The sequence below is a fragment of the Ochotona princeps genome, chromosome 7 (assembly GCF_030435755.1).
Source record: "Ochotona princeps isolate mOchPri1 chromosome 7, mOchPri1.hap1, whole genome shotgun sequence".
NCBI classification, from domain to species: domain Eukaryota; kingdom Metazoa; phylum Chordata; class Mammalia; order Lagomorpha; family Ochotonidae; genus Ochotona; species Ochotona princeps.
Window position 1 is genome coordinate 76,420,643 of NC_080838.1, and position 1,153,433 is coordinate 77,574,075.

At 39.8% G+C, this 1,153,433-nt stretch overlaps 1 protein-coding gene and 1 long non-coding RNA gene across 5 annotated transcripts; one reads left to right on the top strand and one right to left on the bottom strand.

Annotated features, from left to right (window-relative positions):
- Nucleotides 1–104,364: 104,364 nt before the first annotated feature.
- On the bottom strand, nt 104,365–885,342 carry ADGRL3 (adhesion G protein-coupled receptor L3). 4 transcript variants are annotated; one of them, XM_058667263.1, is made up of 24 exons: nt 884,788–885,342; nt 711,042–711,106; nt 613,038–613,261; nt 596,514–596,708; nt 523,010–523,223; nt 446,260–446,369; nt 395,387–396,187; nt 341,781–341,861; nt 262,155–262,457; nt 257,658–257,761; nt 251,680–251,865; nt 248,783–248,821; nt 217,418–217,601; nt 216,572–216,694; nt 214,152–214,360; nt 213,065–213,238; nt 187,714–187,923; nt 184,391–184,611; nt 173,416–173,482; nt 170,900–170,991; nt 140,603–140,771; nt 134,094–134,219; nt 127,713–127,809; nt 104,365–105,454 (listed from the first exon to the last, which is right to left on the bottom strand). In XM_058667263.1, exons 3-24 carry the CDS (start codon nt 613,090–613,092, stop codon nt 104,664–104,666), a joined length of 4,551 nt encoding a protein of 1,516 aa, XP_058523246.1. In that variant the 5' UTR covers nt 613,093–613,261; nt 711,042–711,106; nt 884,788–885,342; the 3' UTR covers nt 104,365–104,663. The 4 variants fall into 4 exon arrangements, with proteins under 4 accessions (XP_058523246.1, XP_058523245.1, XP_058523248.1 ...); XM_058667262.1 differs by having other exon boundaries at nt 213,065–213,241; nt 884,788–885,341; XM_058667265.1 differs by lacking the exon at nt 596,514–596,708 and having other exon boundaries at nt 213,065–213,241; nt 884,788–885,341.
- On the top strand, nt 876,323–879,088 carry LOC131480842 (uncharacterized). Its single transcript, XR_009245861.1, has 3 exons — nt 876,323–876,412; nt 878,352–878,458; nt 878,730–879,088. It is a non-coding gene; the product is annotated as an uncharacterized LOC131480842 (long non-coding RNA).
- Nucleotides 885,343–1,153,433: the final 268,091 nt, after the last annotated feature.

Sequence of the window (1,153,433 nt, forward strand, 5' to 3'; positions counted from 1 at the left end):
AAGCAAGGGTAATAACGGCGGAAAGAATTGCAGTTAGCAATGAGCTAAGTTACTCTATTTAAGTTTCAACTCTACAATGGATGAGTGAGTGTTTCCAAAGACAATTCTACAAATTGTTTCAGTATTAGACAAGGCATTATCCATTCCAACGTTGCAACCAAGAGTTTCTCAGTAGACAACACATCTTATGCAGTAATACACTCCTAATACAATTCTTATTCAACTTATCTATCACTAAATGGGAGAAATACATCAAGAGAGAAAAAACATGAAGATCTAAGACAAAAAGTTATAAACATTATATTCCTCTACGACTGCAGGCTCTACAACTTCATTAGTGATCAAACAATAATCAAAAATATATCTTTATGATATTAGTGAAATCACCCTGTATTTCCTCTAGCTAAAAATTTATGAAAACAACTAAAACAACTACATTTTCTATATTCTAAAGAATTGCAAGGACAGGCTAACCTTTAAGACCACAGTAACTATATTTTTTGCCTTAGCAGGATAGGCTTCAGGGTTACAGTAGCTATATTCTTCATCATAGCAGAATGACTTTTAGGGTCACAGTAACTATATTCTTTGTCATAGCAGAATGACCTTTAGGGTCACAGTAACAGGATAACTTTTAGGGTTCCTCTTATCAAGCCATTCCCCAGAAAGCATGCTAAATATCTGGGCCAGATTTTCTGGCAATGGGAAAACAGCACAGACTTAATTATACTCCTGTGTGTAGTTAAAGGCCCACTCACCAGGACATCCTCAGTAACATTAACTCTTAAGCTCACGTTGGTTGTAAAAGCCATCTCACAAGGGCAGACAATGCCTCAATAGATTACACAGTGGGGTGGTTGAGTGCCCACGCGAAGGGGAGTGAAAACTGCGTCAAGGTGGTCAGAGATGAATCCACTGAGCCCTGCTAAGCAGCTGGTAGCTCCCCGGGCCCTGCCAGTCAGGGAGCTGTTCTCTTCACACCTTCGTGTTATTCACACCTACTGCATGTACTCCATCATTATGGAGGTCTAGCCTCCTGGCATTAGCATGGCCCAGTCCCATGTTCAAAGTGAACTAGTAGATAGAAGATCTCTCTCTCCCACCTCTCTCTCCATCTCCATTACTTTACCTTCAGAAAAAATAAATACATCTTTAAAGAATTGGCACAGAGATGGGCATTTCACCTGGCAGTTACAATGTTACTTAAGATGCCAACATGCTATGCAGGAGCGCTCACAGTCAAGGCTGGGGTTGAAATCCTGACTCCACCTTCCTACTAGAGCAGGCCCTGAGGGCAACGGCGATTGTTAAGCTGGTCAGATTCCTGCCAGCCATGCGGTAGACCTGCATTGACCTCCTGGATCCTAGACTCAGCATGGCCCTGTCCCAGACACTGAAGTCATTTGACCAGTAGATGAAAGCCCTTTCTCTCACTCTCTATGTCTCATTATTCTCAAAAGAATATGGCATAGCAGATACTAGAATGAATTATCACAATATCATTCCACTCACTCCAAAATATCACCCATGATGACTTACGAAAGAGAAAACTTCATTTTTCAAATGGATGAATGTGTGGATGAGACAGTCTCGGTCACTCTCAGCACAGAATTGAAGCCCAATGCATTTCATCAGGTCGGAGACAGAGTCCCTTGTTCAAGCACTCTGTGAATGCATTTGAGTGTGTGGATTCTCCAGACACTGTATTCCATTCAATATTTCAGACGAAGGCTTACCAGTGTCTATGGGTGTCAGTCTGTGCGCCAGGTGCAGGAAGAAATGTGTTGCTGGCTGAGGCTTCAAGCGGCTCTTCTGGGCCTCCTTTTTAAAGGTCTTTGTGTTATATTTCTCTTCTATTGTTCCCTTGGATTCAGTAAAAGCTTGTTAAACATTACAACCTGTTCTCAATGATTCCTGTGGGGAACTGAAAGCCGGCTCTCTGCCCACACTCACAATGAAGTGGTAGGGACCAGCCAGAGCTACCTAAGAGAACTTCAGCTGAAGACAGGGTAACAGCACCTGGAACAGGCCCTGATAAACCAGGAACAGAGCAGAGGGCAGAGTTTCAGCAACAGACGGAACAGGTGAATGGATGTGGTCACTAACAATGCAAAGTGGTATATGTGCTTTCAGTGGAAACTTCCAGAAGGTTGAAAGAGTATAATCTGCCAAAAGCCTGAACGTGGTTTAGTCAGGTGGAGAACCACGTACTTAGATGGGGAATGGTTACATCACACGTCACTCATTGTTTCCTATGATTTCTTCCCTGTATACCCTAAGAGTGGTGACGAGACACATTGTTATACATACAATTAATATATATTTCTATTTTAAGGGTAAGTGAATCAAGACATGTTCTCATTTTGGTGTGTTTTACTGATTTAAAATGCTTTCACTCGGGCTGGGTGTTAAACCTGGTGTTTACAGCACATACACCCAACACTAGAGTTCCTAGGAAAGATAACTGGCTTAATTCTTCTCTCAAGCTCTCTGAGAATGCAGACACTAGGGGGCAGCCTGTGATGATGTAACTGTGTGCCAGTTATCCAAGTCAGAGAACTGGATGGGTTCCCAGCTCCCAGCCTCAGCCCCAGCCCTTGCCTCCTGGCCCACAAGCACTTGGCGGAAGCCCCAGTGGGTGGGAGCTCTCACTCTCTCTCTCTCTTTCTCATTTTCATTCTGTCTCTCTGTCTACCGATTTCTGTCTCCCTCACAAAGAAACATAAAGCAAAATAAGATAGGATGTCGTGGCTTGAAAATTTTTAAATCTATGCAGTTTGCAAACTAAGTAGCCAATCTAGAAATTCATTTGGCCGTCGCTTTCAGATGTGTGAACTGTGGTGAGACGCCATGAGGAAGCGAAGGGGAAGAACCGCAAGAAGAGCAAGAGAAGGACTCTCTTTTGCTTCGTTGTGTCTCCAGTGCAACTGAAAATGTCAGTTAATCACCAAGGGATTCGACTCAGGAAATTTGTACAAATGTGTGCTCACATTAGCATACCACTTAGCATTGAATCTTTAACATGACTCAAAAAAAATTATACTTTCCTAGACCTTGTGTAGTCTATACATTATTCCAGCAGGAATAGAATTTCTAAAGATATTTTAAATTTGTATGTAAGAAAAAAATATGAAATGTCATATTTAAAACTTAATATCCTTTTTATGTCTATGATAATACAGTGTTTTAAATGATATTTTTAATAAGAAAACACTATAAATACCTATGATTTATCATATATATTTAGTAATGTTATAATTTTAAGATTTATTTTATGGTATAGCTCCATAGCCTCAACTAGTGCCAATGCAGCTAAAAATGTTAAAAATAAACTGATTTTTAAATGTTTTATTGGTAAGTCAGATATTCAGAGAGGAGGAGAGACAGAGAGGATGATCTTCGGTATGATCATTCACTCCCCAAGTGGCGACAACGGCCAGAGCTGCACTGATAAGAAGCCAGGAGCCCACAGCCTCTTCTGGGTCTTCCATGCATGTTCAGGGTCCCAAGGCTTTGGCCCATCCTTGACTGCTTTCCCAGGCCACAAGCAGGGAGCTGGATGGGAAGTGGGGCAGTCAGGATTAGAACCAGCAACCACATGGGATCCTAGCACATTCAAGACAAGGACTTTAGCCACTAGGCTACCACACCAGGCCCATCAATTTTTTAATGAATGATCTCATAGTTATGACATTGTGTCTGTGATCTAACATCGTGAAGAATTTTAATGCTTTTTAAAATTAATAAAAATTGATATATTTTCAGATAATTATCAAGTTCACTTATTAAAATATTTTACAATTGATGTGATTATATGTTTATTAGTAGCAAAAATTCTAAGATGTTGGAAGTAGTAAATGGTGCAGGTTCGTGTCCTGGTTGCTCCACTTTTGGACCATCTCTCTGCTAATGGTCTGGAAAGCATCAAGAGAAGGTGACCCAAAGCCTTGGGAGCCTGCACAGTATGGGAGACCCGGAAGAAGCCCTGCACAGCATGGGAGACCCGGAAGAAGCCCCTGGCTTCAGTCATTTAAGTAGTGAACCAGTAGATGGAAGGGTACTTTCTCTCTCTCTCTCTCTCTCTCTCTCTCTCTCTCTCTCTCTCTCTCTCTCTCTGTATGTGTGTTATCTTTCCCTCTCTCTGTAATTCTGAGAATCAAATAAGATAAATTAATCTTTTTTTAAGAAAGCAGTGACTCTGATGTCTGTTCTGTGGATTTTTTTTCCTTTATCTCTTTAGGTATACTTACTTTCCCATGTAACAATTAAGTTTAGAAACTTGATTCTAAATCAAATCAGAAATAAAGAAAAGAACTCAATATAGAAAGTGGATGAATTATCAAATTAATAAATATCCTTTCCAATTGACAATAAGTTTTTTTTTCTAAAGTGGAGATATCAAAGTTAAATTTTTCTTGTATTTTTCATTTTTCAGTGATAAATCACTTGGTATTAAACCTTTGTAAAGAAGTAAAGTTTTGTGTTTCTCCATGATTTATTATAATACCCTTGACTTTAATGTGTAATTTTATAAATCACTTGCATTTCACTCCATCAATGAACCCAAACATTTTCTCTTGAGTCTTTATATTTACAGTCATTTGTAATGATAACATATTTTACTATTGAATACACAAATATCTGATTCCTAGCTATTTGTTCCTGCATGTGAGGAAAAAAAAAAACATTATTATAGCCAATGTCGCTAACTTCCCCAAAGGTTCGTATTGAATTTGATGTTTCAAATAACACACTTGACAATTTTATTGTTGTCAAAGATAAGAGTGCAGCTCAAACAAAACAAATGTCCTTTGCTGTCACAGGCAAGGATATCTCATGAGCTGGATGCCATCAAGGAAAGGAAATTGCTTGCACTGCTTTGAAACAGGAATTTCAGGAAAAGGGAAAGATATCTTGACAAATTACGTGCTTCAAAAATTGTCCATCAATCAAAGGAGGAAAAAAATCTTTAGATTAGATGCTACCTCTTCACAGATGACGGTGGTGATGCCAAAAGCGTCCACAGCAAGAAAGATCTGAGGATTTCTGTAGTAACATTGTGGAGTCTGAAAATATCGTGGGTTTAATACATTTTATGGAAATGCTGTTAGCTAAATCACATGTTGTGAAAAGGAGCTAGAAGAAACGCTACTTGCCGGTTGTAGTTTTAAATCATATTGTGTAAATACAAAGGAAAAATGTGAGAAAAGCTTCTGAGCTGGGTCTTATCTGTTCTGATTTTTAAAATGTAAATGAAGTTTATAATTCATGTGTTTAAATGATCTTATTTTCATTTGAAACTGTACAGTCCTCACGTGTATTACTGCTGAACTGGGAGCCTTTTCTTTTTACCTGTAAATCACCTAGTGGAGCATTAAGCCCTTAACTGTGTTGTTCATTTGAATGTGTTAGCTCAAAAACTAAGCAAGAAGGAAGAGACAAGGAGAGCAAGGAAGGAAGGAAGGGGGAAGGAGGGAGGAAGGGAAGGAGGGGGGAGGGAAGGAGGGGAGGAGGGAAGGAGGGGGGAGGGAAGGAGGGGGGGAGGGAAGGCGAGGGGGAGGGAAGGAGGGGGGGAGGGAAGGCGAGGGGGAGGGAAGGCGAGGGGGAGGGAAGGAGGGGGGAAGGGAACAGCACCATGAAGGACACTGAAGGTGTGCTCTTTGTATTAATGTGCCATTAAAACACGCACACACAAAAGTATGAAAAAAATTTTAAGTGTGATCAACATACACAAATATTTGAAAGATCACACAATGGGAAGAGAGTTGTTCGTGTATTCTTCCCACTGCCACTCTTCCCTATCTCTTAGCTCAGTTACCTGTGGAAATGTCAATTGACTGGCCACTGACTATCCAGGTTGCTTTTATTCCAGTCACAAAACTTGTTTCTTTCTCTGCCCCCCAGTTGCCTTTGGGATAAGGTAAGATGTTTAACTAAATGTATTAGTTCGTATTACTGATGAGAGGACACTGTCGGTATTTACGTTTGTCAAAACACTACAAATCTTATTTGTCAGCAAATTCTGAGTGAAAAGAATTGTGATTAAAAAATAGTTTCTCATCAATAAATATGTCTTCATTAGTAAGTTTCAGTCACTTATTCTCTCAGTAAAAAAACTGCAGATCATACTTGTGTGTGTATGTGTGAATTTTTCATGATTAAAATATACGAAGTAGAAGTGGAGAAATATTACATCATTTTGTCTCTGCAACTCATAGAATGAGAACATAAAGATTTAGGACACATTTGTATTTGGGGGGCTTTGTGTGAGTGAGGCTTTAGATGAATTGGCTAACAAAGAGCCTATGCTTAAACCTGTAACTGAACTGGAAAAATATTGTCACTAATGGAAAAAGGGCAGAGGCTTTACATCTTTCCCGTACTCCATCTCACTGTGAAGTCAATGGGGCAAGAAATATAGGCAAGTACAGAACAGAGATTCATGGCTGGGAACTCGCTAAAAAACAATTTAACATCTTAGAAAGAACAGAGACGGCATCCCCAGCCATTAATTACCCAAAGTTACAATAAAAAGCCTTGCATTGAGCATGCTATCCACCAAGCCCGTGGCTTTCCGCTGGAGGCAATATTACGGAGTACTCTGAGATGGGATTTGGTGTCAGACAACATAGGCTCTTTAGCCGGAACTGTCACTTCACTGTTTTGTAACCTTGGCAAACCCGATTCATCTTTCCCAGCTTTCATTTCTCCATATTGACAAATGGAGCTAATATCTACCAAATCAAAGTATATCTGTGCCTGCTAGTAAATTTCTGCTGCATTAGACAGTGCACTGATGAACCTTACATATTGACTCACATGGCTTCCTGCAAGTCACCGATTGATTGAATCATGGAGGCGTTCCATTAGTTGTTGATAATCTTAACAACCCAAAGGAAAGATCTGCTGAAAGTGATGACTTTCAAAGTTTTACAGTAAGTCAAAAATGTGTCTGCTTGCCAAGTCCTTTGGGAACAGAGAAGATTAACGATTTGACAAAAAAAAAAAAAAAAAGAATATTCTTATGTTTAAAGCCACATTAGGTGAGCAAGTTCAAGCTGTCTTAGAACGCTGACAGGAAAAGGAGAGAGTTATTCCTTTTATATTCAAATAAAGGTATCTGAATGATATTGACTGGAATTTCTTGCCCTATGGAGCTGACAGAAATTTATTTCCTGACTCTCCATCTCTGTAGTGAAGGATATTTCTTATAAAAACAAGGGCTCGTTCCATGTCCATGGCATGGGATTTGGTCTGACTATCTAAAGAACAGTCTTCATTTTTCTAATTGTGTCCACAATGATAATTTCTGCTAATAAATTATAAAAGATAAAATTGACTTATTTAATTAAATGTTGAACGCCTAGGAAAGACTAATTTAAAAAATACTTATTTTTATTGGAAAGTTAGATCTACAGAGAGAAGAGATTTCCATCTCTTGATTCACTCCCTTAAGTGGCTGCAATAGCCAGAGCTAAGCCGATCCAAAGCCAGCAGCCAGGAGCTTTTTCAGGTCTCCCATGTGGGTGCAGGGTCCCAAGGCTTTGGGTCGTCCTTGACTGCTTTCCCAGGCCACAGGCAGGGAGCTGGATGGGAAGTGGAGCAGCTGGGATACAAACCTGTGCCCATACTGACGCATGCAAGGCAAGGATTTACCCACTAAGCTACTAAGCCGGGCTCATAAAGACTAAATTGTTTATATTGTCACAGCCAGGTTTATTTTTGCAGATATGGTCCAAGCTGTAAGACTAGTAATTCTTTTCTGCGTCTCTCAAGTGTGTAGTGTCCTTCATACTGGTTCAAACCACCTCAGACACAACTGCTGTCCCCAGTGTGTGCACCTGCTGCTCCCTTGGATGGGATGCTCTTGCTCTGAATGTTCAGACAGCTGAATCCTTCTCATGATCCAGCTCAGGCCAACAGCCACTTTCCAGAGCCCTTTGCTCACCACTCCATCAACAATGCGCCTACTCCAGTCACCTCTGTCACATCACAATACATTTCTCCTTTAGAGCAGATATTGCTCTTAGAAATTACCCTAAATGACTGTTCATGTGTTTACACCTGTCTCCCTTGTCACAGCTCTCAGATATTGTCCACCAAGCTTCAGCTTTAAGATTTGCGTTCTTTTTGAGAGAACATGGACCATCCACACACCTTCTGTGGTCATCACCACTCTGCAAGAAACACGCAAATAAACAATGGGAGGAAAAGTTAGGGTGTATGGTATAGTTTTCAGTCCATAGCCGGCAGGCAAAATGCGTAACATTCCAAAAATACGTCAGGCAATGTTTGTGGCAATTTTTGTTCCTTGAGCGAGGGACAGGATCTACATTTCAGGTGAACTAAAGCCAAAAATATATGGAAGACTCTTGTATTGCTGTCCTTGCCTTGACAGTTTATATGTCTCCTTTTAATATCTAATACTGTAAAAACGGATAAACAGCTTTTTTTGTATATAGAACAACTCAAAAGCTATGTTGATCTTTAAATGTGTTAAAATGTAGCAAGTTTTAAATAGAATTATCCTTCTAGGTAATTAGATTTACTTGCAGATCCTTTTGTTTTCTCAAATACAATTATATTTATGGACTTAAGATTTTTTTTTCTCTTTAAAGAAGCAGGCCATCTAGCCTTGGACATCAACAACTCGCCCCATGGAGCAGCTTCACATCTTTATCTTCTTTTGGATCATCGTTTTTCCTAGGCTGACTAGAGCATCCCCTTCGTTCACCTTTAGGAAGTGCCATCCAATCAGAGAGCAACAGATTTCAACCTTAATTGTTCTCTAGTTCCATCTCACAATCCCAACCCCAAATCCGTACCCTAACCTCAAAACTTTGGTCTTTGGGGGATTGAATTGCCTCCATGACCTATCACTGTCCAAGCAAATGCTACCAAGAGCCTCAGCAATGGATCTGGTTTATAGTTAAGGGAAGTTTCATGGATAGTGATATCATGGCCAAAGTCAAGGGGTGAAATTAGTTCAAGGTAATGACACTTGCTTATTCTCCTGCAGTACATGGACATGTTACAGCAAGAAATTCAGAACCGTTTAAGCTACTTTATATGATATTTGACAGTGTTTTACCATAGTTTTCTAAATAAAATTAATGCAAGTGGAGAAAATAGATTAGAACTAGCAAGATTCTGGAAACAGGAAAGTCAAGAAGCTGCTTTATTATTTCAGAACACTGATGCTGACTTAAAAACTTCAGACACTCTCCGTGATTTTGATCAAACTTGGGAGGCATAGGAGGAATAACCTTGACTTGAACAAATGAAGAGTTGTAATCATTAAAGGGGAGGAAACTGTCAAAGATTACTGTCTTACGTCATATATCGAAAAGTGTCACCGAGCACTGACACAGAATCAGCTGTGGACCACGAGTATGAAGAGGATGAGTTCAAAACAATACATAGAATCAATGTAGAGCTAGGTAGGGGTACCCCCGCTCCCAGTGTAATCCAGAATTCACATCCATAGAAATGAGTTATCTTCATGGACTGCACCAGGGGAGCTTGGAAACTTGTTCTCCAGGGTGGTGGTACTGAGGCGGTGGAGCCTGCCAGAGACAGGATTTAGTCAGCAGGAGCTATGTCAAAAAAACGTTGCAAAGGGAGGCCACCCCATGATCACAGCCCCTTCTTGCAGCCTTTAGCCTTTTAGCTTTGCCACCATGTTGTGAGGCAGCCAAGGAAACTCACCAGAGGTCAGAGCAGGGAATTCCATCCTGCATGTTCAGCCTCCGAAACTGTGAGCTAAATAATCCTCTGTCCTTTACAAAGTCCCCTGCCTTAGGTGTTTCATTATAACACAAAACAGTGCAATATATTATGCACTTTGCATAACAGATGTACAGATAATTAGTTAGTCTTATTTGGGAAAAATAGTGAAATCTATAACTTACTTCACAAAATTCCTAGAACCTTAAAGATTTGAGATGTGTATCAATCTCAATTTTTTTATTAACATGAATGTAAAAAAAAAATATTTTCCAGTATGTTGCAAAATTCAAAAGCTGCCCTCTGTTGACCGTTGAAGACACAAACATATATATACAAAACTTCCAATATATAAAAGAAATCGTTGAATTGATCGCCCTGTGGTATAGCAGATAAAGCTTCCACTGCTGTCTGTGAGGTTGGCATCAGATAGTAGAACTAGTTCATGTTTCTGCTGCTCCAATTCCAACCCAGTTTCCTGCCAATGCACATGTGAAAGCAGCAAAGAATAGCCAAACTATTTAGGCCCCTGCTACCCACATATGTCACCCAGTAGCTCCTGACTTGGCCTTGGCCCAGACCTGAACGCTGAGACCAGATGCGGATGAACCAGTGGAGAGAAGATATCTCTTTCTCCCTCTTTCTTCCTCTTTCTGTCTCTCTACAGTCCCACAAAAATAACTTTGCCTATTAAGGAATAAATAAACATTAAAAGATATACATCAAACTGAAAAAGTTATATTAAATAGGTAGGAAAAGACACCATTTTACCTTTAGCATCTTTGGGCTTAAAATTTTGACAACAGAATGTATAACTGAATTATTAAATAATTTAACAAAATTTATTTTCATGGCTTAATTAAAACTATAATATTAAGCAATTTAGCCATCTCACATTTTTAATCTCATGGTTTACTAAATGAATGAAGTTAGATTGTACTCAAGATTGAAAAAATCTTGCAGTAAAGTCCAGGTTCCAGGACCCACAATTCACATGGCTTTGACACCAGGTTTCACATGAATACTGGCCATGCAACAGCAGTGGGTAATGGCCAGCATCCCTGTGAAAAATAATCTCCCTGAAAATTACCAGAAGACAAAGTTACTGGAATTTTGATCCAGGTCCTATGTTCCTATGACTCTATCAATGGTAGACATTGCTGATGCATTAATGTAAGGTGGCTAGATGATGGGCAGATAGATAGACAGAGTGACTTGAGAGATGATACAGAAAACAAGCTTTGTTTAGTTTTAGAAAACCTGAGTGAATCAGCCTTGTCTACACAAAGAGTCTATATTGGCAGTATTTATTAAACATCCATTAAATGAAGTTCTGTTTCTAAAGCAACATTATATACCTTGAAATCACATTTTATTTTTCTTTATAATTCATATTGAACGTTTTAGCTAAAGTATTTGATTTCTCTAGTTTGACAGAAAAAAGGGGAGAAAAAGCAACATAATTTCTTGGAATAGTTTTCACACACACTGAAGTATTAAATAGATGCCAATTGACTTCTCCTTGCTTGATTGCCTCTATGCCAAGGTGAATCCAGCCAGTCTCATCTCGAACTTATTCCCTTCCCTAAGCCGTAAATAGCTGACTCTTTCAAACAGCAATGATGCCCACCTAATTAAATCAATCACTCTTCAAGTGTTGTGGGCCTGCACTTCCTTGCCTAGATCAGAAAACCTAAAGATATTGGCCCATTCAAAACTCACCTTTCCTAGCCACAAAAAGTCCAGGAGGCTGTCTGGCAAGGAATGAATTTTTATGTAGGAGGGATAATCTTAAGAGGGTCAATTTGTTTATAATTGGCTTGCAAGACTGTCCTTTCTCTCAAAGCCCCGCTGAGACCGAACTGCTTTGTTTAACTCCAGCAACAATCATTTTAAATTAGGACCATACATTTATGGGATTACTGACAATGAAACTCTTTTATGAAAAACAAACAACAAAATCATGTCTGATGATCAAACTTCAGATAACATCAGACTCATAACCTAAAGCTATTTTGAATGAAAGAAAATGTGTCTTTGTAAAAGTTAATGCTTAGTCATATGCAAAACCTAGAGCAAGGAGTTAAGTGAGCACTCAGGGCAAGATTCCACATGAGTTCTGTCTTTCCCTGGTTCCAAGCAGCAAATTTGAGTTGATGCTTTGCCAATCAAAAAAAAAAAAAAAAATCTGCTACACCCACCTGAACCAGGTCACTTACAATGAGAAAAGTTAAGTGTGTACTCTAAAAACTAGTGAAAATATCTCCTCTATAAACAGCTTAGCTCTAAGATCTCTTTGAGCCATGAAGTGCTATAAAGCATGAACAGAGCTTGACCACACTGCACACAATGAGAGATAGGAGTGTGAGTGAGAGCTAACGTATCGGTCCATGGAAGCCCCCAAAGTGAGTCTCTTCTCTCCCGGGGAGCACAATGCCTCATTCTGCCTGCCAGTGCGGCTATGGGGGAACGCTTTCAGTGCGATTACTTTCTCCTCTTTTGCAAGCTGATACGGCTCAGAAGCAGCCACACAATACCTGCAATTCTTTCCCAGAGAACCATTTATTTACAGAGAGAAGTGCTAATGACACCCCAGGGAATGGTTGGTGGGAGATTTGCATCTCATCTGTGTGCATTTTCCTGGTACAATCAGGTGTCCCATTCCTCTAACTGTCCTGTCCCTGACAAAGTGACCTACATTTTGGCAGCCCTTCCTTCAATTCAAACCCTTTAGCAAAAGCAAATTCTCTGTGAATAAAACGGGAAAAAAAATAAAAAAACAAAGGACATTCAAAGATGCCACAAGGTTAACTTTCATTTTTCTTTCTATTGTCTATTAAAACTGAAACAGTCTAGGAAAAAGGAGTGTTGGATGAATTCTGCAGCCATTTGGAAGGCTTTCAGCTATTATTTTTATTTCAATAGCTGGTGTATTTTTAAAATTAATAATGATCCCTTTCAAAAGTATTAGCTGTTACCTTTTCTTTGTTAAGAGCTATTGTTATGCCTAACGGATTACGTCTTAACAAGAACTGCATGTATAAGCCAGCAACTTCCAGTTTCAAATTGTTTTCAAACATGCTTTTTCCTTTTTACTTTCCCCCAAATCCCTTTTTCTTATAATTTCATAAATAAAAAGTGACACACAGATGGTAAATATAGGACCATAATTTTTTGGGTGAGAAAGCTAAATCCTATGTGCAAGGAAGGGATTTTAGAATCCCAGCTGTTGGTTCAGCTGCCGCAGCAAAATCTCCCAAATGCGTTATGAGGGATAGCTCCTGGGGCTGAATTCTCAGCATCCCTCGTCTCCAAGGGTGACCTGAAGTGACCCCAATTGGAAAACCAGCTCATTTATGAAATCTATCTGTTGTTGGAACAACAGTATTATATCACCTTGCTGTACCTTGGCCTCACATAAATCCCGCGCCAATTCCAAGGCAAAATCACTTTGGCAAGTCACACAGACATGTAACAGATGCCACAGACATGAGCACTTTAAGCTAACATCCCTCAAGAAATGAAGAACGAGTCTGTTCTGTGCAATGCTTTTCCTCTGCCTAGATTAACAATGACTGAAAGAAACTGCAATTAGGGAGCTGGGAGATCAATTGCTCACTGTTAGGACACAATCTCCGCTGCCGGAGATTGGTTGGTTTCTGGGTGTGACTTCCCACCTGAGCGCCAGACGTTGCGGATTTAGTCCATGAGAATTCTTATTCTTATACTAACAAGAAGAGAGAAAGAAGAGACATTTCTCAAGCATACAAATTGCTTTTAGTATCTTCATCTGCAAAAATGTTTCCCCTTTGATTAACCATGTATACTGGTTAACATAAAATTTCTAAATTACCAACAATAAAATCATGGAGCACAAGAACGGAACTCAACAAATCACTAACATTCCTCAGGAAAAAGGGCTGTTGCTATGCTAGGCATGCTCCACCTGGCAGGGATGGGTATATTGTGATGAAGAAAAAAGGTCCTGGGGAGTTAGACATGCACTGTGGCAGCCAGCTGTGTGTAACAGGTAAGCCGTCTGCCTGCAGCCATATAGGGAGGGAACCCATGGATAGGTTTCTCTCTCTCTCACACCACACTTTCAAATTGCTCATTTACTAGAAAATGCTAATGTGATCAAGCTGTTTCTACATAATTTTTACATGCAAAAATCAAAACAAATAATTTTTTTAAAATAATAAAAGTAGGGCTTGGGCATGTGGGGAGAAACAGCAAAGAAATAATTGCATTATTAGATAAGTGAAGAACTTTGCTAAATTTTATATAATACTCAAATGAAAGTAAAAAAAAAAACGAGAGAATGAGAAAGAGAGGAGTGTCAACAATACAATAAATGATGAGTTTATGGCATCTGCAGAAAAGGAAGTCTTCCCAGTAGAACTGACATTTAACAAGCAATGAAGTGGCACACAGGCGTTACCCAACGAGAGAATGAAGGGCAAGACATTCAGGTAAGAGGAACAACAATTTCAAAAGACTAGAATAAGGCCAATGCTAGAAAATCTGTAGATGTGGATCGGCTCTTTGGAAAGGAACAAAAAGGAAAGTTTGCCAAGTTTTGTTAGGAACAGGTTGGAGTCCTGGGTTGTTCCTCAGGGACCAACGTGTGCCGCCTGCAAGTGTCATAAAGCCTAACTGGAAGAACATGGAGGGGGCTGGGATCTACAAAAAGGACAATTCTTAGGGAATATGTTGACCAAAATGGTGAGTAACAAAGGGAAAAAGAGAGATCAGTAGTATCACTGGTGCTCACATTTCCCAAGAAAAAGGTTTTCTAAATACATATCAAATGTGAGGCATTAGACAAGCATTCCAGTTACAGAGAACACAGAATCATCTGTCAAATATTCTCCAAATTATGGCAATAAACAGAATAACCAGAGCTCACAAAAAAGGGCTATGCTACCAGAATAGTATACCCCTACCCATGCAGGGTGCATGCTTTCTCTCAAGGAGTCTGTCTTCTTACAACATGATGCCCCTGAACTCTGATGCATCTCATGATCACAGTTAGCCAGTTGTGGCCCAACGTCATCTTCTCCACTTGCCTGTTAGTTTGCTTCTGCCTGATGGTTGGTCAGAACATGAGCATGTTTTAGAACTGCATTGGTGCATGTATTTCACCCTGAGCTTTCTTTCTTATATAAGCATTGGAACGACTGGAAAGGGCCTGGCGTGGTAGCCTAGGGGCTAAATCCTCACCTTGCAAACACCAGGATCCCATATGGGCTCCAGTTCGTGTCCCAGCAGCCCTGCTTTCCCAACCAGCTCCTGCTAGTGACCTGGGAAAGCAGTGGAGGACAACCCAAAGCCTTGGGACCCTGCATCCACGTGGGAGACCCGGAGGAAGAGGATCCCAGCTCTTGGCTTCGGATTGGCTCACCTCTGGCGGTTGTGGCCGCTTGGGGAATGAATCATCAGATGGTAGATCTTCCTCTCTGTCTCTCCTCCTCTCTGTATATATCTGTCTTTGCAATGAAAATAAATAAATCTTTCTTTAGAAAAAAAATGAAAAATACATATGCATAAAGAAAATGCTCTGCAAATGCACAAAATAAACATTGGAAGTAACCAAAAGATTAGGATTGTGTCAGTCATCGTCAGCAAAGTTTATTTTTTATTAGTGATAAGAAATAAGTTTGAGTTAAAAATCATTCACTTCTCAGAATCTATTAAATTTAACAGATTAATCAATTATCACAAGACATAAGCAATATTTTGCCTTCCTTCTGAAAACCTTGAAGATCCAGAAAGACATCCACGGCAGTAAGTAAGAAAGACAGTAAGAGGAAACCACTTTAGCAGCAGCCTGCTCACAGTCACTGGGATATCCTGGAGCAGGTTTGTATGAGCTAGTCCTGGATTCTGTGGCAATGCGGTTATCCAAGGCTTGCTACCGTGAGCCAAGTTGTGATTTGCAGTTCACAGTGACTTCAACACTCACTGTTTACAAAAAGTGAGCAGAAAAGCTAAGAGTGGGTTGGTGGTTTTAGACAATGGGGCAGTAATAACAACAGTGTTTCCCAAATTGTACATAGGTAAAGAATCAGCAGGTAACTGTGCTCCTCACCACCCCTAGCAGCATCTGACAACTTAGGAAGGAGAGATGGGGTGTATTAGGCTTATGGTAGGGTTGGGGGGGTGCTTTGGGGCACTTTATTTTAACAATTTGCCTGCTTCTATTGTAGATATGTTTACCTCATCATCTACTGTATTTCTCTTTCAGAAATAAGTGCCCTAACCCCTGGGACCAGCTGCAAATTATTTCTAGAGTGGTTATGTGTGTTGGGCCTAAGGGTTAGAGCCGTTGCTGGCTGTCTGTTTATGTGCAAGCATCTGTTTAATCAATCACTGTGCAGGTTGCTCCCTGGCCCACCCTCCTTTCCTCGGCGTGTGGATTCTGACCTTGAGTTTCTGGAGAAAGTCCCATGCTTCTTTCTATAGCTCTGGGTCACAACTTCTGTTCCTTTGGCATCTTTTCTCTAGAAATTTCCTTAACTTTCTGTTGTTCTGAAGGAAGCCGGCCTGATTTCTGATGACAGTATTACTTCCTGTTGCTTCTGTTAAGATTTTCTGTGATTTTGGCAGAATGATCATAGAAGGAGAAGTAGATGCCTGGGTTAGTATTTGGAGACTCTTAAGTGGTTGAATATAGCCAGAATGATGTTTTTCAAGCAATGGCAGTAAAGCTCAAAATGATACCTAGCAACTGCATCTAAGGCATAGGGGAAATGATTATTTTCTGCATTCAGCTTAAAATTGATACATTGTTGACTTCTTACATTTTCTTGTGTGAAGCTTTTAAAATGAATTACCACTGGTTTTCTATCTTTTAAGAATTGGAGCAACATTTTAAATACTCGTTTTAAATACTCCTTAAGAGGAGTAAGTATTAAGGCATAGGCGATAAGCCCACTATTCGCAGAATCTGCATCTCATGTTTTCCATCAGAGTTTCTGCCTGAGATCAGAGTCCCACCTTCACTCTAGCTAATGTATTACCTTGAACTTACAGGTGACGTTTCATGAACTTGAGACCCTGTCGCCACATGGGAGACTGGGATGCAATTCTCAGATCCTAACTTTGGCTGTTGCTGGCATATAATCAGTGACCCAGTATATGCAAGATCTCTTTCTATTTCAAAGAACAATCAATAAACATGTCTTTTCAGTTTGTCACTTACATGAAAATATCTACTTTGATATCTTATTCTTTTATCACTTTCTAACACAGGCATTGAGAGAAAACCTGGTGCTTCCAGTGGGCTACAAGTTGAAGCTGAATGTTAGGAGTGCAGAGCCACTCCCTCCACACACGCCCTGTTACAGGAAATCCAGTCACCATCCCCAGTGCCACTCGAAACAATGAGGACAGGATCGGGGTGAAAAAAACATTGAATCTGACAACACATAAGAGTATAGTAAACTTACAAGTCTCAAGGACAAGTGCTCTGTTGAGGGTGTTTTGGAGCTTACAAAGGGACCACAAAGAAGTAGGTGCTAGAGTGACAAAATCAGGAAAGAGCTGCGGTCCCTGGTGTCTGGTGCCAAGGTTTGGCAATAAATCAATGACAAAGTGTTGCTTCTCGATTTTGTCATGGTAGTCCTTTAGGTCCATAGGTGGTTAGATCAGGTCAAACTACCCACTCCATCTTCTTCCGCTTCTTAAAAATACATCGATGACAATATTAAAGGTAATTGTGTTTCACATTGCGTCTTGGTACCAAAATTCGAAGGTTCCAGTTCAAAAAGTAACTTATATTCCCAGCCAGTCCTTCAACCTCTCTGACTCTTTCCTTTCCTATAAATCTGAAAGAGACATAAGAAACTTCTCAGAGTTGCTGCAATCAGATGTCTATTACCACAAATGGAAAGAGCATCATGAAAGCTATTGATAATACAGTAGCTATTAAGTGCAAAACATTAATTTTATTGTTAGATTTTAAGACACCTAGTTATAAACAGGGAAAGAGACAGATATTCATTCTTTCCCAATGTGAACATAACACAACATAAAGCATACATTTACCACTTTTAGGGAAAAAAAATCTGTCATTTTCTGAAACTGCTGGTTTTATTTCTTACTAGTCAGCCAAGTGGGAAGGTATACAGAGGTCATTCATAGCCAGCTAGACTTAAAAAAGTTATCGACAATTCTCTCCCAGACCTAGGGATTCACTTTCTCTCATTCTTCCAACCAGTGAAAGGGAAAAGTAGTAGTTAAGAAGTTCAGTTCAACTAAGCACCCTAGAACACTTGGCTGCTGACCGAAATGTTATTTGAATCTTTGCAGCACATATATAATTAGACCAAACATAGATTCACTGTCTGGTACTATTTCCATGCATTTGACTTCTTGATACAGCCATAATAACTGAGAGCTAGGAACATATGTAAAAGTAACTTCTGAAAATTATCCACAGTTTTTAAAATACAGGAGAGAACAAAAGTTGATTCATGCCCTTGTATAAAGTTCAAATTACTTCAAAATGCATTTTCACGTGGTGGTTCACAGAGGAGAAAAGTGAATGACTCAGGCAACAGTTTTCTTTGTAAAACCAGATTAATACAACCAACCAAAGCCACCAATTTCTTCATATGTAATAAAGCAAGAATCGTTCCACATGTGAAATATGAGGCAATAAATATCCGCCAGTATCAGTCTTGCTGGAGGCTGATACACATCTGGTTGGTCAAAGACTATAAATACTTCAGGACACAAAGACACCAGCTAATTTGATTTTTATCTACATTCAAGTGAGGACAACGTGCTTGCAGCTGTGGGACATAAATTGAACCCTCCACTGCCACATTCATTCCAAAATAGTATCCCACAGCATGTCCACAAGATACAAGTAGCCAGTTGCTTTAAAATACATGCAAGAAAAAAATGACCTTCAAAAGCTGAAGAGAGCTTCCAAGCCCTGTGCAAACTGCACCATTACCTCATTCCCTAGAAGGAAAGCGAGCAAATGACACCTTGAGCTTCCACTCTGAGCTGGGCTTTCTTTTTTCATATTATTTAAGTTACCTTAAGCTCAATGTTTGATTTAAAAAAAATAGTGAAGAGGCATGCACATACATGATACATATGACTAAAATATCCATGCTCTGGAGAACAAAAGTATGAACAGAGAGCCTGAAATATTAGTCAAGCTTAAATTCTCCTTCTTCCTTCCCTCTTTTCTTCAGATGAGAGATAAAAGAGAAAAAGAGACACAGGAAAAAGAAATCTCCATTCTACTAATTTACTCCCAGGTTATTTGTAAAGGCTGAGACTAGGCTGGGCCAAAGCTGGGAAACTAAGCTCTAGACCCCTGTGTGGCAAGAACCAGGAAAGTGAAACATCTCTACCACCTCCAAGGGTGTGCCTCAACAGGAAGCTGAAGACGGAGCCAGAACCAGGAATCCAACCCAGTACTCTCGAAATGTAGAAGACTAAACAGTGCTTGCTGGTTTGTTTATTTGTTTGTTTTGGTCAGCATTTTGTTTAATTATTTATTTATTATTTTAGCTTTTTAAATAAATATTTGTATTTATATTTATTGAGATTTACGCAGAGAAGGAGAGACAGAGAAAAATACTCTGGTCATTGGTTCACTTCCCAAGTGGCCACAATGGCCAGAGCTGAGCCAATCCGAGGCCAGGAGCCAGGAGTCTCTTTTGGGTCTGTTGCTTGGGTACAGAGTCCCAATGCTTTAGGCCACCCTACACTGCTTTTCCAGGCCGTAAAGAGGCAGCTGGATGGGAAGTGGAACATCTGGGACACAAACTGGCACCCATATGGGATGCCTGTGGATGCAAGGCAAGGATTTACCCACTAGGCTATTGCACCAGTCCCCATGATACAGTTTTATGAGCATAGTGGTTCACCCCTCCGTCTTTCTCCCTCATTTCCTCTCCCACTATTTGTCTCCTTGTTATCACGAAAGCACAGTCACTCATTTCGTGATTGCAAGCTTGATTTTGATACTTAACTGCATCATCACACGGTAAGTGTAGGAATAATTGAAAAAAAGTACTATCATAATGTAAAACTATATTTATGAGCATACGTAGACACCCTGCTACTATTCCTGAGTACAGATGCACCAATGGTATTTCAACCAGGAGTGCAAGCACCCATCCCACTCCGTCCTTTTTATGATGTGAAGATTATTTGGGTACATGCTTTCCTGTGATCTTGCTACCCTTACATGTTTGCATAGCATTCATTTATCAATCCAAGCAGAAAGGAGTAGGTAGTGCAAGCCAGGGAGGGACAAAGAGGGCAGAGAGATTGAAGGGAAGGAAGGGAATCGAAGCAAAGACGAAAAGAAAAGGGGAGGAAGAGAGAAGAAAGAAGAGATGGTGTGACTCCTGCAGCGCTCACTTACCCTACCTGGATGACCATGTCATTACCACGTTCTGCTTTATGTAAGAAAACAAAGGACTGGGCTTGCAGAAACAAAACCTTCACCTTTCCATCTGACAGGTCAGGGCACGGGTGGCAGCATGGAGTCATGAAGTCCCCAATTTATTCTTCCACTTGCTTTCCAAGACCTTTAGACTGTGGGTTCATCAGTCCCACAGAGCCTTGAGAACTGAAATTTTATGCTTAATTTTCTCTCCTATAGAAATATATAAGTGTCTATCTAGCTACTACCTGGTATTTCAAAGAGCTTTCTTCACAAATCAAGTTCCCAAGGTGCCAGCCTGCCTATATTTTGATTACCACCTACTGCAATAATAAGCTCTTATTTTAGATGGAAACTGAAAGCAGGTTATCTCAGAATGCAAATTCACAAAGCACTACCAACAGCAAGAAATATAATCTGTACTCACACACGCCAGTCTCTCAAGCCAATTGGTGGCAAATTTGCTTCTGAATCATTTTGTTCAATTCATACAAACATATTTTATGCCATAAATTTCAAATGTAAAAACTTTTTTAGAAGAGTAAACCAGCAAATAAAGAAATCCAAGTGAATTTCTCCAAAATCTAATGAAATGGAAAGAGAGAAAAATAGCATACTCAGCAACTCCAACCCAACCACAAACACAAGCCACGGAGTCTTAACGACAGCTCAGGCCGTGGTGGTCTCCCTAAAAGCCCACTATCTACCATTAGGAATCCACCGGGATTTGTTCCCTACGGCATAGTTTGAGTTCCAGTTTGGCCAAAATTTAAGCATAGTACAAATTCCATTCTGTTTCAGAATTCCCCAATATTATCCCAATTGTCAAAGTAGCTTAAATAGTCTATGTTCATAAGTGTCTCTTAAGAATAGGACATTATGTGCATAGTTTTATTGCTTTTACACAGAGCTGTGCTGCGATTCAGAGCCATGGTTGAGTGCTACTGCCTTAGCACCAACAGGAAGGCACGCTCAGATTTGAGATTGTAGGTCTGAAGCCAGACAGGCCCTTAGGAGAGTGTGAGAATCGCTCATGCTGAAGGCATGTTTTCACTGACAACATAAAGAAATAGCCTAAAGGATAAAAGCTATTTTGATTTTCTACACAATCTACTCATTTTATGTTATCGCGGTAGCAAACATTAAATGTTGTATTTAAGGGCTTGCTTCAGGGTCCTGGGACTTTTAGTTATTCACCTCCACATGCTCAGTTACTTAAAGGTGTCATCTCATCTTCAAACTTAATTATTTTAACTAGAACAGTTTCAAAAGAATAATGTCATTTCCTTCTTGACTCAACACAGTCTCTTATTTTAAAAGATTATGAAATTATTAGAAAGGCTGAGTTCCAGAGAAAGAGAAACACAGAGAGAGAGCAAGGTCTTCCACTTTCTGGTTCACTCCCCGTAGGGCCATCACTGTAGGTACTGTGCCAGGCCCAAGTCAGGATGCAGGAATCTGAGACTTCATCTGGGTCTACCATGGTGGTACAGGGGCCCAAGTAGTTGGGCAATCTTCGACTGCTTTCTCAGGCACAGTTGCATTAGCAGGGAGCTGGACAGGAAGTGGAGCAGTGAAAACTTGAACCAGTACGCATATGGGATACAACATCTTAGGCAGTGGCTTAACGAGCTACAATCAAAACGCCAGCCCCTCCAGCAGTATTTTGAAAAATGGAGAAATAATCCTTGTCCAGCCTCTCATCCAAACTTTCTTCGTGTTGAATTCAGCTAGGCAAGATTAAAAGATAGATTCAAAATTATATGCCCCCAAAATCTCCTTTCTCTATTTTGATTACTGATGGTTTTGCTGAATTCATTGAAATCTTACTAAGCCCAGGTTTTAAATTTACACCTGTTGGAGAGAGCCAGCCCCACCAATTAACAGCAAATCTCTTTTGCCGCTGACGGCTGGCAGCAGACCGGCCATTCTGTAGGAAAAGAGCCTCTGGAAATCTCCCGAAGAGCCCTTCCCTCAGAGGCCACAAGAAAAGAACCTCTGTGTTAATAGAAAGACAATATTAAACAGCTGCTCACAATCTCTTTCCAAAAGCACTTGATTTCTATCATAAACCAAATTAAATTGTGTCCATTTCTGGTCCCAAACAACAGAACTGGGCTTAAAAATGCAGACCAGGCCCATAAAATGCCGCTGTAAAATCCAGCCCCTGTCATAACACAGTAGTCAAGGGAAATTTTGGATTGGATTGGAGAGCCAAGGCTTATTAACCAGCCACTTTAAAATGATACAGGCAAGTCATGCTTTAATCATTTTTTTCTTTATTTTTCTAAACCAAATTTGAAAAAACAACTGTATTTGGCAGAACAACAGGGTTTTTTCTTTTCTAGTAGTTTCTCCTTCCTCATTTGGAAGAAAGATAAAAATTAAAACTGCAGGTTTTGCTTGAATGCCAAAACAGGTCATGTGGACCAAAATGGCTTTTTCTGTGCGCCAGCCCCCGAAGCAAAAATAAGGAGTGGGAGGGACTAGCCAACTTCATGCCTGGGCTGCTGAGCAGCCAAGAGCAAGGCAGGCAGTTCCTTGTGTTGGGGAAGTCCTGCCAAGGACACTCCAACTCCCAAGCTCCCCAAAGCCCAGCCCAAGAAGGTGGATTCCATGGACCCCAAAAATAGCAGAACGGGGGCCCTGTATCTAAACCTTGATGGACACATTTCCTGTGCTCTGTTTGTTTTCAGTAAAGCACCAGAAACAAGAGAGAAGCAGGGCAGATGCCCAGCAGAAATGCGTGTCTGGCACGAGGCCTGAGAGGCCAACTTCTTAGAAGACTTCTTTTAGTTTTTAGTCAATTATGACTAGATTTGTTGCTAACTAGTAAGAGAAATACAGTAGCAACCCCAGTTCTTCCCACTTCTATTTCAACATTCCATTGCTGCTAGGTATAACCTCTCCTGCAACTCTTGCCAGCATACAAAATACAAATACAAAGCATCTCAGCATTGGCACCTTCACTCACTCACCCAAGCAGTGAGCAGAGGGTGAGGAATACAGACACAGGAGCTACCTGTCCTCGGAGTCCTCGGGAACCCAGACATAACCAAGACAGGAAGCCCCTCTCTATCATGGATCTTTATAGGGGCTTGCAAGGGAAATGGTTGTGCAACAGCCCAATACCATGTCCTTTCGGGCCTCAGCTGTTGATGAGTGAACATCACAGGTGGGCAGAAAGAAATACCTAGCTGCAGGAGGTGTGGCCTTCAAGAAGCTCATGACCCTGAACTACTTGCCTAAACCACAACATTCCATAACTGAGGAACTTTGGCTTAGTTATTATGAGAATAATAATAAACATTTGTAAGCTATTTTAAAAGTGTGTTTACATCCGTTAAATATGTGTAGATGACCAAATACAAAAAATAAGTTCTTGGGCTTTGAAGATCACCAGGAGAATTTGAATAGTCATCTCAAACTATTAAGATTATTTTAAGTAAGTTATAATGCTCTAAAAGACGTACAAGTGATATGCATGTCTCTATGTGCATAAAAAAAGGTTTTTTTCTTCCTCTGCTTTTTGAATTACAGGTAGAAATATCTTGAGCTGTCTGAAATGGGAAAAGAATAATGACATTATCAATGAGGCTCACTAAAGTGATATTGAGAATTTCAGTCTGTTTGCTATATAATTGAAATACTTGGAAAATAGTTCATCAAATTAGTATTCAGACAGTCTGAAAAAAAGTAGCGATATTCTAACTGAATCCCGTGTCACACCCATACATACGCACTTACAAACACTCACACAGTCACACGAACATGTATGCCATGTATTTCCAGATTATTTGTCCTTTGAGTTCATTTATATTTCGGGAGTATATTATAAGCAGACTGACAGATGTGGAGAAAATTTCATCGCTTGTAAATATCACATGTATATGCATGTGCCAAATGTATGAATATTTTAGTTGGAATTGCAAACAATAAGGACCCTTTTCCAAGTGTTAAATAGAAAAGGAATCTATCAATGAGCAGGTGTCCCCCAGAATTCCTAAGATCATAGCCAGAGGCATTATTAAAACGAAGGATCATTCCCAGCGAAAAACCAGAAGCTAATCCAGGCATAGCCAATAGAGCTTCTTCAAGCAATGAGTTCCAAAAACCTCACATCTCACCACCAGGCTCTGCCACTTTTTTGAGAAAGACTCCATGAAAACTTGCCTCTTCATTTCACTTTCTTCCATGCAAAATTATTGAACAGTGGTTCTAACCAGTGGAGTTTAGAGTAGAATTTATTTCAATTAGAGGAAAAACTGGGCATACAGATCTGTATCCTGAAAACAGAATTCACAACACTGAAAATTTATACACACACATTAAGACTCAAAAGATACTGATGCGGCCAGCGTGGTAGCCTAGTGGCTGGGGTCCTTGCCTTGCATGCGAGAGGATCCCATATGGGAGCTGGTTCTAATCCTGGCAGCCCAGCTTTCCATCCAACTGCCTGCTTGTGGCCTGGGAACGAAGTCAAGCATGGCCCAAAGCCTTGGGACCATGCACCTGTGTGGGAGAAGTGGGGGAAGCTCCAGGCTCCTGGCTTTGGACCAGCTCAGATTTGGCTGAGGCGGCCACTTGGGGAGTAAATCACCAGACAGAAGATCCTCTTCTCTGTATATCTGATTTGGCAATAAAAATAAGTAAATCTTTCTTTTTAAAAAAAGATACTGATAGCCACAAAATATCAAAAACACATACCAGTAACCCCTCTGTGAAATTCCAGTGTAACCATACTTTGTTTAAATGTAACCATACTTTCTGTAAATGAACACCCAAATGTCCTTGCCCCCAATGGGGTGGTGAATCCCAGGAATCAGAGGTGTCTACAGCCTATCTCAAACAACCAAGTTTGTCCAGGTAGCATCAGAGACATCATCATGTCATTCTCCCATTCTCTAAATCAGGGGCCAAGTTAGTATGTAAGAATTCACAAGTGCAAGCTAATCAAGGTAAGAAAGAGAAAAAAATATGTTATGCTTCTAAATCAATATATAAGACACCACAGCGACTATGAGCAGATGCTTGCTTCCTCTTTGCTGGGACTACTCATTTTTTTAAGCTGTGGTTTCCTTTCACTACTACTGGTTGGAGGTCTTCTGTATCCCCTCTTCCAACTGTGGTTTGTACGAGATATGTAAGCCGATTTTATTGCTAAGATAAAGAAGCCCTAGTGAACCTTAGCTATGATTGTCTATTTTTCACTATCAGCAGTTATAGCACTATGAAAACCAGACTATCTCCTTAATTCAATTACTCATTTCTGGACCTATTGTACAGGAATATTGTAGGAGTGCAGCAGTATCAGCTCCCAGCTCTATGCAAATAAAGTGGAGCATCATGGTAGGTTAGTCTAAGGCAATCTAAGTAGGAATATTATGACTTAAAAAAAAAAAAAAGACTTTCAAACAAGCAAGCCCAAGGTCAAGGTCATAAGCCATGAAATATAACTTTCGTTAATGGAACATAAGATACAAAAATGAGAGGGATGATACTTTCACTTTCAATCTTTTTATTCCCTTATCTTTTGGAGAAATTCTTGCCTTATTCTGGAAGGTGCCACTCCGGCTTCATATTACTAATGCCTGAACATGGTTTCAGTACTTTTATACAAATGTGCAACGACCAAAGCTGTGCTGTGACAGAGTACGTGGCTAGACCTCTGAGTTAAATGAATGTATGCATGTGCAACATCATGCAAGAAGAATAGACAAAGTATTGGTGAGTCTACTTATACTGTTCTTGGAAAACAAAGAACTCAAACACCAATACCCCATATCAAAATAATGCTTCCAATGGGACAAAAATCACTTTACAATTCATGGGAAAAATAGATTTAGTATAATGAAATAGCTATTAATAATCTCCCATCCTTGTTGCCTAATTCTGACCCAGACCCTAGATAAAATGCCAATGTGAGGGATGAGAAACTCACCTCTGAGGTTCTGCCACTGTGACCTGGTAGTAACTGGTCAGATGGTGGTAAGTAAGGAAAAGGTTGACCCAGTACCTAGCCTGCTCCCTGAAACAAGAGAGAGCCCATTCAGTAATGGCATGGTTACTGACATTTACTACCGATCAACTTTTTATTTCTAATCAGAATATTGATTTCCTTCACAGAGAGATTTCAGATGAAAATTTACATGGGAAACATCTCATATTCTAGGTATATTTTTAACCTGTTCCCCAAGGCACTTGTCAGTTTTTTCTCCTAAGCAGAACCATGTCATTTCAGCTGAATTACTCATCAATCTCCATGAATGAGTGTGAAACTGTGCCTCAAATCTCCTTATTTTTCCAAGACTGGTAGACAATGGGAAACATCATTCAGATTTGTTCCATTAGAACAATTATATTTCATCACAGTTTTCAAGAATATTCCTGGGTAGTATTTTAATGCTGAGGACATACGTGTTTTTACGTTACCAAACAGAATTGTCTATAACTAAGCCAATTATTTTTTCTCCTTTGTTAGTCACAAGGAATTTCTATTGAGATTCCAGGTATAAATTAATGAATAGATAAATTCACATGTTGCAGTAGAGCTGTGGGACAATGTGAAATGTCTGGTTTGATGCATCAGGAAGTACCCAGGAAACAATGGCACCTTTTCTTCCAAGTGAGACTGTTGTGTGGCTGTTTCATTGACAGAGCTTACATCACACTGCCCTCTGTACTTAGGAGGAAGGCTGGGGAAGTAAATCAACTCTACCTTCTGCTAGGACAGAAGACTTAGAACAACAACAACAAAAATTCTCCCAAGCTTAGGAAGGAGTTTTGAAATGCCAATAACTACTAAGTGTGAAAAATCATCTCTGCAACATAGCTACAGATCTTCGATGCTAATAAAATTGGTGTTCTAATTTAAGAGATGGGAGGTTATGAATACAATAAAAATGTTACTATGAGTGTCAAATAAACAAAAAACTAACTTTTTGATCTAGGCTATTATTCTAAAGTCAGAAGGAAAACCCACCATAAACAATAGGTCTTTTATTCATTTATTTACAGTGTATTGCATAATGACTTTATTGTGAAGCATTAATATTGCTATGCTGAGCTTCTATCCTGGCAAGGAAGCTGGAGGTCTCACATAATTTGAAGTCACACAAAGTTTTATGATAAATGCCTCGCCAAACATTAGGCAAATTCCAGTAGAAGAGGCTGTACTGTTACTGAGTAAATGAAAATGAGTAATATCAAATCATTTTGAGACAAAATATACACAGGGAGAATCATTAGACCTAACTCCGAAAATCAATATCTCATATCAGAGTGCCTTTGTTTGAGTTTAACCTAATGACCCAACTCCAGGTTTCATTAATGTGGAAATGTAGAACTGGAGCTAATCCTCCACCTTTTAGTGTTGGAATCCAATACGCGCATCAGTTTGTGTCCTGGCTGCTCCATGTCCCATCTAGCCTCCTGCTGATAGCCTGGAAAGCAGCAAATGATGGCTACAGTCCTGGGAATCTTGTACTCAGGTGGAAGACCCAGAGGAGGTACCTGGATCCTGGCTTCAGATCGGCTCAGATCTGGCTGGTGTATCCATCGCAGGAGTGAGCCAGCTGATAGAAGATATTTCTTTCTCTCTCTGTCTCATTCTCTCTATAAATCTGCCTTTCAAATAAAAATGTATTTAAAGAATAATAAATGTAGAACCAAGGAGGTGAAGGCTCAAGAATTGCATTCTCTACCACCCACATGGGAGACCCAGGCTGAGTTTTGGATCTGTGACTTAAGCATGACTAATCCCAGCAGTTGTTAGTGCTGCAGGAGTGAATTAGAGATAGAAGGTCTCTCTTTCTCTCTTTCTGCAGTGGGAGCTTTTGTTGTGATGTTGGGCAAAGGCAACAGCCAAAGCACCCAGTCCAACCTGCAATCCCAAGGGTGAGCCACCTGTGGTCAGCAGAGGGCTGTGCGGCTGAACTGTGGTGTTCTATATATGAAATGTATTCACTGCATTTTAAACTTAGGTTATTTTTAAGATAAGATGGATTTATTACAATGTAACCTCTGTGGAAAGGTGAGGTGCATATGTATGAAGCAAAACCAAACACCATGATTTGACGTCATCAGAAAAATGTGCTTGTTCAGAAATACAACTAGTTCTATTGAATGACCCTAATTTCCATTCTGATCTCTATGGGTAAATAAAGTACTTGAGGTGATTTCCAGCTTTCTCTAACCTCAAATGTTTTCTACACATGGCTACAATGGCTTGTAGCCAGAAAAGGTGAAAAAGTAAAATGAAAATGACAAAGCCATTGATTTTCTAGTCAATGAATTTCAAGCTGACAAATTGTTTCCAGGTCAGGCATCCAGTCCTACTATAGAATTTTGATCCCAGTCAGGCTTATTAAAGCACCCTATAAGCCATCATCTTCATTTTTATTTCTTTATTGATATGTTCACTTACTTGAGAACATTTTTTTAATCAACCATATTACTTGATGTGTAGTTGTGAGATTTTGCATTTAGTACAGGCATGTGGCCACTGCGCAAACATACAGCATGTTGTCATCCTAAAATAACCCTTTGCTCCCTTCTGTCTGGGTAGTCCCTGAACACCCAGGCATCTTTCTTGTCTAACGTTAAAAGCAAAGCATTGGGGATTGAAAGATTTTTTAAAAATCTGCTCCATAATTAATATGTAATAAATAACTGATATTAAAGTTCTGGATCAAATGTTCTGTCTCTACCTCTCTTAACTCTCCTGAATTTGTCTTCTCATTATATGTGACAATAGCATCTGCAAAGCTAAATTCATTTCATAAATGACCAAACTTCTTAATGGATGTCTGGTTACAAATTATTTCTCTATGTCTCTTCATGCCTGCCAAAGGGAAAAAAATCACATAAATGCTCATATTCATATATATCAAATATTATCAACTTACTTGGTAAATCTCAGAAATGTGTTGCTAAAACATTGGATAAGTTCCAAGCTTTCAGATTACAATCTAAGTTGAATAAATAAACAGACCCAATAAAACTAATTCTGCTAAATCCAACATATCATCTATAATTTTAAAATTCCAAAACAATGGAACAAATTCAACATACAGAAACTCCATATGCTTCACATCTACCAGAAATACATAGAATTAGTCATTAATAGTGTATCATAACTGAATTACTGAGTAATTATATTATTTTCTTTGTCTACTTGATAATTTATAGTGTGATTGATTTTTTATCCAAATAAATTCACAAGAGGAGAATTAGAAAAGCAAGTTCTAAGAGATTTTTCGTGAAAAATAATTAATACATAATACACCAGAAAAAGTCCACGCCAACTTCTCTTCATTTTTTTCAGCAAGTACATCTCACTCATCAGTTCGATAGTTAGAATTCTTCTTACATTTTCCTGTTATTGTTCATAATGTTCTGACATCTAAAAAGAAATAAGACCTTTTAAAGACTAAGCATCATTATAAATTTTTTTCTACTTTGAGTTGAAATATAAAATTTAAAATTTATTTCACATTTATACACAGAAATGGTTCAACTGACTGTGCAAGTTCTGGAACAAAATAGGCAGTGGTGGGTTGCCGAAGGAAATAAAAACAGACAATCAACCGATTTTTAAAAATCTACAAGCAAAGACGGACTACAGCCAGAGAGTGGGTAAATCGGAGGTTCTGATTAAGCAGACACCTAGTGGATTAGAGGAAATGAGACTGCTGTTGCCGTGGTTCTGCTGCCAGCACGGAGAGCTTTCCAACTCCAGTCAGCCCACCAAGAGGACTGTAATTATATAGTTTTAATTTTATTTTAGAGGGAATGGTTGCAGGCAAGATAAACTCAACAAAAATTGAGAAAGCTGCCTGCTATCGATGACATTAAGTTTGCTAAGCGTTATCTACATGGACAAAGTTATCAAATTTTAACTTCAAAATTGGATTGTGTTTTTATTTTAATTCCAGTCATGTGGCATTCAGTCAAAACCTCTCAGATAGGAATCAAAAGGCAAATATGTGAAGAATTTCACTGCCAGCACCCTGCACAAGAAACAGCTGGCATTATAATCCTAAAATAACACACACCGAGAGCAAATGCCTGGAGCTGAATAAATAAACTCAAGGCATCTCAGGCTGGAGCACCTACATTTTGAATTAACCCAGTTTCCTTAAGCATTTTGAATGAGAGTAGCTTTCGGGAAAAACTAAGGAAGTTTTCCAAAGACTTGTGCATTAGATCCCTCATTCTTTATAAACTGTCTTCATTTCAACCTTGCCTCCCACCAATGTGGCTGTAACTCCTAGGTACCCACTTATGGGTTCTCCAAAACTGGTAGTCCACAAGCTTCCCCCACTGCCCCAACTGTTAGTCTTTGTATCAGAAACAAAAGTGGCAAGTTAATATTCCAACAGTAAAACGAGTACCATCCTTATGTGCAACTCATTCCCAAGAACATCCACACACTTGCATCAGGTGGTGATGGAACTTGGCACGGGGCAGTGATAGCCACTCAGGCAAGACCTTCATGGACCTGACGGAAGCAGCACTTTCTCAAAGAGCAGGTCAGAGCTGCTGGGCTGGTCAACCGCTCTTTGGTTTGTTTCCCTTAACATGCTGTAGGTCAACTTGCTGCTTTCTGCCACCACCATTTGCAACACCGTCTGCTAAAGATTGGTTCTTCTGATTTAAAATTCCAAGATTTGAGAGAGCAAATCAGTCTATCTCCATCAAACACCCTCTCACCCCGTTACTTTAGCCAACTTCAGCTTTCAGGTTAGTCATTCAACCTTTCAACTAATCTCTTCCAATTAAAAGTGAAGAGGTTTGCAAATACAGTATACAAACATGCATTTAAAACTATCAAGTCAGGAAAAATCATAAAAAATCACCTTCTCAGTTGCTTAGCTGTGTTTTACTTGGTAAAACTGTCTATACCAGAGTTCCGCTGTGGAAGAGCAGTCATCCAAAATTTTTTAAAAGGGAGAAAACCATGTGCATTCAGTGACATAAGCATTTTCGTTATAATTCAGCCAACAAATTTGTATAGTTTTAAATCTGAAAATTTTTTGAAATGATGTAATTAAAAATTTTCATTCATATTTCCTCATTTAAAGCAAAAAATGTTTTATTCAGACAATGAGGAAAATTGTATTTCATACACCAAATTGTTAACACGGTATTTCTTAGAAGTAAGGTAACTGGGAAAGTTCAGTGCTACGTTACGAGTACACTCAGAATGTCCCAAACTCATATAGCCTTCCGGATTTACCTCTTATTATAATCTTGGAAAAAAAATAGCAATGGAGCCTGCATTGTGACACAGTGAATTAAGTGGCCACCTGTAACGCCTAAATCCCTTAAAGGCTGTGGTTTCTTGTCCTGGCTGCTCGGCTTCCAGTCTAGCTCCCTATTAATTCTCCTGGGAAAGCATCAGAAGATGACACAAGTGCTTGAGGTGCTGCCAAATCTCAAAGACATCCCTAATGGATGTCTGGCTAATGGCTTCAAGCTGGCCCAACCCCAACTGTTGTGAACACTTTGAGAACCAACAGATCAAAGATTTTTCCTCTCTCCCCCCACTCTCAATTCCATATAGCCCTCCCTCCCTCTTTCTGTTTGAATTTTCTTTTCAAATATATAGATAGATATAGATATACAGATACTGATTTATAGATGTATGGAAGATCAACTCAAACCTGTGTTCTGTGACACTTACTCATCTCTATTTCTGAGCCTTCCTGAGACATCAAGAGAAGGGATGAATAAGAGAACCCCAGACTTGCCAGTATACTTTGCTGTAAAGCCCTGGTTCAGCTTTCAGTCGTGCTGTTAAACCCCAGGCTTTTTCGTATGACTGGTAGTATATAGAACTTTATGCTTACTCCGTGATTGAATCCCTACAACCATGTTCTGAACTGAATGCATTTCATCCTGGTTTGAAGGGAAGGTTAACACAGCCCCAAGAGGCTGGGCGATGAGTGGTGTATTTCAGCCAGATCTTGAGTCAGGTGACAGGCAGGGCTGTGTGCCTCTGTAACAATGCTATTGGCTGAATATTCTATCAAGTTCCAAGGCTCTTGAAGGAGATTTAGCACACGCCCAGATACCTCAGCCATGAGAGTGTCTTTCTCACTTACCTTTCATGTGATCCCCAATTTCTCAAATGATCGCTCTTCTTTCTCGTTTTCTCTGAATCGTTGGGACAATCCAATTATCTTTCCATTGGAGTGTTGGGCAACTCAGACTGCCTGTTATTGCTTTAAGCTGCTTTTTGTCATCTCTCTGCAATAGCCTGAACTCTGATGCCCACGGTTGGTTAGAAGAGCTGTGATTATAGCTTTACTTTTTCTTTTTTTTTTTTTTTTTTTTTTTTTTTTTAAAGATTTATTTTTACTTTTATTACAAAGTCAGATATACTGAGAGGAGGAGAGATAGAGAGGAAGTGGAGCTGCCAGGATTAGAACCAGCGACCATATGGGATCAAGGCAAGGACCTTAGCCACTAGGCCACGCTGCCAAGCCCTAGCTTTACTTTTTCAAACTCCATTTGTCAACTTTTTCTTCAGAAACGAGGAGAGAAAGCAAGTTAGATATTCTTTGACTTTTTCTTCTCATTGCATGTTTTACAGACAGAAAAAATGATTTGGGAAGTTAGAAGAAATTTTTCTAAAATTGCAAAGCTTGATTTATGTATACATATATGTGTATATGTATGCATGTGTATAAATAAATTCCAATAATAAGACTGACACAATTTTCCAAACACTAAAATATAATAGAGCAATATACATGCGGATCACAACAGCAGATGTTATTGTTGTCTTTTCTTAGTGAACGTACATGAAATACACAGGTGAAACTCTGGGTGGACTTGGTGTCAGTTACACTGACGTACAAAGAATGGCAATGTGGACTCAAAAAAAAAAGGAAAAAATGCTACTTATAAAAATTCTCTTCTTATAATAACTAGAATGCATTGATTACAAATTTTGAGATTATCACTGATACTGCTAAAAAGTAACCACCTATGATTATTTAAGCTATTTTTCACTTTTTTATATTAATGATTTAGAATTAGATAGAAATTATACTCTCTTTATGGACAAATAGATGTATATAAAAAGAATCTTGCACACACTAATAAAACCCAAAGGAAAACTGCTGATATCCAAGATTTAAATAATAAAATGCTATAGCTAAAATTTTTCTGCATAGAAACATTCCATAGATTATTCATTCTGTTTTTACCAGTACTAAAGAAAACAATTAGATATACTAAAATTTAAAGAATTTTATGTGAGCAGCAATTTGTACAGTGAGAAATACAGAACACAAGTACTTGGGCTCCCCTGATGGAGCATATATCATAAACTTTTATGATGCGTTCATCAAAACAAACAAACTGAAAAATAGACTCTCTTGATAGTTGAAGTGGTTGAAATTCCCTATTATGGTGCTGGACTCAGAGGTAGCAGGTGCATGAAGATGAGGTTTAATGTTACTGTTTACTCTGAGTTAGGTTTCAGTTTACTCTCAGCAAACCCAAGGAACTGAAACTGTCTCAGGCTGAATACGTTCCAATGATCGTTTTTTAACACCAGTGAATATCTCTTCTAGAATTTAAATTGTATTACCAGGCCTACTCAAACCGAAGTTAATTTCAGTTGTAAATGCCCACTATTTTATATTTCATGTTAAAAATAATCCTCTAATTTTAACAGTAATATGTCACTAATTGTGCCATGTCTCCAGACTTCAGAGATGTTCCAGATGTGAACAACATGGCATAAAAGTAACAGAGAGTGGTATTTCTTTTGTGTTCTAGCCATGAAAAATTGCTTGTATTTTTAGATAAATAAATGCCTGAAATATTAGATTTTAGAGTCTCTATCATTACTCTCTATTATCTTCCAGCAACTGAATTTATTTTTCTTAAGAAATTCATACACTTGAACCTGATTTTATTGTAGGTCCATTATTTTCTAGAGATTATTTTAGCATGCCTGACCCTCACCTGCTAACTTCTGACCTCCTTTCTGCTTAAAATGGTATCACAAGACCTGAGCCTACCCATGCTGGTAAGTAACATAGAAACGGCCAGAGGTCAAGCAGTTTGTGACTTTAAATCAATCATATTCATTCTCTGATTTCATAGACATCGTGTGTTACGTTCAACTGTAATCTCTTTGAGGGTTATTTCTTTATTGCTGTGTTTTGGCTCTGTCTCCCCAGTCAGTCTTAACCTGATGTGAACGTCGGCTACACCCTGCTCCTTCCTCCAACGTGGCCTAACACCAGGTTTCTGACACCTGTGCCAGGGCCGTCGACATTCTCAGCAGACAAGCTTCAGCTGGCAAGGTTTCTCATCTGTAACATAATGTACGGATCTGAGAATTCTTCCTCCCCATTTCCTCAGAAGATACATTTCATGCTCTCATCTCCATTGACAGAAACCAAATGTCAAAAGCCAGTGAGCCAAGCGACAGGTCAAAAAGAGGGAAAATATTCAAGTATTCAAAGTACGAAGCAACACAAACTTTCTGCTACTCTTCAAAAAGAAACCACAGATGGAAATGTTGAGACAAGTCAAGCTTGTTGGTGTTTTAACAACTTTCATTAGTCCCAAGCCCAGGGAAGCCATTTGATTGAACATTGTAACCCAAACATTATATGTATAAATGAAAGGTAAAATTTTACTTCAAGCATTGAATAAAGATTTGTATCCTTAAAAAAGAATGTGTTTAGAAAGTGAACACATTACATAGTACTTGTGGACTAGATTTTTGCAAGAAATATTTGAGTAACATTTGAAGGACTTTGACATACACGGGCCAATTAAAATTCCAAATGATTAGCAGATTTATAACTGTAGAAAAAATATTTAAGTAGCTTGGACAGTCTAAATATGAAATTCCCCAAAATATTTACCTCATAGTAGAACTATGCTAAATTTTTTCAAGATTGAATGCTTTCAGAATCCATTTTTGGTAATATACCAATGTCTTCAAAAAGTTCAAGCAGAATTTCTGCCTAAACAATCCCAGCAATGGGTGCTCAGGGATCCTCAACGTAAATTATCTTTAGGTACAAATACAGTCACATTTTCCATGCAGTTTTTGAAGTATTGAACCACTGCTCATGATCCCAGCTAACTTTCAGCAAATCTCTTTGCCTTTTTCTTTCAGCTCTCATACTTTTAACCAAAAGTCTAATTTGCAATACACTTACTGCCAGATGCTTTGCAGTTTTCAAGGGTGTGTGGTATGTGTGTGTGTTTGTGTGTCTGTTTGTGATTTCAGTGTTTAAAATTGGCCACAAGCATAGTGTTGACGTTTTCCTTGGTGCAAGAAATCTGTGATTCTGACAGTGAAAACACATACGTGAAATAAACTTTTCCCAGATTGACTTAGAGAGCTGTTGACGATAAATTAGTAAATTGAAGATATCTTTTATTAAAAAATAAACAAAAGGTTATATATTGATTTGTTAATAGAAATGAAAATATTGTGACAAGAAACTCACAGACAGACACACACACACCCCAGGAGCCTGTATTTTCTGTAAGGACAACTTTTCAGTGTTTATCTATTCAGTATTCCCAGGGACATGATAGGATGCACTGCCACAAATGATAGCGATGGGCTGTATGAACACTGTGGTGACCTCACTAGAGGACACCTGATTCTGTTTAGTTGTCGCTTGCCCAAATCCTCTTGTTAATGGGAGGAATGCGCATTGAGAAGGAGTTGGCAGGCTGAAGGGGATCCTATCCTGAGTGCTAGTAACTCTAGAAATAGAGGTACAGACATTTAACCCATGGCCATTGCTTGGACCCTGCTGCCCAGCACACTGAGGATGTGAAGAAAGAGGCGACAGTCTTCCAGGATCCCAACAGCAGCTTTCAGCACCATCAGCGTGGGACCAGGACAACTCAGGGATGGAAACTCAGCTACATGCTGTTGGTGCCTATTTCCTGTCCATTTTCTAAGCCTCCAGTTTTCTCAACAATCCTTTGAATGACAGCCTGACACCGATCCAATAAATTCCTTTTTTGATACGTAAACCAGATCTTGAGTTGTGGCATGCAACCCGAAATCCAGACTGATGTAACCATCAGATGCTGCCAAACATTGTCAAATTATGTAGACAATTTATGTGAATATGGGAGGACATGGAAAAATAGAAAACATATGTGGGTAAATACCTTTCCCATATAGGGATCATTATCTTATTTCTACCCTTTATTTAATGTTTAATCTATATTACAGTAGAGATAATTGAATTAACTGAAAGGTGCTTAAGTTATTTAAAATAATAACTTGTACCAGATGAAACTATAGAAATATAACTCCAAAGGTACAGTTACCTAAAGCAAGATACTGGACTTAAGGTATTGTTGCAGAAATAAGTTGGTCTTACTGATTACTTCCTTAGACTTTCTAAAGTCGCTTTTTCCAGTCTTTACAGTAGTGTCTACATTTTACCCACAGAAATATTTTGTAATCATAAAGCTTAATTGAATTACCTTTTAATTCTAACAGCATGTGTAAAAACACATCTACATAGGAGTTAAAAGTTAATGGAGTGAAACAGTTATTCAATAGATGTTTAAATCTTGGAAATGGGTTAGGAGTTACATGTAGGGCAGTTTTTCTGGCATAAAAAGATGAAGTCCTACTTATTCACTGTTCCCATTGGCTGTCTTAAGTCCCCAAAAATATGCACTCTTTAGTTAATTCTGCTAGCTCTTTTCCAAACTGCTTAGTCTCAAGGTACTTTTGGTTTGGTTTTGTTTATTTCATTTTCACATTTCAGAAGTGTTGAATAATAAAACTGTTTTCACAGATTGTATTACCCAAAAATTGTTTCGCAATACTTGCAATTTCTCTCACTTCTTAAAAAAGATAGTTTCCTGGTCCCACGTGTTGAAGTGTTGTTGAAGGCCCAAGGGGGGGAAAGAAAAGACTTTTGTTACTCTCAGCCGAGGCCCATCCCGGAAAGCAGTAAGACACACTCCTCAGGTCCTGGAAGAACAACTGTCAAATTCCAGAAAGAACAGCCATCAGTTCCCCTGGGAAGCAGACGCAGCGCACACCACTAAGAGCCTTGTGGGTGCCTGGTGTCTTGACAGCTTCTTTGTGCTACATCCCAGGGTATTTCTAAACCAAATGAGCACACCAGGCCATCACAGGAATACATAAACATGTGACCTCTCCAGATAGACTCCATTGAAGTTAAAAATAAAATATACCAACAATGACATAGCGACTGATCCAACTGACATGGTTCTTCTCTCTGTGCAGTGCACAAGGTGGGAAAGTCAGAGAGCCAAGCACTCAGTCTGCATCCTGGCATCTACCTCCTCCAGATCACTCCTTTTCTTTAGAGAGTTTTTATGAACAGGACATATATCCAAATACGTACAAATTCCAACATTTAATTTTACGTAATAGGCTGATTTATCTTTTGCAAATCTATGCAAAGACCCATTACAATTACAAACCATTTTATTTTTAAAAATGATAAATAATCATTATTATCTCATCCACTGCATCACTTGTTACTTTAGACCACCCTGTCCACTATTTACTTCAAATTCTTGATTTCCTTCTCACTCCTGTGACCAGTTGTCGGCATGCCATATACAGAACTGTAGCAGGGCCCAGCACCGTGGCCTAGCGGCTAAAGTCCTCACCATGAATGCACCCTGAGATCTCATATGGGCACCGGTTCTAATCCCGGCAGCCCCAATTCTCATCCAGCTCCCTGCTTGTGGCCTGGGAAAGCAGTCGAGGATGGCCCAAAGCTTTGGGACCCTGCACCCGTGTGGGAAGAGGTTCCTGGTTCCCGGCTTCAGATCGGCATAGCACCGACCGTTGAGGTAATTTGGGGAGTGAATCATCGGACAGAAGATCTTCCTCTCTGTCTCTCCTCCTCTTTGTATACCTGACTTTGTAATAAAAAATAAATAAATCTTAAAAAAAGAGAACTGTAGCAAAGAATGCATTCAATTTCAATGCAGTGCGATTCTTTGATGGGATATCAGTTTAGACATCTCAAAATCACATTTTTTTCTATTGGATAGTTATAATTCCTAATATAAAATTGAATATCCGAAGTACAGTGTGGCACTATCGACTTCTGTCTAGTTTGTAATGAAAAGTAGACATTAGTTTGACGACGATAATAGCTATATTTTAAAAGTAATAAAAGATAATCTTTTTATTTTTAGGAAAGAAAAATAAAAGTGCAACTCATCATTATGAAAAATGTAAGTTAAGGAATAGTGAAAGAATTAGAAAATTAAAATAGTGTTAACCAAATTTATACTTTCCCTTCATCTTTATACTTTTAAACTTCTTTCTATCTTAAAATAACTTCATAGTTTTACACGTTAAGAATAATGGACTTTCAAATTTACTCTTGGAAAATGATTAACTCCTAATTTATACCTCTCTGCTAAATACAGCTTCGGCGTCCTAAACCCTGCCCTCATCAACCCATTTACGACTCATTTCTTTATCTGTAAAATTTGTGCAAGAATTTTGTCCATGGACTCACATTACTCATTTTCACTTTCATCACACGCCCATTAAGTAACCTCTTTACTATTCTATGTTAGAAAACATAAGATGGAGGAATTATTACTGACCTTTTAGTTTTAGTTCTCTAAGACAGCACACGTTGCTTTCCAAACTAGATGCAGATGAATAAGTTATTAAAGAACCATCACAAAGTAGAATGTATTTCTTCTTCTCAAGCAACTCATTTCTATCATCCTTGAGATTAAGGAACCAATTATAGTGAATGACAGTATGTACCATCAGAAAGGGAACGGGTTTTCTTGTGTTAAAAATCAGCATGCTAAAATTCTCATGCAAATCCTTGGAATCCAGACCAGCCAATAGTTCTGCAGAACACAGTTGGAAAATTTACATTATGTTTTTTCAAACTGTATTAGAGAGCATGAATAATCAAACCAGTTTGGATATAAAGAAGACACAGAGAGTCCAGAAAAACCTCAAACATGTGAGCTCATTTTTTTAAAATTTTTGGCGCAAACATGAAGGAAATTCAGGGAGGGAAGGAAAAGTTTATCAGAGTCTGATATATCATGGCAAATGCTGCACTTCTGAACAACCCTTGCTTGTCTTAATGCTTCCATTTTGTTATCAAAAAGAAATAAAAATATTAATGCGTACTTCATGACTTCCTTAAGCGGCTATACATGACTTATGTAACTGTTCAATGTCCTAGTGCATCCCTTTTTGATTTAACAGGTATTTATTGACGCCTACCGTGTAAGTGCAGCAGAATTTTATTCCAGAAGCAGAGGACGTAGCACGGCATTCAAACAGATATCACAGCAGCCACACATCATAACACCAAGCTAACTAATTCCAGGAGAGGTATTGTCTGGATCAAGGCTAGAAGATGTTTGCTTGAAGCAGAAGATCCAATCCTGAGGGGGAGACATTGTGGTGCTTCAGCCACACCAAGAAGCATAGGTCAGTGAGACAGAACGGGCAGGTAGGTGGCAGGCAGAGAAGACACAGAAGTGAGACTAGGTGGGGGGGGGGGGGGTTGTGAACCAGGATAGGGAGCATTGCTTTTATTCTAAATGTACTAGGTTCATATTGGGAAGTTTAGTAGAGGGGTGATAAATTGGATATACGCTTTACAGAGAGTAATGTGAGTTTGGGGATATGGATTGCAAAGGTTAAAAAGGTGAAAGTTTAGCTGCAGAATCACTTTAATTTTTCATGACTGTCTATTGAAGAAACCACCTCTTTCACAACGACAGTTTTAGGTACGTGTGTTAAGTTTTATTCTCAACTGAAGCTTCAAGTCCTACCACCATGCATGACCAGCAGGTTTAGTGAGAAAGCTGTATATAGTTACCCAGGTAAGCCGAATCTATTCCTTGGATAGTTGCCATGGGCCTCAGTTTCCCTGTCCTGAATTTCTGATGCCTTGTGGTTAACTCCCAGCTTCATAGTTCTCTATATATTTCCAACTAGAAAATTTTAATTTGTTTATATTTGATTATATCTTCATAACACCCTTTCTCATGTGGCCACATTTCCTGCTACCTGTATTAACTCATTCTACACACATCTTATCCTTATATACCAGAAATAATTCAGGGGAAGGAATATTGATCACCACTTCTTGCTAGAAACTTGAGGAAATCTTCAGCTTTGCACTGAAAAGCAAAGGAGGGAACATTCTTTTCTGTGTCAGAATCAAGACCCTTTACATTGCATTTCTAAATTCTTAAAATTACATAAGACCATACTAAGCTGTACTATCAAAAATGTTGTTTGCATGTCATTTAAATGTCCACCATCTGATATTTACAGCATAAAATAAACCTCCTTTCATGGCACTGAGTACTATAAACTCAGTCAGAATGAAAATTGAACTGAAAGTACTACAAACTATTGAGATAACTAGTCCTTTAACAAAAAAAATACTGTAAAATTGTATAGTATCACTATGTGGCTGATCATGGAAAAGTAAGAACTCTACAGGGCAGCTGTAGAATGGGACCTGTTGTGATGAAAATGAAAAACCAGATACCATACATTTTTAACTTTCAAAACATAGGCTTTTTTCAGGTCTGCCATATTGTCTGGTAGGATTCATCTGTATGGTAACAGTACACAGTCTTTGTGCTTGGGTACATCAGCCTTAAATCATACAATTTGATACAACATCTCCAGAAGAATATTCAAATGCACATTTTTTATGTGATCTTAATATTGATTTTGTTTTCTCTGGCACTGACCAAATAACTTCCACAAAAACCTCTCTTTCTGTTAATCTCTCAAAACAAAGTGGCTGATTTTCTGGGAGGTCTTTCATTTGGAGACAAAAGATCAAGTGAAATCCACTTGTACCCCTTAGCCTACAGTGCTCTGGGACTCTGCGCCAGTCCTATAATTTAAAGTGGCTGCTGGGACTGGGCAGAGTTTGGCTAAGTATTGTTTAGTTTGCTCAGAGAGGATAAAATAAAATGGGTTTCAGAAAAAAACTATGAGTTTGTGTCTGTAAATTCAATCTCTTTCTTTACACTTATCCAACCCAAAATAAACAAGAATCAACCAGTTTTGTTCTGACCCTTTCTCCAGATATTGCTCTGCATCTGTTTTTCTTTCTCAATTCCACAGTTGTTAAATGAAGTAGGATTGTGGAGTCAGAAATGAGGAAAATCTAATTCTTGTTTTGTGTGGAGCTCTGGTCCAGATAAGTAAACATCCCATTCATACAGAGAATTAAATGTCCGTAAAGGCTGGGCATCGCAGGAGCCTTTTCTTTTTGGTTATATTTTATTGCCTCACCTATTCACTTGAACATATTAATTCTCATGCGTTTAATTTCTCACAGAGATGACAGCATCAGGCTGAAAGGAATAAAATTAAAAACTGCTTGCTTCCATAAAGTGGGATAATGCCAGCCTCTCACTCTTTTCTCTCTTATTCAACCATTTTTTTTTCAAAGCCCAACAAAGTAAGAACAGTAAGAAATTTAGTTTAACGGAAACACAACAACACATTCACAGCTTCCCATTTGTCTTGCAAGAATGGGAGACAGAAGCAAGAAGCATAGTTCCTATCAGTCGCCACATGCAAAGCAATGACTAAAGCTCAGGCACGCTCCTTGATAAACACGAAAGTTTCTCACTCAGTTCAATCTTATTTTTGACTATGGGTAGAACCATCTTTTGGATATTATTCATTTGTGAAAGTAATATGAGATTAGAAAACACAAATTTTGATCACCTGTGAAAATGTGTCATCTTCATAAAAATTCTATTGCCACTGGTAGCTTATGTATATCTCTGATACACCTGCCTCTTTCTCTTGGAATGTGTATCCCTCTGTCTCTTCGTCAGTCTCTCTTCCTCCACCCTCTCTCCTGCTTCTGCTTTCTGCAAAATCACTTAGAAATTTTGGTTTAGAAAACTGAATTTGCTCAAATCACTGAAATGATGTTAGAAGAGTTGGGCATATAAGATGTGTCACCCAAGCTACAGAACCTAATAAATAATATCAAAATTCAGTAGGAGAAAAAAATGGAGTCAGCTATTTTGGCAATTTACACCACATTACCCACAATACCCAGTGCTTGGAGAAGTATTTAAGAAGTTATCATGATAACATAGAAAAGAACAAAAAGAAAATCCTAACAATACCAAATATAAACCTTGAAACAAAATGTGTGGTAATCACCTATTCAGCTGTGCTGAGAAGTACTTCCCCAAGCCATTTGTAAATAAATAAATAAGAACACACACAACAAAGGTAATTTTGTCACACAGTAAGTATTGTATTTATTGCAAAAGAAGTTCTCTGCAGGGCCATCAGACAGCTTCCTAGAGTGGAATAATTAAGTTTGAGATTGCTGGAGTAGACTGCAATGGTATTTTAGTTTATAGCCTCAAAGCCAAGGGGACCCGTTAAAATGAAATAAGTGAAACTGGGCTAGTTCCTTGTAGGCCAAGTTCTTGAGTGACGTCACTGCCATCGAGGTAACATGCTTGAATTATGGCAACTACATTCAATAACAGCAAAATCTCAGACAACCCTTCTTCCACACACACAGACAAAACAATACTCTGACGAAAGGAGCCTGACAGAAAACACGACACTAAATGAGGGATAACTAATTAAGATTCACTGGGGAGCTCAGGGGGCTAATGAGCAGTCAGGAGAAAGTTACTAAAATCTGATACCAACTGTGATTTGGTTGAATTCATCTAGAAGGAAATTTCACATGGTGACTTCCAGGCAACCTGTTTCTAAAAACCACTGTTGGATCATCTCCGGTGGAAGAAAGGTACGTGGTATTATGGAGTGGAGAGCATGGCTCCTGGATGGGAAACTTGCAAGAACTACCCCAATTCTCCTGGGAACATAGATTTGCAAATGAGCAAGGTCATTCCTTGTAGTAGTATGGTACATGCACAGGAAGCATTAAGCATGCATGCCTTAATCTTAATACTTGGAATATAAGAGACTGCAGCGCTTCAGCCGGAAGCTAAGTGCTATCAGATTTCATCCATCTGGTCACCTATGGCACTGGCTTTTATAAGCAGCACAACTAGTATGGTGAATACGAAAGAACTGGGATATAAATAAGACAGAAACTTCTTTTCCTCTTTTCCTTCCATTCCTCTTTAATGGGTGGCAGAAGAAATAGGAAAGTTAAGATCTTGTCCCCTTATTCTTCAATGGAAACTCAGGTAGGTCACAGGATTTTGCCTTTGCACTTTCTTAGAGAATAAATCGTGCTACAACCACTTTAATTAGCAGACATTAGTTCAGTTAGGTGATTCATGTACTGAAAACATTCTAACCTCTAGTGTCTTTGAATCTCTCCCTTTGCCCCAGCTTGGAGTTCTAAGAAGCTGTGGGGGAGGGTGTGTCGGGCGCTTTGGCTATCAACCCTCTACTGGCTCCTTCTCACCCTTCCGTGCTGCAGTGTGTCTCCTGACCACACTTACTTTGCATGGCTTGGTGCTGTTGTTTTGGCCAGTTGACCCATTGAGGTTCAGTGTCTTCCCTGAAGCGGGTAGATGCCAAGACACTCTCTCTCACGATCTTGAGTGTATGAACTTTGGAATGGTTCCCCATCTCTCCCACATTGGAGTAGATCCACCGCTCCCTGCAGCCGAGTTCTCAGGTCATTTCGGTCCAACGGCATCTACAGTAGAGCTCAGCCCATACCCCTTCTGAAATCCCTCACAGGCACGCTCAAGAAAATCCCCCACCACGTGGCTCATGACTAGTTCCCCAGCCGCAGCCATCCACCCTTGTTCTGACGATTTTCGAGAGAGTGACTCAGTCCCAACACAGCATCACCTCCTGGCCCAGCCACCAAACAGTCCGTTGAACTCTGTCCCCCTCTGTGAATCTCAGGCCATGAAGAACTTCAGCACAAAATTTACTTTGCCTCCCTTTATTGCTGGCAGGTAGCATACATCTTTCATGTTTCCTCGTCACCTCAAATGCCAACTGGGAGACTACAAGTCTGCCTTTTTCTAAATTGTGATGATGGAACGGCTCACAGCTCTCCTTAAGAAAACTCTAGAAATGTATTACTTCAGCTCCTTCCACAATGATGTCAGTGTCACTCCTGGCACTAAATATGTTTTCATCTGTACTCTGTATATTAGCTATCACAAATCATGGAAAATATATTTGTGTTTGGGGATGTGACTTATTTCACTGAGCATAATAGTCTCCAGTTGCCCTTAATTATACTCCTGCAAAACAGTGTTCATTGCAGTTTTATTTGTTAAAATCTTCATTTACTGGAGAATTGTGCATGTGAGTATGAAGTAAAATAAAACATTATCACAAATATTAAAAAAGTAAGATGGCAGAGGGGGAGAAGGAGGAAAAGAAGAAACAAAGTATCATTGTACTCACTATATTCTTAGAAATTGCATTTATGAGCCACATGACATTTGTTCCCATATTAATAAAAAAATGTTATTTAAACTCCTCTCTTCAGAACATGTACTCTGCGAGAACATGTTCGAGAATTAAACATTTCAAGCAGCTTTTAGAATTTCCACTTGCACATTTAACGCACACTCATTTGGTACCCGATGTCACTACACTGGGGGTCTAGTTGAAACTGCAGCAGGAAGAATCCATCCTGTCACATCCCCTAGAGACCTAAATGCCCTGTTGTCTTTTGCTAAAGTGTATGTGTAACATGTACAGTTCTCAGGGAATTTAAAGTTTGAGATGGTATGCACCCACAGATTTAAGAATTTGATGAGGTAAAGCTACTGCAGAAAAACTATAGCCTCACACACACAAAGCTTGAATTAGTGAACGTAACTATAAGACTTCACAGATTTTCTGAAGTTATGAATTCCAGGTAAAGCACTTCTGAGGGATATACCCAACACAGGTTTGTTCAACAGACTGCTGCCCTGCAAAGTAGTTCATGTGTTACACACATTTACAAAAAGTGGTTATATCTTCTGTCAAAAAGTCTTTGTGTAATTCAAAACAGAAATGCTGCTGACCCCAGCTTGCTGTTACGATGCATGGAGGTAGCAGATAATGCCACAGATGTGGGTATCCTGGCTTACAAGCTCAGCCCCTGGAGTATGTCCAGCTTTGCCCCAATCACTGTAAGCTTTTTAGGAATGAGCCAGCCAATGGCACATGTCTTTTCTCCACAATCCCTCTACTCATCTGCCTATTATAAACAAAAAGAAATTTTTTAATGATATATTCATTCCAAACACCAATTTGTAGTTTCATCTTGTTTTATTTCAGTTTCCATATCAAGGCATTGTATCAAAGATACATAAAACATTAACAAATATAAAAATATGGAAAACACAAAATAATACTGACATGCTCACCCTGAACATTGTCTTTGTTATTCAACTCAACAAATGCAGCTAAGGACGTAAATAGAAAATTTTGAAATAAAATGTAACTGCACTATTTCTGTGATCTGGATGAGCAGGGCGATGTGAGTACCAGTCCTGTCACCATTTCTTATCTGCCACATCATCTCTGCTTGCCTTGACTGTCACTGCTGCTCACCACATGCTTACAGAGGAGCATGGAGATCTTCTTATAAGGAATGATTTCATTCTCTTACTTTTCAATTGCAAGTAAAGGGAATTGAAGAAATGAATGAATAGGAAACTTCATCTATAGACAAGAAGGAGCAAATAGCTGAAAGGGGAAAGATCAGATAATTGGCTTCCTGCGATTTTATGGCACCTCTAACCTCTTTAGGAAATTTTTATGACAAGTGACATTTAATTATCTTGCATAATGAGAATTTTCTCCATAACATATGCACAACCACATACACTTACATACACATATGCGTGATAGTATTTGACCTCATTTTCTGAAATATCTATGAATATCTCATTAATAATTTCTATTTTCAGCATATGCTCACTAATTAGAAATACAATTAGAAAGATAAAACATTTGTATTTGCTTTATGCTTTCAAAATGTCATTTTATTTTTATGTTGTTGATTATTGGAAATACAGTGAAATTATTCATCCTCACTATAGTGTTGAAAGTACTTTGCCAATGCACACGGAGTTTAACAAAATTATTAATCTAAATTTTAAAATTGCAGCTATATGAAGGGAAAACAATGGATACCACCAAAAACAACTACAAATAATAAGCAAGGGGATCTATGCTTTCTCAGATTAAATTGAAAACTGAAAAATACACTAAATCAAGAAACCTTCGTATGAATATGTTCCCTGAGAGTCTCAAGTTGAAGTTTCAATTCTATTCTAATTAATGCCAGGTTATGTTGGGCCCTGATGACTCAGAAACCTTTGGAAGTTAATTCAATACTGACATAGGACATGGAGCAGTAAAATCAAGACAACATTTCTTTTTATCTCTGGGGCTTGTGACATTTGTGAATGCTTCACCAAACCTAGAATTGAAGGTCATAAATATGAAGGGCCTGCTACATATAGCTTCAAAGATATACCTCTGCAATCCCTTATCTTTGATAAAAGTATTAGCAACAGAATGACAACTCATTTGGGAAAACAACATCTTAAATTTAATGTGTACACTTAGGTATAAATCTCATGAGAAGACTACGTGAAATAGGTCCTATTCTCTATCTGAATGTGCAATATGAATGCTAAACTGTAAACCGCACCTGATTCAGGTGCAAAACACAAGGGACACAAATTCTGTGAGCAACATACTGTTGCAGAAATAATTTTCTGAATCAGTGTGTGATATTAGGTAGTACTGAATAAAGCTCAAAACAAAATTCGGTTGAAGGGCCCATCATCCTAACGAGCAGATAAAACCTCTGCCTGTGATACGGCATCACATACGGACACCAGTTCATGTCACAGCTGCTCCACGTTTTATCCACCTCCCTGCAAATGGTCTGTGAAAAGCAATGGAAGATGTTCCAGGGTGCTCCTGGTGTCTGAGCCCCTGCCACATGGGAGACCCACGTGAAGCTCCTGGACCCTGGTTTCGACCTGATCCTCTCCTAGCTATTGAGGCTATCTAAGGAATGAGTGAATAGATTAGATGGAAGATATCTTTCTCAGTCTCTCCTTCTCTCTGTAAATCTGACCTTTGAATAAATAAATTCTAAAAAAAAAGCTAAATTCTACAACTGCTCAATAAACACAGTATTTATGGAAGATATAGAAAAATAATTTATACCATATGTCTCTCTATGCGCTTATGGACCTAATGTCTCTATGTGCAGACTGGTGTTTCCTTTATACTCAAGTAACTACAGCTAATTTCTAGATGAACAATCCATACATCATTTGAAAATATATAAGACGAAGATAATTGTGTGCATCATTTTCTGGTGTTTACTAGGAAGAATGCATATGATACACATCCAAAAACACTTCAACAACGAAATAATGCTTTCAAATGTTGCTGAAATACTCATAAAAATAGCAGCATTGCCACTGAACTGTGATTGGATGTTATGCTCTATCTTTCTGGAAAGTCGGCTAGCTGGGATTGACAAACCATATCAGTATTGGAGAGCTACGGAAGTGAACAGAATAGGGCAGCCTGTCTACCGGGATTAGCGTGTTCACAATGTTTGCAATTGGCAAAATCAGAGGATTTTCCAGAAGCTTAAGCTTTCTGACTATTTATGTGCCATGGTGACCTCAAGACAAAAGTATTACAACAGCACAAATTTTTGTATACACTGCTTGCTGCCGGGATTAAGAAAAGAGGACAAGTCAATCCTAAATTTGACCTTTCAGATCAAACGAATGCAGCTAGAAGGTTCCTAAGGTCTTTCTAGGAACTTAAACCTGCAACTGGAGGACAACTATTTATATCTGCCTTACAGAGGCATCAAGGTCATAATAATTTCCTCATGCTACCCTAATAAACCTTTACAAAATAAGTAGTGTAAAGCAACAGGAGCCTCTTATCTCGCAGCACTGCAGTCTCAAAGTCCAACATCAAGGAATCAGAACTGTTACTTCCTTCTGGAGGCTTTGTGACAGAGATCTGTTCCACAGTCAGTTCTCATTTCTGGTGGTGGCCACTAATTCTTGATGTGTCTGATAAACACAGAACTCCAATCTATCTCCAACTTCATGTGTATGTCTCCATGTGTTCTCCTTCTCTTTAACAGAACACTCAGTGAACTGAATTTGGAGCCCATCCTGAATGGCAGATGATCTCATCTGAAGCTGCTTAGCCTGACATTGGCAGGTGCCTATTTCCTAATGGGTTACATTTGCAGATACCATGAACTTCAATATCTCTTTAAGGCCATGCTCCCAGAGTAGCTCAGAGCCAGTAATTGGGATCTCAACACATTCTACCCAAACAATAATAGCAACATTGTCCCGTAAGTGTTGATTCCAATTCACACTAGAAAAAAAGATCTTATATTTGGAAGATGAAGTTCAGACTATTGTTCATCAGTGTCCCAAAGTCACAAGTCTAATCTATTTTGATTAGAGACCAGGGGAGTAGGTCTAAATGCAGAGTGAGATCCAATCCGGAAAGTAGATTGTATTTACAATCAAAGTGACTAGAAAAAGAAAATTTTTCTAAAGAAAAATTTGCTTAAAGAACCACAAATAGAAATTTGCCATTGCATTGCAGAAGCCAAAGACTAGAAAAATAAAAATAAAAATGCTTGCCATTTTAGGCACCAAAGTTCAGCAACCTGTTACATAAACCTTAAACAGTCTTAATACCTGTATTTTAGGTGCTTGAAAAAAATATTCCAGCTGAGGGTATTGGGACCCAGATGCGCCGAACTTGAAATTATCAATGATACTTCCCAAATTTTGCTTTGGAGAACACAGATATAATTGCCAATAAAAGGAAACAGAAGGGACTGAATTGCAGAGGAAGACACTTTACAAAGAGGGACAAAGAAGTGACAGAGGCACAAAAGAAACTGTGGCAAAAGACAGAGAGAGAGAGAGAGAGAGAGAAGCTGTAGCCGAGCAGTTAAGCCACCATTTGAGATGCCTGCAACCCACATAAAAATGCCAACTCAGCTCCTCATTACACTTACTCTGCTCCAGCTCACTGGTAATGTCCTGGGAAGCAGCAGACAGTAACTTCAGTACTAGAATCCCAGCACCCATGTGGGAGACTGGGAGACTTGGGTGGAGCTCCTGACCCCTGGTTTCTGGTTCTTAGCTCCTGGTTCTTAGTTTCAGCTGGGCCCAGCCCCTGCCATTGAGGCCATCCATGGAGTGAGTCAGCAGATGGAAAAATCTCTCGTGCTTTTGAATAAATAAATTGACTGATTTTGAAACGGAAGTTATTGGGTCAGCATTTCAGTTTAAGCCACCGCCTGCAGTGTTGGCATGCCGTTTGAGTGCTGGTTCATGCTCCATGTTGAGTCTGGTTCCCTGCTAATGCTCCTGTGAGAGCAGCAAACGATGGCCCCCTGCCATTCATTTGGGAAACCTGGATTGCGCTGCAGAGTCCCGGTCTCAGCCTGGCCCAGCTTGTTGCTGCAGACAATTGAGAGTGAACCAGCACGTGGAAGTCTCCCTCTCTGTCCCTGTAACTACATCTTTCAAATATATAAGTAAATGTATTTTTTTAATAGAAGGAAAGAAAGTAGAAATTTTTAAAGTTTATCATTTGGCAAAAAAAAAACAGAAAAGAACAAAAGTGAATAAGAAAATTAATTGTGAAAGTGAAATCGCTTATTCTAAGAGATAAATGAAAATGCGGACAAGTGGAGAGTGGGCGAGATGAAGCACACAGAAGCACTCACTGAGCCGTGCACTTACCTCATGTCCCTCGTACATATACCTCCCAGGGGCTGCGGGGACTAGATCACCGCTAAGGCACACGCAGAAATGCGCACACTCACACAGAGGCAGCAATGCGCAGAACTGATTTACTAACTCTCTGTGTCATATCTGGGAAAATTTACAGGGGATGGTAATTCATCGTAGCTTCCAGGACTCCTGGCATTTGTATTTTACACATACAAGTAAGTTTTAAACAAGTGATCTTGTATTTCAAATACAATGATTACATTTGGCATACAATCAATGTATAATATATATCAATTAGTCAAAACTTTTGTGCTGAGATAAAGGTATCTTGTCAACAGAAACCTAGACTGATAATACATCTTCAAGTAGATACTCGAAAATGTATCAATATGTTATTTGTCCTATCTCTCTTTTTTTTTAGATTTATTTATTTTTTATTGAAAAGGCAGATATACAGAGAGGAGGAGACACAGAGAAGAAGATCTTCTGTCCAATAGTTCACTCCCCAAGCAGCCGCAATGGCTGAAGCTGAGTCACTCTGAAGTTAGGAGCCAGGAGCTTTCTCCGGGTCTCCCATGCAGGTGCAGGTTCCAAGGCTTTGGGCCGTTCTTGACTGCTTTCCCAGGCCATAAGCAGGGAGCTGAATGGGAAGAAGGGTCAGCAGAATTAGAACCAGCGCCCATATGACATCCATGTGCGTTCAAGCCGAGATTTTGGCCGCTAGGCTATTGCGCTGGACCCTGTCCTATATCTATGAATGAATATGTGATATTCTGTAGAACACAGATTTACAGTAAATCTGAGCTCAGAAAATTGCACATTATATTTTATAGCTGGAGTTTGAAGAATGTAAATAGAGAAGTAATTAGATGAATAGCATATAAAATGTGTCTTAAGAGTACAAAATAAAAGAATATCAGCTCATTTATCAGAAAGTAGAAAGTGCTGACTTTAATAATTCCATATTTTTACTGGGGAAAAAATTTCCATATCTAATTAGAAAAAATCTATTGAATCTATAACAAATTAAATTAAGCTCAATTTCATTATTTCCTAATTTCTTACATGTTACTGGGAGTAGCACTGTCCTGATGATGATTAAAAAATAATTGGGGAGAATTTCAGCACCAGTGTGGAAAATTTGGTGAAAAATACTTGTTAAGGCAGTAAGGACGTAAGATTTCAGCACAATGAATGTGAAATGGCATCCTTCATGAAGTTTTCTTCGAAGAAGTGGAATTTGAAGAATAGGGGAACAATGAGAGGGAGGAATTGTCAGGGGACAAAAACCCAGCCACACGCGCAGCTTCGTGGATTTAAATATCACGTAAATCAAGCTTTGCAGTACTTGTAAATGTGGATGATTAAGATAAATATCTTGACATTATGACTCATTTTAGAATCTGACACATTTGCCAATACATTAAAATACACGGGGAGCTACCAGGCTCTATCTAGGGAGAGGTGATTATTGACCAACTCTTTCAGAATTTTTCATTTCTGAAACGTTCTATTGGAAAAGTGCTACAAGTGAGTGAGAGCTTTCATTAATGAATCTCCTGAGCTACATCAAAGACACTGACCTTTTAATATTGATAAACTCTTATCAAGAAAAAAATCCAGAAGTCAATTTTTTTCAAATACCTTGATGTGTAAAATAGCTCAGACGATTATAACTTAATGTAAATCAACAGATTTTTCCTGTACTAGGATTTTTTGCACAAAATCTGGTAAAGCTTATATTCTGGTTTCTATTGAATATTCATAATAGTGACAATTTTCCCCATTTTTTTCTTCTCCATCTAATGGCCTGGGAAATGAACTTTCCCATTACCTTCAGTGACCTCCTTTGTTATTTGTAAATCAGTTAATACTTATGGTCTCATTAGTAGGAGCTTAATGGGAAACTATGCCAAAAATACAATTATAACTTATTTCTGGTTCAAGGACTGGGAGTTCACCTCCATTTAACCAAATGGATTTTTAAAACTATTATTGCTGAATATTTATCAGAGGTTGATAAAAGTTTTACCAAGGACCTGAAATTCATGCAATTTAGATGATAGCTATAATTTAAATTAAATTTTAAATTTTCTTCTAGGTTGTATTGACCTCCAAAAATACATAGTAAATTTTACAGGACATATATAAACATGACAAACATAGTTAGAATTTTTTATCACTGTTTGGCCTGTTTCTTCTGGCTATTTCTCTTCATTTGTGATGGTTTTTTAAGACATGTTGAAGGAAATTACTGTATTCTTTCAAGTCAAAATCTGTGAATTAACTCAACAGAATGGTATATGGTAATAAGCATGTAAATTCACTCCTGGAGGTACTTTCTATTCTTGACACTGCATGTAGTTGTAGCCTATCAATAAGATCACGTCAGTAACAACAGAAAGTGATGGTGAGTCTATATATACATATACAGTCTATATACATACATACATATATATACATATATATACATCTCTATGTGTGTATACACATGACTGAGGAGCAAAGACAGAAAAGAGCAGAAAAGAACTTCCGTTCTGAGCAAAGTTAAGGTAAATGGAAACTTTTGCTTATATGTCTGCAGACTGAAAATTATTTCCGCAGACTCACCGCTCAGACTGCCTATTTGTAACTTTGCTTCTCTTCCAGAACCTACATAATTATGGTACAGAGTGTTGTAGGATACTGAATGCTACATATGAGGTTCAATCTCAGCAGGAAGGTTCCCAGAATTCATTCCCACATTTGAATGTGGAAGCAGCAGTGGTCAAACTTTACGTGGGAGCAATAGAATTCACACAAATTCACCCCACTAGAGTAAAACCAAATACATCCTTAGCTCAGCTTCACTTTCCATGGATCTGCATAACTGCCCTATATGGCCTCTTACATTTGAGCTGTTACTCATACGGGATGCCTGTGTTGAGGCCAAGGCCACAGTGCCGGGGAAAAGACTCCTAAGCCACCTTACTTACTCTGCAAATACAGATGGGAGTAGACAAACATCGGCATGAATGTAATCAGCTAGAACAAGCTGAGCCAAGTTGCCTTGGTTTACTCTACATTCTCACTCAAGATGCTTGCCAACCATCCTTACCTTTTATTGGTTCTCTGCCTTCTTTATCATTCTACAATAATATATTGAAAAGCAATCGAGTGAAATCAAAGTTATTAAAAGATCATCTTTACCAAACCCTAGGCAACTCTTCTTATTTCCCAGGTTTCAATATTTGGGGGAGTTTGGAGGTTTAGAGGAAGGCTGAGGGAAGTAGTTGGGTATTAATGACCCACTTCAGTGGCTGTCTTCCCATTTTAATGAATGGAGGAAGGAAGGAAGGAATGGCTTCTAGTCAACATTTAATGATGGTTGAATACAGTCTAGGCACTCTTAATCTGAATTTCTCCTCCTACTATACAATTTTTTTCTGTCTCAAGCAAGATGCCCTGCTGTCTTAATTCAGCATTATGGTTCACAACCCCGTTATAAGTCTCATGAGTCTCAAACATAGTAAATATTTAGTTCTTTCAGCAAATTTTTTATTCAGTAATCATTTACTAAGTGGCTTGTGAAAGTTCCAAGACAGGGGCAGCACTTTGGCGTGGCCACTAATTACCTGTGACACAGGAACCCCACATGCTGCTCCACTTCTACACAGAAAACGATGCAAGTGTTTGTACCCTTGCTACCCACATCGGAGACCTGGATGGGGCTCCTTGCTTACAGCTGCAGTGTGGCCCAACCCTGGCTGGATGTTGGAGCCATCTGGGATGTGAATCAGAGCGTGGAAGCCCCTTTTCAAAGATGCTATAAATAGCACATTTTTGTGATTATTTTTATTCTTACATGATTTCTATTGATCCGATGAACTCAATTGTATAATATAGCTTCGACTGAGATGAGACTAGATTCTTCCCAAACGGTGGACAGCCATGTGTGATTTTTTTTTTTTTTTGCATTTCTTGAACACAATAAGGCTGAACTAGTGCATTAAATTGGATGTTTGAAATCATTTGAGATTTTGCAATAGTTGCCAACTTGTGTCACCCATCATCACACCATATTATTAGAGTCTAATGAGTTTCTACATCTGATCTTATTTTCTTGTAATTTATGTATACACAATGCTCTCCTTATTTTACTGTTGTATCTTCTAGTTTAACTAAAGCAGTGTAAAAGGAACTTAACAAGAATAAAACACACTTAGCAAACATGAAATCCAAGGTCTTAGGGGAGTTTGATTGTACTTCTCTGCTCCAATGAGAAAAGATACATAAATATTAAATTAACTTCTTTAATTCAACTCCGAATTTTAGTTGGTTTTAACGGGGATACACGACAATGACATTGCTTGCTTACAAAACATGGACTTAAAGTACTGCCAAGTACCCTTTTCCTGCGCCTAGAAGTCGTGAGCAGAGCAGGTGAAGGTGAAGGATTCTATCCAGTTCATTCGACTCTTCGCTCGCCTTTTACATCTTACAACGCTGAATAGATTTTTCAAATAATTTCACTGAAATAGAGATCCTTAGAGTCCCCTCCGGCCGACATACCAATCACATGCTTTAATAGTGACCCCTTTTCTCTAGGCCTGCTCTATTTTTCTATTAGCTCTCACTGAAAATTGCTGTCTTCTCAACTCCCATGAGATAGAAAAGTATATTCTTAAGCCAGGGGGTTAGATTTTAGTCTGGATCAGCTAATTTAGTTTTTTACTTCTATCATGAGAATAGCAATCATTTATTTTGAACTTTCTGTACACAGCTGTTTCTGAACTTCCAACATTTCTCTTACTGTCACAAATGACTGTAATAGAAACAATTCTAAAAAAGTTCTTTCTGAGCCTGCTAGCTGAGAAAGCCATCGCCGTATCATGGGACCAAACTTATGATACATGGTAAGGTGCTTTAGGATTGCTACTCAAAGAAAACAAAGAGCCTTTCAGATTGTGGTCTGAACACCTGGTAGAGGAATAAATAAATGTAATCGTAGAGATCCGTACAAAGCAACATGAGGGAGGAGGGGAGGCTGACCCTGCGGATTCCACTGCGTTTAGTCACTGGTTTGAACCTCAGTCCTTCCGTCACTTCCTCTCCTGCTTTCCTACCGTGGGGCTTCTGAAAAGTGGTGCAGTGGGCAGAGGAAACCTGCAAGGAACACCAAACAGAGACGTAATCAGAATAAAACAGCCAGAAATTAGATGAGTGAGTGCTGTTTAAAAAAAAAAATCCAAGACGATGGCTGGTGCATGGTTGCCGCACTAAGGCTGTCTTTTAAGATAAAGGAACAGTGTTTAATAAATGTACCGATTGGGAAGACTACTGAAATACACCAAAATTTAAAGTTCCTGGAAAATGAGGATTAAAAGATTAGTTTCCTTTGATGGAATAAACTGAAATATGTTGACTTTACACTTTCCTTTTTTATTTTTATAAATAAGATTATTTGGATGGCAAAAATTTTTGAATTCCAAGATTTTTGTTTTCTTATGGGGCACATTTCCCATAAACTTTTTATCTGTTTGTCTTACTTTAAATTTTTCATGCTGTGCTCAGTGATTTCCCGTTACACTCCCTCCATCCCCTCCCTGCACTGCTTCCCCCACATCATTGCAACACCACGGTCCTGCAGCAGTCACAAGTCCACCATTCTGCCGTTTCATGACATTGTAGGTGTAGACAATGAGAGAGAGTCCATGATCAAATTATCAAGATATACTTGACAGTTTCCTTAGGGGTTCCATTTTTCTTCTGTGGAGATGCATACTATAACATACCTTCACTTCCTGGTGTGCTCGTCTCCCTTATATAGTTCCTCTTGCTAAATGTGTACATACCTATTTACCTATCTATTTATTGAACTTGTACTTTGCAGGAAGATTGCTTTTTATCAGAGAGAACATACGATATTTTTCTTTTGGGACTGGTTTATGTCACTGAGCATAATGGTCTATAATTGGGACCATTTTGTGCAAATAATAGAGACCATTATGCTCAGTGACATAAGCCAGTCCCCCAAAAAAACAAACATTATATGTTCTCTCTAAGGCAACCTTCCTGAAAAATTCAAGGCAAATAAAGATATAGATAAGCGGCCATTAAAAAATGAAATTCTACCATTCCCACAAACTTTTTGAAGGGAATTTGGAGTACCTTGGAGTACATTTTCTGGAGGAAACTATAGAACTGAAAATAAAGAATAAACTGTAGCCAAAGAATAACTGAAACATGCGTAAGTCCATTTTCAGTAACAGCACTTTTCAATTTCTAATTTCAAGACAATCACTTTTAAATAGAATTTTAAACAAAGCTTGAGATTAAATTGTACAGATACACTACCTTCGTAGTGAAATTTGTGTATTGTTTTAAGAATACGAATTGTCTTCTTTTCAAATGGTTAGCCAGCAACATTTACATTCAGATGAGCTTGTAAGAGTGCTCCCTCTTAAAGCCATTGCTTTTTGAACTGCTGTTATTCTTAGAATCCTTTCCTGTAGCTAAAGTGTATGTCCTTTTAGAATTTTCCTATGCCCCAAAAATTACTGTTAAAAGTTAATTCTCTGCTATTCCAGCTCCAGCCATGCTCATTGTCAATCGAGTGGATTCACGTGGTGACATTCTATGTTCGACTTTCCATCTTAGCCACAAAAGCAAGCCTTCTAATTCTGCCACAATTTAATGATCGACAGATGACTTTACACTCATTTGACCTTTTCCAGGCGCTCTTGTTTGATTAGCAGCCCATCCCTGTTCTCCTGCAATAAAAGGTAGAATGGATTAGCCATTCAAAATTCAGAATATTTAAATAGCTGAAGCATAACAGCAGACCACTGCTGGCATTTAATGCAAACATTAAAATTCTAATGACTCATTCCCTTGTCACAGATGAGGAAAGGAATAGAAATAGATGTACCATGGATCTGTTGCTCTGCAACTAATTATGACAGGAATTTGGGATGCTAAACACTTCATCCATTCATGTAAATCAGCATTTCCTTTAACTTGATGGAGAAGCCCTTGGCTTCACCAAAATCCAGACTTTTTGAGTTTAGCATCAATTTAGTATAGGATTATTTTTTAAAAGAGATATTTTTGGGGACAAAAACACAATGGGTTATATAAAGGCAGGTAGATTCTTTTTTTCCTAAGGATATAATTTAAGAAAAATTTTGTGCAGTGGGGAAAGGAAACTTGGAGAGGAAGTAAGGAGAATCCCAGGGCCTATGAAAATGTATCATAAAATGATAACAATAATAAAAGTTTTAAACTGTTTAACATAGAAAAATAATTTTTAAAATTTGAAAAAAATTTTAATCTACTCTGTGAGTAGATTCAGGTTTGCAATGCATTGTTATTATCTATAGTATCACACTGTATAGTCAACCCAAAAAACATATTCATCCTAATGAAAAATTGTACAGGTTGACCAACACCTCTCCACTTCACAGAACCTTTTATACTTTGTTTCTAAGAGTTTGACATTTCTGAAGCGGAGAAGCAGACAGTACAACATGCAAGCTAAGCTCTGCTTGCAGCTCCAGCATCCCATACAGCTCCAGTATGAGTCCCAGAAGCTCCACTCCCAAACCAGCTTCCTGTCAACCATTTGGAAAGGCTTTGAAGGTGGGTTCAAGCCCATGGGCTTCTACACCCAATAGGGAGCCCCCGGGAGGTCCAGCTTCTGACTTCAGACAGCGCCACCTCCTGCTATTGTAGCCATCTGGGAAGTGAACCAAAGATTGGAAGATCTCTCTGTGTGTCTCCTGTGCAATTCTGCCTTTCAAATAAAAATAAATCTTGTTAAAAATGTTTGAGACTTTTATATTCAAAAATGAGGTCCTGGACTTTGTCTTTCTTTTTCTCCTCTTCTTTCTCTCTTCCTTTCTTTCTTTCTCTCTCTCTCAAGATTTATTTGTTTTTATTGGAAAGTCAGATATACAGAGGAGAGACAGAGAGGAAGATCTTCTGAATGTTGGAGCTGAGTTGATCTGAAGCCAAGAGCCAGAGCTTCTTACGGGTCTCCCATGCAGGTGCAGGGACCCAAGGCTTTGGACCATCCTCTATTGCTTTCCCAGGTCACAAGCAGGGAGCTAGGCGGGAAGCAGGGTAACCGGAAGTAGAACCAGCACCCATATGGGATCCGAGCACATGCAAGGCAAGGTCATTAGCCACTAGGCTACTGCACAGGGCTCCACTTTGTCTTTCGATGCCTGGCTAACTTCACTTAACAAACGGTTCCCCAGATTCTCCTTTTCAGGGTTGCATTGTACTTCATTATTTGTGCATATAACATTTCTGTATTCATTCAGGCATTGTTGCACATGAAGCTTATTCCATATTTTGTCTACTGTGAATAATGCTTTAGTAAATATTGAAGTGTAGACCTTTTTTCCTTATACTGTTTCATTCCCTTTGAACATATACCCAGAATTAAGATGACTAGCAATTCAATTTCTAATTTGTTTAATAATTTTATATTTTTCTATGATTGTAGTGATTTTCTTTCTCACTATTATTGTGCAAATACTACCTTTTCTTTACATTGCCACCCACAAAACATGGCGGCATTTATGAGGTTGATATTCTATTCTGTGTTTTCCCCGATAATTTGTGATGTTGGTCATTTTTTAGTATATCCATTGGCTGTTTTCATATTTTGTTTTGATAAATGTAACAGGATATTCCTTTTCTCACTTTAAACTCTGGGTTTTTAAAACTGTTGTGTCATTTGTATTTCTTAGACAGTTGAATATTATTTCCTTATCATGCTGACTTGCCACTGGATCCACTGTGTAAAGCAAGAGAGACAATGTCTAGAGGTTCCAAGTGGGGAAAGGTTTCAGAAATGTTTCATGGGTTGAAGAGTCTAGGATCCTTCGTGACTTGGTTCAGATATTTGCTCCTTCAAAGTCAGGAGATTAATCCCCAAAACCTTATGTTGATAATATTACTGAGGTAAAAACATAATCCGATTAAGATGTGCAGGGTAGAGTTTTGGGGAAGTGATTGGATTGGATTGGTTTTTAGGATGGAGCCCATCACTGGATTCTTGGTGATTGCCACAATCATTGCTTAAGCCCTCTGTCCCTTGCCAAGTGATTTTCTCAACCATCTTGGGTCAGAATGCCTTCATCAGAGTCCAGTGTAATGGGACCCACTTTATTCTGAGTGGTCCTGATATCCAGGTATTAGGAGAGCAAGCCTGACGCCGTGTCACTGAGTGGGCCTAGAGGCCAGGAGAGCAGGTGAGTCCAGTGCCTAGGTCGACAGTTGAGTGAACCCATTCTTGGGGTGTGAGATCAAGGAGGCCACACTCTTTCCCCTCAAGTAACAACTCACACACCAAGGTAATCTTTATCAGTGTCGGAGTAAACAGGCTTGGACAGCACCAGTATGAGAAATGTGAGTTGCTTTTTCTTTCCTGTTTTAATGCATCTTTGTTCATTCATTTCTGTGCTCCTGCCAGTTGCTTGAATTTCTCATCTGAATTCCAAAGCTCTTGAACTGCTCTTGTAAATCTCTACATCTGCAGATCCCTGTTAAATCAGTCTGGATGCTTCCGTTCTTTCATTTTGGATCTCAGACCGCGCAGGGCATTATATGATTATAGTCGTATCCAACCAGTGACACACTTGCTGGATTTCTCCACTGCGTCCAAAACCCGCCTTGGGACTATCTAAAGAAGTTGGAAGGAGGTAAAAGATGAGAGAAAAAAGATGGGGTTCGTCCTTATTTACATGTGCCAAGAAACAGATTTTGTATAAAGACAAACTTTATCATGTATTTAAGACTAATATTTTGAATTATGCTAGACTGGCCATGTAATTCTCCTACAAGGTACATAACAATTGAAAGTGAGACCATTTTCAATAGCAGACAGTGAATATGAGCAACCCTAGTATGTGCTAGAGATAAAGAAAATCTAAATCAAAATACAACAGCAAAAAAACATACAATAAATGGGTTCTTTCAATGTGTTTCATTAAATTAAACCCATTCAGAATACAACATCAACAATTATTTGTGATCATTTGCATTGCATTTGAAATTGAAGTCAATGTAAGTCTTTGCGTTATTATTGGTTGACTTTATAAGAGCCTCTTTTTCTTTTTTAAGTAGAGCTTCATCAATAATGGTGTGCATTTACTTGGCTTCAAATATTTTCTAATTAAATATTTGATCTTCTTTGTAGTAGGCATACATTTAAAATCTCTGTGCCATAGTCATCCAGAGTGTGCACATTTCCAGAGAATTCTGTAAACTAGAACCAGTTACCTAATTGAGGGTGATTTGGATAATCTCCCACATTCGCACATTTTGTTGAGTCTTTGGGCAGACAAGCCCATGTGGAGGATTGGTCTCAGACCTCACAGTTTGTCTAATACTAGGTAGAGCTATAGCTGTGAGAATCTGTGAGGTTTATGCCTAACTCAATTCTCCTGTTAAGTTGTCCGAATGATTGAACAAGCTAATTAATTCTTTAGTAATGTCTAGTAATTGCAATTTACAAAAATAACACCATAAAGCAGAAAGGAAAATAGGCAATGTGTGTCATTTTAGGAAACATTAGGAAATAGAATAGAAAAACAATTCCCATTAATCCCATTACTCAGACACAAACAAGTGTGTTACCTCTCCATTGCCAAATGAAATAAAATGATCGTTAACATTGTTTTTCAGACAGGTTGTTCCTACATTCCAGGTGCAGCTGGAGTTCTAGACTCAACAAATTTGATTAATTCCTAGCCTATTCTCCTCACTTACTCTGTTCTTCTTCATGGCTACATAAGCTTTCTTCAGGGGCTCCAGCCAGTGGTAACATGGTGTAGCAGCTCAAACCGCATACATGCTTGGGTCGATGCCCAGTGGGAAACTTGTTTTGTGAATAACCCGCAGAAAGATCCCATGATCCAGGTGTGACATCTCAGGACGTGTGCCCATCCCTGAAGCAAAGGCTGCTTTGTGCTCAGGGTAATTCTTTACTGCTGGGCTCTGGAATGGAGTGCCCAGATGAACATCGAGGCATGTTGACAGAAAGGAAAAATGGCTGCTGGGAAGTTAAAGCAAAAACAATACTCACAATAATTTCCAACAGACCATCAATATTTCTCTGTAAATTGTGTTTCAGTTTTGGTCCCAAAGTACTCAAGTTACCTTTGTGACTATTTAATTTTTAATTAGGTATTTGGCTTATGAAACAAATAACTGCCTTTAGACCTATGTGCTTATTTAAAAGTCAGAGTTACAAAGAGAAAAAGAAGAGGGGAGAGAGAGAGAGTTAGTTTACTCCCCAAACGACCACATCGCAAAGGCTAGGCTAGACGGAAGCCAGGCTTCCCATATGTGTGGCAAGGGCCCAAGTCATTGCATCATCTTGTGCCGCCGTCCCAAGCGCATTCACAGGAAACTGAATCTGAAATGGGGCAAACTGGACTCCAGCTGACACTGAGCTGAGCAGCCGATACCACTGGCAGTGGATTAACCCATTCTACCCTCTCGGCTGCTTCCTGTTCATCATATTTCTCAAGCTCATCATTCCTTATTACTTATCTATGCATATTTCACTTACAGAAGAGAGTGTGTATGTGTACGTGTGCACATTTTTTAAGAGATATAAATTCTCTCCTGAAGTTTCTCTCATTTGTACTTTCACAAGTTGTATCCATGGCACAGTTTAAAATTTAGTTACCCGTAAGTCTTCTTATTATCAATTATTTCACTTATTTATTGTTTTAGCTTCTAAATATTCACATATTGGAGACAAAGAGACGGAGATACGGTGAGACAGCCTCCTTCTGCCGATTTACTCCTCGGTTACCTACGAACACCAAGAGAGGCAAGACTAAAGCTGGAAGGCTGAAACTTAGCACAGCTGTCCTCTGCTGGCGGTAGGAAGCCAGTTGTCCAATCACCATTGCCTCCCAAAGACTTCTTTAGCAGGAGGCTGGGATCAGGAGCAGAGCCTGCCGTTCAGCCTAGCACTCTGACTTGCTTCATGGACATGCTGATCATCAGTTGCCCCATCAGGCTGAATGCATGCTACAGTGTTATTTTTGAATAGCAATCTCACATCTGTTATGGGGCTCTGTACAAAATGCACAGAAAAAAACATATTGGTATTCTGATAAAACTCTTCATATTTTTCTGATATTTGACCTGCCTGTTTTTCTCTGTTTGAAAATTCAGACAACTGTGTAAACCATTCATATCCTTTCATAAAAAATTAAAGAATTATATACTATTCTAGAAACCCTAGTATTGTGCTTCTCCCACACTGCTTGGGAGAATTGTCTTCCACAGTGCTTTGTAACTACAGAGCTTACCAATTTCTCTTCTAACGAAAGGTGCACGCCTAATGACAGTGCAGTGTGTGTTGTGGTCATGTTTGATACAATCTGACAGCCTGAGGTCACTCCTCAGGAGGCAGAACAAATCATCCATTGGAAAAAGGTTTTGCTTCATCTTGTACTTATGAAGGCTTTTATTCCATCCTTTTCTTGTTTGGATTTACTCAAATTCAGCCTTCACAACACTCTGATACTACACCCAGAAACAACTCTGAAAATAGCTGAAAATTAGTAGCTGAGTAACATAATATTACCTTCTTGCTTCTTACAAAACCATTACCTCTGACACCTTCAAAATGTCAGAAGGAAACTCCCAAGAGCCTCTCTAACTGAAACATTCCCAAGGGCGTCACCAAAGGGCCTGGGCTTCTAAACAACAGGACGTTTGGAACCTTACATTTCTCATATTTTTCCTGATGTGCGGAGCCTGTACAATCAGTACCATCATCTGGTTCCAGAAACAAATGTATGCATTGGTGGAACAGTACAAATGGTTGTAAGATGTGGGCAACAGCGAGCTGATAGGAAGGCCATGTCTGGGAGTACTCTGGAAATTCTAAATTATTCATTCTTCTTATGTGAAAGGATATTCTTGCAAAAGCAGTGAGAGGAAACCAAAGTCTAACAGGGAAAATCAGAATCAGTGGAAAATTCCTATATGGCAGACAAGAGGAATCCCTTTTCTTCTCTCATTTTACTGCAACACCCACAATTCATGTAAGCATCAAATAAAGTGGATTTTCCTCCCATTATACTCTTTTAGCTCAATCACTTTATTCCAACTGCCATTTTATTTTTCTTCTTTCTTTTTTTTTTTATTCATTAATTACATTGTATTATGTGTCACAGTTTCATAGGTACTAGGATTCTCCCCACCCCTCCCCAAACCCTCCCCCCATGGTGGATTCCTCCACCTTGTTGCATAACCACAGTTCAAGTTCAGTTGAGATTCCCTCATTGCAAGCATTTACCAAACATAGAGTCCAGCATCTTATTGTCCACCAACTGCCATTTTAAAGACAAAGCCTCCATAATGCTAAATTATATGAATGCAATAAGCTCCAAGCTGTCCCATCTAGTCTATTTCTAATCTTGTCATCTTAAACAATATAAGAATTCTAGAACTGTAGTATGCATTTTTAGGAAACTTTGAAATGGGTTCAGCTGTTTAAAGCTTCACTTTCCTATTTCCCATAATGGATAATAATTATTCTTTCTGTGGTATTCAATATTTTTGGAAAATTAGCATAAGCTGTTATTACATTACTGTTACTTTCACACAAATATGGTAAGTTGTCTTTAATGAATAATTCTCTTCCAGAAAAAAAAAAAACACTGTAAAGAATAGTCCTAATGCCTATAATTGAGTACCAAAATTCTGAGCTTGACAAGCTGGTAAACATGAATTTCAGTCACAGATTTGTTTTTTGCAGGAGAACAAGTAGGCATTTAGTGAATTTTTGTATCTTTCAGGTACTTTTGCTGATTATCTCTTCAATACTCACACTCTCCAAAGTTCAATGTTCTAATTTAATAGCGGAACAATCTGTAAGATGCACTACACAATTTTACAAGAATTTCGTAAGAGAAAAATGGCAAAAAGGTCTGATCAAAAAACACTTTCTTTTGGCAGTTTTACATACTATATTATTAAATATATACATATATATAGTTGAGTACTAGAGAAAATTTATTTTTGGAAGATACTCGTACAAAATACATACCCTCATCACAGGTTCTTATAGCTGAAAATCCTTTCATCAACTGGGAGGGTTTCATGAGTTATTGATTCTGTGCAAGAGCTTCTTGCTACTTGAACCAAGAGGTCCAGTTCTGATACATGCACTCCAGGGTCAGACCACAGATCTTGCGATTCTCCACATGGTTGGCATTCCAAATCCAGTGGTTCTGCTGGGGTGATTCCCAAAGAAACCTCACCTAAAGTGATCCCAGACCTGACTTGTATGTGCTTGTCAGTATAGGGTCTGGCTTAATCCATCACCCTCATCAGCCTATGCACATACGGGTAGTTGCGATTGCTGGGTCAGTTCTTTCTCCAACCTGTCTCTTACATAACCCAGTGGGTGCTACAGCTCTTCCCAACACTGCTCACCACACACTTGGCCCTTTCATACACAAGCAGTAATGGAAGCCTAGACAGAGTGACCCCCCCCCCCAATAACCCTCAATAACATCAGGCCTGTCCCCTAGCCCTAACTCCCTTGCTTGCCAATATGTGCAGCATACTGGTCCAGTCTGTTTCACATTCCATTCAGCTCTTGCACATGTAAAAGCACATTGAAACCTAGCTCAACCCAACCGACCCCACTATCCAGCCCACACTCATGCCAGCTGCTGCCACTGTCTGTCTAGCCAGTTCTCCCACAACCCTGATTGTCATGCTCACAGTGGAGTTGCAGCCCACAGAGAGGTGCCCACAGTTTTTCTGTGGGACCCACTCTCAGTTCCAAGTCCTTTAGCCCCAAATCTTGCATTCTCCAGGTGGTTCTCAGTCTCGCTTGACAGGATTTGCCCCTTGTCCCAGCACTTGCCAGCTGAGACTGTGGCAAAGCCCAACCAACATGCATTTATTTTGACTCATGCATGCACCAGTGGGTAGAGTCGGTTAACCCAGCCCAGCTCTCCCCTTAATCCAGTTCACATGCAAACCAATAGGTGTTGTGGCCCTCCCCAGCCTGGTCTGCCCCCAGTCACAGCTCTCATGCTCACCAATGGGATCAATGGCCCAGCAGGGGAACTCCTACAGTCCCCCACTGGGCTCAAGCCCCCTAGGGTCTCATGAGCAATCATGGGTGATCTAGGCTAATCTGTTATGGCCCACCTTACCTTGGCATTTGCCAGCAGATGATGCAGCCAGGCCCAGTGGTCTGCCCCAGTTCCAGCTCAGGTTGGTGGGGCTACAGCCCAGCCCAGCCCAGCCAGCCCCCTGCCCTGGCCCTAATGTGAACTGGCTGGTTTTACAACCTGATCCAGCCTATCCTGCACCCTGCCCTGGTTCTCAGATGTGCCAGTGGGTCTCAGACCTGAGCCACACATGTCCTGGTGGGTATCGTAGCCTGGCCTTGTCTGGGCTGCTGCCAGGCTTAGTTCCTGCACTCATCCGAAGGGACTGCATCCTGACAAAAGAGTTCCTCAAGCTCCTCTATCGAGACTCCTCCCAGTGGCAGATCTCACGCACACCAGTGGGACCCAGGTCCAGACTGCTTTAATCCACCTTCTGTCCTGGCAGGAACAGTGACCTTATCCAATCAGCCCACACCCATTCTGGTTCTTACTATTGGTTTTTGCAGCCCAGCAATATCTGATCCACTCCCAGATTCAGCTATCGCATGGTTCAGCGGAAGCCAAGACCTAACCCTGCCCATGCTACATCCACCCTGGCCTCTCACGAGCACCAGCAGGTACTGGGGTAAAGCCTAGTCTGGCACAACCCAAACCCTGTCCACACCTATCTTGCCTGAGGGACATGTCAGTCATATCCATTACAGATCACTGCCTCAGTCACTCACAATCACCAGTGAGACCCAAAGCTCAACCGAGCATCCTCTTAAGCTCCCCAAACAGGTTTGTTCCCAGCCACAGATCTTGCAAGCACCAGTGGTTAGCCCATTGGCCATCTTGGCCTTTGCCATCATATGCTGCAGCCTGGCCTGACGTTACCCACCCCCAATCCCAACTTTTGCTGGTGGATGATGCAGCCCCACCCTGCCCAGTCTATTCCCATCCCTGTCTCATGCAATCTGGTAAGTGTGGCAGACTAGCCAGGCATGATGTGCACTCCAGCTTGGCTCCTGCACATACCAGTAGTCTGAGGTTGGTCCTCCCCTGCCTGGTATGTCCCTCTCCAGGAGCAACCCATACACTTGTCAACGAGTAGAGTTACCTTTACCCAGCCTGACCACCAGTGGGAGCTATGGCCCACGAGGGGAATTTCCTAAATACCACCACCAGGCCCACTCCTGGACCCAGATCTTCCATGTGCCAGCAGGTAATAGGCCTCTACCTGGCAGTGTCCGCGTCCTCAGTCCTAGCTTATGTATTAGCTGGTGGATGTTGCAGTCTGGTCCACTCAATACCCTATTCTTGGGTGTGCCTGCAGGTGATGCAACCTGGTTCAGCCCAGACTGTTCCCAATCCCAAATACCTATCAGTGTCAGAGATGTCATGATCATGTCCAGCTCAGTTCATCACTACTCCCAGCTCTTAAGCAAACTAGCAGAAACTGCAATTCCACCAGGATGGGCCAATATATCCCCCACAGAACCTGCCCCCAGACCTAGTTCTCTCACAGGCTGGTTAGTGTCATTGCCCAACCTAACACTACCCTTACCCTGTTCCAACTGGTGGTACTGTGACACAGCCTTGCTGGGTAAGCCCCTATCCCCAGCTATAGTGTGTGCTGGTGAGTGGTAATCAATGATAATCTATGCCAACCAGCCCAGCTAATGTTTCCCATGTGGGCTGGTGCTTCAGTATAACCCAAAAAGGTCCTCCAGCTTCCCACCTCCAAACTGCTCGATCTTACCTTCTCACTTACCTGCAAGTACAGAGGCCTTGTTGATGAAAGTCTTTCGGAAGTCCCTCAGACATCACTCCTCATCTGCATCACTCTTTCAGCAGTCCTCCTTCCCACACATTCCTTTGCCCCTTCCTCTGACCAATCAATCCACAGTCCCCGTGCCTGGGAGCACTTGGCTTCCCCAGCCCAGCCTTCCAAAGCCCAATCTTCTGATGAGGTATTGTGCCGGCCCAGAACTCTGTCCATCCACTAGGGTCCCAAGCTCCTCACACATGTACTGGTCTGGGACTCTAGCCTCCACCCACCCAAGACCCAGGCCCGAACAAAGTTCCCCAAGCCCGGGCTCAAGCCCACAGGTCCCCACACATGCCTGCAGGCTGCATCCCCCAGGCCACCTACAAACCTGCACCGCCAAGCCCCACAGGCTCAGCAACCTTCACACAGGTGCAGAAGGCCAGAAATTTGTCTTTTAGGAAATTAATCTTTAAAATGAATTGTAATTGGCTTCCTGTATGGGTGGATTGCATATCTATGAATTCCACTTAGTACAGAACAAAAATATTTGAAGAAAAGTCGCAAGTGTTCTGAATATATTCTGCTTTATCTCTCAATATTATTCCCTCGAGGGCACAGTATAGCCATTTATAAAATGTTTAGAATGTACTAGGTCTGAAAGATAGAGATAATTAAAACTATATGAGAAGATTACTCTGATTGGATGTACATGTTATACTAATCTGTGCATGGGATTTGCGCACCTACTGACTGGTTTCTACAGGGGTAGGAATCCATCCCAATGACAGTAGGGAATGTCTGTGTATGATAATTTAAAGGAAGATCCTTCCCATTAATACTTTAAAGGAAAACTTAAAGCTCATTGTGCAGAAAAAATATATATCCTATCATTTTGTGTATCCTGCTCTCAATCATTATTACAAAACTTCTTTTTATTATTCTTGGATCATTTATCTTTTACCCTAAGAGCGATTTATTTTAAATAACACTTCCTTTTTAAAATTAAGTCATATAAATGTTTGGCAAACCCCAAAAGGATACTTGCTTTGATTATTTCTTTTAACCATTCCCCCATAAAATGTCTTTTGCATTTCCTTTCTGACGTCATGCAATTTTTCAATGTGTCTAACCTCCAGAGGAAATAGGTCAATAATTTTGCTGTAAAATTAAATGTTGACCTTCCTTTCTTTGAGCAAGAAAGAATATAAATACCAATCAAAGACTCTAAATCGTGCCATGCCTTCTTTCTTATAACACAGATTTTCTTTCTCCTTGGGAGTTAATTAATTATTATGGTGGGTGCAACAAATATATGAAGCTACTTTTAAGATGTTTTTTTCCAGCTAGTGGTAATTTCACAGATTCAAAAGTGCAAGCTAACTTCCTGAGAAACTTTTGTCACTAATAGCATCTGGCTCACACTGAGAGAAATGACAGACGTTTTAAAAGCAGACATATGTTACTAATAACACCCTTGGGAATGCAACACGGTATTTTCAATGTGGATGAGGAACTTGGTGACATCATTCTTTAAATTCTCCTTAGGTAAACCAGATGGCTGAATGTGTATGCAGTAAGAGTGCCGTCAAACTGTCCAAAGAGTGTAATTTAATCATCTTTAAGAATGTCACTATTAGACCAACACGTGTATTTTTAAATGAGTGATTATCCTGAAAAAACTTGATGTCCCAAAGTTTGCTTCAGACACTATCTTTTATATGAAATGATAAAACTTGCAGGATTTTGAAAATAAACAAACAATAATCCTGAAAACAACTGAGATTTTTGTAGACTTTCCAGTGGTTTTATTTTTATGCTACGAAGTCAAGAGTATTAACAATTTGTATCAGGCTAGAAGTCAATAGTATAATTTTACCATCTTATAAAGAAGTATGTAACTTTATTTCTAAAAATATGAAGATAAGGAAATTTTAACTCCCAAAATATATATATGAAGACTTTAAAGATACTTTTATTTTTAGAAATACAAGATTAGAATATAAGGAAAAATAGGAAAAGAGAAGCAGATTGAAACTTCATTGACCACTGTGAAATCTTAGAGCCAAGAGATTTGACAATTTTTGTCTCCACTGCTGTCTGCAGCATTCCACATGTGCAGTGTCGTGGGAAGAGAGGAACTTCAGTTGCTGATGTAACCCTTCTAATTGAGGTTGGAGCTGGAGCAATCAAAGTCAATGGAACTGATCCAGTGAAAAAGAAAAGTAAAGATGTATTTTAAATTTGATACCTGAGATTTTTATCTTTCTAATTGCATTACAATTAGTGGATTGCCCTGGAGCCTTCCTGTTGAGCCCCCCCTCACCCCACAACTGTTAAAATACTGGAAGGAAAGTTGAGTAAAAGAAAGCTGATAAAGTCAAGAAAAGCCTAGTAATGAGGATGCAGCCTTTAATTGTCTAAAATTAAGAATAATTGAGAAATTTAATTACACACCAAATTTAAAATAAGCTTTAATTCTCGTTTCCTAAGATTGAGTTAGATATTATTTTTCTGAGGGTGTTGTAAATCCCTCTGTAGTCTTATTTAGATGTAAAAATGATATGCAAAGCATCTCAGATGAACAGCCTGCATCTCGATTCCAAAACCCATCCAACATGTTTTAATACTAAGATTTACTGGTCCTTAGCATGCAGTAGATTCCATTGCAATATTGAAAGCATCTTACCTCTCACAGATGATGCTCAGGGGAAAAGCTGGTGAGGTTGAGGGAGGTCAAATTGTCTTGATCATGGAGGAGTAATTATCCTAATGATGATGCTATTTTTTCTTTCAAGGTGCACATAGGTCTCTAACCGCTGCTGCGCTTCTCTTTCTCTTCAACTAATGGGTCTTTCAGCTGTTTTCTTTCTCCTTGCTCAGGGGCTGAGGAAGCAGCTTGGTGTATTCCTTCTAGAACCATGCCGTCTTCCTACCAGTAGGGAGTTACTGCAGCACAGAGATAGCTAACTAACAAACCAACCTGGTCTGATGGGCAGATTCACCCTGTCTGGGATCGGTCTTTGGCCTAGCATGTGAGGCGGTGATTAAGATGTCTGCCTGCGTTTGGGTCTCTCCTTCCTGATAATGCCCCTCCTGGGAGGCAGCAGGTGTTCCCATTTCTGGGGTCTTTGACACTCATGTGGGAGATTAGATTGAGTTCCTGCTTCCTAGGTGCAGCCCCAGTAATACCCTGGCCATTGTAGACATGTGGCAAGTCAACCAAGAGATAAGAACGCTCTGTTTCTATTCCTCTGTCTGCTCCTTGAATAAAAGAAAATCACTTCACTTTTCTAATTAATAAAGATAAGATATCAGTTGTTTCTCTGACTTCTAAGTTTATTTTTCAGGGAGTTTCAAATAGGGGCAAGCATTTAGTGTAGTGGTTGACAGCCACTCAGAACATCTGCATTCCTTGTCAGAGGACCCACGTTTGAGCACTGGCTCTATTTTCAGTTCTAGCTTCCTGCAGCTATGTACTGGGAGGAGCAAGAGGTGGTGATTCCAACATGTCACCCACATGGTAGATCTGCCCTTATCCAGCTCCAGCTATGCGGAGCTTTCAAGAGAGAAACCATCAATGGAAGATACTTCTCTCTCTCCCTCTTTTTCGCTTTTTCATATAAATCAATAGCAAATGAAATTAAAATTAAGCTAGATAAAACTCAAACAAAGAATAATGTGCCTTGATTTGAGATACTTCACTTGAATGTCTCACGCTAGAAAATATACTGGAAACGGGTCAGTGTTGTATCACGACCGCTAAAGCCACTGTGTGTGACCGGCATTCCATACCGGCCCTGGGTCAAATTCTGGCCATTCCATTTTCCATCCAGCTCCCTGACAATGTGCTTGGCAAAGCAGCAGGAGATGGACCAAATACTTGAACCCCTGCACTCCTTTGGAATACCTAAATGAGGTTCCTGAGCTCTGGCTTTAGCCATTTGGGGAGTGAATCAGATGAAATATCTCTGTCTTTGTTTCTTCCTCTGTCCCTTTAACTCTACGTTTCCAGTAAATAAACAAGTTTTGGGGGAAAAAAAAAAAAACAGAAAATACTGAATCTGCACTGAGATTGAATCAACAATTAAAGCCCTCCCAACCAAGAAAAGCCCGGGACCAGATGGCTTCACTGCTGAATTCTACCAAACGTTCAAGGAGGAACTAACCCCAATCTTACACAAGCTTTTTCAAACAACAGAAAAAGAGGCAATTCTTCCAAACTCGTTCTATGAAGCTAATATCACTGTAATACCAAAGCCAGAGAGAGAAACAACAGAAAAAGAGAACTACAGACCGATATCCTTGATGAACATAGATGCAAAGATCATCAATAAAATACTAGCCAACAGGATCCAACAACACATTAGGCAGATTATTCACCCGGACCAGGTGGGATTCATCCCAGGCATGCAGGGATGGTTCAACATTCACAAAACAATAAATGTGATACATCACATCAACAAGTTGACTCATAAAAACCATATGATCCTCTCAATAGATGCAGAGAAGGCATTTGATAAAATCCAACACCACTTCATGTTAAAAACCCTAAACAAGATAGGCATAGAAGGAACATTCTACAACATAATCAAAGCAATTTACGATAAACCCAATGCCAGTATCATACTAAATGGGGAAAGACTGGAAGCCTTCCCGCTAAAATCTGGAACTAGATAGGGATGTCCACTCTCACCGCTACTCTTCAATATAGTTTTGGAAGTCCTTGCCAGAGCTATTAGACAAGAAAAAGCAATTAAAGGAATACAAATTGGAAATGAGGAATTGAAATTATCGCTATTCGCAGATGACATGATTCTCTACATAGGAGAACCAAAAGACTCAGTCAAAAGACTATTGGAACTCAAAAGAGACTTTGGCAAAGTAGCAGGATACAAAATTAATGAACACAAATCAATGGCACTAGTGTATACAAATAATTCCACCGCTGAGAAAGAAATTGTAAGTACAGTTCCCTTTAAAATAGAGGAAAGGAATCTTAAATACCTAGGAATTAAGTTAACTAAAGATGTGAAAGACCTCTATGATGAAAACTATAAATTATTTAAAAAAGAAATAGAAGAAGACCTTAAAAAATGGAGAACCTTACCATGTTCTTGGATTGCCAGCATCAACATTATCAAAATGGCCATATTACTGAAAGCAATATATAGATTCAACGCAATCCCAATCAAAATCCCAGCAACATTCTTCTCAGAAATAGAAAAGATGATACAGAAGTCCATCTGGAATCACAAAAGACCACGAATAGCTAAAGCTGTTTTGAAAAATAGAAATCAAACCGGAGGAATCACAATTCCAGACCTCAAGACATACTATAGAGCAGTGGTTATCAAAACAGTCTGGTACTGGTACAGAAACAGAGAAGAAGATCAGTGGAACAGAATAGAAACACCAGAAGGGAATTCACACATGTATAGTCAACTAATCTTTGACAAGAAAACAGAAAACAATCCAGGTAAAAAACCTGGTCTATTCAATAAAAGCTGTTGGGACAACTGGATAGCAGCTTGCAGAATAAAGAAGCAGGACCCGCACCTGTCACACTATACAAAAATCAGCTCTAATTGGCTCAAGGACCTAAACCTACACCCAGAAACCAATAAACTACTAAAGGAAAACATAGGAAGCACACTCCAAGATATAGGAACAGGGAAAGACTTTTTAGAAAAGACGCCTAAAGCAACAGCGATCAAATCCAAAATGAACAAATGGGACTATATCAAACTAAAAAGTTTTTGTACAGCAAAGGAAATAATTAAAAAAGTGAAGAAGCAACCAACAGAATGGGAGAAAATTTTTGCATTCTACACAAGTGACAGGGGACTAATATCTAGGATCTATAAAGAGCTTCAGAAACCCAGGGAGAGTGAAAAAACAAACCCTGTAGCAAAATGGGCAAAGGAAATGAACAGACATTTCTCAAAAGAACAGATTCAAATGGCTAACAAACATATGTAAAGATGCTCAGGCTCTCTAGCCATCAGACAGATACAAATGAAAACCACCTTGAGGTACCACCTAACTCCTGTGAGACTGGCCTTACATTCAGAATTCGAAAAACAACACATGCTGGCATGGATGTGGGGAGAAAGGTACCCACATGCTGGTGGGAGTGTAGGCTAGTACAATCATTGTGGAAATCCATATGGAGAGTGCTTGGAAAATTGCAAATAAACCTGCCATATGACCCAGCAATCCCACTCTTAGGAATATACCCAACAGAAGTGAAATCTGCATACGAGAAGGGGATCTGTAATCCTATATTCACAGCAGCACAATCCACAATAGCAATGACATGGAAACAAACCAGATGTGCATCTAAGGAAGAATGGTTAAAAAAACTGTGGTACATCTATTCAATGGAATATTATTCAGCTGTCAAGAACGATATTATTCTGTTTAAAACCAGGTGGTCCCAACTAGAAACCATTATGCTCAGCGAAATGAGTCAATCACAAAAGAATAAATACCATATATTCTCTCTCATATAAGGAAGCCAACATGGAAAGGATAACTCCAATAGTCCATTGAGCGTCTGTTGGCTGTTTTGGCTGTGTCTCAGATGTTTTGATGTTTTTATGTCGGTTTGTTGGCTTCCAAATAATTTCTTTTCTCTAGTGGAATTCATCAAGTGCCCATGGAGTATGCAATGGCAACATAGTTCCTAAGAGACTTCTGTGTTTCCTTTTAGTTAAGCATGTGCTGCCTACTCAGTGGCATATTACTTAATCAAGGTGCTACAATTAGTTGTTGACGTTGTTGCTGTTGTTATTCCTGCTGTGATTGATGTGGCTGTTATGAAATGATGTCAATCCGAAAAATAGTTTAAAAAATGTTCTAGATATGAGAAAAAAATGTCTTTGGTATTTTGAGATTGCAATAAGCTTGTAAATTGCTTTAAGTACGATGGGTATTTTGATGATATTAATACTTTCAATATTTAGGAATTTGATTTTAACAGATAATTTTGTGCTATGAATGTTTACTGTTAGTACCAGGTATGAAATATGGCTTTTTGTTATTGTTATACTTTTGTTTTCAAAAGATTAATTTTTCTGGCTGAAAGTCTTTATTATTTTAGAGGTAATCTGTGACTACTTTGCCATGTGTGTGTTTTTCCTTTCTTCCTGCGTGTTCCATGAGGAAGATATTCTGACTTTGTAGATGAAACATGCTTATGCTTTATTGTACAAGAAGTCTTATGTTTTTAAAGCAAATAAAGGTGTTTTTAAAAAGAAAAAAAAGAAAATACTGAATCTGAAGAGTATTCCACCTCATTATAAATAATAATAGCAGACATCTTTAATACTTTAAAATCAAGAACGTCTTTGTTATTACAATGGGTTGTTAATCCTGATTCATAAAAGAGACCGTGGGTCTGAGATTTTAAATTTCTGAAAAGCTTCCTGCTAATACCAGTGTTACTGTTGCAGGGACAAAATCTGTGCCAAGGGCTTGAGCACACTGCCTTCGGCCACAGGCAAGACACCCTAAATTACCTTCCAGCCTCTCTCTTCCAGAAATACTTCCTTTTCCCTCTAGCACACTGGGAACTTGGCAGCCTCATTGTTCACATGTGGTCACCATTCTCGCTCCAAGTTGATTCTTGAACTTGAACTGTCAATTCCTTTGTGGACTGAGACCCAGAGAGAGTCACTGATGTGGTGCCTTCATAAGATTCCAGAATAATTGCAGGTGATTTTTTGATCTCTGAAAATGGGAAAGGGAAAAAGTCTACTTCCAAGAAGAGAGAAGATATGAGTTTTACTCACAGAGAGTAGGTGCAAGAGGCAACAGGGGAAGAACTTGATGGATTCATAACTGTACTGCCATGCTAGGTCCAAGGATATTGCTGCTTAATGAGTTACCCTGCTGCCCAGGCTTAGTGAGGCTCTCTTCATGCTCCCTAAGGAGGGATAAGCTTCTGCCCTAAAGTACAGCAGGCTCTGCCTTTGCAAGCTAAGATTGCCTGAGGTCAGTAACCAGAGGCACAGCCATGTGGATGTGAAGAGCGAAGATTGTGTATCAAGCAGGATTACCACATATATAATATATTCTACGCATGTGCGCTGATTGTGAAGAACTTTTGCCTAAAATACATTATCCCAGGACATCTGTTACTTTAGAATTTGGTTCTAAATAAGCACAGATAATAATCATTAAGCTGCAGATGTTCCATGATGGAAGAATCTGTTAAGTGACATGTTAGAGTGAGTTTTATATTTCCATAAGCTAAGCAAACTGACTTAAAAAACATATATTTTTTAATGAGAAGCTCAGTGATCGATTATGTGAATGGAAACCCTTGCATTAGATATATATGTCTTTTACTAACAGACACCTGAATGACATTTTATTTTAAATAAAGGTATTTTTGAATTAAGTGTGTAAACCATTTATTATTTATACGTTTGACTGCTTAAAAGTTTAGCTTAATTGAGCAGAATGTTTGTGAACAAGCAATGCCATAAAAACATACCCAGTTTTTGGGGTATAACCAAAATCAACTTCTTGTAAACATCCAGTGATTAATTTGAATCCCAAACCACTAATAAATCCATCTAACATTAAATCGTAGGCTAAATCCATGTGTTGGAAGTAATCAGATCATTTTGATAACACAGATGTTAGAAGCTATCAGAGAAGCTAGGTTTTAAGGAATTATCAGGCTTAATATGTATCAAGTATTTAGACTATTCAAACATGAAGTCAAGGTACATTTGTTAATTTTAAACACAGTTCATTACATTGTTTATATACATCATTGGTCTTAAATTTTGTGATCAAGTCTATAGTATGCAATTGGCTTTGAGAAGAAGTAGCTACAGACCAGTCCTTGGGTGAATTTGCAGTCTAATTTTAATATCAACTAATAAAAAAAAATAAGTTATAAATTTGTAGCAACTTTACTGAAAATCTCTAGAAGAGCAAAGCCTTATCCTAGAATATTTAAAAAGTCTTGTAAATAGTTTTTCTTCAAAATATGAACAGCTCAAGGAAAGAAAAGCAAACAACAGGGCAGGCACTGTGGTGCAGCAAGGTTGAGCCCGTCATGAGACACAGGCATCCGGAATCAGAGTGCCAGTTCAAGCACACACTGCTCTGCTTCTGTTCTGTCTTCTTGCCAATACACTTGTGAGGCAACAGATGAGAGCCCAGTGGCCTCCATGGGATATCTGGATGGGGTTCCTGGCTCCTGGCTATTGCAGGCATTGAGCGTGAACTAGCAGATGAAAAATGTCTCTTTCTCTCCCTCTCTTTCTTTTCTCTCTCTCATTCTCTGTGTGTGCCCCATATCTCTCCCTCACTCTACCTTTCCACTAAATAAATAAACCTGAAGACAGTTTAGTGACTAATTATTTAGTTAAAATGCATACTGTGGGTACTCAGATAGCGTTCCTAGATCCTGGCTCCGGTTGGGTCCAGCTTCAGTTACTGGAACCATTGGGGAAGTGAACCAGTAGAGTAAAAATCTCTCTGTTGATCTGCTTTCAAAGAAATAACAATAAATAACCAAATAAATCAAGATAATTGCTAAAAAAAAAAAAACCAAATAACCTGATGTCAGAATTAGACCACAAATTAAACAGACATTCATATTGTTAGAATAAAAAGTGGGTATGCAGGATAGAATTAAATGCTGAAAAAGGTTAAACCTGTCTAGGGGGAACTGGAGACTAGAAAGAAAGATTATAAAACTCATAGAAATGAAAAACATGAACATTTTAAAATTCAAAGAATTGCTATAAAATTAAATAACATAATCAAGAGAGAGTTTACAAAATCTACAGAAAAAACTTGCATAAAATATAGCACCTAAGAGAAATCATTTAGCAGTTACTAAAATAGAATGAAGAAATGGCAAAATGAACTAAGAAAGTCCAAGATAGTTCTAATTAGTGACCCAGCCTGAGAGAATGGCAAAACCTATTGAAAAGGGAATGGCTTAAAATATTCCATAGCTCAAAGTCCTCGCCTTGAAAGCCCCGGGATCCCATATGGGCGCCGGTTCTAGTCCCGGCAGCTCCACTTCCCATCCAGCTCCCTGCTTGTGGCCTGGGAAAGCAGTCGAGGACGGCCCAAAGCTTTGGGACCCTGCACCCGCGTGGGAGACCCGGAAGAGGTTCCTGGTCCTGGCATCGGATTGGTGCTCACCGACCCGTTGTGGCTCACTTGGGGAGTGAATCATCGGATGGAAGATCTTCCTCTCTGTCTCTCCTCCTCTCTGTATATCTGGCTTTCCAATAATAATAAAATCTTAAAAAAAAAAATATTCCATAGCTCATAAAAGTTGCCAATGTGAAGATTCAGGAAGCACAGTGTATCATCTATAGAATAAATCAAAAGAAACCCACATTCAGAAACATTTTAATGAAACTTAGAGTATCATTAAAATATTAAGATACTAAAATAAGAAAAAAAGTATAGAACATGACCAAATGATTAAAAGATGGACAACCAAGTTCCAGTAACTAAAATGAAAACCAGCTTCAAATCAAAGAACATGTCAAATTTTACAAAAAATAAAATAAAAGTAAAATAAAATAAAAACAGAAAAAAAAAACCGTTTCTAACTTATGGTACTATTTGGATATATGCTTATTATCTTAAACAAAAAATATATATGTGTCATAAGAAAACAAAAAATTCATTCATTTCATTTAATTCATGAATATACATGCAATATTCTAAATAAAATATTATTAATTGAATCAAAATGCTCCTTTCAAATAACACGGCTTGGCCAAGATGATAAACTTGTTAGCACGATGCTCCCGGCCTGCGAAGGTCCTCCTTGAACACATTCGACATCGGCATCTCGCTTCATTCTTCCTCTAGTATAATGAGTTACCTAATGGACACCTGACATGTAATGGGTTGAAGATCAAAGCTGCACACACAGCTCTGTTGTGTGACTTCTTTCTGCCATCTGATCTCTTTTAGCCACCTTTACGCTTGTTAGAGAGGATCTTGCGAAGCCATTCCAAAAGCTGTTTAATTAAGCAGTGTGGATTCCTCGGGGTACGAAGCCACCTGCTGCCAACGCATCCTTTTCAGCTGACAGTGAAGACTTGCGTCACCCCTTCCTCTTGAAGACCATGTGCTGTGGTAGGAGCAGCAGAAACTCGAGTCTATGCCCTGTAATGAGGTAGGAACCTCAGGACCATTATTTGCAAAAATCTTCTCAGGCCTTTTCACAGTTCCCTATAATCATTGCTGTAATCTTTTGCAACTTCTGAGCAGAAAACAAAACTGCATGTTATTTAGGTCGACATTAACTGATAGTTGGCATATTCTTTTCAGACATCCAGACTCCTACAGAGAAAATGGTTTTAGTCTCAAAATTCATAAATATTAGTGACTTAAAAAGTGATTTATGGCCCATGTTTAGACCAAGGCAAAATATACATGCACACACACACAGAAGGGAGGGGATGAGGTAGTGTGTTTCATAAAATCGATGGGACATTTAATTAAAATACAAACCTATTTTTTTGTAAAAAATTTGGAATTCCTGCTTATGAGGTACCTTCCACATTGTCATGGAAAAATGCATGGATATCCAAAAATTATGTGTGAATATACATACAAAAAATGTTTGCCCCAAATTATGCATCACTTTGTCCTATTTTCTACAAATTTTTATGTCCTTATAGATCATTATGAATGTATGTTTTCTTAGATACTTACATTTAATATTTTCTTAAATTTTACATGTTAGATATTTTATATTTCATATTTATATACGATATTTTCATGTTATGTGCATGCAGGTAAATCAAGGTTACCAAGTCAGTAGAGACAAGAAAATTGTAGGCAGAATTTTGAAAAGATCTACAATGACTCCCACCTTCTGCTATTGACCTGCCCCACATGCAGTGGAATGATCTTAGAGACCTGCTTCCAGCACGGCTCAGAGCATGGTACCAGGAAAACCCGGGTGAAATGTGACTACCACTTTGCTAATGCATGTCTTTCTGTCTGCTAAGCTGTGAGTTGCTCTATAAAGAAACTTGAGTAACAAGTTACCGAGTGCAGCTTCCATTCAACAGTCAAGGAACAGCAGAGGCTTTCAGAGACCAGGACACCTTACAGGCAGCAGCCAGGAGAAAGTGCATATGGCTAACAACGAGTGAGCTTCACCAGGTGAATTTTACAGTGACTCCAGTCATGGATAATACTTAATTACAACGTAAATGACAACACACAGCCCAGGGTAACTTGCATTCATGACTTTCGGGAGCTGTCAGATAATAAATGTTACAGATATAAACCACTGAGTTTCGGAGCCATTTTTATGCAGCACCAGGAGTGAGGAATTTGAGAAACTGGAACTTGAGCCATTTTTCAAGCTTAAGAAATAGTATGTAAAGGAAATGATGGGACACCAGTTAGGACTTTCATGTGTAAGTCCCAATGCGAAAGTTTTGAATAAGAGATTGTACTTTATGATTGTTTTTAAGAAGCTTTGTTTTTATTCCTCTTGAACATTCTTCTATCACAAAAATGATCCAAAGAGTAATTATTTTGGAAACTGTAGTTGACAGATGTATTTATGACAGTAAAACTGATTACTTGCATGGTTCAAAAAGTCTTTAGAAGGAGTATACACAATTTTCAGGCAGCTCTATTTTCAGACCAGGATGGTTTCCCAATGAAACTGTTGAATTTATCTGGACAATAAGATGCTGGACTCTTTGCATGGTCCATGCTCACAATGAAGGAATCATGACTGGTTATGATCTCTACTGTTGTAACAATATGGAGGAATTCAATAATGAGGGGGTTGGGAGAGAGTTGGGGGAATCCCAGAGCCTATGAAACTGTGCCATAAAATGAAATAAAAAAAGATGTCTCCCACATCCAAATTAATAACTACTACTACAACTCTATTACTGACAGCTAATGATGGATTGTTACAATATAAAAATGATACAACACTCACATATAAATGTTCATGTAACATAGGTAATATTGTTACATATTAAAATTGTGGGACTTGAATCTTAAAAAAAAGACTGTATTGAAGATAATTTGCCAATAACTATTAGTAGTGAGAATTCATAAAAAAAAAATTCTAGAAAATTCTGCTATGTTTCCAGATGCATCATATTGGTTCATTCAAAACAAAAATACATACCTGGGAGACAAGGATGATTTTGATTTGGCTGTGTTTTCACTGTGGCTCCTCCTGCATGTTACATCAGCCTGATTTCAGAGTGGAACTATTGTGTGGTGAAGGGCTCTTTGGTGGTAGGGCTTAGTAGGAAGCCCTTCGTTTCTGGGAGTGTGCCTTCACAAACATCACCCAAGTCTGTCTCTGTGGCTGCTGGAATGGTAATGTGAGCTCTTACACACACAGACGCATGTCTGTGCTCTTACCATGATGTGTTGCTGTCTGTTGCCAATACCACACCGATGGTACAGGTGCGTCACCAACATTAAGCCTCATAAATGTGATCCAAGTTCAATTTTCTGTTTATAAAATTAGCAAACAGCTGTACTGGAAGTGGAGCAGCTGGGGATTGAGCCCCTGTACACATGTGGGAGACCTGGAAGAGGCTCCTGGCTCCCAGCTTCAGACCGGCCTAGTTCCGGCCATTGTGCTCATTTGGGGAGTGAACTAGTGAATGGAAGTTCTCTCTCTGTTGATAACAATGGCCAGTTTTGATTAAACAAATATTTTCTTGCTGTAATTATTGTTTATCCATGCATTCTCTCATTCATTTCCATTTAACAACTACCACTTGGTGGTCTGTGCTACACTGTTCTAGATTCCACCAAAGTCCTAATTAAAAACACCAGTGCAAATGGCTGCCTGTGTGGAGATTTAACCTGAAGAGACAGACAATATATCAGATAAACTGTGAGGAGAAATACAAGGAAGACAATATGCAGTAGGGATATAGCTGAATTTTTTAATAGGGCAGACTAAAATGAGATGCCAGGCTTTTTGGTGAATCTATGAAGGAAGTAGAAGAATTTACCAGAAGGATTTTCTTGGGAAAGAACCGAGCAGGGGACACAGGGATTGCATGGTCTTTCAGGAGGGGGCCCAGGAACTGCACGGTTCTTCAGATGTGGACACAGGGATGATGTGGTCCTTTAGAAGGAGTACCTCTTCTCCCTGGGAGCAACTGCAAGGAGGAATGTATGGCTGAAAAGAACTGGAGCAAGAGGTTAGAGGGCGAATTCAGGCACGAAACTTCCTTTCAGAACTTAGTAAGGTTTTAGTATTTTAGCCCAAATCACATGGGAGAGGCCTTCAGATGTTTCTTCTTGTTTCTGTAACACTACTATTCGGATTTTTTTGAATTTGTCTTGAGTTATATGAAACTCATGTTTGTTTCAAATGAAAATACCTCTAAAAGACATCTGCAAGTGTCCTCACTTAATTTGAATACCTTAATTTTTCTGAAAAAGGAAAGCACTTGAATAGTAACCCCCAAACCGATCTACTCAACATTAGTACTGTTTCAATCCCTCCTGTGTTAACCTTTCATGAGCTTCCTGGTGCCTGCTTTCACTCATGGCTTCCTGTGTCTCTATACAATCTTGTTCTTTCTGTTTTGTCTTCCCGTTTCTAGGTAGCAGAGATACCCGCATGTAGCCAAGGATGATAATATACAAAAACACCCACAAAAGTTCTATCATCTACCCATGCCTTCTCATGTCAGATGTCTGATGTGCTACCTGAACAAAGTTATCTCAGACTGTTGTATTTCAGGAAGAGATGAGTCTCGACAAGACTGATAATATGGTCACTTCTTGGTGAATTCATCAATTATGTCCTTATCTAAACCATATTTAGTGTTTCTTTTCTTTTTCCTTCTTCTTTGTTTCCTTTTGTATCTTTTCAATAATGCCATTTGCATCTATTTTATTTATTTATTTATTTATTTATTGCAGAGTCATATATAGCGAGAGAAGAGGAGAGACAGAGAGATATATCTTCCGTCCAATGATTCACTCCCCAAGTGACCGCAACGGCCGATGCTGCACCAATCCAAAGCCAGGAGCCAGTAGCTCTTCCAGGTCTCCCATGCGGGTGCAGAGTCCCAAGGCTTTGGGCAGTTCTTGATTGCTTTCCCAGGCCACAAGCAGGGAGTTGGATGGAAAGTAGGGCTGCTGGGATTAGAACTGGTGCCCATGTGGGATCCCGGTACGTTCAAGGTGGACTTTAGCTGCTAGGCCACAGTGCCGGGTCCTGCATCTATTTTTTATTTATCTATTTTTACTTAACATACAGTTATCGTAGTGTTGATTTCTAATGGAATTATTAAGCACCGTATAGACAGCTTATTTTGCTTGAATCAAGAAATCAAAGCAATGTTTCTGTTGCTATAATCTTAATTTAAGCATAGTTTACTATCTTTGGGCTCAGTGCTTCATTGCTGCGTTTATGATGATTACAACCTTTGAAAGAAGATTCTTGATAAGCCAGGCCGCTGATGACAGGGCGCACTGAGCTGGAGGCAAGGAGAGCTGAGAGTTTTTTTCCATGACACATACTCAGCAAGGAGGTTAGAACAAAAAGAGACCTTGAGGAAATCTGCACTGTCACACCCTTTATGTTTAAAGCAATAACACCATCATTCTTACCTCTTCTCACATGTGCCAAAAAGCTAACATCATCATTCTAACCGCTTACGGACTATGCAACTGTAGAAGACCAGAAATGTTTAAAAAAGCTGTGATGGAAACCACAGTGACTGGTGTCTCCTGTTAAATAGAGCAGAGATGGCCAAGTCAGGGCTGCACAGAAGCAGCACAGTCAGCAGGAGCCTCAGCTTCGGAGGGCCACGCTGGGATCCTGTCTCCCTGTCTTCTGTCAATTCCCTTGCTCGAGGTGGTTTAGTGGCCCAAGATGGCTGCTGGAGTTCTAGCCATCACAGCCAGGTACCAGCAAGGTGAGTTGGAAGACAAGGAAGGGTCAATAATGTTCTACCAGCGGCAGCTGCCACCTTCAAACAGTCCTCTTGGAATGGAAAAGTCCCTGCCCTCTTTATGCATAGTTTAGCTCTGTTCTGAAAACCTGCAGTAAACCTTGAGTTACCAGCACTAAGCTCTGGTCTAGAAACACTAAATGGAAAAGTTGTGAAATAAACAATTGATGAGTTTCAAACGTGTGCCTTATTCTGAGTGATAAGATAAAGCCTCATGTCCTTCTGATCATCCCACCTGCAATGTGAGTCATTCATTTTCCTGGCACAGCCATACTGCCTGCAGCATCACCATTAGACACCTAGTAACCTTGATTGGGTCAGCTGCCAAGGTAAAAAAGTCTTTATGTTCAAGAAAGCCTTACTTTATTTAGTAGTGGCCTCAAAGCATCTCGATACGCCACAGAGTTGCTGGAAAACGTTTCCTTTAACGAAAAGGTGAAAAATCATAATTAGTAAAGAAACAAGAAAATAATTGTATGCTGACGTTGCTAGGGTTTATGGTAAGAATGAATCATTTATCCATTAAATTAAGGTTAGAAAAATGCTAGTTCTGCTTTCTCACTTCAATCTGCAAAAGTTATGGTCTCAGTGCGTGACAAATGCCTGGTTAAATGTGTGGATAGGAGACATGAGCAGAAAGCATGTTCAGACTGAGGGTCACGCAGCGTGCCAAAAATCACTGAGCTGATAGCAAGACTTCAGCATGGGGGCTCTGAAATGGGCGACACTAGGCAGGAGCTACACCCGTATTAGAATTGATTAAAAATGAAAAATACTGAAAACACTGGAGAGATTTTATTTGCTGGATGTGAACAATCTTCTGTTTCACTTTCAAAAGAACAGAAGAAATTAAGGATAAAAAAACTAATATGCAAATTATAACATGTATATTATACACACATACATGGACTTTCAAGGTTTATTAGCATACTGGGACATAAAGGCACTATATAGTATGTGTCTCTACTCTTAACAGTAGGACTCTCGATGAAACTTACAAATATGCCTGTAAATTACAATACAGGCATATTTGCCTTTTCCTATACTTACCATGTCATGATGCACTTAATTATCGGAACATTAAAGATAATAACCATTGAAATGAGAGGTTATGCTTTTGTGATAACATAGGGACAAGTAATGGGGGGGGCAATGGGCAGGCAGCTGGGAGGAGGAATGAACCACCATGCCTATAAAACATGGAAAAATAAATAAACAATAAGTACCTTCCAAAGCAAGTCCTCAGCTGACACACAACCTGCATCTCCTGGAAGAAGATATCCAACAGGAACGACATTCAGGAAAGTGCAAAAGAGACACCAGGGTGTAAGAGATGGAGACAACAATCTAATTATAGAATTCTTGCCAAGGGCTTCAGCAAAACAAACCAGGCACTTCAGATAGCACAGATTTACACACATCAACATCATGTACTCTGCAAGCATTGTGTCTTCATGGCTCTGTAACTCAGTCTCACCCACAGCAGATGGCCCACCCTCTCCTGGACGGGGGCCCAACACCATGAACCAGTGTCTGCATCATTCGCCCCATCTCTCCTCATCTCATCAGCTAGCACTGTGTCCTCTCACATCACCACAAAAACAACAGTTAATGGAGCACAAGAGATCATTTTGAGAAAGTGCTGATGTTCACATTAATTCTAGTGTTCTATTAGGCTACTGGTTATTAATGTTATTAATGTATCTAATTTATAAACTAGATTTGATCATTGGTGCGTGTGCCTGGAAGTAAGCACATTCCGTATTCAGTTCCAAATTTTCTGCAGCTTTACACTTCTCCTAGGGCACTAGCTGTTCTACCTGTTTCATTCTCCATCTCTAACCACAAGATAGAAGAGACAATATAGACATTGAACTTGCAACATTTCAACTTTAATAAAAATGTCAAGATTTTATTCATAGGTTTTTACAGTCAACTTATAATACACTTTATGAATATCAGCCACATAGTTTGTCCAAATTTCTAAATCATCTTCATGTATTAACTTATTCTCATAACTACTCAATGAGGAGAGAACAATGAGTATTGTTTTGTAGCTGAGGAAATTGAGGCATTTAAAATGTGAATTTAAAGAAGGAAAATAAAAGCCAAGATGTAAAACCAGAGGTTAACAAATACGTTTTGTAAACAGGCAACTAGCAAATGTTTTAGTATTACTGCTCATAAGCTGCCTGTGCACCTGTTTGTACCCTCATACTTCAAAATGCAATTCATGATACACAAACAGTTCTGATTCTCTTCCTTTAACAGTCCCTGAAGTGAACCTTGCCAACCTTTACAAAAATCCATCTCAGCTCTCTGGGAGGAAACATGACTGGGTAGGAAACAGAGATATTTATCCCTTAAAGAGTTAGTGGATTTGTCTCTCTTGTAAAAGAGAGCAGGATTCAGAATCTATTAATTGGAAACCAGATTAAAAAGGCAATGGATCAGGGCCTTAATAAAAGATTTTTTTTGTCATTTCAATTTCCTTCTTTTGTATTTGCCTCCTTATCCTCCTAATAAAAACTTAGTTTATGCTTTTGGGAAACTCATGGTAAAAGTTCATGTATTGCACAAGTGAGTGTGGGTTGGTTGGGCTTTCCTACAGCATCAGCTGGCAGATGCTGGCTGGGGACAAATTCTGTCAAATTAAACTGCAGGACGAGCTGGAGAGTGCATGATCCAGAGTGGGAGTGGCCCAGTAGGGAAATAATAGTTGCAACCTCCCTAGTGCGTTGCCACTCCGACTGGTGAGCGTGAGAACCAGGACTGGGGCAGGCATGGATAGGCTAGTGGAGGTTACTGTGGGTTGTTCCAATAGACTATAATTCACATTGATTTGTATGAGAGCTGAGTGTGTGGTGGGCAGGGTTGGGATGAGGTGCAACAGCCATTGGTTTGTGCAGAAAACAGGGCTGGAGACTGAACTGACCCAGCAATTGCAACCACCTGCATATGCATTAGCTGATTGGGGCTACGGACTATTGTTACACCCTGTAATGGCAAGCACACACAGAATCAGGTCTGGAATCACTTCAGACATAGTTTCTCTGGGAATCCCCCAACTAAATTGCTGGACTCAGTATCCCAACCATGGAGAGGATTGCAGCTTCCGAGGTCTGACCGTGGAGTGCATGTGTCAGAGCTGGGCTTTCTCAGTGGCTTAGATGGAGCAGTGGACAGCGTATCCAGGTGCATTTGGAGGATATGACAGTCCATTGGAGTCTGCAAAGCACACCTTGCACCATGACAGAGGACATAGCAAATTGATCTGCCTCAGCCAAATGTTGGCAGTGAATCTCTGGGCAAAAGGAGACTCTAAGGTGGACTATACCAACCAGTAGATTCTGGAAAGATTTCACCATGCTTGGAGTGGCAAGACTGGCAATAATTCAGAACTGTTCAACTATCAAAACCTCCTAGGCAGGACCCTCTCGAAGCTGCCCCACATTGGGGACCCGCAGGTGGTGTCAGGTGACACCTCCTCCATCACAGGGTACAGAGGCTGTAGGGAGGCTGGATGTGGCTTCCCCCAGTTCAAGGAAGGAAAATAAAAGAAAATGCAGAAACAATGCTCTCATCCACCTTCCTGTAGCCCTTGGCCATTATCACCCTAATTAACCTCATGAAAATCATAAAAATAAGTGAATTTTTAAAAAGAAAAAAAGTTCACATATTAAAGCCATAGAGAATATTACTGTTAAGAAGTGTGTTTAGGGCTCAGCAGCGTGGCCTAGTGGCTAAGGTCCTCGCCTTGATCCCATATGGCCGCTGGTTCTAATCCCAGCGGCTCCACTTCCTCTCTATCTCTCCTCCTCTCAGTATATCTGACTTTCTAATAAAAATAAAATGGATCTTTAAAAAAAAAAAAAGGAAATGTGTTTAAATAGTTTTAATCATCTTCCCAAATTTATTCAGTTCACATAAATTACCCCTACACACACACACACACACACATACAATCACAAAGAGAATTTTATCAAAATAGTTTCACAATATTAACTTTAGTCTTAATATACCTTCCTTAAGTTTCATTGTTATGGAAATGTCATCATGATAGATTATTTTGTTACCATGATATAGCTTTTTCTAAATTCTCCCATTAAGAATTATACTATAAATATTGATGTACTGAAGAATTGCTTACTTGTAAATCAAAGATTGTTTATTTTTTTTCTTTTGAGGTACTAGGAAATGGAAAGAGTTGTCATAGGGCTTTTTCTCGAGTCCTTTACATCTCAGATTTTTAAGATTTATTTATTTTTATTGCAAAGTCAGACATATATAGAGAAGAGGAGAGACAGAGAGGAAGATCTTCAATCCAATGATTCACTTCCCAAGTCACCTCAACAGACGGTGCTGCGCCAATCTGAAGCCAGGAGCCCAGAACTTCCACGCAGGTGCAGGGTTCCAAGGCTTTGGGCTGTCCTCAACTACTTTCCCAGGCCACAAGCAGGGAGCTGGTTGGGAAGCGGGGCCGCCGGAATCAGCGCGCATATGGGATCCTGGCACGTTCAAGGCAAGGATTTTAGTCGCTAGGCCACTGTGCCAGGCCCAGTGTCACAGCTTTTAATACACTAAACATTCTCTTGCCTAATCGTGGTTTGGCAGAGAAAAATCACCATAATAGGATCTCTTTTTGGGCCCGGCGGCGTGGCCTAGCGGCCGTATGGGCGCCGGTTCTAATCCCGGCAGCTCCACTTCCCATCCAGCTCCCTGCTTGTGGCCTGGGAATGCAGTCGAGGATGGCCCAAGGCTTTGGGACCCTGCACCTGCGAGGGAGACCCGGAAGAGGTTCCTGGTTCCTGGCTTCGGATTGGCGTGCATTGGCCCGTTGCGGCTCACTTGGGGAGTGAATCATCGGATGGAAGATCTTCCTCTCTGTCTCTCCTCCTCTCTGTATATCCGGCTTTCCAATAATAATAAAATCTTTAAAATATATATATATATATATATATATATATATATATATATATATATATATGATCTATTTTTAATTTCTTTAATTCTTCCATTTCTTTGTTAATTTTCTTCCCCAGACTCATTTAACATAGAGTAGGGTTCAAGTTCAATGCTACGTGGAGCCCTGTGAAGTTTATTACAAAGGTGCCCAATGACCACAAGTATATAAAACACAGGCCAGGTCATTTTCATTTTGAAAAGTTTTTTGTTGGATACCCACTATGAGTGAGACATTGTTCTAGGCATTGTGTTCAATGCCGGTAAAGGAATTGAAAACAACTATTTGGCTAAGCACTTTCTATCTAGCAGTGGATATGGATTGATCAATCTATTGACTCTCATGGTGTACTGCAAGTTAATATGTAGAAGTAAACAAATATCTCGTAGGATAATTAAATCTCAGTGGGGATGTAATTGCTGAATAGCATTCTAAAACTCTGGAGACGACAGAACTCCAGCTCATTAAATCAACAAACTTCCATTACATGCGCAGACAGTCTGTACCTTCCCTCCAAAGAAAGCACCTTATTTTCTCTAACGGTCACATCAGGATTTATTTGTAACACAATATGTTTAGTTACAACAGTCTTGAGAGTTATAATCCTTTCAAGCACTTCCGCTTCTTGAAAGCATTTCTATACACTGGATATGGGACTACTTAAGCCCATGTGTGATGTAACCCTCATTGTCCCGGGCTGTTCCTGAAGCTGATATTCACTAAGAAAAGCTGAAGTATATGTTGATTTTGTGTATGGCTAGCATTTAGCTGGAATGATAGAAAATGGACATGGTTAATCATTTTATCAGACAAAAAAATATGAGTTACAAAAGCTATGTATATAGAGGAACTAGGTGGGGGGGAGGTAATTGGGGAGGGGATAATGGAATATGGAACTGTATCATAAATGATAATAATAATAATAAAATGTAAAAAAAATTTAAAAAGCTATGTAACTGGCTCCATATAAAACCTACATATATAGCCCAAATCTAAACATTTAAATCTTACATGAAAGCCATCACTTCCACCAAATCATTCAATTGAAATATTTTTCTTACTTGGGGAAATTATATCTTCATTTGATCTGTAATTAAGTCACAATTAATGTTAATTGTTCTAATTAAAGACTTGTATCATTTCCTTATGATGGGATCCCCTGTAGCCTGTTTTAAATTAAATCCACTGGAAATAATAAGTCATTTCTTCTGATGTATGTCCAAGTCTCTGAGTCTCAGATCCAGACACTTCAAACAATTTTTTAAATGACTCCACTCACTTAGTTTTCATTTTCATTTAGTTTATAAATCTTCTGGAAATGCTTCAGAAGAAAAAATTAAAATTTAGTATCACTTCCTATAGTTGGATTATTCGTAAAAATCTCAGTAACCACTTCTACAAAGAATAAAACTGAAGACTGAGAAACAAAACCCACTGCTACTTACACATGAGTCATAGAACAGGAAAGACAGCACAGCAATTGTTCTTCACTTCTGACATCCAGTCAGTAGTTTGGAATCCTGTGCCCGAAGAACCAGATCATCCCTTCAATTCAAAGAATATGGCAGACATAGATGTAAATTGTACCTATCTTCTTCCCAGAGAATTCATGAAATTGGTGGGTGGCTGGGAGAATCGACAGAATTCACTTCTGTGTGATAGCCAAGGTGGGGCTTGTAGGGTCTCCCATGTGTGTCACAGCAGCCCAAGCACTAGGTTATTCTCTGTTGCTTCCCAGGTCCATTGGCATGGAACTAGGTCACAAACGAAACAACCAACATTGAAACCAATGCTCCCATAAAAGACGCTGGCATTGCAGGCAGCAGGTGAAGTTGTGCTGCAATGCCAGACCCTTGCACTCTGTCACTTTTTTCCTCCCAGCAGTCACGTGTGTGTGTGTATTTGGGGATAAGATGTAAAACCCATCTTAATATAAAATGCTGGAATGCAAAGTGGAGTGTCTCCTGAGGGAAGTTCCCCCCCTTTTTATCCAAAGTTGTTTCTAAGTGGAAGTAGCATCCTCTCACATAAATTTGTTCTTTTATTGCAATGTGGATGCTGTGGGCACGGGTGTGTGCCTCAGCCATCAGCTATATAAGCCTTCGGGTTTCATAAAAGGAAGAGCTTTTCTGGCGCTCTCTTGTTAATCCTGGATTAAACTGCAAGGCATATTTTTTCCTACTCCCCTTTTTTTGAGAAAACAAGTTTCCACAATAACCAAACTGATCATCTTTGGAAGGACACAAAAGTGTGTAGTAGTGTTTCTATACAAAGAAATGCAACGTCATGGAGTATGACTTGATACTTTGGAATGAAGGGAGCATGAATAGAGTAGAACTACGCAATTATGGTTTCCTGATATTTATAACTCATAGAGCCCAGGATAGAAACCAGCCATGAAGTATAGCTCTTTAACACGGATTGGATTGTGAACCTAATTGCTGCTTTTGCTTAGCATTGCACCAGGAGGACAGAAGTGGAAATAGAGTGAAAGATTGAAACTAGCCCAAAATGAAACATTATTTCCATTTTTAAAGATGAAGTTTATAAAGCTCAGGTATTGCTTTGTCTAGGAAAGTTTTAGTATTGTAAGAACTGATATCAACACGGAAGGGCATGTGCCTGGATTGCCTGCATGACAGCTTCTGGTAAAACTCTCTTGCTCTAACTGGAGATACCATCAAGTAACCTGGATTAGGCCAAGCCTGGTATCCAATGCTTAGGAAAAGATGGGTCTTGAGAAAGTAAAAGAACTGCGAGGAAGCAATGACAATGTTAGCTTATGTGCTTGACAAGCGGTGGAAGAATAATGGAGGCTGCTTGGTGATTGGATGCAGGGAACAGTGTGGAACTACCCCTTGGAAACAGACTGGAATTTGCACATCAGAAGTCTTGCCCTTTTCAATAACCCTGTTAAGTGGATCCCTGCCCTTTCTCAGGGGCAGATGAAGGGACTCTTCCTGGCCTGTACCAGTTAGGGTTATTAGGCCCAAGATTCTGCAGGTGAAGCCCAGGGAGGAACTTGCCCAATTTCATGGCCAGGAAGTACTCCCCGCAACCAGATCCCAGAATATGAAGGTGGGAAGAAGAAACGATGGATCATACCTGTATCCGTGAACATTCCAGAATGAATGCAGAAAAGGCATCTCTTTACTGACATGTCAGCTTGGTCTCTTTCTCACATCTGAAATTCTTTTCTTGCACAAAAATCAGAACTCTGGGTTAGACGTTTTCTGTGATGGAACCAAGTGAATGTGAACGCTTTCTTGCATCATTGTGTCTAACCAAAGGTTGCAGGAGGGGCCCTTTCATATTATACAGCCATTTGATTGAACGTTGGAAACTGCTTCCAAATCTGAAAAGACATTCTGCTGCAAGACAATGTCATACTGCAACAATCAGAATCAATTACAGTTTTCAATCATTTATTCTATGTCGGCATAGTTAACACTTTAGGAAATCACAGTTTTAACTCAATTTTCTCAGCAATCTATTCTACAGACTTTACTACCAGTCCCATATTACAGAATATGGTACTGAGGTAGACAGAAACTTACCCAAAATCACTGAAAATTGAGGGGAGCAGATTTTAACTCAGACAGTCTAGACTGCAAGTCTAGACATTCAGCCACCATATGGTGCTGCTTCTCAGTAACAATAAAACCTGGTTTTCACACAGGAAAATGGAAATAAAATGCAGAGCACATCTTTACTGTGTTTCTTGCACTGTGTTCCTGTTAGCTCTGTCTCTACCTCTTTCCTCGCTGATTAATCAATAAATTCCAATAATGTCACTAACTCCTTCAAATTGTATCAGAGTGCTTGCTTTTCTTTGTCTTGATCAAGTAAATTGATTTGTTTCTTTCGAGTTTTCCTAAAAAGTAATCCTATAAGAAGGGAGAAATAAGATCTTACAATGTTAAGGCAGCTACTTAGATATTAACCCGCGTGTGTAAGAATGAGGGGTTAAAAGAGCTGCTAACCAAACATGCAGTTCTGATTTCCTAATGTTTATAATTTAGGCTTATTAAGCCCAGGATAGGAATGAGCTGGTAATGTGTAGCACTGTGACACACATTGGAGTGTGAGTTTAATGATTGCTTTTGCTTAGCATAATACTGCGGAGGCAGAAGTGCAATAGAGTGAAAGGCAGGTCCCTTTTGAGATGAGAAAAGGGGAAACAGCCTTTCAGAGGGGGCACACCACTTATTTCTCCCCTAGAAACTGCCTTTACCAAGAGAGAATCACCAATCCCACCATCTGATTTTTTTTCTTTTGTTTTGGGTTATAATGAGCAAGATGGACAAGATGCAATTCTGGGCCTCTGAGGGATTGCAGCTCTGGCTCTCTGATGGGTTTTATCCTTGCCCTCTGATTGTCAGCTGTTTTTCTACTCCCCTGAATTGTGTCTAGAAGTCTGGCAAGTTTTTTCCAGGAATACTCTCTTGAGATCTCTCCCCTGACTGCTGTTGCAGGAAGCTTCTGACTTAAATAAATGTTGCTTTACTCACTGTCTTGTGGAAATTTGTCTAGGTCACTTTCTTCATTCCCACAGCAAGAGGGGCCAAAGGAAATGGGAAGAAAATAAATGTATGCACAATGAAATGAGGGAACAAGTCTTGGAAGCAGGACCAGGCTTCTCTTCTGTCTCCTCTAGCCCAAGGTGTCCTTGCTTGCCTGCTCTTTAGCAATGGAATGCATTGAATAGAGGGAGTGATATAAATGGGTATACAAGCTTAAAATTACTGGACCAATAGAGTCTTTTGCATCTCCATTAGATAAGAACTTTTATGGTCACCATTGTCTGAAGGGCTTTAAGGAGAATTTCACATCCCCAAATCTCATACGCATGTGCACAAAACCCCCAGAATGAATGGACATTAAGCTCTTAGTCAGGTGGCTGGTGCAACTGATGGAACAAACCTGACCCTACACTGGCTGGTACAAACCATAATCAAGTCTGAGATCACACCAGGCAAGGTTTCTTGGGGGACTCCCCAACCAGATCACTGGGCTGAAATCCCAGCCACAGGAAAATCACCATGTATGTGGTCGGGCCTTGGAATGCATGCATTCGGATTGCGCCTCTTCATTTGTTGATGCCTGTGCAATGGACAGTGTGCCCAGCTGCACACAAGGGACATGACAGCCAGCTCATCTAGACAAACAGTGGATGCGGGGAGCCTTGCCAAAAGATGGAAAGTAGAAAAGGTTGAGCAACTATCCTGGTCAAGTTTTGCAGTAATTGTCTGGGTCTGTGAATACACTATGATGGACTTGGTCAACCAACAGACCTTGGAAGAAATTTTTCAGCCCTGAACTATTAAAATCACTCAGGTAACACCCTCATAACACTATTCCCCACATCAGGGTTTCTAAGACATCATCAAATGACCATCTCCCATCCCAGGTGCTGACGCAGTGTGACAGCAAGAAGCAACTCCCCTGCCCTCCCAGGACTCCCACCCACCCCTCCATTGACACAGGAGAAAAAAAAACTGAACTGTTTGTCACAACCACATTCCTGCATTTCTCAGCCCTCCGCACCGCACACATGGGTGTGCCTCCTCTCAACTATATAAACAATATTAAAAATAAAATTAAAAATTAAAAAAAGAAATTCTGTTTCCTTCTGTTTTTTTCACCACACCAGCACACCTTATATGTGTGTATGCATTCCATATTCCACATTCCATATTCCATATTCCACATTCCATATTCCATATTCCACATTCATCTTATTTCAAGGGTGTGTCTGTTAGCAACTGGTTGTCTCTCAGCTTTAAATCCACCCTTCTCCGCCCTGCTTTGTAATGCTGAAAGGACCCTGTGCTGTTTCTCCTATGACCACTGCCCTGCTTTAGGCAACCTCAGCCAGGGACTTCCCTCTTGTTTTAAAGCACAGGACTTTGCTCTGGCTGTCTCCGGACTGGCACACGGTGGGCCGAGAAGCATTCACAGCAGCAGACCCTCCTACAGTGGGATGCTTCCTGCATTCCACCTGCGTTCTGCCCACAGGCCCCCAGGATTCTGCTGCATGGACTCCTACCTCGCTGACCCTCCTGGTCAGCACGTTTCTCCGCCTGGTCCTGAGTACCAGTGACTACCAGAGCCAGTCTCGGGTTTCTTATTTTCCCAAAAGCACATGGAGCATGACCTCTGTGCTGGTCTCATGTTTTAATCCCTTCTGCTCACCTTTTATCACTTTAAGTTAGTCATATTTTGTTAACCATATTCCATAATTAATTTACTCCGCCAAAATTACTGGTGTAGTTTCTGTCTTTTGATTGGCTGCTGGTTCATCTTAGTGTACTTCAGAATGATCATATAAATGAAGTTTGAAGTCTACATATGAGGAAATCTTCAAAAGTTCTTGTAAAATGTATATTAAGAAAAAATGGCATATTTGCATTTCAAAATATATTTTGAATAAAATATTTTTTCCAGTTAAAAATAAATAATTGACCTCTTTCTATTGTTAGTTTCCATAGACCCCCAGAAACAGTGATAGAAACACTATGAATATGTATTCTATGAATGAAATCATGAACAAGATGCTTCAATAATGCAATTGATTTTTACCTAACTATATGTTATTAATCTTGATAAACAGGGGAAAAAAACAACAACAGGCAACAAAGTTACCCTCATCCAGGGAAAATATTTTTTTATTTCAATATTCCCTATAATTTGCTCTTTTATTATACTTCTAATTTAATCTTCTTTACAATTTTCCCTATATAAAATTTAGAACCACTTTTGGAAAATTTAAACATGATTTGCAGAAACATTATCCAGTAATTATTAAGCAGTAAACTCTTTGATTCTCAGTCCACCTCACACATTGGACTTGTGGACTCCCACTATTTGTTCCTGAGCGCTACAGATTCTGATGTGTGCGGGCTGAGTCTATGTGATGCGTAACGGAGCGGTGTGCAAAGTTCTGAGTAAACTCCTCTATTGTTCTTCACAGTACCACTTGAAAATGTCAAGATGAATTGGATCTTATTTTCAAATAAAGTGACCACAATGGAACACTGAATTACTTTTTTCCACGGGTATTTGATTTTGTCAGGACTTTAGTTCTTGGATATTCTTCAAATTTGCACTTTAAAAAATCAAATAAAAGATCAACAGTCGTTGTTTTTATGCTTTCAGTTGGTGTATATACACACAGGTTACGACTGTAAAAACCTATCTTAATTAAACGTTTACTGAAATGGCATCACACATTTAAAACCAAATTTAAGTAATACTTCAAGCTCTAAAACAAAGTTTGCATTTATTTGTTTTTTAAATTTAAGTCTATTTATTTTCATTGTGCTTTTTTGCACTAATAAAATCGAAAGGAATTCTGTTTTTGTTAGTGGCCATGAATGATCCAGGTTACCATGGTGCCAGATAGAGATATTCTCCAAACACGAAGGAAATTCTTGTCATTAAGGAACACAAAGCATGAGACAAGAGGCTTGTAATTTACCACACTTTATCTTTTTCTTCTATTATTATAAAAAAAATGTGAATTTCTGAAATATAGGCTACTTGGTGCAACTGCGGCTTTGTGTAAAATACCAAACATACGATTTAAACAGTATATAATAGAACATAAATATCAAATAAAATAATAATTTTAGTAACTTTTCCCACTTGGATATATTAAAGAAAACTAGTATTTTTGGAGGCTTAGAAATGACTGTTTCATTTGGAAAATTGAGAGTATCTGACGATCATTACAGGAAGTATCTAATTCACAATTAGATGCCTCTGTTAAATACTGTGATGTGCTTTGACATTAATTCGCTTAATCATCTTTATGAACAAGATCCTTTATTTTTTCCTCTAGAAAATATTCAGAGCAGTTGTTAGTTTGAAACATTTGGATAAAACACTGATGTTTTCTGCTGCTAAAACTGGGAGCGAATTCTGCATGAAATGCGAAAGAAATAGGTGGGGATAAGTTCACCTTTATTTTCTTAAATATTTTATACTGAGATGCTTTGATGGCTATAACATTTCAGTATCATATTATTATAATGAAAAGTAAAAGATTCTTTCGAAATTCTTGTACGTGGGTACCAGGGTGATAGCCGAGTGATTACAGTCCTTGCCTTGCACGCAGCAGGATCCCATATGGGCGCCGGTTCTAATCCTGGCTGCTCCACTTCCCATCCAGCTCCCTGCTTGTGGCCTGGGAAAGCAGTCGAGGACGGCCCAAAGCTTTGGGACCCTGCACCCGCGTGGGAGACCCGGAAGAGGTTCCTGGTTCCTGGCTTTGGGTCAGCTCAGCTCCGGTTGCTGTGGTCACTTGGAGAATGAATCAACAGAGATCTTTCTCCCCATATCTCCTTCTGTCTGTATAAGTGCCTTTCAGATAAAAATAAATATTTTTTTAAAAGAAGAAATTATTGGACCTGTAATTGCTGACCCTTTCCATACCTAGCTAATTGGATTATTTTGTTACACATACAAATAGAAGACCCGCAACTCTCGTCAATTGCAAAAAAAAAAAAAAAAAATCAGATTTTTTGTTTGCATACTTTAGGTTAGTTTAATTATCTTCACAACTATTTTTTCCTGGTTAACTGGTTATATGGAAAATAAAATACCAAGAGTTCAGACCTTGTTCCATAATCAGCAACCACTAGTCTTATTTGTGTGTATGCATTCCATATTTTTGCACTGACATATAACTTTAACTCACAGTGTTACTGAGTGATGGATTATAGAACCACACACAGGAGTGTAGATATGTGGGTGCTCAAGTCACTTCCATAAAATGCAATGGTATTTTCATGTAACCTTCTGGCATCCTGATATATACTCTAAGCTACCTCCATATTACTTATAAAGTCAAGTACATTACGAATGACCCCTGCATGTGTGTGTGTCACTGGATGTGATCTGTTTATTTCCCATGTCATTCCTAATCCCAGATGCAATAGCTTTAGACCCAGTATCATTGGAATCAATACCAACTTTGAGAATTCAATACATTTTAATTCCTAAAAAAATATTAACAGTTGAACCTCTCAGTAAAATTTAAGTGACTATAAAATCTCTTCCTGTGGCATCGGGCTTCATGTCTAAAAACAACCACTTATTGCAGAAAAGATGTATAGAATATGTGGAAAACGTGTAGGCTTATTCCCTTGGTGGGGGTGGAGCAGCCGTCATGGACATCACAGAGGCTTGTATGAAATACAGCAACTCAGATCCACTGTCCAACTAACACAAGTTAAAATGTGCATTTTGACAGGATACCTACGTAATTTAGAAGCACTTTGCACATGAAAAACACAGCTGTCTTCTCAACTCTTTTGTTTCTTTCTCTGCAACCAAATGGAAATTTGACATCAGCAGAGGGCAATTTGTGTTAAGCTCAAAATCCTCTACGGTAAGGACAGCGTTCTATAGCAAGGTCCATGCCCACATCCTTTTCTCCCTGCATCTACATACTGGAGCATGTATCTAGCGATGACATATGTGCAAAGATATTTCATCCTGACATATGAAGTCTGTGATCATGGGAGGAGTCATGGAGGCAGCATTTCATTTGACAAAAAGTATCCAGAGAAGTGCATGATAGTTTCATTAGTGAAAGCTGCCCTGCTGTCCAGTTTGCAATGGGAGAAATAAGTTCAGGAATAAGAAATAAGTAGACAGAAGACAAAATTTTATTTTACCTCTCAACAGCAAATTTTAAGGTCAAACAATAAATTCTTTATTTAACTTCCTGTCTTCCTGGAAAGGACAAATCGCCGTACAGACCTCTCAGGTAGCCAGTGTTCTCAAAACAAACAGGAGAGAAGGTCTGACAGGCTGTACTCAATGTGTTGAAAATAGTGCATGAAGGCCATGGTACAGGAAACGTTCAAGTCTCTGTTTCTGTTAAAATCTTATAAACAGTCACCAAACCCACGTTTTGAGAATACCATACAATAACAGTAACTACGCACTTATTATTTGCTGATATTTTTATTGAGGTTTGTTGCTCATGATTTTACATGTGATTGTACAGAGCATTTAAGAAAAAAAAAGGAGGATGAAAAGATTGTACAAGGGGAAAGATCCAATAGTTTGTAATCTGGACAGTGTCTACGATAATAATGCCACTTGTAAATACCTGGATATGAGAATCCTAAGAGACCAAAACTAGGATATATTCTTCTTTCTAAAAAGTGATTTTTTTTTCTCATCAATGAGGAACCGCTCGATTAGTTGTTAGTTTTTCTGTGTTTCTTTCTTTTTAATAAGCTGTTAATTTAAAAAAAGAAAAAAGTTCTGGAATTAGATTTAATGCTGGGTGAGAGGGAAAACAATATGGAAAGACTTCCAAACCACCCACCCACTTCCAATGCATTCACAGAAGCTAAACGGAGAAAAATGACTGTGACTCTACACAGCTTGACCTCCTAAGTAACAGGCAAAGAGCAAGTCAGAATGCACAAGCAACCAGAACGCACTGCGGTGGGCTCCAGCTGGCTCAAGGCATAGCACTTTTCATTACCAAGACGGTAAGGGAAAGTGTTATTCTCAAATGAGGCATGAAAACCAACTCTCAATGCTTTCTCCCCATCTTTCTGGATTCAAAGCACAAACCATTGGGACCATTTGAAATTCAAAGCATTATGAGGACATTTAGGAGGACCAGTTCCTGAATTTCACCCCCTAACATGGCCACTGCGCTGTGAGAATTGAGGATACTCAATACTTTTTGTCAAACATTCTTGGAGGTCAAGCGTTAGTTTGTTTTGATGTCAGGACTATTTTTGCTTGTTTTGTGTTCAGAAGAATCAAAGGGCTTAAAAAATTTTTAAAATCTGGATGTTAAGAATATTTTGTTTCCAAAACAAAATGAAAAATTTTCATTTTGAACCACTAAAGCAAACATAATATGTGTCAAATTTTAAATCGTCATATTCTGGACTTAAAGGTAAATCTTGAGTAGTTTCTCCCTTGGAATAGTTTCCACATTTAAATATAATTCAACCTGGGTAACAGTGTTTAAGCCAGATTATCAGAAGTCAACTCTATTTTTTTTCTTCTTTCACGCCCTCTCCTTCAGCCTCTAGAATGAAAGCAGCACTGGAAGTAGCAGTCACTTTTTGTTTACAGAACACTTTGATAAACCACCATATATGTCCCTGAATGCAGAATTTGGTGAATTGACTACAATAACTGCAGAGAGAGCTTTGAGAGTAGTATTTTCAGGAATGTAGTTATTTGTCTCAATGTGTTATTCATATTTATAATGAAATATATTTATAATTTCTTATAATGTGAATAGCACTTGATTATGAATGCTTTTGCACAATGTACATAATCCCAATATAATATTTATTAGAAAGATTCACAATAAAGTTCTAAAAGGTACAAGGTGACTAGTAGCAGTAAGTGTGTTGGGGAACAATAGTCAATAGATTAGAGTGAAGGTGATTTCAGACAAAAATCCTTACAGTTTAAGAACATTTATAAAACATTTTTGTTCCCTTGAGACAAGGTATAGTTAGACAAGAAATAGTTAAGGACTATAAAAGTATTTAGTAATTCCTGTGCAATTAGCAGGCTGAAATTGTGAGAAATTCCTATTTTATAATTTTGAATGTATCAGTAGCATCTGCTACAGTTTAAAAGATTTTAATTACAATAAATGAATTATTATTGTCCTTGAAATATATTTCGCTGTGACTGTAATTCAGGTGTCTACCACTGCACCACAACTCTGGTTCTATTCTTCCTTCATTCATATTTTCATTGAAAAGATCTGTTTACCCAATAGGGCTTTTCAGATATGATCTGCTACACTTTTTCACCCAAAGTTCCTTAACTTGCCTTCTTACAAATCATTTGTTTCTATTTGGTTTTAAATTACTCTAATGTGACAAAAATGATCAAGTGAGAAAAAAAATGCTTAGTTCGGTAGCAGGGGACACAAACATCAAAACATTTGAAATCAAAACATCGGAAGAGTAATTTTCAGTTGCTAGATGTTAAAGGAATATTGACTTAATTTTCCAAAGAAAGAATGGCAATAATTTTATTTCAAATTGGAGTATGTAAAACTATATTAGCTGCAAATCAGTTTGTGTTACAGTAAGCAACCTATTTCTCCTGCACCCTTAAACAAGAATCAGAGTAAGTATGTGTACAGGTGAAAAATGAGGATTGACGTCCACCTTATTGCAAAGAGGGTGTAATACAGTTAATCAGTAAACAGGAAACACTCCTCTCACAGTCTAACCAGGAAAGAGGCAGTTGCCAACTTTGCAATTTCTGCTAGTCTAGAAATGAAAAATGTGGTGTCCTGTAATATTGTTTCAGAAAGTTTAAGGACATATTTGCTGATTATAAAGTTCCATTTACTGTTGGGGTCAGTTCAATCTGTTTAAGAAGCTCATAGAAGCTTCTTAGAACCCATGTCAAAGATGTGCCTCCAATGCTGCTTGAGGCTACTGCTGTTTCGCTGCCATCTCTCCAGCTTGCACATGCTCCTCAAGTGCAGAAATCCGGCTAATGTCTATTGAAAGTATTTACTATGGAATGCTTAGTACTTATGTGATGAGCTACAATCACAAGCTCCTAAAAATGAACTTGTGACATTTCACTCCTTGGCTTAAAAGGATCTGGAAAATTCCTACACATTGTTATTTCATCTCAATTATTATTTTGTTAGAGATATTTCATACCAAAACGCTTAGCTTTGCTCAAAACAAGGTTAGTGTAACCCCCTCGCCCCCCCAACACACACTAAACTTCATTTGACATGTATTAGAGTTCTGAACTGTTTTTTCTTTCTTTTTTCAAAGTTATTCAAAGCGGTATCACTTTGGTATAAAACTGAGGGAGGACTTCTAAAACCTAAGAGCAATGATAATGAGGAGTTGATTTTTAAACAATCCAAACCTAACTGTGCTCTCCCTTTTGTCTCAGCAATAACCAGAATGCCCATCACTGACATTTTTAATGCTATTTATGAAAGAAAGTGAATTAGTCAGTGGATTTTTGTATGTGCAAGAGGAAAAAGCAGAAGACGTGGCTTAAGGTTAATGAGAACACGTTACACATGTTGCTAATTCCTTTATATATTTACCATCATAAATGTGAAAAATTCTGTTACACCAAGTTAATGAAATCTAAAACCTAAATCTTAAAAACCCTTTCACTATGTCAATGCCTTAGATTATGATGAGACGTTTATACACCTTAAATTACGTTCTAATTTAGAAGAGTGAAATTTTGCATAGGAAGTTAAAGGTATCTCCATCACCCACTTAATATATTTTCCTTCTTATTTTATCAAGATAATTGTTCTCATTCCAGTTACTTTTCTGACTATAATTATTTTAGCATAGCGTATTATTCTTCCACTCCAGCATGTATAATTTGAATAGAATGGAATTACAACCTACTTCCTCTTCACAAAATTTGTATTTAACCACAAATGTTATCAATCAGCCAACTCAAAATCAAACAACCATGACTTTCATTAGTTACTGTCCCGACTTTAAGGACACATTTGAAAAGTCAAATGTAAAATATTATTTTAAAAAATCCTTTCACTGGGAAATAATAATTTGTTTCATTGGCAAAAATGTTTATTTCAGCTGGTCAGAAGTGTGCTATGTGTTTATAGTCTTTTATAATTTTGGAAATTCACCTCCTAATGAAAAAAAAGATAAACACATTTAAAAATGCAGACAAGCATGTCACAAGGTATTAAAGAAATGAATTCAACAAAAGGCGCTTGAGAGAAGAAAAACTATTGATGTGTCAGTTGCTCTATATGAAAATACATGTGGGGGAAAAAAAGATCTGAGTTTAGAAATTCAATCCTCACTAGTATAAGGAGTATTAAATGTGTGCATGTTAGCTATACATACATTTCTATTGAAATATATGCATAATTAACACCTTTATCCACTGTTATGTTTTCAGAGGAGTCAAAGAATTTGGGAGAAATAAATTCTCCTCCCTGTGCAGAATCTTGGGATCATATGATGTTCTGAAAGCACATCAGTGATGCTGTTTGAGGGCTCAGAAAGCTCAGCCTTTCACCTAGAAGAAAGGACTCGGTGATGACTTAGAGTACTGACTGGTCATCGGCACCTGGTTATTTTTCAAGTGATCTTCCTTCCTCCTGGTCTGTGTGGAGATGGGGAAGCTACCTGCTTCAAATCTCTAAAGACCAACACAGCAAAAATAACGGAAAAGGAGGTAGCAAGGTCAGAAAACACCAGCAAGCTGAGTTGAGGTAGTTCCCCCGTTGTTCTGTGAAACTAACTTCTTACTGATGGAGTTGGTACCACAGAGATTACTGTTTGATTGGCAAAATATGCATAAGCGTTCAGAATCCGTATGTCACATGTACGTGTCTGAAGTTACCTAAAACAGGCCATAAAGGGTTCTCTCATTGCCAAATGTATTCTGTATATCATAGGAGTCAAACTCTCTTTGGATGCTCATATTACCATAGCTCGGTATGAGAAAGTATAATTATCAATTACAGATTGAGGTTCTCCTCCAACTTAATGCAAATTTGGAGATGTCATTTGGCTAAAAAGAAATAACTGAAAAACATTCTGAGGTGACATGCAGATCACGACATTCTGACCCAGCACAAGTCTTTAGTCCCAAATTCTTCAATCACTCAGAGTATAGATCACTGGCCACTTGCACAACATTTTTCATCTTCACTTAGATTTTTAGAAAAAGCAAATCCAGAGCTATAACACACAAGAGGCTGAATGTCTGATTTGGCAAATCTGCTTGAGCTTTTGCCCTGAGAAGGGCCCTGTGCCTGTGTGCGCACTGCTGGCAACACCTCTGCAGAGACGGGAGACTTAGAAAAGTGACTATGGAAGGGCTTCCTCCACTTGTCTTTCCTTTATCTGTTGGACAAGAAAAAGGTCACCCTCCTATCTTTAGAAAAAGAATATTCTCTCTGCCACGATTTTTGCAGCCTGTAGCCAACTGGCTGGAATTAAATTGCTTTCTCCTTCAAAATGGAGCTACAATAGAGGAAAAAATAGGACCTCTCCTTTAAAATTTGTTGTTTAAGTATCTGATTGGATGTGGCTTTTCAAATAAACATAATGGCTGCAGCTGGTTTAGAAAAGCACAAGTTAACCTCCTTGAAACTAAGTTATGCAACTTATTTCAGCCAACATAAACATGCTCATCCCATTTTTTTTTCTGGTTTACTTTGCAAAAAAATGAAGTAATTTTGTGCTTAGGTTATTCATTTAGTCAGATTGATTTCTTTTGCATGGCTCATTGGGGCCACCAAGGATTAGCAAAATTTAAATATTGAAAACAGAAAGCAAGAAAGGCAAGAAAAGCAAAAACAATAATTAATTACATGGTAGATACATCAATACAATAGCTTCTAAATCTCAATCAGTTGTTTATTGGTTGGCAAACAAGTTCCACTTTTACAACAAATATTAGTGATGAGGTCATCCCACTTTGAGACCATACAAAACAGATCAGAGAGTCAAAAGAAAAATTGTATGTGCTGCTAATTTACCTCTTTTATCCCATTATTTTTTAAAAAGTCAAATAAACACATTTTCCTGTTAATAAACAGGAAAAGAAAAGTACTTCAAAATAATTTGATGTTTCAATTCTAAGAGGGACAGAATTTCCTGTAAAAATTCGTAGTGCAGGTGCCGACTGGGGACCAGGCTACGGATTTAGCACTCTAATGCCTATGCAATAACATTGTGGTTTTTCTTTCCCTTTTTTTTTTTATTTTCACATGCACAACCCCCCTAGTTCTATAACCACCTCCTGACTTCTTGAATCAGAGCTACTTTCTTGGCAATGAACTGCTTGCCAAATACGTTTTGCATTACAACTGATGTATGTGCAAACATAAAAGTTCATCCTGCTCTAATTTGAAAAAAAAAGTTACAGCTGGAATATTCTGGCTGAATAAAGATATATATAGTGAGGGAAGGAAGTCTAATTTTATTTATTTTCTTTTTTTGTAAAAAATAATTCGTTTGCATTACTAGAAAATGATCCTTATAAAGTGATAGTTTCATTTATTTATTTAATTTTTGCAAGGTGAATCTTGAAAGAAAAAGGAAAAGGCAAAAGAGAGGGAGGGAAACTTTACTCTTACTGGTAGACTAATTTGCAAGACCAGCACAAAAGAAAAAAAAAAGAAAAATTTCTTTTTTTTTTTTTCCACTACATTAACAGGACTGAAAATTTGGAGGAACAGAAAGCAGACTATATGTGCAATGCTAGTATCTGTACATTACACAGAAAATGTTCAACTTTTTCTGCCATTAGTTTTCTCATCAGTTAATACAGCAAATCATAAAATATGCATTTCGCATATAATTCTGGAGTCTCCCTCCATCTCATCGACAATCTCCTGGTTTGTTTTCCACAGCTCTTCCAGCTGTGGCGCAGTCGGGTTGCCAGTGACCACCCTAATCCCCCCAAATAAAAACCCCACTACGTGATCAGTTCTGCTTGGCTTTCGTGTTTGTGTGGCACTCCCATCGAGATGCGCCTTTGTCACTCAAGTCGCACAAGCGTTCTGGCCTTTTGGAAAGCAGGTCCTGCCAAGGACAGCAACAGAGCATCAGGGTTGGGAGAACAAAGAACTGAGACATTTCCCCAAGGCCACCGCGAGCACGTTGCTCCATCTTTCCTTCATTAACATAATGAAGTCTCCACCAGAGGGAAGGGACAGGGAAGAGAGGGGCACAGGGCACATTTCAGCAGTTAATCTTTCTCCCCTGGGCTGACCTAAAATTCCCAGCTTTAAAAAAGAAAAGAAAAGAAAGAAAGAAAAGGGAAAAAAAAAATGAAATCGGGGTAACGAAAGCAAGCAACGTCTGCGAGTTTGCACAGGTCTCCGGACCAAGGCGTCAAAAGTCTGGGAGCACACACACGACGACCACCTCGGACATCACCCCTAGAGACTGGTGACCAGATGCGAGGGCCCCTTGTCCGGGGGGCTGCCCTCCCTGTTGGGGGGCACGATGAAGCCGTCGCTGCTGCCTCGCCCCAGCTGGTAGTAGGTGTGCAGCTGGTGCACGTGGTTCCGCGAGCCCAGGTTCGGCATGCTCTTGTAGTACACGTCGTCCGCGTCGCAGCCCCCGGCCGCCCGGGCGGCAGGTGCCTCGGGCGGGGGCCCGGCGGCCACAGCCTCGGCCCCCAGCGCCGGCATGCTGGTGTAGACCGAGTCCCGGCGCGGCGACGCGGGCAGCTCCTCCGTGTGCTCGCTCGTCAGCAGTGGGAAGAAGCTCTCGCTGTGGTCCTGCGGCAGGCGCCGCCGGCTGTAGTGGTGGGGCTGGTGGTGGTCTGCCGAGTACACCCTGGGGGGCAGCAGGGGCGCGTCGGATTCCTCGTGGATGAGCTCCAGGCCCAGGCTCTCCTCGTGGGTGAAGGACGTGGCGTCGTCCAGCACGATGGCGTCGTCCTCGCTCCCGCCGCCCACGTGGTTCACCAGCTTGTTCATCAGGTTCCTGCTCTGCTCGCTGGAGCGCTCGTGGTTGTTCAGGTAGGAAGGGATGTAGTTGGAAGTGAGTTCCTTCAGGATCTTTTTCTCGAGGGCGGTCTCGGTGTGGGTGTAGCCGCGGTCGATGATTTGCACACAGTTGCTCAGGTACTCGCCACCAGCGATGCTGTAGCTGTTGCCATGGTTACCATTCAGTGGTAGAGTATCCATGACACTTGTATCCCTGGCATTGTTCAGAAGCCCCTCTGAAACAAGAGGACACAACACTGTGACACGGAGCCTTGCCGGCTACTCTCACAACCCCACGCATACATACCACACCCACACACAAGAGCAAGGAACCCCCAGCCACTGCAAAGAAGCACACACTGCTAGCATCTTCATATCCTTATAAAATGTTTGCCAGGAAACAGAAAATGGGGTTGAGTCTATTTTTATGTCATATATATGTGTGTGTATCTATATATTTATATATATGTAATTGCATAATTTGATGGAAATCTTGGAAGAGAATTCTTTAAAAGAATAAAACTCAGTAAATTCTACATTTTCAGTTTCCACACAAACATTGCCTCACATTGTCTGAAGGGTGATTATCAGAATTTGGGCAAGTTCATGCAAAATTTCAAGGGCATCATCAATAACTTTAAATTTATACACATCAAAGTCAGATAATCCATTCCCTTTAATTTTATACGTTGCTATAGTTTGGTCAAAAGTAATATAATTAATTTATGATAATTTGTTATGGAGCTTTATAAAAACAAAGATATTCCCTAAACATGAAACCACAAAAGGATTATGTGAAATTTGTCTGGATGGTATAGCCAGGGAACAATGCTTAGTCAAATAAATAAATGACTCTTAGAGGCAATTTACACATAGGAACATTTAAGAGTATTTGGATTTCATTGTAATTTATTTCCTGCTTTGAGCAGTTTGATTATTATTGTATATTACCCTGTCAGTGATGATCTAGGGTCATTAGGTAAAATTAAAGAGAATGTATAAAAAACTTAGGCCTGATTCTTCAAGTGTCAGTGTGAAAGTGACCATTACAGAAGGCATGACGACTTGTGTGCGTATGAAACTTTGCTTTTAAAAGAAGATAAACATTTTATTTTGGTAAGAAACAGCTACAGTGATGTAAATTAGACTGTAATATATCGTCATAAATCACTTCAAAGGCAACCAAAAAAAGGAAACACACACACACATACACACACACACATTTAACCAATACCAGTAAAGAAAAGGAACATTTTCTCTTTTTTCTTTTACAGAAAAACTGGAGAATTGCATTAAACTTCTCGATACAACTTGTGAAAATACAGCAGTCACTCTATATCTGTGATGCGGTAATATGGACCAAACACCACCCATTCGGTGGTGGTTTACATCAAGTGTCTCAAGTCAGTTTCATATGTAGACTTCTGATCTGAACTCTGTGTTCAAGTCACCCAGTTTTCAAAAAGAGCAATGGAAAAATGCATTAGCAGCCATCACAGACATAGGGTGAAGCCGTTTATTTTCATGTTATAGGATATCCTGTACACAAATCCACAATGATAAGAAACTATAAAAGGACTGCCTTTTAAAGGCCGAGTGTGATGGTGACTGCTGCCGAAAAGCTCCATGGTAGCGATGGCTATGGCCGGGTGGCGGATGCATTGAAACATGTGATGTTGCTGTTATCAATGCATTAGGTATGGGCTCAAACAGCCATAGATTAAAAAAAAAAGAGGGGCGTGTTGCATGGAACACAGTTTAGTGATGGAATGTATCAGTACAAATCAAGACTTCATGAGTTACTTTGCCAAAATAAATGCTTAATTTAAAAACAATTTAACTCACACAAACATTACATGAGACTTAACAGCTATGTTGATTATATGACAGAATAACAGCATCAGACAACATAAGCGTCTAATCTCTATTAACATATATTCATAAAAGTCGATTCATAGGCTTTTTAGTTTTTAACTTGTGAGATGAACTGTTTTTAATAACTACATCATCTATATGTGATGCAATAAAAGTGAACTAAAAAAATTACATTTGATATGCAATGTTTAACTTTACTCCCATACTTGTCTCCCTGTAGGGCTCTAAACGACAGCATGAAGAAAAGGAAAGAAAAAAACAACAGGTAAGCTTACAGCGACAGGAGAAGGAACATGAGTCAAAAGCAAGTTGATGATATGCAGAAAAAAGAGTCAAAAGAAATCATTTCCACTGCCCCCAAATTCATGAGCCTGTGTTACATGGCTTATCATAATTAAAAATGCTGAAATGTTAGTCAGAAAATAAGAAATCCCCCTTAACACATGCTTTCATAACGAATGTTTTATAAGCATTCCTACAGTTAGTAAATCTCAAATATTCATTTATATCACACAAAACGCGAGCAACAGTCTGAGGACAACCCGTGATTATTTCCACCATATTTCCATATCGCATATCGTTGTGCACAGGATGTTAGATCATATGTGCTTCCAAAGAATGTCATTTCACTTTAGAGCATTCAGTAAAGCTGTGAATACAGTCATTAGCTTTTACAGAGTGCCAGAGTGCAAGGTTCCTGCATAGGGATCCCTTTTGTCCCGATGTAGCTTCTGTTTCCCTACATAAAGGTTTTTGTCTGCCAGTTGCTCCTACACTTCTGATTTTTTTTAATGAAAATTGATCGATGCTATCATTTCTGGAGTGCGTTTTCAAAAGTTTTGTAGATATGGAGCAGGAAAAGGTTAAAATTCATCCACTGTTCAGGAACACAGCGCCACCAATATCAGGTGTACGCCTGGGCCTACAGTTGCATAGCGTTCACAGACACTTTCAGAGTTGATCCAACAAATCAGCCCTAGGAAAACTTTTTTTAAAATCAGGTCAGAACTGCTCCTTCTGATTTACTCCACAGGAACATTAAAATACCACAAATTTTAAAAGCAGGGAATGTATGGGGCCAGATCACTTTAAGAGGCTCTAACCTGTCATAAGATAACCATGGGTTTAGAAAGACAGTTTTTGTGTCTTAAAGGTTGATTTGTTCTCGGAGAAGAGAACATCATCATCTCAAAATATAGAGGCATTTTTTTCCCTCCAAAGTTCCAGAGGAGCTTTGGTAAATAAAGAGCCACATCAGTAACTTCAGCAGATATGAACGGCTTGCTACTTAAAGCGGAGCATCTGAACTGGGGTGTGAGAGCTGGCTGGACTTGAATTCTTCTTAGCCTTCTTGAAGGCCACTGTGCAGGCATGGCAGCGCTGGGATCAGAAAAAGAATCGCCTTGGTCCACTTCTCCTCACTGCCACGTGCACTTCCCATCTGCCTTAGGCTTTGAAGGCCACTGCCAATACTCCTCGGTGTGCTGTATTACAGAATTGTATTCATATGATCCACAAGGCATTTTTCATCATGGTAACCTATTCTATCATGAATGTCCTTCTCTAAAATTTTAGTATGGAATTAAATTACTTTAAAATGTAAATTATTTTAAAATTGCTGCTTCTTCCGTATATTATGTTTTGTTGACAGGTTTTTCTATAATGTGGTTTATCTTCATGGAAATTGAATTTCTGATGGTGACAGGAAGAGGGTGCTCCAGAAATGCTATGCATGAAATTTCTAGCATTTTTACAGATAGAATATGAATTTGATATAACTTAAGCATATTATTCATCCTTACTCCCAACTCTATGCATTAGTAACATCATAAACACATCTTTTTGTATTTTAAATAAAGGTAGTTACAGACAAGAATAGATTCTTTAACTCTGATGGCTTATCTGCCAGGATAAGACTGGGGGCACTGCGTCAGAGGACCACAGGAAAAGCCATGTGGAATTCTACATTAACCACTTCAGTACCTGCGGAACCACGTATAGTTCATATAAAATTTCACCTTGCCAGTAAAATATAAGCGCACTCATCTGAAAATATAAGGTTAGTAGCAATATAACAATCACCAAGATTTATTTTTTGGTCATGGGTAAAAAGAATTAGTTTCAGCTTTATCATAATTTCTGAGAAAGCGTAAAATAGCTGAACAATCCCACCCTCACCCTTAAAACACTCAAAAAATAGTTTTATTTTTTAAGCAATGTCAGAGTTTATTGAATGTATTGGCATAAAAGACAAATACATTAAGAAGATTCCTGTGTGTTTTTAGAGCTAATCTTAATAGCACTAACCAGTAATGTATAGCATTGCTTTAAATTCTGCATGTAAGACTTAAATATGTAGTGGTCCATTTTTTTGTGAACTTCGCTATTTTAGAACAACATTAAAAATCAAGGAGTGGGTAAAGCTGATATGGAATTAGGGAAACCACACTGATTCAAAATATTACTTTTGCATTATATGAGACATTATAAGTTACATCTGTAAAAGTAAAAAAAAAAGCTTATGATCTAAATTTATGACTTGGTTTAAAATAATTACCCTCAATTCTTGAGTATAATGTAAATAATGTAGAGTATATTTAACATGCAGCTATGGTGCTGGTCTTCACTTACCATTACTCAAAATCCACTGATATTATCAACACACTAAAAAATGCACATAATGATACAATTACCTGTCACTTTACCTAAACAAAACAAAACAAAACAAAACAAAAAACAAGCCATTATAAGATCTACTAAACTGTGCTGCCAAGCCTCATCTGGCACACTGTGTAATGTACAATTCATTCAGTGCTACCATGAAACAGGGACATTCCCAAATAAGATATACTTGAGAGGGGGCAGCCGAGAAGAAAAACCAGAAACTGTCTCATTTTCATCAGTCTGTTTTCTTAGGGAAATGAAAGACTGCAGGCAGGCAGGCAAGCTACGTTCACGCATTTCAAGAACTGCCACACACAACAAGAGTTTGCCTGTCCTTTGCACTATAGGGCATTCATGGCCTGAGGAAAATTTCAGTTAAATAGGAAGACAAGAAATATCTATCAATCAATCTACCTAACAAATGGAATATTTAGTAAATAGAATATCAGGAGTCTTCAAAGAGGCTTATGGAAATACTAATTATGGAAAAAGTATGAATTTAAACACTTTTTAAAAAAGCATAGTCAACTTATGTTCTAATTCCATTTTCCATCAACTTTCTGAAGCAGCTTTGAGCATAAAATCATCCTGAGGTCCCTCTCAAGCAAATTCTTTATCATGACAGTTAACAGTGACAGAAAGAGGGCTTGAAATGAGCTCTACCCCTTCTTGGGATTCTAAATCTGTAATTTAGACTCTTAAACCATAAAGAATTGGATGGAATTTAGTTTGCTGAAATATTTGATCATATTTACAAACAACTCAAGAGTCCCTGGGGACAGTGCCATGGCAAAGGGGGACCAGCGGCCATACGGAGCTGGTGTGAGTTCCAGCTACTCCATTTTCAATCCAGCTCCCCGCTTATGGCTTGAGAGAACAGTGGAGGATGACTACAATCCTTGGGGCTTGGCGCTCAAGTGGGAGACTTGGAAGAATCTCCAGTCTCCCAGCTTTGCAGTGGCCCAGCTCCTGCAGACACTTGGGATGAACCAGCAGATGGAAGATCTGTGTGTCTTTCCTTTTCTCTGTAAATCTGCCTTTCAAGTAAGAACAAATAAAGCTTTAAAAATAAACAAGCAAATAAAAGAACAATTGCTTTAGTCATCTTTTCATAGTGACTTTGGAATTCTAGAAATAATCTGAAATCATATCTCAGGTCTTCTTAGGGGCCATGTTGGGGAGCTCAGAAGGTTTAAGGCTTGCAGCGGCAAGGCTGCACAAACAAGCTTTTCTGAAATAGAGCTTTCACTTGAGATTTATGCTGTCCTGCCACTAATCTTTTACCTCTGACTAAAAAGTAAAACTAAAGGTTCTTAAGATAATCCTGCAAAGTTTACTCAAAAATTGCCTGGAAAATTTAAACCCATGTGAGTGAGTATCACATTCAACTTGAAGAACCTCGGAAGTCGACAGTAGGGAATTCCCTCAGATACAATGTTAGCTATGGAGATCACTAAGGATTTTCTTTTTCTTTTATTTTCTTATGAATTCCTTTTTCCTGTGGTGTCTTTACACATGGAGCATATTTTATAGTTCTTGGGCATGTGACAAAGTTTAATCCCTGCAAACATTAATACCACTCCACGAGCTTATAAGAGATTTCTGTTGATTTGTTTGAGAAACAATTCATTTCTATATGTTTTTCCAGCTGGAGGATATGCAGAGGTACCATATTCAAAAGCCTTGTTTTTAACATGCAGGTGCAGTGGAATAAAGCAGTTCTGTGGCCTGTCTGGGCCAGCTCCCGGAGGCCAGAGTAGGGTGAGGGGAGGTCTTGGCGCTGCTGCTGTGCAGTTTGCTGTGCTTTCCACCACTGCGTGGCTCACATGCCATTTCCCTGAGAGTTTATCTAAATGCTATCCTCAGTGCTAGTGCGTGGGAAAACCCAGACATATGTCCTCAACTTTATAACCACAAGACTACTGGATCAAGTCATCCTTATCTCACTTACCTTGGACAAAGATCTCATTTCTCAAAATAATACACAGGCACTGAACACACAAATAAATGCACAACAAGGAAAGTCGTGACAAACCACAATATATCTCATAACGTTACAGAGAAACAAACACAAATTGATGGATCAAACATTTGTTTACCACAAGGAACCCATTTCTTACTAAGGAAAACCTAAGGAGAATGGAAACATAAAGTAAAAACACCAACAGTAGTGGAATGGGAAAGGAGTCTCTGTGCCTGCTTCCAAAACAAAGGCAGGAGAAAGAAAAACAGGATGTGCCCAGAAAAGCTACATAAAATGGGACTCTCACTTGAAGAAATTAAGATAAAGTCCAGCACACCTTGTGCGTTGTACATGCTGACAGAAGGGTTGTTAGAGACCGCCGGTTCCCCAAGCAATGTGTTATAGGGATTGTTAGTACCATGCGGACGGAGCAGAGCACTGCTTATAAGATGATTAGCCATGGCTCCTGGAGCAGCCACAAAGAAAGACAGAGAAAAAAAAAGGTCAATCAGGCAAATGTGTTTGAGAAACAGAAAGGAGACATTTAGAATGACAACACCTGATATAGTCCTGATTACAAGCAGGCAGCTAATTAGACTAAAAAAAATATGCCACAAAAGCACATGCTTCCCACAGTGCACACGCCTGCATCCGTGGGAAAGAAGGGAGATGGTTTACAACGCTGAGGAAGCCACATTTGGGTGCTTTCCTTCCCAAGGTGTAAGCAAGAATATACTCCCATGCTTGCTAAAAATAAACACACAAAATCCAGTCATCCATACAAACAAAACACAAACAGAGCCAAAAACAATTTTAAAACACAAAGAAAAGCTAAAACCTAAACAAAACATTCCCTCATTCAAGAAACCACTGGGTTGTTTTCAATGGAGGTAAAAATCAATAAAAGATAACATTTACAATCAAACCCTCATTTGGAGAGCAGTTATTGACACAACAGGAGAATCTGACATTCCTTAAATTCTATAAAATATTATTTCCAATCAAAGTAAAATTAAACATAATCACATTTATTAGTACACCATAATAAATACAGTAACCTCATGATCTTATAAATCTGATAAAAATGATTATTCTTTTAAGATATTAACTTTACAATAGCAAACAACACGCACATATTCCATTTGCCATTTCCCAATCAGTTGTACCAACTTATGCACAGCAACATAACAAACTTAACTTCTTTTCTTTGTTTGTGCACACATGTGCTTAGTTTCTACTGCGTATCACTGAGTTGTGACTTGTCCAAGTCTAAGGTGATCTCTCTTAAGATGTTACAGGTCAAAGGGAGAGTTTTATTAAATATAATCCGGCTATGTAAGAAAATAAGAGGCAGACTGATGTATTTTTGTACAAGGGTAAAGGAAAGTGGTGAAGGAAAGGGAAATACAAATTGTACAAGGATAGGTTGAGCACACGCGTCTATATTAATATCACATATACTAGAGAAGAAAATATAAGCTAGAGACCAGGAGAAAATATTGGCAAATAAATCTACAAATATTTTCGAGCTAACAAGCAACTGGTATCTGCAGTATAGAAATGTGGCTTTTAAAAATCAACACTAGTAACAAACAGAATCCGGTTGGAAAATGGACCAAAGACATAAACAGACCTTTTATGAAGAGGCTCTACAAGTGGCCAATAAGACAAGAACTGCCAGTGGCCTCAGGGAAATAAAGGGTAAAGCCACAGCAAAACAGCACTACCCATCTCAAATCAGAATTCTCAAGCATTAACTGGTCGCTAGCAAGGATGCTTTTTAAACACTGGAGCGTTCACATTGTTGGTGGGAATGTAAAGTAGTGTGGCCACCATGGAAAAGACTTTAGCAGTATCTCACACAAGTAAACCTGCAGTTATTATATCACCTAACAACTGCATCTGAGACATTTATCCCAGAGAAATGAAGATTTATTTTCTCACAAAAACCCATTCATAAATGTCGAAGCAACTGAGTTTGTAATCACCCCAAACTGAAAACAATCCCAGTTTCCTTCGACTGGTGAATGCTCAAAAAATCTGTAGGATATATTCATTTTCTGGAATACTACTTAGCAGCACAAAGAATAAACTATAGATACATAAAACAACCTGAATGAAACTCTACAGAGTCATACTGAGTAAAAAAATAAATAAATAAAAAACTAATCCCCAAATGTTACACACTGCGCAATTTCATTCATCTGCATAACATTCATGAAATGACAAAGTTAAAAAAGACAGAGAGAGAGAGAGAACAGGTTGGTGGCTGCCATGAGAAATCATATTTGGTCAGTGAAACTAATCATTTAGTAAGGCCGACTTCTAACATTCGTTTTATTTTTCATCAATTCTCCTAAGCTTAAAAGACTGCCTCAACGATTGTAGATGTTGTTGGAGTATAGTGAGCAAGCCTTATGAACTAAAGTCACATGGTTTTTCTGGATTGTTCCTCAAACTATGGAGCAATCCAGGGCCAGTTAGCAACCTGTTGCCATGACAAACGGCACAGTGACAACTAGAAATATACCAGCTGTTGGCATCAAAATCATAAATGTTTATAAAACAAAATGTAAAACAATCCAACAACAACAACAAAAAAGCACTGTTAACTAAAGACCTGTTTCCTGATAAAAAGGATCACTACTTAAAATCAGTTGCATTTTTTGTGTCTATTATCTTCCTTTCTATTATCTCTTGTACTACTTGAAACAAATGTCATTTGCTGCTTTTAAACTAACTGTGACTCCACAGAGCCAATGATTCCAGCGAGGGCTCCAGAAAAGTAACAAAAGAGTAGAAAACAAGATTGGGTGGTTAACATTTTTCATAGAAGGGCAAAGATACAGTTTGTAATATGGTTTTGTTAGCTTTTCAGTAAAGCTTAAGTCCCAGTGCAGAAATCTGTATCCCTCATTTGACTTAGTAAAGTGATCAGTCAGCACACTTTCCTGGACACCAGGTCTTGCAGCGATCCCACAAAGTCTTTCTTGCTAGCATCATCCCAAACCAGTGCACTTTTTAGCAGATGTTAACACTTGGCTCCTCAGTCCACATTCATATTTTGGCATTTCAATGAGATTTTTGAATGGTGGTCCTGACACCAGATCAAAGAATGATCAGAGGACAAAATTAATCCAGCTGGCTGCAAATGTCTGAAAACTCCTGCCAACCCTGTCTTATTCCATCTTTCAGGTGCAAGTGCATGCCTGCCTTTTCTCTGTAGCACACCTGCATTTCACCTGTCTTGGCAGAAATCTACTCTGCTTCTGGTTGGTTAGCCAGACTGATTTAGGTCGCTTGGAATCCTGACACTATCCTCCAGGATTCCATCTTCCTGCGGCTCACTTCTGATTTGTAAACTTTCCTCTAACAGCTGTGAGAGTACTGAAGACTTCCAGAAAGTTCAGTGTACACAGACCATCTGTCACTATTTCTCAGCTGAAAAGTTAAGCGTATTGGTTAGTCAGTTTGAAGATACAAGTCAAGTTGGATTTCTCTTCCTGCTTGAGGGGAGGTGGTAGTGTAAACAGTGCATATGTAAAAATAATGCTTTGTGACGATTTTCATTGGAAAATTTTCAGGAAAATGGAATACCTAAGAGTGTTTCTACTGCTTTCTACCAATTGTACTGGACAATTTCCTAGAACTCAATAAATGTTTAAATAATGAAAAAAAACTATATGAAATTGATAGCACTTTTAAAATATAAAGCTAAAATGAAATAATTCTGTTATAATTTATAATTATAAAGTTTAAGAATGCCAAATGTCTAATTCTTGATGTGATTTTTAACTTCCTTCCAATAGTGTGGCAGGTCTCATTCTGTAAATATATATATATATATATATATATATATATATATATATATATATATATATCAAAGATTATTTTTTACATATAAAAAATAAAGGCTCCATTTTGGGTCAAAATTAAGACATGAAGAAACCTCAATATCACCCAATAAGAACTTTGCTTTTTATAGATCTGTTTTACCAACCAAGCTGTATATTGGAAATGGCTTTATAAAAATTGTTACGACAAACCAAGGGAGAAAAACCAAGAGGCAATCATATCGAACATGAGGGATTTATAGAAGGAAGAACCCTTGGGGTGAATCTGTTTTCATAGGATAAAACAAGCAAAACAAAATATCCTATGTTTTTGCATAAGTGGAAGTTGAAAAGCATATTGCTAAGTGATTACTGAATAATACTCATTTCAGTTGGTTCATTAGATCTCCAGGGTCTTAACTGACAGAGCTTTGGCCATCATATATGATCCAATAAGAACAGAATTATGTTAGGGAAAAAAAAATTGATGGACAGAGCCAGATGCCAATTCAAGTTATTTTAGCAGCTTTTCTGGATGCTTGTGTTAGCTCGCTGTCAAGAACAAGTCTTTGAATTATGTTTCTGAATAATATAATATGAATCCAAGTGAGATCCAACTGTCATCTGTTTTCAGATCTGTTTTTCTACTTCACAATTTCAAAGCATTCTGATCTGCCTTAGATTTCCAATCCTCACTTGAATGTATCACACTGAACTCAGACAGTGCTGTCATTCAGAGCCTACAATGTCATAACACGCATTCTGTTGTCAAAAAGTAAGAAATACGACAGTTGTGTGGTAAAACTACGCATTTGAGAACAGTGTACTCATGGTTATTCTATTCAAAACTCACTCATTTGGAAACTGTAATATCAGTCTCTATCTTCAGGTATAAAGTAGAAAAGAACCCTTCTTAAAATGACTATCTGTGATTCTAAACTAAACTTTTTCCATGAGCCTTAGGGTCTGCTTTTTAAATAATTGCCATCAAAGCTGAGTTTTTCAATTTGGGATATAAAAATTCTATTTGCTTTGTATGTCAGTTTCACCAAAAATACAGATTTTTGTGGTTGGGTCTCTGTTCACAGCTATGTGATGATTCACATATGTTGACATGCAGCCCTATATTCTGTGGATTTATTAGACAGTTACCACTTGTTTCTGACAACAGAGAAACAGGTATTAAAAGCCTATAGCTAGAATTTACTTTGCTATATAATTAAGGAATAACTCAATGATACACAAAAGGTTATGTGTAACTTAACTATACAATGAAGGTGTAGCCACTTTATTTTAAATCTTGATTTGAATGCTTTATTTTACATCATAGAAGGTTGCATTGTAATTGCTTGCCATTATTAATAGTGATATTGGTAGAAGTATCTGCAAATTAGTATTCAGATAACATTGTGTACTTCCAAACACTTATATGGTTGTTGCTGCTTTCAAACTTTCAGCAGTATAGACCTGCCACACTGTTGGAAGGAAGTTAAAGAAAGTCTTTAAGAAAAGACTCATATGTCTTTTACTATGTTTGTTTTGAGATTTTAGATAACTTAGGGGGAAAGAGTTGAAGTTTCTCTCCCTAGCAAGTAAACCATAATTTGAATAAGAAAACTGGGGAAAAAAAGCGAGTTAAAATTGCCAAAAGACACACTATTTATATATGTAACACCTGCAATATAGCCTTATGGAAAAAGACGTGTAAGTAAGACCTGAGGAAGACCTATAACATTGTCCTCACTTAATTTCCTAAATACATGGCTTGAGACATTTATTAATTATTCAAACTCAGGCACAATTGTGGTTCTACTTGAATGCATTTAATGAATGACTTTCTAACTCTAAGGGTTCTGGAGCACATTTCAACCTAATTTCGTTAGGACTGTTCGCCAATTGTGTTTTGGGCAGTATCAACTTTTTAATTTTCATATTCCAAAGAAGTACAAATCAAACTAATTAGGTAACAAGATACCTCTGAAACTACAGACAACAGATTCAAAAGTCATTGTTTGTTAAATATTTAATTTCTTAATTTTTGCTTTTCTGTGTAAAAAAAGAGAAGCAAGACATGCACACTTGTGAGAACCATGAGTGCTTCGGCCTCATAGGAATACTTTATAAAACAGGAACAACCACAGAAATGAAACTCAGATTGTTTATTAAAAGAAAAAAAAAAGATGAAGTCTGCCTGAATAAACATAGAAGTTATGTAAAATAACTTTCAAAAACCACAGAAAGTAAGCGAACGAGATGACAAAGTGCCAGAGAGGAAGTGTTTTCTTGCAAGCCGGGTGCTCCTTCATCATTTTTTTTTTCTGAAGTCATAAACGGAGGAGCTGACATCTTGATTTATCACTCTGTGCGCTTTTAATAGCCAACAAGCTTGCTATTAAATTTTAATCAACCTGCCTATTAAATTTCATTCAGATGGTTTGCAGATACTTGAGCTCCTTGTAATAGCTAATTCATTCACTGGGAATCTATTAATATGGATTTCAATGACACACTTAGACCAAAGCACAGATTTGGTTATGTCCGTTAAACATCAAATGAAATACTCTGATTATAGAGGAGTCGCTCCTATAAATGGCAGAGTTGGGACTCTCCTCTTTACTATCTCGTTACCTGTATTTTGTACTGATAGGCTTTCAATGTGCCACACTGTCTAGAGGGTAAACATGCAGAGGTGACGCTGTAGGGCTTGTCTATCAAAAAGACACTTTGAAGTGGAATTGTTGCTCTTTTGTTCTCTACAGTTTCAAATTACAACATGCTGTAAATGCTGCTTTGTACCAGTTCACCTTCCTGCAGGCAGAATGAATTTCTCATGTTCTTGTTGGGATTTAGTACAGGCAGTCATTTTCCTCTATCTAATTATGAAATAACATATCACTATTAGATTTTGCATTTACCATTACTAACAAGATGCAATTTTTTTCTGTTTATTGGCCATAAGCTTTTATTTGTTGTAAGTTGCCTGTTTTTATATTTTGTTTTGAGTATACTGAGTTACTGAATTTTTATTGATTTATTGATATTTTTACATAGCCAGGGCACGAACAGTTTATTGGTTAAATGAGACTATATCAGTGTTCCCCAGAAGTTTCACCTACAATGAGTGTGTTTTACTTTCCAGACAATAACCTTAAGCACCCTTTCATATAGTTTGTGATCCTCCTGTATTAAAAACCTTCTTGAAGCTAAAATGTAAATGTTGCACTTTTTAAAGTTTTAAGCTGGCATTTTTTTTTACCACTTGATCTTCTCCCCATGATATGCAAAACCACCTTGTTATGTTGCAGATGAAGCAATGGGTGCCGATAGATATTCAAAGACATTTTTCATATAATTCCTAAACACAAAACCACTCAGATATCTCAGGTTTTCCAACTATTAAGCTGATAATGATGGTACTGGAATTCGAACTCCTTGTTGATCTTTTTTTTAACAAGTATAGAAGTGGTGGACTTGCAGTAGAATGATGAATTGAAACTCATTTAAACTAAGTCCTTTATGTCTAAAGCTCATCTTTTATGGTCAAAGCATTTGGGTTTTATTGCCTTGGACATTTAAATTCTTCAGTGTAATACAACCAAAATACTGAAACTGAAGATATTGGAGCAATTTTGCTTTGCCACAAACAATAGAAAACCACAGCTGAATTTAGTAAATCAAATGCATTTAGCAAAAAATATATGTTATTATTCATTTTGTGGCTTCTAATCTATGTCCTTAAAATTTGGTTGCTTCTTCAGACTTTGCTAATAAGATATAGTTAACCACAAACACATATTTCTTCTTAATTCTTATACTGTTTTGCATATAGAAAACATCAGATGCTTGAATATGAATTTTATTTAATGGAAAACGAACCAAGAAGACTGATAATCAGATTTGTTGTGAATTTTCTGTATATTGAATGAAGATAGAAATTGAAGATTAATATGTACATTTACATGATTTCATTTTTGTAAAGGGCAAAAGTGCATTTATGTGTGTTTATATATACTTGTATATACAAAGGAAAATGTTTCAAAGGATATACTTTAACTTGTTCACGGTGATAACCTCTGGGGAATGGGATTAGAGGGAAGGGGATTTATGTGGCTGTCTGTATACTGGGTGGGATATTGTGGTTTTATTTCTGTATTTGAATTTTTAATAAATATGTATTATTTATAATAAAAAAAGAAAACATCAGAACAAATGAAAGTACTGCTGATTAAAAAATGTGACTTGCGAACGTGAGAAAGATATGACTTTCAGTGTAGCTTACTAACAGTGACATGCTTTTGTACACTGTGAAATTTATGCAAGTTTACAAGCTGAAAGTTTGGACTAAGCATGATCTTGAAAATTAAAAAAACAGCAAGTTATCTGATTAATATAAGCAGTATTAAAAAAAAAACAACCTGCACTCTGAAACAAGATATCAATGAAACAATGCCTTTGATACACTTGTTCCTAGTGGGCTTCCTTCATCAGATGATCTGAATTGGTTCTGCTCTGTTCTGCCTAAGGCTCATTCAGGAACTTTTCTGTCCCTACTTCTCCAAATCACAACTGACTCTCATCCTTCAGTCTATTGATCCTCAAATCTTTCTTAATTCTTCAGTGATTTTTTTCCAGAGTTACTTTCTTTTTTTTTTTTTTCAAAACATACAAATTTAACTTTATTTCATCTGTGTCATATAAGACTTGATTTTATAAAACATAAAAACATTTTAAGAGTTTTGCATCACAGGAAATGAAACAGTAGAGATGCTCATTGCTTCATGGGTTCAACTTACATAAATTAAAATAATTAGAAATCTTTTTTGATACAGAACTATACAATGACATAAACGATAAGAGGATCCAATAAAGCAACGTTTTCATTGCTTTGGAATTACTTTCTATAACACTTCGGGTAACTTCTCTTGTGTCTCTAGGCATCCACATTTCTTATAATGATAAATTTTAAGTCATAGGAAAGTCTATTACATAAATGCTAATTACAAAGTGGCATATGGTATATAAGGCATATAAAATGCAGAACTTTCTATGTTATGTAACAGGAGCTATTATAATTGGCCATTACACAATTACTGGAAATGACAATTTAAGTGTCTTTTTCCTAATGAGAACTATTTTTCACTAAATATATTTCCTATTTTCCTTCACATTCTCACTTTTTAAACTTTTTGTGTAATTGAATTAACATCAGTTTCCTTTCAAATACAGAATATGAGTTAATTTGACCCACTGGATAGCAAAATAATGATTGGCAAGAAAGACTGTTTGATTACGATACATGTTAAATATTACATTTGTAACATTACAATTTTTATATTACAGTTGGAACATTTTCTGTAGATGAGAGCTATTGGGATCCACTTGCTTTTAAATTTTAAGTGATTAGGCATTTTATAGATTTTTGTTAAAATCAGAATTAGAATACAAACTAGTTTATAAAATTATTAAGTTTCTATGCAGATATATTTTGTGCTTTTTTAGGCATTACCGTACTCTCCTGAAGAGAAGGACAGGACTTCAAGGAACATAAATGCAGGAATACTAAGAGTTGAGGAAAGTTATATCTTTGTTTTGTTAGTCAAAAGTAGAAGATGTTATCTAATTTTTTTAAACATCATTTCCCTGTGACCTAACCAATATTTTCATCCCCTTACTGAAATATAAAAAATATTTAAAAAAAGAAAAAAGATTCTCCAAATAGAATAGTTTAAAAACTGTCAGGAAATGAAAAAATGACCATAATAATCTCCTTTAAACCTAAATTTCCAGCCAAGAAATAATTATTCTAATTCAACATCTTTCATAGAAAGTTTTGTAAAAATAACATGCTATTTCTCAATCTGTATTTACAGTTTTAAAATGTTTTTTTTTTCTTTGCAAGGATAGAATGAACCTATTTTAAAAAAAATTCTTTAAGAAAGTAGAAACAAATGAAGAAAAATAAGAAAGTTGTAAGAAACTCCAATTCTAAGAATACCTATTTTCCATACTAGGTGATAAAATGAAGCAGCAGTTGAGAACATTCTAAAAACAAGTGCCATTATGGGAATCTTCAGTAGGTTCCTTGAAGAATTGCTATTACATCAAAAACATAACTTTGTTGTCATCATGAAGAGGATTTTGTAGGAGAACTTGATTTTACCCTTACTAAACACGTAGTCCTGGCAAGCTACTTTACCACCAAAAAACAAAATTTCCTCAAAAAGAGAATAGATAGCAAAAAGTGAACACTGTGCAAATGCATATGCAAAACAGGAGTAATTTTATTAAAGGGGAAATGCCTATTTCTCAAGAACTAGGAGGTATATTACATTCTATTAAAGGATCCCAGCAATCCTAAGTTAGAGTTTTCACATTTACCTCTAAAAAATGATAATGGGGGGGATTTACATCATCAGTAACTTATATGACATAACAGGAATGTTTCAAACCTAAATGGAAATTGTGTACCACACTCACATTTAAAATGTTTTCACCAGGCCACTTGTTTAATTTATGAGAGTCCATAGAGACTGCCAACTAAATATAAGGCTGAAGAATTATAGTAGCAGCAGAAGAACTGTACAAAGATAGAGAATCCTTTCCATAAAGAGACACATGGAAGATTGTTACTTTGATGTCCTTGGCTGTGAGTGACTGGATAACCCTGAGTCTCATCAAAGAGGCACCGTAAGCCCCAGAAAGGACTTGGTGTATATGCGTTTCAACAGTTCTCCTTTTACAGTGGTGGTCAACCATTCACAGCAAACCTTTGACCTTGATTGACTGGAAATGAATGTCTAACCTAACGGTTTCTCCATTTGCATGGAGAGTTTATTCTGTTCATTCTTTGCCCCACCTTGAGCTATGAATCAGGGAATTCATAGCATTGTTTCACTCTCTGACTATACCTTCTCTGCATTTGTGCTATTAACCTGGAAATCAAGGCATAGCTGCCTTTAACGTACCACACTGTTTCCTGATTGTGTTCTTATGGAGAGCATGTGCAAAGGAGAAATTTTGACAGCACGTTTGCCTCATTCATGTAAGAACATAAAGGAGAAAAAAGTATAAACGGCATGGAGAGTCTCAAAGGAAGCCTTACCCAGGCCATAGGAGACTTATATGAATATCTGCATTCATAATATATTAATGCTTATACCATAACAGAATACAAGTTTACTTTGTGTTACAGGCTATTCAAGTACTACAGGTACAATTTTTAAAACTATTTGGCAAATTTCACAAGTAGTTGTCAGATTATATTACAAATGAGCTAATATAAACTAATCATTTCTTGTAAAAATTTCCGATCAGCATGCCTTTGGGGTAGCAAGCACATCTTCCGTATGTAACTCAAGTCACAGTGCTGGCATTACTACAGCACAGTGAGCGGGTTGGAGCATTTCACCCTGGTCACTTTAACTCTCAGAAATCAGGAATGGCAGTCAGCAGTCACTCAGACTTTCCCATTAGCACTTTTATTTAAAACATCGTATGTTCAGAAGCCTGAACCTTAGTGAAGTGGCAAGTGAATTTTCGTTTCCTCTGCCTCAGTGACAATCCTCCTGCAAAGCCCGATTCAGCCTCAGAGAAGACGAGAGTTTACCAAGCAGCCAGCGCTGTCCTGGTTCAGGGACAGAACTGGTTCGGGAAAAAGAGCAAACAGTATCTGTTGATACCTCATTGTTTAAGGAATGGAGAAAGCGCATCATGCTTTTCATTTCTTTGATACTAAAATACTGGTTACAAATCAAAAATGGAAAAAAGCAGTACACAGATGTAATACAAATTTCATTTCTAGTATTGAAGATACAAATGAATGTCATCAGCTTATTCTTTCTGATGAACTACAAGGGCAGGGTAAATTACTACCTGTTTTACTTGGCATTTAGGTTGACTCCCTCTATTCCTCCGACCTATTTCTAGAAAACAGAAGAAGGACAGGAAACTTCTGCTAATGAAGGATGAATTAATTGATATCTGATTGCTCAAGAGTACTGGCAAGGACACATTTTCGTTTATTGCAAAATATAAGTGAACCTCTGCCTAAGACAATAATAACAAAAATATTTCTTATTATGTTCTAGGTACTATGGTAAGCAATTCATACATGTTACCTAATTTGCTCCTCTCAAGGACATGTTGAAATGCATGCTACTAATATCCTTTGTGTAGACCCTGAGAAGTTAAGGCAATTTGTCAAAATCGCTTGGATATAAGACTCGGTGTCCACTCTTACAACTGCCAGGTGTAATCGCACGAGGCCATCAACCGCTTGCAAAACTATCTGCTGATACATCTTTGCCCTTGGGATCCTATGCTTCTAACAGGTGATGTCGCCTTTCAACAGGCAGTTATGTTACCAGCTGAGAGCCAAAATTCAGGCTACAAAACCTATGGAAATAAATGCATTGTCATTGGCTGTTATGATTTTCTTGATTTACATAAATTTAATAAGAATGCTTATGGAGATTAGTATGAATCAGAACCATGGAGAGAAAATCTAATGATATTCATAAATTAATGCTACATATGTGCATATCAGGATTATGAGAGGCCTAGATTTAACTTATATATGGTTTTGTTGGTTGGATCTTAATGAAAACTTTTTTTTTATCACATTAACTCAAACCTAAATAAAATCTAATTTCAGATAACATTCATATTAGTTTACAGAAAGAGAGGAAACATAAAAATTCATCTTTATGGCACAGGGATTTCTTATCAAATGCTTCATTTTTGGATTGAACTCAAGTTTTAGAGACACTATTTAAGAGTTTAACCAGCAGAGAAAGATGGGGCATTTGGATCAAAAAGATCTGTAGCTATGAGCCCTTCCTGTAACTAACAGGAAGTTACAACCACTCTAGATTAGAAATCAGTTTCCAAAGGCCTTGAGGTACTTGATATGAGCATTGACTGAATCACCAAGGAGTACATATTTCAGTATATCAGTGAATAAATCATCTTGCAGTCCTAAGTGTGTGAACAGCTTCTTCTTGGACTCAGTTAACCTCCCGTGATGCCCTGTCTCCTCTGAAGCTCCTTTTAACTGTGTGACAGGCGCATCCATGCTGTTAACTTGGCACTCCGGATTTTCCTGAGTGTGTAACATTTTACCAAAAACTAGCAGGTAGAGGAAATATAATTGAAATGTGGAAGTAACCTTTTAGGAAATACCTTCATAAATAGAGATATTTAAAGTATAGAGGTGGTGGAAGGATTTAAAGAGGTGATGTGATTTTAAAAAAATAAAGTACCAAAGAGAACATGTAAGCATTAATCTGCCCATTAAGAATTATCAATTATTCTTCCAGAATCTTACATGATCCAAAGAAAGACAGCAGTGATCAAGTTTATCAAATTAGGAAAATTAGAAAGATAATCTGTCACAAAAAGTTGAAGTACAGAAACTTAGAGCTGGATTTAAAAAAACATTTTCAGTAGCTTTGCATTGCATGATGGAATTTTTATTATTAATTCATCCTATAATTCATAATGATTGCTTGAAGAATAGATGATAAAACATACAAAATTTTTAAAAAATACTCGATGAATCAGGTTGTGATATGAATACAAAATAATAGTTCAGCAAAATAGGATGAATTTTTAGATAACAGCTTGTAGTTTTCAAGGGCCAAAACTACTTAAAAGATAAAAATAAGAAACTTAATATATCTAACTAATTAAGAAACTGAAAAATGGAGTTTGAATTTTAAAACTTTTGGGTATAACAAACTGAGAATGAATGGGAAGGTAGGATACATGAAGATGTAAGGATGCAGGATCCAAATCTGTGTTTCATTATAGGACGTATAAGCTTTTGAATAGACGGAAGTGAATATGTTGCTGAGGTGACTGAAGTGTGTATCTGGAGAGATGAATCTTGGATGTCACCTACCTAAATATGATACACACGCCTGAATGCAGGGAAGATAGGACCCTGGGAAACAAGATTAAAGAAGGAGGTTAAAGGCTATCTTAGGAGATATAACATGAAGAAATAACTGTTAAAGTACTGCACTCATCCAAAACAAGTGAGATGAGAATAAAATCAGGAGTGCCTGACTTGGAGGAGGGCTAACCAAACTAATGCAGGAAATGAAGAGGATCCCTGTGATTCCAGCATCATCAAGTCACCAAGTGATAGGAAGGTTTAGACTCTGAAGAAATAGGCCACACTGGGCCAAACCTTCACGTTACATGTTCAACTTAACCCTCTCTCTCACATCAGCATCACAGGAAATTTTATAACCATTATATTTAATAGCTTTCAGATTTATCTTTTAACATGGGAGACGGTAATAAGCAGATTTAAACATGTAACTGCTTAACATAAAATATTATTTTTCCTTAAGTTTTACTCTAAATTTACTCAACCACATGCCATTATCTTATCTGTTGATAAAATTTTGGAAAAGGAATTTTAGAAAGAAAATAAATAATGATTTACGGTATGACTTACGAAAAAGTCAGAAAAAGTTAATTGATATAAAGCAGCTTTTCCTACAGTCACATACTTTAATATCCACATAAATTTAAAATAAAATGCCTTACAAAAATAATTTTACATATTTTAATCATTCTTAGAGTAGGTCAATAAACAGTGCATCATCAAAATCATATGTCATCTGGTTACACAATTATTGTCTGAGAGATGTAATCATTAGATCCAACATAGCCCCAACAAAACCCACCGATACGTATAGTCTTATTTCCAGGAAAAATACTGCAAATTAAATAAAAGATTATTTTTTAAATAAAGGAAATTAGTCACTCTGGATGAAAATCAGCTTCTGGGTTTTGTAGGTATTCATAAGCAATTAGTATTCTACTTTGGAAAGTAAAGTTAAAAAAAAAAGAGTGTTAATCGTGGAATAAAGTTTTACCAACCAAATACTAAAACTAAGATAAAACTTGAGATAATGTGATTGAATATAACAAATTAAAACAAACATAATGAAGCAAAATTCAATGAATTCTATCTTAATATACTGGCTTCACATCTGGAAGAATATTTCTACTTTTTCTTAAGCTGAAATGAGTTTGGTCATTTTAAAATCATCATTAAATTACTGTTACTACATTGTCAACCCAAATAACACAAAATTCAATTAAGATTATATTAAGGCATGGCTCTCTCTATCAAATTCAGTTCACATTCTTCTAATTTGTTTATATAAATAATATACAACTTACTTGAGTAAAAATAATTAGGAACATCAGCATTTGATCTTAATCATAAAAAATAATTACAACACAATTTGTTTCTAGGCAGTAATACAACCAAAAGCTGATAGAAACTGGTTAAAAACTGCTTTTTAACTCGAGTTGGGGGATAAGTCACAGAAACCAAGTGCAGAATGCTGTCCATGTACATAACCAGGTTCACATAAAAAAACACCTTCCAATCACACTACATTCTGTTTCCCAATATTATCTACTGTATCCTCTTGCTTGTCACAGACGATGTAGCTAGTCACCCGCACTGTGGATAAATCAATTTTATTCACACACAGACACACAGACACACGAAAAAATATGGAATAAAAAAACTGACTACAAACAAACCAATAAATAAAAGAACTTCATTTCAATTCCAAATGAAGCACATGGAACACTTCAATTAGAAACACACACAAAAAACATAATAAACACAAAAAGTCCTTGTTTCTTCTACATATTTAAATGCCTAGTGTTTTCTGTACATGTCTTTCAGAGACTAATATTAAATATGATTCTGACAAGTATACATTGCCTCAAGTATTGGACAGTATGCTTTTATTTCCACAAAGACTGCAACATTGCTTCTACCTGGGATAATGTAGAACCCTACGAAGCTTAGCCGACTATTTAGCCACATAATTGCCCACTTCCACTGCTTCCAATGAGGCCTAACAGCTCACCCATTTACAGGGTGCAAGATGACTAGAAATAGAATTTTCTCATTTTCTAACTTCCTTTTACAAATCATTTCCTGAAAATCCAGGATTTTTTTAAGGCTTATGAATGATGGAACGCACTGCCTCACTTAGCTAGGTTTCTTTCCCTTGCCGAGCACCTGTCACATGGGTCAAAGGGGATTAAAAAAGAAAAGGATTTAGGGAATTCTGAAAGTCATCAGAAAAGTAATACATGTGAAAAATCCTTTCTAATTACCTCTGTTGAGTGACGCTGAACTGTTTATGTCTCCCGTGATAAAAGACGATTCTGACTGTTTTCGGACAGTGTCGTTCCACATTCTGCGGATTCGGCTCTGGGGGCGGGGCGGGCGAGAAAGAAAGAGGAAGTGACTCAAGAGGCATTCAGTTTTCACACCAATCCACCAATCACTCTCATTCTTTCCAACATGTTCCATAAAATCTCTGTAGCATTGGAGAACAACAGAAATTCAATCAATGTGGACACCTGGTTCCCATTAATTCTGTAGATTTGTATCAGAGAGAGTTGCAGCTTGGAAAAAGGAAATAAGGAACAGGCTATAGCAAATGCTAAAGAAATACACACATATACTCTGGATAGAATGGGATAATTTTAGCCTCCAAGCTGAAACATTATTTTCATTGTATCTTTTAGTGGAAATGTCCTAATATGTATTAAATTTCCAGTTTTATTGAAAAAATAATTTGTGTAGGAATCTAAAGTCATCTAGGATCATGGAAGGAATTCATTCGGAACACAAAATACTACTGAAACGACACTGAACTTGTTTATGTAACTTTTGTATAATTTATATGTGTAAGAGATTACACACTATCCCCAATTTTTTTTCTTTTGAAAGGCATAACATCACTAACCCCAATCATTGCTTTACAGTAAGAAGTTTTGTGTGTAATTGAAAGTTCTTACACTACTATCTATCTTTTAAAATCCATATTTCTAACTATGGGGAGTAACAAAATATTTTCAAAAGCTTTTCCAAGTATGAAATAGTTGCATGGGGCAGGGGTGGTGGTTCAATTAGCTAATCCTCCCCTCCCAAGTGTCAGGATTCCATATGGGTACTGGTTCATGTGCTGGCTTCTTCACATCCAGATACCAGGCTTCTCCACAACTCCTTAGCTGTGGCCTAGGTAGAGGATGGCTCAAGCCCTGGTGATCCTGCACCAATGTAGGAGACTGGGAAGAAGCTCCTGGCTTCAGATTGGTACAGCTCCAGCTGTTTCGGCCATTTGGGCAGTGATTTAACGGAAGGAACATCTCATGCTCTGTTTCTCCTTCTCTATGGAAATCTGCCTTTCCAGTAAAAAACAAACACATCTTAAAAATAATAATAATTGCATGAAATCTGACTTGAATCTGATTCACAGCTGGGAATGTTTCAAACTTTTGAACTTCCTGAATAATAGGAATAGATAACCTTAGAAGATTAGACAATGGCTTTTAGGAATCTTGGAATATGTTTATCATTAACAAATATTGAGCTGTTATAAATCCCATTTTTGCCAACCTGGCCAACAAAAGCTAATACACACGCGGCAAAGCCAATAAACAAAGGACAAAGCTGAGAACACATTTCTCAGCTTTGCTTTATAGTCCATCCATGAATTTAAAAGCATCAATCATCCTCTCTACTGATGGCCAAATACTAATGTATAAGACACGCAGGTGAAGGGTCAACACAAAAAATCGTTGCCTCAAGCAGCTGCAGGATTCCTAAGGGACATGCTATTGTTATTATTTTTTAAGATTTATTTTATTTGAAACGCAGATTTACAGAAAAAAGGAGACAGAGAGGAAGATCCTCCATCCATTGGTTCACTGCTGAAATGGCCAAAACAGCCAGAGCTGAGCTGATCCAAAGCCAGGAGCAGGGATTTTGTTTTGAGTCATGCAAGCGGGTGCAGGGTCCCAAGGCTGTGGGCCATCTTCCACCGCTTTATTAAGCCACAAGCAGGGACCTGGATGGGAAGTGGAGCCACTGGGACATGAACCAACAGCCAGATGGGATCCTGGCACTTGCAAGGGGTGGATTAATTACTTGAGGCAATTCACCTGGCCCAAGGACACATTATTACAGGATGAATGCCAAAGTATCACAATGTTTACCTGAATTTCCATTAAGTTTTATAGCTGAATATTATGAACTACCCACAGAGTAATGCAGGGGGGAATGAATGAATATATTACAAAATCATATGCAGCAGGGCCCAGCTCGGTAGCCTAGTGGCTAAAGTCCTCTCCTTGTATGCGCAGGGATCCCATATGGGCGCCAGTTCTAATCCTAGCAGCCCCGCTTCCCATCCAGCTCCCTGCTTGTGGCCTGGGAAAGCAGTGGAGGACGGCCCAAAGTCTTGGGATCCTGCACCCATGTGAGAGACCAGGAAGAAGCTCCTGGCTCCTGGCTTCAGATCGGCTCAACTCCAGCCATTTCAGTCACTTAGGGAGTGAATCACTGGATGGAAGATCTTCCTCTCTAACTCTCCTCCTCTTTATAGATCAGATTATGCAATAAAAATAAATAAATCTTTTTTTTAAAATCATATGCAGCAATGAAAATACAAAAGCAACACTGCACTTTGTAGCAACCCAACCCAGAAGGAAAATACAGAGAATGTGTGCTGTATAATTTCACTACAAGTGGCAAACACCTGAAGATCATGGTTGCAGAGCAGTTATCCTGGAGGGTCATGATCAAAAGGAGTCGAGCAGTTTCTGAGATATTCCCAATATTTTCCGATTTGATCTGAAGAGTTCTTTTTTTTTTTTCTCATACATGTGCATCTCATGCACTGTATTTATTTATTTTTTTGGCTTCAGGCAGCAAAGGTGTCGTCACGATGTCTGAGAACAACAGCCTGAAGGAGCGTCAGCTTCGCTGAGAAGCGCTGGCGTTGAGTCTTGCTGGGTGACATGCACGGGTGCTCCCCCACGTCCTCTCACCTCCTGTCAGTCTTCCCTAGCAGGTCAAGCTCCCCCGTCCCCTGGTTGCTCCTCCGTGTACTAGGCACGTTTAGGCCTTAGGTTTTGGCCTTGCTGTTTCTTTGCTTGCAGTGCTTTGCTCTTCCTTTTGATAGCATTATGGCTAACTCCCTCATAGCTACATTTTTTTTCTTGCTTAAAAATTTCTTCCCAATGATATCTTATAAGAACACAATAGGTAGAAATATATGCTGTCCACTCAATCCAATTACAAGCTCAGTCCCTTTTCCCTACAATTTCCTCTCATGGTCGCTCCCATCTTCCATAACATCATGTACAATACTTCCTCCTGCACACAAGCTTTCCCTTTCCAAGGCTTCAGCTGCCAGTATTAAACCACAGAACAAATATATTTGATGGAACATTCCAGAAATAAGTGATTTCTATGTTTTAAATTGCACATCATTTTGACTAATGTGATGAGATTCCTTGCCCTACTGTTTCATCCCCTCTGGGATACAAATCTTCATTTTGTATGCGTTTCCACGCGGTACAGGTAACCTACCTGTTAGCTACTTAGTAGCCATCTTGGTCATCAGACCAACTGTCCTGACATTGGAGAGTTTGTGTTTCAGTAAGCCTTATTTTACTTAATAATGCAAGAAAAGTGATGCTAGCAATTAAGATATGTTGAAAAAGTCATAAAGTGCTTTCTTTAAGTGAGAAGGCTAACATTCTTGACTCAATCAGTAAAGAAAAACACTTTGTGGTAAGATTTCTCAGGTTTCTCATAAGAAAAAATCTTACAGTATGCAAAATTGTGAAGAGAGACAAAGAAACTTGTGCATTTGCTGTTATGCCTCCAATTATAATAGTTGTAGCTACAGCATGTTACATTCAGTTAAAATGCAAAAGGAGCTAAATATGTCCAAAGGGAAGAAATAGACATAGTTCTGTGGTTTCTGGCATCCAAGCTGTCTGGACTGTAAGGTGCTTATGCCTACCCACTGAATATCGGAGTCTACACGGGGCACTGTCTCTTGCCTTCTCTTTAACCTCTTCTCCTGTTCTCTCACTCCCTTGGCCAACCACATTCAGACCCTAAATTTGCTCATTGTCTGAACTTTTCCTCCTCTCATTTAGAATCTTGCCATTCAGACCATGGTATAAACATCAACTCCAAAGATTGTCTTTCTCTGGCATTTAATCTTAGGAACCATGTGGCTCCTCTTGGTCATCATGTTTGGATTCTCCACTGGCTTCCACAGTCTGACAGTGAAGGAATTTTCTGTCTAGAAATAATAGGAGAAGGTATCTACTTTTGAACCGTTTTATTCCCAGAGCTTGGAATATTGCTGCCATATACAGAAGGTACACAATATATCTAAATTAAAACACAAAGTACATACAGACGAATGCATTGGAAATTTCCTCCTATGAAAAAATGTGGCTGTCTTCAGCCTTAATACTAGTGAAAATTGTAGTTTCTGCTCACAGAAAGTCATAAATTCTAAGACACATGTTACCTAAACATAAAAGCAGGATTTAAGTGACTATTGCTTTATGTGGAGTTTGAAATTTTGGTTGATCAGAATTAGCAATATATCGAGTAAAATAAACGTTTTTGAAGATAATTGTGGATTTACAAGCTTTAATTGTGAAGAAAAGTAACTGTTTCAAAAATATGGAATTATATTTGCTCAATGAGTAATAAATGATAGCAGCTACAATTTACCGGTTAGCTATAATTTATTTCAAAGTATTTTGTGTATTTCAGTGTGGAATCTTCCTCAGGATCTAAGAAATTAATATTATTGCCATTTTTAACAGCTAAAAAAACTGACTATCAAGGAAATCAACAGTCATCCTGTGCCACAGAGGACAAATGGCAGGGCCAGAATACAAACCAAGGTATGCCCCGCAGCACATCTCCCTCTGTTTTCTTAAGTGGCATCACTTGTAACTTGCATTCATAAGCACTGCAAAATATCACATGCAGTGTCTGATCGTGTATTTTATAGTGCTGCTAAACGCTGCAGTAGCTCGGTGATTGGGAGTAAGTGAAGTTCCCAAATAAAACTGCACTAGTGACACTTGTCAACAAACGGCTATGGTTTGATAGCAGATGCGCTCCGTAATGTGAAAAATGGGCAGGGTCTAGTCTGGCTGGATCATGTTCCTATATCAGCATTTTCAATTTAAAAGTTATGTAAAGGTTCTTCTAGAAAAGAAGAGGCAATGCAAAGCTAGCGAGGCATGAAGAAGGAACTCCTGCTGGAAGTATCACACTGCTTTTTATGTGTTGGTATTAGAACACTCATATTCTCACTCACAGCTTTAGTAGTCCTAAATGCAGAAATCACTGGCCATCCAAGACGGTACAGCTGCTAACCCCTAATATGCGATTCTGAAGCCTCAGTAAAATATGGCAATAATAAATCAGTAATTATTAATAACATTCATTAGATTTAAAAATTAATTTCTGTTTTGTTCACTATTTATGCCAGTCTGATATTTTCAAAAGTTATGTATTACTTTTAAATTTTTCATTATAAGTGTTAGATAGATATTAGTTAAAGGGCTTCATTCAGTAAAAGATAACTCCATTAAGACTGAGGAAAATTTTTATGAAGATGTTGCTGAGTCTGGCATTGTGGGTCTGTAGTTTAGGCTGCAGCCTGCTGTGGTGGCATCCAACATGGGTGCCAGTTTGAGTCTCAGCTTCCGATCCAGCTCCCTGCTAATTTCCCTAGGAAAGCAGCAGAAGTTGCCCGAGTGCTTGGCCCCTGTGCCCACAGGGTAGACCCAGATGCAGTTGCAGGCTTTCTGCATAAGCTGACCCAGCACCAGCTACTGTGGACATCTGGGGAGTGAACCAGTGGATGGATGAACTCTCTTTTGGCTCTTTCTCCCTTCTGTGTAACTCTTTCAGTTAAATTATTAAAAAAATAAATAAACAAAAGCACTGCTTGCCATCTTTGACCTGTAAGCACTGTTAGCATGCTAGACAGGGGGGTTTGGTATGACCATTCAGTCTGATAGCTGGTATGTTTGGGAGAATTAAATATATTAAATTTGTAAATGACATTTAAAGTGTACAGGAAATTCAATTTGCAAAGTATATGAACAGAACTGTTTAGGGAAATTTAATCTATTAAACCAACTGAATATCCATCAAAGACCAAATGATGCAATCATTCTTATTGCATTTAAAATTACCAAAATATGAACAAATAATTCGATTTATAGGTTGAGCCAAAGTAGTTTAAGCAATAAATTCTTGGTTTATAACTTTATCAATTTTAATTCAAGTCATCCTCAGAAAAACTGTACTGAAACATTAGAAACATGACTACTTTTCCTTCCAAATCACATCATCTTAAATTCTCAGCTAGTCTGAATGCAGACTCACTCCTGAGCCCACAATGCTATTAGCTAACTAACTTGTTTTAGCATCATGCAGTTGATAGAATTTCTTGTGCCCTCATTGAAACCACCAATGATGGTACACAGTTGTGTCTTAAATTTCCTAATTTGATGACTATTTTGGTTTCTGCCACATCTGTCAGAATGGATTCCATGTGAGATACACTAACATTTGGGTTAGAAAAATGGAATGATCAGAGAGGCCAGACACAGGAAAGAAACAGGAAAAGTCAGCACACCAACATTGCTCACCTGGGAGCCTGTGGAGTAGCGTCCAGGAGTTCGAGAACCAGATGTTTTTCCTGAGCCGATGGAACTCTCTGTACTTTTGCCACTACAGCAGTGTGTTCGCAGGCATTTCCCATACTCTTTTCGTACCTGGGCAATTAAATAGTGACTCCCGTTAGCAGGAAACTCGTCTCAGTTAAAAACCAGGGTATAAAACAGGTGTTTTATTTTTAAATAATAGAATTCTTATGCTATCGACACAAGAAAGTTTGTGTATGTATTTTACAATATAAAGTGATTCTATTTATACTGTGAAATTAGAAATGTTGCACAACTAGAACCTTTTAAAACATACACACACACATTTTTCCAATCAACTCATCATGATACTCTTATTTCACAGACCATATATGTAAGACTCCTCAGAACACCATTCTTAGTTCAATACATTTAATACAAAAAGCACACAGATACAAGGGTATTGTAGCTGTTTGTTAGGTAGAAATCCATTGACAAGTTTGAAATAAGGTAGGGGAAGGAAGGCAGAAAAAGGGATAAAAAGAAGACTAAAGAAAAAGGAATACCTGGGGTTAAATGTTTCTTCTAAAACTAATTCTTAAAGCTAATTTCACTTGCAAGGGATGAAGTTTACAGTTAGAGAAAAATACCTAGCACTTTATAAATTTAATTTTGCTTGAGGTTAGTTCTTTTATTATTTTGGATGATGCAATATTTCAATGCCATTTCCTGTAAACTCAAGTTATAAAATGCATGCTTTTTAAGGAAATGTTGATAGTCAAAAATATAATCAAATGCCATTTATAATCAAGAGTGAGTGATACAATAAAATTAGTATTCAAAAGGGAGACATCTGTGGGAGATCGCTTCTGGATCTCTGCCTGCCTAGTCCATGTGGGAGGCTGTAGGCACACGGCACACCATCTCGCCCAGGGAAGCCCTGACCGGAGTCTTGGCTGAGACTCCAAAATAGCCTGTTCACTGAGCATGCAGCAAGAATGATAGACTGCACCGCAGTCTCTTTTCTCTGCCTCTTGAACGAACTGTGCTAAGACTTCCTTGGTAAACAACTCTAGGAAGTCAATGTTACATTCATCCTGCTTTACAGCAAGTAATGAGTTTGGCCTGAGACGTAGTTTCTGAGGCATACAGCAGGTGATGAGTTTGCCCTGAGACATGGCAGAGAGATACAAATACCTACTAGCTTGTCCAGGTGTCGTTGTTTGGTAGAAATACTGTCAGAACCACCCTTCTGCCTACCCCTTTTTCCTACCTAATATATAAGCTTGTGACTTCTTTCAAATAAACAGACATGCTTCCCCACCAGTTTGTCTCCAGTGTTTCTACTGCAGAGGAACACTGTCACCTCACCCCTTAGTGGCCTCGGGGCTTGCTTGACAGAGGATCACCAAGAGACATCATATCTCATTATCGTAAAGTGCAGTTGCTGAGAGACAGAGCAATACCACAACCAGATATGCTTGAAGAGCTCATACTGCCTAATGCTGCCAATGGGATAGGAGTCAAGAAAGAGGGGGCGTCCAGTGAACTGAAACATGGAAGAGGAATGAATGTTGCACAGCTGAGGAACAGAAGATGGCTTCTCAGTGAGAAGGTCTCTGAGAGAATCTCCCACAGAGAGTTTGGACTTATGGAAGAGGCTGAAGGTGAAGGAAAGGACCAAGGACAATAAAGACAAAGGCACAAGGGAGATGAATTGAAGGCCAAGCAGAAAGGGACTCATGATGCCCTTTCCTGCAAGAAGACCTCGAGTGAGAGCAAGAGACCCATGACGTCCTGGCCTGCAAGGCCAACATCTCACAAGCGATCTGTTTGGCATACTTTGTCCCATACGCCACATTCAATAAGAACTACAAAGAACTGTACTGGTGGTGCAGTACTTGCAAGCCGCTCTATATTTTGTTTATTTAAAGAAAAAGAAGTTTGCAGTGCTTGTACACGTTACTTATTAATTTGTATTGTGGGAAAGTGAAGTGGAGACATTTCTAGTGTTAATCACTACTTGCTACGTACCTCCCTCAAACTGACTCTGGGAGATGATTACAGATGAAATGGTTATGCAGTGCGAGTAAACTGAAAAACTGAAAAGATGAAGCCATACATCATCAATGAAAAGAAACAAGTTCATGTGTTTTCTATGACCAGAAATCTCTTTCTACAATGTCACATTCTCTATCATTGCCACTAACGCAGGCATTATAAATATTATTAAAATAATACATTAGATTATCTCCTGTCTAGAAAGCATAAGAGAAAAACTTCGGTAATAATCTAGGAAGGCTAAACTTTCTCTCTAATCAAAGGGAAGCAGCACATATTAGAACTTAGAAATGTGCAGTGGATTCATGAGGCACCTTCAAAATCCTAAACGTTGACCACAAACATCCCCTCACAATCCACCTTGTTCTACACAAGAGAGAGTTTCTAATGGAGTGAATTAAAGAAAAACCTGAGCAGAGAATGAGAGAGAAGAGGAAGGAGGGGTGGGAAAGGCAAGGGAAAGGAGAGGAGAGAAGACCTCGTCTCATCATTTTCCAACAAGTATTTTATGTTCTGAACTGATGATATAAACAACCAGCAACTGCAGAGCTCTGGTCATGCCAAGTCCCACATTAGCTATATTACTTATCGAATCATACTGACTTGAATTGGCTGTGATTGGATTTGAAATGGTAAGCACATATCTTAGAAAGAGGAAAAATAAATGGCCCGTGTTCATGAAATATTTTTCTCTAGCTCACACATACACACAAAAGTATTTGGTTGCTCAATAATTTGTGTTTTCTAAGCTGCCAGGTTATTCTGTTTTAATTGCCTCCACCAGAAAATGATATATTTCAGTGTGATGATCTAGAACTTGGAAAGGAGGAATGAGAGGAGTTTTACTAACTCAGTATTTCTCGCATAGTCTCAGATCATATAGAAATCACGTGAGCTAGGGAATGCGATGAATAAATGCGCTCAGAACAAACTCAGGGTTTGACATAATCGTGCCCTCAGAAAAGGACAGACACAAACATTAGGATGTTCGTTAAAGACAAGGAAGAATCAACAAACAACCTGATTAGATCAGAGATCTCAAGAATCCCATTAGCAGAGGCTTACTGATGAAATTAAGTCAAATGTCCAAAATTCCTAAGATAATTCCTACAGTTTCAGCACAAGCATTTGATAAATTGGTGAGAAATGTCTGTTATGTTGTCTTCTTTTCTGGAAATCACATAAAAATGTCACCAAAATTCAACAAACAGAATACAAGAAAGTACAAGACAGTTACTATATATTGCTGTAAATCGTGAAAGTGATTTTCTAAATCAGGGTACAGCAAAGTTTCTAATGAGAGGAAACAAAGTCAGTATTTCAGGTTTGTGAGATAAGAAGCAAAACCAAGGATATTGTGGATGCTGTTACTTTAAAATTTAAGTGTAGAAAACATAGGGGCTGGTGTGGCAGTCTGATGGCTAAATCACTATCTGCAGGGCTGGCATCCCGTATGGGTGATGGTTTGAGTCCTGATCCAGCAACCAATTCTTAGCTTGGGGCAGCATCAGAAATGGCCCATGTGCTTGGGCACATACAGATGTGAAAACCTACAAGGAACGCCTGCCTCCTGGCTTCGGATGGGCTGACCACATTTGGGCCATGAGGGGAGGTCTCCCTCAGCCTCACTCCCTCTCTCCATAAATCCTGCCTTTCAAACCCTTTTTTTTTTTTTTTTTAGTTTTTAAATTATTTTCCAAGATACAGTCATGTAGCTATGTGGATTCCCCTCTCCCCTATTCAGATAAATCTTTAAAAAAAATTAAAAGTGTACTAACATTTTGAGCTTTCTAGTTTTAAAGATAAAAGGCAAAGGGAATAACATGGCCTGTAAGGTGTAACTGCTCTACTAAATCTGATTTTATTTATTTATATCTATATATATTAAACTTACATTAAATATGGGGAAGATGCCTGACTCTTTTTGCACATGGACACAAATACTCTCTACCTGTGTATTACATTTTATTCCTAGGTATCTTTATGCAGTTATATATGATACATTTATGTAAGAAAAGCTATTGGCCCAGCACCATGGCATATCAGGCTAATCCTCTGCCTGTGGTGCCGGCATTTCATATAGGCACTAATTCTAGTCTCAACAGGCCCAATTCTGATCCTACTCACTACTAATGCCCTGGAAAAGCAGCAGAGGATGGCCCAATTCCTCGGGTCCCTGCACCCATGTGGGAAACCCTGAAGAAGTTCCTGGCTCTCAGCTTTGGATTGGCTCACATCTGGCTTATGTACCTACTTGAGGAGTCAACCAGTAGATGGAAGATCTCTCTCTCTTTGTATCTCTCCTTTTCACTTTCTACAATTCTGGCTTGCAAGTAAAATAAATAAATCTTTTTAAGACAGTAAAAATTAATGATTTAAAAAAATAAATATTGCCTAATAAAATACAACTAAAATTAATTGCAAGTTCTTTAGTGCTCTGAAGAAAAGACACTTGTAAATTTTGAGCTAATATTTGTACATAACATAAAGATGACAGGTAAATCCGATTAGCCATGATTCAATATGTTATAGCTGATGATTTCTGTATTTTCACGAACACATGCTATGTTGTCCTAATCTCCTGATTTTGTCCTCATTATTTTTTTTTGGCAAATATTTTTCTTGAGACTCAACTGCAGCTTGTTCTACGCAGGTTAAGCATTCTTTCCTAAGTATTTATTCATTCTGACTTCCCTGAGACCAGGCACTGTCTACTTGTCGACTGTTCTTCCTCTCATTATTTCAGTGTCTCAGCATGATGATCCTTCTCCTTTGGCAGTCTCTTCCCACTCATCCTTCTTCTTAACCACTCACATGCTTCCCACAGTGTAAACTCGTCTAACGTGGCACAATGCTGACCAAGGCAGCTCCTACTATTTCAGAGTACCAAATCTAGGTTGATTCTCAGTTTTTCCCTTGCAGTTTAGTATGGACAGTGGGAAGACAAGAGAATCTATTTCCAGATCTATTCCGCAAGATCTTCTCTCTCTTCCTGAAACATTCTGTTGGAAGTCAACATTCAAGATGACTGACCATGGAATCACAAGCTGAGGCTCACTGAGCCTTTATCAACCTGTCTCCAGATGAGGCTCCTATGTGAATTTGACAATGAGTAAAGCATAAATGCATATGGAGGTAAGTGCTTATAAATGTTGAGGTGACTATCATAAAGTATAAGTATTCATTCTCTTGCCTAAATTGAATTCTAATTCATTAGATTACAGCCCATCCACATGAATACAATCATTTATTTCCTGTAACCTGTACATTCTGTCTGACTTAAATACCCTAGACTATATTTGTGACTGTAACAACTTCTTTTACATGTGCTTGGGCACTTCAAATTAGAACAGAGTAACACTTTGCTGGACTGTTACACTTCTCAAGAAAGGCCACCCTTCTCAATTTCTGTTCTAAAACTTGCCAGCTTCTCTAAGCAAAAATGTTGCAGCTAGGGGTCTTTGCTCTTCATTTTCTTTTTCTTCCAAAGCAAAATTGTAGGTCTTATTTCTTTTGTGTGTGTGTGTGTGTATATATATATATATATATATATTTTACATTTATCATTTCATTTTAGATAGAATTTTCTCAATATTTCATAATTATGATGATTACCTCTTTTTATACACAAGGAAACCTGGACCTAGGGAGGTTAATTAACCTGTCACAAATCACAAAGCTTTTCAAGTGTAGAAACTCAAATTTGAACCCATGCAATCTGTCTTGGGGATCTCCGTGATTGGAAATATTCTTAATAGAGTTTTCAAAAGATGGGAATGAAAAGTGACTTTAGAGCTTAAAAATTAAAGAAATATATTTATTCCCTAAATTTAGCTTTGAAAATGAATGGTTCATGAACTAATAAGTATAAAATATTGCAAAAATAGTCCCATGCAATGATTAAAATTGAATTCTAATTCAGTTGATAAATTCAATAAAATTAACAACTCAATAAATTTACTTAAATACTGCCCACTCATTTAAATTTATTTCTAGCTTAATTATTTATTTTATTTGTCATATTATTACATTATTTATTTTACACAAAATGTCTACAAGCTATATTTTCTAGTTTTTAAAGCAACAATCTGTGAATACACACACACATATGTATCTAGTCAAACCTTCATGACATTTTAGAATAGTTATTTCATAATCCCCTAATTCTAATGTGTCCCAAAGAAAATATTAAGAACATAAGGTCAAGTGTACAAGAAAATAACTGTGTACTGTCCCCCAATTTTTATTTGGATTTTTACTGTTAGACATTCTCACCAACTGTTATACTCCCATTTTATGTCATTTTGTGTTCACTGTTACCAAAAAAACAAAAACAATAAAATACTATATTTACTTCTTGAAGATATCAAGAATGGTATGATAGAATGTATTTTGGTTGTTTCGCTATCATGAAATGCATGGAATTTGTTCTTGAAAAGAGAATTCTATCTTACCTTCTTCTGTAGGACACAATGGAAAATGAAGATAAACATTCCCTGTAGAGAATTGAAAATGGTGAAGAGATACGCCATGATGACTGTGCTTTCATTAATGTACATGAGTCCAAAGGCCCAGGTCAATCCTAACAGGCAGAGAAGGGCTATTGCACCTATAACCCATGACCTGCAGAGAGAAGATGAAGCATTATGAAATATTTGATCTTGACTTCACACAACCATATCATGCCAACCATACTGAGACACTGAAAAGAACATTACAGTAAGTTTTATTGACAGAAAATGTAGGACAAGTGAAGTGCTTCGTGATTTTAATGGGGACTGTAAGTGTTCAAGCTTGAGGAACTACACATGGATGAAAATGTTATGAACACAGAAATTCACTTCAGCAAAAGCGGATTTGGACTATAAATTATTCATGTATTTGCAGCACATATGCAAATGGGATGGAGATGTAATTATGGTGGATGGCAAGGGGGAAAATGTGTGTAAAGTCTCGTTAGTCTTCACTGGTCTCACTGGAGTGACAGCATTTGTTTGGATTCTCTTCATTAGTGCTCTAGCTAAAATCCACTTTCTACCATTTTCTCACGTTTTTTGCTTTCCTACGAAAATTGTAGCATGCACTGACAAAAGCATACTCTTACTAGAAGGAACCAGCACTGGGAACACACGTAGAAATTTAAAGTCTTGTTTATCTGACTCCATGACATGTAGACTAAGCGTCAGATTAACGTGTGGGAAAAACAAAATTAGTTCCAGCAGCGTGCAAGTGCCTCAGTCTTGCTTTCAGCTCTCAGCTTATTTGTCTTCTAGATCATGATAGGATAGCTGGACTTGTGTATCAGGCACATGGCAGCTCTGCTGAAAAGCATCTTACAGGCTCAGGGAGCCTGTCTGTCTATGAAAGGTTTGCACACTCATGGAGGGGATGAAGTGAGAATGCGATGGGGTGATATGTTCTGAGCAGTACAGTGTGGAGACAAATCTCACTCTCACTCCATTCTTTTAGTTTCCTCCAAGTTACCATCCACAATAACTGGTGGATGACAACAATTCTTTTATTTGTAGTTGTATCATGTATTTACTATCATGACAGAATGAATTTTTCCAAGAGGTGTAACTCTAACAATTGGAAATGGAATCTCCTTTACTCAACTCAACGGGTAAGGCAGAACAAGACCACCAGTTCACGTCTCCACACTTCTCAACCGTAACCTTTCCAGATTCACATGCCTGCCTTGAACAAGGTAAACAAGTAATTCTTTTCCACAGGCTAGCATCCTCCATTGGCATCTTCTAACGAAGAAACACTAATGGAGATGGAAGGTTCGTAAAATGAATGGAAAAAATTGTCTCTGTTTACCATCATTTGCAGCTGAGTTCCTTGCATTTTTTGACAAGGACTATATCCTAAGAATGATATGGTTTCAAGTCTTATCAAAATGTGTTGTAACTATTTACTATTTCTTCCCAGAACAGCCAGCTATCATGAATCAGATTTAAGTGCATTCTAAGCTTTCATTTACAAAAGTTTTGGATAAAGAATACCTAAAGGATGTGGCATGCTTGCACATATGAATTAGATAATGTCTTGGATATTGACACATTATTCTGCCACTGGATTCAAAAATATAGAAACTTTGAGGAACAGGTTTTGAACTCTCTCAGATAGTAAAACAAGGAAAAAGTGGAAGGACTGGTATTACATAAAGATATAATTGCTACTTAGACTTAGAAATAATAGACTACAATACTAAATAAGGCTATTATCCAATAAGAAACATAGGATGGGCCCAAGGGTTAAATGATAGACAGCTGCAATGAACCCCAGCTTCTAAAGAACAAAGCAAGCAAGAGCATGAAGAGGTGTGTGGAATGGCATTGGAGCAAATGAAAACAAAGGACTCTTCACCAGAAGAACAAACTGAAAGCCTGCAGCAAGGTTGCCCACAAGTTGGCATACTCTTGCAGGACAAGGAATTTGAAAGTACAGAGAAAAATGCCCAATATCAACATTTATGCAAGGATTAGTACAGACTTGTAGCTTTGTTGGAGAAACTTAAATACATTCTTTTAAAATTTAGATGCTTAACTGGGTGGCAGAGGTGTCAAATTTGTAGGGGACCATTTTGTAGGTGTAAAAATTATTTTTCTCAAAGAATCCACTGTTTTCCTTTTTGAATAATTAAAGTAGCAGTTCACTGATATCAATTGAAATTGAGTGGTTTTATTCCCATAAGATCATTTCAAAGATACACCTCTAATTCACAAAATAATTTTAGCAGAAAGATCCCCAAACACTGGAACTGCCGACATAGGCAGCAAGGAGGAACATGGCACGGTGCAAGGGGGGCAGGGGGCTGTAAAAGCAGAACAAGTCTGTACACGAGAGGCGACTGTTACTGTGGACCTGGGTTCAAGTGAGTCCAATTAACAGACAGGAAGAGAGGTGTTTTTTTTGGCAATACACCTGCAGCATGTTTATTCTGCACAGAAGCTGTATGCCAGAGTATTTTCCTGCACAGTTTGCTCTTCTGCCTCCATGTGAATGACAGAAGCTCTAATGACTTTTCAGTACTGTTCTGACAGCTGGTTCATGGGACCACACTGATAAATGCAATTTATCAGCCATTCAGGTCATTCTTACTTGATGAAGGGTCTGTTATCCTCATAGCTAAAGAATGCATAGACATAAAGACAAGAACACCAACATTAGCATTTCATGACAAAGATTTTCATATGAAAAAATATATTCTGGTTCCCAAAGGCCTCTGTCTCCCACCTCCCTAAAAGATTATATATCCTTCCTTTTATTCTCCAGAAGGTAAAAATGACCAGGAGAACTTAAATAACAAGGAATAAAATCAATTTTGTAATATTGCAATATCCCTGTGAAACTCAAAAACTCCATTTTTTCCTTTCTGTGTTCATATTCCCTGTGACTTGACAGAGGCATCTATTTCTTAGAGATCACATTTCTCTAGAGAACGAGAAATTTTATGGGCAATTTGGAAAAGGCTTGGGGGCATGCTTAAAATGACAGATTTCATGTCACCTGAGGTATTCTTACTCTGTAATATTAGCAGATAAGATTACTTAATTATGGACAGTACGTTTCTAAGTAATTCTAACATGGCGGATGATTGACCTCAGTTAAATCTGAGCCTTATGACTCTTGGAAAATAATTAATCTTGGCTACTTTCAAAATCTGTTAGTATATTGAGGAAAAAACACAGTATGAATAAGCTTGCAGTAAGAGCAAACATCCAACACCTGCATAGTATCACTTATATTTATTAACTGATTTGATCTCATTCTGATCAAATGAAACTCCAGGGCTGCAACAGTCCACTTGATACATTTCAGATCATCTGTTTTTATTATTGCTGTTGTTGTTTTAACAAACCTAATGTCTGCTTAGAGAATTGTGACATTACTAAAAAGAATGAGAAAGCGGTTGGTCTCTTCCCTCTTGCCAGGGGCAAAATAATTTCCTCTCTTATGTATAAATAAATAAAGCTCTAGAAAGATCCCATCTGTGATGCTTCTGAGTAAAGAGAATCACTGGTAACAGCTGATTTTCCAGAAAGATGAACAATGAACAGAGTGAGAGGGTGGGATTTGACTCCAGTCAGCCTGAGGTTGACATTCTAGCTCAGCCGCTCACCAGCTATTTGATCTTCCGCAAAGTTAATTACAGCGCTGCTGCAGTCTTTAATGCATCCACAAAATGGCAACAACTATAATGGAAGTCTTCTTTGTAGTACAATGTAAGTTGCATGTGATAATGGAATGATTTATTATGTATGAAGCATCCAGTGCAGTACTTTAAGTATGTGTCTAACATATACTATGCATTCTGCTATTATGAGACTATTTAAAGTGATAGTCTCATAGAAAATGTAACAGTTCTCATCCAAAGAATAAAATACCAAATACATGTTGTTAGTAAATGGAACAGTAGTGACTAGAATTTAGTGTCCAATATGATTGCCAGGCACATATGGCTATTTAACTTTAGATACGTTAACACAAAATAGGTAAACAAAATTCTATTCCTCAGTCACAATTGTCATATTACACATGTTTGAAACCTTCACAGGGGAGTAGCAACCATATTGGTCAGTGCAGTTTGGACTATTTCTTTCTCACAGCAAATTCCACTGGACAGTCCCTGACTAAGACAGTCAGGGAAAGTGAATTCCATGAGTGTTTGAAAGATAAAGAGACTTTTCTAATAACAATTATATTTAAAAATTATAAAGCTTCCCATCTTCCTTTCTTTTTTAATGTTTGAGATACTATTTTAAGTTTACATTACAATAAAAAGGATTACTTGTTAGGTAAAAGTTTAATCCAATAACAAGTTTAGCAAGTCAAAAGCAAAAATGTCTTAGTTTAAGTAGAAATACAGACAAAAGCTATAAAAATTGAATGGAAAAATCATTATTTTACTCATATACAGTAAATTCTAAAGTAACCACAGATCATAAAACTATGTATAACATCCTTAACCATTGGGTTGAAAGGTATCAAACAAAGCTTCATAAAATACAGCTGTAACAATACTGGTATAGACAGACATTTCTTTATTTTTACCATTTTTTTCTGTATTTCACTCAACATGATGTCCTTTATTTAGTTAAGTCTGTTTTGCTGCAAGTGACAGAATTTTCTTTGACATGTTGAAGGATGTGTTTGTGAGTGAACTGTATCTTTAATAGTGAATAGGCATACCACCATGATCTATAAAGATACTCTCAATATTTCTAGTTTTAAGATGCAATTGAATTTATTTTCCTGAGTATAAAGCTAACATAAGAGGCTTTCCACCATTAATTTTGATGTGTGTTAATGTAGGAATGACAAAGGTAATGTTAATCAGTTTCTCAAAGTTAAACATATTCTTCATTGTTCATGGAACAAATAAAGGCAATAGATCAGAATGCATCTGCATGTGGGATGAGGCTTCCCTACTGTTCCTAAATCTACAAGAAAACTCTCAACGAAAGAAGATCCAGTTACTCATATTCTACAAGGAGCATCCAAGAACTGCAACTAAAGGATCCAACTCTCAGAAGCAATCTTTTATGAGGGACTGCTTTGCCACATTGTTAACCCTGGCATTCAGTCTATAAGACTTTGAGTACTGAAGCTGGTGCTGGACATAGCAGGTGTAGCTGCTGCCTGTGGCACTGGTATCCCAGCTGAGTCCCAGCTACTCTATTTATGATCCATTTCCCTGTTAATGGCCTAAGAAAGCAAGGAGGATGGGCAGGTGCTTGGACGTCTGCACTCACACTGAGACCCAGAAGAAGCTCCTGGCTCCCGCCTTCCAACCAGCAAAGCCTTAGCCTTTGCAACTAATGGGGGAGAGAGCCAGTAGCTGGAATCTCTCTCTCTCTCTCTCTCTCTCTCTCTCTCTAATTCTGACTCTGGTATATCAATATATCTTAGAAACAAACTCAACAGTAGAGAAAATGCCATTCTAGGATTGCAACATTCACAAAATATGAAGAACAGTTGAAAGAATGAAAAAAAGTTATTTTATGAATCCTAATTGCCCCAAATATCAGCAGTGAATGACGGACTGTATTTTATTTGCATTTTAAACACTTATTTATCATGTGTTACTCAAAAGAGTGATCAAGACCAGGAGAGAAGAGATCTTTCGTAATTTGGTTCACTTTCTAAATGCTGACAACAGCTGGAGCTGGGCCAGGCTGAAGCCAGGAGCTAGGAACCCATCAGGGTCTCCGTTGTGGGTGTCAGGTGTCCAAGCACTTGGTCATCCTCAGCGGTTTTCTCAAGTACCACATCCCCACCAGAGGGCCAGCTGGAGGAGACAAGATTCACACTGGCCCTCTGGTGGGGATGTGGGAATCCCAAGATGTGGCTTTACCCTGAGTACCTCAGTGCCCACACAAGGGAAGGATCGCAGGATAAGCTAGCCACATTTTTAATTAGTCAGACATTGAATAACTGAAACAGACTGGCAATGCTGTAATTTCTAGAATAGCACTAGGCTATCTGCTACCCAGTGGTTAATGGGCATTTAATACAGCATAGCTAGAAGAACAGTGATTAGAAATGAGTTTCATGCTTACATCCCACTGTGCGAAAAATGCGCAATCAGGCTATGTTTATGATAGAAATGCTGACTGCTTCATGTTTCTTTAAAATGTATTTTATGTTAGTTAACATAAATCCTGAATCTATATTATTAATTTCCTCTTTGTTCACCTCTCCAGGAAGACTAAAAGCAAAAAGCATTTAGAATTTAGTTCCACAGCTGTGAGTATAATATGAACAATGTATCTTTGTGGGCACATATTTAAATCACCAAGGATTAAAGAGAATAAACATTCTTAGAAAAATATGAAATTCATATAAATAGAAAAATTATAAACAGGAAAGGACAGCTATGGATTTTATAGCTATTAAAATTTACTATCAAAAGCTGTATTTCTACAATTTGCTCATATACACTTTATTCCAAGGAAAATTAAATGAACTAAATAAAATAAATGGTTTAGGATATATCATAAACATATCTCAGTGTCCCTATAACAAAACTGGAGATTGAAGATTTGTCTGCAATACTGGAGGTTGAATGATTGTTCATGAATCGGAAAGTCTGAAATTAGGAAGCACTTAGTGTAATAAGCCAGGATCAGCACACATCAAATCACTGGCAGATAAAACTTTAACAGTATTTTCTCTACAATTCAAAGCCATGCAAATTTCTGTCTCAATGTACAGGATGAAAAGAACTGAAAGAAGTTAAGGGTATCATAAGGACGTAATGGATTATTAAAGTGTACAAAGGCAATCATAATTTTCACAAGTTGAGATCTCTACGTATCAGATTCATAAGGTGAACTGGTAGACTGTGTGCAAAGATGACAGGCAATTTGGGAGTGGGTGGAAGAAAGTAAGAACCCTTGCATGATTATTGATTAATATCAATATGTGAAAAGCTGTCTATCGGTAACAGAAAGCATGGCCTGTGAAGCAGCCTGCATGAGTTTGGACGCCCGTAGAGCACTTTACCAGCTCTCTAGCCTAGGGATAATTTCTCGACCTCTACTCTTCACTGCTCTCTCTGCAATATGAAACTTTCCTCTTAGATCTACTCTGTGTATTTTTATAAAAGTATCTGGCATTTTTATTTAATACTTATACACAAAAATATGCAAAGATACAAAATGTTAATCAGAAGAGCTATAAGATAATATTTGGTAATAAAATTGTATCATGTATTGACCGTCTGGTCTCAAAGCAGGGGTTGTAGTGAAAAATACAACAATACTACATTAGAGTTTCTTCTTTAAAGTGCTCGGCAATTTCTATATGAAGTAAAAATTCAAAGAGGATGAGGGAGACACTTAAAATTTATATTTAACTTCTTCAATGTTTTGTTTTTCTTTAGATGATGAATTTGATTTAGTTAATGCTATGACTTTATATAAGTTGAAGTAGGAACCTGCCGAGATTCCCAGTGACTGTTAAAACAGAAACCCAGAATGGACTGGTTTCCCTAAGAAAACTAAACTTGACTCATAAATACACTGTGATCTCAGTGCTGGGAATCCTGCAAAGCATCTGCAGCTAATCACTCAACAGAGCCATTTCAGTAAGAAGCAAGGACGACAAGAACCAATTTACAACATGAAATGCCCACTGAAATTTGTTAGGAGATACGAATTCTAGGGGTTATTTTGCTCTTCTTCTTAGGAAATGACCGCTTCTTGTTTCAATTTGCAGTTTTGTGGTGTCAAATTAATTATTTTTGATGTGAATTTTACTTATCGTACTTCCTAGATATTTGTATCTTTTCAATAAATTCTTGCGGTTCATTAATTGATCATCCATAAGAGACGGTTTGATTGCTTGTAAACACCTGCGACTGTAAATGTCCCTTTCAATACCGGTTTTGTTACATCTCATGGGTAATGATGTTCTGGTTTTAATTGTAATTTCTTCAGTGCCACATGGGTCATGCAGTAGCATCCGCTTCTCCAAGAAGGTTCTTGATTTTCTTTTTTCATCATGTTAGCGGCACATTTGCTAGTTTTGTAGTATATTCATTAACTTCATGTTGATGAAAATTTGCTGGTTTCTCCCTGTTGTGGACTGTGGTTACTGACTCTGTATTTAGGGGGATGTATGACAGAAGTGTAGCAGAGACTGACATGTTCAGATGTGGAAACAAAGCGTAGTATGTCTCCATACATCCAGACTAAAGATGAGCTCCAGGGAAACAGCTGAAAATACCCTGACAGGAAGATGCTGGACTTTCCGATATCGTCCGATATTTCCCATAATGTTGGGAAACACCTCAATAACAGCATGATGGACTTAAAACTGTTCATGAAGGAACACCTATTTTAACACTAGAGGGGAAATCTATGGGGGTGAGGGGGCAGAGAACTTGGGGAGGGGGACAGGAAATCCCAAAGGCTATGGAACTGTATCATACAACAATAATAAAAAATAATTTTAAAAAGAGATATGAATTTTAGAATTAGATTCAGTAATTTTTCCTCATGACTTTTTACTTTGAAATCTGGAATAGGAAAGATAAAATAAATGATGACATATTGGTATGAAGAGAGATTTTTAGTTCCTTCTAATAAGTTTCCACCTTGTGTAATCAACGAAAACCATTGGTTTTATCAGTAACATTACAAAGCTCAAAAACTATTATAAACAAGTTGATAGTTTTTATTTATTGATACATATAATCAAAATTTGCAGTGGTTGTTGGATCATTTGCCACTGGAGGCTCAACATTATTTTTTTAAGATTCATGCTGACTCTTAGAATTCACTAACTCCTCAAAACCTGTGACTGCTTACACAGTAAAATATGGACAATAGAAAATATAAAGTACTTTAAGGAAAACATACTATATATTCAGTATTTATTTATTTCAAGTTGGAGTATGCACAAACATTTTGAGAGTGAGACATTAGCAAGTTTTTGTTATCCTTGCCAAAAGTTTTTTGGCAGGTTGAATTTCTACTATTCTTTTTCATACCATATGGTATCATCACCTCTCATTTCAGCAATTTCTAATACAAACATTCATCATTCCTGTTTTGTGAACAAATTATTGTAACCTGTTTAGAAAAACACCCAAACACAGGGGCCAGGGCGATGGCTCAGCTGGCCAAACCTCTACCCCCAAGTGCTGGGATCCATATGGACACCAGTTCATATCCTGGCTGGCTGCTCCATTTCCCATCCAGCTCCCTGTTTGTGGCCTGAGAAAGCAGTGGAGGAGTCCTGTAAAGCTTTGGGACACTGAACCCATGTGGGAGACCCAGAAGATGCCCCGAGATCCCAGCTTTGTATATACTTAGCTTTGGCAGTTGCAGTTATTTATCTGGGGGATGAACCAGTAGACGGTAGATCTTTTTCTCTGTCTCTCCTTCTCTATGTAAATCTGCCTTTCTAATAAAATCAATCAAACTTTAAAAAAAGAAAAAGAAAACCCAAACACAATGAAGCCGCAACTAAGTACTCTAAATATTTCTATACTTAGTAAAGATCGCAATCAATGGAACTACAGTGGAATTGTAGCACAGTAGGAAGCAGACAAGCGTTACTTATTGGAGTATGCCATTTATTCTTTCCAAGTCTCAGCTTACGTACATCCAGAATGAACACTGAAGACTTCAATGGACACAAAGAATCAATAATTCATGGCCTTTAGAAAGTACCAATAAGAGATTCTGAAGTATACTGTGAATTCCAGAATTCACCATTCATGTGGAAGTACACTACTTTTCTGATGATGGATTTGAAAAATGAGATCACACTAATCAGTTAATACACAGTACTTTTTACAATGTGAGTAGCCCAAAGTAATAATCAAAGATCTTTGTCTCGAGTATGCTTTTAATACAGAAGCTCGGTGAGGTTTCATCAAGTCTATTTAAAAGTGTTAGCAGGAATTTAAACAGATCTTAAAAACTCTCAATGAGAATAACATTTAGAAAATTATTGAAAATGTAAGTAATATAATACACATGTTTTATATGTGAATAAGAAGATGCAAGCCACAAAATAACATTTTCAATGGAGCACATTTCAGGCCAAAGGGCAGTCTCAAGAAAGTGCTAAGAGAACAAATCAGAAAACATTCTCCAACAGCAAAGAAGCTCAATTAGACATCAATAGCTAATAAAACATGCATGGAAGCATGATTGTATATCAGTCATTCATTCACTACTAGAGCTCAGAAAAACCCTCAAGCTTCACAGCTTTTAACAAATAAATTTTAACTATTAATGAGTGAGAAATAATTATTTTCTTCATATGAGGCAGAAGAAGGGAAGAAAAAAATAGCTTATATGATTTTCCATGTAAGGAAAGTATGAGAGGAAGGACCTTACATTATAAGGACATTTTATCTAGGAATTTAATCTTAAGTCTTAAATAAGAAATTAAAAATATAAAGGAATAGCTGATTAAAAAATGATGAACTAAGAATTATCTCCAAATGGCAAGGAGAGTAAAAGCAACCTATTATATCATATTTACCACATGGGTAGTTTAATTGCATTTCCCGATTAGAAAGAAAAACTGATAAGTATGATTAGCCATGTTTTATGAAAATATAAAGTAACTTAAAATCTAGGATTATATTCATAAAAACATTTCATTGCCTTAAACATGATTATCTGATTTTTAGAAGTCCACAACAAATATCATGCTTAATGGGAAAGCTTCAAAATGCGTATTTCTTAAAATTTCAGGACCACAACAAGGTTATACTTTAAACTACTCAATAAAATCTTTTTGACATGACAATATGATGAGAAGAAAAACCATTAAGTGCCATAAGGCTTACAAGAGCAGATACAATTTAAAATTTATGTTAAACATATACACGATCCAATCATTTCCTAAGTTTGTAAGCATTAGGGGGACAAAGAAATAAGGAGAGAGAATGGTTGTAGAGAATGTAGCCATGGTGGGAAGTATTGTTATGCTCCCAAATCTGTACCATAAAATAGGTAAAATTTGTGGCTTCATACAAATCTAAAACTTTTTAAAGGTATAGATATACTTTTTAAACTATTTAAACATAATCCAATAATTTCCACAAAAATGCAAATGAACTGGAAGAAAAATTGTTGGAAGTATTAATGGAGTTCAGTGTGTCTGATATAAATGAGCATCGTTCTCTTGTTTAGTAACAACAAACATGAAAGACAAAGAAAAAACTAGATATTTTTCACCAAAACCACAAAATAAAATCTTTTAAAAGTCTTGGTTTAAAAGGATTTGTTCAAAGATCTCAAAAGTTTTAGCAAAACGCTAGATTATTCAGATTGTTATAAGCTGTCTACTCCCTTGTGTCTATTGTAAAAGAAAAATGAAAAGGTGATCATATAGATTGGAAATCCTTGTAATTACAAGAGATTTCAAAATGTAGACCAGCAAGTGAAAGAAGAAAGATATAGGAAAGCCAAGCAGAAAAATGAAGAAATTAAAGCCTTTTTGGAAGAAAATCTAGTAGAAACTAATGGACATAATAATTTTAGGAATGGGGTGCTGTGTTATGTCAAATAGCACATTCTATCACATTAAAAGGAGTGACTGAATTGGAAGAGGTTGGCAGCTTTAGAAACCTGCCTGTAGCCCATAAAACAAGAGGTAACAAACTCAAGCAAGGCAGAAAATGAGAGAACTACGATTATAGCTTCTAGAACAAAGAAAGCATCCTAGATTTGAGTCCCATGTTGATATATGTAATGATGTCAATATTGTTAATAAATTGTTACCTTTTTTATTCCTGGCTTAATTTCTTAATCTCAAAATTAAGTAGTTTTAAATAATAGCCTCAGGCTATCAATCTCAGTGCTGGAACAGAGAGAATTTTCATTTAGAATATCAACTTCCATAGGCATCCAGAGAATTCTAGAATGCATATTCAAATGGTACATTTATAAAAGTGCCAAGGACTCTGATGACAGACCTTTTAAAAATACATAACTGTCTGTAGTGGAGAAACCCAACAACTGGGACTCGGCCAAGAGAAAATAGGATTAGGAAATGTTCAAGTGTGGACTGAGCAGCTCAAGCTACTTACCACTCTGCAGTTCTGTCTACACTTTTTAATTACAAAGCCAGTGACTTAATGCTTAGTATTTTTTTTAACTTACAACTTTCAGCACTTTTAAAATGAGGTAAGGAAAAAATATCATTTTCAAACAAAATAACATTCTTCTTGGAAACAACTCCCAAAGAATAGAAAAATGGAGAAAGCCGAAGTATGAAAAAAACATTTTCTTGGTTTTGGTTAAAGGGGAAGTACTCACATGGACCCAGCAGTACTGTGACACATACAGCAGACGCATGAACAGTCGCACAGTTTGTCTGTGCTGACAAGTTAGTGATCAACTGTACGAGGCTCCGTCATAAAGCATTTTACAACCTCCTTATACTGCTAGGGCTAACTGAGGAACCCTGGAACGTATGTCATGGCAATCTTTGGAATTTTCAGAGGAAAGTACATATGCCAAGTATATGCAATGCTGTTGCCTGCTTGAGGACTTTTCTGTCTACAATGACTGGGATTCTACTGCCCAAGATGGCAGGTGACTGCAGAAAGAAAGGAAGGAACACGTACTGTTAGAGTGTAGGTATAATGTTATTGTTGGGCAGTGTGAGATTGCTTTGTACTGAACAACTGCTACTTTGCTAGGCCAGGAGGTGCCTGGACTTTGGGAGGATTCCGCTTTAGCGATAAATCTGTTCTTTGCTGCCTTGCAACTTTGTGAAGGCAAGAGCGCAGTTTTTCTCTGGTCCCAAAAACAGGAGGAAGATAAGAGTGTGAGAATGGGATGAGCCATAAAGATAGTGGGTATGGAAATGAACAGGCTCCCTGTGCCTGAAGGCCCTAAAACAATGAACATGTCTAAGGTTGTTACTTTCGATGTATTTCCCAGCCCCAAAGGGCCTATATAAGCTACTGTCTTGGGCTGTTCGGGGTCCGACCGCCCTGCTTGGCTGGCCTGTGTGCCCCAAGTGCGGCCTGACCCCAGCATGCTGGCGCAATAAACTCTGTTTGCTGTTTGCATTACCAGTGAGACTCTTTGTCATTCTTTGGCCCGGACTCTAACAGCACAACAACAACAACAAAACCCTAATAACATAAACTATTCCTTCCATTTCCTCTTCCTTTTTTATATGGCTCATAATCCATTCTCACGCTATCCCATCCCCTCCCCCACACTGCATCCTTTCTGTTGGATCTCACAGTCGGATTGTTTTGGAGTATTTCTGTCACTTGATGCTTCAAAGTAAAATCATCTGCAGGCCTCATAAGCTCACGTTCTTTGTTCTGTGACATCCCTCAGACTGTGAAAGTGACTGTGAGTCCTCCCCCTCTAAGAACCACAGGCCACTCTGAGGCGCTTCCTGGAAGATGCCAACACCACCATCCTTTCCTTCTTGTTTCTAACCTTCCCAGAGCTCCTCTTCCTGGGGCTCCCTTTTCTTCATTCACTGCCCCCCTGCTGGTTGCTCCTTCCTTCATACCCAGCTGAGATCCTAGGATCTCAATCTCTTGACAGCCTTTCTTCGCTTTATTCATTCATAACCAAACAAGCAAACAAGCCCTACCTCTATGTAAGCAGACATGCTGCAGGAAGCACCCAGCATGCTGACTGAACACAGGCTCAATGTGTGAGGAGCAATGTACAGTGACCATGCATTGCACAGCACGAGGCATTTATGCTGTGCCACTGCCCTTGCTCTGCAGTCTCCAGGAGGTGTGCTCCACACCCTCCTTCACTCGCACACGTTTCCCGTCACAAGTACAATGTCTCGATGATGCCCGCTCGTTCCCTGAAACCACAAAAACCAGTCACCCTGTGCCGAATCCACTGGTGTACTCTCCGGGTCTGTCAACTTCAAGAACTCACCTCACTTATGAATAACACCTAAAAATGTGTCTCCACTTCTAACAAGATGGCTGTCACACTGAGACGCCCAATAGGTGCATTTTATAATTCATGGTTCTCCATGTAAAACCTTCCAGTTCATACATTTAAACTGCTAAAGTAATCACGGGTTTGAAGCACAGGATCCTTAGTGAGCTTTATAATCTGAACAATTTTAGGAGTTAAAGCTTCTTAAGCTTGCTCTGTAAATTGCTGTAAATTACTGTTTACTGAAAAGAAGACCTGCTAAAAGTTTAACACAATTTAATGTACTAATAGACATATAAAGTGATATGGCAAAAAGTACATGGTAAAAGTTAGGGAAATGGACTCTAACACTACAATACAGAAACTGAATTTCTGATGAGTATTGGAAGCAGTGCAAAAACTTAAATATTATTCATCAAATTTCACTTTCAATAGCTCTAGAAACTGAATCTTGGGGGTTTGGGGCAGAGAATTGGAGATCCAAAGTCTTTTAATCCAGTATCACTTATTAAAATTTTCTCACAACATATGTTAAAGAACAGTGCATTTTATTCAATTTCCAGAAAAAATATACATATAGTTATTAAACAAATGAAGCCCTCAACCTAACATGCCATGCCACATTTTTTACAAAAAGCTCTGTCAGAAAAACATGCTTTTCCAGTTGGTTCAGGTTACAGCAACCAAGGCAAATTAAGAAAAGCCATAGAGGATGGTTTTAATAGTTTCCTGTGTATTTCTCTCAGCCTATTAAAAAAAATCATATTTTTCTTTTAAGAATTTGAAGAATGAGGATCTCAAGTAATAATTCATTAAAGACTGACTGATGCGTTTGAAAAGATCAGGAACAAGCAGCAAATCATTTGATGGGACTCGGTATATGATAATCCAGCAGATCTCAGCATTTGAGACAACTTCAGAAGTAGGTTGGTCTCTGTCTCTGATCTCTCCTTAGGCCCTTTCCCTGAAACAGAAAATTGAAAACTTCCCTGACCATCCTCACCGTATGAGCTTTCTTTCAGAGGCACCTGTACATAAAGGGATGACACAGAGACACAGGGATGCCAAGAGTAATCTCAACCAATCGGCCTGGCCACATTCCTCCTCGTTAATTCTATCGCACAATACACTTCCACCCTCTAGTCATATTTCTTCACACAGGTCTGTATCTTCATCGCTGGCTGGCACACAAAAATTGCGGGAGTTTATCTGTTCCTTTGGCTTTTTTTTTTCCTCCCATGTCATGTGAAACATGTCGGGAACTTTTGTGCTCTTCTCTTGATAATATACCTTGTTTCTAGGAGTTGCTACCATGAAGCTAACGATGGGAGAGAAAAGAAATCTTTTCTCTCACACAGTGAAACACTGCCCTTCCATTATTAATAACATAGAGTTCCAAATGTTGGTTTCCGTGTGATTACTTACAAGTGGGAACTACAGGAAGATAAATGTGTATGTCAAGGAATTTGTGGATAACATTTTTGAGTTTTCCCCTTATTACGCATGATTCAGTTTTGTAAACTGTGACTAAAAAAGATGCTACTAAATATGTATACTTGTTTTTGAACCTTTATTCAAGATCTTAACATCCAAGGGAAATAAACAGCAATTGCCTTTAAAAAGGAATTAAAAAGGCAAACACAGAATACGTTTTAAAAATGTTACCTCCTAAATCATAACTGGGTCTCTCCACTAATATTTAATTGATATAAATAAGAACAGCTTGATACACTAGAGTGAGTCCTACCTCACAAGGAATTTGGAAATAGATGAATTATAGTAATTAAATCTTCCCATTTTCATGAGACTTTATTAAATTTTCATTATGTACAGTAGCTGTATCCACAGAAGCACATTAACAACAGGAAAATTGGACGGGTTTTAAAACATTTTCTGAGGGGCTAGAAATAAAGAATGATCCTTGCAGAGAAGTGACATCCTTGGGCTACCTTTTCATGAACATGCTTTGCACAGAATGTAGGGCAACACAATTTATTAAAATGCTTGTATATGAATATTATATATATATATATATATATATATATATATATATATATATATTCATCACACCAACTTCTAGAAACACAAGAATGCAGAATTTACTAGAAATTCAGCATTTGGTCTTTGTTCCTCTCCTGGTGCAGAGCTCAGGAATCTTCTGCAATCTCCTGTCCTGTGCTTGCCAGCAAGATGGTTCAGGGTGTGTACATCTGTGTGGGGATGGTCCTAGGTGACCTCAGGAGGATGACTGGTCCAAAAAAGAAAAAGCACTGATACAGGGTGCTCTTCCGGGGCAGATGGGAGCATGGGTGGTCTGCAGAGCTCATTTAATCAAAAGTGATCAGTACTTTAAACATGCTTATGATACAAAATATCAACACAAAGCCTTGAATGGAGTTGTTTCTACCAGGATCGGGAGCACATCCTGGAATCAGGGCTCTGACCTCCCCCTGTACCTTTCTGCATACATCTCTTGCATTGGGTTCTTCCTGAGTTTTATCCTCTTTTATAAAGCTATTTTCATTGCTAAAACTCCTTGCTTAGTTCTGTTAGTTGTATTAGATGATTCGTTGTAGTTGAGTCGGCAGGGTGAGAGTAGCTTGCACTCTCCATGTGCACGGAATGTGAAAGCAGACTTGTGGAAAAAGTCCTTCACCACGGGGTCTGCAATAACTCTGGGGGTTACCCAGGTAGCCAGGGAGCACTGATTGGTGTGTGGGAACATGATCCGTTTGGTCTCCGAGGGATGTAAGGAAATACCATGCAAGAGTTTGCAATCTTGACATCAAAGAGCTTGCAGCATCCATTTCAATACATTGTTTACTCTTTTTTCCTGCATATACATATCCATTTTTTGAAAGATTTATTTATTTTTATTGGAACGTCAGATATACAGAGAGGAGGACAGTCAGAGAGGAAGATCTTCAATCTGTTGATTCACTTCCCAAGTCACCGCAAAGGCCGGAGCTGCGTCGATCTGAAGCCAGGAGCCTGGAGCCTCTTCCAGGTCTCCCATGCGGGTACAGTTTCAAGGCTTTCCCAGGCCACAAGCAAGGAGCTGGAGGGGACGTGGGGCTGCTAGGATTAGAGCCGGCTCCTACATGGGATCCTGGTGTGCGCAAGGTGAGGACTTTAGCTGCTATGCTACCACACAGGGCCCATAATCATTTATTTCTAAACAACAAAAAGGGCCAAATATCGAAAAAGGATGGTATGTTGACATTGCACTATTCTTTACAAAGTATACCTCACAACATTTTAGGATGTATTGTTGAGTATTTTTTTCATTTAGGAAGTCAAATAAAAGGTTGTTTTTCATGTATTCAAATATTTATAACTATTTGAATGATAACTTAGGTAAAATCTTTCTTAATGATTTATTTTTCCCCAAATGGTATAGCTTGTTGTTTCTTAAATCCATAAAATTAAAGAAAAATTTGTTCTCCATATATAATTAACTCTTTTTTTTTGGTTACTAAAGCAGCTAAAAATCCACATTTTTAAGAAAACATTACAAACGGATATTTACACATACATATGTGCTCTTACATGTGTACATATATGCAAAGATATGGATAAAAAGGCTTCAGAAAACAAAAATTTTAGAGACTATGGACTATAATATGAAGGGGACAAAGAGAAAATGAAAATACTCTTGTAGGGGCCTGCTGCTGTGGCACATGGCTTAAAGTGTTCCTCACAGCGCGAGCACAGGCTTCAATCCCAGCGGCTCCCCTCTCCCAGCTCCCTGTGAGCGCGCCTGGGAAAGCAGCAGGCGATGGCCGAGTCACGGGACCCTCCTGCCAGTGGGCGAGACCCGGCCTGCCGTCCTGACCCATTCCCATCTGTTGTCATTGCTACACTGGTTTAACACTGAACCCCACGGTGACCCATCCTCTCAAGACTGTAGCATCCACATTCCTACTGTGGAGCAGCAGACTAGACAAGGCTAATGATAGGACAGACTTGACCAGCTCAGCTCAGTGGACAGGAGTGAGCACACACCTATGTGTGAGGGCCTACTCGGTCTGGGTCTAGTTGAGGGGAGTGAGAGCTAAACAGCCAAGGTCAGGAGCCAAGTCCTGATGTGAAACTCTCTTTAGAGTTAAAGACTTGGAAGTCCACAATTGACCCTCCAGGTTGTATTGAAGGAATATTTTTCAGAATGTTAGCACAGGTTTCACCTGTCTTGGCCCCCCTTCTCTGAGCTCCATAATGGTGGAGACTATCTCATCTTTAGGGATCTAAACCAGCTCTCTTGGCGAGATCTTTGCTTTTCTAGGTTCTCTCACAGCCAGGAAAAGTCCAGAGGCTTGTAGGAAATATTTTCCACTCTGCAAATGGGAGGCCAGCACACAAGGAAAGGCTCCTGTGGAGAACAGTTTCAAAATGTTCCATCTTTGAATGTGGCAGCTGTAGAATATGACGTCTGGAACGAAGAGGTCTTCTTTGGACTATACAATGACACAGAGAGTGACAACCACAACATGCCAAGGATGACAAAAGATTCTAAGTGTTTAGGTCTCTACTGACAATACTAAGCTTCTGAACAAACTCCACAGCCACCTGCCTCTGGATTTGATGTTCCACAAATCATCGGTGTTATGGTTTCAGCTACTCTGCTAGAAGGCATTCGGTACCCGCAACAGCAAACATTCTATCAAAAACAAACATTCTAAGGGTTACACAGAGAAACCTGTCTGACGGGAAAACCATCATCTCTTATCTCCCCCTTTTACGATGAAAGGTTTTTCAGATAATTTCATTTTCCTTGCTTAACGTCCCTAAAAGGGAAACTAGAACTGCTACAGATAAGTCAGGACTGTTCGTCATTGAAGAAAGAAAGGACAGCATTGGGGCGCAGTGCATTAAACTGCCGCTTGGACCCTAGCCATTTCAGGCCAGGGAGCCTGAGTGTTGGCCACTCCGCTCCTCGTTCAGCTTCCTCCCTCGTCCTTTAGACGAGGACAATGTCTCTTGCATTCCACATGGGAGAACAAGGAGCAGCCTCAGCTATCCGCAGGGCGGGCATCTGTCATTTTCTTTCTTCTTTCCTTGTGTCCATTTTTCCTTCCTTCCTTCCATTTTTCCTTCCTCTCTCTCTTTCCCTCTTTGTCTCTTCCTCTCTCTTTATAACTTGGAGACTCAAATAAATAAATCCTTGAAAACAAAACTGTCTCAATACGTTTCAGTTTTTCACATCTCAGTAATCACCAGTCACCCTTCTAACACTCGACGCCATAAATTGTGGAGACACACTCCACTCCCTTCACTTAGAATTGATACACAGCTAAGGAACTACTTCTGACATCTCTGCCTTTAAAATATGTCTAAAGTTATAGCATCTTTCAAATGTTGAATGAGTGAACCATTATGAATAAAAACCTAATCAAAATCCATACATCAAAAATTAAACAAGTGAATAAGATGCAAAACATGTTCATCAATTGCAATTCTCAGATTTCATTTACTTTTGTGAAATCTTACACTTCACTGTTTTGAGGAGGAGATTATAGTCTCATGAACGGCTAACCAGTTCAGATGAATTTAGATCATGAAGCCTTCTTCCACCAACTTCTTTTGGAGATAAAGGTCATGTGGCTCCAACCTTACTAACACGAAAAACAAAGGAACTACTAATCTTTTCTGTTTTAATTACTAAGAAATACTAATCTTTTCAGAAGCATTTAGGCTTTCTCATCTTCAGGCAGTGTTGGGCTCCCCATCACTGACAGAAACCTGGTTACTGTGGGGAAAAGTGGTATAACCTGAACCCAGGGAGTTCTAAGAGTTTCACTGTGCTAATGACAATATCCTTCAAACTGTGTTTCTCAAATGTCAGCTCCCAATTATAAAGCACAGCAATGCATTTAACACCCTTTCCTCGAACAAGTACATGGGGATAGCAAGACATTTAGAGAAAAACAGCTACAAAGAAATTAGCCCTAATATATCCCATCAAGTTGAACTGCAGCCGACAAACCATGGAATCCATGGGACTGGCAATCACTTGCGGGATGCAAAGCTTTGTATATCTGTGGCTGAAATCCATTTGTCAAAGAAGTGGTTCTGAACTGCTAAAACTAAGATGATCAGTGAAGAACGAATTACTTCTTTCAAAAGGTCTCAAGTTGTTTAAAACAAGTGTAGTGGTATCATCCCTATGGTTTGTACCTGCACTGTTTACTGGACTATTAACGCTCCTCTCCTGTAACGTCTAACCAGAGACAAGGACAACAACAAGAAAACCAGGAGACACTAGATAGCGAACAACAACGTGCATTTTTGCATTCTTATAAAAGTTTTCATCTTATTAATATGTGTGGAATCAATCTACCAGTAGTTCCGACCGACTCTAAGAGCTAGAGTGTTGCTAATATACATGAGCACTGGGCAACATATTGGATTTTTAAACATTTGATAAAATATTTTTCAGTGTTTTTTGTTTACCTAACAATCTTCTTACAACTTGCGACAAATTTTAAATACAGGTCTTTAAATGTTCATTTAATTTTAAATTAAAATAATTAAAATGTTTATTTAGTTATTTAATTAAAGTTCTGATATTTTCATATTAATTTAATGATTTGTGCAAGAGAAGAACAACTACAAATAAAATCTGTATGGAGATAAGTTACATTTCTACAGTTTTCTTCGACAACTTGAAACTTCCTTCTCAAAAATCCAAATCTATTTTTAGTGCTTAATAATCTGGGAATAATGGAAAAGCCATAAAAATATTCTCTAAACTCATCCACAAAAGTGTGAGATTGATGAACATTGTCACTAAACCCACCGTAGGACCAGATCTGCTGTTCTCAGAAAGGCTCAAAACAATGTTAATTACTCTTCTAAGTAGAGTATCAAAATGAAGTAATTTTGAACAATGGACCATATATATTTGCATATTAATATATAGCTCTATTAGTATGTGAGAAATGTCAACATTAAAATATTCTTGTGCTGTTGCATTTTCAGGATAATTTATATTTTTTTGTCATCACCTTTATTTCTGTAACTTTTTAAAAAGTTAACAGATGTTCACAAATTGCACTCACATACAGGATAACATTGGGTAATGTCCAATTAGGGAAATACATCTTTCTTCTAAAACATTTAATATTTCCTTGTGGTAAAAAAAAATATTGAAAATCGCCACTTTAGGGTTTTTTTTCAAATTGAAATGCATTATCATTATCTACAGTCATTCTACTGAACTTGTGCTTTTTAGAAACTTAATCACATTTACCTCCATAAAGTAATAATTTAATACTAATCAGGCTGACTTAATTGTTCATACTAACATTTAGAAATACAGTTCTTAAACACAGGTGACTGTCCTGGAGACAGAACGTGTTATGACTGGTCCTGGCAAAGCCGAACAATTCTCCGGTGGCCCCTGCAGCCACTTAGAAGCTTTCCTTGATTTCTTCATCCATGGCAGGTGCCCAAGGACACATTTATTTTTCCCCTCTAGAATGATCTACAGAACTTTGTATTTATTAGCCAAATGAACATACTTCTCCTGGAGCTAATTCTTTCATAACAGGACAGATTCAGCTTAAAAGAAGAAAGGAGCAGTTCACGCACAATTCTTAACGACACCAGATGGGTAAACAAAACCGGGAAAATTCGAATGGGATTTTGATGGAACTAAGCAAAGTTTTACAATGGAAAGAATAACCAAAACCAGCAAAAAGTAGTTAAAAAGAATCAAACTGCCCTGTGCGGGCTGCAGATTACATAATGAAAGCTTTACATGGACGATAATATTTAGTTATCACACAACTCTACAAAACAGAATCAATCCCAATTTGGAGAGAAATCAAGAGTGAACACCATGACGTATTAACTTGTCAGAGTAACGTAACCATTAGAGGGATGAACAGAAATCCAAAAGCAATTAGGTCTGACACACTAAAGTTGTTCTCCCCTTCAATGTTTTCCTGAATCAACAGCCAAAGAAGAAGGAAAAAGCAAAATCAGGGGTGAGTAATGTCTGGTCTGTGGGTTGTGGAAGGCTTTCGACATCATGTGGTTTGGCTCTGCCAAGACATTTGTGGGCTGGACTTAAAATTCAAGAACTCTATAACAGGCTAATTTTTAAGTCAATATTCGTGCATGACCTGTGAATGATGTCTTAAATACACCAATGGCCTTGGCAGAAAACAAAGATTCCTTACCCCAGCATTCAACAAAGTAATTATGGATCCCTAAACTCATGTAAATCCTAAGCAAAGAGGAGAAATTAGAAATCAGAAAACTAGACAAAATTGAGGGGCTTATGCAGAAACATGTTGATAGGAAAGAAGTGAGAGGACATCGCACAGAGAAGCAAGCTGGCAGAGCCCTCGTATACTGCATACAGGAACCAGCGTCTTTTCCTAAGTCCTAAATAAAGCAATATCCTCCTTCTGGTGTTCCAAATAATGTATGGTATTATTCAGTATTTTGAAAATAGTCTGCTATGATATATTTTTTTCAAGTCTGTAATTACAGAAACAATCGATGGTACTTTGAAGGTAAGTGTCAAGGACACTCCAAAAATGCTTCAAAAATTAAGGCTTTACATACTGTTAGTTAATTTTATACCAGCAACAGTAAGTTTTGCTAATATTTATGAGAATTATTTTTAAAAATTAGCTTAACTTTTTGCTGTAATAATTACTGTCAATTACAATTTTAATTTATCAGAAACTTAACCAGAAAGTTGAAATGATTGGAATTACTTCTTTCCTTTGGTTTAATTACCTATTTTTGAAGAAAAGAAACAAGTGACAAAGAAGCAAGCAGTAAACCGACAGGAGTTACTTAATTTTAATTACTTTCTTAGTTGAGTTTAAGAACTGGCATGTCTCATTTCCTCTGTATCCGTGTAAACCACAGTTCTTCACTCCACTGTTCATGATTTCTTCTTCTCAAATATATCACTAACATAGCAAACAGCCAGCCAGCTAAATGTTCTAAATTAACTGCAAAAGGGGCTTCTAATAACTATGACCAAGTAAATCTGGAATGGAAAAAAAAGCACTTATTTTTCAAGGAATAAAATGATAATTAAATGAAAGGACAAATATGTATCAGCCAGGCCCAGTAAAGGGAAGAGAAAAGTGAGAAATGAGAGAGGAAGGTGGAACCCACACCAAGCACACCTAAAATACCCCAGCATGCAATAGGCTTAGCACTTTGTACAAGTCAGCATGCCTTGACAAGAACAGGGCAGACTGTGACTGGAATCTTGAGTGCACAAACCACTGGCACCAGAGATCAAGGTCATACAAGCCATGTCTGCAGGAGAACTAGGATCCCAGGCTGCAGGGCTGTGTGCTTTGTGGATATCTGTGAGACACTCATGCACTGACTTCTGTACTTGGTTCACATTGTTACTTTCTGATAAAGCACAAGCTAGTTAACATGAAATTGGGGTATGGCTATCGATGCTTGTGCCACATCAATTCTTGTAACTTGATGCCCCAAGCAGTTCCATAAAATGCTGTTTTGCTGAGAATCAAGATGGCAGAATAAGGTAAGGACATGTTTAAACAGATGGAGAAATGTTAGCCAGAGTGATGCAGAGAGGGCACGTTCCAGGAAATAAGGGAAGACAGAACAACGGCAGAGGGGTACCTGGAGACTGACAGACCCAGGAAAGCAGCAAACAAAACGTTGTAGTGTTGTAGTGACTGATACCCCAATAGCATTCAGTGAACAGGGATCTGAACTCCACTGGCAGCCAGAAATCCACCAGCAGCAGAAAATCCATCAGCAACAAGGTGGAGAGATGTATACCGGGAGCTCTAGAGGTGAACCCAGACAAAGTACTGCTCATCCTGCTAGTTTGTTTGATTTGAGCAGGAGCAGGCACAGAGTGGCAGATTCCAGACGGGCAGTGCAGGAACAGGGTGGATTTCACAACCCAGTGCACCTTCTAGAGCCATATCAGGCACCATTTTGTTTAAGGTGGCAAAGGCTAGGGAAAGGACTGTACATGCAATGAGCTGGGAGTAAACTCATTTCTGACTCAGCGGACTGCAACAATGTGGCATCCTATGGATTCCACCCAAGATAGGTCTGAGTAGCCCACAGACTTGATGGTCATCAGATAAAGAACGCCAGTAGTGGTACATTGGGCACATATTTTGTACAGTGTAGAAAAACTTTAAGACTGTAGGGGCAACAGTGAGCTGCACATGCACTCAGCTTGGCGAGAACTCACTGAGCTCAGTGCATTGCACTGGTCCCACAGGAAAATAACACCAACTATGGCATCATATGGGTCAAAATAGGTCCCTGAGGCCCTCAGACTTAACGTCCAACAGGTACCAGCAAAATCACCACCAACAACAACCTAGCTATATAGGACACCTGGTGTCTCACTAATCCTGGGACCTGCTCCAACCGGAAGTTGGAGAAAGCTTATACAGACAACGGTGCAGCTTCAGCACAATTTCACAGGAGGTGGAGACTGGTGAGCCAGGAGCTGAGGCTTCAGACCATGGTAGAAATCTAACATAAGAATCCAGACCTGGAACTTGCTGGAGGGAGTGGCACAATTGGCAAAAAGCAAAGAGTGGTGTACCAACTGCAATAAGTAAAATCAAACTGTAGACCTGTGGGTGACACAGCTCAGAAACGTGCCGCAAGGAGAAGAATCTGATAACCAGAAGTACAATGACCAAGAGCAAAAGAAGAGATGGAGGCACAATGAATATTGCTGAAGACTCCCCTGCAAAGGAGCAAAACCCTATGCCAACCTCAGAGTTAACTGAGGAAGACATCGAGGAACTGGGGGATACAGAATTCAAACCTCTTGTTACAAAGCTTCTTATCAACGACGAGAACCATGCAAAGCGGGCATTCAAGGAATTTAAGGAATACGTCACACTGGAAATGAGTCAAATGAAAGCTGATATATCAGCTTGAAGCAAATTCAAAGTACAGTGGAGAGTCTCCAAAATAGAATGAAGGAGGCAGAAGAAAGAACCTCAAAATTAGAAGATATTTCCTGTCACCAGGAGGAAACAAACAAAAAGCTGGAATCAGAGCTGGATCAGATCAAAAAAAGTATTTAAGACTGAAAGACACTATTAAAAAGCCAAATACAAGAGTTATGGGAGTGCCAGAAGGTACAGAAAGAGAAGCTGGATTTACACATGTAATTAATGAAATAATAAGGGAAAATTTCCCTAGTCTAGAGAAAGAATTGGGAAACAACATCCAGGAGGGACACAGAAATCCCAAAATGGTTGACCAAAAGCAATCTTCACCAAGACACATGTTCATCAAGTTCTCTTCAATCAAACATAAGGAAAAGATCTTTAAATGTGCATGTGAAAACAAACCAGTTGACATATAAAAGAATGCCAATTAAACTCACAGGAAACCTCTCACAGGAAACTCTACATGCCAAGAGAGAATGTAGCAACATATTCCAGATTCTCAAAGCAAAAAATTGTCGGCCCAGGAAAACATATCCAGCAAAGTTTCCTTTGTCTTTGAAAATAAAATAAGTAAAATTCTTCCACAGTAAAGAAAAGTTAAAAGGATTTGCCTCTGCTACACCTGCCCTACAAATGATACTCAAACATGTTCTTTGACAGATAAAAGGAAACCAAAGGCAAATGCGAAGAACATCCCAGTAAAATAACAACAGAAGACTAAATCAATGAACAATCCATTGCTAAAATGACAGGACCAAATTACCACCCATTCATATTAACCCATTTATAATGTAAATGGCTTAAACTCAATCAAACGTCATAGAGTAACAGGCTGGATTACAAAGCAAAACCCATCTATTTGTTGCCTACAGGAGACATTCAACAACAAAGATCAGCGGAAACTATATCTCATGAATTTTTACTTGTTTCTGTTAGTTTCACATCTTCAAAACACTTTCTTCTGATTAAATCCTTCACTGATTCATAGATCATACAGTAGCATCATTTTCTTCGAGGAAATTCTTTTTCTTTCTTCAGTGACACATTAGTCATTCGGTAGCATGTTAATTAACTTCATGGCATTGTGGATTTTGTATTGTGGCTCTTCATTTAAGGGAACGTACAGTAACTGTGTAATACTGTGTAATGGAGACTACCATATTTAGTATCATGCTATTTAACTTCATGGCATTGCAAATTTCCTTTTTTTTTCTTCCTGCTGTTGTTTCTGAATTGTGACTTTTCATTTAAGGGGATGTATAGTAACTGTGTAACGGAGACTATCATATCCAGATGTGAGTATACAATACAGTGTGCATCTCTACTTCAAGACCAAAGGTGGACTTCCAATGAAACTGTTAACTATATCTTGACAATAGGATGCTGGACTCTGCCATTGTCCATGCCCACAATAATGGACATATGACTGTGTGTGAAGAACTATACTATAATAATAGTATAGGGGAACTCAGTGAGGGGGAAGGGAAATAGGGAGAGGATAAGGGAAATCCCAGAGTCTATGGAACTGTATCATAAAATGATAATAACAATAGTAATAAATTTTTAAAACTGCATCATAAAATGATAATAATAAAAAAGTAAAATTAAAAAAATCTCTCTGTCTCTCATCTTCTCTGTAAATCTGCCTTTCCATTAAAAAAAAAAACCTAAATAAATCTTTTAAAAAAAGCTGTTTTGCAACCAGCTCATGGGTTCTTCCCTCCTCACCAGCCTTAACAGGAAGCTTCCCTCCACCCCTTTCTTGATAATCTTTGATTTTGTGCCCTCTCTTTCTCTCTCTCTTTTTTTAATCTCTCTGTACGCCACTCTCCTATCCTGCACAAGTTGCACAAGTTGCAGCAAGATGCTCAGGACAAGAAGAGGATGGTGCGAGGCCCATGGCATGGAGTGTAGGCTTTTGCTGATGAGCAAGAGGACTCCTCGAGGAGTTTTATCCAGGGGAGTTGCAAGGTCAGCACCAATTTTTCCAGGAGGCCAGCAGGAGGGCCAGGGAGAGTCAACATGGGACAAGATAGGACAGTGCCATGCTGTGGCGATCCCACAGGGGGAGCAGTTGCTAAGGAAGAATGACTGGAGCGTAGGGTAAAGTCAGAACATTTCAGGTGGTTGAGTTCCATAGGTGTGAAAGAACATGAATCATAAAAGTGGCAACTGTGTGATAAGCGAATGAATGAATTTAGAAAGGCACTCCTAAAATGCTTTATATGCAACTTTTTCTTAACCACTAAATAGCCATGTTGCTTGCCACCTTACAAAAATACATACAAGGATATCCTCAAAACCAAAACCAACAACCAAAATAACCTTTCTATCCCCAAATATTAATTTATGTGCCCTAACCAGGTACTTACACGAAGATTTGCAGAGATAAAAATTCTTAGATATTTAAGATAAATACTATTACTTCATCCATACCCACTTCAAAATATATTTTGCACGGTTGCTTAATTTTGTTTTTTAAAAAATGCCAGATTGAGGATTTGCTTAAAGTTCAAGATTACGATTTTTTCTTAAATCCTTCCTTTAAATCAGTTATGCCCTACTGACTCTTTATAAGCACTTCTTAAAATAATAAACCCAATGTCTCTTAAACTAAAAAAAATTGATCCAGATTCTGAAGGTTCTAAGAAATATTTCCTTGAGAGGTATTTCTTGAGATCTGTCTTTAATATGGCCCCAATCTGCCAAACTACTGCATCCATTTGAGTAGGTAGCAATCCTTCAGTTCACTGCCCTGCACCAGGTCTACTCTAACCAAGCTCCAGCTTGGATGGAAGGGTATCATCCCTTGATTCCACTGTATGGAATGGCTTGGCTTCTGCTCTGCGTTTCTCTCTTCCATATACTTCCCCAGGTAATGAATATAACTCCCTTTCCAATATTTCAACTGGTTTCTTGACATCAGCTCTTCCATATCCATTCTTCTTCCATCTCCAGGTCACCCTCAATACTATAATAATCACCCAGCTTCTCTACTTCCTTTGGTAATAATTTGTAAGAAGCATCATCAGAGATCAAGATTATTGTGCTGCGGCGTTAAGCCAGTGCCTCTGAGGCCAGCATCTGATATTGGAGCACTGGTTAGAGCTCCAGCTGATCCGCTTCTGGTCCAACTCCCTGCTAATGCACCTGGGGAAACCAACCAAAAAGGGCCCAAGTGGATGGGACTCTGCCACGCACTGAAAGACTCTAATGGGTTTTCACATTCCTGACTTTGGCCTGGTCCAGTTACTGTCTGTTATGAGCATCAGGTAAGTGAACTACTAGATAGAAGATCTCTCTCTTCTCTCTCATCTTTTCTTTCTCTCCTCCTCTTCCCATCACTCCCTTTCTCCCTCGATCTTCTTTCCCTCTTTCACTCCTCTTCGCTTTCTCTCACCCCGTCCCCCCGCCTTTCTGTCTGCTTTCACATAAAATAATTTTTAAAAATATAAACACAATTATTTGTATCGCTCTGCTCTTATTTGATTAGGAATGTCTCCCATTAAGCCCATTTGAAAGAGAGGGAGACTACTATGTAAACAATTTAGACGGAATTCAAATAAAGAGTTTTTCACTAAGGCTTCATTTTGTTTTATAATTAAAAAAAAAACCTTGATATCATCAATGCTGCTAAATGCACTTCATTATTGATTTTTGTGTTTTATTGTTTTCTTAACAGTAATATCAAATTCATTCACATTATCTACAGAAGTACATTTGGAGAAAGAACCAAAAAAACCTAAAAATTTAAAATAAGCAGCAATACTAAGTGTCGATTTCAAAGTTAAAGTAAAAAAACATTAAGTTGGATGAAGTCTTGTCAAAAGCTCTATCTGACAGGACAAGAGTGAAGTTTTTTTTTCTAGGCTTTAACCTTGTAGATGATATTATATCAATAACAACATGCTATTTGTGTTTTTATGGTACTTTAAAGACATCACATAAATAATAATAATACTTGTATTTTATACTACAGAATTACAGATGCAAAGATGCAACTCATACTAACTTGGGTCCAGAGGTGTGATAAGGACACATATGTTTTATTTGCCTACGTGCTTTTTCAAATGTCAGTTCACCAGGAAAGATCAGCCTGAGGAATTAACCGTATTTTGCGATGACAATTGAATTGTACTTAAATAATATAGTGACTTTTATCTCAACTAAGTAACATTAAAAACCACAAAGGCTATTATTCATAGGATTTTGATATTTGTATTTTTCTAAGTTCTTGGCTATCCTTCTCAGCTGATTTGATTCCTTCAATAAAATGAACTACTTCATGTCAATGAAACTTTGTTGCTAAAGTCTTCATTATACCACTTAGTAGCATAAGCATTCACTGAGGGGCTATTGTGGTCCAGCAACTACACAATACAATGTAACTTGAAAAAGGGTTTGTAGCTGCTATCTTCTGAGGTAGAAAAAAAAAATCAGTAGATAGGAAAGTCACAAATGACCTCACTAAAACTTCAAAACTTAACATTCTTTTTATTTAAAAAAAACACATTTATTCTAGTTAACAATGGTAGCTTGTATGAAAACATAATGTTTATATGGCATATATGTTGATTAATTGCATTCCAACCTTACTATCTCTTTCATACATTATGAACTTTAAAGAAATAAAAAAAAAATTTGATTATGCCCAGAACTCTGTGATTTTCTTTTCAGAAAACATAAAATAGCTCTGTACATGCTAATTGCATGTGTGAGTTTAAAAAATGTTACCAGTAGTGAAAAGTGAGTAGTTTTATCTCACTGCATGGTCAGGCTTTTCCAAACATAGGAAAATGGAACCTGGGCTAAAGAACAAACTTTGCAAGGTGGAAGGCGGTTCCCTGGTGGGGCGTTGCCAGTGGAGTTCCCACACGGGAGATCCTGTTTCTGTTTCAGTCAACCGGGGCTGGACGTTCACTCCAAAGTACAGGCCGAGTATCCCAACTCGGAAAAGCTTCACAATGTAAGATACTTTGAAAATCACATTTGAGTTCAAAAAATTTTGAGTTGCTGAGCATTTCTGATTTCAAACATGTGAATTATAGATCATCAGTTGTAAAGTTTATGCAAATACGTGAAAATTCATAAACCTGCTGCATATCCCTCCCAAGCATCGCAGCTGGGCGACAGTGTGCATTTGCTTACACTGGGGAGGTGCAAGACAGGAGAGTTGCTATCTAAACTGCAGATACATACTTTCGGAGTTCTACCCCTTCAGTGTAAAATATTGCTTTTCAAATTTTTGGGTACCAATATCACCAAATGACCATATTCTGCAATGATAATACATGCTGATCCCCTTAAACATTCAGTCTTAAGACTTCATACAACAAAAGATTTAGGGGACAAAAGTAAGGCAACCTGTAGGCAACAAAGAAACAAAAAAACAACTACTTACTTGATATTATCAAGACAACCGGATTCAGGCTTCAGTATGGCAGTATGGTGAAACATTTTATACAAAGCAATGCCAAGGAAGATTACATTAAGCTGGAAAGCAAAAAGGGAGTGTTAATGCAGCATAACTGGAGCGGAAGCAAGGCAAGTCGATTCTATTACAGATGAATTGTTCTGGGAAAACTGTTCTCATTGCACTTTCCAAAGAATTGGATCATGGATGGCTGTAGGAAAGGATGACTTGTAGGAAAGGCAAGAAGCCAGTGTGGGGACTAGGCATCACCCTGAGTGACAAAGCACCACCAAGACCAACCGCAGACTGATCCCAAATCTGCAGCCTTTGCAATGGTGGAGAAAGGAATGCAACCAATCAAAGCTTGGTGTATGCCTGAGATAACCCAAAACCAAACCGAAACAATCAAGGAACAAAACAAACAGTTACTTGGGGTGTGTTACTACTTCTCTACCCTGAACATATCTCCCACATTATTGTTTAGGGATGCATCTCAAATCCCACATTACAAAAACACAAACACTGAATCAATTATGTTTTGAATTGCTAGTTCAAAAACATGATCAAGTGTGGTTACATTTGAATGCTAGAGCAAACCAGGGTTTTAAAAAAGAGGGGGTGAAGCCTGAATAGTGCTGTTTTATCACTGGAAACAGGGAAAGCACAGGGTTTAAAACAAAGCAAAGTGAAAAGGTTCAGGGTAAATTCCCTACAGCACAAGTACATGAACTGTGCAGAACCACACGGGGAATTTACCACTTGAATGGTTTAAATATTTCACAGCTCAGGATGGGTGGACACTATGGCGGTCCTTTTAAAAGCTGCTCTGAGGGATATGGTTGGAGTGCCCAAGCTTCATTTCCTAACCCAGCTTCGTCCTAATACAATGGGGAAAGCATCAGAGGAAGGCCCAAGCATTGGGACCCTGCTACCGATACCGCTGGCAGGGGCCCAAATTGGCTCCTGGTTTCCAGCTGCCCGACCCTGGCTTCTGTGGGCACCTGGAGATGAAACAGCAGAAGAAAGATCTCTCTGCTTATAATTCTTACTTTAAAAGAAAAATAAATTTAAAAAAAAAGAACTGCACTAAAATGATCTAACAATACAGGCTCATGACACTTTGTTATTCCTAAATCCAAGAAACAGAAAAAGTGAAAGTTAAAAACAAAAAATCCATTGAGTGGCAAAAAAGCCTAATCTGAACTGAAAACACTAGGTTGCAAAATGCAAACTGTACAGACATTAGCTGGTTAACGGTCTTTTCCTTTTTCTTCCCTTCCTCTCTTCCTCCCTCCTTCCCTTTCTTCTTTCCTTCCAATTAATTTGGGGAAAGCATGTACAGAGAAAAGGAAAAAAGAAAGATCTTCCATCCACTGGTTCACCCCCCCCCAGGTGGCTGCAATAGCTAAAGCTGAGTCTATCCAAAACCAGGAATTTCTTCTTGGTTTCCCATGGGGGTGCAGGGTCCCAAGACTTTGGGCCATCCTCTACTGCTTTCCCAGGCCACAAGAAGGGAACTAGACAGGAAGTGGAGCAGCTGGGACATGAAGCAGCGCCCATATGGGATCCCGCTGGTGCGAGGCAAGTATTAACCCTGAGCTATCTGTGTCTGACCCAATGATCTTTATTCTACTTGGGCTTACTTTATCAATGGTTTTTCTGTTGAAATTCAGCTGTGTGCCATCACAGAGTACTGACAAGTCCCTACCATGATCACATCCTGGCAGATGAGCTTAATTTAGAGCAAATGCCTCCTCCTCAGCAGGTATAGTACAATATCTATATGCATAATGTTGCTTTGAAAAATTTCTGAATTGCAAAACACACTGGCCCCTGGGAATTCAGATAAGAAGGTACTGACCTGTATTTTATTCAAAGACTAAGAGTTAACATTTCAGTTAAAAAATGGTCAGTTCTTTATTTTTTGTAAACAGTGAAAATGGCAACTTAGCGTCAAATAAAATACATAGATCCTAATTGGAATCCTGGTGTTATGTAGCCTGCCATGGAAAAAGAAGCACAATTCCAGAATGCATGCCCAATCTGGTTGTGCCATTTTCAAGCAAAAGCCTAAATTTTACGGTTCTCAAGATTTAGATAGGAAACCAATCTGTAACAAACAGTCAGGTGTTTTCCCACTTTTCTAAGTCTGGTCTGATCCCAATTCAAATTTTCCAAATGAGAAAGAATGGAAATAAACTGCTGTTAAAGGCATCACTGTTGACATCTTTACAAAACCACATGGGTAATGTTGGATTGAGACGCCTGAGCTCCCCATCCTGCATAGCTACCAATGCATCGCTTCTTCTCCCACTAGCTTTGATGAACTATTTTATAATACGTAAGTAGACTATAATGAGTGTCTAATTGCCTGAGTTATGTAGGGTCAAATATGTACATGCTTTCCCCAAATTAACCTATGTAAATTAAAGATAGTGAGTGCAAGGATAGCAAAAGTTTTATTTCTTGACCTGAAAAACACACAGTTAATTAGGAGTTCTTACCATAATTATCAAGGTCGCGGGTCCTATAAAACTCCAAATGAAGTAGGTGTCGAGTCGGAGCCAACATCTGCAGAGAAACACAAGGGAGAAAAGGCAGTCAAGGACTGGGTGTGGGACATACATCAAGAGTGAGCGAGTGACAGAGAAGAATGGGAGCTGCACAGCATTCCGCTGGGAGATAGGAAATATTACATGGCTTGTTCATTTAAATGCTGAATTATGTGCCCAATTTCTGACAGCACTATTGATGGAGTAAGATAATTACCCCTGCAGGAAGCAGGAACAAATGGCACTGGGCCTATTCGCTAGGGCCTTCTGTGTCTGTCACGGAAACCTTTAAAAAACAGAAAGAAAGAAAGAAAAAGGAGGAAGAAAAAGCCCTCCAAATAGCTATTAATTCAAGTAGCTTTAAGCTATCCTTTTCTCTCCAATTACCGTGCTACATAACCTGCCTATCAGTTGTCAAGCAAAGTGACATTTTCCTGTCAAGAAGATCTGAGGAATTCAGCACAAAGAAGGCAGAAGTAAATGTGGTATCGGAAGAGTGAAGTTTAATTGGGTTGGGCAGCCAACCTTTGCGAATTCTCGAGTCTTGAAAAGTGCATTGTTACTACTCGTACTTCTAGGGTTGCAAATGATACTTAGCATCTCATGAAGTTGATTCATGACCTAAAAGTAAATTATTAATCACTTAATTTCAGCTACATTTAATACTCCCCCAATTCTGGAAGCCTCTGGGAAATTACATTTCATTCTTCAGGCTGACAGCAAGACAAAATGGAAGTGACTACTTGCGGGAAAGATTAATGCAAATTTTGAACAAATTACTTGTGATGTTAAAAATAATATCTTGAATTATTTGCCAGTTTGCTCTATTCGAGGCACAATTAAAACAAACCTCCAGTGGTAAACACTTGAGTTACATGGTCTATTCTTGAAAATCTGCAGGGCTTAACCAATTCTGTGCGATTACAAACATTTGACCTAAATGTAGGCAATAGGGAAATGCAAGAAAGGAACTTACAATACCCATCAATAAAGGAGTAGATAAAAAAATATTTTCTATACATATTTTTTAAATGTTTTTTTACAGAAAGGAAGAAGCAGATGTACATGAACCAATAGGATAGGGGAGCGATGACTGGGCATTGGAAGACAGAGGCGAGGAGGAGAAGAGGCGGACATGGAGCGCAGCCAGCAGGCTGACCGCAGTTAGGAACTCCCCCAATGCTGGGGGCCGAGAAGGGTCAACACTGAAGCTGTAACGGTGAGTTTGTCTCCAGCAGAGTCTAGAGACGAACAGTTGCATGAAAAGCTACAGCGGGAAATCTACCATCTGTATGGATTTAATGCTTGGGGGGTTCCACCTATAGACACATGTAAGCCTAGTTCAAAACCCGTATACCTAACACAATATGTGATGTTTCTGAGGACTGCATTGATGTACGCAATTGTTTTCATGAGAAGAAAAAAAATCACCATCTCATGTTAATGGTTGTAACTGACAAGACAGTGGAGAGGTCAGAAGCGTAACGAACTTCAGTCACGTTTCCGTTTAACAACTCTTGTATGTCTATACAGCAAAATTCTAAAGGTTTTAACACCTAAGTGGTGAGGCAGTGACTTTTATTATGCTTCTTTTTTTCCCTGTAATTAGTTAGGTCCTAAAGTAATTTAAAAATTTAAATCATCCCCCGAAGTGTTTTGTTAAAATAATATTAAATTCTAGTCTTACAAAGCTGTATTTGTTTCAAAGCTGTCTCATTTTAGCAAGTTCTTTGAAAACAGGCCTTTCACTTGGTGATCTGTGAACGCAAAATGAAACCAGAAATTAATCTTTCAGAACATTCTTCGATATCTGTTCAGTACAAGAGGCGTAAATTCCCTCTGGACCTGAACTCAGAGGCCACGGGAGAAACACTGAAAATTTCCTGAGTAAAGCATCCTTCATCCCTCAGGGGAGCTGGCCAGCTCTCCCAGCTTCTGCAAGGTTGTGCGGCAAGAATCCCTTTTCTAATCTGATTGCCATATGGCTACACCTGCTGGTGTTTCTGGCCACACGCTTTCTCTGAGCTTTCAGTATTTCCTGCCTTTGTCATTAACTGCCTTAAAAATCCACATGATACTTGCTTTAGTTCACTGTGCCCAGGTTGAAACAATTTGCCCTGGCTTTAAGTTGAAGAGAAGTATTATGTGGGGTGTAGGCACCCATGCCTCATGGCATTTTATAAATCTGAGCACTCAACATCATCTAGATACAAGGCAAAACCACTGGTGACGGTGATATCAGAATGAATTACTGATACAAATGATACAGAAAACATCGGCTAGTTCATAAAATCCAATAAAATACAAATCGCTGCTACTGAAGATTTGATTTATCTTAAAGTCACATTTATCCACCAAGCAATATGTAATTTGTAACACTAGTAATTTTGCTAGACCAGACTTTTAATTTTCAAATTACTTTGATTTTTTTGATTTTTGTTTTCTAAAAGGAAATTCAATCACAAATGAATAATTATTATGTTTACAGAAGTAGCATTAAAAAAAAGACAGGATTTATTGTTAAAAAAGCAAATGCATTATGACTACACTATAGGCTTCTTTGACGTCATAGTGAAAGGTTTTGAGGCAGGATATATACTGAAATTCAAGAGGGCTTGTCAGATGTCACAAACCTTGATTTATTCTTTTTCTCATTTATTTAGTACAAGTATGTGCTGAAATTGTCTTCTGAAGCATTTTTTTAAATAATAAAAGCTATATATACATATATGCATATATATGCATGCTAAACTTTTACTGAATAAATACAAGCTCATGGTTTCAGAGTTTTAACACTGGTGCTACAGGCAGGCACTCGGCTTAGAGGTGAGGCAGATGGCTCGAACACACCTACACACAATACTGGAGATCTTCAGGTCAAGTCCTGAATTTGTTTTCTGGTTTCCTACTCAAGCACAACCAACCAAGGAGTTGGTTCCCTGCCCCTGGTGAGAGAGAGCTGGAAGGAGCTCGCGGCTTCTGGCTTTGACTTCGCACAGGACAGGCCACTAATGGCACCTGGGGTTGACCAGTGGATGAGAGTTCATTCCCTGTTTCTCTGCCTCATTTCCTTCATCTCTATTTATGTCTTTCAAATCTAATTAATTCTTTATAGTTTTAAAAACTACCATTAACAAGATAAATTGTTGCTCTTCTCTACAATTCCTTTCTACCAAACTAGGAAAATCTCATTATAAATTGATAACACAGCTGTTGATATCTTCGCAAAAATGTTAATGAACTGTCCGACAAGTACCGACCACCTTCACACTTAATCAGAAAAATCTGAATTGAATTAATCTCTCAAAGCAAATGATATTAATTTCTCAAGGAAAAACACACAGACTCTTCCAAAGTTTATCCTTCTCCACTGCTAGACAACTCACCATTTTATTTTTGTCGCTTTGAAAAGATGTGATTCGGTATTGATACAGCCAATTACCCAACATATATTAATGTCGCCTATGAAGTGCATCTTACACTGTTTAAAAATGCTAACAACATGGCCTGGCTCTGTGGTTCCATAGACTAATCTTTCCCTGCACGTGCCAGCATCCCATCATGCCCCGACTGCTTCAGTTCCCATACAGCTCTCTGCTTGTGGCCAGGGAAGGCAACAGAGGACAGCTCAGGCACCTGTGACCCTGCAGCCACAGGGGAGACCCAGAGGAGGCTCCTTGCTCCTGGCTCCTGGCTTCGTATGTGTTCAGCTTTAGCCATTGTGGCCATTTGGGGAGTGAACCAGTGGATAGAAGAACTTTGTCTCTTTTTCTCTGGACATCTGTTTTCTCAATAAATTAAATCTTTTAAAAAATATATTAACAGAATCAGAGTACAGTATCTTCTACAGAGTTAGCATACTTATGTAGTATAAATAATATTCTTTGGAACACTTTTTTGCTGCTGTCTTAATTCACTTTTATGAACGTAGGTGCATGACTATTACAGTTTTTTAAAGTCACACAGACTAGCATTGGTTTTTGCTTTATTACCTACAACACCATGAGTCATAGCCTAAACTCCCCTTTGTATTACATATAAACAATAAACAATTTGGCTATTGTTAGACCATACAAGTTAACTTTAGTTATATCCGGTTGTTAACCAGGGTTTTCATTCCATATAACCGACTTAGCTCTGCGATACATGCTTTCTGTACCATCTACGTGGTAATATATGATTAGTATTGTTTATAATGTCAAGAGATCAATGAAAGAATAAAGAGAAACAGTCTAGAGTCTGCATTTACAAGAAGCTATAGTCAAGGATTTGGGAAATGGGCACCCTAAAGGAAACATAACCAATGAACCAGATGTCTGCCTGAACTTCTTGAAGAAGCTCTCTGTAGCACTTTCTACTGTTGCTAGCACACATTGAGGATTTCAGTTTTTCCATGTCTTCAACATTTGTTACCATTTGTTTTACTATCCAAGTGGAAGCTATCTGAGTGTAAGAAAATATGATATAAACTAAACTCTAGAATACAGATCTATATCTCTCATGACAGCTGTAAAAGCTGTAGGACCTGATGGAATGGCTCAGTTCACTAATCCTCCCCTTGCAAAGCACTGGGGTCCCATACAGATGTCAGCTCATGTCCTGGTTGCTCCATTTCCCATCCAGCTCCCTGTCTGTGGCCTGGGAAAGCAGCTGAGGACAGCCTAAAGCCTCGGGACTCTGCATCCATGTGGGAGACCTGGAAGAAGTTCCTGCATCCTGGCTTCGGATTGGCATAACACAGGCTGTTGCGGTCATTCGGGGAGTGAACTATCGCACGGAAGATCTTTCTCCCTTTCTCTCCTCCTCTTTGTATATCTGACTTGATAATAAAAATAAAATAAATCTTAAAAAAAAAAAAAAGAACCAGAGGAAGTTCCTGGCTCCTGGCTTTGGATTGGCTCAGCTCTGGCAATTGCAGCCACTTAGGGAGTGAACCAGTGGACAGATCCTTCTCTCTGTTTCTCCTCCTCTCTATATCTGCCTTTCCAATAAAAATACATAAATCTTTTTCAAAAGTTTCTTTTTCATTTTTTAAAACTTTTTGGGGGATTCTAAAAAATCTAACGTTCAACACGTGACTTTATATCCAATACTGCCTTGCATTTTTACAGTAAGAGGGCAGTAATGCTGACAGTCCCTGGTTTAATTCCAATGTGGCTAACTCCTTCACAAATTAATTTATGCTCACCCTAGAATTCTTACGTATGAGGACAATTTTGTGTCCTATAATAGTTATCTCCAGTGAGTCAGTGATGACACAACGAACTCTCAGTCTGCAATGCACATATACATGACATATGCTCTTGGACTCTAACAAAATAATACATATCCATATGAAATCTTTGTCCACCTTCTGATCTATAATGGGAGATATTTCCTGATTATTCCACTAATCAAGCCACTGCAAATAACCATGTTTACTGTATCTGATAAGGTAGATGTTTCATGTCAGTGAAACATGACAAACAAAAATGTTGAGGAAGTAGATCTGCATGTAAAATGTCGACACTGTCAATTGCAGTGCTTTAATCAGACCATAACTGCTTAGTAGAAACACTACAATGAAAGATGCTTTTGTATGAGTAAAGTGTTTAGAAATTGTGAACAAATACAGGAAGTAAATCTGTAAATAACATGTACATATTATCAATTTTAGTGTTCCTTCAACAACCTCTTTCTTGAATAATGCTACAGTGTGAATTAAAAAAAAATCATCAATCCCTTTTCTACCCAAGTGCTTATGCTCGCTAGATGATGGAATGAAAATAAAAGAATTTGGGGTCCTTCCCTACATAAGGAAGATTAATGATGTTTTTTAGAGGTACTCATGAACTAGTCAAGTAGGGAGACAAACCTCAGGTTTAATATATGATTTATGAAAATTTGCAGATCATAAAGTCTGATTTCAATTATTTTTATGAGCTTGGTTATTTTTCTAGTACTCTAGGGTGTTCTGAGAGAACAGAAATGATCATGTTTGAATCCATAGCTTTCAGGAACCCCTCATCAATTTTCCAGACAAGATATCATGGTTAAGATTGCTCGCTGGGCTTGACTTTTCTCTGTGCCCCGCTCTCCTGAAAACTGCTTAACCTTGCCAATCCGCCATGATGGTAACACTGCTTTTTCAGTTACGAATGTAAGATTGTCAGTAAAATACTACAAACTAATGCATATTTTTTCTTGAAATAAAAATTAATGTTCAAACTGTTTGCATGTTTCACAGTATTATAGTACTGACTGTTTCAATGAACTGGTTAGTTACATCTTATAAAACCAAAACATTTACCACTAAATTTCCAAATCAGTCTCATTTTGATTGTTGGTCATCCTAGGCTAGCCTTGCGATAATTACATTCTGACAGCACCATACTGGATGTCTTCACTGAATGTCCAGTGTATAACAATATGAAGAACAAGGTGTAATGCAACAGCAAAGGAAAAATGGAAATAAGAGCTCAACAGTAACAGTGCAATTTAGATCTACAATCTCCTGGTTGAGTTATTTTAAAAAATAAAAAGACTATCAATTTTTTAAATGGATTTTTAAATGTTGGATTATAATGACTCAGTGTTATTCTAGACACATTCTTGAGTGCAATGTCAGCATAGATGAGAAGATTTCATTAAACAAATATCTGAAAATAATGACTTTCTCATAGTCATGGGAAATTGATGGCAAACCAAGCAACTTCTCAAAATCAAATTATGCATGCTTTGTGTGTATGTGTTTTCTACATAATAATATGTTCAACAGTCCTGATAACACTTCATAGAAAAACATGATTCATCAGGCAGATGGAATATAATAGTTACTTCTATCTATCAAAATAGCAGTTATGTAACCCACAAAAACAATTTTATCTCTAATTTTATCCTTTACCATCGATAAGTCTCCACTTGTTAGCAGTGTAAGCTATCATTACTGTTATTAAAGGTTTCAGAAATACAAGTTCATTTTCAGAATAATAAAACCAATGTACTGAAAGAACAGTCAATGGAGAAATGTCTATTATTGTGATTACTGCACACATGTAACTGGTTTGATGCTAGATATACTGAAGCTGGTAAAATTGAGGGGTACAAAACACTAAGAATCATAAAATTTCAAAAATAATTACAAACATCCTGTAAGATACAAAAACCTACCTTGAGTATTAGTCTAGCAAATCCAGCTTCCTGTTAAGATAGACCATCAGAGGCACTGCGAACGGCTCAAGTAATTAGAGTTCTGCCATTCAGAGGAGACCTGGATTAAGGTCTCAGGACCAAGAATTAGCCTGGCTGTTGAAGGAATTTGTAGAGCGAAGCACTAAACAGGTGTACTCTCTTTCTCTTTCTCAAATTAAAAAAAATTTCAATTTTATTATTTTGTTTAGAAATTGCAGAAAGTAGTTTACATTATTTCACTGAATAATGGTTAATTACCAATTATTTTAAGCTAAGGACTATACATATTTAGAACTTTGAAGGAAAGTGATGTATCACAAATAAATATGACATTAGTAAACTAATGAGCAGCAGGCATTTGGCCTAGTGAGTCAGATGCCTGTGCCCATATCAGAACATCTGGGTTTGAATCCTGGCTCTGGACTCAGAATCCAGCTTCCAACTAATGCAAAATCAGGGGGATGGTACTACTGCTTCACGTTTTGGTGCTTACTGTGTGCTTTTTGGTGCAAATTGGGTACTTATCAGTCAGGAGACCTGAACTGAATTTCTGCCTCCTAACTACTGCAGGCATTTGAGGAATAAACCATTAGATATGGAAATATACTCTTTGTCTCTCTCTCTCTCTTCCCTTCTCCCCTGTCTGTCAAATAAATAAAAATTAAAGCAAGATAGCAGAGTTCGGTGTTGAGCAGGAAGTAAAAGTGACATATGAGATGAAATACACTTGATAAAGAATGGAAATTGGAATGACAACAAATCCGATAATAAGGACCAGGATCTGTAATTCCATATGCAAAGATGACCCAAGTTAAGTCAAGATTCACTGCTTGTCTTTTTTCTTTGAGAAGATGCCTTGGAAACACGATCCATTCATTTCAGTTTTTCAAACATAAAATCATGAGTTAATAATGGTCCCCTTTTCAATATCTGCTACTGAGAGGAATTAAATGGGCTTGTCAGGAAGTCAGGTCAGGTCCCTGCTAGAATGAGAAAAGGACCAGAGTTCCTTTACAAGTGAACAAAATGTTTGTTTCTCTCCAGAAACTGTCTTTAACAAGATAAAATGATCTCAATTTCTGCTGAGGTCCTGCTTTTATCATAATAGCAAGATGACATTCCCAGTCCCACCTTCTGATAGCTTTTTGTTTTATCTTGAGCAGATTCCAGTTCCCTCCCTCTGTCAGGCATTTGTTCCCTAACCTCTGATTGACTGGCAAATGTTTTTCTGCTCCACCCCAAACTAAACCTAAAAGACCCCTGCTGGTGTGATGCTTCAGGCACTCCTGTCTCAGAGCCCACTGCCAGTGCTTGCACGAGGCTGCCCAGCAAATCCTGCCTTGCTCACTGTCCCTTTCCTTGTGGCATGAGACAAGTGAAACACATTTTCCATGTGTTCTGAAGGTCTCGTTGTAGACAATCCATTTAATGTGTTCAAATGAGAGACTAAAACTTTTCAAGCCACCTGTGAGAATCGTGTTGACTTTTTCCTTATCCCTTTCTCTCCCTCTTCAATTTGTCCTTCCTTTTCCCTGCCCCTGTCTTTTTTTTTTCTCTTTGTGTTGGGGAGAATCATAATTGCAAAACTACCGCAAAGGCTTGTTTTAACTCGTACCTGGGAAATAAATTAGCCTGTATTCCCACAAAGTAATACTGTCAGTAATGAGAATTTCTAGTCAAGGTACAGGAAATTGAAGCAATGATGGCCAAGGCTTTAACAAAGTCACAGGAGTGGACATACTTTGATTCTAAAAAAAGATTTCTACTATCCAGGAGATGACATCTGTCTCAAAATAAATGACTAAAACATGAAGCAAACATGCCAGTTGTCATAGGAAAGTTTGCAAATTCAAAAAGAGAAAATAATCACCTTAACAAGAAAATTAAGAGTAAATTAGAAACTTCAAGAGAGAAAAACTAACCTGCTTACAAAGAGCGTTTAAGCTAGTATTAGGTCACAAATAAATGTATCACTCAACTTTGTTCCTGAGTGGGAAAATACATGGACACTAAAATGTTCAATCCTGGGCCAACACTCTGTGACAGACAAGGCAGAACCGCTTGCTGAGGTCCTGGCATCCCACATAGGCATCAAGGTGAGTTCTGCCGCTCCACTTTTGACCAAGTTCCCTATTAATGTACCTGAGAATGCAGCAGAGGCTGGCCCGTGCGCTTGGACTCCTGTATCCATACAGGAGACCTGGAGGAAGTTCCTGGCTCCTAGTTTTGGGCTTATCCAGCCTTGGAGATTGAAGCCATTGAAGATGTAAACCAGTGTACAGCTCTCTCTTTCTCTCTCTTTCTCTGTAACTCTGCTTTTCAAATAAATAAAAATAAATCTTTTTAAAAATGTAAAATGCTGTGATCCAGGGAAAATGACTGCGAATGGCTTTCTTTTGGAAACACTGTCAAACCTGAAAGCAGTGGTAAGTGCTGTAAACAAACGATATTCAACTGAAGTGATACCTTATTAATGTTCTGGTGTGTGAATGATATCAATAAATGTGGTATTTAGAAATCAAAAAGATCTACGAGCAGTCCAAAGCTTTGGTCCTAAAATGTGTTTGGGGCAGCTGCAGGTAGCCACTACTATTTGTTAAACCTAGTCTTTTCTACAGTTGTCACTGGGATCCCCCAGGTGAGCTCCTATCTGACTGTAATTCACAAAGGTTAGATACAAAAAATAATTAGGAGCTACATTTTAAACACATGGCTGCAAAGAGCCTGTTGCTGCACCCAAAGGAAAAAGCTCAATAGAAACTGATGGTCTTCCTTTAATATTGTTGCTCAAGACCAATGACATGCCAATGAAACTGTGCCCCAGCAGCTCTGGTGTCGCCTCCTGTCGGTCCTCCTCATCAATCCTCCCTTCTGGGAAACAAGCTGCTCTCTCGCTAGAATGTTCAGGCTGTGTAGTGCCGATGAACAGTCTGGAAATTTGGCTTATTATCTTCTGTATAAAGTGTTACCTAAGCTCATCCGAGTCTTCTCTGCTGCTTGGAAATCTTGTCGTTAATGTCTAATTGGCTCCTGAACACATTTTCCACAGCGCTCATTTCGCAGTTCTTCAATCTGCAGTCCTCGTGAGGTGACCTCGCCTCCTCACTCAACAGAACTCAGCCTCTTTCACTTGATGGAAAAGTTCTGCTGCAAAATATACTTCCCTGTTCTTTCCTTCACAATTGAAACAGAAACAGTCATTTAGGTTTTTTCTTTTTCAAAAATCCTAGCGTATTGGAAATACACCTGATTTGGTTAATCAAACTTCTGTCACTATCTTTGTACGGCAAAAGTAATTCCTTTATCTGGTCCTTGGTTTTCAAATCCATGAAATTAATATCCTGGAATCAGTAAATTCTGAGGACACTATTAAATCGATGTTTTCCTACCTTTGTATTTAGTCATGTTTTTTCTATCTGCATTGGACCTGTTTCATCCAGGCTCTGTATGAGCAATACAAATCACGTGTAAGATATTTTTCCTCTGTATTCCAGAAAATTGATTCTTCTCACCAAAGACTTGCTTGTGATTTCATCTTTTAAAGTGATCCCCCATTAGGGTTATATGTTAGGATTTTCAGAATGTATCATTTTCCATAAAACAAATGGTACAACCATGGATTGAATTGTAACTATTATTTTTCCTAGTGCATTTGTTTACTGCTGTGAGGCAGTAATATAAAGACTTTAGTTTTCAAAAAAAAAAATCAAAGCTTTTATTACAACTAGACTTATAAAGCAAGCAAGCAGCAACTCACACTTTATCTGTTCCATAGCTCCTGTAGTCTACGGCCGCCGACACAGCCACAATGAGAGCAGGCATTCCATAGCCAACCAGATAAAAGTATTTCCGACGTGAATGTTCGCTCTCAAAAACCTCCACCAACATGATGTAGAGTTGCACACCTTCCAGAAACATCCAGGTGAAAGCAGCCAAGAAGAAAAAGTGTAAAAGGGCAGCAAAAACAGCACAGGCGATCTAGGAGAGGGAACAAAGGGTTCAGTCAGTACCTACCACCCGGACCACTTACCAAGAGCCACGAAACGGAAATAAGTGTGTGCCAAGACTGCAGCGATCTAACATGTCTGCCAAACAATACACTTGACAAGATTCTACAACAGAGATATTAAGATCAATTAAATGTAAGTTGGAAAACTGTGCTGAACAATCCTAACAGCTAATGGATGCCTGGCAGCAACGGCATTACAGAAGGGAAGGCTAAACGAGTCAGAAAAACTATACTGAGAGCCAGTGTATGCTGATTACTGAGAGTGGTCTAAAGACTTGTAACCAGATCTTGGGAATTGTTCTTGTGGCATGGTAGTACTGCAATCACATTATCAATCGCAGCCTTCTACGGTGAGATTATCAATTACTGCTAACTAATTATTTCTTCCCTGTCTTGTTTCAGAGAATCGAAGCTTACACTGGAAAGTTTGGGCTGACCAGATGCTAAGCGCCATAAGTGTTGTATTTTTCTGGTAATTTTGTAATTTTCCTAAATGTTAGGAAATACAAAGCTTGCATTCAGTGTTAATTTCTATACATTGTCTGTTTCGTGAGTTTCAGCTGATTGCCTTTTAATTTCCTAGGATGACATCTGTTCCTGAATCACTCCTTGTGATTCTTCTTGCTTGTCAGGATGTCTTGGCTAAAATTGTTAGTGTTGCCAGAAAAGGTCAGTAAACTTACAGAAATGATAAGAGTAGTATGATTCTCTGGTGAGTGCAAGCTCTAAGAAACCAGGCAAAGGGCAGGTCAGTTTCACCGGGAAGGAAGTCCGACCGACAGGTCTAGAAGAGGACACCTGACCTCCAATAAGGGTGTGGACGGGTCTGAATGCCATTATTATTTACCTTCCTTGTCAGAAATGAGTTTTGTGCAATATGTGATGTTTGGTGGAGTCCATCATACCATACATAATATCAGGAAATAAAAATAAGAATATGGTTCTAAATGAAAGGAAATCACATAGCATCTGAATTGCAAGTTAACGAGAGAATAAAATAATATCTTTTTGAGAACTACACAATTTTCCATTTGTTGCTTTTCCGAGTTAGAACATCAAGTATTAATTTTTGCTATCACAGCCTTTACTTTTTTCGTGAAAAGAAGTGCATCCTTTGATTGCTTATTCATATTATGTATTTATAAGGAAAGCTGTCATACTAGTATATGGTAACCAATTAAAATATAATCACCATAATTGTATCCTCTGCAGCCATAAATCATGAATGTGCAATCACAAACATGAATCCAACTGCATTTTTATTATAAACGATTTCATATATATGGACACATACACACATACCAGAAAACAGTGTGGATTGAATGACTTACTTGTGATCAGAATTCTTTGATAAAAAACAAAAGTTCTCAACTTCTTACAGTTTTAAACATGAGAACAAATTTGCACAATGTGCATAAATCTTAAGTAAACACAAAAGGCCTGATGAAAATATAGGTGTGTATAAAATTTGTCCGATTTATTAAATACGGTCTACAGTTCATGTAAGGGTACTTCCAGAAGTTCAAGGAAAATAGAATAAGAAAGTTCAATTTCAGTGCAAACACATTTTATCCATTTTACACATTTGCATGAACTTCATGAAATTCCTTGTATACAAATTTTTCAAAATATTTTTGCAACAAAATAAACTTATCTTTTCATTCCATTTTCTACAAACTTATTGAAGACCTTCATTATTTCCTGCTGTTTTTGAAATAGTTGTCTAGTACTGTTCCAGTTTTTTTCTATCATTTTCCCCTTCCTCTATACATCCCACTCTCAAAATAATTAAATGTAAGCAGTAGTGAAGAACGAAGCTACAAATTTAAGAAGTGAACAGAAACTAAGCAAATATCAATGTATCAAATAAAATTTTGTGGAGGTAATGTATCTGAAAAATGAATGACCTGTAGCTTACACTATTTTCCAAATCAGAACAATTAAAAATTCATTTCATCCATTCATATTTTCAGATAATACCAACTGTTTAAGAAGGTATATACTAAACTCTCAAAAATTAATAATTACATCTGTTAGAAGAGATATGCCTTCATTTCATAAATGATTTTACTAAATGTCCCACAATATTTAGTTTTATGATTTAAAAATGAAAAAAAAATAGTGGAAATGGGCAGTTTCACCTAAAAAGCAGAGAATCTGAAGAAATGCATATCATTTTCTTTGCTGTTGGGAATGGAAAATAGTTTCCCACTTTGGAAACTGTTTTGGCAGTTTCTTACAAACTAAACATGTTCTCGTGCAGTCCATTTATTGCACAAGTGGGTATTTACTAAAGCAAGGACAGTCTTTATTGGCACAAAAGTCTACATACTCATTTACAGCAGCTGTGTCCATAATTACCAAAACTTGGACGCAAGAAAGATGCCCCTTAGTAGGTAAACGGAGAGACAACATGAGCTTCAGACAGTGCTCAGTGCTCAAAAGAAATGAACCATCAGGTCACAAAAAAGATACAGAGGGAAAGATGCATATTATTTAAGTGAATTTGTAAAAAGACACCTCAGAGACAGTAAAAAAGAAAGGTCAGTGGTTGCTAGAGTTGGAGGATTTTCAGCACAGTGAAAACACACTGTGTGATAACGAATGAATAAAGGACATTTCACACTTGTCTACACTCCCAGGATGCACAACACAAAGAATGAGCTACGATGTGAACTATGAACTTTGGAGATAATGACATGCCTGTTTAGGTTCATCAATTGTCTCAAATACATCATTCTGACAGGCGATGCTGACAATGGAGGAGGTATGCCTACACAGCGACAAAGGTTACACTGCAAATCTCTGTACCCTTTGCTCGGTATTTAGATTAATCAAAAACTGTTTTAAAACAAATTTCTAAAAAAGTTAAATGCATACTTCATGCAAAATATTCACTACTTCTTCATGACAATAGGGCACAGGACCCAGACAACTGAGTCAGATCTGAAAAAACTTATCTCAGACAGCCTGAAGAAAGGATGCTGTCAGCCATGAATATTCTAATATTAGAAGTAGTGGGCCCCTGCTGGCAGACACATTCTTCATAAGCGTAAATGTAGGCTGCTTACTGGTTGGTCCGTTCGGTTGATTCCAATTAGGAAGAGCAGCTCTGCTACAAAGAGGCTAATGCAGAGGTTCTTGTGGATGGTATTACGGTCACTCTGGAGTCCGCGGAAAAAGCAAAACGTGAAGATGCAAATCAGGAGGCAAACAAGGGACAGCAAAATTCCAACCCACGTGATCACGTCCAGAAGAAGATCATGTACGGCGTCACTGTGCTGCAAACACAAGAGGAAAACCGTAAGCTGGCATTCCCACATAGCTAGCTGCAAAGCATGTAAGGGCCTACCCTCAGGCAGCACGGATTGAATAACATACTAAGGGCATTCACACATAGCTAACTGCAAAGCATGTAAGGGCCTACCCTCAGGCAGCACGGATTGAATAACATACTAAGGGCATTCCCACATAGCTAGCTGCAAAGCATGTAAGGGCCTACCCTCAGGCAGCATGGATTGAATAACATACTAAATTCACCCCACACCCAAAACGAATAAACTATGTGTGTTTAACCTATGTGAGATCTGAGTCACTCAGTGGCAATTCAGAGCTGTAAACAATGTTGACTATAAACACTGAAACAGATCAACTTAATTTTGGTCAAACACATCAAGAAAAACAAATTCTAACATGTATCACACCAACTTTTTAGGCTAAATTTCCCACAACTTCTGGGGGAATATTCCACTTAAAATATTGAGTTGTACACTATTCTCTTGACTGATTTTTGAATCTTCTAGGGATTCTGAAAATGCAAATGCAGTGCCTTTGTCCTGTAAGCCCCTACATAAAAGGACGTAGTTTCTATAAAGGTTCCCACTGAAACCTAGTGAGCAGCCACATATGTGTACCACTTATTTAGTGCGAAGAGCTAAAGGAATGCAGACTTATATTTACTGCTTTATGTTCATTTTGAATGGCTTAAGGAGATCAGGAAGTTAGATCCTTGAAGAGTTTTAAATTACTAGAGCCTGTTACACATGGATGAAAAAATACAAGTATTCAGAATTATTATATTCAACAACAGCATAAAACGCATTAGCAGAGCTAAGAACTATGAGAAAGCTAAACACTTGAACTTCATGAAACCATATTTTTGGCTCTGTTAAAATAGGCCAATGGGCACCATATTTGTAATTCTAGTCTTGTTCTAAGATTCAAATCTCTTTCCTCCACCCAAAATAGCTTTTCTGAGGCTTTCAGTGCACCAAGATGTCAGAGTTGAGAATTTATACACAATCGTAACTTCCTCCAAATAATCAAACTTCTATCAACAGGGAAATGAGTAAGCAAATGCAGATAAATGTATTCAACGAGATTCTAGGAAATAGTGGAAAAGCAGTGTACCAGATATATATTTACAAAAATTTATGTTTCACAAATAAATCTGATTTGTTTGAAAAGCAAGCAACAAAAGGATATACAAATCAATGATTGATATTTATGGATAAATATGCAAGTAGTAAAAAGTACAGTACATTCATGGACAAATTATAAGTGGACAGTTAACAATTACATTTCTGACTGATGCCTTTTCCAACTCTATGGGTACTATATTGGCTTTTGCTGCAGGATAAAAGTGCCTACATTTTTGCTGTCTCCCCCACAAATGTAGTTCATTTTAAAAATAAACATTCAGCTTTCCTATTTTTATATTTTCTTCATGTTTCACACTCTCAGAGATTATTCTGAATGTGAGTCTTCTTAGAAGAAAATCACCATGTCATAACCTGAGCCCTTAACACTTTTCCTGTTGCCAGGTAGAACTTCGCTGTGGTTATTAGATGAAGCCCTGTTCCAGGGCACCATCGGAGGAGCTGTGTTGACGGTTTCCTGCATAACTCTCAGAAGGAGCTTGAATCACAAAAGCAAACCACATGACACTTGGTTTTAAATGCTTGGTTCTCCAGAGGCCATCACAAGCACAGTGCTGGGTCTCAGATAGCTCAAATTGCTTTTTCTGTTTGAGAGTGGAGAGCAGTTAGTGCTGGCTGGTTCCCTCGATAGACAGCATTTGCTCCCTTGTCGGACTCCAGGGAGAGATGCTGTGATTGAGTGTCCAGCTCAGCAGTCTTCGGTAATGGGAAAAATGGAAAGTACCATGCCTCCTCAAATGTATCCTCAAGACATAAGCCAGTTTTTTAAAGAAAAAAGAAGGAACTGAAGAACTCCTACCTCTACCTGGGTAACTGCATTACTAGAGATGTTTTTTACTTTACTTAGTGTTCAAAAGCCCCATCCAGAGTTACTGAGATAAAGATACCAGGTTTCAAAATGCCAGGAGCAAAAATACATGGCACTCAAACACAGAACAGACAAGCCCAGCGATGAGTTCATCTTTAAGGTATGAATGTTCAGCTTGGAAAATACCAATACCGACTATGGCTGCCATAAGGGGCCAGAAGCATCCATCCACTAGTACTCCAAATCTTACCAGTAAGATAAAAGAAAAAAATAATGATCATGAAATGCTAATGAAAAACCTAAGTTAGTATGTTGCTCTAACAGAACTTCAGGAAGCCGGTACATAGAAAAAAACAGACTCTCCTTAGAAAGTTGGCCAATTCATGGCATCACAGTGGCTCAACAGGCTAATCCTCCGCCTGCAGAATTGGCATCTCATATACTGCTCTACGTCCTGTCAAGCTCCCTGCTTATATCCTGAGAAAACAGTGGAAGTCCTTGGACCCCTGGAAGACCCAGATGAATCTCTTTGCTTCTGGTTCCTGGTTCCTGGGTCCAGGATTCAGATGAGTTTAGCTCTAGAAAATTGAGGCCATTTGAGGAGTGGGTCAGCAGATGGAGGATCTCTCTCTGTCTCTCTTTCTCTCTATAAATCTGCCTTTCAAATAAAAAAAAATACACACATCTTAAAAAGCAGACTAACATAAAATAATTTTTTAAAAAGTTGGTCAGTTCAATAAAAGTTCTAGATACAGCTCTGACAATGTCAAAATTCTGTAGTTCGTTGTCAAGATGCTGCTGTTCATGAGCACTAACCCAGTCACCTGTAACAACTCTGTATCATTGTGCATCTCGAGGACACAGATCCTAGAACTCTGCTTGGTTTAATAAAGTGCCTACTAAGTGTTTGGTTTTGAATGATTCTATTTCCATTCTTACGTCAAATGCCTTACAGCTGATCTCTCTGGCATTCTTACAGCTTTATCATCCAATCTCCTTAATAAGGTTCCAAATAATCCATGTTCAAAACTGAGCTCTTAACACTACCCTTTTCCATTCTCTTCCCCAAATATGCTCTTATCTTCCCTTTTCCCCAACTCAGTAAATAGATACTCTATTCTTTGAAATGTGTTAGTCAAAAACGTAGAGATCCTATGATTCCGTTCTTCCTTCTACACATTCCACTTAACCCACCAGGACTCTTCTAGATCATACTTTCTAAATCTCACAAGTTATCATCACACCAACTGCACCAAATTGGTAAAACTATAGGAATTTTTTGGAAATAGCTTCCTAATGGATCTCCTAACTTTGTTCCTTACTCCCTTTTCCTGTGTATTTGGTAGACAGAGCAATTCTTTTTAAATAAATGTCAGACAACATCACCTCTTTATTATAGACTCTACCTAAAAAGAAATATAAAATCCAGAGCCGTTACACTCATCCTCAGGGTCTCATCAAATCTGCACCCAGTTGCATGGCTTCCCAGTCTCTCCACTGCTCATTCCAGCCCACTTCTCCAGCTCTGCTGTTTGAAAACATCAGGGAGATCCTAGCCCCAGGGTTTTTGCATTTGATGTACCCTTGGCTGAACTGCTCTTACCAAACAAACAAGCAAACAAACAAACAAATAAACACTGCGACTCTTTAGTCCTTCAAGTGTCTCCTTTGCCTGGAGAATATCCCTATCCAAAGTTATTACAAATATCTTCCTTCATTTTGACTCAAAGGCTTTTACTCCTCTTTACTTGTTTGTTGTTTATTCATTTCTACTTAGGACTAATACAAGCTACATATTTCATCCCACTAGAAAGTAAGAGATTAGTTGTTTTCACTCTCCTGCTCACAAATATCCTGGCCTCTAAAGGGAAAAAAGATGTATACACCAGAATCAACACACAATTGATGTGTAGATTCATAAATGAATCTATGCTTTTGAATGCAATGTAATTAATAAAAAATAGATCATATTAAAACTGCAAGTTGTACCACATAATCCATTCAGAGAGAAAGAAAATCATGGGCGGAGGATGAGAAGGCTATTGCATTTTAATACCCTAAAGTACACCGACTTGTCAAAAATGTCAAAGAATTACGAGCATGGTGTTAATCTGGTGAAGAAGAGGACTTGCATGTGATTCCTGGAGTCTGCATCCTTGTCTTTAACTCTGTCAGTACAATTTGGTAATTGTTACTTTGAACAAATCACAGATGCTCCTGGACTTGCAATGGAGGGAGGTCAAAGTGCACTGAACCCAGCTCATGTACTGAACACCACAGTGTAGCAACACAACACACAGCAGGCTGTTTGTGGTTCCAGTCAGGTCAAATGGTTGTCTGGGTGTGACCCAGCATCCCTGAGAGGTTAAGACTGTGCAACCCAATTTTGCAAGTGTGGTTTCTATGGAATGCCTCTTGCTTTCCTACCATGGTCCAGTCGGCAACTCTGGAGTGGGTGCGTCCTCCATAAATTGGGCACCACCCTCTGACCCTGACCTCTGGGGGTTTCAGAAACCTTTTCTGCATAGCCACAAAACAGGTAGCGACTTTAAGTGGTTGTGATAAACGTGGTGTGTGTAGACAGTAAGTGAGCAAATATTCATATTCTGTTTCTCTTCAAATTTTTAAGAAATTTGCTTACTTGAAATGCAGGGTGACGGAAACAGAGGGAGAGACACACTGAGAGAAATACATGGATCTTCCATCCTTTGATTCACTCCCCACACAGCCACAACAGCAAGGATTGCAGCATGCCAAAGCTAGGACCCTGGGACCATCTCGTACTGCTTTCTCAGGCACAGCCACGATTTAGATTGAAAGTAAGTCAATCAACTGGGATTCAATCCAGAGCTGGTACAAGACCTCTGTGTATGGGTAGCACCTTCACCTAGTAAGCCACAACCCTAACCCCTCTATTTCTTTTTTTTTAACCTGAAAACATTGCAGGATTTTTTTTTATGTTTCACAACAGTGTTCATTTACATAATCCAAAACTGGTATAAACCATACAGGGTAGATTGAAACATAATTACAACAATAATGTTAATTTTAACTACAGATATGAAACTGTACTAAAATAAGTTTATCAACAATCTAATCTCATATTGTGACATTCCCATTTAACTTTATATTATCAATAATAATTGAATTATTCATAAATTAAGGCCACAAAGTACCCCAAAGAGGCAAATTTCAGCTTTGGAATCTCAATTTTAATTTTATTACTATACAGTCATGTTTATAACTTTTTAGCAACAAAGAAAACCTGAAACATTAAATATTTCATCAAAATATTCTTCCTTAATTAAATTAGAAGAAGGAAGAGAATCAGGTAGTCAAGATTTGCATTGAGCAATGTTTTTTCAGGGGCTATTCGAAAGACCAGTACAATTTATTGCAAAGAATGTTGGGAAGATTTAGTTTTTATAAATGCAAGCCTCAAGGATTTTAGCTTCTTCACAGAACATGAATAGACATGAGGGTTAAAATCTCAGAGGGACATGGCAGAAGGATTCACTAGAACATGGCTCAGGGAGGTCCACGATTACTCACTCGAAAACAAATTTTTATACAAGCAGTATTTGTTTTTGAGCTTTCCATGTCTCGGTTCATTGGGGAAAGCCAAATATTTTCTAAGGCCAAAGTTTCTGATTCTCTTTTTATTTTTATTTGACCCAATCTGCCTTGTGGTGTCACTGTGGGTAGCTTAAAAGTATTCAAATACCACATGAGTGAAGAACAGGGAAAAGGATTTAAACAATGTCTTGTGAAATCTACTCCGTCCATGCAAAATAGCCCAGATGCTAATGTGGACATTTGATAAGGCTAAGGCTATGTCCATAAACTAGCAAAATGTGACTTTCAGTTTATGATATAAAAAAGAACAAGCTGACTATGAAATTTCAATGTTATTATTAAAAAATAAGTTAGCAGAAAAGATAGATTTCAACGCACTCATTTTAATTACATAAATGTTGCCAGATGAGACATAAAACCACATGAATTCATTTTGAACCCCTCTGGACCATTTTTCCTTTTTTAAAAGAGCAATTTTAGAGCTGTGTGTTCCAGACACTGCTTGAACAATCACCCTATAATAATTATTAACTACAGGCCAATAATTATCAAGAGCTTCTTATAATCTCCACATAATGATATATTATTTTAATGTTCAGTTGGATTTGTTAAAGTACAATAATATGATTTTTGAATTGCCTTTTAAACTTATCTTGTGAAATATCTGTAACAGAACTAATACGAATTTCTTTTTAATGCAAATACATGGGCACCTGCTTTATTATCAGCATATCAAATGGGTGTAAAATATTAGTTTAAATTGTGCTTCTCACTGAAGTCAGTAGGATTCAGGGAAACTTCTTTGGCTGATAAATGTCGCATAAACTTTTAGAAAAAAAATTTCTGGCATTGTACAAACCTGGTGAACCAGGTCACCAGACACAAAGGTTGCATCATACGCCCCTGGGAAAGGAAAGTGCTCAAATATCCAAAGATACTAGGATTGCCAATGCAGAGCAAGATGAAAGGCACAGTGCTGTAATTCAAGTCACCAGTACCACATGGTGGCACTTCTTATTTTCTTTAATTGTGAATCAACCCAAATTACCTAGCAATCACCGATTTTCAAATTTGTCCAAAAGAAAGCATTTTTCAGGTTTTCACCAATGAAAGATAAACACCACCAAGTTAGAGCACACAGTTAACGAATCTTTGGCCTCGACAAAACTTATTCAGGAAAATCTTTTCTTTTGGAAACACAATATGGTACACTCTAAGATATCTGAGTTTTTCTTGCTCAAATTATTGTTTTCATGTTTATTGAATTATATTTGAGTATCAAGCAGTATGAAGGAAAGTGAAGAGGAAATATTAGAAAATATGAAAATGAAGTGCCTTAAAATAGCTGAGGGTTAAACTCAGATTAAGGCATAAAAAAGCTGGATTACATTTGAGTAAATTGAAAGCAATGAGTGATCAACTGGAAATTTTTAAAGGAAAATGAAAAAAAGAAAACTTGTAGCAGGGGAAAATAAAGAACTTTAAGGGGTTTCTAACGGAGGGTTGGCAGCAGGAAATGCAGCTGCCTAGACAAAAATGACCCTCTCCCTGCTGGATGACTCGCTCTGCAAACTGGTACGGGGTCATCATGGTTTCTGCTTCCCCACACTAGGTCATTCACTGTGGCATCGCTCCGGGAAATCTGATCTAAGTACAGAGTTGAAGTGGTTTGTATCCAGCGTTCTTCTTGGCTTGTGGATTATCTGTTGCACTTTTGTGTGCAGATCGTGCCACTTTTTTGAAAAAATATTAATTTATTTTTGTTGGAAGGTCAGGTAATTCAGAGAGAAAGAGAGGAAGATATTCTGTTCACTGATTCGCTCCTCAGCTAGCCTGAAATGGCCAGATCTGAGCCAATCTGAAGCCAGGAGCTTCTTACGGGTCTCTTGGGTGGGTGCAGGGTGCCTAGGCTTTGGTCCATTCTCAACTCCTTTTCCAGGACACAAACAGGATGCTGGATGGGAAGTGGGGTCACTTGAATTAGAACAACAACCCTTCTGGCATCCTGGCGCTTATGAGGCGAGGACTTTAGCCGCTAGACTACCGCACCAGGCCCAGATATCACCACTTTAATTTCCACATTACACCCCTTTTCTAAGAGCTCAGTATTAAAGCTACTGACAACATTGAAAAAATAACTTTGGAAGACCCAGAAGAGGCTCTGAGCTCCTGGTTTTGGATCGGTATATCTTCCTTTCTGTCTCTCTTCCTCTCTGTATATCTAACTTTCCAATAAGAATTTAAATCTTCTTAAGGTTTTTTAAAAAGATGAATATATGCACAAAACAAGATTGGGGGCACGGAGGAGGGGGAAAGGGAAGAAAGCATTTCTGCTAAATGAACATGGAGAAAACATGAGAGAGAATTAAAGATGTTCTCATGAAGATTGAGTCATCCAGGCCAGTCTCTGAATCTGATGAAAACTTTTTATCTTACTGTGAAAGACACCAATACTCTACTGAATAATAATAGTGGTCCCTGAACCAGCTTAGATAAATGAAAACAACATATAGGCATTATTGTTTCATTTCCTTGATTGCAACATGCACTTAAGTACTCATTTCTCCTCACTGACAGATTACAGGGAAACTCTTCCAAGGTTAAACAAACTGGGAAACTTGGTAGCCAGTATGCTGGTCAGTCTCTTTTATAATGTGGATCTGATTTTGTCACATGTCACACATGATCATGATGTGTACAATGTTGAATCACGGTAAGACAGTGATGTTCCCTCTGTCATTTAGGCACTTTGATTTACAAAATGGAATTGCAAATAATCACCTTACTGCCTTTGGAGGTCTTAATGAAATTGCGGTAGAAATGAAAGACGCAGCATCTTGTTCAAATAGACTCTAGTCACCTTATCTGCATATCTGACAGTGTAAATATAAATTCTGAAAAGTTCCATTCAGCCTAAAAAGTCCTTACAGAACGATTTAAACTACTGAGTATTTTGCTCCCTCTACACAAGAAGGATAAGAGGCAAGGGATCTGGATACCTGCAATATTTTTCAGTTTCTTTGTAGAAACTGCAGCAACACTTTATATTTATTTCAATTTTCCAGCAATGGAAGGAATTAGAACTGGACAGACTTCTGACATATGTAACTGTCAAGCTGACTGTCATCCTTTAAAAGGATGCTAAATACTAGTACCTGTACAACTATATGTTCAAAATAGAGTGCAAAACCCATATACCTTACTAGGTAGGACACTAAGATTAGTTACTCCTCACTAAGGTATTGAAGATTTCTCTGCACACCCCCTCTAAAACTGTTCTGCGCCTCAACTGATGACATATGCCTTGATAGAGTTATAAACCAGTTCAGACTAACCTAAAATTCGCCAAGTTCAGTAAAAATAATACTTCAATACTATTAACTGCTATATATATAAACGAAAAAAGACATGAGACAGCTGAATAGTACCCTATAGTCATTTTAAGGTGTATAGCAGCTGGTTGTGTATAAACTAAAATTGAAATGTCAATGAAGTAGTCACAGGATGTGGATAAGAACCTGCATTTTCTAACATATTGGTCAATCAATACCATGTCAATTAACTCCACAGTATTGTAAATTGTTGTTGATGTTATGTTGTGGCTTTTCATTGGACAGAATGATATTCTGCCAGCTCTGCTTTCAGACCAGAGATGGTCTCCCCAAGAAACCGTTGAATTGATCTGGACAATAAGATGCTGGACTCTATGCATGGTACATGCTTGCAATGAAAGAATCACGACTGGATTTGAACTGTAATACTGCAACAAGGTGAAGGAACCCACCATGGGGGGAAGGCATGGGGAGGGGTTGGGAATCCCACAGCCTATGAAATTACATCATGAAATGAAATGAAATAAATAAGAAGAAGCCAGGAGGATCCAAAATAAATCTACTCTGCCACTTAAAAAAAAAAATATATATATATATAGCGCAAAATCAATATCACTATCTCTAATTTTTAGACACACAACAGATTAGGCAATGTAGAAGATTCTAGTAGAACTGAATTTCGTTGCATTTCTCCGAATTGTGCGATGTGTCCGAGGAAGGGTAAGGAACCTGTAAAAAGATGATCTGATTCTGCTGGCCTTGTTTGAAACTCTGCATTTAAGGACAAAGACTCACACAGTGAACAAAAAGCTCATTTTTGAAATGTAAATCTTTTCAACACAAGTCACCAGAAATAGTGGTCCCGTTGAACAAAAACTTCTCATTTCGTTACTAAACCTGTATCTTCTTTAGAATACAACCTTGATTTCAAATGGTAAAATTATTTGCTTCAAAACTGTTATCCTGGGTTGTATTTTAACTACGTTAGCATCCAATATACCTGGAAGCGTTTACAATTGATGGGGCATGAAAATGTTAAAAACAACTCCCAGATACAGAGGACATGACTGATGAACGGTTGATTTACCAACACAAGCCTGCAGAACCACGGGGAACAAGCAATCTTGGAGATCAGGAAATGAATTTGCAAGTATAAGAAGCTACTATGAAAACAGTGGTGGACTCCTCGGAAGTCATGCTCAAACATTATTATTAGGAGATAGTTTGCTTGTTATCACACTAGACTAGACCTACACAAAGAACCAACGGGATTAATTAAAAGAAGCAAAACCACAAGTCTCAGTGCCTCTCACAACTATGTTCAGGTTTACTTCTAGAGAAAAAGCAGGGGTAAGAAAGCAAACAGAGATAGTATAGTCACTTAATAGGGCAGTGTCTCTTTAATTACTAAACAATTTGCTTCTATTTCAAAAAATTCTTACAATTAATCTTAAAATTACACATACAACAGCCAAAAAATGTAAATATAAAGTTAGAATGAGCTGCTCCATCAGAACACAAAAAAAGTTATTCAAGTATTCACTTTTACACTGCTAGCCTACTGTTAATTATTACTAAAAAATCCTGCCACTGTTAAATTGTAATAGCACAAGGAAAAAGCTGCACACAATATAGGAAGCGTATTTTTGGTCTGGCAGTGCCATTTGTACATCTGCTATCAAAAACGTTGGATGCTGAACTGGGAGCTAAATAGTCCACACTCTTTAAAGAAGATTTATTCATTTTTTATTGGAAAGGCAGATCTACAGAGAGAAACAGACACACACACAGAGAGAGAGAGCGAGAGAGAGAGATCTTCCATCCACTGGTTTACTCCCCAAGTGGCCGCAATGGCCGGAGCTGAGCTGATCCAAAGTCAGGAGCCAGAAGCTTCTTCCAGGTCTCCCACATGGGTGCAGGGTCCCAAGGTTTTGGGCCATTCTAACCTGCTTTTCAGACCACCAGCAGGGAGGGGTATGTGAAGTGGAGCAGCCAGGACCCTTATGGCATCCTGGTGCATGCAAGGTGAGGACTTTAATCACTAGGGCATTGTGCCAGGACCAATACCCCATACCCTTACCAGCTTGACTGACAGTGGGGAAGAATGAAAATGCTGCACGACATTCCTTTCTGTCCAGCACTTTCTGAAACCCTTTAGATGGGACAGGTTAGACTTTCATGGGTAAAAATGTTCTATCCTTTGAACTACAACGACTAAACTCAAAGGTTTTGCTAAAGTTGGGTGGGAATCATTCAGGCAATCACCTGATTCTCGTGTAATAATTAATTTTTCCTAAGTTTGTTTTCACTTAACTAACAAGCACTTTTGGGAAATACTTCTTCAAGGGACTGGGTGACACAGACTGGGATAAAGAAGCTGTGCAAGTAAAGGTAAACAGAAATACCAGATTTTAGTCATCTTATAATTCTGCCATGAGCATCATTTTTCTTGCATGCAAGAAAAAATCCATCATGCTGAGCAAGAAAAATTTTAAATTAGAGACAAGCTGTACTAAGTTATATGGAAAGTAATTTTTCATACCTAGATTACAGCAGTTACATAACAATGACAGCATTGGGCCCAAAAGACCCAATAAAATATCACTAGATGAATTTTAAGAATGTACACTAGCTGCCTACTCTATGTCAGGTACTGAAAAAGAATATAAACACAAGCATCTCCACATACACATCCACACTCATATTCCATTTTTATTCCATTGCTCCATTTTTCTTTGACATCCTTAACTGTAACAATTTAATAAAAAGAAACAAAATTGTAATTGATAACAAGCTTGTATTTTTTCATCGTGATGAACAAATGTATTGCACTTAGCAGAATAGGGAGTCTATCATACAATAACATGGAGAAAATTTTTGTATAGACTTAAAGACAATAAATGTGAGGCAATATTAAATGAGAAAGCTCTTCAAAAGTTCTGTGAACTAGATTTTAAACCAGTATGTAATCAGCTATAGAAAAATTTTATTTAAAAATTTAATTTACCTAAAATACAGATACACACACACACACACATACATGACACAGATGAGAGATAGTTCCCACCTGCTACAAACCCCAGACACAGGCAACAGCCTGGGCTAACCAGGGGCGAAGCCAAGAGAGCGGAATCCAATCCAACCACCTGAGCCATCGCAGCTGCCTTTGAAGATGCACATTATCGATTTTGAGTTGTTTGAATATTCTCCAGACTGATTTCCCTAGAGGCTGTACCAATCTGCAGCCCCACCAGCAGTGGAGTAGGGTTCCCTTCTCCCCCCACAACCTCGCCAGCAAGTGTTGTTGGTGCTTTTCATGTGGGCCACTCTTACTGGCGTTAGGTGGTATCTCATTGATGTTTTAATTTGGATTTCCCTTATTGCCAGGGAGCTTGAGCATTTTTTCATATGTTTATTTGCCATTTGGGATTGTTCCTTTGTGAAATGTCTGCCCATTTCCCGTGCCCATTTCTTGAGTGGCTTGTTTATTTTGGTGTTTTGGCTGTTTTGTAATTCTTTGTATACTCTGGAGATTAGCCCTCTATCACCTAAATAGTGCACGAAGATCTTCTCCCATTCTGTGGGTTGCTTTTTTACTTTGTTGATTGTTTCCTTTGCTGTGCAGAAGCTTCTTAGTTTGATGAGGTCCCATTTGTTTATTTTGGTCTCAATTTCTACTGCTTTTGGAGTCTTTTTTAGGAAGTGAGGGCCTACCCCTAAGTGTTGCAGTGTGTTTCCAACATTTTCTTCCAAAAGTTTGAAGGTTTCTGGATGCAGGTTTAGATCTTTTATCCATTTAGATTTGATCTTAGTATATGGTGAGAGATGTGGGTCTATCTTTTCGTTTCTACAGGCTATCAACCAGTTGTCCCAACAACGTTTATTGAAGAGACCTTCCCATTTGCCTGGGTTGTTGTTTGTCCTTTTGTCAAAGATTATTTGGCTGTATCTGTGTGGGTTCCCTTCTGGTGTTTCTATTCTGCTCCACTGATCTTCCTCTCTATCTTTGTGCCAGTACCTGGCTGTTTTGATAACCACTGCCCTATAGTATGTCCAAAATTGACATACCGTATGACCCAGCTATAGCATTCCAGGAATATATACAAAAAACTTGTTTTATGAGAAACCAACATGCACTCCTATGTTCATAGCAGCACAATCAGTAATTGCAAAAACATGGAAACAACCAAAACGCCCACTGCAGAAGATTGGATAAGAAAGCTATGGTTCATCTATTCCATGGAATACTACTTAGCTATTAAAAAAAACAAAATGCAGTTCTTCGTGGCCAAATGGGCCAAACTGGAAACCATAATGCTAAGGGAAATGAACCAATCCCAAAAGGTTAGATACCACATGTTTGTCTTAATTTAAGATGATATGATGTTAAGCATAACATGTTATGTTATGGATGTTATGTCATATGTCGTATATAAACTAAAATTGAACTGTGAATGGGGGGGTCACAGAAAGTGGTTAAGAAATCACATTTATTTTTAACATGTTGACTGCTCAATACCATGTCAATTAATTCCATAACGATGCTAATTGTTGCAGATGGTATGTTAGTGCTTTTATTTGACCGGGATGATACTCTGCTGTCTCTGCCCTCAGACCAGAGAGGCTCTACCCAATAAGTAGTTGGACTTGACTGGACTATAAGATGTTGTACTCTATGCTTGGCATATACTTGCAAAGAGGGAATTTCAACTGAACTTGAACTATGGTTATGCAACAAGGTGGAGGAACCCACCATGGGGGAAGGTGGTTGGAGAATCCCAGATTCTATGTAATTACAACACAATGTAATTAATGAATAAATTTAATAAAAAAAAAAGAAATAAAAAAAGATGCGCATTATCAGGAAGCTGGAATCCAGAGTAGAGCAGGAACAAAAGCTCCCTTAGGAATGCCCAACATCCCAATCGACACCTTAGCCACTAAGTCAAATGCCCACCTCTGGAAATTCTTACAAAGCAATGTTGTAATGAATACAGAGTAGACTGAGAGCAACTTGGATTATATGTAACAAGACAAAGTGGTTTAGTTCTGCCACATTTTTGTTCAAAATCTTATTTGTACAAGTCGTCCTTATTGACTACAGTAGAAAGCTACATAAACAACTATTCTGGAAAATCTAGCATAATTCCTCAAGGGTCTAGTAGTTCCCTTGATTTATTATTCTATTTGCCAGACAGCATTGAATAAATAGACCAGGAAAACAGAACAATCACTGAACTGCATTCTTATTAAATAAAATAAAATTTTGTGAGCCAGAATAAGAAAGAGTATAGCTGGTAAGAACCTCAGCTAGCTCTTCCCAAGAACAGCATAAAATACTATTGAGATAGGAAGGTTTTAATGTCAGTCATTTGCTTGGTTAATTATGTTTTCCAAAGCACAGACAAACTTGTGAAGTAAATTACAATTAAAGCTAAGAAAAAAAGAAAGAAAATGGCTTCAGTTTTGCGATGTGAAAAACATCTCAGTCATGAAGAAGAAACCAAATCAATTGAAGATACTATCTGTCCTTAGCATTGATTTATACTTGTCTTACGAGGATGACATGGTGAGAATTCACCAGATCCATGCAACATTTTGAAGAGTTGTGAATTTATAAAAACGTATGATAGCTTCTACAGTATCTATTATTTGACAATTGTATTGTGGGGAAAAAAGGAGTGTAAAACCAAGGCAAAACACAGTCATGTAGATAAAAATCATTGTTTATTATAAACTTAATTAAGTATTTGGGTTTTTTGAGTTAACTGTCCCTCAAACTCAGCTGAGAATTAAGCAGTGACATGCTAAATCATATTTAAAAAACATTATCATTTTAAATAGGATTTTGATGAATTTCATTGTCCAGTCCCTGAAACAACCCTCAATGAACATTAGAAAAATCTGATTAGTGTCATTACATTAACAATGGGAACACAAAGTTCAGATGACATGGCTACAAGTACAAAAAAATTATTTAGAGTTAGAATTAGAATCCCAACCCTCTTGATTTTAATTCTTATTTCCTACTTCTCTGAATTACAAATTTGGAAAGCAATAAATCATGGGAACAATATCTGCTGTACTTCTGTGTTTCATTAAATGAGATAATCTATATAAATATTAAAGGAATGTGTACATCTTGATTCACATGCAACTTATAGTGTTCTGGACCAGTTGAGAGTTAACGTTCTCACCCGACTGCCCCCTTTGGGACTCTCCATATACTTCATTACTTTATTACTAAAAAACTTTCTATTCCTGAAGATGCACCCCCTCTGGCTGCTATATTTTAGCTACATTTATTTATTAAAGATGACAACCTAAAAATTATGTGAGGCTTACTACAGTAAATGAGAAGATCAAAAATCCCTTTTTGTTTAAAACTTCCACTGCAATTGTAGGAAAACATCAAAGACAGCAAAAGAAGCATGGTAGTAATACTAAGGAATGCGAAAGTTACTGAAAAAAATCATACTGCAAATTAAAAAAAAATTAGCATCCAGATTTGTTTCGTGCTACTTTAACCTTGTCACTCATTTTCCTTGAAGAAAGAGTCCCGGAAGTTACGTAGGGCATTTCAATCACCTTCTTGGGGTCTTGTTGGGCTCTTTTACAGGTTTCCACAGCATCCTCTGCTCCTGTAGAAGTGCATTCCTGCAAGACTCTGGCACTCCTGATTACTTATTATTTCTTGCTAAATAGATTAATATTTGTCTGTCACAAAGACGGGACTCAATAACTTGAGGAACACACTGAGGATGAGCTAAGTACATCACAAACAACAAATTTAAGATGATTCAAAGTTTCACAAATTCCTCCTAATTACAACAAGCTCTATCTTCCTTTACTATGTCACTTCAGCCAAGTACCCAAAGTTTGTTGACTGAGTAAAGGGTTTTTTACGCTGTGAAAGATGCTGTCTTTTTAGCAAAATGCAATAAAATAAACAGTTAAAAAAAAAAAGAAAGATGCTGTATCTACTGCTTGGAATTCTTGCCAAAAATGTTTAGCCACAATCGAATCATGAGGCAAAAGCCAAGAAGATCAAGACTGTGAAATGTTTTTATAGAAATGATGGGTTGCAAATGGCAAATAAACATATGAAAAAATGCTCAAGTTCCCTGGCAATAAGGGAAATCCAAATTAAAACATCAATGAGGTACCACCTAATGCCAGTAAGACTGGGCCACATGAATAAAAGCACCAACAACGCTTGTTGGCGAGGTTGTGCGGAAAAGGGAACCCTACTCCACTGCTGGTGGGGCTGCAGGCTGGTACAGCCTTTATGGAAATCAGTATGGAGAACATTCAAACAACTCAAATTCAACATACCGTATGATCCGGCAATAGCACTCCTAGGAATATATCCAGAACACTTGTCTTATGAGAAACCAACATGCACTCCTATGTTCATAGCAGCACAATCAGTAATTGCAAAAACATGGAAGCAGCCAAAATGCCCATCAGCAGACGACTGGATAAGAAAGCTACGGTTCATCTACTCCATGGAATACTACTCAGCTATTAAAAAAAACAAAATGCAGTTCTTTGTGGCCAAATGGGCCAAACTGGAAACCATAATGCTAAGGGAAATGAGCCAATCCCAAAAGGTTAAATACCACATGTTTGCCTTAATCTAAGATGATATGATGTTATGTATAACATGTTATGTATGTTATATGTTGTGTATAAACTAAAATTGAAATGTGAATGAGATGGTCACAGAAGGTGGTTAAGAACTCGCATTTACTTTTACCATATTGGTTACTCATTACTATGTCAATTAATTCCATAATGATGTAAATTTTTGCTGATGGTATGTTGGAGCTTTTATTTGATTGGGATGATACTCTGCTGGCTCTGTCTTCAGACCAGAGAGGGTATACCTAAGAAGCCGTTGAACTTGACTGGACAACAAGATGATGGACTCTATGTTTGTAATATGCTTGCAATGGGGGAATCTCAGCTGAACTTGAACTGTGGTTATGCAACAAGGTGGAGGAATCCACCATGGTGGGAGGGTTTGGGGAGGGGTGGGGAGAATCTAAGTACCTATGAAACTGTGTTACATAATACAATGTAATTAACGAATTAAAATAAAAAAAAAAGAAAAGAAATGATGGGTTGAACTTCACCAAATGTCATTATCATGAAGGAGAAATCTGTCAGGCTGACTTCAAAGAGGAATAAACAGACAATACAACTAAAAGCCATGCATGATCTTAGACAGGTGCCAGCTTGAAAAGTAGTCCCCGATTGTACTGAGACAGCTGGAAAAGTTCTCACATGGGTCACAGAGTACAGTTGGTCCTCATACTGGTGTGTTCCCGATTAGTCTGTCCAATCAGCTTTTTCTGAAATTATTTTAAAAAGGAAAGAAAGAAAAGGAAAGGAAATTGCAGCTGCACTTACCATGTGCAGGCATTTTCCCATTATCTTTATTCTCCTAATAACAGAACAACTATTTCCATTGTATTACATTACCTTAGGTGTTACAAGTAATATAGAAAGGATTTAAAGAATATTGGAGGGTTTGTGTAAGGTTATATGCAAATTCTATGATGTTCTGCACAAGGGACGGGAGCACCTACGTATTTTGATACATGTGTAAAAGGGTCCTGGAATCAACCCCCACGGATACCATGGAATGACAGTAAAAATAATATTGTATTGATGAAATATTTTATATGTATTAATGTGGAGATGGAATTTTTAAATAAAATTTTCTAACAAATTTAGCAAGTGTGTATTATGTTAGCAATTCATTTTAGACAACCAAGATACATACATACAAAAAATGCATGCTGAATTCAAAGAAACAATTATTGTGCCACTCTTCTCTATTAGAACAGAGAGAAAAGAACTAAAATAGTCTTATGTAGCCTTTTTTTTTCCCTAACTACAATTTCCAGCCCATCTGTTTCCACACTAAGCTTGAATTGTTTCATCCCTTTAACTTCAGGTGACTTTTTTTCTTCTCAAACAAATGTAAACAGGTTCTTCTGTCCATAGGACCTTTGCCATTGCTCTCCTACTCCCTGTTCTAAACAGAAATCTGCAAAATACGCAACACATAAAGGTTCTGGGTCTTCCTCAAATAATCCGCCATGTTCATAGTAACTTTTTTAGAAATAAAACAAGAATTCCAGGTCCCCTGCAGAGGGCAGAAATGCTGTGGAGGCCGCACTCTGTTTCCTGCTGAACAGCAGGACATGCTCCAAAGAGCATGAGCATTCAGATTATTCCAGGAGTTGGCAGCAGAGTGGAAAAAAAATTCTCCCACCACATCCACTGGCATTTAGGAAAGCTCTTCTCTGGCCACTTTATGCAAGTGAAATGAAATTCTAAATACTCCCTGTGATCTGGAAATTAAGCAATATATGTTCATATGGTCAGCTAAAGAGGGCAGGGAGAGAGTTGGTGCTGGGATGTCAGGTGTTATTCTTTCTGAAAAGTAAAAACAGATGTGGTAGAAGCCCTGAATGGTCCCAAAGAGCTTAAAATTCAGAAGATGGAAATGGAAGGAAAGATTGTCTATATCACAAAATACAGGAGTAAAAGCTCATCTAAAAACATGGTAAAAGCTATCCATATTTTGGGAAGAATGTACATTACTTAGCATGTGCACATGATCAAATTTTCCTTCATATACGTGAGGGAAATATATATAAATGTGTGTGTATATATATATATAAACATATATGCAAACGTATATATAAACGTGGTAGATGATAGTATATTTATAAAACACAAATAGAGAAAACTCAGTCACAGTTAATAATCCTGTTGCCAACTTGGAGTTTATGGTGACAACGTTAGGATGTTAACAAAAGTATCTATTCAGAGAAAATCCCTCATGACAGTCAGTTATGTTGTTTCAAACAAACAGCCCACATGAGATCAGAATTACTAAACTTACAATCATTTAAGAATGAAAAGAAAATGAAGTAAGTTGCCCCTTGGACATGTTAGAGGTCATCAAATACCAAGCATGATTCTTCTTTTAATGGTTTGTATAAAAGTTCTCACATATTGAATCCTAAGGATATTTATTGAAACTTTGTTCCTCAACAGAAATTCATCACTAACTAGTTCAGGCATATTTGCTTAAACTTAATCACACCCTTTAAAAAAGGTATGTAGGGCCCAGCTAGGTAGTCTAGTAGCTAAAGTTCTCACCCCGTATGTGTCGGGATCCCAGCAGCCCCACTTCCCATCCAGCTCCCTGCTTATGACCTCGGAAAGCAGTCAAGGATGGCCCAAATCCTTGGGACCCTGCACCTGCATGGGAGACCAGGAAGAGGCTCCTGGCTTTCTGGGTCTCTTTCTCGGTAACTATGACTTTCCAATAAAAATAAATAAAATAAAACTTTAAAAATTTTATCAAGGTGTATTTCATCTTTCATATGAAATAACCACAACTAGTCAAAGATATATATGTATAGTATTCATCAAGTATCTGCTACATGTGCATCTCAATCTATGTAAGTTACACTTTAAACTTTGAAGAAACTCTCTGAAGTACACATAAGTCAGAAAAATGGTTGTGTAATGCTGATTGGCTCTTAAGTCAACTGATAAGTAAGTGGTTTTGGACAAATACTCAAAGTACGGAAAATTAAAAATGAAAAAAAAAAAAAGCTCAAATCCCCTGAAGCCAACTCCCTCTTGCTCTTCAAAACAGTACAGTTGGTATAAAGATGAAAACTCTGCAGTATTCAGATTTAATTTTCTGAGCAATCTTGGGATAGAGAGTTAGGAGTAGTCCCTTTCTTCTATGAACTGGTAGAGCCCAAACCTTTCTCAGCCCACCTTCAATAAATAGAATTAGCCCAACTCTCCCATGACCATCATTTCATGTGTCATAATAAGACACTTTACTCTTCATTAGTCAACTTTGCTCCTGCTGAGATAAGGAGTCACTGAAGGTTAAATCAAAGGTAGTGAGTGTGTGATTCAGAACTTACAGGGCAGACAGAACTGCTTTTTGCAAAAAAAAAAAATCAGAGAAGTGGTATGATCTAACATTCTGAAAGTATTCCTCTGGCAATTGGGCTGAGAAAAGACTTTAAAGGGATGAGGAGGGAAACAGAGAGACCAATTATGAGGCAAGAACGAAGTGGGGGTGACGAAAGCTTGACTCTCGGGGTGAGGGTGCTGAGGTCAGATTCTGGATTTGGCAGAATATGCTGCTGTGTCAAATGTGCAATATGTGCAGAAAAAAAAACCTAAGGTGATGCATGGTTTAAAGCTAAAGAGTAGCTGAAGATAGTGAGGATACAGATAGGAGAATAGCAAAGTTGCAGTTCTAGAATTATGACACATTAAAACCTAAGTAGAAACAGCAAGTCAGTGGTTAAACCTATGGGTCCAGAGTTAAGCAATGAAGGAAATGTGGGGGTCAAAGATGATGATTTTGGCCATGTGACTCTATGAGATCACCTAGGAAGAAAACAAAATAGATACTAGGGTTATGTTCTGTGCCAGAGTGACAGGAGAATCGGCATCGAGATGAGGATTAACCAGACAAGGAAGCAACAAAGAACCAGCTGTTCAAAAAGAGAAGGAACAAGAGAACATGATATACCTAAGGCAAAGAAAATGTCACAGGCACATGGCCAGCTCAAAGTCTCCACACATTACTTAATTCACCCTGCACATTCTTTAGAGCAAGGCACCTCTCTGACATGCCCTTCCTGAGCCATCTGGTCTCAGATAGATGATCTTCTATGTCCCAAAGTCACAGTGTCATTCTCATTTACAAAACCTGTCAAGACTGTAACTGCAGCTTCTCTTCTCCACATATCCCCTTCCCACTCAAAAATGTGATGTCCTTGAGAGCCGGAATCCCTAGGAATCTCACATGTTGGGAAGAAGGCGGCAACATTTGTTAAATGTCTCCTGTGTACTGGGAAACACATTCATGCTTTTATGATGACTAACCTAAGTGCTCAAAAATGTTGCTAAAAAGAACGTAGTGTTAACCAGATCGATGGTTGGGAAAGCAATGTTGTGGTCAGGTTCAGTCCTGGAGAAAGCTGGCTACACCCCGGAATGCCTGCCTGATGTCAGCATCCATCAGGACTATCCAAGTCCCTCTGCTTTGGCTGAGCTCATCCAGCAGAATTAGCCAATGCAATGACATTTCCTTTATAGACTTCCTTCTAGTCAATGACACCTACCAAGACATAAGTATTTGTTGTAATTGGCTGCTGGGATTCTTACAGAATGTGAGAAAGTGTCTTATTTTACACATTAGCCTAAGGTAAGTTTAGTAAGTGGGCTTCTTTTTGGATTTCTACGAATGACCGATCTCTTTGGTTTTGATTTTGCTTTTATTATTAAAGTGCCAAAATCATGTCCTAATGCCAACAAGGGGAGGGGCTTGCACCATCACAGGAGACTCTTGATACAAGCAATTCAGGACAGGAAGCATATTGTGTGACTGCCTGTTGCAGGGAATTATTGATTTCCATTTATTTTATCTCTTGTTGACATACAACACTGGTCACAGTTGTGATTCTTATATAATAGACTGGGGAGAGGTAATGAACTGAGCAAGAAATGGTATTTTCTTGTTGCCTCAAATTTGATCCCTATTGCTCAGTTTATTCCCCAAGGCTGAAATGTAGAACCCAAAGACAAACTAACACATGCTAGATTTCCATCTATCATTCATTACTACAGTAAAGCTTTCTAAGCTTGCTAAGCTAGATCAATTTGTGATGTTCCAGCAAAATCGTGTGCAGTCTTTTGAAGAGTAAAATTTGAACAGTGTTGACATAGCAAAGTGTACTCTTTTGTTAGCAGTAACAGGCCATGGATTTCATCTCTCCGTGGGATAGTTGTACCTTTTCTCTTTTAATTTGTATCAAGAAAGATTTTGAATGAAATTATTTGGATCAACAACATGGAACAGGTCAAATCTTTGCCAGGTCTTTAGCTTTTTAAAACATAAGTTAAAAATTAACAACTCTATTCTTACTGACATTGGGAAGATTAGAATTTACAAGTATATAATACCTTGTTACTAATCCATCTCCCAATCTTCACATGAAGGTAAAAGGCTGTTTGTAATGTTATGTCTTTGGGATATCTGAGATACAAATCCTCTTCACAACTATTAGGGCAGCCCTAGTTGAGGACCCAAACTTCCCTTCCAAACACTACTGAGATAACTGTCACACTGCAGCCAAACTAACAGATGTTGTATCTGTCATCCACAAAATACTGGGGATCATCTAAAATGCAAAGTGAAATAGTGCCATTATTGTGTTGAAATCTATCACTAGCTTCTTAAAGCCCCACAGCAAAAGCTCATGCCAGGGTATACACAAAGGCCCTGACAGAGGAGCCCTGAAATGCATCTCTGCCTTGTGGGTAAGTTACAGTGTGGGAGCCAGGGCAGGCCCTCCCCACACTGCTCTGTTCAGAAAAGGGACCCGGGGGATTCTAGAAATTCTAAATTCAGATCTTGTGTCCTCAAGCCTGTAATTGTCACGGTGCACATTATCAGATCAGATACAGTGAATTTCTGCAAGCTTTATTTATCATTTATAAATATTTACATATAGGGAATATAGAATGTGGGGACATTTGGCTCCTGTCTGGATCTTCAGAATTTAAACTATCCAAATTTCCAGACAAAGCCTCTCACAGCCACACCCCACAAGGGTCACTCCATTCCTTCCTAAGTGCTTATTTGCTGTACTGCATGTAAGTGCCACAAAGCCTTAATTTTTCATACCATATTCTATACACCTTGATATATATGATATGATTTATTTAACATGTTTCTTATTTGCTAACGCAGTTCAATGGAATTTTCTTCACAACTTGTCCGGCCAAATCATCATTTTATAAAACACTCTTGACTCTTACAAATTCAATTTTCCCACAGTAATGCAAAACTTCACTTTTGTAACTACTTTATTACACTACATAATAAGTGCTTGTTTCTATTTCTTCAAACAAAATTGTAAGACTTTTGAGGGGAGTCTTCATATTCTATTCTTTATCTGTTATGCTACAAGCAATCTAATATTGCTGAACCTTGTGGTTAGAAATACATGTTATTTCACATTTCATATTGCCTTGGAAACACCATTTGTCAATTAGCAAAATGGAACAGCTAAGTAATATTACCTACACGATGAGGATTTTTAGATAATTGTGTAAAAGAATGTTCAGTTATTGCCAAAGCCATTGTAGGATTTCAAGTAATCATTTTTTTCACAATGTATCAAATAATTATGACAAAGAGACATTATAATAAAAAGCTAGGTTTTAAGTTTTACATAAAATGCTGAATCTGTGCATATTTTATCCTTTCAAGCATAAATACCAATGGTACATTCAAAGGCAATCTTATTAAAGATTAATTACAAAAATATAAGATAATTATAAGAGATTGATAACACTAAGTGATTGTGAGCGAAATGCTATTCAAGTTACCAAAGCAGTTGAAGAAAGTTTTGTCTAAAGGTATAAATGTAATTATACATTTTTGTGCTTCCTTAAGTGTTTAGAAAATATTCATTCTTTTCATTAGGAATCTTGAAGTCCAGGTAAAGAAGCCATTTTACACATAATTTATACGTCACTTTTATACCATAGCTTTCTTCCAACTCTATCTAGCGACTGACTCTCACATGTGGGTCTCAGGCATCCTTGTTTCCTGTCCTGCTGTGATGACAGCACAGATCCCAGCTCTCTCCATCATTCCTTGTCATGAAGTATCTTGTTTGGAACAAAAGCAGAAGCTTCCAACGCCATCCACTCTCACAGGTTTAATATATCAGCATCCATCTGATTTACACCTGATACACTGACTTGTATTTCTGAGTTCCCTGGCCTAACCCTTCCTGGCCCAGGATTCTGATGGTATTGAAGCTGCCCATCAGTTTCTCTCTTGGACCGATTTCCTGAAACCGTGTCAGCCTTCTTTCCCGTGCAAACCCACCCTCTGTATCTCTCGGCTCTGCTTTTAAAAAAAAAAGGTTTATTTTATTTTTATTGCAAAGTCAGATACATGGAGGAAGATCTTCCATCCAACGATTCACTCCCCAAGTGACCGCAACGGCTGGTACTGCGCCGATCCGAAGCCAGGAGCCTTCCAGGTCTCCCACGCGGGTGCAGAGTCCCAAGGTTTTGGGCCGTCCTCGGCTGCTTTCCCAGGCCACAAATAGGAAGTTGGATTGGAAGTGGAGCTGCCGGGATTAGAATTGGTGCTCATATTGGGATCCCGGCACGTTCAAGGCAAGGACTTTGGCTGGTAGGCCACAGCGCTGGGCCCTCAACTCTGCTTTTAAAAGCCAGTCACATCAGGAAGAAACCTACGCAGCCAAGTCAGCTTTGTGTTTTGACTTTGGAACCTCCTGATGATCTGATTTTCCCTTCAGCACAGTGTCTTCTCAAATGGACAGAATCCAGCCTGTTGATACAGAGTTTGCCAAGTTCTTTACATAACCATGCCACGCATGTTGTGCTTGACAGTTGCTTTCTCAAGAGTCAGTTTGACACAGTTTACACCTGGACATAGCTCCTTAGTCCTCACCCCTCCCAGTCCTGGCTGTCTGTCATGGACACAGTCTCCCCCAAACCCAAGACTGTGTTTAAATTCTGTTGTCTTCATGTTCACGGCTGATGATGTAACGGTAGAGGTTCAATTGAATACCAGCAGCTGAGAAGTGGGGCCAATGAGCGGCTTTTGGATCACAAGAGAGTTCATTACGTCAGTTTCAGCAAGGCTAGGTTCTCTCCCTCCTGCCTAGGTCACTATGTGGCGGTACCTCAGTACCCTCCACAACCAACCTACATCACACCCCAGGCCATGGCACTTCCCAACCTGATAACTTCCATCTTTGTGCTCAAATAAACCTTTTCTTTCTCAAAGAAGCTCCTTTTAGATATTATAAAGTGACAGAAAGCAGACTAACATACTTCCCAGCCAAATGCCACAGGCTTTTGGTGCTAAAGTTCTTTCCTCTTGATTCACAAAGTTATAGTCTGACATTTATTCATGCATAATGGCACAGGGAGCCCAGAGGAAATTTAGTAAGTAGATTTTTATTTTGTCAATTACACTACTAACAAGCAAAGAGAGACTCTTCCAGCAGGATATGGCTGGAATGTCTGAGAATTTCTGAAAAAGCATGAAAACGGAAAAACTGTGAAGTGAGACAAGCGTATACACATGGGATTAGTTACACATAGCCATGGGATTGTGGGCTATAGCATATTGATGTTATGATATACAGCTTACCTTAACTTCCACGTGTGCCATCAATACTGCAAAGTTGGTCAGGTGGTTACAGGAGCACGTAGTATGTGTCTTGTTGGTTGTCAGGAGCCGACAGCCTTGTGTTGACCAGTAGCCTGTCATTGTGCGCTTGGAATAGCTCCAAAATGAACAGTTGGGGTTAAAATTTTCCTCTGACTGCTATGGGGTATGGGGGGAAAAACAAAGGAAGCCAATAACTGCTTGATGAAAAATTAAAATCAGCAGGTACTTTCTAGACCATCAATACAACCTTGTACCCAATTCCCCTTTCTGGAGAGAAGTCTACCAATGCTTTCATTCAGAGTGGGCCTTACTAATCATAGGCAAAATTGAATACATTCATTATGATCACCTCCTGCCAGAGGTGAAGTCGCTGATGTTTTCACATTTAACGTTGAATGAGTACTAGTACTAATTTTTCAGAATGACATCAATTTATATAGTAAAGAAGGCAATTTTTATAAACAATCACCATCTTAAATGATATCTTTAGGAAACCTTTGCTGAAGGCATAATTTCAGTCTCCATATGTATACTAAAATACGTCTATACATAAAGATGATAATTGCCTGGCATATCATATATTAAGCCATGTCCACTCCCATGTGACATACTGTCATTTATCTTTTTAAATAATTAAACATTCTAGTGTTTATTTAAAGTATGAAATATGATGTCATTAGATAGGAAACAAATTACAGTAAAGAAGAAAATTAATATCTCCACCATCTCACAATTACTCATCTCTATTATTTTGCGGCAATAGTAGCATTGAATATAAACCCACGTACAATACAATCACCTGTAGGTCTCATTCTCATCCATTAGGTATCTAGACATGTTCTAACTCAAATTGTGGAGAAACCGCTACAAAGGTATGAATTTCAGTATTTTTATATACAAGAATTATTCTCCCCCAAACTTCATATGTGGGAAAAATTACTGCATTTCATGCATCATTGATTGCAATGAAAAAAAAAGCAGTAAGAGAAAATGAATACATTTAATGGTCATGTGGTAAGGAATACACATAAAACAAACAGCTCACCTTAACCTGCCATTTCCTTACCTTGATGTGCTTAACAGTAAATACCACGGGATCAGCCAAATAGACCTTATTACTGAACTCTTTGTTTATTGCTGCCGTAATAACAGGGGAATTGACGATAACTGAATGATTTGTGGACATAGCTTCTGTTCCCAACTTCACGCTGGCATTCTCCGTGGACAGATAAGGACCCAAGTTGTTATACAAAACAAAGGCCACTCTGATCTCTCCTGAAACAAATGCAAATGTGAAATATAAATTGACAGAAATTCTGATTAGTGTGTATCTTTCCTCATTCCATATTCTTTATTCACACAAAATTCAAGCACTTATTTCTTGCAAAGCCCAAATCAGTACTAGGAAAGCAAAATTAAATTCTTTAAAGATCTATTTTTCATTGCAAAGTCAGACAGACACAGAAAAGGAGAGAGAGAGGAAGATCTTCCGTCCAATGATTCACTCCCCAAGTGCCTGCAACGGCTCGAGCTGCGCCGATCTGCAGCCAGGAAGTAGCAGCCTCCCAATCTCCCACGCAGGTGCAGGGTCCCAAGCTTTGGGCCATCCTTAACTGCTTTCTCAGACCACAAGCAGGGAGATGGATGGGAAGCAGGCCAGCGGGATTAGAACCAGTGCCCATTTGGGATCCTGGCATATACAAGGTGAGGACTTCAGCCACTAGGCTACTGCACCAGGCCCTACATGCCCATATTTTCAAAAGGTGAAAAGAACCATGGTCCCTATCTAATCCTACACCCGAAACTGGATTCAAAATTGATTACAGATAAAAACATACAAACGAGAACCACGGCAGGTCTGAAAGAACATCTAACAAAGTATCTCTGACTTTGATGAAGGCAAAGCAGCCTTGGGTAGGATATGGTAAGTGGAACATTTTGGGGACAGGTATTTGACCTTGACTGGGATGCTTAAATCCCAAAACCAGATGAATGGGATGACATCCCAGGCCCTGCTCTCATCTCCAGCTTTCTGCCAACGCACCCATTAGTAGTTAACAGGTAGGGTTCCAGTAACTGAGTTCCTGTCACCAACACAGGAGATAGGATGTATGTCCCCAGCTCCTGGCTCAGCCTGGTTCAGCCCTGGCCACTGTCATCACTCTGAGATGGAAACTCCATTTGTCTCTTGGATGAGAAAACTGAAAATCTTTCTTTCTCAAAATCATTAAGAAAATAAATAAACATTTTGGGAGCTAATGGAGAAATCATGGTTTTGTTCTACAGAATTTTACTGCTGCTCAAAAGTTCCGTTGGTCAAATTGGTTATCTAATAACTTGCAAGCTCAATCAAATCAGGTATCTAACGCTTATAAAGAATTTTATCTAATAAAAAGTATCATTTTGTCCTGATATTACTTATGGCAATTCCTTTTTTTTTACCCAAAATGATTCACTATGTAATATAAACTAACAGCTTTGAACTTGTTGCTAGGATATGAGGTTACCTGAGAGGTTAAAATATCCTTATTACATTATATCATAAAACAAAATAATAATAACAATTTTAAAAACTCACTTTCTTAAAAAAACTCACTTTCTTGGAAAAAAGAATATATTTTTACATTTGTAATATTAGCAAATCTTGGCCAATAAATTCACCGAGATTATTTATCTTACATGAATTCAGTATTATGCTACGTTGAGTTGATCTCTAAGTCCCACATCAAAGGACCTCCTTACAAATATTTTCTGTATGCTTTACAAACACATGTGACGTCAGTTTTGTGGAAGAGTGCATTAACACAGCCGTTGGGGTGCCAACATCCCACGTGAGTGTTAGTTCAAGTTCAGTTGCTCCACTTCTGATCCAGCTCCTGGAATGTGCCTGGGAAGGTAGTTGAAAATGGTCCAAGACCTTGGGCCCCTTCCACCAATGTGGGAGACCCAGATGGAGTTCCGGGCTCCTGGTTTTCACCTGTCCGAGCCCCAGCCATTGTGGCCACTAAGGAATGAAAGAGCGGATAGAAGATCCTTATCATTCCCTCTTCACCACTCAGCTTTTCAAATAAACACATCTTAAAAACAAAAACATAAAACAAACCAAAAAAATGTAGGTTTAAAATTACACATAAATTTTCCATGAAAAATTGTGCAAGCTTAAAAACAAAACAAACAAACAAACAACAACAACAACAAAACCCTGGAAAAAAGTCAGACCGTCTGAATGTTTAGAAATTTCCCTCATCTTCGAGTTTCCAACGAGTGAAAGTGATTAAAAAAAAAATGTCCAAATACTTAACAGAGTTTTCTGGAATAAATGTCAACATAGTATGGACAGGATAATCAATTCAAAGAGGAAAAGCAGAGGAGGAGCATCAGATAAGGGCGGGGGGCAGTGTGAGCACCTGGACAGTGGATCTCAATCCATGAGCCAAGAAGCCGTAACCCATGCAAGTTCCATCCCGTCTCGGAAAAGTAACTCACCATTTCGGCCATTCTGCTTCAATGTATTTGCCGACAGCTGAATACTGCTTCCATGGCCCGTGCTTTCTGGAAATTTCAGATCCTCCAAGTTTCCTTCTGTGCTCAGCCTGGCAACTTCCAATTCTGTGAAGAGGAAGGACACATCAGAGGTCATTCAGCAATGCCCTGAACCTGCCGAATCTTCCAGAATCCCTGAAATCACCCGCAACCTTCAACATTGGACTTCCTGTTTTGTCACACGCATTATAGTAGTTCAATATTTAAGAAAAATACATTGCTAGCGCTTTGTTATTTTCTTAAAGCAAACACAAGCAGTAAAAATTCTGTAATGAACACAAATATATAAATGGTAAAGCTGAAAATTTTAAATTCAAGCCCAAATTCTTAGGCTTCATTCTTAAAGTTAGGTTTGGAAATATTTTGTTTTATAAATGAGGTAATGGTTTTGTCATCTCCACTCAAATGCTTTCTCGATAGCATCCAATTCACAGATTGTCTTACTACAGAGGAAATGACCCATGGACCTTGCACCAGGAAGATGAAATTTCATAGATCCAAAAGACAGGTACATGCATATCTAAGAATCCCAAAATAAGTATGTGAACTTCCCTACAGAGGACCTCAGGCTAACACAACCAGCAGTGCAATGGCCCAGGAAGGAGAAGATTCATGATTTTTGATCCTTTTAAGACACGAGATGACACCCTCCTCATTTTGGAAGAAGAGGGAATTAATCTTCTTTGAAAAGAGGCATCCTTCCTGTCTGGGGCACCAGAGAGAGATTTTTCTTTTCCTTCTTCTGCGAACAGGAGCCTCCAAACCTTCGCTATGACAAAGGCCACTTACGAATGTTGTCTGTGTTCTCCCTGACAATGTCGGTCTTCAAAAGGTTATCAGCCAGCACAAAAGCACTTTCCTCCACGGTGTCGAGCAACATGGTGGCTGCACGCAGTTGATCGCTTGTAGTGAGGTCTCTCCATGCATTCAAAGCTTGTGGCTGAAGGAGGTTGTTAACTGTCTCGACCATAGCCTACAGGAGGATGAACAGAATGGCAGAGGTCTCTAGTGAGCCCACGCGGCTGTCAGAAAGCCAGGTGTACATGCTGCCCAGCAAGCCTGGATCCACGTTGTGCAAGAGTTCAGTATTGTCCCAGCCTCCCCTGTGACATGCTGCAGCAGAAGCATTCATTATTTTGCTCTGTACAGCCCTAGCTGAGACTTTGCAAGGCAAGGGGAAAACCTGTTTGTGTTTGGAAGGACAACAAATACAGCCATGCTTGCTCTTTAGAATCAGCAGCCCAGGCTTCAGGTAACACTATGATTACATAATTAAATTATTTGGCTTGGGAAACACTGACATGATCATTAAATCAGCAACTTTATCACACACACACACAAACACACACACACACACAATGTGTCCCCCTCCCACCACATCACTGTACTATGGATGCTTAGCACAATTGGGATTAAAAGGACGGTCACAGTCAGGACACGAACGTGTTGCCTGTAGGTTGAAGACTCACTGAACAAACCAAAGGCTTCTGCTTGGTTCTTTTTAGCTAGCTGGCAAAATGTAAGAATGGGGAAAATATCAAAGTGTACATATTCCCAGGGGCTTTGGATGAGTTACTTATGGAAAGAAACCTTCTTCATGCCGTTTACTGCGCAGGCAGGTTATAAACAGACGGACTTCACTACCTCTGGCCCTCAGGTATTTTTTTCTTTAAAAAAAAATCATCAATAGGTACAAGACACATAGAGAGAAAAACCCACACTTCTCATTGCTTCATGGAAAAGAATCATCCTTGTACTTTCAATTTAGATGTTTCCTGCCGTTTGCTTGCTGCTCCAGGTCACAAAGGAAAAACAGCTCTCCCAGTAAGGTCTCCCGTTTCATTGGAACGCTGAGAATTGCAAACAGAAACGCTCAGCCCCTGCAGCCTGAGTGAGCGCTGGTGAAGCCATTCATCATGAAACACGCCTCTACTCTGGAACTAACGGTGAATCGGCACTCGACACACGCAGAGTTTCTAAGCAGCAGGTACATTTTAAAGGGGGACTCACCTTTCCGGCACATTGACACCAGGACTGAGAGATGGGAGAAACATTCTTTACAATGTAGTGTTTTGCTCTGGTGTTCTCATAATAACCAAGTAATAACTGTTAAAAATCCAGTCCCGTAATGAAACACCTTGGCTGCCAATTAACACCAGCTTCAGAGACTAATTTGTCTTTTGATCAAAGCTGGTTTCATTGACCTTTCCCAGCTATTACAGATTCTGACCAAAACACAGCATCACAGAACTTTCTAGTGAAACAGCCCTACTCACAACTTGCAGACTTTGCATGACTCAATCAAGCCAAAATTGTTTCTCTTGTCTCTCATGAGTTTAAAGACTGGACGCTCTGGATTTAAGGCGAGAGCTGGGAACCACGCAAAAGTATTTCCAAGCACAAAATGAATGGCTCTCCAGGAAGTTTTCTACAGATACAATGCCAATAGGACATGACAAAAAAAAAAAAAAGGTGCCAGTTAGGAAGCAAACAAACAAAAACATTAGATATTTTCTGCAGCCAAAACTAGGACATAAGACTCTTGAGAGCAAACAAGCGTTGTGTCCAGGATTAGACGACCCTCAGAATTCATTAGACAGGCTCCAACAGGCCCGCAGCAGCAATGCCATCTGGACTCCACAGGGCACTCCTTTTAGCTGCTAACAATGATAGTAACCACTCAACAGTCTCTTAAATCCTGCCGCAGGTAAAATTTTTGGACACGTTATAACATTTCAGCTTTAATTTCTAATCAAAGAAGGCAAAAGGAGGAAAGAAATATGAAAGAAAATTAGCTGCGGTCAAATCCAAGCATGTTCAAAGCAAGACCCTATTCCAAGGTTAAATTGTGAACAGAAAGTCTCAATGGAATTGCAGCCAGGAAGGAAACCGGATCAAACCCCTGGTAACCAAGACAACCAGGGCCAGGGGCTTCAGAGGTGAAGGCTCCCACACACTGAAAGGGGAACTCCTGCCCAGGGGGAGGTGCGGTAGTGCACATCCGGTCCAAGTCCCTGCTAAAGCTGTTGGGGAAGCAGCGTGTGATGGCTCAAGTGCTACTCACACAGGATGAGTTCCTGACACCCTGCTTTGGCCTGGCTCAACTTTTGCCTCTGTGGCTATTTGGGGAGTGAACCTGTGGACAGAGGATTCTCTGTCCCTCCCTTTGTATCCTTTTTGTCATTTAGCCTTTCAAACAAATACATCTTTAAAAATAACAATAATAATTGATCGAGGTGACGCTCTGCTGGCTCTGCCTTCAAACCTGAGAGGGCCTCCCTAAGAGGCCGTTGAACTTGACTGGACAGTGGGATGCTGGACTCTGTATGGTGTGAGCTTGTAATTAGGGAATCCCAACGGAACCTGAGCTGTGGTTATGCATCATGGTGAAGGAATTCACCATGGGGGAAGGGTTTGGGGTGAAGAGGGGAGAATCCCAGTACCTATGAAATTGTGTCATGTAATACAATGTAATTAATGAATAAAAAAATAACAATAATAGAGACACAACTCCTGAAACTCTGTAAAATGTTGAAGATAAAGAATACTTGCAAACATATTTTATAAGGTACGTACAGATGAAGACCGCAGAAGAAAAGAAACCCACAGGTTATGATCACAATAAGCACAGACACAGAATCTTCGGCGGAATACTAGCAGCATAAATCCAACAGTGCCTGAATAGGACCGTACATCAAGATCAAATGCAATTTATCTCCACAAGGAAATAATGGTTCAACATAAAAAAATCCATTCATGTGATACACACTTCATTAACATAACAAATGACAGCACCCCATGCTGATTTCAACAGATGCAGAAAAGGCATCTGATAAAATTCAATACCTCTCGAAAAACTCAGAGTCGAAGGAAATTGCCTCAACATAAAAAGGCCTATAGGAAAAGACTTCAGCTAACACTGGAGCCAACAATGAAAACCCAAAGGCTTTTTATCTAAGAATGGGAGCAAGTGTGTCTACTCTTACTACTTTTATTCAGGGTAGTATTGGAAAAGCAAGTAGGCCAAAAAATAAATATAGAAGATACCCCAATTGGAAATAAAAAAAGCAAAGTTGCCCTTTTCTGCAGCTGAGACAATCCTATATAGAAATACCTTAAAAGACTCCATTAAAAATCTCTCAAACTTAATTAATTTAATTAATTCATTAAATTTGGAAACCTGTTTCATGTTTACGACAGGCTACTTTAAAGAGCTGTGCTTTTGAACAGAGAGCACAGGATTCAAAGGCAGCACACACAATTTATCTTATAATTTATATTACTCATTTATCTTATAACTAAATTTACTTCAACTGGAAAAGTTGGAGGTTGATGCTGTTTCATTGTAATCAATCAGAGGGGCAGCATCATGGTGCAGTGCGTGAAGCCACCGCCTGTGACACCAGGATCGTGTGAATTCAGAATGCATTGTCTTTAACTATGCCCTCTCCAAGAAGGTATGATCTTCAGAGAAGTCTAAACAATTTCTAGGATTATTAGAGAAACAGCAGATTTACAATATGGCTTTAGAGCTTGGCAGCTGGTGAAATATACAAATGTCAGGCTCTTTTCATCTGGTTAATGATAACCTGGTCTTGATAACTCAAGGGCAATATGGGAAAATGGGAACCCAAGAACTGAGTGGCAGTATTCTACCGAATTGGTGCCTGAACCTCCGACCTTACTAGTTATGTAACACTGGGCAGTTACAGGGTGCCTCTCTGAACCTGAACTGTAAACAAGGAATGATCAGATCATCTCTTCATAATGTAGTCTGGTTCATAATAAGTGTTCAGGTCATCATCTTCTTTTTAATTTTGATTTGATATCACCCTCGAGTGTGGGAAGAAATGTTTTCCCTTAATACACAGAAATCACAACTGTGAATTGCTAAATTACCGCACTAAGGCGAGATGTGTAAGGAATAGCTCTTCTCAAATGCAATCTTCGCAATGCGATATCTGACATGACTCAACTCTGCTGGAATACTCTACCAGAATCCTGCAGCATCTGGGGCCTGGAGGCTTGCGCAAAGTGCCTTTGACCAGTTTTTTGGTTAAGACAAATGATTTGCATTTTCTAAAGATTGCTGAACTGTCCCTGTTAACCAGCAAAGTGATGGTCAGGCGAACAGTCACAAATCCTCAATGATAATAAAGACCTCTATGTGCTTTTCCTTATATATCTATGCATTCAGTATTTGTGTAATTTACACACAAAGGATGAGGTCTCATCAAAAAATATTTGTTTCTGAAATTAACTATTTGCATTACTTTCATTAGCATAGCCTCACCTATATAAAAGTAGGTTGATTCTCATTTTGTTTGGTTGCAAAGAAATGAGCTTAAAATACTTAGAATTCAAGTTGGATGGAAAACATACAAGGGATTTGATACAATTTGAAGCAAACACAGGAACATCTGGTTATATTTCTTTAAAGTCTAACAATAGTTCTTACTGATTTCCTTTTTATCCTATAAGTTCTTTTCTGATTTTAAATATGCAATCCTAAGTTGGAAAAAAATAAAGTTGGCCCGGAATGTATCTTATATATACTTGTTTATTCTCATCATGATTCTTTAGTTTGGCCAAGCGGGGAAATGACCACGGTTTTGATGTTTAAAGATGAAAACAAACTAAACTGTTGAAAAGGATAGTGCATCAATAATATCCTTGCCAGGAACTAAATATTAACTCACTTTATTATCCTTAATAAAGGTCTAAAATTTGAGAATGAGCCAGGCCTGATAAACTCACATTTCAGTTCTACCACCAAATTTCAACCTTCTTTGGAACAGAGCTTTCATTCATAAATCACCATTCATCAAGCCATGAGCTACATGAGAAAATAAGTATTATCGTGTTTCAATTTAAGCATAGGCAGAGGTGGCTCTTACCCTTTTCATTATACAATTTACTGACTAGATTCTAAGTGCCTTTTGATTGCTCCCAAAGATCAAAGATAAATTAGAGAGTCAAAAGTCATTTAGAATCATACCAGGATCAAGACACCATATCCTTCTAGACACACATTTTCATTACAGGTTACTGCAGTTCTTATCCCTTCATGCAGACCTCAGCCAACTTTCTCGGACTAGAGAACTGTATGTTTGTTAAGGATGTCACACAGTCATCTATTTTTTCTCGAGGAAAATTTTACTTCTTTGTTATAAGGTCTTTAACAGAACTTTTGTGAGAAGGAGTTGTATAGTCTCATCATGGCGACTTATGTAGTTATTTCAAAAGAATGTGCTTGTGAAAGAAGCTAAGATTCCTGAGCCAGAATACATGAAGCCATCCTTGATGCAATGTACATCATTTGTACTTCTTGGCCAGGCGAGCAGTAAATCTCAGGCTGTAAGCATATCACCTGGTGAAGACAGTTAGCTCTTCCCTTCCCTTGAAAGTCACAAGCGTAAATAACTCCAGAGAAGAATGCCTTGGGAAAGCGCCTAGCTTCCCCATCACTGCATCTGTCTGCAGATGAGCTGATCGGTGAGGAGCTCAAGCATCACCTGTAGCAGATGCTTCCATCCAAGCCAACCTAGGGAATCCACTCCCCCTCTCAGCCCACTACCTGCTCTATGCTCCTTGTGTCAGGTTGCATTAACTGAAAGTGTCTCATCTTTAATTATCAAGATAACTGTTCAGTGTCTCCCACCAGAGAAAAAGGGCTCAGCAACTCCTCACTGAGTAATTATTAGCCATTGAAGACACATACTTGAGCCAATTTTCTTCACTTGCACCCCTCATATCTCTTAATAAATGCATTTATAAATAAATATCTCTTAAGAAATATCTCTTAATAAATGCATTTCCTTTCTGTTAGAGGAAAGAGTATCTGTGAAGAACAGAAACCTCTCCACCAGCTATTATTTTTTTGGATCATTCAGATTTCTGTATTTTAGTATCACAAGTGATTGTCTTAGCCTGGGCTGCTTTAGCCAAATGCCCCAATCTGGGTAATTTATAAACAATAGAAATCCAGTGCTCAGCCTTCTAGGATCAAAACACCAGCAGATTCAATGCCTACTATGGCCTTACTGCCTCCATTCCCATTGCGTAGAAGGGCCAGAAAAATCTCTTGGGTCTCTTCTAGAAGGGCACTAAACCCATTCTTGACAGTTCTCATCTTCAGGGTCTAAACTCCCAATCCCACTGCACAATGGACTATGAACATAGCAGATTTATGGAAAGACACAAGCATTTAGACCACAACAAGCTGCCATGTCACTACATCTTCATCTTTAATAGAACCAACCATATTACAATCTGGCTTTCTGAGTCACCTATGACATCTTCATGATCTTCTGTGTTTTAAAATTTCTGTCTCTTGATGTACCCTGTATACCCATTAACATTCATTTTACAAAGATAACTTGCATGTGTTAAAGTTCTTCACGAGATATACTGCACAATAGGAAACCTGAAAACAGCTTCTACTTTTTAAAGATTTTTGCCATTCTTCCCCAAAAGTCCTCTAAAAGAATGAAGTGCTCAGATGTTACCAAGACTTGGAAGGAAGATAAGCAAAACGAGGCAGCATTAACATGATCAGTAGAGGAAGAAAAGCTGTAACAAAGGTTATGGCAGCTAACGTAGACCTCTGGGCATAACAACACATCTTACAAAACAGTTTGATGAAATGTTTTCAAATATACCATAGTTAACGTTCAATGTACACTGCTGAAATCTTATTAAATATGCATGAAATCTAGATACCAGTGCAAATATTTAGAGATTGCAATGTTGGTAGATGAGATAGGAAAGAGGAGAAAAGATAGGAAAGATGGAGAAAATCTTTAATTTGCCTTTGCATGAAGGCAGAAGGACCACACAAAGCAAGAGTTAAAACCCACAGCACTGGGACAAACAGAGATCGAGTATGGGAAAAAAAGATCAAAAACCCCAGAAGGTCTTTACCTTCAAGTTAGACAGTAAAGATACACATATTTTCCTGGATTCTGAAGAAGAACTCTGAAGCTGCAGTAAATAATAAGCAGGCTGATAATAAAACTGCACATAATCATTGGGAAGCCCATTTGACATTAAGAGCAATTACTGCAAATAAGTAGATAAATCTAAATTAACAAACTGCTGACATTTTCAAAAATTGGTAGCAATGTATTTTACAAACCTCAAAAATGTTTTTGATATGTTCTCTAAAATGCAGCATATTTATCAATATACATTTCAATAATTTTGAAAAAAGATGAAATATTCTTTTTCAGTTGATAGTAACATAGAATACAGTAGAAATTTAAAATCTGTACCGAAGAGACACTGTACTGCAGTCTGCATTTAGAAATTGATTCAAACCTAGATTTTAAAGGTCAAATGTTGGGAGAGTCTTCAAAACAATTTATAACTTGCAGGTTTTTATTAGTAGTCATGTTGAATGACTGATATTTATACATCTGATCAATATAAGCACTGTCATTTAATGCTATTAAGCATATAAAAATTGCTAATCTCTAAACTTCCTTTTATATTACAGTGAAGTGTTGGCATTTTCAAGTCTTAATTAAAATTAGATTGTATAACACATCTGACCTTAATAAAATAATATGGACCTTTAACAACAGAACAAAGTTGGTTTTTTTTTTTTCTGTAAAAACTGACTCCTTGAGACTTCCCATAGTTTAAAAATGTACTCTTTCAGCATAATAGAGACTTTTTTTCATTAGTAAGATCTAATTCAGTTTACAATAAAATGACATATTGCTATCAAACAAAGCTGTATTGTGCTCTAAGAATCAAATGGAGAGATAGAGAATTGGCTCAACCTTCTTAAAAACTTAGTACTCAAACAAAATACCAATTAAGCACCTTCAGTGTGCTGTGTCCACTGGGACGCACAAGGTGATAATATAGTGAAGCCAAAGAAATAAGCCAGCAATTACAATCCACTACAATTACTATAATGGCAGGCATTATAGTAATAGCAATGTAGGTTCATGTTTAGTATTAGAAAAGCATCTCAAAGTCGGAGACTATCAAGTTGAAGTCCAATACTGCTCAAGAGGAAAGGGGTACAGGAAGTACTTACAGATGCAAGGGAATAGGCACTGTGGAGGAAGCAAAGGAAAAAGAAGAGCCTTCATGGTAGAGAAGGAGCCAAGGGGCTAGGTGGCAAGACTGGGGACCAACGAGTAGATTCCATGTCAGGGACTGAAAGGGCTTCAGAAGACTACTCAGGATAAGGGGTACATGCTTTAGGATGCATCTGTCATTTTTTTACTTCATGTTTTAAAATTTTGTTATTATTAGCAGAAAGACAGGAGAGAATTCCAATGCCCCAGATGCCTTCCAAAACGCTGACAACAGCCAGGATTGGGCCATGCCATAAAACTCAATCCAGATCTCGCGTGTGGGTTCCAGCGAGCCACCTACTAGAGCCATCAGTGCCTCCTTCTTCTCAGGGTGACATTGGCACGAGGCTGGAATCCGTAGCAGAGGCAGGAAGCAAACACTGCAAGTGGAGAGATGGGCATCCCAAGCAGGGACTTGACCGCTAAGCCAAAACCCTGCCTCCATTTTGGCTCAAGCGCATCATTTGCCAGGACAAGCAGAAAGTGAGAGTTAAAAACAAACAAACAAAAAAACAAATAATAAGATGCAAGCAAAAGATGAAGAAGAGCGGGAAGAAGGAATGGAGGAAAAAGATAAAACTCATGGCACTACGTAATTAGGAAGTGAAAGTAGACTAGGCATGCCTGTGGAACATTCCTTTATGTAGATACCTATCGTACTTGGTAAACAGCTGTAGTCATAAGAACAATTCACACGATACTGTCAAAGGGACCACGAAAGCAACTGAGTTCTCTGGAGGATTTCTTGCTCCTGTATCAAAGAAACAATGCCTCCTGCTATTACTGCCACCCTATCTTAAAGGGGATAAAAAACAAAACAAAAACATCTGTATTGGTGTCATTTGAACTGTTACTTTAAAATCTAAATAAACTCCAGACTCTTCAATGTGGCAATAAAGACGCATGTGTATGGAAAGGAATCCTTGCAGAAGCAGTCACTCCAGGAGGGGGAGGATTCGGACTCTGATTTTACAAGTGCCAACTGCCAGGAAACAAGCCCCTGTACAAGCTTTTACAAGCTGTCTCAGAAAATGGGAACCATTTTACCTCAAGTATTTAAAATGCAAACATCAGTAAGTGATTCTTACATAGTTGGTGAGTATACTTTTAAAACATTTTCCTTGATTAAAAAAAAAATTCATTGTTGAGTTTCAGAATGGACAAAGGCTTTCAGCAAAGCTGTGGCCAACATTTCGTTCCCTATAAAACTTTCCATAATGGCTTGATTGAATGATAACTCTGTGGCCCGGAAACATTGTGCACTATGGTACTTAGGAATTATCGCTAGGTTAGTAGGCACACATTAGTCTCAATCATCATAAACTGAATATTTGCACTAAGGATTGGACGTTCCCTTTTGCTTCTCTCAGGGCCTTCTCACCTATCCTTGCTTGGCAGCTTTGAGGTCTCCCTGGCTAAGATGGTAGCCACAGTCTAACGAACTGTCCTCCAGCAAGAAAAAAAGTTCATGGAGAATGCGATTTTTAAAATTTTTTTCCGTGAACTTTTTTTTCTAATTTATTTATTATTTTTATTGGAAAGGCAGATTTATAGAGAGAAGGAAACACAGAGAGAAACATCTTCTACCCACTATTATACTCCCCAAATGGCTACAATGGCTGGAGCTGAGCTTATCCAAAGCCAGGAGCTTCTTCTGGGTCTCCCATATGAATGTAAGGTCCCAAGGCTTTGAGCCATCCTCTAACGGTTTCCTAGAATACAAGCAGGAAGGTGGATGGGAAGTGGAAAAGCTGGGATACAAACTGGTGCCTATATGGGATCCCAGCGCATGCAAGTGAGGGTTTAGCCACTAAGTCATAGCGCTGGGCCTTTTCTGTGTACTTTAAAAAACAGATTTATTGATATAAAGAGAATAGATTTCATATGTTTTATAAAGTTCTAAAATCATCATACTTCATTTTTTTCTTTTCTCCTTCCATCAATCTTCCTTTTGCGTTTCTTCCATTTTTTCTTTAATTTTAGGTTAAAAAAATACAATTGTAATCCACTCTATAATCACAGACTTAGTATTAACATTTGACAAGTGGAGAAGTAGAAAGACCAGAGTCCACAGGAGTACACATACGTCCTGAAGTCACGGTGTTTCTGATTCTCTGTAAAGGCAATGAAACCCGGTGTTCCAGAAACAGTACTGCCAGATGGCAGCTAACAGGGACAGAGACTACCTTCTAAAACTGATACACAGCCATAAGACAGAATGCAGATCTAAGGGCAACCTTGTGAAAATTTAAAGTAGGGAATGACGCAGGTCACAATGGCTACTATTTGCTAGGTGAACCTGTGACACCAATACAAGTACTTCCAGTGCATCAACTGTTACCTGTTCAGAGTAACACAAGGAAGATTATTGTCACAGTCATCATGTAGTGTTAAAACAGACTCAGATGGGGTAGAATGAGAACTTAAATCCATGCATTGTGACTCCAGAAATGGAGTCCACAAATATTCCAAATGATTTCTTACCTGTTTAAAACTAGTTGATGAAGGAAATACAGACATACAATGTTTAGATTTGAGGGAAAGTAAAGAGAAAGCACTATCTTAGAACGCGAGTAACTGAGGAAAAGCAAATTGTTGCTCTTCAAAAGGTGGCAGGGGGCAAGTATTTGGCATAGCACTTAGACACCAGTTGGGCCCCTGCACGACACACTGATAGTATCTAGGTTTGAATCCCAGCTTCACTCCTAATTCCAGCTTCCTATTGAAGTTCATTTGAGAAGGCGGCAGGTAATGGCTTCAGTGCTTGAGTCCCTGTCCCTATGTGGGAGGCCAAGTGGAGTTTCCAGTTCATGGCTACAGCCTGGCCCGGCTCCAGCCTTTGTGGGTCTGTGGGGAGTACGTCCAGAAATGGAAGATCTCTCTCTCTCTCTGTATGTGTGTTTCTCTGCAATTTTCTGTTACACAATCAAACAATAAATAAATTTTTTCAAAGAGATAATGGATAGCAGTGTGTGTATGATTATATCTATGTCTACATCTAGATCTAAAGATCTAGGACATGATGAATCCAAAGTTGCCTGTTTTGAATGTAACAAAACGGAGTGGATCAACTGGAAACTCTAGAGAGGCCTGAAGGTCACACAAAATAATTAATCTGGACACATAGTGTAAGCCTCATAAAACGAAGAAGACTTACTGGAGACACTGGTAGACATAACATCACTCAAGACAAATGGAGTTGAAGGAAAACTGACAGCACAGATACAACACTCACAAGAAACAGGAAAGTGAGGTTAATGGTAGCTAACAATGGAGACGTAAGTTCCTAGTCAAGAAAGAACAGTGTCACCGATTCGTCTAACAGAGGCTTCCATCAGATTCAAAGCTAACTAAATCATGCAAGCACTCAGACAGCTTTTCCTCATGAAATAAAACCAATAAGTGGCTTTGTTTTGTTCCCTTTTTGATAACCCGTGAAACGGTTGTCAGCTGCAAACTTCAGAGATACTGCTTGGAGGCATAGTCAACTTGAGCCATCATCACTTCAAATCACATTTTTTTTTTAGAGATTCATATATTTTTATTGGAAAGGCAGATCAGATTCATGGAGAGAAGGAGACATAGAGAGAAAGATCTTCAAATCATTGGTTCACTTCCCTAAATGGCTGCAATGGCAGAAGCTAAGCAGATCCGAAGTCAGGAGCCAGGAGCATCTTCTGGGTCTCCCACGCAGGTACTGGATCATAAGGCTTTGGGCCATTCTCAACTGCTTTCACAGGCCATAAACAGAGAGCTGGATGAGAACTGGAGGAGTCGGGACACAACCCAGTGACCATATGGGATGCTGGAGCTTTCAAGATGAGGATTTAGCCACTGAACCATCACAGTGGGCCAAAACGCACATCTCTTGAGCATTTAATATGCACCAATGGTGCTCCAAGTTCTTGGGACACATATTAAACCAAACAACAGAGAAAAAAAGCCTTATTATTGTGCATTCTGCCATGTGAAGCAAATATTACAGTAAATAGCATTAGGAGTTACTAAATGCTGAAGAAAATGGGTGAAGTGGGAGTAATACAGAATCAGTGGTAGAACTGCAGAACAGTCTGGCTAGTGATCCCAAATGGGAGGGCTTGAAGCGAATCAAGGCTGAAGTGGAGTATCATTTCACTCCAGCTATTTTCAAGATGACAAAATGAATCAATCAAGCAATCAATAACAATTACTGGGGACGATGTGAATGAAAGGGAACTCTTACACTGCTGGCGGGGATGCAAATTAATACAACCATTATGGAGAATGGTACAGAGGTTCTTCAAAAAAAAAAAGAAAGAAAGAAAATTGACTGCAAAACTTAGCTATCCAACTTCTTGGAGTATATCCAAAGGAAACAATATCAGCATGTCAAAGAAATACCTGCATTTCTACGTTCATTGCACTGCTCTCACAAAAAGAAAGATGAAATCAAACTAGCTCTCCATAGATAGATGAGCGAACAAAGAATTAAGTGCTGTACTTGTGTAATGGTACACCATTCACCAGCAAAGAGATTGAAATCTGGACATTTACAGCAAAATGGATTGGAATCGGAGTCCATCATGTTAAGTAAAATATGCCAGACACACTCAGACATACATTGCACTGTCTATTTCATCAGTGAAGTTTAGAACACAGTTGATCTGAACTTAAAGTAGTGAGTACTAGAGTCTGGGGAGGGTGGGGAAGTAAGAAAAGAGGGAGGTTGGATAATGGGTATGCAAACACTGATAGAAGCAATAAGTTCATGTGATTGACAGCACAGTGGATGATAATAGCTTGCAAAGATATACAATATGTTGAACACAGAACCAGAAGAAAAGAGCTGGAGGCTCCAAATACAAAGAAAGGATAAAGAAATGGAAAAGCTATACACCTGATTTAGCCAATTTATACTGAGCATATGTATTGAAATACTGAATTGTACTAGACAAAATGCACAATTCTACCAAGAATTATAGGAATCATGTAAATAAATTGGATGGTCCAGATGAGCCTCATTGAAAAGGTAATCATGTAGAATTGACAATGGGGTTGAGGGCAGTACATATGCAGACACGCAGAAGAGAAGGACGTGCATAGGATGAAGAACCAAAGTCAAGAGTCTTGAGCTGGAAACAGGCAGAGCATGTGGCAGGCTTTAAGGGTGCATGTCTGGAGCCCAGTGGGGGAAAAACAATAGAGTGAAAATGATCCAGACGAGGGAGTCAATAATGAACACAGAAGATCCAGGATGATACGAAGGGGCCCACTGGATAACGAAGTGAAGATGTGCATGTATTAACTGGAAAATTAATTCTGGGCTCAGGAGAGTAGTTTGTGCTCAAGATAACATTTGAAAATCATCAGTATCCTGGTGGTATTTAAATCAAGGAGATCTCCAAGGGAGTGACTAGACACTTGTGCTGGACTTATTCCGAAAAGCAGGTTGGAAAAGGAACTGTGAGGTAGGTAGCTGAAGACAGCATATCAAAGAACAGGGTGATCAACTATGCTAGATGTTAGTCATTACTTAGTCATTAGTCATTAGTCATTAGATGTTAGTCATTAGTCAAGGGAAAAAAGATGGCTTATCCACCAACCACTGGCTTGACAGCATGAAGCCATCAATAACTCTAGCAAAGTGACTGGGGTAAGGGCTCCAGAAGGTAGAATAAGGAAAGAATGAGAAGAGGGACTGGCAATCCAAGAGCTAGCAAATACTGTCAAGATTTCTGCAGCACTGGCAGTAGGAAGCTTCAGTTAGACAGTAAATATGAAGAGGTGACTCAGCACGTATTGAAATTAAAAGTGGCACTGCTCCTCCCGTGCAGCTCAATGAGAGCAGAGTCAACCGTCGCTGTAGTACAGCCCGATAGTTGCAACAATAGGAAAACTGAGTGATTCATGGTGTTTATCTGAATAAGTGGAACAAAGATTGAGTTCTTCCAGTAATTAGTATGTAAGTGGGTACTGACAGAAAATTCAAAGTTACTGAGATGCAGGAAAGAAGAAATGAGAGCAAATCGAGAATTAATTTAAACCAGAGGTGTTGTCACTACAAAGGCAGAGACAGAGCAACAAGCTCATGAGTGGTTTGGGTGTGAAAGCTACAGGAAGGCAGGAGGGGCCCCTAAAGTCTAAGAAATTGGCAAATCAATATCCAAACACTGTAGTGTTTTTAAAAAAGTGGAAGTGCAATGTGGAATTAGCACAGTGGCATAGCCAGGCTAATCCTCCCACCTCTTGTGCCAGCTCCACTTTCAATTCAGCTCCCTGTTTATGATCAGAGAAAACAACAGAGGATGGCCCAAATTTTGGGTTCCTGCAGCCAGGTGGAAGACCTGAAGGAAGCTCCTGGTTCCCTGCTTCAGAGCAGCCCAGCTCTGACCATTACAGCTATTTGAGGAGTGAACCAGCAGATGGAAGCTCTCTCTGTCTCTGGCACTCTCTGTCTCCTCACCTCCGGTGTAACTGATTTTCAAGTTACATAAATAAATCTTTTTAAAAAGAGGGGGACAATCACTGGTCTAAAGGGTCAAAGACAATAACGAACAGACAATCTCTGGGTAAGGTTAAGTGATGGTCATTCATGACACTTTAAATCCTGACTCAGCATCCAGGGAATGGAGTAACAGAAGCATGCTGACATGTGTACAGTCACGGGCTAAGCTCTTGTCAAGAATCAGCTACACAAAAGAGACAGCTGAAGTTGTGATGAACAAATATCTGAGGAAGCGAAGCAAAATACAATACAATGACCTTTTTTGGCATTTTTTCTCATTTTTTTTATTAATTTCATTGTATTATGTGACACATTTTTTATGCACTGGGATTCCCCCCGCCCCTCCCCAAACCCTCCCCCACCCCACGGTGGATTGCTCCACCTTGTTGCATTTCCACAGTTCAAATTCAGTTGACGTTCTTTCATTGGAGGTATTTACCAAGCATAAAGTCCAACATCTTATTGTCCTGGTAAATTCAATGGCTTCTTGGTGAGACCATCTCTGGTCTGAAGGTAGAACCAGCAGAGTATCATCCCAATCAAGTAAAAAACCCAACATAATATTTACAACCCTTTACAACATTATGGCATTAATTGACATGGTATTGATTAACCAATATGTTACTAGGGAAATGCAGGTTCTCAACCACAACCTGTGACTTCCTCATAGACATTTCAATTTTGGTTTATATTCAACCATGTGCTATATACCTTAAAATGGCTATAGATTGCTATTCAGCTGTCTCTTGTCTATTTTAATGTTAGTATTTAGCATTTTATAGCATTGAAGCACGATTTTGCTGAACCTGGTTGTTTTTCGGGTAGTCTAACTCTATAACTTTAACAGGACATATGTCAACAGTTTAGGTGAACGTTTTTGGGAGGGGTGTGCAGAGAAATCTTTATCACCTCAGAGAGGAGTGAGTCAGATTGCTTATGACCTACATCAAGAATTGTAAAACCTAATAAACTTGTAAGGCCCTATAATACTTGGAAATGGGGAGGGAGAGCAGAGAAATCTTACATCACCCTAGTAGGTGTGAGGAAGACGGGAAGTATAACCTATCAGGATCATAACTGGTAACTCATAGACAGCAGATTCGAGTCAGCATTAGACAATAGCAAAACTACAAAGACATGTGGGGGGAATCAGGAGCAATCCTAACAACCTCTTAACAGGAGGTCATACGCATAGAGCAGGGGGGGACCCCAGAGTGGAGCAGGGGGACAGGAGGAGGCTTGTATCCCAACCCTGAAGACTCCCAGAGCCTCACCAAGGTCTATCAGTACGAGCACCGAGGACTACATCCCTACTGCCAAGGAGACCACGGGGAAATGGAGTGCCTTCAGAGGCAAAGAACTCTGAGGTCACCCACCCCCATTTGGATCTACAATGTGGGATGGAAGAAGCCCAATTCCTGCCTTGCAGGATCCAGGGTCATTGGAATATAATGACCTTTCGTACTTTTTCATTGCATTCAATCTTTTTTCCCTTTCCCATAGCCTTTTTACTACTGTATTTTCCAACACATGGCTTCAGGCATTTCAGATATTTAAAAAAAACATGAAAATGTGCACTATGAAAAAATAGATCTCAAAGGGGTTTTTGCAGAAAACTTTTTTTATAAACATTTATTTATTTGCTTGCTCCCCGCCATGCCTAAGTCACCAGGCACTCCTAACCGCAGGACTCTGCTTCATTCTTTGCGCAGTCCTGCTGCCATCCTCTCAAGCTATTACTTTGACAGACTTGCAGTCTGTTGCCTTCCCAAAGGCCAGCTGGCTGAATTAGGATACAAGAGCAGAAACCCTGTCTGGGGGCTGGCATGGTGGCTCAACTAGCAAATCTTCCACCTACAAGTGCCAGCATGTCATACAGGCACCGTTTCACGTCCCAGATGCTCCATTTCCGATCCAGCTTCCTGCTATTAGCCTGGGAAGGGAGTGGAGGATGTCCTGAGTACTTGAGCCTGTCACCCATGTTGGAGACATTGATGAAGCTCCTGGCTCCTGTCTTCTGATCAGCTCAGCTCCACCTGTTGCATGCAGTCATTTGGGGAGTGAACTAGTAGAAAATCGCTCTTTCTCTCTCTCCCCCTCTCTGTCTCTTCTTCTATTTATCAATCTGCCTTTCAAATAAAAATAAATTTTATACAAAAAAGGAAATAAGCACTGTCTGACCTTATCCCTTACAACTGAAATAGTACCTGAAAGATAAGAGTCAACAAAACTGTGAGTGAATAAATGAATAATCTATGTTTTTCTTAAACTACATGTGTTTAGTCTAACTTTCTGGAAATGTATTTCTGTTTTCCAAGGGGGCATGCCTGTAGGAACGCCGGAGGAGTTGACTGAGGAGCAGCTTAATAGAGTCAATCAAATGTATTATGATACTCAGATTGGGTCCTGAACAAGAAAAATGACATATGTTAAAAACAAAAAGAATCTGAAAATGATGCAGGTTTTAGTTGATAATATATATCCCTGTAGCTTACTAACTGTAACATGAATACCATACCAGGATCAATGTAAGATGCTAGTAAGAGAGCGAAGGTATCTGTTGCAGGGAGGGTAAGCATGATATATGGGAACTCTCTGTATTACTTGATTACATTTTCTATCAATCTAAAGCTTTCAAAACTTAATTTTTTTTATTGGAAAGTCAGACTTATAGAGAGAAGGAGAGACAAAGTGGTCTTCTATCTGCTGCTTCACTCCCCAGGTAGGTGCAATGGATGGAGCTGAGCCAATCTGAAACCAGGAGCCAGAAGTTTCTTCTGAGTCTCCCATGCGGCTGCAGGGTCCATTTAGCAGCAGCTGAATGGGAAGTGGAGCAGCTGTGACATGAACCGGCACCCATATGGGATCCAGGCACATGCAAAGCAAGGACTTTAGCCACCAGGCTACCATGCCAGGTCAATTAATGGCTTTTTAAAATGACATACTTATGAACAATCAAACACAGAAGCAGGTGTGGGCGTTTGGCCAAGCAGCCGAGCTGTTGGTTGGATTGCTGCAACCCCTATTAGAGTAACTGGCTTGGCTCTCATAACCATTTGGAGAGAGAATCAACAGATTGAATAGCTCTCTGTCACTTCTCTTTCTTTCTCTCTCTCTCTCTCTCTCTCTGTCATTCTGCCATCCAAATAAATAGAATATTTCTTTTGTTTTTCTTTGACAAATAAAATGCATGACACCCATCTTTCTGATTCAATACACAATCTAGTCCATCTGTGGTTTGAACATCTCTTTGTTTAGTGCAGCTACCTTGCCAATCTTACCTACTGATAACCACGACTCTCATCTACCTGTGTGACCAACTCTGTTCATCTATTATTTCCCACAGAGCAATCTACCTCATTGTGTGGACTGGCCACACACTATTCCCAACATATTTATTGGAGGTATGGAAAACAACACTTTTCTGAGTGCATGAGAGATTTTAAAAAGAAACATTACAGAAATAGGAGTAAAAGAGTATTCCCTAGTAGAATATTTAAGTTCTTAAGATGTATTTATTCATTAGAAAGAGAGAGAGTGATCATACACATATGATCATTCCTCAAATGCCCACACCAGCCAAGGCTGGGCCAAGCTGGGAGCCAGGAAGCTCAGCCCATCTCCCCTGAGCGGCAGGAACTTCAGCACTGCTGCCTCCCAGTTGCACTATCAGAGCAGAAGCAGAGCAAGCAATACATGAACCAGCAATCTGCTATGGAACGCCGAGACTGCCAACCCCTTGTGGGATAATTTGAAAGCTGATAACAACGAGTGCTTTAAAGAGGGAGCAATGCATGATGGGGGGCTAGTACTGAGTGGGTGGCTGAGCCATACAACTCACAGGCAGTGCTCACCCTGAAGCTGGCAATGCTCAAGTCAGTGCTAAAGGCGGATCTGTCAACTTTTTCCCTGTCTTTCCTTCCTTCCTTCCTTCCTTCCTTCCTTCCTTCCTTCCTTCCTTCCTTCCTTCCTTCCTTCCCTCTTTCTTTCTCTTTCTTTCCCCTAGCCCTAAATCACTATTGCAGACATTCATTGCATTACATATACACAAGACAAATAGAATCTGAGAATACTTTGAAAACCATTTTTAAACAAAATATTTAAAAGCAGGAAATGACTGTTAAAGATGAAAACATAGAAGTCACCCGTTACAGACAAATAGAAAGGGTCAGCACAGTGACATGACTAGTTGGTCCTCCACCTGCCATGCTGGAATCCCATATGGGCACTGGTTTGTGTTTTGGCTGCTCCACTTCCAATCCAGCTCCCTGCTAATGGCCTGGGAAGAAGGCCCAAGACCTTGGGCACCTATGCCTACGTGGGAGACTAAGAAGCTCCTGGCTACAAGCTTTTGATTGGCCCAACTCTGGCCATTGCAGCCATTAGGGGAGTGAACCAGTGCATGAAAGATCTCTATCATTCTCTCCCTATACCTCTGACTTTTGAGTAAAATAAATAAATTTTTAAACAAAAATTGAAAGATCAATAGGAGAGTATTTGATTAATACTGGATAAAGATTTTACTTCATATCATTAGATAAGAAAAAGTGACTCAGCTGCATTCTAGAATGCTCACTGTCCAGATTCCTGTTGTGTTAGACGCAGAGCCACTAACTATACCCAGTCAGGAAACTACAGCTCTTCAGGCAGCATTTAGCTAACTTCTTCAAATAGCATGGCTAATGAGACATGATCAAGAGTTAGGTGAAGGTTCTTTAAAGTATAAATGCTTTAGTTGGGTATCTTTTTGCCTCTTCCTGTTTGGAGGTTAGGAAGAAGTGACGACTGAGCCAAAGCAGCCGCACTGTCATCATGAGGATAGATGGCTACGTGCTGATGACAATGGAGCAAAGCCACGCCTGATGTCTTCCTTGCATTTTCAAGTTAGTCCCAGACTTGCTTGTTTTGTTCACAATAAATCCCTGGTTTATTTCAGCTACCACAGTTAAGTTTATCTCCTAATGACTGCACAAAATTTATACATTAGAGAAAAGAAAATATAAAAATTATAACTGTTTGGAGCAGTCCTAAAAAAATCATTTGTTTGGTTCCAAATCATCAAGCAAATACTATCCTGTAAATTACACTTTAAACTTTGATTTCTTTTCTGACCTGTACCAGAAAACCTAATGATAGTTTCAGAAAGCAGGATCTTAAATCTGCTATGTGTTTTTTAATATCATTTTCCTTCTGGCTGGCTATGTGATCATAAAGCCATTAAAGAAATAATAGAGTAAATGGATGTGCATTTACTTTGTACATCCTGCATCTCCTCAGAATCTATTTACAGGCTACGTACTGGAGACTTTTCTGGACAGCATCTGTATGCTTACAAGACAACGGTGCATAGAATGGCCTTTCAAAGCACAGGTTTTTACAATTAAATAATGACTCGGGCTTTGGTCAGGAAATTAAAAGAGAATGCAAAATGATAAAGACAGAAAACACTTGTTTTAGATGAAAACCTTTCGCTGAAAAAAGATAAGGGAGCATTTTTTTCCCATCCTCATTAGAGACATTTGCTGAAGTATTCACAAACCATGTACATGCAAACAGCAACTGTGATGTTTCCTTATTTTTGCCAATGGGAGAGGCAAAAATGATTGGGGAAAGCAAGCACCAGTGCCTCCTCGCCTGATGCATTTCTCCAGGGAAAGCCTGGGAGAATCCCGGAACGATGCTCTCATGTGAAATCATCTGTCATGGTCCTTGGAGGGCTTTCAGCGTTAGGAGTTGAGCGTTCAGCCTCCTACATGACACAGCACGATCTGCCCTGCTTACATTACCTAGGGTTCATTTCATTTGATCCAGCAGTCACCTTGTAGCAGCACGCAATGACCACAAGTTGGAAGATGTAATGCCTATGACGACTGTCTAAAAGAAACTGCTCTGTCTTGCAAATGGAAGCCATTTTCTTTGATCTCAATGTCTTTTAACAGTAAGTTCAGGGTAGCAGAAACATGCAGGGTAGAGATTTATATTTTTTCCTTTACTAACACAAATCAAGTACAGATTTATCAAGCTGTGAAATATATTAAGTTCTCATGGTTTTAACAAAGGGTTACCTAACCACAAGAACCTGCTGTGATTCAAACTAGTTTCAGATGTCCTTTTAATTATATCAAATGAAAGTTTGGGTTGGCTTTGATGCTTATGGGCAAACATCGAAATCTCTTGAAAGAGCTGCTAAAACTACTCCCTGTTGCTATAGTTAATATACTATATTGTATGCACACTGCTAGCCAATTTATTCTAGCCAATTTAACAAGGATACCCAGCCTGACAGGCCACACAGAATAGTAGCACAAGTCAAGCAAAGCACAAGTCATTAGAAGACTCTGAAAGTTGTTTGACATGCACCACAGAGCTCTTTGTCACACAGCCAATGAAGTGACCAAACAAGGAGCTTGGAAATACTCATTAATTTCTTCCTAGTAGTATAAATGAAGCTTAGATTGCATCTTGTCTCACGTGCCAAAGGCACACGCATAAACTGGCATAATTCAATCTGCGCTGTGTCAAAGGTGGAAGATGCAACTTCGGTTCACAGACAGTCCACATTAATAAAACTTAGGACACAAGCAATGAGCTAAAATGTTGCGATATTACAGATGATAATACAGATAGCAAGGCCTCATTTCTTCCTCCTTCAATGAAAACAGCTCTCCCAGTCAGCCCTGCCTTCACTGGGCTGCTCTTTTTTTTTTTTAAAGACTTATTTATTATTTTTATTACAAAGTCAGATATACAGAGAGGAGGAGAGACAGAGAAGAAGATCTTTCATCCGATAATTCACTCCCCAACTGAGCCGCAACGGCCGGTACGCGCCAATCCGAAGCCGGGAACCAGGAACCTCTTCCAGGTCTCCCACGAGGGTGCAGGGTCCCAAAGCATTGGGCCGTCCTCGACCACTTTCCCAGGCCACAAGCAGGGAGCTGGATGGGAAGTGGAGCTGCCGGGATTAGAACCGGCGCCCATATGGGATCCTGGGGCTTTCAAGACGAGGACTTTAGCTGCTAGGCCACGCCGCCGGGCCCACACTGGCTGCTCTTTACACTGTATGGCCACTTTCCCTTTCTCTCCCTGACCCCGTCCTGGTATGGTATCCTGGGGCACCGTCTCCCATTCCTTTCTCTTCTGCCACATCAGGTTTGTGGGGAATCCATCTGCTCTGTAGGCTTCAAGTGTTCCTCGAGGCCTCACACAGTGAAATGAGTATTTATAGGCTACAGGCTGTGTACTTAGCTGCATATTTAACATCTATATTGCATATCTAATAAGAATCCCAAATTTAACACAGCCCAGAGTGAAGTCTTTTTCTTCTTTGGTCTAACTCATCCCACATGGTCCTTCTCCATCCATGATGGCACCATTCCAGTTGCTTGGGCAAAACACTTTGTCATTTCACTCCTTGATTTCTCTCACATCTCACATCTCACGCAAAGATTCTATTTACCTTTAAAAAAATCTTGAATGTGAATAATTACTTGATCCTCCAGCCAAAGAGCTAAACTCAAATGACCACCATTGCCCAGTTGTTCACCCCGCTTCAACCCTTAGTTCTTCCTCCTGCAGGTTAGTGTATTCTTTTAAAATACAGCAGGAACTAGGATTTGGTTTAGTGGTTAAGGCGCACGTCTTCATCCCTTATCACAAGGTCTGAGTTCAAGTCCTCCCTCTCTCCAGCACAGCCTCAGGGGCAGCAAGTAGTGCAAACTGAGTTTCCAGCCTACCTCAGCTTTGATCAGCCCAAGTGGAAGTTGGCATTTGGGGACTGAGAAAAGAGATGTAAGATCTCTCTCTTCTCTCTCTGTGCTTTTCAAATAAGGTAAATGTTTAAAACTAAAATCCCTCACAACTAGACAAGAGTTAAGACACAGGTTAAGCATTAGGTTAGGTCACCACTAGGGATGTCAGTATCCCCTATCGGAAGGTGGGACCAAGTGCTGCGTTGTCTTGACGACAGCTTCTTGATTACGTGCCTCTTGAAAGAGAGCCGACTTGGCTCTATAGTTGGTACCCTGCTACCACGTGGGAGATGCAGACGCAGTTTCTGGCTCCTATCAGTCTAGCCTAGCCCTGGTATTTGGGAAGGCATTTCAGAAGTGAACTCTTTCTTTATCTCTCCTTAATTTAAAAAAAAAAAGTTCAAAATCTGGCAGACATGTGAAAAAAAAAAAAAAGAAAAAAGAAAAGAAAAAAAGAAGAAGAGCAGGTCCATATCTGCTTTTCTTTCATTTCTCTTTATTTGTATAAAATAAGTGGTCTGCTTTTTAGGGTTGCAAGATACTCAAAACAAGTCTTTTATTTCAACATGGAACAACAATTATCATTTCACCTTCTATATTTACTTTGTCTTCCCTTAGGAATGCAGTAGAAACCTGTGTTGGGTACCAGCAGCCCAAAATCAATGTCTTTCGTGGACTGTGCAAGCATTATGCAGTTCTCAGTGACACAGACACTCCGGAATTATTCATTGAGCAAATGTGCCCAGTTGCCTTCATCAGCCCAGGAGATACAGCCCTGCACAGAATGGAGCAATTGCTATTCTTCAGGATGAAAACTGTAGTTACATAATATAAACCACTCCCTAGTTGAATATAAGCATGTCGGGTGACAGCAAATACTAAGGAAAAAACAAAAACTTAGCCGGGAAAGCAAGAGATAAGTGACTGGTGTGGGGGGGGGTATCCAAGCAACGCCTGAAAAGAAACACAGGGATGGAGGGTACAGGTGTGCAAGACAGCCATTTGGCAGATGAGATTCGGAGACCGTTGTGAGGGTTGTGGCGACACCCAGACACTGTCGGGTACTGAGCAGATGGCAGACATGGTGTGAAGTGGGCTTCTTAAATATCCTTTTTTAATTTGGCAGAGAGATAAAGACAAACCACAGGAAGGGTCCCATCTTCTGTTCACTCCCCAGATGTACACACTGGTCTGGGCTGAGCATGTGCAAACTGAAGCCAGGAGTCTGCAACATAATCCAAGTTTCCTGCATTCGTGGCAGGAACTCGTGCAATGGAGCCATCACCTGTCATCTCCCAGGGTGTGTTAACAGGAAGCTGGAGTCAGAAACTGAAGCCAGTCACCACCAGTTTTTCTGGCTAGACAAGCAACAGCACGTTAGAATGACTCCAAGATTTCCCATTGAACCTTAAATGTACCTTGGTGAACATTTCCCAATTAAGAAAGGCTGACTGCAGGCACCCTAATGAAGACAGAAGAAACTACTGATGCAAATTAAAGCACATTGCTTCAACAGGAAAATACCCTGCTTTCGACACAGTGAAAGAGACACCAGCAATTCTTAACAGTTCCTGCTAAGCCAGAGAACAAACACTGCTGTTGAAAGGATGACAATCTGAAGCTGAGAAATGAAAACAAAACGGCAAAGTCCTTGGTATGTTCACCTAACCACAAGGCGGTGATCTGAGGGAGCAGTTGTAGGTTCTGTCCTACTCCCTGTCTCTCTGTAACATCACACACCTCTCTTGGGAAAAAAACCAAAAACCAGCATGTTTACTGGGCCAGGGATCATACCCCCAAGCCTTGCCCTGTTCCCACCTCATTGCCAGAACAAACGTCTTCCAAAGAGAAAGACATGTTGGTGAGTATGCCAGAGTCAGAACACTTCTGGAAATGCAAAATGGTGCAGCCACTTCGGAAAAACAGTGTGGCAGTTCTTTCTACATATTTACTTTATTTTCAACCTGGTTTTTCTTCTCTTAGCATAATAAAACCTTGCCCTTTTATCCATAACTGATACTAGAGGAAGAGAGGTGAGGAGAGGAGAAGAAAAAGGAAGAAAGGAAGTAAGGAAAAAAGAAACACTGAGATAGAAGGAAAGCTGTTTTACCCTGTTTCATCCCTGAAGTGCAGTGCAAACGGAGGCAACCGTTACCTACATTAGCTCCTCTACCAGAAAACAAGGCCTCTCTGCTACAGCAGTGTCTTAGGGAGCGTAAGTTTCTAAATCCCAAGACTGACCTTTGAATGAAAAATTCCAGTTGCATGGTAGTTCAAAGGTCTTTTAACCCTTCTTGGGTCCCCACATACACTTTTCTAAGTTCAGAACTACAAGAATTACATTTAGGGGTTGCTAGAAATATTAAATAAGAATGTATGCTAATTGTTCTGCGTAACAATGTCACATACCTGCTGCCTAAAAAAATGTACTTATTCTTAAAAAACAAAAAAGTCTATTTCCTGGAGTGACAGAGACAGAAAGCTCTCATCTCCTGGTTTGCTCTCAAAATGTCCACAAGAGCAAAAATGAGGCCAGGCAAAAATCAGGAGCTGTGCCAAAAGAAACAACTTATTTTTTTTTTTTTTAAATCAACAATAAGCTATTTCTAATTTACTACAAAAGCACCTCAACCGTATTTGCCATGTGTTTCACAGATATCCTGAACAGAGAAACAACAGGGAATGTAAAACTAGTTCTTCAAACTCTAAGGGCCTGAAATGGAAAACATGATTAACCAGGGAGCGATGCGCACTGCGCAGAGGGCCAGGCGAGGGCATGTACCAGTGAGCACAGCATTTCTGCTTCACCAGTGTTTTGTTTGTATTCGGTCTTATCAGATGCTTCGTCAATAGCTGGAACAGTTATTCACAACCAGGCAATTAGAACACCAGGAAGTCAGCCATTGAATAAACTGTGCTATTAATTTTCCATCAGAGATTCATGTTTGAATGACCATGCATTTCATAGTTTTAAATACAGAAAGGGTAATTATCCCAAAGGCCCCATTGAGAGCATAGCATAGATTGCCATCAGAAACAGTCCCAATACTGCTCAAAAATGGTCTTCTGCTTTCAGACGAATGTTTCGCCCTCTCTACTTATTGTGCACACTCAAAGTATAGCTCATATGCATGAGTATATGTGCCCTTTGTCTTACAAGTATTTATGCCATAAACAAATGTGTGTAGGTACCTCTCAAAGTGATTTTCTCCCCATATTGCTGAAAAGAATATCTGAAGAATTTTTTAGGCTCAGAAATTATGATTTCATAAAGTGAGAGGGAAACTAAAGGCCCAGGGTCTGGGGCACAAGCTCTGCACAGTGGTCAGGGTATGGCCTAGGATGCCTGTGTGCTAATGCCAAGTTCTGTGTTGAAGCTCTGGCTCTCATTCAGATTTCACTTTCCAACTACCGCACACTTGGGAGGCAGCAGGTGATGGGCGCCCATCTGTGAGAAACCAGAGGAGTTTCAGGCCTCTGCCGTGTGTATGGCTTAGCCCTTGCCAGTGCAGACATCTAGGAAATGAACTCGCAAGGAAAAGACATATCAACCCCTACTGAGAATGAAACTCACAAAAGAGTAACAACTTTCTTTTTTTTAGTTGCTCATTTTATATAGGAATCATGAGAGTAAAAGTAGCGAAAATGGATGAGGTACAAGATAAACTATTGCCCACCATGAGGGAACTTGGGAATTGGGTAAAAATTCCTAGCTCCGCCCTGCCGCTAAGATCTTGCGGCCAGGTGAGTTTGGGAGGGGTTCAGGCCTTGGGGTTGGGGGCAAGTGCAGCTCCCTGCAGTGTGGCGGCTGTGGGGGGTGCCCGTGCCGGGTCGGACCCAATGCTGGGGAAGGCAGTGAATGACTCCCTCGGCATTGGGCAGCCAGTGCACCAAGTGGTGCCAGGCTTTGCCTGCTGGCCGTCTGGCGGCGAACTCTGGGGTTTTTAAGTAATGTAGTTGCTGCCTGGGGACTCCCATCACTAAGGCCAGTTTTAGTGTAGGTGAGAAGTGAATTCTGGGTGATTCCCTTTGACAGGGTCATGAAAGTTTCAGGCATGCGTGGGGACTGAGACCTGGTGGTTTGGAGGGAAGTATCCATAAGATAATTTGGGTTAGACAGATTCACCAGCCCAATTAGGAATCCAGAGATGGGCTGTTAGCAGAGAGCATCACTGACGGCCACACACCAGTCCACACCAAAGCTATGGATGGGGGGCTGCTTGATAGGGTTAGGTACCATTACCCAACTGTGTGGTGGAGTGGTGGAGTGGTCACATCTGGCAGGGTCAAGACTCTGTCCAGCATGCGAAAGAACTTGGTCTGGGGGTAGACTCTGTGGGGTTGTGTGGTCTCAACCCTGTGGAAATACAAGTCCCCCTGGTTAGCTTGCAAGCTGGGGTTGCGATGGACTAAGCTAAGTGTGACCATGGCACCTGCCATCACTCACGGGTATAGGAACCCACAACAGTCAGGGCAGGTCAAGGCAGCAGCACCTGAATGTGCATCCTAAAACAGGATGTGGGGTGGTCCGGGCTGCCACTGGAAGGGGGCAGAATGGGCAGGGCCAAACAAACCTTAACTCACAAGAAACAACAGAAATCAGGTTGGAGCACAGGTCATGCCAAGTAGGTCCTTGCACCTACTGATCTGTGTGAGACAGGGACACTAAGCCACAGCATCTAAGGGGCCAGGACAAGTGAGGGGGCTCTGCCAATCAGAGTCAGAGCAACCACTGGCATGCGCGTGATCTAAGGCTGGGAACAGGCCCGGTTGGGCAGCTAAGGGGACATCCTAGCTGGGTTGAGTTTCCCACCAATGAGCGCATGGGCTGGAATGGGTGCTGCATTCTGATCAGAATACAGTTGTAATCTCACTTGGCAAAAGTGTGGACTGGGACTAGAAGTACCAAGCCGGGCCAGACTCCAACACCATCTGGTACTCTGGAGGACCAGGGGAATCGTGTGACAGATTAGGCTAGGTCTCAGCCCTTACTGAACCATGTATGAGCTGTATGGGGGTATGGAAGAGCCATGGCTGGGTTGAAACATCCAACAGTAAGAACCAGATTGGGTTGAAGGCCAGTCAGGAAAAGCCACTGTTCCTGCTAGGACAGGAGGTGAACTGAGTAGGGCTGGCTCATGGATCCACTGGTATGTGCGGAATGTGGCACTGGAGAGTTTCTGATGGAGGAGCCTGGACAACTTCTCTCACAGGACACAATCCCTGCAGGTAAGCGCAAGGAGCACATTAGGAAACAGCCCAGAACAGGCAATGGAAATTATCCCACTGGCATACATGGCATGGATTGGGCGCAGACCAGGCTGAACCTGTTCACATCACCCGCTGGCGAATCCGAGCACCAGAACAGAGCGTAGGTCGGGCCAGGTTCAGTTGTGACACATACCAGCATACATTAAGGAATGCCAAGGTGAGATGAGCCGTACCAAATGTGGTTGTAGCGCCCAAACAGCACATGTGATAATCAGGGGGAGGAGGCAAAATTGACAGGGAAATGTGGGCTCCCCTGCTAGACAACTACTTCCATTGGAAAGTGTGAGTTGGGATGGGGGCAGATCAGACTAGGCAGGGCTATAACACCTGTGGACTTCATGTGAGCTAGATAAGGGAAGGGCCAAGGTGGGCTGACTGTTCTGACTGGTGCAAGCAAAAATTAGAGTGGGTGGAGGTTGGTTGGGCTTAGCTGCAGCATTAGCTGGCAGAGGCTGGCACTGGGACCTAATTCTGTCAAGTCAAATGCCAGAACCACCTGGAGAGTACATAATCCGGGAATGGGTGTGGCCTAGAAGGGAAATAGTGGGTACCTCCCTCGGGGTTACCACTCTTACTGGACAGCATGAAAACCAGGACAGGGGCAGGGGTGGCTAGACAGAAAGGCACCTGCCAGTAGGTGTATGGGCTGGAGAGCAGGTTGGTTGGGTTGAACTAGGCTTCAATGCCCATTGACGTGTGTGAGAGCTAAATGGGTGTGGGACAGACTGGACAACCCTGTGGTACATACTGGAAAGCATGGGAACCAGGGTAGGGGGCAGAACTGGTAGAGGTTATGGAAAGTCACCCCAACTAGGCTGTAGCTCTAACTGGTTTGCATGAGGACCGAGTATGAAGTGGGTAGGATCGAGCTGGACTACAATATCCATTGGTTCACGAGGAAGACAGGGCCGGAAACATAAGCTGATTGGTGTGACGGACGGTGTTGGACTCTGTACTAGCAAACTCATGCAAGAATCAGGTCTGGGGTTATCTCAGATGAAGTTTCTTTGGAGATCCCTCCAACTGAACTGTTGATCATAGAACCCCAACCATGAAGAGACTGTCAGCCAGTGGACTCTGAATAGGTTTCATTGTGATCGGAACTGCGAGATTGGCAGCAATCCAAAACTGATGAACTATCGAAACTGTCTGAGCAGGACCCTCGGAGCACGCCTCCCGTTGGGGATCTGGGATGGGTGGGAGGTTGGGTGGGGCTTTTCCCTTTGCTTCTCCCCTGACCCCAGATACAGGGAAAAATGATAATATTAGTGCGAAAACAATGGTATTACCCACTTTGACCCTGTAGCCCTTGACCCTTTGTACGCTAATCAACTAAGTAAGATTATTAAAAAATAATTAAAAAAAAAAAGAACCAGTGCCCATACAAGATGCCAGCACTTGGAAGTGGAGGATTAGCCAGTTGAGCCATTGTGTCAGCCCCACTCTCTGAGCTTTTTAAGGTAGCAGATGTGGTAATGTCAGATAAATAAATCTTTCAGAAATTGTTCTAAAAAAAAAGAAAATTAAAAGTATGTCATTGTAAGAAGTAATAGGAGGATGGAGGGAAGGATGAAGGGCATCTTAAAACTATGTAAGAAATATTTGAAATTTGTTTTTTATAAATAAAAATTTGGTTTAAAAAATTAAAAAAAGAGAAACCATTGCAAAATATGGCACCATGGCATATGAGAAAACAGTACAAGGCAGTTATTCTTCACGTACTTCGCTCCTGAATCAATCCATAAAACCAAGAAAGAACTTTCTGACCCTACCCCTCTCCCTAGTCTCCACTGTAAGTCACAAAATTCTGGGTGCCTCACCTACAGACACAGGAAGGGAGCCAAAAGACACAGAGATTCCCAGATAAATCTGAACAAAGAGAACCTACCATGTTCACCCAAGTCATCACCATGTTCTCATATCCCTTTTGTCCAACTGCATTTCTCAGACTTTCACTTTTTATACAATCTAATGCTAAAATTACACAGATTTTCTTGTTTCTTTGGGCTTTCACTTCCAAAGGCTCACATGTTACAAAAGAAGTACACTTAATACCTTGATCTGCATTTCTCTCATTAATCTGGCATTGGGTGCAGGTGCCTCAGTCATGAAGTTAATGAAGAGTAAGGCAAAGACATCTTTCCTATTCTACAGAATAATAATAAACAGCTTCATCAACAAGTTTAACTGACTTACAGGGACCAGTCGTAATGGAATCTGATCTTGCTATAGAGACTTCATAAACACCAAGCCAAATCAAATTGATCATAGAACATTCTGAGAACATCAGTATAACTAAGCAAGCTGCATTTATTCAACAGTACATTAGCTTACCTGAAGTGCAAATGTATTAACATTTATCAATCAGAATTATCTACAATGCACATTCTCATGGTGTACATGTCTGCTTTGTTCTCCAACGATTTTTCAAGAAATGAAGGATTTCATGTATGGGATTTAAAGCAGCCAGCTAGAATGATCACAGCTAGCACACAGATTCATTCATTCATGAAAATGTTTACCGTACTGTGCTTTTCACAACTGAAATCACCCTCCCTCCAAGCATATCTATTCTTTTGCCACAATTGTGTGCTAAGTGGCTGCCTAAACATGGTTCAGTTCCGTACTCCCCAGACCTGCACGTGTGAGCATTCAGATCATGCAATATGTAGAAGCCCACAAACTGAAACTTCTTTTATAGAGCCTAATTTCTGAAGAGTTTTTTTTTTTTTAAGTAAATGTATCAGTACTACATTTACTTGTGAGTAAACCTGGTACGATATCCTGATGCTGCCATTCTGATTCAGCTGTCATAGTGTGGGCATCCCTTTGTAGATGCAGGCAGATCTCCTCTTTACATAGGTTGTGATTTGCAATAGAGAAAGAAGTTTACAGTTTCCTGATTTTTTTTTCCAACATTTTTCATTTTGTGTCCTTTGGTATTTTGGTTCTGGGATTGCTTTCTATGCTATGAAGCCCATAAACATACACAAACAGTTCATTGCTTACCAAAAAAATAATAAGTAAGGCATGCAAGCTGCGTAAGATTCCCAGTGACAGTAGGAATAAGACTTATGCAGTGAAAGAGTAAGAGAGTTTTAAGTCTTGAATCAACGTACAATTCCATTCTGGATGGGAAGCATATTAGCCCAACTACTGTGGACTACTTATTATGTCACATGACTTTCACTGTCTGACACTTGTGAATTGCTTGCACTTCAAATACTGGCTGGTATCTACCTCTATGAGCAAACAGAAATGCATACATTATGCTAAACTCACCTCTTAGTGTCGTCAGAAGGTCCACACCTCAAGCTGGCCCTGCTGCGTAGGCTGTGTTCCCTTGTTCTCACAGAGTACTGGGTGTCAAATTTCTTTTCCGCATGGTCTCTTACATGTCTTCCCATCCCCACCCTTCATACCCTCCCTGAAACACATTTAGTTCGATAATCTACCAGAACAATAGAGCACAATCATTTTTGCATCAGAAGTCCAAACATGCCTTCATCAACAGAGACAATTCAACACCATAAGACATGTATAAAAACGCAGAAAGTACCTGGACATAGGCTCTGCAAGAGCGCTCTCTTTTCTGAAGCTGAATCCATTAAGACAGCAGATTAAACACAGAATAGAAAAAACACATTAGTGACAGAAGAAAACAAGAAAAATACAAGAGCACATCTACACAGAACACCTGAATTTGTTCCTCACTACGTTCTAGAACAGTGTAAAAGCTAAGCGGCAGCCCAAGGGAGACTGGAGGGGACAAAGCTATTAGTGATAGCAAGAGATCTTTGAATACATTTAGTAGATGTTAGTCAGAATCAATATGCCACATCCAACACAAGCAATCCATTTCGCATCAGGCTAGTTATTAACTGATGGGCCCACAAATGGAAAGATACACATAAAATTAAAAATGGGCTATGTCAAAAGATTGGAACTCATTTTTTAAAGGTGGTAAATTATCTGCGGCTTTCAGATAATTGAGATGATTAATGTGCACCACAAATCATATATTGGTTCATGCAAACAAAATGCTCTATTTATCAGGAAAACAGAAATGCCCATTCATTATGACGATTTGTTTCTATGAGGGAAAAATACCCCCACAAGAAAAATAAATAACTTTGATTAAAAGAGTGTGATTAATCTTCTGCTATATCACTGCTTTTAAAAAATATCTTTTGACAGTTTCAACCAAATATATATATATATATATATGTATATATCTATGTCTATATCCATTTCAGAAACTTTGGTGGAGTATGTTCATTTGCAAACACAGTGAGGTTTTTCTGGTTAAAGGGCTGACAGTAATTCATACTCAGTCCAAATATTTTTTTTCTGGTGCTAAAATGAATTTATTGACAATTCATTCACCCTAGGTAAAGAAATGACTCAAGATTTACGAAGTCATGTTTTTCTGGGTATTCTCCTCTCTCCTATTAACTTTTCTTTACATTCACCTTTACTATTACCCAGATTACAGAAGCAGTTGCTGGGAGGCCGTCTTTGTGGCTAATACTCTGCCAGTTCCAAGTGAGGCATTCTTGAATGCACTGGGAGCAGTCACTCCTCTAAAGAATTGAGTGAAGAATGAGTGCAAGTACTTGTCAGGACTGTCACTTGGATCACTGACTCCCATCATGGTTTGTAGTACTCTTAACCCTCCAGAATTTCAATGCAGAGCACAGCTGATGTGTACCAAGTTGACTGCAGATCTGATGGGTTATAACTGCTTTGGGGAAGGCAGGGACCACAGGAGAAGAGGGCAAGGCAGCAAGCAGGGGAGAACCCTCTGCCCTCCCCAGCTCAGTACCCCATCATGCAAATTAACATATGACAGCCCAGATTATAGAAACAATTGGAAAGAACCAAGTGGGAAACAAAAGAGAGCATTAAAAAGCTTCACAAATGGAAATTTGCCCATTATGTAGTTATTTGATATTCAGGGTAGGCGAGCTCATTAGCTGTAGCCAGTTAGAATGTGACATTAATTGCCAACTCAACCTGATAGTGTCAGACATCAATACCATTTTCAAATAAAGATACAAAGTATTGCTGTAACAAGTCCTGTTATGGATATGTAACATTAATAGAAATCACCACTTTCAGTACATTATGATAATAATAATTGGTGGCAATATTCATTCCTAGAAACCTGTATGCCTGGGTAGCAGCACATTTAACTCACAGCACACCCAGAGTACACAGGCTTCTATCCTATGGATTCTATCCTATCAGGGCATAAGTGTCAAAAGTAATTTCTTTATGCTCATTCAACCTTATCTTTTTAATGGATGAGACAGTACCAAAAGGCAAACTGCTCAATAAAGTATCTAGCTTTTCTGTGTTGAAAACTAGTTACTAAAAACTGCTCTTCAGATTCAGGTAAGATTCTTACCCCAGTAAGACAGAGAAGCACCAAACATTATTAAAAGACAACTCTGCAGTCACTTTTTTTTAAATTTAATTCTAAAGGACAATATTGTCTTAGTGAAGTTTATAGAGGACCATTAATCCATCACTATCAAATTCTTTTTTTTTTAAAGGAGTAAGACTACCATGATAGTCAAGGCCCTAAAATTCATCCTTAATTAGAGCATCTTTACTACACAAATGCCTTGCAGAGAACACTTGCCAATTGAGTGTAACAATTCTAAACTTTTTCACCTTGAGATTAGTTCACCATGTGGTGCTATATTACATCATTAACTGATATTCCTTATAAATATGTAATGTAAATTTCATATTTTATATAAATAAAATAGTTTGCTTATAATTCACATGAATAAAATGGGCTATTTATATAAATGTGAATAAACCTTCAAAAAATGTATTTCCCTGAAACTGAAAATAAAAATTGCAGGCATTTTCACTGCTTACAATTTATACTTACAGATACACACATAAGTTTTCATATTTTAATAATGTTGATGTAAGTTATTAGTACTTTAAAATAAATGAAGTAAAAATTGAAGCTATCACTTGTTCCATGAATTTTTTATTTAAGCAACATTAAATAGGTTACATTGTCTCATTTTAAAATCACCTGTATTAAAATATCACCTTAATGCTATTTTCTACATTCCTACTTAATGATTAGATACCAGTTATTGTCAAATGTTTCAATATGCAGGTTTGAAAGAAAAAAAAGATAAATTGCTTTTAGCCACATTAACCGATTTTGTTAAAAAATTAGCATAAAAGAAACAGGACAATGGCTGTTGTTCTGGAAAATAGAATTGTAAGTTCAAAAAATGTAGGGTGAGATTATGATTTATTATTTTTTAGGTTAAAAGCCAGATAGTGCATTCAGTGCAAGGAAATGTGGATGTAGAGTAAACTGACTATCCATCCTCTTTCAAATGCTCTAACAGGAAGCATCAAGCAAGGAAGTTTCCCTGACCGTGTTAACAATCCAAAGGACACATTAACTGAGGTCCTTACCTTGTTCAAACTGCGGGCAGCACTGTCTTTTCCACCTGGCGTCAAGTTCCTGAGTTGCACATCCAGGAGGCCCACCAGCTGGTCCATGGCGCGTACTGAGTAGGTGATGTCCCCAGCATTCAGGTGATTTCTTGTCTGTTCAGCCAGCTCTCTGGCGATGTTGGCAGCTGTCTCTCCAGATTTCAACTGTGATTTTGAAACAGAGTAAAAAGGATGGAGTGATGGTCTCTGACGACAATTTATTTTTGCAAAGTAAGTTTGAATCACCAAGTCGAATTATTACACTCCTATATACTACCCAGTTTTTCTGCCAACTGATGTTTTTCGTCAAAACCTGACTTTACACGCATGTGTTCAGGCAGCTCCTGGTAAGGAATGTCTAAAGGATGCTCACTTTAATTATCCAGCTAGGTCTAAACCAACGTCTGAGGTTTGCGCTACTGTTTTCTCAGTGAATTTCAAGATAGGACCTGGATGGATTCCTCACTAGAGGAATAAGCTGGGAAATGGGCAGAGAAAGGCTTGTTTTGGGGACAGCACTAGACCTGGCCCTCACACAAGGAGTGGACGAGACAGGATGAAGATTTTGGAAACTGTGTAAAGAACAAAGGGCAAGTACCAAGGAATTCAACAGGAGTGGTCTAGTTAGGTTTGTATTTGAAACTGATAACAGGAAAACAGGTCAGAAAGCTTAGGTGAAAATGAAAGGGGCGTGAGGCGATGAGAAGTGTCTGCGGTGGCGGTGGAGCTAAGTGAAGATCTGACACACCTCGGGTCTCACTGGCTTAGTGGAGGCACTTACGGAGGGGTCTGAATGCCATCCCGGGGTTTCTGGCTGATGGAACTTGATGATCGCTGAGCTCTGTAACTTCTACTCAGGTCAGCTCCACCATGCCCACCTGCCTTCCCCCCACCCCAGGTTTCTGAGGTGACTCTCTTTGTGGTCTTTAACCTTTATCTGTCTCACTGCAGCCCTGGTGGACAACAAGGAACCTCTCTCTCGGTCCTGACTCCTGCCTGGGCTCTTCAGTGCACAGAGGCAGGGTGGAAACCATCCGTCGGTGTGTTCTATCTTACCAAAACTGTTTCACTGAAAGAAGCACAAACTGAAACATCTTGTGAGCTAGTGAAAATAAGTCAGGAAAAAAAAAATGTCTGCGTTGATATGGCAGGATTATAGCTGAAAGCAGAATGGGGGAGGATTCAATCATGGATTCACTTGGGGGCAAAATGATGACAGAGACAACGATGCTTGCATTGTAACTCATGCCACAATAAAAACATTTTTCCTTGATATCAGCTTTGAGATTTTGCAAGATTTCCCACATCAACCAGAACAATCCATGGAGGAATCACTAAGTTAACAATGCTTGAAAAGTTCTGTTTCACTATAAACTATAAACACTTGTAAACAAAATATTTCTGACTACAACAAAAGGCAGGATAAATAAGTATCAAGTTACGGGCATACTGATCTCCAGTAAAATTATGGAACAATTTCCTTTCATTCTCTTCAAGTTCAAAGGAAGTTAAAATGGGGAAATTAAGATACAGCAAATTCAACCTGGTCTTCCAGGCAGAAAGCTGGTTTATTTTGTATTATAAAACAACATCATTTCTAGAAATCTATGTCCTTCCTATTTGGAAAATGGAATAACCTTGCCAGCAGTTTGCTATAAGTCAAAGAAAAAAAAAAAACAACTGTGACTTGGTAACAAGAGAGGACAGGCTATTCCCTGGGGCAGCTAAGGCCCTCCTTTCCCCACTAGCAAGAAAAACAGGCTATTCCCCGGGGCAGGTCAGGACCTCCCTTTTCCCTAGAGCAAGAGAGACAGGTTATCCCCTGGGGCAGGTCAGGACCTCATTTTTCCCATAATTGTTTGACTAGATAAAGGTTCAGGAAGCCAAGCTCACTCAGCAGGTACATCACTATCACTAGGAAGCTATTCAGTAATGGTAACACCATACTGAATACACCATGAATTCTTTAAATGAAGATACGTAAAATCAAAAATAACTCTTGAAAAACTGAGTCCTCGATTGGTCTGTGAGCCAATTTATTAGCTTTGAATAAAAGCTGAAGATTGTAACATAGTTTGGGAGGAAATCCCTGTCTTTCCATCATCCGTCCACCATTTTTCCTCTGCCCATTTTTGCATTCAGAAAGCCTTCTCCCACCCAGAATCTTCTCTTCTCCCATTGACAAACTGTATAATTTTTACTTTTTCCTTCTGTAAGTTTTGCTTTTTATTAAGTCCCATCATTATGAAAGTACTCTGGCTTATCTGTAAATAATTTCTTCACTGTATTCTGACCTTAGAAAAAAACCATGTTTTCCTACAGTAGGAAAAAGTAATATACTCTGTTGTCACACAAAGTGTAATCTTTAACTGTACTAATGTATCAAAACAGATCAAGAATCTTTGTCTATTTTCCCCTGTGGCCTGACTGCTGAAGAAGAAACCATAATTCATTTTTAAAGAACATGTAAATTAAATTTGCTATTTTGACTAGATAATGGTCAAATGACTAAAAATAATCATTTTGATTCTTTGATTTGTATATGAATGCTGTTTATAGTGAGCAAATATTATTAATAAGGAAATGACTGCTTATGGGAACAGCACTGTGGCACAGCGGGCTAAATGTTCCAGTTTAATCTAGTTCTCTGCTAACACACCTGGGAAAACGGTGCAAGATGGTCCAAGTACTTGGGCCCCTGCTACCCAAGTGGGAGAACCAACTGAAGTTCCTGGTTCCTGGCTCTGGCATGGTCAGTGCAGCCAACTGAGGAGTGGACCGGCAAATGAAACAACTGTCATTGTATCTCCCTCACTCTGTAAGTTTGCCTTTCAAATGAATAAATACCTCATTTTTAAAAAAGAAAAGAAAAGAAATAAATATTCAACCCCATTTTTCAGTTGGGGAAATAGTAATCCAATTCAGAATGAACACCTACCAGTCTCAGCTCTCCAAGCTGTCAAGCCACTGACTTCCTTTGGGCACTACGAAGCCCAGAAGGAGGCAAGTGAAGGTGTATGTCTACCCAAATAGCTGGTTAAAACTTGAAACACAGCCCTCTGAGTGGGATTGACAGGATTAAGTGGTGCCAGCCTGTGGTTGGCAATTAGATCCCGAGGGTCCAGCCCTGATAAGTAGGATTGGTGCCTTATAACAGAGGCATCAGAGAGCAGGTTGACCCCCTTCCCTGACGGTGGCAACGCACCACCCTTGAGCTGGAGAGCAGGTCATTAGCAACACACGGAATCAGCCTGCAGTCAGTTCTTAGAATGCCTCAGACCCAGAACCACAGCCATGGGAAAGGAATGCCTGTTGATCCACTGCTCCTCCACTCTGCAGGGTTTTGTTTCTGCAGCCTGAAAGGATTGAGAGGCTGGGCCTCTCCCTTCAGGCTCACAATCGGGAGGAGTAAACCACCCAACTTCAATGACAATCACCTTTCAACTGAATGACAACTGCACTAGAAAACGACGGGGTGGTTTTTCTCCAGTATGTTCAGTAGGAGCTAAAATATTATATTTCTTTAAAAGTAAGAAATGTACAAAGTGACATTAAAGGAAAAGAAAATGAATGAAGAATAAAGATAACTATTTCACTTTACTTTTTCAACATGGCAGAAATAACTCAGAAAAATGCAGTGAGGGGGAGGCAGCGAGGAGAAAGAAGAGAAGATGGAGAAAGAGGAGAGATGGGGAAAGAAAGGCAGAGCGAGAGAGGAGAGAGAACCTCAGTGTGAACTGATTCTTCTTTCTGCTAGTTCACAGACACCTGCTACCTTCCTGCAGTCACAAAAATCATCCTCTTCTCCAGGCTCCTGGCTGGGTGTGGCCAATGGGGTGACTGGGCAGGTGGCTAGAGGAAGGAGTTTGGGTGAGCTCAGGTATTTAATGCCTGAGATCTCTCTCTGATAGGTCTCCTGAGATGAGGGTGTGTTCTCTGCTTCCCATTTTTGGTCTCTCCACCTGGCATCTCACACACCCTGGGCAAGAAGCATCTCTTCCCATCAGTTCTTGGTTACCTCTGTGCAGTCTGCCTTCACTGCCCAGTACCACTGTGTGTAAATCCTGCTCAAACATTCCATCTGTTTGTGGTTGAGACTCTGGGACTGAGATAAGTAATGGAAAAGGATGGATGCTGTGAAAGGAAGATGCTTTGGGGAGGGTGGAGAGAAAATACAAATAGCTCTGGGACTTACAGATTTTCTGCTGAAGGCTTCCAATGCTAATATTTGAAAGTGTTGGAGCTTTGTGGTAAAGAAACCTGCTCCACTCTCCTCTGTCTTCAGTGAGTCATGTAAATGATTAAGATATACAGCATTTTGGTAAAACAACAAAAACAGTAAAGCGACAGTATAGGTGAGTGACTATGGACGCCCAAGGTGACCACCTGCTGTTCTCCCAGGAATGTGTTCCAGGAAGGATCCAGCCAGAACAACAGCCCCCCTATTCATGTGTGAGCAGGAAGGGGCTGATTCCAAACGCTTCCTGGTACAGCACTCAAGATTTCATAAATTTACGAGTAGCCCGCCTAAGATATTATCATAGATTCCAACTGCCTAAGTTGTTTAATTTTAATATAATTACAGCATAACATAATTTTATAGACTCTCCGGAATGAAACAGAAAACTCTGGGAGAACAGGATGTATATCTGACAAAACACAAACACCCCCATCTAAGAATCAAATGGGCAACAGCTGTCTGGTGTTTGAAAGGAATTAGCTCTTTTGTCCTAAGATTAGCAGGGCTGTCGAGCAAAGACAGGAATTAAATATGATTATGAAGTGAAGTTGCTCAGCAATTTCTACAATGAAACAGTCCAACCACGCTCACAAATTATCATGGAAACACGGAGCTTTCTAGGTGAATTATGGCTGAATGTATATGAACCTCTGGGCGAAATTTCTAGGGAGTATTGAAGTTGCTAATGTAAAAAAACACACTGCTGATCTCTGCATCTGATCACACCCACCAAGAGTTATTTGCCCTGGGGTCTGGATGACACTTTCATAAAATCAAAGGAGGTAAAAATGGTGGCAGAGAGCCTGCTGCAACCGGAGCGGCATAGCAACGGGGAGCAACAAGTGTGCCGATGCATATGGAAGAGGGGGACTGGAGTCCGCAGAGCCGCCATTCGCCCGTGATTGAGGGGAAAGTGATGATTGTGGCTCATGTGTTAAATGATCTCCCTGGGTGGCTGTGGGTGGATTATTAGACAGTATATTATTGAGGATGAGACTGGTTAAAAACAAATAGAGAAGAGAGCAAGCGGCGGAGACAAGCTTTTAGTGAGGCAATCATCTGTAATATTTCCCAGGAAAAAAATCTCTCCTGCAAATTCCTCGGCACAGCTAATGTGCCATAGATGGACCGTCCTTTTTAGGAGTGTGTAAATCCACAGAAATTGCGATAATAAGGATTCATCCTACGGCCCGGTTGGCATCAGTGCACATCTGCTCTGCGTCTGTAATGAAATCAATTCAAAGGCCCACAGTGCATTAATAGTAAAAATGTCCAACATATTGCAACCCAATAAGCCCTCCAAATCTGCATCCACAATGCTGTTATGCATCTGCATACTGCCAGCACTGCTAAAGGATTGGGTTACGGCACATTTATCCAAAAGCTCAATATTCCAAAGGTAGACATTTTTTCTTATTATTTCCACAGGAAAAGCCTTATGCATATATGCTAGATGGATTTGCTCAATCAAATTTAATACCTTTCGGACACCCATATCTGCATTCCACAATGTCACAGAAATGTTTGCTGAGAATATAATTAATATAATCAGTAGCTCCTGACCTAGAGGAAGTTCATGGGTATGTTCTTGAAGCCAACTGTACTGCTCAATTACTATTTAACAATTATCGTTTGATAGAAATACAAGTAGCAGAGGCAATTATCAACACGGGAGAACACATATTGCAAACCTTCTCTTGCTGGTCATGCAACTCACCTTCTGTGTTATATGATTGACCCAAGGAGATGAACAGTTGCTGAGGTCAGGTCCCTGGGGATCCCAGATCCCATCAGGAGCAAGGCATAGGTAAGTAGATACACCTAGGGAACCAGGGGAAGACAGCTGTTGGTATATTCACAACATTTTTCTCAGAATGACTGCCCATTTGTGCTGTGTAAACACGAACAAAGATAAAAATCGGATGACTCAATTGAGATACTGTTTACAACACTATATATGCTTGGCACTGGAGAAATGTAGGGGAACAAACCAGAATATTCTAGATTGCTAAATCACATGCTATAAAGTCATGAAATGATTGCTTAGTTCAGCGTGACGACTCAGTAGCTATGTCCTCGCCTTGCGTGTGCCAGGATCCCGTATGGGCTTCAGCCTCATTCCTGGCTGAGTTGCTCCCCATCCAGCTCCCTGTTTAGGGCCTTGGGACCCTGCACCCACATGTGATATGCAGAAGCTTCTGGCTCCTGGCTTCAGATTGGCTCAGCTCTGGTCATTATGGCCACTTGGGGAATGAACCAGTGGACGGAAGCTCTTTCTGTATCCCCTTCTCTCTGCTTTTCCAATAAAATTAAATACATCTTAAAGGGAAAAAAAGAAAGAAAATCATGAAATGATTTTTGACATGATTTGCTATAAGCCCATACAATAACCAACTTCTTAGATAATACTTCAGGAACATGAAAATATTTGTGTTATTCTGTAAAAATGCATATCTAAATGGAATTCATCAGGTATCATTCTGTTAGTATTCTTAAATGCTCTGTCATTGGTGATACTAATGTTGTCTAAGAAAAAAAAAAGGCTTTTTCTTAGAAAAGGTCAAATATTGATACAGCGTCCCCCCCTTTTTTTTAAATAGACTTTAAAAACATTTCTTTATTTGAAAGTCAGAGTTGGAGAAAGAGAGGCAGGGACACAGAGGCAGAGATACTTTTCATACTCTTATTCTGCAGGAGCCAGGAGCTTCGTCTGGATCTCCCACATGGGAGGCAGGGACCCAAACACTTGGCCATCTTCTGCTGTTTTTCCTAGGCCATGAGAAGAAAGCCAGCTTGTAAGTAGAGCAGCCAGGACATGAACAAGCAAGCATGTGAGATAATGAAATAACCCATGCCAGGCCCTAAACCTGTCAACCTGTCCTTTTAAAAATGTCTCTTTTTGTTTTTGGATGATGATGACATAGTAGAGATGGATTAAAAAATGTCTTAATCTCTTTCTTTTTCTTTCTTCCATTTTTTTCTTCCTTCCTACCTCCACCTTTTCCTTCTCTTGTCTATCTCCTGCCTCGCTCGTCCCTACCATTCCACTCCCCAAATGCCCATAACAGTTGGGTTAAGTCAGGAGCCCTGGACTCACTCTGGTCTCCCAGGTGAGTGGCTACGACCCAAATACTTAAGCCAGCATCCTGGGCCTCCTAGAGGGAGCCTTAGCAGGAAGTGGCGCTCAACTCCAGGCCTGTGACATGGGGCAAAAGCCACAACCGTGGCAGCTTCACCTTGCCAAAGATTTTAATTTGAAAACCAGAAAAGGACAGAGAAGCTCTCCCATGCACTGGTTCACTCCCCACACGTCCAGAACAGCTGACAAATTAGTCAAAAACCTGGAGCCCCATCCAGGCATTTCAAAAGAGTGGCAAGAACTAACTATGTGTACCACCCGTGTTGCCTGTCAGGGCGAACACCAGCAAGGAGCTGGAGCCTGCGGCTGTGCCTGCCCTCCAACGCAGGCAGGTGCACTGCCAAACGCATGCCCCTAAACCAAGCAACTTTTAGTTCTACTTTCCAAATACCATTCTCTCTGAAGTCATGGGAAGACAAAAAGGCATCCTTATTTTTTATAAAAAGTACATACTTACTTATTTCTTTTTCCAGAAAAGGATTGGAAAAATATTCTGAAAGCTTCCATGCCTTTATTATAAAGAGGAATAATATTTAATTCTGAATCGTCTGTGGTATTTGAATTAGAAGACAGTCTGGGACTTGAATCTTTGTTCTTTCCCCTTATTTTCAGGCCACAGTTTCCTCATCTTCATTTTGTCTTTGAAATGTATTATTGTTTGTATTTATTTGAAATGCAGAGTGACAGAAAAAAGGAGGCAGAGACTGGAGTTCTTCCATCCACTGTTTTATTTCCCAAGTCTCACGATGGCTGAGGCTGGGTTAAGCTAAATCCAGGAACGTGAAACTCCACCTGGGTCATGCATGTGGATGGCAAGGGCCCAGGTATTTGGGTCATCTTCTGCTGCATTCCCAGGCACATTAGCAGAGAGCTGGAACAGCATCCAACTGGTGCTCCAATGCTGGCACATCAGGTGGTAGCTTAATCTGCTGTACCGCGGTTGTTAAGTTCCTTGTCCCTTCATCATTAAGTTAAAAAGCCTTGACTTCAGACATCTGTTACAAAGATTGGGGAATTACTTTACCTAAAAGCACATTGCTCTTCAGAAATATGCCACTATTCTTCTGAAATTGGGAAGAAGTTTTTTTTGTTTTAAAGATTTATTTATTTTTATTGGAAAAGTACATTTATAGAGAGAGGGAGAGAGAGAAAGGCCTTCCATCCACTGATTCAGTCCCCAAGTGACCACAATGGCCAGAACTGAGCCAATGCAAAGCCAGGAGCCAGGAGCTTCTTCCAGGTCTCCCATGCAGGTGTAGGGTCCCAAGGCTTTGGGCCATCCTCGACTGCTTTCCCAGTCCACGGGCAGGGAGCTGGATGGGAAGCAGAGCAGCTGGGACACACAAACTGGTGCCCATTTGGGATCCTGGCATGTGTAAGGTGAGGCCTTTAGCCACTAGACCACCGTGCTGGGCCCTGGAAGTTTTAAAGCACACCTTCTAAAGGCCTCACAGGCTGTGGTACACCTTGGTATTGATGTCCATTCTGGGAAACCTTGAATGATTGTAATGCTGTCCGCCTTCACCACTTTCTGTCCCTCCTGCTCTCCTCTGCTTCATGCTCTCAATGACTTTCCAGCACGCACAGTCGGCAAACAAGTCAGCACCTACCGCCCAACTTTTCAACTGCATTAACTGCAACTCCCCAAGTGGCAGGCTCGAGACCAAAGCATGTACAAGGACAGCATCTATTTCCTCCAATTGGATTTTCCTTTCCCAGTCTTTTCACTGCCCCTGCCAAAGCTTGGCACTGGCTCCTTAACATGCAGGTGAATCCTCGCTCCTGCAAACTCTCACACTGAACTCGGTGGGGGTGACATCGTCCTGTGCCTTGTTGCCAGCTGCCTGCGGCTGCGCAGCTGGGAGGCACGGTGACGGTGTCAGAAGTACTGAGACCCTGCCAGTCACGCAAGAGGTCAGGATGGAGGCCCAGATTCCTGACTGCAGCCTGAGCTGGTCCCATGCACCGAGGGCCGTCCGGGAGTAACCCTGGGAATGCATGATCTCTCTCCCTAACTCCATCTCCCTAATACATCTGCCTTAAAAAAATGAAGTGAAAATAAATGTTAAAGTAGTATTAGGTTTTGGTGCAAAACATTTTGAAACTCATGCACCATTTTTTTCTCATAATATTCTTTCTCCATGAACTTTTTGAAGACCCCCAAATGCATGGATTTCACAACTTTTTGTTTTGCATGTTTAAATTCTATTTTCCAATACAGTTTTAAATTGCCCCTATACCCTGGAATTGGAATGACATAATCGTACTGGGACATTTTCTAAAAAAAAAAAAAGTAAAAAAACTCCTTATCCTTAAAAAAATCAAAATCAGTGATATCTGTTGTGTCTTTTGTTAACGTACAGATTTTCAGGGAAGAATGCAAACCTTTTCTTGCTTTCAAGTATTACATAGATGAGTGTAGATAAAACAAATCAGGGTAATTATGCTTTTAACTTGGAAACTGAAAAGATTGTCATTTAGGCATATGACAAATCTTGTCAGTAACACTGCGGGCAGGGATCTGTACGCCTGTGTGGTTGTGCTGCTGTTTTTGCTGCTAGGGCAGACAGTGCGAGCCAGAGGGAGGGCTGCTGTTGTCAGCATGCTAAGAGCTCCTGGCTACCGGAAGACAACATCTAAATGGTATCATCGAACCATCTTCTTTGTTCAATTTTAGGTTGTTTCAGCGATCTTGTAATACAAAAGTATTCGACCTCATTTTCTGCCATTGGTTACCACAAGGTAGGTGACAGGCCAACTCCCAGCAAGCAAGCGCCTCCTGCTGGGTAGCTGATGCGCTGCAGGGACCAACACCTGCCGCCTGAACCTGCCTTGACCCTGAGACCTGCCACTCCAGCAACCAAAATCCCTCATTATTCCCCAGAAACCCCGAACTGTGGCTTCAGATTGCATTTTCCAATTCTGGGTTGTCATTCTGCTGAGTTCAGCCTCCACTCAAAAGCAAAGTAACAAAGTATGTAATAACTTAAGGAAACACACACAGCAAAGCAAAGTGCCTTTAGAAATGAAGCCAAAGGAAGAACATATGTTTAGCTCCGCACTGGAAAGACGTACCGATGGTCCCCGCAGGGCACGGCTGCTTGGCTGTCTGGCCTTGACGGGTCTTGAACCACATGATTTCACGGGCTTCTACAGCCTCACAGCTCTCTTCTGGAGCTGGCACCTGGGATGAGGCTGAGGGAAGGTGTGTGGTGATGTCATCCAGCAGCTCGACCGCCGGAGACGGGGTGCTGGTACTCCGGTTCCTCCTGCCAGACATGGACGGCGTGGTACTCCTGCCTGGGCTCCACGTCGTGGTGCGAAGGGTGGTACTGGTGGTGGTGCTGCCCATGCCCAGGGGTCCTGTGGTGGAGATTCCTGAAAGAAAATGCAGAAGCAGTCACACCCATTGCCTGATCACAGGAGGTCCTTGGGTATGCTAAACTTTTAGATAGCGCTATTCTTTCAAGAAAAGATTATTTGTTTTTACTGGAAAGGCAGATCAGATTTTACAGAGAAAAGGGAGACAAAGATCCTGATCACTTCCAAAGTGAACAAAGGGCCACAGTGGCCGGAACTGAGCCGATCCAAAGCCAGCAGCCAGGAGCTTCTCCCAGGTGCCCCATGCAGGTGCAGGGTCCCAAGGCTTTGGGTCATCTTCTGCTGCTTTCCTAGGCCACAGGCAGGGAGCTGGATGGGAAGTGGAGCAGCCGAGATACGAACTGGTGCCCAAATGGGATCCCAGTGCTTGCAAGGTGAGGCTTTAGCTCTTCGGCCATTGCACCAGGCCCTAGATGGCACTTCTATAGGACAGTTCAAAAAGCTGAAATGCTGTTGAGGTCCTTGACTGAATTCTCATCTTCACTGTGCCCTAACTCAACGAATACCAAGGCAACAGAGGGCCGCAGGAGTGCCAGCACAGTCGTCTGACCCCTGCCAAACACAGCTTACGACCTGCTCTTCTCCACTCATGTCACAGGAAGCAAACTCAGAGCACAACTTAACCCCTCCGTAAGCTGCTTACTGCTCACAGCCTTTGTGACAATTAGAGGATTAAAACTTTAAGCCCTCTCCTAAGACTCTTCAAACTTGGAATGGGAAGGAAAGGATCTATAGAAAACGCTCCTTTCACATGAAGTACAGGACCTTTAATGGGGCTAGGGAGGACAGGCCTCTGTCGCAGTGAATAGACAGCCACTGGCGACACTCACACCCCCATACTGTCCTGTCTTCTTCATTTCCAGCTCCAAGACTGGAATCTAAGCTTGAGCTCACTGGCTGGCCATCAGTTGTAGGGTCCTGGCTCTACTCTGATGCAAGATAACCCAGGTGTTAGCAGCTGTCTGGAGCCCTGTGATGATGCCAGAAATTGGCTAGTTGGTCTACTTCCCTTAACTCAACTCTGCTGCCCTAGAAGAGGCCTCAAGTTCATCCTGGTGTGCTGGCGTAGCTAAAGCTTCCAGAAGCCAGAGCAGCGAGGGCAGGGAATGGGGCATTACTTTGGAGAGCACTGAATCATCCGCAGGATGCTGCTGGCTGCTGGTCCTGCGGTTTCTGAGCTTTTTCACGCTCTTCTCAGCCTTCCTCCTCTTTCCCTTGATGTGAACAGCGAAGTTCTGTTTCTATGTAAAGTTCAGAGCAGACACAGAGACTCCTGCCTCCCTTCCTCCTGACATACACTCTACGCCCACACTGGCAGGTCCCGCTGATTCTGTCTCTTCCCTTAATTTTAAACCCAGCTTTTCCCCTTTAATCACAGAAGTCTATGTTCAGCCCATCATGATAAACAGATGATGCGAGCTGCATTTTCAGTGTTTTGCTATTGGAAGGCATATCAAGAGAAAATATAACACTACTGTTGCAAAAACCTTTTGCAAAGTTAAACCTCAAGATTCATAAAGTAAAATCATTTACCTTGAACCTCTGTCACAATCCAAACATAAAATTTAATAACTCGTTTCACAATATTAAGTGTGACCAAATGCCTACTGGTATAAACAGAAAGATATGACTACTATAACACTATTACATAAGGGGAGTGAAATATTTCAAAAAGAAACTAAATATTTGCACTAGTAAGAATTAGCTTACAAATCACATATCAATATGCTAATACTGGGATGATGAACGATTCTTTTTGACTTCATACTACTTGAGAGAGTGGAAAAACTATAGTTAAAAGTCAACTTTGAGTATTTTCTCTGCTTTCTTCAATTTAAATAATGCCAATCCTCATTATTGCTTTCACAGGGATAACTCTGAGTAACTTATGTTTTTGAGAGGGACTATAATCTGTTCATTGATAATGAGCTATGGTTCTTCTTTCAAACAAAGCATCACTGGTTTTTCTTGTCTTTTCCATTTGAACATGTAAAAATGGAAAACTTAACAGCAGTTACCTGTTATTAATCTCTCGCTCAAATTAACTTGTTCAGGAAATCTCTGAACTACAGTAAAAATCAGGTTTATTTTTAACTGGTTTTCAATTGTCTTCCTTTTCTCAGGAATGACAGGCGCTGCAGCATGCGTTCTCAGCACATGTTATTTTAATCAGCATATGACTCTGGGATGAGAAAAGGTCTGTTCAAGAATCACGAGTGCTTTGGTTAAACCACATGGCTGCACGTGGTAAGGGATGGCTACCCAGCTTACTGTCTCAGGTACCCACATCATACACCATGAGCAATGGAACTCTCCCACCCAAGCTTTGCTCTCTGGGATTCTGAGGCAATAACTTTCAATTTATTCAGTTTGCATAGGCTTTCTATACAGAAAAGACTTTTAAAAGACTATGGTATCTTACCAAAAAGTATCCAACAATGAAGTGTCATATAACAGAAATCAACATTCTCCTTTTTGTCCCCACACCCCCAAGTTACCCTACCAAACCGATCTCCACAATCATAGAGAGGTCATAGACCTGCATTGAAGAACGTTACTCTCCTGATTAAACACCTTCACTGGCTTGTGTCTGCTCTCCAAACAAAAGTAGAACTCCTTTTCTGCAGGCTCGGACCTCTTTACTAGTTTATTTCCTCAGATAATCTATATAGTAACATTTCTTAACTCTTTTCTTTAGGAGCTGTCCAGCTGCACCAGGTCTTCTCTGCACACTATGCATAGCGGTCCTGGCTAACTCTGTTGATTGTTGAAGCCTGAGCTTGGATACCACCTCCTAATAGTCAAGGTTATACACTAGCCTGAGTAGGTTGGGAGTGTCTAATCAACTTCCATTATTATGTTAATTAAGAGTAAACAGAACCCCAGGCAAGCAAGATGAACTCTGAGGCGGGTCAAGAAGCCGAACTCCGGACCTTTTATAAAAGAAGGGATAGGCTTAGGAGAGGGAAGCAGTAAATGGGACACCCAAGAGTCCTATATTTAACAGAACTGATGTAGCAGCAAGAAGCCATGCCGAAATAAGCCGGGAGAACACACTGGCCTCCATTCTCCCTCAAAAAGACACTATCTCAAAGCAACCATATTTTAAACAAAGATACTGTGATGAAGCATTAGCACTGATACAAGAAATTTTCAAGAAGCTTCATTGGTAATGAAATACACTGGCTAGACTGAGTTTAATACAGACATCCTAATGTTAGAGATCAATACAGAACTCACTTCCTTGGAGCTGTGCCACAGAGAGATGTCTACAAGCAGGTCATCCTATTCCATTTGACTTTAAGCAGAATAAAAGTCAATGTTAAAAGCTGTCCCTGATTTCCTGTCCTCAGCCTTCCATTTATGCTTGGTAGGGCTCCCAAGGGCTCTGCTCAATGCCAACTTTCGGCAGAATAAGTGCTAGTCATAAACATGCTGTACCAGGCGCCCAGGAAAGCATTCATTTTTTTGCTCTATATTGGGATGAAGTATCTAGATTCACAGAGGAGTCACAGATTGGCAAAAACTCCAGCCCATATTATATAATGTTAAGAGTGCTATGGACCAGTGCATTGGCTTAGCAAGCTAATCCTGGCATTTCTAGTGTCGGCATTCCATGTAAGCACGGGTTTGAGTCCTGGCTGTTCTACTTCCAATCCAGCTCCCTATCGCTCCTGCTTTCGGATTGACTCAGCCCCAGCCACTGTGGCCAGTTAAGGATTGAACCAGTACATGGAAGATTTCTTTCTCTCCTTGTCTATCTGTAAACCTGCCTTTCATGTAAAAACAAATTTTTTAAAAAAGAAGAAGAGTGTTCCTTTTTCTCCTAGCTAGGGAGAAGTGAAATGACACTTTCTCAGCATTTAGTGTTATTGTGTCTTACCTAACGATAAATAAAACTGTTATCAGAGAAGTTTTTTGTGGCTGTATCAGGAACAGGTCACTGTCTAAAAGTAACTAGGTCTGGATGATTATTTACACACAAAGGCTACTTCAAACAGTTGCTGGAGGGGCTGGAGTTAGACTGCAGTGGGTAAAGCAATTGCCTACGACACTGGCATCGTGTTCTGGCTGTTCCACTTCTGATGCAGCTTCTTGCTAACGGCCTGGGCGAAGCAATGCAGAGGGGCTAGGTGCCTGGGCTCCTGGCACTCAAATGGGAGACACAGATGAAGCTCTTGGCTTTGGCAGGCCCAGGGCTGGCCACTGGGGAGTGACTCAGCAGATGAAGATCTCTTGTTCTCTGCTTCTCTTTCTGTGTCTGTAACTGAGTTTCAAATAAATAAGTGAATCTTAAAGAGAAAGAGTTTGTCAAAATGTATTATGAAAAAAGTGAAGATTTCAAAGATTGTTTCAAGTAAAATAAGCATCTTTATTAGCCACCTTTTCATGAACTTTTGGAATATCCTTCTATAATATTTTACCAAAACTATGCAATTTTCTTACATTGCGTCATGGGCAATACATATTTATAGGATAGAATTTTCATAAAGATGACTAAATAAAATTCCACATTAACATTGTTCCTTATGAACTTATTTCCAAAAGAAAACATTAAATTTTTGTTCCTTGAAATTTTACTCTCAAGAGCTTATTTTATTCTTATGATTTTATTTTATTTTGTCTGAAGATTTTTCCTTCATCCTGCCTTGAAAAAAAATACTACTTTAGATGTTATTCCAGGAGGTGGTTTGTGAAATACACGAATAGAAAATAACAGAACTACCAAGATTTATAGAGTACCTTACATATAATGCATTCCTTTATCACCATTATTTCATTTATGGCAATCAAGAAAATATCAAAATTATATAGGTAGGAGCATATATATATATAATATATATACATCCCTAATGTTTAAAGTGAGAAAATATATGCTTAAATAAGTAGGCCATCCTCATACAAATACAAAGGTGGTATCCCCTAATTCAGATTTCCATGATTTTAAGACCTTTCTGTACTAAACAGAAAATTGATATAAAATATACTCTACAATCTCAATATAAATCTCACAAGAAATATTTATCTGGTACTCATAAAGTACACGAATTTTTTTCCTGATTCCTGATTCTCCTTCCTTTCTCTTCCTTTCTGCCTTAAACAGATCCCTCCTTTTATGTTCACAGATGTCCCTACACAAACCTTTCTCTGTCTTCACTGCCTGCCAACACACAGTGTTTTGGCTGACTACCGTGACATTTCCTAATCTCCATCCTCCTGGGGTTCAGTGGAATCCAAGGTCAGTTCCTGAAGGTCTGCAGTGATCTTCCCAAGGGCCTGATTGAGGAAGTAAGAGGATCCAAAGCACAACAACACTGCCAGCGCCTCTCGGCTGCCTGTGTAGTGCCATGTGAAGAAGGAGGAAAAACCAGCAGTTGACACAGCGATGTGAGTACAACCCATTTTGGAAAAGAAGCATTAATACGACCAGTCATGCAACCATTAAATTCTTTTCAGAATTCATGTATAAATTTGAACTCTTGAGATGGTGAGGTTCCACAGGACATCAGCCATGAGAACTTACATTATTTTTGCAATTTGATCCATTTACACTTTTCTGGTTCTTGCATGGCTAGGGTATTCTGCTTTTGTAAACAGAGGGAACTTTTAATAAACAGGACAGTATAATAGCCATATCATGTAAAATAATAAGCTAACATATGAGTTTTGGAGGCACATTACTAACTTATCTGCTATTTACCATGCCAGAAACTGTGCTAATATTTCAGATATGTGTTCCAGCTTGGTATACAAAATAACTTTCAGGTAGGGGTATTCATCTTCCTGTTAAAAGATAAAAGAAATCAGTCAATTTTTCTAAGCATATGTAGCTGGCATGGTGATAGGGCTCAGTCTAATCCAGGTCTATTGAATTTTTCTCCTGTCACATGACAAAATTATTGTTTTAATTTACAAAAAAATAACCCACACTTGTGTGCAAATCTTTCCCAGCACTGCTGTCACACACTTAGAAGAGGTGCTCTGTCCCAGGCCTGTTAGGAACTTCACGAAGCACTTCTTATGGGCCAGGAAATATTCTGACCTATTAGATTCCTACCAAAGGTCTATGAAAAAATAAGAATCTTAATTTTACCAACAGACAACCTGAGGACATTCAGTAATAATTGTAAAGGTTATGAGTTCTGAAGTAGAACAGATGGCCAAACTGGACATTCTTAAGACTTTCTAATTCAAACTGCCTGGGAAGACAGAGGAGCTGCAATGGATCTACTGAACAAGCTACTCATTGCACTTTATGCTGGATGATAACATCACCACATAGCAAACTTACTGCTGTTGATGGCACTTGTGCTTCCTACAAGGAAAGATCTAGGAGCACCTAAGGCAAAGCTGTTGATTCCAGAAAGCTTGTAGCCTGGCAATAACAATCAATACATTTTAGTGTGAAGTGACAGTTGTCATTTTCCAGTCATTTACTGTGTGCCAGGCAGCTTTCTGCATGCATAACAGAGGCACAGATTCTCCATCTCCCGTCATTTATAAGTGGTGAAGCTTGGATTTCAATAGCCATAGTTTGACTCCAGACCCATGAGCAGCATATTATCTGATAAACTAACGAAAGTGCATACTAGTCGGATCCTTGTTTCCTGACACAGGCTGGTCAGGTAGAAAGCAGGCCTACTTTGCCTCAAAGGTTTGGAGGCTCACAACCCAAGACAGGGCAATCCTAATGTCCTGGTATTTTGCAAGATGTTGGTTGATGGGATTTGTGTAGAAAAATCACAGCATGTTGAGTAAAGAAGGAGAGAAAGCAGTCTAGCCCAATTTGGCTTTTATAAATAATCCTCTTGTGGGGGTATGCCCCAGTGGCCAGAGCACCACCTGTCCGTGGCCCACATTCTAGACACTATGATTTAGGATGAAGCCTCTATACTCCTTAAAATCATCAACTTAGAACTTCTGTGTTAAAATGTTTACATGATTGGGGAGCCAAATTATATGCAAAACAGCGAGCTGGAAGTAATTTTAATGATCAGAGCATGGAACACATGATATGCGTAATAAGAATTCAGCTCTGAGAACTGTCAGTTCATCCCATCCATATTTGTTCGTTGACTACCACATGATGGGTGTGTGATTATCATGTTCTTCGAGCACTTTACACTTTCTCCAGAAGACTTTCTGGGATCTCCCCGACCCCAGATACAGGGGGAAAATGATGATATTAGTGTGGAAACAATCATATTACCCACTTTCCTGTAGCCCTTGACCCTTTGTACCCTAATTAACTAAGTAAGATTATTTTAAAAAAAAAAGACTTTATGGGAAAAAGCCACCAAAAAGATAGAACATAGGAAGAGAAAAATGCAAACCATGATTATTTGGTAACTATCTATTTGCCTTTTATTGTTCAATATGTATATTGAACAATATATCAACTTGAGAGATTTTTTAAAAGGGGAAATCAGGAGAATATTAAAATTAATGAAATATGGTAGTTTTTTTGAATAAACAAATACTATGAAGTAGCCCTCATCTCGGTCCTTCTACATTGTCCATGCTGCCCTGCCTATCCCTAGTGGCAACCCTACAGTTCACTATTCTAGCCCACAGGGGCCCTGCCCAGCAGTCATACCTCCACACATGTATTTTCCTCTGCTGAAGATGTAGCCAAGTATCGTGTATTGGTTACTTCTTCAGCCAGCATTCTCCTAAAGGGCTCCCCTGTACATGCAAACCTAACAGAACATTGATGGTTTTCTATTGTGAAGCAACGCTTGTATTTACCTGATAAAGAGATCCAACTAACAAGCTCATGTAAACATTAGGGGCAGAGGAAATTCTCTCCCTCCCTTTCAACCAACCTCGCTGCCGTTATTTTGTCACCTCTCACATCACCGTCATCTAGTTACTGGAATTAATGCCTAACGTTTTAGTGACTTATATCTTATTACTAGCTCACAGATTACAATTTATCAGTGGAGATAAAGGGATTCTCGTGTTGTGTATGATTTAGTTATGAATAAATATGAAGGTAAAATACATTCAAGATAAATAAAGTTATCTTCAATGTCTGGATATGAAAAATGCCAAGTGTATACTGAAGGCAAGCCAATAATTTATTCTCCAAGCTTTCTATTTCTAAGGAAGCAGTTTTAGTCACTTTGATCTGCAGCAGATGCTTGGAGAAAATTTATATGCTTGTCTTTTTCACATAAGGTAAGGTTTCTAAGAAACAGTTCGAATGTGAGGTCCTAGTTTGGGTTGGCAACTGTTTTTGTGTTCAACACCAAAATTTCATTAGATAAACAGGAATAAATATATCTGGATATAGAGAATCTGGATATAGAGAATCTGGATATAGAGAATCTGGATATAGAGAATCTGGATATAGAGAATCTGGATATAGAGAATCTGGATATAGAGAATCTGGATATAGAGAATCTGGATATAGAGAATCTGGATATAGAGAATCTGCTAAGGTGACACAGGACAGCTCCCCTTGTGGCATCGCTAGGGAGAGTCGGCCAACTGCCCCGTCCGGGAGAAAGGAGCTGGGCTCAGCAGGGAGCCCCTCTAGCGATGAAGGCCATGGAATCTTCCTCATCAGAGCAGGGGCCAGTAAGCAACTCAGTTTTTCCAGGACTTTCAACATTAAAAAAAGTGGAATAAGTCTCTTCTATAAGTTTTTTATAAGCTGTCTTTTATAAGCTGATAAGTTCAAGCAAAACCATAGACACACGCATCTTTTCTGAATCAAGGATCATCGTAACAGGTTATAACCTTGACAGATATATTAAGTCATTTGAATCATAACTTGGCCTGAGTGCCAGGTAACTTGATGTTCACTATTTTCCATGCAAATATACTACCAGGCATGCAGTAAGGGCTCAATTAATGCATGACAGATGGGCCTGGTACAGGAGCCTAGTGGCTAAAGTCCTCACCTTGCACAAGCTGGAATCTCATATGGGCGCCGGTTCTAATCCCATTGGTCCTGCTTCCCATCCAGCTCCTTGCTTGTGGCCTGGGAAAGCGGTTGAGGACGGCCCAAAGCCTTGGGGACCCTAAACCTGTGTGGGAGACCTGGAAGAAATTCCTGGCTCTTGGCTTCGGATTGGCACAGCTCTGGCTGTTGCGGTCACTTGGGGAGTGAATCATCAGACAAAAGATCTTCCTCTCTGTCTCTTCCCCTCTCTGTATATCTGATTTTGCAATAAAAATAAATAAATATTTAAATAAATACATGATGGATGATTGTTAAAGTAAATATTTGACTTAAAGATTTCCTAAAGAAAATTTACAGACTGTCATCTCAATTACACTGTGACTTTGATAGGTGAGATTTTAAAAAAGCTTATCATCCACTCCATGTTAAATTTTATAAGACTTTAAAATATTGTTACATAATTTTTAATCACAGTATCAAATATTATATGCCAAGAATCTAAGAAAACTACATATTGCTATAGATACCACTAATTCCTAATTGCAAACATTTTCTTCCTGATTAATGAAGCACGGGGCTGGGGTTTGGATGTTAGTTGGCATGGTGAAACTCTCCAACATGCCCACGTGTTCAAGGCTCATGTCTCAGGGTAGAGCTGGTGGGGGTGGTGGAACCAGTCAGCGGTGGGCCCTGGTGGAATGTCCTTAGGTCCCAGGGTGTCCTCTGAAGGCAGCTTTGGACAGAAGGTTGTTAAAGACACTGAGTTAGGCTCTGCTGCCTTATCTGCTTCCTGTCTGGTCACATGCTCCCTTCTAATCAGATGCCAAAGTAAGGAAGACTGTTGAATCTTATCACCAAAACTACCAGCTAAATAAATCTTTTCTTCTTCATGGAGTTAGCTATTCAGATAATGAGGTATGATAGTGCAAAGCTGAGGAACACAAATAGGTGCCATCTAGTTTGAATGAATGACTAGCTGAGTATTAGGCCAAAGCATTTTCTTATATAGATTTGGGAACATCATTTTGAATACTTATCTAAAAGGGCAATGCTTGTAACCAGTTGGAAACCTAGTGGCTTTTCCTCATTCATTTAGGAGATAATTTATTTTCTTCCTAGAGCCATGGCCAACTATGCCTACACACCACTTTTTAAGTTAAGTGAGTAATAAAAATTTCTCCCATTTGCTCTCCCACTATTAACTTTCAAACTGATTTTTATCTATTGAGAGGCAGAGAGAACGGCAGTGACACAGAGCTCTGCCAGTGGTTCACTCCCCACTGCCAGCACCAAGCCAGGCCTGGGCGAGGCGGAAGCAGCGAGCTGGAAGCCTACAGCTGTATATCCCTTGGGGGTTGGGATGCTGGTGGTGGTAGTATCTGCTTAAGCCATCACCGGTTGCCTCTCAGACTGCAAATTAGCAGGAATCTAAAATCAGGACTGGAGCCGGGATTACAATACGAGATGCAGCCTTAATTGTTACACCAGACTCTATCCTCTTCACTTCTTATTGTTTTCAAGAGAATGGAGTCTTGCCTTTCGTAAATACTAGTAAATGGATCAAAGAAGCAAATTGCTTGGGGAAATCTGCTCATGGGATCAAGCACAGACTCAATTTTTTCCTGCAATATGAACACACAATATGTATTCAGTAGCATTAACATTATAATAGAATTCAATTTATCCCAATGTACACATTTTATTTCTGAAGAGCCATAAAACAGGTGGACCATCTCCTGCACTTACATAAGAACAGTAGATACACAAGCAAGAAATTCACTGATGAAACTTCTTTTTTATTCTACTATCTCTGAGGACCCTAAACGTGATCACTAACCTTATTCAAAGCAACTATATATTTCAGTGTGAAAAGCTTTTTATTCAAGAAAGCATAATATAAATAAAGGCAAAAACATTTCTTCAAAATCACTTGCTGACTGCAAAATCTCAGGTCCTCTAGATGCTTAGAAAACTAGATATTCAGGTTGTGATAATCTTTTTAAAATTTCACAATAACTTCGGAAGTAAGAGAGGGAGATAGTTGTGTACTAAGTCAGTATTTAGTTATGTAATAATGAAATGTCAGAAAGACCAATCAGTTGTGGAGTAAGAATTGTGAAGGTGCATTGCTTTGGGTAGCAGGAAATGACAAGGGGTTTCTACCTACAGTGCAACCTCTTGGAAGCACAGGTTGAAATTCGTGTAGATGTCAGAAAACTGCACGGGGCACGTGTATCCCAAGTTTTAATACAAACCACAGGAAGACAGAGATTGTATCTGTTTTGCTTGGCAACAATCTTCAGTGTTTTGAACAGCATGAGACACATAGTGGGCACCCAAATAACGGGGTTCCATAGATGCACTCAGTCATCAGCAGCCTTGCCAAGCCCACAAACTCACGCCACAAAGCACTCAGATGGGATCACCCCACCTCTTCCCCACTGTTCTCTTTCTCTCTAATCAAAGACTGTTCTAGCATGGTAGCCTTTCAAATAACTGTATTTTGAAAGAACCAGAGACGTACAGGAAGTTGAACAAGTAGTACGAAGAGTTACTTAACCTGGTTCCCCTCAGTGATGATTTGTACTTGGTAAGAAACTATCAAAGCCAGAAAATAGGCACTGGTTCATAACTTGAACACAGCCCTTATTCCATTTTCACCTGCTGGGGCTCAATTATATGCTTTGGCCCACCCCATCCTCAATTCATATATTGAAATCCTAATCCCTAGTACACCAGAACATGATGTAGAAACAAGACTTGAATTTTTAATTTTTTTTAAAGATTCATTTATTTTTATTGGAAAGGCAGATACACAGATAGGAGAAGAGACAGAGAGGAAGATTTTCTATCCAATCATTCACTCTGCAAGTGGCCATAATGGCTGGAGTTGCGCCAATCTGAAGCTGGGAGCCAGGAGCCTCTTCTGGGTCTCCCACATGGGTGCAGGGTCCCAAGGCTTTGGGCCGTCCTTGATTGCTTTTACCAGCCACAGGCATGGAGCTGGGTAGGAAGCGGGGTCACCAGGATTAGAACTGGTGCTCATATGGGAACCTGGCATGTGCAAGGCAAGGACTTGAGCCATTAGGCCACCATGCTGGGCCCGAATGTTTAAACTTGTGTGTGTGTGTGTGTGTGTGTGAGCGTGCTGTTCACTTTATTTAAAAATTTATTTTAAAATTTTAATTTTAATATTCACATAGTTTACAAAGATGTACAGCCATAATGACCACTGACTATGGTGGGGAGGGTTGAGGCATGGTGGAGGGTGGATGGGACCAATGCTTTCAGTTTTCCTATTTCTCCTATATATGGGGGAGAGAGAGAAAATAGAGAGCTTCCCTCAGCTGCCAAACTGCATCAGCACCTACAGATGAGGGAAGTTCATTTGATGTCTTCTTAGATACCCCTATGTGAAGAAGAATGTTCTGAAGGTATTGCTTGAGTGATTTTGATAGTTCCCAGATTTTTATTCCTGCAAGGTTGAGAAAATCCTTCCAAGGTCCATTGGCTGAAAAGTCCATCCTAGTGCATGCATCCTCCTGCCCAGACTCTTGCTGCCAAAGCTTGGCCAGGAGAGTTGTCCAACCTGTTCCACTCTTCCATTCTCCAACATGCCGCTTGACATCCCCTGCAGGCCCAAATGTGCATCTAGGCATGCTGTCCACTGCACAGACATCAGCAATTGAGGAAGCCTAGTCCCAGTAGATGTGCTCCAAGGTCATACCACAAGTCCTGTCATTTCCCCTGTGGCCAGAGTTCTGAGTCTAGTAGTTCAGTCGGGGAATCCCCCAAGAAACCTAACCTCGGATGACATGACTGCTGTGTGTGCCAGCCAACGTGGGGTATGGTTCAGTCTGTCACTCTCATCAGCCCATGCATACATTAGTAATTGTAGTTGCCTTGTCAGCTTTGTTCACAGCCCCATGTCCTGTGTAAACCAACAAGTACTATGGACCAGTCCAACCCAGCTTGGCACAAACCTGGTCCTTATGCACACCAGCAGGAACTTCAGCCTAGTTGGACTGACTCCTAATAACCTCCACCCATCCCATCCTATCCCCTGTTCCTGTGCATGACAGCATGTGCAACAGGCTAGTCCAGTCTGTCCCATGCCATCTGGCTCTCATATACACCTATGGGTGCTGCAGCTTACCTCAGCCCTTCCCACCCCACAACCTAGTCCACAGTTACGTTGATGGGTGCTGCCACCTGTCCACTCTGGCCTGCCACCAGCCCTGCTTTCATGCCTGTCAGCAGGAAGTGTAGCCCAGCATAAGAGTACCCACAGTTTTCCTGCTAGACCCACTCCCAATCGTGGATCTTGTACCTTTCAGGGATACTGTGGTTCAGTCTGATAGGACTTGTACCCAGTCCTGGCACTCACCAGTGGATGCTGTAATAAAGCCTGGCTGGTCTGCACTTATCGTAACTCTTACATGTGCTAATTCCCCCAAACCCAGCTCTCATATGGGCCAGTGGTTGTTGTAATACTACCCAACTGGGTCTACCCGTAGTGCTAGCTCTCATGCTTACTACTGGGAGCAGTGGCCCAGTGAGGAGCCCCTGGATCTCCCCTATCGGGCTTGCCCAAGCCCTGGGTCTTGCTTGTACTAGTGGGTGCTACAGCCCAGTCTGGCATGGCCTACCTCACCTTGGCCTTTACTGGCAGGTGCTGCAGCCTGGCCCCACCAGGCCTCCCCCAGTCCCAGTGCGTGCTGCTGAGTGCTGCAGCCTAGCCTAGGTAGGCCAGCATCTAGTTCTGATCCTAATGTGAATCGGTGGGTGTTGTGACCCAACCAGACTGGCCCGTACCCTGTCCTGGGTGTCACACCTGCCAGTGGGTGCTGCAGACTGGTCTGGCCTGGCCCACATCCAGACCTGATCCAAAGTATGCCAATGAGTACTGTAGGTAGACCTGGCCTGGACTGCCCCAAATCTTTGCTCCTTTTTTTTTTTTTTTTTTTTTTTGGTGGTGGTGGGGATGATGCCACCATGTAATCCATGAGCCAGCAATGAATTTGATAAGAGAAAACAAATTATTTGGAATAAATAAAACAAATAAAAAAACATCAAAACATGGGATACAGCCAAACAAACAAACAAACAAAAAACAGTATGGATTGGATTCTTGAGGTTACATTTTCATACTGGTTTCCTTATAAAAGAGAGAACATATGGTATTTGTTCTTTTGTGATTGACTCATTTCACTGAGCATAATGGTCTCTAACTGGTATCACCTAGTTTTAAATAGTATAATTTCATTCTTCTTAATAGCTGAATAATATTCCATGGAGTAGATGTACCACAAGTCTTAGCTCTTACACTCAACACTGGGGTTGCATCCTAATGGGGGGTTACCCAAGGTACCCTATCATATCAGCTCCCAGTTGCAAAATCTTGCATGCCCCAGTGGGTGCTTGGCTCAACCTGATATAGTCTGCTTCTAGTCTCAGCATCCACCAGTGGGCAGTGCAGCCTTGTTCTAGAGGCCCACACCTATTTTGGCTCTAATTAGTGGGTGCTATAGTTCAACCCCACCTGGATCACCCCAAGTCAGGTTCTCATGTGGATCAGCGCATACTGCGACCTGGCCCATCCTGTCCCACAGCTACACTGGCTCTTGGGAGCACCAGCAGATGCTGGAGCCTAGCCCATTCTGGCACAGCTCCAGATCTAGCCCATACATGTGCTGAGGGATGCTGAAGCCAGAAACAGGGCTTTTGGAAGATTAATTAAAGTAAACTGAGATCATATGCGTGGTCCCGAATCCTACAAGATTTGGTGTCCACATAGGAGGAAGACACAAGAGTGTAGGATGTCCACATAGGAGGAAGATGGTCAACAGCATGTCAAATAAAGGCCTCAGAGGAAACCAGACCTACACGCCTTAATCTTGGACTTTTAGCTTCCAAAATTGTGAGAAAATACTGTCGTTCAAATTATGGTTTCTGGTGTTTTGCTATAGCAGCCCTGATAAACTGACACATCATGTCTTCTTCACAATTCCACTCAGTGTGTGCATGTCCAGTTCTCTGAAGTTTTATTTCATGTTTTTTTTGGGGGGGTGGTGGGGTAACCACTATATTCAAGACACTAAATTCCTCCATCACTACAAAAGAAAATAGCCTTGCACTATCTGCTTTTATTCACTCCTACTTACCCCCATCCCTATCTCCTGGCAGCGACTCATCTATTCTCCCACACTCCAGTTGCATCGTTTCAAGGAGGTTCTATAAATGGAATCACCCAGCATGAAATCTTCTGAGATCTACCTTTTTCACCAAGCATAATGCTTTTGAGGTCATTGAGGTTGCTGTATGTATCAATAGCTAAATCATCTCCCTGCACCATCACCTAAATATTGATCCTCTATCTTTCACATTGCAGTTGAAGTTTTCCTTTAAAACACAAATCTAATGTTGCCCCTCTTCATAAGCCCCCAACTGGTCTTGGCAATTGAACTCCTTAAGAGTACTCGATCAAGCTCTCCCCTTACTCCAGGCCAAACTCTTTGTGCAGTGGCAGTATCGTAGCCAATGAGGTTTACTGCTAATTGAAAACTTTTTTCAACCAATTCGTCTTGATTTTAACCCTTCTTCACTTCCAGCCCCTATTTATGTAAATAATGAACCGTGTGGATATCTGTGAGATGAAGTAATTATGAGTAGAAAATGAACAAGAATGAATGACACCATCACTTTGTAGCATCATCATTGAGAAGGATTGAAGGTTTCATTCTGTTGCGGGTAAGCGCCTAGTTCTCCCCAACACCTATATGGTCCCTTCTGCCCACCTGTGATGCAGACCTGTCACATCCTAGAACCTGAGAAGGGGTGGTATTGCATTGTTGTGTAACCACTCCTCTTGCAAGCCCCTACACTCTTGGTCATGTGCTTCCATTGCTCTTGCACTCCAACTCTTGGCCTCCATAGCACGTGTTTACTCTCTGGCTTTCCATGGACAAACTCCCAGGACAGGTATCCCCTGGGCATGGCCCCTGTAAGTCTGTATTCCTCACTCTTTGTTCACTGTTTGGGTGGGATAATAGAGATGTTAATGCTAAGATGTTTTGTATTTCTAATTTGTGCACTTTCAAGAGTTCCAGGAGAAATGAGACCTAGTGGCAGTGAATGTGGGCAGAGAAGCCAAACTTACAGCTTTGTAAGTTTGCCCTATAAGTCATACAGCTTATTCGTTGTATGACTGTTAGGATCACTTACATTGCTGGGGAAGCTGGGACATAGGTCTTCAGTTTAACAGATGGACTTCAGGGTAATGACCATTTGTTCCTCTCGGAGTTTCAGTTCAGATTGTATTGCCATATGGACTTGTCATTTGTTAATTTCTAGTGGGCCCTATTATCACCAAGCTTGGTTAATAAAGACTCCTTAATATACCCTAGACTTGTCTGGCATGATCTTGCTTGCACCCTGCAATGATTCTTGTTGGAAAGTGATGATGTTTTCCACGACGAGTCAGCCAGCACCATGTACAGAAAAAACAGCTATCTGAGTGCCAGCTGCAGCCCTCTCTCTCCAGAGCTGGGACTTTGAGCAAATTCCTTAAACTAGACTTAGCCTTGTACCCTTGAAAAAAACTGTAATAGGTCTGTGAGGGATAAGGCGACAGTGTCATCCAGCAGAGCCCAGGCACATTGTGCACATTTTATATATTTGTGAAAATCACTGTGAGAAATGCAAAGTAGCACACACATATTAATTAGGGAGGTTACTTGGAGGCAGGAAACAAATAGTATTTGATTAGTTCCGTTTTTTTCTCTCCCCAAAATTACTCATCGCAACTCATGCAGACTAGGCTAACTTTCTGTATCCACTAGTGCCTGCCTAAGCCAGAGTAGGAGCAAGCTGGTTGGGCTCTGCTGCAGCATTAGCTGCCAAGTGCTGGGACAGGCGGCAAGCCCTGTGAAGCCAGACTGCAGAACCTCCTGGAGAAACTAGGAGTGAACCCAGTAGGGAAACCATAGGCACCTCTCTGATGGGCTGTAACTTCCACTGGTGAGCATGAGAACCAGGGCTGGGGGTGGGCCTGGCTAGACAGGTGGTGGCACCTGCTGGCATGAGTGCGGACTAGACAGTGCCATCAGTTGGTTCAGTTAGGCTTCAGTACCTATTGCTGTGTATGACAGCTGAATGGGATATGGGACAGACTGGACCAATCTGCTGTATATACTAACAAGCACAGGAACCAGGTCTGGAGTAGGGCTGGTAAGGGTTATCAGAGGTTGCTCTGAGTAGACAATAGTTCCCACTGGTGTATATGAGGGCCAAGTGTGTAGTGGGCTGCGTTGATCTGGGCCACAGCATTCATTGGTTTACATAAAACATGAAGCTAGAGACAGAACTGACCCAGCAATTGCAACTAGCAGTGTGTGCATAGGCTGGTGAGGCTGACGGACTGAGCTGGACCATATACTGACAAGCACACACAAGAGTCAGATTTGGGATCACATCAGACAGGTTTTCCTTGGGGATCCATCCCCTCAACTGAACCACTATACTCCAAGCTCCAACCATGGGGAGAATTGCAGGATCTGTGGACTGACCATGGAGTGCATGTATCAGCACTGGGCCTCTTCGGTGGAAAAGATGGAGCAGTAGATGGCATACGCAATTGCACATGGAGGAATACAGCAGTCCATTGGGGCCTGCAGAGGACATCTGGTGCTATATCAGAGGAAGGAGGACAGAACGAATTGGACAACTATCTCAGCCAAGCATTGACAGAACATATCTGGGTGAATGGAGACTCTAAGGTGGACTATGTCAGTCAGCGCACCTTGGAAGTATTTCCTCATCCTTGGAGTGACGAGACTGATAGCATCTCAGAACCTTTGGAACCACCTGAGCAGAACCTTGAGAGCATGCTGTACTTTGGGAACCTTGCAGATGACATTGGCTGGCCATTCCCCATTCGCGGTACTGAGGTGGTTGGGAGGTTGGGTGTGGCTTCTCCCCCTACTTACCCATACCCCCCAGATACAGGAAGGAAGAGAAAATTTGGAAACAGTGATCTTACTCACTTTCCCCTATTCCTCAACTCCTCCTACTCTAATTAACTATGTAACATCATCAAAACGAAAATTTTAAAAATGGATTGTCAAGATTCAATGCAATCACATCATTTTTTAAAAGATTTATTCGTATTTATTGTAAAGTCAGATATACAGAGAGGAGGAGAGACTGCTTTCCCAGGCCACAAGCAGGGAGCTGGATGGGAAGTGGAGCTGTCGGGATTAGAACTGGCGCCCATATGGGATCCCAGGCGCGTTCAAGGCGAGGACCTTAGCTGCTAGGCCACGCCACCGGGCCCTATAATCATATCATTTTTATTCAACAATATTTATGTCACCTTGCTTCTCAATCAATATCTGTAAGATAGCAATCTTTCTGGTATTACCTTCTTAGTTTTGATATTAGTTCCCAACACTGTGTGGAAATTAAACTGACTTGTATTGAAGGCAAAGAAAAACAAAGTTCAACCTCAAAAAATGAATATTCAGCATGTACTTAAATAAAAGTAAACAGCTCTCCAGCAAAGATCACAGAAATAAAATGCACTGCAACAAGCCAAGTTTCTTATAAGGTAGGGAGCAGTGTGATGCCTAAATTCATGTTAAGGAACGGATGCTACTGCCAGTTGCCAGTTGCTCCAATTATCCCATTTACATATTCTAAATGCAGTAGAACCTCATCTGTCAGGGGCCATGAAAAACAAAAAATAACCTTTTCCATGCTCTAGTTCTCCAGCAATATAAAACATGATTTAATGCAAAAAGCCCACATATAATACAAAAATCATTTAATGCAGAGAAATAAAGTGAAAGAGGGGTGAACCAACGGAGGAGAAAATAGTAATCCACAGAGAAAATAGATGCATATAAAACAACGTCATTCAGGGTGGGGTCCACCAACGAGCACTCGATGGCATGGCAACAGTGGCCAAGGTTGCTCCTTTCTCTCGGTTTCCTGGAGGGCAATATGCATACTTTCACCAGCACACTTGTTACATCCAATCCTATGAACTTTCATTGGGCAATAATGCTCTGTACATGCAAAAGAAGAGGGAAGAAAGATAACTGCCCCCTGGCAGGCAGATTCTCCCCTTGTGCTATTCACATGTTGTGTGATTCCCTCTCCTTGGGTGAGTGGTACCTGTACTTGCTGCTGTCTCACAGCATATGGCTATGTTTGTGGACATGTGCATACGAGTATGTTGCACAGAACTGTGACATCCCTCTGGCTATGGCATTCCCCATTCTGGTTGCCAGGCAACATAGAGAGCCATGACACAAGGAGCTGAACCCAACAACCAATGAGGAACTGAAGATCTCAGTTTGCCAACAATAAAACTTTGCCACCATTGGTGTGAAATTGGAAACAGCTTCTTCCCCAGTCAAGATGTTAAATGAGATCCTAGCCCAGGGTGGCTTACAAGGCCATCAGCTGTCCTGTGCCTGCATGCCTGGTCCACAGAAATTCTGAGATAGTATGAAGGTACTTCAATATTTCAGGAAATGAACCCGGGGCAGTAGCCTAGTGGCTGCAGTCCTTGTCTTGAATGTGCCAAGATGTCACAAAGGTATCGGTTCATCCTGGTTGCTGCACTTCCCATCCAGCTCCCTGCTTGTGGCCTGGGAAAGCAGTAGAGGATGGTCTAAAGCCTTGGAACCCTGCACCTGCATGGGAGACTTGGAAGAAGCTTCTGGCTCCTGGTTTCGGATCGGCTTAGCCCTGGGCACTGCAGCCACTTGGGGAGTGAATCAGCAGATGGAAGATCTTTCTCTTTATCTCTCCTGCTCTCTGCAAATCTGACTTTGCAATAAAAATAAACAAATCTTTTAAAAATCATGAAAATCGAATTAAAAGATATTTATTTTAGCACAAAAATTTTGAAATCCACACTTTTTTAATAAAATGCATTCTTGACAATCTGTGACATCCCTTCATCATTGCATATCATCATTCACCAGTAAATCATAGAAATCCTACCTTCCCACACTACTAACAATGTGTGATTTATTTTTTTATATTTAATCTATTTTTATGCAAAAGATGAATTCATAGAGAGAAGAGGAGACAGAGAGGAAAATATCTTCTTTCCTCTGGTTCACTCCCCAAATGGCTGCAATGGTCAGAGCTGAGCTGATCCAAAGCCAGCAGCCAGGAGTTCCTTCCAGATCTCCCGTGCAAGTGAAGGGTCCCAAGGTTTTGGGCCATCCTCTATCCCTTTTGAAAGTCATAAGTAGGGAGCTGGATGGGAAGCGGAGCAGTCGGGACACAACCTAGCACCCATCTGGGATTCTGGCACTTGAAACTGGAGGATTAGCTTGTTGAGCCATGGCTCCAGTCGCAACATGCGACTTCTAATCTGGACATTAGTGCGTGGCTTCCTCAACTTTATTTTTATGGGGCATCTCAAAACACGTAATGGTTTCCTGAGTTGACGTGGCAGGTGGGGCTGTCCTTTTGTCTACTGATAAGATGTTAGCAGCACTCACCATCATCCAGTTGTAATAAACAAAGAAAAACATTTCTGATGGCCTGGTGTGATAGCCTACTGGCTAAATCCTCACCTTGCATCCACTAGGATCTCATATGGGCTCCGCTTCATATTCTAGCTGCTCTACTTCCCATCCAGCTCCGTATAACTTCATGGGTGGCATGCATAACAACTTCACAGTATGTGATTGCAAAGTATGTAATTCAAAGCACCTCAACTTCAAACTTGACTGAGGTCCAGGAGGAGGGATTTGGAAGAGAGCAAGAGAAAGTGTGGATGCCCCACTTCTTCTGAATTCTGCAGGCTCTCGCTCACTACAAGACATCCGCCTGCAGGGATGTCCAAATGTCTCTCATTTGAGTCTTAAAATGAAACTTCTCGCATCATCACCACTCCATTCGATGATCACAAATGATCACCTTTCACATAGACCTACCTCCAAGATGTGCTTTCAAGTTAAACATTTGAGCAACAAAGACCAAGACGGAGTTCAGGCTGCTGGCTTCAGCCTGCCCCAGGCCTAGCTGGCTGCTATGGCCCTTTGGGGCAAGTGAATTAGTAGACAGAAGATCTCTGTATCCTATCTCTTCCTTTCTCTTTCTCTCTGTAATTCTGCCAAATAAATAAATATTTCCAAAAAATATACAACACCTCATCTAATATTTGTCACTTCTTTTGTGTATTATTTTTCATTCAGTTAGCAAATGTTTACTGTATCACAATCTGATGCTGGCATTTGATGGAGGACACAGATAAGAAACGCATGACACAAGCAAAAATGCTTCTGTCCTGGGGAGGCACATAACAAATAAGAGAAGCAAAATAACTGTTCATGAGAGAGCAGTAACAGCAAAGAAGAAAACTCTGTAATTTCATTGAGTGATAAAGGCAGGCCTAACTGACAGGAGGGAGCAGAGAGTAGGGATGATCACCCAGGGAGAAGAACAGCAAGAAAAAGATCAAGGCTGCATGGCCTAACAGTTGTATGGAAACAGAGTTCACATATCGTTCAATTCAGAGACGTAACGTGTGTAACACATGGTTTTCAATGCATCCCCAGGACTGTGGATCTAACGCGATACAGGAAAGGGCACTATCCGCACCTGACAAGAAAACCCTTTACCTGCTGCTTCCTGAGACTCACTTGCTCGTGTCTGATACACTGAAGAACGACCTTTCTAGGGAGATGGCAGCTCAGCGTTTCTGACAATACTTGGTGCTGAGGCTGAGTTTCAGTTCTGCTTCCAGCTCCTGCCTCCTCCTATGTAACCCTCAGAAGCAGCAGGTCCTACAGCAAGCATTCTGGACCGCGCTATCCAGGCTCAGGTCCTACAGCAAGCATTCTGGACTGCGCTATCCAGGCTGACGGCCCTGATGGAGCTCCTGACTCCTAGCTTCAGCTTGGTCCAGCCTGGGCTGTCACACATATTTGGGAAGGGAATCAGCAGATGGGAGACTTTCGTCTATGCTTCTTTCCCACGGACTTTCAAATATATACATATAAGATGAATTTAAAGACAAATGGATCTCGGATGACCGGCATTGGTACCTCGAGGACTAGCAGCATTAATGGGGCAAAGATACACCCAGGTTTCAAAAGCATGAGTGAGCACCTGCAGACAAAATGGAGGCCAAACCACAATGGCAGGTTACAGCGGTACCAGCTAGTCCTTTAAATGACCTGTTCATTAAGCACTCTTTCAACCAAATGAGATATTAAAGCTTTGCCTAATGTCTACAAACAGAAAAGAGTTCTGTTTTAGGAATTTTAAGTTAGCCTTGCATCACAGAAAAGATGTAAAAAAGCATAGCTTAGAGCATACCATAATTTATTTAATAGAGTTAAAAGATAATAGGTGCATACGAATACTAGTAATAGAATAGGCAGTGTGCACCGTAAAATGCATTCCAACCACTGATTGTTCTGGAGACAGATTCTGCCAAACAGGAAATTGCAACTTCTTTCCTGGGGATCAGAAAAGGTCTGGGTGAGACATGTAGAGTAGGAAATGACCTACTGAACATGTTATTGTTTGGGGATACATGGCATTAGCGATCAGAGAAACAGGAGGGAAGATAACTCTTGGATTTCAAAGAATCAGAACTACAATCTAAAATTTGCTGTCACTAAAAAGAAAACAATAAAAAGAGCCACAGATTCTTACTGAACATCTTAATCACTATATGGCTCCCATTTTTCCAGAACATTTATAAATCAAAGACATATTTTACTTCCTGGCAAAAAAGAAGAAAGTACACTTAAGAAAATATGTGAGAAAATATATATGTTTTTTTTGAACTTTTGCATGTCCTAACTTTTAGCTATCCTGAATTAATCATAAAAATGTAGGGTTAATAGAAAGATATGATAAAGTCTTAGAGATAACCCAGAGCTGTAAGGAATAACATATTGAGGAAATATTACAACTTCTTCTCTATATTTCATTTAAGTGAGCACTAGGAAATACTGTAAAAGAAATCTATGTATTTATATAAAGCGGAGCCTGCTGGGGCCATTTGTGGAGGAGATAAAAAGGATACAGCCACGTAATCTCAGAATGGCCTCAACGGCCAAGGTATTACTGCCACTGGAAGTGATAAAAATACAAACTGCATGGGTTTCACCAAGAGTTTATATAATACCACTGGGGAAACACCAAAAACTACAGCCTGAACAACACATGTGTGCCTCATGATCACAACCATAGCTGAGTAGCAGGCAAAGCACTAGAATACATCATAAATACTACTGCCATATGCAAAGGGTGGTTTACATTTCTGGACTGAATTATACAGATTTGCTAAGTAGAAAACAGGGCGGAAAATCGCTGATGTTCAATAGGAGAAAATGCCTTAATTTTCACATTGTTCTATATATACTTTTTTCATTTTTAACATTGTACACTTTGCTTTTTATCCTTAACTTCTTGCTTAAGTGAGAAGTGTGTTTACATTTAATTTTAAGAAAAAAATGTTTTTGACAATACATCATGTTTTTACATCAGTTTTATGCCTTATTTATGTCATGTCACTTATTACTCTACAACTGAATGAAAATCGTTATAAATTAGTCATATGCGGGCCCGGTGGCGTGGTCTAGCAGGTAAAGTCCTCGCCTTGAATGCCCTGGGATCCCATATGGGCGCCGGTTCTAGTCCCAGCAGCTCCACTTCCCATCCGGCTCCCTGCTTGTGGCCTGGGAAAGCAGTGGAGGACAGCCCAAATCTTTGGGACCCTGCACCCGCGTGGGAGACCTGGAAGAGGTTCCAGGTTCCCAGCTTCAGATCGGCGCCCACCGGCCGTTGCGGCTCACTTGGTGAGTGAATCATAGGATGCAAGATCTTCCTCTCTGTCTCTCCTCCTCTCTGTATATCTGACTTTGTAATGAAATAAATAAATCTTTAAAAAAAATAAATTAGTCACATGCATAACTAAAAGATCAACACTTTTTGGCAAGATGCATATTATGAATATTAGGATTTGAAAGTACATCTTTTCTATCCTAACCTCTTACAAAAATTCTAAAAAAATTCAATTGGGATATAATTATACATTTTGAGGTGCATGTTCATGAAGGTAAATTACTACCATCAAAAATACACAACACCTGGAAGCCCCGGCATCCCATATGAATTTGTTTGTGTCCCCACTGCACCACTTCCCATCCAGCTCCCAGCCTGTGGCCTGGGAAAACAGTAGAGGACAGCTCAAAACTTTAGGACCCTATATCCACATGGGAGACCCTAAGAAGGCTCCTGGCTCCTGGCTTTGGCTTGGCTTAGCTCCAGTCGTTGTGGCCATTTGAAGAGCAAGTCGGTGGATGAAAGATCTCTCTCTGCTTTGCCTTCTTTCTGTGGATCATCATTTCCAATAAAAATAAATAAATATTAAGAAAAACCCTCTTCTCAAAGTTTGCTACGGATATTGGATAAATCTACCAGCTAAATGTATTCTGTAAAGATAATGTGTATCCTCAGTACACAAATCTGTTCCTAGACTCCTGAGTTCCTCTTTAAAAGTAGCCTTAATTCATTTGTTTTGTAATTGAGAACATTTCTCACTACATCATTTTAAGAAAACAATACTATCACAACCATTTCGGGGATGGTCATAGGCACAAAAATTAAGTCTCCATTTTGGATGCCAATATGTCACGTTACAGTATTTGGTTGGAATCCTCACCCTGCTGCTTCCCTTCTAACTTCCGGCTAATGCACACCTTGAGGAGACAGTGGTGATGGCTCAAGTGTTTTCGTTCCGGCCATCCCCCTCCCCGTGTGAAACCCAGATTGAGTTCTGGGCTTTGGCTTTGGTCTGGAGCCCAGCCTTGGCTGTGCTGTTACATGGGGAGGAACTAGTGGAGGGAAATCTCTTTCTGCCTGTCTCTCCATCTCTGCTTTTCAAATGAAACAAAAATAAAAAGGGAAGACACTAGCAACCCTTAGAGGTATTGCAAGTTCTGTCTGACTCCTCAGTTGGAACTTCTTCATCAACACAGAGAAATTGTTTCATTTCACCCCCTGCTACCTGTGTAAGCATATGCCCATACCCCACCTCCTGAGTGTCTTCCCACTGGCTTGCCTTCTCGACGGTCTGCTTTTCCTTTGTACAACGCCTTCCCCCTCTTTAATGCTTTAACATACTATTAGGTTGATATAATATACTAGATGTAGGACAAGCTACTCCAAATGGCAGCTGAGCCTTTGAGGCAACAGAAACTGGAAAGAACCCCCTACACTGACCACCCTGAATAGGGCTCAGAAACACAGTCTGTGTTCCCCTTAAATAGAATTCAAAATCCCCACTGCAGGAGAGTTCCTGCCTCCTGTCCCTAGGAAAGAAGTGTCACACACGGGCTGGCACCTCAAAGAAGAAAATTTCAACAAGTCTTCTGTAATTCTCCCTAGATTATTACTGCTGGGTCATATCCAGGGGATCCAATGCTGGTTCTACCCTTCATCAGCTGCAGCATGAAATAATGTGTGTTCCCTTCCTTGGGTCTTCATTTCTGAACCTTCTTGTGTCACTTAAAAGTTACAGTAAACAAGTTGGAATGCCTTTTTCTTGTTCATCTGTCTTTTGCTTTTTCTCCGTTTTCATTTATTCAATCAATTTGAAAAGAGACTCAGAGAGCATTCTCATCCACCAATTCGCTCACTCCCCAGTCGCTCTTAACAGCTGGGGCTGGGACTGGATGAAGTCAGGAGCTAAGAACCCAGATCTCCCACGCGGGTGGCGGCTACCCAACTATGAAACCATTATCTGTGGCCTCCCAGGTTTGCATTAGAAGGACGCTAGAGCTCCAATATGAAATGCAGGCATCCCGAGTGGAGGTTTAACAGCTGTGCCAAATGTTTGCCGTGAGTAAGAAATCGTTCCTCCTCTATAATCCTGCCCCAAACCCTGACTTTAGCTGTACATTTTGTTGGGTTTAATCTACTTAGTGGTCATGGGAATTTTTCTATTTTTCTTAGGATACTTATTTCTAACAACATAGATATGGGCTGGCAAAACAATCCCTTTTCTACTTTTTAGAACCACTTAAAGAAACACAATTTGAAGGGAAAGTACACAACAATTTCTTCTGTAATTTCCTTCCAACCACGTCAATATAATCCCGATAGTCTATGCATAATCTTCACAGTGCTTACAATTGACTCCTGCAGAACACGGCTAAGTTCCCTGAGCTTCCAAGGAGCAGAAAGGGGTTTTTCTTTTGTCCTGTTTAATTTGTTATTTAACAAGCAAGTGGAAAATTGATCGATGGGACACTACCTTTAATCTCTGAAATAGAATTACAACAGACATGAGAAAATAACCTTGCCTCAAAGAGGGCTTGGGGTGGGTGGGAAGTTGCTCTGGGAGAGCTACATTTTAGTGACTGCCAGAAGGTACTAGGAGCCTTCGGTGAGAACAAGGATTGTCTGTGGAGCTCCTTAATTACCAGGTTACAGATACTTACAGGCATTTTGAAGTCAGAAGGTTTTCCAGCCTCTGCATTGACGGGAAGAAAGAGAATGAATCTGTTTTGGGGCTGGTCCTTCTAGTACCAGGGTTTCTATTAATGCATGCCTGGATCAGGCAGTCCAAGTGTGGAGCAGCTAGTTGTTGTCAATAAGCATGGCAGGTTGTCCTGGACAAAGTTGCTGTGGAAGCTTATGGCAAAAGGGATGAAGGTAAAAACACAGGGTTTCTAATGCCACCAGCAAGTTCACCAACGTTACCAAAGGACTGTGGCTCATCTCCCTTTCTTGCTGCCCTTCTGCTTGCCACACAAGGTTGACAGAATGCTCCACCTTCACTTAAACTTAATTGGAAGGTGATGTGGTATGAATTGCGGGCATCCCAAGGGAGGTTTAACAGCTGTGCCAAATGCTTGCCATGAGTGAGAAATCTTTCCTTCTCTGTATTCCTGCCAAAAACCTGACAGCTACAGAGGTCTGTGTGAGTTGCAAGTTTTTGCAGGCCTCTATTGAAATGCTATACCTCTACATGGGGGAGCATACATCATGCAAATATGGAATTTATGGAGTTACCATGAAATTCCCAGGTGGCTTCATACTTGCAGATCCATCACCTGCTGCTTCATAAAAGGCCAACAGGGGGCGTGCTCTCTGTCTAGATCTCTCTTGCTTCGTGCCATGGCTAGGGTGCTAACCAGGTGCTTCTCTCCCTTCTGGCTCTCTGTCCCCTCCTCCCTTCAGGTAATATTGTGGCCTACTCATGATGAGTGTTGCTGTGTGTGGGAAAATCCATGTTCATTAGTGTGCGTTAACTTTCTCACCTTGTTGATACCTTTTATTATCACTTTGCATACCTTGCATGTACCTCTACTTAGGTATCTTATTGTCAGACAAGAGCCTGGAGTAAGTTAAGGCTTTGTCCACACCCAAGGAACTCCTGGGTGCTTAACATTTGTCACAGCGCGCCAGGGAAAAGAAGAGAAAGGGAGACCAGGAGATAGCTCCACTTGTACTTGGAGAATCAAAATGTCATCGCATTCATGACAGTTAAATGCGAAGGCTGCAAACATCTTTTAGGGACAGAGAGGGTGCTATTGTGAAAGCCAAAGCTGCTTTTGGGAGGTGACTGTGAAGCCCACACAGAGGTGTGCACTGTATTCCAGGATATGTATAGAGCAAACATCAATGCATTCCAGTTACAGAAAAATATGCATCACTCACTTTTCCAGGAAACACAAATATCCCTCTTTGGATAATGCAAAAACCCCGTGGAATTACATCACCAATCCATTCTCCAACATGTGCCAAAGGTGCAGATTCTTCCTTACCCATTTCCTGAAGGGAAATCAAGAATGGATGACACCAAAGACTGCCCCATAGGCCTTATCAGTCCAGCTTCTTCCCTGGCTTAACCATTTAGGAAACAGAGGCACCTAGCTGAGGCCAGCCAAGCAAGTGGGGGCTGCAGACTGAGCCCTCGGAGCACCTGTTTTGCAAGACAAGCTTGCCACCTTCAGTACGAGCAGAGGAGACAGTTTCAAAGAAATTTTACTTTGCATGAAGTTCAGAACTGTTCCTATTAAGTGAAACTGCCAGCTGAATGAAATATTGAGCTATTTTTAGGAGTCAAAGTGATGTGTGTGGAGCAAAGAAGGGCTAGAAGGGCAAAGTAGGCATAGGGCATGGTGAGAATAAAGCTGCTTCAGGATTGAATTCCGAATCCACCTTATTTAATGTGCTTATTTACAACGAAGTTGGTTATTTCAGTGCACTGAAATGCTGAGCCACCTCCTTCCAGACAGATACTATTTTAGAAATCCAGTCCGGTTCATACTCCCACAGGCTGCCAGTGGGTGGGAAGGTAAAAAGCCTCAACATCTTCAAAGCTACTGTGAGAACTGGAGGATTCTTTTCTTTGAAGGTACCTCTGTAACTGCATGTCCGTGGTGGTGCGGGCAACAGCTCACTGCTGAGAGCTACAGTGGTGAGTCGGCCAGAGACCTCAGATACTTCTCTTGTCCAGGGAAAATCGACTAAGGAAATAGCAATTTTATTCTTAAAATCATGAACTGAGATCACAGCTTATGCTACATTTTACACCATCCTCAGCATGAGATGAGTGAAACACTTGGCAAATTACAAACGTGCATATGTAGCTGAGAGCTTACGTATTTTGTCCATATTTTCTAAATTTTGTCCGTGTTTGGGAAATACATATCCTGTATTTTAAAAAGAGCTCCCAAGGTCCTGCATTAGCATTGAAATGAATCAGCCCTTTAGAGCAAAGCAACAAGAATATGACAGTGTCTGGACCCTCCTCAACAAAACAATAACGAAACAACAGAATGCGATCAACTAAGACATTTGATCTGTGCTCTGTGGATAGTTTTCGGAGCACCATAGGTTTGCGATTTCACCAGCTTTCCCGCATTGCTCTTTCATGAGTCTCTGTGGGCACTGCTGAGAGAACTCTTACCTGTTCAGTAAACGGCACATTTCTCCCCCGCCCCCGACTGCCGGTTCAGCACCAGATTCAAAAGAAGTTCTTGTGGAAATTTCCATCATTTGCTCCAGTTTCTGCAGGGGACCTTGCTTTACTTGTTGTTTCAGCCGTACAGTTATTCTAACCACACATAAAGGGAATCACAGATCAAACCGTAGACTCGTGACAGCCAGCGTTACTGCAGTTTCCTCACGTGTTTGGCAGTCAGTGACTGTCACAATAACGTCTAAAAGCAAGGCACTCAGGTGAGTTCAGCTTTCCCTAAGCACCTGATAGTCTGGGGCTTTGACATGTTAACAATCAAATGTAAAACAGGGAGAAACCAGAGGTTTTGTTCCGCACACTGATACTTACTAAGGACATTGAAAGAGCTTTCATGCCAGGACTCACTTTCTTGCAGCTCGATTTCAGCAGGGAAACAGTAACTGAATTGGGGAAGTTACCTCTGCTGATCAATAATCCATACTTGCTTCTAATTCATTGCTTAACTGGAATGAAGATAAGGCAATCGTTAAGGGGGAAACTGGTTTGAAATGATCCCAACGGATTTTTATCCAGTTTTTAAAGGAAAGGGCTGGCACTGTGGCCAGCAAGTGAAGGGACTGCTTGCTCAGTGGTGAGCCAGCTCCCTGCTCACTTGCCTGGGAAAGCAGCAGCAGAAGGTACAATTACTTGGATCCCTGCCAGTCCTGTGGGTGACCAGGCTCAACTTCCAGGCTCATTACTTCCACCTGGCCCAGCCCCTGCTGCTGTGGCCATCTGGGAAGTGAACCAGTGGATGGCAGGTCACTCTCAGCCTCCCGCCTCCTCTCTACTGCTCTTTAAAAAAAAAAAAAAAAAAAATCAATACATCTTTAAAAAAATGCACAAATAAAATTGAGAGCTTTTTTTCCCCACGATGTAACTGAAATTCCAAAGATGAGCTGCGTAAGTGAGTGCATCTGTTCCCATGGCAGCATCGTGAACATCACCTTCCACTTAAATTTACCCAGGCTATTTTCAAGAGGCTGATGACAAACTAATTACTGCTATTCCATACATACTCCACAGACGTTGGTCTGTTTAGGTTTTCTCTTTACTCCCTTGCAAGTTAGACATGCAGTATAATCACTGGTGACCAGATCTCCCCTGGGAGGACTGCACTACAGGATTTTATTCCAAACACCTGTACAAGCATAACTGCAATATTATCTAACAAGTGAACATTTTCTACAACTGTGCCTGATAAACAGTGAGGCAACTCTTGCTTGAGTTTAAACTCGTCTAGCTGTGCGCATGAGCTGCCAGTGAACTGCTGATCCTTCTGCTGCTCACCAGTGACTGCCCTGAAACCACCCCAAATTCCTACCGTGACTAATACGACACACTCGTAAGGTTTGTTTGTTTGTTTTGCTATTTTACACTTAAGCGAAAAACTATATTGTGTGTATATGTGAGTGTGCCTGTGGCTTGCCAGTTACCAAGATATGCTTCAACTTTTTCACATCTCCAAGACGCAGAAGGTGGTAACTGAGAACGAACGAGCCTCAGACAGCAAGCACAACCTTCCCTGGGACGCCTGCATCTCTCCACGGCACTGAGCTCAGTACGCAAGAGGAGCTTGCTGGTTACACAGCCCCACTGTTACACCTTCAGAGGGGAGTCACAAAGCACTGAGGTGGTGCTGTTGGACTGTCAACCCTGGTGTCTGAACTCCAACTCCAACGTTCCTTCCCTTACATCACAGTTTCCCTGATCTAGCAAAGCAGCATCACTTTGAGTTCAATGTGACTTAAAAACGAGTCCTCTTTCTCTCTCACCATCCCAAAGAAGAACTAAAGCCAAAATGCATGGTTCGGATCCACTCTTTGGATGAGAACCGTGGGCCCAGCTCTGGTGCTCAGAAATGCTTATTTCACTTCTGCCAACATCAAAATCACCTGGGAAGCTTCAATGAACACATGTCTGAGGAAGTTCCAAAGGATTCTGGGTTTATCAGCCTGGGATGGATACCTTGAATTTGAAATTCTCACAGGACCCACAGAGGAGATTCATGCTGCTAACACAGGGATTACACTGTGGAATGCAGTGCAATGGAGGGTAAGACCACTGAGTAGTGATTACCGACTCAACTGCCAAGGGTGGCGGTGGCAGGCAGCACTGGCACAATATTAACAAGGCATCTGTAATAACGGAGTTCCACAGGTTTTGTCCACTGTTCATGCACTGCTAGGATACCAACATCCAATCTCAGGCCTGTCTACTTCTCTGGCAACCTACTTCTGACAGCATCAGTACAAAGCTCCAGTTACGAAGTGGGCCAGGCCCATGGAAACATCTGCCTGTGAGCTGGCTACTCATGATTCCAGCTCTGCCCTGTCATTTCGATCCACATACAGACTGTAATTTGAGTATCTTCTTCCCAATGTGATGCTGCTCTAAATAAGCCAATCTGTTCCGACTTTCCTGATTTTAAAAATAGACAGACACATACATAAAACAGTAAGCTCCCGAGGCCCAGGGAAACCAAGCAGGCTGGTCACTCCATTTTGCCAGTCCCTTATGCAAAGGGACAGTCTCAGTGCCCTCACCTTGAATCCTGGCTGTTTCTAGTGATGGCTGAGAAGAGAGTAATGCTCCTGCAGCCGGCTGTATACTCTAGTCTTGGCACAACAGGCTGCATCCCTTCTACTCAGAAGGGTTAGTTTCAGATAGTCCCTGTTGGGAACTCTCAACTATGTTGACAGAAGTGAACTACACCTGGAAAACCCCACACAGCTGGGTGTTTCAGTCGTCGGTCTCCCAGAGAGCTGTCCTGCAAGAAATCTGGCTTCCACAAGAGAAGAGACTGGGAAGCAGCTTCTGGTATATGTCATCCCACTCTTAGCATCCTCCAGTCCTCAGGTCTTCTCAATTGAAACCACAGACATGGTGGAGTAAGAGAAAATCAATCCCACCATGCCCTAATCAGTCACTGGCCCTGAGATGCGTGAGTAGCATGCCATGGCAGTTTCTACTACCAACAGATCATTGCAGCCCCGTATAATCCAAATGATAACACCCTTATTTTAATTTTGACTTTGCTTTATCAAAATAGTTGCTCCAGCATGCTGTTTTTCTGCTCAATTTAATCTTCCAATCCTTTATTCCTTGATTTAATAAAACTTTCTAATCTGTCAGAATTCTATTCTAAACACTTACAAGCACTAACTACTCAACAGTCATTAGCCTAAATCAATAACTTATGATTTCATTTAGTCCTTGCAACATTCTGTGAAACTACTGCTCCATTTGTCCCAGGTCCAAGCACTGGGATTTGAATTCAAATAAGCGCCTGAGTCCAAAGTCATTATTATTTTTTTAATAATCATAAAACACTCTCCTCTCTCACCTTTCCCTGGTCAATCCCTGCTATTTGGGAAGCTGCTTTTCCAAGTTATAAAGCTACAATAATCTGGTTTTGGATGTTAGTAACTGAAAATTTTTAAGTTGACTTTTATGTTTTTTAAAAATGAGAACACAAATACTCTGCTACACCTACACTACTTCTAAAGTGTGTCCACTGGAACAGGACAGCACCCTGCATCCTCATTTTATTGGAAAGTAGAATTTCGTATTTCACATATCAGAAATATCTCCCAGTTTGATGCTAAATCATGAGTCATTGAGCACAGTAAGATGTACAGATTCAAATGGGGTGGTTTACATCCTGGCTCTGGCACTTTCTATTGCTGGCTAAATTTCTTTTACTGAGATGCAGTTTTCTTATTTATAATAGAAGGATCATGCTAATAAAAAAAAACCTGATCTCATAACGGCTTAGCCACAGCAATCGGCGGGTTGGGGGTGTAGCACAGATGAGCTGAGTAGATGAGGACATTTGTAGAATGTTGGCAGCAACAAAAGGACCCAGATACTGGCATTGGTACCATGTCTTGATGCCAGCAACATGAGCACCTCTACCCCACCCAGATGCAGAGAGATAAAAGGATTAGTTGGCAGCTGCTATTACCCTGTTTCTGCTGGCAGACAAATTTGTTCATCTTCCCATCAGCAATGCAAATATTTCTGCGCTTCCTTCCAGTTCTTGGACAATGCTAGGAAGCAAAGGAACCTACATTTACCTCCAAATTATCAAGGGAAGAAATCAAAAGGGGAAAAGAAGATGGCACCATCCCTCAGGTGAGTTATCCTAAGCCAGCTACAGAAAGAGAAAACCAAGTAACACAAATGCATGTGCACACTCCTAATATAATTTTTTTTCTTGGCTTTCAGTTGCATGTCAGAAATCACCTGGCAGGCTTTCAGCATGCACAGGTAGCCCCAGGTTGGTCCTCGTGCAGGTGGTGCACTATGCATTGAAAAGTACAAAGAGCATCCCGTGAGCTTGGAAGTGCTCACAGCATACAGCAAAAACTTACCACACCATACTGTTAACATGTATGATAAAATGTTATGAGAGGTAGGCACTCAAAATTGCGGTTAGCATACCTCTGCGACTTTCCTGTTCCACACTGGAGAGCCTGGGTTTGAGTCCTGGCTTCACTTCCGGTTCCGGTTTCTTACTTGTGTGCACTCTGGGAGGAGGCAGGTAATATCAGTTACCTGGGCCTCTGCCACTCACATGGGATACCTACAATGAGTTTCTGATTCCCAGCTTTGGCGTGGCTCATCTCAGGCTATTGTAATTGAGTATGCATTAGCAGATTATCTCTCTGACTCTGCACTTCAAAAAATAATAATAATGATAACAATAAAAAGCTAGAGTGAATAATATAATGATATGGGAATTTTCATTACAATATAGGATTTGTCTTACTTAACAAATGCCTTTTATTGGTATCTATCCCTTTAACTCTGGTGGTCCCCTAGCCATATCTTACCCATATTTTTTCTTTATCAATCCAGAAGGATGATTGTGCTAATAGCCACCATTATAGACACTACTCTGTATGTTGACAATAAAACATTCTTATTTTGAGGCTGGACTTCTTTCTAGACAAAGGGCTACAAAATGAAAGGTCACAAGCCAAACCTGACCCAATGTCAGTTTTTGTATTCCTCACACCTGCAAATGGTGCCTCACCTCCCATTTAATAACAGTTGAGAAAGCAAAAACACATGTGAAAATTACGTGAAATCCCAATTTCAACTGGAACATGATTATGCTTGTTGGTTCCATATTATCTACAGCTGCCTCCAAGTTACGTCTGTAACTTGGCCATTGAGTCACAATGGAGACATTCCTGCCTGCCAAGATTAAAGTGCTCCTACCTGGTCCTTCATAGCAAAGGCCTACACGGTCCTACTTCACAACACTAATTAGTGTCATTTAGGAATGCTACCTCTGTCCACCAGAGGTAACTCAAACTCCGTGTCCCAACACTTCATTCATTACCTTTGCACATGAGCCAACACTGATGTCCTTAATGAAACATTATTGGTAATCTCTTCTTCATTCCACTGTTGATCAATGATCACTGCACAAAGACCTCAACCAAGTTTCTCACATTTGACTAAACTTTAATGCAGACTTGTCACATGAACTTGAAAAGACAGGTTTGATACCTGTCACAGCTATTTAGAGTCTTACACACTAAAAATATTTTCTCAACTTCCTGCCCTGTTACACTTGATGATTCTTATAACATCTACGTAAATTGTTTAATTACAGTAGAAGAAATGAACAGTGGATGGTTGACATAAAAGCCTGCAAGATATTTTAATAGCCAAGCAACTTCATCTTCCCTGATAAAGAGCTGTTAGAATGAACTGATCACCTTATTCCTTTATTCAAAATGCTAGTCTGGATTTAAAGTCTCCTGTAAAGCATGTCTATACTTCCAGGCCTTTCTTTTAAACACTGTTTCTCTGGAAGATACTCTCGGCATGATTAACAAATCATAAGACATGAAGAAATCCTTGAATGGCCATCCTGCCTCCTGGGCATGGTAAGCTGCGGTTGTGCTCTGGAACCACCTGTGTTGTGCAACCTATCTTCAGCAATCAGTGATTCCTTTGTGGACACTTCCTATGAACTCCAGGGGTTTATTCAACTGTTCTTCCTAACTATGTACCCATCGTCACTTAACCACCTCAAACATTGTTTAACTGTGTGTCCATAAAGCCTAGCAACTGGTAGGCATTATACATGTTGTCTGAGAAATAAGAAAAAAATATATATATTTTATCAACTTCCAGGTTATCACAAATATTTTTTCTTCATTAATAGGTTATAACTCTCAGTACTACTTTAAATGACTTAACTCCCTATGACAGCCAACTGAACACTCTGATGATCATAAGATGTTCATAATGAAAAAATAATGAAATCTATCATTTCATTTAATAGGCTGTTGGTTCTTTCTTTAAATCAGTTAACTAGTTAATTTTGAGAGACAAGAGGAAAATATTCCATTTGCTGGTTCAGTTCCCACAGGTGTGTGTCTTGCTGGACCTAGGAGCCAGGAATTCACTTCTGGTCACCATGCAGGTGGCAGGGAGCCAAATACTCAAACCATCATGTGGCATTCAGGGCGCATGTGAGCAGTAAGCTGGGAGCAGGAGGAAAGTCAAGACGGGAGCCTCCAGCATGGATGTCATTCCTGTACCAGATACTGTGTGTTCCAACAAGCACTGTAACTGCTGGGCCAAATACCTGCCCCTAAAAAATTTTATTTTTTAAGTGAAAAACAAAAGTCTTTCACAGTATTCCTTATCAATAGGCCAAAATTCTTTGATAGTCAATTTGTTTAATAAACAATGTGTTTTTAAACAAGAAAAAATTATATACAGAAAAGCGAGAAAATACCTTATATTTTCCAAATTGAATGTTTGGATTTGGCTGCTCCAAAAAAATGTTTGATTATGAAAGTTAAATGTTTACTTTTGCGTTAAATGTTTAGTTCAAAAATTTTGGTACAAGATCTTTATCACATAATTCCATTGTACCTCTTTTGAACTAACATTTTCCTATATAACTAAAGAAAAGCTTTTTAGTTTATTATACCGAAGTTACAAATATAATACAGGAATTCCCAGTCTCCCCTGCCTTTAACATCTTATGTTACTGTGGTACACCTGACTTAGCAAACGAGTTATCATCATTTACTGAACTCCATAGTTTATTTGGATTTTGTTAGTTTTCCCTAATGCCTTTTAATCCAGAAATTTGCTTTTTAAAATGTACTTAGGTGTTTACATATTTATTATTGAAAAGGCCAAGAGACAGAGACACACAGAGGTCTTTCATGTAGTAATTACTCCCCTTAGCACCACAACAGCCAACACTGGACCAGGTCGAAGACAGGAGTCAGAAATTCCACCTAGAGCCCGCAGATAGGTGGCAGGGACCCTAAAACTTGAGCCATCACCTGCTGCCTCCCAGAATGCACAAGAATAGGAAGCTGCAACTGGAATCAGCATCAGAAGCTAAACCCAGACACTCCAACGTGGCATGCACGCATCCCATCATAGCCCGTCATAACCACAGAGCCAAATGCCTGCCCCCCAACACCTTTTACCTATCACGTGGTCCTGATGGTCTTGTCCCAAACAGTACACTACATTTAGTTCATTGCTCTCTCCCTAGCTGTGGCTGGTGTGTGATGATTTCTTACAGTCAAAAACATTTTTTTGAAAAGTTGTGACAATTGTGAGGAGTGCTGGTCAACTGTTTTTGCAGAATGCCCTAGTTTGCCCAGTATTCCGTCTCACAGTTACACCGGACAGTGGATTTTTGCAAGGCTAAGCACAGAGCCTAAGTATCACTGTGACTGTGTGTCTAGAGTTTCTGCTATTAATTTGAATTCTCAGTGATGGTCTTCCACTTGGTCATCTGACAGAAGTGGTGTTTCTCAAGTTTCTCCAGTGCAAGCATAACATTTTCATTTCCAAAGTGTGTTATTTGGCAAAAAGAAACAACAACAACAGCAACCAAAAGCCCACATTACAGGATTCTGGGGAGTACGCTCATTACTGCTGAGAGGGGTGGGGAGTCTACACAAATTACGAGGAATTATTTTCTCGAGAAATTGAATCCTTCCCCATTCATTAAACCCATCATTCACTGGTGTTAGAATGGGTCCTAGGTTAGAACTTACATCACAGTCATTTGTTGCAATTTGTTTTTCGCATTGATTGCAGGGGTTCTCCTGGGTTGGCATCGTTTGACACTCTGACATATCCTCCTCGTTCTGGCTTTTGAGCACTGCTTTACTTTCTGGTGCTACAGGATTCTCTCTAGTCTTATTATGTACCTTTCCTGTCCTAGCCCTGGAACCAGCCATTTCTCCAAGGAGCCTGATTTCTTTTTTGGAGGGAAATACTATTAGAAACAAGACTTAGTCCCAGAAGACTTTCTGCTTTATTCTAGCTTCAGATTTGTGAGCAACGTAATGGCTAGCAAAGTCTCTGGGTGCCTTCCATTATAATTTCAGCCTTTTTATACACTCTCATTCCTCCCAATAAAGAGGCAATGTATTCCCAGTTGCTGTGGCTCATAAACACACAAGGATGGAGAATTTCGAAGAATATAAAGTAAACTAATATCTGTACTATATCAAAAATCTTAACTCCCCAGTAATATAGATATGCTTTTAACATTAAGTTACAGATCTCTTGGGAACTAAAGAAAAGAAATCATAAATAAAAATCAGCTATGTTTAGCAATTGTTGTAGCTCATCCTTCACATCTGGCTCTCTTGTTGAGCTTGACAAATGAAGCTATCCTTTGGGAGTTTGAGCGGAAGGCGGAGAGCAGGAATACATCTTCATAGTAGGACTCACACGAAAGTGGCAGTTGAGAAATGCAATGAGGGGGGGAGAAAGCGCTGTGGCAGGTGGCCTTCGGCAAAGGCAGAGGAGGCTCCTGGCTTTCTTCCAACAGCTGAAGGACACCAAGGTCCTCAAACCTCATTCAGGTAACAATCCACCGCTTGTAGACCAAAAGGACTTCTCAATCTTTCCAAGTAGTTCGACAACCATGGTACTAAAGCCTTATGGGCAGAAGTGAACTTTTGTGAACACTGTGAATGATGGGGCAGCAAACACTCAGCGAAAGCTTTCTGGTGGTTTGGGAGATGAAAACCTCAGAATGCCTCCCTGCTCCTCAGAAATCAAACAGCCACACTGAACAACCTGTATCTGAAGCTTTGTTCCTGGCTCTAAGCTCCTAACACCCGGCAAAGTCCTGTGCCATAGAAGCATCTTCTTGTTTTCTGCACCAGAACCCCTCAGCCATACAACCACACCTGTATTTATGCTAATAAGGTGGCTTGGGAGGGGCATTGCTTATTTTAGGATGGGTGCTGTTGATCAGAAAGAGGAAACAAGTACTTCCAGCTCCACCCACAATCTGCTGGGAGGGAAGGCTGGAGACCAAGCTGTTGAACAAGGAGCCTGGGCATGCTGAGAGCTGCTGGGACGGTGTCTCCTGCTCCAATCCTGCCTTGACATGTGTCTGGCATCCACTGGTTCTCCCCAAGTTGTGCCCCATTCAGTCACCTCGTGATAGCAAAGAAAACACTTGCCTGAATTCTGTGAGTCACTCTAGAAAATTCACTGGGCCTCAAAGGAAACCCCCAAATTTATCATCAGCTGGGTAGAAGTACAGGTACCTACCTGCACATCACATTTCCGGCTGGAATCTGAAGTGGGTAATTCTGTGGGATTGAGCCTTTAACCTGTGGCATCTCAGCTAACTCTGAAATGGAAATGAAGTATGGGACATATTGGGGATAAACAGAAGTGACTCCAGCACTCTGCGGAAGCCAAGCAGATACTTCCATCCAGAAATGCTGGGAAAGCCAAGTCTGCGCAGAAGATAAACAGGCACCATGATGACACGTCACAAGCATGTAAGATGTTTAAAAGCCCAGTGCTGTATAGCCGGGGTGGCCTTTTCCATCACAGGGTCACTCCGCCATGCAGAAGTGGTTCCGGGCTGTCTCCCACCAGGGAACAGTTCATCAGATTCTCGCGCTCTCCTGATTAATAAAACCCTTTATCTAAAGACTCTCAAGTGCCTTCATACTGCAGTGGGCTGCTGCTCCGTTGCTGTGAGGGACAGCCTCCCCGGGGACCATGGCTACCACTGGGGAATCTCCCGTGTGGTTCCCAGGGTGTGGTGTCATTCTGAGGCTCAAAGAGCTAACAGGACACCCCAAAAATGGAGAGGCTGGTCCTGGCGTAACCAATTGTATTTGAAAACTGTTTAACATTCAAACAATATACGTTAAGGAAATGACAATACTTGCTAAAGAGGGACATTTAGTCTTCAGAGTTCTTAATTCTAAACTTCCTTAACACCTTCAATGCAATATGAGAAAAACAAATAAATAAAAACAAGCAGAAAAAAGTGTTGCTCATAGTTTGAAATTGTAAAGAGATACTATTAGGTGTAGAGGCTACAGAATTCTCCAAATTTTCAGTTGAAAAAGGAAATAGCAAATTGAGAAAAGAACCTACAAAAAGTATATTTTTGCAAAAATTAAAACACGTACTTAGGAGGGAGGAAATGGCGCTGTTGTGATGCAACAGAACCTCCAGCTTGAAGCAGAAAGTGAAAATCCTGCTTTTGGGCCCTGTGTGATACCATGGTGGTTAAAGTCCTCACCTTGAATACACCAGGATCCCATATGGGCAATGGTCCTAATCCCGGTGACCCCGCTTCGCATCCAGTAACCTGCTTGTAGCCTGAGAAAGCAGTCAAGGAAGGCCCAAAGATTTGGGACACTGCACCCGTGTGGGAGACCTGGAAGAGCTCCTGGCTCCTGGCTTTGGATTGGCTCAGCCCTAGCTGTTGTGGCCACTTGGGGAGTGAATTATCGGATGGAAGATCTTCCTCTCTGTATGTCCGCCTTTCCAATAAAAATAAATAAATCTTTAAAAAACAATCCTGCTTTGGTCCTTATTAAAGAATAGCTGGTAGGCTGCCTGTGTAGAGGTGCCTGTGTCATTACAGCGTGCTTTCTGACCTTCATCAATCTCCCTCATCTTGTTGAAACCCCACGGGGCAGAATAAATTGGTAAATAAATGCTAAGAACTTTAGTGTGAGGAATGTCAACAAATTCACTAATTAGCTTTGTAATTTGGGGCAAGTCATCATACTCTCAGGACTTGCAGTATGTCATGTGTAAAATTAGGAGAAATAGTGCCTGTTATATAAAACTGGAAGGCCGCAAAGACAGAGTAATATAAAAAAGTGTATATGGTGTTGCTCGGTACATGATTAGGGCTTTGGATGAGCATCAGTAACATTCATACCAGCAACGGTAACAGTGTTAGAGTCAGATTCAGAGGAGTCATTGGGATACGATTTTAACACTGTCTGAAAATGTTTACTGACAACAAAAATCACTTTGTTATAGTTAGGTGGGATACAGGAAGCTACGGCCAGGTCCCTGCTGGAATGAGACAAAATGGCTACTGCTCAAAAGTGGCCTTTGGGGAAAAAAAAATAAGAAAAAAAATAATTATTCATTGTTTTTACTTAAAGTCAGAGAGAGTCAGAGACACAGAGGGAGAGAAATTTTCCATCTGCTGGTTCACTCCCTACGTGGCCTCAACAGCCAGGGCTGAGCCAATCTGAAGCCAGGAGGCAGGAGTTTCTTCCAGGTCTCCCATTTGGGTGCAGGGGCCAGTGGCCTTGGGCCATCTGCTGCTTTTTTAGGCCACAAGCAGGAAGCTGGATCAGAAATGGAACAGCCAGGACATGAACCAGTGCCCACAAGAGCTACCAGGTCTGCACGCCAAGGCTTAATTTGCTCTGCCACCAACAAACTGCCCCCAAGAAGTTACCTGTAGAAAGATAAGATCCCAGAGCCACTCCTGAGTTTCCAGCCTTATCTTGAGTGCAGCCAGATGTTACCAATGACACCCTTCTAATGGCCTTTGGTTTATCATTCTGACCTTCGATGGGCTTTGTCTCCACCTTCTGCCCTCTGCTCCCTGAGTTCACCACTTCCTCCCGTCTTCCCCCACAGCTGCAGCAGCAGGAGGTTTCTGTCTTTTCTAAATCTCATTGTCTCCATGGAGATTCTCCTTTCATAGGAGACAACAAGAAAAGTCGCTTTCTTTGGCATCAGATTTTCCCATAACAGTGTCAGTATTACAAAGCTAATGAATCAGAATTCCTAAAATGGACTCCACTGTGCAACTCTGATAATTCTCTTGCATGTTAAAGTATAAAAAGCACCAGATGGGCTACCATGCATCTTTAATAGATAGTGGTTTGCACACACTATCTACATTTATATTTATTTAAGAAATATTAATTGAGGGCCTGATGCAGTAGCCTAGCAGCTAAAGTCCTCATCTTACATGTGCCAGGATCCCATATGGGCATCAGGTCATGTTCTGGCAGCTCCACTTCCCATCCAGCTCCCTGCTTCTGGTCTGGGAAAGCAGCTGAGAACGGCCCAAAGCCTTGGGGACCCTAAACCTGTGTGGGAGACCTGGATGAAGCTCCTGGCTCCTGGCCTCGGACTGGCTCAGCTCTGGCCGTTGCGGCCGCTTGGGGAGTGAAGCACGGGACAAAGATCTTCCTCTCTGTCTCTCCTCCTCTCTGTATATCTGACTTTCCAATAAAAATAAATCTTTAAAATAAAAGAAGTATTAATTGCTTGAGGTAGTCAGTGCAGATTTGACTATTATTAAGTATTGTCTGTAACAGCTCAGGCAGCACAGGTGACATGAGTGAAGAAGGCAGTCCACGGACATAATCCTGTCTCATCCACTTCCACGCTGAGCAACTCAGCACATTCACTCCTCATGAGGCTGCTGAACCTCAGTTTCCATCATGTACCAGATGCCACGGCGCCTTCCTAAAGACAGCAGCCCCACCCCAAATCCTGCCTCCTTTGAATCTTCAGTCTGGCTCTGCCCTGAACAAACCCCCACTCAGTAGCAGGATGAATCCAGCCAGGGCTGGAACAACTATGTTTCCAGAGTTGGCAGCTACCCACACTTGAGTGTGTACTGTCACTTTCAATAAGTGTTGATGTTCATCTCTGTGTTGGATTCTCACACCATGGGAAACTAAGAACGTTGACAAAGTCAAGATGAGGGCTTCCCAGTGCCCAGGCAGGGCTCTTCGTCCCACTCCGCCACCTGGGGATCCTGTGTTCACAACAGACACTGTTATCTACAGACGGGCACCAAAGCTTCCTGCCTCGGCCAGCAGAGCATGAGCTCAAAGCAGAGACAGTGAATGGAGTTTTTCAAAAGTTAAGAATTCTCCTGCGAATGAAAACAACTACGTGGTAAATTCTATACATTTTGGGACTTGATTCTTCAACAATTTTTTCAAAGTTAATGCTTTTTGTTAAGACTTATTTATTTTTATTGCAAAGTCAGATATACACAGCAGAGATAAGACAAAGAGGAAGATCTTTGTCCCATGATTCATACCCCAAGTGACTGCAATGGCCGGAGTTGCACTGATCTGAAGCCAGGAGCCTGGAACTTCTTCCGCGTCTCCCATGCAGGTGCATGATGCTAAGGCTTTGGGCCGTCCTCAAATGCTTTCCCAGACCACGACAGGGTGACGGATGGGAAGTGGGACTGCCGGGATTAGAATCAGTACCCATATGGGATATCATTCAAGGCAAGAACTTTAGCTGGTCCCACTGCTCAGGGACCTCACAGTTAATGTTTTAAAATAACTTTATATGTTTATTTGAAAGTGAGGCAGGTAGAGAGAGAAAAAGAGATAAGATCTTTCATCTGTTGGTTCACTCCCGAAAGGCCTGCAAGTGTTAGGGCTGGACCCATCTGATAGCGGGGCCTGGGAACTTAACACAGGTTTCCCAGGTGAGTAGCAGGGATCAAGTTCTTGGGCCACCATCTGCAACTCCCAGAATGCACATTAGCAGCAAGTTGGAATACAGAGAGAAGCTGGGACTCCAGCCCAGGCACTGCAAGGTGGAAAGTGGGCTTTCTAAGCAGCAACTTAAGCACTCTGCCAAATGCCCTCCCCTTTGTATTTAATTTTACGCATTCCAAATAAACACACTAAACAGACTAAATAAAGTAGCTGTGGCATCTGCACTGCAAAAACAGGTTTTTATTGTACTAAACAGTTAAACACATGGGTAATATAGCAATGTTACACAACCAGTTCGGTAAAAATAAACTTTTATTTTGAACAAAAGTCTTTTTTGGACATGGGTCTGATGAGTGAACAACAAAACCACGACTGCCCTCAACTTTGTTATTTTCCAACCTGGGAACCTGCCAACAAGTAAACTTTGAGATCTACACTTCGAATTACACTGCATAAACTTGAGACACTAATCACATACACTTTAGCTATGGTATTTTTTTTTCTCCATAAACACACACATGATGACATAATCAACTCTGCACAAACTAAGACTCTGCTGATTCGCTTTCCAGGTGTGTAACACAACAAATCTTTATTATAGTGTGTTGACGGTACCTTTCAGGAGTTAAGCTGGATTCACTGTACCTACTGCATAGCCAGCAGCACGTAACATTTCTTATAGCATGGGAGATGTTTGTTCTATGCAACATCTCAAAAGGAAAACGATTGTTAAAATACAGTTTCTGGAAACACCAAAGTGATATTCTTTAAAAAATGCCTACTATACTTAATCCACAGTAATTGTCCCCTCTGAATAACATTCAAATGCACTGACATGGGAACCTCAATATCTTAGGCATTATGGGCTCATACTAAATGCTCTTAAGTGAATAAAGGCAACCCGTTACTAGTTAAGATATTCATACTTCATGTCATTCAGATGTTAGTATGTGATGAAAATAAGAAGATACAAATTATACCAGTTTTAATGTAACAGATATGAGGCACATCATTACATGTTTAAAGTAATCTCTGTTTTGTGATTTTTATTTCAATATGGTAAATTCACTGAGGATGATGAATCCTTTGGGAGATCCATGTTCAACAGCAAATATTTCTTGACAGTAAGTGCTTTATTATTTAATTCTCTTTTTTTGAGATTCATTTATTTTTATTGGAAAGGTAGATTTACAGACAAAAGGAAAGAGAGAGAGAGAAAGATCTTTCATCTGTTGGTTCACTCCCCAAGTGGCCGTAATGGCCAGAGCTAAGCCAATCTGAAGCCAGGAACCTCTTGTAAGTTTGCTAAGTGGTTGGAGGGTACCAAGGCTTTGGGCAGTCCTCAACCACTTTTGCAAGCCACAAGCAGAGAGCTGGATGGGAAGTGGAGCAGCTGAGATATAAACTGGCATTAAGTTGGGATCCCGGCACATGCACCTAACCACAATGCAACGTGCCCACCCATACATGAACCTTGTAGCTCCATTTTTCCATACATATTTTGAACTGCCTATATAACTGGTAAGTTGAATAACAACATTTGAAACTTGAATAAGAAACTCAATTATTTCACTGCTCTGGGATTTGTTGTCTGTAACTGGAAAATAGGAAAAATGAGTAATTAAGAGGTATTGTGATGCAAATAGGTAACAGGTGTAAGTCAGCATAGACCCCCGAGGCATAGGGTATGTGCTCAAAAATATCAGAAAGGGTGGGCCAATCATCCTCATGCTTTGAGATGAAGAAGTTTCTATAGCTATCATTTACATGCAGAGCCAGATCAGAGGGCACTATCCATTAAAAGTGAAGATTCTGATGTCCACAATGGATAGAACCAAGAAAATACAATCTCTTAGAAGACTTCTTTCTTGTTGCTTGAAATCTGTATGAATATTCTGTCTCAAAACTGAAGGGGATATTCTTCAAGTCAGTCTGCTTTGCAAAAGCATTCTGTTTACACATAATATGTTTATACCTAAAATACCCACGGGAATGTTTACCAGAATATGAAAATATTTTAAGCAGTCCTCAAATTAGGAACAAACTCAATGTGTTTGGCTACGTTGATTGCATTTTCTTCCGGTAAGAAATGAAGTCACAGCTGGTATTTAGATATTAAATTAGTATAATATTTATAGGAGAGAACTGGAAACGTCACCTGAAGACAATTAAAGTTAGACTCTAGAAACAGAGGTTAGAAATTGTTTCCAAATGCTACACATAACTTCTACGTAAAACAAGTTGAAAGAGAACTCAGAGACATTCCATAACAAATGTTCAACAGGGCCACAGGGAAAGAAGCAAGCTAAGCTTACTGTGCCCGCTGGAGGAAGAAAGATGCATTTTTTCAGCTTTTTGTTGGTGTTTTTTATTGTTGTTGTTGTTTATTAAAATAACATTCTACCAAAAAAAGTAATGCATTGCATTCCTCTTCCATAAATTTCAGCACACGCATTGGGAAATCCAGCTCCGTGGCAAAGGGAAGGAAAGCAGACAGCACACCCAAGTCTGTGCCTGTGGGAAGCAGACCACTGGCCTCGAAAACCACTGGCTTCGAAGTGAAAATGAGGCACTTCTCCGTTCAGAGTGGGACTTCTACAAATAGTAACGAATCCGAATAACAGGAAATGACACTGCCAAGGAGTCTACTGTGAGAGAATAACAATTTCAAAGAGAAAAGAATCAAAAGATCTTAGACAAAGCAAGAAAAAAAAAAGAAATGTAGACTGGTTTAAAAGGAACAATTACAACAGTGGCTGAGACATTTCATCAGAAGCAAACTGGTTATTGCTATACTAACTTGACCAGATGTAACTTTTCACTTGTTAAAGTGTAGATACCAGGAATGGCACTGTGGCACAATGAGCTCAGCTTCTGCCTGCAAAGATGCTATCCCGTATCAGAGTGCCAGCCACTCTGCTTCTGGTGCAGCTCCCTGCTGCTGAGCCTGGGAGAGCAGCAGAAAATGGTCCCTGCCCCCAATGTGGCAAATGTGGATGGACTTCCAGGTATAGACCTGGATATTGGGATGGGGCCATTTGTGGAGCAACCAGTAGATGGAAAAGCTCTCTCTCTGTTCCTATCTCTCTTTCTCCATAGCACTCTATTACCCTGTTTTTCATAAAAAATAAAAACAAATCTTTTAAAAAACATATGTACTCCTTTTTAAAATGAGAGCAGGTTCAGTTAGAACCTCTCTACCTCTGCATGCTGGCAGAGACGGAGAGCTAGCTCAACGTCATGGCCCACACACCCGTGACATCATTAGCATGTCTCAGAAGATCCTCAGTGTGTTCTGATGGGGACTGTTTGCATACTAAAGGATCACTATAACATACCAGAGTCATAAGATGCGAAGAGAAGTATTTGGTCATCAGATACATTTCCCCATGAAGCAATGCTGCACAAAGTATTAATGGGGGAAAAAAAGACCATTCGCATGACCCACACCAGACAATACTTTTTTGGAAAGAATTTATGCTGTGGGTTTAACTACATGTCCCTTAAGTATATACTGAAATCCTACCACTGGTACCTGTCAATGCAACCGTATTTGAAATAGGATCTCTACAGATATGAACAAGCTAAGATGCACTGGAGTAGAGTGGGGCTGTAATCCAACAGCTCTGGTGGTCCCCAGAGAGAGGAGATACAGAGCCAGAAGCACAGAGGCATGAGGGACGGGGCAAGAGGGTGAAAACGAGTTCATGGGTGCCGCAGTGAGACAAGGGCTCCTGGTGCAGCAGGCGCTGAAGACACCGTAAGCATCCTGCCTGGAGACCTCTAGACAGCGCTCAGATCTTGTCCCTACCAACATGACCAGAGTGGACTTCTAGCCTTTCCAAGGAATCACTCTGCTGCCTGATGCCACAGAACCCTCGTGACACTCAGCACAAGGCCTCAGCACTACTGTACATGCACAGTGAAAACTGGCCTAGCCGACCAGACACAACTTGAGTTCCATGACCTTAAAGATACTGTACTCAGCTAACACACCTGTGCACATTCTTTTTCTTTTAGTATGATCTCCCATTTGGGACTTCTGAACAGGTTTTCTAGATAAGACAGCAATGCTTCTTGATACAAAAAGTGTACCTACGTACTGTGGTGCGCACCATGTGTCCCTTAATTGGCAAACCTTGTCTAAAATAAATGGCACCATGGAAGCGTTGAGGTGTGGGGGAAAGCTTGTCTCCCAAGTGCACACTCTGATGCTTGGTAAGATTGCAGAATATTTCTTCTGCAGAAACTTCACCTAAGAAACTAGATGTCTGATCACAATCATAGTCTCATGGTTTGTTTAAAAAAGGTACTGTCGTATCATTTTAAATATGCACTGATTAGAATTGTCCTATAAGATGGGATTGGTTGGAATTACTCACAGAAATGAAATATTAAATAATATTATAGAAAGATATTTATTGGTGAGGGAGATTATTTTCATGTCCTACTGTGAAGTTACCACAAGTATGCATGAACACAATGGAAGGCTTGATGGCTATAAGCTCAGGTGACACTGCCAACCTCTCTGAAGTAGTTCTATGAATATGTATCAAACTTTATTTTTCATGTTTAGTATGTTCCACATGAACATATGCAATAGCTTAATGAATTACCTTGTGCAGTTATAAAAATCTGCAACCCACAGATACTATTCCAACCAATGCTATAAAACACTGAATCCATTAATGGGAATAGTACCACTGTAAGCAGTTACTGGCAGGAACTGGCTTGCATAAATCCATGCAAACATCTACAGCTTTTCAGTTTCAATGTGTTACTGTATCCCTGTTTTCTGATTTTCCTCAAGTTGTCATGCCTTCCCCAGCAGGCATTTGTTTCTGTTATTAAGGGTTAAAAAACACTATTCAACCTTCCCTCTGGATAAGCGTGCCAGGAGGAACCCTTGCGAATGGGATTATATTCTTAGCTCCGCCCTGCCACCAAAAACCTGCAGCAGGGCGAGTTTGGGAGGATTGGCCTTGGGATTGGGGGCAAGTGCAGCTCCCTGCAGTGTGGTGGCTGTGGGGGGTGCCCCTGCCTGGCTAGATCTGAGAATGGGGACTCAGCAGGCCAAGACCACTGCCGCAAGGCAGTGACTGAGTCCCTGGCTTTGGGCGGCCAGTGTACCAAATGGTGCCAGGCTCTGCCTGCTGGCTGCCCAGCGGCAAGCTCTGGGTTTTTTTATGATTTGAAATAGCTGCTTAGGGACACCCATGAATAAGGCCAGCTTTAGTGTAGGTGAGACATGAATTCCGGGTGATTCCCAGTAATAGGGACATGAAACTCTAGGGCAAGAGTGGGACTGAGACCAGAGGTTTGAAGAGGAGCGCCCATAAAATCTATTTGAGCCAGACTGAAACACCAGCCAAATTAGCAATCCTGAGAATGGCTATTAGCATAGAGTTCACTGACTGCCACACACTGGTCCACACCAAAGCTATGGATGGGGGCCTGTCTAGCTGGGCATCATAACTTGACTGGGTGATGGAACAGTGGACAGGTCACATTCGGCAGGGTCAAGACACTTATCAGCAGGTGAGAAAATTTGGTACAGGGGTAAACTCTATGAGGGAAGTGTGGGCCTAACCCTGTGGAAATACAAGTCCCGCAGGTTAGCTCGTGGGCTGGGGTGGTGAGGGGCTAAGCTGGGAGTGACCACGGCCCCTCCATCACTTCTGGGTAAAGGAACCAATGACATTCTGGGCAGGTCAAGGCAGCATCACCCGAAGGAGCATTCTAAAATAGGATGTGGAGTGGGCCGAGCTGCAACTGGAAGGGGGCTGACTAGGCAGGGCCAAAAAAATTTCAACTCAAAATAAAAAGAATAGAAATCAGGATGGAGCACATGTCATTCCAACCCAGGCTCTTACAACAACTGTTCTACAGGAGGCAGGGATACTATGCCACAGCATTGAAGGCAAAGGCTGAGAAAGGTGAGGGGAACACCTGTGGGCCTCATGTGAGCTAGATCAGGGAAGGGCCTGATTGGGCTGACTGTTCCGAATGATGCAAGCAAAATTAGAGTGGGCAAGTGTTGGTAGGGCTTTGCCACATCATCAGATGGCAGAGACTGGCACCGGGGGCAATTCTGTTAAGTTAAATGCCAGAACTACCTGAAGAGTGTGCAATCCAGAAGTTGGAGTGGCCTAGTAGGGAGATAGTGGGCACCTCCCTAGTGGGTGACTACTCCCACTGGACAGCACGAAAACCAGGACAGGGACAGGGGTGGTTAGACAGAAAGGTACCTGCCAGTATGTGTGTGGGCTGGATAGTAGGCTGGTTGGGTCGAACTAGGCTTCAATGCCCATTGACATGTATGAGAGCTAAATGGGATGTGGGACAGACTGAACAAGCCTGTGGTACATACTCACATGCATGGAAACCAGAGAAGGGAGCAGGCCATGCGGGGGTTATGGGGAGTCGCCCCAGCCGGGCTGCAGCTCCCACTGGTTTGCGTGAGGACCAAGTGTGAAGTGGGTAGGTTCGAGTTGGACCACAGTACCCAGTGGTCCAAGTGGATGACAGAGCTGGAAATAGAACTGACCCAGCGGAGACCGGTTACCTTAAGCAGGGCCATGACATTAACAAACACGCTAGAAAACCATATCTGGGAGAAGATTCTGTGGGGGAGGTGTGGGCCAAACCCTATGGAAATTCTAGCCCCACAAGTTACTTTAAGAGATGCAGAGGTGGTGGACTAAGCTAGATGTGACCGGGAAGCCTGCCATTGACCACAGATTGGAGAACCGACGGCAGTCTGGACTAGTTGGGGCAGCTGCGCTCGAGTGTGCATCCTGAAGGGGGTGTGGGGTGGGCCGGACTGCAATTTTCCCTAGCTCAAGCAAGGCCAAGGGGAGGGCCAGACTGCGCCAGGCACTGGCCTAAAGCTCAGTGGCATATAGGAGAACTGGATCTAGGAGGGGATCAGGGGGAGAAACATGGGAAGCTCCCCTGGCAAGTTATAGCTCCCACTGGTGAACAGGTGGTCCGGACCTGGGGGTCAGACAGGCTGGGCAAAGTTGCACCAAAGGCTTGTCAATGTATGAAAAGGCGATGGAACGGGCGCACCGGGCAGTACTGAGCAAACCTTAACCCACAAGTAAGATTGGAAACCAGGTTGGAGCACAGGACATGCCCAGCTAGGTTTTTGCACCAACTGGTCTGCGTGAGCCATGGATGCTGAGCCACAGTGTCTAAGGCAGGGGTCATGACAGGTGAAGGGCTGTGCCAAGCTGAGTCTGAGCAATGACTGGCATGTGTGCGATCTATTGCTAGGAGCAGGCCCAGTTGGGGGGCTAAGGGAACACCCTAGCTGGGTGGAGGTTCCCACCAAGGGGCGCATGAGCTGGAATGGGGCTGCGTTCTGGTCGGGATACAGTTGTAGTCTCTCTTGGCACAAGTGTGGACTGGGACAAGATGCACCAGGCCAGGCCAGACTGCAACACCTTCTGGTTCTGGAGGACCAGGGTAGATGTGGGACGGACTAGGCTAGGTCTCAACCCCAACAGAGCCATATATGAGCTATATGTGGGTATGGACGAGCCATGGCTGGACTGAAACATGCAACAGCAAGAACCAGAATGGGTTGAAGGCCAGTTAGGAAAAGCCACTGTTTCTGCTAGGACAGGAGGTGAACTGAGTAGCGCTGGCTCATGGACTCACTGGTAGGCGCGAAATCTGGCACATGGAGGGGTTCTGATGGAGGAGCCCGGGCAACTCCTCTGGCAGGACACAGACCTGGCAGGTATAGGAAACAGCCAACAGGTCATGGAAAGTGTCCCACTGGCATACGTTTGGCATGGGTTGAGGGCAGAGCAGGCTGAATCAGTTCACGTCATCCACTGGCAAATCCGAGTACCAGAACAGTGTGCATCGAGCCAGGTTTGGTCACGACAAAAGCAGTACACAACACAAAATGCCAAGGTGAGGTTGCCTGTGCCAGATGTGACCCCAGCACCCAACCAGCACATGTGAGAACCAGGAAGGGAGGGGGCAGAACCAGCAGGGGAATAAGGGGTGGTTCCCTTGCTGAACAGCTACTCCCACTGGAAAGCGTGAGCTGGGATGGGGATAGACCAGACCAGGCAGGGCTACGGCACCTGTGCGCCTTATGTGGACCAGATCAGGGAAAAACCAGGCTGGGCTGATTATTCCTACTGGTACAATCTACAATTAGAGTGGGTGAGGGTTGTTGGGGCTTAGCCACAGCATCAGCTGGCAGAAGCCGGCACTGGGAGCTAGTTCTGTCAAGTTAAACCACAGAACCACCTGCAGAGTGCATAATTTGGGAGTGGGAGTGGCCTGGGAGGGAAATAGGGGGCTCCTCCCTCTTGGGTTACCACCCCCCACAGGCCGTTATGAAAACTAGAACAGGGGCTGAGGTGGCTAGACAGAGAGACACCCAACAACATCCGTGAAGGCTGGATAGTTGAGCTGGTTAGATGGAACAAGGATACCCATTGACATGTATGAGAGCCGAAGGGGATGTGATAGTCTGCCACACATACTAGCAAACCAGGGTAGGGGGCAGGCCTGGTTGGGGTTATTGTGGGTCACTATGGCTGGACTGCAGCCCCCACTGGTTTATGCGAGGGCTGAGTATGTGCTGGGCTGAACCTGGCTGGACTGCAAACACCCATTGGTTCCAGTGGAAGACAGGGATAGAAACAGAACCAACCCAGCAACTGCAACCACCAGCTGATTGGGGGCAATGGACTGCGCTGGGCCCGGTTCTTGCTAGTACATACAAGAATCTGGTCTGGGAACACCTCAGACAAAGCTTCTTTGGAGATTCCCCCAATCGAGCTTTTGGACTCAGAATGCTAACCATCAAATGACAGAGGACAGAACAAGTCAATCAACCACCTCAGCTATATGATGGCAATGAAAATACTGGGCAAATGGAGACTATATAATGGACTATGTCAATCAGTGGATTCTCCAACTACCGCATCGTGCTTGCAGTGGTGAGAGTGGCAGCAATTCAGATCTGTTGAACTATCAAAACCACTCTGCTGGCTCTACCTTCAGACCAGAGATGGTCTCCCCAAGAAACTGATGAACTTATCTGGACAATAAGATGCTGGACTTTATGCCTGGTAGATGCTTCCAATGAAAGAATCTCAACTGAATTTGAGCTGTGGTAACGTAACAGGGTGGAGGAATCCACCATTGGAGGGGGGGGCTTGGGAAGGGGTGGGGGGAATTCCAGTGCCAATAAAACTGTGTCACATAATGCAATGTAATAAAAAAAAACCACTGCTGAGCAAATAGATAGAACTCAGTGAGGAATGGTGATTAATGAAAAAAAGAAGAAAAGTTATAATGGGTGATCTGAGAAGTTCTTTCGTGTATTTCAGTATAAGAGATGGCCCACAATAGAAGAATGTGAGGGTGCATTTCAAGAGGTTTTATGCATCAAAGAAAATTAAAAAGCAAGGAAACAAACTATCAAAAGAATGGTGATATTAAAAGCTCACTAAAAAAAACCAGGGAAATATTTGGTACTGAGCCTATCTACTAAAAGAATGAGTATGAACAAAACAGCAGTCTTACTTTAGGAAAAGTTTATCGTGTGAGGGGTGTCCATGGAGTTAACAGAGAATGTATGCTATCAATGAAATTAGGCACGGATTCCATTTTTTTTGCATAAAAATTAACCTACTTTTAACTTTATTATTCATGAACATTTTCAAACCCTCTTATAATTTCCTTCAATATTCCTTTTGTCCACTTGATTTTCTACCTTAATATTTAACGAGTAGGTGTGGGTGCATTGGCACAGCCAGTAAAGCTGCAGTCTGCAGGGCCACCATCACATAGGGATGCTGGTTCGAGTCCCAAAAAGTGGCTCCATTTCTGTTCCAGCTCCCTGCTAATGTACATGTAAAAGCAGCAAAGAACGCCCCAGGTGCTTCGACCCCTGAACCCATGTGGATGACACAGAAAAATCTGGCTCTTGGCTTTGGGGAGTGAACCAGGAGATGAGAGATTTCTTCTCTCTGCTTTTCCTGCTCTGCTTCTGTAACTTTGTCTTTTATGTAAATAAATATTTTTATAGGACATGAAAAATGGAAATAGAAATATGAACTTGATTTTTAAAAATGTAAAGGTTGGCTACCATGTACCCATGAATCCTGTAGAAACAAATAGTTGCTTTTTCATTTTTTTCTTTGCGGAGGCACGGTAGCAGGGGGGAAGGACAAGCTTGCTCAGAGATGGGAAAAGTAGTCCAAAATGAAGCAAGAGACTTGAGATTACCGAACACAGCCAGGAGACAAGGAGGCTCGACGAGAAGGCCAGGGCAGCAGGGGTGGACTGAGGGCGTGTTAGTGAGGAACTTCATCTCAGTTCCAACTACAGAGAGGGGAATCCATTGACATCATGCACTTTTCACAATATATCCCCAGCTTTTAATAGGAAAAAAACCCTGTATATATGGGGTGATGGAAAACCGATGGAACAATGGCATTAAAACATTTATTTTAACACAAAAGTCTTTGATAAATCTTGTGTAGGTTTTTTTTATAAGACGTACCTTTCATAAATTCTTTTAAGACCCTTGGTATTTATGGTTTGATTGACAGCTAGAAAATTCAAAATAACACTTCTAAAAGGAATCATTTTATTTTTTAATAGAAAAACAGGCTTTCCACGTTGCTGTGGAAGCTGGTATTTCATATCATGTGCCTTCATACAGTCTACCTTGCATCTGGAATAAGTCCACAGCATACTGTAGAAGGAAGCATTAAAAACAAAGTGAAGAAGAAGGACTCCTTCATTCAAAAAGACTTTATAGAAAGTTGTGCAAGCCACATTTTTATGATATTTACCGATTTTACATACTTAGGATATGGCAGTCAAGACACGCCTTGTTACTCTTGGCCAACACACTTCGAGCTGTCAGGTAAGGTAGACAAATGTCCTTACCCACAGTAGCCGAGTTTCTTGTGACAAATAAGGGGTTCAAGAGCTGCAGAATAAGGGCAAGCCCTGGTGCATTCCCTAAGCGTTTATCTATAAATCACTTACTTTCTGAGAGTGAAGGAAATTAAACACATTTTGTAGCTTGAAAAACCTATCCGTCTGCTTCCCTCCTATTAGCAGCCTTCAAACTCCCACATAAAAAATTTTACTCTTCAAAGCTCCTTCCTTCCCCTTCCTGCCCTAGTCTCTTGACATCGATACAGAACAACTGCAACAATTATAAACCATTCTTTTTCTTTCCCTACATGTTTGTTCACAGACCACTCTTGAAAGCAATCTGCAACAACCCTTAAAAAATCAGCGTTGGGACACCTGCTTGCAATTTCCAACACAGAAACCACCATTTTCAGTGTATGCTATGCTCATTCACGATGAGAAGCCTCCATTTCGCTGATCTTCTCAATAAAATTATTATCAAGTTATAAGCCCTGAAAACAGCAAATGATGCAGCTCCACACACGATGTAAATTGTTTTCAAGTAAATTCACCCTCTAGCCTTGAGACAACACACACCTGCTTGACTTTATTCATCTAAGAATCAGTACAGTAATGTGATTTTGATTTTTCAAATTGCTGCAGCTATTTTTATTAAAGTAAACCCCCCTGAGAAAATGGCTCTTTGGGCAGATGCTGTGTTCCCTGCGGGAGGATGACTCACAGGCCACAACTGTCTGTGTCCCTTCCCCAGTGCAGCAGCAAACCCAGCTCCCTAGCCTTTTCCATCAGCCAGCTACCAACATCCAGTATGAAAAGCAGCAAAGCAGAATGATGCAAAGTTTAGAGCTTGAAGAGAATCTGCTTTAATTGCCTCCAAACCAGCAAATATTCTGCAGATTAAAAAAACATTATTCCTGGGTTGGGCATCTAACATGGCGAATTCCCTACCAGAGAACCTTGAATTGCAGCTCCATTCCTGATTCTAGCTGCCTGCTAATGCTGACCCCAAAGGGCAGTGGTGATAGTTCAAGTAGTGGGGTCCCTGGAACCCACCTGGGAACCTGGATTGAGTTCCTGGCTCCTTTATTCAGACTGGTCCAGCCCAGCCATTCTAAGAATTTGGGAAGTAAACCAAAGGATGTGAGCTCTCTGTCTAGCTACCTCTTTCTCTCTACTTCTCAAATAAAAAGAATAGATTAGAAGAGAATAGAATTTAAAGCAGCTTAAAACATGAGTTACACAACAATATAATATAAGTTGCATTTAGCTATGGAGAAAAATCTATTGGAAACAAAAAATAGGAGAATGAGGGAATATAAGCCACCTTCCCCACTCAAAATACAACTTTGTCTCCTATAAATATTTACTACAGTTCTCTCATATGATATTTTATATTTTATATAAGTTATTTTCATAATTCTCTGTTTATTATATCAAAATGTCTCCGCTGTACAGAATTCACTCACTAGTGCCTTTTAAACATTTCTGTACTGTGAAATTCTGTCACATACAGAAAAAGCAGATTTAAATGAGGCCTTGAGAGCTTGCCTTTTCATAAAACTTTCCCTTAGGAGTTTCAGCTAATTAAACAAATGATTGCAAAATACCCACAGTGTCAACCCTGCTGGTTCTTACCAAGGACAACCAAAGCCAAATTTGTCATCCATCTCCATCTATGCTGGCCTCCTCCGTTGCCCTCACTCTACCCCTTGGGGGGTAAGTGTATATTGCAATGACAATGCAAGCAAAAATGAGAATGCATGCTACTCAGCAAGGAACTACACATTTTCCAGAAAATAATCAGGTGATTTCCATGTTACGATGGGTATTCAGCAATGAATTGCTGAATTTCAGAGGTTATTTTCTTCATGGTAAATAACTCATTTGTTCACTAAGGAAAGACATTTTCTATTCTATAATTCAGAAGGTATCTCATGGGTTAAATTATCTTGTTACAAGGCAGGCCTGCCTACATGCTCACATACTACTACCATGGATAAAATATCAACTTTATCTTCTGAGAAAAAGAACTCTTGCTGCTGTTATTATTATTAATTATTGTTATTACCACTACTATTGGCCTGTAAGGAGAAATGTAATATTAAAATGTGAACTCATCTCTCTGTTCATAAAAGGGTCTGGGAATTTATGCAGTTAGAGTAACTGGGGTAGAACTGGATGAAATAAAGTGAAAGAATATGATAGGTGCGGAGGAAAGAAATGGGGAACTCATGCCTTAATACATGCATCATTTGTTCAAAGATGGGAACTGAAATGTCACTGGTGGGTGGCATTTACTGTTATAATGGAATGCAGGTAACTGGTCCATCTGACTTGATCTCCAAGTACAATACTGGCTGCTGCCAGTTCTGCCAGGTTTTGCTGTTAGTTCAGGAGATTTTAAGCAAAGGCAACCTATATAGGACAGTAAGTTACTATGCAACAGGCATGAGACAGTTAGTGTGGGCTGTTTGCATGCCGGGCAGCTAAGGGAAGTTGTGTGGTGAGAACAGGGAAGAGTTCCTTTATCATCCAAGGTTTCATCTCATGGGTCTGACCCTTGTTTTAGTCAGGAAATTTATCCTCCGGTGAGAAGTAGCTTTCAAGATAAAGAATCCCCATTCCTACAAAACTGTATCATGAAAAACTGTATCAATAAAAAAAACCAGGGAAAAAATCTTGCCTTCTTTAATCACTTGTTCTCATTTTCCACTCCCCAAATCTCAACCAAGCATGCAACAATCACACAAAACACAAAACTTGCTGATATATGAGAAGTGCCAGAGATGGAAAACTTAAAAAAAAAATTGCTTCAGGGTAGAGGTTCTTGTGAATTTAGCTTGAAAAGCAGCTGAGAATGTCTGCAAAACCTAGAATGTACAAACAAATTGCAGCTATCATTTCCATGCAAATGGGTGAGCCTCCAGCACTTTGCCATGGAGAGAGATCAACAACTTTCAGTCACACTTGAGGATTCCCAGGCTTTACGTGTTCTAGTGTCGAAGGGTTGAACTAGGATCTCCATTGCTCTCACAGCTGTTCTTATTTGGACAGACTGGAAGAGGGGAGGACGCAAGATAAAGAAGGCCAGGCGGGAGGAAGGCTCTCAACCGGTGGTCTTTGATGACATTTGTTTATCATATGATTGTAAATTCATAGTTTCCAATAAGGCACTCCTGGAATCGGTTTTACCTGCTCCTTGAGATTAGAGCAAGTTTGAGAACATTGTCATTAGAATAGGAATAGAACAAACGAAGGAAGGAAGGAGGAAAGCCAACATAAGAGGCAAAACCTAAGGTCAAAGAGGTCAATAGAAGCCAACCTCCCCTCCTCTCACTGAAGAGGGAAACTGCCCATGGAGTCTAGCATGATAGAACATTCCTTAAGCCTTTCCCTCCTCCCCTACTTGAGCAGGTGCAGAATCATGAACACTGACTGTTCACGGCTGCTTTGCCAACTACCTGACCCACCTTCATAGGGAAAAGTCCTAATTTCAAGACAGCCAAATGAATAAAATCAATATGACTTTAGCATACTGATGAATACAATGGACACAGTATAAAAGCAGAGCATCTTCAGAGAAATTCAGGTATGTTTTCTCAGTTAAGGGCAATAAACAGAGGTGTCCTTTGAGAAGAACAAGTCAGCTTTAGCCTCCCAACAGTGCACTTTCCAAATATGGCACTGCCAGTCACAGACACTGGAACCCTCCCTTTCCATCCTATGCCGATTTTTGAATATTGAGAAAAAATTGTTGAGTATGATTCTATGCTGTCCACTACATGAAAGTCTGTAGTTGCCTTTTTTCATACATCTAATGCCAAAAACCAAAATAAAATCAAAGCAATCAACCAATTAAAAAGGCAAACATTGACAGATTAACTACAAATTAAAAAAAACTACCATAAGAAACACTTGTTTTATTTAAGAATCAGTAACTACAGACTGTACAATAATATAGAAACAAAGAATACCACTGGAATTAATCATACAGTTTAAAGCACCACATAAGCTCTGATTATGGTGAACCTTCAACTCCTCCGCCCTCAGTCGGCCCTACATTTGAACTCCGCCATACCCTTCTTTAGCAGAAAACCATTCTAGCGATGCTTAGAGATGTTTCAAGATCACTGTTTTGAATCATTGGCGTTCAATTAATGTTTCTTTAAAAATAATTCGGATTTGTTCTAGGCATTTACACACACAAATGAATGTAGTCAGCCCACTGGCAGTGCCTTTAATTTTTCATTATATCAAATCAACTCTCTTCCCTTTTCTACGCTACAAGATTATAAAGAAATGAGACAAGTCAGGATCTTCAGGAACATGCCATTTTTACCTTCCAGAAAAAAGTTACAGGTTTTTTTTGGTTTTGGTTTTTACCTCTAGTCATTAATAAGCATAAAAAAGAGATGGTGACTCTTATTTTTCTACTGGAAAACATTAGACATCCATGTTTATTCTATATCTGAATCTTCATTGAACCAGAGTACCTACAATTGTACATAAATATGCGCAGTTGCAATTTGCTTCAGATGAACAAAATTTGAAGCTCTAACAAATGGAAGAATGACCTTGAGTTTACCTGCTTGACAGTTTTCCAGTAAATATCAACCTAAGACTGATGTTTAACTGCCATGAGAAATTCTATAAACATTTCCTAAGTCTGTTTATTTCTTTAAGCTCCAAATTTCCTTTTTAGAGTCAGGTTCATACTGTGCCCAGTAAATAATTTTGAACTGCTGAAAACATACTCTTAAAATAGCTCTCTGTTTTTTCAGAAACTGTTTATGAGATTTCTTGATTTTAAATTTGATTTTTATCTTGATGTATAATGAGATGGTCAAAGTGGTTCCCGAACATTCTCCCTTTCCCTTGTGATAGAATCCAGCAAGTGTAATTATTACTAACTATCATCATGTTGTGGTTTTCACTTAGCTACAGCTTGGGGTCTGGATAATGTGATTCATTGTAATGAGAGTTTGATGGGAAACAAACTTTGCCAATGATAACAAACAACAGTTCTAAAGCTTTATTCTCCATGCCTAAAATACATCATACAAGGGAGCTCCTCTTGCCGGAGGCCCATCAGTGCAGTTCTCACTTCATTTGACTTGGGAATGCGATTGGGATGCCGACCCCTGGGAAAGAAAGCCCATTAACCCACAAGACTGTACCATCTTTTCTTCTGAGCAATTATCATGGTTGTTACTTTTAAGTTGTTTCATAAAAGATGCTACTGTGGGGCCACTCAGAAGCTCAGCATTCATTATAAAGATCATCTTAAGGTGAAGACAATTGAGATTCAATGGGCATGAAAAGAAGCCTTCTCTGTACTTTTCTAAGTTCATTGGAAACTTGATGGAAAACAGGGTAATTTGATAAAATCACTGATAACTTCTGGAAAATAAGGCTTCTAAAACTTCCTTTTTGAGGGCAGGATTACCTTTTAGGAGAGAGCGAGATAATCTAGCTTGCTCTCTCTAGGGAGTTTTATAACCTTGAAAAAGACCAATCACACCTATGATAAGAGAAAAATTATGAAACTCCTTAAATTCAATGACAGGGGATGGTAGATGGACAAAGCAGGTAGGTTAATCATCTGTGGAAAACAACAGGAGATTATTTCATATTTCTGGCCACATATAGAAGTCATAGCCCCATTGTGAGGCCGTAGGCTGCACTGTTTCCTGCTTTCAACCCCAAACTTGTCTGCAGCAATACGTGCTTCCACCTTGCAGTTGACCCTCCCACCCCAGAGCTCCCCTGGCCCTACAATATCATATCGCCTTCTCAGCGTCACCCAAATGGAGCTTCAGTTAAGCTGCTGGATGCTCTCCTTCTCCCAGTGTTATGCAGGCATTCTTCACTCTAGGTCCAGGGGACATATATGCAAATATTAGCTGTTCTGCTATGGGTAGTTACATGAATATGTTCCAGGTCCTGGGCCCTCTTTTGCTTAGCTGCCATAAAATGCTCAATATACCCTCTCATTTCGGAGATCCGTCAGTCTCAGGATTTTTGTTTTAACACCTGTATAGATAAATATATCACAAATTCCCTTTTGTCCTCAAAAAAAGATTCATTCATTTCTTTGAAAGTTACCAAGAGACACAGGGAAGATCATTGTCCATCTGTTGCTTCACTTCCCACATGGCCTCAGCCGTCAGGGCAGGGCAGGCCAAGGGCAGGCACATCATGCAGGTTTTGCACATGGCTGGCAGGGGCTCACACACTTGGGCCACCACCTGTTGCTTTCCCAGGTGCATTGGCAGAGCTCGGGGTCCAAGCAGAGCAGTCAGGACTCAAACCAGCGTCTGCCTCCAAATCTTCCTTTGAGTTTTTCATCACACGTAAACAAGTTTTTTCTCCTTTTCAGCTGCCTTTTGTTATTTTCATTTGCAGCCTTCCAACTTCAGAACTTAAAAATACAAAGGAAAATGTTTCCACCTTGTCTGTAGGACCTTGGTATAGACCACAGAAAATGTAGTTAACTATCAGTTCCAGACTCCTGACTCTAAAATGTATCCGCTGGAGGAAGAACTTCATTTCTTTATGTCTCCACTTTTCATTTCTATAATGAGCATAAAATTATCTACCTTTGCAAGTTTTCAGAAGAATTAAAGATAATCAATATAAACTATCACACAGTGTACCAGCAGTCCATGGTGACTTTTGCTATCCTTATTTTACTTACTAATAGAATTTCTGATGATATTTCCTAAGTCTCAGATTTCAATTTTTCTGCTATTATTCAGCATTACATTGTAGTTACCGTTGAGTAAAACTCTAAAAAACTGAGTAAAAGTTGTATTTTAAATGACATACTTACAAAAGCAAATTATTTTATAAGCAGAATACATGGAAGTCACTATTTTTTCCTAATTGAGGACTCACAAGAAGTATCACAGAATTTGTTTCATGATAAATATAGTCGTTCAAAAATGAAATGTAAATAAGTCTTATAATAATATTCATGAATAATACTGTGATTCAAGGAAAATATTAGCATGAGGCAAACACTGAGTTTCATATGTTTCTTGATTTGAAATTAGGGGAACCTCAGCTTCAAATAGTCTTAGAAACTGTACAATGTCTTCAATGTCACATATTCAAATCTGATGGATAAAACTGAATAAAAATACTATGAAGTCAAATCCCAATCATTTAATACTATATACTCTGAATCAAATATAAAAAAACACTCCAGTGGATTTCATAAAAGAAACAATAGGATTTAATAGTTCCTGTTGGCTTTTATTATTATTATTGTTATTATTTTTGGATTCCAAAGTTTCAATAAATTTCATCCCAAATCTTATCCCACAGGGCACAAAATAGCAGCTTTATATGGAGGAACCTAGTCACAATATCTTTTTCTCAGAGAGTGAATGTTGAGTTTTCTAGCTGAGAAACTAGCAAGGAATTAATTCAATCAATCTACATGAAACATGAGAAAGGAACAAAATTAATAAATATATGTGAATTCTCAAACATTTATGTCATTTTTTAAGATTAGGTATTTGTCAATCAACTTCTGCAAATTATTCTAATTATTGTTCCAAATTCCCAGTAATTTAATGGATTTAATTAGACAAATGTTTCTAATTACATCCCAGAGGGAAGAGAGCAGCATATAATTTGGAGTCATTTCTTTTCTTGCTGAACTAAAAGCATTCTGCATTTTGTTGCTGCATAATCTAAAATCAATGCTATATCTCAGATTATTTTGTTGAATTTGCACACTTTTGGTGAATGTTTACTCTCTCAGGTAGACTTTGTCATGATTTGGAGTGTTTTCATTGTGCGTGAACACATCCTGCATACATTGAGGTCAGACCAAAGGCTTGCTACTTACCCTATCAGTACCCCTACCCGATTCTATATTCTACCACGGACTATATCTTTTTAACAACACATTTTGTACTTTTCTAATTCACATTTTCTCTTTCATTTTAAGATTAAATTAAAGTATTTTTAAAACATACTTCCTTTGTCCCTTAGCAGTTGGTAAGCTCCATGTGCAAGATAACTAAAACTATGCTCTACAGCTTGCAAAGAACACCAACATATCTGGGGGCAAAAAAGCCAAGTGTTCATTTCAAAAGACTCTTCTACAAGCAAATGAACCAAGAGCTTTAGAAAGAATCACACAAGCTATTTTCTATAAAATGGCAGTGTAGCCCCGTTCTCAACTACAAACCATGATGTGCGCTTCTATTTGCAATTCAGTCTTGGCATAAACAGCAAAAGAATAAAATAAACTTGAGGATAAAGACACAAACAAATACATTTCCTTTAATTTCCAGATGGTGATATTTGCTCAATGGTTTGATTTTGCACAACACCACACCCCTACCCCCAAGTTCTTGTTTTAGATACTTTGAGCTCTGCCCTTGGCATTGCACAAACCTGTTTTCAGAAGGAAGCGGAAACAGCAAGGCTGAGCCACCCAAGTCACTGCGCAGGTCAGCTTTCCCGGCCAGCGCTCAGATACTCAAGCTAAGCTTCTGATGTGGCCCACCCAAGGAACCGGTGTGAAAATGTTGCCATAGAAGACAGTGGGGAGAGAAGAGTAAACGACTGAAGGTCTCTTCCAAGTCCCACTCTGGTGGTTTAGAACAGGCACTTCAGTTCAGCTTCAGCTGCCTCGGAGCTCTTTCACGGGAAGTTCATTTTGCAGGTTTTGAAAATTTCTGCCAGCAGCATAGAACTGCTGCCAGCATCCCCTTCCTTCTGGTTGCACTTGCAAAGGGTTCAGGCATGCACACGGCAGCTGTGGGCATCCGTCCTTCTGGGGAAGCTGCAGCTATGAAAGGTCTCAGGTAGAAACCCCTAGAGATGACCTCTGTGTGAGTTTTCCCAAAATGAGTCTCAACGCTGAGTGGGTTGGTTGTTCAAAGGTCATCCAAGGCAAGCTAGGTGCCTCAGGGAGTTTTGCAGTCCTTCAGGTTAGAGGGATACCCAGTGGCTAGTGTGGCTACCAACCTCTACTGTCTGCAGGGAGCAGAACTGAGCAGCAGGTACAGCAACTGAATTCAATCGCAATCTGCAGTTTTCCAATTCTTTAGAAGATTAAGCTTCCTTTCATCTGCCACTGAATTCCTTTCCCTTAGTTTTACATGGCCTAATTTTGTTTCTTTTTCAGACAAAAAAAGAATCCAATGATCTCTTGCCATTCCACCTCCAATGGGCACACCACTGCTCATCACATTGAAAAAGAGTTGGATGGAAGACACTCGGGTCGGTGATATCATGACATACTAAAAACACCAGTGTGGCAGATGTAACTGTTCAAACAACCTGCTTTGACTACCTCCTACTGAGGTATGCAGTGATTGACTGATAGTGTCATGAATGAAAAGATTCATCATGCTCGATCAATTCTTAAGGGCCACTTCTGGTACTTTCTAGCACTTTTTACCAAGTTACTGGCATAAATAACATTTCTGCCATGTGGACCCAGTAGTCCTGGACAGGGCCGCTGGCAGACAAGCAGCTTGATTGTGCCTGGATGCATCCTGGGTATGCCCTACTACACTCATGCCCTCCCAGATTGTGGCCACCATCCACTTTGAGTCCTCCAGCCATGAATACAAGATGGTCTTTCAGATCAATATTGTGATGCTTCAAGTGTCCCTCCCTCGGTGGTCTATGGGAATTCATGACCAAGCCTGATGATGCCATGGGAAACTGGCAGGCCAGGTGCAATGAGGAACCAAGACAGGAGTGACTGCTGGCCCAAGAGCTGCACATGGACAAACTGGCTGCTGAACAAGCTTTGAAACTTTGCTTCTCTGAAGCTAGGCTCATTGATCTAGTCCTGAGGCCCTTAGTGGAGAGCAATGCACACATCCTTGAGAGGGTCTTCTCCATGGGGAGCAACTTCAGCCAGGAGTTTTCAGGAGCCAAATCCCCCTAATTCTCATGATGATCTTGAAAACAGACATGGTGAATTTCTCTCCGCAATCTTAGCTCAAGCAAGAGGCCCTGGTGCGCCTGCCGATGCCAGCAGGGAACACTCATTCTGGAAGCTGACAAAGAAGTAGTTCACTGGCTCTTCTTTTATTCTCCTTGGCTTCTTTTTCACAAATTTAATTCTCTCTCTTCACTGTTCCTTTGTATATTCCCTTGGGACAGTGCCTGTATATACTTGCTTACACATCCAAGGGGAAATCTTTCCTTTTTTATTTTTTCAATGTGGTTAAAAAATAAAGACAAATTATTCTTGTATTTAATACTGTATAGATAAATGTACAGTCGATTATTATAAACGATACTCACAATGCTACACAGCCATTGTCTAGGGAGTTTCGATTTGTTTTTTAATAAGAACATTGCCACTCTCCCTAAAGCAAACTAAAGTTCATTAGAAAACGTATCTAAAGAACTGTGCTTGGAGACAACTTCATGGTACAGTGGGTACAGCAGTTGCCTGCAACATTAGCAAACCATATGGGCACTGCTTTGTACCTCAGCTACCTACTGCCAATCAAACTCTCTGCTAATGGCCTAGAGAAGAGAAACAGAAGATGCTCTAAGTACCTGGGCCCCATCACCCAAGCGGGAGACCCGGATGAAGCTCCTGGCTTTGGCCTGACACAGAGCTGGTCATTGTGGCCACCTGGAGGAGTGAAACAGCAGCTGGATGATCTCTCTGTGTCTTTTCCCCTCCCTCTGTAACCCTGAGTTTCAAAATCAATGTCTAAAAAAATAAACTGCACTTACTCATAATTGAGCATGAAATGTTATATTACACATAACTCACACATATCCTCCTCTCAAATTTCAAATTATAAAACACAACATTTTACATTCCAAAGTGCCAATAGATCTAAAATTAATTCCGTGTGCTTAAAAAGGAGGGCTGGTAGTGGGAGAAGGAAATTTACAGTAGAATGACATGAATTGACTATTCATTTGTATGGCTACTAATTCCATAGGGCAACTGATCATAAATTAAACACCTGACATTTAGTGATAGATGATTATATCTGACATAATGAAGTAATAATGGAAGGTGTCCGCACACTGCTTGCCTATTAAGTGCCCATTTATTGTCCCGGTACCAGGTGTGGTAGTGATAGGGTATACAAATCATTGGGAAGAAATGTCAAAATAGGCTCTTTCGCTGATGAAGCACCACACATGTTTATTAATACAGCAGCTTGTCTAAGGACCGGCCCATCTGCTCACAGAAAACAAATCTTTTCCCTATAAATACTTCAGTGAAGAGCATGACCACTGGTAACACGCTTAGTGCACTAGGAATGGAAAGAGAAGAGGAGAAAAAAGAGAATAGCATGCTTAAGTAAAACATTGCACTCGGTACCTGACACTGGTAACAGCAGAATGGGCAGGCAGAGAGCTGTGGCTGTGGCTGTGGCATTTACTGTAGATTACTGTGCCTCAGTCCAGGCCAGCGGAAATGGCCTCCGTGCCAGCTGCTGCTGATGCCAGGTGGGGACTAGCAAATTTCACCAATGTTTTCAAAGTACACATTTCAATAAAGTGCAGAATGAAGTACTCAATTAAGGAATCCTCTGGAGTGGGGGTTCACAGGCACTTAAACTCATCAGAAAATAATTTAGCTGGTTAGATGTTTATAAGGAAAATTAATACTACGGATCTTCCGTGGGGGTGGAGTCACTTTAGCACTAAATGACTCCAGTTTTGAAAATTCATTTTTGCTAAGACACCAGATTTTTTCTATAAAAGCCAGGCAACCAACAGAAGTAAAATTTACATGTTTACCCATTTGCGTACTTACTCTTTTTCAATTTTCGGAAATCAGAAGAACAAGACTAAGACATTTTCCATCTGGTGTGCCGGCTTTTGTACGCTCACAGCGAAGGCTGTATGCTTGCTGCTCCATCTTCAAGAACGGTTTTATCTAACAAACAACTGTGCCCTGAGGTGCCCCTCTCAAATGAACACATGCATTTGAAACCAAGAGGTGCAATTGTTCAAACCAGTGAAATGAGAAAAGGGAGTGATCACAGGGTGACCAGGGGTGGCTCTGACTCTGTACCTTTGCTTTCATTTATTTATTTGTTAAAACCTAAATAAAGTCTGGCAGGCCTGCCGCTCAGGCGCAAGGAAGGAGCGTTATCAACTCACCATTACACAAACCCAACTTAGATGTTTTGAAATAAATTCGATCTTGGGATAAATTACCACTTGATGACTAAAGGCCAAAAATCCCTTAGCAAAAAGGTTAAAGGGCTCTGCCACTCGCAAAATGACTTTTTTACTTCTTGCTTTTCCCATAGATTGAAAGGAAAACACATTCCCATTATAATTCATTTTCTTGCATTGTTAAACAACTCATGGTTGTTGACTGTTTAGTTTGGACATTTCTTTGTCTTGGCTTCCAGATCATTACCAGTGTCCACCCAGATTCACTGTGGAGCAATATATTGGGTTACCACTTGCTGTTCTGGTGTCCCATGTGAGCACAGGATCAGGTCCTGGCTGCTCCACTTCCAGTTCAGTTCCCTATTAAAGTGCCTGGAAAAGCAGTAGAGTGTGGATTGATTTCTTGGACTCCTGCACCCACATGGAAGAAGTGCCTAGCCCCTGACTTCAGCCTAGATCGTGCCCTGGTGTGCTATACAGGAAATGGACCAGTAGATGGAAATGTATCCCTCTCTCCTTCACTCCCTCACTCTGATCTCTCTCTTCTCCCATTCTCCCTCTCTCAGTCTGCAAGTTAGTTTTTCAAATACATAAATCATTAAAGAAAGAAGCAATTATGTTTCTCTCCCAACATATCCCAAAACTTCATCAAGTTCTACTGCATAAAGTCAAGGAATTCAGTAAGTCTTCTTTGTTCCCACTGAGGCTGTTTTGTCACTTTCAAAGATGAGTCTTTCTTATGTTTGTTTATTTTTAAAGATGTATTTGAAAGACAGAGTAATGGAGAAGGGGGAGACCCAGAGAGAAACACATCATCCATCCATGGGTACAATCACTAAATGGTCTCAACAGCTGGGGCTAAATCTGGACAGCCAGGAGCCCATAACGTCGTCTGGGTCTCACAGATGGGTGACAGGGGTGCATGCACTTGGGCCATCTTCTCCTGCTTTTCCAGGTGCATGAGCAGGGAGTTGGCTGGGAAGTGGAACAGCTGGAGTGTGAGCCATCACCCATGTGGGATTAACCAGCACAACACCAAACCCTTAGATGGTCATTCTGTCCTTTCTTCATTCACCGAAAACTCTGCAGTCAATATTTCTTCGCAAAATCTTTCTATATTGCACCCTCTGGCTGAAGTCCTTACGTAAGGTATTCCATTACTTATAGGATCCTTGGAATGACTAGGTTTAGGACACTAGGACCTACACCTAGGTCAGAGCCCTATTTGCCGCTTCCTGTCTTCACAGTTCACACCATGCTAACTGTTCCCCTTGCACCTACCCAGCTCCAGGGGTGGTAGGAGCTAGCATGAGCCAAGATGAGCAGCCTTACAAGGGTCCACATCTATTCCTGCTTTAGCAAAAGCCTTGTGGGCTCAGCAAGTGCAGTCCTTTCCTTAGTTATCTGCCAGCAGTCCATGCTCTTCCTCTCTGCGGGAGTGGTAACCCTAAGGCACGTATCGGAAGCCTGGCACACATGCCTTCAGGTGCTGCCTCTTTTGGCCCTGAATCCCACCATTTCAATTTGCCCCTTTACAAACTCTTCTTTTCCACTTGGAGCAGAGAAGCCACCGAGTCCAGAGGCCAGAAACTGATGAGAACAGTGGAAGCCAGGGAGAAGCCTCAGACAATTGAAAAGGCAGGAGGGAATTCTGTAAATGAAATTTTGAGGAAAGGACACACGGAAGAGATTGAATTTACCTCTCTTTAAGCCATTCTCCACGCTGTAGCTAGACTCATCTTTTAAAATTCAAAATCAGATTATGTAGAGCCGTGTAAAAGCCCTTCAAGGCTACTCACGGCTCTTCAAGTAACACTCGACTTCCTTCCCTGTCCAGCGTGATCACGGAAGCAGCAACAGCTCTCGCCTGCATCCCCACTCCTTTCTCTCACCATTTTGGGGAAATTGGCTCACTGATTTATTTGTGTTTCCGGTAATTTGCTGCTCTAACTTTCCTTCACTGTTTATTTAGAATATATGCTTCCTGTGAACAGAAATCTTTCCAGTTTTGCAAGCTGCACAATCCCATCAGTAATCAGCAAGCACAAGGGCCGAATCAGTATTTGCTTTAGCAGCACATGAACTAACAAACTCCAGACTTCCCATGGTGGGTTTTGAACACACTTCCACTCAGGTTCATCTAGGTCTATGCACTTTCACTCTTCATGGGGAAGCTCAGAGGTCACCTCCAGGAGTACTTTTCCTGAGCAGCCTGTCACCTGATATCTTATTGATGGCTGCCAGCATAACTTATTTATAACCTTGATTATTTAATTACTATTGTATTTACTGTCCACCTGCCCCCACTTAAGGGAATGTCAAAGGGAGCGGATATTTTCCTTGCACGCACATGACTCTATTGGCTGTGCCTTGTACAGAATAGGATACAAAATTAACATGCAAAATACAGTCATTCCAAGAGTGCATCTTAAAAAAATAGACTGAACACACTCGCAAAAAATTTGTTGTAAGATTCCACTTGCCATTGCAGTGAGCAAACACATGACCCAAAGGATCACACAGGAGTGACATCCTCTGTCCTCTCTTCCCACGCCCTCCACACACGAGATCAGGAATATTCTGTTCTTCACGTTTGCAACATTCAGGAACAAAACAATGGTTGGTCATACCATAGTTTATGAATGACTTAGGGATTTCAAAGTAGTTTTTGTCTTGTTTTGTTTTATGCCTTACCTACTGACTTTAGAATCTAACTCATGTATAAGATGTCACAATGTTAAGCGAAAAAAGGTTGAAGACCAACTGAATGCTGGTGTCTTTGGAGACAGCACAGAGAAAAGTTAATACTTGGGCCTGGCACGGTGGCCTAGCAGCTAAAGTCCTCACCTTGAACGCTCCAGGATCCCATATGGGTGCCGGTTCTAATCTCGGCAGCTCCACTTCCCATCCAGTTCCCTGCTTGTGACCTGGGAAAGCAGTCGAGGACAGCCCAAAGCCTTGGGACCCTGTACCTGCATAGGAGACCTGGAGGAGCTTCCTGGCTCCTGGCTCCAGATTGGCACAGACTGGCCATTGTGGTCACTTGGGGAATGACTCATTGTATAGAAGATCTTCCTCTCTGTCTCTCCTCCTCTCTGTATATCTGACTTTGCAATAAAAATAAATAAATCTTTAAAAAAAGAAAAGCTAATATTTTTATCTATAAACTCCCAATCCCTGGGCAGGTATAAAAGATGAATGTATCTAGGATACTGAGATCTCACCTCAAGCAGTTGACTTTTAAGAGTAAAACATAATTTAAAATTTAAGGATTGACCAAATACAATTTTCATCACATGTACATCTATGGCCAAGTAGAGAACCTAAGATAATTGTAAGTGGTGTGTGTGTTTGTGTGTGTGTGTTTATGTGTGTGTGTACAGGCACGCGTGTGTTATATGAGTAGGTCAAATAATGTGGAACTTTACAGTTGGGCACATTCAGCAGGTGTGGAAGGCATAATGGTTATACTTGGAAGTCAAGGAAGATCTCCTTTAACCCACTCCAGCTTTACCAGCCAGCTGAATGTTCCTGGCTATCAGGCAATTACTTTTCATGGCATAAGTCTAAAACTATTTCCTAGGGGGCCTGTGTTGTGGCATTTTAGGTAAAATCGAAACTTGCAATATTGGCATCCTGTATGTATGCCACTTCAAGTCCTGGCTGCTCTACTTCTGATCCAGTTCCTCACTAATGCAACTGAAAAACAGCAGAAATGTCCTAAGTGCTTGGGCCCCTTGCTCCTGGCTTTAAAATGGCCCAATTGGTCACTGTGGTCATTTGAGGAGCGAACCAGAGAAAAGATCTCTCACTCTCTCTCTCTCTCTCTCTCTCTCTCTGTAAACTCTGAATTTCAAATAAATAAATAGATAAATAAATCTTAAAAATATTTTGAGTGCAGATATATTCACTATTTTTTTGGAAATGAAATATTGGAAAAATTTAAAATCAGGTATCATATTACAAAGAAACTACAAGATTTAGTTAGACTATCTGATATAAAATTTGTAATAATATATTATCCAGAATTTTGACTTTTTTTCACATTATGATCTTAACACCTCTTCTGAGAGAAGTAATAAATTAGGACTTTTATGAAAATAGTAAAAGGTAATAAGATAGCAGTAGGAAAATACCTATTTTATAAAACAAAATAACAATCTCATTAAATATAATTTGCCACTGAGCAGACAGAAAATAAATGTCTATTGGAAAGGCAGATTTTTACAGGGAGGAGGAGAGACAGAGAGGAAGATCTTCCCTCTGCTGGTCTATTCCCCAAGTACCTGCAATGGCTGGAGCTGATCTGATCCGAAGCCAGGAGACAGAAGTTTCTTCCAGGAATCTTACATGGGTGCAGGGTCCCAAGACCCTGGGCCATCCTCCATTAACCGCACAGGCTACCAGCAAGGAGCTGGAAGGGAAGTGGAACAGCTGGGACATGAACTGGTGCCCAAATGGGATCCCAGTGCGTGCAAAGTGAGGACCTGAGACACTAGACATAGTCTAATCAAAACCTTATGAACTACTGAGTTTTTGAGATGACTAATGGGACTGATGAGAGATTTTTTGAGAAACGTATTTTAGGGATGTTTAGTTCCTCTCTCCCTTACTGGTAATGTATTTCATTAGCATAATTCACTCTTGTTGGGGCAGGTGTTTGATTCACTGATTGAGATGCAAGTTAAGATGCTGGCATCCACATTGGAGAACTTCTGTTTAATTCCCGGCTCAGGTTCCTGATTCCAGGCTCCTGCTAATGTGGACCCAAGAAGGCAACAGGTAGTGGCTGGGTACTTGGGTCCATGCCACCATAGGGAGCATATGGATGTTGTCTCTGCTTCCAGGTTCCACCCGTGGCCCAGCCCTGTCTGATGCAGTCCTTTGGGGAGTGAATGGGAACCGTCTTGCTAGCTCTCTAGCTCACTGTCCCTAACAGACAAATTCTCTTCTAAATTACATGTTGTGGGATACAGAGGTGGAAATTAAGTCATGGTTCTTTTTGTGCAGATGAAGTCATCATAATAGGTTTTTTATGGATATATTAGATTCAAACCCTATGATGCTCATTATCTTATCTTTCTGAATATTAAGTATCTATGCCTCAGTTTTTCATTGACAAAATGAGAGCATCGATATTACCTGCTTCATGAGCCATGGCAATTAATTAAATAATAATCCATGCCAAATGCATAAAATAGAGCCTGCAACATGTGTTGAGTGTTCCTAACAAAGCCTACTCACAAACAGCTTCTCCATATGAAATTTTGAAGATACCGACTGGCTCTCTTGGAGAATTTTGGAGAGGATTATGTAGATTGTTTTTGGTTTGAACTAAAATTTTTTAAAGATTTACTTATTTTTATTACAAAGTCAGATATACAGAGAGGAGGAGAGACAGAGAGGAAGATCTTCGGTCCGATGAATCACTCCCCAAGTGAGCCACAACGGCTGGTACTATGCCGATCTGGAGCTGGGAACCAGGAACTTCTTTCCAAGTCTCCCACATGGGTGCAGGGTCCCAAAGTCTCGGGCTGTCCTCGACTGCTTTCCCAGGCCACAAGCAGGGAACGGGATGGGAAGTGGAGCTTCTGGGATTAGAACCAGTGCCCATATGGGATCCCGGAGCATTCAAGGCGAGGACTTTAGCCACTAGGCCACGCCGTCGGGCCCCGGTTTGAATTAAATTTAAAGTGAGTAGTAAAACTTAGCTATTATTGTCACCACTAATGAAAAATACATCACTGTAAAAACTTGTGATATTTAGAAATTAAGTGCATAAAGTTGAGCTGAGTGCTCACTTTTCTCAGTGTGATAAAATGAAACAGGGATGATGTATCTTAGAGCTGTGGCAGCAAACTGAGCAGTGCTTGGCCAGGAACCACATTGAGGACAGGGGGCATTTAGTGGCTTTCCAAGATCCTGTGCACTCCCTTGATAATACTCAACAGCCAATAAATCTTACCATTGATAATACTGAACAGCGATAAATCTTACCATTAAATTCGGAATTCAATTTCAGTTGGACTTAACCCAAATTTAACTATTACTATGTATGGTGCTATACTGATGTTAGTGACGTAACTGATGAGGAAACCAACATTTGAATTTAAGACTCCTATGAGACTGAGGGCAATGTAGGATCAGTAACTTTTTCTGTGTTTGAGGAAACGTACATAAAACAGAACTTCAAAAAATCCACAGAAAACTGAGTTAAAAGATAAGTTTACTATGGTGCAGCATTTTTGGGAATCCATGTACAAGTATGTAGGGTCTGCAAAAAGTTCATGGGAATTCCCCTTATGGAGAAATCTGCATATGACTTTAAAACTCTTTTATACCCTATTCAGTTTATAATTTTTTTTCTTTAATAAAATATTTATTCATTTGAGAGGCAGAGCTAAAAAGAGGGAGGAGCTGAGGGGAAGAGAGATGGAGAGGCAGAAGGAGAAGGGAGTAGAAGGAAGGGCAAGGAGGGAAGAGGAAAGAAGAGGAAAAAAAGGAGAGAAAAAACAATCTTTTACCCACTGGTCCACTTGCTGAAGAGCCACAAAGGCCAGCACTGGGCCAGGCTGAAGCCAGGAACCAGGAGCTTCTTCTGCATCTCCCATGTGGGTGCAGGGTCCAAGTACTTCGGCCATCTCCTGTTGCTTTTTCAGGCACTTTAACAGGGAGCAGCTAATTGGAGGTGGAGTGTTTCAGGACTTGAACCTGTGCCCATATGGCATACCAGCACTGCAGGCAGCAACTTAACTCTCTGAGACACAATGCCGGCCCCTAAAATTATCTCATGAACTTTTGGAAGCACCCTTGTACTTACAAAAGCAGAGCCGTACTATCTAAATAATAAGATTTCCTCTGCAGGTATTCATAATGTACTTATATGATTCAAAAATATTTTTATTTACAAGTGCTATAAAAGAATATTGATTCAATATGACCAACATGCTATGTTACATGTTTCATTTTCATCCTGCCAGGGCAGGAGTGAGTGAAATCTGGGGAGGCACTCGCTCTGCCTCTGTGTGATCCCAGCATCCCACATTGGAGGGCTAGACCCTGGCCACCCACATATGAGGCCAGGACGAAGCGCTAGGCCTCTGGCTTGGGAGCAATACAGTCCTGGCTCAGCGGCCACTGGGGAGTGGCCATTTAGGGAGAGAGCTGTGTCTCTTCCTCTTCCTATCACTCTGCCTTTCAAATAATAAAATAATCTTTAAAAAAGTAATGAATAAAAGTCAGGGACTTGCATTCTACCACAAAATGTTTGCTAACCAAATGAACTAAAAAGTTCTATCATTGAATATTGGAGATGCCAGATGTCACATTCCTATTGTATTTTAATCAATTTCGAATGTTTTCACATCTCACTGGATAAAACCGTGTGCTAATGCCTCTAATTCGTGATGCTAAATCTTTGGCTTTAGCCTATTTTTAATATAGATGCACCAGGCACAGCCATCTGCTTATTTCGAACTTAAAAAAAATATTTTTAATGTGTGGTTTGCTGGATGTAATTCAATTCACAAATGAAACTTAATGCCTAGTATTATTCTAGTTCATTGATTATGTGCCAATTGGACCATGTTTATACTACTCAGCTTATTGTAGCGAAAAAAAAAGGTTAAAATGATAGACACAGTTTTTCAGATATAAGCAAACATTTTGGCTTTTCTTTCACAGAATATATTCTCACTGAAAAAATTAGTAAATGCGTAATTAAGTATTCACTTTTTATTAAAATCCTACCTCCAGAAAGATGATACACAATGAACACGATCGTTCTTCCACCAGCTTTATTTCACTGGTTCTCTATCCAGGAAGCCAGAGTGTGTCTGACAACTGCCCAGTCTTTTACAGCAACACATTCGGAATATCATCTTCAGTAATACAAAGATTAAGAGAAACATATTTTACAAAAGAAAGTCCTGCCTTTTTGGCAGAAATTCACCTTGCATTAATATGGTATAAAATGTCTAGGCTGTGTTCCATCACTGTCTGCTAAGGCTGTCCCCACAGTGTACTGGGGGGCAAGGAAGCAGACACACAGGAACACGGAAACATTGACGTCTCACCTGCGGGATCTGCCCAACCGGCATGTTGGAGTCTCAGAGGAGGGCTCCTACGCTCCGACACATTCCCACTCAGTCTCCTTCTCTTGGTCCGACTTCCAGACATGATTTAGTGGGAGGGTATTTTTGCTCATGAATAATTATGGGGCACAAAAAGGTCCTGACAAAGGAGAGCTAACGAGATCTTTAAAGTATCACTCTTAATGAGTCCCACCAGGCACTGCAATGTGCTTATTTACAAATCTGCCACAAAATTACTGGAGCTGTATTTCTTTCATTTCCACTTAAATAAGATTGGAAAACACGTCTCAAAAGCATGGGGAACTTATTTACATACAGGAATGTATAATCAATTCCACTAAATTAATTACAACATTGTAAAAAACTTGTTGTAATAATGAAAGGTTTAAAAATAATAGTGCTTCTACACAAGGCTCTTTCTTTTTCACGAGTCCTGATTAATGAGACAGACAGCAAGAGGAATTACTGTAGTGGCAAATGCTGATTCAGGGTCTTCCTTTTATTAAGTGGTTTATAGTGAAGGCTGTGACTATTTTTTCTATTTATAGTGGCAGCTCTGGTTAATTACCTTGTAATGTATTGTGACATTAATGCACTAGTAAACTATTGGAATTTATACCCCTATTCAGTAATAAAATCTGTAAATTGAAGAATGCTCATAAAACCATCACAGGCATAAATTCTGTGACCAAATGCCATGTGTGATCACATTAGATTTAAGGAACAGAATCTCCAAAATTTGCTCATTAGTGGATAAGTGCCACTGAACTGATACACAGCAGCTACTTCGCAAATGTAGAGAGTATAGCTTATTTAAAGATATTTTGTACATTTCCCTTTTCATTACTTTCAACATGTTGGACATAATTCTAACTTCTGAAAAATCATAAATAAATGACACTTTCAGTACATTTTCCCTAAAACAAAGTGAAAATGAAGGAAACCAAGGGAACAGAAAGGAGGTTGGACGGTGATGCTTGAGCATCCGCTCAGTGCTCACGCTCAGTGCTAAGCTCACGCGCCAGGCTGGATGATGCGCTGGGTTTGCCTCCTGGCTCTGGCACCAGGGAGTGGGCTCCTGCAATCCATGTGGGAGACAGAACTGCATTGCTGGCTTGGCTTCTGACCAGCTTGTCCCTGGCAGCTGAGAGTGAACTGTCATGTGGGAGCTTTGCCTATCAGTCTCTCAAATTAGTAATGGTAAGTTGGTGAGTCATACATGAGGGGGACAAATGGGGCAGATATGAGTGTCACTGTATATCAACTGTACAGTACCACACAGGAAAATAATGTTTCAATCAACAATGGGCTACATACCTGACAGTGGACTCAAATCTACATGGCACACTGACACTGTAGCTGTCTTAGCTTGTGTACCTGTAATCTGTGACATTTGTTCATGACAAAATCACATAGTGACACATTCATACACTGTACCCCCAGGATTAAGCAAAAATCAAAAAGTTCACGGAAAATGAAATCACCAGAGAAGTTTATGTTGGTGCCAACAGGTTGAAATGCATGAATAGTTTTTTCATAATAACATGTGTTCCGTGAACTTTGAAGATTCATGGAATACTTTTCTAAACAATAATGTACAATATATTTAAAAAAACAGCAAACGAGGATAAGGATTGATATTTGACAAGAAGAATTTTGTGGTTGTGAACTACTCTTTATGCTAATTAACTCTACTCTATGTCTTATACTTGTCTTTAAATGCCAGATACTCTTAAGAAAAAGGAACTGGGCCCGGTGGCGTGGTCTAGCAGCTAAAGTCCTCGCCTTGAAAGCCCCGGGATCCCATATGGGCGCCGGTTCTAATCCCAGAAGCTCCACTTTCCATCCAGCTCCCTGCTTGTGGCCTGGGAAAGCAGTTGAGGATGGCCCAAAGCTTTGGGACCCTGCATCCGCGTGGGAGACCCGGAAGAGGTTCCTGGTCCCGGCATCGGATTGGCGCGCACCGGCCCGTTGTGGCTCACTTGGGGAGTGAAACATCGGATGGAAGATCTTCCTCTCTGTCTCTCCTCCTCTCTGTATATCCGGCTTTCCAATAATAATAAAATCTTAAAAAAAAAAAAGAAAGAAAAAGGAACTAAAGTTTTTCAATGTTATTTTGGGCATTTAGAAAAAGTGCATTTTGGGCTAATTTTAAAAACTGAAGGCAGTGCCACATGAGCTCTGACTGTAACTGCTAGGGTGTCATTCAGAACTAGAAGCTGCGAAGGCGATCACTCCAAGCTAGATCCCAGGCTGAGGCAGACTGAGACACTGCACACAGGACTCCTGGCTCACGGTCATTCATTCTCTGTCAGCACAATGCCACCAATCTGAAGGGGATGACACTTTGGAGCCATGCTTCCAATAAGGCCACCAGCTTCCCAACTCTTCAGGATATGACAGATACCTGCCGCCAATTCCACACACTGCATTTCACATACTCTTCCTAATGAATGCAGATGTAGCACGATCATCCATGTCTATTCAGATGATGGATAGAAACACACACAGCCCTGCCTGATCCCAAGGCCTGTTTTCTTCTTGTACATAATAACCATGAACCACAAAGTATACAAACTCACCTTTTTTTTATGCAAGGTCTGTTTCTGTTCTGTCACATTCCTAATCCTTACAAAGAGACTCTAAAGTCTACATTTCTGGTATTTTTGTATAGTAGTTGAAGACACCAAAACGTCTACATGTTCCAACATTTACTGACTTCAAACCTGCTTGCTGAGTCACTTCTTCATCTTTCCCTGAATTTACTGTACTTTTTACATGTTTACTTACAGTAGTTTACAAATGGTCCAAACTCTACATCCACAGTATTTAGGACTGGTGGTTCCTAGTCCAAGAAAGAGAACCCATTTTCTCCTTCTTAAGTAAGGGCTGGAAATGTGATTGGGTTTGGCTAATGGAACATTAACTATCACAACACAAGCAGAGGTTGCCCATGCCCCCAACATTCAAGAATTGCCTTCCTGTTGCCAGAAACCCTTTCTCACAGTGGGCATAAACCTCCTGTGAAAGTGAGCTGGTCTACTGAATGATAGAACATATCATTTAGATGAAAAGGCAACCACCAACTATGTGAGTGAGTCCCTTTCTTAGAAAAACTAACCTACCTGCTAACTACCAAACGCCCATCAGTTAAGCCAGCACACAGTCAACTCAACTGACTCTGAAAGCTCTAATAAATATTTCTTGTTTGAATTTACTAATCATTGGAATGGATGAATGTGGACTGTTGCATTATCCCCCATATGACCTTAAAACAATTCTTCTTAAATCATATTGAGGTCATACCTGAACAACTGGATGTTATTAAAGTTATTAACTTTTACCAACAATCTCTCTGTTAGGTGAGAACAAGCTTCCACTAAGAGCTAACATGGCCAAACAATGTATCCCTTTAGAATTTATGGCTAGTCCTGAAATGGGGGATTATGTCACACATGTAACTTGGCCCATTTTCACTGCTACATAAAAATACCTGAAATTGGATAACTTACAAAGTACATACATGTATGCCTCATAGTTCTAGCGTAAGGTATTGGCAAATTTAGCATCTGGGATGTACTGTTCTGTGCTTCCAAGATGGCCCCTTGGCCTCGTTGTTACATGCGGGAGGCAGAAGTGAAGAAAAGGGCCTTGCTCCTTCCTTCTAGCCATTTTTAGGGCACCAATTCCTTCACGAGAACAATGTTCTCAGAGCGTAATGACCTCTTAAGGTTCCACCTTGCAATATTACTGCATTGAGGATTAAGTTTCAACTTGAATTTTGAAGGGGACACAGACATTGAAATCAAAACAACTCGTAAGCATTCAACACACACAGAGCCCTCTGATGCACTCCTGTTCCTGTCCCTGTCCACTCAAATGCCATGTCTCTTTCACATGGTTCTTAGATCCCTGCATTGCCACAGACACATTTCTAATCCCTTTCCCCTTCGCCTTGGACATGAAGGACTCAAACAGCTCTCACTGTCCATCTCCTCGCCAGTTAGCTTGTCACCTACACTGACATCAGAGGAACCCTTCTCATACCAGAACAAGTCAAGTCATGATGTCACACTCCACTGACTAGGGTCGAAAAAGGAAAAGACAACACATTTTCTTCCCCAGAACAAAATTCAAACTTCTTAGAACAGAACATAGAATCCTTCTTAATGTATCATGTTCCTTCTCTCCAGCCTCTCCCTCCAGGACTCTTGCCATTTGGGCTGTTTCCAGCACACTGCCTTAATCACAACGCACACTTCCACAAATCATGCTATGGTTCCTTCTACTTCCTTTTGATGGAATCCCTTCATACTCCCTGTCCCCCTCTCCTGTTGAAAAGCACGAATGCAGTATGTCTCCCTCACTGTCAGCCGCCCAGACAGAAATCTGTGGGTGGGTTTCCAGCAGGTGCCAGGCACAAGTGGTTGGGGGTGGGAGAGAGGGAGTAACCACTAACAATCCCTCTGGTTAAGGAGAATGCAAGCAAGAAAGTGCAACAGAGCCTGCTGCCACACAGGACACTACATCGTGGTGATGACACGGGGGAAGCCCAGGGACCCCACGGCGAGGCAAGCACAGGGCTGCTTGCTGACACAGGTGACCCTGGAAGCACAGGGCTGCTCGCCGACACAGGTGACCCTGGAAGCACAGGTGCAACTTACAGAGAAAGTAACATGCATAGGCAAGCGCACGGGTAAAAGGCCTAATTACTCCACAAGTTATTAACACTTATTCAAAATACACTATTTCTTAAAACAAAAACAAAATTAACCTTTAGACACTTGGCCATTACAAAGTTACAATGTGTATCCCTACACTAACAGCTTTGAAATCATAAAACAATCTAAACAACATAAAAGAACTGCTAGGAAATTTTTTTTCTATTCTAAGTTTATAAATGTTTACCTGCCAATTTTTATTTCATAAAACTATTTAAAAAAATCTGTCACTGAAACAAGTGGTGCCAATTCTAAGTGAAATAATTTCGGCTTATGCACTCATTTATAAAACAAATAGCTCTTTTAATGCTAAAATCATTTCTAATGAACAATAAAATGCCACTTTGCAAGGAAAAAAAATCTATAGTTCCAACTTAGAATAAGATACCTAAATGTAAAAACAGAGCAGTGCAAAAACAAAGTTAAACCATTATAGTTTCCTAGTGATCTTCAAGTCTGAATTGTTGCCCAACAAGTCCTCCACCCATGACATCGCTATGTGTGCCTATTTCTTGAAGCTACTGGATTTGGTTTACAAACACTTTTAGAAATTACTTCACATTGTAGTTTACAAAGACGACTTGGTCTTTCCCACACTATGGGCACATTTTATTTTTCACCCCCACTTTTTAAACAGACAATGCATGGCAAAGGAAAAAAATACAGATAACCACTTTAATTTGATTGACTGCTTTCATCAAATAATGCATACTTTTCTTTAAGAAGTCAGCCTTACCTCTAACTGGTGGTCTTCCCAGCTCAGCGTCCAGGTGAATTGGCGGGGAAATGTATGACACCTGCCCATGGTGCACCTGCCCTGTGGAGACAAAAACAGATGTTACAAAGACCTTACAGTTGCGAGCTTTTTCCTTTTTTCTGCTTTGTTTTTCTGACGTCAACCACCTCCCTTTACGTTAAACTAACAGGCATTCTTGACTGAAAAATGATCTGTGCAAAAAATAATCTGTGTCATCCAAATATCACGTGATTAAATCAGTGTTTCTCCAACTACTTGAGATCAGCTTTCCTCTGCCTCTTGGTGAAACTGCAAATGTGCTACAAAGTGATATTCTTAGAAAACAAGTTATAAGAAAAGAGAAGTTGGGCCCGGTGGCGTGGCCTAGCAGCTAAAGTCCTCGCCTTGAATGCTCCGGGATCCCATATGGGCGGGCGCTGGTTCTAATCCCGGCAGCTCCACTTCCCATCCAGCTCCCTGCTTGTGGCCTGGGAAAGCAGTCGAGGACGGCCCAAAGCCTTGGAACCCTGCACCCGTGTGGGAGACCTGGAAAGAAGTTCCTGGCTCCTGGCTCCAGATCGGCACAGCACCAGCCACTGCGCTCGCTTGGGGAGTGATTCATCGGATGGAAGATCTTCCTCTCTGTCTCTCCTCCTCTCTGTATATCTGACTTCGTAATAAAAATAAATAAATCTGAAAAAAAGAGAACTTGAGAAAAAGAAGTAAAATGCAAGTCCCTGTTTTTATTGTTAGATTAAATGGACATGAAGTGATCTTTGCTCTTGATGTCCATGTTTACTTCATTTCATATAAATAATAAATAGTTGACTTTCTACCATCTGATACAAAAATAACTGATCTCACTCACTTCATGACCCTGATTTGCTGATATATTTCCTCCAAAGGTTACTTCCATAATTTGAGTAGAAAATTATTCCTACCTGCTTATTTTGTTTGATGGGCAAAAGGTGACTTACAGAACTGATGAAGCCAGTGGGTTCATCTCCCAGTTTCTACAAAGCATCTGACTAGCTCACATGCAGTACACTTTCTGTCTTATGAATTGAAGCAGTTAAAGTTTTGCGTAAACATAAAGGTGCTAACTGAAAAAAACTTGGCCTAAACACTAACAATTTCCTAACACAGAGAGTAGATATTGTTTGTATGCTGCTAATTCAATAGCCTATCAGTATTTTGGAGGTAAGCAAATCTAAATGATAGAGTCACTTCAATTAAAAATTATTTACTTTTCATATACTTGAAAGGAAGAGGGAGCGAGGGACAGAAGCAAACCTTTCACCTACTGGTTCACTTCCCAAATGCCTGAACTCCATCTGGGTCCCCCACGTGGCTGACAGCAATCCAAGCACTTGAGCCAAATTAGAATGGAGGAGCTAGGTCTCCAATCGGAACTCTGATAAGGAATGGGGGAATGTCCCAAGTGGGGGCTTATCCTACTATGCTACAACACCCAACCCTCACTGCAACTTTTAAAGCTTCTTTCTATATAAATAAGGCAGGAGTGGAAGACTCTTTCTACAAAGGGAATGTGCAGTTCTATTTCACACATTCACTGTAGCAGTTTACAGGGTTGTTAATTTCTTTTCCTAAACAAGGAAAGTTAATGATACATAGATTATGATAACAGTTAGAGTAACCTTCCCGTTTCAAGTAATATTCAACTTGTAATAAACTCTGCTGATTCCTCTTAGGAGGCACATTTCAAATAATTAATATGGCTCCCTGTTGATGGCAGTTGCCACCGCTCCCAGCGTTTTCGCAGCTCACGGCAGACAGTGCAGGGCCTGTAAAGCACACAGTCCCTCGTCACGGTAACTAAGAATATCGAGCATTCACTGGCCCCATGTCAGTGGAATACTAAAAGCTCTGCCATGAAAGGAAGAAGATGCAATTGTGCACCATTGGCAGTCTGTGTGCAGTCGTGTTCATTATCAACTTCAGATTAGCTTATTCTAAAACTGCCTATTTACCTATGTTTACATGGTGGGCTACAAGTGCATCTCTGCTCTTTCAGGCTTTGTGACATTACGTCTGACTTGCTTTGAAACACTGTGGCTTCTGTAAATAAAATAACAGACCTCTCACATTATATTGGCTTAAAATAACCTCAGCATATAAAATAATATTGATTTCACGTCTACTCCTGAAACACAGCGTTTACCACAGATGAGAATAACCACCAAGCATCATCTCTCCACTCATCTATCATCTCTTGGGCTCCAACCGCCGCCACTATGAATATTACACACTATGTTACTACATACGTATTTATAGGACAAGAAAACAAGCAGAGGAGATTAACTTGCTGAAGCACATGTAAGCGTGACGCAGCCATCCGCAGGGCTTTGACTCCAACTCTATAGTTTCAATCTATGTGTATGTTTCTCAAGGAAGATCTCAATATACTAAAATGTAGCCAGTAATACATAAACATTTGGCAATTATACTCAGGAAAGTCCCTGCTCTGGAGAATGTTACTCCCTCTATTCAGTATGACGCAAACAGGGCAGGGAGATGCCACATTCGCCTGTTCTGCGGATAAGGCACTGCACGGATACACTCTCTAAGCAGCCAGCAGATCAGAGAGCGTAGATCCCCACAGGCAAGTGTGAAAATCAAAACCCAGGGTGCAGATCACTGCCGGTCCTCAGGCTGCTTTACCATAATATCACTCTGCCTCCAAGAAGAATTCTAGTTAAGTGCCCGAAGGGGGAAAGCCAGGAAGAAGGGGTAAGAACTGTCTGAGACTTCAGGGCTCAGGGTTAGACATTTAGTATTGTCTTTCCATTTCCTGATGGGACTGTCTCATCTACAGAATCAAAAGTAAAAGCTAGGGAGGTGCTGCTGGCTGACCTCATGGCTGGAATCCTTAACAAGATTCCCGGTGCGCTTTGGATGAGTGATACTGACGCAGTAATCCCTACAGAAACATACAAAAAATAAAAACAAGGCCAAGGCCGTGTTTCCCAGAGAGGCAATCACTCTTTATAGGGAGGGTGGGTCAGCACTTGAGGAGGGGGCGTGACTTGGTCACAGACCCAAAAAGGCCCACCTCTTTGGAAAGAATGACATCACCATCACGGTCAAAGCCATCAATCATTACCATCAACACTGTTCCTAAACTTCATGACAAATCAATTTTAACCATAATTGTGATGAGTTCAGGCAGAACTTGCTTTGCCAAAACACATGACAACCAAATGCTGTTTGTATATGTATGTCTGTGTGCTTACAGATGTACCGATTTATTTGACATGCAGAGTTATAGAGAGAAGGAGAGACGAGAGAGATTCCATTCACTCCTCAAATTGGTTCACTCCACACCTGGCTGAAACCAGGAGCCAGTAGTTTATTCTAGGTCTTCAATATAGATGGCAGGAGCCCAAATACTTGGGCCATCTTTTGCTTTTCCAGGTAATTAGCAAGGAATTGAAACAGATATGGAGTAATTGGTGCCCGTATGGGATGCTGGCATTGCAGATAGAAGCTTAACCCACTACACCACTATGGCAGCCCTCCGAATGTTGTTTTGTTCTTCCAGAATGCTTTCTGAGCATTCCAGAATGCTCTCTCGTTCCTCACATTACCCACTAGGCTCCAGTGTCTTACACTAATCCTGTCATATAGCCAAAGCTTTGCATGCATTCAGATAAACAGTGTGATGTGCCTCTTATTGTTCAAATGACAAGCTGTTCACACCTGCTCATGTCCTCTGAATTTTGAGTGAGCAATCATAATGACATTTGCTTAAAATTGTATTAACTCTATGAATAAATTTGGAGAAAAGACATCTAAAATATTGGGTTACAGGAGTAGTTCACTCACTTTATGTCAACAGTGATCTATTTTCTTGACATTTTAATTTAACATTTTATTGATAATTTTCATTTATTTTTGGGGGGGTTACGGGTTTCTGGAGGCCTGGGGCTTTCCTGATTATCACAGTTGGAAATTACTAGCTATTGACTCTGATCATTCTAGGTCCTTGAAGTTAGTTAGATATAATTATAAACATTTTCAATATTCTATGCTAATAGTCTTTTTTATATGAAATAATAAGCCATAAGCATATGCTTTTAACATTAACTCTTTTGTGCTGCAGAATTTAAGTTCTAAAGGATGATTTTATCAATTACTCAATGGATGGGTTGGAAATTCATGATGCCTTATTTCTGCTGCCTTTTTAACTTCAGTTCCTACAAAATGATCAAAATAAACAATGTTTGGTGGGTAGATTTCTTGAAGGAATTCAACATAAGGGCAAAGGGAATGGTAAAGTTAAAGTGTTATACAGTAGCTAGGAAGCCTATAAGAAGAAGGGGACTAACAAGGTGGAGGAATCCACCATGGTGGGAGGGTTTGGGGAGGGGTGGGGAGAATCCAAGTACCTATGAAACTGTGTCACATAATACAATGTAATTAATGAATTAAAAATAATAAATAAAAAAAAAGAAAGGATGGAAACAGGCCTCGTATATTATCTCTAACAATATAATTTTCAGGTTTTTCTTGAATGTATTTCTCATGTCTCCCAGTCTCATTTTTGTTTCCTAGCTATTCAATACAACCAGTATTTCCAACACAATTATATATGCTTCTAGTAATATAATGAATGTTAAAATGATTTTAATTGAAAATTGAAAAATTATTTTCTCTTAGACTATTTCCTTAGAATATTACAATATTATAAGACATAGAATATTAATAAATTGGTACTAAATACTAGAAACTATAATTACTGTCATTTTATCAGCTATTAATCTCTATTTCAGAATAAAAGTCTATTGTTGCCATCAAATAAAAATACCCAAATAAAATTTTCTCACAAAGTAAAACAGAAAAAAAAAAAAAAAAAGAAGAAGAAGGGGACTGGAATGTGTAAATAGGCCACTTCGGCATCAGACCCCGTCCAGGGGCAGATGACGGAGAGTCAGCGGCGTCAGCCAGTTTCCCTGTCCTCAAGTCGCCTCCACCTTTGGAAGGGGGCAGAGATTCTGGCTGCGGGAGCTGTGGCTTCCTTCCCCAGCACTCATAGTGACTGTTAGCATGTAGAAGCAGGTACGTTTGCATGGACAGCTCCACTGAAAATCGACTTGTTTTCACAGTTTCGCCTCGTATCTCTTACTCACTGCCCAACCACTCCGTTTTCTTGAAGCTCCAACCTTGCTTTGTTTACAAGGATATGTGAGGGTCAGACTCTAGCTTCCATGCAATGGCATCTAACATGTATACAACCATCTGTCTTTTCTCCCGCTAACTTGTGTCTTATTAATTTTACTCTCAAACTCTCAGTACTTAAAACCAGGAGAGTGGAGGAAAAAAAAAAAGATTTCCTTCTTAACAAAGAATAACGGCTGCAGGGAAATAGGAAACTAGCATATTAATTAGAATTTATTCATATTCATGTTGGGTAAAATGAAATCTTTTCAGGAAAAAATGTATACATATACATTTCAGGGAGAAAATACATACATATATACATATATACACATATGTGCAGACACATGTTCGCACTGCCATAATTCAATCATCATGAACAGATTAATTCAAATTGATTTAGTGGTTTTTTTTTATATTCACAGAACTATACAACTGCTATCACAATCCTTTTTCAAATGCTTTCATTACCAAACAACAGCAGCCATAAGTCCATCAGCAGTTAGCCTGCACTTCTCAACCCACCCAAGTGTCAGAAAACAAGCCTCATGTGCTTCCTGTCTTTATAAATTTGCCTATTCTGGCCACTTCCCACAATATGTAACTGTGATCTTTTATCATCCAAAGTAATTTCTCAATGCTCTTCCATGTTGTCACAGGAGTTTATATTTCATTCATTTGTTCTCACCAAAACACCATGTATCATGCAGACAGCCTCATTTATCAACTCATCAATTAACGGACATTTGGGATAATGTCTACATTCTTACTATTGAACTTTCTAGTTTTGTATGCATTTCTCATGAAGCAATGAGCACACTTCAAGTAACTCACAGAGAAATAGAATGTAAAAGTCTGAATTGATTTGGATGCAAATTTTTTCAAGCATGTACAAAATGTGTATTATGAAAAAACTATACATGGATCTCTATTTTTTGGATCAAAAGGGAATTCTGTGTGATCAGTTAAAGTCCTGTCATGTTGATTTCATAATGTGTGGATCACATTTCCAATACTGTGGAGATACTCTTCAGGTTTTTGTTTGCTTTAAGTAGTAAAATAGTTAAGTCAGGGTCAATCAGATTTTAGATAATTAATAGTAAAATTATAAAATGAGGAAAGGAAGTTTTTCTTTATACTGAAACTAGAAATATAAGCAGATAGTTTGTGCAGGTCTTTCAGATTGTGAGGGCATCAGGAGAAACAGGGCTAGCAAGAAAAATTACAAGAGTATTGTGTTTCGAATGAAAATGTGAAGTTGGCACTGTCTGGTATGTTGAGGATGTGGGCTTTTCAGACGTCTGGCCAACATAGCCATGCACTATCCTGAACAGCCAAACACCACTGTAGATTCTGGGAAAGCACTTTTTCCTATCTTCAATCTCTTTTTCTACTTTTATTTAATTTTGCTTTGATTGAAGAACTCTGCAATTTCCACTAAATTTCAAATATAGAAAGTATCTGGCTGGCATTCAGCGCAGGAAAAGGCTTTTTTTTTCTGTCTTCAGTTAGTACTTTACCTGCACATCTGAACTTAGAAATGCATTTACAGAACCACAGAATTGGGATGGAGAAAGACATTTGATAGCTCAGGCTCCCAAGTCCACACTTCAGAATGAGGAAACTGACATGTTTAGACTCTAGGGACTTTTCCAGAGTCAGATCGTGGTGGTGGTTGTCAAGAGTGATGCTAGCTACAACGAAAAAGGGGATGCCTTCTTATAGGAAGCTTGCAGCAAAATGCCCACACCTCATGCTTGCACACTTCTGAAGTCTCCCTTGTAAAGACGTTATTTGCCATGTGTGTGGTGTGTTGAGATATTAAAAATCTCAAAAACACTTATTTAGGAAAACTTGTATATTCCTCCTGTAACGACATGCATACAAATGCTGGTTCTTAGTGGCCATATAATCCAACACCCTAATTAAATAAGTTGATGTAATTCTGTGTGCCTCAGTTACTAGTATAATAAGGATTATACTAGTACCAATCTCACAGGAACATTGTAAGCATTAAAAGAATTTATACACAATACATTCATTAAAACAGCACTTGCTACGTTGTACTTGGGAAGTTTAAGCTATTACTATTTCAGGGTCTTGGTTTCATCAACGAATTCATGAGCACAAATGCCATTTTAGGCATCTGGTATAAGAAGACATTAAATGGAATGACGCTGTGTAGTCCTGTGGGGAGAGAGAAACAGAGAGAAAAAGAGAGAGAGAGAATACCAATCAGCAGTAAATAAATTTTGTTATAAAAATGAATGAGCTGCTAACGGCAACGGAAACAGCTGAGAACAGCTCTGGTAGGTGTGGAGGGGGAGACACTGCCTTTCTCCATGCCATGCTTATGAAAGGCATGTTTAACTTCTGTGAACAGCATCTGAGGAGTTCAAGGGATAACAAACCCTAAAAAGACAAAAGTATAGATAAAGGCACAAATCTAATTTTCATAATTAAGTCTTCAAGAACTGAAAAAAAAATTTATCAGCAGCTTTTCCCAACCCATTACTTAATATTCTACTCATATTAATAAAAATGCTACCAATTGGACAGAAATTTTAAATAAAATATGGATGTGCAATTGATAAAATGAATACAATTTTATTCCTAAAATAAAATCATTTTAGTAACCTAAAATCTCTGTTAGATTCACCAGCTATACCATCTTTCAACCCATTTTTTTCTTATTTTCTACATAGTGTTGTAAGCAAGTTGAATAGTTTATGCCCCTCTAGCCAGGACTATGGCTTCTAATTTTTGTTTGCTTGTTTTAAATTTTTCAACTGCTGATCTTTATTATTCTCCTCTAGAGATATGACATTTCCCCCCTTAAAGACAATGAAATAGATGTCACATTCTTGTTCTGTGGTTTCTAATATTATTATTATTTTGCTTTTACAACCTTTAGGGTGACAGCAAATTATATGTCTTTACTATAATAATGACTCCATGAGGAATAGGGACTCCACCAAAATAAAGTACATTTAAGAATGGTATGTGGAGTTTTTCTAAGTTTTTAAAGCACTCTTAACATAGGTGAATTTCTCTCCATAAAAGTGTAACTTCTTGTTGAAAGTAATTTCCACTGATTCACACATACACACACCCAGAGTCAGCATGTTCCTACTGATGAGAAACTGGACGTATCCAGTATTAAAACAGTTTGCTTTTTTCTCTTCAAATCCCACTCTGACTATAGCCACCTGGTGATTATCAAGTTGGTTTTCAGTGACGAAGCAGAAACATCAATCAAAATTAATCGTGAATGAAGAGATTTGTAAAGAAGACAGTTTAATGCCTATCTTTTTACTTAGCTTCCTTTTTCCCTGCTTCTTCTCACTAATCACACAGATACTTCCAGTGAACTGAGCAAAAATCTGAGGTAGCAAAGAAACAACTACGTACTTGACCTACCCCGATGTGAAGTCATTGATGGAGGGCCAGAGGCCATGGGTGGCCTTCTCTCTGGTGCATACTTCTTAGGAAGAGGCAAAGGTTTCTCTCTCTCTCCGTGTGTGTGTGTGTGTGTGTGTGTGTGTGTGTGTGTGTGTGTGTGTGTGTGTGTGTTTCATTCAGTAAATAGCTCTTTGGCACTGTCTCTCTGTGGTCAGTATTGTGCATAAAATGTAAACAAGAAACCACCAGGTCTCCCGTGACAGACTTCAGTCTAGACATGGGATTAAGCAAGGACAGGTACTAAGATGTGAACCTGCTGGAAGTCAGAGAGAAGAGTACAAAGGCCCCTAATGGGGGTTGGTATAATGAGGGTAGAGCAATACCCAGAGAGGCCAGGAGCTGAGGGCAGAGCCAACGGGAATCTGGTGAAGGCTGTGCCAGGGAACGGAGGAGCAGAAGCCACAAGTATGCATGCCTGTGGATCACAGAGTAAGAACGGGAGTGGACAAAGAATCATGGGAGGGTACAACCAAAAAAAAAAAAAAAACACACACACACACACAGCAAAAACAATACAAAACAAAACATTCACAGTAAATTAAAAATTTCAGAATTACTAAGAAAGAAGAGTTGCCTATCAGCTGGCTTCACAGTGGTGAGTTCAGAGCTGATGTCATTTCAACTCCTTCCTTCCACACACCGCTTCACTATCCTAACAGAGTACATTGAAATCCACCTTAGACATCATCAATTCATTGCACACTGAATATAGTCTAGAACTCTTTAAAAATAGCTACAATATCATCAAGCTATCTAAATTTTGAGGAACATGAAAAATGAGCTTAATGTAAAATACAATGAAGAAATCAGCAAACCTGAAAGAAATGAAAATGTTTTAGCCTGCAAAATAGCATGCGCACCCTCCTGCTGGAATCTATACAGCAGTAAGAAACACTTTACATTACTGATGAATTTCAGATGCTTTTGGATGTACAGCAGAACTGTCTATGAAGACTTACAAATACTTCTGTTTCTTTTACAAGCATAAAAAATAGACTTGCTGGCAAAATCACAAATGCTGACTTTCGGAGTCCCATTTCAAAAAACATACCATGGAGTCTCAAAAACCTGCTGCAATAAGCATTACAACAAAAGGAAACCTACAGAAGAAATCAGAAAATGTAGGTTCAATGAATTGTTAGTTGTTGTCCTATGATTCCTCAGGAATACATGGGAATGATTGCACTGGAACACTAAAAGAAATCCTAATCCAAAGAAACACCCTGTAAATACTATTTCCAGTTGAAAAACAAGAGTAACTGTAGTTTCTTAATGGTGAGCACACTGTGACAAGTTACATAACTCTGTGTGTGTGTGTGTGTGTGTACACGTGCGTGTGCGATGTTTCAAACCCAGAGACCATGTACTTTCTAGAAAGTCTTCAGCCCACACATCTTATAAATATACCCACTGGAGTGTGAAGAGGAGGCAAGTATGCTATAATTTCTGAAACATTAAAAATGTTTAGTTCTCTATTTTCAGGCTGCCTAAAGTCAAGTAAGTGTTTGTATTACCGAAGGACTGTACCACAGAGCATTCAGGAGTCTAAAGTTAGCTTTTATTCAGACAATGAACAAAACATTATGTTCTGCTTAACAAGAAAAGAGGTATTGTAGCTCTCTCCTGCCAGGTTTTGTTTTTTTCTTTTAGCTGATAATGGAAGCCTTAAAAAGGATAAGGATGCAGCAATACAGATCTCACTGAATTGCTGTGAGCTGCAAGAGCTAGATAAAAGACCCTGGCCATAGACCCATTCCCACCACACTCTCTGTATGGCCACTGTACTGTCCACATTTCGAATATGGTACAGGGAGAATAAAAACTTTTTATTAGCAAACTGATTAACGGAAGGCAAGAGTGTTTCAGGTGCAGAGTTACAATCTGTTGAAACAGAAAGACTAAAGTCTTGGTGACAGCAAACTATTCAAAAGAACCATGGTGTTAGCATAGAGAAGGGGGCTCCAGGATCTTGCTACTCATATTACAACAAGAATGTACAATAGGGCTATTTCATTCCCGGAGAAGAAAGAGAAGAGTGTAGGAGGGAGAGGAAGAGAGGGGTTAGGGAGAGAGAGAGCAAGAGAAATCTTCCATCTTCTGGTTTACTCCTTAAATGGTCACAATGACCAGGGCTGACCAAGCGGAAACCTAGAAGTCCACCGGGGTCTCCCATGGGGGTGGCAGTGGGCCAAGCAGTTGAGACATCATCTCTGCCTTTGTGGATGAGAAGTGGAGTAGCTGGGACTCACGTGGGTTGCTCACATTTTACTTGCTGTGCCACAACACCAGCCCTCCCAGAGCAGTTCTGGAGTAGAACTTAACGGTTACCTAAGATACTGTGGTTGTAGCTGTGGCATTCAGAATAAAGGTTGCCCAAAGAGGCCCATTTCCTGTCTCCAGATCTCACGCATTTACCACCTTAGGTGGAAGGGACTCTGTGGACGAGATTAAGACTGTGTCTTCCCATGAGTCCTCAGAAATGGAGAAGTGGACAGAAGAGTCCACGGTCAGAGGGAGGAGATGTGAGGACTGGATGAGGTGCAGCTGGCCCAGAAGATGGAGGAACAGAGGCTGCTCCTAGGGCCCAGAGAATACACAGTGTCACACCCTTCCTGATATCTCCAGAAAGGAGGGAGTCCTTTGTCAAAACTGTCCTTGAACAATGCAGAACAATACATTTGCATTATTCAACCCTCTAAATTGGTGGCTATTTGTTCTAGTAGTGCTAGAAAATTAATGTGGAACCTACTGCTACGTACTTATAAAAAGCCCATTTTTATTAAATGCATTAATTATTTGAGTAGCTATTCCATGGTACATATTCAACAGAGATGGAGTGGTAGCATCAAATCAATAATTACTTCGCTCACCCTCCTCCCTATGGCCAATCTCTTTTCTGTAGATTTTATTTGCCCTCCTGGAGTTGTTCTATGCTCTTACAACACATACACACACATACAACACATACACACACATACACACATACACTTAGATTTATTGACTTAAGTGGCTGCTAGACTAAAACACAATGATAGATGGCAATATGCTAAATCTGTTTTGAAAGCTAATTCTAGAGCTCCAGCTGTTTGATACAACTTTTCTAATACATCCAGTTTCCTGTATTCCATTTCTTTTTTTAAAAGATTTTTACTTTTATTGAAAGTCAAATATACACAGAGGAGGAGAGACAGAGAAGAAGGTGTTCCGTCTGATGATTCACTCCCCAAGAAGCCACAACGGCCAGAGGTGTGTTGATCCGAAGCCAGGAACCCAAAGACTTCTCAGGGTCTCCCACACAGGTGCAGGGTTCCAAGGCTTTGGGTTCTTTGACTGCTTTCCCAGGTCACAGACAGGGAGCTGGATGGGAAGTGGAGCTGCTGGGATTCGCATCTGCATCCATATGGGATCCCAGCATGTGCAAGGTGAGGACTTTAGCTGCTAGGCTACCGCATCAGGCCCTGTATGCCATTTCTTAGACTTTCCCATGACTTCACATCTCATGAACGGGTCATTTAATCTGATACTCCTAGTCAGGAGTAGGGATCATTGAACACAGAGACCATTTAACGCAAGCCATAGAATAACAGAATGAGACTATAAAGTACATGTATTCATAATGAGAGGTTTTGTTGGACAAAGCCAAAACCCACGATGATGGAACTATCTCTTAAGAAATCATGTGGGGACTGGCACATGACGTGATGCATTAAACCACTGCGTGTGGTGCTGGCATCCCAGGAGAAACCAGCTGGAGTCCTGGTTGCTCCAGTTACAATCTAGCTCCTGTTAGTGTATCTGGGAACACAGTAGAAGATGGTCCAAGCTGTTAGGCTCCTGCAAGCACAATGGAGACCTGGAAGAAGCTCTTGGCTCCCAGCTTTGGATCAGTCCATCTCTGGCCATTGTGGTCATTTGGGGATTGAACAAGCAGGTGGACGATTTCTGCTTCTATCCCATGCTCCTGTAACTCTACCTTTGAAGCAAATAAATATATCTTTTAACATAATCATATAATCCATCTGTACTAATTTGTGATGGTGGAAACAGGTAAATACATGGGCTGCTCGCAAAGTTGTATTAAAGGCGAAGGGAGGAGTCTAACATCCAGAATACAGCAACGTGCTCACTCCTCTACACCAGGCTTCCTCTCTTGAATTTAGTTACTAAGGTTTCATTTATGTGAAGGGTGTACAGACAGCGATCTCCAGCAGCTGGTTCACTCCTCCAATGACTTTACTAGCCTAGTTTGGTCCAAGACAAAATCTGGACCTGGGGATTCAATCTGGGTTTTCCATTTGGGTGGCAGGGTCCTTAGAACATTACCTACCACCTGGTGCCTTCAGGGTCCTTAGAACATTACCTACCACCTGGTGCCTTTATTCCACTGCCAGAAGTGGAATAAAGGGAGTTGCTGGGACTTGAACCTGGGTACTCCATGATGGAGACTCAGGCAATGTTTCACTGTGGTATGAAATGCCCAGTTTTATATTTTCTGATATTTTTATTGCTAGGATAGACAATACACAAAATATAGAAGACATATTGGTTAACAAAGTATTCCTGTAATACAGGTGAAGAAAATTTTATACACAAGTGAGATGCAGAGCTAGTATATTTATTTTCAACGATGTAGACCACAGATTTACTATGAAGATAAAATCAAAAGCCAACATAGGCTGATTGGTGTAAGTCCCCTTATCTTTACTGTTTTAGCAATATATCCTTCTTTGATTCATTTCATTGTTATGATTTCATATTTCTGACATCTCATTTGACATAAAAATAAAGCAAAAGAACAAAAGTAACATGAAGTAAATCAAAAATTTAAATACCCAATTTTTGGACGAACAAATTTACACACACACACGTATACACACAATTATGCAGCTGTACACACACACACACACACACACACACACACTTCTCTGGAATGTTCTGTCATGTTCTTCTAATACCCAGACCTGCACTACTTAGAGAGATGCAAAAACAGTGGATTGGCTGCAGACTCAAACTTTAATGTATGCACCGTGTGAGTTTTTGTTACTCTTCAGGTACTGCTTTGGTAATAGCACAGCTCGGGCTGAGCTAAGCTGTCAGCTGCAGCCCTGGCATCCCATCTGAGCAATTCCAGCTACAGCTGCTTCACTTTCATGAAGTCCCCCAGTAACATGCCTGGGAATTCAGAAGATGGTGTAATTATGTGGGCTCTATCCACCCAGGTGGGAGACCCAGATGAAGCTCCTGGTTCCTAGAAGAGGACCTTGGCTTTGGCCTTGCCCAGCCCTTGCCATTGAGGCCACAGGTGAGCGAACAAGCAGGTGCAGGATCTCACTCTACCTCTCTCTTTCTCTTTCTGTAACTATGGCACTGTGGCTCAGCAGGCTAAGCCATTACCTGTGGCTCAGCAGGCTAAGCCATTACCTGTGGCTCTGGTATCCCTTATCAGAGTACTGGATTGATCCCAGCTGTTGTATTTCAGATCCAGTTTTCTGCTAGTACGTCTAGGCAAGCAGGGGGTCATGGTCTTAGCACTTGGCCCCTACCACTCACAGGGAAGGCCTGGATGGACTTTCAGGCTCCTGGCTTTGTGTTAGCCCTACCCACTGTAGTCATTTAGGGATTCAACCAGTGCATGGAAGATCTCTCTCTGAATGTCTCTCCCTCTTTCACTTTCTGTGTAACTTAGCCTTTCAAAAAACAGGCAAAATTTTTTTTTAAAAAAATTAACAGTGTTCTTCATAAAGTCTGTAAAATGAAGGTCATAACAATTCACCAAATGCGCATATTTATCCAATGCATCAATAAAAGTTAGATATATTTAAAATACTCTTGTAGTGTATTTTTCTTTTATTTTTCCAAAGCATCACAGTTATTAAGCAGGTGCTAATTACATCATGAACATTTACCAAAAAAATCAGGTAAACTGGCAACATGTTGCTATTCATCTGAATCAGAAATGAAGAATTCATACCATAAAGGAAAAACTAAAATTATGCATATAGGGAAAAGGGATATAGTACTTCAACAGCATTATCGGAATTGATTCTAAGGAAGACAGGCGGGGGAAAAATTTACCATGGGAATCACAAGTTAATAGGACGAGGAAAACCGACAGACCAGCGAGTTGGAAGAGAGGTCTATTCCTTCTAAGGCTCAAAGTCAGAAAACCAAGGCTCTTGTCTTTATTTTGTCTAAGTTCTGCTTAAAAGTTTCCCTTTCAAAATGAAGAACAGGCAAGCACGTTAAAGGCATCTGATACGAAGTTCACAGGTGGAAGCGAACACCGTGCTCACACCCGTCCGCAAAGCTCAAAGGCGGAGAGGAGGGTCAGACACGAAAGGCAGCCGTCCAGATTTAACTAGATGAATGCCGTCAAAGAAGAAATGCTGACCACACAGGGCCCAAGGAAACACAACCCACCAAGTGTGACTCCCAAGTAATGCTCACCTTACAGCACACAGTGAATGGGTAGATCTTGGAGCAAGCAGAGTTACCAATCAGCATGATTTTGAACAATAGAGGCCTTGTAAACTGAGGGCACCTCACCTTAGTTCAAAGGTGGGGAGCATGAAGAATCAGAGAAGGAGGCTTTTATAATATCTTTTATAAGATCTAAGGCCCTGGCTGTAAAATTAACTGATGTTTAAAAGAGAAGGGAGGGCCTGGCGCGATAGCATAGCCGCTAAAGTCCTAGCCTTGAATGCGCCAGGATCCCTTAGGGTCACTGGTTCTAATCCTGGCAGCCCTGAATGTAGCCTGGGAAAGCAGCGGAGGATGGCCCAATGCCTTGGGAACCTGCACCTGTGTGGGAGACCTCCAGGAAGTTCCTGGCTCCTGGCTTCGGATTGGCTCAGCTCCAGCTGTTGTGGCCGCTTGGAGAGAGAACCATCAGCCGGAAGATCTTCCTCTCTGTCTCTCCCCCTCTCTGTATATCTGCCTTTCCAATAAAAAATGGATGAATCTTTAAGAGAGAGAGAGAGAGAGAGGGGAGATGCTGTTCTTCTTCCACATTAAGTCAGAATGTCTTCTCATCAGAAAGACAGTCCAGCTGGACCCGACGCGTGCCTGCTAGCTGACTGAGATGTGCACATCTCCCAAAGTCAGGAATTCAGAAAATTCCATGCACAGGAACTGCATGCATAGGCTTAGAAACACAGGATCAGAACAACCGATGCATAATACAACCAGATTAGCACAGAGAGAAATTTAAAAAGAAAAAAAAAGGGATTTTTCCCAAGATGAGGACACTGAATTTTATCACCGAATTATTTTCAAGATACTCAAAACTGTACCACTGCAGAGAATAAAACTTCTTGCAGTGAAATTTTGACAGCTCCCCTCTGTGCGCAAAAGTGCTGTCAGCTGAAAACTCTGAATTCTTTGTGCAAATGATTCTTTTTTTTTTGACAGATTTATTCTACTTTGGTGCTTGCTGTCTTAATCACAGAATTTGGAAACGTTAGAATTTAGCTTTACATTTAAAGAAGAGGCAATATTAGCATTACTGGAAAGTACTGTATATTATATTAATGCTGATCAAAAGGAAGTGAAAGTTTTTAGAAGTGAAAGTATTTAGAGTATATTTGGATGGATTTCAAGAAAGCATAGATCGGATTTTAGTAGCAATATTCTTTTCATAGTAATGTCATATTATTTAAACATTTTTTAAACAAACAGGTATGTTTAGATTTCTAAAAAAAAAAAAAAGTCATCCTATTAAAGTTGGAACCCAAAGATTAAATGAATAAGTTGGCACAAGGGGACCTCGAAATGCCCATGTTGGGGCCAATTTTATGGTGCATTAGATCTAAGCCAGTGGTTGTGGTGCCACCATCTGATACTGGAGTATCAGTTTGGGCCTCCATTGCTCTGCTTCTGATCTACATTTCTGCTAATGAGCCCGAGGAGGCAATGGATCTGGGTCATCACCACCCGGATGGAGATCCGGACGGAGTTCCTGGCTATTGGCTTCAGACTGGCCAGCCCCGGATGCTGTGGTCATTGCGGCAGCCACTCCTTTTCTCACCCTTTTTCTCCATCTCTTTGCCTTTGAAAAAAGTTTAAAAGTTTTTAATATTAATTTTTTTTAAAATTTAATATACCTATACTTTTAAATTCATGAACAAATGAAATTTTTTAAAAAGCTGTAAAATTTTCAGCAACCTCTGAAAGTGACTTGTTTGTCCACTTTGATCATCTATTCCATAAGGAAGATACCACTACATTTCAAAGTAGTTAGTACTCAAAGAAAGAAAAAAGTGGCTGGCTGAACTATCCCATTGAAAGAGTAGATTAACAGATCTAGTTCTCACATTATAGACAACAAGAGAAATACAGAGATTAAGTCAAACATATTTGTGCCTGCTAACATGGATCAACTGATAAACTGATATTTATTCAAATTATACAGCATTGCTAGGATGCAGACAGATGGATGTGGAAAATCCTTACCATGAGAACTCAGAATTGGAGATGATTTCAAAGAATATTGATGCCTTCCTAAATCTAGGTTGAAATAATTTTCATGCAATTCTAACATGATGAATGAGTCAAAATTAATCAATATCAATAAATGTATTGGATGTCTAAACAATGAATCTGTACATTGAAGTATATAGTTGGCCAAGAACTATTGGGGTGTTTCGTAGATTCTGTTCAGTTTAGCCATAGAGATTTCAAAAAATTTAAGAAGCTTTTGCATAGTAATCTTACTTTTTGCCTCAGAATTCAAGAGAAGAGCATTTGATAGTAGATATTGCAGCTTATTTTAAGTGAGATTAAAAGCAATAATTCCTATGCATAAAACATTTTCACAATCATATTGGGGAAATAAGCCAAGATGCCAATAAAAATAATTCTAACCACACATTTATATGTGTTTTAAAAAAAATAACACACCTCTACTAGTGTAAATAAGATTTTAAAACTGGGTAAGGTGTAGGTCAAGCTGACACTTGGTGGGCCTGGTTTCATCCCAGCTCTCTGTCTTGGAAAGCAACAGAAGACGGCCAAGGGTCTGTATCCCTGTCATCTGCATAAGAGATCGGGAGAAAGCTCCTGGCTCCAGCCTGGCACAACCCTGGTCATGTGAGCATCTGAAAAGAAACTGGAAGATGGAAAATTTCTCTGTATCTTCCTAGTGCCACCCTGACTCAATAAACAAATAAATCTCAATAAAATTGGGTAGGAGATATCTGGATCTAAAACACTTATTTTTCTCAGTTTACCATACAGCACGTAACACCAAGCCTGCACAGAGCACCCATGTTGTTAGAACGGGGTCCTCTCCAGCATCTTTAACATGTGAGGGTGCCATAGGATAGGTCAGTGGCACTGTCACATTTTCGCCAGCACCAGAGGAAGAAGGAATAATCCTCCCATCAGACTACGAGCTCTTTAAAAAATACAAGTTTGAAGATCCTGTGACTGTCTAGCTGCCATCTGAATGAGGCCTACACAGAAAAGAGACAACCAGAGAATCCAGCAGATTCCATGGATTCAGTGAAACAAAGCCACAGTGTGCAATCTCCAAGTCTGATGGAACCTCACTCTTTCGGAAGTTTAATTTTCTAAGAGATTAAATTCCTCATTTTAGATTTAGTCAATGTGAGTTAAGCTTTTCTCACATGAAGACAAAAGCTGCTTTATAAATGCTGTGTGTGCATACACATGCCCATGTGCCTGGGAAGCGAAAGTGTTTTCCTTTTCTGAATGAGCGCACACTATATAAAAGGAAACTAATCACATCAACTCTTTCTCTTGGCCACTAAAAAGTTGAGTGACATGGTTTCAACTCAATTAATCCAGCCTCATATAATTCGACTAATGCATTTTAGTATATTACTTTTTGAATGAGAGTATCTTGAGGATTAATATATGATCCTTTACTCAGGAGTGGGTCTTTGGCACAGTGGTTAGGTCACCACTTGGGATGACTGTGTCTGTATTGTAGCGCGAGGGTTCAAAAACTGCCAGCTTCCGGTGAACTGGTACCTGGGAGGCAGCAGTGAGAACTCAAGGAGCTCTTGTCCTGGGGGGAGATCCAGATCCCTCCCTTTGACCTGGCCCAGCCCAGACTCTCATGGACATTTGGGAAATGAGCCAGCAGATGCGAGAACTCTCTCTTTGAATGTCTTTCTTCTCTTTAAATAAATATGTTAAAAATAATAAAATAATTCATTATCATTACTTACTGTGCTAATCAATCAGTAACAAAAGGATGGCAGCTTAAAATTCATGTAAATACGTGCATATAAAAAATCAGTGTAAACAAACACTTCATGTTAGTGAGAAACCCATATTATTTTTCACATATTTGGAGAACTGGAAATCATCAAAAAACTAAGATACACAATCATTTCTAGAGAATTACATCAAAATTCGCAATGTCTGAAGCATTACGATGCGTTGATAATGCATTTTGGGGATATTAATTATCCATGAATATCTTTAACAAATCCTGCTATGTGTTTTTAACATTACATAGTCATGTTTTATAGTAATGCTACTTTTTTATTATCATATCTGCCATTGAGAGGAGCAACTGATGTGCCATAAAGCATCCTGTACTTCCACATTTTCCTTTTCTACTGCAGTGGCACCATGGTTTACAATGTTGAATCTGAGAAATCAACCTGCCAGAGAAGCCCGGCTGGTTTTTATATGTTTTCTACCATTGAATATCTTACTTTCTAGATATGATGTGAGATTCTATTAAAGAAAACGCCATACGATAAAGAGAAATTAACTCAATTTAAAAATGTATTCCATGTATGGGATACATAGATCATAGTTTATCATTAATATCATAAACCAGAGGCTAGAACTGTCTTCAAACAGCCTGGATGTACTAATTGTCTGACATTCCTAGACATGCTGCTACACAAAAACCATCCAATGATCCTACCCAGTGCCATGGCCTTAGTCAAGTTCTAACTGCTAACAGCTTACGTTAAAACAAATGCATTTTAAGTGTACTGCCCGCAGAGGAGTCATGAGGCCTTACCTACAAAGGCATACCAGGGAAGCGGTGCTGCAGGCTGATGGGCTCAATCACGTGCCACTGAACATTTGAGGAGATACTGTGTTAAAGAAGGCTTGGGCCTGGTCAACTTTCTTAGCAAGGTTTTCCCCCTAGCTGATCCCTGCAGTTCACTGTACAGCATGGATGACTTGTCTATCCACACAAGCCAAGAAGATCAGGCTGAGAAAGTAAACTTGGTTCTGAAAAGCGATTTGATCTACCTAATAAAATGTTTATGTTTAGGGGGAAAACAAAGTTCTAACACATTGAAGTTCCATTATCTGGGCAGTGTTACAGACATGGAAGGACCATTCTTACAGAAGTCCTTCCTCTCACTGTTCTGGGTGATGACCGTTCCTTCTGAGGCTTCAGACCAGCAAGGGCCTGATTTCTTTACTAGAAAATGAGCAAAAAGTCTAAAAAAGACATTTTCCAGGATAATTCTAGAGCAATTGCTAAAAATGAAGCCTGTTTGAGCAGAGTATCATGAAGAGCTAGGTCTATGTTACACCCACCTAATGTCTTCTCTTTTTTTTTTTTTTAAGATTTATTTATTTTATTACAAAGTCAGATATACAGAGAGGAGGAGAGACAGAGAGGAAGATCTTCCATCCGATGTTTCACTCCCCAAGTGAGCCACAACGGGCCTGTATGCGCCGATCCGAAGCCGGGAACCAGGAACCTCTTCCGGGTCTCCCACGTGGGTGCAGGGTCCCAAGGCTTTGGGCCGTCCTCAACTGCTTTTCCAGGCCACAAGCAGGGAGCTGGATGGGAAGTGGAGCTGCTGGGATTAGAACCAGCGCCCCTATGGGATCCTGGGGCATTCAAGGCGAGGACTTTAGCTGCTAGGCCACGCCGCCGGGCCCTGTCTTCTCATTTCTAAAGGCAGAAGTAGGCCTCCACTACAATGCTTCGGTAACAACTCGGACACTGGCAGCTTCAATTGCATTGTTTTTTCCCATATTCTGCCTTTAATCTGTGGTCATCTCAGAGAAAATGTGACCCCCAATCTTACACTGAAGGATTTAATTCAGAAATACTCACTCAAAGGGTAACTCCCATATTTATCTAGCAAACATTTCATATTTTGAAATGCTTTTCATCACATGTGAAAATGTCTACGTGCATTTTTAGACGTTTGAGTTCTACTCAAAACTTTCTCATGCTATACATTTCATCTTGATGCATTTCTCTATACATTCAATGCTTTCAGCACACTGAAAGAGGCACTGCATTTCATCTGCAAGCATCCAGGAAGGAAAAAGGCAAGGACTTCTGAGAAATCAATCTATTTCTTAGAAGAGGCAAAACGGTGCTCTGACTGAAGCAAGGGCAAAACCAACATGACGATATAGAAAGGGAAGTGAAGGCTGTATATGCTATATCCCTGCCTATTTTCTGTCAGATTATGGTCTTCACTACTATTTATTTAGTAGAATAATTAAGTCTTTAATTTTAATGTACATTAAAACATGCTATTTTGGATCTGGAGCAGTAGTCTAGCTAAAATTCTCACCTTGCGTACACCGGGATCCCATATAGGTGCTAGTCCGTGTCCTAGAGGACCCACGTCTCATCCAGCTCCCTGTTTGTGGCCTGGGCAGGCAGTACAGGATGGCCCAAAGCTTTGGGACCCAAACTCAGGAGGGAGAGCTGGTGGAGGCTCCTGGCTCCTGGCTAGAGTCAGCTCCAGCAGTTGCAGCCACTTGGGGAGTGAACCAGCAGATGGAAGATCTTTGTCTCTCCTTACCTCTTTAAATCTGACCTAGTAATTTAAAAAAACTGCTATCTTAAAAAACAAAGAAATAAGTTAAAAATAATCCTATAGGAAACAAAAAAAGGAAGACATTCACTGGATGGAAAAAAAATGAGAAGTCAGTAAAGCTGCTCTCCAAACCATGGTAGACATACTCATATATTGTTGCTATTAGGATAAGCATTTCTGCTTTCTTAGGTCATCAACAAATATTTGTTGAGTCCGCAAAATGTACGAAGCCAGTGGAGTTTTTCCTCAACCCATTACTCCATCATCAACCTTCAGGGCACTGTCAAGCTTCATGAGGACTACGATTTCAGCGTCTGATTGTCTGTGTCTGTCACCCAGGGAAACACGGCCTTTCCTTCTCCATCAAGAATTTCTCCACTTGGCCCGGCGGCGTGGCCTAGCAGCTAAAGTACTCCCTTGAACGTCCCAGGATCCCATATGGGCGCCGGTTCTAATCCCAGCAGCTCCACTTCCCATCCAGCTCCCTGCTTGTGGCCTGGAAAAGCAGTTCAGGGCAGCCCAAAGATTTGGGACCCTGCACCCATGTGGGAGACCTGGAGGAGGTTCCAAGTTCCTGGCTTCGGATCGGCGCATACCAGCCCGTGGCGCTCACTTGGGGAGTGAATCATCGGACGGAAGACCTTCCTCTCTGTCTCTCCTCCTCTCTGTATATTTGACTTTGTAATAAAATAAATAAATCTTAAAAAAAAAGAATTTCTCCATTAATGTGGCCAACAAAGATGAGAGAGGGAATGCATTGTGAATGCTATGTGAGAAAAAGTTTGAGTCTCTCTGGGAAGGAAGTAGGAGGCACCCACACCATAGCCATGGCAATTAACCACCCCAAGAAATCCCGTGATATCAGAGGCAGCATGGAGGTCATGATATCAGAGGCAGAGGGGAGGTCAGCAGGGGTTGAAGGCTCCTCTGCATGCAATAACATACCGGCCATAAGTAACGCATTCTCTAGGGCTTGTTGTGTTGGAATGCAAGCTACAGGAAGTTAAAAGTTGTGTGCAAATAACAGAGAAGCAAGATTCATGTTTCCCAATACAGTTGCAGAACAGCCTGTTTGGGGGAGTAAAGTGAAAATGACCATTTGAAAAGACTATTCGTTCCTTTGGGTTACCAATGCACTAGGCATGCTTCTAAAAACAGAGGTCCCAGTGAAGAGCTGAGAAGCATTCCTCTGCAGATGGTAGTTGATAAGCCAGAAAAGTGACTCATTTTCTTCATGTATATCTATTTTATTTTCAAATTTTCTGTAATGCATACACCCAGTAGCCGCAGTTAAATGAGGAAGAGTTCAGATGATTCACTGGAGGTTACATATAAACTCAAAAAAATGAAGCTTGAGAATTCTAAGCAGCAGCTGATGTCGAATCTTTCTCGATAATGTTCTTTGAAAATCTGGGCTGAGCACAAAACTGACTTTTTTCATTTGGTAGAAAATAGCTATTATTGTTCTATTTGATATACAGAGAGATCCTATGAATAGTTCTTCAATTTCTCTTCAGTAGTCTGAGCTAAAACTATTCATGTAAAATGCATTTATTGCATAGAAAATATCTGAGCTGCTTAGGCATGAAAAGAAGTTAAGAGATAAGAAGTTATTCATGTGAGAGTAACTGTGAAAGCAATAGCAATAAGTGATTTGCCTTAGAATAATTTGCAGTTAAAATCTGCGCTCAGAATGGCCATTAGTTCACAGCAAACATTACAGAAAACTGAAGGAGCCGTCACCTACCGGTTTACTTCATTTAGACTCCACAACCTACAGATGAGCAAGTGCCTCTTAGAACACCGCGACCCTATTCATGTCAATCACGGCCACACGCATGTGAGTTTGTCTTCTCTAAGAGTATCTCCAGAGGTAAGAGAACTACCATTGCCTCCCTTCAGGAAGCTTCTGCTTGTTGCAAATCCGAAGAAACACAGCTACTCTCAGTGAGTCATCGTGGTACAGATCAACACTATTTCTTTGCAAGAATTTGTACGGAAATACAACTCAAAGAGGAAGTAGGGTACTCTTTTTTAGATTAAATGACTTAAAATCCAACTTGCTTGGCCTGTTCAGAAAGTACTGTAGGCAGAAATTTCTTTCTTCCTTTGAATATGTCAGCAGAGGACATTATAAAGTGTTCAGTACTAAGATGGGACTCATACTTGAGAAAATGTGCTGTAGGAATTCATCTACCTTGGCATTGCCTGGTGAGGTCAAAATGAATCCAAGCCAATGGTTAGGTGACAATTTCCACACCACCCACCACCAAAGGTAAGCAAAGTCATACATTAAAAAATTAGTTAAATACATTTGAGTATTGTCAAGTCAATTCCGTGGCAGGATAAGACTTTCTCAACAAAAAAAATTAAGATAAGTCTCCATTTTTTCTTAAGGGCAATACAATCCCATCAATTATGTGGCAAGTTTTGTATGACATCATGCAGATGGTATTAAGCAAGTTTTTTTTTTATAGAACAGCTTTTTTTTTCAAAACGCATACTAGGACTTCGTCTATGCCTGCTCCACATCTTTAATGTACTTAAAATTCTATTCTGTGACACAGAGGATTAAATTTGGTATGGGACGTTTGCGATTCCATACACTGCAGTCTTATCTCTGCCTTCGACCCCAGCTTCTTGTTCATCAGACTCTGGAAGGAAGAAGAATCGAGTGCTTGTGTCCCCGTCCACACACATGGGGGGCTTGGGTCACCAGCTTCAGTCTTGCACAGGTCTGGAAGTTATGGTCAATTGGGCAGTAAACCAGTGGGTGAGAAGTCTTGTTCTGCCTGTCCATTTCTGCCTCTATATCTTTCTCTCTCTGCCTTGCAAAAACAATGTATACAAATTTAAAATCCATTTTTTATTTAAATATCAGCTTAATATTCTCAAGTATTTGGGTTTAAATTTGTAGATTATCTTCTTACAGCACAGGTTCAAGTATAATTAGGACTACACATTTGTTTATGGTGCAGACCATATGTTAAGTCATGTTTCTCATAACAGGTTTCATAAAAGCACTGAGTGTGTTAAGAAAATATACTATAGGACTTAAATTACTATTCTGAGTTTTGGAAATGTCCAGCAGCTGTCTGCTGATAAGACGAGCATGAGGATGAGGATGGAGTGTTGTGCAAAGACCAGAAGCTGGGACTCAGGTTGGTGCAGCCAAGAGAAGAATCAAGCAAAGTCAGGAGCCAATAGTTCTGTTTTCCACAAATACTTAAAGAGAAGCACACTCCAGCAGATACATAAACTCACGGATCCATCATTCTCAACAGAAGTCCAGTTCAGGGGACGAGATTTCAGAATCTCATGGCGTTCACACACTACTCCTTCCCTGCCCTCATACCCCACAAGCAGACAATCAATGGACTGAATGGAAACAGTGACCATCTTGGAAAGGGAGTTTGCCCACATGATGGTATTTTACTTCTTTCGAATAAAATGCAAATGAATAATGTATTTCAAAAATTCAGATCCCATAAACATGATAATTTGCAGTGACCAAGGCAAAGTCACAATTTTGTTTTCTGCTTCTCCAATCAAACCTGCTATCTTGGAATCTGAAGAGAATTTGACTATGTTAGCCCTGTCCCAGCTCTTGTTTTTGTTTATCTTGTTTATCTTCTGTTTTGTATATTTCAAAGGTTCGTTAAGAGAAATTCGTTTTGGTGTTAAAAAGATCCTTAAATCCCTGCATTGCTTTTTCATAAAACATTTTCCATGAACCTTTTCAAGACTTCTCAAATGCACAGATTCTAGAATTTTTGCACTAAAACAGCACCTATCTTCTTTCAACTTTCTGAAGCGCCCTTATGACAACACATTAACCCACTATGAGCCAAAGGACTCATCACTGCATAAACAAGCACACACCTATTTTGATAAAAGCAGCAAAGTATCCCCAAAGTTTCACTTAGGACATTGCTTATAATGAAAATGTGTTTGAAGTCATGGAAATTAGTCTTCACTAATGTCACAGGAAAAGCAACCTAGTCATTTTAAAACCAACAGCTATAAATATGGAATAAGTAGGGCAGATGAAAAGCTGCACTGCTAGGTGCGGATGTTGGTGCAGTGGCGAGGGTGAGTTGCCCACATGCCATAGCAGAGTGGCTGGTCTGACTCCAGTGTCCGGATCCCTGTCAGTCACTTGGAAAACCTGAATGCAATTCCTAGGAAGCTCCTGGATCCTGTCTTCACATGCCACAGCATTGACTGTTGTGGGTATTGGGGCTATGAATCCGCAGATGGAAGATCTGTTTCTGTCACTCAAATAAAATGGAAATGAACAATATATTTTTAAAATTTAGATCCCATACACATGACCATCTGCAGTGACCAAGGCAAAGTCAAAAGTTAAATTGAGTTAGCGTTGCTATAAAGAACAGATATAAAAATTAGACAATGGATCCTTCTAAAATGAATAAGATGTGTTTTAAAGTGTTTTAGTGTTTGAACATTCTCACTTAGGTGGAAAATTCAGCTATTCGGACTGACTCATTGTCTAAGGGATTCAAATAGGAAAATTTTTATTCTATTCTAAATAACAGGTGCTGGAAAAGGGCATGGTTCATTTAAGTCCTTGTACTTTATATCTTCCATTCCATTTCTGACTATGCAGCACTTTTCCAGGCCTCTTCTGGAACCTTTAGCATCGGGGTTACATAATGTCTGCCCTAGTATATGAACATATTTTGGCAAAAGTGAAAATAATTAAAAATTAATTATACTTTGCTAGTAATGAAGACATTTCATTCCTTGGAGAATTCTTTGAGAGTTGATCATCAGTCATTTTTATTATAAAGTACCAATTAAATACTTAAAAGTTCAAACTTGCCAATTAAAAAAGGCTCAGTATGCTACTGCTTAGCATAAAGTCTCCCATGCATAATTAGAAAATCTAAACAAAAGCCGGTACATTTTAATTTCTGAAGAACAAAAAATGAAACTTAAAATGAATAAGGCAGTCTTGTAAAAAAGCATCTGTGGAAGCTGAGATGTTCCCCTGGCTTTACTCATTTCTTCTGCATTCGGTCTGCTCATTTTCGCTTATTCGCTTCTTTGTTTTTATTAGCATATGAGAAAGCCTGGACAGGATATTTCTTCTCTCTCATAGTCTGTCCTTTTGTTCATCATTTTGCTTTTTTTACTAGTTTCGTTCAGGGCCAAGTGTCTAAAGATAACACTCAGTCAGCAAATGAACACAGAACTTTCAACTGAATAATTACGACGATCTAAAATTTAAGGAATATTTATCTTAATGAAATATCCTGAAAATAATTGAAAAATACAAATAGTAAAGATAACAGCATATTATTATCTATGTTTTCATGACACAAGTACATGAATTGAATCTCTAATATTACAGCTATTTGTTAAAATTAAAAATGTTCCTTGAATTTTAAAAGTGAAAAAATGGAGATCCTATCACAACATAGCAGGTTAAGCTATCACTTAGGAGGCCTACAGAACCAGTTCAAATTCTGATTACTCAGTTTCTGATCCGAGGATCTACCCGTATATGCCTGGGAGGCATTGGATGGTGGCTGTACTTCCTATCATCCATGTAGGAAATCCATATAGAGTCCCAGGCACCTGACTTTGGCCTTGTTCACTCTAGAGTGAATAGAGAGGAAAATCTCTCTCTCTCTCTTTCTCTCCGTCTTTCTCACCTTCTCAATCTGTCACTCTGCTTTTCAAATATATATATATGTATATATATTTAGTGTGAAGAACTAATACCATAAGATTTTGTAACCAGATTTAAATACTAACAAACAGATTGCACATATGTAGGACAGAGAAGAAAGAGTTTGATGCTTAATGCAAAATGACAGAGGGCAAAGTGTTAGCAGATTTTCACAACCATAAAGTCTTGAATCAACGTAAGCAATCTTCAATAATTTCATGAAAATGCATATTATGATAAAATACAGAGATTTAAAAACTTAACTATAAACATTTTGAAGCATCCTCACATAGGACATTCAGATTTTAACACAGAGTTTGAATTACATTGGTCTTACGTTTTCAACAAAAGAATAGGTTCAAATCTTCGCTTTTAAGTGTACAGTTTATATGATCACGTGGATATAATTTAACCCAAGTCTTGTTAGGTGTCAAGTAATAAAAAGGGAAACCTGACAGTGCATTGAGCAAACTTGATGGCATTTTAGTGGTTACTCTTCATGACAGTCACATCTCAGAACCCATTTTCATGTTGTACCCAGCGTTAACAGTGGAAAACAAGGAGATATAGACTCTGGGTATCAGGTCATAAGAAGCATGGCTGAAAACCAAGAATGGTTGCCCTGTAAAAGTCAAAACTAAATGGAGGGAAGCTGTTTTGTGCTTGTTATTTTTATATATAAATATATATATATATAAATATGTATATATATATATGTTTATATATGTGTGTGTGTGTGTGTGTGTGTTTGCTGGCTTCTTACATTGTACTTCAAAGGGAATTATAAAAAAGATTATATAAAATTTGCAGAGAAAGCTGCTCATTCAGCATAAGAAACAACTCACAATAGCATGGATTATCAAGAGCGGAGCACATCCACTAATACGTAAACCACGTCACATAAAGGAGAAAGAGAATGGCCATTTGAACAGAAACTGTGGCAGCTGCTTCTGCACAGGGAGGAATGATGAAAATCATGGCATTGAGACTTCTGTCAGCTTTCATAGCTGACACCTACATCATAAACAAGTACACACAAGTGCACACACACACACACACACACACACACTCACGCATATACTTGAGTATTCTTTAAAACCTCATGGGAAATGAAAATTTAAAAGTTTACTTTGGTATAAAAATCTTGAACTTTATGCATATGAAGGATCTTCAAAGAGTTCACACAAAGTGAGTGTGCATGATGAGACAATTATATACGGATTTCAAGATTTCTTTGTAACAGAATAAGCTTATCACTCAATTCAGTTTTTCCACAAACCCTTCAAAGTACTTGTTGATTTATCACATTTTCATAACCAAAACAGACTCCTGCTGTTAATAACAAGGCCAGACGTGAAGTTACGGAGTACACATTTTTGACTACTTTCTTCACTTTGTTTTTTAAATTGTTTTTCTTAGCCATTCCCTGTTTTAGGTTTTATGCCACAGTTCCAGGTGCCTGGAACCTTTCCTATGTTCTATGTTTCCAATTGGAATTGTTCTGCATCTTGATTGTCATGGTGAATTTGGGACTATGAATCTCAAACTTTGTAAACCTTGCTCTAAAATAGCCACATTTTATTGCAATATTTAAATTAGAAAAGAAAAAAGTTTTAAAATAAGATTATTAATAAACAGGGCCCAGCACCATGGTTCTACTGGCTAATCCTCCCCTTATAGGTGCTAGGATCACCTTTGGGCACTAATTCGTGTCCTGGCTGCCACACTTCCCACCTAAATCCCTGTGTGTAACCTGGGAAAGCAGTGGAGGATGACCCAAATCCTTGGGGACCTGCCCTGCATAGGCATAGGGGATAGGAAGAAGTTCCTGGCTCCTGGCTTCAGATTAGCTCAGCTATGGCCATTGTGGGGAGAGAACCAGGGGCTGGAAGATATTTCTGTCTTTCCTTCTCTCCGAAAATCTGCCTTCCCAATTAAAATAAATAAATTTTTAAAAAGATTATTGATAATCAAATTAGATGACAGCAAATCTTATAAATAATCCTGACTGCTTTCAAAGACTGGTAAATCATGAAAAAAAATTTTCTTTTGAATGGGTTTGGCTTTTTAAATTTAGATTCCCATCTTGTTTTCCCTCTGCAAAGGCACACACTGTACTGAAATCCCCCAGAACACTATTTTTTCACTATATAATACTGTAAAGAATATACAATGAGATTTCAACAGTACACAGACCTAGAAACCTGTCTTCCCAAATACTGTTTTATGTGGAATCACTGTCTGGCATGTGTCTGTGATTCTTAACCCATGAACACAATTTAGTATTTATTAAAAGCTGAGATTTGATAGTGTGAGGACAACAGGCATTCTTCATAGAATTTCAAGAAGCCCAACAACACATGCAGTGAATCTGTGACATATCAATTCAAGAAAATAATACCCTCAACAGGGATGCTATTGAATCATTCACAAATTTTCTCATTTATAAATTTAAGAGGAATGCCTTTCCCCTTTCCCGTTGCTTTTATCTGCTTCATAAGATACAGCTCATTAAGTGTCTGCAAGCACCAGGGCAGGGTTGGCCAAAACAGGGAGCTAAGAACTGGGAGCCCAGTGCAGGTCTCCCAAGTCAGTGTCAGGAACCCACTCATCCCTTGCTGTTTCTCGGGACGCGCATGGACAGGATGTCAGAGTCAGAAGGCAAGCCAGGGTCTGGACATAGACAATCCAACATGCAACTGCAGGCAACGGAACTCCCAGCTTAGCCCCTGGGATAAACACTCGTCCCTCGTTATCCTCTGTGAATTCATGGTTGCTATTGATACTGGAATGTTTCTAGATTTTTCTTTTTCAATATTGAAAAATCATTTCAAAAATGAGGATAAGCTGACCCAAAGATCCATTCTTCATTTGAATTCTATTTTATTTTTCAGAAGGCTGATTGTATCTTAGAATGAACACTTGCCAGGCCTTACTTCTTCATTTTAAGTGTATCCTATGACCTTCGGCTTAATATCTCATTTCAATAACCATAACTTCAAGCTGAACATCTTTAAATATTATTTTATTTACTAAAGGTTTATTACTATTGCTATTTTGGTAAATTTTATAAAATCATGAAGCTTAGCTACTTGCATGACTTGACTGCTCAAGTGTGTTGGTACTGCAACTAAAGAATATGTTTCTTGTATAGGTTGCCAATGAGTTTTCCTTATGCCCCAAAGAATTCAGTGAAGTTGACTGCTTTTTTTTAACACTGCATATTAAAAAAAAAGCTAATATTTGGAGTATGCTCATAACTCATCCAGCAAAATTTCTATTGAGAGATTTTATATATAATTTCCCAGAACTACTGACTTGGACAACAGCTCCTATCACCACTCTATCATGGCTTTTATAACTCCTTAGCATGCAAATGATTTCAATTTCTGACATTTGTAAATAGGAAGAAAAAAAACTCAGTCACTGTTCTTTAAAAAAAAGATGAAGGAAAATACATATTTTTTAAACATCCAGTCTACGTGGCCTGGACAAAGAGACAGTACTGTTGGTGGTCTGAGTACCAACTTCCTTCAGAAAGAGACACAGAATCTATTAACCCACTACTGTTAGTTCAAACTCTTTCTGGCCCTGTAGCAAAATGACATCCTATTTAACGCTCTGACGGTGGAGTCTTCGGATCACCCTACCGAAGACTACATTGGACTTGCACACTGGGGCTGTGCTGGCAATGGAGCTGGGGACAACATTCTTATCAAAATCCACAATTCTTAAAGGAGCTCACAGCACAACACTCACAATCAGAGGAAAATTTCAGCAAATGGCTACGGGATTCTTTCCAATTATGGATTTCCCCGTGCTTGAATTAAGACTTCTTTGGCTTGAAAATGCTGCAGACAAACACACTCAGACGATGTCTATCAATATTGCTGGGCTAGCAAGCCCACGGAGTTCCAGTATCCTTGGGAAACTGTCTGACTGCTTTACTGGCAGAGTTGCTTTTTCTCCCAGAGTGAATTTATTATTAAAGGGAGGATTGCTTATTTTTTCTCTGTCTGAAAGGAACCTTCCATTTTCTACCATGTTGTATTTTAGCTTAGGGTGGAAAATACCCGGGAAATTGCAGTCACTATCCTCGGTATAGGAATAAATGGGTATTTATCGGTATTATTTTTTTGAAACCAGAAAGTCAGGATTCTGCAGAGATTTCCTTGATAATCTGACCATTTTCCTCATTTGTCTGAGGCTTATTATGCTTTCCTGTGAATGACTGCTGTAATATTTTTAGCATAACTTATTAAAACTCACGTCTTGAAGTCTTGCTCAATATTGCTAATTAACTTCTTCATTACCATAAACATGCTGCTAAGCCGCACTACTGTCATAAAATTTTTAAAATGAATAAACAAAATCATGCAATATAAACAGTGATACAGCTGCTCATTGTTTATACAGCTCCACAAATAATGGCCAAGTGCTGCAGCCTGAATCAGTGACTATGCTGCTGCCTCGCTAATGTGGCAGGAGAGGATTCTAATGCGAGCTGTGCACAGCACAGTGGCGGGGGTTGGGGGCAGGTCACACATGCGCCAGGCTTCTCTGCTTCTGGCATGCCTTCATTCTCTGCTGAGTGCGATCTACATTTTAGTAACACCATTTGGAAAAGCACAATCCATTGTCTTGACTTGAGGACAAGCTGCTTTGGATATTACCAAGATCAATTGGCTGGCATCCTCACTCTGACTCATTTAACTCTTGTGCAGAGAGCCGGACACAAGTTTAAGAATTCAATAATTATTTGTTAATCGAGTAGGTTAGGTAAAATGATGTAACCTTCTTATGTGAAATCAATAAGCAAACCGAAGAGGCCTTGGAATTATTTTGGATGCAGGATGCTTAGAACTGGCGATGAGGGATGCCCACCTTTCAGAATCTAATTTTTCCTATTGCTTAGAAATGTTTTAAATCCCTCATGCTGGTGCAAAGCCTTGTATTATTTTATTGGTTTTACTAGCACACCATATAGCATTTTAAGCAGGAAGACCATTACAATCCCTGGTAAGCATATAGGATTTCTTAATGGTATAGGTCCACCATTGAAAATGTGATTTAAAATCTTCTAGTGTTACTTGGCCAAAGCCACCAGACACTTTAAGCACATATTTTTTTTAAAGATCATTTATTTTTATTGGAAAGTAAGATTTACAGAGAGAAGAAGAGATAGAGAGAAAGATCTAAGTGGCCACATGGCCAGTGCTGTGCTAATCTGAATCCTGAAGCCAGGAGCCAGAAGCCTCTTCTGGGTCTCCCACATGAGTGCAGGGTCCCAAGGCTCTGGATCATGGTTCCCTGCTTTCCTCGGCCACAAGCAGAGAGCTGGATGGGAAGTGGAGCACCTGGGACATGAACCTGTCCCCTTATGGAATCCAGGGCATGAAAGGTGAGGAATTTAGCCACCTGGCTGCTGTACCAGGCCCCGCTTTAAGCATCTTAAAGGAGACAAGTAAAGGTTACACACAAGCCTGACTCAGGGTGGACACTCTCTCTGCTTCTGCAATCACGGCCATCTTGGCTGCCAAGGCGGAGTGCCATCTATGCTGGCCTGGAGCAGCCAGAATATATTAATCCAGACAGAAAGAGTGATTGGTCTGAAAGCAGCAACACTGTCTTTTCAAAACAGTTCTTCATCTGCCAACATTTAGAGAAATCGGAGGGAACAGACAGAAATCATCCATCATGTGTTACAGACGAAGCCTGAAACAGTTAGGGACTCAAATGAAGAATTCGCATTCTACCTTATATGAGTATACTTCTGCCGCAAGTTAAACCACAGAGATCTGAGGCATCATAACCCGCAGTGTGGCTGGGACCACACAGGTGTCTGCCTTAGATTCCCACAACTGGCCTTACAGGTTTACTAATCCTCCAGTCCAATTTTCACCTTTGCTTTCTCCCAACACAGGAGCTGGTTGCGAGCAGCTGCGAAGTGCTGAGTGACTGCCTGAAGCCTCACTGCTCCTCTCACTGTGTTAATTTATTCCAGCTATTCAAGGTGAGGATGAATGGCATTCTGCTCTGCCAGGATGAGCCTCAAAAAAGACATGTCCATCTCCCATCAGGGTGCTGCTCTTCTTTGTCAGCCACACAAAGCACACCACAGGGTCACTTCAAAAACAAACTGAGAGTCTTTGTACCAGAGCAGCCCGGGCCCAGAGAGGAGGACAGGCCAAACAACCCTAGTACATTCACACAGTAGTTGTGCCACAATTTGAATTCTATTTAAATGTCAGCATACTGCAGTTATTCCAAACTCAGAATCATCTTAAAAAATATTTTGCTAGAAACACACTTCAATTGCTGAATCCGAGTTATAGAGATAGGGGAAGAAACCAGGAGAAAGGTTTTGCATTTGCTGGTTCATTCCTCAAATGGCTGTAATGTCCAGAGCTGGGCTGGTCAAAAGCCAGGACCTTCTTCCATGTGTCTCATATGGCCCCAGGACTTGGGCCATCTTCTGCTGCTTTCTCAGGCACATTAGCAGGCAGATGGGTCTGAACTACAGCAGCCAGAACTCTAACCAGCACCCACACAGACGTCAGTATTGCAGGTGGCAGCTTGACAAGGTTTTCACAACACAGCCCCCAATCAAATTTTCTTAAAAGGCATATCCGGAGCTGGCTTTGTGATACAATAGTTAACAGGTGACACATGGGCACTGGCATGAGTCCTGGCAGCTCCGCTTTCCATCCAGCTCCCTGCTAATATGCCTGGGAATGCAGGGGAAAACATCTCAAGAGCTTGTGCCCTGTACCCAGGCGGCAGGAACAGAAGAGCTCCAGGCTTCAGCCTGGCCTATGGCAAGCTGTTGTGGCCATTTGGGGAATGAACCAATTGATGAAGGATTCTGTGTTTCTTCTCCTCTCTCTGTAACTGTTTTACAAGGAAATAAAATATTAATTCTTTTTAAAAGTACAATAATTTTATTATATCCTGTATCTTACATATACACTGGGTAGAGGTTATGCTCTACACAGTGACTATATTTTAGTAGCTTTTTACAAACAGATTGCCAGGATCCACCGCATTCTCTGGCCCACAGAGGAGCAGTCAATAGCCATTTTCCCACATTGCTATTGGATCCCACTCGCTCCTATCATTTAAGAATCAGCCACATGCACTTAGTAGGCATCTACTTATTTTATCATATAATGGGATATGAAAAGAGACTCATTCAACAACGCATTTAAATCATAATGACTGAAACAGAGTTACTCAACTCTAAATGTTGAAACAAAATTTGTGGTAAAGCATTCCAGTACTTCCTCTACAAATGATTTTTGATATCACTACTCGATGACACTGACCATTAGTTCTGTATCTCTCATTGAAAACATTCCAAGGCTGCCTTGCTGATGGGAGGCAGTCAGGGTTCAATACCCTCCCAGGAAATATAATATGTCCACAGAATTGTGTAATTTTAAGAAAATTAAATGTTTCAGATGGGCACATTTACTTGTTTTACTGCCAAAGCCAAAAGTTAGCATTAAAAGTTTCATCTCAATATTGATATATTTATATTTATCATTCTATGTTGCTATTTTTTCTTCATTTTAAGAAAATGTCTTTACCAATAACTTGTAAAACTGATGGTCTGAAGGGCTTAAGAGTAAAAGTCTGTGGAGGGCGATTCTAAACAAAATAATGGAACGGAACATCAGATCTATTTCGTTCTGAAGTCTGCAGAGTGAAGATCGATGTACTCCATTATCCTCTTCTCCCTCGTGAGAGTCGATTCCATAACGTGTAACACACTTTCTCCGGGCTCTGGAACCTCTGGGCCTGATGACTTTCTCAACACAGGGATCACATCAGCTTGGATAACCAGCCAGGTCTGCTTCCTGACTCCTCCTGAGGCTGTCTTTGCATGCACTTTCTCACGGTCATCCTCTGGCCTTCCCACACAGCTAAACCCATGGAGCTAGCTTGCTCCCGGACGTGGACCTCTAACACCACCAGCCAAGCATGATGCACACCTGCTTCCACCATAAGTATCTTGTCTTAGAGAAAAATCTATTAAATGCAACTTCACTTATCTGCGGCCAACTGCAGTCTGTACATATTGAATGAAAAATGCAGAAAATTTTTTAAGCTCTGAATTGCCTTCTGTTCTGAGGATCATGGTGAAATCTTGACCCATTGCACTCTGGTCTCAGGTCTCTTGCAAAAGCACACGACATCCATTACTCTTCCATCAGTTGCATAGCACTAGTTCTGGTTATCAGATCAGCTGTCCCAGCATGCACTTCTGCTGTTCAGTCAAGCCCTATTTACTTTTTCATGGCCCCAAAGCAAGAGTTTCCTTATAGTTTATTGTTGAAATAGTGCTACTATTACTATTATTGTTAATCTTCTCTTTTGCCTAGCTTATTAATGAAACTAATTTTTGAAAACATGGAAAGAAAAAGAAAAGAAAGCAAGGAAAAAGGAGATTTGGGTGAGAGTGGAGGTAGGGTTAGAATTAAGGCCATCTTCTTGGAATTCTGCCTATAAGTTATATGAAATATTTTCTATGTTAACAAAAACCAAAAGTACTTAAAAGACTGAGCATATTGACTAAAGATATTTGGTAAAACCCAGTAGATTCAAAATCTGACCTACTCAGATGTGAAATACCACTGACACATTGGGTCAAATCCTACTAAAATATATATTACATATATTCTTTAAAAATCACCAGAGAAAATCTGCAGCGGAATTTTCGTAAGGCAAAGTAGGGGAAAAGCATATTTATCAAATTCCAAACCATTCTAAATTATCTTTAAAAACAATTAGAAATTCATAATGAATATTTCTCACATTATTATTCAATAAAATGACTAACAGCTGCATTAGTGAGCTATTTAAGAAGTGATCGAATAATGTATACAAAGTGAATGTGAAATTCTTATTGTGAAAATGTATACAAAGGCCCATGAAATTACCCTGATAATAGTAACAGGAATAATAACAGACTTATGTCCCATTGCCATGCATATGTGTAGGTGATTCTTGATGAATGATTCAATGGATACTCATATGTATACTGAGGAACTGCAAAATGGGGAGCACATTCGTACAAGGAGACTTTGACCTTGAGGCATTCTTTCAGAGAAAATATTCTCACAGAAAGAATTTACCTATCCAGAAATAACAACTGACTCTTTTCTGGCAGTTAATAGAGGAGTTATATCATAAATATGCTAATTGATATTAATTAAAGTAGTTTCTTTATAATAAACATTATGGAATTAGATTCTGTAAAGATTCTTTTTGTTTTGCATTCTACCTAACATGTGTCACAATATATAACACAACTGATAGGGACATATATTTTATTGAAATATCATTATATCTTATCACTAAGTTATTCCATATAACTTAGTTTCATCAATAATTTTGGTTACGCTTAAATTTAATTTTAACAGTAATCTTGTGGCCAATGTAATCTACAATGGTTCGAGAGGTTAATCCTCCACCTTCCTGTATCAGCATCCAACACGGGCACGGGTTCATGTCCTGGCTACTCTGTTGCCACCGCCCAGCAGCAGCAGGGACACTAAAGTGACGAGGCATACTCTGAGGGTCTGGGAAAAGCCGGAACTGCAAACAGACCCCTCACTGCCAAAAGCGGCTGTGTTTAAATCCTATCTCTGCTGCTCCGGTCCCCACTGGTCTAAGCTTTCCTCTGCCGCTTCTACAGCTCTCTCTCTGCCACCCTTCTTGTTGCCTGTCCTTCGTTCTTTTCCCAGTCTTTCTCCTCGTCGCCCCCCCAGATTTTCTCTCCATCTTTCTCATCCCCGTCTCTCCGTACTGCCTTTACTGCTTCTGTCTGTATCCCTCTTTTCTACTTTCTCTCCAGCACCTTTCCTCCCGCCCATTCTTCTCCCCCATCCCGTATTTCTCCTTCCGTTGCCGTCCCAGTCCGTCCATCGTTGTCCCAGTCTGCCATGCCTAGCTTTTACCAGCTACTTTTATATTGTTCTCCACCAATCACTTCTCCCTGTGGGTCCACATGGCGCTACGTGATAGGCCATTAATCACAGCGAGGGCATTAGCCTATCCCTGTGACTACCTGTTTACCTGCTGGCAAGACCAGCTCCGCCTCCTGGCCCTGGGCCAGCCGCTATCTTGCAACGGCCCCTCCTATTCCAGCTTTCCTATTCTGGGGAGCAACTTCAGCACCCCACTCCCCACACTACTCCACTTCCTATCCAGCTCTCTGCTTATGGCCTGGGAAAGCAGTGGAGGACGCCCAAGTCCCTGGGACCCTGCACCCGTGTGGGAGACCTGGAAGTGGCTACTAGGCTGCTAACTTCAGATCAGCTCATCTTCGGCCGCTGCAGTCATTTGAGGAGTGAGCCAGCACATAGAAGATCTTTGTATCTGTCTCTCATTCTCTCTGTAAATCTGCCTTTCCAACAAAAACAAACAAAAACAAACAAAATCTTTAAAAGAAAACCAATAATCTTTAAGTCCTAATTCCGATATAATATTTCTAAATGCTTGTTGTTGATATTTATTTTTTTCTGTGGATTTTGTCTTAAACGTCAAGACTTTAATATCATAAATCAAACTGGGTTATCTGATTTCAGCTATAATCAGAGAACCGAACACCCCACCTTTACCCACATTTTACTGTCTTCCTGCTCACTGCTAGGCTTAGAACATTTGGGCTTTTCCCTGCTTGTAAAACTGGGCTCTTAAACATGTGTTATGGTATTTCAAGCTGTTACCTCAGGATTTCTATTAGCAAGGCGGTAGTCCTGCTTACAGACTCAGTTTCTTGGCTTTCTTCCTGGGAGCTTAAAAATCACAGTTCTACTGAATCAGGAATGTCTGGCAAATCAGTATGCCCGTACTCACGAGGAAACTCAGCAAAGTTTATAAAGGGCAACAGAACACTCCAGAACATGTCACCTTAGCACTGTCGTTATTTTGAGCTCATCTCAAGACAAATGAGAAGCAGGCACAAGAGAAGGTTAAGGCTGGACTTAACTGTGAAGGCCTAGCATTCCCTTCTCCACCTGCAAAGACAGAGGTGCAGCCCCAGAGACAACTTCCATCCCTCACGATCCTTAAGGAGGCAACAGAGATACCACCACACAGCATTACAAATCAGCACTTGTTTCCACTGCGTACACATCTGTGCCACTCTCCATCCGCTCAAAGTCCTTTTTGCTTTGTTTGCTACCCCTCTACTAAATTGACTGCGCTTTTGTTAGTACAGTATCCACCCCATGTTCTAACCATCCCATTGAGTCACACATCAGAGCACATATGCAGTCACACATATGCAGAGCACTGATTCGCAAATCGATTCTTATTCTTTTTACTTTTAACAAGGTAATCATTCAGGGACACAACCACAGAGCTTAAGATAGGTAGAGAAGAGCTGTGTTTCTTGCCTGAAGTGGTCTAACCATTTTGAAGCAGGTAAATTCTTGGGGATAAGCATTTGGCATAAAGATTAAGTAGTAACTAGTAACTTGCAACAGCCACATTCCATATTGGGGTGCTGGGATGAAGTTTAGGCTTCTGGCTTCAGCTTGGCTCAGCCCCCACAATTAGGGCCATGCCTCTCTGTCTCTCTATCCCTCCTGTCACTGTTGATTTACTTTCCTTCCTTCCTTTCTCTTTCTTTCTTTCTTCCTTTCTGTCTTTCTTTCTCTTTTCTTTTTTTATTTACTTTTTTTTTTTTTTAACATGAATGCCTGCTTTAAAGAGAGAAGGAGGCAGAGAGCAAGATCTTCAGTTCATTGGCTCACTCCCCAAACGGCTGCAATGGCCAAAGTTCAATCGATCCAAAGCCAGGAGCTCTTCTAGGTCTCCCTCGTGGATGCAGGGTCCCAACAACTTGGGCCATCCTCTGCTGCTTTTCCAGGCCATAAGCAGGGATCCGAATGGGAAGTCGAGCAGCCAGAATGTGAACCGGTGCCCACATTGGATACTGGCACAGGAAGGAGGAGGATTAACCTGTTGAACCATGGTGCCAGTCCCTGTCAGTCTGTTTTTCACATAATTAATAAACCTTAATAACATTTCACAATAAACATTTCCTTTATAGCAAGAGAGGGCTTATTTTACTTACATTGTGATGATTTAGTAGAACTTACAGGAGTAAAAGTTGTTGGAAGCTGGGGAAGCCATGGTTTTGGCAACTTGAACACAAATAGGACTAGTATATTAGGAACTCAATAAACCCAGCTCAAGAGGTATCACTGCAGAATCCAGCATCCTATTGTCAAGATGTACTTCAAAGTTTTATTGGGAGTCCATTTTCAATTTGGAAGTAGAGATGCACACTGCATTGCATCTTCATATCTTGATATGACAGTCTCTATTATACAGTTCCTCTAGATGACTATGTACATGCATGTTTACCTGTATACCTAGTGGTCTTATATTTTGAATGAAATTGCCTTATACCAGAGAGAACATAAGATTTTCTGCCATTGTCCATAGCTACAATGTCAGGATACACTTAAATACCAAAATGATGGACCTGTGACTGTTTTTGAAGGACTATACTATTGTAACAATACAGGGGAAGACACTGAGGGAAAGATTTGGGAAGGAAGGAGGGGAAATGCCAGAACCTATGGAACTCTATCAAGAAAGAAAGGGAGGAAGGAAGGGAGAGAGAAAGAGAGAGACAGACAGAGGAAGGAAGAGGTATCATTGCTTTTCATTTTAAAGATGCCTCCATTTCACCACCTGTAATTCTTTCTGAAGAACAACCAATCAGAAAATGCCTTTCTCCACCTTCTCATTGCCCAGGGGTTTTCTGAATCTCTATGTTGTAGCACAGATCACTGCCAGGGTCAAGTCTTCTCTCCTAGCTCTGCATTACCCACATGGACAACTTCATGCACACTGTTTCCTTTCTTCCTTCCCTAGTCCACCACGCTCACCCCAGAAGCACGGCTCATTCGCTGCAAAGCACTCGTCCACTCTTCCAGTCAGCACTCTGAGACTTTCTCAAGGGAAGGATGCTAGAAGTGGAACGTCAGGGCTTGAGGGATGCTAGCATCAAGACACGCGCTTTATTGGGTGGCAGGGCTCATAGCACAGCATTCTAGAAACACGGTGCATGAACATACTGAATAAGCTAAAGATGGAGAGATGGCGTTTTCAGTGAAGCCCCTGTGACCTTTCCCTGAACACACCTTTGATTTTTCCTGTAAGTAGTGACCTCTAACAGTCCAGAGGCTTGGGCCACACCTATCCCTGCACATGTAGGTCCACTGAGTGACATCTCAAAGAGCAGGGGATTGCTACATTTTCACAGATTTAATGCCAACGTCTTTGTTACCCTATCACATTTTTCTTTGCTATTCTTCATCAAGGCTAGCATAAGAACATTCAAGTTTCACCAGTTTTATCCATTTCTACTTACATAGGAAGGCTCTAGTGTACTGAAAAACTTGAATAAATTAGAAGTCCCAAGTGTTTTCCTCTTTATTTAATCTGTCTTTGATTACAGAGTCCAAAACTAGTGAGAGAACAAAAAAAGGCATATTTTTGTTGCCTTACATAGGCATTGTCAAACTGCTTTCCAAAGTGGTGATAGCAATCTATACTACAGTCGGTAACATACACATATCCCTCACTTTATCCTAACTTGCACTGTTAACCACTGGAGACTGGTCAAATTATTCTTGGAAAATGATTTTCTAAAATTGAAAAATGAGTGTTCGGTCATCAGTTCCTTTTAAAGAAAAGTTCATTTTGTTATCCACGTATTTTCAAAGAAAAACATATTTCTTATTTCTTTCGTCCTTCCATTTCTTAATACATTTTCACAAGATTCCTCATGAATAAGCACAAGAATATCAGGAACACATCTGCATTCAGAAACTGGAAACAACAGATGCTAAGTAGCTTCAAATCTAATAAAGATCCAGCGCTAACATCTCTAACGTCCCTCTGCTCAGAATCTCTGCAAAAGTTTCAACCAATCCTTCTAACCTTGCATCACATCTTTATTTCTTTAGGCACTTCTGGGAAAGTTGCATACACAGACATATAATGGCAAAATGAAACTACCTTATCACATATTAATGTATTCCTGCATGATATATCTATGCTTATATCTATAAATATATAAATATATCATGTATCATATTTACTTAAATATCTAAATACTATGAATATGTAAAACTATAAAAGTATGTATCCTTATAATCTATATTTTTATATATTATGATTTATAATATTTATATAAGTACATAAATATATTATAGTGCTTTTCAGCTAGATGGTTTACATTTATAAACTGGGTTTTCCTGGGCAGCTGACTTAACATCTCTGTCTTTGCATTCTCTGTGTCTAGCAGTCTTTGTTTTCAAGGGTTGAAATACACAGTTGAATGCTAGCACACGCTGTGGAGTGGACGCTGGGTGCTTTGCAACACTGGGCACTGATTATTCGATTATTCCCTATGGAAAGATTCACCCATGCCAGTTTGGGGCTGCCCCTTCACTTACCAGCTTCACCATGGTTTCCAGTATATGGATGCCATCTTTCATCTTCCAACTCTACATGTTAATTATGGCACCCATATTCTCTTGAACTGTTGATGGGTTCAAGACATCACAGCAGAAACTTGTTCAGAGGAGGATTACAAACGTAGTTTGGTAACAAACAGGTGATGTGTGAGTAACTCAGCTTCTATGTTGCTAATTTCTTCACCTGGCAATAAGTACTATGTTTTACTCACATAACTATTCGGATTTTTCAAGATTTTCTTTGGTTACTCTGCAACAGCTAGGGCTGTACCAGTCTGCAGTCTCACATACGGGTGAGAGGGGTTGAAGCACCTGGACTATTACTTGCTGCCTCCTGGGTACCTGTTAACAGGAAGCCAGAAACTAAACCTTGACACTCCAATATAGGATGCAGGGGGTCCTGAGCAGTAGCTTAAACCAAAACACCGCATTTCTGTCACTGTGTATGATTATCCTTAGGTTTAAATTTGATAATCCTTGTTGGTAGCTGATAAAGAAAAGAGCTAACATTTAGTGGCTAAAATTAGTAGTTTGTGCAAATCCCTCTTTTTCCTCTTGCTTATTTTCTGTAGCTGATCAGCTTCAATGGGGGCAAAGTCAATGCCTTGCTCGTTCATCTGTAACCACAGAGCACAGAACAGCAAAGGACTCGGCCACATATTTTCTGACTGAAGGAAAGAAAGAAAAAAATGAACGCATAACCAGACTTCTGACTGAAACCAAATCTCATCTTCCTGCTTCTCCTTCCAATTCCAGGTCTGATCTTGTGTGTAAACTCCACTGTTCATCTCTGGCTTCTTCTTATTCTTTCATTTCAACTCCCAGACTTGCATTATCATGTCTGCTCCTCGGTGGACTGCTCTGCAAGCCTGGAGGTCTTGCTGTTGAATGGATTTGTATCACTCTCAATAGCACAGTAATCGCAGATTTTGAAGTTTGCTCTTTTAAAAATCCATCTATCTTTAACGAATAGTGTTTGTAAAAAAAAGTGCTATTTGCTTGTTTTCAAAGGCAAGAGTTTATTTTTTTAAGATTTATTCATTTTATTACAGCCAGATATACACAGAGGAGGAGAGACAGAGAGGAAGAGCTTCCGTCCGATGATTCACTCCCCAAGTGAGCCGCAACGGGCCGATGCGCGCCAATCCGAAGCCGGGAACCAGGAACCTCTTCCAGGTCTCCCACACGGGTGCAGGGTCCCAATGCATTGGGCCGTCCTCAACTGCTTTCCCAGGCCACAAGCAGGGAGCTGGATGGGAAGTGGAGCTGCCGGGATTAGAACCGGCGCCCATATGGGATCCTGGGGCTTTCAAGGCGAGGACTTTAGCCACAAGGCCAAGCCGCCGCGCCCAAGAGTTTATTCTTAAAGACCTTTTTATTTAAGAAAATATGCTAGCATTAAAAATCATTCATTCATTCATTCTTCAAAAAGGTGATGACTAATGTTAATGTTTTAAAATTATTTATTCCTATTGGAAAGACAGATCTGCAGAGAGAAAAACAGAAAGATCTTCCATCCATTAGCTCACTCTTCAGATAGCTGCAGTGGCTCAAACTGAGCTGATCCAAAGCCAGGAGCCAGGAGCCCTTCTAGATGTCCCATATAGGCAAAGAATCCCAAGGCTTTGGGCCATCTTCCACTGGTTTTCCAGGCCAAAAGTAAGGAGCTGAATGGGAAGTGGAGCAGCAGGGACATAAGCTGGCTCCCAAATGCAATGCCAGTTTTTGCAGGTGGAAGATCAGGCAATTGAGGCATCACACTGTCCCCTAGACTTAATTTTAAAAACGGTCTTAATGTCAACAAATACCTAACTTTTCATTTGCATTCACATGTTTTAGGTAGAATTGTTCAAGTTTTAAGGTTAAACTCACAAAGTACTTCAAATAGAAGATCACTCTGTATTACAGATGCAAACAGTCTGGCCAGGAATTTGTAGTGTTAAAGCACAGTAAGAGAGATGCAGCAGAAACCATTTTAAGCAAAACAATACTTCCCTGCTTACTTTCAGGGAAATCTGACATCAGGTATCATCCCACACAAACATGACCTTGTAGATTTTACCTGTCAGTCACATGTCTTGGGTTATTTAGCCACTGATTATGGTCAACCGAGAATTTAGTTTTAGAATAGTAATGACTTAGGAAAAAAGTCTGTTCATGTTCAAAACTTAATAGAACTGCTTGCTCATCAATCCAAATTTAAGCTACAAGTGTACTACTTACATTGCTAACAGAGTTGAATATTTTGACTATTTTACCAGTCATTACACAATACAGTCAGTTGTCACTTCCATGTGTAATGTGGGCAAGATCTGGGAATGCTAAGGTGGAACCCGTACATATTCAGAAATCTTACTTTCGACGCTGTTAATAATTAGCACTCAAATCATTTCACTTCCCTCTGCCTGCCCTCTGGTGGACATGCTAACGAGCAGTGATTTGGCTGCAGGAAGGATCAAATGTAAGTGGGCAGCTTGCTCGCTGTCAAGAGAGCTTTCTGGGACTGCAAGTTACAGGTAGAAATTACTTTGATTACTTTTCTAATAATTGTAAGTTACCAGGGACACTCCTATGTAGGAGATCATTAACATTATAACTTCTGTGAGCCATTTTACCCCTCGTCTCCTGACTCTGTGATTGCAATTAACAGCCAGCACTAGGTGTGGCTGTGGTCAGCTTTACATAGGTGTAAAGCTCTGCTTTGTATAGGTCTGTGATGCTTTTATATTCAGAAATGCAGAGGGTGTCATTTTGTAAAGTCTTAACCTTCAAGGATGAAGAAACAGGAATCCAGGGAAGGTAAAGAATGTAAGAGAAAATACAGTTGTTGTTCAGAGGCAATGAAATGGCTCTCTGCAAATTCTGCAAGACTTAGCTGTGCTTCCTAACAAATCAGCAGCAGCCACATCCTTCGGATGGCAGCTGTCACTACACGAGATAAGGAAGTACAGGGGAGAAAATGAGCGTTCCACCGTGGCCAGAGAAACAGTCAATGCAGAAAGATGCACACGGGCTATGATTAGCAAAATGTTCCCACCCCATTCTGTTCTTCATGCCAAGTGCACTTGGCTACTAAGATAGAGGTAAATGAGACTTGAAGGCACAGGACAGCATCTCAAGCGGAACGCTGAGGCAGGCATCACAAGAGGCCCAGGACGAGAATGACTGAGAGCCATCGCTGGCTGTCTCCGCCTTCTGATTCAGGTACACTCTGAACTGCTGCCATCCAGGAAACAGATGTAGCAACCTATTAAACACGTGACAGTTTCAAAATGTTCAAGATTCTCTGCCCAGCACTCACATTACTCAGCTGTCAAAGTAAAGGGCTCACATAGATGATGTGAAAATTACATTTTAATGCAGTGTCATGTGTGTTTAAAGTTCTTATTCATCACTTCACAGCCATGGCTTTTTACTGGAGACACAAATGCACTTAATTAGCATATTCTAAGGACAGAAGGCTCACCTCTGCATTGTTAAACTCTTTGGGGCAGGCTTCTTGTTGATTTAGATTGTACGATCTTCAGCATGTTTAAGAATCATTACACGTACATAATTTCAAACAGCTTTCAAGAGACTATGTGTGGGTGGAAGAGAGCTGGCCCTGGCCAGCAGCTACGCATCTTTATCATTCTGCTTGCCACACTTCAAATACCTTGCCCTAAATCTCAACCAGTTTATTCTTGAATTCGTTAAGTTTACTTATTTTGGGAAATATTTAGAGGTAGATTTATCTGCCTATTCTTATCACCTCAAACTCCATCTAAGGGAAATACTACAGAAAACCTTTGTGTATTTGACGAGCAAATGATGGATTTTTCTGTGGATGGTTTAGGAACCAACTGTAAGAGTCAGGGAAAATGCCTGCTGCCTCTCTGCTCTGCTCGTGACTAATGAGTTCAGCAGCAGGCTGAGTGGGAGAAGGAGGAATTCAGTGAAGCTTGCTGCAACCTAGTCACTAACAGCATCTAAACGCAAATGATGCTGAATCCTCTCTCATCGAACAATTCAGAACAAAATGAAGAGGTTTCCAAGTGTGATACCAATGGGAGAGCTACTCAAACGGCCTGCAGAATAGCTAAATGTGATTTAGAAGTTTTAATGTGCATCTTACAGAACAAAGCTAATTGAAGACAAAGGTGAGTATCATATTTTATAAGCTAGAAAATAGCCTCAACCTCAAGTTACATTTGAGGGAAGAAGGGGATCAGACAACCCTGGAAGCAGAAAGGAAGCTGCCAAGGAAACAACAAAGCAAGCACTTTCACATGTATGAAGGGGTTTCGAATGATCATGAAGAACACATAAGGAAAATGAAGCACTGACTTAAAACTATTTTGTATCAAAATAAACTTACCTCTTAATCTTATTTTCCAGGACTTTTCTGAAGTCCATATACTTAACACTTGAGTGTGAAGGCTCACAGACTTTCTGAAACGTGTACAGAACTGAAACACCGATTCTTTAGGTAAAAAAAAATGTATTCTCCGTAGGAAACGGCTATCCCGTGTTTCCGAATGTGAAAAACTCATTTTCTCTAAGATGAAGAAATGTCAGCAGTGTGTCAACTAAAATGGTACTAACACACAGCTCTTTGAATAGCTGTATATTTTCTAATGTATTGGAAGATTACTGAGTTTGATTTCTGGAAGGAAGCACGTTAGTTTTAATAAGCTCTATCATTTCTCTTCAACACCATTAGGGCACTTGAGTGAAGAAGAGGGGTAGGTGTGGCTAAGGCAGAGGTAGACAAGATGCCTGCAGGGACTCACACAGGGATGATCATGGCCGTGGCCAACAGTCAAGGGGACCACATAATGGGCAGAACTCAAGGGAATGAAAACAAGATGAAAGTGTCCCACTTCCATATTATATCTTGAGAATGAAGAATTTCAGACACATTTTGTAATATATCCATTTGCTTACTAAATCTCTGCAGAATTTGTGAATGATAACCAGCAGTATCAAAGCTACTAACTTAAATTTCACTCTAGAAAACCACAATTGTACAGGCAGTTTTGCACTTCCCGGAATGCAGAAAAAGTGATGACCGTGCAGTGCTCTGAAATGTTCTTTAGGAAAAAACAAGGAACACATGTTCATCTTCTTTTTAACTCTGGACAAGGGCAGGTCCAGCAAAATTGTTTTTTCAAGGAGAAAGTCTGCTTACAGTCTACATTAGACATTTGAAATTGAAGTTTAAAATTTAATTAAAATTAATTTCTCTATAAAGATATTGGAAATATCGTGTCTCGTGGATTGTGTCATCCTTTAACACATTTTCCTCGGGAAAAAAACTGCAAGCACCTGGGCACATGACCATGCTGACTGTCCAGAGATGAGAGCAGACACAGCGGCGGCAGTGTGGAGGTAGACCTGGGGGACAGCGAGCAATTGCAGCAGAACGATCTCACAGACTACTGTCTAGGACACTGCTGAGGAGCCTGGCTTTTCTTCCTAGCTTTGTTTAAAACTTAAAATTTCAGACTATGAAAATGACCCTTTCAAACAAAACAAAACTCCTTGATTTCCTGGTTTTCAGAGTGAATACAATTTTTAGAGTATAAATCCATCGCAATTATTTGTGAATACCACTGACACTGGATTTGGATCTAGGGTTGCCTGACACCTGCTGGAAGACAGACTAGCAATTAGATGATTAAGTGATATGAATTTGAATGCTTGAGTCCTTTATTTTATGTGGGGGTAGTATAGATTTTCATGGAAATCTAAATTTTAATTTTTAAGTATTATTTGTTTGGAAGGCACATTTGCAGATCTGCTCTGCAAATGTCAAATTTTTTTTAAAGATTTTATTATTATTGGAAAGCTGGATATACACAGAGGAGGAGAGACAGAGAGGAAGATCTTCCATCCGATGAATCACTTCCCAAGTGAGCCACAACGGGCCGATGCGCGCCAATCCGATGCTGGGAACCTGGAACCTCTTCCAGGTCTCCCACGCGGGTGCAGAGTCCCAAAGCTTTGGGCCGTCCTCGACTGCTTTCCCAGGCCACAAGCAGGGAGCTGGATGGGAAGTGGAGCTGCTGGGATTAGAACCGGCACCCATATGGGATCCCAGGGCTTTCAAGGCGAGGACTTTAGCCGCTAGGCCACGCCGCTGGGCCCTGCAAATGTCAATTTTACCAGGTTTGGACCAGTCCAAAGCTTGGGCCCTGGAACTCAAATTAGATATTCCAGTATTGGGACTAGGAAACCAGGACTGGATATACAAGCAGGACTTGAAATCAAGCACTCTGATAGGGATGCAGGAATTCCATGGGGATGCCAGTCATTGTGTCAAACACTCTTATAAAAATCTAAAAACAATCCGGATGGGACCAGTACTATCAAGCAGCAAGTGAAGCCGCTACCTGCAACACCAGCAGCTCGTACTGGTGCCAGTTCTGATGCAGCTTCCTTTAAGACTCAACTGCTCCACGCCCTGATGCAGCTTCCTGCCATCAACCTGGGAAAGCAGCAGAAGATGGTCCAAGAACTCCAGTCCTGCATTTAAGTGCGAGGCCTGAAGAAGTTCCTAGATATGGCTTGGCCTAACTCCCACTGTTGAAGTTATCAGCAGAGTGAGCTGGAGGGTAGAAGATCTCTCTTTTTCTCTGTAACTCTACCTTTCAAATAAGTAATGAATACTACTTAAAAGGGGGGGTAGTGTGGTAGCTTAGTGGTTAAAGTCCTCGCCTTGAGTGCACTGGGATCTGATATGGTTTCCGGCTTGTGCTCTGGCTGCTCCACTTCCCATCCAGCTCCCTGCCAGTGGCATAGGAAAGAAGTAGAGGATGGCCCAAAGCCTTGAGATCCTGCACCCACGTGAAAAACCAACAAGAAGCTCCTGGCTTCAGATCAGCTCAGCTCTAGCCATTGCAGCCACCTGGAGAGTGAACCAGCAGATGAAAACTCCTTTTCTCTGTCTCTCCTTCTCTCTGTAAATCTGACTACACAATTTAAAAAAAAATGAAGGTGCAGATTCACTCTAAAAATTAAATTCTCCAAGCTGGCCATTCAGGCAGGTTTCTGGCATCTGATAAAAGATGTCTCTGTGTCCCTACTCTGCAACTCTGTCTTTCAAATAAATACATCTTGAAAAATAATTTTTAAAAGCACTCTGAGTCCCAGATACTCACCAAGGACTAACAGTACGAGCACCAAGGACTACATGCCAACTGCCAAGGAGACCACAGGGAATTGGAGTGCCTTCGGAGGCCGAGAACTCTGAGGTCACCCACCCCCATCTGGATCTATCACATCGGATGGAAAAAGTCATCCAAGGTCATCAAAATGACAACCACGAGCCCTGAGCAGTCTGCAGAAACAGAAGAACAGTAAACTTCCTTTGGGACTAGGGAGAGGAGCTTGCTCTGGTCCTAGCTTGGTTCCAACTTTGGGTCCCCACTCTCTCTGGCAATGACCATCAGGATCGCTCCAGAAATCCCTCAAAACAAACAAACAAACAAACAAATCTAGAATACATAGGGAACAACAAGGAAAGCTTAGAAACAGACAGGAAACGGTCAGTGTGGATGCACTTATACCTCACAAGGTGGGACACAAAGATTAGTTACTCCTCAGTAGGGTATAGAAGATTTCTCTGCACACCCCTTCTAAAACTGTTCACCTAAACTGTTGACACATGTCTTGTTAGAGTTATAGAGTTAGACTACCTGAAAAACAGCCAGGTTCAGCAAAATCATGCTTCAATGCTATAAAATGCTAAATACTAAAATTAAAATAGACACGAGATAGCTGAATAGTAATCTATAGCCATTTTAAGGTGTATAGAACCTGGTTGTATATAAACTAAAATTGAAATGTCAATGAAGAAGTCACAGGATGTGGTTAAGAACTTGCATTCTTTTTTTTTTTTAACATATTGGTTAATCAATACCATGTCAATTAATTCTATAACGTTATAAATTGTTACTGATGTTATGTTGGGGCTTTGGATTGATTGGAATGAAACTCTGCCAGCTCTACCTTCAGACCAGAGATGGTCTCCCCAAGAAACCGTTGAACTTATCTGGACAATAAGATGTTGGACTTTACGCTCTTCATGCTGGACTTTATGCTCAACTGAATCTGAACTGTGGTAAAGCAACAAGGTGGAAGAATCCCAATGCCTATAAAACTGTATCACATAATGCAATGTAATCAATTAAAAAAAAAAGCACTCTGAGTAATTATATTTTTCACTTTTCCAGTGAAGAATCCAAGACTGGTATGCTGCTTAACTTGACTAGTCAAGCAGATAACAGAGGCAGAATTCAAAACAAGCTCTCAGAGCTCCATGCTCATGCTCAGAAGCATATGCCTGCCACATGTAGGCATTGCTGCGGGAAGTTCAGAGACCCTGGAGATGCATCTTTGCTGTCTGCCTTCCGACGCTGCATTGTTTGAAGTATAGAATAGTCGTGCACAGCAGAAGCAAAGCACAGATGTCCCTTTACCAAAAAAAAAATTATTTCAAAGTGTAAATTTTCCTTGATTGGGTCACGCTTAAAATCCTAGCAGAGCTAACTTGCTACCAACAGATGGCAACAACAAACACACCTTAAGCAGTCTGCAGACACACATTTAATGTTGAGTCTAAAGCATGCGTAGTAGATGGAGGGTTTCACTGCACGTGCATGTACTGGAGTGCAGTCGTGAAGACCAGGTGGGATGCCCACCTGCCATGTGACAGTGCTTGGGTTCACGTCCCCGTTCTGCTAATGCACACCCTGAGAGCAGCAGGTGAGCGCTCAGGCGCTTGGATTCCTGCCACACACAGCAGAAACCCAGATGGAATTCCAGGCCCCTGGCTTGAGCCCAGCCCAGGCCCAGAAAGTGTGGGTATTTGGGAAGTAATACAGTGGAACGATGATCCTTCCTCGCCCTCTCAAATAAACCCAAATAAAGACACATTAAAATAAATAATTTTTAAATGGGCTATAATAAAATGGCAGTAAGAATTCGTACTGTAATTTACTAAAGAAAACACCCAGCTGAAATTGTTTTTGTGAAATAAGATGAAGAACTTCTATTAATGCTAATTGAAATTCTCATATCCACACATACCATGCATAAAATTTACTTCTATACTTACTCTCTCCACTGTTAAACTGCAATAAGTCCATGCCAAACGTGCTAGCTTTTTCATTTGAGCATCCGTGCATGAAACTTGATGCTTTTTTGTGATTGTATTGACAAATTTAATGCATACGAATCTCACTATTTGCAAAATAGACAGGTCTTAATTGTCATTGTTCAAAAAGGTGAAAATGGAGTCTCCTGCCTTAGCTTAGGAATTCCTGTAACAGTTTCAGTTAATCACTTCTCAATGGCTGTCATTTCAATGATATTCTTTGCAAAAATATGGGCACTAGCACATGTAACAATATGACCCATATTTAACTTACATAATGAGTAAAAATAAATGACAATGATTGTCCCCCACCTGTTTAAAAATACAGGATGCTTTGAAAAATTCATGTGAAAATGCAATTAAACAACATGTTTAGTTTCATGTTAAAATAAATTAATATCTATGTATTTTCATAATCTGAAATTTCTATGAATGTTTTGAATCTATCTTGTACATGAGTATATACATTAGATTATGATACTGTTAATTAGTGGAGTATTCAAAAGGTGGACTTCTGAATGTTACTGAAGGACTACACTATGGTAATAATGTGGGGGAAAATGGTGAGGGAAAGAATAGAGATGGAGGGGCAAATCCCAAAACCTACAAAGCTGCATCATGGAAAATAACAATAACAATAACAGTAACAATAATATATATTTTTGTTATACATTTGTCAGATCAAATCCTGCAATGCTAAACACTTTTAACTCTATTCTAAATGAAAATATGTGATTTTAAACAAAAGATTAAGCTTTGTTATTGTCACTATGCAACAATTAACCCCAAAGATGGAGTTATCAATTATGACTTCTTCCCAATCAGAACCAAAAAATGGTTACGATTCATTCATAAAGAAAGTTCTCGCTGAAAAACTCCAAATTTTGACTTAAAAATATCACAATTCTGCAATGATTATCTCTCAAGGACACTCTGGAAGACAGGAGCTCGCTTACCTTGTGAGGTCCAGGAAACACTGGGGTAAAACCCTTAGCTGTAGAGCGGAGCTTTGGGTACGAGACGGGCCAAGGGGATTTTCTTAAGCACTTGGTAAAGAGATTTGCATTGCTTGTTTTATATTTAGGTATTTCCTTCTACATAAAATCGTGGCTGCAGGTTACAGGAAGAAGGGCTTTCTGACTGGAATTTCTCAGAAATTAGAGGAAATGTCACCTACTTTATCATTTTAGCTGAATAAGAAGGGGCAAATCATTCAGTCAACTCAGTCATTAAAAACTATTTGTATATAAGGAACATATTACCCCTAGTGTCTGAGAAGGCAGAAATATCTGGCCAGGTAAACATATTTAAATATTTAAATAACAACAAGCAAGTAAAAGCACGGTATAAACCAACAAAGCAGAAAACAAGAAATATTAGCCAGTAAAGTCTGAATGATTGTAAATTACTATAAAAATTCAAACATCAGTATCATAGTTGTCCATTATACTCTGTCTTAAAAAAAATACCCTTATGTTACGCAGTTTAAGTGCTGAATTAAACTAATTCTGCTCATTTGTATAAACAAAAATGAAAAAAAAAATATTGCTGTTTCTGGCAGTCTTCAAACAGCACTAAAGGAAACAGTTTTGCAGGAGAAAGAACTAATATAAAGCCAGAGTTAGGAAGGGAGAGACAAAGAGGAATAGATAAATCCAGCTGGCATCCACAGGCTCACTCCCCAGATGACTGCAATGGCCAGGTCTGGGCCAGGCTGAAGCCAGGAACCAGGAACTTCATCCAGGTCTCCCATGTGGGAGGAAGAGGCCCAAGCACTTGGATCTCCTGCTGTCCTCACCCCACCCCCAAGCCCCCGGAACAACAGCAGGAAGCTGCATGGGAACCGGAGCAGCCCCATAGGATACGCCCACACGACAGATGTCACGTACTTGCTTACAGTACCAGCCCCCTTAAAGCATCATTTTTAAAGCAGCGAAATTAGATGACTTCAAATTTACTCAAAAGTTTGTTTCCATTTCCGTTGTCATTTCTTATAAAAACTGAGGTCTCCTTTTTTCTGTACTTTTTGATTAGGAACTTTTTTTTTCTTACATGTCAGTTCATTTCACTTAAAACCACATCACCTCCACCCGACAGTATTGCTGATGGGTTGGTCACCTTATACACTTGTTGTGCAGCGAGTCTGAAGTGAGACATCAAGCTCACCTTTTGCCATGTTCCAAGTGGCAGTATTGCTGAAGACACTTCGTAGTTAGGAAGCCTTCTGCCTTAGCCAAGTTTCTGTGTACTTCACTGTAAGAACTGGGTAGCTGATAAAGGGCAAACACCCTACGAAGAATGCGAGTCAAGGTCTGAGACAAGAACCTCAAGGAGAGGAGTCTCTTGCTAAGGGGTCATACCTTTTTAAAGATTTGCTTATTTATTTGAAAGGCAGAGGGACAGAGAAATAGGGAGAGACATGGAGAAAGACAAACCTTCCATTCACTGGTTTACTTCCCAAATGGATACCCAGTTAGGTCTGGATTGGACTAATCCCAGGAGCTAGGAACTCCATTCCAGGGTCCCCACTGGGTGGCAGGATATCAAGAACTTCAGATACCGCCTGCTTCCTTCTCAAGCACATTAGTACTCAGCTAGATCAGAAGGGGAAGAGCCAGGACTCAAGAACTTGCATTCTGATATGGGATGCAGCTGTCACTATCAGTGGCTTAGCCTCCTGTGCCACACAGCCATCTCTTATGGATGTAGAGGCAACGTACATTATTAGCTACCCAGGTCAGAAGAAAGACAACAGAATCCAATCCCAATGTACAAACTATTGGAAATCAGACTGTAGATATTTCCCCACAGATTATCATCAATGTCACACTTACCTGATCTACTATCCAGAGGTCCAAAGTCCAAAGAATATTTCACAACGTGGTAGTTATTCCACACGTAAAGTAGGTTGTCCCTGGGATTGTAATCCACAGCTGCTATGTATTGGTAAGAATTAGGAAAGGGCACATCCACCAAACTATCCTTGCTCTGCTCGGTGTTGTAAATGTAGTCGATCTTATTTCCAGTGGCCTCATTGTCATCATCTTCATACACAGATTTGACCACGTACAGAATCCCACAAATCATAAAAGCATTGGAAGCTGATCTCTTATCATATGCCGTATCCCACGTCCCTTCGATCCGGAGGGTATAAGGGTTCAACTGGCTAATGACAATTTTGCCATTGTTTTGTTCTGTTGCATAGATTACCCATAGCCCATTTTCATCCACTGCTAGGTCTATGTCCGATTTGCCTCCCCAGCGGTAAGGGGAGGTGTCGTGGTAATTGGCATTGGCTATGATGGCCTCTCCACTCTTGATCCTAGTCCTCAAGTCAAACTTTACTATATTCCTGGTGCGCTCCTTGTTAAAGAACAAAGCTCCATCGTACACGACGAAGCCCGTGCCATCCACCCTGTGAGGGAGCTTGTACGTCGTCGTTGGCCTTCCCGCGATGAAGTCATCCTTGGATGAGTACTCAGTCAGGGTGTCGGTTCTGTAGGGAGTCCAGGGCATGTAGTAAATCTTGTCCGAAGCCTGCAGAGGGTCTTTGCACCACGCCCCAGACTGGTGGTCCGACTCAAACAAGTGCTCACTCTGATATACTCCTTTCAGAAGTCCAGGACAAAGAAAAACTGTTGGGAGGGAAAGAGTTAAAAATAACAAAGGTGTTAATTTACATTCCGACAGATTTTTTTTTAACCAAATAGAATGCAACTCTAACAAAAGATACCCACCACCACTTATTTTGCTGCATTATTTTTGAGAACAAAAAGTAATTTTGTACACTAATTGTGGCTTTTTTTTCCCAAAAAATATTTTGATTTTGTTTGCTGAAAAAAAAAACTGGACTTTTCCTAAGCAGCTCTGCTTTCTGGTCCATTTTACTGTTGTAAATATGAATTACATACTTTTAGATATATATGTGATGTGTCTATGCATTCTGTAGAAATGACAAGCACACATGTTTACACAGAGTTTTCAATAGTTCACTGAAGAACATATCTTACTTGGAAGCAAAAATATATTGTTTTCATGCTCATAAAATTCACTATTCAATAGTTGAATTAAACAACAGGTTAATAGTCTATAGAATCTTCATAATATTTTTTAACAAAGCAGGAGAAAATCTCTGTACACAAGTAACTGAACTGTCTCGCATAAAGGCTCTCAAAGTTGCTACAACACACACAGAGCATGCAACCCACACAATTAAAAAAATGAGTGATGGATGGATACTGGAAGGAAAAAGAGAAAGTGAGAAGAAGAAAGGAAAGAGGAATAAGGAAAGAAGAAAAGGTGAAAGGTTACAGAAAAAATACCCAGGATCTAGATTTTAATCAGTTAAAAATGTCCTGTTAAAAACAGTGGTATTGGAACTTAAAAACATGTACCTTTTACTGTTACATGAAAGAACATTAAAAAACAAGATTACTGGCTGTCGTATTTTGCTGCTCATACTTCAGAATGAAAATGGGAAGCAATCATCTGATTCCCTTGATTTTTAGTATGACTCAGTAGCGTCCTGTGGAAGTGGCAGTGAGAAAGCATGGCTGATTAATCTGTGATGTGGGGAGCTGCACAGCAGTGTTTCCCAAAGGGTGTCCTGGAAGCATCTATTTCAAGTGGGACAGCTAGGAGTCATACAGAAAGAAAAGAAGGGGTCCTTCATCACTTTTGTTCAACAAAGATCACATTAAATAGAGCCGTAACAGAGATTCTAGCAGTTTATATACATTTGTGAATTTCAAAGGCAGCAGAGGGAAGGGTGAGTAAATTTCACAAACTAATTTGATAATCATTTCACTTTTTTCTCTCGAGCCTTTCGGAACGTATTGTTTTGCTGAACCTGCAGTGGGAAACAGTGCTCTAATATATTTGCAAAGCAAACACAGTGAAAAATCATGCAGTCCATTGTTAGTTCAGAAATGATGAGACGGATGCTGCGTGAAGAAACTGGAAGATTGCAGGGAATTCGTAGATTGACCCGTTTCTTAATGATTACAGGATTATTGTCTCAGCATTAGTGATTAGCTTCTCAATAGCAACTGTTAAGTACAAATTTAGTGGAAAACGACCTAAAATGATATTCAGCTTGATTTGGCCGATGACTGGAAAGGATCGGGCACTGCTAGAATGCTCAGGGTATCACTTTTGAAGAAATAAACTGCTGGTGGAGAGGGGGAAGTTGGCTGCTAACATTTCCATAGCAAAGACAGAGAGGCATGGTCAACTTAAAATCAATAATTTTGAAGATTATAGGAGCTTCACTTTACAAAAGTATCATTTGTTGTCAAAACTGCAAATATCCTGTATGTTCTGGTTAATCACCACTTCTTGGTTACTGTAGTAACTCTCTTTCAGGTGTTTCAGAAAACTCGTTCCTTCTGCCCTAGTCACTGAAAACTAGAACAGGGGAAACCACACCAGAGCTATGGAAAATTCTCGAGCATAGAAGGAGAAACAGATCCACAGCAATCACTACTGGCATCCAGTGCCCTTCCAACGACTTTAAAATAAAGAGGAATAAAACACACGTGGAAAATTTCCCAATATTAAACGGCTTTAGGACACAAGGATCAAACCAGCAAGTCAGTAAAACAGATTAAAGTGAAGTTGAGCAGCAGAAGTAGTAAATAAATTTTCATAAATATAGATAAGAATTAATAACAAAATTATTTTTATTAAATGTTAAACTGTTAAAAAAACTTAGCCTATAAATAGTATATAATTTATGAAAGGTATTTAATTACCTTTTTGTTCCACTTCTATTGGAGAGAGAGAAGTAAAGAGAGAAAGGAGAAAAGAGAATAGATTAATGGTACGGTATTGGCCAAGAACTTTTTATTCACCTCTTCCAAACTGAAAGTAAATAATTTATTTCACTCATACTTGCTTTATTGAACATTATATGACTTTCAAATGAACCCATTTCTCTAAAAGAATTATTTGTTAAATAATCATAGTATAAGTTTTAAAACACACTTGAAAAAAACAAGGCAAACATTAATCAAGCTAAGATTGAATGAACATACCATTCCAAACTATAGATATAGGAAATGCAATATACATCTTAAAGAACACTAATATCCCAATTTCAAAGGCAGAACTGCAATAATACTCAGAAAGGTTTACAACAGATTTGTTATAGTCTTACTTACAAATACCATGGCTTATGGTGCTACGTAACATACCAGTCTTACTTTCCACATATCACAAAGAAATGATCTCACAATGGGCTACTCTGCCACTCAACCCATGAGGCCTAAAATTGTCCATTGTCTGTCAGTTTAGAGGATAAGTACTAAGAGCAAATGCTATTCATCCGATAAGTGGATTTAGAATCCACACTGGAGAAAGTTCCCCCCCCCCACTCACCAGTATTTGATATTAGTGTGAGGAAATCATCTCTTTCCAAAAAATCTATCAGAACCTTGATAGAAATAATGAGTCAGCACTCAGAGCCTTTTCTGAAATTCTTAGCTCTTTTCACATTGTGAATTGTAAAACTAAACTGAGATTCTGAAATATATTGATGAATCCCTTAAATCAGAACCTATCTGTGGAACTCATCAATTGCATCTTCTTTAGCTTATTGTACATGTGTCCCATTAGATACCCATATCCTAAAAAGAGGAAAGGACACAATGAGTGGAAGGAAAAGATGTTGAAGAATTGCTTCAAATCATGAATTTGAATCATGATATCAGAGAATGAAAAATAAGGCTATTTCAGAGAGGGGAGTGAGGTATTTAAAACTGTAGTTACAGAAGCATGCAAAATTCTATTTGCATAATTATATTTGGGTAAGATTTTTATGCTGTGACCTAAGCCCACATGTCTTTAGTCAAACCACACTTACTGCTTTTTACCAACCTTTTAGAAACCTCAGTAACCTCACGTGTTGGAAGGAAAATCAGGTATATTTGCAAAATTGTGCTCAGAGAGTTACAGACAGGGTTATTATTTATTTTTAAGATTCTTTATTTCAAAAATTAGATAACCTTATTTTTAACCATATTGCTAGGACTTCTTTTAAACTTCTACTGTGCTGTTATTATGTGTTATTTTCCTCTATGATTCTTTCTTGTGTAACTGCAGCTCATCAGACTGTACTGTCACAACCAGGCATGTTAAAACCTTTATCTACAAAGAAACTGTAGTACATTTACTCCATGGAATCCTACTCAACTATCAATAAGAATGAAATTCTACCATTTACAACCAAATGGTCCCAACTAAAGATCATTATGCTTATTGAAATAAGTCAATACTGAAAGCACAAATGTCATGTTTTCTCTCATATAAGGCAACCTTCACGCAAATTATAAGATCAATAGCCCCTCCTATACATTTTTTGCTTCAACTCATGAGTTTTGATCCTGTTTTGATATTCATTTCTTCAAAACAGTTTATCTTCCTAAATTCTTCACTGACTCATAGATCATACAGTAGCATTATTTTGTCCAGGAATGCTTTTTTTCCTTTTTCATTTCTTCATTGGACATTGGTTATTCAGTAGCATGTTGTTTAACTTCATGGTGTTGATAATTTTTTTTAACTTTATTCCTGCTGTTGATTTTGTTGTATGGCTTTTCATTTAAGGGAATGAATAGTAACTGTGAATAGAGACTATCATATCTAGATATTAAGGTACAATGCATTATGTATCTCTACTCCCAAATCAAAGATGGACTCCCAATGAAACTGTTAAACACATCTTGACAATAGGATGTTGGACTGTCTGTTATTGTTTGTATCCGCAATGTCAGGGTACACTTAACTATCAAAATGATGCATTTGTGACTACTTATGAAGAACTATATTATTGTAAATAATACAGGAGAAGTCGGGGGGATTTGGGGAGGAGGAATTTGGGGAGGAGGCAAGGGAAAATTCAAAGCCTATTAAATTGTATCATAAAATAAAAACTAAAAACAAACAAAAGCGTTTACAAGACACACTTGATGTATTGACTAGTTTAACAAATCCATATCCACACTGATAACTGTAACTGAACTTCTGAAAAGAGACTTAATATGTTCAACTGTTTGGACGTATGGCCTACTTGAATGAATCTCTGGGATTGAATGGGAAGTCACAGCATACTTTCTCATTTTTTGATTGCTGATGACAAAGAGGCTTTTTTTTTTCCCCACAACTAATTTAGTCTTTGATTTAGCTCTACATATAATGTGTATACCTAAATCTGTGTCATTTTGAAAATTATAAATGTAGGTAGGCATTTTTATTTAAAAACATGAAGTACACTTCCACAGAGCTATGATCCCCTTTCATTTCAAGTCATGACCAGTCTTATTTTTAAGTAAAAGCCCTAACTTCATTGTGAGTGACATTTCTTTCTTCAACCATACTAAATGAGGAAGACAGGCTGTACAATGCATTGATTATGTATGTATTATATTCTGTAAAATTCAAGGGAAATTTTCATTTTTTTTACTTAATTTTTAATATTGTTTAAATAATTGAGAACATTCCCATGTAGATCACCAATTAGGATGGGGAGGGTCACAGTATGGAGGAAGATCGGTGGTACAAGTTTTTCCGTTTTTTTTCTCAATGTCCACACTGGGCAAAGGTGAGGGGCCACTCTTTGTTGTCACACATTGGCTCTTGGGGACAGGGAGTATCCTTGGATGATACTTGGGAAGAGTGCTCAGAGGATGTTATTTGAGTGGTTTTGATAGTTCCGCAACATTATTGGCTTTCTGGCAATACGGCTGAGAAAAATCTTTCCAAGGTCTATTGGCTGATCAGGTCCACTTTAGTGCACCCCGAGGCCCAGGAACAAAGCTTGGCCAGGAGAATGGTTCAACCTGTTCAGCTTTCCATCCTCTGACAAGGAACTCGACATCCTCTACTTGCTAAGATGAGCTGGCTGTCAACCCTCCCGTGTGCATCTGGGCATGCTGTCTACTGCACAGACATCAGCAACTGAGGAGGCCCAGTTTCAATACGTGCACTCTAAGATCAGACCATATGTATTGTGATTTTTCCCTGCGGCCTGGGTTTGAGTTAAGTCATCTAGTAGGGGAGTCCCTAAGGAACTTGGGTGACCTCAGACTTTATTGTTATGTGAGCCAGCCAATGTAGGGTTGGGCTTGGTCCATCACCTGCACTGGTCAATGCACGTACAGGTGGATACAGCTGCCAAGTCAGTTATATCCCAGCCACATCTCTGTCACGTGAACTGATGTTTGTTGTGGCCTAGTTCAACCCAGCCTGCCATAGGCCCAGTCTTTCTGTAGGTGCCTAATTGGGGCAACCCCCAATAATCACCACCCAGTCTACCATAGTCATGGTTTTTGTATATGCTGGCATGTACTGAAGCCTAGCTCATTCCTTCCTGCATCCCATCTGGCTCTAATGCATACCCATGGGTGTCACAGTTTAGCTCTGCACAACCTGCCTCCTGGCCTGATTCTCATGTATGCTGACAGATACTGCTGCCTTTATCAGCCTTGCCCGCCCTGCAGCCCTTGCTCTCATGCTTAGCAATCCGAACTGTAGCCTAGCAAGGGAATGCCCACAGTTCCCCTACAGTCCTGCACAGAACCCTAGATCTTGTGCCTACCAGGAGGTACTGTGGTCCAGCATGACATGATTTGCACCCTGTGCTGACACTTACCAGTGAATGCTGCAGTCTAGTCTGGCTGGCTCATACCCTCTTGTGTGCAACAGCAGATGTGGCAGATTAGCCCAGCTCGGCCTGCCCCAAGACTGTTCCACTCTCAGTCCCAGCTCTCATGATCATGAGTGGAAACTGTAACCAAGCAAAGAAATTCCCAAAGTTCTTCTACCAGGCCCACTCCCAGCACCAAGTCTTGTGAGTGCCAATGGGTGCTGTGGTTCAGTCTGAGATGGCCCAACCTTAGTATCAATATTCACCAGCAGGTGCTGCATGCTGGATCAGCTTAGCCTGTACCAAGATCCAGCTCTTACCTTTGTGTGCAGCAGTCTAGGCCAGTTAGGCCTGCTCACAGCCCTCATGAGAACTGATGAGTGTTGTTGTCCAAACCAGTCTGGCCTGCACCTCATCCTGGCTCTCACTCATGCCAGTGTGTGCTATGGATTGGCCCACTACAACCTGCCTTCATGGTGGACCTGCCTCAAAGATATGCCATCAGGTGCTACAGCTCTGCCTACCCTGGCCTGCCATGAGCCCAGTTCTAACACTCACCAGTGGGAGCTGCAGCCTAGCAGGGTATTTCCACAAGTTCTCTTTACCAGGTCCACTTTAGGCCCAGATCTCATGTGCGGTTGGATGCTGCAGCCTAGCGTGACGTGGCCTGTCCTCAGCCCTGGCACTCACCTATAGATACTTTAGTCTAGTCCAACTAGCTTCCACCCATTCTGGTTCTCTCCAGTGGGGGTTACAGCCTAAACAAGCCTGGCTCATGCTCAGACTCGGTTCTCACATGAACTGGTAGGTGCCAAAGCCTAGCCTGACCTGTCCACACATATTTTGGCTCTTGTAAGTGCCAGTGAGTACTGGGGTTTAGTCGAACCAGTTCGCCTCCTAGCAACTAGCTTTTGCACACACCAGTGAGTGGCAGGCAATGCTATTTAGAACAGCCCAAGTCTCCCAAGTGGCTGGGTACCTTGACCTGATCTAGACATGACCTCTGATTACCCTCTTCTAAACCACTCTGTCTCTGCTCCCTCACCTATCTGCAAATACAATGGCATGGTTTGTGGAAGACCCCAACAGTCATTCCTCCGCTCTCAAACATGCCCTCTACTGTTCCCACTCCAATAAGTGCCCATACTGCCTTTCCCAAAGACCTAAAAGCTCCCTGTGCCTGGAAGCCAGGAAGGCATGTCCTGGCCATGCATTCCCCACATTCTCCACATATCTTAAAAATAAAATAACATAAAATAGGCAACTCTGATGGCACATTGGTATAGTTAACACATATTTGGCATTAACTCGGTCCAGAAAGCCCATCAGGTATTAGCTGCTTCTCTTCCAGCATTGTAACACTTGTCTACGTTCAAGGCAACCTAGGCAACTAGCTACAGCTGGCACAAATTTCCTCCTTCCTCCTCCTCCTCCCCTCTTCTTTCTCCTCCTTTCTTCCACCATCTCTTCCTTCTTCTCTTTCCTCTTCCTCTTCTTTAAAGACATTGCACCTCTATTATTTCAGTTATCATTTGTTAAGACTTTGTCTTTAATTCTCCGTTAGATTTAATTTTAGGAGGATTGTTGCCAGCTGTTGCATAAGTAAAGCTTGCCTCTCTTGCTGATTATTCAATATTAAGATTTATTAGGCAGTTCCACTATGAAGAAAATTATTATGGTCTTGCTCATGTCATGACTAGCTGTAACTCATTTATCATTTATTTGCCATTTTCAAGACTGAGGTAAAACAGTCCTATAATTTAAGTTGAAAAAGTACACACAAATCATATTTCCATAACAAAAGCTGGCAGGGCAGCAAAATTTGTCGTTGAAAAGCTTAGTAACATTTAGGACTGACTAGTCATTGCCTATCATCTAATTCGAATTCTAAAAGCTTCTCTTCCCTGAAAAATCAAAGAAATTCTCTGAAACAAGAAAACCACCATATCTGTGGCAACCACGTCTGGCATATAACACTCAGGGAATAGCTTATGAATCAAATGCATAATTCAAATAGCTATGAATGGTTTTGTTCCTTGATGCTGTGCACACATTGTAAAAAGAAAAAAACAGGTGATAAACTCGAATCTGGATTCACCATGTTAAATTGTACATACAATGTACTATATGCATAATATTGAGATATTTCAATGAACAGGGAAGAAATTAAACAGCACAAGCAATTTGTATCTCCAACTCATTAAACATAAAACTTGAGGGCCTAAAGGAAAGGAAGAACATACACATAGATGGCCTTTTGAGTTATATTGACAATGTGTGGCTATAAAACAGCTCACTAATGACGTAGACGCAGGCCTAAAACACGCCCTTCTCTCCTGTCTGAAATGAGATCATAAATGAATGCAGGTTCAACGACAGGCGGGTTGATGCCTGTCTCAGGATCTCCTGTCTTCCTGCCTGGTCCGATATCCTCAGTTCTGGCACTGCAGCCATCACTGCTCACTTCCAAACCTCTTGGGAATTAGCTTCTCTTCTTTTCATTCTTCACTTCTAATCCATTAACTATTTTTATTGTCCATTCAGCGTCCATAAACATGTTTATATATGTCCTTAAAGTGGTTTCCTTGTTGTCCTTTGTCAAACTTAATGTCAAACAGTATATCCTGTGGCTAGAGTAGTGACACATTTAAACTAGGATAATTTTACTCTATAGAAAACAAGATACAGGAAAACAAAGCTAGTAAACTTTTTATTCATTTCTCACTGGCTCATAAAGCAGATATAACATATAACCATGTTACTGTTTAGAAAGATGTTATTATTTTTATCTACTTCTGTAATACAGGCAATATCCACTTCTGAATTGCATTCTTTAATTAGAAAAGGTATGGATCAGAGAGCACATAAATTCATTGCCAAGCTTTTTCAAATTGCTTTGCAAATTACAGAGAAATACTCATAAATCTGCTGTGTGCCAAAATTTGGGGGCCATTACTAAGAACTATGAAATTTTACCTAATTGTACTGTCATTTAAATGTTTTTCTTTTAAACTCTTAAGTCATTAAACATACTATGCTCACTTACAATCCAAATCTTCCAAATAGGTGGGATAAAATCCAATAAGGCTGCAACGTTACCAAAATACATAAAAATTAAAGACATTTGTGGTGAGCATTAAGGTGGTTATCAAATATTAAATAATTTAAAGTTTTTGTTTTCCATTCAAATGTAGTACTATTTTGAACAGAATCATTTCTATGCTTACATTTGGCTTAGACTACGATCATATGCTTGGGTGCCCTTACCGTACACCATCTGGGCAGTTAAAGAAATAGGGAAAAAAAAGACAAACTACGTAACTAACCATCAGTCTTTGATGCAAATTTGCTGGTAAATCACCCATGAGCAAAGTCACCTATAAGTGCATCACCAAAAGTTCACTGTAATACTTCATATTTTAGTAACATATTATGTAATATTTAATCAAGTTTTCATATGGATCACGATTTAATTCTTCAAACAATAATGTGATAATAATATTGACTATTTCCATCACAGAAGAGTCAACAGAAACTCAAAGGCATCTGAGGACAACATTGGTAGGTGGCAGGGACCGACATTTGCTTATTAGCACCCACAGGCCCTCCCACCAGGTGCATTCCTTTGCCCCTCCTCTCCAGGAGGTGAGAAACAACATGAGTGTTCCTTAAGGAAAAGCTCTGTTGTAATCATCATGCACTCAGTGTTGAAGCTTTGTGTGTCACGTTAGTCAGACTTTAACACCATAGCATCTTTGGAGGTAGGCATTCTCTTTATCTTAACTTTTTAAATGGGAAAACTGAGGCACCAGCACATGACTCCTATGGTTACCAGTGCATTTAGATTCAAATCCAAGTGTGATCTTACGCACCCAGGTCCTTGAATGAGATGCCCATGACCACTTTCAGCGTAGGCGCCCAGGACACTGGAAGTGTTCCCTTCCTGTTTTAATTTTCTATTTTTTTATGTGCAATGAATAGATAGCACTGTGACATTTTCAAGGAAAGGGATTGGATAACGCACTTCACAGTGCAATCACCCCTTACTAATACTTTTTGAGGAGAAAATAAAATGAGAAGACACATGAATTCCACATTTCTTGGCTGAGGAAAAACAACATATCTCTTATCCCTGCAAATAAACCCGTGCTCAAAACCTTATATCTCAATCATTCTTACTATTCTGAAACAGGTAATACTCTTTCTTTCTCATTTTATATCCACCAATAAAAAAAAATGAAAGCACTTTTATAGATAGGAACACAAAAGATCTGTGAGGTTCATTAAATTTTTCAGCATTTTGCTACAAAAAATTCTGACAGGCATCTGTCTCTGCAAACAAGGAGCTAATCCTTTATTTAATGAGAGACAGAGTAATCTCTGCAGCTCAGCTTCTAAATTATGTTTTTCAAATAATACCCATGCATCAGTGAATAAAAGTGCCACTCAAGCACCTTGTATTACAATGGCTTTATATAATGTGTTTCCAAAATTAACACTTTCTAATGAATTTAATCCTGGAGTGTGTAGATTGAAAATGTCAATAATTTATAAAATGCTTTTGCCACTCACATTATAATTTAAACACTTAAATACAATATCTATAGATGTTATAGAAATTGAGACAGCTTTTTTATTTTGTATTAAGGTTACATGCCATTGATGGATCTATAAAACCTTTCAAACTGTTCATTTACCCCTTTAAAGGAAAATGGTGCTATTAGTTCACTCTTTGGCGAATGTATTTGTAATAGCTCCTAGTAAAAATAATAATTTTTCAAAGTTATTGTTGGTGACACTTAAAGTCAATACTATATTTGGTTTATCAAGGATGGGCTCTTGTTATAGTGATTTGTCACCATTCTGTAATAACCACCTAGTAGTTGGAGCTGCAAAACACAAAAACTGTGACAAGGTCACCCCATTGTGGCTACGATTATTTGTACGCTTTAATATACTGATCTCAGTGAATGCATCTCTTGAGCGCCTGTTAAATTCAAGGCTCTCAAAGCTGCACGTATAGAGGCAAATACCAGTAATTCCATCACCTAACACTTACTGAGCAGGTAGTGAGTGGTCAAGGGCAAACATAATGGGCACTGTGCACTGATCTCTGCCTCAGGGAAGTTCAGTCTAATTATAATTGGTGATTTGCAGCATACTTATCAGCCAATGATAAGCCATTAAGTGCTTATCAAAGAAACCTAAATAAAGACATCCAAACAGACAAGACTAGAAATGAATGGTGGAGAAAGGGAGATCTGTCGGAGAAGCTCAGGCTGGAAACATGAGTCATAATGGTCAGACTAAAATCAAACCTTCAATGCAAAAATGCTCCATTGCTCCTAAGCCATGCAATTACTATTGATTCCTTTCATTTGGATTACTCCCTCAATTCCTCCTGTGCACACAGTCACTAGAGCCATCACTGCTGTCACCAGGCTCTGCATTAGCAAGAAGCTTAGAAGCTGACTCCGGAGCCAGGTGTCAAACACAAGTACTCCAACATGAGCTATGGACAACTTAACTAGCACGGCTAACTGAGGCAAAAACAGAAGCCAACATCTGAGGAACAGTTGGGAACACCAAGGAGCTTCATCCCACGTGAACATCTCCTGACGATCTACCAAAGGCCCCAGCCAAAGTGGGCCTGGATGTACTAACTAGAGGGTGGAAAACAGTCTATATTTAGCAGTAACAGGCCTAATAATGAGATTAGTGATTAACATAGAATGTTGAGAATGGAAATAAAAGTAAACACAATTAACAGTGACATTCTGTAGTAGAAAACATATGTGAAATTCTACACAAGCCAACTAAATTGTTTGGCAAGGAGGCATAAGCTCTTTAGTCAGTCTTGGTGTTTGATTATATTGGATTTCCCATTCATCTAGAGTAAGTTCCAAGTCTTTGGATTCAGTGCTATACTTTTCCAGAATATGATTCTAATATATTTACCCAGTTATATATCTTACGAGGCTGTATCTTCACCACAATCTTCGATAAGGCCTTATCAGACTTAGTGCCATCTATATAGCATTGAAAGTTTGCCCATCAATTTGCAGGGCAAATTGATCTCACTTAATCTTCCCAGTGAACCTTATTCAGATTATTATTATTATACTAACGAGACTAAGTATAACGACAGAAAACTAGCAGTATGCAGAAATGGCATTGGAAAAGTGGAGCCTGAACTCTCAACCTTGCTGCTATACTAACTGGATTAAAGAGAGGAAACACTAGTGCTAACCATGAGAAAACTAACATTTCTTGAGTGTTTGCTACTTACTATTGATGATGTATAGTTTTAAATACGTCACATACATTATCCATTTACTATTTCACCACTATAAAGTAGAAAGTATTATGATGTAAATATTACAATGGCAGCATTATGCTTAGAAAAGTTAAATAAATGGTAAGTAGCTGACCCAAGGTGAAATGCCAGGCTCCTGGCAGCTCAAGATCTGATTCACCATTATTCACATTGCAAGTAAACACTGACTATCCCCATGGTGAAGAAAGGAAACACAATATTGTTCCCAGCTAATTCTGTTCCTCTCTAAATGCTACCAGCACTTTTCCTGCAAAATTAATTAAGTTCAGCAGGTACAGAAAAGTATATTCTTAGTTAAAATAGTTTTGAATTCAACTGACAAACCATTAAAGCCAATATCAGCAATAATCCACCTCTACAGAAGCACCACACTGAGTTTTACTAAAGAATCTCTTCTCAGAGTCGTCTATGAATGATAAGATACTGTTCTTGGACACCAGTCAGGGCAAGTGCCACATTCCAGTCGCACAGACACCTGTTGGTCACTGTTAAGCAAGCAGCCGGCACTAGACTGGAAATGCAACAGTTTTCCAAAACAGGTCATCTGTGCTTTCGTTGTTTAGTGGCCATCACCGTATGTCCAAAACAACCGAGCAGTAGGATTTCACAGGGCTGGCCAAATACAGTGAGTTGGACAATGAACAGCTTTTACTTATTTTTCACTGTTAGCCCAAAGACATTCATAATGTGGCTTAGTTCTTCAGTTCCTTAATATCTGACACAAGAATTTGAGTGCTCCTAAGAATGAATGGGACTATTTGCTTCCCAGTTTTCCATATGATCTTACATTCTTCCTTTGAGAGACAATGGCAGAAGAATGAATATTCCTTAAAAGAGGGTTGTCAATTACCAATATTACATTTGAGAGAAGGAATACTAAAAAAGCCTACCAAATGTATATAATGTGATACAAAACAAAAGCTGGGAAATCAAATTTTAAAATTAAAATAAACAGAAAATCAGCCTAAAATGTGTTTGTCTTCCCTCCCATTTTCTGCAACACTCAGCCAACATCCACAGGCTAACTCACTAAATGCACATTTTATTTATTGTAGGGAAATCTGCCATACTGGAGGAAAAGTGAGTTTTTAAAAAATAAAATGACGTTGTTTGTTCTACCAGATCACTGGCAGCATAGTTTATGCTTAGCTTCAGCCCACAATAGTTTGTCTTTTTTCCTTTAAAAGTTATCTGTAAAAGGATCATGAAAACAAACGGGCAGCAAACACATTGAGGGAGGAAACACCACGGTTGTAACGGCAACACTTGTCATTCTGAATTAAATAAACCTTGCACAAAACAATGCCTTAATACAGTAAACTGATTGTAGCTGACATTTTAATAAAAAAAAAAACCTTAATAGCTTTTAATTTCTGGTTTATTTGTGTGACTGTAAGTACTATATAATCATACATATGATCTACGATCTTTAAAAATACAACTATAGACAAGTAAAGCTCATACAAGTGAAATTTTCTTGGGAAGTTTTCATGATGTGCTTTGTGAATTCACCACAAAGTAAGTTCTTTATGTTCAAGGATTCTGCATTTTTTTTAAAATTCACAGCTACATCTCGCATCTAGACCACTACCTATGAGTATTTTAAGTATGTTAAATCAAGACGAAGTTCTGTCTTAGATGTTCTTGCATAACTGGTCAAACCACTTGCTCTAACAAAGGCAAAAAGTAAAATACGCACGTGACTTTTTAATAGCTATGTTGGTGTGACTATTTTCTGAACATAAATTAACATAATCATTTTTACTTTCTGCAAATATTCTAATTAATAAAAATCTTCAAATAACTACCATTTTGTATTCATGCCCTATTTTTAAATGATAAAATATGGAAATAATAAAAATTGAAAACAAAACATGCGTTTTGGAATATTTAAAATATATACTTGAGATGCAGAATGACAAAGAGAGAAGGGGAAGGGAGTGAAGGAAGAGCGGGAGGGGAGGGAGGGCGTGCAGGTTCACTTCACAGGTCCCTGGGGAAGAGAACGACCCTGGGACAGAACTCACACGGTTACTGACAAAGCTTATTTCCAGGGCTACGGTTCTTAAACACTTAGTAAAATAATACTTCAAGCACAACTCAGAATCAGGTCATGTCTGTAAACAAAGAGTTCAAGGAAAGCCAACAAGGTGTCTTAGTCAAAGCATCATTGAAATGGGGACTAGGTAAGGAGTACTGCGAGTCCCTGGTTAGCTGACCAGACAGAGCACAGATGCTTGCTCCTTATCAAGGACGCACGGGGGCAGCATGCATGCTGGGTGAGGGCCCTTCGCCTCCTCTTCTCAACAGGTTCCCAGCCTTCCATCTGTCACCCCAGCTTATCTTGAGAAGGAGAGAGAGAAAGAGAGTGACAATGTGACAGTGAGGGGAGATGGGAAGCAGGAGGAGGGAGGAGAGAAAGAGAAGTCATTTTCTGGTGCTCTTACACCAAATGATCACAACAGTTAGAGTTGGATTAGGCCAATGTTAGCAGCCAAAATTCCATCCTTGTATCCCATGAGGATATCAGGGACCCAAGCCCCTGACCCACCATCTACTGTGCACAAACAGGAGGTAGGTGGGAAGACAAGTGGCTGATTTGAATCTGTACTCTGATGTGGGACATGGGTTTCTCAAATGCTAGCTTAACCCATTAACCACTATAGCTGCCCCGATTTGTGAATTTTCGAACTCGACTGATTACACCGTTATTTAGAAGCAAAAAGCATTTATAATGATAACAGCCACCAGTTACTGAATGTTTACTCTGTTGAAACCCTTAGTAGTAAGCTATTTGATTTTCAAACCAACTTTGTAAGGTAGGAACACTGTTATTATTACTATTTTACAGATGAAAAAGTGAGGAGCAGAAAAGTTAACGTACCTGGTTAAGGGCACAAGAGACAGAAAGGGGAACTGGGACAAGGCAATCTTGCTAAAAGGCTTACTCTCTGTTGGTGTGTATGGACTTCCAAAGAGGCACAGCCAAGGTAAGATGATGCATTCTTGCAGCACAACAGCTTGGTGTCTTATCCGAAAGGTTGACAGACTTGAAAAATATATTCAAATACTTACTATTCTGACTGACATCTGTTTTTTAAAGACTTATTTACGTTTTTGTTTGAAAGGCAGATTTACAGTGAGATAGAGACACAGATAGAAAAAGGTATCATTCATCCTTTAGTTCATATCTCAAATGTTTGCCAAGGCTGGAGCTGAGCTGATCTAAAACCAGGAGTCTGGAGCTTCTTCTGTGTCTCCCAGGGAACGGAACAGGAAGTGAGACAGCTAGAACTCTAACAGATAACCATAAGGGATCCCAGGTTAGCAGATGGAGTTTCGTCATTCTACACCTCCGTGTAGGCCCCTTGAATGAAATCTCAACACATGAATTCTGAGTGATTTGCCATACAGGGTGTCTTTAAGATGATTATGGAAACCTATCCATCCATGCACACGTTTCTAAAAACTATATAAAATAAACATAGTTTCAAAAGGATTTATTTACTTATTTGGAAGGTAGAATTTCATAGAGGAAGATGCAGGTATAGAAGCAGAAAAAGAAAGTGAAAGAAAGCGGGGAAGAGGTAGGTCTTCCATCTGCTGGTTCACTCCCCAAAAGATCGCAAGTGCCAGGGCTGAGCTGAGTCAAGTTGAAGTCATGACTCAGGAGCTTCCCCCAAGTTTCAAATGTCAGTTCAGGGGCCCAACACTTTGGCCCTGTCTCAGGCACATTAGCAGGGAGCAGGATTGGTCTCAGGCACATTAGCAAGGAGCAGGATTGGAAGTGGAGCAGCTGAGAGATAATCCACTCCTACAAGGCATACTGGCAGCACATGCAGCAGCTTAACTCACTAGGCCATAATGTTTGCATAATGTTGAACCTTTTGAGGAGCTCTCATGTATTTAAAACTATGTGGCCTACCGAATCTGGCAATTATCTGTAAATAAAATATATATGAATTTTGTAAACCAGGGTCAGGGGAAGGTTCAAGATTTAGGTTTCCTGATTTTCTCAGGTCAATATTTACTGACCACAAACTCTGGCATTGCTTAACACGCAAGTCTTTTCCAATATGGACTCCCTATTATGCACGTACCATGATTTTGTCAGATAAAGTCAAGTTCTATACCACACTATGCTTTTCAGTTTTAGAGAAGAGACAGTACAGGTGGGAAATGTCATCTCCTTAGCAATAAAGTGAGAGCCAATTGTACAACCTATGAGAAAAACTAGTGTGCTGTAGTGCTGAGAGAATGTGTTTTTCAAATCAAGTGCTGCTGAATCTAACACCATAATACTGATGTCCTAATATTATCTCTAAGTTCAGGAGTCTTTATTCATCTTCTCCTTTAGTGTAGTAGACTATCCATTATCTATTTGTATCCAGAGCCATTACATCTTGTAAAGTGTTTACTGCAACCACACTAATTATTGGTCTTGTCACTGAACAGTACCTTCTTTCTGTTTTATAGCTAATGTAACATTTCTACATGACATCAACAGATTAAAACATTTACTACTAGAAAAAGCAGTATTTGAAAATGGAGCAAACTCATTTTGTTACAAGCTAACTCAATAAATCTGGCCAGTTTACTGATGGTCGCATTCATTTAAAATAGGCACATATTTATCTTCCAAACATCAATGAGCCATTCGAGATTGGTTAATTCTTTCCCTGTCCTCGCCAGCACTGCTAAATGTTAATGCTGACAAATGGCAGTTGAACAGGATGAGATCTATATTTCTGATACATACTTGGGCATATTTTGGAAAGAGTCAATGCAGGGTTGTACTGGGATTTTAAAAGATTCCATTGATTATTTATAAAGCCACTGAATTCCTTAAATATAGAATGCAGAATGGCTAAAGTTAATTGGTTGAATTTTATGATGCTAGCTTTATCTTTCTTGATTTTTTACCACTTCTTTAAATTTATTAACAAAAAATCAGTCACCAGCAAACATGATTTTCTTCAATTTGTAAAAATTAAAATAAAAGCAAACTCATTCTTGTATGTAAGAACTGATGCGTAATAAGCAAAATGGTAAGAAGTATAAGTACCTTTGTTGACAATATTGGAAAAGGAGGCATCTTTTTACTTTAAAATTAAAATAACTCTTCCTTTTCCAGTCCCTTCCCTCCCCACAGAAGACAGTTTGGATACGGTTCAAGTAATATCTAGAACCTCTCCAACCCAGTGGCGCTGCAAACAACACTTTAGAACAGGTACTGATGGATAATCCAACCTGCTGTCTCCAATCTGTATGTGACAACTTTGATCTTTGTCATGACAACAATGGAAGAAAAACACTGTTCATTAAATCAGGTTACACTCCTGGCTATTAAACGACTATGATATACATCTCATGTATCGCTCACAAGTGAACATATCTCTCATTAGATTTGCTGGAATTTTTATTGTGACACGTTTGGTTTTACTTAAGAACAGCTGTGTGTGAAGGATTCCTTGTTTTCATTTGTTATATATGATTTCCTTCCCAAGGAACTTCTCTTCTAACTTTAGGAAAACTGATGATTGCGTGGGCCATGTGCTCCCTGACCGTGATCTGTGCAGTACGTAGTATATAGCATGTACAGCATGCAGTAGTCTGTAGAAGACTGTCCAGGCACATACTAACTGTTCTCTAATATTGCCTTTAATGATCTCCTAAAAAAATTCCAATACAGTTATCTGAAATTGGATGAAGTCCCATGTCTTTATTGAAGTGTCCAGAAATCCTTGCTCTTGACTTCTGTCACTTTGGGAGACCTTCCACTTTGGTTAGAAGAAGGTCAGTAATTGTCATAATGCTAGAATGTAAAGCACTGTCTATAATACTGATCTACTTTGCTTTATCAATAAAATTGAACTGCTCTCTGAGAAGATATATGCTGTGTTCTGTATTAAATAAGATGAGAAGATGCTTAGTACTATATCAAATCAGATGTATAAATAGCTATGTAATATTTTCACCATCACACTGTACAATTAAATAATAATTGCAAAATACCTATTAACTGATGATATCAACATGCATTCTGAGATACCAATCATAGCAACTAAAATAGCTTTATGAGCTGGAATGTCCAGAAAGTGCAGCCCAAGACAAGGACTTTGATGCAGATGGTTTGTGGGAACCCAAATGATTCCAGGAAAAGAGCAGGGAAGAAGCAACCAAACAGATGGTCTTCATGAGAACACTGCTGCTGGGGCTGGCTTCAGTCCAGGTCTTTGGAAAACCCACAGACCGCCTGCGGGACCTGCCCACTTGACCAATGGCAGATGCAGTTGGTATGCCTGGGCTCCTCCTCTTTCTCAGCTGTAGGAGGCACTCATGAGAGAGGAGTCACGCGGGGCAGAGAGGCGACAGAAGCTATGTAAAGTGAGAAGTCAGGTCAGTATGGTGTCCCGTGGGCCGTTACAATAGTTCATCTCTCAGGTTTAACTGAAATCAGATTTAGGCCAAAGGACACATACACACAAGTATGTTCCCAGAGCACGTGTGAAGTGTGCGCATGTGCGCACACACACACACACAAACCTACCAAGTCTTAACCTTGAAATCCTGTTTTGTCACAATGTCAACTTTGACATTTCAATTTGGGTGTGGTAAAAATTACTATTAATCTTAGCGTTTTTGGATTTTTCTTTCTCCATGACATCTGTTCATGCGCACTCCAACTTTTTTTCAATGCTTCAATATTCCTAGCTTATTTTTGTAATATCCTTTCCAGTTAAATGCAGCTGAGAGCAAAACGTTGTAGCAGTTCTATTACACATTCCACAGAACTCCCACTGCAGGCATAGAAATGGGAAAATGGAACTTGCGGTTGATTCTGTCTGCTCTATTGTCAATCCTGGGAATGGAGAAAGAAAGAGATAAATCACCTAGATCACAAATCGTGAGTTCACAAACAGCTAAGACGCAGCTGCTGAGAGGGACTTTGGCAGAAGTAATAATTCTTCTCTCCTCGTTCATTTTATGATATGGTCACATTTATTTGAATTTGGCCCTTGGATAGCCTTTCCTATTTTGATAAGAGAAAACGTGTCTAGATAGACTTTTATTGTCAGAAATTATTAAATAAAATATTTCCTACATAAAAGCCATTACTCATTTTTTATGAGCTCTTATTTCTTGGTGTTTTAAGAAATGGCACAGAAAGACACTTGAGGAAATCTTCAGCGTAATGCAAACAGGTCCAGGATCATGATTTGATGTATTTATTTATTTACTTTTTTACTGTTTACAGGTGGCTTTTGAGAGAACATAATTTAAAGGTGGCATCAGGCCAAAGTCAATTACTCTAACTTACTAAGTTAGCAAGGAACTTGAAATATTTATAAGCTATTTAAAGGCAGAAGAATGTATAGAATGTATGCTGTGGTAAATACTGGGAACAAAATAAATGTTTGCTGACCGACCAATTTAATGCACTTAATGATGAGTTAATAATTAATTTCTACAGGGAGGAAAAAAAATGAATAAATCAGTATACTCAGTGTTCATCACATAAGCATAATCAGCTCCAAGATACTTTGTCATTGGAGGACATGAGCACAAAAGTCTGTTAACTGCTGATATAATATAAAAATGTGGCATATTTATTAATATTAATAATTGGCTTTAGAATCAAGCCAGTGATATAGTTAATATGCATTCATGTTTGTGCATGTAACTAAATGATCCAAATAAGGTCATATCATTATACATTTATATAATTATATTTTTAGAAAGATAAGTTCTTTGAGACGGACTTGGAGTGAAGAGTGGGTCCCATTTGCTTTCAATCCCTGGAGGCGAAAGCCAAGAATGCAATCGGCTCTCTCCCATGAACTGCAGAGACTCAACCACCGAAGCTCTCTGACTTTCTCCCAGAAAATGCACTGGGAGGGAGCTGGAGTGAGACGCTGGAGAGGGAAATGGAAGCCAGGCCACCTGCCCGTGGCATGCAGCCTCTCAGCTGCTGAACTAAGTGCCCAAGTCCACGTCAGGACGTACGATGCACAGCATAGTTTGCAGCCGCTATTATATCAGTCCTCACCATTCCCATTACGTGAGTGTTGTACAATTCAAACACCCATGTTTAACTGATAGATACCGCGAATGCATATCTAGCTTTTAATCAAAAGTGGCAATTTTTAAATTTAATACATTTCAGTACAGAAACGGAGAATATAAGTATATTCAGAGAGAGTGGCATCAGAAAACAAAAGCAGGCAAAACCATTCCAGTGATGACTGTGGCATCACTTGCCTTCATGCAGACAACAGCTACCTCCTGAGTTTTATCAGGGCTCAAAGTATGCTCACTGGGCCAGGGGTGATGGTTCAACGGCTAAATCCTCACCTTGCAAGCACCAGGATTACATGTAAATGCTGGGTTGTTTTCCAGTTGCTCTACTTCCACTCCAATTCTCTGTATGGCCTGGGAAAGCAGTAGAAGATAGCTCACAGCTTGGGGACCCTGAACCTGTGTGGGAGACCCAGGAAAAACTCCTGGCTCCTGGCTTCAGATGACCCAGCTCCAGCCAATGTGGTTATTTAAAGAGTAAACCACTGGAAGAAAAGATCTTTGTCTATGTCTCTCCTTCTCTGTAAATCTGATCGGCCCTTCCAATTAAACATAAATGGAGCATTCCATATCACCAAAAATATATAAATAAAGAAAGAAAGAAGAAGAAGAAAGAAAAAAAATCTTAAGAAACAAAAAGTATGTTCATTGAACACTGTTAGCTATCGAATTGCATGAGTTAAGCCCAGCTGATGGACTGGGATTTCAAAATCCATCTGTCAGAACACAAGCTACCTTTTAAACAAAATGGTAGAATGTTGTTTATGGAGGTGGTAGGATATGGCATGAGATGCAAATGAAAAGACAATTTTCCTTTCAATGATCATTCTAAGTCTCAAACATGGTTTTTCTCTGATGACCAACCACAGACACCCTGGCACTATTGTTTCTACAACCACACCATGCTTACTAGTACAGCCCAAACAGGCAGCATCTGTTTTAAGGCAACACTGCCCAGTTTGCAGGATTCCCTGCTGCCAGGTGGTTCCTTGTTAGTAGGCAGAAAGGACAGGAAGCAGCGCAGGTGGTTGTGGCATCTTCATGTGGAGGAACTCCTCGCTTCAGCCTGAATTTCACCTGTACTCACAGGGACATGCATTTTGCGCCTAACACACTGAGAGGCAAAGACGACTTGATCGCATCGTCTGTGCATGGTGCCAGTACTGCTTTCTCCTGTTTCACAGGAACAGAAATCCCTAAGAAAAGGTTTTACTCCACAATTGCGGTTCTGATCAGCCCACCGAGATCTTGAAATCATTCTTCCCTAGGTACAATGTCGGCAAGTTGGAAAAGTTACCATGGATAGTTCCCCAAAATGTATCTGACTCATCATGTGCCACAAATGTTTCACAGATGTGCTGCCGAATTTTGATCAGTGGACACAACACATTGATACAGCTGAGAAACAGAATGTGTGCTGGGTGTGATATTAAGCTTAGTGAAATAATTCATATGGCTGCCTGTGAAACACAACTGACTCCAAGTCCAGCGAATGGAAAACAAAACAAAAAGCCAAAAAAAAAAAAAAACCTCATCAGTAATATTTACTTGAAGTATTTGAAATATTCTGATGTTGAACAATGTACTGTAAAAATAGGGCAGCACACGGCAGTGGTTTGGCACGCCAGTGGCTGGGAAAGCAGGCTCTTGAATCTTAGCGGTTCCAAAGAGTTCCATCTTGGCTCTACACGGCCTTTGCTATTGAACACTTGGCGAATTCCTTGTATTCTTTGTACATTGAAGTCCACACCTTTGCCTTACTGTGAACTTAACCAGTGCCTAGTATGAAACAAATGATTATCACTAGGCATTATTACTGTTATTGCTACTAATATTACATATAAAATACCTACTGTAACTGAAGAATCCACGATAAACACAAAAGGAGACATGCAGCACTTTCACAGATTTTACAACTTTGTTAAGGTTGTCAATCACAGTTAAGTAATAATTAGAAAAGAAAGTGTATGGGCCAATTATGTAACATTAAAACACTCAATAGAGTACCCAATTATAAACAGGGCCAAAATATGGGATACATTTAGGAAGCAGATACAGTGCACTATGAATGCTCAGGAGATTGTATTAGTAAGATCAATATCGTTGAATGTGAAATGTGTATCAGGTAGAAGTTAACAATTGAGAACAGAGAGAACAAGGTATACATGTGGGCACAGCCTGTCAGGCCACTGCTTGGGAGGGACCATGTTCCATAGTAGATGGGCCTGTCCTCCCCATCCAGCGTGGCTGACACAGCAGACGGTGGCTCAGGTCCTCAGGCACCTGCTTGTCACACAGGGGTCTGGCTGTAGTGGAAGGCCCCTCACTCGGCTCCTGCTGAGCCCTGAGTGCTGTGAGCATCTGCATAGTGAGTCAGAAAGTGGAACACGCCCTCATGCATTTCCATTGTCTTTCTTTCTCTCACTCATCCGTTCAGGTAAATGAAAATGAACATAACCTTTTCTTTCTTACATGACAAGAAGTAAATAGTCAAACCAATTTGATTTTTAACTGAAAAAAAAAAAAAAACCCAACTCTACAGAAAGCAACTGGAGCTTCCATGAATTTTCATTGCTTTCTAGCCCATCTTAGGAATTCTGAGTTTTCAACCTGAAATGCTTGAATTAAGAGGATTAAAGATCTCAAGAATTTAAGTTACTTAGTATAAAAAATGTGCAAAGCAGTCTTTCAAAAATTTATGGAAATTTATATTGTGAAAATAATCTGCATGGGTTTTAATACTTTTGCACCAAAACAAATTTATCATTTGATTTAGCCATGAACAATTTGTAATACTCTCTCACATTGAAAAACACCTTTTAAACCTTCTTTCAAATATTAAATTTAAAACTAACTAAAGTTTTCTGGCTAGTCATATAAAAAAAATCCAGCAACTTCAAATAAAAAAGGCTTGTGAAAGATCACATTTATGAATTGGATTTGAAATTTTACTTGGAACGGCTCTAAATTCCTCTACATTTCAAATGAAACTTGGTGTCAAAAATGCCACTTTCTTCCAATACTGGTACAATTATATATGGTATTTTTTATGACTAAAGATATGAGTGATACTAAACGAAAAAGAAATGGAAAGTTTGGAAATAAGCCATTGAGCTGTGCCAATGACCATGAAATTTGAATTTCAGAACAGACCATATGCAATTTAGGTAAACACTATATTCTTAAGAAAGCATATCTGAAGTATTCATTACATTCACAAATAAGGAAATAAAAACAAATGAGGGTTTTACTTAAACTAACACAGTCGGGTGCTACATTGCGTAAAACCCTAGACAATGCACTTGATTGTCCTGTGGGTGTTGTGGCAGGTTCATAAGGACCAAGGAAGGAGGAGGTCTCAGAACAGGGATGACCTTCCATATGTCCTGGGATATATATGAAAACAATATGAATCCACAGTTTTCATCTAATTTCTTTAGGTTTTATTCAACTTCTTCAAAATACTGAATAGTATATCTAAGATTTGATTAGAGAAACGATTTGAGATGCTTCAGTGCAGCTAAACACAGCCTAATGCAAATCAAGATCAGACAAACACCTTTAAAACCAACTGAAAAATAATAACCAGGAACATGGAAAATAAATGAACAAACTGCCACTTATCAAAGCTTCACTGTCTTTTACCGGGATTAGTATTCATAAAGGAGTATTTTCTATAGCAATGTTTCCTTAATGCTAAGTGGAGAGACTCTGCAGCATTTATTCAATCTTGGATGGACCGTGACTTCAAGTAAAGCCTGGGGAAACTTGACCTTCCTTTAACAATTATAATTTTTATGATCTCATTAAAACACTTCAGCAACTCACAGTCATGTTCTGTGAAGCATCATTAATTACATTTTGAAGATTGTTACATTAAGTCTTCCAAACAACATAGGTGCCACATGCCAAAGAAGGGGACCTAGTTAGGACTTCTATTCAGGTGATTCCAGGCCTGTGTTGAAAAATGACCAACTCTGACGTGCTGGCATTATTTCTCATCTTTTCACCATTCTGATCTCTAAACGAAACTTCCTCTCTCCCCAATGCCAAAAGGCAAATTGCTAAAATAAACCTCAAAGCAAACAATAGAGACACTCTATCATAAAGTGGCACCATCTCGCGAATAGCAGACAGGGCCCCGGATTCAATGATGATAGGGTCTGGTCTTTTTTTACCTCCCATTTCTCTTGCTCTGCCTCTCTGAGTCCATGCCCAGCGAGACTGCCCTAATTTTCTTCCCATAACAATAGAAATAACAATCTGGATTTCCATATTTTTAGACACTGATCTATTTTTTTCCCTAAAATCATGTTCTCTCATGGCACTTAGTATTTCAGCGGCAAATCAAGAATTTTAGTTTCAGAAACTGAATGGGTAAACATAAACTTTCTGGACTATATATTTTAATCAGGTAGGTATTTCAAGTTCACCTAGAGATAATTGAATGCTAATTTCCCTGCATAAACCTTCCACAACTGAAGTTTGGTGACTGAAAGGCAAACTTCCATGTTTACTGAACAACTTTTCATTCCCCAAATCACTTTCATGCTAGAACTGTAAGCGGATCATACTGCTTAACTGAGACAGGATGGTGAAAAACCAAAGAACAGAATCCCTTGATTTGTTCAACATTTATTTTTCTATGGACATTGTTTTAAAAATTTTAAATAATTAAATTCTCACAATAATTATATAAGATTCTGTAATTACCTGTTCCCATGGTACTGATAGGAAAATTGTGGTAGAGAGAATGTCGTAAAATTATGAGCCGATTGACATTCACAATGAGAAAACTATTCCACAAACAAAATAATAAAATTCTAACTTGTGGAGAAACAAGAGGTAAAACTAATGCTTTTGGTCAAAAGCAGGGGAGTGTAGAATTACAGAGCACACTAATGGAGCCGGGACTCCAGCATCCCATATGATCAAAGGTTCAAGTCCCAGCTGCTCCATTTTGGATCTATTCCCCACTATCATGCAGTCCTTACACCACTGCCCCCATGTTGGAGACCCAAATAAAGCTCCAGGCCCCCGCTGCAACCTGGCCTACCCCTGACTTTTGTCGCCATTTCTGGAATGAACCAGCAGATTCAGGATCTCTCTGTCTCATCCTCCTTTCGTCTCTAACTCTGCCTTTCAAATAAATAAATGAATCTTAAAACACACACACACACACATACATACATACATATACACACCTTGGTGACAGACTCAAGCCATAAGGGAATAAAATAAAAAAAATATAATTATCTAAATTCTATCAAGTGAATGTCATTTAAAATCTAAGAATGATTTAACTGTACTCTAAGGGGCTTGCCAAAGTTGATCCAGTTATATCAAGATACTGATTCAAGTCCTGCCTGTACCACTTCTGATCTATCTCCCTGCCTGAGCATCCGGAAAAGTTGCAGAAGACGGCCCCTCTACTTGGGCACCTGCCATTCATGTAGAAGACCTGGATGGAATTCCAGGATTCTGACCTCCCTGTGTCCCAGTCTTGCCTGTTTTGGCATTTTAGCAAAGCGAACCAGAAGACTAAACATATTCTCACTATATCTCACTCTCATACACACACACACACACACACACACACACACGCAAATGGATTTTTTAAGTGATTTCAGGGCAGTTTCAAGTAGGTCACATTTCCAATAGATACCTCTGTTTTTCCTACTGATCACTTAATATTCAATCAAAGGCACACAGAAATACGACCTACAACTCACACAGGCCAGGGACTCTAACAAAATGGAAATCAGAAGAATATTTCAAAGAGTTCTTCAAATGTCAACCACAAGTAAAGGGCTGGTACTTAACAAAATACCAACAAGACTTACAAAGTCATAATAGTACTTCACTCATTCTTCTTCTGATTAAAAAAAAACATTAATACTTGGCTTCATGTTTTTTTCTCCATTTATTTCCAATTCTCATGTCCAGACTTAAACCATACTCCTTTTTGGCAACACTCAATTTTTTCCATACCTTGCATACTAGTGACCTACAAAACCCTCCCTCACATAGCTATATATGCTTCTTCAGTCAAAAATGTGTTCACATCTGTATTTCCGTGGTGGGTTTCAAGTGTCGCCTTTAAGACACTGCTCAGGAGGCCTGTACCTCATGGCAGAGTGGCTGAGTTTAAGTCCTGGCTCTACCTGCAGTTCAGCTGCCTGCTAGCTTAGATATCCTGGTAGGCAGCAGATGACAGGCCAAGTAGTTGGGTCTGTGCCAGCCAGGTTCTAGACTCGGGCTTCAGCTTGGCACAGACCTGGCTGTTGCAGCTATTTCGGGAGTGAACTAGCAAATACACCGTCTCTCTCCCTCCTTCCCTTCCTTTCCAATAGCACAAACGACACAAAGTGTATTTTCTTTTTTTGGAGGAAAAATGAAGTTGATGCGTTCTACAGTACCTGAGTTATCAACCTCCCTTCTTTTCCTTTACTGCCAAAGCTCATGTAAAGGATGAGGTAACGGCCTTCATTCTGCACCTTCTGAGCTTCAGAAGGTGAGAATCAGCCTTACCCTCTAGAAACACTGGGTGGTAGCTCTTCCACAGAACACACTGTGGCACATGCTGTTTTCTAGAGAAAAGGCTCTTTATCTGTAAACTCCCCTCTGTTTTTTTATGACATTAAGGTCTTTGCTCAACTCTGGTTTAGTTCCTGTCCACTTTGATACTCTATCCATACACATCTTCAGATGACCTTCTTCTCCAACCCCACATGTCTTCCTAGTTTTTTCCCCTATACCTTCTCTTCTTTGGTTATTTTCTGATACTGACACCACTCTCAGTCTTCCACTTGTTCCTCTTTAAGAGTGTTTCATGTACAGGACCTTCTAGCACAACCAGCAACCCCCTAGGAGCCCAAACTTTGGGTGTCTGTGCACTGATAATATGATACTGGGTTAAATAGTATTTTCTCAGTAAGTTCAAAGAACTGAATCAGGTTTGCTGGTAAGACACTTGAGCCACTTACTATCAGCTGCTTTGATTTTACTTGCTACTACCATTCTTCCTCATTACAAGCTCCTCCTGACTTCCACGCTGCCATCACAGTTAGGGACAGGATTTTTACAAGTATCTCAAAATCAACATTTAATACTTTATTTCTATCACTACATGGTCCTGCAAACCCTTTCTTGATTCTTCTAGAGTACACAGGCTAATGGGACTGAAAAATCCCCACAGCTCATGGTCTGGTGATTTTTGTTGTTGTTCTTCTTGTTAACTGTACTCAAGAACTAGCAAGTTCCAGCTACATTTTCTTCCCCAATCTCATCTCTTGCTATCACTGTCACTGGCACTTTATGTTTACTGGAATTACACAGCATGCAAATCACTGGGCTTGTCAGCTAACGCAATATCCTGCCTATCCACTCCAGAATCCAAGGCACTTGACACACCTGCCAGAGCAGTTTCTAAAGCTGCTCTGGTCATGTCTGCCTTCTCCTAAAGCCGACATGTGAGGGAAGCTCTGTTCTCCCCTCAATCAAAATGTGCTGTTTAATTTTGTACTCTTCACTCACGAAAAATCAATTGGAGTGCTCTAGTAAAGTTCATTTTCTTCTTATATGCTCCTGTTTTTTGCTTTATTCAATTTTCTGTTTTGTGGTACTTACAATAATACATACAATACTAAATGATTTTTACTGAAGCCACATATATTTTCCAACAATTTGACAACTGTTTACACAGAGACAATATCCTGCTCACATCTATATCCTCTGCATCATTTTGTAAGGTGAGAGACACACACATAGAAAGAGAAGACCAGAGAGATCTCTCATTTCGTGGTTAACCACAATGCCCAGAATTCCACCTGGGTCCCCTTTGTGCGTTGCACGGCACCAAGCATGTGGGCCATATTTGCTGCCTTTCCAGATACACCATGTCTCTGTCACTCTAATTCTACATTTCAAATAAGTAAACATTTGACAAGTTTTTAAAAATAGTTAATATACTGAGTTTTGGAATAAAATGCTACATTTCATAGATTACTTGAAAATGACTTAAAGTAAAACACTGTAGATTAACCATTCTTACCAGATCTTACAGTGTGATAAAAAGTCTTATATATGATCAAGCAATGTATATATTTGCTATGTATTTTTAAATGTTTATATCTATATATAGGGCAACACACAGAGGGGGAGGTACATACCCATATTTACTATAGGAGCTAAAAGATGGATTGTAGAACTTTGGAAAAGAAAGCTATCACTTGAGAAAACAGTGTCCAAGAAGGAAGTATTTGATCCAGTACATGGAAATGTACAAAAAGTAATGTAAATAGGATGCGGCGTACATAACACCCCTCTGTGCTCACTGGGCCTGTTTGTTTTCTGCTTATTCACCACCTAGTACAGTATAGGCCATGGAGCAGGCACATGAAATAATTACTGAAAAATTTTAAGAAACATTACATTATACATTTGGTAGAAAATTAATTTCTAACAATTTCTAGAAGTACATTTTTGGGAAAAAAACATCTCTTTCTTTTGAAATGCATTAGATAGTGACCTTACCACTTTCTTCTTAGGCCCGCCCGTTGCAGCCTATCAGAGGGCTCTCTTCAAATCCCTTTCGGACACTCAGCTCTTCTACTTCCCCTCCCCACCCACGAACTGAAGGCATCCTTTCCAGCTGCCTGGCTGCATGTCGGCGATGTTGCCAGCATTAGCAAGGTCAGGTTTTCAAGTGTTCAAGAATTCCTTGGATAAGAGATGCTACCACAGAAGCATTATTACCATTTCTGACAGGATTACATCCTGAACGGGAAAGGCTGAGAGGGAGTCCCCAGAGAAGAAAGCACACTAATGGTTTAAGTGAGACGCTGAGGCCTCCAGATAAACTAATTTAAGTCAAAGCTCTAAAGTTAAAAAGAAAGTCATTTTAACTGGATTAAGTAACACCACCCATCGTGTAAGAACAGTCTTCCATTTACATAAGATATCATTTTAAAGTGGATTTACTGGAAGTCTATGTAATATGCAATTATCTCCATTTATAAGCATGGGCTGGAATCAGAAGTTGCACAAAAATCAGGACTGAGTGAAGAATCACACAACAAAATGGGTTTTCCCTTATGATTCATCACATATATTTCACAAGATAAATTCAACTACAAAGACTGAGTACATAATCTATCTCATGTATAATTAATGAAATATATGATAAGTATTTGAAGATGTCACAAGATGTCACGAGGTCAATGACTGGCTGTTTTTTTTACTCTTCATCTCAGTTTTTATTATTATTATTATTATTATTTAATCTGATGAATGGCATACAGCACAGGACCTCTATAAGTGACTCTGAATAAATCAACAACATTCAAGTGATTATAATGTATACTTTCAGATACCCAAGTATACATTTATTATTAGTAGCTTAGAAACACCACAAGCCAAAATAAAACAAGAAAACCAAGGAGTTACACTCTCATCCGTGGTTCTTCATTCCTCATTCCAAACGTCCCCTGAACTGGTTGGTTTCCAGGTTCCAAGCATGCCTCAGAGATAATGACATACATAGGTCAGCAGCACGTGTTCTTGTAGCTTTCACTCTCGGCCTTTATCTGACTGAAGCATTGCGTGGTTAGCAGGACAGAGAACTGGCAAATCTCACATGAGCAAGTCAGGTTCCATCCTCATATCTAAGTCCTCCAAGGAAGAACTGGTACAGAACCCACATAGTCAGCTTCCAGGGCAGTTCCTGGCTGATGTTCAGATACAGTAATGTACTCTACACATCAGAAAAGTGTGCTGCACCTGCGAGAGCAGAATTCATAATTCTGAATGCTGCAGAATTCAGAGACAGAAACACAGAGGCTGACTATTCTGGAAACTCTTCTGCCACATACAAGTCCTGTATGAAGCCCCTGATGTTTCGCTCAACAGCTTGCTTTTTTCCTTTCATTTTGTTTTCAAGATTTACCGACTTACTAGAGAGAGAAAGAGAGAGAGAGAGAGAGAAAGAGTTATGTTTCATCTACCTAATCACTTTCAAAATGTCTGTCAACAGCCTGGGCAAGACCAGGCCAAATCCAGGAGCAGAGAACTCCACGTAAGTCTTACATGTGAATCACAGGAACTCAATCAGGTGGGTCATCCTCAGGTACCGTCCAAGTGCCAGGAACAGGAAGCTGGGCTGGAATGTGGGCATCCTGCCTGGCAGCTGACCCGACAGTAACACAACACCAGGCCCTACTGAGCTTTCTGATGTTTTGTTATTGCTCAAATAGCATCAACTAGGTTTGTGTCAATGTGTTATCAAGACTTATTTTAATATGAATTTCACCATTAATATTACCTCTTCCTTGAATTTTTCACTAATTCTCTTTTTTTCTTTTTCCTTCTGTTTCTGTAAGACCTACTACATGACATTTTTATAGTTTGCTTTTCTAGCATTCTATTAGTTATTTGTGCATTTGTGTTATTTCAACCTGCTTGGTGGTAAACATTTTAAGGATACTGAGCTAATCTTTAGTCTGTAACAGACCATGAAATCAACACTAATTTTTATCTACAATGTTGAGTAATGTGACATATGACAGGATATGAACATGGACAGAAAAATACAATTCCTGACCACTCAGAACTTGGGGATAATATCACTTATCAATAATATACAGGACACTCAGTAAATACAGAGTGGATATGAGAAAACCTTCTGTTATGGTAAGTTTTTTTGTGATAGGTGTGTTTTAATATATAGCATCTCTAGCAACTAAAATTTAAATATGTTAACTGGCTCTCAAGTCTAAAATGTCCTTAAATAAATAAATCATCACTTAGTATGTAACATTAGTAAAGAGAAGGAATAAATGTAGCTTTTAAAAAAATTATTTATTTTTATTGGAAATACAGATATACAGAGAGGAGGAAAGACAGAGAGGAAGATCTTCCGTCTGACGATTCACTACCCAAGTGGTCACAATGGCTGGAGCTGAGCTCCAATCACAAGCCAGGAGCCAGGAGCTTCTTCCAGGTCTCCCACTCGGGTGCAGGGTCCTAAGGCTTTGGGTTGTCCTCCACTGCCCCCCTAGGCCACAAGCAGAGAGCTGGATGGGAAGTGGAGCTGCCGGGATTAGAACCAGTGCCATTATAGGGTCCCAGTATGTGCAAGGCGAGGACTTTAGTGACTAGGCTACCACACTGGGTCCAAAAATACAGATTATTAAAGTTAATCTGTCCTTTCGTGATGGAAAGAAAATTACCATAGAGGCAACATTTCACTTGATCATAACAGGTGAGGTTCTTAGGCAGACAGATCTTCAGTAGAGGAAGTACAGAGTTTCCTGAACAGGTGACCCCCCCGAGTGTGTGGGTTTAGCTAAGCTGCAGACTCAAGAATGACAAATCCAATCAAGAAATTCTGCCCTCACAACTTTACCAACACACTCACCTTGTCCGGTGCTTGCTTTAGTAACACATGCAGTTGATGACTGCATGATGACACAGAAAATATCATGGAGGCACTGTTGCATGCAGAGTACTTCACTGGGTACTGATATTTGCTACATAAAAAGTCAAGTATTTATTGCATAAAAATTCAATCAACATTTGTTGAACAGTGTTCACACCTCAGGTGTAGTCAAGATTTTTCGCAAGTTAAACTGACATGATGGGGCCGACATAACAGCCCGCATTGTGGAACAGCAGATAAAGCTGCCTCCTGCAATGGTAGCAGCCCACCTGAATGCTCGTTGGAGATCCAGTTGCTCCATTTCCACTTCCCTCAGGACCTGGAATAAGCAGTTGAAGTTGGCTTTAGTGTTTGGCTCCCTGCTCCCACATGGGAAACTAGGTAACACCTTCTGGCCCCTGACATTGGCTTAGCTTAGCACTGGTTGTTGCAACCACTCGTGGAATGAACCAGTGACTGCAAGAACTCTCCGTCTTTCTCCGCTCAGCTCTGAGATGCTGGTCTAACTCTCTCTAACTTTGATGATCAAATATAGAAATCTTCTTTTAAAAAAAGTTCATGCTCTTTCTGAAATTCATGAAACTGATGCATTTTAAAAGTAAAAATAACTTAATTTGTAAACTAGCAGAGGCACAAACATCACACGGTCCAAATGTGGTTGCCCACATTACAGATAGAACACAGAGGGTGTGCTCTCAAATGCCATCAACACCATCGAGAATGTAAAAGTAGTTTTAATAATTGTGTACTATATCAAGTATTTCTGCTCAGTGTTCGAAGCAGCAGAATTTTACACATCATTATAAACTGCCTGGAAAATGAATATTGGACTTAAGACCTGAAATCATATTTTCTACAAATGAATATTGGACTTCAAGCCTGGAAACACAATTTCTACTTTGAACACTCAGGAATCATTAACTGACTTGAGAAAGAACCTGCACTTCCCTGCTCTCAGAGGTGCACCCACAGTGTATCTGCTTCCCATTCCTGAGGACAGTCTTTACACAATTTCACAAGATGTGATTTAATACAAAGCTGAGGAAAGCTGACACCACCAGTTCTTTCTTGCCAAATATCGGAAAATTTAATTAAATAGACATTTGACTTCAAAAAGGCAATGTTGAAAACTAAATAAACTTTATCCTTTTAACCTTATTGACTGACCAAAGTAACACGAAAACATCAATACCTCATCCGCAATGAGAGCTCATGTTGGATGAACTTTGTCTGTGTCAGGGATGTCACTGCTAATGGAGGTGGCGGAGCCAGACTTAAAATCAAATTACTCTGATGTGACAACTTAATCTCAGACTTAACATAATCTTTATCCCACCAGTTTGAAACTGCTTGGTGATTTAACCCCATAGGTTTTAGGATCTAACATTGCAAGCTTTAAGCATGCCAGTTAAAATCTTTGGCATATCCTGTCTTCGATTCTCTATCATATGTAAAAAAATGAAAAGAAATGGCTGAGCAGGGTAGTCTAGCAGCTAAAGTCCTCACCTTGCACACACTGGGACCCCTATATGGATCTAATCAGGTTCTAATCCTGGTTCTAATCCCGGCAGCACTGCTTCCCATCCAGCTCCTTACTTGTGCCCTGGGAAAGTAGTAGAGGACGGCCCAAAGTCCCTGCACCCACGTGGGAAATCTGGAGGCGGCTCCTGGCTCCTGGGTTTGGATCGGCTCAGCTCTGGCCATTGCGACCATTTGCGGAATGAATCAGCGAACGGGAGATCTCCTCTCTACATCTGACGTTCCAATAAAAAAATAAAATAGATTTTTAAAAAATGAAAAGAAAAAATAATACACTTTGGTTGGAACTAGAGCGGTCCTTGACCTTTGAAACACTGGGGAGGCAGAGTGACGGTGGAGGAGCTAACTTGGTAATTCTACATACTTAAAGAAGTAAACAGTGATAGCAACAGTAGGTTAAAACATCGCAAGACGACAGCACAGAACAAAAGCAAACACTAACTGCTCAATTATTGCTTTTCTTCTCACTAACACTGGGATTTTTAAGTCTTACAAAGCTAAGAAGAAAAGAAAAAAATTAAGCTTAATTTTAAGTACTTTCCTTCATAGATTTTTCCCTGAGTTCTAAATTACTTGCACAAAAAGAGGTGCCACAGCAAATGAAATACAGTTAATAGGGACATGAGAGATGTGCTAAGGAGTTGAATGATTAGAATATATATTAATTACCATTATTAATATTATTCCATGAATGGTCGAAAACACACTGAAAGTATTGATTTTATATTTTAAGATTAAGGTCATTGAATCCATCAAAACATAAAAAATGTAAAATAGAATTGTTATATGGAACTGAATGGGGGGAAGGCCTAGTCAAAATTCAAAGATAAAATTATACCATCGATAGACTGAGACTGAATGGTGACAAATGGGCAGTGAAAAGACAGAACATTCAATCACCATAACCTTGATGGCATGATTTCTATATGGAGTGAGCAAAGTGTGGAGGAGAGGGGAGAAGAAAGGATTTCCAAGATTTCCAAGAGCTTTAACAGAGAAGACTAAGAGGAAGCAATTCGGCAGATATTACTGAGAAGGTCCGGTTCATGTAAGTCACAGAGCTTAGTCAATGAGAATGGAGGTGGTTATAACAGCCACGAAGGTGAGTTCTGAGGAAACAGAGTTGGATTCAAGAAAGTTTCTGATGATTTGTGGTAAAATGTTACTACTAAAGTTGTGAAGGAAGATTGCTGAAAATGGTTACCAGATAAGTTAATTACACCATTAAGCCAAGAAACCTACAGTGCTAGAGTCTTGCTGGCATTCCAGAAATGAAGGCCCGGCACAGTCTGGTCTTTTTCAGTGACACAGTGACTGAGCATCTCCTATTGTGTTTTGAATAGGTAAGCTTCCTGCCGGGACAGAAGATATTGACACTTCCGAAGCTGATGACATGTAAACTCTGCATACTGTCCAGGTTACCATACATTTACATGTAATACATGCCTTAAATGTTATCCAAGGCTAATCCTTGTCAGTGGTGTTGGGTTAGTCACCCTGCTGGAGAACCAAAGGCCGAGGTTTAATCTCGTTCCATTTTATGTTTGAACCATTGTAGCTTGAACCATAGCTCAGTAAGCTCCAGTGAGAACACAGGTTTCCTGCTCTCAAATGGACAAGGACCTCCCTGCTGTTGGAACAGAAAAAGCACATGGCTTGTAGTTTATACACAAATATATATAAATAAATATGTAGAGAAGGAATGTTTTTTCAATTGAATCCATCAGTTTGACATCAGTCATTGACCATTTACTTCCTCACACTACATGGCATTCTGAGGTTGACACTTGACAATCAGGCTTACTTGGTCACTAACCAACAAAGCTTCACATGTATGCAATTTAGAGAAACAACCCGTAGCAGGCTGAGAAATGGCCATCCCCAAGTATCCACACTCCAGTCCCTATCATCACTGTGTGTTTTATCTTTTAAGGCACAGGAAATGTGAAGATGTGACTGAGTTCATGGATTCTGAAGGTGAAGATGATCATGAATGATCCAATAAGGGAGACCTGACCTAATCATTTAAAAGGGAAGCAAAAAAAAATGTGGAGAAATATGTAAGGACAGAAATACAGGTTGGAATGATGTATTTTGAACGATGAAAAGGAAATGAGTCAAAGAAGTTAACTGCCTCAGATGGCTGCAAAGACCAAGCACCGATCCTTCACCAAAGGATTTGCTGCCCTGCTAAAGCCCTGATACTCCTGCATTTCTTTAATAGAACCTAAATGTGTGAACTTGAAGCTACCATGCCAGTGACTGTCAGTGTAGCATCAGAAAACAATGACAAAATCCTAACAAGGGCTTAGCACCAAAACTTAATACATAAAGTGACTGTTGGAGGCAGGTGTGACAGAACAACTGAAAGTGACATCCATCCATCAACCACAGTGTCCCTTCTTCGATCTCACACTAGCTTCGACAAACACTCCCAACTCCTGATGAAAACTGTTTTAAGTCAAACTGATGTCACACACAGGTCTTCACTTCTTGTTGGAGCAGAAGCAGCTTTTGTGCGATATAGGTGATAGCCTTTGCCTGCTCTCTGCTCTTTAGCATAACAGAAACAATAGGAATAAAAGATTCAAAGGGACTTGGATCTGAATCCCTAACTGGCAAGACAAACCTGCAAAAACTACTTTATTTATATTCTTAGGTACTTAATTTATAAAACAGAAATCATACCACCTAACTGAAAAGAATGCCAGGGAACACACTGATATTGGTCTCGTATATAAAGCATTTTGGTACAGTGATGGCACACGGGACTTTCTCAGCAAATAGTGCAACTAACAGGAAGAAAAAAATTGTTCCAGCAATTTCTCTTACTCCTCCTGTATTGTGACAATGAGGAAGAAAATCAAGTAGAAGAGTCACACTGTGTTTTTACTAAACATCCAAGAATGTTCTTCCTCAATCAGTTGTTTGCAGAGTCATCAGCTTCCAAGTTCCTGCAACTTCCACTCCAATCAGAGAATGAGGGGCTAAACGTTGAACTATCAGTTTGCATCAAAGTGTTCCCTAGCAACCACCATGAATATAAAATTTGATTAGAGTTTCTGTAAGAGTGTACAATCTACTTAAAGGATTAGAAGATAGATCAGATAATAAATGAACACCAATCAATGTCAGGATTTTAACTCATAAGAATACACCCAGAGATAGCATCTCAAGAGATGCTCTTGAGACATCTCAGTAGAATATGATATACTTTAAACTGCTTCACATTCAGAATTCTCTGATGCAGTTTTCCTCATTAATGAATATTCATACTATATAAAAGACTTGATAAAATAACTATACCAAATTGTTGGCCACAAACTATGTGTTCATTTGTTTTTACCTGTGAGACAGAGTGAGAAATAGAGCTCCCAATCAATCATTGATTCATTTGCTAAATGCCTGCAAAAGCAGGGCTGGGCTGGGGCTAAAACCTGGAAGTGGGAAATCAGTCCAGGCTCCACACCTGTGGCTCCGATTCTACTACTGCTTGAGCCACCATCTGCTGCTCCAAGGACTTGCACTGCAGCAAAGCTGGAATTGGGAGTCATGGCCAGGAACCAAACCCCGACATTCCCACAGGATTTGGAGGAGTCTCAGCTGCCAGCACAAACATCCACTTCAGGAAACTATTTTAATGTTGCTGCATGTATTACTTCTTAGAATTTTCAAAATCACCTTGAGGTAAATCGCAGGAACAAACATGGTTTTTCAAAAGCATCAGATTCGTCTGGGTATTTCTAGTCAACTGTGGGAAACATCACCATTAACAGTCATCAAAGAGAAGTAAAGGTCCCAGCTTTCCACAGTTAGGGTACATACATTTAAAGGCCAACTCGGCCCTTATAGGTTGGGCTCTAGGCACGAGATTTCCAGTGCTTTTAGAGGCAATGATAAACAGCAGTTTTAGCTCGCAGCTCCTGCTGGTTTCCAAACTACTGCCTGAGGATAAAGATAAGGCATTTTAACATTTAACAAATATCAACTGGTACCTGCAAAGAGCAGCAACACACAAGATGGGATCAGGCTCTCTACATCATCCTAAGCTGTGGAACTGCATAATGGATTCCTTGGTAAACCACAAATCATGGCCCATATTGATAAATAACTGGAGAAGTGAGGAGTCCAAAAGACAAGGAATAACATACTGGATACTTTATGATTGTTCATTCACTCTTAAAAGCATGACAAATGCCACCTGTTGTAGAGCAGTCATGCATAATTAATGGGAAGCAACTTTGGTATCTGAATGCATTTACTTTGTGTATTAGTGAGAGCGAGACACAGTGAAAAGAGGAATTTGTAGAGTTGGGCCTTGATAATAGCCCAATGATAACTTTTGCTAGGCAGGCAAGGGTTTTTGTTTGTTTGTTTGTTTTTGCTTGCTTGCTTGTGTGTTTTGTTTTTCTAAATCAAGCCCAGGACTGGCAAAACACAGATCGGGGCAGGCAGAATGCTAATACATAAGATTACAGTAGGATCTGATACAAATAAGTCAGGAGTTACCAATCCTTTTGGTGGTGAGAAATCACAAAGAATTGAATAAACAGAAAAAGGAAGTCTTGTTGTAAGAATATTTATCATTTCTCCTCCGACAAATCTAAATAAAAATTTGTCCTTTCTGACCCCTTTTCTGCTACTCTGAAAACTTTAATAACAAATGCACAACTTTAATAACAAATGAACACGGAGAGAACAAGTCAAGAAAAAAACATGGAAAGGAAAATTGTTATAACTTTTGCTTTAGGAGGGAATCATTCTTTCCCCATTAGTATTTTGCTTGTTTTAAAAATTGGGATAATTTCCACTATCCCTGAGAGCAATGTAAACAAATCAAGAAAAACTGAATTTTAAAAAATTGTGTTTTTTGCTCAGCGCAGTAGCCTAGTGACTAAAGTCCTCACTTTGCCTACACGAGGATCCCATATGAGCACCAGTTCTAATTCCACTGGCCCCACTTCCGATCCAGCTCCCTGCCTGTGGCCTGGGAAAGCAGTCAACGACGGCCCAAAGCCTTGGGACCCTGCAGCTGCATGGGAGTCCAGGAAGAAGCTCCTGGCTCCTGGCTTCAAATCTGCTCAGCTCCAGCTGTCGCAGCTACTTGTGGGGTGAACCAGTGGATGGAAGATCTTTCTCTCTCTCTCTCTTTCCTCCTCTCTGTATATCTGCCTTTCCAATAAAAAATCAGTAACTCTTAAAAAATGTGTGATTGTGTGCATATACTTTTTATTTTCACAGTATACATTTCCCTAAATGTTTTGAAGACTCTGATATGAAGTCTGTGAGGTTACCAATCACGGAACTCATTCCAAATCGCTCTAAAAGCTCAATCCGGAAGACTCACAGAGAGATTCAGATGCACACTTGACAGATTCTAAAAAGCAAGTGGTTAATGTTAAGTAAACACAAAAGCAAACTGCACATCCACCTTCCCTATACATGTTTACCTTCTGGTTCTCTCCAGGCAACTTTTGTATATATTTATGAAAAGGGCCACTGAGACACAGCAATACACACACAGATTGTCCATTCACAACACTGAGAAGGTTGGAATTTTGATATTTCCATATGCCATCAGTAGTTGACATATGTATAGCCCACAATGAAGGCAGACAACTAAAGGCATGCCTAAAAGGCATAAATTAAAAGGCATGAATTAAAATGAAGCATTGCATAGATTTCAATAAAAGAGTTTTTTTTAATGACTTAGTTATTTATTATTGGAAAGTTAGATATATAGAGAGGAGGAGAGACAAAGAGGAAGATCTTTGTCCCATGAATCACTCCCCAAGTGACCACAACGGCCAGAGCTGAGCTCTGATCCGAAGCCAGGAACTTTTTCTGGGTCTCCCACATGGGTGCAGGGTCCCAAGGCTTTGGAGTATCCTCAACTGCTTTCCCAGGACACAGGCAGGGAGCTGGATGAAAAGTGGTGCTGCCAGGATTAGAATTGGTGCCCATGTGGGATCCTGGCACATTCAAGGCGAGGACTTTAGCTGCTAGGCCACTGCGCCAGGCCCAACAGAATGTATTTTAACCTTGTACATTTTCAGGGGAAGCAAATATAATTATTTCCTGTATCTCTATATGACAGAAAATGATTCTAGAAATTTAAAAGGGATTGTACCTGGTAGTTAAGAGTCAATGAGTCCTAACTGTAAACATCTACTGACTTTTTCTGGGTCTGACCTTCATTTTTACAAAAAAGAAAAAATAAATATTAAGCTTTATTAAATTGGGCTTGGATTTCGTCAAAATTAAATTCTACTATTATAGCCTAAACAGAACACATCTAGAGTCACACAACAGGGACTCAACCAGAGTTTGGAATCAATGAATTTGACTGGCATTCAACTGAAGACATTTGAAGACACTGACATGTTCATATGGAGGAAGGATGCTCGTTAGGGATGGCAGAAATGGGGGCGGAGTTAACACCTCCTAGAATAGTATTCCTGGGAAATGGAGGCAGTCACCATTTAGAAAAGAATGGGAAGGGCAGCTATGACACATAAAGAGCCTAATAACTTCAGTGTGGTTCATGCGACTGCCATTGTCATCAAGTCTTGTCTAAAGCAGAAGCAGCCCAGCAAAACAGTGTGTATTCAGAGAAATTGCTTCCTGTACCTGAATCATCATTCTGAGGTTAAACAGATTGTTTAAAGGCTACATCCTACAGACCCTTTACACTAGCTCTTCCTGGTGGTTCAGAATGAGACTCAATATTCAACGGTGAGCTGAAGTAAAGCAGAGAATTAAGGTAGGCATTGGTTCTGCCGAACCAAAACAACGTTCAAGGGAAGCAGAGAATGCTATAACAACTCTAACTCCACAATATAGAAACTCATATGCACCCTCCAACACAAAGACACATCTCCCTTTCCTAACTCCCTCACTCTAATGATGCAGTTCATTAAATCTAAATAACCGAACACAGTGTCCCGTAGACAAATAGGTTCAACTTTCCCACTTTCATAAAATTAATGACAAGAATGGAGAAAAACATAACAATGCTAATTCATAGTGTTTCATTTCACATTCACTGAGGGATATTTTGTCTAGACAATTTCACATATCTCACAAAATATGATATCAACTACAAACTGGCCATCTCTGAAACATTTGGAATCAAAGGTGCCTGGGTTTCAAATTCTTTCAATTTTTGCAATATTTGTAGACACACAGTGAGACAGCACGCAGTCTGGCCATATGACTCATTTATACTTTGTACAAACTTACATAACCTAATGGCTTCTGATTGGCAGGCTTTTTTATTTCTCCCTGCCCAATAATGAGGTCAGGTGTGAAATTTTCACTTATGGCATTGTTACTAAAAAATTTCACATATTGGGCATTCCCATATTTCAGACTTGGAGGAGGCATTCTCAACCCGTAAAAAATATATTCAGCCACAAAAGTTTTGGAAATGACATTATTTTCACATGTTTTTACTACTTTCCTTCCAATGGGCTGTTTGTTTTGAAAACAGAATAATTTAATCCCACATGACTATTCTGTTCATTTAGGAAAAACTCTTGAAGCAAAGCTCTATAATTTCATTTCTGAAGATAAAGCAAAATGAACATGGTAAGTAAACCTCCAATTTTTATTTACATTGATAATAAAGTTATACTTCCCATACCAAACATTCTCCCAACTCTGATAATGCAATTAATTTTTAATATCTTCAGATCACTTTGCTTCTTTACTAATTAATGGCAAAGTGTACACTTACATATTATTAATCTATTGTAAGTTCATTAAAATCTCTCTAGATGCTCATATCATGTAATGTTTGTTTTACCCAAAGTAAGTTTGCCTTTAGGAGCCTGTAGTATAATGTCCTATTTTAGCCAATATGTTTTTAAAAAAGATTTATTTATATTTTATTGGAAAGGCAGATTTACAGAGAGAAGGAGACACAGAGAAAGATCTTCCATCTGTTGGTCACTCCTTAAATGGCTGCTATGGTCAGAGCTGAGTTGGTCCCATGCTGGGAGTCAGGAGTATCTTAGGGGTCTCTCACGTGGGTGCAGGGTCCCAAGTCGTTGAGTCATCCTGAACTGCTTTTCCAGAAGGAAGCTGTATGATAGTGGAGCAGCAAGGACATGAACTGGTGTCCACAAGGTGACACTGGAAGGTTGAATATTAGCCAGCTGAACCAATGTGTCTACTGGCCGTATACAATATATTTTAAGGGGAAGGTCTTTTTATTCCATTTAATTTTTCGAGTAATTTTGGGTCTGAACAAATCCAAGAGAACGGAAACAAACTGTTATTCCATGACCAAGCCAATGCTTGTCGGTAGCTCTCCAAGTCTGGTTCCCTTGCGGTGACCTGAACGGCTGCAATCACACTGCTTCTCTCGGTATCTCCACAGGCTGCCCTCCTCCTTGCAGCAAGGTCAGCAGAGTGGCATTTGCCTTGGCTTTGAAGTTTCTACACAGACTTTCTGCCTGTTTTATTCTCATTCTTCAGTCTCAAACACCCTCCTGTAAGTACTCTTTCATTCACCTTATGTAAGCCAGCCCTTTCTCATCACAGAATCCTGTTTCTTTTCTTCCAATATTTGACCACAAACTTTTTTGTGTTTCATGTAGCAGCTCATGTTGTCATTGTTTGTCTTAACCCAGGACTGTATAGCTTGCACACTGATTTCCCGACCAATAAACTCACTTAATAGAACTATTGTTGGTGGAAGTATCTACTACTGTCTTTGCTAAATTTAAGAAAAAGACAAATATCAGCGATGTGCAGTTAAAAATGTTGAGAAAGGACCTGGCGTAGTAGCCTAGTGCCTGAAGTCCCTGCCTTGCAAGCCCCAGAATTCCATATGTGCTCATATTCTAATCCCAGTAGTCCTGCTTCCCATCCAGCTCCTTGAATGTGGCTTGGGAAAGCAGTCGAGGATGGCCCAAAGCCTTGAGACCCTGCACCCACGTGGGAGACCTGGAAGAGATTCCTGGCTCCTGGCTTCAAATCTGCTCAGCTCTGGCCATTGCAGCTGCTTGGGAAGTGAGCCAATGGATGGAAGATCTTCCTCTGTGTCCTCCTCTCTGTATACTTGCCTTTCCAATGAAAATAAATAAATCTTTTAAAAATGTTGAGAAGAAGTTACATTTGGATAGAGATTAGACAGAACATTTTTGGAATTGATTCATCAAGAGTCCTTACGAAACTCCCTTAATTCAAATAGCTGGAATATCCATACAGACAGCATTTCTTCTTTTCGTTTGTGTTTGTACCTGAGCTGACTCGTACTTTTTCAACAAATTCTTCCTGCTTTAAAGCTTAAGTTGGATCAAACTGTCTTTCATAGATTTGGAAATCATCCTTTCTTAAAAAGATTTCATTTGATTACAATTCAGAAATGGTTCACTGTCTTCTCCACCTTGCAGCATGCCACGGACACTGGTCGTCGAGGAGCCACAGCAAGGCAGGAGCTCAGAAGCTTGTCTTGCCCACCCTCACCATCATCTGCCTCGCTTGCATTTCGTATGTATGAAAACACAGAACTGAGTTAGTTTTATGCTTGTCATCCAACTTACTGCATTAAGCATGCCATCTACTAAAAACAATAGTTCCCCAAATTTCATGGAAGTTTATTTACCCTTCGGCTTTCAGTCCACAGAGTTAGATCTGGACATATGTCTCTAAACGATCTATTCCACGCCTGCTGCTCATGTCAAAGGCTAAACTAACACAGTGATTTGGAGACCCTGAGTTCCACCTGATGGATTCCCTAGAGGAGAGAATATTTGCTTATTTATTATTTATTTAGTAGGAAGGAGACAGTAAGAATGAGAGAGGAAACACTCCAAGGACGGCCAGAGTAGTCTCAGGAGAGTGGAACTCTTCTGTACTCAGGCGGCAGAACCCCAACTCCATGAGCCATCCCCTCTGGCTCCCCAGGGCCAGAACTAGCAGGAATCAAGAGTCAGAGCTGGAATTAGAACCCAGGAACTCTGGTGCTGAATGTGGGAATTCTAACTGGAGTCATCTAAGCTAGGGCCAAAGCCATGGGTCCAGAATTTTGTTTTACTATTATTATTATTATTAATATCACTATTGCCACAGTGCTTAGCAATAGATCTTGACTGGGGAAAACAGGTATCCAAGCAAGGGACACAAGCTACTTGAGAACAGTTGCCATATATTTATGAAGCAACGGGATAAAGGTTAGGACAGTTTAAGATTGAGACATTAAAAAAGAATAACTAGGGGCTGATATGGTGGCTGAGTAGCCTATTCCTCTGCCTGTGGTGCTGTAAGGGCACTGATTTGTGTCCTGGCTGCTTCATGTCTGATCCAGCTCCCTGCTTTTTTTTTTTGAAGATTTATTCATTTTATTACAGCCAGATATACACAGAGGAGGAGAGACAGAGAGGAAGATCTTCCGTCCGATGATTCACTCCCCAAGTGAGCCGCAACGGGCCAATGCGCGCAGATCCGAAGCCGGGAACCTGGAACCTCTTCCAGGTCTCCCACGCGGGTGCAGTGTCCCAGTGCATTGGGCCGTCCTCAACTGCTTTCCCAGGCCACAAGCAGGGTCCAGCTCCCTGCTTTTATGGCCTGGGAATGCAGTGCAGAATGGTCCGAGTCCTCGGACCACTGCACCCATGTAGAAGATGGCAAGGAGGCTGCTGGGCTCCAGAGTCATCTGGGTGGTGAATCGGCAGAGGGAGGATGTTTATGCTTCTCCTTATCTCACTACAGATACACTCTCAAATAAGAATAACAAATCTTTAAAAAAGGAAGGGTGACTATGTTCTACCTGCCTGTGCTGTTCTCTGCTTGGAAGACAGCAGTTTTTATTAAGAGCTAACATAATAATCACTGATTCCTTTACAACGCATGGATTATGTTGCATGCAAGATACTGAATCAGGAACTATTTGGTAGAGGAAAATGAAAAAAAAATGTCAGGAGAAAAGGGAGCAGAATAAATAAATAATTTTTGTTGCTCTTGTTATAAATATCACCTTAAAAAAGAGTTTATATAACCGAAACTTGCCGAGGAAATAACATTTAAACAAGATGAGCCTTGCCATATCATATGGAGACGTGCAGAGCAGGAAAAGAAATTCTTTGTCTGTAGCATTCTTGAGGAAGACAACCACAGTCATTGGATAGTTTGAAGAAACTAAAATTTGTATCAGACATGTTCGTAACAGATCCTTTTCTGAGTTAATAAAGTCTTAACCTGATTTAAAGAGTACTTAACAGACTAACAATGGATATTATTCCTTTGAGGAAACATTTGACGATTTTTCCCTTTGTGAAAAAAAAAAAACAAATTTGAGAGGCAGAGACATATATAAGTATAAAGAGAGAGAGAGACAGAGAGAGAGAGAGAGAGAAGTGGGAGAGAGAGAGAGAGAGGTGGGAGAGAGAGAGAGAGGTGGGAGAGAGAGACAGAGAGAGAGAGAGGTGGGAGTCAGAACTGTGAGAGAGAAAACAGGGGAGACAGAGCACACTTCCATCTGCTGGCTTACCCACTTCCCAGCCACCCACCAAGGCCTAGCTGCACCGGAACAAACCAGGAAACATGAAATTAATGCAGGGGTTTCACGTGGGGACTGGAATGCTATTATTTCAGCCACTGCGAGGGCCATGGCCTGGGCCAGAGGGGCTGGAGTCAGTAGCAGCAGGCAGACACTGACCCCAGCAGGCTAACGTCGAATGAAGAAATCTTAATTACAAGACCAAGTGCCTGCAATTAAATTGCTTTTTGTATTTCTAGTATTCCGTCGAAATTTATTGCATATCTCCTGTGTATCTAAAACTGGGAAAGATACTATGGGATTAAGAATTAAAGATATCTTGATATTTTTGTGATGTTTCTGAAATCAAAGATTTTGATTAATTTCAGCACAAGTTTAAAACTATGCACTTATTTCCACCACACTAACTGAAATAGTGCATACTAAATACATACTGTTTTGAAAATTAGTGGCAAAATGTAATTAACTATATTAAATACTTAAAGACATTTTAAGCAAAATGAGACAAGAGACAAAGTTAACAATGTATAATTATTCATAAAGATTAATTTCCATTAAGATGCACTCATATATGGTTTTGCAAAGATAACTATTTACATAACTACCCCAATGATGGATGTGAATGGTGAGAATTTATTAAATGCTGTAACATGAAACCAGTGTACTCAAATATTTATTTTTAACAGCTCTCCAAATTGTATACCTCCTTCACCTCTCGATTTCTAAGAAAATCCACCATGAGAGAAGATTATCATGAGAATTAGTAATATGCACGGTGTGATGCTGAAAAGAAGAAATAACAATGAACTGATCTGAAAAGCTGCCTTGTGAGGAAAGAGCTCTGTTTGAGTGTACTGCATGCCTGGAACAATAGACTGCCGGCCAGCAGGATGCAGACTGGCCTCCGTGCTCAGAAGCACTTTAAGTGGGAGGGTCCTTGCTTTGTGTTTTCTTCCCCAACACCAGCCATCCGTGTAACCAAGCTAAAGGAAGGCAGCTGTACTTGAAGGTCTCACATTTCAATCCCAAACCAGGTCGGAAGGGATGAGAAGAATTGGAAGATGAAAAACAAATTGTGGTATTACTGATGGGTGAGGTTTAACCTCTTGAATACGTGGGTCAGCTCCTGGAGAGAAAACACCCACCAAGGAGGAAATTGAAACCTCAAAGAAAAGGCAAAGGCTATAAAAGTCACAGTGGAACTGAGGTGTGACAGGAGAGGAGGAAAGAATTGATTCATCCATCCCAAGCTTGGCCAGAAATATAGCTTATAGGAGGAAATAAGAAAATACAGGACTAAGAACTTACTACTCAGAAAAGAATAAATAAATAGTGAGTCTACACAATGAATTCAAGTCACTCAAGTTAAGCAATTTCATTAGTTCATTGTGAGCCACTCATTTTCATTTTTTTCTTTCGTCCTGGTGCTTGCAAAGAAAATCCTATCATTTGATCCACTCAGCGTTTAATTCATTCAGGATGTTCTTTCTGGAATTGTCATTGTTTAATTATGCCCTTACATGCTGACTCTTCGAGTTCTGTGCAAAGATCATCGCAAGTTTTCTCAAATATTTCTATTATTGGCAATATATTTAGTTACAATTGATACTTTACTTTTTGTTAAATTTACCTGCTTTTTAAAATATCTATTTTTTATTTACTTGAAAAGACAGTTATGTAGAGAAAAACAGAGACAGATGTTCATGTTCTGGTTCCCTTTGCACATGGTGACAAAAGCCAGGGTTGGGCCAGGCCAAAGCCAGAAGCCCGGAGTTTCCCTCTGAGCTCGTACTATGGCAGCTGGGCTAAGACTAGAAAGCTAAGACTAGAAATGGTGCCCATTGCTGGCTTATTCCGCTGTGCCACAACAGCAGCCTCTAGGATTATTTTCTTACTGACAGTATTCTTAAAGAAAAGAATCAACAATATTTCTTCCAAAATCACTATTAAGAGGAACATATTTAAAATACTACATACTCAGGAACTACAGTCACTGAGATAAGTTCTCAGAAACATGTGGTTTGGTGATGCTATGATTTGGGGAACATCGCAGTGAATACCACTACAAACCTCCACGGCCGAGCCTACTAGACACTCAAGTGAGGGTTACAGCCCATTTCTGGCAGATTACAAGCCTATATAGCATGTTACTATGCTGAGAGCTACAGACAACTGCAATACGCAGGTATTCATGAATCTAAACATGGAAACGACACACTGAAATCCCAGGCACTAGAAGAATTGCAGTTCCCCTATGATCTTCTGGGACCACTGACATTTCTGCAGTCTACTGTTGATCAGAACATTGCTACACACCAGTCCGAGATCTTAAATGCAAAAATGAAAATGGATATTAATGAACTGTAAAACAAACAGAACCTAATTTGTTTACTTAGTAGCTTAATGAGAAGATTTTCCAATATTACTGTAAAATCCTAAAGCTGAAGACTGGTATATATCAATGCAATAATGATGTTTTGTCGAGAATCATAAAGATATCATTAAGTACAGGCTTATGTCTAGCACTGATAATTAAAAAACTCATTCTAAAGAACAAGTGGTGTTTTAATGGAGAAACATAATTTGTGTTATAAAGCCCCATGAATTTCTTGGGAAAACTAAAGATGGTAGTGATTTGCTTGCTCTAATAAAGGAACAGAACTTTCTTAAAAATCATTTCCAAATGACTCTTCCCAAAACCTCAAAAAAGCCTGGACTACTAAAGACACATTCCCACACCTGTGAGTACGGCACTGATGAGCATTTTAACTAGTGCGTATCAATCAAGACCAAATAACTCATGAAAACACAAAAGGAAATATCCATGTGGTAAAATACTGATATCCCTGCATCAGAAGGCCAGGTATAGAGACAGATTCGAACACTGGCTGTGGCATTCTCTAGCTAGTTTACAGTTTTAAAAGAAGCATTTATTTCAACCCACCAAGTTTCCATTTCCCCTTCAGTAAAATGATACTACCACCTAAGAATTATGTAAGAATAAAATGATAGATTAATGTATGTGAACATTTAATTCATCTAAAAATGCCAATAAATGGCAGATATTTTCATCTTTTCATCAGTGGAAAAATCGTATTTCCTATGTAAGGAAACAGTCCAAATCTGTGAGTATATCAGCGACCATCCCCTTAGTGAAATCCAGAACGTCTTAGGCATTATGCTAGAACGGAAACATCCAATCTTTTTGTGAAGTGATTAGACTTCATTCTAAACCCCAACTTTCTGACTGTCTTTCTGCACAACAAACCCACTTGTCCAATCACTATTTTTGGTGGTTTCTACTTTCTTTATTTTATTTTTAAAAACATGTTAAATTTGCCAACTGTATTCTGTATTGCATTGTTAGCCCAAACAGACTGAAGACTGATTTCCGCAAAATCATCATGGTACATGATGCAAATCAAACCACCCTCTAGAGGGGGTACACTTGAATTGATCATTCTTATTTAATGAAATAATCACATAAGTACTTTCATAATAGAGACATACTTCTACTGGAGTCAGCAAATGTTCAAGATCACCAGAAATGTCAAAATATAGGGTACAAGAAGGACAAATTGCACATCTCTGAGAATTTACGAGAGACAGGCAACCTGTGGCAAACTGTAATTCTTCCATGCAGAAGTGTGTAAGCAAGTTTAAGTGGCTGATACCTCAGACTGTGTCTGGCAGAGGATTCTAGAGTAGCTATCCTCAAAGAAATTCTGAAACAATACAGGAAATTGAATAGCCAGCTATGAAGTTCCTACTTTAAAAAATATGTATGAAATCTACAATCTGACATTCCGTTGCAGCTTTGTGCTTCAATACAGGAAAATACAAAACATGAGCATACAGCTCCTTCAATTACCTTTGAAAAACAAGATCCATCATACTGTATCTTTTTTAAAGACTTCTTAAAAGAAAAGAGTCTACATATTTCATCATGATCTCATTACACAATCCAGGTGTAACTGCCTCAGTTCTATGACGGTCAATGTCACTTAACACTTAGCGGTAAACAGGACCTTCCTGTTTTCACAGAAGGTCCTATGGAGGTAACAGTGGAAGCAATGACGATTTGAGATTTGAATAAAATCTATACCATTACACTTTCTCACAGTGAAGATCGGCCTATAAAATGTGATGAAGTAAATTTTGTCCATTCAACTACACTATAAATATAATAAATGAACATGTCTTCTGACAGCTTTCATTCCTGTTTTTACATTTTAATTCTTTTTTTCTTTTTTTTTCCTCTCCTACCCTGAGGATGCACATTCCTAATTCATGAGCACAATGTGGCTTCTTCCAATAAGCAAGAATGAGAAGTGCTTAAAAAGGTGTCCCAGCACAGTACACCTGCTGTGCCCGGACATCAAAAGAAGGCGGGACTTGGGTTTTGTCTCTGATGCCACGTGTTTTCACCTCTGGGATGAGTGAACCTCTAACAGGAAAACGCAGGATTTGCTGATTTTCAGTAACAAATCCCACGAACAACTGACTAGTCAGACAAAAAAAAAAAACATGCTTTGAGACAGTGATTCTTTCCTTGGATATAAAAATAATATTTTAGATTGCTTGATTCTTCTTTATTCCTGTGGAAAGAACAAACTGTCATATCTCATTGGAACTTCAAGGATGCAAAGCCAGAGTTTTCTTCAGGCTGTAAAAAAATGCATTCAAGGAATACTTTGAGTTCAAGTACACCTTGCCTTTTCCTTTCCAGTCTATTCTCTCTGGGTGAATATATTTCTAATTCACAAAATGTTGATAGCGCATGAGGCTTAGACATAACTGCTCCTATCAAATCCAAAATGCTTCGAGACTGATATGAATACAAGAATATTTCACTCCCCGTTGGCTTGTACCTGAAGGGATGCACACCTCACAAGCCACTGCTTCAACCTGTTTCTGAATATTTTTACATTAGGAAAAGAGCGTTAGAAGAGTACTGCAACACAGCTTCAAAATTCTACACTGCCTATCCATAACGATGGCATTTCATTCTTTCACTGGTGGGCAGGATCTACAACTTCAAAAATTAAAAGTAGACTGCCTCTTGTTCCCCACATAACTTTTGTGGTTACTTTTATGCTCTCCCAGTGATTATATTGTCAGTGCATGCATAATAAAGTTGAAGATAAAGTACAGGAGTATACATACTGTAGGGGACACATTCATACTGCACTTCAAGGTATTTGTAGGTTCCTGGACACGGGTCTGGAAAAACATCAGGGCCTGCCACCACTGCACACTGCGTTCTGTTGTTGCATCTAGAGTCAGAAGAACAGAGAAGAAACAGTAAGGTTACACACAGTTAGCAATATCAATACCACCTTGATGTTCACTGTTTTAATACAGACTTCAAAAAGGTTTTGCCTGTTGCAGGGCTTTGGGCTTGTTAAGGAAACACCTAAACTGTATAATGGACTTATGACTGTTTTTGAAGGACTACACTATTGCAATAAAAGAGAAGAAATCAGAGGAAGAAGGGAATTTGGGTGGGTGGGGGGATCCCAGAGCCTACAGAACTGCTATCATGGAATAATAAAATAAATTTTAAAAACCTATCCATTCAGTGTGCTCATGTTAACTAATTTAACAATTTCATTGAACACAGCAGGATTCTGAGTTAAAAGTTAAATAGTTGTAACGTAACATGAACAGGATACAGGCAATGTGAAGACAACAGAACATTTAAAAGGAAAGACTCGGCCCGTAGCTGGCGCCCACCCCCCAAAGATGCAATGAAACAGAACAACTACAGAATTTTATTAGACAGCAGTCAAATAAATTCTGATTATGCAGACATTCATTTAAAGGCACCTGGAAACCTGTAGTTCAGGTTAACATGTGGCGCAATGCATTAAGACACTGTCTGTAATATCAGAGTCACATATGGTTGCTGGCTCCTGTCCTGACTGTTCCACAATTGATCTAGTTCCCTGTTACTGGTCTAGAAAAAGCAGAACAGCCCAAGTGTTGGGGCCCCTTCTAACTGTGAGGAAGGACATGATAAGGCTCCTGGCTTTGACCTGGCCCAGCTCTGGCAGTTGTTGCCACTTAGGGGGTAAACCAGCACATGAAAGATCTCTCTATCTCTCTCTTTCAAACAATCTTTTCAAAATATAAACAGCAGTTTAGAACCTTTATTAAGATGAGAAAGCCTGCCAAACCTCATATTTAAATATTAAAATCCATAGTGTAGTCTATGGGCATTTAATATTATTGACTACAAAAGCAAATTATTTTAAAGAACCAATTTCACATTACTGTCTTCTGCTGAACAGTAATCACACAGATAATTTATCACAAATGTCAATATCCTATAACCTAAAAATATGAATTTAAATTTCTAAGGAGAATAACTTAATAACAATATTGAAACAGATACATGAATTTGATCACTTTTGTGGCAACTAGGCTAAACTGATTTGGATCAATTTATTCATAGTGAAAATGCACAAAATGAAATTAGCTTTTGCTCTGAAAATGACATTCAAGGACACAGGGACCTCTTTACTGTAAACTTGCCTCAGAAGCACTCTAGATTCAGTAATTCATACATAAGTGCATTCTTGGTGCAATATGCTGGTTTTAGTCTACCTACCAGCTGGGCACTAAGTGTACTCGATGACACTCCTTTCCCTGTTGGGAGTTCTTGTTTATTCATTCAGTAATATAATTTCAAGGCTAGAATCTTCCATCACTCTCTTAAAAAGAGTTTTGTTCTCTGAAGAGACCTGAATCTCAGAACACTTGGTAGGAAAGAAACTGACAATACAAGGAGAAGGTGGCACACAACACACGTTGATTCACAGTGAAAGTATGGTGCGTTGTAGTTTTGTCAGCCTTAATGAGAATTTCTTTTCATTCTTAAATTAAAAAATGACTCTTAAAAATGCATTGTGTTAGTCACCACAGGGTGGTCCAGCAGCTCAATTCCTTGCCTTGCATGTGCTGGGATCACATACGCATGCCGGTTCATGTACTGGTGGCCCTGCTTCCCGTCCGGCTCCTTGCTTGTGGCCTAAGAGGACAGTGGAGGATGAATCAAAGCCTCGGGACCCTGTGCCCATGTGGGAGACCTAGAGGAAGCTCCTGGCTCCTGGTTTTGGATCGGCTCAGCTTCAGCTGTTGAGGCCTCTTGGGGAGAGATTTGTTTATTTTTATTGGAAAGTCAGATATACAGAGAAGAGGAGAGAAGAGAGGAAGATCTATCTGCTGATTCACTCCCCAAGTAATTTCAATGGCCCGAGCTGAGCTGATCCAAACCCAGGAACCCAGAGCCTCCTCTGGGTCTCCCATGCGGGTACAGGGTCCCAAGGCCTTGGGTTGTCCCCAACTGCTTTCCCAGGCCACAAGTAGGGAGCTGGATGGGAAATGGAGCCACCAGGAATAGAAACAGTGCTAATATGGGATTCTGGAGCTTGCAAGGTGGGGACTTTAGCCACTAAGCCACTGCTCTGGGCCCTTGTACTTTTAAAATCACATACAATACAATCTATCAGAAATTATGCCTGAAGTCAAATGAAATTTTTTATCAATTTTTCCATAATATATCTTAGAAGAACATATTCGTAACTCAAATTTGAGGTTCTAGAATACCAGGCATCAATATACTCATTATGAAAGTCATCTGAACATCTGTTACAAAAAACTTAGAAATCATCAGGAACAGGAACATACTTCAAGTAGATAAAATGAAAAGTGAAAGCATATTCTGTAAAATTAATATTCTGATCTCTAGTTATCAAATTGTGAGAATTCTTTCTCACATATAAAAAATATATCAACATATTTATCTTATCTGTATCTTTTCATCTGTATATATTGTTTATATAGTGAATACATTCTATGTATCAGATATTCATATCATATAAAAATACATTAGTCTACATAAATATGCAACAGAATTTGCTTTCTCTGTTGCTTTTGTATCCATCAATACAGTCTGATATATATGCAAATATATACATATATTCTACCTTATATATATATCTTCCATATTTATGGTCCACATATATTCTATTTGAAATGTATATATATATTTCCATTGATATACACTGTTTTATTTCTGTTATCAACTTCATTTTCACATCTCTGTAGTTTTTTTCATTTTCAGATACAGATGGATAACCATGAATCTTTTTTTTATGTACACACACACACACACACACACACACAGACCCCACACACAAACACACACGCACACACACACATTTGTGAGGCAGACAGGGAGATCTGTCCTGAGCTGGTCTTCTCCCCAGTTGCCCCACAGTTGGGAAGTCAGTGCTGGCTTACTCTGCCGGGGCAGGGACCCACCTGCTTGGGACTTGAGCTAACCTGATAGGGTGCGCATTAGCAGGAACTTGGAAATGCAGGTGGAGACTGAACTCAAAACACAGTGACTCCCACTGGGATAAAGGCATAACAAATGTCACCTTCACTGTTGTGACAAACATATTTCCTATTTATATCAATAGTTATCATGAGAGCAAAAAGGTTAAATGTTTGTTACACAGGCAACAAGAATCAGAACAGATTCAGTTACAAGACCAGATTCTACAACAGACCTGGGCACTGTTCATGCCAGTGTTCCTACCACTAGAACTCAAACAGCACTACTTTAGAACAGTCGCTGCAAAGCAACTTCATGTTCCGATACTATCTCTCTGTCAATATTAAATTTAAATTGAATTCTTAAAACTCACATGGAGAAAGGCTGACTCAATCTCTGTATGTTACTTGTGTACAAAATACACTACAATACTGATTATTTAAAGGACTATGTGGAAAGCATAAATTAATGGTTCCTTCGAAGTTTTCTTGGTTTATATTTTAATAACTCCAGCATAAGATCTGATCAAAGAAATTTGAACAATTTATTCCCAAGATAATACTCCCATAGTTACTTCAAAATTGTCAAAAATAAATCCATTCCATAATTCTATACTTGAAAAAGAAAAATAATCCAGTGTTCTCATGTGCTTTAAACTCAGCTGTTTCATTGATTTCTTTTTATAAATATAAATTAAAAATGAATTTCAGTATCCCTCATGTCTTATATTAAAGATATTTTTAAACCCACAACAAAGGATGATAAAAGAGTGCAATAATATTGTCAAAATGCATCCTAATCCACTAATACCGAGAAAATATTACAATCTTATAAAAGTATTAGAGGCATTATTTGAAGTTTATAAAATTTTCAGAATGTTTCCATGATAAATGTGCTATTAAAATAATTTCCACACCAACATTACAGTCCTCATGAAACATGAGAAAATGACAGTGATAAATGCTAGATAGAATTCCCAAAGAAAGTAGGGATTTATGTTTTCATGTACATACTGGTTATTTTGTTACTTCCAAGTGCTTTTGTGCTTCTATGGAAATGCATTAAAAAGATAAGAATATTGCATAGGTACAAGGCACACTTCTCTGATTTGTTGTTCTCATTATTAAAATTAGTCACGTGATTCAGGAAGTCAATGAAGGTTCATTATACACAGACTGAGGAGTCTATCCGAAGAACGCTCACAACACAGAGGAAATGACAGGCTAAACACAAAACCAAATCTGTGAATTAGGAGTCAACACAGGAGAAAACATATTCACACTATATCACACGATAAGCTTTACTGTGCGATACCCTAACAAAAGTCCAAGATGCACAGCAAAACCAGTTCAACGTATGAAACTCTTCAAACTCAGAAATGCATTTTATCTTTTAACTTTCTCTCGGAAGACTCCACATGCTGCTGATCACGTCTACATACATAGTGCATGATGACCGCACAGATTCACACTTCACCAACAGAATACAAGAAGTTCGTTTTCTCTAAATCCTCATCTACTTTAATGTTTTGTCTTTCTGACAATACTGATCCTACCAGGTGATAGAGGACATTTCACTGTAATTATGATTCACATTTTAACGAAGATGCATGGACTCTGCACCTTTAATACACCTGTTGGCAATTCATTTTTATTTGAGAAAAGTTTGTCGGTCTCCTGCCAATTTCTTATACTGGGTTATTTGTTTTCTTACTATTGAGTTATTTGAGTTCCATATATGTCTTGTGTATTAACTCTCTACGACACACATATATAGAGAAATGGAACATAAGAGAGCCCCCAAATTTAGGGAAAATTAATCTTCAACAAAAGTACCAGGAATACAAAATAGCAAATAGGCCATCTCTTCCAGTGTAATTGGAGAAGGTAGAAACTCATACATGAAAGAATAGTATGGATGTTTTTTGCTACTATTCAGAAATCATTTTGGACCTGGCACAGTGGCCTAGTGGCTAATGTCCTCGACTTGAATGCACCAGATCCCATATGGGCGCCGGTTCTAATCCCGGCAGCTCCACTTCCCATCCAGCTCCCTGCTTGTGGCCTGGCAAAGCAGTTGAGGACAGTCCAAAGCTTTGGGGCCCTGCACCCATGTGGGAGACCTGGAAGAAGTTCCTGGCTCCTGGCTTTGGATTGGTGCAGCACCAGCTGTTGCGGTCATTTGGGGAGTGAGTCACCAGATGGAAGATATTCCTCTGCCTCTCCTCTCTCTCTCTCTCTATATATATATATATCTGAGTTTGCAATTAAAATAAAATAATTCTTTAAAAAATCATCTACAATTGGATTAAAGACTTAAACACCAAACCCCAAATTGTAAAACAGCTACAAGAATATACATGGAGAAAGTTTTTTGACACTGATATGTGAAATGAGCTCTTGAATATGACCACAAAACCGTAGGCAAAAAAGGAAAAATAAGCCAATGATGTTGCTTTTACCAAAAAAAGCCTTTGCATAGAGGAAACAATCAAGGCAAGAAAAAAGCCCTGGAGCGGAAGAGTGGAAAAGCTGTTTTCCACTTTCTTCAGAGAGGAGTAATGCTGCCAGCAGTTCCACAGAGCAAAGAACAGATGTGGACGTGTCAAATGACTTTTCTGACTCTCAGTAATGAAAAGGTAGTTTCTGATTTCCAGAATATTGAGCAAAAAACAGAATATTGCTGTCATGTGAAAGAACGAGTCAAGCACCTCATGGTCATTTGGGAACCTTGACTGAACTCATCCTCATGCATTCCAAGGGAGGTGAATCAGGCTAATGGCCCAAGACTGACTCATCCATTCATGCTGGAAGATTCTGAACCTCGTCCTTATCACACAACAACTCCTGACCATCTCATCTGGAATTCAACAAAGAGAAATATCAATTTCTCAACATGAAAAAGTTGCAAAGCGATGAGGGTATATTAGTTTGTGAACAGACTTTTCAAAAGAAAAACATGCAAAATAATTCTCAAATAATGACCACTTCTTGATCAAGTTTATTTAGTAAATCTAACTAATGCATTCAGTTCTGCTAGTTAGCAGTATCAATTTTAAAGCAATATTATTTAATTTAAAATATACTATACAATGATTGCCGGAGAAGACAAATTATCTTCCCTAACTGCAGGGTTAGTAAGAAGATGTAGAAACATTTACTGTTACTTATTCATTCCAATACAGTTCATTGAACTATTGAGCAAACATTGTTTTGAATGATAATGAAAATAATCTCTGAGTAATTACATTTTCCCACTTTTGACAACGTAATGAAGTACATAACAAAAATGATATTGCTTGGTTTATGTGTATATCAACTATTCTGAAAGTTCTGAAAATTTATAAAACAGTTAATATTGTTGGTTTTATACTAAATTCAATAAAATGATACTGCTTTTACTTTATTATCCAGATAGAAATTAGCATTCAAATATCTCATGTTTGATTATAATATATTCAATAGCTGAATAAAATTAAGACATGTCTCAAATACATTTTTCTTTAGGATTTAATTCTTCATTTGAAAGGCAGAGTGAGAGAGAGAGAAAATGAGAGCGATACCATCTAGCCACAACTCGCCAAGTGACTACAACATGTCAGGCTGGGCCACTAGGCCAGGAGTCAGAAACTGCTTCTGAAGCTCCCATGTGGGTGGCCCAGGCGTTTAAGCTAACCTCAACTATTATTGCGGGCCATTAGCAGGCAGCAACACCATACATGCTGCTAATATACTTTTGAAAATTATCTTAACCGAAATATAAAGACGTTGTCATTGGTTGTTTGCTGAACATAGCATTGTAAAAACGTTTCCTATATGTACAAGTGTAATACATGGAGATTTTCTAGACATACCTTTCAGTTGCGTATTTTTGTTATACTCTTCTCTAGTTGGTGTGTACATACAAGCTATTCCTGGATATGTTAAGGTATATTTTTAATGATGTTTTGGCTATGAAAATGTATAAAACATCACTGATTAGTGCTGGATTTTATTTTTTAATTTAGAGGCAGAAAGAGATGGGAGTGGGGCAATACAAAGGGAAAAGGGAGGAAGGTAAGGTAATGGAGAGGGAAGCAGGGAGGGAAAAAGGAAGAAAAAGAGAACAAATTCCTACCTGGATAGCCAGTCCCCAGATGTACATACACACACCAAACCTGTCTGTTTTGCTTTGATCCCCATGGAATAAACAATCAACGTCAAAGTTTATTGCTATGAACTTGGTGAAACACAACAGAATCAGATGACCAATAAAGATAAACTTTGCAGAAATTTGAAAACATTTTCTCATTTTTTAACACTCAAATATTTTCAAAGCATTTTTTTCCTATGTATTTATTTGAGAGAGACACAGAGTAACGTTATCAATTGGTTTCCTCTCAAAGGTCCATGATGTTCAGGGCTGGGTCAGACCATAGGTGAGAACCAGGACCTCAACCCTGGGCTTCTGCATGTAGGCTGGCACTCAAACATTGGCCTTACAGGGTTCTTATTAGCAGAAAGCTGCAACCCAAAGCAAGAGTCGGACATTGAACCTGTGCCCTCCAGGTGAGGATATGAACATTCTAACTGGTTTGTGTGTGTGTGTGTGTGTGTGTATTGTGTGTTTGTATGCTGTGTATATATGTATGTATGTATGCATTTGAAATTGACAGAAGCCACAGAAAGACACAAAGCAAGATCTCATTCCCGAAATGCTGGTAACAGCCGGGAATGTGCAGGCTAAAGTCAACAGAAAGGAACTCCTAAGGTCTCCCATGAGGTGCTGGGCACCCAAGTTCTTCAGCCGTCATTGCACCCTACAAGGAAGTATAGCAGCAGGATGACGGATGGAAAGCAGAGCCTTTATCAAAGGCACGCACACAGAGGATGCGGGCACCACACTTGAACACATCATCCACCAAACAACCGTGCACTAACAGGCATCTTGCTCACTAGGCTGACACTTGTGCAGTGGGTATTTGCCTTTTGGATTACTTCAAAATCTCACGAAATACAAAAAAGAACAATAGGAAAGCATTTATTTAATCCTTTTGTAATAAATTGTTTTTTTCAGTTGCATTAAAAAAAACAGCATATTGTACATTTTCACATTTTCTTATTCTAACATACATTTATAAATGTATGACACTAAAGGGCTTCTTCCAGGGAATTTTAATAAGTAATGTTCTGAAAATGTAGGCATATATTTGACAATGTAATAATCTTTGCCAAGAAGTACAATTTCCAAAAGTTCCACGTATTTCTGGGCAATACTTGACAGGATTGATTACAATAATAAGCAGTTGACATCCATAGAAAACATTCAGAGAGCCCATTCTAAAAATAAAATGATTAGCAATTTCAGAAATGCGAGCACAGGGCTTGGGAAAACCTCGGGTCTGGGCTCTGGACTAGTGCTTTCAAAGCCGCATCCCTTCATGTGCTGACTGCCACAATCACAAGGAGGGAGAATTATGAAAAGGTGTCTGTCGAAAAATAAATGCAACTGCTTCTGTGTTGCTTTACTGCCATCCATTTGTGACAATATTTCAGAGCTGAACCTCCTTTCTCGGCACGTGTGATTAACCAAACAAACCGGAAGGTGTGCGTGAATTCATTATCTGAAAGTGTATCAAACAATGCCATTGCTTGCTTTCATCGCAATACAAAAGAGTGTTTTATATGTTGTGTGTAAACATATAATACATCCATATATATACATATACACTCTACTTTTCCCTAAGTGAAGGCAATACCTACTTTACTGGGAGTTAGTTAAGGCACTGATGTTTGGTTCCATTTTCAAAAGTGCTTATGTTATCCTACCCTTTTCTTTAACTCAGCCACAGATTTAATTCATTAGACTTCATGAGAGTGCTGGAAGGCATTCTTTTATTCTCTAAGCTGCAAAAAAGTCCTACTTGCTTGACTGCACTAAGACAAGCGATGTCATAGTGAATCATTTAGTTAAGACTTTTTTCTTGTCAGTATGCGGTATTTTCAAACTAAATTCCTTATATGAGAAAAACAAAGAGACACCGAATGAAACTCTTAGAAAGAAAGCAGGAAAGGAAGAGACTCTTATATTTCATATTGTATTCACTTAACATGAAAGTCTATGAAAGAAAACTGGTAAGATGCTCCAAGAAAAACACATTTGGCTTCAGTGCATTTGCTTTTAATGCAGTACCAAACCGAAGAAAGCGAACAACTGTGCAAGTATGCTCGTGTGCATATACTTGGCCTTCTTGAAAACTAAAGCTTCGCTAAGCAGAAATACACAGTAGAAGGAAGTGAAGTTTGGTATCTAACTACATCATACATAAAATTTTGAGGAGTGCAGTAGTAGGTTTATTACACTTCATAAATTCGGTTTCAGTTCTCTTCATGCCTTGTAAGAATAATGTGACACACATGGCATAGCATAAAAAACCACAAAACAAAGCTCATTTGTGCCGGTGACTGAGGATCAATAATTTTTGAGGCCATCTTTCCTTGCGTTTTTCATCTCTCCTTTCTGCTAGAGGACTAGTTAGGCGGACTCATGTGATAAGTGCAGCTGTGAGATCAGCAGGAAACACACTTATCCCACCTGCTTCAATTTATAACATCACCAGGAAACAATAAACATAAGAGAAAAATAATGCACAACAAATAGCACAAATAGAAATGGATTGAAAATGAGGGTTGCATAATTTTAGATGCTACGAACAGTGGAAGAAGAGTTCGTTCAAAATTTGTTGATTCAGAAAAAAATTCTTAAGGGTTATGCCCACTGATTGAATTCTATGAAATTTTCTTGGATCTTTGTTTTGTGGCATCAGGTTGGCTATTTCAGGTTTTATTTGGGTAACATTATATCAGCAAAGTGAAGACCTACCTTACATCATATTTTTAAAATAAGCATACTATGTACCTAAGCAGATCACCCCTTATAGCACTATGGCTGAAATGAGCTCATGTATACTCCAGGTCAACACACCCAGTTCTAAATCATGCCAGCAGAAAGGTATCACATGACAGGCCTATCCTATGGAGAGAGGCAACCATTCTCTGCTTAAGGATGTAGCCACATGGGGAAGAAGGAACAAACTTTTGTTACCAAGAAAGGGGGGGGTCACCAGATCTATTTGTGGCAGCCACATGTAATATCCTACATACAAATGTCTTGCATGTCTATTGAAAGGGCCTCGTATTTAAGATGTTGACCAATTTGACCCACAGAAAACAAAAAGTAACAAATACTTTTGAAAGACTTAAATAGCACCTGTATTACTTTCAAAGTATATGGTATGAGGAACTTGGGTATTAAACGCTGATGAAATATCATGAAAATTCATCCCTACTATGATAATAAGAGTAATTTATTTTACCGACTTAGCTAAAACAAATGAACGAACAAAAACACCTTACTGAATACAAAATGAGGGTATGGCATCATGGTGTAGCACATTAAACAGCTGCCTATTGCACTGGGATCCCCACATAAAAGCAGTATCAATTCCTGTTCCAACTCCCTGCTAATGGCCTGGACAGCATCCAAAGATGGTGAAAATATTTAAGCCCCTTAGGTACTGAACCCAAATGATGTTTCTGACTCTTGGCTTCAGCCTAGTCCAGCCCCACCCCGGCTGTTGCAGTCATTTAGGGATTAAATCAACACTCGCTCACTTTCTCTCTCTCTCTCTCTCTCTCTCTCTCTCTCTCTGTCAAACAAGTAAACAAATACCTCTTTTTAAAAGCAAAAAAATCAAACGTTTAAAAACACTTGTTAACTAGTATGCATGCTGAAATGTGGTGAACAAAACTGAAGATGTTATAGCGATGCTGATTACCACTGAAATCTAATTTTGACTTCATTTTCATACTTTTCCTATTTTAAACAAACTGAGAAATTATTTCATGACTTGTATGAAGCAAATTTAAAATTTAATGGGAGTTGTAGTCTTTCTGGATTATCAGTATTAACTTCATATCCTAGACTTTTAACTTATTGCTCTGCCCATAAAACACTATACTTATTTTCAGTATTGAACCTCTGGCCATAGGTAGGTCACCCAAGATGTCTGGCCCAATAGTCTGGCTTGCTACTTGTCACAAAAACAGTACATAGCATTAAAAATTGAATAACATCTGTTGAGTTGCTACAGGTCTTAAGGATTAGTTGATCTTAAAATGACTCTGCTATGACTTCTAAGGGCACCTTATTACACAGCAGGTGTTAGTTTCAAAGAGTGCATGACACTTGCATTTCTGAGTCTTGGCCCTCATACCAGCATCAAGAGAAATGCTTTAAGATGAGGTAATACTGGGCCTGGTATGATAGCCTAGTGGCTAAAGTCCTTGTCTTGCATGTGCCAGGATCCCGCTTGGGTACGGGTTCTTGTCCTAGCAGCAGCACTTCCCATCCAGCTCCCTGCTTGTGACTTGGGAAAGCAGTCAAAGGTGGCCCAAAATCCTGGGACCCTGCTCTTGCATGGGAGACCCAGAAAAGGCTCCTGGCTCCTGGCTTCAGATTGGCTCAACTCCAGCCGTTACAGCCAGTTAGAGAGTGAATCAGCAAAGTCTCTCTTTTTTTTTTTTTTAAGTCAAGTCAGTGGAATGCCTTCATATCTGATGATTAGTTGAGAAAGCCATCACTATCTTAAATTTTATCTTAAATTTTAGATGAAAAAGTAAAGGGAACATGATATTTATAAACAAATAAACAACAAAGAAAATAAACACAAGGTATTTAATGTTATGCTTTCTGTTCTAAATAATAGACATTTGATGCTTCCACTGAGAGGAGATGATTAATAAATAACAAATATTCTATAAAATGAGATGTTATATTGAAGGAACTTTCTATTGCCGAAATGCCAAGATTACATCTCTTTATGTCTGTTATTAAAATTATTTTTGTAATTAAAAAATTTGCGCTATGAAATAAAAACAAAGTATTAAATAGAATATCTAGTCTACACTAGTAGAAACGTTGATAGTGAATATGTATAATTCATAATTTCTTAGAATTCAGATATAAAATACTCATCAATAAGTATTAACTATTATTACAGTTTCTGAGAAATAGTTTCATAAATATTTTGATAATCATATAATAAAATTTAAAATGCATTTATAAATGCCTACTATGAGGTAGACATCATTATTCCTATATATTATTCTGTCACCTAATTAGGAGAATTAGCATGTCACAGTGATTTATTTATCTATTTTTCTCTTTGTTTTTTTCACTTGTTTAAAGAGCAGAGACACAGCGAGAGGCAGAGAGGCTAAGGTACAGCGGAAGAGAGAGAGAGAGAGATTTCATTTATTGCATTGCGCTCACAATGCCCACAATGCCCTACCAGAGTGATTTCTGTTTTCAAGAATACAGTCTTCTTTTATTAAAAAGGTACAATTCTAAGAATAACTAGTTATAACTTTTCCATTGCAAAATTTAATAGACTGATCCCTTTACCACCTTAATTGGATCTATATTTTATCATTCATAACAGGTAATAAACACATTTGAAAATTGTGTAGAATATGCAAAGGAGTGGCAAAGACTACTGGTGACACCTTATACATAAAAACATGCAGAGAGATTTCAGCAATGCACAACCATGACATTAGATAGCACCAGTGAAACAGGAAGTGACCTCAGTTTAAACTCAGGAGCCTACAACTAAAATTCTACTGTTTGAGAAGCAAGGTACAGTATATAATTTCTAAGGCCCTTGATTTTTGTTTCTTTGTAGTTTGATTATTTTAAAGCATAAAACCAATGATGTCTGGGACAATCCCAGATGGAATGCAGAAGGTGAAAATTCAAAAAACAGTGTGTTCCTTAAAATCTGTGACAAGATTATTCACATTTAAAAACAGTTAACAAGTAAATTATTTTAAAAGGTATAAGCATTGAAATGGTTAACAGACATATGAAAAAATGCATAAGGTTCCCTAGCCATCATAGAAATACAAATAAAACCACAATGAGGTTACACCTACCTCCACTAAGAGTGAACTACATTCAAAACTCTACTTACAACATCTGCAGTGTGGATGTGCAGAGAAAGCCACCCTACTTCACTGTTGGTAGGAGTGTAGGCTAGTATAACCACTATGGAAGTCAGTACAGAGAGTGCTAAGATAATTGAAAATCCAAATGCCATGTGACCCAGCTACCCCACTACTGGGACTATATACAAAGCAAATGAAATATTCATATGAGAAAGTAAGCACCACAACTTACAGTAGTGAAGACGCTGAATCCAGACGACCACCAAAAGAGGAGTGGATAAAGAAACTGTGGTAATTTACTCTATGGAATACTACACAGCCATTAGAAAGAGTGAAATTCTACCTATTGCAACAAAATGGTCCTAACTAGAGACCACTATGCTCAATGAAACAAACCAAAACCAAAAAGATGAATATCATATGTTCTCTCTGATATAATGCAACCTTTATGCAAAATACAAATCAATAGATACACAGATAAACATGTATATACACATATATTTATCAGTATAATGGAGGCCAGTATACCATGAAGGGAAGACACACTGCAATGTTTATCTCTACTTCTGAATACAAGACGGATTTCCAACGAACTGTTCAATATACATTCATAATAGAAAGTTGACTTTCTACCATTGTCTCTATATCTACAATGTCAGGGTACACTTAAGTAGCAGAACGATGGACTTGTGATGGTTGTTGAGGGACTAAACTACTATTACAAATTAAGGGAAAACAGTGGGGGAACAGAGGGTGAAAGGGGAAATCACTGAGCCCCAGGAACTGTACCATGAAAAATTAAGAATTTTTTTAAAAGGTATAAACAAAATAAATAAGGCCTCTTTAAAAAGTAGTCTCTTTTAAGTCTCTAATTTGAGCTTCCAAGAAAAATAAAACATCTTGACAAGCAACCAAGGAAAGCATTCTATATCCAAACCTCATAAAATTTCACTTTGATCAAAGACTCAAGGCACAACTGTGCTCGGTAGAAAGGCTCCACTTAGCACCTCAGAATTCCCTTTTCATTCTTTATCCTGGATCACCCTCTGGTCAATGAATAAAAGCAATTCCTGTATCACTACTGTGCTAGATTTTTTTTTTCATGAACCACTTAATTAAGACTTGGATGGTGAGTAACAGCAAAAAATAGGATCCAATTTAGTGCAGAAAACTTGTGCTCTACTCTAAAACCAACTCCATCTTGCAACATTAACAATATCTTCGGGCCCTGGAGAGACCTTCTTAAGACCGGTAATGATTAAGAACCATCTGCTCATTTTCAGTGGTATAAGGAAAGTATGATCAAAATTATGTACGTGCTTTCCTCTGAGAAGAAAACAAGCAGTAAATCCAAAGCCCATGTTCAATGTTACTAACAGTTCAAGAAAACCACAATATTGTTCTGAGATGTACTATATTCAAGTTTCAAGCCACAGGGGCAGTTATAGGGCTTTCCTATACAGAAGGCAAGGTGAAGTGGGGTACAGTAGGGCAAATGTAAATAATTAATGACTACAAGATTTTCAAACGTCAATAGAGGCCTCACTGAGATGCCTATTCACAAAAAAACCTACATAAAAAAACCCTACATAATGATCAGAATGTTACCCCAGTCAATTTGAGACTACAGAGTGTTTACAGCATCTGTTGAGGTGTTCAACAAGTGAATCGTTTTCTCCTCTCTTCCTCCCCAAATCCAACCAGCTCCACACTGTGTATGTGTTTGCCAGTGTATTCCTCATCACCCAGGTTTACCAGCGCTTTCACTGGCACTGCCACTTGGCTGTCACGACCCTCCATTTCCTGCAGAGCAAACTCCTTTGCATGCCACATTCTCTTCCCAAGCAGTTCTTGCTTCTGATTAAACTGAATCTCTGATGATTCCACAGTGGCAAATGCAAACATAGAAACATTGGAAACTGGATCTGTAAGCTATAGCTTCTTTCATTTATATTTCACAGATAAGCATAAAGAAATTAAGCAGTTTTCCCACGGCTATGCAAACAATGAGAACCCTGGGAAAAGAACTAAATGCTTTTTTGTTCTTGGTTCAAAGCATTTTTACGTTCTTTTTCCACAGTAACGAGAAAATAAAGAGGAGATTATATATTATGTGGCACTATCAACCCTTTTTATCTACTGTATCATAAAATCTGTTTTTACGTAGTAAGTAAAGATTTATGCATTTAATCAACGTGAATTAAAAGCCTCATATGTGTCTAGAGCTAAGAAGGAAAAGATAGATGTTGCACAGCAAATACTTGGTAAAACAATCTTTTAGAGGAGACACAAGAAAAAGTGACTCACATGCCAGGGGCAAGAGCAACCACACACAGTTGTATGCGTGCACATGTGACATCAAAGCACACGTAGGGGATGCTGCTGTGCGTTGAACTGTGTCCCTTCAAAAGTGCTACCCTTCCAGACCCCAGAGTGTAACTTTTATATGGAAATAGGTTTGCTACATGTGTAATGAGTTCATCAAATGAGGTTACATTCAAAGGGTGGGCTTTTTAATTCATGCTGATGGGTGTCCTTGTAAGGAGAGAGCGCCTGGGATATAGAGACACACAAAGAACATGTCTCTGTCATTCGAAGTCACCCAGCTGTGTGCCTTTGCTGCAGCAGCTCTAAGATTTCTGACTTAGCTGCGTAACCTGGACAGATATCAAGGACATCAAGGATGGTTCTTTGGAAAAACACAAAAATTGACTGCTGAGAGACAGCTACTGGTCAGCCTTGCGATGTTAATGAGAAGATATTTCACACAGATCAAAAGACAAAAGGCTAAATTGAGACAGTGATGGCAATGTAGCATTAGCATGTTAGTAAATGTAGCATAAAAGTAATTGTGATAAGTTACAAGTAGTGTTGGTTTCTGCTTGTGTTCAGTCAGCCCTCAGCCTACTGGGCGTAAGGTCCACTGTGACACATGGCAGTAGGGACATACAAATGATTTGGTGGAAAAACACACAAGACTTGGAGCAATGATGTTATTTTTGTAAAGGTTACCCAGGTAGTTATTACATGAGTCTGAACTGAGATAGCTGATTAAGTAGACTCATGGAATATTTTTTATTCAAGGAATAATATGAACTTCATGCTTTGGAAACAGGTCATTCTGGCCTTTCTGTAAAAAATGAATCCATGACATACAAGCCTGAAGGTAAAATGATCTCAGAATGAAGACGGAAAAAAAAAATAAATGTAGTGAAGAATTATTTAATGTAGAGCACTGGCAGGTCTTGATCATTAGTTGAAATGCCACAGGTTCAAAAGGATAGAGAAACTGGGGTATGCCTGCAGCACTGAAACCTGAGTGGCTGGTGGTCCAACCCATCAGTACCGAGAATGTCAATGGTATCATAACCTACTGTGGACCTTCAATAGTGGCATGACAAACGAGGATAGGCTGCATTGAGGGTTACATAGTCCAAGCCCTGAATGGCTGCTGGGAGACCACCTGTGATGTAAGATCCTCTTAAGGTTGAGCTATCAAGTGCCCAAGCAGGATTCTGTCTGCTCTTCTCCAGTGTTCCATATTGTCTGCTCTAATAATTTAGATACAAATCTAACACTCAAACAGCAAAAGAAATATCTTTAATATCTACCCTCTGCTTGACTTTTTACAATCTATTAACTGCCATTTTCATTGTAGGGAAAGCAAATTACAGAGACAGGAGGAGGGGGCGGGGAAAGATCTTCAATCCTCTAATTTTCTCTAATTCACTTCCTAAACACTGCAGCGGCTGAGAATGGGCCAGATTGAAGCTAGAAACGAGAAATTTAATCAGGTTCTCCCGTGTGGATGGCGGGCACCCATTTACTTGAACCTTTACCTGCTGCCCTATAGGGTACATATTAGCAGGAAGCTAACAGGTAACAGAGCAAGGACTTGAACCAAGGCACTTGGCTATCAGATGCTAGTACCCCAAGCCATGTCATCACCTTGGCAACAAATGTCTGTCTTTTTGGTTTTCTAACAAAAATATATGAAATATTCAGTATTTCCTTATACACACAAGTTTAAATAAACAGAATTAGTTTTTGGTTGCTCTCTGTCCAGAAAATGAAAAGTTTTTATCACAAAGACTTGATTTTCTCAGAAATACAAATTTGTAAGAAGGAGCCGATAGTTAAGTACAGCACTAAAATGACAACTTTGTCCCCTGGTTCTTAAATGGGAATTTCTACAATACATCTAAAAACTGAATCTCTAGAGAGCACAATGTCTAAAGGAATAAATTTCCTCATACTGTCAGATATGAATTTGAGTTGCCAGTGGTTGGCAATACATGTCTGAACCACATGCAAGAACGAATAAAGCTTCCTTTACAAAAGGTACATATGTATTCTGATGATAGCAGCTCTTCATGAATGTGGAGTTTGACTGTCGCAGAGATGACAATTGCTTGAGGAAGGAAAAGTGATGGCTTTCCTCTGCAACATTCCCTCTAGTCTAATTATAGAGCAGCGCCTGCATCACCTTCAGAGAAAGCCACCCACCGGGTCTGAGCTGAGAGCAGGTTGTACAGAACGGATGGAAAACTATACGGAATGGACAAGGGCAGAAGAAAACACACATATGCCCTTTATGAGTTATACATTTCAAGCATTTTAATCCACTTGTAAATAAACATGGCACAAACAAAAAGCATTAAAGCATAGACATTCAGCCTTTGTGTGCCAACTATAACGGATGTGTTTTCTACTTTTACAAGGGGAGAGAATGCTGGGAGACTGCCATTAACAGCGAGGCAACTGAGCACTGCAACAGAAGTTAGCAAACAGAGAGAACAGAAGAAGAGAGAATTCAAGCAGCTGGAATGCCCAATGGACACTGAAAAGCTGATGTGGAAACAGTACTCAACTGGCAAGTACAACAGCATACGAAATTTTGAGGAGGAAGATGGAGATACGAGATTGATTATTTCTACTTTCCAAACTCCACTTGACTTTCGTTTCTTGTTAGGAATACCTCAGACAACTACAACATCTGAACTCAGTCCTATCCTCTTGGCTGCTAGAATTTATGAAACAGTAAGGAATAAATTTGAAATCATTTCCTTTTTAGTGTTATTATTTTCCATGTTACAGTTTGACAGGTAGAGTGATCCCCCCTTTTCTTCCCCTTTTTCCCTCCCCATTTTCTCCTCCTACCATTTCCCCTCATATTATCACAGTAGTATAATCCTTTAGAAACAGTTTACTAGTTTAATATTCTTCTATCTAGGTGCATCAAACTTATTAATGTGTGTCTTACCCAGCAACCCAGTAATGCAGGGCCCGGTATCCCAAGGGTTAACTCCACAGCTTAGCTTGTTTTTCAAGGGGTAACAGGATGCACAATCTTGGCCTGATACATTTAGTTCCTGGCTTGCAAGTTCCTGCTTCCCTGCTTCCGGTTTATCAAGATGCCCCTGGGAGTCTTAGGAGCTGCCTGAGCACTGGAAAAATACTGGGAGGAACCAGAGAGCATAAAAAGCACACTGCAGTTCAATAAAGCGGCATTCTCTTTGCACGAGTGGCCCAGTGTGTGTTGTTTTGTTTGTAACCCTAGTCCCTCCGCTCGACTTGGGGTACATTGTGATGCGGGCGTTGCTGACACAGTAACACATGTACAATTATTTCAATCATGTGGTTTTAATGTTTAGATTCTAAAACTAAGGAATCTATGATACAATAAATACTTACACAAAAATTTCAAGGAGCTACAGGACACACTGCATACAGTAATGGAAAAAGTACCAGAATATGAGGTAACTTTTATATATTTCACCGAAAAAAATATTAACCATAAATTACCTTTTCACTCAACAAACAACCCCAGGTAAGCCTAGTTTCATGTCCCCATGGTAAACCAGGTCATACTCTAATTAAATAATTAATTAATCTAATTAACTGATAATTGAAGTAATTTGAAGATTTTGTGTTATAATTGCATGCATAAACACCAAAAGAGTATTAAGAAACATCCATAAAATGTGTGCCACCATCTATGGAAAGATGAAAAGATGTCTCAGCAGACTGATGAGCGGCCTTCCGGATCAAGTACACAACGTTTCATTTCAACATCAAAAGCATGAGATTAGGAGAATATATCAATCTCCCCTGGGGAAACTAATAAAACCCCGAGCTGGAATTTTCACAGACAAGGAGTCAGGTATTTTAAAATCAGTATGTAAAATGCTTTCCAAATATATCTAGAATCTCTGTGATCCAATCTCATCAGAGATGGGGAGACGGACTTGTATAATCTGAAAACTGTTGCTTAGAAGAAATCAAGCAAACATGAGGAAAAGATGTGCTCCATCTCAGACACTTCAATATGGAATGTGGGTCTCATCCCAAGACAAGGTTTACAACTCTACACCTCAACACTCAGCTCTAAACTTGTGTTTTCATTTCGTGTTCCCATGAACTTTTTGAAATAACATCCGTCCACCCACCATCCTCCCCAGCACAAGAACAGTGCTCCGGACACTCATCTGCTCATATTGTCCCTCGGCCTGGGCTACTGAGCCACACCTGCCGACCTCATCCCTCCGTGGCGGGTTCAGAAATAAGCACGCAATCTCAAAGACATAAATGATACCCAAACTTGGAACTGTCCTTTCATTCTGGCCTCAAATTATCTGCTGATCCTGATGGACAACACGGAATGGAAAAACAAAGCTAACACAGACAACAAGACAGGTGGGGAAATTGGATTTCTGATGAACACCCGAAGAGACGATTGAAGCCACATAAACCTGAAAGTCATCAACCAAGACAGCAACTTGTTTCTCTTCTGGCATTTGAAGCCAGAGTTGAGGTCCCTGGTAGAGTCTTGTATGGCTGAGTTTCCTTGCAGCCCCACTGCATTTTGTCCTCTGTGGATAAGGCACATGCTTTAGTTCATTTCGGCTGATGTAACAAAATGCCACAAAGTAAATGGATGGAAAAACAGAAACGACTTTTCACAGTTCTGACAACTAGAGTTCCATATCAGTGTCCAGCAGCGCTCGCTTGGGTGAGGGCTCTCTCTGTGGTGAGCAGAGAGCTGCTTTCACATGCCCTTCTCTCTCTCTCTCTCTCCCTCTCTCTCTTTCTGTGTGTGTTTGTGTGTGTTGGGGGTAGAGGGAGCAGAGAGTTAGAATGTTTCTATTATTACCCAATAACCATACTTATGACACCATCATTATGACTTCATGTAACCTTAATGATCTCTTACTAAGACCAAACTCCAAATATGGCTAACTTGGAGCTGGTGCCTCAACAAAGGAACTTGGGAATGTTAGTCGACAGCACCAGGGACTAACATTGTCAGTATGCCTCCAATGAATCTGAACATTATTCACTTTTATAGCATTAGCATTTAATACAATTTTCTGTCCAAATGCAGCACTCAACAATTGACGTGTTAATTAACCATTCTGTTTACAGAAGTTCAACTTGTCTTTTCAAAGGAAAAAAAAGAGGGTTATAATTACAACAGTCATATGAATGATGTAGGTCAAGGAGAGAAAAAAAGAAACAATCTTACAAAACTCTGTTTCTCAACTATGTCACTGTAGCAACAAAGTAGCCAAAGAAATGATGAAAGGAAATGTTGAAAGGCCATATTTGGGATGATAGCTACTGTTTGCAGACTTCCCTTTTGTTTGGCAAACTCATCTGAAGAAAGCTCTACTTTGACTCCAATAATGGGCATGTTCAGTATTGGAAAGTAACATGAAACTTACTAAGGCTTACAATTTTAACATTAAGCAATACAAAAATTCTCCCAATTTTAATTACCTAGTTTTGTATGCCATGCATTATCGTGACAAAGATGATGAGGTTATAAAACTATGGTCCACATTTGACGGTTTGGCAAAACACACACAAAAAGAAATAATTATCTTACTGTATTTCTCAATTCTGTAAAAGGATAGTAAAGAAATTCTTATTCACTTTGCATATGCATACTATGTCAGAAAAATTAGCTTAAACTATTAATTCAAATTATTTCTTGTTCATTGGAATAATAAATGGTCCCTTATTTATTAAAAACTTAATTTAAACCTTACTGAAGTGATATTAAAAGGCATATCATTCTAAAAATACTGAAAGAAAAATCTGAACCATATTTATTTATATTCATAGTCCTTTATTATTCTGAGTAAAAGTTGAATCTACCATTGAAGTTTTAGCAGTATGTCACTATTAAAAAACAATGGGGAAATTATAGCAAAAAAAAAAAGACACTAACATGAAACTGCATATTGAAATTGCTAACATCTTTGGAGACACATCCATTTGCTTTCCTTCATGACATGTTTTCTAATGCTCCTGAGTGTATAATATGTTTACAAGTCTGTTTAAAATAATTTAACACATACTTTGAAAGAACTGAGACAGGCAACAGACCACAGGTGCTCGGTTCTGGTCCTTACTTTGATCATTGTGAGCTGAGAAATCTTAGATTGAGACACATACAGTTCCTTACCAATAAAAAAAAATATATCGGACTCTCAAAACTTTCATGTTCAAAAAAAGGGACAAAACTGACAAACTAATCACCACAGGTAGCCCAGAAAAGCTTTTGTGTTGCACTAAGCACTAAAATAGTGAAAGTATAGATCTGAAAGATAAAAGTGACCAAAGTATAAATTCTTTTACAAAGGATCTAAATGAAACTAGCAAGAGAAACGTCCTCTGGAAAACAAAAATCAAGGTACAGCAAACTTCCACGTACACATATACTGAGGACTGAGTTGCAGGCAGTCTGTTCTGACAATGAAAAACACAAAACAAAACACAAAGAAAAAAAAACCTCTATATTCACTACCTTTAACTTGATGAATTTAGATCTGATGCTATACAGGATGGATTAATTTTGGGACTACACCTTATTAATATAAAAACGAATCCTAGAATAAATATACATACACATCTGGCTATCATATTCAAAAAATTATCAGTTGATTTTTTTCAGAGATGAACAAGTGACGGTAAACCACATGAACCTACTAACGACACTGAAGTAGCACTTTTCCATTAGCAAGCATTTCTGAAATGCATTTTAATTACAAATGACCAGGTTTAAGGAACTACATATTATGTCATTTTATAATAAAAACGCACGTGGTATTTAAAGTGTGATTGTTATAATTAGTTACTCATAGAAACTAAAATGTAAGACACTGAAGACCATTCTAATATTAAGAAAAACAATGAGAAAGGTAAAGAATCAGAGAAAGAGAGTATTTTAACGCTACAAGGAACTAAGTGAAATGAGAAGAACTGAAATGGTAACTGTAGGAATGCTTGCTAGAACCAGGCACCTAGTGCCACGCAATGCACAAGCTTCTTCCTCTTTGCTTGTTAGGCAATTGTATTCCAGACTGTTCTTTCTTCCCTGGAAAAGACCCTTTTAGGACATTAAAAAGAAAAAAAAAAAGCCTTCCTAATGCAAATTATATCAATGACTGATAAGAATGACAACAGAGTTAAATCCGTGCCTTGATTAGCTTAGTGACCTAGAAAGGAATGCACCTCACGCCAACCGAGCTGAGCCAAAAAGCTCTCAACTGAGGTCTGCTTCAACTTTTAAAAAAAACGCACAGTTCATTCCCTAACTCCTGAAAGTTAACTGACTAGAATTCTGCATTTAGCATAAAAGGCTCTTTTTCATATGTTGAATGCATTCTATTTTTTTAGCAGGATATATAAGATTTGGAAAACTTAAAGTGAAGCCAAGTAATACAGGTCAGATGTTAAGGAAGGACACAAGATCTTCTACTTCATCTGGCTGTCACATCTTGTCCGTGAATATGGAATTATAACTGTAGTTATTTAAGGAGCTGTTAGTTTAATAAGAGACCTCTAAAATAATTTTTAGGAAAAATAAAAGGAAATGAAACATACGCATCCTAAAGGCAGGTTGTATGTGTCATTATAGATGAAACGCCTTCTTACAGAATTTACAACTTTGGTTTTGAGTAAAATTTCCAGTATTTGAGAGGTCACAAAGCAATATGCAGTAAATTTTTGGTGGAAAGAAACGAGGTAGTATTGAAAACTTTGTGATTTTCATGCCTATGCAATCTCCTGTACAAGTTTAGACTTGCAATTAAAGACTGAATTCTAGCTTGAAAATTTTATTATTTGTACTCTTATTGCTAAAATGATTATCTGCAATACAAAACCTCTGAATATATATAAAAAACATATTTATACTCTGGTTGTAATCAAATTGTTTCTATATTGGTGTTCTCATAACCTTTAACCATCCTAGTAACACATCTGCTATAAAAAGAATGTCAAAAGACAAAACTTGATTCTCCTTATATATAATAAAATTATACCCCTGCCTACAGTTGACAACTGGGGACACACATTCCTGTTCCACCACCTCTGCTGATGTCAGTATTTTTTCTGCAAATCAATAGTAAAATCATATTTCTTGGGTAATTTTAAAAACAGGTGATACAACATTTTCGTAGTGATTGTGTAGTTATCATTCTTGCAGCTACTCAAATGGAAAGTTTACTAAAGTTGCTCAAAATGATCATATACATAGGGACTCCAAAAAGTTGACGGAAAAATGCAATTTCTCCATTTAATTTTGATGAAAACATTTTGCAATTGTAACACATGAGGGCTTCCAGAAAGCTCATGACAAATGTGTGAAACAAACTATGTGTGGTCTTTAAAATTTGCATAAAGGTGATAATAAATTTCCTGTTGATCTCACCTTCCTATGAATTTCTAGAAGTAGTACATCCATAAATATATGAAAACCAATAAAATAATAAGATGTTGAGAGCCACAGCATTATTGATCAGGCACAGAGACAAAACAAGATTTTGAAAGGACAAGGGAAAGAGATATAGACTGAATGTTAGTTAAGAAGAAATTCATCATGGCCAGTGTTGTAGAGCACTGGGTTAAACATCTTCCTGTAGGGCATTGTATTAAACATCTTGCAATGCCAGCATCCCATATCAGAGTGCTGTTTGGGCTCTCCTTCCAACCTGGCTTCCTGGTAATGTGCCCAGAAAAACAGCACATGGTGCTCCAATAGCTTAGACCCCACCATCCTTACAGAGACCTTAACTGATGAAGTCCCTGGCTACGGTCTTCTGCTTGGCTGAGACCCGGCTGTTGGTGGCCATTTGGGAGTGAATAAGAGTGAAAAATCTGTCTCCTTCTCTACCTCTTTCAAATAAATGCTTTTTTAGTTAAAAAGAAGAAATTCACCTAAGTGGCTGAAGGTGCACCAAAAATGATAATTCAAGTTTTATCATGAAATCAGTCACCCTTTTAGCATTTAGAGCAGAACGCAAAAGTTATAATCACAGCGAGCGACATGCACTTTTGCATTTATATAACATTTGTATAAAAAGCAACGGACTAGTTTTAGATATCGATTGAAATAAAATCAAAATCATAATAAAAATAATCACATGAAAATCAAAATAATGAAGGTAGTTATTATTTTTAAACTATTTTCAAAGTAACAAAATGAATGAAATGATGTTAGTAGGGATTTATCTGAATTCAAGTTTATCTGAGTTTTAATCTAAAACTAACCACAATATCACAATATTTTGTCTTCATGTAAATATTATTTAGGAAAAAAAGCAAACCAAAAAACCCATAAAAAACAAAATGTTGAAGTGGAAATAATCACAAGAAATACATTTTAAAACGGCTCATAAAACCTTGAAAGGGATGTGAATCAACTATAACAGTGAGAACTAGAAGAAAGTTCAACCCAATCCTGTTCTCCCAGAAATCTTGTTAATTCACAAAGGACAAGCTGATCCTAGACAAGCATTTTTTTCTTAAAGATCCATCCAAACGGTGAGACCTGCGGACCACCGCACGTGAGACAGGATTGCAAATCCTCTCCTCCCACCAGCGTGGACAGGCAGAAGCCCACGTGATGCCTCACAGCTTCCAGTGTTACACAGAAGTAGACAATACCCACTGAGTAGCTGCACGGACTCCCAGGCAGGCAAAGGATCAGGGGCAGAGAAATTACTAGCACGTAGTTTTCACCCTCAGGGAGTTCTACCAGGTAAGGCAGATGATGGTAACACAAGTGGCAGATCATCACATCATGGAGTCAGAAAGAGAAGGAAGCAGCCATGAGACCACTGGCCCTCAGCAGGCCCTTCTTGCAGAGCACAGATAAACAAGGATCATCCGGGGATGCCATGCATCTTCTGGGTTAACGCCACAGAGCACAAACGTCGTCTCCAACGGATCTCTTTAGCAGCCGAATGATTCATCCTAAACCTTATTTTGAGAAGATGACATCTGTTACCCGCCTGGCATTTGTATTAATTGCTTTTCTTGAGTTTTCCTTTCCTTCTCAGAGTAAAATGAGGACACATTCCACCACGTCCTCGTGCCACATTCTGCCTACTGAACAGCTTTCGTTGGTAGCAGCAGCATGATCTAATGTGATCATTTGGTCAGCACAGTTTAAAGCATTTCAACCAGTCACTTTGCTGAGCTATTCTGACTACTTCTTGCTTAGGGACGTAAGGATATTAAACCCTGAACTGTTCAACTGATTCCAGTGGACAGCAGGGAAGTCAGAAGTAATTTATTCAGACAATTTCATTCTGCTTTAAAAAGCATATTAGTTAACCCCTATGAAATAGAAATGGTCTTGATTGCTTTCCCCTGTTCTAGTAACAGGAAAGCCATGAACCTTGGATAAGCAAACGATTAGAACACGTGTTCAATATTAATCACATTTTAAATATGCTATATGACTGAAATCGTACAATTAACACACTTTGAGAAAAATGAGGACCCACTTTATTTTTTAAAAGGTTTATTTTATTTTTACAGGAAAGGCAGATTTACAGAGAGAAATAAAAAGAAAGATCCTTCATCTGCTGGTTCACTTCCCTAGTAGCCACAATGACCACAGCTAACACTGTTGAATCCACACACCAGGAGCTTCCTCACTCAAGGGCAGGGTCCCAAGGTTTTGTATCCTCTTGCACTGCCTTCCCAGGTCACAGAGAGCTGGATGGGAACTGGATCAGCCAAAACACAAAGTAGTGCCCATATGGGATCCTAGTGCATGCAAGGTGAGGATTTAGCCATTGGCCATTGTGCCCGGACCTCATTCACTTTAACTTCCCAAAACTAAGACTACAATTAAAGACTAAAATTAAAACCTCATTTTAAAAATGAGATTTTATATTATTTCAGTTTACAATTGCATCAGTAGTAGTTTGTAGTAGATGGGTATGTTTTATTGAGTACTGACTCCCTTAATGAGTAAGTTTCACTTTGAATAATAAAGATATTTCCCAGAGAGATTTTACTTTGTATTCATCCTTACCTGTGTCTATAAATGTAAAATGCTTTATGAACTTTTTTTAATACACAAACTTCAATAATCAATTTCAAAACAATTTTACTGCTCAATGTCTAAAGTTTCAAATTTTTTTCAAATCGTACATAATCATTTCTTTGTTAAGACATTGCTGTATTTACTATAATTATACATAACTATCATTCCAAGGTCATATGTTACACCCAAGGCCCTGTAGAATCGACCACTGAATGATCATTGTAACCCCTGGCATCCTAGGACTGCAGGCAAAATGAATTTCCTACTTTACAGTAACAGATGCATTTGATTTGCTTCTTTCCCTTCTAAATGTGGTGTGCTCCCAAGAAACATTCCTCCTATTTTCACACAAGAAACATTCCTGCCATCTTCACTGGTTTGTTAGATGCTTCCCATTATTAGGTTTTGTCCACCATCATGGGAAGAACATATTTGGACACATGGCCAAGCCAACTGCCTACTCAAGCCTAAGGAGACCTAGGAGTAAGCAACTTACAAGGAAAGTAGAAAAAACTAAATGTACATATCACTGCACCTTTGGTAGAAGAAACTCACCTGAGCTGTCAAAATATAATCTTGCAAGATTTGCCTAAGTCACCAGTTCTCTCACTGATGTAGTTTGTTCTCATGTGAGCCACATTATACGCTGCAAAGCAGGGATAACCATACCGAGCCTTTGCTATGAGCTTAGAATGGTTTGAAGCCTAAATAAAACACTATATGCATGGAATACTTAGTAAACTGTAACAAAAAGTGTAAACATCAGTACTAAACACATGTACAAATAGAACAGTAGTTGAAAACACGGTGTACACGATGACCAAAGAGATGTAATCTAATTTTATTTATTCTTTTATATGAACAATGTTTTCTTCATATTATACTTATTTATCATTTTATGATACAGTTCCATAGGCACCTGGGATTTCCCTTAACCCCTCCCCAGTTCCCCCCACCCACCTAGTTCTTCTATGTCATTACTGAAGTATAGTTCTTCATACACAGTCATATGTCCATCATTGTGGGTGTGGACAAGCGCAGAGTCCAGCATCCTATTGTCAAGATATAGTAAACAGTTTCATTGTAAGCTCATCTTTGTCTGGAAATAGAGATGCATACTGCATTGTATCCTCACATCTGGATATGTTAGTCTCCATTTCACAGCTACTGTGCATTCCTTTAAATGAAAAGTCACAATACAAAATCAACAATAGGAAGAAAAATAGAAATTTACAATGCCATGAAGTTAAATAATATGTTACTAGATATGACAATCTCCATTGCACAGCTATTATGCATCCCGTTAAATGAAAAGCCACAACACAAGATCAACAACATGAAGAAAAAAGAAATTAACAACACCAAGAAGTTAAATAATATGCTACTAATAGATTAATGTGTCGCTGAAGAAATGAAAAAGAAAATCAAGAACCCTCTTGAAGAAAATGATGTTACTGTATGATCTATGAGTCATTGAAGAATTTAATCACAAGAAGCTGTTTTAAGAGATGAAACTAACAAAAACAAAAACATCAAATCCATGAGATATAGCTTCTGCTAATTTCTGTTGGTGAAATGCGTCTCTTTCAGACAAAAAATAAATGTGTTTTGTTTTTTAATACACTGTACTAATCTATGACATTTGATTAAGCTTAAGCCAATTACTTTCAGGGTTAATATGTATGGGTGGTAATTTGGTCCTGTCATTTTAGCAATGGGTTGTTCATTGATTTAGTCTTCTGGTGTCATTTTACGGGAATATTCTTCTCATTTGCCTTTGGTTTTGGTAGGTGCTAATCCTCTTTGTCAAGAGAACATCTTGAAGTATCATTTGTAGGGCAGGTTTGAAAGAGGCATATTCTTTTAAACTTTTCTTCACTGTGGATGATTTTTATTTTATTTTCAAAGACAAAAGAAAGCATTGGAGGCCACAGGGAATTGGATGCCCTCGGAGGCTGAGTACTCTGAGGTCACCCACCCCCAACTGTAGCTTCCCCAGGGGATCGAAGAAGTCCAAACACTACCACGCAGAAACCAACGTCATCGGAAAGACAACCAGAAGCCCTGAGTGGTCTGCAGACACAGAAGAACAATAAATGTTCTTCGGGACCAGGGAGGAGAGCTTTCTCTGGTCCGAGCCTGGCTCCACCTCTGGACCCCGCCCTCCCTCACAGTGACCATCGGGATCGCTTCGAAAACCCCTCACAGCAAACAAACAATCATATAAACTAAAAAAAAAAAAAAAACCTAAAATAAATAGACAAACAACAGAAAGTAGAGCTTGAAATCTGACAGGAAAGAGCTGGCATGGATTGGCTCATGCCTTGCTGGGTGGGACACAAAGATTAGTCACTCCTCACCATGGTGTTGAGGATTTTCCTGCACACCCCCCCCCAAAAAAAATGTTCTGCACCTTAAATGTCGACAAATATCTTGCTAGAGTTACAAGCCAGTCTAGATTATCCCAAAATCTGCCAAGATCAACAAAATTATACTTCAACACAACAAATGGCTAAATACGAAAATGAAATAGACACGAGACAGCTGAATGGTACCCTATAGCCATTTTAAGGTATATAGCAGCCGGTCCGGTCCTGTATATAAACTAAAATTGAGATGTCAATGAGCTAATCATAGGTTGTGGTTAGGACTTGTTTTTTGCTTTTTTTTTTTTTAACATACTGGTTACTCAAAACCATGTCAATTCCATAATATTGCAAATTGCTGTTGATGTTATACTGGGACTCTTAATTGACTGTGATGATATTATACCAGCTCTGACTTCGGACCAGAAATGGTCTCCCCAAGAAACTGTTCAACCCATCTGGACAATAAGTAGCTGGACTCCATGCTTAGTATATGTTTGCAAGGAAAGAATCTTGATTGAATTTGAACTGTAATGCTGCATCAAGGTGGAGGAATCCACCAGGGGGGAGGGGAGGGGGAGGGGTGGGGAGATTCCCAGAGCCTATGAAACTGTCACATAATGCAAAATATTAATAAAAATACAAAAAAAGAAAGCATTGCTTGATATGTTATCCTGGGCTGACAAAGTTTTTTTCTTTTAGAATCTGGAATATGTCAGTCCATTTTCTTCCTGACTAAAGAGTTCCCTGTGAGAGATCTCCTGTGAGTTTAATTGACATTTCTTTATATGTCAATTGATTTTTTTCATGTGCACATTTAAGGATCTTTTCCTTGTGTTCAACTGAAGAGAGCTTGAAGATTATGGGTCTTAGTGAAGACTGCTTTGGATCAAGCCTGTTAGGAGTTCTGTGCCCCTCCAGGATGTTATTTCCTAATTCTTTCTCTAGATTAGGGAAATTTTCCCTTATTATTTCATTAACTGTATCTGTAAAACCAGTTTCTCTTTCTGCACCTTCTGGGACTCCCATAACTCTTACAGTTGGACTTTTAATGGTGTCTTTCAATTTTGTAATACACTTTTTTCTTAGCCTGATCCAGCTCTGCTTCCAGCTTTTTGTTTGCTTCCCCCTGATGACAGGAATTATCTTCCAATTCTGAGATTCTTTCTTCTGCTTGCTTCATTCTATTTTGGAGACTCTCCATTGTACTTTTAATTTGCTCCACTGTGTTCTTAATTTCTGATATATCATCCTTGACTTGCTTTATTGCTGCTTTTTCTTGTATAACACATTCCTTAAATTCTTTGAACTCTTGTATGTGCTTCTCATTGTTAATCAGAAAATTTAAAATGAGTTTTCTGAATTCTGTGTCCTCCATTTTCTCAGTATCTTCCTCAGTTAAATCTGATGTCGGCATAGGGTTTTGCTCTTTTCAGGGGAGTTTTCAGTAATATTCATTGTGCCTTAGTCTCTTCTTTTGCTCTTAGTCATTGCACTTCTAGTTCTCAGATTCTTCTCCTTGAGGCAGGTTTCTAAGCTGTGTCACCCACAGGTCTACAATGCAATTTTACTTATTGCAGTTGGTACACAGCTCTTTGCTTGCAGCCAATTGTGCCACAACCTCCAGCGAGTTCCAGGTCTGGGTTCTTATGTTAGATTTCCACGGTGGTCTCCACAGCCCCAGCTCCTGGCTCACCACTCTCCACCTCCTGTGATATCATGCTGAGGCCACACTGTTGTCTGTGCAATCTTTCTCCCACTTTTGGTTGGAGCAGGTCCCAGGATTCAGACATCAGGTGTCCTATACAGCTAGGTTGTTGGTGGTGCTGATCTTGCCGGAACCTGTTGGACATTAAGTCTGGGTGCTTCATGGACCTGTTTTGACCCATACACAGTCGGTATTATTTGCCTGCAGGACCAGTGCAATTCACTGAACTTAGTGAGTTCTCCCGAGCTCAGCACACGCGCAGTTCACTGTTGTTCCCTGCAGTCTTAAAACTTTGGCCACAGTGTACAAAATGGCACCTGATGTGCGCCTACTAGAGTCCTTGATCTGCTGGCTGTCAGGTCTGAGTGCTACCCAGACCTGTCTTAGGTGTAACCTATAGAATGTAGCATTGCTGCAATTAACTGAGTCAAAAATGAGTTCACTCCGAGCTCAGTTTATGCTCAGTCCTCTCCCTTGCCTTTGCCTCCTTAAGCAAAATGGTGCCCAATTCAGCTCTCAGGGGCAAACTGGGCTGTGAAATCCACCCTGTTCTCTCACCACCCATCTGGGATCTGCTGCTCTGTCTCTGCTCCTGGTCAAATCAAATGGACCAGCAGGATAGACAGTTCTTTGTCTGGGCTCACCTCCCAAGCTCCCAGTGAAAGTCCGTTCCCACCTGGTTGCTGGTGGAGTTCTAGCTGCTGGTGGAGTTCAGATGGCTATTAGCTGAATGCCACTGGAGTATCAGTCACTGCAACACCACACCATTGTTTTCGCTGCTTTCCTGTGTCTGACAGTCTCCAGGTTCCCCTCTGCTGTTGTTCTGTCCTTTCCTATTATCCTGGAATGTGTCCTCTCTGCTTCATCCTGATCAAATGTTTCTCAGTCTGTTTAAACGTGTCCTTACCCTATTCTACCATCTTGAATCCCCGTAGTCTAATTTTAAAAATGCATGTCAGAATAAATCAATGTCTTTCATCTTTATTGTAATCTAAAATGTTTTCCAAGTTAAATAAATAATGTGACCTTAAATGCATCTCAATCAATTTTGACAAATGACTAAATTCATCCAACCTGGAGCATTAGGAAATATGGAAAATCCCATTTCCCTAGCTATGTCTAAATCCTTTCCACTGAATTGCTCCTCAACTGGTCCAAAAAAGCAGCTCAAGGGATCTGTTAGCAAGAATAAGCACAGCATAGAGTTTTGGTGTCTGCTTTCTTTCAATCAGCATTTTATTTCTTAGAGTCATCAATTTGCTGCATGCATCAGTGGTCTGTTCCTGTTTGCTGGTTTGTAACTGTCAGATGCAGGGTGCGCAGTGCCTGTTTATTCTTCCACAGATGGACAGCTGGTAGATGTTTTGTATGGGGTTGCTATCACTCTGAACCATCTTGCCCTCAGATTTTTTTTTTAATTGGGGAGGGTTGGGGAGGAAAGGATGGATATTTTCAATTCTCAAAGACCAATTCTCAAAAACTGAGAATTCAATAAACTAGGTCATAAAATTTATGTATTCAATTTTTCATAAGAAATGGAAATAAGATTACTGTCCAATTCTCTTAATTTCTACCTTTACACTATGATATTTACTCCATTTTTATCAAATCTATTCTCCAGGTATTGGGTTTGCCTCATTCAATCTGCACATAGCCTTTCAGTTCTTTCTGTTTGGTTTTAGAAATGAGTGAATTAGCATTTCTTAATATTTGATTTTATCTTTGTTACTGACTTTATATTTGTGCCCATATATTATATTTGTGCCCATATTACTTTCCAGAATTGCTACTACACAGTACCACACTCTAGGTGATGGAATGCATTTTTCCTCCTAGTTTCTGGTGATCTCCAAGTCATCTTTGGCTTGTTCCTTGGCTAAAGGTGTTTCACCCCAGTCTCCATAGCTTTTGTCTGTGTGTGTGGTGTGTGTGTGTGTGTGCGCGTGTGTGTGTGTGTGTAATTCACAGTCAGTGTGCCTGGGCTGCGTCATAAACCACTTTTTCCCCTAATATATATACATTTGAAAGGAAGAGTTAGGGAGACTGAGAGAGAGAGAGAGAGAGAGAGAGAGAGAGAGAGACTGAGAGAGATCTACTGATTTACTTCCTAGCCCAAAGCTGGGAGCCCAGAGCTTCCACTGAGTCTCCAATGTGAGTACAAAGTCAAAATCCTTAGGCCGTTCTCGACAGCTTTCCCTGGCCATGAGCAAGACTCTGGATCAGAAATGGAGAAGCCAGGACTGGAACCAGCACCCACACAGGATACTGGTGTTGCAGCAAAGGATTAGACCATTACGCCATGATGCAAGTCCCAAGGCACATTCTTTTTTTTTTTTTTAAGATTTACTTATTTTATTGGAAAGGCAGACCTACAGAGAAGGAAATACAGAAACAAATATCTTCCATCTACTTGTTCACACCCCAAGTGGCTGCAGTGCCTGGAGCTGTCCCAATCTGAAGCCAGGAGCCACTATGCTATCACAGTATACCCTCAAGACACATTGTTATAAGTAACTCTGAACATCACATAAAACATAAGGCACACTGGGTGTGGATGTTACAGCCAGCTGTGTTCCTCTATGGGCATAGCTGGATAAGTTAATTTCATGTGTAGTTTACATGGGGATATAAGTTAACCTGAGGCCCAGCGCAAGGCTCAATGCTGCCAGGATCCTATACGGGTTCAGTTCAGGATTCAGCGACTTCAGTTCCCACCTGGCTTCCTGCTTGTAGCCTGAGAAAGCAGTGAAGGCCAGTCTAAAGCCTCGGGACCCTGTACCCGCGTGGGAGAGCTGGAAGAATCTCCTGGCTCTTGGGTCCTGGCTCCTGGCTTCTGATCAGCTCAGCTCTGGCTGTGGTGACAATTTGGGAATGAACCAGTGGATGGAAGATCTTTCTTCTGTCTCTTCTTCTCCCTGTAAAATCTGGTCTGCCTTTCCAATGAAATATACAAATATTTTTTTTAAAAAGTAATTAATAAGAATTCAGCTAGGCTTCTTTCCATAAAAGCTACAAATCAAAGCCTAACCCACAGTAGTGGCTCCGACCGTGGTTATGTTTGAAAATGGAATCCTTAAGGAGGTAACTGGAGTTCCATCCTGACAGTCTCTACAGAAGCAGCTACAGCTATGGCACAGGAACACGTGCAGGGAAGATGGCTTGCGGCAAGGACAGCCATGTGCAAGCCCAGAAGAGTGCCTTGCTTGAAGCTCTCAGCAGCCGAGGCCTCTGTGGTGTCTCTGCCCCAGTGCTGGGGACAATATGCAGGTCTTCTGCAGTTCCACCTGTTGCCCTCAGGCAGCAGCCAGTTGCAGCGTGCATCTGACATCTCCTCGGCACTCGGTCCCTCCTCTGAAGTCCAGCTTATGTGCAGGACCTGGAATCAGCAGGATGCTGGCTTGATCCTGCCCTTATCCCAGCCCATGGCCTCTGCCCCTGGTTCCAGGAATGGCCCAGGACACAGTGGCAGCTCTGTGAGTTCGGACTGCACACCTCAGAGAAAAGCACACGTGGAGTGTCTGCTGTCTGTGGGTGTGTACTTCTTACAGTCTTTCCCCCACCCGTCTCTCCTGTGAAGAATGAACCGAACAATGGGAACAAAAGGAAGCTCTCTTTTGTTATGTAGGACTCCTAATGATTCTAAAAGCAAAAGCTTTCATTTTAAAACTGAAAGTGGTTATGGGGTATATGAGGAGAGGTCATCTTTGAATGATAACTAATTAAGTAATTGCCTTCCTTGCCCTTCAGTGGAGTGAAATGACGAGTCAGTAGGTAGGTTCCTTTCTTTAGCAGGTTGAAAGGACATTCTCTCTCTACAACTTTCCACAGGCTAAACACAAAAAGCATCTGGTATGATTTGAATAGAAAGCAGCTCCTTTACTATGTACCTGCTTAACTCCGAGGTCATTACTCAATGGTACCCAGAAGATGGAAATGGTTGTGGTACTGACAGGCGGCACTTTTGAGAGCTATACCGAGGCTATTGGACGTGTGCCCTCAGAAGGTGCTTCTGGAGAGAGTTCGCTACAGGAGCCTGAACTTGCCCCAGACTCAGTCTCGGCTCAGGCCGTGTCCCATGACCTGTTCACAAGCTACATTCCACTTTCCATTATATATACCAGCAAAAACATCACAACCAAGTGTCAAGTCTATGGAGCCACCTGTTGTTGGACCTGAACCTTCAGGATTGTGGACTGAACCAGCTCTCCTTTCCTTCTAAGTAGCTTGTCTTGAGGTATTCCCTTATAGTAATGAAAAGCTAAGTAACCCATATGTCCATCATATTCCTTGGTAGTTAACCCTGTCTCATGCCTCAAGTGCTTTTCCTCATTCTTCTTCGTCTTTTCTTCTTGCCTGTGTGTCTTGTTGCTTGCATGACACCCAGAGTTTGAAGTTTCCATTCCACTTTTTTCATGGCTAATAATGATCTCGTATTTACTGAGTATGCACGCCATATTAAAGGTATTGTATATTGTGTAGCATTGAAATTTCAGAAAAACCAATAAGGAAAGTACATCAAAGTAAAAAAAAAAAAAAGAGTCTAATTTGGGCAAGGTCAAAGGGCTCCAAAAAAAATGCAATCCCAAGCCCTGTGAATTTCAAAAAATCTCTGATAAATTTACTTCCTAGTACACTAATACTTGTTTGTTTCCTGGATTCTATGATAGACTTACAGAAGGCTATCATTGTGAGGTGGTCTGCACTTGGCATCAACTGAGATTTGGTCACTTTTATAGGATAAAATTGGCACCAGAAAGTATAAAATGAGGGTGTGGCTCAGTAGTTGATACTCCTGCCCAAGTCCCCTATTAGCATGCCGTTTGGCGCCCTGACACAACAGATGACAGCCGATGAGAGAGAACCAAAGAAAGTTTCCGGCTCCGGTGTCTGGGATGATGACATTAAGTCTTCTGGGCAGTGAATTCAAGGATGCAAGCCCTCTCTTGCCCTCCATTTAACTTTCGACCTGGCTGCTTCTCTGTCTCTCTGCCTTTTGAAGAATGAAGATTTTTTAATAACAATAAACTTGGAACTATATACATGCCATGCTTTCGTGTGTATTCATATCTTAAAATCAGCAACTCACTACAATAGGGGCCTAGTTTCATCGAGTTACACCTTCAGGAACAAGGGAGAATGAGGAACTGGTATTCAAATCTCACCTCCAACAGTGACCACGGACAGAGGCAATTACTCTGGTCAATATATGCAGGTCACCCTTTGTGACACAGGACGATGACATTCATAATCTTAAAGGGTCACTGTATGCATCAAATGAGAAAAGCTACAGGGGCATGTCTGAAAACCTGTAAAACACAGGGAACATCTAATATGGGCATTATTCTTCAGAAGGTATAACTTGGGAAGTTATTTCCTAAAATAAGAGTTAATGAGCCTTCTAAATGTCTGTAACTTCATTTCCTGCACTGCACAACAAAATTACTGCATAAAGTAGATCAACGGGAATGAAAAATATCCTGAAAATCCAAAAATATCACTTTCAACAGCTGACAGTTACAGTATATCAGTAGTTTTTATTTAAACCTTGTAGGGAAAGCCAGACGCAGTATGTGCCATTATCCTTAGCAAGAGACATACACAACAGTTGCTTGGGTGTAACAAGGCTCTGATAAGTGAGGTAATAATTATCTTCCTGGTATGAAAACATCAAAGACTGGAGTCTTAGTTGGATTGTGATAGTAGATCAATTTTATAATGGACTCAACAGGCATGACACCAGACTATACATCTACTGGGGAAACAAAGAGTCCTGCTAAGCTTCCAGGCAGGAGAAGGAAAATTTAAGTGGAAAGAGCAACACGGAGGGCAATTCTTCCATTGATCTTTAAACAATGTATGCTTTCATGATGGTTACTGCTTCCTTTCATTAACTTAAAAAAGAACAAGCTGATACTCTCAGAGATTTAAAGACTTAATAAAATAGTCTCATTTTGAATGTGACTTTCACAATCCTCACATTGACATTTCATTTAATGGGAAAAACAATTACAATTTTAAAATTATGCACATTTTTTTCTGGCAGAAAATCAAAATGGAAAATGCAGGGGGGGCAGGTGTTTTGCCTAACAGTGAAGATGCTTACATCCTTTGTAAGAACACCTAGGTGCCAGTCCGGACTCTGACGCGTGACCACAGCTTCCTGCTAAGGCAAACCCTGGCAGACCGTGGGAACAGCTGAAATTACTTGGTTCTAATCAGACATGCAGCAGACTCCTACTGAGTTCTGCCTCCTGGTTTTGCCCTGGCTCTTGCCCTGCCCCAACCATTATGTGTACTGGGAAAGATAGGTCTCTCTCTCTTTCTCTCTCTCTCTCTCAAATAAAAGTAAATAGAAGCTTAAAGAATAAAATGGAGCAATGGAAAATTCGGTTCTAAGTATTCATCATTTTTAACAAATACAGTAGGCATAAGCAAATAAAAGTGAAGGAAGCAACGGTCAAAATGACCAGCCATTTGATTTTTCTTTCAGTCAGCGTCTGTTTTATTAAAAGGTGTCTAAATCTTCTCTCTCATAGGTATCTTCTGATTCAAGCATATAAATTTTAAATAAAATTATTCATTATTAGACTAAGCTTTTTTTTTTAGACTAAGCTTTTAAAAATTATGATACGATTGTTTTAGGTAACTAACATGTTACATTAGTGATTTTATACTCATTCCCTGGCTCATTTTGGTAGCCAATCTAGTCAACAATGGTTTAGTAGTCACTTCTTCTGAATATTACATGGTATGGATTTATGGAGAAAATGAGAAAAGAAAAAGAGCTAAGAGTAAACCAGTAGGCATTCCTTCTACTGGTCTACCACAGCATCGCTCCACTCCTCAATGTGGTAGAGTAGTCTCAGGAGATATTCACAGATACCCTGACATCAAAATGGTGCATTGGTCAAACACTTTCACAGAATCCTGTATTTATCATTTTTTCAAATATTTATTTATTTTTATCACATATAAAAAGAGGAGGAGAGACAGGAAAGATCTTTCATCCAATAATTCACTCCCCAAGTGGTTGCAATAGCCGGATCTGTGCCAATCCAAAGCCAGCAGTCCAGAGCTTTTTCCAGGTCTCCCATGAAAGTGAAGAGTCCCAAGGCTTTGGGCTGTCCTCAATTGCTTTCCCAGGCTAAAAGAAGGGAACTGGATGGGAAGTGGGGCAGCCAGGACTAGAACCAGCGCCCATATAGGGTCCAGGCGTATGCTGGGTCAGGACATTAGCCGCTAGGCTACCATGCCAGGTCCTGTATTTATCAATGTTAAGCAGGTTTATTTGCTATAGAATTTCTCAGAGTAGCAACATGCTCTGTGATATCTCCAATGGATGATAGAATATACATTTTCCCAGACTACCTTTTGATACTTCACCAGATATGACTGCTCCAAAACACTGAGTTCAGACAGTTCTGCTCTAAGTGAGATCAGGATTATGGGAATGTCAACAGGATGACCAAGAAAGGTGCAAGCTCAAGGAGCATGGAGCAGGGGGAAACAAGCAAACAAAGGAAGAGCACAGGAGAGGAGTGGTCAAAGGCCAATGCCTGCGTTCTAGCCCAGGATACTGAGATGGATGCTGTTCTAAACAACACGGCTCACTGCCATCTACGTGAGGCTCACTGACCCTGAAGCACTGATTCAATACATAGGATAGATTAGCAAAACGCACAGGAAAAACTGATCCAGGTGCTCTGGGTCAGAAATGATTAAATAGCAGGTGTTTTCTCGGTAATTGTTGTGAAATCCAAACGGTTTAGACAGAAGTTGCTAGAATTAGTCTCTATAAAACATCATGCATTTAAATGCAAACAATTGGGACACATGTTCCAAGTAAATGACTGACTGTGGCAAGTGTTATGATTTCCAGGGACTTCTCTAAACATGACACAGAAACATACAATGCCACTTAAGATATTAATAACTGATGACGCTAAAGAAAACAGATAAAAAAATTAATGCTGTTAAACTACCTGTATGTACTGAGAAATGATGAGAGTAAAAATAACTCACCTCAGTACGTTGCAACGAAAACATTTTCCCAACTGATTTTTAATAGCACCAGTATCAATTACTTGCAAAAAATTGATATTATGGTTTGTACATTGTCCTTTGAGAAAACAAAAATGAATTTTTCTACCTCTACAGCACTTCTAAACCAAACAGGTTCCCAAAGAGTCTCCATCAGGAAATGGTAAATTTCACTAATTCTCACCTTTCAGGTCTGCAAAGCATATCATTCTCACTAAAGTCTCACTTGTCTTTGCAGCATTGACTTTTTTTGGTCTAGTGCTGTAGTAAGCTCTCACACTCTCAGGCAGGCAAAGCTGCATTTGCTTTATAGGACTCGGTGCTATGTAAACAGAAAGCACCACTATCAGGCCAAGGCCATGGTTATTCTTGGGAGTTCTCATATACTTTCATGAAGAACAAATGCTTCTTTAATGTCTTCAACTAGGATTCTTGCTTTTTAGAAGAGTTTATTTTTATCTTGTATTTATTTTCATAGCAAAGGCAGGGTTACAGAGAGAGGAGAAGCGAGAGAGAGAGAGAGAGAGAGAGAGAGAGAGAAAGAGAGAGAGACTTTCATCTGATAGTTCACTCCCCAGATGACTGCAATGGTTGGAGCTGAGAAATCTGAAGCCAGGAGCTTCTTCTGGGTCTCCCATGGTGGCAGAGTGTCCCACAGACTTGGGCTGGCCTCCTCTGCTTTCCTAGGGAAAGCATCCTTCACAGCTGGATTGGAACTGAAGCTGCTCAGAGCCAAGTTGGTACCCATATGGGAGGCTGGCAGTACAGGCTGCAGCTTAGCTTAGTATGCCACAGTGTTGGTCCTATCCTAGGATGCTTCAACAGGCCCATCCATGAACTAAAAGGAGCAGAGTTCATGGCAAGTGGAATTCAAGCGTTCAACGACTCAATGGAAACTGAAATTGAAAAACAACTTCCATTTGATAACAAAACCTTTTTTTAAATCTAGGCAGCTTTTTCACAATGTGCATTTTCTGTAAAGCACATGAAAATCCTTCATATGCATGGGTGTCAAAATTTTTCTATTTAAATAAATTTATTTTTAATTCTATTTTCCATTAACCCTTTAAAATATCCTCACACAATCTGCAATAAGAAAAGTTGAATTTTTGAAAACTAGTTCCCATCTATTTACCATCATTTGAGAAATGAACATTGTTCTTGAAGTTGGATCAAAATAATGGAAGGAACAATTGGCAGGAGGAAGAGCTGACATCCTTTTCTGCTGAGGACCAATGCCAGAATGTTCTAAGTAGTCACACACACCGTGAGGCTGAGGCTTGTATTCCTCATTATAGAGTAAGCTTCCTATCAGTAAGATGAATGACATTAAACGAAGCTGTTTCATGAACTCAGTTATGAAACATGGTATAAATGCTCAGTATTCTCTGCCACCTTGCTTTAAAGGGAATTATTTTGTCAAAGCATCCAAGCCATGCATCATTTTGATTCAACCAATCATCATGTCCCTGCAGCAATCGGTAGTGGGCAGGGTCTGTGAGGCTCACTGATTGGCCATGCAGGGTAAGAGAGCACAGAGCTTCTAGAACCATCTCTGTCACCTAGGAGCTGTGCAGTCACTGGCTAGGTTATTTAACCTCTGTCCCAGGCTTCTCATAATGAGAGACAATAATGGTAATTGCAAGGATTGATACAGATCCATGAAACTGACAGCAAGCCCTGCACACAGCTCAGTTATGTACTGGCTGCTGCCAATATTATCACCATTATCACTCAATTGCCTTAGGCATGCAGATTTGTGGGGTCTCTCTCTCTCTCTCTCTCTCTCTCTCTCTCTCTCTCTCTCTCTATATATATATATATATATATATATATATATATATATATATACATATACACCTGTTTTCCTGCACCCCTCTTATAATCTTTCAATCTTGCATCCCACCCAATCATAGCACTCATACTAACTCAGAAATCATCTTTCAATGTGTTCATTGTAAATGAAATGTTAATGTAAAAAGGGAGAGAGTGGACTCAAGAAAATCCCAATCCATTGGAAGAATTTCAATGTATCTTTCATTGTTTAATGTAACTGACTTAATGCAGGATACTGTAATTAAAATATACTGCAAAGCAATATTTGTAACCAAGACGACCACTTCCACAACTTTGAAGGAAAATATACAAACAATTCTGAAAAGAATTTTTTTTCATAAACTACAAGCAGAAAGACAAATTTTGAATAAGGTAATAATGAATACAGTGTAAAGATTTGGTATTCCACAGAACAATAGAAATTCAATGTCCTCTAATACATATGAAAGTGACAATAAAAATATTAGAGGCAACAAAGGACAGAGTATTAGATTCTTTGAGAAAAGCATATCCAGAATAAAATTGTGAACTGATAAAATTATTTCATGATGGTACTGAAAGGCGACAATAGTTGTCCAATTGGAAATGAAAACAGAAAGACCAAAAGAAATGTGAATCGTGTCACTCCCACCACAGAAGTTGAGCAATACATGACAATTCAATGGTCAAAAAAACTCTGAGAGTATCATGGCTGTTTTCAGATTAAGACAGTCAATATCGACATGTAAAGGTGATTTCACCAGGAAGTAAAACACCGCTATTTCACTTAGGTCTGCTTCACTTTGAAACTCACTGTGTCGTTTCAACAGCACTGGAACTACTTCTAGAGTTTTCTTTGATAAGGAATAATAGGAACTACAGCTAGAAAATAGAGGGTTTAATGGAATAAATACTAAAATGTCCTTGGTTTTAAAGTTAAATTTTAATTAATGATGAACAATTTTCTTGTCATTCTTGACCCATTTGGGGGAAGAAATTTCGCCACCTCACCCTCTTCAACGGTTACCCGATGCTACCATGATTGTACACGGAGCATGAGAGAACACTCCTGTTGAACAGAATCCGAATGAAGTGTAAATAGGACACAGCCAGTGATTGCTGCTTGTCTCTTACATAACTTCTGTGCTCGAATATGGGCTGCATTAGGAATTGCATGAAAATATGAGTATTTGATGATAAGTAGCTTGATCCAAATCAATGGACATTTAGAGAAAGAAAAACAGAGCTGAAGACACATTAAAAATCACTCTGCATAAAACATCTACTAATTCATCATTTCTGAACAACAATACCAAAACATGTAAACCCAGTTCTTTGATTTTTGCCAATTTTAAAGTGAGGAATTACTTAACATGATGATCAAATAAAAAGCCACATAAACATATACTCTAAACTGCATACTGCTGAGAAAATACTTCTTAATTGGTATTTAATTTATCCTGCAAACCCTTAGAGTTCTAGCTAGTGGGTATGCAATTAGAGAAACCACCTGAACTTGGCTGCATGATACACAGAAATACATAAAGCAGTCCAAAAGCAGCACTATCAGTGAACACAGCATTTTCTTTTTACTTACTGTTAAGAATTAGTTTCAAAATACTTTTTTTTCAAAAGATTTATTCATTTTATTACAGCCAGATATACACAGAGGAGGAGAGACAGAGAGGAAGATCTTCCGTCCAATGATTCACTCCCCAAGTGAGCCGCAACAGGCCAGTGCGAGCCGATCCGATGCCGGGAACCTGGAACCTCTTCCAGGTCTCCCACGCGGGTGCAGGGTCCCAAGGCTTTGGGCCGTCTTCGACTGCTTTCCCAGGCCACAAGCAGGGAGCTGGATGGGAAGTGGAGCTGCTGGGATTAGAACAGGAGCCCATATGGAATCCCGGGGCATTCAAGGCGAGGACTTTAGCTGCTAGGCCACGCCGCTGGGCCCTCAAAATACTTTTAATTTAAAATACTATTTATTTGTTTACTGCTAAGAATTAGCTTTAAAATACATCTAGAAGACACAGGGCCAGTCCCAGCAGGCTGGCAAGTGCCAGGACCCCACACGGGCACGGGTTCATGTCTGGGCTGCTCCACTACTCATCCAGCTCCCTACTACGGCCTGGGCAAGCAGCAGAGGATGGCCCAAAGCCTCTGGTTCCTACATCTGTGTGAAATATCCAGAAGCTTCTGGCTCCTGGCTTCGGATTGGCTCAGTTCCAGCCATTGCAGTTACTTGTGAGTGAACCAGCACATAGCAGATCTTTCTCTCTACCTCTCTACTAGGCTTTATTCCTCCTCTAGGAAGCTCAGATAACTTTTGTCTTCCTCCGCACCTGCTGAGTCACTTGCTCTACCAACTGGAGCTACCTCAGCCTGTGCTGGACCTACATAAATTCTTAGCTTTGAAACATGCACTTCTGTGTAGTTGTCCCATCCCATGAAAAGAGTGAGGACCTATAATCACACCAAAACTTATTTCAAAGACATGTGGAAATTATCCATATTATAGATGATATATATACACATATCTATTTATAAATTTTAAGTTAATAGTGTGGTATATATGGTGATAAGCATGTAAAATAATGTTTATATATGCATGTCTATGTTCACATTAACACAAAATTATAGAACAAAATCAATGAAAATTTAGTATAAACACATCAACTGTATAATCTAAAGTCACAGAGTTTGTGTAATAAATTCTACCAGTCCTCTGTACAATTGGACTTGTCTGTACCCTCTCCATCAGCAGCTGCCTGCCTGACCCCCATCAGGCATCTTTACTTTCTCTGGCTCATTCCCTGCCTTATCCCAGTGCCAAGAACACTGCTTGGCATAAACCAAGCACTATGTAAATAATTGCTGAATAACTTTCTGAGTAAAAAAATATACTTCACGGAATGTAATTACATCCCAGGTTCAAAGTTCATATGGCATTGCCTCATTTACACATTTCATTTTTCACACTTACCATTTCTTTTTTTTTTTTTAAAGATTTTATTATTATTGGAAAGCCGGATATACAGAGAGGAGGAGAGACAGAGAGGAAGATCTTCCATCCGATGTTTCACTCCCCAACTGAGCCGCAACGGGCCAGTGCACGCCGATCCAAAGCCAGGAACCTGGAACCTCTTCTGGGTCTCCCACGCGGGTGAAGGGTCCCAAAGCTTTGGGCCGTCTTCGACTGCTTTCCCAGGCCACAAGCAGGGAGCTGGATGGGAAGTGGAGCTGCCGAGATTAGAACCGGCGCCCATATGGGATCCCGGGGCATTCAAGGCGAGGACTTTAGCTGCTAGGCCATGCCACTGGGCCCCCACACTTACCATTTCTTTCAGATAATTTAAAAAATAAGTTTCAGCTTTCTGTTTAATAAATGAAATTATCTATACCACCAAAATAATTTCAAATATTACCCATATTTTATATAAAGCAAAACTTCATGTCTAAAATATCTGAAAAAAGGTAAATGATAATATGACTTAATATATTGAGCATAATTATTAAAGAGAATCTATAATTGAAATATATACCTGTTTTAAATATAAATAGAAAATAGGAAAACAGGAGCAGTCTTCAAAAATGCATGGAACATGTTCATTTTGAAAACAGAATGCATGGGGCTATTTTGGACAGCAATACACTTATCTCTCAATTTCTTTTTCCTATGAATTTGAACTTCTCTTGTACATAATCTGCTTTTGAGATAATTTTATTTAATAGAACTGCATGTGTTGAGATGGCCAACCTTGCCATGACACAGCCCGACTTGGTCCACTTCCTGTCCTAGCAGGAACAGTGGCCTCTCCTGTCTGACCTTCACCCATTCCAGTTTTTGCTGTTGGGTGCTACAGCCCAGTCAACCCTGGTCTACACCCAGACACAGCTCATGTGTGGCTCCACAGGGGTAGAGACTTAGCCCAACATGTCCCACACTCACCCTGGTTCTCAACGAGCACCAGTGGGTGCTGAAGTCGAGCCCACTCTGGTGCACCCCAATCCCAGTTCACACCCATGCTGAGGGCCATCAACTCTTGTACTTGTGAGGTGGAAAAGCTTTACTATGGACAACTCTGCAAGTGAACGAAACCCCTGTGTCGAATAACAGAATGAAAAGTCTTGCTCCACTGATGATGGGGCAAAGAGAGTCTTATTTTTATCTTAAAAGATGGCTTTTCTAATGCCTGGAAGAAATTTAGTCTCCAAACTTTTTGCTGGTGTGACACCTCAAAACCAGTTCTGTGGCTTGATGCAAATTGATCGAGTCAGCCACAGCCACACTTGTGGCCTCCTGGTAAACAATTAATGCAGCCTAATTATCTTCCTAAAATTGTGCTTACAAGACAGACATGGATGAAACAGAAATTTCTTCTATTCTTTGTGTTGTCTTGAAGCCATTCTGGAAGTAGAATTGATTGACATATGTTCCCTTAAAGGCAGGAAAAGACCAGTCGAGCTTTTTGCCTTATCTAAAGCAAAATTTCACATCAACAATTAAAACCACCAAGAAAAGGGGAAATAGACCCAAATATTTCTGCAGTTAGAACTTAATTAGTTCTACTATCCTGATGACAGTTAGTAAGAGGAAAAGTAGTTATTTGGAAAAATTAATCTCCACTGAGCGAAAAAAGAAGAGGGGGATTGAGTTGGCTATACTGGGAAGAGGAGAGAAGATTAAATTTGTAATACATAGTAAAATCCAAATGCTGGCTTTTTTTTAAAAGAAAAATTCAAAATTTGTCCCTTCTCCTTTCCATTCAGATTTCACTCAAATGCCATGAAAAGTGTCCTTCCAAATATAAATACAATTTCCAGCAAGAATTCTGCTGCTTAGCATCAAGTGGGGAGGGGAGGGAGCAAAGCCTTGCAGTGTCTTTCTCTGAGAAGGCAATTCCTCAGTTGTTTATCACTCTAGTTAATGTTCAGGAAGCTAAGATTGCCGAGTGTGGCCATCTGTGCATCAAGGCCTAACCTAGCAATCCCACTTCTGAACAGAAAAACCACACAGTTGAACAACAGAACTGTGACTTCGATAAATGGTTATTCTTTGATGAACGCAAGAGTTGATATGTTATTAAATAGCAGCAATTAAGAATGCACAAGCTTTTTTGTTTTGTTTTGTTTTTTAATTCATTAATTACATTGTATTATGTGACACAGATGCACAATCTGTTTTTTAAAGACTTACTTATTTTTATTGGAAAGTTGGAAATACAGAAAGGAGGAGAGACAGAGAGGAAGATTTTCAGTCTGCTGATTCACTCTCTCCAAGTGGGTTGCAATGGCTGGAGCTGAGCCAATCCAAAGCCAGGAGCCAGGAACTTTTTCCCGGTCTCCCACGTGGGTGCAGGTTCCTAAGACTTTGGGCTGTCCCCCTACTGCTCGTCCAGGACACTGGCAGGGAAGCAGGGTTTGCTGGGGCACAAACTAGCACTCATATGGAATCCCCTGTGCATGCAAGGTGAGGATTTTAGCCTATAGGCTACCAAACTGGGCCCAAGAATGCACAATCTTGATCTATCTGATTGAAAGGATAATAAAGCAACTAATATTTTACTTAAGTACTAACGAAATGCAATGATTTTGAAAACTGAATTTATCTGAATGGCAGAGAGGAAGTGGCAGAAGGAGAAAAGAGAGGGAAAGAGAAGAGAGTGAGAGTATGAGTGTGTGTGTGTGTGTGTGAGAGAGAGAGAGAGAGAGAGAGAGAGAGAGAAAGAGAAGAGAGAGACACAGAGAGAGGTCTTCTGTCTACTGGTTCATGCCCCAAAGGATTGCAATGACCAGGGTTGTGTTAGGCCAAAGCCAAGAGCCAGGAGTTTCTTCACAGTCTTACATGTGGGACAGGGGCACTATCACTCGGGCCATCCTTAAATGTTATCCCAAGTCATTAGCAGAAAGCTAGATCAGAAGTGATACATCCTGGATTTGAACAGGCACCAATGTGTAATGCCAGCATTACTGACGATAGCTTAACTTGCTATTCCACAATGAGTCTCCAATGTAATGCTTCTTATTGAATAAAATTACAAAAATGCCATTTTTCTCACACTTATTTTGTTCTATGTCTCTGATCTTCTATTAGAAATACATTCCTGCTTACTCTTCAAGACAGCATTGTTTTCAAGAATTTAAACCAAAATTTCAAGTTGGGGCTAAGAAACTTTCTGGATCCCAGGAGACTCCTGATCACACCTCAGTTCCCAGCGCTTACTACATTAGGTTAAGTGATCCACCAAGGCAGCTTTATTTCCTGCCAGATCTTCCACTGCTCAAAGTGAAGTCTTACTGTCATTGCAGCCCTAACATTCAGTCCAGGACCAAACGTTTTCAAATAGTAGATATAAGATCTATGTTTATGAAGCTGAATTTAATAGTTGAAACACTCTGGTTCTCCTATTACTGTACAGTCACAGATATTCTAGTCAGATAATGGAAGCAGACACTCAAGGAAGTTTTACAGCAAATGTTAACAGAGAATAGCTTGAGGTTTGGCTTAGGGGAAAAGAGAAACACCAAGAATATTGTTAGAATTCAAGCTATGTCAACGGATTCAGAGCTCAAGGATGAAGAAGCAAAGTCGTCATCACACAAGAAACATTAAAGCGACTTCATGTCCGAGGTTGTAGGAATAGTTACAGAAAACATTTATTCAACTGGCAGGATCGCACTGTACAAAAACACCAGAACTATACCATTCAAGCTTCTTATGAAGAGAGTCTTCATGTGCGGTCTTGGTGTTGCTTAAAACTCAACCCAATATCTAAGGACAGTAACACTGACATTTCTTTCTCTAATTATTAGATTGAAAAGTAATCTTCAGTGATGATGACATTATTTTCTCTACTAAATCATTCAGTAACTGTAGAAATAACTATAAAAGGCTTTATAATTATGTGTTTCAGGCACCTATCAACGTTATCTCTTGAAATAAATATAAGAGGCATACTAATTATATGAGTTCCAGGCACTATCCAGTCAAGATAATGCTTTTTCAACACTTTTATTTCAAATAGTTTTAATGTAAAAGACAATAATTATTGCAATCATATAATTCCTAATCATTGTGATTAAATACTTTATTCAACTTCATATTTTTGTTCATTTATATTGTTAGCTTTTAAAAATATCTTTTAGATTCCTTAGAATTTTCAAGATGATCATTACTGACTCTCTAGTGTCTTTGTTTTGATGCAATAAAAACACCAGTTTAGATGCAGTGTATGCCGCCAGACCCTGTAGAACCCATATTTTCTCTATCCATTATTTAGTGCTTTATTTCTTACTTCAAGTAGTCCCTGAAAGATTCTGAACAGAATTCTACCTTGATTTTATATAATAAAAAGAAGAGAAAATCAAACTGATAAATTAAAATATAAATATTTTTGAAAATCTTAATGCAGTATTTGGGTATCTTTAATGAAGGAAATCGATGGTCAGCCTCAATACAAGACATTAACTCCTCAAAGGCAACAAAATGACTCTTAACAGGGCTCTTTGAGAACAACCGCTGCTATCAGGACTCGAGTCCTCGTGGTCAGCTATTTCCACCCCATTTCCCAAAATGAGTTCTTCTCAACTGGGTGCCCAGACAGAATGAATCCCCAGGGCCCACACGGTAAAGGATATTCATTGCATGAAAAACAATGAGTTTCTTCTCTCCTTAGGATGCAGAAATGCATTAGCTCTGGTCCATGCTTGGGAGAATGTCCAAGTAATTTTCTAGATTGATTAACTGTCTAACAAAAAAAACCTCACTTACCAAGTCTGCTTGAATATGAGTTCTCCTGAATATTTCAGTGATACATATGTTAAGATACACACCATAAAGTATGGCAGTTGGCAGAAGCAGGAAAAGGGATCCACAGTAACATATGGAAAATATATAATAAAATGTTACCTTCTTAGCGATTCACAAAACACATAAGCAAACTGAATGTATGAAGTCATATATAAAACCTACGTTAACAAGAATACTAATAATATGTCAGTTTATCTTTGCTTAATTTATCATTTCCAAAATGAAACTGGACATTCAGTCCTTTTTCACAGGCATTCAATAGAAATTGCCTAAACCTTGAATATGGCACCATGGAACAAACCCAAGGGCAACACCAGAGGTCTTAGAAATGAACCACCACACTTGCTCATATTCTCCCTCCAATCCATTAGCTATACTCTGACTACAGAATTTTTGTGAAAAACACAGCCCATGCACATGCGTGCCTGCCACACACACAGAACTGAGTGGAGAGCCTGGCTCCCGGTTTTCTCCGCTTGGCCCAGCTCTGCCAACCATCGCGAGACAGAACCAGCAAACTGCATCTCTCCACTCTCTTTGTCAAATTTATTTGTTTCTTTAGTTATTTATTTTTATTTGAAAGGCGAGTTCCCAGAAAGGAGAGATGACAAGAGAGAGAGACAGAGAAAGAGAGAGAGAGAGAGAAGAGCTCTTCCATATGCTTGTTGACTCCCCAGATGGCCTCAATGGTCAGAGATGAGCTGATCCAAAGCAGAAGGATGCAGGACCCCAGAACACAGGCCATCCTCTGCTGCTTTTCCAGGTCACAAGCAGGTAGCTACACAGCAAGTAGAACAGCAGGGACATGAACCATAAGCACTGAAGAAGCCACAAATGTGGCTTGAGCTCAAAATTCTTTGGATGCTTTCTATCTCCTACAGAGCAAAACAAAATTGCATCCCCTAATCTGGCATGCAAAGTCACAATGTACTCCTTGTCTCTGTCCTCCTCAGACACAGTTACTATTCTGTCACACAACACAAATAGATACAAACAATGGTCCAATCAGTCCACGGAAAATCTTTCTTACATCTCTGTTGCTTCTTGTTCCCTTTTCTAAGCAACCAACAAATGACTCTTCATACTTCCAAATTCAGTGTAAACAGGACCCCTTCCTGTAAGCTTTCTCTTAATATTGCAAGCCATTTCCTTTCTCTCACAGTCCCTTAAACTGGCTTCTATTCTTGAGTGTACATTAAAAATTTGCACATATTTCTATTTTTTCTCATCTCTCTCCACACCATGAACTGCTGAAAGACAGTATGGCTAGCTGATTAATCTTTATATTTCTTTTTTCTTAATCGTTTTATTTCTGGTGCTTAGGAAAATATTGGGTCCATTAAACATAATTTAGGGGCAGCAAATATGCATAGGAAATTAGGTGCTGCTCAGGCTGCCTGCAGCTCTTACTGCAGTGTTTTGGTTCAAGTCCTGATTCTTCCTCTTCCAGGCCAGGTTCCTCCTAAGGTGCATCTTGGGAGGCTGGGTGTGGTACTGGAGCAGTGCCACTCCTGCCATCCACATGGGGCACAGCTGCATGGCATGCAGGCTCCTGGCTTCAGCCTGGTCCAGTCCTGACTGTCGAGGTCATCTGAGGAGTGAACCAGTAAATATAAGATTTTCTCTCTCTCTCTCTTTCTCTCTTTCCTGCATTGGTTTTCAGGTGTGTGAAAAATAAACCTTTTCCAAAGACATGAATAATTATAAGCCTAAGAGCCTTACTCAGCATAATAAAGTTCTTAAAATTAGCGTAAGACATACCTCATAATATTTTTGCTTACGTTGAGACTATACTCATTTTTCCTTAACATTCTGTTATAAATTTCATCATAAAAGATCCTTCGTAAGACTTTCCACATTTTGAGATGGCTTTTAGAAAGGTCCTCGCTTTCACTTAAGTCAGGCAGACAAACAATATATTCTTACTCCATATCATTCATGCATTTATTTAAAAGATTTATTTATTTCATCGCTTTTGTCTAAGATCAAGTGTAGTATCTGTTCTTATCAGTTTAAAAGATTTATTTATTTGATAGTGGTAAAGAGACAGAGCAAAAGAGAGAGAGAGAGAGAGAGAGCTCTTCCTTCTTCTGGCTCACTCCCCAAACGGCCAGGACAGCTAGGTCTGAGGCATGGCAGAACCAGGAGCCAGAAGCTGCGTGTGGGTCTCCCCTGTGGGTGGCAGGTCCTCTACTTCCCTAGGCTCATCAGCAAAGACCTGGAGTGGCAGGGACGCCAACCCTCTAACCAGCACCCGTATGTGTCACTGGCTTTGTACTTAATGCTGGTCCCACATTTACTCTATCAAATATCTTTATCAAATAGCTCTGGTATTATTTTTGAATGCTAGCACATAACATATTTATGTGTAATAACATTTAAAATAGATTATGATGAGTGAGAATCATGTCTGAAGAAAAAACAAGTCGAAGGAAAGATAAACGAAAAGTGTGACTGGTGCTTTTGCTCTCTGGCTTTAAAGCAACCGTTTGGGGTCCTGCGTCCCAGATCAGAGCACTTGGCTTAAGGCCTGGCAGTTCCGCATCATCCTCACACACTATGCCCTCACAGACCCCAGATTCCCCTTTATTAATATACCATAGCAACTACCTTTGTTCTGTGAACAACAGTCTGATTCCTATGTTAACAGTTTGTTTAAACCTACTGAAGTGTTTTAAAACCAGCAGAAGTTAGTCTTCCTGCTTCCATCACAGGATCCCAACCCACAGCTCCCAGACCACAGGAAATGTGTTTGCACGGGGTCCCCTGGCACACAGAATCCATGGAGAGGCGAAGCAGGAACTGCTCCAGAGCAGACAACAGCAACTGCTTAATAAGATCGATCATTTTCTGAACTGCTACCTGCAAAGTTGGGGAAGGAATTGGTTTAACTTAGTCACTGGGGATCATTGAGTTTTCAGAGGCGATTCCCAATGCAGGTATGCAGAAGCCTGTTAGAAAAGAGTTCTGCATTCAGCAGGATGCTAGAGGTCCCGTGGGTCTTCCAGCACTCTGAAAATATTCACTTCTGCCTCGCTGGTAACTGTGAATGTGGCTTTAAACCAGCATTAGTAACTGGACCTTATTACTTCACAGTAATTCCTTACATTTGAGATAATTTAAAAGGTATTTTAAAAAGCTCAGGGAAAAAATAGACTAAAAAGATAGGTTTATTCTGGGCCAAAAATTTTAGACATTATTTATAATTTTTCATAACTGCCATTTTCTGTGAGCTTTTGGAGACTTCTCATAGTATGTATGGTGTAAAAGAATGTACCAAAGCAAAGTTACCTTTTAATTCTCTCTGCTTTTTTTTTTCCACAAACTTGCTTCACGTCCCTTTATATTTTAGTTTCTTTGGCAAAAAGAAATTTAAAAAAAAAAATTCTTAAAAATTAAACAGGTGCAACAGAGTACAGCTATTCATCATACAGTACAGAAATATTAATACTGATGATTTTAATATACAACATTAAGAAAGCCTCACAGGTGCCTCTTCGCAGTTAGAATCTTTACACTCAGTTTCACCACGGCTTTGCTACCACATGGTGCACTTTCACACAGCTGATTCCCACTTTCACTTTTGGACCTGCACATTTCATTTAACCCTGTGCTAGCCCAATCACAGGTAAATACTTCACTACAGCAGGTAAACAGTACTCATTTGCTATTGATTCTGTAAACATCAAAATAGAGTAGAAAACATCAGGGAAGCAGTTCAGAGGAATACAAGATCTGATGACTAGGTATGAAACATCCTGTCACACATAAAGCAGATGCTTCTGTGTTGGCAAATGGCCAAATGATAAAGCAAGAAAGCCAATTAACATGTCCTTATTTTTCTGCTTCAAGCTGCCTCAAACCAATCTCAAGTACAAATCATAGAATATATGCAAACAACTTGAAAATAGAGTTCAGGAAAGACGGGGAACACAGAGAAAACCCACGAGGGGAGAACAGCAGTCCAGAGTGGAGGCCATGTGGAACCTCACAAGGCTTGAGAAAGCATTAGGTATGGTAACCTAGCTTTTAAAAAAAGATTTATCTTTCATTTAACAGAGAGACTAGGAGGAGAGAGGATGAGAGAGAGACAGACGTTCCATCTGCTAGTTAGCTCTCCAAATGGCTGTAATAGCTAGTTACGGGCCATGAGAAAGCCCAGAGCCAGGATGGAGGCCTGAGCATTGGAGTCATCCTCTGCTGCCTTCTCAGGCACATTAGCAGGAAGCTGGAGAGGAAGCAGAGCAACCAGTATGCCTACCAGCACTACAGTATGATATGCCAGCACCCAAGGCCTAATCAGCTGTGCCACCGCACCACTGGGACAATTCAATTTTTAGAACGAATCTATTGCTTTAATATTTATTGTTCAGTTACTTCACATCACATACAGTTATCCTATATAGTGATTTAGGATCAGCTTATTTATATATAAGTGAGCAAACCCACTTGGTTAGGAGTTAAAAAGGTTCTAAGATTTTTTTTTTTCTTTTTGCCCCATTGCTTAGAAACCCTTATGTCCACAGAAGCCCCTGGTCATGACCTTGGGGTTACAAACATGCAACCTTCACGGTACTTCCAAATCAGCTACATTAAACTGGAGAACACAGGGTTTCAAACACCCCATATGTAATGTTAAATAATCAAGCAGTGCTCCAAGTAGTAATGCATAAATGGCCCTTGATTCTGTATATTATGTTGCCACAGCTAAACTCACCATTTTTTGTTGCTGTTGTTATTGAATACCATAATTCGTTTTTACAATGATAAAACAAAGGATTTGCACATGAAGTTTTTTTTTAAGTGCGCTTTATTATTTTAATTCACTTTCTGGTTGTGTAATATATCCAGTAAAGGTAACAACCAGGGTGCCAAAGTAAGAGAAAAGATGATTATGGCAATGGAACTTACTCAAAACCAGCAAAATGTTTCTCTGTTTTTTGGTTATTAATATCTAAAAGGTGTGTATTTTCAAGAATGGAACACAGAAGGAACCGTCACTATCATTTCTGGTTCCTGGTGAACTTTTCACCAGACTCCATCACTTAGAGATGTGACAGAGGTGAGACACACAGCTGGCACCAGCAAATGTCACAGGCGCTACAATGCACCAAGCATCACAGTTGAGACAGGAGGCCATCACGATCCCGCCCAGTGCTGTGGGATGTGCTCAAGGCAACTGCGACTGGCCGCTTTGCCATCTAAGATAAAGGCGCTTTTTTCAGTTATGCAAATTGGAAAACGAATTTTCCAATAGGAAGATATGCAAAACTCTAGATTTACAACTGTCCCCTCTTCAAATAAACAAATTTCCATTTTAAACACCCCAAGTGAATGGCACATAGAGAGCTTACTCTAAAACCTAGCAAACTGAACAAATGATTATGAAAATTCCTTTGCCCTGAATTTACACATTCAAGTTAAAGAGCACAATTATTACGCACTTCACAAGTATGATATTAAATCAGAATGTAAAAATGCTCTTGGCTGGAGACATTCTTTGCTTAAGTTTTTGTTTTCTCAGGTTGCCTTCCCCGAGGACCCACTGGAATAGCTGATCATGATCACATTGTGAGTACATTTACACTCTTCAGCATAGGTGCTATGGGTGAAATCTCTTGTTTCTCAACAAAATCCACATTATTCATGTCTAAGCTTGAGATGGCCTTCGCTGCAGCTGGGAATCACTCAGACTGGCAGATCTGTGGTCTGTCTGGTGATTAGCTAGAGCAGGTGGATCGTGGCGGGATGTGATAGAGACCTTTCCAGGCCAGGGTTCTGGCCCTCGTTTGTGCCCTCTGTTTGCCTTGCTGAATGGACAGAAGGGCACACCCAGGCTGAAGGAAAATGGACACAAGCCCGCGTGAAAGTCACCTACCAGAGCATGAACTCTGAGCATTCATTTGGACAATAAATATATTTGAGAGATTTTTTTCGTGTTTTTTTTTTTTAACCACCTCTAATGCTTGTCTATCACAGAATGACCCAGCCTATGTTGACAGAACAGACAAAAGGGTCAAATCAATGAGGTCAATGATAAGCAAACATTTCTCATTTCATTGTACTTTTTAGTATTTCTATTTTAACCTCTATGAAGGAATTCTAATATTAAAGAAATAAGAAACTTCCAGTGCACTAGTGTAAAGTTCTGTTCCCCTAGGCTTAAGCTACCTTTTTTTTTCATAAGCAGGTAACATACAAAAAGAACCCAGTGATTGTTAGAATGTTTAAGAAAAAAGTAAGAAAAAATATGATATTTCCAGTTTCCTCATAAACCTCACTATTATGTCTATGAAATTATTTCCTGGGGAATCATCTTCAACAAACAACAATGGTTATCCTTCTAATCTGCAACATCATTATTTCTGACCCATTTTCCTGAGGGTGGAAATAATATTTACCTGTCCACCACACCCTTTAAAGATGAGTCCTGATGTAAGAACATGACCTTGCACGGCTAAATTTGTAATTATGTCTTCTAAACTCTAGTTTGCTGACCTACCCCTTGGGCACCTCTGGGAGCAGGGCCTATACATGAAGAACCCAGGCATTACTCACACAAGCTTAAAAGGCGCATGGCTTATAGGAATGTGACATACGCATTAAAGATGGGTACCAGCTTAGGGATGTGGTCAAATTACATATTAAAATGTCAGTCTCTTCCATTCCCTTGAATGAAAAAAGAAATGAAATTCTCTCTTAAGAAGTACACATGTACCCATCCTTATTTTAAAATAAAATGATAAAAAAAATATAGTAACTTCTGTAGCTAACCATTCTCCGCATGTCCCAGTAAGTACATATACTGGGACTACGACTAGATCCCTGGATCATTACAAATGCAAATCCTTTATTTTTTCCTTTTTAGGTTTAGTTATTTAAGATTTACCTATTTATGTGAAAAGCTGAGTGACACAGTTAAATAGGGATCAAGATATGGGTAGAGAGAAAGAGATCTTCCATCTGCTGGTTTACTCCCCAAATACCTGCAGAGGTCAAGACTGGGCCAGGCAGAAGCCAGGAGCATGAAATTACATCAGGTCTTCCCGGACAGACGTCGCAGGGTGTTAAGCACTTGGGGCACCTGCTGCTGCTTTCCCAAGTCCTAGCGGGAGGCTGTTCAGAAGTGCGAGCAAAGCATCTTCACTGGACCTCAAATCAGACCTCTAACTCCATCTTACAGCATCCTACCAGCACATAAACACTGAACACATCAGGGTACAGGCTCCGTGGTAACAGTGTTTGCCAATGGAAACAAGGTTGAGGTTTTGACAAAAACAAATTAGAAGCAATTCCATTAAGAACTGCCCCCCTGCTTTCCCAGTAGCTAATGGTTAGCCACTAAAGTTGCTCTTTGTGGATGACATATTAAAGACACAAGAAGCCCTAGAATGTAATTTTCAGCAGTTTGGTTTCTGTACCTGCCCCTCCTTTTGTTGAGAGCTTTTGTATTTTCTACTCGGTTAAGGCTCTGCTCGCTTCTTTCTACTGGTTGCATTCAGTTTTGTCAGTTTTCCTCCACTGCTGGACACAGATCCTGACGCATTTCACCCGTTTCTCTGCAACATTAGCAAAGAGCCGGATTCGGAGCGGTGCAACTGAGATCCCCACCCCCCAGTGCACTTCAGGGTACCTTTCTAGCAGATGTCCCCACCGTGCCTACTTTCAGTTTAAGAAAAATATGTAGTTTCTAATATATCAGTTAAGAATCCATGATTTAAAAATATTTCTGATTAAGCAAATATAAAACATCACTTTTTACAGGACACATTTTTTGGTATCCTGTATCGCTTTTATTTCAGTTTCCTTTTGTGGGGTGGGCTGTAGTTCATGTAAGGTAGCCAAAGTAAGCCTGGGTAATTTATGCCTATTTTATTTTGTATATTTTAAAAAAATGACTGCTCATGGGCCAGTTTTAAAATTCAGATCAGAAGCTGGAGGGTCCTAATTTAATATATTTGTTATCACAACGTTACACATTTGAAAGTAACACAGGGCACGCCCAGGGGAAGGCAGGATTAAGACACAGCAGTATCAGGTGAAGCTTCGCTGCTTTATCAGGACGGTGCACACAAACAGAAGAGCCCTCAAATGCTCAGACACTAATAGAGGAACTGAACTGAATACCATGACTTACTGTATGAAATACTGCCAACACAAATTCCAAATATGTCGGGTGCTTTCCCTATGAGCCAGCTTATGTCTTTAAGAGTTAGCTACAAAATATTAATAGCTTTGAAAATTAATCAGGCATGATCTTACTCACCAATGACTTTATGAAAACCAGTTTTAGGATAAGAGTCCAAAATAGGAAATGAGCATATTACATCATGTTTATTTTATATTTGCACAAATCTACAAGAGTTAGAATTTATCATTTCAGAAGGTGAGTGATAATATATCAGAGTAGATTTCTTTGGCCATATTAAGGACTAAATTTAATTTGAAATCAGACTTTTTTTTTCCTTTAAAATTGGCAAACAGACTAACCAACAAGAACAGTGCTGGAAATAATTTCCCTACCTCACCCTGCTGTGACTTCGCTTTTTTTTTTTTAAGATTTACTTTATTTTTATCATCAAGTCAGATATACAGAGAGGAGGAGAGACAGAGAGGAAGATCTTCCATCTGATGATTCACTCCCCAGGTGACTACAACGGCCAGTACTGTGCAGATCCAAAGCCAAGAGCCAGAAGCCTCTTCCAGGTCTCCCACACGGGTGCAGGGTCCCAAGGCTTTGAGCCATCCTCGACTGCTTCCCTGGCCACAGGCAGGGAGCTGGATGGGAAGTGGAGCTGCTGTGATTAGAACTGGCATCCATTTGGGATCCTGGCACGTTCAAGGTGAGGACTTTAGCCACTAGGCCACGGCGCCAGGCCCTCTGTCTTTATATGGTCAATAGATTCATAGTTGATGAGCCTTGTCTATACAAACAACATGATCTTCCATGCCAACAGAACACTAAACTATAAAAGAAATATACATAACTTTTCCTTTTTTTTTAGTCAATATGTTAAGCAAATAATTCCAAATAGTGTGATAGGCAGTAAGTGAAACATTCTTTTCCAATCAATCACTCCAAGTGTTGTTCAAGAACACTGCCAGATGATTTCACTAATCAGATGCCATCAGCAATAGCCCCACTTCAACTCCAACTGCACCACATTCCTTCACTTGGAGTATTCTCAATTAATAATAAAAGTAAGTGGAAGTAAATCCCACATATCCATAACATGATACTATTTGTCTCAAAGATGTCTTTCCACAAAAGGAAATAGAGAGGATAAAACAACTTGTGAAAATTTCACCTTTCCGATTCTTATCACTTGGACACCCAAAGTAAAAAATTGGAAGCAGCCAGCAGAAGAGACAGAGCAAAGTGGTTAAACAACACGTCTGATGACTTTACACCTGCACTTCTTAGCTAGAAATCTGCTAATAATTAATCTTTGCGCATTTTCTAATCACAACACTAAGAGGCAATCTTCCCTGTTTCATCCGATTTACGTAGGTGACATCAGCTGAAATTCCAGATAAGTGAAGGCGTATCGTTTCTAATGACATCACGTTTGAGAGAAAAATGATTTCTAATAGGCCTGTATAATTTAGTACTTTACTCTCTGGCTTTGTTCAAATTTAATTATAAAGATCTAGTTTTGACAAAACTCCAGTAAATGTTGTAAAGTTATATACCCTGATGACCTTTAGATTCTCACTTCCATTTAGGTAATCCTAAAATGTCATTACAGCACAGATGCTATGAAGGCAAATCAAACCACTTTGATATTTTTAGCATTGTCTATTCTCTAAACTTGAGAGAGTACTAACATCTCCAAATGCTTGAAATGGGTCCATTCCTGAAAACGCAGTACATGATTATATTAACATGGTAAAGTACTCATCATCATGACACATCTTAATTTATCATGTTAGAGTTAGAATTCAAGTTCAAGTAGCCATAAATAAAATGAATTAAATATATGCTTCAGATATTATGTCTGATCCATAGCGTATTTTGTAGTAGTCTGAAAACTTTGAATTTAGAAGATACTCATGAAAATTTTAACTAAATGAGTTTGAAAAATGATTTTCCCTTTAATAGTTCTCATATTTGCCCAAGGCTTAAACTGATTATCTTGCCTGTGTGATCTCTTTTTCAGTTTATATATTTACAGTGACAACTACATTCATTTTGTTCTCTGTTTTCCTGTACATGTTCCTGACATAATCTTCAGCATTTCTCAGTCAGTTCAAAGGAGTTATGTTAATATCACTCACTTGATCAACAGAAAAATTAAAAAGACTGCTAAGTGCTTTGCATCTGTCATACTGAAGGACTATCGTGGCTGAACAGATCAAGCCTAGGACTACAAAGCGATCAGATCAAAGAGACAGAGCTGTGTACGTCAATGGAGGAGCCCTGACTGGCCCAGCCCTGTGTGCCTTCCACATATCTATCTTCTTGTCACATACACGTGCACTCTCAGAGGTGGATGTTATCACCTATTTCTTAAGATAGAAGCAAGAGTCATATCTTCATCATGTCCTCATTCTGTGCATCCAAGTAGCACCATATTATGAGAGTTTTCTCTCAACTCTGTCTGCTCCATTCACTTCGCGGATGCCTTGGACAAAACTTCTCACAAATGGACCTGTCAGTCTGTCAGTTGTCCCTCAGACTTCCACATTTATCCCATGCAAATCTACCATCATTTTGAATCCAAACAGAAGTTTCCAGATTGTCTATTTTTTAAAGATTTACATATTTTTTTATTTGAAAAGCAGATTTACAGAGAAAGGAGGAGAAACAGAGAGCTATTCCATTCACTGGTTCACTCCCCAAATGACTACAAGGGTCGTAGTTGGGCCAAGTCCACATTCAGAAGCCTGGAGTTTCCCATGAGGGCACAGTGGCCTAAGGAGTCATCCTCTACTGCTTTCTTAGGCTACAAGCAGGGAACTGGTTTGGAAGTGGAGCAGCCAGGACTTAAAGCAGTATCTATACGGCTTACCAGCACTGTAGGCAAGGGCCTTCAAACAGGAATTTTCTTAATGCACAGATCTATTTTATTTCTTCCATTAATGTGTTCAGTGACCCCCGTTTACGACCATCGCAATAAACTCAACTCTGTCCCAAAGTTCCAGATCCCTATGCTGACTGTAACTTCCAAGCTGACTGGGATTGGAGACAGGGCCTTTAATGAGGGAACTAAGGCTGACTGAGGCTATAAGGGCAGATTCCTGATCCGGCATGACTGATATCCTGGAATGAGGAGGAAGAGGCACACAGAGAATGTCAGGTGAACAAACATGCAGGAAGAAGGCGCACATTCACAAGCCAAGAAAAGCCTTGTGGGAAGCCAGCTCTCATGCTAACCTGATCTTCAAATTATACCCTCTACAACATCGAGAAAAAAACTTTTGTTGCTAAGCTAATCAGTGTCTGGCATTTTGTGATGGCCATCCTAGCAAATCAAAACTGTCATGAAATTCAATCTTGAGAAGACGATATGCAAGCTCTTATTATGCCTTTATTTATCTCATCTTTCACTATTCTGATTTATACTGTTACTTTTGTTAAGATTTATTTATTTTTTATTGCAAAGTCAGATATATATAGAGAGAGAGGAGGAGAGACAGAGAGAAATATCTTCCACCCAATGATTCACTCCCCAAGTGATTGCAATGGCCAGTGCTGCGCTGATGAGCAGCCAGGAGCCAGGAGCTTCTCCACGTCTCTCACATGGTTGCAGGGTCCCAAGGCTTTGGGCTGCCCTCGACTGCTTTCCCAGGCCACAAGCAGGGAGCTGGATGGGAAGTGGAGCTGCTGGGATTAGAACTGACATCTATATGGGATCCTGGCACGTTCAAGGCGAGGACTTTAGCTGTGAGGCCACGGTGCCGGGCCCTGTACCATAACTTCTAATGACAATGCAGGGCATTAGGGCCCACCACATCTGTGTTGATCTTTACCAGCTCCCTAATCCATGCTATTCAGCTAGAGTGCCCTTGTGAACCTCTGGTTCACACTCCGAGGAACATCTGCAGCCTTGGCTGAGCTGTGTTAGGAGTTCTGTTGAAGAGTGCCTTCCTCTGAGTCCATCTCCTTCAATCCACAGTGTTTTACACCATGCGCTTGCAATCCTTTCCAACAGATCTTTTTTTTTTTTTTTTTTTTGGTTACAACGATCACAGTCATAGTTTAGTTTGCAGCACTTGTTGTAAGTCCTGGGTGACTAGGGCTCATGGAAGAGCATCTCAGAGAGCAGGCTATTTATCAAGTCATTTATATCTGATTACACTGTCAGGCCTGAGCTTGCATCACCATTGTTCCGTATGTTCTGCACATTCATCAGCCTTGGATAAGACTATGGAAACATCTGCACATGTGCCACAGCCTTTGAAAGTAAAAGGTTGCACTCTCACACTAAACAAAGTATTGCCAAAGCAGGCCAAAGAAAACTTTCCATTTGTTCTTATACCTTTAGCTGGAAATGAGTGATCCTGAGCTATGCATAATTCAGTCATATCTCTAAGCTATAAGTAGGAGTACTTGCATATCACAATGTCCATGTGAAACACGGTGTGATTAATGGAAGTGTTTATTTTTGTACATATTCTGACAGACTGAAGAGGAGTTGCCAGATGCTTCTGAGAAGCGGCATTGCAGGATCTATTGCAAATTACTCTGGACACTTGTTTGTACCCGACATTTCCTGTGAAACATGAAGTGCTCTCTTAAACACATGATGAAACATTGTTTCCACCATATGCATATACATCAAAAATAGGAAAGATTCATTACATTTTAAAAGTCCAAATTTTGTAAAAATTGCTTCCTGGTAGAAGTTATAGTAAGTTAAAGATTTACTCATTTTTATTAGAAAGTCAGATTTACAGAGAGAATGTTTTTTTCTTTTCTTTTTTTCTTTTTTTGACAAGCAGCGCAACAGAGACAAGGTGGGGAGAGAAGTGGAGAGACAGACAGAGATCTTCCATTTATTAGTTCCCTCCTCAAATGACCACAAGACCGAGGACTGGGCCAGAACAAAACAAGAACCATGAACTCAGGGACCCGCGTACTCAGATCATCATCTCTTGCATCTGAGAAGGCTGGTCAGAAGCATGGGCTAGCCAGAACTTGAACCAGGCACTAAGATACAGCAGGTGGGCATCACAAACACTGGCTTACATCACTAAGCCACAGGATCACACCTTATTGTGATTTCCACATAAAGAGGTGGAGTTGTTACAGGAACACCAAAGGTTTTGATAACCTGAGTATCTGTAAATGGGATAAATGGTAACATTATACTGAATCCCAAATGTCAAGGAAAAGAAAGCAGTTGGTGAATTTTGTTTTTCAAAGGGCCACTGGCCTCTATTCAGCTTCTCATGCTAAAAAGATTCTGAGTGTTGAAAATGAGTTCATTACTCCCAATCCTTACAGGCTATGGGCAAGAGTCTGCTTCTATTTCTAGAATGCCAGACATTGTGTTGAAGAGTAAAGGCCAATTCTGACCCTATTTTGGCTGTGTGGCTTTTCAGTCAGTGACCACGCTAAGAAAATGACTGGCAATATTTGGAGGGAGCCCTGATGTTCTGCAAACTCCCAGGCTGGTCCATCCAAGAGACATTTCCTTAAAGAATAGCTAGATATTTTCACCAGGAGAAAATTTTATTCAAACCCTTCCCTTGGAGGTAAGTCTCTAATCCACAATGTAGTCTGCCAGCTCTGGCCTCACCGTGCAGGGTATTCCACAGAGTTGCAGGTACTGAGGTGAGAACCATTGCTTACGAATCCCTCCTGAAATCTACCCCTGCTCACAGGAAAGCAAACTGTGTATAAAGTGGCAGTAGACTGTTCCCTATGCCTGAGCGACGAGCTGTCTGCAATGATGCGGTCAGACTAAAATGACAAAGGTGGACACAAGTCCCAAACACAAGACCTCCTTCTCTAAAAATCTGCTTGAAATGTCTTACTACATGGAATAGAAATCTATGAGACTAGAACATTCAAAACCCAATCACCATGAAGCTCCAAGGGGTCCTTGAAAAGTTCATGAACAATATATATGAGGAAAAAACTATGCATGGAATTTTTCATAGCTCAAAATGCAGTCTCGGTGGACTTCTAAGTGGGAATCTTGGAAGAAACAAGCTTGGTGGTCTTATCTAAGGGGGCAGACAGTACTGCACACTGCATACTTTTAGTACTATTGCTAGAGAAGGAAACGCTGGTTTATGATGATTTCACATGAAACAATAAGCTACATTTGGAGCAGGAGATGGAGAGTTAACGTTGTTGCTCTATTGTCTGTGTCTCTCCTTTTCTGTGAATAACAGAGATTCATTCATCTGTACTGAACGTGACTTCTTCATTTTGGGACACGTGTTTCCCCAGGGATTGGAACTATGGACGAACAGACTGGGTTTTTCAATACTGGCACTGTGCATATTTAGGGCTTGACGATTTGCTGTTGTTGGAGTTGACCCATACCCAGTAGATATTTCTCAGCATCCTCGGCCTCTTCACCCCAGACGTCACTAACACCTTTCCAGTTGTGACAACCAAAAATGTCTCCAGGCCCTGTCAAATGTACCAAGGGAGACAAAATCATGGTGAGACAGGAACCAGTGGCTTAGCGCATTCCACCTATTCCTCCCTCTGACAAAGGGATCGCTTTAGAGCAGTGACAGCAAGGTGATTCAATGAGGATAAATGGGTTTGGCTGAAAAAAGCAAGGATAAAGACCACTCACTTTGACACTAGAGTCTTAGAACTATTTCTAGCCTGAGGAAAAAGAGACTCAGGTTGCTTGAGGGTTGGGAGGGCATCATCTTTTGGAAACCAAAAGAATGTGCCAACCCACAGTGAATAGGAATGAGCCTAGATGAAATAACCCACAAGATGAATTTCGTAAAATTTATTCAGCTATCAGATCTAATTCCTTAACTATTTTGAAACAGCGGAATTTCTACTGAAGTTCATACTGAAGTCTTCTTAATATACATACGCATGATCAAAACCTTATATTCTCACATAATCTTGTAAAAGGAAAAGCAAGACGTTATCTTGCTTCAAAAAATCCATCAATCACAGAACGACTTGAGGATGATGAAAATCACTAGAAAGGAGAGCTTAGAAATCACAGAGTTCCCAATCACCTGCTGAGAAAGACACAAATTAATTTTTTTTCTTCCCTATGTCCCTCTGAAAATTTTTGGAAAACCTTGTTTTCTATTTCCTCCAGCTAGACGGCCACAGCAGAGTAATACCACAATCCCTTTTTCCACCACAGCTTTAAGTATGATAGACTCTACTAAACTTGAAATACTGATGACTCTTAGCTTGAATGCCTTAATAACAACACTGAAGATCTGAAAAGTAAAGGAAAAATACTTATTTTCAATCATGAGTATTTGGATTTTCTGAACACAGAATCAAATATATACAAAATCTATTCCCAAAATTAGGGAGGCAATTGTAGCAATTATCAGTTTGAGTTCATTGAGACATAATTAATTCACACTTTTTTTCCTTACAATGTGTTTTATGGACATAACTTCATTAGTGAGGGAAATATTTTAGTAATTATGAGCATTAGAAATAAGATCATATTCTATAGACTTAAAAATCTGTTAGAATGGTAACAAAGACTAAGTCTTGCCAAAAGTATTAAATACAGTCAGAGCACAGCATCTGCCTTGGGCAAGTTACCCGGGAACTGAACATATCTTTCTTGGAATTGGCCTCCTAAATTTCAACCATTTGGTGAAAGATAAATAAAAATGCTAAATCACTTCAATTGCAAATTACAGAGATTACTGCATAGTATAGGAGGAATGTGAAGTCACAAGACAGGCTGGATTTTCCCCGATTATGGCCAGGAAAAGCAGTAGAGGATGACCCACTCCCAATGCCCTGGGCTATTGTACCGACAAGAATACCCACAGGAGGGCCCGGCGGAGTGGCCTAGAGGTTAAAGTTCTCGCCCTGAACGCGCCAGGATCCCATATGGGTGCCGGTTCTAATCCCGGCCACTCCACTTCCCATCCAGATCCCTGCTTGTGGCCTGGGAAAGCAGTCGAGGGCAGCCCAAAGCCTTGGGACCCTGCACCCATGTGGGAGACCTGGAGGAGGTTCCAGGTTCCTGGCTTTGGATAGGCACAGCACCGGCTGTTGAGGCTCACTTGGGGAGTGAATCATCGGATGGAAGATCTTCCTCTCTGTCTCTCCTCCTCTATGTATATTCGCCTTTCCAATAAAAATAAATAAATCTTTAAAAAAAAAAAAGAATACCCACAAGAAGCTCGTGGCTCCGGCCTTCGCATAGGCACAGCTGCAGCCGTTGCAGCCACTTGGGGAGTGAACCAGAAGACTGAAGATCTTTCTCTCTCTCTGTCTTTCCTTCTTTATTTCTGTAAATCTGCCTTTCCAATAAAAACATATATATTTTAAAAAAGGGAGGAGGAGGAGAAGTGGAGGAACAGGTGAGAGGTAGGAAAGAGGGGTTTGCAAGTCCTACAGATGCGAGGCCTGAGCTTTCTGAAGGTAAACTTGCTGTCTTACAAGGATCTGCCTGGAAACAGAACACATTTCCCAGAGATTATAAAATCAAAAATGAAAATTAATGGAATACGACAACATATTTAGAGGTATCATAACTTATTTCCTTGTGTATTAAGCTGACACACTTATTGCTAAAGATGTAACTGTAAGATCCCCTCTGAGGCAGGAATTCTTTAAACACCTCTGCTTTGATGTACACAAGAAAACAACTACCAAATCCAGAATGATCCCTCTTTTATCTCTAGTCATAGTAACAACCACCTCAGCATGCTGATAATAAAAATGAGAAAAGCAGAATCTTCTGGTTTTAATGCGAAGACAGATTTGCATTTATTTGAAAGAGAAAAAAGCAGGTAAGCTTCCATGTAATGGTTCCTCTGCAAAGGTCAACAGCCGGAGTGTTGCCATGTTGAAAGCAGGTGTTAGTGGCTCCAGGTGGGTAAGCACGTGCGGGTCATGGATGCAACTCCTTAAAGGACCTGCTGCCATTCCCAGCGTGTGAGATTAGCAGGAAGCCGGATAGCAAGCACAGGGCAGGGTGTCGACTCAGGCACGCCGATGTGGGAGATGGGTGTTCCAAGTAGCTTCATGTTGGATGTATCAGACACCTAGCCTTCAAAAATGAGGAACCTTTTACTTTGTAAGCAGCAAAATGGTAGAAAAAGGAAGAAAGATGGAGATAGGCAGGTGGGAGTGTACCACCATCCTCCAGACTCCGCAAAGGCCTGCAATGCTGCGCACCCTCAGCTGACACAGGGAGTCGGAGACTCACTCCGGGCCTCCAGGGGGTCGGCATGGTCCCAAGGACTGGATCTGCTTCCCATTACTGGCAGGACTAGGAGGCTGGAATTATGAGCACAGCCAGGTCTCAAACCCAGGTGGCTGAATTGTGTATCTAACACCGCAGATACCATTTTCTGCATTCCAAATGAAGCAGTTAAGAAAATATATTTAAATGATTAAAATTAGGATAAAAGCATGGGATCCCATATTGAGCTTTTAAAATAAAATTCATTTATTATTACTTGAAGGAGTTACAGAGGGGACAAGACAGAGAGAGAAAGAGAGAAATCCACTCGCTAATTCATTCCCCAAATGACCACAATGGTCAGCGCTAAGTCAGTCCAAAACTGGGAGCCAGGAGCTGTTTCTGGGTCTCCTGTATAGGTGCAGGGGCTCAAGGCCTTGGGCCATCATCTGCTGCTTTTGCAGGACAGAAGCAGGGAGCTGAATGGAAAGTGCAGTAGCGAGGACACGAACTGGTACACACAAGGAATGCCAGCGTCACAGCAGAGGTGTAGCCTGCTGTGCCACTGCACTGGCCCAGCCTTTTGAGTCATTATTTTACTGGTTTGAGCTTCACTTCTATTATCAGTAAAATAAAATAAATGTCTGTTCTGCCATGAGTAGAGGATCCATTTCAGAAAAAAACAAAACAATAAAATAAATGGCTAAAAATGCTCATTGGGGCTGGTGTGGCAGCACAGAAAATTAAATAACACTGCATAGGACATTTTTAAATTAACATTCATCCAAGAAACACACATCATAAATACCCTATTCATTTAAATTTCAGAAATTGTGTTCTAATTTTTCTGCATGTGTATAAACCTACTTATGTGATCATGTGTATGGTGACCCTACTGCTGTGCCATTTTCAAAGCTCCCGCTCTAAGGATTGCTTCAGTTCTGCGGTATCTGCCCAAGTAACACACCCATCAAGTATTTCTCACACACACACACATACACAAATACATGGAATAACAAAATATAAGACTATGCGACAGTGTATCGATTGTAGCTTCCTCATATCATTTCATAATGAGTTCTAGCTATCAAATAGCTATTAGATATATATATGATAATAACTTATCAGAATTGTCTTTCTTCTGGGGTTGACAGTGTAATGGCAGTGTTCCAACGGAGTCCAAGTTCAAGTCCTAACTGCTCCTCTTTCCATTCAGTTTCCTGCTAATGCACTTGGGAAAAGCAGAAGGTTCACAAGTGCTGGGGCCCTGCTATCTACAGGCAATACCAAGATGTCACTCCTGGTTTAGGCCTGGCCTAGCCCATGTTTTTGCAGCTGTCTGGGGAATGAACTAGCGGATGGAAGATCTCACTGTCTCTCCATCTCTCTCTTTGTCCCTCCCTCTCTCTATATAATTCTGCCTTTCAAATAAGTTAGCAATTTTTAAACATATTTATTTATTTCCATTGGAAAGTCAGATAGATACAGAGGAAGATCTTCCATCCACTGATTCACACCCAAACTGGCCACAACTCCCGGAGCTGAGTCAATCCGAAACCAGGTGCCAGGAGCCTCTTCTGGGTCTCTCACACGGGTACAGAGTCCCAACGCTTTGTGCTGTCCTTGACTGCTTTCCCAGGCCACAAGCAAGGAGCTGACTGGGAAATGGAGCTGCTAGGATTACAAGCAGCGCCCATATGGGATCCCTGCACATGCAAGGCAAGGTCATTAGCTATTAGGCTACCATGCTGGGTCCAGCATTTTTTTTAAAGGAATCGTTTATTTCTCTTTAGGTCCCCATGTGCAGTATTTCTGGGATGTGCTGATAATTTCAGAGGTGACATCAAGTGGATTTTTGGTCAGTTTGCAGAAATGGCTCATATTGTACTATAGCATTCCTGCAGTCTAGGGTCGCTTAAAATGATTCATGCCTGCCCAGATCCATGACTTTCACTGAAAACTTAAACGACAGACAATGTTTGTGGTTATAGATCCAGTATTTTATGTCACAGTAAGTAAATGCTATTGGAGGAAGCAATTGACTAGAAAGTCATTTGAAGGATTTTTTCTCAGAGCCTAACTTGAACAGTAATTCAGAATCCTATCTCCTCAGACAAGGATGATCTACTTGAGTTCTTTGGAAAGGTGAAAAGTCTTTTATCACAAACAAAATTTTTTCAGAGACTAATTTGTGGAAAGGGAGTACCTCTCTGTGACCCTAATTTCTAAAGTACCTACACAGGAATAATTCCCACCGTCTGGAAGCTTTTAACTGATGAAAGCAGCCACAGGCCTCTTCATGCTACATTCTAAAACAAAGAAGAAGTACGGCAAAGGGAAAGGAGGTAAGAGATGAGCATTCCAGTAAACCCAGCTTTACCAGAGACACCCACGTAGGATCCGACACGTGGAACGGACATACCCCAGGGCAAACCAAGTTCCCAGGCCCTGTGGACTTGGAATCACTCTAAGGTCACCAGGTACTATTACTGTAAAACAAATCCAGAAAGCAACGTTCCTCAATCATGAGATGATATTGATATTACTTTAAATAAGATGCTGATCATGGGAAAAGATTCTCCTAGATCTTTCCTGTAGTATCGCAACACAGACTTTGCCAAGCAAACTACTCTCCAGGAGGCATTAAGAAAACTAGTAAAACTAGTAAAACTAAAAATAACAATTCGTTTAGATGATCAGTGGTACAGGACTGGGACTGGGGTCCAAGTGACTTTAAATGATTCAACCTCAATAACCTTAGGTAAACAGTATCTTTTTATTTTTTTAATTTAATTTTTTTACTTATATAAAGAGAACAAATTTGCTGTGTTTATTCACACAGTGTTATGGACATAACGACGCACTGTACTTCATAGTCCCCCTTCCCTCACGTCCACCCTCCCCTCTCCGTCCTGCCTCACTTTTTCTTCTTGCATCCTTTTAGCTCAATTACCATCTACTTGTTTGGACCCGCAGCCATCTGCTCTCCTTTCTGTGGTTCGAGTTCCCCCTCCTCTTTCTCTTCCTTCCAAAGCTGAGTCTCTTCTTTGGCATAGGACTGTTTCTGCAGGCTTGTATTCCCTGCCAGCCTTACTTCCTCCATACGCTAACAAGTCCAGAAAACAGTTCCAAGTGTTTATTTTCAGAGACTGATAGCACTAATAGTTACGGGTATTGGCATTTTTAGAAAGACTTGGAGTCTTTCAAGCCAAAACACAAACACGTATATGTTTATACATTGAAATGAGCCCATATGCATGAAACAACATATTTTGCTTTTACTATTTGGCAATCTAGATTACAAATAAACATGATGTATATTACTTCCTGTTGCACAAGCCATAAAGCAAATATCTAACTTTACAGAAATCATTAACAAATTTTTTGTATTAGCAAATATTGGGTAACACTTGGGAAATAACACTTCTCTTAAACTCATCACAGAGACACATACTGAGGAGACTGAAAACATTAACAGAATGGTCTAGCTAGACTTTGCCTAGTAATATTCTTAAGAATAAACAATTGAAGCTGTGGCTCTTAGAGACATTTTACAGCTCTTTCAGCATAATCTGAGTTGAGAGCGAGAACAAAAAAATCAGAAAGCTCAGTAAGAATGCATGTATGTATATAACAGAACCAAGATCTATATTGTAGTAGAAATAAAGAACCACTGTCATTTTGATGATTTGCTAGCACAGGCACTGGTCAGAAAGATGTGCACCCTGGAAATGTCAGGGTGCTCTGTTATTTATATTCAGGTTCAGTTACGAAAACCTGGCAAGAGATATCTTCTCAATGATAAGCACTTAAAAGTACTCAGGTAAGGTGGTTTCTAATTCATGAACACTCACTGTTGTGAAGCTTGTAAATTAAGTGACATGTTTTCTTATGTCCAGACACTATAGAAAAGCTTCCGACTCCTTTCCCTTATCAAGTTGCCCACTTTAACTGAAGTACTCATGTAGATCATTTGTGTCCACTTGAAATGCCGAAATGTCAGATACAATAACAATGTGCTGCTCCACAGTGCTTTTTAAATAAAAAAGGTTTCATCACAACTATTTAACGTCTTGCCCGGGAAATTATTCTAACCAGAAAACAAGTCTAACTAAATTAATAAGCTTCTTGACATACTTTCATCATTTTATGACAATGTTCTGTCCAACCACTAATGTTACATATGTGTATATTATGTTTTTAGTGATAGTGACTGACTCATAGTTATTTTCTGGTTTTGTTACTTTTATTTAAAATAACATACATTCTAGACAATGTTCATAAAGCAAAATACGATAGCTAGCATGTATTTTTGAGCTGTACCAGAAAAAATCAGAACAAAAAATTCTACGTGAGTACTTCAGTTAAAATTACATGTTGCCGTTAATTGTGTAACTCTTCTACATGACCTCTGCTTTCTCTAGCTGTAGTTGAATCACCCAGGTCATTCATCTACTCATCTCTACAACAGTGCTACCCATTTCCCAGGAGGGAAGGTGACCTTGGCTGAATTCACATCAAGTTTGTTGTACCCTGCCTCACTCAGGGCATTCTCAATAACGACGAGTTAGGTATAATTATACATGAAAATAGTCACTGTTGGGCCCGGCTGTGTGGCCTAGCGGCTAAAGTCCTCGCCTTGAATGCTCCAGGATCCCATATGGGCACCGGTTCTAATCCCAGCAGCTCCACTTCCCATCCAGCTCCCTGCTTGTGGCCTGGGAAAGCAGGAGAGGACGGCCCAATGCATTGGGACCCTGCACCCGTGTGGGAGACCCGGAAGAGGTTCCAGGTTCCCGGCATTGGATCGGCTCGCACCGGCCCGTTGCGGCTCACTTGGGGAGTGAAACATCGGACGGAAGATCTTCCTCTCTGTCTCTCCTCCTCTCTGTATACCTGACTTTGTAATAAAATAAATAAATCTAAAAAAAAAAAAAAGAAAATAGTCACTGTTACCCTGAACCGTTTTGGGGAGGCTCATCTCTCCAAGAAACATTACAATAGCACGGACATTTTATAAAATAATTAATTCAAACTAATAACGGATTTATTGGATGGATAGATGCAGACCAGTAACAGCCAAAGTCACCCAGAATCTTGTGTATGCCTGTAACTAAACACCTGAAACCTGTGCCAAACCAAAACAGCGTTTTTTTGAGTTTTCACAGGAGAGGAAATGAGCACGTTTCACCCTCCCAACCACCAGCACGAGCATGATTCTTTAGCAAATGCTTTTGAAAATCAGAAAACCAGAAAGCCGAGAGGAGACAGAAATCATTTATGTGAATTTACGTTATTCCAAAATAACTGTCTATTTTATTCCATATCTCCGCATTATTAAGCATCCCCCAGTTTCCCCCCTTTTGCCTTCCTCAGTAATTTCTTTCAAATGTTTCCTAGGCTGTGTCAAGTTCTACTAACTAGGTTGTCGAAGGTTGGCTGAAACGTCTACGAGGGGAACAACATGAGGGAAACACAGCAAATGAATAAAATAATTTTGAAGCTTCATAAAACAAACATGAGAACAATGTTGCTACAGCCTGATCCCTGGGAAGGTGCTAGCTGTTTCTCTGACCGCTGGTTTGGCCCACCAGGGGATAAGTCAGCACAGGGAGGTACTGGGAGTAGTTCTGTCCATGGAGATCCTGGGCGCACTCCAGATGTCTTTCGATTCTGCTTTGAGCAAGGTTGTGCTCAATTGTCCACAGTCCCCTTTGCAAAGGAAAGCCAACACTACCCTCTTGGGTTTTCACAATAAATGGCCATAAAATAACTGAACCACTGACTTTTAATGTATAGCTATAAGTACAAAGCATAATATAGTTTAAAAATTCACAGCAAAGTGTATGTGAAAGGGAGGAAATACATGTTATCAGAACATATTCTCAGAACTGAAATATCAGAAGAGGCAAAGATGCTTTTCCACGTAGGATGTTCTTTAGATCTCGTATTACCCACATTTGGGCTTCAGTAGTAGATATTTTTCTTTATTCTGTTACTTTTTTGAAAAAACTAACGGGTAGGGTTGGGGCTATGGAGTAGCATGCTAAGTCTCCTTCCAACAGGCAATCATGGCAGATCCCCTTCTGATCCAGTTTCCTGCTAATGGCCTGGAAAAGCAGCTGAGGGTGACCCACATGAGACCTGGGAGCAGCTCCTGGCTCCTAGCTTTGTACTGGCTCCATCCCGTCCACCGGGCCATTTGACGAGTGAACCCTGGATGAAAGATATTCTCATATTCTCTCTCTCTCTCTTCTCCCCTGCTCTGTCTATAACTCTGCCTTCAATTAAAAATGAATCTCAAAAAACTAACATGAACAGAAACAGTCATCACTTCGCATTGTCTTACATATTACAGGTTCTATGCCTATCTGTTTTTCGTACTGCGTAGGACATGCATTCAATGGAAATGCCAATAATATGAAGATTGCTTTCTATCTTGCTGTAATTTACAAAAGAAATGAAAGACATAATATCATGAATCTGTTGAAGGAGGCAGCTTGACTGGAAACACTCGTGTGCACACGACGGGTATTGCAGACCACTGAGGCAGCTGTGTCTATGCAAGAGCTGCCACTGGCATTCCTTCTTGCGCTGCTATTGAAAGAATTCTTAACCTCACTAGGAGTGAATACAGTACAAATCAAGACAGTCTTGTAAGCTGCAAAATTCCCTGCAGTGCTACTGATACAAACTGAAATATAACTCTTCAGAACTGTGAGAAAGAACTCCCCATCTCTCCCTCCCTCCCTCCCTCTCCTCCTCCCGCTCCCTTCTGCCCCTTTCTCGCGCTCTGCCATGTAACTGATGTGATAATATGTGGATATGGATTACTACTAAAACTCTGCTAATAACCAAAACAAAACCTGAGATCAACCTTGAAACAAAAAATCCCTGCTCTGTACATTCACACAGGTACCTGAGAGAAAACTCTGAGGATGATTTTTTTAAATGGCTATGTTCACGATCTTTGGATCTAAGGAAATGAAAATGCAAGACTTCTACATATGTCCATACCGTTAGAAATAACTGCCAATATTTCTCTTATACTAGTATTACTGAAAAGCTTACTAAAGCTAAACTGATTTCAAGTGTTCATGATTTAGTTTAACCAGAATGCGCCAGGATAAATGCACACAGCACGCAGTGAAGAAGCAGATGAGGTAACCAGTGATTGGCACCCAGAGCCATGTGGCATGATGGGAATGTTCTAAAACTAATTCACTGTGATGGTTGCATCACTTGGCAAATGTATTAACACTTCATTAGATACTTGAGTGAATTCCATGACATACAATAATGCTGGGGGACATTTAGCCACACAGATGCCACTTAGAATGCCAACATCCCACGTATGTGACTAACTTGAGCCCCAGCTCCTCTGATTCTGATCCAGTCTTCTGTGAATGCGTGGTCTGGGCGGCAGCCAGTGGTCTCTAAAGCACTTGGATCTCTATGTCCAGGGAGGACCCATGGGTTGAGTTTCCAGCTCTACGCTCCAGGCTTCAGACTTCGGCCTGAGCTCACTCTGACTACCGTGGGCACTTGGCGAGTGAGCCAGGGGATGGAAAAGCTTTCTCCACCTGTTTGCATTTCAAATAAAACAATGCATTTTTATAAAAGTTCAGTAAAGTTATGTAAAAATGAACACGCCAAACAAGCAATATCAGACGCAAAAATGTATCACCCCATAAAACTCTTTCCTTAACTTGTACATTTATTTTTGGTATTTTTCCACTTGAATGTTCAGTTTTAGTTTACTCTCTTTTGGTTACACTAATACTCCCACCTTGCAAACATCAGCCTTAACACTTCCTCTCCAATCGAATACTCAAACATCATCTGGCACAAAGAGCTATCTCCTTTGTTCTGCTTAAACACTAAGGCAACAAGAAGAGACGCTGAGCACATGATAGGCCTGGCTGTTCTCATACGCCCCAGTGCACTGCATTTTATATTCTTCCGGGTCTGGACTGAGTCAACAGCAGGAATGCTTCTTTTAAGAGCTGAACATAGCAAGAAATTCTAAGGTGAATTCCAAATTCAGAATATCATGTTAGCAAGTGGCTTAAAGTCATTTTAAAATCTAGATTTTAAAGCTATTAGCAACATATCCTTTAAAAATTCTATGAAATGTCAAAACAAAAAGAAACAGAAGCCATTCAGGCTGAAAAGGTTAAAATAACTTGAAGGAGGATGAAAAACCGCAGGGCCCAGGGCACACTTCTTTATTAATTCATGCATGAAAAGTTACTTTTAGATAACCAGAAGCTAGATGTCTGCAAGCTACGTTGGAGAGGTCAGCTGCTTGAAACTGCAGGTTAGTTAATGTTTAGGTGTGAAACAAAGGGAGGCTGGTCATCTTGAGTGAGATGTGAGGTTCTGAGGAGGTTGAATAATGTTGCCAATACTTGAACAAACCATCCAGTAGAACAATGATTAAAAAAAGGACTGTGTGGACGATCTGGACTTTATTTCATGTGTACTAAAATATCCACATGAATGACATCCTATGTCCCTCCTTTTATTGGATATCTGATGCTAATTACAGAGGCTCTAAGGCAAGATTATGCACAAGACCTAGCAGTGACCTTTCTGCATTTAGTGATAATGCTCCTAAAACACATATCGAAACTTTGACATAATTCCATTTCTGCTTTTAAATGAAAGAAAACCCAGGACAACTTCCAGAAAATGTGATATCCATTACAGTTTCCTTTTTTTTAAAGATTTATTTATTTTATTACAAAGTCAGATATACAGAGAGGAGGAGAGACAGTGAGGAAGATCTTCCGTCCAATGATTCACTCCCCAAGTGAGCCGCAACAGGTTGGTGCGAGCCGATCCGAAGCCGGGAACCTGGAACCTCTTCCGGGTCTCCCACACGGGTGCAGGGTCCCAACGGCCTTGGGCCTTGGGCCTTGGGCCGTCCTTGACTGGTTTCCTAGGCCACAAGCAGGGAGCTGGATGGGAAGTGGAGCTGCTGGGATTAGAACCGGCGCCCATATGGGATCCTGGCACGTTCAAGGTGAGGACTTTAGCTGCTAGGCCACGCAGCCGGGCCTCCATTATAGTTTCAATTCAAACACAGCTATCTACTTAAACTGTTCACATGATTGTTAGTGATACCACTATGTAATAATAAAAACTATTAGCATTATTCAACAGGCTGCAGTTGGCATGTCAGTGTAAAAAAGTTCATTAGAAAGCAGGCAAAGTTCCTTAACCATCACATTATCTCTTGTGAGTTTATAAGACAGAACTGAGTATTTTCGTTCCCAGACTCACAAACATTTACTTTGGACTAGGATGAATATGGTATACTTAATAGTTCAAATATAAGGAAAATCTTACTTCGATGGAGAATTAACCACAGATATAGCAAGTAAATGACAACTCTTTTTTGGGAAATCACCAGTGGGGCTTACAAAATGATTTACTGGGGTGCTTCAAGCATTTTTACTCCATAGATTTCCTGATTTATGCATGTATTCCATCCAGTTCAGTGGCTCCAGATAATCCATTATAAATTTTTCCTAATGATTATAAGATTAAGAGCTTATTTTGGGAGCCATTAATAATATCACTGAAAGGATTAAAACAATTTCAATGAAAATCATACAGAGACCAAAGAGCAGGGAAGTCAATGGTTTAGCAACGTTTTTAAGTGAAAATTTAATAACAGAAACAGAACTTCCTTCTCAGCTCAAGCCCCCAGATAGAGCAGAATCCTGTAAGTCCTACATTTGGCTAAAATAAACAAAAAGAATGCTGGGGTTGTGCCCAATACACACTCATTAAAGGAAAACCACTCCTAAGCAATCATTGCATTACTAGCTACAACGAAAAGAGGGCTCTCACAGCCACAGCACGGCCATCTGCACGGCTGAAGGGTGATCCACTATGCAGCACCGAGAGACAAACAAGAGCCACAAAATGCCATACAACATGCCAAATGGCATCCCGCGTGTTACACTTGGACTTGCACATCTCCCCACTTCAGCGTAAGCCATCACGTTAGTAACAAGCTAAAGCCCTCAGTCAGAGTCCAGCCATCCCTGGAGTGTTTATTGCAGGAACTTCAATTATCAAAAACCATGCACTTTATAAATCAGTAATAATTTATGCAAGAGAAGCTAATAAAAACTAAGATACCAACAATTTCTTAATTACATGTAAAAATATCCCAGAAGTGTAAGCATCAAGAAGATAAAAGCTGGTAACTAATGAAAGTTGGCGTAGACACAAGCAAGGCATCTTTGAGATGCACTGCTTTTGTATCTAGACTTCAATTTCTTTAACTTTACATGTGCTATATTTTCCCCCATACTTCAAGAACTACTTAAATAATAGATGGAAAAGAAATGCCTGAATAGAGATCTTAATAAAAACACTGCCTTACTCAATTAAGAAAATTAAATTCATTTGGCAAATATTTTATTGAATTGCTTAAAAACATTTTGCAATGAGGAAGTCAAAAAGTATGAAGGCCTATAGTAAATTAGTGATTTCACAAATGATTACTGAGAGAGCATAAAAGTAAAGACACTGAAGAGATACTTAATACACAGTAAATTAATCAAGAAATTATGATCTGAATTAATGGTATGGAGTTCTGCTCACCTTTCAGAATCACAGAACTTTTTTTAAAAACACAATGGCATTGTATATCTTCCTTTATCTTCATTTTGTAATATTTCGGATAGTATAAATGAACTAAATTGACTAATTATTTTCACATACCACACATTAAATGTATTCTTTCTGCATTGCTTCCCATAGGGTCAACAGTTGGCATTACAAAGCCATACCACCTCTTATCAACAGTTTTTACTACCCTTTGATTAATGATCATACACATTTAGCAATTTTCTCCCTTTTTTTCCCTTTGGCCAGTTGGAAATGATCGTTAACAATCAATTATGAAATTTCAGGAGACAACTGCTTTTGAAAACTTCGAAAAAATGCTTAATTTCTTGTAATAGGCAGATTAGACCATGAAACCTACTAGATATTGTAATAAACGTTCATGAGTTGCAATCTCTTACTACTATTTTGATGATGTGGGGGAGGGTCATGTCCCGCAAAAGTACTTCAGATTACCCCCTTGCTGAGTGTGTCACACACTTACAGGATGAAAGTTGATACCACGTGTGCAAAAAGAGAGAATGATCGTACCTTTGAGACATGATCTTATAGGCATCTGGCAGATAACACCGGATGTTCTCCATCTGCGCAGGGTCAGAATCGCAGATTTTATCATCAGTCCTCCCATAGTTGGCACTCTCGATCATGATGACGTCCGTCCCTGGGCAGCGGAGCTCGATGGGGTAGCTCTCACAGGAGAGCTCTCTGCGCACCACGGCCATGGGGATCGGCGCTCGGCTGAAGGCTGCCATGGAGGGAGAAACAGAAATCAGCCTCAGTGTAATGGGAAGGAACAACAAACACGAGGTAAGAGACACAGTTTTACCTAAGACAGAATATTCCTCATTTCGGTAGCCTTACAGGCTTTCTTAAAAATAAGCACAACAGGGCCCGGCGGCGTGGCCTAGCAGCTAAAGTCCTCGCCTTGAATGTCCCGGGATCCCATATGGGCGCCGGTTCTGATCCCGGCAGCTCCACTTCCCATCCAGCTCCCTGCTTGTGGCCTGGGAAAGCAGGAGAGGACGGCCCAAGGCTTTGGGACCCTTCACCCGCGTGGGAGACCTGGAAGAGGTTCCAGGTTCCCGGCATCAGATTGGCGTGCACCGGCCGTTGTGGCTCACTTGGGGAGTGAAACATCGGATGGAAGATCTTCCTCTCTGTCTCTCCTCCTCTCTGTATATCTGACTTTGTAATGAAATAAATAAATCTTAAAAAAAATAACCACAACAATTGTTCCTTAATGATTCATCTACTTTATTTGAAGATCAGAGTAAAGCAGGGGGAGGTCTTCCATCTTCTGTTTCATTCCCTGGGTGGTTGTAAAGACCAGGGCTGGGCCAGGCTCAAGTCAGAAGTCAGAAGCATCACCCAGAAAGCCACGTGGTGGCCAGTGGGTTTCATTTTGCTGCTTTACTCAGCAATTAGTTGGGAGCTACATGGGAAGTGGAGCAGCTGGGCCATAAGCCGCTGTTCACATAGGATGCCTGTAGCACGCAGTGGCGCTACCCACTATGCCAAAGTGCCAGTTCCTAATAATTATTTCTTGAAATTGCCAAGCAGCTGAAGTCTTCACCTTTCACGCACCTGGATCCCACAAAGGGACCAGTTCATGTACTGGCTGCTCCACTTCCCATCCAGCTGCCTGCTTGTGGCCTGGGAAAGCAATGGAGCACAAAGCCTTGGAACCTGCACCCATGTGGGAGACTCTAATGGGGTTCCTGACTCCTGACTCCTAGATGGCTTAGCTCCAGGCAGCATGGTCATGTGGGGAGTAAACCAGCAGATGAAACATCTTTCTCTATGTCTCTCCTTCTCTCCATGTATCTACCTTTTCATTAAAAATAAATAAATCTTTAAGAAATAGCCATAAGTAGGAGTCATATTAATTTTAAGTTGTGTCCTTTAGTCAACACTTTGATAGGATATTCTCATATTTAACAGTGACTTTATTATTATCATTATTATTATTATTATTATTGGAAAGCCGGATATACGGAGAGAAGGAGAGACAGAGAGGAAGATCTTCCATCCGATGTTTCACTCCCCAAGTGAGCCACAACGGGTCGGTACGCGCCAATCTGATGCTGGGAACCAGGAAACTCTTCCGGGTCTCCCACGCGGGTGAAGGGTCCCAAAGCCTTGGGCCGTCCTCTCCTGCTTTCCCAGGCCACAAGCAGGGAGCTGGATGGGAAGTGGAGCTGCCAGGATTAGAACCGGCGCCCATATGGGATCCCGGGGCATTCAAGGCGAGGACTTTAACCTCTAGGCCACGCCGCCGGGCCCGACAGTGACATTTTGAAATGTGCATTTCCATTGTTAGTGAAATAAAATATATCTGTTTTTCATTTAGAAATTGGATATTTGTTAAAACATGAAATCAGGTCTGGTGTGGTAGTCTAGTGGCTAATGTCCTTGCCTTGCACATGCTGCTGGGATCCCACAAGGGGACAGATTCATGTCCAAGTGGCCCTGCTTCCCATCTAGCTCCCTGCTTGTGGCCTGGGAAAGCAATGGAGGATGGCCCAAAGTCTTGGGACCCTGCACCTAGGTGGGAGACGCAGAAGCAGCTACAGGCTCTTAGCTTTGGATGAACTCAGCTACAGCCATTGTGGCCATGTTGGGAGTGTATCAGCAGACAGAAGATCTTCCTCTCTGTCTCTCTTCCTCTTTCTATATCTGACTGTTCAATGACAACAAAGTTTTAATAAAAGAAGTAAAATAAAAATAAAACATAAGGTCATTATAACACTCAAATCCTACTTTCATTGATAAGGTATTCTCCCCGGTGTGTGTAGACTGTACTTTCATTTATAAGGCCTTTCTCCCAGTCTGTAGATGTTTAAACATCATCATTGAAGAGCAGAAGTTTGAGTATTTTGCGCATTCAGAGTCTTGAAATCATCAGAGCTTCTTTCTTCATGTTCACAAAAGGCCAGAATTCTCAGCATGTTTTACTCTTATATATTTCTTTTGTATATTACTTTATGTATGTAAACTCTTGCAACTTTCTCCTGACAACTTTTTAATGTTGTCATAGTCATTTGAAGCCACACACACACACACACACACACACTGAAATGACTTCCAAATACTAAATTCATCTGACTACATCACGTTGACTTAACCAGTCAATTAACTTAAGAAAAACAATTTACTGAAGAAACAGCAAATAAGCAAATCATAACTCCAAAACATTTGTCTGACTAAGAGGACAATCTGGCTGATTAAACTCATCAGCCAATTATGTCAAACATGATAGAGCCTTAATGTGGGTCTTCACTGTTAAAGACACTACTTAGAACCCGACATCAGGCAGTTGTTCCTTGTTTCAGCAAAAACCACTCTCAATCTCCTCTCCTTTTCTGAGATATCACTCATCTGGGAGTACCCTTCATGTATTTCTCTTTCCTTCTCCTGGGATTCTCTCCCCTACAACTGAACTGTTTGGTGATGTCTGACATCATGACCTGTAAGTTGGAAGAACTCATGAGCGATAACTAGGGAAACGGTAGCAGGACACTACAAGCTGGTGACCCAAAGGATGACTCCTCTCAGAGCCAAGAACAGGGGTCAAAGATTTGCCAGTGAAACCCTGAGGCATTAGAGTAGGAACTTCAGAAACAAAATGCTACTTGAGGCACAGCATTATAGCACAGGAGCTGTCAATCAGAAATCAAAACACAGATGTCTGAAGAAACAGGTAGTCAGTTAATCGGTTCAGGGCATAGCACATATAATTCATTAGAATATGTTACAGTTAACATGCTAAGGTAATCCCTAAAATTTAGCATCATGACGGAATCAAGATGGCAGAATACGGTCAGGGCACATTTAAATGGACGGAAAAATATTTAATCCGGATGAAGCAGAGAGGACATATTTCAAGAAATAGGAAAGGACAGAACCACAGCAGAGGGGTACCTGGAGACTGACAGACATAGGAAAGCAGTGGACACAACGGTGTGGTGTTGCAGTGACTAATACTCCAGCAGCAATCAGCTAACAGCAATCTGAACTCCACCAGCAGCCAGAACTTGACCAGCAACCAGGTGGGAACGGACTTTCACTGGGAGCTTGGGAGGTGAACCCAGACAAAGAACTGTCTGTCCTGCTGGTCCATTTGATTTCACCAGGAGCAGAGACAGAGCAGCAGATCCCAGATGGGTGGTGAGAGAACAGAGTGGATTTCACAGCCCAGTTTGCCCCCGAGAGCTGAAATGGGCGCCATTTTGTGTAAGGAGGCAAAGGCAAAGGAAAGGACTGAGCATACACTGTGCTGGGAGTGAACTCATTTCTGACTCAGTGAACTGCAGCAACGTGGCATTCTATAGGTTCCACCCAAGACAGGTCTGGGTAGCCCTCAGATCTGATGGCCAGCAGATCAAGAACTGTAGTACTAGTGGTATGTTAGGCACCATTTTGTATACTGTGGCAATAGCTTTACACTGCGTGGGGGGAAAACAGTGAACTGCGCATGTGCTGAGCTCGGGAGAACTCACTGAGTTCAGTGAATTGCACTGGTCCCGCACATGTGCTGAGCTCGGGAGAACTCACTGAGTTCAGTGAATTGCACTGGTCCTGCAGGAAAATAATATCGACTGTGGCATTCTATGGGTCAAAATAAGTCTGTGTGGCACCCAGACCTAACGTCCAACAGGTTCTGGCAGAAACAGCACCACCAACAACCTAATTATATAGGATACCTGATGTCTCTCTAATCCTGGGACCTGCTCCAACCAGAAGTGGGAGAAAGGTTGCAGAGACAACAGGGCAGCCTCAGCACAGTATCACAGGAGGTGGAGAGTGGTGAGCCAGGAGCTGGGGCTGTGGAGACCACGGTGGAAATTTAACATAAGAACCCAGACCTGGAACTCGCTGGAGGTTGTGGCACAAGTGGCTGCAAGGAAAAGGTAGTGTACAAACAGAAATAAGAAAAATTGCATTGTAGACCTGTGGGTGACACAGCTTAGAAACCTGCCCCAAGGAGAAGACTTGGCTAACCAGAAGTACAATGATCAAGAGCAAAAGAAGAGACAAAGGCACAATGAATATTACTGAAAACTCCCCTGCAGAGGAGCAAAACCCTATGTCAACCTCAGAGTTCACTGAGGAAGACATCGAGAAAATGGGATACACAGAATCCATAGGGCTCATGTTAAAGCTTCTGATCAGAAATGAGAAGCACATGCAAGAGTTCAAAGAATTGAAGGAAGCAATAAAGCAAATCAAGGCTGACATATCAGAAATTAAGAACACAGTGGAGCAAATTAAAAGTACAATGGAGAGTCTCCAAAATAGAATGAAGCAAGCAGAAGGAAGAATCTCAGAATTGGAAGATATTTCCTGTCATCAGGGGGAAGTAAACAAAAAGCTGGAAGCAGAGCTGAATCAGGCCAAAAAAAGTATTCAAGAATTGAAAGACACTATTAAGAGGCCAAATATAAGACTTATGGGAGTCCCAGAAGGTGCAAATGTATTTCGTGAAATAATAAGGGAAATTTCCCTAATCTAGAGAAAGAATTGAGAAACAACATCCAGGAGGGGCACAGAACTCCCAACAGGCTTGATCAAAAGCAATCTTCACCACGACATATGATTATCAAGCTCTCTTCAATCGAACATAAGGAAAAGATCCTTAAATGTGCATGTGAAAAAAATCGGCTGACTTATAAAGGAATGCCAATTAAACTCACAGGAGATCTCTCACAGAGAACTCTACAGGCAAGAAGAGAATGGAGTGACATATTCCAGATTCTAAAAGAAAAAAATAGTCGGCCTAGGATAACATATCCAGCAAAGCTTTCTTTTGTCTTTGAAAATGAAATAAAAATAAAAATCCTCTATAATAAAGCAAAGTTAAAAGACTTTGCCTCTTTCAAACCTGCCCTACAAGTGATACTTCAAGATGTTCTCTTGACAGAGAAGAGGAATAGCACCCACCAAAACCAAAGGCTAAAGGGAAGAACATCCCAGTAAAATCACAACAGAAGACTAAACCAATGAACCACCCATTCCTAAAATGACAGGACCAAAGTACCACCCATACATATTAAACTCTGAATGTAAATGGCTTAAGCTCAATCAAAGGTCGTAAATTAGTAGACTGGATTAAAAACAAATCCCATCTGTTTGTTGTCTAGAAGAGACACATTTCACCAACAAAGATCACGGAAACTATATCACATGGGTTTTGTTGTTTTCTGTTAGTTCCATCTCTTCAAAACACTTTCTTCTGATTAAAGCATTCAGTAACTCATAGATCATAGAGTAGCATCATTTTCTTCAAGAAGGTTCTTGATTTTCATTTCTTCAGCTACACGTTAGTCATTTAATAGCATGTTATTTAACTTCATGGTGTTCTTCATTTTTTTTTCTCCCTTATGTTAATCTTGTTTTGTGGCTTTGCATTTAAGGGGATGTATAGTAGCTGTGTAATGGAGAATCTCATATCCAGTAACATGTCATCTAACTTCATGACATTATAAATTTCTATTTTTCTTTCTATTGTTTTTTATTATGACTTTTCATTTAAGGGGATATACAGTAGCTGTGAAATGGAGACTAACATATCCAGATGTGAGGATGCAGTGTAGTATGCATCTCTACTTACAGACAAATATGGACTTACAATGAAACTGTTTACTATATTTTGACAATAGGATTCTGGACTCTACCATTGTCTATGCCCGCAATGATGGACATATGACTGTGTATGAAGAACTATACTTTAGTAATGATATAGAGGAACTAGGTGGGCGTGAGGGAATTTGGGAGGTGATAAGGGAATATGGAACTGTATCATAAAATGAATAATAATAAAATGTAAAAAAAGATAATCCATAAAAATTGTCAAGAGTCATTTGGATTCACAGGTCTATATGCAGCAGCAGGATATATGCTAGAGCCACAACACACAGGTAGTTTAAGGGTGCCCACACAGTAAAGAGCAGAAGGAACCAACAATGAGAAATGTAAAATCTTCCAAAAGTTTATGTAAAATGTGCATTATATAAAAAAACTAAACATGCATTTCAAAAATTTCTTGCACTTAAACTCTTCTTCTAAAAAAGCATTTTACTTAATTCGTTTGTGAGGGAGGGAGAGAATGGACGGAGCTCCCATTCCCTGCTTTATTCCTGCAATTGCCAGGGTAAGCTGGGCTTTAAACCAGCACCCAGAAAGTCACTCCAGGTCTCCTGCAGGATGGACCACAGCCTCCCTGGACTTCTCTAGCAGGGAATGGCACACAGGAGCAGAACCAAAGACCAAACCCAGATATCTTGATACAGAATGCACTAAGTAGAAGTTAAGGCTGAATTCCATTTCCCATCAACTTTGAAGTATTCCTGTATCAGTGGACAGTGACGACTTGGAGAAACACATTACTTAGTCACTAGACAGATAAATTTAACAAAGAGCAGAGCATTACCTACATATTCAAGGAAGGTTCTGACTGTGTGGACTTAGTAATCTGCCAGTGCACCGAGGAAAAGGAATTTATATAGTTACACAGCAGATGCATCAAACACTTCCATATCTCACTCTAGGCCAGCCTTGAGTATCCTGTCCAAATCTGTTTTCCAGAGATTATTCTACATACTCAGAAACTCAGTCAAGAAATAACACCATGTCCCTATCTTCAACTAGCAGAAACTGCACTCTTCCACCCCACTTTATTTGTTGTGATTATAAAGACACTGGAAAATTCCTTACTTTAAAAAAAGTATCTCCTTCTCAGTTTGTTCTCCACAAACATTACATATTTCAAAAACCTAAAACTGTATGAAGGAACCTTTTAATGATAAAGGAATAAAGGAAAATGCAAATTAAAAGACTGTTGTGTAGCAGTCAAGATTAGAGAGCAATTGCTTTAAATGCAAGATGGAAGATACTTGATCTATACTTCAGAATAAAAATTATATGGTTTGATAACTGAAGCTGATGGGTAAAACAGAGTATCAAGGATGACTAGCAAGTTTTTGGTGTTAGCAGCAGGAGCCAAGGACAAATGTGGTAAGAAGGGGACTATACATGGCTGGGACTCCAAAGGGAGAGAGTTACAGTGTGGGCACTGGGAGCTTGCAATTTAAACCATGGAGGAAGGTAACTTGGAGTAAGCCATGTGCCGTGTTTCTAAAGAGGTCCAAGCAGGTGGCTGTGCTACAATCGTTTTCGTTCACACTCTTTCTCAATCCCTTTTCCTGAGTACAGGTTATATCAGTGATAATTTGAATGGACATACATGGCCAGATCAGGATTAGGAAGCTACTGTTCAGTTCTTCCTGGGCTCCCTTGGACTGTGAATGGCCAGCCTCCATACCTAAGAGCCCTCAAGCAGCCCCATGTGGACAGGAATCTGGAGCTTCAGTCCCTGCTGACAGGCAACTAGAACTTGTGCCTCAAAGGCCAGCCTTCCAGCCACTTGTGAGCTTCCTTCTGGAAACTGCAGTACCATGGGATACCTAGAGTTATAACCCACTACTAAAATACTCTTTGATTCCCAACCTAGAGAACCCATGTCAGATTATAAATGCTTATTGTTTAAGCCACCTGAATTTTGGATACAAAATATAACCCGACACTAGGCCTAAAAGAATATCTCAAGAGTTGGCATTGAAAGCAAAAGTCACTGAGTCACTGACAGGAAAACACTCTGCCTAACCCATACAGATCCTCTGGCAACATCATCTCCTACCTCAAGTTACACCTAGGCCACTCATGCAATTTGTGGATCCAGTAACAGTTCTGAATTAGCAATAGGTGTTAAAATGACTTTTCTACTCTGTACGCCAATTATCAAAAGAAGAAAAAAGTTATTTTTTAAGAATTAAAAAATAAGGAATGTGAGACATATCTTGTTCCATGTAAGGAAGAAGTTAATTAAACAACGTGTGATTCCAGCCTAATGATTCTACGGGCAATATCAAACAGAGACAGTGTCTCACAATGGACATATTTCTACTTATTGGTATTGCCTTTGGAAAATATATTACACAAATTCTGCAAAAAAGCAAATATTATCAATATCAGGTTTCAGCAGATCTCTTGAAATATTTCTCTTAAACATGTGTATTTTTCTCTGTGCATTTTACATGGCACATTTATTTAGCACATTTCTTTAAGTTTTAAAATGTGTTCTGAGAATCTAGTTCAAAATGCTTGGCAGCAAAAATAACACTGGGAACCCAAAGAAATATCAACCCATCATCTGCCTTCTTTAAAAGTGCATCTGCTACCAGGAAAATCCTAACATGCTGAATTTCAACAAATATATTACGCCAAAGGATACATATAATTTAGAGGGGTATTTTAGCCTTTCTTCCAATGTAACACAGCAATAATTAAAACTGACATCCTATAATGGTAATCAAAGGAAGTTACATTCTGAGGTCAAGAAGAAAATCGTAAAATTTAGAGAGCTTACTAGAAAACATCTGAAATTATGGGAAAAACATTAATGAAGGGTCATCAGAAGACAATGCACGGCTCTTCCGATGGGGGGCGCTGGAGCAGGAGGCTAACTGTAAGGATGCTTTTTTACGAAATGCAAAGCCATTTCCTTCAAAGGAAACCGTCAGTTTGGGAATTGCCTAAAAACATGGCAAAATGTTCAAAGCAAATGAATTTAGCTTCAAGTCACTCCACCCTATACTGTCTTCCAACGACACTCAAGAGAAACGAAAATCCCAAAACTGGGTCAAACTTCACAAGGCACAATTCCCCATCTTTCTGTAAATGTCAAAACTCCAACCTGGTCGTTTTGCATGTTCCCAAGAATAAAGATAATAACAAGATATAAAAGAATTCAGCACAAAGAATTGTATAATTTTAAAGAAATTTTAAATGATAGATACCTCCTTAGTTCTGACTGCATACTGATCAGCTACAGCTTGGCTACAGAGCATTGTGTCAAGTCACCACACATTGGGTATTCTCAGGTCCTACACTGGATGGAGCTGTCAGAGTCTGGCAGAAAAGCTTTAGAGCCAGCACATAAAAATCTAAGAAATGGTAAAAATTCATGTGAGCATGATAAAGTCCCAGAAGGCAAGAGATGGTTTTCATAATTAGTGCAAGCAAATGGTGGCAGGGTCATAACAAGATCACACAAAGAAAAGTTCAGAGCAGGGCTGGTGAGGCAAGAAATAACCTGAGGATAGTAAAATATCCCAGCTACGAAATGTGCACAAAGAATGACGTATTCACACTAAGGTTAGGAGCAAAATCAAAGAGTAACCAAATCTGACGAAGTCTGAGTGTCAAAAACAGAATATGGTTCAAATTATTCTAGGCCATCAAGATGACTGTGTAATATGAGGAGTCGGAAAAAGTTCGGGGGGGTAGGAGCACAGCACTACAGCACAGAGTCTCCCCCAGTGCTGCGGGCATCCCGTGCAAGTGCTGGTTCACACCCAAGCTGCTCCACTTCTGATCCAGTTCCCTGCTTATAACCTGGAAAAGCAGCAGAGCAAGGATCAAGTCACTGGGCTGCCGCAGTTATAGGAGACACAGAAGACCCTAGCTCTGGACTCCTGGCTTCAAATGGGCTCAGCTAGAGCTGTTGCAGGCATTTGGAGAGTGACCTGCAGGTGGAAGATGTCTCACTTTGTATCTCCTTCTTTCTGTAACTCTGCCTTTCAAATAAAAATAAAATAGATATTAAGAAACAAACAAACAAAAAGTTCACAGAGGCATTGTGGCTTTGTGGGACAAGCTGCCACGTATAACAATGGCATCCCATATATGGGTGTCAGTTTGTGGATCCTGGCCTCACCACGTCCATCAGGCTCCAAGCTGATGAAGCTCAGAAAGCAGCAAAAGATGGTCTAAGTGCTTGGGTTTCTGCATCCATGTGGGAGATTCAAAGCAGACTCCTCATTTCAGATCACCCCAGCCATTGTAGCCATCTGGGGACTGACTACAGTGGATGGAAGCTCTCAGTACCTAACTTGACTTTCAAATAAATAAAAAGCAAATGAAAAAAAGTTTACACAAAATGTATATATCATGATTAAACTGCATGAAATTCAAATATTTTTTGCACCCATATCTACACATGTCAGCCTCTTACAATGTATGTGGCACTATGAAGATGACGGTGAACATGAATTTATTAGAATCAACAGCAAACATCAAACTGATGGTGGGTTTTGGCAGGAGAATGGTGAAATCACCGATGCATGACAAAAAGGGCCCCAAAGAAATCAGCAGTCTTCAAATAGTTAACACATTCTTTCAAAAAAAATGACTTAGTTTTATTTGAAAGGCAGTTTTTACAGAGAGCGAAGGAGTAACAGAGAGATCTTCCACCTGCTGGTTCACTCCCTACATGGTTGCAAAAGACAAAGCTGAACTGACCTCGATGTGAAGCTGGGAGCCAGTAGCCTCTTCCCAACCTCCCATGTGGGTGCAGGGCCCAAGGCCTTGGGCCATCCTCTACTGTTTTCTCAGACCATAAGCAGAGAGCTGGATCAGAAGTGGAGCAACCGGACATGAACTAGTGCTCACATGGGATGCCAGTGCTGGCACATGGAGGATGACCCAGCTATGCCACTGTGCCGACCCAACTGGATAGCCCACTTCGGGAAGAGAAGACACCAAGCACGAATCCTGCGATGGCAGACCACGCACAATGATTTCCAAGGATGATGACTGCAATGGCAGACCACACATACTAACTGCTGAGGGATTGGGTTTGGTTTATATGCCAAGCAAGCAGGACTGATTACAATTGAAAAAACTGTCAACATCACAGACTTCTTTACTGGGTTAGCCTACAGAATTCTGACCAACGAATCAAACATGAGCAAACTTTCTGCTCAACGAGTTCCCAAACTATTGTGTCTAGCTGAACGGCAAATGGAACTTTCAATAAAAAATGTGAACAGATGGAATCAAGTTCCCAGATGATTTCTTGAAAGAATCGGGGCAGGAGATGAAACACGGCTTATCAGTGTGATTTTGAGACAAAGCATGCTCCAAGCAAGGGCCACCGAAAGGCAGAACCGACGCAGGCAAAGCACAGTGCCCTAGCTGGTGAAGAGGGAAGGCCACAGAGGCAGCCTGGGAGATGCCTGGCGCATTGGCCTGGTGAATGTTTGGGGGCACATGAGTAAGACTAACAAAGCAACATTATTAGGACAGTGAACCGAGAATGCCCGCCAAACGTTCAGCAGAAAAGTGCCTGCGAAGCTCCACCCAGAGGTTTTTCAATGAAAACAAAGGTCCTGCTTATGCTCCCATCCAACACGGGCAATTTTATGAGAGTTTTGCAGGAAAGTCACTAAGGCATCCCTTTAACAGTTCTGATCTGGTCCTTCTGACTTCCTTTTGTTTCCCTGTCTCAAAGCTCAACCTTCAAAAGGCTGATTTTTTTTCTTCAGGTAATAAAGTATAAAAGGTTACATCAACATGGCTCAGTACCCAGAACCTTAGGGAATCTCTAAATGGAGTTTGCAAAAGTGTCTTCCACTTTGGATTTTAATAAATCCTACATTGAGAAACAGTTTCCATGTCTTTTATCTTTTAATTTCATTTGTATGAACCTATTGAAATTCCCTCACACCATGACATTATTGTAATTAATCTTCAACATCATTGTTCAACAGTCTTTAAATAGACTAGAATGAAAAAATATATATTTTGGAAAATCAGTGAGGAAGAAATTGCAATGAGCTGTTTTGACTGAAATGGCAATCATAATTGCTAACATTTATGAAGTGTTTTTCATGTGCTAATATTGTCAAAATATCTCTTTATTTCCAGCTCCAAGCAATAAAAGTTTGGCAAATATTACCATTGGCTTGTGATGTGGATGAAGACAGTGAGAACGGAAGGTAAGAGCTGATTACGTTACACAGAAGTAAAATGTAATGACATTCTCAAGTGTCACACACAACAAAGGAAAGAAACACTTTCAGGGAATAAATAAGGCAATACTAGGATGTCAAACTAGCGGCGGGCCTTAAGATGCCGCTTGGACTATCCACACCCCATAAGAGTCCCTGGTTTGATTCTTGGCGCCTCCACTTCCAGCCTCCTGTGAAGTCACCCTGGTAGGCAGCATATGCCCTGAGTGCCTGAGTCCTCGCCACCCTCATGAGACGCTCAACTGGGTTCCTGGCTCCTGGCTGTGGCCCGGCTGAGCCGTGGGCAACAAACCATTGGATGAAAGATCTCTCTCTCTCGCTCTCTCTCTTCCTTTCAAACAACAAATGAAAAAAAAATTGAAAACTTATATTTAGAATATCACTAGTAATCAAGTTAAATCAAGTAAATTAGTCATATCAAGTTTATAAATTATTATTCCATCAATAAAAAGAATTTAGTTCCAGAAAATAAGCTATAAGTTAAATAATTCAATTATTTGTATCTGGCAAGGATTTTTATTTTAGGAAAACAAAATATAATGCTACAGTATTACTGCTTTCAGATTACTAAGAAAATTTTCTTTGTATAAAATCTGAAGCAAGGTAGAAAACTATCCTTCAATTTTAACACATGACACTCGTTCTCCAATGTAGTCGGTATGCTTTTCTACAAAGTCTGTTACTATTTTACTAAAAAAATCTATAATCAAGCTGTTTCAACAGAATAAATATACAGGAAATTTAGTGAAAGATCAATATGAGTTTTGAGTAAAGAGTGAGAAAGCAGAGAAAGGCTCCTCGTGCCATACTTGCTATAATGAGATGCAGAAGCAGGACTATTCACGTTCTTAACCTTGGCCTGCTCCCGTCTCCCTGCTTCTGTAACGTACACACCCAAGACAGCTAATGGATAGCAGAAAGCTTTAAGCAGCATATAATCTTCGTTCTGTTTTGTCTTATCCTTCAGAGAAATAATACCAAGGCGTTTTTTCTAATTCAGCAACATAAACCTTCCACAGTAGAGACCTTGTTATAACCTCTTTGGTAATACCCTCAACACTGAAAAATATATACAACACTGTTGATAAACCCTTTATCCCCAAGCTTTATAATAGCTCCAGCATAGAAAACAGGCCGCTGTACTCATCCAATCAGTGCTGAACTGTTACTGCCTTGGTAATCCACATGAGATTAGAACAACAAACTTAACCAGAAGGAGTTCAAACAAATCTGTTTTCACAGTGTTAGGTTTTCAAAGGATGTCTCCCATTACCTGTTAATAACAGTGAGAAGCTGACATTCATTGCACTAGAATCTATCTGTTAGGAATAAGCCTGCAACGATGCAGCTTGCAAACCCAAACGCTTGTTCTTTATTTTATTCCCAAAGTTTCGTTAGCCATGTTTTCAAACAAACAAGTTTTCATTGTGGAGTAGCACTAAGTGATAAATGCAAATGTTAAATGTAAATCTTGGTTTTAGAGGGAGGCGATTTCTAGTGACATCAGTAAATCAGGAATGCTTTAACCAACAAAATCTTTCAATTTATGAAAACTCAGATGTTTGCCAAACACAAGAAATGTGGAACAGGAAGAGTGGGTATCCTGTTTGCTTTTTAAAGGAATATTGATGACAATATTCACTCCAAAGCAAAAATATACTGCTACCAAGACTGTGACTACCTACAATGAAACCAAACCACCAGGTCAAGCAAATAAACAAGAAAAACTACAACAAACAAGCAAGCAAACAACAACAACCAAAAAACCCTCCCAGAATACCTGTAGTACACACTTGAGAATTCTGGATATTGGTAAAGATTTTCTTTAACATTTTATTTATTTTTATTGGAAAGTCAGATATACAGAGAGGAAGATCTTCCATCTGCTGATTCACTTTCTAAGTGGCCACAGCGGCCGGAGCCAAACAGATCTGCAGCCAGGAGCTAGGAGCTCCTTCCCAGTCTGCCACGTGGGTGCAGGGTCCCAAGGCTTTGTTCTCAACTGCCTTCTCAGGCCACAAGCAGGGAGCTGGATGGAAAATGGGGCTGCCAGGATGTGAACTGGTGCCCATATGGGATCCAGGCAGTTGCAAAACGAGGACTTTAGCTACTAGGCTATCACACCGGGGCCCAAGAAAGATCTTAGAAGTAAAAATGCAATTTGCTCAGCTAGTTCAAATAGAAATTCTCAGTCATCCCAAGCTTTGTAATAAAGCAATCAAAAGGATTCTGAATGAACAGATTTTTATCTTCTAACAACAGTAACAACAACATACTCTGAAAGGCAGAAAAACAGCCTGCAGAATTAGATGTCTAAGGATTTATGAACTGACTTCAAAAGCTACATTGAGAAGTCATAGGAAAAGCATGATAAAGGCTATTCCAAAGATCACTTGTATTTGGGGGAAAACAGTCATAAAATGACTCAAGGCACAGTGAGTATGTTATTACACCTGACAAGCTCAACCACCAATTACACCAGGGAGGTTTGTATACACCTGTCCAGTTCAACCAGAAAATACACCAGGGAGGTTAGCAGACCACAATCATCCCCAACAAAAAATAATAAAGATTTATCTAATATATCCTCAGGGCCACACAATTTTTTACAAATGGACTAAAATTTTTTTAAAAATTCACAGACAGGCTTTGGGCACAGTGGTTAAAAACACTCCTGTCCAACATTGGAGTGGCTGGACCTGACAGCTGTTCCTGCTTCGGATTCAGGCTTCCTGCTAATGTGCACTGATAGAAGTGATTGCTCAGTCTGGGGACTCTGCCACCCACAAGGGAGATATGAGCTGATCTCTCTACTTCTAAGTAGAGCCTTGGCTCCGGCCAGCCAGTGTGGGCATCTGGGGAGTGGAAGAGCAGATGCGAGCATTCTCTCACTCCGCCCTTCTTCTCTGCTTCTCAAGTTCAAAAAAATTTAAAAAACACTGCAAACTATCCACCTCAATGCTGCCTTAATGCATTATACAAATAAACCATAAATATAAAAGAAAAATAACATTTAAAACAGTGGATAAGAAATGCGTATTCTGATCTTTCTGAGTAATCACAATCAAATCTTCATCTCAATGATTAAGTTCATTTCTGGTAAGTAGCCTGTGATCGGCAACACACTGACTAATCAATGTGGATATTTTCTATAACGCAGATGGAATCAAGGGTTACCTATGAAAACTAAGCACACCAATAACTAAAGCTAAAAGCGGAAGTGATACAAAGGACTTGAAGTTGGTTATTTGAAAGATTACTATGTCTCAAGTTCATCATCTCTTTGCATTTCCTTCCTCTCCGGTATTCACAATGAATTACCTTACTAAGCAGTACTCAAAGTGTTAATAGGAGTAGCTGAAAACACACTTTTCAAAACAGACATTTACTTGAATCAACAGGTTTTGAGAAGGAGAGCAGAACGGAGTGTGAAATTCAACAATAATTTCCAGTGTTTCATACTGAAAGAAACAGAAATACCCTGCCTTCCTTTTCACATTTCACTGTCAGACCACATCATGGGAAGATGTTCAGAACTCTGAGTCAATCATAGGAAAAACTAATAAATAATATTGTAAAATATGGTTGGAACTTATAAAAACAATGTATCGTGGCACACTAATATTAACAGTACATAACAGACCATGACCTACAGCAATTCCCCAATCATTTCCTAAAATTGTTGATGTGAGTCGAGCAATCCTGCAAATTTTACTAAGTCTTCAAATTTTTTCACGACTGTAAAGTAAAATGAATATTGCCCTTAAGGAATCCTTTTAAAATCCATAACTGAATTGCAATTCCAACAATTAGAAACATTATTAGAAATACATGGATTTAAAATCATGTGTTAAGCTGACACAGATTCCACCAAACCACACTAGATCTACTGAATTGTATTTCCATTCTATCCTTCTGCCACTCTTGTCGCATTTGGAACACTTTGACATACTGTAGTATTTCCCAGGTTGCAGTTTGACACTGATAACTGTTTCCTTTCTTTTTTTAAGATTTATTTATTACTTTTATTGGAAAGTCAGATATACAGAGAGGAAGAGAGACAGAGAGGAAGATCTTCCATTCTATGATTCACTCCCCAAGTGACCACAACGGCCAGTGCTGCGCCTATCCAAAGCCGGGAACCAGGAACTTCCTCCAAGTCTCCCACGTGGGTGCAGAGTCCCAAGGCTTTGGGCCGTCCTGAACTGCTTTCCCGGGTCACAAGCAGGGAGCTGGATGTTAAGTGGAGCTGCCTGGATTAGAACCAGCATCCATATGGGATCTTGGCATGATCAAGGCAAGATCTTTAGCTGCCAGGCAACCATGCAGGGTTCAATAACTGTTGATGGATTCCCCTACACTCCAAATCTGATTCTTCTCTTTCTCTGTCCTGTTCCTTCTTCAAGACCTAGTTCAGTGGGGAAATTACCTCCAATCATTCTTTATCCCCAGACCCACACAATGAGGCTACAAATGGACATGAGTGTTGATTTTAATGTTTCTATTGAGGCATCCTAACAATGTTTGAAAAATACAGTCTTGGGCCTTTGTCTACCGGTGATGTAAACAGTTTTTTCAGACCTAAGAGTTCAACAGAATATGGAATCCCATGTCCATCTGTTCAGGTGTGGTCATCATTGATTCTACCTCTTCTCAGCTAGAGAGAGGTGACTAGTGAGACATTTGGACCTCTTTGTGACCATAGGAACTGCAAGTGTGAACGCACAAGGTTCCTCACAGGTAACTGAAAGGCAAAGTCAGGTAGCTTCAGGTCAGGCATGTCATGCTGGGGCTGCCACGGCTCCCCATGGGACTGAGGCAGAATCCTATGAAAGTCAAGAGCAGAATGACACAATCACATGGTAGATGTATTTGCAGATTACTTAGGAATCTCCACACTACCTCCATTACGGTAGTACTAGTTTACACTCCCACAAACAGTGGATGAGGGTAACCATCACCCCAGATCCTTGCCTGCATGCATTTTGTTTTTTTAATTTTTCACATAATAACCACTCTACCTGGGGTGAGGTTAAACTACTTGTTTTTTTTTTAAGATTTTTCTTTGAAAGGTAGATACACAGAGAAAAAGAGAGACAGAGAGGAAGATCTTCCATCTGTTGATTCACTCCTCAAGCAGTCTCAACGATTGGAGCTGTGCTGATCTGAAGCCAGGAGCCAGGAGCGCTTCCACGTCTTCCACATGGGTGCAGGGTCCCAAAGCTTTGGGCCATCCTCTAATGCTTTCCCAGGCCACCGGCAGGGAGCTGAATGGGAATCAGAGCCACCAGGATTAGATTCAGTACCCATATGGGATTCAGGCCCTTGCAAGATGAGGACTTTAGCCACTAGGCTACCGTGCCAGGCTCTGCAGGGTGGTTTTTATTTGCGTTTCTCACATGGATCCTGAAACAGCAGTTCTACATGTCTGGTGGACATTTTGAAAATGCTCATATTCTCTGCAGATTTTTTCACTTGACTCTTCTGTTGTTGTTGAGTTTGAGCTAAATCCTGGATATTAACTTGAAAATGTTTTCTCCCATTTTGCTGGTTGCCTCTCCACTTAGATGACAGTTGCTTTTGCCATGATTGAAGATTCTAAGCTTGTGATATAATTTCATTTGCTTATTTGTCCTTTATTTGCCTGTTTTTTTGGTGTCTATTCCAAAAATTCCTTGCCTACATCTAAATCATATTGACTTTTCCCCGGTGCTTTCCTTAGGTAATTTCATGGTATCAGGTCATAGATTAAGATCCTTGATCCATTTAGAGTCAGTTTCTGCATAGAGTGTAAGGTAAGACTTATGCTTCATATTTCTGCACACTTAAATGTAATTTCCCCACCACATTTATTGAGGAGACACGTTACTTCCTGGATTGATTTCAGTTCATATGTTAAAACTTAGTTGTCTATGGATGCATGGAGTTAATTTCCTGAATTTCTATTCTGTTTCATTGATTTGGATGTCTATTTTTTAAATTTTTTTAACATTTTATTATTATTTTATGATACAGTTCCATAGGCTCCTGACATTTCCCTTAACCCCTCCTAAGTTCCCCCCCCAACTAGTTCCCCTATATCATTACTATAGTATAGTTCTTCATACACAGTCATATGTCCATCATTGTGGGCATAGACAATGGCAGAGAGTCCAGCATCTTATTGTCAAGATATAGTAAACAGTTTCATTGTAAGTACATCTTTGTCTGGAAGTAGAGATGCATACTGCATTGTATCCTCACATCTGGATATGTTAGTCTCCATTTCACAGTTACTGTACATCCCCTTAAATGAAAAGTCATAATACAAAATCAACAATAGAAAGAAAAATAGAAATTTACAATGCCATGAAGTTAAATGACATGTTACTGGATATGAGAGTCTCCATTACACAGCTACTATACATCCCCTTAAATGCAAAACCACAAAACAAAATCAACATCAGGGAGAAAAAAGAAATTAACAACACCAAGAAGTTAAATAACATGCTATTAAATGACTACCGGGTAGCTGAAGAAATGAAAATCAAGAACCTTCTTGAAGAAAATGATGCTACTCTATGATCTATGAGTAATTGAATGCTTTAATCAGAAGAAAGTGTTTTTGAAGAGATGAAACCAACAGAAAACAAGAAAACCCATGTGATATAGTTTGCACTGATCTTTGCTGGTGAAGTGTGTCTCTTTTAGACAACAAATAGATGGGTTTTGTTTTTTAATCCAGTCTACTATTCTGTGACGATTGATTGAGTGTAAGTCATTTACATTCAGAGTTTAATATGTATGGGTGGTACTTTGGTCCTGTCATTTTAGGAATGGGTGGTTCATTGGTTTAGTCTTCTGTTGTGATTTTACTGGGATGTTCTTCCCTTTGGCCTTTGGTTTTGGTGGGTGCTATTCCTCTTCTCTGTCAAGAGAACATCTTGAAGTATCACTTGTAGGGCAGGTTTGAAAGAGGCAAAGTCTTTTAACTTTTGTTTACTGTGAAAGAACTGTATTTAAATTTTCAAAGACGAAAGAAAGCTTTGCTGGATATGTTATCCTAGGCCGACTATTTTTTTCTTTTAGAATCTGGAATATGTCACTCCATTCTCTTCTTGCCTGTAGAGTTCTCTTTGAGAGATCTCCTGTGAGCTTAATTGGCATTCCTTTATAAGTCAGTCGATTTTTTTCACATGCACATTTAAGGATCTTTTCCTTATGTTCGATTGAAGAGAGCTTGAAGATCATCTTGGTGAAGATTGCTTTTGATCAAGCCTGTTGGGAGTTCTGTGCCCCTCCTGGATGTTGTTTTTCAATTCTTTCTCTAGATTAGGGAAATTTCCCTTATTATTTCACTAAATACATTTACAAACTCAGCTTCTCTTTCTGCACCTTCTGGGACTCCCATAAGTCTTATATTTGGCCTCTTAATAGTGTCTTTCAATTCTTGAATACTTTTTTTGGCCTGATTCAGCTCTGCTTCCAGCTTTTTGTTTACTTCCCCCTGATGACAGGAAATATCTTCCAATTCTGAGATTCTTTCTTCTGCTTGCTTCATTCTATTTTGGAGACTCTCCATTGTACTTTTAATTTGCTCCACTGTGTTCTTAATTTCTGATATGTCAGCCTTGATTTGCTTTATTGCTTCCTTCAATTCTTTGAACTCTTGCATGTGCTTCTCATTTCTGATCAGAAGCTTTAACATGAGTCTTATGGATTGTGTGTGTCCCATTTTCTCGATGTCTTCCTCAGTGAACTCTGAGGTTGACATAGGGTTTTGCTCCTCTGCAGGGGAGTTTTCAGTAATATTCATTGTGCCTTTGTCTCTTCTTTTGCTCTTGATCATTGTACTTCTGGTTAGCCAAGTCTTCTCCTTGGGGCAGGTTTCTAAGCTGTGTCACCCACAGGTCTACAATGCGATTTTACTTATTGCCGTTGGTACATAACCTTTTCCTTGCAGCCACTTGTGCCACAACCTCCAGCGAGTTCCAGGTCTGGGTTCTTATGTTAAATTTCCACTGTGGTCTCCACAGCCCCAGCTCCTGGCTCACCACTCTCCACCTCCTGTGATACTGTGCTGAGGCTGCCCTGTTGTCTCTGCAACCTTTCTCCCACTTCTGGTTGGAGCAGGTCCCAGGATTAGAGAGACACCAGGTGTCCTATATAATTAGGTTGTTGGTGGTGCTGTTTCTGCCAGAACCTGTTGGACGTTAGGTCTGGGTGCCACACAGACTTATTTTGACCCATACAATGCCACAGTCGATATTATTTTCCTGCGGGACCAGTGCAATTCACTGAACTCAGTGAGTTCTCCCGAGCTCAGCAGTTCACTGTTCTTCCCTGCAGTCCTAATGCGTTTGCCACAGTGTGCAAAATGGCGCCTGATGTACCACTACTGCAGTTCTTGATCTGTTGGCCATCAGATCTGAGGGCTACCCAGACCTGTCTTGGGTGGAACCTATAGAATGCCACGTTGCTGCAGTTCACTGAGTCAGCTCAATGTATGCTCAGTACTTTCCCTTGCCTTTGCCTCCTTACACAAAATGGTGCCCATTTCAGCTCTAGGTGGCTGATTGGGTTGTGTAATCCACTCTGTTCTGGCACTGCCTGTCTGGGATCTGCTGCTCTGTCTCTGCTCCTGGTCAAATCAAATGGACCAGCAGGACAGACAGTTCTTTGTCTGGGTTCACCTCCCAAGCTCCCAGTGAAAGTCCGTTCCCACCTGGTTGCTGGTGGAGTTCCGGCTGCTGGTGGAGTTCAGATTGCTGTTAGCTGATTGCTGCTGGAGTATTAGTCACTGCAACACCACACCGTTGTGTCCACTGCTTTCCTATGTCTGTCAGTCTCCAGGTACCCCTCTGCTGTGGTTCTGTCCTTTCCTATTTCTTGAAATATGTCCTCTCTGCTTCATCCTGAATAAATGTTTCTCAGTCCGTTTAAACGTGTCCTTACCGTATTCCACCATCCTAATTCTTGAATGTGTATTTTTGTGCTACTACAGGCAATTTTTATTATACATGCCTTATAGTGCATCCTGAAGTCTATACTGCTGATATTTCCAGCACTGTTTTAGTTGTTTAAGATGCTTACCTACTCTGGTTTTCTTGTATCCCCATATGAATTCAGCATAAATTCTCCTATATGGAAAAGAATGTCATAGTATTCTGATTGGGATCACATAGAATTTGTAAATTGCTTTCAGTAGTGTGGTCACTTTGATTGTATTAATTCTACCAACCCACAAACATGGGCAATTTTTTCATATTGTGTCTTCTTCCTCTGTATCTTTTTGCTTTTTTAATGATTCACAATTTTGCTTATAGAAATTCCTCACACCTTGGTCAAATTAATTACAGCATATATTAATTTCTTTGCAGCTATTGTAAGAAGGACAGGTGCTACAAGTTCTTGCTCAGTCAGGAATAGCTGTAGTATCAAAAGGCTATTGATTTTTGTGTGTTGATTTTATCCAGCAACTTTAACAAGCTCTCTTGTGAATTCCAATTGCCTCTCAATAGTCTCTTAAGTCCCCTTTATGAACAATCATGTTATCTGCAAACAGGGATAACATGACTTTCTACTTTCTAATTTTATTTCTATTAATTTTTTTTCTTGCCTGATCTCTTTGGCTAAAACTTCCAGGATGATACTGATTAGCAGTAGAAAAAGCGAGAATCCTTCTCCAATTCTGATTCTTCACGGAAATACACCCAACATTTCCTTATTCAATATCATGTTGGTTATCGGTCTTTCCCATATTTATTGTTTGATTACATTGTAGAATGTTCCTTCTGTACACAGATTGCTTAAATTCTTTTTTATTGTTGTGAATGGATGCTGTATTTTATCAAATGCTTTTTCTGCATCTATTTATTCTTCAGGTTGATCATGGGCTGTTCCACATTTGTTGTTTTGTGCATGTTGAACCACCTCTGCATATCAAAGATAAATCCAACTTGATCTTTGTGAATGATTTGAGAGGTATGTTGTTGGATTTGAAGTGCTAACATTTTGTTAACGATTTTTTGTACTGACCTTGATCATGGATATTGATCTATGGCTCTCTCTGTTACATATGGTTTTGATTTTAGAATTAAGGTGATGCTGGCCTAAGAGAGTATTGAGGAATGTTCCTTCCTTTTCAATTATTTTGACTCTTTTGAGAAGAGAAATCAGTACTATTATGTTTGTGTTTGAATCTTCTCCAAGCCTCAGTTGCACTACATGTATGGTATAGTCCTCCAGGTGTTTGGAAGAGGGGCTGTAAATGCTCACCTCCAGTACCTGAACCCCCAGAATCGGGGACTAGAGCAATGTCACCACACTGCCAATTCGTCTGTGCCAAGTCCTTGAGAATCTCAAACCCTCAGCCAGTATGGGAAGTGAGAGCTGTTGCTGAACGTAACTCATTTTGTACCACCAAGTAGACTGAGAAAATTGATGGAAACACATTAGGAACATTCTACACTATCAGCTTAATTACTCAATAAATACAGGCCGGTGTTCTCTGGAGGGAAAAAAGGTTCTGTTTTTCATCCTGGAAATATTTTGTCCTATTACCTCATTTACTGAATTTAGACAATGAAATGCAGAAGGCATTTTTCTTATTTTAAAATTACATTGTAACTTAATTATTAATGTTTTGAGAGATGCACTAGCATGTATTTACGGCTGATAGTTTTACACACACACACACACACCACACCTCTTACCCAGTTGTTCCACTTTTTATGCGGCTTTTAAAAATATATACTAGGTGTTAAACATCACACATATATTTATGTATACATTTGTGTTATGTTTATCAACATAAACACACACGTGGTTGTTTCTGAAACATGTGCAGTTTAATTCTTTCTCTGCTCCTGCTGTTAATTTATTCTAGGTTTGATGAAGTCATACACTTTCATTTCTTGATTTATTTGAAGTTCAATTTCAAAGTAGTCAGTGAGTGACCATAAGTAGGGTAAGTGACAGAAACTACCTGATTTGGGAACAAATTATTTTTTCACACAATTAAAAATGTAATTAATCAATTTTCAGTGTTTTCCATTCTTATTATTTGTGTGGTCTTTCAGCCAGGGTCTTCTATTGTTCCCTTCCCAATCTGAGCTTTCAAACAAGGGAACTTGGCGGTTATGAACGCCAATTATCATTCTATCATAGAGCAACCTGGAGTATTATGGCTGCAAAGCTTTCTCTAGCTATGGTTTACATCTTTCCAAGCCTACAACACAGTGCATAAAATTGAAATGTGTTTTTATTATAGATGTGTTAACTTTAGATCAGCAGAAGAATTTTTCTTTCATTCTTTATATTTACAATTTGAACTGAATGTCCGTGGTGTCCAAATACCAGAGACTCTACCTCACAAATGGATTGGAAATACGAATTAAAAGGTTGCTACGTCACAGAAAAGTCCTTTGACATTACAGGAATCAATTCAGAATAGAACCGGGTACATCCAACAAGGACTCTGTCGCAGTGAAGGAAAGAGTGCGGAGGGAGAAGCCAAGCCAGAAATGCGCTCCCCCAGTGCTGCACACATTCAGGGTGTCTTCAGTGTCTACCAAGCACGCATGATATATTTTTAGACACTCTGTATAATTAAAACGAAAATAAAACATTTTTTTTCTCCAAGCAGCTGTGGTTAAGATGAATGCAGATATATTTAAGATCAGCAACTTACAGTGATTAAGATTTAAATCCAATGTAACTACTTCACAGCTTTTATTTGGGCAAAAGTGAGAAAAACGGAAACTTCCCCAAAATATTCAAGATTATAAAATATTAGGACTAACATAGGTGCAATGTCCATCATATTCTTCTCTGAGGTTGGTTCTTAACAACCTACAGTATGCTGAGCATACTGTCGGGTGCGGCGTTCTTTTTTGTTGTAACAGGGAATTAATACTTCTTTTACTTCACTACTTTAAATTTCAAGTTCAATTCCAATTGCAAACATTTCATCTTAGAACGTCACAAGTTAGGATGGACGTCCAGCACGGCATTGGGACGTTCCTTGGGAAGCCCCAGTGCACACTGGAGCAGGTGGGCTCTCATTTTGGCCAGGTTTCCACCTCTTGCTTCTCTTGCTTTCTGTTCTGAAGAGGAAGGATGATGGCTCCAATACTGGGTTCCTGGCACCCTCTTGGCAGACCTGGGTGGAGCTCCAGGCGCCTGGTTTCAGCCTGGCCCAGCCTTCACTGCTGTGAACATTTGAGGAACAAACCAGCAGGTGGGAGATATTCCTGTATTTATCTCTCTACCTTTCTAACAAGTCAATAAACACATAATTTTATATAGTTCTATGTTTGGGCCGGCACTGTGGCATAGTAGGTTATGCCTCTCCCTAAGCATTCACCATCCCTTATGGACACAAGTTCCAGTGTTAAGAGCTTCACCTTTGTGCTGCATTCTTGATGAACAAATGCATTTATATTTCTAGCTTTATTCAGTCATAAATTGCTGCTAGTTCAATCCTAAGATTTTGCTACAAAAAAATCATAACTATTATTCCAGAAGTGCCCTAAGAATTTAGCATGTTAAAAAAAACAAACAAAAAACAGAGAGTTCAGTTTTTGGCAACGAGTCATCATTTACATAAAAATCCTTGGGACTTCAAACTGCCTAAATGACCTGGGCAGTCCCAGAGGTGAGGTCAGCATCACAGCTGGACAAACACACGGGACTTCTACATCGAAAATCATTCCAGAGCTCCACTGCTATGAAGCTCATTTGGTATCAATGAATGCAACATTATTCATGGAACAAATTGTGAGCTGTGACACTAAGCAAAAGGTGCAGGTATACCATTTAGTGTATAATATTTTGAGATACTAAATTGCCATAAGTACCACTAATCACAAAAGACATGAACTTTCAAGAATGGAGAATGTGTTTTACACCACATATATTGAAGGTAGGTTCATCTCTACTTTCATATATAATTATACTGACTCATCAATCGTTTTTAAGATTTTATGTGCATTTTTATTGTTTCTTTTATCACACTGCAACATGTGGGTATATTAAAAGTCCTAATTTTTAAAAAAGATTTATTTTTATTTTTATTTGAAAGTCAGATATACAGAAAAGAAGAGACACCGAGAGGAAGATCTTTCAAATGATAATTTACTCCCCAAGCAATGGCCAGAGCTGTGCCAATCCGAAACTAGAAGCCTAGAGCCGCTTAGGGTCTACCATGTGGGTGCAGGGTCCCAAGGCTTTGGGCTGTCCTTGACTGCTTTGGCAGGCCACAAGCAGGAAGCTGGATGGGAAGTGGTGCCATTAGGTTTACAACTGGTGCCTATATGGGATTCCGGTGCATGCGGAATTGCTAGTGGTGAAGACTTTAGCCACTAGTCTACCATACAGGGCCCTAAAAGTCCTAATTTGTATATGCAGGACCAGGATCTCCCATTAAGTCGGTGCACAGAACACAACAGAAAACCCTGAGCAGCTGAGTGAGCTGTGCTTTTCGGTGAAGCATGGAATGGCATAGCAAGAATAAACAGAGAATATTTACTAAAATTAAACTTTGCCATTTGGGGCTGCTTTCTATGGAGGAACTATAATATCTGCACTTTGAAAGAAGTGATAACTATCATGATCATAGTGTTTGGTGTAGGTTATGGTCTTGTTTACCATAATGCTAATAATGTAGTAAACAAACTTTTTGTCAAGAAAATGGACTTAAAAGAAACTAACAGATTTTCAAAATTCCTTAATAAATATTACAACTGTCCAAACATATAAACAATTCATTTGGGAAAAAAATTATCTGATGTGAACTTCTTATTATTTGTAAGTTAATACAATTTATTTATCAATCTAATCAACTACTTATTCAACAAGCAGCTGTTGAGGTCTATAAATGCCAAGAAAAAAGCTTTTTTCTCTAGGAGATGAATGTGAATGTAATGAATATGAATGCTATGATTCCCATCCAAATGCTGCTTGCTCATTCATTTCTCGAAATTCTTTAGGTAGTAGTTTTCCTTTAAGTTAAACACGGGTAACTTGAAACCTCCCACACAGGAATCCAACCAACTGTCAGGCACAGCGCCAGGTACACCGTAAGTCATCACTGTCATATACGGGCATGTTTTGACCTTGCTAAGGCTTCCAGTGAATGGAAGAGACAACCACAACCGTATCCCTGAGAGAAGACTGGCTCAGCAGAGCACAGGGAGGATCCGTGTGCCCTCAGTACACACAACCACTGCTGCAGCCTTCACCTTCCATGCACCTCAGGTCTGAGTCCTCCAACAGGCAGATGTCTGCCAGTGTGTCCAACGTCTGTGGTCTCTGTTTTGCTATCTGTTCCCACTGAAGCTAAAGGTCCATGTCTTTCCAAATCAATGCTCATGTCCCACACTCTGAGTTCACTAGTTGAAGTCTTCTTTCGAGAAAATCATTGTTAAGGTCCTGTAAAAGGGACGATTTTGACCACTGCATGCCTCTTTATGCTGAGACACTGGGCTCCAGCACGAGTCATTTTGTCATGTTTACCCATATGTGTTACAATAAATACCTGAATGTACAAGATAAGAAATACAGCATAGTCAGTGAAAACAATGAAGAGAATGAGTGGCTTTGGTGTTTCCTTAATACAATTCAATTACTGAGTTCATAGAAAGCTCAAAGAGCTGCCGCACAGCTGTAAACAGAAAATTTCTATACCCACAGAACTAAGGGAGACAGAAAACGAGCCATAATCTGATATTATGTCTACAGGAGACAGTTTTAAAGACGAGGCACAGAAATGATTGAGTAAAGTTGATTTTGTTAAATCTTCACATCGAAAAAAATGATATAGCTGAGATTAGTGAGATGATCTTGGAGGAATTTAGAGGGGCTACAGTAGAAACGATAATTCAGTGATAATTATAATCGACCAGATAAGAGAAAGAATGGAAGGATACTGAAACTTTCAAATGTTCCGGCCGACTAGGCCAGTAACGTTGACACGGCGAAGGATCTGGGGATGAGGCACCGACACGGTGACCAGAGATGGTGGAAGTGTCTCTCTCCCAGGCCTGCTTTTATTGCCTCCTCTCTTGACCTTCCACCCAGTTCTTGTTTACTCTTTGCCCCAAACGCTCATTAGCAGAATATTGGATACAGCTGAGTTCGATTAGACCAGGTGCTTTCAGCCCCAAGCCCATTCCCTGTAGTGCTCATCTTAACGAGTGCTAACCAACTCCTTAGCCCACAACACTCAAAGACTGGAGGAAATTAGAATGAATTGTTCTGTTTTAACTACCAGCATGTGGAAGTGAGGGTTAGGATGGTATCCAAATTGTCAGTGATGGTTCAATTGCCAGGATAAAAAAGGGAGAAAGTTTAGGCAGCTAAAATTGGTGCAGAAAGATGCATGGTAAGTTCACCAAAAGGCAAAATTACATATTCTAACAGAGTCATAAACTATTGAGCCTGTACAGTCAGGGCTCATATGAAAATCAGTAATGGGAAAATGCAAATGATGATCATCTGAATTTAAAATGATATATGAGTATACTTTAGAAAAGAGATTGCAAATACTTATACAACATAACTGATAACAGCCAAAAGTAGCAGCAATCTAAATGTTTGTGAACTCATGAATGCACAAATAATATGCAACCTTTTAATACAACAGAATACTTTTTAGCAATAGAAAAAGTGAAGTGGATGACAAAAACACTCTAGAACTTGTTCTATGGCTGTCTTAAATCATTGTAGCTATGCAAAATATCAAGCAATTATTGACCTTAAATAGTGAACTTCTTTCTCCTCAATAGAGGTTCTAAAATTACAGAAACGACTGGCACACAGACATGATAATCTGTATGAACTGTATTAATTAGCTGAAATCAATTATGAAACACAACTTATCAGATTACACCAACTATGTGATATGCCAGCAATAGATACATCTATCACAAGGAAAGTAGGTTAGTAGTTCTCTAGGGTTTGGAAACAAAATGTTACTATGCAGCTTCTTTTCTTTGGGGGATGATGAAAATATTCCAGTTTCTAGATTGTAAGGAATACTGTTCATTTGAAATCTCATCCCACTAAGCTGATTTCATCATTCAGTCATTAGCCATGATCCACGGATTGTGAACAATCTGCTTTAGGAAAGGCAAGAGAGCTGAGGATCATCCCAAAGTATAGGTCAATTTTGGGGGAAGGAGTAGAAATAGAAGAAGAAAGCATTGGAGGAAAAGCAGGCTAAGCGAGCAACAGCAGAACCAAAGCAGATGAAGCAGAGAGGATCCTACAGGAAACAGCAAGGAATACTACATAATGCTGAATAATGACAAACAAGAGAAACCACTGACCTACATCAATGCCTTTGTGTTAACCTGTTATAAGCTAACCTTACACAGACTGTAAAGAAGTTATTTGCAGTGCAATCCTGACTTCTCTGTGAGTAGACAACAGCTGGGAATTTCCCAGTCTCAACTACGTACGTAAGGAATGCCCTCACTAAGGCTTTCTACCTCTGCTTTCAGTAATGAATGATTTCCATAGTATATGTGGGAATAGGCAAATCTTCCATTCCCAAGAGCAAAAGAAGAAACACAACTCCACTATAGACAAAGATGAAATGTACTTAGAAAGCATTTTTATGACTTGAAGAGGGGAAAAATGGAGACTGATAAGCATAGTGCACAGATATTCAGAAATTATAATTATTTTGGTTTGCTTCTAATTATTTCTTTAAGTATGTCTTGGGAGAGAAGCCTTAAACATGTTGATATGTGTTTGGTATAGAAACATGTGCAAAAACATTACCAGTCAAAGGAGACAAGAATAAATAGAGGGAGAGAAGGAAGATTTCAAATTAAGTCAGATAATACAAAATCCCATAATGGGTCCATTAAAAGATAAATGAAAATTGAATGAGTAAAGATATTAAGTACCACAATAAAGGGAAAGACTGCCATAAAATGAATTAATAATCAGACTTAATTTACTTCCTGACCTATCAAGAATTTAGTAAGGAATGTCATCAGTGAATTCAGCCAAGGTCCCAGAATAGAAAAGAAACAGAGAACAGACAGGATGTTGAAGTAGGAGATTAGAAAAAATAAACACTCTTATTGAAGCCATATATAGATTTAAATTCTTAATAACTTTGTTAACTCTTACAGTATAAAACTTGAGCTATAGTTTCAATAAGCTGAAGATTGTAGCCACATATTCTATGTTCCCTCAGAAGCTAAGGGAGAAACGGAATCAAATGTTCATTTGCAGCTGGTTTTCAGTATTCGCTAACCACTCTGTTGCAGTGCCTGCATTCAGAAAGCAGCTCCCTGTTCTCTGTTGCAGCGCCTGCATTCAGTAAGCAGCTCCCTGTGCTCTGTTGCAGCGCCTGCATTCGGAAAGCAGCTCCCTGTGCTCTGTTGCAGCGCCTGCATTCAGAAAGCAGCTCCCTGTGCTCTGTTGCAGTGCCTGCATTCAGTAAGCAGCTCCCTGTGCTCTGTTGCAGCACCTGGATTCAGTAAGCAGCCCTGGCTCTTGGCACAGCTTCCCAAAATACAAAGCCTGAGAGATAGTTGTGGTGTCTCAAGTAATCAGGCTCCTACTACCAGTGTGGAGTGTTGGCCTGGCCCAGTCCTGAATTTTATAAGCATTTGAGGAGTGAACTACTGGATGGAACTATGCATTCGATCTCTCTCTCTCTCTTCCCCTTTTCTTCCTCTCTCTCCCTTCTTTCCTTCCTCTTCTTTCTTTCACCATCTGCAGGACACACCTATCTATCTACCCATCAATTCATCTCTCATTCTCTTTCATCTCCAGTTATCATCCATCTATCCATCTATCTATCCATCTGTACATCCACTTTTTCTCATATCTCTCCATTTGTCCAGCAATGCATCCATTCACCTACTTATTTCAGTATCTCTGATAAACATTTTTAAATTAAGCTTATTCTGATATAAAAATGTTTGGAATTCATAGGGTTTTCATAATCCATTTTCAATTATATTTTTGAAGATCCATCACCGATACATGCACTTTCTGAATACTTTCATTGGTATAGTGGTATTTTGCGGGATAGGTGGGAAGGATCACTAGGGGATACTTAAGGGTCTTGCGTTAGTCCATTTGCAGTGCTATAACAAAACACTAAAAGCAGAGTGTCATAAGAATGACAAACATTCTTAAGGAAACAATCCTGGTGATTACAGTATTAAACTGTTACCAGATGTAGTGGCAAGAAAAGCTACGTTCTCATAGGTGGTGCCTCCTAGCCATGAACCCATTTGGTCAGCAATGGGAAATATGAATGCCTGTTGCTAGATCTCCACACACAGGGCTCTACCCTAAAGCTCTGTTTACCTCCCAAAGATCTCACTTGCTAAAATCACAAATGTGGTTGGGTCTCAGAGATGATAGTTATGGAATAAAAGCATTTAGATTAAGACAGGTCTTAAAACATTCCTTGACCTTGATGGTAATCAAACACATTCAAGAATGAGTGATTTGCGTTGGTGGTATAGTGGTGAGCATAGCTGCCTTCCAAGAATGAGTGATTTTAGGAGTTGAACTTTTGCATTCCTCTACCTGGTAACTAACCAGAGAGCTTTGACAACTTATTTAACTTCTTTAAGCCATAGTTCCCTAATCTGGAAAACTGTACAGAGTTTGAACTTAAGGGCCTGTAAAGTTGTAAAATGTGTTGAGTTTTTATTCAATAATATCTGGGTTCCTGTTCTGTACTTCTAATTGCACAGTGTTTGGCAAGTTTCCTCCCTGCTTTAAATACCTATTTCCTTATCATGAAACATGGAAGAGAAGCAAATGATTAATAACATTCTGGGTCTGAGCTGAATGGGTGATTGATGATGCAATACAGTCAATTCCATGTTATAGAAGCTGGAGGATTACATTTCGGTTGAGCAAACAGATTAGCTTTCCTAAAAAAACACAAAGGAAATCTTCTCTATAGTAAAAATGAATACAATAAAATGAATACATGAGCTTAGTAAAGATAGTAAAATGGCACAAATTTTACACTAAATCTATTCAAAATATTTGTTAAAGAATAAATTAATCTGCATAAATTTTCAAAAGTCTTATTCCACTGAACTAATTTACTACTCACATCAGAAACACTAAAACTATGATTAATGCCGAATCTTCAATTCTTAGACTCCTTTGGTATGCTCTACAATCATCTAAGAATACTCTTTATTTTTTAAAAAAAGTTAAAATGGCAGGTACAGTCCTGACCCTGGGGGCTGGAGTCAGGGTATTCTAGCTCTACTTCCGTCTGAAGAATCACTGTCCGTGCATTCACCTGGGCCAGGTCAGTGCAGAACTGGGAACAGGGCACGTGGGCATCCAGGTGGTCAGCTGGGACCCAATTACTTCATACTGTTGCCAGCCAGGGTCTATATTAGCAGAAAGCTGGAATCAGAGTGGATAAGGGACTTAAATTGTACATGGGATTCAGGTGTCCCCCCCATCAGCAACGTCCTGCTTAGAATTTATTTCAAATTCAACCTGTCCTTGCTTTATACGCTGAGTAATTGCCTTGCAAAATATCAGTGCTGAAGTCCTAATCCTGGAAGCTTTAGTGTAGAAGTTTGCTGGGAGATACCATCTTTACAGAGGTCACCACGTAAAGATGAAGCCACCAGCGTGGGCCCTCCTCCGTTCAGATAGATGTAATCTAAGGATACACTGCCACCCAGACAGTCAGGAAGAAGGAAGACAACCATCTCCCTGTCTTCCCTCACAGACTTTACTCAGGCAGGAGAATCTCAAATTTCCGATCTTGAGAACAGTAAGATAACACTTGTGTGTTGAAGGCACCCGGTTTCTTAGTTGTAGTAGCCCGAGCACACTGTTCTCATTCAGTCTTCTCGGCAAAATCCCTTCTTCCTTCTACCCAAGAAGCAACAGGCATTTGTACTTTTCTCTCCACAACTTTAAAACAGAAACCATAAATTCCATGATTAATGACTTATATATCCATAGAAATTCAGGTAAATAAAGGAAGAAGGGTCATTTTTAGAAATAACACAGCAAATCTGGAGTAGATTCCCAAATTAATCAACATCAAGGAGAATGAATGGAAAACTAACATTGCCAAATCCACTTATCTAGCCTTTGATGTATGCTCTAATTTTCTGTCACTTACATAAGAATCATTATCTTACATAATCATGAATAATACCAAAACACTGTGTCATTGCACATAAACTTTAAGCATTCTATCAAATACTAACACAGAGTTTAGGTCAAGTTTCCAATTTTTAGATCTAGTGAACTACAGGGTATGTGGTATGGGTAGAAGAAACAACACTATCTGTGTTTGTGTGTGTGTGTGTGTCACCGAAAGGAATCATCCAGCCAAAAGCACTTTCTAAAGTAAACCGCAGTTAGAGTCAGTGTGATAACCCATCTATACGGCGTGTTTCCTGAGGCAGGTGGGATGTAAGATTTTATAAGGTGTAACAGACCTAGCAGCATGCTTCCTAACGGAGACAACTACCTGCAGCCATCATTAGGGTCATCCGCAAACACTTGGTGAACACTTGTTGAGCACTGCACTACAAAGATGTCCAGAATTCTAAAGTTTCTCCTAACGTAGGTCAATTATGAGAAAAAGATTTTATCTCTGGCTCCTTAAACCTCAGAACGATCTGTTTAAAAGTTCAGGAAATTACTTATTTTTCTTCCTGGGAAAGAAAATAATTGTCAGAAACCCATTTCTTATAATGTCCCAAGAATTAAATGAGATGCAGCTTGAAATAATTAGATCATGATAAATTAAAAAAAAAAACTACCATCAGCCCTAAGACATGCACTACTTTAACAACTTTCTTAAACCAGAGTATTGTTAATGAAATCCATTTTTCCAAAAATTATTTTTAAAATGGTTTAAACAATGCAAGGTAAGCACAATTATCTCTTTTCTAGCTAGGATGAAACAAGGAATTCAGCATGGAGAATAACATCCTAATAGAAAAATTTTCAATGGCAGAAATTGTTTTTTCCTGGATAACAAATTTTATACAGGATCCTGTAGCATAGTTATTATTAATTAACTGTACTTATGCTCACTACATTCCTTGACACAAGTTAGTTAAAATAAAACATGCTTTATTTACCTATTTGATATCATAGCTTCCTCTAAATCTATTTGCCTTTTTCAAATTACCATCAACTCATCTAATTATCAAGACTTTTCACCTAAAATAAAGGAGCTACAATCTTAAATAAATAAATCATGAAATTTATATTTTAATTAGAAGGAAATTCCGTAAGTGGCGAATGTGTTTACGTTTCTCCCACTGGCTTCCTGCCACAAAAGGGAGATCACTTTCAGAAGACTTTCTGTCATGGGAGGCCATATAGAGAGCGAGGTACAAAAGGATGGTTAGTCTTCCTCTCTTTGAGGCTAACAAAGAAGTAAAAAAGATAAAGAAAAGCCAATGAGAATTCCAACACTGCGTGATTTTGTAGGATTGGGGGGGGGGAGGGTCTTCTTTCAGTCTCCCAGCTAAAGCTTTAAAGATTGCTCAGGTGTTTGTTGTGTCAACTGGAGTAAGAAGATTAAGCACCAAAGAGAGAAAAGAAGCAACAAGCCATGAAGAGGGGACAGCGTTCAGGCAGGAACAGTATACAGACTATTCATTCCACTATTTAAATATTCTTGTTTCTCTTGATGACATAACAGAAGACTGAAAGCATAATTCATCACCTAACCTTGAAATAGTTAACAATACACACCAATATGGACATAAGCAAATCAAATAGGGAACAATGGCACAAATATTGGACTCATGCTTTTCATGTTTCCTACATTTGAAGTCAAACTTTCATCCCCTTACGGCACTGGCAGGAAAAAAGTAATACAAAACAAATATGTCCACACGCTAAGTACAAAATATTACAAAGCATGAACATTTGTGCTGGAAAAACCTACTGCCAATGTGTCAGATCCACTGACTATTAGTTGTAAGAGTAAGAGCCAAATTCTTCCTAATCATATGAAATGCAACAGCGGGTGCAGGCCAAGCTTTGATATTTAAACTTCCTCATTTTCCAATTTTTTTATTGAAGTATCCAGCTTGGCCACAAACAAAAGCAATTTAAACTGGCAAAGGAAGGAAGCTGAAAAACAATTCAGAATGACTTATATCTTAGTGCATACACTACTTGTTATGGAAACAACAAAAGTTGGAACATGGTTCAGTGAGGGGGCAATTATGGTTGGGTGAGTGTGTTGACTGTGATGACAATAATGAAGCGGCTCCCACTGTGGAGGTCTTAAATTCCATGTGTATTACATGCACCAAAGTATTTATTCCTTATGTACAATAGTACCTGACGAAAATCACCATGCTAAAATGTGATAATCTATTTTTTTGGCAACAATACCTGTACCACACATTCTTCTCATTCATTGGTCCTCATTGAAAGTATAGGTGCACACACAGTGTTCTCGTCTAACGCTTACAAAAAAATCAAATGACAATTGTAATCCCTCATTTGCCAATTTATCAATCAGAGGATTTAGGAAACTCATGTCTCTTATCAGTACTGAGTAACAGACAGAACCTCCATATGCCGTGGGCTGGCAGCACGTATCCTATAGGGCCTGGCAAATGGCATCCATTTCTAGCAGAAATTAACAAGACTTCTTTATGAAGTAAATTAGTGTCAATGCAAGCACTGAGAGAGATTCTGTGAAAAACAATTCAATAATCAACATGACGTTTTTGCTGTAATCTTCAAAGAGGCAAATCTAAGTAGAACAAGGGAAATACAAAAATACATAGATTAATCGTTATCTAAAGGGACTGAGCTCTTAGCTCTGATGTTAGCAAAAGACAATGCAATCAAAAATCATATGAAGTAGAGAGTTCCCAAATAGCTAAATATCAACTACATCTTTGGGATGGGCATCTGCTGTACCACTCAGGTCACCATGTGGCAAGAAATGAAGCAGTCAAGAAAAAATTAGAAAGGTGATTTAAAACTATTATCCTGCCAAAACTTTCTTCCAAGTAGACTGTTGTCAGATTTCATAATCATGTAATAAAGCAAAATGTGAAGAAAAAGAGAAGTTGTGAAACTGTTTAACACTTGAAATATACAGGAAAAGCTTACCTTAGCTCATCACTACTGCCATGGTGCCTGGATGTTCTGTTTACATACAAACTTCCCAGACTTTAAGCCAACCAGTGCAGGAGCAGCAACTGCCTCTCCCTTCAAACAGTCCTCTAGCCCCTTCTTTTTCCACTTAACAAGGTCCCGTGTCTCTCACCCACAGCCACTATAGATTCAATACAATCATGAGTAAAGCACAATTTCCTTCCCCAAAAGTTGGTTATGAGAATACTTGTAGCAGAGACTTTTCCAACTAATACCTAGTTTTACTGCTGGGAGTTGTAGAAACTTACTCCAAAAACTAGTTTTTTTTCCCCCTGACTGGCATCTAGAACAGCTCAATTAATTGTTTTTATTTCAGAGGGTTTTTCTGTCTAGTTTTGACTTACAAAGTGATCAGGTGAAGTACATATAACATATACTAACAAGGATTTCAAAGACAAATTGAATCACACATGTGAAGTAAAAGTAGAATTACTCAAGTGTAAAACATCTGCATGCATTCTGTTATTTATAACAGCTACAAAATATCAAAAGACACAAGAGATACTTGGAGATCCTATTTAGGACACCCCTAGATGAAAGCTTCCTTGGTCCTAAGGTAAACTTCCACACTACTTCCATTTTTATTCTCTGTTTCAATATTTACTTACTTATTTGAAGGGCAGAGTGACAGAGAAACACCACTGAGAGACCTTTCATCTGCTGGCTCCCTCCCCTGCTGGCCGCAAGGGCCAGGATTTGGCCAGTCGGAAGTCAGGAGCTTCAGCTGGGCGGCCCACTAGGCTGGCAAAAGTTCAAGTGCACAGTCCATCTTTTGCTATTTTCCCAGGAGCATCAGCAGGGAACCAGATCAGCAGTGAAGCAGCTGGAACTGGAGAAGGACCCTGCCCTCACTTGGGAGATGAGAAGGAGCGGTAGGTGGGCTCAGCTCCAGCGTTGCGCTCATCTGGGGTGCCTCTTCTCTCTTTCTGTAACTCGGACTTTCAAGTCAAATAAATAAATCTTTTAAAGAAAAATGCTTGTGAGACACACAGAAGCACCTGATAAATAATTACTGGCAGCAGCTTAACCTACTGCACCTCAGTGCCAACTCCTTAAGGTTCCCCTAAACATTATACAAGCAACGGCACCGCCTTGTCATTAAAATTGCAAATGCCAGTCACAGTTCTTTAAAATGCTTGTGAGATACAGATGCACACATACAACCTGAGAGATGATTTGGAGCAGAACAGCTCAAGTACACACTTGCCTGCTTAAGAGACCACACCCTGTAGGCAATCCCTATTGTTAGTTTTGGAGTGCTTTATTAACAGCTACCCTGGGGACCTCAAGGACTTCAGCATGAAAGAAGCAAAGGCATGCAGTCAGCCTGCTGGATAATTTCACATTTCTAATAACTTATAAATGCCACTGTAAGGCAGCTGTATCCTCTGGAACAGGTAGAGGCTTCATTAACATGCTGAATTCTGCTATTGACTTTTCTTATTTCTACTAAAATGCAACACTGGGTCTATGGACTCCAGCAGTCCCTCGTGCCTGAGATCTGTGAATCAACGGCATGTCTGTAATAAAAGCAACTGAACTGTGCTTCTATTAAGGATGCATAATGGAAGTTTGTTTTAGATTGTATGTGTGTATGTATGTTGCTGCTATTTAAGGATGAAACATTCCAATGCATGGCTATGTCACAAATGATTTTAAACTGATAATACATTAAAATCATTAAGGCAAACAATGCTTTCACTCAAGCCATAATCATTATTGGATTATGTATAATCATTTTTAAGAAGAAAATCTGTAATGCCTTTCTGCTGAAGCAACACAAATTTAGAGACCAATCTCTCCTTCGTCATTTTTTTTTAAGATTTGTTTATTTGTATTGCAAAATCAGATATACAGAGAGGAGGAGAGACAGAGAGGAAGATCTTCTGTCCAATGATTCACCCCCCAAGTGACCGCAGCAGCCAGTGCTGTGCCGTCCAAAGCCAGGAGCCAGGAACCTCTTCCAGGTCTCCCACGTGGGTGCAGGGTCCCAAGGCTTTGGGCCATCCCTGACTGCTTTCCTAGGTCACAAGCAGGGAGCTGGATGGGAAGTGGAGCTGCCGGAATTAGACCAGGTATCCATATGGGATTCTGGCACGTACAAGGCGAGGACATCAGCTGCTAGGCCATGGCGCAGGGCCCTCCCTCATCATTTTTAACCCTACCCTTTGTTTTCACCAGTGCTGGAATTATCTTGCGGAATATTACACAGTGCAAGATGAAGATTTTGTACTAAACCCATCCTCTGGCATGCTTTAATTGGCCCAGGCATTCTTGGGCTCAAAACTGATTAAAATATTAATTAGTGCTCATATTTCTAAAACTCAGAAAGTCTAATATCAAGTTTCTTTTTTTTTTTTTTTTTGGTCCTTGCTCAATTTGTAACACATTGGAAGACCAAGCCAAACCAGTGCCCATTCTGTTGCCAGATAGATAGTTGTGCCTGAGCAACTCGGAAGGGTGATATCAAACCCTCTCATCCCAGGGCAGGGGGTAGGGTCCTCTTTGTCTACTGGAATTCACCCAAGACAAATGAGGATGCGGTCTAAGTTGTCATTAAAGGATTCTGACAAAACAAAAACCTCAGCCAAACTGGGGACGTGTAGTCTGCAGCCAGTTGTGCACTCGGCCCAAAGTACACAGCTCCCAGAACTGGATCACACGTCAATCATGAGTACCAGTCAATGCCCCTCATGTTAGAGGTAAAGATCTCAGGCCATGAAGAACAGGTGCTTCACGCTCCCTTTACTGCAAACAAACATTTGCTTTACTATCTCTACTTTCATTTGTCTGAAGGGTTAATTCCTTTCCCCATTGACAAACAGAAGCCCAGGCAAGTATAATGGCTCTGGCGACTCTGCAAAGCTCAGTGGTGAGCAAGGCCTGTTGTTTCGACAGTGAGCACTCCTAATTCACTTAGCCCCAGTCTCAATCATTCCCAGGAGTGTCCAGCACTGCAGATAAATATCAATTTCTAGCATCTAATATCCAGCTGCATTCATCATTTATCTTTATTTCTTATAATCCCTTGGCTCAGAAAGCGTTTGTGATTGCTGAGGTCAGCAATACCTTTACAAAATAAGGAGGGTCTTCTACTTTACTCGGTTCTTAATAGTGTGAAAATAAGGGCCTGGCGCATAAGCCTAGTGGCTTAATCCTTGCCTTTCATCTGCTGGGATCCCATGTGGGCTCCAGTTCATGTCCTTACTGCTCCACTTCCCATCCAGCTCCATGCCTGTGGCCTGGGAAAGCAGTAAAGAATGGCCAAATCCTTGGGACCCTGCACCCAGGTGGGAGACCTAGAAGAAGCTCCTGGCTCCTGGCTTTCGATTGGCTCAGCTCTGGCCATTGTGGCTGCTTGTGGAGTGAACCAGTGGATGGAAGATCTTTCTATCTTTCCTCTCTGCATATCTGATTTTGCAATTAAAAAAAAAGACACATCTTTTTTAAAAAGTCTGAAAGAAGAAGGAAAATCACAGTGATAAAATACTTTGAAAGAGCTTCTCGAACACTGCCAGAAGGCCTTTAAGGAACCAAGACAAACACATGGTGCAGTTGCTGACCTACATCCCTACACAAGCACCCTTTCAAGCAGAGGGAAGGCATCTTCTACCAACAGCTCAGGTGTCTATTAGCTAGTCAATTACCTATCAAACACAAATGTGCAGGTGTTTGCCCCTGCACTCATACCCCGCCCTGATTCCCAAGAATTGCATGCAGACACTAGAAGGCTGGCCAAGAAAGATAAGGTCCTAGAGCAAGTGCCATGGCCCAGCAGGCTGCCTTCATCTTTACCACCAGCATCCCGTATAAACACCAGGCCGCGTCCCAGCTGACCCACTTCTTATCCAGCTACTGGGAAGACAGGAAATTGTGGGCTAAAGTTTGTAGACCACTCGCGTTCACATGAGAGGTTGAGAAGATGCTCTTAGCATCTGGCTTTGGATCAGCTCAGCTCTGGCCATTTAGAAATTTGGAAAGTAAAAGAGGATTAAAGCTCGCTCGCTCTCTCTCTGCCTGCTTCATTTTCTGTGTGACTCTACCTCTCAAACAAAAATACAAATGTCAAGATGTCATGGTTGAACAGGCTAACCCTCTACCCTATAGCACCAGCACCCCATATGTGTACCAGTTTGTGTCCTGGCTGTCCCAGGTCCTGGTACAGCTCCCTGTTTACAGCATGGGAAAGCAGCATAGGATGGCCTGAGATGTTGGACCCCATCATCCAGTTGGGAGATCCAGAAGAGGATCTTGGCTCCCAGATTTGGATCAGCTCAGCTCTGGCCAACGCGGTCATTTGGGGAGTGACTCAGTGAACAGAATACCTTCTCTCTCTTTCTTTAGTTTTTCTGTAAATCTGCCTTTCATATAAAAATAATTTTTGTAGACTTTTTTTAAATGTAAAGAAAAAAAAAAGAAAAAGATCCCATGAACAAATCAGAAGGACTGGCCAAAGTAATCTAAACATAAACTTCAGCACAAGCTCACAAATCTAGCCATGTCTTATAAGGCTACTTAGGACTCACCTTGTAGAAAATGGCCCCCCTAAGCCTCTCGCTCCAGCTGTAGTGTCTGAGAGATTCCTGAGTCACTGACCTGGGCAGCCTTTCAGGGGGCAACTAAGTAAACGACTTATCAAAGCAGTTGTTCCAAAGCACAGAACTCAAGTAAATTATACAGAAATACCATGCATCCAGATGTCCCAGCTACTGGGGAAGATGGGTGAAGATGTTCAACGACTGGTACATTGTTATAATCAGAAATTTAAAACTTGACTAAAGTATAAAAAAATGAAGAAGAAAGAAAATTCACTGAATAGGAGAGTAATGCAACAGGCCCTGGTATTTGCTCCAGCAATTACCATTTAAACAATGGGTATCATCCACAGGGTCTCACTTCAGGGACATTCTGGGCCAGGACAGGAAGAAACTCAGCTGCATGTATCCCCAAGATGACTGAAGCCCACTTGGCTACCATGAAAAGTTTCGCAAGACCTTGGTACTGCAAACCAATCAAGTGAATACTGCAGGTGCCAATCAGGGATTGTACCTCTAATGCCAACTTCAATCTGCAAGCACCTCCACTCTTAATCCCTTGGGGAGCTCCCTGGCTTCCTGTGCTGTGCTGTGTTCTGCAAATAAAATGCCTTCTTGGCTCCATCACGCCCAGTGACAGGCTTTCTGTGAACTGGGACAGCCAGCCCACGAGTGGAGTTCTGTACCACCTTTCCTCACTAGTTTGGGAGTTTGCACCTTGATCTTGCATGGGACGTGAAATTTGATCCCCTGTGCTTTGGTAGCAGATTTGTGGAGGTTCCTGAAAGATCAGGCAATTATAAGGCAACCAGGGAACCTTTTCTTCAAGGACATTTTCATCCTATTTATGTATTTTAAAACTAATCTGCTATGGGCCGGTGAGTCCCTCTTCTGCCTCAACATGTCAGTTTCCATTTCTTTGCCTTCCTCAGAATACAGGCTCAGGAACATGTGCATCACCCGAAGTGCAGCTCCTAGCATCCAAAATTAAGCCTTTTCACTTGAGCAGTTTTGAAGTTTGAGGTGATGAACCACAGAAGGAAGAGATCAGTAAACCAGTGCATTAATCTCTTCAAAGCCCTCTCAGTTCCCTCAGACCCAAAGCCCTTACCCTACTTCAACTAATCCCCCGACACAATAACTCACAGTCCCATAGTTCTGTCCATTGTCAACTCCTCAACCACTGGCTCATTCTGCTCCAGTCACAGTGGATCCCACTGTGCTTCCTCAAATGCCTTCTGTCTTAGGGCCCTTTCTCCTTCCCGCTCCTTGTCTGCAAGGCTCTTAACTACACATGCCATTGTGCAGGAGTGACTTTTCATCAAGACCTTTGAATACAATCTGTAAGTCAATCGCTACGTACTAGTGATCCCACTTCCTCTCCCCTGCATGTTTTCTCTCCACAGCACACAGGGACATATGGCACATTTTAAAGCCATACTTTAAATCTTTCCAATGAGAGCAGAATATTTTGTCTGTCGTCCGTCCCTCTTCCAGCATCTCAATTCTCAGTAACTGGAACAGCCCCCAGAGAACAGACAGTATGTACTGAACAAGCGTAGAATGCACACAACGGTGCCTTTATTTTCTGAAAAAACCTGGGTCATATTTTGTACTCAAAAGACTTCTGTTACTTATTAGGCGGAAGCACATGTTCTAAATGGAATACATGAATTAGAGGAAGGGTCTCCTCCTGGACATTTAAGGAAAATTTAACGTAGGTGAAGGAGAACAGACTACGTTACCATCATAAAACAGGCTATTTTTGTAAAAGGATGATCTTAAGCCTAAAAATAATCAGGAAGTAGCTAATAAAGGAGGGAATCTCTGTCCTACCCCTCCCAACCTATACCTGACACACGGCAACTGGACAAGGAGTTAGGTTTCAGGGAGCTAAAATTTTTACCCACACTCACATGGGCATGCATGCACGCCCTCCTTTACATGAATCCTGCTTTTATTTTTGCACTACAACGTCTGGGCTTTGTATTCCCATCTCTGGGACATTCTGGATTAAAGGTTAGTTTGGCTAGGTCATGTCAAAAGAAAGGCAGAAATCCTGCTTTTGTAAATAAATTTACTTTTGTGAAGGGGTCTTTTCTTCTACCAGGATAATTATCATCTCAGAAGTAAACCTGACTAACCCAGCAGTAAGTTATCTACACCACACCCCCAGCCCACACACATTTCTTCCTGTGATTCTCATCTCTTCTCCAAACGTTAACACGCTTTGTTAAAATATATTAAAGCTGGTGGTTCTAACTCCCTCCTCAAGGTTTGCACTTTTTTTCTAGAAAGTGTCTGTGGGCAAAACACATGCTTTCTCGTGTTAATCTTTCCATTTGTCTGATTCACTGGTTCCAGCTGCAGAACCTAGGCCAAGAGAGGAACATCTTTGTTCGCTGCCATAGGCACACCATTTTACCCAATGTGGCCACTAAAGTGTAGGAAGACCATACGTTTAAAACTATACTACTTCACAACTGCTTTCCACAAGCACATAAATAACTAGGTGGAAGACAGTATAATTATGAACAAGAACCAAACACCTAAATTAGGAAGAAAAACTTGCTAGACAAATGGGATCAAACATCTGAAATGTAATAAAAAGGGCTGCATCTAATTTTCAGTTAATATCTGGCAGTAATAGACCTTTGAGATTCTTAGTAAAGAGCTATCATTCCATGTTGAAGAAGGATAAAAGTGTTTCTTAATAATGTTATAAATTAATGAGGCTTATAATACACTCCTAAAACAGGGATTGACAGAAAGACGATGATTTCTTTTTCTTACTTTTTACTTACAACAGCTTTCACTCAGAAACCTCCTGGAGACAGTGCTCTGGAACCACTTTTACAAGAATTTCACATAACATTGATATGTAAATTCTGATTGCCTCAGCTCAAACACTCCTCATTTGCATAATCTAATTTAAAAATGGGCTGTTAACTCAGTTCAGTGCTTGAGAACTTGAAAAACCTGAAGATGTCCATTGTAGGAGTTAATTGAGAAGTTTGGAGAATTTGTAGCAAGTCTACAAAACATCCTGTTGCCTAGCCACAGATTAACTAAACACTTTCTCTGAACAAGACATTTAGAACAACAGCAAAGCCCTTGACAGAAAAATGCACAATGAATTAGAATAACTGGAACTGGAACTGAAATTCTTCACATCTTACATTTGTGGTTAACACCCAAATAATAATCACTCCTATTATACTGTGAGAAGGAGGAAAGTTAGAAAATGGTTCACATGTACAGCTGTGAAATGGAGACCATTTCAATGTTAAATCATTTACACTGCTTGGCATTCTTAAGTGTTCTGAGAAACACTGTGTATTTGTGAGACAAGAGTTAATACCAGGAAGATTTTAACTAGCGGAAGATCATTTCTCCATTTCTCCAAAGCCAAAAATGTGTGTGTGTGTGTGTGTGTGTGTGTGTGTGTGTGTGTGTGTGTGTTAGCTTGATCACCTTAATAAAAATGTATTTCTGCATATTTCAGTTATTTTTCATCTGAGTTATACATTTTAACCAGAAATGCTTTTGCTCGGCCTTGGAATTTCATACATGGGAGAGTGGGAGTAAAGGAATAGCAAGTGTTTGTACCTATGTCACAACCCGTCTACTGAAATTGGATTAGGAGAGATTTTGCCGAGCAGTTTAGTTACACCTCCATCCAGGAATTCTGAATCTCTGACCTATGCCCATTCCTAAACTTCGGAGGCAGCTCATAATTTAAATGGCTCAGGTGCAATAAACCACAGTCCTTCAATGCACGGAAATGACCTGCAAATGTGTTTATTCACCCTACAAGATTAATATCATATATCTTTGTTCCCAGAATTTGCCTTGTCTGATACTCTGTAAAGTCTTCAGAAATATTTAGAGAAGTAAATGAACAAAAGGCTGAATGCAAGACAAAAAATAAAGAACAAACAAGAAATGAAAAGAAGCAGGTGAGATATGTAATTTTGATATCCGTATCACCCATATAACTCAAGAATATCTGCATTCTTCCTGTTGGTTGAAGATCTAGAGAAAAGGAGTCTGATTCCCCTGCATCGAAGCTAAGAGACCACCTGACTAGACCCACCTCATACCACATCAGGGGGCTAAACCTGACCTAGACTGAGCTATAGCTTACTGTTTATTGCAATATCTTTGCATGGCAAATGACACATCTGCCAGCCCAGAGTCATGACAGGAAACATGTACCATACAAGGATGGAAATGTGGTGTTAGTTAAGGAAATCTCTACCTGCCTCCCAGAAAAGTCATGAACCCTTCTCCCCTTAACAGAATGCACCTCCCCTTTTATTAAAGACTCCTATGGCAAGCAGTGAAACGCCTGCCCCTCCCACTAGGTCCCATCAGATGCAGTGTAGCCCATCACTTTCTCAATAAAATGCTTGCTGCTAACTACTCAGGATTCTTCAAATCATTTCCAAAGATTTTGATGAAGTGAAGACAAAGACCTTGATAGCCGGCTGCCCTGGATCTCTGAGGTCACAAAGCCCAGTAGTGTATTCCTGATTTTCATACAAAAAAGCCAAATGACCAAAAAAAAAAAAAAGTAAAATATGATTCAGTTTGATAGTACTATCATGGGGCTGTACTCGGATGAGGTTCTGAAGAATTTCTTTTTAATAATAAAGAATATGGTTTCATTGAAATGTCTTAACATCTGTAATAAATTACCTAAAGTCTACATTACTAAACAAATAAAAACCAATCTGTAGTAATCCCTGAGAAGGTAGATTATAATGAAACAGAGCCTGATGCGATCGTAGGTCCAGTGGACTGAGTCACTACCCAGTAATACACCTAAGTCTGTTGACATCATTATATATATATATATATATATAGGCAATCAACAGGCACTTTAAAGTCTTGAACCTGTCTTCAAATCAGTAGTGTCACAACAAATGTCATCTAATTAGCAGAAAGTTGGGGTTTCATTTCTCTCTCAGTGCATAGTGAGTGAGATTAAGGGTAGGGTAATATACTTACAAATATATCATAGAATACAAAAAAGTTCCTGTATTCACAATGAGGCTATTTCTTGATAAATACATAGGAGTTGAAAACATTAGTGGGAAATTCATTTAATACCATGAATCTGCCTACATCCCAGCTCAGGACCAGGGCATGATGCAGTGTGGGTTACCCCTGAAACTGAAATGCCTGCAACAGAGACACTGAATATCACCAGGGACCCTTGTGCCAGCTCAGCCTCAACTTTAGTCTGTAAAAACATTCATCCCTAACCTCCCTGGGAGCCAGAGATTGAATCTGCTCAGCTTCATGCTTGGCATCCTACAATAGACTTCTTTTCTTTCACTACCCTGTGTCAGGGTTTGGCATTTGCACAGCAAAAAAGCAAATCCAGTTCTGGGGGTTCTATAGAAACTCCTCCAAGCAGCTTTGGGTGTTGTCTTCTATCACTTTTCCTCAGGGTCCTGTGGGTGACTGGATGCTGTGGCTGTGTCGCAAGCACTACTGGCCAGAGAACACCACACAGTACAGCTGTTGCTGCATGTTCACAGCTGCTCTGCAGTCATGAGGCTAGAAAAAAACAGCTTAGTCACCCACTGTAAGATATGGACAGTCTAAACTTCTAAGCAGTCTAAACCTTTCCTTTACAGTATGTATTTGAAACATAAATGTGAAATATACATCTTACGATTGTATTTTGAACTTCCATATATTCAGCCTTTTCAGAACACTGGAATCCATACAGTTTCTATGACTGCTCTGCCAATCTTGGTTTTAAACATGTACAGCCCAAAGTTTTATCATTTCTCAGCACTATATAATCCACATGTATTACCCTACAATCCGACACTTTGCAAGAGAAAATATGTTGCTCATCTTAGCAACAAGAGTAGCATACAACTCTGTCCATGATTGTTACAGAAATGCAATCACAGCTTGCATAAAGCCAAAGGGCCTCAGACAAATGCAGTGCTCTTCAGTTACCTGTAATTTTTTAAATAAATAGTTTCAACTCTAGCTAAAGTAATGAATTCTGATTTAGTAGGTTTCATATGTATCATATCTTTTCCACTGACCATGGAAAGGGTCTTATGATTACATAAACAGCACCACACATTTGATAAAACCTGATAAGCAGGTTTGTAAATAATTTTTAGGAGTCTAAAAAAATTAATGCATAATCACAATTATGCTTGTCTCAAAGTCTGGTGTTCAAAAAATAACCTCAGAAAATTTATACTAAAGAAAACATACATTTTCCTTTGATCACAGACTCAGCTACAGTCTACTAAAAGTTGAGCTGATTTGAAGAAAGTCAGTGTAGTCACAAAGGGATTAATATCAGTGATGTAAAAACTTACTATGGTCCCCTTGTACACCGAGGCTGACAGCAGAGAACTACAAGGCCCTGTGTTTAACTCAACTTACAACACAAACAGTGAGATATTCAGAAATTACCTGGATTTATTGAGCCATTATTTAACAGGGTAACTACTCAGTTAGCCAGCTCCAAAGATTAATGACCCATAAATTAATAAATGTTATCACGGCTCTAAAACTAAGCCTTAGCCAACTTCTCAAAATCAATTAGCCTTGCAAGAAAGAATACTTCTGGAACCTTTCCTTTGTTACCCCTTCACTACCCCATCAATATCATTGATTCACTGCTTCCCACACAAACGTATCTGAAGTGAATTAATCAAATGTATAGGACAGAGAAGTAAGCTACAGTCTCAAGAGAGTACAATTCACTGTGAGAAGGAAGGCATACTATGTTTTGAGAACGTACATAAATCCAAAATCTCTTTTTTTGAAAGAACTATTTTAATTATGCTGATTTAGTCACTACTAACAGTATTGTCTAGGCAGAGAAGCCACAAAAGAAATAATAATCTAGTTTCATGCATCTACTTATTTTCTCAAGTTCAACTGAAGCTAGCTCAACAAAAGTTACTGAAATAAAATAACTTTTCAAAGACTAATAAAATGTGAATAAAAACACAATTATATAGACATATATTTGAGTGTCTACATATATATGTACATATGCATATACACATGATGTATTCATATATATTGATATATAATTATAATGCAAATATGCAATATATTGTATATTTTATATTTATGTAAATATATGTTATGTTTATATAGTGTATATAATATAATCAATACATATGCATGTTTATATATGTATATACAAATATACATATTTAAAAGGCAGAGTTACAGACAGAAGGGGAGTCAGAGAGAAAGATCTATCCGCTGGTTCACTCCCCAAATGACCGCAGTGGCTGCAGATGAACCCACCGAAAGCCAGGAGCCAGGCACCTCTTCCTGGCCTCCTAGATGGTTCGTGGTTCAGAGGCCTTGGGCCATTTCTGCCACTTTCCTGGCCATAAGCGGGGAGTTGGAATCAGACCTGGGGCAGTCAGGACATGAACTGGGACTGACGGGAGATGTTCCCGTTGCACCGAGATGCTGGCTCGGCTGGCTGTGTCATGGCCCCTGGCCTTTAATTTGATATTTGCATAAGGATTATTTCTGAATACTAGATAAAATGAATCTACAAGCGGCAAAATTTATGAAGTTTCTGTATTCTGGTAACTGATTTTATATCTTTCTGTACCATTATGACATGGTCAAAATTCTTGGAAATTATTATTCTCAACTTTAAAAGTTAACTTCATACTTGGTATTATATTTAAATGTTTTGAATTTAATATAAAAATATCAAAGTGAAAACTTTAGTGTTAGGGCTAACAGTGTATAGTAGACAAAAATCTCTTCTTGTGGGATGGCATTCATGTAAGCTCTGGTTAGTAGCTGGGCTGCTCAGCTTCCCATCCACCCTCTGCTTGTGGCCTGCGACTGCCTCAGAGGAAGGCCCCCTCTACCTATGTGGGCGACCCAGAAGCAGCTCCTGGCTCCTGGCTTCAGATCAGCTTATTTCTAGCAGTTACCACCAGTGAATGGAAGACTTTCTCTCTCTCTCTCGCACCCCCTCTTCCGTTCTGTAATGCTTTCAAATGAAAACCAAATAAATTTTTTAAATTTCATGTTAATATTTCACTTTAGCTATTTGTGAGAAGAGAGACAAAGCGCTCATGTGTTGGCTCATGCCTCCAAATGCCCACAATGGGCTAGAACGCCGCACTCCACATCAAAGGCAGCGACAATACACCAGTCTGGGTCTCCCACGTGCATGGCAGAAACCCCATCAATTTGGCCATCACTGGTGCCACCTAGGACCCATGACCAGCAAGCTAGAGCCGGGAGCTAGAGCTGAACCTCAAACACAGGCATTCCAATAATGAAATGGGCATTCCTACTGCACCCCAATTCTTTAACAAAACAGAAGCGGAAAGGGGGACAGAAAGAAAATATATTTAAATATAAAAAACTTATCACAGGGTATAAATTTGTAACAGTATATTGTTGGAAGAAACAAACAAAATTCTATCCATTTCCTATATATATAAAACCACATTATTTATTAATTACAGAATCAGGAACTGTGTAGTTTCAGCTGAAAATATTTAATAGGTCCTGGCGCAAAAGTGTAGCTGTTAAAGTCCTTGCCTTGAACGTGCCAGGATCCCATATGGGTGCCGGTTCTAATCCCGGCAGCCCCGCTCCTCTTCCCATCCAGCTCCCTGCTTGTGGCCTGGGAAAGCAGTCGAGGATGGCCCAAAGCCTTGGGACCCTGAACCCATGTGGGAGACCTGGAGGAAGTTCCTGGCTCCTGGCTTCGGATGGCTCAGCACAGCACCAGCCGTTGCGCTCACTTGGGGAGTGAATCATCAGACAGAAGATCTTCCTCTCTGTCTCTCCTCTCTGTATATCTGACTTTGCAAAATAAATAAATAAATCTTTAAAAAAAATGAAGCATTTAATAGTGACTAATAGGATACTCTTTAAGATCTTGTGAGTATAGCAATGCTTAATCCAGAACAGAAGCTCATGGTATCTTATATATTACAGTGATATTGGTAGAATATGAGAGGTAGGTAATAAACACATTTTCTTTTATGAACATGAAGAACGACATGTTATCGTCAACTCAGAAAAAACAATGGGATGATGTGCCCCCAGTGCCTGGGAAGCTATTTGTCAGAGAACGTCTCTCCACAAGATAGTCATGTTGAGGAAGTCAGAGAAAGTACCTATGTCAGAAAGAGAGAGGGAGAGGGAAAGAGGGAGAGAGAGAGAGAGAGATCCACAACTTCAATGGCCCTAAGCGAGAGCAATGTTGGTTAATAGAAAAAAGACCCACATCACTGAAGTCTTACTGGTAAGCAAGGAACTGTGGAATGTTGGTGAATATTTAACAATTGACTCTCAAGGAAAACACTGTGTTTATGAAGAGACAAAGTACATTTACATAAATGTAATGAGATGTGTTTTGTACATAATTTGCAAATAGTAATGAAATATATAACACTACAGTGAGCTCACAGCCCATTGATTACCTTGCAACTTTCCTCTTGCTGCATTCTTAGTAGTAGCTGATAAACAAGTGTGGTCCTAAAAGCAAATGCTGATTGATATTTGTTTGTTTTCATCAGTAAGATGAAAATTGGAACAGTGGGAACTTGCACTTGCTCATCAGAGATATGAGTGACTTACTTGAAATACTGGAATATTTCCCCCAATTTTATTGCTATTCTCATTGTAACAGCTACACACCCATGCTGCTGTGTGATATTTGTATTATATATATATATATATATATATACACACACATACATATATATATAATTTGCTTAAAAAAGCAGAGTTAACAGCAAAATAATTAGGAAGTAATGAGCTTTGAGTAGTTTTTACAATTACCTTCAATTAAGTGCATTTAGTGGTAAGATTATGCAAATTATATTTGTAACAGTTTGTTTTGAGAACTTGCGTGCAGCCTTGACGTCCTGTGCCATGGCTGTTGTCCAGAGGGCTTTTTATGCTCCTGGGGAAACGGGGTCTTTATACTTTTTACTTGTTGAATACTACGTTCAGTAGTTAAGTAGGGCTGTGATTATAAGCAGATTCAAACTCTGTCTATGCAAAAATGAAAGAAAAAAGGAAGGAGGGAGACTGACGCGGGGAGACAGGCGGAGACAAGTAGGATGACTATCTTAGAAGTGTACCTACGAAACACATACAATCTGTTTATATTAGTAAAATTTCTCAAAACTGTGTCAATGAAATATCTGAAATATATTCCCTTTGTAGAAATAAAAAGATTTTAAAAAGTACCAACTAATTCCATGAGACCAGTGCAAGCTGGTTTCAGCTTGCTGCAGCAATGTAAACAGAGACAAAGGGACTGTAATTGAGTGCAGGGAGTTTTTATTTCACTCAAAGATAAGACAAAACCACTGGAGAATTGGAATCCAGAGAGATGTGACTCAATTTGTGCTGTAAAATTTTCCCTCTCAATGCTCCAGAGAACTGATTTCAGGAAGGTAAGAACAAAAGCAATGGCGCCAGCCAGGAGCTACTGTAAGCAGTCGCCAAGGTTGGCTAGGGGGAGTGGCTGGGAAGATGGTTTGGAGGTAGAGTGACAGGCCTCAGCGATGCAATGAGGTGGGGACAGTGCAGCCCTTAGACACAACAAAGGGGACACACATCTCACATTCCCGGGAACTCAGAAATCCATTGGTAGTCTTTTTGTTCATTTGCTTTTCAGATTAGAAGATCCTTTATGGAAAGTTCAGTAATCAAGGTGATACGGAGACGGCAGGTGTGGCTGTGCAAGCTGAGCGAAGTTGCCGTGCAGAAAAGTGGAGGTGACATGGGAGCAAGACCCAGGCTGTGCAGAGGGAAACAGAGGGAAGGGAGCTGCTTTCATTTAAACTCACAATTCTTGATTCACCTAATGTCAGTTTCAAGGCAGATTGCAGTCTTTCCTGCTTGAAAGAACCTGAGACACTTGGTAATCTCAAATTGGGGCAGGGATGTTGGGAGGACAGGTGCTGCCCACCCTGCTTTTTGCAGAGAACAGGGTTATGCAGCCCTGGCTCTGCTCAGACCATGGGCAGAATTCTGCCAAGGAGCCTCATGCTAGTCCAACTTGATCAAGTGGGTCTAACATGGGAGTGTGGCTCCAGATAGCAGGGCAATAGCCTCTGGGGCAGCACGAATAAGGTCATGGGGATGGCCTGACCTACAGCTTTTGACTGTGACTCCTGGATTGCACCCTTTCCTGGAAACTCTTGTCCCGAGTCCCCAATGTTAGGGCAATAGGGAATGCAGAGAAAAAAAAAGAAAAACAGAAATGTATTGAGACCAGAAATAAATGTGATTCATCCTATCAACTTCCATAAGTAAATTTAAACTCAACATACATTGATCAATCTCTACTCATAAAATTTAACAATCTGGGTCAAAAATGAAGCCAATGTGGTGGAAGAACTGGCGAATCTTCTGCCTGCAGTGCCAATACTCCTTTTGGGTGCCAGTTCATGTCCCGGCAGCTCCACTTCTGACCCAGCTCTCTGCTTACGGCCTGCAAGAGCAGCCGAGACGGCTCAAGTCCTTGGGCCCCTGCACCACATGGGAGATCCAGAGAAGGTTCTGGTTCCTGATTCTGGATCAGTTCAGCTCTGGCCGTTGTGGCCATTTGGGGAGTGAACCAACAGACGCAGGCACTTTCCCTCCTTCTCTCTGCAGATGTGCCTTTCCGATAAAAACAGATCTCTTAAAAACCGTCAAGCCAATAGAGCAAAGAACTTCAAAAACAGAAGAAGAAATTTGCTCCCGTAGGCATTAGACCTTGGTGTAAATCCATAATGCTTCTGGAATTGATAGTGACTACTGAACCAGGGCAGAAGAGTCAAGTCCGCAAATTCACGGGGATTTGTTATAAAAAGTTAGCACCATGAATCGTGAAAAAATCATGTTCTTTTGTCATAACATGAAAAATTCAAGTTAATCTTCTTTCATTGTAATCATGACAAAATTTGAAAGGTAACACGTTTGTGATATCAGATACGAAACGGTTGCTGAAACAGCACCCAGAGATTACAAACCCCAAGGGATGATCTTCCTATATCGCAATCAAAGTGTTCTACACTAACCTAAGATACTGAGAAGTTATTTGCACAACTTTAAAATGGCTAAAACTTAGCATTAACAGTGCTTACTGCCGGGGAAAATGAGACTAAGAAAAAAAAAACAAACAGGTGAAGGCTGTAAGGCGTCCGTTTACAGAAGGAGCTGTCTGGGTGACTAATGGATTCCAGAGAGGTGTTAAGTCTCCCCAGCAATCAGAAACCAGCAAAACACAACGCGCGGATGTCATCAGGCACCCTGGAAGAGATGGAGCTCTGCAGGCCTGCTGGAGCAGGGACAGACCGACGCTGACTGAAAAATGACCCGGTCTAAACGACAGGCACTCTGCATGCACTCTGAATATATACACTCCAGAAACTCACATGCGTCTCAAAATGATAATGTCGGTGGCCACGTCTGCCTCAATACTTTTGACCATAAGGACGTAGAGGCATTCTAAGTGAATAACTAAAATGTGTAACATGCCATGTGTGACGAAAGCAAAGAGGGTATGGGAGCAGAGAGACACACGGCGATGGGATGAGTGAAAGTACAGTATGAGCTTCTGACGAACTCCAGTATAAGCAGGGTGCTCAAACAGTGGGATGCGACAACGCAACATCTTCAGAATAATGTGGACAGAGTTCAGAACTGCAGTCAGTAGAGAAATGGCCCCAAAATAAAATGAATAGTACAAGAACATCTGTGCATTGTTGCATAATGGAAAACATAAAATGTTTTCTCTTCTTCTGAATGACAGGTACGCTTCAGTGAACATTTTAAGTTTGACTAGAAATATAAATATCACATAATTTAGAAGGATGAATGACCATGAACCTAAGACAGGAGAACAGAGGAATGGGTTGGCTTCCTATTGCTACAGGAACAAAGGACAACTCAGTCGCTTCCAACAACAGCCCTTTCCAGCTCACAGTTATGCCCATCCACAGTACAATGTGACCATCACTGAGTTCACATTAACCAGGCATTAGGTGCATGCTTTTTGAGGGGGCTGCTAGGGGAGAATTCTTGCATCTAGGGGTCCCTTTGTTCATCTTCAAAAGTTATTATTGAGGCCACTGTTGTGGTGCGGTGTGGTGGGTAAAGCTATTGAGTCACTGTACGGAAGATTCTCTTGCCTCTCTCTCTCTCTCTCTTCTCCTGTTTTCTTTTCTCTCCTCTCTCCTTTCTCTGTAATCCTGCCATTCAAATAAACAATTTTTTAAAAAAAGCATTGTACCTCTCTTGACCTTTTCTTCCATCTTCCTGTGAGTCTCCCTTCTGCTTCCCACTTCCACTTAGGTAAATCCATGGGATTGCACTGAATTCATCTGTGTAACTCAGGATAACCTTTCTGCCTCAAGATCGTCAAATAAATCCCACCTGTTAAGTGCTTTTTATTTCACGCAAAATAACATAATTGCAGGTTCTGAAGATTCACAGGTGGATACCCTTATTTAATTTACTTAACATGGCGAAGGATAAACATAAACTTAAAAAGACTGAATAGACTGAAATCATAACAGACTGCTGTGCCATTAAATCAACCCAGTTCTGCGTACTGGGCATCCACAAATAGAAGAAAAGGGAAAGGAAGATGATAGCTTGGGGAGTCCGCCACGGTGTCAAATGATGCGGAGAAGTCAATTAAGATAAGGACGAAAGGAGGAACAAACACTGGATTTGGTAAAACAAACACTGAGATGACCTTACTAACAGCAAGCTTACTGCAGTCCCGGCACAGGAGGCGGCAGTAAAATGGGCAGAGGCAGGTGCAGGGTGAGGGGGTCCTGACCTCGCACAGCACCATTTCCATAGCATGGATCTGCTCATCCCGAATTTCCTTCTAGTGAAAATGAAATGTCAAAATAGCAAGCACATCCGAAGCAACCCACGCATGCTCTTAACGGCCCAACAAGACGGTCACACACACTTTCAGAAGAGTCTAACGTTTTCAAAACTCTTCAACGAAAAGTCAGATGAACGTTATTTAAACAGAACACTCGCAGCTGCATTAAGACAAATACACGCATATGGAAGCCACAGAAAATAATAACCATCTTCACAGAGGTTTGTTTTAGCAGGTTGACATGTGGTATTTTGCCTTTTAAGTGTTCCTGTATTTTTTCCAATTTTATTTTATGTAAATAATTTCTTTTCTCAGAAAGTATTTCAATGTAGGGGCATCCCTTAAAAGTGCATTTATTTGTACAGAAAAAAAAAAATCTAACTATTTCATTAACCAAATAAATGTGTTCATAATAAACCATAAAGCCTGGTTGGAAATGCAACCAAGATCTGTTAACTCAGGCTCTGCCCATTAACTGTGGGATACTTGCTTAATACCTTTGGGTCACAATTTCCTCTGGATGTAAGAGAGAATTACAAATGATCCTTTTACCTTAAACAATTTATGAAACTATCCATATTCAAGGTATAATCTTATTTTCACACAGCCATTAAACTTACATGAAAAATTCATAATTAATTTAGATTTAAAAATTATCAGTAGAGAAATCTCTCAAATTATTTTTGGTAACCAGAGTTGGTCAAAATTTATAAGAATTTGTCCCAACCCTATACCAGGAGTTCTATCACTAAATCCACCTAAAGACATTTACAGAATAAAATATTTTGAAGGAGTTTCAAAAACTCTACCAGCTTGAGGACAGAAATATGTATACTAGTATGAAGTACTACTGAAATAACTGGTGCTATAACAATAATAAATCTGCATCCTGTATACACTAGAATACATAGATTTCAAAAATTGCTTGCAGCCAATTAAACTCATCCTCTTTTCATGGAACTTTGCGAAGTCCCCTCACACACTGCTCTGCATCCATGTGCCAGACTGAACGCCTTTATAGAGACAGCAACTGCTCTCTAAGTGAGAGCACACTTAGAGCCACACGAGTATTGGATAATACTGGTTCTAGTATTGGATAATGCTAGTTCTCCCAGCAGAGAGCGCCCTCTGGAAATCACAGAGGAACTGCTACCGGGTAATCTGAACAGAGCTTGAACAGTGGCTTCGCAGTTCAGCTCTGAGATGAAAAACAAACAGCCTTACAAAAGCATTGCAATACTTCCTTTCCAGTTCCTTCTATATTTACATGTCCTTAGATATATGAACCTTCAAGCAGAGAAAAATGGCAGCCTTGTGGGTATGGGTGTATTGGAAGAACCACTGAGATGCCTGGGTAAAAGAGTCAACTACCTGAAACTAGCCCATCTGTTAGGGGAAAAACTGCACCAGAAAATAGCATCTGCTGCACCTCTGCCCCCTGTAATCGCCAGCCGTGTGCAGGTATTCTCACCTACAGTACAGGTTCTCAGGATGAACTCTAACCGGGGGGAGACCAGTAACGCCGGCCAAGGCTGGGCAATCAGGCTGCTTCAGGGCTTTCTGTGCTGCTGGGGCCATGAACTTCTCCCCATTCTGCCCTGCGTCCTTCATTTCCTCCAACTCTCACTGCTGCCGGCAATCTCTATGAACCTTGCAAAGCCCCTCTCACTCTGCTATAGATAACAATGCCACGGCAATTTCTGCTGACCCAGACTCTCGGGCATTATTGCCAAGCCCAGGGCTGCTGATCATAACTACACTGTGACTAGAACTACAGAACTCACTATTCTTCTTTTCGCAGAGGGAGAAGGGGATATTTGCTACTCCAAATAGAGCCTGTGATAAAAGTCTAGTGAGATGAATGTTGGGTATTTTTCCTTCCTTTATAATCCAAGGATGTCCCTTTCAGTTCATTATATTTTTTTTTTTCTTTTTGACAATTATTTGGAAGGCAGACAGTGAGAGGACTTCCATTAGTTCATTTCTCAGATGCCCACAAAGCCAGGACTCCAGAACTCCACTTGGATCTCCCAGCTAAGTAGCATGAACCCAAGTATTTGAGTTATCACCTGCCACCTGCCGGAGTATGCATTAGCAGTGAGCGTGTCTGTAAGCAGCGTAGTCTCTGGGACTTGACTCAGAAGCTCTGACACGAGATGGGGACATCCAAAGCACTGACTTCACTATTGTGCGAAATATCTGTCTCCACTTAACTCAGTACCCATGTTTTAAACAATGGTACAATGGTAAAGCTATGAGACAGGGGCAACTGACTTTTTGGATTGAAACTCTTACTCAGCTTTGACTTTTGTCTAATCTTCTAAATTCCTTACACATCAATTTCTTAATTTGTAAAAGAGATATTAAATGTGCCAATAGCATATGTTATGATTCTGAAATAAACTATTAATTATGAAGTGTTTACATTTATGGACCTGACCATTGGTTCACTCAACATACGTAAGTGGGATCACGTTGGGTCAAGCAATTGACCAACCCAACACATAGCTGTAGTTGTTGACTTGTGCTTTGTATAAATGCACACCCCGGGAGGCAACAGCGATGGCCCCAGCGACGGAGTTCCCGTCACATGTGTCAGAGAGTGGTATTAAGTCTCTGATTTTTATGTCAGCCTTGGTTTAGTCATGGCTACCGTGGGTATGTGGGGAATGAAGTAAGTTGGAAGCTTTTGTTGTTTGTTCCTCAGATACATTAAAAATAAAGAGACTACTATTGACATTTAATTCTTTTTTTCTCTTGCTAAGAATATCAGGGACAGTGTGTATTTTGCACAGTAAGCTATCTCATAGGTAAACCTTAACAGACTTTTGAATATAAGGATTTGACTTAAAATGTAATTCATTGATATTGGATGTTTCAAGAATTGAAGAAGATCCCAACCATTTTCATCACACATGGAGAATAAGAGTATTACATATCCTAGAGGAAAGTTGGAGCTCTCCAGAGGAGAGAAAAATTGCATACAATGGCTTCATCTTCTGGCAATAGTGAAGCCAGTTGAAGACAGTTTAAATGTAGGTGAGAAAGAACTACAAAGGCTGTTACTGAGAATGCAAGCAAGGAGTTTCCCAGGAACTGTAGGTACTGTCGAAAGCTAACCCAATCCTAGTATGCTCCCAGATGAGAACTCAAGGCACAGAAGCCAGACTCCCAGTCTTGGATTGAGGGTGCATGTACACTTCACCGACTGGATTGTCACAAGAGCACGAGATAGAATTCTGTCCTGAGTCGGGCAGAGAAGTCCTTATCAATAGTAAACTCTATCACCTTTCCTGTCGACTTGCTTATTCTTGTTGCAGGAGAGCTAGCCTTCCCCTAATTAATTCTCCTTTTAGACTGTAGAGATTATGTGCTGCACCTAGTCCTGAGAGAGCAAATCCCTTTCCCCTATGTTCTCTCTTCTTAGCATCCAAAGGAACTGAGGCAAAGACATTGAACATAATCCAGTCCTCCTCTTCCAGCGGTGCTTTCATTTCATACTTCACTACAATTCCCCTAATCCCTACTTTCTCTTTGGGCTGCAGTGTATGCCAAGCACACAGCGGGTTTAAAATCCCTGCTGATCCGTTGAGACGCTACACAGTGCATAACAGAATCTGGCACGCATGTGTGTTAAGACCTTTTTTTCTCTTTTTTTAAATACAAACATCTAAATAAAACACAGCCTGTGCTTCCATGAGTTTTCCTCTGCATTTGAGGCCACTAAATCTCCTTGCTACTCCCATGAGTGCCCCCTTCATCTAACAGGCTTCATCCTAATTGGGTTCTGAGCGAACAGCTGGATTTACAGTGAGGCGTTAACCATCAGCTGAATTCCTTAGGCACACAGGCGGGCACACGCGCGCACACAGACCATCCTGCAGAAACAAGACTTGCAAACGAGTCCTTCAAGACTCATTTCTCACTCTGACCCCTGGGGTCAATGATGGCAGAGAAATCATTTCTGAAAAGAGCTCTATAGTGCAAATGCACAATCAAGACCAGCAATAATGAGTAGCTCTTGAAGGTCACAGCTGTGGAGCAGCTAATTGTAACTTGAAAAGCTGAGTTCCCAAGTTATTAATGATCTTGCTGATAAAGTTTTTCTTTTTCCACTCCAAGTCATACAATCTTTCATTCTAACTTTGAAGACAAAACAAAGAGCTACTCTGGCTATAAATATGAGGCTTTTCCCAGCTGCATACAGTCCAGGGTAGCTGACTGCCTCCCTTCCTCACACACACAGTACAAACTGTGATCTTCTTCTCAACGGAGGTACACTTTCACCACGATTACCCTTCAGGAACAGATCAACAACTCCACCAAGTGCTGTACTTTAGCTTGCTAACTCTTCACGCTTACAAAACAGAAGCGATGAAATTAAATAAGTCATTTACTCAGGGAGCCACAATAATCCTTTCCTTATGTTATCCGATATGGCAGAACACACCACCTTCACTGGCAAAGCGGACGCTACTTCACATTCGAAGATTTGGCTAAGGGAGGTGAAAATAATTCCACAGGTCAACAAAAGTATACTGGGTGCTAAAAAGAACTTCCTATTTTCTCAAGAATCAGGGGGCAAAGTGACACAGGTACAAGGAGGGCTAAGGAGCACTGTTAGGAAAGCAGAGAGCTCATCGCACAGGGCCTTCCTCCCACACGCAGCCCCTTCCCCAGCGGCCGTGTACACCACACCGCTCTGTGCTAGCAGCTTCTTCTCACGTAGGGTTTAGATCCAGCAGGATCTCACCCGTAAGTAGACAGGCTCATGCAGTCACACGAAGTAAATTCACAGTAAAGCCTTGCTGGTAGAGCTTGATTATGCTGTCTTTTTACCCAGGAGGTTGTTGGAAACTCTCACTGCAGCAAATCTCTGAAGTTCCCGAGGAAGCCCCAGAGGTTGCACAGAATGACGCAACGCACTCACTTCACCCCGGCCCGCAATCCGAAAACCCCAGGGAATTGGGGAGCAGCTTCCATGAACCCCAAACGCAAACACCTAAAGTTGGAACTGTAACCTGGCAGCATAATACTAGTAGCCCGGAGGAGTTGCGGGGCGGGGGTGGGGAGAATGGCAAAAGACAGCAAAACATCCACTGATTTCACGATAATTCAAATTTGTAAAGCATCATGCGTACAAACACCAGCTCATGCTATTTTTATTTGCTCAAGAGGCTATAAAGGCACGCATTGTGATGGAGTGGATAAAGCCACTCCACGGTGATGATGCCTGCCTTGCATAGGAGTAGGAGTTAGTGTCCAGGCTGTTTCACTTTCAATCCAGCTCCCTGCTAATGGCCTGGGGAAAGTAGCAGAAGATGGTCCACGTGTTTAGGCCCCTGCTACCCTGTGGAAGATCCAGGGGTGGGTGTGTGTGTGTTTCTCCTTCTCTCCTTGCAACTCTTTCAAAACAAGTGATAAACTATTATAGTAATTATCATGCCAATTTATTCTCTATTTTTCACTTGCAAGGTAAGGCTGGGGGAGAACATAAAGGAAAAGAGAAAGTATTGCCTCCTACTGTTTCACTCCATAAATGCCCACCAAGGGCTAGGAGTAGGACTACGTGGAAGCTAGGAGCCAGCTCAGTCTAGACTTCCCATGTGAGGGACAGGAGTCCAGGCACTTGATGCATCATTGCTACATCGTAGGGTCTGAATGAGCAGGAGGTTGGAATTGAGAGCACAGCCAGGACACAGACAGAGGGAAGGCTTCCCAGGGGCATCATCACCCCTATGACATGGAGAGATCACAGTGACTTGACTTTCTGCAGTACAATGGATGATACTCAAAACTCAGGTTGGGGCCTTCGTTGTGGTATAACGAGTAAAACCACCACCTGCAACAACCTTTGCATCCTACATGAGCACCATTTCATGTGCCAGCTGCTCCATTTCCGTTTCAGCGCCCTGTTAAAGTGCCTGAGAAAGCAGCAGCAGACGCCCGTGTGTGTGACTCTCAATAGCCACATGGGAGATTTGGGAAATCTCTTGGCTCCTCGTTACAACCTGACTCCCATGGAATATCTGTCTTTCCCTCTCTGTAATTCTATCTTTTGAATAAATAAATCATAAAAAAAACCCTTGAAGCCCACGCCATTAGATGCACGCACACAATTCCAATGACTTGAGCGCGCAGTGCTGTCTGCATTTTATATTTAAGTGCCAAGCATTTCTATCCACGTGCATGTGAATTTCCATTAGCTTCTAATAACAAATTCATTTCCTTCACTCTGACTTCTCCACATACTTTGAAAATTCACAAGCTTTCACCACATCATAGTCATTTCATCGCCTGTCAAATTTCCAGATACACCGGCTCATGCGGCATCACGGAACACTGGTGGTGCCATTCACACTTTGAGAACACCCTGATGGCCTAAGCGGGGAGACGACAACACAAGGCACCACCCCACCACTGCACAACTGCAGTCAAGACAAAGGGAAGTGCTCCTAAGGCAGAGTTCATCCACCAATGGTCCCTGATCATCAAAACCAAACTTCCAAGCCTAACATGAGTGGTGACAGAAACAATGTTGAAATAAACAGTATGAGGAAACATCCATATGTTCTATGACATTTTGTGTGTTCATTTTTGAGAAGGGAGCAAACTCTTACTATATAGTGAAAATTTTAGCTATGACCCTTAAAAGACCTATGAAAAAAACTGACAAATACCCTTCTATACCCGTGCCAACCTTTCTGGGACAATTCATGAGTTTATTCAATTTTCTCTTGGTAGATAATATTTGAATTTTCACTAAAGATTTTATTAATTATAGTCCATTATTTTCACAAACTCTATATACCTGGCTCATGAACCCTTGGAACTACATCATATGGAAATCTTCAATCACTAATTTACTTAGAAAGTAGTATTCTCTGCCAACTATTTAATTTAAAGCAGAAATAAAGATTATAAGCATAGATTGAATTCCAAGGCATAGAATATCTTGAGAAACATACATAGTATACCCCATTTAAATAAATTAATAGAAGTGCCTTCAGTTACTCAGATTTAAATGTCTCCATTTGCTTTAAATATAAATTAAAACTGTATTTTTTATACATTTCAAAGTGGTTGCTTCATACACGTATCCTAAATTTACACTGAGATTTACTTTTAAAAATTGATATATTTATTTGGAAGTCAAACTTTCAAAGAAGGAAAGATGGAAAGAAAGTGAACAAGAGAGAAGAAGCCATTACTTTTCCACCTATTGGCTCCCAGGTGGATGGCCACACGGCCAGGATGTAGACAAGCCAATGGCGTGGAGCAAGGTCCTCCATCCAAGTCTCCCTAGCACTTGGGCAAACTGGAGCTTGTTGCCCAGCCTTTCACAGGGAGCTGCACTGGAAGTGGAGCACCTGGGACAGGAACCATGTCCACACAGGATGCTCCCATCAGAGGCAGCAGGCTTCACCTGCTGTACCACAATAGTGCTCTCTAGAATTATTTTTAATTTAAAAATTACATTGGGCCCAGCACAACGGCCTAGTGGCTGAATCTTCACTTTATATCCATAGGGATCTCAAATGAGTGCTGGTTAGTATCCAGGCGGCTCCACTTCCTTCCAGCTCTCTGCTTGTGGCCTGAGAAAGCAGCAGAGGATGGCCCAGAGCCTTGGGACCAGCATGGGAGACCCGGATGAAGCTCCTAACTGTAGGCTTTGGATCAACTCAGCTCTGACCACTGCAGCTACTTGGGGAGTGAACTAATGGATGGCAGACTTTTCTCTCTGTATCTCTTTTCCAATAAATAAATAAATAAACCTTTTTTTAAAAAGTGATTTTTTTTTCCAGGATTGAAGTCCTGTGAATATTTACAGAAGCAAAAAGGCTTTTTTTTCTGTAAATGTCAAATAATCTTTGATTTGCTTGGACTTTACAAATAAAATATCCAATCCATCAATGCTATAAAAGAGATATATCCCAATTTACAAAGTCTTATAAATAGCAGACAGTGAATCAAAAATAATGTAAGTAGATAAGGATGATTTCAGGACAAAAGGTATAAATTGGGCCTCTCTGGGCAAATTAAGACATATGCTAGGTCTAATCTGCAATGTATGTTTGCTAGTGGTTTTAATTGAGAAAATTCAATCTGCTGTCTCATACAAGGAACAGGAGGGATTGACAAAGCTTACACATTAACTAAACACACCATGGAGGCTCAGTAACATCAGATCTAGGCAGAAGTCACAATTTTTTCTTTCCATCTCTCCTTCTCTCTGTGGATCTGCCTTTCCGATGAAAATCAATAAGTCTAAAAAAATCGGTCAAGTGCAATAGCCTAGTGGCTAAATCCTTGCTTTGCAACCACCCATATGGGTGTCGGTTCATGTCCTGGTAGCTTGACTTCCCATCCAGTTCCCTGCTTGCAGCCTGGGAAAGCAGTGGAGGATGGCCCGAAGCCTTGGGACCCTGCACCTTCACTCTCGTGGGAGACATGAAAGAGGTGCTGGCTCCTGGCTTTGGATCAGCTTAGCTCCAGCAATTGCTGCCAACTGGGGAGTGATCCAACGGAGGAAGGATCTTTCCCCCAGTCTATCCTTCTCTATGTGGATCTGCCTTTCTAATAAAAATGAATAAATCTTTAAAAAAAGAATTTACGGGCCCTGCGGCGTGGCCTAGCGGTTAAAGTCCTCACCTTGAAAGCCCCGGGATCCCATATGGGCACCGGTTCTAATCCTGGCAGCTCCACTTCCCATCCAGCTCCCTGCTTGTGGCCTGGGAAAGCAGTTGAGGACGGCCCAATGCATTGGGACGCTGCACCCGCGTGGGAGACCTGGAAGAGATTCCAGGTTCCCGGCATCGGATCGGCCCATTGCAGCTCACTTGGGGAGTGAATCATCGGACGGAAGATCTTCCTCTCTGTCTCTCCTCCTCTCTGTATATCCGGCTTTCCAATAATAATAAAAATCTTTAAAAAAAAAAAGAATTTACAAAATGTGTATATAATAAGGAACAAGCTGGTATCCTGCAAAAATAACACAGAGTAAATGGTTTATGGGCATGTTGAATATTAGTAATAAGAGGAGAACAAATAAGAGACTTACTGTGAAAGGCATGAAATTACTGTATACCTTAGTACTCATGAAGGCCAGGCTGTATCACCTCACAGCAGACAGTTCTTCACTGACTCTGAATCTACCTCCCACGATGACAGTGCACATCCTGTCTGACCATCATGAGTTCTCTGACAAGCCTGGACGGAAGCTTCAACCACTCAACAGATTGATAGTTACAGGTACAGCACGTGTCTGTAACCCTGCTCCTCTCCGCGTGAGTAAGCCCATGCTGCCCCTCAGCATCCTGCAACTACCGAGCTGTGGTATCATCAGAACACCGCAAAACTGCACAATATGGGGTTAAAAATATGATTCTTTCCACTCCCTAATGTGTATCAAAATTAGGTAAGTCTACCCAAACTTTTTTCCTAGTTTCCCATAGCTGTATCAATAAACTATGTGATTTTAGATTTATGGCTTTTTAAAAAGATTATTTGAAAGGTAGAGTTACAGAGAGATTTGGTGGAGACACAGTGACAAAGACCTCAGTGGCTCACTCCTAGATGGCCAGGCTGAAGCCAGGTGCCAGGAGTCTCCTCTTGGTCTCCTACATGGCTGCAGGGACTCAAGCTGGTGAATGATCCCATACCATTTTACTCAGTGCCTCTTCAGAGGATTGGATCAGAAATACAGAAGCCAGGATTTGAACCCTGGCCTGTTCCATCAATTTAACAATAGCATCCATTTAAATTACATGAACATCTCAGGAAAAATGCACATTGAGAACTCTTGGAAATATAACACACATTTAAACAGGGACAGACAGAATCATCTGCTGGATTGCTTCCCAAATGTCCTCCACAGTCAGGCCTGAGTCAACTTAAAGCCAGCGATACGGAACCAGGTCCAACTGCCCCCCCATGGATCGGAGTCATCATCTGCAAATTGGCAGGAAACTGTATTAGAAGCACCAGAGCCGGGACTAGAACTATGCACTCCAGTATGAGCTGCAGGTGCGCCACGTCAGCTTAAGTCTATCCACCAAAGGGCTTTCCCTGTGTTTAACTTAAAAGCAAAGTCACTACCTCACCATTTCTACATACACAAAAACAACCCTACATGTTTTCAAGAAGATTTGGAAGCCTTTTCTTCTACATTTCATCACTAAGTATCTGTCAAATAAAGATGGGAGAAATGCGAACATAAGTTAACCACAAGTAGCTATTTAGTCATCTATGCGGTCACGGATGTTTCTTTGAAAATGATTGATAATTTCCTATACCATAGGGGATTAAAAAACACACAATGCATATCTTCATAAACTCTTTAAATGATTCTGCTAGGATATCTTCACATTATACCTAGCTTTATTGTATTTAATAAAAATGAAATAATTTATAAGTATTAGATGATAAAAAGTACATTTTTCCTTCACAAATGAAAGATCAATAACTTTAAATAGAATGAAAAAAGTATTGCTTGAGCATTCCTGTTGAGTCTAAAGAATAAAAGGATTACTGTGTTTGGTTTTAACATAGAAATAAAAGTGGGTATAAATATATTGTGTCTAAAAATATGTGCAGCCAATGATACTAATTTTTTCATATTTCAGATTTACTTTTTAAAGTGAATTATGTGTGACAAATATTTTGGTGATTATATAATTTTTAAAATTTAGGCTGATATTTTTTAGCTTTTTCTTGTTATAGGTTATATAAAATAAATTCGTATTCATATATTTGTAACTTATTTTATAAATAGGTTAATTGACTAGTTGATTCCCAAATTTGTACCAAAAAATACTATAATCCTCCTCTACTTCCACAGTATTATACTATTCTCAGAATGGAAATTAAAACTTCATTTTCTCTTTAATATGAGTTCTCTCTAAAACTCATTTAGCTTGATGATTTCAATTAAGCTGGCCTAGACCAAGTAGGCACAGAGTGTTAAAAACCCAAAATCGAGAGAAATCACTAAACTCTGTCATATTTCCTCAATTCTATCCCATTTATAGCACTGACAAACCTAAGCCTCTGTTATCTGCTCTACTTCCACATATGCAATTTGAGAAAGGTCACGGAGTCAGTAATTTATCCACGAGAATCAAAACACTCTCGTTCTCTCACCCATTTAGCTCATGCCCTGTCATCATCCTCCCACATATGTATAAAGCGTCTGGGGCTCAGCATTAGCAAAGTCTGCCAGAGGGGAAAAGCTTAAGACAAGTTGAAAATTTCCCTTCCATTTACCAAGTGCATCACCCCTGCCTGGATTGCCTTCAGTGTCTTTTTACTGCCATCTTCTTTAAATGGAAGTGCATCCCCAGGATCGTGTCTGGCCCAGTCTCTGCATTAGCAATCTCGTCATTCCAGCAGCTTTATCAGCGCTACGTGGCAAACGCCCAGTTTATATCACTAGCATTCACTTTCTCTTCTCACAGTTTCAGGGCTTGCTTCTCATGTGCACCTGTAACTCAGTATTTCTAAGACCAAACTTGCCATTTTTGTTCTGAAAAGCCAAAGCTTCCTCTTGATGTTCTGATCCTGTGAATGGCACCACCCCAGTCAAATAGGTGTCTTTGATTTTTCTCTATGCTTCAGCTCCAACACCCAATTAGTAGCCCAGTGCTACAGATTCCAGCCCTGTGTACCTCTCAAAAGGCTCCTCTTCTCTCTAAGCCCATCGCTATTGCCCCAGTAGATACTCATTACCTTCTGCCCTACAGCAACAAATCAACTGATCTCTCTCCTACTTTCAAGTCCCCCTCTATCATAATTTTCCCCAACATAATCCTGGCAGGATCTGAACTTCAATTCTAAATAGAAGCTCCCAAAATTTCCTCCATTACAGACAAAATTATGTACAAAGTCTCTCCCTGACTTTTAAGACCCCCTACAAGATGGCTCCTAGCTACCTTCTCCATTTACTGTCACCCCATTTCTTTTCTCTAGTCCTTGCTGTTGCTAAAACCAGAGTATTTCACTCTTTCATGAAACTGTAACTTGGTTCACATAATTTTGTTCTCTGGAACATCCTCCTCCACTACCTCCCTTCTATGCTTTCAAATTATCTTCAGATGTTTCAAGTTAGTTAAAATACTACCTCACCTAAGAAATAAAGCTTTATCCATCCTCTTGTCTCCTCTCTACTCAACCCATATTGAGACTGTCATATCCTTCATTTAAAAAATATTACAGCATTTCAACATTACTCCAAAGCATAGAGCTACATGCACTATGTACTCTGGGTTTCATCAGCAACAGACAGGCGAGGTCCTTGAAGAAAGGACAAGCTGGGTAGAGGGTGCTATACACCTTACAGGCACAACAAATATATGCATGCATTATATTTTTTTCTTCCAAACATTCATACTCAAGTTTGAGTTACTCAAGCTGCAAACCAATGGGTGTGTCAAAATTAGAAAACGTATCTAGAATATAACTTTGTATGTTTGCCAATCTCAACAGAAATATGAATAATTAAAAATGCACTGGAAATTATTCATAAACCTTACATTATTTATCTCTGCTAAGATTACTGCAAAAATGAGATGTCAGAAAATTGAGTAAATAGTACCCAGAAACTTAGCAGGTTTTAAGAACAATATACTTTATCTTATTTAATATCAAAATATTATTTTAATCATAATACCAATTCATTCATTTTTTATTATTATATCTTGTTGATGGGATAAGAAAGATGTCTTAAAATCTGAGTTGCTGTCTTAATTCCTACATTCTGTGGCTGATACGGAACACAAATCTACGACAAAAAAGTCTATGTCCTCAGTGGACTTTTACACCAGCCCTTCTTTAGCAGTAAAGGCAAAATGGTGAAGAGGAATTAAAACTGAATTAAATAACTGAGAAAAAGGATTAGCCACTGGAGAGCAACAGAGAAAAGAATCATTAATTTAATCAGCTGTATTTACAAAACAGAAAAATTCTTGGACAAATTGTTGCATTTCTACGCAGAATCATAAAAAATGCATTTTATGAAATGCAGAATCATAAAAAACAGAATAATAATCTAGGACAGTATTATATTCTGAACATACCATTTTGCCTGCTCTCCCTTTTTATCCTAATTTCAGTTTTCTAATTATACAATGGGTGTTTCCTCTCTGTATCTGGAATACACTTTAGACAACTCTACACACTGACTCAAAGGGAAACAAAAGAAGGAATGATATTCTCTACCAATTTACATTTAATCTAAAAAATATGTCAGCGATAGTATGAAATTGGCCCCTTAGAACCATATATGCAATGCTCAGAGCATGGCAGATATTCAACAAATTAATGAAACAATTTAAAATACAGTTCACATGAAATTCCAGGAACAAAGTATTTGGGGGCATGAAAGTCAAAAGTAATATTATTTTCCCTTATTCATTTTCTTTATAACAAAACTATCTAAGACTCCCGAATACAATGTCTTTAAGTGTAGAAAATCTACAGTGTTCCCAGATGCAGAGTGAAATTGTGGTTTATAAGACAATACAGGGTTTATCACATATTTTTGGACTGGAATTAAGACCAAATACATCAACACTTTATTTTTCATTAGATACACAGAGAAACACTGCAAGTGGAAAAGAAGCAAAGTCCTAGAAAACATTCTTTAAGACATGATTAGGGCTACAAAATATTTTTTAACCTCAGTAAGTGACTTATTTCCTTGGAATCTGATGATCTGTCTTCCCAACTAATAGAACACTTTCCTGCCTGCAGGTAAGAATTCTCAAAAATGATAAGCAAAGAATGTATTTTACACATAAGAAAGACCTGTAGACTTGTCTAACTGGTAACTCATTGAAAGACATAAATAAATGTGGACAGGATATTTTATCTGAAATTATATCGTACTGTCATCTAAAACAAGAACGCTAACACAGCACTATGAAGGCCACATTATATTATGTTCCCACAGTAAGACTTCTATCCAAAAGGCTGAGCTTGTAAAATTGGGGTTTTCTGTTGCTGCAGGAACATTAATCTTTGTTCTTCTGTTACAATTTCCTTCATTGTCCTGCTACCCCAAGAATTCCTGGACTTCATCTCCATACGTTAGAGTGCAATGTAATAACAAAATTAGAAGCAGCTTTCCCAGTATGTTTGGAATACAGGAATATGAACATGAGAACATGCACGAGGGCTAACTCAGCACTGTCCTTCTAAACAAACCAAATCAAATCATACACAGAACAGTCTCATGATTACCAAGGGTCATCAGTTCTAGCCAATGAAAAACTCAAAAGGAAATAAAGGTAAACTGTTTAAGGCTGTGTCTGTACACACACATACACAAACATACACACACACACACACACACACACACCCCAGTCCTATATCCGTGAAATTCAAACTCAAAGGAGGATGGGCACTATTCTGTCAAATTATCCAAAGATTTATGAAAGTGGCTGAAAACTAATTCAATTATTCATCAACATTTTTAGCTGAAGTAAAGGGAGGTAGTCTAAGACACGCTAATCAGCCAAGGTAAGGTTTGCCTCAGGTGTCCCAGTAAAAGAGCATGGGTCCACGAGCTCCCTAAGAGTTCATGGACTTCCATGGGGCTGAAGGTCAAGACAAGTGTGTGGATATAGACTGAATGAAGAACAAATGTGCTACCTAATAACCTTACCTACCTGACAGAGGTTTTCTGGATGCCAAAGAATTTCAAGCATCCTATATTTAATTCTGTGTGTGTCCATGCATCCATGTCTTAATATCAAATTAGTGATTTCACAGTATGCAAAAGAACTGGGTCCATTCTCAAGTCATGGAGTGACAAGCAAAACCATCATATGTAAACTAAAGGAGGTTTGTCATCATGGCCTTGAAGCTCTGACTCTAAACTCACCTTTTTACCTTCTTGGATCTCTCAGATAACAACATTAACCATTTTCACAAGAGAAAGCACCACTTTAGCCTGTCATCAGGGAGTCTACTATTTTAATAACCAGTTTACTTCAGCACAAGATAAAACAAGGGTCAATTTTTTTTTCAGGCACTGTCAAAAGACATAGAGTCCATTTTGGTTACTGTCTCATTGTTGTGTGTACTATATGGCATCATTAATGAACACAAATATGAACACAATGGTCCCGTTTCTTTCCAAAATTTGCTATGAAACACTGTACTAAGCACAGAATGAGCGCCAAATAGATTAGGGCTTGGCAAGACACCAGAGCTTAAAATTCAGATCTATTCTTGGCTCAACTAGGTATTACTGATAAGTAGAAAGAACTGAATGAAAATTCTAATAGACACTCTGTGTTTCAGGATATTTTATCACCCTTGGGACAAAAATAAGATGCCTAAAAGATGAGTCATACTTTTTCTCCTCTTATTTAATGAGAATAATTTATGTTCAATACATAGTATTTTAAATTGTCTCTCTTTTTTTGTACTTTTAAAAGGGATCTTCAGAAACTTCATGGAAAATGTTTTAAAAATACAGATTTCAAAACTTTTTGCCTCAAGATAAAGTCACCTCTTGACTGCACTTTTGCATGATGAATGCTTCAGGATATCTTCATAACTTATTCATGTCATGGGTGATTAATTGTTGCTAAAAGATGTGTTTTTATCTGAGACAAATGTTTGGCTAACAACATCTTCATTCAGCACCCTTCATCATTTCCTCTTATGTTAGTAAATCAGACAACCATTCCTCATCTCAGCCTGAGACTTGACTTCCCGTTTTTGAACTCTCTCTCTCAAATGCAATGCATCCCAAATCCTGTCCATTGGACCTCATCATTGCTACAGTCAGAGACTGCTTTGGTAAGGATCATCAAGATAACAAACTCTCATACTTCTTACCTGACCCAATATAACATAAACCAACCTCATTCTGATGCCTTCAGTTCCTTCTTCAAGTGCATCACTCCTTGTTTAAGTCCTCTGAGATCAAATTAACCTTTCCTTCACTGCTGTCTGGAAGAATTCCCAGCTCCTTATAATGTGATCTCGGGCTCTTTCAGATTCTTGACCATTTCTCCAGACCATTTCCAGACAGATGTCTAGAAATAACTTTGTGAACGCTCATCCACCAATCATACTGAACTAAGCTTTTATCCTATAGTTTCCTTGGCTTATTTTGGTGTCTACTCTCACATATATACTTTGCTAACCACAGGTTGTCACTTAGGTTGCAGTTTAGAGATACCATTCTCTTCGTGAGTATTTTCTTCCAACCAACAAGACAAATTCACCACCACTCCCAACACCTTCCCCTCTTCCTCACACCTCCTGCCAGTATTCTGTGCTCCCTCCTACAACAGCTATTCCTGGATAATGTAGGGGCCCTGGGCCATAAAATGAGAGATTAGATAAGGGTTACTGATTCCACCCAAATATTAAAATGCAGTTTCTTGAACATCTGAACTTAGAAGAAAGCAAGTTTCAGTTGGTGACTGGTATGGTGGTCATCAGAAGTGGTGAACAATTACAGCTGACATTCACTTAGAATGAAAATGAGGCCAAGGAAGCTGCTGCTGGAAAGACAGAGATGAACAGAAAAAAAGAAATCGTCCCAAGGAAAACAAATGTCCCCAACAGTACTTTCTGATCCATCAGATCTGAACCTCCGGAGTCTGTATACTTCCCTAAGAACTATTCATCACTAAGACATTTTTCCTACACTTAGTATTCTTCAAACCACACATACACTTCAGTTAATCACATTTTTACAAATAATACCTCTTTGGACTTGAGTGTAGATGGGAGGCGTTTTCAAGCTAACATTTAGCACAGTGTCTCGTAATGGCCTCAGGAGATCAAATCTGAGGGCTCTAACCTTATCTTCCCAGCTCTTAGGACGGCAGTCAGCCTGCATCTGTCCACATTCAGTTTATACTATTAGTAAAACAGATTAGTGGAAGAATGAAGGAAGGAACCTCCATCAGTGAAAAATAAGTTTAAAAGATGCCTTCCATTCACAAGAATAAAATCTTAAATGACTTTTCTCCCACTTTGTAATTGCCATGGAAGCATTGCCATCAGTAAATATTGTACCCTAAGATTAAAAAAGAACATGAAAAAGGTATGATATAGTTTCTTGCGCTTATCAAAAAGGACTGAGAATACGAAAGCCTCTTGTAAACGAATTTTGCTTCTTACAGAAATTGAGCTTAAAAATGAGCACACAGCCCCTAAGACTTCAGGTCAGGCTTGAAATGCCTTAGCTACTTTCCACGGGGAGAAAAATATCAATGAACCTAGCACAGAGTATGGCTGCCTTGTGGCAGGGTGATAGGTAGCTCCTTTCTTTGTACATGTTTATGCATCCACCTGAAAATCACAAATAAACAAAGGACTATTCTAACTAACAAATCTTGCATGAAAATTTCTTTAGCTTCTAGGGAACGCCTTAATATCTAGTCATTAACAGTGTGATTTTCCCTCAGAGTTCCCCTGTGTTAGTAAAAAGCAGTCTTGGAAAAACATTTCATGTCTAATTCTTGATGCTTTGCTGGAGTCCGGTGACACTTCAGTTTCATATGAATCTACACCCTAGCCTCGCAGATTCTGCCAGTTATCAAGAGTCAGATGAAGTTAGAGAAGAGGAATGGCAGCATTTAATTGCAAATCCATCAAAGAGGCTTTGTTATGCTTTTGGCACGGCTTATTTCCAGAAGCTTAAACTTGAATGCTTGGCCATCTACTGAATAAAGGTTAGCGTGTCAAAAGTCATGTCAATGCTATTTTCAAATCAAAGTGTTACAACAGTCAAATCAGCCTTTATTCATGATATTTATTTCCGAATTTTATATTCCTAGTATTTTGTTCCTAGAGTAGAAGTTGCTTTTGCTTTACAAAATGTGAAGTGAGGAAGGGAAGAAACTTGAGTTTAGCAACTTCGAAATTCTCCATTTTGTTTCAACATAATGTGGCTTTCTCTTGTTGCCAATTTCTTTTGATTGTGTGGCTAGGCACTCTAGCTGTAGGCGCCATCTTCTATAACAATAAATACTATGGCCCTGCGATATTTATTTATCATTCTTTATTCTTTCTTTGGGGATCACTCTAAGATAACCTTCAGTTGATCTCAGTCTCACTGATCCAACTACTTGGCACAAAAGCAGCTCAGACAGCATTATGACATCCAACTGACCAATACCACACAGTAAGCTCCTTGTAAATTCCAGGCCTCCTTTCTCAGTCTTCACTTACAGGGCCCTGTTTCCGTCTGTGTACACCACAGATTACTGATACTATGACTTTTTGTCATGAGGGAACTGTCAACAGGTGTGGGTTGTGTAGGTGCTGCATTTAAACATTTATAAAATTCACCAATAATGGAAATCTTCATCACAATACTAGAAATTCCAATGCATATACATGCACCGGAGTAAAATATTTCTTATTTTCGAACGTAAGTAAAAGGCAAAAATGATGAAGAAACCTTTGTGATTACTGAAGCAAATTCCTAGCAGGCTTAAATGGGTAATACAAAACAAAGCAGAAAGAAAATAAAAGTTCTTAAAGGATATTTAGGATACTGTCTTCCCAACCATCCCGGCTGAGGGTGAAAAGCTCATCTAAATGGGAAAATTAAGCTACTGATGGGACCAAGGAGATAGAGCAGCTGGTACGGGAAGTTCCCCCTACAGATAGCTTCCAGTGTGGCTGCAGTGACTGGACAGTCAGACTTAACTCTCATAGGTCTCTTAAATCTCAAATGGATTAATGATTCTCCACTTAGTTCCTGAACGGAAAGGAAGTGTTCCAGAGCATTCTTTCATAGGGACCGGAAAGTTCTCAGGTGGGAATGGGGACAGTACTTTGCAGCAAGACTGGATACTTAACTTATGGTTCTCAGCCAAATGCTCTTCAAGTTGTGAAACAACAAAAACAAAAACGATAATTGTTTTATTATATTCCCTGGGGGAAATTACAGAGGTAAGAGCAACTGGATGCAATTTTAAGACTCAAAAGAAAAATAATACATTGCCTACATATTAGGTGAATTTAAAATAAAACAGAATGCACTGGGAGAGAATATGCATTGAGTGCTGTCTAAATACGTGACCACTCAGGGGCCTCCAGGGCCGTATATCACTCAACGCACGCACTCCTTGAGAGCTGCGGAGACACTTCCCAAGGCTGCCATGAACTAAGAGAATTACCTCTAAAATTACCAGTCTTTCATTCATTTATTTTTTTACTCTAAATGATTACACATAATTACTAACCAAGATAGTTCAATCATAATATCAAAGCCTTATTAGTTTCCATTGACGAATCGTTAAAACCATATCTTTAAGACTTTAACAATCTTTTTAGTTTCACAGTAAGAGGAGACTGATAAGTGTAGTTTGAAGTTCCCTCTGTGCATGCAGAAGTATTTTAAGAGCTGATCAAAAAACTGTAAATCTAACATGTCAACCATAATAATCAGGCATCAACTTGGGGCAGACATGCATTACCAAAGCAGCTGCAAGGACTCCACCAAGGGGACACCTCAGCCACAGGGTGTGGACACAGGACTGTCACATACAGAAGCCGACACATCGGGGCCCCTGCCCGGCCACCCCCGGCCCCCTGTGCCCCACCGCTGGCCGCACCTTGGGCTGCAATCTGCGCTCCTTGGGCACGAACTCCTCTGGAGGTTCCTCGAGGCCCTTGTCCGCGATGAGCAGTGGCGCGCTCGGCTGCAGGCTGCTGGAGGAGATGTCGGGGCGGGAGAGCGCCTCCTTGGCCACGATCAGCATGTCGCAGGGGAGCAGCGAGGGCTGGATGTCGCTCACTGTGCTTGCCACCTGCGGGGACCGACCGCAGGGCGCACCATGAGACCCCCCGCTCACTCAGGCCGGCCCCTCTCTGCTGCCAGCCACAGCCGGGACTCCAGCCAAGCCAGACCCTCAACTCGCACTACCCGCGAGCCGAAGTGATGGCAGCGGCCGGTCCGTGCTGTGATACTGTCCCAGTTCAACACCATCTTACTTAACCTCATCCTCATATTTAGCAATAATCGGAAAGTTAGACATAATTATTTAAAGTAGCGTAAAATACCTGAAAAAATATAAATGTTATTTATATGTTCATAGGTTTGTAGTATTTAAATATGATTTATGGGCAAGCATAACTATGTGTAGATAAAAAATACTAGTTATTGGACTGAACTGTCTCATGGAGACACAGTGTATGGAAAAGGAAGTTTCAGAAAGGTTTTTGTTCACTTTTTTGACTTAGTGTAGGGTTATGTTTTTGGCGGACAATTTATTCATATGTTTCAGGTCACTGAACACTTTCAGAAGAACTATGATACGATCTGTGGAGGACATTCAGGTGAAGAGAATATACAAACATTCCTGTCATTTACAGTACACAGTGGTTTTACTGACAAATGGTACATATTACATAAATGAATAAATATGGAAGACCGAGACAAGAATGAGAAAGCAAAATTGTACACATGATTCTTTAAAAAATCCACAAAGCAGTCACACAGTCTATGCCATGAAAAACAGAGCTATTTAGGTACAGTATTTTTTTTCATGAACTGACACATAACATATACATTTCTCTACACTTTTTGCAATTTGTGTCACACGAAGGAATGTTCATGAAAATGACCTGCCAACAAAAAAGGGTAAGACCATACAAAGAAAAAAATATTGCTTTACATAGATATTTTAACATAGTACAGCATGCATGTTTAATCACACATTAGTAATGCTCTATGGTTAACATTAAACAGAAGAGAAAATAGGAAAATCAATAATGCAAGAGAATTTCATGATCGGCTTTCTAACAGTGGAAGGCAATACAGTAGTGCTAGAATTTCTTGGCATATTAAATACCTGCAATTTAAGTATGGAAAAGATTCCTTTTGATTCACATGAAATAGTAAAGCCAGTATAGAAAAGAGCCATATCAAGGACCCTATGAAACTCATCATCCCAGATGGAAAACTTTGAATGTGTGTCTGAGACATTGCCCTGTAACAGCACATGAGCTCATTCTAATGCATGACTCCTAAATCTGTAGGCCAAATCTATTCTGACAGCCTGTGTGAATGAAAAAGTTGCTGAAGAAGAAAACACATTCACAACTAAAAATGTTGTGAGAATCAAAACCTAAATAATTGCCACCTTCGATTTCCCAGCCTAATGTTGTCTTTCCTTGTCATTTGACTTTTAAAATATCCCTCTCCTCCCTGCTGAAAATGACATTGGGACAGATTATCAAACGTACTGTCCCTAACATCTCTATCACCATGCAAGGAAATTAGCAAAACATTATCAAGAAACTGCTATTCTAAACGCATCAGTGACAATGAAGCTGACAGCATTTATTCTCAGCTAAATACACTGGCGCATTTACAGAGATGAAGAATGTACCGATCGGTTCATTTATTCCACACCTATTTATTGAGTCTTTATCATTTACCAGATCCTCTCGCAGGTGCTGGAGAGTTTGGTGAACAAAACATACCATTTGCAGGAAGCATGTCTTGTAAGAAAAACAGAGAACATATAAATTGATAAATGCTATAAAAAATCCATTGAGATAAGAGGATCAATCTCAGGAAATAAAAATAGATTGACTTATAAAGGATACAATGACTTTTTTTTTATGAAAGACTCATCTGTAGTAAAAGTTAAGCAGATTTCAGTGGCATCTGAAATTTTCCGACAAACAAAAACTAAGACTGAAGGTCACTGCAACCTCCTGGACAGGCCTCTTCAGGATCCAGCATTTTCTTCGATAACTAATGCAACGGCATAGGCTCTCCCTCCATGGGTAAGTGCTTGGACCCAGTGCTGGACACCAGCTTCCTAAGCCCGACTCTGGAGTCAGTAGTAAGGGCTCAGTAGTTGGTTTCCTGTTACCCATGTGAAAACCTAGATTTAGTTCTGGCTCCTGAATTCACCTGGCCCAATTTGGGTTGTTGTGGGAATGTGTAGAACGAACCAGTGCATGCAAGGTGCCTGTCTGCCCCTCCCTCCCCTTCTCCCTACCTCTCAATAAACCGAAAACTTAAATGTTGGTAAAACAGAAGAATGATTTGAAATAAAATCAGAGGTAAGCATTAGCCAGACAATGAAATAACGTGAAGAGTTTCATTTGGGGACAATCTGGCACACTTAATAAAATCCCTGGTAACAAAAAGAAGGCACAACAGGAAGTGGCTTTGGAATAGTGATCTCTTCCAAACTACAGGTCAGTTTCTAGTAGGCATAAAATGATAATTGTCTAAAGCATATGTATCATGGAATCGAAGCACTGTTGAAAAACATAATACTGTCTACACCTCAACGCAAGGATCTCAGTATAATTAACAAACAAGCATGTGCTCCAACCAGACTTAGAGAGTAAGTTACTGGAGCTCTGGAAAAAAGTATAGTCTGGATCAGGGAATAAAATGATTTCATTGGAGCTATCATCATGAGAGGGTTAAGTCCCCATGTATAGTAGTATAAGTTTGGGCTGATCCACTCCCAGTCCAGTTATTTGCTCATGCTTTAATGAAGATAGTGGGGGATGACACAGGGATGTGGGATCCTGCAACACCTGGATGGAGTACTGGGCTTCACCCTGGCTATTGTGGTTATTTGGGAAGTGAACCAGAGTGGAGAATCCACCCCATCAGTCCCCTGCCACTCTCCCCTTCATTTTACCTCCTCTGGTGCTCTTTCAAATAAATTTATTTGTGTGAGTGTATGCACTTACATACATATATGTACACACATATGTAAAATTCTATGGGCTCTTTTAAAAATGATTACTATTTTATGATATAGTTTCATAGGTTCTGAGATTGCTTTTTACACTCCATCTCTACCCAAAATCCCCTCACCTACTGACTTCCCCTATATTGTTACAATGGGATAGTCCTTCATACATAGTCTTTAAGTCCATCATTCTGCTATTTAAGTGTATCCTGACACGGTATATATGGACAATGGCAGAGAGCCTAGCATTCTATCATCAAGATATTTTTAAAAGTTTCACTGGAAGTCCATTTTTGATCTGGAAGTAGAGATGCATACTGCATTGTATCTTCACACCTCGCTATGATAGTCTCTATTACTTTTAAAAATCATTCCATGGACTGAGACAAAAGAATGTCAACAACCAGGGGGATAAGTAGACTTTTAATACTTAAATTGGAGGAAATGAAGATGCTGAAGTATTTTCTTAGTCAAAGCATCATATGTCTACAGATCATACTCCCATTTAAATTCACCATCTGAATGAAAGAAAACAGGTGTCATCAATCTGCAGCAATAAAATGGGATAGATTGCTACACTATCTAGCTTGAAAAGGACCACCAGAACAAAGCTCAAATTTTAACTCATTAAAAAAGACCTTTCTACAAGTTAGACTTAAGATATTGTATAATTTCTTAGAATAAATGTATTTGAATTGCAAATATAAAGCTAACATGTCTTCCCAATGCTATAACAAAAGTCTCAAAATAAACATGGTCATCCCAGATCTGCTGTTCCATTAGAGGCACAGACTCTTAAGTGTGGATATATTCCTTCAGCTCACATGTGAGACAACAGCCCTCAGAGCATGCTTGCCAACAATCTCCCAAGCTTCATGTGAACAGGTTATGATCCAAAATTCATGCAGTCCTTGGGGCACAAACACATTTCTTTAGACAAGGAAGGTGCTATACATACTGTGACCTTGTATACACTGCATATGCAGAATACAAAACATATCTAGTTATTAGTCAATGGAACATGTCTTAGGTGCCTCAACACAGATTTCACATCCTAAATATCTATTCTTCTCAAACTTCATGAACAGAAAGGATCTTTTCAAAGTAATTGTAACGATCCTCTGTAAGCTGGAGACACTCCCTTCATACTCTCTCCTTTTCAGTTCAGTGTACAGCTCAGTTATACACAATCTTAAGAGTTCTGAAAGTAATTTTGGTTCTGACTCCAAGGGCGAAGATAAGGCTAACACATCCTGTTCTTTCTTTCTAAACTTCCTCCCTGAAAGAACACATTGTTTCTATATCTTTTAGAAAATATATAGGTTTGAAAATAGCATGAGATTAGTTATTTCAATTTTATTTTTTTTTCAGGGAGGGTGGAGAATAGCAGGGAAGAGGGGAAGGGTAGGGGAAGCTGGAAGGAGAGATTAGTTATTTTTAAAAGTATGAGTTCTTTTAATCTTATATCACATTTATTACTCATTTACTAATATGAATTATCACTCTATCTGAATCTTCCTCTAATTTGCTTAAAACTCAGACATCTATATGATTTAAACAGATTTTGATTTCCTCATGAGCATACATGAAATATGAAAGCTACTACTGAAATAATGAAATATTGACTATTAAAATAATCATGACATTCAACCCTTCTCCATGCAGTCTTTCAGAAATCGAAGGCCATTAGCCATCGGAGTATAATGGCTGAGGGTGAACACAAGGCAAGCAGTAAAAAAGGAAAAAAAAAAAGAAGACTTACATAAGAGGGAAGAATCTCGAACCACAGGGCTCATATCATGGAACTGATCAAACACTAAAAATACCAGAATCCAATGGCATCTACTTTGAGATCAATACTGCTTTACAATTAATTTTGAAATAAACAAGCTTCGTTTCTAGCTGTCTCTGTTTTCTTGTTCTCTTCAGTTGAGGAGCTATGTAATTCATTAAGTTATTCTGCTTCTCCCTCCACCAGCTCTGCATCACAACAGTGGCATCTCGTACAAGATGGGCTGCAGTACTTATAAGACGAAAGGAAGGCCACTGACGCAATGTCCCCCAAGTCTGCCTATCAGAACGACAGTGACCTTCTCAAGTCACATCCTTTGTGTTTTAAGACAATATTTCATGTTCTTTTATTAGTTAACCAACTATGTTGTGTTACTATAAATCTAAAATGTACACTGACTGAGCAATGGCCCTAGTTTGCATATTCATCTTTCACCTTTATCTCCTGATTACAATATAATTATAGTCCTATGTATGCTTACCTGCCTAATCCTTCACTTGAGTTAGCCTACCTGAGACAAAATTCCATCCGTCACTCCTCAGGATCTCCAAATCTCATGACTTTCTAGTGCATTCTTCCCATAATTTTATCAAACTTCTTACATTATGTGTGGGGTTTGCCATCGCAAACCCATCTTTCTAATAAAATACACATAAGATGTGTATCTCTTTTGAGTTCCAAGGTTTGAAAAGATAAAATTTTGTTCTCTTCCTTAATTCAGGATATTTAAAACCTTTTTATTCTCTCTCTCTCACTCCATAAAGAATCTCACACCACAGCACTCATATTTTAATGGAACTGATAATCAAACACTAAAAAAACAGAATCCAATGGCATCCACTTTGAGATCAATACTGATTATATATATATAATACATATTTTATATATGTATATATATACATATATAAAATGAAATATACCAGCTCAATCTTAATATGCTGTACTGAATGGTTTTCTTTTACTATTATTTAACTCAGAGTTCCATAAAATAAAATACACACTCAAGTGCCTCTTGGCCAGAAAATGTTTCAGAAAATTTTTATTCGAGTTTCTCTTCTAACAACTATCTGAAGTGTTCCATTTGAATGACAGCTGAGTAAAAACTTTCCATCTTAAAATGACCAATACTACCACCTATGGCTCACTAGAATGTTAGGGGTATTCACTGAGCTATTGTGCACAAAACTGCTCAGCTCACTGGGAAGAGCTATGAATACACCAGAAATTGTACTCAAGCAGTTTCCACAGCAAATGGTTGAGGGGTACTAAATGCCTAATCCGACTTCAGGGCATCGTGTATATAAGAGCCAGAAAGAGAAAGGAGAGGGCAAGGCAAAGACACAATTGCTTTCGTTTCCTCTCTGCAAACTCAAGAGGCACAGCCTCCAATCCTGCTTCTGTTTATGACTGACAGGTTTCATCTTCCCCCAGCACCTTCACATTTGGACAAAGAAAGATGACTGTCTCTTCTGCTTCCTCTGTAACTTGTGTGTAAGATATAGATAATTACTTCACAGGCTGGGAAGGAGTCTCTAACACTGTTTACAAAGGTTCTGATTCAAATACCTGGGCAATGAAGCCACCAGGTACACAGCACTTAAAAAGATCTGTCCTTCCCCCAAGGTTCCTCATTTTTCTCTACACAACACGGCTCATTACAGTAAAACAAAACAAACAAATAAACTTCTCAGAAGCCTGAACACTCAAGTTTACAACTGCTGAAACAGTAAAAAAGTCAAACACTAGTTTATGGATACCGCTAAAGAAAACTGTAATGACAACGGATTATTTCATAAAAGTGATTTCTATCTGGCATTTTATATGCCTTGTAACTAGAAATAAATCTGCAGATTTTAATGGCGGCCAAAGTTATAACACTGTGATTTAAACATCCCAAACATTTGTCAAAATCAGTATGTAGAGAATTAGGTTTGTACTAGTGATATATATTTACTGAGAATTTGGTTTCTGAACAAAAAAATATTTACTTATTCAAATTAAATTACCATATTTGACAGGAGTGATCATGAATGGTTAGTTTTCATGTGCACCTAAAATCATCTGCCTCTCTGGAAACCAGGACAAGTATTTAAATTCCTGATAACAAAAATAAAGCTTTAGAGTGTATTACTTGGCGCGCAACTGTTGTGGCATAACGGGTTAAGCCATGGCCCACAACACAGGCATCCCATTTAGCACCAGTTTAAGCCCCATCTTCTTCACTTCTGATCCAACTCTGTGCTAATGCAACTGGGAAACCAGCAGAAGATGGCCCAGGTGTTTGGGTTCCCAGATCTACACGGACGACCCAGGAGAAATTCCTAGATGCCAGCTTATGTCTGGTCCTGCCCCATCTCTAGTGGTCATTTGTGGAATAATTCAGCAGATGGAAGATCTCTCTCTCTCTGTGTCTTATAATTTTCAAATAATTTTTTTTAAAAGCAGAATCATTTCATTTCTCTATTCCCCTGTTGAAATGTATTACGTTTCCAACATTACGGAAGCTTTCAGAACACTCTCTCTTCAAATCTTAACAACTGTGATAATGGGGTACTCTTCCTTAATGACACTGCCAATTATACTTGATGTGTGGGCAAAATCAGCAAAAAAAGACTCCTATTTGACAGAGCTATGTCTTTTTAGTGAGTTCTGTCTCCCTGTGCAGTTAGTAACTGGCATCTCTGAGGCAGTTCAGAAGAATGAAAAGGTTTTTTTTTTTCCTGTTTTTCAAGGTAGAACTAGATTCTACTACCTAGCCCACTCCACAACACACACAGAGTACCAAGTACTGGTTAACAACACAGTGCATACATTAACAGGTTCAAATGTCAAAATGGTCATTACATTATCTTGGTGGTATATTCACGTGTGATGATTATCGGGCGCCTACTTAAAAAATCGACAGGGTGTTTTTTTATCTGTCTGCAGAGGCACAACATAAGCCTGCAAACAACAGCCGCAGTCTATAACACATCTGGACTGGGACAGGCGTTCCAGCCGCCCAGCTAATGTGCAGCACCTTAACGGCCTCCTTTAAAGCAATTATGCAGGGCTCCAAGAGGCAGAGCTGCACTCCAGCTGGTACTTAAAATTTTGTGTATTGTAAGTTTTCATGTTTAAATCTTGTGTCCTTAATGTTTGCTCTGTATTCACCTACTTAATGATCAAAATGGGGCAAGCATGGGTCACCAATAACTAGTCAGCATCATCGCTGATTTGTAAGCAGAGTTGCAATAAGACATATCCCCAGTGTGGTTCAGGCAGTGGTCTGATTAGCACTTCCACCGCACCTCTAGCAGCTGGTGAGGAATGTGTCATGTGTGAAAGCAGACTGCTCTTCTTTAAATACAAAAGCTTTTATTTTAACTTTACCTAATACTGGGATCATTCCCCTCATGTCATCCATCATTCTCTAAAGCATCAAAAACACCAGTCTGTTTTAAAGTCAGCTTAGTCCAAGAAGAAGAATGCAACATCGCAAAATACTGCTTCTGTTGTGTAGATTGTTTTCAATCTTTACATTCACTCAAGTTAACGATGTCTTTAACTCTCCTTGTTGGCATAAAACTAAAGATATCAAAGTGAGGGTATATATGTCACTAACTCTTCAATTTCTTCAAGCCTGGAAACAGTGAACACAGGGAGTTATATTGGGCTTACACTCTAATTAAAGGCAACAGACTTGCACTCTGAATAGCTTTTCAACACCCTTTAACATTTTTTTGAATGCTGATCTAAGCTTAAGATGTTCATTAGTAACTCATTAAAGATTTAGTTACAGTCCAGTGGGTGAGTCCTGAACAAAATGTTAAAATGAGAGTGTATAAAAATGTGTAGACTCATAATTGGAGCAACTGTCACATTTGGGGATTAAGAATATACAATGCGATCTCTGAAGCTCACTATGGAGAGCAGGTGACCCCAAGGCAGAGCTACACTCGAAGTTTTGCTGAGTACACAGGTCATTTGTTTTTCAGTTTTAATTCCTGAAGGTATGCTTTAATGACCTCATTCTTCCAGGATTAAAAGAGTGACGTTTCATGTTAGAACTTTCCTATACATTATTTCATTTAATCCTCATGGTGTAACACAATCGGCCTAATTGCCCTTTCAACAAATGAGGCCACTGTGACTTCACTTGGCAAGGCTCTGCATCTTAGAAGTAATGGAACTGCAGAAGATTTTGCAGCTTCAGATCTTTCTACTTCACACACGAAGAACATCCCGGTTGGGGTTCAAAGCTGTTTGGATCGGATGAGGTTGACATGCAGTCCCAGGAATTCATGTAAGCATGCTTTGGAAACGTATTCTCATCATCCCCCAGATTTCTCAAGATTGCAGGAACTCTCCAGGCTTACATTCATAAAGAAGTTGTTACGTTTATCTATCTCTCAATCCATTCTTCCAAAATAGTAATAATTCATATCAGGAAAATGTGAAAGATGGTAACAGTACAAATATTCTAGGAACCTTGCAATATAATCTTAAAGTTCCCCACAGATATCCACATGTCTTGCTCATTCGCTCATTTAAACATATGATGTGAATTCAGAGGACAATAATACACATTATATGGAAAATTGAAAGTGACACAGAATTCATAATGTTCCAGAGATGAACTTCAAGTTATATTCAGTAACTACAAGAACTTAAGAGACAAAAAACAGCCTTTGGGGAAAAAAATGGAAGATTCAATATTTGTAATGTAATGTGAGTAAAGATACAAAAAACAAAACAAAACAAAACAAAAAACAGATTTCCAAAATCTAAGAGGAAGTGAATTCAGACTGGACCGAAAGTACAAACTTTTGGCCACTGAGGTTAATGTTTAATATCCTTCATCATTTTCGTTAAGCAGGATTCACTGGAAGCTAATAGTAGAGCCAAATGAATTATCTTGCAGTTATTCTATCAGAACAAATATTTTTGAATTAAATTTCTCAGCATACTTTTAGGACTTAAGTACTTAAATAAGCAGAAAAGTAGAGTGATGGGGATAAACAAATGGCAAACTAAAGCAGATGATATTTAAGTGGGTAAGTCCAGACAATCCTCAAATCTGGGGCCCAGCACAGTGACTCAGTGACTAAATCCTTACCTTGCTAGTGCCAGGATCTGACAAGGGCTCCAGTTCGTGTCCTGGTTGTGCACTTCCTATCCAGCTCTTTGCTCATGGCATGGAAAAGCAGTAGAGCAAGAACCAAAGCCTTGGGACTCAGCACCTGCCTGGCAGACCCAGAAGAAGCTTCTGGTTTGGGATAGGCTCAACTCTAGCCATTGCAGCCATTTGGGGAGTGAATTAGCAAATGGAAAATCTTTCTCTCTGTCTCTCCTTCTCTCTGTAAATCTGTTCTGTTTTTCCAGTAAAAATAAATAAATCTTTTTTAAAAATCTTAAATTTGAATGTTCTCTAACTTTAATGTTTTTCAATCATTCCTAAAAAGTATTCCATAAAAAAATGGTGGAAAGACAAATGACCCAATTAAAAATCAAAAAAGCATAAAGAGTATTTCACCAAGGAAACTTTACAAATGGCCATTGAGGACCTGGAAGCAGCTGCACATCATACATACGAGAGAAAGTCAAAGCCACAACAAGCTATTATATCAGCCACAAGAATGGATGAAACACAAAAGGTGAAATAACAAATGTTGGTGGAGACGTGGAGAAATGAGAGCCCTTATCTTCTCAGAACATAAAATTGGGCTTTATGTGCCTCAAAGTGCTAAGCAGCATGTTTCACAGACTCAACCCAGTTTATCTATCATACATACTGCACAAAACACAGACATGGTAGATTGAAAGAAGTCTGCATCTAGCAGTTTCATAAAAATACAAGCAAAACAATCACACAAATAAAAGTGCTAGAGCTGACTCATTCTTGTCCTAGACATTTGATTTTCTGAGCAGCAAGTTTTCAAATCAAAGCAGTTCAAAGTCTCTCATTTTTATACCTGATCAGTTCACTACTTGGAGATTCTATCTTACTGCTTTTTATACTGTATACTTTATTCCCACTTGAACAACTGATTGTTTTAATGCTGTCCCCTGTTTTCATGCTTTAATAACTTCTCCTTTCTTTAGTTTTCAATATAAATTTTAGAAGATTTTGTCAGGCTCCCATGGAGATTCTGAATGTAATTATATTAAAATCATGAAAACTAACTTAGAAATAAATGATAACTTTGGCATAGTCAAACTCTTCATACAGGAACATGGAACACTGCACATCATCTTCTACAGTTTCAATAAAGCTAAACAGTTTTCATCTCAGAGGTTCTTTATGTTCCTGTTAAGGTATTTCAAAGATTACTCATGCCTTTCTTGGAACTACACTAATGTGTGTATATTCAGAATTCATATGTCTAAGCTCAAAAGAAGATTCTCAGCAATACTGAGAACAATTTTATTTGAAAAAACTTTGAGAGCATAAAGTGTCCAAGATGAAATGTATGGATTTATTTCCAACATTCTAGTTCTTTTCTTTTTAAACCTAAACTCTTGCAGGAACTAGAATAAAATTCTAACCAGCCTTATTGCTGAACCATGGGATCACGAAGCTTCTGCCTTCTAACCTGCATAAGGGGAACTGCTTTGCTGGTGAAATGTAAGACTACATTCTTACATCCCAGGGTATGGAGGCGGCTGGAAGACTCGGTGTGGTGTCTCCCTTTTCCCCCCACCTTCTCCAAGATACAGGAAGGAAAAAAGAGAATGTGGAAATAATGACCTCACCCACTTTCCTCTAGTCCTTGACCCGTCCCACCCTAATAAACTATGTAAAAATCATAAAAATGTTTTAAAAAATTATATCACTACAGATATTATAAATTGCCGAGGCTGACAAATGCTATAAACATTTCAGGAATGATTAATTTCTAAAAAAACAAAGCTAATCAGAGCTTGAAAGCTAATTTGATTATTTTACAATTGATATAGTACATATTCATAGAAATAATTATGTGGTAAAATGTTATATAATGACATGTAATTATGAACTTTTTAATCCTCATAATCTATGGCTGGTTTTAAAAATCTGGATATTATTTTAAGTCACCCACACATTGAAAAGCATTTTACCTACAAAATTAACAGTCAAATGAAAACTTACAGAAAAGCATGTAAGTATCAGGCATATGTCCATTGTTCGTCCCAACTGAGAACTTGATATTAAAAGTATTTCAGGAATCAAACAAAAACCAGAGTTGTGTGTAAAGTCCAGGAATATATAAACACAGATGCAACCTAAGCTATAATAGATTCACAGTAAACGATAAGCAGGTGGTTCTGGAGGAATCTAGAATCCTTGATTTAACCTCTGAGAGTGTTAGAAAAGTATTTTTCTCTGCTACCTATGCTGTCCTCCACTAGGACTGAGTTTTCACACAGCATTTAACCAAGCAGACATCTGGTTAACCCTCTGAGCATCACAGTCTCCTGCACGGCCTGGGCTGCTATCCTGCTGGAACACGTGACCAGCCCAAGCTCTCACATTGCACCTTGAGTTTCCTTTACTGTCCGTCCGGCTGAGGCTCAGGCCATCAGTGGGTGCATATTTTCCAATCCTCTTTCCCTGCTCCATACCCAGCATCAAAATGAGTGAACGCGCACTTTATTGCCATGCTCAGTACCGAGGGCACAGCGCAGAACAGCCTACCATCGCAATCACTTTTCTGTACTTCTGCCAAGTCTCTTTGCATTAGAGATAAAGGTTTATGGCAATACAGGAAGGGAACACAGTCATGGAAAACAGAAAAAGAAAAAACAGCGGTACACAGAGACAAAGAATATGCGTAGATAAACATAGAAGCAGAGACATTTTCCAGTTTTAAAAATGGCATATGTATGCAGTGTTGACATCCTTATAAATGTTGTTTTCCTATATAAAACACTGGCAATGTGGACATTATGCAACTAACATGGAGATGAACAGAAGTAATTCTTTATCTTAGTTCCTTCCTTTATTCATGCGGAAATCATGCAAAAATGTATCACTGACATTTTTATACTTGTACTACCAATTATTGCCTTATGTTGAAAATAATTTTGTTCTACTACTAATACTGGTAAGAAATTTTCTTTGGACACTAGGACTTATCTGTGAGATAAACAGCCTGTGTTCTCTGTATTTATTTAATTTATTTATTTTAATTATGCATTTTCCCTAACCTGTTCTTAGAGGTTTAACTCTTTCAAGTTAAGAAAGAAGTGAAGGGAACAGCGGGAAGCTTCTGAATTCCAAGCACCATGTCAGAAATTACACATCTATGAGTTCATTCATTTAACAAAGTAACCATGCGAAATCCAAATCTTCCTTTCAGATAAAGAAAAATCTACAATTTTTTGTTACTGTGAATTCCCTGAAGGAAGAAATAGTAAACTTTTGTTGAGTACCATATCTTTAGCATCTAGCACAGCTTTCTGACCCATAGTAAGTGATGAATTATATTTGTTACAATTGATGGAGAGTTACAGAGCTAGTAGTAGGCAGCAGAGCTGGAATTTTATCTTAGATGTGATGGACTTTGGAATCCATCCTGTTCCAGAGTTTGGAAGAGGCAGGTACCCAGTGTTTCTGTCTCCCTGTTCCAGAGCTTGTAAGAGGCAGGTACCCAGTGTTTCTGTCTCACTTGGTGCAGTTTTCCAACAGGGTGCAGAGGACAGTGTGGGCAGGGAAGCACGGCCTAGAGCCACCGACAGTGAGAACAAAGCCCCGGGAGCCAAGTCCTGCAGGTCCCGTTCCCGGGTGTGCCACTTACTAGCTCTGTAACCTCGGTCAAGTTACTTCACCCCTGGTGCACCTCAATGCCTCATCCGTGGAAGGATAAATGACAATGATGAACAAGGAGTGTAAACCTAAGAACTCACTATGATCATCAACTGATGCAAACAGAGGTCAAATTTAAGGCTAAAAATCAGTACTCGTTGATATGACTATCTTTGAAGGATGGGGCAGTAACCCAGCGGGTTGCCTAGGAACAGTCATTCACAATGATGCAGAGGGCAAACAATGCTGGGCCCTGCAGCAGAGCGGGCAAGGAGCAAACGGCAGAGGACACAGCAGCGCTCCCGCAGCTGTGTGACATGCATCCCAAGTTTCAGCTACGCCTTTCCTGCTGTATTACAATTACAAAATTCCTGTCCTATCACCATTCAGCAATTGACTGAAGCGGCACTGGTTCAGCCATGAGCAAGCCGGGTTTTGAAGGCTGGTCATAAAGGCCCTCATTCACAAGTTGGATCTGCTACGGCAAACGCTAAGCAGAAAGCCTCCCAGAGAACATCAAGAAAACCAACTTGCATTCCTTCTGCTGTACAACATTAAAATAACATGAACGTTAATCAAGTTTAAAAGTGAAAAGCTCATACGGCATTTACTCTGTAATGAATGATTCAATTACTCTGTAATGATTCAAAAATTAAATAATAGGGCCCAGTATGATAGCGTAGTGGTTAAAGTCCTTGTCTTGCATGTGCCGGGATCCCATATGGGTGCTGAATCTAATCCCAGCGGCCCCACTTCCCACCCAGCTCCCTGTCTGTGGCCTGGGAAAGCAGTCAAGGACAGCCCAAAGCCTTGGGACCCTGCACCCGCGTGGGAGACCCGGAAGAGCTCCTGGCTCCTGGCTTCAGATTGGCTCAGCTCCAGCCGTTTGCGGCCATTGGGGAGTGAACCATCGGACAGAAGATCTTCCTCTCTGTCTCTCCTGCTCTCTGTATATTCACCTTTCCAATAAAAATAAATAAAATCTTAAAAAATTAAATAATATTAAATAGCGTACACAAGAGAGGTGATACTATAGCTTTAGGTGTCGAATATTTTATATGCCGTGGTAATTTGTATTTTTTCTGTCATTATAATGACAGTACTGTGTGTATGCATGAGTGCACATGTATGTGGCAATGAACATATGTGTGTGTTCAACTCAGACTACCAGGCTACCAAACCAGGGCCCGTGACCAATGAGACATTTTTGTGTACCTAACGTAATACACAGTAGTTTTCAGTGTTGGAAGACCAAATATTTCAGCTCTGAATGGAGAGTCTTTTCACAATGTCTATTCCTGCTATTTTTAACCTATCTTCCTCTAACGAGGGTAATTTTAGATAGAGTTTATGAATATGAATAGTGTGTGTGTATTTTTCCTTTGAATTAACATCAAACCAAACAGCCCTCTTGGCTAACTAATTTTTACTTGTTGTCATTTAATGAAGCAAAAATAAACCGGAGAGACAGAAAGTATCATGAAGGAAATTAGCCTGCCTGAGTACTTAATATCTGCTTTGCAGTGTGCTACATTCTTCACATATGCTATTTATTTTATCCCAAAAATAACCTTGTGAAGGAGGTATCTTGTTTTTAAACAAAACCTAATTCAAATCATCTCTAAAGAAACGAATAACTAGAAAAATCTGTGTTTAATGCGATTTGATTCCTTTACTGCACAATACCACAAAATGTTCCGTGCATCCTTGCACAGGAATGTGTACTTGCTGCCTCTGGGCATAAACTCACGAAGTGTTTTGGATATTGCTGAAAAATTTACATTTTTTTAAAGAAGTTGCTTGCAGAAGTGGGATTTTAATTTCAGCTTCAAACATGTGTCTACCTTACAGTTGTGTGCCATGACAAAATATGTTAACTCAGACGAACTTTAGGGATAGAAGCTACCATACCCAGCTTCCACCCAGGCAGCAGAATTCATTTGTGCCTTAGAGTAGAGGCCAAAGTCAGATCAACATCACGGGTGGGCTACAATAGGCTTCTGTAGCCAATTAGAAGCCAAGACTGAGCCGAAGGGGCTAACGGCCCATTCCAACTGCTGCTACACTTTAACATTCTGGGAGCCGCTAAGCAGCAGCAAGCAGGTGCAGCCTCTTTGTTTTTGTTATAACTAGGCACGCAGGGGGCAGTGACTAGATGCAACATTTAGCCCTGTATAAAGCTAGCAACAATTAGTAGGAAACTTGACACTGCAACACAGGTACACACACTCAGGTTCAAGAGCTTTTAGAGGGACTTAGTGAGATATAACTAAGTTTTGCTCATGTGTTGACTGCATATTTTATACATTTGACAATGGTCTGTCACTTCTAAACTCGAATATTCATACTGTAAACACCAATGTTTAAATAAACAAAGTGACTGTATATGTCCGTTATGAATGTTTTCTGTGTATTAAAGACTGTATACAGCAGTAAACACTCAGAAAAAATGATTACTTGGCCTGGGCAAGATGTTCTTCCTCACATAAAAATGGCTTTTATACACAAAAATACTCAGGCAAAAAAATTCACAATGCATGCTCTACATAATAGTAAGATATGAAAATTGTTTGAAAACCTCTCACCGGCTCTTCAAGTGCATTTCCCAGGAATTCTTTGAGATCATCTCATGAATTTCAACAAGCACTTTAAGAAATTCAGCTCAGAAGTTGCAATCATTGCTGCTTAAAGCACATATTGTAGTCTCTTATTTTTACTTTTTTTTTTACTGACCCATATTAACATATGGTAAAGAAGATTTAGAAAATTTAAAAGATTTCAAAGAAAAGGTGCCCGGTGGCTAAGGCCGGCAACATAAAGCATCGTATAAAAACCTCATTAAAGGTCTTACCATGAGCTACTGGTGCTAAGAGCATCATGAAGATTAGCAGCTGGGATGACCTCATGGCGGTGGAGTCAGGCTTGAGAGTTCCTGAAGAATCAGTATTTCCCAGGTGGACTCAAATTAAGTACTGCTGGTCCGCTTCTGCACTCCAACGATTGTTTTTAAAAAGACTCAAAATAGAAAACAACGAATTCCTCAAAACTGAAACACCGAAATTCCAAATCTGAAACCTGCAAAAAAAAGGGGGGTGGGGGAGGAAAAAAGGTTGGTCATCAAGGCAGTATTCTTAATTCCTGGAAAGCTGGAGAGGTAAAATACAGACAAGATCAGCTGCATTCCTCCTAGTGCCTTCATTTCAAAGCACACAAGCTCCACCCATGAAACAAGTAACTTCTCCACAAGGCATAATTTATGCCTCTACAAACACAGTGTTTATGTTCCAGCCTCACACCTGAATAAAGCAAGCAAGTGTGTTTCCGCTAGTCCAAATAATTTAAGCATACTGACTTTAATACATAACAGAGATTTGGAGTTTACTATATATAAGCATTTTCACAAATGCAATTTTATTAAGATTGGGATAGTAAAATTGTATCACTCTTCAATATTATCATAAGTTCAAATAAAAACGTATGAGCCTTACTTTCATTTTAGGCACTAATCTTCATTCAGATTTTACCCCGAATACTAACTTCTTTACTTCTCCAAACTTCCCTGTAAGATCTGAGATTGCAGTGCTAAGTTTACCAGAGAGTTACCGTTTCCACTACATTCTCCAAAAATCTCAATGCTGAAACGCCAGGCAAGCGTCCCTGAATCATAATTCAGGCTAGCATACATAACTAGCATCACATTTTTTTTTCCTGAACAGCTTCTCTTTAACACTCAGAATATCAATACAAACAAAAGTGGGAGTGCAAATATAATTAATTCACTCAACAGAGATTTCTTCAGGATACACGACATACAAAGCATTAGCTCAGGAACGTGATAAAATACTGAGTAACACAAGCAACCTATGTTTCAGGCTCTTACAATTTAGAGTGGGGAATCCGGGTTCGAGGTGTTAAGGGTCTGTGTGGACATCTACAGTCTGAAGCACTGAAGATGTCCCTTTTCTGACACACACTGATAAGGCTGTCCCCACTTAAAATCTACACAGATTTACACACGCAGAAGCCATACGACGCAAAGACTGTGGCTCAAAATATAGAGGGGATACGTTTCTCAATCACTAAGCTTCAAACTCATCAATCTGAAAGCATCAGGTTAAGCTGCCACTTAGGAGAACGGGGCTCATGTCCTGGTTACTCTGCTTCCCCACCCACAGCTTCCTGCTCATGTGTCCCTGTGGACACCAGGTAGTGGTGTGTTTGGAGCCTGCTCTTCACTTTGGGAGAATCAGATGGAGTTCAAGGCTCTTGACTGGCACAGGCTGTTAGGCACTGGGAGTGAAACCAATGGTTCAAAGATGTTTATCACATCCAGAGATCATCCCACAGCTTGCAATCAGAAGGTAGAGCATAGGCATCATGTTCTGAGAAAACAGAAGATTATAGAGTAGTAATTGTATGAGGATTTGAACAATGTACAAGACTTCCCCCTGTAGAGTGATGGCAGGAAGGACAGTCTGATTTCAAGGTCATTATGGTGAAGGGCAGTCGTGGTTGAAAGAGAGCATGTTGGACATGCTGGGAGCCAGCGAACAGCAGAACATTATCGAGCATCTACTGGAGCTGTGGAGGCCACACAAAGGAGTAAAAACTCAATTTAAATGGCTTCAAACCACGCATTTTGTAACATTTGAAGACATGAAATGTATCTTATTTAAAAATCTCCAAATATAATTAAAAAATAATGAGAGCAAATATTCACAATGAACATATGCCAAACTTTAGAATCTTGCTTTTTGCACCTAAATGGCTCAAGCATTTTATGCTGAATTTAGTGTATACAAATTGATTTGAAAAAAGGAGCTTGACATATTAAAGGCTTTAAGTTGTCTACAGATATTAACCAAATCACTGAATTATTAAGCCAACTAGTTTTTAGATAGTGCCTAAAATACACCACACAAACATAATGCATCCTCTGTAGTTCCACAATGTATTTTTCCCCAGAGTTCCAATCTTGCATTAGCCCATTTAGCAGCCATTAGGTTATTTGAGATCAAATATTGATTCCAGAGAAACACCATACTTTTGGATAAAATGATATTGTTATGCATTTGGCAGCGACTGCTTATCTGGATAGATGTATCTTTTATTGCATTCAAGTCAAATTCAACTTGGACAAAATTTAATCCATAGTAAGTACGTATTTGCTTTGACCTAGAAGTGAATGTAATAGTCACAATTTCTAAAAGTTGTTTATCTGTGCATAGATGAAAAAAGTCTAAGCTGCTGTCACCTACTAAGAAACATCAGTAAATTCAGGGTCATGTAAAGAGCATAAGAGCTTAAAACAATGAGACAGGCCAACTCTAAGTCTTCTGTCTCTTGGCTGTGTCTAGATGACTACTTTCAGAGCACATTTCTTTATACCCCAATGTTCGCATCTCAGTCTATACTTGATTTTATCCCAAGCCCATGGAATGAGGTTCACATCTCAATCAAACACATATTTTATCCCATGGATGAAGGCTTAGACAAAGACAATACAGACAAAACACCTATAAAGACTCGTGCTAAGTACAGCCAACAAATGAATCTTTAAAATTCTTTAGTTTTATTTAAATATTGGACTTATATTAAAAATCAGGGTTATCTCAGTGGTAAATGAGACTTTAGTTGGTGCTAAGTGGTAAAGAAAAACATCTGATAGCAGTCAAATGTGCATGGTTGCATGAAAAGGAGGATAGAATCAGTCAGGACACTGTAAGCACCATGCTTTCAGAAGATCAAACGGACCCTGGTACACAGGAGAAAATGGACATGAAACATCAGTAACCCTTACTAGAACTGGTGCAGTGGGAGTTGACAATGATCTACAGGTCCAGGACTAGGGTTAAAACAGAGGATCTAAATAAAGTCAAAAGAACAAGCTTTCGTCTTTTAGAAAGTCATTGTTACATGTTTCGTCAGCGTGGAAGAAAAAAAATAAGTGAAAAGAGAAATCAGAAGGAAAAAGCCTAGGGTGGGAATATGGAATAAAAAGTAAAATCATATCGCTTTTACTTGCGTGAGATCACCATAATAAAACTATATTTACAATTAATTTTAAGATTACATAAAACATATCACAAGCGTTGAAAATATACCACAAGCAATGAAACACTAAAACCCTATATATGTGATCAATCATTAAGAAATCATCTGTTTTCTGCTGTGTAAGTAATATACACATATCCTCACAATCAATTTTATTATAAAGAACTATAAAATGATGCTAAGTCAGAAAACAATAATAAAGCAATGTAATACATGTAAGAAAATTTTCTGCAATTTAAGTCCCACCAACTAGTTTTTCAGACAATGTTATAAGCTAAGAAAAAAATGTACCAAGGTTTATGCTCAAATTTGGATTGAATGAATGTTGTTATTATTGGCTTTGGGGCAGCACAGCTTTTACCAATGAAATAGAATGTCATTTTATCAAGCATCATTTTACAGTGGCATGTCCTTGAGTCAACTTCTTTCCTGAGACCCTGCAACATATCTGATTGCAATTTATTTCCAATAGCATATTTGACACCATGGATACACTCAATTGAAAATCAAAACAATGAGGTTTATAATTATATTAATGTAAATAGTGTTGAAACAGTTGCTTGAAAGCCAGTTAAAACTAACAAAGGAATTCCATGATCTTTTACTATTTACACCTTGTAAAATGTGGCTGTTTGCCATTTAAAACCAAAAATACTGGGCCAGCATCAAGGTACAGCAAGTTAACTCACAGCCTATAGCACAAAAACTCCCTAAGAGTGTGGGCTCATGTCCTGGTTTCTCCACTTCTGAATCAGCTCCCTCTAATACACTTGAGAAAGCAGTGGAAGATGTGATAAGAGGTCCTGCCACCTGCACAACAGACATGGACGAAGCTCCTCACAACTATACAACCAGCAGGTGGAAGGTTCCCTCCAAAAACCTCCCCATCACTCTCTGTAGTTCTTTCAAATTTTCAATGAACAAGTGCATTAAAGAATAAAAAATTAAAATACTCAAAAATTTCAAATATCCAACAAAACTGTGGAAAATACACTAACTTACAAGTGTTTAATTCAAAATTACAACAGCACATGATCAGTATTTTTCTTTCTAAGTTAAACAGAAAGGAGTCAAGAACATTCTATTTTAAATACTCAGAGTACTGTACAATCTCAAAGGAACTAAACGCATTTGAAATAGAAACACGTGAATCTATCCCCAAAGCAATAGCAAGTCAAGGAAAATAACAGACTATAACAGCTAACGCGTAGTGAGCTCTTTCTGCATCACACACGGCTCTTAAATATTCCTATGCACTATTTTCAGAAATTCTAACCATTACTGTTACCCTCGGCAACACTTCATACGGAAGAGGTTATTTCATTTATAATGATCAAGGCAGGCAACCAAGAAGAGGACAGGACAAAATATTTTAACTTCTCACAGCTAAAAATAATGCAGCCCAAATGTGTTCCTACAGAGTGTAGACCTGCAGTGTCCTTCAGTCATGATATGTCACTGCTTCCCCTGACTTCTGTTGAGTACTGATGCAGTAGCACCCTTATATAAAAGTTGGAGCTTGCAGGTAGGCACAAGTGAGTCCTAGTACAAGGATCCACTATAACCTCTGGAAAATCCCTACTTGGCATCATGGCTATCTTTAGTATCTCTGAACAAACACAAATGTCTACGTTATTCCTGACAGTGTTGGGTGAATAAGGGGCAAGTCACTGAGTGATGACTACTCTTAGAAGAATGACCCACAAGTACAGATGCTGCTAATTCATAGGAGCAAAGCAAGTGTTTCTTCAGGAACAGAAAAAATGGCAATCAGCAAAAGCTCCCAAAAAATATTTTGAAAATATTTCAAAATATTCCATATAATTTCCATCAGCATGGAGCCAGATTATTTTGAACGCTACCAAGAATAAGTAAATACACCTGCAAAACAGAACTGTGTAGGACTTTCTGATTTTAACTTCATGATACAGATTGGTAAATGGTAGGTCAAGTTAATTTCAAACATTTCTAACATCAATTGATCTTTTACTATTCATAGGGCTTTTATCATTAGAAAAGTGCTCCCTTACGTTAAATTTTACATTTTGCAATTTTATCACTGAAATCTCCTGGGTAGTGTGTGACTGACAACTGTGGCATTAGACTGCCACAATGTGTATTATAATTGAAATTCCAGGGTATGATTTACAACGAACATAATCTATATTTTCTCCTGTGGAAGTCTAAATAATATCATTATCCATGCAACTACAGTTGAGATCAGCAAAAAAGATATTTCTATAGCTGGGATCAACAATCTTTAAATGTCACATTAGATAATAAGCATTCTAATATGCTACAGTATGAATTTGGACACTAAACAAGGAAACAACATCTCATTGCTTAACACTTTGTTCTTTCAAATAATGACAGTTTCTAAGTAACTGACTTAAAAAAAGAGCCTAAAATAGAGAAGCTACAAATATCAATGTCATCAAGCCAATCATATATACAAACTCATAACAAATAAGCCACTGTGTGTGAAGACTTCCAAAGGAAAGATGAATGCAGGGTGACACAGGTCACCATGAAGTAAGCAATGCATCACAGTTTCATTGTGATTTAGTTACCATGATTGGTTCATCCCACACATCTTTTCATACAACCTGAATATGCACTCTTGATATGAATGTTCTTTTAAAAACTGAAGACCTTATTTCATAGATAGCTATTTAAAAAAATTACTGACTTTAGGGACAAGCATTGTGGCATAAATATTAAGCCATGGCTTGGGGCTAGAAGATTTTGCGCTGGAACTGTCAGGTTGGAGTCCCACTACTACACTTCTGGTCAAGCTTCCTCCTATGCATCTACAAAAACAGCAGGCAATGGTCCACATCCTTGGATTATTGCCACTCATGTGGAGATCCAATGAAAAGCCTGGGTTCTGAGCATCAGCTTGGCACCATCTTGCTTGCTGCAGGCTTTTCGGAAGTGAGTCAATAGATAGGAGACTTCTTCTCTATCACTTGGTCTTTCAAATCAGTCATTAAATATTTAAAAGACAATGAAATAGATCACTCCAAAATTGGTAAAAATTTAAAAATATACAGTAGACAAAGCAAAGATAGTTCCTTTAGAATCACCATACATAAGGAAAGTATGTACATTTATATTATATACTGTTTTTGTTTAGGGATTATGAAAGAAAAGTGCTGACTTTTGAATTTTAAAAGCATTAAAACATGACTTTCTTATATTTCATTTCTTGAACTCTATCAGTAGCAACCAGCTAGGAGAGAATGCACCTGTTTTGAAATTATCTCATCTCAGTAGGGCGCACCTGGATAGATCTCAAATTAAGCAGGATCCTTAATGGCCCATTACAGAATATCAGCGCCTAAAACACCCTGAGGAATCAGGACTCCCACTGGCCAGGGAGTGCTTCTAAGCCTGGGGCATATGATGCAATATTTCACTATCACTTTTGCTTGACTGGGAGCTCATTTAAATATATACAGGTGGTTTTAAAATTAGTAAAGTTTATCAAGACATAGTCTTAAAATGTGAGTGCAGGAACATATTTTTATAGTAACGGCTTATGAGTCACCATTTACAAGGAGTTATCAAACCATGAAATGGGTCATTCCATGAAAGGAAACGTTTTAAGATGGTGGTTGGAAGTCCAAAATTTACTCTTCGTGGGATGTAAATTTTGAAAGTCACGTTAACTTTGAAAATTTTGAAATATTTTACACAATTATTGAGTTAATAATTTATAAGAAAATATAACCACAGATACATAACTTGGAAGTAAGCATTCTAGGATACACAAATAGGCAATGTATATGATTAACACTGCTACCTTGAGGTTGGATTACTATTTATAGTCTGTGTCTCACCTCCTATGGTGCAGTGGTCTTTTGCTGTCTGCTTGCTGAATTCCTTTTTAGTGAAAGATTAGACCTGTGCTTATTTCACACAGTAAACTGAAAGTATGCCATCACAAAAATCAAAATATAAAGAAAGAAGAAAGAAAGAAGTGAGAACATGAAGTATCATTAGACGCCTACAACTGCATATGTGAAATACATTAAACCTGCTGCTTTTAATACAGGTAATTTAAAAATTAAAATAAATCTATTTTGCATGGATTAATAGGTGCTAACACACTTGCAGCATACTCCATGAATTATTTCATTTCACTTTAATTATAATGATAATGAATGCCAGATTTGGCATTTTAAAAATCTCAATACCATTCAGGGTTGCAATATGTAGACAAAATTAAAACTAGTGGGAATAAAGAGAAAACACAGCAAAGCCATTGTCTGGTCCATGGATCATGCTTTGCTCGGTTCCTTGGGTGCAAAACAGGCGACAGCATTAGAGAAGTTATAAATCCAAACTGTCCTTGGGTAATGCGGCAAAGATTGTTAAGAAAAACAATTCAACCGACAAACAAAATGAAGGGAAATTTCTAAGCAGTACTACCAGAGTGAACAGGAATCGTTGGATTTCATTGTCTAATGTATTCACACACAATTAGGCAGATGTACTCTGAGCAGGAACCTAATCACTAATGTTCCACTAAGATATACACAATGAAATAGTTTATGAGAGACTTCTTTATTTGAATGGGCTTCAAACGTTTCACTGGAAAATATAAGTAACAGATAAGCTTATTTCAGTGTAAAAATAAATTCTATGCACATAGTTTCAAAATATGTACTTCGGTAAACTTGTTGAGGATTATATATGCATATGCATGGATTGGAAAAAATTTAAAACATCATAAATTATTCTGTTAATCCCATTATTAAAGAACCTTAACAAGTACTCTAAGTTATTATACATTAGTTTTTTTTTTTTTTAAGATTTATTATTATTGGAAAGCCGGATATACAGAGAGGAGGAGAGACAGAGAGGAAGATCTTCCATCCGATGTTTTACTCCCCAAGTGAGTTGCAACGGGCCGGTGCTGCGCCGATCTGAAGCTGGGAACCTGGAAACTCTTCCGGGTCTCCCACGTGGTGCAGGGTCCCAAAGTTTTGGGCCGTCCTCGACTGCTTTCCCAGGCCACAAGCAGGGAGCTAGATGGGAAATGGAGCTGCCAGGATTAGAACCGGCGCCCACATGGGATCCTGGGGCGTTCAAGGCGAGGACTTTTAGCCGTTAGGCCATGCCGCCGGGCCCTACATTAGTTGATTCATTTGCATAGATCCAATATTTCATATGGATGCATGTATTATTATATGATACACAGGACAACTTATTTATTTATATATTTATCAAATAATATTACAATGCAACATTTGAGTTTTCTTTAACAATCTAGTACAGTAAGCAAATATACACAAATTTAGAATTCAATATTGCCATTATTGAACTGCTATGGGTATATAGAGTTTGATACATATTTCTATTATGGTTTATTTAAATGACAGGTACTTATTTAAAAACTGAACTGGATGACTCCTAAAGATGTCTACAAACAATAGTATAAGTATCACGATATGCAGAGATAATTATATCAACCATGACAGTTTTAACTTAGGCAACAGGTAAAATGGAAAAGAAATTTGGTAAATGAGAAAAATAGTAATTGAAAACCAAGAGGCTCATTAAGCAATAGGAGGGTATACGAAGTGCTAAACACAGGTGGACACTCATACCTTACCAAGAGATCTCTGCAGTGCATATGTGGGTACCTATGTCAATCAACACATTCAACTTACGGAAATTTCAATAATTTCATGTCACTGATTTGAGATGGATGGTATACTATAAATTGACCGGTCTTATATCGAGCTAGGTTACAAGATAAACCATAGCATGAGAATTAATTTAGGCCAAATAGAAATCTATTTTAAGCATATTTTAATATACAACTGGCCGAGCGCAACGGCTCAATTGGCTAGTCCTGCTCTTGTAAGCACAGAGATCCCACGTGGGTGCTGGTTCCCATCCCGGCTGCTCCACTTCCCATCCAGCTCCCTGCCTGTGGCCTGGGAAAGGGCAGAGGATGGCCCAAAACCTTGGGATCACGTACCCGCGTGGGAGACCTGGAGGAAGTTCCTGGCTCCTGGCTTCGGATTGGCTTAGTTCTGGCTATTGGGGCCAATTGGAGAATGAACTAGTAGATGGAATATCTTTCTGTCCCTCCTTCTCTGTGTAAATATGCCTTTCCAATAAAGATAAATATATCTTGTAAAAAATGTTAATTGAAGTACAAGAAGAGCTTAAATCTTAGCATAAAGGTGGATCTCTAACATTATAAACAAAGACCATTTCACAGCTTACAAATCTGTAAAAATCACTTCTCACAATATTTTATTTTTTGATAATGAAGACCAGTTTAATTAAGCCAAAATAAGCTGATCACTCATGAACATGTTAGGTTACAACAATTTTCTTCCCTAAGCAGGACATTTCATTGCTCCCTGGTTTAAAACATCTGTGAGCTATACAGTTTAAAAAAATACACTGTTATTTCAGTAAATAAATCAAGTCTTTGTTCATTCTTTTCTTGGCAGTGTGTTGATTCACAAGGACAATTTCAAATCACCTGCCTCCCAAAGAGACCCAAATTGCAAATTGTTCAGAAAGATATATGGTGTCATTGTTTAACAATTGGCTCCAACCAGAAATAAAATAAAGGGAGCCCAGACCCACGGTAACGGAAAACTCATCCACAACAACCAAGTTGGCACATTCTAACTTCGGCATATTCTTACTATTTATTTCACAGTGAAGGCATAAAAAGTGCCAAAGTAGAGCATTTTTACTGTGGAAATTCTTAATGGATCTTTAAACAGCTTTTTAATTTTATACTTACATTTGTCTAATTTGGTGGGAGTTAATTTTTAAAATTTACAATGATTAGAAACCGTTTCTTCTGGAGCTTTAAAATCAAGTCACTTACGCTTCCGGTTTTGCTTTCCGAGCAGCTCTGAGGTGGCTGGAGCAGACAGTGTGGAAAGCAAACCAAAGATCGCTTTTCAGTTGCAGATGCTGGCTTACTTTCCAGTGATTCTTTTTCTTAATACTGCATTTTATACAACGATTCAAAACAATCACATTTACAAACAGAACATATTCTGCTTTGAATGAAGTTTTATCACAATGATTTTTTTTTAAAATGTTATATACACAGCATGACAGTGCCCAATCAAAAGTTAGACACTTCGTATTCCTAAAACTAATCACATAAAGGGGAAAGGATCACTTCTTGCTCTGAAAAGCAAGATTATGGAAACTAAATAAAACAGTGGCCTTATGAAACGAACGCCGTGTTTGTGCCGTTACTGAAAAGATACATTGCAATATATGGGTTTTTGGGGTTTTTTTTTTTTAAAGATTTATTTTATTTTTATTACAAAGTCAGATACACTGAGAGGAGGAGAGATAGAGAGGAAGTGGAGCTGCTGGGATTAGAACCAGCGGCCATATGGGATCAAGGCAAGGACCTTAGCCACTAGGCCACGCTGCCAAGCCCAATATATGGTTTTAAAATAAAATACAAAGATGTTTATTTTGAACTTCCACATGTTCTTGACAAGCACATTAATATGTAAAATTTCAATCTCTCCTAAATATAAAAGTCTTCATGGATTCATTTTGTTACTCATTGTTCATGATCTTTTTTTTTTAAGATCTATTTATTTTTTTTTTTTAAAGATTTATTATTATTGGAAAGCCGGATATACACAGAGGAGGAGAGACAGAGAGGAAGATCTTCCATCCGATGATTCACTCCCCAAGTGAACTGCAACGGGCCGGTGCACGCAGATCCGATGCCGGGAACCAGGAACCTCTTCCTGGTCTCCCACACGGGTGCTGGGTCCCAAAGCTTCGGGCTGTCCTCTCCTGCTTTCCCAGGCCACAAGCAGGGAGCTGGATGGGAAGTGGAGCTGCCAGGATTAGAACCGGCGCCCATATGGGATCCCGGGGCGTGTTAGGCGAGGACCTTAGCTTCTAGGCCACACCACCGGGCCCCAAGATCTATTTATTTTTATTGGAGCAGCAGATTTATAGAGAGAAGAAACAGAAAGACCCCCATCCACTTGTTCACTGCCTGAATGGCAACAACAGCTGGAGCTGAGCTGATCCAAAGCCAGGAGCCAGCAACCTTATCTGGATCTCCCACATGGCTGTAGCCTCCCAAGGTTTCTGTTCTTCTTCAGCTGCCCTCCCAAGCCACAAGAGAGCTGGATCAGAAGTGGGGCAGCCAGAAAATGACATGGCACTCATATGGGATGCTGACACTTGCAGGCAGAGGATTAACCTGTTGAGTCACAGCACCAGCCTCTGATAATGATCTAAAAACATATGTAGCTATCTAGTTTGTGGGGGGCACAGCATCAGACAATGGGACACACTGCAAGGGAAGAGGGGGAGAGAAAGAAGGAGACAGAGAGAGAAAGAGGGAGAAAAAGAAGGGGGAGGGTGGAAGGGGGAGAGAGAGTAAAAAGAGAGAGAGAGAGAGAGAGAAACTGACTTCCATCCACTGGTTCACATTGCACATGTCCTCAACAGTCAGGGCTGAGTCAGGCCAAGTCAAGAGACAAAAGTCTCATCCCAGTCTTGCGGTATGGGTGACACAGTCCCAAGCAAAAAGCCAGCACCCACTACTTTCCAAATGTATTAGCAGCAATGCCTGATGGGAACTGGAACAGCATGAACTCTCACAGAGGACACTGGTGTGGCAGGTAGAGCCTTCTCAACTGTGCCACAATGCCATCCCCAGCTTTTCATCATGTGTTGAGTGTTTTGTTAGTTCAATAAAACTATCACAGTTTCCCACGTGTAAAGTGTAAAATGAGTAGATGGGTCTCGTGGCGTTGGTGATTTTCGCATTCACCTTCCTGCATTTGCCTCATTTGCACACGTGCAAGCTCAGAAACGAAGCATGAAATACCAGCATCTCTAGTCCTCACAGGTTGTTGCCACAGCATCTCCATCCTGCCTTTCTTCCACCTTGCCTTTTCCTTCAGATTATCTCATGTGCTTACTGTAGGAATAAACCTGGATGGCCACTAACTCATTTCAATCAGAATGAAGGAATGCGTGGAATTCTGTAATTTGATGAAGCCCCATCACTGGGCTACAGCAGGTCCTTGTACTAATTAGGTCACAGGCTATTACATAATTGCAGACGCTGTTTGTAAGCAACAACTGCTCATGAAAAAAACCAGCCTGTTACTAGCGCTGTCTTAACAATGTTTAACTGTCATAATTAGGTATCTCTATAGTGATCACCATAAACTGCGCAGGACATAAAACAACATCTTCTAAGAGAGACCCACTCTGATTCAAAAGGAAAAACTCTGAATTTTATTTCCATTTTCCTAATTATCAGTAATAGTGTTGAACACCTTTCCTCACTTCTATTGGCCATGCCCTTGTCTATTCTTGAAAAAAATGCCTGGGCAAGTCCTCTAACCATATTACTTAATCAGGTTGTTTTCAGAGAATTTTATGTGCTTGTTTCTATTATGGAGTAGTTTGCAGTCCTTGCATATTTTGAATACTAATGAATAGATTAAAATATGATACATGGGGGCCCGGCAGCATGGCCTAGCAGCTAAAAGCCCTCGCCTAACACGCCCCGGGATCCCATATGGGCGCCGGTTCTAATCCCTGCAGCTCCATTTCCCATCCAGCTCCTGCTTGTGGCCTGGAAAAGCAGTTGAGGACGGCCGAATGCATTGGGACACTGCACCCGCGTGGGAGACCCGGAGGAGGTTCCTGGTTCCCGGCTTCAGATCTGCGCGCACCGGCCCATTGCGGCTCACCTGGGGAGTGAATCATGGGACGGAAGATCTTTCTCTCTGTCTCTCCTCCTCTGTGTATATCTGGCTGTAATAAAATGAGTAAATCTTTAAAAAAAATTAATAAAATATGATACATGAAGGCACTGCATGATTGTTCAGACTCTTAAATGAAGGAAATCTTGCCATCAGGACACCAGAGCCCAACCTGAAGGATGTTATACAAATACTCACGGAAACAAGTAACAGAGTGTGGGCTGACAGCACTAGCCTTGAGGGGGGGAGATGGAGAAATGGTGGAAAAATATTAGAAAGTTTCAGTGTTGTGACATAAAGGGTTTTTGAGGACCTAATGTATAGTATGATGACTTCAATTATCAATAGTGCACTGCCTATTTTAAATTTGCTTAGAGATTAGATCTTAAGTGTTCTTTAAATAAGAAACGAAAATGGAGAGAGGGAGGGAGGAAGCAAGGAAGGAAGGAAAATAAAAAAAGAAGGAAGAGAGTGACATAGATAAGGAGAGGGGGTGGAGGAGGAAGGGAGGGGAGGGAAGGGGAGGGAAGGGGAGGGAAGGGGAGGGGAGGGAAGGGGAGGGAAGGGGAGGGAAGGGGAGGGGAGGGAAAGGAAGAAGGAGGAAGGATGCAGATAGGGAGGGAGGAAAACAGAAGATGGTGATTGTGGAAGGTGATGGATCTGTTAATCCTGACTGTGGTCATGTTTTAAAAATATATACATATATAAGCATTAGGCGATAATCATCTGTACAAAATTCTTTGTTAATTATATTTTAGTAGAATGAAGAAAAATTTAACAGAAATAAATTTGAAATTATTTATTCTTAGGTTTTAACAAGATGTTAGAAATAAAAGAGGAAAAAGCACAGCATCAGTAGAGATGAGGTGATGATCTTCGCTGTACTGATAAAGATGGTGATTTGGGACTCCAACATTCCAGGTCGGAATGCCTGCCTCCCTGCCTCAGGTTTCCTGCTGATCAGCCACCTGGGAGCAGTAGGTGGGGGCTCAAGGGCCTGAGTCCCTACCATCCAGAAGGGATGCCCAAATGAACACCCTAAATGGCCACAACACCCAGCCCTGGGCCACAGTCAAGAGCCAGGAGCTTCTTCCTGTTCTCCCACGTGACAGCTGGGTCCCAAGAAAGTAAAATCTGTGTATCCCTAATTGAAAAAAACATGTACATATGCTAAGTTAACATACATGTTTCTTGCAAACTTCCACTGCGTTTTTACTCCCTAAATTTCAACTGCTTTCTTTTGGAGACTTTACTTATTTATTTGAAAGGGAGGGTGACAAAGGGAGGAGAGAAACAGAGAGGAAGAGAGGGAGATGGAAGAGTCTTTCCCACTGGTCCCAGAGACTCACGTACTTGCATACTCAAGGCACCATGCACTGCTTCCCCAAGTGCGACAGGAAGCTAGAGCAGAAGGTGGGATTCCAAACTACAGCCACAACCCCTATGCCACAAATTCGGCTTCACCCCTCAAATGTCAATAATCATCTTAATGAAGACTAATGAACCTGGCATTTTCCCCAATACTGGGCTCAGTACATAGCTCTCTTATATAAACTTTTTTTTCTCCAGTTTTCTATGCTTCTGTTTTTAAGATCTACTTAAAATAAAAAGGTTTTTCTTAGGATGGGCAAAGCCCCTACGTTTCAGTTTCACAGGTATAAAGGATACATTATGGCTCAAATCCAATATCCACCAAGGCGCAAAGGCACACATTTTCAAGAGAATCTGCCCTTATGTCAGGCGTATACTCTGTGTGTGTGTGTGTGTGTGTGTGTGTGTGTGAGAGAGAGAGAGAGAGAGAGAGAGAGAGAGAGAGAGAAAGAGATTCCTACATGAAAGCCTATGTATATCTCAACACAACCCTATAAAAGATAAACATCTGTCTCATAAAAGAAATAACCTTTCTCTTATAAAGAGATAAATGTCTTCATTTTAAAGCACATAAACTTTCTTTTACTAAAGATTTTTTTTATTTATTTATTTTGAAAGGCAAGAAAAGAGAGAGAGATTTTCCACTCATCGGTTCTCTCCTCAGACTGCCATAACATCCCAGGTCATGTCTGTCCAAATCCAACGCCTGGAGCTTTGTCCAGATCGCCCCAGGACCTACAATACCCCAAGGACACTGGCCATCTGCCCCGCTTTACCAGCTGCATTTATGTGTGCCTGGATAAAAAAAAAAAAAATGAAGCAACTGATTCTTAAACTGTATCTCGTCCGGGCTGCAGGTGACAGCTTTACCAAGTATGCCACAACTTGCTATGGGTAGCTGGCTTAGACTAAAGGATCTGTAGCTGCTCGATGTTATTTTTTATTTAATGAAAACAGAAGACTTCTAACCTGATAGGAGGTCAAATGTCCAAAAAATTTCTTGGATAGTCAATGTATGAAATGAAGTTTGTCCTTGACAATTTTACCTAGAGTTGATCTGCCAAGAACAGATCCTAAGCATAGAAAAAAAAAATTTGACATTGAATCCAAGTAAAAATTTTAAGTGTATAATAATGTAGCAAGAAACAGCTGCTACGTGTTTTCATATAGCCATCGCTACAAGAAAAAAAATTACACTTAAAACATTTTTGAGGGTATATCTATGTGTTTTCTTGTTTATGAAAACATGATATTATGTGAACTGAAATTTATTTTTTAAGTTTACATGAGGTCAAATAAAATATGGAAACATACATATGGGCATGTATACTGATGAAAATTCTCCAAATAGATTCATTATTGGAAGTCAACAGTTAAGGACTCACTGGGAAATACTGTTAGTAAAGATCATATTGTAAAAACTCCTCCAAAAAAAAAAAAAAACTCTTCAATATCAGATCCAAGAAGTGTATGCAACAATGATCCTCTTTTACCATTGATTTCAAATAGGAAGATTGAAAGAACAACAGAGTGAATTTCCCAGATTTAGGAACATACAGCAGGGACCACACAGCAGCATGACGAGTGAACTGGGAAGAATCAGCGTCCCCGGGGAATAAAGAGGTTGATCTAATGAAAAAGCTTCTTTGAATCCCAGGAACAATAAAACACATATTTCAAGGATCATTAAACCAGAAGCACCCATTAGACGACCCCTCTATATCGTCTCCCCCACACCCATGGCTTTGTTGATTCAGAAGGATCTGTCTGAGAAAGTAACAATTCACAAATACTGCTACCTGTATCAACCTGACATGAATGGAACTGCTTTGACTCAAATGCATACCTCAAAGGGAGCCTGTGTGGGCCACAACTAAACACAAGATCCGAAATTATCAGGACCACAATGTGGCACAATTTTCTTCAGCACACAGTTTATCCACGCTTCTGGCAGGGATCACCCAGTACACACCTCAAATTTTTATTGGTGATAGCAGATTCTGCTGCATATGAAAGGGATTATTATTTTAGTTCCATTCGCTAAGCAAATTTATAAAAAGTAAGAATGAAGCACATGACCCTTACGGCATTTTGTGGAGAATTTAACAGAATTTAATATATGCAAAAATTACAAAGCCAATATTGGGATAATGATGGTATGTCAGAACTTACACAAACTTAACATCAACTACTGCAAGCATTTTCTAAAGAAATGTAAAACAACACACATTAAAATTTCACTCATAGTTTTCAAATATTCTGTGGTAGAAATATGTATTTTGTGGCAAAACAATTGAAGCTTTAAAAATAACAGATTAAACAGTATCACAATATTATGACAGAATATACTGACTCCAACTCAAAAAAATGATCATGATATAGCTTTTACTTCTGGATAACCTGTTAAATCCTTAAAGTCAAGTGGGAAAGACACCAAGTTATACATTTTCCCAACATATCTGTGTCATTTCCCTAAACACAATTCTGCTACCAGGGATAAATCAGCTAAATGTCTTCAGGAAAACTGCAGAAGATAACACAATTGGGAATTAACTTTTACTTCCAAGGAACTCATGCACATGTGGTTCAAATTCTTGATTACATAATATTTCGGTTTGTACAATGTCCGTAGCTTAATAAAGAAATGTCCTATTTCCTTATACTTAAAATTGGTGTGTGTGTGTGTGTGTGTGTGTGTGTGTGTGTATACATTTACTAAATTATATAATCTCACAAGTTTATTAAAAAGCAGTAGCTGGGGTTGGCATCATGGTGTAATGTCTCAAGCCACTAACAGAAATACCAACATAGGTACTAGTTCGAGTCCTGACTGCTCCACTTCTGATCCAGCTCCCTTCTGGGACAGCAACAGAGGATAAAACAAGACTTTGGTCCCGAGCATTCACATGGGAGACCTGGAGGAAGTTCCTGAATCATGGCTCTGGCTCAGCCCAGACCTGAGTATTGTAGCCATGTGGAGAGAGAACCAGTGGATGGAGGATTCTTCTATTTTGTGTGTGTATTTGTGTGTCTCTGTGTGTATAACTCTTCCTTTCAAATAAAATAAAATAAAAAATAAATTCTATTAGAACTTTATGAGAATGAAATGCTCAATGCATTCACAAACAAAATACCTATGACATTATTCTCAGATCCAGAAAAAAATGATGCTAAAATTCATAGAGAGACACAAAAGAAACCAAACAGTTAAAGCAGTCTTAAAGAACAACAAAAAAGCTGAAGGCATCACAAAACAAACTTCAAAATGGACTACAGGGTAGCTATAATGAAAACAATGGGATGGTGGCACAAAGCCAGGCATGACAATCAATGGAACAGAACAGAAATTCCAGAAATTGACCCACAGTTCTACAATCACCTAATTTTTTAACAAGCAAAGTGAAATCAAATCAATGAAGAAAAGACAGTCTCTTCAACAACTGGTGCTGGGAAAATTGGATTTATGTGCACAGAAACACGAAACAAGCCTGCTACCTCACATCTTATACAAAAATCAACTCAAAATACATAAAGGAACTGAATCTACAACCGTACACCACCAAAGCACTGGCAGAAACATCAGGAAAATGCTGATGACATTGGCATAGGAAAGATTTCTTGGAAAAGAACCCAGAAGCACAGGCAATTAAAGCAAAAATAAACAAACGAGATTATCTCAAGTTTAGATGTTTCTGCCATGCAAAGGACACCATCAGTAAAGTGAAGAGGCAACCAGCAGAATGAGGGAATACACGTGCAAATTATTCAACTGAGGCAGCATTAATATCCAAGATCCTGGAAGATCTCAAGAAATTCAACCTCAAACAAACAATCCACTTAAGAAATGGGCAGTGGTGATGAACAGTAAAATGGTACAGCAGAAACTGTCAAAAGACACATGAGAAAATGCTTAGCATCATTAGCTATCAGGAAAATCAAGGCCACAATGACACTTCACATTACCTCTGTTATACTGACTATCATATAATAATGAACAAGTTAGGATGTGGGGAAAAAGTTGCCTGATCATTGACTTGTGGTCATGTAAACTAGTACAACCATTATTGAGAATAGTTCACAGAATCTTCCAATATCTGAAACACAGATATCCCATATGACCCAACCATCTAGCTCTTGGGCATTTACCCAAAATAGATGAAACCAGCATGGGTGAAATACTAGTTTTTGTAGCTCAACTTTTTTTTTTAATATATTTTTTATTGTATTTTTGTTGACAATCTTTACATTGTTAATTACGGTAAAAAAAAAAAAAGGTTCAGAGGGTACAGAGAAGTGGGTAACAGTATTATGTTCATATTGTTTCCATCATGTGTCTGAGGTAAAGGGGGATATTGAGGGATAAGCCCCACCCAGTTTCCCACCCACCCCAAGTCCCGGATGTGGGGCACGCTCCGAGATCCTTGCTCAAATTGTCTTAATAGTTCTCCAGTTATGAATCGCTGCCAGTTTCACTCGATGAAGTTGTCCACTGATTGACACAGTCCATCATAGAGTCCTCATTTGCCTAGTATTTCGCTGCCAACATATAGCTGAGGTGGTTGATTGACTTGCTCTGTCCTCTGTCTTTTCCTGGGTAGGGCTCTGAGTCCAGCAGTTCGATTGGGAAGATCTCCAAAGAAACTTTGAGGTATTCCCAGCCCAGATTCTTGTATGCCTCAGAAATCAAAGGGCCCGGCACAGTCCGTCACCACGATCAGCCAGTAGTTTCAATCGCTGGGTTGGTTCTGTTCTCAGTCCTGATTTCCACTGGAACCAATGGTTGTTGCAGTCCAGCCTGGCCCTGCCCAGCACACACTCGGCCCCCGCATCAACCAGTGGGAGCTAGAGCCTAGTCGGGGAGAACACCAATAACCCCCACCAGGCCCGCCCCCTACCCTGGTTTGCCAGTATGTATAGCAGACTAGTCCAGTCTGTCCCACATCCTACTTGGCTCTTGTACTTGTCAGTTGGCATTAAAGCTTAGTTCCATCTAACCAACTCAACTCTCCAGCGCTCACGGATGTTGTTGAGTGCCTCTCTGTCTAGCCACCCCAGCCCCCGTCTAAGTTTTCATACCCTCCCGGGGAGTGGTGACCCAAGAGGGGGGAACCCACTATTTCCCTCCCAGGTCTCTCTCAGTCCCGGTTTATGCACCCTTCGGGTAGTTCTGTGGTTTGACTTGACAGAATTAGTCCCCAGTGCCAGCTTCTGCTAGTTGATGCTGCGGTTAAGCCCAAACATCCCTCACCCACTCTAATTTACGCTTGCCCCAGCAGGAATCATCCGCCTAGCCTGGCTTTTCCCTGATCTAGTCCACGTGCAGCGCACAGGTGTTGCAGCCTTGCTTAGTCTGGTCTGTCCCCATCCCAGCCCACGCTCTCCAGTGGGAGCAGCTGTCTGGCGAGGGGACCAGCCCCTTAATCCTGATGCCGGCTTTGTCCCTCCCTTCCTGGATCTCGCGTGTGCTGGTTGGGTGCTGCAGTCAAATCCAGTACAGGCAACCTCACCCTAGCGTTCCATAGTGTGCATTGGTTTTGTCGCGACCAGTCCCGGCCTGATCCACACTCTGTTCTGGTGCTCGGATTTACCAGTGTATGACATGAACTGATTCAGCCTGGTCTGCCCCTGACCCATGCCAAATGTATGCCAGTGGGAAACTTCCCATGGCCTATTCTGGGCTGTTTCCTATCATGCTTCTTGAGCTTACCTGCAGGGACTGTGTCCTGCCAGAGGAGTTGCCCAGGCTCCTCCATCAGAACCTCTCCCAATGCCAGATTTTGCGCATACCAGGGGGTCCTTTAGTCAGATGTCTCTCAACAGCTGACTAAAGGAAATACGGTCTGTACACACAATGGAATTCTGTTTAGCCATAAAAAAAAAAAAAAGAATGCAATCTTGTCTTTTGCAACAAAATGGATGGAACTGGAAACCATTATGCTTAGTGCAATAAGCCAGTCCCCCAAACACAAATACTATGCTTTTCCTGACATGTGGGGAAAAAAAATAACCTTTTATGAACAAGACTGACACTTTGAGATTTGATTTTTTTTTTACAGCTTTTGTCTATGCTCTTAAGGAACAGTGGGCTTTTTTTTTCCCTATTTGCTGGTAATTGCATTCTTTACCTAATAGAGCTTAAAGCTGGAGGTCGCAAAAGTAATTGAAAGTTGAGCAGTGTAAACTTTTTTTAAAGATAAGGGAGGAGGAGGATGTGGGTGGAAAACACAAGAAGGAGGTAGTGGAGGAACTATCACTATGTTCCCAATCTGTATTAAGAAATAGATGGGATCCATGTATAAACAAATAAGTTAAAATATTCTTTAAAATGAAGTTGGAATGGTATTGATAACCACACTGAATCACAGTCACACTGTCAGATAAAAATGGCATCATAGGCATTCCAGCATAATAATGAGAATTCTCATTCATTTACTAGGTGTGCTTGATTTTTTAAATTTAATGTTATCTATATGAAAGCTCGGTCTATACTTGAAGTTCTGTTCTTACATTTGAAACACAAAGGTTGAAAATACAGATTTCATAAGAATTATGAATCATGGGCCTGGCACAGTAACCTACTGGCTAAAGTCCTTGCCTTGCTTGTGCTGGTATCCCATATGGGCGCCAGGATCCAATATGGGCGCTGCTTCATATCCCAGATGCTCCACTTTCCTTCCAGCTCCTTCCTGGCAAAGCAGCAGAGAATGGCCCAAAGCCTTGGGACACTGCTCCTACATGAGAGACGTTGAAGAAGCCTCTGGCTCCTGGCTTCAGATGAGTTCAGCTCTTGTCTTTGCGGTCACTTGGGGAGCAAACCAGCAGATGGAACATCTTTCTCTCTATATCTCCTTTCCGTAAATTTGACTTTCCAATAAAAAATATATGTTTACAAAAATAAGTACACATCAGATATTTCTGTATGAAAATTTTTCAAACTGCAAAAGCTAAGATTGGTAGGCTATATTTCCTTTTACTGCCAGATATTTCCTCTACGTTGTTGCAAAACTTGATTTCAAAGTCAAAGGGAAGAAAGTGAAGGGGAGAAACGTGAATGGACGAAGGAGGCAAAGCAAGAGGAGATAATAAATTTATTTACCTGATAAACTACCAATTTTCAACAATATCTATTCAAAAAGCAAAACAAAGAGTATACTCAAAATAGAAAGGAAACAATGGAAAGACAACGCATTACAGCCACTGTGCAAAAAGAAATCTGACTCCTATGTACAATAATATGAGAAGCCATATAATGCAAGCTGAGCACAACCCATTAAAGAGTTGCGGAGCCCAGAAGAACTGCAATGTTTTTAATCCACCCACACATTTGCAGAGGTAGATTTATCATTCTAGAATCCAAACTCTTCAATAGATGTGTAAATATGGCCTTGGACCTTCTGAAATTAACTCTATCATGATGTTTTCACCAATACAAATTGCATAAATTTGTTACATAATGATTAAAATAATGTGTACTGGTTCAATACTAAATGCAGACAGTGCATCAATCTACTGAGCTAAAAAAATTGTGTAATTTCATTTATCATTGATTTAATATTCTTGAATTGAAGTTTAACTCCTTGAAATATTATCAAGGCTACCAGGAAATCTCTACAGCAGTGGCAGTTAACACAAAACCTTGGCAGGTATTCTGACAAAACAAAGAAAATGTAAGATAGATTTTATGAATATTAATCAAAACTTACAAAAGGCAGTCATAATTCATCATCACTTCAAAAATCAGAGTGGTTTTGCTAACATTTCTAGAATCCACCTTTAAAATGCACCTCTGTAGAAAATGTCTTGCCGTTAGCATCGCTTCTTATGTGCTTCAAGGAAGATGTAGTACCACTGGGACTAAGTGGAACTGACAGAAAAGGAACCATAAATCTGTGTCAGACTTTCAGAGACGAGCTGCAAATTCAACGAGAATGAACTATTTTCCTTTCTTCTTGGTTGAGCTAACGTTAGTTTGTTAACGGTATCTCAACTTCTTTCGCTTCCTTCAAGTTCTGATAAAATATCGTCAACATTTCATGATTCAGAAAATACTACAGTTATTCACACAGAGAATTAGAAGACCCTTTGACACACAGCAAACGTAAGTAGCTGTACACCAACACACAACTCTAGAATGAATCAGTGGTCAACAAAGAAACATTAGAGAACTCCCCCTGCTCATAAAAATTGTTCCGAATCTTCAATCAGAGCCTAGATAGTGTTTGGCTTTTTGCCTATGTGGTTGTTGTTGTTGCTGTTGTTAAGGTAAAGGAAAAAAAAATTTAGATGGTGGTTCTGAAGGGCGTGCATTCATTGATAATGGAGCCTTTTAAATGAGACATTCATCTGCGTGCAAGTGAGCAGTACTAATTGAACGAGGACAGGAATCCATAATAATTTAATCAACAACTTCAGAATCTTGTGGGGAATATTTATCTTCATGGGAGAAAATGCTGCAAAACAGCAAAAATCATCAAGTGAAACCTAGGTACTAAGGACTTGCTACCCAATGCCTTAGGGCTAAAGACTGGATACACTCACGTGGGTTTCTTCTCTCAGTAATATCTGTCATGGTCTTTAAATCGCACAACAAAGACACTGGTCACATCTTGCCCCTTCCCTATCACTGTGCTCTCACTGTTCTCTTTAGCTCAACAATCACAACTATTTTTCCATATATACACATAACCTATGAGAAAAAGCATATATATTAAATATATATATATACATATTAAATGCTGCTTTTTGGAAGGATATGGTTTTGGACACAGAAATATAGTAACCAGTTACATTGTATACATTGTTGTCATTCAACAAACACTGTGGATACATAAGACTGCTTCCTGAAAGTCGTTTACTTTGTCTACGATTTGATGAGACTGGTTCAACAAAGGTGAAAAAGGCCTGTGGCACAACTACATCCACAGTGATCTTTTTTTCACTGCTGCTTGCTGATAAAATCTTCATAATCTTTTTTTTTTTAGCCTTCCTTAAAAAGTATCCATCCTGGGGCCCAGCACCACAGCCTGATGGTTAGTGCCGGGATCCCATGTGGGTACCAGTTCGTATCCCGGATACTCCACTTCCCATGCAGCTCCCTGTCTGTGGCCTGGGAAAGGATACGGAGGATGATTCAAAGCCTTGGGACCCTGCACCCACGTGGGAGACCCAGAGGAGGCCAATTGCTCCTCAGCTTTGGCCATTGTGGCTACTTGGGGAGTGAACCAGTACGAAAAATCTTTTTCTCTGTTTCTCCTTGTTTTTCTGGTTCTGCTTTTAAAAAAAAAAAGTAAATCTTTTAAAAAAATATAAGGTATTCATTCTGGAAGACACATGGAAAACAGAAAATGGCAAGAGTATTGTCAGCAAAAATGTGTTTTTGTTGCCTTCCATTCTGGTTGCACACAGAACATACACTTTCAGTCCTGTTCTCTCTGGTGGCTGTGTTGGAAAAGCGCAGGCCCAGGCATGAGCACCCTAACCCTTGTCTTTTCTTCAGAAAAATCAGCCCTGCTTCTCTAACACTTTTAAGTTTTTTTTTTTGCAAAGGTTTCCCTGACATTCCTTAAAATGCCCGTTCGATCGGCATCTAGGATTCTTCATTATATTCTCATCTGTTCACCTATGTGTATTCTCTTCCTGGATTTTAAGCCAAAAAGGATAAGTTTAGGTTTTATCCATCTATATGTTGCGTTTCAAAAGCACAAGGCTTGGTGTCTAAGAAGGTGAACAAATTGGCGTTTCAATAAATTGTAAAGTAACCCAGTGATTAAGATGCCCAACACCACACGAAGAGTCAGCAAATTTCAAAGAATCAATGGCTGTAAATCTGTTTTTGCAGATGAAAAGGTAGTAATACTTTCCCATTGCATCTCATATGCTGTTCTAAATCCTGCAGTTCTTCCAGGTTAGTTTTTCTCCACATGCGTTCGTTACACAGAATGAACACATAACACTATATACATTGTATACATTTTGTGACACATAAGTCACACAGAGTTTGAAAACTGAGTCACTAAGCTACTAGGTATGGGAGGCAATGATGCTACTCAGCCTGTCTTCAGTCCAGAACTTTCTCTTCCAAGTTCATGCTGACCCATCAACAGGAGAAAGCAGAGATGTTCCTCCTGATTTACCAGCCCTTCCTCCAAGCACTCTACTTCCATTTTTGCTTCTGATGTTTTCCTTTGAAAAAAGGTTCTCCTGTTTATAAAAGTAAGACAAATTCTCAAACATATATAAAAAGCTATTTTCCCTCTCGCTGCCAAAATCCTCACCTTAGTAAAAAGCAAATTTGGTGCTCTTACCCCATAGCCATTTCTTACATGCATAACCACCTCCTTTGATCCCTGAAATTTCACTAGAAAAGCTGCCAATGGCCTTAGTGTATCTGTCAAATCCAACATTTTCCTCATGGTTCCCTGAGGATCCCAATACCCAATCAGACACCGTAGTTCTAAAAATTCAATCAGATAAAGAGATGAAAGGTAGTGAACGCTGGCACAAACTCTTAAGTATGACTTAGTCACAACGCCTGATTTTTAAAATGAGAAAACGCGGACCCAAAAATGTTAAGTCGATACAGTCAGAGATGTCGCTTCAAAGACTACCAAGACTTGAAAACAGACTGTCCCACTCCTGAGGGAAGCACCCTCAGGCTGGCACAGCAGCCTGTTCAACTCCAGACAGGTCACAATGCTACCACATTATGAAAATTCCTTTAAAGATGTCCTTTTACTTGAAAGGCAAAGAGAGAGAGAGAGTGCGTGTTCATTTTCTGATTCGCACCTGAAATGTCTCTAGGAATCATGGTTAAGCCAGGTTGGAATCAGGCCCTGGGAGCTCAGTATGGGTCTTCTACGTGATGGGCAAGGACCCACCAGCTAGTATCTTCCCTGGGTACATGGCAGTAGGAAGGTGGAATCAGAAGTGGAAGGATCACCTGAACCCAGACACTCCAATATGGAGTGCAGGCTTCCCCAGTGGTATCCTAAGCACAACACCAAGCCTGCACACTTATACACACACTCCTGACTGTGGCTGTCAGGCTTATAAACCCTTTTATAATCCATTCCCTGCGAGGCTGGGCATAATGTATCACTTCACTCCAAACAGAAAGAATGTGAGAGAAGTAATGGGACAATACTTCCAAATCAAATAATTAAAAATATTTTGGTTTCTGTCTTAAGGCACCATTTTGTTTGACAAGCTCCATGGAAGGTGAGCTACCATGTCCAGAGGAGAGAGGCACTCACGGGCATGTTGGAAAGTGAATTCTCCACCTGCTGCACCTTCCCATGAAAGCAGATCCCTTGCCAGAAGTTTCACTGTGACTTTGTGGGAGAAGCATAGAGCCAACGGACTCAGCTATGGGACATTACGAGCCATGCACCACGGAGAAGAAGCGAGAATGTGTTACTACAAATGCAAGCGGTGAGGGAACAAAATAGAGTATCTACCTGTTAAAAAGACCTTTCTCATGGATATTTTAAGTGAATTATTACAAATATCAGATACACACTGGCATGAAGGTCCAGTAAATGAAGAGTAGCAACAGCTTCAATATTCTAAAAATACATTCTCTCCACATTTGGAAATTTACTATAACAGTGTTTAGATTTAAAAATAAAGAATTTTGAAAAACTTCTTCAAGTGGCACATAAAAATATTTTAAAAATAATTATCCTTCCTTAACCGTTGTAATATTTGCTCCCAACTTCATGGTAAATTTCATTAGCAGAAATCATGTCTTAAGACTGCTGTCCTAATTGTGCCGTGGCATGATGCTCGCAGCGAATAAGTTAGAACTTGTTCAACTTAATGTAGTAAGTATCACAAGGTGGGAGGGTACCGTTTTGACCCAGAAAGTTCAATCATTTCCTACAGCGTAGATTTAAAATCGCAGTGTGAGTACTTAGCCACAAACAAGCCAACCGCTCCCTTGTTCATGCAGGAGCTCCACCGTCAGGGTGGCCTACGGATTACTTCTGCTGATAGATACGTTTAGTCCTGCTACTCAATACAACCAAGAACAGAAAAGGAAGTGACTGTTGATTCCTGGGAGGGCAATGGGTCCTTCCAAGTCATCAGGCTACTTGCAGACAATATGGCAGAGACAGCCAAAGACAAAGGCAACTTGGAAAGAATACAAGAGACGAAGGCTGAGTGTCCTTCTGCAAAGCCCTGCTTTCCCAGCACCCACATTCGGGCTGACAGCTAGGGAGACACACGCGGGACTCGAGGAGGCTTTCAGGATGTGATGCGTGCCATCTCAACTTTTCACAAAAGTGTAGGTGCTCAAGCACATTAGGTAGATTTTTATCTTACGTCTTTTACGACCTTGAGCTATAAAAAATAGGTAATGTGAAAAAAATTATAACGGAAAAGCTAAACTTGAATTACCCTACCTAAACCAAAATATAAAAATCAATAATGAAATCTAAGGCATCTGGTAAGTAGAGAGAATGCTTAACATGCTTTGGGGTGTCACTTTCCTGTTTGCCTTTTAAAAACACACAAAATAAAATGAAGGGAAATCTTTTTAGGTTACAATCATTAAAAAAAAAACATACTTTGTTCGTTTCAAGGTTAATCATTTAGAGATGGGGACCCGCATCTCCGATTTGTCAAATAAATCAAGCATAACTGTACCATAAATGGATTCCCCCACTAAATATACCATCAACACTTAACAGCTTATGCAATATGCTTAATCGGTAAACAGCTTAGAAAATCAGTAGCATTGAAACTCAAAATATTCATGTAGTCAAATCATGTATTCATTTTTCTATTGAAATAAACCTTAGAAAAAATGATTAAGAATACTTTAAAAACCAGCAGCAACAGGTTATTAGTGTGGTATTAAAGCAAGTTTTAATATAAAACAAGACCTGAGATACCAGGCAGCCCAAATGAGCACACACATCTACACACACACACACACACACACACACACATACACACACAGAGTGGTAAAGCTTGCAACGTGCCCAAAGATGCTAATGACAGCTATATAAGTCATGAGAGCCAATAAAGTATTACAGAAGAACTGACCACATACTATGTGCAAATCCTTGCTCAAAACATATGCCCAGGGTCCCAGTTAGATTGGCTCAATGGCTAAACCTGGCCTTGCAAGCTTTGGAATCGCACATACATGCAAGTTCATATCCCAACTGCTCCACTTCCCATCCAGCTCCCTGCTTGTAGCCTAGGAAGGCAACAGAGGACTACCCAAAATTTTGGGTCTTTGCACCCACGTGGGAGTCGAGCAAGAATCTCCTGGTGCCTGGCTTCAGGTTGACTAAGCTCTGGCCATTGCGGCCATTTGGGGAATACACCATTGGATGGTAGATCTTTCTCTCTGTCTCTCCTTCTCTTTGTAGTCTGATCTGTCTTTTCAACAAAAATACATAATCCCTAAAAAATTACATGGCTAGGGACAGGTCTTGTGGGGCGGTGGGTTAAGCTGCCCCCTGCAACACTGGGATCCCACATGACTCAGGATGGAGTTGTGGTTGCTCCTGCCTATATTCAGTTCTCTGGTAAAGCAGCAGCGGAGTTCCCAAGGGTCCTGGGTCCTGTGCCTATGTGGGAGGTAGAGATGAGCTCCTGGCTGCAGGCTTCAGCACTGCCCAGCCCTGATCTTTGCAACCATTTGGGAAACGAACCATCAGACAGAAGACCTCTCTCTGTTTCTCCTTTTCTTTTATTCTTTCAAGTAAATAAAAGTTTTGCTTTTTTAAAAAAATGGCTAGGGTTAATTTACTTGTAGCTATTTATAGTTTTTTTATTTTAAATTTATTTATTTTAATTGTATTTGTAAAAGCAGAGAGACAATGACGTATCTTCCATCTTTCTGTTTTATTCCCCAAAGGTCAGCATTCATCAGGCCTGGGCTGGGCTGAAGGCCAGAGCTCCAAATTCCATCTAAGTCTTCCAACCTGGGCGGCAGTGATCCAAGGACCTGAGGCACTTCCTGCTGTCTCCCAGGGTGCACATTAGCAGGTAATTGGATTAGAACTGGAGCCAGGACTTAGATATGCCACTCCAGCATGGGATGCAGGCATCCTGAATCCTGACTTAACTGCTGAGCCAATTGCTGTCCCCACCTGCCGTAAGAGTTCTTAAAGTTGCATACCATTATTGTCATATGTTTCACAGATGACAGAAACAGAGCAAATGAATAGCCTCCCAGGAAGGTCTCTGGTCACAAAGCCACACCAGGCAGTCTGGCTTTCAAAACTGCACTCTGAAGCCACAGGCAGAAGCAATGCGCTCTGCATTCACAGGTCTGAGTAAGACGCAGCACGGGATCAAGGTGGCTCGCCCACACTAAGCACAGACAACACCAATGCTGTAATGGTAAAGTGAAGAGAAAAATCACAGGGCTAAATACAGATGAGTAAAACAAGCAAGCAAGACTGCCTCAAGAGACGCAAACAACAAACAAAATATCTTTATGCACTTCATTAGTACATTTTAATTCTGTTTCATTTATAGCATACTTGAACAAAGTAGTGGCTGTATTGGTAAAGCCAAAATAGACAAGTTCAATGTCTTTTGCCCTGTTCCATCTGTGCTCTCTTAATGCCAACAACCACAGAAGAGCCTTTCTTATTAGGGCCATTAACCAAGAAACTAAGGCATCTTAGAATTGTTAATCATTGTGCTACTCCTACTTCCAGCTCTTATTTAAAGAATCTTAGCCCTGCCCCTCCACTACTTGCAACATGGCAATTCACAAAACACCATTATTCCAGACAAAGAGAAAGAACGCCTAATTTGGTTGAGGTTAAGGTTCTGATAAAGTGAAATACTATCTAAACTTTAATCATCCTGCATACTACAGATGCTATCAGGACACTGGGAAAATGACTTTTGGAGGAAAAAAGGGTCTTTTCAGGGTGATTCGACTAAAACAAACCTGTTAAGTAAAAATGAAAAAGAAAAGAGAAAGAGGAGTTGCTTCCTGGTCGGATCAGCTTACTCCCTCCATCACGGCCGCTTGGAGAGTGAATCAACAAATGGGAGCTCTTCCTCTGCCTCTCCTCTCTGTACACCCGACTTTCCAAGAAAAATCAGTAACTCTTTCAAAAAAAGAAAATTTCCTTTTCATCAGTTCATTAAGCACAGAAACACAGTCTTCATTCTTTGAGCATATATTTATCAAATAATTACTGAGCACGAGATATTCAAAGTCAAGAACTGGGTGGGTATTAGATAGGAAAACCTTCGGCCTCATGCAAATTACATTCTCCCAAGTGTATTTAATTTATCAAGCACTACTAGATCCATGCCATGACAACTTAATGGCACCAACATACTCATCTATAATCTGATATATTTATTCCTCTTCCTCCATTAAGCCAGATGAAATATACTAAAATGGATTCATACAATAGATAATTTATTCTTAGAAAATGATGCAACATATTAATGATTCAAAATATTCAAGGACCGGGCCAGACACAATAGCCTAGTGGCTAAATCTTCACCTTGCACGTGCCGGGGTCCCATATGGGCATCGGTTGCTATTCCTGCTGCTCCACTTCCCATCCAGATCCGTGCTTGTTGCCTGGGAAAGCAGAGGGTGATGGCCCAAAGCCTTGGGACCCTGCACCCATGTGAGAGAGGCTCCTGGCTACTGGCTTTGGATCAGTTCAGGTCGAGACATTGCAGCCACCTGGGAGGGTCAGCCAGCAGACACAAGATTTTTTTTCTCTCTCTCCTTCTCTCTGTATATTTGCTTTTCCAATATAACAATAATAATAAAATTAATCTTTTTTTTAAACTTTTTTTATTAATTATTATGCATTATGTGACAGTTTCATAGGCTCTGGGAATCTCCCCACCCCTTCCCATGCCCCTCCCCCCTGGTGGATTCCTCCACCTTGGTGCAGTATTACAGTTCAAATTCAATCAAGATTCTTTCCTTGCAAACATATACCAAACCTAGAGTCCAGCTACTTATTGTCCAGATGGGTTGAACAGTTTCTTGGGGAGACCATTTCTGGTCCAAAGTTGGAACTGGTAGAATATCATCCCAGTCAATTAAGAGTCCCAATATAACATTAACATCAATTTGTAACATTATGGAATTGACATGGTTTTGAGTAACCAGTATGTTAAAAAAAAAAAAAAAAAACAAGTTCTTAACCACAACCTATGATTTGCTCATTGACATTTCAATTTTAGTTTATATACAGGACCGGCTGCTATATACCTTAAAATGGCTATAAGGTACCATTCAGCTGTCTCGTGTCTATTTCATTTTCGTATTTAGCCATTTGTTGTGTTGAAGTATAATTTTACTGATCTTGGCAGATTTTAGAATAATCTAGACTGGCTTGTAACTCTAACAAGACATTTGTCAACAATTAAGGTGCAGAACATTTTTTTTGGGGGGGGGGGTGCAGGAAAGTCCCCAACACCACGGTGAAGAGTGACTAATCTTCGTGTCCCACCCAGCGAGGCATGAGCCAATCCATGCCAGCTCTTTCCTGTCAGATTCCAAGCTCTACTTTTTGTTGTTTGTCTATTTATTTTAGATTTTTTTAGTTTGTATGATTGTTTGTTTGCTATGAGGGGTTTTCGGAGCGATCCTGATGGTCATTGCAAGGGAGGGTGGGGGTCCAGAGGTGGAGCCAGACTCGGACCAGAGAAAGCTCTCCTCCCTGGTCCCGAAGGACGTTAATTGTTCTTTTGTTTCTGTGGACCGCTCAGGGCTTCTGGTTGTCTTTCCGATGACGTTGGTTTCTGCGTGGTAGTGTTTTGACTTCTTCCATCCCCAGCGGAAGCTCCGGTTGGGGGTGGGTGACCTCAGAGTACTCGGCCTCCAAGGGCATCCAATTCCCTGTGGCCTCCTTGGCAGTTGGGATATAGACCTTGTTGCTCATATTAATAGTTTGTGGTGAAGGTCTGGGAGTCTTCATGGTTGGGATCCAGGCTTTCTCCTTGCCACCTGCTCCACCCTGGAGTGCCCCCCTGCTCCACGCATATGACCTCCTGTTAAGAGGTTGTCAGGATCACACCCGATTCCCCCCTCATGCATTGGTATAGTAGTTTTACTATTGTTTAGTGCCGCTTTGAATCTGTTGTCTATGAATTACCAGATTTGATCTTGATAGGCTATATTGTACTTTTTCCTCACTCTTTTTATGGTCCTGAAAGGCTTCCCTGCACTACCCCCCCATTACGGATTAACATAGCGTATTGAGGGTATAGTAGGTTTTACAGTTTTTCGATGTAGATCTTAAGTATTCTGACGTTAATTGTTGGTTTATAGATTATATCGCATTATCTTATTGTATTGGATACAGGTTGTTAGAGATTGCAATAATATTACAATATACAGGTACTATCTTTCAGGTTGTCATCTTTTCATCTCAAATTAAGGCAAACATGTGGTATTTAACCTTTTGGGATTGGTTCATTTCTCTTAGCATGATGGATTCCAGTCGGGCCCATTTGTCCACAAAGAACCGCATTTCATTATTTTAATAGCTGAGTAGTATTCCATAGAGTAGATGAACCATAGCTTCCTTATCCAGTCTTCTATTGATGGGCATTTTGGTTGCTTCCAGGTTTTTGCGATTGTAGATTGTGCTACTATGAACATAGGCGTGCATGTTGGTTTCTTGTGTAGGAGATGTTTTGGATATATCCCTAGGAGTGCTATTGCTGGATCATATGGCATGTTGATTTTCAGTTGTTTGAGTATTCGCCAAACTGATTCCCATAGAGGCTGTACCAGTCTGCAGTCCCACTAGCAGTGGAAAAGGGTTCCCTTTTCCCCACATCCTCGCCAACAAGTGTTGGTGGTATTATGTATGTGTGCCATCCTTACTGGAGTTAGGTAGTACCTCAAGGTTGTCTTCATTTGGATTTCCCTTATTGCCAGGGAACTTGAGCATTTTTTCATATGTTTGTTTGCCATTTGGGTTTATTCCTTTGTGAAATGTCTGCCCATTTCCCGTGCCCATTTCTTGAGTGGCTTGTTTGTTTTGACATTTTGGTTGTTTTGTAGTTCTTTGTATATTCTGGAAATTAGCCCTCTGTCACCTATGTCGTGCACGAAGATCTTCTCCCATTCTGTGGGTTGCTTTTTTACTTTGTTGATTGTTTCTCTAGCTGTACAGAAGCTTCTTAGTTTGATGAGGTCCCAATTGTTTATTTTGGTCTCGATTTCTACTGCTTTTGAAGACTTTTTTAGGAAGTGAGGGCCTACTCCTAAGTGTTGCAGTGTGTTTCCAACATTTTCTTCCAAAAGTTTGAACGTTTCTGGATGTAGGTTTAGGTCTTTTATCCATTTAGATTTGATCTTGGTGTATGGTGAGAGATGTGGGTCTATCTTTTTGTTTCTGCAGGCTATTAACCAGTTGTCCCAACAGCATTTATTGAACAGACCTTCCCATTTGCTTGGATTGTTGTCTGTCTTTTTGTATAATCTGTGGCCTTGGGGTAAAAAGTTCTATAAATGTCTACCAAGTCCAGTTGTTCTAATGTTTGTACGAGCTCTGTTGTTTCTTTGTTGAGTTTTTGTTTTGTTGATCTGTCTGTTGCTGTTAGCGGGGTGTTAAGATCTCCCACTATTATTGTGTGCATATCAATGTCTCCTCTTAAGTCTGTAAGTAATTGCTTCACATAGCTAGGCGCGTTGGAATTTGGTGCATATATATTCACAATGGTGATTACTTTCTGATGTATCAGTCCCCTCACCAATAAATAGCGACCTTCCCTGTCTTTTTTGATGTCTGTCAGCTTGAAGTCTATATCATCTGAAATTAGAATAGCTACCCCAGCCTTTTTTTCTCGTCCATTGGCATGAAATATCTTTTTCCATCCCTTTACTTTCAGTTTCTTAGAGGCTTTTCTGGTTAGATGTGTCTCTTGTAGGCAACAGATTGATGGGTTCTGTTTCAGGATCCAGTCTGTTAATCTGTGTCTTTTGATTGGTGAGTTTAGGCCATTTGTGTTTAGAGATAATATTGAGAGAAATTGATTTTGAGCTGCCATGAGTGCGTGTAAGTGTGCAATTGTGTATTTGCGATTATTAGAGTCTCTGCCTGGTTGACTGTCCTCTTATGGATATTAGTGGGGAGGTCTTCCCATTTGCCATCTTTGATTTTGGTTTTCATTTTTTCTCTCTGGGTTTAGCACCTTCCTGAGGAGGTTGTCTAGGGCCGGTTTCGTGCTAGTGTATTCTTCTAATTTCTCTTTGCTGTTGAAATATTTAATTTCATTCTCAAATATAAATGAGAGTTTTGCCGGGTACATTATTCTCGGTTGGCAGTTGTTTTGTTTCAGGATTTGAAAGGTTTTACCCCACTCTCTTCTTGCCTGGAGTGTTTCTTCTGAGAGATCTGCTGTGATTCTGATTTGCCTTCCTCTGAAAGTAATCTTGTCCTTTTTTCTTACTTGTCTTAGAATTGTTTCTTTGTATTCGCTTAAAGGCAGTTTGAGGACCACATGTCTGGGTGAGGATCGCTTTGGGTCGACTCTATTGGGGGTTCTCTGACCTTCCTGGATTTGTGCTGGATTTATATTTCCGGTGTTCTGGAAGTTCTCCTGTATTATTTCTTTGAAGACCCGTTGCAAGCCTATCTCCTTTTCCACTCCCTCTGGAAGGCCTATTATTCTAATATTTGATTTTTTGAGGTTGTCTTTCATTTCCTGTATGGACCTATTGGCTTTCTCCAGATTTGTCTCCAACTGTTTGATGAACTGCTGCCTTTCATTCTGAATGTCTTCCAATTCTGATAGTCTGTCCTCTGCTGTGTTCATTCTGTTGGTTAGGCTTACAATTTTGTGTTCTATATCGAGGATTCCCTTTTTGACTTGATTTATTTCTGCAATGATATGGTTTTCGAATACCTTGGACTCTTCCCAGTGCTTCTCACTGTCTCTGATGAATCTCATCACTAGTTTCTTAAATTCCTTCTCTGGTAATTCCTCTATGTCATCATCTTGCATCTCATGTATTAAGATTAGTTTTTGGTTGTTTTGGGGGGAAATGCTTGATCTTTCTTCTGGGTCATTACCTTTTCTGATATTTCTCCTCATTGTGTTGTTGTTTCTTGCCATTTTGGGATTTTAGCCTCTGACTTGCTTGTCCAGAGCCGTTGCCCCGGTGCTGTAGCTTATAGGAAGTGTGACCCAGCAACTGCTGTATGGAGTGTTGGCCTAAGTATAGCTAAGTACAGCAGGGGGTTCCAGCTGCTTGTTGTTCGGAGTTTGCGGACCACAGCCCCGAGCTGGGTCAGGAGACTCTATGTCCCAGCCCTAGTGCCAGGCCTTCCCCCTGCAGCTCCCACTCAAAGTCGTTGCCTCACTGGAAGCCACACTGCTCTACGCCTCCGTCTGAGTTCGTTGACTCTGCTGAGCTGTGTTTTGCCTCTTGGGCTCAGAGCCTCTGGGCCACCTCAGGACACAGGTCTACAGAGCTGGTCCCGCCTCTTGGGCTCCGGGCGGGAGCCGTGTGTAGCTGGGGCCCCTGCGCCACCTCAGGACACAAGTCTACAGAGCCTTGTCCTGCCTCTTGGGCTCGGGGTGGGAGCCGCGTGTGGCTAGGGCCTCTGCGTCACCTCAGGCCACAGGTCTAGAGAGCTGGTCCCGCCTCTTGGACTCGGGGCGGGAGCCGTGTGTAGCTGGGGCCTCTGCGCCACCTCAGGCCACAGGTTCGCTGGGAGAACTTGCCCGGTGGTCCTGCAGAACCAGCTTTGCTTCGGGGTCTCCTGGTGAGCTGAGCACAGCAGGGGATCTATTCAAGTTCACAGTCCTGCCCTGCCCCCTTTACAAGGCTGTTCTGTCTTTTTCTTTTTCTTTTTTTTTTTTTTTTGCACTTTCTCAAAGGTGTTCTGCCATTGGGAGCAGAGCCATGGGAGTCATGCAGCTGTGTTCCCACCAGCCGGCACCTCTGTCCAGGGAGGCTCCTAATGCTCAGGCTGAGCTCAGCAGCAGTTTCCACTAGAGACTTTTGCAGTTAGTCAACCTTTGGGAGCTGAGGTGGGGATTACTGTAACCCGGACCCAGAGCGCAGCTCCAGTCTCCTCTGTACTCTCTCAAAGTTGCTGACCTGCTGGGAGGCAAGTTTCTGGGCAACCCCCCCCTGCTTATCTTCGTGGGATGATGCCCCCTTTGTTCAATCCAGTAGCCTCCTTTAGGGTCTCCTGCACTCCAGTGGTCTGTGCCCCTGTGGGTGTGGACGCCTGTCCTTCCAACCGCCTTTGTCCTCCCAGGAACGGCTGAGATTGCACCGCCTTCCCCCTGGCTGGGATCGCGACTCACCAAAATTCTCACGGCGTGCTGTCCCCTTTTTTCCTTTTTATCATTGTCTCTCCACGCTGTGTAGATCTTCTTACTTCAGCGAACTCCAGTGACCTTCCTACACCTATCCCCTCATTTCTGTGTCTCCTGGTTTGTTTCTCTGCTGGATCAGTTCCCCTCTGTCCCCACACTGCCCTACACCGGCTCTCTATGGTCGGCCATCTTCCTCCAGAACCCCTAATAAAATTAATCTTTAAAAATACAAAAGGAATAAAAAAATTGTATCATTTCAAACAACAAAATACATACTGAGATAGACTGAGTGAAACACATGAGAGGTTTTTTCTGATCCTGTAGTACATAGGATTCAGAAATAAGACTGAAAAAAAGCAGTAGAAATTATTATTATTACTATGAGTTTTTACATTCTCTCCTAATTTTATATTAAGAACTAAATTTTCTCAAAATGAAATTCTGTGTTTGATTTTTTTATTATATTTGGATTACAACAGGAGTAGGAATATCATGTAAAACATACATTATTTTGAATCTAAATGTCAGTACAAGAATCCAAGACAATCTATAACACTATATTCTACAAGTATGTTGGACAAAATTATTGATAGGAAAAGTTCATTTTGGAAGGGATCATTATCACTTGACATGTGGAATCAGAAACACAGAGAAACATCTGACTGTACAGCAATGTGATGTTCCTGAGAATTGAAAAATTATGGGCAGGCTTTTGATGCAGTAATTAAGTTCCCACCTGACACAAGAACATTCCATTTCAGAGTGTTGGGTTTTGAGTTCTGGCTCCAATCCATTTCAGTTCCCTTATGAATGCACACTCACGCAGCGTGGGAAACCCAGACTAATTTCTTGGTGTCTGCTTTTGATCTGGCCCAAATCTTGACTTCTGTACTCTGTGTACACATTGTCCTAACATGTCAAACATAAGAACTACAGTCATTGCTAACAGAACATTTGTTTCGAAAAAGTAAATTTTAAAATGTTAGGCAACTATGTGAGCAAAATTGTACTTCTACATTTGCTTGTTGGAGATTTGATAGACAAGCTATATTAAGCCTTGGGTCCATAAAGCTATGCAAAACCAGCAGGTGGCTTTTCAGTCATGCCCATCCTTCCTCAAAGCATCTTTGGCTGTTTTCTCCTCCAAAGACAGAGCAGAATAGCTGAATTCACATCTAGCCATTTCAGGGAACCCTATGTGAGGTAAGTGGAGAAATTTCACCAATCAAAGCTGCAGAAAACGCAAACACAGCATTCTAATTTCTATGAGTTCCTTTAGTTCACTGTGAATGTTACAAGTAATGCCAATTCATATCTGGTGTTATAAACTTCCATCCAATTTCTGACAACCTTTGTAGCTACCATGTTATCAGCACAACTCAAAAGCTTACCTGGAAAACTCTGGGACCTCCACAGTAAACTTCTCATCTTCCTTTTGTTATGTTCCTATCTTTCTTTTCTCATGCAATGCCAATGAAATTTTTGAGTAGAGTCCCTCTGAAGTAGCACTGACAGATGTAGCACACACAAAACAAAACCACTTAGGGCAATCTGAATTTCAGATGAAATTTATTATCTTCCAGTTTTGCAAGTCATTATAGAAATTGTTATCCACATCCAGTTTAACTACCAAAAATCTGGGACAACTGAGAAGAACTCTGTCCATGCCTTTTGTCATTTTGTCTCAACATCGACTTTAGCTTTAACCCGGTTCACCACTTGAAGACTATTAGTTCTGTGCCCAGGGTTTTGATTTTTCTAACAGAGAACTTTACACTGGCATAAAACAAAGATCTGAAACGAATGAAACAGCTCTGAAAAGGCCCAAATGTGACAAATCTTTAATCTCTTAGAGCAAGAAAACTGCTATTCAGCTCTGGCTCTCTATTTATCACGATGGGTCAAGTACTGTGCAAGCCAAGCATTGCGCACATTGAACAACGTTTACCCTGGAGAGACCACCACATCCAGTAAGGCTGATGGATCTAAACCAGAACTCTCAACATTATTTTCTCTTTTTCTATATTTTATATGTCCTTGAAATACTAAGCACCATCATTTTGTTCTGTTAAATGATACTCCAGGATAGTTGCCCAAGGGACAGTAACACCTAGAAGTCAAAGCTTTGTTTATTACATTTTATACTATCACTTGGTTTTCTACTGAGTCATGCGTAAGGGTTCAAACCAGTGCAACCATACAGCAAAGGACCACCTGGTTACCCTATGTAAAGGTGCTGACTCACATTAAAGTTCTCACACTCTCCCTCCTGACTACCATACTTAGCAAAGAAGCTGATTACAAAGTTCTACAATGGATTGCGTGTCACTCCTGGGAGGACATACACTTCTGTAAAGCCAGGAATTAATCTTATTCTTAGTAGCAAGGTGACAGATAAGGTAATGTATCAGCTATTTGGCACTCCTACTATCTAAAATGTATAGAGTACAGTTACAATGCCCTGTGGGAGCTTCAGAGTTCATGGGAACATGAGATTAAGACATGAATATGTTGGGCAATTTTTTTGTGATAGATAGAAAATGTATGTTATGAAATAAATGATACCTTGATTCAAAGAAAAATAGGCACCAGTAAGAACTAATGTGTTTAATTTTTTTTGTTTTCACTAACATTTTAAAGTGCCCTCCAGGTTTTTTCCCAACCCAAACTGCAAACATTAGAAATTTCCCTGTTCCTGTCTCATGTTTGCATTCAGTGGAGATGACCAGGTTCCTTAAAAGAGCATGAAAAAAAAATCAAGTAAGTTTTACAAAATGTGATTTAATTATACTTATAACTATGATTTTTGATATCTCATCTGTTAATCAATGCTTACACCATGCACTGCAGAGCTGATTGCTCCAACCAAGAGGAATGCAATTGGAAGTGACTTGAGTCTTGGAATGTGTGACTGTCTCAGACTGGGTCTCATTTGCTCCATGACAATGTCTGTAAAGATCTATCTAATATGGTAGTTGGCACAATACTAGAACAGTTAAATACAAGTTGGCTCCCAGTGATTTTTCAAGTTGTTTCTGGGTCTTAAGATAGTTACCTGAAAATTCAGTGTCAATGAATGACAACCAATTAAAACATAAGAACTGCTTGTGTGTCTTTAACTTCAGTTTTCAAGATAGCAATGTACAGAATATGAGCTAATGAAATTAAAGTAGATTTTGACTGCGATACATATTCATTCAGTTCACAGAGACACATTCATTAAGAACCTACACACAAACCTTTACAGCATATTTCCTTCCTAAACAACTCAATTCTGATTAAATGACATATTGTGGAACTTTTAAAGATATAATTAGTCTATTTCAAAATCAGAGAGACACAGGGAGAGAAACAGAGTTCCCATCCGCTGATTTACTCCTTCAAGCCTTCCAACAGGCTGTGTTGAGCCAGGCTGAAGCGGGGAGCCCAGAACTCAAGGCAGATCTGCTACACAGGTTGAAGGACTCAACTATTTGATTCATTTCCCTAACGCCTCTCTGGGTGTCCCTCCGAAGGAAGGTGGAGTTTGAGGTGCAGTTGGGACTGACCCCCTGGCCTTCCACTATGAGACGTGTGGGTCCTGAGCATCATCTTTGGAACTACACCAACACTAGTCCCACATCGTCTTATTCTAAGGCAGATGCATGTGCTCTGTCCCTCCAGCAGGAGCAAGCACATTCCAGGACAGCGAAGGACTTTTCTTCTATTCTGTGTATCTGCTACTGACTGCAAATAACATCTAATCAGATCTCACTCTTTGTCAGCTCTTTTTTTGTATGACAAGGATAATGACAATACAGTCTTTGCATTTAAAATATTTTTCATTTTTCTTTGACTTCCTATTTGTAACAGTGAGCACAAATGTTTTTCCCCTTACATATTTAATAGAATGAGAAAATAACATACTCCTCAATCTTGACATGCCGCCCAATATTCAACGGAACTCAAAAATAAAATTACCATCAGTACATCCCAACACACTCGTGTAGTATTGAACAAATAACTTCTTGGTGCTATTTTAAACAAATGAAACGCACAAAATGCTTTCAAGGAAATATAGCAAGAGCAGTTATAAAATATGAAATTGAAATTCTTATATCCTGTGTATCAACAGGTCACACTTAAATTTCAACATTTTAAAACAGAGTAGCCAGACAAACCAAACCTTAAAAACAAAATTACTCATAACTGAAATTGCATTTCCTACATAAAGTTAAGTTTAGTGAGAAGTTGTGCGGAACGTAAAAATTTGCATTAGTTTGATAAGGCAAATGGCAACCTGCCAATTTTCAGAATTTTGCAATTCTCTTCCTAATCACAGACTTCAAAGAAAGGAAAACTTTGAATTAATGACAGAAAAAAGTTTTATTAAATGTTTTAAATGTTTATTAAATGTTTTATAAAGTAAAAATTCATGAAAATATCAAACTATGTGCCCCTAAACAAGGGCAATTCAAATAACAACAACCACAAATCACCGCGTCAATTATTTGCACTATTATGACAAATTAAAAGTGCACAAAATCACCTGCAACATGTTTTCACGCACAAACATGTGCACTCTTCAATGCAGCATTCCAGAATTCTGAGAAAAAAATGAGTTTCATAATGCTAAAATGTCTACAGAAAGAATTCCACATTTGAAGAGAATTACAAATTGCTGGCAAGTTGACTTAATTTGCAAGATCAGAAACCCTATGTGGTTTTACACAAACATACAAGCCCTTTGTGTATAACTGATTCAGCACCTCTCCCCTATCCAATCTAATCATTTTACAAGTCACTAAAATAAGGGATATTAAATGACTTTCCTAAATTTCAAGCAGACAGCAGCAGACTTGAAATGTGAATATATGAATCCTAATTGCCAGGTGAGCCCTCACTCTACCATAGCACAGTGAACATGAATACTCACAAAGAGCAAAAAACAAGTCAGAAGGGATTAAAATGTAAATTAAAGGCACATTAATTTGATTTAATTCCTATTATTCCACACTCCACAATTTGCATTTTAACAGAGGTTTTTAAACTAAGCTTATGCAGAACACAAATATTACATAATTTAAGCTGAGAGCCCTGCTTCTAAAACTGTATTCACAGGAAAGAAATGCCTAATGGATAGAATTTTCTCAATTTTAAATGTTGGTGCCTGCATGGGTTAAGCCACTGCTTATGATACCAGCAACCCAAGCTGGAATGCCACTTCCCCTTCTTATCCAGCTTTCTCTCTCTTAACCAGTCTGAGAAAGCAGCTGACAAGTGTGCAAGAACTTGGAACCCGGGCCCGGCGGCGTGGCCTAGCAGCTCAAGTCCTCGCCTTGAAAGCCCCGGGATCCCATATGGGCGCCGGTTGTAATCCCGGCTGCTCCACTTCCCATCCAGATCCCTGCTTGTGGCCTGGGAAAGCAGTTGAGGATGGCCCAATGCTTTGGGACCCTGCACCCGTGTGGGAGACCAGGAAGAGGTTCCAGGTTCCTGGCTTCGGATCAGCGCGCACCGGCCTGTTGCAGCTCACTTGGGGAGTGCATCATCGGACGGAAGATCTTCCTCTCTGTCTCTCCTCCTCTCTGTATATCTGGCTGTAATAAAATGAATAAAATGAAATGAATAAAATGAATAAAATTTTTTTTTAAAAAAAAGAACTTGGAACCCTGCGACAGCCTGGAGTACCACAGTGGCAAATGCTAATCTCCCTTGTACAGTATACAGTTTTTTTGCGTGTGCATGCGCTCTGTGTATTACTTATTCCATGTAAGAGAGAATTGATAATATTTTTTCAATGAGTTAAACAGTGTTTTACACTTGGATAAAATGATGAAGGTGGTAAATCCTATATTCCAACGTTTAATGAAAACACTGGCTTTTAAAAAGACAACAAAAATAGCTTCTGAATGACATGAAAGTAAATAGAGGAGTTATAATGATTTATGAAAAATAAAAATTGCATTATATTTCATTCTCTTTGCTTCAAGGGAAATATTACAGTATCACATTTTAAAAACCCTACAACGGGTTACAACAAAGGATGGAAAACGATACTCATTTTGAGAGAAACACAAACTAGTCCTACAAAGATGCTGAAATTCCAGGACCAATCCCAAAGAAGAAAGCCAGAAGAAAACTCACGTGACATCATTTACTAATTTTCAACATATCATGATAAAATGTCATGATAAAAAAAGTTTGCTTCTTAATTCAGAATAAAACATTACTGTAAATGATTCATAAAATGATACCATGTATTATACTTATGAATACCTGTTTCAATGTATATGTAACCTCATCAGAATATAACTCCCAGAGGAAGAATACTTTGTGTTTAGTCCAGATCCATGAAAGCAGGGCCTGCCTTGCAGTTGAAGGCCAAAAAGTTGATGGAAAAAACAACTATACAGATTAGAATTTGTCTCAGTGTGTAGCCAAGTCTTGGCTGAAGTCTCACCACATTTTTATTCCTTCTATTTGCAAGTTTACTCATCTTACAGGAAACATGCAACTTTGCAAATATCAATGATTCTGATAAATTCACCTTTTCAGTTTTAATAAAACCGCTTGATTTTTTTTAAGATTTACTTTTTATTTTTTTCTTCGTATTACTATTATCATTTTAGGATGCGGTTTTATAGGCTCTGGGATTTCTCTCACACTCTTCCCAAATCCCCTTCCTCCCCCACTGATTTCTTCTATATTATTATAATACAAGAGTTTTCCATAAACAGACATAAGTTCATCATTGTGGGCACTGACAATGGCAGAGTGTCCAGCATCCTATAGTCAAGATATGCTTAACAGTTTCAGTTAATTGGGAGCCCATCTTTGATACTGAAGTAGAGATGCATTCCACATTGTGTCTTCACATCTAGATATGATAATTTCTATTACACAGTTACTATATCTCCTTAAATGAAAACTAAAAAGCTACAAAACAAAATTAACAGTAGGAAGAAAAATAGAAATTTCCAACACCATGAGATAAACAAGCTACTGAATGACTAACATGTCACTGAAAAAATGAAAAACAAGAACCTTCTTGAAGAAATGATGCTAAAAATATGACCTATGAGTCAGTGAAGAATTTAATGAGAAAAAATTGTTTTGAAGTAATGAAAAGGATGAACATAAAAACCAACACATCAAAATCCATGAGATAGAGTTTCCACTGATCTTTGTTAGTGAGATATGTCTCCTCTAGGTAACAGATAGATGGGTTATTTCTTTTTTTTTTTGATCCAGTCTAGTAATGTGTGACATTTGATTGATGGATTTAAGCCATTTACATTCAGGGTTAATATGAGTAGGTGGTCATTCGGTCTTGTCATTTGAGCAAGGGGCTGTTCATTGCTTGGTTTAGTCTTCTGCTGTTATTTTACTGGGATGTTCTTCACATCTGCTATTCCTTTTCTATGTCAAGAGAACATCTTAAAGTATCATTTGTAGGGCAGATTTTGAAAAAGTGTATTTTTTGAGTTTTTCCTTCCTGTGGGAGAATTTGATTTCATTTTCAAAGTCAAAGGAAAGCTTTTCTGGGTATGTTATTCTGGGCCAATGATTTCAATGATGTTTTTCCTTTTAGAATCTGGAATATGTTGCTCCATTCTCTTCTGGTCTGTAGTCTCCTTTGAGAGGTCAGCTGAGAGTCTGATTGCCATTCCTGTATATGTAAATTGATTTTTTTGTCTTGTGCACACTTAAGGATCTTTTCCTTATGTTCAACTAAAGAGAGCTGGATTATCACGTGTCATGTTGAAGCTTGCTTTGGATCAACCCTGGTGGGAGTTTTGTGCCTCTCCTATATGACATACCTAATTTTTTCTCCAGATTTGGGGACTTTTCCTTTATTATTACATTAAATATAGCTGTAAATACAGCTTCTCTTTCTGTGCCTTCTGGAAGTCCCATAACTCTTATATTTGGCCTTTTAATAGTGTCCCTTAGTTCTTGAACATTTTTTTTTTTTGGCTTGAATCAGTTCGTCTTTCAGCTTTTTGATTGTTTCCCCATTGTGACAAGAACTATCTTCCAAGTCTGAGATTCTTTCTTTTGCCCCTTTCGTTCTATTATTGAGAATTTTTCCTGAATTTTTAATTTACTTTATTGTGTCCTTCATTTCTAATAATTCGGCTTGACTTTGTTTCAGTGTTGCTATCTGCTGTGTGACATATTCCTTGAACTCCTGTATGTGCTGCTCGTTGTTGATAAGAAGCTTTATAATGAGTTTTCTGAATTCTGTATTGCCCATTGCCTCAATGTATTCCTAAGTTAACTCAGGTTGACAAAAGCTCTTACTCCTTTACAGGGGAGTCTTCAGGAACATTCACTGTGCCTCTGTCTCTTCTTCTGTTCCGCCTGATTTCCTGCTAGGGACTTGTCCACTACCTCACATTTCATGCAATTTACTGCTTTAGGAGTTAGAACTGATTCATTTTAAAATAACCACTTTGAAATGTATCAAAGTATTTCCTCATGCCATTACACTACCTGTATTTCTGAGTGACTGCATTTAAACACACACACAAAAAGAAAAGCAGTTAAGAAATGCATTCCATGTTATAAAGTGATTTGGTTTTAGCAATTTTGTTCCATTTTTTTTCTTTACAGAGAAGAGTATACTATGGAGAACATATTGGAATTTTTCATCTTTAATTTGCAAATCATTGTCGCTGTGGATGGGACTTCCAGTGTGGAAGTCGAAGACAGCATTCCTGAATTCCTGGTGGGAAGGTGTGCTCTGGACTAAGTCAGGTCCAATGAAAAACACTCCTCTGATGTGAAGAATAAGCAACACAGCATCTTACAAACTATCCAAGCAGGAATTGTGTGACTGTCAATCCGTGTGTTTAAAATATATTCATGTGGGAGGTGTCAAAAAAGACAGTGTGTGTGTGTGTGTGTGTGAGTGTGAATTAAACTACATTTATTTTACTATGACAAATGCTTCAAATGCATATCAGGGATCTTCAACACTTTCATAACACAGTATGAAGAATTTAGACATATTTAAAATCTTTCGCACACCAAAGTGAACTTAATATTTAATTACATTTTCATGAACATGTTGAAGTACCCTCATTCCCTCATTTCTTGTGTAAAAGTGCCTGTGTATTGTGTGCATTTTATACATTTATAAATATATTCACACAAAAACAAAAAAACTACTGTTCACTCTTCCAACTCCATAAAGACCATGTGCAATAAAAAGGATTCAGAACCGCCAAAGCAGCTCACTTTGTAATTTATGATTTATTCATATGAACTATGCAGGGTTATAAATCAAGCTCTTCACACTCCAGCACACTGTAATCATAGATCATCCTTTTCACCAAAAAAGTCTGATTTGCATACATTCCATTGCTTTGTTTTAAAAATAAATCTTTATTTTGAAGTAAATTTAAAATGCAAAATATTTGTATCACATTATAAATGATCTGAATAGTATTCTAAAAGAAAAGTACAAATGAAAAACAATTCAGGCAAAAAAAAAAAATCAATGACCAGAGGCATGTATTTTTCTTAAAGATATATTTTTCTGCTACCTGAAACGTATTTGCAGAAAGTAGCACAGGTGTTCTCAATTTCTATTCCAACATCAGTAAGTGAATTCCACTCACAGGAGTTGTTGCAATTAAAACTCATGCTGGGTAAGATTTGGGTCTATGGCAAAGGTACCCGTGTTTCATACCAGAGTACCTGAGTTTGATGCCCAGCTCTGGCTACTAACTCCAAAGACCTGGGAAACAACAGTGAAGGCACAAGTGACTGACAGCCTGGTTGGAGATGCAATTGAGTTCTTTTTTTTTTTTTTAAGATTTATTTTATTTTTTATTGCAAAGTCAGAATTGCGTTCTTAGCTCCTGGCATGGCCAGAGGGTTTTTTGCAGGTTTTTTTTTTTTTTTTTTTTTCTGCAGAATGACAAATAGTCATTCTCTTTAACGGTCTCTAATTATAAAAAAAAAAAAAAAGTATTTGTGTTCAAATACTTAACAAAATTCATTCCTTAAGCTAATCTGAAAGCAAATGTTTCTCACATACACTGTAACTAATGATCTATTAAAAGAAATAAATCACATTTTCTGTTGTTTCCATAGTTAGGAACTCTGAACCATCTTATTTCTCATTAATAACTAACATTATGATCATCAGAGTAACAGTCACTAATGCAATTCTTTCTGTATCAGTGGATTTCAAGATTTATCTTAACCTAAATGCATATAGCTCTTATAAAAACACTAAATAATAACTCTGATACTAATCCAGCCAATTTTCAGATGTCTTAAGTGGGGATATAAGATACACCACAATCTGAAACAAAATAGTTCTTATCTTTGGGAAGCCAACCAAATACAATAAATATCTATATCTATCTGTAACTATCTAAATATCAGAACTGAGAATATGATGTCTCTTTCCCACATTGTGATTGTTTCCAAGATATAATCCTTCCATATTCTCTTCCTCTACCAATTCATTTTACCTATTATTGCTGTACTTCTCACATATTACCTGTCATAATTCTTAAAACTTCATATTGCCTAGGGGCCTGGCACAATGGTTCAGTGGCTAAATCCTCGCCTTCCATTTGCCAGGATGCAATAAGGGCACTTGTTTGTGCCCTTGCTGCTCCATTTTCTCCAGCTCCCTGCTTGTGGCCTGGGAAAGCAGGAGAAGATGGCTGTACAGGAGACCAAGAGGAGAGTCATGGCTCCTGGCTTCAGATAGATTTAGCTCGGGTTGTTGTGGCCACTTGGGCAGTGAACCAATGGATAGAAGATTTTCTGTATCTCGTACTCTATGTAAATCTGAATTTCCAATTATATATATAAATTTTTTAAAAATTTAAGGTATATATATTTTAGAAAGTATATATATATATATATATATATATATATATATACTTTTTAAAAATTTTAAAGTCATATTGCCTAAAAAATGAAGTTCAATATCCTTTGGATATTCAAAACATTTTATAACCAACCCACACTACCATTTTCTCCCGCAACGCTCCATGACTGTCCTGGCCTTATATTCTTTATGAATGCTTTCAAATCACACTATGATACTCCTAATTACTAGACCCTTTATGGTCTTTATCATTTAATTACTACCTCCAAATGATTTTTAATAACATTGTCCTTGCATGTCTCCATTTGTGCTACTAGAAAATTGCAGTGAATATTTTCTAAGCATTCTATACAGTACAGAAAACCTCAGATACAAAGATCTTCTATAAATTACAAAGCCATTTTATACTCTGTCATTTTTGCTTCAGGCATTTTGTGAAGTAAGAGCTATTTCACTTGCCTATTCCAATATCTATAAAGTATGTAAATCATGAGATTTCACATGTTGCAAATGTTCTAAATTTCATAACAGATTGTGGACATATATTTATTGTAGCTATGCCAACAATTTTAGTGAAAAGAGAATACAGGATTTGACTAACATATTTTATGACTTGAAATCCTATTAATGGTTGACAAGATGTTAAAGATGATTTCAAACACGAAGCTAGGAACATCTAAGAGATTCTCACACATTATCACCACAAGTTCAACAGAGAACAACAGTTTGCCTTCCTGTTCCAGAAATCAATAACAACTGTGACAATATCAGCAAGATTTAGAATTTCATCATGGATGTGATCACCATAGGAGCTCAGACTTTCTGGGAGTCAGACTCTAAACTGGAAACTTCCTTGGGAGGAAGGCAAGTGGCTATTCCTGGAAGAATATCTCCATAGCAGCATCCTAGCAAAAGCAAGGAGAACTCCAGTGTCAACAGGAACCCAGGGCACAACGGGGGTTTCATCTGTGCCCCGGAAAGCCTGCAGGTGCACCCTTCAGAGAAGTCCTGGAATAACACAGCTAGAGTGTCTTAGAGAGGAACACTAGGCCTGAGCAAGGCAACTCACGTGGAGGGAAATCCACATAGGAGGTTTCATTTGTGAACCTGGAAACCAGGGTAACCAATGCTCAAGAAAAAGAATATTGCTCTCAGATGCTCACGGGTGCTTCTTGTAGGTATCTGCTAAGCTCACAGAAGGCAAGCAGACACAAAAAAGTTGGGCAGAAATTTTAAAATTGGAAATTAACTGGGCATAGTCATGGTAGAGCACAGAGTAGTAGCTCTCATCAAAGCAGAGGAAGAATTGCTACATGACCGACCAATCCCATTACTGGCTACATATCTAAAGAAAATCAAAGCAGTCTTTCAAAGAGCTAACATGATTGTTTATTACAGCTCCGTTCACACAACCAAAATCTGGAATCAACTCAAGTATCCATAAATTGATAAAGATGTTTATATTCAATGGAGTATACTGAGTAATAAAATAAATACTGTAATTTGCAGCAATGTAAATGGAACTGAAAGGCGTCATGTTAAGTGTAGCAGGCCAGGCACACAGACAAACATCACAGGCTTTCACTTACATGTAATAGTCAAAAACTTTGAGCTTAAGAAAGAAGACAGCAAAATAGTTATTACTGGGGACCAGCAAGTGTGAGGAAGAAGTTAGACAACAGGTACCAAAGTATGGTTAGAGAAGTAGGCCTCAGTATCCTACAGCACTGCTATCCTGAAACTGAGACATAATAACAATGAGCGGATCACAATAAGAACGTGAGCCCACGATGCCAGCACTGGGCAAGTGTCCAAGGAAAATGAAATCAGCACATCAAAGACAGGACAAAAAAAGGTAAAGAAATATAATATCTGAAACGTTATATATATATATATTCTGCAGGCTTGCAAATTCTTTATTTTCCTTTGAGGAAAAGCATCAACAACTTCTCAATCCATACTTTGGTGTTCCAAGTAAATTATGTACTCTACAGATGATAAATACCTGTGGCCAGGGGATTTCAAAAGATTGGAAGCAATATTATCTTCCTCCTACACACACTTTTCTCTGGTCAAATATACTGAAATAGATTCTAAAAGTTAGTACTATCAAAAGTTCTTAATAACTACTATCAAGATGAGCTAAGAATCTAGTTAGCTCTAAACTAAAAATTCAGTCAAGGAACAGGTGTTTAGCCTACACATCTGGGCATGGCACCTAAGCGTTATAGGAGTTTTGGTTCCAACACCTGATGACAGCTTCCTGCTAAAGCAGGTCATTGGAGGCAGTGGCAATAGGTCAACTAATGACCCACGTGACACTCAGATGGGAGTCCGGACGGAGTTCTAAACTTCATCCTCGTTCAACCCTTCCCATCGCAGTCATTTGAGGACAGTGCCAGCATACAAACACTTTTTCTCTTGCTCTCTAAGACTCCCTTTTGAAATCTCTGTCTCCTGAAGAAGTACATACTTTCGAAAGGCCTAAGAAATGAATTTACTCAACATAACCCACCAGCTGAAAAACAGTCAACACTCGACTGAAAAACAAAATAAAACAAAAGACAATGAAAACTTCCCTACACAAAACTGTCATTGTCATTGCCATATTTTCATTTTCAGATAAGGCCCACAAGATGTGAGGGGCAACAATGATCAAATGAGGCATTCGCCATGAGGCATTTTAACTTTATACACATCTTGTCATTTAAATGTTACAAGAACTCTATGCAATCGAGATTTTCATTTCCTTCACTTTTATTATCTGCATTGCACAAATAAAACACAAACAGCCACAGAGAGATAAAGTAACTCACTAAAAATCCATCCACACTCAAAGTCATAAAGTAGGATTGAAGCCAAGTAAGGATTGCTCCTAACCGCTGACTGTTCAGGATTATTCCACCTAATCTTTTATCTTCAATTATTATCTCTGCGTCTACTACACCTTCCTGTATATATTTTTTTTTGCAGTGTAGCAGCACAAATTTTGGTAGTAAATACATTTTTTTCCTTGTAGCCTAGGCCTACAAGAAGTTAAACAATATACCTGACTGCTTAAAACACAGAAGGGAACAAGGAAAGATTTTATCAGCACACTATTAGTGATTTCAACCAATAAGTATTACTGCTCTGTACACAGCACTGAGCTAAATACTGCAGATTGACAAAGCGAGCTTGGCTTGTCTTTGTATAAATCTTCCCTGAAACTCATTGAACTCATCTGTATTTTCTCCAACTACTGCAGCACAACAGTCGGAGTGCATGTCTCTTTGTCTAGCACAGCCGACAGTGACCTAAGTTAGGGCTCAGATTTCCTTCCAAAATTCCCAGACTAGAACGTTATATCAAACCTCACACACAAGGATCATGTGGTCATAATTTGTCAGCTGTCAATCATATCACACATAATTCAAAATGTTTGCTTTTAGAATTCAGTGAATTGTGGGGATCACAAAATTGTATCAAACCTGGGGTCACTAGATTACAAACATGATTGTATGGTGGCAACAAAAGCCATACTTTAAGTCAATGCCACATTATAAAACAGAAAGATGAGCAAATGGAGAAACCATGAATCAAAGCAGTTTGTATAAAAGGTAAAATTATGAGCCCAACCCAATGGCTCAGTAGCTAAAGTGCTCGCCTTGCATGTGCCAGGATCCCATATGGGCGCCAGTTCTAACCCCGGCAGCCCTGCTTCCCATCCAGCTCCCAGCGTGTGGCTTGGGAAAGCAACAGAGGATGACCCAAAGCGTTGGAACCCTGCACCCATGTGGAGAACCCAGAAAAAGCTCCTGGCTCCTGGCGTTGGATTAGCTCAACTCCAGACATGGCGGCTACCTGGGGAGTGAACCAGCAGATGGAACTTAATTCTGTCTCTTTGTAAATCTGCTGTTCCCGTAAATATAAATAAATTTTTGTTTTTTTTTTCTCAAGACCAAATTACAGTGCAAAATGATGTAGGAATCCAAGAATAACTAAAAAATTAGTGTGAGGCCAAGACAAAGACTCTTCCTATTTGTTGAAAGAAAATTAGAAAACAGACAAGTCCTGTGTACCCAGTCACCTAAGTGAATAATTTCAGATGCAAATTAACTGAGCAGGTGTTGGTACTTAAGAAGGAACTAGGAACCACCTACCAAGCCACACAGAGAATTACGCAAACACCGACACCTGCATGTGACTGGGATCTCTTTCACAGTAAGTAGGTAAGATTGTTGAGACAGGAGACGGTTCACAATCAGTGACTTCTTGGTCCTCATCATTCCCCAGCAAACCCTCCACTCCTTTCCTTATTGGCTGTCACCACAGAATCCATACTGACGGGGACTCCACACTCACCAGCAGTGAGGGCTGTCTACAGGAGAGGACTGGCCAGCACACTCTATTCAGTTATTCATGGAATGGGACAATGCAGCCAGAGAGAACCTAGGGGATCACTGCTAGCCTGAGCGGGATAGCACAGCCTCTATGGAGAGGGGATGAGTTTGGCACAAATGGGGCACCCAGCCTCCATGTTAACAACAGCAACTGCCCTCTCATACCACCTTCTCTAAGACCCCATTAACGTCACCACGTGTCCACCAAGTCAAGACACTCTGAAGATGCAGGTTATCTCTAACATTTATCTCACTGCACTCTGGAATTTCAATTAAATAGTGAACAAGCTTCTGTATACTCTTCTTCCCGGTTTTCTTAATTATGTATTTTCACTAATACCATTAATTAACTCGAGTTCCCAGTTCATCAGGGCAGCGTTCTCGTGACCTCTATCAGAGATATCTTGATCAGTCTCTGCCTGGCTTGACAATCACAAGATTGGCAGCTTGATTTAGAATTTTCTTTTTCTTTAAGATTTATTTATTTTTATTGAATAGGCAGATTTACAGAGAGAAGGAGAGACAGAAAGAAAGATCTGTCTACTGGATCACTTCCCAAGTGGATGCAACGGCTGGAGTTGTGCTGATCCTAAGCCAGGAGCCAGGAGCTTCTTCCAGGTCTCCCAGGCAGGTGCAGGGTCCTGAGGCTTTGGGCCGTCCTCCACTGCTTTCCCAGGTCACAAGCAGGGAGCTGAATGAGAATCAGGTAAGTAGCCAGAGCACAATGCAGCACCCAAACGGGACTCCAATGGATGCAAAATGAAGATTTAACCTCTAGGCTATCACTCTGGGCCCAGTCACTTTGCTCTGGGTAGCTATGATATCGAATGTGGCTCTGTCACTAACTATACAATTAACTGTAAACTGGTAAGCTGAATCTGTTTTGCATTATGCAACTAAAGATTCAAAAGAAAATGTCCTATGATCTCTGTTAAAGTTGCATAAAATATTGAAAGTATCTGAAAGTTTGGAATCCTGTAAGAAAAAAAATCAGTAAAAACAACTGCCCTCCACTTTTGCAGGGTAAGCATCCTCCAAGTGCAGAGCCCATTAGATCTGATGGAAAGAATGTTTTCAATGACAAAAACAAATCACAATGATAAATAATCCACCAACTTTTCTGTCTAAGGCAAATCCAAAGACAGAACAGAGTGTGCGGGTCACAGTTAAGAGAGATTACTGGAATTAAAGGGAACATTTACAAACTGTGTCAGGAATGATCTAAATGACCCCCAAGTAACTACTTCCTGAGAGGGTGCGAACTTGAAAAGCTTAATAAGACATGCAGCTCAAAGTCTCTGTGTAAAAGTGCAGGTGGAGCCCTAGGGCAACACCCTGCGGGCAGCTGTTTCTCAGGCAATTACCATCTCTTCTGTGATGCCTGCACTCCACTTGCAATGGCCTGTATTTCAGTTCTTGCTCTGCTTCAGAATTTAGCTTCCTGCTGAGCCCTGGGAGGTAGCGGGTGACAGGCCCACGCACCTGGCTTCCTCCAACCAAGAGGAAGAACTGTACTGTGTCCTGGACTCGCGACTTCTGCCTGGCCGAAGCCTCACAGAAGCCAGCATTGGGGGAGTAAACTAGTGGACGGGGAGATCTGTTAGCCTGTTCCTGTGTGGCTTTTGTATGCATCTCTCCTCTCTTTTTCTTTTCTCCTCTCTCTCTCTCTCCTTTCTCTCAGCCTTTGAAATAAAATCAACAAAGAAACACATAAAAAGCAGGTTGTGACAAAATGAACTTAGGACAGAGGCTGGCTCCAGCTAGCAACATCCAGTGGCTCATCTAATCTCACAGTGCAGGTTGGAATGTCCACAACCAATTGAAAGGTTTGGCAAGGATACAAGGACTGAAATTCAAGGACTGACTGATGGGTGAAAGGGTATGAAAAGCCTAGGGACACAGACAACACTCCAATATTCCTAAAAGCTGCTTATCTGAAGGAACTGATCACATTAGCAAGCACGTCCAATGAGGAGCACCATCAGTGCGCCTTCTTAAATGGAACTGCATTCTGCACCAAGTGCTGTGATATTAAAGGCACAGGAAGGGTCTGGGTGCTGGAAACCAAGCATGCTATACTCTACCTGCAAAATGCAAAACAAATTCCTGTCATTTTTCATCTAACAGCTCACAGGGATACAGGCTCCCCCACTCAAATACACTTGCAATGTATTTAAAATGACAGCCACTGGAAAAGAAACCATTTAAATCCAATGTTAGTGAATTAATGAGCTTTTGATATAAGCTTCACCTAATTTATCCTGGAATGTGTCCTTGTACCCACCATCACTCTCACTGAATAACAATGAAAAGCTTTTGATAGTTGAAGTTAAGAGTGCCTTATCTCTGTCCTGTTTTCTCTTTGAACAATTGATTTGATGTGTGATTTTTTTCAATGAGGAATAAAGTAGGTAGAGAGAGTAAAAATGTTACGAAACTGTAACCTGCTCCGACACTAGCTTCTGCAGTAAAGATAACACATCATCACAGAAAGCAGCAATATCCCCAATTACAAAGAAATGTGGGGGCAACAGGAGTAAGCTAAAAATATGTTAATGCAGCTATCCACGGGCTAACTTCACTGGGCATTTTAAGTATCTCTGGAGATAATGACCATTAATAAAATACACAGTGGTGTACACAGGAATAGCAACAACTTCCTGGGAAACATGCTGTATGAAAGAACTACACATGAACTTAAAAAATTTACAGCAAAATACGAACCTCTTTTAATTCATTTTCACCAACTCCTTAGATTACTATACCGCAATACTATCATTTTTATCACAAAATGGCTCCAGCTGTATCAAAATGATAAAAATTATTCAAATTTTGCGTAAGATTAATGAAGAAGTACTGAAACATGCTGGAGAGCATGAGTTCCTCTAAATCTGATTTAGCATTTAAACATAAAAAGAGTACTGTATTTTCAAAAAACAGCCATGTACGTACAATGGGATTTAGAGAATTACTTCATTTGCTGGAAAAAACTACACTGCCCAAAACAAAGACCAAGCAGCCTCTAATTGAAAAACCGACATGACTTCATTGATATAAAAATGACTGAATTTGGCAAGAAAATGGCCAGAAACAGCACACTAGATTTTGAACAACATGCTTCTGTGTCTCAATCTTTTAACTTGTTTAAAGTTCGACACAGCTCTGTTTTATTTACGAGATACATTATTTGAAACATAATTTACAGCAAACATGAATTTCACTTGAAAAGTGTCCCACAGTCCAAATGTCTGGGACAAAGGCATTTTACATGTTCTTTCTTCCTTGAGCCATAAAAGTTTCTTTCTAAAAAATCCTTCCATGCTTAGGAAAAAGTACTATAATAAAGATATATGGTTACAGTGGTATCAGAAAATATAAATTACTAAGACACATAATCACTTTTTGACTCCAAAAAGACCAAATACCATGTCTGATAAATATCAGACACAAATTCATTACACTTTCTCCTGCCCTCAATCTTTCCTTCTTCCGTTACACAGTGGTATCATGATCACCCATCTAAGTCACCTCGTCCTATGCTCTGCCGATTCTTCTACTCAAACCTGCCTCTTTCCATCTCTAATTCCCACCCCTATTACAAGCACGATCGTCTCTGGCAGATGATGGGAAGGCATGTCTATTTACCACCATTTCAGAAACACCATTCATCAGCAGCATGGATTAGAAATTGTAGCACTATGTTTAGTCTGTACATGCTGAATATCAATGATGCTTCAAAGAATTTTGTGTGTGAGAGGGATAATGTGGGCACAGAGCAAGGAAGTAAATCAAGGACACAGATGAAATTAGTGTCATGGGCTTTATGCCCATAGATGACCATTGAAAAGCAGAGTGCAGACCGAGAGTTTGCCGTAAGTCTAATGAACAGGATGATGATTCAATCAACCAGGAAAAGGAAGGAGTGAGGAACACAGAGGTATTCTTACAGGCTTTCCAGGCAGAAGGATGGAAAAGGCACTGAAACAGAAGGATCCTGGGTACTAATTTAAGCATTTCTACAAAGAAGTTGAAATTGATTTGGCAAGAGTTGTTCCCTTTAACATGAAATGCAAAGGATGAGTAAAACAGGAAAAAAGGAATTTTTAAAAATCAACCTATAATTTCTCAAAGAGATTTGAAATTCGGTTACTGCTTCTATCACTTACTAGTTGCCAGGGATTAGCAAAGTAATTTATCCTACTTAATCCATGCAACGGTGCACAGATCAAATGACACCTTGTTCAAACAAAACAGTTCCTGACTTCGAATCTCAATAGTAATTCTATCAGTATGGTGCTGGCAGTGGTCATAATCTTCATGACCTCAATACAAGGAAAAGGAGAAAACAGAACCCTGAGAGTTGGGACAATGAGACAACACAATGGGGAAAATCAGTCAAATATCATGCTCAACAACATCTGTATTCTAACCTCAAGCCCCTTAAACGCTACCTGAACTCTCACTACCTGCAAAAGCCAAACTATTTAAGAAAAGCCACATGGAAACTGGGGAATCTACTATCTGCTGACACTTTAGAGATCCCTGATGCTGTTTTATTAACTTTTAAGGATGTGTTTATTTGGGTGGATTGGCATGCTGGCTTATCATGCTAACTACCAACCTGTGGTATAGGCATCCCGTATGGAGGCTGGTGAAAAGACAAACTATGGACCAACAGTTTCTAGTGTGGGGCAGTAACAAATCATCGACCCAAAGGCATTTACTCTATCAAAACTTTGAAATAACCAAAAATCCAAAGATAGTACATTCCTTTTCTCAAAAACACTAAATTTTAAGAATGAGACATGAATGTTAAGCACATGATGTACTAGCTGTTACAGAGAAGGAACACCGTTACATCAGAGCTGCACATTTTGGCCATTGTATGTAGCAGGTAAAGCTACAACCTGCCACTGGCATTCCACACAATGTTGGATCATGTCGTGGCTGCTCCACTTCCCAGCTTATGACCTGGGAAAACCAGCAGAAGACAGCCCAGGTGCTTGGGTGCCTGCCACCCACATGGAGACCCCAGCTCCTGGCTTTGGCTTGCCTCAGCCTTGGAAAGTCCAGTCATCTGAGAATCAACCAGCAGATAGATCAGTTTCTCTGTCCCTCTCTCTTTTTAAACAAATCTTTAAAAAGAGCTGTTCATATTTTGAATAATCTACTTTATTCAGTGCCCATCATCTCTTATGTTTGATTACAAGTGCAGTGAAGTTAATTCACATTTTGTATTCAAATTAGTGAAACTATTCAGAATATGTCAGGTCTGTAAACATTTACACGCTCATTGTATTTGTAAAATAAACAATCTTAAATTCACAGAAATATGTTTAATATATAATAAAAATATTTGCCATGAGAAGCTAGTTTAACTTAATTTATACATTTAAAATGGTATATTATGTGAAACAAAGAGGATGTTATTCTGTTTTTGTAGCTGTTATTTTAAAGAAAATAGGATAAGAGTGGCTTAACAAAGGGTGATTAAGCAAACATAAGTGAATCAACAGAGTGAAAAAGGTCGCAGAATAAAATGCGTTCATTCCTTCTGTGCCCATCCATGGGGGCAAACTCACTGTCCACTTCTTAAAAGAGAACCCGAACTCTTCTTTTCCTGACATAGCACCAGCTAACACCAACGACCATACTGTACGGATACTCATCAAAGGACACAGACACGTTAACACGCAGTCCCTTGTCCTTATGCTAAGACACAGCCATTAACAAAGAAGAATTAGTACACATTCAAATACACATTTTAATATGTGAATGTAAAAATATAAGAAGCTTATATCATTTTCACTTTTCTTGGAATATTCATCCAAGACTAAAATATTCTAATCAAAGATAAGCAAGCTCCCATTATCCCCTGTGAACACTGCTTCATAATTTCTTTAGAAATGAACTGCCCCCATAATAAACCTATACATCTTTACAATTAATGAGCTGCTAACAAATGTGCACAACATAACAGAATGAGCTGAAAAGGAAGTGTGCAAATACAGGCCAAATAAAGCTTTCGAAATGGCTGAGTAATGGGGAACATGAATTCGGAAAAGCACCTCACAGTGCTTGACATGGACCCAGATTAAAAACACATTGTGATTTCTAATGTTTTGTAATATGACTGTTACAATAGCAGCGATCATTAAGTGACTTATACCAAGCAGTGATTATACTGCTGCTTGGGATCCCAACATCCGACATTAAAGTGGAAGGCTCACATCTCGACTCCACTTCCAGTTCCAGCTTCCTGCAATGCCCAGCACCAAAGGACTCAAATACCTTTGTCCCCTCACGTGCACAGGTGATCTCCATGGACTTCCAGGCTCCTGGATTCAACCTCATCTATACCCAGCTGCAGAAAGCATTTGGGGAATAAATCAGTATGTGGAAAATCTCTTCCCAATGAAATAAAAACAAATATTTATAAATGGATGGTTTTGGTGCAAAAAAATTGAAATCCATGTATATGGGGGGTCCTCAAAGGTTTATGAAATATATGTTATCAAAAACATGCCTTGACTTAAAAATATTTTTATTTTGTAAGATCATTTTGAGGCATCCTTGTGCTAGTTCTGAGAATTGAATTGACACAATGAAGAATGACTTCTCATCGATAACATCAATTGAACTTCCCCAAACAAACAAGCTACCTGTCTAATTGGGAAGTTTGAAGCAGACAGGCAAAGTCATTCCACTGGCCCTCTGGGATGATTACTGTGGCCATTTTATGATGAACAAAGTATTAGGGGAACAAGAGGGGAAGCAGTGGATAAAGCAGGATGCTGATACCACTGGCCACGAGAGAAGGCATTCCACATTTGAACCAGACATTTAGGATATGGTACAAAGTAATCATTTCAAACATATTTTAGAATATTAGACAAAAATTGTGAAGAAATGAATTGCTGAGTTTATGTACAGAAAATGAAACCAACTCTTCCCACATTGATAAAGGAGACATAAACACTCATCAAGACATGTACTGCTGTGGAAAATTTCAACCATGATGATGAATCCCTAAGTTGCTAGAAAGAGATAAAAGTTGAGAGGCCTGGGAAGAGAATATTGAGTTTCTTTTTACTCTGTAAGTTAGATGATTTGCTGCTTTCTAATCTGTTTATGTGAACAATATAAACTCTTTTGGCCAAACACTATAGGACTGTGTCATGAATAAAAGCACTAAATAAATGGCAGTGCCGACTCCTCACTGTTACTCAGGAAATTACATTCTACACAAAATAAAATGTTACATATTCATAGATATAGCTACAATTAAAAGTTCACAGCATAGACAAAAATCACCAAATGCCATTACTGTCTAACAATATGTATGACTGAGAAAGTATTTTCAATGCATGTAGAACAGCAACACGATTCTGGACACCAAAATGTTCATGATTTGCTTTGAATCTAGCCATCATCCACCAAAATGGAATCATCCTGCAGTTTAATATTTAAAAGCAAACTCTTATAGAACTTAAATGATATTTTTACAGCTCAGTGTTTATGGAATCATTTCATTCTATAACCTCAAGTTGAACACACACAAAGCCCATTCCAAAATGGGAGTGGTGGCATGTACATCTTCAATTCTGCCATTATTACATTTCATAAGTTCTATCAGTTAAATCAAGCTGTATGGTTTTAAATCAACTTTAGTCCAAAGCATATCTGAAGAAATTTGGTTTTTTCTAATATCATTCAGTTAAGAACCAGCTAAAATTTCACTACACGCAACTGTATAAAACACTTGTGACTCAGACTTATTATATTAAAAATTTGAGAATAGTTTTAGAATAGTCAGCAAAATTCAGAGTCACCAGTAAGCATGCACTGAGAATAAAGAAGAAACCGTTCTGCATGTGTCTGTTACCCACTCTGCCTTTAAAAACAAAGAATTAATATCAGAATACTGTTCCATTTTCATTACAATGTAAATGCAGAGAATTCCATAGTCAAATACCATCTATCACTGATTCACACTACTTCTGATGAATTGCATTTGTAATACTGCTTTAAACTTGCATGAGCTAGAAATAAAAGTTCCAGAGAGGATCACAAACCTTCATGTTAACTTGTGCCAATTAGTGCAGGGTCAACCAACACAGAATTTGCAAGCAGTTTTCCCACTATGGCTGATTCATTATAAAGCTTTTATTTTTCAGTGATCAAAAAAGGGACTCTTCCAGAAAGTCCCACTCAACACATTTACCCAACAAATAGTTCCTCTTACCGCCTGTTAGCCAAGGTTGATTTAAATACTTGACAATACAAGAACAATCAAAACAAATCTAAAGCTGGCCTTTAGGAAGTTGACACTTGAGGAAAGAAGATGAAATCAGAACTGCTGGTCTCTTGCATTAGGTACAGGATGAAGACATAAAAACTGGATAAATTCACGCTTATTTTGAAGACTACAACTAACAGGACCAAAGGAAGGACTGGCTTTCAGAGTGAATAGCACAGGGGACCTCAGAAACAGTTCCCCAATCTATGGCACCAAGGGAAGCAATTTGCTTAATCCTGGGAAGACTGGTACAACACTTAGGAAAGGATGGAAGAAAACTAATCACTCTTTGCAAAGGATTAAATTGAAGTATATCAGTCATCAACTAGAGATGTCATGTAGGTAGGCAATTTTATAAGCACCAAATTTGAAAAAAAATCTACACAAATACAAATTTTGGAGTCAGTGACATATAACTTCAACATTTACAGACTAGAAAGTGACAGGACAACTAGAAAAGAAACTCAAATCTAACACAAAACCATGAAGAATTTCAATACTCAGGGAACAGGCAAAAGCAGAAAAGCTAGTATTTTCCCTAAAAGGGACATCAAAGAGCAAAAGATGTGATTTGGTCAGGCATACAAGATAAAAGGAAGTGTTTCAGAAGTGTGTCAATAAAGGCTTTGAGCACCATTGACATTTAAGTAAAATGAGACAGGAAATTATCTGTCAAGTTTAGGAACACATATGTCAATGGTTTAGTAAGGCCAGAGATGGCTGTAGACATGGAAACAAAAAAAACAGGAATGGGGGCCAGCACGGTAACACAGTAAGCAAATCTTCTGCCCTGTGGTGCTGGCATTCTGTATGGGTGCCGGTTCGTGTCCTGGCTGTTCCACCTCAAATCCAGCTCCGTGTTTATGTCCTGGGAAATGAGCAGAGCATTAGCCCAAGGCCCAGGGAGTCTGCAACTATGTGGGAATCAGGGGGGAAACTGCTGGCTCCCAGGTTCAGATCAACTCAGCTGCGGCAGCTGCAGTCATCTGGGGAGTAAACCAGCACACGGAAGACCATCGCCCTATCTCTCCTCTCTGTAAAGCCTGCCTTTCAGAAAAATAATACATCTAAACAAAATAAACAAATAAAAGCCCTGGATGAGGTCTTCAGATTCCTGAAATTACAGTGTAAGTATCCAACACTCAAAGCCATTCTTTGGAAACATCTGGCCTTTTGACATTGTATCTATGATATCATAACTGATTCATTAAATATGTAATTGGTGATTTAAATGTAATAAAATTTGTATTAAATTCATGCTACATGATGTCACCTATTTTTGGCTGACAATACAAAAAGCAATAAGGCTGCCACAGTCCCTATGTATAACTCCCCTACAATATCATATATATATTCCATAGATATATATATGTATATGAAAATGCCCCAAGAACATGACAGTGCATGGTGAATAACGGCAGACACTTGAATACAGAAATAATAACTTTCTTTCTCTATTCTATTCTACACATTTTTCCTCCAGAGTTACCACTTCTAAACAACAAAACAGAAATTATTAGGACTATTGGTTTTGTAGTTTACCCTGATCTCAATGCACAAAGATTAGCAACTTTCATTTCATGACGAAATGTTATGCTGTAAAGAGGAAAAACCACACCAGCGAGAAAATTACAAGTAAAAGGCACTTGCATTATTATTCATTATCATTATTCATCTGGCTTCTCAAAATTCAAGTCTGCATTACATTACAATCTTACCGCAGCACAAACAATATGTAGATTGGAAGGATCATCAAGTGATGAACATGAAAATATGTCGCAGGAGAATCATATCCAGAGCAATATCATATGACGATTATATTTAAAGCTGTGCATTTTCAGGTATCTTTTGAAATAAGCCGGAATCAAGAAACTGGGCTAGTTATATTTCAGAGAAAAGATTAAGTAGTTTACATTACACCAATCACAACAGTGAATCTGTAAGAGGCAAAGGAAAGCCCACAAGTTCCTGCTTAGTGTTATTAATAATGAGAATACTGGCACTTTATTTTGCGCTAGAAGCTTTCTGGACACAACTTATATTGACTTTGTCACAATAATAAAAAAAAAAACTCAGAAAGTAACTGCTTTCCAAGGTTACTGATCAGCAAACTAAAACAGAGCTGAAAGTTCATTAATTTACCCAAGATAAAGCAATGTGTCATTAAAGAGCTTAAATTTGTTTTTTGAAATGTGCCACGGGATTTAGAAATTCTCTATGAGTACTTTATAAGCTGTCAGAGACATCAATAATGAGATGGGAGAGACAAGAGACAAAAGAAATTATGATTGATAAAATAAGGGACACTGGTATGCTTCATTAACTGTGACAAAGATATTTATATGAAATTTTAAAAGGAGATATAGGATGAGGGTGATGTAGAAACTCTTTTATTCCTATCTGAAAAATTTTTTTGTAAATTTAAATCTATTCTGAAATACAATGTTTAAGAAAATTTGTAGTAGGACACACACACAATGATTTTAAAAGTCATCCTGACATTCTGAAGGAGATTCAACAGTAACCTGCCTTACCCCTATCCTTGCTCTGCTTCTTTTCCCAACCACTTCTTCAGTGTTAGTTTCACAACAGCAATTTCCTCCATTGCAATTCATGTCGTTGGTATTCAGTTGCCTCCCTGCACAACAATTAGACACACAACTGACTAAAACCACCCCTAGACCATTTGATCTCAATGGAGCATGCAGGGGGTGGCAGCTGGCAGGTCTGGTCACCTGAGATGGAGCGTCTTCAAAACCAGAGTTGTCCTCCGGAAAGGAAGGTCACCTGCTCAATAGTGTTTCACCTTTGAGATGGCTCCTTCCCAGGACACACCTGCTCTCCCACAGGAGCAGCTGTGGGGTGACAGCTGCCATGCCAGATGGTCCTCACCTGGATCGGGCTTGTTCTACAGAGGGCAGTTCAAGCACCTAGAGATCCTATTTCATGGCCAGTACAATTTATCTCAGACTCTTCACGATGATAGACTTTCAACACAGAATCGAGGCTGAGCTTGCATTCTCAGTCCAACTCCCTTCATTGGTCACAGGTGATAATGACAATGGCCACAGTGATAAGTCATTTCAAATTGAAGGCTATGGCTCACACTTTGAGAAAAGGGCCAAGACTTAGGGAAGGAGGTTGCATGTGAGTAGCAATCAATGAACATAAAAGACACAGATAGGAAACTATTGTGGGAGAGTCATTACTCTTTCCATAAGCAACTCAGGCTCTCCTGAGCTCAAAGTCTGAATGCTGCCACTAAACTTCTTCAGTCCCTAAAATGAAAACAAGCACCAATATTCTGATATTGCTATCTCAGAACTGTGGTGCATGAGAAAAGCATGCCAACTGTACATAACCAGGTAGTGGCAGATTCAGTTTCCTTGCTCCATAACATCAAAGTAGTATTGAAAAGCACCCCTCTTCTCATGGATGCACAAAGAAGGAAATCAGATATATTTTGTCAAGGTGTTTATATTTGTACCTCAACTTTATAGATTTTGGCTTTAAAAAGAAGCAATACTACAGTGTGCTTTTCAGTAGGAAAAAGGTATGTTGGCTAAAAGAAAAATGAGGAATAGAAATACATTTTCATTTGAATGCAATATTGTTAATGCCAGTCGCATAGATACAGTCTTCTTCCTCTCCACACAGAGGTTGTATTCTAAATTGAAATGTCATTGATATACATTTATAAATCAGAAGTGCTAGTTCATGTATATTTTATTCCCTATACCAATCCTTTTAAGACATAATTAAATGCAAACAAACAGAACAGAACTAACTGGAATCAATGTGTCCTTCTGAATGACATAGCCTTCATACCTGCAAAGCCATCTCATCAACTAGACGGCTGCACTCATGCTCATAAATTTGACAAGGTTGGTTGATTCCCTTCCAACCCCATTTACATTTAGAAATACAGAGCCATATAAGATATTTTCTTTATTAATTTATAAAGTGCTTCAGCTATGATGAAAGGCAAAATTAAATGCTTGCTCCCAAAGCACAGGCTAATATTTTGGTTATCTTTGTATCTGAGTGTTCATGTAGAACTGCCAAAAAACAAACTGAAATTCGGCACAAATTCTGTTGTGTTTTCGAAGACACAGCATTGAGTTAAGAGAGTCCAAAGTTGTCAATAGGATCATCTTTCATTAGAACCACTTAAGCCAATATATGGATAAAATGATTCATCACTTCAACTCTACAAGCCATTATTTCTAATTAAATATGATCCCATAAATACCTATTTTATTATGACATCTGTGTGGTAAATAAATCCAAGACATCAGTAAAGCACTCACCAAGGAAATTACCTTAAAAAATTACTTCATTTCCAAGTGTATCTCCCTAATTAAAATGACTATTTCCCATCCATGTTTCTGAACTGCAATTTATAAAGCCCAGAGTGTCTTTGAGTATCCAGTACTTAGGAAAGTTATTGCCCTAATTTCTTAAATAACTCTGCCTATAAGACAGAAGTTTTTAAACAAGTTTTTCACCGTCTGCAAATATGTACATGTAAATTTTTAAAGCTACCTGAGGTTCAAAGAGAAAAGACTAAGCCGATAAACTTTCAGCATCACTTCCCTCCAACTATAAACCATGGCTCTAGGGGTAAAATCCAATTCAATTACATCTGCTGTAAAGTCACCAAGTGCAGTACCTTGGTATAAGAAAAGACACCTGACACATCACCCAAGGCATTGATGGAGACAACCTTCAAAGCTTCAATCCCCACAATTTGCTTCAGGCAGCCTTAGTTCCTGCACTGGAACTTTTTATCTTCCTTTCCACTCACTCCTTCTTTTCTAGAAAGACAGCACAATGCAATGGCAGCACTCCGGCTGTCTCTTTAGAGGAAGATGTGAATTTGTATTCAACTATTCACAAAATTTCCTTCACTAGCCCTGGGGGTACAAGTGACAATTTTCAATTTCTGATCAAGGTGTGAAATTTCTCAATTACGACTGACTCATATTGACCAGCAATAGTGTAACTGTGGTTTGTGTTCATGAAACTGTACATAAGTACTATACTCTACCTTCCTGCAGGAAGGAAAAGAATTAGGATTAATTACACCTAGATTTGAAACCAACATCTAAACAGCGTTGTACGTTGAGTAAATTAATTCACTGAAAAGATCTTTCAGAGACACAGTTATATGGCATATACACACAGTGTGACAGTGTGCATATTTACTTGGCATGTAAGGATACAACATACAACATACATGCCTTTATCTTATCCTGAGACTGACCCTGCTAGAAAAACAGATCTGGCTGTATCTTAAACGGCAGGTAGAAGCCACACATTTCACAAATATTAACCCATTTGAGTCTTATGATACAGCCATGAGTCATCACTGCTGTTATTCAAACACTACGGATAAATAAATGCAGACAGCAGAAACTTACGTAACTGTAGGAAGCAGCATAGATGTTAAGTGGCAGACCCAGGCACCACACGCAGGAGTTGACTATCATCCAGTAAGGCACACACCAGCATACACCTGGGTCTTAATATTTGAGTATAAAGTCTGTGTTCTGACATGAGAATCTCTTCAGGACTATCTTTTGTAATTCTGATGTTAATCACTTTTCCTTGAACTTTCTTTGAGAATGTCACTTTTGACATTCTCTTGGGCTTCTACTTTTGTTTTAAAATTTCTCACTGACGTAATACCTCCTTAATTCCCCAACCTCTACCTCTTCACAAGGCAGTGTTCATTAAACCCCACCTCTACACCTGCTCCTATTCCACATGCCTTCCAGGGCATATAGTTACTATAACCACATCACAAGAAACTACCCACAATTCAAGATAACCCTGCTCCTTGGTCTCAATTAGCAAACAATTCATTTCTAGTTGCATAATGGACAACAAATGGTTTTCAGCAGGCTTCACAAGCCAAAAAATTCTAATTCTAATCATTATGCCCTACTCAACCCACTTCTTGCACTCCATGTGAATTTCAGCCTGTAAAATGGAAGAATAAAAAATTCTCATGACAAGAGAGTTACCCACTTTCCTGTAGCCCTTGACATTTGAGCTTTAATCAACTATGTAAAGACCATCAAAATTAAAAATATGGAAAAATTGAAAAATAATAAAAAAAAATAAAAATGGCAACAGGAGTCATAGTGGTTGGCCCAGGTGGGATGGCAAACAAAGCCAGCTCTGCTGCTAGAAGGCTCTTGATGTAGCAGCCAGTCACATGGGAGGAGATCACTGTGTTCAGGTTTTCAGAAGAGTAACACCCGCTGGTAGATCTCATGCTTCAGGGTATGTGGTTGGAACTTGTGAGATTGAAGGGTGGATATTTCAGTGGGATACAGAGATGACTTCTTGGTTAAGCCCCCAAAATGGTGTGTGTGTGTGGGGGGGGAATCCCAGACCCTATGGACTTTATGGGATTGTACCATAAAATTCAAAATAAATAAATAAATGAATAAACAAATAAATAAGGGCAGATCCACCCAAAGCACAGGCAACAAAAGCAAGCCCAAACAAATGGAACTAGGCTAATCTCAGAAGTGTGTGCACAGCAAAGCAAATGATCAATAGTGCGAAGACACAGCCAACAGAATAGAAGAAAATATTTGCGAACCACCTATCTGAGAAAGCATTAACATCCCAAGTATATCAGCAACTTGAAAAAAAAAAGTCCAGCACAATGGCTCAGTGACTAAATTGTTGCCTTATATACACAAGAATCCCAAATGGGTGCCAGTTCCTGTCCAGGTTTCTCCGCTTCCCATCCAGCTTCCTGCTTACCGCTTGAGAAAGCAGTAGAGGATGGTCCAAAACTTTGGGACCCTGCTCCCACATGGGAGAACTGGAAGAAGCGCCTCGCTTTTCAGATCAGATCCGCTACAGTCATTGCAGTCACCTGGAGAGTGAGCCAGCAGAAGAAAGAGCTTTCTGTAAATTTACCTTTCCAATAAAAATAAATAAATATTAAACAAATAAGCAAACAAGCAAACTCAACTACCATTGGCACTGGTTCAAGTTCTGGCTGCTCCACTGCCAATCCAGTTCCCAGTTTATGGACAGAGAAAGCAGTGGAGGCTGGCACAAGTGGTTGAGACTCAAGAAAACAACTCTGGGTCAGAAATGGAATAAGATTTCAACCAATGTGCTTAAAAGAAGAAAACATAAATGACCAACTAATAAAAAAAAAGTTCAACATTACTAGCCATCAGGGAAATGAAAATCAAAATGACAATGAGCTATGGCATTACCATTATAAGAATGGCAAGAATCCAAAACAGAGAGAATAACCAAATGTTAGCGAGAATGTGGAGGAAGCAGAACATGTAAACAGTGCTGGTGGAAATCCAAATTTGTGCACATACTGTGGAAAACAGTGTGAACGTGTTTTTTGTTTGTTTGTTTTAAGTAGAAGCAGACTTGTTACAAGACCCAGCACTCTCACTAATGGGTATGTACCCAAAAGACTTGAAGACAGTGAATCAGAGTGATACCTGCTCTAATACATTTATGTCAGCAGAGTTCACAATAGCCACAATTTGGAAAAAATAACTTGTAGCAGAATAGACCCAAGTGCAGGACATGAAGTTGCAGTGAAATAAGCTGGATTCAGGAAGTCAAGCCCCACATGTGTGGAGACAAACCCCTCATAAGTGGGGAGCTACATTAAATTAAAAAAAAAGAAAGAAATGTCTGTATCATTACCGTGACAAATACAGCTTTGTACAGTTTGTTTTACAGCTTTCCAAATCAATGATTAAGAGGGAAATGATTAACAAAGTGAAGAAACAACCAAGAAAATAGGAAAAAAACCTTTGCGCACTACACAGCAGATAGGGGACTAAAACCATGGATTACAAAGAGCTTCACAAACTCAACGACAACAAAGCAAACAACCCTGTAATGAATAAGCAAAGGAAATAACAGACATTTTTCAAAAGAACAAATTCCAGTGGCTATCAGGGAAATACAAATAAAAACCACACTGTGGTTCCACCTAACTCTCATGAGACTGCCCTACATTCAGAACTCCACCAACACCACCAGCTGGCACTAGTGCTGCGAGCATAGGCTAGTGGAGCCACTATGGCAATCAGCATGGAGAGTGCTCAGAAAACTGAAAATTGATCCGCTGCATGACCTAGCTATCCTAATCCTAGGAATATACCCAAATAAAGTGAAATCTGCATATGATAAAGTGGCCTGGGACTCTATATTAATACCAGCACAATCCACAACAGTGAAGATATGGAAACAACCCAGCTGCCTGTTGACAGAGAAATGATTAAAGCAGTAGTGGTACATCTACCCCATGGAATACTACTCAGACATATAAAAAAACGAAATTCTACCATTTTTAACAAAATTGTCCCAAAGTGGAGACCAACAGGTTCAGTGAAATAAACCAATCACAACAGTGCACATATCATATATTCTCTCCGACATGTGGGAAAATTAATGAAAAATAAAAAACAAATATATAGGCAAGCAACTATATACATATATTCTCACAGGTGAATTATATAAAGGAGATGAGCATACTGAAAAGAGAAGACACATTGCAGCATATATGTCTACTTCTGTATAAAAGGAGGTCCCCAATGAGACTGTTAAGCATACCTCGACAATAGGATACCAGATTTCCTGCCTTGCTTGTACCTACGCTCCATGACATTTAAATAGCAGAATGTGGAACTTGAGACTATTGCTAAAGAAGTACACCATTGTAATAATATGAAGGAATGTAGTGGTGGGGGGCAGGAGGCAAGAGCGGAGAGGAAGAAAAGGGAGGTAGGGGGACCTATGTCTACAAGACTATATCATAGAAAATAACAATAATAAATGTACAAAACAGAAAGATGAAATTAATAATTACTCACCTTAAGATATGGAATGCAAAAAAGTTTAGCAATAGTAAAATTGAGTATATTACACATGAATAGATTTAGAATGAAATAAGGGCTCTAATCCTGTATGTATTCATAAATGAATAATACATATCATTGGCATTCAAAATAAAGATATTATATATCCTATACATTCCATACTTTTGATGATCTGTGAATAAAATTAACTGCATATGGGTAACATGGTTATTTTTCCATTCAATTATTTATAGATGCTAACTATATTCCCACTAACCTACATTTCCCTTTGCTTTTACTTGTTAAACTCACTGAGTGAAGTTATGAACCTTTTTATCGCAACGGAAATTTAACTTAACTGAATTAAAGGAGAGAGAGAGAAAGAGAGAGAGAGAGAGAGAGGAGAAAATTCACCCTGGCTAAACTTCAATGTTTATAATGCCAGTAAATAGGTATGTGAGACCTCACAATTAGCCTAAAATAACTGTTTGTGTATGGCATGTAGAAAGCTGTGTGAGATCACTTTTGGTTTTCATCAAGCTCTCATGAAATATGTTGAAATTCTAGTAAATAATAAATGCAATCGTGAAAGAAAAGATTCTGTGAGACTTGGCATGTCTGTAAATATGTTAGCAGACACTGACAAACATACTATCAACAAGTGTTTGTCACAATTCTGACTGTACCTATTTCTAAAATTACCCAAATCCATATAATTTTAAATGTGATATTTTACTTATCTTTTTTTTAAGAACAGCTTACAATTAATTATGGCATTTAAAATATCCTTTCAATTGTATTTCAAGGCTTTCTTGTAATAAAAGATTTTCAAAACTTCCCACTCAGAGCCTGGATACACTGCAATCTGAATTTTGCTCTCTTTCAGGTATGGAAGGACGGGACAACCTAAACCTATTTTCACTTCCTTTTTTGAGACAGAGGTCATATGTATGCTTTATATTTTATAAATATTTTATAGTTAAAAACCACATAAGCCAAAAAAGATTCAGAAAGGTGGCAATATCTGATACGGATCTTCAGAAATGAATAGATATTTTCAAGACTAAATGAGGGAATGTTAAAAAGCTAATGATGAGGGAAAAATAGGTAAATAACACAAAGGCTTTTCTTGAAAATAACTAGTAAGATTTGCATTATCAGAATCTTAGACTGATGAGTACCTATCACCCCTGTGGAATTATCCACCACTACACTAAAGGCCTCAATGATTAACTGTATAATAGTGCAGGTCATAATAAGAAATTGATTGAACCTGATTATTTAATAAGTTAAATTTAATTGTAAAATCATGAGGAGACTTTCTATTTTTATTTAGAAATGCTTTCATAATTTTTCTGTATAAAATGCAGCAAAAATAAGCAAGTCAGTTAACTAAGGCACAGGAGCAATGTTAAATAGTACTTTTCAAAAGCATCATAAAGACATAAATTATGCCTCTGTTGATACCAGTATTAGATTGCTACTGATTTTCACATGCATTTCATTTTATCTTCACAGCAAGTGTGAATTTTCTAGTAAGAAGGTATTTGTCAGTTTTATAGAAAACTGGTACCAGGTAAGTAATTTACTCTAGGTTATGCAGTTATTTAAAACCAGAGCTAAAACATGAATATGGATCTTCTATTACCAACCCAAGCACTGAATGTCTTATCTGGTATACAGATATTTTTGAAATGGGTGACAGAAAACAAAGGTTTAGATAATGAAGCTCTGTTCTTAGAAATAAAGAGAGATTTTTAAGTTTTTTAATTTTAAAAATTTATTTGAAAGGCAGGGTTACAGAGAAGGGAGAGAGAAGTGGAGGGGGACAGACTTTATAGCCATTGATTCATTTCCCAGATACCCACAACTGCTGGTGCTGTGCCAGGCCAAAGTGAGAAGCCAGCAGCTTCTTCCTTGTCTCCCACATGGGTGCAGGGACCAAAGTACGTGGGCCACATCACCTACCGCTCTCCTGGGAACATGAGCAGGGAGCACAATCGCAAGTGGAGCCGCCAGGTCTTGAACTGGTGTCCACGTGGGAGACTGGAACCACAACTGGCAGCTGACCTTGCTAGGCTCCTTACCAGCCCCAGACAGCGTAGTTCTCATGCACAACAGCGAGTAATCAGATGTGCTTTTTTCCCATAAACATAACGTTAATCATTCTGTAGTTTTCCTTTTTAAAATTTTATTTCTTTTTATTATTATTATTATTAATCATTTTATGATACAGTTCCATAGCACCTAGGTTTCCCTTATCCCGTCCGGAATCGTCTCTCCCCTCACTGAGTTCCCCTATAGTATTCCTATAGCATAGTTCTTCACACACAGTCATATGTCCATCATTGCAGGTATGGACAATGGCAGAGTCTCCAGCACCCTATTGTCAATATACAGTAAACAGTTTCATTGGGAGTTCATCTTTGGTTTGGAAGTAGAGATGCATACTGCATTGTACCTTCACATCTGGATATGATAGTCTCCATTACACAGTTAATATATATCCCCTTAAGTGAAAAGTCATAAAGCAAAATTATCAACAGGAAGAAAAATAGAAATTTACAAGGTCATGAAGTTAAATAACATGCTGCTAGATATGATAGTCTCCATTACACAGTTAGTATGCATTTCCTAAAATTAACTCTAAATGCAAATGGCTTAAACTCATCAAACGTCATAGATTAATAAACTGGATTGAAAAAAACAAAACCCACCTCTTTGTTGCCTACAGGAGACATATCTCACCAACAAAGATCAGCAGAAGATAAAAAAGAAAATGTCCATAAAAATGTTTCACTGTACAGTCATTTCCAGATTTAACATATATTTAAAGAGATGTTTAGCATGTTTTAAACATATATGTTTAAAACTATATAACAGTCAAAGCAAGTAAAATTACAATGTTTTTAAAAACCTATCAATTAGGTCAAGCATGACACATATAATTACTGTCTAAGCTGTGAAATTTGACCACCATAATGCCACTGAAATCACAATACAACACTCTAAATCAAGCAAATTATGAGAATGTATACCTAAGCTTCCTTCTTATAGTCATTAAAATGTAAGGAAAATCCTAACTTCTCATTTTCTTGTTTAGAGATTTTAAATCTCACTCTGTGCTGTCCATATAAACAAGTGAAGATTCCTTCCAAACTCCACTTGCCTAACCATGAATATTCAGCACAGCTTATGAAATTAAATCTGAGATATATTAATTTCATTAACACATATTAATGTGAATGAATAGCACATTTTACTAAGAAATGAACACAACAAAGACTTGGCCCAACTGAGAATTGTCTGAACAGGATGATGTGTCCCTATTCAAATAGTCTGTGTTTAATTCATTGTGCTGTTTTTCTTTATCTTGTGCAATTTATCAATCTGTATCATTTTTTTGTCAAAATACAATGCTCCTAGAGTAATAAAAAAGACATCAATAGCAAGAATGAAGTTCTGCAAAAAGACAAAAGAGCAGACCATGTTCAGGGTAGGCCAAAAATGCACACAACATGATCCACAACACAATTTTATCAATCGGCTGTCATTGTGAGGACAAAAACATGTCAGATGTTCAAAGCCTGAAATATGGTCAATTGTGGCAGATCCACCAACTGCTGTAGCAGGGATGTGGCTCATCACCCAAGATCCACTCTCTATGCGCATTCCCCACCCCCTTCCCTTGGCCACTGACCTGTTCTCACCCAAAATAGTAATTTCACTTTCACTGTCAGACACAGGGGCACACATGACACCTTCTCAAAGGAATCTGGCAGAATACCAGTTGTTAGGCAGCATATTGGATCCATCTTCCAACAGCAGCAGCAGCCAGTATTGGTGAAACCTACCTTTTAATCCTTGACCTTCTCTTTTTCTCCAGCCAGAACACAATAAGTGGCTCGCCAGCTACCATTTATGAGCTTAAAAAGAAACGTCACAGGAAAGGTACGGGCAGCCCAAAAGTAGGGGTTGTCACAGCCACAGGAAGCCCTCATGCCCCATCTCATGCCCGATCACCAGAAACGGCCATTTAGAAGAACTTTTGTGCCTTAAAGAAATGTCCATCTAAAATGCATTTCTAGTTTTTAAAGACTCAACAAACATTTACAGAGACTTCATTACTCCACTCCTCACACATCTTCAACTGGATTCCCTACAGTCAACTCGCTCTGCAGTCAGAATGCTCCCCAAACCTGTATCCTCGGACAAAGCCCACAATGCACTGTCCGTTTCAAGTACAGTCAGTCTTCTTAAACCCAAGATGGGCTTCTCCACTATGATCATACACACTTACACTGAAAGTGAAACAAAAGAAAGCTTGCTTGAATTGTTTTAAACAGCTATAATTTTTTAAACACTGAGGGAGAATTTTCTAAACTTCCACAAAAGGAAACCTTAACAATCACACAAAAAGGATTTTTTTTCTTAAACCAGATTATCACGGTGAAAGACATTCTTAGATTTTGTTAGCTTGTTAATGAGACTGTCATATAATAACCCATTTATACAATATATCCTCCCCTACAACAAAAAGGTTACTGATAATATGGTTGCATACTGCAACAAATACAAATTGTCCTAAAATTTTTCAAAAGGTTACTTTCAACATCAACCTGCACTACTGCAAATCAGAGAAGCAGTTATCAAACTAATATCTAACTACAATGTATATGTTTCTATCACTTCTATAAATACTAAATCAAAAGCTTCCTTACAAATATTATTTCTACACACAATGAGCAATTTATTGCTTACCCACCCTTTTTTCTTTATTTACTACAACTTGAAACTCAATTCAACAGCATCTACTTCCTGGGAAACTAAGAAATTCTTTCAATGTCCTTATTCTTAATCTTGCCAGAATTATCTTTCACAAAGCATTTGAGATGAGAAAACTGTTGTAACGCATGCCAAGTATCAACTCCTGTGCTGAGTAACAAAGCAGAGAAAAATATACAGAATTAGCTCTCTGAACTTCTACATTATTACAAAAAACAAGCCCATATTTTTTTCTCTTTCTCCTTTCTTCCTTTTTCCTTCAATGAAACAGTAAAAATAATCATTGAATAGTAACCACATAAAAACTTCAGCAAAATGACAAGCTTAATTATACAACTGTTGGAAGTAATTATTTCTATTGTGTCATTTGATTTTAATTATCTCTTCACCAGAGAATAATGCAAGATTTAAGTAAATAAAACCTTTGTCTTGGAAAATTGGTGGTAGACACTCATAAAAAAAATAGAAAAACTCAATTTCAGCACCACTGTTCAAAATAACTAACACATTTTTAGTAGCAGAAATTTCCTACTAATGCAATATGTATGAATGGGGTGAATGCAGCAGACAGGGTCGGGCATCAGGTTTAACTGTCACACACTGCCATATAGATGTTCCAGGCTGTGATCAACCTGATGTGACACAACCAGATGATCTCTGCTTACACTGCTCATCTCGTAAATATGTTTCCATATAAAATGTGGTTTTACAAAAACAGTCTATGTATATTTTATGCTTATTAAATAGATAATGTCTGTTTTTTTTAAAGAAGATATAGTAATACTAAGTTCCTACTTAGAGACAGGCATCCCATATCAGCTTCAGCTCCACACCTTCTTCTAGCCTCCTGTTCATGGGCACCCTGCACAGCTTTTCATATTAGAATATGCATAACACTTAATTTGCTATTTAAATGAGCTTTTCAGTGATAAACTTGGGAAAATGTTTGGCAATATCTCTAAAGCAATAATACTTAGCTGAAAATAATGCTTAGAATTTAATTTTTCTGTTGCTTACATTGGTCAAAGTTCATATTTATATTACTGCACTTTCTTAAGAGGAGATGAAAATACACATATAAAATTTTCAGTATGTTAAAAATCTAGTCTGTTCATTGTCACAGACAAAAAGAAGTTAAATAATCTCTCCATGTTAACATTCATATCCTTTGATTCCTTATGAAAGATCAAACTAAATTTTAACCCTAAAGAGTCAGTCTGACGTTAAAAAGAAAAGTCCATGACAAGGTCTGGTGCTGCTGTGCCACCGCGTGGGACACCCATGTCCCATATCCGCTGTTTGTTGATAGGATTCTGATCCAACTCCCTGCTAATGCAACTGGGTGGCAGCAGATGGCAGCTCAAGTCCTTGGGCCCTAGTTCAGTTTAAAGATTTACATGTTTTATTTATTTGAGAGGCAGAGTGATAGAAATAGAGGAAGGGATGAGCAAAAGGAGAGAGAGGAGACAGTCTTCCATGTACTGGTTCATTCCTCAAGCAGCCACAATGGCTAGAGTTCGTCCAAAACAAAGCTAGAACACAAATCTTTTGTCCAGGCCCCTACATGATGTAGAGGCCCAGGCTGTTGGGCTGTCCACTATTGCTTTCCCAGGCACATTCATTGTGAGTAGGATCAAAGCAAAGCAGCTGGGAAATGAACTAGGGTCCATTAAGGATGCTGGAAATTCAGTGAACAACTTTACTCACTATGCCACAGTGCCAGATTTTTCAATTTTAATACTAAAAATTACACTTTTTCCTGATCAAAATATTGATTTAACAGTCATACTGCTTTTACAAATATTGTTAAAATGGAACTACAAATGAATAAGGTGACTGTTTCTAACAAAAACATTCAAGGCTCTACACAACTAGACTTCTTGGAAAACTTCACTTTGGATCATGTGGACTAGCGTTTATGGATTGTGAATTAATGAAGATATTTTTTACATCAAAAAATAAATTATGGATATAATGACAGATTAATATGGGAAGGGAAAGACTTAGATGAGACAAACATACATATCATTAACATTTTAACAAAATCGGATGTTTAGTAATTTTTTTTACAAGACATACCTTAGTTCTCATATAAAATACAATTAGAGAAACAAACTAAATTAGTCCATGCAATCTTACATCAGAATATATCACCATCATAATACCACTTCCAAATCATTGTTCTTAATGACACATTACAAATCAAGAAAATAAAATTAAGAAAATCCATTATTTAGGCTCTCAAGACAGTATCTTTAAGGTGAAAAATCAACAGCTTTCTACATTACTGTTGCTTATTTGAAACTAATTTGTAAGTACTGAAGCACTTTCACAAATAAGCTGAAGAGTGTAACAGACTTAGCAAGAGGCAACAGCAATTTTTTTTCCATAACACAAAAGCTCAGTGTTTTCTCATTGAAATTCCAAGAAAAAAAAATTTCCCTCCACTCAATTAGATTTGGATCTCATCCTAAAACCATACATATTCATTTTTAAAATATGAAAATGCATCATTACTAATCCATTTGTACTTTATATAAGTAGATTAAATAACCTAGGAGGATTTTTGCAAGGCTTCACCCAGAAAACCAGGCTAGAATCCAAAATCAGTCCTCCATATCTGTAAGGGCTTGAGAACAAAGACATGGCTTCTGGTAACCTGCTCTAAGAAAATGATGAATCCCTGCAGAGTGAGAAACAAGGCAAGGCTTCCCAAGCAGCCAAGCAGGGGGCAAGCAGGCAGCTAGCACCCGAGTCCTGCAAAGGCACAGGTGCAGGGTCAGTAAGCAGTGAACAACTGCCTTCCTGCCTTCCTCATTGGCCAGCTGGGCCCAGCAAGAGAGGGAGGGCCCAAGGCAGCAACCTCACTGAAGCTGACATTCACTGGAAGCAAAGAGAAGAAAAAATTCTACAAAAGGAATGCATGCCAGGGAATACAAGAATCCACTTAGTACGATCTTTAAGAAACTTCAGTTGGAAGGTGATTTTGGTCGACGTATATCTGAAATCCACAGATCTATTTAATAGTACTAGCTTCTTTACTTTAACATATATCTTTTAAAGTTTTTCTTTCCATCCCATTTTGACCCCTCATTTCTTGTTCCAGAAATAATGTAATATAGATTTATAATAATTTGTATTTAAACGCTTATTTTTCCAGACCCGGTCTTTGCCAATACAACCTACACAATGCCATAGGACATTAATTTATAATTTTAATTTCATGATTTACAAAGCATCCCTCCATTTATTTCCTCACTTGGCCATCTATCCATTTCCTAGTGAATTCATTTATTCATTTATAGAGTACCCATATTTATGCTTAAAAATGCAAGCCAAAATCATCTTTATAGCTTAGATGCACGCATTTGTACAACCAATGCTAAAGTATGCACAATATGTAATAGCCCATGCAGCCACCATCATTTCTTGGGATTGGCATTTCTATTGTCATTTTCCAGATCCTTAGGCTGCCCCAACGTGACGACTGAGAAACTGCCATCAGTCTTGAACAGAAGAGTGTGAAGCGCACAGATGTAGCTCCCTCTCTTTCATGAGGACACCTTTGTGGCCCCTATAGATGTCGTAAATCAGAAAATTACAACATCCTCAAGCCTTGAAGTCTGAAAGCATCACAGGCTTTAAAGAAAGAGAATTAAGAGATTAACTATTATCTTGATCATATTACCGCTACAGACTTTATTCAAATATTAAAGGGCAGGAAAAGTTTTCTCATTATTGATTTTGGAAAAAAATGTGAAAATTAACACTATATCTATTTCTTCAATGTCAAAGCAAATCATTTTCTTAAGCACTTTAGTGCTCTTTTTAATTTTGACTTTTTTTTTTCTTTTGGAGGCAAAGAGAAAGAGTGTGCACACCCACACTGTCAGGTACACTCTCCAGCTGCCCGTGACGGAAGGCACGGGTGCTCTCACGCCAGTCAGGACCCCACCACTGCAGTAATCATTACTGCCTCCCAGCTCTGCAACAGCAGGAATCTGGAATCTGTAACAGAGTCGGCCATCTAACCCAAGCTCTCTGACATGAACCATGGGGACCTAACAAGCTTCTTCACTCTCAAGCCAAACTCCCAATGCAGCTTATTCCTGGTGGTTCTAATCTTGAATTCCCATTAGAAAAAGGGAAACTAAAATTGTCTTTATTACTAATTCTTGAAACTATCGTAAACTCTTACAAGGTTCCACCATGTCATTTTAGCATTCATTATGAATTCGATCACTAGAACCAATGTGCAAAAGTAGCGGTGAATTACTTGTATAATTACTTTCCCAATTTAGAATGCCATAGGAATGCAATAAAGCTTACCCAAATCAGACTAAAGTCATCATAGCTGTAACATTTTATTTTGTTATTTTTAACCTTAGCTGTAATATAAAACCTTACACTCTCTTTTATGACAGCTGGGTTCACGGAATGATTTGTGGCATGCAGCATACTACTATTAGCTTAAGGAAATACCAATGACATCATTTAGCCATTATAGGAGATAAGCTCACCTGTTAAAGAACAATACTAACAGTGTTCTACCCTTTACTAAACTGGCATGTTGAGTAAGTTGTTCACAATATTTCTTTTACAAACACACTGCAGTTAAAATATTTGAATTAGCCTTGCTTCTCCAAACCTGAATGCATAATATTTCAAATATTTAATAACATCAATGATTTATTAACATATTATCTATCCAGCTATGCTTTAGCATGCAAGAAAAGGAAAAGGTTAAACTTAAAATAGTAAAAATCTGGAAATAATAACATCTTACTTGATAGTATGTAAAAACATCAAAATACAGATAACCTAAAAAATTTAAAATACAGCAGAAAGTCTGCATCTTTCCCACAGAAAGACATATCATAAATCACACTCATCATCGCCTACATGTATTTGCCACTCCTAAAAGGAACATGTAGTGCCTTTAAAATACACTGAGAATGACATCCTCAGGTTTTTCTCCAGTGTGGTAAAAAGCTCAGAGCATGACAAAGACAAAGTATTTAGTACAGCATTTTGCTCTCAGTTCGGATTAAATGCTTGGTTTCTCCACATCAGCTCTCTGATCCTCTGCAATCATTGAGTTCCATTTTCTCGGCTACCTTTGAGAAGCAAACTCAATCTGCTCTCACAAAGTAGATGTACAAAGTAAACAGTATTATATACAAATAGCAGGTGGCCTGGAGCTTTCTCAATAACTGTTAACTATTTTTGTTACGACTGTTTCTCCATCTCAGGGAATGAGTGGATGAACTCTTTGAGATTTGTTTATTCACACTACTAACTAAGACTTCTTTTCAAATGAATTTGGCTTAACTGAATGAAATATAACACAACCTTAAGTCCCATCTGCACATACGATTCTATTAGCCCTAGCATTCCAGGGACAACCAGATGTTAGATTAGGTAGATTAAAATGCAGTCTTTTTCACTACTGCTGACCACTACACAGAGTACTGTTATTATTTAAAGTTAGCATTTAATGTTATGAAAAACAGGCTTTGCATTTAGCATAATGACATTCCCGATATAAGAATTTGGCAAACAAGGTTTAAAAAATCTATGATTACAAATTTAAGCTTATTTTCACAAATAAACATACTTTTCCTAATAGTATGCCAATATTTAACACACAAATTCACATTTTTGTCTTAGGATTGTGAACAAGTCAATTCAAATGTAATACATGCTAGAAAAGTACTTGCTGTCCTGTTTGGCTTAATGAACATTTCTTATGCCACAAGAATGCTTAAGAAATGTATAAGTTTTTTATTGCCATCATAAATTTCAAACAAAAAAATCCCTATGGAAGTTACTACAGATGTATATAAAAATTAAGTAGATCACAACTAACAGTTAAGATTCAATGTCTAAGAGATTATAAGTTGTACCTCTTACAGAATCATGGCCTTAACACTGTGTGTGTATAAAACTATGCTAAGACTAGGAGATGTTATGCTTGTTTTCCTACTGGAATTTTTTACTGTAAAATCACAGCTGTTTTTCAACCTGTCACAATTTTTGAATTTATCAGAATGAGCTAAATCTCACTGGATTCAAGGAAATTTGACAATCTAACATAAGCCTAACTAGCACTCTATGAATTCCACCTCCTCGCAAAGAGATAAGCAGTCAATAGGATGATTTCTAGATCACACTTGGGAAATGGCTCAGCAAAGACCTTCAGACCAAGTAGAGTCAAATGCATGTACAGTCATCCCATCCCTTTACAAAGAGCTGTCTGCATGCATTCCTTTATGTTTGGTAACTGGTAATTTTCATGTCTATTTCAAATATTTTATATAGTCTTTTACAACAGCTCCTAGTAAAATACTAGAGTAGTAAAATTTGTTCAAGACATTATTCCATCATGAGTCTCACATGTTTAAACCAGTCTGTTAACAACATGAATGGATTTTCTCTTTGTAATCACACATGGTTTGCAAAGGGAAAAAATGAACATAATATTGATTTAAACTAAACTACTTAAACATAGTATCAAGATTTTTATATTTTATTCAGGACAGTAATAACAAATTGATACATTTGAGGAATATTCTCTCTTCTTAGCGGTAACACCCAGGTAGAGCATTCTCCATAGTAACAAATATTAAAGCCAGGGTAAAGAGGTGCCAAATGACATGGTTCTATGCCTTTTCAGGCAGACAGTGAGAGGTTCAATTGAATGGCATTTTACAGTCCACGCATTTACTCTTGTATTTTCTGGCAACTGGAAAAGAGCAAGGTACTATCACTCATTGTCGTATCAAAGCAGGGAGGATTACAAAAACATGCTCCCTACACTAAAAAGGCTTTTTCTCAAGCTGTTCCTTTTCTCAAGCACATTCTTCCCTGGTCCCCAGGGAGACCTTCTCTGACACTTCCAGGCTTAGTTAGAAGGTTTGTGTTTTGCATCCCACATCCTCATTATTATTACAATGTTCTTAAAAAGATTACTTCTTTCATTCTGAGAGGTGATTTTAGTTTGCTCTTGCACATTAATTAACGCAATTAGTTGAGTATGTCTCTCAGCACACACTGAGTGTGATGCCATACCACGTGTTCAATGATGCTATGCACTGAAAGGGGTCCCCTTAAAATTCCTATGTTGAAGCCTCAGCCATCACAACCTCAAAGGAACAAATTAAGGACAAATGAAGTCATAAGGCTTGCAAGGAAAATCCCATGCTACAATGTCTCTGATACCTCTGGGATTCATCTGTGTAGGTTCCTGTGTTTGCTTTTGTTTTTCAAAGCAACTCCTCCTCTAGGTCCCCACACATTAACTAGTTGTTCTAAAATTCAGTTCCATTCTGACTCCATCTACCTGGGATCACTGCAGACCCCACGGGACAGGTGCTCAATCCCATAAGACTGTCCTCCAAATTTCAGAGGCTGTCAGCCTTTCTTCAATGTGCTTCTGATTCATTAACTCCCATGTCCCTGCCTGGAGGTGGATAAAATGCGTTGCAACACTTAGACAACCAGTTCCTTTGAAAGATCACAGATTGATTACAAAAATGTATAACTGACGTGCCAAGGAAACAGGTGCACACCCGGAACAGGGACAAGGGGCTTTCCTAAGGAGCTGTCCAGCAGCAAAGCCCTCCTGGCACTTGCATGGGTGCTCAACCCCCAGGAGCTCTGAGAGCCCCGTCCATCCAGTTGCATGCAACCCTCACGGTACATGCATGATTGATTAAATCACTCTGGAATCACTGACTATTGCTAACTAGGTGGATATCCAAGCCATGTCACTTCTTACCAGATTCACTGGTTTCACTCTTTAATCACACAATGGAACTCTCTTGGAAGAATTCAAGAGTCTGGGACAATCCTGAAGCCTGAGCCACAAGCAATCGATTTGCCTCCAAAAAGACCTATGTCAATTCAGACATGCCAAAGGCTTTAGAAGCTGTATAAACAAGATAAATTACGTATTTCCTACTGTGTCACATGGGTGAAATAGTTGTCAATGTCCTTTTTTTAAAAAAAGATTTATTTATTTTGTATCGAAAAGTCAGAATATACAGAGAGGAGAGAAGATCATGCTTCTGATGATTCACTCCACAAGTAGACAGTGACGCAGAGCTGTGCCAATCCAAAGCCAGGTGCCAGGAGCTTCTTCTGTGTCTCCCACATGAGGGCAAAGTCTCAAGGCTCTGGGCAATCCTCTTCTACTTTCCCAGGGCACAAACAGGGAGCTGGATAGGAAGTGGGGCCATCAGGATTAGAACCGGTGGCCATATGGGATCCCAGCGCATGCAAGGCAGACTTTAGCAGCTAGGCTACTGGGTCAGGCTCCCATGCCCTTTTACAAGAAGAAATGCCAGAGAGCTCATTTTGTTCCCCAAACAGCCCCCCTCCTATTGCACACACTGAAGAAAAGCCAAGTAAAAAGGCAGTGCTGCACACGCCAGGAAGAGAGTGCTGACCAGGAAGTCAATGGGCCAGTCCTTCAGATGGGACTTAAAGCCTTCACGGCCATGAAAACAAGGAGTGTCCACCATGGAAGACGCCTACACAGGTGAACTCTGTAAGGCAGCATAAGTGAGTTAATCCAAGTGTAACTGTAAAGACTGGTTAAACGACTCATTGGACAAATGAAGACAAAGAAGGAATGAGTAACTGAAAAACATCTTTTCTTCCAAGTGCTTTAAACAGAGAGAGTGAGCAGTGTTTTATGTAACTTTCCAGCATTTTCCAGCTGTGATTCAGTCTGCTGTAGGAACAAAGAGGGACTTCTCTAACGCAGAAGTTTAGGCACAGAATTTGACATACTCTGCCCACTTCCTTCTACTCTTTTACCTGGGCACCCAAGCATGGAAAAGGAACAAGATTCAGGCATAGTATTCCACACTAAGCAATGCATTGTGACCAGCCCACCAAATGTGGTGTGCATGTAACCTGCTCTGCCTGAAAATGCTCTTCATGGACTCTAAAATCGTAACTGATTTTAAGTCTGGAATATTGCAAAAAATTCATGCTCAAGTATTAGTAGAGAAGTACAGAACTAACTTACCTGATCCCACATGGATTTTGACAATCTCATATGAATTTATTAGCCTGATTTAGAGATTAAAATTTAGATATCTTGTATATTTAGAGATTAAAATTTAGAAAAATTGACTTTGTGAAGAACAACGAAGATGAGCAACTTTTCATTTGACTAAATTTACAGCTCTTCCCTGTATTCCTGCCACAGTCTTTTATCTGTTGTTTTTAACTTTTGCACTTTTTTGGCATTTGCTGAACTATTTATTTAGGTAAGTATTGAGTCTTTGACTAGCACGTAAGCAGTAAATGTTACTTCAAAAATAACAAGAAATTGGAAAACAAGTCATTACATCATAGAAGTCTTGAAACTTATAAATTCAGCTGATGACAAACCTAGCAAAACTTTTTTTTTTAAATGATAATAATTGCTCAGTAAACACCACCACAGTGCATGGGAAAAAATCCTTATTGGAGCAGGCCTAATCTGTTGCTACCATACAAACATTTCCCATGTAAACTGACGCATGTTTGTAATGGCATGAAACAACTATTTTCCAGGACATACCAAATATTAAATTTCCATAAAAAAGAAGCAGGAATGTAACAGAATGGTTTAATAGTCACCTTGACTATTTTCAAAATAAACACATCTGCCTTTGGCGATCAGTGGCTCCAACTGCTTTCCTCTGCGACAATCTTTTAATGGATCAGCGCCCGACACCCTCTGGACCAGTCAGTCGCATTTCTCTCTCAGCTCTCTTTCCATGTTTGTGAGCAAAATGGACTTAAAATTGAATTTTTACTGGCGTTTTCGGTCCTAATATTCAAAATGAAAATTGTAAGCAAAAATCTCAGAAGTGCATCTACCACATTTTCAAGAACATTTCCAGGGAAACAAACATTCTCTCCTTTCACATGAATTCTCCCAAGTTCCTAAAGTCAGATGTTGCAGTTGTTTTTAAAATGAAAAAAAAATGGAATAAATTTTCTAAAAAGCAAAGGGCACTATAAAAATCATTTAAAATCAAATGAAAACAGAACACCCACATGAAAATTTTAACAGGCCGTTCAGTTTCCTGTGCCAACACGTGATATACCATTAAGCAAATATAATTAAGGACCAGGGAACTGTACTTTTTTGGGGGGGGTAACTTCAGCTGCACATATGGAGTATTCCGTTTCACTTCTGGTTTACTTTCTTTTAATCAAAGACCCCCACTGTAATGCCTTCACACAGGGCTCAGTGTTGTGGTTACCATGGAAACCATAACTCTGAATGTCCTAACTTGTGTGATTAAAATTTAACACAAAGTAACATTGATAGTCCCTCCATTTCCACTGCCACCAATGTCCAATTCTAATTAGCAGCACAATGACGGGCTTGGAAGGAAAAAGCTGTGACTGCGATAGCTTCACTTTGCTGGTGATTCCCAGGGACTCTGCAAAATAATATATAGGGATGCTTCTCTCCACAAAGTGTCTGCTTTAAACACAGGAATTATTTCTAGCAGACTTTCTCATCACCTCCAGAAATTAAGTACACATTTTTTCCCTTTTTATATACTTCAAGGGCTCCTTTTTCGAAAATTTTCTATGGCATGAATCTGATGAAGAATATTTTTTTGTTTGTCTAAAATCATGGTATAAGGCTCTAAGCTAATAAAATGAAACTACAGGACATTTTAATTCCTCAGATCCACTTGAAATAAATTTATTCATTCCTATACTAATACTGCAATCTTCAACATGGAATTAACCCTTCCAGATATATTACCCATGAAGATGCAGCATCGAGAGAACCGTTTTATATAACTGGAGTCTAAACATTCAACAGAATCATTTCTCCTTTCTTCCTTTTTTTTTTAATGAGCACTCTAGCCAGAGCTGATAAACACTCAGCGCTCCATTAAGGAAATATATGCTCTCTTGCTGATTATTTTGATTTGCTGAAAATTATATTGTCTCAGGGGCATACTTGTACAGATCGTGTGCCCTGGTACTCATTGCTTCTACTCATACCTAAGTATGAATTTATTACATTAGTCAATACAACATTTTAAATCTGGAAATTACAGTCTGTCATTCCGACCGAGATCCTTGGTCGGAATGAGCAAACATGAACGGCATTCCTCGTCACTCCTGAAAGCTGAAGGAGAATTCAAGTTTATAGGGCAAGACCAAAGATTCAAATATTAACCATTTAACATCAGAAGAGGCTAATTAAGCATTCATTATGTAATGATCTCAATTCGCGGGGTAAAAATCCACAAGTGATGTCTTCAAGGCCTGTGGTATGAGAGCCACCATGGAGTATCACATGTTCATTTACAGTCTTTAATTCAATACAAATATATTACTTTACTGAAACCTCTCTCTACCTTTATTTACACATTTAAATAACTCAAAGATATAAACTCCTTACAGAACCGATAAACTCGACCTCATGATCTGATGGACTTAGACTAAAATGATAAAATTAGGATAAACATAAATACTTTTATTGTACATGATTGCATGATAACTGGATTTGTGCCAGGTAAATTTTATTTCACACTGAATACACGCTTTTAAGGGCATATCAATAGCAATGATACACGCTTTAGTTGTTGGGATTAAACTAGTCCATGTTGTCGCTTACTGATAAACACTAACTTCTGCTCTGAAACACATTTAAAAGTTATCTCTATCCTACAGAGCTTTATATATTTGATTTAAATGTTACATAGCTGTACCTCAAGATGCCAGCACTGAGGGAAGCAAGAAGTATTTCCTTCCAATGTCATTTCGACTTTAGAATACATAATAATTTTAAGGATGTCTGACTCCACAGACAACTTTCATATCCGTAGACTTTCTGCTTACAAGCACGGGATTGTGCTGTCCTACAAATGGTCCATTCAGGACTTTAACGTCTAATTAGAACATGTGTTTAATTCAAGTGACCCTGTTGTAAGTTACTTGTTCTGTTGAAAAAACAAAGAATGAAGGAGAGAGACCCAAGGCACTGTGTTGGGATGTGGCAAGGCCATCACACGGACAGGTGTGGAGGAAGACACACATGTAAACAAGAGACAGGAGAGGTGGTGCTCTGCAGCAGAGGTTCCCTAAGTGGAATTTAAAGATTAGGGAACAGAAGAAAGCAAAATGGCATGCAGCAAAAGCTAGGCAGATCAGGGAAAGATGACTCTACCAAGCAGCATTGAATCAGGTTAAGTTGCAAGACAGGAATTTCAGGAACTAAAACTGCTAAACAATTAAACCTAAAATAAAATTCTTTTGTTTACATAAGCAATAAAATCTTTTTTTCAAAGATTTATTAATTTTACTTTGAAGTCATAGCTACACAGAGAGAGGGAGAGAGAGAGATCTGCCAACCTTTAACAGCCAGGTCTGCCACGTGGTCAAAGGAGCCACAGCCTTAGGCCTTCCTCTGCTCCTTTTCCAAGACCTTTAGCAGGGAACTAGCCCAGAAGCAAAGCATCCAAGACTCAAACCAGAGCCAATAGGAGAGTCAGAACCACAGTCTGTGGATTTCCTTGCTACGCCACTGTACCAGCCCTCCCACCTCCGCCGCAACCCCTTTAAAAATATCTTAATGAGGAAGACGGCATTCTTCAAGTTGGACTGTGGTGCCATTAATTGCCACATTTATAAAACTCATAACTGTCACTCCCTGGTATTTAATGAAAAGTATATCGGTGCTTTTCAAATCATTTAAATTCAAAATCACACATTATTTTTCTTTTCATAGTGTGTCCTAAACGATTATGACATTCACTTCAAAATTCTTGCCTATATCACAGAAAACAATGAAAATTTTTCAGCGTTACAGTTTCTGGGATTCACTGCTCGATGATGTGGTTCTGAAGGTAAAGTACAATGTACTAAAACAAATGCCATTCTGTGATCTCATCATTCAGAGACTAGCCTGCCAGCTACACAAGAAGTCTTCTAAACTCATACTAAAAATGGTTCCCTCCAGAAGTTTCTACAGAACCTGTTTATAAAGTTCAGACTCACTTCCCTTTTCACCACGCAGAACACAGTGCCTCTTGAATGTCTATTTGTATGCCTTATCAATTATATTTCTTGCATCTAGAATGATCATTGAAGTAAATACAAATAGGTAGACTCTAGCGTTCAAATTTTCAAATATTTCTTTGAAGAAATAATTCTTAGTGATATGGATTAAATAGACTACAGGTAGTGTGAGAAGTCCAGGCCTGGAGATTTAAATCACTGACAGATTAACCACTCCTACGCTTTACTCAAAAGTTTCCAAAAGAAATTCTGATGAGGGCATACAGCAAAAAAAAAATTGTGGAAAAATGAAATATATGTTTGTTTCAGTATAAAAAATATTTTTAAATCCACCCTCCAGTAGAGTCTTCAAATAACTCACAATGTGTATTATTTATATATATATATATGAGTTTTTTTTTGTGTGTGTGTGTGTGTGTGTACAGAAAGTGTTTCCATCCAAATGAATTATCTTTGAGTTATCCATCCTCCAAGATTTTTTGATGCTTCTTGCCATGTATAATGTGTAGAACAGAATAGGGCTGGTCTCCACCCATGTCTAACAAACGCCAGAATGTGGGATAAGCATGTGGTGCCAAAGGGAGAGAGAAGGAATACAAAGAAATAGAAGAGACAACCAGAAAAGCCTTTCCAAGGTCGACTGGGTAAGAGTCTGACAGCAGCAACATGGCTGGAAGTTCCCAGCATCCCCCTTCTCCTCCATCTCTGTCCACATCTGCCCATCTCATCTCCCCCTTGGAAGCCTTTCGGAGTGTTTGGTCAGCAGGAAAATGAGCTGAAAAGATGCAACTGCACTCAGCCTATCCCATCCCTGAACTTCTTTTTCTGTAAAAAGAAAAAAAATTACTTAGGATGATGGTGAAACGCATTTAAAATGTAGAACGGTTATGAAGTAAACAAATGAAAACATGTCAACAGCAGGAATAAAACACAAACCAAATTAATGGGTGAAGAAGCCAAGAAGAGTTTGCTGTCTCGAAGTGCTAACTTTAGGGGCTGGCATTATGGCACGGTGGGTAAAGTCACCACCTATAACATGGCATTTTATAGGAATACTGGTTTGAATCCTAGCTGTTCCATTTTCTTTTTTTTTCTTTTTTTTAAGATTTTTTAATTATTATTGGAAAGCCGGATATACAGAGAGGAGGAGAGACAGAGAGGAAGATCTTCCGTCCAATGATTCACTCCCCAAGTGAGCCGCAACGGCCAGTGCTGCGCCGATCTGAAGCCGGGAACCAGGAACCTCTTCCAGGTCTCCCATGTGGGTGCAGGGTCCCAAAGCTTTGGGCTGTCCTCAACTGCTTTCCCAGGCCAGAAGCAGGGATCTGGATGGGAAGTGGAGCTGCCAGGATTGGAACCGGTGCCCATATGGGATCCCTGGCGCGTTCAAGGCGAGGACTTTAGCCACTAGGCCACGCCACTGGGCCCTAGCTGTTCCATTTTCAGTTCAGCTCCCTGTTAATGCATGTTGGAAAGAAGCATAAGATGGCCCAATTATCCCACACAGGAAACACAGGAGTAGCTCCTGACTTCAGTTTGGCCCAACTTGGGGTACTGTGGCCATTTGGGTAGTGAATCAGAGATAGAAAACACTTTGTATATCTAATTCTCACTCTCTCAATATTTCTGTCTGTTAACTCTGCCTTTCCAATAAGCTAAATATTTAAAATGTTCAAATTTTATGCAAAGTTCAGTAACAATCACTAACTGATGTAAAAAAATTTCTTATTTCCTATGAAAGAGAACTGCTAGAAACGATATTATTGTTATAATATTGCCCAATTTATTATACCTGCAATATTAACAAGATAAAAAATGTTATTCCACTAAATCAAAGTGTCACTTTTCTTATGCAAATAATAATTAATATCTTCTTTACCAGGTTGATTAGCCAGCATTCTTGTTTGTTTGTTTTACCAATAACGAAATTCTTAAGATGTAAGAGAACGCTGGTCCTCTTGGTGGGGAAACCAGGAGAGGCCAGAGGCTATATTGAGGGAGAGTCATACAGTTATGCTAAAAGCCTGGCAGTGACTACCACAGCTCAGTTTCTTCATCAACTCTCTTGCAAGAACTACCTCCCTAGGGCATTTTCCCAGAGATCTGGCCTCCCTCTAGATCCCTTCCTAAAATCAACAACTGGATAAAGTTTCCACACTGCTAGCACAAAACTATAGGTTTTAAACTTCAATGTCTGTTTGCCTTTGGGAACTAAATCGATTCAAACACATAATACCAGGTTAATGGACTATTTAAAGAATTACATGAAACAGATTTCACAGTACTCAGATCAAAATCGACACTCACTGAGGGTTTCCTGAACATTAATTTGAATGTGTTAAGTACCAAAAAGACCGAAGTACTACTGAAGTACATATTAGTGTCAATTTATAGACGAATATATTTGTTGTAGAAACAGTAAATGTATAATAAATGTATAGTATTCATATCATACATTAATAGTAACAGTAATATAGATGTTTCTTATGAATGAATTAAACATGTGGAAAAACGGGAGTGACTGAAACCAAAATTTTGTTGGTTTTTCAACATTTCTATCTGAGCAACACAATGTATTTGTACAGATTAAATCCATTCAAGAGATAAAATGCCCAAACACCTTGGTTACATTGAGTCAGTTCAACAATGTTCCATCCCACGAGAGTCAAAAGAACAATCTCTCTTTTCAGATAAATAGCTAATCTCTCATTATTTAACTTGTTATACAAAGATATTCCAAAATTCATAGACAACAAAATAAAACAGTAATTCATGCATAACTAGTCATTGCCATGAGTTCGTTGAAAATTAAAAATTATGTACAAATTAACTTTATTTATTAATTTCAATTGCCACACAAACTTCTGAAGTATCTGTATATACCTTCCCAAAAAAGTTAAGGAACACAACCATGAATTCCTCCTTGATTTAGTGGATTACAAAAGGAATAAATAAATATTTTGAACATAGGATTTTTGTTATTGTTAAGAGCTGAAATGTACTGACCTAATTTAGTTTGCATTCTAAATGTATTCAACATGATTATGCACAAAGGGAAAACTCCACTTGCCTTTACTGTATTAAAAGTTCATTTTCTCCTGTAACTAAACAAGTCTGTTCCGAATGATGTATAGAAACAATGCAGGAAGCATTTATGTTAAAGGCACACTTATTTTTGGTTATGTTCTTATAACTACAAAGGCACTGGTAAATTTGATGGAGTCTTTAATATCTTATCCCATCTATTAGCATTAATCCAATGTGCTCTTGCAAAGGTTGAGATAAAATACCTACTAATGTCACTCTCTCCAAACTAACAATTGAGTTACTGCCTTCCAAGCCAGTATTTCCCACACAGTTTTTTTTTATTAAATCTGCTCCTTGATATTCTACTGAACTCAGTGTCAATGAAGACATTTTCAGATATCTTATTATTTTCTCACCTATTTCAAATAGGCTACAATTGGCTACTTTTAAATGAAAATTTTAATCTGCTGTGATATGTTGCCAGATGACTCAAAAGCCTACTAGAACAGCATGTATTTATTGCATTCATTGTGCAAGATTAACAACATAATATTGAGTATGTTCAAACTGTGGCTAGAAAATATTTCAGCAGAAAGAATGCACCTGAAATAACACAGTAAAGTTGTTAGAATGAATCTGTCTAACCTTATTCAAGGGGTAAGCTTTCATTAGTTCTATATACAACACAAGTGTTACAATAGGTTTCTCTATCCTGGCCTTATTAGAAATTCTTTTCAGAGATGGTATCACAGAGAATGACGGCTGTAATATTGACTGACAAAGACATAATGGTCAGAAACATTTCATTTTGCTTCATTACCATGCCTAGATAATATTAAACTTTTTACTTTCAACCATTTATCTCCGGATTATCCATAAATAGACAATTCAAAAACTGGCCAGTCAAATGTGTTTAATTCAGAATGGCACTAAACTGAAATGAAAAATAATCCATACACATCATTTGATAAACAACATTGAGAATTTTTTCACCTGTGGCTGAAAATACTGAGACACATTTAACAAGATGTGTTAGTCTACAAAATCGGTTTCTTCATTTAGCTCCACAATGGAAGGAAACTTTACATGATTATACATGCATTAGTACCAAAGTTTTATAAAATCTTACCACTCACAATTTTTGGCAAGAAAGCCCAGAAACAACTGCTTTGTTCCATTACATTTCCATGAGGCAATCTGAGAAGATACTCCCCAGGAACTAAATTCTGTGGATAAACATTTGCGCTAATTGCATTATTCCTCTAAGAACACTGCAAGGCAACAGTAGGCCAAGTCAAGAAATCCAATTTTTTTTTCATTTTTTGTTGTTTTCTTTTTCGGAAACAATTAAATTCTCCTCCAATAAAGCATTTTCAAAATCCAGAAAAAAATAAACTTCAGATTGAACAGATAACATTATAAAATGAAATCATTTAGGTGCAAAATTTATAATGTTTGAAAAAGTTTGGTCCTCCAGGGAAAATTGATCTTACAGGTTCACATATCACCAGGTTATACGAAAGCGAAGTGCAAGTAACTCAACAAGTTCATCAAGGCTCTGGAAGCTGTGCTTGGGAAGATGCACAGAACAGTAGAGCAGTCAGTTCCCTGGGTCCACCTTAGGCTTCTTACATGATGACTTGATCTCACTTCGTCATCCCTCACAATCCCATCCCATCCTAACCTTCACAAGAACTGCATCCCACGAACATCTGCCTCACTAGGAAATACAGACTATTTTGAGGGTCACTTTGTAGAAATGGTCACCTTAGCACATGCCAACATTTCCTCTTTACACAATACCAAATCATCTAGGAGCACTGCATTTTATCCATATAGATAACCAAGGAATAATCTAGTCTAGCCCAGACCATTTTCCCGAGATGTCTCTATTTTGTACTCGGTACTAAATTTCTTTTCACATGCTAGTGATTATTCAGGATTTCCCAAGGCCTTTCATTCAGAACTAATTTCTCACTTTTTTCTCTGTTAGAGTATCTGGTATATTATCACACTGCTGGTTGTACTTATTTCTGTATTCCCTCCTAGTCTTCGATTTTCTGCAACTCAGAATAACATTATTATTCCAGATCACAGCAGAAGCCTCTGCGTTGATGCACACCAGAGGCCACTATGGTATACACTAAGCAGGGTTTCTCAAATTAAGCCTGGTGTATTCTTTATTCTTCCTAATGACTTACAGCAACATTCCTGAGCATTTTATAGATGTTATTAGGACAGACACGTGACACAGCAGTTAAGACATGTCTTCGGATTCCTGTATCCTCTAACAAAGTGTCTGCTTGTCAGCTACCAGCCCTGCTCCCCGCTCAGGTCCTTGACACCTTGAATTCTGGAAGGCAAGAGTGATGCTCTGAGTAGTAGGATCCCTATCACTCATGTAGAAAAAGTGGATTTCGTTCCTGCTCTGGCTTGGGCCTGCGTCCTATTTCCCGTTCTCTCAATCCATTTAAAAAACAAAGATGAGTTTTTGAAACCCTTTACTTAATAACCTAATAATGCTGCACATTAAGCAAATAGGAACAAAAGGAACATTATAATTCTCTCCTTATATTTAAATGCCTAAGTTTAAAGTTATTTTGCAAATATGCAACCTATCATAAATAAAGTTTGTTTTTTTTTTATAATGAAGTCTGTGTCTCATAATTACGGAGAGGCACCAATGACAGAACTTGCTATTAACAACAGAAATTTTGGAGAGAAAATTTCAATTCTTAATAACAATTCTTAATATCAATTCCTAATCTCTAACAACAATTCTTAATGTCAATTCTTAATCTCTAATATTTAAAATCAGGACACAAATTTACATTCTTCATATTTTTGTTAACTGATTTACAACTAGAATTTCTTCAAATGTTAACCTTTGAGTATTATTAGAGAATTTATTGATCATATCATATTCAAGTCATCTGGAAAACTGAGTAGATTCTTTTCAAGTCCCAAATTCATTTTTCAATACCACAAGTAATTTTAAAAGCATTCAATTTCATATATCTTAAACTTCTGACTGCGCTCAATAACACAAATTTTTCCCTTTCATGATCTAAGATCACCAAAGAATTGCAACATCACATATTTTGCAAGTAAGAAAGTCCTTTATGGATGAACTACTGCTGCCCTCACTAATTGGACAAATGAGAATTCTACAACCCAGAGAGAATAGCCAACACGCCCTGGGTCTCACAGCAAGTTAAGATAATAGCTGGTAAGTAGAGATAACATGACCTAGACCCAAGGCTCCTCCTAACAGAAATAATGTTTGTGCATTGGGGCAGCTGAGTCCCTTCAACACATGGAGAATTCATATGTACTCATATCATATATCTGCTATGTATAATATGTATCATATCATATACCCACCATGCTGTATTGTGATGCTGTATCCACGTTTCAAATTCAAGCTCTGTTTTTATCATTATCACTCTCTTGCAATTGCATAACGTTTTGTTAGAACAAATTTCTTAGCACCTATTACAAATCATTGTCTCCATGAAGGCCTTTTCTATGCCAAAGTACCTGAGAGGAACTTTAGTTTAGAGGCAATGGGGGCATGTCACAGCCAATGAGAAATGAATGAAGCTGCAGTCCCACTGATCATGGATTCTAAGATCATTCAGTGTAAGAAGGAGGGCACACTCAAGAAACAAAATCAACCACTAAGGAAGGAAAAAATCACAAATGTGGTGATTTTTACACAAACAATACAGTGTTTCTATTGAAACACAAAACTCAATAAATCAGGCCCTACCATAAGACAAGTGTTAATTTTTTTTTAAATCCAGCACTTGAAAAAAGCTTCTGTGCCGCACAAATATATGAGATACTAATGGCACACTAAGGAGAAAGAGTCACAGGAACAAAACATACCATGGAAATCAGGGAAAGAATAAAACGATGAGTATATACACTCAGCACAGGACAAAACAATGGCACCAAACGGATCACAACCTTTGTCCACACACACACACACACACACACACACACAAACACACGAATGCATCTGACAGCAACTTACTGTCCACAAAATCCAGAAACAATCCAATGTTCTTGAACAGGTAGAGAAATGCACACTGAGATATCCATAAAGTGAAACATCAGTCAGCAATACAACATGAATAGGACATTACCTTCTCAAACAGGGACAAGTCTCAACAGCATAAACTGAGTAAAGCAATTCTGCTTTTGTCATCTGTAGTATTAGACACTCTGACAAAATTAAAAATACAAGAATAAATGCAAGACTACACATTATAGTCTTAGTGGCCAAAACAGAATGTGACTGGAAGGAGCAATGGAAAATATTCCCAGTGATCAGACGTCTTGCATCTGCACGGCAGTGATAATTGCAGTTTTCTGAAAGTCAAATTCCACAAAGTAGAACCAATTATAAGCACATCTACGAACAGGCAGTAGCTGTGCTTGCATACGTATAAAATTGTGCTTAAATACATCATTCAAAATTTGTCATTCACAATTCATAATTTCAAATGTCTTTGTCCAATTAAGATATAAATGTAACTATTCAAAAAAAAACCCTCCTCAAGAAGAAAAGCAGAAAAAAAATCAATACCCAATATCCACTGCTTCTAGTTTGGACATGAAATAGCAATCTATAAACACTTATGTCTTAGGACAGATCTCTTTTTAATATAGTTCTAATGCCATGGGCTACCAGTAGCAGTGGGCAGTTTAAGATCAAGCAAATGTAATCAAATATAAAAAGCAAAACACAAGATTTTCATAGGACTGCTGCTAGTTCAGAGGTTGAACTCTTGTTGTAATAAAAACTAATGAAAGGTCAGCATCAAAGTTAGTATTGAAAATACACAAAGTTATAATACAAAAATGTAATAATTTTTAAACACTGCAAATTCTAGTTACTTGAGTAAACTTTCAAGGGACGTATCAGTGGCGAGAGCGCTCCACAGCAAAAGTATCACCAAAGCACAGTGAGCAGTTGGCATAATTGATCTTTGTAGGTCTATGTTAAAAATAGGTTCTATTGTTTGCTTTGGTGAGTAAACAATAGGCTTGCTCTTACGTATATTCATTTGCTGTTCATTGCTTCATAGCCTGTTCTGGTTTTATTGGGAGTTGGCAGTTCTGGCTTTCCTCAATGACTGGCAGCTATCACTCCAATGTCAGCCTCATGTTTATGCAGATTTCCAAAGGTTACCATTTATGCATGTAAATTCTGAAGGGCATTAAACTACACAGCTGACAGATTGTGACAGCCACTCTATCTCCAAGAATGGAATAAGGAGGAATGACTGTCTGAATAATTAATGTACCTGTATTCTGCCCATGGTCAGTTTTTACATCCTATACAGTTTCTTTGTTGAAATTAATCAGAAAATATAATTGCATAGCACATCAATACTCTAAAAAAAACATTTTGTACACAGCAGAGAAAAAAAAAAGGAAAATAATTAGTGACCTTTGGCTTAAGGTTGTTATACTTGTACAACTACTTCTCCCTAGTGATGAAAATTAACATCCAAGTATAGATGTTATTCTTTTTTTTTTTTTTAAAGATTTATTTTATTTTCATTACAAAGTCAGATATACTGAGAGGAGGAGAGACAGAGAGGAAGTGGAGCTGCCGGGATTAGAACCAGCAGCCATATGGGATCAAGGCGAGGGCCTTAGCCACTAGGCCACGCTGCCGAGCCCTAGATGTTATTCTTCAAAATATATATATATATATATATTTAAAAATATCATATCACTACTTCTGTAAAACAAACAAACGTGAACTCGAGAGAACACAATATTCTGCCCATAATAAAGTTCAGTAAAAGCCACCACCACAAACTGGCTGCCAATCTAGAATCCAAGTTATATCCTTGATGTCAACTTCCCACTCACCACTAAAATGCAATCAGTCACTAGAAACTTCCAGCTTCACTTGCAAACATTCAGACTCACGCCACTACCCAATGTTTAGTGTTGATTCAATTGGGTCTTACTTGCACCTCAGCCGACTGACGGCTCATCTTTCCTTAGTAATCCACTTGTCCCCAATCACATAGTCATTCATGATGCATGCAGAGCTATCTTTCTAACATAGAAATCTATGATCAAGGCCAATGGTAGCAGAGATAACAAATACATTAAAAACAGAAATTAAACAGACGCTATCAAAGAAAATGTTCACCATACAAGAAGTAGTGGAAATTATGCACAGTGCAAGGCTATGTATGGTCTGGGAAAACCACAGCAGGAAATGATAACGAAGGGCTAAGTCCCAAATAAAATGCATAGGAAAGCTGTCATCAGGAGAAAACATGTCAGCTCTAGAATCAAGCCTGGTGAATCGGGGGACACTATGACTGCAGAGTATCCCAGCAGGGTAAGGTTGTCAGGGAGCTTGGCCTGGTGAATTCTTCAAATGTCAACGAATCCAGACCAGCCAAAGTTAGACTGGAAACGGAACAGATCTGTGACCGTTGCACAACAGAAACAGTGCAACCATGAAAACATCTGGGAGAATGCAGTAATTATCCAGGCAGTAACAGACCCATTTTTGGAGCAATGTAACAGCCCAGGAGGCCCAGATAAAAAGCCACAGACAGCATGCTGAAGTGTGTTTAGCTTATGAGAAAGAAAGTTATGAGACCTACTCCCAGGACCTGTGCCTATGGGATTAAAATAAATAAATAAATAAAAATGGATCCACTATCAAAATTTTGTGAATTGCATATTTATAAAATGGCTATCTATGGAAACATATTTATTTATATGATGCGTAACTCAATTTAAAAATAAGAAAACAAATATCAAAAATTCAACAGGGTTAAACAAACATATTCTCCAGAGATTGAGTTTTGAAGACTTACAGACTTTAATTTTTGTTCATTTATTTGAAAGGCAGTGAGAGGGAGAGAAAGGGGAGAGAGAGAGTACTGATTCATTCCCTAAATGACTAAAAAGGCTGAGGTTAGGCCAGGTCAAAGTCAGCAACATGGAGCACCAGGGCCATCACTCACTGCCTCTCTGCAGCCATGTCAGCAGGGAGCCAGGAATGGAAGCCGAGCTGTGAGTCAAAGGCATCACTTAGATGAGGAGTGCAAGCGTCCCCTGTCCTGTTAACCGTGTCAAAGTAAGAGCCCCAGAATGTATTTTAAACCATTTCTTTCTTTACTGTTACTTTTCAGAAAAAAAAAAAAAGACCAAGAAAGAACTCACACCCCAACCCATGCCTCAAATGCCAGTAATTTCCAAAGGCTCAGCCAGGGCCAAAGCTGGGAGAAAGAAAGTCCATTCAAGTCTCCCAACTGAGAGGCAAGGACCCAACATTAAGCCATCACCCCTGCATTCGCCGGTTTGGGTCAGAGGGAAGCAGGAACTTGGAGCACCAGCTGGAAGAGATCCTGGGCACCATAACCTGAGACTCAGGTGTCCACTCAGTCCGAACATAAGCCTCATTTATCTCTAAATGCAAATTACCATGAGGAGAGACTCTAAAACTGTGATACAGAAATGTATGGGTAGAAACCCGGGTTTCATCCTGACAAAGACTTTTTTTTTCATGACCTACTGCAAAATTATGCTACCTAAGTCATATCTTGAAAATGACTGAGCAAATACGTCACCCCTTAGACATAACAAAAATGGCAACTCTACATTGGCCATCCCTTTTCTTGTATACTCTACTCCTAGATGAGTTTGCAAGCCTGAAATAGCTCATTCCCATGTCACTATCCCAATAACATCTCTGCGTAAGTCAACATTTCCAGGAGGTTTTTAAAAGCCTGCAGGAATAGTGAGGTCTCCCACCTATTCCTCCTTAGAAAATGTCATTGGGTCTTTCATAGTGTGTGCAACATCTTAGAGCAAGCTCTTTCACATCAGCTTTCAATACATCCAGGGCAAGCACATCTATGCCTTGCTTGGATCAATAGGAAAAAATAAAAGGAATGTCTGAATAAAGTGTTAGCTAATTCTTTTGCTTCATAGTGCTAAGGACTAAATAAGCCATTTGTTATTGAACAAGGTAATAATGTTTTGAATATTCATATGTTAATGTATAAATAAACTATGAAAGCCAAGCAAGAAAGTACAACATATCTGGAAAATAGTAAAAAACTTTTTTATAAGTGTTTCTGAAACTGGAGAAAAAAGCTGTGACAAAGAAATTAAGGTTAAAAATAGTTAACAGAAATAATGCCTAAGAAAAAGAATATTGCCTCCAAAGCCATGTGCAGTGTTTCCATAGTCTTAAGTCATTCTGTATCATTAAAGCAAAAAACAGCAAAAATCAGTAACAATGGTTTGCTAACAACTCATAATACATACAATTAAATAAACATTCAATAGTAAACAAACACACATCATTTTAATGTCCACAACTATATTAGAAATTATTTTTACTTTTAAGCTGCGTATGCTAAATAATTTACATTCTAACTATTACAAAGCCCTTTACCTGAAATTTACTTTTGTAGTTTCAAGAAAGGAGGAAATTCGAACTTCACTTCTGACAAACATAAAGGTCTGCTTTGCTTTCTACAACTTGCTAGGGTAGATGTGAAATACGCGAGTAAGGTTTAAATCCTTGAAATCTTTTATGTTGCACTCTGTATTTTTCATGGAGACAATACTTACAATTTAGTTTTATTTCATTAAACTTCTTGCTGAACATGTTTCCTAATGACATTTAGCATTGCAGGCTGGTAAAGAAGAGCAAATGACTAAACGAAGCAAGGATGACTTGGATAAACGGTGTGAGTGCACACTAAGCATCTGAAATCTGAGCATGGTTATTTCATCAGGTAGGAAACCCAGCCTGAACCTTTCCTAACAGCCCGAGAGCTTCCAAAGTGTGACACTTTGCTTTTCATACAGCTGAAGTATACTTCCTCACAAAGACAAATATTTTTAATGACAATATTGGTAAGTCCCTCAAAACATATCAAATTATTTGTGGAAGTTACATAAAAAGAAATACCAATACATCTTATAAAAACAAAATTTTTTTTTAGTAACTTACTCAACATCATGCCTCATTTTCAATGCAATTAAGGACTCATAAGGGCATTTACCATCAAACATATTAAATGCATTTTGAAACCACTGATTATAGCTGTCAATAATAATCTACTATTTACCTTCATTGGTTCTTGAATTGCTAGAAATCCATGGTTTTTTCCCCTCCAATTCAGTGAATTAATTTCTGTAGAAAGAAAACATAAAAGTTTTAATTAACTAATGAGAAAAGATATGTTCTCTCCATAGTCCCAGTGGGAGTGCTACATATTTTTCATTGCTTGACAAGTCTGTTATCCCCCAAATGCTAGGAGCACCACCACAGACTCGGACTTAAACAGGAGTATTCAAGGTACAGTTTCATGATGCAATGTTCACCAGGAATGTTCGTGTATTTGGTACATATGGAATTTAAATATTTTCTTAAGAAAAGGATACACCAGCTTTGAACACAAACTGAGATTTCCAAGAAAGGTCTTGATTTCTGAAACAAACATTTTGAGCAAAGATCTTGGAATATGCCTAATCACTTTCACCAGAATAGAACTGTTGTGGAAAAACACTTCCAGCAACATCTTGTTAAATAATCTCTCTCTCTCTCTCTCTCTCTCTCTCTTTCTCTCTCTCTTCCCCTCTCTTTCTCCTTCCCTCCCTCCCTCTCTCTCTCACACACACACACATACATACTGTGAATTTACACATACATGGTGACAGAGGTAACAATGTAAATAAAATAATTCATAAAATGATAGAAAAATAGGATTATAAAATGATAAAAAACAGGATTTTATTAGAATGGCAGATTTATGCACATAGTTTATCTTCACATTACTTTTTATAATGATTACACGGTGGATCAGAGTGGGAAGGATCGAGTTCAGGTTTAGGGAAAATTGGGTGAACTAATTGCTTCCAAATTCGCTATTTCTTCTTGTTGTTTCTGGGGGAAGGGGACAAACAGAGGGGAAAACCACTCACGGCTTTCCACACGTCCCAGTACCCAGGGGTGAGGAACCACCCCCTCATATCAAACCAGAGTCTCAGTGTGTACATATCCAAGGGTTCTGCCCAGCGGTTTGGATAGTTCAGGAATGCTGCCGATTGCACCGATCCGAGGATGATGTCACCTTCCCAATGTCCATTGACTCCTTTCATTGAGATTTTTTGCTGTCATTGTTTCTTTGGGGTAGTTACGCAGTTAGTTTTGTTCTTCTTCTGTTTTACAACACCAAACAAGCTGCCATATTCCCCTTTTACAACAGGGCCTGTGTCCACTGCTCTTTTTCATTGAGTACGACATATTTGTGCAGGCGAGTCCAATGACCCAGGCCAGGTGTTCCAAGCACTGCAGAATCCCCCACCCCTGGGGCTCACAAACACAACACCCACCTAGTAGGCAGGTCCCGGGACTGGAGCTAGGTGATTCAAGCTCCACTGGATCCCCCACCCCTGGGGGCTCATGAACCCCACACCCATCTCGATGGCAGACCCCAGCACCCAGGCCAGCAACCTGAGCCCCACTAATCTTCATTTACTTTAAATTGCTCTAATATTTGTCTAGTTCATGCCAGATTTTCTATTTAAAAAATTGTGATATTCTTCCAAGTAGTTTCTCTATTATCTTAATGATTTCTAATGATTATGCAAGTTACCAATTTGTAGTTATCAGTGAGTCTATTTAAGGAATGTTACTAATGCTTCTTCTGTATCAGCTAATCACCATGATATTACATTACATGCTGATACAAACGGGAGGTTGAGTACTCACATAAACCAAGTAATGGCAAAATCCAGTATATGTTCTATAATCTTATTCCCCATGAGAATAAATTAAACAAAAAATGGAAAAATAATTACTGAAATTGAGGCTGCCTTTTAAAAAAAATCAATATAATTTACAATCAAATATAATGAGAAAACAAAGCAGCAAAAACTACACACAAATTATTGTATTTAGTCTGGAGGTTTAGAAATATGAAAACAATGAAACTCATTTTTTTTTGTTTGTTTGTTTCTTGTGATTGTTCACCACGTTTGGCCAACGGGGGAGCTTTTGTACCAATGGGAATCCAAGTTCACATGCTTGGACAGGCCATGGAAACAGATCTCTCAATCAATTTCTTGCATTCACTATATAACCATTCTTTCAGGAATGTAAGAATGATCTTTAATAACTATTGGCTGTTTACATAAATCACATTTCCCTTGATTACTGAAAAACAGGCATATCTCATTGTGCCTACATTCCGAGCATCTAATCAATTGTGTTTAATAGCAGTATAGGCTTACAAACGATTATCATCACCCATTATCATTCCAAAAGCACATTCCGACAGCGAAATGCGACTAATTCCTCCAAGTTCTTGCTATCATAAGACACATTCTAGGGCTCAGCAGCACGGCCTAGTGGCTAAGGTCCTCGCCTTGATCCCATATGGCCGCTGGTTCTAATCCCGGCAGCTCCACTTCCTCTCTATCTCTCCTCCTCTCAGTATATCTGACTTTCTAATAAAAACAAAATAAATCTTAAAAAAAAAAAGACACACTCCACTACAAACAAACCCAACTGGATCTTCCACGAAACCCCCCTGTCTCTATACTGTTCATGCTTCTCCATTTTGCTGTTTTTACAATGCAGCTTGAATAGCTTAAAGAGCCAACAGAGCCCTAGAAGTACCAGGTGGGTAAACAAAACATTTGGTGTATGAAAATTAAAATATAAAAAAACTCTGTTTATTGGAAATTGTCAGCACTGGCTTCACTTAAATGAAGATGAAATACAGAAGTGAAACTTGGTAGGTGTCCGCCGCACAGCTACATTTATTTATTTTCTCTTGATGCTTAAGAACAGAGTATCTTCAAGCTACAATTTGGGTATTCAACCTCTCAGTGCCTCACTCAATTACAGCTACTTATCACACTTGAGTGGGCAGCCAGCTCAGACTGAGGTCAAGCTTACAGAGCCACTTAGCCTCCTAATGAGGAGGCCAGGTGGGAGGCAGAGCAGAGCAAGTGTGCAGGGGCCTGGGACTCCGGAAGAAACATGACAGTAGTACAGAGGACAGTACCAGAGCAGATGACATTGTCCCACTAGAAGGAAGCACTAAAGCTCAAGTCCCTTTCCAATTAATAAGATGGACTATATATAGATTTTTTTAAGGAGCTGTTTAATATATTTCTGAGTAATATGATTCTGAAGGAGTACTCACAGAGGACATCAAGTCTGATTTTTTGGATATAAAATGAACACATGTAAATATATCTTCATATTTTCACTGCTTTATAGTTATACATTGTTCAAAAGCAAAATAAAAAGCAACACACTAAAATAACTGCAAGATACTGCAAATTATACAGAACTCAACACTGGACTGCTTGCTTTAAAAAATGAAGGTGCGCACCTGGCCTGGCCTTGAAGCCATCACGTGGGACATTCAGTCTCATCAGAAGCGTGCTTTAGCTTGAGGTTTGATCACCTTCCATTTCCTGTTCACACCATCCTGGGAGTCAACACGTGATGGTCCAAACAGGCGAGCTTCCGCCACACATGTGAGACACCGTTTTTAGCTTCCCAGTTGTGATGGCATTTTGGTGAGTGATTCTGCAAACTGAAGCTCTTTTCCTTTCTCTATTTGTTGGTCTGTCTGTCTCTCTCTGCCTTGTTTACCGTTCGCAACTAAATGGTCGCAACTAGAGACCATTATGCTCAGTGAAATAAGCCAATGCCTAGAGGACAAACATCACGTGTTCTCTCTAAGACAACCTTCATACAAGACAAGATCAACAGATACAGAGGTAAACACACATGTACGTGTAGTCATCTACAGGAACTGTGGAACAGCAACTATCATATCAAGATGCAAAGATGCAGTACACCACGTATCTCTATTCCCAAATCAAAGATGGACTCCCAATGAGGCTATTAACTCTATCTTGACAATAGCATGCTGGACGCCACAATTTTCCATACTAACAATGTCAGGATACACTTAAGTAGCAGAATTATGTTCTTACAACTGTTTTTTAGGACTATACTACTATAGTAAAATAGGGGAAATTAGTGGGGAGGGAGGACAGGTAGCCCTCGAATAATAAACGAAGCTGATCACAGTAAATGTTTTAACCCCTAAACAGCAAGTTGTGAAAGTACATAACTTTCACTTCTTTATCAATAATTATTCAGTGTTCTGGGTCGTGATCATAACAAGCAAAACAACAGCAGTCATGTAGGACTCAATGATCCTGTATGTTTATAACACATTTGGGAAGCTTGACCGAGACAGATAAGAACCTGCATCCAGGGCCCAGTGCGGTGGCCTAGCGGCTAAAGTCCTCACCTTGAAAGCCCCGGGATCCCATATGGGCGCCGGTTCTAATCCTGGCTGCTCCACTTCCCATCCAGCTTCCTGCTTGTGGCCTGGGAAAGCAGACGAGGACGGCCCAAAGCTTTGGGACCCTGCACCTGCATGTGGGAGACCAGGAAGAGGTTCCAGTTTCCTGGCTTCAGATCGGCGCAGCACCTGCCGTTGCGACTCACTTGGGAAGTGAATCATGGGATGGAAGATCTTCCTCTCTGTCTCTCCTCCTCTCTGTATATCCGACTTTGTAATAAAAATAAATAAATCTTAAAAAAAAAAGAACCTGCATCCATACAAGCTTATGTACCAAAAGTAACTGGGAAACAAAACTGACAGGTGGTGCAATTTTTTTTTTAATCAGTCCACAGGTTTTCATAATATACATTTTATACTTTTCTGGAAGACCCCTCAATAGGCAAGATTTTAAAAATCTAATCTAGTAGTGCCCGCATTCCTTATTAAGCTTGAGTCTTGGCTGCTCCACTTCTGATACAGCTTCCTGTTAATGTGCCTGGGAAAGCAGCAAAAGACAGTCTGTTGCTCCAGCCATTGCAGCCATTTAGACAGTAAGTGGAAAATATCTGTTATCTACTTCTCTCTCTGTAAAATCTGCCTTTCAAAGAAAAATAAATGAACTTTAAAACTTTTTATCCATTAATCCAATTCCCATGAACTTTCTGGATTCGCCATCTTATCCCCACACCACTTGTTTCTAATGCATATATATATATATATATATATATATATATATATATTATATATATTATATATACATGTAATTAGGCATCATATGCATATGTTTCATGTTTACACATATAAGTCTTACTACATAAAAGACCTAACTTTCAGCACTTCGCATTCCTGCTGGTACTCCCAATAAATTCTCTAAGTTTGGAATAGGTACAGCTTTACTTAATCTTTCTATACAGAAATATGCTAAGACTCTAAGTAGCAAAATGGGATTCAAATGCATGAAATTCAAACTGAGTCTACACAAAGCTTCCAAATAGCATTGCAATGATTGTACTGCCTGCATTTGTTAAGAGAACATTTATGACTCATGAAGAAGATAAGTTTTCTTCGATAAACTTGTGAAAATAATCATCCTCAAACTTTGTTAGAACAATACTTCTCATTTTAGCATTCACAGAAAAGTCTAGGAATTCAAACTAAAAACACAAAGGCATCTTCTTATTGCAGGTGGCATTAATTAAAGTTATGTTGCTCTCCTCTGATGGTCTAAAACGGAATCATTCAAGAGACGACGACGAAGTGACACAGACACATCCACAAAGGTTCATGCTGTTATCATTGAGAAGTGGGAACGGTTTGCAGTCTGAGCTGACAATGATACATTGTTAAAAACTTAACATAGAATAAAAGGAATGCTAAAAGAAGAAAGAAGGAAAACCTTTATTCCAAGCACTCTATTTAAGATTTCCAGACATTAGGCACTCTGTAAATATTTGTAAGATGCAATGAAATAAATTAAAAAGATCACAGAAAAGTAGGGAAAAAACAGAATGAAAGAAATTCAAAAAAATGTGGTTTTTCTGGTCTGAAAGTCCTTAACTTACTGTTGGAGGAAAGAAATAATTAAATACTATGTGCTTTTACTTTGTATCTGGTAAGAGACATATATAGCCATCATATCTACCATTTCAAATTGGTAGGAAGTTGAAGACAGAGTTAGGAGACAAAAATCTGAAAATAGACACACTGGCTATATTTATGCCATTGCACCTCCACTGCTCCAGGTGGACCATCAAATGTTATCTCCTTGTTCAGAATGTTCAAATCGGTTTTCCAACTCTTCCCTTTAGTTCTGCACCTGGTAGCCTATGGGGTTTCAGCAAGCAACTGGTACCTTCGCTCCTCACTGATAACACCATCATCGTGTGCCACTACAGGACACTCTGCCGCATGTTCAGAATTACCTTTCTCTCCCAATCCCAACATCATAAATTTCATCACTCATCATAAAGCAACTCTTCAAGAATATGACAGCTATCAAATAATTTTGTTATCACAAGGATCCAAACCAGTTTACCCTTATATCAACCCCATACCTCATGCAACCATTGGTACCCATACTCTCACAGTGCCTCAGTATCTGAGAGCACTATTCGAAACACTCTCAGTCCCACACATGGCTGTTAGTGTAATCCCAAGCTTCATTTACTCATGATGGTTTTCTGTTCAATATCCACAGTATTCCATGGAGTCTGGTATTCAAGACTCCTTAAAAATATGAACACATTATTTTGTACTACAAACATCTTTTTGATACTCATCAGCACTACCAAGGCCATATCCACTTCAGCCAGCCTGGGCTGCCACAGAATGCTTGATTAGTGCATTTCCTGCACTACAAGGCTCTCTAACGCTACTGTAAGTATTCGCATATCTGAAAACCATAATGAAGCCTCGTCCTCCCAAAATTAAGTTTTAATGACTTTATCCAAACTCAACTGTTAACTCCTGCTGTACTTTAAACTGGCTGTACACAGCTTACTGCTGAATAAGCCCACTGTTTTTCATATGTTAATTCGAAGCCCAAGATTTAGTGATCAGGTAGATAAGACAAAGTACCTGCGGCTAAAACATCAAGAATTTCGGAGAACCTGGCAAACATCCCTCCTAAAATCAATGACAAATAAATGCACACAATTCCCAAAACAAATCATCCAGGCTTAGGGAACTATATTGGTCCTACAAAACATTAGGAAGTGTCAATATGCTAACAGCTAGGTTGGATAGTTTAAGGTGGGATATGACAGGACAGATCCTATTTTAAGCAACCCAATCCTACCCTACTCTACCATGCCACAACACACCCTGCTTTATCCTATAGTATCATGCTCAACCATACCATATGACATCCAACCCAATCCTACCGTACCCTAGTGTATCATAGCAATAAAATACATACCATAAAAATGCAGAAGAAAAGAGCAAAGGGAGGGACAGAAAGACCCCTCACTGGGAGACTCAGACAAAACCAGCCACTGCAGCAGAGCCGTGTCAATAAACACATTTTTTGCCCTTTTACAAAAGAGATGCATTTTCTTTAGATTGCAATCCAATCCTATAGAGATAGCTCCCACTCTGCTTCACCCCCTCCCAATCGATAATGACCTTGCCCTGATTAATCATCAGAAGTCTGTGTGTATGTATAACCCAGAGTACACATTTGAGCAAGTATGAGACTAAGGCATTGTTCTTGAGTGGTAATTTCTCCAAGATCTGTTCCCGCCGTACACTTTGGCCTTGATAAAGATACTAACAGGCAAGAACATTATTCCTTCTCCAGTATTCAAAGCCCACAAAGCATTCATCAACATAAGCACCTCTAGAATTTGGCCTCAGTCTGACTCACAGATGTTTTCACTTATCCCTGCTAAGTAAAGCATTAAACTGCTATTGTTCCATGGCACAATAAAGGCAAAATCCACATCTGCTGTGAACAGCCCACCCTCAGCAAGAGTTCTAGCATCTACCTCCTGCAGGAAAAGGAGAAACTTTCTGGTGATGGGAGAAAAGAGCGTACAATATGCACAGCAGACACGACAGAAGGTGGCTAGAATGGACAGACAAACGGTTCTGTTCATAACGGAAATGTACGAGTGAACAATTGTGCATTGCACAGTCAAGAGAGTGCATCTCCATCCCTAGGATGTGCTGGGCTTCCAGAGGCATGATTTCCTTGACAATGGCTGTTCTTTTTCCCTGCTTGAGAAATAACTTCTGAATTCTCAACATAAAAAAACTCAATAATTTAATTTACCCTGTGATTCCACCCCCTCAATAAATGACTGTTATGACTATAATTACATATGACACATTTGCATACTAATCATGGTTTCCAACTTCTGCAACAATGGGAACTATTAAGTTTCTTTCATTTGAAATAAATGTGCCCACTCTCTGTGATCTTTTCAATGATCTTCTTCTAGTAAAAGACATTGAAACCCACCCTATTACTTAGAACAAGAAACACAAAACATTCATTTATGTACTCCATGACAAAAAGTTACACACAATTTCATGAGATAGTTTTGTAAATTATGAAAATATAGCATTAATTTATTAAAGAAGCCTAAGTAAGAAAGGGACGATATAGGCCAAAGTTCATGTGTTTCAATATCAGTAGCAATGCAGTAAAACAAATTTTTGGAAGATTCATTTACTTATTTAAAAGTCACATTTACAAAATAAGGCAGATAAGGGCAGGAGGGGACATGGAAAGAAACAGAAACAGACAGGTCAACCTTTTAGCCATCGTCCAATCCTCAGATGGCCACAATGGCCAGGGTTGGGTCAGGCTGAAGCCAAGGACCAGGAGTTCCATCTGCTTCTTTGACATGGGTGGCGGCACCCAAAGCTCTCGGGGCATCTTTCACTGGCCATTAGTGGCAAGCTTGCTAGAAATGGAGTATCTGGGACTCAGACTGGTGTCCATGGCAGATGATGGCTTTACGCACTTTGCCACAACATCAGCCCCATCAAGCTTTAAGAGACTTTAAAAAAAAAAAAAAAAAAAACAGAGGAGTTTGGGGCCTTCTGTGGTACAGCATGTTAAACCACCACTGACAACACCCAAATCCTATATCAAAGGGTCAGTTTCAGGTCCTACCCGATCTAGCTCTGATTCAGCTTAACTGCTGGGGTGCCTGAGACAGCAGAAGCGCACAAGCACTTGGATCTTCTCCACCAACGTGGAAATGCAGACCCAGTTCCAGCAGTCATTTCAGGGGAGAAGTGTTCATCACGACATCCTTCTCTGTCTCTCCTCTTCTGTTACTCTCTCAAATCAAAAATTGAAGCTTGGCAAATATGTTACAGAATAGCTGAATCAAGAAGGACAAAATGTTTGCAAAACTGCAGTTAAAATAGGATAAATAAAGTACATAGAATTACTTTCCAAAATATGTCTGCAAATATGTGGCACTGATTACTACTGTCTTCACAACGAGGCATCTTAAGACATACATCAGTCCTGACAGAGCATGAAGTATAAAAAAAATTTTATATAGTCACCTTGTTTTTTATAAAGGATGTTATTTTGAAAGATTGCACATGAATTCACTTTAGACGTACTGGAGGCATTAATGTTTAAACAGTCTCTACACTTCTCCTTTTGAAGTGTGATGTAAAATAATCTACTTTCTACATATATTATTTAAACACTAAAGTCACACTATCTCCTTTCTTCTCACACTAGCCAGAAAGGCATACAAGAACCTCAGCAGGACCATGGTGCTGGAGCAGTGCCAATCAGAACAAGCTGTGCATCACAGAATTTCTGAATGTCAGAACAATGTTTTAAGGAAACAGTGCTGTGGCACAGCAAGTGTAACTGCAGGTCCAGTATCCCATGGCGGTACTGATGGGGCTGTGGCTCTTCCATTTCTGATCAAGCTTTCTGCTCAATGCCCTGGAAAAGCAGCAGCAGATGCCCCAAGTCCTTGAGCCCCTGCACCCCTGTGGGAGATCAGAAAGAAGCTCCTGGTTTTGGAATAGCCCAGTTCCAATATTTGCAGCAATTTGGGAATGAGCCAACCAACAGAAGTGCGCTCTCTCTCTCTCTCTCTCTCTCTCTCTCTGTCTCTCAGTTCTGCTTTTCCAGTAAACAAAATAACACATATTTTAAAAACATGGCTTTGTCTCACATACCTATCAGACCAATCCCAAGGAAAATCCACTATGCTGACTCTTATACTGCAGAGGAGAACCTGGTCCCTAACAAAGTGTTCTCAAAGGTTTAAATGGTTTGGATCGCCAAGCCAGACACTGCATCTCAGAAGGCCTTTGTCCAAAATCCCTCATCCCTCTAGTCATTAACAAAAATCAATATGTGTATTCTAACGAAAGTTTAAAAAGCTTTTGAGAAGTGGCCTCTGCCAGACTCTACTGGGAACATTCCAACTGCGCAAGGGGCAGGGAGTGGGATCAAAAAGCGAAGAAAGAACTGCTTCTGTGCACAGGAAAAAACATCTGGCTGCAGGCCTGGCTGGGATTAGCCTACATCAAACACCAGGTTTCCACTGCATTGCTGCTCTGCCTTGTCCTGCGCTGCTTCTCTGCGTCCCGTCCTCACTGGGCCTGCAGTTCACTGCATGAAGCTTCACTTCCGCTTGGCCTAACATTTCAGGCAGGAAAATCTTCATTATTAAGGACTTTTAAATTGTGTGCTCTTTGTTCCACTGTAATAAATCCCGTATCTGAGACTACAACATCTGGAAGTCGGACCAATGTACTTTAAAGTCCTGAATCAGGAAAAAATCTGTTTTTCCCTTGAACAGTCACACGGCACTAAAATCCAATGACCTCAACTCCGACAGCCCTCAGTCAAGACTAACACCTCTACTGCCCATACAATGCTCTGACAACCAGAAATCAGAAGAATGAAGAGCGGTGTGCTGGCAGATTCATAACCACTATAAACATCCGAGGCTCTGAGAACAGAAAGGAGCACAGACAACACTTTGAACATATTGGTTTTCAAACTAGCAAACAGACCAACTATGGAACGTTCATGGGACAGGTATGTTCCTCAGTTTTTCACAACTTTGTTTCCATTCAAGAAACTACCTTCACCTGCATCTGTTCAGACAAGCTCCCAGGTGATCAAAATATGCATGACATCATAAAAATAATTAGAAATCAGTAAAGTCAAAGGGTACATATATTGTGGTTAAAATTACCACGGTAATCAAAAACTAGCATCCCAGACAAAGTTCAGAGGACACACACACATTCTTGTGGTTCACACACTCCCCTATGAGGTACACATACCAAGGTCCCCAGTGAATGTCTGAAGATGGTGGGTTGTACATACCCAGAGCCGAGGATAAATTTAAAGAGATTTAATGCAACAAAAATTAGGATAATGTGGATTCTCTCTAAAATATCTCATAATACTTCAAACTTTCACCTAAGTTTCTCTTCGGGGTCAGTGTGTGTGTGCGTGTGTGTGTGTGTGTGTGTGTGTGTGTGGATTCTCTCTAAAATATCTCATAATACTTCAAACTTTCACCTAAGTTTCTCTTCGGGGTCAGTGTGTGTGTGTGTGTGTGTGTGTGCGCGCGCGCGCGTACACACAAAGGACTCATAAAATCAGTTGGCCCAGATAATAACAAACAAGGTAAATGACTTAACTGAATTAAAACATTGTTTTGTTTTCATGTACTTGGTACTAAATTTAGCTTACATTATCACCAAATAATCAATTTGTTCTAACTTAGGTTTTCAAGAAAATATAAATGAAATTCAGATAATAAGAAAAAATAGTTTCTCATTTTCCCCCTTAACAATTAAATTTTCAATTACATAAGAAATAAAAATACACAAACATTACTATTTAACTGGAAAAGTGTTGGTCTTTCATCCCCTCAAGATAACATTAACCAAGGTCCAGGATGATGGCTCAGTGACTAATCCTTACCCTGCATGCACTGGATCCCATATGGGCACTGGTGGCCCCGCTTCCCACCCAGCTCCCTACTTGCGGCCTGGGAAAGCAGTAAAGGACGGCCCAAGCCTTGGGACCCTGCACCTGTGAGGGAGACCAGGAAGAAGCCCCCAGCTCCTGGCTTGGGATCAGCTCAGCTTTGGAAGTTGCAGCTAATTGGGGAGTGAAACAGAGGATAGAAAGTATTTCTCCCTGAAACTCCTTCTCTGTGTTAATCTACCTTTGTAACAAAGATAAATATATCTCCCTCTTTTTTAAAAAGGATAATATTAATTACATAATGAGGCTCCAGGCTGGTGTTGTAGCACAGTGAGCAAAGTCACCCCTGTATGGCTGGCATTCCATGTGCGCCCCGTTGGAGGCCCAAACCAGCAGCATGCTCGCACACAGGGAAAAGCAGCAGAGAACAGGTGAAAGGTTCCGGCTCTTGCACTGTCATGGGAGATACAGGAGGCTCTCAGACCCGCTGGTTTTGGACTAGTCCTGGAAGGCCATGATAGTGATACGAGGAGTGAGAGATCAGATGGAAAATGTCTGTGTGTGTGTGCGCACACATGTTCGTGTATGAGCACGTACCTCTGCCTTTTCAGATAACCAACCTTTTGAAAACTAATCCTGCTTATAGAAATCGTGCCTATATGTTCATTTTCATGATTAGCTTTTTTATAGCTATAAGAATAACATGCCATTACTATTAAATATTAAAATAAAGGCTGAAAATGAAGGATAAAATTGGTATTCTGGGACAATAACAAACTTGAAAAACTTTACCATAATTATTTTTTCACCCCAAAAATCTATTTCTGTTTTATAACATCTAGCCATACTAGTAATAGGTAACAGCTTTTAAATTTCAAGGAAGTTTCACTTTATCTCTAAAAAAAAGTTTCACTTATTTTAAACTTTAGCTACTAAAATAGATGAATTATTAAAACAAATATAGTAAACCAATTTATATAATTAGATTTCACATAAGAAAATACTTTCTATAGTCATTTTCAGCTATTAATCAGTCCAATAAAAATTAAACATACATAGTGAACTGGAGGTTGGGTCATCTAGCAGAGGTGCAAAGCTTCTTACCACTGTTGATGTTCCAAGATGCTTTGGGTTCCAATTATTTAAGCACCAACATGAGGAATATGAATAATAATAGTAAGGCAACACAACAACAACAAGCGTAAGAGGTCAACCAGCGTAATGAAAGCTCTCGATCATTAATAAGCAAAACAAGTAGAAGGCAAGTTTAGCAAAACAAAAACAGTCCCTATGTATTAAATGTAAAAATAAAATATCTGTTTCCACTTCATTACCGTCAGTCAGATACAAGTTGATCCAATTAAGCCCATTGAAAAGACAGAATTGCTTAAAAGCCTGAGCTATACACTAAGTGATGAAGGCAAGATGGATTCAGTCCAAATCCACTTTACTTGCTTAGATGCTATTTATTATGGTTATATTTTATTATACAGCAGTAAAAAATTACAAGGCGACATCCTGTTATTTCCCACTGGGAAAAATTACACGGCTGCACTATTAAACCTTGGTAGACATCAGCATGCTGAGCCGCATGCTACAGTGTCTTCATAAGGTGTCACAGACATGGACATTTGTGTGGCTGCTGGTCGAGCCGGCCAATTAATGCCACTCTAATATTCTACAAAATTACGACTTTAGCTAAATCTAGACACCTTAAGGCATCTTTAGGAACTCTAGAAATATTTTTAAAGGATCAGTTTAAAACAAGACAACCAATTACCATTATTTTTTTTGAAAAGACCTTTAAACATCTTAATATACTTTACCCTAAAGCTATGACACTATTTAGGAAAAGTAATTAAAAATTCTAGCATATGGGTTTCACAGAAAGGCCCATGATGAAAATAAGAACAGATTGCGAAAAATTTTCTCCAAAATAAACGTTTTTTTAAGATTTTTTTTTTCATTTTTATCGGCAAGTTAGATATACAGAGGAGAGACAGAAAAGAAGATCTTCCTTCCACTTATTCAATCCCCAAGTAGCTGCAACAGCGGGAGCTGAGCCAATCTGAAGCCAGGAGCCCGGAGCCTCTTCTGGATCTCCCAACTGGATGCAGGGTCCCCAGGTTTGGGCCATTTTTTACTCCCTTCTAAAGCCACAAGCATGGATCTGCATTGGAAGCAGGGCAGCTGGCATTAGAACCAGTGCCCATATGGAATTCCGGTGCATGCAAGGCAGGGACCTTACCTGCTAAGTTATCACGCTGGGTCCCAAAATAAACTTATATGTTAATTCTACTCTCTTTGAAAATGGCCTCAGATTATTCTTAATCCATAAATAGACATTCCTACTCCTTTTTCTGTTATGGGAGAATGAGGAAGTCACCAACAGCAGGCTAAGACAGGGTTATGATTTTTTCCTTGTTATCTGTAACTTCTAAGGAGTTAGTACTGGTGCTCTATATACTTTACCTGTTCAGCTGGAAAATAGTCTACTGCAAAGCTGCAGGCGTTCTAGAAATAGCTTCTGGTTTTAATGCAGAAGCAACTCTAGCCATAAAACAAACCCTTAGAGCCTCAGCTGACCCTCAAGCTGAGAGATCCCAACACCCAACAGCATCACAGCAAACTGCTGGATGCCAGGAAATCTGCAGCAGGATGACACGGAGTCTTCATTTCCCTTGCCTTCCGTATGATTCTTTCTACCCTAGTTTAGCCCAAATGCTGTTGAACATGGGGGCAGCTTCCCTTTGCCACATCCCAAAACATTGGTCCCATCAACAGCCTCAGTAGAAATAAAGAAAACTTTATTCTGATTTTTAATCAACTTTCAGAGTAATGGATCATGTGGAATTCTCCCCTTCACACTGTAATCGCCAAGTCAAGGAAACTCAATATCAGCAGTCTCACCCCCCCACCATTTCCTGCTTCAAAAATGTTCTTTGATTAGAAGGATGCCTAGGTAGTACATTGATGCTAGTCATGCCATAACCACCATTCCATGGTTTGGGCAGTATTTGCTTAAATTATGCATCTCATCTGCTACCATCTTTACCAAGTAAACGTAGGAGGACATCCTACTGCTTAGGGTTCCTGCTGGAAACTGAATCCAAGTCACCAAGGTTTGTCATAATTACTACAGCAGTTTGCAAGACTATGAAGGCAGACTTATTCTGTATTATGCTTACTATAAATATCATATACACCATAGTCATTCAAAACTAGATGATGACATTAAGGTGCAGGTAACATCAAGGGAAACATTAGAGAAACCTTGGCATTATTATCAAGAGTTGCTCCAGTCCCCTGCTGCCACTGACCTGTTTGTACACTCCATGATCCCCACTGAGAACGTCCAGCTGAGTCACCACCTCCCCTAATGGCTTCCATCACGTTGTCACGACAACCAAACCAACTGTGCTCAAGACACAGTCATACAAAGCTAAATAATATGAGCTCAGCTTTCAAAGGAATTTAATATCACAACGACAGAATAGTTGTCAGTATTCAAAAAAATGAGAAAAAAGAAAAAGATGTCTTCAAAAATAGAGAAATTAAAAAGTTACAAAGTATGGTAAGTTGAGGCAAGATACATCAAATCCTCAAGTTCAGAAATTCTACTAACTTTCACAAGTTATTACAAAATATCCTACCTTGCGTACTAATAGTTGGTATTTTTTTCTATCATGCGCCACAGGGTAAGCCAACAGAGGAGAGGGATATCATTTATTGAGTGAATGCTCATACCACTTCACTACCACATATTATACTAACACATAAAACATACATGCGAAAACAGAAAACAACCCACACATGGTGAGCCCAGGAGCAAGCCCATGTGATTACAAATCCTCTCAATCTAGCAACACGAAGCTAAACTACTTGAAACATTTTCTGCCTCAATAGATTTATCTGTGAAACTGAGATTACAGTGTTACTGAGAAGATGAAGAGGATTAGGCTATGTAGCACATTCAAAACTCTTTCTGACACATAAAATATGCAAAATACTTTAGCTACAAAGGTCGCAAATACCGTAAACACCGTGTGTGTGTGTGTACTTATACACACACATACATGGTAATCTGGTATTCATGCACACGCATATAAACACATAAGCTATAAATATCTATATAGTTACACACATATGTATATATAGCTAAACTGCAGTGAAGCTGAAATTTTGCCAATACAATTGAATTACTAAGTAAAGTCACAAGGCAACATACATCTATTCAAAAGGGATATAAGGAAAGGACACACTTCGATTTTGCTGGATGTTGTAACTGTAGAGTTCACAATTCTAGCTGTTCATGAAAGACAAGTAGCGAGCTGTGTTAGGGTTATGAAGGCATTGAGAGTTGGTTTCAGTCCCAGTTGTCTCACTTCTGATCCAACAGCTTACCAATATACCCATGGAGGCAATGGGAATGGTCAAGTACTTGAAACCCTGTTACCCATAGGGAGTATTTGGATGAAGTTTCGGACTCCTGTCTGCAGCCTGCCCAGCGCTGCTGCTCTAGTCTCTCTGGCAGTGGGAAACCTCTCTGTCTCTCTTCCTCTCAGTTGCTCTGCTTTCCAAATAAGTTAATATTTCATATCAAAAAGAGACAGGTGTCACTAACAACATGGTATTACAGGGTATACGAACATTTTCAAACATGCAACATATACGAAGTAACCACAGATCATTGGGATTTGGTTGAACTGAATAGAGATTCAGAAAAGAATGACATTAGAAATAACCCAAACAGAAAATTCCACACAAAGAAGGCAGGCAAGAATCTCCTAAAAGTCCTACTGGCTACATAGTGACATAACAACATTAATCTATCCAATGTCAATGCATATGCTCCTAAATAGTGCTAATACGGACACTGCATGTTAGTATCAGAGGGCCTTCAAAGGAGTTTTTTTTTTTAAAGATTTATTTATTTTTATTACAAAGTCAGATATATACAGAGGAGGAGAGACAGAGAGGAAGATCTTCCGTCCGATGATTCACTCCCCAAGTGAGCCGCAACAGCTGGTGCTGTGCCGATCCGAAGCGGGGAACCAGGAACCTCTTCCAGGTCTCCTGTGTGGGTGCAGGGTCCCGAAGCTTTGGGCCATGCTCAACTTCTTTCCCAGGCCACAAGCAGGGAGCTGGATGGGAAGTAGAGCTGCCAGGATTAGAACCGGCGCCCATATGGGATCCCAGGGCGTTCAAGGCAAGGACTTTAGCCACTAGGCCACACCGCCGGGCCCTCAAAGGAGTTTTAGAAGAAACAATTCAAATTTTCAAACAGTTGTGTCAATAATACAGTGCTCCAATGCAGGAAAAGGCAGAGTGGCTATTTATTCACAGATCACTGATGTCTCTGTGATGTTCTGAGTTACAATACAAGTGGCTGAGAATTTTGTTAGTAACCTGAACATCCTTGAAAACTATGAGATATGTTAGACATGCAGATATATGATAGCACAGCGATCTAGAGAATCACTTTTTTTTCTCATAGGTCTATATATGTATATATTCATATAATCAATTTCATGTACATGATAATATCATAAAATATACCTTTAATCAGATCACTCCTTTACCCACTTTTGGAGCTAATTTCATACATCCTTTGATTCCTGATAATTTTGTTCCACTTCATGACTGTATGCTTATGCTTCATAACTTTTAATTACATTTAAACAAAAAAAATCTGTTCTATTAATGTCATGTTAGTCTGTGACAGTTTTCAGTTTTGTTCATGCCAGTCATATTGCTTATTGATTCCTTTTTTAAAAAGATTTATTTAATTTTATGGGAAAGTCAGATATATAGACAGGAGGAGAGACAGAGAGGAAGATGTTCCATCCACTACCCAAGTGGTGGCAAGGGCCAGAGCTGAGCTGATCAGAAACCAGGAGCCAGGAGCCTCTTCCATGTCTCCCACATGCATGCAGGGTCCAAAGGCTTTGGACTGTCCTTGACTTCCTCTCCAGGCCACGAAAAAGGAGCTGGATGGGAAGGAGGGCCTACAGCATTAGAACTGACAGCCATATGGGATGCTGGCGCATGCAAGGTGAGGGCGTTAGCCACTAGCCAGTACACTGGGCCCTGTTTATTGACTCTAACAAATTTGTCCTTGGATACAGGTAAACCAGGACAAACTCTTTCTTCTAAATTCTGATATACACATGATGTGACTCATCCGAAATTCACAACATCGTGAGAGTGGGTATCTTCACTACCTCTGTTACAGGATGCAGCAGGACTGATTTGAAAATTTGTTGAACATTGGCAGGTCGCGAATCTAACCCAGAAGTCCATGTTCTTCACTACCTTGGTTCTTGCTCTACTTCCTTGAATGTTAAGATAAGCAGACTTCAATGCTCAGCTCAAAAGCGATTTCCTGAGTGAGGCTCTCACAATCACACTAAATCAAAGCCTCCCTTCGGTCATGTAACATGCTGCTTTTTCTCTAAAAACCTTCACTTAAGGAATAGTAGCTGCCTATGTAAGCACTTTCTCCGCATATGAATCCCCTCCCATAAGATATGTATGTAATGATTATAACCCCCAACACTTTCAACTGTAAGAATTCAGGAAAGCATGGCCCGGAACTCTGAAGAAGTCATAGAAGTCGCAGCATGGACATCCGCCAGTATGCTAACCTCGCTACACAGGACAAAGGGCTGGAGCGTGCAGCTCAGAGTGAAACACAAGCGCTCCTGCTCGGACCTCCTTAGTTCACCCACACCTGTGAGTGAGCTACATCCCACCCTAGTCCCAACATCAATACAAAAATAAACATCATTCACATACTGCTTTGGAGTCTATAAGGGAAAATACAGACCCAAGCTAAGAAACTGACGTGTACATTTCAGTTGCTGGTATTAGGATTGCTGACTTAATTGACTGAAAGATACTGGCAAGGGCACAGTTCACTTAGGACTGTGTCTTTAATACTCGGGACCAGACACAAAGTAATTGCCTGAGGAGTCTTACCCTCCACTGTCACTGTGAAACCTCCCCTGAATGCGCTGCATTCTGAGCTCCATTCAGCTAAAACACAAAACCCTCCAAGAATCTGTCTTCTGCAGCCGTTTAAAAAGGAAGTGTCCTGGGCCCACTGCAGTAGCCTACTGGATAAAGTCCTCGCCTTGCACGCTCCAGGGTCCCATATGGGCTTTGGTTCTAGTCCTGGCTGCTCTACTTCCCTTCTAGCTCCCTGCTTGTGGCCTGGGAAACCAGTCAAGGACAGCCCAAAGCCTTGGCACACTGAACCTGCGTGGGAGACCTAAAAGATGCTCCTGGCTCCAGGTTTCAGATCAGCTCAGCTCTGGCCATTGAGGTCACTTGGGGAGTGAATTGGCAAACAGAAGAGCTTCCTCTCTGTCTCTTCTCATCTCTGTATATCTGACTTTGCAATAAAAGTGAAATAAGTCTTTTAAAAATAAATAAATTAATTAAAATGATATACTCTTTTTTTAAAAAGATTTATTTTATTTTTATTACAAAGTCAGATATACTGAGAGGAGGAGAGATAGAGAGGAAGTGGAGCTGCCGGGATTAGAACCAGCAGCCTTATGGGATCAAGGCGGGGACCTTAGCCACCAGGCCACGCTGCCGAGCCCAAAAGGATATACTCTTTTAAAAACTACTATAAAAGGCAAAGATTTTATCTATAACATATCCTTGCACTTAATTCTAATTATGTCACTTTCTATAGTGTGGATCAAAGACATTTTCAAATTTCCTTTGTTCTGAAACTATGTAGGCATTGAATGCTTTTGGTCACATAATTCAAGGTCGCCATTTTGCTCCGATTCTTAAGACTGAATAATCGCAAATTATCTAGGAGATTTGCAACTATGTTTTTAAAGCGCTAGGAAAAATAATAAGACCTTATAAACATTCTTACAATGTGATCAACTTGCAAGGGAAAATATTATGTAGTTGCTCCTTAACAAGCACACACAAATATAACAGTGCAAACATAACATGTTCTGCTGTTGCTCATTACAACTCTTTCATAATCCCACTTCCTTGTACAATTATATTAATAAAATTCAAGCCCTTAATAAAATTTCCTTGTTCTTAGATACTATTTTCACCAATATACAATGCAAAATATATTAGTTATTACTAAACAGTTAATTTAGGATATTCAAAGTATGAAACCAGAAAATGTGATATTTGATAAAAGTAAGGACATGAGGTCATTACCCTGATCAACATGATACAATAAACTGAACCCAGTGTGTGGGGAAAGGATTTGAAACGAATTCAATTTATAGGCCCAAGTCAGAGACTTTCACAAAAGACTGTAATTATGGTTATTTCAGTTGTTTATTATTTTATACTTGCTCTTTCATTGTCTAAGATACAATAAAATGCATTTGCAAGCCTTTTTCCTAAGTAACATGTAGTTTATCTTAAATTTAAAATGAAACTAACGAAAGAAGATTTAGTAAAACTGCAGAAGCTAAATACCCCATGGGATGCACTGTATTTCCTTCATTACAGTATGACACAATGTTTACAAAAATGATATTAAAAACTACAATTAGTATTATGGAAATGAGAAAGTTATTGTGTCTGATCATTAGTTACACAGCTGTGTAACTGAAATATTTTTCCCTCTCTAAAAAAAAATACCATTTTTTTAACTATAAAGAATTATTTCCTACTGCATTAAGAGAAGCAACATTACGTTTCACTATTGATGCTCCAGGACATGGTGTATGTGATGTAGCCTCGAGTATTTTGTGGGAAAGAATACATCAAATTGTGCCTAACTCATTTCTTGAAACTTCAAAATACTCTTTTCTGAAATTTTTTTTTAGAATGCTAAAACCTGTTACCTTGCGGAAATATAAATGACACTATTAATAGTGTGGTCAAAACGATACAACCTGCATGATCAATCATAAATATCCTATTCTGTACAGAATCATGGAGTGTGAGTGTTTTTCAGCAGAAGTTTTTCAACAGTAATATCCTATACATTTGTGTGTGCTAAATATTTCCAAATAATTATCACAAATTAAATTTTAAATAATAAAATAAATCAAATTAACACAATCAGAGCTTCAGAATTTCACCACAGAACTTGAATGTTTCCATGAATATGAAATAAGGTCTGAAGCCTTTAGGCTACTCTGGAAGCATGAACTTCATTCCTAACTTATGGACCATTTGTTTCCAGCCCCTTCTTTTATTCTCAGTTAAACCCACAACCCTCCTAGGGAGATTCACATTCCTACTTTGAAGGGCGGTAGGATCAGCTAAAAACAATCTTCCATATTTGCAGCAGAGAGAGCAGGGTCAAGGATCGCTGTTACTGCCAAGACACATTTCCTTTGTGTAATCAGAGATGGACACCAAGGACTCGGTTGTAGTCTTCACAGATTAAAAGTTTAGCTTTCAAAAGACTACTCTGACCCACAGGTAAACTGAAAGATTCCATGTTCTGATATGCACTCATCACCTGTTACCCTAGCAAACGCTTCTACACCAAGCACATCGGAGTGGAAGCCAATGAGCAAACGCTGCAACACATGCAGTTAGGATCAAGAAACTCTATTTTAGAAACGCACTACCCACACACAAACATCCTGAGTAGAGATCACGGCTGAGCAGAAAGCATTCTAGGAGAGACAAGGTGACAGAAAATTCACAGAAATAAACCAAAGCAATAATCATACGCAGATGGAGGACTCTCTGCATGAAAGATAAAAACACTTTCAAAGCTGAACCCTTAGATTTTTGCAAATAACAGTGTAGATGCCATTTTTACCAAATTTTAAGAAAGCTGACTTGCTATCTCACATAGCCATTAGCAAATTTCAAGAAACAGGATCAGGGGTGTGTTTTTGGTGCCTGTTTTTTTAAAGTTCCCACTTGGGACTCCTGGATCCCATACTGGAGTTCCTGTTTGGAGTTTTGATTCCTCCACTTCCAATTGCAGCTTTCTGCTCATGTGCACCCTGGGAAGTAACAGGTGAAGAAATCATTTCTTACACAGTTTCTGGGCTCCTCGCTTTGACTGGCCCAGCTCTAGCATTTATGGGCATTTGAGGAGTAGGACAGAAGACGGATAGTAACACCCCCTCTCTCCTCTCTTCCCCTGTCTTCAACGTCATCCCCCAGAGGTGTGTGTGTTTTTAAAAAGAATTGTTAATAGAAAACAGATCGCTACACTCTTATTTTCATAAAATAAATCGTAACATTATTATCTTTAAGGACCCCAATAAAACACCAAGCAAAAATTATTTCAGTTTGCCAACGTTTAATATCCCAGCAAATTCATACTGTGACTGACTTATTCTGGCACATACTAACTGGAAAAAAGAGACCACAAAACTATACCACTGCTGATACCAGGAAGAACAGCGAGATTCAAGGTGAATTGCAGAAACATTTAGAGTCTCAGCAAGGGCGTGCTGATACATGGACAAGGATACTAATAAATCATACTAATGTCTTGAGACCCACTCTCCTGGCCTCTCTGAACCTATAGGTAATGGGCAGATTATTCAGACCCTGAATAGTAATTTTTGCAAGCTTTACATATGGTATAATAGCCTGTCTAATCAAAGTTCAAGTCTTATCATCTAAGAGTAATAAAGAACCCACATGAAGTATAAAACATGAGATGAATTGCCATCATACCATATTTCCAAAACAAACATCCTCAGTCATCAAAATTCATCCCAAATCAAACCTTGCCTCATTCTTGGAAATGTTCCTATTGCCCTTATCATAATAAGTTTAAACAATATTGTATGTGAAAGTCCTTCTGTGACGTACTTCTGCTCACGTGAAATAAACAATGTACAGAGGCAATCTTACTACGATAAGGGAACCAGCTGACCCTGCAGAAGATGCCAGCCCCGAGCCTCCACCACGAGGTGCACCAGCCCCAGTAAGCTACTGGAACCGCGACTCTTCGGAAGGGAGTGACGGAACCAGCCCCAGTAAGCTACTGGAACCTCGACTCTTCGGAAGGGAGTGACGGAACCAGCCCCAGTAAGCTACTGGAACCTCGACTCTTCGGAAGGGAGTGACGGAACCAGCCCCAGTAAGCTACTGGAACCTCGACTCTTCGGAAGGGAGTGACGGAACCAGCCCCAGTAAGCTACTGGAACCTCGACTCTTCGGAAGGGAGTGACGGAACCAGCCCCAGTAAGCTACTGGAACCTCGACTCTTCGGAAGGGAGTGACGGAACCAGCCCCAGTAAGCTACTGGAACCTCGACTCTTCGGAAGGGAGTGACGGAACCAGCCCCAATAAGCTACTGGAACTGCGACTCTTCGGAAGGGAGTGATGGAAACTGAAAATTTTTAACTAAATTTGTTTCAGAATTGCATTTCACCCCTAAGTGCTTCAGTGTTCATAGCTGACTTCTCTGCTTTGCTCAATGAAATGATCTGATTACTACCTAAACGGTAGTTACGAAGCTTCAAAGATTACAAACCAATCACTTTTCCACTTGAAACACAGATAGCAACCATGAAAAAGTGGAATTAGCATTATTATTTATATGTTACACTTTTCTGGATGCAAAAAAGCCCATAGTGTAGCTGGGACACGGTCAATACAGAAAAATGAAAGTGGGAATGTTAGACCCATCTGGGGTGTTATAAACACAGAAAATGTGTCCTCCATTTCTTTAGGAAATAACTTCACTAAGAAAAAAAGGGGAGAGAAAAATACAGCACACATGCATACACAACTCTACATACAAAATACTTAACATGTTCCCTGCTTGCTTCGTATCTTTTGGGAAACAAGTAGGAGCTGAAATATTTTTAAATAAATTACACTCAAAATTACACTCTCCTCCTAATTACACTCTGGTATTCATATCCAAAAATGAGAGTATTTTCTACTTAGTCACAATTCTATTTTTATTCTTCTTTAGGAATTTAATACCGTCCATTACCCATGTTATTAGCAAACTCTTGAAGCTGTATAATGTTGCTGACTTGTTCACACAGCATCTGAACCAAGCCCACAGCCAGTGTTTACACGACTGTCATGAGCACAGCTTCTTTAACAGTGGCGTGTTCTCCTTTCAGATTGTACCTTTCCTGGGCTAATTTCAACTACTTCATTAGTATGACAACCAACTACAACCATTTTCTAACATATTATGCAATTTCTTAGCTAATTTTCTAAGCGGTTTCCATAGGGCAATATGCCTACCAAAAAAACACAACTTCCCCAAACTACTTTTACAAAGTTTGACATTTCTACTTATAACTTAAGTCTCATTTATCCATAATTACATTCAATAATAATTAACATCAAGTAGCTTTTTGTTACCATCTTCTAACAACTTGCAAACCAAAATTCACATTTAAACATTAGGATGACAGTTGCATGTTAGAAAATAAAGTAGAAGCGGGTTGTTTTAGTTCTCAAAGTTGCAAGTCACTAAATAAAAAATGACATAAATAATAGTGACAGTTACAGGAAGACGCTCTGAAAGATAAACATGCCTATTAAAACACCTTCCTGTGATATCACTGTGAGAGCACAACAATGATCATTTTATATGTTTTTTTTTTTTAAATCTGCAGCTATCTTAATCTTTACAGAGCAAAATGGGCTTTTTGGTCATGTTTGGCAATGGTAACAACCCGCAACACGAACTTAAAATTTCTAAATAAGCCATAAAGTATGATGGTGTCTCCCAAAGAGATGGGCAAATACATGGACACACACATATATTAAAAACATAAATTTATGAAGATACTCCAAAGAGTTTGTTGAAAACATAAAGACCATACATATTAGGTATCCTCAAAAAGTTCATGAAAGATGTTGAATAAAAAAAAAATTATACGAATTTCAAATTCTTTGTACCAAAATAAATTTTAATTCGCTTTTCACATTTTTTAAATACTCTGAAAATGCATATTCACAAATTATTTTCAAGAAAGTATTAACAAATTAACAACTTAAACCACCTGAGAGACTTTGCTCACAGCAACAGCCAGAGCTGGGCTATGCGAGGTTTAAGGGCCTGGTGTCCTAGGCCGGGGCAACTCTGCAAAAAGGATTCCTCTCCTGCAAAGTCTGCAGGGGACAAGCCTTGCATTAAATATTTGGAATCCCAGCTTTCCAGGTAAGTCGTAGTGTCTGAAGGGATCTAGAGTAATCAGACGCAACAGCAGGAACACACTTAGTCAACATTACCAGGAGGATCTACACTGGCCTACAAGCAAGAAAATACTTCATTAAATATTTTGAGTGTGTCCTATCTTTCCATAAAAATGATACTCTCAACTTCACGACTATTCTGTAGTGTAGAATTCAATATCCAAAGTTGAAACCTAATGGCTGAATTGACTGAGTTCATGTACAGAGGATGTCAAGAATTCTCATTATTTTCTCTGATTCACGTGAGCAACATGTTGGAATTCGTTTTCCTGCTTCCAGTTGATGGTTAGGACTCAGTTAGTGTTTGTATTAAGCTTCAAATGTGTCATCAAGTACTTGATCATCCTAGACAGTAACCTGGTTCTAAATGATTACTCAATAAATACCTGTGGATTAACTGAAAGAAACACGGCGTGTTACCGTTTTCAACCCCATCAATGAATAGGAGGGCAAAGTAAAACATAAAAATGCCACTTATGAAACATCACTTCATTGAACAAAGGCTTACTATGGGCAAGGCACATTTTAGCATCCAGGAATAAATCTTAACAGAAAACAAAGCTGTGTGGACTCCAAAGTTTAACAGCAAAGTATGACAGAGTACTGTTCTTGAGAGCTTTCTTTATGTGAAAGCATTGATCCTCTTTAGGCATTATCTTACATACAATAATTGCCATAACCTAAAAGGCAAGTACTGACATCATACCGTTGAACAGATGGTTAAGAAAGTCAGGAGTGACAGCCCTGCTTAAGATGCAGCCAAGAGTCTAGGCCAGATCCAAGTTTATGAAGGGAACCTATGATTTACAGAATGGCGACCTTTACAAAGTAAATCAAGGTGCAGCACTCTACAAAGCAGGGATTTATTGCTAAATTAACTATGGCTTATCATAGCACTGTTGTATTTTCTATAATCATCTACAGAAAAATATAATCAAATGTTTAGTATCTTTCATAATAAAATGCTGTTGTTTTTTAATGGGATGAGAATAATCTTTAAATGTTTAATTATGTTCATCTACTTTAAACTTGAAAGTCACAGTGGTAGAGAGTGAAAGAGACAGAGTAAGAGCGAGAAGGCAACATTTCTTCTATTTGTGAACTCCTCAAATTCCCATAACAGCCAGGGTTGGGTCAGGCCGAAGCAGGAGCTCAGTATGCCATTTAGGTGTTCAGTGCGACTGGCTTACTAAATGGAGCCATCACCAACTGCCTTCCAGGTGCGTGAGCAGAAAGTCAAATTGAAAGTCAAATACCTGGGATTGGACCCAGCACGCTGATAGGAAATGGGGTGTTCCGGACAACCTAACCCGTTCCATAACAATGCCTGTCCCCTGGGCTTGGAATTCAAACCACATTTTTAGATGTTAAAAATTAGGCAGGAAAGGAATTCACATACTGATGAATTCAATCCCCGCTCCATTATCAATTTATTTTAATTCATGAGACAAGGCAGAAGCAGGACTCACTAAATGAAGTCACTTGTGACCTCAGTCTACACCCTTCTCTAGTTCCAAAACCAATCAGCAACAAGAAACATCTTAAAGACCTCCAATGGCCTTACTGGGGACATGCTCAGTCTGCACACAGGTCCAGAATAGCCTACTGTGACCATGACGGGAAATCCCTGCAGAGATAACAATGCCACTTTGAGTGTGTCCTGTTGGTTCAGGGGAGGAGAGAAGAAGCAAAAGAAATGGAGACTGCACAAATCACTGGACTGGGTCAAAGTTGGGAGCAAGAGGGAGAAGAAGCCAGGTAACCTGCAGACTAGGGAGACTGGTGCGCTGTGCTGGCACACACCAGGCCACCCTAACTCCATCACAGCACCTGTTTCTCTCCCATATAGGAGCCAGTTGGCGGAACCTCTTCTGGCCACTCCCTGGCTTACTCTTAAGTAGAATTCCCCATGGGGGCTCTGGTGAATCTTGAGTGGGAGTTTCCATGGGGCTCTGGTGGATCTTGTTTAGAAGTCCCCAGAGGAGCTCTGGCAAAGTTTTGGTTACCAGTGAGCCAGACAACTTGGAATTTAGTAACAATAAATCTACAATATTCTGTTATTTTTTGGACAGTTCTATAATTTCACACATTATGATAAATAAATTATAAAAACTTTACTTCTTCAAATATAATCAGCATTTTACAGTCATAAGATTAATAGAAATAAGATCAGTATTTTTAAGGTAGTTAAATGAAATGTAAGTATTTTAAACAACTATACCCCTGGGCCGGCACAATGGTTAAGTTGCTTAATCCTCGAGCTGCGAAGATTCACATCCCATATGGGTGCAAGTTCATGTCCCAGCTACTCCTCTCAGTATTCAGCTTCCTGCCTGTGACCTGGGAAAGCAAAGAATGATAACCAAACACTTGAAACCCTGTATCCCCGTGGGAGACCTGGAGGAAGGTATAGGCTTCCGGGTGCGGACCAGATAAGCTTCAACCTTTCAGGCCATTTCCAGAGTGAAAACAGCAGGGCTAAGTTCTTTCTCTGTCTCTCCCTTCTCTCTATTTATTTGCCTTTCCAATAAAAAAATAAATAACTAGTTTTTTGAAGGACTACACTATTAAAAGCTTAATCTCTCACTTTTTTCTTCTGAAAACATGCCAAGAACCTGTTTAAAATTACAGTTTCAACTTCTTAAATCCAGAATATCTCACTCTATTATTCATTTGGCCTAACTACAGATTTAGCCATTGCTTAAGACAGATATAGCCAACTACTGAAGTAAAAGACAAAGGAATAATTTATCTAAGACATTAACTACTAAATATTAAAAGGCAGATTTATCAGAGTGCCAGGTCTTCCAGTTTATGAAACAGTGTCTAATAAAATAGTACAGCCATGATTTACTAAAGGGTTTAACTTCATTATTATATCTATCATATTTTACATTTCTGATAGTCCTTTTCTCACATTCAGGCTTTTTATTTCACTGGAATTTATTTTCATCCATTAAACAACTTTAATTCTTCCTTGTAAAAGTTTAATCTGAGAATTATGCCTCAATGTCCCAAAGAACTTAAGTTTTGCTAATATAGATGAAAAACGCATATTCATTCTGGAAGTACTACCATGATACTCACTTGAATCTACCATGTTTTTCCCCACAACTCTACATTACAATAATAAACAGTATTTATTACTTGATATCACTGAACTACTTAGAGAAAAAAACTACAGAATCCTTAAAATATTTCCTTCAGAAGATTAAGAAATATTTCGATATATTCAAATGAATTCTCGGTAGTTCCAAATAATATAACATAAGTCTAGACAAATTAAAGCAGCGAGCAAGTGTGAAAGTATCGCTAGGTGCTGGCTTTGTTTCCATGCCTTCCTTTTGGTAAACCCTGGTTTCTATGTTTTCAATAATATTTGCTATATTAACATTTTAAGAAAACTGGCAAAATTATCCAAAGGTATGCTATGATTTTCCATTATAAGGAAACACTAGCAAGTCAGCGTGTCTGCCTTTAATAAACAGTGCATGAAAAATGATTCAATGGAAGTAGAAAAATTCTTTTAATGGTGTCTTTTGCAAAATGAGAAGAAAAAAAATCTGTATGTAGCCTGCTGAATAGATACAGAAAGAATAAGGACCTACATTTTCTAAAAACATTTTAAGTTACCTCAAGCTGATTTTTTTCTATGATAAAATAGGAGAAAATCCCCTAGATGTAAGATGAACAAGGTATGAGTAAAGATATCATGAATGAAATGTGTTAATCCTTTTTTATTCTGGTTTATTGTAAGTTCAATTTTTTTTGTCATAGAATATGCATGCATTTCTAGGTCCCAATTTAGAAAAAAAAGCACTGAAAAATTGTATCATATGTATTTGGGCATTACTTTCCATGGGACTTTAACACAGGCCTAGGTTTCACTGGCTTTCTTCAGCTTTGTGAATTCGGACACCATGCCACAGGACTTTGTATCGTCACGACTTCCTTGTACGTAGCTGTGGTTTACGCTTGGAATCTCAGCGTGGTGTCCGAATAACACAACTGGCTCCAGCATTTTAGTAGTACCCTGAGTGACACACACAGCTCACACAAACTGCTCAGGCATCCTTTCCTGTAGCACCAAGAGGCGACTTCAACATGGGGGGAATCAAATTTATTACATCCACATGCTTGGTAGCAGCAAAGAAGTAACCATGCTTTTTCATTTCTTCCTAGAGACACATATTTTTGCGCGGGCATAATGAAAAGTACATAAAGTATATAAAACAATCCCCGCTCCAATGCGGGAAGCTTCCAGTAACAGTGGAAATGCCTGATGTTCCCATGACACTCCCTGAGTGATGATTTAGAAAAGTTGCAGTGACTCCCACAGTCACTTCACACACCTCTGGGAGACGATCACACAATAAGCGTATGAACTGTGGAATTCGCAAACCTCTGGAGGAAGCCCGCACACCTGCAAATAATTCTCTCCATGATGCAGGTGAGAACTATGTCACAACAGTTTTAAAGATTGAGGCACGTAACAACGACCCATTCCTACTGCTTTCTGTGCAGATCTAAGTTTAACCGCCTTATCCTAGATTAAACTGTCATTAACATAACATGGATTCACCATAGATTTTCAATAACACTGCCATCAATGCCACAGTGTGCAATCATTTCCAATCAAATCCATCAGCTTGTTACTGTCGGTTAATGAAATATCGTATAACTGATGGCAGCAAAGCATTTGAGATGCTGAACCTCACGACCTTGTGTGTGAATGACCTGGACTACAGTGATGCATGTGTTATTCACAGGGGAGGAAGAGCTTTGCAAGTCCTCAAGGTTAACAAATGAGTAACCAAACTTCAGCCTTATTCATGTGATCTGCAAACCAGGTACCTCACCCTAACTACCAATTCCTCACCTTCCTTTCCAAATCAAGGAAAACAGATGCTGTAAACCTTTCATCTACTGTCCATCTGGACTTCACAAACTCCACTTCTGGAATTTGCTTCTGAACGGAAATACTCTGACTCCAAATAAGCGTCTTCTGCAAATACAGAGAAATTCCCTTTTGATGTCTTTCTTCAAGATGTTACTGAAATGTTCAACATTTTATCAAAGGGTTAAAAATACAGAAAATCACGGTATGTGATGGAAAACAAGCTTTTCGAAGCTTCGGTTTTGACATCCTCAATAACACATTCTTGGATCACTTAGTAACTTTCATATCTGAAGTCATACTACAGTTTTCATTTGGTCATGCACTTAATTTGGTCTTTCCTATTAAATCAATGTGTGAGCTTGTCGTTTGACACCGAAGGCATTTTCTATAACACAATAATCAATAAATTGAGTGAAATCTCAATCAACATCTCAGCCAATAAAATGATTAATTTTAGAAATAACAAAATATGTAATTATTTAATAACTGTTATCAAAATTAAACATGATTGCTTATTCAGAGTCATTAATTATGTAGAGTTGAAAAAATTACACTATTGAAGTAATCATTTAATCATTAAAGCTAGAAAAATGTCTAAGTACTAATTCATTATTTCTGCTATGGTCTTGGGAAATTACATCCCATATTTATAATAAAACTAACATAATTATTTTAAAATGCATAACTAATAGCACTGCCACGAATCTTTAATATGCTAACTTAGAATACCATAGAAGTTGAATTTAGACATCTTGTCTGAAAAGATTCAAGATACTCAACCAAACAAGAGCAAAAATGAGTGTAATCTACTGAACTGATTCCCTTTGTAATAACCAAGAAAAGATAGAAAATGGAGTAGATCAATTAACCACCTCAGCGGAAAACTGGACAAGGGGAAACTCTAAGATGGACTATGTCAATCAGTGGACTCTGCACCAGTCTCATCGTACCTGGATTGTTGCTGATGATATGTTGGAGCTTCTAATTGATCAAGGTGACGCTCTGCTGGCTCTGCCTTCAAACCTGAGAGGGCCTCCCTAAGAGGCCGTTGAACTTGATTGGACAGTGGGATGCTGGACTCTGTATGGTGTGAGCTTGTAATTAGGGAATCTCAAAGGAACTTGAGCTGTGGTTATGCATCAAGGTGAAGGAACTCACCATGGGGGAGGGGTTTGGGGTGAAGGGGGGAGAATCCCAGTACCTATGAAATTGTGTCATGTAATACAATGTAATTAATGAATAAACGAATAGGAAAAAAAATAAAATAACTTCATAAACTTGATTAGCTCCATCAAAATATAAATCCTTTCATTACTTAATGACAAGGGTAAACAAAACAAATCTTGTCTTGTTTTAACCTGGAGAAAAAAAAGCCACAAAGCATTCTTAAGTTTCATGATGCCAGTAAAAAAAATCCAAATTTAAAAATTCTCTTGGAAAGAACAGTAGGAGATGCCAGACTTCTGGCTGACCTCTGAGGGGCCACTATTCAAGGATTCATACACTGCAGAATTACAATTAGTCTCTGACAGTGACTTTTGTTAATCAAGTTTGCATTTCCTTTGAACTTTACAATCCTGTACTTGTGTGCATTTGTTTAACTGGTACTTGCTTAGGCAACCCATCAGAATCATTAAATTATGCAGAGAAACTACTGCCAATTCTTATATGTTTCCCATTTGGAAAAAAACAAAGTATCTCTTCTCATTCAAGTAACTTTGGGGGAGGGTCTTAAAGAAACCTTCATTTTCACTGAGGATGACCACAGAATTAGGAATTACTGGGCACAAAGAAGGTAACAAAAGTTAACAACAGTGTCTCACTTCCTCCTTCTCATTTAGTATACAATATATATGCTACCCTGAATAGAATACTTCTTAAGAGATCTCTGTCCTTGGGCCCGGCGGCGTGGCCTAGCGGCTAAAGTCCTCGCCTTGAAAGCCCCGGGATCCCATATGGGCGCCGGTTCTAATCCCGGCAGCTCCACTTCCCATCCAGCTCCCTGCTTGTGGCCTGGGAAAGCAGTTGAGGACGGCCCAATGCATTGGGACACTGCACCCGCGTGGGAGACCTGGAAGAGGTTCCAGGTTCCCGGCATCGGATTGGCGCGCATCGGCCCGTTGCGGTTCACTTGGGGAGTGAATCATCGGACGGAAGATCTTCCTCTCTGTCTCTCCTCCTCTGTGTATATCTGGCTGTAATGAAATGAATAAATCTTTAAAAAAAAAAAAAAAAAAAAAGAGATCTCTGTCCATCTGGTATATTATGTTATTTTCGGAGTGGATGTTAGGGATAGCACCTCTGCGTCAGACAATGTCATTTTGGGGTTTTAGCCTCAGATTCAGTTACAGATTTCAACTTCCTACTAATGCAGAACCTAGCAACTACTGAAATAATTGGGTTCCTGCCACCCAAATGGAAGACTAGGACTGGGGTCCTGAGTTTTAGGGAAACTGCTATTGCAAGCTTTTACCCACCTTCTCAGTCTGTCTCTCTCTCTCATATATGCACCCCCTTTCTCTCAAGCAAAAAGAAAAAACATATGAAAAATATTTTATAACTTTATATATGGTTGATCATAAATCCTTCCCCCAGATTACGGAAATGTTGAAGTATTCATATCCCAGATATTAAGTTGACAAAACAAGCCTGATTGTACAATCACAAAAATGAAAAATAAATAGCATGAAAATTACTTTGGTGCAACATTTCCCAAAGCATGTTTGATTGAACCAAGTTCTGTAGAAATGAAACAAATGTACAATGTTTCATAGGCAAATAATTTGAGAATTTTAAGGATAAACCATGCTAAATCATTATCCTCCCTGTAGGAATTCTGAGAGCCTTTAAGATATTATTATGCACTGTGAATTTGTAAAGGGAATAATATTCTGTGTTTGCTGAATTCATTTGACAGTACATAGCTTTTTTTTTAAAAGATTTATTTTTATTTTATTACAAAGTCAGATGTATACACAGGAGGAGAGACAGAGAGGAAGATCTTCCATCCGATGATTCACTCCCCAAGTGAGCGCAACGGCCAGTGCTGTGCCAATCCGAAGCCAGGAACCTGGAACCTCTTCCTGGTCTCTCACAGGGGTGCAGGGTTCCAAAGCTTTGGGCCATCCTCGACTGCTTTCCCAGGCCACAAGCAGGGAGCTGGATGGGAAGTGGAGCTGCCAGGATTAGAACCAGCGCCCATATGGGATCCCAGGTCCTTCAAGGTGAGGACTTTAGCCCCTAGGCCATGCCACCGGGCCCAGTACATAGCTTTTCTTAAGTAACATGTGGACCTCGTGTCTATTACATTTTAGAACATGTTTACCTAGTGCAAAGATCACAATTTACTTAGCATGGATCATTGAAGTGACTTGCACAGTTATAACGCTAGTCAGCATGAGAGAAAGGACCAAGAGCCCAGCGCGGCGAGAGTTCTTAGACACGTCACTCCTGACCCACACAACGGGAGGCATCCTGGTAGGCTACATGATGGCGACAAAAGGAAAGAGGTATTCGTGTACTGAATAGGCCTTCCTTAACCAAAATCTTGCATTCCATGATTTCAGTTACCTATGTTCAATCTCACATTGAAACTATTCAAATGGAAAATTCCAGGAAAAAAAAATCTGTAAGTTTTAAAACCATGCACTCTCCTTAACAGTACGATGGACTCTAACACTGGTCACCTACCTTCGGCTCAGGCCTGCCTGGGACATGAATCTTCCCTTTATTCAGGGTGACCTTGCTCTATATGCGCCCCCAGCCACTAGTCAGAGAGTAACTGTCTCAGTTATCAGATTCATGTCAGCAAACTGCAGTGCCTCGGGTTCTCAAAACCCTTGAAAGGAAGCCTGATGGTGCTGCACACTCAGCTCACTTCACCTTATCAGAAGGCACTGTGCCATCTCACCTCAGTACAGGAAGGCTGAGCACAACCCAGGGCTGTTAAGGGGACACATCCACAAACATCGCTGATTGCTTTCCCTTATTACCAGTTATGGTTCGTTGGTGTCTAATTACGCCCAATGTATAAACTAAGTTACATTATACATCTATATGTCTAGGAAAAACAGAGTACGTGCAGGGTGCGCTATCCATGGCTCCAAGCATGCATGAGGGATCTTACTCTGGAGGGGAACATAGACTGCTGTGTTTCCCAGGCTCTCCCACAAAGGATGACCCAGACCTCAATATGGATAATGAAGAAAATTAATGAATATACAATCCTGATGTTATGAGGTTATCAGAGTAATCAAGCTAGAAAAAGAAGGAATTTCATTCACAAAGTTGGGCCTGGATTTTCTTACTCAAAACATAGATGTGTAGTCAAAAGAAAACACAGGATAATCTCATCAGATAGGAAGATAATTAGGGATGGGTAATCCCAAAACTGAGATCTAATGAGGATCACAGCTGTCTGGATTCTCTGGAAATTGCTAAAGGGTACAGTGACACAGCAGCTAAGAGCAGAGGAGTGCGGGAGTGGACCTGCTCTAAGAAAATGACCAGGTCAGTCAAGTCAGTTATAAGCTGGAGAAACTAATACAAGCAGGTGGTGAGAAGCTGAAAAGCACAAGAGAAGACCAGAGAGGATAAACACCAGAGGGAATGACGAGCTGGAAAGCCACTGAGCCCTTTTCCCACATGAAGAAGTCCCTGTCGTGTGAGATCCAGGAGATCTCACATCTGGGAAGCTCTCCAGAGACAGCTTAGTGTTTTCATTATCACTATCAATTATTTATATATGTCAAGAGGTTACCATGGGTTATCTGCACCAAAGCCTATGAAACTGCTTACTAAATAAAATAACTGTTCATGAACTCTTTACTAACGTTGGCCAACTAGCAGACTCAAGGAAGTTTCGTTCAAATTGTAACTTTAAGCCAGAATTATAAAAGCAGCCTCATCTTTAACAAGCAGGAATCCAAAGATGTTAAAGGGAGTATAAACCCAAACTCTATGAAAATGAATCTCTTCCACAGCGCCAAGGGAATGCTGAAATCACACAGCTTGCATCTCACAGGCACCACTGCAACTGCTTCAACTTTCTGGAAAACAGTTTTCCAAAGGATATCAAAACTCATAACAATATTACTACATCTTAAGTCAATATTTACAGCTCTTTGAATGGGTCCCAAGACGTAAATGGGAAACACAGAAAAAGTTTTACATAAAAGATTCTCATTGTCTCATTATTTCATGTTTGGCAAAAAATGAAGACATAAGTACTGGAATAAAATATTCCACTAGTGAGCACTATGAGCTATCAGGTAATTGACGTTCAGTACAACTAGTAACATGGTACATAGGCTTATGTTATAATGCTAAATAAGAAAATCAAAATACTAAAATTGAAAGATACTGACAGTATCAAAACTAAGCACAAAAACATAGTCTGGAAGTAAATGTGTCAAGTAATATGATTGCTTTCTTTAATTCAGGACTATAAATTATAACTTTTCATTCCGTAATAAATATAAAATTATAGTATTCCTGTAATGAATATGCAGTGTTTTATAAAAGGAAAAAATCCTTGCCAAAAATTATCAAAACCCTGTCTTTATTAAAATGACTATCAATAAGGAATAATCCTCCCATTTTAGAGAATATACAGGCAACATTTAAAAACATTCAAAAAATGTAACCTCGGGAAAACACCCCCAACATCCCATGAATAAGCTTGCCCCTAACGTCTGTTATGTTCAAAGCATGGAAAACATGAACAACAATGTGGGAGTCCAAAAATGACCAAACTGCGCACCCTACCTATATAAAAAAAAAACTACAGGGTGGATGGCAAGAATAAAATCAGTTCACAAATAGCAACAGAAAAAGATTTCTAAGATAAGCTTTGAAATGACCAAAAAAATTTATATAACAGCTCTAGTGCAATTTTTAAATATCTCAGATGCAATATATATACACAAAACATATACACATAAATATTGCATTCATATACATGTATATTTATCAACATAAATGTATGTGTATATACATATATGATACAGTCTACAAAAACAAACATTAAATCACCGACATCATTGGCTTATGACAAATTAATGAGAGCTAGGTTTTATTCTTGGTATTAGCCTGTACTCTTTCTTTTTTCGCATTTCTAAAATTATTATTATAAAGAGAATAAATCCATTCATCTCCCTAGGACAGCTGTAGGGTTTGGCTTCGTTTTGTCTTTTAAGGTTCATTTATTTGTTGGAAGCGCAGAGTTACAGAGAGAAACACACAGACACACTCAGATCTTCCATCTCTTGGTTTTACTCCCCAGATGGCTCGAGCAGCTATAATTGGGCCAAGCTGAAATTAGGTGCCAGGAGTTTCGTTTAAGTCTCCCACATGAGTACAGGGGCCAAGCAGTAAGGTCACCTTCCACTCCCGCCCAGGCAGACCTGCAGGAAGCTGGACTGGAAGCAGAGTAGCAAGGTCTTGAATTGGCACCTACATGGGATGGTGGCACCGCAGACAGTGACTGCCTGCCACCAGCACCCTCAACTTATACATTTAACAAAACTTCACAATAAAAACAGGAGTTAAAATACCTACATCAAATTCGTGATTCTGAATAAAAGAGAAACAGCACAGTGCATATAAAGGTAAACACCTCTGCGTTATTTTTCAATAATTCTGATAGTGCATTTGGAGAAAACTTTTTAAGCAAGAATTGTTATGAAATTCTTTGCTTCACATCAAAGCTTCTATGGTTCCTTAGACTAATACATCTGTCTATACTGCACTGCTCCAATACACACACACACTTCAAAGTGAAGGGGCCAACAGAAAACAAGGACCACTGTCCAGCACAACTGTCTGCAACCTCGTGGAATGCCCATCCCATGCTACATCCTAGAGGCTGGGTCTGTGTCCTGGCTCCATTCCTGATTCCAGCTTCCTGTTAATGTGCAGTCTGGGAGACCACAGATGAAGGCTCGAGGTCTTGGGTCCCTGCTACCCATGCAGGAGACCCAGACTGAATGTTGGGCTCCTGACTGCAGTCTAGTCCAGTTCAGGCTGGTGCAGGGATTTGCAATGAATCAGCAGACGGGAGAGCTCTCTCACTTCCTATTGCTGTGGGTTGATTCTTGTTCTGGCTTTCAAATGAAAAAAATAAAAAACAACTTTTTTTTTTTTTTAAAAAAAGGGCTATAAAAACCAATAGACTAAACAAACCTAGAGAAAATCCATTGGCTCCAGATACATCAGCCCTTATTATAATGACTGTTGCTCAACACTTGAGACACACAGCTCTATCAAAGGCTCTTTGAGGGAGAAATCCGAGCACAAACTTCCCAGATGAGTAGCATTATTGCAGAAGAAGATAAACTGCTTAGGCAAGGTGGACTGGTATCCTTTGCACTTCCTGAAGCAGACAACAGCAACATTGTGCACTCACAAGCAACAGTAACACACTAACACCCTCCTCACAAAGACGTACCCAAGCGACATATCCATTCCTTTCAAGTGTATTTGTTTGGCATCATGCTGGAGCCTCAAGGAAGTGAAGCTGTATAGAAAGGGAAAGTCCGGCAGCAGCCATATCACGCCTTCGCCCTCCAAAAGTGAGACAAACAAAAAACCTATTATTACTTCCTTGGAGGAAAACATAAAAGATATGGGCACTAAAGGGAAATAAAGAAGGGTGCAGGGAGAAGATGACTTCATAAAAGCGGGAGAGAACCAGCAGGGTCACTGAGGGCAGCAGCAAGCAGTTGGGTTAGGTAAAACAGATCCCTACAGCACAACACCTGACTTAGTGTGACTATGAGGGAGGATGACCGCAGTGCCACCCCGTCTGAGATACACAGCTGCTCACCATCTCACAGATTCCCAAGGGAGGCAGTGTGGCCTCAGATGCAGCACTGCGCGATATGCAGAGTGAAAATAACCAACCCTTCGTCCACATCCCCCTGCTGCTGGCTCACCAGTCAGGGCCGCTTGTCAAGAGCCTCATCTGAACCCAGATTCAAATTCTGTTCTTTTTCAGCTATTTTGGCCAAACTGCCTCTCACTGCTGCCAGAGCTACTGTTTGAGCATCTCCTGTCCTGTCAGCAGCCCAACTCCCAAACACCTGAGCTAAACAAGCCCAAAAAACCAAGTGATCTAAGATTGCCGCCTAGGGAGCAGTCAGCAAGCACGACCTCCAACAACGTCAGAACCAGCACTGTCCATTTATATTCATCCACAAAGGAACAGACAATTTTAGTTCGATGTTATTTAAATAACTATAAAAGCATGAGCTCTTACCAAAAGAAGTTACACAGAAAAAATATTTTAAAGTTTCAAAATTAAAGGTGGTTCACTTTCCTGGTAATACATACATAAAGTTTCTTGCATGGTGCCAGTGACTAGCAAATAAAGGATATTCAACAGCATTGAGTTTATTCCATCCCAGCATCAAGGGGTTCAAACCCATGAATGTCAGCTCATTCGCCATTTGGTATATGTTTTACTCGGTGTTTGAAATGAAGGATGATAAACACAGGTGTTTCCCTCAACATCTCTGAGATCTCTTCTAGTATACACTGACCCTAACTTTACCATTTGGTTTACCAAATATCAGCATAAAACGAAACCACACGCACGTAATCAACCTGTCTGCAGTTCCCGAGTGTGTGTTTGACATTCCAGCCACCACCTGAGTGGAGTACATGTGAGCTTGCCTAGGAGAAGCAGTGTGTAAGCTCCTGCGCTGTTCTTACATGAGCTAGAGCTTGGGAAGCAATGCCGTGTCCTAATGTAAGGAAACTTGGGATCATTCCACTTTTTCACAACTGGAAAGTTTCACCTCTGAGGATGATGTGCAAACGGTAAAGACTTACACATTCTCCTCCTAGGACACCTAATGCATAATGTACTTCAACAAACGCATGGAAAGCAGGGTTAAGAAACATGATAATGCATGATAATGGAGCCAGTGCCACGGCACGGTGTAACACACAAAGCCTACACTTGCAGCACCAGCATCCCAGAGGCTGGCTGGTACCCAGAGGCTCTACTTCCATGCCAGCTCCCTGCACATGCCCTGCTAAAGCAATGGAGGACGGCCCACGCCCTTGGGACCCTGCACCTACATGGAGACATGGAAGAAGTTCGGCTCCAGACTTTCGATCAGCTCTGTTCCTGCCCTTGCCTCCATTTGGATGATGAACCAATGGATGGAAGACCTCCATCGCTCCTTCTCTCTGTAATTCTCCATTTCAAATAAGTTAGCCTTCTGTACAGAGAGCACCACGAAGTCTTTCCTATTCATTATTCATAAAACAACTGAATAATTACTAAGTGAAAGTCAACATGTTGGTTGTAACAGTTTTTAATTTCTTCAAGATTTACTTATTTATTGAAAACACAGAGCTAAGGATAAGCAGAGACAGAGAGATGGAGAGACAGAGAGACTCAGAGAGATATTTCAGCCTGTTGGTTCACTCCCCGAAAGGCTGTAACATCTAAAAGTGGGCTGGGCCACAGGCAGGAGCAGGTGTTTCTTCCAGGTTTTCCACATGCGTGCAAAGACCCAAACGAGGAAACCATCCTCGCTGCTCTCCAAGGTACATTAGCAGGGAGCTGGATCAGAGAAGTAAATCATCCAGGACTAAAACTGATACCCATGTGGGATGCCAGCATCACAGACAGTGGCTTAAGCCGCTATGCCACAATACTAAATCCAACAATGAGCATCATGATGACTTGGTTCCGTGATCTATGGGGAATATGCATGAACAAACATAACGTTTATCCAACAGTGTTTCCTGTAGCCCAATGCCTGTTAAGTCCATCTTTTCTTCTTTACTTCTGAGACATACATTTTGTCTTAACAGCAAATTACATGCACATTAAACTTTCAGAATCACTTAGAACTAGAAAGAACAAAAAGATGTTTCCTTCATTCTGCTTTGTCACAGAAGTCCTAAAGTACCTCTATGAAGTCAACAACAAGTTGAAGTGGACAACAAGGATTTTTGTCCACTTCAATTAACATGGCATAAAGATCTAGGACCCACTTTATAGTTATCTGTATCAAGGAATTAGCATAAACTGCTCTATCAAGGGGATGTGTGTTCCTGTGCATGCATGTGTATATATTTGTGCATATAAATGTGTCGAGCAAAAATAAAAACATCTACTGACCAGTGCTCCACAAACAGAATGTTAAAAAAAATCCAAGCAGGAGAAATGTTTGGTTCAGTGGTCATGACACTGTTTAGAATGGTCACCCCTTTGTGGAGAAGCCAAAGTGGCTGCGTCCCTGCCACAATGTGGGAGACACAGAGTAACTAACACGCTCTAGGTTTGCACTGGCCTTTGATGAATGAACCACCACAGAGGAGAATTCTCTCAAAAACATGGGGAGCCCAGCACATAGCAATAGCTCAGTGAATTTTAACACCATCATTTATATGCCAGCTTCCACAAATTAAAAACAAAAAGGTGAACAGGTTATTTCTACCTGAATCAAAGATTTTAACAGAAAACAAATAGGAAAGGAAGGAAAAAAAACAAAAAGGTAAGAGAACCTTGACCTTGACCTCAACTTTGACCACGCCTCTGCATGTTCGCTGAGCAGGACAGGGATTGAGAAAGCACCAGGGGTGCACCCTTGACTCAGTGTAGCGTCCTAGCTGGGCTGCTTCTCTTCCTTACTCAGAGCTTTAGTTTGGTTGCCAAAGTAATGGGGGCGCCGGGGGGGGGGGGGTGCAGGGACACACCTTCCCAGCTTAATCTGTGGCTGTCACTTCTCTGCAGAATGATGACTCCGTTGCTGAAGTTAATTGTCAAAACCACTTCAACTCTCCCAGATGTGAAAGAACATTCATTCACAAGGGAGACTCGCAGGAGGCTCCCACAGGCATCTTCTGGCAAAGGGGATCAGGGTTTAGGCTCCTCCAGCTCTGCGGGGACACCACAGGCATTCGGAAACCACATGCCAAGAATGAACGTGGCCACCTGCCAGGTAAGAAAGAGCAAGCAAACAATGGCCAGTTCACCCACACCTCCACAGGACGAAAACTGGCTTCAAACTTAGCCCTTGTGCAGACTAAGGGGCAAATGAGGTTTTAAAATGAGCAGAATTACACCCCCATCCCAATCCTGCTTGCTGAAAGCGGAGAACAGAGTGGTGACCGTGTGTATTTTCCTTCCTTTTTTCAGAAAATCCCACTTCAAAGCTAAGAAAAAAAAGAGATTTTAAGAAGATTAAGAAACACAAAGGATGCCTTTGTAGCTCAGCACACTGTTTATACCCAGATATCACGAAGCCTTCCATTCATTCAAAACCCAGTCGAGAAAGGGTACAGTGAATGCAGCCACCATGAATGTTGGCAGATTACTCTACAGAGGGCAGTTACCCACAGAGAAGGCTGGCAGGTTGACAGGGAACCAACAAACAAATGAACTGAAAGCCTAATGAGCCCCAATTTCCAGCGCACACCTCCCCACACCCAGCGGCCAACAAGCCACTTCCCTGCTTGTGCTCACAACTTTACTCACTGGAGAGACGGGCCCTCAGCCGACTCTCTGGAGCTAACAGAGACCACCTAAAAAAAGGAATCCTTGGGAAAAGAGCAGAGGGCCAGCCTCCCAGGCCTTCCTGAGCCACGTGCATTCTCGCAGCATGGGCACGTGGGAGGCATTTCTGAACCATATGGACTGTGCAAAACAACCCAGCCATTCCTCGGGCCAAGCAGCTTTGACATGAAAAAGGGAAATAGCCACAGCGATCCGTGCCACCACAAAGGGAGAACTTAGAGGAAGCTCACCGCGTGGCTGTGACAGCCACGTTGAAAAGAGAAATAAGTGCAGCTTGCATAATCCCACATTCATCTAATTATTGACATGGTATTGCTAAATAATTCTAGTTATGATAGTACAGTTAAGTGCATAAAGAATACATCTTACATGTTCTATGTAATTAAAATTATGATTATCTGCACAAGTTTTCCATGTACACATACGGATACCCTTGGTTTTTTAAATCGTAAGTAAAACTGTAGCCATCAATGTAAAGCATTTTGTAAATCGAGGACAGTTTCTAAAACTGCTTGACTCTCCCGATCTCCATGATACAGTGGTGACTCCAATGTGTTTTTTTTTTAAGATTTATTTACGGTTTTTTTTATTACAAAGTCAGATATATACACAGGAGGAGAGACAGAGAGGAAGATCTTTCATCCTATGATTCACTCCCCAAGTGACCGCAACGGCCAGTGCTGTGCCAATCTGAAGCCAGGAACCTGGAACCTCCTCCAGGTCCCCCACGCGGGTGCAGGGTCCCAAAGCTTTGGGCCGTCCTCGACTGCTTTCCCAGGCCACAAGTAGGGAACTGGATGGGAAGTGGAGCTGCTGGGATTAGAACCGGCGCCCACATGGGATCCCCGGGACGTTCAAGGTGAGGACTTTACCCGCTAGGCCATGCCGCCGGGCCCGACTTCAATGTTTAAAGCAAAAAATTTATGATAAATGAACCTTTTTACAACCTAAGAATCACAAAGCAGATGCAGCTCTTACCATGCACAAAAACAAATCACTTTGAGCTTTCCATTTTACTTACTTCAAGGTCCCAGAAACGCGCCTACACCATGAGCACCCGGGTGTGCACTGGGACACTTACTCCCATTTACCTGGATCTTTGCCCTGACGGCTGGGACTGCCACGCCGCCTCATACGCTGACTAAACTGCTCCAAGTAAAAAAAGACACTGACATCCTGCTTCTTTAGAAATGAAGCTTCTGACATTTCGGGATGTTAATAGATGGATAAACTGCACCAGGAACATCAGTGCTGAAGCAGAATTTGACCTGAATAGCCGCGTGCTGTATCCATGCATTTATAATTGCACTAGCAGATGAATGAAAAAGATTAAGTGCAACCATTCTTCAAGATGCATGCTGTGATTTCTCATTACTGAGATAATCTTAAACAGTAATGATGTTTCTTTAAAAACAGAATTAACTTATGAAAGAACAGAATATAGGGATTCTAATACATTAAACCTGCTTTTCCAGGTGTCCATACAGAAATGAAACAAGCTCATTCTTTTTTTAAAGATGTATTTATTTTTTTTAAAAAAAGATGTATTTGTTTTTAGTGGAAAGTCAGATATACAGAGAGTAGGTGAGACAGAAAGGAAGCTCTTCCATTCACTGATTCACTTCCCAAGTGGCCACAATGGCCAGAGCTGAGCAGATCTGAAGCAAGGAGTCAGGGGCCCCTTCTGGGTCTCGCACACAGGTGTAGGATCCTAAGGCTTTGGACAGTCCTCAGGTGCTTTCCCAGGAAGCTGGGAGCTGGATGGGAAGCAGGGCCACCACAACAGGGATTCCAGATCAATCAAGATGAGGACTTTAACCACTAGACTACTGTGCTGAGTCCACAAGCTCATTCCTTAAACTCCAAATACAAATTCCCCATAAAGATTTGACCTTTCTTTAGAAAGCACTTTCAAACAGGAAAACAGATAAATAGCTTATTAATTCAACTTTTAATAGTTTATTTAAAACTAGCTCCATTATTTAAAGAAACGGTTTCCCATAAAACACAAATCATTCCTTTCTCTAATTTGCAATGAGTTTGTAAAAGTGCTTTGGAAGGAGAGAAGTTCCACATTCAGTTCAGGAGGATTGTATTAGGCATGCTTTTGTTTAATGAGGAAGCAGATATTTATTCTAGTTTTTCTAGGCTTTCAGGAAAACTAAGTATCATGGTATGATCTAACACTGGATTTACTCCCCATTTAGCCCAGTAGGATGACAAGCCAATTCTAAATCAAACTTTATTAACAGGAAAATGCCTTCAGAGTTTTTAAAACTGTGATATTTATAATCTTGAGTACGAGCCTTTTCAGATCATATATTAAATAACATTCTTCCATGTTTGTTTCTCCTAACAGATATGAGATTAAACTCCAGTTACAGACACAGCTGCAGAAATTTTTTGAGTACCCTAAAACACACCTGAAAGGTACATTTAACAGACTTACTGAAACTCACCCACTTGCATAAGAAAAGGAAATTTTTAACAGAAAATACTAAACAATGCACCATCTTAATTTCATCATGTCCAGGTTCTTTCTGATCTAAATACAAAATTATTCCTTTTGTTTTCATTTCATACCAAATACCCTATGAGGAATTACTATATCAACAATATCTTATATATTGCTTAGATTATTTCCTCTTTACAGAAGAGGGAGAGGTACAATTCATAATCCCCACTGGGGTTTATAACCCCACCAAATTCTCTGAAAAATCTATTCTAATTTGAGAATAGAATAATACATTATATTTTCCTATAGATGAGGGAAAGTGTTTTGAAAAATTACTTTCAGAAATTAAATATCATGAAAGCTAATTTGGTAATACTGATGTCAAGAAGTTTAATTTACATAGTTGACACTGAAGATCTCTTCATTTCATCAAACTTTATGGGCTCTCTCTGATGTTCCTGCTGAAATACGGTCTTGCTATTTGTCGAACTCTTACTGTGTAAAGCAATTAAACTCTTGACTATAACGTAATTTTTAAACATTCTATATAAAGATTTTATATAAAAGTTAAATACAAGGTTTTAAAGTAATTAAACTTGAGTTCAAAATAAACATATCATATGACTGTCAACATAAAATAGAAAGGTGGCTTTGAATTTAGTGCATTCCTAGGATAGTATAGCAAGAGAATTCTTGAAAAACATATGAATATTAAATTAAAACATTAAGTTTATTTTGGTACAAAATCATTTTTGAAATCCACACATCCAAAGGGTCTTCAAGCCATGCAAAGGGAACCTACAGTATGGGGAAAAAAGCTTCCATGTTTCTAGATCTTACCTGGACCCTAAATAACAGAACATTAAGTAAAGGAGAATCACGTTAATTTTCTAAGAACTCAGTCGCAGAGTACACATCATGTCCCCTGGGCCGTGAGGCCTCTAAGCCATCAGAAAACTCGGCCAGTTTATAATGAAGCTTTTGGTTCTATCAGCAATACTAGTGTTTAATGGTTAACCCTTCACCTGCAAGCGCAGGGATCCCCAAGGGGTGCTGGTTCTCCCATGTGGGAGAATGGTAGGAAGTTCCTAGCTTGATGTCGGATCAGCTCCAGTCACTGCAGCCATCTGGGGAGTAAATTAACAGATGAAGATCATTTCCTGTGTCTTGCCTTCTCTCTGTAAATCTGCCTTTCCAAAAAAAAAAATAATTAAGCAAGACTTGTAAATCACAATGTATTCTTTTTCATGTACTATATAATCATCAAAAAACATTAATTTTAATCTGTATTTCACAGGCTTATCACCAGAATGCAAAAGAGCTAATGTTCATGTGTGGAATCACGGTCAGGAGGCAGTGTTTGATGTCAGCAGCGGCCTGTGCACCTTGTATCATTTCCCTGGAGCAGAGAAAACAAATCTCTTCTCATTGCACATCTCTGTAAAGGATACTTATCACACAGGTGAGTAGTTTACCCATTAATGGAACAGATTCTTACACCATGCCAGCAACCCAACCATCAGAGCCTCCAAATGCAGTCAATTCTTTAACCTTGATCTAACATGTATAAGAGTGTGTGTGTGTGTGTGTGTGTTCCAAGACAGAATTCACAAAGCTAAGAATGGCAACTTTATTTCACCAAGGTTAAGTGTATAGATAGTATTTTGAACTGAGGCTTATTTCCTGTACATTTTATATTAAAATTAGTCATACAAAAATGATATGTAGTGTGCTATTTTTAAATAGAATATGGGAACAGTTTGAGTTTTCTCATTATTATATGTAAGTATATATATTTTGTTATAAGCTGAAAACAAACTCAAATACCTATGATAACAGGATAAAATACTTCACTGAATTAACTGGCATTTTGTATGCTTGCTTGTTTGTTTTTGGCCAAACAACAATGTATTTGACCTGATATTTCCATAGATACTTTTGGTCACTGGCAGTGTTCAGTAAAGGTACTTATGTTTTGGAGATGCATTAAAACTTTAATTACAAAAAGATACTGTGAGGCCAGTGCCATGGTGTGCCAGCTAAGCCTCTCCCTGCAGCACCCAAACCCCAAAGGGACACTGGCTCAAGTCCCAACTGCTCCATTTCCAATCCCATTCCTTGTTAGAGGCCCGGGAAAGCAGCACTCAGGATTGCCCAGGTCCTGACAGTTCTGCACCCACTTGGGAGATTCACAAGAACCTCCTGGCTCCCAAATTCTAACCTGCCAAGCTGTCCATTACAGGTATTTGGGAAGAGAACCAGCAGATGCAAAATCAATCAATCAATCTCTCTCTCTCTCTCTCTCTCTCTCTCTCTCTCTCTCTCCTTTCCTCCCTCCTCCTCCCTCCAACCTGTCCATAAATTCTGCCTTTTCAAATAAAAAAATTATTTTTTAAATAAAACAAGATACTTAAAAATATATCCAGCATGACTCTGCTTAGTTTTAAGAGAAAGGAGTAAACCGCTTGAAAATCTATTCACAGCTGTCATTCTTGTCACTGTTGCGGTGCAATGGTCAAGCACATATCAGAGGACCGGTTCAGGCACTGGTTGCTCCTCTTCCATCCAGCTTCCACCTAATGCTCTGGATAAACCCGGTGACAGAAACACTGGGCCAGCTGACACATGTGATCAGGTTGGCCCCCCAAAAGAACAAATCAATTATACCAAGGGGGTATTTCGACAAGTTGACGGAAAAGAGGTATCTCGTTGAGAAAAAGTATATTTTTCTCACCTAAATAGTGTGTTTAAGCGAGAAAAACATTGCTTAGTGTTTTCACATTGTTTAAGAGGCTCCTGGGCAGGCCCTCTGAGGTGTGTCTGAACACAGCTGTTACACTTCTGTTTGTTCTTCCAGCTTGAATGGCTCTCTCCTGCCCAAATCTCTGAATGGGACAGTTCTACTCCATCCTGTTTATCTTAGAAACCTCCATCACTAGAATATCAGCTAAATACCCAAAGCCTGTGATCATTAATACAGAATAAAACTTAAGTGGTCATGACATATTATTGTGACAAAAAAATGTATTTTACAGAGTATCAATTCAGCTTCTATTCATATCAAGAAAAACGAAAAGGTCAGTTGTCTACATTTAATACAATTTACTTTTATGTAGGTATAAGGTGATTATATTCCTAAAACTTTTCATATTTGTAGCAGTTTTATTGGATATATTTCATAATTCAGAAAAAAAATCAAATTCTGACATTTAAAAATAAACTATAATAAGACTTTCTTAGAAAATAAATTATTAAATGAAATATCAAAGGACTGGCTTTTCACTGCAAACAAAGGATGGTTTGATCTCCATGGAAAGAACATGATGTAATATTACCATCAGCTCTCCAAAGTACATTCAAAGCAATATTGTATGCTTCCTAACAGTAACCTAAATATCTACGTTTTATAAATGATAAAACTTGCTTTATCACAGTTACTCAGAACAAACACCACAAAGACTTGGCAAGAGTGCACGGGTATTTTCCTGACATGATAAGGGTAAGGAGGAAGCGGCGGGCGGGGGGGGGGGGGATCGTTAAATACCAGTCCCTTTTCTCTCCTCCAGTTAGCTGCCTTGGCTAGCAAAGAATTCCTTATGGCACACGTCCAGAGCCTACCAATGTCAGGCCACCTGACACTCCTTTCAATCAGGTTAGCCTCAACAGGGGTAGCCAATGTGTCTGCTAGGAAGAGACCCACGTGCAAAACTGCAATGATGGCAAAACAGGCTGTACCTCCTTACTCTACTGTCTGGAGGCCAGTTTTCAGCCAGGGGGACTGTGTAAAACAATATACAAGGCAGGAACAGCAACGAGACAATGTGATAGTTTAACCAAGGAAATGCAGTGTCACCATCGTAGTGCAAAAAGGTCAATCATGTCACCTACCCCTCCTAACTTATTAATTGGGGGGAAATGCTGCATTAGAACTGACCTTAAAACTGAAAAAAAACAATTTTCATATAAATATTTTTCTGTTCATAGCCATATTTGTTTGCATTCTCTCAAACATTAAAAGGTAACAAATTTTAAAACCTGACATTCTGGCTATTTTTCCCTCTTTCTTTAGGATGGTGACATCCTAGGTCACCACGTGTTGCTGCAGTATATGCTTATTTTCCTTTAGTAAACTCTGACACTTTTCTTTACACTATGGAAAGTGACCCAGTCCAAACCATACATTAAAAGAGGATCCTACTGATAAATGTAAACACATTCGACCAGATCCAAAGAAATAAACCAACAACAAAAATTCCATCCTATAATTTCTGCTAATCCCACATGATTACCATTCTTTATTAATTCTTCTCCAAGTCAATTTCTTAACATAATGCCATATTCTTAATGGCAGCTGCTTGTTACTTTGCCATTCATGCTGCAGTGTTTTATGTATACTTCTTGTCTCTTTAATACTGCTGAACGTACCTACAATCCATACATCACTTGCCATTCCACAGCCTGAATACCTATAGCATGAGGGATTATTAGACATTATTAGATCAACTCATTTTTTAAAGAAAAATAAAATCATTTCTGGGCCTAGTGTGATGGCACAGTGGTTAAATTCCCAACTTGTATGTGTCAGGATCCCATATGGTTAACAATTCATGTCCCAGTTACTCCACTTCCCATCCAGTTACCACCTTGTGACCTAGGAAAAGAGCAGACCATTACCCAAAGCCATGGAACCCTGAACCTGTGTGGCAGACACAAAAGAAGCTCCAGGCTGTGGATCGGCTCAGCTCCAGACGTTGGAGCCACTTGGGGAGTGAACCAGTAGATGGAAAAATCTCTGTATTTCCTTCTGCCTAAATGTCCCTTTCTTGTTTCTCTCTTTTCTATGAGTTCCATGATCTCTTCCTAACTCTAGATATGCTCTTTTCCCAGTCGTTTCCTCTGATCAATCTCTCAAAGTAATTCATCAATTATTCTACCTGCTTTACTTCAAGGATCTTCAATCCCAGAGTTTTAACTACCACCTGTCACGCTCACAACACCAAAAGCAGTGCAATGCATCAACTACTTCCCTAAAACAAGATTCCGGTTGCAATGAAGCAGATGACAGTTCTCTATGGCATCTAGAGGCACCTAGAATCCAGCAAGTGTACACCAGCTTTCATCACTTTGAAATGTACAAATCCCTTCCAAGTCCTTCCTCCACCTTTCTATTTTGGGGGTGGGGAGGATTAACTGAAGGCATTCATGAGCAGCAATATTCAATCACATCACTGAAGTGAACGCAGGAGAAAGAACGTGTGACAGAAAGGAAGCTAAACTATGCAAATGAGGCCTGTTACGGAATCATTCTACAACTGTTCTACTCAACTCTAAACACTCTTCATTGGGGTTCATTTAGTTTGCCTTGAGAATTACTGCAGAACTACACTGTTCTATCTCATTCAATATATGTTCAGAGTACATTTTTCTTCTTGTATTTCCTGAGAAATTTCTCAAGCCAACATTTTTAAGGCAAATATGAAAAACTAACAGTCAACATAAAAATTATGATAACTTCTTGCATAGACCGTACTAGACAAGAGATGCTGTATTACCCTGTAATGTTCTGGGAATTATTTTTGGCTAACCATAAAACACATTTCTATAACTTAATACCATTCCAAAGAAACAAAAGTACAGCAAGTGTCGATAATATAGCATCATAAAATCTTTCAATTTCTCTAAAAGGAAACATCTTTAGATAATGTCATGGTAGACTACTTAAATGATGGAATGTCTACTAACACAAAACAGAAAATAAAAACAAGATAGGACTAGGACTTCATAGGACATATTTATGTATGCCAGTCATGGAAATAAAGGAGTACGAAGAAATGAATAAAACTCGATGTTCCGTTTATACGGGTAAAATGTTTTTGAAAGCTTGGAGGTATACAGATTAGACAAGATTGGGCGCGTTCAGGGTGGTATGGCCGTAGACAAGGTATACAGATTAAAAGTAAGGACAGCAAGGGAAAAGAGGGAAGCTTCCAGAACACATCCATCATGTGCAGTGTGTTAGTAAACCCACTGAATGCTCTTATTCTGTAACAAGAGCGTTTCTTTTCTGAATCATAGCAAGCAGTAAAATGAACTCAAAGTAAAAGCATCACATAAGAAGAAAAAATACTTGCTTTATTGAACCCTACCATTTTCAGCATTAAACGATGAAGCGTTAGGTTTGAGGTAACCCTGCTTCAAATAAATATTTTTAAACTGTCCAACTATATATACAATATATATATATATAGTAGACCATACTAACTCTATTTTAGCATCTATGATAGCCAAAAAAACCTATTCAAACATTAGGGGGTACATTTTCAGCACAGCATGAGCAGGTTTAGTTACACGCTCCCATTAATGTCAATAAGAGTTGTGTGGTTCAATCTTAACACACACTGTGTTCAAAACTTACCCCAAAGCATGTGAGCAATTGCTCCCCAAAGGAAAGGAAACTGCATTTTCTAACAAAAATCTAGGTTTGTCAGAATAATTTCCCATCCACCACTCTTAAACTCACATTATAGATTGAATCTTATTTCCCTGTAACACTGATTTGTCCTAATGGCAAAAAAATAAATATTTTAGCTGCAAATCTTACTTTAATAATGAATCCTCTATACTCCATTAATGTCCCCTATTGGTTCTCTTCAAACTATCTTCATATTTCACTGAAAACAGTTCCTGTTAGATTAATTGTTCATGCTTATCAAAACTGTTTCCTCATGATGCCATTATGAAGAAACCATCTTAGCTATATGGCTTTCTGTTCACTGGATAACCTTCAGTAACAAAGGAGTATTAAATATGCTTTTCTATTTTGCATCTTCCAAATTTCTCTTATACGTTTTCTAATTAACTGGGTTATGTTAACTGAAATTCAAGGCTGAAGTTAAGAGCTCCTTTTGTAAAACATGAAAATGTGTGTCAGGAAGTATTCATAAGACCATACTTATACATAATAATGACTGTACACATTGTAGAGATCAAACCTAGACTCTTTTCCTAATTATATTTTTAACTGGCATAACTGGCTAGTTGCAGAGCAATACTGCAAATAACTCAGAATTAAATTATTTTATGTAAAACATGTGTAACACAAGTTTATCCATTTTTGAGACAGGAAACTGAACCTAATACCCACACTGGAAGCTTGTTACCTAAATTCTTCTTGATTTCTGTATTTGAATATTCAAAACAAACAAATGAAACGAACAGCTACTCTGACTGAAAATACCTTATTGAAAAATCTTGTAAAACACAGAAAATGAACAAGAAGTTCCTTCTATGCATCATAGAACATTTTAAAAATGTGAATATAATCCCATATTGACATACTAGCTCAAACACCTAGCAAATAGTACTGAAGAATTAACTATTCAAAGGTCTAGTTTAATACACAAAGTTTCCAGATTTTCAAAAAATTCTAAAGAATGTTTCTCAAAAAAAGAAATTATAAAAAATGAAGAAGAGCAAGTTTCAACTCAAGAAAATATTCAATGACTATGGAAATTTATATCTAAATTTTGTAATGGAAAAAATGGCTTAAGGAGAACCTATTTCTTAAGACAGATTTAAAAAGTAATGAATTTTTTAAATATTTAAAAGCTCTTTGAAGGCTCTAAGCAAAGCAAGTATGTACTGGGACACAGACAAATAAGTGTTTTCTTCCAGGCATGTGGAATTCAGTAGGATACACTAGTTCTAAGTTAACAAGACTACTGTATTTCAACATAAAATTAGAACAAAGCCAAAAGAAATTTCAAATCACCACGAACAATGTACACATTAACAGCATGCAGATACGAAAAACATCTCATTTAAGGGAATGAGCAACACAAAACCCAAGATGTCAGACTCCATTAGGTTAAGAGAGCAGAAGTCAGAATCCAACACACCTGGTTTCTAATCTCAGCCAAGAGTCTGGATTCCCCAGCTGGGTAATCACAGGGAAATAATTCCAGGTCCCGCTTGCACTGTCACCATGTTTTTCAATTTCCTAACCAGAATTCATACTGTCCAATGGAACAGGCTCTAGATTTCTTTTTTTTAAAAAATACACATGGGCCCGGCGGCGTGGCCTAGCGGCTAAAGTCCTCGCCTTGAAAGCCCCGGGATCCCATATGGGCGCCGGTTCTAATCCCGGCAGCTCCACTTCCCATCCAGCTCCCTGCTTGTGGCCTGGGAAAGCAGTTGAGGACGGCCCAATGCATTGGGACACTGCACCCACGTGGGAGACCTGGAAGAGGTTCCTGGTTCCCGACTTCGGATCGGCGCGCACCGGCCCATTGCGGCTCACTTGGGGAGTGAAACATCGGATGGAAGATCTTCCTCTCTGTCTCTCCTCCTCTCTGTATATCCGGCTTTCCAATAATAATAAAAAATCTTAAAAAAAAAATACACAGTTCTCTGCAATATAACAAGCATCAAATTTTTGTCTTCTCTTTCATTGTAAGATATGACTGCCATTCATTCAAAACTAACTTTTCACATAATTTCATTATTATTTAAAAAGCTATTTTACTCTTTAAATTTATTTGAACAAATGTCACAGTAAAATAGCAAAATATCTTAATGCAATCATTATTTTTAGAGAGTGGGGCTCAACTCTCAGCTGTATAAGACAGACATTTTCTATTTTTTTGGTCTGTCTTCAACATATAGAATTATTACTGCAACAGCATCAACAAATATTTATTAGCTGAAAAAAACAGCAAACATTTGTTGAACAAATGAAGACTCACACTCAACTTGCAATGTGACAATTTCCTATGAAACTACAGAGGACAGGACATCATGGTCACATTTCAAGAGTATAACTATCTTCCTGTGCATGTTAAAGTCCAAATAATGTCCCAAAACGCAGCAAAATCCACTACAAATTGCTACATGTTTTTTTTTAAAGGTGATGTTCTTGTTCTAATTATATTTGTATATACTCATTTGAAAGACAAAACGGAAGTGGAGGGCAGAGGATGGGATGGGAGCAGAGGCGAGAATGAGGAAAATGCTTGCACTCCCTTCTGCTGGTTCACTCCCCAAATACTCAAAAGAGCAGACCTGGGCCAAGGAAAGTCCAGAGCCAGGAAATCAACCCAGGGCTTTCACCTGCAGATCCAACTTCCTGGTCCATCCTGGCTCAAGCCGTACATTAATAAGAAAGTGGGATCAGGAGCCAGATCCAGGTATAGATGCTAGGTACCATGAGTAAGATGCACACATCTTGACTAGCAGGCTAAATGCCAACCGCTACATGTTATTTTTATATTATGTTTTCATATTTCCCTGCTGAGCCACTATATCCTGCCAAATATGATATTAGGGAGGTTATTCTTCGTTTTCAACAATAACAACTACAAATAATTCTATCACTAAAATCAACTGCGGAATGCATTCCGGTCTTGTCTTTGATTTTGGAATCCGCAAATTCCATATTGGATAACAGAGTTCCATAGTATTAGAAATAACCAAAGCTTTTAAAACTCCATTGTTCCTTGAAAACATAAGAAAGGACAAACCAATCTCATATTTCAATCACTCTTCTTTTCACATGCTCATTAACCTTTCCAACGAGGCTTTGTTTCCATTTGCAGACACACATTTTCAAAATCTGAAATAGCTTTGAAATAGTAGGTATGTATGCATATACAGAAAATGCAATGATATCTAGATGGCAAGATTACAATGGAAAAAGAAGGTTACACACAAAAAAATAAGTATTATGGAGCAAACTGAAGAATAATACATATATATTTTACCTAATATATAGACAGAACAATATATATCTCCTTCCCAAACCAATTAAAATGTAACAATTTTCTAAAATACTCACTTTTCAAATTCATAACCAAAATGTTCAAGTGGGCTTATCACTTTCCTAGGTTGCTTTACAAATATGTTTATATAATCCACACAATAGCCACTAATTCAGCTCATACATTCAAAAAAAAAAAAAAAGACAGTCTGAGACTAAACAAAGTCAAAGTGTAGCAGATGAGGAAGCACCGGGATGCTACTCCAAGGCCCGACTCCAGTGTCCAGCTTCAAGAATGAGCTGCTGCTTCTCTGCCCACAAAAATCAGCGTGGCAGAAAGAAGAAAGGGCCACCAAATGAATAAATAAATAAATAGCCCTAAATCCTAGCCATTTGTGCATGTTACGTGTTATGGGGAAAAGGAGATTGAGCAGTACAGAGAATTAGGTTACTCCACTGCAAGATTATCTGGGGTTATTATCATGGGCCCAAAGTAATCGCAAGGCCCCCTATAAATGGAAACAAGAGACACAGCAGGGAGGTAGAGTGTGAAGGCACTGCAGAAGCACTTTGCTTAAAACACAGAGGAAGTGAGCTCCGAGCCAGAGAGGCAACCAGTCTCTACAAGTTAGTGCAGGCAGAAAGATTTCCTTCTAGGACCAAGAAGATACCAGCTCTGCCCACATCTTTGTCATAGGATACTGAAAACTATTTCAGGCATTTTACCACCTGAATGAGAGTTACAATGAATCTATTCACTTTTCGCCACCAAATGTATACTGATCTTCAGTAGTGTGGTAGTTAACTTCATCTTTCAACTTGGCTAGACTAGAAATAACCAGTTATTTTGCTCAAACACTATTCTGCATATTGCTTTAAATAGACAACTTTGGATGAGACTGACATAATCAGCTGTCTTAAATAAAGAAGATGACTCTTCATCATCTGGGTGTCATGCAGAAGGAAGGGTCTTTCATGAAAAATGCGCATCAGGAAGTAAGCAAGCATACATTTCAAAAATTGTTTTTTGAACCAAAATTTATCTACAGCCTTCAGACTCAAAACATCAACTCTAACCTGAACCACCAGCCTCCTAGCTTGCCCTATAAATTTTCCACTTGTCAACTCCCACAATTCTGTGAGCCTTTCCGTTAAAATCAATCTCTCTTCTTCTCTCACCATATCTCTTTCTCTAGTGAACTCCAACAGAAGTTGCAGCACTAAGAAATTAATGGGATTTGCTCACTTAATAGGGATACATGTTACTTACAGCTATGTGGCTGTATTAGTATTTTGCAGCGAGGGCATCAGTCAGCTTGGACTTCCGTAACAACATACACAGTCGGCCTGGTTTAAAGAGCAATTTATTTCTCACACACTGGACAGTAAAAGAAGTCCAGGATTAGAGTGATGGCGGGTTTCCTTCCAGATTTTAGAAGGTTACTTTCTTGCTGTGTCCTAACATGGATGAGAGACCAATAACCCTGTCACAATGGGGCCTCATGACCTCACTTAGACTTTCTCATCCACTCACAGCACCTGTGACCACATACAGTCACACTGAGGTTACAACATCAACACGGGATTCTACCGGCGAGCAACGGTAAGGGAGAAACATAGTTCTTCCATAGCAGATGGGAAACATTTTTTCAAACACATGCACACATTTTAATAGCTTTTATATTCAAAATTTCATAGAATGGCCAACTCAAGCCTCTTTCCTTAAATGCAACAGACAGGCATGTTATTACACAATAAGCGATTAATATAATTATCTTACATAGCACTTTATACTTTACAAAGGCGCTCATGAACAAATTGCATAGAAACGTGGAAGTGGGGATTATCCCTTTAAATGTGATGACATTCAAGTTCAGTGGGATACACTGACAAGTAGCCTGGCACTTGAACGGAACTTCACTGACTGCAAATATTTTAGCATTTGCATATGCATCCCTGCTCATCAACTGTCATATTGTCAAAAGGAGATTCGAGACTCATTCAAGGTTAGAAAAGCAGTCTGCTCTTACCTCAAATCTAAACTACAGACACAGGAATACATCCGAAATTCTTAACAGAAGAGGAAAAAAAATTAAACATCTTGAACACATAATTTCAAAAGTCATAATGATGAAAATATTTACCAAATTGATGATTTATTTTAAGTATTATAAGGAGCACTGGAGTTTTCTTTCCTCACAATGAGTCAAGAGGTTTAGTTTCCACTGAGTAGTGTTTTTCCAGTTCTCAGAAATGACAAACTTAGAATACATTTTTAGATTTTTCACCCAAAGTAGGGTAGTCCCAGGTAAGATTTCAGTTCATACAACTTAGAAACTGCAAACTGGTTCCTAATCACACAGCTCCCCAGCTGTCCTTTTTATCTCCCAGTACATTACCTCTCCTCAACAGAAGGAACTTCCCAGTACAAAATACAAGCATTGGGCATGAGAAAGCATTTACCGACCAGCAAGTCATGATTGTAAAATAAATATGAGATGCATTTGCCATTGGAACAGTTTCATAGAAGACTCCATTAATCAAATATTCTAAATTCTTTAAAATACTGTATCTGCCAAGTGAAATAATCCACAGAAAATGTAACTGACAATATGCCCATGTTGAAAATACCCCGACCCAGTCTGTAGTGTTTGTAGGGTGAGGCACAGCTGTGGTCCTGAGGCAGGCTGTGCGACACTCACTCGAGCACTGTCCCGCAAACTAGCCTGGGCAACTCCACTGCAGACAAGAACGGGACTGAAGTACAGCGTCTGTGCAGCCAGCTCTTACAAAACAAATAAGGACTCAAGACAGGAGAAGTATAATGCTATTTATTACCCTCCTTCACAGTGTAGACTTTTCCAAGCATTACCTCATGTGGTTCTCAAAACAAACATTGTATCTTTTCAGATGATGAGAAACTGACGCTCTGAGAAGGTAAAATTTGGGACAATCAGCAAAACCAAATAAAAAATTTAAACTCCTCTTGCTCAATATTTTATCGAATAACCTTCTTTCTAAATTGTTCTCTTTTTCATTTTGAGTTTTAAAATTATTTTTATTATGATGAAACATATGCAAGTTTTTTTCTCATGATACTATTCTATAGGCACAAGGACTCACCTTCCATTCCCCACTGTTTTTCCCATATTAATACAATAATAATTGTCCTTCAGCAACAGTCACAAGTCCAAGATTCTGCTTTTCCAGCGTAAATGACACTGCAGGTATGACTGTTCCCATAGACTAAACATAAAATGCATTCACAACACTAACATATTTTTTTCTTCAATGCATAAAAATAGTAGCTCATTTTTGAATTCTGATATCAGACTAAAGAAAAGTTTAAGAATTTGAAGAAGATAGTTTGTATTAATATAGTGTGCAGAGTGGAAGGCTAATGAATTACTCCACCTGTAACACAAACTAAGGTCTTCAGCCTTTATCTTTCCTTGGCCACTCAAAAAATTCAACTGAGCAACAGGTGATCACACTTCCCACTACCCTGCATTCATATTTCCTTCTCTGTTCTAACCGAGTCCTTAAAAACAGCACAACACACAAGGGAAAACCTACAAATGTAACCTAGGCAAGCAGAAACACAAGCTGTAAGTTTTTGATGTATGGAAGTAACAGCCCTACCACACATCTCTGAAGGACCCTAGTGGTGCATACCAAACAATACCTTAGCCAAATCTGAATTACAGAAACACAGTGAAAACCCAGTGTATGGACTCTACCTATTAATCTTTGAGTCAAATGTGTCTGAAGTCCACGAGGGAATTTACATATGGTTACACCAAAAAACAAACAAAAAGCCTACTTCACATTTTGCAAAATTGAAATCACTGCTACCTTCCTTCATAGTTTGGGTGGCTTATATACAGATCTGCTAGTCTGGGCCTATATATGAAAGTTCCAGTTCTGGAAGAAGTTTTAACCCGGCCCAATGCTGCAACACAGAAAACACCACAGTCAGAGTGCCTCAGCTTGTCAGAGAAACGAGAATGTAGAAATCAATGCTGCTGTCATTTCCCCAAGCTTCAAAATTTACTTTTCACATGTATTGCCAGATAATACTATTAACCCCTTAAAGTTAAGCACGAGTAGAAACTTGAAAGTTTCAAACTGTTAAGGAAACAATCCTTAAACTAATTCATCCCATTCAATTTCTGCATTATTAGAAAAAAATGGGTTTACAACTCACTGCTTCCCTTTTACACAATCATCAGCCATAAATAAAATGGGAAGAGGGCAGAAGAGGACTGAGAGGGGGAGGAGAGAAGGAGAGAGGAGTTATCCTACAAGTATGTAAGTCAGTTAAGATTATGGCAAAAATTACACTCAACACAAAAGAGTAAAATGTACTCAATGCTTTAAATAGCCCCGAAGTAAACAGTCCTTATACATAAAATTACAAAGACCTCAGCAGAGTGATTTGAAACCACTTCCTGAAACTAACCCAGATCTTTTTGTACTTGACTGCTACAATCCTAGCAGGTGTTTGTATCTGACATGGATGTCTGCAGTAAGTCTGTGGAACTGATACGCTGCTCCCTGGTTCACTTTCCACCCATCCAGGAACCAGAATGATCCCTTTAGAGTGGCAGATACATGGGGGGGTCTGCAGAAAGTTCTTGGAAAAATGCATATTAGAGATAAAAATCATTCATTTCAAAAACAGTTACCAAATAAACTCATCTTTGAATTTTATTTTCCAAGATTTTTTTTTAAATCCTATACCTGTCACAGTCTCCCTTCTTATAATTCTACAAAAGGAATTGCTGGAAAGCCCAAGACAAACAAATCTTTAATTCTGGTATTTTAGAACCCTAGGATCAGATGTCTGTGCCAGCCACCCTGGCTTCCACTGCATGTGGAAAAAATACCCCCTGCTTTTCTTAAGGTTTATTATGATTATCTTTTAAATGTGAAAAACCGAGTTACACAAAGAAAAAGTGACAGATAGAACTCTTCAATTGCTGAATCACTCACCCAAATGGCCACAACAGTCAGGGTGAAGCCAGGAGCCAGAAGTCAGGAGTTTTACCAGGGTCACCCACCTGGATGAAAGGCCACATACTGGGGCATCTTCCACCACTTTCTCATGCATGTTAGAGAACTGGATCAGAAATAGAGTAATTAGGGCACAAACCATGGCAAGTATGGAATGCCAGTGTGGCAAGTGGCCACTTTATCTGCTATGCTATGATGCTGGTCCCTAAGTTCTTTCCTTTCACGGTTTTCAAGAAGTGCAGGAAAAATGAAATGTGATATCAAATCTACATAACCAGAATGAAAAACAGTTTTCTCCTGGGTCCCAGCTTCCGCAGGTCCTTTTTCTCCAACCAAGGTCACTTCAGCTATGTTTTGTAACACTTCTGCTGGCAGCATTATGTCCTGATCTCACAAAACAAGGTAATGCACAGAGCCTTACTTAATATCCTGGGGTTCATCCACTTTATGTAGCTGGACTAGGCTGGACAGGAGTCCAGGACTTCAGACAGAGAAACAAATAGTGGGCATTCCTTAAGCAAGGAAGGGCAGGGATTCCAAAGACGGAGCACCTGTGAATGGAAACCAGCAAAGACTGAAATGTTCCTTCTGTTAAGAAGCTACATGAGACGTCAGGAAATGCTCCCTTTTCTGTGAAACCTCTTCATTTTCTTTTACATTCTCCTGTCCTAGGCTTCACTGTCCCTTACCTGCAAATTTCTGCTCAAAGATTGCCTCCTAAGGGTCTTTCCATAATAGAGCCTCCATGTATGTATTAAAAGCAGAAAGCACACATCTATAACCCAATCAGTTATCCAACAAATATTCACTGAATAAGTGTTAAAGATGATCAGATACTAGATTCCATTTCCAACAAAGAATGGAAAAACAACAGTGGGCACTAAGCAGGATTTCTCAGCCATGAGGCTGCTGACCTTTGGCAGGGGAAATTTCCTAGCCATGAGGGCCAATCCATACCTTACAGAATGTTTAGCAGGACACTTGACCTCCAGGCCCTAGATTCCATTACCACCCCGCCCTCAAGTTATGTCTGTAGATTTTGCCAAAAATCTCCTACAGGGCAACAGTGCTTCCAACTGAGAATCACTGAGCCAGAAGTAAGCAGAATCAACAACACAGTTCCCCACACTTGTCAAGAAGCTGGCAGGATGAGGTCTTCCCGTCTAATGAGCAGGAGAGGTACAGGAGCATGGCAGTGAAGGTAAAATCAAGCTGGATAAACTTGGACAACAGAAAGCTACTGGGTGCTAAGGGGTTCCAACTCAATAAAGCAAACAATGAGTAGGAATTTCCCAAGTAACATGCCAGACCCTCTCCCTTCATACACCCACGGATGGTTTCCATATTTTTAATATTATATACATTAGATATATTTGTTACATTTGATGAGCTCCTATCTATATACTACTGCTAAATAAATATCATAGGTAATGTCAGGATTCACTCTGTGTTGTACATAAAGTGATATGTATTCACCATCACTGTGTCTTCGAGAATAATCTTAGTGCTCTCACAATTCCCAGCGCTTACCTGTCATCTGATCTTCTCAGTGCCTCTACAATTTTCTTTTTCCCAAATTGTCACAGTGGAAATATACTATGGAATCAGACTGGCTTCTTACAAAAAGGATTTTGTACATCTCCATGTCCTTTTGTAGCTGGATAGCTCATTTCCTTTTTTTTTTTCTATGACATTTCAATGTATAGTCAGGCATTCCACTGTAGAGATGGATTCCACTGTCCAGTGCATACCTCACTGTACAGCTCAGGATTGGGGAATGCCTGGCCTGTGAACTCTTTTGGTCAGACACTGCCAAAGCAACTGAAGGCAGGACTTGAAAGTCAGTAAATCTATAGCAGGCTAGTGTTTAATTCTGTAGTTTGACATGGCCAGTCAGTAATGTTATGAAGACCCAAAAGACCTTTGCTTGGCAGAAAAAAACGGATTTCCAGTTCTGTTTGAAGTATGACTGCTTATCCACACACCTACTGAAGGACATATTGGTTGCTTAAAGAAATGGGGCAATTATGAATTTTGAATTCATAAGAGGTTTTCCGTGAACATGTTTCCAACTCTTAAGGGTGTACACCAAGAAACAAGATTCTGAAGGCCAAAGTGTACCCAAGGATACTGTATTTTTCAAGAAATATCCATTTTTATTTGAAAGGCAGATTTATGGAGCAAAGGGAAGACAAAGAGGAATCTTCTACCCATTGGTTCATTCTCCAAATGATCATAATGGCCAGAGACGAGCCAATCTGAAGCTAGCAGCCAGGAGGTTCTGCTGGGTTTCCTAAATGGGTGCCAGTACCCAAGGACACAAGCCATCCTCTGCTGCCTTCGAGGGCAATAAACATGGAGATGAATCAGAAGCGAAACAACTGGGACTTGAACCTATGGGATGCCAGCACTGCAGCCAGAGGATTAGCCTGATAAGCTACTGGGCCAGCCTGAGTGACAGTATTTTTTTACCTTACCATCAGCCATGAATGTTCCTGTTGCTCCTTACACCTGCTGACATTTGGTTTGGCCAGTGTATTGGACTCATTCACTCTGATTGGCTTGTGGTAATATTTCAGCATTGACTGAATTTACAATTCTGAAATGAAAGATGATGTTGAGAATACTTGTGTTTCCAGATATTTCCTTGCTCTCTGAGTATCTATTTTGGTTGGTTTCCCTGTTTAGATTATCTGCCCATTTTTAATTTCAAATGTTACTCATTATTTAGTTTCAAGAGGGTCTTGGCATAGAAACTAGCCGTTTTCAGGTGCATGTTTTGCAAACTTGCCTGTTCATATCAGTCTTTTGCTTTAACGAAGCCCTGATGTTTTTCTTATCTGTTGAAACATCTTTGCTAAACCTCAGGCTAACTAGACTTTATCCTATTTTGCATTCCAAGATTTGCATACTTTAGCATTCTATATTTAGGTCTTGCTTCATTTTTGAGGTAATCTTTGTGAAAGACGTATGGGCTGTGTCTCCCAGTATGTACACACCCTGCTGTTGCAATGCCATTTGTCAGAAAGGTGATCCTTTTTCCCTACATGGTCTTTGGACTTCTGTCATAGCTCAGCTGACCACATACTCTTGTGGGTCTTTTCCTGAGCTCTGTATTCCATTCCACTGAGCTATTTTTAAAAGATTTTTTTAAAGAGTAGTTTGAGATTCACAGCAAATTTGACAAAAATGTACACAGCTATCGCATACGTCTTCTGCCCCAACAAATGCATAGCCTCCCTTAATATTAACACCCCCCGATTAAAGTGCATATTTTTTGGTAACTGATGACCCTATACTAACACATCATTATCACCCGAAGTCGATACTTGACATAACAGTTTACTCTTTCAGGCATGCGCTATGTTATTTTGGACAAAGGTACAAAACCAGATATGTACAGCAGTAGTATCAGCTTGAGCATTTTTACTATCCTAATCATTAATCTTCTAACACAAAAAAATAAATCTGTTGCAAACATCTACCAATACTATATTGTCTTTCCAACTGCAGCTTTATAGCAATTCTTAGAGTCAATTAATACTGACCCTCCAACTTCCCTCTTCTCCTTCTAAAATTATAATAAGGTTTAGTAAGCTGTTAAGAGACATGATATCCAGCTGTGAGTAATATGATTTAAACGTGACATGGATGTCAACAGAATGTGTTATAGGAGGGTGTGGCAGAGATGACGGAGCCTGTCCACTACAATTTTCTTCTTGGACATGTGGACAGAATGGCTTTTGCTTTCCCGGGTCTCGGTGCACTGAGTGTGCTGGTCATTGAGTGGGCAGACTTAGCTCCTGATCTTTCAGCTCTTTTCAGGCCTACAACAGCAACGCTAGAAACTACACATGCCTGAAGGCACAACAACAAACAGGAAGCAACCTTGGACTAAAGTTATCACTAGGAGAAGAGGTGTCCAAGAGAACCTATCATTCACTGGTTAGCTTCAAAAAAAAAAAAAAAAAAAACAACCTCTACGGTGTAAACCCTATGTGTCTTTCCATATTCTCTTGGTTAATACACTAAAACGGTGCGGCCTTGGTTTTGCCAAGCGTTGCTTTGCAGAATGGAGGAAGATCTCAGAGGGCATCCTACTTGTTTCAGTTAATATTGAAATATGCCACAATCTCAGAATTTTCTTGCTTATAGTTTGAATTTCCCTTTTTATTTCCTCTCCATCAAAGTAATAAGAGAAACTTCAGACGTTACCTCTACATCTCAAATCACAACCACAATGGAAATACAACCATTGCACTCTTCCTAACTCCTTTATCACCTACCTAATTTGTTAAAATCATTTAATTTATAAGATCCACGAGGTGATTCAATTTTCTGAAAGTGGAACAAGTGACACGTAGATGAAAGAAATTGGAGAAAAAAACTTTACAAAGACTTGTCTAGGAGGACACGGAAGCACACCTCAGAAAGCTGTCACTGCAATGAGGCTGCTCATCAGTTGCAGACAGCCTCATTACTCCAGTAATGTGCAAAGGATTTGATTTGATCCTGCAACTTCAATACATAGGAGAATGTTTGAGGAAAATAATACATCTCACAATTTGTTCTCTCTGAAACCTCCACAGAGAGAGATCTAATGAGGAGGGTATGACTTTGTGCCCCAATGAACTGATGACTTGACTACTCCTTGGAATAACCCATGATCATAGCAAAACAGGGAAGGTTAGTACTTTCCTTGCAGTCAGAAAACAGATCTGCTTCTGAGCATCCATGGTATAAAGTCAGGGAACACAACAAAAATATATCTGCATGTGTCAGAAGCAATAACAGTGGAAATATTTTGCTAAGAGGTTAAACGTCCTTTTTAAATAAATAATCGATGCAAGGCTAATGAGCATGAGGTGTCCTATTTTATGCATTCTATTTATTAGGTTTTATCAGGAGAAACAGAGTCACTCGTTTCCTAAGAGCTCTGACGGTGTGCACATGTTCTCAGAAAACGAAGAAAAGGAATTGCCCAGAATGTTTTTTAGACCTTAACCTTCCCATGACTTTTTGAAATTCAACAAGCAGAAGATCTTTAATAGCATACTGCATTCAGAGCTAATGTTTAAAGGTTAAACAGTGCATATACATTCAGAGCACAATTTGTGCTATGTGGCAAGTGCCAACAAATAATAACTCAGATCTTTACATGAGTGAGTTCCTTACATATATATAAAGTTGCTTGCAGAGGAGAAAAAGAAATAAATTAGCATAATTCCCTCTTTCCTCAATATCCTTGGCAACGAAGAAAAACCCCCCACTGGTAAGAATCTGCTCCATCTGCCATCCTACTGCAAGAACAGCTCGTTTTCTTGGAAAGATAATTAATGGACAAGTGAATCCTATCTTTCCTTTGTTTTTGCCAGGGAGAGGAGGGAGGAGAAGACAATCTTAATATGAGGGTGGTGTTCTATGTCCACCTATTGTAGACTCACTGGCAAACACACCAGATAACCAACACTGTGAGCCAACGAATTCACAACAGGTTTGCAATTCTGTCTGAGAACTTTACTATGCTAGGCATGATTCATTAAGAAATTTGTTTAAAAATGAATTAAGTTTTACTAGGAGAAGTCACTGCTATGTAGAAATAGGAAATACTACAATAGAAGCTATTGTTGTGTTAGTAGTCACTGTTAGACATTGAGAATGTAAGAAGCAAATAAAATATCTCATGGTTACTTGGATCAATTTGAAGAGGCTTGATAAAGAGAAAGCAGAGGAAGGCAAGGGCTGAAAGGCTGTATTCAAAGCCTCCCTGTAAAATGTCAATTGGGATACCAGACATTGTGACCTCAGATACTGATTCACATGGTAAACTAAGCCATCTCTAATTTACGGAATCCAAATACATTTATAAAAGCAGTAATTCATGTGACTTCCTTTCTTCCTTAACATTTTCTTGCCCTCTGGAAAATCTATTAGAAATGAACAATATTTTAAATTTTACATTTTCTGCACTCAAATTCTGACTGCTTTAAATTTTCAGAGATATGGGCCCGGCAGCGTGGCCTAGCGGCTAAAGTCCTTGCCTTGAAAGCCCCGGGATCCCATATGGGCGCCGGTTCTAATCCCGGCAGCTCCACTTCCCATCCAGCTCCCTGCTTGTGGCCTGGGAAAGCAGTCGAGGACGGCCCAATGCATTGGGACACTGCACCCGTGTGGGAGACCTGGAAGAGGTTCCAGGTTCCCAGCTTCAGATCGGCGTGCACCGGCCCATTGTGGCTCACTTGGGGAGTGAATCATCGGATGGAAGATCTTCCTCTCTGTCTCTCCTCCTCTCTGTATATCTGGCTGTAATAAAATGAATAAATCTTTAAAAAAATTTTTTCAGAGATATATAACTGGAAGTAATGTTTTTGTTACATGGGGCAATAAAAACATAAGTAAAGAACTTAGCGAACAAATAGTATAAACAAAATAAATTGCAGGAGCAGAACAAAATTGCTTCTTTTGTGGTATTGCCTTTTCAAATAAGAGTAGACTGTCACACTCTATCTCAACTCAGCCTGTCGTAGTGTTCTTTCCTTGACTTCATGACCCTCAGAGCTGCAATGCAGTGGCCAGATGACAATCCCAGAGGCCCTTTAAAGACAAGGCGTACCCTCAGACCCATTATCCTCTTCAGTTTTACATATGCATTTTAATTCCTCTGCTTTCCAACTCCATTAATCTCTGCTTTCCAACAGCCCCCATTTTTAATTAAAGTACAGGTTTCTCAGAATTTATTTTTATTACTAATGCTTTCACTAATGGTTTTTATCTTATTGTTAATTACAGATACAACTGTGGTGTCAGGTCGAATGAGCACATAATCAGAACACAGATGAGAATAAACAGGTTAAGCATGGCAGTTGTGGTAAAGCACTCCTTTCAACAACACTTGACACTCCAGGACAATGTCATAGGACAGTCTTCCCTCCCTCCCTAAATATCTGCTACCCCAAAAGGCAGGAAAAGCTAATATTCAGTGAGTCGCAGGCCATTTGGGTACATACAGTTCTTGTGTTGAAGTCACAGCTCCAGCAAGAGCCCTTCTCAAACTGCTTCTCTTCTGAATCTACATGCCCCAAAGCCGTGCTGGCACCCCAGCGGCATGCTACTGGCTCAAGCCCCACTGTTGTTATGAAGGGAACCTGGATCTACTGGCTCAAGCCCCACTGTTGTTATGAAGGGAACCTGGATCTCTAGCTTCCAGATGGGTGCATGAGAATGCTTCATGGACACCTCATTGCAAACCCTTCTTCCCCAGCTAAGCTACATCTTTCTTTTTTTTTTTTTTTAAAGATTTATTTTATTTTTATTACAAAGTCAGATATACTGAGGGGAGGAGAGATAGAGAGGAAGTGGAGCTGCCGGGATTAGAACCAGCAGCCATATGGGATCAAGGCGAGGACCTTAGCCACTAGGCCACGCTGCCAAGCCCTAAGCTACATCTTTCAATCAATGTGGACAACTGTAAAACGTAAAGTTTGACCTTACTTTCTCAAGTTGCTAAAAAGAAAGAAAAAAGCATGATGCACTGTAGGCTACTCAGCCAATGGGGCGGAGCTTTAAATTCCTCGTTACCCAATGAGATATTGGATAATGCACACAGCGCACTGCTGCGCTCTGTAATGAGCTCAACAGTGCCACGCCACACACATTTCACCTACACTTGATTTTTTCTTCCTGACAGGGTTTTGATTTTTTTTTTTTACAAAGTATACTTCATCATATTGCTTTTATACTTTGTGAAACATTTCTGGTTTCTCCAGGTTTCTATATTTCATGTTTATTAATCAAAACTAGCAAGAGAAACAAATTTGTCACAGAATAACACATGAACATTAGGCTTTTTTTTTTCAACATAAAAATCATCACCTTCATAACAGGAAAATACAATAAATACCAAGATAAATTTATTACAGGAACAGTCTTAATAGATTGCTGGTTTAAATTCTAGCTGAATGATTCATGTGGCACATGAACAAGGTATACTAATAGTAATTCCTATTTTCCTAATCTGTGAAATGGTAATAAAAACCAAATTCCACCTTCCAATACAAGGCTGACCACGGTATTAGCAAATTTGAAGCAACTGAAAAACTATATAGGTATTATGGATACCATTTAACCTTGTAATAATAACCATGTTTCAAAACTATATTAACTTCTCAAAAGTTAATCTTCATCAGTCTTCATGTCCCAGTCGCACTGTGGGACAGTGGATTCATTCGTCACAACACCAGCATCCAAATCGAAAACTCTGCTTTGACTTCCTGAAGCATCACTTCCAGGACAGCTCACTGCTAATGCGTCTGGAAACGCTGTGGAAACTGGTTGCAGTACCTGGTCCACTACTACCTATGTGGGAGAGCAGGACTGAGGCCCAGGCTCCTGGCTTCATCTGGATGCAGCCCTAACCAATGCACTCATTTGGGGAAGGAACCAGCAAGCCCTATTGTTTTTCCCACTCTCTGTGTCACTTTTCCTTCCAAGTAAGTTTTAGAATTAGAAGTAATCTCAGGTTTCACAGTAGTAAAAACATAGTTTGTACATCTTTGGTTCTGGTATTTTGTTCTTAGCCACTAACTGCTTATCATTTGCAGTATTGATGGTGAGATTTCAGTTGCTCAATCTAGAAAATATTGCATTAGAAACTAAGAAACTTCACACAAAGGAATTTAATAGTGTAGATGCTGTTAGGCACAGACTAAACATCCAACAAATACGACTTCTCTGCCTTTTAACTCATGACCAAATGATTAGGACATTTGGCTTTGGAACAAGGATACTGTCTGTGCTGGTACTACATCTGGGATAAACAGAGTACCTGTACTTTACGAAATGATGTAGAGCTCATTGAGAATGGGCACTGGCAACTGTAAAATTCCCTCTGGGTGGTGGCTAGAGAGTTGTATATAATCACCAAATATCACTGAATATAGCACTAAAGAAAGACTTTTACAATATGCTTCAATTTGCAAAGCCTGAGCTCTTCTTAAAACTACAAAACACTTTCCAAAAGTGTGCTGTACATCTCCTTCTCAATGATCCATTTATTATTTATTAAGAATAATTAGAGAGTTGACATAGACATCTTTACAAACTCACTCCTCTTCCTACATGAAAAATATCAAGGAGCTGTGAAAGCCTATTTCCTCAAGGCATCAAGGCAGTGAGTAGCAAAGCTCCTGCCAACACTGGGTACGCCTGACCATAGAATGTTTCGTCCACAAAATACACCTAGTTACATAATGAGAAGCCTCATATAACTAAAGTCCATTCTAAAAGATCACACTCCAAGAGAATGGAATCAGTTTAGCACATTAAACGTGAACTCCTATCTACATCCCGAAAGGATGTTAAAAGGTAGAAATATTAATACATGCAACGTAATTTGGAGCCCAAATTGAGAATAAAACATTTTTCCAAAGGAAGGTATTTGTAAGTGTTGTAACGATCATTTTTTCTCATTTATTGCAGACTAGAAAGAAAAAGGATCATTTGCAAAATCTGCTGTTCAAAAGGACCAAGATTTCCAAATTAACTCCACAAATGATCTGCACAAGACTTATGACTGACAGCAAAATACAGTTCTTAAAAGCTTGAATAATACAATCTTATCCAATACAATAACCAAGACAAACTCACTTTAGTGAGTTACACATGTTACTCAGGATTCTGCCATCTTTGTCTTTAGTGTCCAAAGACAAAAGATTCTAGGGCAGTCACCACACAGAATCGTCTTAACTGGTTCACTTCCAGGACACAAACAACTGAATCAAATCAGGTGATTTCTTTGGATGAAAAGAACTTGATGGAAACATGTTACTGCGAGGAGCACACATACACACAGAGGAATGGCACACAAAATGAAATGAAAATGAAAAAAACAGTAGCACACCCAGAATGGAAAAGCAATGATGCAGATGGTGAAGTCAAAAAACATTCACACATTATTAAAGCTCACACATTATTACGAAGGGACGAAGAACAAAACCCCAGGCATAGAGTTTCAGTTGAGAATTAAATAAACAACGGTCTCTTTGCTGCGTGTTGCTATTTCAGGAACTTGTTCCTCAGTAATAGAACCTAAAGGTGGGGCGAAATGGGGCGAGGGGTGAGGTAATCACTTCATAATACGAACAGGCTGGAAGCCCCACGGCCTGAGGTGCACAGAGAGACCTCCATTTGCAGTGGGACAAGGCCATTCCCTCAAGAAGTGCACGACTATTGGCTTAAAATCAAATGCACTTCACCAAAAAAAAAAAAAATAATAACGATGGAATGAATTACCAGAAGGGAAGACCAACTGACACAGTGCAGCCTTTCCCTCCGTATATGAAGAGGAAAGCAGGAGGGTGACTGACTGCAGAATACTCCACAATTCTCAGCAGCTGCTAGGCAAACACAGCACACCTCACTTACCGGCAGTGCCTCTCACATCTGCACACGGTGCTCACAGGGGCTACCCTAGCAGGAGTAGGAACATGTTCATACTCTTGAAAAAACAAGATATCCATTATCATCTCCTCATCCTGAACACGGTGCCTCCCAAATGGGCAGACGCTGGACTGCATTTCAGTACCTAGCTTTCACTGCTGTGTGGACGGACAATGCTTAACAGACCTGTGTCAAGCCCGTGTCAAAGCCATAGACAATGGGGCTGGATTATTAAGTCTTTCTAAAATAAAAATGAAATCATAGAACTATATTAGTTTATGAAACCTCTCATATAATTTCCTACAAATGTTTAAAAGCACAGAAACACTCTGAGACAGGTTAAACCAACTACCACCTGTCTGACAATGCCATCCCTTTGGGCACCAGTTCAAATACAGGCTGCTCTACTTCCTGATCCAGCTACCTATTAAACGTGTCTGGGAATGGAGTGGCCCACACAGGAGACCTGAGTCAAACCTGAGACTTGTGGCTTTGGCCTGGACCAGCTCTGGTCATTGTAATCACCTGGAAAGCGAACCAGTAGATGGGACGACGCCCCTACATCCTCCACACAACCCTGCTCCCTAACTGCTTTTTAAATAAATAAATCCTTACAAAAAACCTGAGATTCAAAACTGTGTTAACTTAAAAACTCCACATTCTGATGGCTAATGATGTGACCTGCAGTATCAATTCTATACATACTAAAACAATTATGCTTCAGTATATAAGCACAGGATTCCAAGTTAACAAAGCATGGATTTAGTCCTACCATGACAGCTTCCAGAAAAAGTTGTAACCATTTTTAGGTGAATATCAGACATTTAAAAAAAAACCCTATAACTTGATATTCAACTTGATAAATAAAAATGACTATACATCCAACCATTGGTATCATTTAAGAATTGTTATTAAATAATATTTCTCATTTGCAAGACATCATTCTATGCACATAACACGCACTGGAGGCCAGAATGGTGGCAAGCAGGCAAAGCAGCCTCCTATGACACTGGTATCCCATATGGACTCAAATTCAAGTTCTGGATGTATCCCTTAGGATCTGACTCCCCACTACTACATCCGGGAAGGCAGGGAAGGACCACCGGACCCATGAAAGAGTTCTGGATGAAATTCCTGACTCCTGGCTTTGGTCTGGCACAGCCTCAGCCACTGTGGCCATTTGGAGAATGAGCCAGTGGACACAAGAGTCTCATTGTCTCTGTTTCGCATCATCAGTGTCTTCCTCTTTCACAGCAACTGTGCCTTTCAGATAAGTTAAAAAATATACCTTACAGGGAGTGATGGAGTGGCTCAACAGGATAATCCTCTGTCTACAGTACTGCCATCCCATATGGATACCATTTTGTGTCTTGGCTGCTCCACTCCCCATTCCCTGTTAATGGCCTGCAAAAACATTGGAGGATATCCCAGGTCCTTGGGCCCCTACACCCTTGTGGTAAACTTCAAGAAAGCTCCTGGTTCCTGGCTTCAGATAACCCAGTTCCAACCATCGTGGCCATTTACACAGTGAACCAGTAGATGGAAGATCTCTCCCTCTCTGTCTCTACTTCTCTCTGTAAATCTTCCTTCCAAATAAAATAAATAAATCTTAGAAAAAATACATCTTTAAAAACTAAATCTTTACAACAACCTAGAAGAGAGATCCTGCTATTATTCCCAATTTAGAAGCGAAGACTGTTACAGGATGAGAAAGCAAAGGTCAGTTTTCAAAGTAGGCACTCTGTGTGGCACTGAAAGGCTATCCTCCCCGCAAGTCCATGCTGGGCGTGTCGATTCTACGCACAAAAGTTTTAAATCTGTCTCTAAACTAAAGAGTTCTAGACCAAAACTCAAGTAGATATTTGCAATCAAGAGTTTACTAATGCTTGGGAAATACTTAGGAGTTTCATATTTAATAGTACACCATGTGTTATGGAAATGTATAAAAGTCAAAATATATTTTGAATCAAGCCTGATGAATACAATAACGCAACAAGATAGTTCACAGTACTTGGCAAAACAGTGGAACCCACTTTTTTTCATCAATTACTCATTATAAAGTCAATTGCAATGAGAAGTTCCAAAAATGATTCAGTAATAACCTCATCAGAATGAATGTAGTTTTCCAAGATGATTAATTAAAGCTATTGCTCTATTTGCATTAATCGCACTAATTCCAGCACCTTGATTTTTGAAAATCACATTATCTTCTAACTATAATCCATGCATCTTTTATCTTATGCATCTTTTTTGTACTTTTCCCAATCTTTGTAAGATTCTGATGGTCAAATTCTGGGCTTTCAGTATTAGGAAAAGAAAAAATGAACCAAAAAATTTCCAGCAATAAGCACCACAAATTCTTCAATCAGAATGTTCATTCATTTGCTTAATTTTTTCGTTGTTATTGTTATTTCAGATTTGTCTTCATCAGCAGACAAAACTGACATTTCTTTTTACTCCTCTTTGGAGGAAATCTTTCTCAAGATGTTTTTCTGGCTATTTCACCACTAGGGGAATAAAAGGAGGTAAAGCTTCAGAAAGGGGCATGTGCAAGCTGGCGACAAGGACATTTCTGACAGGAGTGAAGATGGTTCGGAGTGTATTAAAATATTGACACAAGACTGGCAGCTGCTCCGGGGCTGCCTGAAAAGGTTTACTGCTGGCAGGAGGTCCCAGCAGCTGCTTGTTTGAAACGTGAGAAAACATTTGGACAGTTAGGATAGCCTGATTTTGCCCTTAAAAATCTGTTTGGCAAAATTTCCTGGCAGTTAATGTGTTCCTGTGAAAAGGCTTTTTCAAAAAGTGTCCACAATTCTTCAAAGAACGCGTTATGCCAAGATAGATAAATATTATATAAAAAGTCTTCTTGTGCTAGCTAATATTTCTCTTCATTTGACAAAAAAGAGAAGTACATGGCTAGGTTGGTGAACTTTTTTTAAGAGAAGACCAGTATCTACCAATAAAGTTATTACTATTTTTTGTGTTGGTTTAGCCCCAACTTAGTTTACATCAGACCTAATGATGTGCAGTTCAAATGCCTGTTCACTCCCCTTTAGAACTCAAAGAATGCACGCTTAAGCATTAGAACAAGCGTGCAAGAGCTGTGATGTCTGAACTTAGCCTTGACAGTCACATGGTGAGACCACTGTGGGATGTCTCACTCACCCAGGAATTCAGCATTAAGCCAAGAGACCTGTCACATGTGTACTCAACCTTTAGAATAATTTTCTGAGCATCCTCGCCTAAATGGCTGGACCTCTCACAGGTTCACTACCTTGCTCTCATCCACCCTCAAGTGGGTCACAGACTTTGCCACGCTACCCCTTTATCTAAGTCAGAGCAATCTAAAGGATTTATAAGGGCTACGTAATTCATGCACTCTGCAATTTTCCTGTATAATTTGTTCCAGAAATAGATCATACATTAAATGTGGTGTTCATTAGGCTGTCCCATGCCAGTTGCATATTAATCCTGTATCAGATTTATGTGAAAGGTATATGCACTTAGAACACGTATGGTGATTTGGCAGATTTTTAAGCAAATGCCAAGGATAAGTAACCCTTTAGACACATCTGTATTGAAGAACTAAATACAGGTCCTGGCATTAACAAAATGGCATCATATAGAGGTATGCGGGTCACTGAACATGCAAAATAGTTACTCAGTGAACAGACGCTGTCAAACACCAATGCAAAGAAATACCAGAGGACAATGAAAATGACCCAGTAACCCCCTGAAAAACCTAAATTGAATGTAATCTCAAAAATTTCACCAACATCCGTTTTCCAGAGGCTTACTATTTTTGAATGAAAAAAGAAAACTGGATCCCCACAACGCATGATAGATGAGATACTGTGCTAAGTTGATTGTTGTGGCACAATGTGGATAGCTAGCATCCAATTTGGGTGCCAGTACCGATGACCTGAGAACAGCAGCAGAAGATGGCCCAAGTGCCTGGCTCCCTGCACCTATGTAGAAAACTCAGAAGAAGCTCCTGGCTCCTGGCTCCTGGCTTTGGCCTGACCCAGGCTCCGTCATTAGGAAAATTCTTATTCTCTCTTTCTCTCAAAATCTTTCAAATATGGGGCTCGGCAGTGTGGCCTAGTGGCTAAGGTCCTCGCCTTGATCCCATATGGCCGCTGGTTCTAATCCCGGCGGCTCCACTTCCTCTCTATCTCTCCTCCTCTCAGTATATCTGACTTTGTAATGAAAATAAAATAAATCTTTAAAAAAAAAAATCTTTCAAATATGAATCTTTCAAAAGTAAATCTTTCTAAAAACAAAAACTTTAAAGATACCATATGATAATAATAACAAATAGTGAATGCATCATACTCTCACAAATCCATAAATTTTCTTGGTTATCACAGAAGCAACCATCTTAAATTGTATAGATACGCTAAGACATTATATTAAACATTGAGCTTTTGCCAATTACTGATGAAATGAACAACATGAGTGTTCAAGAAGAGTTATGTAAATCCATATAAATCTAAAGTCACCTAGCATAAAGCATTAGTTTTTCATATGAAAATGAATTTAAATTCATACAAAATTCTAAGGTTGCTTCAACGGACTAATTGGGGATGTGAAGCGTAACTTTTCGAAGCTGTGACCTGCTCAGTGGAAGGCAGCAACATTGCACATGCACTGATACCCTAAGTTCATGTAACTTCAAGCAAATCACCAGGTATCTGATCATCTGTTTCAGCAAGTGCATTTTGTTTCCTTTATTCTTAAAATAAGGGCCTTCATTTAAGGATCTAGGGAGGACAACTTGAGGAAAAACATGTAAAATAACGGGAACTGGACAGTGCACAAACAAGTTATCTCTGTAGCAGCCGCTCTAAAATGGTACATGAATGGGGCTTGGCAGCACAGCCTAGTGGCTAAGGTCCTCGCCTTGATCCCATATGGCCGCTGGTTCTAATCCCGGCAGCTCCACTTCCTCTCTATCTCTCCTCCTCTCAGTATATCTGACTTTGTAATGAAAATAAGTCTTTAAAAAAAAATGGTCCATGAATGAGCCACCTGCTTCCACTATACCAGAGAAGATGCTATTCCAGTGTCTCAGCAGTAACATGTCACCAAAGGACACAAGCGACGTGGCACAGCAAAGAGGGGGGTGTATGAGGAGGGAGAAAGAGGGAAGGAAAGGCAAATTCCAATGTCGAATAATCATTTTCCAACTTAATCACATATCAAACAATTGAATATATAAAACCATAATTGTGATACTTCATACTAAAGGTATTTCAAGGTTTCAAATTACCCAAATGACTATAATTTTTGATTGCTCTCTCACTACATCACAAGGGCAAAATCTGACAGCTGTCTAACTTACAGTTGAACGTAATAAATCATTTCAACTTCCTTATTTGGACATAAAGCCCTTTATAACATTTTCTATTATTAAAGCATATCAATCTCACCAATTTAATTTTCAACACAGATATTGGTTTTCCGCACACATCAAAATATACAGTGGGATTTCCACTAAACGCATTAATTAATTCTTAGCTACAGAAGTGAAGAACTCTGATCTTCAAGGATTTGATTTTATTATTATTTTTAATGGAGCCGTGGTTGCCTTGGTCATAATTATTTGGCTGAATGAATGGAAGCGTGGCTCTGGGCAGCTGCTGACATAATGACTGATGGTGTGCAAAGCAGAGAATGTGAATGATAAATTTTGAAGGGCTCTGGAATTTGTGAATAACAAAAGTAACTACAGTGCTGCAAATCTAACCATTTGTTCTCAGCAACAAAAGAAGACTCAAAGGCTTTTGTTTCAAGGAAATGATTCCAAACCAGGATGCAGTGGAATTAAGGGTTATCTGTACCAGCACAATGGAGCAAACAGCTTGGGTGCCCAAGTAGAAGGATCACAATGTAGGCTGGCTAAGGTGGCATAAATGCAATTAATCTGATTCCACTCCCTAATGCTCTAAGCGTATTTTCCTGCAGGTTACATCTTCAGGCCCTTGGTGGAGGGGGCAAAAGCAGACAGAAACAAGAGCACTTAAGCAACATCTACATAAACAGAAAAATAATTAAAGGAAATCCAAATTAATCTGTAGCAAAACATAAGTCATGAAAGAGAGAACTCCCCAGTTTAAATACTTGCGTGTAGCCTTGAGGATCTGTTACAATATGTCAAGTTTCCTTACAGAACTGACACGTGGAGAATTAGATAAGCTTATACACGCAAACATGCGGCAGACAGCTTGGCAAACCCAAAAGCCATACATAACACTGGCCACTCCTCATGGAGCCGCTGGTCACAGAACGGCCCCAGGTACCACCCGGCAGAGTCATTACTTAGCTCTCACAAGGCTGCTGAGATAACAAACACCACATCAGAAATGACAGAAGCTACATTCTTTAAAGAGATTGGCGAGTCCAGTTTTATTGAAAAGCCTTACATTTATTTCTCCAGCATAGCTTGCAACTCCAACGGAAACATCGGCTTCAAGTAAAAAAAAGAAGTAAGATGATAAAATCAATCTTACTTTATGAATAACAGCTTAAAACTCCAGACATTTAAGATAAAGAATAAGGCAGGTTTCTCAGTGCTTTCGCTTTCCCTAGAGTTCATGGAAGAATATATGGACTCTCCCTTTTCTAGGGAAAGAAATGTTCCAAGAGGCCAACGGAGCACTGACACCGCAAAAATAAACCATGCTTTCCCACCACATTCTGACGTAGGAGATCTTCATTTAGAAAGCAAGGGGTTGAAAGCAAAAAACATGACAAAGTGACAGTGACGACACCACACTGCAGCACAAGGTACCTGGATCAACACTGTCTCGGAATCCTTGCTAGGCTGTCTACACCTTCTCCTTGCGGGTCTGATGTCCCATGAGCGCGTGTATGACAGGAGATAAAGGGGGTGAATGGATCAGGCATTAGGAAAGAACACAGGCCACTGCAGGCCTTCCAACCACACGTCAGAGGGAGCATCGGCTGCTTCCAGAGGTCCTGGACTATCAAGCCATGAAGAGGCCAGTGGTCAGATGTCAGGTTTCAGAAAGAACACGGAACTGAAAAACAATTGCCAGCTTCGGTTAAATTTTTCCAAGTGTGTCAGAAGTCATAACGTTTCGGTGATCCCAACGGGTGATTTTAATGTTGGATTCTACCTGTGAATCAAATTCCCTTATTTCATCCGATACAATCAAAAATGTCGGATTCTATCTGTGAATCAAATTCCCTTATTTCATCCCATACAATCAAAAACAGTTTAACACCTTGCAATCCAGAGCACATCAAAAGTTCCAGGAATGTCCACAATGTTCTGTTTCACATATGTGTGCATACAGATATATACATGTCCTGGAAGACTCAGCAAGTTTGTCCGATTCCTCTACTGCTGCCCCTTCTCCAAGGCCTTCACATGCTTACCCTCCTCCTCCTCACACACGTCAGCAATCCCGCTTCTCCCACGTGTCCTGCTGTGATTGTTCTAATTCTTCCATGGATCCCCAGGAAGCCTTAAAATCGTTCATAATTTCACTCTCAAGCTCTTCCCGCGTACATTTTTAGTTTCTGACTTTAATTCTTCCATGGCAGTGCAGATGAGCTGTGGCAACAGTCTTTCATTTTCAACACTGCGCGATGTCCAGATCAGTCCACATCAATTGCTGATCGGATGCGATTAAAGATTGAGCAGGTATGCGTGGCCAAGATAAACTAAAACAACACCATGGATAAACGGCTGCAACACTGAGGCTGCCAGTAAAAATACATGTACATGATCATTTACATCAAACAGACTCTTATAGAACTCTTATAGCACTCTATTAGTATTAGGAACTGAAATCCCAAGCATTTTTTCTACTTCTGGGAAAAAGCAATGCAGAAACCATTCATAAGTAATCACTATGCTTTCTGATTGTATGGCCAGAACATAAAAATACACTTTTTTTGGTTTCTTCTGAAAGGACCATGGCTCTTCATCATGTATAGTATGATGCTATAGCTTATCCCTTGTACCACTATCATACACCAGAGTTAAGTCATCCTTCTCCCTTCTATGACCGAGTATCTCTATTTAGGTATATTTATTTTTACTGGAAAGGCAGATCAGATTTACAAGAAGAGAGAGAGACAGAAAGAGAGAGGAGGATCTTCCATCTGCTGGTTCACTTCCTAAGTGGTTGCAGCAGGAGCCAAGATGATCTGAAGCCAGGAGCTCCTTCTGGGTCTGCCATGCAGGTACAGGGTTCCATGGCTTTGGGCCATTCTGTATTGCTTTCCCAGGCCATAAGCAGGGAACTGGATGGGAAGTGGAGCAGCTGGGACATGAACTGGTGCCCATATGGGGTCCTGGAGTTTGCTAGGTGAAGATTTAGCTATTGAGCCACTGCACTGGGCCAGTGTGTCTCCAGTTTAAGAAGGTAGATTCTGCCATCTTCTCCCAGAGCAGCGTGGTTTCTTCACAACTGAAGACTTGGTTCACACGGCACTAAACTCTCTCAAATCAGCTTCTTCGACCCCGCAAGAAATATAGCAGTGTATTTCCCATTGACAGGCTGCGGATCTAGTAAATTTTGTTTTTCTATCCAAATCAACTCTTTATTTTGTATAAATCTCCTATGCTGCACTAAATAGCTCTGTGTCACTCATTTCAGAAAAGCATTTGCTAAAGTCTTGGTCTGGGTGCAATGCTCTCTGACACACTTCATAACCACCATTCAGACAGATTTCCGTTCATACCCTGCCCACAGATGGAATAGCTTTTCCATCTTAACTAAGCAGCCCTCATTTTTGCAGTTTGCACTGAGACAGCAACATTAGCATGAATTTATTCTTCCTTCTTCACAATGTCATGGATAAGGGATTCATCATTAGCATAGATTTTAGCAATCTCAGCATAAAATTTTCTCTTCCTTTTTCAGTGGAGAACCTTCGTCTTTTAACTGAAAGCAAGCACCTAATGGCTCCTCTTTGGCCTATCCAAATCGCCAACTCAGTACTCATGCCTCGCTGACAGCAATCACAGAAAGCAAAACTACAGATAAGGGGGAAATTACTCTCCATTTCCTGACAAAGCCTGAAATCTGCAATGCAGCACATACAATGCGAGGCATCTGGCCAAACTCATAACTGGATTGGGTGGTCATCTATCCAGAGGAATTCACAGGAGACACACACACATACACACACACACACATCCCATGTCAAACAAGTTTCTGGGACCCACATAGGAATGATTCTCAAAAAAGCCACTTAGAGACCAGAATTATTCAATCCAGGAAACAGCACAGCTTTAAAATAAAATTACCTATAAAACAGAAAATTACAATTACCAGACTAAAGAAAAAAGACTCATTGCCCTTATTATGACAGAAATGATAATGCTAATGTTATATAAGGGACTTCAACATGGTTTTTCAAAAAACTGAATTAAAAGGTAAATTTACCTTGGTACAAAAAAGTTCGGAGAGCCCTCACATTTAGGAATTAATGTGTTGAACATTTACGTGATTTTGTTTTTGTTCAAAGTTACTTATGGAGTAGTAAGAGAGACAATCAACTGCAATGAACAGTAATCTGACCCTTTGAAGGACAGGAGGCAGGTCAAGCACATCATACCTAGGCTTTACTTACATAAAATATACTTAACATAACCTTAAAACAATGAATCAAAGAATGAAAATACCATTATATATTTCACAGTTGTTACTTTCATCAAGTAATACAAACATAATTAAGAGTGTTTTATTTTGTATAAATCTCTTACATTCAGGAATAAAGGCACACAAAACATATCTTGCAATGATAATATATTTTGGAAATATGAGAATCTTCATTTCCAAATACAGTCTCACATAAAGCCTTTTGCTATTTACATTTTCTCAAGACACTGTACTTTGACACAAAGCAATCTTTGGTTTTCTGGGAAATACAGACCAAATAAATCCTCCAATTCTAATGCAGTATCTTTCATCCTTACTCTGGATGGATTTTAAATCCTTAAACAATTTATCTATTAAAATATAAGGCAAGCCAATAACTCCCAACTGCTGGTTTTTCTATAACAGAGCTACTGAATTTACAAATGCCCTGAAAGGTTCAGCAGGCTCTCAAAGACTCCCTCGTGCCTAGTTCGGCAGACATCGTCCATGAAGGGGCAATAAGTGTGTCTCTGTTCCACCCGGGGATGTGCAGCTCACCTGAGACTTTCATTCTCAGCCAAGAGTCACTCTGCCTTTGGTTCCATTCACTTCTTGTCCCTCCTAACATGTCAAGTGCTGGCTCTGATTTGTCATGTACTACGGAGTAGTTTCCCGCATCATGCACATTGGCACAGCGGCTGAAAGTGCCAGGAAGGCACCTTTATCTTTGTTTCTCACCAAAAAAAAAAAAAAATAGCACGCTTGCAACATCATTCCTGCACTGCACATATCAATTATACCCAGGCATACTACACAGACACCAAAAGAAATGCACCTGAAATGAGAAACCGCAGAAATGCAGATATTAAAACATATCATATGCAGTAAAAGGGATTATTGTCAATACTTCAATGGGACTTAGTTCTTTAAATTCCTATGACATTACCTAGAGAACAACTGCTTAATAAGAAACTGGGTGAGATAAGATACCAGATTGAAGTAAATCATAGTAAATATCAATTTGTGCAATTATAAAATTTTTGGTACCTTTTATTTGCTTTCTAGTCACTATATGTATATGTATGCAAAATTTAACTTGAAAACCAGCTAGATTGAAAACTCAGCTTCCCATAAGTATTAAGCAAAGGACTAATAATTAGTACACACAAGAGCAAAGAAACTAACTCCCATCTTTACAGAGCACTGATACACCTCCATGAAAATGGCAACCAACATAGTAAAACTCTTCAATGATAAGGTAAGAAGTTTACCATATGGACCGGGATGATGGCACACTGGGGGCCAGCACCCACCTCCAATCAAACTACCTGCTACTGCATCTGGGAAGACAGGAGATGATTCCCCAAGCAATCATCTTATTCAGGAGACCTGGATTAAATTCCTGGCTCCTGGATTCCACCACACCTCTACCGCAGGCATTTGGCTTGTGAACAAGTCAATAGAAGAAAATTGAGAGCAATAGAAGAAAACAGAAAATTGAGAAGAATTTTCTTTAAAAAATTCACTATCGTAAGTATCATTAAGGTAACTAATATCTTTCCAATTAAATTGATACACTATCAATTGCCATAATGCATTCTAGAAACCAGCAGAGCAATCAGGGACTTGGTCTATATGGCACAGTTAAGGTCAGAGCAGAGATTGAAAGTCAAACACACACTTGTTAATCGTTCCTTCTTTAGTGTTCCAAAACTTGCCAGGTCTGAATTACTTTTAACTCTTATAATTAATTTAGCTTATAAAAAAATCAATACCTCCTTGTGATTCATTTTTATATCATACATATGAGAGATTTTGATTGTTCATAAGCAGCTGATATTCCAAATGCCCCTTTCAACACTGTTTTGCTATAGCTCATGGGCATTAATATTCTTGTTGTTATTGTCATTTTTGTTTTTATTGTCATCCTTCAATGCTACATGCGTCATGCAGTAACATCAATTCTGTAAGAAAGTTTCTCATGTTCTTTTTCATCACTTTCGCGACACATTGGTCACTCTGTAGCATGTTGTTTAACTTCATGTTGAGTACATTTTCTGTTTTTGTCCCTGTTGTGGATTGTGTTTTCTGGCTCTGTATTTAGGGAATGTATAATCAAAGTGCAGAAGAGGAGACTGACATGTCCAGATGTGGAGACACAGTACGGTATGCAGCTTTGTCTCCAGACCAAAGATGGACTCAAGTGAAACCGCTGAAAATATCTTGACAGTAGGATGCTGAACTCTCTGACATTGTCCATGCCTACAGCGTCAAGAAACAGTTCAACAGCAGAATGATGGACTAATGACTGTTCATGAAAGACCACCCATTACAATACTAGAGGGAAATTCAGTATGGGGAGGGTTGGGGAGGGGGGTGGTGGGAAAACCCAGAGCCTATAGAACTGTATCATAAAATAAAATTTTAAAAAATATTACCCAATAATATGTTCCTCCATTCATTAACTTTCTCCTAGGTAGTAACAAATGGAGCACTCAGCAGAATATTCCTACCCAAGTTTATTACTGTATTAAGAAATGCAGTTATGATGTAGAAAACTCAGGTAAAGCATTTCCTAACACTATATTTGGCACAACAGTGTAACATCATAACAGCTAGCCCCAGCCATCAATCTGAATTTTGAGTACTTCAGTTGGTTATATATTTCCACTTATCGAGAAGGATACAAGATTAATATCTTTGAAAAGACACAAAACCACATCTATTTTGAAATTGCCTGAACAACTGCTTTAAATCTACCATGTTTGCAAGTGGAATCAAGGCTGCTGCTTTCCATAATCACATTTAAGATAAGCCTAACAGAAACCAAGCTGCAGGCAGATCTTTATCCATGTGCCCCAGCCAGGGAAAGTGGGGAGCTCAACTCTACTCTCTGGTACCTGCACTCTTGCTTCTAATACAGCAACTCCATGGTTCTCTCCTCTCAACACAACCTGTGCTTGGGCCTGGCGTGGGTCATTTCCACTTCATAGTATTCCAGTTGCTATTTAATGGATCTCACTCCATCACCACTATTCGCTTCCCAACCCAAGGCTTGGCAAGTAATTGTGGGTGGAACCAAACAGAGGAAGCAGCCGATGAGGAAGCCAAACCATCAGAAACTGCCTTCGCTGTTTCTCTGGGGATTCAAATTGGACAAGGATTCTTAGGAAATCACAGGTCAGAAGGTAGAAGCAAGACACTCAGGTACAGGTTTTTCAAAAACGATCCTCAGTTTGTTGGTCAAGAAGGCGCTATTTGCCTTGCCAACGATGCAAAAGAAGGAAAGGGAATGTTTCAAGAACAAGCATCACAGAGAACATAAAACATGTCTTTGATGTTTACTTTGGTCCCCTAATGATCTCCTGCCTTCCAGCTACCTCACAGCTTTCAGCATTTTCTCTCCTTGACTCCGGGTATCCTATCTTTGGTATTCACAAAGAAAAGCTGCAAGGAATTTTGCTCTGCCACTATGCTGTTCAGGCTAATAAAACAATGCATTAAATGTAAGGCATCTTCAGGAATGGCACGTGTTAACATTGGCAAGACAAAAAAAGTTATAAAATAGAGAAAAAGAGGACATATACACACACACTATCGTGCTTCTGTATGAAGTAAAGATAACTGCATACATTGAGCTGGCTCTAGATGCAGGGAAACAGGAATCTGAGTCCCAGATGCTCGGAGTAGCTTTCCTCTGAACTAATGCTGCCCTATTCCGTCGAAGTTTCCACGAATTGCTCCAATTTACTACACGTCCTTTGCCATCAAGTGCAGAATACTTTGTCAATGAAACAGACAAACACGAGTATTTCTCAGAACGTTTGATGCTGCAACTGTAATGGAAAATGAGCAAGTTTCCATAAGACTAAATGTCGGTATATTTATCAAATTAATTTAGGATCCTGAGAAACAGTACCTACTCTATTAAAGAAAAAATTCCTGAGAAACAGAGATAGACAAACATGCACATTCTCTATTCTGCTCTCCAAATGTCCACAACAACTGAGGGGCCAAAGACGGGAATTCGATGCGGGTCTCCCACACGAGTGGCACACTCGCATTACTCGAGCCATTGTCACTGCCTCTCAAAATGCTGCTTAGCAGGGATCTAGAACCAGGAGCCAACATCAGAAGTCAGATCTAGGTACTCGGATATGAACACGGCCACCGCGCTGGCATTTTACCCATGTAGGCTACACTTACTGAAGTTCAAACTGACTTTAGGATTAATTATAGCTATGTATCTTTTACCCCATAAATTTTACATTAGTCGATGGACACTAAAAAGGCACTGTTTTCCACTCATTTGCTCTGGTCTAATAAGTGCTATATTTTCTCCTTCTTTCTAATAGTGACTAAAAGTGCCATTTGGAAAAATATTGCTTGAAACTGACACTTTCAACAAAGAAAAGCGGTGATGATATTAGCCATAAAACAAAGACTAAGCATGAAGAACTCAGATTAGATGAACAGAAACAACATATACATCTAAATATGAAAATGAACATTATACAATTTTTACAATAAATGTCTGCATATTTGAGTTCTATATCAACAGGTACCAATGTCTACACATGCAAAAATGATTTTAAAGTAAGTAGTCATTGTTCTACAACAAGTTTCTGGCCTCTTCAGCATTAATCCAAACCTTCATTTACACACACACATACACACTATAGAAAGATAGATACAGACATACATGGATACACAGGTTGACCACCCCTAATCAAACACTCTGAATTGTGGTACAACAGGTTAAAATGCCACCTGTGACACCTGCGTCCCAGGTAAGCATCATCTACTGCAGTCCAAGCTACAGGTCCAGCACCCTGCCAATGTGCCTGCGAAGATGGTGGACAATGACCCAAGTCCTTGGGACCCTGGATCTGTCTGGCCAACTCAGCTGAATCTCACGACTCCTGGCTTTGGGCTGGCCTCCATGTGGCCATTTGGGGAGTAAACTACTGTGTTGACAATCTCTCGCTCTCTCTCTTTTACCTTTTCTCTGTGTAATTCTACCTTTCAAATTAATACACAAAACTTAAAAAAAAATGTTTGAAATTCAAATGTTCTAAAATCTGAAATTCTTGGACCCAGCACAATAGCCTAGTGGCTGAAGTCCTTGCCTTGCATCGCCGGGATCCCATAAGGGCATCAGTTCGTTTCCTGGTTGCTCCACTTCCCTTTCTGTACCCTGCTTGTGGCTTGGAAAAAAGCAGTCGAGGACAGTAAAAAGCCTTGGAACCCTGCAGCCACATAAGAGACCTGGAGGAAGTTGCTGGCTCCTGGCTTTGGATTAGCTCAGTTCAAATGGCTGCAACTACCTGGGGAGTGAACCAGCAAATGGCAGATCTTTCTCTGTGTCTCTCATCCTCTCTGTAAATCTGACTTTCAAATAAAAATAAAATAAATCTTTAAAACATCTGAAATTCTTTCCAGTTTTTGAGTTTGGAATATTCACTAAAATTATTCTATTATTTTTATAAAACTTCAAAATTAGGTGCTTCAAATCTCAGTCATTTCAGGCAAGTGGTATTCAACTGGTAAATGAATATGGATAATGAACTAGGTAAAATATTAGGACTATAGGGCCTGGCACAGTGGCCTAGTGGCTAAAGTCCTCGCCTTGAACGCCCCGGGATCCCATATGGGTGCTGGTTCTAATCCCGGCAGCTCCACTTCCCATCAAACTCCCTGCTTGTGGCCCTGTACCTGCATGGGAGACCCGGAAGAGGTTCCTGGTTCCCAGCTTTGGATCGGCGCAACACCGGCTATTGCGATCACTTGGAGAGTGAATCAATGGACGGAAGATCTTCCTCTCTGTCTCTCCTTCTCTCTGCATATCTGACTTTGTAATGAAAATAAATAAGTCTTCAAAGGAAAATGTTAGGACTATAAAATTCAAAATAAATTTACCAAAGTGTTAACTTAGGAGTCATGTAACATAGGCAATACTAATTTCTCTTTCATCAATTTTCAATTCCTCGTTTCAGTCAACACTAGCATTTTTCACAGATGATCATGTCGAATTAAAAGAAAGGTAGTTTTCCACTGCTAAGAAATTTAGCATTGGTATTTTTAAAGCATCATTCATTTGGACTTCTCTTTGGCTGCTACCTGGGGACACAATGAACCTATAATATTCTAAAACATAAACAAACCATGAAATTAAAATGTGCCATAAGAAAGGAGCTTTGTTGCTTTCCAGTCTACACAATGTACTTGAAGTAGCTCTTTGGCAAGAATTATCACCCCATGGTTACAGGTGTGAACAGGCACTAGCTGCTTAGCACACTACAAGCACGACGGTAAGTGTTCACCTGGATAACTTCGCTTGATCCACTTTAGAAAAAAGTACCTCCAGCAACAGGAGGTAGACAAGCCGCCCAGTGTCACACAGCTCATGAGGTGCTAAGCCATGAATCCGGCAGAAGTTTGCTCCCGGTGATCACCCACCAGATGTACTAAATGTGCCTGTCCATGTTACCCGACCTGACTAAAGGCAGCAGAATCATATCAAGATTTTCAGTTCAGGAACATTCAAAGATTTGTACAGCTAAAACTTTGGGGGTGGGGTAGCAATATCTAATTCTGATGGCAATAAGCCAAAACCTGTTACGCTAGAACTTAACTAGAAACGGGTCCCTGGCTGTGTTATGACGCCTGAGTAGGCCATAAAGATACTTGCTGCTGGACTGTGTAGTCCTAGGATCTTGCATGCAGCAATTAAGCCTCTTCAAATGCTGGAAGTGACCAGTTTTTAAAAAAGAAGAAACTCTTTATGTCATACTAAGTGTGTTACACCCAATAATGTTATTAATTAGATAGAAAGTGAGAAAAAGAGAATGATAGTGATAAACTCAAGCTGACTGCTGAGAAAAGCCTGGCAGGGTCTATGGCTAAAAATACACCTGAAACGTTTCATAGCAAGAAATTACACTGAAAGCAGAAAGCAGATGGAAACGGTCAGTAGTGCCTCTTAGCACCTGTCGAAGGACACATGATGGTAATCAGGAAATATAACAGAGAGAGCCTGCTGGGAATTCCTGGATTTCAAGTGTGCCACACATGAGAGTGCAAACAAATGCAAACTAAAATAATAATAATGTTAAAATTAAAATACCATGTTAAAACTTGTTTGTCTGGGCATCTAATACTCAATATGTGGACATATTCATATTCTCATGTGTGTATACACTATTTTTGCAGTACTAATTATTTAGAACATCCTGATTCACATTACTGTCCTGGCTGAAGAAGTGTAGCCAGATAACAAATTCAGCACATCCAGTTATATTTCATGTGACTTAAATGACAATGCTAAACAATTTGGACTTGTACAAAGTATAAGAACTAAACCACCAAAGTGGATCTGAAAGCAAAATTTCCAGTAAAAGCCCCCTTACCTAGGTGCCTCCCCACCAAACAAAAGGGAATAGACTTTTCTTTACCACAACTGTGGAAGACACAGATAGTCTGGCCAGAGAACTAGTCTCAAAACATTGTACCCGCTGCAGAGCATACTACAGGCACTGAAGAACTCTCACATGTATTTACCAGAAAGCCTTCTATCTAGGGATGACTACATGACCTAGTTCCAGCTAGTGATACCTAAGGGAGTTTGCTGGTAATTTCAGAACAGTATTTGCTGAATGGGCAGTACTTCTGCACCTGAACCATATTCCCATCCCCACAAAAAAAAAAAAATTAAAGAGAAATTGGAGGTGATGACCCAAGTACAGGGCCACAGCCTTACAGGAACGCCTTCTTTTAGGAAGTTTTATTAAGGACACAGGAAGGCCCCAAACTAAACCTACTGCTAGCACGGCCTTCTGTTACAGATTTGTTCAAAGCCTGCTTTTACATAATTAGATCAAAAACTTTTCTTTGATGAAATAAAAAGATCTTAGACGGCAGGTCTAAGCTTGGTGACATCAAACACACAGAAAACAAAAAGAGCAAATTTTCTCCTTGCAAAATCTCTTTATACTGTAGGTGACACATAACGACCAGACATCTCCTGGTCCTCCCTGAGTTAATTCTCCCACATTCTACCACATTCTGTTCCAGCCAAGATTACCCCATTGTTCCCAAAGCCCAGGGATAGGTCTAAATAGTGAAAGTGAAAACACCCTAAAAACAAAGGGGAGAAGCAGTACGACAGGGTCCACTAGCCTGAAATCCTTACATACAAGTCCTCCAAATCGATAAGTAACTTCAAGTTAATATTTGAACAAAAAATGTGTATGAAATGAGTGACTTCCAGTAAAAAGAAACACAATGGATTTCAAAGTGTTCAGATGCTGTAGCTAACATCTTACATGTAGAAATGGTGTACTAAGGCTGGGCTGTAGTCTCCCCCCTTCCTTGTCATTCTTATTAATACATCAAGAAAAGCAGGCACAGGATGCTTGACAAACGACGGTCTTGAAATTACATATGAATTTACAACCAACTAGAAGGTGTATCTGAACAGACAAAGTAATGGTAAATCATGTCAAACTGAATGATAATATTTAAGAATTCCCATAGTCTCCCAACCACTGGATAATTACACATAATTCACCAACTTGCATTAATTACAAAGGTACCATTTTAAAACCACTGAATTTATCCTTTTATGTAATGACTTCTGCCATGACCTCAAAAGTGCTCTCTAAAAAATTATTTTACTCCCAAAGAATTATGAATGACTGTCAAAGTTCTCAAACATTCTTTTAAAATTTCATTGCTAATGGCAGCTGGCTTTCATGACAAGGTGAAAATCATACTTGCTGAAAAAAATACTAGAAAAATGACTCCATATTCTGAAATCAAAACACAGACTTCATTGTTTTCATAGAATGACAAGAATTTGGCATTTCAATCCATGTGAAATAGTTTACAGGTTCAAACAACTGAGCCAAGAAGGTAAATCAAATTTCAAATTATGATATTTTTAAAAATAAACGATACCCCCATGCCAAGATAGTGTAAAACAGGTGACCGCAAAGGGAATTAGCTTTGCAGAAGAATAAATCAAACCATTTTAATATATTTTAACATCTCACTATGATTTCTGAGGAATCTGGGCAAATTAACCACCCTTCTGAATTCCTGCTATGCATAAACTAAACCAAATAAGAAAAAAGGAATAAAGTACTGGTGAAAGCTGTCAAGCAAGCCGGCGAGTTTCTTTTTGAGTATCTATCTGTATTCTGCACCATTCTGAAGAAATGCAAGTCCATTGGAATGTGAAGACTGCACAAAATAACAGAGAAATTCACAAAATCTACACTTTCTAGCCTAAAGCCTGGTTCAGTGCTGCATTTCTTTAACCTTTTAAAGCAACAATACGTTAAATGTGAAGGAAGAAAAGCTTTGCTTGTTGTTGGCAATCAGATGACTGTCTCGACTCACACCTCTGGAGCACACAGGTTACAAAGGGCTCCAAGATTGCTGGAACGTACAGGGACAACGTGGCTGGTTGGGCAGAAGGGCCCAGATCATGCCAACTGCAGGATAATCAGCCCAGGAGATTCATCAGGAACCCACGCACACAGGTAAGACAGTAGAAAATATATGGAGAACAATATTTTAGAAAACTATTTCGTCTAGTCTAAGTGTAAGAAAAGCACTTGAGGGGCCCGGCGGTGTGGCCTAGCAGCTAAAGTCCTCGCCTTGAAAGCCCCAGGATCCCATATGGGCGCCGGTTCTAATCCCGGCAGCTCCACTTCCCATCCAGCTCCCTGCTTGTGGCCTGGGAAAGCAGTTGAGGACAGCCCAATGTATTGGGACACTGCACCCGTGTGGGAGACCCGGAAGAGGTTCCGGGTTCCCGGCTTCAGATCGGCGCGCATTGGCCCGTTGCGGCTCACTTGGGGAGTGAATCATCGGATGGAAGATTTTCCTCTCTGTCTCTCCTCCTCTCTGTGTGTCTGGCTGTAATAAAATGAGTAAATCTTAAAAAAAAAAAAAAAAAAAAGCACTTGAGTAAACTTTTAGTTACCACAAACAAATCATAACAAAACACATCTCCCCTAGCTTTCATTCACAGACACAGACATATGACTAGAAAGTCAAAGTAGTATCCTTGACAGGAAAACTAAAATCATGTATTTATTAATAAAAAAATATAATTTTCCTCAGTAAGACAAATCATTTTTAAAAGATCTCACCTATTTAATTTTACCATATATGTAAAACTTTTTATGGTTTTATCGCTATGTAACTATTTGTAGTTATGAATAACATCTTTGACAATTTGCATAGTCCGATTTCTTCCAATTTTATTTTCTATCAACCACCCCTCAGTATGAGGCAGAATCATTATTTGTTTAACGATTTTAGGAAAATCAGACAATTTTGCCAAGGAGAATTCTCACAAGTACAATGACAGATGAATATATCAATGATTAAATTTTTATATCATTCCTCCAATTATTTTTTTATAACACACAAAGCTTAGTTAGGATCAACATAATTTCTAGAATCTCAATCATAATTAAAACCACCATTTTTTAAAACCTATAAACTGCAAATTTTCTCAAAGTTCAAAAAGCTGAATGATTACATAAAAATATCCTATGCATTCAGAGAAAAGACGTGCAAGTCGATCTAAACTGTCTTAAATGGCTGCGCTTTCAGAAGGAGAAAGGATGCACAAATCTATCTAAACTCTCATAAATGAATGTGTTTCGGTATAGATTCTGTACTGATCTTTCCTTTACACTGCCATGTCCCAATGCTCATGTCAATCCAAGTGTGAGTCCCAGGAGCTTTCAGAGTTCAGCTTCTACATCATACATATTCTTCTTGGAGGAGCAAATCAAGGCCAAGTCACAAGTCCTTGCCACACACAGGGCAGATGCAGTTCAGCCTACTGGCTTTCGACCAATTGCTGTGGGCATTTTCAGCGTGAACCTGTAAATGTGAAATCTCTTTTGCTCTCCCCCAACTTCTGTCTCAGAGTGTGTGTGTATGAGTGTATGCATATACTCATTGTGTCTTTCTTCCTATAATAACTTTTAAAATCATATTTTAAAATACGTACCATAAAGTTCAGACTTCGTAGGTTATGCAACTATAACCTACAAGCAGTGGACTAATGCAATGAAGATATTATCAGAAGGGCAGTGAGTGGGCTGAGCTGTGAAAGGAGTTGGTTTTCTGCTGTTGAATGAATACATTACACACGTATTGCAACGTGAAGGTGACTTGTTACTTCTGAGATAATAACATAACTGTAAATCACTGTATATCTGGACAAAAATATACCTCCATTCAATTAAGAAGCCATGGAGAGAATAAGACTGGGCAGGTTGTTCTGTCATGGTTTAACAATCCCAACCACATTAGGTTATAGTACATGTGGGGCTCATGGGTGAAGACCATCAAACACACTGGGTTACAGTACATGCGGGGATCATGGGTGAAGACCATCAAACACACTGGGTTATAGTACATGCGGAGCTCATGGGTGAAGACCATCAAACACACTGGGTTACAGTACATGCGGGGATCATGGGTGAAGACCATCAAACACACTGGGTTATAGTACATGCGGAGCTCATGGGTGAAGACCATCAAACACACTGGGTTACAGTACATGCGGAGCTCATGGGTGAAGACCATCAAACACACTGGGTTACAGTACATGTGGGGTTCATGGGTGATTGCTTACACAAGCAGGTATGCTGACACAAGAGCAAACAGAGCAGGGGCCAGCCACCTGATTCAGTAGACTGAGCCTCTGTCCATGGCACCTGCAACCCAAATGGGTGCTGGTGTGTCCTGGCTGCTCCACTTCAGATCCAACTTCAGCAGAGGTTAGCTAACGTCCTTGAGTTCCAGCACCCAGGTGGGAGACTGGGAAAAAGCTCCTGTGTCCAGCAACTGCAACCACCAGCTGATGGGGCAATGGACTGTTCCGGGCCCTGTGCTTGCCAGTACATACAAGAATCAGGTTACAGACAAAGTTTCTTTGGGGATCCTCCCAACCGAGCTTCTGGACTCAGAACCCTAACCATCAAAAGACAGAGGACAGAACAAGTCAATCAACAGCCTCAGCTATCTGTTGGCAATGAAAATACTGCACAAACGGAGACTCTATGATGGAGTGGTGAGAGTGGCAGCAATTCAGAACTGTTGAACTATCAAAACCACTTGAGCAAGACTCTCGGAGCATGCCCCACATCTGGGACCTTGGGTGGGTGGGAGATTGGGTGGGGTTTCTCCCTTAAAATCCCCTTTTACATCAGACATATGAAGGAAACAATACAGAACTAATTGTTTTGCCCATCTTCCTGTAGTGCTTGAACCTTTTTATGCTAATTATGTCGATTGTAAAAAAAAATTAATTAATTTAAAAAAAAAAAGCTCCCATGTCCCAGCCTGGAATCAGCATATCTCTAGCCACTGACAGACATTTGGGGAGTGAAGCAGAGCACGGAAGATCTCTGTCTCTCCTTCTCTTTGTAAATCTACATTTCAAATAAAGATAAATTATTTTTAAAGTAATAAATAGTGGGGAAACTTTTGGAATGAACAATTTAGCGTAAAACAGATTAAAGACTGAGCATAGACCTCTTAAATTTGGGCCAAAATGCATCAGCAACCAAGTTGCTTGCATCACTCCATGTGAAAAAAAGTAATCTAGTCCAGCTACTCATGATTTAAAAAGCCAGTAAGAACCTCAAAGACCTGAGGGCAACACCAGGAGCTTCTGAGATCCAAGATTCCTTTGACAACTCAGTAAACTGTAAACGATTATGTGTCTCGGGGCCCGGCGGCGTGGCCTAGCAGCTAAAGTCCTCGCCTTGAACGCCCCGGGATCCCATATGGGCGCCAGTTCTAATCCCGGCAGCTCCACTTCCCATCCAGCTCCCTGCTTGTGGCCTGGGAAAGCAGTCAAGGACGGCCCAAAGCTTTGGGACCCTGCACCCGCGTGGGAAACCTGGAGGAGGTTCCTGGTTCCTGGCATCGGATCAGCATGCACCGGCCCGTTGTGGCTCACTTGGGGAGTGAAACATCAGATGGAAGATCTTCCTCTCTGTCTCTCCTCCTCTCTGTATATCCAGCTTTCCAATAATAATAAATCTTAAAAAAAAAAAAAAGATTATGTGTCTCTTTTCCCTGCATTCTGGAAGTTTCAGTAAAGTCTGAACCACACCAGTGTGATTTGCACTGTACCTTAGAAAACTGAAGAAAGAATGCCTATTGGGGCTCAGAAGGGACATGTCTGTGATCAATGAAGCTGAGAATGAGAACAGGATATGCTCACAGAGCATATGAGGCCACTGTTTAAAAGAGAGGGAGACAGCAGCCCTGGGCTACCTTGCTCTTTTTTTCAGCATTTAATTTATTAATTTGAAATATGGAGTAACAGACAGGGACATGCAGAGGCAGAGAAAGAAATCCTATCCACTGGTTCACTCCCCCACTGAGCCAAGAGCCAGGGGGTTGACCAGACCAAAGGAGCTTCACCCAGGCCTCCTTCATGTGTTCTGCAGCCCAAGAATTTGGCCATTTTAGGCTGCTTTGCCAAACACGTTATCAAGGAACTGGATAGGAATAGAGCAGCCAGGAATTGAGCCAGCACACACATGGAATACCCACAGACACCAAAACACATGGTTCTTAATGTGCAAAGATGTGGGAACCAATTTTTATCCATCAAGTCAGTGGTCACCACAATTAGCATAACTTAGAAAGCTGATAAAGACTGAAATATTCAAGTGAAACATTTGTCACTTATTAAAACATCAGTATAATATTCACTCTCAGTAACCAGTATGAGTCAGTAAAGATACAAGAGAAATGACTACCTAATTTAAAATCGTGGATGATCTTTTTAATGATGCCACAAATCATGACCCAAACCAGACTCAAAAATCTCCTAGAACAGCATGGTTGTCAAAGAACTCCCTTCCCAATACTACACTACCACGTATGGACAAACCCACACTCAATAATTACCATATAGGGACAGCAGAATGGTCATAAATTAATCCATTTAATAGCACACGTGGACTCTAAATGTGACATAAAACCTCATTACAGAATTCTGTGATTCATCTTGTGAAAGTTAACTATTGACCATCAAACCATTGTCTTAAAATTATGAGACTTACCTTTTTAAATCTTGTTATAATGAAAATTCTATGATCAGCTGCCAGTACTTCAGAGAAAGAATGAAGACATGTAAATGACATTCCTTACAAAGAACTTGTGAAAATCTTCTCCACAGAACTTCAAGATATGCACAGGAGTATGCCCCAGCTTCATTTCAGTGAATGACTAAAGGAGACTCAAGTTTTATTATACTTTCAATATAAAATCCTTTATAAGGCAGGCAGGCAAATGTGAGCAGTCACTGCGTTTAGTCTTGATGGCAACATTAAAAAGGCTCAATACAGCTCGTGGCATTAGAAGACTGGGAAGTTGTCTATGGCCATTCCACCCTGAACACGCCCGATCTCATCAGAAGACTGGGAAGTGAAGACTGGTGCTCAACCAGTACAGGGACACAGTCTGGTGGGGACACCCATGGGCAGGAATCAACAAAGACATATGGACTATACCAACTGAAACGCCTTTCCAAGTTGAGGAAGGCCAACTTCTGTGATATATAATTTCCAATTTTAAATAGTTGAAAGGTTTCATCAAATCAATACTGCATGCCTGTTTAATGAAAGGAACAGAACACAGTAGCCAGCCGTAACAAGAAAAGCAACCAATGGTCAGTTAAGGTCACCCATCAACTGTGTACCTAACAGGAAATCTACACATAAACTTCAGCCCACTGTCTTCAGTACCTGCTTCAATCTGAAGACTCAAAGGGAAGCTAGAGAATTCTAAATGCTGCATTTCTTTTCACTCCCACATGTAACTGAACCCCTCATCCAGGAATAGAATCCCCATAGTCCTTCTTAATGATTAACAATTTCTACTGAAAAAAAAAAAAGAAAAAAAATCTTAAAATATTTAGGTTCTCATTACAGGGTTCAGTTTTACATGCAAACGATTTTACTCTTAGCGTACCAAAAGAGAAATAGAACCAGATTTATAACAAATGCAATCTTTTAAATGAAAAACTTGAAAAAAATACCAGTGGGGCTAGTGAGATGGTACAGCATACCAGATGCTCCAACCTGGAGTGCTGGCATCCCACCTGGGTGCCAGCTCATGTCCAGCTCTTTCACTATAGATTCAGCTCTCTGCTTGGGGCCTGGGAAGGCGGTAAAGGATGGCCCAAGTCCTGACAATCCTGTACCCTCGCGGGAGACCAGAAGTTCCTGGCTCCTGCTCCAGTTCAGCTCAGCTCAGCTCTGGCTGCTGCAGCCATCTGGAGAGTTAACCAGCAGATGAAAGACCTTCTTTCTTTCTTTTTTTTTTTTTTCAGATTTCATTCACTGTATTTTAATAATATGGTCTGAGAAAGTCTACCCCATCATGATTGAATATAAGACACCCTCATCCTCACTCAGAGAAGGAAGTAAAAACAAAGTGTGACAATCAGGAGACCTTGTCCTTTGGAAACCTGTGGAAACTTCTTACCAAGTTGCCTTGGGACCATTTCACAGGATGCTGTTCATTCTGGCATTTTGCTTTGCTATTACCTTGCAAGTCAAGCAGATACACCCACCCAGGGACAGGAGACCACCTGAACACACCCTTAGTATGACAGAGAACATGTTCCACTTTTCCGTGCAGTTAACTGAATACTTTTTGATAATATTGGAGAACCAAATCTATTATTGTATATCAAAGCAAATCAAGGAGGTTTAATAATTGATATTTTTGATATTTTGATATTTTTGGGGTTTTTTTGCTGTTTATGTTTTTTTCCTATTCATTTATTCATTAATTACATTGTATTACATGACACAATTTCATAGGTACTGGGATTCTCCCCCCTTCACCCCCAACCCTTCCCCCATGGTGAATTCCTTCACCTTGATGCATAACCACAGCTCAAGTTCCGTTGGGATGCCCTAATTACAAGCTCACACCATACAGAGTCCAGCATCCCACTGTCCAGTCAAGTTCAACGGCCTCTTAGGGAGGCCCTCTCAGGTTTGAAGGCAGAGCCAGCAGAGCATCACTTCGAACAATTAGAAGCTCCAACATATCATCAGCAACAATCCAGGTACGATGAGACTGGTGCAGAGTCCACTGATTGACATAGTCCATCTTAGAGTTTCCCCTTGTCCAGTTTTCCGCTGCAAACATATAGCTGAGGTGGTTGATTGATCTACTCCATCTTCTAGCTTTTCTTGGTTAATGTTTTGATTCCTCCATTTTGTTCAGGGGAATCCCCAAAGAAACTTTGAGGTGTTCCCAGTCCAGGCTCCTTCATGTACTACTAGTAAGCACAGTACCCGCCACAGTCCATCACTCCGATCAGCTGGTGGTTGTAACCCCTGGGTTGGTTCTATTCTGAGCCCCAACCTCCATTGGAACCAATGAGTATTGCAGCTCTTCCCAGCTCTGCCCATCACACACTCGTCCCACATCTAAACCAGTGGGAGGTGTGCTGGTTGGGTGCTGCATTCCCTACTGGCACAGGCCATTTCACCTTGGTATTTTGTGTTTTGTACTGTTTTTATCGCAACCAAACCTGGCCAGGCCCCCACACAATTCCAGCGCTCGGATTTGCCAGTGGATGACGTGAACTGACTCAGCCTGGTCTGCCCCCAACCTGAGCCAAATGTATGCCAGTGGGTCACTTTCCAAAGCCTCTTCTGGGTTGTTTGCCTCCATACTTCCTGCATTTATTTGTAGGGTCAGTGTCCTGTCAGAGGAACTGTTCAGATTCCTCCATCAGACCCCTTCCTGGTGTCAGGCTTCACGCATACCAGCAGGTCCAGCACCGCTCTTCAACCCATTCTGGTTCCTGCTGTTGAGAGTTTCAGCCCAGCCACGGCTCGTCCAGACCCACATATAGCTCATATATGGCTCAGTTGGGGTTGAAACCTAGCCGAGCCCGTCCCACATCTACCCTGGTCCTCCGGAGCACCGAACTGTGTTGCAGTCTAACCTGGCATGGTGCGTCAAGTCAGAATCCATATTTGTGCCAAGGGATTACAACTGTGACCCGACCAGAACTCAGCCCCCTTCCAGTTCCTGCGCCCCTTAGTGGTAAGCTCCACCCAGCCAAGGCCTCCTCCAAGCTCCCCAACCAGTGTTAAGTATGCCAGAGGTTGCTCTGGGTCAGCCCAGCGCGCCCCACAGACTGTCATGCCTCCTGCATAGACGCCACCGGCCCTTCTAAACCATACAGTGGGGTCAGAGTTTCCACGGGAATTGGTCCACACATACCTGACACATTCTAGCCCCAAGTATGGTTCTCGAATGCCAGACAATGTCATAGTCTTGCCTTCTGTGACCCCTCTGCTGATCCCTCATCCTATCAGGTAATGGGGTATCCTGTTGGACAAGCCCGGAATTTTGCCTTTTGAATGAACTGGTGTTGGCAATATGCACTATAAAGTGACTACAGGTTCTTCAGAGGAAGATTTACTGCCATTGAGAATCTTAAGGACTAACACACATTCTCAGAGTACTGTGGGTTCATCATGGAGCGACTCATGTAGCATATCAAAGAAACCAAATTCCAGAATTTCCTGGCCGGGCGGCCAGTGCGCCATTTGGCGCCAGGCTGCGCCTGCTGGCCACCCGCAAGCCGCTCACCCCACGTACGCACGTACATGGTGGTAAGCCTGGCTGTGCTAGGCTGGAACCGTGGCGGGGAACCCGAGCCCTCCAGGCAGCATGGTTGCCCAGGGGTTGAGACACTCAGGCCTCCGCCCGGATCCTCCTAGCTCCTCCCCCCATCCTCCTAGCTCCTCCCCCACTCCAGCCGCATGGTGCACTGAGGAGGTCCAGATCTGCTTCTCAGAGTCCTGGGACAACCCTCCCACTCCCATGATTCCAGCCTAGCACAGCCGGGCTTACGACCACGTACATACGTACGTACATGGGATGAGCGGCTCGCGGGCGGCTTCCAGATTTGCCGGAATCCTGGTTTGATGGCCCTCTTTTGGGAGTGGGAGGGTTGTCCCAGGACTCTGAGAAGCGGATCTGGACCTCCTCAGCGCGCCATGCGGCTGGAGTGGGGGAAGACCTTTCTGTCTCTCCTTCTCTCTGTAAAATCTGCCTTTCAAATACAAATGAATAAATCTTAAAAAAAATAATAACAGCAAAGGAAATAGCTTAAATTTTGAATCTTGAATATCTTAATTTTAATGACCGTTGGAATACTCACTTAAAAATGTAATTCCAACTGTTCTATCTCTTTTTTAAAGTGAAACCAACTTTAATGATGAAACAATTTTGCCAACATTAAATTCTTGCCATATAAACACATAAATCTATAATTGCACACAGATAGGAAATGATAAATATCAGAAATTATTAAACCCATAACTAACAACATTTTGTCATGTATTGTTCCAGGACTTTGTAGATCACTGTATCTCTGAATATGCTTCATTAAAAACATTAGGTCAACTGGGCCCGGCAGTGTGGCCTAGTGGCTAAAGTCCTCGCCTTGAATGCCCTGGGATCCCATATGGGCACCAGTTCTAATCCCGGCAGCTCCACTTCCCATCCAGCTCCCTGCTTGTGGCCTGGGAAAGCAGTCGAGGACAGCCCAAAGCTTTGGGTTCCTGCACCCGCATGGGAGACCCGGAAAAGGTTCCTGGTTCCTGGCTTCGGATCGGCGCAGCACCGGCCGTTGTGGCTCACTTGGGGAGTGAATCATTAAATGGAAGATCTTCCTCTCTGTCTCTCCTCCTCTCTGTATATCTGACTTCGTAATAAAATAAATAAATTAAAAAAAAATATTAAGTCAACTTAGGTGAGCCATGTTTCTTAGTCCACAGAATTCCACAGCTGTTTTCTAGGTCAGTAAGTAGCAATGTTGCATCAATGGCTTGAAATGTAGTGAAGTACACCACTGTGTGGATCTATCGCCACATTTTTTTCCTTCTATTTTACGCTTAATTTTATCATACAATTCCACAACATTTTAAAGCAACTCTCTTTATCAGTCATTTAAATTGACTCCAATATCTTCACATTTTAGCATGCACCTTTACATGAACACGTGAGGTTAATTGTCTATTTCCTTACGAAAAGGTGTAGGATTTATTTTCATTCATTAAAAACACTACGTAATTTAGAAAACCAACTTTCTCTGAACTAATTTCTCAAGAAAAATAAACTCAGATAACAAAAAGCTATTGTCTGGGAGGAGAATTTTAATTAACAATAGCCAACCTTAAGTTCCTATTAGTGTCTCCAAAAGCAATGTGAATTAGCCCAGGGCAACCCAGTATTTTAGGTGTATTAGGAACCGAAAATAAACCCTTTAACAGAAAGGTCTGGAACTTCTTTTATTTGCATTAACATATTCATTCACTTACAAATGAAAGATTTTAAGCTGATTTGGAAAAGAAATAAACTGACTGGATTTATGCCTCCTCCATTAGTGTCAGCCTCTTGTGCAAAGGGGACAGCACCATGTATTATATCCCCAACATACCTGATGATTTTCTGAGACCATTCGCACTTATCTGTTCATTTGCTGCTGAAGCGTTAATCATCCTCTTCTGTCCATGAAGCAGTTGCCACACATATTTATTTTCAGTTTACAAATGAGCAAACTTTAGTGTAAAACAATAAATAAATCTAAGAGACTGGCAATAATCACACATTTACTAACATAACCTTGGGGCAGCACAGTGAGATCTAAGACATCAATCTCCTGATTCCAAGTGTGCCTGCCCCAGGGCATGGGGCTCGGGGAGGGAGGTCAAGAACAAAGATATAAATATTAAAGACAAGGAGGATAAAATCAGCAACAGGCATACAGAAGCCTCAAACTGCAAAGTAAACCCAAGAACAAATTCAACCATAAGATGTTACTCATCCATGTGCAGAATCAGAGAACGCCTTAGCCAAGTCCCGCCATATGGCTGAGACGGAGTTGCTGGCTCTTATCTTTCAGGCTTGAACTTGAGTGTCATCTACTTAAGGATGCTTGCCTGGGCGCTCTCTAAAGCAAGTCTCCCCTGTGAGGCCACATGGACACGGTGTGCAGTACGTGCACTTCACTAGACGATGGCTTATCGAGTTAGCTAAATGATAGCAGACAATGAGGCTTGCTCTGGGAAACTAGACTCTGCACCTAGAACACCACACAGCAAGCGACCACTCAGTAATGGCCAGGAATACCCAGTCTCTGCAGCCCCGCACAATATGTTAGATGTGAATAAACTACATTTCAGAAGTGATACCCTTTCAGCTTGAAGACACAGTGCAAACAGATCTATATTTCTAAAGTAAGTGCCCCTATGCTGAAATAATACAACTTCCATTATCACATAATGCAATATCCCTTTGAAAATCAGTCTAGACAGACACGATCTGCTGCAGTCTGAAATATTTTTCTTTTATGATCATGAACAGACATGGAGCAGCAGCATGTTTAAAGAACTAAATTACAGCCGCACAAGGGTTTTATTACTAAGGGAGCTTTGCTCAATATGAATTAAGACTTGGCAAGCAGGTATGCAAAACTACAAAAACTACTAAATAAATTAGGCTTTGACACAGTACTTTGTTCAGATCTGTGCTCCAAACAAGTTCTCATACTGTAGTGTTTCTTTTTCCTTCTGAAATACTGTTGCAACATTTCCTAAGCTATTTTGCATGCCCGCATCATGTTTCTTATTTTCAACCCTGAAAATGACCATAAGAAATGTTTTAATGGTCTTGCAAAAGCTAAAATTCAATTTGTTACTAGTACATTAATTATCTTTGCTCAGAACTCCAGGGTTTTGATCTGAGGGGGAAATCCCCTTGTGGTTAAAGAAATACTTTTAGATCTTAGCTGAATGTCAGGGAGCAATAGTAGGGGAGATGAAAGAGACCATCTTTTCAGAATATAAACATGATTCATGTCATAACTACAGACAGCCAAACCTAGCTATAATAGCTTTAAAAACTGAAAGGATCAGCTGTGTCTCAGCAGAACAATTTCAAGTACTGTATAAAGATCCAGGGGAAACATTACCCAATTTTACTTTAATCTGTTCTCTTAATTTTCCGACCGGCCCTTTGGAAATTGTTGACTGTTCAGAGTGACAAAAACCTCAAGACTATGAATTTAATCAGTAGGTATAAATTCTTGGCTGGGTTCACTCAGAAGATTAGGCCATTACTGCTTCTTCTGCAAGTCTCAGAACCTATCTATACTCCCCAGAAGCACCTACAACTAATATTTACACTACGTGTCCTAATATGAACACTAGTGTCATTTATAACTATAATCTAGCATAAGCAATAGAGCTCATAATGCATTTTGACATGCATTATTTTATTGGATCCTCACAACAGTATTTCTGGTATACAGGCTAGATAGTCTGATCCCATCCTCACAAAAGAGGCAAGTGGATTTCAATGAGGTTGAGTAAATCCTCCTGAAGAACACAGCTGGCAAGAGGGACTCAGGCAAAGGGATTCAGGTCCCGAGACCCCTATGCAAGCACGCCGTCCTCCAGATCACCATGATTACCAGATTCTGGGACAAGGCAGTTCTAAGACAGATGACTCTACCATGTGAAAATTACTTAAGCTTTGCCTAAAATGACCATTTAAAGAAATATGCCATAAACAAATAAATGTAGTGAGAAAAAGAGAAACTAATCATTGCATTGTGTGTGTGCCTAAATCGGGCCCTATCCAGGTGAGTGAATCATTATCCACATTCATCAAAACAAACCAAACTAAGCGTCTGCCGAATAACTGAAAATCTATGCATGATTCATAGACTTAACATGCATAACTCTAGCCCTTAAAACTCAATTAGGCATATATTACAATTCACAAAAAACAGAAATGTGAGGCTCAAGAGGTGAAATGACTTGTTAGCCCCAAATTCCATATACACGCTGAGAGTAAGGAACTAAAACAGGTGGGAGGTCCTAGTAAAGTTCGAGGAAATATGAATATATTATAAACTCTACCCACAGACAGAAAGCATGAAAATGTAATTTGTCAAAGAGTAGAAATTGCCTTAAAAAATACCTCTTTAAAAGTCAGAAAGAGACAGAGTGAGCCCACTGACTCATCCACTCCCCAGATAGCCAGAACAGCTGCGCTGGGTGGCCAGTCTCTCAGATCTCAGTCCAGGTTTGCCATGCGGGTGGCAGGAGCCTGATGAGTTGAGCCATCACCCACGCCTACCAGGCTGCAGACTAACATGACGCTGGAAGAAGAGGGTGGGAAACGAGCTCACATGCCCCGAAACAGCAGGCAGGCATCCCAACTGGCATCTTAACCTCTAAAAATCACCCTAGAAACCAGTCTTCTAAATAAATTAATGAAACCTGGGGAATTGCTTCAAAATAACTGCATTAAGAAATAAAAGTGTATTCACTATGCCAAGGTTTCAAATTTTCTCCAAAATCATTCATTTCATTCTCAAAACTATAACCTTTCTTTTATTTTGGATACTGCCTCTACTTTTACACGTAGCACAATATATTTTTAACTGGTGGCTTAAGAAATCTCTTGGTTAAAGATTTTCAAAAACGCTTAGCTCCTTCTTCATGGAAGACCCTTCTATCTGCCTAAATTTCCATTGTTTTCATGCTAATGCCCGGGCTTGAAAGGAGTGGGAGGTTATCGAAAAAAGAGGGAGCTTGATCACATACTGCCACCTCAGTCGACTAAAGGAAACTAGAAATGATCAGCAGGAACTCCAAGATCCATTATTTAACAAAATGATTCCTTGAACATATCTAAGAAACTGTCAGTAGAGGATAAACTGCTTTATAGCCTGGACAACCAAAAACAAAGGCTGACCATGCAGACAATTTGTAAGACCTTGCCGAGTCGGAATCCACCAAATTCATTTGTGCCGGAATTGAAAGCTATTCTTTTTTCTTTTTTTTTTTTTTTAAGATTTGGTTTTTTTTTTTTTAATTGGAGAGGCAGATATATAAAGAGGAGGACAGACAGAGAGGAAGCTCTTCCATCCGATGATTCACTCCCAAAGTGGGCGCAACAGCCGGAACTGCACCAATCTGAAGCCAAGAGTTTCTTCTGGATCTCCCACATGGGTGCATGGTCTCAAGGCTTTGGGGCATCCCCACCTGATTCCCTATGCCACAAGCAGGGAGCTGGAAAGGAAGTGGGGCTTCCAGGATTAGAACCTGTGCCCATATGGGATCCTGGAGCATGCAAGGAGAGTAATTTAGCCACTAAGCCACCGCACTGGGCCAAAGAGCTATTCTTTTAACGTTGGGGCTGGGGTCAAGAGGGGGCAGGTATATAATAAAAGATAAGAGTTCCTAACTCAGTTCCTACCTGGAACATCCCAGTTAGGAAGCCAAGAGTTGTACAGCACAAAATCTGAAGGAGTTAGCAGAACATAGAGTCACAGACAGGTGAGATTAGAGGCCACTGCAGGTGAAGCTGCAGGATAAGGATGAAGAAAGAGCACATTCTCCGTTGGGAACATCATCATAGCAAAGACGGTGGGCACCATAATGCAGCCCTTTCCTCAACACCAGCACCACCACTGCCTAAACGCAGCTATGACTTTTCAATTGCTGCTCTTTCTGCAACCACCGCAACTTCCTTTTTGTCTGGCTTTAGCCAGAACCCTTAGCTCATGAACTTAATCCCCGGGTTACTATCTTTTCCTCATAATTTGTCTCTGGCCTGTGGAACACAGTCTCAGACCTAATGCTCATAAAAAAATAAATAAACATTAAATCACAAATGTCTTACTTCAATGTTTATGCAGTTTTCGACTTCTATTTTTAAGAAAATAAATGGATTCAACAGTCTCCCCGGAGGCCAACAGACATCATTTTTATTTTAGATAGGCAAGTAACTGAACGTCCAGTCTTTATCTGTCTAGACGTGGTTCACACTCAAAGGCCTAAAGGGATCAGGCAGGTTACACAAATGGATCCAGAGGCTTAGGGAGAAGTAATGGTAAGAGGTGACATCTATAGGTAAATCAAAGCATACATACTTCTTTTAGCGCAAACTAATTCAAAACTTTAAACAACACGCAGAGACAATCGTTGCTGACTAGACAGCCTGAGCAGGAAATCGAGATCCCTGGGGAAAACTGAGAAATCAGAGGCCCAACAATTATCTTTGAATAACATCTTAACAACCCCTCGTAAGCACGAAATCATACACGCATGAGTTTGGCAGTGCTTAGATGCCAACTGTCCATACTGGAGCTCCCCACTTCACATCCCTCTTTCCAGGCTCATCCTGCTCCCTGCTCACGCGCCTTCAGCAGGGCAGCAGGGAATGGCTCAAGTACTTGGGTTCCTGCCAACTGCAAGGGAGAACCGGATCAAGTCCTGGGAGCTTTTTTCAGAATGGACCACTCCCAGCCATTATGCGCATTTAGTAAACGCACCAGCAGATGAAAGATCTCTCTCCCCTCCACCTCTCTCTTTCCCTTTCAACTACATAAAATAAAAGCAAGTACCCATTAAGTACCATACACGTCAGTGTTCTTGGCCATTTAGTCATTACAAAATATTGCACCTCTCTGTAGTTACTGAAGGAAGAGATTTTTTAAAACAGAAAGAAAAAGCCATATGCAAGATGGCCTAACCTTAGATAAACTCAAAGGTGTGATGAGGAGATGAGTTATTGCAAATACACAACCAAGTGAAGGCCATGTTGATGTACTGCAGCAGAGGGTCGGCATCTGGCCTAGCTTTCAAGACGCTGGCCAAGACACCTGCCGCCCACATCAGAGTGCTTGCGTTCAAGTTCCCGCTCAGCTCCAAACTTCAGTTTGCTGCCAAGGCAGACACGATGGAGCCACAGGAGATAGATCAAGTAACTGGATGCTTAGCAATCCACTTGGGAGACATCCACTTTGGCCTGGCATAGCTGACAGAACTGACAGCAGAGGATAATGAAGTTTGTCCTATGAGAATGGGAGTCTGGAGACCATATCAAAGCCGACCTACAAGTCGGTGGGCTATAGGTGCCCTCAGTAAAAGTGCCCAATCATTATTTGAAACACAGGGCAGTGAGGCCCAGAAAACCCAGCTGCCAGTGGCCATAACACTGCCAAGTAATAGAACCATAAGAATTTTTTTTATATCCAACTAATGTTCATTTCTGACACCATGCTGCCTAGGGGAATCAAAGACACACAAAACAAGTATGCCATCAACATTTTTAAATCAGACTCAGATCATGTTTACAGAAGAGCTCTGGGTTAGATACGTGGTGAGATGTTTAAGGTGCTGAACACAGCATCAGTTCAGCCACGGCGAATATTCAGTATCAAAGGAAATTTGATACTCTCAACAAGAGTCCAATATTGTTTAAAGCTCCTAATACAGTCTTCTATTCTTGTCTTCCACTAATGAGATACAATTTGGAACTAACTCATCTTTCTTACACTGGAGATGGCAGTCTCTTGCACGGTTTATATAATAATGTTAGCATTTATCATTTTTATATTTGCTCACTAAACTGTTAGAGATTCTTCATAATGAAAGGTAGGAAAAACCTACTTGTGCCAGGACTCCGTCATCAAATATTTCTCAGACTTCTTCATTTTAGCTTACTTTTTCTTGCCAAAGGTACTCAAAGTGCAGCACCTTCTTCTTTCAATATTGCTACATGTACATGTTAAATTTTCTCAATTCTTTGCTCATTTATCATGTTGTACACTGATTCACAGTTTACTAAAATGATCGTCACTTTTAGCACCTCTCACAATAACTGACCTGCTGAAGACAATAGGCTATCCATTTAAAAAGTCAGAATTTTCACGATTTGAAACTATCAATATTACCCATGCCAATTTCTCTTCATATGATATTTCTTTATGCCTAGAAGTAATATCATTGTGGGAAGAAATATCTCTAAGATATGGACTAGGTTGCATCGTGAGGTACAATTAAGCCTTTCATCACAAACTCCATTGGGCGATGCAAGTTTCAGGCAGTACTTAGTATTGCTCATAAATTCTTAACAGTTTTATTACACAAGCAACTGTAATATAATGTGAAGTGGTGTCCAAAGCCATTCTCTGCTTTCACTCTACATGGTAAGGCTGCAGTACAAACAAAACTTTTGTCAAGGCTGCGTAAGACTGCATGTTTTATTTTGTTTTGTTTTTTTCCAAGGCCATTTTTCTCTGTCTTTTAGTAGTGGCTATGAAACAGATAGTAGCAATTCAATGCCAGCAACAAGGCCTCTCCCTACCAGCATATTTTTCACTAAGTGCAGGCTCTCGGTGCAACTTCTTGGGAAAACACTTTGGAGTGGGGCTCACACGCAGGGCAGGAGGGAAGGCCCTGACCATGAAGCTGAATCAAACACAGTGGTTCAGGATTCTCCACATCTAAGATTGAGCATCTCTTGGCGACTTGCCTCTGCCCCCTTTCCTCCCAATCCGCACACACCACACTTGGGGAGAGCATTGGTGGGGGCCCCTTGCTGGAGCATGCATATTCACCTCGAGCAAGCCCGAATTTGATCCAGTGCTGGACAACAAATGGCTTTACTCTGTTTACAGAAATAACAACATCGATCATTCAGCCCAAAAGGCATTTTAAACATTTATATAAAATTTCTCACTCTGGCCTCTAAGCCATCCCACGGAAAAGAAGACTGAAAGACAGCTTAAATTGGCCACCCAGAGTCACACCACAGCAAGTTCATGACAAATGCAAATCTATGCCTTCCATTCCAGAACCCACATTTAATGTACCACACCAGACCATTCCAAAATACCATGGGAAGATTTTTTTAATATTTGTGTTCATTGTCTTTCTTTAACATGTATTTATTTATTTTTATTGGAAAGTCAGATTTATACAGAAGTAGAGACAGAGAAAAAGATCTTCTATTCACTGATTCACTCTCCAAGTGCCCTCAATGGCTAAAGCTGAGTTGATCCATAGCCAGTAGCCAGGAGTTTCTTTCAAGTCTCCCACGTGGATCCAGGAACACAAAGCTTTGGGCCATCCTTGACTGGCTTTCCCAGGCCAAAAGCAGGGAGCTGGATGGGAAGCGGAGCAGCTTTACCACAAACAAGTGCCCATTTGGGTTGCTAGTGTTTGCAAGGGGAAGAATTAGCCAATTGAGCCACCCTACTGGCCCCCAAGCCTTCTCTTTTTTAAAAAAGCTCTGTCCATTGCTATAGCATGAGGATTAATCTGCTTGAAAGAGATTAATATTTTAGGATCATGTAAGAAACTAATAACTTAGAATCATCAGTAGACTAAACAGTTCTCAGACCTTCAAACTCCAAAAACTGAACTCAATCTGTGATCTGTACACCTCACAATGATCAAACATTGGCAAAATTCTGTCTTTTCAGTACTAATCGTCAATTTAACGCACACTGAAGGATTCTTTGTTAAGCAGACACATCAAGTTCATTCCTCTAGCTTTGTATAAGACATCACAAGAACAAAAGGCAAGCTTCTGGAATGAGACAGAACTAAGTCCATCAGCCACTCACACTCAGAGAAAGTGAACGTTTATGAATGGAAAACACTTGCACTGCTTACAAAGCTGGCTGGAGAGGTTCAGGACACATGACCATCCAGTGCCAGACACCACCACACACTGTCTTTCTCCCTCTCACTTCTGAGAAAGGTCAGCGGCACCTGCTCCCTGGCCCGGCCACGACTGCCACACAGAATAATCGGAAATAGCTCCGAAGGCAGGAATCAGCTGCCAATCAGGGCGCTCTGGGCTGCTCAGGGAGGGAGCAGCCAGTGACGCAGAGCCCACCGCAGCCTTCAGAAGGTGCCTTTCGCACTGCCATCAAATGCCACAAAATCAGGCTCCGGAGGAACCATTTCCACAACGATGTGCCTATGAAAATGCTGCATAAGTAGATAACATGGTGCTTTTTTTTTCATTTATATTGTATATTAAGACACCTTACCCACACCCTTAGACTAATTCTCTCTCTGAATGCCACACAGGAGCACACAAGAGACGATAACTTGATTCTGTCAAATATTGAAGAACAAGGCCTTAAACAGCCAATGCTCAGCACTCTGAAGAATCACAGTCTACCAGACACATGGGAGCCATTTTTGCCTATTTCATCATTCCTTCTCTGTCCCTGAAGTCATGAGGCTATACAGTCCTAATCTGGACTCTTAAGACCTGGATCAGAACTGCTTCTAGTATTTCATAGTTGGATTTCCCTATGTCTTCACTTTTTTTTTTAAAGCATCTTAACGTCTATCTTTAGTGTTCCTATTCCTCTCCTACAAAAACCACTAAGGAGGCGTAACTGCTGCAGACCCCAGTAGACATGGGGTTCCTTGTCTGATCATGTGGATACTGAGTTTTCTCCGAAACAAGTGTACCATGCAAATTTTATCATCTCCTACCTGCATGATGAGCTTCTGGGGCTTCCCAAATCGAGTCTCAACAAGATTAGAGATAATGAAGAAACTGACCAGAAAAGTCTCAGAGGATCGGAGGTCCTGCCATCAAAAGCACTGGTCTCAGTATTTTAGGAAACACTTGCTTTTTTACTGTCTTAGCATCTGCAAATGGCAGGTGCCAGGAGAGTTTTGAATGTCTTAGTCATTCCTACATTTGGTCGGCCTGCTGGCAGCAAAAACATAAACACGCTTCTGATAGCATTAATTTCCTGACAACCTTTCCACATGCCTTAATGTTTTGCACTTCTTTGTAATGTTGTCTTATACGCAAGATCTAAACGGCAGTAATTGCCTCTCCTAATACATTTTGGTTTTTCACAAGCAGACACATTATTCCAAGAACTTCTGATTTCAAATACACATTTTTTTTTCATATTGAGTATAACTAAAAACTAATACAAATACTACTACTATTCCAGGATGGGAAGTGTCGGCATCAATCACATGTAGTGTGATCTCTCCAGCCTCACTGCAATTTAATTGGTCAAGCAACAATACTCTGTGAACCTTTGAAAATCTACTAAGGCAATTTGCTTTTCATTTTGCTTTTCCTTTTATGAAAATACAGAAGAAACAGACAACTCCCCAGGACTAAGGAACCTGCCATCTGAAGGCTCCAAAGCTGTTACGCAGCTCTGGCCCTCTGACACTTAACCTTTCCATACACTGACCTTTAAATGTGATTGGCTTGCAAGCTCTGCGAGTCTAAATGATTTGCATCCTGGTAATCCTATGTAAATTGGGATCAGAAAAATAAACAGGTTTACGTAAATAAATTTAAAATAAATATTACTTCTCATAAACAATCACAAATCTCTCTGACACGATATTTTGGGAAGAAAACTGAAAGCAGGGAGACTGGGTTTTGGAGCCACGATGTGAAATGGGACTTGGGACACGCTGCCTCCTTTCTCTCGGCCTCAGCTGATTCAACGGTAAAACAGGAAGCAAAATTAAATGATTTGCAAAGGTTCCAGGCAGCTCTCAAATCTATGATCTGATTTACATCTTTTATTCAGATGAATTAAATGGTGAATTAATCAATCATCTATGAAATTAAATGTGAGGTTTAAGTAAGGTTTTGTTGAGGGAAAGGCAACAACCTGCACCTTGGTTTAATTTTACAATAATGGCTCAAGCCAAATTTCGAGCCAGTTGAATCTGAAATCTTATTTTGCAAATGCCATTATTACCTGAATAGAGCATTAGGACATATCTGGAATGTATTTGAAGTAGCTAAGCAAAATAGATTTTATTATGGCTTTATTTAATACCATGCCACAGAAAAAAATCACAACTCACTTCAGTACATTTAAATACAGGCACATTTAAAACTTGGCAAAGATGATTATGATAATGAAGAGTGATTATTTTTCTACCTTTCTGATACAATCAATTTGGAGACTACCAGGGTGAAATTTAGTCTATTTAAACTTGAAACAAACAGGTTCAAGTGCATGATAGTTAACTTTCTGAAACCAGACCTTTTTTTTTTTTCTCAAATACTTTCAGAAATCCCTTCTGGAAAAGCACACACACACACGGAGACTATAAATGCTCCTCACAAAGCACAGTGCTATCACAGAGGCAGGGGAAGAATGCCTGACTTTGCATTCCACCTGGATGTTCTAATTGAAATTGGTCATACAGCAGACACTTCCCCTGCCAGCCAAAAGTTCATAATGAACACAGACTACCTGCAGAGTCTCTTATCAGTGCAGCTCCCCTGAGGCCAAAAATATTGATCTCTTTCATTGAATAAATACTAAAGTAACAACAAGGATCCATTATGTCTGACCTAACAAGAATTTTTAATTGAACAAGTTATTGTCTGGACGCCCAAGAAAGAGTGGATATACTGTTACCGTTCTCTTCCCAAAGCTCTAACTCTTACAGGCATATTGTGAATGCAATGAGAGAAATACTCATTTCTTCAAAGTACTCTCAGAAAAACTATGGTGTTAGTCTTGAAACATTAATAGAGTTCTTGTCAACTGAACAAAAAAACAAACTCGTGTTTCCCAAAGTTTAGTAGCAGTGCTCTCAAGATATCATCTTTCTTAATTAATAGAATGACAGATTTAACATTTAACTTTACATATCTTCTCCAAAATACACAGCACAGTTGTGTATGTCATACACAGCTGGAATCCAGTGAGCACAAGGCCATTCTGGAGTTGGTTATAAGCACTGGAAAGGTGTTCTAGGAAGCAAATGTGAAACACTTTATGGAGCATTTCCACAGGAAATTAAGATTGATAAGCATCTTCCTCAAACCTTCAAGTAAATGGCTTAGATCCAAGAAACTCCTACACGTGCTATTAGACCTTAAGTTAAAACAAAACAGAGAATAGAAAGATGACGATTTGGTTAATCAGTCAATGAAAGAGAAACCTGTTTCTGTCCAAATGAAGTTTTGTATTTTGCATCCACCTAGACAGAAAAGCTTTTCATCACGAGAGTCAAACTACAATTAACTGGGTTTGGAATACTCGGCCTATGACTTACACACTCCAACTTCAAATCTGCCCACTCAACACACAAAACATTTAAAACAACAAAGCCATGAAACTACTGACACAGATCCTTCTCCTGGCTGACTTTAACTACTAGATTACTAACATTCGAATCAAGAAAGATATCTGTGTCAAGCTTAAAATACTTTCGGAAGGATTAAATTTATCTTACATATAAAAACAGTTTCATACAGCATTCCATTTCAAATCGCTGTATCAAAAAGAAATGCTCCCTGGAAAATCTTATCACTGTCTCTTTATAACAGTGTGCAAATTTAAAACACACACTCAAGTTTCAATATGAGACTCCTAAGATCAGTGCATAAGCATCCAGTAAAAGCGAATCCAAGCAACAGTTTGAAACTCTCAATTTGCAATGGAAAATACCTAATTTCAAAATCACGCTAAGAATCTAAAAACTCCATAATGTCCTCCAAATAAATGTCAACTCGTGTCTGCTGTTGAATAGGTACAAGTAAACTTATCTTGCTAAAGTAACTCTAAATGCATTGAGAAGTTAATAGCAATGGTCAGGCATAAAAGATGTCTAGCTATCAGGGCTCTAGCAAAAGCAGTCGCATGGCCAGAAAGATCACAAAATGGAAAATCCAAGTTTAGGGCAAGAAAGGCCCCTATGAGCTAGCCTTTAGGGAGTGCCTGGGCAAAGTGGCTGCTGGGGACAGTAGCAGGAATGCACAGTCACTATCCTGGAGAAATTCAAAGTGAACCAACAGATTTCATAAGGTAAAAAGGACGGTGGAGTTCCTTAGCAACAACCTGAATAAAAATTCTGAAAATACAGAGAATTAAACATGTCAAAATCAAAATCAGATCTCAGATATGCATGTTAAATTTGTATCACTTTGGAGAATTTTTCCAAATATCTCTCTAGACAGGAAGCAAAATGGATGACCGATGAAAGAAATGCATGTGGTTTTATAAGGGACAAGCAAGACAAAAGCCCAAATGCAAAGCTTGAAGATCATTATCTTATTAAGCTGCAAGTTACACTGAAGATCAAACACTAAGGAGAGAAGCCTTGGTTTACACTATGTCCCAGGACCTCCTGAAATGGCTGACCTCCACAGAATGTTCCATGGCCTTCACTAAAAAGCCAGTTACTCATCACAGCTCAAGGTTCCTCAATTTTAAATCTAGCCGATTTTAACCAATTATGTCTGTTTTTTCCCCACCAACAGATTTCAGGATGTTATCCTGGCTTATCTTACACTGGATTACAAGAAGCTGGGGAGCCACAGCCCACAGAGATCAGGTTGTTTACAACAGGAAGTATTGTTTTGCTAAATCCCGGAAGCTCTGCATTGTTTAAAGCCACCTTATTTAAGGGCTTTCCACCCCAAGGCGGTTAGGGCAGGGAGACTGTACCTGCTAGTTCCAATCATGGGCTAGGGGGTAAGTCAACAAATGAAAGCCACCCTGGAAATGATCTCTTGAATAGCAAATGTGATGCATGAAGATAATCAGCAGTTGACTAAGCTTCACCTGTGAACATCCAAGGTTCTTTCACACTTCTTTGGCAACCTGTTGTTTCATAGGTCCTGATTTCCCAGAAACACAGAAATATCAAATTGGCATATTTAATAAGAATTAGCTCAAATAGTTATGTCTTTACATCCACATAATTTATCATGAAATAAGCAGGCTTCGCAAAATGTGAATTTGGTTCCAACCTTGCTCTGAAGTATGGATGGATTTGAAATTTCACCAATATTCTCTTTCTTCTTACCTGGGTGATTCCCAATGCTTATCGGTGACTGGCTATATCCATGAAATATATCTTCTAGGGCCCGGCGACGTGGCCTAGCAGCTAAAGTCCTCGCCTTGAAAGCCCCGGGATCCCATATGGGTGCCGGTTCTAATCCCGGCAGCTCCACTTCCCATCCAGATCCCCGCTTGTGACGGCCCAAAGCTTTGGGACCCTGCACCCGTGTGGGAGACCTGGAGGAGGTTCCTGGTCCCGGCATCGGATTGGCGCGTACCGGCCCGTTGCGGCTCACTTGGGGAGTGAAACATTGGATGGAAGGTCTTCCTCTCTGTCTCTCTTCCTCTCTGTATATCCGGCTTTCCAATAATAATAAAAAAAAAAAAAATCCCCCCCCCCCCAAAAAAAGAAATATATCTTCTAATGACATGTATGGCTACTGGGATAGATGAAGTTGGACTTTGAAGCTTTCCTTATTATTTACTCAAATTATTTGTTTACGGAAGCATCATTTTCAGACATAATGCACACTTCCAACTCAGTGTACTTTTTCTTCTCCTATAACAGTACTTAAGGATACTAGCTAAAAGTCAAACCTACTACAGTAAATATTAACTCTCCATTTTATCAGGAAAAAGACTGTCCCACTGAGCTTCCTCTAAGTTCAAGACAAAAGCTCTCAAGGATTTATAATTTGGCCAAAAAAAAGTGAACTTTTGGGTGGTACATCTTGGATTCACTTTTGTCAAAAACACACATGGATTCCTTTGATAAAAGGATGGAAGAAAAGGAAGAATTGGAACATGAGTGTTACTTTAAAGACCATCCCTCATGTCCCACTCCATGTTTCCAAGTTCATGATCATTCTGAGCAAAACCTAGAAAAAGATAACACAATCTTTTGATGTCTGTCCATTTGGGATCCTCACTACAGAGAAGGAAAAGGTTAATTAGCACAACTAATTAGGCAAAGACAGTACAATACAGACCCCTCAGAAAATAGATGACTGGGATTCCTGGCTTTCTCCCAAACAGTGTCTTTAAAAATGTTACCAGCATCATTGAATGAACTCAGTCAGCCCCAGACAACTACTACATACACAGGGATACTATTAGACTGAATAAAGTCAAAGACGGAAGCCAATGGCAATATCCTACAGAGCTGCAATTAGTAACATTGACCAGTTATCCAAATTCCCAAAAGTGTACTTTCACAGAGATACCATGAGACAATCAAGGACACCTAAGCTAGTCTCAAAATTATTTCCATTTGTTACAATGAAAATCAAAATTAACCTGCAACTCATGTGCTGTTGTTCAGTTATTTCTTCTCTCAGGCAAGTATGTTGCTCAGAATTCTGCTATTTATGCCCCTCACGTCCTGGAAACTTTTTGAGTCATTTGAGAACCAAGTGCCCACAGTTTTGATGGATAGAACTTGAAATGAACGAGTAGCAGCGTCATAATCATGTTGTGCTGAACGGCTCATTGAATGGCTAGCAGCAAAACACACATCATTTTAGTCTTTCTCTGACACCACTAGATGCACCATTTCATCCAACTGGGCCAAAGAAGAACTGTGTATACCTCTTGAAAAAAGATGAGGGCATGGATTAAAACAAAGACCAGGAAAGAAAGGGACAGAATTAAAGAGGAAGGATTCAAAGAAGCCAGACTTTTCCAGGATTCTTGTTTTGTTCAAATGTACCCTAAACAGGGCAAACTGATTTGCAACTTCTGTTTCATCACTGCTGACAATAAAACAAACCCCCAGTCACCAGGTTTTTCATTCCACTCCCAAATGGGAGCAACCTAGGATTATTTTTAATGTCACAGTGAATTTAACCTTTTCTTAAATTTACACTTCTGGGAAAATTGCAAATATTTACTAAAAATTTAAACTTCTTTGAAATAACGTTTCATATATCCTAAACCATTATTTCTTTTTTTTCATTTAGTAATGTTAACAAAATAGAATACGTAAGAGCACAAGAGAAAAGTAAATGGAGGATAAATTCTTTTTTTTAATGATTGTATATTTGCATAACTTTAATTGAGCTTTTCATTATCTACCTAATGACTGAATATATCAAGATTACATTCAGCAATTATCAGAAATTAAAAATGTAAATTTTCTCATGCCACCCACAGAATCCAAGCTCATGCAAAGAAGCACATTCCTAATGTAACTGGACATGCCTTACAAATCTTCCCTGGCACTTCCACTTGAAGGTTGAGATGCTGTTAAACCCCGTCTGGGACATGGAACAGCGTTCTGAGAGTGGCTGCAGTGGGTCAAGGGAACTGAAGAGCAAACTCCTTCTGAGCACTCAAAACAAACAAACACACAAACAAAAAGATAACTCATCTATGAGGGGCTACTGAATGGGAAGAGATGTAAAACCAAGTTACAGAGAGACAATAGAAGTCCTCAACTCCACCAAGGAGAACTCTCAACACAGATGATGACAGAATAAACATGAAGGAGGGTAAGAGCAGAGTGCGAAATGTTAAAGCTGATCTTAGGAAACCAGAGTTCAGGCCTCCAGCCCTGGCAACACACAACTGAGTACACAACGGAGAACGGAAACACCGACAATTGTTTTCTTGGCAAAAATGATACAAAAATAGAAACAGCACAGAGATTCTTAGTAAAATCACGTCACGCTTTGTTTCTTAATTTTTATAGCTATAGGATTGTTATCACTAGGCTTTTACTAACCACGCACAAGAAATAAAAGCATATCCCAGTTACAGAGTGATGGGTGGCTGAATGATAGTACCATGCACCATCGTACAACATGCTACCGATAGAAAATAATACGAAAACTATTGCATGTTAAAGATGGCCTCCGTTGTTAAGTCTTCATTCCGTACGGCACATTCAACACTGAGGGACGCTGGAGTCCGGAGCTCTTGTCAGATCTCTTTCCTTCCTTTTCCCACTCACGGATCCTAACACTTGCAGCTCTTCTTGAAGTCTCAACATTAGCCCCACTGAACTCGGTTCTGAGAGAAGAGTCCACTGTGGATTTGAATCTTCTCACATGTTGGCTGCTTCCACTTTCTAACACTCGCGTCCTGACTGCATGCAGCTTTAAAAAACTTGGGACAGACAATGCGATGGGAAAGGAGACGCTCTCCTCGACCGCCCTGGCTGCTCCTCAAGTCCCTGTAAAGACTACACCGGAGCACGGCATTATGCTTTGGAGTACCACTGGCCATAATTCTTTAATAACCATTTATTGTTTACTTAGCACTATACCCTGCAGACTAGCTTCTAAAAAAGAAAAATCCTTGATTTGCACTTCAGGCCAATTTGCAAACCCACTAATATCACACACATTTCTACCACCATGGCCAATTGCAAAATACCAGTAGTCTAATCCTTAAAAATGTCAGAATAAGCGGATAGTTTTAATACAAATGGAGTCCTTGGGTTCTAAAACATTACCATGTTCTGGGCCCAGGGCCATAGCGTAGTGGTTAGGGTCCTCGCTTTGAGCGTGCCGGGATCCCATATGGGCACTGGTTCTAATCCCGGCAGCTCCACTTCCCTGCTTGTGGCCTGGGAAAGCAGTCGAGGACTGCCCAAAACCTTGGAACCCTGCATCTGCATGGGAGACTCGGAAAAAAAGTTCCTGGCTCCTGGCTCCTGGCTTCAGATCAGCGCAGCACTGGCCGTTGCGGCCACTTAGGGAGTGAACCATCGGATGGAAGATCTTCCTCTCTGTCTCTCCTCTTCTCTGTACATCTGCCTTTCCAATAAAAATAAATAAATTTTAAAAAAAAGATTACCATGTTCTTAAACAAGTCTGATTTGTCACAAATATCTATATGTGGAGATCCATCCTGTGCAGTACAGTCTGCTAAACATTCTTCATGTTCTGTCTTAATTCACTCATTTTTATCTATCTGATAAGTGCAGCATAGAGACAGACAGGACAAGTGAGCAAGAGATACTCCATGTGCTGGTTCACACGGCAAGCGCTCTTAACAGCAGGGGATGAGCCAGGCTGGGCTGAGGCCATGGCTCCAGCTGGGTCTCCTATCTATCACTTTTACCACCACGTCCAGCATCAGCTCTTTAGGCACATCAGCAGGAAGCTGGATCAGAAGGCAGGAACACCTAGGACAAGATGCCAGGTACTTGGACGTGGGTTCTGAGATCTCTCAAGTAGCTTAACCCACTGAGCCACAACATCCAACCCCACACTTTACTTCTGAAATAAATCCTATTACTTTGTACTGTCTCTGCTCATTCTTAGTATGTGAACCACACACTGCCCAGTGAGAAACAGGATTTTTGTTCCTTCGTACAGACAGCCCTTGATGAACGAGTCTGGCATATGATACAACATAGAGTTCATCTGTTCTCTCTCATCTGTACAATACGCAACAACACAAGCATCAATGGGTAGGAAATGCTTTCACATTCTCCGTATCTGCGCTAGTTTGTTGTTCACTGAAACTATCATCACATCCTTGAATCATTCTAACTCTGGCCTTGTATGGTAGCACGTTTACATTGCTTTTCAAGTACTGTGACATGTAATCATACCCATCTCATCAACAACAATGAAACCTGACGGTCTTTGACTTTAAGGACTATTTTGATCATCTGAGGATAGAGGAAGCCACCAGCAGGGTGTTAAGATATTAAGTACTTATTCAAATAGTTGTTAAACAACTTATGAAATTGTAGAAAAAAGGAAAATCTACTACGACTATGAGGCTTCTAATGTCTCTATTCATTTGAGTCTGCATTGATTTGTACCACTTAGGAATGGAATGTCAAAGATTTCCAATGAAAATGAGTATTTGCGGGAGCAGCATGTTCCAAGGAAGACAAGGCAAAGGAGAAAGAAACTAAAAGCAAAAACTGCCCGCTTTCCTCCTTTCTCCGTCTTCAACAGTCCTCCCATGATTCCAAAGTCACACACAAGACTCGCCACGCAGCCTTGCAGCCGAGCGAGGGTCCACAGAACCTGAACTCTGCAAAGCTAACGACTCCAGGCTGCGGGCAAAACTGTTTTCCTTAGTCTGCTCAGAACTGTAAAGACGCTTGATTAATATTGAGTAGCAGCAGCCTTTACTGCACTGTTGTGGCATTTGTCTTGATTTCTGAAGCCTTTCATGTGGTGACAATGGGAGGGTGCTGCTGATTTTATCGGAGTGTATCATGAGTTTGTTTCAAGATAAGCTTAACTGGTAGAAAACTGTGCCTGGCGTGAAAGTAAGATAATGAGGCAATCTGGGAGTGATTTACAATTTTCCAAAGATGGAGAGGAAAGGCCAAATTAGTATCGTCTTCTCTCGAACATGCAATTTAAGAAGCCAAATCAATGAGGATTATGTTAATGGGACTTGCAAAATTCACTCTTATCTAACTGTACTTCCTAAATTGGGATATTTTGGTATTGTGATATGTCCAAGAAATGCAACCACTGGTGAGGTCAGTAACATCTATTGTTAGTGTACATAATGATTTTATAATTGTCACGGCCACAACAAATGGGCATGAACAGTATCTATGGGTCAAACAACACCATGGGGGGTCTAGGCTAACCCACTGAACTCTACACCACTGAGCACACGTAGGAAACAGAAATAAACACAGCGTAAGCCTCACAATTTGTAGCCCACACAAGTCATGCGGCAGGTACTACGGGCACCACCCTCCTATAAAGCAGGGCCCAGGAGAGGAATATTCCAAAGGCACGGCACCCCACCCAGATAGAACAAAACCTTTAATCCCTAACTACTAAGTGGAAGACACACGAGCTGCCCTGGAGGCTCCTGGTACTTCATTAGCAGAACCAGACCTGTGTGGCTAGAGGAAGTTAGAGAAGAAAACATCATCACAGGGACAAAGCCATGGTGACTTGTAGAGCAGGGGGACTCTTTGCTGCTGTAAGCAGGGAGCCTGGGTGACTGGAGCCCAGACTACATTTCATCAAGGGAGCGAGTCCAAGAGTCTATCCAGTACTAACAAGCAAGGTCCCTGGTGATAACCAGGATTCAGTCGCAGGGAGACTGAACCACTAAACGCTAAGGCTAAGGCTAACTCAAAAGAAAATTAGTTCCAAGGGAAATCCAGAGCTGGAAGAGGACAGACTCTGCAGAGGCCTGATCTCTGTGTGCTTACACACCCACGTCCTCCAAACAGGTGTGGTTCCCACCTACAGCCTACAGGTCCACATGTGCGCATGAACACACATACACACACACTCCGAGCACCACCTCAAATACGCAACATAAGCACAAATGGCATAAAACGAAATAATGTTTATTTCCATAAAGTGACTGCAGAAGATCACTGAGACCATACTGACATAATTTGGTTTTTTACGTTAAGACTTTGAGTTACAGATCCAAAGTTCATCCACATTTGGGGTGATTTTGCAGTTGAACTTCAGTACTTACTACTCAGCTATCACCTCATGGGATATGCATAATCTACTGCTGGCTGGCTATTTAGCTGCTAATTTCATGTTCAAAGAACCTAATCTAGTCAGTTTATTAGACTGTAAACAAACTCACTACCATTTTTTTGTGGTTATATAAAAAACAATAGCGAACAGTACTAATCAGAATCCACAAATACTGCAGCTATTGTTGTGAATACATGTCGTTTTCCATTTCTCTAAACTTCAGAAGCAAAGAGAATATTCTATTTCTTGCAGCACAGCTAAAAACTGGAGCAAGGTCAGTTTGCTGACACTGTGATCTGTCACAGCCTACGATGATATTATTCATAGGAAGGCAAATGTGTCAGTGATAGGCCTGGGAATATGGATTTAATAGAAATACTGTATTTTCAATCTAGAGGAATTTAAAATATTGAAAAGTAGACTAAAACAACTGAAGACATGCTTACAAGGAAGCTGCCTCCCATACAATGGACGAGATTTGTCAGTGATGCGTGGCAATGTAAAGGAAGATATTTCAGGACATGTTACTGTTCAGGTGGAAAACATCCTGCTACAATTTGCCTACTGTAGTTCACACTAGCATTTGACTTCATATATTTCTGGGTTTTGAATTGTGAGCCTTAGAAGCAAGAAGAATCACAACAATGTGATTCAAATTTTAACAGGAAATATATTAAATTTATATTTTCAAAGACAGATTCTTTTTCTACAAATACAAATGACAGCAAAAGAGACTACAAAATGTCAAATACATTGCAAATTTAACTGGTTTTGTATTTCTTAAATGTGGTTTTATCCTGGATGTCCATAACCATATGTAGTTACTCAGTTTATGTCCCAATTACACTTAATTAACACAAAGTGAATCATTGGCAAAGCAATAGTAAAAGGTGCTTTCAATGCTTAATTTTGTTTTCAGTAACTCTCCACTTCTTAGCATAAAACAAAAAAACCAACCAATAAAGTAACCATTAGAAATTTATCTTGTAAGACTTAAATGATGTTCCTTTTACTGATTCATGTTGAGAAAGAAAATTTGGTGAACATGGATCTCAATTTACAGATAACTCTTTAGGAAACCAAAGCAACTGAAATCAGCATATGAAAGTGGTATTTGTCTACCCATGTATATTACCACTCAATTCCCAATAGCTAAGACATGAATCAGTATGGATGCCCACTAATAGATGACCAAAGAACTGTTACACACACACACACACACACACACACTATGGGATACTACTCGGCCATTAAAAAAAAATAAAGAAATCCTCTGTTTTCTGACAAACTGGAAACCAGTATGCTTAGTACAATAAGTCAGTCCCAAAAGGATAGATGTCATGTTTACCCCAATTTGTGCTAACACACAGCAGACAAAAAGAAATGCAATCTATGAGACTGGCATCTCGAGATGTGATTACTGCTAACAGCCTATGTCTGTACTCTTGAGGAAATACATTCTCTTGTACTTGTTATGTGCTGAGATCTTTACCTATTGGAGTGCTAAGTTTGTGATGCAAAGTGAAATGAAAATATGCCACGGTACAACTAAAGAAAACAAAAAGGAGGCAGAGGGTGGGTGAGTGATGAACAAAAGAAGAGGGGGGTCAGGATGGTAAGTTGTCACTATGCTCGTAAGTCTGTACAGGAAATTTTCACTTCACATAATAAATGTAAAAAAATTAAGTTTTTGTAAAAGTATAAAATTGTATTCAGCTATGAATAAAGGTAACGTAGCATTTAAACACTCCCCTGACTGCACGCTACAAAGACCACTACAAGGAACGCACAGATGAACATGTCACAAAGAGGAATATGTTTTAAGAATAATGCTATAGTGTGAGGTGAAGCATAGCAATGTTGAAAAGAGGCAAGCAACTAAACCCTATTGTCTGAGAATTCCCCACTGGAAGACAATGGCTGCCTGAAGGCAGGTATGAAAGGAAAAGTGAAGCTAAAGCTAAAAGCATGTTGAGAAACACTTGGTTGTTGATGAGGAGAAGGGACCAGATATTTGGAGAGAATAAGGAAAACAGACCCAACAACTTCGGGAATCTCTAAAGGAACTGAAAAGTTGGGGGCGAGGGTGTGGCCACCACAGTGTACGCAGACTCGGAGAGATGCATTTTCAGTGCATGGGACGAAGTCCAGAAAATTCTTCGAATCCCATACAGAGGAGTTTGACATCACTGACCAAAACCCTTCCAAGAAAACTTACTGGAGTGTGATTTGTATGGTGCTAGGAAAGGATTTGTTGTCATAAAGGAGCTACTCTCGTCATGGTAACCCTGAGTTATGCCAACGAAGCGGCAGATATTAGGGTGAACTGGTGAAGGCAATTCCTTCTTGTTAACTCCCAGGACTAAGTGAGCACCATTTCTCCCGTACAACAGCTTTCCACTCCCCATCTCAGCTTCCCCATCTATAAAGTGGTAATAACTGTTGTTTTTTATAATACATTAAAAATAAATGTGTTTAAAAGATCTTCATAGCAAACCTTAAAGCAGGAATTCCAGTCTCTCTAACAGCAAACAATTCAACATAGCACCTTCAACAACAATTCTATTCTTTCAAAACATTCCAGACATGTATAGCAGCAAATGTGGACACAAATGCCCAGCCAGTTTCAACAAAACAATCAGCAAGACCATCCCCAACAGTTCTACCCAGGCTTTAGCAGTCGGAAGCCTTCTTTCAGTGGGGGGCCATTAGGACATCCATAACATCATTCGCCAGTCATGCAAAATATCAATTTAAAAATTAGCCCATAACAGATGCTGAATTTTGAGTCCCACTTGCTGCTGCCTTGATAGGGCCAGACCAAATGATTTTGCAGGTCCTAATAGGACTGTGAGCCCGATACATCCCACCCCTGACATCACAGGACATCAAAAACAACCAATTACTTAGCAAAGGGGAAGCATATACCTGATTCCAGGCGGACTGGCTGACTAACCTCAGGAATTCTGGTGTGCATAAATCTGCATTATTGATGACTTCCACACCAGGAGAGCTACTTCAGAGAGAAGCTCTTTGTTTGAGAACTTTCCACTTTAGCAGCCACCCAGAGGTGAGCAAGTTGGTGCACAAGAGCTCTGCCAGCAACAAATGGACTGAGCAACCAGGAATGTCTTTCCAATCCTAGCCCACAAGAACCCATCTTCAATGGAAGGTGCATTCCCAATACTGATGCTGCAATAGGAGTTAGTTCTGTATATGTCAGTTACCCCATGCTCTCAGCATGCAGGAGTTGAAAAGCAGTAGGAAGGGCTCTATTCAACAGGAATTAAACTATATCAAGATGAAGAAAACTGTGGGTGCTTAGGAGATTTGGGGGCCAGGACAAGGAGGGTACTAAAAGGTAGGGGATAAACCAGAATGAAATGAGGAGAAAAATATCTCTGAGCTGACCCACAGGAAGGAAAAATGCCTGGAGAAAGAGGCATTTGGAGTGTGTGGATGACCCAAGCATCAGTCCCTGGAGTGTGTGGATGACCTCAAGTCCCTGCTGAGGACAGACGTTCATTCATTAGACAGGTTTAGGGATGGAATAAGCACAGCAACATGTACTGGGAAACATTTACCAAACTCTGTGAGTAAGTGCAGCATCAACGCCCAGTGCCACCGTACAAGGCCACAGTGAGTGGAAATCCCAGGGACGGGAACCTCAGCCTGGGGGAGGGAGCCAAGTCACACCAGATCATCCACTGGCACGAAGAGGAGAAGAGGTCAGGGTTTACAGAAGATAAGAAAACCTCCACATCTGCTCACACAATATCATCAATCGTCTTTTTATTTAGCTAGAATTCAAAATTCTTAAAAGAATTCCAAACAGCATGAGAAAGGAGAAATCTTTTGTAACAAGGATCCAGTCTTCCGGAACCATAAAACGTAATCCCAATCTCTGGGAAAACTGAAAGGAGTTTGTAAAGTTCTTGCAGAGGCAGAATGGAAAGATACAGAAAGCTTTCCAAGAACTTTTTGTAGCTCCTTTGTATATGCTTCCAAATTTATGTTCCCAGCTCTGAAACTTCCACAGCCTGACCTCCACTTTCACAGAAGGGGAGTGAATGGGGAACTGTATGGAGAATACTTTTTCACATGGACTAACAATTCTGAATGCAAATGAAGCCCTGGAAAGGAAAAGAAATAAAGCAAAATGAGTTTGGGAAGTGATTCAAACAGGGAGTGCGGAGAACAGAGAACGTCTTGCATTTTGTCAACCATGAACACTGGTAATGCGACTTGATCATACAACACTTTGAGAAAGACAATGTTTACACTTAGAATTAAGCAAAGATAACAAAACAGAATTGGAGGCTTAATTTTGAAAAAGAAAAAAAAACTATATAAGCAGGATCCCAGAGACACGGGGATTTAGAGTTGCCAAAGCTTTGGGGATCATCCGGTTCATCCTTCACAGATGTAAGAATTTAATAACATATGTTAAATCGCAAAGCATCTGAAGTTCACTTTCATAACACTGGGGAAAATAATGCAAGAGGTAAACTTGTTAATCTGCAAGCCAAGTGGAATTAACTGCAGTGCCACGAATAGAATGTTGTACCGATCATACACACATACGTGTCGGAGTGGAACTGAGCATCTAAACGAAGTTGTATACATGTCACAAGCTTGGTACCTCTCACTCCTCTAGGCTCTCACCCCTGGGACCCAGTCCCGAGCCTGTAATGAATACACAAGGGCATCCTACAGCATAATCTGTTCCCTAGGCTGCTTGGAAATTAGACAAGAGGCCCTCTTGGAGTTCTTCGGTTCACATGTTTTCCTTTCTTTCGCTCCCTGCAAATCAGAACCACATTCACCACTGGCGTACGCCAAGCCAGTTACCTGCCTCCAGTGAGCACATGGAATCAACACCCCTGGGGTTTCAGAGAAGCAAGGAGCTGATAATGAATGTCCTATTCATAGCACAAAAGTAAATTACCAAATAGTAAATGCTGAATCTTTGGAATCCAAAATAGCCAGCTTTACTTAAGAGAGAGAAACAGAGAGAGAGAGAGAGAAACAGAGAGAGAGAGAGAGAATGAATCTTGTGCATGAGTCAGAATCATTAACATGGCTTTGCTGTGTCTGCAAATTTCTGGCAGGTTAATTTTTGATAGCGGGGAAAGAGCAAAGCTTCCAACCAATTTTCTAAATCATCTTTAGGCAAACATCCAGGGGCAATCACCTGTAGCCTTCTGCCTGAAGGTATGTTTTGAGAAAGAAGTCGGATTCCTGAATGATTCACAATGTTAACCATCAGAGCTGCTGGTCTAAGTCCCCAAGACTAAGAATGAGTAACTAATAAAACATGCAGGACACACTTTGACCTGGTGTCCCCTCCTCACTCAGAGCAGCTTTCCAAGAAAAGGTAAATTCACCCAGGCCACTCAGGACTTTGAAAGGTGCTCGAGGTGTGAGGTCATTAGACGCTACAATGAAATAATAGATGCAGTAATGAACAGAAGAATATGATCGCTTAAGTATAAATGTATTTCCTTCGTGCTTTACATTGGCTTAAAACAGTACAATCAACTGAATGCCATCATGTCACATTCTGAAACCACTAAACAACAAAAGTTTTTCATTTGAGCCAACTGAGAGACCAATAAAAAAATAACCAGGATATGCAGTGATCTGAACAAATAAAGCTATTAACTGAGTTTGATGACATGTCATCACTACCAAATAAATAACAGGGATCAATTTACAGAATTAATGAGACATTTACATCTGAAGACAATCATAACTACAGCCCTTAGAAACTAAGAGTGTTCCTTTCACCGTCAGTGAAAACTTGGAATCACTTATTTATTTGCTCATAATGAATTCTGACTTTAGAACAAATTTATCACTTTTGTCTGCCTTTGAAGCCTTTTGACAAAATTTTAAAGAGATGATGCTCATGGTACAATATCAATACACATCACACTCAAGAATAATTTATTTCCTATTATTCCTTACAGCCTTTAAAAAAGGATTACAGACTTTTTTAAATTTAATGAACACCTAATACTGAAACTGTCACATACCTGGTGGTGATTCAAACACTTAAAGGATAGATCATTTAAGGGTATGCGTTGTGGCACAGCACGTTAGGATGCTGTTTCAGACAACTGCACCTTACACTGCTGTCTCAGGGACACAGTCCTGCTTCTGTCTTCCATCTGTCCTCTTCCTAATGTGACTGGGGAAGCAACATGTGATGGTTCCAAGGACTTGGGACCTTGCCACCCACATGAGAAATCTGGACAGAATTCCTGGCTCCTGGTGTCATCTTGGCCCAGCCCCAGCTACTGCAGGCGTGGGAAGGAAACCAGCAGAAGAAAGAGAGCTTGCTCCCCTTCTCTTCTCCCTCTCTCCTCCTCCTTCTTCTTCTTCTTCTCTCTCTCTCTCTCTCATTCTCTCTGCCTTTGAAATAAACAAGTGTTTTTTTCCAAAATAGATAATTTAATCTTCATGAAAATCTTCATAGATTTTTGTTTGTTTGTTTGTTTAGTGTGTTGGTGGGTTTTGCTCTTGTTGTTATTTTTTGTTTTTGTTTTAAGAAAAAGGAAGGCCTGCCTCAAACCCACAATGACTTTCAAACTCAAGGAGGAGGAAGAGCAGGAGCAGGAAGAGGAAGAGCGAAAGATGTACCTTGGAGTGCAGAGTAAAAAGGTCCAGGAGTAACAAAATCCATGGCCAAGGTTAAATTTACAGTAATTTTTGTTTAGCTCTTTGATAAAAACTTGTAATTGGTCACTTACATCAGATAGTGACACATTACAGCTAGAGCATGCTTTTGAAAATTTACAGGAAAACTAGTTCAAGTTTACTCACGCCCTCCTTTGTCACTTTTCTCATCTGATAATGCGCTGCCGGGCAGTGGAAGAGCCCAGCTGATGGATGCTCTTCCCCTTGCCAGGTGAGCTGAGTGTTGCCCTGCTCCCTTACACCTGCAGGCCTGGTGAATGCTTGGGCTGATACAGCATGACTTGAGAAGTGAGATCATCAGAGGCCATGTCTCTTCCCCTAGTGCCCCTGGAACACCTGCAGTCCGAATGCCCCCCTTCCAACTACAGCTGTCCTGCTGTGAAAAGTCCAAGCCACAAGGAGAGACATGGGTTCTCTCATGGAACAGTCCAGCTGCAACAAGTCTCCAAGGCCCCACAGCTCGGCAATCAGGCATGGAAGTCAGAGAGAGCAAGAGGAGAGAGATGATTTGTCTGCTACGTCAATCCCAAGATGGACTCAACAGTCAGTGCTCGGCCAGGAGTTTCTTCTTGGTCTCCCAGGTGATAGTGTGGCCCAAGCACTTGGTCCATCCTCGCATTTCCTACTGTGGTTTCCCAGGCCATCAGCAGGGAGCTGCACGGGAGTGGTGCAGCCAGGAGAGGAACCAGCATCCACAGGGCATGCTGGCATCACAGGCAGCAACGGCCCACCAAGCAGTTTAATGATCTTGCTCCAAACACATTGTTAACACATCACATTTACGATTTTAACTACCTAACTTAATCTATATCATCGGTATTACAACTATTCCCATTTTACATCTGAGAAAACTAAATCTGAGAGTGTGTGTGGCCTGCCCAAAAGGTACAGAAACATCAGACTTCAGAACTAGCATTTACCTGGAATTATCTGAAAGAACTCTTTTAAAAATAATGCAATACTCTCTTGGAAGGAAAATGCACAGTTCCTTTCATAAACACACATGTCGAAACGTATTAATGTCAGTATCACTCAGCTATTTCACTCTCAGGACTATGTAGTTGAAGTAATTCAAATCTGAAGTAGCTCTGATTCTTAGAGCTCCAGAGAAAAACAAAGAAGCCAGTATCTCAGGCAGCAAAAGGCGCCAGCCTAATGAATTACAAGAGCTCCTTCAAGGCCACCGGATCATCCCCTCACCAAACACCACAAGAACTCTGTGTGACTAAAAGACTTGAAGACAATGGACATTTAAGAAGCTGGAGGACCACAAAGACTGATGCACCCCTCCTTTCTGCACAGCCTGGGAGCTGGCCCAGGGTGTCCCTGTTCCCAGCTCTCCTTCCAGGGCCATTCCTAAAGAGCTGGCTGCTTCCACAGGTGGACTGTCTCTATGGAACCTGCAGTCCCCAAAATTTCAAATTAATCACCCCTGTGACTAACGCTATCCACCTCAAACATTGGCTCCTGCCTAGTCCCTAGTTAGATCCATGGCATAAAGACAGAACAAGTCACAATGGACCAGGCAGTACAGCAGAGAGCTGATGCAAGGAGACATGGATTGCAAAGCGAAGAACCCAGCAGTCCCCAAAGCAAAAAAATTCACGAACTAATGCGTGCCATCCTGAGTGTCCACTGGCCTTGGACCCTTATGGTGAAATAACAATACAGGAAGGGAGAATTAGAAAAGCAACCATGTTAATATTCACTCGGCTCCAGGCCCAAGGATCCTGCATCAAGCATCCCCCTTAAAACTCAACTAACCTCGAGGAAGACCCTCTTTGGCTCAAGATTAAGGCAAGAAAACTCGGAACCAGAGAATGATCACTCACCTGAGCCAGGGCAGGGAATGCTAACTAAATATAATACCCATATTTCCCTTTTAATTGTATTGAATGGGGCAACACATTCAGTTGAAAGACTCTATTTCTCAACCTCCTTTTCAGTGTGATGGCTGTGTTGTTAAATTCCAGCTGAGGGTATGTATGTTACCTGAGATTTCCTGGAAAGCTGCAAATTGAACCAGAAAATGCATTCCTTTGCACTTCCTGCTTTGTCTTCTTATTCCACGTCACATGGAATATAGAGGAGACAGAGCCCCAGAAGCTACCTTGCAACGTGAAGTGACTCTGAGAGCAAAAGCCAAAGCCAAAACCCTGAAGGCACCAACAGGCAAGGTCTTGGGCTGACAATCATGGCATCAGAGAGACAACATGACGTCATGCACTCCCCACTGCTAAAACTGCCACTCATTGAAGCCTTGAACAGTTTGCGTTGTCTGATAAACGTTGGCAGACACAGTTCGCTCATATTAATGTCTTACTTTCACAGAAAACTTCATGGCCAAAATGTTGAAAGCTAAAACAGAAAACCCATTTATATGTGACAGTCAACTTCACCTTCAATTCAGCTTCATATTGCATGATACATACTTAGGTTCCAGATTGAAAGTATGAGTTTAACAACAGAAATACAGTTCTACATGTCTACAGAAGGGAATTCTGTTGAGATCATGTTGCAGGCTGGATGGGAAGGGAGATCAAGGTTGGCATGCCCAGGGAAGCTTAAAGAAATCTCTAAATAGTTTCTGAGAGATGCCCCTAAGTTTTATGCTGTGCACGTAGGTACCAACCAAGAAATTCTACCCATTATTTACACAGAGACAGATAAAGGAAAATGAGGCGTAGCTCGATAAACAAGCTCTCTCCAAAAGCAGATTTAGACACATTCATCCCTTTCAATCCAGAAGCCTTCTTAGCTTGAACTAATAAAATAAATTCCAGCACTCAGAACATTTCAAGGAGGAATAATTTTCAACACTGGCTCAGGTTTTATTTTTCTTCACTTTGAAATTGATTAGATGTGCTTTTAAGAGACAAATCGGTTAGTGTCTCAAAGAATGAAGAGCATTTTAGACAAATAAAACATAGCTAATTTTAAATCTATTTCAGACTTCACCTAGATGGTCTAGCAAGAACATCATTCCACCCCATTCTTCATCAACCCACAACCAAATCACATCAGATAAGGTTCTACAGAAATCAAATTACACAAAAAGATCGTATTTTAGCAATCCAGGGGTCACTGCTTAGTGAAACTGATTACTTTGTGAAGTTCACATTGTAAAAGACTGAAACATATAGTAAATAAGGTTGTGGAAATAAAGTCACTGATGAGTTAATTAGTAAGCTATGGAAATCAAATCCAAAGGGAAGTAACTGCTATATAATCAGAAATTTAACTTTTCATTTTAGCCACAGGGAATCCTTTCACATAAAGGATTTTAGCAATTCACCACAAGTCTTCATGAGAAGATGACCAGAAAATCTCTAAGAATGACCAAACATAAAACAAGACCGAAAAAAAAGGACCACTTGCTCCAACTGCTAAAATGACCAGCAGCAAGAAAATGAGAATGTTTCCACTCAATGATTAAACACTGCATTACACACATACAAGCTGTCACCATTCTAAAACTTTTAGATAGCATTCAAACGGCATTATTGCACTAGCTTTGTGCAGTGACGGCAGGAGTAAACAGACTAGCTTAAAAACACAAATCAAGCTAATCCCACAGTGAGTGGTTGAATATACCGAGAATTCGTAACACTGGTTCCCTGCCTAATAATTCCATGAACACCATGACAGGAACAGTGTCAGCCTTCCTTAGCAACTTTGGAATGAATGATGAGTCAAATCGTGACGCACATGCTTCAGTGCTGCCAAGAACCAACTGAGCGCTTTCGGTTCAGCTCACACGAGAGGAAAACACGCCGTACGGCAGACCAACACACCTAGTCTCACAGGCTGACCTTGGCCACAATCTTGAGAAGCTAAGCATCTATCATGTGTGAACCTTCAATTTCTGAACTGTGCCACAAGACTAAAACATACAGCGGCTAGTGCTACGACACAGCGGGTCTTTCATGCGCACAGGTGGCATTCCAAGAATTTCACTCCCGATCTAGCTCCCTAGTAATGGCATGGGAAAATTAGCAGAAAATTACTCTATGTTTGGGTGCCTGACGTCCATGTGGGAAACCCAGATGGAGCTCATGACTGCTGGCTTTGCCACAGGCCAACACAGGCTGTTACCGCCACCTGGGGAGTGAACCAACAGATGAAAGAGCTCTTGGCTGTTACTCTAACATTCAAATAAATACATCAATCTTAAAAACATGAAAGGATTTAATAATATACCACTCTCCTGGCTACCGCGGCATGAAGATTCTAATTTCTGCAAACTGTTCCTGATTTATCAATTATGTATATTGTTATGATTGAAAATGCTGAGAATTAAAATGTCTTATCTAAGAACAAAAAGATAATTTTGAGCATATCTGAATTACAGGAGAGTTTAAGAAGATTCAACCAGATATTTGCTTTTAAATTATACTGGCAACTATGAAACTCCACAGAATCATGACAGCACAGGTTTCCTGTTGATTTTCTGCAAACCTTTACAACAGCTGGGACAGGAGGCAGTGGTGATGAACACCTGATGAGCACCTAAAACCCACGTGGAAGGCTCGGACTGAGTCCGAATTGGTTCAGCCCTGGCCCTTGTAGCCATCTGGGGAGTCATCCGTGTACAGAAGTTCCTCTCTCTCAAATATTTTTAATCTCCACTTATTTCCATAATAAATTTATCCAAGATTTACAGTCTATGTCACTAAAAAGTCCCAAGAACCTCCACAAAGGAATTTAAATGTGCTGATGGAAGCTACATGATGCAAACTACCACACACATCTTGATCTGTCTATAAGGTAAAGTGAACAGACGGGTTTTTATGCAGGAAAGCTCCCTGACACACAGCAGAATCCAGCGAAGGCCCTGTGAGGGTTGCACTCTTCACCTTGCTTCCAGGATGTAGCCCAGTGTTTGGAAGATTGCAAGAGCATACCCCCAAAAACATATTCCAAACTAATGATTGGATGAGACTGACTTTCAAAAACAGAGTTGTGGGCCCGGCACGATAGCGTAGCAGTTTCAGTCCTTGCCTTGAACGCGCAGGGATCCCATATATGGGCAACAGTTCTAATCCCAGCAGCCCCGTTTCCCATCCAGTTCCCTGCTTATGGCCTGAGAAAGCAGTCCAGGACGGCCCAAAAGCCTTGGGACCCTGCACCCGCGTGGGCGACCCAGAAGAAGCTCCTGGCTTCAGACTGGCTCAGCTCCAGCCATTGCAGCCGCTTGGAAAGCGAACCATTGGACGGAAGATCTTCCTCTCTGTCTCTCCTCCTCTCTGTATGTCTGCCTTTCCAACAAAAATAAATAAATCTTTAAAAAACAGAGCTTTTTTCACTCCTCAGTGAAAGCCAATATGCTCATGGCAAAGATGCATGACACTAAAATATACACATGAATAATCAAATATTTATTTCTCTTCCTTCCCAACGTAATCCAATCTCACAATGCTGTATTGTTACATATAGCATGCTTGGAACACAGTCCACCGGAGTAGTATCTTACTGTTTCATAAGGTTTTATTTTATTTATTTGAAAGAGAGTATTACGGAAATAAAGGGAGCAACAGAGAGAAAAATATCTTTCATCTGCTGGTTCACTCCTCAAAGGGCTGCCGGAACTAACGTCAGTCTCCCACAGGGGTGGGCAGGGGCCCCCACATCTGGACATTTTCCATTGATTCTCCCGGTGCTGAATAGGAAATGGAGCGACAGGAACATGGTCCATCACTTGTATGGGATAATAGTGCGTAGGCAGCAGCTTAACTTGCTGCGTTACAATGTCTACCCATGTCGCAGTAGTTAAAATAGCTGTTGTGCTAACACCACAAACTGAGTATCTTTCCTGTAACCACATGACACACTTTTATATTGCATGATAGGTAATCCTTGCAATAAGCAATCACTTGATTTCTGATCCATTAACAACATGAAAAACAAAACCTCTAACATGTACGGATTTACATACTTATAAATATGCATCTATGTAGGCATATATAATCACCCTAGCCCTGACCCTACTTTTTATGAGACACACTTATTGAAACTTCATTTCACATAAAAAGTAGGAAGTTGTTATTATTAAAATAATATGTATAAAGTGGTATTATCATAAATGAGTTATTTACAGCACAGCAAACCTCTGTGGATACTAGAAAAAAAAGCAAAATTGCAAAATAAGTAACAAACCTAGGACACATGAAACTTTCACTAGACTGTTTTCACTCATTAGGTTTCTAAGTGTCAGTCTCAATATAAATGTATGCTTAGGGCCATCAGGATGGCATAGCAGGCTAACCCTCTGCCTGCAGCACTGGCATCTCAAATGAGTGTTGCTAGGAGCCCTCGCTGTTTCACTTTTGATCCAGTTCCCTGCTTACGACCGGGGAAAGCAGCGGATGGCCCAAGTCTTTGGGGCCTTACATCCATACGCAAGGACTGGAAGAGGCTCTTGGCTTCAGGCAGGTACAGCGGAAGCCTTTGTGACCATTTTTGGAGTGGAACCAGAAGCGGAAAGATCTCTGTGTAAAATCTGCCTTTCAAATAAAAATTAAAAATCATTCATATATACATATGTCTCAGTGTACAATTAAATAAATACTGACACATGCAAACAGCTGGCTTCTGATCATTAATACGCTTTTTTTTATTAAAAAGAATACTTTTTTCTTTTTGTTATTATTTTCAATGATATAGTTTCCTAGGCCCAGGGCTTCTCCCTCTACCCAACCCATCACTGCTTTTCCTATATTATTACAGTAGTACAGTCCTTCAGCAGCACTGCCAAGGTCAGCATTTCATTGAAGTGTATCATGGCATTGCAGCCATATTTAACAGTTTCATTGGAAGTCCTGCTTTTGTTCGGGAGTTGAGGCGCACACTGCAGTCCATCCTTACCACCTGGTATGTTGGTCTCCATTCTACGTATCTACATGTTTACCTATATCCCTATTGATTTTGTATTTTTTGCACGGATGTTTCCTCATATTAGAGAGAACATATACTATTTTTCCTTTTGTTGTCAGCTTATTTCACTGAGAATAATGGTCTCTCCTAAAAAGAGTATTCTTGAGAGTGCCTAAGGCACAGCAACACAACAATGACTAATCCCACCCTTTTTGCCTGAAAGGAATGGTCAGGTCCCTCCCAGCTTTGCCTGCAACTGGTCCCATTATTAATCATCCTACAGAATACTCTTCCCTGATCACCTGTTACAAGACAGATAGCAGCTGGGCTATTTTATGTAATAAGGGACTTGGGTTATCCGAGTAACAAGGGGAAAGAACCAGGAGTTTGGCAGCTGTGAGCCTAGGACCCCGCCCACTCACTACATAACACAAATCAGCTCCTGCCTAAACAGCTGGCAAGTGGCTGATGGAAATGAGATCTAAAAAGAGCTGTAGATTTTATACACAAGACAGCCCTCGTTAGGAAGCAACAGAGATTAGCAAACGGGTGAGGAGGTTAGGAAAGAAACAGGGACGAAGCCCGTGTGAGTGCAGCATCATTTGCTGAACCCACTGCAGCTGGGGCCGCTTACAGGTACGACAGCGGACTGCCATGCGCAAAAGTCTTGTTGAAAATACAGGACAGATACTTGCCTGGTGTTTTATTGTCCTATAGGGAAGCAGAAAAGCTGCAGTATCATTTGAAGGCTTCCTCCCTCTCACAATCAGCGTACCACATAATGCTGTTACCATGCAGCAAGGAGTTCAAAGCGAAGCAGTCGTGCAATCTGACAAATGGTGAGATGATGGCTCACCCTTCTAGCCGGCTCCACAGGCACTGATTTACTCAGCCAACTCCAACTCATGCCAACATGTGCCAAGCACTGGGCACGTGGACAATTCCTGAGGTACCAGTGTGGTCATCAGTAATACATGTGGGGGAGAGAGGCATTAACGATAGTGCCAGTGTGACGTGCGATGTGCTAAGTAAGCAGAAGAAAGAAAGTAACCCTGCCAGAGACCAGACACAGTGCAGACGGGGAGCACTTCCTGAACTGCGTGACATTACAGCCTTGTCTTCAAGGCTAACGACTCTGCATCCCAAGAGGAGCTTTCTAAGATATTTCAGGAAAAGCAAAGTGCATGCAAATACAAAGCACATGATAGATGAGGGTGGAGGTGACTAGAAATAGGACGGATCTGCCGAGCAGTGCTCAAGGTTTGGCTGAGGCTGAAAATCTTACACGTGTAATAGCCTTGATCCACAAGTCTATTTGACTTTTTCTTCAACCGTCCTTGACAGTCTGGGAAGCAAGCTGAAGGAAAGGCAGCCAAGCTGGATGTATTTTAGAGTGAAGAGGAAGAAATCATGAGACGCTATTCCTTCCTTCCTAGCAGTCCACCTCTCTTCCCAGGCTCCGCCGGGGGCCTCACACCTGCAGCTACAGAGGAACAGGACAAGAGAGAAACAGGGAGAAGGGCCCTATCTGGCAAACTCTCCCCCTAATTGTAAAACAGCACTCTTCCTTTAAACAAGGAACAACAACCAATGCTCAGGTTCTTCCATGAGCGAGATCCGTCAGGGGCCTGATTTCATCTGTGGGTTCTCAGACACAACTGCAGGCTGCAGCCACTTCACAGCCAGACAACCCAGGCACGGATTTTTACTGGTTCTCATTTCCTATGTTTGCTTTGTCGTTGTATAATTATCTTAATGATTAACTGCTAAATTTTCTCAGATGTGAATGTAGGTGATACAAGAAAATACACCACATTTACAGGTGTAAACATCTACTTAGGGAGAGAAAGAGAAATGTCAGGTTGATGTTTATTACTAAGATAGTTATTGAGGCCCATTGGGGAAGAAAGCTAAGTTCTGCAACTCTCCTGGACCACTCTTCAGGGAGCCTGCACTCACACTCTAACAAATGAGTATGTGGACCATTGGTTTTCCCAAAAAAGATGTTGCAGGCAGTGGAAGGCCTGAGCTACAACTCTATCCCCCACGGTTGAACTGTTTTTCTGACAGAATATATTCTATCCTGTTTTATAATTACTACTGCATGAATCAGCATAACTGGAACCAGCTAATAAACTTTCACAGCCAAAACATTTCGCACTTCATTTCCCATCTGACAAATATCTGCTCTATAAAATATGATGGGTCAAGAAAGGTAGATCTGAAAGCAATCAATGATTCTAATCTTTGCACCTGAGCAATCAACTATCAGAAACGGCCAACATGAATTTCTTCACTACAGAAAAAAAACATATTTACTACGTCTGAGGATGTTACTGCATGAAAATATTTTTAATAATAAAGTAGCATCAATTTAAATTAATAGTATGCTCGGTCTTATTAGATTACATAGTAAAAGAGTGTCCTTTAATTTACTTTATGATACAATATTAAAAGCAACCCTGAGCTTCATTCACAAACCAGACCTAACAGCCTTATAATATTATTTGTAAAAGATTTCCACTAATACAAACACAACCTCCCTTGAAATGTCCTCGAAGGAAAAGCAACTAGAATAGATACTAAATAGTTTTCCTTTAGAACAAAATGAAGGTTTAAAGACAAGACAACATTAGAACTAGAAAAGGGTTAGTTATTACAAGCATGTACTCTTTTAAAAGTTTTTCTTCGGAGAAGGTAACTGGCCCACTGGATAAGACATGTATGCACACATCTGTATTAGAGTTGCTGGTCTCAGCTCATGGCTCCACTCCGACTCCAGTATCCTGCCTTGGGGGTCAGCAGGCAAACAGCCCAAACACTTGGTCCCTGCCTCCCACATGGGAGACACTGATGGAGTTCCTGATTCCTGGCTGCAAACTGTTTGAGACATTTGGGGAATGTCAAATAAATATTAAATAATTGAAATGTAAAGTGTTTCTTGAGTATACACCACTTGAGTGTCCCTCTCCTACTGAAACTCCCAAAGCTAAGTAAGAAAAAAAGCTTACACACAATCTCCTTGCACCTCAATGCTTCCCATGCAAGAAAGAGTGACCACAGTGTCCCTAAAACTCTGCCACTGAGGGCTCCCTCCTTCAGCGTGGCAAGCGAACATGAGCATGTCCCAGGTCATACACGATTCCCCAGTCTTTCTTGGCCTGGATAAGATGCTCTCTGGGTGAGAAATACGTGGTAAACCAATTGGCTACAGATCCAGACTGTGGTTTCCAAGCAAGAGTTACCAGTGGTAGAGCAAATACCTTCTAGTTGATGGCTATTTTGTTTCCCAATGGGTTTGAAACTCATCCCCACATGGCACACCTAGTGGTCCCAGCATTCTTAACCAACGTACCTAGTGAAACCTTAGACATCTTTGAATGGTCACATCTAACGCCACCTCTTCAGCAAGCATTTCATTGATGCCCTTTACAAACAGCTCACTCCACTACTTCCCTGGCTCTCAGTAGACTACAGCACTTGCCCTGTTTCCTCACAAGCTTACAAAGAAACTCCTAAAGCCAGAAACTACGATGTGCTGGTATGAACCTTGGACACAGCCTTGCATAAGAGTACTCAGAAACTGTTCAATTTGAGGTTCATCTATTGCTTGATCAAAACATTAAGGAATGATTTTACAAAGTACGGCGATAATGGCAGTCAGCAAAATTGTGATCAGCGTATGTATTCTATTTTACCCAACAAAATAAGAGCACATTTCTAAGCAGCTCAGGAGAAACAGCCAGCAGCCTTCAGGCAATGAAAACTTGTGCCCTGGGAATTTCTATGTATTTTCTGCACTGCTAGTTCTAACGTTCATGAAATATGCATGCAACAGTTTCATTGAAAGCTCCTCAGCAAAACACGCAGACCTTGGGTTTTTCTTGGGGGTTCAGACATTAACAGGAAATTTAAACTTACATAAAAATAGGATACTGAATGTTTAAAACAGTATAAATGGACTTTGATTGTAAGATCCATCAATATATGCGATAATAGAATAAAGAGTAAGTGCACATGCCCTCAGTAGCTAGCAGGCTCCCTCATGGCAATTAACACTCAAGTGTTTAAAAAACACTGAAGCACAACTTAATCGGCTTGTAAGACATTCATTCACCTCATTTAACAAATATTTACTGAACACCAACTCCATGCCCAGTCCTCGGCGGGGCAATGAGTATACCACCGTGCAACATAATAGACACAATCCCCATCACCACCGAGTTAACAATTTACATGAGAGTCAGATATTAAACAGACAATCAAGCAAATAAAATTATGAATCAATGCTGCCCAAGAAAAGGCGGGTGGGATGGGAGATGGTAGCCTAACATGAGACAGCTAAAGTCAAGAGTGTGTGTGTGAATTCTGAATCAAGAAAGACACGGCAACACAATTAACAGCCCAGGTGTTGGATCAAAGCTGGCCTCAAAAGGTGTGATAGAACACAAAGCTGGAAGGATGGACAAGAGGCCACAACACCTCTACCTGACCGTGTTAGCCATCTGGAACCATGTTCCAAGGACAATGGAAAGAAAGTGGAGAGTATACTAATCATGAACAACTTTAATCAGTTATTGTAACTATATACATACTATAACTATATATATAATCTATTTGTGCATAACTATGACCATATAAATGTAATTAATTATTATACTCAATATGTTCTCATATCCGAATCAAGCTAAACATCATAGTAAACGTAATGAGTATTAATGTTTAGATAGATTATGAAATATAAAATGTATTTCTCCCAAATGTGACATTATGCAAAGTAATCAAACATAAAATATAAATAATCCTAAAAGTTAATGGTGAATCTTGTTGTATTTGGGGGGCTTACAAGTAAAATGTTTACACAGTATGCTGCAAAGGAGTAATAAATACATCAACATTCAATAAAATCTGAAGTTAAAAAAGAATGAATGCAAGTTACTTGCCAAACTACAAATTTGTATTTAAGAAAATTTAAAATGTAAGAAAATTTTAAGAAAAGTCCAATATGGACAACGAATTTAAGTCCAATTTTTTTTTATCTGAAGCCTAAAAATGAGTAAACTTTACAAATTTTTCCAGGTGCCATGTAGATTCATGTGCTTAGAATTGGCACTGATGGATATAAGTTCAATTAAATAATGCTGAACTTAAGGATTAACATGGTGCCCAGTTTTATGATTAAGTAAAATACTATGTGTATCACTCAAGGTTTTCTGAAATCTATAGTAAACCGCATATGCTTTGAAAATCTTACCCTAGTTGTTCAAGAAAACCATATTAAATAACTATTGAGCCATATTAGCTCTCTATTCAGTTCATCTTTAAAATATATCTATCCTTTAAGGGACAACAAAAGCTGTATGTGCTCAATTAAGTCACTTCATAGATTGCTATGAGGTTTGCTAAGAATTATCCAAGATTAATAATCATGCTTCAAATATTCACAAAAATTTTATATGCATTGTATGTAAAAGGTTAGCCATTCTTTTAAAAAATAGTATATAAAAATATAACCTCTGTAATTTAAATGAAATATTTCATTAAAAGAACAAACAGCAAAATCTCAGTAAGTATATGATGGTTTATCAATAATATCCACTAAAATACATGTAAAATCTCATTATTCAACAAGTATTTAGTGGGCATGTTCTTTGCAACTAGCACTATACATAAAATTTCAACAGACAAAACAAATCATGCTTCATAAAAATTACTCTAGAGGATCCGGCACAACAGCCTAGCAGCTAAAGTCCTCGCCTTGGAGGCACCGGCATCCCATGTGGGAGCTGGTTCTAAACCCGGCAGCTCCACTTCCCATCCAACTCCCTGCTTGTGGCCTGGGAAAACAGTCGAGGATGGCCCAAAGCCCTGGGACCCTGCACCTGCGTGGGAGACCTGGAAGAAGTTCCTGGCTCCTGGCTTCAGATCAGCTCAGCTCTAGCCATTGTGGCCATTTGGGAAGTTAACCAGCAGATGGAAGATCTTTCTCTCTGTCTCTCCTCCTCTCTGTAGATCTGCTTTTGCAATTACAAAAAAATTAAAAATTAAAAAGTTAGTTTAGAAGGCCTGCTAATGACCTAGGAGTAGGTCATCCATATCAAAACATCTGTATACAGCTGAACATACTCATTAAACTTTGCTAAAAATCACCAAAAAAAAAAAAATGAAGTACAGAAAAATGCAACTGCCACTTAAATTTAACTTCTCTGTTAAATGAATACAAAGAACTGACAGTCGAAGACCTCTACATATGTTTTCTACATCTTCAATGAAATTCCATTTTATCTGAAAGGCACATGGAGTTTGATTCATATTAAATTTATGAAACTGACGGCCATATCAATAAGATAAGCAGGTGAGGAAATCTTAGAGCAAAATCCAGAACAGTCCATACTACAGTTTGAATGCAAGGACTCCCCAACACACAGGGCGCCAGGAGGTTATAGGAGCTCAGTGAGGGAGGAATATCTGGGCTTCTCCTTGCTCCATAACAAGGAACACACACGCTCCTGTGCCACGGGAGGACACAGCCACAGGGCACAGACCCGCAAGTACAGGACAGCCCCCACGGGCACCAAACCTTGCATCAATTTTACCTTAGAATTCCCAATCTCCAGAACCACAGAAAGCAGATTTCTGTCTTGTACCAATTGCCAGATCTACAGTAATTTTGTTATAATATACTAATAAAAACACGGCCACAGTCAGGCATGTCTGAAAACTCAAATTTTCACCAAATACTCAATGGCCTTGTTATCTTTTTTTCATAGTCAACTAAAAACAAACCCAAGGGTCCTGGGCTGTGGCTTAGCAGCTATAGTCCTCACCTTGCACTGTGTCAGAATTCCATAAGGGCGTCTGTTCTAATCCCGGCAACCTAGCCTCCTTTCCTGCTTGCTGTTTGTGGCCGAGGAAAGCATTCCAGGACAGCTCAGAGCTTTGGGACCCTACACCCATGTGGGAGACCCAGGAGAGGCTCTTGGCTCCTGGCTACGGGTCCACTGAGCTCAGGCTGTTGCAGCTACTTGGGGAGTGAATCAGTGGTTGGAAAACCTTCCTCTCTGTCTCTGCTCCTCTCTGTATATGTCTTTCCAATAAAAAATAAATAAATCTTTTTTAAAAAATCAAATACACATTTCAGCTAATGAACATCAACACAACAGTTAGTTGTTCAGGAAAATCTGTTTCTCGAATTCTAAAGTTAAAACTCCTCTTTGTCATATTTTCTCTTCAAGGTCAGATTTTGTTGCACCTTTCCTTGTGCATGGAAAGAGCTTGCTTTCTCTTTAAGGTACAATTTCATTACATTCAAGCACCACCTTGAAGGCTTACTGAACGAACATACTGTATTTCTGGTTCCCTTTCCTAAGTCTGCTGATCCTGTCAGTTTGTGCCCTCTGTGTTTGCACTGAAGTGGAGGGGCAGCGAGCATGCAGAGAGAAGTTCCGACTGTCAGTCATTCTGCTCACTCAGACTTAAGTGTTTTGTTTGCTGTCTCCTGGGAGAGAAACATCCAGAGTAACAAATGTAAATGCACTTACTTTAGTACTACTTTAATAGCTATCAAGAGGGACCGTTTTATGACACAGGACCAAAGCTTTCTAGGCACTAAGGATGAGCAATAGTTTCCTCTTGAAATACTAATGGCTGAAAGTTCCACAGTGCTGAAGTTTTGATACACAGCACTCAAGCACCTGTTCAGCATCTCTGTAAAATACCACACCGCTACCTATCTTTGGAGACCCAGAAACACAACCTATATCATGGACATGAACAATCTGCCTTGAATTTATCAGAGTATCTCATCATTTCTGCAGTATCTTTCCCCCTTTGCCATTGGTTGCAGAAGCTAAGCAAACTAACGTCCCAAACAGGCACTGCATAGCTATGGTGTTAGAAAACCTTCTCAGCCCATCTAGAAAGGAATCCTTCAAGAACAAAGTCTTACGAAGAATTAGAACAGAAACACAAGGTACTTCCTAGGAGAGGCAGAAATTCACGATGTTCACAGTATATTACACAAATCCTGCCTCTCTGAAATAATAGCATGCAATTCTTTTTAAAGCAACTGTACTAATTCTGTAGGTAATTAAGAAGCAAGCTAACATAAATAATGTGTTTATTTTTGAAACACAGGCCATTTATAGGATGACTATTCCTTGACACCCACGAGGATTCCCAGCGGCGACAGGTGTTCACTTAACGGGGACCTTACGCTTTCCACCAGTTCAAATCTTCACAAAAACTCCATTACCTGCAAACTATAAAACTATTAGAAACAAACTACTACTGTTGGAAAAAAATCAATGACATACGTCTGGATACGGAGTTTTTGGATAAGACCTCAAAAGCTCAAGCAACAAAAGCAAAACACAGATTTATGAAACCACATCAAGCTCAGAAAATACTTCTGCACAAGAAAAACAGCAATCAACAGAGCAAAAAAAAAAAAAAAATCCACAGAACTAAAGAGAGTATCTGTAAAATAAACATCTGGTAGGAGACTGAAACCTACCTAAGAAATTTAAGAGAGAAAAATCCATAAACAGGAGCCTGTAGTCAGGCTACTCACCATAGCAGCACGTCAGACTAGCGTGCCGGGTAATCCCAACTCCCCGGCTTCCAGCACAGACTTCTGGAAGGTGAAGCAAGTGTCAGGCCCCTGCAACGGCGTGGCAAGCAAGGCTGAAGCTACGAGCTCTGGATTCAGTCTGACCCAGACATGGGCTGCTTTGTCCATTTGGAGAGAAAACCAAGAAATAAAGACTTCTTTTCTTCTTTCGTTTTTTTTCTTCTTTTTTTAAAAAAATCTAAAACAACTACAGTAAAAAAAAATAAAATAATGAACAAAACCTGAATAGATCTCTCAAAAGACTGCATACCAATGGCCAACATGGTATACTAAACTGCCCAACGTCACTAACCATGAGAAAATGGCAAATCAGATTTAAACATGGCTTTACTCCATTTGCAACGGCTAGTATCAAAACATAAGGTAAATGTTTGTGTTGGTCTCATTAATTATGAGAATGCAAATGATCACAGCCATTGAGAAAAACAGTATAAAGCTTCCTCGAAAAATTATAAAAAGAAAGCTCTAATGGGTTTTAGTATCTAAAGGAATATTATTCAGGCAAGAATGAAATCTGGCCCTTCGCAATAACATGGATGAAACCGGAGCACATGAAGTGAAGGCAGCTGATCACAAAAAGAGCCGAGTTCATAAAGCACAGTGCAGCAGAACGACCAACTGTGGCCGAGAACGAGGGTGTAGAGTGAGGATGAACAGACACTGTCCCGAGGTACACAGCTTAAAAGAAGGAATAATTTCGGACCCGGCGTGGTGGCCTAGCAGCTAAAGTCCTCGCCTTCAATGCTCCGGCATCCTGTATGGGCACCGGTACTAATCCCGGCTGCTCCACTTCCCTGCTTGTGGCCTGGGAAAGCAGTCAAGGACAGCCCAAAGCCTTGGAACCCTGCACCCACGTGGGAGACCCGGAAGAGCTCCTGGCTCCTGGCTTCGGCAGCACCGGCCGTTGCGGTCACCTGGGGAGTGAATTATCAGAAGGAAGATCTTCCTCTCTGTCTCTCCTTCCCTCTGTATATCTGACTTTGCAATAAAAATAAATAAACCTTAAAACAAAAAGAAGGAATACTTTCAGGAGACTTGTGTGTAGCAAGCTGACTATAGCTATATACTGTTCTCTTTAAAACATGTAAAGATAAAGGATGCTGCCAGAGAGGTAGCCTAGTGGTTAAAGTCCTTGCCTTGCACGCCCCAGGATCCCCTATGGGTGCAGATTTGTGTCTTGGCCACCACCGCTTCCCATCCAGCTCCCTGCTTGTGGTCTGGGAAAGCAGTCAAGGATAGCACAAAGCCTTTAGACCCTGCACTCATGTTGGAGCCCTGAAAGAAGCTCCGGGCTCCTGGCTTCAGCTCAGCACAGCTCCAGCCATTGGAGCCGCTTCGGGAGTGAATCACCAGACAGAAGATTTTCCTCTCTCCTCCTCGCTGAATATCTGATTTTCCAAATAAATACATAAATTAGTGTTTTTTAAAAAGATGATGGATGCTGAGTAGTCCTACAAAAAAGAAAAAAACTATTAACCCTGTCAAGTAAGGCTATGTTAATTGCATAGAGGTCACCATTCCAAATGTATACGTGCCCTGACATTCTATGTCCTATGTGATAAATACAAGAACACATGGTACTGTCAACTGACAAAACAAAACAGGCAAACAAAAACAAAGCAGTCTCATTTTACAGATGTGCGCCCTGAGAATTTGGCTAATAAAAAAAATCTTCCCTAGGAAGTGGCACAGTAAAGACTTGTTTGAATTCAGACCAGAGTTACCATGCTTAACTCCTACACCCTACTGTCTGCAATTAGGGCTCATGGATTTCAGGCTTTTCCTCAAATTAGTTTTGGAAACAGAACAGGTATTATTAAAACAAACATATCCTGGAAACCACGTCTGGTTTTCTTCATAAAACTTCACAGGCCACTTGCATTTACACAAGCACAAATCAGAAAATTATAAAATATTTAAGCAAGCCTTAAAACATCTGACACACACAGTACGAGGGAGTTCAGCTGAGCTGTTCTGTGAAAACCGTCTACAACATCTCACCATGTTTTAACTTCTACCATGATATATTTCAATCATTTTTACATCTCACATTAAAAAAAAAAAGATCCAAAAAGACAAAATCAGGAAGACACAGCAACTCGACTTGCTGGAATCTGTGCGCTTGCGCTGTAAGAACAAACGCTAATTACCATTCAGCCCTGATGCTAATCTCAGCATCAGCTAATTAAAAGATCACATCTTCTGCAAAGTCAGCACTAGCATTCAAATGAAAACATTAATCAGTTTGAAAAATTCAAAATCAATCAGCTGAAAGGAGGAAGCTGTAAGTCTCCGATGAATTGATAACAGCACAAACCCACAAGTGCCAAAGAACAAGTGTCAGGCTCCAGGTCTCACACACATTCACGCAGTGACAGCAGCGCCCCAGAAAAGCAGTTCATTACAGTTGAGGAGTTCACGAACCAAGTCCCTGGATGGGGTTTGCTGGGCAACATCACAGCTTCCTCTGGCTCCGAGAGATCCCGCTGCACGTTGGAAGCACTAGACATTTGATTACTGACCAGATTTTAAAAATAGATGCTGCAGAGTTTTCAAAACGCTAATGCAACTTAGTGAGACATTACCAGAATACTAACTGCCAAACACTCAGCTATATCATTTTACAGCTGCTTATTTTTTTTTCCTTTTTGCTTTTTTTAAAACAAGCTGATAGATCCGTCTTGCTTCATGGTCTATCGATATTCAAAACATCAAAAGTGCAGCAGAGGGTCGTAGCTTCAGGGTCAAGGTGGAAAAAATCACGTTTCTGATGTTTGCTCCTGAAGCTGTCATAGAAAAAGAAGCAGCTTTTGTTAGTAGTGATCTCTTTAGGCTCACCTGGTACCCCTCCTTGTGTCAAACAGAGGCCATACTGACTGCACCAGCTTGGGAGGCAACACGTGCCAGGGCAAGCTGGAACAGCCACAGACCAGGCTGGGCAGGACTACAACACCTGTGAGCCTACAGGTGAAATGGGTTAGGAGGAGGGCCAGGCTGGGATAACCGACTGTATCCAGTGGTGCAGACATGAGCCAAAGAACAGGCAAGTTGGGCTTTGCCACAGCATCAACTGGCTAGTGCTAGGACTGGGGTAAGTCAAACTGGACTGCAGAACCACCTAGAGAATGCAAGAGTGGGTCCAGTGAGGTAGCTGTGGTCACCTCTCTGATGGGATGCAACTCCCACTGGTAAGCATGAGAACCAGGACAGGGTACAGGCCTGGCTGGACAGGCAGTGGCATCCGCAGGTGTGAGTGTCGGCTGGAGAGTAGAGTTGTTTAGGTTGAGTTAGGCTTCAATGCTCAGTGATGTATATGACATCTGAGTGGGATGTGGGACAGATCAGACCAGTCCACTGCACATGCTGGCCGGCACAGGAACCAGAACTGAGAGCGGGTCCAGAGGGAGTTATCAGGGGTCTCTCTGACTGGGCTTCAGCTTCCTCTGATGTACATGAGGGCCAAGCGTGTGGTGGGCAGGGCTGACTGGGCCACAGCACCACTGGGTTTGCAGAGGAAGGAGGGCAGAAGAAATTAATCAACTACCCTAGCAACGTTTGATAGCAAATTTCTGGATGAATGGATACTCTAAGGAGGACTATGCCAGACAATTGCCCTTGGAAGGATTTCCTCATCCTTGGAGTAGTGATATCAACAGCATCTCAAAACTATCGAAACCACATGAACAGCACCCTCAAAAAATGCTCCACAATGGAGGCCCTGGGGTGACATCAGGTGGCTGCTCCCCATCCCCGGATACTGAGGCAGTTGGGAGGCTGGGCCTGGTTTCTCCCCTTGTATCCCCCTTCCCACAGATACAGGAAGAAGAAAAAGAAAATATGTAAACAATGGTCTCGCCGACTTTGCCCTAATCCTCGACCCTTTCCACCCTGATTAAGTATATAAATATCATCAAAATAAAATTAGAAAAATAATTTTAAAAAATTTAAAAATAAAAGTATAAACAGTAAAAAAAAAATTAAAGAAAAAGAGATAGCGGTCATGTACCTTTTAATTCTAAGAGCCCTGCTTAGAGGACCACTGAGCCCATGGTCAGAAATTGAAATCATGCTGTCCCCTAAAATTAAAACAAAGAAAGAAAGGAAGGAAAAAGGAAGCAAGGAGGGAGGGAGATAAATATCACTGTTATGAAATTCCTGAAATCTGTTCTCTATATACTACTTAATTTTTAAGTGTTTATTTTAATTTAAGGGAACACAAAAGGACAGAAGAATAACCTTTCTCTCTAGGCAACATACAGACCATTTCAAAAAGTTCATAAGAAACAAAATTATGTTTATTTTATGCAAAAAAAAATTTTGAAACTCATCCGTTTTCCACTAAGTTTTGACGACTACTGGAATGCAGGGTTTGCAAGGGCAAGAATTTTTTCTGCAGCAAAATAAACTTCTTTATTCCCATATTTTTGAAGTATATTCATAAGGTAGTTCTGTTAGTTGAAAAGTGTTAAAAAGCCAATAAAATCCAATTCAAAACACCCTAAAAGCCATGACTCATGTATACATATGAGACTGCAAGATACATTTTATTTAATCTTAGTTAAAATTAGAAGACTTTGATGTTTATAAAATTCCCACAGCCATAATGTACATATAAGCTTGGGAAATGTGAAGATAAATAAGTTTTCAGCCTCTTACAGCAAACTACTCTCCACAGGGAAAACCTAAGTGATTTTTTGTTGCAAAAATAATAATGGGAAATATAAAAATAATTTGGGGAAACTGTGAATGTAAATAAATATTTTTCTTTTTTAAGAATATGCCATGGAAACTAACTTTTTATTGGATGTATTGGGATGGAGAATCAATATGATTATGGATAATATTACAAACTAATGTGTAGCTTTCAGAGTTACTAATCTTTATGCTAAACACATGTGGGAGACCAGCCCTGGATCTCTGCCTGCCTAGACCATGTGGGAGGCCCTAGGTACATGGCACACCATGCCCCAAGTGGAACCCCTGACAGGCGTCTCAGCTAACGGAGACCCCAACGTGCCTGTTCACTGGGCATGCAGCAGGAGCAATGGGCTGTCCCCGTCTCTCTTCTCTGCCTCTTTACGGAACTGTGCCAGGACTTCCTTGGGGAAAAAGCCTTTGGAAGTCAAATGTTACATTCATCCAACTTCTCAGCAGATAACAAGTTTGCCATGAGTCAAGCCTCCTATGCTTTCTGTGCTTCATGACCTTTAACTTCATTGGAGGGTCCAGAGAGAAAGACATACCTACAATCCAGTCACGGTGTCATTGTTGAATGCAAGTACTGTCAGGACCACCTTCTGCCTGCCTCCTTTTTCTTACTCTATATAAGCTTATAACTTCTTTCAAATAAGTGGACGTTTCTTCACCAGTTTGTCTCTGGTGGTTTTGCTGCAAGAGAATGCTGTAGCCTCACCCCTCAGGGGTCTCAGGGCCTACTGGACAGAAGACCCCCGAAAGACACAGACAAATATTTATATGCATGTACTCCCAGAAAAATGTTCTACCAAGAACATTATCCAAACTGTAAAATTCTTATATAGCTAGGTAGGAAGATGAAAACTACTGTGAGGACATATATATTTATACTATACTAAAAATTAATACATATATAAGGCTTTTTCATTATCTCCACAGAAATGTTTCTACATGATGCTTTGATAATAATGCTGATTATTGTAATCCAGTCCATTTGCAGGTAATATAACCATGAATTTAGTTTAATATTCTATGTTCCCACACTCATCCTAAAGACATATATGAACACACATGAATAGCAATCGATGGTAACTTAGCATCTGAAACAAGAAGTTAAATTCACAGACTTGTTTGTCTAAAATGGTAGGAAGAACTCAGACCTAGACAGATTTACAATAATGATTTCATCAGGCAGACAAATAGTTTTGATATACACAGCACTGAGGAAACTTCGCTCCAAATCACTTTAGTGAATTAAGGAATGAATAACAACTTCATGTGACAACTACATTTCAAAGGAATTATTATTGGTATTTATGGTGTTTTCCCTTACAGTTAATAAGACAGACAACATGAGCCTATTTATCTTACACTGACCTCCACTTACGGAGACAATCATTACAGCAGTCTGTTATCATGACACTGATCCAACTTCATAAAAACTTCATATCATACATGCAACCCTTTAAAAGTCTTATTAGAATAAAATACATAGGAATAGACTATACCCATTTAATGTCAAAGAATAAACAGGAAAAGTTATGAAGAGCACAGTATACGTGTTTTTTTTTCATCTGTGTGATACACAGAGTAGGAAACTGGCTCATGTGCTCAGCTCCAGGTGTCTGTCTTACCACTGGCGACATTCCAGAGAGAAGGATTCACTCCCACAGGCTGGGAAGCACCGAGGAAGGATGCACATCCAAGGGAAAAAACACCTCCCAAGAGCAAACTCCCTGTACTGAAGCTCTGAGAATGGCAGATGTAAAAAGAAAGGGTCATTACTAATTTACAAAGAGAGATGACCTTCTAGGGGATCAAGACAGCAGTGGGCACGGTCCTCCAGTCCCCGGTCTCCCTAAAGGCTGACTTCATGGAAGCCCAACAAGCAAGGATCCAGAGCAGCAGCCATTCAAGTGACTCAGTCCTCAACGGCTTCCCCAGATACTCAAGTTACCTCAACACTGGGACTTGCCCAAGAGAAGCAGAACAGATGTTCTGCACATTCACCATTATTCAGTCAGATGTGAATCCTCCAACACAGTCCTAGATTAGCACTTCCTGGCCGGGGAGTACCTGCTTTCAGATGACTTCACACACTCACACAGTGCCCACCCATCCCTCTTGCTGTGAATGAACTCTTATTTCTCTTCTTTCTCAATTCTGGAAGCAGGAGTTTAGTCCACAAGCTAATGTTCTGGCTAGAAGGGAAGTTATTTTTAAAAGAGGTCTAATTGTAGGTTTGCACTACAAAAAAAAAAAAAGAAGAAGAAGAAGAAGAAGAAGAAGAAGAAGAAGAAACGAAAGGAAAAAAGAAAAGAAATCAAGTAGTTCTGCATGTCTTTAATTAGCATAAACAGACGCTAAGCCATAGTCAAGCTGAATACTGTTATTTAATTTATATCCACTGAGTACAAGTTCCAGCTGAACAAGGCATAATTTCTGGAATGTGGATTGAGAGGCTGAACCTCTAACGCATACTGCCTGTGGGTCACTAAACTTTCTCCCAGAGAAACAGCAGCACTCTTTCTTCCTTATTTCTCAGTCACAAGGTGGTATGTACCATTTCCATGTGCACAAGGTCAAAGCGAAGCGGCCCCTTGGCCTCCCCCATGCCCTTGTTCTGTTTAACTCCTCTTGGCTTACATTTTCAGACAAAATCACACGCAAACTGTCAAGTGAGCAAGACAGCAAGCAAAAGCCAACCTTCACAATCCCAAGTCTGCAGTTCTTCAGTGATAAAACCTGCTCTTTCTCTTTCCTCACAATGGGGAAACCACAGACAGCTGCTCTCTGTTCTTGTCCCTGATTCAGTCAGTAACCTCTGTAATCACTCTTCATTACGACTGAACAGGAACTACTAAAACACTTCTTTCTGCTTCACTTCCAAATTCACCTGCAACACTTCCCTTTTGCTGTCTGTGTCCTTAGGTCATAAACCAATAGTCTATTTATTTAGAATTTCACTCATGAGCACATCACACACCCAATCATGACTACAGCCTAGTTAGGTCCTAACATGTTTCTAAGAGTCATTCAAGTGAACCCCCTGCTAGGATCCCAGGTTCCTGTCCAAAACCTACAGCCACTGGCTATACGCGAGCCCAAACTCCTTCTAGAGAACCAGCTCCCACAACTGGACTCTTACCCAACTTACCAACTTTAATATTTGGTATTCCCACTCCTCTAAATACTCCTGGAAGATACACACACACACACACAAATCACTCTCCTTATTTATAATTAAAATTCTAGCCACGCTGGTATGTGTTTGGATAGTTTCCTTGCATATTCTGCCATCCTTCAATTCTTTGTTCCCATGTCATCCTGTCAGGTAAGCCTACCCTAGCCGTCTAGACAAAGGCACCCTTACTTTCATTTCTCCAACTTTTCACATCCCATATCATGCTGTGTTTCTGTTTTAATAGTACTTATTTTTTTTTTCTGTATTAGTGTGTTAATGCAAGCAGAAAAATATACGTAGTATCTGGCAGAAAAGTAGGACAGCCCAAGACCTTAGAAGAACACAGTAGAAGCACAAGATCATAAGACAATGAAACATGAAATGTAACAGGAAAAAGACTACAAGAATTTTACACACCTGATCTTCAATCCCTCAAATGCCTAAGCAGGTGGCATGGTTCCAAATGAAACAATCTATGTAGAAGGACTTAACCCGAAGTTTAGTAACTCAAGACAAAATCATACATTTTTATTATCCCATTTTTCATTTTCACTAACGTGATAGGATATACTAATGATTTCTTAATGATTAATTTTAGCAGTAGTTACAGAAAATAAAAATCTGTTGTAAAAGTCTGTATACACATCCCATCACATAACTCTACAAGTGAACTGTGTTACACAGCCAGTGAGCTATCTTCACAATCCATCTTCAAGCAGACAGAGCGACGAGCAAACACTGAAGCTGAAGCCACGTGGATAAGTGAAGGTTCCCAGGGCAGTTTCACAGGCCTGGTCTCCTGAGAAAAGCTGAGCGCACACTTCCATGAATGTCTAGCATCTTTACCTATTTAGCAAGTGTCTTAAAGTGCAAGAACTGTTCTAAACATGTTTCATGCAACTGAACACAGACCAGTGATGATAATACAGCGGGTGCCCCTGATTTTGCTTTGGGGTAGCACCTGCTTTTCCCAAGTGACACTGCTGGTAACTATAGAGTTGGAAATTCAAACTAAAGTAAGCTGGCTCCGGAACAGACTTTCCATCTCTTTGGCGTGGATACCTTGAGTATAGTAATATAATAAATAAGGAAAAAAGAATCCATTGCACATTACAGTGCAACGTGTAGTACACTCTGATCACTTGGTAACAAATAGAACCCTCAGTCTCTAAATCCTAAGTATCGACACACTTCATTCTGACAACAATCCTAGAAGGAAAATATCAACACTCTCCACTGTTTCCAGGTTAGAATAAAAAAAGACAGGATATGGGCTGTGAGAGGTTAACTGCATGGTCAAATCCTTAGAATTTTATGTTACCTCTGGATGAGTGCTTCCTCCATAAGTGCTTCCTTTGTAACATTTTTTGCAACTTGCAGTCATGTTATGCAACTGTAATAATATGGAATCATAACTACCTTCTCAGCATTATATTTTCAAATGTACTCCTCCCAAGGTAGCATCATTTGCAGGGCAGACCTCTGAAAGACACATTTTATTATGACTATTTCAAATGTATCCTGCGTCAAGCAGTAAGTCTGACCCAGAGGATGCTTTACCACTGATACAATACCCACACATATTAACCTTTGTGGGAAACAAAGCAATCAGATACAGTTGCAAAAAGCCCCGACCAGTCCAAGGCGCTGGGGCAACTTCAGCGCATTTGGCAAGGAAATGAACTGAAGGAAGATTTACACAGATCTGAGCCCCAAAGAGTAAGCTGAAATAGACCAGGCAAGAGCAGCAGGGAGGGAATGAAAGACATGAAATAGGGGGTTCCCAAAGAAGGATGACAGAGAAGACACAGCGCCACGAGGACACTTTCCTTTCCCCACTCATCTCCCACAACCATCCTCACTTCCCGGTGTGACTCAGTAGGCAGCTGTGGCCTCGCCCGTCATCAGGATGTTCTCCAGCCTCAGCCTCTGTCCTGCCCAGCTGCTAGTGAACACGGGAAGCGTAACTGCAGCTCAAGGGCACTCCCATCAGTCTTGGGGACTCAGCTTTAGTACCACCGGCTGACACCTGGCAGGCCACCGTCAGGCTGTCTGTGCTACTGGGGCCACATCCTCATGGATTTCTGTCTACCAATCTTCACAGCAAGTGGACTTCTGCCTCTGTTTACTTGTCTGACAATGAACACCTGCTGAACCTGGACACCTACACTGGACACAACTCGGCCTGACTGGGCACTGCCCAAGCCTAACTTCTAATGGCACTTCTCCCCAGGAGAGCTGTACTCTTCTAAGACTTAATGTTTTAGGAAATGACTTACTAGTTTGAGAAGCCTCAAGATCTCATTAGCATTTCACAGTAGATATGTTGTTAAATGATGTTATACAACCCTAAATCTCAAATGTGATGACTGTTTTGTCATAAATAACAAACTGTATTTTTAGGAAGCATAACACCCCCACCACACACACACACACACACGTACAAGGAAACACCTAAGGATGAAAGCAATCAAACTGGGTAGAAAAAAAACCTCTCCTTATAATTTAATAACCCAAACAACTCCATACAACAAACAAGGAAATATAGCAGGCTCGTCTTCCCCAGTTTTGTTGATATAGCCAACCAATGTAGCATCTGCAAAAGGATGATGACAGTAGCATACATTTTAAGAGTTCATAGTCCTGAAACTTTTATTCTAGTATGCTCTCTAGTGATCTTGTTATTAGTTGTTGTTAATGTCTGATTGAGTCTGATTTATAAATTAAACTGTATCAAAGATGGAATGTATAGGCAAAAACATCATATAATCATATACTCATACTCGGGCTTTGGTGCAACCTATGGCTTCTGTGGCCCTGGAACAGACCCTGCAGGGAGACCAGCCACCCACATAGGGAAAGGCTGCAGCATGACAGAAACTCATCTTGATGATCCAAAGAACCCAAAGTAGAGCAGAGGAACCGTAATAATAGTAGAACTGTGGCACACCTGCAGGTGTGACTCTCTGTGCTGAGCAGGAGGACCAGCCCTGAACCTCAAAACCCACTTTCCTAAGTAACACATCTTAATTGTGTCCAGGGAACCCATCTGCTTCTTTAAAAATTACTTGTTTCCCTAGACACTGTAGGAACTAGGAGTGGTCCTGTAACCAGGGCTGATGGAAGATACACAAGCTAAGTGTTTTCTAGACGAGTTGGCCTGTCCTTCCATCAACTTTGCCTCCTGATCCAAGTCCCTGGGATGTGACATGTTGGAAAGGACGCACCTGTGCTGCTTCCAGAAGGGGTGCCTTCGATACAAGACTAACATGATGAAGTTAACCAAGAGTAAAGGGAGGTTGACTGCACTTCTGTGGCAACTCATCTCTGGGATTACTATTGCCAGATGAAAAATAAAGCTCTATTTGCTTCCGTCTCTTTAGGCTTGTTTCTATGCATTATTCTCATCTGAACCTTCACTTGATTGAATTTAACAACATTCTAAGAGCCTAGGAAAATTAAAACTCCGATGCTTACAAGTGGCATATATATATTGATCTCATCCTCATTTTATACCTTCCTTCCTTCTTGGTTCTGATGCTCCTAACTTACTCCACCACTCTAGTTCTTTTCAGTCCTTGCCTACATGGCTACATTTGCCCGATGACACCCCCATTCTTACTCATATTTTAACAAAATTGTCATGTTATGACAATTTCTAAATTCATTTCCAAAGAACATTGATACATCTTGTGAATTTCTAAAATGAAAAGACTGAGTGATCATGTGGCCTAGTGGTTAGGCCCACCAGGTCCCACTTTCGACAACCGGAATTCTATTTCAGCCTCCTGTAATCATGAATTCCAGGAGGTGGTTGTCAATGTGTCCGTCACTGGGATCCCGACAACTGTAAGGAAAACCGAATGTTAAGGCGCCAGCTCCCGGCTACAGGCCTGGCCATTGCGGGGCATTTGGGAAATGAACCAGGGCACAAAAGTGTGCTATCTCTGTCTCCTCCTCTCTCTACAGGCTTAACAAAAGTAACATTGGCGTTGGAATTGTGGCACATCAAGTGAAGTCACTGTCTGCAACACCAGCATTCCATACCAGGGCTAGCTCATGTCCTGGCTACTGCATTTCTAACTCAGCTGCCTGTTAGTGGCCTGGGAAAAGCAATAGAAGATGACCTAAATGCTTGGGCTTCTGCACGCACATGGGAGGCCCAGATGCAGTTGCTGGTTCCTGGTTTAAGTGTGTCCCAGTGCTGGCTATTGCAGCAACCTGCAGAGTGAACCAGAAGATGCAGACTTGCTGTTTATCCCTTTCTCTCTATAATTCTAAATAAATAATCTTTAAAATAAATAAGGTAATATTACAATAAGAATGCATGCCAAAATAAAGTCACAAGAGTTTGAGTAGGGTATATCCACTAATGTATCCTTAATAATCTCTCATAGTGAAAATTAAAGTTTAAGATCATCAGGCCCCAGATACATGAACTAAACTTGCCCCTAAGGCCCTTGCTTTTCCTCCACCTCACTGCCTCCCCTCCAAAAAGCCACCAGCTGTTTTAGGGGTACATGTGTCACACACCCTCCCAGGTGAAGCACGCCAAGATAAATGAGAAATGAACCTGCCCTCAACAAGCCACCCATCTTGTTGCTGCTAACAAAACTGCTGCTTGTTGTCAAACGAAGACAGACTTAATTTATGCCACAGCCCAAGCTCATATGAATGACAAATTTCTTCATGGTATGCTGTTAACAGGTAAAGACTAAGGATGGTCTTTCACAAATAATCAAAATAGTCATTCGTCAAGGCTTGCTATTCTTTTTAAAAGATGTATTTATTGAATTGGAAAGGAAGATCAGATTACAGAGAGAAGGAGAGACACAAAGAAAGATCTTCCATCCACTGGTTTACTTCCCAAATGGCTACAATGGCCAGAGCTGAGCCAATCCGAAGCCAGGAGCCAGGAACTTCTTCCAGCTCTCCCACACGGGTGTAGTGGCCCAAGGCTTTTAGCCATCATCTGCTGCTTTCCCAGGCCACAAGCAGGGAGCTGGTTGGGAAGAGGAGCAACTGGGACATGAACCACCACCCATATGAGATCCCAGCACTCACAAGGTGAGGATTTAGCCATTGAGTCATCATACCAGAGGCTGAAAGTTTGCTTTTCTTAAAGTTCACTTCAGTCCTGCTTAACCTAGAATATTAACATTTTGCCACTTCCGAGGCTCTCCTGTATCATAGTACTTCAAACATGTCATGGACAGATGGAATTAAAATATGTTTGTTTTGCTGCAAAAGATGTGAAAGTTGTGTACACAAGGATTCTTAAAAACATGCATGGAAAAATATGCACTTAAAAAATACTGCTTGGATTCCAGAAATGTTCATATCAAAATAAGCTTGTCTTTAACTTTTTTTTCCCATGGAATTCTTGAAATGTACTTACACAAACTGTGACTGGTGACAATGATGGGTGACTTGACCTGCCATCTTTTAGATCCAAACAACAAACTAGAAGAGGTCGCTTGGTCCCATATTACACAACCACAGAAAAGATCCCCAAAACTGCAATAATGTAATGTAATAATAAAAAAAAAAGAAATTCTATTGCCATTGGAATAAAACCTATAAAATTAGTTTGCTGAGGGTATTGTGAATGCTTTTGATCATTATTAAGTGTTCAAACTTGCTGAATAGCTGATATAGATAAAGTAGATAATAGATATATTGATGAATTAGAGTCCTGTATCATCTAATATTCACAATAAATTTTGCTAACCATTGAAAAAAACTGCAATATAAATAATATGTTAAAAACAGTGACAGTTAATGGTTACTTAAAATAGTGATGAGATTCCTTTGCCCAAATTTCAACATTCAAGAATGAACTTCAGAATAAGACAAAACAGAACACACCACTCTCCAAGTATCTGGTATCACGCTCCTTCAATATCACTAATTTTGAGAAATAATGAATACAATCAACTGTCAGCATATATGGCTTTGGCTACACACTACTCCACTCTCCATGTTAAAAGTTGTACTATATTAAAGCCGTATCTTCTACGCAGTCAACAGGAATGTACTGATGTCAAGTTCCACGGTTTGATAAGTGGACCAAGTGAAGAAAATAACATCGGAACAGGTGATTACCGGGCAGATGGAAATCCTTCACCATCTCCACACATCTTTTCTCCAAGTCAATAATGCACCCAAAATATAGAGCTTAAACAAATCCACAGTTCTTTAAACAAAATTTTTAGAGCTGCTAGCTGAGCAGCCCAAAAGTTACAGAACATGAAACACTGACCGCTTTAAACATCCAAAACTCTCTAGAATATCAGCATATCACATGGCCTAGAGATTGTGGTTAAAAATTAAGCATTATTACTCTTTGATTTCTCACAAAAGAATTGTTTTACAAAGATAGATCCATGACTGAAAAATGAAAGTCTCTTCACACATCTGAATTGAGAAGGAAAACACTGTATCTTATTAGATAAGAAACTCCAGGGCTCAGCTCAATCAAAGAATTTTTAAAAACATATCATTCTTCCCAGAAGGATGGTAACATAACTCTGAAAGATAAAAATAAACATCTTGTGAGCAAATGAGGTGCCAGAAGAAGACCAGACTGCCCCAAGTCATCTTCCCCAGGCAGTCTGGGGAAGGCCCAGCAACCTGTAATCCTTCCTCCACGCAACAGGCAATATGAAGTACCTGTTGATAGCTCATGGTTAGCACCAAAAAAAGAAGCTTAAAAAGATCACCAAGACTTACCTCCAAAAACACAGGTTAAAATAGTTATAAACGGCTCTCATTCCAAAAATATAAAGAGCAAATAAGATCTTGCATTAGAATATCATTTCCATTTTTCCTTCATGGGACTTAAAATATTTCAGCTAACAACACAATGAGGTGCCATTTTCAAATACCCTTATTTCTCCCAAACAGAGCAGCAAAGAAATGAATTTTGTAAAGAATCCATTTTCTAATTGTTTTGGTTTTATTTCCCTTTGTTTTGTTTTTCCAACTAACACCAAATCACCTCCAGAGGGTGGAGAAATCACAACTTAATGCTACACTCCCAGCAAGTTACTCCTCAAGAGATTGGCCAAGCACCTGCTCTAGAACTAAAAAACCGAACTTTCACTTCCTTCTCCAGCCACTGAGAAGACCTAAAAAACCGAACTTTCACCTCCTTCTCCAGACAATGGCACAGAAACATTTCCTACTTCAGGATTTAGAGATTATTCACCCCAAAAACACTTTGTGTATTTTACCAATGTCAAAAAGTTGAAGAGACTTCCGACACTGTAGAAACCAGTGGGATATTTCAAAAAAGAACAAATATTTACTCCCCACCCTTTCATGAGGAAATGATTTATTTACTGTTACAAATCATGGGAATTACATACCTAATAAAAATAGTATGCTAAAATAAACCCACAGGGTGTTTTTCTCAAAATTATTCATTAAATTTAGCCAATTGGATAATTATAGATTCTGAAAGACCCCTCATCCTGCTAGGAGGAAGAGTGGTGTTAATGCCTACTTGGAGGCGAGATAATTATAAATGGGTTCAGAAATGCTTATATTTATAGCACTGTTTGAACTGAAAAGAAACAATAGAGATCTAAGTCTAAAGCTTGGCAAAAGTGAGTCACACATCTCCCACAATGAGTCATCTTGTGCTCGATGAAATTCATAGGGAAACAGGATTTGGAGTAGAGAGCACTTGACAGATGTTACAGAAAAAATGAGAACTTGACAGCTTTTAGCTAAAGAAATCAGAGAACAATAAGGTACGGCAGTGATGGAAAAGACATTCAGGCAAAGAAGGGAAATATTGACTGAATTGTAACTCTGGTCACGGGCCAGGAAAGAAAACAAACATGGAATTAAATCCAAAGAAATTGAAGAGCAGTGGTTAGGCCAGGGGGGGTCGGGGGGAGGAGAGACAGTTTCACTGTTGAAAGCATCTTGGTTCCTCATGAATAAAGGAAGCTCTTACATAGTAAAGCAATTGGGTGCCACTGCAACAGCAAAACTAAAGGTGCCTACTCCACAGAGGCCTGTTCAATCAGGTGAACCTCTATTTCACTCAAGTGAACACTTTTAAGTGGTATTGGTAATCACCCACACAGATAAATCTTGCCCACGGTTCTGGGAGTGATTCTTACAGTTTACAGAATGACTTGCAAGACATGCTGCACTTGGAAGTCATGCATTAGCTTTTCTTTTCCCACACATTTTGATGTGTCTCATATTACTGCAAAGTGAAAGCACTGTATGTATATTCATCAGGACAGGAGAGGAAGACAGAGAATTCAGAAGGCCATATATAGACGCCCCAGCTACCCAAAATTGAACGTTTCCCGAACATCTAGGTTCAAGAAGCCTTTTGAAGTGCAATTAACTCCAGAAGGGAGGGTTGTTTGGCAACCAAAGAACTCCCAGGTCCCCCTCCCCCGCAAGGAGATGGCAGGTGCACAGTACTGTAGGAACTCCACTCTCGATACTGCCTGGGGTGCTGCACTGGGCCAGCCAACGGGCAGCGTACTACATTCCCGGGGTGAGTCAACCCTAAGGTGGCAACAGAAAGCTGCCAGCCTCTTCTGGGTCTAATAGATTAAGTGTAAAGCAGAGTCTTAGAAACCAGAAAGGAGACTGGAGGACAGTCCAACAAGCAGCAGAGCTGGGTGCTTGGCCCTCGCCCAAGGCTCCAATAAAGCTTGAAGGTTCGTGCAGATATGGCCGACTGGCATCAGTTCAGCAGATGCAGCAGGCATGGTTAACCACAGAACATCCCAGCTTTCACATGCAGGATGCTTCCCATGTTAGGACACTGGGACAGGGCTTGCAGGACTTGAGTTCATGACTGCTGACTCAAGTTTCCTGCCTGGAATTCCTGTGAGGCTGAGCTCAAAGAATCAAGAGGGCAGTGATAGAGTCAGGACCCAGGAGCCCTGCAGCAAACACCTGTGCATTCACTTCTGCACCACGAAGTATCACGCAGGAACGGCTAAGCCTCCACTTAGACCACCACCATTCCCTAGGCACACACTTCTTCTCTGGTCTTAAGACAATTTTTATTTAATAAGCCTAGACTAGAAAAGGCACTGTCTTATTAAACAATTTATTTTAAAAAATCTAAAGTAACAGGTTAAAAAATACGAAGACATTTAGCTGGGACTTTGTGAATTCAGTTTCTGAGTATTTTATCAGATATTTCCACTAACATTCATTTCATTTAAAGTCTAGAGGCTGTTAGAATTTTACTCTTGGAATCTAATGGCTCATTGTCACTTTTACAGTGTTTCACAAACAAAGGGAAGTAGACAGAAACTTCCCAGTGGAACTCAAGACACACAAATATCAAGTCACAAATACTTAGTCCCACACCCTCGACACCAAAACATGGGCTGTTACCCCATAGTGTGTGGGCCAGAAAACACCCATGATGTTGACACACCAATCTTCAACACAATCGGAGGCATCTGACCAACCCAGCCACTCACCAGTCAGGTTCTAGACCCACTGGGTCTCAGGAGAGACTGAAGCTGTTTTGGCTCTCACGTATCAATCCAGCAAGGCCAGGAGGGCGACGAGACTCTCACAGAAGGAGAACTGTACATCACTCTCTTTTCTCTCTTCAGAGTGCAGACTGCATGTGTGACTGCACAAAGCTCATTCCATCTGCTTATTCCTCTTTTCTCAAATTGCTGAACTAGAAGCAAGTGAAAATAATGAAGGCACACCTCTCCCATCACCGTCCTCCCTGGCTTTCAGCACTGCTCCAAAGAGGGCTTTGTGAAGGGCTTCCAACCAATAGTCTACCTACCGGTTAGGATGAGCATTTGCAAATTTTGTTTCTGAAGAGGATATGAATGAAACTGACATCAAAAAGATAATCTGACTTTCCATAACATCTGGAAACGCATTCTTAGGAACTATTCTTGGAGGTGGCAGAACATTGTGCTTTCCATCTTCATATAATGCAAACCCTTGATAAACAAGCTGGACAAACACGTATGTCACCTAAATGTGTCAGTCAGAGGTAGTAATTATGATGGCACAGAAAAGATTAACACATTTCTTCTATGTTAATAATTTTTCCTACAAATTTTCCACATACGTGACAAACAACAGTAATGACCACCATCCTATCAGGCCTGTTATACTTAACCCTTCCATATAGCAACATGAGTGAGAGGCCTCCAAGATAAATTATAAAAATATATTCTAATCCTTCATAATGGAAACGTGGCGCTGCTGATGCTGTCTGCCAGGAGTTAATTCTCTTTCCTACCCTTCTGAAATGTACAGTAACAAGGCCAGTACTCACACTCTCATTTCTTACACATTTGGTCTCCTGTACCTATCCGGAGTCCCTGCCATTCTTCTCACTGGCATTTCCAATGGAGCTTGAAATTAACATTTTCTGGGGCCTTGTGTCTTATTTCGCTTTATTACTCTGGGTTTTGCTTTCTTTCGTGTTTTATTTTATGCAACATTTTCAGAGAGGTCAGCATAGCCAGAGAAGCATTTTAATTTAACCACTGGCATAGAAAGAAAAAGCAGCAATGAGTGAAACAGTAATATTTAAACTCCTCCAATGAATTGTCAAAGAAAAGGAAGGAGAGAGGTTTCTGCTTGGGCCAAAGACAATCCTGATGCGATCACATGTTCATGTCAGTAGACTCAACTATCCAAGAGTATCTGAAAAAACAGCTTCAAAACAAGGCCAGATTAAGTCAGTCTAAATGAAAAGTAAACTCTAACTTATTGCCTCTAGAAGAAAAAAAGAAGAAATTACCAAATCTAAAAATTACAGAAGCCTTATCTCTCCATTATGGTTGTGATGGAATCAGCACAGCATGATTTTAACCACATAGAAGATTAATATTTATTTTCAACAAATGCAGCTAAAAATGTTATTATATTTCCCCTTGTTTCAATAGCAGCATGCTGATTGAAATGGATTCATTTATCTAAGCTGACAGCTAGGCAAAACTGTATTGTGAATATTTTTTTGACTTTAATTAAATAAGAACTCAGCAATATCTGGTTTTGCTATAACAATCACCCAGAATTATTCAAAGTAAGTCTTTTAAATATGTTTAAATATGCTATACTGTTTCACAGGAGTTTATAGCACAATTTTCAGAAAAAAAAACTAATAAAGAATTTAATTGCAGAAGTACTAATTCTAAAGGACTCAGAACAGCAAATTTGCTCACTCACTTTTCAAGCAGCCAGGATTGCAAATAAAATCAGGTGTTTGGTTACTTGGAATTTGAAGTCTCAAAAAGTACTTTCAGCTGTCGAGAGATTTAAAAATGTCTCTTTTACATACTGTTACTAGAAAACAGACAATATCTCATATTGAAATAGCAGTTCTCCAAGAAGAAACACCTTTGATTTACACTACGAACTTGCATCTTCAGGGCAAGCTTCCAATGGGAACAGGATGGAAACACAAGGTCCCGCTTCCTACACACCTGTGCTGCTCTCAGAATACCTTGTCAGCTTTCAGAATATCTCGGTGACCGATACCGTATCAATCACATAAATTTTTTCTATCACAACTAAGATTGGCCAAATATTTGCTAATTTTAGCTCCTAACATTTCATTCATTGTTATAAAAGTGCATTCTATTCAATGCCAACAATGTATTGAAGAGACAAGATTCTAAGCCCCTTCTCTGTCCTCCATTATAGCACTTCTTTGCAACAGTGGTGCTATTTTCTTACATTGTCATTTTTACAATAAGTGATTTTCTGCAAGTCCTAAAAATTATTGACCTCAGAGGCAATGCACATACAGAGAACAGGAAGCTGATCTGTGTTCTGAAATATCAGATACATAAGCCGTCTTTATCATCCATATTTATTAAGAATGCAGGGATTAGAAATAAGTAATGAAGACATTACTGGCACTCTTATCTGACAACGCCTGTAAGTATTCTGCCTTCCATTCGTATCTCACAAATTGCTTGATAATCATTCCTTTCAGAATCAGAGATAAAAAAAAAGATAGTACGGTATGCATGAAATAGCATGACAGAATGATTCCGAATGGAAGACTATGAAGACTGACAGCAACAGATACAAAATCTAACGTCAGTCTTGCAGAGAGATTGGGAACCAACGGGGAAGAAAATAATTTGGACCACCATGTTCTGCTCCCTTTTCTACACAAATTGCTTCTTTTTCCAGAGGAACAAACAGTACATCAGTGCAAATGTTACATGAACTGATTCTCGCAAAATTCCTATGAAATGGACACAAATAGTCTTAAGGCAAAGAAAATTCACACTTAGGAAGATGTCCCACAGTCACACTGTTGTTCTCGGACAGTCTCATGCTCCAGTTTGGTCTGATTTGACCCTCAGGCTTTCACTACATCTCACGGCACAACCGCGTTACTACAGTCTGTTCTGTACATTTTTTTATTATTTTGAAGTGTTTATTATTTGGAAGGTAGACAGAACTCACTCCTTAGATGCTTGCAAGAGGTGGGGTTGGGCCAGGCTGAAGACAGGAGCCAGGAAAACCTAGGAAAGGTCTCCACAAGCATGGCAGGGGCGCAGGTGCTGCCTCCCAGGGTACACGTGGGCAGGAGGCTGGGACAAAGGCTCTAACCCACGCACTGCCATACAAACACGCACATTCCAAATGCCATCTTCACCACTACGCCAACAGCCTGCCCTGGAAATCCTGAATCACAGAAGATAGATTTCATGTACCATATATGGTGTACTGATCAACTAAGCCCACATCTTTTAAAAACACAACCTCATTTACATGATCAGTGACTTAAGTTTGTGTAAAGACTAAAAGTAGTCTCAGCCTTCACCAACTTTCTATTTCCAAAGTTATAAAATAAGGAGAGAAATAATCAAAAACCCTGGCAGGATGTCACAAATCCCACAAGAGAGACATAACAAACAGCAGTGCAGAGTTAGAGGGCAAAGCACAAGGGAAAAATAAAATACCTGAATCACAAATGAAAGGCATAAAAGCCAAAATACCTTGCAAGTTATTAATGTCAACCTTCTTTTTCACACTTGTAACTTAGAATCTGAGACCGCTGTAATTTCAAAAAGGAAAATACAACACTGTGTTTTTAGATATTGTTAAAACAAGAATTCCTTGAATAAGCTCAATAATTAGAACTAATACATAGATCACTTTGATTAAAATAAAAGGTCTGCATGGCTTGAACACTCTTGTCTAAATTAAGTGTAGTAACAGCATCTGGTATTAAAATTTCTATTTGCCATTGAAACTATGAACATATCTGTATCGAAAACTCTACTTATAACAAGTCTCCAGAGAAGGAATTCTAACTTCAAGATAAAAATAAGCCTGATTAGACAATTGAACACAGCACTGAAATCACAAGCATGTATTACTCAACTAGATCAGCAGAAAACAGTAAACACTCAGATGGGGCCTTTGAACCAGCGGCTACCACCCCACTTTGATGCTCTGTGTCTTCATTACCAAATCAGAGCTATGTATTAGTAACGTCGTGGAATATTGTTTAATGTGGGCCCAGTCTACACAAAGACAGCTGAGCTCAGAAACAGGCAAGATCCACTCACCCAAAAAAGGGTAGCAGAGTGGCCAGACCCGCTCTCAGGCATTTCTCCACATCTCCTCATGATGCCTACTCTCCCATCCAGTGACACAGGGTGGTCAACGTGGGGCTTTCAAATAAAATCAGACCTCATAAACTGCTGTACTTCAGACTTCTAATGGAGTCCTCGTACTCCAAAGATGAAGTCCAAATATCGGACCCTTATAAAGTCACTACCAGTGCTGGATTCCTCCTTACTTACATGACTGGGTTTCACAGCAGGGCTTCTCTCCATCCTCTCAGCAGATGAGTATCTTATTATGAACCACCCTCCCTCCATCTCTACACTTTTTCTTATTACTGGAAAGTCAGATACGCACTCCACTGATTCACTCCCCGACGGGCCACAATGGCTGCAGCTGAGTCTTTCTGAAGCCAGGCGCCAGGAGCTTCTTCAGGTCTCCCACACGGGTGCAGGATCCCAAGGCTTTAGGCTGTCCTTGATTGCTTTCCCAGGCCACAGGCAGAGCTGGACGGAAAGCAGTGTGGTTGGGATTAGAACCAGCGCCCATATGGGATCCTAGCACACTCAAGGCGAGGATTTTAGCCACTATGTCACCATGCCAGGCCCAGTCTCTCCACTTTAAGAGTTACCTTCTACCTGGATATCCCTGTGGATTCTCTAGTTCACAATGGCACTAGAAAGCTGTCTCAGATCCAGAGAGCCTGAGATCGCCAACATTCTCATGAAAAGCTTCAATCACATTGAGAAAGAAGAAATGTGAATAGTCGTACCAAATCAATTACCTATGAGTCAAGCTTTTGCTGAAAGCCCCAAAGGGTTTTATTATTTCACTTTTATCTCACAGTTGTTTTAAGGAGAAGGAGCCCCTAGTTCCTGCACCCTACACTTACTCACAGGTGAAGCAACCCGTAGACATCATACCACTGATATGAGACAACATAGTGCCAGCCTTGTGCTTCAAATAAGAAACGAGAACTCTGAAGAACAAGAGAAGAAATTAGTTAAAGGTAGGCAGCATATGCTACAGATCTGCCAGGTTACTTTTGGTAAATCTTTTCAACTCATGACAATTTAATTCTTTTTAAGACTACTAAGCTAGAGAAACTAAGACTGCACCTTTAAAATCCTATCACTTTGTTCCACATACGCACAGACAGCAATTTCAGTGACACTTAAATTTCTCCTGCAACAGTAACTTCCAAAACTGCTTTCCTGCTCAGCTGCTTCTGCTAGGTTCATGAGGCACATCCATGATGCTATGGAATCATTTGTTTATCAAGCATTAAACTCTGTTTCATAAATACATTCCGCTGCAGATTGAAGCAAAGCACAGGCAAAACAGAACAGGTTTCTAATCTGCCGGCTAGAAATGCACCTAAAACAGACAAGTGGAAGCAGATGTCACCAGATGTCATTTCATCGCCCTGCCCCAAGAATGAACTAATGAAATCAAAGACAGGAGGTGCTGGCCTTACTGCAAACATGACTTAAATTTTTACTGAATACATGTACTGTCTTCCTTTTGAGTTTTAGCTAAATGCATCTGTACCACGGCTGACTTTTTTCCCTAGGGAAAGATCTCTAATTAAGCCAACATTTAACAAAACTTGCGTTTACTCATCAAAAGGTATGATACTCCTTAATTACTGACTTCTGTTTGCTTTCAAGGACAAATCTGATTTACTTTCATGTGTTTACCTGTATTTTGCTTTTCAAACTAAAATTTTAGAAGAATAACCCAAACCATCAAGTATCTTACTTCTTAAGTTGTGATAATAGAGATTCTTGCTAAGTTAACATTGGTGAATGAACTGAAAAGAGGTTCCCTGAGAACAAAGAAAAGAAACAGAATATCCATGGACACTGAAGGTGGATCAGAGACAACATCATGTTAAAATCTGAGATCAGAGCACATCTGACTAATGACAGCAGCCTCAAATGTACAGGTTTTCATTCTGGAGTGCTACTGTCTCTAGATCTACACACTGGTGGGTATAGCACACAGCCAGAGACTCTTGCAAATTACCGAAAAGTGACTGTAACTAACAAATTTGACATAACCAAGACTTAGTAACTGTGAACTACAGTATCTAAGAGTTAACAATTCAGAAGAAGTAATTTCCAAAGAACTCAGAGGACCAATCAGGCAAAGGGCATTGATGTGTCTGGATCACTATAACCAAGCAGAAAAGTCAAACAGCAATTATTTACTCTTTGTTCTAGTAAATGTATTCAAGGAATCTATACTACAGAAACAGCAAGAAAATTGGCTAAGCTTTCAGCACTTTGGTATTCATTATGAAACTTACTCTTGAAAAAAAGAAAAGACAACCCACATGAATAACAGAATATTCAAGTATGACATGGTATATATACACTAGGAAATACTGTATTATATTAAAAATGATGCTTTCAAAAAGCTAAACATGGTAGCAAATCAAAGAGAATTATACCAACTGTGTAGTTCAATATCAAGTTCATTAAAACATACAAAATACAGACAACAGACGATCAAGATAAAGATGTAGGTGTGAAATCATCTGTGGAACACGGTGGCATGCCACTGCATTGCTATGTACAGAGGACTTCTGCTCTAACTCCTGCATCTCCCTTGGATTTCACAAATGTTCAATGAAAGCATGTACCACAATCATTACAACTATGTGAAATATGACTCTCAGAATGTAGAATAAGCTGTACTAGCAAGAGAACATGGGAACCAAAATTCACCCACTACTGGCCCCTCATCAGAATTTAAAGCATGCACACATAAATGTTACATCAGGTTAGTAGCTGTATTCCAGAGTAACATCTACCAAGTCAAGAGACAATAGCAAGAAAGGAACATGGCAAGATTATCAAAACAAAGTACATTACCAAAACTAAGTATACACTGTCCTCTGACCCGGGCACCATGAGAACTTCATACCGAGACTATTCATTCATCGTGGGGATGTTTCTCATTTACAAACCTAGTGCCTCCTGTCATATTAACATTACATGGTTGCCACTGTTACTCCCTCTCAACACCCGCTAAATTTAAGGAGGAAAACACACATCTCTTCAAACCCACAAACACCTATTATTCAAGAAAGGTCTTGAATAAACGTCTGCTCAGAAGCTCAAAGCAAATTTCATTTCAGAATACTACTTTCTGTGGCGCAGCAGGCTATTTCACCAAGATAAGATCACACACTTAATCAAATGCTCCAAAGAAAGAAATGCTCGCAAAGTTTGCCTAATAGCATCAAGTGATAAAATCCATTGTTGACAGCATACTAATGTTTAGTGCACTTTCCTAAGGATTTGCAACAAGGAAAATTGTTGTAATAGGGGGTTCCCATTAAGGCTGCTCCTGATCATGAAAACTTCTCACACATTATCTTGTTATGTCACTACTTGCGTTGTCAGTACTTACAACAATGGACAATCAATGTAACTTCCCATTTTCAAGAATGAAAAAGAACTGTACTATTAAGTGTCAACATTCAACATTACTAAACCTCTGGGCTTTATTTTTATTAGAAATTCATATTGCACTCAATTACCATCACTTTCTCTGCGAACACACATTTTTGCTGGATGCCATATGAACTCATTACATTAAATTATTTGAAATGCCCTATTTGATACACTTCTGAATATTCTGCCTCCAAACAGAAGGTTTACTGGAATAAACATGTATTTCCAGCAGAAGCATGACATGAGTACACCAGTGAGCATTTAATATGAATTGCTGTAAACGGATGATGGACATATCTGTAAACCTATTTTTTCTTTCTATTTGCATTTATGCTCTGCTGGTTTTTTTTTTTCTCTCATGCTGCAATTTTGTATTTTCTTCAGTTTCTTCTAGGATCACTTTTTCTTCATTGCTAGTTCAACTTCAGGTTTGAAAAACAATCTGTTCCTTTTCGGTGAGCACCATTTTCCTATGGCCAGTTGGACTAGGACAGTAGCACCGGAGCATTGCACTCCTCAGGTACTCAGTTCACCCAGACGCACTCCATGTCAAGACGATCTGTGCTGGTAAGATAATCATGATTCTCTCCATGTTTAAGCATGTACTGGGAAGAACCCAGCACTCTGCGCCATCAAACCTGTGTCCAGTGTGGAGTGACATGTTACAGTTATCTGGTGGCTCTACACAAGGGCCGCATTTGACAAACTGGAACAGCTTCATTGATGACTTGGGTGTTCCTGAAATGAGCCTGAAAACTTGACTCATAGACTTGCAGGATTTTGTCAGGCCTCCTGGGTCCAATGAGCAGGGAAACCATGTCCCAAGACGGCTCTTGTTGCCCAGTTCTTGACGCTTTTCCAGACCCATTTTCCTAAACCCTGATTTGTCTCAGTTAACAAAGAATCACTGTTGCAGGCACTGAGATAGGATCAGGCTGTCTTCCTCTCTCGTCACCAAGCCTTTCAATTGGAAGGTAAAGCATCTCTCTGTCCTCAGAGGAACTGCGATCTCCTTCCTGACTCCTGTCATTGCAGGAAGCAGCAAGGTGGCAACTGAACCAGAGGCCTGGTGGAATACTCACACAAACTTCCTCAGAAACCATCACCTGCCCCTAAGATTCTTTAACTAAAAAAACATACCACCTTCCCAATTTAATAATCATTTTAGCCTAAAGCTAGCTGGAGGTGTTCCTGCAATTAGAAGAGAAATGATGAATAAACCCATTCCACTAAATCTTTTATGTTGAATTTAAGCACAAACGACAACTGAGAAACTAACATGAAATATGCATCATTTCGGAATGCAAAAAACATTCTACTGTCATGCATAAACATCATCGAAAACTAAGGTGAAAGTTAACTGAAAATGCCTAAAATTCACATTTCTACATATTATTTTAGAAAGAAAACAGTTGCCTCAGCTCTGCCTCCAATGTCATCTGCACTTAATAATCTGATTAAAACTCATTCAAGGACTTCAACTGAACGTTAGGGCTGACATAAAGCAGAAAGTCTGCAAGTCGACAAAAAAGATGGCCCTCCATCAGGACCATTTCCTCTAACCCAACGCGGATTTGGAGGAGCTGTGAGGAAAGGAAAGGAAAGGGTAGGAGGGGAAATGAAAACAAAACAGGAGACTTGTTGAAAACCTCTTACAGTGTCAGCTGTCAATGGAATGCATTTTAGTATTCAGGTTAGCCACCCATGCAGAACATCACAAACTGGGCTGGAGTCGCTCCCCTTTGCTCCAGGCTCAGCCCACTGGGAGCCACGGGGCTGTCCTGAATAGTAACACACTCTGCCTCCGCGGGGTGCGTAAACACCGACACAAGCCCTTCAAACAGCTTCCACTTGGCTTTCCTTCTCCTGAGTCATACTTTAATCACTCAAGGCTGGGACAACTTCGCAAGTCAATTGTCCAACGGGCAGTTTCTTTTCTCATTCCTTTTTCACTCCCTGCAATGGTGAACCCTTTTCTTCTTAACACAGACGCTGGATGCTCGTGGGCAAAAGGCACACGTGTTAGCAACTTCTCTTGTTGGCAGCTGTCACCGAAATACAGATATCAGTTCTGAGATTTGGACTTACATATGAGGATTGCACATTTACTTTAAAACAATTCTGGGGTCTGAATTTTTAAAAGTCCATCTATATTTTGCTGCAATTTCATTAAGACCTAAACTCCAGCATTACAGATTTTGTAATGTTTGAAAATCCTGAAATCTGGGAAACCTGTGTTGATGAAATGTGGTTACTGGAAAATTCTGATGCAGTTTTGAAGCTCAAAAAGCTGGGACATCCACGTAAAAATGTGATCCACTGCTTGATAAATACTTCTGATTTTCACAGTTCATCAAGACCTCTCCAGTTGAGAAATGATCATTGACTCAGCAGAGCTTTCTTGATAAGGATACTCAGGACATGTCTACTAATACTATGGGTAATAACAGGTCCCATGCATTGAATGTACATCTGGAAAATAATTTTTGCTTTTTTTCTTTTTAAGACATAGACTATCACAAGTCCTACTCACTAGTTCATACTCCAAATGCCAGCAATTACCCTCAGGAGGAGCCCAACCTGGGAGCCAGGAAATCCATCCTGCCTACCCATGTAAGCCACAGGATCCCCATCACAACAGCATCATTGCTATCTGCCAGGACCTGCGTGAGCTAGAAGCTGGATTTAGCAGCTGGTGCTGAAAACTGAACCAAGAACCTCCAATATGGGTGCTGGGCATCTTGGCTGTCGTATTACTTGCTAGGCCAAAAGCCCCCTAAGACACACTTTAATTCCAATTCATCTCCCTACATGGGGAATGGGCAATGTGGCTTTTATTATCTCTGCTTTAGAGATGAAAGAACTAGAAAGTTGTGCATCGCAGGCAAATGCCTCCCACTTCCACAGCCAACTGGGAACAGACGAGTCCATGATTGATGATAATGGCCTGCTACCTCATATTTGGAGAATAAGTCAGCTTCTACAATACCAAGCAAGATTAACGAAAGTACTGGAGAAGACAGATGCTGAAGTGCCAATTTCCTACTGAGAGCCTTGGCCGGAAATGACAGCCAGCCATGAAATGTACCTCCCACCATACACGTTAATTTACAAATATATCTACGAAATGTTCAGTCAATGTATCATTGACAAGGAACACACTTTACTAGCAAATTTTTACCATCTTAGGAAAGCAATCTGCGTGTGAAACTTGCTTTGCTGGTTAGAGATCTCACTGTGCAGAGAACCCCCAGCACCCCAGCCACCCCCAGCACCCTTCACTGAAACGGCCTGTTGAGGTGCTTAGACAGTGCTCAACAGCTGAAGAGCGCTGAGTCGTCTTGAAATCACTTCAGAAAAGTGAGTTCCTCCCTAATAATCCCCAAGATACATAAATATTCAATTAGGATCTTTGAAATCTAGTTTTAATTGGGCATTCAACTCACTACCCAACTTCAAACTTAGCTCAAGCCAGCAAAGGCGCTTTCTTAATTCTTCCTATTAAAAGATGCCAATAATCCTTTGTGGGGTTTAAAGAGTACAGTAAAATGAAACCAGGATCACTTTTTATGTGAGCTTTAAATGAGGTAACATTTAAAAATATAATGCAAAGTAATGATGGGAAACATAATTGCATTTCTGAATCACACAGGGAATTGATTAAAGATCCCTCAGGAGAGCTAACAATAATGATGATGATGATGACAGCAGCAAATAATTATATTTTATTATTATGTGCTAGGAACTATGTTAACCACTTTTTACATATCTGTCCATTACACTTTGATAAACAATCTGTGAACTGGGCATAATGCTAAGCCCACTCTACACTAGCACAGACAGATCAAGCATCTTGCCTCAAGCCAGTAGATGACCAAAGCCAGGCAAACACTTGCCACTGGGCACTCTTCTGCCTTCCTCGATGTCCGGGCACTCAGACCTTGGCCCATAGTTCAGAAGCCACCTTCTGACTGCCTTACAGACTTTCCTGGACCAGGCAGCAGTTCCACGCTTTTCCTTTCCCTGACACTGGAAACTAAAACCAAGCTCCCTCCGTTAGAATTTTAGGCAACAGAATGATGATATGCGATTAATAAATAGGATGGTCACCCTGCTTGTGTCGTTTTTACAGCTTGAATGTCTGTTTTCTTGTTCTAGAAGGCTCCTCATGTGGACAGACTGGTGGTACTGCTGAGTAAAGGAACCAAGCTGGGAATGGTTTACTTGACCAGTTCTCGGGTTTTCTGGCTCCAGGAATCTCTGACATTCTTAAAAAGTCATGACCAAGTGACTCTCAATACATCGTCTGCAACTCACAACATCCAAATATTAAATTACTGCTAAAATTAAAAAATCCAAGAACACACATGCCATATGGCATCAGAGCAATGAGGCCATCACATGTCCCATGTCTTCCAGAAAACATCATTGTATACTGGTCATCAAGAAAGGGTACACGACAAATAATATCTTAGTATGATTATGCAAATATTCTCTGAAGTCCCATAGTTTCCCCAGAAAACACTATGAGACACAGCACAATAATTGGTTGCCTTAAAAACTAGCTGATGTTGAAGTTTCACTAGACAGAAATATTCGCTTGGGTACTTTATTTTGCCAGCCCACAGTTTCCAATATAATTAGAATAACCATCAACAATATTCCGCTTAAAGTCTTGAAGAAAATGGACCAAAGTCTCTTCTCGTATCTTTGTGTAATTATTCTTATGACATTCGTTAGCATTAAAACTAATTTCTCATTTTAAGTATCAATAAGACATGAAAAACATGATGTATTAAACTCTGCAAAATCTGATATGACAGATACAGAAACACTGTCTTTTCATCCATTGTCTAACATGAATAAATTCAACTCATTCAGAATCACAGGGTAACCCAACCGATTTGCTTTCTCTATATTCTGTGCTCGGAATGAATGCTCCCCTTCTATAACTGAAAGACAAATATTACAACTGGTGACTTACTCAGGGGTAGGCTTACATTTTACTAACTCAAATCCGAGTAACAGAGTAAGGAGTTTAGGGAAAAACAGGCACATCTAGAACCCAAATGGTCTCTAGAGGCACTCTCACACTACTTCTTCCCTTGTCAATAACCATCAATACCAAAATCACCATGAAAGCCAAGTCTGGATCTTTCCGTTGATCAACAGCCCCTAAGTACATGCACACATCTGTGCATCCTCACCAAGACAACCGAGCCTTACCCTGGAATATTCCATTTTCATCTTATTATAAAAGAAGGTAAGGCTACAAAAACGTATTTGCATAAAAGAGACATACGTGCAACAGTAATCTCAGGGTAAACATGTCTTTCAGAGCAAACAAATGCTCATTTACAATAACATGCCTTCTTCTTACAGTCCCACCCAATGTGAGTACATGCATATTTTGAATACAATGCAAATCTAGAAGGCAAAATAGCGATTTGCAAATCTGGAGGGAAGATTCCCCTCCCTTTGATTCCAGTTGCTCTAGTCATTCATGCCATGCTAAAAAAAGAAGGCTGCATAACATTTCTCGAAATGATTGCTGAGCCCTAAATACAAAAATCACAATTAGTTTTCCGAGCTCATTTCTATGTCAAAATGCCCCCAGTTCTCACAATAACTGCCATTTCCACTTGGCAGCTTTTTCAAACACTTTCAACCAATGCCTACTGAGATCCATATCAAATCTAAAAGGCAACTCAGTTTTGCATTCTATGATTTGACTAGCATCAATTCACTTACGGTTTTGACTGTCACACAGGAATCAAAGATAAATAAAGTCCATTAAAAATTTTGCCTCCCTAAGTATGAGAAATAATGCCAAAGTAGCTAGAGGCTGTCAGCTGTACACTTCTTATGACTATCCCTGTGGACAGGAATCCGTCTAACTGCAAAAGCTTAAGAAGGCCATATTTAAGAGAATTATTTCTGAAAGTCCTTCCATTCATATGTCTGAGGAGGCCTCTCAGTCTGAAGCTTAAGCATGCTAAGGCACCTAGAACTGGGGCCTCAGGACACTTCACACATCAGACAAATAACACGCTGGCTTATCACTCTTTGGGCAGCATGAATGCTACACCTTTCCATCTCTCTTTAACAAGGAATTCACAGACGCCTGTGCACCCAGCCTTCCTCCTACCAGCCAACCACACAGTCCAAAGGAGCCCATTGCTGAATATGTAGTGGCCCACAAGTGTCATGGCATGGCACTCAGACATTCTGACAGGCTCACCTTCTGCTAGGCAGTCCTGTGCAGTGCCAAACACAGCTCTCATGACATCAGGACCTGTGGAATGTACCACTGCTGGGAACCGCATGCTGCTAGGCAACAAAGAGCAGGGCTGACCCCCTTCTCCTAATGCAAGCCTGGGGGTTACTGGGATCAGAGGTGCAGAAACGGAGCACAGGCTTTGTTTACTCCTCAGAAGCACTCACGAGCCGAAGCCATGAGCATGCAGCCTCCAGAAACGCACACACGCATGAAGCTGGATTCTCAGAAATAAATCAGAAGGCTCCATAAGATTTCGATCAGGGTGACAGCCACTAGTAATCTCTCTTTTAAAAAAGTAATAAATCCAAGCATCAACGACATAGTAATTTTTTGGCTACTTGTATTTTTACAAGACAGCAAAAAAAAAAAAAAGCAATGAAGACATTACTGTACTTAAAAACAAAGTACCCATTTACAGTTCTACACCAGACAAAATAATACACAGCCCTTTGCAACAAATTCCCAAGAAGTGGCCACTGATCTAGAAATAAGGAATGTGGTATCTTAATTACTCAAACTAAAATGCAGTTTAACTTTGCGAAAATAACAATGTAGAAGCTGTTAATCTTCATTCATTATTTACCCTTGCTTTGGTTACCAAAAAAAAAAAAACTTGGTGCAATAGAGCTGAGAAGTGTTTGAACATAAATATCCTCTTAACTCCACAAATGAGCTGCTATCCTCTTTTGGTGATACTATCAAAGAATCGGCGAGTCTATCTGTGATGCACAGAGAAACGGGGCGCCAGGATGCCCATTAGGGTAGCATTGGAGATTGGAAAATATATTGGGGAAATCTGGCTAAACTCTGTTTAATCTCACAGGGAAATATCAGATATTCTCAGGATGGAAAAATTGCTAGAGAAGTGTTTCTTTGCAGATTCTACCCTGACATTCTCCAATGATGATAGCCCATATGACACTAAAATTAGCAGACTGCCTCTTCACTTCGGAGCAAAACACAGAAGGCAATTTTTCCTTCCTGCCAGAGACTATGCGTCTCCTCATTTCCCCAGCAGCTGGCTGCAAGGAGGCAAAATTCCGAGGCACAAGAAAGCCTTCTCCATCCTCTTGAGAAATCCACCCAGGAAAGTAAACACGGCGGGCACGGGCGTCCTGGCTTCCGTAGGAGCCGGTGGCAGTGAGGTGCGCACCGATGTTTACAACTCGCTCTATGTGCTCGCAGACCCGGGAAGAAACCAGGGGTGCTTCGCGCGCCTCCACTTCACCTAACTGCCCAGCTGTCTCCAGCCATTAGTTAACCTCACGTTGGTTTCTATCGCAGCCAGGAAAGCTATGCCGGAGCATCCCAGAGGCCGGGGCTTTTCCATCCCCTGGGGAGAACTACTCCAAAAGGTCTTCACCAGGGCCAGTGTAGGGTGCTTGGAGCCGGGGCACCAGCGCTTCTCACGCGCCGCACGCAGCCCACCAAGCTGCGCCTCTCCCGGGGAGTGAACGTTCTGGGAGGTGTCCTCTCAGCCCTGCGGGGGTCTCCCACCCCCGCGGCCTCCGTAAACCTGATTTTCCAGTTAAGCGGATCCCAGGCGCAAGCGATAAGCAAGCACACAGCTCAGGTTGGCATAAGCTCTCTCATCCCCGCCAATACCTCCCGGCCGGCCCCCGGGCGCACAAGCAAGACACACTTGGACACTCACTAGCCGACTCCGCTGCCGGCTAACCCTAGCACGGGAGATCCGGTCCCCACCGCCACACTCACAAACGCGCGCGTCTGGCCAGAGACTGGCACGCTCCGCCTCAGAGCTCCGACGTGGGACCCGCGCCTGGGTCGCGGCCACCCCTCTGCTGCAGCACCGAGACTGTCTAATCCTTGTAGGAGCTGCCCTCCTACCTGTAACCCGCCACCGCGGTGCTCTGCCCACCCCACCCGATTCGTGCAACACCGCCCCCCGCCCAGTGCCAGCTACCAGCACAACACAGCACAGCACAGCCCAGGGCCACCCTCGGAAGTGGCCGCTTTCTCCAGGCAAAGCCACCGAGCAAAGCCCGGACCGCGGGGCTTAACTCCACTGCCGAGCTAAGAACGCAGCCGACCGAGTGCGGGGTGCGGGGCGGCAGTGTCGCTGAGCTACTAGGGGCCGTGACCTGGGAGAGCAGGGCCACCTTGGATGCTCCAGGCAGGCGTCGAGGGAGGACAGCGCCGGGCTCGCCACTCCAGTCTCCACCGCCCCAGAGCCCGGCGGCTCACCGAGTCCCCTATCTGTCCTCCCCTCAGCCGCACTAGCTCCGGCCGGGCGGAGAAAAAGCGCCTCCCTTGTCTGCTGTCTGTCCCTGCCAGGAGATGGAACTAGGGTGAGAGGGGAGAGGGAATTCTTGGAATAGAGACGGTTCCCATTCCCTGGAGCGGGCGACCGCGAAACGCGCGGCTGGGTCTCCAGTTCCCTCCATCTCCCTCCTCGACCGCCGCTAAATTGCCCAAAGACTGGGGGTGGGGGGTTGAAAGAAAGAAAATACACGCCCAGCCCGTGCCAAACCGGTGCGTCCGCCAGGCGGCTGGCTCCTTTGGTGCCCCGCACAGTCTCCGAGGTCTGAAGCTTGAGAGCGGGACCCCGGGAGGACGAAGGCACGTGAACCCGCACCCCCTAGCCGGCCCGCGCCTTCCTAGGGCCCCCGCGGCGGTGAAGCATGCGGGGGAAACCCATTACCTTTCGTGGCCGCCGGTGCCGAAGAGGTCCCATCCGCCGCTCAGCAACCTGCAGCCAGGCGCAGTTTCCACAATCCAGCCATGAGCAGGGCCCAAAGCCGGGGGCGGCCCCAGCGGCGACTCCCCCGCCACACGCGGCCCAGAGTCGGACTCGAGAGCGCGGAGACGGCAGCGGGCTACGGAGACCCCAGGCGCAGGGCACAGCAAGGGAAAAGTCCTCTCCCTCTTTTCTTCCGCTACACAGCCATGGAGACGCCGGCAGAGAACCGGGTGCAAGCGCCCAACGCCGTCTTCCTCTGCCTTTCTCGCCTCACACGCCCCAAGGGGGCGAACGCGCCGCCGAGCGCGAGGAGGGCTGCGAGGTCGCTGCGAGTCCACAGTTGCCCAACTTCGGAGTCGGGCTCCGGGTCCAGCGGCCAGTGCCACCCAGGGGCCCCACGGCTGCTACCAACGCGCGGCGGTCATCGCCGGGGCGCCCGGGCCGCCTCTCGCCGCTGCCGCTCAGGAACAGACGCTGCCGAGGAGCCCGAAAACCTCCCACCATCCCCCCCAGTCGATCTTTATATCCAGTTCTCCCACCCCACCCCCTCCGCCTTCTTTCTCTTCTTCTTCCTCGTCCTCCCCTTTCCGCCTCGGAGCGGGAGCGATGGAATAGGTAGGGGGAGCCGCGATGGGCCAGGGGTGGCTTCTCCGCCGAGCCCTCCTTCTCCTCTGCCTCCTCCTCCGCCGCCGCCGCCTCTGCCTCCGCCTCCCGAGGTTCTCTCCCGGGCGAGGGTCGTCTCTCGCCGAAAGCCGCTTCGAGAACCACGCAAACTCCTTCCCGGGTGCACGACGGGCGCGCGCGGGCAGAGCGGGCGCCGGGCAGCCGCGGGCTGCGTCCTGGGGGCCGGGCCCCGAGCCCGGGCGCGGGCTGACTAGCGCGCCGGCCGGGCCGGGCAGCCGCGGGCATGTGGGAGCTTCATCGCGCGGCCCGGCTCCGCGCCGCCTCTGCCTTCCTCGCCGCCGCCGCCGCCGCCTCCGGGTGCTCCTCTCGGGCTCCGCCAGGCGAGCGCGGCGCTGCCGCTCTCCAGACACGCACCCTCGCGACGCGCACAGCCGCGCGGGCACCAGGCGGAGCAGCCCCGGCCCCCCGTGCGCGCGCGCGCGCGCCCTCAGGCCGAGAAAGAAAGGGGAGGGGGCGCGTCACAGGCAGCGGCGGTGGCTGTGGAGATGGTGGCGGAGGTGGTGCTGGTGGAGGTGGCGACGGTGGCGACGGCAGCTGCCGGAACGGAGGCAGCGAGCAGTCCCGGGGAAGCCTGCGGGGACAGCGGCAGCAGCAGCGGCGGCTTCGGCGGCGGTGGCCACCCGGTCCAGCCGCAGCATCTGCATCCCCGCTCCGGGGAGCGCAAGCGAGGGGGCCCCGGCCAGCAGGCGGAGGGCCGACGCGCCGAGGGCCGGTGGGAGCCGAGCAGCCTGCGCCGGGCGGGCGCAGCCGGGGCCGGAGCCGAGGGCAGAGTGAGCCGCGGTCGGGCCGGCGGGCGGGCTGGCGGGCGAGAGCCGCGGGAGCCGGGGAGGGGGCTTCGCGCCGGGGGACGGGGCGGCAGGCAAAACCCGGAGCTGGAGTGCGGGGGCTCCGCCTAGCAGCTCGGCGAGCGCGGGGAGGCTGAGCGCAGCTGCTGCTGGAGGCCTCCTGCTCGGGGGCTATTAGACAAAGGGTGCCTCTCCCGCGGCTACGAGGTTGGCGCTCGCACTCGCTCGCTCTCTCGCTCTCTCTTCCCTCCCCCTTTCTCTTTTTCCCTCTCCCCGCCTCTCTCTCTTCCCTCCCCTCCTCCCACTTCTCTCTCCACTACCCCCCACCCACTCGAGGTGAGCCTTGGATCTGAGGTTGAAAGTCCTGCAGGAATCTCTCTCTCTCTCTCATTTCAGGTAGGGGTCATTCCGTATTTTCCTGATACAGGTACCAAGCCCCCTAAAGTGTTTCTGGCCCTTGGTCCCTGTTCTGTTCCTTAAAACTTACCTCAATGTGGGAGAGTTCTTGCAGAGTTTAAAGTATGCTTGTGTGAGCGTTAGGTGTGGAGGTGGCCACTGGCTTTCTTGTGGGCATCTTTAAGAATTATCCTAAGAGATGCGGAAGTGCCGGCGCCAAGGCCAGGCCTTGCGTGAGGGCAAGTGCCTGCGGAGCTGCTGAAACCCCTGGTGTGAGGGAGAGCCTTGAATGGATCCTTCCTAGCCTGCTCCGACATTCCGTGATTTCCAATGGCTCAGGTGTTATTTTCTGTATCAGTATGCGAAGTTGGGAAGATGAACGCCCCCAGTGAGCGCATTACAGCCCAGAGTCCAGCTCTCCACATTGCGCTTGGTTGTGTGAGTTCAGGATGATGGAATGCTTTCAGAAGCTCCTGGAGAAGGTGACACCGATCCCACGGATCTGGGAAGCGGAAGCCTGCCTTAGCCTTAGACCTTTAGGCGGCACACTGCACCTCCAGCGCCAGGTGGTCCCAAACCGCCCCAAGCAACAACACCCACCATGGTCTTAAAAAACAAAAACAAAAGCACTTGGATAGTATCTTCATACTAACACACACCTCTTTCATTCTGGTTTGTGGATGCGTCTCAGATAACAAAATCACGCTTGAATACAGATGCCAAGTATATGCTGTACTCACAAGAATAGCATTTTAAAATGGCAAAAGAGGTTGGGGGGAGGTGATTTAATGATACTGTCAAATGCTGTCCAACTAGGGGTTCACAGGTTCAAGTTAGAGTGCTTGAATGTGTCGCACACAGTACACCCGTGAACTCCCCTGAATAAAGAAAACACGAACTGAAGTCACTTGTTGGTTACACAGTCTTAAACAGAATACACTATGGCATTTTGTGACAAGAACCTAGTATTTGTACAGGAGGCAATATAGAAACTACTTAATCTGCCAAATATTTAATGGCTGTATTTAGAAAAGTAATAAACCATTTTAAACATATAAAAAAAAAGTGCTGTAAAGATAGTAATGTTATTAGCAGAAATGCTCGTAGAGTTAGTAGAACAGCTTTTCAGATCAACTATACCATGACATGAAAGGATTGGAAGGGTGGAGAAGAATGAAAAAAATCAAAACACAGGTAATGTTGGTACCAAACCATGAACTATGGTCAAGGAAAAGGAAGTGTAGCCAGTTAAATATGCAACTGAAAGTGTTGGCCAAAGAGGAGTAGGCAACAGTGAAAAAAAAAAAAAAAACCACAAGAAGAAGTTGGGCAGGGGAATAGAAGGGGGTGGAAATGAAGGTTTTGAAGAAAACCAAGGAAAGGAAAGGTTAATAGTTCATGCAATTTATCATTTAACTGTCCTGGGACAAATTTTATAACGTTTACCTTTATTTTAGGCTCAAACTTCATATATGCTTCCAAATGGCTCTTAAAACCATAGACACAGTCTCCTTATCTGATTTAAAATATAAACTTTTCCACTCCACTGCCCAGAAATATGTGACTTTTGCCAATCTTCTCTAAGGTGAATCTCCCACAACAATAAAATCAGTCCTGTGCCCACTGCTACCGTGAGAGCAACATCACCAGATGGCACCGTGCCTGCTACAGTGGAAAATAATTCAGTATATGCCAAATGGAAAAGGTGGATGCTAGAAAAAGCTGAGTATGTAATGACAGGAAGATCAAAATTAAACTATTTTCATTAGTAAACCATGAAATTTCCAAACCAAAGGAACCCTTCCAAATCAGTAAGATACTAAGATAACAGCAGCATGGAAGTTTACAAAAGATGATGAATAGTCTGCTTACAGAATAAATACAAATAAAGGATATATGTAAGGATATGCGGTCTGCCTTGAACAGTTCAGCCCATGGAAATGCATACAGTTAGAATATCAGTCATGTTTCTTGTTTTGCCCATGGAGTTAGCTGAAATAGCAACAGTAGGCTACTGCAAAAATGTACTGAGATGGGCCCAGCTCAGTGGTTTAGTGGCTGTGTCCTCGCCTTGCAAGCACCAATATCCCATATGGGTACCGGTTCATGTCCTTGCTGCTCAACTTCCCATCCTCTTCTCTGCTTGTGGGCTGGAAAAGCAGTAGAGATTGATCCAAAGCCTTGGGAACCAGCCCCAGGCATGGGAGATCCAGGAGAAGCTCCTGCCTCCTGGCTTTGGATCAGCTCAGCTCCAGCCAATGCAGTCAGTTGGGAAGTGAACCAGCAGATAGAAGATCTTTGTTTCTCCTTCTCTCTGTAAAAACAGTTCTGAGGGCTCGGTGCAGTAGCCTAGTGACTAAAGTCATCACTTTGCACGCAGCAGGATGCCATATCGGCACCTGTTTATGTCTTGGCTGCTCCACTTCCCATCCAGCTCCCTGCCTGTGGCCTAGAAAAAGCAGTCGAGGATGACCCAAAGCCTGGGGACCCTGCACTCCCATAGGAGTCCTGGAGGAAGCTCCTGGCTCCTGGCTTTGGATCAGCTAAACTCTGACCATTGCGACCACGTGGGGAGTGAGCCAGTGGATGGAAGATGTTTCTGTCTTTCCTTCTCTCTATATATCTGGCTTTCCAATAAAGATAAATCTTTTTAAAATGTATTGAAACAAGCATGCCCCTATGCTGGTGATGCACACTGACAGTTTCTCTGCAAAGAAAGTTCAGAGCATGTATCAACTGCCTTATAAAATACTGTTTTGGGAGCACTGCACGAGTGCCCTGCCCTAAGATGGCACCTGGCTCAAGGCCAGGAGGCAGCAGGAAGACGGAAGGGCGCAGGTGAGGCAAATCTGCCTCCTCTCTAGGGCCTGGCCTGGAGGTTGCAGGTGAGGCAAATCTGCCTCCTCTCTAGGGCCTGGCCTGGAGGTCGCAGGTGAGGCAGATTTGCCTCCTCTCTAGGGCTTGGCCTGGAGGTCGCAGGTGAGGCAGATTTGCCTCCTCTCCAATCAGGTAGCACCCGGTGGACCCACGGGAAAAAAGGATATATAAGCAGCCCGCTTTAGGCAAAAAGGGGGAGCTCGCTTTTTCCTTTTCGGGCGGCTACCCTTTTTCGTTGGCCTTTGCTTTCTTGGTTCGGCTGATTGTGTGTGTGTGTGTTCATGCGGTGTGTGTGATAAACGCTGGGGGTTTTAGCTAAGGGGGAAGTTGAGTCGACTGGCTGGGAGATCCACTGGTTGGAAGAATAAAGTGCCTCTTGAAGCAGAGCCCGGAGTGTCGGGTGATTTCTTCTGCGGGACGGGAGACCCCGACAATACTGCAAAAAATAAGTCATGGAAATAAATGGTAACATGGGTTTTCCACATTTTTTATGATCCTACATAAGCAACACAGCCCTTGAATCCTGTGTTTTGCACTTTAATTCATAGATTTCCACAGAGCAGAGGTACAGAGCAAGACTTCCTGCAGTGATGGGCAGCTTAGTCACACTTCTGCCTACAGGGAGATGGTACCAACGATGTCTGTGCACAGAGTGATCTTGGACATTCATTCTACAAAACAAAAGCCTTCCTGCCTCATTGAAGCAGTTGCTTTTCATTTAGTTTGAGAAAATTTTTTAAAGCAAAAAATAATATTCATTAACTTATGCATACTGTATTAGGCAGTATTTATTTTGGATATAGACAAAAAAAATAAAAGTTACAGTGGCCTGAACCAATCACAAGTTTGCATCTTTCCCAGTGACAGGCTAGAGGTAAGGCCCTGGAAACCATTTGAAGCCAGAACACATATCCTCTGTCTTCTTGTTCGGTCACCTAAGGCCTCTATGCCTAATTTCAATTCTTAAAATAATATCTGTACTGTAGGAGCAAAAAATAGAAGGAAAAAAGGACATGTGTGCCCAAAGGCATGTCTCTAAAGTTCCACTTTTATTTATTTCCGCTTTTATTCCATCCTCAGAATCTCCTGTAGAATATTCCAAGCTATTTTGTGTCTAGCTAAAAATTGGAGTTTTTGTATGATCAGGTCCTGCCTCATCCTCTGATTGTCTAACAACTTGGGATGGTCTTTGCATGCATTATTTTAGCAATCGAAGGAATACCTAATGCAGACACTAGACAATGCCACCTTTAAATGAAACAACTACTTTGCCATCAGAGACAATATTCTGTAATATTCCATTAATATCAACAGACAGTATCACAGATGCTGCGGGTCCTCAATGCACTGGCAATTTACAATCATCAGGGTTAAATCCCATTTGCAAAGCAGAACTTGGATTACAAGGAAGCCATGGCAGGATTAGAATTCCAAGGCACTGGAGATTCGTAATGTAATACTCAGAACTCAACTACATAGGTGATCAGAATATGCTTGACTGTTCTATGGGCTAGCTTGATCCTAAGAAGTATGGAACAATCCCCACCACCTACCCCTTCGGTGAGTTTACCTTCCACAGTTGCAGTTACACACTGCAATGGAAAACTACAGTGTGAAAATATGAAGTGGATCACTTTGGAAATAAGTCATCAGTTTAAACTTTGGACTACATTGAATCATGCAGCAAAATCTCACACCATCCACTTCCTTCCTCTCAGAGGCATGAATCATTCCTTCATCCAGTGTGTCTGCCTCATATATGGGACATTCCTTAATCACTTTATGATCTCAGCTATGTCATGTACATGTCACAGTGTTTGTGTTCCTGGAAACTTTACATAGTAGCCTAATGCTACGCTCCAGTGCCTACATCCTTCTCCTTACTTCATCTCATCAAATGAGCGATACACCTGCTCACATCACCACAAGGATAAAGAGAGTGCAACCAACTGAGACATGCTATAATATTATATTTTATGATTATCTTATTAGTTATGCTTGCTAACCTCTTACTATGCCTAATTTAGAAATGAAACTTTAACCAAGACATGTATGTATAAAAAAAAACATGGATTTATGTAGGGTCAGTTTCAGGCACCTGCTTTGGGTTTTAGAATGTTTGCCTACCTTGTTCCCTAGAGTGTGACTTGAAGAGCGTTTCTAAAAGCTTCATTTTTAATTCATTGCTAATTTGCTATCTTCTATTCCCATTTTCTAACCCCCCAAAAAGGACTATATTCCACAGTCTCATGATGTAGAAGTTTACCTTACACTCTAGATTTACATTTTAGGTGTTTGTTTATTTATTTATTTATTCATTTATTTATTTTACTTGTGGTAAATTTTTCGCACCTACTAACATTTTCCCTTCTCAATGGAATCACCTCTTCAAATATATGTGCATGTAAGAAGGAATTTCAAAAAAAGTTTATGGAAATGGAATATAAAATGTTTATTTTGTTGCAAACGGTTTTAAAATCCATGCATATTTGTCATAATATGCATTTTCATGAACTTTTTGATGATCCCTTATGCAGGCTACTGCTAGAGGACTGAAAACAAAGCATGCTATTTCCTTGTAATTTTCCAAGCTGCCTTATCTTTGATCCCACAATTAAATTACCTTTCATAATTTCAAATGAGGTTCAAGCAGAATGTTGGCAGCCACTTGCTATGGGTAACAGAACACTGCAAGTGCTCAGCGTACAAACATGTCGCACTAAGTATTCCAACACGAGTCTGACTTTCTGGACTCCAAAAAACATGAGAAAACTCACAAACTCACTGCTGTTTTCCTAAGGTTCCCTTATCACAACAAGCACGTGTTTATTCATGCAAATACCGTGGTCAACCTCTATTAAGTCACTACTAACTGATATGGCCTAGAAAGAGACAGAATGTTTGCTCTTTGATGAAATCTGTCTCTTTTCTGAGCTCTGCTTTTCAGCCCTGATTCCTTTAATAGCATAAGGACAACAACAGTAGATCTCTAGCCCTAATTATTTGTCCTTCCCCAAGACTGGTTCCTTCACATTAGTTGAGGATAAGTGTATGAAATAGCTTTGGCCATACCATTTAATATATGCATTGGCCATGATTGACTGGTTCAGGACAAACAACTAACCCAAGCTTGGTTAATAGCAAGTTTTCCGAACAGGGCAAGCCCAAGTCCTTGGGATGCTTCACCCACTGTGGGAGACCCAGGAGAAGTTGCTGGATCCTGACTCCTGACTCCAGGTTAGCTCAGCTTCAGTTGTTGGCAGCCATTTGGTGAGTGAAACAGCAGATTGAAGATCTTGTTTTACTTTGTCTCTCCAGTAAAAATAAATAAACATTCCTTTTGAAAAAGAACAGCAAACTTTCCTCAGTATATTTAATGCTAATGTGCAAAGGGTCTTATTCTGCCATGGATGGTGGAGGAGGAGCACGACTTATTTGCCATAGACTGCGTTGAGCATTTGCTTGGGTTGCCACATACCTAGCTAAGTGTTCGGTTGCTGGGAGAACAGCAGCTGATAGCTGGCTGGATTCTGGGCACAGATCATGCTAACTCTGTCCTAGCTATGCCATCATACCAGCCTATTCCCTATTTTTTAAAATGTTGATTCTGCAAGAGAAGAGAAAGTCTCCCAACCTTTCCACTTCCAGCTCCTGATCCTCAATAAATAAATAAAAATTTAAAAGGTGCTGCTTTAGAGAAGAAATTAAGAAATTAAGTCTACAAGGTAGAACTCTCATGAGTGATATTCACAGGAGATAAAACTCATTCCTTTTTCTGCTCTCTTTCTCCAATGGAGTATTACACAGGAAGCTGGCCACCTACAACCCAAAAGAGAGCCGTTACCTGAACCCGACCATGCTGGCATCCCTATCTCAGATTTGTGGCCTCCTGTACTATGAGAAATTATTTTTTGTTCTTATGAGCCACCAAAGCTGTAGTATTTCTTATAACACCCCAAAGAGGCTAGGATGCCATTCCTGACCACACTTTCTGCCACGTGGAAATTTCTAACCGTGTTTTTGTGAAACAGGATGTTACTTCAAAAAAGTCAAAGAAAGGTACATTTTGAAGTTAAGTAGCATTTTTTGCTACCAAAAAAATGAACTTGTGCATATTTTTGCAGTAACACACATTTTCTATAAGCTTTTTGAGGACCCACTGTATTTTTTTGAAAGATGCAATTCTTTTGTGCTATGTCCTCCTGTATTTAAACTGGGAAAAAGGCTGTACGAGGATGTCATGGTACTAGCACACAAGCCCTGCAGTTGAGGAAATTAGATCCCCCTTCAGATTTACCACAGAGTAAATGGCTCAAGCCCCTCCTCCCGGGCTGCCTATGTGACAACCTTCCTTTAAAAGTCTGATGCTGTTAATCACCTTTGGCTGTTGTCCATCAGTCAGTAGTTCACATATGAAATTATCACTGAAAGGATGGCAAAAAGGTGCAGCGTCCCAAGTCTTTAGGCCATTCACTACTGCTTTTCCAGAACACAAGTAGAGAGCTGGATGGGAAGTGGAGCAGTCAAGACATGAACTGGCACCCATATGGGATCCTAGAGCATGCAAAGCAAGGATTTAGCCACTAGGCTACCGCCCCAGGCCCTGTGGTTTACTTTTAGATCATATTCTTTTAAAGCACATCCTTCTTTGTGCCATGTTTTTTCTATTATATTATCTCAAGTAATTCTTCCAAGAAACCAGCACAAGAGATAGTATTCATAATTTATTTACAACGTTAGTAAGATGCAGGTGTGTAACAACTTTCTCAGTGTTGAAAATCGAGTACACTATCTGGCTTTGTTTACCTTATCAACTCTCTTCCAATGAATAAATTCCCAACAGCAAGTATTATGATGAGAAAAATCCTCCTTCCTCTCCCCCCGACTGAAGTTTATTCCTAAGAGAGGGAGGAACTGGATGGAGGTGGTGGGAAGGCAAGGGGGAAGGGGAGGAAGAGGTGAGGTGACGGGTAGGCTGAGGAGAAGAGAGAGACAGAGCTGCACCTGGGGGCCTTTAATCACTCAGGTGAGCCTGCAAGGTGTGGGGGTGGGGATTGGGAGGGATTGAGGGCAGGCCCTAGGGGGTTGGTGCCTAAGACTGCCACAGGTGATTGCCTAAGGATGATTGGTAAGCGGGTGGAGCTGGGGAAGGGGTTGGGAGATTGGGGGTGGGATCCTCAGTTAAATTCAGGGTTACATCTGATTGGTAGACGGCTAGACTGGCTTGAGCTGTGAGGAAGGGGAAATGGCGCTGGGTCGAAGGTGGGATAGTCGAACAACTCCTCACTCCGACTACAGCTCATGGAGGTAAGGAGGGAATCTCTTGGATTTGCAGGCTCATCAAGTTTTCCAAGGGAATTTGGGGGTTGGAGCTGAGAGGTTCATTGCTTTTCTCTCTGAACAGGCCATGTAAAACCACCAGTCTGAGAAGCTGCCATATTTCCCCTTTCTGGCTGATTCATGAATTCCAGAGATGGTTCACTCCTGGTGGAAGACACAAAGTATCAGATAATCAGTTGAAATTGCTTCTAGTCATTCAGTAGGAATGAAGACTTTAGGAGTCTGTAGAAGGGAACATGAAATACATGCACACCCAGAAACTTAGATGCAATGCAGAGACACTTGGCATTCTGGTGTGGCTTCCTGGACCTTCCCTTTGCTTCTGTCCAGCCACCCTTCTGTTCTAAGCTTGCAGAACACAGGCTGGCCTATTTCAGAATGTTACTTTTTCAGTGAAGCCGGTGCAACTTTGTAGTGATTCCTGATAACTTCAATCTGATCTTTTCTCCTTCTGCTAGAAATACGGTGCCTTTTCTTGCACAAGCTCTCCGATCACCACAGAGAATGGTTTTTCCATCAAGATATACAGCTCAAACATTTACCCAAATCAAAGATTTTTTTCCAGCCCAACTGCAGCCATTTGTTCTGAGAAGTTCACAGGATTTATGTTAGGTGATTTAGAATACCTCCTTGAAGATTTTGAATTTTTTTCCTGAATTGTTTTTTTTTTTTTTATCTATGAGCCCTGCAATAATGAACTGCTAGCTCATTCTCTGGTATGTTTTATATTTGCAATTATGTAAACCCCAAATGTTTATTATTTGGCTTGTAGTTGTTGAGAAAAATAGGAGAGGGAGCCCAGAGCTATGGCTCAGAGACTAAATCCTTACTTTGCATGTACTGGATCCCTTCAGATCCTTCTGAACCTACTGGTGTCTGCTGGCCACCAGCATTACGCCATGGCTCTGGCCTGCACCTTTGGTCTCCGCCCCTGTCCCTTCACTCATGGTATCCACCTGGTGACCCTGTCTTCACATCGTGGTTTTTTTCTTACTCAAAGATTTGTTTTTATTTGAAAGGCGTATTTCACAGAGAAGGAGAGACAGAGAAAAACCTTCCATCTGCTGATTGTTCACGAATGACAACAGCTGGAGCTGAGCCGATCTGAAACCAAGATTCAGGTGGCTTTTTCAGGTCTCTGATGTGGGTACAGGGTCCCTAGGCTTTGGGCCATCATCTGCTGCTTTGCTAGGCCAAACAGGAAGCTGGGTCAGAAGTGGAGCAGCCGGAACTGGAACCAGCGCTTCTGTAGCCTCTGAGAGCCAGGGACTTCTTCCTCCGGGTCTTCCATCTTGGAGACCTGCACTGCCTTTCCAGGCCACCGCCGGAGTTTGATGGAAAGTAGAGGAGCCAAGACAGGAAGCACTCCCGCATGGGACGCCAGCACAGCATGCGGAGGTTTCGCTCTTATGCCACCATACAGCCCCTAATGGTCTTGTACATTAAAATTATATCTCCAAAGAGTTTATTTCTAAGTTTGTCACTTTCACAGATACCAGGCATTAGATCATCAACATAATTTTTGGCATTCACAAATCAGCCCATAACAGTGTCCTTTCCCCAAACTGTTGCCTCGCTCCCTTGGAGTAAAGCTGAGCTCGCCTACAAAGCACGCGTCAATGGACACCTTTTGGACCTTGCCTTCAGCTGCTCTCATTGGTGCAGCCCGAAAGCCTGCTTGCTTTTCCTCCCACACGTGGGCACCCCAACCCAGGTCTTTATATCTGCTTGTCTTGGCACTTGGAATGTTCTCCGTGCAGACATCTGTGGGGCTCTTTGCAAAGGAGTCCATCCTGTGTGCAAATGCTTGTTAGTATGCTTTTTCTCACACCTTGCTCAATATTGAAAACAACTCTACGCCGCCCTCCATCACACTTGTAATTATTTTTCTCCACTGAATTCCTCACTTGCTAATATACTGCGTAAGTCTCATCGGTTGTTCTTTGCACAGGTCCTTAATGTGACTTCCATGGCCTCTTTGACATTCAATCTCTAAGTTGTATCTTATGGTTGTGTTGGTATAAATGCAAATGTGAGTGCACTTCAGAAAGTTTGTAGAAAACAGAATTGAGAAATGTACAAAAAGGGCTTGAAAATTAGGGAAAATATGTATTATGAAAAAACTAGACATGAACATCAAAATCTTGCAGCAATATACATTTATCTCTCAATTCCATCTTTGACAAACTTTTGGAAGTGCTGCTGTGTAACCAGGATGGATGTAGTATCATTATCTTGGTCATTTTTCTCGTGATTTCTCAGGAACAGCAAGATCGAAGTTTTTGTACATGAATGCATAGGGAGTGTTGCACGGCTGAGCTCATTTTGTCTGTTGGATATGCAACCCAGGATGCATCTGTGTCTTGCCATGAGAAGCTGCAGTCCAGGGGAAGAACTGTTTCCACAGCAGGTGAGAAGGGCATTTTGAACATACAAAGGGCTCTAAGTGTCTTTAGTTTTTCTGTTTGAAATAGTGGCTTAGTAAGATAGATTGGTGTGGCCATACCTACAATGTGCTGGCATTCCCACCTCAGCACTTGCTTTGCCCACATTCAGAAAGCATCTGCAAAGGGCGGGCCCCATAGCCTCGCTCAGTCCCTGGAGTTGGGGACTCTGTGCCAAGAAAGCAGGGGAGCTGATTTTCTGTCGCCCACTTCAGTGCCCAGGAGCACTCCTGTGCTTTGTCAGAACGTCGTTGCAAACATTATAAGACATTATTTTCTGAACTCTCAAAAACTTCCCTTAACTCTTAGAACAAAAGATTTTTTTTGGCTGGTACCTGAGAAAAATGATAGCATTGAAGTATCGTTTGTTAAAAGAAATAAATCAAAGAAAGCCTTACTACAATTTTATTGAACCAACCTGCTAGTTGTCATGTTACAGAGATTTGTTTTAATGAAATAATAATAATAAAAAAAAGATAAGGAACTCTAGGAAAACCAGTGGGTCTCAGGTGGTAGAGCAAGTATAAGAGAATGACTAAATTTGATTTGTATTTATTAGAAAAGGAGAGATCAGACTTTCGATTTGATTTGGGAAAACTGAAGTTAAACTTGCAAGGATATAACCATTGCTTATTTGTATGGAAGAATGTTGATACCTGTGATATTCTTAAGATAAAATGTGGCCACTGAAACTTTGTTTCAGAGGAAATAGTTGTTTTGTGCAGAGCAAAAATCACAGCACTGTTGCCTCTTTTCATAGTGTACGAACTATTTCGATGGACAGCTGATCACTTTCATGGTGGCTTCCATATTTTTTTCTGCAAAGATGGAGAATTATCTCAATCTGCTTTCTTGGGTGAGACCTCACACAGAACTTAAGTCACACTCAATCTTTAGTTGCACCTGCAGGTCTGTCTCTCTCTGGGCTGAGAAAGAAGCATTCCCGTTAGTATACATTTTATCAGCATGATGCCTTTCCAATTGAATTATCAGCCAATGAACTGTTAAACACAAACCAATTTAAAAACGATAGGTAGAGAGCTCTTCTCCTAAGCTTCTTTGCATTGAATAAATATTTAGGGAATTCTCTCTTTCATGCGTACGGAGAGTGTGGGGAGGTACAGCTGTATTTCAGTTAGCTTTTCAAGATTCCAACCCCCAGTCCCAGCAGAGCAGAGGATAGAGTTACAATTTGCAAATAGGAAAATTCTTCAGTCAGTCCATGGAAAATGGAATTAAAAGATAAGTTCTTTTCAGCACAACTGTTTTGGAAAATCCACGTATAATTTTTTCATGAGGTATGTTTTGCATATATTTTGAAGGAATCTTCACTCTTGCTCTGGGAATGTATCAATCTCATTTGTGTACAACATCCATTCAGGAGTAGGAGTTCTTCACTCCCTGTTGTAAATCAAAAACAAGTCCAAGTGCCAAGCCATTGACTCACTCATTGGAGCTCAAGCAACCAATGGGTTAAAACCTTCATTCAGGCTAGATCTATCATATCCAAAAATTACATTTTTTTCGTATATCTTCACATGGGTCAAATGACATTCAATAATGTAATTCGTTTTTTAAAAAAGATTTATTTATTTTTATTGGAAAGTCAGATATACAGAGAGGAGGAGAGACAGAGAGATCTTCCACCTGAGAATTCACTCCTCAAGTGAGCGCAGTGGCTGGTGCTGCACGGATTTGAAGCCAGGAGCTAGGAGCTTCCTGCAGGTCTCCCACACAAGTGCAGCGTCCCAAGGCTGGGAAAGCAGGATCCTCAACGGCTTCCCCAGGCCACAAGCAGGGAGCTGGATGGGAAGCAGGGTTGCTGGGATTAGAACTGGCGCCCATATGGGATACCAGCGTGTTCAAGGTGAGGACTTTAGTCATTAGGTCAGTGTACTGGGCCCAAGGCAACTAGTTTTTAAAGTTGTATGTTAAAAGGTAACATAATGAAGTAGTGTAAAATAACTTCAATTTGTGTCAGCAACCACAATGTTAAAATAGGAATTCCGATTCATAATTATTTCTGCCATAGAAATCTGTATGAAGTGATTTCTATGTTCCATGGGAACATGGAGACATTTACATGGACAGATATTGGCCTCTGGGATTTTATATCATCTTTAGCCCTGCGCTTTGTCCTGTCATGATCAACTGTGAAAATGATTCTAGCACTTCCACCTTCCTTTTGTTTCCTCACCTTTTGTGATATTTATTTCTGCCTGTGTTCTTTAGTTTTATGATTATTACCTTCATTTGTTTGGCTGATTGTTTCTAGCTTATTACTGTGATTTCATTATTTACCCAACATTTATTGTAATTTGCTTTTTAAAATCTCTTTGTTAAAGACCTTATTACCATACTGTCTGCGATTTTTTAAAAAAGCCTTCCATACTTATTCTCAGATTTCACAAGTTGTGAAATATTTCTTTGCTGATCATTTGGTTCCTGCTTTATTAGCTGCTGAAAGTCATGCGATGCGTTGCACTCCCCTTGCACTGAGCACGTGAGAGCTGAGGTCTGGGTCTGCACGACCCCGGGAGGCTGTCCCCAGCCCCTCTCTGTGGCATGGTCATTGTTCCCGTTACCAGTCATCCGTGTTCCCTGTTCAGGTAATGCTATGGTTTTCTCACGTGTGACCTTTCACTTGTTTTTTGATGGTTAAAAAATCAAAACAGGAAACCACTGAAAACCAGTGAAGCGGGAAATGGAACTACTTCCCTAACTGTGCTTGAAGCCCGGCTCTGCCAGGCTGTGTGTAGCTGAAGGTGCTGACTCCTGTCCTGGGTCCCTGACCGATTTCTAGCTCTGCAGGACCCTCAGAGGCGCTTCCGCTCCCCGAGAATTGGAACACTTCCTCATTCTGATGAACTAGTTCTACCATCTTTCTTTTCCCTGGACGTCAGTCATTGTTCTGGATGCCAGAATGCGTGGTTAGCCTTGTTATCCACAGCCAACATTCCCAATTTCAAGTGTAAGCCCCTCTGTATATATCTTTTTTTTTAATTCTAAGTAATTGTGTGGATACTTTAGTGTGCAAACATACATGCACACACACACAAATACTAGGTGTTGAGAAAACCCAGTAAGATGAGTCATATTCCTATTAATGCCAACTACTGATCTATACTTCATTTGATTCAACAATCAATCTAATCAATTTTTTTAATTCGAAAGGCAGATATACAGAGAAGAGGAGAGACAGAGAGAAAGATCTTCCATCTGCTGATTCACTCCCCAAGCTGCTGCAAAGGCTGTAGCTGAGCCAATCCAAAACCAGGAGCCTGGAGTCTCTTTTGGGTCTCCCACGCAAGTGCAGGATCCCAAGGCTTTGAGCCGTCCTCCACTGCTTTCCCTTGACAAGCAGGGAGCTGGATGGGAAGACGGGCTGTCAGGATTAGACCTGGTGCCCGTATGGGATCCCAACACATTCAAGGCAAGGACTTTTAACCACTAGGCTACTGCGCTGGGCCCCAATCAATTCTGATTGAATCATGACCTGTGAAGGTTTCTGTCTGGATTGAGATTCATGCCCATCACCACCAGTTTTATCCCATCACTATACTCTTTCTGTTGTTGGATGGTATGACTTGGTCTTAAATTCCTATGTACCTATGAAATGTTAGAAAGATAGATCAGTTAATAGTTCCTTAAATTGTGTGTCTTTTGATGCCCTAATGGAAGATGAGATCAACCTGCATGTAGAAAATATCTTTAAAAATGTTGTGGAGAATGAAATTAAAGGATTAGTTTCTTTGGGTAAAAAGTTTTGAAATCATCTATGCATGGAGTCATCTGAATGTTCAGGAAGGAGGGAGACATTTGGCTTAGCAGTGCAGGTGTTCATGTCCTACACTGCAGGCTTGATTCCTGGGTCTGGCTTGTGACTTAGCTTCTTGTTAACACAGGGGACAATAGGCAATGATTCTAGTAACGGATTTCTTCAACTTATGTAAAAGACCTGAATTGAATTCCAGGCTCTCAGGTCATTGTGGGGGTTTGGAGAGTGAACCAGAGAATGGAAGATCTTTCCTTCCATCTCTGTTTCTCAAATAAGTTCATAGGAAGAGTGTTTCTAATCACCAAAAATACACATATGAAAAACATATGCATGATTTTAAAAAATGTGTGCACCAATGCAAACTTATATTTTAATTCCATGGATGTGCTTATACACGTAGTTGACAGATTGTCCTTCCCTGATTTGATTCAGTAGAACCTTCCTGTGACTGTACTGCACATGAAACAGTACACTGGCTCCACAGTAAGGAATATGAATGAGACTTGCAGTCTACTCTATACAAAGTCACAGTCCGTGCTGACATACTTACACACAGATCACAACAGTACTCTTCAAAGTCTGTGAGTGAAAGTGATTTCCCATGGTACATTTCCTGGACAAAGCTCCTGGGACAAAGCTCCACCTCTCACCGTGGCCTTTGCCTTCTCACTCCCTGCCGGCAGTGGAGCTGGTGGATTGTTTTAGAATAATCTCAAATAAGAATCAATGACATTCTAGCAATATGAAGCTGCTTACATTATGTAAGTTCTCTGTAACCCATGGCAGTCACATGTACATGTTGAATATGCATATGTGTGTGTGTGTGTGTCTGTCACAAACTACTCTAGACACTGGGCTCCAGTGTGGACAGACAAATCTCTACTTTGTGAAAACTAAATCTAAAGGGACATTGAGTGAACCATGCTGGTCAAACTAACTTCCAGTTACATACGTAACATGTCACACAAGGCTGGTATTGTGTGAGTGAAGCTGCTGTCTGTGCTGCTGGCATTCCATAAGGGCAATGGTTTATATCCTGGCTGCCCCACTTCTGACTCAGCTTCCTTCTAACACACCTGAGAAAACAATGGCAGGCAGCCTAAGGACCTGGGCCTCCATGGCTGGCCAGATGAAGCTTCTAGCTCTGGGGCTTCAGTTTGGCCTAGCTGTGGTTGTTGTGAGCAGGTGAAAACTGACCTAGAGATGGAATATTTCTACTCTCTGTCTCTGCTTCAGACTCTATAATGCTGCACATTAAATATACATAAAGATACAGTATTAATCAGCATTGCATATTTAATATATTTTATATTTTTCTTATGTTTATCAGAATTTGAAGAATGAAATTTTCCTGTGCCATGCATGAATCAAGATGACCAAGATGCAATAATCACAAAGTGTCATACTATCCAGTGTATTTAAGGTTGTATGACAGCGTGCAGAATACAGTGTAGTAACTGCATGAGGCAACTTCCACTCACTGCAGAGATGTTGCAGTTATTCTAAAATCCAGCTTGACATGACATTTTTCTTCCTCTTAAATATAGCCAATGAGTTGAATACCAGAGTTCATAAACTGCGATGTCCTAGGATTTGAATTAGCTTTTGCTTTCTCTATCATTCTCTAAATGTAACAAGTACACAAAGCCCGTGTGTTCCCAGATCCCATAAACATACAGAAGTGAAATCTTGTGTTTGAGGAGAAGCCGGTAGATGCCCCAGGAACGTCCCCTTGCACCTTGAGCATATTGCCTGAGATGTTGTCCTCCATCTCTGCCATTCTACAACAGGACCCCACAAGAGCCTCCGTGACTGCTGGCCTTTGCATTGGCCTAGTGCAGAGATCAGAGATGCAAATGTGTGAGTATGTGGGGGCTGATTGTTTAAAAAGGTTTTTAAAGAGATATCAGGGGCCCGACGTGGTAGTCTAGTGGATAAAATTCTCGCCTTGCACAAGCCAGGATCACATATGGGCACCGGTTCTAATCCTGGTAGTTCGGCTTCCCATCCTGCTGTTTGCCTGTGGCCTGGGAAAGTAGTTGAGGATGGCCCAGAGCCTTGAGACCCTGTACTTGTGTGGGAGACCCAAAAGAAGCTCCTGGCTCCATATCAGCTTAGCTCCAGCTATCATGGCCATTTGGGGACTAAACCGGCAAATGGAAGACCTGTCTCTCTGTCTCTCCTTCTCTCTCTATGTCTGCCTTTCCAGTAAAAAAAATAAATCTTTAAAAACAAAGCAAAACAAAGCAAACAAAAAATTAAAGAAATATTAGGCTTTCTTATATTTTTTTGTCATTCACACAAACATGAGATGGTTTCTGTTTAATACATTTAGGTGAGATATAGTTGGTGACATTTTTTATTTGAAAGCCTAAGAGAAGAGTGAGAGATTGGTCTTCCATCCTCTGGCTCACCCTTCAAATGGAGCAGTAACTGAGGCTGAGCCAGCCTGAAATCAGGAACCAGGACCTTATTTCTGGTCTCCTATGTAGGTACAGGATCCCAAGATACTTGGCCATCTTCTGTTGCATTCCCAAGTTCGTTAGCAAGGAGTTGGATTAGAAGTGGAGCAGCCAGGACTCAAACAGACACCCATGTGGGCAGCCAATGTTGCCGGTGATGGCTTAATCCATGTACCCACAGCACAGGTCCAATGGCATGGTACAGAGTTGCAATCAGTTACTCAGAAAAATAATGTGTGTAGATATAGAAATACTGAGTCTCAGATTACTTATTTATAACTCAGGGCAATACATGAGGATTTGTGTAGACAAACTTATATACTATATACAAAGTCCTGAAAAAGTACTTGGCATACAGAAGGTGTGATATACATGGTATTTAAACTAAACTCTGTAATAAAAGAGTGCCTCAATCACTTTACAATTGATGTTTGAAGGGGTATATATCAAACAGCATGGTGGATTTCTACATTAGGCACTTACCGTTGAGTTTTTTTTTCTGTTATGTGCATTTTCTATAATTTCCATAATCAATATTAATTTTAGTCATACAACAATGTTATTGAATCGTTTTAAAGATAATTGGAAAGACAATTTATTAATCCATTATGAAGCATTAAATATATTTTTAAGAGGACTAAAGGGTGGCCAGAAACATGCAAATATTCTTAGAACTGAAAGGAAAGACTTTGAGAGGGAAGTTTTGGACTTAGCAATGCCGTACATTTTGGATAGGAGCTGAGCCAAAGGGAAACTACAAGAAGAAATTCAGCAAATGACTCTGGCCACTTCCTCAGCAGAAGTGCGCAAAGTGTCTTTGCTGTTTATCAATTAGATGCTCTGTGTGTGTTCTATTCATTTCCGCATGGCAGATTACTGTTCAAAGCAGGGAGTGAAGACACAGCTACTTAACCACTTCCCATTTTCTTCTTTTTAAAACATTTATTTATGTAATGGAAAGGCTGAGCTCCAAAGAGACAGATGGAGTGAGACAGAGAGACAGAGAGAAGAACAGAGACTTTCTTTCTATCTGCTCGTTTACTCTCCAAGTGGCCATAACAGATGGGGCTGGGCCAGGAAGAAACAAGAAACCAGGAATCCCATCCTGATCTCCAAAGTAGGAGAGCAGGGGCTCAAGTACTTGAGCCATCATCCGCTGCCTCCCCAAGTGCTTTAGCAGGGAGCTGGTGGAAAGCAGAGCAGCAGGGAACAGGACGGGGCACCAGTACGGGATGGCAGTGCTCTGAACCATGGCTTATGCCGTTGCACTAGGATGGAATCTGTGTCCCAGAATGGTTCTGTGTCCCAGCCTATCAGCCAAGATAAAATAATTTGACCAGGGCTGAGGCTGGCTCAAGGCTCAACTGTGAATAGTATCTGTCTGCAAGCTTACCTGTATCACTCGTCAGCTGTTGAGTGGGGTTTTAGCTGGCTGCTGTTGGAGTGAGGAAGAAGAAACAAGGAGGGACAAAGGTGGATGGAAAAGGGAGAGAGTGCGCATGTGCGTCAGCATCATACAACCTCTTCAAAAGTGAGAGCTCATAACTTTTTCCTTAGTCTGTCTGGTTAGGGAAAGTCTGCCTTCCACACAGAGGGCATTACATAAGGCTGAGCACCAAGAGGTGGGGCCATCAGGATCGTTTTAAGTCTGCCTACCACAGAGGTCCTGAAGGATGTTGGTTAAGCGGTGTTTATCTTAGTTTTGAATCCTTTTTCCTTACATAAATAAATCAAGGTGTAGCACTGGCAGTTCTAAAGCATGACTATTATTCTCTTGTTGGTTTACAGAGCTGAAAACCATCTTCTAGAACATTTATTCTACAGCCACTTTACTTTGCAGATACACACGCTGAGACAATACAAAGTTAAAATGACTTCTCCAAGGTCATGCAGCTAGCTACCAATGATAATTCTTAGACAAAGAGAGGTTTACCGACTTACAGCATAATGTGAATTCGAGGAAGTTGTTATAGAAGTGAGATTCCTGTTATATATGTCACAACAGGGAGCCACTGTGGTTTTGGCGTGCATCTGGAAAGCTGCTTGTGTTAGCACAACTAATATGCAAATTTCCACGAGGGTGAGCAGAATCTCTAATTTCAACAACAGTTACAGCAAACTCCATATGATATATTATGGCTTACCTGGAAGTTACTGTGTGCCAAAAAAGTTTATGTTGTAAACTGGACAGATGGTCGCCCAGCGTAAGCAGTGGCAATATGTCTGTCAGAAACAGCAACTGGTGACTCCTGGAAGATGAATCGTATGATGGTGTATCAGTCTGATCCAGGCATGAGTGAAGTGAGCAAGGCCTGGGCCATTCCAGTTGTGTCCTTAGTGAAAGATACACAAAGTTCGATAGAATTAAACCATGCAAACTTCATCTGGCAGCATAGCTTTTGCAACTTAAATATTGTAATCTGTGTAAAATCCATGTTGTTTTGGTGTTGCTAATTTTTGTCTTTATAAAGGAATTTCTATTAGTTCCCTGATTTTTTTGGTCAGTTTTAAAATCAGTATAATATACTAGAGGTTAGTCATACAGTTACTGTACAAAAATATTCAGTTGTTCACCACTGCTTCTTTGTGACCCATGGTGCACATACGATATTTCTTCCCATTTTACAGATAACAGAAAGACTGAAGACAAACTAAGTTAATTCGTAATGTCTATATCAGCGACATTGGGAGTTTAACTAGTTAGGTTAGGACTGCAGCACAGGGATCATGAGACTGATGATGATGGAAATAATTAACATGGATATGCTCTAGAGGACATATATGGGCTAGGAAAAGAAGATGAGAGAGAGAGAGAGAGAGAGAGAGAGAGAGAGAGAGAGAGAGAGAAGCCTACTGCAGAACCTGAGAATCGGCTATCTTGGAATCATGGGCAAGAGAACATAACAGAGGACAGTGAACATGGATCAGAAAGAACACAGCAGGGACAGATGCCAGAATGGTCATGAAAATATGGAATTAAAAGATCAGTGTTTGATGAAGTAGTATTTATGGCTAATCTCTACATTATGATCGATTTTAAAATTGGCAACTACAAAAATAGTTGAAACATAGTGTTTTCTGTAACACACACTTCCCTTGAACCATTTAAGATCCCTTGTATGAATCAATTTTGAACAATATTTTTGCATTAGAAAAACGTAGCTTTTATTTGAGTTTCAGAGACAGTGAGAGAGACAGAGCTGCCCTTAAGTGGTTGACTCTCCGAGTGCACACAACAGGTCCGAGTGGGCAGGAACCAAAGTTGAGAGCTAAGAACTCAACGAATTTCTCCCACTTGGGTGGCAGGGATACAAACACTGGAGCTGCCACTGCTTTCCCCCAGGGTCCTCACTAGCAGGAAGCTGGAATCAGAAGCTGGAGGCAGGTTCAATATGGAAGCCTAGCATAGTAGCGAGGGGGGACTTCTGATTCATTTATCTTGCTTACTTGAGTAACATGCTGTGAAAGAATTAGTAGCAAAGGAAAGCTTGAGAATGCAGAATAGAGAACAAGCAAATGAGGGAATCCAGATATCTTCTGCAAAAACAGGAGTCATGGGATCCAGCACAGAGGAGGAGGAGTGAAAGTTTTACCTGTGTGAAGGCGAGAAGGATGGGTAGTGATGAAAGCAAATATGAAGCGTGAGTCCGGAGAAGGGAGGTACACAGTTCTCTGATGTGCTCTTTTCCAAGTAGATGCAGAGTTAGCTGGCTGAAATTGAATATGGTTAAAGACTTGAAAAGGGTGTTTGTAATTTTCAGCATCTTTAAAAACTGGAAATGGAGCTGATACTCAAATACAATAGAGCTGTGCAGTTAAGCGACCCAGCTGACGTTGGAGGCCAAAAATTGCGCAGATCAAAAGCACCAGCATTTTGCATACTCTTTGATCTTCTATGTGTGGATTAGAATTTACTCTGAAAAATAATTATTGATGATGTACCAAAGATATAGGCATGCACAAGTTTACCATAGTGAAAAACTGGAAACAACTTAAATATCCAGAGATGAGAATACATGTTAAGTGAATCGAGGTGCATTCATAAATAGAATATCATGCAATAATCAACAATTATGCTTAATGAGGCAGGGATTTAGTCCAGCATTGAGATATTCGCATCTCTTACCTCTGAGTGCCTGAGTTTGGTTGCTGGGGCCAGTCCTGCATCCAGCTTCTGACGTGTGCCATCCTGGATGGCAGCAGGCGATGGCTCGAGCCCTGAATCCTCCAGAACCCAAGCTGAGACGTGCCCTGTGCTCCTGGCTTCTGGCTGGAGCACCTGTTCCGCCTGGTGACTGCAGGAGTTTGTGGAGTGAACCACTGCATGGAAGCATTCTCAACCTCAACTAAACAAATGAACTCGAGCATAATTTGAGTATTGTTTGTAGCCCTTGTTTGTTTGCTGCTGGACCACAGTCTTTATTTTTATTTGTTAAACTGTTTGGCAGAGCTTTTAGGCCTTTTTAATGTAAATTAAAATTGCATTGTCTCAAAAAGAAGTAAAGCATTAAGCTAATACATTTGAGAGAATATCACATAGGAGAGTCCTATGTTTGTAATCTGGCTAATGAAAAATGGAGGTTATTGAAGGCAACATGCAGTACAACTCCTTTTTTAAAAAAAACAAGAATGAAAGTACTTAACACATACAAGAAAAAACAGCAAGTTATTAGAAGTGATGTTCTCTGTGTGATGGGATTACATGTATCTTGCTCAGCAGAAATTGCTCTAATAAAGATCCACTAACTGGGTGGCTCGTAGGTGGCCCACCCTCCCTTCTCACAGCTCCCACCGGTTGATACCATCCATGCAAGCTAGGGTTTCAGCAAGAGATTTGAGAGAGACACACATTTGTCCATGGAAACACCTGGGTTATATTTCAACTTGTTCTCATCTTTATTTGTCCTTTTTTATTCTAAACATCTATAGTTCCTAATATTTTATTGGGACTTGTTGACAGTCTAAGACATGGTTCATGACATAGAACAGCAAACTTTAAGCCACCATTTCTGAGCATGTTATATCTATGATTAATAGACATATGTGAGGGAAAATGCTCATATAGGTTTGGAAATGTTTCTGTTCATTTGCTTTCACAAGTCTGGTTTTTAGAGTATGAAGGTTGATAATTCTTGAGACCAAAAAATTAAGAAGGAAGGCCCAGATCAGAATACAGACTATTCAACGATTTACAAATGGTACCCCAGATTGGGCTAGACAGGCGATGTGGTTAAAAGTTACATCCACAGTTTCTTTCTCACAGGGTAGTAGAGGGGGGAAAGATTTTTCACATTCACAGACGTAATGGGAATCTGATGCACAGTGCTGTGTACTGTATGCATTAGAAGGGACGGCCACTGGCACATGTTGTAGAGTTGAGGGTTAAGGCTGGGAGGCTTGGCATTTCTACTGGAGTTCTCTGCATTACTCTGTTTTTGATCCATCTCCTGGATGATACACCTGCCTTTTCTTTTTGGCCTGACCCGATTCTGTCTTCTGTGACTGTTTGGGAAGCGAAGAGAAGCAGCAGACAGACGATCTCTCTCTCTCTATCCACCGCCTTTACTTTTTCACTATACTTTAAAATAATGAATAAATAAATAAATAAATAAATAATTTTTTGCAAGCATTTAAATAATACTATTCATGAGCTAGTTTTGAAGTAGTTAGGGTGCACAGTAATATTTTTCATATTGATATTGACATCAGGTATGAAACATATTATCAGTTGTCTTGGGTATTCTGTAGTAACTTTTTTTCCTTTATCCTTTCATTTCAATATTTAGAATTCATTATGAATTTTATGTGCCAAGAAGTGTTCAAGCTTTTCTAGAGATTTGTGCCTGTGTGAGTGTATAACTTCAACAGCTAAATCTTAATTTAAAACAGCATTAGCTCCTGAGGCAACCTACTGGTCTATCAGCACCAGAAGGACTTATGACAGACTGAAGCTGTTAGGAACAGGAAAGAGCTCCACTTGACTAGCAGGTGGCCAGTGTCCTTCTAAGGAAGACGGAGGGGTCAAGTGATGGCAATACTGTTGCTGTCCAACTGGTAGGAATGCCTGAGAGTTCTGGTATGCTCATCTTGACTGGGACTCTTCTGCTAATCCTAACTGATCAATGAAACCTTTAACACACATGGTTTATCAACACTCTCTTGGGCTAGTATTCCTGGTACTATTCTGGGAAAGGGTGTGCTACCATAGCTTTCCTTGATATGATGGATCTTTACCGTCAAGGGTGGCTTGTTGTCGTAGCACTGGTACCAAGAGCAAGGATGCAAAATTTCACAGACTGAAGAGAGCATCTATTTTCAGGAATGTGTTTCCAGCTGTAGCATTCATTGTGTAGAGGTTGTTTTTCTCATTTCAGACACATCAGTTTTTGGTTGACAAAACTTTTGTACTCCTTCATTGCAGCTGTTTTATCTTTTAGCCAACTTAAATCAATCACATATTATGGCTAATGGTGTTCCCATAGAATTCATGTCTGAGAAATGCATCAGCCAGCATTACAGAAAGCAAGTTACATAAAATTTGCCAACATAAAATTGTGTCACGCAAGCTTCCTCTTTAATGATTTTTTTTAGCCCTCTTCAAAGCTTTTGTGAATCATAACGATTGTTAACTATATGCTTAGCTTTTACATGTATTTAAGATGCTTTATTTTAAACCTCTGGGTTATCTTCCTCTTAACCCCCAAGTATAATTTCTGTATTTCATGAGCTCTTTTTAATTTTTTAAATGGACACATGCTAAAATTATTACATAATTAAGAAGAAAGGAAGATGCTCCAACAAGTTTACTAGACAATTTTAAGGGGAAATAATACATAGATTCATCATGGCTGTGCTTAAGTAAATTTGTTTAATAATGCAAACTTGATCAACATCCATAGAATAATAATCGTTTCAATTTTACCGAATCTAAATAAGCTGCATTTCTGTGAGTTAGAATCATCCATATGATTATTTTCTTTCTATTATTTAGAGTTTAAGATAGGCAAGGAGAATGAGAAGTGGGAAATCTGTAAACCAGGTAACTCAGAACAGCATGAACAGTTTTCCCTTGAAAACCTATAGTAGTCTATAGGTACACTTCAGAGTCTTCCCAATTTCTGTAGAAAGTCTCTCCCTAACTTATTTTTAAAAAAATATTTATTTATAGGGCACAGCACGATGGCGTAGTGGTTAAGGTCCTCGCCTTGCATGCCTGGGATCCCATATGGGTTGCTGGTTCTAATCCCGGCAGCCCTGCTTCCCATCCAGCTCCTTGCTTGTGGCCTGGGAAGGCAGTCAAGGACGGCCCAAAGCCTTGGGACCCTGCACCTGTGTGGGAGACCTGGAGGAAGTTCCTGGCTCCTGGCTTCGGATTGGTGCAGCCCCGGCTGCTGCGGTCACTTGGGGAGTGAATCATCGGACGGAAGATCTTTCCTCTCTGCCTCTCCTCATCTCTGTATATCTGACTTTCCAATAAACATAAATAAATAAATATTTTTTTAAAGATTTATTTTATGTTTATTGGAAAGTCAGATATACAAAGAGGAGGAAAGATGGAGAGGAAGATCTTCCAACTGCTGATTAATTCCCCAAGTGACCGCAACGGCTGGAGGTGAACTGACCCAAACCCAGGAGCCAGGAGCTTCTTCTGGGTGCCCCAAGCCAGTACAGAATCCCAGGGCTTTGTGCTGTCCTTGACTGCTTTCCCAGGCCATAGGCAGGGAGCTGGATAGGAGGTGGGGCTGCTTGGAGATAAACAGGCACAGGGCCCTCCCCTTATCTTCTAATAACTGTAATCCACAAGAAAGGCATTTTTGAGTACAGAATAATGCTTGGTTTTATTGTCTGGGCCTGATTATTTACATAATTTTAAGAGTATTAATTTGTAAGATAAAACTTCTAAATGTTTTTGTTCTTTTCTTCCTTCCTCCTACTTTCCCCTTCTCCTACCTTCCTCCCTTCATTCTTTCCTACCTTCCCCTCTTTTTTTCTCAGATCAACAGCCATGTTAGTAACAGCAGGTGTAAACGATACAGCATTAGCTTCTTTTCTCAACATTTTTATGAGTAGTTTCAGATTTGACTTACGGAAGGTTTTTTAAATTTGCTGTCACACCTCTGGGAGACTGATCTTAAGGTACCGTCTCCATCATATTTCGCCCAAATAGCTCTAAATTTATATGATTTTCTGAGTCTCTCAAAGGGTATACATTTCCTAAGCTTCCTGAACAATCAAGAGGTTGTTTTACTACTTGGGAAGTTGCGACTCTATAAACCAGGTACTGCTGGGAAACTCTCCTCAGAAACTGGCTCCTTAATAAAACAACTTGTTGACAAAAGTGATGTATTACATTTGACTAAAAGCATTGTTTTCAGGGATGAAACTTCAGACAAGCCTGTAAGTCATTTGTCCTATTATATTCTAGTAAAGATGTCATTCCTGCTGAGCTTCCGCAGGTAACTGTGGCCTTCTAATTGGCACAGGAGTAGTAACAGTCTAAATCTACTGATTATTGAGAGTTAGGTTTCATTTCAAATATTTCATTTCAATTAAAAAGCAGAGTTTATTCAATTTTTCACGATTTTAGATGCATTAAGAAGTTCATTGGGTTGTATAATGGCAGGGAGAAGGGAGGGGGTTTTGGAGAAATAGGAGAGAGATAGATGAATGGATAGATAGATAGGCAGACAGACAGAACGCTTCAACTACTGCTTCATTTTCATTTACTCGGCATGGTCCAGTGCTGGGCTGGAAGTAGGACACAAAGTCTCACGTGGGAGGCGGGTTTCCCAACCGGTATCTTGACTACTTGGTCAAATGTCTGCTCCTTTGTTGGATCTTGAGTTAACAATTGCCTAGAACTATGTGTTTCTTCATGAGAAAGAGTTATGGTGAAGCTGACTTAGTCCCCCACGTAATCCCACAGTGATCTAAGAAACGTGAGGTCAAGAGTACACACACAACATCGTAATGTTTAGAATGCAAATAGTTTGAAGTGTTTAATATAGTTTAATATAGATTTTGAGATTGCCCTTTGTGGAAGAAGAGACATGTTGTCTTGTTTTCTAAAAAGTCAGAGATTGTTATTTTTCAAAACCAGACATTTTATAGGTGAAAAATGAATCCTGAGACACAACATAATGATTGTGAAGTACAACATATATATTAAAAGTGTACAAAGAATACCAAATGAGATGTGGTGTAAGGCTGCACATGGATGTGGTATAAACTCCGCAAGGGAGCGTTTCGTCCTTTGCTGTTGAGAACAACCATCTACAAGCCAGATTTAAATTAAAGCAGTAGTGCTGTGAGAACACGTAAAGTAAACTGAAGTTATGACAGGCAACATTACACTATTTCTGACAAATATGAAAGAAAGCACTACCAGGACTGGAAAAATACAGGAAAACTAGTAGTAATTATTTCATAACAGTTTCTTTTGGTCAGAGCTTTTCCTGAGGTTAAAACACATTGCTGAAAACAAGATCATTAGCAAATACCCAGTAACTTCGCACGAAGCACATACTTTCTGACACATTTATTTTAATAACTTTACAAATGCCAATTTAATGTAGAGAAGGCTCAGTGTCTCTTCTGGGTTGATGATTCTTCCCATAAACTTTTCAGACAAACCTTCCAGCATCTTCTTAAAAAGCTAAAGAAGAAATCTTTGTGATTTTTTTCCTAGCATCCTCTGGGAAACCTAAGATAGTTTCACAGGTTAAAGGATAATTAAGACACTTATTAAGAGAGTGGAATTCTGATTCTTCAGGAAAGAGAAGATGCATTGTCGTGGCTTGCTTGTTAACTGATACTGGATCCAGTTTGGTGTCACAATTCATTTATACGGCATGTTATTTTTAGACTTCCATTTCATGTCAATGAAGTAAAGCATTTTCTTTGACTTTACAATTTATTATTCGTTTCAGGTCCATGCTTTTTATCTGATTTCTCATTTTGTTACTTGATCATTTAGATTTTTGCCAAAATCAATTAAACTATATTCCATTGTATCTTCAAGTCCATTACCTCTATAAATATTTTTCCAAGACATTTTCAACATGAAGTTTTAACTTACACACAAATTAACAGACTTTTAGATTTCTTTGAAATCACCTGCCTCTAATAACATTGGATGCTGAGGCACATGCTACCTTCCGGGTCTCATGAATGCATTTGCTCAGCCTCCAATGTTGACATCTGAGGTCTCGTGCCAAACACTGCCCCTCTGTTGTGCATCTTAGATTTGGCTAGCATTGCCAGCTCTGCCAAGCCCTGTCTCATCACTAAATGGACATCGCTGCCCCTCAGGTCCCATCACCTTCTGTGACCACTAGTGGAGATCCACCCCCTTCCAGATGTCCAGGAGGCAAGACTGAGCTTTGTCGTCTCTAGATTTGTCCAGATTCCAAAGTCCTACAGGGCTTTGAATAGTTTGGCCCTCTCCCAACTCAGCTGTTTTCGTGGTTTGTCCCAGCCTTATGGCACACCCCAATGCCCCATAGAGATTCTAGTGTTTGTCTTTTGGCTGTGTTAAACCTCGTCTTGCATGATCCTCTCCTTTATGATCAGTTATTACAGAGCTGAAACAGATCACATCCAACTGAAAGACCATGGCTGGATCTCAAGTTATTTCAACCATTATTCAATGTGGGAATTTTACAGGGCCTAATTTGTCTGCTTGATTCTCTTCTACTTCTATGTGAATTTTGTTTTAAATGACTCCTCCTGAAAATTTACAACGAATACATGGATGATATCATTTGCATATTTGATCCTATTTGTCTTAGAACCCAGGAAAAATATACTTCTTCACCTTTTTGGCTATTTCTTCATTATCTATCCATGTAATCATGCATATTATATGTGGAGACTTCAAAAAATTCACATAATATACACATTATAAGAAGAAATCATATGAGTAGAATTAAAAGATTTTTTCAACAAAATGAATCTCTCTTTACATCCATGTTTGGGATTTTGAAAATTTTGTGGAAAAATAAAATTTTAAAATATAAGCTGTATATCTCTAATTGTCAAGTTAAAGAGAATTTTGTAGGCAAAGTTGCCAGCCATTTAGTCCATCCACAATGAACTAGGGATCCTGGGAATTTAGTCATGTCAATGAAGTCTTTTTTAGATGGTTAATTTTAGAAAAATGGATGTTCTTTAAAGGTTAGGTAACAGAAGGGGTCAGAAGGAGCAATGGAAGGACTGTAGGTTGGGAGCCTAATGAGTCCCATGTTCATTCTCGAACAGTTGGCTTTGTTTGATGAGATGCATGAGCAGCACAAATGTCAGAGAGTACAAAAAATGTGATGTAGGTGAGCCAGACTGACGTTTGAACATTCAGTTATTTTTGTAGCCTTGTCTGTACTTTCAGAAACAGTGGTTTGTCTACTAACTACTTGTTGAGTTCTTTAATTAGTGGAGAGTTAAGCAAAAGAACCTGAAAGTACGTCATTGCAAACATTAAATGGAAAAGTAAGAAGCAAAGGAGGGGCGGGGGAAGCCTCGGTCAAGGTATCCTCTTCAATCTGTGGATAAAAGAAATTTAGTCTCCTGATACAAATTTTTAAAACAATTCGAATGTCATAGTAAAGACAGACTCTATGGAGCAGCAATCCTGGGTGTTTTTGTTTTGTTCCTCCCTCCTGCTAAATTGGCTGATTATCAAAACTATGAATGAGCAGATATTACAGTTCTTTGATGCTCCAAACAGTGAATGAGAGAGATGCCTCCAACATCCCCTAAGAGTGCGGCCATGACCTTTACTCCTGACACATACGATCCTGCTGGACTGGGCACTTCCTCCTCCTGGTGGGCACACTGTGGTACCCTTAGTCATCCTGGTAAAATGATGTTCTAGGCTCTTACAGTGCTTTGAAGAGATGCCTCAGGACCCTCACCCACGTTTCAGGCTTCCACTGAAAGCTCTGCTCTTGTCTGTAACTGAATTGAGTACAGCTGTTTCGGCACTCATTAAGCAGAGAGCTCCCTCTGCTTGATTTTTTTTTTCTGTGAGAATTGTCTGCCATTTGCAACCAAATGGTCCCAACTAGAGATCATTTCACTCTGCAAAACAAGTCAATCCCAAAAGGACAAATGTCATAGATTCTCTCTGATATAAAGCTAACTTCATGCAAAATACAGCCCTTTCAATATTGTTTTGGCTGCATCCCAGGGGGTTGATATTTTTGTTTTTATTTTCATTCATTCAAAAAAGTTGTTGTTATTCTTATTAATTTCCTCACTGACTCATAGGTCACACAATAGCATTGTTTCCTCAGGAAGGTCTTTGATTTTCTTTTTCATTTATTCAGTGACACACTGGTCATTCAGTACATGTTATGTAACTTCACAGCATTGTAAATTTGACTTTTTCTTCCCATTGGGACTTTGCTTTGTGGCTTTTCATGTAAGGGGATGTATGTAGTGTGCATCTCTACTTACAAATTAAAAATGGACTCTCAATGAAACTGCTGAATATATCCTGACAGTAAGATTCTGGACTTTGTGCCATTGTCCATGCCTACCTACAGTGTCAGGATACACTTGAATAGCAGAATGATGGACTTAGGACTAATTTTGAGGGACTGTACTATTGAATGATATGAGGGAAATAAATGGTGGGATGGGGATTTGGGGAGAAGGGAAGGGAAATTCTACAGCCTATGGAACTGTATCACAGAATAATAAAATAAAATAACTATCTTTAAAAAGAAAGAATTGTTAGCTGAACTCCTTTGAAAAATCCATAGGGTCAACTATCGCTTTTTCTGTTGATTGTTCGTCTTCGTAAGTTAGCTTTCCTTGCTGATTGTTGTGGGTAGTTTGCTGTTGTAGGCTTTAGCTTTAACCTTGTCTTCTTTGCTAAATGCTTATTTATGGATTTTCATCTACTGGAAAGATAGTTTTGACTAAGAAAGCCAGAGATTAAAAAAAAGAGAGAGAGAAAGAGACCAATCTTCCACCTGCTTGCTGGCTCACTCCCCAGATTCATACAGCATCCAATTCTGGGCTAGAACAAACCAAGCAGATGGGAAGTGAATCGGAAGTGGAGTAGTGGGGACTTGAGCTAGCATTTTGATATGAGATTCTAGTGTCCCAAGAAGAGGCTTAACACACTACACCACTGTTTTATCCTCCCCCTCCTTTTTTTTTAAAGATTTGTTTATTTTTACTGGTAAGTCATATACACAGAGAAGAGGAGAGGCAGAAAGATCTTCCATCTGCTGATTCATTCCCCAAGCGGCCGCAATGGCCAGAGCTGAGCCGATTTGAAACCAGGAGTCAGGAGCCTCTTCTGGGTCTCCCATGTGGATGCAGGGTTCTAAGGCTTTGGGTCACCCTTGACTGCTTTCCCAGGCCACAAGCAGGGAGCTGGATGGGAAGTGGGACCTCTGGGATAAGAATTGGTGCTGATTAGCTACTTAACATGTACTATCATTTGTAAACTGCTAGTTTCTTTGGGCATGTAGAATCAGAGGTTTTTACTATGTTTCCATCCAAGCTTTACCATAAATGAGATGTCTATTCTTGCTTCAATTTTGCAGAACTAATGTTATCCTTCTTAATGGCTCAAACTAGATCCTGTTGAGTTATGTTATAACAAGTTATTCTGACTTGGGTAAAACTTTTAAAAACCTTATGCATTTGTTAATAATATTGATTTTTCACAAATTTTTTGAAGACATTTCATATGTTTCTATATGTGTCATATTACATAGAGGTTTTAGATTATTGAATATATACTTTCAAAAGCAAGAGAAAATACAGAGATATAAAACATTTTTAAGAGTAATGTAGATTTTTGTTCATTTCCAAACATATTGAATGACATAAATATTCCTTTATTTTGTTCCTTCAATACTAAATCCCTTTAGAAAATGCAACTCTGCCAAATATTTCATTATTTAATTTTCTTCTGTTTGAATATCAACAATTCACTAATCCTACAATTCCATTCTTATAATTAAGTGCCACAGAAGTCTTTTAAAAATCCAAATATTATTATCATTTTTATTATTTGCTTAATATTTTGTGAATCTCATCTTCATCCCTTAAGTTGATTGCTTTTTTCTTCTAATCAGCAGGAGTTATTACCACTAAGCACATGTATTTGTTTAATGTCCATTTTGTGTAGGACATAATAAAATTAGTTGTAGAATATAATTAGATCATTTTAACTTTTTACACAGTAGGAGAAATTTCAGTCCTGAGACTTTTTTTCCCAGGTATCTGTTTCATCACTACATCTTTGCCTTAAAAAAAATACCTACATGTATACCATATAACCTGAGTCATTTTCCTTAAGGCATATGTTGTTATAAGTCATCAGTATCCATAAGCACACCAAGAAGAAATAAATGAATTCTTATTTTTAAAGCTATTCTCAATATTGTGTTTGGGAATAACTTGCTTATTGATTTTATACAATTGAATTCTGAATTACCAGGATGACAGAAGCTGTGTCTGTGATGTACACATCTCTTTGTACTCTTGGGTTTGAACGTGGGCATTCTTACCATATGTTTATATTTGAGCACTTCTTTATAATGAGAAAAAAATGACAAGAACCTTAAAAAAATAAATTAAAAAAATACAACTGCATAATACAACTTCGTGTTCCTTTCTACTCCTTTTCAATTCTTACTCAAGGCCTCTTCAAATCATGTGACCCATATAACTGATTTTGCTTGAAATACTTGTTTATTACTTGTTGAAGGAGGAGAAAGAGCAAGTGAAAACTTACATAAACATTTGCATTTTTGGAACAGCTGGCAATGGCAGGACTGAAACCAGGAGTCCGAAACTCAGTATATGTCTCCCATATGGCTACCAGGGACCCAAAGACTTGCTTGTTACCTAATAACTTCCATGGTACATATTAACAAGAATTTGGGCTTGGGAGTGCTGACAGGATTTGAACCCAGGCACGCTGATATAGAATTTGGGTGTCCCAATGGGAATCTTCACTTCCAGGCCAAATGCCTTCCTCCAGTATATAATTTTCTACAAAGACAATATAAAGTTTTCTTGATTCAATTGGATTTTAATTGAATTTTTATTTCATTATGATATTTGAAAAACTTTCTCCATCGTTATAGTGATTAATCATAAAATCTATAAAATTTTGGACTATTTCAAACTTTGGAAAAATCTTTATTCATGTTTAAGCTACAAGATCAGAGAGAATTTTCTAGAAACTAAAAGGTTGACATCATGCTGCAAGCGTCTGAACCTTGTTTCCTCTCTATTACCCACATGTTTCCAGCACCAGGTGCTACAGGACAAGCTCATTCATCTCGCAATACAAACTTTCGCCCTTCTCCCTCCTGCCCTGACACTGTGTAAACAAGCAGAATAGGCACAACCCTAGAATGCAGTCCTCCACGTGGTAGTGCCTGAACTTCACAAGCAGATTATTCCAGCAGACGTGAGCCGGCACCCGTGTCTGGATCCGAACAGTGCCTTCTTCCACACCATTCGCTTGGACAAAGTGGGCAAAGGGAGAGTCAAAGTGGACACACAGCCGTCTTCAGCGGTTCCGGAAAATGTGAGTGCCTGTGCAAGAACTGGGTTGAGTAAAGCCAGGGAACACGCACACTGCTCAAGTTTAGAGCTTCTTGGTAGATTGAGCCCTTGTTCTTTTAAGTGGTTTACCTGCATCAGCACAACTGTTAGCTCTATTAAACTGCATATTATTATTCTAGTTAGCATGCTCACTTTACAGATGAGGAAAATTGAGACAGAAGTGTTAAGGAACTTGTTCAAGTTTGTGAAGGTAATGATTGGCTGAGTAAGTGCATGAATTGAAGTTCATTGCTGTGCTCATCTGCATACTACACATTTAGTTTCCGTTACAAACTCTACCCAATATGGAGTCAACAGGAATGGAGCTACTGCTTATCCTGTAGAGTTGTCAGATATACAATGCATACTATTTTGTATAACTTTATACACCTACACACGCAAAATGCCATTTTAAGAAGCATAGAATAGGAATATGAGACTGTCTGCTACTCATCGTGCCTGGACGAAAGAGGCCAAGTCTGAGTATTTAAGTTGTGCATCAATCATTCCTCTGACGTTGGCTAAGATCAAGTGAAACTGTGCACCTGAGCACAGAGCAAAGGAGCCTGCCAGTGTCTAGGGAGTACGCATTTAGCCAAGCAGTTAAGATAGCTGTATTGTGTTGCCTCGGACTTGGGCTCAGTTCCTAGTGTAGTTCATTTCTTCCAATTCTCCACCAGTGAAGACCAAAGAGATAGCTCAAGTAATCAGATTCCTTCCAGATGTGTGCTCCAGCATGTGGGAGCTGGGATTGTGTGTCTGTCTGCCTCTCTGCTACGACATTAAAAAAGCCAAAAAAAAAAAAAAAGTCAGTATCTAATGCTGTATAGTATATGACAACTCACTATGATATTATAAAATAAGTATTTATTCAACTGTAATCTGACTTACTATGCCAACCAAACATGATGCTCCACGTTAGGAGTACCCACTGTAATTATGTAAAAAAAGGTATAATATAGTAACTTGTTTTCCAACACAATTTTGACATTTTAAGGTTCTTAAAATTCATAGATGAAATGTAAATCTTTCAAATCCTAACTAAACCCAAGCATGTAATGATTGAAGATTTAAGATGGCCTATTTTACTAGTTTTCATTTCAATATCACTGATGCTGATTGTTTTATGTAAACTCATCAGTAAAAACATTGCCAGTGTAATAGTGGTTAGAGATCTGCCAGATGTTAGAAGCAGGTATTGCATTAGGTGATCCATGAAAATATTTCCAACTTGTAAGAAGTGACGTTTTCTTTTATGGTGAGGTTGAATCTAAGGGAAGATAATTTACCAGAAGCTCCCAAAGATAGAACCAAAGGCACAATTGGGACTTCAGACACCGTAGTACGTGTTGTTTCCACTAAAGTTCACTGCAATACAACAGTGAATTTAGGTGAAAAACGCTTTTTGACTGTGGTATTAGGTTTTTAAAAATTATTTATTTACTTATTTATTCATTTATTATTGGAAAGCCAGATACACAGAGAGGAGGAGAGACAGTGAGGAAGATCTCTTCTCTGGAGCTGATCTGATCTGAAGCCAGGAGCCAGGAGCCAGGAGCCTCCTCTGGGTCTCCCACACAGGTGCAAGTTCATAAGGCTTTGGGCCGCCCTCGGCTGCTCCCCCATGCCACAAGCAGGGAGCTGGATGGGAACCGGGGCTGCTGGGACATGAACTGGTGCCCATGTAGGATACCAGTTTGTACAAGGCGAGAACTTTAGCTGCTAGGCTACCTCACTGGGCCTGCGTGGTATTAGGTTTTAAGAAAGAATACAACATATTATCATACATTTGATGGCTTCAAACCACAGAGATTTGCTTTCTTGCAGTTCAGAGGCCTAGAAATCTGAAAAATGAAAGTATAACAGGCCCATGCCCCCCTGCTAGCTCCTGAGAAGAGTACTGTTAAACCTCCTCGTTGCTTCTCACTCGGTCACTTGGCTTGTGGCTGCACCACTCGAGTGTCTGCCTCTCTTGTCACATGGCCTTCCACGCTGAGAGTCTTCACATTTCTCCATCCCTATTAGGGCACTAGACACCAAGTTACCCAGCACACCTGCATATCAATGACATCTGAAATAGCACCCCCACTTCTTTGTTTCTTTGAAAATGACATCAGTTAGAGGAGCCTGTTGTGAAGACAGGTGCTTTGGGGCCACTTGTATCCCACCCACTAAAACTGCCTTAGCTGTGTGGACTCCCAGGATGCACCTGTTCTTTGTTTACTTACATGCTATGCTCAAGCAATTCGAAAGAGGCCATATAACATGTAAGTCTGTAAGTCCAAATGCTTTATAAGTTGGAAATGTTACAAATTGTTATTACAATTAACATGAGAACTAGATGGATTAGAGAAACTTTCATGGTGAACTTGACCTTTTAACTGGATCTCAAAGAATGCATTAAATTTGGCAATCCCAGGTATTTGTTGTAATTTCTATGAAGGCATTCATAGTGTGTCTGAAGAATTCCATAGTTTTTCTGTGTGGATCTTTCTCTGGGAAATAAGCTGCGGTATGAGAAAAAGATCGAGAGAGACACAAAGGCGTATTTATCTCCCAGGTGGCCAAAAGAACCATTGAGGAAAAATGATTTCCTCGAAGAGGAAAGAGAATACTAGCACTCGTGACAGGGATGGTGGGAGATGAGGAAAACAGTTTGATATGCCCAGGCATTTTCTAAGAAGGATGCTTAGTGCCTTGGGGAAGGGAATAAGGATACGGAGGCAGGTGCCGGTGTAGACAGCTGACCCTTACCTGAGAATGAATGTGTTCCCACAAAGCCTGGCTTCCTCTTGAGAGCATTGTGAAGAACTGCATTATGGGGCTTCTGCCTCGGTACCGACCCTGACCTTCAGAGGTACGAGATAACTGCCACATATGTGTGACCTGGATGGAATGTCTGTCTCCAGACTTCAGTATCCGGGCCATTGTTGGCACTTGTGGAGAGAATTGGTGGTTAGTAGTTCTCTTCCTGCCTGGTTGTCTGTTTAAAAGAAAGAAAAAAGAAATTATTAACCGGTCTTGTGCATTAGCAAGTTGAGAGATGACCTGGAGGGATTTGATCCAAGAGGTAGAGAATACTGTGATTTTAAACTTAGGTGACTTATACATCCATGAGGTTGACTGTAGGTGAATGGTGTTTTCTGTCCATGAAGTTTGGATGGAGAGAACGTTTCCCAGAAGAGGCCCGGGCGTCCAGGATGCCTATGATCTGTTCAATGCCTACCGATGACTAACAGCTGTAAATACGTCTACATCTACATACGTATTTTATAAATAAGTGAACTCAGGCTAAGATAAATATTTTGTTTAAGGATCAAATGTCATTAAGGGAAAGCAGAGAACTTCAGTGGTCAAGTGTTATTAAGAGAAAGAAGCAGAACTGCGACACTGATTCTCAGTCCAAAAGCTCATTTCTGCTACAAAGTGAACCCTCTCTCTCTCTCTCTAAATGTTGAACCAAGTATTAGGCCAACCAGTCTGTCATGTCTTTGTCTTGCCTATTGCGAGATAAGGTGCAAGCCCCAGGCATCTCAGACATAAAAATTACAGAAGGCATAAACTATATTTAAACATGATAAATATGGGTAATATGTTTCTTGGTATTGTCTCATTTATTTAGGGCTTATTAGCCAATGAATACCATTCCCAGTCTAGCTGTGAGAATCTGGGGTGCTGGGGCCATTAATATTACTGGCTCGGGAAGTTATACTCAGCAAATGCTTGTCATGTCCTTTCAGCATCCACTCCAGAAATAAGAGCCATTCATGTATCACAGTGAAATTTTATACTGACCAATCTTGAAACAAATACAAAGGCTGAATTCTTGAAAGGCTCTATGATTCAGAAAAGGTAACTCATAAGGATATGTAAAGCCTAGATCTTAAATGTTTTACAGGTTTTCCTCATTTTAATGACTACCACATAAGGGAGAATCGCAATTCAATTCATTTTTCCCATTTCCAAAGACTTGCTGAATAATGGTATTAAGGTGAGAGAGCTTTAATAGTGAGAAGTTACTTTAAATTTATGAAGAAATCTGAAAATAAATGACTTCATAGTAGTTTCTTATGAATTCACATACCATGAAATTTGTTGTAGTTTGTTATATAAAATATATTTTATGTAAAAATATACTATGATCAAACAAAATAATTTTTAAAAATATTTATTTTTATTTGAAAGGCATATTTATAGAAAAAAGGAAAGACAGACCTTTCTTCCACTGGTTCACTTCTCAAATGACCACAAAGGCTGGAGCTGAGCTGGTCAGAAGCCAGGAGCCAGCAGCTTCTTCCTGGTCGCCTACATGGGTTCAGTGGTCCAAGGACTTGTGCTATCCTCCACTGCCCTGCAGGTCACTAGCACAGAGCTGGACTGGAAGTAGAGCAGGTGGGTCATATACCATCACCCACATGGAATGCTGGCACTGCAGGCAGAGGGATAGCCTGATACATCATATATTAGCAAATTTGCCATCCTCTATTTACATAAGTAAAAATTACTTAACCAGAATAAGATTATTTCTATATCTAATTGAGTCTGAAAAATATATAAGCCATTGGTACTGCAAGTGAACATTCTTTTTCAAAATGCTATTTTAAAATATTATAATAATTAGGTGGCAATTCATTAAACAAAAGATCTTAAAAAACTTGACACCATTTGGGAGAACAAAACTTTCCAAAGTAGATATGAAAGAAAAAGTTTTGTATCTGTTAAGATATTGTTTACTTCAAATGTCTTGGTTAATGTATTCAAAATAATCTTCACTATTAGAGTTAAGAAAAATTAGTATGTAAATGGAATTAATACAAAGGAAACAAATATCTTAGATCAAGCACAATAGATTTTGCATGCAGCTGATTAGTGACTGTTAGTCATTTGTTGAGCTTTCCTGCAAACAAATTTTGACAGTGGATTAAAAAGTGAGATTTATCTTTGGGCTAGTTCCTTTTCAGCTTCTTGCATTTCTAAGAGGAATCAAATTAAAGACATTCACAGTAGGGCACTTGTGATAATGCCTTATAAATCTGAAAGGGAATACTTTTTTTTAAAAAAATATAACTTTTAAGTCTTTTTTTTTAACCCCTAGAAGTCATCTCAGAAGTTTAGCCTCTGATTTATAGAACTTTCCAGAACTTAACAGACTGAATTCTTGAGCATCCAAAATTCCAGTCACTTGAGGGTTTGCAAGTTGGTTATATTCTTGTTTGATTTTTTCATACGTTTTTTCCAAATTTGAAGTACAAAAGGTTGAACCTTCTTAAATGCATAGCTGGACATGAGTCGCTCAGGTAACTCACAACTTTGGTCTCTTGCCAAGAGGAACGTAGAAATGGCTGTTTTATGGCATTTTATAAAATCAAGTTTGATTTCAATTAAAGATCAACATACATCTATCAGGATAACGAGGCTTTGATCATTTTCTTTCATTTCAGGAAATTCAGATGTGGAATCTCTTGTAGAGAACAGAAGATGATCCTTTAAAGCTTGCTCTCTCAGTTTAGGATTTCACTATGATGGTATTTTTTCATAGTTTTCTGAAGGAAATTCTTCAGTTTATGTTTTTTCCCTTGCTGTTTTCATTGCCGTCCAACAACACACGAGTCACAGTCATTTTAAAGCTTTTCGTGAACGAATTACCACATGGATCATTTTGCACCTGTTTTCACTGTCCACTGGTTTTCTGTGCTTTTCAGTCCTGTGGCTTTTGGCCTGCCTCTGTGTGCCTGAATGCAGGACACGTCTTCTTGAAACACTGCATGGATGTGCATCGTGTTGTTTTCCTGGGAGAGGGTTGACCCTTGCCCGTCCATCAGGGGTTTTGCTCTGCGGAAGGTGGCCGCGGTCCTCAGAAGGCGCAGTGCAGTGCTGGTCCGCATTTGCTCCTCTAGCACTTTCATTCGTGGATCTGATGCATGTCCCTCAAACTTATTCCTGACTGTTTCACTGGCTGAAAACTGTGTTTCTCTGTCAGAGACTTTCCACGCATTTATTTAGTCTACCACTCCACTCAGCAGCTGCGCATGAACTTTAGGCTCCCTGAAGTCTCCACTTTGTTGTTGTTGTTCTGGTTTCTTTATTCAGTTGCTCTGTATCAGAAAAACTTGCAGATTCTCATCATTCGGTCCGCCTAAATTGCTGTATAAAAATTCCGGAGATATAGTGGCAGCTATTAACAGCATCCGTTTTTTGGGGGGTGTGGTTAGATTTCTTTTTGCCTAGATTCTCTGTACATTGGTCCCCAAGGTGAACATCAAGAAGCTGGCTGGTTCGTGCACTCTCCTGCTGGTTTGACCTTTGTGGACTCACCTTTGCAGCTCAGCCAAGGGCAGGCTGACTCAAGAGATCCTCATCTACTGCAGAGAGTTCAACAGAAGTTGCCTTCAGGCCCTGCGGTGTCCAGCTGCTCCCTGGAGTGGTGATTACGAGTGGGCGTGGTCATGGTCGCACATCTCAACAAGCTCATTGTTAGGGTTCTCAAACATCCCACTATGAAAAGGTCTGCGATTTGCACTGCTTAAACAGGTTTCTGAGCTTCCATTATGTCTAGCCATTCCGGTTCTACCTGGAACACCGGTCTGTTGCCAGTTGCTTATCCAACTTGACTGGATAAGCCTTGTAAAGTTAATTTAGAGATCATTGAGCTGTTAGCCTAACTAGAGTGATTGTAAGAAGAGCAATTTAGATCCACACATGATCTCACAGTTCATCAAAGGAAAAGTGATTTCATGAACGCATCTCTTGATTATTTTGATGGTTAATTTACTCTATAAAAGCCATAGCTGAATGGTGCCTTAGATGCGATTGTGTTGGGCTTTAATTCATTTATTTATACATAGGCCAAAATATTTTTAAAATGAAAATTTCCAACCAGCGATATGCATATATAAATGATGTCATATTTAGAGACTGATTATTGAAACAAAAAATTCAGTTTCAATGAATTAATATTGAATTTCTTCTCATAGCAAAAATTTCCCTGTTGTATTTATAAAGCAAGTAACTAACAATTAATTTGCTGAGCAAACTCAGTTAATAAAATAATTGGTTTACTTTTAGGAAGCATGTGCAGAATTTTGCAGGTGTAGTATACCAAGAACAGCAGCTCTTTCGTTTCCCTAGGGAAGTTTTAAGACATGTGATGGAACCTGTCACACAGACTGCCCAGATCTAAAAAGTTGTCCTAAGTAAAGAATCATACAATTTTGTCTTAAAATTTGAGAGGAAAGTTTTTAAAAGAAGCAGATTACTTTTCTAGCTCAGCTGAATTAGTATATTAAATGTTAAATAAAATCTGATTTTATTGTTTTTATCTATTCGTAAAAATATGTCAAATGCCTAGATGTAACTGGGCAATCTAAGGAGGTCAATATATGACTTACTCAGCTCTCTGAGCACTTGAACACGCTAGAGGAAACAACACAGGATGAGGAAAGCCTGTTTTTTGTTGAAATTTGAATATACTGAATTGATAACAGCATAAGCAGATATTGGTGACCAGGATCATTAAAATTCATTGCAAATTGTGACATTAAAATAGTAGTCTTTAAATGCCTCCTATGCATACAGCTCTGGTCAGTATTTTAGACAATGAAACCAGAGACAAATACTGTCTCAGCTTCGGACCTCAAGAAAGATTTCATTACAGAGGTTTTTAATTTTTGTTCTGTGGATGGTCTTTATAATTTAGAAATGTTCCAATTATCACACCTTCTTCCTCCATCCACCCCCTCAACATAAAACCCTCTTTGACAAATTTATAACAAGCCAAATTTGCTTTTAGCAAGAAGGTTTTGGGATAAGAAAAATCATCATGAATACAGATTATGTTTTACATTTTGTAAAGGAAAAAGTACAGATATTGTGTTTGGTAAATATATAAAGACATTGCAAATGTGCTTTGAAAGATTAGGAAACAATTATTATTTGGAAGAGACTGATGAGAAGAAAATTCACTTGCCTAATAAGTATATATCAGCACAACATCAAATGTTGAAGAATAACAAAATGTCTTATAACTTCACTCCATCCAATTATTGTTAGGCTGTGCTTGCATTATGGTGAAGCTCTTCAATATAGATAAGATGACAAACAAAGTGTGTGATATACTCTTCTGAGTAGTCCAGTAGAGTGGGCTGACAGCATGAGCTACAGAGGTCATTAAATCTATTTCCCTATCTGTGCACATCTATAAAACAAGAAAATAACACTTACCTTAAAAGACTGCAAGGACTTAAATACACATAAATAAAACAACTGGCCAAAGGCAGGTGCATACATTCTAGAACAGTGAAAAAAAAATTATCATTTAACTGAAGGCTTCAATTACAGGAGGGGTTTGGAAAACATCACTTCATTTCCAATTTAAAATCACAATGATTCACTCTTTGGACAGTTACATCTATATTCTTATAACTACTTATTAAAGTTGATTCCCATTCCATGTTAGGGTTACCTCACTGAAATACTGTCATGAGCCACAATGATTTTCTAGAAGGTCCGATAATATTTATCAACAGTCCCATTTTTTTGGTACTATTTTGTAGCACTTCCAGTACTTATCATAACATTATACATCAAAATGTTTGTTTCTGTGTTTGCATGAATTCATTTGGTACTTTGTTTTGGGACAGAATACTTAAATTTCTGTACTGTCAAATACAGAATATGCTCTATAGATAAAAGCTGTAAATTTTTGGTGACTAACACTCTGTGTTGACAAAAGTTGACACATTGAACCATCTTTACTGTAAAGACATAGTTCAGTATTTCTGTAGAGTCATTCAAATTGAGAATAAAAGCAGATGTTTTACGATGGGGTGCTAACCATCTCATTTCATGACATATCTGCCTTTGGTAGGAACTTCTCTGTGTAGGACTGAGGGACCTTGTGCAGGATCCAGGGATAGTAAAAAGATACTATGAGGACAGGTGGGTTGCCTAGCTGCTGAAGTCCTTGCCTTTAACTCACCAGGATCCCTTATGGTCGCTGGTTCTAATCTTGGCAGCACCACTTTCCCTCCAACTCCATGCGTGGGAAAGCAGTCAAGGGTGGCCCCTGGCCTTGGGATCCTTCACCTGTGTGGGAGACCTGAAAGACACTCCTGGCTCCTGGCTTTGAATTTGCTCAGCTCACGCCACTGTGGCCATTTGGGGAGTGCATCATTTGACGGAAGATCTCTCTCTCTCTCTCTCCCTTTTTCCCTCTGTCTCTCTTTCTCTCTCTCCTCATCTCGGTATATCTAACTTTCAAATAAAAATAAAGTAAACCTTAAAAAAAAGATACTCTGAAAAGTAGATGCTGGTTTAAATAAGTCAGTGTAAGGACAATGATGGTTCCTTCAGGGAACTACTGGGAACATGGAATAATGAAAGTTCTTTCTGGCTTCAAGATGAAATTTTCTAGTTATTCTAGTTTATGTTAGTTCTAATCTAGTAAGAGTTCTAATCAGAAGTCTCCTAAGACTTATAATGTAAGGAATAGTCAAAGAACCCCACAGCATTTGGGACATGCCTCTCAGAGGAGGACAGCACGCATTTGGACGGCGAGTGGTCATTAAATAGAGGCTTCGTATATAATGCTGGGAGTGAGGTATGGGCAGCTGAGGCCCCTCAAACTTGGGAGCATGATTAGTGATATTATAATCCCTTGGTTCTTGTCTTCCTCTCTTGCTGTTTTTCTTTATATTTTGATATTTTTCTGTAGTGGAATTCTTGGATCTCCTTTATCTTTTGAGCATCTACTCCCGTTTTGTTCTTTGTGAATATTGTGTTAGGTATAGCTATTCAAAGTTATTAAAAACATAACTGCAATTACATAAAAAGCCTACACATTTATTTCACTTCACCCTAATTTTTATATTACTGATATTACAATCTTTATCTTTTTGTAATATAGATCCATTAACAAATGAATGCATCTAATACTTTTAATACTGAAGAATACTCTTCCTGGCTTGTCCCTTCAGACCTTGTGATTTACAGTATGTGTTCTGAGTTTGAATATATGATGACTTTTCCAGGGAGTTTTAGATACCACAGTACGTTTCATGTTGCAATTTAGCACCCTTTCATTTCGTCTCAAAAAACTCTTCAGTTGTTTTTCTGTAAGGCTGATGTAGTGATCATGAAATTCTTGAGCTTTTATTTACCGAGGCAAATCTTTAGTTCCTAATTTAAAAAATTGAGCTGTGCTAACACAGTATTCGATAACAGCCTCTTTACTGTTCTTTACCCACTTGAATTTACCATTCCACTCTGTCCTGGCTTGCAAGGCTTCTTCGGAGTGCTCCTGGTAAGTTATTTCTCTGTTTTCAAACTTATCTGAAGTGACAATTTGATTGCGATACAGTTAGGTAAAGAATTCTTTAAACTCAATCAGTTGCAAGATGTGCGCAATTTTATTATTTATGTAGGTAAGGATTCTTCCCTTTTCCTCTTCCCTGAGATCTCTGCCATGAATTCATTGGCTCGCTTGTGGAGCTCCCGGAACTGCCACAGGGGTTTTCACTCTTTTAGCCTAAGTGAGTAAGTTCAGCTGATTTCCTTTTTTGTGGTGTTTTAATTTATTTTATTACTCTGCTTGATGCAAGCTTGTTTACATTCTCTTTTGATTGTTTCAAGTCAGTCATTTTTAAAAAATCTCCATAATTCCTTTTCCATTCTTTATGTTTCTATAATTTTATTTATCCATTACTTTCCTGATTTTTTCTCTGGTTGTGTTTATGTGTCTTATTTTCAATTCTCAGTTCACAGATCTCTGCTTTCTTTGAAGTCAGCTGCTAGATCTTTATTTCATTCTTTAGAAGATGAACACTTCCTTGCATCATTTTGTCCCTTGAATCCATTCTTTTTGTCTTTACATTTGAAGAAGCAGTGACATTCTCCAATATTTGAGAACTGGATTTAAAAAAAGAAAGACCTGGAGCCAGTGCCATGGCATGTAGGTTAATCCTCCACATATGGCACTATCATCCCATATGGGTGTCAGTTTGTGTCCTGACTGCTTCAGTTTTTTTTTTTTTTTGAAGATTTTTTTTTATTATTATTGGAAAGCCAGATATACTGAGAGGAGGAGAGACAGAGAGGAAGATCTTCCATCCGATGATTCACTCCCCAAGTGAGCCGCAACGGGCCAGTGCTGCGCCGATCCGAAGCCGGGAACCAGGAACCTCTTCCAGGTCTCCCACGCGGGTGCAGTGTCCCAAAGCTTTGGGCCGTCCTCAACTGCTTTCCCAGGCCACAAGCAGGGAGCTGGATGGGAAGTGGAGCTGCCGGGATTAGAACCGGCGCCCATATGGGATCCCGGGGCTTTCAAGGCGAGGACTCTAGCCGCTAGGCCACGTCGCCGGGCCCCTGCTTCAGTTTTGATCCAGTTCCATGCCCATGGCCTTGGGAACCAGCCAAGGATGGCCCGGTGCACCTGAGTGGGAGACCTGGAAGAGGCTCATGGCTCCCAGCTACAGATAATCCCAAGTTTTGAGGTTGTTTTGGGGAGTGAAACACTAGATTGAAGATCTCTTTCTTCTTCTCTTTGTAATTGTAAATTTCAAAGTATTATGAAAATTAAAAAAAAAAAGACTTGGACCATTGAGTCTGTCTATGGAGTCTGCAGGCATCTTAACATTTTCATGACTGTTCCCACTCCACCCCTCTTCCTTCTTATTTCAAGGGCGAGTCTTAGAATTGTGTGCTGTATCTGAAGCTTGTGCAATCCAGGCCTGACCCTGTGAGCCTCCTTCTTATTTTCTCAGGCAATATCCTGAATTGTCCAAACTTCTCTACTCCCTCTCAGAAGCAGAAACTATTCACACCTGTTGTTGGAATTGTGTTCTGTATGGAGGTGATGCCTTGGGTTATGCACAGTGCATGTGGGCTTCATCCATGGGGAAGCACTGGGGACTGGCAGTAGTCATTGCTGTTGGGAGAGTTTGTCGTACAAATCATTTGTGAGGCTCGTGAATGGTTCCTGTGGCGGTGTTCACAACAGGTTCTGAAGCTAGCTGCTGGGAACTGAGTCCTGGCCAGTGTGTACATTCTTGCCAGATATGCACTTCACTCTCACTTTTCGCTGAAAGAAACATATGCTGACGTGACCTCTCTTGGCTCCAAATGATGCTGTCTTGGGAAAAGAATGACACACAGGCGAAACGGTTAAGTGAAATTGATCTTTTCCTCTTTGATGGATTTACCTAGACTTTTCTCCCATTGGGTTGCTGGAACTCTAGGGTTCCCACAAAGTTATTCTCACTGTGAGTGTTGGTCAAAATTGGAGTTTATAAGGGGGGGGATGAGAAACGGATCCTTTTGCTTGCAGCCCTGTTTTTATCTTGTGATTTTTAATAGCACTTTGGGACAGGGGCCTTCCAACAGTGACACTCTATACCATATTCATCCGAGACTTACGCTGCTATGTTCCAGTCAGTCAGTCTCTGAAGTGTCTTCTCAATTATTTCCTTTGGAGTCTTGGCATCCAAGTTTTCCATATCAGAGTCTGTGAACTTTTCTTATTTTGTTGAATGGTCTGTGTTTTTTCATGTCACACCTAGTTATAATCCTCAAAGTCCCAACTTAAAATCAACAATCAGCACGATTATTTTCCTTTACCAGTAACACCTGTTTGTATTTCTGCAGTGCATTTTCTATTACAATGGCAACATTCACATTTGCTTTACATTGTATTGCACACTTACTCCTCACTCCTTTTGCCATTACAATTTCCTAGCAAAATGCCTCTGTACAATTACCACCCAGGTCAGAAAGAAATATTTAATCTTTGAGCATCAATCATTTCCTCACCAATGCATCTAATATTGTAGATGGGTTTGTTGGATTGAAATAGAGTTCGTATTCATACTCAGATCCTTGGGTGGAAATTCTGGATACTATCAAGGTCTAATCTTGCAGCATCTCCTAAAATCTGGGAGAGAGACTTTCAAAGTTTCCTCTCGTAGCTTTTATGAGTGTCAATCAAAATCTTACTAACATTAGCTTCCCCACAGGTGCTAGTCACTGCACCAATGAATTTATTCATCTCCTCTGTGGATATGATCCTGATGTTATTTCTTATTTTTAGGGTGAAATGTGGGCCTGCCCCCCAAAAAACAGCTAGCAACTGTATGGAGCACCCAGTCTGATTGGCGCTTAATTTGCCATTACCTAAATAATCTAAGAGACAAAATTTCTCCGGAGGAGAGCCGCAAGCACTGCAGACCAACCAACAACTTGGAGATGAACTGAACATGTACTTTTAGCCTCAGCTGTCCTTCATGCGTATTTACCGCAACACCTGGGGGAGCTGTGGATTTAAGCAGCAGCTGCCCAGTTTCCTGCTCTCTACTTGGCAATAGGTACCTGGATTGCTGCATGTGTGACAAATTAACTCAGTTTAAAGGGAGTTTCTGCAATTTCTCTAAATGGTTTTGGGGATATTCTGCAACAAGCGTGCTGCACATGTAAAATTTAATCAAAAAATTCTAGTCACTTTTATTTTAAAGATTTTTGTCTTTAGACTCTCTGATTAGGGGAACATAAAAGCTTTTTTCATCTTATTATTATTTTATGATACGGTTCCATAGACTCTGGGATTTCCCTTGCTCCCTCCCCACGTCCGGCCCCCACCTCCCACACACTAATTCCCTCTATATGATTACAATAGTATAGTTCCTCATTCTGCTACTTAAGTTTATCCTGACAATGCGGGCATGGACAATGGTAGACGGTCCAGGATCCTATTGTTAAGATATGCTTAACAGCTTCATTGGGAATCCATCTTTGATCTGGAAGTAGAGATGCATACCGCATCGTATCTTCACATATGAATACAACAGTCTCTAATACACAGTTACTATACATTCCCTTAAATGAAAAACCACAAGACAAAATCAACAAGGGGAAGAAAATAAAAATTTACAATTCATGAAGTTAAATGACATTTTACTGGATGACTGATGTGTGAAGAAATGTGTCTGCTCCTGGTTGGACCAAACAAACCAGCAGTTTGGGCAGTTCTTTGTCTGGGTTCACCCCCTGAGCTCCTGGTGAACTCCCCTTCCCCACTCTTTGCCAGCAGAGCTCTGGCTGTTGATGGAGCTTGGACCACTGCTTGCTGACTGCTGCTGGGGTATCTGGTCATTGCAACATCACTCATTGTCTCCATTGCTTCCCCGTGTCCCTGGGTCACAGGTACCCCTCTGCTGTCAGAACGTCCTCTCCTCTTTCCTGGAATCTGCTCACTCTGTTTCACTCTGGCTAATGATTCTCCATCTATTTAAATATGTCCCTACCCTGTTCTGCCACCTTGATTCCAATACCTTATACTTTTAAATAAGTGCAACTGGCATATTTTGATAATGCCTTAGAAATTGAATTGTACACATAAATATTTCAGTGTATATTGATTATATTTATCATCCTTTTGGAGCAGAAGATGCAAATGGCATTTTAAGGTGCTCTCCAGGGTAGAGAAAATTTAGAGACTATTGTCTTTCTAGAAAAGTAGATGGCTTTTGTATTATCTCCAGATTGAAGAAGATTAAAGACCCCAGGATAACAATAGGATGGAAAAGTCACAGGAAGACAACTGCATGAACACTGATGTAGGAAACAAAGGGATGCTGGATCTGGCCAGTGACGGGCCCCTGGGCATCCTGAGAACAGCACCTTGGCAGTGAATGAGTTTCTGCTATGACTGGAGTACTATTGCCATGAGGAGTCTGACACAACAGAAGTCTACAGAATACGTCCCATCTGTGATAAGACTGTATATAAACATTCATAATCCTAGAATTCTAAATTCAATCTCATATACAAACAACAGGTGTGTAGATAACTGATATTTGAATATCTGTATTCTCTTTTCTTCTTTCTCTCAAATTCTATTTTGTCCTTTATAGGTCTTGAGGTTTTCTTACTAAAAATAAGATCTCAAAATACATTTGAGTGAATAGTAAGTAAATAAACAGCAATCATTCCCCATTTCAGTACATGGTGATCTTTCTCCTTTATCAAAATTTCCAATCTCTGCTTTTAATGCAGTAATCCTAGTGTTCATTGTTTTTCTCCTATATTCTGTATATCTTTTTTGCTTTAACTTGGCCAGTTGCAGGACTCCTTGATTCTATATGAAATTACAGAAAAGAAATTTTAAAGAAGATAGATGGAAACTAAACATGTCAAGGAGAAATTCTGTTTAATTAATGAGATCAAAAAACCCTGCCAAAATGCATAAGTTAACCTTTTTACCCTTTCAGGACATTCACACTGGCCAGCCTCAGATACCTTCAAAAGCAAAAACCAACATTCTGTACTCCTCACTCCTTGGTGCTATTGTTTCTAGAATGGCTCTCTGACTTTCCAGTTTAAACAAATTTAACCTTTGGTGTTTTGTATCATCATTCTGAATCTTGGCGTGTTCCATTCTTTGTGCCAGGATTATTTCAAAATCTGAGATGATGAGAGCTGCAAAAATATTTTTCTTTGATTTCTGGATCCATGTGTCCAAGCATTCTGGTGTTTGAATGATAAAATTCAGAGTCTTAAAATGTATTTTACCTTCACTATCCAAACATCAAAATCTCTGGCTCTACTTACGCAGTTCTATTGCACGTGGCTTCTTTTCTTTCCTTTTATTGCTCTAGGTTTTATTTTATCTGTTTTCACTCTATTTGAAAGCTCTTCTTAGTATATGTATATACTATCTTCTGAATTAAATCGTGTTCTGTGAAACAAAATAACCAATTATCCAGGTTGGGATTTCCTTGGGATAGTAGCTAGAGAACCTTGTTTGTGTTGATTGAGACTATAAGTGATTAAGTGCTAGGAATTTCCCTATTATTTGACTTCATTATGTTACCCTGAATGAAAAGAAGGGAAATCAACAGTTACTTTTAAATAATAATAATAATAATAATATAGCACTAATGATAATATTTATCTTCTTTAATTAGATGTTATTCCAAATGACTCTAGGTTTAAGAAACATTTTGAGGAATGCTTACCACTCTTTTCAGGGCTATAAACTGGCAAATAACTTGAGTGCAATAGTCATCTATCATTCTCAAGTGATTCATTCCCAGAACCTTCTAGACACCTAAAACTACAGAATTACTGAATATTATATACCAGCATTTTGATATCACTACATTCTGTTACTTGAGATGACTACTAAATGGTTAAGAGGTAAGTACCATGCAGAGGATGGATATGCTAGACAAAGACATGATTCAAGTCCAGAAAAGCATGTTGTGAAGTGTCATTACACTACTGTGAAGAAAACTTAATTTAAGATGTATGAATTATTTCTTTGTGAAAGTTTTCATTTATTGTTTTCAGACTGCAATTGATGGCAGATAATTGAAACTGTGGAGGAAAGAAAATTACCCAGTTGCCATCTACATAATAAATGTTGGGATAATTTCTTGATAATTTCTTCACTTACTTTTTAAACAATTTCTCTTTAGAAAAAGAACATTGTGTGATTGAATGCTAAGAATTATTGAAATAAGGCTCTTTCATTTTAAAATGGACACATTGCTGATTTTTCAAAATTAAAACAAGCATAAAGTTAATAATCACTGAATAGTCAGAGCTTCAGAAATATAACAATAGCAGAACAAATGGTTTTGTGAAAAAACAGTGAAGAAAAGAGAAGGTACTTTATTTACTTTTTTAAGATCCATTTATTTTACCACAAAGTCAGATATACAGAGAGGAGAGACAGAGAGGAAGACCTTCCGTCCGATGTTTCACTCCCCAAGTGACTGCAATGGCCAGTGCTGTGTAGATCCGAAGCCGGGAACCAGGAACCTCTTCAGGGTCTCCCACGCGGGTGCAGGGTCCCAAGGCATTGGGCCGTCCTCAACTGCTTTTCCAGGCCACAAGCAGGGAGCTGGATGGGAAGTGGAGCTGCCGGGATCAGAATCGGCTCCCATATGGGATCCTGGGGTGTTCAAGGCGAGGATTTTAGCTGCTAGGCCACGCTGCTAGCCCAGAGAAGGTACTTCAAAAGAACAAATTCAAATGGCTAACAGACATATGCAAAAATGCTCAGACTCCCTAAGTATTAGGGGAATTGAAATGAAAACCACAGAGATTCCTAATGCCAGTGAGAACGACCTACATTCAGAAATATACTAACAACACCTGCTGGGTGGATGTGGAGAAAATGCTTCATACTCCACTGTTGGTGAGTGTGTAAGCTACTACATCCACTATGGAAATCAGTGTAGTGAGTGGTCAAGGAACTGGAAATTGATCTACCATTGATTTAGCTAAATGAATCATGGGAATATATCCAATGGAAGTGAAATCTGCATATGAGAAGGTGATCTGCAATCCTACATTTATAGAAGCACAGTCTATGATAGTAAACACATGGAAACAACTCAGATGCTCATTAAAAAGGAGTGGATAAAGAAGCAGTGGTACATCTGCCCCATGGAATACTACAAGGCCATTAAAAAGAATTAAATTATACCCTTTGCAACAAAATGGTCCCAACAAGAGACCATCATGTTCAGAGGAATACCCAATGCTGAAAGGACAAATACATGTTCTCTCTGATATAAGGCAGCATACGTGCAAAACACGATACAAATAAATGTATAGTTGCATAGGTATATACAGGTATTCTCAAAGATGAACTGTATGATGGAAGACTAGTATACTGAAAGGTGAAGATATGTAGCAGCAGACATCCCTGCTGCCGAATAAAGGGAGGGCTTCCAGGGACAGTGAAACATGTCTTGACAAAATCGTTCTAGATTTTCTGTCTTGTCTATACCTACAATTCCATGATGCACTTAAATACCAGAATGTAATATTGTAACTGTTACTAAAAGGCTATACTATTGTAATAATATTAAGGGAAATGAGGAGAGTGACAAACTAGGGGGGATAAGGGAAAAGGAGGAACTCCTGTACCTACCAAAATGTAACATGTAAAATAGCAAAAATTAGTCAATGACAAGAGTCTTATTCCTAATTTGTAAGAATTCTCTCAACACTTTCTCCTTGTACTCCTCTATTCAGTTTTGGCTGTCATAATCAGAAAGTGAAAGGATATTTTCATTATCACACTTGTAGTAAAACCTTAGTGGTAGACAAATAAAGCACTTTTAAAAAAATTACCTACCTATTTATTTTTGAAAGACAGGTTGACAGAGAAAAGGAGAAATAGCTGAAGGGAGAAAGATTGCCCATGTGTTGGCTCGCCATCCAAATGACTGAAACAGCCACGCTGACTCGTGCTAGAATCAGGATCCTGGAACCCCAACAAGTTCTCCACATATACTGCTGAAGCCCAAGCCAAGTGGGCCAGCTCCTGATGATTTCCCAGACTTCGGAGCAAGTAGTGAGTTGCAAGTGGAGCAGCTGAGACTTTAACCACTTTAGCTAGACTGAGGTTGCTGTGTGTGGTGTAACTCAGTGTACCATAATTCAGACCCTATGCTAACATGTTCTCTTCTCTCTCTCTTTTAAAGATTTATTTATTTTATTGGAAAGGCAGATCCACAGAGAGAAAGAGAGACAGAGAGATCTTTCATCCATTAGTCCACTTCCAAAGTGGCTGCAATGGCTGGAACCAATCTGAAACTAGGAGCCAGGAAATTCTTTCTGTCTCTCACACGGGTGCAGGGTCCCAGAGCTTTGGGCCGTCCTCAACTGCTTTCCCAGGCCACAGGCAGGGGGCTGGATGGGAAATGGGGCCGCTGGGATTAAAACCAATGCCCATATGGGATCCCAGATAGTTCAAGGTGAGGACCTTGACCCCTACACTATCATGCCGGGCCCTGAACACTTGTTTTAATGTGACACCAACTTGGCCTAGATTTGAAGCTTTTAAATTTTTTCAGTTAAAATATTACACACACAGAGAGTGGGGGAGAGACATTCTGTACACTGGTTCACTCCCAAATAGCTAAAACAACCAAGTCTGGGAGAGGCTGAAATCAGGAGCCAAGAATTTGTCTACATCTCTCACATGGAAGGCAGGGAGCCACACATGCGGTCTGTTTTCCACTGCCTCATCACACATATTTACAGCAAGCTGGATTGGAAGCAGAGTGGCCTGGATTCCACTGGCTCTTGGATATGGTATTGCACACTGCAAGCTTCACCTTCATCTTCCTTAGCACAGTGTCAGCTCACAATGACTCATCTTTCTTCTTTTAAGATCGATTTATTTTTATTGAAAGGCAAATATACAGAGAGGAGGAGGGAGAGACAGAGAGGAATATTTTCTGTCCAATGGTTCACTCCCCAGTTGGCCACAATGGCCAGAGCTGAGCCAATCCAAAGCAAGGAGCCGGGAGCCTCTTCTGGGTCTCCCGTGTGGCTGCAGGGTCCCAAGGCTTTGGGCCAGCCTTGATTGCTTTCCCAGGCCACAGGCAGGGAGCTGAATGGGAAGCAGGGATGCCAGGATTAGAACTGGCGCCCAGATGTGATCCCGGTGCATTCAAGGTGAGGACTTTAGTAGCTAGGTTAGTGTGCTGGGCCAGACTATCTTTCAAGGAAAGATAAGAGGCTCTTTCCTTCTCATGTCAAACTGACCCCAAAACATAATATACTCATAGCCACCAATTGAAAAACAGTTGTACATGTGGTCACTGGAGCATTCATGATCTTAATTCCTCTTTTTTCACATTTTTTTCCCCACAAGATATATAATTTCTTCTTATGTTTTGTAGAGAAAGAGGTGGAGAGACAGAGGTTTCTTACACATCTCAAGGAAACAGAAGTCCTGTATTTTGAACTTGATATGATTCTAGCAAATCATCTCTGGAACACTTGTGAGTGTCAGCAAAGGTTGCACAACCTCCTTATAACACCTTCCTATTCTCTCTAAAGTAATAGTGATTTTATACTGGCCACCACATACATAAACTTCAAAAATTTTCAAATAAATGGAATTCTTTTATTTAATGTTAGCTAATCTTCCATTGAATGTTGGATTTGTGACATAATTATTAAAGAGACTCTATTGTCAGCATTTCTGTCATTGAACAGAGAAAGCACATGGCACATAATTTATAAATTTCTAAAACAAATGCTGAAATTGAGCATAGTTCTTACTAGAGATTCATTCAGTCAGGACTGTGTAATATAGAATTTTGAGGGAAGAAGGAGGGTTAGCAAAAGGTAAAGAGCTGTGTTTGGATGATGAGGGAGAACATTAGTTTCTGGGGGATGACTCATGACCAACATTACCAAATACTACAAGGATGAATCAGTGACTGAATATGCTATGCATCAAATAATTTAGACTATATAGTGTTTGGGATTCCAGGTAATGGAAAGTGAAATAATTTGTAACATTCAGGTATTCAAAATCTCAAGCAAACCAACGGGAAATGACATCTTGGTTTTTAGAGGGAGCTTTGGAGAAAGACCTCAAAGTTTTCATTCTTTGAAACTTTGCTACTGAGTTCAGATTTGGCCACTTAGCCAAGCTAAGCTGTCTCTTCGGGCTCTGCTGGCGCTGTGCCTGTCCAGAGAGGTGAACGTGCACTGGACAGATGGCTGTATCAAACCCCAGTCGATTGTAGTTCTTTCAAGAATTGACAAATGGTCAGCGTGACCTTGACGTTCTTCAATGCATGCATTCCTGTGGACAGAGAAGAGTCTTATTTAAGTACTCATCCTGATCCTGGCCTTCATCCACATTGCCATTATCTCTCCATCTGATATGAAGCAAGTCTTGTTTTTTATAGAAGAGCATTAGTATTAATTTTTCTTGTGTTTCATATCAGCAATTTTCTCCTACAAAGTGTAAATTTTCACATTAAGAATAAGCATGGAGTTTTGTCCTTAAAGAAGACATTAATTTAAAAAAAGGGGGCGGGAAGGAATTACAGAAATACACCAACTCTGTATTCCCTTTTCTAGCTGCTCATAATTTTAGAAGGTAGAGCACATTATTAATTGATTTCTATGAGCCTTGCTGTAAGTATCACCATTGGGAATATGTGATGGGCTGCGTGCATCACTTCCTTTGGTATGTTTGGTTGTTTGTAAGGCACATGTGGTCCTGTCTGGGACAATCAACGCTCTCTCGGTACACCCTTTTTCATAGTGTTATTGGTAAAGAGGTTATTTGCTCTTTGGTGCCAAGCAGCTAATATGTAGGGGAAGAGCTGTTAGAGCATGTATGTTTGCTGTCTATGTGAAATGTGCCTGGGAATAAAATCAAGAGACCAGGAGACAGATATAATGGGTAGAGGCAGAGATAAACTTAGAGACAGAGGTAGAGACAGACAGAAGTGTGAGGGGTGGAGTGTGGGAAGGCAAGATACTGGTTTAGCCAAATATATCCAGTTTTCACCTTGTACCCATTTTCATTTTACTTAATTTCATTTATTTGGATTTTATTCATTGTACTATGATGGATGAATGTAGTAAAAACCTAATATCTACTTTGACAATGAACATAGAAGAACCAATTCCCTTTATCTTTTCTTTTCCTGGTAATTGTAAGGAGGTGTCATACTTCCAACATTCATAATTTCAAAAAAAAAGCTTTTAAAATAAAATATGGTTACTTTTGGTTTCAATGTTTGCATTTTGAGACAAGATAAATGTAGAATACATTTGGGAAAACTTGGGTGGATTTTTAACCTGAGTCTTGTTATGTTTGGCATCTAATTCTTGCAGGGTTTTCCTATGCTTTTGAATTTTGTTAGATTATGCTCTGCCATTATGATTGATACTGTGATTAGCAGGTTAATAATTGCAACAATCTAATACAGAAATGAACAGCTGTGCTTTAAAAATAAATATAGTTAGGCCAATAGTGAACAAAATAACATTTCAAAAAAATTCTTTGAGTATAATTAATGATCAGAAAAGCCTGAGAAGCACAGAGCAGCCTTTCACAGGGCTTATGTCTGGCTGTGCTGTGCTCATTTTATTTTATTATTGGATGAAGGACAGAAGAAATAGGAGAAAGAATATGGAGTAAAGACCTAGAAAAGAAGAAAAGCAGAGACAAAGAGCATGCTGGGTAAGACGGGCATTTAAAAGGCTAAAAGGCCAATGGTGACACTTTCATCCCATATTGGAATTCCTGGGTTCCAGTCCTTGTGCTGCACCTGATTCCGGCTTCCTGATGAGGACCGTGGTGGGCTGCAGGAGGTGGCCTGAGTGTGTATGCTGCCATCCTTGAGGGAAGCCCACATTCAGCCCTGGGCTCCTGGCTTTTCCCTGACCCAGTCCTGGCTCTGGCTTTTGTTTTCAGGGAGAAAATCAGTGCATGGAGGATTTGTCTGTTTTTCTCTCTTTGTCGTGTTATCTTTCGAACAAACATTTCAAAAGGAAACTAAAATGTGAAAGATTATGTGTAGAGAGTTTAAATTTGCCAAAAGGCTGTCTGGAAGAGCCAGTCACTCGATAAGTTGTTGAAGTCAATTAGTAGAGAAGAGGCAGCTATGGCTGTGATAAAGCTCAAAGTTGAGATAAATTAGCAGCTACACAGAGCAGCTTGTGACATACAGTGCTAGAAAAATATATGGTGTGGAAAAGGAGACCAAACCTCTCCCCAACTGGATACAATGAAAAAGAATTTTCTTCAATGCATTTATAAAAGTGTCTGTAAACTTAAAATCTGTTGTTATTCCAACTCTGTATAAAAGTTTCACATATCCACATGTGCAGCGCCAAACACCAGGCCTGGGAACGATGTACATGAAACAAGCCGAAGAGTGAGACGGAGGGTGTCCCCTCCCATGGCACTTGAACAACAAAGTCAAAAATATAAACGGGATATAGGATTGCTGCAGCGTTCTCCAGTGCCAGGAAAGAAAGTCACTTGAGATAACTCCTAACACTGGAGAGCACATCTTTCTGTAAGGAGACATGTGGTAGTTGAGTGTGTGCAGGCCCTGTGAGCTCTACCTTAATGACTCAGTGTTGAGCTAGAGCATGGCAGCAGTTACAGATGGTGGCTAATTATTGCAGGTGTTCCAATCCAACTCTGTGCACCAAAGTTGTTGTAGTCTGTGGACACACAGCTTAGCAGACGTACAGAATTACAATGATATCTTGGGTGAGTGGCAGGGGTAGAATTCGGACTAAGTGCCCTAATGAGTAATATTTACTTATTTCAATGGTGTGAGTGAAAGCATTGTGGCTAGTTGCAAAGTTTCTGGAAAATTACTGCTTCGTACTTTGAAGCCCAAATAGGAGCTAATAGGATACCACAACAAATTCCCCTACTACTAACAGGTAAAGATGTGGGTTTCTTGATTCATCCTTCATTTCTTTTCTTTCTAGCAGGTTCTTTACCTCTGGACCACATATGTTTTCCTGGAATCAAATGCCAAAACAGTATATACATGTAAGACTGTGGCATAAATCAAATTCAAGATCTTTAATTCATTTCTACTTTTTATCTTCTATTTTAATAGCTTGTTTATTTACACTTTCCTATTATAAATAATAACAATTTCAGCAAGCAGAATATATTCTGAATTGCCAGGGGGTTATTCTTAAAAAGTAGACACCCAGGAAATAGTTGATGAATTTATATTGTAGACTTATAATGGAAATCACTACATATAATGAGGTATTCACAATCAAAGGAAACAGTACAAAAGGGAGTATGTTCAGGAGGAGACCACAGAATAGGCTGAAAGAGAACATAATTACAAAACAAAGAAAGGATGAGAAACAAGCGTGCTTCATCTGGGGCTGAATTAAAAACTTGAGGTCCAACTACTCATTATTAGACCATTTTTATAATGAAACTGTTCCAAAAAAAGTCAAAGTGGTATGCACTTGTTGCTAAATGAGTTTAGAAATACAACAAGCTCCGAAAGCCTTCTTTTATCCTCTGTCAAATTAGAAAAACCAAGTAGATCTTTGTTCTTGTAATAGTCTATTTACTTAAACACATAGATGAGTGGCTGGGGAATCATTTCAATGCTTGCAGGCAGTCAACTGTATTAAAGAACCGCGAGAAAACAGGCTGCGCTCTATAGTTAAATGACCAACTTCATCCTAATTAATGACATTAAATAGCTACTCAAGGGTTGCATACATCAGGAGCATGGGAAAATTGAGGTTAGAATCTGAAATTAGAAGTAAAATACAACCATCATCATTTGTGGAATTTTACTTGACAGCATATGAAAAATAAAAGGCCTTTATTTTTTAGTTATGCTAGTTCTATTTTCATACTTGTTTATACCTCCCTAATCTGTCATGGAAATTTTCTTGTCATCCATCCTACATTTCCATTCTTAAAGGTTGGTTATGAGTTTTAAGTATGAAAATGGAACACTTGTTCTACCCAAAGACACTTTCTAATCTTCTATATGTATGTGAAATCTTGAACACTTAGGTAAAAGGTTTCACTCCTGTCCTCTGGAAATATTTGGTGTCTACTTCGACTTTCTTTGCTTCACTTTCAAACTTGGGTAAGATGAGTCAGGGTGCCAAAACACAGATTGAAATGTTAAACTTCAGTATTAACAATTGTCTGGTAGATCTCCCAGCACATATCCTTCCGGATGCTCGGTTGTATCTGAGTTCCTTACTTTGCAGTAAAATGAACATGTTTTTGAATTAATTTGGAATAAGTAATTGGAACTTTTAGAAAACAAGCAATTATACATGGTGAGAGAAGAGTTGCAACACATGCCTTTTCTAAATGAGCAGTGTCAAGTGCAAATGAGAGCAGTGAGGTAGTACACAGGGGATCATGGGAAGATGTAATGTTAAAATTAGGATTTCATCTTATTTTTAGATGACTTCCTTCCCCATTTTGTTGCTACCTTCCTCTAACAGAGATGAAATGATAATGGTGATTGGATACATATTTTGGTGAGAGAAGTGTGAAAATGGAAAAATGGAGAAGGGGTTGAAACGGATGTTTTTTGTTTGTTTCAGATATGATATCCAGTAACCAAACTTTGACAGTCTTCCATAGATTCTTCTGGAAGCAAATACTCAATTCACAAGCCATACCTTCACTACTTTTACACAGGGGGAAGTGCTAGCTAACCTTTATCTTGCAAACTCCTCCTGGCTTTGCCATGGTTCAGCCAGTCCAAGTAGACTATGGCTATCCTCAGAATTTGGAATTAGGATTCAGAAATGCTTAGGGAGTCTACCTAGCCAACTGAAAACGGTTTATGGCTAAATTGCAGACCATGGTGAACCATTGTCAAGCCTGCAGGCTGTACAAGGGAGAAAATACAGCAGCCACGTGAACAGCACCTAAGATTGGGAGGCAGCACGGGACCTGGTCTAAGGAGTGTCTGCACTCTGATCTCTGGGCCTGCCTCAGGGCAGACCACAGCCTGTCCTATGGTCTTTGAGATCCCACTTTCTTCTTGTCTGAGTTTATTTTATTCATATTAATTAATTAATTAATTAATTAATATTATTATTTTATTAACTTAATTTATTTTATTACTCTTTATTTTATTTATTTTATTTATTTTATTTATATTAATTCCCAGTTTGGCCTTTGACTGTAGAAGATGTTGTCAATTAGGTTATCTTGCAGACAATCTTTTTCCTGCAATTGTTCACACATCACCTGTTCAATGAGTTCTAACTTCACCGTGTCACTGAGGATTCTAACCTCACCTCCTCTTTTGTTATGTTGTTGAAGTGTCTTCCTCATCCCCCAATGTTTCAAAATCTTAAGCCTCAGAGAATCAGAATGTGACTGTGATTGGACATAGACTCTTAATGAAATGAGTAAAATGCATGCATTGGAGACCCCCATCTCTATGAATGGTAAAAAGGAGGACGTTTGGCCACGGAGGAGGATGGGCTGAGACAATGTGTTGGTCTGGGGAGAGGATGGCCTTCTGCTAGCAGGGAGGACTGCGGCACGTGGTTTCCTCCTGTTCCCCCAGAGCAACCAGCCAAGCTCGCCCCTTGACTGTGTGAACCTCTGGCTGCTACGGTGGGAGAACAAGTCCACAAGTCCACTGTGTTGGAGCCATCTGGCCTGTGGGGCTGAATTTTTACAGCTCTGGTAGGCTTATAGACTACCCAAACTTCCTATTTTCTGGATTCTCTCTCTCTCTCTCCCTCTCTCTCTTTCTCTCTCTATGCTGATGGAGTAATGCATTCACAGTGAAGGAAGGCAAAAAGAGACAATAAAGCAAAGGTTATTAAAGTACATCCCAGCAGAGAAACCAGCTGGTAAAGAGAGGGCATGGCCTCCTTCCTTCCTGGCCTGGGGTTTTTATCCATAAAGTTAAAGGTGTCCACTGCTGTTGTGGCTGCAACACTTGTGAATGGCACTTGTTGTTGACATCTGGGAGCTGCATATGGCTGGGCTGTGTCTGTGGCTGTAAATCTGACTTTGCTGGTTTGGCTGAGCTTCTGTTTTATCAGGAAATGTTAGCCACAAATGAAACTGACAAGTGGGCTGTCTTGAACAGCCTAAAGGCGGAGAGCAGTCCTTGGGCCCACCCCTGGAGGAGGGTATGGTGACCCCGCCCCAGTCATGCATGCCTGACAAAAGAAATTTAAGACCAGGCATGCCTGAGGCTCACCAAAAACCTCTAGCTTAGGCAAACATGGTATTATGGAACCACGGTTTGTAGAACACCGAAGTAGTTTTTAATCTTTGCTGACTGACTAATGCTGTTTGGACAATAACTAATTTAGTAAAGTGTAGGTTCCCTTGAATAAGCCAAGCGTGATTTTCCTGCTAACTGCTTTTCCTCCGGGGTGTAAGCCAGGAGCGGCAGCAGGAATCTTGCTGTGCCTTCGGTTGTCTCGCCAGCCCATGTAATTGTAACAAGCCATTTGCGGTAACCGACTCTGTACATGGTTGTTGTAACTGTTGTGGTTTGTATATTCCTAGTGTGTGGGCACTGTAATGGAGACCCTATTTGAACAACCAGAATAGGTGGTTTGTCCTCACTTTGGCCCAGACAATCCCCTTTGATTCTCACATTCAATGGCCTTCATTTGCTTTCTAGGTTAGTAATGTGTTTCTCATTTTAATTTTTCTCCAATAAATAGAATGTAAATTTGCAAGGACATGGAATTTCACCTGTTTTGTTCACTGATGCATTTATAAATCAGTGTTGATGCTAGTCATTCAGGATAAGCAGCAAGCAAGAGGAGATCTCTGTGCAACTCTGAATAACGTCATTTCATAGAAACCTTAAACTTAAATATTTTGAGACCCTTATAACCTATGGGATTTTTTTTATCATGTGAAGGGATGAATACTCAGCTTATCTTTTTTTTAAGATTTATTTTATTTTTATTGTAAACTCAGATATACAGAGAGGAAGAGAGACAGGGAGGAAGATCTTCCGTCCGATGATTCACTCCCTAAGCGGCCACAATAGCCAGAGCTGAGCTGATCTGAAGCCAGGAGCTCTTCCAGGTCTCCCACGTGGGTGCAGGGTCCCAAGGCTTTGGGCCGTCCTCGACTGCTTTCCCAGGCCACAAGCAGGGAGCTGGATGGGAAGCAGGACTGCCAGGATTAGAACCGGTGGCCATATGGGATCCTGCACTTTCAAGGCAAGGACTTTAGCTGCTAGGCCACTGCGCCGGACCTTCAGCTTATCTTTTGCTAATAAAAAAGAATTCTTTATATTTTTAATTTGCTCAGTGAAAACTACATGGATGCAAAGTTTTTTGTTTCTTCCACTTCTCTGTAAAGACCTCAGGTATATTTGTGTTTCCCTTGCTTTAAAATTTGCCAGTGCGTCTTCTAAATTGCAATTTGGAAATAAAATAAGTATGTTCATACTTAAATTTTAAGTTTGCCTTGCAAAAATTAATAGGTTAAGAATTCTTGTAAGATTTGGCAGAAATTTGTTTTTCTTATAATTAAAATATTTTGAAATTATTTGTGAATGACAACTACAGACAAACTAATTTCATGGGGGCAGTGCTGTGGCGTAGTAGGCTAATCCTGTGTCTACAGTACTGGCATCTCATATTGGTGCTGGTTCATGTCCCCGGTGTTCCACTTCCAGATTCAGCTCCCCCATATTACTGTGCCTGGGAAGGCAGTGGGGGATGGGTCAAATCCTGGAGCCCCTGTGCCAGTGTGGGAGAGCCAAAAGAAACTTGATTTGTGGACTGGCCCACGTCTGGCCATTGTGGACATTTGGGGAGTAAACCAACAGATGGAATATCTTTCTCTGTCTCCCCCTCCCCCATCTCTCTCTGTGAACCTTCCTTTCAAATAAAAAGAAATAAATCTTAAACCAGCCTCACAACATTTGTAACTGTTTAACAAGTCGCACTGAAGCTTCTTTCTTCCCTTTGTTCCGTTAATTTACTAGTTAGCAGGCCACCGTTGTAACGTAATCCAACTTCTCTTTTGGAAGGAGTCACAATTTGCATTGCAAGGTTAGTTCACGTTTTAATATTAATTTTATTCTTGACCTCAGTGGTTAAAACGATTCACTGAAGTCATGTTAATTGTGGTGGTGTTTTGTGATTTAGACACTTGTCCGCTAGGAATTGGACTGAGACCAAGCCATTTCATTCTGGCCGCTGAGCAGATATCAAGCTGTAATGATTTTTGGTCACTGTTTGAGAGTTTACATTCATATGGAGGGCACACAGGATAGAATTCTATCGTAAATACCATCCCACACATTTAGGCGGACATTTATGTACTAAACTGCGTGAAGTAATGGGAAAAAATTCTGGGCATGCTTTAACATTTGGCAATTGAGTGTGAGGCCTCACTGTGCATTTTGTCTTGTGTATCTTTTTCATCAAAACAATAAAAAGTACATGTAACCATCTTCAGCAAGATGAGAAAGAAATTTTTGTTGTGTTTCATTAATTCTTTGGCTAATATTCCCAACATATGTAGGGGGAATTCATAGGATCTTAAAATGTGGAAGACATGATTTATGGTTGATCTCAGCAAGGGTTTAAGGTTTAGCACAAAGAATGAGATATGTGAATGCATGACAAATGGCAGGTGTAAGATAATGGATAGCTTTTATTTAGTTGCCACTATTTCGGGCATTCTTCTCAGAGCTTCACGTATTGCATTATTCCCATTTAAGCTCTCAGTCACACTTAGAGAACTGTTTTGAAGATAAGGAAACTGAGTCACTGAAAGTGAAAGCAAAATTACAGGGTCCTGAGGGGAATGTGTAAACATGTTGGGTTTTAAACTCATGTTTTGGACTATTGAATGATACTGTATTTATTTTGTGTTTAAGGTGAATTCTTTAGGAGCAATGAAACACAAACTCCAATTCCTGCAACTATTGTTGGCAGAAAACACTTCTGTATTGAAAGAATCCAGAACTTCTTGGGAATCTGTGTTTGGGAGGTTGGTGGGGGGGGGGAGGCAGTCTTTGAAACACTTGCACATGTGGTCATCCAGAATGAGATGTCTTTACCAAGAGTTGTTCTCTTTGCCAATGTATGGAAAGAGATAGACACAAAGATATAAAAGACATGTCCCGTTTCATGGTTCACTGTCCATATTTTCTCTGCAGCCAGAGCTGGGCAGGCTGGAGCTCAGAGAGCCATGGGCTAAATCCGGCTCTGCCGTGCCCACATCCTTGAGCTATAATCCACTGTGATCTCGTGTGAGCCTTAACAGAAAACAGATCAGCAGCACCTTGAGAAGGAATGTCTGCATCCCAAATTGTGTCTTTTAAAAATTTTTTATTTTTTAATTTTTTAAAGATTTATTTATTTTTATTTTTTTAGAAATATTTATTTATTTTATTACAAAGTCAGATATACAGAGAGGAGGAGAGACAGAGAGGAAGATCTTCCGTCCCATGATGCACTCCCCCAGTGAGCCGCAACGGCCGGTGCGCGCCAATCCGAAGCCGGGAACCAGGAACCTCTTCCGGGTCTCCCACGCGGGTGCGGGGTCCCAATGCATTGGGCCGTCCTCGACTGCTTTCCCAGGTCACAAGCAGGGAGCTGGATGGGAAGTGGAGCTGCCGGGATTGGAACCGGCGCCCATATGGGATCCCGGGACTTTCAAGGTGAGGACTTTAGCCGCTAGGCCACGTCGCCGGGCCCAGATTTATTTATTTTATTACAAAGTCGTATATACTGAGAGGAAAAGAGACAGAGAAGAAAATCTTCCGTCCGATGATTCACTCTCTAAGTGAGCTGCAACGGCCGGTGCTGCACTGATCTGAAGCCAGGAACCTGGAACCTCTTCTGGGTCTCCCACGCAGGTGCAGGGTCCCAATGCATTGGGCCATCTTCAACTGCTTTCCCAGGCCACAAGCAGGGAGCTGGACGGGAAGTGAAGCAGCCAGGATTAGAACCGGTGCCCATATGGGATCCCGGGGCGTTCAAGGCGAGGACTTTAGCTGCTAGGCCACGCCGCCGGGCCCGATCTTTTTTATTTTTTTATGCTACAGTTCCACATGCTCAGGGATTTCCCCTTCCTCTCTCCCCATTTACTGCCCCCCCCCACGTCCTGCCAGCTGTTTTCACCCCATTGTTACAATAGTATGGTCCTTCAGTAACTGTCACAAGTCCATTATTCTGTATTTAAGTGCATCGTGGCACTGTAGATAGGGACAATGGTAGAAAATCCAGCGTCCTATTGTCAAGATATATTTTAAAGTTTCACTGGGTGTCCACCTTTTATTTTAGAGTAGGGATGTAGATTGTAGCACGTCTTCATTTCTTGGTATGCTGGTCTCCATTATACAGGTCCCCTGAGTGAATATATGTGTATAATGTTTCTAGATTTCTTTATAAGCTTTGTTGCTTTTGGTGTGAATTTGCCACACAGTCTGTTCAATGTGGTCAGAATTCTCAGTTCAAGAACAGATAACATTTTGATTGTTTTTTTTAGTTTTCCATTAGCCCTTCTTTCTCTTTCATTTGCCATTCACCTACTTTCAGCACACTTTAATAAGATTTACTCTAAAAAATTTAGTCACTTATTTCAAATGGCTCTTTTGTGCTTCCATGGAAATTACTACCTTTAAAACAAATTATTTATCTCTATCTGAAAGACAGAGTTACAGAGAGAGAAGGAGAGACACAGAGAGTGATCGTCCACCTGCTGGTTCATTGTTCAAAAGGCTGCAATATTCAATGCTGGTCCAAAGCCAGGAACCAGGAGCTTCTGCTGTGTCTCCCACCTGGGTAAAGGGCCCAAGGACTTGAACATCATTTGCTGCTTTTGTAGACCACAAGCAGGGAGCTGGGTCCGTTGTGAAGTAGCTGGGACTTGAACCAAAACTCACATGTGAGACCAGCACTGCAAGCAGAAGCTCAATGTGCTATGCCACGGTAGCAACCCCAAATTACTACAATTGTTACCTTTCTAGTTAGTAGTGAAGAAAAGGAGCTATAACCTTCATTTTCCAAAATATTATATGTGACTTGTCTTCCTATGTTCAACATTGTTTTTTGACAGACCTGAGATTAAAGCAATTATGAATACTAAAATTTGTTTTGCACATTTGATATGTGAGTGAATGCTCTGATCGCAACACCTCGTGGATTAAGCGCTGTCGTCCTCACCAAATCAGATGTGAGGAGAACGGGGCACCAAGGAGTGAGTGAGTGAGTGGCTTTCCAAGGTTACTCAGTTACTAAGTGGTTGCTCTGTTTTGCAATTCAAATCCCACATGTCTCAAACATCCCACTATTGATTGTCCTTCAAGAAGATACGACGCTTATAATGTTCACTGCCATGACTCAAACTAGATCTAAATGCTTCCCTGACATTCCTGGCGCAGATTCCAGTGCGGGCAGGTCAATGTAACTAGATCATCTCAATACTGTGTAATAACAGGAGAAGAACTGTCTAGAAATACTTAGCAGACACAAACATTCAAGATTTTGAATGTCTTGCTTTGGAATCTTGTACATTACAAATTATTGTTTCATTTTTTAAAAAAGAAACAGTGACTTACCAAAAGATGAATGGTTGTACATGAAATAATTGTGTATGAAATGCAAGAGTCAGTTCAGGGACTATAGCTGAAATTTGGAAAGCAAAAAGTTTTATTTTTTTAAATATATGATAGTATTCATTTCAGCTTTTCAGGAAAAAGAAAAAATATGAAAGTAGTGGTATAAAAAGAGGACTTAAACCATTGAATTTAAGTTTCTTATGTGGTATTTGACTTTATATTGACTATTTATATTGTAAGAACCGGTACGTGCACTGAGCGCACTGTCCGGTGAGATCATCTTGGATTGCATTTTGCATTGTCTTTCCGGAGGCAGGAATATGTAACATCTTAGCCACCCGCTGAGCTTTGGCTGAGGTTTGAAATGTTTCGGAAACTATTGTTATTGGTTTACTATTTGTGTTTCTGAGTAATTTCCACACAATATCAACTCATTTAAAAGCTGAAGTTCATCAGCTTTCAGCTGATATTGGGGCCTTGGCTGTTCTCAGATCGTTAGAACAAACATGAATTCTGGAGCTTGAATCAAGCAGAAATTTGCAGTCATAGTTCTGAAAAAGGTAACAATGGGTATCATCACTGCAATAATTAAGATTATGCATGTGTTATTTTGTAAAAATTGGCCTGCCCAATTTCTTTGTATATGACTTCTAATCCATTTATTCGTGAGTAACAATTAAACTTTTCTTTAGTTCATAGAAGTATGCATATACAACAGCTGTTTTTACCCAATGAGTGCAAATTAAGCTTACTTCTACACTTACACCTAATCTTATCTCACCAGCTTGTGATACTATTTTGTATGTAAAATTCTTAATTTTCCTCATTTGCTATCTAACTAGTAGGATGAATTAATATTGGGTTAATGGGAATGCTTAAAGAGGAGATGAATAACTTTTGGTCTCAGAACAGTTACTTTACTCTTTTTGTTTTGTCACAGGCAAAGTGGAAGTGACTCCAAAATATTTGTATGCTTTATGTTTTTTGTTGCAATCTGTTGAGAAGAGGAGAAAAAGTGTTTTTTTTTTTTAATCACTAGGATTTTGCATAGCTATCATGCTTTTTCTTAAAACAGAAATTGATAGGGTTGGAATAGGAAACAATGAGGAAATTCAGAGTGGGTGACATAGAGTGATTCATAGACAGCATCAATATTAGAAATCATTGAAATAATATAAATGCATTTACATACTGATGGACACAGATACACACAGCTGACTCTAAGTCACTCTACCCAGACCAAATTGCAAACTTCATGACTATGTTAGCACGAGTTGAGCGATTACTCTGGTAGATGATGACAACTGTCACTGAGAACATTATCTTTGATCTTTGATCTGAGCATCAAAAGGCAAATAAGACTTCAAAATGCAGAGAAGAGTAGAGATCTTCCAGGCAAAGTCCATGGCTTGAACAGACACTGCGACGTGGCTGTGCATGGTCTCACCATAATGAGTGAGGAACTGAAGACCGACACAGATGCAGGAAATGATGTCATCGCAGGCATGGTTCTGACTGGAACTGCCAAGCACCCCTTGGGACGGATATTTATTTGGATTTGCCTAACACTCCTTTTGGGGTGGAGAGCACAGATAATTTTGCAGGAGTTGGCCAAGCCTCACTTCTGAAGACCATTCTGCATCTGAAATATGTAGTCTGAGCAATTCTGGGCTGCCCAGTGACCTGCCTGCTCTCCAAAGAGAAAGACCAGAGAAGAAAAGAATCCCCAGTCTCAGGAACACATTTCTATCAACAAGGAAGAGCCGGATGGGTGGAATTTCACCATGAAATCCGGTGTTTGTAAGCAGAGGCATACTGGGTGCTTTGATAAGTCAGAATCTGGGATGGGGGAGGCAGGCAGCTCCTGACTCCTTGCTTGCCTGCTGTGATTTGCTTGTAAGCGCTTGGAGTGGCTACAAGCCAAGTCAGGTTGAAAGGCTCCCTGATCTTCCAGAGTGTTCAGGAATCAAGTTGAAGTAACCAGAGAAAAAGAAACAATTGCATGTCTAAAATTTGGTTCCTTTTTTTTCTTTCTTGGAGTAACTGACTCTTGGTGATTTCATTTTCTCAGGATTCCAAATCCTTTAGAGGAGAGTAAGCTGCAGAGAGCCAGGTTAAACGTGGCTTATTCCAGTAGAACAAGGGAAATGTTAGAGGCACAGCTTGTGGTGGCCAGTTCAGGGCATGCTATTTACATAATTACGCAGGATCTCATCATGTATCTGATACACTCTTCTTAAGAGCTGGACAAATAGGGTAGAATTTGAAGATTGGTATTTTATGTTTTAAAGCAATATTCTTTGTTTTTCAAGCACCGATTTCCTCTGTAAGTGGGCAGAGAAACACTTACATCAGGTAAATGAAAAGGAAAAGCTGTTTCCATGGAGCCAAAGAGAATGCAAAATGGGGTGGCTGACCCTGAAGACACATGATTTCCATGCTTTCACATAGGATTGCTCCTTCTTTCCTCTCCAGCACATCAAGTCAGCTGTTTTATTCCCATCCTACTGCAGCAGCTGCTTTCTGTCCTGTGAGCTCCCAGCTACAGCTCTTAACCCTGAATGTCCTTAACTTACCTCCCAGGTAAGTGATCCTCTGCTCATTCCCAAATACAATCTGACTCTTCTAGATCCTATTTTCAGGAGCACAACATAAACTAAGGGAAGTATGGATGCTAGGTCACATGTGTGAATATCTCAAGTGGCTGACTGATACAGTCCTATCTGGCATGACAGGTGAAGGATCTGATTTGGTGGATTTGCCTCAGAGGAACTTGTCACCTAAAGGTATCACCTGAGAGCTCTGTGGGTATGATACCTGTGTCCCGGGCTGAATTCTTCTCTGATAACTCCAGCTCCCTGCTAATGCAGACCGCGGAGGAGAGTGGTGACTTCTCTTGATCCTGTGGACACTGCCACCCATGCGGAAAACCTGGTTTGAGTGTCAAACTCCTGGCCAGGGGCCATTGTTGGCAACTGAGGGAGTGAATCTGCAAACGGGAAGCCTCACTCTCCAGATAAAATAAATAATAATTGAAAAAGAAAGAAAAGTCTTGCTAGCAAAGCGTCTGACTCATAGTTAAGGCTGAATCAATGCTTATTGTCGTTAATCAAGGTCAGTGGAACTTTAAGTGGTTTATGGAATACATATCCAACAAAGAGATATGTAGAATTGTCTAACTGGTTCACAGTGGAGCATGGATACGTGATGTACAAAAAAAAGCAAAAATATTATTTTGAGATTTACTTGGCAATGACTGCTTACAAAAGTTTTGTAGGTTGTAAGTCAGATTTTACCCCTGTGTAATTTTGTGGGATAATTCTCTAATCTGTGATGATCAAAATATGATGCTTCAAGATACAATATTTAATTGTCTATTTAATTGAGCAACTTCCATTGTTAAGATTTTACCACCTTCCCTGGTCAGTCAATATACTTTCACTAGCAAAAAGAGGAGTGGTTAGATTGTTAAGTCGTATATTGGTATATTAAGAGAAGCTGATGGACAGGAAGAAACATAAACCTAAATAACTACTATTTCTATTTTTAAATAGTATTTAAGCTTTATTTAATTTAAGATTTATTTTATTTTTTCTTATTGGAAAGTCAGATTTACAGGGAGGAGCAGAGACAGAGAGGAAGATCTTCCATCCGATGATTCATTCCCCAAGTGGCCACAAAAGTCAGAGCTGAGCCAATCCAAATCCTGGAGCTCAGAGTCTTCCAGGTCTCCCACACTGGTGCAGGGTCCCAAGGCGTTGGGCTGTCCTCGACTGCTTTCCCAGGCCACAGGCAAAAAGCTGGATGGGAAGTGGGGCCTGCTGGGATTAGAACTGGTGCCCATATGGGATCCTGGCACGTGCAAGGCTAGCTGCTAGGCTAACACACCAGGGCCACTTTTTATTATTTTTTTTATTGCAAAAGGCAGATTTGCACAGAGAAGGAGATGGAGTCAGTGATATTTAGTATACTGTTTCACTCCCTAAGTGGCCGCAATGGCCAGAGCTGAGCTGATCTGAAGCCAGAAGCAAGGAGCTTTTTTCTGAATCTACCACATGGGTGTGGTGCCCAAGGCTTTGGGTCATCCTCTACTGCCTTCCTAGGCTACAGGCAGGGAACTGAGTGGGAAGTGCAGCAGCTGGGAAACAAACTAGCACCAAATGAAATTCCAGCAAGTTCAAGCAAAGATTCAGCCACAAAGCAACACACTGTGCCCCTATTTCTATTTTTAATTCTGAATATTTTAAGCAAAGTCTATGATGAATAAGTTTCCTTCTCTTGCTCAAATATTTGGTTATTTTCTCTTAAACTGTTCTCATAGCTCAGATCTCAGAGTGGTAGTTCAAACCACTCCATGAAATGCCAAGTATTCAGATGAGAGCCAGAGACCTTTTTGTCCCCTTCTAGATGAGACAATGCCAGCAAGTTGCAACAATTTAATTTAGTGTGGCCTGTTCCACCACTTCGTAATTTGAAAGGCTTGTCCAGCTGGACTGTTTCTTAATTGATATAAAGTTATGAATTTCCCATCACAAACTGAGTTCATGGAGTTGTTCTTTATTATGAGTTATTATATCTGTGATCTGCAATCCATTTACATAGATGAATCAAAAGCCATTTTAAAGAACGTTTCACCCTCTGTCATATTTTTCCTCTCAAAATTGGGCTATAGAATATGAATATACCAATAAGAGATCAAGAAGGAAGCTTATCTGTCATGGTGATAGGGATTCCACTTATATTTTCAAAAATAAGAATTTAATATGCTGTGCAAATAATGCCTTTTTGTTGCCTAAGTAGTCTAAGAGAGAAATGGATTTGTAATTAGCATATGGCAGCTCCCTGACATCTTAATAAATGGACAGGAGCACTTGCTTGAACATGTTGGAGTTCTTACCCAAATTAATTGACCCTACAGGGAAGATGCAGGGCAGCCTCATTTTCCAAAGGGGAATATGGGTGTATCCAGCTTCGGGAAAATTCCATAGACCGTATCTCAGACTGAACAAGAAAATGTTTCTGGGAGGTTGGTTTAGAAAGAGCTTTACACCTTAGTAGTGTTGTGGCGGAAAGAACTGTTTCTGCCTCCAGTGTTCCAAGTCCGTGTGCAGAGGTCCAAGCCATGTTTCCACAAAGTTACTCCATGGTCATGTTAAGGACTCCTGCTTGTCCTCATATACAATGTCCATGCTGAAATGTCACATGGGGTGTAATTTCTCTCCAGTGACACTTGGCAACAGAATGCTACCCTGAAGAGGTCAGAGTGTTGATTGCCAGGACCTGGACTGCTGTGACCAGAAAGGGCAAGCTCGTGTAGCATTTTAGGGGATACCAATTGCTGTGGGAGTACTGTGAGCTCCAGTTCTTGAAGTGTGCTCAGAAAAGATCAAACCTACTGCAGTAACTCTGCAAAGTTAAAAAGTGATTTAAACGAATGATTTCATCATTTTCACTGTTCTGGCATGGGGTAGAACAATAAACATAGGAAGAGGAACTGAGGGAAATGTTTCTAGGATGCTGGATAAATGCTTCCACTTTACACATCTGCTCAAGTCATGGATGAGAAACGGATGCAGTGACATCTTTCTGGAACTCAGCTGGAAACTTTGTCCTGTATTTACTTTCTAAGCGTTCCTGGTAAAATCAAAGGTAAGTTTTGTTCAATTCCAAGTTCAATTCCAAGAGTCAGTGTTATAGTGAGAGGGTAGTGTGCTTACTTATTTTTTCACATTCTTCCAGATTTAAAGGGCAAAATGTTCTCATGTGTTTGGTTGTGATTTGATTAGCTTCACTTGTATGTGCAGATCCATCTTATTTAATAGCATAGAATACTATTTATGGCTTATGTCTCAGGGCTCAAATCTGAGCCGTGTAATGAATGAAATGTTTAAATGTGGGCCATGCAAACCTGGAGCATGCAATAGCCTAGTGTCTGAAATGGGTTGGGATTCCATATGGGCACGGGTTCATGTCCTGGGTGCTGCACTTCCCTTCCAGCTCCCTGCTTGTAACCTGGGAGAGCAGTAAAGGGTGGCCCAAGGACTTGGGACCCTGCACCTGCATGGGAGACCTGAAGCAAACTCCTGGATCCTGGCTTCGGACCAGCTCTGCTCCAGCTGTTGTGGCCACTTAAGGAGTCAGCCAGTTCATGGAAGATCTTTCTCTCTGTCTCTCCTTCTCTGTGTAGACCTGACTTTCCAATAAAAATAATATTTTTTTTTAAAAAATGGACCAGGCTTATAAAAAGTATTACTGGAGAACGAGTACCATATTGTTAATCCAGTCAAACTAATTATGAATTACAATATGTATTTTTTTTAGATCTAACACAATTGGACAATTCAGCACATTTTTATGCCTGCCTATAGAATGTGCTTAAAAACCCATCTCTCCTCTGAGTAGTTTTGATAAACAATTAAAAATTTATGCCTTATTTTGTATTATGCGGAAATCAGATGATTTTCAGTAGTAAATGGCAGCTTTTATGGTGCTTTTTTTTTTTTAAACAAGTCTCTCATTAGCTTTAAAACTTTTCTTCTTATACTAAAAGGTAATGATTTCCTTCATCATTTAGCTTTTATCAATTTCTACCCGGAGACACAAACTCTTAAAGTAAGAAAAAAATATTTCAGAATACATTTATTGTTTAAATACTATGAGACTTTCTTTCTTCCAAATTGAAAGCAAAAGAATTTTTCTCACATTTAAGTATATGTTTAGTTGAAATTAACTTTTTTTAAGTAGATTTATGTATTTTTATTACAAAGTCGGATATACAGAGAGGAGGAGAGACAGAGAGGAAGATCCTCCGTCCAATGATTCACTCCCAAAGTGAGCCGCAATGGCCGGTACTGCGCTGATCCGAAGCTGGGAACCTGGAACCTCTTCTGTGTGATCTCCCACGCAGGTGCAGGGTCCCAAGGCATTGGGCCGTCCTCGACTGCTTTCCCAGGCCACAAGCAGGGAGCTGGATGGGAAGTGGAGCTGCCGGGATTAGAACCGGCGCCCATATGGGATCCCGGGGCGTTCAAGGCGAGGACTTTAGCTGCTAGGCCACGTCGCCGGGCCCGAAATTAGCTTTTTAAATGATTTGTTTAATTTCATTGGAAGGGTGACCCACAGAGGGAAGGAGAGACAGAAAGAATGGTCCTCTGTCTGCTGGTTCACTCCTGAAGTGGCCGTAATGGTTGGAGTGGAGAGCATCTGAATCCAGGAGCCGTGAGCTGCTTCTGTGTGTCCTGTGCCGGTGCAAGGTTCCAAGGCTTTGGGCCATTCTCCATTTTCCTCCCAGGGCACAAGCAGGGAGCTAACAAGACGCGGGGCAGCTGGACATGAACTGGTGCACGTACAGGATCCTGGAGCTTACAAGTCAAGGATTTAGCCACTGAGGCGTAGGCTGGGTGCAACATAAAATCGACTTTTTTAAAATAAATTTTTTTCTGAGACATATATATACAGAGAGAGAGAGAGAGGGAGAGGGAGAGAGAAAGAGAAAAAGAGAAGGAGGGAGAAGAGATCTTTCTTCCATCTGCTGCTTCACTCCCCAAATATCTACAGCAACAGGGTCTGGGCCTGACTAAGCCAACAACTTGGGTCTCCCTCATAGGTATCAAGGAACCAATTACTTGAGTATGTTGTGTATTGATGAGAAGTTGGAGTTAGGAGGCAGAGCTGAGTGCGGAATCTGGTACTTTGATGTGGGATTTGGGCATCTTTACTGCTGACCTCCATGGCCATCCTTGAGCTGATGTTTTCATTACTGGAGTCTACTCATTGTCTTATAATGGTATTGTGAAATGTCCATTTTTTTCTAAAGGATCATCTAGGCAAGTTAAATTGCAGTCATGTCTATTTGCGTGGAATGACATTTGTGTTTTTGTGGTTTTATTGTTGTCAGGACAGAAAGTTATTTATTTATTTATTTCCTCTTCATTAAAAAAAAATATTTTATGACACAGTTCCATGGGCTCTGGGATTTCCCTTGCCCCCTCCCTAAACCCTGGTCCCCCCATTGCTCACCCTGATATTTTTACAATAGTATACTTTTTCATAAGCAGCCAAAAGTCCGTATCATTCTGCTATTGAACTGTATCCTGACATTGTCGGAATGGACAATGCAGAGAGTCCAACGGCAAATTATTTAAAAGATGGTGGCAATTGCAGTAGACAAGAATCAAGGCTGATTTAAACTTCCTCCCTTTTCCTTTGAGTGTGGTGGGACCCGAGACTAAGATATCTTTCTTGTGGGTGTGTTATCTTGTGTATCAAAAGCGTTCTGCAGACTGAGCTCGCGATTGTGGATTTTAGATTAATCAGAAGTGATTTCCCTTCTGGCCTTGAAAAAGCGAATTACCATGTCCTAAATTGCTTGGTTGAGCTTGGTGACTGAGAGCAGTTCCTTACCAGAAACTGGCAAGAAAATGGAGCATTATGTCTCCCAGAGCTTCGCTACACTGAACTAAGTCAGTACCAGAAAGTCTGGAAGAGCATCCTGAACCAGGGGGAGATACTGCTGTCCTGCCACCTGGACCATTGCTGGCAGAAACTCAGAGGCCCTACTAACTCGGGCCTGCACTGCTGACCTAACCAAAGTGCGAGATGATAAATTTGTGGCATCATTAACTCTCTATATTTTTAATCATTTGCACCATAGCAGTGAACCCTAATAAACTATAGCTGAGCCAATTTTGAAAGGGCGGGCTTACAATAGCAAGTGATGGAATGCTACTTATGAAAATTAATAAACAAGTCACTTTCAAGGACTAAGTAACTTGTTTTTGAACTTGAAAATACATTGTTCAGGCTGCAAAATGTGCAAATTTCTAAAGAGCCTGGCAAGGTTCTCAGAAGACAAGATTATCAAGCAATGTTCTAGGGCATGAGGCACAGTAGCTTACGGGCTTTAAAATCCTGTCACTATGAAGAAAATACATGGGAAGAGGTTATCGTCTCCCTCCGCACAGACTGTGGTTATCTAACTGATGTATCGCAACCATCAATTTTCAAATGAAATATGATTCCAGTTTTAATTGACAAGCTATGTGCATGAATTAACTGCATGTATTTCGTAAGGACGTAGCTGACAAAGTTTTAATGTTTATTTACATGATGTGACACCGAGCATTTTTCTTACCAGAAAAGGCACAAAAGAACTGGAGATTAGCTTTTGTATTCTCATCATGAAATCTTTCAAGTGGAATTATTTAAAGTGGGTAGAATAAAATAATCAATCCATGTGCTCAGAAACGCAGGTTTGGAAATCTGTTAGCTAAGATGGTTTTTCATTTTGTTTTCCTTCTTTTATTGGCGGGTGCATATTTTATGAAGCCGTAATACACCTTCAAATGATTACTTGACGTAGTCATCCTTGAATTCCAGCTCTAAGTGCTTCACTTGTGGTAAATCTACCTCTTGTCTCTTCATATCTCAGTCACAAGCAAGGTGATTTTAAGAATGAAGTGTCCTTGCTACATGATGTTAGACTTTCATTATTTAGAGTCACAAAAATGTGTTCACAGGTGGGTAAGTTAGAAGATTGTGTGTGGCAGGTTGTTTTAGTGTCACACCCATTCTTTTTCCATCTTTGATAAAAGGTTACATCTCTTCCTTCTCAATGATTCCTTTGCCACAAGGCTAGCTGTATTTCTCTTGTGGTTGAATAGATTTTCTTATGAATTGGCTAGTTAATGGAATTAAAACAAAAGAGATTTTTGCGTATCCATTCTCTAAATGCTCACAGTGGTGGAGACCAGGCTAGACCAAAGCTGGGAGCTCAATCCACGTGCATGGCAGGAACCAGCTTTTCTGAGCCATTACTGCCATGACTGCTGTTGCCTAGCATCTCAGTTCATGGGAGAACAGACCCAGAAGCTGGAGTACTCTAATACCTGGAGCAGTGCCTTTTACCAGTAGGCTATACACTTGTCCACTTTTTTTCCCCCATGTATTCCTTTGAAAGGGAGCGATTCAGAGACAGTAAGGGACAGTAAGGGATAAAGAAACAGAAAGAATTTCTACTATTTCACTACTGTCCACCAGCTCACAGTATCTGGGATTGGACAAGACTGAAGCCAGTAGTCAAAAATCTCTACCAAATCTCTCAACATGGGTGGCGGGGTTGAATTGTTTGAGCCGTAACACTGTGCCTCAGAATGTCAAGCAGTATAGTCTGAAATTTAATTTTCTTCAGAAAGAAAATATGACTATTTCTTTCATCAAATCCATCATTGGCTACTGTTTTTAGACTATAGGCCAGGTTTGTTATAATTTTTTTTAATACAAAGAGAACAGATTTTGTGTATTTCAAAGATACAAATCGAAGAGTATGATTCATGTTCAATTTTTGAGTTGATATTAATATAGGGTGTAAGGTAGTGGTTTTGGTTCATGTTTCTGCATGTGGAGATCTAATTTTCCCAGTACCAATTTGTTAAAGAGTCTATCTTCTTTCTGGAGACTGATTTTAGCTTGCTGGTCAAAGATTAGTTGGTTACAATTCCACAGAGAAAATGCATAATATTTATCTTTTCCTGGCTTATTTCACTAAGCATAGTGGCTCCTGTTATATTCGTTTGATTGGAAAAGATAGCAATTTCTTCTGTTTTAGAACTGAATAGTGTTATGTTATCTATCTATCTATCTATCTATCTATCTATCATCTATGTATCTATCTATTATAGATCAAATCACATTTTTCCTTATCCAATCATCAGTTACTGGAGATTTACATTGATTCCATGTCTTTGCCATTGTGAATTGAGCTGATATAAACATGGGGTCACAGATATGTCCTTCATTGGCTGATTTCATTTTCACTGGGTAAATTCCCAGGAGAAGATTGTCTCAGTTGCATGGTGGATTTATTTTCACATTTCTGAGCAATGTCCATACTGGCTTCCAAACTAGTTGTACTAGCTTACATTCACACCAACAGTGTATTATGATACCTTTTTTCCCCCACATCCTTATTGTCATATAATTTTTTGATTTCTGAATGATAGTATTCTAACTGGGTTGAGGTGAAATCTCATCATGTTTTGTTTCCATTTCTCCAATGGCTGGTGATATTGAGCATTTTTTATGTGCGTCATCAATTCCATGTAAAGGTTAAAGTTTTAGACAGTGGTGTGTGTGTGTGTGTGTGAGAGAGAGAGAGAGAGAGAGAGAGAGAGAGGAAGAGAGAGAGAAAGAGAGAGAGAGAGAGAGAGAGAGAGAGAGAGAGAGAGAGAGAGGAAGAGAGAGAGAGAGAGAGATTCCATCTACTGGTTCACTCCCCAGATGGCTGCAGTTGTTGAGAACTGTGGCAGCTGAAACCAGGAGCCAGGAGACTCTTCCAGGTCTGACAGATGGGTGGCAGGGCCCCAAGTACCAGGAACACCTCATGCTGCTTTCTTGAACCGTTAGAAATGAGCTGCATCAGAAGGCAAGCAACCAGGACACGAAGCTGAGCCCATATGGGATGTTGGCCTCACAGGCAGCAGCTTGACCGGCTATGTTGCGTCTGCAGCTCCCGTGAAGGTGAAATTCTTGACTCTTATAAACCCTGTATGTTTGGGTTCCCACCTACTTTTCGTCTTTAACAGTTTCTGTAATTCAGCATAGGTCCGCTTTGTCCATTATTTCTGAGAGCAGAAATACTGTATTTCAAGATTCAATGGTGCTATGTACACATGTATGTGACTAGTGTGTGATGCCAACTTTACTTTCCCTCCATGATAATAAAATCATGCTTTCCTACTTTCTTGCATTCATGAAACCCATTCCTGGTCTAGTACACAGGACAGACCTAATCAGCACTGGTGGCAGGAAAGTGTCACTGTATGGCATGTTAAACAGGGGCCTGCATTTCCCCATCCTATACTGGAGTACTGGGATCAAATTCAGTTTAATCTAACCTAGCTTCTGGTTAATGTGATGCGAAGGCAGTGATTGATTGTTTTGGTCCTTGGGTCTGTGGCAGCCACACAAAAGTCCAGGATGGAGTTCCAGAATCATGATTCAACCTGGCCCAGCTTGGGCTGCTGCAGGTCTTTGGTCAATAGAACTGCTGAACAGACCTCTCCTACTCTCTTTTCCCTCTCTTTTTCTGTGTCATTCTACCATCCAAATAAATAAATGTTAAAAGTATAGTATGTGATATGTTTCAGATTCTTAGTGTCAGTATAGTTATCTTTTAAACATTTTTAAAAATTTGTTCCAGAGACTCATAACATAATATTTCTATATGAAGTGTGCTTTTAAATATTATAGAACCCGGTTATGTATAAACCAAAGTTGAAGTGTCGGCGAAGGAGTCACAGTATGTGGTAAAGAACTTGCATTTTTTTTTAACATGTTGGTTGCTCAATACTATGTCAATTAATTCCATGATGTTGTAAATTGTTGCTGATGTTATGTTGGGGCTTTTAATTGATAGGGATGGTGCTCTGCCGGCTCTACCTTCAGACCAGAGATGGTCTCCCCAACAAGCCGTTGAATTTGTCTGGGCAATGAGATGCTGAACTCTATGCTTGGTATATGCTTGCAATGAAAGAATCTCAACTGATTTTGAACTATGGTAATGCAGCAAGGTGGAACAATCCACCATGGGGGGAGGGTTTGGGGAGGGGTGGGGGAATCCCAGTGCCTATAAAACTGTGTCACATAATGCAATGTAATTGATAAAAAAATGACTAGATTATCTATTCAGTCAAAAGTGTAATAAGTATATTATACATTTCTGGTAATATTATTTCTCATTCAGAAATAATTCACATTCCCCTTTTTTAGTGCCTAAGATTAGTTGAATGGTTTTCTGTTGTCATGGTAACATATTACTCCATTTTTATAGTGGTTTCTCCCACATTTTAAACATTGTATTATTTCATTAAAGGAACTTAAGAATTTTGTGGCAAATAATATTGTCTGTTTCTGATGGCTAAAATACACACAATTTTCATTTGCTTTCTGCACATATTTGAATTTGGCTTTTAAATTATACTCGTTTTAATGTAAATCCACTCTCTTTCGTGTCCTGAGCTTTATGTGTTCTACTGTAAGGAATCAATGTTTATTCTTTTTAAGTCTATATTTTTTCAGTGTTTGTTTTTTTAATAAAAAGCATTGCTTTCATCCATCAATGGTCAATTTTAACTGTAAAGATCAAAAAAGAAACATAGCACAACCTAAGGTGTTTTCGTAGTAGACCAGAGGGCAATTCTGTAAAATATGCTGGCAGTTCCGTCACATGAACCAATGATTCATTGAGGTACTGACATACGATTGTGGTGTTAACAGGAATTGAGGTTGGTCAAGGTGTTGACAATCATGGTGGTTGGTCAGGAACTGAGGTGGAAGGACGAGTGTTTTATTTTCACAATCCTGAGCAGCTGTAGCCGTCACTTCTCTTATTTTTGGCTTCGTTGTTAGTGGGGGAAAACATCAGGGAGAGGTGCTAAAAACTTGCATGCAGTTGTCCAGCTTTTTCCACAAGATAGCCTTTAGGGTATTTTTTTCTATAGTTGCATTTCTTTTGATTTTCAGTGATTTATGTTTTCATGTTAATGTGATACTATTACAAAGAGAACACACTCAATTGTAGCTCATAGATACAATGTTAACAATACGATGCTATTCCCTTCATTCTTTCCTTCCCTGCTTCCCTCCCTCCCTCCCTCACACTATTAACATTCAATGCTCTAGCAGGACTAGATGCTTATGATGACACGCAGCATGTGCTTTGCAAGATGTATACCTTGTGCATTTGGCCATTCTATTAAGCATCTGACTTTTCTTTAAGTGCTGAGTCAATGTCTGGGACTTGGTTGTGTTCTACAGGCACACTCGGTCCCCAAGATCTACTGCCTACGGGAGGCCGCCTCCCTGCACTTTTGAATCTGCAGTTGCTTGTTAGATGATTTAGTATTTTAGTATATGCTATGTGTTTAAAGACATGTTTCTTTTCCTCATAAATAACATTCTAATCTGATCTTTCTATTTTTAAGTGTGAATGGTTTGTTGAATCTTTCCTGAAAATGAATGATCTGGAAAATAGTTTAGAGAAGGAATGGAGGAAAAAAAGCATGAAATAATAGGAGAAAAATTAGCAAACTTTTAAACGTTTTCTTGGAATATTGAGTGAATTTAATTTTTTTAAATGAAGAAATGAAAGGAAGAAAGGAATAAAACTGTTAACTGTTCAGCTAAGCTTCCAACAGCAGAGGTGTGTCACTTGGTTCTATAAACTTGTATTTTGCAGGAAAAATTGGATACTGTGCCCATAGAACTCATGCACTAAGACATATGAAATCACAATCATTCTCTAATTTGCAAGGCATTTGTGTTAGAATCTTTTGTTCCCTACAATTAATGCTTTGTGCACCCTAATTCACTTAATGCCCAGCAATTAGCAGGTTTTGTTCACAGTACCAAAAAAGAAAATTTCAGTAACTTGTGCCTATTAATACTAGGCTAGGAAGTACTTTTTTCTAGCCTCATTGTATTGGTGTGACTACTGTTGGTGGTAATAAAAATAAAGTATGATAATTTATTTTGTGCACAACATATAACAATACATTTTCACCTTAATATCAAATCAATGGAAAAATATTGTGACTTTTACAGCCATGGAGATTGATATACAAGCCAAGGGCCTGGCACGGTAGCTTTGTGGCTAAAGCATTGCACTTCCTGGGATCCCATATGGGTACCAGTTTGTGTCCTGGCAGCCCCACGTCCCATCCAGCTGCCTGCTTGTGGCTTGGGAAAGCAGTCGAGGACGACCCCCCAAACCTTGGGACCCTGTACCCACATGGGAGATGTGGAGGAAGCTCCTGGCTCCTGGCTTCAGATCGGCTCAGCTCTGACCATTGCAGCCACTTGGGGAGTGAATAATTGAAAGGAAGATTTTCCTCTTTTTCTCCTCTCCTTTCTGTATGTGACTTTCCAATAAAAATAAATAAATCTTAAAAAAAATACAAGCTAATTATTTAACCTCATAAACATCACTAATGGCATTTTGGGCATTTAGATATGGGAGAGAGAGAAAGAAAACAAGTGAGAGATTAATCTTTCTTCTACTGATTCACTTTCCTACTGCTGTAGCTACTGGGGCTGGGCCAGGTTGAAGCCTGAGCTGTGTACAGCATCTGAGTCTCCCATGTGAGTGGTAGGACCGAAGCACTCAGGTGCTCCTCCACTATTTTGCCAGTCATGCTATCAAGGAACCAAATCTGAAGCAGCGGAACAGGGACTCAAATTGCAACTCCCCATTCCTTGTTGTGAGCAGTGACTTAGCATGCTGTGCCACAGTGTCAGCCCTAGAGTCTCTCTTTAAAAACCAGATGAACACACCCGCATAAGGAGTGAACCAGAGGATGGGAGATCTTCCTCTCTGTGTCTCTTTCTCTTTGTAAATCTGACTTTCTGATGAAAAAAAGAAATAAATGAAGACAATACTAACAGATATAAGTAATGACAATGGTAAAGGGAATGATAGTCAACATGTTGCAAGTATGTTGAGTGAAAATTAGTACATTTTATTATAATACAATTAAGGATAATGATTTGTAGTGTGTCATTTCACAGGACGTGGAGCCAGGAAGTGAAGGGCATCAGCACCCTGGACTCAGTTGTAGTTGAAGTAAGAATGGAAAATGCGCTTTTCATGAAATATTCTGTGACTGAGAGTGGTATACATGTATTAGTAGGAAATCATTCGGCTTCCTTTGAAATGAGCAGATTTTTTTTTTAAGATTTATTTATTTTTATTACAAAGTCAGATATACAGAGATGAGGAGAGACAGAGAGGAAGATTTTCTGTCTGATGATTCACTCCCCAAGTGAGCACAATGGCCGGTGCTGCGCCGATCCGAAGTCGGGAGCCAGGAACCTCCTCCAGGTCTCCCACATGGGTGCAGGATCCCAAAAGCAGATGTTATTTTATATTATATGGCTCCTATGACTAGGGTGAGCATAACTGAAAGTCTTTTAAGAGACCCAAAACTTTCTTATTTGTTGACTTTGGCCATCAACGCAGGGGATAGGAAGTGTTGCCTAAATGAGAATTTCCTAGTGAGGCAGTGTTGTCTAATGGAAGCTTTCAGGCTTCTTGGAAGCAGATAAGGATACAGACATCATTTACGACAGGTAGAATATCAAGAACTTGTCTCAGAGCTTCAATCTCCTTGAATTCTACTTAGTAAATGACACTGATGTTTGAGATTTAAAATATTAGGCCTATAGTTGATTTTCAGTCATGTTAGTTTTATTTTTGCAAGCTCCCTTCACTTGTGTTTTACCTCTGCTGTATCTCTTCTATTGTCACTCCTCTTTTATTTTCTGACCTCAAAGGACATGGATACAAGTTTTATCAAAAACACTTTAGGAGGTATTTACATATGTAATTATTGCAGGAAATATAAGGATGTTTATGTCAGCAGCCAACTGGCATGGTTTCTATTTTGAACAGTTTCTTGATAATCCTAAGAATAGAAGTAACGGACAGACAATGTTGCATAGTTGGTGAATCTGCTGCCCGCAGTCCTTGCATCCCAAACTGGTTCCAGCTCCAGTCCCAGCTGCTCTTCCTCCAACCAGCTAACTGCTAATTCCCTGGGCCCAAGCGCTTGAATCACTCTGGGGCCCCTGCCATCCACCTAGGGGACCCTGAAGGAGCTCCTGGTTTGAGCCTGGCCAAGTTCCAGTTGATATAACCATATGGAGAATGAATAATGGGTGGAATATTTTCTCTTTATCTCTGTGTAACTATGAATTTCAAATAAAAAAATCAATCTTTTTTTTAAAGATTTATTCATTTTATTGCAGCCAGATATACACAGAGGAGGAAAGACAGAGAGGAAGATCTTCCATCTGATGATTCACTCCCCAAGTGAGCCGCAATGGGCCGGTACGCGCCAATCCGAAGTCGGGAACCTGGAACCTCTTCCGGGTCTCCCACGCGGGTGCAGGGTCCCAAAGCTTTGGGCCGTCCTCGACTGCTTTCCCAGGCCACAAGCAGGGAGCTGGATGGGAAGTGGAGCTGCCGGGATTAGAACCGGCGACCATATGGGATCCCGGGGCTTTCAAGGCGAGGACTTTAGGTGCTAGGCCACGCCGCTGGGCCCAAAAAAATCAATCTTAAAACAAAGAACAGAATTGGCTCTGTTGCACCCCGTGAAAGCAGTGAGGCAAAGAGGAGTGTTTTCTCTACATTGAGGTGCAGGGGGAAGCAAAACGGAAAAGTGTGGGTGACACGGGTTAGCCAGGAACTAACGAGGCTTCTGCAGCCTGTGTTGCTAGGATCTCCACGCCGCCATGCTGATTCCCTGGCACCACTTTCCCAAGGGGCACCTCAGCCTTCCTCAACACACGGGAGATGTCACGATAAATGAGTGCACAGTGAGCTCCGTCAGATGTTCCCAGAGATCGTCACACACACAACCTGCCCCAACACTGCCTCATTTGCTTGTTCAGCTTGGACAGCATCTCGTCCTCAATGCGGGGAGCAGCTAAATGTTGGCGGGATCTGAATCTGCGAAAGGCTGAATGCGCACCAGCTCCTTCATCTCTGGCAAGTGGCCTTGCTTCGTGCTTGTGCTTGGTGTCTGCTTTTTAGTCTCTTCTGGCAAAATAAGGAGCTGGGTGAAGTTCAGCTGGGGATCCGCCTAACCAGAAGAGGAAAAGCTGTGGCGATGAGCGGAAGCTCTGAGTACTGACCTGGAGGGGTCCTCACTGCTCACAGAAGCAGCAGCTACTGTTAGTAGCCTGCAAGACTTAATTTCAGTGAGAAAACATTGAAGCAGACTGTCCAAAACATTCCTCAAAGATCAATACCAGAAAAGGATGAGAGCTCCGCGTTTAGACACACTGAGTAATTATCCACTTAAACAAAAGCCGAAAGTAACTCAACAGCGAGTTTTTCTACACTGAGCGGTCAGAGGCAGGGGTCTTCTTGGAGCAGGTCAACATTGGTGTGGAATCCTGACATTTCATCTCAGAAAGACATCATTGAAGGGATTTGGGTGAAGGGTTATCAAGACCGTCCATTTTTCAACATTTGCTTTCATGTTTTTGACGATATTTCCTTAATGTTTAATTTGTTTATACTCAATAAATTGCTTAAGTTACTATAAGTAACTTAAAATGATAAATGCTTAAATGTATGACAATTCTTTTTTGTTTTCTTTAACTTGAAAGTAAGGGACAGAGAAAGAATGAAAGACATAGGGAGAGAGGGGTGCTGGGAGGAGAAATCCACTCCATCACTGCAAATACTAAAGCCAGGAGCAAGAACCTGGAACTCATTTCCAGTCTCCGATGTTGGTGGCACACACCCAAGTTCTTGGACAGTGTGCACATTATTAGGAATCTGGAATCAGCAACAGACGTGGGACTTAAAGGCAGATCCTCCTAGTGGTACACTTTCCAAACTCTCTCAATGTCTGGGGCTTGGCTGTGTCTGAGGACAGGAGGTCCGAATCGAATCTAGGTCTCCCTTCGGATGAAAGAACCCTGCTAACTTGAGCCGTTGTGGCCACCTCCCAGGGTCTGCATCAGCAGAAACCTGAAACTAGGAAGCTGACTATCAAATCCAGAGACTCTGCTGTGTGACACAGCTAGATAACTGCTGGGTTCAGTACCTCTTCCCCATCTGTCTTAAAGCACAAACTAACAAGCAAACAACAGCTATTGTCCAAAGCTGCAAGCTGCTATCCTAAGCTCCTGAAAATATCAACAAATAATTTATAACCAAGAACCTTTGGATTAACAGGTAAAAGGAGGTTTTGGGTTTAAAGACATCTATTGACAGGTAATATTAGGGCAGATTCTAAACAGAAAATCCAAATGATATAGGGGATAAGCTAGACTTTTCCAAGCATTATTAGGCTGGCATAATTAAATACATTATGAATTATTTTATTGAATTGATTTTGTATCCCCATTTTTTTTGCTTTTTTTTTAATTCATTGATTACATTGTATTATGTGATACAGTTTCGTTGGAACTGGGACTCACCCCACCCCTCCCCCCGCCCTCCCCCCATGTGGAATATTCCACCTTGTTGCATATCCACTGATCAAGTACGGTTGAGATTCCTTCTTTGCAAGCATAAACTAAACATAGAGTCCAACATCTTATAGTCCAGTCTAGTTCCTCAGCTTCCTGGGGAGAGCCTGTCCGGTCCGAGGGCAGAACCATCAGATTATCAACCCGATCAATTAAAGGCTCCAACATACCATCAGCAACAATTAACTTTGTTGTGTAACTAATAGTTATAGTATTGAGTAACCAATATGTTAAAAACAATTGCAATTTCTTAACCATCTTCTGTGATCACCTCATTGTCAATTCAGTTTTAGTTTATACACAACATATAACATAGTATACATAAAATAACATGTTTTACATAACATCATATCCTGTTAAATTAATGCAAACATGTGGTATCTGACCTTTTGGGATTGGCTCATTTCCCATAGCATTATGGTTTCCAGTTTGGCCCATTTGGCCACAAGGAACTGCATTTTGTTTTTTTTTAATAGCTGAGTAGTATTCCATGGAGTAGATGAACCATAGCTTTCTTATCCAGTCTTCTGCTGATGGGCATTTCGGTTGCTTCCATGTTTTTGCAATTACTGATTGTGCTGCTATGAGCATAGGGGTGCATGTTGGCTTCTCATAAAACAGGTGTTTTGGGTATATTCCTAGGAGTGCTATTGCTGGATCATACGGTATGTTGATTTTGAGTTGTTTGAATATTCTCCATACTGATTTCCATAGAGGCTGTACCAGCCTGCGCCCCACCAGCGGTGTATCCCCATTTCTTTGAACCTGGCCTCTTAAAGCTAGGTGGCCAGTTTTTGCAGAGGAAAAGAAAAATGCAGACTCCCGTTCTCTCAGAACTGCTCAGCACCCTGAAATTCTTCAGTTCAATACTCATTCCTGGTCCCAAATTTCAGGATTACTTTTGTTTGGCTGCATAAAGACAAAACCTTGCCAGGAATAGATTAGATGCCATTACCCATTTTGGAAGTCTGTTCTACCAGGTATGTTTTCTTGAAGCTCATGTGTAACTTCCATTAGCGTTAATGAGAGTTGCACTCAAGCGTGGATTAGAGAATAGATCCATTATCTCTAAAGGGCAGTTTCCTCTTCAACACATTGTTTAAATTTTATTACATGTTTCCTTTTTGTTGATATCATAGAAACTCACTTCTTTATTCACAGAGAGGGGCATAGAGCTGTGGGATTAGTCGCCTGTGTAAGAAGCTTCTTCAGGGCAGTTAGGCCATGAAGACGTGGAACTAGAACCTTTTCCAAGTCTGTTCTTATAAGGTGCTAACAAGCTGAGTTCATGTGGACCCAAGAAAATAACTAAGAGGGCTTGGGTAGTACTAGGTTGTTGGGACATGTTACATGTAGTCCCCAGTGAAATATTATGTAAGCTAAGTGTCTTGAAAAAAATAAAAGAAAGGAAAAGAATGAGGATGTTTTTGACAGTTGTTATGTTGAGTGGATTTAAACTATGGAAGGAAGCCATCATAAAGAAGATTGCACAGCTCTCTGTTTACTTCTTAACTTCCACAGGGATTCCTTGTTAGACATTCCCTCATCACTGATGTGTGTGATGAAATGAGCCAGCCTTCTCAAAGTTAATTCTGTGCTGATAGAAACAATGAAATGTGAACCCCTTTTTGCCTTGTGTGGTGAAAAAAGCCACACTGAACCAACAAAGCACCATTCAAGCTGAAGATGCTTTACTTCTTTCCATCTTGTTCAATAATCTCTAAAATGTTTCTTCAAAATGTTTGAGACCATCTGAATACCCTTTTGAAAAGGCTGTGTATTTATAACACCAATCCTGGGTTACCATCTTCTGGTTCTCATAAATGATTACCATCTCTCACCGTGGTTCTTGTGCCAGCACAGCTGATGTCACTGGCACCTTCCACAAAATTTCCATGAATTTCTCATTGCCAGATTTTGTTGTCATGTGGCTCTTCCTTTTTCTTTTTCTTCACCTAAAAGCATTCTGGGCCCTGCATGATGACCTAGTGGCTAAATCCTTCACCTTACATCTGCGGGGATCACATATGGGCACAAGTTCGTGTCCTGGTATTCTAACTCCATCCCAGTTCCCTGCTTGTGACCTAGGAAAGCAATATAGGATGGCCCACGGCCTTTGCACACTAGACTGGTGTGGGAAACCTTGAGGAAGCTCCTGATTCCTGGCTTCAGATCGGCGCAGCTCTGGCTGTTGGGACCATGTGGTGAGTGAACCAGTGGATGGAAGGTCTTTCTCTCTGTCTCTCCTTCTCGCTATATATCTCCCTTGCCAATAAAAATCCTTTCCTTATTTCGTACCTTTTGCCCTATGGAGCTTTCTTTAGTTTTGAATGTATGTGCAGCTCGGCACATTTTCTAAACTTCCTTGCAATAGGGGGTATCATGCAACTACTTCTGGCCAATACGTTGTAAGTAAAATGTTACACAGCATTTGCTGTGTGAGTGCTTACAGAAAGTTTAGACATATGAAAGGGCTCCCTTCACTTTTTGGGCACAGTACGATGGCTCAGTGGCTAAATCCCCACCTTACAAGTGCCTGAATTCAATATGGGTGCTGGTTTCATGTCCTAGCTGCTCTACTTCCCCTCCAGCTCCTTACTTATGGCCTGGGAAAGCAGCAGAAGATGGCCCAGAGCATCGGGACCCCTCAGCCACCCGGGAGACCAGGAAGAATCTCCTGAATTCTGGTTCTGGCTTGGCTTAGCTCTGGCCATCTTTTTCTTGGTCTCTCCTTTTCTCCATGAACCTGCGTTTCCAATAAAAATGAATACATCTTAAGAATTTTTGGACTTTCCTTTTTTGTTAAAATTTTTTATCTTTTATTTATTATTATTATTATCATTTTATGATACAGTTCCATAGGCTCCTGGGATTTCCCTTATCTCCTCCCCAATTCCCCACCACACACTGAGTTCCCCCATATCATTACTAAAGTATAGTTCTTCACACATAGTCATATGTCCATTATTGCAGGCATGGACAATGGCAGAGTCCAGCATCCTATTGTCAAGATAGAGTAAACAGTTCCATTGTAAGTCCATCTTTATTCTGGAAGTAGAGATGCATACCACATTGTATCTTCACATCTGGATATGTTAGTATCTATTACACAGTTACTATACCTCCCCTCAAATGAAAAGCCACAATACAAAATCAGCAATAGGAAGAAAAATAGAAGTTTACAATGCCATGAAGTGAAATAACATGTTACTAGATATGACAGTCTCCATTACACAGCTACTATACATCCCCTTAAATGAAAAGCCACAAAACAAAATCAACATCAGAAAGAAAAAAGAAATTAACACCATGAAGTTAAATAACATGCTACTGAATGACTAATGTGTTGCTGAAGAAATGAAAAAGAAAATCAAGAACCTTCTTGAAGAAAATGATGCTACCGTATGATCTTTGAGTCACTGAAGAATTTAATCAGAAGAAAGTGTTTTGAAGAGATGAAAATAACAACAAAAAATCAAAATCCATTAGATATAGTTTCCGCTAATTTTTGGTGAAATGTGTCGCTCCTGTAGGCAACAAATACATGGGCTTTGCTTTTTAATCTGGTCTACTAATCTATGATGTTTGGTTGAGTTTAAGCCATTTACATTCAGGGTTAATATGAATGGGAGCTAATTTGGTCCTGTGATTTTAGGAGTGGGTTGTTCATTGGTTTAGTCTTCTGTTGTCATTTTACTGGGATGTTCTTCACACTAGCCTTTGGTTTTGGTGAGTGCTATTCCTCTTCTCTGTTAAGAGAATATCTTTAAGTATCCTTTCTAGGGAGGTTTGAAAGAGGCAAATTCTTTTAATTTTTCTTTACTGTGGAAGAATTTTATTTCATTTTCAAAGACAAATGAAAACTTTGCTGGATATGTTATCCTGGGCTGACAAATTTTGATTTTAGAATCTGAAATATGTCGTTCCATTCTCTTCTTGACTGTAGTTTCCTGTGAGAGATCTCTTGTGAGTTTAATTGGCATTCCTTTATAAGTCAATTGATTTTTTTCACGTGCACATTTAAGGATCTTTCTTTCTCTTATGTTCAGTTGATGAGAGCTTGATTATCATGTGCTATGGTGAAGATCGCTTTTGATCAGGCCCATTGGGTATTCTGTGTCCCTTCTGGATGTTGTTTCCCAATTCTTTCTCTAGATTAGGGAAATTTCCCCTTAATATTTCATTGAATACACCTTTAGTCTCAGTTTCTCTTTCTGCACCTTCTGGCACTCCCATAACTCTTATATTAGGCCTCTTAATAGTGTCTTTCAATTCTTCAATACTTTTTTGGGCCTGATCCAGCTCTGCTTCCAGCTTTTTGTTTGTTTCCTCCTTCGTGACACGAAATATCTTCCAATTCTGAGATTCTCTCTTTTGCTTGTTTCATTCTAATTTGGAGACTCTCCACTGTACTTTAAAGTTGCTTCACTATATTCTTCATTTCTGATATATCAGCTTTCATTTGATGCATTTCCAGTGTGACATATTCCTTAAATTCCTTGATTGATTGTTTTGCATGCTTTTTGTTGTTGATAAGAAGCTTTATCACAAGTGTTTTCAATTCCTTCTCTCCCATTTTCTCAATGTCTTCAGTTAACTCAGAGGTTGGCATAAGGTTTTGCTCCTTTGCAGGCGGGTCTTCTGTAATATTCCTCATGCCTCTGTCTCTTCTTTTGCTCCTGGTCATTGTGCTTCTGGTTATCAGATTCTTCTCCTTGAGGTGGGTTTCTGTCAAACACAGGTCTACAGTTCGATTTTACTTATTCCAGTTGGTACACAGCTCTTTGCAACCAGTTGTGCCACTCCCTCCAGTGAGTTCCAGGTCTGGATTCTTATGTTAGATTTGCACCATGGTTTCCACAGCCCCAGCTCCCGGCTCACCAGTCTTTACCTCCTGTGACATTGTGCTGAGGCTGCACCGTTGCCTCTGTACAACCTGTTTCCCAATTCTGGTTAGAGCAGGCCCCAGAATTAGGGAGACACTAGGAATCCTATATAACTAGGTTGATGTTGGTGCTAATTTTGCAGGAACCTCTGGCTATTAGGTCTGAGGGCCACAAGGATCTATTTTGACCCATACGATGCCATAGTTGGTATTATTTTCCCATGGAATCAATGCAATGCACTGAGCTCAGTGAGTTCCCGCCAGCTTAGCACATGCACAGCTCACTATTGTCCCTGCAGTCCTTAAACTTTTGCCACACCGTACAGAATGGCACCCGAGGTGCCACTACTAGAGTGCTTGATATACTGGCCGTCTGGTCTGAGGGCTACCAGGACCTGTCTTGGGTGGAACCTGTAGGATTCCATGTTGTTGCAGTTTACTGAGTCAGAAATGAGTTCACTCCAAGTTCAGGGCATGCTCAGTCCTTTCCCTTGCCTTTTCCTTCTTAAACAAAATAGTTCCCAATTTGGCTTTTTGGGGTTGGCCTGATCTGTGAATTCCACCTTGTTCCTACACTGCCTCTCTGGGATTTGCTGCTTTGTCTCTATTGCTGGTCAAATCAAACAGACCAGCAGGATGAACAGTTCTTTGTCTGGGTTCACCTCTAGAGCTCTCAATGAAAGTCCCTTCCCACCTGGTTGCTGGTGGAGTTTATCGCCGCCTTTGGAGTTCAGATCACCACTTGCTGAATGCTGCTAGGATATCAGTCACTGCAACACCACACGATTGTGTCCGTTGCTTTCCTATGTCTGTCAGCCTCCTGGTACCCCTCTGCTGTTGTTCTGTCCTCTCCTATTTCCGGGAATGTGTCCTCTCTGCTTTACAGTGGTTAATGTTTCTCTATCCGCTTAAATGTGTCCTTACCCTATTCTGCCATCTTGTTCAGTTCAGTTGGACTTTTCTTCACATTGAGTGAACATAATTTATGTATTTGGTTGGATATGGAAAGTAATGGATGACAGTGATATTATTGAAGAGTAAGTCAACTTGAGTGTTTTAATGTAATTTTGCTGTTCTATCTCCAAAATTATTTTATAAAAGAGAGAACTAGGCAGTTTAAATTTTGTATTGTATACTGAAGTATTTTGGCTATCATTTGCAGCTAAAATGAATCTTGAATGATACATCTCCCAAATCTGCCCTATCTTTTTTCGTTTAGAAATTAATGTGTGGCAAATGCATGATTCCAGTTGCGTCCTTGAGGACACCTTGATTCTTGCCCTGTCAGTCTTTCACTAATGTATCAACAGTCCTTCAGCCTCGACATCAATCCATTCAGAATCTACTGTATCCTACCATGCGTAGTCTGGTTGCCTTCATACAAGCAACAAAGATTCTTGTGATTCATCTTTTCAAAGACCACATCTCCTTTTTGTTGATTTTTCCTTTTGTCTCTTCTATTTTAAATTTTACTGATTTCTGTTCTTTATTTCTTCCTTCCTTTCTCTTTCTTTGCATTTATTTAACTCCGATCCAGCCATTTTCTGAAAATGGAAGTGTAATTTACTGCTTTTATGTTTTCTTTTTAAAAATGAGTATTTTGTGTCATAATTTTCATTCTAAACACTGCTTTAGTTGCTTGTGCAAATGTTGATATGTTATATTTTTATTTGTATTTAGTCCAAACTCTACTAAAAAATACCCTGGAGGCACTCTATTTATCTAAATTGTGTACTTTACTGTATAAATATTTGGATATTTTCCTAATATCTTTGTGTTGTTTAATCTATGGTTTATTTTCAACTTTGTGTTTCTGCTTTCAGGTAAATGGAGAAAGCTAGAAAACTTCAAGTAAGGCATGAGAAAGTGATTTGTAGACTGAAAATGAAAAGAAAAAGGCAGGCATTTGTAGTGCACTGGAGTGGTGATGAGTTCATTTTTTTTCCCCACATTATTATTTTCAGTCTGGAGTTAAGACTCTCTGTAACCCAGAAGTGGGTATTGGTGGGTACAGGGTGTTCCAGAATCAATATTCTCTTCCATGACTAATGAGCAAGAAGAATATCTTCTGGTACCACAGTGATGACAGCTGAAATCTACTCAAGTTCAGGTCAAGCTTTCTACTGTTGCCTGTGATAGTGAGTGGGAGGAGAAAGTAGTCCCAAGATAGTGAGGCAGAGTCTTGTTACGTTGGATTGTCTCCATCCTGTTGATTCCACTCCAGCTGTGAAAGCAGTACACATAACGTTTACCACAAACTCTGGGCATCATCCCTGAATTGTGCATGCTTGAATATGAACAGAGCTGTGAGAATTGGGATGATAGACCCTCCACTTAAATCCCAGACTCACCAAGGAGTGAATCAAACAGCACAGATCTCAGTAGCAATTCAAGAGCTATGAAAATGCTGCTGGTACTTAACCATAGATGTGGAATGCCAGTTAGATCTTGGCAACAATAACTCTAAGCTTATTTGCTAAAACCAAAAGCATCAGCATTATCTATAACACACAAGACTCACGTGGCATAATATCAATATCAAAACAGCCATGATAAAGTTCATAGTTACTTAAAGAAGCAGAAAAAAACACAACTCAAATGGACAATCAATATACCCCAAACCCAAGATGTTGCAATGTGACATTGACTTAGCTCTTTTTAAATCCGGGGGAAGATGATATCAATGGTTTTTTTTCTGCTGGTATTAATGCTGAACACATATTATACGGAGTGAATACACAACCTATCAATATGGCCTGACTTGGAAAGAGGATATTTGCAGATATGGTGAAGTTAAAATGAAGTGCTACCGGATTATGGCGGGCACTGAATGCTATGTGACTATGAGCCCTAAATCCGATGCAGTTGTCTTTTAAAGAAGAGGTAATTTTGAATGTTAGTGTCTGGCCTATCCAGTAATATGCCCACACCCTGTGCTGCAAGCCCAGGTAATTCTGCATGCTAATTGCATCTGTCAGTGTTTGGTGGAGCAGTTACAGGTGCAGTGTCCTGCTGGTTCTAGTGTCTTTAAGCATTTCTTCTGATTTCACTAAGTGAATTCTTCATTGGAAAGATTATTCTTTACTGTGTCTTGAGTATCATTTATTCTCAACAAAACTCATTTTGAGGCTTAATTCCTAATCTCAAACTATTTGGCAACTAACTTGCTGTCATGGGATCACCATTGGAACCTGAGTGGACCCTATAAAGTGAGCATGTCACCTACCCATGACACTTTTACCTTCTACCACTTACTCTTTTTTTTAAGGATTTATTTATTTTTATTACAAAGTCAGATATACAGAGAGGAGGAGAGACAAAGAGAAAGATCTTCTGTCCATTGATTCATTCCCCAAGTGACCGTAATGGCCGGTGTTGTGCCGATCTGAAGCCAGGAGCCAGGAACTTCCTCCAGGTCTCCCATGTGGGTTCAGGGTCCCAAGGCATTGGGCCATCTGTGACTGCCTTCCCAAGTCACAAGCAGGGAGCTGGATGGGAAGTGGAGCTGCTGGGATTAGAACCGGTGCCCACATGGAATGTTGGAGCATTCAAGGTGAGGACTTTAGCCTCTAGGCCACTGCACCAGGCCCTACCACTTATTCTTCCTTTTTTTTTTCTATTTGTATTCTTTAACATATTGATTTCTCTGCTGTTCAATATTGTTAATATTTTATTTATTAATTGGAAATGCACAACAGAGTGGAAGAAACAGAGAAGGAGATATCTTCCATCTGTTAGTTCCTTTCTTAATGGGCATTTACGAACCATGTCTGGGCCAGACCAAAGTCAAGAACCAGGAACCAGGAACTGCAAACTCCATCTGTGTCTCCTGTCTGGATAGCAGGGACCTAAGTAACTGGTCCATCTGTTGCTGCCTCCCCAGTACTCTGGCAGCAGAGGAACTACAACTTGCACTAGTGCTCCAATGTGGAATGTGAGTCAGAGAAGAGGTGGCTCGGTACACTGGGTCCCAACACTGGCCCTGTGGTGACTCTCTTGAACTTTCCAGTGTTCAGATCTGTGAGCCCAGATAATTTCTTCTCTACAAAATACTTTGTCCCAGCTTTCCTGTGGTAGCAAAAGAAAATGGATAAAACATTTTTCCTGTTTTAATTATTTATTAAATTATTAGTGTTTCTGTGGATGTACACATTCTTAAAATATCTCCAGGCTTTGTAATTGAATATGATCCCTTTTCTGGGGGGCACATCGGTAGATCCTGCTTTGTTCGTTGGGAACTATCTGTCTCAGTTCTGTGTCCCTTAACCAAGAACCTGCCCTATCTCCCTCTCTTGCGTACCTTTCAAAAATGATTTATTCATTTCTATGTATCTTTTCAAACATTCCTGTTTTTATCCTTTAGTGTTTCTTACAGAGAAAAGGGGGTTGCAGCCCCAGGGGTAATTAGGACAGACAACAATGGGGTGAGGGTAGAGTAGGTGGGGAATGAAGCCTCTGTTCTCCCCACTGCAAACATTGGGCTTGGGAGAAAGGAGCATCGCTGCTCTTTGCTGTAAGATCGGTGCCTGGGAGCCAAGATGGTTCCCTGCTGTTGTTCCAGAGACCTCGATGCGGGGAACAATGTCCTGGGTATTGCTTGTGTGGTTTCGACTGCTGTCAGATGCCGTTGGCTTCATAGTGTGAACAGTGAGAAATTCCTTCTTGTGCATGCTGGTTGTGCTGCCTCAGCGTGTCCACTGGCTTCAGTACTCACGGGAGAACTTGGCTTCCTCCTTTGCATGAGGTACCTGAGGCTTTCTGTTGAGTTAGAGGAACAGGCCATCCTGTCTTTTGCTTACATCTGGCTTTGTTGTTCATCCTTGCAAGGGAGTTGGCAATAGAGTTGGCCCAACCTTGTAACATCTGCTCTGAACCCAAACCACATGTTTACGTGATGCTCCTTGAGACTGAGGATCAGCTGCAGTGGTACAGTGGGATAGACCCCTAACAACTCCTACTGGGCCGGTCCTCAGCCTTGGTTCCTGTGTGTGCTGGTGGGTGCATCATCTCCACCAGGCCCAATACAGGACCCCATGCATTTTCCAGTGGTACAGCTGCCTGTCCAAGCCTGTCCCCAGGTCTGGTCCCCATGCTTATCAACTGTTGTATTGATGTGGTTAGGAGAGTCTTAAGTCTCATTCCAGTCATGTCCCCAGACCTGGCTCTCATGTATGCGGATGAGTGGGGTGGCATGACCTGCACCCAGGCCTGGATCTTGCATGCATCAGTGGCTGCTGAGGCCTAGTTAGGGATACCCTATACAGCAGCTATGCTCTTTGGCCCCAGACCCATCTCTCACTTGTATTGGTGGGTGCTGTGGACTCACCCAGCCCACTCTTCTATGGGCACTGTAGCCTGATGCAGACCATCTCCAGACCCAGCTCTTACGCTAGCTGGCAAATGCTACAGCCTGGCCCCAGACCTGACTCTGGCATGTGTGGGTGGGTGCTGCAGCCTGGCCCCAGACCTGACTCTCATGTGTGTGGGTGGGTGCTGTTGTCTGATCAGGGAGAACCCTAAGAACAGTTGCTAACTGCCCTCCCCAGGCTTGAGAATGTAACGATACTTCCCTCCTTCATCCCTCCTTCCCTCTTTCCCTTTAACTTGTGTGATAACATACTTTCAATTTAGTTTATGATTGTAGGCTTAGCATTCAGTTTAAAAAAGAGATAAATAACCAAGGGCTGTAAATAATATTCTAATCAAAAGATGTTTGTTTCACTCACATACATTAAGTGTTAATCTTTTTTTGGATTCCATGTATTATCTATCACAAATCAGAGAAAGTATATAATATTTGTTTTTTTTGGGGGGGTGTTTGGCTTATTTTACTAAGCATCGGGTCTCCAGTTGCATCTGTGTTGTATTTTTACATATCATAAGATGCTCTGAGCTCAGCGAATCCTCCTTCAGCTCTGGCCTTAGAACAGCCATTTCTCCAAGGGGCCCTGTTTCACATTATTGAAAGTGGTATTTGGAAAGTAGTATCTGAGTGCCAGGTGTGTGTATTGCAGCTGAAGTTCTCATCCCTTCTTGTGTTCAGCTGACACAACAGTAAAATACTTGTATATACAATGTGTATACACAAATCTACGTAACTGAACCTATCTGTACATTTCATAAAATAATAAAATTCCTACAGAGATTCCTGAAATGAGTATAGCAGAAGCTAATTGTAACCTTTCTTAGTTGTTAGAGTCATGTTTTATCACTATGTACCATGTAGAAAGGCACCATCTACCTAAAAATTCCTTTTGTAGCTCTGCTTTTTCACTCCCAATCTTTAGCAGCAAAGACCCTTCTCCATCCTCAAGGTTTTGCCTTTTCTAAAACATATCCTTTCCTTCTCACTTATATCACTTGCAGTTGGTAGAGTGTGTTAAAGAACCATCAATATTGTACTGATAACTTGTTCCTCTTTATTGCTGAGAATTCCATTGGATGGATGTGTCACATTTACCCATTCAAGCACATCTGAGTGAATACCTAGTGAATACTGTTGGTTGTTGGGGCGTATGAAAAGAACTTATTTTTTTTAACAGATCTATTTGTGTGCTTGCAAGAGTTAGAGTGAGTGAGAGAGAGAGAGAGAGAGAGAGAGAAACAATCTAGGTCTCTGAGTTGGGTGGTAGGAACTGAACTGAAGCGATTTACCATCTCCTGTTGCTGCCCAGGTGCGCATTACTGGAAGCTGGATCAGACGCAGACCAGGGCTCAGATCTGGTCACTTTCTTAGAGTTGCAGAATTCCCAAATGGCAGCTTACTCTAATGCACCACAGCACGGACTCCAGCACACATTTAACTTTATGAGAAATTGTGAATTGTCTTCCAAAGTGGATGTACTTTGTTCACCAGCAATGATTGGAGATCCCAAAAGCTGCATCATTACCAGCTTGCTGTATTGTCAAACTTTAACAGGAGTGATTTGGTGATGCATTTTTTAAAAAGAAAATATTGTTAAACGAAGGTAACCAGATTATATAGATTCTTGTTTAGATTCACTACTGGACTTTGTAGCGTTATATGTTACGTTTAGATCATGGATTTATTTGGAGTTAATGTTTATGAAATATGTGAAGTATATTTTGACAATCTATAATTTGCATATATGGACAACACATTGTTTTAAATATTTATTTATTTTTATTGGAAGGCAGATTTACAGAGAAAACAGAGATACAGAGAGAAAGAGCTTCCATCCACTGATAGGTTCACTATTCAACTAATTGTAGTGACTGGAGCTGAGCCAGTTCCAAAGCTAGAAGCTAAACGTCAGAAGCCAAGAGGTTCCTCCAGCCATCCCATGAGGGTACAGGGGTCCAAGGACTTGGATCATCCTCTGCTGATTTCCCAGCCCATAGGTAGGGAGCTGGACTGGAATCGAAGAAGCCAGGACATAGAGTGACACCTCCATGGAATGCCGGCACTTGCAGTTAGAGAACTGGCTCACTGAGCCACTGGGCAGGCCCCAACAACACTTTGTTTTTCTTCTGCTTTTTTTAAAAAGCCATGATTTATTTCAATATTATTCTTTTTCTTTTGAATTGTGGTTTTTTTTGTGAATGGCGTATCACCCTGAACCCACCTGATCTCATCTGAATTGCAGCTTTAACATTATCAAAACACAGCTAAACTGCACTCAGGTGTGTTTCTGGGTGGCCCTTTCTGTTCCAACAAGATGTGTCTATCTACTTTTGTGTTAGCATATACTGTCGTTTTAACTGTAGCTTTATAACTTAAAATCAGGCAAGGTAAATTCTCCAATTTTTACTTAATTTTTTTTAGGTTTTGTAAATTCTTGGTCTGTGTTAAATGTAATATGCTTCTTGTATAATTTTTATAACTCAAGAGCTTATATTGACAACAATATTTACTGGATTTTCGAGTTGGGATTGTTTTTTAGCTATTAAATTAAGTCTTCTAATCCATAAAAATAGTATGTAATCTCATTCACTTATTTCATCAGGGTTTTATTGTTTGCAGTGTACAGATTTTATGTATCTTGTATTATAATGTTTTTGGTGCTCTAATGTGTGATACTCATACTGACACTCACACGTATATTCACAAAACCTTCATGGAAAAATAAAGTAGAAGATTGCCTCATGCTACTGAAAAGTTGTTAAAATCTATGTATATGAGAGGTTATCAAAAACGGTTGAGGAAAATGCATATTATTAAGAAAATCTCTCTGAAGATACATACATATTATCTGCTTACGTTTGCATGCACCCATGCTTTAGGTCTTTGATCTACTTGGAGTTAGTTTTGTGTAGGGTGTTAGGTAAGAATTCTTTGTTGAAAAAACAAAACTTAGTTGAATATGAATTTATGCTTTGATTTCTGAATTGCAAACTTCATCATGTTGACACCCACATGTATATACTTACATTCGCATCACACTGTATTTTATTGTATTTGTGCACTAATCTTGAAAACAGGAAATGGAAAAACTCCAGTTTTGTTCTTTTTCATGATTTTTACAAAGAATGTACTGTGTCCCTTGTAGTCCTACGAGCTTTAGGCTCAGCTGGCCCGTTTTGAGCAAGAAGCCAATTCACACTTTGCCAGTGATCGTGTTGATTCTATAGATCAATTTTGAGACCAGTTTATTTTTTCGCTTTTTACAAATTATTTACTTATTTGAATTTCAGAGTTGCAGAATGAGAAGCAGAGACAGAGAGGGAGAAAAGATCTCCCAATGGCTGGTTTACAACCTCGATGGCCACAAGGGCCCGGATGGACCAGAGTGAAGTCAGGATCCAGGAGCTGCTCCCAGCTCGCCCACGTGGTTATAGGAGCCCAAGGACTTGATCTGTTTTCTTCTGCCTTCGCAGGTGTGCTGGCTGAGGAAGGAATTGCAGCAGTTGGAACTTGAACTGTTGCCGTTAGGGGATGCGAGCGTCACAGGCAGCGGCTTCATTCTCTGCGGTGGCTATGCACATGCTAGCTACTCAGTGATTCTTACAATGCTTGTTCATCATAGCTTCACCAGGAAATATTGTCTTTTTTGCCATAAAGCTAAATGGGATACCTCTGAAATATTTTTTTAATTCAGAAATTACGTTTCTTTCTTACTTTTTGCTATTTGAATCCATTTACATTTAATATGCTGAAAGGGAATATTTTAATAGCATGATGCAATTGCCAGCTTTATATTGGCTTAACATGCGCTTATTTTATTTTTTTAGATGTCCTACAAGCTTCACATTCTGGAATCTACTCTTGATAAAAATCTGTATTGGTCAAACTTTTTTAGATAAAGGAACAAAGAAGCAAACAAACGAAGAAAAACCTCTGGATAGTTGTAACAGAGAATGGATTCATTGAGTGGATCCTGAACAGGTGAGGAATCCTCTGAGAGAGAGGCTAGAGACCTGCAAGAGTCAGCTTCCACTGTCACTCTACTGGGCACATCCAATAATTACGGTCTACACCACAGGAAGTTTCCACATTTGGAGGACATGAATCTGCCAGCACACCTTAGTGCTAAAAGCTAGCACTTTTAATGGAAACTTAAAAAAAAAAAAAACCAAAAAACTCCAGTTTAGTTTAAAGCTCTCTGTGATCGTTCAATTAAATTAGACAAATGTGCACTGACCACCCACTATGAGTACTTGGCTGGGTTCGGATCACGAGTCCTGCTATGTTTGACTTGGCTGCAAACAACTTAGCCGCGTTAAATGCATTTCCCTGCCTACAGTGAATGAGGAAGGAGAACTCTCCAACCCTGTCGGGTTTTGATACTAAACAGCACATCCCAGAGAGCTCTGAGGCACCTGATATATACAGAGAGCAGAAAGAGAGTAATTACCTTCAGACGTCTGCTGGCTGTGCTTCAGCTCAAGGAGGCCCTGAGTGCCAATCAGTGCTGTTCCGCAGCAGTGCGAGGTGGGAGCTTCCCTTGCCTCACAGCAAGATGGCCACTGTGTGAGAAACAAACAGCCTGGACCTGCCTTTCCAATCTGTAGTGCCTCACTTAAAAAAAAAAAAAGTCAACGCGCGGGCGCGCACACACACAGTTGAAGTTGCAAGAGCCAAAGTGGCTCCCTGTGGTGTTAAATGCAATAAGTGTCTTCAAGCCATCACATTTACGAGTTCTTTGGGGAAGTGGCCAAACCAGCTGAAGCCGCCGAATCGTCAACCTCACGGGTTCTTTCTCTATGGTATGAACGCCTCAGCCAAGGAACATGGTGTGGTGATGGCAAAGTTACTTTGTGTTCGGTGTTGGATACACCAGTTTTAGTGTGGATCCTGGGACAACCCTTGAGTATGCTGAAATAACAAAATCTATAGAAGCTTAAACTCTTAGCTAACAGAACATCAAATGTGTGGGTGATTGAAGCAGTTTTTTTAAATTGCATAAGAGAATTTAGTCTTATTCTTGGTAATAACATCACTATTATTGACCTGTATTACACTATCATATATGCATTAATTTAAAAATCACAACTAATTAATATTGATGAGCACAATTAATGACAAGTATTATATATTGTTAATACCTGTTTAATTCTGATATGATATCCAAATATTGAAAGAAATAGATTACTTGCTTTGATGCAATAATTTTAAGATATTTTAACATTACAGAAAGTTAAAAATTCACACTATATTTAAACAAGGTAGAAATTTTCTGACCGCATATCTTTTGGACTAGAGTCATTTTTAGAGCACATTTTTCATAGGGATACAGTGATCTTTGTTTATGTGTATTCAGTTATTGTAGTTTCAGTAACCTATGACCAGCCATGGTCTAGATATAATAAATAGAATATTCCCATAAACCAGCAACTCATGAATGTGGCATCCTGAGCCCCGCGACAAACTCCCGTGCCATCGTGGTATGACCGTCCCTGCCTGGGGACTGTCTCCTCACCCAGGGCTGTGGTTGCTACTCCACTCTCCGTCACCTGGCCGCTCTCTTGGTCAGGAAATGGATGACTGTGATCCCAGACTACTTTGTTGAAGCCACCATTATTTTACTTAAAAATGATCCCGACGTGTAAGGGTAGAGACATTTAGCAACTAAGATATGCTGAAGAGGAGCCACACAACACTTAAGCCCACGTGAAAAGGAGGAGGTTTCCAGCTTTCTCAAATTCATGTGGCTGAGGCTGCTGGAATCGATGAAAAAAAGAAACCCTTTATCTGCAAAGTTGTGAAAAAAGATCCCTTAGGAAGCTTTGCTCTTGCGTCTCAAACTGTGACAGTTGGGGGCAATCGGGCATGATAAGAACTTAAAATGAAAAGGACATTACACTTGTGGGAGGGCAACATGAACAGAATCATGTTATGAGCATTGAGCCCACACCAAGACTTCACTGAGGCAACCTCTGGGACATGTGGCACGAAATCACTTACTAAAAATAAGCAATGGCTATACTCATTCAAAAATGTACAATAAGACAGAGAAAGAGAGAGAGAGAGAGAGAAAGACCCCATTTATTTGATTTTTATTATGATGGGCTGTGTAACCATTCTGCTATACTTCTAACTATTGCTGTTGGTCTCTTGCTGCACCCAACTTACAGATTGAACTTTATCATAACTATGTACGCATGGGAGGAAGCGGTGCATATTCGATTTGGCGCTGCCCAAGATGTCAGGAGTCCGCTGTGAATCTTGGAATACCCTTGTGACTGAGAAGACAAGGGCAAGTGCGTGAGCGCATGCTTCTATGATTGGGTTGTGAAAACAAGCTGCAGTTTAAAAAAGGTTTAATTACTTTTACTGAAAAGTCATATTCACAGAGAGACGGAGAGACAGAGAGAAAGACCCTCCACCTGCTGGTTCACTCCCCAAATGGCTGCAATGGCCAGAGGCAAGCCGATCTATTCCAAAGCCAGGAGCCAGGAGCTTTCTCCGGGTCTCCTACATAGGTGCAGGGCCCCAAGGCTTTGGAAGATCCATTACTGATTTCCCAGGCCACAAGCAGGAAGCTGGATGGGAAGTGGATTAACCAGGAGATGAACCTACAACTGTATGGGATCCTGGTACATGTAAGGTGAGGATTTAGCCACTAGGCTATTGCACCAGACCCACAAGGTGCATTCTTAAAATACAAAGAATTGAAGGCTCTTAGTGTGCTAGTTATGAATTGCATCATGACAAAACAAAAACATTAATTATCTCATGGAAATCTGAGGATCAGGAACCTAAGATGGTGTGGTTGGACGACTGGCAATGAATCTCTGAAACAGGTGCCCGCCGAGCCCTCAGTCAGGGTCTGGCACAGTGGAGAAGATCCCGATAGGGGTGCTGCTGTGTGTCTTGGCTGCTGTGATCCAGCTTTCTGTTAATGTGTCAAGGAAGGCAGTGGGAGATGGCTCCCGCCACCCGCACGGGAGACCACGCTGCGACTCAGGATTGCTGGCCTTGTCAGGGTCCAGTTGATCACTGTGCTGTTTAAGGTAGTGATTCAGGGGCTGCAAGATCTCTTCCTCCCTCTCTCGTAACTCTTTCTTTCGTTCAAAATATTTATGCCTTTGATTTGAAAGTTACAAACACCAAGTGGGACAGACAGAGAAAGATCTTTCATGTGCTGGTTCACTCTCCGAATGTCCAGAGCTGGGCTGGTCTGAAGCTGGGAAGCAGGAACTTCTTCCCAGGCTGTGAAGCATCCTCAGTTGCTTTTCCAGGCTATCAGCAGGGAGCTGGATTCAACGTGCAATGCCCATATGGGAGGTCAACATGGCAAGCAGCGGATTAGCAAGCTATTCCACCCTATCAGCCCCCAACTCTGCCTTTCAATAATAATACCAAAAACAGAACTCTACAGAACTGGACTCATGTGACGCCTTGGCAGCACGTGGGGATTCGCGTCAGAGACAGTCTGTTCGACACGATGCTGTCAGGCTCACTATTTTCTGTTTGGACCTCATGTTAGCGCCGTGTGTGTCATGACAACATGGAAGCTGGCTCCTCATGATGATGCGGTGCGTGAGGCAGGGCGGCACAGAAGCTGCAAAGCTGTTCATGCCCAACCTTGGAGGTTGCACTGCTTATCCTCAGTCCCTGAGTGTGCATATGTGAGCTGCAGTTCACGAGCTGGGGAATACACAAAGCTGTGATAATCGGGAATGCAGATCCTTTAGGACGCCTTGGAAACTGCCCGCCAAGGCAAGGTGGCTGTTTTTTTTTTTTTAATTTAGCTTTATTTAAAAATGAGAATCAATAATTGTGCACGCATTTCTTTTAGGAACAGGTACCTGCAGCAAAAGCCATGGAGGTTCAAGTTCCTTTACAGAACATGGTCTAGTATTTGTGTGTGACCTGGAAACATCTTGTACACTGTGAACAATTTTCAACATCCAACGTGAATGCAAATATTGCCAATTGCTGTCTCCCCATATTGCTTAATTAACAGTGACAAGAGGAACACCTTACGTGTTGAGTACAGGCACAATTTGGGAGACAATATTTTTAAATGCATGGATATGGAAGCGAGGGAGTACCGACTGAATTTGATTATGGCACACAGTAGGATGTTTTCATATGAGAATATATTGTGGGATGATGATTTGATATATTCGTCATCTCTAAGACTTATTATTTGTGTAAGAAGGAAATGTTTAAGCCCATTTGTGTAGTCATTTGATAATACACATTGGAACCCAGGGCTCCACAGTCCTCTGACTTGTGCAGTTTCTGAGATTAATCTGAGGAATTCTAGGTTCCTGGGTCTGTGTCTTTTTGTTTGTTTTTTTAATCTGGCCACCTTGAAGGTTTACTTTTTAATATTCAGCATTTTGAACTTTATGTATCGAGATGTTTTGTGCATTTTGTGTTACTCTGCCTAGTCTCTGGACCCTGTGTCTATGTGATTTACTGAGTTAATTTTGGTATACTGCTGACAATATCTCCTCGAATATTTTTGAGACCTGTTCACACTCTTTTCTGCTAGATTTCGAATGTGCATATATTACACAGTTTTATATTATCTGCATCTCTTATATATATTTTATTAAAGTTCCAATTATTTTTATCAAAAAACGAAAATATATGTTAACAGTGGTCATGCCATGTAATTGGGCTGCAGAACTATTGCTAGTCGCCCATCTCACTGAAACTTTGGACCCCTTGACCAACATTTGTCATCATCCTGGCCACACTCCTCCTCCTCCAGCTGCTGGTCATCACCATTCTATTCTCCCCTTCTAAAAATGTAAAGACTTGGTCTTCACACATGAGTATGAGTGAGAACGTGTGATGTTTCTCTTTCTGAGTTTAGCTTAGTTTGTCTAGCACAATGTCCTGTGGAATGATCCATATTGTTGAAAATGACAGGGGTCACTTTTTTGTTAATACTGAAGAATGTGCATATATATACATATATATAGTATGTGTATACTATATATACAATTTTATATTTTAATTAAATTATATGTTATATATAGATATTTTGTATATATTATATTACATATAATATATACAATTATATATACTTATATATTGTATATATACATATATATACATGCTATATACACACATATACATATACCGCATCTGCAGCATCTGGTCATCTCTTAGTGGCCACTTTGGTTGTTTCCAGTTTTGCCCACTGTGACTAACACTTCAATGAACATGGGTGCTACATCTTTTCAATATTCTGATTTCTATTCATTTATATATGAGTTCAGAAGAAGAATTATAGGCCTTATAGTAATTGTGTTTTAGTGTTTTGAGGACACTGCACAGTAGTGTGCAAAATGGCTGTAGTCATTTACAGTGATATGTACAAAGGCTTTAGGAAGTGCTTATGTTGCTTTCCCATCACTAGATTATCCATTCTAAAGTAGATTTGAGACACTCTTTGCTGGTCTACTGGATCATATTGTTTTGCTGAAAGAAGAAATAGCCAGTTCTAACCCAGACCTGGTTGCACAAAAGCCTTAATTCTCCCAAAACAAAACAAACATGGCTTGCGCATGCCAGGATCTAATATGAGCACCAGGTCTAATCCTGGTGGCTCCACTTCTCATCCAGCTCCCTGCTTGTGGCCTGGGAAGGCAGTCGAGGACGGCCCAAAGCCTTGGGACCCTGCACCCACGTGGGAGACCTGGATGATACTCCTGGCTCCTGGCTTCGGATCTGTGTAGCTCTTGCAGTTGTGGCCATTTGGGAGTGAATTAGTGGACAGAAGATCTTGCTGTCCGTCTCTCCTCCTCTCTGTATATCTGACTTTACAATAAAACAACAAAAACAAAAACAGCCCCAAAACAAATAGCACAGAACTTGGATTTTTTTCAGGTTCTAAAATATCTACTTATTTCTTCTGAGGAACACATAACATGACCAAATGATGATTTTTTAAAAATATAATATTATTAGAACTTTAGGAGCTACTGGTCTTTCAGTACATCTTCAGTATTTTCAAAAGAAGACATGCTACATTTTGATTTATGTATATATTAGCAAAAGTGATATATGAGCAGCAGAAAAAGCAGACTATATGTATCAAAATACTCATTACTTAATTTTCTTTTACATTTATTTGAGAGAGAGCATGAGAGAGGAAAATTCCAACTGCTGGTTCATTTTCAAAATGTCTCCAGTGTTGGTCGGCGGGCCTGAAGCTCAGAAGAGGTACCCAGTCCTGCAGGGCAATGAGTGAACGTTACTGCCTCCGAGGGTGTGCACTCAACAGAAAGCTGGAGTTAAGAATCACAACAAGACTCCAGCCCAAGTGCTCCAAATAGCACACAGGTGTCATAACTGGCATGTTGACTAGTAGTGTAAAGAACTTTGCCAAAGCCTGCTCTTTTGCTTGTGAAACTTAAAGCAGAAAATGTAACCAGTCAGCTATTGCAATGGCTGAGCCTTTGCTATAATTTTGAAGTAGAAACAAACACAAATAAAATCACGTACAGTCCTTAGTTATATATTTATTAGATTGGAGTAATAATGGTTTTACTCTCAGTTGTATTCCCAGGGACTTAGAAACGTAATGTGAAGTTTTGCTTAAAATGTGCTAATCTATTTTTTTACAGTAAATATTCATGTTTTTCCATCTTCCCAGATATTTTTTTTAAAAACACATTTGAAGACTTTGTCACTCACGTAGCTTGAGCAGAGAATGATACGGGAAGGTTATTTTCTTCCTCCAGAATTTCTACAGTCTTTCATGTTTGAGGTGAGACACCTGAGAGTCAGGATGTAAGGGGACTGGGTAGGGTCAGACGAATGGCGTCTGACCCCGAGTTCAGTTTTCACTATCAGGAGCATTATTTACTGTCAAATGTTTATATAACTTTATCTGAGGTGGGGTGGGTTAGGGAAGGAGAAAAAGAGAGGGCAGGAGGGAGCGTGCGAGAGAGGAAGACAGAGAGAGAGGAGATTTTCTAACTTCTGGATTGTTCCCCAACTGTCCACAGCTGCCAGCCGCTCAGTCGGGGTCTCCTGCAGGGAGTGCCAGCAAGCCAAGCGCTTGAGCCTTTGAGGATGTGTTAGCAGGAAGCTGGATTCCAGGTAAAGGAGCTGGCACTCCAGCGGGCATGGAGCCCTCTGAAGTGGCAGCTTCACATGCCGTGCCACAATTTCCAACCCTGGGGAGCTGTTTCTTAATTCTTTCAGAAAAACTTGGTTATGTAAAGAAATTTAGCATAAGCGAGCCTGGAGATGGCTGTGTCTTTCATTCAGTCACTGTTTCTTGGACTTCAATGGTTCACGCCTGTTTCTTAACGTGCCTCGCACTTTGTTTCCTGTATCTAATTTATCGGTAACACAGAAATGTGTGGCACAGCTAAACACACTGCATTAAAAATTCCAAGCTATGCTGACAAGGACATTGCTTTAAATTCTGCAAGTGCACTAATAATTCCTTCTACCATTCAATACTTCTCCCATCTCATTTACTTTTGTCACAGAAATCTACCATGCAAAATCCGTTAGACTTCAGCGGAATTAGGAACGTACTTGCCAGAGAGCACTATTGCCAAAAGGGACGAGAGAGCAGAAGTAATAGTGTGCTCCTGAAAAATCTGCAGGGCAAAGGACTTTTTTCCATGTTCATTTTTCTAGTAGAGGAGAAATAAATGAAGAATAAGATATCTGTATTTCTTCTGGGAAGAGAGCCTCACAATAAATGTTTAAGAGAGGACACATAAATGACCTGCCAACCTGGAAGTCTTCTGCAAAAGTCTGTTACATTCTGAGGCATTCTTTCTGAATGGAAGCTTTTTTGTTCTTGATACTTTGATTTTTCAATATTGTATATGCCTCCCTGACTTAGTGTGCAAATTCAAATTTGAATACATTTTGCATTTCTCAACCAACATTCAGCTTGTGTTTTTTTAATTTTATCTTTAGTTTTGTTTCTGATCTAAATATTAATTTTTCAGAGAGTGATTTTAAGATGCTCGGTTGACTCTCATTTTCACCTGTCTTGATACGATTTTATTGATCAAAACATCTATTTTGTTTTAACTGAAAAAATATAAATTGTTGTATATGCTTCAAATGCATTGTACCGTATTCTAATTTATGACTTTGACCCTTATTTACCAGAAATTTATTCATGTTGTTGATGCTAATTAAAGCTTTCAGTGGCAAAAAAAAAAAATAAATAAAGCTTCACATTTCTGATTTTCATACTACTTACATTTTTAAATTCTCAAATAAAAATGAGTATTCCTGAGATGCTGGTTAAATGTTTCTTGCTCCAAGTTTGTGCAGTTAGAGTGCTGAGACGTCTGAGTGCTGTTCAGGAGAGGCTTGTCTGCTTTCTGAATGGGACGAGATCGTCAGGACAGTGGGAGACTTCGGGGATGTCGCCGGGCACCTTTTTCCAGCTGACACAGGTCTCCAGTGTAGGGGTTAAGGACAGATGTGCGCATTGCTTCCAGCGTGTTTGTCTCTGCCTCTGGGTCTGGGCCACATCTGCTCTACCACAGACTGGAAGCCTGAGATTTGGATTCCTGTAAGACGCTGGGTGTCTTTTCAGAGAGAGAGGAAAAAAAGAACCACGCAGAAAACAAAAAAACCCTAGTAAGTTCCACTTGAAAGAGATGAGTAATTTTGAACCATTTTTGTATTCGCTCTCCAGCTTTGAAATGAACCTGTATTACTGGCGACTATGTGAGAAATCACAGCCTGCAGGTACAAAATTTCTACCTCCACCTTTTTAAACTGAACTTACAAGACAGACAAGGTCATTGGCTGTATTTTTCCTTTTCTTGTCAAAGTAACTGGCTGTTTATCAAAACTTAGTAATTTTAGAAAGGGCAAATATGCCTTTTTCATTCTTTGGTATTCCATTTTTTTTTTAATAGTCCCAAATGAAGTAGAGAAGATTCCTGGACATGGCTAGATAACTTTTGTTCATCAAACAATCATTAAGTGTTTTCAGAGCAAGGGAAAAATTGCACCTAAATAATACTCTTTTTCATGATCTAGACTTCGGTACAGTGGGTGGCATTCGTCTCTAAAAATAGCCCTTTTTTCTATTGCTACTGTGGGCCACCCCAACCTTCCTGATAAAGGAGAAAGGGACCTGAGTACAGCCCTCAGAGCTGATCGGCCCCTCCCGAGTGAATACTGGTACCAGCCAGGCAGGATGGGAGGGGGCAGACAGCTGGAGGTAGAGCCCAAATGCTCTTTGCGTTGCATTCTAAAGCAAGGCTTTATCAGTAATCTCTGTAATTTAATGTTCCTATCAAGCTATTGAAAATGTACAAACTATTATTTTCCACCCAATGGGAGGAATTTTTGTCAAGGTCCACTCACAACTGTTGAATAAAAGGGAATTGGTAAACTTAAACTGTCTGACTTTGCCAATAGGCTCAGCCAAGCGTTTTTCAGTATCTTTTAAACCTGCCTTTATTTTTCTCCTTGGAGTGACTGGTGTTTATCTGGTAACTTGAACCACCCAATAATTTTCCATGCTTCATTTCTATCTAGTAAAGACAGAGCTAATTTATTTCCTATTTTTGGTCAATGCTCAAGGAAAGGCGTTTAGATTCTCCTTCTCATTTTCATTTGGAAGCTTTTATCATCAAAAAGTTATTTGAAATCTTACCTGGTGAATTCGCTTTCTGCATTACTCACAAGTTTTCTAGTGGGAAATATGCCTTTTTTGATATTGAGGCCTTAGCTGTTAGCCGTCTAGTCTTTTATCTGAATTCCACTATCACTATTATTGTATTTATTAATCTCTGAATGGGAAGGTTAAGGAATGAATTCGTCCCGCCAAGGAAAAACACAGGGCTTGTCTGCTGTCTCAGCAAGGGCACGAAGGGCACACCTGCAGAGAAGGGGCTAGTCAGTGAGTTCCTGCAAAGTCCTAGCAAGTCTTCTGGGGACCATGCTGTTAGAAGATGCCTGTCTTCTTCCAGCAATAAGAAAAGCAACGAATGAAAGCAAGACAAGAATGAAAAACAGCCTCATTTACCTGAGACCCAGCCTCGAAGGCAGCTCCTTATAGCCAAGTGATTGTAGCTGTGTAATGCAAAGAGGTGGGACCCGAAGGCAAGAGGGGCAGAAGGCAATGAAGAAAGGATGTGTTCACCTTGTGTGGCTGTGGAATCCGACACACAGCAGATCTCAGCCTTCCAGAGGGTGAGGTTGACTTGGGGGATGGAGTATTTTGAGGCTCGTCTTCAGTTTGCAGGTGCCTGCATTTCTTATGAACTAAAATCTTGTCTTCTGAGGTTCTGACGCTTGCTAACGGAGAAGTCCCTTCCTGCAGGCTCCGGTCTCCGCGGGTGTTGCCAACACCTTCCCCTCCTCCTTTCTCCTTGCCTTCCCTACTTCTTCCCTTCTATTTTTCTCTTCTTTCAGATGTATTCTGATAATTAGAACAGTGCTTGGCCCATCAGATCCTAGTGATCAATAAATTGGTTACACATGAAAATTCAGGTGTAGTGCTAAGTGATAGTCATTGTTTTGAAATACATGAAACAGGATTCTGAACTTTTGGCTAACATTCTGATTTCTAGATGTCAAGAAAATGAATTTAAAGTGTTTGGTGATTCTGTGGGGGTCCTTTTGGCAGGTAATCAAGGCACACAATGAGTGCTAGTCCTGTATCTCTGGTGCTTTGAGAGGTTTGACTCGTTTTTCTGCTCTGTGTTAAAAAATGTTTTCGTCCATCATTGGCCTTACATCCTTGAGGGTCTGTTCACTGGGTGTATCTTATAGGTAGGATCTCCAGTCACATCTCTCCTATTAAGCATAGGTATTTTTGATGGTCAGTGATTTTGAGAAAACACATAGGTCTATATATTTTTTAAAAAACGTATTTATGTATCTGAGAGGTCAAAAGACAGAGAGAGCTGGAGCTCTCATCCGCTGGTTCACTCTCCAGATGTTGACAACACTCAGGGCTGGATGGCAGATGAGACCAGGAGCAGGGAACTCCATCCCGATCTTCCGCACTTGTGGCAGGGACCTAACCATCTGAGCCTCACTGTTGCCTGGCAGGCTCTGTGTTGAATGCAAGCTGGAGAAGGACCTGTGGCAAGGAGTTGGACTTAGGCAATCTAACGTGGGATACGTGGGATGTGGTCATCCTAACCACTTGGCAAAATACCTCCTCCTATCCTTGGTGATGATGGGGAAAAAAAACACAACGTTTCTAAAACTTTCTCCTTCAACCAGTGCATGATATATCTACCTTATTTTGGCCTTTGATATTGGCACCTAAGTGCTTCTATGAAGTCCTCATATCCAGTGGTCTTTCTTTCAATAATTTTGCTTTCAACTCATGCCTGCCTCACTTTCTTTGCTCTGAATATCTACTGAACTTGAAATTCTTTTTGAAAGATTTTACTTTCTTTTTTAAAAACGGATTTTATTTATTTATTTGAAAGGCAGAGTTACAGAAAGAGAGGGAGATACAGGGTGATATCCTTGACCCACTGGTTTGCTTCCGAAGTGACCACATAAGAACCAGAATCGGAACCAGACGCTTCTTCTGGTCTCCTGTGGAGGTACAGGTTCAAGTACTTGGGCCACCTTCCCCTGCTTTCTCTGGCACAGTAACAGGGAACTAGATCAGAAAAGGAGCAGCTAAGAACTTTGTATGGTGTGGGATGCCAGAGTGGCAGGGGCCACTTTCACCCGCTGTGACTCAACGCTGGCCCCACACTTGCCAACCTTAACACTCATATTTCATGTGTATTTGTCCTCTTACTAAGCAAAATTTTATATGCTTCACAGTGATTGGAGGCATGTATGTTTCTTTTTTTCTCTTGTTGTATCCAGCTCCTGGTACAGCCCTGAGCTCATGGGGGTGTTCTGATATCATTCATAATAGATTGCATCTGGACCTGGAGAGATACAACTGTGCATAAAATGAAATGTTTTTCCCCATTTGACATTTCATCATCATTGGATGTCTACCCATTTCTCATTGCTTTGAAATATGAAATATTGTACTGTTTTTATTTCTATATTTTGCTCCCCAATCCCTGCCTCCTGTAGAAATCAGCTGAGTTCAATTTCTTCACTCCTCTTAGTGTATAAGTTGGGATACTATTGTACAGGAAATTCCAAGTTAATTCCTTCTGGTTTGTTTTCTAAAGGGTTTTCTTTTTATTATAAAATTATAGAATATATTTTTTAACCAAATACTTTAAAAATATTTATTGTTATTACTATTATTATTATTATCATTTTATGATACAGTTCCATAGGCTCCTGGGGTTTCCCTTATTCCCGCCCCAATTCCCTCCACCCCCACACTGAGTTCCCCTATATCATTACTAAAGTATAGTTCTTCATACACAGTCATATGTCCATCATTGCGGGCATGGACAATGGCAGAGTCCAGCATCCTATTGTCAAGATAGAGTAAACAGTTCCATTGTAAGTCCATCTTTATTCTGGAAGTAGAGATGCATACCACATTGTATCTTCACATCTGGATATGTTAGTATCTATTACACAGTTACTATACCTCCCCTCAAATAAAAAGCCACAATACAAAATCAGCAATAGGAAGAAAAATAGAAGTTTACAATGCCATGAAGTGAAATAACATGTTACTAGATATGACAGTCTCCATTACACAGCCACTATACATCCCCTTAAATGAAAAGCCACAAAACAAAATCAACATCAGAAAGAAAAAACAAATTAACAACACCATGAAGTTAAATAACATGCTACTAAATGACTAACATGTAGCTGAAAAAATGAAAATCAAGAACCTTCTTGAAGAAAATGATGCTACTGTATGATCTATGAGTCATTGAAGAATTTAATCAGAAGAAAGTGTTTTGAAGAGATGAAAATAACAACAAAAAATCAAAATCCATTAGATATAGTTTCCACTGATTTTTGTTGGTGAAATGTGTCGCTTCTAGATAACAAACAGATGGGTTTTGTTTTGACAACAAATAGATGGGTTTCAGGAAAAGATCTTGAAATGTGCACGTGAAAAAAATCAATTGACATATAAAGGAGTGCCAATTAAACTCACAGTAGATCTCTCACAGGAAACTCTACAGGCCAGAAGAGAATGGAGTGGCATATTCCAGATCCTAAAAGAAAAAAAATTGTCGGCCTAGGAGAACATATCCAGCAAAGCGTTCCTTTGTCTTTGAAAATGAAATAAAATCCTTCCACAGTAAAGAAAAATTAAAAGAATTTGCCTCTTTCAAACCTGCCCTAAAAATGATACTTCAAGATGTTCTCTTGACAGAGAAGAATAGCACCCACCAAAACCAAAGGCAATGTGAAGAACATCCCAGTAAAATGACAATAGAAGACTAAACCAATGAACAACCTATTCTTAAAATGACAGGACCAAATTACCACCCACACACATTAACCCTGAACGTAAATGGCTTAAGCTCACTCAAACGTCGTAAATTAGTAGACTGGATTAAAAAAAAAATAACCAAATGCTTTTTTTTCTTGGAAATACTAGTTTTCCCTCATTAACACCTATATAAAACCTGATTTTTGCAGTTCATTCCAGTCTTCGCACTGTTCTTTGTTCTTCCACCTACCTTTTATCTTGTATTGTTATTACCATGGTGTCCTTGAACCAAGCAACATGGCTAATAAATCCTTCTGCTTTATGTGTTTGATTTTCTTCCTGAGAACTCAGAATATATTAAATGATTTCAGTGATAAATTCAGTTCTTGCATGGGGAAGACTGTGAGTTTGCCTGGCTGAGTTTTCCTTCTTGACAATTTGCATGGAAAGTCACATTAAACTTGAAGCTACTTATTAATTTACTATAAAAAATGGTTCTGATAGAAACCACAGAGAGACGGGCTTCTTTGCCTCTTGAAGAATTGTACAGGAAGCCAAACCATAAGCAGAAGGCTGCTTGGGAAGTGTGGAATTAGAACGGGCAGTTCTAATGACTCAGATATTTAATGAAATGACACTAAAAATGCTTCCGAGCAACTCTATACCTGCAGGAGTTTCTGATTGTGTTCTCTGAATTTTTGAGAGAAAGAGGCTGCAAAAGCTGCCATCTGAAAGTTACAGGAAGCCTCCATCTCCACAGGTAAAAACTTGAACAGTTGGTGGAGTTTCTTGTTCCCTCACTTTGGGAAAAACCCTTAAATGGGGCTGTCATGGCAGAAATATAATGCAAGAACTGTTTATGAATTGTGCATTGTTGTTGGAGAAAAATGTGATGTAATTGCAAACTTGAATGACAACATCTTGAACTGTGAATGTAAGTGTTCTCTTTACTCATGTGTGATTTTGTTTAAGCTTATGCAGTCTAGTGAACTTGACCCCTTATAAAATTTCTCCTTGAGGACAAGATATGTGAAGATTAAATTAAGCAAAATAAGCTCATTTGCATCACATCTATTGGGAAGTTTATAGTTAGAGTTGTTGATTTGAGGATGTCACTGGCATTTTGGATAGCATTTCATCTCTGGATGCGTCATAAGCTGAATTATAACGCTCTTCAGGGTGTTGTGGATCCTTTGTACAGCAAATTGCAGAGCTATCTCCAAGTCTGGCCTTTAGTTCTTGAAGGAGGGGCAGGTGGGGAGGTGAGAGGTAGAAGGGGTCCATGGAAAAAGCTGCTGAGTCCCTGCACGTGACTAACTCGGATGGATCTGCTCGTGTGCACTACTACTCTTAACCATGATTGCCTGTTCTGGAAGAAAGTTTCCTAGAATTAACTTTCCCACTTCTATCTCTCTTGAGAAGAGGGAGAGTAGTGCATAAAATTAGGAGAGCTTTTAATGGAGATAGAAAGGGAATTGTTCTTTCATTTTGAAGAAATGAATGTTTTCAACCTAGAGATTGCCTGGCATCCATCAATTACCATTCCATGGTTATTAGTCCAAGGTTAAAGGTCAATGATGGTTTTGGTGTTATTGCTGCCAGTAGGTGCTTTCTGCTGTGTTCCATAGGAAGACATTTTGGGTGAATGGTTATGGATGGATGTTTTCCAGGGGTCACGTTGTCTCTGGTGGGATGTAAGCGGAAGTGATGAGTTCCCCTGGCAGGCCCAGCCCACAGCTTTGTGTGAGCTTCACTTTTTCTCCTCCCTCTGTCTGACTAGCCTGAACACAACCACAGAGATCTTGGAAATCACGTGGTACAGTGGCAGGATAGCCTTGAGTCTATTCATCCTAAATGACTGTATGGTAAAAAATATGGTTGGCCTCGAGTTCTTATCCCTGATCTGTATGGGAGAAAGATAAAAACAAAACAAAACAAAACAACAACAAAAACACTGAAATTTTGGTGCTTGTTTCAAATAATTTACCTTTTCGTAATTAGTCTAGGAACTAATGTTTGAGTAGTGGTGTCACAGACTGAGAAATTGGAAAAATACATTACATTGTAGTAACACATTGACATTTGCTAAAACTAACTCCAAGGTAATTTGGAATGCAGACCACATGTTCATATAGTTTTACGGACTGTGGTTGGAAGGAGCCTAATGTTTATCCATGTTGGCTGCAATTCATAGCTTCAAGTGAGGAATTTCAAGAACTGGCTGGGTTCTGCACAGAGATCGAAGGGAACAGAGAGAATCAACGAGGCTCAGGGGAAAGCGAACTGCTTCTGGAATCCTAACAGGAAAATCAGAAAAGGCTTCGGAGGCAAAGGTCCAATAGAATGCCCAAGTTAACCTAAGGTACTTAGGCTTGCATTAAAAATCAGGTGGCTTCAAGGTACCAGCTGTTTAAATCACAAAGAGGCACTCTATCTGCAGTAAGTTGAAACAGAAAAGGGAGACTGAGAAATGGTGGCAGATAGCCTTCTGGGTCTGACCACTGGCACTTGTAAGGGACAGGAAACCAATCACAAAGAAACCTACTTAGTTTGTAGGGATTTGTATGGCCAAGGAAGCCATAGCTTGGCCTAAGAACTGTTTTGACCTTTTGACTGGTAAAATTATCCTTAAGTCACAAGATTCACAAATAAGAAGTGGGCTATGGAGCTGGCATTTTAGTAAAGTGGCTGTTGGCATCCCATTTTGGTACTGGCTTTGTCCTGTGTACTCTACTTCTATTGTAGCTTCCGGCTAATGGCCAGAGGAAAGCAGCAGGTGGTTTTTGCTATCCATATGGGAGACTCAGATGAAACTCTTGGTTCCTGGCTCCTGGGTCCTGGTGCCTGGCTCTGGCCTGAGCCAGCCCCAAGGCTGTGGTCATCTGGGTATTGAAACAGCAAATGCAAGATCTCATTCCATCTCTCCTTCTGTCTTTTTCCCTTCTCTCTGTAACTCTACCTCTCAAATAAATAAAGAAATCTAAAAGAGTGGGATTTAAAAGCTGGCAACATTGAAGCAGAACATGCATTCCAATATTCATTACAAAGGTGCTGAGGACAGAACATCCTAGAAGGTGATACAGGGGCCTGTGATATCATTGACAAGGACAATTCTCCCTGGAGAGCAGGATCTTCTTTAGTTTGGGGTCTGGTGTTTCCTGGCAAAAATCTCAAAGCTCACCTGCCCAGAGCTGAGGCCTCTTCTGTATTATCATTGGTACGTGTTTCCCATTGCCTCTGCCTTTCAAGAATTAAAAGAGTTTATATTTGTGAACAATTTTAGTTTTCTAGAGAAATTGAGGAAAAACAACACAACAATCCAAAATACCTTCCCATCCCACTCACATCCCCCCTCCGTTGATTCTGCTGTTGTTAAAACACTTCTACTAGATTTGTACATGTGCTAAAATGGACATATAATCCTTGATTTAATTGTGTAGGTTCCCTTGGGGTTAGCTTCTCATCATGTACATTTGATGGAGTTTTGACTACTGTTTTGTGTAGTTACCAGTGGGTAGTCATACAAATAGTCTCATTGTCCTAAGGTTTTCCCATACTCCACTCCTCCTTCCATGGTCATCTACTCCTCTCTCCTATTCTAGCAAATACTGTTCTCTTCTTGGTAGTACTGCATGGCTTCTCTATGGTGTTTTATTTTGGCAATCTTCATCTGAGTGAGCATCAAGGAGCATGTACGCGAGGGCATCCGGTAGGCGTATGTTTGCTTTTCTAATGAACTGCAAAACTGTGGCTGCCTCCCTCTGCCCCCAGCACCAATCAGAGTTCTTGTTCCTCCTTATCTTGTTCTCCTTTTAAATACATATTTTTAAGTTGTGTTTGTCTTGCTCCATCAATATACATTGACTAGGGTTATGGGACCAAGACCTTGTCTTCAACAATGAAAAATAATGGCCATGGCTAATCTGCAGCCAAAATCAGCAGCCAGGAGAGGATTCTGGGGTATCACTGTATCGTCAGACACCACCTCTCAGGGTCTATATTGGTGGGATGCTGAAGCAGGATCCAGGGCCAAGTACTGTATCTAGGAATGCTGATGTTGAATATGGGTTCATTAAATGTGTTTGTTAAATGCCCTTGTTAAAAGCGTAAAGAAGGGACTGGCACAGTATTAGAGTGGATAAAGCTGCTACCTGAAATGCTGGCTTCCTAAATGGGGAGTTGTATCATATCTTGGATGCTCCATTTTTGATCTAGCTTCCTGCTAATGGCCTTGGAAAAGTAGTGGAAGATGGCCCAAAGGTTTGTATCCGTGGCACCCAAGAGCAAGACCTGGATGAAACTCCCGACTTCCAGCTTCAGCATAGCCCAACCCCGACCAATGAGGGTAAGGAGTTAAATTCTGAGGACATGATATCCACCCAGGAGAATCTGTGCCTTTTTATTAAAAGGCCAGACTAACAGTTTCTCAGCTATAGTCTTAACCATATTTCAATGTCATCATAAGCCCCGGTTCGTTCAATGGGTTATTGATTGAAGCCATGTGAATCACGCTTAGGGATGCCTATTAAAACTCCCAAATTGGTTATTAAATCCATCTCATACACCCCAACATTTTTTTTCTTTTGCTTAAGTTTTGGCAAGCTAGAATGATTGTCATTAAGAGAGACCAGAGGGACATTGGACACCGTATGTTGTAGCTGGTCAAGCTCTGCTATGGTGGGACCTCATACACCACATGATTCAAAGGTGAATCACCATGTCAATGTAAATGTTTGCCATTGGGCTCATATGAGAATAAATGGTAAACTTGTATGGTGCTTGAACCAGGCTTTATTCTATAGTGAATATTCAGAAAGTAGAGTGTGTTATTTTCCTCTTGCCCTTGGCTCTTACATTGCTTCATGTGTTTTGAAAAATAAGGATCATGGGAAACAAAGTGATAGTCTCACACTAAGTTGATGCTTTTCTCCCTGTTGTTGCGAAGAATTAATACAACAAACCAGCGTGGTAGCCTAGCAGCTGAAGTCCTCTCCTTGCATGCACCAGAATCCCATTTGGGCACCAATTTGTGTCCTGGCTGCCCTGCTTCCCATCCAGCTCCCTGCTTTGGCCTGGGAGAGCAGTCGAGGACAGCCCAAAACCTTGGGACCCTGCATCCACATGGGAAACCCAGAAGAAGCTCCTGGCTCTTGGCTTCGACTCGGCTCTGCTCTGGCCATTGCAGCAATGTGAGGAGTGAATCATCAGATGGAAAATCTTCCTCTCTGTCTCTGCTCCTCTCTGTATATCTGACTTTCCAATAAAATAAATAAATCTTAAAAAAGAGCTAATATAATGTAGAAGTAAAGAACAGGTACTTCTTAGTCTATTTGCTGCCTGTATATAACTATATTTTAATCCTGGGTTTTGTTGGGAGGATTTCCTTCACTTAAAATTTCTCAAAAATCTTTTTATTATAGGGGGAGAGGAGGGATGGAGGGAGAGAGAAAAAAGCAGAGGGAGGGAGGTAAAGAGGGAGAGAGAAAGAGAGAAAGAGAGAGAAAAAGAGAGAGAGACAGAGAAAGAAAGAGAGCGCTCCTTCCCTGTGATTTACTGATTGATGCCTCATAATAAACCCACAGTGGCAGAGGCTGAGCTGCGAAACTAGGAACTTGGAAATGGAAACAAACACTAGATACCATACAAGGATGAGAGAAAGCCTACTGCTCCAGCAGGGACTGCACCATTAATATTCTCCCTAGCATGAAGTGCAACTCAGGAGTTACACCTGGAAAGCAAACCCAGACCCACCATGTGGAGCGTGCTTAACTGCTTCTCCTTCCACATTTTTCATCTTCAGCTTTACTTTTTGTAAAATGAGGATAAGGGCATCTAAACAGTATCTATTTCATGAGTTTATTGAGAAAAATAACAAATAAATTACATGATACATTTCACACTTTATTTAATGTTTAGGAGTTTAGGTAACTTTGTCTATGAACATTTTGTTTTGTAAGGCTGTGTTTTACGTTCACATTTGCTGCAAAGACTCAGTTTAAAATTAAACAACCAAAAATGATCCTCCCCAGCCACTAGGTGAAATCACTTCTTTAGTCAGAGTGAGAGAATGAGAAAGAAAAAAAAAAGGATTTTTCTTTGAATTCCTGGGGTGGTATTGCCAATCTCTGCAAACAAAGTAAAATAATAGCACCTGCCACTGGGAGATTTTGTAAAGAGAATTGCTAAATCTCTTGGTACCTGAAAATCCAGCAGTTAGGGAAGATGCCAGAACCATTACAGGTTGGGTAACACAAAGGATTGCCAATGTGGACAAAGTGCTCCATACTGGCAGCAGCAATTCAAGCCGCAGTGAGCATGGGCTGCACCGAGGTTTTGGTGACGTGGGTTTAGAAATCTAGCAGCCTCTGAGGCCTTGAAGAGAGTGAATAGCTTAAATTGGCAACTAACACCTTGCCAAGCTCTTATGCATACATAATGCGAACAATAGGAGAGAAAGTGTGCGTCAGAATGAGAATGGAATTGCTGGGATCCTGGAAGAAGGCAGGAGCCTCAGCTCTGGACTGGCAAGGCCATGCGTCATTGCTAAGGGTTTCTGCAGACCCACATGGTAGACAGGAAGAAAGTAGAATAAGTAGTAATAAAGAATCATCAGCCCAGCATTACATTCAAAAAGCAGGCAGTCCAAAAAAGAAGAGAAATTTTCTGACTTCCTAGCTAAGGAGGAATACATAGTCAAGTCCCAGCCTAGAAGAAACCACAATGTCATTTGCATGGTTCCTTTGTTTGGATTGTAGCCAAAATATTCTTAATTAAAATGCTTCTTTTTAAAATTCCAAATTCATCATTGTCACATGGAAGTCATCTACCACAGTATCAGAGCCCTAATATAGACTTCCCCCCCCAAAAAAGATCTATTTATTTTTATTGCAAAGTCAGATATACAGAGAGGAGCAGAGACAGAGAGGAAGATCTTCCGTCCAATGATTCACTTCCCAAATGGGAGCAATGGCTGGAACCGAGCAAATCCAAATCAGGAGCCAGGAGCTTCTTCTGGGTTTCCCACGTGGGTGCAGGGTCCCAAGGCTTTGGGCCGTCTTTGACTGCTTTCCCAGGTACAGGCAGTGAACTGGATGGGAAATGAGGTCGCCAGGACATGAACTGGCACCGGTCTGCAATCCTGTTGCGAGCAAGTCAAGGACTTCAACTATTAGGCTACTGCACCAGGCCCAACCTAACGTATGTTTGAACACCACAGTACTGCCCAGTCAATGCTAAACTCTATCAAGTTGAATTCATCAGTATCAGTTCCTTACCCACCATGAAAAAGGACAGATACACTTAAACAATCAGACACATTAAATTCTTCTCTGGTAGCTGGTAGATTAAGGGATGATGAAAATGGACTTGATATGCAGAAAAAAACTGTAAGTGAACAACTTGAGGAATCAAGGATGCAATATTCTCTTTAGACCATAGTCTTTCTCCAAGGAATGTGGACTTCCGGAGATTAGAGAGTCTTTCATCTCTTGCGTTGCTTCACAGGACAGCTAAATATTATTCTTGTTTTATACTGTCCAAGTTCTGTCCTACTGTTCCCCAAGACGAAGCTCGCTGTCCAGGAAGACTGGCTGCTCACTCTGGTTCTTATTAAACATATTGCTTCTTGCTGCATAGCCTAACTACGATGCTACACCATTTTCAGTGGTCCGCCTTTTCTTTTTCTTCTGTCAAATTCTACGCATTGCTCGGAGATAAATATGATTTCCCTAACGTTGCCATGCTTGAAAATCTGAATAAAGTCTCCAATTCTCACTGGATATCTAACATTGAAGATAGGACCAAACCTATAAATGAAATATTTTGCAAAACCTTATGGGAAATCTCTATTGTGAATATAGCTATTTAAGAGTTTGTGAAATATCTGCATCGAAACAGACATGTTTTAAATTCAGTTTTCCATTAACTTTTATTGCATTTTTTTCTTGCATGTATATACATATAGGGCCTATGGTAAAGACTATTTGTAGATTAGGCACAATAAGAGATTATCAACAATGAGAAATAGCACAACAGAAAAATTAGAACATTACATTGTATAAACATTTTGTGAATGTGTCCTCTGTCTTTTCCAACTGCTGTTGGATGGGTAGTGTCTATTAGTGCTATGGACCAAGAGATGCTCCACGTACCTGGTGTGGTGGAGCAGGTGGCTCCATATTTCGTCACATCATTCAGAGCAGCAGTACACATGTATGAGTTGTTGAGGTCTATGCTTTTCTATAACAGTTTCAGATCATGGTTGGCCAGAGGTATCTGAAGCCACAGGCAGTGAAAGCAAAGAGATACTGCTGTAATTTTTGACCCCCATACATGAGCATTTTAATTTAGGGTCCCTTAGTTATTTCACATGAAAAAATCATGTTTTGCCAATACAATGATAAATTCTTCAAGCCAAGGACATAGGTCTTTTTTTAGGTACACCGTTATTGATTGATTAATATGCTGCCTAATGCACATGAGTTACACTTCAGAAGTGATTATACATTTGGACACTCTAGCTAGAACAAGATTGGCGCAGGAACAAGTTGAGCAGAACTGAATAAAAACAAAGCTTACATTAATGATAGCAAATGACATGATTAACACCTTTTCTAGCAGCCTTGCAGCTTGAATTTGATAAACGAAAGTAATTTCTCTAAAGAACCAAAAGCTGACTTAAATGATTGAATTTAACTCCATAGTGTAATTCTGTGTTAGTAGATTTTTAAAAAAGATGACATTTGAGTGGATTTTTAAGTGCAATACATCAATCTGCCATTGAGCTAATGAACTTCAAGTTAAAAACCACTGAGGGGTTTGGTATGGATAACACCTTCAAGTATCCTCAAGAGGCAAGATGTGCTGGTAATTGAATGAAAATCTATTTTGGCCGACCCTGACGACAACACTGTCCAACTCACATTACAAATCACCTGTAATCCTTAATGGACCGTTTTTTAATTGCTTAAAAAGTGTTAGTGGGGACTATAAGGGAGCCAAGTGTTCCTTGTTTGTCTATTCCTCATCAATTAAATGAATTTCTAGGTTTTAGAAAATTACTGGTTGCTTACAGTTAAATCCAGAGTTGAAAGATTAAATTTCATCTGTCTCTGTCTTTATGAATGCCTTGAGACTATCGGATCAAATTAGTTCAAGTATAAAATGTGAGAATAAATGGAGGATCAGTGACTGTAAACTAATAAAAGGAAAATGAAACAGAGAACCACCTTTTCCTATGAGTTCTAGTAGGCTAGCATCCAAGCACACAGCTCAATTAAAATATGATTTGCTGTTTTTCTGAAGGGAAACATAAAGGCTTTGAGGCTGTTACACAAATAATATATTATGAAGGAGCCATGCAATGAATACTTTTGGAGAAGCAGTGAAATCTACGTAATTGAATGTTAGGATATGCAGATATATTGTTAGAGCAATGAGCCTAGAGGTGGATGTTTGGAGTGAATGTTCGAACGATGTAGTCTGGGAACACGCAGGCATGACCTCCAGTCACAGTTGAGTACAGATTCCCAGGTCACACCCACGGCCTCTGGCATCTGAATCACAACAATTGATACCCAATCCTGTCCTACAGACGTCGACATGGCAAAACTACTAAAATCCGCATGGCATTTTTTATTCTGGTTATTAAAAGATGTTTAGAAATATGAATCACGATTTCAACCATGTTAGTTCCTTCTGTACTCTTACTGTTCAGTTAGAGATACTCGGGTGTTCCTTTGCCCTTGCTCCAAATCTTCCATCTTTCAGCACTAATGAAAACATGCTAAGTTACCGGGGTTCTAGTGTTAAGCAGGACTTTGTGGATGGATTCTTCTCCTCCCATCACTTTCTGGAGAAGTGCGTATCGGGGCAACAGGATACTCAGTTATTATGCTTGTTTCTGGGTCCGACTCATTCAGCATTTGATGTAGCTAAGGGGAGTTTTCAATTGCATTTCCATAACACACTGGGTCTGGTAAAAGGCATTTGGTTTTATAGGAAGCACATATGTTAATGAATCATACATAAACCAAAAGAATTATCTCTGTAAAAAAAATCCATAGCAATCTCCACAAAATTTGTGTAATGAGTTTGACTAAACGGCACAAGAATAGTCACCAGAAAGCATCTTTCAGGACCAGATATAGCACTTCGTGGGATGAACGGATCTTGGGCCTTGTATTTCCTTTAGCAAAAACAAATACTGACCTGCATTTGCCCCTCCTTCTGGGTAATTGTTATTTAGGAATGTTTCATGCTAATGTATGGGATAGTTTACGCTTCAGTTTGTTCTCTACATTGTTCAGTACACACCTGGAGTATAAGACATCAAGCTATGAGCTCATTTAGTATTACGATGGTATTCTTGTTGGATGCTAACATAGCAGCAGCATTCCGACTTTATGTCTATCTCTTTGACATTCTTATGCTGCTACTAAATAAGTCCCAGTAGATTTACATATTCAGATAGAAACAATGGCACTGATAGCAACTTTCATTTGTGAAAACAATTATAATCTTCACCTTGAACTTCTGCATGAACTTGTATGATTACAATTTAAGAATTTGTATCAACCACATTCCCTGTTTTCTCTGTTGGAAAACCTTTCTTATTTGTTGATCTTGTGCCTTGAGCTCTTGTCTGGACTATGTTTTTGTTTTAATCATGAGAAGGTGTTTTCAAAGGAACGTCTCAGGACCTCAAACTTCTCTCCCTTCCTCCTTTTAACTCCCAGTTCACCTACTGTTTAGCTTGCTTCTTTTTCATTAGGCATTATTTCATTGAATGCTGCAGCAGAAAACATGGAGGCATGTTATTATTTAAGTGTTTTACATTACCAGCAGCTCCTAGAGTATATAATATAGTAATTTTACTTTACATATAGAAAAAAAAATGAGCCTCGGAGAGTTAAGAGTCTTTTCCAAGCCACATTAATCTAAAGGGATCTTTGGATATTAAATCCAGGTAATTGCTAATAAATGACTTTTCACTCACTGGCTCAATTGTTTTTGAAAAGTAAAAACATGAATTTATAAGTGCTCATTACCATTTCAGATCATCGTTTTCTATAGCTGCTGGTCTAATTCAAGAATTGGAGTCAAAGTTTAAATTGTAATCCACAACTAGCTTCATTTCCATTAGTATTTTTCATGTAAAGTTTAGTTTAGTTAAGGAGGAGGAGAAAATGCTGAATTAAATATCTAACACCACAGTATCATGGATTCCTTTGTTGACATATAATTTTGAAATTAAATGATTCCTAGAAAAGAACAAGAAACACTTCAAGGAGAAGTAAAGGTTGCCCAATTAGGAAAAATTATCTTTACAGATAAATCTAGTACTGAGAAGTCCAAACAATAGGTGCCAATATTGTGGCTTAGTGGTGAAGCCACTGCTTGTGGTACCAGCATCCTGCATTTGGGTCCAAGTCCGTCTCTGCTTCTTCCCATTCAACTTCCGGCTATGTTCCCAGGAAGGCACAGGCTGATGGTCCCTCTGACCAAGCTGCAGATCTGGCTGGAGTTTATGCTTCTGGCTTTAGAGTGTCCTAGCTTTAGCCAGTGCACTCATTTGTTGGTGAGGGTGTGGAGGTTGAACTGGTGGATGGAAGCTCTTTCTCTTTCTCCTGGCCAACTCTGCCTTTTCAAATAAATAAGTAAATATAGAAACCTAAAGAGCAATTTGAATTTTAATTGCCCTTTAATTTTCTATAAATTTACCAATTGAAGATCCACTGGAAAAATAAAAGAATGATGACCCATTTACTTAAATATTTGAGATTCAAGCAAATATCTGAGGGTTTAGCTAGCACAGAAATTTCAATGGAATTAATTTCACTCCATGTCTTTTTAAAGTTAATTCTATGAAATATTGCACTTAAATATAGATATATTATTTATTAACCTAGCATTTTATGAAGATAGCTTATTGACTTTGGTTAGAAGTAGACACATTATATTCTAACTGCATTTGCTTAGTATCCTGAGAGTGGCCGAAGTTAAAAGCAAAATAGACATGAAGTTATTATCAGTGATGGTAATTAAATAAAACAGCATTGAAGCAATGATCTAGTTTCCCTGTTGTGATTTGTCATCACATCTGCCACCCATCCCCACAGCCTTAATATATGCTATTACAATGACTGATTACTAATGTATGATACTACAATCGCTATTAAACTTATTTTCTCCCATCAGACTTACTGTTGAAGACATTATTCCTTAATTGATTCACCTTGAATTACAATGATAACTTTCTAACATCTTCCATCTTGTTTTTCATACTGTGGTCAACTTAAACAAGATAGCATATCAATGTCTTCATGCACGTTGATTACAAATAATACCTTGTGATTAATTCAAATGCCAATTAAGATCCAATACTTAAAAGTTACTGGACGTTCAAGCTGTTGAAGAGAGAGCTGAAGGTTATGGACAGTCAAGAAAGAAGAGGGTCAACATCAGGGAGATAGGGTGTCATTATAAAAGAGCAAATTAGACTGAGTATTAATTACCATGACTCGCAAAATGTTCACTGCACCTTGCAATGAGAAATATATTGCATTTTTAGCTAGATATATATTCAAATGCATAATAACGCACACACACGCAAATATATCATCAAATGATGCTTTCTAGTATAGCGGGATATATTTCATGTACCGAAGACTACTCCATTGCATTTCATTAAAAATCAAATTGAAGAGCCTGACACAGTGGTTCAATGGCAAAATCCTCACTTGTAAGTGCCGGGTGTCAGTTCGTGTTGACACTGCATCAGTCTCCTTGTTTGTGGCCTGGGAAAGTAGCAGAGGGTGACCCAAAGGTCTGGGACCCTGCACCCACCTGGAAGACGATCCTGGCTCCTGGCTTTGGATCAACTCAGCTCTGGCCATTGTGACCGCTTGGGGAGTAAACCAGCGTGTGGAAGATCTTTCTCCCTGTATCTCCTTCTCTCCATAAATTTGATCTGTCTTTCCAATAAAAATAAATAAATAATTGAAAACAAATCAAATTAAAGGGTTTGCATGAAGTAAAGGGTACAGAGAATATTTCCATATCTTCTGCTACTTTTCCCCCCAGTAAACCCAGATTTTCTTTAAGAAGTAAAGTCACAAAATTTGAAATAAAAAAAAAAAGTCAGATGCTTAGTATCCATTGACTGAGTCCACTAGAGTCCAGCTAATAGGATGGCAGTCCTGATTGGAGAAGAAAGCAGTAGCAAGGTCTCATTCAGACCTTGGCACCATGTTTAGGCATTTTTAATCAAATGCAGCAGAGAGATGAGATAATGGTGAAAGTTGCAGGTTGCCTCCAGTGACCAGGAGTGGGATAAAATCATGAATGTGAAGTGAAGACTGAGGAAGGATCAAGCAGAGAGCAAGACAGGATTGGTAAAAGCTCACAATATAGATGGTATTCCTGCTTTACAGATGATAAGACATTAACTGAAAGTGAGACTCATACATATATTCAGCTAGAGGAACTGTCTAATGGAAATTAGCATGACTGGAAGTACAGATGTGTTGCTGTAAGCATCTTTACTCCTGAATAAAAGAAGGACTCCCAGTGAAATTGTTAAATGCATCTTTATAATAGGATGTTGGTCTTTTTACTGTTGTCTTTGCCTACAATGTCATGATACAATTAAGTGGCAGAATGATGGGCTTGTGACTGTCGCTGAAGGACCTCACATATTATTGTAATAATGTAGGGGAAACCAGTGGAGGAGAGGGGGATTAGGAGGCTCAAAGGGAAAATCTGTGAACCTGTGGAACTGTGTCATGGAAAATAAAAACTAAAAAACAGAATATTCTCCAAATTCTCATACATTTGGAATGTGAGTTGCTAGATGGAAGATCTCTCTGTGTATAACTGTCTTTCAAAAAAACAAATCAGAGTAGAATGATAGAGCAGCAGAATTAACAAACAGCAAGCTCCCATAAGGAAACCTAAGGTTTACCATTGCATGTGATGGGAAAGGCTGGTGCATGGAGCCCTCCCAGGACAGATGTTCTGCCTCCCATCCTGGCTTCCACCAAGCTGTCTCTGCTTCTCCTACCACAAGCTGTTGTGGGGGGATCTAAAGGCATTTGTTGTACTCATAAAGGTCTTTTCAAATACAGCCTTTTATTCTAAATACTACTTGTGTCTTATCTGCCTCATTGGATTTCAAGTTGAATTTCAGTGGAAAATGATATTCAGCTGTTCTTTCTTGGTGACTAGGATCAGGTCCTGGGGTCATGTGTTATTATATTTACAGCAATTACCACATCATCTTACACTTAGGAAATACTCAATGAGACTTGCTTTCCCAGTGCTGGGCAAGCACACCTAGTTCACGTTCCCTTTGCTGCTACCCGGCTTCCTGTAGAGTCAAGGATTTCAGACACCCGAGAAGTCCCGCAGGACTACAGGTGCTGAACAGCTACCTGGAGGGAGATGTGTGACCACAAGCTCAAATGGCTGTATTTGACAGCATCTCTCACCCAGCACCTGCTGACTTGTGTAGTGAGTTATGTTGCTGCTACCACATCAATGCTTATGGAAAAAGACGGCCTACCAAGAGTGCAGAGAGCTTTGGATAAATATGACCTGCAATTATGGAAGATCCTGTGGGATCTGGAGCTGCTGATGGTAAAGGAGAAAAAGACACAGATTTTTTTTTTTTTGATAGGAGCAGGAGAGAGAAGACACTGAAGAAGAGTAAGTGACCTGCACAGCAGGAATCTGGGAAAGCCAGAAACCCTGTATTTCACTACTTCTTCCCTTTTCCTGGAAGGAACTTTGGATTGCTTAAAAATTTGCAAACTGATTCTTAACAGATTCTGGTGGGATATGCAATTTTAAAAAGTTTGAATATAGCATATAGTGGGACAAGATTAAGTTCAAACAAATGAGCTGGAAGAAAACATTGTTTGCTGTTGAGGGCTTTGGATGGCCCATGGATATGTCAACTTTCATTAATACCTAAACTATTTCATCCAAGATATTTTCTTTTAAAACCACACACACACACTCACACATATATATGTGTATAAAAATATGTATAAAACCTTTGCTGAATAAACAAAAGCATCGGATATCATTTAATTGTTAAAATCTGGCTACTTTAAGGACCAATATGAATTAATTAGTTCATAACTACAGTGATAAAACACACACTATATACTAATAGTATTAAAATTTTCACTGATTCTTCTACTTCTCTTAAGGGATTTATAACTATGTAGCTTCCTTGAATGTTTTTTAAAGTATCTTAGTTTTTATGGTTTTTTTTTTTTTCTGTGAAATTGCTTCTATATTAACTTGGTTTAGTAGATGCCGTGATTTTTCTTTTCAATGGAACTCATGCAGCCCTATGTCTCATGCCACGTGTCACTTTTTAATTACCTTCACCATTGTTTTCTACCATACTGGACATATCTGTTCTAAGAACTGAAAAACTCAGCAAATGTCTTATATGCCTATCTTGGTTATTACAGCAATTTTTCACTGTGTTTGTGTGAACTTTAGAGCTAATTGGTTAAAATAAACCTGCATCTTTATTTGTGTTTTACAGTTGTATTTAAGTTAGTATTATTATTTGAGCTTCAAATTTTATAGGCTAAATAAAGATCTTAAAAATTAATTTAATTTATATGCAATTTAAATACTCCAAGTTCAATGAATTTTGTAAACTTGCTCACTGAAACCAAGTCAAGCTTTAGAAGTGTGAGTTCTTAAGAGACCACAATCATCCAAAGCTATCCTGAAGAATAAAATCAAAGCTGGAGGAATGACAATTCCGTATTTCAAAGCATGCTACAGAGCAGCGGTAATCAAAACAGTCTGGTCCTGGTACAGAAACAGAGAATAAGAGCAGTGGAACAGAAGAGAGGTACAGTGAATAGTCTTCCACAAGGGAACTGAAAATAACCTAGGGAGAAATGCTGATCTCTTCAACAAATGCTATTGGGATAATTGCATACCCACTTGCAGAAGCAAGAAGCAAGACTCCCATCATTCATCTTAAAGGAAAATTAGCTCTACATGGATCAAGGACCTAAATATGCACACAGAAAACATCAAACTATTAGAGGAAGACATAAAGAAGCAATCTGTGAAGACTAGGCAAATGCAAAAACTTCTTAGAAAAGTCACCCAGGGCACGGGCAGTCAAAGCCAAAATAAACAAATGGGACTGCATCAAACTTAAAAGTTTCTTTACTGCCAAGGAAATGATCCACAAAGTATAGAAGCAACCAATGGAAAGGGGGAAAATCTTTACACACTACCCAACAGACAGGGGACTAATATCCAAGATTTATAAGGAGCTTCAGAACCTCAACAACAGCACAACAAACAATCTCGTGAAGAAGTGGGCAAATAAAATCAGCAGGCATTTTTCAAAAGAATAAATTCAAATGCTGAATTGATTTTTGGAAAGAAATATTCAAACTCCCTAGCTACTAGGGAAATGCAAATAAAATCCACATTGAGGTTCTATCTAACTCCAGTGAGACTGGCCTATGTCCAGAACTTAACTAACAATACCTTCTGGTATGGATGTGAAAAAAATGTATCCTAGCCCACTGTTGGTGGAAGTGTAGGCTAGTGCAGCATCTATGGAAGTCAGTATGGAGAGTGCTCAGAGAACTGAAAATTGATTTCCGTGTAAACCAACTATCCCACTCCAGGGACTATATCCAAAAGAAGTGGTATCTGCATATGAGAAAGTTACCTGCAACTGTGAATTTATAGCAGCAGAATCCACCAAAGCCAAGACATGAAACAACCTGGATGTCCAACGAAAGAGGATTGTACAACGAAGCAGTGGTACATCTATTGCATGGAATACTATACAGGCATTAACATGAATGAAATCCCACCCCTTACAGCAAAATGGCCCACTACAGATCATCATGCTTAGTAAAGTAAGCCAATCACCCCAAATGACAAATATTATATGTTCTCTCTGATATAAGGCAAACTTGATGCAAAATACAAGATAAAAATGTATATTTAACAGTTAAATATACTTTGACAATGTGATACTAGATTTTTCTAACTGTGTCTATTAGTACAATTCCATTTTGTACTTAAATAGCAGAATTTATCCTGTAAGTTGTACTAAAGGATTGTACTACTGTAACATTATTGGGAGAAACGGGGGGGGGGGGGCTAATGGGGAGAGAGTAAGGGAGGCAAGGTGGGAATCCCTGTATATACAAAAAAATAATTTAAGGAATATTTTATTATTTTTAATTTGTAAAGACTTCACATTTTTTCCATGTATCCATCTATTCAGTTTTGGCTATCGCAATCAGATAGAAAATGCAAGAGTATTTTCCCATTAACAATCTTACTGGCAGCTTAGTGACAGATAAACAAACCTTTTAAAAATATCTATTTATTTTATATATTGAAAGACAAGGTACAGAGAGAGTTGCCCCTAAATAGAAAAATGTTAAGCAGGGAATTGTCACTAAAATACTGAATTCCTGTCATGATCTGAGGGGTAACGGTGGAGGGAGGAAGACAGGAGAACAGGGACGGCTACAGGGAAGCTCGATAGCAACACAACCGTATCATAGAAAGTAGTCACAACTAAACATTGTAAAAAAACAAATAGAAATCCAGCTTAGCCTTCTACATTAGTGACTGTGCTCTTAGTAACCATATCTTTTCAAAAGTAGGAATGGAAGATTATTGCGGAAGCTGGGAAGCCATAGTTGAGCAGAGGGAGTTCTATGTAGCTGAAAGAATTCCTTCTTGGGAAGTTTCAATCTCACGATATTGGAGGTACTCCAGCGCTTTGAAGAAGATATTTGCTTACTCTGTGCCATCCATAGCATTCAAGTATTCTACATTAAATTTATCTTTAAAAGATAAATTAAGCTTTTGTAGAAAATCCTTGTACATTCTTCCAGAAATACTCCAAGCATTAAACTTATTTTTAATCATGTCTTTCAATGAGATTTGTATAATCTTTCCATCAGACCATGCGTCTCTAAAGCAGTAACTACTATGACTTGGAAAGCTTTCATTAAAAAACTCTGGCAAAGAAAGCAGCATAAAATATATTGTCTTCAATTTTTTTTCCTGCTTGAGGTTGTAAGTGTCTTACTGCTAATCTTAGAGTTTGTAGGACCTGTATGACCCTGTGCATGCAATCTGAGTGTGTCTGGAAGACAGGTGTGGTGGGTCAGTTGGTGGATTCTAACACATTTGAATTCTTCATATTTCATCTTGTTCATCTATAACTCAATTGCACAGTGTTATGGCTTACGGAGTAGAAGGTCAGGCATTGCTGTATATGAATCTTGACTTCATCACTTATTTGCCACTCAGAAACTTATTCAATGTCCACTTTATTTATTCATACTACAGAGATATCATGACCCAGCTTATAGCATTATGAATACATTAATGAGAAAATGCCTATGATATGCTGATTTTTACTATCAGATACCACTTGTTAATTTTTCTTTTTAAAATTGATTAAGTTAGATTTTTTTTGCAAAGTGATTGGTACGTAGTACTTGCGAATAGAATTTCCTCTTTTTCCTGTTAATTAGCATTGAGTTGCTTCATAAACTGAACATTATGTAATTTGTACTGGGAGTTAGTATGGATTTATTTCTTTTTTGTATGTAATGCTAAAAGAATAAGAAAGTAATTTAATAAAGAGCTACCCTAACCCTAAAAGTAACATTATTCATTTTGAAAACAACCTCCATTCTAGTCCTGGCCTCATGACAAGGAAGGTTTTCCTCTTTAGGAAGAAAGGGTGCAGTGAACACTTCCGATTGCATCCGTCTCTTGGCCTCCAGACACAGTTCAGACTGCATGCAGTCTCCACAAATTCTATGATTTTCAGTAAGAAACTTACATGAGACTTGTGGTATGACAAGTAGTGTTTCCCAATTTATGTCTGTAAAATAGATTAATTTCTTGTTTAAGGTTTTATTTATTCATTTGAAAGAGTGACAGAGAGAGGGAAAAATAGAGAAACAAAGAGATATCTCTTCTATCTAGCGGATCATTCTGCAAATGGTCACCACGCAGGGTGAGTCCAGGCTGAAGCCAGGTGCCGGGAGCTCCATTGGCTCTCCCTCCTGGGTGAGTCCAGGCTGAAGCCAGGTGCCGGGAGCTCCATTGGCTCTCCCTCCTGGGTGAGTCCAGGCTGAAGCCAGGTGCCGGGAGCTCCATTGGCTCTCCCTCCTGGGTGAGTCCAGGCTGAAGCCAGGTGCCGGGAGCTCTATCGGCTCTCCCTCCTGGGTGAGTCCAGGCTGAAGCCAGGTGCCGAGAGCTCCATTGGCTCTCCCTCATGGGAGGCACAGGCTCAAGGACCCAGATAATCGTTTGCTGACTCCAGGGCATACAGGCAGAGAGCTCAATCAGAAGGCTAGCAGCCAAGCCTATCAGCTCTCTGTGCGATGCCATGTGGTAGGGCAGCAACTTGACTAGCTTTGGCACAACACTGGCCTCTAGGATGAAGAGAGGAAGCAGTTTATTTTCTTGTATATATTGTGGGAGGATGTATTAAATGGTCAAAGTTTATGTCAATGGGTGACACATGATTAATATAAAGAGAAAAATGCATCATGTAAAAAGAAACATTTTGTTTAAAATGAATCCTTGGTAAGATATTGGTTGGGGAAAAGAGGGACCAAACTTGGGGTTTGTGAGGCAAGAACTCCAAGAACTACCAGGAATTCCACAGTAGCATTTAGGGGAGGAACCACAAAACTACATTCTGAATCTTGTAGAGAAAAGATGGAGATTTTAGCAAAGTGTTTAATTTTATCTGACATGTGTTTCAGTACCATAAGTTTCCTACCTTTAGTAAAATCATGTGGCCATGTGTATTTTGGTGGACACACAGGAAAGTAACTCAACTCCAGTTGACCCATGCTGTGTAAAGCAGCGACACAGTAGAGAAAGGATGGACGGGTCCTGTGCTGCATTGTTCAGGCGTTCCCACAGATGGAGATCATGGCAACTTTCAGACTTGCAGACCATTCATGCTTTTGGGGAACTGTCAGTTTCACAATTCATGAGCTGGGAATTCCTCTCTGTCTCTCATCCTCTCTGTATATCCTCTTCTCTGTATATCCAACTTTCCAAGAAAAATTAAATAAATCTTTAAAAAATAGTGATTAGTTGCTAAAATGCTACCCATACTTCAACTAAGTTCAAGGTAAAATATACTTATGCAAGTTTTCCTGCCTAGAGGCATACAATTCTGTATTTTTTCCCTCAGAAAAAAATGTGCTACAGTTTCTTCACAAGTACATTACTCTCTACTTAAAACGGTTGGCACGTACAGAGAGCAGATATCCAAAAACAAGCAAACACGAGGGGTCTTGTCCAGGAACAATGGCTGATGTTGATAATCCCTGGCTGTGCGTGTGAGTACATGCCGCGCAGAGGAGGCTGGGAAGGATAATGGGGTTGGCGCTTGCTGGGGAGGCTCCTCTCAGGTTCACTCAATTCCTGAATAGTTGGAATTGGCCTTGCTGTCTCTGAGCTGGGCATCCTGTGCCTGCCTTTACTTTCTTTTGATGCAGGATGCAGAGGCGACTTTTCTCTACATTCTACAGCAAGAGTCTTGGCCTTCAAAAAAGCACCTGTGGTGCCAGCTGGGCAGTCTTCACATGCCCTTCAGGCTGATGTTCCTCCACACTCACTCACTTGTTCTGTCATCTCAGTACCACGGTCCTGTAATGCTTTCTGGGTACTTGACTTTCAAGGACAGCTAAAGGTTGGTTAGGACCTAACACATCTTGAGGAACTAGAATGTGTCTGATTTGTGTTTAAAATTCAAGCCGAATATAAGCGCCTGATTGTGTGGCACAGGGTTGGGGGAGGATGATTATTAACAGTGGAACAATTAAGACTGAATGAAGTATGAGGAAAATGGCCAGATGGTGAGCACCAGTTGGGATGTCCCTGACTGATCTCATAACACCTAGGTTCAAATTCTATCTTTGTTCCCAAACCTAGCCTCTTACTCACTCATGCTGTGAAGCGTAGCAGTTTACAGATCAAGTACATGGGTCACTGCCACGCTTGGGGAGAGCTGGACAGAGTTCCTAATTCCTGCCTTAGGGGCCTGGCCCAACTTTTGCTGTTCTGCTCTTGTGCATATCTGGTATGTGAACTGGCAGATGGGACATCTCCCCCCCCACCTCTGCAATGACATATATGCATGTGTATATGTGTGTGTGTGTGTGTGTGTGTGTGTATGAATGAAGGAATTGAGACATGATGTCACCCCCAAAAATGTTTTTTGAACAATCGTATGCTTCAGGCGCTATTTTAGGTAAATAGCCAATAGACAACAACTGTGGCCCTTGTGGAATTACACATGCTAGTGGAGCAGGGAATTAAAACATACATCCAAAAATTTGTGAAACTTATGCTGCATAAAAAGGTGGGAGACTTAGGAGGCAATCATAACATAAGATGTCAGTATGAATGGAGTAAGATTGGGAAAGTGTTATAATTTGAGATCAACTCAGAATTCCAAGGAAAGTACTCCGAGCTATACTTCAGAGCTGGTAGCAAAGTAGCAGGTGTGTCTGAAGCAAAACTGTTCCAAGCAGACCAAGAGCAGGTAAAGGAGCTGATGAGAGCAAGCCTGTTGTGCTCCAGAGAGGATTCGGAGGTTGGTGTGCATGCAGTGGAAAGAGGGCTCTGAGAATAACAGACTGGTCTCAACGTTGTCTTGGCTATGTCATGAAATGGCTTACACATCATTGTAAATTTTGGGTAATTACTCCAAATGAGAGTAGAAATCCTCAACTTTTTTCTGAGCTACAGAAAGACAAGGTATGGTTTCCTTGCTTCTGTGCTTATTTTGACTGCTGTGCCATGTTGAGAAAGGACAATCGGAGGATGGTAGAGGGTGAAGCAGCTGGTACAGTTAGGAAGCTGTTTCAGGGATCTGTGTGAGAGGTGATGAGGTGTGGATGACTCTAGTGGAAGTGGTGAGACATAGCCAGATGCCTGCTGCATTTCCAAGGAAGAGCCAGTAAGATTTCATGAAAGAAGTGTTGGTATGAAATAGACAGTGAAATCGAAGATGACTCTAATCTTGTTGGCCCAATGCTCAGCTGTCAGGTTTATTTGTTAAAGACATTGTTTGGGATATCCACTTACCACATAAGAGTGCCTGGATTTGAGCACCAGCTGCTCACTCCCAATTTCACTTTTACCTAACATATACTCTGAAAGGTAGCAGGCAAAGTTTCAAGACTTTGAGTCCCTGCCACTCACAAGGGAGACCCGTATTGAGTTGTGGCCACTAGCTCCAGCCTGGCCTGGCTGTGCTGCTTGCGTGCATTGGGGACTCTTTTGGCCTATCCTCATCTCATTTTCATTGCCTACTAAATCAACAAGTAAATAAATACATTTAAAAATGAAATTTTTGGCTCAAACTCCTGAAAGGATTAAGTTGTGATTAATGTGGATTGGGAAGATTGGAATTCAATTTTGGAAATATTAAGTTTGAAATTTGAAGGATGTGGTAAGAAATATGTTTTACAATTCAGAATTGAGCTCTGGCATTAAAGAATGCTGTCATAAAAATAAGACACAAGGGGTCGAAACCCATGGTTTTCCCGGGTAAGCCTCCAACTGAAGTGCCAGCAATCCATTGCTCCAGTTACTCCAGTAACTCCAGTTACTCCAATTCTGGTGCAGCTTCCTCCTAACGTACCTGGGAAAGCAGTGAAAAGTGTCCCAAATCCTTGGGCCCCTGCACACGGCTAGGAGACCTGGAGGACGTCCCAGGATTGTGGCTTTTGATCAGCATAACTCTGGCATTTGTAGCCTCTTAAGGAGTGACAGTGAAAGGAGGATCTCTCTGTCTCTCTCCTTCTGTAAATCTACCTTCCAAATAAAAACACACCTGTTTAAAAGACTATCTGAAATCATCAAGTGGCAAAGATCACCAAAGAAATGAGTGAAAAGAAAGGAGTCCAAAAAAGAATTCTGGAGTACGTCAGTGGTAAGGGGTTGGGAAAGATTAATTGTTTCTGTGATTGAAAAGGATAGAAAAATGAACAACCAGTGATATGGAAGGAAGTCAATAAAACATGAGAATTATAAACTAAAAGGAGGAAATTACGTTAAGAAGCATGGAGTTACTGACTTTATCCATTAGACTTAAAGTAGACCAAGGCGTGAGCAATGGAGAGATGTTTGGTAATTTGGGAAACAGCTGTTTCAGCACATGAGTCCAGTGGTTTAATAGGTGGGTGGACATCTCTTGCTGCTCAAACCGCCACTTGAATATCTGCATTCCAGGCTAGGGTCTTGTTCCAGCTTTGGCTTTGCTTCTAATCTATCTGCCTGCTAATGTCTACCCTGGGAAATCTGTGGATGGTGGTGCGAGTGCCTGGATATCTGAGACCTCTGTGGGCAGTCCAAATGGGGTTGCTGCATTCTTGTTTCAGCCTATGCAGTCTGGATGATTGTGGGCACTTGGGAAGTGAACCAGCATATGGAAGACATCTGTCTTTTGTGCAATCTCAATTCTTTTCAAGGAAAATTAAAAAGAAAATAGAATGATTTATGATACAAAGCCGAGATTTTTTTTTTGGTCTTACCTGTGGGAAACAATGGTTTAAGAGAAAGAAGGTGGAACTTGAGTCTGTTCAACAACAAAGAATTTCGGTATTTAGGAGAGCAGTGCAACAGTGACTGCGAGTGAGGATAGCCCGCTCCATGGGAGAAACCCCAGCAAGGCCATGTGCAGTCAGTGAGAACCCCACAGAGAGGAGACACTGATCATTTCAGAGCTCAATGTTCTTGGAGGGAAGCATTTGAGCAACCGAGTGGGAGTTGAGCTAATATATGAGAGATGTGAGAGAAGGATAGGCTTAAATGAAGGGCATAAGGAATAGTGAGAAAGGAAAAGAGATTCAGACACATTAATTTTAATTTCTTAGCAGCCACATTAAAGATATAAGAAGGGAAAAGTGAATTCATTTTCTAACATAATTTTTATCAACATGCAAAATGTTATTATAGTAACACGTAATGATACAAGTATGGGTGAGTTGCTTTAAAACTTATATTCTCTATTAAATTTTTGAAACCCTCTGCATATTTTATATTTATACTTCATCTCAATACAGTAACTACGTTTTCATTAGAAATGCTAGATCGGTATTTAGATTTCAAGAAATATACTGTTCAAAGAGCAGATGTATATGTCAAGCATTCCAAACACATTGTCCTTAATATTTGCTAACAAATGAATTGAAGATGTACTTTCTTTAAGTAAATTCAGATAAAGTTTATCATTTAGTTTTTCAGTTTCTTTACCTTAACTGTGTCTCGGTGCTCATTGGCCACAGGATTCACCTCTGGATGGGCAGCGCAAGAAGCTGGCAAGTGGACAGTCTCAAGAGGATATTGAATGTGTAGGTGTGGCAAGGCAGAGGAATTCTCTTGGAGTGATCCAATTTTCTTTGTAAGGGGACGGAATGTGAAGATCCTGTGGTGAACGTGTCAGTCCAGGCCACTTCAGAAAATAGAGGCTGACTCAGGTAGTACAGGAATCTCGTTATTGAACAGGTTGTCAAGGGAAGGAGACTTCAGCATGCTAACAAGAGCAGAAAGGCTTTTGACCTCCTGGGTGAACGTGGAAGTGAAGAGGAAGAGTGGGGCTTCGGAAGTAACAGGTTAGGAAGGACGCAGGAACTCACAGATGTGTGGTCCGTGCCAGGAGGGGAGCAGGAAGGAGCTTGCTGTTTGATTTCCTGCCAAAGACTGCTGCTAGAAAACTTTGGACAATGAGGCATCTGAGATAGTGTATTCCTAGTGGTCAACTCCCACAGGGCAAAGAAGCAGAGAACACAGCAGGGATGGTACAGGTAGTGTCCAGTTGAAGCACCCCTTGTTTGGAAGCCTAGCCTTGCAGAAAACAGAGCTGGGGAATCGTCAGCTGGGAAAACCGGCTAGAGGAAATCATTGTCTCAAGGTTTTCCCTCCTCTCAACAAACGTGTCTTAAGTGCCTATTGCACGCAGTCTGCACCTGAACTTGTTCTAAACTTGAAATGCAGTGACAGAAAAGACAAAGTTCTTTGTTCTATGTTTGAGCAACACAAGCAGCAATAAAGGCAAAAACAAAACAAAACAAAACAACAACCCCACAAAACCTCCTATGGTGATATAATCCATTCAGAGAGTTCAAGATTCTGTTGTAAGTATGGTGCTGCACTAACTAGGGCTGCCAGGGAGGGATTCTTTGCAAAAATTATGTTTGAACTTGTCTGTTAGTGATGTGAATGCAGAAATCCTGTGGAGATCTGGTGAGTTTTGCAAGCCCATTAATTTCTAAGACTTACAGGTTTGGAGACATTCATGTATTAGTGGGAAAGAAGTAGGGCCAGTAAAGCTGGACCATGCTAACTAGGGACAGTACCACACAAGGGACATGTGGACAGAAGTGGCCTGCTTTGCCATACACAGGTGCTGTACTTACCCTTGTTTTAAAATGTAAGCTTGTAAGACTATACGAGAAGAAATATGACTTGACATTTTGGTGTTAAATGGAAGCAAGGAGACCGAAAAGTTTAGATGACAGTGGCAGCAGCTGAGATGCAAAGTTTTAGATTTTATACAGATATAAAAATCTGTTTATATATATGTATGTTATATATATGTATATAACATGAAATATATGTAGATGTCACATGTTTCACGATGCCGTATATATATTTTATGTAGATCTTTCAGATGAACATTTTTAGTTCTGGATTGTTCTGACATATGTTTTAATTAGAGTTGATAAAACCTTCTGGCTCTGCTTCCTGCCTTCCCTTGCTGTCTTCCTTCTTCCTCCCTCCAACACACACTGGAAGGATGCTAGCACTAAGAATACTAAGAAAACAATACATTTCCAGACCATTGGAACAATAACAGCAGTGATGGGAAAAAAGTGTAATGGCGTGGAATTCCAAACGCAGACTTGTAAATGAGGACATGCTCCTTTGTTAAATGCACCATGATGACCAGAATCGCTACTGAACAATGACCGGGAGGGCGAGCATTCTGGAGAGGAAGTCCAGAAACGAGGGATGCAGAAGGTACCCCTAGAAAAGGCCATACTTGAGATGAATTCTGAAAGAGTAGGTGTGTGGTCCACATGCCAGGCAGGGGTAGGACTTCTTTTGATCACAAACAGCAATATGTGAAAGCTAGAATTTCTGAAGAATTGAAAATCATGCTATTGTGACTGCTATAAGGACGGGAAGAGGGGAGCATGAGTGGACGGAAGGAAGTGAGAAGCTAGGTGAGGAATAGACTCAAAAGCCAGGCCAGTGCTGCACATTCAATGTCTTCTATGATCTCATGAGAAGTTTCCATTTTGTCACTGCGGATCATATGAATAATGCAAAAGTTTGATTTTTTAGATGTGTCACAATATAGTGGCATGGATAATGGATTAGGAAGGGAGCCAGACAGGAGATAGGCAGGGTATATAAAAAAAATCTAGTAGTTGGAGTTTTTTTGAAGCAGTTGTTATTAAAATGGCTAACATTGTTGATAAAAATTCACTGATGATACCTTTATTCATGTTTCTCTGTTATATGTGCATATAACTCCATTAAAACCAGAAAAAATCATTTTTATCTTGATGTATGATTTTACTGTATGGGAAATGTTCAGGAGTTGTGATAATGTGTTAACATTTACAAAGCTGCAGTGATCCCCAGACAGGGGGCCTGTTGAGCAGACGGTGTCCAGCGTCTCTGATGCTTCAGGACTTTGTGACCTGAACAAGGCAGTTCTGTCTCCCTTCACTGATATTATAGAGTGGTCTGGGGAAGGTACTATCCAGCTATGAGATCTCATATGCTACAGCATTAGAAGGTAGGCCACTGGGGGAAAAAAAAACGTGTTCAGCAGTTGTAGCAACCAGACTCTACTCACAGCTGGCAAATTGCCATATGAGTCATATGAATACCAGGTAGAGACATGTGTGTTGTCTAATGATTCCATTACTGGAAAAGAGAGAAAATAAATCCCACGTCAATGTAACCACAGGCATTATAACACCATCGTAGTTACTCTGTCTTCTGTGTAGGCTTTTTTGTTTGTTTTCAGGTTATCTTTACAAATATCAAGTCAACTTCCTATGCAGCAGATCACCCACAAAGTAGTCGGTTTCTCTCATCTCAGTGTTCTGATAACGGATTATCCAGATTATCCACTATCATGTGAAAAAGCTTGACCAATGCTAGCTAAGTCACCTCTAGAACACAGTTTTGGGACACTGATAATCACCCTGTCATCATATTTTGGATGAGATACGTGTGAAAGTAGACTATGACAGACTATCTGAGTACCTACTTTGCTCAAAGTTCCTCTGGGCAATGTTTTTAAAAAAGTTTTATTTGTTTTTATTGCAAAGTCAGATATAGAGAGAGGAGGAGAGACAGAGAGGAAGACCTCCCGTCTGATGACTCACTCCCCAAGTGACTGCAATGGCTGGTGCTGTGCTGATATGATGCCAGGAGCCAAGAGCTTCCTCCAAGTCTCCCATGCAGGTGCAGGGTCCCAAGGCTTTGGGCTGTTCTAGACTGCTTTCCCAGGCCACAAGCAGCGAGCTGGATGGGAAGCGGGACTGTCGGGATTAGAACTGGTGCCCATATTATATCCCGGTGTGTTCAAGGCAAGGACTGTAGCTACCAGGCCATGGCATTGGGCCCTTCTGAGCAATTTTCAGGAAAGAAGGAAAAAATGCAGATCACATTCTGAGTCACATAATTTTAAATCATGTCACAACTCTAGGTAACTCAGAAGCAAGTGCAGCTGGAAAATTGTCAGTGGATCTAAGGATTGAGCAAGCAACCTTGGACTCTCCAAGGCGGCTTCCCTATGCTTGTCTGATATAAGCTTGTTAGTGAGTAGACATTCATGGAAGCAGGGTGAAACTGAATTGTCCACAGGATGGAAAGGACAGTTGTTTCAACAGTGTTGCCTTCTACCTTTGACTATCACAGATTTTGAGTTTTGTAAGAAGAATGTCTGAGAACATTATTTTCTGTGATTTCAGTCTCCTTTCTGATGACAGGTACTCTCAGAATGTTGAAGAGTATCATCTTGAAAACCATAAACAGACATGAACGGTCAAGTATCTTTTACTTCATTTTTATACAACTGTTGGACATTGAAATGTGAGGGCAGACTTCCCCATTTGCAATGCTGTAGCTTTATGTTTTTCTGTTCCTATTTCAGGTTGGTTTCATCTTTAAAATATTCTCTTTTTCCCGTAACACTGTCACACAACAGTTATCATATTCAGATGATTTGTGAATGTTTTCCTTCCATTTGCATTCTCTGGTCAATTTCCAGAAGGGTGTGCGCTTTGCTGTGATTAGTCTCTGAGGGAAGCAGCTGTGAGAAGACAAGCACCAATGATGAGGATTTCCACTTGGTTAACATTACACATTACATATTCTGTTCATGGAGAATGTCTAAATAGCAGGTGACTATTGTAAGTGTGGGAACATATTATCTTTTATCCCTAATATGGCCAGATTTAGCTCATCTGATCTCAGAAGTCAGTTGCTCTCAGAGACTGGGAAAGTCAGTTTGTTCAATAAAATTCTGTCTTGCCTTCCAATTGCTCTCATATGAAAAGTTCCACACCTTATGAATGTACAGATACCACAGTCTTTTAAAGAGTATAAAACTTCCCTAGCATGAGAAAACGGAAAATCGGTATCTTATAACTGCCATTACAAGCAGCAGATGAGGTAGTTCGAACATAAACTTGGTCACTGTTTCCCTACTAGTCTGTAAGATGCCCAGTGCTTCTGGTGCATTAAAATGATTTCATGCTTTAAAAAAATATTTTCATCCAATCTACTAATGTATGATGTTTGATTGATGAGCTAAGCCATTTACATTCAGAATTAAAATGAAATGGTGGTAATTTGGTCCTGTGATTTTAGCAATGGGTTGTTCATTGATTTAGTCTTCTGTTGTTATTTTACTGGGATGTTCTTCCAATTTGCCTTTGGTTTTGGTGGGTGTTGTTCCTGTTCTCTGTTAAGAGAATGTCTTTAAGAATCCTTTGAAGTGCAGGTTTGGAAGAGGCATATTCTTTTAACTTTTCTTCACGATGGAAGAATTTTATTTCATTTTCAAAGACACATGAAAGCTTTGCTGGATACATTATCTTGGGCTGACAATTTTTTTTTGCCTTTTAGAATCTGGAATATGTCACTCCATTCTCTTCTGGCCTGCAGAGTTTCCTGTGAGAGTTCTCCTGTGAGTTTAATTGGCATTCCTTTATATGTCAATTGATTTTTTTCATGTGCACATTTAAGGACCTTTTCCTTGTGTTCAATTGAAGAGAGCTTGATGATCATATATTGCGGTGAAGATTGCTTTGATCAAGCCTGTTGGGAGTTCTGTGCCCCTCCTGGGTCTTGTTTCCTAATTCTTTCTCTAGATTGGGGAAATTTTCCCTTATTATTTCATTAAATACCTTTTTAAATCCAGCTTCTCTTTCTTCAGCTTCTGGGACTCCCATAACTCTTACATTTGGCCTCTTACTAGTGTCTTTCAATTCTTGAATACTTTTTTTAACTCGATCCAGCTCTGCTTCCAGCTTTTTGTTTGCTTCCCCATGATGACAGGAAATATCTTCCAATTCTGAAATTCTTTTTTCTGCTTCATTGATTCTATCTTGGAGACTCTCCAGTGTACTTTTAATTTGCTCCACTGCATTCTTAATTTCTGATATGTTAGCTTTCATTTGATTCATTTCCTCTTTGACATGTCCTTAAACTCCTGTATTATGTGCTTCTCATTTTTAAGAAGCTTTATAATGAGTTTTTTGAATTCTGCACCCCCCATTTTCTCGATGTCTTCCTCAGTTAACTCTGAAGTTGGTAAAGGGTTTTTCTCCTTTGCAGGGGAGTCTTCGGTAATATTCCTCGTGCCTCTGTCTCTTCTTTTGCTCTTGGTCATTGTACTTCTAGTTATCAGATTCTGCTCCTTGGGGCAGGTTTCTAAGCTGGGTCACCCCCAGGTCTACAGTTTGATTTTACTTATTATGATTGATTGGTACATGGCTCTTTATTTGCAGTCACTTGCACCACTCCCTCCAGCGAGTTCCAGGTGTGGGTTCGTATGTTAGATTTCTACCATGGTCTCCATAGCCCTATCTCCTGGCTCACCAGTCTTTACCTCCTGTGATCCTGTGTTGAGGCTGCACCGTTGTCTGCACACCTTTTTCCCCACTTCCGGTTGGAGCAGGTCCCAGGATTATGAAGATACCAGGTGTCCTATATAACTAGGTAGTTGGTGGTCCTGTCTTGCCAAAACCTGTTGGCTGTTAGGTCTGAGGGCCACAAGGACCTACTTTGACCCATACAATTCCAAAGTCAGTATAATATTCCCTGTGGGATAAATGCAATGCCCTGGGCTCAGTGAATTCGTTCCCAGCTCATTGTATGCACAGCTCACTGTTGTCCCGGCAGTCTTAAAGTATTTTCCATACCATACAAAATGGTGCCTGATGTTCTACTACTAGAGTTCTCAATCTTCTGGGCATCAGGTCTGATGGCTACCTGGACATATCTTAGGTAGAACCTATAGGATGCCACGTTGTTGCAGTTCATTGAGCCAGTAATGAGTTCACGCCTAGCTCAGTGCATGTGCAGTCTTGTCCCATAGTTTTGCCTCCCTACACAACATAGTGCCCTTTCTGGCCCTAGGCAACAGATTGGGCTGTGAAATACATCCTGTTCCTGCACTGCCCATCTGGGACCTGCCGCTCTGTGTCTGCTCCTCAAATCAAGCATATCAGCAGGACTGGAAGTTCTTTATCTGGGTTCACCTCCTGAGCTCCCCGTGAATGCCTTCCCACCTTGTTGCTGGTGGGGTTCTGGCTGCTGCTGAGTTCAGATTGCTGCTCGCTGAATGCCTCTGGGGTATCAGTCACTGCAACACAACACCGTTGTGTCTGCTGCTTTCCTGGGTCTGTCAGTCTCCAGGTACCCCTCTGCTGTTATTTTGTCCTCTCCTATTTCCTGGAATGTACCATCTCTGAATTACAGTGGCAAATGTTTCTCCATCTGTTTAAATGTGTCTTTACCCTATTCTGCCATCTTCGGTATCTCAATTTTTCAAATGTAAAGACTTACTTGTTTATTATTGAAAAGTCACATATACAGAGCACAGCTTAATCTCTTGTGCCTGCCTCACAGTTTTACATTTTAGATACATTTGGAGTATTTTTGTATTAGTAGCAGCAGGCCACTAACATTATGCATGGTACAAAAAGCCTTTCTTATTAGTTATTTTAATATAAAGTGACTAATTATGTAGAATAGGAAATTCCAGCGCATGATTGCACAAAGAGCAGCACCCCATGCACGCTTCAGCTTTGCACACTCAGAGTTCAGATGGCATAGCAAATTACTCTCCTACCAATCATTTAGGCCATGAGAACCCACTCGCTGTGAACACATAGCCTTTTAATTTAGCAGTGCAGCTTCTCTAACTAAAACAGCATGAGCCAAGCAAAGTATGATGATAAGAAAAATGCAATGTGCTCATGCTAGAGTCCCTTCCGCGTGTGCAGCTGAGCCCTGCTATACGGGAAGATGGGGATGAATGGCTGGGACCAATGGCGAATGGAGAGATGGATCTCAAAAGGATTGTAATGAGGTTTCCCAGTGCCTGGAGGGTAGCAGGGATTGATGTATATTTTATAACTTATGTTGCCTAATTGTGGGGGGAAGCAGATTTTTTTTTTCATTCTGACTTTCAAGATTTCCTGTGTAAGTAAACTCTGTCTTCATAGAACCACTTTTTCTTCTTTGCAGTGCTGTGTTCATCGTAGGCCTTCAATGAATGTTTTACTAATTTTCTGGCTAATTGTATTTCTCCTGTGTAATTATTGAGAGGAGGCACTCAATTTTTTTTCTGATACCTGTTAGGTGTCTTCTCAAAGCTTTCTACATGTGATAAGGGTAACAATATTTTAGAATCAAATGTATTAAAAGTAAAAGGATTTTTGTTTTGATGGGTTATTTTGGAAGATGTAAGATGTATTTATTCTTATTTTTTAATTCCGTGCTTCATTTGCAAGTTTGTAATTTCAATGGGATTTAAATTTGTATCATTCCTGTCCCTTTCCTCACCTCCAGCAGAGTTTTTTTGGCTCTGCCACTAAAACACAAAGGGATGGATTGTTTTGTTGTTGTTCCTGACCTTCCTGGATGCTGTTACTTCTGGCACCAGTCTCCATTCTAGCCTCTTTTCCTATAATATAGTTCAACAACTATCATCAGCAGCATGCTATGCTGCCCATGAGAAGACACCGAGTCCTCAATTCAGGATCTTTCCAGGGGCTCCTTCTAAATGAGTATGCCACAGGCAATGTCTCTGCTTTAATACCATCACAGTCTGTTATTGAAACAGAAACATCACAGTCTGTTATTGAAACAGAAACAAAGGCTGACATCATCCCATACTGGGAAAAACTGTAGCCTGTGAAGCTGGCAAGCCTTGTGGGCACTGGGTTGTGTCCCAGCTGCTCCACTTCTGTTCCATCTCCCTGTTCATATACTTGGAAAAGCAGCTCTCTGCTCGTATACTTGGGAAGGCAGCAGAAAACAGCCCAAGGTATTGGGTTACACGTGTTGGAGATCTGCTACTCCTATCATTTTTTTTAAAAACATGAGAAAAATCAGCCTGGCTCAGCCCTGCCTGCTTGGGAAGCACCTAGTAAATGGAGGATTTCTCTCTTTCTCTCTCTGTAACTCTAGCTTCCAAATAAATAAATACCTCAAAGCATACATACATACATGTGTTTTAAAAACACAAAAATCAAAATAATCCAAGTGTTTTGTTTGACATGCATCAATAGCTTCAGGGTTAAATCTGAATAGAATCTGAGTTCTTTGCCAAGACCCCAAAGCTGCACCTGCTTGGACCCTTACCTGTCTCCTCTTAGTCTCACACCTCAGCCACTGCACTGTGAGCTCATCAGCCTTCTTTGTGTTCTTCAAATCTTCTAAGCTTGTTCCTTCCCATGAGGCCTTGGAATGTTGTCTTGCTTGTGCCTAAAGTGATCTTTACTTAGATTTTTTTTCCATGACTAGATCCTTAGTAAAATTCAGCTACTGGGTGATGTGTCCTCCTCAAGATGAACTTGAACCTGCACCCACTATTTGTTCTCTCATCTGAAAGCAAATCATCCAGTGGCTGTCCCAGCAGTGTGTTTTGTTTCCGTGAGACCGTTCTTCACCTTAGTTTTAGGTTATTCGTTCATTGTGTTTATCTTCAGTTAGAACTTCAATTCCATGCATGCAACGACTCTGTTGGTCTAAATGACTTGCACCGGCCTACAGAAAGCACTAAAAGTTTTGATAAATAAATGTACCCATTTAGAGAACAAATTTGGAAATGAAGCATGACATCTGTGGTGACCAGCTTTAGATGAAGCTGCTCTGATTTAAAAGCTCTTCTTACTCTTAAATTTCGGGAATGATTCAGTTGATCAAATCTTCCAACATGGCTTTCATGTATTCTGAGGTAGACATGGAAAGTTCGAGAGATTTGGCTCAGAATCCAGTCACAGTTACGGTCAACTATGTAGAAGAAGTAAGTAAAAGTAAGTGCTTTCTGATTTGTTTTATTATTTTCAAACATTTTAGCAAATGACCTGAATTTCAACCTGGGGCTTATATGAGAATACATGTGTACAAACCCTCCCACAAGCACACAACTGACTGTGTTGTTCTAGTTCATTCATGACACCCAATAGAAGATGATTAGATAGACGGTATATTACCTACAGAACATGGTATGAATTTAAATTATTATTAACTTGCACAGCTAGTAAGAAATAAATAGATTGAAATTCAGCAAAAATTGTGCACAGCAATATGCCTTGGGATAAAATGAATTGTGTTATTTTTTACACATTTAATTTTCTAAAGCCATTCTAAGATATTTTATGCCAGATTTATGTATTATGGGAGATAGTCGCATGCATAATGTGTTTTCCATTTAAATAGTTTTTTAATAGAACTAGAAAATATAAAGCCTTCCTTACTGCACCTCCTCATCCCAATATATCTGTCTACCAGAATCCACAGTCTGAAATTGCATGATTGCAAAGACATTACACTGGGTTTAAGTCTTATTATTCCAAACTGTACTTTGAAAATACATGTTATTTCTCCTTCTGAAGTAGTTTTTCAGAGCACCGACACCCAGACCTCCACTTTTAATCCTGGTGCAAAGAGAGACAATGGTTTGTGGGTGCTGGGAGGTGTGGGCAGCGGTGGGGACAAGCGGGTGTGGGAAAGCCTGCTAGGGAGCTGTGGGGCCTAATTGACACAGCTCACGGAGTGTTCAGGCTGATGTTGCCGCCACACTCTTTGCTGCTATGCCAGATGTATAGGGCCTGACTAACTCAGAGTATCTTACGTTTCCTCCTTTTGTGATCTTCCTCATGTATCCCATTACTTTGTTGCCTTTCTTAACCCTGATCCCATATCACCAGCCTACTGTCATTTTATCTACTCTGTTTCCCAGTCCTTTTCCTTTACATTCACACACCTGCCTCTATCGTACTGTATAATGCGGTAGCTCGTTGAACTGTGACACCCGTTTCCTTCTCTTTATACTTTTTAAAGTAGCTGAATATATGATTCTGCCAGTGTAAGTTGTGCTTCAGATAAATGCAGCAGCCAACCCGGATGAAACATGCTTCCATATCTGAATTTGAAGATCAGAGTTGGACAGCAGGTGGTAATACACTTGATCAGCATTGAGGGCTTGGGGTTGGCATCTGGGACACGGGATATTTCAGGTGCAAAATACAATGGTTGCAAGGATGAACACAGAACACAGCAGATACAGGGACGGTAAACTATATGATAAGAGGCACCCAAGCAGGTGCCAGGTGGAGAAAGGGCAAGACACACTACTCATTGTCTCATGTGTCCCATTATTGAAAAAAAAGATTAAAGGAGAGAGCAATGAAAACAGAACGTTAATTAAAAAAAAATTAACCGGATATGCAATTGGGTCTTAATTGTTTCCATTCCCCAATCGTCACACAAAACAGATCTTCCAAAATTCATATCTGTGATTGTCTATCTCTTGTTTAAAGTGAACACAGAGGACTCACGTGCACACACAGCATGTCACTGAATAATCTTGGTCTGGCTTTCAATATTTTTCTGTGGAATCAATAGCTGATTTGTTTCGCCAGCAAAACAATCACTTGCAGTTCATGACTATGTGATGGAGTTGATTACATAGGAAACTTCCTTGGCCCAAACTTTGATGACTTTCTAGATTGTGCTTATTCCATTTTATTTTCATTTGTAAAGTCTTCCCACTTCTCTGTGTATATTATGATAGTATATTATGATAGTATCAATATTTCCAGACCCCCAGTGGTCTTTCTACTAATTCTGCTCAAATGAATGCATGAAATTCATCTCAATTTGCTGTCAACTAAGGGTATGTTGGGGACCTTTTCCCATACTTTGCCTCATGTTGTGGTTAAGCTGCTCTGTTGCCTCTTGACTGACAAGATTACATGCTTTTGAAAGACTGTGTTTCCCATCTTGAGCATCCAATAGAGTTCCTGCAGAGGAGACATGTGCTGAGTGTTCTCAGAAAGAGCCATTGTAGTGACCACTGAAGAGAGATACAGGGCTTTCAGTTGAGACCATTAATCATGCTCTGAGCTAGTGTAGCTTTAAAAAATTGTCTATTACCCGGTAACTCATTTTCCTAAAGAGGTAAATAGGTTTCAGCTAATGCTGCTATTTATTTGTACAGAAAAGGGAGTTCCATATTGCCCATGAAAGAAGGCTGCATGATTCATTTTTTAGCTGTCTACCTGGGATAAAATATTCTCTCTGTTGAAGATAAAACAATGTAAAACTATCGTAAATTAAGGCAAAAAGTTACCTAAGACAAGGCACAGGGGAAATGTTACACAGTTAAATCTCTATGAAAAGATATTTCAAACAACTGCATAAATTTATAGAATATGGTGTCACTTGATCGAAAGGGCTTGACTTTCTCACACTAATTGTGGCACAGGAGCACCCACACACACACGGTCACAAAGTCATATTGTCCTGCTCTGCAGAGCAGAGACAGAGCAGACCATAGAACACTGTCAGGATGGCTCTGGCCGTGGGTGCCATTAGACAGGACTGTGTCAGGACAGGACTGGGATCCGCCCCTTAAGGTGTGTTTTGTTGTCCTTCTTGCTCAGTGTCTAGAAACTGCTGTTTCCCAATGTCTCTTAGTGTGGGAAGCATTTGTGGCTTGCCAGGACTTACTGAGATGGGATTCAGATAAAGCAGAATTGAGGAAGAAAGGCAAGCAAGAGCAGCAGCTGGGCGGGTCTGCAAGCACAGGCTCACACTCAGGCTCCTTCCAGGTCCACGCCACACTGGCCAGAGCCACTTCTGTTGCTGGCTTCCAGTCCCCTCTTGGCTTCTGAATTAAAAACACAAGGCAAAACAAAGCAAAAAGCAAAGCAAAGCAATGCAAAGTATACAAGCAGTAAAAGCAAATAATTCTAAGACATCAAGAAAATGCATTATCCCAATAATAGAGCTCTTCAAAACCTCCATGGAAAATGTGTGCTAATGTAGACATCACAGAGTTTTTGACCAAGGATTGATTCGTCTTAATTTTATTTTTCCACAAAAGTTTCAAAGTAGCCTCAAATAGTTTTTTGGAAGATAGTGCTCAGTTTTCATTATCTGAATGATAATAATAATAAAATCTAAAGAATCCTCTGACTTAAAGCAAAACTAGCTTTGCATTTATCATAATTAATCATATAACTTTTAAACCACTAACTGTGCAAAGTTAACTTGTTTGGAAGATAAATAAGATGAAAAGTAGTCTTCTCAAATAGAACGTGCAAGAAAAACCGGAGAAAAAGTTCTCAAAGCCTGTTTTATTCTCCAGAGATTTCTTTTGAATTCTGACATTGGGCAATACTCATTAATATCATTTATGAACCAATAGAGCTAGTTTATACCTGGACAACTCTCTTTGCCCTAAATGAAAGCTTTCAGATGGATGAATGGAACATTACAAAACATCTTTGACTTCTTGGAGTAAAAAGTGGGATTAATAAAAACGTGGGATTAATAAAAACATGGGATTAATGTGCTAATACATGTGGAGAGAACATTTTTAAAGTTCCATTTTTTTTTGCACCTAAGTATGTTCTCAAGGCTTGTAGATGATAAAGAAATATTTACTAGTTGTTATGCTATTTTTAAATCATTTTCAAATGCACTAATTGCATCTAGCCTGAGGCAATTGTGTTGTATGAAGCTGCTGGACTTAATCTATGCGCTGTAACGTAGGACCAAGTTATCAAAATTTTCCATACTCTTATCCATCACTGACTATATAGACAAGTTTGCTTCCTGTGTAGAACTAAATGGACCTTCTAAAACACCAGTCTTTATGTGTCCCTCTTCATCCAGGCAAGGCAGTGTTAACCCGTCTGGTTTTTAAAGAAGATATGTACTCGTAGGTGATAGGCCTTAAATATAAATCATTTTTTTTTCAAAGAAATTTAAAGTTCTTAAAATTCAATTTTGCCAGTAAAACTTCAGCACTTTTTCTTTTGTTGCCAGTATTTGTTTTCTTGGCAAGGACTGTGTTTTCATAAAAAAAAGTCTAGAAATTTGGTTCTATTTGAACTATGAAAAATAATGTCTAAATTGCACACTTTCAGCTTACAAGAGACAAAAGATAGTCTCTTCTTACTTCAGGTCCTGGGACAGGTAAACAAGACAGCGCACAGAACCTACCTCTTACCAACAATTCTTCGGGAGATCTCAAAGATGTCAGAGCCACAATGATGCGTGGCTACCCATGGCACTCAAGGGTAACAAATAGGATCTGCATTTCTACAAATTTGACTTGTGGGCTTTATTTGTTAAGCATGGTGGTGAACGGACATTGGGGATTGCATTGAAAATTCTTCAAAAAGTTTATGAGAAGTGAAATTAAAAGATCATTTAATTTTGTTGCAAAAGTATTTTTGAAATCTAAGCATATGAGAAGTCTTCAAAAGGCTTACGGAAAAGACATAGTGTGGAATCTATGTGTGCATTTAATAGATTTTTGGCACAAAAATGATCTAATTTTCCATTTCATAGCCCCGTGAGATGTTTGAACAACTTGTTTGTGATCATGAACTTGAAGGCATTAGGATCCTCAACACTGAGTCACCCTGTCCTGCATTCTGTCCCCCCACCATGACGAGGGAAGCCTTCTTTCCTTTATTTTTGTGTTAGGCTTTTTGGACCAAAATGATCTGCTGGTGGACGCCCTGCTGTTTTTCACCAAGATAGGTTGGCTTAAACACTCAACTGTTGTTATTTTCCACGCAGCTCTGGAAGGTATGTTTGCCACTGAAGAGGTCATTTAGTTTTAAGTTTTTAAGAATGCAAGACAAATAGAAAATGACATTTAAGGTAACTAATGTGGGTCTCACGGAGCAAAATTCAGCAAATGGAAAGCAAGTCTTAACAGGCATCTCCACCTTTAGGCTTCATGATAGCTCAGTTGTAATGGTGATGCGCTTATTGAGTTGTGGGGGATATAAGCTTGCTGAGAGAGTTAGGGATTTTCCTTTTTCAAAGGTTATCAGAGGGCCCATTGCATTAGCCTGGTGGCTAAAGTCCTTGCTTTGCAAGCATTGGGATCCCATATGGGCGCTGGTTCATGTCCTGGCAATCTGCTTCCCATCCAGCTCCCTGCTTGAGCCCTGGATAAGCAGGCAAGGATGGCCCAAAACCTTGGGACTCTGCACCTGCGTGGGGAACCCAGAAAAGGCTCTGGGTTCCTGGCTTTGGATTGGTTCAGCTCTGGCCATTGTGGCCGGTTGGGAAGTGAATCAATGGATGGAAGATATTTCTCTCTTTCTATCCTCCTGTCTGTATATCTGACCTTACAATAAAAATAAATACATCTTTTTTAAAAAAAGGTTATCAGAAAAATCTTTCATTTTTTTTAAAAAAAGGTTATCAGAAAAATCTTTCAAACACCCTTAAAATCATTAGTATTAAAATTATAACAGACAAGAAATGAAGGCAAAGGAGATAATAATCATTGTCTTATCAACTGGAAGAATTATTTTCACACTGCATTCCGATCTCATAGAGGATACGTTTTAAGGTGATTAAATTAACTGTGCATTCAAAAGCACTCAGTCCTACTTCCAGCCACCACTTCTTTAACTTATGTATGATTGGAGGCATGAGAGCTTACATCATGAGGCCTGTACCGTTGTCGAGTTGCTTAGTGGTTGATCACCATGACACTGGGCCTTGGTAAAGCTATCCATTTTTACCAATTTCATGATTGATGTCAGTTACATCAGCTTAAATGTGGTTGATGTCAGCTGTTACACTGGCTGAAATATTGGCTCGACTGTGTTGCAATTCATAATTTTCATATGTAATGACAGGACTTCAAATGTTGTGATAAGGAGAGTTAAAACCTCAGACTGAGGTGAAATGGAAGTAGTCATACTGAAAAACTCCAATGAACTATTTAAAGCTTTTCTGTTGTTGCATACCAGTTAGTATTTACCTCTTATATTTGAAATCATGTTTTAGGTACTATTTCTAATGCTGTCATCTTAACATTCTAGAGTTTTGGTAATGATGACCTTGATCACACTTTACTACCTTTGAAACTGACTATAACATGCAAAATAAATACACTATCAGAATGAAAATTTTGAATTTTGGAGCAATGCAAATCTTTGCCCTATAATTTGATTTATAAAATCAATTCCAGGGGGCTAGCATGATGGCTCAGCTGGCTAATCCTCCAACTGCAAGCTCTGGCATCCCATCCAGATGCCAGTTCATGTCCCAAGTGCTCCACTTCCCATCCAGCTCCCTGCTTATGAACTAGGAAAGCAGATGTCAACCCAAAGCCTTGGGACCCTGCACCTACGTGCCATACCTGGAAGATGCCCCAAACTCCTGGCTTCAAATCATGTTAGTTCTAGCTGCTTGTGGCTTTTTGGTTAGCAAACCAGTGAATGGAAGATCTTTCTATCTCTGCTTTTGCTTCTTTCTGTAAATCTGCCTTTCTGATAAAAAAAAAACCTATTTCAATAAGAATAGTGGTAGAAAGAGATCATAGCTGAAAGTCCTTTGCCTCATAAATTTTAATCTAGTTTAGAAATCAAGACTGCTGTAAGGAAATACATCACAAGATGGACAAAATTTCATTTTTAATGTTTCCAGTTTGATTCATTATGCTTCAAATTACTTACTAAATTAAATTATTAGCTGAATTAAAACACTGCATACTAATCTAGTGACCACAGTATTGGACAATATTGAAACTATAAATAAAATAATTAGCAATCTATCCATTACATTAATCACTATTCTATTTAGAGTGCATTAAATTCCATTTGCTGAGTGCATGTATGATTTAAAACGGACTGGGACTTTAGTATAACAGTATAAAATTGTGAGTGGGTATCACGTAGCTCTTGCATTCTTAAAGAAATGCTCATGTGTCTGGAAGAGACAAAAACAGGCACAACATAAAACGGGTTTTTGTTGCTTTTTGTAAGCGTTATCAAGTTTGAAATGGTGTAAAATTCTCAACTTTTTAAAGTTAAACACTTTGGTGACAAAATATGATAGAATTCAATGCATGATCTTTAGTAGTACTGAATTTATTAAGACTTTTTCACACATAGCAACAAAGTTGCCATCAAAAATGGTTGAAGATAAATGGTTTAATGTTTGAATTTCTTAAAAGAACAAATGGGTCTGCTAGGTCACAGTGTGTTCTTTTAGACAACTATCCTTTTGGCATTATTAGTAACCATTTGACATTTATAACTGCTAAGTATGTTGAGCATTTGATTATTGTCACTACTAAAATGATGTACGATTTTCCTAAAGCATAAAGAGAAGAAACTTAAGTCAGAAAAAACGGTAGTTTTTGCTAAAGATGGGAGTTCAATACTTTTTTCTAGATCATACTAAAATACTTTATATGGACAAAGAAAGCTTCCGAGGTCAAACGCTTGAGAAGGGCTCAGTTCAATAAAAGTCGCACAGTTTACGGTCTCAGCACACCCTGGAGTCCTGACGGTGCTAGTGCGAACTGTGAATTGAGGAGGGGTTGTGCTTCCTTAATTTCTCATACATGTTGCATGACCTCAAAAATAACAGGCATGTGCCAGCTCCTGTGTTCTCCTGAGCAACACACCTTAATTAATATTGGTTAAGTTTAGGAGGCAAAGGAACTTGAGTACATTTGCTTATATTTTTAATAAGAGAATGACTCATCTTTAATCCAAGTTTATACCATATACTTCAATGTGAGAAAGAGGCTACTTGAGCATTACGTTTCTATTGCTGCCACGACAAATTGCAGCAAACTCCGTGCCTTAAAGCAACACAAATGTACTATCTTGAAGGTCTGTAGTTTGAACATCTTGAGACCATCCAGGCCTGCTGAGGTCTTGGCCACACCTTCAGGTGGGCGGCACCAGCATTGCCCACCCAGTTGATTATTATCAAGAGACCACCAATGGGGAACATCTTACCTGCAGGTTCCCCGCCCAACAAGGAGGGGTCAAGGAAGGCTTAAAAGACCCTTCCTCAAACCTTTGGTGTCTCTCTCTCCCTCCCCTTTCGAGAGGTAGCCCACCTGCTGTCAGCTGAGGGCCTTCTGAGCTAATGTGTTTCCCACATCTCTAAACCTAACAAACCTTGTCTTTAAATATCACTTCTGTGTTCTGCTGCATCTCTTGGAGCCAGTAGATGTTCTTCACATTTGGGATTCCTGTGATTGGTGGTACCACATGTGCTCCACAGGAAATCACATTTTTACAGGCCTTTTTGCAGAGGCAAAATGTTCATAAAGTGTGTTTTTAGGTTCCAGAGTCAGCTCTCCTGCCTTTCACAGCTGACAAAACAAGAGGCAAGGAAATGGATTCGGCCCTCCAGCAACTTTTTCTTAGTGTAGGTTCTGTGCTGCCTATACTCTTCACTAAACATTAGTCATCTTTTCAATACACATGGCACTTCATGTGGGGGTGGCGTTGTCATATTGCACGTTGAGATACCAGTATTCCATATCTGAGCTACAATGGCAGTGCTGGCAGCTCCCCTTTCTATTTGTCTCCCTGTTAACATGCCAGTGAACAGCAGAATAGGGCTCAAATATATTATGTCTAGTCACTATTTTGCTCTGAAGTTTCTTTTAATGTTTTGTGATTCTTTCAGTCATGGAGATTCAAAGAGTAGTTCATGCCTTGATTACATTAAGCTGAAAGCTGTTCCTCTCCTACTTGCCTCTTGGTTTCATAATATCCATCTGCAAATTCACCTATTTATTTATTTTAAATAAAATAGAGTGAGAAAATTTAAGTTTACATATTATTTACTCTCCTATCCTCTCTTCAGGCCTGGTTTCTAATTACCCTGGGAAACACTGCGTAAATATACCACCTTTTCTCTCCTTGAGCTTGCTCCTTCCGAACACCCCGATGGCCAACCCAGAACCCACACCTGCTGCTCCCAGCTCTGGATATGAGAACAATGTAGGTACATTCTCTGGAGCTGATACCCGGGTCATGGGTGTGGGAATGCAGATTTCCTCTGATAAGAGATGTACTGTTTTACAGGTTATTTCCACATCCTATTAAGCCCAGGGGGTGCTCATATTTGTGCATGGATTAAGAGCATGGAGGGATTAACTCACCCACATCCTGTCTGTGAATAATGCTGCTTTATTAAGTTTTGGTTTCTTCATGTCTTAGGCATCACATTCTCTCTCAAATTCCACAACTTCTTTCTCTATGAAAAGCAAACAAACAAAACCTCACAATGCTTGAAACTCTTCTGTGTGACAGAAGATCCATTCCTTGATGGATTTTCTGAATCACATAAGGTTAGTTATTGCCACATAAAATGGTAAGAAATGTTGTTTCAGATAAGTGATTGACCAACTGTACTGAAAATGCATCTTCGGTATTTGGCCATATTTAAAATGAATGTTTTTTGATTGGGCAAGCTATTTATGTTCTAGCTATTTCCATCGAATATTGTTGTTCATTTTGACTGCACCTACAATTCTAATGCAAGTTTTAGAAATTATTGACCTGGAAGATGCACTCAAGGTAAATCTTTTTTGGTGGAGAAGATCAGCAGCATTCTAGTTGTTAAGTAACCAAATATGCCTCTTCATTATTCCTGGAGCTGTCCATTGCTAGAGTATTCGGTGCCAAGCTATTTTCCATTACATGGAGAGAAAAAAATGATGAGTACCTTCAACCATCTCATTCAATTCTGACCTGTTCAAAACTTCACTTAAATCTATTGTATCAATAACACCTTCACTGATAGGAGATTGATATCTGTATGAATTATTGTTGCTGGAATCTGCTTTGCTATAGGTTTGTGAATGCTGCTAGATTTTTTCTTGTTCCTGAGGTACAAGAACTTTGATCCACTCCAGGTAAGGAAACTCTGCACCTGTGAGGAAGGGTCAGGAGCCTCTAGACTGCTCAATGAATTCGAGGAATCTGGAAATATGTAAGATAGCTCCCCAGGTGTGGGAAGACAAGGAGTAAGCAAATTTTCATTGTAGAAAATTTGAATAAGTTGAGCTGAATCATTACACCTCACCAAAGATTAATTTTCCTGACCAAAGTACTGTTTTCTTTATTATGTCTCTTGTCGCATCTATTGTTGCATACATACACAACACTGGATCTTTCTGCGTTTATCTGGGCAGAGGATGAAGTAACATAAGTTATTCACTTTCTGGTGAAGCAGATTTCATTCAAGGCTCCATTTAGCTGCATGTAAAAGAAGGCAAATAACAAAAACAAAAACAAAAAACTGCGAGTTTAAGAATTTGCAACAATTTATTTCTTCCTCTCAAAATTAAAGATAAGATCACATCCCCAGTCATTTTGGCTGGGTGCACCGTTATTATGGCTTCAGTTTCCTGCTAACAGTTTCCTTCATCAGCTTCAAGAAGATCAGGTGGAGTTCCCTGAGAATCTGGTGTGCGTAGGAGACAAAAATAGGTGCAGTATAGGGTAGAAAGAGTCAAACAGGCTTTGTCAGAGTCCTACGTGGTACAGATGTCGAGATTGTAATTGTCAGAAGTCTGTCACATCGACGCAACTATTAGGGAAGAAAAAAAAATCTTTATATATGGCAGGTCCCCTCATCTTTGGATTGACTTTCTGAGACAAGATCAATACAGGAATTTCCTCATGCCTGTGGATTTCAGTGAATGCATATGAAAAGATTAGGTGGGAATCTCTAGAATTGAACAAGTCATCTTTTTAAAATTTTGCAGTTTTCTGAGTGGTGTGATGAAATTTGACTCCATCTCACTATTTCTACTTGAGCGAATCATACCTTGTCTAGTGATTCCTACTCGTTAGTCACTTAGTAATCCTGAAGTTATCAGGCTGACTATCACGTACAACAGAACCTGTGTTTAGGTCACTGTTATTTTATTACATAACAGTTCCAAATAGTAAGAGTAGTGATGGTGGCAACTCAGACATGCTAAAGGGAGCTATAAAGTGCTTTCTTTAAGCAGAAACGTAAACATCTGTACGAAGCAAAGAGGAGCTGCTTTTGTGGCACAATAGGTTAAGCCTCTTAAGGCACTGGTGTCTCATACTGGAGTGGCAATTCAGGTCCTTGCTTGCCCACTTCAGTTCTGGCTTCATGCCGATAACATTCCTGGGAAGACAACAGAGTATGGCCCAGGCCATCCATGTAAGAGATCTGGATGGACTTTGTGGTTCCTCACTTCCACCTGACTCAACTCTGGCCCTTGCAGCCCTATGGGAAATGAACTAGCAGAAGGAAGAGTCTCTCACTCTCTCTTTCACTCTCATTCCCTCTTCCTCTATTTTCCTGTCTCTTTATCACACACACACACACACACACACACACACACACACACTTTGCGTTACCAATTAATGAGTCAGTCTTCTAAAAAATAAAGTATGAAAATTGCATGGTGAAGTTATTTATAGTCTACACAAAGTACGAGAGTTTTTCTCCATGAAATTGTGAAGAATGAAAAAGAGATTTGTGTTAGCTTTGATATTCTACCACAGATTGCAAGAGTTATGGCCAGAGTACATGAAAAACACTCAGTGGAAATGGGGCTGCATTTGTATCTGAATATATAAGGAAAAGTACAGCATGCGTAGAGTTTGAAACTGCCCACAGTTTAGCATCCACGAGCCTCGCAGGGATAATGGGGAGAGTAGTCAGAGTTACACTGCGTGCAGTGCTGCCAAGGAAGCTTCACACATCCATTATCCACATTACAAATTTTCTATTGCACATTTAAACTGTTTTAAAGAAGTTATGAAAATTCAATGACATTTTAGAAGTTACGTTGATGCTAGACAGAGAAACAAGATGTATAACTATGATTTTTTTATAAGATAAGGAAAGTAGAACAATACACCGTTATTTTCAATGAGTAGAGTCAGAAACTATGTGATGCCTGCACAGTTGTCAGGAACTTACTATCGCTGACTGTCATTTCAAGTGTTGTTTGAAGGTGATTTGTAGCTTTATTATCTAACAGTGTATTATCTAAGACTCCTCCATCTTGGTGTATATATGAATAAAAATTGATAAGTTTATAGCAGTCACATGAAAAGTAGTTAAGAAACATGTCATTTATTATGGACTAATATGATTAAATATTTTCTAAAGGTTGACGACTTCAGCTGTTCTCACTACCCTGCGTAATAATTACTAGTGTACTACCTATTCTATAGCTGAAGAAAATGAAGCAGAGTGATAATCAATAACTCTTGCAACGTCGTGAAGGTAATTAGAGCTGCACTGTTATTGGAAGAGTCTGGCTAAAGAATGTGCTTGATATCACCACAGTAGAGCTCCTTTCTAAAAATTTGTAGATAATAAGGATTTCCTTCTTTCTCTCTCCTTTCTCCCTCTCCATATTCTCCTCCCACCATCTTCCTCCATGTCATTCCAGTAGCATAGTCCTAGTTTAACGCTCTGGTATTTGAGCGCATGATGACATTGTAAGTACAGGCAAAGGTAGACAATCTAGTATCATTTTGCCAAGGTATATTTAACTGTTTCATTTGGAGTCCTTCATTTATTGAAGAGTAGAGATGTACAGTGTAACACATCTTCACTTCCTGATAGGCTAGTCTGCATTATACAGTTTATCTATGAGAATATCTGTATATTTTTGTTCTTCAAACATCGATTTCTTTTGTATTTTGCATGAAGTTTGCCTTATATCAGGGAGAACATACAGTATTTTTCTTTGGACTGGCTTATTTTACTGAGCATAATGATCTCCAATTGGGATCATTTTGTTGTAAATGACAGAATTTCATTCTTTTTAACGGTTGAGTAGTATTCTATGTATTAGATGCACCACATTTCTTTATCCATTCCTCTTTTTATGGGCATCTTGGCTGTTTCCATATTTCACTATTGTAGATTGTGCTGCAATAAAGATAGATTTGCATATCACTTTCTCGTACGAGGATTATGCTTCCTTTGGATATATTCCCAGATGTGGGATAGCCAGGTCAAATGGTAGTTCAATTTTCAGTTAATTATTTACAGCACATTCTGAGAGGCTTGCCTGTAGGAACACTGGTGAGTATTTGATAGTACAGGTGTGGGGTCGCCAGAAAGAGAAGGAAACATATTTGGTCTAAACTGGTAATGTCAATCAGATTAGTAAACAGGACTTAGATTTCCTAACTTCAAAAATTACCAAAAGAACATCAGCACTCTCATTTATTTGCAAACAGAAATATCCAGCACTTTGTTCTGCAGGAAAAATTCTAATCTTTTAAAATGATCTATTGAGAGATGCAATGTGTGCCCAGCTTATAGACTGGATAGGAAAAAAATGTTTCTTTTGCTTCTTATCAAAGTATGTATTTGGTGCATTTAAATAAAAAATTATAAGAAGTCTTACACCCAGAGCCACTTAAAAATAAGTCAATTTCCCGAGGAGTGTTTGTGCTTATTATGTGATTTTCTTTGTTACTTTAATCTTTATTAAGGTTTTATATATGTAAAAACATAAAACGGTGGGAAACCTACATTTTAGAAAGTGACAGAAAAATCAATTCCAGAGCTCCTGAATCCTATTAAACTCCAGCAAGATTCAAACGTCTTAGTTTTACAGGGACAATTATGAAATGAAAATGTTTACAAAGCATGTGCTGCACGTGTTTTCCAACCTTTGAATTTTGCTTTAGGAGTGACTGAATCACTGCTGCTGTTTATGATCTGCATCTGTGATAAAAATCTCGTAAAATTATACAAATGTAGTTCTTAAGAAAAGGAAAACAAGGTGCGTTAGGAATGAGTTTGTTCTAGAAGAGAATGCAGCAAGGGGGAAGTTGAGAGTACTGAGCAATGCCTTGGTTGTAGTACTCAGATCACTCGGGTTGGTATTGCCCTGTGAAGGTGCCGGGCACACATGCAAGCATCAACCGACTTGGGACCGATGAAACAGTGTTAGAGGACAACGGAGTGTATATAGTGTGAGAATGTTAATAAGTTTGTATATTTTATTTTGGCTTATGTTTCAGCACTTGTTATCCCTGGGGTTCAGACACAGCTGGAGAGGTGAGAGAGATGGGGCCGGCAAGATTTCCGGAACAACACTGTTCAATAGATGCAAAATCTGGGGAAGAAGGCATTCTCTGAGACAAGGGAGATTAACCTGAGTCCTTAGAGGGGAAGGGTGACTCTGAGAAGAGCTGCACACACTGTTGCACTATGCCACGGGGTCTCCAGAAACGCATGCGCCACTATTGCATCAAGTAAATCCCCAGGCTCCTTTCCATGAGCCCATTTGTGAATCCCAAATCAAGAGGGCTCTAAGCAAATACCTCACACCACTGAGGGCCACGATGATGTTGCCGAAGTGCACCTGAAAGACAGTGTGTTTCCCATCCCCCCCCAGATGAAGACTCCAGAGGCCACATGGAAGCTTTGACTAGTCAAGGGATCGCAGTCCTGCTGGAAGCAGTGGCAGTGTGTGTGTCAGGATGGCCAGCTGCTCCTGACAACGTGACGTGTTAGCCAAAGGTCCAGGGCAAGACATGAAAACATTTACAGATGGCCAGTGGTTCATGGAGGTGTGAGGCATACTGGCAGCCCTAGTTCCCAGCAGAAGCATGGGGGTATGTTGTGTTCAAAGAGGCAACAAGGCTTGGCAGAAAACAAAATTGTATCGGCTAGAAACAGGTATGCTGGTGGAAGCCGTTTATCCTTGTCTAAATGCTGGAGACAGTGCTGGTAGTGGATGTTGTCACTTCAGCCTCGCCGAGCTGGGAGTGCAGCAGTGGAGAGGCGCTCTGTCTGTCTTGCTCTCTGTCTACAGGAAGGGATGGACAAAAACAGGAGGGAGAAAGGAAGGAATAGAGGGAAGAGCAGAAGCAGGGATGAAAGTAGGAAGAAAAAAAGAAAAGAAGAACTAACACCAAGTTCCTGATATGGATTCATTTTCTAGGATGTGAATGACCTACTGGTGGAGAAGCAGCATCAAGAGTTGCAGCAGGGCAGCAGCTCCAGGTTTGCAAGATGCCTATAGGTTTCACAAGACTGAGCAGAATCCTGGAGGAGTGACTCTCCAGGAGTGACTTGACCATGAGCCACAAGCGGACCTGCTGCTGTTGGTGACTCAGATGCCATTCGACCATCTTTTTGCGACAGAGGATTGTCATCACAGCTGTCTGTTTTTCCCAAGAACTGTTATTGATTTGTCAGAATTCAGCCTTTACTACGAGCAGACTTCCGCAAATGCGGGTGGGATGTGGGTGTTTAAGGAGGAAAACCCCTCACCCTAAGATGGGTCTACTTCTGTAAAGCAATTCTGCCTTCACACCCGACAATGGGATCAGAGTAAGGGGGATGCCCAGTTGAGACACGTCCTTGCCTAGCTTCCGCCCAGGCTCTATCCCGTCTTCCCCAGCCCATTGCTCATATCAGCACTGTCCCAACATAGAGGAGTAACTGTCCTCCGCTCAGCCTTTGTTTCAGGGAAGTCTGACTTAAAACAAGGTCAAGGTCTTCCCTGCCCTTCATCAAAGAGGTGTCGAGTCATGTCTGCTGCTGAATGAAGCAGAGACTGCAGAAATGGCGATGACAGAGCCCACTGAGCAGAGCTGCTCAAGAGCGCATGTGCGAAGACTTCAAATAGTTCAAGCGAGAAACAGATCATTGAAAATCTCTGCATACAAGGAGTTTTCAAAAACTATGGAAAATGCATATTAAGAAAAAAAGCTATTGAGGAATCTCAACACCGTGTGTCCCAAGAAACTTGTGTTTTCCTTTCATTTTTCCACAAACTTTTCGTGGTACCCTCATATAAGACAACTGTTGTATATTTCCACAGAACCAGAAAAAGTTCTGTAAGGGAGAAAAAGCAGCTGAGACCCTGCTGATGAGAACACGGGTGGAGAAAGCTTATTTCAGCCTCTATGAAGTCCTGGACTAGAGTCCCAGGGAGGCAACGGTTTTATTGTCACCAGGAACAGACATGTCTAGTCACTGGGCTGCCTGTCATCTTTTATTCCTAGTGCTCAGATGTAGGAAGTCATTGGAATAAATCTGAAAATGACTTCTTGTACATGGGCTCAGAGCTGGCAAAGTGCTCTGAGGTGTATCCCTCTGGTCTATGGCCAATCCTGACGAACTGTATTGATCCATATTGTGGGCGACCTGTGTAAACTCAAAGCGCATCTATCATCATTTTAAAAGATTTATTTATTTTGAAAAGCAGAGTCTCTCTCTCACGCACACACACTCAGAGAAGAGTGGGGGGGAGGAAACAGGGAGGAAAGGAGAAAGGGAGGGAGACATGTTTCACCTTCCGGTTCACTTCCCCAAAGGTTGCCAAGGTTGTGGCCAGGTTAGACTGAAACCAGGAGCCAGCCACTCCATGTAGGTGCCCCAGGGGCCTAAGAGCTTTGACAGCCTATTTGCTGGTTTTCCAGGCATGTTGGTAGGGTACTGGATTGGAAGAAGGCCAGCTAGGTCTCAATGTGATGCTGTGTTATGAGGTATAAGCATTGCAAACGGTGCCTTAACCTACCCCACGTCTTGCATTGTCTACTGTCTTCCACTTTTGTCTTGAGAAAGCATTTTCTAAAATATTTACCTTTATTTACAATTTTGAACTGAAAATGATTCTTTTTGAATTGTGTTTAGATTAGCTTAACATATGTTTTTATTACACATTTAAAAAAACATTAATTTTTTTATTGGGAATGCAGATTTACACAGAGAGGGAGAAACAGAAAGAATGAACTTTCATCTGCTGATTCACACCCCAAGTGGTATCAATGGCCAGCGTGGAGCCGATCCAGGGGCCAGGCGCCTCCTCCGAGTCTCCCACGTGGGTGCAGGGTCCCAAGGCTTTGGACTGTCCTCAACTGCTTTCCCAGGCCACAAGCAGGGAGCTGGATAAAAAGCAGAGCAGCTGGAATAGAAACTGGTGCCGATATGGGATCCAGCAAATGCAAGACAAGGACTTTAGCCACTAGGCTACTGCGCTGGGCCCAGATTATTATCATTATTATTCTTACACTTTTAAACACAGAAGTAATATATGTATTAACAGGTTTTATTTGCATTAAAGCTACTACCTTTTGCTTCCTATAGAGTTTCTAAATTTAAATCTTAGAGCAAAGTCAGTTGCTTCAATTACTATCTTCATATGTTGATCTAATTTTCTTCTGCCCTTCTCAAATAAAACTCAAAATCTTCAAAAATTGAATAGAGCTGAAGAAAATAAAAAGACAGACTTAATACTCATCATTAGCAAAATATCAGTGAGTTTTTATCTGGGAGGAAGACAGGTCCCAGGGATTTCCAAGGCTGTGAGTCTGTCCTTCACGCTTTTAGGCTAGGCTTAAACAGTTGAGAGCAGCAAATTTAATCTCTCCTACTTTATCTTGAAACTAAAAATGATTCCTTTATATATTGGAGTTAATCTACAAACAGGAGATACCACTGTTCTCTCTAATGTCACTATCATTTCATAGCTATATAGGTCTCAGGAGATCTTTAATATTGAAAACAGGATAGGCCACTGCTTATCAAAGGGTGGGTATCTTTCAGTTAGAGGACGTGGGCTGCTGAATATGGGCATGGCAGCCCCTTTTGGAACTGGAAAATGTTCTCTCATACGTAAATCCTCTAAGCTTTTCCTGTCAATGTCACTGTGTCTCTATCACTAGAGATTCATTTATTTGGCTTAGGGCTTTGGGGCTCTGCGATTTGATTTAGCAGCCTGGATGTTGGGCAGCTGCTCTGAATCAGCTTGGCATCCTTATCTGGAACTGTTTTGCACAGAGGAAAAAAGGTATTTTTCATCTGGCCCCATTCTTCTTACTTTCTATGATTTTAAATCACAACAAATAAGATAAGAATAAGAATCCTCAGGACAATTTGCCCTATCTACAACATAAGACCAGTCTAGTGTTTCCCCAACTGTGCTCTGTGGAGATGTTAATAAATGATAGGATTTCGTCTGACTAGGTGGAAGTGTGGCTTCTTTGCCTTACAGTAAAGACTTAGGATCCAATTACAGGCCCTGACAGATGCTATGGGAAAGAAGCTCAACCCTTTGTTTAAACTGTAACACAGTTCAACCTTGGAAGAGAAACAAATACATTTTTTTGCACATCAATTAACATTGTATTAGTTACAAGTATGGCGCTTACTAGTTCAGAAGTATTGATTTAGTGTGAACACAGGGGATGTGTATGTAGATTGAATGCCACATCCTGTCTCTGTGAAATGTGTCACGATTCCGGCCCCTGGGCCCATGGACTCATGAGTCACACAGCATTTTTCCCCTGGACTTGTTCCAGTAGAAATTTAACCACTAGAAATCCTTCACTAGCTATTATCTTATGCAATGAGTTAGTTGTACATATTGAAATTAGTTGTATAGATTAACATATGCAATCGGTTAAATTGTTATAATTAAAATTCTTACCTGCAAATCCAACTCTGATGTGGTTATAAGAAGGTGGTTTTCAGCCATTGGGATGAGGTCACACATTCAAGGGAACTGGGTGTCAGTCTCTGGAACCGGGAGTCTGGCATGCCCATGGTTTTTGCCAGGTTCTTCTCACTTTTGGTAATCTTTTCTGGATAACTCCTTTGTTGGGGGAGACGACATGACTGCCAGGAGACCTCAATTCACATTCTCCAAGCTCTATGACCTCCATGGAAGATCCTTCCCTTCTGCTTCAAACACATGTCTCAGAGGAGTCTGTCTGAGATCACACAGCAGGCCTGATTCAGTCCCTTTGGAGCAGATGTTGACAGAATGTCTGCTGAGACCAGTGTCTTTGGCCCAGCTCTCATGTCAGGAAGGCTAGCTATTGAATCCCTGCGAGTTGAAGCAGGAATGGAACCTGAAATGAGAAAATGGTGGTAAGGTATTCCTAGACAGGTAGAAGAGGACACATCAACACATATACTTGCAATAGCATCTGTCTGTCTGTCTATCTATCTATCTATCTATCTATCTATCTATCTATCTATCATCTATCTACTTCTATCTCTGATAGGGTTATTGGTGCCCCTGTATCTGGAATCTCAATGTTTCTTCCATCAACCACAAACTGGAATCTTGTTCAGTCACTGAAGTCAGAATTTTGGCCTTGTGTTTGGTTCTCCAGTGATGCTGCGATGTGAGTCTCATGTGTTTGGCCAATTATGGTTTAATTGATTTAGAAAAGTAAGAGCACCTCATTTTAAAATAAAAGACAGTATAAACACAATAAGACCTTCCTGCAGAAATAGGGAACATGGAAAGTAATATACAATGATCGTGCTGTTCTTGCAGATGATGGTTGGTGATGATTGCTGGGCTTCCCACCAGTCAGTCCCACAATGGAGCTGCCTTTGTCTGCACAGGTGAGGGTGGTTGGAGTCTTTCTGCCCAATGCCTTTCATCACCACTTTTCAAAGGCGTTTTGGAAGGATTCCCTATGTGTGGGCTACTCGGCTTTGGAAATTCCTTTCCTATTTATAAGAGCCTAGAGAATCTTACAATAGCTTTAAGGGATTAAATAACCAGAGGCTTCTGATAACCAGGTCTGTACGACAAATAATGCTTCATTTAAATAGTTGGTTGAAGTCCAGACAATTATATATATATATATATGTGTATATATATGCACACACATACATATATATACATGTATATATATTTTTCTCCAAACTGCATTCACTTGCTAGATGACTCATATATTCCCATGGATATAAATGCATCTGTGAAACCTGATTAATATGTTTATCCCCCATGTGTTCCTGAAGACTTCATTTCAGGTCTCTGACTGAACCTACACATGGGTGGTTCCAATTCAACAAGGTGAAACCTTGGGTTTTCTCACTTTTTCTAGTATGACCACATGATGCATGAATTTTTACAGGCCAAACACGCTCTTCACAAATGTGGGTTTACATGGATTCTGAGCAGTTATCAGTCACCCACTCCCATCACCCTTGCCCAAGCCAGTGCAATCTTTTTCTTGGACTAAATGCGTTGCTCCCTAGCCTCCTAGCTCTGTCCCAGAGCTGTGGATTCAATACACTGAGGGGAGGAGGATTTATTTTGAAGTTGGACTTCAAGGAAGTGAATGTGCCAGCTCAGTCTGTTTTTTCATTGTTGTCTATTAATATCTGAGTTCCTGGTGATCCTTTGCAGGCTCCCCTGCATCCTGACCTGGAACTTCTCTGAAGTCTCATTTTGCAATGGACTCCATCCTGTGTCATTCACTTTAACCACACTGGGCTCCAGTTCATTGAGCATGGCTCTAAAGCTTCAGGACTTTTCTATCACTGTCCCTGTTGGCTCCATCTCTTTGTGCTCGTGTGTGAATCTGATGTTCCTCCTAGAGAACGTGTTGTTCTATTTTTCTTCATCATACGTACATGAGTATTTGTGTGATGTTGTATATCAATGCAGTTATATTTTTGTCACCACAACAAATGCTAAAATATGATCTCGCTATAAAACATTATTTGTTTCGTTCACTACTGTTTTACAAGATAGTCCATGGAATATTTTATCAATCACCTGCTTGTCTTCACTCTCATCTATAATTTCATAACATGCTACATATCATTATAGATATAATACATAATATAGTTATAATAAGCTAGCTGTCAATAATTAAATCATGACAGTCTAATGTTTGTCTGCCTTACAATTTCATTTCTTAGCAAAATGTGAGCACGGATTTTGATCTTATTTCTAAACATGATGGTAAGTGTCTAGCACTATTTCATAAGCTTAACAGTACCCTTCAAACAAATAAACCCTATGTGGTAGCTAAAACAGTGTGGAATGGGAACTTAACAAATTTATTTTGTGCCAAAATTTTTTCCAACTCATTTTTTTCTTTTCTCATATTGTACCTTTTGCATGACCTTTAAAAATAATCATTTCCGGGCCCGGCAGCGTGGCCTAGCGGCTAAAGTCCTCGCCTTGAAAGCCCCGGGATCCCATATGGGCGCCGGTTCTAATCCTGGCAGCTCCACTTCCCATCCAGCTCCCTGCTTGTGGCCTGGGAAAGCAGTTGAGGACGGCCCAAAGCTTTGGGACCCTGCACCCGCGTGGGAGACTCGGAAGAGGCTCCTGGTCCCGGCTTCGGATTGGCGCGCACCGGCCCGTTGCGGCTCACTTGGGGAGTGAGTCATCGGATGGAAGATCTTCCTCTCTGTCTCTCCTCCTCTGTGTATATCCGGCTTTCCAATAATAATAAAATCTTTAAAAAAATCATTTCCATATATTTCAAAATGTATATCAAAATATGCTTATCTTCTAATTCTATTTCCAATAAACTTTAAAAATTCTGTTGTTTCATTTTAAAATTGTTTTGATGTTATTTTAATTTTTGTTTTTTCTTCGTTTTTTTTTTTTTTCATTTGGGAGGCAGAGAAACAGAGAGACAGAGACAAATATTATGTATGCTGGTGTAGTCCCCAAATGTTCACCATAGCCAGGGCCAAGGCCGGGGGCCCACGACTCCATCCAGAAACTCAAGTACTTAAGTCTGCTGCTTCTGGTGCACACACGAATAGGAAGCTGGTACAAACTGGAGAAGATGGGTCTCAACCCAGGAACTCTGATATGGAAAGTGGGTACCCAAAGTTGGGGACCCAGCAGCTGTGACAAGCGCTCTAGGTATTTTCAAATACCCTTGTCTGTCTCTCCATTTCAGAGTAAGTGACTTAGCTTTCCTGAGGCAGATCTGGAGTCAGCCAAGGCGATGTGGCTCCTGCATCTGCGCACTTAACCGCTTGCCCCACGCTTTGTTCTACACAGACGTCCACATGCCTGTGTCTCCTCAAGCACTGAACGAGACCAGGGACGATTAGGCAGAAGTGAGAAACCTCAGGGTACATCATCACTGCACAGTGCCGGCTGGCTCCTCACACCCCTTTTCACTCCCCCCCTCCCCCCCGCTTTCCTGTTTTTACACCAAGGGCCAGAATCCTTGGTTTATTTGATCTCCTGCTTCTCTGCCCTGGATCACAAGGCATCTGAAACAGTACAGAGAACTGAGCTGGAGTAATTAGTCAAAGTCCATAATGGGCCATCAGCTGTTTTGCCTTGCAGAACACAGATGGGAGAACAAAACAAAACAAAACAAAACAACAACAAAACAACAACAAACAAAAAAGAAGTCTTTTACAGTCAACTGGGATGGTTTTCTGTTTCCTTTCTTCTTTCCGTTTGGCTCTTCTCTGTTTTCGTTCTCAATTCTGTTTGTCCATTTGAATCACCTGGGAAGGCTTTAAAAAGACTTGGTCCCAGCACGTAACAATTAAATCCAACTCTCTGAGGATGCAGCCATGGCAACTCACTTTTTATAGGCCCCATGGGAATTCTAATGAGCAGCTAGAGTGAGAACCATTGCCTTAGATCAGTGATTTTCAAACTTCAGCATGAGTGTGTATTACCAGGGGGATTGTTAGCCACAGAGAGCTTGGTCCCACCTCGAGGAAGTCAGTTCAGTGGATCTGGGGTGTGACTGGAAAATTTCAATGTCTGAAAATTTTCTGGGTGATGCTAGATCTGCTGATCCACACAGCACCCTTGAAACTGCTCGCCCACACCAAGCTCCGTTGCTGTTTGCCCTACCCCAAGGAAATTTTAGGAGAAGTCAATCCATTCTGCTATTGGGCTGTCTTCTAGGAAGTCTTCTAAATTTCTAGCATTTCATATCAGCTATGCACTATGATGCAAAAAGTGACACGGAGTCTTTTGATGAAAGGGAGTTTAAATATTTTTCAACTTGATGGACACTTGTTTTGACTTTCAACCATTACTTCCAGTAATATTCAACAACATCCTCGACCGTCATGTTACTCTGTTGCAGAGGTGGTCGTCTGTCTCCTACAGTATGAACGTCAACAAGCACATGTGGCTATTTAAATCTAAATCTGATGTAATTGTAAGAGTGAAATTAAATGGACTTTTCTGTCACATCAGACACATTTCATTTGGGGGATGAAGTTATATCCTGTAGAATAGACAACAGATGGTTATATAGATAAGAGAAAGATGGAATGATTTTCTCAACTACAGTGCAATAAAGCATGTTTTTTTCTGAGGATCCGATATAAATATCTTCCTGATCATAACATTCATTGTAGTAAATTATTACACAGAGAAAAATCATTTTTTTAAAATGTCGTTTAGGTTGTATTCTTGCTTGCTTTTCCTTGTAGTGAGACAGCTGTCTATTGGAGGATGCTGCTCTGTTTCTCTCAGAGCCTGCATGTGTGTCCTGACTTTAGTGTTGTTTTACACAAATGAGGACACTTAGCTACTTTTACGTGGCCTCTACCCTGGGTGATCCACATAATACAATTTGAAAATACCTTCACCATTTCACTAGATGGATATGCCAAACCCATTCTAAGATAAAGGTGGATTTACCTCTACTTTCATATTTCAGACTCACTTAAGTTAATATGTAGAAGTGTCGCCGAACAGCAGCGACACTAAAATGACGAGGTACACTCTTGAGGGTCTGGGAAAACAGGAACCGCCACTGCAACCAGAACACAAATGAACGAACCTTTATTGCCGGAAGCCGGCTGCTTATATACAGCTCTCCACCAATCACTTCTCCCCGCGGGTCCACTGGGCGCTACCTGATAGGCCAGTAGCAATGACATAATCGCAGCGAGGGCATCAGCCTATCCCGGTGACTTTCTGTTTGCCTACTGGCAGGACCAACCCCGTCTTCAGGCCCTCGGCCAGTCGCCATCCTGAGATGGCCTATCATATGTGTGGGGTCAGCTCCGGTGCACTACTCCCCATAAAGAAGGAGGAATTTAAATATGATGACTTATATATCAACTCTTAATAGATATTTTGAGATCTCTTTGAGTGAGGTTTCTAAACATTTGGAACACTAATCCTATATAATGTATTAACATGAAAAACATCACAGATTATGTGTCTTTTTAAGGGTGATACACTAATAATTCTTTGGTGAAACACTAGACATATCAAAATTTGCACTGAGGAAAGATGAAGTATATGTGTGGATGATATCAATAAGGTTAAACTTGGGGGCAAAAGCTTCATGTCAGTGGATGGCAGGAATCCATATGTGAAGATCAGGGGCTACTTTTGAGTGGCAGGAGATGCTGAAAGGTCAACATTTTAGCTTTTCTTGAAAGGCTGTCTTCTTTTTTTGGGGGGGGAGTCAATGGGCATGGTTGTTATTTCTTTGCCTTCAAGAAACAAGAAACAGTAAAAGTGGGAAAAACCGTTAATAAACATTTGTTCCATATGCACAAGGACGCCTGTATATGTAATTGTATGCAATATGTTGTGTATGAATGTGCATGTAGCCTACTTGGATATTCATATGAAATTTACAGTGGGTGGTTGTGAATAAGGTTACCGGGATGAATTTGTCACAACGTGACAGTATGCCAAGTTCTGAGTGTTGCACTCTTAGGCCATCTGTAATCCATGTCATTACAGGTGGTGGCCTTACCTGAGACGGAACTTTTCTGTTTATATTTTCATGCTTTTCAATAACTTGATCTTCATGAGTGTACTAACCATTCAAAGCAATGAATGAATAAGTGAATTGAATCATTAGGAATGTCTTGCGGAGAGAAAGCATGTTAACTTTGAGAGTAGAAATTAGGATTGCAGAAGTGTTGATATCTACATTATATCATTAATATTTTTCGTTAAGTAAATAATTAAAGCAATTTGAAAATAATTGAAAAACACACAAAGAGAGATGCAGAAACAAACGGAGACAGAAATAGCAAGAGCTCCCATCTGGTGGCTTACTCCCCAGACAGGTCAGGCTGCACTAGACCAAAGCTGGGGATGAGGAATTCGATGAAGATCTTGCATATGACTAGCAGGAACCCATCTGTGAGCCTGGCATTATTAGTGAGTGAGACTCAAACAGAAGCACTGAGAGGGACGTGCCCTGCGATTAACCCTGTGACCGAGTCACACTCCTTTTCTTTGTTCTATAGAAGGACAATCCAGGAAAGCTCTTTGGGGTTATTGTAATGTACGAATTAAACTATCCCGGAAAGTAGGAAATAAGTAGGAATTATGAAGCTGTTCAAAGTGGCAAAAGTTCAGTTTTTTTCAGTAAACTCCTAAGTTGTAGTCTTATTTTCAAAAGCGTTTTTATAATCTCACCTTTTTTTTTTTCAAGTATTCATCTAGAATGCTGGGTACCACAGAGGATCAAGGTGGGACACCAAGATTTATAGCCAGGTCCTTCCTATCAAAAGTTAGTTCCTCTACAGGCAAGTTAACTACCTCAAGCTTCAAACTGGTCAGCTTACTTTCCATTTTGAACAAACTGAATCTCAGTGTTCAACAGTCATGTATTCATTGGCTAGTAAGCCCAGAAGTATCAGAACCAAATTCTTTAAACAGTACTTGGAGAAATGCTCTGTGCACTCATTTTGCTCAAGTCACAAAACTCATGTATCAGGAACAGCCGACACATGATGTGGTCACTCACATCTGAACTTGTTTATGGTCTGAAATGGCTGAGGTCTCGTCTTTCCTGTTTCTGAATAGCTAGCAAAGGAAAGCAAATGTTTCTCCCTCCAGACTGAGTGTTCTCAGTGTGGCATTACTGAACTGGTGAGCTGAATGAGTTCCTTTTGTCCTGCAGGGGGAGAAGAGGTCAAGGGAGGTGATTCAGCGCAGTGTAGAGTATTTTACGAGGGACTTGACTCTATTCACCAGTTCCGGATACCACACTGAAGTCAGGAAAAATGAAAAAAAAAAAAAAGAAAAGAAAAGAAAAAGTGTCCCAAATCTGACAAACTCCCCTGTGTGGGCAGTGTGAGCTTGGGTAAGAATCATTGCCTTCCAAATGCTTACCACCAGTGTGGAAAGGAAGCCAAAAAGGGGAGGGCTGGAGGCAGGTTTCAAATTTCTGTCACGAAGTGAGTCACAGCAGATCTGGTCACTTTTGGTTGAGCAGGTATGATTCTAGTAAATCTCTACAAGGGGAGAAATAGAATTCTGCTATACTTTGATGAGGAGAAAATAATAATATTGGGTGTTGTACCACTAATTATTACCTCAGCATTGTATATATTCATGGGGAAATGAATCTTTTTTACTGCAATAATATATTTTTTGATATTGGATCACTGATGTTAATCAACAATAGTTTAATGATGTATAAACTAAAACAGCAATTATTTGTCATATCTCCAAGAATATACCAGAAGGCAATTATTATACAGCAATGGATAATACATTTACAAGATCAAAATTTATCACATCATCTGCATTACCTTTTAGGTTCACTGTTCATCAAACAGGAAGTGGCTCCCAGCCCTGTGATTTATTAAAAGGAAGAAGTGAAATTCGTACAATTAAAAAATGTCTTGCTAGGTGGCTTCTGCTAATGGCTTGCTGTTAAATGCCTGTACCAGTGCTTAGAAGATGGTATCAGTAACTTTATCAGAAGCAACTTGTTGGCTGGAGAGCTGGAGATTACACCCCCATTTATCCAGAAATAAATGGCTGGATTCAGATTGTTGATATCTGGTATCACAGACTGTTGGCCTCTGTGTTCTCTCTGTTGCTTCCATCTTTGATTCGTAGTCTTTATAGCCAAAGAGGCTACCCTTTTCTTACATATTATATTGGAGCATAAAATCTTACAACATAATATTTAACGGAGGTATCACATGTAAATTGGTATATCAGACATTGGAGAATTGGTTCTTTTCACATTAGGGAATATATTACATGCTACTAAGAAAATCACCCATTTAGAAATTTTGCCTATCAGAGCAAACTGGTGGGGTAAGGTGAGGATGCGTTAAAATGGATGGAGAAGGAGGAGCAGCGGAGAAGCAGAGAGAGTGCAATCCCAAGAAACAGGTGAGGGAAGGCTGACATCAGAGGGGCACCTGGAGACCCATGGATATTGGGAAGCAGCAAAGACGGCAGAGTAGCCCAGTGATGATCAGGGCTCCTCTAGCAGTCAGAGAGAAAGCGGAGATTACTAGAATGCAGGTCGAATCAAGCCAAAGAATTGTGGTTCCTATTTATGTTTGTAATCGAATCATGAGCTTAAACAGAGTGCTAGAGCCCCAGTGGATGTGAATCAGGTGGGGATTTCACGACCCAGACCTCCACCAGTGCCACTGGGTACAGATTTATATAATGCAACAAGGCTCCTGAATGCAGGGGGCATCAGTGAGCTGTGCATGAGCTATGTCAAGGAATAACTCACTTTGGGCAAAATGTAGTGCACTGCTTTTACCAGGATTTTTGATACGGAGTTGGCATCATACGAGATCCATCCAAAATAGGTCCAAGAGCACTAGACCAAACTGTCAGCAGGCTCCAGCAAGAAAGGACAGAGAGAAACAAACAAACAAACAAACAAACACACACACACACACACACCCCAGCAACAAACATATGACAGGTGCTGCTGAAAGCCCTGTGATCTGATTCTGAGTTACAGACGGTGTCAACAGAGGTTCGCAAAGGCAGGGAGAGGTGAGATAGAGGCCTGAGCTGAGGAGGCTGTGCCAGAAACACGGCACAGGAACAGAAACTGCAACACGCTGCAAGGAGTGGAGCCAATGACACCAATGGAGAGCTGGGCCATGAACAGGATCAGTGAAGTTGAGCTGTAGCCCTGTGGATGACGCAACTTACAAACTGGCCCCTAAGAGAAGAAGCTTGCTAATCAATCTTACAATGGCCAAGGCCACATACAAGAGATAAAAAAAAAAAAAATTGAAGGGATGTGTTGTACAGTAAATAGCGACACTGAAGCAAAGTGTAATTATTAGAGATGAAGAATACAATACAGTAAATTAAAAATTCAATGAAAATCTCAATAATAGAATGACACACCAGAAAGAATTTGAGAACTGGAAGACTCTTCATGGGAAAATGATAAAACACTCATAAAGCCAGAAGAGGAACTGAATAAAACTAAGAACACTTTTTAAGAATTGATACCCTTGGAGAGGTAAAAAATAAGGATTAAGAGTGTTACTGAAGGTGAGGAAAAACCAGGTTTGGCCTGGTTTGATATCCTGGTGGCTAAATCCTCATTTTACATGTGCTGGGATCCCATATAGGCATGGTTTGTGTCCCGGTTGCTCCACTTCCCGGGCAGCTCTATGCTTGTAGCCTGGGAAAGCAGTAGAAGACAGCCAAAAGCATTAGAACCCTGTACCCACATGGGAGACCCAGAAAAGCTCCTGGCTTCTCCCTTCTGATTGGTTCATCTCCAGCCATTGCAGCCACCTGTGGAGTGAACCAGAGCATGGGAAATCTTTGTCTCTCCTGTTCTCTATAAATCTGCCTTTCCAAATAAATAAAATAATCTTTAAAAAGAAGCTGGGTTGAAAGATGTATTCAATGAAATAATAAATGTGATTGTTGCTAACATGGAGAAAGAATGGGGAAACCGAATACCAGAAGGGCAGGGAACCCTGGACAGATTTGAGCAGAAGTGAACCTTACTGAGATATATCATTATCTAGTTCTCTTCAGTTGAACATAAAGATATTTAAATATGCACTTGAGAAAATCCAATTAACTTACAAGGAACCTCAATCAAACACTCACCTGCCCTCTCGGAAAAACCCTACTGGACAGAAAAGAATGTAGTGACATATTCCAGATCTAAAAGGAAGAAAAAAATGTCAGCCCAGAATAACATTCCAACAAAGCTTTTCTTTGTGTTTGACAATGAAATATAACACATCCAATGTAAACAAAAACTGGAAAACTTCCCTTCTACAAGACCTGTTCTACAAATCTTGTTTAAAGTGTGCTACAGACAGAGAAAAGAATAACACCTACAAAATTCAAAAGCAAGTGGAGAACATTTCAATAAAATCACAAAAGAAACCAGAATAAAACAATGAAAACCCTAATGCTAAAAAAAAAAAAAAAATAAGACCAAATCACGGCTTGTCAGTATTAACCCTGGATGTAAATAAATTGAACTCAGCAATCAAAACAAATTAGTGGGCTGGATCAAAAGACAGGATTCATCAATATGTTGTCAATAGGAGACATGTCTCACTAGCAAAGATACATGAAACCTGAAAGAAAAAAAATATATTCCAGGCCAATGGAAGGAAATTAGAGCTGGTGTATCCATTCTTATTTCAGATAATAAAGACTTCAATGTGAAAAGCATTAAAAGAGATGAAGAGGACGTCACATAGTGATTAAGGAATCTGTTCATCAAGAGGAAATCATGATAATAAATGTATATGTGCCAAATGCTAGGACATCTAGCTACATGAAGCAAGTATTAATCAATTTTGGAGGCAAACAGAGACTCCAATATAATAGTGGGGACCCCAACATCCTATTTACCTCAATGGGCAGATTGAAGAGAAGGAAACACAGCAAGGAAACAACAGGACTCACCCAGATAATAGAATAAATAGATTTAATTGTTATTTACAGAACCTTTCACCCTACAGACACACAATACATTTTTTTTTATCAGTACATGGACTTGTCTGAAGGCTTGATCATATTATAGGCCACAAAACAATTCTCAGCAAATTAAAAAAAATTGAAATCATACAATGTATCTTCTCAGACAATCATGAAATGAAACATACTAACAAATTAAAGTACCCCAGAATATATGTAAATACATGGAGATTGAGCAATATGCTCCTAGATGAACAATGTGTTTTAGAAGAGATCAAAGGGAAAACTTTAAAATATTGCTTGAAATGAATGAAGGCTTCAGCACAACATTTCAAAACTTCTAGGATACAGTCAAGATAGTACTAAGAGGAAAGCTTATTGCAATCAGTGCTTATGTCAAAAAACTGGAAAGGTATAAGGTAACAGGCTAACCATAAGTTTGAAAACAACAGCAAACTAATCCCAAGATTGGCAGAAAAAAAATAATCAAAGTAAGGAAGGAATCAAACCAAACAGAGAACAAAAGAACAATAATAAGATCGATGAATCAAAGAATGGTTCTTTGAGAAAATTAGCATAAAAGATTCTCCTGTAGTCTGACTAGTCAAACAAGGGAGGGAGAAAATGTCAATCAATAGAATCAGAGACAAAAAAAATTAACAGAGACCTTGCACATACATAGACTAATCAGGAGCGACTGCAAGCAATTATACTATTCAAACCAGAAGACCTAGAAAATAATGGATAGGTTTTAGTACATATACAATTTATCAAAATTGAATCATGAGGTAATTGAAAATCTCCAGAGACCTATAACCAAGATAGAGATTGAACCAGTACTTAAATCCCCGCAACAAAGAAAAGCCCAGGATCGTATGGCTTCACGGCTGAATTCCAATAAATGAAGAAAGATTTGCACTAGTTCTCTCTAAGTTCCTCAAATCAATCGAAAGGGAGGCCATCCTTCCCAATGGTTGCAATGAAGCCAAAATCACTGCAATCCCAAACCCAGATAGAGACACAACAGAGAATCAGAACTACAAACCATATCCCTGATGAAAATAAACGCAAAAATACCCAAGAAGATAATAGCCAACAGAATCCAATCATGCATCAGGGGATCATTCACCAGGACCAGGTGGGATTTATCCCTGACAAGCAGGGATGGTTTAGCATATGCAAGTGAATAAATGTGATCCATCATTTCAACAAGTCAAAGAATAAAAAACATGAAATAATCTCAGTAGATACAGAGAAGGCATTGGAAAAATGGAATACAACTTCATGCTAAAAACCCTTAAGAAGGTAGACTTGGAAGAAACATTCTAGAACAAAAATCAAATCAATCTACTAAAAACCCAATGTCAGCATCATAAAATGAGGAAAGAATGAAAACTTTTCCGCTTAGATCTGGAACTAGAAAAGGATGTCCACTTTCATAACTGCTGCTCGACATAGAACTGGAAGTCATTGTCAGAGTTATTAGGCAAGGAAAAAAATAAAGGAAAGAAGCAGAGTATAAGGAAGTCAAATTATTCTTGCTTGCGGATGACATGATTCTATGGAGGAACCAAAAGACTCAATCAGGAGACTATTGGAACTCCTAAGAGAGTTTGGCATGGCTATAGGGTACAAAATTAATGAACATAAATCAATGACCCTAATATACATAAATTACTCCATGACTGAGAAAGAACTTGTAGGCACAGTCCCCTTTAAAATACTGGGTAAGAAACTTAAGTACCTTGGAATAAATGTAACCAAGATCCTGAAAGAATTCTGTGATAAAAGTTACAATATATTAAAAAAAAAGAAATGTAAAAAGATATCAAAAGATGCAGAAGTTTACAATGATATTGGATTGGTAGACTCAACATTATCAAAATGTCTGTATTACCAGAGATAATACACAGATTCAAAATCCCAACACCATTCACCTGAGAAATAGGATGGATGCCAGAACAATTCATCTGGAAACATGAGATCATGAATAGCCAAATATATCCTGAAAAATAAAAGCAAAGCTAGAGGGATCACAATTCCAGACCTTAATATATACTATAGAGCCGGAGTCATCAAAATAGCCTGGTACTGGTACAAAAACAAAGAAGATCATTAAAACAGAATAGAAACCCTAGAAATGAGCCCACACATGCACAGCTAACTAATCTTTGAAAAGAGAACTTAAAATAATTCAGGAAAACCTTTGGTCTCTTCAACAAATATTATTGGGACAATTGGATAGCAGCATGCAGATGAGAGACAAAAGATCCCTACCTTTTTTTATTTAAAAAAAAAAATCAGCTCAAAATGGATCAAGGACCTAATTCTGCACACAGAAAACATCAAACTATTAACAGAGAACTTAGAAAACACTCTACATGATATAATTGAAGGCAAAGACTTCTCAGAAAAGTCACCAAAAGCACAGGCAGTCAAAGCCAAAATAAACAAGTGAAACTACGTCAAGCTAAGAAGCTTCTGCACAGCAAAAGCAATGATCAACAAAGGAAAGAAGCAACCAACAGAACTGGGAATAAATGAATAATTCTGTTAAGAAATAGGTGAAGGAAATGAGCAGGCATCTTTCAAGAGGACAAATTTATATGGCTTTTAGACATGAATGCTCAGGGTCCCTAGCTATTAGAGAAATGCAAATATAATGCAAATTGCTATTCCACCTAATTCTAGATAGAATGACCTGCATTCAGAAATCCACTAACAACTCCTGTTGGCGTGTATGTGGAGAAAATGCTACTCTTCTTCACTGTTGGTGGGAGTGTAGGCTATTATGTCTACGATGGGTGTCAGTATGGAGAGTGCTAAGAGAACTGAAATTCATCTGCCATATGATCCGACCATCCTAATACTGGGATTATATCCAAAGGAAATAAAATCTGCATATGAAAAAGTGACCTGCAACCCTATATTTATAGCAACACAATCCACAATAGTGAAGACATGGAAATTACTTAGATTCTCATTGAAAGAAAAGTGTATAAAGAAGCAATGATAGATCTACTCCATGGAACATTACAAACCATTAAAAAGAATAAAATTCTGGCATTTGCAACTAAATGGTCCCAACAAGAAACTATCGTGTTCAGTCAAATAAGCCAATCCAAAAGGATAAATATGTCTGATATAAGGCAAAAATCAGGCAAAATGAAAAGCAAAAATTTGTAAGTAAACAAGAACATACATACATGTAGATGTTTGTAGATGAACCGTAGAGACTAATATACCAGGAAACGAACATTTTTCACAGTAGGCATCTTTTTTTCTCTAATAAAAGGAAGACTGTGAAACAGTTAAATATACCTTGACAATATGATAATGGGTTTTCCACCATAGTCTATACTTACAATGCCATGATACACTTACACAATCATGCACTGTGTAATGATGATTTGGCCAGTGAAGAGCTGTCTATCTGTCTCCTGGTGGTGTCACAGGCCTCGTAATGTGCTCTGCCAATGCATGACTTACCTGTTACGATTCCAACAATATAAAAGAACATATACTTATGTCTAGTACACAATGCTAGATAATAAATGACTGTGTCAGGGGTTTATGAACTTAGTATGCCATACTTTTATCATTATTTCATTTATTTATTTAAAAAATCCAGTCTATTAAAAACATGCATTTTATTTACTTAGAAGAACTAAAGAGAGAGAGAGAGAGAGAGAGAGAGAGAGAGAGAGAGAGAGAGAGAGAGATTTTCTATCTGTTGGTTCACTCCACACATAGCCAGGGCTAGACTAGACTGAAACCAGGGGAACCCTGGGGATTCAGGGGCTCACACACTTCAGCCACTCTCATCTGCCTTCCCATGCACAATAATAGGGAGGTGGATAAGATGTGGAGTGGCTAGGACTCAGAACAGTGCCCGTGTGGAATTTCAGCATCTCAGAACGTGGCTTGAACCACTACTTTGCAGTGCTGTGCCTCATCCTTATGACAGTGTATTCCCGTGCACTCTGAGGAACAGAACCACTAGGAGGTATTTGCAGAATCACTTATTCATATTTAGAGGGACAATTCATGCATTCTATTGTAAAAAAAAAAAAAAAGATTTAGAAAGGGAGAGTGAAAAAGAGAGGAAGAGACAGAGGAGAGATTGTTCATCTACAGGTTGATACTCAAATGCCTATGACTTTCAGGACTGGGCCAGGCCAAAAATCCAGGGCAGGAATTTTTTCTCACATGAGTATCTCATGTGAGTAGCAGGAATCCCACTACTGTAACCATCACTTTGTGCCTCCCATCTCATTCATGCTTTTTTCTGATTCTCCTTTAGTTTGCTATTTGTCTGCAATTCAGCAGGCAACTTTCCATTGTCTGAAGTTTTGTGAATACAAGTGCAAATAATACGAGTACAGTTAATTAAGATGGTAGATGTTCCTATTATGTTTTATAGAAACAAAATAAGCACACAGCATAGTGTCATGCACAGCGCATAAATGACATCGTTTAGCAAATGTAGTTTGCGATCACTCAGCTCATATATCATCTGGTACATTTTACATTTATCCATGGAGAATTTTTTTGTGTGACTTGGTAATGGCATTACTTCATTAAAGAAGCCAAGATCAAGGCATTCTTACTTTGTCATTTTCTTCTTTAGTAATACGATGTCAACAGTAATAATTTTAAGGTTCATGAGTTTGTGTATGATGGGATACAGTTTTTAAAAATACATGTGTGCTCTTATGGGGACCAGAAATGTTGTATGTAAGAAAGTATTTAAAATCAATGTCAAGTATCCTGCTTTTAATTTATGTGTGCCTACATTTTCACCTGTTTCTTAAAGCTTGCCCTAAATAATGGTAGGAAATGACTCATTATTCTTTTAATACCTACAACACTTTACCAGTCTTGCTGTAATTTCTGAAATTGATTTTATGGGTATTATCAATTTATTGCGCACTACCTTTTACTGGTTCCTATTTTACGTAAGCTTGTCAAGACGAGGGAAGCTGAATATAATTCTCTAATATTTACAAAAGCAGATGAAATGACAATAGTTATAAGAAACTGTATGTGAAAGAGCTGACTTAGTTCTTTTATGAGACGTGCAATCACATCATCTCCATTTACAGATGGGAGATTTGGAGCCTAGAAAGCGGTGCCTGTATTTACACACATTCACACTTCAAATACGGGCAGTTTAGCTCCAGAACCATAACATTTCAAAAGTTGTGTAGATTTCCTCTTGAACACCAGGCTGAATATATGCTGGATGCTTCATAGCTACTTATTGAGTTGAGCACAACGACTTTATGTAATCATCCATCAGAACACTCACTAGGCTGACGGTTTCCATCACTCTGGATAAGTAAGAGTTTGCAAACCCTATGGAATTGCTAAATGATAAAGCAAGCCTATTCATCTATTTCACTCACTATGCTGCTAATAGCAATGTTCTCTTTTCTGAGGAGAACAGGACTTAGTAGCCAACAATCTCTTAGAAGAAGACACTTCATCAAGTGAACGCTTTCTCACTGGAAAGGCACGAGGCAGATCACATTCTGTTGCTGCAGCAGCTGGTTTGGAGACAGTCGGTCAGGCAGTAAGTTTCCAGGAGAGCAAGCATTGCTCCTGCACTCCAAGGCCCAATGCCCACAGCTGTGACAGCCATTGCTTCAGGTATCCAGCAGGTGGAAGAAAGTCCAGCCCAACCTTCCAGTTTCCCAGAACAGATTCTACCTGTGACAATGAAAAACAGTATCACCAGGAAAGAGGCACAGGGAAAAGAAAGTGGGGGTGGTGGGCAACTTGGCAATCATTTGAGAAAAGGAAGGTGAGGAGAAACACAGGTATGCCAAGTGTTGATGTTGACAGTTCTGGATCTGGGCTCACAAGTAACAGCGTGAAAGGCTCATAACATTCAAACAGTTTCACATTACCTCTGGTTACATGGAATGTTGCATTATTTTAAATTATATTTACAGATGAAACACCTGTTCCAAAATTATGCTGTCATTATAACTCAATGGGCTTTTTCGTTTGTTTCAATGTCATTATGAAAAGCGAATGCTTCTCCGTCATTGGAGAAAGTAGTCACATACCATATTGCCTACATTCTGCTTCCAACAATGTGTGCAGACTTCAAGAGGCACAAAATTTCGCCATTTCCCTTAACTTTATCATTCTTGGTGACTCTTTCTTACTATGAATCCATTTGTGTTTTTTGCCCATTTTTAACTGGATTGTTTAGTTGTTTAATTTCTTATGCTCCTTTGATGGTGTGTATTAATCCTTTATCACACATAGTTTGCAAATATTTCCTCTAGCTTCTTTGATTTTATCCTTATTGTTTTCTTTGCTATGAAGAAGCTTATTAAGTTTGATATAATATCAATAGTCTTTAAAAAAAGATTTACTTTCTTATCCAATCCTCTGTTGATGGGCATTTTGGTTGCTTCCATGTTTTTGCAATTACTGATTGTGCTGCTATGAACATAGGAGTGCATGTTGGTTTCTCATAAAACAATTGTTCTGGATATATTCCTAGGAGTGCTATTGCTGGATCATACAGTATGTTGATTTTGAGTTGTTTGAATATTCTCCATACTGATTGCCATAGAGGCTGTACCAGCCTGCAGCCCCACCAGCAGTGGAGTAGGGTTCCCTTTTCCCCACAACCTCGCCAACAAGTGTTGTTGGTGCTTTTATTCATGTGGGCCAGTCTTACTGGCGTTAGGTGGTACCTCACTGATGGAATACTACTCAGCTATTAAAAAAAACAAAATGCAGTTCTTTGTGGCCAAATGGGCCAAACTGGAAACCATAATGCTAAGGGAAATGAGCCAATCCCAAAAGGTTAAATACCACATGTTTGCATTAATTTAAGATGATATGATGTTATGTATAACATGTTATGTTATGAATGTTATATGTTGTGTATAAACTAAAATTGAAATGTAAGTGAGGTGGTCACAGAAGGTGGCTAGGAACTTGCATTTACTTTTAACATATTGGTTACTCATTACTATGTCAATTAATTCCATAATGATGTAAATTTTTGCTGATGGTATGTTGGAGCTTTCAATTGACTGGGATTATACTCTGCTGGCTCTGTCTTCAGACCAGAGAGGGTATACCTAAGAAGCCGTTGAACTTGACTGGACAATAAGATGCTGGACTCTATGTTTGGTATATGCTTGCAATGGGGGAATCTCAACTGAACTTGAGCTGTGGTTATGCAACAAGGTGGAGGAATCCACCATGGTGGGAGGGTTTGGGGAGGGGTGGGGAGAACCCAAGTACCTATGAAACTGTGTCACATAATACAATGTAATTAACGAATTAAAAATAATAAATAATAATAATAAAAAAGATTTACTTTATTTTACTTTTATTGGAAAGTCAGATATGCAGAGAGGAGGAAAGAGAAGAAAGATATTCCATCCCCAGTTCTCTCCCCAAGAGGCCACAATGGCCAGAGCTGCGCCAATCTGAAGCCAGGAGCCAGGAGCCTCTTCTGGGTCTCCCACGTGGATGCAGGATCCCAAGGCTTTGGGGCATACTCAACTGCTTTTCCAGGCCACAAGCAGGGAGCTGGATGGGAAGTGGGGTTGCCAGGACATGAACCAGCACTCATATGGGATCCTGGTGAGTGCAACATGAGGACTTTAGCAGCTAGGCTACCACACTGGGACCGATGTATTTTTGTTTTTTTATTTGTGCTTTTAATAAAAATTGTGTCTTACAAAAATTCATTACTTATGCCAATGTCTTGAAGTGTTTACCACATATTTTCCTCTAGTGGTATCATAGTTTTAGTTGTTACACTTATTTTAAAGATTATTTGGTACTTGTTAAGGAGTAACAGAGAGGGAGTGAGGGAGGGAGGAAGAGGGGAGAGAGAACCAGAGAACAAGAAAGTCAGAGAGTGAGAGAGAGGGTGAGACAAAAATCTTCCATCTGCTGATTCACCCTCCAAATGCTTGCAGCAGCCATGGCTAGGCAGGATAACGCCGGAAGACTGGGACTTGATTCTAGTCTCCAACATGGGTGGCAGGGAGCCCAGCCGTTGGGGTGCTGTCTGCTGCCTTGCTAGGTACATTCCCAGGAAGCCGACCAGAAATTCCGGTAGTCAGACAAGAACTATAACCTAGGATGTAGGCAGCTCAAGCAGCATTTTAGCCTGCTCCACTAGGTGTTAAAGTTGGATATTTGATTTCTTTAGAGTTGATTTTTGTATTAGATATAAGATAGGTGTCTCATTTCATCCCTCTGTATAAGGAAATCCAATTTATTCAATGCCATTTATTGATGCGATTGTTCCCCAGGACATTTGTCAAAGATGAGTTTGTTTATGTGTGTGGCTTTATTTCTGGGTGTTCTAGTCTACTCCACTGATCTGCATGTCTTTCTATGTTGGCATCACAGTGTTTTGTTTGTAATAGTCCATGGAATGGCTTGAGATCCGAGATTACGATTGTTCCAGCAAGGCTGCTTTGGATATTTGCGATCTAGTGTATTTTTCCTCTAGACTTTAGTATTACTTTTCTCATACATGTAAAATATCATTGGTATTTTGATCTAGATTGCCTTCAATGTCTAAATTGTTTTGGGTAGTTCAGATAATTGTATAAAAATAGTTCTTCCAATTCATAAATATAGGGGTGTTTTAATTTTTCAGATAGCATAGAAAGAGAATGAATAAACAAGTGCAGAACATTAAAATATAAAAGAGGGAAATACAAATTTAAAACAGGGAAAACTTCAAATTAAAAAAATCATGATATATAAAATAATAAATCCACTTCACATGCGTTAGAGCAGACCTAACTAGAAAAAAGTCAGAGACCTTGGATCCTAACTGTACTTTATAAATACACTTTATGCTATATAGTATATCTATGTAGGGTATTCCATACCTGCATAGAAAATATATTATATTCACAAAACTGCATTTTGTTGTATAAATTCAATAAACACTGAAAATTAAGGAATTTCATAGATATAACCTGTGATTATAATGAATGGTTAATTGTGTACACACTTGGAATTTCTGAATGGGGATAAGGTCAGGAAAAAATTGTGTGAAGTAGGCAAATATTGTACAAATACAAAGTGTAATGCTCAGATTCACTAAGCTAGGCAACATTTGGGAAGGATAGATTTAAGGGAAATTATAGGGTGGAATGCTCTATTCAAACAAGATGAAGGAAATAAACATTTGAAAGTTGCTAGATGAAAAAGAACATGTAAACAATAAAAATAATTATATTTGATTTCTCATATGTAAAAGTGGAACCCATAAGAAAAATTGAATGTTGTTTAGAATAAAAAGGAAGCTCCCCAAATAGAATTATATATCCACTGGCATTATCCTTTAACAATGAGGCAGGGTGCATAATTTCAGCTGGTGAAATTTGAGAACTACTTGCAAATTTCCAACAATATTGTAAAATTTAAATCAGTTTGAAAAGAAAATAGAATCTTGATGAAGGCTTGTATGGAACTATAAAAGGCAAATATGTAAGTGAATGTAAAATATACCTTTAAATAATTTTAGTCACTCTGAATAGCTGACTTTTTTAAAGCCAAAATGACATCATAGTATTGTGGGAACTAGAAATATATGAAGGAATAAAATAGATTAAGCAAATGTCTAAGATGGAGGAAATACGTTTTATTGTTATAGTGAAGTGGCTTTTTAAAAAAGATAAATGTATTTATTTGTTTGTTCATTTATTATTGGAAAGGCAGATGTACTGAGAGGAGAGACAGAAAGAAAGATCTTTTGCCCCCCAGTTCGCGTCCCACGTAGCCACAATGGCAGGGTTCCAAGGCCATCCTCCACTGCTTTTCCAGGGCACGTGCTGGGGGCTGGGTGTGAAATGGAGCAGCTAGGACATGAACTGGCGCCCGTACAAGATCCCAGCACCTTTAAGGTGAGGATTTAGTCACTAAGCTTTTGTGCCGGGCCCATGAGACAGTTTTTGAAAGATTTATTTGAATGAGTTATGTAAAGAGGGACACACACACACACGCGTGCGTGCGTGCACACACACACATCTGCTCTCAGCTGGAAGTTGATGCAACAGAAAAAGCTTGGCCAGGCTAAGCCAGGAGGCAGGAACTTCATCACTGAAGAGGGTGGCCAAGGCCCACACGGTGGGCTGCACTCTGATGCTTTTCCCAGGGTGTTAGCAGGGACATGGACTGGAAGTGAAGCAGCTGGGATAGGAACCAGTGCCCATGCGGAATGTGGGCAATGCAGGCAGCAGTTTCACCTGTTACACCAAACTGTTGGTCTAAGACATCATTTCATCAAGAAAACAAAGAACCTAACTGTATATGCATAAAATATGGTTTTGAAATATTTTATAAAAGTACCATATACACAATTATAAAAGAGTTGAGAGAAAGTAACAAAAATCAAATTTAAAAAAGAGACATCTTAAGTTAATGGGTTAAAAGACAATACCATTAAGATGAATGTTAATCATTACTTTCAACATTCAGTATGTCGATATTCTGAAAATTGGTGCATAGATTTAAAAGAAATCATATTGATAATTCAATAGAACTTCTTTGGAAAAGTGAGCAAGCAAATGCTAAAGTTCATATGAGCATGTCAAAAATGTGGGATTTCCAAAATGATTTTTAAAAGAATAATAAAATTGGAGAGCTAAAGGAACATAATTTTAAGATTAATTTAAGAATGATGGCCATTTAGATGGGCATCCGTTTAAGGAATGCATAGATTAATGGAAAAGGACAAACCATATATATGTGGTTAATTGATTTTTGACAAAGTTGCCAATTCAATTCAATAAGGAAGAATAATGTATTCTTAAAAGCATTATGCTAAATGAAAGACTTCAGACATAAAAATGCTATACTGCAGGATTCCATTTATAAAAGTCTAGAAAAATTGAAAACGTAAGCACAATAACACAAAACAGATCAATGATTATCATAGCCTCGGGTGGCAGAACAGATTGATTGAAGCTAGAGAAGGGAAAGCAAAAAAAGTTTTGGGAAGCATGGAAATGTTCTATATTTTCATTGCAGTTGTTATAGCATGTGTACTAGATCAAACCACTTGGATTAACTAGTTATTACTCTGAACTTTAAAACGATATCTCATTAAAGCTATAATCATAATCTAATGCATCACATTGACAGATTAAAAGATGCAAAAGACAAACCACAGAAAAATTTCCATTTATAGTAAAACCCCTTATTAGTCTGGGAATAGAATGGAAAGTCTCCTGTCTAATAAAACAGCATTTACAATGATATGCAGCTAATGTCAGGCTTAAAAGAGAATTTCTTAAAGTGCATTTAACGTTGTTTTGAAGATCTTACCAGGAAAAACTGAAAATGAGATAAAAGCATAAAGACTGGATTTAATGCCTTTTCATAATATAAAATATTTATAAAAATAGTGCATTTCTCTGTATCAGCAACAGTGCATTGTATATTACTGCACAATGATATGTTGCTGAGAAAATTAAAGCATGCATAAATTAATGGAGAGATATGCCATGTCGTGAATGGAAGACTTGCAGTTTAAGAGAAATGAACTTGGTGCCAATTTAGCTACAGATGCAGTGAAATCCCTTGTCAAACACCTCACATGTCACTTATCTTTAGAAAAGCATGTGCATGTAAGAATGTAAACTCATGAAAAAGAATGAGTAGAATTTATATGATCTAACGTCAAGATGCTCTTTAGAGTGGCAATGAACAGGACAAGTTGGTATTGACATCAGCACAGGCCAAGGGATCAATGGAACCTGACTGAGTCAGAGAAAGAGTTCTACAGTGATTGACATGGTATCTTATACACATATACCAAAACAGTAAGGATGGGAAAGAAAACTGTTTCTAAGAAATGTTTTTGAAACAACTAGGTAACTATAGGGGAAATATATTGACAATTTTGAATATGGTTCCTCAAAATTAAATCAAGGAAGATCACAGAGTGAATCATAGAAATTGAGACTAATAGATTTTAGAGATCAGATAACATAGAACATTCTATGATAGGAAAGTTAAAAAGAAAACCTCTTAACCAAAATTATGAACTTCTATATAAAAAGACAGCTTACGGAAAGCAGTAAAGCAAATTGTGCGGAAATGATAACAATTGCTTATCTGAGATGACTTTTATGAAAGATATGTAAAGAAAACTTATAGACTAATAAGAAAAACTAAATTGAAAATGGGACATGTGCAAGCATCATAAGAAAGAAAGTACAAATATGGCCAATAGTCTATGAAGTCATGTGTAGGGATTTGTTATGTAAACCACAATAATATATTTGAGTGTCAAAAAGTTAAAGATGGAGAACAACAGCTAGTTTTGGGCTTATGGGGCAACAGGAATTCCCATTTCCGGCCACATCTAACTCAGAAAACTGCAATTCTTCCAGAGTTGAAGTACTGTCTTCTGTAATGCAACAATTTCACTGCTCATTAATTTTCCAGGAGAATCACAACCTTTGTGGATGATCACATTCGGATCATGAATAGAGTTAGGAGTGAAATCTCTCAAGCATCCTTCAAAGATAGTAAAACAACTTTAATCATATAAAATACTTTTCAGCAATAGAAAAGAAAGAATTCTGATTCTAGATTGCCCGAGTAGGAGAGAAAGATAGCATGGAGGGCATTACTGGCCTCTGTGACTAAACCAGAAAATGGAATAATTTATCGAATGGTTTCATTTAGGTTAAACATTCACTGGAGAAATACAACATTTTAAGTGAATCTCTATTATTAGCTCACCGAGTAGATAAAGACAAGTGATGCATGTGGTTTCTCAATGTTTGAGGAAAGTATTGTATGTGTTATATAAAACACATACATGAAACGGCAGGTGTTTAAGCACCACTTCAGCAGACTGAATCCCAAATCAGAGGGTCCATGCTGTTTTTCTTCTGATAAAGCTTCCTGCTCAGAGACACGTTGGACAGACCCTGCCCCCAGGTATGAGATCCTGATGCAGCTGCAGCTCCAGGCTTGAGCCTGGCTTAGCACTGGTGCTGCTGGCATCTGAGGCGTGGAACTGAGGTGAACACACGCGCTCTATCATGGACATCTTCAGTGCTGACTTAACCTGCCCCCCAGCACACCCTTTCATTATTTTAGCTTGTACACCTAGTTACATTAAAACAAAGCTTTCTGCAAAATAGGATGTCCCAGGTAGCAAGCTTAACGTCTTGTGTTGACTGTGTCTGTCAATTACATCACTTTTTCTTGCGCTTGATGTAATTGCATATTCTGTTCATCATGAAACTGGGAGGAACAAGAACTCTCTCCCTCTCTCACACACCTAGATACACACAGCTCACACCCACCCACCCCTAAACATGGAGCATAGGTGGATAGTAACTATAAATCCAACTTTATTTGTAAGTGCATTCTATGAGCTTTTTACAATGATTAAATCAATTCATGGGTTATCTTTTTTCAGTACATACTTCTGCATCAAGTGAAACATGGTTGTGTTTCTCAATAAAATTATTTTCAAAATATATTGCTGAATCATCATCCAGATAATGTAGTTAAGTAAAAGTCAAGCTGAATTCTCTCGATTGAAATGTGCTTTCAGGTCCTAATATCAACATTGGCAGCAGTAAAAGCTATCACTAATTATTTTGTGGTTCTACATATTATTTCATTTATCGGAAGAGACTGCCTTTATATCTGAATATATAAAACCCAGCTATGTAATGAGGATACCAGTGATGTGCTTGTAAATTAACAATTGCATGATTGAAAAAAAAGTCACCATAAAGACAAACTTGTTATAGGCAGTTTCTGGAGATGGCCATGCAAGTACTCCCACTATCCACATTTCAGCTACTAAAAGATAGTCAAAATCTACCGTAAAATTGGCTCCATCACACTAGAAAGATGAAACACACAGACGGGCTCTATGTGTCTGAGGAGCGCTAATCACACCACCGGATGTGCAACGGCCACCGAAGATCCGCACTAACACTGTGGTTTGGATATCACTGAATATTGGTGATTAAACAATTCTATTTTGAGTCTTCTCTCTTTCTCTCTAAGCTGAGTTTCTGCTTATTCTTTGTAAATATTGCTGCAGAAATCTGAAGGCGGGTCACTCAGGTCCATGACGAGCTGAACAAGCACTGGAGGCTGCTGACGCTGATGATTTTTTACCTGGTGGCAACAGGAGGTGTTTGCAGACACTGACATTGTCAGAACCTTTATCCCTTACAGCAGGTATTGCCCTGAAAAGTCTTGATTTTGTGTCATCCTTCATTAAAGAGGCCCTGCTCGTCTCCTCGGCATGTGAGCAAGTCTTTCAGTGAGTTTCAAGCTGAGGGCTTCTTTGGAAAATAGACGGAAAGGACAGCTTCTTTCTCCTTCTCTTCTCCTGCTCTTCCCTGGTTTGTCTCACTTCAATTAGAGAAGTGCAGGTGCCGAGCTTAAGGTTCTGGGAAGGTGCAGGGTCTTCAGAAAACGATTTTTAATGCATGTTGTCAGACTAACCCAGCAGCAGCTATGATTACAAATGGGGATTCTTTGAATTTGTCATCAGATTAGCAGCCTTCCTGCATATTTCCTTCCTGTGTGTGTGCTTGTTTTAATAGGGTGATTTTGAAAAGCTCATTCAATCCGTCTGCTGTCCTCTGTGTACATTCTGAAGCAGTATCATTTCCCTTACTCACTAAACTGGTGGAGGCATCTACATTTTCTACAATATTACGGGGAAAGTCCAGATTTTTTTTTTTGCAATGCTCCCAAATCATGGTTATCTTTGAAACAATAGATATAATTTAGCTTAATTTTGTTTCTTAGATTTTTTTTTGTTATCTTACAAAACACCAAAAAAATATACATGGAAAAGTAACCCCTCAAATTTATCCTAAGGAAAGATGAAGGTTCTATCTAAAGATTTAATTCAGTGACTTATTTGTTTATGGTTGTGCAGATTTCAGGGTTATTTAAGTGGCAAGCAGAGTGGTAAGCTATCTGAAATCACTCACATTGTATGAAAGTAACTGCAGGGTAAAACAGAACACAGATTATTTAAGTATATAGGAATGTGGTTGCTGTGTTTCCAAGTGACAAGTCATGCTATAAATAACCACATTGGTTATGGTTTCTCTCTGAAAGCAGATACAGAAAGCAATATCAGTGATCTTTTGTGGGTCATTAAGATGAGGGTACGATTTGACTTATCTTCTGTATGTTTCTAGACTGCGTTAGCATTTTAACCTGAATGAGCTTTTATATTAACAGGAAACTTAGTGTGTTGAGTTAATTTGTGTGGGAGTGTTATGGAAAGTAAAAACAGATGTAATTATTTGAGATTTTCTTACTTTTGCATTAGTGAAAAAAATGGAATCATTTATTCTTAAATAGTTATCCTCTTACGTTACTGCTACTTCTGCAGGTTTCTCCCTCTTAATTTATTAAGAAGGAACTTAAAGACATGCAAAATAATTTATAGGAATGAGAAATTACTAAGCTCTATGTTGACCAGAAAACCTGGGAATTACAAATTATCAGGTCACACACAAAGCAGGGAGTGTAAAAATACAAAGTCTCATGGAAGGAAGACAGGTTCTCCATTTCCAAAGGATTTCTGCTGCACTGGGGATTTCTTCAACAGGAACATCTTTCCTTCCGTTTCTCCCCCTTTCCCTCTTTCTTTCTTCCTTTCTTTTCATCTTTCTTCCCCACAAAGTTCAATGAATCCCTACTCATTGTGAGGCTCTTCACACTGGGGCCTTTACATACATTCTCTTGGTGGGGAAAATTAGCAAACCTTAGCTAATAAACAAATACATTATTGCTGCCCGTCACAAGCCCTCCAAAAAAAATAAAAGCAGGCAGTTGAATAGCGAGGAGCAGAGGGCTTCGATGATACATGAAGAGTACTTCTGAATCTCAGGAGAGGTGGCATCAGTTCGCAGCTCTGCATGAAGAAAATTTGTGGAAACAGAGGGTCAAGTTCAGGAGCTAAGTGAGCAGGAAAGGAAAATGTTATCAAATTCACAATAAACTGGGAAGTTCTTACAAGATGGTAAGCAAGGATGTCAAGGACAATGACCCATGAGTTAAAAGATGTCGCTGCTGTAGCAGGGCATGCCTGGATCCTGGCGATCTGGCATGGAATGCAGGGCTAGCTTTAGAAGGCTTTCCAGCACCCAGAATGGGAAGTGTGGCTTACCAAGCCAGTCAAACCATGAACTTAGTTATTCCCCTTGTTTCTGTCCTCCTCTGATTTTGACTCACTCAGTTCTTCCATGTAACACAATTTCTGTATGTTTCTCTAATTGACTTTCTGTGGTTTCTCATCTCAGATTTGATGCCTGCCTTTAAAGCCTGATTGGATTTTTTTTATCCTCGGTATGGATCTGTGTAGCTCTACTAATTGTTTGGTTCTTTTCAAGCAGAAATTCCAGAGAAAAGCAACTTAATTAGTTTTATCTTGCTATAGCAGGCAGCCTCTTATGTTGTTGGAGAGCCCTGTGATTTATTTTTGAACTTGAATTAAGTACTTGTTTTTGGTTTGTTCAAGACACAGCTAAGTCAAGTTGTAGGACAGTGAGTACCCATCTACAGTTACAAGTAGAATAATTTCACTGAAATACCAAAGTATCAGACATCAGAACAGGCATGTTGATACAGCTTGGTCAATTTGTTTGGCAATTTGATTAATAGATATCCTAGTAAGAAATCCAGTAAATAATAAAAAAATTACTAGCAAATTAGACATACTCCCAGAGGAAACGAGTTAACCTGTTCATGGGCAGGTAACTGAGTCATGTGTGTATGTGTATGTGTATTTGTGTGTGTGTGTGTGTGTGTGTGTGTGTGTGTGTGTATCTTCCTCTGGTTAATACTCCAAACTTTATGAGAAATAGGACTTGCTGAATAGGAGACCTTAACTCATAGACAAAAGGCAAAAAATAATACTTAACATAGAAAATTTTGTACGTGTCTCATTAATTTGTTAAAAGATCAAGCAAGCAGTGAACAACTGAGTCGAATTAAAGAATACTCTAGTTATTTGAGTCCCTGATGATTGATAAGTAATTTTAGTAAATTTTCAGGATCCATTAGGGAAAATATTAATAATATTTAGAAAGGTCAAGAGACTTGAAAATGAGTTTTGAAACTTTCAATGCACGTAGTGCTGTTTTCCAACTGCTTTGGTCAGCAGGAGTATAATGTGCAGGACCAGCATGCCAACTTATGCTTTTGGAAGAACTTTGTCTTACTCTGAGAAACAATTAATGAATTACATTGTATGCTTTTATTTATCCATATCCATATCATTGAACTTCCAGTATGGAGACTGTATCTCCAAGTACATTTAATGACTGTCACTGTTACTTAATGGAAACATAAATAAGTGAAAACAGAAATAGCTCAAAGAGATAGAAAAAGATTATCTTTGAAAGTATTGATATTTTATACCAATACTTGGTAAAACAAATTGCAATTTATTTCAATAGCAGTTTGGTTGGGAAGGTTGTGTTTTCCTGGGAATCAAATATAATGGAAAAACTTCAGCAAATGGAGGAAAGGATTTATCTAACACATATATTGTTTTCTACTTCTCTGCCAAGACCTGAATCTGAAATGTGTTCTTTCAATAACCAACTTATTTGCCCAAGAGGAAAGCAACATGGCATTCTGCTTTAATTAATACCTTGCATCTGGCAGCAATGCCACTTTGGTACTGCCAAAGCTCTGAGTTTCTTTTCAAGGATATTCCTTGGGATTAAGTTCAATGTTATGTATGATTGTAGCAGAATTGCAACACGGAGAAGTTTTGGCAACATTTGAAAATTTCACACACACAAAAAAGGAGGCAATCAAGCTGTATGTGTTTGTCTACTTTACTCTGTGAGGCTGATGGGAATAATAGGTAAAAAGGCTATTGAAACTTAAAGAGCTTACATGACACATGGGTGAATTTGCAAGGCTAAGAAGGGAAAAATGCATGACCGCAATATAGCATTGGGGATTAGTTTGGTAATAAAATTACCTAAATTGGCAATTAATTAATTTGATAACAAAAATGTAGGTAAAGAATAGATAATAGCTAGTCTTTGTGGATGTTCTCTTGACAGAGAAGAGGAATAATACCAACCGAAACCAAAGGCAAATGTGAAGAGTATCCCAGTAAAACAACAGAAGACTAAACCAATGAACAACTCATTGCTAAAATGACAGGACCAAAGTACCACCCATTCATATTAACCCTGAATGTAAATGGCTTAAACTCGTCACTCAAATGTCATAGATTAGTAGACTGGATTAAAAAACGAAACCCATCTATTTGTTGCCTACAGGAGACACATTTCATCAGCAAAAATCAGCGGAAACTGTATCGCATGGGTTTTGATGTTTTCTGTTGGTTTCATTTCTTCAAAACACTTTCTTCTCATTAAATTCTTCAGTGACTCATACATCATACAGTAACAGCATTTTCTTCAAGAGGGTTCTTGATTTTCTTTTTCATTTTTTTCAACGGCACATTAGTCAATCCATAGCATGTTATTTCATTTCATGGTGTTGCTAATTCCTAATTTTCTTCCTGTTGTTGATTTTGTATTGTGGATTTTCATTGAAAGGGGCATATAGTAACTGTGTAATGGAAACTATCATATCCAGAAGTGAGGATACAATGTGGTATGCATCTCTACTTCCAGAGAAAGATGGACTTAAAATGAAACTGTTTACTATATCTTGATAATAGGATGCTGGACTCTCTGCCATTGTCCATGTCTGCAATAATGGACATGCAACTGTGTATGAAGAACTATACTATCATAATGATATAGAAGAACTCAGTGGGGGGGGAGGATTTGTGGAGGGGGTAAGGGAAATCTCAGGGCCTATGAACTGTATCATAAAATGATAATAAAATGAAGTGAAATTTAAAAAAGGGTTATGAATGGCAGAATTTTGGGTTTTTTTTAGAAAAGCTAACAACATTCCGCCTATGCACATACCACATATCGTTATATATTAATCTGCCCATGGACAGTCAGGTTACGCTCACCTAGAGATTATTATGAATAAAGTGCAATACACTTTTAAGGTTTTATCCTAGAAGTCATCACCTACATCAGTATGTCGAGGTGCTTCCCTGCATTTCTTCCAGTGATTTCAGAGCTCCAGATCTCTCAGGACATTCATCCATTTTGAGTTGATTGTTGAAAATGATAAGTAGGAATCTGGTTTCATTTTGCCAGCACTTTTTGTAGAGAATACTATCCCTTCTGCAATATATGTTCCTGGGGTCTTTGTCAAAATTAGGTTGGTTGCATGTATGTGAGCTAATTTTCTTCTCTCTTTTTCTGTTCTGTTGATCTGTATGTTGGTATTTATGCATACTGTTTTAATTTATCTATGTAGAATGCTTTGAATCAAGAATTGTAATCCTCCAACATAATTTTCCTCAAATTTGTTTGATTATTCTGAAACTTATATGGTTATAAGGTTAAATGGGAGTTTTAGGATGTTGTCTAATTCTAGAAAGAATGTCATGGCTATTTTCACAAGCATTGCCTTATGTAGTATAGACATTCTTAAAAATATTAATTATTTTTTGCCTTGTGTTTTCAGTAATTTTAGTAAATTTTAATAAAAATTTCATTATATGAACTTATTATTTTTATTATACAAATGTTTTTATTCCTAATAATTTGTTTTTATAGCTATTGTGAATATATCACTGTTCATTTCTATTTTAGCAAGATCATTATTGCTGTACAAAAATTTTGGCTTTTTTTCCACATATTTGTTTTTGCATGCTGTTAATCTACTGATTTGTATGATCAGTTTCCGACACTTTTGGATTGGCGTGCTTAGAATTTGCCATGTATAGCATCATAAAATCTACAAACATGGGTATTTGACTTCCTCCTTCCCGACTTTAATGTCCTTTATTTTCTAATCCGTAATTGATCTTGCTGATACTCCCAATGCTCTGTTGAGTAGCAGCGGCGAAAGTGGCTGTGCTGGGCTTGTTTCATCTCTGTAGTGAGACGCTTTCAGCTGTTCTTGAATTTAGTATCACGGTGGTTGTTAGCTTGTCACATGTGACCTTTGTAATTTTGAGAGTCAGTCCTTCTACATAAACTGTTGCAGTTTTTTAAAAAATCATAAATTGAGCAACTTTATTGAATGCTTTCTTTGCTTCTATTAAGATGACCATATTTTTTCCCCTTCATTCTGTTGGTGTAAGTCATCACATTGATTTGGAAATACTGACCTACGCTTGCATCTCCTGGATAAATCCCACTCCATCATGATGCATGGTATTGTAACGTAGTGTTGGATTCAATTTACTGGGTCTGTAAAAACATTTCATTAAAACACAACATACATATCAATAAATGCACATTAGTGAACAGATAAATACACTTTTAGTCTTTAACTATTTTCTTCAGAAAATTTTTAATTTGTTGATGTTTACTTTGTGTTAATTTCATTTTTTTGGTGACTCTTACCGTTTATTTTCTCTTGCTAATTTGGGGTATGATGTATTCTTGTTTTGGTTTTTTCTTGTTCGGGCTTTTGTTTGTCAGATGAATAACTGAATTTTTAATTTGAGATCTTTCTATTTTTTTAGCATAAGCACACATAATTGCAAACTGCCCAGTTAGAACTGCTTTTACAGCATCCAAAGATATTTGATATGCTGTGTTTTCATTTTCATTTGTATCAAGAAATTTTTACGTGCTACACTAATTTTCTGTTGGTCTTCCAGTATCATGCTGTTCAATTTCCATGCACTTCCACATTTAAAAAATTTTGTTGTTGATTTTTAATGCCTTTACATGAGAAACCCTATTTGAAAATTTAATCTTTTGAAAGCTATTGAAACTCAATGCCATCTAACATAAAGTCCACATTTAAAAAATTTTGTTGTTGATTTTTAATGCCTTTACATGAGAAACCCTATTTGAAAATTCAATCTTTTGAAAGCTATTGAAACTCAATGCCATCTAACATAAAGTCTATGCTGGGAAATGTTTGATAATCTGATGGGAATAATTTGTGCTCTGCACCTGTTAGGGTGACACATTCTTTAAATGTGTGCTAGGTTCCTTTGCTCAATACCATGATTTAACTCTAATGTATTTTTCCAATTTTCTTTCCAGAAAATTCTCTTTTTTTCATTCAACCATTGATGAAAATGAGATATTGAAATCCTTCCCAATTATTGCATGGATCTCTGTGTCTCCCCACACATCTTATATTTGCAGTGTAGAAGTCTAGATGGCAATATATTAGAATTTCTGATTGTTACCTTTTCTTGTTTAATTGATCATATTCGTAATATACAATGCCCTTTACTGGCTCTTTTAATAGTTTATATTTGAAGTCTATTTTATGTGGTGTAATGCAGACACCCTTGCTTGTTTGGGGTTCCATTTACATGGCGTATCTTTTCCAACACTTAATTTTCATTCTATATGTATCTTTGTTGTGATGTATGTTTCTTGTAGGTAACTTGTAACTTTTTTTTTAATCAGTATATCCATCCTGTATCTCCATACTGGTGAATATAATCCATTCACATTCAAAGCTGACACTGGTAGGAACAAAGTCCTGTCGTTGTGTTGATTGGTTATTGATCATGTCTGCTCTCATGTTGAATTTCATAATGTCCCATGTTTTCATTCTGATTATTCCTAATATGTGTTTTCACTCAGGATTTCTTGTAAGGATGTTTGGTGGGGTAGTAGTAGGCTTTTTTTTTTTTTCCCAATTTTTGCTTTCCTAATAAACACCTCACTTTTCACTTCCGAAGGATAACTTGGATGGATATACTTTTCTTGGCTGGAAGGTATTTCTTTTTCCTTTTATAATTGAATATATCATCTGTCTTCTAATCTAGATGGCTGTCAGTCTAATTAGGTTTTCTTTATATGTAACTTGTAGGTTTCACCTTTTCTTTCTGAGATTCCCTCTTTATCCTTAACTTTTGAAGCAGAGGAATTCAAATAGGACCTTGTATGCCCCCTAGATGTGACTCAAAGGTTTGTGGCACCAGCTGTGACAGTTTTAGCGTTGCAGGGGACAGAGTGGACATTCCCCTGCTGCCACAGAGCATACAACAGTGATGCCGGGTCTTGTGCTCAAGCCCCGTGGGTAGAGCTGCAGGAGGGGCTTACTCCGGTCTGAGTGTGTAGCAGCGCGTATTGGCTACTGCTGGCGGCTAGCCCCAGACCTCCACAGATCACAAAGAGAACGCAAGGGATGGTTCTAAGACTTAGCCCAGAGCTCTCCTAACCGCGCTGCTCACAAGCCTGTTCTCTGCTCTGGAAATGGTCTTTCTTTTTCTCTAGGGTCTTCTCATGGTTTGGGAGCGGCTGGTTTTCCCTAAGCCGCTCAGAGCTCAGCAGCTTCTTGGCAGTAGCTTGGATCTGGTGCTCTGAGTGTAGACCCCGGCAGTGTGAGTTCCATTTACTGAGCAGTGCAGTTGCTCACACCCCAGTCAGCCTTGACTTGATTTGGGCTTAGAGATGGCTGGAATTTCCCCGTTTCAGTCTGCAGCAAAGGAAGAAGTCACAGCCCTTCTTGCCTACCTCTCTCTGCAGCAGGGGGCCTGGCGCAGGGCTGGGGGCTGGCAGCAGTGGGAAGCATACTTGGCTGCTTTACTCACAGCCTTCAGAGTCTGTACGGCTTGCAGATCTCAGCTTTCTTATTGAAGCTTCTGCAGTTCTAAGATTTTGTGCGTATATCCATTTCCCCAGCAAGATGGTGTCCGCGTGCTAAGAATGGGTGTAGGAGTGGTGGTAGCAGTAGCAGCAGGGCAATGTGTGATGTTTCTCCCACTCGGCTTGTTTTCAGAGTCTGTGTTGTCTGTAGTTCTTTCCAAGCCACTCCTTCAACCAATCTCCTTCATTTCAATAGCTTGTGTATGGAAAGCATTTCCCAGCTGGCTGGTGTTGCCTGGCTGGAACGCTGGGCTAAGAGAAGTGACAACAGATGCAAAGGTTGCTTTGAGTTCTCTTTGTCTGCTGTTTACAGTTCCTGTGGCTTCTTTAACCAAACTTTCACTCGGTGCTATGGAAATGTGGTCCTCCCTCGTTCTGCTGCCTGTTTCTCTGGATGTGGCTCCTCGGCATCCCACTGCATTCAGGGGGGCAGCTGCTCCCTGTGTGATGGTTTTCCCAGTAACTTAGTTTGGTCCTGCTTTGTAGTTTCTTAGTTGAGAAAGTTAGCTTCTTTTATTTGAGATGGTTCTTCTTCTAAAGTTAGAAACATATTCTTAAAAATTCATTTTTTAAAAGATTTATTCATTTTTATTACAAAGTCAGATATACAGAGAGGAGAGACAGAGGGGAAGATCTTCCGTCCAATGATTCACTCCCCAAGTGACCGCAACAGCTGGTGCTGAGCCAATCCGAAGCCGGGAACCTGGAACCTCTTCCGGGTCTCCCACGCGGGTGCAGGGTCCCAAAGCATTGGGCCGTCCTCCACAAGCAGGGAGCGGGATGGGAAGTGGAGCTGCCGGGATTAGAACCGGCGCCCATAAGGGATCCAGGGGCGTTCAAGGCGAGGAATTAAACCACTAGGCCATTGCGCCGGGCCCAAAAATCAATTTTTAACACTATGTTTGTTGTGTTCCACCTGTTTTTCTATGATACATTTTTGGCTTGCTTTGTGTCAAGCTCTCTTCTAACTTTCCTTTTCATTTCTTCCTTGATTCAATAGCTGTTCAAGAAGAGATTTTTTTTTCATTTTTCCATATTTCTTAATGGTCTAGTTTTGCTTTTATTGGTGGTTTCAGTTTGTGACTTAATGATACACTTTTCAGAATGAACTCTATATGTTGGGGAAGAATATATATACATACTGCAGTTTGTTGGGATGTTCTATGGATTCCAATTCGGTCCAGTTTGTCTTTCCTGTTAGATGATATGTTACCTTATTGGCTTCCTGACTGGATTGTCTATGTGTTTCTGACAGTTACCTGTTGTAAAACTAGCATTACGGTGACGCTTTGTTCATTTGGCTGTTCTGATGATGCTCATGAATTTATGAAAATATTCAAAACATTGATAGAAAGTGAGTATTATGAAAAATACTCATGGCTTTCACATTTTGTGCTCAAATAGATTCATGTTTCAAGCTCATTTTCCACAAGTTTTTTTGAAGTAGCGTTCTACTGTGGTGCAAATCTGGTATCTTGAAGACTTAAAGCTTTTTGCTGCGATATAATGGTCTTCTTTTTTTCTTGTGTTAGACTTTGAATTAAAGTTTATTTTGTCAGATACAAGTGTAGACATACTATTCTCTCAGGGCAAAAGTTCACATTAGGTATTTCTCCCCATTTTCATTGTTTGCTATTTTTAAAAATATTTATTTGAAAGGAAGAGTTAGAGAGAAAGGGCGCAATAGAAAGATTGTCCATCTGTTGCTTCACTCGCCACGTTATCACAGTAGCCAGAGCTACACCAGGCCAAAACCAGGAGCCAGCAGCTTCATCTGGACCTCTCACGGGAGTACAGGAGCCCACGTACTTGGGACATGTTCTACTGCTTTCCTAAGCACATTGTCAGAGCAATGGATCAGAGGTAGAACAGTTGGGATTGAGCCCAGCGCCCAAGTTGGATCACAGTCAGTGGTTTAACTTGATTTGCTACAACACCAGCTCCTGCATTTTCTACTTAAACTTGGAATCTAATTTGTGCCTCCTGCAGACAGAACACAATTAGATCTTTTTAAACCTATTTTTAATTGTTTTCATATTTTGAGTGGTAAGGAGTGAAAGAAACACACTGAAAGCACTCCTTCCCTGGTTACTCCCCAAATGTCACTAACCGCTGTGGTTGGGTCAGGACCGGAACTGGAAACTCAGCAATGTGACAAAGGCTCAACTTACTTGAGAGCCAGCGCTTACTGACTACCAAAATCTGAATGCCCTGAAAGGTGGGATCAGGAACAAAAGTGGGAATTGAATCTGGGATCTCCAAAGTGGTACAGGAATAATTTAACTGGCCAAAGTTTTGTACCTTCATTTTATATCTCTCTCGTCACTCTATGTATTTTGATTAGGGAGCTTTATCTACTAAGTTTCAAATAATCACTAATATGGATATACACATTGTTGTTCTGTTCTTGTCACATCATGTTTTTTCTTATCCTCTCCTGCTTCTTGACATTTTTTAATAGTTTTTTAACAGTTTTTGTAGTCATGCTTTGATTTCATTATCCTTTTTCTTTCTGTTCTTTTATAGGCATTTCTGATTTCACAGAGTGTACATAAAATTCTTATGATAGTAACAATTAATGTAAACATGATATTGATTTAACTTCAATCACAGAAACTACTGGTTTAGTTATCTTCCATTTTAAGTTGCTGAATTTACAGCTCTCACCTTGTTACGTTGTGTGTTCACTAATATATTTTATTTTACTTATTTGTAACATTTTATTTATAAAATGTATTTATGTTTACTTACTAACGTTATCTTCTTGATTTCTTTTTTTAAAGATTTATTTTATTTTCATTAGAAAGACAGAGACAATTTATAGAGAGAAGGAGAGACAGAGAGAGTGAGATCTTCCATCTGTTGGTTTACTCCCCAAGTGGCGACAAAAGTTGGAGCTGAGCCTTTCTGAAGCCAGGAGCCAGGAATTTCTTCTAGGTCTCCCATACATTCTAGAAGTTTGTATTCCTGGCACGTTCTTTTCCTAATTTTGAGGAGGAAGCTGTCAAGCCGCATAATTTGCTCTCCTACATGATTTATTTGTGAAGCAATATCTCATCGTCTGGCACATTTATTTATCAGAACCCACAAGCCCCCTACAATGTGCCATATCCCATCAGATTCTGATTACGTGAAGCATAAACCGGTTTCTTGGTCGTCCCCAAAAAGTTGGATAGAAGTCTGGGTTTTTTAAACCCGATTTCCCATGTGTAAGATAATTTAAATTATGAGACATTCATTTTAGAGTTACTTGGTGTTCTGAGGTACAAATTCAGCATAATGAACTTGCAGACTACTTTACATAGACTATCAGAATATATTACTGTCAATATATAAAATATGTCATATATACTAATGTAAAGTATTTCCTGTCCAGTTTTATAGTTTATCTTCTTCAATAATATAACCTTTAAGGCCTAAATTTTCACAGCAAGGATGGTATTTGAAATTTTTGCATAAAAGTATAAAATAGTTAACAGCTTTATAGAACTGTGACTGCGCATTAGCCCGTATAAAACATTCTGACACTTGTGAATAAGGTCTTGTCTTAAAGGCATAAAAAAATTTCAGAAAATATCAGTCCATACTATATTCACTTAAGTTGATGGTCAGCAAGAGAGCAAATAGAAGCTTGCTTCAGATGTAATATTATATATTAAAAATTAAAAATAGAAAAATATTGAATATGATGCTTAATATTTGGATTATAATTGTGATTGTGACTTGCTTTCTAAAAATGACAAAATAATTTCCTTCATTTACTTAAAATGGGCTTATATATTTGTATTACGCTTTCCTTTAAACACCTGAAAACATCTTTAAACTTTTATTGGACTAAAGTCAAGGATTGTAAAAATGATAATTATACTTTATTCAAACATTTAAACAGGTTTTTCCTTCAAAGTCCTCCCATGATCTCTTTTTGTCAATGTTCAGAGTTTTGTTTTTTGTAAAGTAATAAAATCATCTATGAGAAGACTTCAAAAAGTAAGTTGGGATGAAGTAATGAGCTCATTCTGATGCAGCGATATTCAAAATTAGTGTATATATTTTCTTAATAGAAGTTTTTAATATTTGGAAGACTTCATATTTGTATGAGGTAGGTTGGGGTATGTTTTAGTATTGGTTCTTGGAGTAGGAGAGATTAATATCATCCTTAACATAAGGGATGGATATTAACAGTATTCCATGATTAAGTAGAACTCTATTAGAAAATACAATCAAATAATTATAAGTCCATGTATAATGAATACTCAAAAATTGCATTCTAAGTTTTTCAGCAAAAACATGGTAGACATTAACGTTATGTTCTAGGACAATATTATGTTATCATGAAATATAATTGCATTTTGGTTTTAATCTCTTAAACTAGTCTGATGTGCAGAGAGAGCCCTAGGGGTGTGTGCTTGAACTTTAACCAGGCAATTCACAGTTCCTCTCAAAGTATCCCTTTGCCTGGAAAAGTAGTCTATTCTAACCATAATATTTAATAGTCAATGTAAAGTGACACAGATCATAACTTCTCATTCTATAATTCAAAGTAAATCTGGTATGTCTTTTTTTTTAGTAAAAAACGTACAAATGATATATTTGCTGAAACATGTTTAAATTTTTTGCCTGACTTGTACATATTTAACTCTTAACTCCGAAATCAGAACAAAATTGATTTTGTGTTTATTTCTGAAATAATTTCGTATTCCAACTCTTTGTAATCCCATTCCATCTGAGTTATTGGAGTCTGACTTTCCCAACAATGTTATTCAAGGTCGTTAATGGGGTATGAGTTATTAAAATAGTCCTCATTGTGATTTTCAGAGCATTTTCCCCTGGAATTGCCATCCATACATTCAATTTTCATACCGCTCATTTAAATGTTTTCACATTGACTGATAATGAAACCATTACGTAATTAGTATCTGGTCAAGAGCAATCACTCTTCTGATTTTAGAAATGTTAAGACATTTTTTAAAATGTCACTATTAGACTCAGTGACAGATAATAGTTGAAAATGATCTCTCAATGTAATAGTAATAATTAACGTATCAAGGCTAACTTGGAAATAGCTATTTTTTTTAAAGATTTATTTTATTTTTAGGGGAAAGTTAGATATACAAAGAGAAGAGTAAACAGAGAGGAAGATCTTCTGTCCATTGATTCACTCCTCATGCGGCTGCAAGGGCCAGAGCTGAGCTGATCTGAAGCAAGGAGCTAGGAGCCTCTTCCGGGTCTCCCACGTGGATGCAGTATCCCAAGGATTTGGGCCGTCCTCAACTGCGTTCCCAGGCCACAGACAGGGAGCTAGATGGGAAGTGGGTCCGCTAGGATTAGACCTGACACCCTTTTGGGATTCTGGTGCTTGCAAGGCAAGAACTTTAGCCACAATGCCACTGTGCTGGGCTCAGAAAAGAGCTTTTAATGTATTTGAAGTTATGCTATGAACTTTGCCTTGTATAACTTATTTAAATGAATTGCTAATATCATAAATGACATGAATTTCAAAAGTACATGTTGTTATTTTACTGGGATGTTCTTCACATTTGTCTTTAGTTTAGGTAGGCGCTATTCCTTTTCTCTGTCAAGAGAACATCTTTAAGTATCATTTGAAGGGCAGTTTTGGAATAGGCATATTCTTTTAACTTTTCTTTACTATGAAAGAATTTAATTTCATTTTCAAAGACAAAGAAAAGCTTTGCTGTGTTTGTAATCCTGGGCCAACAATTTTTGCTTTTAGAATCTGGAATATGGGCCTGGCGGCGTGGCCTATCGGCTGGAGTCCTCACCTTGAAAGCCCCAGGATCCCAGATCCCATGTGGGCGCCGGTTCTGGTCCCAGCGGCTCCACTTCCCATCCAGCTCCCTGCTTGTGGCCTGGGAAAGCAGTTGAGGACGGCCCAATGCATTGGGACACTGCACCAGCGTGGGAGACCCGGAAAAGGTTCCAGGTTCCCGGCTTCGGAGCGGCGCGCATCGGCCCATTGCGGCTCACTTGGGGAGTGAATCATCGGATGGAGGATCTTCCTCTCTTTCTCTCCTCCTTTCTGTATATCTGGCTGTAATAAAATGAATAAATCTTTAAAAAAAAAAAAGAATCTGGAATATGTCACTCCATTCTCTTCTGGCCTGTAGAGTTTCTTGTGAGAGATCTCCTGTGAACTTAATTGGGATTGCTTTATATGTCAACTGATTTTTTCACGTTCAATGTAAAGATCTTTTCCTTATGTTTGAGTGAAGAGAGCTTGATGATCATGTGTCTTGGTGAAGATCACTTTTGATCAACCCTGTTGGGAGTTCTGTGTCCCTTCTTGATGCTGCTTCCCAATTTTTTTCTATAGATTAGGGACATTTTCCCTAATTATTTTATTAAATACGTTTTTAAACCCAACTTCTCTTTCTTCAGCTTCTGGGACTCCCATAACTCTTATATTTGACCTTTTAATAGTGTCTTTCAATTCTTGAGTATTTTTTCTGACCTGATCCAGTTCTGCTTTCAGTTTTTTGTTTGTTTATCCCCGATGAAAGGAAATATTATCTAATTTTGAGATTTTTTTTCTGCTTCATTGATTCTATTTTGGAGACTCTTCACTGTACTTTTAATTTGCTCCACTGTTTTCTTCATTTCTAATATTTCAGCTTTCATCTGATTCATTTCCAGTGTGACATATTCCTTGAATTCTTTGAATGCCTGCTTTATGTGCTTCTCATTGTTGATAAGAAGTTTTATAACAAGTGGTTTGATTTCTTCTTGTCTTTGGTCTTGCTCATTGTACTTTTTGTTATCGGAGTCTTCTCCTTCGGGCAGGTTTCTAAGCTGGGTCACCCACAGGTCTACAGTTCTATTTTACTTATTGCAGTTGGTACATGACTCTTTGCAGCCAATTGTGCCACTCCCTCTAGCGAGTTCAATTTCTGGGCTCTTATGTTAGATTTCCACCAAAGTCTTTTTAGACCCAGCTCCTGACTCACCAGTCTCCACCTCCTGTGATACTGTGCTGTTGTTGCACCGTTGTCTGTACAAACTTTCTCCCACTTCCAGTTGGAGCAAGTTGCAGGTTTAGGGAGACAGCAAGTGTCCTATATAGCTAGGTTGTTGTTGGTGGTGATCTTGCCAAAGCCTGTAGGACATTAGGTCTGAGGGCCACACAGACCTATTTGGACCCAGACGATGCCACAGCCCATATTATTTTCCTGTGGGACCAGTGCAATGCAATGAGCTCAGTGAGTTGTTGCCAAGCTCAGAGCATGCACAGCTCACTGCTGTTCCTGTAGTGTTAAATTTTTTCCACACTGTACTTTTGTACACTTGATGTGCCACTACCAGAGTTCTTGATCTGCTGGCTGTCAGGTCTGAAGGCTACCAGGACCTAACTTGGTTGGAACCTGTAGGATGCCACGATTTTGCATTTTGCTGAGTCACTCCCAGCTTAGTACATGAGCAGTACTGTCCATAGACCCTGCCTCCTTAAACAAAATGGCACCAGATACAACTCTAGGGGGTGCACTGGGTTGTGAAATCCACCTGGTTCTCATCCTGCCTGTCTGGGATATGCCGCTCTGTCTCTGCTCCTGATCAAATCAAACAGATCAACAGGACGGGCAGTTCTTCATCTGGGTTCACCTCTGGAGCTCTCAATGAATGTCCCTTCCCACCTTGTTGCTGGTGGAGTTCTGGCTGCTGGTGGAGTTCAGATCACCATTTGCTGAATGCCGCTGCAACACCACACCGTTGTGTCTGCTGCTTTCCTGTGTCTGTCAGTCTCCAGGTACCCCTCTATTGTTCTATCCTCTCCTATTTCCTGGAATGTGCCCTCTCTTTTTCACACTGGTTAATATTTATCCATCTGTTTAAACATGTCTTTACCTTATTCTTCCATCTTGATTCTCCTGAAAACAGGTGAGAAGAATCTAAATGCTCTCTGCAAAGTGCGTGCCAGAAGTCATCTCATTTAAACTCCTACAAATTGGTCTGGCTTGATGAGAAAAGTGGGCAGCAGGGAAGGGTCCCAAGGACACTTTCTTTGGCATTTTTTCTGCTGAGATTTTGGCTAACTTTCTCAAAATTCTTTCCTATTATAAGATATGGATTTTTGTCTCTCCAGAAAGTAACAAATCGCCTTGAGTGATGCAAAAGACTACTGATGTGACGTTTGCTCATCCACCTCTTGATAGTCATTGCTTTGTGTGGGCTTTGTTTTAAGGAACACTCTGGTAAAGTCATATTTCATCTCCTGTAACAATTGCTTACAGCGATGCTTTAGGTCTTGATCCTGCTTATTGAAATTTCCCATTGAAAATCACTCTTGCCTGTAGCTGTTTTCCATAGAAACAGTGTTGTTATCAACTGAGCATAAAGTGTGTCTCATTCTAATTTTTCAGTCAGCAATGTATTTGTAGCATGAGTTGAGACATCTGTGGCATTGCTGATTGACTTTGCTGCTAATTGTCAGTCTTTTGCATTCAGGGCATTGATGAGGTTGTTTTTCCCTTGTAGACTCTTGTTGGAGACTTGCTGTGGTGGGCTTCATGCTTCCTAATCATCACATCTAAAATGAGTTGCTGACTTGTAGACCTCACGTATTTTCAAGTATCAAAAATTTTGCCATTCTTTCTCTCACGTGTCATCATCAATTTGGTGATTTTGGGGGTTCGTTTTGCTTCAATTTTAGCACAGCAAGTGTTGCTCTCAGAGGGTTTCTTTTCAAACTGATGTCTTATCTCTTTGAAAACCTCACAGCAGATGTTGTTTAGAGATTGAGCAACAAATTAGAATGAGTTTTTGTGAAAAGTGTTTAAAAACACTAATTTTTTCATAATGTGCATTTTCTCTGACCGTTTTAGTCATAGACACACACACACATACATACATAAGCACATACATACATATCATTAACTTGGGGATCCTGCATGTATATTCCTGTTTCTGCTTGTTGTCAGATAAGTCTATAGGTTTCACTAATTTCTGCGCAAATTCATGTTCTGAATGTACAGATTGTTTCTTAATCAGATGCAAGAATAAGTGAATATATTGTGTTAAAATAGTCAGCCTTAGGGATAGATAAAAAGCAGATTAGTTAGATATTTATAGGTATTGTTAGTGATCCATGATGAGCTGTATTTCTCACGATGATATCATTTTGTATTTTAAGTATCATGTCAATGACATTTGAACAGAGCTCATTGTAGGTCTACTTCTGATTGTTTTCTTCATGTACATATTTTTTTTTCCAAAATCTCAATATGGTGTATTGTTATATTCTATAGAAACACATACATTTTTTAGCAATAACTAATATATTCTTAGCTAAGCATCAATCCACATCGTTGGTGTTGCATGGTGAATCTGACTCACATCCTGTTCTCTAAAGGCAGCCAGAAATGGTAGGTCCATATGTAAAGCAGATCCCCTTTAGTGCCTGATGTTGGGGAAAGCTTTCCCTGGTGAAACTTGGAAGGACACATTTTACTTTTCAATATTGCTTTTCTCTGTTGCGTTATTATTATAAAAAAAAAACAGTGTTTGATCCATTTTATGTTGCTATCATTCTTGAATTATTCATGAACAGAGTTTTGCTTCCATGAATAGACTTTATTTTTATTCATTTTTTTGTGAGTGAAATTTTAAATGGGAGATGGTCTTTAGTTCAATGCCTTTTATTGAATACCTGTTATGAGATAAAGTAATACTCTATGAGTATGAGAAAGGTATTGAGACAAGTTTCTTCCTTAAAATATTTTGTACATTTAGAAAATACATCTGTCAATCTCCCCCATCATATACAAAATTAATTCTAATTTGGTAAGCTTGTGCATTGAAAGATAAATAGTGTGATTGATGATCTCCAATGTATAAAAATTAAGATAGTTCCCAGAGTTCTTTGAGATGTGACACTACGCTATTTTAGAATTCTTATTTTTAGTTTTTATTTATAATGTCTGATGATGTAATACTGACTTCAGTTTCAAGCTTTGGGTTTTTATATAAAATTTTCCGTGGATGTCTGTTTCTTGCAATGTCTCCCATGGTATATATAATTGTTTGAGAATGGCATTGCTGTCACTGTAGCAGATTGTTTTTGCTTGCTTGGCTTTCTGTTCAGTCTCTATCTATTCTAATCATTGTTTGTATCCTCTGTAATCCAGCCATTCAGTATTTAAAGCACACCTGGTGATGGCATTCTGAGTTTGAGGGATGAACTGAAGCCACAAGCCCCCTTGGCAGCATCGCTCCATTGCCTTGGTTTAGTTCTGAAGTACCTGACTATGGCACTGGCTGTTTTTTGGTGTCAGAATAGACAGCATATACTAGCAATTTAACAATGCACTAGGTTTTCGGTTAAAATAATTGAAATTGGAACTTAAAAAAATAATTCTCTCTCTCTATCTCTGTGTATGTATATATATACTTGACATACACAGAGAAACATACCAGTATTCTCCAGCTTGTAATTAACATCTCTCATTTATCTTGACATACTTGATTTTTCTTGCCTTTTAATGAAGGAAGAGATTATTTTATTCCATATAGATAAGGTAAAAAAGCAAAAACAGGGTCATGGACAGTGTACAGGCAAATTTTGTGTTTTGAAAACCTTGGTGGGCGCAGCTGGATAGACTAGTGGCTAAATCCTTGCTGTGTATGAGCCAGGATCCAATATGGATGCCAGTTCATGTCCTGACTGCTCCACTTCTCATCCAACTCCCTGTTTGTGGCCTGGAAAAGCACTCAAGAGTAGCCCAAAGACTAGGGATCCTGCACTGCATGGGAGACCCCAAAGAAGATCCTGGCTCCTGGCATTAGATAAGCTCAGCTTTGGCCATTGGGATGATTTTGGGAGTGAACCAGTGGAAGGAAGACCTGTCTTTGTTTCTCCTTCTCTCTGTAAATCTGCCTTTCAATATAAATAAATAAATATATTTTTAAAAAGATGATATTAGATTGGCTGAGATTGTTTTGTGTCCTAGTTTGTCTTATCAAGTGCTCCTAATTATATTATTATTAATATCTTACTTCACCTAATGAATTTTTATTCCATATATAATACTCATATTTAACTAAACTGTGCGATAAGGACAAAAGGAAGAGTTTTTTGTTTTGTTTTGAACAGAATATGCAGACTAAAACACAAAATGAAAAGCAAATTATTCATTTTCCTCTTGGCTTTGTTATTGAGTTCAGTGAAAAGACAACATCAAATGTTTAGCACTATCTCAGCTCATCTTTCATAAAAACAACTCTGCATCTCCAACTTGAATTAAATGTAAAATTGACATCCTGAACACAGACCAAAGTATTTTGGGGTTATAGCTGCTGTGGTTTTTAAATCCTGGCTTGAACTTTATATAAAGTGATACTTAACTTGAATGATTTATTCATAATTTTCTCATTATAGTCTTCTCTGGTTTGATAAAAGGACATGGGCATCTGCAAGGCATATAGAAGAGAACAGGATAAACTTTCTCCCTGCACGCTTCATGCTGCTTGTAACATTATCTGCTAAGACGGCTCAAATGCACAAAGTCTCATCTATCAATACATTCAAATCACATTTCAAACTGCCATGAATGAATTGGCGTCTCTTTTCTATGGCCTGGCAAATTAGTGTTTTAATGTCACAAAGTACGATTTTTGTTAAAAGCTTTTATTTTAGTTTGGAGGCTTCTACAGGAGGCTTACCAGAGTGGTGTGTGTGTGTGTGTGTGTGTGTGTGTGTGTGTGTGTGTTTAGTGTACGCCTGTATGTTTCCTGGGACTGTTGGCTTAGCAGGTTCAAATTGCTGCCTTCAGAATTCAGTGGAAGCAAAACGAATGCTGCCTCTCCTCCTCGTCTTCAGTGAGAGGGAAAGCCAATTGCTTAGTTCTGAGTATCTCTGTGTCTTTGCAGTAGTCAGATACTTCTAAAAGTTACAATACACACTTTGGGGGCAGAGAAATGTTTATTTTATTTTATATCAGCAGAGCCTTGCCAGTACCTGGTTCACAAGAATTACTGAACAAATGCTTTTTACACACACACACACACAGAGATTATCATAAAAAAGGAAATTGCATCAAGACCTTTGCGTTGGGTCTGAAGTTCTAAAAACCACTGTAAGTCACTTGGTGATATTCACAGCTGCACAGCTCTGGCAGGTGATTCATAGGGGGCTTAGGCAAAGCCACACTGCACATGAAAACCATTCTGATCTGCTTCCTTCTAGGTCTTAATGGTGAGGAGTAGCACAGGGATTCTGAGAAATGTAGTTCCCCAGACTTTTAGCCCATTTAAAATAGAGGAGTAAACAGAAAGAGTTGGTGAAATTTTTCAGAATTGCCAGTAAATGATGTTGCATAGATTTCCATATGTAATTACTTGGGAATAATTACTTGGAAATATCTGCACAGATCCTAGGTCTAAAATGCAATCCATTCCAGTTGATCTGGACCTTACACCATTTACAAGGATATAATGCTTACAAATTTCAAAATAACTTGATTCTACTGTTTCATCATACACTTTGGGATTATACCAGCATATACCAGGCAATGCATGTGCATTTCAGTGTGTGATTTTTCTTAGGAGTATGGTCACTGAGCTGCCACTTTGGAGAATCTTTGTAAAGTGGAGCTAGTTAGGGAAAAATCTTTGCATGATCCTCAGTGTGTTGATTGAGGTTCACTGATACCTCCAGTTTGCTATTTTTCTTTGAGAAAAATCCAAGTGGACTATATACTGAACTAAACTAAATCACATCTGAGGATTTCTTACTCTTTCTTCCTCAAGCTAGAATAAGTAATTTTAGTGAAAGAACAACATATACAACTTCTGCATATTTTATTTAAGAAGAGTGAACAATTCTTCACTCTTCCTAAATAACTTTTGCTAACTATTGGAAGAGTATATTAAAGCCTCAGGGAAGTCAGTTTTGTACTATGTCAGGAATAAAGTGTGTCACCCTTTACCCAACAGGCTCTGCCTTTAGGGAAGTAATAGAATAAATGTGAAAACAAATTTATCTCTTCTATGTTACAGAATACTTGGAACATGATCAGTGTAAACTACGTAGTTTCAAAATGGACCAATGAAGTAAGTAAAAGGCTTATTGTTTAGGAACCCACTGTATTTAGAGTATCTTTTTTTGTTATGTTTATTACAAAACACGTCTTTGATGTGGTTGCTGTCTGCATTCTAGACTGTTCTTCAGAGTTGACTCAGACTTGCATATTATCTTCCAGAATGCCAATTCTATGACCGAGCCGGAAAGGTTACTGACAGATATCCATTCTCTCTGTATGAGTAAGATTGATGGATATGAGGAGAGGAATGAATGGTGTAGTTCTCTGGTTATACAGGCAAGGACCTGCAAAGTTTTCAGTACAAGCTGTCATTAGCCTATCAAAACTCAGGCTACTCTGATTCTATAATATCGTGCCTTATCCCACTCCCTATCTTTTCATGGCATTTTATACCTACCTCAAGTTATACTTCTGTATTACATGAACTCAATTTATCAATATTTATTGAGTGCCTGATCTGTGAAGAGTTCCATACAAACAAAACTGAATCATCTTTCCTTTTAAAAGTGTATAATTTGGCTATGAAAGCAGATGGTAAGATGAGAACTTTAATATTTTGAAAGATGAGCAAAAAGATGAGCATTAGCAGCAGTGAAAGCAAAACAAAACAAAACAAAATAAAACAAAACAAACTAAAAAGCATTTAATTTAGAGTGGTTTGCAGGCCTAGGAGAGTATGTTATTTGGGTGGTCTGAACTGGCTTATAGCTCTAACAAGACATGTGTCAACAGTTTAGGTGCAGAACATTTTTTTTTTTTGAGGGGTGTGCAGAGAAATCTTCGATACTCCAATGAGGAGTAACTAATCTTTGTGTCCCATCTAGTGAGGTATGAGTAAATCCACGTTGGCCATTTCCTGTCTGATTCTAAGCTTTCCTTGTTGTTGTTTGTCTCTCTATTTTAGTTTTTTTTTGGTTTGTTTGTATGTTTGTTTGTTTGTTTTGAGGGGTTTCCGGATCGATCTTGATGGTCATTGCGAGGGAGGGTGGGGGTCCAGAGCCAGAACCAGGTCAGGGCCAGAGAAGGCTCCCCTCCCTGGTCCCGAAGGAAGTTTATTATTCTTCTACTTCTGTGGACCGCTCAGGGCTCCTGGTTGTCGTTCCGATGACGCTGATTTCTGCATGGTAGTGTTTGGACTTCTTCCATCCCCTGCCGAAGCTCCAGATGGGGGTGGGTGACCTCGGAGTTCTCGGCCTCCTAAGGCACTCCAATTCCCCGTGGTCTCCTTGGCAGTTGGGATGTAGTCCTTGTTGCTCGTGTTGATAGTCCGTGGTGAGGATCTGGGAGTCTTCAGGGTTAGGATACAAGCCTCCTTCTGTCCACCTGCTCCTCTCTGGGCCCCCCCCCTACTCCATGCACATGACTTCCTGTTAAGAGGCTGTCAGGATTGCTGAGTATGTTATATAAATCTGGCAAAAATGAATAGGCTACAATTAATAAATATTCAGAGAGGAATTATTCGCAGCGATGAGTAATTAAAAGTGTATTGTCACTTCATTAAAATTTTTGTGAAGAAAATTCAAACTCTAACAATATGTGTAATTTATACTAAATTCTGAATTGTTACACATATTTCATTTTTTTCCAACCAAACCTTCCTTGTACAGTTTTGAAATAATGCACTGAATCTTAACTGGAGGAAAGCTAGAAAATCTGCTTTCATTCCTTGGCAGTGATGGAAATGCAACATTTCCATAGTTTGGAAAATTGGGTCCTTTTATGCTACTGTGGCCAGAATATTTGTAATTAAATATAATGATAATATTAAAAATGATTTCCTGGATTTTTCAACAGGTAGGCTCAAATCTAATTGCAGTACATTGAAAATAATTTTTGCCCCATTTAAGCACACGTAAAGATGTTGCTGGCTGTGAGACACACACCTGACTCATCCTCAACTAATCCACTGTTCCAGACACATCACACCAGCCTCCTACCTCTTTTCTTCTCACAAACATACAACTAACTCCACATGGTCCAACACCCACCAATTTTAGGGACATGGTCTAGATAATCAATTTCCACAAAGATATGCAAGCAAGAACACACAGAGCTCTCCCACACAGCTTGGAACAGTCACGCAGAATGAAGCATAATCTATTCTAGTTCCGTGTTTCTGTTTTCCAACGGTGAGTAGGCACATCCAGAGAAGATAATGTCGCAATAGGCTCTATGACCATGGAAGTTCTTTAACAATATTCAGCAAATGCATTCCTAAGATCATTTAGCCTTTAAAATTAACTCTTATTCTACAGGAATCACTTCACCCATTATTTTATTTTTTAAGTTAAGCAATAGACCATAAATTCTTCTTCATTGTCATCAGTCTCCTCCTTATATAGGTACCCAACTTAGGCAGTCAAGAAAAGGCTGTCCCAGCACTTTAAATGCCAGCAAACTTCATTACTGCCAGAAACGGAATTCATAGTGAAAGAATGATAAAACCAAGACAATAGTTTGGGAAACATACAAGTCAGGACACTTCACAGCTATCTACTCTGAAAACAAGAGGGAAATTGTTAAAATGCAGCAGTAGGAAGATGTCCCTTAGTCATTTGGATTTTCAGCTCTCACCAACCATGTGTGCTTTGCAGCAATAATCCAAGAAGAAGACCTGCCTACTCAGCTCAAATCTGTTTCTTGGGTGCTCGAGTACAGACAGATCTGTACTGTTGGATATCATCTGACTCAGCCCTGAAACCAGGTACCCATAATTCTTTGTTGTGATGTATGACTGTTTATGTATTATAACAGTTGGAAGGTGCATATCTACACATATTGTGATTACATAAACTTGAGAGAAATCATTGTGAGAGGTGTATGGAGTCAATTTATGGATCATCTTGTGTACTCTACCAAACAACTGTTACATTAGTCCTTCTGTTTCCATTTATTTTCTACAAATAGATGCAAGAAAATCAAAGATGCAGGTAAAGGCTGAATATATTAATGTAACATAAATTGTTTGGGTTTATAATTCATTGACAAGATGATATACAAATTGTGAGGAATTTCTATGTGAATTTTAGGAGATCTTTCAGTACTTAAAAATTGTTTATGTTAACGACATGTTGCTATGTTCTCTTCACATAATAATCTGTATCTTCAGAATTTCTGGAGTGTGTGCTGCTGTAACAGGTTGTGATAGGGTGCAGGTGAATGAGGGCGCACTAAGCCTCACTAGTTCTAAAGCTGAGAAGTCAGCCTCATTATAGTTAATGAAGCCCTGGAATCAGCTCAGGCAAGGATTTGTCTTTTCAGTTTCCTTTCAGATAGTTTTGCGTCATTTACTTGTGTTGAAGGTATTGCAATCCTCCCCTCATGTTAGGGTCAAGGTGTCGGTTCGTTTCAGTGTATTTCTCAAGAAATGGCCCTGGCATTTGTTATCAATATGAAGCATCTTGTGACTGGCCTTACAACTAGTTTTGCTATTTAATCGTTTACTACTACTAAGTTCCTTTCTCCCTAATTCCTAATGTGGTATTAATTGTACAACTTCCTATTCTGAATGCTTTACAATGTTGAATTGTTGAGATGTTGGTGTGCTATCTCATTTTAGCGGTAGATGAAGCTTTCTCTTCCTTTGGTCTCTAAACCTTGTCCTTGTTCCTCTGATTTGGCCCTTTTGATGAGAATCATATTTTTGACATTTCCAGTACCTTTTCCACTATCTATGAGATTTAACATTCCTACAGATATTTGATACTTTGGTAATAAATTACATTTATACTTTGATTCAATTCACATCTATTTGATTCTGCTAACAATGTGTATCTCTCAAGCTGGGTGTGCACTTTTGTTTAGCAACTTACTCTCACATTGATTGTGTTTTATGAGGCAGTGAGTGGATTTCACCTAATTACTTGTTGGTTTTCAACATTATTTGAACATTATTATTTTTCCCATTGATTTGTGTGATTGCTTCTGTTATGTCTTTTTTTTTCTCAATGCTAACATTAGAAGTTAAGCCAATAAATGTCTGTTGTGTGATGAAATAAACAGGAATCAGAAGGAGTCTCAATCTCAAACCTAACCATTCAGGTAGTGACAGAGTGAGTCTAGTGAACTGGGGAAGCTGGATTTGGAAAGAAGGAAAAGATTTGGTAACTTCTCAGTCTCAAAAAAAAGTTGCTGATGAACTGAGTGGGAAAGCAAGTCCACAAGAAATGAAGAGAAAATGCACCCATTTCCTACTTTGTATAAGGCAGAAATTTACAGGGTAGAACTGCCGAGTCTCAGATGCCGTCATGTCCCTCTGTATGCTTTGACTGTATTTTTTTTTGTACTTCCAAACTTCCCAGTGTCGGCCTGAGGGCAAAGTTGATTACACAGCCTTTAAGGTATTGAAGCCAGGAATGCTGTTTGTATTTTTAGAAAGGGTTGGATATTTGACTGGGGCAGTATGTCCTGGTCCTAAAAACCAAGCATGTATAGTGTCTGGCCCGATACAAAAAGTTTGCCACCCTCCTCCTTCAGGGGATGGCCTGTGACTATCTCTGAACCTGTCTTTTCTTGCCACACTGTTCATGTTCACACTGAACAGTGTAGGTCTCATGTCTACTCCTGGATCTAAAGTTGGGACTACTCTTCTCTGAAGAATAGAGACAGAGTGGGAGAGGAGTAACTGTTGTGAGAAAAGGTAGAAAAACTGAATTGGGCCATTGAATAAGAAACTACACCAAGTATAAGCTGAGTGAAGAGAATATGCTCTCTCCCTCATAGCAGGTGCCATGAAGGTGTCTATGGTGTGAACTGGCATGTTTATCTTTGAATTTCAATATATTTGAGATTTCGGGAATGTAAGCCAGTGCTCCAGGTGTACTTCTCTGCCCATTGGCATTTACCGGGTCATTTTACCTGAACGCCAGGGGACTTCCCCTTGCCAGGCCATGCTGATGAACATGACTCATAGATTCCAAAAGCACAGGGAGTGGGTGCAAAAGAAACTTCTGGCCAAAGTCCCAATGTTTTAAATACATATTAGCAGATCGGCTTTTTTAACTTCCATAAATGAGATAAGAATCAGATTGTTCATGCATGAAGAGGCCATGACAACCTCAAAAGGAGGAAATAATTAGTCATTCACCCTGGTTGATGCTGCATCCAGTAGGGTGCAGGAGGATCAAGGAGAAATTGCTTTCTTTGAAGACCAGTTTCCCAATTTTAGCATATACATCATTGGCATATTTATTATTAAAGCTTACATTTAAATTTTGGAAAACGGATGAAATTAAAAAAAAATCCACTTTTCTTCCAGGATCCCAGAAGGCATCATTGCTGTTGGTCTGTGGATGCTGTGTAGAAACAAGGGTATGAGGTGTTGCGAGCTTACACAGGAGTTGAAACAATGCCTGCTTTTCTTTTCTTATAACTGTCCAAGTAGAATTAAAATCAACAGTGATCAGCACATGGGCCATCAGTTCAAATGGCATGTCCTTGTTGTCTTTGCTTCCTCTCAACTCCTTCATCTGAGGCTTGCATAAGACTCAGAAGTAAGCGAGCCTCACAGTATAAGTTGCCCTCTACTTGATGATGAAGTAGAGATTGAGCACCTTGGTGAGTGACACAAAATGAAGGGAGTTCTTCCTTTCCTTACAACATGGAAACAGATATCATCAGTGTGGAAGTACCCTCTGACTTCGGTGGCCACACACATACAGTCCCTTTGACACTAGCTCAAAGAAATATGATGGGTTGGACAGGAAGCAATCAAGGAGAGAAAAGCCCAGGCTATCTTAATATTCCAGGGGAGAGGTGACAATGCTTAGAAATGAAATATAGAGAGTAGTAGAAAGAAAGAAATCTGACTGGAGAGTTATCATCATTAAGATGGTGAAATCCTTGCCTTCAATTCTTGGAAAATAGAGATGAAGTTACCATAGGAAATACTCAGAGTGAGAATTTGAGAAACTGCTTTTAATACTGTTTAAGGACTTAGAAAACCTAAGTAAAGGAATAGGAGGACTTTTGTGGGAATTGCTGTGGTTTGGGTGTTTGCTTTGGAGTCACGCTACAGAGCTATAATTATGGCCTTGGTCCCTAGGGTGGTGTTATTGGGAAGTTGTGGAACTTTTGGCATGTGAGGTCTAGTGGTAAGTTCTTGGGTCATAGAGCATGTGTTCTTGGAACTGACTGTGGGATCGGAGTCTCCCTCTGACTTCCTGTTTTGTGATTTGAGCTTCTCCACAAACAACACTTGCTGGCATCATGGAACTGCAGCTGAGGAAGGGGTAAGATGATACAAGCACCACGTCCTTGAACATCCAAAATCTACTTGCATTGGGTATTTCACTGTAGTCATTAACACTGAAAAAGGGATGGATGCTTATTGAGTGTCTGTGGAAAGTGAATTTTGGATGGAGTCTTGGAGGAACGATGGGCAATGCAGACAAAGAATGGGAATTTGTAGTGATGTTTCCTGACAGAGTTAAAGACATGTGCCATTTGTAAAATGTCAAAGGCTCGCCACATACATAGCTGAAGAAAGTGATACAAAATTGGGAAAAGGGTAGGGTGGAAGGTGAGCCTTAAAATGTAGACAAAAACCAAATCTCAGACATGACCAAGAACTTACAAGTTGTTTCTGGAAAATTGGGGAAGCCATTCAAGAATTGAAGCCCAGAAATAATATAATCTAATGAATTATTCTGGAAGAGTGAGAGGGACATACGATGTCATTAACATGTAACATGCAATAAGTTTTATACACTTCACTTTGTTTTGGCATGGGATGTGGATTAGAGTGTACATATGCGAAATTCCAGATGAGTTGCATGAGGCTGATATCCAGTTTTGGACACAGAATATCTTCTTTGAATGAAATGCACTTAATGCACTGTGTTGGAGGGACTGTGGTCTGAACGGTTGTAGTGGCTTCTCTCCAGATCCTTATAATGAAATTCTCACTTCCATAGTGATGGTGTTAGGAAGCGGGGCTTGGGGTTGAACACTAGCGCATGGGAGCTGAACACTAAGGAATGGCCATGCTGTCGTATAAATAAATAAGGAGTAAAAGAGATCTCTCTTCTATCATGAGGGAGTCACACATCAGATTTAGAAAGTTGGTCCTCACAAGACACTGGATCTGCGTGCATGTTCATCTAGTAGTCCTCAAGCTGCAGACCTGTGAGGCTTTGTGCCTGTTATGAGACAGCTAGCTCATGGTATTTTTCTAAAAGAAATATGAATAAACCAAACCAGGAGTCACGTGCTATGCATTGAGAAGCAGTACACTCTGCATTCCCCTTGGTTTCATGCTATGGTAGAAAATGCTATCTTAATTCCATTTCCTCAGTTGTTAAACTTCACAATTAAAAAAAGCTTCTAGTTATATGCTGTGATTTTTCTAATTTAAATTGTATTGACAACTTCCTCTTAGGATTCCTTACATCATCCTTCGCCTGACACAAATAATCTCTTCCCACATCTTCTGATCATTGCTATATATCACAATTTGCTTTAAGTTAACATTCAGTGAGCTCTCATTTATGACTGTGAATATCATTGCAGCTGGGACACGTGGCTCCCATGATCATATTACCATTGTTTACAATGTCTGGGAATGCCTTGCCCCTTCTTTTTTAAGATTTATTTTATTTTTATTACAGATCAGGTATATAGAGAGGAGGAGAGACAAAGAGGAAGAACTTTCATCTGATGATTCACTCTCCAAGTGACTGCAGCTGCAGGTGCAGTGCCGACCCGAAGCCAGGAGCCAAGATCATCGTCCAGGTCTCCCATGTGGGTGCAGGGTCCCAAGGCTTTGGGCTGTCCACGACTGCTTTTCCAAGCTACAAGCAGGGAGCTGGATGGGAAGTGGGGCCACCGGGATTAGAACCAGCGCACATATGGGATCCCGGCACGTTCAAGGCCAGACTTTAGCTGCTAGGGCACCACACTGGGCCCTGCCCTTTCTTGTTAATTTTGAATGGGGAGTGTCAAGTTTTCAAAGCCTCCAACACTAATCCACACTGACATTTCTTGACGTCTAGCAACATACTTATTCACAGTATGCAAAATGTTGAAATCTTTGTTTATTTGAAATACAAAATGACAAAGACATAGAATGAGAGAAAGAGGCTGATCTACTTGCCCATTCCTGAAAAGCTGCTGTTAGCTGGGGACAGGTTAGGCTGAGTCCAGGGTCCTAGAAGGCAAGCCAAGTATTCCTTGTGTGTGCAAGGATGTTACCCAGCTAAGGGCAAGTGTTTGGGCTCCCAGGCTGTGCATTCATGGGACTCTGCAGTTAGGAGTGGAGCAGTTACTAGAACTCAGGAGTTTTGAGGTATGGTAGGGATGTGTCAGTGGGGTTTGTAATTGTTAATCTAAATATCCACCTATAGCAAATAACTGAATTTTTTGAGAGTGTATATCTTGGATGTCTTCACGTTATAAAACATAGATTTTGCTCAAAACTGGCACAAAGATGCAGTTTTTGATACTTATATTTGCCTTGATATTTGGAATCTCTCTATTCTGTAGTGTCGATTCTGAAACTTCCAAATAGCGCCTCTTTTGTTATTCAGAGTTCTCTCACATTGTTAGTGGAAGAAATGTGGAACAAACTGTTAGTTCTTTTCTTCATTTTTTTTAAATGAAAAATGCATGGAAGCTTTTCATTTTATTGTACAAAGATTTATTTGTTTTAAATGCAGACTTGGAGAAAGAAAGTGAAACAACCAGAGAGGAAAGAGAAAGATAATTTTGATTTTTTTTTAGTTTCATCTCTTCAAAACACTTTCTTTCTCGTTAAATTTTCCACTGATTTATAGATCATACATATAGTAGCATCATTTTCTTCAAGAAGGTTCTTGATTTTCTTTTTCATTTCTTCAGCAACACATTAGTTATTCAGTAGCATGTTATTTAACTTCATGGCATTAAAAATTTTTTTCTTCCTGTTGTTGATTTTGCTTTGTGGCTCATCATTCTAAGATGATGTACAGTAGCTGTGTAATGTAAATTATCACATCTAGGAGCATGTTATTTAACTTCATGACATTATAAATTTCTTTTTTTCTTCCCATTTTTGATTTGGCGTTGTGGTTTTTCATTGAAAGGGAGATATAGTAACTACGTAGTGGAGACTATCATGTCCAGATGTGTGGATACAATGCAGTATGCATCTCTACGTCCAGACAAAGATGGGTTCCCAATGAATCTGTGTACTGTATCTTGACAATAGGATGCTGGACTCTCTGCCATTGTTCATGTTTGCAATGATGAACATATAACTGTTTATGAAGCACTATACTATAGTAAAAATATAGGAGAACTCAGTGGTTGTGGTGGGAAGGGGCCTTGAGGAGGGGATAAGGGAAATCCCACGGCCTCTGGAACTCAATCATAAAATGATAATAATAATTTTAAAAAGCAATTGATCACCTTAAAAAAATGAGAGAACTCTTCCACTGATTCCTTCCCCAAATGGCTGCAACAGTTAGAACCAGGCCAAGCTGATGGTACAAGACAGGACCTCCGTCTTGATCTCTCTAATAGTTACTAGGAGCTCAACTATTATTTTCCTATGTGTATTAGCAGGGGGCAGAATTAAAAATATTCTTCTCATATCAAGCTACATATTAGGATATCCCCCAACCTCATTTTATTTTCAGACTTTAGAACTCAGTAGAGAATGGAAAGTTCAGCCAGGTTGAGTTTGCTGACTGAGAATTGCCAGCTGATAAATGGGTACCACTTTAACCTCCCAAGTGTGTGATGTGGTAATTTTTTACACAGTAGTAACGCTCTGATGTATCTGGTGACTATTCTATTTCCTACTTAAGAGAGAAACACCACAATATAAACTGGAATCTGAGTATGCCAGTTCTTTCAGTATCTGAACAGGTTGTCATAATTGTTGCTTAGTTTATGTGTCTCCTGAAATTCACATCCAAAGATCCATGTTTCAAAACCATGTTTAAAAAAATCATACCTCTAGACTTTTTATCATCTCACAGTCTCAAAATTTGATGAAATGTATTAACACATATAAAAAGCTAAACGAAAATGAAGGAAAGTAGCTACAAAAATAGACATATAGAGACAGTTAACGTCTCTGAAATTACAAATGGAGGGGCACAATATAGTCTAGGTACTATAAAACCCTGCCAACTATATGGTATTTCTAGAATAAGTGTGTTTCAAAAGGTAAGACAAAATAGAAAGCTTCCCAGATAACAAAAACTGAAGAAATTATTGCTAACCATACCAGGCTACAAAACATTGAACAGGGAAGGAGGCCCTTTAAGCTAAAGGCCACTGATGCTGGATGGCAACTCTCATCAACACCCAAGAAAAAAGAGTGCAAGCAAAGACAAACTTGGTGATAACTGTACAAATTAGTGTACTTGCGTATTTATTCACCTTTCTTATTCTAACTGGTTGAAGCAAAACTCTAGATATTTATATATTGAGCTCATAATGTGTATGATGCAAGGTGTCTGACAAAACAATAGGAAACTAGTAGGTGAGAGCAAAGTTGAATTAGAGAAAAAAAATGACATAGTAATAGGTCAGAAATGGAGAGAGACACACTAGATATGGAAAATAAGACTAACAACCTATTACAAGCTCTACAAATACATGAAGAGTGTTCCAAAAACCCCAGGAGCTCTAGCTGTGGGCAACTGCTTGAGTTACCTAGTACCTAGGCAAGTAATAATAGCTGGTGGGCATTCTGAGGCTGGTTAATGCCACATTTGTGTTAACTATATTAGTTTGCCGGCATAGTTGCTTATTTAATTAATTTATTTATTTTCTTACTTATTTTAAGATAAGTGGAGAAATTGGGGAATGTTGGAGCAGGATATGCCATCCCAGCCCCAGGTTGGGTGCTTCCGACTGCTCAGGGGAATCTGGGGCCGTATTGGAGTGACAGCAGCTGAGGGCATGTTTGACAGGGAAGGAATGACTTCTGGAGTCATCCATAGACTTGGCCACTGCACTCACAGGGAGGCGAGTGGTTTAGGGTGTGTGCAGGGGAACCACAGGGCAAGTCTCAGAAAGGGCAAGGCACCTGCCTACATCAGAGACCTGGACTGGGCTAGGCAGCATCTCCTGGCACTCCTGGCATATGCAGAAGCTGGGGCCAGCGGGTACACCTTGCTGGATTAGGCCACAGTAATGTCAGGCCAGGTAACAGCACTCACCAGGTTTTGAGAAAACAGGATCTGGGGGGTGTATTCTCCAGTAACTTTTTGAAGGCCAAGTGTGTGGACTGGCTTCAAAAAAGCTGTTCTTTCAATTCTACTTTTATTTATTTTTTTAAAGATTTATTTTATTTTTATTACAAAGTCAGATACACTGAGAGGAGGAGAGATAGAGAGGAAGTGGAGCTGCCGGGATTAGAACCAGCGGCCATATGGGATCAAGGCGAGGACCTTAGCCACTAGGCCACACCGCCAAGCCCTCTACTTTTATTTTTATTTTTTAAAATATTTATTTATTTTTATTGGAAAGTCAGATTCACAGAGAGAAGGAGGAGGAGAGAGCAAGATCTTCCATCTCCTGATTCACTCCCCAAGTAGCCGCAATGGCTGAAGCTGAGCTGATCTACAGGCAGGAGCCCAGAGCCTCTTCTGAATCTCCCACAAGGGTGCAAGGTCCCAAGGCTTTGAGTCATCCTCAACTGCTTTCCCAGGTCACAATCAGGGAGTTGGATGGGAAGTGGGACCACTAAGACCCATATGGGATCCTGGCACATACAAGGCGAAGACTTTAGCCACTAAGCTACCATGTTGGGCCCCTCAATTCAATTTTCTGGAAGTTTCTGAAATACTCTGATATTTGAACAAATGCGTTAAAAGATAAAATGAAAGTTATGTTTATTTTCATTTCAGGTACTAATAAATGAACAAGAAACAGTGGAGTAGTTTATACTATCTCTGGGAGACACAGTTTAGATTTAAAGATGCAAGTCAGGACAAAGATGGAAAACATGTGCCATCCAATCCACAGCCGTAAGTGAACTGAAGTACACCATCGCTATTAGACAACGCAGTCATCTTATTTCACAGTGCACACACCAATTATACCTTAACAGATTAAAACAACAAATTATTTAAAATAGAATAGGTCCAGAGTGATTGGGTCCAGGCTACTGTTGCACTTAGAGATCAAATTTCCAAGTCTGTGTTTTTTTCGTGTGACTGGTTAAGAATCTTCCAACGTCCTGCCTGGATCCGGGCTGGCACAGGGGGGATGGAGGAGGACCGAGCTTCCCATGTAGGATTCTCAAGCGGGAGCACCCCATCTGTTCTCTTCAAGACAGCATCTCTTGTGCAGCCTCAACTACACTGCGATTCCTAAGACTGCATTTTTGCAGGCTTAGGAAAAAAAAGTTTTTTAAAATCATCATGTTTGCTAGGTTGATATAAAATAATTGCCTCCAGGGGAAAGTTAGGAGAATGCACAAAAAAGATAATTTTCATTGTTTCAAAACTGTTAAACATCTTCAATCAAGTATTTATCATTTCTGGAATTTTTAGTAGATACTTGTGTTTTCCTTCTTAATATATGAGGGATCTTCAAAAAGTTGATGAGCGTGTGCACGTTGAAGAATGCATGCATGGATTTCCAACTTTTGCATTGAAATGAACATCTCTTACTTTCACATTCGATACAATTTTGGCAATGTTCTTGTGTTGGTTACCCCTTGTCTGATGTTCATTTGTCAGATATGTCCTTATTTTTTTGGTGTTGTCTCCTCAGTCCTTTTTTCCCCCTTGAGTTCCTGCTTTTTAATTTTTTATTTATTGATTGATTTATTTAAAGATTTATTGATTTTTATTACAACGTCAGATATACAAAGAGGAGGAGAGATAGAGAGGAAGATCTTCCATCCAGTGATTCACTCCCCAAGTGACTGCAACGGCCAGTACTGTGCCAATCTGAAGCCAGGAGTCTGGAACTTCCTCTGGGTCTCCCACACAGGTGCAGGGTTCCAAGGCTTTGGGCCGTCCTCTACTGTTTTCCCAGGCCACAAGCAGGGAGCTGGATGGGAAGTGGAGCAGCTGGATTAGGACCAGCGCACATTTGTGATCACAGTGCGTTCAAGAGGAGGACTTTAGCCGCTAGGCCACCGCGCGGAGCCCGAGTTCCTGCTTTTTAAAGGCACAACCTAAATGAAAAGATATGCTTCTATCCCCACATTATGATAATTATCTTGAGTCCCACATTTTTTGACGTTAATATTTCTGTTTTCAAAGTCCTACAGATAAAATGACTGTGGAAAACACTAAGAGTTAATAAAATTCAAAACTAACCGGTGTGTAATCCTACAAAACATTTAAAAAATAAAATTCATCTTTTTTTCTATAGTTTTAGTGGAATGTTGGAAAGATCTATGATATATGGAATTATTCAGTGAACCATATTTGACCTTAAATTGTAACTTTTAAAAATTGGTCAGCAAAGTGAATATGAAACAAAGGGCATAAAGGATCTTCGTTCAAGTACTAACTCACACAGTAGTGGCCTTGTGACAGACAGGTTACATATTTTCTCTAGATTTTTGTTTTCGCTGTGGGAAAGCATGCTAGGTAATGCATACTTCACAGGCCTCATGTGAGGAAAGCAGTACAGTATTTCTGTACCTTGTTTCTTTGTGACTGAAATCATGTTCATTATCACCAACTAGGCTCCGAATTTAAAAAGGGAAAGAGAGAGAGAGAGAGAGAAGGGAGGGAGGGAGGAAGCAAAGAAGGAAAGGAAAGGAAAAGAAAGGAAAGAAGGCAGGAAGAAAGTGGCCTTGTGTCTTGGATCAATATTTGAAATGAATGAGACATTTAGTAATTTCAAGTCACCATCCTACTTTCTATATTAGAAAGAATGTACTAGAGGGAATATGGATCACAATTTTGGAGTCTATTAAATCTAAAATAAGATGAAAAGCTGGACTCGGTTTTGAAGGTTGATTGGGATGAGGTTATAGTTAATGGAATAATCATAAAGATATAATGCTGTAATGGTATAATCAAAATTAAGCTGTTAGAAATTAGATCTGTAGGATGTCATGACTTCTAAGGATAGGTGGAGAATTCAAGGGCACATACCCAAGCAAACACAGACGCGGGGCAAGAGGGAAACTTCAAAAAGTTCCTTAAAAGAGGAATTAAGAGGCAATCTTATTATGGTGCAGAATATTTGAAAGGTCTGTTATGAATGCTTCAGGGATTTTTAAAGTACAGTTACATTCATGTCTGTCTAAATATCTACATTTATGCATATGCTTATACATGCATGTAATCTGTCCATCTCTGAGCTAATTGCATTTTCCAAATTAGCTTTTTCTTCTTTTTTGGCTTTGTATATTCAATGTTATGTCTTCATTCCCATAAATGTTCTTTGCTTAATATGATATGTTTGTATTTATGGATAACATTGCCCCAGCACTGAATAATTCATTTATAGAACAACAAGCAATCATCATTCCCAATTAGCCACATGCACACTCAATGAAATTTAAATAGTTCCCTAACAGCCTCATGAACCAATAGCAACAAAATAGAATCTGATTGGCAGAAATGGTAAGAACTAAAAATCATGAAAATACTTAAATCTTTAGGAATCAGGAAACATTAATGCAGACAGAATGTTATAAATATTGAAGTCTTGCTACTCAGTAAGACTCAGTTAATATGAATATCAATGTCTTATGAAATTAGATGCATGTGAAAAGGAAAACATTTTTTGTTTGTTCAAAATTAATTTCTGAACAAGAGCTTCCCAGTCTGGAAGTCCCTAGAGTGGCTGCTCTGCACATCTTCCAGGCTTGCTTATTTTCAGTTGCTGGGTTTTAAACTGATAAATAAGCTGTCCATATATTTTGTAAACATTTTCGAAGAAGATAGTGTATTAAATAGTAAAATTGCTGAGCCATATATATGTATTACTGATGCAATAAAGTTTTATGAGCCCTACAGATATCATGTTATATATTTTATGCTTCCTCTCTTTTGGTACAATATACATTCTGTTTTTTTTTTCTGTTGAGTTAATTTCACAGACATTGCAATACATGTGGTAACATCTTCATAGACATTATATGTTTATAGGATTCATTGTTTTCCATAGAGACAGTGACGAATCAATCTGTACCCACATTGGTTATACATAGAAAAGATGCTTAAAATTGAGATATAATTTTCCTTATTTCCTGTAGAATCAAATAATTTCTCATCTTTGTTTTTTAAGTTTTTATTTAGTTATGTGAGAGAAGCGCACGAGTGAAGGAGAAAGAGGCAGAGAGAGAGAGGAAGAAAGAGAGAGAGAGGGAGAGAGGGAGAGAGAGAGAGAACGCTGTCTCCTATTTACTGGTTTATTCCTCAAATTAAGACCGGCTTTGGTGTGAGCCAAAAGTAAATGCTCAAAATTCAGTGTGGGTCTTCCACATGGTGGCAGTAGCCAGGCCGCTTGCTCCACCACCTGACACCTGTTAGGGGATGTCTGTACTAGCAGGATGCTGGTGACAGGATCTTCTGTCAGGTTTCAACCTCAAACATTTAAACATGGAATGTGGGCATCTCAACACCTCAGCCAGACACGTGCCCCATTTTGTTTTAAATCTTATACATTTCCATACTAAAATGCTAAAAATATAATTGCTGTATAAATTCTAAGGCTTGTTCTTTGTTTTTATCCAGTTAAATTAGAAAATACCAGAATTGATTAGCACCTAAATAAAATATACTGGATTTTAAGGAAACAAATTCATTAAAATTATAAAGTGTTAGAAACGTAATCACCATACCTCGAAGCTGGTTTCAGTTTTCCTAATTCCCCCTGAATTGAATTCAGTGTCAGTGAGGAGTTTGATATCTGTTTCTGTTTCTGCTGCTTTGAGGAAGGAAGGAAGGGAGTTATACAGAAAGTCCCAATTTAATCCAGATAGGTGGTGCATTGTGGTATCCTTCTCTTTTATAAAATTTCTTCACATAGGAATCAGATTGATGGTGCGTCATAAAAATAAATGAATGCTGAAAAATACATAAGAATATTTCTAGTGGTTTTGGAGGACACACACACACACACACAAGAGCCATAGTTTTGGTGTCAAGGGATTTAAGGGCTGGATATAAAGGTCTGTAAGAGAATACACATAAAGTGTTATCTATAATCCAAGACAGAATGAGTTAAGATTCTTCAGAGATTGAGAGTTAAAGCATTATGTGAACTTCCTGGTGTTTATTCTTTAACTCAGGAAGCACTTGCTATTTTTCCTAGCTGTCAGTTTTCACAATGAGAAGTAAAATTGTGTAGAGATCAGAATCACGGCTATTGGAGATGGACTGCCTACATCCGATGGGTCATCAGGTCCTGAACTGATGCTTTTGGTTAACAATTTCTTTATTTCTACTACTACTACTATTATTATTATCTGTATTTCAAGGATGCTAACATAGACAGAATGAGCCTACCTGCTTGCTCATTCCCTAGATGATTCTGGACTAAGCCAAAGCCAAGCCTGACATTCAGTCTGGGATGTCCACATGAGTGACAAGGACTTTAGCAATTGAAACATTCCCACTGCCTTTCTTACTCTAGGAAACTAGAGTCATGCATTGAATCAAATCAGTGTGATATGAGGTGAGGGCATATTAACTGATATCAACAGTTTCTTAAATTCCAAAGATTTGTACTTTGATTGGATTCAATGTGTTCTTAATTTGAGACATATTTTTATTTACTTCTGAATTTTCAGGATATTCTGTCAAATAATCTGAAAATAGAAAATCGCAAAAAGCTTTGGTCATAAAATCAGACAGATATTGGGCAGGTTCCCGATGAAATTATGATTGAAAAATCCTATTAACATTAAATTATATGCTCCATGTGACATAATCCTTTTGGGTTTTTGAAAGATATGCTTCAGGCAAAAGGATTTTTTAGCTGTGAGAATCATAATTTCTAGTTTTATCAGTATTTATCCTAAAAATTTCTTGGGTTGCATAGCTGTTCCCTCAGACAGAAAAAGTGAAGCATAGAGGCATTTCTTTTATGCACTGACTTTTACTCCAGGGTTTTGAAACTACAACTGGTGTTAATCATTCACAATGCTTGAATACAATTCCGGATTTCTTAGTTTTTTTTTCTTAAAACAGAATTGAATAGGTGTATTTGTTCGTTAACAATGTCTCTGCAGCACGAATCCTTATTTGATACTATTTTAACTACAACAGATGTCTTCTTTTATTAGACTTGAGTGAAATTAGTTGAAATGTTCAGGTTCAAGTGCAGATGGGTACAATTTAAGGTTGAATTATTTCATTTTGCATTTTAATGTGTATCTCAGAACTTCACAGATATGCGTGTTTGTCATTGTTGTCTATTTCTACAGATTAAGCTTAATTTTATAACATTCACATTCAAATATCAGCATAAAACTGGTCACAGCTTACTTAATATACTTTCCAGTAACAGAAAATTTGGAATTGAAGATTTCCTCTTGTGTTAAACACTGTTGTCATCATTAACATTTAAAAATGCAAATAATTAAAAGTTTAATTTTAATTTTAGTTTTAGTTTTTGAAGATTTATCTTATTTATTTATTTATATATACTTTTGGAAAGTCAAATTTACAGAGTAAAGGAGAGAGGATGATCTTCTGTCCGCTGGTTCACTCCCTAAGTGGCCACAATGGCTAGATGGAGCTGAGCTGATCTGAAGCCAGGAGTAAGTAGCTTCTTCTGGGTCTCCTATTGGATATTGCCCCGGATATCTGCTTTAGGCACATGGCACACTGTGTCCCCGATAGGAGTCTCAGCTAACAGATACCCCAACATGGCCTCTTCACTGGGCATGCAGCAACAGAAATGAGCTGCACCCCAGTCTCTTCTCTGCCTCTTTAACAAACTGTGCTGGGATTTCCTTGGTAAACAACTCCAGGTAGTCAAATGTTACATTCATCAGGCAATTTCAGCAGGTAATAGGTTTGCCCTGAGACACAGCTTCCTGTGCTTCCTGACGTTTAACTTCATTGGAGGGTCCAGAGAGATAGACATATCTGTTAGCCAGTCACAGTGTCATTGCTGGGTAGAAGTAGTGTGGGGACCACCCTTCTGCCTGTCCCCTTTTCCTACCCTATATAAGCCTGTAACTCTTTCAAATAAATGGACATTCCTCATCACCAGTTTGTCTTCAGTGTTTCTGCTGCAGATCACTGTCACCTCATCCCTTGGTGGTCTCCAGGCCTGGAGGACATATGTCTGAGAGTCTCCCACATGGGTGCAGGGTCCAAAGGCATTGCATTATTCTCTACTGCTTTCCCAGGACACAAATAAGGAGCTGGAAGTGGAGTAGCCAGCACATGAAACGGAGCCCATTTGGGATCCTGGAACATGCAAGGTGAGGATTTAGACCCCAAGCTATTGAGCAAGGTCCAGAATTAAAAATCTTAAATGCAAAGGCTAACTAGTTTGTGGAATTTTTTAAGAGATCATCAGTGTATCTCATGTGAAAGAAATAATGAATGCACCCAAATGAATATATGAAACACGTAACAGCACCCCCTAATAATTTAGAGGAATATTTTCAATATATAAATATATGTGCATATAACACACATATATGATATAATATATTATAAAATATATGTGCATATAAATATATATAAATACACATACATATGCATACACACATATAAATGTCTGCATGTAAAATATATATACATATACAAATATGTATATATGTATATATATTTCTAATAAATATATCTATTTTCAAAAGTACCAATTTAATTTATAAAATATACTTTCATGGTGACTCAATTTATCATATAATCTTTAGAATTATATAAAAATATATTTGTGTTAAAATTTAGGCATATAATCTATAAGTGGCGGTATTGATTGACGTATGAAAAATGTTCTCAGGAATCATAATTAGAAGTACTTGCTTGAAAGTAAAGGTGAAAAATAAAAAATGCAAAAGTGACCATTATCCAATCTGTGTTCAATATTCTACCCTTCCTAGCTTCCAGTAATCAAGACTTTAAATTATACTCACTATAGTTATTTTTTAAAGTTCTGCATATAAGAGAAAATGTCATGTTGCCTCTCTGTATCTGGCTTTTTTCACTTACTGCACTGCTTCCGGCATCCATGCATCTTGACTAACTTGTGTGAAACCCCAATGGCAAAGGCCAAAGGATGTAGCAAGAGTGGAAGGAAGACAGTAGAAGGGTTAAGTTTCTGGTGCAACTGCTGTGCATGTTTATTGAAATGATGTATGGAATTCCATAGAAATGGACACCAGTTTTATATTAATCCCAAATTAAATGCAAAAAAAGAAAAAAGAGATTGAACACAAAAGTGTCTGAATGCCATGAGAGTGGAACTAGAAAACCTTATATTACAGGCAAGTGGGGATGAGGATGCTTCCTGCCTTGGACAGAGTTAACTTTGGAGTAATATTGGCACAGAAGCAGAAGTACAAGGGAAAAGTGATTTGGAGGAAAAACTGCAATAAAACCAAAACCCTTACATAGTATTCACGGGAGCAGCCAGATGCAGACTGCCAATGGTGACCCCAAAATGAAGTGGAAAAGGTGAAAGTGTTCATGTTTTTCTAAAATATAACAAACATTACCAGGCCTGATAACGAACCACAATGCAGCTCATGAATGATTTTTAATCGGTGCCATAGTGTGTCTCTGTCATATTCTCTCACCAAAAATATTAACTGGATTTAAATCTCCTTAGAAAACAGGGAGGATTGGTGTTATCATCTGTGCCAGTTTAATGCTTATTTTTTGTCTTGAATTCTGATCAAATTCTGGATGATTTGTCTAGTTAAGTTACTTCTCACCTGAGAGACTTTTTCCCTCTGTGCAATTGGTTGCTGATGGGATAATGTGGCTGAGATTGTCTTTTTTCAATTTTAAGGCTTGAAGAAATATTAATGAATCAGAAGACCATAGAATAAATCTGGTTTATTTCTATTATTTTGAAAAATTTTCTTATTTTTCATGATATGGTTTTATAGGCATGGAAAATTTCCCCTCAATCCCCACCATTGTCCCCACATCATTTTCCACACATTATTACAATACTATGGTCCTTCCGCTTCCCATCCAGTTCACTGTCTGTGGCTTTGGAAAGCAGTCAAGGACGGTCCAAAGCCTTGGGACCTGCACCTGTGTCAGAGACCTGAAAGAAGCTCCTGGCTTCTGGTATCATATCAGCTCAGCTCTGGCCATTGTGGCTACGTAGGGAGTGCACTAGCTGACGGAAGATCTTTCTCTCTGTTTCCCATTCTCTTTGTAAATCTGCCTTTCCAATAAAAATAAATAAATCTTAAAGATTAGTATATTACTTCAACAACAGTCTCAAGTCTGACATTCTGCTATTTATCATATTGTGACATTGTAGGAATAGACAATGATGCCAAACTAGATTATTTACATGGAGCTGGTAAAAGGATAATTTGCACAGCAGAGAAGTTGAGTATGATGATGGGGCAATCATTCCTACTGTTTAACTAGCTACTTGAAAAGCTTCCTTCAATCTGTTTAGATTACTAAAATGATCAGGAAGAAAGCACAGTCTTAGTGCAGCTTGTAATCTAATGTTATTTTGTCTACATTTAAAAAGATTAAAATATGAATTTCAGGCTTAAATGCAGATGTACTCCAGAAGCGATCTCTTCAATGCACAGGCAATGCCAGCTCACCTTTGGAAAGCTCTTACACCTATTTCCTTCAAGCGTGAAATCATTACATTGTGCACCGCTCTAACTTACTTCTGATTCCTCTTAAGCATGGTTCTTGCATTGACTTAATGAAGTTAACACTTTGCTTTTTAAATTCACCTGTGACTTACTATTAAATTTATTTATACATACTCTAAGATCCAAAATCTTGTTGACTCTTTGAGCAATTTTAACCTACTTAGCAGGAAAGATTCATGTCTTCCTACGTGTTTAAAATATTACCTGATCATTACAATTTCTGTTATTTAGGTCCAATGGTGGGATTGCCCAAACTCACTTTGACCATATTTGAAAGAATATCTTGGTTTTAAATCACGAACTCATTCACTTACATCTGGATAATTTTTGAAGGTGATTTATGAAGACATTCTGATAATAAATTCCCCAATCATTGATAGTGACCCTGCGTTCTTTAAATAATTAAACAAGAATCATGTTTACCTATATACTCATCTTCAGATTTTTTCCCTTAAGTTACAAAAATAAAATACATTTAAAGGGAGTTGAAACTAAGAGAGTGTGAACCTGCAAGCAGCCGTGGGCTGGTCAGAAATGGTCATTTCAATACGTTCCACTTAAGATCACACATAGCAGTTTCATGTGTAACATCGATTGAGCTATGCTAATTAAATCAATAGCAAATAGAACTCTAGTTCTGTTTGCCACTTTTCCCTGTCACTAACTTCAGTTGTTAGTTGAAACAGGGAGATTGTATAATGCGTTTTAAAAATCCATGTTTAATTGTTTTAATATCGATTGTATTTCCTAGAATTTAAGTTCCTATCATTCTGTAAGCATTTCAATGAAATACCTATAGCTTTTATCAATAAGTTTGTTTTCTAAATAATCTTTATAAAAGATTCTCAAATATTTCTTAGATTTTCAAATATATTTAAAGGTATAACAAATTATATTGACTTTGTATCCTTAAGAGTTCTAACAAAATTTTGAAAGTTATGTGTATGTAAGGGTCTTCAAAAAGACAATAGAAAAATTAATGTTACAAAAAGCTATGGGCTTCAATGTTTATACCAAAACAAACATCTTTTCTTACTCCATCTTTTCTTGAACTTTTTGAGGTATTCTATTACAGTTCTCAAAAAAAATGAGTTTGTGTCCCTCTTGTTTGATTGATCAACCTATGTCAATTGGAATAGGCTGTCAATCTAAATGGATCAAAATGAAGTAGACCTATAGTAAATTGAGTATTCTTTTAAATGTCTTATGGCGTGTAGGAAACTGCTATTTCTTTAGAGATGAGATAACTTATAACCACACTGCAAAACTGAATCTTACATTTGGGGCCTGGAATTGATTCTTTTGCCAGAGCTGAAATTAAATAGTAAAAGTGTCTCAACATTAACATGTCTGTTTTGCTCTTCTGTTGTTCACCTTGCAGGTTTAGAAAAATTCTTACGAGAGAATGAGTTTCTTCTTTGACAATAAGAAATTTTGTGTGTCAATCAATGAGCTGTTTGACAGACTTGGATATTGTGGGCTCCTTCCTCCGTCTGTGCTGACATCAGACTGACCTTTGCTGTGCTTGGCACGGAGGCTCTAGTCCTGCAAAGAACGGATTAGAGCTGCTGAGTGTTCTTGCACTCTGCACATTTCAGGTGGGACTCCCTGCAGAGGATATTGTAATCTCCCACTGGATGCTTTTTTCCTTCTTTCTTCTTTTCTGTGCTTTGAAGAGCTGGACAAGAAAGGCAACTGTGCTGAATGCTGAGCAAATCTGGAGGGCAAGGGCTGAAATTCACGAGATCAGAGTTACTCTTGCAAGAGCTAACCAGCAGGCTAAATAGTTTGTTGTAGCTTTTATGAACCGGGCCATGAGAAACGCTATCGGATCGCTTCATCTGCACATTTCCCGTCTTCATTCACAACTAGTCGTCATTGAACTCTTTTTATCACACAATGAATTTCTTCTACCATTCTGCTTTTTCTTTCACTTTACTCATCATTGCTCTCCCACAGTTTGTATGACCCCAAAGTGGCATCCTGAAATGCGTTGTGATTATTGCAAATATTTTGTTGATACAAGACATTCACAGAAGAGTTATTCGCCAAATGGAAGGAATTGAGTTGTTACTGATGTTGCGCTGTGGGAAGTAGAATTCGGTGTGACTGAAAGCCCATACAGTCCAGTTTTCCATTCAGCAGACTCTCTGTTCTGTGAGAACTTTCTGGTAATATCGGATACTGTAGCCTCAGAAATACAGACTTAAATGGATACAAAGTGGTATTTAATAATCCACGGGGGCAGAATTCTAGCTCTCCAGGGTGCTGCTGTTTTTCTATGTAATAGATCACAGGGGAATATTAGAAATAAATTAGGACAGTAATGTGGTTTTATTTATTCTTACACAAAGATCCCTGGAAAATGTAGAGAACATTTTGCTTCTTTTATACAAGGGTCGGTATTAAGAATGCTAAATGAATATTGTTTGTATGAAAAAAGATGTCAAAGACATGTTTTAATTTTTAAACATTTAAAATGTGCACAAGGGCCCAGCATGGTAGCCTAGCGGCTAACGTCCTCACCTGAATGGGTGCTGGTTCGTGTCCTGGTGGCCTCACTTCCATCCAGCTCCTTGCTTGTGGCCTAGGAAATCAGTTGAGGATGGGCCAAAGCGTTGAGACTCTACTTCAAGGGAGAACTGGAAGAGACTCCCAAGCTCCTGGCTTCGGATCAGGTCAGCTCAGTCCATTGAGGCCACTTACGGAGTGAATCAGCAGATGGAAGATCTTTTCTTTGTGTCTCTCCTTCTCTCTGTATATCTGACTTTCAAATAAATAAATAAATAATTAATCTTTAAACTGTGTGCAATGCCAGCTCCAAATTGTATTCACTGGGAGGTATCGCACATGAAGCTACATCTGTGTCCAACCTGGTGATGTAGGTGATTGTGAAGGCTGCCAGGTGTTTGAAGGTGTTACCATAAAAAGATCAATTATTTTGAAAAGCAGAGTTACGGAAAGAGACTGCAAGAGATTCCATTGACTTGCTCATTTTACAGATGGCCACTGTATTAGAGCTGAGCCAGGAAATAAGCCAGCAATCAGAAGTTGCACCTGGGTCCCCATGGTTCCTATGAACCCCCAAAACTTAGGCCTTCTTCTGTTGTTTTTCTGAGCACATTATCAGGGAGTTGAATGGGAAATGGAGCAGCCTGGAAAAGAAGTGTTGTCTATAGCATAACAGTGCCTCATTTAGTTTACAGAGAAAAGAATCTTTTTTCAAGAAGGGCATTTGGTGATAATCATGAGTCACTAAACATACATCACCTACATGGGAACTCTAAATCCTATTAGTTCAAATGCATTGACGCTCTGGTAGACTAGATGTCTCGTTACAGAGCTAATCATGCTAATTAAAAAGTGTAATATTTCCTCCTTCCGGTGATACAGCAAAACTCAGGCAAAATCAATTTCTACAAAATTGTAAATATCTACTAGCAAGGAGAAAAGTAGCAAATGTACCTATCATGAGTCTTGTTTCTCAGTCTTACAGTGTTTTTGGTTGATGTTTTGGTTATGTTGTTATGGTCTTTATGTCTTTTATCTGCCCAGAATGAAATTGCCTTGGTTTCTGAGGATGAGCAGGTAGGATTAGGAATTTTGTAGCAGTAAAAAAAAAAATTAAGATGAATCAATGCTTTGTTTTGAAATGAGAAAGGTATTGCTTGCAAAAGAAACTAGATATGAATGGAAAACATTGGAATGAATTTTTCTAAATTATTTAGCTTATGTAAATTCTTCTATGTAGGTAGAAGTCACGCTTTTCACCTTAACCAACAGCCAAGAAATGCATCCCTGACGTGGCATCCATGTGAACTTCAGGGAGAAGCAAGAGGGGGCGACTCTGCACTTCAGAAAGCATTTTGAAAGATGGCTGCGGACTTTGCCCAATCAGAGGAGGGCATGTTGTTCAGACTGAAGGACTCACTACTAGTCCACATTTTTCTGAAACTCCACAAGATTGCCTTTTTGAGGACACACACACACACACACACAATTTTGGAATCCAGTGTTGATAGATTGATAAAGAGATGAGATTTATTTTTCTTGAATTGCTTGCTGCACCACTGAGGTTGAATGGAATCCGTTTTAGCTGCATAAGCTTTGTCACATGGGGAGGTTTTGGATGTGATGTCATGTGAGCCAGCTACTAAGGTAAGAGGATATGCATGGGGCTTGTTGCAATCACAGGTGGAAGATGAGGCAGTGTTTGGTGGAAGTCCATTGTACTGGAAAGGGTATATGGTAAAGCCCTGCAGTTAGAGCTCCAGGCTTTTGGCAAGTGTGCAGCACCCTGACCACAAATTCCAAATGGAGAGGCAGACACCAGACTGATAAGAAACCTATTCCCAGAGACTGGGTAGCCCCCAGACTCAGGGTATGCTAGATCCCACTACTCATCCCAAAGAACAAGACAAGCCTCCTAATTTAGCCACACCTCAACCCTAAGGGGGAAAACAAAATAAACAAAACAAAACAAACAAAACACGAAAGAGTGAGAGCATGATTGCAGATTTGGGGCATCCAGCTAAGAAAGACTTACCCTGAAGAACTCTTTGAAATGGTTCTGACGCAGGTTTGGACGTTGAGCGTGCACACCAGCAAGGACTGCAACACTTTGCACATTTGGTGGGAGCAAGGATTCTTTTGTGTCGGGATGAGCTCCAGACTATCTGGCTTGGCTTGAGAGTACCGGAGCAGTGCATTCTCTGTACCTTCCAGATTTTGTGAATGCTCCAGGTTTCTATGATGCTGCTGTACTCATTCAGTCCTATAATGAAGCAAGGTATTAATAAGCTGATTTTATTAATTCAGCAATAACTGAGACCTACATATGAAAACAAGCAGTGTCTAAATATATTAAGATTCTATTACTTGAAACAAAGTATCACACATTTAGCAGCATAAAGCTACACACTTATCTCAAAGTTCTGTTGGTCTGAACTCTGCCAAGTTCAGTTGGATTTCCTGCTTCATCTCCCAAAGGTGGAACAATGGAGTGGGAAGTGCTAGCTGTCCTTGCAAGAGATGGTGGAAGCGTGTCCTTCCAACCTCATTCACACAATCATTTTCCACATTGTTTTCCGGTCAAAGTGCGTAGTTTTATTTCTGGACTTTGCTCTCTTCATTAAAACTACCTGCATTTTTTTCTCACTTGGCTCCTCCCAAATTCAAACGATTGCAGGCAACTTAAAAAGATAAAATTGACAATGATTTAACTAGATTAACAAAGAAAAAAGAAAGAACACAAAATTAAGAGCACAGCAGGAACTACAATAACTGTTTGAATTAATGTCACAGAAACACAAAGAATCATTAGGGATTACTATGAACAACTTTACACCAAGAAATTTGAAAGTCTAGAAAAACGAGCACGTTTATAAATGCACATGACACACCAAAATTGAACCATGAATAGAAAAATCTAAACAGATCAATAATGAAGAGTGAAGTTACATCAGCAGACAAAAAAAAAAAAAAAAAAAAAAATCCCCCAATATAGAAAAGCCCAGGACTAGAAAGGCTTTCCTGCTGGATGCTATTCAACTATAAAGAAATACCAACACTGAGTCTCCTCCAGTCATGTGATACTTTGAAACCTCTTTCATTTCTCCTTCTACCATGTAAATAAAAGTCTGGACTGTTACTGAACTTTGTGATTAGATTTGGTCCATATAGGGAGACAATCTTTCTGTTATTAACTCTAGCACAATCCATTAGTGTCCTCAATTTTATCTGAAAAATCCCTTTTGTCCTGTAACCAAATATAAAATGCAAGCATAATAGCTCATCAAAACCCAGTCCTAGCATATAGGGTTAGGGTGGGAAATCATGGGAGTAAGTGGGAAGAGCCAGGTCATGGAAAAATTCCTTAACTTTGTACATTAATACTGTAGCAAACCCTAAAAGAAAAGGTAATATTGGCTAAGAAAACAAGCACATTTATAACTGCCATGATTCAGTTACTTGTTCTTGATAGTATCATTCAAGCTTATGCACTGTCTACCGTAAAAAACGTACTGAATATTCAAATCTCTGCTAGACTTTGAAGGCATGCCTAGACGAATTGCACATAATGTCTTTGTTCATGAATCTTCTGGACTGCAAGGATAATTACAGCATGACTGATAAACATCATCATGTATAGACAAATAACATTTGCTGTGAAAGGAGAATGTAGTGACAAATTTATAAGAATTCATGCTAAAGTCACATTACTTTCTTATTCAAAGATTAGTTTTAATTCCCTAATGAAGAAGAAAGCATGAACCTGGCATAAAACATAAAAATCACATGCTTCTTGAAATAACTTTCATTTACTCTTTAACATTTTTCTTATACCTTATTTCATATGTTTATTTTCCATATATTTTACATGTAAAACTGTATCTTTTGGTATACTGGTATACATAACTATTTTGTGCGTATTAAAATCCTTAGAAACACCATTTTAAATAAATTAGTATGAATGGACCAAATTTTGCTTAGTGATCAGATAATTTTTTAATATTTTGCATGATTTTTTTATAATTTCAAAATTGAATCCAAAAGCCATGTGACTGGCAGAAATAGGGGTGCTTTGTTGTTTTTTCTTAAGACTTTCAAGTGATTGGCTAAGGTTCTACCCCTTCACAGGGCTAAACAGGCTTTCTCAAAGCCTACTATTGAAACAGTGATACCTTCAAAATACTATCCCAGAAACTTACGGCATGTAACATCTGGCCACCACCCCCTCACCAAACTGGCCAGTGACTCAGCTTCACACAGACTAAATGCTGTGATTATTCACAATCATTGGTATCTGATAGGAATAGATTTTTTTGAGGTTGGTCTTTCTTGGTTTATCCTGGAGCTGACATAATACTAGCTTTCTCAGAGGCAATAACTGAGATGCGGAAATGTCAAGAAATCCAAAGTTGATGGTGATTGTCAGCTTAGAGCTTATGGGGTTAAATAATACCCCAAACCATCCTTAAAGGAACCACCTTTCTATTTGTTAACTGCCCAGTACAAAATAAAAGTATCATTTACTATTATTACAACAATCTCATGAAGACTATTTGTAGTAAAGTTTATTTGAATATATCAGACACTGATTTAGTTAATATGTCAAGGAATCAGTAGTTTAATTTTTCTCCATGCTGTTACACAAATTGGCAAAATGGAAAAATCAGATTAAGCATGAATGCTTTGCTGAGCATAAGTCACTATACACTTCTTTAGTGGCTCTATAACACACCATCTAATTAGAATATGATAGAATGAATATTTTTGCAAACTATTTAAACATTATTAAAAATAGATCCTTCTGCTGGGATTCCAGCTTCCTAAGAATGAACAATGTGGAATGTCAAGTGGTTGGGTCTCTGCCATCCATGGGAGAGCATTTGAGTTCCTGGCTGTTTTGTGGCCTGGGTCAGCCCCAAATTCTGTGGGGCCTTTGGGGAAATGAACCAGTACAATGAAAAGCTATACCTCTTCAATATAAAAAAAAAAAAATCAAAATAAACCTCTAGGCATGTTTTTAATAGTATGCATATATAGCATTTGCAAAAAGATTAAGAAACGCAAGCTTCACCTTAAATCCTCTCTGTGTTACTGAAAATTCCAAGTGATTTTAATAAAATGTATCATGCTTATGTTAATCTCTGAAATGTGTATTTTTTTCTTGCCATACAAGTCTGTCACTTGTTTTTTTTTATCACTTTATAAAATATCAAGTATACTAGCAGAGATATTATTGGTAGTTGATAAACAGAAAAAGGAAATATGCATGCTTTTTGGAAATACAATCAAAAGTTTCATATTTCTTATGAAAATGTGCTTTTTTCATCAATTTTTTTTAGAAATTCTCATTTCAGCTACTTGAAAGTTCAAATGATAGACACACACACGACTGCACAATGGCTGTTCCCTCCTCTGGATCACACTGCAGCAGCTAGCATGGTGCCAGAACTTCATCCAGGTCTCCCCCACGGGTTGAGGGGCTGGGCACTTGAGTTATTGCTCGCTGGTGATAAGGATGCATTAACGGGAAGTTGGATCCAAACCTGAGCAGCCTAGGACTAGGACTGGACTACAATGTGGGGTGCTAACATCCCCAGTTTCAGCTCAGTTCTGTGTCACAATGCCCACCTCTGAGAATGTGTTTTAATTTGGAAGTGAAAATGCCTGTTCTGAGAATTGGCCATTTTACATTGCTTCCATCTATATCCCGTGTTACTAATTGAAATAGATCTTCAATAAATTTCCTCCAAGCTAAATAAAATGTAGATTTCAATTCCTTTGAGCTGTAGTATTCTAACAATGTTAGCAAATGAACTTTGACATCAGTAATATATTTGAGGGCTTCCTGACCTAAATGACGACCTCAAACTTTAGTATAGCTCTTCAAATCCTGTGATTAACTAGATAATCCCAGATTGCAGGCCCTTTATCTGAGTAAGGTCATAAAGGGTAGGCACAGAGAATACAAATCCTACCAGCCATGTGAAAGGTGTTGCAGCTTAATTCTAAATAATACTGCAAGCACGTCACTTAGTTATTCAAGAATAGATTAAAACCTCCGTTCTCTTCATTCAACATGAAGGCTGCTCGGCCGGTTCTGAGATTCTGAGCACTGCAAATGAAGTTCACATCATATACTAATTCATAAAGTATTAATTCATTCCAATTGCCAATGGATTTACATTCCCAAATAATGTTAATATTTTCCTAGTTAAATCAAGGAGAAATTAACATTTGTGTTTTATTCTTTATTTCTGAATTATGTTTTTCTGACCTTTAAGTATTAATGAGGGGAAGTAAAATGAGCATAAAATATTTGTCTTAATTGTTTTGTGTTTTGTTTCATGATTGTGAATCCTCTCTAAACAGCTTCACTTTTCCCAGTGTCACTGTAGGGGGCAAATATCAAGTGCGCCACTAAAGAGTCGTGAAGGAACAGTCAAGGATTGTTAAAAGCACCAGACGATTACAAAGGTGTGAAGATTTACTAATACAGATAATTTAACTACATTATTTTCAGGTCACTGGTTCTTATTTTTATCTTGCTGTGTTAGGGAACGTTGGAGGGACTCTTCTAACAAAGCAAGGGTGGGCACTCTAGGCTTGTAATTGAAATTTGACAGAACATTGCATATTAAAAAAAAAAAAAAGCTAGCACACCAGCTCCCTGGGGGTACAGGGATGTTCAGCGGGCTTCTGGGATCACCTCATTCTGGAAGTTATTTGTTTTTTTTTAAGTTGTTATCTTTTTTTTTTTGACCTGCACAGACGCCTGTAGCTGGGTCATGTGGCTGCCTTGGGGGTGGGGTGATCATGGGGGGCCTTCAGGACTCCCTGCTTGGAGGTATTTCTGATTGGCTCAGGTACATACAGCTGAGCACATTGGCTCCCTGGAGGGATGGGTTAGGGACTACCCCATCTTGGAAGTTATTTTATTTATTTATTTATTTACCTGCATGGGTGCCTGAAGTGTCTGGGTGGAGTCTAGTCAAAGGCACTGGGCTTTGGGCTGCCTGGCAGCACACCCTCAGGGTTTGTCGAATCTTGATTTACAGGGGAAGGATGAAATCCCACAGGTGGTAGTGAGACATGACCTGTGGTTTTTATGCCCAGGTTAGGAATTATAGCTGAGGGAATTCCATATACAAGTCCACGACATGTGTGTAAGTAGGGGACTGACAGCAAAATGGTTTGGAGTGGAGAACAAGAGTGAGAGAGGTGGGTCTGTTAGCAGAATCTGTGGGGGCAATGTGGGCTCACCCCTATGGAACTGTATTCTCTACTGGCTTCCCCAAGGAATGCGGATGGGTCAGGCCTTGCTGGGAAGCTAACGGGGTGTTCCAGCTGGGTTCAGGTTCCCATTGATGAGAATAAGAGTAGGATTGGGGGCAGCAGGCTTGGTCGGACATGGCTACAGCCTATACTGGTGCAAGCGTGCACTTGGACTATGGAGCATCAGATTGGGCTGGATTCCAGCTCCCACTGGTACTTGTGAGAGCCAGATTGGATATAGAACAGGCCAGGCTAGGTCTTGACTCCCGCTGAACCACATGAATGCTGTGTCTGGGTGTGGACCAGGTAGCACTGGGCTGCCACAACCAACAACAAGAAGCAGAATGGGTGTGGTTGGTTGAACAAGTATGTGGGTCCTGGGGCCCACATACTAATTGGGTTCTTGCCAGGGCAGGAGGTAGATAAAGTCAACCTAGGCCAACCATTCACTGGTATACACAAGAACTGCAACTGGGAGGAGACTCGATGGAGGAGCTTGGGAAACTCCTTCACTGGAACGCAGCTCCTGCACGTGAGCGCAAGGAACAAGGCAAAGAGCACCCCAGACTATGCCAGGTTACAGCACCTGCGTGAATATATGTGGGTCAGGTCTGGGTACAGACCAGTCTGGCCCAGCGCATAACACCCACTGGAAGATCTGAGAACCAGGGCAGGGGGCAAGAGGAGCCAGATCAGATCGCAACAGCAGCCAGTTCACATTAGGACTGGGACAGCAATCAGACTGGGCTGGGATAAGCTGCAGCACCCACCACTAGGAGCTGGAACAGGGGGCAGGTTAGACTAGGCCAGGCTGTGCAATAAGATTGCGGATGCTGAGGTGAGGTGAGTCATGCCAGCCTGGGCACAGTGGGGACCGGGTTCGTGAGTCCCGAGGATGGGGGATTGGACAGGGCTCAGGTAGCTTGGCTTAGGTCCTGGGGTCTACCTGTGTGGTGGAGGCTGGGTCCCTGAGCCCCAGGTATGTGGGAACTGGTGTTGCTTCGGTCACGTGGCCCAGATCCTGGGGCTTGCCTTTTAGGTGAGTGTCAGATTCATGAGCCCCAGGGTTGGGGGACCTGGTTGCCTGGAGTCACCTGGCCAAGGTCTGGAGGTCCACCTACTAGATGGGTGTTGGGTTCATGGGCCCTAGGAATGGGGGGCTCGGTGGGGCTCGGATTGCCTGGCCTGGGTCCTGGGTCCTGCCTGAGAGGTAGGTGCTGGGTTTATGAGCCCCAGGAGTGGGGAATCTGGTGGGGCTTGGGTTGCCTGGCTCTGGTCTTGGGGCCCACATGCTAATTGGGTTTCAGGTTCGTGAGCCCCAGGGGTGAGGAATCCACTGATGCTTGGGACGCCTGGCCTGGGTCCTTGGACTTGCCTGCAAGAACATGTCCTATTTAATGAAAAAGGTGGAGCAGTGGACACAGGCCCTGTTGTAGAAGGAGAACACGGCAGCTCATTCAGTGCTCTGGCAGGGCAGAACTAAATGGACAACTACCCCAAACAAACGATGACAGCAAAAAATTTTGGTGAATGGAGCTAATGGACATTGGGAGAGTGACATCATCCTCCGATTGGTGAAATCAGCAGTGTTCTAGAACTATCCAAGCCACCTGGGCAGAACCCTCAGAATATGTACACATTGAGACTCTGTGTTGATATAAGGGGGTGGTTCCTCAACCTTGGGTACTGGGCCATGTGGAAATCATGAATGGTTTCCCTCTTTGTTTCTCCCCTTCCCTAGGAACAACAAGAAGAAATAGCAAAATTGGAAACAATGAATACACCCGATTTTCCTTGAACCTTGATGCTTCCCAACCAGACTCACCATGTAATCATTATAAAAATAAAATTTATGTAAAAAAAAAAACCCTATTTTTTTCTGTAATTGATAAGGACTTTCTGCAAGCACTGAAAACTCTCCACAGGTGAGATATCTATCCACACAGTTTTAGATAAATGTGAATTTATAATTAGATCCTGGAAATGATCTCTGCCCCATAAAACTTGGGTTTCAGGCATTAAAGAGATAGGTTATGTTGCCATGACTTACGTTTTGTGACTTTTAAGGGTGAGAAAATACTTGGTCCACTAATTTAAAGTTAAAAAATAATAGACATAGAGAAGTTATGCAGGGCCCTGCGCGGTGGCCTAGCGGCTAAAGTCCTTGTCTTAAACGTGCAGGGATCCCATATGCACACCGGTTCTAATCCCGGCAGCTCCACTTCCCATCTAGCTCCCTGATTGTGGCCTGGGAAAGCAGTTGAAGATGGCCCAAAGCCTTGGGACCCTGCACCCGCGTGGGACACCTGAAGGAAGTTCTTGGCTCCTAGTTTTGGATCGACTCAGCTCCAGGCATTGCGGTCACTTGGGGAGTGAATCATTGGACGGAAGATCTTCCTCTTTGTCTCTCCTCCTCTCTATATTCTGATGTCCCAATAAAAATAAATAAATCTTTTTAAAAAAGTTACGCATACGTACAAGGTGCTATGTGATGCAACACACACATATATAATATATATTAAATATATATATTTAAGATTTATGAGGAGAGGCAGAAAGATCTTCCGTCAAATGAATCAGTCCCCAAGTGATCGCAATGCCTGGAGCTGAGTTGATCCGAAACCAGTAGCCAGGAAATCTTCCAGGTCTTCCATGTGGGTACAGGGTCCCAAGGCTTTGGGCCATCATCAACTGCTTTCCCAGACCACAAACAGAGAGCTGAATGGGAAGTGGAGCTGCTGGGATTAGAACTGGTGCCCATATGGGATCCCTGCACGTTTAAGACAAGGACTTTAGCCGCTAGGCCACCGCGCTGGGCCCAACAGGATATATTTTAAATAGGCTACCCTGGAGGATTATGTATTTAGTGGAGTGTGGAAAATTATACAAAGAGACCGCCAGTTGCCACCTGTGACAGTAGTTGCCAACATTCATTTAGACCATTTAGCTAAGTTTTTAAGGATAAACAGAGGTTAGATGACGACACCATGGAGGTGAATAGAGTATGCCAAGATATTCTAGCTATTTCAGCATGCGTGGTTTCTATTATGCTGCATTGAGTGGAGGTGAGGGGAAGAGGGCTGGGTGTAATTTTCTCCAGTTCATGAAAAGATCAAAAGAGCCTCTGCCTCCTACTGCTTGATTTCAGATGCTACTCTCTAGACACAGTTTGCAGCCCTCAGTTATTATAAACAAGGGAATCAATACAGATAGTTAGGTCGTTAACAACTACATAACACTTCACGTTCACTCTAGTCCAGATGCCTTTTTAAGTTTTCATATGCATGATCTTATTTAATTGGGAAAATCATTCTTTCTAATTATATCGAAAAGAGAATCATGGAGAGATTAAATAACTTATTCACATAACTTAATTTAAATAACTAGTTAGAAATACTGAAAATTTCAAAGCTATACATTGAACCACTCTCTGGCTTTCATTTTCAACTCTTTAACATATTTGAAATGAATTTTGAAACAGTCAATTCCTTTTTTTTTTCCTGAGAGGAGATAAAAGTCATATTTAAGAAATTATTTCCTGGATCTAAATCATACATTTATTTTTATAAAAGTTTATGTAAGAATAGTCAGATATGTTTTCTTTCTGAAGTTAGTTACTCAGTCTGTCTGAAATTACGCACATGAAAATTTGAGGTAGGAACGTTTTTTTCTAAAGTGGATTCATCAATTTTGTCAATAAAATGCATTACATTCTTAAAAATTAGCAGACTTGACATATTAATGTGGTGTCATGTGATGTTTTGATACATAAATACATCGTGTAACTTCCAATCAGGTTAGCATCCTCAAACATTTAGCCTTTCTTAATGGTGGAAACATCCATAAACCTCTCTTTTGTTTTCTTCCATTTTCTTAAAATGGAGAAATACCTAAAAATGATCATTATTCATCCTCACCCTGCTGTACAATGAAATTCCAAAGCGTTTTACTCTGAGTTAGCAGTAATCTAGACGCTCAATTCATCTTTGCATTCCTTCTCTCCACACGTGTTTCCACAGCTTCTGCTCTGTAACGTCTGTAAGATGACCTTTACCGTTGATTCCAGGTATGAGTGGAAGAGCATGTAACACTTGTGTCTCTGTGCTTGGCTTATTTCCGTTAATGTAATGACCTCTAGTTTCTTCCATATATTGTGATTAACAAGATTTAATATTTTTGTGACGGAGGAGAATTCAACTGTGTGTTTGCACAATGCTTTCCTTCTGCTTTAGCACAACCTATATTGACACCTCTTCTTGCTCCCTGCGTCCTCAGAAGCTACTGTGTTTTGTCCGCTGTAGGACCTGGCTCAGCTCTAGAACTCTCTCACCTGTTTCTTTGCTTAGATTTTTTTTCTAAAATAAAATGCCACATGTGTAAGAACTAGAGCTTGGTAATACATCCCAATACATTCTGACACATGGCTAGATAAATTTCCTTTTATGTTCTTCCATTTTTATCTACTTATTCACGCTGCTTTACACTTGTGCAAAAAACTAGGATCTGTATTTCAAATTTTTTCAAAGTTTGATTGAATTAAATTTAAAATGCATTTGTCATGAACATACTTTATTGCTCATTGAGTATTCTTATCTATAAACACAAACTATCCCTCCACTTATTTATGTGTTAACGTCTGTGAAGTCATAAAATCCATGCATTAGTTGCAGAAGTGACATGTCTTTATTGGCTATCTTCTGAGGCATCGGATCAGTTGCCAATGTGTGCAGTGTATTTCCAATTAACTTTGCATTCTGTATGTTGCTGATGTGTAATAATATAATTTATTTTAAAAACATTAATCTCATAGCTATCAAATTTCCCAAACTCTATGATTATTTCTAATAATTAGATTGTAGAGTAGCTTGGATTTTTCTGTACAGACAGCTAAATTGTTACCATTAGATGACTGCTCTATTCAATTTCTAATCTTTATGTGTTCACTTATTTTTCTGGTCTTAGTTAATGTTAAACACCTGTAGCACACTCTAAAATTGAAAAAGGCTTCCTATGTAGGTATAACATCCAGAAGATTACTAGTCATTACTAACTGTCCAGTACCATATCTACCCAAGTCACCTTTATCTCTAGTGATTACATTTATAAATATTTAACAGTACTCTTGTCTCTACTTTTATTTTTACTAATACCAAAGTCAGGTGGCTCCATAACTCCAATGATTCCATATTTGTCATTGGTCAAAAGCGAAGTCATAATAGGATACACAGTGCCCTACAAGATAGTCCTTCTCTTAGGCTCAGGGAGTTCTGAGAAGGGATGCCTGATGTCATGGTGTTGTAAATCAGCTGATAAAAGGTGCTTCAGCAGCATACTTAACAATTAACATCCTTTCCAAAGAAAGCAATAGAAACTAAGAACAAATGTTCTGCTAGTGCGATTTGTGGAGTGCTTTATGTGTCATTATCAAAGTGGAAACTACACTAGCTGTGTATGTGCTCTGAGAAACTCGGGGGCCACAGGAGTATAATCCTCAGTAAAGTCACAAGTGTGGCTACTGATGATCTTAGCATTTAGTTCTAAGTATTTGACTTTTCACTATGATTTCTTTTAGATTCAAGAATTACAGTTACGGCTCACTTAACAAGAGAATATGTTCTGAGAAATGCGTCCTTAGGCAATGTCATTTCTGTGTGAAAACCATGGAGCATACTCATACCAGCCGATAGGGTACAGGTCAAAAACTCCATGTGGCCTCTTGCTTCACTGAACAAAATTGATAAATGCCCAATATGTGAGGCCACAGGGTTGGCATAACATGACAGGCTGCCTTAGAATGAGTGAAAGGTGTATAATCCAACATAATGAAGAAGGAACAGTACAGGTACTCCATTTATCAGTCATGCTGTCTTTTGGAATCAGTTATTCCATTGTCATTATAAACAAGGAGTCAAGACTCGCTTACATAGTGGGTTATTGTAATTGTCCAGTGGGATTGCTATATGTGATTGCGTATGCTTTGCTTTAATATGCTTGGTAATGCTATAGGCTTCTTTTTTTTTTTAAAGATTTATTCATTTTTGTTACAGCCAGATATACACAGAGGAGGAGAGACAGAGAGGAAGATCTTCCGTCTGATGATTCACTCCACAAGTGAGCCGCAACGGGCCGGTGCACGCTGATCCGAAGCCAGGAACCTGGAACCTCTTCCGGGTCTCCCACACGGGTGCAGTGTGCCAAGACTTTGGGCCGTCCTCTCCTGCTTTCCCAGGCCACAAGCAGGGAGCTGGATGGGAAGTGGAGCTGCCGGGATTAGAACCGGAGCCCATATGGGAACCCGGGGCTTTCAAGGTGAGGACTTTAGCCGCTAGACCACTCCGCCGGGTCCAATGCTGTAGGCTTCTTAAAAGCCTACATACACATAACAATATGAGGAAAGAACTGCACTAAACTCTTTTGACAGTTACTATGTCACTAGACTGTAGGAATTTTTCAGGATCACCACTGTATATGTGGTCTTCAGCTGAACAAACTATTACGCAGCACATGGCTGTTTTCAACACACTGTGTACTTCCTGTTTAACAAACATAGGGATTTTTTAAAATCGTGTTTTGATATTGTTAGTGGCTGTACAGGGCTAGCTTGGAGATGACACAATCGCAGTTCCAGATACCACACGAAAACTAACACGAGAGTAAAGTGAAACATGTAATTTCCTTTCTTATTCAGTCCATAAAAATTGTATTCTATGTGGTAGTGTATTAAATGTACAATAATATTATGTCTATGAATACAGTGTGCATATCTGGATTAAGAATATTTTCTGGCTAAGTAACTCCCGCAGTCTTTATTTGAGCCATTGTGATCACTTTGCTGGCAGACAGTTGCTCCTTCACTTTGGGGACTGTTGATCGGAGGGCCATTCGCATAGGATTGGGGTAGCTGTGGGAACTGGTAAAAACAAAGCGAGAGTGAAGTTTACTACGCCGATTCCCTTCTAAGGCAGCTTTCTCCGGAGGATGTGCTGCTGTTGGTGAGGATTTTATGCACAGTGGGATTTCTTTCTGAGTTGGAGTCAGTCCTCTCCAATACTGCCATGACTTCACCTACTAAGTTCACATGATATTCTATATCTTTGCTGTAAACACACAAAAGAAAACAAAACACTTTTTTCATAATTAGGAACAAACATTTCAATTATCGAATGTTTTACCTTGAAATCTTCAAAATTCAAGTCATGTCTTCAAGCTTGATTTGTTAAACAAGCTCTGCTATTTCTACCACATCTGCAGCACCTACTTCTGCTGAAGTCTTGAACTACAGTCCTCCAAGATGGGCGGAAACCATTTCTTCTAAACTCCTTTATTATTGATGTTTGGATCTCCTCCCATGAATCACAAATGGGCTTTATTTATTTATCAATTTATTTATTTTAATTTATTTTTAATTTATTGATCAGGGTTGGAAGGATTGAGGTTTAGGGAAAATTGGGTGAATTCATTGTTTGCAAATTTGCTACTTCTTCTTGTTGTACCTGGGGGAAAGGGAGAAACAAAATGGGAAACCACTTACAATTTTCCACACATCCCAGTACCCAGGGACAAGGAATTGCCTCATATCAACCCAGAGTCTCAGAATGTACACAAACAGTCTTAATGGCATCTAGAATGTTGAATCCTTTATTGGAAGTTTCCAATTTGCTTTGCCCAATTCCTTCAGAGGAATATATGTCCATGGCAGCTAAAATCATAATAAAACTCTGCTTCAGTAATATTCCTTGAAGTCAAAATACTTTGGTCTATGGATTGCAGAAGTGCTATTGTGTAAGCAAGCATGGAAAGAGGATGATTTCATTGCACATCTATACCAGAGCTCTTAGATAACCTGAAACAATAGTAAATAAGCAGTGATGTATGGGTTTTTAAAAATTTTATTGGAAAGTCAAAAAAAGAAACAGGAGGAGAGAAAGAGAGGAAGACCCTTCCTTCAATGATTCACTCCCCAAGTGGCCACAATGGCAAGAGCTGTGCCAATCTGAAGCCAGGAGCCCAGAGCCTCCTGGTTCTCCCATGTAGATACAGAGTCCCAAGGTTTTTGGCTGTTCTCAACTGCTCTCCTAGGCCACAAACGGAGCTGAATGGGAAGTGGGGAGGTGGGATTAGAAATGGTGCCCATATGGGTCCAGGTGTGTGCAAGGCAAAGACTCTAGCTGCTAGACAACCATGCAGGGCACAGCAGTAATGTTTTGAAGGGTGTCTTTTTTTCTTTTCGTTCTGAGTACTAGATCTCAATGTAGGGCTTAAGCATTCAGTAATCCACGTTGAAAACAGATGTGTTGACACTGGGCTTTGCTTTTCCATTTGCAGGGCACAGAGTGTAATTTTTAAGGTCTCTAAGGTTTCTAGACTGGCAAATGAACATTGGCTTCTAGTTAAAGTCATCAGTTGCATTAAAATTTAAAGAGAGAAACACCATGTCCTGTAAAACTTCGAAGAACTACATTGGCTTCTCTTCTATAGTTAATGAAATCCCTGGATAGAAACTTCTTTCAACCTAAAGCCATTACATTTACACTGAAAACTCCTTTATTTCTCAATTGTCTCACCAGAATATTTATGGAAAACTTGCTGCAACCCCCAGCTTAGCACCTGTTGCTTTCAGCACAGGCTGCACTTCCATGCAACAGGTAGTGAGTTTCCTTAGTTCACACATCTCTTTTTACAGTCAAACTGTTCTTGCACCGTCTGCTCAGCTCTACCATCTGCCATAGACTGAAGAGTTAGAACCTTGCTCTCGATACAGCTTTCATCAAAGGGGTTGTTGCAAGTGGTTTGATCTAGCCAGAGAACTACAAACTTCTTCTCATCACAGTATGGCTCTTCTGATTGCTTAGAACTCATATTTGCATTAGAGTAATATTTCTAATTTCTTTTAAAGATTTATTTACTTTTATTGGTAAAGCAGATTTACAGAGAAAAGGAAAGACAGAAAAATAATCCATTTGCTGGTTAACTCCTCAAGTGACCACAATGATTAGAGCTGAGCTAATCCAAAGCAGCGAGCTGGGAACTTCTGTGTCGTCCACGCAAGTGCGGGGTCCCAAGGCTTAGCGCCATCCTCCCCTGCTTTCCCTGGACACAAGCTGTAAATGGATGGGAAGTGGAGTGTCCAGGACACAAACCAGCGCCCACTTGAAACCCTGGCATGTGCAAAGTGAGAATTTAGCCCCTGGGCCACTGTGAAGTACCTGGAACTTCGGATTTTAATGAAGCAGTTTTCTTTTCATATCCGGTTTGGGTATTTGGTGGAGGAAGGCTAGTTTTCTGTCTTTGAACTGCACTAGCATCAAGGGCAGTAGTTTCTAGTTTTTTGTTTCAAATGAAGAACTGGAAGTTTCTCTTTATGTGACTATCTGGAAGGCCTTGAAAGATCATTAGTTGCCCTAATTTCATTATTATTTTGTGTCATGGAATAGGAATAACCATGGAAAGGAAAATAATTGAGGTAATAGAGCAATCAGAATGCACGCATAATTTATCATCTAAATTTACTGTCTTCGGTGGACGCCAAAACTGTTAAAACAGCAACTCCAAAGTTCATGCTGGCTACATATCACCGTAACAGAGATAATAAATGTGAAAATTTCTGAAATTTTGCAAATGTTACCAAACACAAGAGAGAAACACAAAATGAACACACTGTTCGACAAGTACTAAAATGTTTGCTTGACGTTGGATTGCTATAAACCTTCTATTTGTAAATAAGGCAACATTTGTGAAAGCTTAATGAAGTGAGGTGCGATCAAAGAAGATATGCCTGTATGAGTCAATGTTTTCCACAAAAACAGAACCATTTGTATATGTGTGCATTGTATATAGATGTGAGTGTGCAGATATATCTAGCCACGTGAAATATGCAAATGAAATAATTGCATACTTACACACATAAACCTACAGTTATCCATGTTGTATTTATAGAGGTGTCACATTCAGAAATGTACGAATGAATCCGCAAGAAGAGACCTGGGGGACTGACTGCTTATTTTTAGTTCAAAGGTGAGCAAGGTCAAGACACAGGAAGAGTTCATGTTTTGGTTTCAACTGGAAGGCAGGAAGTAAGCTCATGTCGCAGTGGGAAGCCTGGCAATAGGAATCTCCCCTTGTTTGTAGAAGGTCAGTTGCTTTGTTTTTTTAGATACTCAACAGACGTGCTGAGGCCCAAACACATTGGGATGGGCAGTCGCCTTTCTCCAAGTGTGCTGGCTTGTATGTCAATCTCATCTACATACGCTTGCCCAGACATAGGTTCACATCAGCTAACCACCACACAGTTTTATTTCATAATAGCTATTAAATGTGATATCTACAACAAACGTTGCAACTTGTTGAGAACATCATTGTGGCCAAATCATTATCATAATTAGTATGAGAACAGTCTGTGTTCTCTGACTACTGAGGTCCAAAGTCTGAAGGTGTGAGTTTGTGTGAACAAGTATCTGATCCTGAGCAAGTAGGCATGCTGACTAGCAATACTTTCACTCTTTTTCAATTAAAAGTCATTGTGGCTAGAACCTACAGGAATCCAATCCTGCAAAAAATGGTAATAAGATTTCTAGGCTTCTCGGAAGAATCAAGATGGCAGAATAGGGTAAGAACACGTTTAAACAGATGGAAAAACATTTAATCAGGATGAAGCAGAGAGGACATATTTCAGGAAATAGGAAAGGACACAACAGCTGCAGAGGGGTACTTGGAGAAACAGACACAGGAAAGCAGCAGACACAACGGTGTGGTGCTGCAGTGACTGATACTTCAACAACATTCAGCTAATGGCAATGTGAACTCCACCAGCAGCCGGAATTCCTCCAGCAACCAGGTGGGAAGGGACTTTCACTGGAAGCTTGGGAAGTGAACCCAGGCAAAGAATGTCTGTCCTGCCTGTCCGTTTGATTTGACCAGCAGCAGAAACAAAGCAGCAGATCCCAGACATGCAGTGCGAGAACAGGGTGGATGTCACAACCCAGTCAGCCCCCTAGAGCTGAATTGGGCACTATTTTGCGTAAGGGGGAAAGGGCAAGGGAAAGGACTGAGCATATGCTGAGCTGGGAGTGAACTCATTTCTGACTCAGTGAACTGCATCAATGTGGCATTCTACAGGTTCCACCCAAGACAGGTCTGGGTAGATCTCAGACCTGACGGCCAGCAGATCGAGAACTCTGGTAGTGGTGCACCAGGCTCCATTTTGCACACTGTGGCAAACGCTTTAGGGCTGCAGGGGACAACAGTGAACTGCGCATGTGCTGAGCTCGCAAGAACTCACTGAGTTCCCTGGATTGCACTGGTCCTGCAGGAACATAATACCGACTGTGGCATCATACAGGTCAAAATAAGTCCGTGTGGCAGCTAGAACTAATGTCCAACAGGTTCCAACAAGTTCAGCGCCACCAACAACCTAACTATATAGGACACCTGGTGTCTCTCTAATCCTGGGACCTGCTCCAACCAAAAGTGGGAGAAAGGTTGCAGAGACAACGGTGCAGCCTCAGCACAGTATCACAGGAGGTGGAGAATGGTAAGCCAAGAACTGGGGCTGTGGAGACCACGGTGGAAATTTAACATAAGAACCCAGACCTGGAACTTGCTGGAGGTTGTGACACAATTGGCTGCAAGCAAAAAGTTGTGTACAAACTGAAATAAGTAAAATTGCATTGTAGATCTGTGGGTGACACAGCTTAGAAATCTGCCCTAAGGAGAAGACTCTGCTAACCAGAAGTACAATGATCAAGAGCAAAAGAAGAGACAAAGGCACAAAGAAATATTACTGAAAACTCCCCTGCAAAGGAGCAAAACCCTATGCCAACCTCAGAGTTAACTGAGGAAGACATGGAGAAAATGGGGCACACAGAATCCATAAGACTCATTTTAAATCTTCTGATCAGAAATGAGAAGTACATGCAAGAGTTCAAAGAATTTAAGGAGGCAATAAAGCAAATCAAGGCTGATACATCAGAAATTAAGAACACGGTAGAGCAAATTAAAAGTACAATGGAGAGTCTCCAAAACAGAATGAATCAAGCAGAAGAAAGAATCTCAGAATTGGAAGATTTTTCCTGTCATCAGGGGGAAGCAAACAAAAAGCTGGAAGCAGAACTGGATCAGGCCAAAAAAGTATTCAAGAATTGAAAGACACTATTAAGAGGCCAAATATAAGAGTTATGGGAGTCCCAGAAGGTGCAGAAAGAGAAGCTGAGTTTGTAAATGTATTTAATGAAATAATAAAGGGAAATTTCCCTAATCTAGAGAAAGAATTGGGAAACAAGATCCAGGAGGGGCACAGAACTCCCAACAGGCTTGATCAAAAGCAATCTTCACCAAGACACATGATTATCAAGTGTGATCGAACATAATGAAAAGATCCTTAAATGTGCACGTGAAAAAAAAAATCAATTGACATATAAAGGAATGCCAATTAAGCTCACAGGAGATCTCTCACAGGAAACTCTACAGGCCAGAAGAGAATGGAGTGACATATTCCAGATTCTAAAAGGCAAAAAAAATTGTCAGCCTAGGATAACATATCCAGCAAAGATTTCTTTTGTCTTTGAAAATGAAATAAAATTCTTCCACAGTAAAGAAAAATTAAAAGAATTTGCCTCTTCCAAACCTGCCTTACAAATGATACTTCAAGATGTTCTCTTGACAGAGAAGAGGAATAGCACCTACCAAAACCAAAGGCAAATGGGAAGAACATCCCAGTAAAATGACACCAGAATCCTAAACCAATGAACAACCCATTGCTAGAATCACAGGACCAAAGTACCACCCATACATATGTAACTCTGAATGTAAATGCTTTACGCTCAATGAAACGTCGTAGATTAGTAGTCTAGATTAAAAAACAAAACCCATCTATTCACTGTCTGGAAGAGACACACTTCACCTACAAAAATCAGAGGAAACTATATCGCATGGGTTTTGATGTTTTCTGTTGGTTTCATTTCTTCAAAACACTTTCTTCTGATTAAATTCTTCAACGACTCATAGATCATACAGTAAAATCATTTCCTTCAAGAAGGTTCTTGATTTTCATTTCTTCAGCTACACATTAGTCATTTAGTAGCATGTTATTTAACTTCTTGGTGTTGTTAATTTCTTCTTTCTTCCTGTTGTTGATTTTGTTTTGTGGCTTTTCATTTAAAGGAATGCATAGTAGCTGTGTAATGGAGACTGCCATATCTGGTAACATGTCATTTAACTTCATGGCATTATAAATTTCTATTTTTGTTTCCATTGTTGATTTTGTCTTATGACTTTTCATTTAAGGGGATGTACAGTAGCTGTAAAATGGAGATGAACATCCAGATGTGAGGGTATAATGTAGTATGCATTTCTACTTTTAGACAAAGATGGACTTAACAATGAAATGTCATTTGTCATTGTCACTATATCTTGACAATAGGATTCTGGACTCTCTGCCGTTGTCCATGCCCGCAATGATGGACATGTGACCGTGTATGAAGAACTATATGTTAGTAACGTTACAGAGGAACTAGTTGAGGGGGGAGTGAATTGGGGGGGGGATAAGGGAAATGCCAGGAGCCTATGGAACTGTATCATAAACTGATAATAATAATAATAAAATGTAAAAAAAGATTTCTAGGCTTCTCAACTACTTAATGCCTCAATATTAACCAAATTTATACTTGAAAATAATCACATACATTTCTACATATTTATTTAGGATTTCATTCACTATATTTTACCCATGACCACTTTTTCCTTCCTAAGCATTTCTTTCTGGCTTATTTAAAGAAAAAAAAAAAGAAGTATAAAGAAGAAACTTAGAATAGGGGAAAACACTTATTTTCTGCTTTCTGAAATTATAGCTATTCCCTAGGGGAAAAACACAGAGAATAGCCTGTTTGCACGGATGCAGTGACTGGATAACTTAAGGGAAAGAGGAAATGAAAGGAAAAAAATTAAATAATTTTTCTAGCTTACTAAATTAAATGAACTTTTCCATTTAATGAAACCAAATTGGCCATTTCTGCACACAGTCTACTGCTACTGACTGTAGAATTTACATTTTAAAATTTCAATTTCTTTTGTTGGATGTGATAAGAAGCCAACATTTCCCTGTATTTGTTTGGTCTGTGTAGGGATGACACAATGACATAAATTACTATGACACGGAACAGAGTTATAATGTCCATCTTTTGTTGTTACCAACGATCTGTGTTAGACTAACTCTTAAACTCAAACCTATTGAAATGAAATTTATTTTGCTATGGCCAGTACTCACAGTGTAATTTCACTGTAGCTCTTGCACTATATCTAAGTTGGCAAGTTGGAAATAGCCATGGAAATGCCTTACCCCTAGACCTCCATGAGCAATTCCATGATTTAATATTTTTCAATATAATATTAGTGATTCATTTTTTTTAAAAATTATTTATTATTTAACTTCAGTAATTACATTGTATTATGTGACACAGTTACATAGATACTTGGGTTCTCCCCACCCCTCCCCAAGCCCTCCCACCATGGTGGATTCCTCCACCTTGTTGTATAACCACAGCTCAAGTTCAGTTGAGATTTCCCCATTGCAAGCGTATACCAAACATAGAGTCCAGCATCTTGTTGTCCCGTCAAGTTCAACGGCTTCTTAGGTATACCCTCTCTGGTCTGAAGGCAGAGCCAGCAGAGTATCATCCCAGTCAATTGAAAGCTCCAACATACCATCAGCAAAAATTTACATCATTATGGAATTAATTGACATAGTAATGAGTAACCAATATGTTAAAATAGTGACTCATTTTTGTCAGTCAATTTAACCACGCTTTGATCATGTCATTTTACTTTTTTAGCCTCTGGTAAGTATATAATGTCTCTTACTTTTTTTTAAAAAATGAGAGAAAGAACAAAAACTCTATGTACAAGGGTACTTAAAAATTCCATGGAAATGAAACCAAAATAAGTTTCTTTTTGTGCAAAATGTATGACATTAATACATAATTTTTATATATTTCAAGACTTTATATATTCCAATTATGATAAATAGTTATTTGAAATTTATTCTTCAGAAACAGTTTGTATATTCCATTTCCCTGGTTTTGCTTTGTTAATAGTAGCAATTGGCCAAACTTGTTTACTAGAAACAAATAGAGATTACTGGGAATCACTGTACTCCTCTCTCTACTCCACATCACACACTCCTCTCCACACAGACCATTTCTTGAGCCCGTGGAGTATGTGGAAGGTACCCCTTGGTTCGCTTTTGCTTTTCCACAAGCTGAAGGTGTTTCCGGACATTGCTGAGCCTCTTCACTCAAAAGGGTGATGTTTTTTAGCTGAGACTACACATGTAAGCTTCAGCCTCCTTCCCTAACTCAGAACAACACCACTATGGAGCAAGCGAGAGAGAGAGAGAGACAAAGAGAAAGAGAGAGAGAGAGAGAGAAAGAGAGAGAGAGAGAGAGAGAGAGAAAGAGAAGGAGAGAGAGAGAAAGAGAGAGAGAGAGAAAGGCAGAGCAAGATTGAGAAATGAGCTTGCATGAAAGTGGACAAAAAGTGCTTCCATTTATGGGTTCATATTCTATAGCCTGTGATTACCAGGTTTGGGTCAATGCCAAAGTCAGGAACCAGAACCTCAGCTAAGATCTTGCACATGCTTGTCAGGGAACTCAATTACTTGAGTCACCACTGTTACCTCTTGGGGTGTGCATTAACTGGAATCCAGGTTCTCCAATACAGGACATGGGCATTCTAATCACTGCCGAAAATGCATGATCTTAAGGCATTTATTTTAGTTTATCAAATTCAAAATAATTATATAATTAAAATGCTTTCAGTGAAATTTTTATTAATGCATTAATTTTTTCAACATCTATTATTCCCTTTTTATTGCCAAATGTTTATACAGAATTATGGAACCGGTTTCGACCAAGTTCACAAAAAAATGTCTCAGTGAGTCATAAAAATTCCATCATTATAGCCATCAGAATTTGTATTGCACAGATCCATGCTTGTCTTTTTAGAAAGGCAAATAAAAAATTAAAACAAAAGTTAACTTGGCTGATGTGTAAATTCAAATCATAATGGTAGTTGCAGGCCATAGACTTTTTCTACATCTAAAATTATTCAAGCTCAATATATATATAATTTATTAAGAGAAATATTACTAAACCACATCAAAATATTGATGAATGAATGACATTTTGTGGTTGTCAAAGTGTGAAATGTATTAGAATAAATTAAGCTGTTCTGCATGTGCTGGTGTCATGGGAAGAATTCTAAAGTTTATAAGCTTTATCTGATGTCTGTTACTCCCTGGTCACGTGTATATAAATCCAGGTATTCCATGAGATATTATTGCATTAATTGTGTTATTCAGAAAAAAAAGCATTTTTCAGGTTGAATTTGATCTGATGGCATGATTTCTTTAAAAGTAAAGCTTTTCCCATGGCAGGTAACAGACAAATAAGTGTAAGAAGAAAATCAGGCTCTTCTTGTGGTTGAGGATGGAGATGCCAACCCTACGTTCTGAGCTGTCTGTGAGGGCTGTGAGTTGAGGAACCCTGTGCAGCCAGTTGGGCTCACCGCTGGCAGCCTCCAGAAAAGCTGAAAGGAGACTAACAGCCCAGCTCTCCTGAGGGAGCAGAGGATTCTGAGTAAGTCAGGTGGACAGCTTAGAGGACAGCATCACGGGGACATCAGATTTGGGAACCCCAAGCACATCCATTAAACTCACACAATTCTGACTCAAAGAAAAAAGATATGAAAGAAATCCTCACTGTTAAATGTTGTGATAGTTACAGCAATGTATTATACAGCAACACAAACTTAAAGCTTGTTTTCTTCTGAAATCAATATGTGGAGATCCTCATTCTTGATGAAATGGTATTAGAAAGTGAGATTTGGGGTCGGCAGATATTGTGTGGCATCTGATAAAGCTACTGCTTGGCATGTCTGCTTCCCATATCAGAGTGTCTGGGATTGGGCCTTCACCTCTGCTTCTGATTCAATCGCTTGCCAATGCAACTGGAAGGCCCAAGTACTTGCCTTCTTGTCTCCCCTGCAGGAGGTGTGGATGAAGTTTCTGGCTCCTGACATTGGACTGGTCTCATATTCAGTTGCAGGCATTTGCAAGCCGTAGATCGCTTTCTGGCTCTTTGTCTTTCAAATAAAGAAAACAAGTGTTAAAAGAGAAATGTGGGATCTTTGGGAGGTAATGAAGTCATGTGGGTTCCGTCAGACGAGGATTAACACCCTTAAAAAAGGCCCTAGAGGGTGTAAGAATGCAGCAGGAAGACCACCCTTGCTAGACCAGCTCCTTGGTACTGGTGTCACAGATTTCAGAGTGTATGGGAAAAATGCTGTTCAATTTGTCATTCTATGGTTAAAGCAGCTTGAATAAAGTAAGACATGTAGTGACAGAAATCTAATACATTTGGCAAGTTTTAGGAAATTCTACTTTTGTGGCCAGTGTTGTAGCACAGCTGGTAGAGCGACCACTTGTACCAATATCAGATATGCAAGCACTGTTTTGAATTCAGATTCTTCCATTTCCCATCCAGCTTCCTGCTAAAGTGCCTGGAAGACAGCAGATGCGGGCTCCAGGACATGGCCCTCGCATAGCAAGTTCCTGACTCCTTGCTTTGATCAGGTGCAGCTCTGACTATTGATGCCATTAGAAGACTGAATCAGAAATATGGAAGACCTATCTGTTTCTCTGACTTTCAAAAAAACTAATAAATAATTAATTAAAATGCAATTCCATTTTTGTTTTCTTTGAATTTATCATTTAATGGCAAGCCATAAGGCAGGAACAAGAAGGAGATTATCTAGTTTAAAAAAACAATTACTAATTGTTATTGCAATGATTATTTAGTATACATGTTGATGGAAAAACATGATCAAAATAATTTTATTGAAAAGGTGTTCTAAAAATACTTAGTGCTTGATTTCTTTTAGAAGATTCATTTTTTATTGGAAATGCAGAGTTATAGAGAGAAACACAGAAAGAAGGATCTTCATCCACTGGTTCACTCCCCAAATAGCCAAAATAGTCAAGGCTGAGCTGTTCCGAAGCAAGCAGCCAGGAAATTCTTCTGGGTCTCCCATGTAGGTGCAGGGTGCCAAGGCTTTGTGCCATCTTTATTGCTTTCTGAAGCCACAAACAGGAGAGTGGATGGGGAATGAAGCAGGCGGGACACAAACTGGCACCTGTATGGGATGCTGGTGCTTGGAGATGGAGAATGAGTCAATTGAGCCATTGTTCTGGGCCTACTATATATTAAATCTATGTTCTGTCTGTGCGATTGTGAGGATGTATTCCTACAAATGCTACATACATGGGTGATGGTTTGTAGAAATAGCTAAAGTTCAACGGTTGGTGATACTGATGTGGATTATATTTTCTGTAATGAAAATGAATTATGGAATTTACAAACATATCTGCAAAAATTAAACAGCGTTTTACTAATATGCTTAGGATTTTTCATGTGAGTTCTGGGCGGTTTATTTCCTTTCCATTTTCAAATATATGCATTATAATTTTCATTGACCCATTAGTTTGGTCTGAAATAGGTGCCATAGTACCACAATGGTGTAAGCAGAGTTTACCTTTAAAGCACACATTGAGCAGAAAAGCCATCCTATGAGTCCCAGAATAGGTCTGTTGTATACAAAGCAATGGCAAGAACAAATTAAAACCTCAGCAGTGCCCCTGTAAGCACCAGGGCCCAAAGGGAAGCAACGTGTCCTTGTCTGGCTGACATTAGAGCACTGTGTATGCACAGTGCACATTTCTCTGTACTGTATTTACATAGCTTAATGGGGTTTTGAAAGGTCAGAATCAGAGTGGTCGACATTTGGAACTGTGAACTACATAGGGAAGCATTGTTGAATTCTTAATTATGTTATTAAAGGGTTTATACAAGGTTAGCTCTACTAAAGAAGAGATTGTTCTTGCTCCACATCAATTTTAAACTTGCATTTTCACTTATCCTGCTTAACTCTCCAGCAAACGAGAAATTACTATGCAATAGGGTCATATAAAATAAAAGTCTGTTCCCTCTGCAGCATTCTGCATTTTCCTGTAGTGTATTTCATTTCTTTCTTTCTCTGATCAGTGGTTACCAAGAATTATCACTTGAACAAGATGAATTCAGCTTTGGAAGGTATTATGGGAAAACTTTGGAAATGAACTGCTAACTGAATAAAGATACTGATTAGTTTCAATTGTTTTTCAGTTACCTTTTAAAGTTTCTCATTTTAAAGAAATTCCAGAAGGGGGCCATAGACAAAATTGAAGTTCCACGTGACTTAAGAAAAATGGATGTGCCAATGGAAGTTGTGCAGGGAATCGGCAAGTCAAATGTAAGTAAATTTTCCCCAATCAAGGTGTCCTTATTCTCCTTTATGTTGATTCTCATTAGAGTAACATGAGAATAGAGTTTCCTGCTTTTAGGTGAAAATACAGTTATTTCCTACAAGACCAGATTTTTTTTCCTCAAAAAATTTAGTTTGATAATCTCAACAATTAGAAAAGAACAGATAAACAAGTCAGAAAGGAAGTAAAATCTTACTTAGTAAACTTTTGCTGTGGGAATGTGAATGTCTGAGAACAAAATGAAGTTTTGAAACTCTGAAGTTTTAATGAGTTTTGCCTGGTAGAGGGTAAAGTGTAAGAGTAACTGTAGGCCAACCACTGACTTAAAACATTAAGCTTGAGATGGAATAAGGAACAGAAATTCTTTGAAAAGAAAAAGAGAAACCACTCGACACTAGGAAGATAGCTATCAGACTCAATGAAAAAGAATTCAAAAAGCTTTCAATTAAATGGACTAGGAAAAAAGTTTACCATATATACTTGTAAGTGTGAGGGTTTAGAATAAAGGTCCAATAATACAACCACAGAGAAGTGTAGGGAGAGCTGATTGGCAGCAACGTGGTTCATGTATGTAGGTGTTGAGTCCTGGCATTGTTCTGCTCCTTGAGCTGCAACCTGACTACTGCTCTTTGTTGCAGCTTAAACTTTAGTGCTGGGATGGCCCTTGGATGAAGTGGGGAAATCAGCTTTCACGCATCTGAGTTAGCTACAGTACATCTTCCTACAGTAATCAGTTCTGAAAAGATGCCATTGACACATGAATTAATACAAAGGAAAGTGAGAAGACTACAATTTTTGACATCTGAAGGGTGGTTGAATGAAAAGCATGTGTGGAGAAGGCATGGCTTTATGGCAGCAGGAGAGCTGTTATGTTCCAGCACAACATTGGCTCCTCGAGTTTTATCTGGTATAACAAAGCTAGTTACTTGATCTTCTCCTAGTATCCCTAATATTCTTTCCATTTTCTCACATTTGTAAAACTGCATTAATGAAGGGGCCTATATACTTTGTAGGATTGTTTTGTACTAGAAACAAAATAATTTTTTGGTACTAGAATTATAAGACAATGTACAAAGCCAAAGGAACCATTCATGAAACAGAACAAGTGCTTAGCAAAAGTTATTATAATTGTTGTTGATACATTGACTGCTAAATATTTGAAAATAAGTTCGTGTAGGTGAGAAATAATAACACTCTGATTAAGGACATTCAGTTTGGTGTTAAGATATCTGTCCCCTGGCTGAATGCATGGGACTGACTACCAAGTGTGTTTTCTGACTGTAGCGTTCTGTTGTCTCTCCCTGGAAGACAGTGCTGATGGCTCAACAGGGGGTCCCTTCCAACATGTGTGAAATATGGATTAATTTGCAGAGCATCCTTGGATTGGCTCAGGCTACCTGGCTCTGTGTTTTTAGGAAGCAGAAAGCAGATGGGAGTTCTCTGTTTCTGTCTCTCTTGCTTTGTCTCACTCTTTGCCTCTCAAATAATTTAAGAATTTAAGACATAAATTATGTCTTAACTCCCCAGAAGTCCACAATGGCTGGGACAGGTCCACCCTGAGACGAGGGGTTTTGTCAAGGTATTTTATGTATTTATTTGGAAACCAAGGAGTTGGGCAATCCTGTGCTATTGTCCCAGGAGCATTGTTGGCAGGGACCTGAACTGAATATGAATTGGGTGGGATTCAAATAGGTACTTTGATATGGAATGCGGATAGCATAAGCAGTGGCCTAATCTATGTGTCACAATGCCAGCCCTCAAAACTTTTTTTTTTTTCATAAAGCAGTCTTAAGTCTTTAACCATAATAGGAGGACAATAAACAAGTATATTCTGAATATGAATCATGATTTGTTCATGTGGTGAGCAACACCTGTACACTCATACACACTATAGCCTGTGTGTCCCTGGAAAGAACTTCTGAATATTATTAGATTGTTATATGCAGTGTAACTGTACATGTATGTATCTGTAATAGTGTGCATTACACATATTCTGCATACCATATCTTTCTGGGCAATAATACTATATTATTATAGATTACTGATAATGTCATATACACATGATATTCTGTATTTCTTGAAAATTACTACAGTTGTTCTCATTTTTCCAATTTGAGTTCCATTCAAGTGGATTCACTCACAGAGAATTTAAGAAGAATTTTAGAAGAATTTCTAATCTTAAATTTTGTTTTCCTTCTGTGTCTAGGATAGGAAAGACAGCTGTGAGTCACCATTACAATGAAATGAAACAAATCGATTATTTTACCACAATAAATCAAAATTTTTTGTAAACAAAAGCAAAAGAATTTAGCATGTGCAGTGGCATTACAATTTATTTATCCACTAAGTTGGATTTTTCCCTTTAAACATTGAAGATGGAGCTATTGGCTTGACATCGCACACATTACAACCAATAAAAAGAAAATGAGCTAACTCCCTCCAAGGGGCATTGCCCTTTCTGTGACTGAGCTCTGTATAATGCTGTGTGCTGCAGAAATTTTAATAGTGTCACACAGTGAAGTAAGCTAAGGGACCATAAAACCCTGTACCTTGTCTGTACTTCAACAGTAGCCTACCAATGATATCTATCTCTCTCTCTATATATATATAGATAGATATAGCCTACTATCTATCTAATCTATCTATCTATCTATCTATCTATCTATCTATCTATCTATCTACCTACCCACCAAAAACAAACAACCAAAAATGCCTAAGTAACTGAGAAGACCTTGCTGCAATAGAATTCAAGGCTTGAGAGATGGCTTGTCTACTTTCCTCACCTCAGGCTTATTGTTGTTTATGCATCTGCAAGGCAGGAGAGATGTTTCCTTTCACAGTTATCCAGCCAAGACTTTAAAATGTGTCCCAGCTGCTCCACTTCCAATCCAGCTCCCGATTTATGGCCTGGGAAAGCAGTAGAGGATGTCCCAAACTTTGGGATGCTATATCCACATGGGAAACCCAGAAGAAGCTCCTGTCTTTGGATTGGCTCAGCTCTGTCCATTGTGGCCATTTGGATACTGAACCAGAGAATGAAAGATCTTTGTCTCTCCTTCTCTCTTTACAAGAAAAACAAAAAAAATCTTTGAAAAATCAGAAACACCCCAAAACCCAATGGAACCCAAACAGTACCATACAGAAGTTTCGTTTTTGAGTTTCGGTGTATATACTGAAAAGTGTCCTTCTCAATGCCTTGACAATTCACATGCACTTGTATATACACACGCGTGTACATACACACCCAGTCCCCTCAAGAAGGTACGAGTGGGCAATAAAGCATAGCATGCTTGCTGAGCTGAGCCTAACTGAAGATCTCTAGGACCTGGAGAAGTATTTGTGTTCATTTCTTCTAGTGGCTGTGAATCACTAACTCTGTGTTATTTTTCAGTTGATTTCCCCCTTGCATATTTCACAGTGGGAATGTGGTTTTCCAGGTGATCTTTCTGTGGATGGAATGTTTCACGCAGGAATGAATGGTTAACCCCATACTTCACAGGCCTCCAAGGCAGAGGGGAGCAGAGCCATTTCCATCATATTGCCAGGTTGCTGTGGAATGTGCTTTCCACATTGTGAATGTGTTTTCATTATTGCGGCTTCTGAAGTCCAATAAGCTGACTGATAATTGTAGTTGTCTCTGAATGGCTCAAGTGGGAGCAGTTGCTGCTCACAAATTGCCAAGCAAATCTCAGTAGCTCTGAGCTGTTGCATAGGAAAAGCCACAAGAGCTGAATGTTCGCCGACGATGGATGATCCTAGAGCGAAGAGTGGAGATGAGGATCAGGACATTGTTTTGTAAAACCTTTTGTATCTTTTGAAACATATGACATATGATCAAAAATGAAAGGAAACATGCCATTTCTTATTATACACCTGATTTCTGTATCAGCAACTAAAAGCAGTAAATCTAGAAAAAAAAAATCATATGGCTCTCCTTGGCATCCAAGCTGGGGCATGGTTTTCTACAGGGAAAACAAAACAGTGAGAAAAGAATCAAAAAGAAATATTAGTTAATAAAAACCCAAAATCAACACACCACTAGGAGGCATTAGATTTAAAAATGCTGGAAATTGTATAACAGTCATTTGAAGAACTGTTCCTCATTTTGTTTGCTTTGTATTTTATTTGAAAGAGTATTTTTAATACCAGTTTTCCTCCCTAACATTTTTTTTCCTCCCTAACATTTGTAACAGCCGTAATATAACAGACGAGAGAGTAACAGTGATTAGTCCATACTTAAACTTTCAGCTCTGTTTTCTATGCTTCCGGCCACATGGTACAGAGAGAAGCGGACTTCAGTTGTGGGTTAGAGCCACCAAGGGAGAGATCACATGTTCCTCATGGATTGCCCATTTCAAACTGAATCCTTAGCAAGTCATTGCATGCAGTGACAGAGCACCTAGGAGGATGAGACCAGTTCTTCAGGTTCTCCCTTTCCTATGCATTGATACTCTACAATTCATGGATGATTATAACATGTTCCATGCCAAATATGTGTTATTGACATTGAATTATCTGAATAAACTCTATTGGTGGCTACACTGTAGTATCATCATATTACTTTAAGTTAATAGTGGGGTTGGTAGAAGCTTATAATGGTGGATACTATAGTAGTTAATGAAGTAATTTTCATAATATTGGAGAAGTTATTTTGAACATATCATCATAGCAAATATGGGTATATATGACAACAAGGATACAGCATCTTAAATCCTGTGGTAATTAATGAAGTTTCCAAAAAAGTCCAGATATGCGCATGATGTGTGGTGATTAAGATGATGAGTACTCTCTTTCAGGATGAGTTTTCAGGAACTAGTTTTTTTTTTTGTTTGTTTTAGAATGTAAAGCTTCAATAAGAGTGTGATGAGTAAGTGGATTTATATTTGGTTAAGTTATCAAGTATTATGGTCATAAAATTAATGTAAAAATCTAAGGAATGTCCTGGGTGCATATATGAATAGTTAGTATTCATTGATATCAACCATAATAGCACAGTTAGTCTAGGTGTTACATACCCACTGCTTCCCATTCTAAAATGCCAGTCCTTTCACGTATTTATGTTATTTCCTTAGTTGTTGAAGTCATTTCAAATTTTATTTATTTACAGAGAAAGAACTACAGATAAATCGATAGTTCTCACCCACTGGCTCATTTTCCAGGATGAGCCAGACAGAAACCAGAGATGAGGAACTACTACAGGTCCCCCCTAAGGGTGGCAAGCACCCAGCTATTTGAGACATTGCTGCTGGCTCTTATCTGCATCCAGAAAGCTGAGGTTGATTGCCAGAGCCAAGAATTAAACCAAGGTACCCTGAGTTGGGACAGGTGAATCTTATTGCCTGGACTAACCATGTGCTCCTTAATGTATATTTAGTTTGAAAAGTTGTATGGCTACTTAAGGTGTCAGAATATGAAATGAAAGTCTTATTAAACCAAAATAACATGGGATGAGTTGCTTCCTCATCTAGTGTTTGCAGGAATAATTCCAGCCTTTAGTTCGCATAGTGTTTCTCTAGTTTTATTTCTTGGCGGTCATTATTGGTGTTGTGTATGTGTGTAGATGGCCTAGAGACACAGGAAACAGTGAAAGAGACCTCCTGTGTGCTGGTTCACTACTCAGATGCCTGTAGTAATTGGGGCTAGCCTGTGGCTAAAGCCAAGAGGTGGGCACTCAATTCAAATCTCTCATGTGGGCAAGAACCTAATTATTTGAGCTATCATTGCTGTTTCCAGATTCTGCACTGCTGGACACTGTAATCTGGACCTGGGATTGCAACCAACCCCAGGGACTTCAAGGATGGGATGTAGATTTCTTAACAAGGTTCTTACATGCTAAGCTAAATACCTGCCCCGTGAGAAGTAGCTTTGGTGATAAAATAATTAGTTGTCTTTTAGCTCAGAAATGCAATCCATTTGAATCAGCCATTTGGCCTAATTAAGTCTTCAAGGACAAAGTTCAATTTCAAAACCATTTAATATCCTAGAAAGTCATTGATATTGATGCCTACTGCAATATTTGGGGAGAATTTATAATGATCTTCCTCTGGCAATCGTAGTGTTTTGCAAATACATACTGTCAGAGTAAAACTACCATCAGATCTCATTTATTATTTCAGAATTTGATAATTTGAGGCTTCCTAATTTTTCCTTAATTTTCCTCTTATTAGTAAAATAAATGAATAGTTTCTGATTTCTGGCAGGTGGCCACCTACTGGGTGTATGGTATCTCTATGTGCTTGCTCATGCTTCCAGAAGAAATATTTTTAAGCCTTGATAATCTTATATGCACCTTGCATGATGGATGGGAAGCATTTTACATACTATGTCTGTTATCAATACCCATAAACTTTAAAACAAGTTGTAACATCATGGCATATAATGAAAATTAGAGATGCATCAAATGGGTTTGGTCTTTAATTTACATGCTTTTGTTTACTTCAGTTGTCCCACACATATTTTCCATTTGCATCCCACCTGGGGTAATATCACCATGAATTTATTTTTTCTGAATGCATACCAATTGATGCTAGGGAGTAGGGATCTGAACAGGTGCTTGTGAATGTTTTCATGGACACAGCATGTTTGTATTACTTAGAATAAATTATATGTCCCTGGCAATCTAGATGAAAGAGAGAGAGCGTCATCCTGGTGTGCAGTACTGTCTTGCTATCTCCATCAATGTCATGTCATTGCTGACTACAGTAGGTAATAAGCCTCAGCATTCTGCTCCACATAGAATGCGTGGATGTCAGGTAAAAGGTAAAACTTGTGAAACATAGAAGGTAAGCCTTACAGCAAAACTTAAATCACTTCTCTCCTAACTAAATACTATATGCTTTCTCACTCTGTGACTTTCTACATTTAAAAGATTTGTCTTTTGAGCACTATTAAACACTATGGTGTGTTAGTCATGGTGATAATAGTACTCAAAATGCGTGCTGTGGTATAAAATAAAGATGGACTTTGAGAATTTTACTCCATTTGAGAAAGGGCTACAGAAAATTCTAGATTTGATACTATGGATTTTCTTACCACAAATGAGTTTTATTGCTCCTTTCTTCTATAACCCTGGCACCATGAATGAAAAACAATTGCTTCT

What these genes read in the sequence shown, in the direction of transcription:
- ADGRL3 (XM_058667262.1), bottom strand. Translation starts at nt 613,092, where the DNA reads ATGAGGTCATCCCAGCTGCTAATCTTCATGATGCTCTTAGCACCAGTA. An exon ending in GGAGAACACAGACAACATTC is followed by an intron (nt 216,695 to 217,417) that starts GTAAGTGGCCTT and finishes TCCTCTTCACAG; the next exon opens with AATTGGAAGTTGCCAGGCTG. An exon ending in GCTACTCCACAGGCTCCCAG is followed by an intron (nt 127,810 to 134,093) that starts GTGAGCAATGTT and finishes CCCCGCCCCCAG; the next exon opens with AGCCGAATCCGCAGAATGTG.